At 32.1% G+C, this 1,083,037-nt stretch overlaps 19 protein-coding genes, 4 long non-coding RNA genes and 4 other non-coding genes across 58 annotated transcripts; 12 read left to right on the forward strand and 15 right to left on the reverse strand.

Annotated features, from left to right (window-relative positions):
* Positions 1 to 3,298: 3,298 nt before the first annotated feature.
* On the reverse strand, positions 3,299 to 13,615 carry LOC127704379 (perlucin-like protein). Its single transcript, XM_052208413.1, has 6 exons — positions 13,563 to 13,615; positions 11,884 to 12,041; positions 4,741 to 4,844; positions 4,114 to 4,195; positions 3,731 to 3,954; positions 3,299 to 3,357 (listed from the first exon to the last, which is right to left on the reverse strand). Exons 2-6 carry the CDS (start codon positions 12,038 to 12,040, stop codon positions 3,328 to 3,330), a joined length of 597 nt encoding a protein of 198 aa, XP_052064373.1. The 5' UTR covers position 12,041; positions 13,563 to 13,615; the 3' UTR covers positions 3,299 to 3,327.
* Positions 13,616 to 97,536: 83,921 nt separating this feature from the next.
* LOC127704519 (vesicular glutamate transporter 1-like) lies at positions 97,537 to 159,782 on the forward strand. Of its 2 annotated transcripts, none has more exons than XM_052208610.1 (12): positions 97,537 to 97,906; positions 142,202 to 142,514; positions 143,050 to 143,171; positions 143,800 to 143,914; positions 147,282 to 147,369; positions 147,738 to 147,824; positions 149,129 to 149,265; positions 151,275 to 151,424; positions 154,198 to 154,327; positions 155,169 to 155,279; positions 156,184 to 156,311; positions 157,880 to 159,782. In XM_052208610.1, the coding sequence occupies exons 1-12, from the start codon at positions 97,818 to 97,820 to the stop codon at positions 158,312 to 158,314; spliced, it is 1,905 nt and encodes a 634-aa protein (XP_052064570.1). In that variant the 5' UTR covers positions 97,537 to 97,817; the 3' UTR covers positions 158,315 to 159,782. The 2 variants fall into 2 exon arrangements, with proteins under 2 accessions (XP_052064570.1, XP_052064571.1); XM_052208611.1 differs by lacking the exon at positions 97,537 to 97,906 and adding an exon at positions 102,619 to 102,691.
* Positions 159,783 to 175,693: 15,911 nt separating this feature from the next.
* Positions 175,694 to 179,310, forward strand: LOC127704404 (sigma intracellular receptor 2-like). The gene is made up of 3 exons (XM_052208445.1): positions 175,694 to 175,888; positions 177,670 to 177,814; positions 179,023 to 179,310. Exons 1-3 carry the CDS (start codon positions 175,772 to 175,774, stop codon positions 179,271 to 179,273), a joined length of 513 nt encoding a protein of 170 aa, XP_052064405.1. The 5' UTR covers positions 175,694 to 175,771; the 3' UTR covers positions 179,274 to 179,310.
* Positions 179,311 to 237,915: 58,605 nt separating this feature from the next.
* On the forward strand, positions 237,916 to 263,565 carry LOC127706359 (interferon-inducible GTPase 5-like). The gene is made up of 2 exons (XM_052210930.1): positions 237,916 to 238,007; positions 262,036 to 263,565. Exon 2 carries the CDS (start codon positions 262,311 to 262,313, stop codon positions 263,301 to 263,303), a length of 993 nt encoding a protein of 330 aa, XP_052066890.1. The 5' UTR covers positions 237,916 to 238,007; positions 262,036 to 262,310; the 3' UTR covers positions 263,304 to 263,565.
* A 4,147-nt stretch (positions 263,566 to 267,712) lies between these two features.
* Positions 267,713 to 617,667, reverse strand: LOC127706347 (uncharacterized). 2 transcript variants are annotated; one of them, XR_007984433.1, is made up of 3 exons: positions 617,535 to 617,667; positions 609,441 to 613,141; positions 267,713 to 267,724 (listed from the first exon to the last, which is right to left on the reverse strand). XR_007984433.1 is itself a non-coding variant. In XM_052210911.1 (2 exons), exon 2 carries the CDS (start codon positions 613,123 to 613,125, stop codon positions 611,314 to 611,316), a length of 1,812 nt encoding a protein of 603 aa, XP_052066871.1. In that variant the 5' UTR covers positions 613,126 to 613,141; positions 617,535 to 617,667; the 3' UTR covers positions 605,258 to 611,313. The 2 variants fall into 2 exon arrangements, 1 of the variants encoding a protein (XP_052066871.1); XM_052210911.1 differs by lacking the exon at positions 267,713 to 267,724 and having other exon boundaries at positions 605,258 to 613,141.
* On the reverse strand, positions 302,609 to 304,885 carry LOC127706354 (uncharacterized). Its single transcript, XM_052210924.1, has one exon. The coding sequence runs from the start codon at positions 304,745 to 304,747 to the stop codon at positions 303,284 to 303,286; it is 1,464 nt and encodes a 487-aa protein (XP_052066884.1). The 5' UTR covers positions 304,748 to 304,885; the 3' UTR covers positions 302,609 to 303,283.
* LOC127706349 (four-jointed box protein 1-like) lies at positions 320,408 to 355,099 on the reverse strand. Of its 3 annotated transcripts, none has more exons than XM_052210915.1 (8): positions 354,883 to 355,099; positions 340,245 to 340,315; positions 336,536 to 336,600; positions 332,655 to 334,048; positions 325,363 to 325,539; positions 324,061 to 324,241; positions 322,596 to 322,760; positions 320,408 to 321,562 (listed from the first exon to the last, which is right to left on the reverse strand). In XM_052210915.1, the coding sequence occupies exons 4-8, from the start codon at positions 333,361 to 333,363 to the stop codon at positions 321,145 to 321,147; spliced, it is 1,650 nt and encodes a 549-aa protein (XP_052066875.1). In that variant the 5' UTR covers positions 333,364 to 334,048; positions 336,536 to 336,600; positions 340,245 to 340,315; positions 354,883 to 355,099; the 3' UTR covers positions 320,408 to 321,144. The 3 variants fall into 3 exon arrangements, with proteins under 3 accessions (XP_052066875.1, XP_052066874.1, XP_052066876.1); XM_052210914.1 differs by lacking the exon at positions 354,883 to 355,099 and adding an exon at positions 340,481 to 340,536; XM_052210916.1 differs by lacking the exon at positions 354,883 to 355,099 and having other exon boundaries at positions 336,543 to 336,600; positions 340,245 to 340,457.
* Positions 366,263 to 447,197, forward strand: LOC127706366 (uncharacterized). 2 transcript variants are annotated; one of them, XR_007984435.1, is made up of 8 exons: positions 366,263 to 366,430; positions 380,408 to 380,568; positions 410,220 to 410,319; positions 411,563 to 411,658; positions 423,204 to 423,261; positions 429,984 to 430,035; positions 444,119 to 444,204; positions 447,058 to 447,197. It is a non-coding gene; the product is annotated as an uncharacterized LOC127706366 (long non-coding RNA). The 2 variants fall into 2 exon arrangements; XR_007984436.1 differs by having other exon boundaries at positions 410,223 to 410,319.
* Positions 469,339 to 592,876, forward strand: LOC127706360 (tumor protein p53-inducible protein 11-like). Of its 10 annotated transcripts, none has more exons than XM_052210932.1 (7): positions 494,062 to 494,364; positions 565,734 to 565,827; positions 570,026 to 570,133; positions 571,243 to 571,345; positions 577,378 to 577,479; positions 579,907 to 580,064; positions 590,171 to 590,315. In XM_052210932.1, exons 1-7 carry the CDS (start codon positions 494,225 to 494,227, stop codon positions 590,174 to 590,176), a joined length of 711 nt encoding a protein of 236 aa, XP_052066892.1. In that variant the 5' UTR covers positions 494,062 to 494,224; the 3' UTR covers positions 590,177 to 590,315. The 10 variants fall into 10 exon arrangements, with proteins under 10 accessions (XP_052066895.1, XP_052066892.1, XP_052066891.1 ...); XM_052210941.1 differs by lacking the exon at positions 494,062 to 494,364 and adding an exon at positions 558,231 to 558,582 and having other exon boundaries at positions 590,171 to 592,876; XM_052210935.1 differs by lacking the exons at positions 494,062 to 494,364; positions 579,907 to 580,064 and adding an exon at positions 469,339 to 469,413 and having other exon boundaries at positions 590,171 to 592,876.
* A 203-nt stretch (positions 617,668 to 617,870) lies between the features above and the next one.
* LOC127706358 (uncharacterized) lies at positions 617,871 to 640,569 on the forward strand. The gene is made up of 6 exons (XM_052210929.1): positions 617,871 to 618,290; positions 624,938 to 625,098; positions 630,389 to 630,573; positions 633,566 to 633,701; positions 636,831 to 636,960; positions 640,071 to 640,569. Exons 1-6 carry the CDS (start codon positions 617,906 to 617,908, stop codon positions 640,157 to 640,159), a joined length of 1,086 nt encoding a protein of 361 aa, XP_052066889.1. The 5' UTR covers positions 617,871 to 617,905; the 3' UTR covers positions 640,160 to 640,569.
* A 3,996-nt stretch (positions 640,570 to 644,565) lies between these two features.
* On the forward strand, positions 644,566 to 647,317 carry LOC127706350 (uncharacterized). The gene is made up of 2 exons (XM_052210917.1): positions 644,566 to 644,743; positions 645,168 to 647,317. Exon 2 carries the CDS (start codon positions 645,191 to 645,193, stop codon positions 646,814 to 646,816), a length of 1,626 nt encoding a protein of 541 aa, XP_052066877.1. The 5' UTR covers positions 644,566 to 644,743; positions 645,168 to 645,190; the 3' UTR covers positions 646,817 to 647,317.
* Positions 647,318 to 659,502: 12,185 nt separating this feature from the next.
* Positions 659,503 to 679,369, reverse strand: LOC127706363 (40S ribosomal protein S11-like). Its single transcript, XM_052210943.1, has 4 exons — positions 679,325 to 679,369; positions 676,898 to 677,017; positions 665,218 to 665,423; positions 659,503 to 659,645 (listed from the first exon to the last, which is right to left on the reverse strand). Exons 1-4 carry the CDS (start codon positions 679,334 to 679,336, stop codon positions 659,522 to 659,524), a joined length of 462 nt encoding a protein of 153 aa, XP_052066903.1. The 5' UTR covers positions 679,337 to 679,369; the 3' UTR covers positions 659,503 to 659,521.
* On the reverse strand, positions 666,284 to 666,363 carry LOC127707037 (small nucleolar RNA SNORD35). Its single transcript, XR_007984718.1, has one exon. It is a non-coding gene; the product is annotated as a small nucleolar RNA SNORD35 (small nucleolar RNA).
* LOC127706368 (uncharacterized) lies at positions 666,669 to 668,515 on the forward strand. Its single transcript, XR_007984438.1, has 2 exons — positions 666,669 to 666,799; positions 668,452 to 668,515. It is a non-coding gene; the product is annotated as an uncharacterized LOC127706368 (long non-coding RNA).
* LOC127706365 (uncharacterized) lies at positions 667,123 to 669,810 on the reverse strand. Its single transcript, XR_007984434.1, has 3 exons — positions 669,269 to 669,810; positions 668,058 to 668,745; positions 667,123 to 667,137 (listed from the first exon to the last, which is right to left on the reverse strand). It is a non-coding gene; the product is annotated as an uncharacterized LOC127706365 (long non-coding RNA).
* Positions 674,352 to 674,428, reverse strand: LOC127707040 (small nucleolar RNA SNORD35). The gene has a single exon (XR_007984721.1). It is a non-coding gene; the product is annotated as a small nucleolar RNA SNORD35 (small nucleolar RNA).
* LOC127707038 (small nucleolar RNA SNORD35) lies at positions 675,204 to 675,280 on the reverse strand. The gene has a single exon (XR_007984719.1). It is a non-coding gene; the product is annotated as a small nucleolar RNA SNORD35 (small nucleolar RNA).
* LOC127707039 (small nucleolar RNA SNORD35) lies at positions 675,894 to 675,970 on the reverse strand. The gene has a single exon (XR_007984720.1). It is a non-coding gene; the product is annotated as a small nucleolar RNA SNORD35 (small nucleolar RNA).
* A 2,515-nt stretch (positions 679,370 to 681,884) lies between the features above and the next one.
* On the forward strand, positions 681,885 to 685,528 carry LOC127706364 (NADH dehydrogenase [ubiquinone] flavoprotein 3, mitochondrial-like). The gene is made up of 3 exons (XM_052210944.1): positions 681,885 to 682,004; positions 684,593 to 684,707; positions 685,257 to 685,528. Exons 1-3 carry the CDS (start codon positions 681,957 to 681,959, stop codon positions 685,382 to 685,384), a joined length of 291 nt encoding a protein of 96 aa, XP_052066904.1. The 5' UTR covers positions 681,885 to 681,956; the 3' UTR covers positions 685,385 to 685,528.
* Positions 685,529 to 686,692: 1,164 nt separating this feature from the next.
* Positions 686,693 to 712,578, reverse strand: LOC127706351 (CWF19-like protein 1). 2 transcript variants are annotated; one of them, XM_052210918.1, is made up of 15 exons: positions 712,499 to 712,578; positions 709,433 to 709,517; positions 707,823 to 707,898; positions 706,844 to 706,945; positions 704,491 to 704,705; positions 701,280 to 701,398; positions 699,783 to 699,867; positions 697,702 to 697,821; positions 696,630 to 696,738; positions 696,240 to 696,319; positions 695,256 to 695,371; positions 693,788 to 693,881; positions 693,077 to 693,190; positions 687,897 to 687,994; positions 686,693 to 686,918 (listed from the first exon to the last, which is right to left on the reverse strand). In XM_052210918.1, exons 1-15 carry the CDS (start codon positions 712,516 to 712,518, stop codon positions 686,777 to 686,779), a joined length of 1,575 nt encoding a protein of 524 aa, XP_052066878.1. In that variant the 5' UTR covers positions 712,519 to 712,578; the 3' UTR covers positions 686,693 to 686,776. The 2 variants fall into 2 exon arrangements, with proteins under 2 accessions (XP_052066878.1, XP_052066879.1); XM_052210919.1 differs by lacking the exon at positions 712,499 to 712,578 and adding an exon at positions 709,938 to 709,998.
* Positions 712,579 to 712,702: 124 nt separating this feature from the next.
* LOC127706355 (dynein axonemal assembly factor 3-like) lies at positions 712,703 to 762,182 on the forward strand. Its single transcript, XM_052210926.1, has 16 exons — positions 712,703 to 712,877; positions 716,203 to 716,253; positions 717,626 to 717,720; positions 718,312 to 718,405; positions 719,802 to 719,895; positions 720,609 to 720,672; positions 720,867 to 720,949; positions 721,653 to 721,746; positions 723,722 to 723,844; positions 724,549 to 724,671; positions 725,619 to 725,739; positions 729,998 to 730,093; positions 735,125 to 735,239; positions 743,499 to 743,573; positions 746,885 to 746,966; positions 759,468 to 762,182. The coding sequence occupies exons 1-16, from the start codon at positions 712,811 to 712,813 to the stop codon at positions 759,537 to 759,539; spliced, it is 1,449 nt and encodes a 482-aa protein (XP_052066886.1). The 5' UTR covers positions 712,703 to 712,810; the 3' UTR covers positions 759,540 to 762,182.
* Positions 762,183 to 808,644: 46,462 nt separating this feature from the next.
* On the forward strand, positions 808,645 to 827,006 carry LOC127706352 (cytochrome P450 10-like). 4 transcript variants are annotated; one of them, XM_052210923.1, is made up of 10 exons: positions 808,645 to 808,751; positions 817,872 to 818,072; positions 818,557 to 818,785; positions 820,117 to 820,307; positions 821,268 to 821,466; positions 822,931 to 823,108; positions 823,498 to 823,658; positions 823,931 to 824,009; positions 824,606 to 824,812; positions 825,221 to 827,006. In XM_052210923.1, exons 2-10 carry the CDS (start codon positions 817,883 to 817,885, stop codon positions 825,338 to 825,340), a joined length of 1,554 nt encoding a protein of 517 aa, XP_052066883.1. In that variant the 5' UTR covers positions 808,645 to 808,751; positions 817,872 to 817,882; the 3' UTR covers positions 825,341 to 827,006. The 4 variants fall into 4 exon arrangements, with proteins under 4 accessions (XP_052066883.1, XP_052066881.1, XP_052066882.1 ...); XM_052210921.1 differs by lacking the exon at positions 808,645 to 808,751 and adding an exon at positions 811,766 to 811,881; XM_052210922.1 differs by lacking the exon at positions 808,645 to 808,751 and adding an exon at positions 816,018 to 816,311.
* LOC127706367 (uncharacterized) lies at positions 814,463 to 817,861 on the reverse strand. Its single transcript, XR_007984437.1, has 2 exons — positions 817,331 to 817,861; positions 814,463 to 815,130 (listed from the first exon to the last, which is right to left on the reverse strand). It is a non-coding gene; the product is annotated as an uncharacterized LOC127706367 (long non-coding RNA).
* A 118,079-nt stretch (positions 827,007 to 945,085) lies between the features above and the next one.
* LOC127706342 (trichohyalin-like) lies at positions 945,086 to 1,026,071 on the forward strand. 14 transcript variants are annotated; one of them, XM_052210895.1, is made up of 22 exons: positions 945,086 to 945,215; positions 958,395 to 958,455; positions 980,602 to 980,709; positions 987,732 to 987,827; positions 992,252 to 992,329; positions 993,059 to 993,155; positions 995,571 to 995,615; positions 996,840 to 997,070; positions 997,631 to 998,026; positions 998,294 to 998,383; positions 998,674 to 998,754; positions 999,134 to 999,208; positions 1,000,063 to 1,000,533; positions 1,001,058 to 1,001,120; positions 1,002,043 to 1,002,102; positions 1,012,674 to 1,012,766; positions 1,013,312 to 1,013,456; positions 1,019,211 to 1,019,311; positions 1,019,961 to 1,020,004; positions 1,021,182 to 1,021,223; positions 1,022,255 to 1,022,357; positions 1,023,655 to 1,023,691. In XM_052210895.1, exons 3-22 carry the CDS (start codon positions 980,651 to 980,653, stop codon positions 1,023,661 to 1,023,663), a joined length of 2,379 nt encoding a protein of 792 aa, XP_052066855.1. In that variant the 5' UTR covers positions 945,086 to 945,215; positions 958,395 to 958,455; positions 980,602 to 980,650; the 3' UTR covers positions 1,023,664 to 1,023,691. The 14 variants fall into 14 exon arrangements, with proteins under 14 accessions (XP_052066855.1, XP_052066856.1, XP_052066854.1 ...); XM_052210896.1 differs by lacking the exon at positions 945,086 to 945,215 and adding an exon at positions 948,366 to 948,382; XM_052210894.1 differs by lacking the exon at positions 945,086 to 945,215 and adding an exon at positions 950,551 to 950,671.
* LOC127706356 (uncharacterized) lies at positions 1,025,284 to 1,033,818 on the reverse strand. The gene is made up of 6 exons (XM_052210927.1): positions 1,033,453 to 1,033,818; positions 1,032,670 to 1,032,909; positions 1,032,061 to 1,032,290; positions 1,031,302 to 1,031,450; positions 1,030,718 to 1,030,834; positions 1,025,284 to 1,030,297 (listed from the first exon to the last, which is right to left on the reverse strand). The coding sequence occupies exons 1-6, from the start codon at positions 1,033,754 to 1,033,756 to the stop codon at positions 1,030,033 to 1,030,035; spliced, it is 1,305 nt and encodes a 434-aa protein (XP_052066887.1). The 5' UTR covers positions 1,033,757 to 1,033,818; the 3' UTR covers positions 1,025,284 to 1,030,032.
* Positions 1,033,819 to 1,049,673: 15,855 nt separating this feature from the next.
* Positions 1,049,674 to 1,053,211, reverse strand: LOC127706348 (uncharacterized). Its single transcript, XM_052210913.1, has 2 exons — positions 1,053,103 to 1,053,211; positions 1,049,674 to 1,051,464 (listed from the first exon to the last, which is right to left on the reverse strand). Exon 2 carries the CDS (start codon positions 1,051,452 to 1,051,454, stop codon positions 1,049,763 to 1,049,765), a length of 1,692 nt encoding a protein of 563 aa, XP_052066873.1. The 5' UTR covers positions 1,051,455 to 1,051,464; positions 1,053,103 to 1,053,211; the 3' UTR covers positions 1,049,674 to 1,049,762.
* An 18,409-nt stretch (positions 1,053,212 to 1,071,620) lies between these two features.
* Positions 1,071,621 to 1,073,246, reverse strand: LOC127706357 (cholecystokinin receptor-like). Its single transcript, XM_052210928.1, has one exon. It carries the CDS (start codon positions 1,073,037 to 1,073,039, stop codon positions 1,071,873 to 1,071,875), a length of 1,167 nt encoding a protein of 388 aa, XP_052066888.1. The 5' UTR covers positions 1,073,040 to 1,073,246; the 3' UTR covers positions 1,071,621 to 1,071,872.
* Positions 1,073,247 to 1,083,037: the final 9,791 nt, after the last annotated feature.

Genomic DNA, 1,083,037 nt, shown 5'->3' on the forward strand with positions numbered 1-1,083,037 from the left:
AACTAATGAAATTTTGTTGCGTATCAATATATTGAACAAAAGGAGGACATGCTGGCACTCTAAATTTATGCGGACAAAAATTTGTAGTTGTTGTGATCCAATATTGCTGTCATTTGTTTTATACATTAAATCCTGACATGTAAATAGTTGCTGTTTTACTATGCAGCTATATAGATTTACAAAATAAAGTGCAAATATGGTCAGGTTTGGTTGTTACGGTCAATTAATTTGGTATAGGAGTCAGCCTGAGGTATCAAAACTACTGAAATTTTGTTGCAAGACAATATTTTGATTAAAAAGAGGACTTGCTGGCACTCTAGATTTATATGGACAAAATTTTGTATTCACATTATGATCCAATATTGCTGTCATTTGTATTATACAATACATCCTGACATAAAATATTACTGAATTATTATGCGACTATATAGATTTACATATTAAAGTGCAAATTTGGTAAGTTTTGGTTGATACGGTCAAATAATTTTGCTATACGAGTCAGCCTGGGGTATCAAAAATACTGAAATTTTGTTATGTATCAATATATTGAACAAAAGGAGGACATGCTGGCACTCTTAATTTATGCGGGTAAAATTTTGTAGTGATTGTGTTCCAATATTGCTGTCATTTGTATTATATATTCTATCCCGAAATAAAAATATTTCCGATTTACTTTACGGCTATATAGATGTACATTATAAAGTGCAAATATGGTTAATACGATTTAAAGAATTTAAAATGTATTGGAATATATATTCAGCTCGTTAACATTGTAACCATTATCGTTTTTTTAATATATAGAAAGGCAGATCACGGATATATTTGTATATAAACAAGCAAAGTTTTATGCGTACTTTATATACAAATAGATCACTTCAACACGGAGCTATATGTATTTAATCATGTTTATATCACGGAAGTATTAAATTGACATTATTTTTGATGTTTATACCAAGAAACAAAGACATTAAAAGATATTAAAAAAATCGATGTAGAGCGGTCCTGGTTACAAGTTAACTTAGTGTTGAGCAGACCAGGCCAAAAGTTAACTTGAGATCAGGTCTGGTTCGATCGGAGTTGTCAAAATCAAAGTTAACTTGTGTTAACTTATGACAGAACTGGTTTCGAAGTTAACTTATATCAATAGCGGACCTGTTTCCTAGTTAACTTTTTCGGCAGACATAAAAACAGTCCTAGGACCAAGTCCGCTTTTCAGGTTAACTAGATTGTGGTCCTAGGACTGGTCAGAGCAGTCCTAAATCCTGTCACAGGTTAACTTTGACCAGTCCAAATGACTGGTTATCAAGTTAACTTGCCGTACAGGTTAGGTCTGCACCCATCTGTAACAAATTATTTTCATTGTCAAGTTTCATAACTTAAGCTTTGATATTTGTCCTAGGCTGTACATTAAATTGTGCCGAACAATTGCTAAAACTGCCAACACTGATAAGAAATAACATCTTAATGTTAATATGGTGGAGATATATTTCTTCCAGAAATCCATATCAATGGACTAGTACATACAGGTACCAAAACAGTTGAAATAAAAAATAGGAAAGGACAAAAACAAGTCCAAAAACTAGGAGACAGAATTTTCGACGAAAGTTTAATTTACAGTAGTACAATGAATATAAATAAGAAGATGTGGTATGAGTGCCAATGAGACAACTCTCCATCCAAGTCATAATGTATAAAAAGTAAAAAATTATAGGTCAAAGTACGGCCTTCAACACAGAGCCTTGGCTCACACCGAACAGCAAGCTATAAAGGGCCCCAATATAAAGTGTAAAACAATTCAAAGAGTAAAACCAACGGTCGAATCTATATAAAAACGAGAAACAAGAAACACATATATACACATATTACAATATTTATTATCCCAGATTCCGACCTGAGCAACATACTACATGCTGCAATTGCAACAGGAATTGCTAATTCTACCAGAGCACGTTAGTAGAGTAAGTATTGGTTAGAATTTAATTGCTGGAATTTTTCTTTCGATCATGGTGTCATTTGTAAAAGCGAGCTGCATGAAGATGATAGCCGTTTTTTTGGCTGTTTGGCTTATAACCTTTTCAACAATTCTACACCTACAATTGACAACGACTACGACAGGTAAGATGTATGTGGTCGTCTCAGAGGAAGTTATGATTGTATATAATGGTTACATGTAGTTTACTGAATCGAACGAATAAATGTTGCTTATATGTCTTTACCACAACGATAGTTTTGATTTATAGTCACTTTTATTTTTGAATTGAGTATGAATAACAGGGAGGTCTTTGATATTCTATTTAAAGTTTTTAGAAGTTAAGATTCTAGCTTCTTATGTAAAACTGGCCAAATGAAAAACAAATTAAGTAGTAAATATTTAATCAAACAACTTGTTAAAATTTATTGATAAGGGCGGCACATGTTTATACAAATATAAAAAAGAAGATGTGGTATGATTGCCAATGAGACAACTCTCCACAAGAAACCAAATGACACAGAAATTAACAACTATAGGTCACCTTTAACTTTGGCCTCGGATGCCAACATGAGACCATAGGACACATATTAAAACTAGATAAGAGTAGAAAACCGATGCATAAATCAACATAATGGAAAATCAAGAAAAAAAAACAGATCCGGTGACAACATAAAAGGACACTTTCTCATAGAAAACAAAAGCTGTATAATAAAACACGGATCCTGTAAGTACAAAAAAGACCCAAAAAGTGAAAAAGTATATTTTAACAAAACGTATTTGACTAGCAGGTAGAACAACGGATGTTCTTAAACCCTGCTGACTGCCATTGGCGATTGCCAAATAAACGGATCACTAGTTGTAACAAAATGGATCTTAAATTTTAATTTCATACCAAACAGAAAACAATAAATTTGCGGAAAATATGGTATATCGCAAACAAAAGATGCAAAAATTAGTACACCATATCTGGATTTCGACAATTAATGTCTCTTCCGTGATGTTAGGAATCGAAACGGTATTTGGAAGGCCATATAATTTACCTCAATTTAGGATAGACTCTTGAATTTTGAAGAGTCGAAATAGGATGAACGGATCATATAAACCCGAAGGCAAATATAATACAAGCCAAAACGAAAAATATAAACAAGTCTAAATTGAAAACAACGTTCAAACCTATGATTGCGTTGGATAAAAACCGCAATTTTTATATTTGTGCATGCAAAACAAATTGTGAGGGGTCTAAATACAGCACAAACAACATTTTCCAAAATATATATACATCCTTCTGATATATAGTTGTTATGTAAAAAAAACAAAAAAAGCTCATAGTTTAACATATTTTATTCCGTTCACTATTAGTTCTTTTTCGGAGGGCAGCCATTTCTCTAAATGTGAAAGAAACAAATAAATATTAAAATGATATTTGAATAGATATACATGATATAGTTCCTTAATCTTCTATGAACTGTAATATCCGTAGAGGAAACATTGATAATTATGGTAATTTTATGTATTCTAGCTAGAGACGAGTTTTTTTTTTTTTTAAATGTGTTACATATTTCTTTTCTTTGTGTGTCCTCTCCTTGTATGAAATAAATTGTTCCGGGATGTTCTGAAGGTTTTCTTTATTTGTGTTGTGGCAATATGAACTGTATGACGTTATTTCGAATTTATTGAAATCAAAACCAGGAATTTTTTTTGTAATGTTAAAAACAAGTTATCTTTATATCAAACTTAATATGTTTGTTTTTCACTTACAACATGTCTCTTGCATACAAAGGCATATGTTGTTGAGCAAGCATGATCGTTCCATGCCCCGTCAGCAGTTGGGTATAGCTCTACACACTGTATACTTTTTCCAGAACCATTTGGTTCACGAGGATGCCATTTAAAATATTTAACAGGTTCAAAGTTAGACCCCCATATCCACTTTCCTGAATCACAGTTAATTGCTCCTATCCAAAAAGGTCCTGCGTTTGCTTCTGTAAACACAAATTGTAATCGAAATTATACCGCATTATGTAATATTATAAAAGTATTTCTTGTTTGTTTGGTTTAAGATGGTGATCAATAAAACACTCAAACCATAAGAGAGAGAAAAAGAGAGAGATATTGTCTCAATTATATACAATTCGACTTACCTTTAGATTTCGTCATTACAAAGTTGTTTTCATTTTCATCAACAATGTTCACAAGAGATGAACCTTCTGCTTGACAATACCTCTAAAAAAGAAAGAGAAACTCAAAAACATTGACCATATTTTCAAAATCTTAATCAAGAATCATATAACAGTACACAAATACAATTTGCTTTATCAAAAATCATTTAACTTGTAAGCTATTTGATATATATAATTTTTTCATTTATTCTTTTTTTTTCACAAAGCCCAAGGACGAGGGCCCTTAGAACTACAGGTTACCGTACGACAATGACAAACACGCCTATCGTTAAGTAAACCTTTATATAGGCCGGGAATATATTGTTTCAGAACAAATTAAAATAGAGCACCAAAGTCTTGTTTTACGCTATATACATTCACCGTTCTACAATTGTGCAAAACAGCAACAAACGAAACAATCGTATGACTTAAAAGCAGTTGTATGAAAGAACAACAACAGAACAAACTGTAAAATTATGGGAAAGGGCTTGACTCGTAAGAACGTTATTGAGCACAAAACACAACTGGTAACAAAATGACAAAGGACATAGCATCCTCAAAGACTAGACAGTAAATCAATGAAACATTCATCTTTTTTATATTTCTTACCTCAGCTTCAAACCAACTTTTTTTGTCTTTGTTAAAATAGTAACAATGATCTCTAAAACGGTCCCAGTCTTTTTTACAACCACCATTTCCCAAAATATGTTTTCCTGAAATATCCAACAGAGAATTAAATTCATACAAGATCTACGTAAATTATTTTAAAACTAAGATCAGGACTACGTTCAATATCGTAAAAGCTAGTATAGCCGCTATGTCTTGGATATCTTTCTATATTGAACGATATGCTACGTAGCTAGCCTATCAACACAGCGTCATGAGAAATAACCTTTCCGACGACATTTTGGAATCTCTAGATAGCATACATTTTTTTGGCTATCTAGATCTATTTAGCGGCTAGCCTAGCTACACTTTCAGTAGTCAAAATCCAAGTAGCCCTACATAGCAGCTAAGACATTGAACGCAACCCTGATAACGATGGAAACTAAGATCTGATTACGATGCAATTTAAGAACTGATTACGATGCTAACTAAGATATGATTACGATGGAAGAGCAAAAGAGACAAACACAGTCGTCTGTAATCATCAACGTTCTCATTACTTTTTTCAATATTGTATTTCTCTAGTTCTGCAATCGACATAAGATATCAAAATATACTGTTACATTTCTTTTACCACGAATTGAATAAATTAGCTATAGTATCTTGTAAGTTCCCACTTTTTATTTGGAACATTTTACTAATAATGATAAGAGAAACCGATTCTACTACATAAACCCGGTTAGTAAAATATTTATAAACTATCGCTGGTTAATTCTAAAAAATCGTAAAAATGCTTGGTAGACCTCGCATTTTAAAGTTATAATTATCACGATTGCATAAATATCGTAAGCAACAGGATGGCGGGGTATGGTCTATATATATTTTACAGGGTGTTATTTGTCTATTGAGCATCTATACAATATCCTTTTTTCCTTGTTGATGAACATTCTGTCGTTTTATGCAGGGTTTTACCATGAAGTTTACCCTGTAAGATGTTTAGCTAGCTATAAAACCAGGTTTAATCCACCATTTTCTACATAAGGCAATGCCTGTACCAAATCAGAAATATGTCAGTTGTTTTCTATTTATTTGATGTGTTTGAGCTTTTGATTTTGCCATTTGATAAGTGACTTTCGTTTTGAATTTTCCTTGGAGTTCGGTATTTTTGATATTTCCTCTATAATAAGTTTTTATGTAAGTTTAGTCGTTTGGTTCAGGTGAACGTTCGTCTGTTACGCCCACTTATTACGTTTTACTAACAATGGACAATGTAAATCATGGGGTAAATCGAATGCATGATTAACTTTTATCCATGGTGCAATTGGAAATTTGAAAATTACTTCTAATCTGAACAAGAAAAAAAAGAAGACGACACATAAAAGTTACAGCTTTAGGTTAAAGTTTTATCGCTGCTTATAACGGAAATTTGCCAAGGAAACAACAGCTCAATATTAAATCAATTGGAAATAAATATACACAGCTTTGCTATTTTAATTTATACATATGTACGATTCTAAAGTTGAATTAAGGCACTTCTCCGCGAAAATGAAGTATGTATAGCGATTAAAACTGGTAGCAATGATGTGGTCTTCAAAAATGAAAACTTCACATTCTATAAAATACTGATTGAAGCCCATCCATGATTGTCACAACAGAAATTGATCGATTGATAATTGTTAAAATATATATATATTTTTCTTATTCAAAATTATTGACACTGAAGAAGGCTATTTGTACCGCCGAAATATTTCTCAACACGATTTAATAACATCGTCTTCGTATACTACCATCTTATATTAGTACCGTTGCGAAAAGCTTTTTAATGTTTTCTTTATTCTAGACGATCCGGTACATATTAAATTTGCTGGTTGTTCCTTTTTATAGGCTTCTGTATATATATATATATATATATATAATTCGTCTGAATAACAGCCCAGCAATGTTAGATCTGTAAATTTGCGGAAGCAAATTTTTGTTTTTCCCTGGACTGGATTCAAACTCATGCTACTGATATATCGTGGCCAAACCGCCTTGCACTATGCTAGGCGCTAGACCACTCGACCACCTAGGCTCGACAAAAATCAAGCTTTCGGTGGCCGGTGTTACCTTTCCTCGTCAGTTTTTATCTAGCGTCATAACACAGTACATGATATATAAGGCTAAAAACACAATCTGTAGATATAATTCGTCTGCTTCCGCAAATTTACAGATCTAACATTGTTGGGCTGTTATTCAGACGAATTATATATACAGAATGTGTTTTCAGCCTTGTATCATCATCACTGGTGATCCGATGGATGAAATCTGTCGTAGAGTTGTCACTGGTTCAGACGTACTTATATATATATAATCAATTAGACCCCTCTAACAAGAAACTTGTTTTTGCATGCACACGTATAAAAATTGCGGTTTTTATCCAACGCAATCATAAGTTTGAACGTTGTTTTCAATTTAGACTTGTTTACATTTTTTCGTTTGGGTTGTATTATATTTGCCTTCGGGTTTATATATCCGTTCATCCTAATTTGACTCCTCAAAATTCCAAAGTCTATCCTAAATTGAGGTAAATTACATGGCTTTCCAAATACTGTTTCGATTCTTACATCACTGAAGAGACATTAATTGTCGAAATCCGGATATGGTGTACAAAAATCTTTGCACCTTTGTTTGCGGTATACCATCTTTGCCGCAAGTTTATTGTTTTCTGTTTGGTATTAAATTTTTAATTAAGATCCATTTATTACACCTTTTGATCCGTTTATTTGGCAATCGCCAATGGCAGTCAGCAGGGTTTAAGAACATTTGTTGTTAGTCAAATGCGTTTTGTTAAAATATAGACTTTTTCACTTTTTTGGTCTTTTGGAAAATGTTGTTTGTGCTGTATTAAGACCCCTCTAACAAGAAATTTGTTTTTGCATGCACACGTATAAAAATTGCGGTTTTTATCCAACGCAATCATAGGTTTGAACGTTGTTTTCAGTTTAGACTTGTTTATATATATATATATATATATATATATATAAGTGCCTATAAATAGCAGCACATGACATACAAATCTATGGGAGTGTGGATTAATCAGTACAGAGATTAATTCAATTACACAAATAAAATTATAGATTGCCTAACAATGTAATTTTAACACACTATTTAGTATGTAAATATAAGAATGTTTAAAATATTTACAAAATGATGAAAATAAACGCAATATTTCGCTAGACTAACTAGCTTTATCAAGCGTGCATCTATCCAGGTGAAATCGGATGTAGATGATCAATATACATGATATATATATATATATATATATATATATATATATATATATATATATATATATATATATATATTAACGCCTGAAAAGTGTTCAAAACACCACCAATATTAAAAAATAGGAAACATTAAATGTAATTATCTATAAATATTTCGTATAACAGATATCCTTCATCAGTATGATTATAATGTAAAATGAATCATATAAATCTATTCTGATTCAACTTTAACAATCTTGAAATTTATACAATTAACACCGAACACAACAACGTTTGTACAATTCTAAAATTTCAAAAATGAAGTAGATTAGTTATTTACAACAGAGACTGCATAGATATGCAACTAATAAAAAATAGTAATGTGCGATATGAACTGGTACATTTCTAAAATTTCACAGGTGACGAAAGTTAAGATATTAAAACAAAGACTGCGTAGAAATACATTCCCAATGAACAGTACTGACCGATTTGAGGTGGTATAATACTCAAATTTAAAATTTGACGACGGTAAAGTGATAACAACAGAGGCTGCGTATTTACACATCCCAAATAAATAGCAGTTTGATAATGATTAAAAAAAAATAAGTAATTGAACGTGGCTGCGTACTTATACATCTCGAATGAACAGCACCCTGCGATTTAAACTGGTATAATTATAGAATTTTAGAGTTGACAAAGGTAAAAGAATAGCAACAGAGACTGCGTAGTAATATGAAATATAACCCAAATGAAAATAAACTTTTACAATATAAAGACAAAAATGTCAACAAAAGAGTGCCGTTTGTGCTGACTTACCATCCCAAATTTATCACACCTTATCCGCGAAAATTGGAAAGAAATCGAAAAACATCCTAAACTATCCAAGATCTTTCCCGAGCCACCTGTTATAGCTACCGTTGGCCCAAAAGCCTTAAAGACTTGCTGGTGAGAGCTGATTTATCCTCTAAATCAGGCTCTTAGTCTGTTGGCTCTTGAAACAAACGATGTCTGACTTGCAAGCAAATACTGAATACCTAGGATTTTAACAGTCACTCCACTGGTACGGAATACACCATATTTTACAATGTTAATTGAAAGACTACAAATTATCTGTATCTCCTACAGTTTAAATGTAGTAAACAGTATGTTGGCGAGTCAGAACAGCCATTTCACAAACGTATGAACGGCCATCGTAGCGACTATGAATGCAAGCCAGACCTTCTTCTCAGTCGACATTCGAGATCCCCTGGCCACACTACGGCAGATCTAAATCGACTGACCATTACAATCATAGACCACAACACTGCTTGGTCTAGGGAGGATAAACTCGGTCTGGAACGATTTTGGATAAGAGAATTAAACACTTTGGCACTAAATGGGATCAATGAAAAGGTGTAGTTCTAATTCGCGCAGTGCTTTTCATTTGGGTAATATTTCATATTACTACGCAGTCTCTGTTGCTATTATTTTACCTTTGTCAACTCTGAAATTCTAGAATTATACCAGTTTAAATCGCAGGGTGCTGTTCATTCGAGATGTATAAGTACGCAACCACGTTCAATTACTTAACCTTTTTCAAAATAATTTTTTTTTAAATCATTATCAAACTGCTATTTATTTGGGATGTGTAAATACGCAGCCTCTGTTGTTATCACTTTACCGTCGTCAAATTTTAAATTTGAGTATTATACCAGCTCAAATCGGTCAGTGCTGTTTATTGGGAATGTATTTCTACGCAGTCTTTGTTTTAATATCTTAACTTTCGTCACCTGTGATATTTTAGAAATGTACCAGTTCATATCGCACATTACTATTTTTGTTAGTAGCATATCTATGCAGTCTCTGTTGTAAATACCTAATCTACGTCATTTTTGAAATTTTAGATTTGTACTAGCGTTGTTGTGTTCGGTGTTAATTGTATAAATTTCAAGATTGTTATAGTTAAATCAGAATAGATTTATATGATTCATTTTACATTATAATCATACTGATGAAGGATATCTGTTATCCGAAATATTTATAGATAATTACATTAAATATTTCCTATTTTTAATATTGATGTTGTTTTGTACACTTTTTAGGCTTTTACATAATTTATTTATTGCGTATATGTATCGTTACTCGTAAGATCCTGCGCCCTCGTAAGAAAGTTCGTTGACTAACTATATATATATATATATAAACAAGTCTAAATTGAAAACAACGTTCAAACCTATAATTGCGTTGAATAAAAACCGCAATTTTTATACGTGTGCATGCAAAACAAATTGCTTGTAGAGGGGTCTAAATACAGCACAAACAACATTTTCCAAAAGACCAAAAAAGTGAAAAAGTATATTTTAACAAAACGCATTTGACTACGGGTCGAACAACGGATGTTCTCAAACCCTGCTGACTGCCATTGGCGATTGCCAAATAAACGGATCACTAGATGTAACAAAATGGATCTGAACTATTAATTTCATACCAAACAAATAACAATAAACTTGCGGAAAATATGGTATACCGCAAACAAAAGGTGCAAAAATTAGTACACCATATCCGGATTTCGACAATTAATGTCTCTTCAGTGATGTTAGGAATCGAAACGGTATTTGGAAGGCCATATAATTTACCTCAATTTATGATAGACTCTTGAATATGAGGAATCGAAACAGGATGAACGGATCATATAAACCTGAAGGCAGATATGATACAAGCCCAAACGAAAATTAATAAACAAGTCTTAATTGAAAACAACGTTTAAACCTATGATTGCGTTGATAGAAAACCGCAATTTTATATATGTGCATGCAAAACAAATTTCTTGGAAGAGGGGTCTAAATACAGCACAAACAACATTTTCCAAAAGACCAAAAGAGTGAAAAAGTATATTTTAACAAAACGCATTTGACTAGCAGGTCGAACAACGGATGTTCTTAAAGCCTGCTGACTGCCATTGGCGATTGCCAAATAAACGGATCACTAGATGTAACAAAATGGATCTTAACTATTAATTTCATACCAAACAAATAACAATAAACTTGCGGAAAATATGGTATACCGCAAACAAAAGGTGCAAAAATTAGTACACCATATCCGGATTTCGACAATTAATGTCTCTTCAGCGATGTTAGGAATCGAAACGGTATTTGGAAGGCCATATAGTTTACCTCAATTTAGGATAGACTCTTGAATTTTGAAGAGTCGAAATAGGATGAACGGATCATATAAACCCGAAGGCAAATATAATACAAGCCCAAACGAAAAAATATAAACAAGTCTAAATTGAAAACAGCGTTCAAACCTATATACTTTTTCTATTTTTTGGTCTTTTGGAAAATGTTGTTTGTGCTGTTTTTAGACCCCTCTACCAAGAAATTTGTTTAGCATGCACACGTATAAAAATTGCGGTTTTTATCCAACGCAATAATAGGTTTGAACGTTGTTTTCAATTTAGACTTGTTTATATATTTATATGTGTGTGTGTAATTACTCTAAATATCAGCACAACGATGTTAAATCTACAAAATTTGCGGAAGCAAATTTTTGTTCTTTCCTCGCTGGGAAGATATGTATATATATATATATATATATATATATATATATATATATATTTCGACAAAACAAAAACCCATTTAACCAGGTCGAGCACACTAGCTTTTATGAAAACTCGGACATTAGCAATCAGATCATTAACATCGTTTACCAGTTGCCACTTCAATCAAGATTTAAGATTGTTTATGTGTTTTATAAAAACTAATTAAATTTCAAAAAATGATATACCTTACGTATATTCTGTTTTTCTTCATTTTTATTGTCATTCTTTTAATTGAGAAAGAATTTATGTTAACTAGTCTATAATAAAACTATGATGTCGATCGAAAATTACAAGTGATCAATAAAAAAGACTAATACTGACCTTTGAGTCCCTTTTCCAAGTCACCGATTGTCTTTTCGAAAACTTTCAACTGGTTTCTTAAGTTACTTAAATGACTTTTTTCTGTTTTAGCCAGACATACATCTTGTACACCAGCCTCAACATACATAGCCCACAAAACAAGTACCACAGCAATCATTCTTAAACGTATTCATTGAATAAAAAGTAAATACAAATGCAGTGAAAAAAACTCAATTTTTTAACAACTAATATATGCAAAGACATGTCAAATGAAAATGAAAAGTTAACAGTTGATACGAATGTGTAATATTTCTGTTTTTGTATTTGCTTTTTATTTAATTTGTTGTTGTTTTCGCTAAAAAATATCTCATCATATATACTAGGATTAAATTTGTGCACATAAGACGCACTTTCCGTCTACAAAAGACTCATCAGTGACTTTCGAATTGAATAAGTTAAAATAATGATAAAGTACGAAGTTGAAGAGCAACGAGTACCCAAAATTCCGAAAGTGTTTGACAAATATAGCTGAGGTAATCTTTTCCTAGGGTTTTGATATACTGAGAAAATATAATTTAAATTCACATTCACATTCACATCTTGTACTTGAAAAATATAACGTTCAAGTTTGATTATATTAGGTATGTACGTACTGATTCAATAGAATACAAATAGCATGAATTTCATGCGTGTAAAGTGGACATTTTTCGGAATACACAGTAGTTAGATTGGGACAAAAGAGTAGGATGTAATTAAACAACTATACTTGTTATCTCTTATATTGGTGACTGTACACGATTGTAAAATTAAAATGGTGGTTGATATTAAGCAATGCATAAACGAAATATTAATGAAATTATTATTAACTGATTAAGTGATAGCTTATCCTTCAATTATCGGCTAAACCACATGTCTTCGACTGATTTTTTTTTTTTAATTAATTGTTCATAGGTACCTTATACTTTAGGATAATCTATGATGTTTTCTACGTTATTAAAGGGTTTTTATGTATACGACTTATATTTTGTAGGCGTGAATTAAACCAACTAGAATTTTACAAAGGAAATACTCAGTTTAAGATATTTTATGCATATCACTTAGGTAAAAATGCGGAGTTTCCCTAATTGAAGGTTTTACTACGGACAATCTTAACTTACGTAGCTTTATGCATACGGGCTGTGATTCTCAGGCCGTGTAATACATAGTTTCAAGTACAGATAAAAATTAAAGGGATCAAATAACGTAACAAGAAAAAAATGTTTATTTATTATGAAATGACTGAAAATCAGTATCTTGTATTTGTAGTGCCTTGGATTCAAGTGTTGCCTTTCAATTTGACCTAAATATATTTAACCTTCTAGTTTTAATGATTTTTTTAATTTTCAGAATCCGGTTGTCATTTCAGTTATTTGTGAAATAAGGTAAATATATTGAAAATAAATACTGTTTGAAAGGTAGGCTGTCTCAAAGAAATTCTTTTTTCGGTGTTCATAACCGAAAGATAGTTGATAAAATTCGCTGCCTTATAAAAGAGTCTATATCACAGTGTCAGGTGTTAACTTAATTTAATTGCATTTCTATTTTATATTCAAATGGACTTTTTTTATCAAAATTAAGACGACATAAGAATACCGATGTTTAGGATTGCAGGTTGTAACAATGAAATGAAAAGTAAACATATACTATTGATTATTTCTTACCTTTCTACGTGTTCTATGTAATTAGTCAGAACTTATGATATATTGAGTTTAGCGAATACAAAGTATTTGTAGAGATAAATATTGTACCATCTGATACATCTCATTTTACTGAAATATGATAATCCTACTTTTGCAGTCCGTATAGCATAGCAGGAAGTAGTATATCCTTGAAAACAAATCATAACTTTTCTGATAATTATTGTTATAATTGTTATATCCTTTTTCTGAAACCAAAAACATTTTACCCACAAGCAATGAAAAACCATGCATAAAAAATAAGTGGAATTTGAGATTCAAAACTGCATTTGTAGAATAAAAGAAAATATCACTTAATACTTTTTTTTTTTTTTTTATCTTTAAAAAATATCAATTTAGAATTGAGAATGGAAATGGGGAAACAACAACCCGACCAAACAACAGAAAACAGCCCAAGGCCACCAATTGGTCTATAACGCAGCGTGAAAATACCGCACCCGGAGGCGTGCTTCAGCTGGCCCCTTAACAATAATTATTTATCTTTATTTCTTTTGTTTAATTTCATTACTTTTGGAATCACACTTCTGTTGAAATTATAGCCAACAAAATTAGAACAGATATAACATGGATCATTGAGAAATGTAACAGGGATCCAAATGTATTCTAGATGCAAAGATATTATTTCAAAACATGATACCAATTGCTAGAAGGCAGAGGAAGATTATGGAATTAAACGTAATGTGTTCTTTTCGAAACACGTTTGGACTGTTTCTTTGTTATTTGATAATCCCATTCGTTAGTCGTGTAACTGATTATGATTTGCGAAACAGTAATTATAATTATGAGGTACTAGTACTCGTTATAGATTACACATTAATTTACCGAGAAATATGTGTTCTTCTTTATTCAAAGATTTGCGTTTGAGTTAATATCAAACATAATTGCGTCAGCAGCTGTTGCCATCCCGTTTAAGATTGTATTGGCTAAGTTTCGAGAGCCTGCAATGAAACGATATGTATATTGCTCTTTTAAGAATTAGAAAGATATTTTATATCAGTTGCGTTTCTATTGGCTGTTGACGGAGACATACATTTGAGAAACATTTAACAATTTTCTATAAAATGGATATGTATTTATCAGGCGACCACACATATCAAGAAAAGAGGGACGAAAGATACCAGATGGACAGTCAAACTCATAGATCGAAAACAAACTGACAACGCTATGGCCAAAAATAAAAAGACAAATAGACAAATAATAGTACAGATGACACAACATAGAAAACAAAAGACTAAGCAACACGAACCCCACCAAAAACTGGGGGTGATCTCAGGTGTTACGGAAGGGTAAGCAGATCCTGCTCCACATGTGGCACCCGTCGTGTTGCTTAAGAAGTTATGACTGACAGTTGGAAAAAATAAAGTTCTACGACACTGACATCGGCAATATTAAATTTTAAATGTGCTGAACTTTTTACTATGTATATTTAAATTTTGTATAATGTCTCAACAATTTAAATCATAACTAAAGTAAAATTTGTACACCTGTCATATTCATATGTTGGTATTTAAAAAGTCACGTTTTTCCTAGACTACTAATGACGTCAATGCATAAACTTCGTTAGATATGTTTTGATTGGCATTTTTTAAATATATATATTTCCAAGGTAGGCAGAAGGGCCGAGTGCTCACAAACATTCCAATCTTTATGTTGAACTGTCTCTAGTGCGTGTAAAACGATACATGTAATTTTTAGTTAATACATTTTGTTAGAGATAAAATTATCCCACTATTAAAGGATTACTCTTTAGTTGACTTTGAAATTATTTCATTAAGCTTATGTTAGGCTTATATTTTGCTTAAATATGTAACAATTGCATTTAAAAAGTTTTCTCGTCAAATATTTAATTTTAATTCGAAACGCGTTTAGAAAAGTGGACAGACATTTTGTGTGAGGTACAGATGGGTGAAATCCTAACCTGTACAAAAGTAAATTTGGAGCAGACTTGTTGACCGATTTCGAAGTTAAGAAAATTTAAGCAGACAAACAAGTTAACGTCGGTGGTACAGACCTAGGTCTGCTTTTAATCACGGCTGCAGACCTATTGACAAGTCTGCTCCAGACCAGACCAGACATGTGCACCGGTCTGTATTTGACCAGCCTTGAGTACAGTATGCTCCAGATATTGAATGACGAGGTCAAATAATTTTGTCATACAAACCCTCCTGAAATATGAAAACTACTGATTTTAGTGACGGCTCAGTATTTTGAATAAAAAGAGGAAATGCTGGCATTCTCAATTGATGCGGACAAAATTTTACTGTAACAACATTTATGAAATTATTTGAAATCAAGGAATATATCTCCCTCGTGTAAAGCTCTTGATTCCTTGCACGGTTTTGGCTATACTTTTTTCTCCTGTTTTGTTAATAAGCTCTTTGTTTTTTTTAATAAATTTTGGATATTCAAACAATTTGGGCTCTAGCATCAATTCAGAGACATTTATTGTCATAATACGCATCCGGTGCAGACAGATTGGTACCGTTAATGTTTTACTAATTACATATGTGCAAAATAAAACATTTTTTCGATTAAGAACAACCATTTATCAGGGAAACAAAAACACCCAGAACATATGATTACCGTCAACTACCAAAAGGTCGATACCTCTGCTAGTGGACTGTTAGCCCCCAGAGGGTAACACCAGCCCAGTAGCCAGTACTTCGGTACTGGCATGAAAATACGGATAATGTGTTATTAAAGTTTGCTGTTACAAAATTTTTGAAATTATTTGAAATTAAGAAATATTTCCCACATACAAAGCTCTGATTCCTTGCCCGACTTTGGCTATACTTTTTTGTCAATTTTGGTTTATAAGCTCTTCAGCTTTTTAAATAAGTATTGCATTTAAAATATCTAAGTCTCCAGCATCACTAAAGAGATGTTTAATGTCGAAATACGCATGTGGTGCAGAAAAATTGGTACCGTTAATATTAATGTTATTAAATATGTGCAAAATAAATCATTTTTTTATTAAGTACACCCATTTATCAGGCAAACAAAAACACCAAGAACATAATGATTGACATATCTTTTCTAACACAATCCCGTTTTTACTTATTTCATATAAGGATATAGTTTTGTCTTTGGACATTCCTATCATGTTTCGACATTATAAAATATTATGAGTTAAAATTTGTAACTTTCGTCAAATCTAATTTGCTATTGTTGCAAATAAGATGTATTTGAAATTATTTAGATTGGGTGTACTGCATATGTTATGGAAATCAGGAATGGAGAGTTATTTGGGATTTCACTAACTCATAATACACATTAAATATTGAAAACGAACTTTCAGAGTAAAAAATATCACTGTGCCTTAACTACCCCGGCAAAAAATGTTTGGACTCAATAGTATCTAATATCCGGTACGGTGACGGACCATCAACAGACAGACAAAATGTAGGATTTTTGTTTATTTATTTGTTATTTTTATGATATTGAAGAATACACATAGATTGATTGATTGTTGGTTGCTTAACGTCCAGTGTAATACACATGTATAGAACTATTTTCGATTGTGAGATGTAATATTTTCTACAACCGTTCTAGATTAATGGAGAAATGAGTAAAAAGGCATATCAAAACGGTGAATTGAGTAATCCTTGCCTCGAATTTGTTTAATTTCTCTTTAAATTGAGCACATTGTACGGAAAGAAAGGTACGGAAAGAACGATATTAACACGGAGATTGCAAGACTAGTCAATTTGAGCACCTCAATATTTGTATTTCTATGCATGGAATGAAAGAAATTGGTCATGTCAAAATGGAAGGACCCTTTTGTCAATGTGTACGACCCGGTTTCGTCCTAAAATTTCACAAAATAGGACCCGGTTTCGTAATAAAATTTCGCAAAGTAGGACCCGGTTTTGTCATAGAAAATTCTGCATAATCGCAAGACGTAAATTAAAATCCGGCGTTCAACAAGAGTTTAATGGCTCTTTGGAAAAACGATTTCTTCCAGAGGATAACTTAGATATAGGAAGATGTGGTATTATTTGAATCCGTAAACACTTGAACTCCTGCTTTAATGGAACAAATTAATTTTAATTTTGCTTTGAATAAAAACGATTACTTAAACGGCGAAATACACAGAAATGAAGGTTTTATAACACAATTTAAGTTTTTTTTTTTTATATAAATGATGTAAATTTAAGTGTTCAAACTTGGATAGAGTTCGGCCTTGAAAATTGTCGGACGCATATTTGATATGTGATTTTCTTGGACAACAGGATGGTTATCGTAATAAATTTTCCACTCTACCTGGATTTTTTTTTTTGGGGGGGGGGCAGTATGATAGTTTGAAAATAAATATTCTGAACACTAAATGTTCATTATAAAGCAATTGAATGTAACAAATGTATATGTATGCAGAATCGCCCTAGAAAATGAACTTCCATGCTGCGCAATGGATCACAATAATAATGCGTTAAAAATCTTTTTACCCTTCCTTGTATTCATTATACTAAATATGAATTAGTTTAATAGTCTCAGGCCATCCAGAAAATGCAATAGTAATTATTGAATTAATAATTTTATAACTAAACGGTTCTTTTATCTCTCCGTTTTGTAATGACTATCGTACATTGACGTTGGTCAAGTTTATAATTTTCAATTGCAAAAAGGGGCGTAATTCCATAAAACAGATTATATACCGCTGAGCATAGCGAGGGGAAATATTTTTTTGACGATTTTATGCTAACAAAAATCATAGATAAATCGTGAAAAAAAACATGATATAATAATTATTTGTTGCTATCAAAGGGGAGGGGGCGTACTCCCTCTACACCCCTGGATCCGCCTCTGATATAATATAATTATATCGTATAAATCATAAAATTTAATAATAAAAAAAAGAAAAAAACAACTTTGAGTGCCAATCGTGCATTTACTATACAGACCGTGCCTATGTAATCGAATGTGTTAATCCTATTGCATTTTTTCATTTCATTTCGGGTCCTTTTTCATTGTTACTCATTGTTGGATGCTATACTGTGACCTATATTTGCTAACTTTATGTCATTTGGTCTCTGATGGAAAGTTGGTTCATTGCGATTTTTCACGGGGTAAATGGCCATTTAGGTTGTTCTATAAGGCGCAAATGTAGTGACGTAATATGTTGCAAACCGACTTTTATTCACATTGAAAATACATACATGTAATTGAAACATACATTTATTTCAATATTTCAAGTGTTAACAAGAAGTCCCCCATAGCTATGTTAAGTGCGTGCTCAAGTGTCACATTAGTACGAGTAACACAGTATATATAGTACCAGAAAATTTAGCGGGGTTGCATGCATGATTAATTCGTGCAGAATAGTGTAAACTAAAGTCCATTCTGACTGAATGTGAATGAATGAATGAATGAATGAATGAATAAATGAATGAATGAATGATAGTAAATTTATTTTAAACATAGCGTATATAGTATAGTAAAGCATATACTAGCTTTACTTTTTTGATAAATTGATATGGTAACACAATCATACCACATCTTATTTTTTCATCATTACATACATGTACTAGTGAAGAATTAATGTAAGTGCACGCTATAAAGTATTTGTATTCCATTTAAACTTAATTGAAGATAAGTGCAACAATGTATACTTATAGCATTCGAAAAATGTGTACTCCCTATTTCGAAAGTTCGCGTTTAAGATTTTAACACGACAGGTTTGTTTTACAATAACATCTATATGGCTCATATATTTAACTTCTGTCGACGGACAATGTTCAGATCCGTGTTAATGTGGCTTTTCATAAATTTGTGGTTTCAAAACAAAACCAAACCGGCTCCTATACAAAGACAAAACCGGGTCCTTAAGTAATAAACAACATTGACAAAACCGGGTCTTTCCATTTTGACATGACCCATTTCTTTCGTTCCATGCACAGACATACCAATATTGAAGTGCTCAAAGTGGCTAGTTTTGCAATCTCCGTGTTAATATCTTTCTTTCCGTACCTTTCTCTTCGTACAATGTGCTCAATTTAAAGAGAAATTAAACAAATTCGTGGCAAGGTTCTCTCAATTCATCATTTTGGTGTGCCTTTTTAATTTCTCCATTAATCTAGAACGGTTGTAGAAAATATTACATCTCACAATCGACAATAGTTCTGTGTATGTATATTCTTCAATATAAAAAAATAACAAATGAATAAAATGAAATCTTACATGTTCTCTGTCTGTTGATGGTCCATCACCGTACCGGATATTAGATACTATTGAGTCCAAACATTTTTTGCCGCGGTAGTCTAGACACAGTAAATATTAAAAGTTTTATTTTATTTTGTATTTGTACGACTTTGCCCCCAGCAGATCTATAGAAAAACAGTACAATAACGGGTGTTACACGGACACTTTTTATGAAGTTACACGGACACTTTTTAAGAATAGAGTCACTCGTGCATTCAGTGAGTTCATAGGCACTTTATCGTACACTTTGTGACCTAATTACCTTGTTTTATAAATATAGTTCATATGAAGAGTGCTCATAAAATTTATAATTATAAAAAAGCTAACTTTGTCCCAAAATGCTGAATTAAATAAAGTGTCTACGAAGTTACTGACTGCAGGAGTAACTGCAAACATAAAATGTTTCTATGTACAAACTTCTCGTGTGTTTGCTTAGCAGTTAAGAGGAAATTTTTTAAATCGTCTAAATCGAATTGTACGAAGGATTTCAGCTTTTCTCTTCATGTTCAAGGAATTTGCTTAAGTCGAATTGTGATAGCACAAAATCATTCTCAACGTCAATTAACGTCCACCCATTTTGAATATAGGGATGGAAAATGAAAAAAAAAATTGTGTCACGTGATTAATACTTGAGTCTACTCGAATATCACATTACTGTAATGAGCATAAAATTAAACCAAAATAAAATTGATTTTAATATAAGTGGATCAAAAAATTTAAAACGAGACAAAATAAATTATTTCTCATTGAATGTTATTTCTCATAAAACAGAGAAAAAGTGATTTTTTTTATATCTATATATTTTGTTCTTTATTTTTTTGATTTTGACAATAATTATACATGTTGTATTTACGTTTGTCTGATTACTCTTTCTTATTTCATTTGCATACGTCGTTTAAATTTTTAGATGTCTTAAATCTGTTATTCATGTTTGTGTTGTTTATTTTGTTTTTTGTTTTTTGTTGTTGTTTTTTTGGGAAGGGGGGGGGGGGGGTATAAGCTGGGAAAGGGGGCAATTTCACCCCTTTCACACTTTCATAATGGGGGATGGATGAGGCAAAACATATTTCGTTGTATGGCTTTGTATTTTTGTACGTATGTATGATTTTTTTTCTTGGTGTGGAGGGGTATATATAAATGTAGGGGCGTAGGAGCCGGGAAAGGGGACCATAACCGCTTTACACACTTGCAAAGGTAAGGGGGAAAACTGTAACACCCCCCCCCCCCCCCTTTTTGGCAATTTATTTTGTTATTAGAAAGAGGACATTAACTTATTTCTAGACTATTAGAGTATCATGATAGAAAATGCAGAATAAAGGTCTTTTAATTTTTTGCTTGTCACTAACAGAAGTCCTCCCCCCCCCCCCCCCCCCCCCCAAGCGATATCCAATTCTCAATCGTTATGAAACCTATAATTATCACCATGCACCATGTCAGTTTATTGACCTATTTATTATAACCACAGTACTGATTGATTAGTGATTGCTTCACGCCGCATTAGCACAAAAAGGCTATATCGCGGGGAAACCACAGTGCTATTGTAGAAACTATCAAGTAATGATAGTGCTGGTAAAATCTTAATATAACGTTTTAACTATCACGAAGGTGATTTCTAAAATGGTTAAAAGAGAAATAGATTTGTAAGTGAGATATATTTTTTTTCTAATTTTTATTATTGAATAATGTTGATGTGTTCAATATTACAAAAGAATTCAACTGAGTATACACAGTTCATATTTTGTAGATGCACAAAAGGAATGACACCCAATGAATAATATACGTTTTTTATTCGCGGGGATACTACCTGTGATAGAAATTTAGCTAAGAAATGCAGCGGAAAACAAAGTGCGGATATTGCTGTTGAATTTTAAAGATTATGATAGTATATATATTTTTTTTTAGGATGGAATTCTGATTCTGAAATAAACTTTGTTTGTTCTTGTAAGTTTCCATCTTCATTCAATATTGCGTTACGTCCTTTATAATTATTTTCATTGATGAATACTTATTAAGATGTTGCACATGGAAATATCCAAAGGACGAAACGTCCGCATGAATGAAAATGAACAACAGAAAATAACTCACAATTCCTGAAAAAAATATAATTAAGCGTTTGAACAGAAGATTTACGTCACATGTGTATTTTAATCACATTTTTTGTAAAATTCCGAAAATTTCTTCTATACACTACCGTCTTTAAACTACGAATCATTATAAGAAGCAAGTGCCATCATAATTTCATCAATTGCTAAAACTTCTAAACATTGACTAGTTATAATAAATAATTCATGTTTCAATATGATCGTCATTATTACGCAAGAAAAAAAAAGAACTACAGTTACTTTCAATAAGTTTGAATATGGTAGAGGTATATTTCTTCCAGAAATGCATATCAATGAATTAGTATATTTTTGCATCAGGTTTAAAGTCATAATGAACAAGATAGTTGTCAAAGGTACCAAGCTTATCATTTAATACGCCAGTTATACAATTGTGTGGAAATAACCAAACTGAAAAAAATGTTCCAAATTTTTAAGTATAATATCACAGGTGTATGTGAGTTTTAGTCTAACAAGGGGGTTGTTTAACGACCTTGTGTACCTATGTATGTGTTGTAGTCCGAAACTTTAACTTGAAGACAATTACATGAATACATGAATGTGTAATGTATATAACATCATCTTCAATTTGCTTCGTTTTGTCAAAGTAGTAATGAACAGGTTTTGTCTATTGTTATGCTATGTAATAGGGCACTCATTTCACGTGAAATTAATATAGAACCGTCCATTGTCCAGTAAAACTCCTCTTAGCTTTTTAAAACTGGTTGAAACATTTTAAAGGAATAGGTTACATGGTACTTTATGCTCTTGAAATTTTCGTATCACAGCAATTATATAATTTATGTTTTGAGACGGACCCTGTACGCGTTGTTTATGTAGTATTTAAAACAACATGCTATTGTACATTAATTTGTGACAATAAACATGGGAATAATATACTGACATTAAATGATGTCCCAGAATAAACTGATTATTTCTGAACGTTTAACATGTCATATTTGTAATTCCGTCATAGCATGAGCAAATGTTGTAAGCAAGAAGAAAATGAACAAAACGATATTACTGTAAGAAATATGTATCTTCGGTCGGAAAACAGAAAGATAATTAAACAAAACGATGTTCTGTCTAAAATAGTTATTTTCATTAATAGATACCAACAGACCAAAGGAATATTCATTGAAATTATTAAATTTTAAACTGAAACTAAATTTATCAATCATAGAAAATAATTGATAATGTTATATTATCAACCCGCGGGTTTTAACAGTGAATTCATTTATGAAAATCATATGCAACATATGAGTACCAAATATCAGGAATAAACACAAATAAATTAGTATCTAATGTTTGAACTGTAGGGAATGAAAAAAAATAGTTGCATGGTTATTATTCACAAGAATTTTGAATCCTTGCATTTCACAAAAAAAGTAATTAATATTTTACAATAGTCATAATTACTACGTATACGTTACTAATTTTATACCGTTTACACAGGAAAACCAACGGTTTAATCTATATAAAAAAACGAGAAACGAGAAACACCTATGAACCACACCAACAAACGACAACCACTAAACAACAGTCTCCTGACTTAGGACTGGTGCATTAAAATGCAGCAGGTTAAAACGTTTTAACAGGCGCCAATCTTCACCCTAACCTGAGACAGTAGTGTAACATTACAACATAAAACGGCACACTATAAAATATCAATTGAAATGGCTTAACTGGATCAAAAAGACATTTAAACAAAAACAAGTAAACATACACAGAACGAATAAGTTTGATCTATGACACAATATAAATACAATATTAAAACGTAGGTGCCTATATAACATAGATGTTACAGGTATTAATAAAAAAAAGATGTAGGAATAGTGTCAAAAAGACAACTCTAACCTGTGACAAAAAGGCGTTAAATAAAACAACGTATACAGGTTAATTTAAATATAATTATTTGGTTGTTAGGAGTACGGAAGTAAACATTTTAACAAAATAAATAAATTTGTTGTTCAGAGTACGAGTACAGAAAAGAAAATTTATCGTCATACTAAATACTTATCAAAGGTGGTAAAATAGTGAGACGAGATATAACACAAAATAAGTAAACATTGAATTACAGAAATGCATTACAAATTGTGTCAACAGGTCAAATTTAACATAAAATACGATTTGAGAGTACTTGCAGTTACTGAAAGCTAGTTAAAAGACAAAAACAATTAAAATAAAAAATCATGCATCAGAGACTAAAATCAATCAAAACACATTCTAGGGATTTAGACTTTTAACGCCATGGACAGTCAAGGAAGACATGACTTGTGGGATGCCAAAATAAAAGTATCGACAGGCAGAAGGATCGTTAGAATTTATCCTTATAATAAATATGTATCATGTTATATATAGATAAAGCAATCTCTAAATAGAAAATACACGTGGATGTGTATTTATACATCCCAAAAACCATTAAAAAATAATACAAATTTAGTTATGTTTTAAATTGTTGATGACAAAATCGATGTTGGTGCCAATGTAAACAATATTTAAAGATCTTATAACAACATTAATGAGATAACATTTACTGATAAGTTTGTTTAAAGGTTCGATGAGTTTACACGGATCACATAGTGATTAACGCGCTTTTAGTACAATATTAAAATAGTAAAATTTAGGATGTGAAATACCGTTTTTAATAAGTTTTCTACAGGTACAGCAAATTTTACTAGTCAAAACTTTGTATCTATGAAAGAATTTAGTAAATCTTTTAAGTTCTTTATGGTAACGAAATCCCTGACTTAATAATTTACAAGTGATGCATTGATTATGTTCGTTAAAATCTATGACATCACTACACACACGGGCATAACGAACGAATTGGGATATATAAACACCGTATGATGGAGCCAAAGGAACATCGCCGTCTAAAAAAGGAAAATTAACAATAGGGAATGAAAAATCGTCTCTCTTGTCGTAAATTTATGGAGTTTCCCTTTAGAAATTGAAATGTCTAAATCTAGAAAAGGACAAATACTGCTGTGTATGTTAGATGTATTTAAAGTATGTTCCTTTGGGTAAATTTCGGTAGTATATTTAGAGAATGTATGTTAATTAAATTTAATTCTTTTTTTGTTTTTAATACTTTAACCTTATACCATTTTAATCTTTCCAATGATTGTGCAATTTTGAAAATGGTATGCATTGTGTTGAGCAGCTACCCTACAAACGTCTTGCCGTTTATTTACATATTACTATCATTATTACACCCTGTTCACACGACACAACAAAATCGGATTTAAAATCTGGTTTGACAACAATATCGATTTGCGTTGACACAAATTCCGGATTGAATGACAATGAATCCGGAGTCAAACCACTTGAGGTACGCAGTTTGAAATCCGAATTAAACTAACAGTTGATTTGAACCTAGAATAAGTATACGTGATGTCGCAAATGCATATTCTTATCCAGAATATCAGTGCGTATGCTTGCCATTTACTATTTCTTGCGCAAGAAAACTACGTGAATGCGTAAACATTGATTTCACTCGTGGTCGGTGATTTTTTGCATTTCTTATCTATATCTAGGACACGGCAGTAAGAGCTTGACGTGATTTTGAAGAATGCTCATCATTGAGATACTCAGACATCTAGTTGTTTTTCTAATCTTTTTCTTCCTTTTTGAGTGACTGTCCTAATATAAACTTTATGATATTTTCGAAATACTTAGGATAACCCGAGGAAAAGATTACCTTAGCTGTATTTGGCAAAACCTTTCTGAATTTTAGGTGCTCAATGCTGCAAAACTTTGCATTTTTTACATTTGGCCTTTTTTTTACTTTTTTGATGAGAGCGTTACTGATGAGTCTTTTGTAGTCGAAACGCACGTCTGGCGTACAAAATATTAATCCTGACCACGTGTTCATGATGAGTTTATTGATTTTTACCAAATATAAACTTTTTATATAAATTGGTTCTTTTGAGCGCATGTTCGGGTATTCACAAGACTAATGAAAACAATATATTTTTCAAAACTAATGTTTTCCTGTTAAATTTTTGAATTGATTTGAGTTACTTCAGGAAATCCTTAAAATTTGAAATGTTTTATGTCACCAAAACAATTGTCAGTATATAAGAGGCACTAATGAAGCTGGTGTATTACTCTCAATAACAAACTACGAAATCTTCTTATAATTTGTGTCACAGAGTTACACTTCACATGGAAATTGGACTTTCAATTTCTCTTTACCACCTCTTCTCTTCCATGAGTACAGACAGCCCCAATGAGTATAAGAATAATCTAAAGCATCCAGGAAACAAAATATGAAGATATGACAGATAAAATAAAATCATCCAGATTATAAAGCAAACTGAGTGCTGAACTTTATACCTTGATTGGTCTGTGCAATTTGCTTTAGACATCCGGTTTGCAGAAATTGAGAATTGCAATAGGATTAGGTCTTTATACATAAAACACGGAGAAAAAATGATGTACACTCCCAAGTAATAAATAAAATAGCCAAGACTTAAAAGGTAATTTCAAATGGTAGCTGTATACAATTTTCTATTTACAACTAAAATCCAACAATAATTTTAATTGACTTGTGCAAGAATCTACACACAATAACATATTTTCAATAAAGGTGTTTTAATATCTTCATTACCTAATTCTATTAACAGTCATTTTTTTCAAATCAAAAGCAAAAAGAAATTCAGCAAAAAATATTTGGTGACCATTCAGCGGTGTCGGGTTCACGTGTTGCTTTTCTTTTCTTAAAGAAAGCAACTTGTTTTCTTTTTTGTGATATCAATCATAAACCATATCTTCCCCTTCTAGTGGAAAATAACTTTACGACAACCTTTGTAATAATTTTTATCGCTTGTTTAAATGGAGGAGCACCGATATAGGTCCCTTAATTCAGATACGACCCATCCAATCTTATTGATCATTTGAAGGTTATCAATTTCTTAGTGAAATAAGATATTTCAATATTAGCTGGAATAATTATTGATCATATATATCTTGCTATAGAGTTATTAACACGGTCTTACATCGATATTTATATTTTGGTATTGCACAAATTCATGTTTTTTCTCAGACTGTTATGACATATGTACACCAAAATCATCGGATTTGTGCTCATAAATTTTAGTTTGGAAACCTGATTTATTTATTAATTGTAATTTGCTTTGACATCTTTCAGCAATTGCTAGTACTGTTAGATCGGTACTTTGTGTCCTTGTTTTTTTTATATATCTTTTTGTGCTTCGTATCGATCTGATGAGTTAAACCTTTTTTCAACTGAAATTTATAGTTTGTAATAATGTTGCGCTGTTGCACCACTGTCTTTAATTAAAGGGAGGGTTCAGCACTTACAAAATGATTAATCCCGCACTACTTTGCATGCGCCTATCTTACGTCAGTAGCATTTAATACGATGATTGTCCTTGGTTGATGTCTATCATATGTTCTTTTTCGTTAATTGTTTTGAACATACATCAGGTCACTAGTTTTCTCGTTGGAATTGTATACAGATTGGCTCTTCGGGGCCTTTTATGATTGCTACACAGTATAGGTATTGCTCATTATTGAGTGTCGAATGGTGACCTGTAGCTGCTAAAATCTACGTCAATTGGTGGCATCGGCAATCATATCAAATCTTCTTATTTTTATAACGTTTGAACAAACAATAAAAACAAATATTTTCTTAATGTATACTATCTGTTCTATACGGGCTAAACTACTTCAACTTTACTTTTGTCCATGATTAACTAATACATAAAGTGTATAATAGAATAGGAATATTAATCATACTGTATGCAATAACAGAAATCGTATGTAGATCACTGGTTTTGTAACCAAACAATTCTATTGACTATAAAATTCAGCCTCGCTGCAAATAGGATTCATAATGCCAACTGTATAGCCCCTAGACACATCTTTATAATCCCTATAAACTCCATCCAATGCAGCTATGTGATAATGAAATTATTGTAACAGATAACATTAAACAAGGACAAAATCGTTCAATTTGATACAAATTATTCCAGCTATAAGAATGACAGTGGAAGACAAGAATCTATAAGTAAGGAAACACTCATTTTGAGAATTTTGTGATGATGTCAGATCGTTGAGAATGTTTGTCATTGCGTGCATTTTTACATTATATGGACTTCATTAAAAGGGATGTACTCCTAAAGCAAAGGCCAATAAGGAAGAACACCTAATCAGCACATCACAAGTTTTAATGTAACCATCACGAATTGCCTGACCGTTACGAAACATATATGTATCTCAAATTACGAAATACATGTATACTTTTAAGTAGTGTTATGTCTTAAAATACCGTAAAAGTCCTCCGATCTGTCACTTGCAAATTATTCATCGTATCAAATTCTGTATAGTGACATTTTGACTGAATCTTAATTCGCATGCTTGGTGCTGTATTCATACCTGAAATTGCTGACCCAAGCGATTCCATCAAGGTTTTTTTCCTTGGTGTGTATTCCAAAATCGATTAACGAGTTTTGAATACTGGTTAACTATCGTTGTCTCTGATTTAAACTATTTCCGACTTTTTGACTCGAAGCGATTTATAGCTTGGCATATTGTCCAAATAAATGATTGTGGTTGAAGACTGTATGTTGACCTCTAGCTTTCGGTTGTGTTTTTGTTTCTTTTCGGTTGACACAAACCACAAATTTTGTTTTATTCATATAGAAAATGCAGTACAACTATGAAATGTTCAAACAATCATTGTTAATCTATGATGAGTTTATTTTTAGAGAAAAATAGCAAGGGAAACACTTATTCAAAGAATTATAAATGTTGCATAATTTTAACAAACAAACAAATAAATAGTAAGACATAATTTTTGGTTGCGGTGAATTAAATCCTTCTTTTCAGGTAGTGATGTTATAACATTTTTTTACGCTAATGTATCTGCAGAATTCATTTTTCTCAAGGAAGACATATATTTATATGATGTAACACTGCGGCGTTAAAAAAAAAGTAAAATAAACCTCATCTAAGCATGTCACATCTCAGCCAAACAATATGTATCAATAGTAAATGAATTTAAGTCTTAAACAGTCATTTTGATATTAACATCATTTGAAATTCTGCACAATACATTTATTAAGTCATGTCCAGTCGTTTATTAAATTTTCAAACTTATTCACTGCGGTAAAGCTTTTTAACAATTCAGTATGATGTAGATATGTAAAGGTGAATAACAACTACTAAAAAGTAAAATAACAAAAATACCGAACTCCAAGGAAAATTCAAATTGGAAAGTCACTTACCAAATGGCAAAATCAAAAGCTCAAACGCATTAAACGAATGAAAAACAACTGTAATATTCCTGACTTGGTACAGGCATTTCCTTATTTAGAAAATGGTGGATTAAACCTGATTTTATAGCTAGCTAAACCTCTCATTTGTATGATAGTCGCATAAAATTCCATTTTATTGACAACAATGTGTGAACAAAACAAACAGACACAATAGGTAAAAATGTCAAAACTAGGGGTACAGCAGTCAACATTGTGTTATTATCTTAATCAGTATAAAAAAAAACAAATATGTCAACAACAAAAAAAACAAAATGACATATAGATAAAGCACATAAGCAAAAATGAAAGACAAGAATAGAAAAAATTATTTGCTTATTATTAGCACAAAAATAAATCTTGTTCCTCAAATGTTTGTAGCACCGCCTGGGATATTATTGACCCAATCCATGTTGTTATCCTAAGATGTATATTTTGAAAAATATAGGAACTGTATCCCTCTTGTCTATATTATTGTTATGCTAACCCAATTTTTCAAGATTGGTGTTCAAATTTATTTGGAGATAAAATTGATATGCTTGCATGCAAAAAAATAATTGATCATTTGGTGAGCCCTTGATTTACCTTCATTAGGAACGCTAAAACCCAAAACGTTTAAAGGACAAGTATCAATTTGGGAAAATTTAAGAACGGTATGCCATGGTCATTTTTTGTATTCTTGTTTTTCTTTTTTGCTTATGTACTTTGATAATAGAGTGTCTATATGCCATTTTGTTTTTCTTTGTTGACATAGATGTTTGTTTTTATAGTGATTAACATAATGACACAATGTTGACTGCTGTACCCCAGTTTATGATATTTTGTACCTATTGTGTATGTTTGTTTAGCTCACACATTATTGTTAATATAATGGAATTTTATGCGACTGTTATACTTATGAGTTTGAATGTCACTTTGGTATCTTTCGCCTCTCTTTTATACAAGTGAGAGATTTAGCTAGCGTTAAAATCAGGTTTAACTTACCAGTTTCTACATGAGGAAATGCCTTTACCATGTCAGGAATATGACATTTGTTGTCCATTCGTTTGATGTGTTTGAACTTTTGATTTTGCCATTTGATAAGGGACTTTCCGATTTGAATTTTCCTTGATGTTCGGTATTTTTGTTATTTTACTTTTTATAAATTATGTCGGCATATAAGCATATTGAGCTGTTGGTGCCTATGGGGAATAGCTGTCCATCAGCGGCGGTATCGATAAAATGCTAGAAAATGAAAATAAAACTTGATACTTAAGTGCGTCCCCAGGCTGATCTAGATTATCATTCACCAGAAACGATCGAACCGGAAAAAAAAATGAAAGCAAAGGATGTTCAATTCGAAAAAAGGAAGTTTAGCGTGTATAAGTACTTAAATAAGATGGAAACTGTATGACCAAGAGTGAGCAAAAAGTAATTGTCAACATCACTATAATTGTGTTATGCTATGTCTTTTATTCGAATATGTCAACCTTTTGATGCAAACCACTGTAAGGATAAATCATTCCTAGCTAAATCAAGCAGGACGAAAAACCATAACAGTTCTGTTATTCAGCTTTTTGTACATTCTCTGATGATGAATTAAGAAATTATTAAGAAACTAAACTCCCTCAGGCAACGTTGACCTTTAATTAAAGGACGTTTCTATTTTTTAGTTCCTTTCGGTCGTATAACTCTTCACATGCTTATATTTCATACATCCTTGGCTTTTAAATGTTGTGGTTTGAGCGTTCCTGGTGAATGTAAATATAGAAAAGCTCTTCGGATGCACGAAATTAACAATGTTTTTTTTTCATTTGCCATACATTACGTAATTAGCAATCATCACTTCTTCGCTAATGTGTATCTTAACAATAGGTGCCTCACTTGTACATAACAGTAACTAAATAGAAATTCTCAGCATGAACTTGGTTCATAGCGAATAAAACTAGAAAAACAAATTTATTGAGCGCAAACTATTTCTCACGTGTTAAGAATTGTCATTATTTTTTTTTCTTGCTAATTCACATCCTTTTATCTGACAGAATTAACTTATGAATAATATAATTAATACAACATAAACTAGTTGCGTGTTGGATGTTATATTTTGAAATGCATTCAAATGCCTATGGATGCCTGGAACGTCCTTTATGCAGTATCGGAAATATTAGAAATACGAAATTAGACATTTCTCTTCATTTTGTAAACACGCTATTTTGTTCATTTCCAACATTGATTCCTATAAATATAATGATATCGTGTCATTTAATAATTTAGAGAACACACTCGCACGAGAAATAAATCGAAATGAAGTTCAATGTTGAAAAAGAGTTGAATCTAGAAAAGTTTGATATCGGTTATTGCCCTTTAAATATTCTGTAATAAAGAACGAAACTAAATAAAATGCACATTATAATTTATTTCTGTAAGAAAATGTATGATTTGTATGCAGGTTGCAAAAAGAAGCTTTATAATCATTTTGTGTTATGCCTCACAAGATATCCAGATTTAAGCAATGTTTAGGAAATTTTACCTTTTGCACAACTGGAATCATTTAAAAACATTAAAAGATGCTAAAAGGTAGGTTAAAAAAAAATATCGCTTTCCTTCTCTGCCAAAATATTGAGGGTTGAACTTGAGTGTTCCGGAAGGGTTACCAGAGCTTGTTCTTCTGTAGGAATCCGTCGCTTTACTCTACTCAACACTTGGGATACGTAGACTTCATACAAAAGCATTTTGATGGATTATCTTCCCTTATCGTAAACCATTAGTAAATCCATAATTAATTAAAAGAAATCAAAAACCAAGACACAAAATAAATGTCGGGACAAATCAAACAACAACAAAAACAAAAAAACATAAATATGAAATGCAAAAAGTGAAACAAAGTAATGTCTCATTATGATCTTATTGTGTTTACAGTTTTTAATGTTTCTATCTCATTGCAAACCAGGTATATCGTCCTCCTTGTCGCCTTGGTGGTTGTCTTTTGTTTTTTGTTTTGTATTTTAAAGGGTTTTTTGTTGTCACGCTTTGCTGTTCTCAAAACCTTTCTGTATTTAACTTAGAATATTGATATCTAACCTTACACGTGTCGTCGGTATGTAGCAAACATAAACTTTGTATTATAGACAATTGAATAATATAATTCAGATGTTTACAATATATTAGTATTCGTTTATCATTAATTATTCATTTAAAAATTTATTGAAAGTAAAAACAGTGGAATCTTAGACAGAGTTATAAGGCTTCAAAAACATTAGCAGGAAATGATTTTCCATGCATTTAACATTGACACCCTTACTTTCGAAAACTATGAAAAATAACAAGGATTTTATAAGATTTTCAAAAAATGGCATTTCAAGCTGTATGTCATAAAATTAAGTAATGAAGGGAACATTTTTCAATGGCATTACATGGATAAAACTAGAGGATTCTGAATATCTGACAAAAAATCTTTAACAAGTTTATAGAATAATATTCACTCGACTGAATGAAAGGAAAAAAAATACTTATGATTGATAAATACATTATAACAGCAATGATGATTCATAAACTTGTAATGCGATATGTGTTTTTACTACACTACCAGGAATTTATACAGCGTCTACATGTAATTTAAATGCCACTACAAATACAGTACTGGTATAAAAAATCATCAATCTGTACATTTCTTACTCATATGTATTCGGTACAATTAATTGTATGTATGTTTTCAGTAATGTTGAGAAAAAGTTGTTTTCAGTACTGAAAATTTCAGTAATTTTTCAGTACAGTACTGATAATTTCAATCATTTTTCAGTACAGAAAATTTCAGTCGTTTATCAGTACAGAAAATTTCAGTCGTTTTTCAGTACTGTAAATTTCAGTCATTTTCAGTACTGAAAATTTCAGTCATTTTTCAGTACAGAAAATTTCAGTCGCTTTTCAATACAGAAAATTTCAGTCATTTTCAGTACTGTAAATTTCAGTCATTTTTCAGTACTGACAATTTCAGTCATTTTACAGTACTGAAAATTCCGTCATTTTTAAGTACTGAATTTTGTAGACATATTCAAGACCTAATAAAAAAAGTTCTCGGTTATGCTATCACAAAAATCATAATCCCCAATGGTGAGTGGGGAATAGAAATATGGTCACTTGGTCTTCTTCCGACCTGCAGTATAACGATTGCCAAAGTAGGGCGTCGGTTTGTCTGTGCGGGATGTAAGTTTGCAGCTACGTCCTGTGAGGTTAAATCCGATGCCTCGTGTTAAGAGAGTGCCAAGCTTTCTGCACGTTAAGAACCCTTACAACAACTCTTCGAGGGGTCTGTAGGTAGCATGTCGCAAGACAAAATTTCTGTCCCTATCCAATATACCCTCATTTTCCAGTGGCAGTCCAAATTCCCCCGACCATCACACCGGATGGCCTCTATTATTACAAGACCTACCTATTGTATTTATTGTTAACTTGTCCTCGTCCTGAGCATGCATGAAATATTTGCCACTGGACGTTAAGCAACCAACCAACAATCAATCAATCATCAACAAATATCATAAGTTGGTTTGGGATAAATACAAGTTTTTCTTATTTTAAAACTCCATCGCTGTATGTATTCTTTCATTTCAACCCATTAATGCATTGAGGATGATTCTTTTGATGTACTATATGGCCATATTCTTTATGTGCCTGTTTCAAGCCATGACTTCTCATTTTTGATTGTCGTTGTTTGCTGTATGTCATAAATGGTGTTATTCAATGTTTTAGATGTAGATCAGTGCGGGTTTTTTTTCTTACGATTAGTTTCGCTAGTTATCAAGTAGACTTTTATAGCTTTCCATGCGCTATGATTTTTTCATTGTTGATTTGTGTGAATGACGGAAAAGGAGCTGTCATAAAGACAGCCAAATTCAATCACATAAGCAACAAATACAAAACCATTAGACAGAGGTCACCAATACAGTTTTTCAATGTTTAGCAGTCCACACCATGCAAGAAGCTCTGAATGGCTCCGACAAAAAAAAATAGATGTTATCTAGCTGTACAGCACAATGTCAGAATATCGTTTATTAAACTAAATGTATAGCTACACAAAGACATATCTATGATATGACTTTGTCCGACTTGGGACAGAGGTGCATATAAATGTGTCGGGTTAAACCGATTTTGTCGACGTCTGACGTTGGACATATGGTTATATATAGTATCCTTGTTCTGTTGTTGATAGTTGGCAAGTATACCACATCTCCCTGTTTTTATAATACAAATAAATATGTAAATTATACATGCAGTCGTCCATATTAAAGCTGTTGCTCTTTAAGCAACAATGTATGGTCATAGCTATTTTTGACTAGGTACTTTCTTGGAGCACTTAAATTGCAATGAAGCCTTTAATATAGTTCACGTTTCTCCTATAGATAGAAACATTCTTCTGATACCTTGACAGTTTGTTATCAGTAATAATTTCAAAGTAATTTAAAAGAAAGTGCACACATTTCAAGATCTTTTTATAACATAAATCTTGGATCAAGTCAGGAGCCTGTAGTCTAGTGGTTGTGGTTGGTTCATTTCGGTCATAATTGTTGTTTGTAAATTGTTTTGTTATAAATTAGGCAGTTAGTTTTCTCATATGAATTGTTTCATATTCATATTTTTCATGTTTAAACCTTTAATTAATAGCGACTTTACGGTATGAGTTTTTACTCACTTTATCAAGTTGCCTATAATTGCTTATATCTACTTAATTGAACTTTGGTGGATAGTTGTCTCATTGGCAATTATAACCACATTCCCTTAATTTTGTTTGGGAGTTTGAACTTCTGCAAATATAATGTTTTAGACTACATTGTTTTACAGAAAGCTCGCTATCGGTTTAAATCAGAAACCAGCAATACCAACATTTATATTTTCTATTCAACGGCAGGAAATTAGAACCTGAACTTTGCTTCTTGTTGGTCTTTGTGTGGTTTTAAAATTGCATAACAATTTTGACAGCAGTAGATTTTGAATGAAAAGCTGGACTAAGTTTTAGGGTAGTAAGGCAGAATCCAATTAAAATACATAATCTAAATATAAAAGGAAATATTAGTTAAATCCCCATGAAACTGAAACCCTCCTACCAAAGATATTTCAGTCTGTCTAATTCGGTTTTCTTCATCTTTAACGTCACAACTAAAAGAGTGTTCAATTGCAAAAAACGTCAATTTTTGTCCTTGATCTAAAGCACTCAAATCCAAAGCGGTTGGTATAAAAGAATTATTTAAAATACAGACAAATGTTCTACCTATGAAATTAAGGTGAATCGAGCTATCACATGAGGTTTTTTTTATGTGAAATGAACACGAATCGAGCCTTCACATGAATTTAACAGTAACTGAACATATTTTAGATAACATTAATGCTTATCTAGTATACCTTCTATCTTTTATAATACATAGTATTAGAGAATAGATATGTTTTCTTTTTGATAGTGAGCATGTGTTCATACTACCATTCTATAGTTTTTCTTGTTTTTCAAATTTCTTGGTCCTCAACAATAAAAGTCAGTCTTGTAAACTCCAACCAAAAATGTCTCAAATACAATATATAAGATGCAACAAGAATGCACAAGCTGAAATGTCTCGCCTGCTTTTCTACTCATGAATTATTTTATGCTGATAGTCCTAAGGATAAAGTGTTAGTACAAGTGTCACATTAACCTAACATTATCAAAGATCCATGAAAATAAAGTCAAGGTGAGATAAACCAATTTAAGCCAGAAAGTATAATAGCTGACAATCATTACACACACCTAATATAGTTTTGCTATTGCTTATTTTATACAAGAAACAGACAAAACCATTAAAACTAAATATTGACCAATGAACCATGAAAAAATTAGGTCAAGGTGACTCATCAGATGAACCCTGCCAGACAGACATGTACACCTTAAAATCATTTCATACACTAGATATAGTTGATCTATTGCTTATAATAATAGACAAAAACAAAAATTTAACATTGACCAATGAACTGTGCATATTAGACAAATAATAGTACACAAGACACAACATAGAAAACTAATGACTAAGCAACACGAACCCCACCAAAAACTAGGTTTGATCTCAGGTGCTCCGAACGGGTAAGCAGATCATGTTCCACATGTAGCACCTATCGTGTTGTTCATGTTATTACAAACCCCATAAATAGTCTACTTCGGTAGGTCACATAATAGGTAAGTGAGAAATTCACATAACAAAAATAGAAACTTTTTTCAAGCAGTCTCTTGACCATGAAAATGACATATGACAGACCATCGTAATATAAGCCATCTGTACACAAAGTATCAAGCCTCTAGTCCATGTCAATTACTATCTAAAATATAAAGCTCTATACAAATAGTTTATGCCGTAGGATTGTTATCTGTATGTTTCGCATGTCGCAGTAAAGCAAGAAGACAAGCAAATGTGTCATAGGTGTAGAATTTCATTTACATCGATGACTCGCATCCTGGATGATAGTTATATTATTGTTGATCAATTTTGAAACAAATTACCTATTGAAAATAATCTTACTTGCAAAAGACAAAAATTCGTAAGGGTTCCGTGGAACCCAGTGTCTCGCCTACTTTTGCTGTTAATCGCAGGCTCAACAAAAATGAGGTATAAAAAAATAAAAATATTCCTCTCTATACTATCTTTTGATTGTAAGTAGCTTCTGTCCAAGTTTGGTAAAAATCCAGGATAATTTATGAATCTAATAAATGTTTTAAAAACTTAAACTGCAGACTGTATGTAATGTTGACTGGAAGAAAAACTAAGTCCATTTATAAGTAAAATACGGAAAAAATGGAACAAAATTTTATCAAAATTTCCATCTAGATACTAGCTTTTGATCATAAACAAGCTTCTGTCCAAGTGTGGTACAAATCCAGGATAGTTTAAGAAAGTTGTTAAAATTTTAAAAACTTTAACCACAGAGTGAATGTAATGTTAACTGGCAGAAAAACTAAGTCCATTTATAAGTAAACTACGGAAAAAATGGATTTTTTTTTTACAAAATTTACTTCTGGATACTATCTTATGATCATAAACAAGCTTCCTTCCAAGTTTGGTAGAAATCCAGGATAGTTTAAGAAAGTTATTAAAATTTCAACAACTTTAACCACAGAGTGAATGTAATGTTTCCTGGCAGAAAAACTAAGTCCATTTATAAGTAAAATACAGAAAAAATGGATTTTTTTTTTTTACAAAATTTGCTTTTCAATATAATCTTATGATCATAAACAAGCTTCTGTCCAAGTTTGGTAGAAATCCAGGACAGTTTAAGAAAGTTATTAAAATTTCAACAACTTTAACCACAGAGTGAATGTAATGTTTCCTGGCAGAAAAACTAAGTCCATTTATAAGTAAAATACAGAAAAAATGGATTTTTTTTTTTTACAAAATTTGCTTTTCAATATAATCTTATGATCATAAACAAGCTTCTGTCCAAGTTTGGTAGAAATCCAGGATAGTTTAAGAAAGTTATTAAAATTTTAAAAACTTTAACCACAGAGTGAATATTTGTGGACGCCGCCGCCGACGACGACGACGACGACGACGCCGACGCCGACGCCGACGCCGACGCCGACGCCGACGGAATGTAGGATCGCTCTGTCTCGCCTTTTCGACAAAAGTCGAAGGCTCGACAAAAATGAAAGATGTTAATTATTTTATGAAAATTTTGTTCTACTAATTAACTTAATATTCTAAAAAATAGTTTACTCAAATGCCTGTACCATAGTAGGAACCTTCCCATTGATTGTCTCATGTCAAAAATACATAATAAAAAAAAAATATGTTATTTGGAAAATTCTGAGTTGATTTAGTTTTTATTTATTTTATTCACAATGGAGAGCATGCTACATGTATGAAGTGTATGAACTGCATGTTTCCCTTTTGATATTTGTTTGTTTTTTATCGATGGATTGCTGTCGGATTCATAGGCGTTTATTTTTGGGGGGGGGGGAGAGACCCAGCCCCCTTTATGGAGCTACTTTAATGGTTAATGCATACACTTTCTACACGTCTCACAACATGAAATGGACTAAAATTTTGTAAAAATTCTTGTTATTTCAATGTTTTGTACTTTTATATTTCATTTAAAAATAAATTTTCTATTTTTAGACTTTACCCTTTATGTTCATACAATAATTTTAAATTGAATTGTATAATATTCTGAGAGAGCTTGTGGTTGAAAGAAATATACACTCATGACAAGTTATTCTAGGTTCTTTTGATCTCTTTAATACACCACTGTATGTCTGTTACATTGAAGTATTGTTTGAAAGTTTTCTCCTGCATATAATTGCTCTTAGTACCCATGGATTCCTTCATACATTTGTATGTTATATCCTTGTAGGATGTTGATTCAATGATAAAATCCTGTTATGCATAAACCGCATCAGACTCTTGGAATTCTTAATACTGTTCCTGCAATCTAAAAATAAAATTCAGGGTACAATTTTTGTAAAATAATCATCAAATATTACCTTACCAATCAGGGTTCTCACTAAGGAATTGTTAAAGGTGAGTCCACATTCTTAGCATGTTTTGCCTGTGCAATGGTGAGAATAAGAAATGTTATTGCTTTATAATTTATCATTGCAGTCTTAATGATAAAATAGAATAAGGAAATTATTCTAAAAGGTTTATACCAATTAAACACTTAAATTAGATCTATGAATATTTTTTGTTATTGGTATAACACTGATTTTATTATCAGTACATTAAAACCATAGTTAATAGGACTATTATACATATATATATATATATATATTTAATTCTGTATTTCAGTGATAAATATACTCACTTTTTAAGTCAACATTACACTTTTACACTAACAGCAGCAATTGCAGGTGAGACACAGTGTTTGGATAAGTTAACGGACAAAAACCTACCAATATCTCTTTTAGCCCTTTGGGCCAGGTGGGCTAAAAAAATATGACAAACATTTCTTTTAAATGGATTTTTATAAATGTAATACCTTCTTGTATGACAAAGGAGTTGTGTCGATAAGGTGGAAATTTGGTCCCAAATTAAGTGCAAATTTTAAAGTTACCATCCTTGACCTTAAATTTGACCTAACATGGTAACTTGCATACATGTACATGTAGGTTTAAAGACTGGTGTTCAGGATAAAAGTCAGTTCACATTTATTGAGTTACAATATCAACAATAACAAAGCATGAAGAAATTGGTATATTTTGTAAAATTTCTTTTATTTCCTTGTTTTGCATCAACATTGATAGGGGCCTCTGTGGCCGAGTGGTCTAAGTAGTTACTACTGTAATCACTAGCCAGTCAACACTGAGGTTGTGAGTTCGAACCCCGCTCGTGCGGGTGCACTCGACTCCAATCTTAATTGAATAGGATTGTCAGTTTTCCTATCGAAGGCCGGTGGTTTTCTCCGGGCACTCCGGCTTCCTCCACCAATAAAAACTGGCCGCCACGAAATATCCCAAAAGCGGTGCTTAAAAGTGGCGTTAAAACACCAAAAATCTAAATCAAATCAAATCAACTTTGATATGTATGTATACGTATTTTAGACATTTAATCTGGATTGAAAATTAAAAGTAAAACAACTTTAATTTTATATTTGGTGGAATTCTGTAAAAAGTATAAGTAAAGAATTAGCTTCTCTACATTTATTTGCTGTTATTTTGCTGCAATCAATGTTATAAAGAAAGTACTGAAACACGAAAGGAATTCGGCAAAAAGATAGCATTTTTTTCGTTCTTGTGAAATATGTGCATATATTATCATGTAATTATGACATCATATCATTATATATGAGCTGCATAGGATTAGAAATCGACCTAATGCAAATGCTTGTTTACATGCATGGATATTAAAAGATGTGGTATGAGTTCAAAACAGACAACTCTCCATACGAGTCACAATTTGTAAAAGTAAACCATTATGGTCAAAGTACATGTGTACATGTATTAGATTTTCGATTGATTTTGGAACCTTCAAATACGAAATAAAAGATGAATATTTAAACAGTTACAGACTTTGCAAAAAGATTTTTTCAACCCAAAATAGGTTAACAGATGTCAGTGGCGAATCCAGAAATTTTCATAAAAGGGGGAAGGGGCACTGGCAGCCCTAAGAGGTGGCCCATTCCAGTCAAGCTTCAGTGATTCCCTATATAATCAACCAAATTTTTCCCAATATTACCATCGTATTAGAAAAAGTTTTGAACGTCACACAAAAAAGCAATGTGTGCATGATTGAAGTCTATAAGTGAAGTGTAACAAAATCTCAAATAGCGATAAGGGGACGTACGACCATTGATTCTAAAAGGGACCGGATGCTGGCAGATTTTGGAAATACATATTCTGGCACCTATTTAGTTGGAAATAGATAAACTTGACTCTTCACACTTGAAAATATATACTACGTGTACATGTATTCTGACCCAAAATAATGAAAACGTACAATCTTTTTTCACTCGCTCTGCTTGCCAAATTGGTCAATATCTTTAATTGTTTTTACAAATGCGGTAATGGTAACGTTTTTTTCCTGTAGCTAAGTCCATATCGTAAACTTGGATATGTATGATAGCTCGTTTCGAAGCTGTGACATTTTCACATATGTGGTTAAATTTTCGGGGTACGAAGTGAGATTACTTTTTCCGTAAATTAGCATACCCCGAACATCCTTTCGTGATGCGGCTCCTCGTGGTAAAAAATCCCTTTTTTGACACAATAAGTTCTTTGAAAATTTAATACTTTGAACACATTTAATAGCTCCATAGTTTTTACACATTTATTCTATGTTCCTCTACTTTCCTAATCACCACAAATGGTTAAGCTCAGTCATTTGTAAAAAATAGAAACATGTCCAATATCACTACACAGAGATTTTTTGTTTACACACAACTTTTGAGTTCCTCATTTCGAGGCGCATTAGGGATATTGACCCAAATGTACAAAGCATGTTCACAATGTATACAATAAATAAATATTGTCTGTGGCAGTTGACCGTAAAAAAAGGGGCTTAAAATCAAAAGTCAGATTTTCTTTGCCTATGTTTCTTCATAGCATTTTTCTTTTACTGCTCTTAACATAACAATTTACATGTTAATTTGGGGGAGAGGCATGTAGTCTATGGTGTTAGAAAAGAATTTCCCCTTTTTATGTTATTTTATTTTCATGTATTTATAAATTCACCCATCTGAAATTGTTTTTGTATGAATGAATTACAACAATTATAAATGACATACTTGAACAATCAGGGTTTTTTTCTGTGATATATCAACATAAGCATTGTGACATAAGAATTATATGGGGAAGTGTACTAATTCCAAAGTTGTTCATATCCTGGAATGGTTGGTACACAGGGGAATCTCAACCTAAAAAGTTGGGTACAGAGTTGAGACGTCCGGTTGGAGTTTGAAAAACACCTCCCGTTCATATATTGATTAATGTGAAAGTCCCTACCCATTTACATATATTAAATAAAAAAATCATAACTCATTCATACACATGTATATTTCCACAAAACATGTTTAACCCCGCCGCATTTTTGCGCCTGTCCCAAGTCAGGAGCCTCTGGACTTTGTTAGTCTTGTATGTTTTTTTTAAATTTTAGTTCATTTATATGTTTTGTAGTTTAGAGAGACGTCCATTTTCACTGAACTAGTACACAATTTTATCTAGGGGCCAGCTGAGTACCACCTCCGGGTGCGGGATTTTCTCGCTGCGTTAAAGACCCATTGGTGGCCTTCGGCTGTTGACTGTTCTTTGGTCGGGTTGTTGTCTCTTCGACATATTCCCCATTTCCATTCTCAATTTTATTCCAAGCTACTTGTTTAAATTAGGTAATCAAATAAGTTTATTTTCATTTTTTTTTAATTAACTTTAATAAAGTCTATTTCTAATTTCTGCTGAATGACATTGATGCTACCTCTCCCCCTTTTCCGTGGGCTGGTAAGAGCTGAAAGAAATGATTTTGCCCAACATGCCCAGAGCATGAAGAAAGTTAATTCTCTGCAACTCAAAATGCAGAAACTAAAAAACTAAAAAAGTAAAAACGAAACTTTGCTGCAGTAAAAAGTAAGCATGCGTAGCAACAGATCCAAAATGAATAGATCTATTCGTCAAAAATTCCCCAACCCGAAAAAAACACCAAATAGTTGTCCCCTTAAAACTAAACAACCCTGACCATGGCAACCATAAAAGAACCCTTACAGAGTCCCTTGTAGTAAAGTTACAGAATGCATGACAATTGACCCGGAGACAAGTCGGACCGAGTCCAAGTGGAAAGTCTAAAAAGACAACTCGGACCGTCAATAAGACAACTCGGACCACCAATTAGCCAATTCGGACCATATATAAAGACAACTCAAAGATTTATTATTCAAAGAGAATTTGAACTATATAAATTATTAAATGATATATTTTAGATGGCAACATCATTTCGGCATAATAATGAATTCGCAAAACATAATAAAATAAATATTGTATTACGTGGATACAAATTTTAACTTTTTATTAATCTATTATTTATGCATAAAATAAGTATATGTTAAATTAGATTTATTTTATGCCCCTGCCATAGCGGAGGGGGTATTATGTTTTACCCTTGTCCGTTTGTACGTCCGTCCGTACGTCACGAAGTTGGTTTCCATTCTCTAACTTAAGTTTGCAAAGATTACTTTCTAATTTTCAGACGCGTTCTGAATAAAAATCAATTTTATTAAAAGAAGGCGACAACATTCTTACAGGAAACCGATTATTCGAGTATCATATTGGTATTCGATACTCGGTACTACCCAGTGATACTTGAGTACTCGAGCATTCTTTGACATCATTAGTTTTACCTATATGTAATGTCTTTAAATGTCCTCCAGTGGGGGAAAGTATTCAAAATATATCACTAGGAGGTAACCAGTATAATATATTGCTAGAAAATCGAAAAATGCACTTAATAGGAAATACGCTTTCCAATTAACACATTTATAAATGATGAGATATTTATAAAGTTTCAATATGTTCCTTAATTTTGCAATATTGATGTTATTTCGAATTTATATGATCACATATCTGCATGTTGAATTTCATCAATTTTTATAGAACTTTTGTATTCTTGTTATAAATGTTTTGTAATGATTACCAAATCTATTCTGGGACAAAATGTATGAACCATATAAAATTTATGTTAAAGGAAAGACTCAACTTTTATTTTCTATCTTAACGAAAGGCGAAAGATACCAAAGGGACAGTCAATTTATATATTGAAAATAAACTGACAACTTCATGCCAAAAAAAGAAAAAAAGACAAACAACATAATACAAAACATATCATGGAAAACTAACGACTGAGCGATACGAACCCCACCAAAAACTGGGACGTGAATCAAATGAAAAGCCTGGTAGCATTAATGAGTTTGGTCGATGATACTACTGCTGTACGTTTTGTCTCTGACGGTATCACCAGGCCTGTGTTTAGAACTTTTGTGCTGACAACTTAGGGTTTTCAGTTGTTAACGCTCTTCAACTTCATATTTGGCTTCCAATTGTTTGGAATCGAATACCATCGATGAGTATTATGAAAAATATAACGCATGTCTGGCGTACCAAATAATAAGCCTGGAATCTTTGATGAGTTTTTTAATGAATTGAAAAGCTCTATGCAAACTAAGTTTTGGCCTTGTACAAGATGTTGGTTTTGTGTACGTCTTAAGCTGAAACGATGTCCGTCTGTCCGACCATCCATCTGAATACGTCTCTCAATAAAAAAAAAACGAGGTCCGTCTGTCCGACCATCCAGCCGAATATGTCTCTCAATAAAAAAACGATGTTCGTCTGTCCGACCATCCATCCGAATACGTCTCTCAATAAAAAAAAAGTTTACTTTCACACAGATCTTCTGTAAAGTGAACCCACTGTCTTTTTGATAATCAAATTTGTCATTCCATTTGTTTTTTTATTGAATAAATTACAGAATTGTTTCATCTTTTGTCATATAAGACAAGCTTCCTTTCTTTTTGACTATTTTCAAATTTGACTATCTTGAAGTATGGGACTTGAATTGATAAAAATTCCAAAATGCTGTGTTTATGATACACAATCATAGCAAATCTTCACTCTAGGCACGATGCATTGGTGCAAGATTAACAACGACATTTAATATAAAAAACAAGAAGATGTGGTATGATTGCCACTGAGACAACTCTCAACCAGAGGTCAAATGACGTAGAAGTAAGCAGCCCTAAATGGCCCTCAACAATGAGCAAATCCCATATCACACAACAAGTTATAAAAGGCCCCGAAAACAGAAGGCCTGATTTATGTACAAAACAATAAACGAAAAACAAATTTGATATACAGCAATAAACGACAACCACTGAATTACAGGCTCCTGGCTTTGGAAATGCACATACAGAATGTGGCGGGGTTAAATTACCTGTTTACAAGCTATAATCAGCACAGCACCAGGTTATTTGAGAGCATACCATCCAGTCTGTTATGATTACAATGTGACTTCTATTTCAAATAAGGATCTGAATTCACATCTAGTAACCTCGTACGATGTATGACAATCAATTGACCTATACATAACTACTCTTTTGTACACAAAATCTACATTATTTTTTTTATTTTCTACCACAACATAGTACAACTGGAGAACTTATATGGACGTACGTCTTATAGCAAAGAATAATATATACTTTAATTGTGTAGATTGTGAAGGGATTTAACAATGACAGAACTATACGACTTGAAACATAAATTATTCTAATAAATGATTTTATAACCGAAGGACAGACAGTAAGCGTTTTTCTTTATATTCTATCGAAAATTGTCACAATATTATTTCATATGTGATACCAATATGTACATGTATCATCAATAACTTACTAGATTCAAAACGCCTCAACAATTTTCCTACGTTAGGGTCTAATGGTGCCGTCACTAGAGTTGCAAAGGTAACAGGAATATGATGAAATGAGGAAATTCAAGGCAAATGTTTTTTTTTTTTAGTTTCAAAATTATTAAAATATGTTTTTGAAATGACTAAACCAAATAAAGGGGCACTTTCATAATTAGGCGCCACAAATTTCAGGTCTTTCTAGGCCTCAAGAAATTGCTCAAATTATCACTTGCTTACAATGTAACCTAATTCATTTAAACCTTGGACAGGTGCAATCGACATTTTTTTTAATTTTAACTAATACGTTATAAAACTTACACCTGAAAACACCCACGAAATCTGATAGAATTCAACCTGTAGCTTTTTCATCTATGATTTTATTTAGCGGGGCCTTAACTAAAACCCCGACGGGACATGGTTACAATTAAAAACTGACAGCATTTGCACACTATTTTCTGTAGTAAAGATAGGACAGGATATGCATTATTGACCTCTGACGAGACTTTGAAATCTTCAAATACTAATAGTAAAATCTGCTTGATGAAAAGCAGAATACATACCAGGTGGTTACTGTAAAAGAACAACCAAAGACAAATTTCCAATTTTCAGTTGTTAGTCTAAACACACCAAACTTTACATTATAAGTAAAACCTCAAATACAAATAATGAAATAAAGACATATTTTGTCTTGCAGTAAGTTAATAGCTTATTCTTCTTCAGTAATTTCATAAACAAAAAAGGTTTGATGTTGAAGACCCATTTAATAAGTTATTGTTGAGATATGAAATATAAGAAGTTCAATTTGAATGTATGGGAATATTTTCTTAAAAGATAGCCGGAATATACCAAATGTGACATTCATAAAAAAAAAGACTCAGCAAAACGAACCCTACCAAAACCGAGGGTGATTTCAGGTGCTCTAAAATGGTAAGCAGATCTTGATGAATATTATGCACCCTTCATGTTGTTTGTGTAAGAGATAATTCGGTGATATTTTCAATTCGGTGATGTCACAAGAAAATAGGATGGATTTGTGGCTACGACAATCATACAATCGGAACATATCCGTCGTCATCTATGAAACAGACATACCATAACGGTCAATAGACTCGTGATGGCGGCCATATAATTTTCAAAGGGATGACTTCAACTTCAATACTTGGAACCCTTTGTTTAATAGCTTCCTTGTAAGCAGCAACCCTATATAAAATGCAAGCTCTGGAATATCATATCAACTGGGATACATATTCTCTATATTACTACATAGAATTGGAAAGTTCACAGTTGGAAAGCTGAAATCATCTATTCTGTTATAAACCAACCCTCATTCTCAATGTCTAGATGTAAGTCAAGATATAAGGTAGAATGCGTTCAACATAGTAATCTAACTTTTAATTATTTAGTGAGAGGACATCATCTTGATAGCGGACCATGAGGTAAAAGGATATTGTAAGGTTCTTTACATTCTTCCTTAGAAGCTTGTGTATAAAGTCTGTCTCATATGAATAAAAGAACAATCCGGAAAGAAGAGGAGCACAATATGGTCACATGGAAATGTTGGTTGTTTTTTTATATATAAAGAAGGATGTATCCTTCCCTAAAAAAAGATATGTGTATCCACACTGACCATTCTTTAGTTATGAAACAAAGTAGGGCTAATTCTTTCAATTTGTATTTACGTTTAGAATAGGGAATACTTGTGTAAAGGGAAGAAAATTCAAAAGTTTTAAACTATTGCAAAAAAAAAGCGACTTAGATTGTATATACTCTAACTGATAGGAACATAGAGTTGAAAGGAAAGAACTGTCTCATTGGAAATCATACCCCATCTTCTTCTTTCCTATATAGAACAAACCTATGATTATTCCGAATTTCCTTTTTGGGGTCTATGTTGAGTTTTCAAATGCATTGCAAATACTTAATTCCTTTATCAAGTAATTTGTGTAAATTGACTTTCACTAAATAAACGATGTTTCTTTGGATCTTATCTGCGGGGTCAACAATATATTTTTCGTGGAGGTAGGGCAGGTGTTTAACAACTTTTGGGGTTTTAGGTTGCAATTCTGTAAATATAGACAATGCAATTTCCCTTAGGAACTCCCTTTGCGGCTAAAACTGTGACACTTTTACTATGAAGTTTCGTGAAAAATAATATCCTAGAACGGAAAGTTTATATGCACTACTATTTTATTCAAAGGTCAAAATATAGGGCTGTGCGGCATATTTTCAACATTTATATGCCCTGAACTTCTAAAAGTTTAAACTTATACTAAAATTCTATACTACCCTTACCTCCATTTTTGGACCTCCTAAGAATTAAAATTTAGGCGCTACCATGTTTTTCTATACTGGTTACATTCCCAAGTGATGTCTCTATGAGATGAAACACAGAGATCATAAATGAGAACCAGTACGTTAACAAATTAACATATCTATGAATATTATATATCTCCCCAAAAGAGGCGTGGTTTCAGAAACAGCTGTATTTACAAAGTGCAACCTATACAAACATTTATTCAAATAGAAAACTCTCTAAAAACACTTTTTCTCACAACAATACTTATTTATCAGAATTATAGCCTAAAAGAAATCACTGCATATACTCTAAGTTTCCTTTTACAGTACATTTTATACCCCTACCCCTGTTTCAATTTGTGAAAGAATTTGAAAACAAGACTTTAATTATTACCAGCTTACCCTATGTGCATGTTTTCTGACATGAACTGTCTAAAACCTGTTTGAAACTATTCTGATAACAAATTGAAAGCATTTTAAAATACTATAAATGTAATGTTTAGTAGTTAATCATTCCAACATTCAAGATTATACAAAGTATTCAATCCTGCCTGTGTCTCCAGTCCATATCTTACTGTATGCCTATTTGTCAATGAAAGTTCACAATTTCTGCCTCAAATGGTCAGTTTAGAATTCATGTTACAACAGTATCATCCCTAACCATATATCTAACATAAGTTAGTTAATATATGAACTAGAAGTGTTTAAACAAAGCCATATTTGCAAAAGTTGTATTTATGAAGATATCAGTCTGGTGCATAAATGCACTAAAAGTTTGATAGAAATGACTGCTTACATCTGATTTTTGCATAACTTCCTAGCACAGTTATTGTTTTCTTTACAAAAGACCTTTGAAATAATAAAATCATAGCATTTAGAAGTTAAATTATCTGTTTTATGACCCAGGGGGAGGCATTTTTCTCTGTTTTTTGCCCCTGGGGCCTCACATTTCCTAAATGTTTTCCCTGTTTCTAGCAATGTGGAATATTTGGTACATATTTAGGATAGAACACACTATTGTAAGTTTTATAGAGGTCTTTTTGTAATTCTAGCTTGTACTTTTTATGCCGCAGTCACAAAAAAGCACATTTAGGTGTTACGGCTTACTTTTGGGTTATCGACAGGACAAAAACACCCCACCAAAAATATTTAAGAAGGATCAATGAGTTGCAATGACTGCGAAGAGTAAATATAAGCACTCCTAAACAATTTAAATTACAAATAGGCATATATTATGAATTTATTTTTAATTCAGGGCTTTAAGTAAACAAAACATACTGTAAACTGTGAATTTATGCTGAATCATCATAGTTTAGGTCTAGGATTTTCTCAATCTTCATGAAATATTTATAAAACTTCATATTTGAGTTAAATTCTTCAAAATCTCTGAGATAAACAAGATTTTGTGAAATTCTGTATGTTCTAATTTTTAACCCTATATAGGTTGCAATTCTGTAAATATAGACAATGCAATTTCCCTTAGGAACTCCCTTTGCGGCTAAAACTGTGACACTTTTACTATGAAGTTTCGTGAAAAATAATATCCTAGAACGGAAAGTTTATATGCACTACTATTTTATTCAAAGGTCAAAATATAGGGCTGTGCGGCATATTTTCAACATTTATATGCCCTGAACTTCTAAGAGTTTAAACTTATACTAAAATTCTATACTACCCTTACCTCCATTTTTGGACCTCCTAAGAATTAAAATTTAGGCGCTACCATGTTTTTCTATACTGGTTACATTCCCAAGTGATGTCTCTATGAGATGAAACACAGAGATCATAAATGAGAACCAGTACGTTAACAAATTAACATATCTATGAATATTATATATCTCCCCAAAAGAGGCGTGGTTTCAGAAACAGCTGTATTTACAAAGTGCAACCTTTAAAGACCGACGTAGCATGTGAATGCATAGACCAATTTACTGTTTTAAATTATATTTTGTTTCAACATCCTCAAAGCTTTAACTCATTAAGAAAGAGTATTTCCGTCTTCTTTCTCGCGTTTTGTCCATTGCAAGGCATAATCCTCGATTAAATCCATCAGTATTTTAAAGTAACTTTTCCAATTGATGGATTGCGGCTCACGATATTTCGGGCCTTTTGGTAATACTTTTTTCAGAGAAGTGATATTGGCAATGCTCATGTCACCAGTAATAAAGTGATCAGCCGGATTATATATAAATTGGGAACTAGCACAGGTGCAGTCAGGTGATTTGAACTTGAAGTGGTCAATATTGAGATACTGCAACACGTGAATTATTTTCATATGGCTTTATAGTTTACTCTTCTGACTACCTATAATCCATGTACAAAGGTTTAGAATGATGTTGATAAAAGATGTAAAAAATAATTGCTATTAAGTTTCATTCTTAGTACGAGGTGATTTTTCTCTTGGTATGGATAAAAAAAAGTTAACGTCAGATTAAAAAAAAATAATTTTCAGCCACTGCGCCATGAAATTATTTATCGGGATGACATTTTATTCTTCAGAAATTTCTAACTCTCCTTCTAGATGAAACTGTTGTATTAAACCTTAGAGTATTAATTGATATTTACAGTATGGCTTCAGTGACATAATTTCAATCCCAGTCACATGATCAAAAGCTTTGAAGATATAATAAAATAATTTTAAACCCATTGGAGAGTGACGTTCAGTATAAATCAGTACAAAGAAGTCTTGAAATGCTAGACAAAACAATATTCATTGACATTTTCGTACTGAATATATTCGATGCCCCGTAACTCAAAAATCCAATAAGTAGCTTCAATAATCACATTCAAGCAACAAACGCTTACTTTTTTGTATTAGTGATGTTACCCGTGCTACCCGGAAATTTGTTTTGTCTAAACAAATGATTCGATAATTTTAATTTGTCACATTTGTTTTCTAGATCTGGACCTTTGTTTCCCTTTCAATATAGATACATACTTGTACATGTAGTCTAAACATTAACAGAAACAGAATAGACCAAGATTTGATTAACAATAAATAATTGTTTATTCTTCGAACAGTAAGAAGTATTTTCATAAATCAAAAACATAATTCATTTATTTCACTTTCAAGTACGAAATCTAAAAAAAAAACGTTATAAGTGTGAGGAGATAAAAATTGAGAGTTCAAGTATTATTTAAACATAAGGTTACCAAAGGATTGCGACTGACCGCTTCCATCCTTGCTCCGAATCTAAATATGTCCATGGTTGTTGTAATGTGCTATACAATCACTGAATGACTATATTCGGCGTAACATAATCACTAGTTATGTCTTTAAGTTTATAATACCAAATTACTCGCATTAAAACCTTAATTTCTCAAAAATGTAAATATTTCATTACCTTGGACAATTTTGAACTTATCAAAATTATTTCATTTTCATTACTTGAAATTGTGTTAACTACTAACCGTCTTTTAATTATTCTACGGGAAAACTAGATACCTTTATGATTGAACTAGCAAATGTATTCTTCGAAAATTGCCTGTACCCTGTCAGGAATATAACAGTTGTTTTCTATTCGTTCATTTGGTTGATATAGTCTTATGTTTAACTTTGTCATTTTGAATGGACTTCCCCCGTTTTTTTATTTACCTTGGCGTTCGGTGTTTTTTGTTTATTGTTTTTGTTTGGTACAGGCACCCGTCTGTATGTCGATCTTTCAACCCTACGTATATATAAATATATTAATTTTATCAATTATTACATTTATCTTAGCCGTGATATAAAAATTATCTCTATTAAGATATTCATTTTTTTGCTTTAAGTACTGACATACGCACAAATGACGTATTATAACGATGTTTTAAAAACGTTGTCAAATTTATTATCAACTTCAACAACTTTTTTGTTGGCGTCTTTGTTAGATTTATTTGTATGTTTGTTTAATATTTTCTCAGTTGTGTTGTATGTCGGTGGTGTATGTTTACACAGTTTTGGCTGCAGGATCCCGATTTTTGTCACATTAACCTTTCATATCTGTTTGAGTTGCTCGCCCAATTTTGTAAATATAACGGAACTATAAACAACGATCATACAAGTATGAGGGATTCAGTAACGTGACAGTTGTTTCGTTGGTTTATAACGTTTGATTTTATAAGATTTTATGGACTTCCCCTTTCTGAATTTACATCGGAGTTACACAAAATTTTAAGATTGATTTTCAAATTCCTATGGAGAAGAAATTTCCATGTTTATATTGTATATCCTCAGGCCTGTATCATAAAACAGCATCTTTGAAAAAAATAAGTTTTGAAAATGCTTTTGGAAAAATCACACAGAAAAAAGCCTGGATTACTTTAACAAAGAAAAATAAAAACAATGCATTAAATTAAATGGAACACATCTTTTGCCATACATTAAATAAAATAGTAATCGTTCTTTTTTCATTAATGTGTATGGTACCAAAGGCAATGACACTTGGGCACAACAATGCGTATATGGACATTACCAGCTTGCTATTTGTTCAAAGCGCATATGACAAAAAGAAAAAAGCACTGAGCACAAGCCTTTTGTTACATGTTCTTATGATGGTATATTATTTACAATAATTTGCTTTGTCTTCTTTCTTTTTTTTTTCGTTTTTTTCTGTTCCTTATATTTGACTTAATTAACTCATGATAATTTAATAACTACATATAAACTAGTTGCGTTTTCGATTTTATATTTAAAAAATATTTCAACTGTCCCTTGTTGCTGGAATGTCCATTATGTTGTACCGGAAATATTTGAATGAGACCTTTCTCTTTTAATTTAGTAAAACACGCTATCTAGTTAATTTTCAAATTTGATTCCTATAAATATAATGATAACGTGTCATTTAACAATTTACAGAACACAAAAGCAGAGGAAATAAATCGAAATGAAGGATATTATGGAATAAGAGTAAAGTTGAATTTTTTAGAAAAGTTTAATATCGGTTACTGCCCTTTACATATTCTGTAAATAATGAACGAAACCAAACAAAAGAAAATATCAATTTCTTTTTTCAAAAACATGTGTGCAGGCTACAAAAAGGTGTAATACCAAGAGTTCAGTTTAATGAAACAGTTAAGCGAAAATATATCTACATGAAACGTTTCTTGTTTTCTTCACAAGATGTCCAGATTTAATCAATGTTTTAAGAAACGATTGCCGTTTGCACAAAATGAATTATATAAAGACATTTAACATTGCTAACGGGCGGGTACAAAAAGGTAGATGAAAGGCAAACTAGAGAAATTACAGAAAATACTTATAAACAAGCCGCAGAAAGTTTGGAACAGCATGAACCTTACCACCTGTCGTCACTACAATTCCGCCCTCTTTTCTCGAATTTGATATTACCGAATGCGAGTTATCACTCATGTTTACTTACTATAAGTGATAGCATGGCATATGTCACTAGAAGAGCAGGAACTCCTTTTTTTCCGGAGCACCTGAGTTCAACCATAGTTTGTCTTGGGGAAGCTCAATCTTTACACTCTGTGAAGTCTTTTGTTATTGTTGTTTGTCTTTTCTTTTGATTATGAATTTGGCTGTTTTTATTGTCCTTATGATGTTTGACAGTCGTGGGATTATAGCTCTCCTTTTTCTACCAAAATGATGAGTGTTGAACTCGAGGGCTCCTTATGGAATACTAGTTCTTGTTCTTTTGATGGAATCCGTCGCTTTACTCTAGTCAAATCTTGGGATACATAGTTATAATTAAGTTTCATACAAAAAAGGATTGTTTTTTATCTTGCCTAAAAACTATAAACCATTATCAAATCCACCAATTAGAAATAGATAAATATAAAAAAATAAATTACCAAGACAAAAATAAATGTCGGGAAAATTCAAACAAAATGGGGAAAAAAAACCATAAATTTGAACTCCCAAAAATGTATTACACCAAAAAGATTTCTCATTTTGATTTTATTTGGTTAACAATTGTTTTTGTGTCATTCACATATATATTAAGCACACACATATTTATAATTACAACATAGTCACATTTCACCAAGTTTACTTTTAACGGTCTATTTCGGTAATTTTAAAAACATTTATAAATGCAACTTTATTTCATTTACTTGTTTAAATGTTGTCTTATTTTTTAATTTTATGTTTTTAACCATTTTTTCTTATTTTTCCATTTCTTTTCTTTTTAATTTTTCATAGAAGACGAAAATAATTTTTACCTTGAAACTACCTTTTTCATAAAAAAATTAATTTTGTTCTAAAACAACACCTATTTCCGAAAACAACATCAAATAAATTTATTTTGTTGACATTCGAGGACTAGATATTTTATCTATAATGAGTTTATTTATAACATAGAAGCATTCCAGGAAGACACCGTTGTGATTAATTGCAAAAACTGCATGTAAAATGTGAGATTTGGGTCAAATATGACACGTTAAGGAGGTCAAAATGACTGTAAAATATTACGTTTATGCACTACGGTTAGCACAGAACCTTGTTTCATTAACTTATTATTAAATAGAATTGAGAAAGTAAAAGGGGAATTTATCAAAGAGAAAACAACCCGACCTAAGAGCAGAAAACAGCCCAAGGTCACTAATGGGTTTTAAACGCAGCGAGAAAATCCCACACCCGGAGCAGGGCTTCACATGGCCCTAATCAGTAATGTATACTAGTTCAGCGACATGGACGCAGCACTAAACTCTCTTTCAACTCTTTTTTAAGAACAACGCTCTTGCTGAAACACACCAAAGTAGTTTATTCGTATTTTATTTTTTAAATGCATGCCATTCTTTTACTGGTTTCCCGGCCAAAAAAAAACAAGTTTTGCACTGTAAAATCTTTGATTAAATATAAGAAGATGTGGTATGAGTGCCAATGAGACAACTCTTCAATCCAAGTCACAATTTGTAAAAGTAAACCATTATAGGTCAAAGTACGGCCTTCAACACGAAGCCTTTGCTCACACCGAACAGCAAGCTATAAAGGGCCCCAAAAATGACTAGTGTAAAACCATTAAAACAGGAAAACCAACGGTCTAATCTATATAAAAAACGAGAAACGATAAACACTTATGAACCACATCAACACACGACAACCACTTTACATCAGGTTACTGACTGGATCTTGACTGAACCACATACTGTGTCCCGTGGTGAAAGGAGCCTGGATTCATTACTTTTCAATAAATCAAATATGTTCTATGACATTTTCCTGTTAGATATTCACTCAAAACAAAATACTAGTATTTCATATTTATTATCCATGTATTTAAAATAACCATCGAAAACAAACAATAATTGTTTTAATATTCTAGTGAATCAGCAGATTCTACCTAAATACAAATACATATTAATAGGTCCTTTCGTACTTATTTGTTAGAAGCTGGTTTAATCTGTTTATTAGAAATAAACTTATATGAGGCATGTGTCATAAAATGAAATAAGCATATAATGATTGAGGCAATAGAACTTGAACAATCTAATTACCAATCCACTTAATATATGGCTACAAGTGCCAAGAGGCAAGATGCTGTAATCGTACAGACATATGCTGGTGACAATTCTAAACAAATAATAATACGTCTGATATTTTTTGGCATTCCACTGCGTATTTTCTCTAATAAACAATAACTCATTATTTGAAGCATATTTTAAAGATCAAGTACTATGAGATATTTGCAATTCTATCAAAGTATGAATACCAGTAGATTTAGGTTATACGTGGAACGAGTCATATTTTATTGCAATTATAAAACATTAAAAAAAAATAAGTTTGACATCATAGTGAAGCAGGGGCACTTTCGATTTTTTCAAAAATGTTTTGCACACTATCAGTGTTGATTCATTTTTACTAGTAGATAATATATGTTTTATTTATAGTAATCACATACATTGTCTATTGGTCTACCATCATGTTTCAATAAGTCCGTATTGTTTCACTCTCTCTTTCCAGTAACTTTAAGAATTTCTATAATATGTTTTCGAAGTGGAATTTCATTCTTCCCTAAGAGCATCACATCGAATGCGTTTAACAAGCAAGACCGTTTTGAACTCGGTAAAGATCCGTTTAAATTCCATTTAATCGATAAATTCAATAAAACACCCTTATTTGGATGATATTTTTTCATTAAATAATCAAGAATTCACTAAATATACTGCCGAAATTTACCCAAAGAAATTTACCTTGAATAAATTAAATAGAAACAGTAATAACTGTCCTTTCCTAGATTTAGACATTTCAGGGACTTTTCGATTCCTTTTGTTAATTTACCTTTTCTGGATGATGATGTTCATTTTGCACGATCTTGCGTTGCTTATATCTCCCAACTGGTTTGCTACGCCCTTGTCTGTAGTGACGTTTTGGGTATCAATGATCGTAATCTATGTACTTAAGTTACCACACATTACTTAAACCCTTTACTAAATTTTTCCACCAATACAAAGATTTGGTGAGGAAGTTTGGCTGTAACTATAGAAAAAATATTACAAATGGGATGACACATCCTGATGTTTACGTTGATGTTGTTTACGTGCGATTTTACGCCAGTAATTAAAACCTTCCATCCTTTATGGGTGGATTTTACATAGATTAATAAAATCGTATAATATACGCAAAATGAGGATGTTAAATTTGATGTATGCCTTTTTGTATGCCTTTTTGTGCTTCTTCGTTACATTTGTTTGTTTTTATAGTGATTAAGATGATAACACAATGTTGACTGCTATACCGCTATTTTTGACATTTTTACCTATTGTGTCTGTTTGATTTGTTCACGCATCGTTGTCAATATAATGGAATTTGATGCGACTGTCATACAAGTGAGAGGTTTAGCTAGCTATAAAACCAGGTTTAATCCACCATTTTCTATATTAGAAAATGCCTGTACCAAGTCAGGAATATGACAGTTGTTATCCATTCGTTTGACATGTTTGAACTTTAGATTTTGCCATTTGATTTGGGACTTTCCTTTTTGAATTTTCCTCGGAGTTCAGTATTTTTGTGATTTTACTTTTCACCCAACTGTAAATTTAGATACGATTCGAGTAAACTTAACGATCCTTTCGATAAACTTATCTAAAATGTTACCAATTCAACACTGTGATAAGATCTTTGAATATTGTTTATCAGTATAAATATAAATGTTGCTATCAGTAATTTAAAACCAATCTATATATTATTGTTAGAACAAGAAATTATTTGAATATGGAATGATTTTGAATTCTGGAAAATTGATAAGAAATGTATGATGAAAACTAACCCAACTAAACAGGGTTAGCCATGCGCGCATGTCTTAGGTTATTTTTACTTTCACAGATATTTCAGTATGAACTAGCTAACCCCCCTTAGCCATGCATGCATGGATAACCCTCCTAAATTGGGTTAGTTTTCATCATAAATTTCTTATCAATTTTCTAGAATTCAAAATTATTCCGGATTCAAATAATTCCTTGTTTTATACATATATGTACATTTACGGTCATACAATCTGCTGATACCTATATTTTGGCATTGCACAAGGTAATGTTTTTCTCTGACTGTTAATAATGTCTTTAAACTAAATCCATTGGATGTTGGTTGTGATTGATGTCTTAGTCATACATAGAATTTTTTTATTTATTAGTTGTTTTTGGCTTTGAACTAGCTTTCAGTAAGTAACTGCGAGTACTCTCAGATCTGTAGTTTGTGTCTTTTCTGTTTTTGTGAGAGTTTTTTGTGCTTTGTATCGATCTAATGGGTTACTTCTTTTTCAACTCATGTTTATAGTTTGTTTTGATGTTGTCCTATTACACCACTGTCAAGTTAAACCCCAACATTATATATGTGCCTGTCCCAAGTTAGGAGCCTGTATATCATATTTGTTTTTCGTTTACTGTTTTGAACATAAATCAGGCCGTTTGTTTTCTTGCTTTAACTGTTTTATATTGGTTATTTCGGGCCTTTTATAGCTAAATAAGCGGTATTAGTTTTGCTCATGTTGAAGGCAGTAAGGTGACCTATAGTTGTTTACTTCGAAAGCTACGTCATTTGGTTTCAAGTGGGGAGTTGTCTCATTGGCAATCAGACCACATCTTATTTTTATATGAAATTAAATAAACACTTACTGATAACTATTCTACTGTATAACATAAACTTGTGTGTCAGAATACACCGCTTTTGCAAGATGAACAAGGCATTCTTTCAGTCATCTCTGTCCGGTTAAAATTTATTAGCAAAGTTATTATGTATGACCATATTCGTTAACATACGGTATATTATTATATAGCCCAGATTATGCATTTGACAGAAACTGATCCAGATAATTATTCATCTAAAAATAACTATGTAACTAAAGCTATCTACTAGCAGTAAAGACTACAAACTTAATTAACTTCAATAATTTGATTTAAATGTGAAAGTTATATGGTGCGGGGGAGTATGGTATTTACAATTTTATATATTATTCAGAAGATTGCGTCATATTTATTGTTCTAAAATAGTCCGGCAGATCGGTGAACAAATTGTGGGTTTGATGATTAAAGCACCAAAGTATGCACGGTAGTAGTTATTGGTGTTTCAAATAATATTAGCTATGAACCCACCGTGAAATTTCAAAATGGCGGACCTTTCCAAGATGGCCGCCATAAAATATCAAAATCAACATACATCACTCATACAAAGTCAAATTTATTGTCAAATTTGGCATGGTAGTAGTGCTGGTTGTCAAAAAATATAAGTGATGAACCCAACATGAAAATTCAATGCGGCGGCTTTTTCCAAGATGGCCGCCACAAAATATCCAAATCAACAAATATCCTTTATATTTGTTCAAATTTGTCATTTTAGTAGTGCTGGGTGCTTCGAACAATATAAGCTATGGACCCAACTTGAAATTACAATATGGCGGCTTTTTCCAAGATGGCCGCCATAAAATATCAAAATCGAAAAAAATCCCTTATAGAAGGTTACAAAGTTTTTTGTTTTGACGTACCTTCAGTAAAGCTAAGTGCTCTATAATATCAAGTGTATGCCACATTTAAACTTAACAGATTTATGAGGAAAGTATAGAAAATTGTAACAACGGTACCATTCCTGCAGAACAGTAGTCTACAAAGAGTGATCACGTATAAACACTGGCGTTATTCCAATATTTAAGCTAGACTTAACTAGAATGTATACTTATCGAGTAGAACAGTTTTCTCTGTGACCAACTGGAAGAAGAGGACATAGTAATGATCTAAAAATTGCAGTAATATCAGGCTTGTCAGGCCATTAACAAGGCAGGTGCTTGCTTCTTCTAGTTAGTGATTATTTTGATTTTGCAATTAAACAAACAACCGCAACAATCTGTTTGTATGACAATGATACTTGAAAAAGCTGCACATAGTGCAAGAAGACATAATGTAGGCAAAAGTCTTTTCAACAGTCATTAAACACCTTATTTGATAATTGTTTGGCCAAATATTCAGATGCAGTCAAGTTATTCCATTGAGACAAATATGACATTATCCATTTCAAAGTTACGTCTAGTTTTATTTCTCTATTATTCTTTAACATTACATTGAACTGAATTAAAACAATCTCATAAAGTATATAGGCCTTCTACTGGGTGATATGACCAGGAAAAGAGGAAGTACTAAAAAACAAAATGTACAGTTTACGTTTGTCGTTTACAGTACTAGAAGATTCCATTTATGAATATGTGGTTCCTCCCGTAAAACCTGGTGATTTTACAACCGCACCCGTGGATATTGACAACAACAAGAGTGCAATTACGGCTAACGAATCGTTCCATAGTACGACAATTTCAATATTTCACCATTTTCTTAGTCTAACTTGCCAAATTCGTCATAACCTATTGCTTTGAAATATATGCATGCGTTTCATACTTACATCTAATAATAACCGTTTTATTGACATGCACTCTGTCAATTGTCTAACCAGAAATACATGTATGCCAACCTGGTATAATTACTCAATTGTGCAAAACTATCCTTGTATGGTGTGAACAAGTTCGCAATATGATAACACAGATGGCTTGAATCAGATGATACTGAAGCATGTACAGCCAATACAAAATTGGCCTTTATATATCAGCCCGCATTGACCGATGTTACAGGAAGAGATCAAACCTGTCACAACGATTCGACATTCCATGAATATAATCCACCAATGTGTTAATCTTTTCCGAGACATGTATCAATTACACTTGTGATCAATTGGATTTTGATGTTGCAAAATAGGAGCAGTGGAACTGGCATACATTTTTTGAGCAGAATAAAGAATAGTTTTGTTTAAGGTCTTCATATAGAAATGGTATCGTTTAGAACTTTATGTGATTGGTTAGAAAACAGTGGTTGAACAAGTGTTCGATCAAGGAAACGTAATACTTAATGAATAGCAGAGTCTTTTTAGAGTAGAGGCTCTCATGCATCATGAACAAGATATTTCCATGAGGTTACAGTAGGTGTACTTCTCATTCCTTATGCAAAGATCCTGACATAATTTTTACTGAGGAACGAGACCCTTGTGAGAGCTATGTAACATTCAAAGAAGTAATGAGAGGGAAATTTAAAGTCCCCTAAACCGCAACCGGTCTGCAACATTAAAGATTGAACTGGACATTTTGATGTGAGATCAATAAGAAAATGTTCCTTCTAGGTGTACAAAGATTCCATTATACTACTTTTTCATTGGTTCTTCGCATTTTTCCATCAAACTTATTGCTTCAAGTACCCCTGCGCTATATTATGCAATTTAACTATACAGTTTAAGTGTTGCAAACGTAATTTGAAAATGGAAAATGTAAATCAAGCCTAAGAGTAGAATTGCACACTTGTAAAAGAAGAAGGTAGGGGCAATCGGATTGACTATCAATATCGCACAACTACAGCATTTAATAGCGTTTTGTCTAGAAAAGGCCATAGTAATTAACAAGATTAAACCCACCTTTGAAATAAAATAACGTGATCAGATAATCCACATGATGTTCTACACCAGGAACGGTTTAAAAGCAAAAACACAACATTCTCAAACCATGTGAAAGCTTTAAGCGAGAGAATGTTTCGACCTTTTACCCAGAGTGCTACTTCGAGTGAATGCAGATGGCATATACCCTATTGGACATTTATCCCAGAGGTATCAGCATTTTGTAATTAGGTAATAAAATGTTGATGACAGATATAAAACAGATGTCACGGTAGATGAACATGCCGAGGACAATGATGTTATTTATGGTCCTGTTTAAGATGTGGTGGGCAGTGGGGCAACACTAAATGGGCCGTCCTTAAGAAACATTTAAAAACTGCTGTGAAAATATGTTGTTGTTTAGATGATAAAACGATGGAAAAGATACTTAGGCACTCAAAAATCATTAGTTATACAAAACCAGATAAGAACATGTGTAAAAAACGCAAAAAAATGTTAACACAAATCACTACACAAAAATCTACAATTGACTAAAACCAAGCACACTTAAATCCGCGGATGATCTTAGGTGTTAAAAGGTACGCAGTTCTTGTTCAACAAGTGACACCTACCTAGGTGCTCTTTTATAAATAGATTAATGAATCATATCCAGTAATTAGGCATATACCATATAATAGTGGATTTGTAAATGTCTCTCAAACCTTAGAATCACAGAATTTAAAACATGTAAAAACCATTGGTACATGTCAATTATCTTAAGCTTGATGGATTGTGGCCGTTTGCAATGAAGTAAGATTGTCCATGTTTAAACGATGAATAAACAAGAATTTCACTGGTTGACAACACAGACATTGAAAAATATAGAGCAAATCACTGAACATTAAAAGCATAAACAACACAAGTCCCTTTTTCGTCAAAACTCGGGATGTTACTCATTTCAAGTAGAAATTCTGTGATAAGTAGTATTTATTTATCATCTTGATGTTACCACAATCAAGGAAAAAGAAAGGATTGTGGCAAGGAGAAGTGGAACATATCCATTATCATGTGTGACTTAGATGGTACTAAACGGTCAAACATATTCTGATGGCGTCCTGAAAACGTTCGAATGTTTCCATTTATAAGATCTTTGATTGAATTGTCATGCAAGCAGCGTCAATGAATCATGGAAACGCAATCCCTAGAATATGAACTGCAAAGAGCAATTCGATAGAAGAAATAAATATAAGCAAAGCCTTGTCTTAGTATTGTTCATTTTCACTTTTTAACAGCCATTTTGAAATGTTCCGCCATTTTGAAAAAAAAAAAAAGAAAAGTCAAATATAACGTCATGACTTACTAGAAACGTTGGATTACATTTTATATGTTTTTAAAAGATTGGGTTGGAATATTATTTGCTTTAATTTATACATGGTTGTGAAATTTGGACTGATTGACAGACATCTTGAAAATGGCCGCCATATTGGATTATTTAGGGTGGGTCCATAGCTTAAATTTACTACCAAATACATATTTACAATTGTACAAAGTTTCATGCTTTTATCATCAAACTCACATATCTTCTAAAAATATGCACGAATCATCTGGACTAAAATAGGTATAAAAACATCAACGATTTTGGTTAATTTAAATTTTAAATTTGTCTATTTTCATGCTTTTCATTGTTATCTATATACGCAATTAGGCAATCAGTTTGAATAACGAATGATTTATCAAGTTAACACTGATAACAATTACAGAAAACAATCCTTCACTATTGCTGTTTAAAACATTGAAGATAAGAGGCAACAGTATTTACCGATGTTCAAAACTTTGACATCTATTTGGACTAAACGTCTATCGACCAGTAGAGATATAATATGATTGAGAGAATGTTTTAAATTTAAAACGAAACGACACCATTTGCTTCGAAAAGAAGAAATATATACTAATTAAGTGGCTGACGGTATCATTTTTATATCATTCTGCTACAATAATAATGAGATCAATATTTAATCTAAAATTAGATATAACATTGCTATCGGTCCACAGAAAACTGATTTTTTTACTTTTACATTAAACTCAAGTTACTTCGGGTTTTACCTAAAGTACTGTAGAGTATAATAGAAATTGTCAGAAAAGTCTTACAGACAGAGAAATATGCAATTATAATTTACATTCAAGGTAACTCACGATTGAAAATTTGTTAATAATACATTTTGTATTCAATAACTGTGTGCAACATTCAAAAGTATTTAAATGTAAAATAAGGGTTTGTATCAATTCAGCGCTGTGATGATTCTTGTTTAACTGTTTAACCTTTTAAATTTATTCTAATCGTTTTCTGAGTAAGTTGAATTATTTCACCACACCATTTCACATTCATCCTATTCCCAGTATACATCTAGAATTGCAAAATTATAAAACCAGAATACAAAGTTATTAAATTACAATTCCCTCATTGATCTTGTTGTTATATCTAGTATTAAATATCCACTCGACTAAGTAAAAAGAATAAATACTAGTGATGGATAAGTAGATTTGAACAACTATGATGATCTATAAACGTGTGATAGGAAATTGGTTTTATACTTAGATATAATGCCTTTAGATGTCCCCCAGTGGGGAAATGAATTCAAATATGGAACACTAGGGTGTAATCAGTACAATATACTGCTAGAAAATAGAGAAAATGCACTAAATAGGAAGTACTTTCTCAAATTAAAACATTTATAAATGATCAGATATTTATTAAGTTCTTCCTTAATTTTGCATAAGCTGAAATCAATATTGATGTGATTTTCGCTTTGTCAAAACTCACAAACCTGCATGCTTAATTTAGTTAGCTGAAATCGAACTATGTTTTATTGTTTCCATAAATGTTTTGTAATGACCATAGAATCTACTGCGCGACGAAAAGTGTTTTGAAGGAAAGCCTCAACTTTTATATTTTATCTTGGTTAATTCCAACATGTGAACAATATTTTAGTGTATTTAAAAGCTTTGTATAAATTTAATTTTGACTTTGCAAATTTACAAGATTTTTGTTTGAAGACATCTGATGCCAAAAAAGTATAACAAATAATCCGAATTCAAAGGCAAATTCAAAAAGGGGAAGTCTATAAAAACTGACAAAATCAAACGCTATCAATAAACGAAACAAGTAAAAAACAATTGCCATATACCTGACTTTGCAAGTAAACTTGGTGCCATCTAATGATTTTTTACCAAATTGAACCAAACAGACTGCTGATGGCGAAATATTACTTCAATATTCCGCATATATAAATGTTGGAAGCTAAACAAATCATAATTTAATGTTTAGTCTAAATCGTAGCTAATATGCCTTATACCTTAACGGTAACAATTATATGGCTCTCTAGATATCTTCTCTAGTATCATTGTGCGGTAAGGTTGCTCTCTCATTAGCGTACATCCAAAATGTCTTTTTATCTAAACAAAAAAGCCAAAACGAACAGGATCAAATGGTAGAATCAAACTCTTATCATACAAGGTTATCTATCTAATACTGTAAAAGAGAGGCGAAGGATACCAAAGGGAAATTCAAACTCACAAGTCGAAACTAAATTGACAACGCCATGGCCAAAAAAGAAAAAGGCAAACAGACAAACAACAGTACACAAAACATAACATAGAAAACCAGAGACTGATCTTTGAATATAGTTTTTATCACTACAAACAACATTTGATATTACTGCTTTACAGCTAAGAACATTTACGGTCCAACATTCTGTCGATACTTATATTTTGGAATTGTACAAGATCATGTTTTTTCTTTGGCTGTTTATGACGTCTTTACACTAAATCCATTGGATGAGTACTGATTGTTTTTATTGATTTACGTTGGCTTTAAACTAGATTGCAGTAGCTGCGAGTACCCTCAGATCGGTAATTTGTGTTTAACTTCTCTTTTGATAGTTCTTATTTTTGTGTGTACTTTGTGTCGATCTGATAAGTCAAGCCTTTTTCAACTGTTTGTTCTTAGTTTGTTCTTATGTTATGCTGATACCCTACAGTCCCAGATTAGAGAAGGTTTGGAGCCCAAAACATGTTAAATTCCGCCTCGTTCTGTCTATATAAAAATAAGAAGATGTGGTATGACTACTCTCAACCTCTCCTCCTAAGTCTGGAGCCTGTTAGTCAGATGTTATAGTTTTTTGCTGTTTATCATATACCTGGGATTGTTTTTTTTTTGCATTTATCATGCTATTTGTTTTCTCTTTTGAACTATTTGAAATTTGATATGTCGTAGCCTTATATAGCTTGCTATGCGATATTGGTTTTCACCATTGTTTAAGCCCGTACGGTTTCCTATAGTTACTAACTTCTACGTCATTTGGTCTCTGGTGGAAAATTTTCGTACCGACAATCATACCGTATCTTCTAATTCTTTGTATCAAATCAGGAATCTGAGTTTCGTATCAAGTGATAATCCATACAAATATTTCATATATGTTTTCTTGTATCAACAAATGTTTCATATCAGATACGCTCGATGCCTAACATATTGAGAGCCATCATAAATAAAACATTTGAAGTCACACTCTTCATTTTTGTTAAAAAAATTGACAAATAGCCCTTGTGTGAAGCAAAGTGAGGGGTGATTGACCTTACCATTTTTTAAACAGTTTTCCCACACCTTTCTTTAAAAATCTATGTAACATACGCCACTAATTGTTTGAAAAATATTGCTATCCTGAAATTTACCAACTTGTTGTCATTAAATCAAACTGAATAAAAGATTATCAATATTTTTTTTCAAACTAAGATTTGATAAATCAATCATAATAAAACATTTATATTACATGTATAATATTTATGCGAAGCATACCAAGTATGTCTCTAATTGTGTGCCATATGAATTAAATCATTTTACTTAGAACTCATAACATTAAAAAATTGTTATCTTTCTTGTATTAATCATTACACCATTTACACTTTCTTGAAGGAATGTAAAATAGCTTCTGTTTCCTTTCGATCTTTTTCTTTCAAAGTATATACTTGAATATGAATTGTGTATTTTTTTCTGACATGTTGTTTATTCCTATTTGTTAAAAAACCTTACAATGAATATTTGACACAGTTTTCTTCCTGTTCCAGTTGATATAGAAACCGTCAAGAAAACATTAATATGATGTAAAATATTTTTGTACTTACGAAAATGGTGTATTCATTACAATTTCTTAAAAATGTATTAAAATAATATCTGACTTACGAAGTTTTTATCAACCTGCTAGTCGTATCAATTTCGAATAAAATTGGAGTAAATGTATTAGCATGTGGCAATTTAGAGTTGAACATCGTCTGAAAAGTCTAAACTTCAAAATGTTAAGTCTTTTTTAAAGAATAAGTTTTTTAAGATATTTTCTAGTTTTGAATCAGTACTGGTTAGTCATTCAGCTTGCAGTAAATCTAGAACTGTTCATTAGCTCTGTAGACAATCCAGTATGTTATTATTTTGCACAGGTAAATAACAGAACTTAGTTAACTGCAAGCCAATTTCCTTAATAGTACTGATTACACTGCAGTAGATAAGTGTGAAAAATAACTGATAGACTTAACATAACTTGATAATTCATTGTTAAAAAAAGCCTTTTCAGATCAAAATGACTGTTTCAGTAAAATTTGTGCCAACAGCTTCATCTCGAACCGGTGCATTTTACGCCTACAGAACCATTCCGTACACCGAGGCAGGTAACAATTGAACAGAAGACATATAAACCATAAATATATTTGGACCTTGACGGTTATCTTATAGATATACACGACAAAATATTTAAATTGCTGAAACAAACATAAATGTTGTCAAAGAGACAATTAACAGCTTCAATCATTTCATTACACCTTAAGTAGGTATATCTATCATATTTACTATTGTCATTAAAGAAGAAAGCTTTAAATGATTTGCTGCAAATATATTGACAATCAGATTTTTCAAGCTACCATTTAATTGAATAGGAAAACTTTTGTGTGGAAATGTAGTGTAAAGAGTTGAAAAGCCAAAACTTTCAACAGAATCAAAAGGACCATTAACAGCACGTAGTTTGTCTAAAACATTTAAAGATTTTCTACATTCCCAAAAAAGTTATTTCCACTATTTTCATATGTTTCATTACAAAAGTTAATATATGTTATGTATTATCATCAAATACAACATAAATTTTAAGACTGAACACAAGTGCGGTCACTTCCATTTTAGACAAAAACATGTGCATTGTATTGTAAAAAAAACCAGCCGATATTTATGTAACAGATGTATTCTACCTTCCAATAAATAGATAAAAGTTAACATTTTAAACAAAATTTGAAAATGTTATATTTTGGGGCCGAAAATGCATTTTACCGGGCCACAGGTAGTGTACAGATAATTATCCAATCAGCAAGGGGGTTCCCCGGTCACTGTTGCATGTGCTTCTCGTGTACTAATTGTTTTGCGAGATATTGCTAATTAATTTTTGAATTAACCAATCAGCGCTTAATTAACAGGGCATGGTTTAGGCATGCACGCTTAATTATTATTAAAGGAGCGCTTGCTTGTAGCAGTCAATTTAAATTTTCGGGAAAATACTTTCTTTTAAAACAGTATCGTTTATTGATAACTATGTATGGATTAATATTTAAGTAGTGAAAATGAACACACATATATACGAACGCTTAGAAAATCGTGTCAGAAGCATTTTGAACATACCCAATTCGTATTTACTGACACAAAGTGAAATTCGTACATATTTACAACAGTCTCAGGGAAGTAGAAGATATATCTATTAGAGTCTAAAGCTGGACTGTACAGCTTCATGCAATGGCTGTTTTTTCAGTGGGTATGTTACAAAGTTATGCGTTTGCGCTACTAACCCGTTAGTGAGACGTTATTAACTTTTTTGCTATCTGGCTGTATAATTAATTAACATTCTCAACAGGTTATTTTGACGACGAAGATATTACATTCATGACTACGACCGAAAGATCGGCGTCCGATAAAGTGAGGACATGTGTCAATGTTATGAAACAGCCAACGCGATCTTGGATCTAGGTTTCAGCAGTATGGAGGCAATATCGTTAATCCAGGCTGACGGTTTGACTGACACAAACATGCCCATTGGTCAGAGGAAGTTGCTGTTAAGGGCAATACGAAAGACATTTCCGAATGACATTATTGCCGAAAAAGTGGACCAAAACGCGGTAACATTAAGGTTATGCGCACAACGTGATGGCGACTCATTTCAAGATGGCGCTTATGGACATGCTTTCGGGGTTAATAAAGATGGTGAATTTGGACATGCTTCCGGGATAGACAAAGATGGCGGTACCCAAGGAACAATCAAAGATGGCGGCTTACCCAACGATACCTACATACAGGCGGTGATAAAGCAGTTAAATAACCAGAAGAAGCAAGAACTTTCATCTAATACAGTGATTACAGTTTTGAATCCAAGTGCAAATTCTATGAACACTTTAGGTATTAACTCTAACATTTCTTGGCAGGATCCTCAAATTTATTTGAAATCATCAAATATAGACTGTAAAGTTAACTTTTATGATATTTCAGACTTTGTTTCATATGATATAGGGGGCCAGCATGCCTGAGGAACGTCTTTTTTCGGATTCATCAGGGGGGAGGGGGGCAACATGTTTTTAAATCGGGGCCTTTAAGACCGAAACTTGAATCCCTGTCTCTGTGTCAGTGGTCAAGGGCAAATTTGTCCATCATGTACAAATTGCTAAGCACAGGTGAACTGACACAGACACAGGTGCTTGATTGTTTATCGTATACAATGCGTTTTACCACTTGGTGTCGTCTTGTGAATTTGTGTCAGTGCTGTTTTTGATAGGGAATACAGGAGACTCAAAAAACAACACATTTTTAGGTGGGCACTGATATACTTCATTTGCAGTCGGTGTATCTTCGGCCAAAAGCCATGTACACAAAACCTCAGGCATCTGGTCCATCTAAGTTTGCAACTAAACAGCATGATGATTTAAAGTATACCTCTCACTCTTCCGAAGGTATTGAAATTTGCAGAACGTTTACCAGTAGGAAAGGTTGTACATTACAAAGCTGTCGCTTTGCACATATTTGTTCTATCCAGGGCTGTGGGGCCGAACACCAAGCCTTTGCCAATCCATAAAAACCGGACATAAAGGTAAAGCCTGTGCGTGACCTAAATAATGTTTGGCAAGAAGAATTGAAAAATGATTTTGATAAAGATTTGTTTTTGCATGGTATAAAAAATGGCTTGACATTGTTCAAAATAATTTGGCTTCACGGAACATATCAGCAAAAAATCACCCTTCAGCACAGCCTGCAAGTCCTTTATATGTAAAAGCTCATCAACACATTTTAACTGAAATTGAAAATGGGAATTATGAGTTTACTGAAACTGCACCCAAAATTATTAGTCCTTTAGGTGTCATTCCAAAACCTGATGGGGTTGTACGGATAATTCATGATTGCAGCTGACCCAATGGGTCAGCTGTTAATGATTTGGGGCAGGGGATATAGAAAAACAAAAATTTCAATCTGTTGATGATGCAGCAAAATTAGTGACAAAAAATTGTTATATGTCTAAAGTCGATTTGAAATCTGCTTACAGTTCTGTTGGCATCAGCCGCGGTGGTCAACAGGTAACAGGTTTACAGTGGACGTTCCCTGAAGGTCATACACATACCTTTATTAATAAAAAAATTACCCTTTGGCTCAAAATTAGCACCTGGTATATTCCATGGACTTTCACAGGCTATTTGCCGCATAATGTAAAGCAGAGGCTTTACCATTATAGCTTATTTAGATGATTTCTTTCATTTGCGAACGCACTAAACAGCGCTATGCACATGGCTTAAGAGTCTTGATATGGCTGATGCTGTTTCAAGATTGCATGATTATGTAATTTTTTTATGAAGGAATGCATACAAGCCCCGTTGTTCGTGCATCACCTTGTTTCTCACATGTCCTGTCACTCCATCCGTTTTCTTTTGTTTAGGCTTTCAGGCTCACAGAGAAGTTGCTAACTTGGACACTTATGCTGATTTCACAAAAAAGACTTATCAGACTCATTTGAATTCTTACAGAAAATTTTTTGAACTAGTTAATATTTCTGTAGTTTCTTTAAGTAAAGAAAATCTTGCCAGATACATTGCTTTTTTATCACAAAAATTGTGCTTTAATTCTATCATTAATTATGTATCAATAATTAAACTTTTACATTTGGAGGCAGGTCAACCATTTCCACTAGATTCACATTATATTCATACAGTTTTACAGGGAGCTAAACGTGTATTGGATACAATGGTTCAAAGAAAACTCCCTATCACGCATCAACTGTTGAGGAAGATTTTAACTACCCTGAATCTTCAAAAATCTAAATCATATTAGCTTCTAGCAGCCTGCTTGATTGCCTTTTTCTCCTTTTTCAGAAAGTCAAATTTATTTGTCCCCACTTTGGCTGAATTTGATGCTTGTTAGCACCTCAGCCGACAAGACATTGCTTTTCAGACTAGCGGCATATAGCTCCGCATACAAAAGTCAAAGACTATACAGTTTTCCAATAAGGTGTTGGAAATTCCACTTCCCAGAATCTTCAATTACCCTCTTTGTCCTTCACAAGCACTGCTTTTACATGTTAAAATGATACCAGGTATCAGCTGTCCATCCCCTGCCTTTTTAAACATATATAAGGCGACAACAGTTCCTTTAACCTATTCCACTTTTCTTCAAATGCTTAAGCATTCTTTGTCGCAACTTAATTAAGACACCAGTGGCTACTCTGATCATAGCTTTTGAAGGGGTGGGGCTACTTTTGCTTTGGAATGTGGAGTTTCGTCTGATCTCATCCAGGCTCAGGGGGACTGGAAAAGTGAGGCGTACAAAGGTTACTTAGACCTTTCCTTTTCTCATAAACAGCAATTCATGAATGCTTTCACATCAGCCCTGAGTCAATAGCTTGCTTCTGAGGCATGAACCTAATTTACTACTTTTACACTGGTTTGGGATTATTTTGGAGTACCTCAGTTTTTCAACTTGATTTTGCTTTCTTTGTAAATATTTTTATTGCTTTATTGATATGCAAAGAGAATATTAAACTGTGATTCTTTCTCCCAAACCTTTGTTTATTCAGTTTATACTTTTATACAAGAACCAGTTGGCATATGCATTGGTCCCTTTGCTTAACTCTGAAAAGTGTAAATCAGGTGCCTGTATCTGCACTGTAACTCTTCAGCATTTGGTTTGGGCACCAAAGGAATAGCCACCTGGTTATTGGTACCAACGGCCTATTCAACAGCATATTAAGGGAGGATCTGGGTGGGAAAAGTGTTGTGGATTAATATGTACAATTCGCCTATATGCGGACAAATTGTTGATACGACTTAGAAAAAACGTAAAATAACAAAAATACCGAACTCCAAGGGAAATTCAAAACGGAAAGTCCTTTATAAAATGGTAAAATAAAAAGCTCAAACACCTCAAACGAATGGAAAACAACTGTGATATTCATGACTTAGTATAGGCATTTTCTTATGTAGAAAATGGTGGATTAAACCTGGTTTTATAGCTAGCTAAACCTCTAACTTGTATGACAGTCATATAATTCCATTATTTTGACACCAATGTGCGAGCAAAACAAACAGCCATAATAGGTAAAATGTCAAAAATTGAAGTACAGCCGTCAACATTGTGTTAAAATCTTATATAAACAAATTTAACAATGGGGAAAGAACAATCGTCCTTTTCGTCGTACTTTTTCTGTGTAGAGTTTCTCGTGTGAAACAATTCAATTGAGAAAACTAATAGCCTAATATACATACAGAGTATATATCTTCAATTTGATACGATATTCGAGAGCTTGTATTTCATTTGATGATTTCCTTGATAGAGGGTTGCTGCTCAAAAGAAAGATATTAAACCAAGAGTTCCAAGTGGTGAAGTTGAAATCATCACTTCTTAAATTTTACGGACGCCATCACGAGTTGGTTTACGTTTATGAAATATCCGTTTCACAGATGACAACGGATATGTTCCAATTGTCGTAACTACAATCCCGTCCTTTTTTCACCGAATGTGACCTACCGAATTAGACTTGTCACCGGGTTTGTACAAACATGTGCAACACGACGGGTTTCACAGGTGGAGCAGGATCTGCTTACCCTTTCGGATCACCTGCGATCACCTCCTGTTTTTGGTAGGGTTCGTGTTGCTCAGTCTTTAGTTTTCTATGTTGTTTTATGTACTGTTGTTTGTGTGTTGGTCTTTTCCCTCTTTTTTTGTCATGGCGTTGTCAGTTGTTTTAAAGTTATTTCAAAGCCAATTACAACTAAAAAATAAATCATGTTCAACCAGACTAAAGTATCAAACATTACACATCAAAAGGATTTAGTATGAAGACGTCATTAACAGTCAAAGAAACGCATAACATTGTGCAATGTCAAAATGTAAGAAAACAGTACCTACAGGATGCAGGATCATGTGTTCTCATAACTGTACATGTATAGCGATATATATTTAGTTATGTTTTAATTTTTCCAAACCAAAATCAATATTGATACCAATAAAACAATTTTCAAAGATTTTACTACTGTGTTTAATTGATAACGTTTAAAAATAAGTTTATTTAAAAGATCAATTAGTTTACATGGATCGTATCTAAATTTACGGGCTTTATAAACAACATCGCCGTACACATTGGGATGTGTAATAAGAACTCTTACATGTAGAGCCAAACTTCCAAACCAAATCCTTGTATCTATAAAAGAATTTGCTAAAGGTTTTAATTAATATGTGGTTACGAAATCCTTGAGTTAATAATTCATTCAGTTATACATAAATTACGTTCATTGAAATCTAAAACGCGAGATCTAAAAAGTGTCTTTTTCTCTAGCAACATTTGTCTCAAAGGTGGAGTAGGCGATTTTGCTTCTGAAGCTTCCCTGTGTCGTGGCACTCTTCGGTTTCTTTGATAGTCTTTGAGAATGTGCATACCTCACATCTCATTTTGACATATCTATGGTCTGACGTTCAATGCCAAAAGTGGATCAAAATTAGATTCAAATTGAAGATTGTTTTATTCAGATACTTGGAAAAAAGATATCTTTCTGTTCTGTGAGACGAAAATAGATGTTTATGTCTTATTGTAAAACTAAAAATGTCCCACAGCTTTCAGTTAAATTGGTTTATTTAATGGGATTAAATAAATGCAAATTCTGATAGTGAAATCAAAAGATATGGGTAGATGTTCATGCTCATATCCGAAATGCAAACTAACTTGTTATTACTGTTTTGTTTGTACTATATTTTTTTTAGTGGGAGGGGGGGGGGGGGGGTATTTTTATTTTGTTTTGTTTTGTTTTTGTTTTTGTTTTTTTTTTTTTTTTACTTGTTTTCTTTTTTTTTTTTTTTTTATTATCTATTTCAGGCTTAAGTTGGTGCTTTTCTGATAAATATTCCGTCTTCTTTAATGTATACAGTATATCCTAATCAAGATTATAAATGGGAGGGGGGGATATCTAAAAAAAAAATAATTAAAAGCTGTCACATTTGTATGTGCCTGTCTCAAGTCTGGAACCACGTCAGTGGTTGTCTTTAGTCATATATTGTATTCTTTTTATGGCAAATTTGATGGTCACTGTTTGATTTATTCACTTATTAGACGCATACCTAGTGTTGAAGACTGCTTGGTGAAAATATAATTCTTATTTTTACGCGTGTCGTCGGGCTTCTGTTCCATAGACGTGTACCCTACTTCATCGTTTTATGACAGTCGGTTGTATTATTGCATACCCATTAACCAAACATAAAAGAATATTTTGACTAGGTTTCCAATTATATCTACGTTCATTAAAAATTCAACATAAACAGTTTCTCTAAAAAGAATATTTAAGGAATCACATTAATAGATACCAATAAAATCATTATCAATAGCAATAAAGTTGTCACAAATTATCGTAGATGTGTATATCCTTCTGCGCGTTACATCCTTTCAACGTATTTTACTGACTATAATGTTTTACCATATAAGGGCAGCACAACCGTCAGACAGGAAAGATTGGGAAAATTGGAGTGGTTGCATTACATATAACTCTGCCATTTCAAAAGATGTAACATTTTAAGATAAATGGAGAATCATGTTATAGGGGAGATAACAAAGAATCATTAAAAGAGTTGGTAAATCCACAATTACCTGCATCCTTCGAAATTACAAAATTTTGAAGAATTTTCTAAATAAAATACCATTCTCATTCAAAAACTAGCATGATTAGCTTAAGAAATACTAGTTGTATGTTTATTTCATCCTAAATAGCACCAACAATTCAACCAAAGATTGTCTTAGATTTTATATATAAGGTGAAGTTTCAAAATAAATCAATTTTGAATATTTGCTATTTATACGGTCATTCGAACTAGAATACACGTTATATAAGAATTCTGAGACACGGTTTTGGAGTTTGTATCCTATGCTTTATTATGAAAAATGAAAATACTTGTCATCTTGCTGCAAAACTGAAAATGTCAATACCGAAGCTAAGAATGTACCTTAATAATACAATGGGGTTTAAAATATATGTATGTTTAACCCTGCCGCATTTTACCGCCTGTCCCAAGTCATGAACCTCTGGCCTTTGTAAGTCTTGTTTGTTTTTTTAATTTTGGTTCATTTATATGTTTCGGAATTAAGTGTGACGTCCATTTTCGCTGAACTAGTATACATTATTGTTTAAGGGCAAGCTGAAGACCTCCTCCGGGAGTGGGATTTTCTCGCTGTATTGAAGACCCATTGGTGGCCGTGGGCTGTTTTCTCAATTTTGTATCTTTTGTGTTAACTTATAAAACAATGCAAATAGTATCACATCTGGGACTACTTTGGACACAATGTCTTGATTACCAGGAGATGCCGAAATCCGTATCAAGCTCTGTAAGTCGTGCACTAATTTCATTCATTGTACAAAGTGACGCACATTGTGGTTTTCAGCACAGTATAATTACAAAATTGTTTCATATTCTTATCTAGTCAGGTATTAGCTATGATGTATCAATTTGAGGCAAGCTATGGTGCATCCATTTGGGGAAAATTATAATGCGTTCTTATGGGTCAATCGTATTTCTTGAGTTAACGGTGTCTTGAACAGAGCTACATGTATCAGGTTCTATATGGGCGTTAGCAAGTATACGCCAATTGATGATATTAACGGGAACATGGGCTGGACACTACCAAGTGAAAAACAGTGGACATGCGTCTTCAGGTACTGGGCAAATGTAGTGTCATGGAAAATGACAGAAATCCAATGTAGTGTCATAGAAAATGACAGAAACGAGTATTATAGTGTTTTAATGGTCACATACAAACTGGTGTAACACAGTTGTGATAAACTTAAAAGATTGAAATTTTGAATCGTATGCTTATCTAGATAGCATGCTTATTAAGAAGTGTGTGTTACAACTTGGAGGTATTTGACTTGATACATATACTGAAAAATGCCAAGATATATTTTTTTCACATAGTAATTGTAACAAGCCTCTTATTTATAAATTGCTTAAGACACAATAAAGTAATGAGTTATACTTTAAAAACAAGATATATCTGTTAAATTGAGAAGTGCTTACGCAAACGTTAGATGTGGCGTCGCACCCAAGAGACAGTGCGATATGATATGATATAATAATTCTTGTAATAGTCTCCCACAATTCTAAATAGAATGGCACTTTTGAACATTATTCTATTTGACAGGTAAGAAGTTTTACTATTAGTTTTAATACATCTAAACATAATATTTACATTTACCAATTTACTTGTAAGAGACTTTGTTTATTCAAAACCAAATGATATTAAATACTGTTTCTCCTCAATAAAATAGTGTTGCAGTGTATGCCGACTAAAGGAGCAACACTTTCATCATTGAATAAAAACTTGTCTCGCTATCTGATAATATTGTAAAGCTTAAAAGTTCACTGAAACGTAAAATTTCAATATTGTGACAGGGCAAAAGTGGACATAACGTCTTATTAACTTATTTATTATATACTTAGTAGTAAATACAGATAAATTGTATTTGTAATACAGTCATTGGCAAGCTTGCTGTATCAGCCACCCGTGATGATATCGATATCAGCACGGTTGCAAAGGCTTTATCACACCTTTAATCTGTATGACGTCACGTCATCGATTGCAGTCACTGTTGCAAACCCATAATCTGTATGACGTCATGTCAAACCTCTAATCTGTATGACGTCATTTCAACCCCCCTTATCTGTATGACGTCATGTCACATAAAACACATCTACGTGAGGTATATGTATATAATAAAGTGTATATGATATGGCTTTTTCAATATCACACACCGTATCAACCCTCAACCAATATAATCCCTCGAGCAGAGCTCTTGGGATTATATGGGTGTCTCGGGTTGATACGGATGTGATATTGAAAAAGCCATATGATATTCTCTATTTATAAAATGTACGTTTAAAATTTTATATGAATTAAATAAATTCAATTATTTAATGAAAAAAAATGTATGAAGTATTTTCATATCCAGTGCCAATTAATAGCAGTAGTACTCATGCTACCCAAATTTCTAGATTTACCAAAATACTTAGTTGTGTCAAATGATAATCAATATTATGATTTCTTTTCACATGAAAAAATACAATCATGCACAGGATCTCATATCCTTTACTGTATAGAAAGACCGTCTCTAATATCATCTGCATCACCTGATTGTGTATCAGCCCTATTTTTTAATTCAAAAGAGAATATTCATAAATTTTGTGATTTTAGATTTTTGTTAGATGCAGTCGAACCCTCAACAAAACCAATCTCAAATAATGCTGTTTTGGTTTATAAAACAAATACTTTAGCATTCGATTGCTAAAAATTTAATAAGATTGTAAAAGGATGCAACTTTTGCCTTTTAAATATTCCTTGTATGAGTTCAATTTCAACAGATATGCTATTTTTACCCAAGAAAGTAGATTAGTGTCAAAATAATTCAGATGGTGTTACCATACTTCATCCTGTTAATTTAGCTCTCATTCAGAGTTTCTTCTCATCAGAGACCTATAATGCAATAATGGGTGATACAACGTTTACAAACCCAGCCGTTCTGAATTGTCCCAATTTGAATTTTTATAATCATTCATTTTCACAATTTATTGCCCAAGATCAACAGTTACATTTCAGTTTGAAAGAATCGCACAGGCTACTAAAAAAGAAAAAGTCATATTCAAGTCATTGTCCGAATCCATGTTAGATGGACAGATTTCAGCAATCGAATCATGGCCAGATTTCAATGGTATTATCTCCCTTGTTGCTTTGGGATTATCAATCATTGTGACAGTAGCATGTGTACTTCTTTTCAATAAAGTGAGAGCATTAACAACTACGTTAATCCTCTTACAAAATTCTCCATCAATTTCAGCATTTGTTACTCCCAATACTCCACCCACTTTCAATTTTGTTCGAAATATTCACTTGTTTGACATCTCTCACCATAATTTCATTTTGTGTTGCAATACATTATATATATACTCAGTGTCGTTCTCAACCTCACACTCAAGTCATATTAGAAGTCAGCAATGGTCTACGTTGTGTTGTTATCCCAATTCTCAATTTACTCCTTTGTCCTTCAGATTGGGAAATTTCCGCACCAAGTAATATTGGTAACTTAAGAGTTTCAGGAACGTTTATAACCAGATTTCATGTCGATTGGTCTGGATTCTATATAGTCAATATCAATACAAAACAAGAAATCCATATCCCTGACACAATTACAATCAATCCAATAAAAGCCAAAATCTTGAAAAGTGTTATGTCAACCACTTTTACCTCATATATTTTGATCGCACACCACAAATATTTTAAAATTGATTAATTTATTTATATAATATACATATATTGTCAGGTATTTACAAGGTGGACTAATGTTTTCTATCATGCAGAGCTTATTTATATCCATGTCTGTACTTATGTGTTTTGTTCTTTCATATTGCAAATGTCAGAACCTGTATCGATAAAACATTTCAATTTGGATAGTTTCATTTATTTTCAAAATCTATTCGTTGGGGACAACGAATTTCTCAGCGGGAGGGATATATGTGACAGGGCAAAAGTGGACATAACGTCTTATAAACTAATTTATAAAATGTACGTTTAAAATTTTATATGAATTAAATAAATTCAATTATTTAATGAAAAAAAATGGATAAAGGAATAAATGTAGCCATTTTATTAACATGTAACGATTTTCGTTTACAATAAAATTGAGAATAGAAATGGGGAATATGTCAACGAGACAACAACCCGACCAAAGAGCAGATTGAAAGATTATGTCTTCATTATATGAAAATCAAGTGCAATCCCTCCCATTAGGGGTTTAGTATTATACCATCATAAAATAGTTGAGAAGAACATAACCCGTATCGTGCCAACAACTGATTTTAGAATAAATGTGTTTATTTCCGATGCAAAGACCATATGAGTGAATCAATATTCATACCAAAATATGCAATTCTTAATGACTTGACAACAGTATCGTAACTATATCCTTTCCGAATAAGTCTGTTAAAAGGTTTGGTTAGCTTTTGAGGTGAATGCCGACATAATTTTTGTGCTTTGTGAAGAATATGACCATAAGATATTGGATGTGAAATACCTGAACGTATAAGATGTCTGCATGTTGATTTATATTTACAAATGATGTCCATGGACGGATGATAAAATTTAGTTAATGTTTTGACTAGTTTGTGATATCGAAAATCCTGGTATAATAATTTTTCAGTAATACAGAGATTTCTTTCGTTGAAATCAAATACGTTGTTACATACACGAGCGAATCGAACAAGTTGAGATATATAAACACCATAAGATGGCGACAAGGGAACGTCACCATCTAAAAATGGATAATTAACAATAGGAAATGAAAAATCATGTCTTTTATCGTAAATTTTATTTGGTATTAGGCTTCCCGTTTAAGATAAAGATATCAAGATCCAAGAAAGGGCAGTGTTAATTGTTAGTATTAGCTTTATTTAAAGTCAGTTCGGCAGGATAAATCTCTTTACTGTACATACTGAAGTCGTCATTATTGAGAGCCAATATATCATCTAAATATCTAAAAGTGTTTTTAAAGTTTTGAATCAGATGTTGTTTCGATGGGTCTTTGCTGATTTTAGTCAGAAATTGTAACTCATTACAATACAGAAACAGGTCCGCAATAAGTGGTGCACAGTTAGTTCCCATGGGAATTCCGATAACCTGACGATATACGGAATCTCCGTAGCGAACAAAAATGTTATCTAGTAAAAATTCAAGAGCAGTTATAGTATCAAAGCAGGTGCAATTGACATAGTTCTTTTGTTTGTTGTTACTAAAAAATGACCTAAAAGAGTTTGGACATATATATTCGCATTCCGACTTTTTAAATGCCCATTGAATCAGATGTGTGAATGTTTTCTAAATAAGATTATGAGGCAACGTGGTATATAAGGTAAAAAATCAAAACTTTGAACAGATTCGAAATCACCAATATAATCATGCAATTTATCAAGTACTTCCAACGAATTTTTGACACTCCAAAAGAAATTAATTCCACTATTTTCAAAGGCCTTATTTGAACAATTTATTACCAGGTTTTTGATTGTACCAAGTGTACTAGTAAGTAGAATAGATAGTTTAGTAGTGGAACAATGGCTTGAAGACAAAACAAATGTATATTTGTAAGGAGTTTTGTGCAGGTTCGGAAGCCAGTACATAGTTGGAACTTTCATTGTATTTGGTTCTGCTTGTAAAGAGGTAGCTGAAAGTTTATGTTTGTTACAGATGTCATTTTCCGAAAATGGAGTCAGTTGCAATGTTGGTGAATTCGTGATTTCCTTTTGTAGGTGTAGTACCGCCATTGATTTTCCCCTATTAGTCTTTGTTAAATTTGCACTTTTCAAAAAATTGTGCAGAATTTATCTTTGTTTAAAATAAAGAATTACTTGGCATGAGTAAAGTTTTATCCTGTCCAGTACTATAGAAAAAATTTCACATAACATTTCATTGCATATAAGAAAATAACCATCACTGGAAGTTAACCAATCAAATTTTCCCCTTTTATTAACCTGTGTACAAGCTTTAGTAACCATGTAACCTCAAGTTTCCAAAATATTCTATAGAAACCCCAAATAAAAAAATAATGGTGCTTTTAAATACCCAAGATATATGTTTATGACCCAGAAATGTTTTACTGCAATGAAATGTAGGATTAATTACCTACAACTGTCAAATTCAAGGGAATATTTTTTTTTCGACCTATTTTCGTATGCAACCGGATGTGACGTACTATGATTTGGTGGTATTACACCTAAAGAAGACTTTTTTTTTAATGAACTGAATGTGACTTTTTTCCTTTGTATTACTGGTTATTTCAAGCATTACTGTCAAGTTTTGTCATAATCAGTTCAATAATTTGAGAAAAATCTAGTATAATGTAAGACGACATCTACAGCGATTTGAGCAAAATTTCTTCGAAAGATCCAAACCAAGCCGCATCATGATAGAATATAGTGTGGACCAATAAATGATCAAATATTAATCTCATCTGCCTACAAACAGTTGAATATGATACAAAAGATGACTTTAGGATGATAAATACCACTAATGGACCTCTTTGTCTTCCTTATAAGGTCTGTTTTGGTCCATTTATACCTCTCATTTCCTCAAAATTTCAACTTTTTAGGCCAATGAATAAAAATTTGGGGTAACTTTCACTCATTTATGATAAAAATGTTATAATAAATGAGTAATTGAAGTATTCAAGCTGAATGAACTATCAATATAAAAGTGTACAGTCTCCAAGGAGGTTTCAATAAGTCCTTACGTAAACCTTAGATTTACGCCGAGTTCCAGAGAGGGACATAAAAAGCTTCTCTTCTAGTGAACAATTTGTTGTTACTGCTTTAAAAATAATTTCATTTACTTATAACTATATATTTATTAAAGTATTTCTTAGGAGAAATTTTTCTATTATAGCAGAATATGAGAAATAAGGAGAAAAAGCTCCCCAAAACACTAAATATGGCTTTTTCTGTCAACTAATATTCATGGTAGAGTCCTATTTCAGGGATATTTTCTCATAAAATGTGTTTTGGAGACTCAATCCAATCAGAATATTTCATCTTTTGTAATACTTCACTTAAATAGCAAAATATTTTAACACATGAGAGTACTCACAAGGTCAAAGGTGCATGTACAGCTTCCGATATTAGGTGTAATACCACCATTGATTTTCCCCTATTAGTCTTTGTTAAATTTGCACTTTTCAAAAAATTATGCAGAATTTATCTTTGTTTCAAATAAAGAAATACTTGACATGAGTAAAGTTTTATCCTGTCCAGTACTAAAGAAAAAGATTTCACATAACATTTCATTGCATATAAGAAAATAACCATCGCTGGAAGTTAACCAATCAAATTTTCCCCTTTTATTAACCTGCTTACAAGCTTTAGTAACCATGTAACCTCAAGTTTCCAAAATATTCTATAGAAACTACAAATAAAAAAATAAAGGTGCTTTAAAATTCCCAAGATATATGTTTATGACCCAGAAATGTTTTACTGCAATGAATTGTGGGATTAATAACCTACAACTGTCAAATCAAGGGAATTTTTTTTTTTCGACCTATTTTCGTATGCAACCGGATGTGACGTACTATGATTTGGTGGTATTACACCTAGAACATCAATGTAAAATTTACGTCAAACAGTAATGATATTGTTAGCAGCCTTATCAGCCGGGACAAAAATATATTCCTTGGCGAGTTCTTTTACCTTATGTTTGATACGGCAAATTTGGCTATTATGGTTGTTGTTAGGAGTAAAATGATCTTTAAAATGTTGAATACGTATATCAACTATGTTCATTACCGAATTAAAAAAAAAATCTAATGATTTCTTGTCAGCTTTTTCTCGTTTTATCCATTTAGAGCAGTAAGTACGGAGTGAGTCGTGGATGATGTTACGACACTCATTCCAATCAATAATTGACGGGGGACGATATTTAGGTCCTTTACTGAGGAGTGATTTTAATTCTCGGTCACAAAGGATATTAAGGTCTCCTGATATAACATGGGAACTGGGCCATAAATGTATTTGGATTGACTGCAATTTCATGAGGTAGGTGTATTGTCACTGATATTAACATCTTAACACACTTCGCTGTAATTAAACACATATTTCCGGGTAGATTTTTTGTAAACATAACAAATACGAGGGAGTTCAGTGTTATCAAAATAGCCAGGAATTTGTTCTTTAACAGAATGATCATTAAAAATACCGGCAATATTTACAAAATCAAAACCTTTATTGACATATTTAATTTTAATAAAATGTTTTTTTTTTGTGATCTTCAAGGCGATCAATTTTGGGAAACAATTTAGAATAACAATATGCAATTATAATTTGGACGATTTCATACTAAGGACTGCAATATGGAATTGTGTTTCATTCCTCCAAAATTTGATGTAATTTATTAACAGGCAAAGAACAGAGCTTGGTTAATAGATAGTGTCTACCGTTGTTTTTTAAATAGAAATTAGATCCGAAATATTTGTATTGCTATTACGAAATTTTCTTTGATTGCGATTATTCTACGCCCACGATAACGGTTTTTACGTACTGTTTTAGAAACTATATCCAAAATTTTAACAGAATCTGTTCTAGATATATTACCAATTCCCATGATATTGTCGTTAAGACCGAGAGGATAGACTGTCTGTAATTTTTTAATCCAATTTAATTCAATTATTTTTCGTGATCGTACAAATTTTGAATGAGATTTCCCAGGCTGCTTATTTACTATTTCTTAAGGTTGAACTGTTAAATTTTCTCAAAAGGATGATTGATCTTCTTAGGGTGTTGATAAATAATACTTTTGAATTTATGGGGTCTTTTAAAACGATAAAGGTGTTCTTGCGTGCGTTTAGATAAATATCGTCCAGTTTCACCTACGTACTGAATACCGCATCCCGGTTTGTTTCATGTGAGTAAATATATAATACTGTTAGTTTTTTAAGTGATATCAGTTTCAAAATTTAGGGAAAATGTCCGACCATTAAACGTGGACCTTACCGTGTTGTTGGTGGAAAGACGGGGACATGTAAGTCATTTTTTGGCATGACACTTATAGATAGAAGGGTTACCACGATTTTTGTTATTAAAAATGTTAGCGATTGTAGTATTTTTAGATAATCGGTTTTGAAGATTGAGACGTGTAGATACCCTTTGAACGAGTTAAGTATTAAGTATTTTTCCATTTCAAAGTTTCATGATTTGTTTTTTGTTATCCGTTTTACCAATTGAAAGAAGAAAGAATGGCGTCCAGAATATGAACCAGGACACAGGAATATAAAAAAGTAAAAATGATAAAACTGTTCGACTAAAGACGTCAAACGCTATCCGTTATTAAGTACCCGACAAAATATGTTAACAACAAAACTTGAGGACAAAAAACAAAAGACAGGGTATATCAGGGTAGCGTCTGACGTCTGACTTAATAGTAGAATGGGGCTAAATAGTGAAAACTGTGTTTTGAATAATGAACATAGAGATGTTCTCGCGCGGACACACACTCCATTAACTAGTATATTATAAGAGCATAAACCTGAAGCACGAGGAGGCACTCTACTGTCTCCACACGGCACTAAAGACAAACTCTGTAAAAAATAAAATTGAGAATGGAAATGGGGAATATGTCAAAGAGACAACAACCCAACCAAAGAGCAGACAACAGCCAAAGGCCACCAATGGGTCTTCAACGCAGCGAGAAAATCCCACACCCGGAGGTGGTCCTCAACTGGCCCCTAAATAAAATTGTGTACTAGTTAAGTGAAAATGGACGTCATACTAAACTCAAAATCATATAAAAGAACTAAAATTAAAAAACATACAAGACTAACAAAGGCCAGAGGCTCCTGACTTGGGACCGGCGTAAAATGCGGCGGGGTTAAACATGTTTTGTGAAATCTCAACTCTCCCCCTTTACCTCTAGCCAATGTAGAATAAAGAAACACATAGCAATACGCACAGTAAAACTCAGTTTAAAAGAAGTCCGAGTCTGATGTCAGAATAGGTAACGAAAGAAACTAAGCAAAATGACAATGATACATAAATGAACAAAGGACTACTAGCAGTTACTGACATGCCAGCTCCAGACCTCAAATAAACTGATTGAAAGATTATGTCTTCATCATATGAAAATCAAGTACGATCCCTCCCATTAGGGGTTTAGTATCATACCATCATAAAATATATGAGAAGAACATAACCCGTATCATGCCAACAACTGATTTTAGAATAAATGTGTTTATTTCCGATGCATAGACCCTATGAGTGAATCAATATTAATACCAAAATATGCAATCCTTAATGACTTGACAACAGTATCGTAACTATATCCTCTCCGAATAAGTCTGTTTAAAGGTTTGGTTAGCTTTTGAGGTGAATGCCGACATTTTTGTGCTTTGTAAAGAATATTACTATAAAATATTGGATGTGAAATACCTGAACGTATAAGATGTCTGCATGTTGATTTATATTTACGAATGATGTCTATGTACCGATGATAAGATTTAGTAAATGTTTTGACTAGTTTGTTATATCTAAAACCCTGGTGTAATAATTTTTCAGTAATACAGAGATTTCTTTCGTTGACATCAAATACGTTGTTACATACACGAGCGAATCGAACAAGTTTAGATATATAAACACCATTAGATGGCGACAAGGGAACGTCACCATCTAAAAATGGATAATTAACAATAGGAAATGAAAATTCATTTTTTATCATAAATTTTGGTATTAGGCTTCCCGTTAAAGATAAAGATATCAAGATCCAGGAAAGGGCAGTGTTCATTGTTAGTATTAGCTTTATGTAAAGTCGGTTCGGCAGGATAAATCTTTTTAGTGTGCATACTGAAGTCGTCATTATTGAGAGCCAATATATCATCTAAATATCTAAAAGTGTTTTTAAATTTTTGAATCAGATGTTGTTTCGATGGGTCTTTAAAGCTTTTGTGTTATAAGTTACAATTAAGTGTCCAATATATTTTCACAAAGACGGAAATTAGAATTTTGATAAATAATAGATAAAGTAACAGCTTTACTACTATAAAGATTTCTTATGTAAAGAATAATTAATCCTCTAGTTTTTTAAATTAGCGCTTATTCGGCCTAAAACCCAAGCGACAGATATTTATTATGTAATAAGGCATGAGGACCGTCAAGAGGTTTCAATCAGTTAATTCTTTATTTGATGAAGAAATAAACTTTCGTGTGCCTAACCAGGAAACAAAGTCACATGACTTTGGTATTTTTTGTGGCGTTTGTAGTCACTTGCAAAGCGACCATCAAAGAATAAAGTATTATATTTCAAATTGTCTATATTTTTCCAGGTGAGTGTAAACATTAATAGTTATCTAATATTTCAAATGTAAGAAGTTAATTTATATTATATTTAGTGAGAACTAATATTCTAAATTATGCAGAAACTGAGTTTAAAAGATTTCATATCTAAACCTAAAATAATCAAGTCATTATATAAACCTCTAAAAAGATACGTAGCGTGGCTTCGTCATAAAATATAAATAATGTTAAGAGTTAAAATAATCAAAAGATTCTACAACTAATAATTATTACACATTTCTATCTAAGTAATTCAAGTTAAGTCTTTTAAATGAATGTTTAAATAGAGCTGCAGTCGTAACGTACTTGTTATTTTCAGTCTAGTTTTACATTTAAAAGAATGATTTCAATCTACAGCTAAGGAAGTGTCTCGGTTATTAAATGAACAAATGTAATTATTGTTTTTATGTGTGTGAAAAGGACAAGTTATTTGTCTTATTTTAGCTTACTTTTTTTCTTACTTTATTCAATGTATTTTATTAATGAAAGTATCAGTGCGCTGCTGCAAGGTATAGTCAGGTTTTAATCAGTTCAAATATAGAGTTACCTCCCATTTGAAAACAGCGTTTTCAATCAAATCAGATATTCAGTCAACATGGTATTCTATATACTAAATTCTTATGTCATGTATATCACAGACTCTGAAGGTAAATGCAATTCATAATTCAGGCAAAATCAAGCAATCAATAATCTTGTCATGTCGAAAGGTTAAGATGTCTCCTAATTCCCTCCACTCCCATTGCGATGTAAGTTAAACAAAACTCAACACATATGTAATGATAATCATATTTTGGCATAAAAGAGGGACGAAAGATACCAGAGGGACAGTCAAACTCATAGATCGAAAACAAACTGACAACGCCATGGCCAAAAATAAAAAGACAAACAGACAAATAATAGTACAAATGACACAACATAGAAAACTAAAGACTAAGCAACACGAACCCCACCAAAAACTGGGATAAACATTTACAATCATACATATGTCATAAATTATTTTTCATTTAAGTCCATATTAATTATAAATATTAACTTCCAAAATATATAAATGCACCTGTCACATCCCATAAAGACATCAAATTCAGCAATCTGCATTATCTGAAAAAGACTAACATCTTCGATTTAATAAGGTATAACGCATGTAAAAAAATATTTAAGTAATACCAAAAAAAAAAATGGGCGGGAGGGTGGATAAATTAAACGTGTTGAATTGACCAGTAAACTAATTCAAATGACAAGGGAATATACAATTTGCCAGAAGTGAACAGATATACTTATCAACCAATCAAAGGAGATTAAAATACGAACGATAAATTATGCATACAAACAGGTAAAGAGTTATGTCGAAAGTATCCGAGATGGAATTCAGCATTTTTAATTAATTAAAAATTTACCAATTCCCTCCACTCCCATTTCGATGTAAGTAAAACAAAACTCAACATATAAGTAATGATAATCATAATTTGGCATAAATAAACATTTACAATCAAACATATGTCATAAATAATTTTTCATTTAAAGTCCATATTAATTATAAATATTAACTTCCAAAATATATAAATGCACCAAACCAACGGCCACTATAAAGTGTCCAGTGTTAAATAAAAAATACACTATAATATAAACATACCTGATAATACAAACAACAAATACTGGAATCCTGCAAACTAATAGAGGTTCACAGGTAAACCAGATGTAGAAGTAATGGTCTAGCCCAGCTTTCTTGACCATCATCTTCTGAAAAATAAAGTTAAAAACCACAAAGTATCTTGACCAAAAAAGTACATGTAAATACAATATCCTAATTACAAATGATTAACTACAACTATAAAAATGTTTCGTATAACAGAAACGCCAAAATAACTTAAATGTAATCTATCTTTACGAAAACATTTTCTTTTATAAATAGATCCTGGTTAACAAATTGCTTGTAAGTTTTAACAAATAAATATTTCTCTTCAACGTTAACTTCGCCAATGCTTTATTACAATCCATAACAGTTTGTTTTGTGTCATCAAATTCTATAGGTCTTGACAAAATTGTTAAAACTATTATCTTTAAAGACGGTAAAGTGTTGCAAATAAAATCAATTAAATTATTGTAATATTGAATAATCAATTTGCTGGATAAACCATTCCCAATATCGTTTGTGCCTACATGCAATAACAAATTTGGGAATCTTCTCAACAGTGCTTTATTGTCTTTCACAAGTTGATGAAGTGTGTATATATTAGCACCAGATATAGCATTGCATTCTAGCCAGTTAATGTTATTTACGTATTTGCAAGTAGAATCTGACAACAACAAAACCTTATTTTTTGACACATTGTCTAAAAAAAAAACAAAAGAACAAGCAAACAATCAATTGGGAATTTCCTCAGCCATAGCTCGTGATATAGACAATTTGTCATGTAAATCAAATTCTAAATAAACTTTATAAGCATCACTACGCCAATCCCCGTGAAATTGTATTAACTCAGAAGAAACTTTACTGTGAAAAGCCCATGTAGCCCCTCCTCTGCGAAAAGAATGAGAGAAAAATTTAGAAGAATCTAACCCACACATTTCTAAAATGTCTCTTGAGTTTTTTCTGAAAAAATGAATAACATAAAATTTTATTGCCTTTAGTTTGTGGAATTAAAAAGGCGGGGTCATCAACATCGACTGGTACTAGAGTGCACATACGATTGTAAGCATTATACGGACAAAGCGGGGAATCCTTTATCTTGACCAATGGTAACTCAAGTTTCCTATTACCATATTGATTTTTTTGGTTTTTGACCATTCCATTTAACCAACAAGTAATCACTTTAAACAATGACGTTATTTCTGCGTAATTGTTTGTGTGGATCAAAATTCTGTGCCGAAGTTGAAACTAGATTAGACTTTCTAACCATGAGAAAAAAGGCAAACAAAAAACAGCATCAGAAAGTTACATCAGACGGATTAGACATATCAAAAAATTCATACATTTTCAAAAGAATGTGTGGAGTAATAGGCAAAGCTCTGTGAGGCATATGATGATTTTGACGAGACAAACCTCTAAACAACAATTTTATGGAAAACCAATCTTCCGTTGGAAACTCAAATCCTAATAGCAAAAGTAAAGTCTTGACACCACTAATATAATTCTGAATAGAAGCTACACTCTTAAAATTCTACTTAAAAAATTTCCATATAGACAAAGAGCATTTACAGAAGTAGGTAACGGTGACATATTGAAATATGTGCAAAATAAAAATAAGAAACAAATTGCACTTTCAAATTCTTGTAAGTTCCTTCTGCAAAGGCAGATTTCTTACACAAGTCTGTGTCTTTCTGTAACTTATGTAGTTGAGTATCTACAATAAACAATATAAAAAAAAATCACCAAGGTGAAGTAAAATGAAAGAGATCATAATCCAAATCAATTTCTGTCCAAGAATTGACACGAGCCTGCTTTAAAAACTCAGTGCTAATACCGGGATCCATATCCACCTTGAAAGCATGTCAGCAACTCTGTTTGCTTCACCACTCAAATGCCGTCCTTTGACTTGAAACTCATGACTAGCTGTCAGAAAACAGATTTCTCTGAGACAAGATTGCATGAAAGTATTTCTGCAAGTACCAGAATTTAGTACAGTGACAGATGAGGAATTATCACAATAAATAACAATCTAAGAACCCTTGATTACACTCATCCATACTTTCAGACACACCATAGCACAAAGAAGTTCCAGAGCATTAATATGCAACTGTTTCCTGCGAATAAATGCCGGAAAGACAGTATGAAAATACCTCCCATTACAAATACCTCCACAACCAACCAAGGTTGAATCGCAAGAAAGCACACAATCTGGACTAGACCAGTCAATAAGAAACATCATAGAAACCCCATTGTATATATATAGAATTTACTCCGACAAACTAAATCCAACTTGATATACTTGGGTACACGTTTTGTAATGTTTTGACCACCAAAAGTCCGCAACCAAATCAACAACCTCGAAACAAAAAGTCGCCCTGGGCGAACACATGAACTCACGAAATGAAGTTTACCGAGCAAAGATTGTAAATCTCTTAAAGAACATTTATCCTTTTGCAACCAACTTTTAACCAAACCAAGTATTTCATCAAAACTATCCTTAGTAATAGATAGAGTACAACTTACCGTATCAAAGAGTATACCAAGAAAAACCATAGAAGTAGCAGTAGGAGTGGCCTTTTCTATAGCTACAGACTCCTCCAAACGACAGTTGTCCAATACTTCACCCAAAATAGCATAAGCGTCAAAAGCTTTTTCTTGTACGTCACAGCCCAGTAGATCATCAAGATAGTTAACAATTTGTAAATCATAGTGAGCGTCCAATATAAAACTAACTGCGTTAGTCACCCTTTGACAAATATAAGCAGCTGACCATAAGCCCATGGACAATACACGATCAAAAAAGATATGATTTTCCCATGAAAATCCAACCAAATGCCAATCACCAGGACAGATTGGAATCTGTCTATAAGCCCGCTTTAAATCCCGCTTAAAGCACAAAGAACCAGAACCTTTTTTCCTTATCAACTCCACCAAAGAGTCAACTGAAGGATAAGAAACCTTGATAGGATTATCCAAATACAAATCCTTACATATATGACTGTGTAATCCTTACATGTATAACTGTTTACCGAGTCCTCACCATCAACACCAAAACTCAAATCTAAAGTATCCTTCTTCGGCACAGAATTTAATGGAGAAATAACCATGTCAGTCTCAAAGGGATTACTAAAAAGGGTCCAATAATGCTACCGTAAGTGCACTCTTTTTTCAAATATTTCCTCATATCATCTGGATGGCTTCTTGCTCCAGCATGATTTTTCTCTACAGACAAACCTGAACAAGAACCTTCGCAACTCAATGGGAACCCATATTCTAAAAAATTAACTACATCTGAATCATGATACATAGATAATATAGATTTAAAAAAAATGATATTCAGTTTTGAGTATACAGGATTTTAAAACCAAATTCATTTGGCATGCCTGAACTCTAAACCTGATTATGAAAACGCACAAGATTTTCAATACCATGTTCACCAAAAATATGTTTTAAACATGTTGAACCCTCACATATATTGCAAAGTTCTAGTGCACCAACATTCTCATATGTTACTGCCATGTAGTCATAACTCATGATGAGGGTACGATGGATCTAACTCGGCATAGGGCAATTACTTGTTATATTTTAATAAACAAGACGCACAAACATGTTGCACATACCTAGTGACCCCCTAAATGACCTTATCATGAGCACCTAAAAAAGAACATTTCTTTTTCTGCAAATCAGAATAAAACCAAACTAACGGTGCTTTTAAAGTGCTAGCAGATTTGTTACTAACTCTATTCTGTCTAGATCTGACGGCACTGGCTAATAAAGGAGTCTCAATGTCCGCAGTATCATCAGACCACTTATTTTGACCAGATTCAACCAAACGTATCAAGGCAGCAAAGAATTGTAACAAAGCTTTCCAATCATGCAATTCATAGTAATACGAAATTTTCTTTAATAAAACTAATCGACCATTCTTTTCTTCGTCGTTTTTACAGGATACAATAATTTCCATCTCCCCGCTACAAATTGATGGAATTTCAAGTCCTCAAATTTAATTTTTTTGTTAGTATATTCTAATTGCAATTTTGACTGTGGACAGTCCTGTGGATAGTCCTGTGGATACTTTGTTTTTTGTCTACATGACACCACTAATCCGGACTTTCTCTTGTTCTTTCTGTACTTCTTTTTTATGCTCCCTGTAAAACTTTCCGACTCAGAGCTTGAATCTTTGCTATCGGAAAGGGAACTTTCAGAAATAATATCTGAACTCTTTAACTTATGTTTGTGTTTTTTACTGCGAGTCTCCCGTTTCTTTTTTGACAAAACAGCCCTTTCACTGTCTGAATCTTCCGAGCTGAAACTACTCGTTTGACTAGAATCATATATTAACTAATACACCTGTAATTGATCATGTACAGCCTTTAATAATTTTTTGTTGGATCTTAAGTCATCTATATCAAAGTTTTTCTTGATTAAAGATTTACCTGAATCTTTCTTTTTCTGTGACCTCTTTTCTTTCTCCTTTTTATCGCCTTTCTTCCCTTCAACCATGCCACCGACCGTCACGTCATGTTTCTTTAACTCCTCCAACTCTGCCTTCTCTCGTTCTAACTGCTCCTTCATTTTTTTACTACGCATCTTCTTTTGAATCAACTCCTTCTCTTTTAACACCAAAGCCAATTCCGCCTCAATTTTCTCTTCTTCTTTCTCGTCAAGCGAATCGAGACCAACGGACACTATTTCTGTCACTTCACTCATGTCGCCCTCTGCCGGAAAATATGCGGACTTTAACAAACCAGTCGGGCTTGAACTTGTCACTTTCACTGGAGAACCTAATGGGGAAAACAGCCCAGAACCATGAAGGTCTTCTTCCGACGAAGAATTCGGAGCACCAGATTGTGTATTATATTATATATCATTCTATCATGTCTATTGTGTATTGTATAATATATGTTGCACTTGCAAAGCGACCATCAAAGAATTAAAAACCAATTGTTCAGAGAACAATTGAAGGTCTTTCCACATCAATTTTCAAAGTTATTAAAAAGAAGTTAGTTCCTGTTTACTCAAAGTTAAAATTGGCATCCAATCATAAGTTTCTTCATACTGATACGATAAATAAGTGGTTTCTATTTACTTTTGAGTGAAATAAGGAAGATAATTAACTACGTCCGGTGAAGTTAACGTCACTTCCGGTCTCATATGATAGCTTCTTTTACACTGATTCCAAAAATATATAGTTTCTATATACTTTTGCCTGTAAACCAGGAGATACTTGGCCACTTCCGGTTAATCGAAAGTCACTTCTAGTCTTTAGTGATAAGTTAATGTATCTAAATTACAAAATATATGGATTCCAAGTACTTTTTCATGAAAAAAGTGCAAAAATGGCTACTTCCGGCTTTCTCAAGGTCACTTCCGGTTGTCATTTTTTAAGGTCATATGTCACCCAACCAAGTTGAAGTAATAATCAATTAACCTTATAATTAGACATTTCAGGGACACTAACTCCTATAAGATGCCATTAGATTGTATCAAACCAAATGTAACATATCTTCATTACAATGAAGCAATCATTTGCACTTGTTCTTTTATACATATCTTTTAAAGTGTTGGAGAAAATGCAAAAACAAGGAAAAGTCACATTTTTGCGCCTGTCCCAAGTCAGGAGCCTCTAGCCTTTGTTAGTCTTGTATTATTTTTAATTTTAGTTTCTTGTGTACAATTTGGAGTTTAGTATGGCGTTCATTATCACTGAACTAGTATATATATTTGTTTAGGGGCCAGCTGAAGGACGCCTCCGGGTGCGGGAATTTCTCGCTGCATTGAAGACCTGTTGGCGACCTTCTGCTGTTGTCTGTTCTATGGTCGGGTTGTTGTCTCTTTGACACATTCCCCATTTCCATTCTCAATTTTACAATTGAGAACTTGACCTTGACCTTTGACCTTGACCTCATTTTCTAAGTTAGGACCTAGGGGCCTCAAATAAAAACATTCCAGGGTTATACGGTTAACGGTTGATGAGTTAATAACACATACCGACAAATTTATTTCGTAAAGGTAGATAACTCCTATAAAATTTCATCGAATCGCTTCGATCCAAATTAGCCAAAAATTCCTGAGAATGTAACGAGCAATTTGTAAAAAGAATTTTGTCGATATCTTATTTTGTTACGAAGGAGATGTACACAGATGATAAACAGTGAATAAGGAGATAACTCTTGCAAAGAAAATGGTTCGGCTTAGCAGTGTGAAATTTAAAAGCGCATAAACTATACGATACAATATGAGAAATATCTAAGCGACATATTGCGAAACAAATATTTATCGCAAGAACAAAATTTGGCGGAAGAAAAAAAAAAAAATAATAATAATGATAATCAGAACAAATACAATAGGTCTTTCCACAGAAAAGTGGAAAGACCTAATAAAGTATTATATTTCAAATTGTCTGTATTTTTCCAGTTAACCAGTCAGAAGTTATTATAAGCCTGAGTCATCAACCAGTCAGTGGTGCTCAGTCATTATATCAGTCAGACAACAATTGGTCGCTCACATTACATCTGCACAGTCGCAAGTAGTTCAACACAGCAATCACACACACCAAAAAAAAACACACACCAAGTCTAAAGCTCACAATATCATGATTTGTCTTGAACCTAGTAATAATTTTAAAATAACATAAAACACAACGTCTATAAAATGAATAAGAAGATGTGGTATTAGTGCCAATAAGACAACCCTCCATCCAAGTCACAATGTATAAAAAGTTAACAATTATAGGTCAAAGTACGGTCTTCAAGACAATATATAGCAGTTCAGTTAAAACTTGTCCTTTCATGAACTTCTTTGATCATACCTTCCAGTTTCTAATTTTGAGAGGAGCTACCTCACATCAGAACCGTGCAAAAACTTTTTTTTATGTTTAGCTGACAGAATATTCAATCCTTTATGTTGACCGTCTGAAATATTAAAAAAAATCTAAAATTCATTTTATGTCGGGCCATTACGGTGTATGTACCTTGCCCATTATTAGACATATGATGGTTTCTAGCCCATGTCACCAGCTGCGGCATCGTTTGGCTTTCATTTACCAACTCCATCAAAAAACATCCGAAGGCCTGCGTTTATGCAGGAAAAGTCATGTATTGTCCTTTTTGGTGCAGTTTGTTTAATAAATTCTGAATTTAATCATTTCTAATATTCTCGTTAATTCCAAACAACCTGTTCAATAGTATTGACAAGGGATTTTGTAATTAGTAATGAAATGTTGATACCAATGGCTCGTTATAGGTTATACATAATAATGAATGTCTTAACTATAGCCATTGTTCATTCCACAGTATACGAATCAATTATGTATGAATGCAGTGGTTGATTTGTGTAACTATTTGAATGTCAACAATTTGAGATAATTTTCACGTAATTGATGTAATTGTAGAAAAATTGACTGGTGACTCGAGTTATTAATTGGTCATTGATTATAAATAAATTAAAAGTAATAAAGTTCAATAAACTATGAAATGTGATACAGTACTCTGTTATGATGGAATGTATCGAATGACGATTTGTTTAAGTAAAAAATTAACATGATTAATAATAAAGAGGTTATTGCCAGCAGATTTAAAGCAAGACAAACAATAAAACCGACTGTTTAAATACTAGGCACATAAATGAAAGAGTTTAAAAAACGAAAACATAATTTCATTACTTTTTTATTTTTCGTTTTGGCAGTAGGAGTATGTAATGTGAGTACGAGAAAAGAATCGAATCTTCTGTTATTACGATATCTTACATCATACTTTTTTATATTTATTTCGGAATTTTTTATTTTAAACTTAACAATGTGTTCTGTTATTTATCTTGATAATTAGTCACATTCAAATATAACGAGCAGACCTGATCAATCACTTTAATTAATAATTTTTCACCAGAATAATATTGTCGTGTTAGCATTTTTTTTGTTGTCTAAGACTGAATATTGTCTCGTTTAGAATTACACCACGTCTCCACATTTTTATATTGAGGACCAGTTGCTGGACATACAACATGCTTTTTTGTCTTTTTATAAACGATCTCCTAAATACGCATTTAGAAATAAATATGCAGAATGAAATTTTCATTAATTTTATCAATTGTGATTGTGTTATCAAAATTAAGTATGTTTGATTGTTTATCTTTGTTGTTTGTGTTGTATGATGTTGATGAAATCTGATGTGAGGAAAATAAAAGAAATTGCAATGTAATTGCCCTAAGAAACATTTAAAACGTTCGTTGATTATTTAAATATATCTTATTTACTCAATGGAATACCAAGTTAGACACATGGTCCTTGAGTTTCTAATAACATAAACGGTACCAATTTTACTACTACAGATGCGCATTTCGACAATCAATTTCTCTCCAGTGATGCTCGAGGTCAAAATATGTAAAAAAAAAAAAAACAAAATCTAATACAAACGTTAAAGAGCTGATCAAACCAAAATGACCTAAAGTATAGCCAAATCTGGACAAGACACCATAGCTTTACATGAGGGAGTTATATTCGCAATATAAAATAGTTTCCAACATTTTATAACAACAAATTATAATCAAACAATATCCGTATTGTCATGCTAATACTATTTACTGTGCTACTGATACCCTTGGGGACTAACAGTCGACATGCAGAGGTATCAACTCAGTGGTAGTAATAACTTCGACCGTACCAATTTTACTGCACCGGCCAGATGCGCATTTAGACAATCAGTGATGCTCGAGTCCAACAAAAACTGCATGGCGATTAGTTTGGTGGTTGTGTGGATATCTCATATCTCCTATTATTCACATTTTAAGGTATTAACATGCTTTGTTTGTATGAGCGTTTCCAATTTTCAATTAATAAGATACAAGCAGCACATAGTACTTAACAACTAAAGAAACCAATGATATATTTCCGGACATGGTTTCTTTACCAGCGTCCACGAAAAACGACATATAATTCTTGAATTTCATCATGTACGTTTTGTAAAAATGCGCCTAGAAAACACAGAAAACGACATTTTACGGTCAAATTGCATTTTAAAATCCACAGAAAACCGTGCGTCTTTTAGTGTCAATATAATACCAGTATATCAAAGCAATACGTCTTTTTCAGAATCTAAAGCACTATGGGTAATCTCATTGTACGTACACAAAAATGAAAATAGCGTTACGTCATTGGTTGAATTTCCATTGTTTAGAACGTTTTAAACCAATGACAACGTTTTGTTGTACGCTTTTGAAAATATTACCCAGAATGCATTAGATTCTGAAACAGCGAATTGTTTGAATCTGATAACAAATATGCACTGCTATCAATGTTGCATGAAAATGCAAAAAATGTAAACCATTAAAGTTGTTAAGACAAAATCGCTAGAACAAGAACATTGAGAGGTCACTGCACGGACTTTAACGAGTCAAAAAGGTATTTGTCTAAAAAGTTACTAAAACTGCTAAAAAAGTATAATCTTTTAATACAAGAATATAAATAATAGTCAATGAACACGTAAAAAGCTTTTCGCTAAAATATTTTTATTCTTCAATGAGCATTTGGTCCAAATATGATATTGGCGCTCGACACTTCCACATGGGAAAAGTGTTTAAATCCTAAAAAATATATTTAAGTGATGCGAATGTAGTATGACCAAAACAAAAAAATACTAGCCTGCTTAACTCACTGTTGGGGGAAATAGTGCTTAGCTAATTAAAAGATTGCGTTTTCTAAAATGAGATTTTTCCCCAAAGTATCACATCGAGGCTTTAATTATTAATAATAAAAACAAACAGTAGATTACCACGATTTTGCGTAGAAGTGTATATTTCTGTTGAACAGACTTTATGAATGAGCTTAACAACACGTACAAAAAGTACTGTGTAAAAAAGTTCGTATTTCAAGACATGAGAAGAAAAAAACTACAAACACGATCCAATAACACTACACATGATACAATGTATATAAAAATGGTATGAGTTCCAATGAGACAACTAACCACCAAAGTTCAAATGAAGTGGATGTAAGCAATTATAGGCAACCGTACGGCCTTCAACAATAAGAAAAACCCATACCGTATGGTCGGCTATAAAAGGCCCCGACATGAAAAATATGAAACAATTCAATAGAGAAAACTAACGGCCTAATTTATAACAAAACAATTTACGAAAAACAAATATGACAGACATGAACCAACGACAACCACTGAACTACAGGCTCCTGACAATTTCTGAAATGCATTTTGTAATGGAAAAGAGTAAATGGTGTATTAATTCAAGATACAAACTGCTGACACGCACATCCTGTTCTGTATTTCAAAGTCACAATGAGGCCTACAACAGCACGCAAACGCTTGTACCCCATACGAAGATCAAGATAATTGTTAGCTAGACGTTATAGACGCTGTTTGAATCACAGAGGTTTGCCTTGAAATCTCAATGAAACAATTCAAACAAATAAATATATTAAAGAAAAAGGAAACAGTAATCAAAAATATATTAAAGAAAACAGAAATGATAGAATAAAAAAAAAATTATACCAAAAAGCAGAAATGACATAAACAAAAAAAAATGTATTTTTAGAAACGTACGTAGAAGCGCCTTTTAGGCACTGTTTTAATGTGTGTTCAATGGGAACACGGACAATTTGATGGATAAACAAAATTCAATCAAATATTCGATTCACAAACAAATACAATAATGAACGATTATCTGGGGTTTTTTTTTGTGGGGGAGGGTTTTATATTTTATTATTCTTAACTTTTGGGGGAAATATGCACTCGTTTTATTTGAAAAATCCCAAGCGTTATCGTTCATTCATTATGAAAAGTGTTGTACTTAAAAAACGATATAAAGGATAGTTAAATGAGGTTTAATTCCAATAAATCTATCTGAGCAAATAAATTCAGCTTTTAATAAACTTAGAATAAATGTCACCGCTAAAACAAATACTTATGTTCTTAATTAAGTTCAACGAAAAAAAATCACGAAAATCAAATATATCAAATCGAGGATTGCAGAATGTCGCGTGCATTTAGCTCGTCTGCTTTCGTTGACGAGTGTCGATGTAAATTTCAGTATCTGTTGCATTTACCTTTAAAGTCAGATTAAGCCGATCAATACTGCCCTATTGTTATTACAACGCTCTCTTGTGAATATAATGATAGTGGAATATGTTGAAAAACTCATCGCAAACTAAATCAGCTTAGAAAGAACCGTTCCTCCCACTGCAGGAATTGCCTCTGTGAAATTTAATTTACTAATGGACCCACGGGAGTTATATTGTTTTCTACCAATATTCACGAACCGTTTGATTGAATTCCTCTATTTGTGTGAACTAAAATAAAATAACTATTTTACGAAAACGAATGTAGCGCATGAATATTTTAAAGCTTTTCTCGCATTTTGATTGGTTGGTCTTCATCGGACTGGAATCATCTTCTCAAATAGAACCAGTAACACCTACGGCGGCGGAACTTGAATAATTTGATTTTCACTACATCACAAGAGGACTTTATCTGTGACGACATACATTTGTTTCTCCTTTTTCACATTTTAGCATTTGCTTGCAACTTTTTCTGCTTATAATCATTTGTTGTACAGTTGTGAATATATGAAGTAATGCCGTTTGGAAACTTTCAACAACTCAAGGAAAGAATCATCTATCCAGCAAGAGATGCCGCATCCTCCGCAAAATCTTCTATTTCGAGGTATGTCTAGTTTTCTTAAATTATTTATTCATGCTAATTAGTTGTTTTTTGCAGAAGTATACTGGAACTTTATTCAAAAGTATATAGAAAAAAGAAAATATTCGTGACAATGATATTGATAATAATATAAACGAACATTATTTAATTAATAGAATTTCTGATATCCATCAAGAATGATGTGAATAGAATTTACATTCGGAATGATGATACTCATACATCAAATAAATTTAATATACGCATTTGTTTTTCTCAAATAGACATATAAATATTTAGTAAAATACGTCTTGTGAATTCTTGAATTACATAATAAGAAACAGATCGTCTTATGGTCTCATAAATTATTTTTAGAAAATAATACTGAATTTGTGATAATAAATTTATAAATTAAATTCGCGTACATATTTTTCAGTGTTAAGATGTATTTGCGAGTTTTTATAATGCACCAATTCTGTAAGATATTTCGATTTTTGTAAGTGTTGGAATCACTCCCTGACGTAATTGGTTTATCTGTTTATTGCCTATGATCAATGGTAAAGAACGAAACGTTTTTTTGTCATATCAATAGATAATGGTTTGGTGTTTTTTTTTCGTTTAATTTGAGAAATTCGCTTTTTAGATTCGGGATCATTTACAGTTTGGCATCAGTTCTTGACATATGCTATAGTCATCTATCTATTGTAGACAACTGTAAATTGACTTCTATATGTCTTTTGTTGTTTGTGCCTTTGGATTGCTGTTTAAATGGTGTATACTCCACATCTATTTGTATTCATATAAAGAGTAAAATACATGCCACCCCTTCATACACTTGATAAAACACAAAGCAAAATGGCGCTGCCCTTCATTCCATAGTCACATTCAGACATAAGAATTATGCAAACGTCTACGCCTCATTGAAAGTTCAAGATGGCCATAAGGGACGATTTGAGCGCGACTCTTTGCTTTGCTAAATGTCGACAACGTTACATGTGTGCGTCGAAGAACACACACAGGTGCGGGGTAATATGAATAAATTACAATTTATACAAGTACACCCTATTTGGTGCAAATATGATAATGTGGAACTTTAAATGAAGTTTTCACCATGTCTACCATATTATAACTCTACCTTATGACCTATAACAGAGTTAAATTATATTTGTAGACGATATGAGTCAGAAATTCACAAAAAAAATCAAAGAAATACACTCCTAATAGAAGCCGACTATCTTTCAAATGTTAGGAATTTTTACCTCCACATATACAAATAAAGGATAAGTGATCACCAAACACATACCTAGTCAACAAAACCAGAAAAAATAAACATACAAAAAGACAGCAACACATGGTGGTAGGCCCAGGTTACCAGACGAACAGGCACAACATGTTGTGGTGTTTTAAGTGCCAACAAATGTCCCCCTTTGCCTATCTAGACCATATTTATACAGCTTTGCTTCATTTCAGATATACAAAATGTATATATATAATTCATGAAGTTTTGTCCCATTTTAAACCTCCTCGATGATTTTATTTTACCTATTTTAAAGACATTTTTTTCTCATATATAACAGCCTTTTATGAGTAATTGGAGAGACATGTAATCGTCTAAATAAATCAAATTCTCCTGGAAGCAGGTGTTTTGTAAATTATACGAATTAATAGCCAATGAAAAGCAATACTAGCATTATTCTTTTTTTATATCTTTGTTGTATAAGGAATTGGCGTGTAACATAGTTATGCAAATTCAAGTTTTTGTGCTTGATTGAGGATGGCAGTAAGATTGAGTATACTGTCTGGTCATAGGGCGAAACAACTTTCAGTCATACAAAAAACTTTTTTTGAAAATGAAAATTACACTGCTATGGAATCTCTAATTTTGGAATCTTGAGAGGAGAACCAGAAGCATATCATTATTATTTAATCATCTTTTATATGTTTATCTTACACAACAAATTGTTGCATGTAATCCCTGCGATGCGTCGTATTGAAGGTTCAACTGTGCTTAACCTTATCACACTTTCGACTGTGAATAAAACCTTTCAAGATCCTAAACATTCAGTACTTTATAGTTATTTATGCTTTGTACTACCCAGTTCCTCATATTTCACGTCGATTTTCAACTAAAAAGTATTGGGAAAACCATGATTTTGATGTGAAGTTTATCTTTCAACAATATCAATGCATTATTGAAAATAAAGTAGGATTATAAAAAGATTATTGATGTTTTTAAAATCCTCTTTTCAAACACGACGTAAATGTATCTACCCGAGATTTATAAAATCGATCTATTTGTTCAAAACGTGAAGGCGTGAGAGAAGAGTATTATTTCACAATGCATCGACAAATAAGCCGCGGTGGAAAGCTTTTTATCAAGCGCGCATCAATACTTTTACATCTAATTGACTGAGAGAAAAAATATTTATTAGACACTCAAAAGCTTCTATTATGTAAAAGATATTCTACGTTTTCACTATGGAAAATAATATCCGCAGCTTTGTTCTTACAAACAGTTCAAATGTTTCCGACATTGATGAATTTTAACGAATTGATATACGGATTGTGTTCGCACGTTTCTCGTTAATGGTTCTCTATTTTAAGTTAACCGTCCAGTGAATTCTGGCATAAAATGACACATTTCAAATCGATGGAAACATGTATTTTTTATCAGGTAGATTTCATTCTACGTCTGTTGTATTGATTGTTTAAATGATAGATGAGCTAAATCAGGCAGGCTGGAACTCATTAATCGACCAGAGAAGTGAGGTACAACAAGTTAACAAGTAATAGCTTTTCTGAAAAGCTAGCCGTCTCATAGCTGATGAAAGTGGAAAATGTTTTCTCTTTGTAGTTTAATTCGTTCAGAATTGTATGTAAATTGTAGTGGATTACAAAAATTATAAAAGGCTTATCCATTTTTTTAGATTTACCAATTTCTTTTGGGGAAAGTATTGACACTGGAAATGGAGGGGTAATGTCTTTTTATCGATTTTTTTTTCAAACAGATATCGGAGTTGTTCGACTTTTTCTTAAGTTGTTTGCTTATTTATTTGGGATAGAAAAGTATGACCGCTTCCACCTGAAAGTTTTTCCTTCATAATAGGCATCGAAAAGGTAATTTGTTATATAAGACCTATCGTAAGCGCCTGAAATTCAAAACATAGTAGTTTCGGCGCCATTCTTTTTCAAATTATAATGGACGTCGTTGGTTAAAAAGAAGGTGATAAGTTCTGCAAAGCTATTATAAGTTCACTATGAGGCCATCAACATAAGAGAATCAGCAAATTTGACCAAAAACTTTGTTAAGCATACAGCTTGATACTGTATCTTTTGTTATTGTTTTACTTGTACATATCTTCATATTTATTTACTATACCATTTAATGTTGGATGAGGAATAGGGCCCTTATCATACTTACCCTTAAAAGCTTGACATACTGGATTGACATAATCTTTTGTGAGAGACCGTTCGTATGTTGACATATAAATGTCTTTTTGTTTTATGATCATAGTATATGTATGTTTATACTTGTTTTACAATTCTTGTAGAAAACATACAATTAAGAATAATCTTTTAAAATGCCAACAGTATTTTCGTCTTTTAAATTTATATTTTTTTTTTATTTCTCTTTCTCTCATATAGCATGTCTAGTATAAATAGTCAATAAACCTCAAAACAAACATAAGAAGTTTGTTCCGGACCCTGCTCATAGTTTCAAGTAATGTCTAAATTATTTTTTGCTATTAAGATTGTTTTTGTAACAAAAACATTGTTCTGGCGTAACGTTTGTTCCGCCCGAACTTATTTCATAGGAAATATGTTCCACCGGAATAAATATCACAGAAAATTTATACCCGGAATATATATTGTAAGGAAATATGTTCCAGCACTGTAAAATTTGTTCCGGAACTAATTTTTTTCTAAATGTTAAATGAGTTCCGGGTGTTATAGATTAACATGGTGCATTAACTTTATATCAAGCAACAAATTCTATAGTTTTACCTGACAAATGTAATACTCAACATTGAAGTCTTTGTGATTAGGTCAGTTCAAGGGGAACCATTTAGGGTAGGCAAATGTTAATTTGTATTCAGTTGTATAAGCATTAGCACATCTCATTACCATGGAGAATATTTGGCCCCGCCCCCTCAATCATGGTCTATCGACTTAGAAACTTTTGCTTAGTTTACATGTATTAGTTTGTGATTAGATCAGTTTAAGATGAACTGCTAATGTTAAGTCAAAGTCAACGATATTTGGTATGCAAATTTATTGGCATTTGCAAGTATCGTTTCCATGGAGATTATATAGCCTCACCTCCTCTTCATGGTTCATTGACTTTGAATATTTGCATAACTTATGAAACATGTTAAAGTATTGCTATTTTAATTTCAACATTTGCATAATCAAAATTACAAAAGGGTGAGACATATCTCTGTGAAGACAATTTGTCTACAAATTCTGATATGAAGTAACATATGTTGAATTGCAATATTAATAAATAAATGATTGATCTATACAAAACTTCTGACGTATTTTTCTTATTCTTCGCCTATCTGCTTAATTAAATTATTGTCATTTGGGTATTTTTTTTATGGATATTATAATTATAATTAAATATTTTGCTATACTCCACTGAATCCATATTGGATGTTTACACCTTTTATTTATTACATTATCAATATGATACATGTTTTTATAATGTACTTGAATTATAACTTTAAACTCACTGATAACAGTGCTCAGTATAAAAGATAACTTGTATAGCTAGTGGAACATATTTCACAGACAAGGAACTTATTTCACCAGGTAAGGAACAAATCTCACATTCCGGAACTTATATCACTAGGTACATGTAAGGAACAAATTTCACAAACCCAGAACTTATTTCACCAGGTAAATTGTGGAACTTATTTTATAGAGATTGAACAAATCATATAGAAATTATCTGTGAAAAAAGTTCTCCCAGAATATATTTCCTGTGATATTTCTTCCACTGGAACTTTTTTCACAGGAACTAATTGGCTCACATATTCACAACTATTCTATATACTATTATAGTTAGACTTGGAGGATAAAAAATTTTAAAATGTTGTTATGACATTTCTATTGAAGAAGACCGTAGATTGAACTTTAGAAGTAAATTGTCACGTTTTGTTTGTTGCTTAATTGGGTTGCTGTCTAAATTAATTATGTATACTTCACATCTCCTTTAAAATCATTCATAAAAATTAAACATTGCTTAAAATATGTTAGCATACATGTATAATTGCTTTTATCGTCTGAGAGTAGTTTTTTGTTCTTCTTATATTTCCTTTTAGATATATTTTTAGTCTTCTGTTCTTCAACGTCTGCTATCTTGCTAGGAAGAGCTAGCTATGTAGATCTAGACAACATCCAACTCAGCCCAACGATCTTGAGGTGTGTGTGAGGGCACTTATATTATGTAATGAGTGGAAGGGATGAGTCGCTGGGATAGGTCACTATTTGAAGCTTCATCATATTGCATGAGGTCGAGAAATTATGGTGAAATATACATGTAAGACAAGGTTGATGAATGAATCTGAAACTAATCAGATGTCGATATTTTTTTACAGATGCAATTAAAATCACCAGAGATTGTGTATATATGTCTCTAAAATCACTTTCGTAAATGTTTAAGATATTTGTCAAATCTATTTACTAGTATCTACCCATGAAATAGCGTAACAATGATAGCTATGTGCAGATATATATACTTATTGTAAAAAATATATGATAGCTAGGGTAACTACATGTATGTTCTTTTATCATTCAATATATATATATATATATATATATATATAAAAAGGGTGGGGTATTGGATTCAGATTCAGATTCAGATTCAGATTCAATATTTTATAAAAGTCTCACCACTTGTATCACATTAAACATTCCAATATACATATTAAACATTGCGTATAACATAAAATATTGAAAAACATATATAAAACATATAGTATATTAAAACTAACAGTAAAATATCATTAGCTTAAATACTAAAACATATACAAGCGCCATTCTATTAAGAATTATGAGAGACTATTAAATGATTAATTATATACATTATTTAACATATTGGATGTCTCAACTGATCACCCCTGCTAAAGGACATTTACTAGGTTTGAATTGTCCCAACCAATCAACGAAGTTTAAAATTATGATAGCGTCAGTAATATCTTCCAATCAGGTAGTAAGAATGCCTTCAGCCCGCAGACTGTCCATCGTTCAACTCTTAATAGCGTCTCCGAGGAGACGGTAATGACGGTTTATGGGTGTTTTGCCAGTAGCCAGTAATCATCCATGCGCTCTTCAACATGCCCCAGCTAATACGAACACCAGAACCAACATAAAAATGGCACATTAAAAGAGATTTGAAGCATTTTTTGTTGTGCTTAATTTCTTAATTGTTTTAACTGCATCTTCAACGTGAATGAATTTTAACACTTCATGACTCGTTCCTTAAAAGATAATATAATTGTAAAGTAATATCTTAGATATTGTAGGGTTTTATAAATTACTAGACGTCGTTTGATAGATAGAAATGTTGTATAACAAATAATGATAGATCAAGGTTTAAATTATGACGAAGTGAAGACATCAAATAGAACTTCTCAATGTTTCTAATTGTAATGACCAGATATGTTGATTACAAAACACTTATACAATGCAAAAAACAAATTAGATTTGATGGAGCCTGTAGTCTGTATTAAAAGCTGTCAATACCATTGTAAAACAATTTCTTCTGAACAACACCTTGTTTTTGTAAAGTTTTCTAATTTATTCTTATTTTCCCCATGGGCAGAGTGAAAACCTGATCTAATGATATATTTTTATATATTTATTCTGTATGCAGAAATGCTACAAAAGCACAAATAATTAGAATCAGTCGATGTCGGTACACACTGTGCGTTGTTAAACGTTACCTTTTTATGCCCTTTACTCATGTAAGACATTCAAATACCATTCGAGATTGTGTCCCTTAATAAAAAGTATATTATATTCTTGAGACGTTCCTTTCATTTTGTGTATGTTTAATTTAATTTGTTGCCTTTTCTATACTATCCTAGAGTTTTATATTTAAAATACCAACATGCATGTCATGTACAGTTAGTTACAATACTTGAAAAATGTCTATTGCTTAATCGATGGTTATGAATACAAAATTACAAGACACACGTTTAGAAAATGTATTTCTTACACTAGTGTGTTGAACCAAATATTTGGAATCAAGGTAAACAAAAATCACAGGAATAAAGAACACAATAAACCCAAATAGAACGCAAAAACCAGAATACAACCAAATAGAATACAAAACCCAAAATCACACCAAATTGTACTAAAAAACCAGAGTAACACCAAATTGTACTAAAATACCAGAGTAACACCAAATTGTACTAAAAAACCAGAGTAACACCAAATTGTACTAAAAAACCAGAGTAGCACCAAATAGGACGCAAAAACCAGAATATAACATCAAATAAGATCGATAATCAGGACAAAGAATACCTGGGCTTTTGGGGTATAGTCTTAGAATTTAGTAAATTTGACATATTTAACAAGTTGAATATGTATGTATGTAACAACACTATCAGAGATATATTCTGTCAGTGATCACTTCCTCAATTTAAAAACCATTTGTCGAGGAAAGACAGAAAAAAAATCATGACCAAAAGAAATGAATACAAAAGCGACAAACAACAGTCTGATTTTTTTGTGTCGGTTGTTCGTCTTCTTTAATCTGTTTTTCATTTTTTCTTCTTTCGTCTGTATTTTTTTATTTTTTTATTTTATTTGAGAACGTTATTTATCACACTCTATCAGCTTGATGAAGTAGCGTTACATAATGAAAGTTGTTGTCCTACGTTCGTTTGTTCATGCATTTGTTTGTACTTCTAATTTTTTTATACGAAACTGATCTGAAAGCAGACAGTTGATTTCAAAGACACTTTCATAGAATCTTCAGTAACGTATGATATTTTTCAGTTCCAATTTAATGTTTTATCTATATTAATTTATATTCGGGTTTCCAGTAGCAAAAAAAAGCATGCTTTGTCATAGCTAAAAAGGGATTGCCATCTTTTTTCTGCAACTTCAGTTCATAGACTATTTCTTACATCATGGCATAGTCTATCATAATTTGATCCTAATAATTTTAAGGGTTTTATGCAGAAAAGCATGAACGTTGTCATATCTACACTAGTTGGGTAGCAGAGGTCGACTAGTTGGGTAGCAGGGGTCGACTAGTTGGGTAGCAGGGGATCGACAAGTTGGGTAGCAGGGGTCGACCTGTTGGGTAGCAGGGTCGACAAGTTGGGTAGCAGGGGTCTACTTTGTAAGTCTCATAGTTTTAGTTTTTCATGTATCAATTATTTGATATTTTCTCCTTTTTCCCGTATTCAAGGGTCAGTGCTTTTTCCTTGTTCTTGTGTAATCTTGTTCTATTTTATACCACATTACTCAAATCACTACATTTCTTCTTATATGCATGTGTACTAAGTACTTTTATGTATTGTCATCCATTTTTAAAAACTGTCAAGACATTGGTCCTCTGGGGTCCTCAAGCGATGTCTCATTCTAGGACACCTTTAAATAAATTGTCTGTACATTAGCTCTCATTAAATAATAATTATAAAACTGACAACCAATTATGACTGCTAAAAGATCGAGACCTTTCAATTAAAATGGCAAACTTCGCAACAACACATTGTTAACTAAAGACCAAACAGCGAGATGACTGACTGAAACCGACAAAGAAATGAATGCTAAATGATTGTAATTCTCAAAGTATCCCTAAGGCACCATATCAACTATGATCTTGAAAAGCAAAATAACTTGGAGGCTTGAATAGGTCTCAGGAGGGTATCTTAATACATCTATTGGTTTCTACATTTAAAAGAAAGCCATTCTGTCACTGGAAATCAATTTCAGGGATCCCTTGTTGAAATAACTATGACATGTTTATTAAGACATAACAATGGGATATATGAAGTAATTTCAATAACATCGATGCTAGAGTTTAGAAAATTTTGCCAAGTTATTCCCACTAGATGAATGTTTTATATTGCATCCATTTGCACTTTCAAAATTCCGTTTTCGCTTACTTTTATTTCTTCGAAGATTGCTTCCTGAAAATTGATTAGTTGAGTAAGAAAGCTATAAAAGGATAAACAGATTGGCATTAAGTACCGAATAATGCAATGAATTTATTTGATGTATTTTCAGATAGAATGTAAACAAAATTAGATATAATGCATTGGACTTAATGGGTTAACAAAATTAAAAGACACCATTAAATTGTTAAATCTTGTTTCCCGTCTTACTTCACGACACAGTGCAATCCAGTATCAGATACATGTAGTTATATGAAATCGATATTTCGATCGTTTATTCAATGATCAAGTTATGTAAGAATATGTCACTGTTCCTTAAGACATATATCGGGTTTGTTGAGACACATGTCGCTGTAACCAAGACATATGTCGGGTTTGTTAAGACGCATGTCGCTATTCCCCAAGACATATGTCGTAGTTGTTAAGACATATGTCCCTGTTCCTTGAGAGTGGTATTTTATGGTTTCTGAGACATTTACCATCATTAAAGCTTAAAAAAAACTCTTTAATTTGGCGTAGGTTCTTTGTTTGTTTCATTTAATAGCTTGGTATGTCAAAATTTAAATTCATTTAATAAAGTTACGAATTCTTGAAAATTACAATGCAAACAAAATAATGAAATTTACTATGAAAAAAACCCAATCCTTCTGAGGTAAATGCAGGAAATTTTGACAAAACAATTGTTAAGCACGAGTACTGAATATTTTCTGCTTTTTTGAAATAGAATAAAATATCAGATGTGGGGGGGGGGGGGGTCGAGAAAGGCGTGCCTGTTTCATATGCTGTATTGTTAATCAACGTATTAATGACTTTTTGGAGTTGAAGTTTGAAAACCACTTCCCACTGGTGCCCTTCTTAAAAATGACAAAAAAAGACAAACTTCAGGAAGGCGAACATATTGACGTGTATTATTAAACCTGATCAAAGCTAACGAACAACAAGTAACAATTAACTTCAACATATCAAATAGAAGAACTGGTGCGAAACACATACAAATACTTGACATTACACTTTATGTAATTACAATTAACCTTTATTCTTAAATACTGATTGAGCTGTATCGCGATAAGCGATGGCACCGCATTTGAGATATTTTCTCCTAGAAGACTCCAGTTTGGCTTAGCTGCATCGATAAGCGATGGCAGAGTAGCGATATTAGCTCCCAGAAGACTCCAGTTTGGCATTTTTTATTTTAGTATGTATCATATTTTATTATTACGGACTATTCTAGAAACTAATGATAAACTATTGCTTCGAGATATATATTATCATAGCAGAAAAAAATCAATGACTTTATGAAGCAGCAATATGCATTTAAAAGCATGGAATTTAACTCTTAAACGGAACCGTTAACATTAGTTTACATTTCATTTAACATGAAATTCAACACAACATTTTCTGTTTCATAAGATGCGGACAAATATTAATTTCATGTTTAAAACAGTTCTGTTTCATGAACATTTCCAATTTGCACGATTATTTCATGTTCAAAAATGGCATTTTTTGTTGTGATCTGAATTGTAATAATTGTAATAGTGATTGCTCAACAGGGGGTGTTCAGAGCATTCAATAATATTGATAAAATCACTTTATTGCTGAATTAATTGTTCATTATCGATTTGTACGTTTATTAGGTTGTAGTAATTATATAAACCACATGCAATAAATTAGGTTTTTTGAAAGTTTTGAAAGATAAGGATCAAGAAATAGTAACTAATAGTGTTATAAAATGGAGAACAGAGAATTACTGAAAATGTAATTTGAAACCGGTACAAGACCCATTATGTCAGATTGATAAATTACAGAATTTAAATTGATCGGAAAGAACACATGAAGCGTTTACATTTACGGTATTGCGTAATTTTATCAAAACGTCATATATTTTACAAATTTGTCAAAGAAAATGAAGTACAAAATGCACGAGTTATTATATTCATTTCTCATGATTACTTCGGTGCTGATTTGAAATAGACAAAAATAACCTGTTTACTGTCAATTTCTGGAATAATTTTGATAATATAAATACCGACACTGAAACAAAAAGACTTTATCTTATTCTTTGTATTGTGCTTCCAATAATGTACAGAAAAAAGTAAAATTTCAAAAATACTATACTCCGAGGAAATTTCCAGAAATTTCAGGGTCAGAAATCAGGGTCAGAAATTTCACCGGTAATATTATTCTTGACATCTGTTGTTTAGTATGGAACGCCATGACTGTCTTATGTTGCTGATCATCGTTATATGCAGTGGTAACAACATTATATGCAGTGGTCACAGCATTATATGCAGTCGTCACAACATAATATGGAGTGGTCACAACAGTATATGGGGTGGTCACAACATTATATGCAGTGGTCACAACATTATATGCAGTGGTCACAACATTTATATGCAGTGGTCACAGCATTATATGCAGTTGTATATATGTTGTTGATCATCACCTAGCTTCATCAACAAAACACGTATAATGTTGTAACCACTGCATATAATGTTATGACAACTGCATACAATGTTATGACAACTGCATATAATGTTCCGACAACTGCATATAATGTTATGACAACTGCATATAATGTTGTGACCACTGCAAATAATGTTGTGACAATTGCATATAGTGTTGTGACCACTTCAAAAAATGTTGTGACCACTGCATATAATGTTATGACAACTGCATATAATGTTGTGACCACTGCATATAATGTTGTGACCACTTCAAATAATGTTGTGACCACTGCATATAATTTTGTTATCAGTGCATATAATTTTGTGACCACTGCATATAATTTTGTGACCGATGCATATAATGCTGTCAAGACATCAAGTCCTAGTACATTATTTCTTAGATAATTCATTATTTTTGTACCCCGATTAAGTCAGTCTCTCCCGTAATCGATCTCGCCTACCAGCGAGGATTTGTTAATATTGCCATCGTAGAGCAGTGGGATTTAGACTGCATTATTCGGAATAATATGTAAGTAGATATTTGATTTTGAAGATTAACTGAGCAAAAATATAGAGATGTCTACCTTCGAGCAGACAGTTTAAATCTATCGGACTCATAATACTGACCATGAATTGTCCAGTCTATTTTATTCCTTAATGAATTCAAAGAGGAAAGTTTCCCATATACTTTTTTAAAAAAACAAATTAAAGTCATAAAAATGCTTTTTTTGAAGTTTTAACGATGGTTTAAACATGTCTCATTGAAAAGTTTTATGCACAATAAATTGTTTAAACGGGACCCTAGTTCTCTTCAACTGGTTTATGACGTCATGAACAAGTTGTGTAATTTCAGAACTTAACCGGATTGAAATAAATAGCTATATTGTCTATAAGCTGGTTCTGGGCTCACTACCACACTTATGTAAGCGTTGAATACAAGCGGATTCCAGTTAATAATGTCGACTTACAATATTTTAACTCCCACGTGAACTGCTTATGCATGCAAGTACTAAGTCGACTATAAGGTGTAACTGTCTCCCATTGTAATTTTTTTAATCATTATCACCTAATATCTTCTGTCGTCATTCAAGCATGATCTTTTGTGTTATTTTCTTATTATTTGTTTTCGTTAATATACTGAATTACTTTAGTGTCATTTTTCTGAACAAAATGCTTTTTTACCTTTAAATACAAAGATGTGCACTATAAATATATGGTACTAATTTTAGTATTAGCTTTATCAGAACTTTAAGTTCCGACATTATGATGCCATATAATTCCATTTTTGATTTTACTAAAAACTGCAATTTTTATAGATTTTTACCAAATTATGATTATCAAACGCGAATACGAAGAAGAGAGTCGAAAGATACCAAAGGGACATTCAAACTCATAAGTCGAAAATAAACTGACAACGCAATGGCTAAAAAAGAAAAAGACCAACAGTCAAACAATAGTACACAAAACACAACAAAGAAAACTAAAGACTGAGTAACACGAACCCAACCAAAAACTGGGGGTGATCTCAGGTGCTCCTGAAGGGTAAGCAGATCCTCCTCCACATGTGGCCCCGTCGTGTTGCTCATGTTAATACAAACCCGGTATTCAGTCTAATTCGGTAGGTCACATTCGGGAAAAGGGGACGGGACTAACACTATCAACAAAATCCAAACATCTTTCAAAGGTGTGTATTCAGATATAAATTTTTTTTTTGTTCCGAATACTAGTATCAATTAAAGCAAGGTTTTAGAAAGCACTCATTATGTCGAAATATTAATTTTCAGTTGAAATCATTCACAATAGCAGTGTGTTGGAGTGGGCAAGATTTTTTGTGTGTAAAATATTGGCAAACCTTTAAGGGCATTGTTTTTAAGACTGTAACTGAATATTCAGATGCTTCTGGATTTTGAATATTGATTTTGAAAATGAGGTAATGAAACAAATACATCGGAACATGTCCCACATCTTTAACTGTATCTTAAATATTTTCGATACTTAACTAACTTACACCTTTCATGTTACTGATATAACTTTAGAATCTAACTGTAGGTGTTATTCATTATTATTTTATAAGCCCCCCTTTTATCATGAAATCGATATCATCTTTCCTTTGAAAGATGTTTTTGCAAGATCATGTCTTGCTAATAAAATCCCATCACTTCTTGCATTTTTGTTTATTAATTTTTTATGGCGACCCTCATATTAGCTTGAGAGTGTTTGATGTCCAGGACGACGACGGATATTGTAATTGAATAAGTTCTTATTTGCATAGAAATGTCCTCGTAAAAACGTCTTATCACATAAAATTACCTGATAATTTGGATAGTCCATTAATGTATAAGAAAACACGTCTTTTTCCAGGAAGTTCTGTAATAATAATGGAAAGAATGGCTTTAGTAACATCTAAAATATATAGAATTAATACCCAGGCTTTTATAGTATGTTTAATGCATCTATTTTGAGAAAAAAATGTACATTTTCTTACAATAACTAAAAACTAAATACTTTCTTGTAATCGGAAATTTTTGTGCTTTTACAATTTGCATCAATGAAAAAATGTTTTTCAATTATGACCATGTGGATGGTGTCAGCGATTTTGAGAGATTCTTTTATGGGGGGACTTTGTGTTAGTAAGTGTTTTCTCATTGAGTTTATTTCCACTTTTCCTTTTATTCTTATTAACAGTGACTGAATTTATAAGTTTCAAATGAAAACTGAATTTTTCCGACTATTAGTGGGAGAAATAACAAAATAGAGTCTTTTCGTGAGAAAAATGATAAAAATAATTATACTTGATCACTTTTAGATAAGAGTGATCGAACATGAAAATGTTGCGGAAATTGTAATTAAATTAACACTATATGCAAGGGCAATCCCTTAAGACTGCGTCTTAATAAGATATATAGGATAATTTTAGATGGAGCAATTTATTATAGAAAGTTCCATTAAAAGGAAGAATAATTTCTTGCAACGATCAGAGTGTAAACATATATTAATTAAATAGCACTTAAATGAACATTAAAGGGATAGAATGATTTGGATAGTAAATTAATTTAGATGGTCTAACTAGACACCACTATCTTCAAGTGATAGAGAACTAACACAAAATTATGCGGTTATTTGTCATCGATTCTTACGAAATTGAAATACAAATCATGACTGATATTTATAAATGAGGTTAGTACAAGTGATGACTATTAAACACATTTGATATCAGTACTTGATGATTTTACTGAGTAGTTGTCTATATTTCTCATAAAAGTTTGGTTTTTTGCTTCAAATTATCTAAAATTACTTTTTAGCCAATTCAGTATTGCAGGATAAGCCTACATGTTTGTATATGGGCATTTCACTCTTACAAAATCAATTTAAGTAGGATAGAATATGGGATTTTTTTGTTTTTCCTATATTGCATGTGAACCCACATAAACGTTTATTGATGCATCAGAAAAACAATAAAAACGCAAAAAAAGAATAATGAAAGTTATCCTAACTGAACACTCCACAATTTATTTTTTTTTTTTGACAAAAAAACATCAATATGAATTTCTGTTTTCTAACAATTACACATGAGAAAACTTAATGTGGCGTCATTATCAATACATTTCTTTATTGTCGATGTTTTGTCATCAGTGGGAAAATTTATTAAACAAGTACAATTCACGCATAGAACTATTAGACTTCGTGCCGATTATGAAAGCTTCGATGCTTTTCAAAATTCATTTATAATTCATTAACTTTTAATGCTCAGAGATGAATTAATTTCTGTAGATGACTTATTATGTTTGTACAAAGATGACAAGAGAATAGATTGAACGACAGAAAGCAAAGAATATTGCCAATCAGCAAATGACATTCGCACATTTAAAAGCAAAACATAATTTGGTCTTTATTAAAATGGTGAATGACACAACAATCAGAATCATATCTGCGCTTTAAATGAACAGTATTTCCGGTAGAACATCTTCTTCATTCAGAGTCAAAGATAAGCTTTGTTTTGGATTTCTGGCACGTAGATTATTTCCCCGTCATTGATGAGAGTCCATATCAATTTCAACAGAATAAGTCGAATGTAATTGATTTGTTGTCAGTTTCAGCCGCTGGCCACCGGTCATATTAACATCAATTTTTTTTTCATATTGTAATCACGATGCAAGACATTGTTCTTAAATAGAAACATTTGTGGTGTACTATTCTAGAGTACAGTTTGTCAACCTTTTCATTTTTATGATAATTCCAGGAATATCCTAAGCGTTAGCTTGCTTAATAAAAAGATTCAAATGTATATTGTATGGTTGTTGAATAAATGCAACCTCGGTTGTTTTTTATCTTTAAAAATCATTTTATCTGTTCTTCCTCTATGGTCCCATTAATATGATCAAATATACAAATCGAAAAAATATATATATACCAAACCCTGCTTTGCCATGTAAAAAGATTTACTTATTTACTTATTACATGCATGATTAAGTTAGCATTATTGAAAGTTATAACTATGACATTGTCATTGACAAAAGAGTTATTCAGTTCAAATGGAAAACAATGTTAACTTGCACAGAAAAGTAAGTCAAATGGAGCCAATCTTAATGTTAAAATACAAGAATTAAAATTCTTATACCTTTTCCGTGGAACTATTTCATTATAACTTGTTAATAGGTGAATACTGATCTTTCTCTTGGAGAAGTGTATTCGCAATTACAGAAATATCCTACTTTGTAGCATGCTGATACATTTCTTCACTTATTATGACATCATATTTCTTATTATTGATAACATAAGAAAACCAACTTGATGATCGCATGGACAAACATGCTTTTTAGCTTTCTTCTTTTTAATTACTATATTGGTTTTGATACACTCGCCGTATCCTTCAACTAACATAATTTTCGATAAGGTGTTATATTCTCTCTATCTATTATGTTTGTATCAAAATAACACGTTTTGTATCATCAATTTTTTTTTATTAATGTGTTAAAGAGAAATGTGGAAAAGAAGGAAATTGGTGTATCAATTCATGACACAATGTCCCAAAATACATTAAACAAACACTAACTACATGTAACCGCGCCTGTACTACTGTATATCATCTCTAAACCACAATGAGGCCTTTATCATAGACCAAAAGGTCCCACGCCATTGGTAGTCGTCCAAGATAATCATTAGCTTTCGTTTTGTGCTGCATGTGCCTAACGCTTCATCTTTGCATTAATTCACACAGATTTCAGTTAATCAAATAAAACTAACAGCCTTTAATGAAAGAACTGTAATTTCTGGTACCAATGTTGTTTTTGTTTTTGATTTAGTACTACATGTATATAAACAGAATGTAATACTGGTGTACTCAAAAGGGAAATTGAACAATTTCAGAACAAAAACAAATCTTCAATAATTTTCCCTTCAGAATATCAATCGAACGTTACCCCTTTATTTATAAATAAGATTGTATTTGACTGCATGATACATCAATGAACTGATCAAACACTGATATCATCTAAATCATAAATCTATACAAAGCAGACAAGGGTATCTATACTTTTCATTACATTTGGCATCATATATAACGTTGAATTAATTCCCTATTCAATACATTTGATTTTCAATAATTAAGTATGGCCTTCTGGATGAACATAACAATTCTCTATCTATTGAGATACCTAGAAATTGATACACTCTAAAATGAATTGCAAATAGAAACTCATCAGAAGTTATTTTAATTTTATAAATAAATTTATTGATGGTTCAGTTCTAATGTAATTCATTGATTTGATATTTTAAACCAACCGATTCCTATCCATTAGCAAACATTATGAAATTTATCAATTAAATCAACAGAAATGAACATTAGAAACGTTCATTGAAACTACCAACGTTAATCATGTACTTCCGTTTTCTGTTTCTAAAAACTTTACCTGCTAATGGATAGATTACATTTATACATGATGGAAGAATAAAGACACAAATGTTTTAAAAACCAATCTATGAATAAAGGTAAGCAATCCACCCACCAGGAAATTGTTAAACCAACACAGGTCAGAAGAGTTCAAGGCTAGGATTGGTCCATCACATGACAGAAAAGCAAAATGGTAACAACGCGGAACTTACTCTTAGAAAAGAGACATTAGACGACTTCAGCTATTCTGTTTAAGCCCATTTGATAATTGATACTCTGAATTCTTTTATATTTTTGGCTTTTCGAACTTCTTGCTTTCTACCGTACCTACGAACGGTTATTCCCGAAACACGTGTCTTGCGCGTTGAAATCGCCATGATATGTTTATTTAGAAGAAATATCTGTTAAGTTAATATTAACATATTTATTAATTTTGACTGAGGTTGTGTTTACCAATGGTTGTCATGGCATTTTGAAATTAGAATAGAATGTTTTTGCTTTCTTCATTTTATTTCGTTTCAATACCATAGCAATATTATTTCTTCTGACATATTAGTGATCAAAATGCAAAGCACAAACTAAATATAATCTTCGTTATGTTAGAAGATAGTTGAAGTTGCCCCCACAGTATAATACTTTGATAACATCGCAATGAATTCTGCCAACCTAAGAGGATTATTGCTTTCATGTTGTGTGGATCTCTTGATATAATAATAAATCGTATATGCTGTCATTTCATCTCGCCCAGACTGTATGGAAAAACATTTTAAATCTTAGTTTTCCAGAACAACTTTAATCAGATTATGTGAACTTATATAACATATTTGATAAGGTTATTCCTTTTGATTAAATTTTATCTACCATTTTTGAAGGAAAGGAAACAGTTATTATTAGTTTACTTTCATAGTATTTTCTTATAATTTAATTTTGGATGTAACGCGTCTTCTGATTGGCTGACGTTGTTTTGTTTATCAGCTCATAGACATAATTTTGTCATGTGACCGTGACGTCATCAACGTTTTTTCATGGTTTACTCCGGTTTAAAATGGAATTTAGAATTAAATTATAAGAAATGACTGTAATATTTTTTTCTGTCTATTCGAAATAACATAAAAAATGTGGTGCACACTTTAAAATAACCCGCTACGCGGGTTATTCAGTGTGCACCACATTTTTGATGTTATTTCTTCATAGACAGAAAAAATATTACAGTCATTCCTTAAATGTATATAAAAATTAAAGGACTGGATAAAACGAGTTTTGGGTTAACTCAGTGTCTGTTGAAGACAAAATATTTTGTACTGTTAGTAAGGCTTTACAGTGAATTAAGATCTGTTAAGTCTATGTTCAGACTGTTCTATAGTTGTTATTTACCTGTACACATCAATAGCAAACTGATTTGTCCACAAAGCTACTTAAGTGGCTGCAAGATAATTGTCTTAATTTACCAGAGTGGACAAGTCTGAAAATTGATTGAAAGACTGAACATGACTGAATAATTTATTGTTCGGATTTTTCAGGTGATGATAAGATGAAAATGCCGGTTTAAGACTAAGAATTTTCTGATTGAAAAAAATACCAGAGAAAGATGGTTTCAACTGGAAAGCTTTTCTTTTTCCAATGATGAGGGTTTATTCTATTGAAATAACACTTTTCATTTGTGACTACACATTTGCAATTTGATAAAGGACTTTCCGTTTTGAATTTTCCTTGGAGTTTTGTATTTTTGTTATTTTACTTTTCACACGAGCACAAACATATGATATTGTTCAGTTTTGAAAAAGATAGTTCTTTTATTGTACGTATTATTTTTAAATTTTGGGAATAGTAATCATTTCTTATTCGAAGAAAGATGGCAATTGTGTATGTTGAACTGACCATTTGTTTAATGACTTTTGTTTGATATTAAGGTCAATTGGTAAATATATATGTATGTATGAGGGTGTGGATGGGTTTTACAGAGTAGAGAACAAAGGGCCAAAAATAAAGAGAATAAAGAAAAATGGACAAAAAAAATAAACAATAGAGAATAATGAGGTGCTAATATATAAAGAATAGAGAGAAATGGCCTAAAAAAATAAAGAATACAGAACTGTAGGACCCCCTCCTCCCATCCAGACCGTCATATATAAATGATGGTTTGAAGAATTACTAAAATACTCTGAATGTTATGACTATTCATCCCCTGGTTCTCCACAAAAGGTAACAAATCAATCGTAATTATATTAAGTGTCTACAATAATTATTGTAATATTATTTCCTCACGAGAATCAAAGGCGTCTGCTGCAATTAGAATGGTACAAATGTACATCAAATATCATCTATTCGACAGAAAATAGCACAAGGCTTGCTTATTAATTTAGCCTATGCCGTTTTAATTAAATTGTTTTACCGGATGAAACAAAATAGAGACAAGACCTGTCTTTTACTTCGACAACACGATAGATACCGTTTATGACGACTGATAGTTTTTCTTTGTTTTGCTAATACTATTCGGGATTCTGAACATCCAAACCATTAAATGTTTCATTTAAGCAGTTAATTTATAATCGCTGGTAGAACAAATTGGATTTAAAATTGATTACAACGTTAAAATTTTAATATAACAAAACACCATTTCTTTCCAATTAAAATTATTAATGAGATGCTTCTCAGCTTTTACTAAGGCTATCTCACATCCTCTAAGTCTACAAGTAAATATCAGTTAACAAATCATAAGTCTGGTCAGTACACACACTGACGGTACAATATGTCAAATAGTCAAGAACGTGAACCTTAGATTAATAGTGTAATCTTCAAGTAAACAAATATTTGTCGGACACAGTTATTAAACAAACATAGTAATATCTGGACTTATATTTGTTAGCTGTTTTTGATGCTTTGTATCGACATGCCTATCTATTTTAAATTCTTATTCATCCTTTGAAGATCTTCCATCACGTTATTTTAAGATGAAGTGAAAACATATAAACCGATTTAAATAAACGATTAGATAAACAAAGCAGCTTTCCAGAACTTGTCCGATACAGAAGCATTAAATTTACTTTTATTTTCTTAAAACGTCTACAACTTTTATACACTTTACCGGGTTTTGACGTTTTGTATGGCTTTATAGCATTTTTATACACATTTTTATCACTTTTTCGTAAAATTTAGTACAAGTTTGAGGGTTTTTAATAGGCATTTTTATTGTTATTCATATTTTCAAGTTTTTGTGACTAGAAAAAATGCTTTCTTTTCCCAGAATTTGAAGATCTGATATTGTATTTGACAGAGATTTTTTAAAAGTTTTTCAATGTTATTTTCATGAAAGTATAATATGATATTGATACATTAATGGAAAACGTTGTGACTATTCACGGAAAATAAAAATGTACATGAAAAAAGAAAGTATTAAATGGCAAGAAAAAAACTAAAATTTATTCAAATTATTAGTTTTTATTATTATACAACAATAGTTTTACTGACAAAATGTCTGAGTACTCGTGTAGACAAATATGTCCGAAATAATAGTCTTTTGAAAATATTTAAGAAGAAATGAAGTTACCATGCTATAATCGTTGTAAGAAGATTCCAAGATGGCAATAGAAAACCATAAATAAAAAAGAACAGACAACACTAAGGACTTCGAGTGTCTGTGTGCTTTTAAAGCCCCTCCTTTTCAACGGCTATTCATAGAATGGGATGAGTAGGTGGTACTTGAAGATTGCTGCAAAATTGAAAATCATTATTGAATGATGGTCGTCATCTCTTAGTTTTCTACAGACTCATAATATATACGAGGGAGGGTAAAATGATGTATGGTTGCATCTATGGTATTGTAAATGTCCTCTTTGTATTCTTTCCATTGCTGATATCCAGAACTGAAATCTAATGTGCTAAAGTTTTTACCTTTTGTCATTCAACGACATAACTTAAAAGCAAATGTTATTAAATAATTACCATCATTTCAAAACATATGTGATATCATCGATCCAAACAAAATAAAACCTACATTTCCGATGAAATTAACTAGAATAAAATATTTGCAATACATTTTGTGAAATCTTAGACAATTTTCTCTACATTTTCAACAAATACAACCTGACGTACTTCCGGAATGCTATACGTTGTTATTTTTAAATAATTTAAAACATTTAGTTTACAATTATCTATATCAAATATCTTATATAATAATGCTTAGATAATAAATAGTTCATCAGATAATTTATCAAACTCTATGCAACGCATGTTTACAAAGTTCGGGTTCAATACACTTTAAATGAAAGCTTGTTTGTCAATACGTGTTGTTCAATCTGTAGTTTTCTCTTCTTCAAATAATTGTTTTTGGTTGTCCTCTTTGTAAAATAACTCATCAAACATACCAGGCTTATACATTTGTACACCAGACTAGACAAAAGACGTACCAGTGACGCTCAAACAAAAAGGCTAAATAATGTAAAAAAAAATGTAATCCCGTCCCCCTTTCTCTTTTGTTTTCCTGTACCGAGTACTGAATCTTAATAGATATATGCATAGAGAATGTACCCTCCTGACATCAGCTACTTTTTGTTGGCATATATGTCTATATCCCTCATTAAAGAAAATCATAGAACAAAGCTTGCGGCCAATTTTCATCTCTGTTTTAATGTTGAGTATGGGTTGGTATCTTATCTTCTTTATACATTTAATTCAGGTACTTGTAACTATATCTGTATGCTATATTCTGCAGAAATGATTTCGTAGATTTAAACTTTTTTTGTCCATGGTTTCATTTTAGAAATAATTAAAAGAGACAGAATTTACACAGCGTCATTACATATCTTTGTATATACCGTGGGCATTGTTATCGGAATATACATTTACTTGCGCATGTTATAAGACAATAAAGCCTACAGATGATTTAGATTAAAACTGACGATGTTCTAGATTAAGGGAAATATCACTAGATAGAAAGTCCCTGTAGGTTCGGGTAGATTGATTAAGTTTTCCTATGCTATGCAGAGAAGACTGATTTCCTTTAAATAAGGTCTCTTGGGTTCCACAGAGCTTAGTAATGACATAAAGAATTACAGTTTAAGAACAACTATGTGCGAAACTAAAAGCAATAAATACCTTGTATTAATGCTTTCACACAAAATATATGGAGTATGCAAGTTTGTCTTGTAGGCAATAGCAACAGACTGCTTACGTCATTATCAATATATATTGTCCTTCTATTCAAATTAACATTAGTTTGATAATAATATGCAATGTAATTGCCGACGCGTTCATAAGTTTTTATGTGAATGGTATTTAAACGATAAGGTACTTAGCTTTCAGTCAGTATACCTTTCTGTTCTGTACAAATCAGCTGACATCTACTGAACAGTTTTTATCGGGTATTGCAATTTCTCCATCTATTTATCGTTTAATAACCTTTTAAAGGACAAACCACCCATCGCTAAACCAAAGCTAAAAGGTAAAATAACAAAAATACCGAACTCCAAGGAAAATTCAAAACGGAAATTTCGAAAAGTTGATAGAGAGTTTGTCTCATTCATTTGTAGTCTTTTGTAGAAAAAAAATCTCGTCTGGCGTACAAAATTGTAAGGCTGGTATCTTTGATGAGTTTGTTTTTTCTATAATTCTTGCTATGCAATATTATTAATGATACAATTTGTAGTCTTGATGCATATTTTCTATTCTCTAGTGAATATCGCTTCACGTCAGAATTGAGGGATGAAGTATTGTTATGGTTATAAAGCATCCTTTTGTAAAATAGTTTGTTACTATAAGTCAGTAAAAACCCAATGAGATGTATAACAAAACATTAACCATTTCATAAACGGGTCATTGTAAGGCTTTTAAACTCCATCAATAATAATCATTACTATCTAAGAGCATGATAGGATCAGAACAATACCGATTTGAAGCTTGGAATGTGATGAGTACCAGATATATTGGTAAAAATATTTTGTAGTCGATATACAGACGAACACTTAATTGCTCTGTATGGTGTTGACAAGAAAAACATTATTTTATTTAGTTCGACATTATACGCATGTACCTTTCTTATTAATGACTTAATAGGACGTAGAACACGCCGTATATAGAAACATTTTAAGATGCATTAGGAACTAATCAAAATGTATTTGATGTCTGATAGAAAAATATTTTCATAGATGTTTACATTGATCTCAGAAGCAAATATAATGCTTAATGCTTTTTTTTCATTTTTGTGCAAACAAAGAAATAGAAAATTTTGTGATGGTAGTTTTAAATTTGCAATTTTTCAATGATTATTGCACATATAAAAATCCATTAATTTGCATATAAGTTCCCTCAAGTAATTCAGAACCATTCATGTGGTCTAGAGGTTACGTGCTAAGCTCGAGTATGTGGGAGGACATTCTTCCTTCATCACCTAGTACACGGTATTTTGGAATAACGGAAAAGTCTGGTTGGCTCGATATCAGAATAATGTTTCCATGTAAGGTGACATGATTTCCTGAACAAGCATTTAAAATCAAACTTAATAGTTCACCTTTTGATATATCGTCCTGAACATGCATGTGTATTTTCCAAAGCCGACGTACTTAAAGTATCCATCAATTTTCCATAGCGTACAATGTACTTGCATTTCTTATCCAGTTTTATTCTCTTCATTACAAAATAAAAGAAACCTTCAAATTATGTTAAAAGATCCTAAATGTAGTTAAAGGCAGATATGAAGTATGGTCGAAAAAGCTTATGAAATAAACATTAGAAATTATCCGACTAAGAATGTTATCCTACTCTCCACGATTATACCCAATGTCATATGAGGTACTCGACCCGTTCCGAATAATGAATTAGCCAAATGAAAATAAAATGATTTATATATAGTTTACGTCAGTGGAAAAGTAAGTCAACAATAAAAAAGGACAATTATATATCAAGAGATCAACATAGTCTTCAAAAATAGACAAATGTCTAAACATATGACAAGTTTTTAATCTGTTTGAGTTTAAGTGAGTAGTAAATAAATTTAACAGAGACTATAAAAGACCAACCGTGTTTACCAAATTCCCTGGAGGACTTTACATTAGGATACAAAAAGAAAAGCTCTGACTAGATTTCTGATTTTTTAGTATGTCGTACGGTAACACTAGTATTTAGAGCACTCAACCAACCCATTGTATTCTCGACCAATGGAATGGCAAAAGTAATATTCATATAATATAAAAGTACGTTCAATTAAAAATCTATTAGGGAAACCCCTCAACTTTTTAATTTCCTTTTTCACAAAAAGTTATTATTCCTTCCCTTCTAATTGATAGTTTCGCGACAAAATATTCATATCTTCTCACGTTTTTAGATGCTATTAAAATCGGGAATTGCATTTCAAAACATGCACCAAAGTAACGTGTTATAGGAGTATTTAATATATATTCATCGTTGATTATAAGTTATGTACATGTACAAAGCATTCTTTTTAAAATTATTTACCAATATGTTCCGGTTTTAATTGGGTTTTTAAAAATTTGCACTGCCACCCCTTACAAATTTGAAGTAAAACACTTTTGTTTACCTTAAACAGTTATTTGACATTAACGTATCAAGCTTAATAGGTTTTAGGAACATGATGGAAAGATGAATCGGAAATATTAGTAACACAGTTCCATTTTGAATGTTTACAATGCAGTTGTATTTCGACGTTGAAATCTTTTCAATGCAAACTATGTAATGGTTATATTCGTGTCAATCTGTGGTACTCTGTAGGTGCTAGATCATTAAAGGATTTTTCTTTCCCGTTGTTTAAAGCAAAATGAACTAATGATTTGTGTTTATACGCGTCTTGCTGAGCAGACATCTTTAACGAGACAGAGCACAACTTGATTGACACTGGTATATTAAGGAAAATAGCGTGACAGTTACAATATAGAATTTATATTTGCACTTTTGCCACCGAAGTACAATAACCGCCATTATTTAAATAAGTTACAAACCATGGTAGGATACCGGTCATCTAAGATCAAAATCCACGTATAATAGTGAAGTTCCGGTATTCGTGACATCTTCAACGCGGAGGTTAAAAAATCATAGCACGTGTTATTTTTCTATGGATCTGCCTATTCTTTTTAACAGGCAAATTTATTAACGGAAAAATTTAAATAGTTAAATAAGTTAATACTTCATTCACACGACGTGTTGTTGGTCCCAATAACGTTCTAATGTACGCATGTGACTTTTGTGTGAAAAATGAGATCGGACCGGGAAAAGACTAACTCGGAATTTTCGTATTTTATTAGGTATCTTTATTGTCCTTTTTATAAATTTACTATTTACAAAAAATATGATTAATCAAAACACTGAGAATTTTCCATCCCAGGCATACATACTCTTAGTCATATATGGCACAACTTTTCGGAATATTTAGTTCTGAACACTCTTCAACTTTATAGTATTGGCCTTCCAAAATTTGAAACAATGAACATTTGTATTTTAATACATGATGAAACAACAGTAATAGTATAAAAACATTAACTTACATACAGTGTTGTTCTTTAGAAAAAACTCTATTTCCTGGCCAAATTTTAATGATTAAAATTTCAACTAAACATACTGAAACTTTTTTTCTTCTTTTTTTTGAAATAAGATAGGAAAATGACAATAACAAGGTAGGTAGTGCACATTCGATTTTTTTTTATTTTTAAAAAGATATATTTTATCAAACAATTGCCATGGACACAAATGCATGTTTTATTCATTTTATTACCTCACAAATAAGTAACCATAGTGGATTAATTGTCTGGAAATTCAACCAGGATATTGCCTTTGATCGATGATTGATCAAATATTGTTGCACTTTCTAATTATGGTTTTCATCAATTTACTCATTCTACTTTTGTTTGATCAACTTAAATTATTCTCTTATGTAATATTGAATGTTGACTCCATATTTCAAATATATGCATTAAGAGCAGACAAAGAAGCTTTTAGCGCTAAAGTGCGAATAAAAATTTATGATAGCACTATATTTTTTTGTAAATTTTACAGGTCATTGATTGATTTAATACTCTTACACTAGTTTATAGGTTAATAGAAAACAATGCCATGGATACAGTCAGGCATTACATACATGGATAGTATTTAATCGTTTCTTGAACAGAATGTATTTGATATATGAAGAAGCATTATAAAGAAGCTTGCGTAGTACATAGCATAATTTTGATATAAAGTTATGTTATGGAGAAGTGGCAGGATTTCCAATAAGACAACTATCCAGTATTGATCAAAGGAACAAAGATTATTTAGGGTTATATCAGGCACGAGATTCTCACTTTGTCGACGCATCAAGTCTCGCTCCTCTTTGAGTTTATGCAATTGTCTCAGTTTTTATGTTTTAAACCTTGGTTTGTATCTTCTAAATAATTACATTACATGTATGTTTCATTATAATACGTTATTTTGATTGGCTAACAGCAATCCCGCGTCATTCTGAAATTAACCTTCATTTCAAAATGAAATGTAACATTCATGATGACACGAGCTTCAACAATAAAGTGCACAGGTAAATAAAAGAAAAAAACTGTATAAAAATCGTGTTTTCATGATCCGAGCAAAAAAATGTAATAATAAGTAGAATCATGTGCAAAACAGTGTAGCCGAGACCATTGATTGGCGCGCTAAAATATCCCATTGACTGGGTCAGATTAGGTGAACGTTCGTCTGTAACGCCCACAACTCACGACGTATTTATTATAAACATTTAAACTGTGGGGTTGCCAAAGGGTCTCAGTATATATACGTACTACAGTGCACAGTATATTATATACATATTTTATTTGCGATCACAAAATGTACGAAGTCGTCCATTACTATGTAAATTGGGTCGATTAAAAAAAAGCTGAATATGTTTCTGTTGCCAAGGGTTTTTCACAAGTATAGTAGTTAGCAGAAAAGATCATCAAACTATACATTGTAAACTGAACTGCGGCCAAGCTTAGCGAAAGGTCGTGCAACATAATCAGTCAAACAAACTTTATTAGATTAGAATGAACTTCGGTCAACGCTTTTACAACCCCATAAATTTACAAAAAGAAACATTCAATTCTTAAATGAATATATACAGTGGGAAATCTAGTGACAAAATATTACATTCCCTGTAAACACTGAAAACTTGATCTTTTAAATGTGTGTCCCACTTTAAGAAGGACGCTATCAATTATGAATTCACGGGAAAACGTTCTGGTAAAAAACGAAAATAGAAATAAGTTGAAATAAAAACAAAACTTCCATTTAATGTTATCATTTCCCTCTTTAAATAGAAAACGACGAGTACAGCAGACTAAAGGATGGGTTATTTATTTTTGTGTACCAAAAGGACAGATTATTTATTTTCTGCACTGTTGAAGCATGATTTTTCATTTTCATTAAAACAAGGGACTGATTATCTATTTTCACAATTATATTTATAATATCAGAAAACATACAATTTTTAAATTCTTAAATCAATAACATAGTCAATTAAGTCAATCAGAATTAATCCTCCTCCTCTGTAAGTTAATCTTCTGAATTGCAAACTGCATTTATTGCATATACGTACAAGGTATTAAAGCTGGGCTGTAACTAGCCTCTTATAAAATTTGTAAAACATTTTCGCCGAGCGGAGCGAGGCGAAAAAAAAATCAGCGAAGAGTCTGGGGTTCGCTGAAGGTCCCAAGAAGCTATAGAAAAAATAGCGCAAAACCATGCATTATGCGCGTTTCCCAGACCCTTTCTTAATCTGAAACGCAAGTTCTGTTTTAATTTTTTGACAATATTCTGGTCTCAAAGCAAAATATATATAGATTCAGTGTAAGACTTTTAGTTTTTAGGGACAACATCAAAAGACCAATATGTAGGACAAAGCAAAAAATGTTTCAGTTTGCAGAAAAACCTTTTATACCTGTCAATTATGTTTTTTTTCAAATTAAGTTAAGAGGGGGCTGAATATCATTGATATAACTATGTCAAATCAGTTTTTATAACTCATTTCAATTACAACTTGATGTAGTTTCTAACTGGGATAAAGAAGGGAAATCAATGAACAAAAGACAAACCCGGGAACAGATAAAACACAAAACGACAAACATTATAGACAATCAACACTGAAAAATAAAAATAAATGAGAAACATGGATCTCAAAAACAGGGGCTACGTCAGAGGGTGAACAGAACTTGCTTCTTGCAAGACACTTGCCGTGAAAACAATTTGATATGAAGACAAGCTTTTGTTTTGAAATTTCCAACATGAGGCATTTGCCTCAATGTAGTTACGGCCCTGTAATAAAAGTGAGGTAAATGTTCACGAGACAATATACCTCAAGTGAAATGAAACCCATTTTCAAACATTTCAAATACATTAATATTTATATTATTAAAAGATTTGGGAAGTTTTTCCCGAAAAAAAATATGAAAAAAGACGAATTTTGGAAGAATCTGGTGCGATCTCATACTTCAGAATAGCATTTATAAAATGGCTTAAAAGACCTGCCAAGTTATTTTCAATACATTGTAAGTCAGGTCATTTATTTTCAAACTACCACAGAACAAACCATTCATTTTTGTTATTATCAAGGCTGAGTTATTTATTTTCAAAATCCTTCTGCCCCCCCCCCCCATTAGCAAATTCAAACGGACCTTATCCCAATGTAAACATTGAATGTGAACAGATCGAGAAGACCGCAAGTACTTGTACAAAAATCGAGACGACCTTTTCTTAAAATTGTATAAAAAATAGTAAAAGACGCCTACTTTATAAGAATATTTATCTTTATTTTTTTTAACCTGCACAGACAGACTTGTTTATTGTTGTATTCGTGAAAAGAAAATATTTCTATATGGAATTTTCACGTGACATGAGGAGACCGGTGTACTCGAAAACTTATAATGTGAAGAATAAGTATATTTTGGTTAATTGTAACATGTTAATGACTTTGTGGAACACTCCAAAAATTGGTAACCCGAAAGATCTTTAGATTTTGTATGTACATGATTTTTTCCAATTTTTGTTTACATTATGCAGCAAAGATTGGCATTTTTTAACTTTCAGTTTCACAAGCTTCTAATGCAATAATCTCGATAAATACTGTACATAAAACATCGTGTATTTGCAGGTATATTTCTAATTACACAGTTTAAAAAATAATTTCTTTAAAATGTACAATTATTATTTAGAAATAACTTTTGATCAGTATCGTCACCGGCATTGTTTTGTTATTGGCTTTCTCGACTCTATCATAAGAAGAGTGAATTTTCTTTTGTTTTCGTTCACTGGATATCTCACTGTATAGGATTTAAACCTCGGTAAACTACTGTTCCCTCGAGTATGTCACTTGAAATATTAGTTTTAATGGATTTTAATTGGACAGAATCGACACTAGTATTTTTGTTTGATTTCTAAATTATGAGCGTTTCCGTCTTCCTACGTTACAAATGTATAATGTTTGGTTGGTTTTTTGATACTCAGTCAAAGTTTTCTGTGTAGTGTTTTGAGGCCTGTTGTTTTTTTTTTTGGCAGTGGCTATTCGTCCGGCTAGCCGGACAAATAGTCAAAAATGTCTATTCATCCGGCAAGCCGGACAAATAGCATTTTTACGGTTTTTCGCTATTTGTCTGGCCAAAAATATAATGACGAATATATAACATCGCGTTTTGAAGGAGATAACTAAAGCATGAGTAGTTTTGAAATTATTATATATATATATATATTGTCTAACATCGTTTTATGAAAAAGAACTCATTCTAATAAAAAAATAAACTATAAATTTGATTCAGATTGTTTTTATTCTAAAGGAATTTGGGGAGGGGGGGGTGGGGGTGATTCTCTCTTTTGTTGTCTGCCTATGAATTTCCTGTAAGGTAAATAGTCGGGCCAATGATTATTGGCATAATTAGACATCTCTGATTCCAAAAGATCATGAATTTATTGTTTCCGTGTGAAGTTTGGTTAAAGTAAGGTCCTCAAATGATTATGCATTTAAATTGTTCGGCGATTTTTAATTCATATGAAATTGGAGAAAAGGGTAGACACGTGTAACCTGTCCCACGAAGTAGGATTGTGTTTTCGATAGAATTTTTTTTAGAAAAAAATGTATTTTAGATACAACAGAAAAAAAGGGGGATACCCCAACCCTGGTGTCATATTCCCATTCCAGGCATATCAGTGCATGTTCATAGATCCCCGTTGTAGTATAACTTAAAAATAATGCATCCAAGCGAGTTTGATATAGTATTTTTTCCGAATGAGTTTTGCCTCCATAAGGTAAACGGGGGTAAATCATTAATTTCACTTTGATTTCAGGCGTATTCCTCACAGTAAACATGTATACGCTATTATTCTAGAATCACTCCTATAGAAATTTGTTTAAAGCAAACACATTCTCTCTTGTTTTCTTTATGACATCTTTAAATATAAATCACGATCTCCGATTCTCAAAACGTCCATTGCATACGCGCGTTTGTTATCCGATACCTCATCCGGGACACTTTCCGCGTCACATGACACTTTTATTGATATTGAAGATTTGCGCATCCGCAGACGGATGGCCGGACGAATAGAGATTTTAAACTATTCGTCCGGCTAGCCGGACGAATAGACATTCCGTTTTTTTTTCATCGTTTCCTTTTGGTCATTGTATTGTCTGTTTTTGTTCAACTTGTTGATTTTGAATGTCCACTTGATTTGTTGGTTTAAATAGGTTTTTATTTAAGATTTCTTTCATGAAAATGAAAATTGCAGGACTCAAGCGCTAGAATAAATACTATTGAAGGCCGTACCTTGACCTATAATGGTTTACTTTTATAAATTGTTAATTGGATGGAGAGTTGTCTCATTGGCACTCATACCACATCTTCCTATATTTATTTTGTTTTATTTCACTATTATACAAAATGAATCATTTTTCACATAACATAAAAGCATACTACATTTATGTTTTCAATGGATTTAATGTTATGTAATATGAATGTCAACAAAGATTTTCTGGAACTTAAGAAATGGCATCCTGTAGAGTTATGTCGGTCTTTAAAAGTTATTGATTTTCTACATTCCTTGACATATTAATGTAATAAAGCTATATATTTTGACAATACGATGACAGGGGGAATTTTTGTCTCAATCAATTTGCAATTGACTGTCAGCCGACGTGTCATTACGGCAAAACCTTCGATAAAATGATTGTCATAATGGTTATTGTTTTCTCTCAATAGATGATTAAGCGCTTTGTATTAATCTTCAAGTTGACGTAGAAAATTTGCCAGCTGGTACATTCTCTTAAAAACAACCAATTGATAGCAACAGTTGCTTTCATAATATTCTTGTATATCATGCAACAGTATATTACTATAATAATTGATACTTTGTTTTCATTATTATTTCACTTGTTGGTTTCAGTAGTTGTGCTTAATAATTTTTAACATGTTTAACGGGTAAATTTGATTACCGATATTCATCTATATCGGGATGCACATAAACAGTGTAGATTTACACCAAAAAAGGCAAATTTTGATAGAGAAATGCAACTTATATGCGAGACTTTTTATTTAAATGAATATTTATTATCTTTTCTGACGGTTATACTTTCTAACACACAAAATGTTTACTATTTGTAGTTAATCCAAACGAAGTAGGAGAATTTCGCATAATTTGTAGCTTGAGAACATGTGCAAAATATATTTTAATAAATAAGCGTGGCATTAACAACAATTTTGCAATGAACAAAAATATATATCATCTTTAACTAATATTTTATCATAATAAACCCTTCTATTCCTAATCTGAAATTCACTAAACAAACGTTGGTGACATTGCAATCGAATATACGTCATTTAGACACGCACTATCGACGGTTTCAAACTAGGTTTGTTTCAAGTTATAATTGATGAAAGTATACCTCTCGACAAGAGAGAGGGTTAGCTTTTCTTCTGCGAATAGAGGAAGTATGATGAAATAATACATTAACGCATATTAGCAGAAATTACTGTATATTAGACAGTAAAACAGACCATACATACCACCAATAACCGATTTCTCCGAAAAAAAGAGACGTACACAAACAGACAAAAAAAAAACGTCGAACTACACATGACTAAGAAGCCTTGTTAACTCTTGAAATCGAACGACTCTTCAAAGGAAGTCACTAGTTTTTTCCTGTGTTTGCATGCGCGGTGTTGAAATGCCTAAAGCAGATATTGAAGACTAAACTCAAATACAGTATTGTTTTACATCTAATAGATTATCTTAAATAATTACTCATAGATGGATTTATATTATTTGGGTTTTTTCAATTTGCAGGATCATATTATCTTTTGCGATATAGTTCATAGTCAAATCGTGAAAAGTTAACTCTGTACCAAGATTGGCGAGTAGTGAGTGTAGGTCCTCACATCAAATAAAACTTTGTCGCTATCACGAGTTGGTTTCGGAAAATCTGGGTCAAGGACATATTAGGTATATTTGTGTTTGAAGTATTTATATATATAGTCTATTTGTATATTTTATACTTCAACCAAGCGGAAGTCCTATGTAAATTATAAACTGTTCATATCTCCAAAGACCACGAGTTCACTTCCTGTATTAGAGAGGCGGATGATACCAAAGAGATATTCAAACTCGATGCAAAGAAAAAGAAAAGAAAAAAGAAAAAAGGCCAAAAGATGAACAACAGTATACAAATCACAACATAGAAAATAAAGACTGCCACTGCTGCACAACCATCTTCATAAAGCGATTCAGATCCTTGTCGCTTATTATTCCTCAGAGTTTCGTATGTCACTTCAGATAATTTTTTCCAAGATTAAAGGCAGCATCATGATGATTAATCACCTACAAAGAGATAGATAACCATAATGTAAAATGAGACGAAATTATATTTCGACTGTATATTAGATATTGTAGACGTCATTATTCAGTGCTTGACTCTATTTTTCTTCTATTTTTCTATCGTTCTTTATTTGGCCTTTTTAACTTTTTCTTTATTTTATGGTCACTGGTGAGACTATTGTCTGAAAACAACTATTTTACTTACAGTATGTGGTCCTTCAGTTCCATATACTAGTACCTCATATTTTAGCACGAGTAAATAAATGTTTCCATTTTCATTCGCACGTTTGTTTTATTTGTAGTCATGATTGTATTCACGTTTGACAAAATTTCATTGCGTGTATTCTCCCATTAATGCCTTTAATTTCAAAAAACAAATTAACTTTGCTGTGTTTTCAATTTTAGATTACTTCTTATGTGTGTTCTTGCTAATTGTAGTATGAAATATAACACCCTTCAGGCTACTTGATTAATGAGCCTTGGAAAAGAAGATTTGTATTGCTTTTTTTGTAAATAAATGGCACTTTCGTAATCTACAAGTAGAACAACAGTTTGAGCATACACCTCTTGTATATCAAAATGAAAAATGTTTGCGATAAAATACAATTGTTTTTCTAATGATTATAAAACGTAACAAATATGACACTTATTCCAATGTTATATGTTAAGTCTTATTTCATTGGTAAAGTCATGGCAACAAGAAAGTTTAAATATGAATAAACCCGTGCCATGACGTCATCCGTTATAATTCCTACACAAGCGAAATACTTCTGTAAGTGCAAGTGTTCCTATAATGTTAATCTGGGAATAATTTTCATTGCATTTTATTGAAATTTGATTGGAATAAATATTATTTTACATTGTTTTTGATGTACGGTGTATCAACTCTGCTTTTAACTCGCAAACTTAACAAAAAGTTTTTGGACTTTTGTTAGTGGGTCGGTTGAGTCTACACATCCTTCAAGTAATCTTAGAAGTCTCTGTTGGATAGTTGTTTCATTGACAATCATGTCACAACTCCTTATTTTATATTTATTACAATAATTATTATCAGAGAAAAAGAAGAAGAAAAAAAACAAATTGAAAGACTATAAGAACTAAAATTGCAATTGTTTTCCTCCACACAACGAATTTGTTCAAATCATATTTTTAAATTTCATTTTCTAACGGATTAAATAAACGAATAAAACAGATGTTGTATTTACGATCCTAGATTGAGAATGTTCCATTCGTTTAAGACTACAATGTATATTCAAAGTACGATTCAGCGCTTCGCCATCAACAATGAGGAAAGGCCCATACTGAGAAGAACCTATATAATGTTGCGGAAAATAAAGTATGAAATAATTTAAGACACTGATATCTGTCGATCCATTATAAAGCAATACCATAAAAGAAAAAATATTAACAAAATATTGACTCATGTTTCGTCGGCCAAATCGTGACTTGATTTAGCTGCATTTTAGTAATGTACAAGGTTGGCGTTGACTTTAAAACAAAATTAACTCTTTATAAATGTCGGGCGTCCGAGCCCTTTCTGGATTTATCTTCACCGCGAACTCTCAGACTCAAAACTTTTCAATGTCAAGGATGCATGAATATATGTGGAACTATATATGACCAAAAGGGGACATAAAAAGTACAGCCGTATTCATTCAAGGTCAACTTTGTCAGAAAGACCTTAGTTTCTTAATAGTTTCTTAATTTCTTAATTTAAATGTATAAAAGCAATAACTTCATGTTTTTTAAACATTTCATTATATATAGTTTTACCTTTATCCACTCTACAGATATTCTTTTGTTAATGTCAAATGTTAATGATCAAATTTTTGTTTTGTCTGAAACAGTGATTAGAAGTAAATTGAAATGCAATGAGTCACATTTGAAATTTTCACTCTCTGCCAGTTACAGCGTAGTTTGAATAGATATTAAACACTACTTAAACTGAATTCCTGCTTTAAAACGAAATTGATGTATTAGTCAATTATATTTCATAAATATTCTATTATTTTAGTTTGTAATTAAAAATCAATGATATAAAGCAGTTTGATGCTTTGTTTGCAGCTGAACAAGTTTCATTTCATGGTTGAAGTTCGCAATATTGAAGGCAACTTGTTATGGCTACGAATCGTTACGTTACTGTTTATGGACAAGTTAAGTACAACTGATCGTTCTCGTAAATAGGAATAAAGATCTTTGATAAATTAGAACTGAATCCATAGGGTGTCTTTCAGGACAAATCATGTTGTCTTAACAAACAACTACTTTTACCTGGAAAAGGTGCTAAATAGCACTGTGATCTGAATTTCAATTTCAAAGGAATTAGATGTATCTTTCGATTGTACATTTAAATCGTATATGATGGGATCGAATCGAAACTGTCATCTTCTCATATTCATTGAAAATCAGAAATTAACACGCAAAGCAAATCGTTTGTCGATTTATACCTCCGTTCTGGACATTGCAGTGTATAGTAAAACTGACATTAACGTTTTCCATATGAAATAAAAACAAACCGATATAACTGTGTGTGCAAATAAAATGCAATGCAAGTAAAGGAATTTTCTTAAGACTTGAAAGTTAAGGAAATTTAAAGTTGTGTGGACACATTGAATTTTATAATACAGACAGAAATCAATTCATCATACAAAGCCAAAAGATGTATTAAGAAACCTTGTAACTTTTCATTGAGTAGGCTTTGAAAATGTCAAGCTTTATTGATAGCAAAGTCATTTACCGGTAACAAATTAGATTGGCGAAGTCCAATGTTCAATGACAGTACATTCAATAAAAGACACAAGCTAACATCAATCGTTTACCTGAATAAAGACTGGTATGGGAAGTCTACTTAGAGAAGTTCTACGGTTGACGGATTTCAAGTAAGTTCTGAAAGAATCATATTCTTTGAAGTTCCATTTACAATGATGTTCTTCTGTTGTCAATTTCCGGACGCCATGTCATGTTCTTCCCGTCTTTTATTTGATTTTTATTATATATTTTTCATTGATGGCCACAATGAAAGAAAACATGCAGGATTAACAAAGAAAAATTAAGTTGCAAATTATTCAAATTTTATCAAGCATTGTTATTTAAAAAAATGAAATGAAAACACGTTTACTTAGATAAATTAAAATAACTAGTCGTAAAGAAACGGTTTGCTCCGTCTTGAAAAACTTTTACTGTTTTCATTTTAAGATTAGAGAATTTTTATTACAGCTGGTTTTTAATTTTTAAAATTCAGCACCATTTTAATGTTAGACAAGAGTTATTTACACAGATGATGAAGTATGATGCCTCGAAATCACAGGAAATGCCATCCTTTGATATAATCCCTTTTATTTCCTGATGTTTGTGTTGTACAAATTTTAAGTTAGATTTCTGTTAAATAGTTTGTAGACTATTTTGTTTTTTTTTAATTTTTTCTCGTGGCATTGTTTTTTCATTGCATGTTAAGAACCACACCAATGACATTCTGAAAGTATATATTGTATCAACCTCTTCCGTTTGTGACATGGAAGCAACACTTTAATATTTCGGTGTTAACTAAAAAGACTATGTTTGGTGTAAAGAAGGAATGTAAAAGACTGTTATTTGATGAAAATACCAGCAGTGTTTCTTTTTTTTCAAAAATTTGATTATGTATAATACGCCAATTAAGCATCAACTTTAATATTAAGTACTTGGAAATTAAGTTCAGAAAATCAAATATCAGCATAATTATTATTATTGTATGCATAGCTTTTTTCAGTTATTCACAGGTTCTCGAATACACTTTTTAGCCATGGCGTTGTCAATTTATTTTTGACTTGTGAGTTTGAATGTTCCTTTGGTATCTTTCGTCTCTCTTTTAAACGGGTACAACTGGGAAAACCTGTTATGAAAACATTGGTCTATAGTTGAAGACCATATTAATATGTTGACCTTTTGGTGTCTTTTCTTTTGAAGTTTTGCTGTTGAGATATTTGTTCATGTTGCCCCGTTGAGTGATACCCTACGTCTCCTTTGTCAAAAGCATTCATAAAGTACATATCGTGAATATAATCGGGGCCTCGGTTGCCGAGTGGTCTAAGTAGTCGAACACCTGTATCACTAGCTATATATATATAGCCTGTCAACACTGAGGTTGTGAGATAGAATCCCATATGTTGCATGTGAGCTCGACTCCAAACTTAATTTACTAGGATTGACAGTTTTCTTACCGAAGGTCGGTTGTTCAATAAAAACTTACCCCGTGCTGAAAGTGGCGTTAAGCATCAATCATTCGATCAATCGTATATAAAATTCAAAATAAGCAACTTTTCATATTACTGGTGTCTACATTATCAAGTGTTCATTTCAATGCAATCTGTTTAGTGGGTTATTGCGTTGGTCTCATTAACAATAACATTAACCGTACAAGCTCAATACCCATTACTCTTACTTTATTTTCAGTTTTTATTCCCCATATTTTCTAATTAAAAATCGTTTGGTCACCACAGACAAGTATTTATGAGTACTCTTTCCGTGTTAATTGTCTGAATTTATACTTTTGCAATCTGAAAGACTATACATAATTTATAATAGATGTAGAAATTGCATGATTATAAAGTATTAAGTGAATATCAATTGATTTGGAGCGTCAGTGTGACGGTTGATAAGAAGATTTCTGTTCAAGCCACATTATTGACAGGATGTTGTTGTCTCTCTGTGTTCTTTAACATGCATAATTTTTACTTCATAATATAAAATATGCTGTCAAAACGCGTTGAACTACAAGGTACATTTTAATAAGTAATAATTGAATAAAAACCTTGAGGCTTATTCCATTTTTAAATGTATTTTTTGTGCAAAACTTGTGTCTCATGAAAATATGTATCTTGATATCTATATCATTAACGGAAAGCTTAATACTAAAATATATGATAAAAGAGATGATTTTTCATTTCCTATTGTAAATTATCCATTTTTAGATGGTGACGTTCCCTTGTCATAGATAGACTCTTATAGTATTGTATATTCTGAATTATTGCATGCTCACATTAATATTGTATTGTAATTTATTGTTATTCGGAGCGGACTTCATAAGTATGGTTTACTTGTGTCCAATCCATTTTACTTTGAGTAAATAAAATATGTTTAAACTAAACCATCTTAAGGTGTTTATATATCTCAACTTGTTCGATTCGCTCGTGTATGTAACAATGTTTTAGATTTTAACGAGAGAAATTTATGTATTACTGACAAATTATTAAACCAGGGTTTTCGATATCACAAACTAGTCAAAACATTTACTAAATTTTATCATCGGTATAAGGACATCATTCGTAAATATAGCTCAACATGCAGACTTCTTATACGTTCAGGTATTTCACATCCAATTTTTTATGGAAATATTCTTTATAAAGCACAAAAATGTCAGTATTCACCTCTGAAGCTAACAAAACCTTTAAAATAGACTTATTAAGAAGGGATATAGTTACGATACTGTTGTCAGGTCATTAAAGATTGCATATTTTGGCGTTAATATTGATTCACTTATAGGGTCTTTGCATCGGAACTAAACACATTTATTTAAAAACCAGTTGTTGGCATGACACGGGTTATGTTCTCCTCATATATGTTATGATGATACGATACTAAACCCCTAACGGGAAGGATTGTGCCTGATATTCATATGATGAAGACATAATCTTTCAATCAGTTTAATTGAAGTCTGGAGCTGGCATGTCAGTTAACTGCTAGTAGTCTGTTGTTATTTATGTATCATTGTCATTTTGTTAATTTTCTTTGGTTACATCTTCTGACATCAGACTCGGACTTCTCTTGAACTGAATTTTAATGTGCGTATTGTTATGCGTTTACTTTTCTACATTGGCTAGAGGTATAGGGGGAGGGTTGAGATCTCATAAACATGTTTAACCCCGCAGCATTTTTGCGCCTGTCCCAAGTCAGGAGCCTCTAGCCTTTGTTAGTTTTGTATTATTTTTAATTTTAGTTTCTTGTGTACAATTTGGAGTTTAGTATGGCGTTCATTATCACTGAACTAGTATATATATTTGTTTAGGGGCTAGCTGAAGGACGCCTCCGGGTGCGGGAATTTCTCGCTGCATTGAAGACCTGTTGGTGACCTTCTGCTGTTGTCTGTTCTATGGTCGGGTTGTTGTCTCTTTGACACATTCCCTATTTCCATTCTCAATTTTATTTATTCCGAATCCACAATTTCACACCATAGTTACAAAAATTGTTTGTGCAACTATTTAACTGATTCAGTAGAATCGACTATTGCGTATAAAATTTCAATCATCTTAAATTATAACTTGATTTTTGACAACTTTACCACTCATTTACTGTATGATATTTTCTTTAACTTTTATATCTGTTTCCCTGAAAACACAAAAGATCGACGGTTTGAAAAAAAAAATTACATAACACTGAAAAATAATTTCTTAAGATAAAGCTCTTCTGAACGGGTTTTACATGCGAATTAGAACCGACACAATGTCACTGTCGAAATAAAGAAGACATTTGCAATAAATATGGCATTGTAAAACCTTGCAATCAGCTTGTCATATGTTGATTACAGCTATGAAACGCAATCTTATTCAACTCTTTAAGAATTATTACTCTACGTAAAACTATTTAAATGTTGTCTAGAAACGCTTCGCTGGAACCGCATTGAGAAAAGCGACAATTTAACAACATTAAATTAGCAAAGACTTTGTAGGGTTGTTCTTAAGCGCTTAACGGAAATTGACAATTTAAGACCAGAAATAGATTTATGGATAAGGTTTGTTTCTGTCACAACGAATTTTGATACGTTTGTAACTTGGGAAATTTATAGTGACAAGTTCTGAAGAAAACCAGGCATTTGAGGTGACATTTTACTAAGTTTAATAATTAATGCTTTTGTTATTTCACAAGTTTTCTGTCTCAGTTTAGTCGAATATTAAAAAGTAAAGCATATAGATTTATAAGGTGTTTGACGCTGACGTGTACAAGACTTTAAAATAATTTTCAAATGAATAATAGTTTTTAAAGGTAAAAAAAAGTTATCTATCAGTAAGCACTAATTTCAAATAAAATCTATCTTAAAAAAGCAAAAAACATTCGTGCATAACATTTTTATATAAATTTTTGTTCTATTGTACTGTTACACTTGTCTCAGATTAATGCCGGGTAGTGCGTGCACAAACATGATGTGATTGTTTTAAGCCGCCTCATTTTTTATATCTGCCTATCCCAAGTCAGGAGCCCGTAATAAAGTGTTAGTCGTTGGTTGCTGTCTGTCATAATTGATTTCCGTTTAATGTAAGTTTTATTCATTAGGCGTTTGGTTTTCTTGTTTGTCTTGTTTCACATTCTGTTATCCCGGTGTCTTTTATAGCTTATTATACGGTATGGTAATATCTCATTGTTCAAGCCTGTATGGTGACCTGTAGTTGTTTAATCCTTGTCATTTGATCTTTGGTGAATTTGCTATCTAAAAGGTTCAAAACCAAACACGTCAATGTCAAAGATGTTTCAATGGACGGTAGGCTATAAATAGAATAGCCAAAACCGTCTATATTTTGTCATTGTGCATTATAGATATTCGACTTTTGTAAACGGTACATATATATATAGTTTATCAACTGTGAATTTTTTTACCAGTGATGAAACGCTGACAACAAGATGAATGAAACTATTTAGATGTAAGAAAACTAGTACACACTCATGAACTTAATTGTCTATTATGACGTCTTAGTTATCATATCGGCAATAACTATTGGGCAAATGATACTGTTGAATTAAATTGATAAGACGGAAAAATGCATCGTTATTATTATTTGAATCGAATTATTAAATTATACGACTATATAACTAGTTTTAAGATACAGTGTCAAACTCTCGTTTCTAAAAAAAATGCTACGTTTTTCAAAATAACTTTTGAAACGTAACAGTAATTCAATATAGCAAGCATAATCAGATGTTGGTCTATTTCAGACACATACTTTGAGATATTCCAATATATCAAAATGACAAGTATTACTCAACAGGAAATATATAATAAATAATTATATGTGTCTTCGAATTTTGTCGGTTTAAAGTGTAAAAATCGGCATCCTGACCCCACCCATGTGTACCCCACCAATTTTAACCCATTACAACTTTTAAAATTAACTTTTACTGTATGTAAACTGTCACTTACAAATTCATGGTAGCTGTAAGTTAAACAATAAATAGTCTGTTGACTCTCTTAATTTATATGCCATATGTTATTTCTTATTTGTGTAACATAGACATCCCCTTCAGCAGAATTTTAACATATTTTTTGTATGATAACTTCCTTATTAATAATGTTTTGTCGATATTTTTTTTATTAAACTTTGATATATAAAAAACGTCCTACTGCTAAATTCTGTCGACAAGATTTATTGTTTCGATATATGGGTGAAGCACAATGGTCCAAGTGAACTCACATTAAATCATTTTTCCATTTTCATCTTATAAAAGCTTATTGTAAAAAAAAAATCTATGTTATTTTTGATAACTTCTGTAGTGTGAAAAAACAACAGTATTGTATTTGTATCAGATGGACGGTATGTAAAAGGAGAATGGCAGATGCTCGCGGCTGATGACGACACAGAAAAAGAACACGCATGCCTATACATAATAAAAATTCTGAAGAAGAATTTAGAATTTCCCACCATAGCTTCTCTTGCAATAAGATATTTCTTCTCACCCGACCTTTTAAGCCATAAAATTTTCAAATATTTCTCTTTCATGAGAGGACAAATGTCGTATATCATTGGATGGAGATATTTTTTTTCAATTGTGCTGTCTTACTTTTAGTTCCTTAGATTATCGTATCCCGTCCGACTTATCGTTAGTAACATATTCTAATTGTCTTTTCTATTTATTTGTTATGGGTTTTCTTTGTTATTATTACTTGACTTAAGGTCCCAATATAGCTTGATCCCGTCACAATCTCTGTCTTTATATTAAGAGAAAGTGACAAGATATATCTGTCAGTGAAATCAATAAGATTTATAAAGACAATCAAAACAGATCATTACAAGTAGGATTGTCATGATTGTTGAGGGATGCGATGGGAAAAATTTGTTATTGAAATAATATTAAGTTTCATTTAAAAAAAATATGGGGCAGTATTCTTCTACATAATGTTACTTTTTCAAGCTCAATAATTGCTGCAAAATTTAAAGATTTTAACCTTTCCTTTTTATCATCTGTAGAAATATTTAAGCTGAAATTCGTGATGTCACGTATAAAACTGGATTTTGTACATGGCTAATGATAAACGTTGATTATACCTAATTAGAACAGATTTTCGAGTAATAAGAAGGGATATGGAGTAAAATTTAGAATAACATAATCCTTCCATGTCTAAGATATAATTAAAAGCAAAGGAACCATTTTTTTCTTCTTTATATCAAATTCACTGAAACGAGGTCTCAATATGGGACAAAATTGCACACTACACTGCAGGTTGAAGATGGCCTCCAGCACCGGAGTTCTTTCTACTGTCGATCACGCAGCAAAGTATTATATGCTGTCCTCAAAGTGCAGATAAACACAACAATTGAGTTATGCTGCTAAGGAGAACAACAGCACATATTTTCAATCAGTAAGAAATCGAATGCGCCTTTTTACTTGTGTATGTGTGTGTTTGTGGTTTCTGCTTCTACATTCTTCAAAGTAACGGATTTTCGTTGTGCAAATTTTTCCTCCTTGTGCCTTTAGATATTAAACAGTTGCGAACCCAATGTTTAATTAACAGTGAGAAGATTATATTTGCTCATGATAGCAAAGATCCGTGCAATTGTTTGTCGTCTGCAATAATTCCCGCCAAAGTGGATTTTCAATCTGGTTGTCACTTATGTCAATATAGATGGCAATAAAATCTCATTTGGATTTAATCAAACGAACATATAACGGAGATTGTTGATAAATGGATACATTATAAGGATACAAAAAAACTAATGAAAGCAAACAAAACAGGTTCCTGTATTTCAATCAAAACAATCATCATTTAAGTTTTTGCTGAGGGCGATTCGAATTGCTTTATGCAATACGATATTTTATCATTTTGCATGCACTAATAACTTCGCTTGGTTTTTTTATGATTAAAATTGTAAAAGTACAGTTTGTAGCTGATTAGATTTCAGGGAAAACAAGATGTGACATGATTTAAACAGAAAATAATCAAGAAAACAATAAAACGTTAATGTTGTAGCTTGCAGAAATTTGCGCGTATCTAAATTGTCCTTTAAAAAGAACAACTCTTTTCGAAATAAACGCTGGTCATAATTTTCTTTGACAAATATGGCATTCGTAATATTATTTGTTTTAAACGTGAACATAATCAAAACCTGACAATGTTCTACAAGATATTTGCCAACATGCGAATTTGTGGTATGAACTCATTTAATTGTTTCGTATATAGATGCATGTTGCTGTTAGTTTTCAAAAAATAGATTATGCTTTACAGATACATCTATCAAATTTTACTGTTACAGTGAAAAAGTAATTGATGACTATTAACAAAACCAATACCTGCTGTTCTTTAAGAACCTTTTGATATGTATATATTATTTATTTATTAAGTCATAGAATTAAAGATATTATTGTAAGATCTTTCAAATGAAATGAAGATTCACCGTTATTGAAGATCGAAATATTGCATTATTTTCTTTAAAACAGGCCAAAAACTAATTAGTTTTAACATATATTTGTGAGAAGGAAATATCGAAAGCATTCAAGAACCAAATGATTATTCACAAAAGAAATGTTGTTCGTATGGACAAATTAAGCGGTAGAATGCGAATCAGAAAACCAAATCTCCTCTTAACTTTACTAAAACGCTTAAAGGTAACTCTTAATATTAATTTCTCGCGAATCGCGTATCCTATAAGCTATACCTATATTTAGTTTTATATGATTTGAACTTAATAATCATTGCATGTTTATTATCATCATTTGTCTTACTCTTTTAATAAAGTGCACTTTTTCAGTGTGCACAATACCAGCAATACAATACAATTACCAGCATTTCTATTTTTATTTACAGGGTCATGCGGAAAGATGCTGATGAAAAATCCTTTGTTAAATATGACGAACTCGATGAGGCGTACATGGACGAAGAGGAAGTCCGAAAATCAAAACCATTCCATTTTAAATGTGACTGCTGTCGTTGTGTTTCCCAACGCTACCTTATAGCATGTCTTAGCAGTATAGGATTTATCATATCATTCGGAATACGATGTAATATGGGAGTGGCTATTGTAACAATGACTAAAGAATTGGAATCTAGTAGTGATAGTGATAGTAACTTATCTATATCTTCTAACAGCTCTGAAACTAATAAAACCCATCCCTTTTTAGTAAGTTTCAATGCAATTAGTTATATTAGATAGTTTATACTTATATTAATGTAGATGTAGAATGAAATGACATTTTTATATTTTGTACAATAGATTAACTACAGTACTAAGCACTATATATTTCTAACGTAGTTCTGATTGGAATAACCATAGACTTATTGAACACATGACACAGATGTATATGTTTAAAAAAAAATTTAAGTAAGAAATACGCAGGGATTCCTTATGAAGAAAACATAAATTGTACAGAACTCGGAATACATTTTAGAGAGAATTGACGATCAATAAGATCACAAACACAGAGAGACATGCACATTTTAGTCTTAATGTCTATGGATAGTTGTCTCATTTGGCAATCATACCACATCTCCTTATTTTTTTAATAAAAACGGATTTCACAAAATGTTACTATCAAACTGCTTTAGTTCACCATATTTATTCGATTGAATAGTGCTTTCTCTCAATAAACTATAATCTTGGTATAACCAAAAGTACATAAAAGTCACGACAAAGAAATTATATGCTTTAATTTTAGCGTTTACCAGAATTTTCATGGACACCTGAAACAATAGGTGCAGTGGACAGCTCTTTCTTCTGGGGTTATATTGTAACGCAGATACCAGGAGGGTATCTAGCATCCAGACTTCCTGCTAATAGGTAGTTATGCTTTTCTCAACTTTTACTTACTAGTAATATAAGTTTAATATTTTATAGAATGGGGGAAACCAGTTTTTTCAGAAACCAATCCTTTTTGTAAACTGGAAATTATACTCAAAACGTGTTAACTGAAGGGAAATACTAGTAAACAACACACTAAAAATACAGTTTTTATTTGTTTGATCTTCTTCTTTGCTCCAATAAGCTCTTTAACGTCAGACCTTTCTAAAATGTTCTCACTCGATGAGCTTGTGTACTTCCTACACTCGATGACAAAACTATTTGATAAAAAATAAATGATGAAATTTGAACTTACCATTTGTGTTTACCACATGGCTGATCAGGCCGAGAGAGTCATCATTTTGTAATTTTTTTTAAATTTGGGAAACAGATTTTTTAATAAGAATCAAGCATTTGAAAATTACATATATTACAGTTAAATCTATCTCTTTAAGATTAACTAGACGACATATCAGTGCGATATGAATTTCTTCCACTCACAACAATTTATTCTTATTCTAATGACAGCATTTCATTAAAATATGTTTAAAGAAATGTATACTTTTATCGCATTGTTTATAAAAGTAACAAACTTCTGTTGATTTTAAGATAATGAAATTTCTTTCAGGATATTTGGTCTTGCAATAGGAACATCTGCCTTCTTAAATTTATTACTACCGGGTGCTGCACAGGTGCATTTTGGTCTTGTAATGGCTGTTCGAATTTTACAAGGAATAGTAGAGGTACGTATGATATGTCTGGTTATGTTTTAGACCAAAACGACAAAGGAGATTTACATTTTTGGTGTATTTGTCCCTGTAAATAAGCAAAACCGATCAAACCTCAAGTTTTTCCAGATTTTAAAATGATAGAGATTTATGCAGACTCAATTAAAATATGTATGTCAATTGATGGTGATAATAGTACACCTATCACACATCCTTTTGTGTCTAAACCTCATTATAATCAGGATTCGTTAGATAAAAAATATTTAGCAAATTAGACAGCTCTTTATCGGCTTTTAACAATTGGGCTATTTAAGATATAATTATTAATTATGGACGCCGTGGTTTATTGGTCCATTGGAGATTTTACCAAGGGTATGCCGTGTTTTTGTCATCCAAAAAAAAAACGTAAAAGTTGCATTATCAGATCTTCTCCAAACACTGCTAAAATAGCCTTAATTTGAGATCCTACTGATTTTCAGTTCTGAGTCTGATTTACAAACAAAAAGATATTTTGCTATCAGATTTATTTTAGAAAGACTTTAATCTAAAATTGAATATATTTTCGGTAGGACCTTGGCTCAAATCTAATCTTGCAAAAACCTATTGTGTGAAATATGTCCATGTTTTTCTAGCACTGGGTAGATACCACTGCTAGTGGACTATTTGTATTTGTATTTCGTTTATTGTTTTTTTTTTACATAAATCAGGCCGTTAGTTTTCTCGTTTGAATTGTTTTACATTTGTCATTTCGGGGCCTTTTATAGCTGACTATGCGGTATGGGTTTTTCTCATTGTTGAAGGCCGTACAGTAACCTATAGTTATTAACTTCTATGTCATTTGGTCTCTGGTGGAGAGTTGTCTCATTGGCAATTATACCACATCTTCTTATTTTTATATCATTCCGTGAGGGTATCATCCGCTCAGTTGTCAGTGATTCCGTACTGACAAGATTAATAACATACCCTTCTAAAATTCTCCGTTGATAGAAATTAATTGTGAAACTTGTGTTCCATACTTCCTCAGGCAAATTTGAACTCGGACAAATTTAGCTATTATTTTAAGGTCCCTTTTGGTCATAGATCTGTAGCTCTTCACATGTTTCGGTTCTTATACAATTATTCGATAATAACATAATGCTGACATTATTAAAGATTGTTACTATTTTGCCTTTTTCAGGAGCAAGATAAAAGCTCTTATCTCACCTTATCCTTTATAATTTTTTAGTACAAATTGTGTATAGATCTTGATAGCACTTTGTGATGCATATGCAGTTAACAAAGAACAAATAATTGCCATATACTGTAACAAGTGCTACTTGCTAAACAGAAACATTTACTTGTCTGATGGGAAATGGAAATAATTATTGTTTAGGGATATTTAAATGCTGCATTTTATTTCATACTTTAAAAAATTCTCGAAACTACTTTAGTTTAACAAAAAGACGTGCTTAATTTTATCTAAATAAAAAGATGTGGGGTTTTTGTCAAGTAACCCAACAACACAAACAACCGAAACACATCAGCAATATATATATATTATGTAACATGAACAGATACTCGCATACTGCATACAAATCTATATAAGATTATTCTTTGCCATTTTTATCCCATTCAAATTCTTATTGATACCATTCCGGATCTAACCAATCAATTTAAAATAGAATGAAAATCTTTTAATAAATATGAAAAAAAGAGGTGTGAGATATACTGAGATCGCTTTTGTTGGGTTCGTGTTGCTCAGTCTTTAGTTGTCTATGTTGTGTTTTGTAGTAGTTGTTTGTTTTTTTTCTATTTTTGTGTTTTGTTGTTAGTTTCATTGTCTTCGATTTATGTATTGAATTATTTCTTTGGTATCATCCGCCTCTCTTTCACAGCAACCTATTACAATTTTAAAAATTTTAAAAAAGACATCTAGAGTTCAACTTATGGTCTCAACAACTGACAAACTTATTACAATTTAAAATGAATACACAAAAGAACATATAAAAAAACATATTCATGTATGCTAATTCATCAAGGGAATGAACAATTAGCAATATTTCAATCAATAAGATCTTGTTGTCCCTTTACCTCATTCGTGCTGCGCTATAATAGATTTGTTGTTCCATGATTAAAAGACCAACAACGTGTATAAAGAAGAAATGCTGTCGGTTTCTTTCCATTTCTGAGATATTGTTATTCAGTCTAGTATAAAGGCTTCAAAGGGATATTAGAATTACATTTTTCACCTCAGTTATGTATTCCATTTGAATGCTTGATGCTTTCCCATTAGAAAAGCGTGTTCAGTTTATTGTATGAATAAGAGCAAGATTAATTTGCAGCCATCAATCTTTCCTTTGAAAGACAACTCATTTCGGATTAGGATTACAAAGATTATATTAAAATCCGGGAACGCTATATACGTTTGAGTATTATTATAATCAATTATTAGTTTGCTTTTTCCGTCGGCAGCTTTGTAACAGTTTGGTAAAATTAATTTCTATGTAAAATGAGCGGGATACTACATTTATTGTTCTTGTGTCACGTGCTTTCCATTACTTCTATTGAAAATGTTGCTTCTACTGCTTTTATCGTTTCAAATTATTTAAACTGTGTGTCAGTTTGACGTTATTTGAAAACAGTGTTCCAGCTTGATTGCATTTTAATTCAATTTTAATTAACTACAGACGTGTCGGTTGTAATTTACTCTTCATTAAAGCAACGCGTTAAATTAACACTGCGAATAAAATGATGCATCTTTTATCGCTATTGGATATCATGACCTGAATTATAAAAGGGCCAAATCGTATTAGAGACAATTCAATTTTCATTATGTAATATCTAAATTTATTTTTCCATTATGATTTAGCTCAAATTCATTTATTTGTTACCACTTTCAACAAAAAAGATCGACTTGCACAATAGATTAATCTTGGAATTTTAAGTTTAAAAGGAAAGAAATCTAAAGGGATTCATGTGATTTGAGAAACAAATTATCCTTTTTCATTATACTTTTCCTGAAAAGTTTCTCTTTTATAATGAAAGGTGCAAATATAGCGTTTGTTACAACGCAAATGTCTTTTGTAAAGGATTGACCCTGCGATTAACGTTCATTTCCAAATGCGAGACAAAAATTAAATTTTATTTGCCAAATACTTTGGGCAAATTGACATATTCGTTGATTCATATTCAAATATTATGTAAATCGTATTAAAAAAAAGTTTTTTTCAACTATTATTATTATTATTATTATTATTATTAATTTATATTATTATTATTATTATTGTTGTTGTTGTTGTTGTTGTTGTCATAACAGGTATTCATTACCCTTACATTTCCTAATGAAAATCACAATAGTTGAGAAATTTTATAAAATCAGTTCAGTTCATTTGTATTTCAATAGGGAGTCACATATCCTGCATGTCATGGTATTTGGCGGCATTGGGCTCCTCCACTAGAACGTTCCAAACTGGCAACCATATCATTCTGTGGTAAGTAAAAAGTGTTATGGGTATAAATTATCAATACTATGAGTCACACTTCAGTAAATATGAACTCGGAGTCCGTTCTGAATTGAATTACATACATAATCGAATGCGAGAAACAATCAGTAGAATATGAAGCGAGTCTACCTGTATAACTATGCTTAAATTCAGATTGCTCTATAATGAACAAAAATATATACATATTCGCTTTACTAGCTTTTCAAGAAATTTCAAAAGAACGATGTAATTTCTATTTCCTACAATTATACAAAGAATAAGGTAATCGATATCTAAAAATCCTACAATCATTTCACAATTAATAAAATTGTATCGAAATCTATTTGATAAAGACATATAAATATTTTTACCTACAGGTTCTTACGCTGGTGCAGTTTTGGGAATGCCCCTGTCTGGAATTTTAACAAAGAATTTTGGTTGGCAGTCAGGATTCTATGTGTTTGGTAACTATTTGTTTGTTAAAAATTGTTCTTATTATTATTCTGTTGGTTTTGGTTAAACTTTTGGAATCCAAATATGCCATTGAAAAACTTGAGACAATTATTTTCTAAAATACGTTTAAGATCGAAAGTACATTATATATATATATATATATATATATATATATATATATATATATATATATAGAAAAAATTCAAATAGAATCCGTATGCTGGTAACATATAAGAAAATTAATATATAAGATAATGACGGTTTCAATTCATCACTTTTACTAGCGCTTTCACTGCTTTCACAGATCTTCAGGTAATGTGACTTGTATACATAAATGTTATAAAACAATTGATTGACGTTAACAATAGTATGACGTTAACAAATACAAGGGAGACTACTAATGTCATTTTAAAATTGGAGTAAAGTCTTTAAAATGTTTCGTAAAAATTAAAATATATATATATATATGTTTTGAAAACCTTTCAGGAGCATCAAAACAAAAAAAAAAATCCAAACCGTCTAATGGGATAACAAATGTTCTAAACTTCCAGGTTTCTATAAAATACAATTGATATGCATATAATATCGCTTCTTTTGGGGTGTTTTTCTTCAAAGAGAGCCACATAGAAGTAGTTGGCAACTAACTGCCAACTCTGCCTAGTGATTTTCAAGCAACTTAAAATTTAAGATGAAAACAAAGTTTTCTTTTAGAAGGTTATATTGGAATCATATGGACTATTAGATAGATAGTTTTCTTTTAGAAGGTTATATTGGAATCATATGGACTATAAGATAGATAGTTTTCTTTTAGAAGGTTATATTGGAATCATATGGACTATAAGATAGATAGTTTTCTTATTTTCACATCTACTTTATATGGATTTTTTATCTTTCAAATGCGTTATTTGTATCGTTTGGTCTTTAAAATGGATTTCTTTCTATGTTTCAGTTGCAGTTGAAATCATATGGCCAATTAAATGAGTTTCTTTCTGTTTTGCATGTGTTTTGGACTTTAATGTATATTTTCTGTTCGTTATGTACAATTGGAATCATATGGACTTTACAATATATCTTTTTTTCACAAGTGTCTCGGGTATTATATAGACTATACTATGGATCAAATGGGCTATATGATAGACCTTTTTTTTTCTTTTTAATAGGTACCTTGTATACTATATGCTCAACTATTGTATTGATTTTTTTACAGGTGCTAAGAGTATTATAAAAGCTATATAATTCGGTCCTTTTTTTCTTGGTACAGGTGCAAATGTTATCATAATGGCTTTGATATGAACCTTTTTTTTTCTTTTTACAGGTGCTATGGGTATCATATGGGCTATAATTTTTTGGTTCTTTTCATTTGAAAGGCCAGCGTGTAATCCTTATATATCTCAAGAGGAACTTATTTATATTGAAACATCCATTGGTGAAAGTTCATCTTTAACAAACAAAGTGAGTCTTATTCTTAAATCTAATTTTTGCTTATTCTTTACGAGCTTTGACAAGATTTGTCTATCGTTTAATCTATAGGGAACTCTAATATAATCTGAATAACAAGACATTTATCTTTCCTGTTCTTTAAAACAGAGCTGACACGACAACAACCTACTGTAAAAATTGAACATTACATATTCCAGTTCTCAGATGTTTTGTTATAGAATTTCTATCTTTCGAATCGATTGATAATTAAATAATCCCGTTCTTTTCCGATTTTATCACTCGGTGTCTGGCAAATATCTAGGAATACAATGAGTTAGTATAATGTCTATTCATGACATTAAAGGGTTTTATGTTGCCATCAATAGTATTTTGATTTGATTAGGTTCCACCATTAGGAAAGTCGTCCAATACATTTTGCTTTAAACACAATCGAGAACACTACACAACAAAGAGGGACACATATGGAATTGTTCGTCAAGTTGATTTAATTAATTAAGTCTTATCTTAAGTAAAGTATATGAATACTATTCAATGGGAGACTTTAAAGATTTTTTATTTAAACTTGGATAGTCTGTTTTCTTTTCATATGAGTAAACAATGCATGTATTAGTATGAAATTCGGAATATAACTGCATGTTTTTAGAAAAAAATAGAATTACTTGGAAAAAAGAAACTTCAAATAACTGAAAAAGATTGGACAAAATCTTATAAATTTCTTCTGGTATCTATCTATGATTTAACAATATGCAAAAATGAAAATTTATCTAATCATTATCTTAATATACAAGATTCAAGCTATGGTTTCCAAATACAAGTTTTTTTTTAAAGGAGGAATATACAAATGTGTAAAAGATAAAGAGAACAAGACGTTTTGATTTTTATGTTTCACACAAATTAATGAAAAAAAACCAGTAATTACATGCTTTAAGTATCTTTTTGTTCATTTCAATTGTCACCACTGTTATGATAATTAGAATGAATGCTACGGTATACATATTTGTAAAAAGAAACGCTGTTAATGTTCTAACCATCCAATTCTATAAAAACTAATCAACGATACCAGGCTAACAATTTGTTTCGCCAGATGCGCGTTTCGTTTATATAAGACTCATCAGTGACGCTGCGAGTTGAATCAAAACAGTTGGTAGGCCAAATTAAGTAAGAAGTTGAAGAGCATTAAAACCGAAAATTCAGAAAAGTTGTTCCAAATTAGGTACAGCAATAAACCCACTTTTTTGCTAGTATTGGCATGATGTCAGTAGGATAATTTCAATATGCATATTTACAAAAATAGTTTTACCAATTGCATTCATTTGGTAACCTCAAATTGTCTGTAATTCCGGATCTAAGAAAAATGATTATGGATCTCAATAAAGAGGCTTTTAGTAGCATTATTGAAAATCTAAGCATTTTAGCATGCATTAGTATGGCTTTTTGAAAATGTTCTGGCTTTGTATTAAGGCTTTCGAAATGACAATAATTCTAACGACATTATACCAGATAATTGCTTTTGACAAATTTGAAGTCTGAAAAGTGCAAAACTCAATTACATTATAAATGAATTTTGCAATTATACTACTGCTTAGCAATTATTTCAAATGATAGCGCAAGGTTTCATTCGTAATCAAATTAAATTTGATAATAATATCACGCGTGACGATGGATATAGATTTGAGAAATGAATAATCTATAATAAACCTAGTTTTGAAAATACACAAAGGGACCATTCATTTAATTTGAATGACACCAAAAGGTATGCGTGAAACTAAAACAATAGTATCAGAACACTTTTTGAAAATTTACTTGAGTAGTTTGTTTTTGAATGTCCCTTTGGTATCTTTCGCTTCTCTTGCAGATGATGATGTTTTAACTTAAAGTAAAATAAAATATACTTATTTATGAAATGAATAGCAACAGTAAAGTTATATTAACGTACAGTTTAGAAACACTAACAATTAAGTTATATAAAGCAAATTTGTGTGGTTCAAAACTTTTTATTATATTTCTCTTTTTTTTTCTAGAATATGAGAACGCCATGGTTAAGCTTTTTTACATCCATGCCGGTATATGCCATAAACGTAGCTAATTTCTGTAGAAGCTGGACATTTTATCTGCTTATTATTAGTCAGCCTATGTATTTCAAAGAAGTTTTTCATGACGATGTTGCCAAGGTAATTGTAATAAAATAGAACAGGTAACGCTATAAAATTGTTAAAGCTACGTAAAGAGAAACTTATTACAATCCGATAGATATCACTTCAACATTTACATGTTTTGAAGATGATGAAAGGCATAAACACAAAAAGAAAATTAAGGCAAGGCCAAAGTGAAGAGACAACAAGAGAGAAACGAATGGTTTTAACAAAAAGATGAGACTAGGAACTAAAATCAAATAAATGAGCAAGAAAAATAAATAAAGTACTAGTGGAAAAAATAACAAAAATACCGAACTCCAAGGAAAATTCAAAACGGAAAGTCCCTTATCCAGTGGCAAAATCGAAAGCTCAAACACATCAAACAAATGGAAAACAACTGTCATATTCCTGACTTGGTACAGGCATTTCCTTAAACCTGGTTTTATAGCTAGCTAAACTTCTCACTTGTATGACAGTCATATAGCATTCCATTATATTGACAACAAAAACGATATTAGTTGTACATACAATAATAATTATTATATTGGGTATATGTATATATCTTGAGGTCACGTCGATTGTGTTGTTATTAAACTACATGCCAGTAAAAATATATAGGTTGCCTTTCTGCAAATGTCATATGTGATACTGAATGACTTTGATACATACTGAATTACTCCAGTAAATGTTCTTTTGAAGGATGAGCATGTCAATTTTGAGAATTTCTTTATTGGCACCTCATTTATCATGCTATCTATTGTTCTAAGATCAATCTTAATATTTTATAACTTTTGTTACCAGTTTTAAGAGCAAAGTTACCGGAACCTAATCAGTCTACCATTTATTTGATTAAAATTCCATTTCGCCAGGACTTAATCAGTTTATAACCTTGTCTGTTTTCATTTGCTTGTCATATAAAATTAAACTCACCTATTAATCACTATATCAAGAATGTAATTCGTGCAATAGCATAACGAAAATTAATGCCATCATTACATTTTTTCTCCTAATCCGATTCCGGATCTTATTGTTTTACCCCTAATCCGATTCTGGAGCTTATTGTTAAGCTTTCTCGCACTACTGTACTTACGAAAGTAGATGAATTCAAGTCCTTCATCCTTTTGACTAATTAATAAGTAATTAGCTAAAAGTACCTGTTGACTCTGTTCATGATTGAACACTAGACTCAATGCATAACCAATTCATCGGTTGAAAAAAAAAGTGTATTGTAGGGATCGTGTCCTGACCTTGACATATCTTATCAAAAGATCAGCAGAATATAAAATAACTGTCTGAAATAAGCAGAACTTATTTGAACTAACAATGATTTATGACACAAAACGAACATGCATATACTGTTTAGAATGGCATGCTTGTTTGAAGGTATACAAAATGTATTTGTATTAACGTGTTCGTCGGGAAACCGGCTGAAATATGTATTTACTCGGTAAATATTTTTATAAAAATGTGATCGTGAAGTGTACATGTCTCTGCATTCTAAAAATAGCATTGCTGCATCTATAATAATGTTTTCAATTCTAAAAATATAACATATTTTGATTCTTCGGGTTTTGTAATTAAATATCTTATTTATATTTTATATTGAACGTACCATACTTAGCAATACAAATGACACTGCTGTTTACCTTACCTTGGAGATCAACATCTTTATAGGTTGTAACTTGAAAAATAAACGATAACAAAACTCATCACAGATACCAGGCTTTTTATTTTTGTACGCAAGTTGTGCGTTTCATCTTCAAACGACTCATCAGTGACGCTCGAATCCAAAATAGTTAAAAGGCCAAATGAAGCACATTTACGCATTTTCAAGTACAAATTGACAGTTTTACTATTACTATAAAAATTACATTATTTAATGCTGGGTAAAAGCGTAATTTCTTCCGAAAGAGTCATTAATGATAAATAGTTCTGCAAATTATCTTTACAATTCAATGCATATATGAGACGGTATCATCATCTGGCAAAAGATTTCGGTCAAAGCGGTCTTGAAGTTGCTGTGAGTTGTGAGATCTTGCTGCGTGTTAAAGACTTTACTATGCCGAAATATGATCTTCTACCCTGTTGCTTTTGTTTTAGTATTTTCAGTCATAATACTATCTATTCGTGAAACGGATAAAAAATTACAATAACTAACTGAGGCTGTACTTCAAAATCACATTCATGAGTATTGTACTGAAGCACGTTACAATTTTGGATTATTTAATTTTAAAATACATTTCTAATAACTAACATCAGTAAAAACTCTGTTCCTGGACAGTAAAAACTCTGTTCCTGGACTTTTAGATTCGTCAGACGTATGCTTTAAAAACCTAGTATTGTAAGAACTCACACTTTTAAAACACCGTTGAACCTATACTTAAGGATGTTCGCTCCTCTTGTTTTTTGATGTTTTTGCCAGATATTCGGAATCCTCTGATTTTATCCATGAAGGGCCATTAAAAAATTTTCCCGCTAACCCCTACTTCTCTTTTCAGAATTTTATTACATGTAGTTTAAACATCCTTATTTGAAAATCTTATAAAATCCTTGTTATTCTTTCATTGTTTTTGAAAGAAAAAAGGTGACAATGTTAAATGTATGAAAAATCTAGAGAGAATCATTTCCCACCAAATGTTCAATGGCTTATATCTCGAAAACAAGCACACGGACCGTTCATTTTTTTCTGCTTTTTTAGTTCCTTCATTTATATACTATCAATTTATAACGGTATTTTAAAAAGCTTGTTATTTTGAAATAGAGTAGCAAACATCCTTAAATGTATCTTATTTTCTTCAACATCTTTTAGAGTGGTATTCTGTCGGCACTACCTCATTTAGTTATGGCTATTATCGTGCCTATTGGTGGGCAAATAGCAGATAATTTACGACAAAGGCATCTTACCACTACTACTGTCAGAAAAATATTCAATTGTGGAGGTAAGACTATTTAATCAAAAGGAATTATATCTATCTAACAATAGAGATGAGATAGATGCTATATGTAAAGGAAACTACAATTGTGTCGCCATTGTATGTGATGGAAACATTTTCAGTAGTAGCGATAAACTAAAGACCAAAGACTGCATGTAGCCAGTTTGTGTTTTTAAATAGAGCTGAAAAAAGAAGAGTATACATGTTGGTTTTTACCAAATGCTGTGCAATCTGGTGTGTCCTTTTCCATTTTCCATATTTGATGATGAAGTAAAATTAAATAAGTATATGCAAATATATAAATAAGGCTTTCTTTTTCAAAACAAAAATTGGGCTGACACAGAAAATGATGGTATGTTGCACAAGGTCAAACAAAAGACCATGAGAGCATGTGACTTTCAGTACACGTGGCAAAAGATTTAACGTCACCATTCCGACTGAAGGACACTGAACGTTGTTAAGTATTTATGCGTTTGGCACAGCTAAATGGATGACCCTCGAGGGGGGAATGTGCTTCATATTGCCAGTTGATATAGCACACCAGGGAATGAGGCTGATATGGAATAGTGATTAGAATTGAGAATGGAAACGGGGAATGCGTCAAAGAGACAACAACCCGACCAAAGAGGAGAAAACAGCACATTTATTGTCTTTTTAGCAAATTTTGCATATAAAAATGAAATGCATTATAAAAATCAATAAATGCAAGGCAACTTATTTAATCGCCTTTCTCGTTTATATATTAAAGTCGATACCTTTGTGTATGAACCTTTATGTAAAGATTTCGAAACCTTATAAGTTGCATTCAGAACACTGATATTAAATTGATTATAATCTAATTTTTTAGGCTTCGGACTAGAAGCTTGTTTTCTCTTGGGTGTTGCTTTTGCGCGTGATAAAACCGGAGCAATGGTATGTTTGACATTAGCTGTTGGATCGAGTGGTTTTGCTATTTCAGGTACGTGTCACATAATGAGAATGACTAAGAATCAATATTTGCAACGGACTTTAGTCTTATTCAAAAGCCTTTTCAACAAGTGTTATGATTTCAATAAATAGTTACTTCATAGAATTGTCTCATCGAATGTCACAGAATCGAGCATTTAATGTCTTTTTAATTGGAAACAAACCAATAAAAGTTCATATCATTGTGAAATATGATGGCTATAAAAGTAAATTATATAGTTTAAAAAAACAGTAGGGAATTGAATTACTGGGTGAGTTCGAGGAGATTTTTATCAGATGATAATGATGACACAGCATGTTAATTACAAACAAAACCTGTTACATGTATAATATTTGAAATGGATAGTGGTTATAATTATGTCTTTTTCGTAAGTTTGACAATTTCAATACTAAGAGTTCAAATAATTACAAAATACATTATACCGACGAATTATGGTTATATTCAATACATCAAACGATACATGTAAAAATATGTAAAAAAAATTAATAAATTGATTACATATTATCAATTGTTTACTCATTGTATGAATTAAGGCGACAGCAGTTTATCGATGTTCAATTCTTGTACATCAAAAACAAATATTAATGGAATATCATGAACTCCAAAAGAATCGTAAATACATTCAAATTTTAACCATTTGTTTTCCTGGGGGCAGAAGGACTTTAGAGATGATTATTTTTGACTGATAAGAACTGAAAATACATAGCATTGTCAAAGACATAATGAAAATAAATATTCTGCCCCACAAATGCATGTAATAGTTGTGTTCTAAAGCGAAATATATATGGCGGCCTAGAACAGGTAAACATGAATATTCCGTCTGCCAATACAGATCTGCTGCCCCCACCCCCCGGAAATCAAATTATCGTTCTCTTACATGTACTGTATTTTTCAGGTTTCAACGTAAACCACCTTGACTTAGCACCACGTTATGCTTCCATTTTGATGGGTCTATCAAATGGGATTGGTACACTTGCTGGAATGTTGTGTCCAGTTGTTACCGAGCTGTTAACTAAAAAGGGGGTAAGATTTATTATTTTATCTATATTGGTTATGTGCTGACTGATGTTGTCACCAAGACAAAACACTTTTGTTATTTCGTTCTCAGATTATTGACTGTTAGTTACTGAAAATAAGGTTCCAAATTCATAAGTTGACATTAGTTTATGCTGTTTTGATAATTTTGTATGTTTATACTCTACAAATACATCTATGCATATTTGATATTTGGATAATCATGGAAATGCTTTATGGTCAATATAATAGTTCTCGTATTCATTTGGGAGGCCTTGCTTTTGCACATTACCGTTCCGGATGAAGTTAACTCAAATGAACGCTATGAACGCATAATATAATTTGTGTCTCTGATAGCAGTCGGTTAAAAGACTGCAAAATCTGCTAATGCTCGAAATATACTGTAATCAAACAAAATAACTGCTTTAATCCCGAGGATATATTCTTTTTAACTCAATAAAAGTTTGCTTTACCATAAGTCACATTTGTCCCGGAATTCTTTGAAAAACCGGACATTAACATATGACAACTACGGATGCTTTTGAATGGACATTATTGAATATAATGACCGCGACTATAAATTTTTATGAATATAAATGGACCTTGATGAAGTCAATTAGGTAAGTTCACCAAAACAATTAGTCCAGACTGATGTTGATCATTTTATAATAAAGAACTTATTATTCATTCATTTACCCATCAGAGATTTGAGGACAAGTCAAAATGCGTCAATAAGCGTTGTGTCACGTCTCTTTCTTGTCAATAATTCAATTAAGTGTTGGTCAGATAAAGCCTAAAGTTCAATGATTCCTTGACTGTGTTCTTTTATAGTGTAATTCAGTATATAAAATGTTTTTGTTTTCCTGTCCACATATTTCAATACATGAAGAAATCTGATCCAGACTAACTTGAACAGTAGGTTTTTATTAGTTTTGTGATCAAGTTTATTACTTTAGGGGCATTTACCTTAAATAAACAATGATAAGTAGATATAAAAATAATAACGCAGGTAATAAAACTTGCTGTTACCTTGATTATCGTTTTTACTTGAAATAATCATGCATTCTCCAAATATACTGCGGACATTTACCCGAATAAATTTAATATAAACAGCAATAACTGCCATTTCCTAGATTCGAATATTTCGGTTTCACACTGAAAACTCTATATAAAAGTTTACGACCGAAAGGAAACTTTTTCGTTCCTTATTGTTAATTTTTTATCTTACTTTTTTTTTCTTTTTTTTTTTTGGACCGAACAGTAACCTATAAAGGGCCCCAAATATTACTAGTGTAAAACCATTCAAACGGGAAAACCAACGGTCTAATCTATATAAAAAAAAAGAAACACTTATGAACCATATCAACAAACGACAACTACTGAACATCAGAGTCCTGACTTAGGACAGGTGCAAACAATTGCAGCGGGTTTAAACGTTTTAATGGTACCAAACCTTCACCCTTATCTGAAACAATAGTGTAACATCACAACATAGAAAAACACACTATAAATACATAAACTGTTCACACATTTGTTATATATTATTATGTTTACAATTGTAATATATATTTTTACAGACTGCAGATGAGTGGCAAAATGTCTTCATTATAGCCAGCGTAGTTCATTTTCTTGGAATAACATTCTATGGAATATTTGCATCCGGAGAACAACAACACTGGGCAGAACCGCATGGAGAAGATACATGGAGACCGGAAGATACACTAAAACCGGACACAACCGGAAAGTTCTTGTCGTACGGTGCTTTTCAGGAACAAACATCTGATTACAAAGGACCAAACAACGGAGTTATAGCAATGAACGGAAATGTTGGAAATGGACACACAGGCTTCAATTCATCAAATTATTCAAAAGAACAAAATGGCCGCAATGACGATCCATCACAATCTTCATTTGGACAATATTCATTTGATGGACCAATGTATGAAACAAGAGAAGAATTAGTACAAGTTCAATCTAGGGACAGATATTTAAGTGAGGACCGTGATTTATGAGAAAAAACTTCTCCTAGGAATATTACGCAATTTAAACAAATACATTTCACGTTTTCTCGGACAGTTTATTATTATTATCATTTTTATTAACAACGATGCTTGCTATGTAATTTTTTATGTTCAATTTGAATGTGTTACTGTTATGAACACTAAGTTATAATTTTTTTCCGGGTATATTACAATATCACTCTAGAATACAGAAAAGATCGACCTGTAGCTAGATATATGTTAAGTACGTAGAACTTGTTAAGACCTCCAGATAATGATAGCAAATACAATTAGGCTGTTTTGTTCATATTCTGAGTATTCAAGAACGATCAAGAAAAGAAATACTACTTAACCATAAATACTAATAAAACACCTAAATTGTAGTTAGTAAGAGCATGTAAATTATTTTGGAAAAATAGAAATAACATACAAAATCTACATACTGAGTTTGATTAGAAATCTTTCAAATTCTTAGAAACTTGACCATATGCACAATTTTTCTCTTCTCGGTCATAATTTCGAGAGGTCGTCGCGTGGATTTTGTCATTTCTGGTAATAACTTACTATTTACTTTTCTTTTTAATGTTAAGATCATATCAAAAACAGTTTAGTGACATTGAATTATGTCAGATCTGCTTAATTTTGTTGGTCTCGATGTTAGTAGATCTAGTTTGTTTAACAATTGTTCGGTTGATAGATTGTCCAAGATGAGCCTATCTGTTGGTTGAATGTTCATGATAGATGATAACCGGTGTCTGTAGTCCTGTTTTTAAACAGTATTAAGTGAAGGTTGAGAATGGTGATGACGAAAAGGGTGTTCCAATGTAGAACTCTTTGAGTGTTCTATTTAAGGACTTTTGGAGGCGAGATATTTATACCATTTTTCTATAAATGTATCTTCGATAGTGATTAGCAATGTGCATTGTTATGTTTACAATTGTTTTAGTATTATTAAGTATTGTTCTTCGCGAAATTTAATAACATGCTATAGCCATGCTCGAATTATACAATTGTTATACTTTTTTTAAGTCATGGAAATGCTTTTTCTGTAAATTTTCTTCTTATTCGGGTGACGTTTGAAATGATATTCTAGTCATGTTTATTTATAATGGTTTTAGGGACTTTGTAGATTTTTATCATTGTTACTGTTTTGTTAAATGTAAATAAATATACATAATGAAATATATCATATACATTTTATCTACACAAGTCGGATAGTTAACGTTTCATTGGAATGAAGTACAACAATTATTCATACTAATATACAACTGGATTTTTTTTTTTATAGAAATAATCATTAAAAAAAATCGTCTTTCTTATATTTGGTAATTTTGCGTTGTATACATACTCAATAAATATTAGAAAGTTTTGGTCAGTACGTGCATTACTTTAAATACAACAATTACAAATTTTAAGTTAATATGTTTACCAGTAACATAAAGAGAAATGTAGAATTATGCAAATAAATCTTTTACAAATCTGAAGTCTTAAATTTTTTAAAAAGCGATAATTTGTCTTTCGTGGGTCAGTACAAATATCTAATACATTAGTAAAGTAACAAAGATTTAAACTAAATGCTGCAATTGGAAACAATGGTTATAGATTGTTTTCCCATGACTTAATTGGGTTGGATTTATTTCCCTTGGCTGACATGTTGGAAGGATAGACAACGACTAGGCTGAAAAATGAAGAAAACGTTATTTCTTAGAATGAGAAACAAAGAAAACAACAAGTATACTATTATACTCAAATGTGAAATGTACTAGACATTTTAGTAAAACATTAATTTAATAAAATTAAGACGTCAAAAGTATTGCGGAAACGTTCTGTAAATTATTGTACCTTTGGGTGTCAGACCGCCAATTCAAAATCCCTATCTATCCAACCATTTTATTCCATTTTCACAGCTTCCTAAATATTTTACCTTAAGTTTAACTTCATAGGTATATCCTGAATTGTACATGTATCAATTTTCTACATGCCAATTTTCAACCAATGTTTAAAGTCTTGTAGCGAAAAGCGAACGTTCTGAAGGCAACTGCTACTAAAAATAATTTCTGATTTTCTGGAAATCTTAAAAAAGTATACTATGGAGCGCATTAGTCCTCAATTTTTAATGCAAACTCATGGAAAAGTTAATTTTAGCTCAAATGGTCTAAATATAGTTTTGTTTCACCAAAAGTTTCAATTCTGCAAATTTGTTGGTTAATTTAAGTAAACAATGCCATCAAAAGCCTTATTTTATTTGTCAGGGAAGGGCTACTTTTACATACGTTATAGATTGGAATGGGAGAATTGGTGGTCTGACACCTTTTGCGGACGCTCTGCGAATACGGCGTAAACATTGCGGAATAAACCCGTAAACCATCCGTAAACCTTCCGCAACTAAAACTTTTACGGAACCTTCGTGAATAAGTTCCCTTGTTGGTTTTCTTTTCTGTTTTAAAAGTCTGATTAAAAAAGGTTTCTGGCATGGCAGAATGTAAAACAGTTAAAACAAGATATATATTATTACCTACATTGTAAGAAGCAATATAATTAAAAGACTTGCAACAGATATTGTAAAAGTATTTTTAGAGACAAGAAAACTTTACCATTTTCTCGACAATACTTCTGTAGTTATCTAAGAGGTCTGCTACAATAAAATAAAAGAAGAGGCGTTTAGGTGTAATACCACCAAATCATAGTACGTCACATCCGGTTGCATACGAAAATAGGTCGAAAAAAAATATTCCCTTGAATTTGACAGTTGTAGGAAATTGATCCTACATTTCATTGCAGTAAAACATTTCTGGGTCATAAACATATATCTTGGGTATTTCAAAGCACCATTATTTTTTTATTTGGGGTTTCTATAGAATATTTTGGAAACTTGAGGTTACATGGTTACCAAAGCTTGTACACAGGTTAAAAAGGGGGGAAAATTTGATTGGTTAACTTCCAGTGATGGTTATTTTCTTATATGCAATGAAATGTTATGTGAAATTTTTTCTATAGTACTGGACAGGATAAAACTTTACTCATGCCAAGTATTTCTTTATTTGAAACAAAGATAAATTCTGCACAATTTTTTGAAAAGTGCAAATTTAACAAAGACTAATAGGGGAAAATCAATGGTGGTATTACACCTAATATGGGAAGCTGTACATGCACCTTTGACCTTGTGAGTACTCTCATGTGTTAAACTTTCTTGCTATTTAAGTAAAATATTACAAATAATGAAATATTCTGAGTAGATTGAGTCTCCAAAACACATTTTATGAGAAATTTTCCTTGAAATAGGACTTTACCATGAATATTAGTTGACAGAACAAGCCATACTTAGAGTTTTGGGGAGCCTTTTCTCCTTATTTCTTATATTCTGCTATACTAGAAAATTTTTCCTAAGAAATACTTTAATTAATATATAGTTTTAAGTAAATGAAATTATTTTTAAAGCAGTTACAACAAATTATTCACCAAAAGAGAAGCTTTGTATGTCCCTCTCTGGAATGCGGCGTAAATTTAAGTGTTACGTAAGGACTTATTGAAACCTCCTTCGAGACAGTAAACTTTTATACGGATAGTTCATTCAGCTTGAATCCTTCAATTAATCATTTATTATAACATTTCTATCATAAATGAGTGAAAGTTACCCCAAAATATTTATTTATTGGCCTAAAAAGTAGAAATTTTGAGGAAATGAGAGGTATAAATGGACCAAAAGAGACCTTATAAGGAAGACAAAGAGGTCCATTAGTAGTATTTATCATTCTAAAGTCATCTTGTATCATATTCAACTGTTTGTAGGCAGATGAGATAAATATTTGATCATTTATTGGTCCACACTATATTCTATCATGATTCGGCTTGGTTTGGATTTTTCGACGAAATTTTGCTCGAATCGCTGTAGATGTCGTCTTACATTATACTAGATTTTTCTCAAACTATTGAACTGATTATGACAAAACTTGACAGGAATGCTTGAAATAACCAGTATTACAAAGGAAAAAAGTCACATTCAGTTAATTTAACAAAAAAGTCTTCTTTAGGTGTAATACCACCAAATCATAGTACGTCACATCCGGTTGCATACGAAAATAGGTCGTAAAAAATATTCCCTTGAATTTGACAGTTGTAGGTAATTGATCCTACATTTCATTGCAGTAAAACATTTCTGGGTCATAAACATATATCTTGGGTATTTCAAAGCACCATTATTTTTTTATTTGGGGTTTCTATAGAATATTTTGGAAACTTGAGGTTACATGGTTACTAAAGCTTGTACACAGGTTGAAAAAGGGGGAAAATTTGATTGGTTAACTTCCAGTGATGGTTATTTTCTTATATGCAATGAAATGTTATGTGAAATTTTTTCTATAGTACTGGACAGGATAAAACTTCACTTATGCCAAGTATTTCTTTATTTGAAACAAAGATAAATTCTGCACAATTTTTTGAAAAGTGCAAATTTAACAAAGACTAATAGGGGAAAATCAATGGTGGTATTACACCTTTAAGAAAAAAATCAGAAAACTAAGTCCTGTAGCAAAATTCAAACACTTCATTGCACACCTACATATTGTAAGAAATGATACTATATTATTTTCTTTTCCTTCACCCAAATGTAAGAGAGAGAGAGAGAGAGAGAGAGAGAGAGAGAGAGAGAGAGAGAGATTGGCAAAGAAAACCCGATAGAAGAGTTATGGGGATAAAATCCATACTTCTGACAAAAAGCATGCTATATAGTAAAGGACCTGCAATAAAAATGGAAAGAGGTTAGATGGAAAGGTTTATAATTTTTACCTTTTATGTATGTTTGTTTTGCTCACACATTGTTGTCAATATAATGTAATTCTTTTCGACTGTCAAAGAAGTGAGAGGTTTAGCTAGCTATAAAACCAGGTTTAATCCACCATTTTCTACACAAGGAAATGCTTGTACCAAGTCAGGAATATGACAATTGTTTTCCATTCGAATGAGGTGTTTGAGCTTTTGATTTTGACATTTGATAAGGGACTTTCCGTTTTGAATTTTCCTTGGAGTTATATATTTTTGTTATTTTACTTTTTATCAAATAGACGAACAAATAGATGGGCAGAGGGGAGAATGAAAAAATATCAATTGAAATTTCTTCTGAAGTGCAATGAATTGTCGACTAAGCGCTATACTGAACTAAAATACACCCGAAACAATCATGAAACAGTGAAAAATTTAAGAAGAGGAAAAAGCGAAAGGAAACCTTTTATATTACTGTCTAAGGTTAAAGATTTTAACTACAACAAAAACCCAATAATCTCTAATCATTTTGATATAAGAACACTGCTTATATTTACTGTGTTCTTTTCCAAAAACAAAATGAAATTTAAAGTAATACATATTGTTCAATTTACAAATGGTTTCAACTATATTTCAGAACAAAATGATCAAACCTATTTTCAGTACAAAAAAAAATATTTATTACTGCTGTTTTGCAATTAATTGCAAACTCCCAGTGAAACAACGATGGAATCTAGTGGCAAGACGACACTATTTGTATACAAATATATGATAAAAGACATGTAAGTATCCGTCTAATAAGGCCCACTGGGAGCTCATTAAATTCACATCAAAATGAGAGCTGTGATATTTAGAATTCACAAGAGCATTGCAAAGATCATTGTTCGGTCACATCTAAAAGGAATTGTAAATTGTGTTATACATTTCACAGTAATCTGTATTTTATTATATGAATATGATTTTGAAACTAGTGGGAAATTGACTTGCAAGCTGAAACTTCTAAAAAAAGTAGGTTAATGGTAAAGAAACTTATACTAATTGAACAAGTTTTTCAAAAATTGTCTAATACTAGTAAACAGAATAATCTTCAATAAATGGATTTGTGGTAAAACAAATAAACCTGAAATAGACATTACAATGACGATCAACAACTTAAAGCATCAGAATGAATTAAACGGAATCAACCAAATTCTAAATAACAAAAGACTGAAACGAAAGAGAATACTTTACCACATTCGATACTAGTATATTTACATCTAACTACCTTTGTACACGTATATAAAACCATACGGCTATAACAATTTTGTAATGGTAAAGGAATATTATTTTGATTTTTTAGACAGGTGAATTTTTCGCTGACGGAATAATCATTTTCACCAGTTACTAAGCCGGCTTATTCATTTGGGTATTTGACGCGCAAATATTTAGTTTTTATTTTTTACTTCATTATTTCTTGCATTTTATGGGGCAGAATTTTTATATCCATCCTGTCTTAGGCATGATTATCCCTTTTCAGTTTTTTCCAGGCCAGCATATTCATTCAAAAAACCTCTCCCCTAGAACCCCAAAGGGTCGACCCATAACTTGATTAATTAGGGCTTGTCCTTTAATATTGAAATGTTAGTACGCTTCAGAACAAAAAAACCCAACTTCTACGGTAGGAAAATAGCCACACAAAAACATTGCAAAACAAGTTTCCAAACCTTTAAACAGACTTATTCGGAAAGGATATAGTTACGATACTGTTGTCAAGTCATTAAGGATTGCATATTTTGGTATTAATATTGATTGGCCTTTGTTAGTCTTGTATGTTTTTTTTATTTTAGTTCATTTAGTGTGACGTCCATTTTCACTGAACTAGTACACAATTTTATTTAGGGGCCAGCTGAGGACCACCTCCGGGTGAGGGATTTTCTCGCTGTGTTGAAGACCCATTGGTGGCCTTCGGCTGTTGTCTGCTCTTTGGTCGGGTTGTTGTCTCTTTGACATATTCACCATTTCCATTCTCAATTTTATGTAAGGATTATAAGTATTATTTTTTTCATTTTCATATCTTTCTTCCTTTCGTCTGATTTTGGATTCAAAATCATATGTAATTGTCCTACCACCAGATATCGCGTGAATTTATGTCATAGAATTTATATTCTATGATTAGAATATTAGCAATCAGAAAATAAAATCAGGTAAGTCTGACCCATTACTTATAACGGTGACATTAAAACATAAATATGTGATCTAACTTTGTTTTGCGTGCCCTGAATCTAAAAAGAAGGATTTAAATTACTGTGTTACTTTCATGTTATACGTTACTTTATTTTCAATTTCCGATTTTGTCTGAAACAGAACAATCAAACCATTCCGGTTTTGATAATACTTTCGCACGAACTTTGTTTTTAATACATGAAAATTAACTTTGATATTATCAAATTGTTATAAATAGCGTCCCTTAAAAGACAAATGGTATTGATGATAGTAAAAAAATATACTTAATTGTTCTTTTGAATTCAGATGAGGTCGTTTAATCAATAAATGTATTTTATGTTAACAAAAACAAATTAAAACAATAATGATGAGATGTTTATCTATTGAATTCCGTCTATTGAAACTAATACAAAGTTGATTTGAAAAGCTCACTAGAGCTTGTGTTTATGTAGTTTTTGGAATATCGACTCTAAATAAAACTTTGAAAAAAAAAAAGAAAAAAAATACAGACTTTTTTTCTTTCATCCTGATATATACTTGTTCTTCCATTCAAGTATGGACTCCGTCCGTCTTCCCAACCATCAATATAAAAGTAAGGAGATGTCGTAACATTTCCATCAAAGTTCAAATAAAGTGGATGTAAGTAATTATAGGCAAACATACGATCTTCGACAATGAGAAAACCAATACCGTATAGTTCACAACCAACAAATTATGACTTAAAACCGGTAACTGTCAGACCATTGTAATTTGTTTCAGTACTTTTACTGTTCTCTTTTTACCTGCTTCGCCGAAAAAATATCAGGTCTAGTAACCTCTCGACTCCGTCCATCCGTACGCTTTCCGTTGATTTGACAGAAATCTTACGTCAAAGTTTGTTTAGCTTCTATGAAACGGAATGATTTAGTATTTGGTCTACAGCTTTATCAATGCTTTATAAATTTGAGATATATCCACTTCTTGTTTGCCGATAGTTTGAAATTGTCTTCATTGTACAAGGAAATTTTCGTGAAAATTGTCTAGGCGTCAGTGATAGGGAATGCTCAGTTATGCTCCAGTATACATGTATCCTCAATCAATTGCATACAGTGACGCAGGTCCAGACCCGTTATTGGTCTTGGTTATGTACGAAGCCACTTTCAGTACAGTTTTTAATGTTGATTTTACTAATTTTGTTTGCCACTGCAAGGAAAGTTTAGCTCAGGAGCGTACACAACTACACCAATTATGACTGTCTTTGTATGGGTAGAATTGGTATTTTTTCTTAAATCTCTCGGTGCAAAGGGCATACTTGAGATATTGGCCTGATCACTAGTAGTATTGCGGAACATGTAAGGAACGGATATGAACTCTGCGCCGGAGAGTGATATTTTACATGTTTTGATTTATACTACAGACAGCCTTGTTGTCTGTAAATGTTTAAAGGGTTTTATTAGCAACAACATGGCTTTTGATGGGGGTCCTTTTGAATCTGTGGTGAGAGATTCGCGTTTTCATTTATTTAAAGACTTTTAGTGATTATTTCGATTTCAATTAAGAGTGTTGAATTTGCTGTTTTAAGATTGATATTTCTTATCTTTTTGTGTCGTAAACTATTATGTCGTACAAAAGCCGCTTTCAAAGTTTATGAGCCCAAATATACCTACCTTATGAAAGTATGTGAGCTATTAAAGGCCCTGAAATGACAGATGTAAAGCAATTCAAACGAGAAAACTAAGGTTCTGATATATGTACAACAAACTGAAGAAAACAAATACGATTTACAGCAACAAACTACAGCCACTTAATTGCAGGCTCCTGACGGGACTGGCGCATACAGAATGTGACGGGTTAAATATGTTTGCTGTCCCAAACCCTTCCCTATCCTGGGACAGTGGTGTAACAATACAACATAAGAACTATAAAAATCAGTTAAATAGTGTTTAACACATTAGATCGATACATAGCACATAAAAACTATAACAAAAACACAAAAGACACTAAGTACAGATCTGAGAGTACTCGCAGTTACTGAATGCTAGTTCAAAGCCAATAACAACTAATAAAAATCATGTGTCTAAGACTAAAATATCAATCAGTACACATCAAACATCCAATGGATTTAGTGTAAAGACGAAGCATTAACAGTCAATGCCAAAACATAGATATCGACAGATTGTAGAACAGTGAATGTGCATATGTGTATTAAAACAATATTTAGTTTTGTTTTAATTTACTAAAAACAAAATCAATACTTATTCCGATAAAACAATATTCAAAGATCTAATTACAGTGTTGAATTGGTAACCTTTTAGAATAAATTTATTTAAAGAATCGATAAGTTTATCCGGGTCGTATCTAAATTTACGGGCTCGGTAAACAACATTCTCGTAAAAATTCCGTTTTTGATAAATTTTCTACAGGTACAGCCCAACTTCCAAACCAAATCTTTGTATCTATAGAAGAATTTAGTAAAGTTTTTATGCTTAAATTATTTGACAGTTAACCTTCACTCATTTTCTAAGAAATGTGTTTTAAATCAATGTATGCAACGAAAATCTTCCTTTTTTTTTGTTTAACAAAAGCACGCATAACTCGATTAGAATATCTAGTAATTTTCTCGTAGTGGATCTGTACTGGAAAGAAACAGACGCCTGATCTTTTAACACGTCCTTTGGTTGTTATTAGTTTCTCTGAAAGAAGACAATGTATCTGTACATTATTAATGAATTTCTCCCTATTTTAGCTTTATCTTAATGATCTAAAGGTGTTATGTTATGCTCTGATCATACTATATCTTTAAGAATGTATTGATCGCCTGTATTTTTGTTTCAGCTAAACACGCAATGTTGTAAGACCTTTCAAGGCTAAAATTATCCAAAAAAAAAATAGATGAATTAGACAGGTAAAGTATCATATATTGGCTGCTAACTTAATATTTTTAAGAAACTACATTTAGATATTGATATAAAGCTCATCTTCGACATTGGTAAACATCTTAACAACGATAATATACCGACTGATGAAGACATTTTATGTTTACAAAGACCTCCAATTCAAGAAGCCTAAGGGTAGACTGGGTATAAAAGTATGGAGAGGGACTTATCCCATTCGGCAGTTAACTCCTTGCTTAAGTGGGCCGTCTGTTTGGCTGTGCGAAATGTATAAACACACAGATATACGTCCTGTCAGAATGGGTACAATAAATCCGATTAATTTCGTGTACAGAGAGTGCAACAATTCGTTGAGGTTTCGTTAGTGGCCTGTGGAAAGGGAAATTTTCTAACCCTCATTTTCTAGGGGTTGTCTAATTCTAACTCATCATTACGATCAACTCACTTTGTAGAACCTACCTATTGCCTTATATTTTAATATGTTCTCGTCTTGAATATGCACGAATCATATGCCAATAAATATTAAGCAAACATCAATCTGATACTTTTCAGTTTAACGATGAACCTATGCAAATGCCAGATGGCTGGAACCAGTTTACTATCTAGATTATTTCTTGCAAGAGCGAAGCATTCTCTACACATCAAAATAAGCGAGCCAATATTCTGCACATCTCCCTGATTTTGTAATAATTAATATAGAGAAATTCTTTCAAATTTATAAAACTAATAGCATCCTATAGTACGATAAATTTAGTGCAGAAATTTAATTTCTGGTGCAGTACTTATTGATACATTGTATCAAAATGACCAACGATTATACAATTTTTTTTTTTTAGGTATCAATTTTTCTTATTTTTGTTCTATCATTTTTACTACCGTATAATGGTATATTACTACATGGACTTCTTCAGTCAAGAGGAAACGTTCAGGCAAATAGTCCACAAATCACTACACAGAAAACTAAAGATTGATCCCAACCAACATCAATCGGAGGTGAAGGGTTAGCAGTTCATGTTCGTCTATATTATTGTTATGATTCTAAAATTTATAAAGAGTTACGAGGTCAGAAACAGAAACCAAATAACTTTTCGGCTTTGGAAATTTTCTGCTTGAATGTGTATTCTCAATTTAACAATTAATATATAATAACATAATTTATTTTAGACATGTGACAAATGTGATTTTTCATAGTTTGATCACAGAGCTAATTAAACTGATAGTAATCAAAATCCATGATATGTAAATATGAAAGTAACACTTTATAGATGTCGTGTGCCCAACGAGCTTTTTTAGACTTACTTTTACCAGAAAGGCTCTCAAACCTGAATATTTGAAAGTCCATATACGTTAAAACATTATTTGCTTTATTACCAAAAGGGACATAAAATGATAGCCATGTGCATTGTAGTTCAACTTTGTCTGAGGGAGTTGGTTCAACGTCATATATTGGTTTTATCAACAAAACGAAAAAATAAAGTCAACTTTTTCGATTTTAGGATACATGTGTGTACATTTGCATAACATTTTGGTGAAACAAACATCAGTTGCGATAATTTTAATTAAGTCAGCAGTTGAATTAAGAAGATTGGTAATTAGCAATTATTCTTTAAATTTCAAGCATTAATTTACTGTATGTTTAAGGTAAGAAACCAAATGGATAAGCTTGGAATCCCAACATTCCTTCGTGTAGCTTGGTAAGTGAAAAAGAAAACCAGCATTCTTATTTCAACTTTAGTTTTGACATCTAAAACAAAAAAATGATACAAAACTTGACCATCATGAGGTAATTTTATTGAGACGAAGGATTTGGGCTCTGGTCAATAGTTGTCACATCTTCTTATTTTTATATTTACAGGTTTAAAATGCTAAATATTATAATAACATATTGTTAGCCCTACAACTTTGATGCTCAACAATGCTTGAATCGTGAATGTGAAGAAGATATAAGGTATTCGCCAATCAGACAGTAACCCAACCACACAAATGTAACCAAAATACATCTTGAAGTCATGTGATGGTAATGAACACAAAAGGCTTAGCGGTGATTGTCATTTCGCTGGTGACATCATCAAAAGATGTGTCATCTTACTTTGGAGTTCATTTCAATAAATAAAATTGGAATTAATAACTAACATATCACGAAAAATACATTGATATAGACAATCCTTCTCTGAAGGTCTTACTTTTTTCTCTGGAAGTCTTTCCTTTATCAAATTAATATAAATGTGAGTTGTAATAAAGAGAACATAACAGAACTATATTTAACACAGCATGTACTTGATAGAGCAATTAACGTTTGTACCGAATCGAGTTATGACTTTAAAAAACCAGAAAGTAGGCGTCGTCCTTGTTATACTCATCATTTAAGGTAGCACTACAGTCTAACAATGATTTTTTGAAGATATTTTTTTTATCACATAATTTTGAAGTAAGTATTATTCTGTACAGTTTGTAAACATCCCAAAGTCATTATCATATCACAACAGGGAGTAAATTGATAATGAACGTATGTAAATAAAAGCACATGTAATTAATCTAAATATATAGGCATTTGGGAGAGGCTAATATGTCAATCATCTGTTGATACCAGTGTCCAGCTGTTAATCCCTGACCACAAGATAAATATCTCATTGCATTGCAACAAAACTAATTTATAAAACATGGAAGTTTAGAACAGAGAAAAGGAAAAAGATATGAATAGGAAAAAATTTAAAGGGAAAAAATCTACCAAAATGAAAAAAAACTATGGAAAAGAGTGTGAAAGTATCGTTGAAAGCCTCTGACTGCCTGTATAAATTTCTCGTCTGGTCTTCTACATTTAAAAATAATTTTAGGCATTTTAACTAATTTTAAGTTTATGTGAAATTTTTTAATTCCATGAAACTCATAAATCATGTTGGACAGTCTATATTCAAGAAGGGGATGGTCTTGATCTTTTTATGGACATGTATTTTAATTTTAATATTTTAGCTTATTTCAGTCATCATGGTCATATTATATTTCTTTTTAAAATTCAAATGAAAATTATTCTTTATAGTGAGAATAATGGTGTTAAATATTAATTATGATGCAGCTGGCCAATCCTGTTATTCTCTTATCTTAGACTGTCTGGACAGAGGCGGAGCTTTGTCTTTATTTAATTACTACATCACAGATGTTGGTCAAATCTGTGACGTCAAACTCCCGCCAAATGCCAAGTTAGTGTTATACAGCGCACACAAAATGCAAATTTTACAGCATTAGAGCATCAAAGACACAATGTGTGTGGTTCTATTGATAAAGTAATGGTGTCAGAACACTCCTGGGGTGTTCCCAGTGGAATTTTTGTATTTATGTGGCATTTATAGGGGTTCTTAAGAGGAAATTCAGTTTTAAGGTCATTTCTCAGAACAATTTTTCATGAGAATTGTAAGGAAAAAATGGAAATAGAAACTTTAAGGGTACCCCCTTTGGCTTGACTTTGATATATGTGATTGAAGGGAGTATTTTCTACAATACCGTGTCCCAGGTTTTGGATAATTTGTTTCTAAATGAGTTTATAGGTCTCCAAAGATGAAAGGTGAAATGAGGTTTGGCATCCAGCAGTAAAAATAATATATCTTATTACTGGAGGCATATATCAAAAATCTGAGACACGGTTTTGTGGATTGTGAATGGTTGATTAAAGGGATGAAAACAAATTTTTACTACCATTTGACCTGAATGTGCCATTTTCATCCAAGTTGGAAGACCACTTTTTTGGCAATTAATGAGCTATATTTTGAGATTAATCATACCAAAAATGAATGTATCTATAGATTAAGAAAGAGTTATATTTCAGCTTTAAAATGAGTTAAAGATTTTTAAAATCCATTGAGTAGTTTTGGAGAAATTAATCTTTAAAGACTGTTGGTTGGAGTCAGAAAATTCTGACTGTAGTGCTACCTTAATGTTGTTTTCTCTCAGTGTTTTCTCATTTTGTATCATAAACATCTGCCTAATACCCCATATGTACAGCTTATTGTGTAATAAGATATATGTTTACATATTTTCACTATATATATCTGTATCGTTAAATGGAGTTTAATAACATTAACGGTACAAATTCTACTGCACCAGATGAACATTTCGACAATTAATGTCTCTTTAGTGATGCCCGAGACCAAAATATTTGAAAATCAAAAACCTGATACAATCGTTGATGAGCTTTTAAACCAGAAGAACCAAAAGTAAAGCCGAATCAGGACAAGGAATTAGAGCTATGCATGAGGGATATACATTCTTTAATCTAAATATAATTCGAAATTTTATAACAACAAATTTAAAAAAAAACACATATTAGTATTTTCATGCCTGTACCAAAGTAAAGGCAATTTGGCTGGTGTTACCCTCGAATTTAATTCGTGTCAAAAGGTACAACAATTTTTCATTGAAAATGGTAAGTGAACGTACATTTTCATCATTTAATTGTCAAATGGAAAATTAAAATCTCGGATAAATACTTAAAAACGTTATACGTAAAGTGAGGCGGCTTATTTCAAAGTTAAGCTTTAACAGATTTTCATGAGCCTACGAAAGAATGTGCCACTAAAAGAATCTTAAATTGACGTGTGAATGAATTATCTACAAAGGAGAATTCATGCTGGATTCATGAACTTGGAACTTCAACACCTTATTGTTGTAATGGCAAAATTGATGGCATGATTTTCTATCCAGTTCCTCCTACTGCTTAGTGATTGTGATTGTCTTTATTCTGCCATTTATGATCCATAAGCTGTTAGCTTTACATAACATTTGCTAAACGAAAGGTTTTACCCAAAGGGGCCAAATACCATGAATCTAAATTCTAAATCCATAAATTGGAAACACAACTATAAAACTCTATTGCTCTGTCGAGATTATATAGATTTTCGGTGAAACTTAGATATAATGTTAAGGGTTAAATCTGTGGAGTAGTTGAAAGAAAATTCGTAAAACCTTAACTGTATGTATAAACACTTGTACTATATATAAGAAGATGTGGTATGAGTGCCAATGAGACATTATCCATCCAAGTCACAATGTGTAAAAAGTAAACAATTAAGGTCAAAGTACGGCCTTCAACACACGGAGCCTTGGCTCACACCGAACAGCAAGCTATAAAGGGCCCAAAAAGGATTGTGTAAAACAATTCAAACAGGAAAACCAACGGTCTAATCTATATAAAAAAACGAGAAACGAGAAACATATCTATTTGCACAGACTTAATTGCAAATGTTGCTATACACCTGTCTTACCTCTCTGACAAACACATGTATGTCGTTTTCCAAAAATACTATTTAGACTGGTCGGAAATCACCAAAGAAAAAAGATAAGCATCCTTGGCAAATTGATTGTGGTTTCCTTCCTTGATTTGGTTCTTTCCACAATTAAATGGTGATTTAAACAAACTTTAATCATACGAACAGGTTTTTAATAAATTCACTAATCTTCTATGTAAATGCCATTAGTACTGCAATCATATAATCCTAAATGGTATACTTTGTAAATTACACAAATTACGATGTGAAAACTATCAATGGCAAAGCAGGACTTATTTCTCGTTTTGGCTGTTCTTTTTAGTCCTTATTATTTTATAGCTCCCTATATACATATCTCTCTCCGGCTTCCGAGAATATTTGTCTTTTTAAGTTCCTGTTTACGGTAAATCCAGAAATTTGCATCAAAGACAGGAAAATTGTTACGTTTTATTTTGGTTTATGTAGAACGTAGATGTAGATTAACCCCTATATGTAGCAACAAAAATGCATACATTATATATAACAAATGTAGCAGAGGTTAATTTAAATTAATAAGGTAATGGACTTCTTATATCAGTTATCAAGGATACAAATAATAGACACCACTACAGCCTAAATGTACAAGTTGTTTGTTGGCATTATGGAGTTCTCTATACAGTACGTTTCTTTCACATATTTTTCTTTGTCTGTGAATGATATCTCCAAGAGTGATTTGTGGTTGAGCCAGAATTATCTCCCAAAACATTGCTTATCAGATCTCCATCAAGGACCATAAGACTCGAGTAAAACAAAATCAGATGCATCATTAAAAAAAGCACAAAATATTTGGCAATACAAACTGCTAAATGAGATATTGTTAATAAACATTTGGTATAATAGTATTCCCTGTTGCGCTTGCCAGGGTACGTATTCAGTACTTGTAATGACCCTTATTAGAGAGATATCGTCAACACTGATCATTTTTTAAACTATGTAATTATATAAAGAAAAGTTGCTGACGAAGAGAGACAATTCAAGAGTAAATAAGATGTAGATTTATGAAACTATAGCAGCTCACCATTTGTATAATTTTTTTGCAGAGGCACGTTATTATCATGATTTGAAAATCTTCTAAAACCGTTTGGCGAATAATTGATTATCTTTATTGTCATATTCACATATTAAGTTTGTGAAAAAACAAAACATAATATAGCAGATAAATAACAATTTACAATTCTAACATAAATGAACACATGGAAAACAAATTATAAGACTCCTGCCCTCAGTTCTTATGACTGTTTTATAAAGGAGCCAATATATCTTTAACATATTCCATAGGGGGTTTAGCATTTCTTTTTCTTTTTGTTCTTGGATAAGAGACATAAAATTATTAGTTAGTAGGTAAACAATTTTCAAATGGAAAAATTAAATTTTCAAATAGATTAGACCTTAGATTTTTGTTAATTTTATATTCAAGGAGGAAGTGTTTTTTATCCTCTAGCAAGTGGCACAGTTGACATATTATATCCTTTCCAGGAATTTTATAATAGCGACCTTTTTCTATTCCTAAATTATGGTCCCTAATTCTTAATTAGGGAAGCATTTTCTTATAAAGAAGCATTTTCTTATAGAAAAGTCATTGGAAGCTAAATATAATTCTCTAACCAAGCTAAGTTTTATTTTTTTTTATAAAGTAATAGGTTACAGTAACTGTTCCCATCATAGCTATTTATTCTATTTTCAAAAATAATTTTATATTTTTCTTTAAATTCATTTTTAGTCAAGGGCTTTAAAGAGTTTACTTCATTCAAGTCCCTGCAATTATTAAGTTTATCTAAAAGGTCATCATGTTAATATCAAACAACCAATAAAATAAAAATAATATGTCCTAAAAATAGATGACAGAAAATGAAAGTTTTTCTACACATATTTTTTGTTTATCAAACCTTGATTAAAACCTTTTGTCAGTGTGATTTTCATTCAGTGTGTATATATTTGTGTGGATTTTTGCACTAGGATTTTTTTCTTTATTTGATTGTTTGTTGTTTTGCTTTTGTTGTTGTTTTAATTACTCCCCCTATGACGTACTGTATACCCCGTATTTGATTTTTCTTTTATACATTTATTATATACCGCGTAAATTAATATTCATCTGTTTATAATTAAATCGAAATTAATTATATACCTTAAATATACAAGAGCAGAACATTCATCTAAAATAGATCAATAGAATAAAGAATCAATAAATTTAAATTTCAATAAAAAACCGTAACATTCTATTTGTATTTTCCGGATTTTTTTTTACTTACAAAAACCGTCTATGATTTCTTATTTATCTTTACTTTCACTTTGTTGTTTGTATTTGGTATATTTCTGTATACATTATATGTTACATAATTATGAAGTTTACATCTATTTTGGACTTTATTTTCCTGATATATTTTGTTGTACACATTCCAGTAGCAATATTTATCGATTCACAAGCCATTTTTCCAAAATGGATTTACCCTGGAGTGGTAAGTACAGTTTTAAAACAAAGACATATAAACGGATTTTTACAGGTTGTTCTAAATGTTGTGCTGTTGTCACTAGACTATCACATGGATGAGAGTTGAGCGTTCACAAACCTGTGTAGAACTATTTTATATGCTTAATGCTCCTGTCCCCCAATTCAAGTAGGAAGCCTGTAGTCCAGTGATTGTTCGTTGTCATATGCCATAGTTGTTTATCGTTCAATGGTATTGCTCTATATGTTCATCAGAAGGAATTGAAAAATATGGCCGTGTTTACACCACAAAATTGACTCTAAATGCAGACAAACCTGTGCACCTGGAAAAGATTTACGGCATGGCTGGAACTAGGTAAATAAAATTTGAATGCATTTTATGATTCAGAAAATTAAACACTTACCTGGAATTTGAGATACCTGGAATTTGAGATTCCTTGTTTAAGCCTGTAGAAGGTGATAAAATAAACATGATAAACAAACACCTGAGTTTCATTTGATATGGTTCACTCATTTACACAGTTTAAATCACCTATTGTTGTGCAGATATCTATTGTCCATCTAGTATCCACTGTTAATCAATACAATTCACTACAACTATTTACGTAGGGGATCTTAAACATTTTTCCAAACTTAGTTAATTTTGGCAACTTTTGTGTGAACGAAAATATAGAATCTTAAAATCCAGAAAAGTTTATAATTTTCTGAAACATAAAATGCGTTTAAAATTTAATTATCTAGTTCCTGTCATGCCGTAAAACTTTTCCTGGTGCATAGGTTTGTCTGTACTCCGAGTAAAATTTGTGATGTAAATACGGCTATATTAACTAAAAGGTTATGATGAACCTTAATTGATCAGTTTTCTACGTTATATTGTATAGCTTTTTTATATATGCCGCATTGATTTTGCTCATTGTTGAAGGCAGTACGATGACGGAAGCTGTTTAATACTATTCCTTTTTTATTTTGGTAGATACATTTAGCTGTCTCATTGACAATCCATCGACACCTTATTTTTATAGATAGGAATAAAAGCATATTTAAGGTATACGTCAATGAAACAGCAAACAAACGACAAAAGTAACCAAAAGACATCTGTATGGCAACATTAGTTATTACAATATGATCTCAGACAACATTTCTTGATTTTTAGTAATAGACTATTGCTATCACAATAATTATGGTATAAATATTTCCTCTTCTTTTTATTTCGCGACTTGAATATTTCGGAATATCAGGTGATAACGGAAAGGAGTGCACAAGGATATGCACAGAAACAGGGGATACTCTAGTTTTTCAATTAAGAACTTGTACTTAGTATGACTATGTGTAACATTCAGAGGAAAAATCAATCCATATACATAACGAGACACGTGAGATTTTGCAATTTAACGTTTGTCAGTTAAGGGCGGAAATTGTTGATGTCACTGGAAAAAGGGGGTGAATTGTTTGTGGCAAAATGTGTTTTTCTTGCGATTGACCCGGTCAACTAGTAACAATCAAATAGTTGTTCCAAGGTTTCTTATGTGCAGGGAAATCGAAGGTGGTTCTCTGTACACATAAAGTATACTTTTTTCCTTAACCCGAACTGTACTGTATGTAGCTGACAGTAGCAGTGGCGTATTTATGCATCATAAACAACCAAACGTATACGTACCTCATGCATCACGGTTTAAACCAACTTTCTGATGAGAGAAGTCCAGGTGACAACATATGTGTTACCCAGTCACGAAGGGAAGCTTGGACTCCTTTACTTATCTGCATTGTATATACAGTTTTTTTTTATTGTAGGTTGTAGACCTGATGGATTGGTATTGCCGAGAGTTTAAAGATCCGATGATGGTAGAATCACCAGCCTGGTTCAAGTCCTTTATTTGTTGTGAAGTTTTGTTTCAACTGCCGTTCTTTTTTGTGGCAGTATACGCATTTTCAAAAGGTATTTCTGTCATTTTCTTTTTCTTAGTTAATTAATTTACAGGACACCTTTTATTACTAACCGTTTTAACTCTTTTTTTATTTTGTAATTTATCAATCTTATTCGTAGGGGGTTGGCAATACATAGAAATGTGAAGGTAAATAAGTTAGTCAATACTGATACCATGAAGCGATATGAAGGACATATGCAACAGTAGAGCATGGATTTCCATAAAAATAAATACCACTGTACAGTCTGGATCGAACAATAGGCACACAGTAAGCCAACGCTTTACTCATTGAACTAAAGAAGATAGCATGTTGGCCTTTAGATATTTATCTTATTGGTTTTTGTGCCGTTGTGTCTATCACAAATGTACCCACTTATCCTTTTATTCGTTTCTACAAGCGCAACTATTGAATGGCGGTTTTAAATTTACTTGGTCAAGGACAGCATCGTTACATGTTCACCTATGTCAACAGAGAAAACGGACAAAACCATAGACGAAACACACAGACAAAGCCAATAAGGCAACATAACAAACAATTAGAAATCTAAAACCTAGGAAATACTCAGATAACTTGGGGATGGTGGTAGAGATGCTCCAGTAATAAATTTAATCAATTCGGCGAGGGTGGTAGTAGTTCTTTAGTAATTACTTAAATAAACTCGGCGATGGTTTTAATGGTGCTTGAGTTTAAACACAGGGGTTAAATACGAACCAAAAGAAACATCCCAGTAGTAAAGTATATGATGTAAATAACTATATTATGCATGAAACTTCTCTACAACAGTATGATTGACAATAAGACAACTATCCATCCAATACCAAAGACAAGGATATAATTAACTCCATGTTATCGTTTGGCCTTCAACATTGAGTAATATTAGAAAGTAAGCAAGGAAAGGCCTATATGCATCAGTGTTATATAATCAATTAAAATTCAAGAGTCGCATATGAGTTCAATATATATGCAAAATAGAAGCATATACATGTAGTTCACTATTAATTTTCCAGAGGCTGTGACATTGACCTACTGGTCTACTCATCCTATGACCACCAGTCCACTCTTACAATGATTTGATGATAATTTTTCTTCATCCTGCATTTTTCTGATATTTGCCAAAGGGTTATTAACACCGATAAAACAATCATTAGAATAAATCGAGTGCAATTTAATCTCTGCAGTTTGTTTATTGCCAACTTTATAACTACCATATCATTTTAGGTGTAAACCGATGTCCCTGGATACAAAGACCTATGTTGATCTATGCCGCCCACACAGCGACAACGACAATATGCATTGCCTTCCATTTATTTTTAAATGACTTCAGCACATCAAAATACCCAGGACCAACTACAGTAAACGAGAGGCTAAAATTGTTTGCTATATACAGCCCGTTTTTATTGATTCCTTTGTTGTTGCTTGTAAACTTTGCCTTTCGAAAATTTCCTAAAGAAAAACTGAAAAAACGGTAATATCTTATTGTAACCAATAAAACGTATACTTTCATAATGTTTATTCATATGGAATGCTTCTCATTGAAAGTCAAAAATTATCTTATATATAAAAATTTGAAGATATGGTATGATTGCCAATGTAACAACTCTCCACCATAAAGAAATAGAACATTAATATAATAGAAGATGTAGACAGCTCTCTCACAAGCAAAAAACCCTATCTGTAAAATATAAGGGCACACACCACAGGCACGGGTACACATGCTACTGCATTCATACAGTGTGAGCAACAAACTTTAAAGTAAATATAAAAATAAGAAGATGTGGTATGATTGTCCATGTAACAACTCGAATACATTATTTTCCAATTATTCCACGAACATTTAAATTTTTTTTTTGCTACTCTGCTTTTCTCTAAAAATTTAGATACCAGGTTTAAAACTGCTTACGCCAGACGCGCGTTTCGTCTACAAAAGACTCATCAGTGACGCTCGAATAAAAAAAACTAAAAAGGCCAAATAAAATACGAAGTTAATCATAGTTATTGAACAAGCAAATCGGTATTTGCCATTTAATCTGCACAGCTCGGGTGACCATACTTGACCCGAACAACGTATGAGTTCGGTTTAAAGGGTCATCCTGACCGCGTTGATTAAATGATATATACCGATTTGATTGTCCAATAACTGTTTTAACACATGACGCCATCAATTTACATGAACGTTTTGGAAATAAGCAAGAAGATTTTTTCAATCCAAGGCTTCTCGGAAAGTTCTCTTGTAGGGAAAATAAATGGAAAAATAGTAAATGAACTCATCATAGATACCAGGATTGAAATTGTGTACACCAGACGCGGATTTTGTCTACAAAAGACTCATCAATGACGCTCGAATCAAAAAAGTTAAAAAGGCCAAAAAAGGTACAAAGTTGAAGAGCATTGAGGATACAAAGTTCCTAAAAGTTTTGCCAAATACAGCTAAGGTAATATATTACTAGTAAAAGGTTGGTAACTTTTAAATTATGAAATTGTGTGATATTCAGGTTTTCTCCTAAATTTTTATATTATTTGGAGAATTACGTTTTAATGGCAGATCTTTGATTGTTTCTGTTAAATTCATTCACAATTTGTATATGAATTCGTGACTGTGCAGAACTTGATATATTGTGTAGACACCTATTTACTCTTGAAAACTATGTGTTGCCCTCTTGATGTCCCTTTTTTGTTTTTGTCGTTTGATTGCTGTCTTATTGGTGTATAACCCACATCTCCTACAGTTTTAGACTTTTAAACCGGTTTATGACATAGCATTATAACTGAAAGGGTTATTGAATATAGTTTAATTGGTTTCCCCTCCCTCAAGAATATGGTGAGAAGAAGTTCATGAGGTGTATGCTCATTTAAGGTCAAGGAACAGTAAATAGGCTATATCACAGATTTTTCTTAAATTTTTGCATACAACTTTGACTCATTAAACTATAACTGAAAATCGAAAAAATAATGCATTTATCAAAGTGGTGTTCTATGTGAAAAAATGCTACAAAACGTCGAAATAATCGAAACGTCATCGCGTTGCAGGCCGTAAAACGTTAATTTTTGACGTTTTTCACTACCAACTAGGTAACAGATTGATTATTAGACCAAAAACGAAGTCGGTGACCATAACATTATTTTTGATCATTAAAACGGAAATTTATGTATCAACCACATATAGTTTTTTTTAAGAAAAATCTTTGTATTAAAAATTAGAGACTTTATGATTAAAAGACAAAAAGAAGGTTTTTCGCCTATTTTATGTGCTTTCTATACAAATGTTTCCCTATTTTGATAGAATTCAATCGGTAATATTTCGGATGATAAAAGAGATAAATGCATTATTTTTTCGATTTTCAGTTATAGCTCAACGAGTTAAAGTTGTATGCAAAATTTAAGCAAAATCTGTGACAAAGCCCATTTACTGTAACTTGACCTTAAAGGGGCATTAGCTGTCGAATTCATGTTCACCGGTTTGACTCAAATATTCATATTTGATTTATAACATACTAAAACTTATATCCAAATTTCAATAAGTCTGAAATAAACAATTAACAATACATGGACTCGATAATATATATGAGCATTTTGTGTGTATTTTAGTCTAGACGCCATCTAGTTAACCATCGAGATGACCTCCGAAGACTACCAACGGTCACATAACCCGATATAAACATACACATACATATAAATAGATTGCGACCACGTGCAATTTGATTTTTCTAGATCTGTTTGATTTCATGTTATAGGTTAAAAACATAAGTTAATCATCGTTTTTACCTGTTTAAGAATAATATTTTGTGGATCGAATCAGTCAACAAAATGGTTCACCTTTGTTTCACTTTCAATGTTGACATTCTTTTCTTTTTAATGAGGTCGAATTATTCACTTGCAAGTGAATAATTTATCAGCGATGTTTCTTAGCTTATTTTGACAAAAATTGAACTAAACTGGCTCCTAAAAGCGATTATTTCACAATTTTACTTTCATTAATGATTGAACAAAAAAAATCATATTTTTTTTTATATATCTCGTAGCTAATGCCCCTTTAAGTTATGGTGTATTTATTCTTGGGCAATAAAAGCGCTGTTCCTTTGCTTTTTATGTGTTTTTTGCTGTGCATGTACTGATATTGTGTCATGAATGGATACCCCATATCTTTTGTTTTTCTATAATCGAAGAGATACGTACCTAAATTTATAGTGCAAAGTAAGCAGAACAAAAACGTTTCAATTGTCAACCTTTTATTTTCTCCCCATCCCCCCACAATTTTTCAACTGTATTAATTTTGAAGATATGCCTCATCTAAACAAAGTCTGATTGATCTACAACTTATATATCTTTTCCTGTTTTTGCACATACTTAAAATTTAATTTTATTAACCTTATTAAATTCGATCCTAAAAAAATCACTAATAAACAAATATTTAAAAAGTCAGGCGTTATAATTCATTGAACACAAAACTAATCCAAATTAGATTTCAATTATTTGGACATTCTAAAATACATTTATTTTTTGGCAGAAATTACAAAAAGAAATAATATCTTTTTTGACTTTCCAACACTGATTTAAGATTTACATTGTACACAAAATATCATAAAATGTTCCCAGTTTAAGGAATGAGAAACACTTTCCATTTCCTATATATTTTGAAACGACGTTGTTATTTGATCAACTATGTCGTAATTGCAAGACTAGTGGCGGATTCAGGGGAGCGAAGCTTGGTTACGCCCTCCTTTTTATTTGGAAATTATATCAATTTTTAGCATAAAATCGTCGAACTGGTCGGTATAACGTACCTTTTGAAAAGTCCTAGAATCTCCCCTATAGGTAAGAACACTTTTGAACAGTGCAGTAAATCTGAGATAGTTAGTGCACACCTTTGCTGTGCATTATCCAAATTATAGCACAGTAAGCCCAAAGAGATTTCGCCTATGTGTTAAAGAACATTAAGAACCCAAATTCCGAAATGTTTGGCCAAATCCAGCTACGGTAATCTATTCTTAGGGTAGAAAATTCTTTGTATTTCGATGGTACATGATGGACGAAAATCTAGAGTTGTGCCCTGATCGGTAGTAATGATTATACTCATCACATACATTGGTGCGATAACACTGCAAATGAACTTACACATTTTTTATGATATCATATAGACAGCAACTCAAAAACACAAACAAAAATCATCTAGATTTCAACATATTGACTTATTTCTATACAATTTTTCAAGCTCTAAATCATCACCAAACAGTATAGGATCGCAGTGAATATATTTAACAGGGACTAGCAAAGACTTGCTTTAAACACAAAATCCCCCAAAATGACAAAAACACATTACGATATAACAATTATTTTAAAACTCAAGCTCCCTTCCATTTATCTCGACCAGTGGAATATCAACAGGTACATACAAGAAAGTACAATAAAAAAAGGTAAGAAACAGCAATTGGCTCTAAGACAACAGTAGAAGAGATAACAAATATACAAATACAAAAAGAACCCACTATACCCTATCAAAGAATGCTCACTGTTACTGAATGCAAACATATAGTACCCAGCTTGCTAATATGCAATGACACCGTCCTACACTGTAATTTTGATGGCTGTACTTCCCATAGGGTATTACAAAAGCAAGGTCATAAACAGAAAAAGAAGACGTGGTCATGTGCAATTCCCAGAACAGACCTGTACAGAATGTAAATGTAAAAAAATAAAGGGACATTGTCGTCTTTTTTATTTTTTACGTTCCAGAAATATAATTGATAACGCTATATATATGTATATATACATATATACAAGTCTAAATTGAAAACAACGTTCAAACCTATGATTGCGTTGGATAAAAACCGCAATTTTTATACGTGTGCATGCAAAACAAATTTCTTGGTAGAGTGGTCTAAATACAGCACAAACAACATTTTCCAAAAGACCAAAAAAGTGAAAAAGTATATTTTAACAAAACGCATTTGACTAGCAGGTCGAACAACGGATGTTCTTAAACCCTGCTGACTGCCATGGCGATTGCCAAATAAACGGATCACCAGATGTAAAAATGGATTTTAATTTATTAATTAAATACCAAACAGAAAACAATAAACTTGCGGAAAAGATGGTATACCGCAAACATGAGGTGCAAAAATTTGTACACATATATATATATATTTAATTCTAACATGACGACCTATTATCGTCAACCAGTATAATCACAATATATCTACCTTTAGCGCAAACGTAGTAATACACATAAACGGCTGTTCCGCGTTACGACCAACTTATTTATGCTGCCAGATATTTTCAATTTTCGACATCAAAATCCCCAGTTTACGAAGGCCAAGCTTCAGATACAATATATTTATCTCTATTCTTCAGCAAAATAAACAAATCAGTCCATTTCAATTTATTTTTCATGGTAAAATTTCATAAAACGAAAATTCCGCGAAATGATGTTATTGTCTTGACATGGCAACTAAACAAGGTGACGTCACAAATATGTTTCCGTAAACAAAAAATCAAATGTAAATACCTGGCGTTTTGAAGCTTCTTGTACGTCTCAGAACGAATACAATTACATTGGAAGAAAATATATAAGTGAAAAATGAGATTAAAAAAGAATCATTGAATTATATAATATTACTAATATTATCAAAATTGGGTAAAACGGAACAGCAAAAACAGTATCGTATGTATAGGGCTTTCACGGTTTACAAAATTACGAAATTTGTCCTATTACAATCGAAATAATTCATGGCAGCCGTAGATTTGTTTTCATTTAACCATTGGTTGGGCATTTATATTCGATAATTTCTTAAATAATCCTCCTTACAATATTGTTAACGAATTTTTAAACAATTAGAAGAGCACCTATCAGAAGAATAAACTATTTGTCGTTGAATATTTATTGGCAATACATTTTGCCTTTTCAAGTATATCAGCTCTTAAACGTCATCGCGCATCAGTGAATAGACATTAAATGATTGATTTTCGAAATGCACATCAGTCATTTAAACGTGTTCATCTACGAGGTGTATCTTCAGTTGAAGATATTGTATTGAATACAACGCCGTGAGAATAGAACTGATTTTCAGATTTTAGTAAAAAAAAAATGGTCAGATACCATAGTTTATAAAGATCGCATATATGAGTCCAATACCATGACTTCTTGTAGATTTAAATGCAGTTTTCTTTACTCCTTTGTAAGCAGTAAGAAATACGATATGCAACTACGTTAATCTCATTATCAACATTTTAAAAACAAGAAATGATTGTAAAGGATGCTGTTACGAAGTCTCCCAAACGAATCTCCCATAATTCGTAATTCCCAGGGTCGCCTGATATTGGGCAAAGTCCAGTGAAAATTGGTTTGGTCCAGTAAAGTTATATGCATTAGTGATGCCTGGGGACTAACCCTGTATATCATTCAAATCATCTTGGCATGACAAACCAGAATATATATGGTTTAGGGGTGGGGATCTCGACCATTTACAAGATACTAGAACATTGGGGGTGGGGGGAACCCCTGGGGACTGACCCTATTCGTCATTCAAATGTTTGAGACATGACGAATAGGAATATATATGGTTTAGGGGTGGGGATCTCGACCATTTACAAGATATTAGAACATTGGGGGTGGGGGGGGGAACCCCTGGGGACTGACCGTATACGTCATTCAAATGTTCGAGACATGACGAACAGGAATATATGTGGTTTAGGGGTGGGGATCTCGACCATTTACAAGATATTAGAACTTTCATAAATGGCATGGGTAGGGGGTAACCCCTGGGGACTAACCCTGTATTTCATTTGATTTGCTTTATCATGACAAACCAGAATAGATATGGTTTAGGGATGGGGATCTCGACCATTTACAAGATATTAGAACTTTCTCAAATGGCAGGGGGTAGGGATTACCCCGTATATCATTCAAACCATCTTAGCATGACAAACCAGAATATATATGGTTTAGGGGTGGGGATCTTGACCACTCACAAGGTATTAGAAATTTCTTAAATGGTAGGGGATGGGGGTGACCCCTGGGGACTAACCCTGTATTTCATTTAATGGGCTTTATCATTTAAAACATTTTCAATTAAAAAGATTGTGTCTATCACAAACGGTTTTCAATTTATAATCATTTGAAAATTTAAAAAAATAAAATTCCATAGGGTTCTATAGTAAAACCCTCTTTTCTTTTTGCCCTTCAAAGTACCCCTTTATAAACCCCATTGCACAAACAAGACCCTGATTACACCACTAGACATGTTAGTCTAACATATTGTGAAACCCTAAGTTAATATGACAAGCGTTTTTGGAGAATGGGTGCGGACAAGTTCAAATTTAAAAGCGGCGGAAGAGGAAGAGGAAGAAGAAGAAGAAGAAGAATAATAATAATAAGAACTGAGCAAAAACAATAAGTCTTCCCAAACTTCGTTTGGGAGACTTAATAAAGTGATGCATACAAATGTAAGTATTGCGAGATATTTCATAACTTTTTGTAATGATATTTGAGTATTTACTGATCAGTCTTAATGTCTCTCCAGCACAAAATCAAGAAATGCAAATGATTATCCGACGTAGACAACGTTACCTTTTTGTATAAACATTTATACCGTAGAAGGTAGGAAAGCTGAATTATCCATGCATTTCTAATAATCCGAAGTTTCCGTCGGCAAATTTCTTGTACTCATTTTCATCTTCCCATGACCGCATAATAAAACTAGATAGATTCACGACCTTGACTAGATCTTGGCATCATTTAATGGTCATCTTAGCTTAACCTCATATTTATTATTCATCGGTCAACGTCAAGTTTTCTTGGTTACGTCAGCTTCGTAGACACTATAAGTAATAAGTCAACTATATTTTGTATATTGCTAGTAATGAGTGCAATGTGTAAACGTCGTCTTACAAGGTTATCTGACATTGACATCATCAAGGAGGAAGTCCATAATAACAACAGTTTTATATCAAACGATGAGATCCTTTATCGTGGATTAGCTTAGCCCTCCTATCATTTTATCACCCATTGCTTGAAATAACGTTATTCTTCAACTTGAGGTAAGCTTTTCGGGGTTGAGAAGGGAAAGCTAAGTTTAAGGTTGCAACTAATCAGAAAAAAATCTTTTCAACATTTACAGTTAAGGTTAATCTTTTCAATCACTTTTGGTTAAGAGGCTTACGCAGGTTTTATGTATTTGACTTACCATGCTTTTAGTCAAAAGTGTGACTGTTGAAGCTTTTATTCATATCGCGCATGTCATGTACACTGAAATCGATGCCACACGTTGATACATTATCATCCTCTTGTGTGCCTTTACTAATCGAGTCCGGCTTTGTTGTCTGTAGTCTGTATTATGTTTTCTACTGTACCGATAAGTTACACTTTGTTTTGTTTTCTTACAAGTTGGTTATTGATTACTTATACATTTGTACTGTTAAACATTTATTGTTGTATGTATGTGTACAATGCATTTATTATATTATTATTGATATGTTTAAAAGCCTGACCCAAGTCAGAAACCTTTGGCCATTGTTAGTCTTGTATATTTTTTTTAATTTCGGTTTATTTATATGTTTCGGAGTTTAGTGTGACGTCCAACTTCCGGACGCGGGATTTTCTCGCTGTGTTGAAGACCCATTGGTGGCCTTGGGCTGTTTTCTGCTCTTTGGTCGGGTTGTTGTCTCTTTGAAACATTCCTGGTTTCCATTCACAGTTTTATTTAAAAAAATTGAAAACAACACTATATAAATTTAATGCGTCCGAAGCGCTTTTCTGGATTTATGTTCATCAAGAAATCTCAAAACCGAATACTAGTATTTTAAAGCCAAGTATGTATAATGACCTAAACAGTTGAAGCGTTATATGACCAAAAAGGGCCTTAAAATAATAGCCAAATCCATCTAAGATCAACTTTGCCTAAGGGTGATAAACGTTTAAACGAGATTTCTGTTTATAGTATGAAAATAATTCCTTGTTAATAATACCAAGAACTGAACATTTAAAAGTATTCCAAATTTTCTGTCTCAGGAAATCTAATCAAGGTTAGTTAATATGTTCAGAATATATTGGTATTATGTATCACTGCAAATCATGTAAACGTGAAATTATGACATTGTAAAGGTGCATCTTAGTGAATGAACTTACACAACTCTAAAAGTCATAGTTTGAGAGTCAATATCATAAGTCCATTGAACCTTTATATATTAGGATCCTTGTTGATTGCTAACCTATAATACTCATTATCTTTATAATTTGGTATCGTACCTAGGTAACACAATGTGTGCAGATGCTTGAAATTCGTGAAATTTGAAAGTTTATTCTTCAATTTAAAGCATTTTAAAGGGCAATTCCATTCCGTAGTAATTGTTCAATGTACATGGTGCAGGACTGTCTCTGCAAATGGTCCAATTGTAATTTTCTGTTTAACCAGATTGGAAACTTTTGGGTATTCGTGTCATTTAAAAAGATATTTAGACAAATGATCTCTTCGTCAAAAGATAGATAACAAAGAACTATTTCCAAAAAAAAAAATTGACAAACTACCGTTACCTGCCGGTTTCTAAATGACCATACATTTTGTTATATTAATTGTAGGTATTTGAAAAAAAAGGAAACAAAATTACACCATTCATGTGTGTTTGCCCGAGATGAAATAATACTACTTAACAAATGTCTCAGATCTTTGTACTAGTAATAAGGTCCAGTTTACGAAAAAATCGGTTTTGAATATTTGCGATTCATAAGGTAAAAGAAAGGGGAAAAAATCGAGCCGTTGTTCTATAATAGTACATGGTGTTAGAAATCTGAGACATGGTTTTGGAGCTTCATTTCTGTAAAAATTAAAGTTTTAATTCTAAAAATAGAAAAATTACGAAAAATATTCAATTAACTCGCCAAATATTGCACTTCTTTTATACTTTCATATTAGTAATATGAATAAAAGTATGTTGAAGCTGTAGCTCCTGACTCTTTTTTCGTGTAGTATCCCATCTATCTTCATATCAGCAATGACACAGGTAAAGCATTTCAAGTACAAATAGTTGCATTTTTAATTATATACTGTTGTGCTCTCTTAAATGTGGACCATCACCGTTTAGAATTAATGTCAAAAGAAATAAATTAATGAATATGAAGTCGCTACCAAACATTGACGGATTAAATAAAACAAAAATTCCTACATCCAATAGTATTTGCAAAGGACAAATTAAATTAGGACCCAATTTGTCATAATATCTTTGTCCAAAAAAGGAAAATAACAAAAATACCGAACTCCAAGGAAAATATAAAACGGAAAGTCCCTTATCAAATGGCAAAATCAAAAGCTCACATACATCACACGAATGAAAACAACTGTCATATTAAAAATATACCACAAGACTAACAATCCTCACCTTGCAACGCCTCTCCGTAGACAAAAAGAGGACTACTGGATTCGACAATTGGGAACTGCGACACCATATGGTTGCAATGACAAAATTGATGGTATAGGTATTCTATCTAGTCCTTCCTGTAGCTTGGTGAATGTGATGAATATTTTCAACTCTACTCCTCGACGTAGACGCAGTCATGGTCATTGGAAATCGCATTGGAAAAGATGAAAAAGAGAAAAGATCTTTTCTTAATCTTTCCTTTGCCAACAAAGGTCTCGATGGCGTCAACTTAGCCAATATCCTTCATCATAAATTAGTTCAGTCGAAAATACATCCTTATTTTAAAGATCAGTCTGTACCAATAATTTCTTATACCTATACCAAACCAATTGCAACTAAAATTTTCAATTACAAACACGTTTTGCAGGATCTCAACATTGACGACTTCAAGTCTAAACCTCCTGTTTGCACCTGTGCTAGTTCCCAATTCACATTTAATCCGGCTGGCCACGTTATTACCGGAGACCTCAACATTGTCGAAAACACTTCCCTGCGAAATTTGTTATCCAAAGGTCCGAAATATCGTGAGCCTAAATCCATCAATTGGCAATACAACTTCAAAATACTGATGGATTCAGTCGAGGATTATGCCAGGCAATGAGCTAAACGCGAGAAAGAAGACGTAGATACTCTTTCCGAATGGATTAAGGCTGTGAGGTCGTTGATACAAATCCGAATTAAGAAACTAAATGGGCATATCAATACCCACGCTACATCAATTTTTAAAGACCCAAATGTTGCAAAACACTTGTCCTACCTCCATGACAAATATGTTGTTGTCCCCGCAGAAAAAGCCCCAAACAACATCGTTTTTGTGTGTAAATATCATTACATAAACTGCTTGATAAATGAATTAGGTATTGACAATTCACTTGGAAACTCAACATATACTCTCACGACACTTACCAAAGAGGAAATCCTAGATAATCATAGGTCTGTTCTATGTTCCTTTGGAATTTCAACCAAAGACGAAGAACTGGATCTTCCATCACTGTATTGGATACCTAAACTACATAAGTGTCCTTACAAACAACGGTATATTGCTGGGTCTTCCAAGTGCTCCACGAAATCTCTTTCTAAATTATTAACATCTATTTTATCAGCAATCAAAGCCGGGCTCCAAAGTTATTGTGAAACTGCCTATTCTAGAGGTGGCGTGAATCAGATGTGGATACTAAAAAATTCCAAAGATCTTTTAGAGTACATACAATCTAAGACTCTCTCATCTTGCAATAGTATTAAAACATTTGACTTTTCTACACTTTACACAAGTATTCCCCATTCCAAACTAAAAGACAAATTGAAAGAGTTGGTATTACTTTGTTTCATTAAAAAGAATGGCGAACGTAGATACAAGTATCTTGTCTTGGGGAGGGATAAATCCTACTTTGTAAAGAATCACTCTGATTCAAACAAAAAATTCTCTGAAACTGACATTATCAAGATGCTTGATTTCTTGATTGACAACATATTTGTTACGTTTGGAGGACGTGTTTTTCAACAGACTGTCGGAATTCCAATGGGAACCAATTGTGCCCCTCTTCTTGCCGACTTGTTTCTTTATTATTATGAGGCTGACTTCATACAGGAGCTTCTTAGGAAGAGAGATAAGAAGTTAGCAATATCCTTTAACTCTACGTTCCGCTATATAGATGATGTTCTCTCACTAAATAATACAAAATTTGGTGACTATGTTGAACGAATCTATCCCATCGAACTAGAGATAAAGGATACTATAGTTACAGTTAAGTCTGCCTCATATCTTGACTTACATCTAGAAATTGACAATGAGGGTCGGTTGAAAACAAAACTTTACGACAAAAGAGATGATTTCAGCTTCCCAATTGTGAACTTTCCATTTCTATGTAGCAACATTCCGGCAGCGCCTGCATACGGAGTATATATCTCCCAATTGATACAATATTCCCGGGCTTGTGTTTCCTATCATGATTTCCTTGATAGAGGATTGCTGCTCAGAAGGAAGCTATTAAACCAAGAGTTCCAAATGGTGAAGTTGAAGTCATCCCTTCGTAAATGTTACGGACGCCATCACGAGTTGGTTGACCGTTATGGAATAACCGTTTCACAGATGATATCGGATATGTTCATTATGTCGTAACTACAATACCCTTCCCTTTTCACGTATGTGACTTACCGAATTAGACTATTTACCGGATTTGTAATAACATAAGCAACTCGACGGGTGCCACATGTGGAGCAGGATCTGCTTACCCTTCCGGAGCACCTGAGATAACCCCCAGTTTTTGGTGGGGTTAGTGTTGCTTAGTCTTTAGCTTTCTATGTTGTGTCATCTGTACTATTATTTGTCTGTTTGTCTTTTTATTTTTGGCCATGACGTTGTCAGTTTGTTTTCGATCTATGAGTTTGACTGTCCCTCTGGTATCTTTCGTCCCTCTTTCCTGACTTGGTACAGGCATTTCCTTATGTAGAAAATGACGGATTAAACCTGGTTTTATAGCTAGCCAAACCTCTCACTTGTATGACAGTCACATAAAATTCCATTATATTGACAACAATGTGTGAATAATACAAACAGACGTAATAGGTAAAAATGTCAAAAAGCTAAACGGACAGAAAGTCACAGGACAAAATGTCACTAATAATTTGTTGACAATTGTTTGAATATACAAGAGAAAGATCTTGAAATATATTCTTTTTATTTCATATATTCATTTTACAGTTTAGGAATTTGTTCATTAGCCTTGATAAATGAAAAAAATATTGAGTTTTAACGATCTTTAACCATGCAAGGGATATATTTCTTGGCACAATGAAGCCATTTAAGTACCAAGCCACTTTGACATTTTTTTTTTTTCTTAACAATTATTTGATCATTATTGAAATTTATTAGATAAATTCTAAATTGCAAAGTAGTTTTATATATAATAGTTCATGAAAAATACAAAAATGTTTTTTTTTTAAAATAAGTGTTTCCTTATTCAAAGAAAAATAATCTCAAAACTGAATTGGGACTTTTTCTCCTCTGACTTTTTGTCCTGTGACGTTTTGTCTGTGACTTTTTGTCCTATGACTTTTTGTCCTATGATTTTTTGTCCTGTGACTTTCTGTCCTACAATCGTCAATAATAGAGGTAAGCAGTCAGCATTGTGTTATAATCTTAACCACTATAAAAACAAACAAATATGTCAACAAAATGGCATATAGACAAAGCACATACGCAAAAATGAAAGACAAAAATACTACCATTTTGTTTACATACATGTTTATAAGAAATACATCATATAATTATGATTATTGACCCTAAAGGCAACCTTAACCTCTAATGATCCAGCTCTCTTTGACTTTAACTTATAAAACTTTCTTAGTATTCTTAGCACACACAACTGATCCCTTAATGTCCATTTTTATCAGAAAAGTAAGAAAATATGTGTATAGTTGCATATGGGCCTACAGGCAAACACAACCCTTTGTTAGAAGAACCTGATTGTAACGCTTTCTTTGGCTGATTGGACGTAAATGCTTTAAAAGCGGCACTATAGCCTCCAAATTCATGTCCGCCAAATTGATGTCAACTCTCAATATGACAATTACTCTTGTTCAATTTAATTAATCGCGGTACAATAAGAAACCAGAAAATGACGACCCGTCATCTACTAAAAGACCCGCCGGTTGAGTTACAAATACAGTCTGCACCCAAACAGACTCTCCCTGATTAAGGTGAATAACTGTCATGTTACTTTCATCACGATGGAGATAGTTCACATTTGGGGATTTAGTATATGTCACGACAAGCGTTGAACCGTCCTTAACAATTTCTGCCGACAAAGTTGCATGGTCCATCGCCCTTAAATCAAAGAAAAATACATATACACCTGCTACGCATGTGGTGAAAATGTCATTATATGGATTTTACTAATTGCCTATGTTTGTCACAACACGATCAATTATTATAGTCTGATTAATTCCTAAGTGTCCAATGTCATTATTGTTCGTAGCTGTAAATGTGATTTTTCCGTCTTCTGTAAAAAAAAATTAAGATATACAACATCGAGTAGTAACTTACTATATGATTACATAAAAATGTAAACATTAACTAACGTATAATATCAAAGTGGACTGTTTTTATAATGGCTGATTAGTTTTGTTATCTTCCTACTATGAAAATGTCAAAGGAGAAATCAAAGTGAACAAAATACTCAATTAAGTTTTTTACTCAAACTTTATTGTGTTTGTTTGCCTGATACCCTTCTACGATCCGAAAAAAAAACTTCTTACATATAATTGAATTGGTTTTTCCATATATGCTTCCTTAGAAGGAAATGACATCTCAGTATATTTGTATTTGCTCTTAACGGCAATAAATGCATATTATTCTTTTCAACCCTGTCCCATCAGCCATGATATGTATTGATTTTGAAATTTTTGCTTAGTTTACATATTAAAACAAGTTAAAATTTGCGATTAAGTCAGTTTAAGGGGGACCACTAATGGTAAGTCAGTGACATTTGGTATGCAGTTGTATTGACATTTGTAAGTCCAATTTCCATGGAGATTATTTGACCCTACCGACTTAGTCATGGTTTATTGACTTTGAAACTTTGTATAGTTTACATGGTTTTTTTTGTGTTTAAGGCCTAGGGAACCTATGATAAGTTAATGATATTTTGGTTGGTAGTTATATTTGCATTGGCATGTCTGATTTTCATGAATATTATTTGGCTCTGCACTTTCAGTTATAGTTTATGGACTTTGAATGTTTTGCATAGTTAACATCACTGTTGCCATTTTGCTTTATTTTCCAGTAGTGGACGACGAAATGTAAAGTATTAGGTCGCAGAAATTAAGTTCGCTTATTTATTTATAAAATGAAAATGTTATAACATACCCAATCCTTGAAACAATTCTGCTTCTCCGCCTTTGTGCAGATGTTTTATTTGTTGGACTGTAACAAGGTCTTAAAATATCTATCATATAAAATATACACGAGTTACTTATAAATCAAAGGTACAAAATTTAATACTGAATCAAATATGCATAAGTCTTCTTCAATTGATTTTTATAGTTCTTATGTTGTGCTGTTACACCACTGTCCCAGGTTCGGGGAGGGTTGAGCGCTCACAAATATGTTTAACCCCGCCAAATTCTTTATGTGCCTGTACCAAGTCAGGATCCTGTAGTTCAGTGGTTTCGTTGGTTTATGTCATATTCGTTTTTCGTAAACTGTTTTGTTATAAATTAGGCCGTTAGTTTTCTCAATTGAATTGTTTCATTTTTTTCATGTAGGGTCCTTTAATAGCCCACTATACGGTATGGGTTTTTCTCATTGTCGAGGGCCGTTAAGTTGCCTATAATTGCTTACATCCACTTCATTTGAACTTCGGTGGATAGTTGTCTCATTGGCGTTTATACCTCGTCTCCTTATTTTCATATAGTTTACTTAAAAGTAAATCTTTAAATAAATCAATTGTATCTAACAAATAAAAAATAAGAACAATTTGAAGCGCAAAGACAAATCTGGGAATCATTAGAATAAACAGAAAACCAAATGAATAATAGTTTATTACACCAATCTTTGATCTGTAGTTTGCAAAGAGTTGAAGAGTGTCTTAAGAGTTGTATATTCACTCTCACATGTCGTCATTCTTTCTGTAAGACGCTCGATCTCATTTTCTAAATCAGCTACCTTGTTTTCAAGAAGAGAAAGTCTGTGAACTTTGTTTTCATCGATATACATTTCTCTATTCCCATATACATATAAAATATGTATCAGAAATAGAAAAATCGGTTTGTTTCCCAACATTTCCAAACCTCGAAATCGGTTTTGATTAGTTTTATGTTATGTCATACAACCAAGATAACCTTTTATAAGGGCATGAATATAAGCTGATGTAGGCTATTAATACAATGTGCGTTAGCGTCAATTATATACAACAACACAGGTAAACCTAGATAAACGGTGAGCGAATCTCACAAAAATGATAAAGAAGATGAACAATGGTATTAAAATTAAGATTCAATGTGAAAAAGATATAATTGTTTCATACCAACTAATTTTGACATCTGAAGGAAAGTGTACAGATAATTGTGGTTATTGTAGAAGGCAATACAAAACATGGATAAAACGAGATATATCAACGATGTAGCGGTATCAGCTAGAATTCGTGTGCATATGGTGCACGATTATCAACAACAAATCCCAATATTTTTAAATAGCCTCATGTTGTTTTGTTCCTGTGCGTCGTTTGCTTGAACACAGATATAAAAAAAAACTCATCATAATGCCAGAATTAAAATTCTATACGCCAGACGCACGTTTCGTCTACAAAAGACTCACAAGTGACACTCGAATAAAAAACGTTAAAAAGGTCAAATAAAGTACGAAGTTGAAGAGCATTGAGGACCCAAAACTCCGAAAGGTTTTGCCAACTGCAGCTAACGTAATCTACTCCCGGGGCAGAAAATCCTTAGTATTTCGAAAAATTTACAGTTTTGTAAACAGTAAATTTATAACTATGGACATATAATGATAATTCATGATATAAAAGATAGAAATCCTGGTAAGATTATATTTATAACTCAAAACCAGAGTATCTAATATGTACTGAACAGTATTTTAAAAAATCAGTTTAACAACAGAAACAGTTTGTGACAATCCTGATCAGACAAAAGAAATTCATATTTGATTAATAATTGCAAATTTGAATTTCCTTTCTGACTTAATTGTGATATTTTGTAATCTGCATCTTCATAAAGTTAGCAACATTTTAAGATATCTACTTTGTATTTGGCTATCTAAACTATACAAAAATATCCGTCAGCTATTGTTTGAACTCGACTTGCACAACAAATATTTCTGTTTTTAACTAGTTCCCTGGCTACTTATACTTATGAAGAACCTTTTATTAAATTTTGAAATAAAGCATATGCTTGATTATCTTTTGATGTTTTAGATGAGAAAAGTTCTTTTAATGGTTATTTCATCTGGTTGAAAACGGTTAACTTTTCGACTCTCTACATTACATTTCTATACAATCTTATTAGACAGAAGTTTTTTTTCAAACAGTACATACCAGGTTTAAATCCACCATTTTCTACACAAGGAAATGCTGTACCAAGTCAGGAATATTACAGCTGATTTCCATTCGTTTGATGTGTTTGAGATTTTGATTTTGCCATTTAATAAGGGACTTTCCGATTTGAATTTTCCTTGGAGTTCGATATTTTTTATTATTTTACTTTTGATTCATGCAATTTATATAAAGCCTTTTTTCTGGAATGAAAAAAAAAATACTGTGCATGAATCATTTAATATTCGTGAGATACCAATTTTAACCGATTCCAATGGTATGAATGCACTAGGTGTTTACTGATTATTCTTATCGATTGCTCTATGTCGTCAGCTTTCAAACAGTACACAAGTTCAATTGATGTACTTGTATATTTTCTATAGATGTAAAGTGGGTTTGCAGATTTCGCCAAAATTGTTCAATAACTTCAGTAAAAGTAGCAGGGCATTTTTTTTTTTTTTTTTTTTTATTGAAACAATTTATGGTGCAATGCAGTATCTTTGTGGTCTAATGAGGTATCAAAACAGATGAGGTAATAATAATACGGAACACAAAATAATACAGGTCATCGGAATCAACTATCTTTAAATCGAACACTTTTTTCCCTAGCCTAATTCCACCTTAAAACTTTTTTTATCAGGCTTTTGTCATAAGAATACAGGCAGCAAATTTAGCAAGAATATACAATAAGAAAAAGAAATAAGATATGAAGAAAAAGGGCAGATCAAACTCCAAGTTAAATTCAAAAAAGGGTAAGTCCAAACAAATAAATAAACTTAAAAAGGAAGATCCCATCCGATCAAAATCTAAATGCTAAATTTAAAATGTATTGATTTTTCCATGTTGATAATCTAGATAAAATAATCAGTTAAGAATTAATATCAATAACTTGACATGATGAACGTTATTGGGTTGTTATATTTTGCTGGGTAATGAAGGAAATACATATTCAGGTTAGTCCTTCAAGTAGTTATTTTCTGTTGCACATTTCTTCTTTACAAGCTTACATGAACTGGGATTGATTTTTCCTATGTATAATTATTAGAGTAAAATTCTCAGTGACCTGTTTCAGGCGAAAAAATACTAGCAACACGTTCTGGCTTCTCCTCACTCAGGGGTTGGACAGGGTTTATAGAACTTGTTAATGGCGGATGGAAAGCGGGAGTCAATTTAGATGTAAACAAGAGTCAGGATCTGGAAACGGGTAAAGTGGGGAAGGAACAGAGATAAAATAGGGAGTATAACAAGAAGGGATATGCTAAAAAAGATTCTTTGAATGATTTTTTGTCTGGGAGTGAGGGGAGAGAATGAGGAGTTGGGGAGAAAGGCGGGAATCAAGGACCTCTTTTGAGACCTATTCTCTCTTAAAGAAAGACTGAGGTATACGCTATATGTCCAAGACTCTTAACATGTACTACTTAAACTCATTTCAACTTAATACAGTTGGATGAAATAGAATTCCTGGTAGAACGCTTTTAATTAAACTATAACATACGTTTTTTTTTATTTATGACGCAGTTATTTATGGTAAATGGTCTGAATACATGTATTGGTTAGACTTTATCCTGATCGGGACAATCAATCTTGCTGCGTAAATTGATTTTATTCATTCACCTAATATGATATGGTTTTGACTTGCCATGAGAAATTCGACGGTTGCCACTAATGGTGACGGATCTGCTAACTCTTCATTAACACAGGGTTTTGTGCTGGGTTTGTTATGCTAAGTCAAACGTTGTCTGTGCAGTGTTATGTAGACTTATCTTATTTTTTCTTTTAATGTTTTTATTTTTGGAGGAGGCGGTCGACTAACGAATTTTCTTGTCCCTTTTGGATTTTCTGGGGTTTTGTTAATTTTACAAAAGACGGATACCAAATGAAGGTAAAACTTCATAAGAAGCACGTCATATTAGAATAAAGATTAACAAACTAAGCTAATGATACCCTCGGGAGGAGACCTCCACCAGAAGTGACATAGCTCCAGTGGTTCAAAGAAACTCATTAAAGATACAAGGCTTATAATTTTGTACGCCAGACGCGCGTTTGTTCTACAAATATTTCATCATTGGCGCGCGAATTAAAAAAGTTAAAAGACCAAATAATGGAAAGAAGCCAAGGTAGTCACTTTTATAAATGAAATACTTCAATATAGTACAAACAAGTTTCATATTCCTGAGATTTTGAACAATTTGCACGGGTGCAAACTATATGGGATCAGAGGAACCAAATATTATAATATGTATATGCACTACGTATATAAATAATTGTTTTATGAATATTATTATTATCACTTTGTTTAAACTCAATATCTTTGTTTTCTCCATGCTTACAACACACCCATGTTGTTTACCTCTGTCAACACGCTGCGGTCGGTCCTTTCTCGGGGAAAAGGGGGGGGGGGGATCTTCAATATTTAATTGATAGGGGTGTCGCTTGGGTTTTGTTCAACAGTATAAGTAACGGGAACTTTATTGACATTGTTCTATATTTCTGATACTTTTCCCCACCTATTCACATATTTTCAAGCTGAAAAATGTTATCTATTCCATCGGTCCTATCACCTTGTATATCCCCGAGGATCCTTTAAACATCTCACTTTAACTTCCTGCTGATGATATCTGAGCAATATGGTGAACACAGTTAGATATGATTCAAAATGTTTATCAGTAAGACTTTTTTTATTGCTACTAAATTTTTCATATCTACTATACATTTTAACGCAAAACTTTAAAACATTTCACTCGTTTGTATAATGTTTTGGATTAAACAAAAGCTAAAAATTTGGAATCGAGGATCACTGATTGTCAAAAAGACAAAACTGTTGTGCAGAAAAAGTAAAATTGGTACCTTTATCATTTAAGAAATACAACTTATAGTTATTGTTATTTTTAAAGATAACACGAAGTTGAGTATAAACGTAATCATTTTTTTTTTAAATTTCACAGGAATAAGATACTAAAATCAGTAAAGTTAAGAAATAAATACAATGGGACAGAAAAATTCACGTGAAAATGAGTTAACGCAAGAAGAGACAGAAGATGCACATCAACTAAAGCACAGAGTAGATAAAGAAGGACCTGTGGCTATTGTTCAACATGTAAGGGAAAATCTCGACCGCTGGAAGAAAGAGGATTTAAAAATAGGTATTACTGGTCGAGTTAAAACAGGCAAATCAACATTCATTAATGCTGTACTTGGTTTGGGACCTAATCAGTCAGGTGCTGCGAAAACAGGCTCTGGCAATACAACGCAGCACGTTTCTCCATATACACATCCGAGGAATAAACAAATAACTTTATTCGACTTTCCTGGTGTTGGTACTGATGAACATCCTAAAACAAAATACATGACACAAGTAAACGCTTTCAACTGTGATTATTTTTTTATTTTTTTCGATTCGGTTATCAGCGAAGATGATATTTGGCTGGCTGAACGGTTGAAAGAAATCAACACGCCCTATTGTTTTGTACGATCGATGATCGACCAGGACATTCAAAATGCAAACTTTGATGGAAAGAATGCAGACACTGTACTAGAGGAAGTCAGACGCAAAGTACAGACATCTGTCTCTGCAAATCGTATCACCAACGGAACAAACATTTTCTTTATATCAGGTCGATATACAGATTTAGGCGAATTTCCTCAGCTGCTGAATCATATGGCGGAAAATCTCCCATCTTTTAAATTTGATTCAATCTTGTTTTCAATATCTGCAATATCAAAGGAAGTAATTGAAAGAAAATACCAGAAACTGAAGACAAGAGTAAAAATTGTTTCAGTCGGAGCAGCCGTAATATCAGCAGAACCTATCCCCTTTATAGATCTAGCAATAAACTTACACTTAATGATAAACGAGCTACATCACTACATTGATACTTTTGGTATTAGTATGGACAAAATAGAAAGTTTGTCAGCTGATGTCAAAAAAAGATTAAGTGCGTGGAGTATTCTAAAGATATCCGGTACAGCTCTTGTTGTCTTTATTACACAACAGATCGGGAAAGCAGCTGCAGTTGTCGTTATTGAAAGTGTTGCAGATCTTTTCATTCCTGTTATTGGATCGTTGATATCTGCCCCAACAACATTTTTTGCAGTGAACGATTTTCTGAGCAAATATCTTGATCAATTGAAAGAAGATGCTATTATTATATATGATAATGTCCTGCATGCTCAGCAACGTCTTCATACTGACGCACAGGTTATTCGAAGCTACATTAAATAAAGCAAAATGTTGTGGATCCCATGGTTACTCCTGGATCCTTATCTGAAAGAATATCGAAAGAAAAAAAGTACAGTAATTCTTTGCATATGCACGTTAAAGCAAAAGTTTAATTTAAATTAAATACTTATATTTAAATGTAAATTTGTAGCATATCAATAATGAAGCCAGTTATATTTTTTAGCTATTCAATACTATATTAACTATACTATATATAAAAATATTGTTTGCGGTGAACCATTTGTGTCGGAAAATACCTCTTCATTTTTCAATAGTAAAGAGAGAAATAAAACTAATGTGAACACACGGAACCCCAATCCAATCTATCTTTTGCTCAAAAAGTTCATTTTTTTTTTTTAAACATATTATACTTTATTTCATTAAAGCTGTGCATAAATCTTTTAAGGATACAGCTTTCTCCTTAAAAGCCCTAAATACTATAAATAATAGGTTTAGGGTTACCTATTGATACTAGAACATAAGTATAAATTACAATTTTCAATTTTCCTGAAATATAACAGTGTTTTTCCGTATATTTTAATTTTCTAATAAATCGTCGTATATAATACAATACTACTATAACAAAAACATGCAGTTGGGATTTAATTTTACAATTTGAGAGTATATCACTATTGGTTTTGGCTTTTGCTGTTTAGTGTCCCTGGAACATGTGGTATTAAACAGTTATACAAGTTTTAGCTAAGAAGTAAAATAATTTTTTTTAAAATACTTTCAATTTGCTTCTTGTTTTATTGCTTTGTAGTGGTTTACTCTTGACAGAAATTCATACTTAAATATAGCGAAAACATTTACTTCTTTTTCTTTTCTATTTGATAAGTAGTATCCTTTATTTATACTAAATATTACTTTTGTTATAAAAAAAATTATTTCATAATACTTATCATCAGTTATTTTATATCCAAATATTAGGTTTTCTAAACTTATAATGCGATATCCAATTTTGAGTTTGTTAAGAATTAATCTAATACTTTCCCAAAAAGTTTTAAAATATTTGCAGGTAATAAAGAAATGTTCATAATTCTCTTTAACATTGCATATATTACATAAAGGAGTATCTACTATTTTCCAAGTTTCTAGTATTTGTTTACAGGGCAGTATCCAATGTAACAATTTCCACCTCAATATTTTCAATTTATTATCTTTTAAATATCTAAAAATAAAAAGTATAATGTGTTTTATTTTCAAATTTATATCTTCAACTTGCAAAATAGTTTTCCACTTTACAAAACTTATTGGTGTTTCTATGTTAGATTGTAGTAGTATATTATATATATCTTTTGTTGTTATTTTTTGTAACTCATACTTATGATTTTTACATACTATTTCCAATTTTTTATAAAAGTTAACTTTTGTTCGCTTTGATTTTTCTTCTTTAAGTAAATTTAACCATTCGTTTGGTAATGCCTTTTTTAATTTTGTATATTCTGCGAACCAATTACAATGAGATGATAGTTTGTTTAATATCAAATTTTGAGAAATATCTCCATTATCATCCAGGAGATCACTAATATATAGTATATTATTTTTAATCCATTGATTATAGATTAGACATTTACCCTTTAATTTTATGTATTTGTTTCCCCATATTATTTGTTTTCTTATTTCAATAAAATTATTTGGGATTTGTTCTGTTCTACTGTTTTTCAATTTCACCCAAGTTTTAATTATTTCGAAGTAAAAGGGTGTTACATTGTTTTTTAAATTCTCTATATCTTTTGTTTTATCTATGTTCATATAGAAAATTAAATAATTTTTTCCTAGTTTATCAAAGTAGAACTGAGGAATAACTTTCCAGTTTGGTAACATATCATCATTGTTAACTAATCTTTTAATCCAATTTATTTTTAATGATTTAATATATTTATCTACATCAATCATGTTTAATCCTCCGCTAGCATACTTTGTACAAACAACATATCTTTTAACCTTTTCTCTTTTATTATCCCAGATAAAGTTAAATATTATTTTTCTAAAGTTTGATATGTAGTCTTTATTAATATTGATTATTGATGCTAAAAAGGTTAAGTTTGGAACTATTAAAGACTTTACAACAGTTATTCTGCCTAAGATAGTAAGTTTTCTTTTAGACCAATCTTTGATAATTTTCTCTGATTTAGTTAGCTGTTTTTCTAAGTTTAGTTTTTCACATTCAATCATGTTATGTCTAAAGTATACTCCCAAGCATTTTATTGGCTTTGTTGACCAGTTTATATTTTCATATTTATCTCTACTGCTTTTCAGATTTCCTAGCCAAATACCTTCTGTTTTATCTCTCTTCAGTTTAAGACCAGATAAAGAACCAAATATTTCAATTATATTAAGGGCTACTTTAATTTCTTGCTTAGATTTAACAAAAATTGTTGTGTCATCTGCTAGCTGACTTAATTTTAAACTATGTTTTATTATCTAGTTTGATTTGTATGCCTTTTATATTGTTGTCTTGTCTCAATCTACATGCTAAGATTTCTACTGCCATCACGAAAATCATCGCGCTGACCAGGCAGCCTTGTCTAATCCATCTATGAATGTCAAAGGGCTCAGAGATCCAACCATTATTTGTTACACATCCTTTAATGTTTGTATATAAAGTCTGTATCCAATTTATAATAGAATTTTGTAGACCAAACTTTCTTAATGCACAGTACATAAACTCCCATTCAAAGGAATCGAACGCTTTTGAAAAATCTAGAAATAAGATTGCTCCATCTACATTGAATTTATCAGAATAGTCAATTATATCTTCATTTTCTCTGTTATAATTTCCAATTCAGTATGCGAGAACCTGCATCAAAAACTGATACGTTTAAAATTATAATTCCGCTGATTGGTTGAACTACACTGTGACGATCTGAAAGATTAAGACGCCTCACAAAAGAAATTTCCTCCTCTCAAAAATTCCAAAGTGTAGTTACTGCTAAGGTAATATGGTAATCTTTACAATGATATATATAAAACGTATACCATGCTTATGTATGTTTATATCTATTTACGCTGAAATATAGTTTAATGAAATGCAATCACAATTTTGTTATTAAAGCGATAGTGAGTAAGGATTGCTCGCGTCAAAAAAAATCATGATTGGTGCATTTCAATGATTTTTTTAGACTTCTGTTGAGAATATAAAGTTTTGGTTTTTCAGTAATTTAGGAAAGCATTATCTATTATTGATATGTATTGTATTTGGGTTCCTTCGACCTTCTTGACAGTAAGTAACAATCCAATTTTATAGTAATGTGAAGGTGTCAGACCACCAATTAAAAGTCCCTATCTGTTCAACCAAAGTTTGCAATTTTCACAGCTTTCTAAATATTTTACCTTAAGTTTAACTTCATAGAAACCAGGTATATCCTGAATTGTACATGTATCAGCTTTCTATATGCCAATTTTCAACATACCTTTAAAATCATATAAGAAAGAAGAGGCCTCCCGAATAGAGATACCACTAAAAATAACCCCTGGTTTTCTTGAAATCTTAAATTAGTATACTATGGAGTGCATTAGTCCTCAATGTTGAATGCAAACTCATAGACAAATAAATTTTGGCTCAAAATGGTCTAAATATATTTCTCTTTCACCAAAAGTTTCATTTCTGCCAATTTGTTGGTTAGTTTAAGTAAACAATGACATCAAATGCACTATTTTTTGTCCGAGTAGGCCTACTTTCACATACGTTCTAAATTGGAGGGAGTAATTGGTGGTCTGACACCTAAAGAGCCAAAAAAGTTGATCAGAAATCTTTTGTTTTAGCTTTATTCTTAATCCTTAGTCAAATTGTAGTTAAAAACATCCTATCTGAGCATAATGTGACTTATATAACAAATTTCACAGCTCAATTTAAACTGACTGTAATGTATGATTTTTTTAGAAAATACTTGAAAATTTCATTTTGGACTACAGGAACATAAACTTTCAATATCAAGATCAGTTTTTGTTGATTTTTCCTTGTTTGTTCTACTGCTTTAAAGACTTTCCACAATATTTGCAATGAGTTTAGTAAAAATCCAAGGTATTGAAGAGTCAAGGAATATTGACCCCCCTTTTTTCACCTGGTGTCAGTAATGGGACTATTAATTGATGAAAAGTGCAGTCATGGTCATTTAATTGTTTTATTTACTATCAGTCAATAAAATTTAAGATATCAAAATTTTATTTGAGATAATAAATGGGATTTTTGTGAGTTTATGCAGTGTTTACATCAGGCTATGCTATCTGCCAAATACATGCTATGACACAATGATATAAGGGGTAAAAATCAAATAATTTCATTAAATCTTCATGACAACAATTTTTGTTGGGTAGTAAACAACCTATGTTTTCATGTTTGACACCACAGAAACAACTTACTGTGCATTTATAACAATTTTGGACATTTTTTTATATGAAAGCATATTGTCAGGTTGGGAAAAGCTAAAAATAGCACAAATTCAGGTTTAAGGCTCTTAATTTGCAATTTGTGACTTTTTGACCCAAAAAATATTGAAATGTGGCTATTATCATTTCAAATGATCAGTTAAGACAAAAAAATCAATTGTTTTCTGATTTTGGGGTTTCACCGCATTTCGCTTTAAAGGTGTCAGGCCACCTATTAAAAGTCCCTAAAATTAAAAATATCTGTTCAACCAAAATTTGCAATTTTCACAGCTTTCTAAATATTTTATCTTAAGTTTAACTTCATAGAAACCAGGTATATCGTGAATTGTACATGTATCAGCTTTCTACACGCCAATTTTCAACATACCTTTAAAATCATATAAGAAAGAAGAGGCCTCCCGAATAGAGGTACCACTAAAAATAACCCCTGGTTTTTCTGGAAATCTTAAATTAGTATACTATGGAGTGTATTAATCCTCAATGTTAAATGCAAACTCATAGACAAGTAAATTTTGGCTCAAAATGGTCTTAATATATTTCTCTTTCACCAAAAGTTTCATTTCTGCCAATTTGTTGGTTAGTTTAAGTAAACAATGACATCAAATGCACTATTTTTTGTCCGAGTAGGCCTACTTTCACATACGTTCTAAATTGGAGGGAGTAATTGGTGGTCTGACACCTAAAGAGCCATTCTGATTTATCTGATCAACATAATTTCTGAATTTACTGTATATGCAATATCTTTGTATTTAATGTGTTACCATGCACATACCTTTTGCACGTCATGGGTTTGGTTCATGCAAGATAAATTGCTTTTGCATGTATAAGGAATTATGTCAGGACATAAAGATAGCGGACAATGTTCTAGAATAATATAGAATCTGACGTCATTGAATAATCACGTGACGTTTTTATTTGTAAACAAACAGGCATCCAACAAAACACGTGTCGGAACTGTCCATACCATGTGCAATCCATCTTATTATACGCTATTTTATGTAAAAAAAAATGTAATGTTACAGTTTATTCAGTATTGTATACACGTATGTAGCATACAGGAAGTTGAATATTCAACATGCTGTAAATAAGTTATTGCATGACTGGTGAACTTTTAATTTTACGTTCATGTACATAAACTATATACCGACTTTCACTTAGTGTGATCTGTATGTGAGGGTTAAGGGTTAAATTATTACCATTTGAAAGCTAAGCTCCTGCTGGAGGAAGAGATGAACTGTAGGTAGCAGTTAACATTTGGCTTCTCAGTTGAATTTTCAAACAAACTTTGGTTTCCAACTGATCAGCATGTTGCAAGTGTAATAAAACATAATTACATAACTTTGTACTTTTATTTTTAAGTCTAGACAGTTTTACTGTAAATGATTGTGATTCAAAACAATAATTCACATTCACAAACAACAGTGAACCAACGCCTGGTAAATCTTCAATACGATGGAATCCCTGAACTCGTACATCTGGTATGCAGGGTTGTTACGATAACAAAACACGAAATGTGAAAGCAGTTATAACAACAACACTTTAGGGATTGTTGCAGTAATTTGATGGTATTAGCATGTTTCGGTGCCTAGGGCACCGTCATCAGGATAAAAACAACACAGAAAATTGCTCTGAAGTACAAAATCGGGATGGTATAAATTATGTCACAATGTTTCCACGGTGAGTATGAATAGAAAGTGAAAGTAGGTATGGAAGTGAACTTGAACGAGAATGTGAAATAAAAAATGAATGTCATTAAATTTAAAATTTGTGTCGGTATTATTCAGCCAAAGTCCGTTACTTACTAATAAAATAAAGAATGAATATGGGTTTGTCATCTTGCATAATAGAACTAGAAAAATTAATAAGTTATTGTCAAGCTGTGTACACTTTGTGTTTTGCCTAAATTTGAACGACACTTGGATTGCAATTCTGTACCATTTCAACTGTCTTCACTCAATTATTCCCATTGTAATAATATAACAAAATTGTAAACTGAAACGCCAATTTTGTCCATAAAACATCAATTATCTCATCCATAAATAGAAATAAGTCTGCATGGAGCAACATCTTGAAAAATATGATCTTGAAACAAACCTGTTAAATACATAAAGTGAAGATATTTTTGCTAAAATACAAAATACAAACTTTGGTTGGATATAATTGTGGTAATGCCGTTTCCCTTCATTTCATGTATGAACTTTTTCTAAAGTGCACATTGAGTGCTCCCAAGTAAGGAGTAATATACATAAAAGTAATACCACCATTGTTTTTCTTTCTCCTATTAGTCTTTGTTAAATTGTCATTTTTCAAAAAAATGTACAGAATTTATCTTTCTTTCAAAGAAAGAAATATTTGGCATGAGTAAACTTTTATTCTGTCCAGTACTGCAGTTGAAATTTCACATAACATTTCATTGCATATAAGATAAAAACCATCACCGGGAGTTAACCAATCACAATTTAACCCTTTTGTCCTGTTTACAAGCTTAAGTATTTTGATTACAGATTCTCAATTTACTAGCAATCTAAATGTTTAATAACAGATGCTCGGTTCATTAGCTATTTAGGTAAAAAAAATCTTCTTTTACCAGAAGCTTCGATGATCTGAGTTGTATATCAATAAATCTCGTCTACGGATTAGAGTGTAACCTTTGCGGATTGGTATATGTCGGTGGAACGAAAGAAAGGCTTAATAAACGTATGTGCGGCCAAAGATCAGACATAAACAACAATGACAGCGACATTGTTTACAGCATTTTAACCAGCTTGATCATTCAATCCTTTCATGCAAGTTCGCATCATCGAAAAAATATACCACATGGCTAACAATCCTCATCTTGCAACACCTCTCCGTAGACAAAAAGAACAGTAATGGATTCGACAATTGGAAACAGCGACACCAAATGGTTGCAATGACAAAATTGATGGTAAAGGTATTCTATCTAGTCCTTCCTGTAGCTCGGTGAATGTGATGAACATTTCAACTCAACACCTCGACGTAGATGCAGTCAGTGTCATCGTCATTAAATATCACGTACCCTCCATGATCTCTCTATTAATGACCTGCTGCCATTTATACAAAAGCCGTTAGGTATTCATCTCATTCGCAAGAAGCCTTATGTACTACCGCTTTCAAAACTTCATTCTCTGTACAAGTTATGTATTGAAACCACTGTTGCAAACCTCCATTCAAACCAATACAAACTTACAGCCATCATCTCGGATATTGCAAGTCACATATGAAAAGGAGAAAAGATCCTTTCTAAAACTTTCCTTTGCCAATGCAACAAAGGTCTCGATGCCATCAACTTGGGCAATATCCTTCACCATAAACCAGTTCACCCTATTTAAAAGATCAGTCTGTACCTATCATTTCTTATACCGAGTCGATGATTATGCCAAGCAATGGGTTAAACGTAAGAAAGAAGACATAGATACTCTTTGCGAATGGATAAAGGCTTTGAGATCGTGGATACAAATCAGAATTAAAATACTGAATGGGTCTATGAATACCCCTGCGAAATCAATCTTTAAAGACCCAAATGTTGCAAAACACCTGTCCTACCTTCGTGACAAATATGCTGTTGTCCCCGCAGATAAAGCACCAAACAACATCGTTTTTGAGTGTATATCACATTACATAAATAAATTAGGTATTGACAATTCACTTGGAAATTCAACATATTCCCCCACGACACTTACCAAGAAGAAAATCCTGGATAATCATAAGTATTTTTCTCTGTTCCTTTGGGATTTCAACCAAAGATGAAGAACTGGATCTTCCTTCACTGTATTGGATACCTAAACTACATAAGTGTCATAACAAACAGAGTTAAATTGCTAGGTCTTCAAAGTACTCCATATAACCTCTTTCTAAATTATTAACATCAATTTTATCAGCAATCAAAGCTGGGTTTCAAAGTTATTATTATAAAATTCGATCCCTAAAAAAATCACTTATAAGAAACAAATATTCAAAAAGTCAGGAGTAATAATCTAATGAACACAAAACTAATCCAAATCAGATTTCAATTATTTGGATATTCTAAAATACATTTATTTTTTGGCAGAAATTACAAAAAAGAAATAATTATATTTTTGACTTTCCAACACTGACTTAAGATTTACATTGTACACAAAATATCATAAAATGTTCCCAGTTTAAGGAATGAGAAACACTTTCTATTCCTATTTTTAAACGACGTTGTTATTTGATCAATTATGTCGTAATTGCAAGACCAGGGGAGCGAAGAGGGCCTACGCCCTCCTTTTTATTTGGAAATTATATCAATTTTTAGCATAACATCGTCGAACTGGTCGGTATTCTTCCATTTCTTGGAATTACGCACCTTTTGAAAAGTCCTAGAATCTCCTATATAGGTAAGAAAACATTAAAAACCCAAATTCCGAAATGTTTGGCCAAATACAGCTACGGTAATCTATTCATTGGGTAGAAAAATCTTTTGTATTCCGATGGTACATGATGGACGAAAAACTAAAGTTGTGCTCTGATCGGTGGTAATGATTATACTCATCATATACATTGCTGCGATAACACTGCAAATGAACTTACACATTTTTTATGATATCATATAGACAGCAACTCAAAAACACGAACAAAAATCATCTAGATTTCAACAAATTGACTTATTTCTATACAATTTTCAAGCTCTAAATCATCACAAACAAGTATAGGAACGTAGTGAATATATTTAACAGGGACTATCAAAGACTTTCTTTGAACACAAAATCCCCCAAAATGACAAAAATACATTACGATATGACAATTATTTTAAGACTCAAGCTCCCTTCCATTTATCTCGACCAGTGGAATATCAACAGGTACATACGAGAACGTACAATAAAAAAAGGTAAGAAACAGCACTTGGCTCTAAGACAACAGTAGATAAATAAAGGAAACAGTAGTATACCGCTGTTCGAAATTCATAAATTGATTAAAAAAAACAAATCCGGGTTACAAACTAAAACTGAGGGAAACACATCAAATATAAGAGAACTACGACACACCAGAAACACAACATTAAAATGTAACACACACAGAAACGAATTATAATATAACAATGGCCATTTTCCTGACTTGGTACAGGTCATTTTAAGAAAATAATGATGTAGAAAAGATAACAAATATACAAACACAAAAAAAACTCACTATACCTTATCAAAGAATGCTCACTGTTACTGAATGCAAACATATACCCGGTAGTACCCAGCTTGCTAATATGCAATGACACCGTCCTACACTGTAATTTTGATGGCTGTACTTCCCATAGGTTATTTTTTTAAAAAGCAAGGTCATAAACAGAAAAGGAAGACATGGTCATGTGCAATTCCCATACAGACCTGTACAGAATGTAAATGTAAAAAAAAAAGGAACATTTTTGTCTTTTTTATTTTTTACGTTCCAGAAATATAATTGATAACGCTATTAAAATAATCCTCCTAACAATATTGTTAGCGAATTTTTAAACAATTGGAAGAGCACCTATCAAAAGAATAAAATATTTGTCGTTGAATATTTACTGGCAATACATTTTGCCTTTTCAAGTATATCAGCTCTTAAACGTTTCTAATAATTGTTTATCAATTATTTTTGCATTGCGCATCACTGAAGAGACATTAAGTGATTGATTTTCGAAATGTCTATCAATCATTTAAACGTGTTCATCTACGAGGTGTTTCTTCAGTTGAAAATATTGTATTGAATACAACGCCGTGTGAATACAACTGATTGCCTATATAAATATTCAAATTTTAGTCAAAATATGATCAGATACAATAGTCTAAAGATCGCATATATGAGTCCAATACCATGACTACTTGTAGCTTTAAAGGCAGTTTTTTTTAATCCTTTGTAAACAGTAAGAAATACGATATGCAACTACGTTAATGCCATTATCAACATTTTAAAAATAAAGTGATGCATACAAATGTAAGAATTTGCGTGATATTTCATAACTTTTTGTAATGATATTTGAGTATTTACTGATCAGTCTTAATGTTTCTCCAGAAAAAATCAAGAAATACAGATGGTTATCCGATGTAGACAACGTTAACTTTTTGTATAAACATTTATATCGTAGAAGGTAGGAAAGTTGTATTATCCATGCATTTTTTATAATCTGAAGTTTCCGTCGACAAATTTCTTGTACTCATTTTCATCTTCCCATGGCCGCATAATAAAACAAGATAGATTCACGACCTTGACCAGACCTTGGCATCATTTAATGGACATCTGAGCTTGACTTCATATTTATTATTCATGGGTCAACGTCAAGTTTTCTTGGTTACGTCAGCTTCATAAATACTATAAGTAATAAGTCAACTATATTTGGTATATTACTAGTAATGAGTGCAATGTGAAAACGTCGTCCTACAAGGTTTTCTGACATTGACATCATCAAGGAGGAAGTCCATAATAACAACAGTGTTATATCAAACGATGAGATCCTTTATCTGGGATAAGCTTAGCCCTCCTATCATTTTATCACCCATTGCTTGAAATAAAGTTTTTCCACAACTTGAGTGTAAGCTTTTTGGGGTTGAGAAGAGAAAGCTAAGTTTAAGGTTGCAACTCTTCAGAAAAAATTAATTTCAACATTGACAGTTAAGGTTGTTCTTTTCAGTCACTTTTGGTTTAGAAGCTTACACAGGTTTTATGTATTTGACTTACCATGCTTTTAGGCAAAAGTGTGCCTGTTGAAGCTTTTATCCATATCGTGCATGCCATGTACACTGAAATCGATGCTATATTATTATTGAAATGTTTAAAAGCAAGTCAGAAACCTTTGGCCATTGTAAGTCTTGTATATTTTTTTTAAATTTCGGTTTATTTATATGTTTCGGAGTTTAGTGTGACGTCCAACCTCTGGGTGCGGGATTTTCTCGCTGTGTTGAAGACCCATTGGTGGCCTTGGGCTGTTTTCTGCTCTTTTGTCGGGTTGTTGTCTCTTTGACACATTCTCGGTTTACATTCTAAATTTTATTAAAAAAAAATGAAAACAACACTATATAGAGTTGCGTCCGAAGCGCTTTTCTGGAGTAATGTTCATCAAGAACGCTCAAAGCCGAATACTAGTATTTTAAAGCCAAGTATGTAAAATGACCTAAACAGTTGGAGCGTTATATGACCAAAAAGGGCCTTAGAATAATAGCCAAATCCATCTAAAGTCAACTTTGTCTAAGGGTAATAAACGTTTAAACGAAAACTCTGTTTATAGTATGAAAATAATTCCTTGTTAATAATACCAAGAACTGAACATTTAAAAGTATTCCAAATTTTCTGTCTCTGGAAATCTAATCAAGGTTAATTGATATGTTCAGAATAGATTGATATGATGTATCACTACAAATCATATAAACGTGAAATTATGACATTTTAAATGTGCATCTAAGTGAATGAACTTAGACAACTCTTAAAGTTATAGTTTGAGAGTCAGTGTCATAAGTCCATTGAACCTTTTATATATTAGGATCCTTGTTAATTTCTAACCTTTAATACTCATTATCTTTATACTGTGATATCGTACCTAGGTAACACAATGTGTGCAGATGCTTGAAATTCGTGAAATTTGAAAGTTTATTCTTCAATTTCAAGCATTTTAAAGGGCAATGCCATTCCGTAGTAATTGTTCAATGTAGATGGTGCAGAACTGTCTCTGCAAATGGTCCAATTGCAATTTTCTGTTTAACCAGATTGACCCTAATAATATCCAAACCTTATTGGAAACTTTTGGTTATTCGTGTCATTTAAAAAGATATTTAGACAAATTATCTCTTCGTCAAAAGATAGATAACAAAGAACTATTTCAAAAAAAAAATTAACAAACTACCGTTACCTGCCGGTTTCTAAATGACCATACATTTTGTTGTATTAATTATTAGGTATTTGACAAAAAATTGAAACAAAATTACACCATTCATTTGTGTTTTCCCGTCTCTTTATAAAGAGATGAAATAATACTACAAAACAAAGTCTCAGATCTTTATGATAATGTCCAGTTTAAGAAAAAAATCAGTTTTGAATATTTGCGATTCATAAGGTAAAAGAAAGGAAAAAATATCTAGCTGTTGTTCGATAATAGTACATGCTGTTAGAAATCTGAGACACGGTTTTGGAGCTTCATTTCTGTAAAATAAAATTAGAAAAATAACGAAAAATATTCAATTAACTCGCCAAATATTGCACTTCTTTTATACTTCCATATTAGTAATATGAGTAAAAGTGTGTAGAAGCTGTAGCTCCTGACTCTTTTTTCGTTTAGTATCCCATCTATCTTTATATCAGCAATGACAAAGGTAAAGCATTTCAAATACAAATAGTTGCATTTTCAATAATATACTGTTGTGCTCTCTTAAATGTGGGCCATCACCGTTTAGAATTAATATCAAAAGAAATAAATTAATGAATATGAGGTCGCTACCAAACATTGACGGATTAAATAGAACAAAATTCCTACATCCAATAGTATTTGCAATGGACAAATTTGTCATAATATCTTTGTCCTAAAAAGTAAAATAACAAAAATACCGAACTCCAAGGAAAATACAAACGGAAAGTCCCTTATCAAATGGCAAAATCAAAAGCTCAAACACATCACACGAATGAAAACAACTGTCATATTCCCGACTTGGTACAGGAATTTCCTTATGTAGAAAATGCTGGATTAAACCTGGTTTTATAGCTAGCTAAAGGTTTTTTTCACAACACGATCAAATATAATAGTCTGATGATTTCCTAAGTGTCCAATGTCATTACTGTTCGTAGCTGTAAATGCAATTTTTCCGTCTTCTGTAAAAAAAGTAAGATATACAACATCGAGTAGTAACTTACTATATGATTACATAAAAATGTAAACATTAACTAACGTGTAGCATAATATCAAAGTGCACTGTTTTTATAATGGCTCATTAGTTTTGTTGTCTTCCAACTATGAAAATGTCAAAGGAGAAATCAAAGTGAACAAAATATTCAATTAAGTTTTTCACCCAAACTGTTTGTGTTTGTTTGCCTGATACCCTTCTGCGATTCGGAAAAAAAAACTTCTTACATATAATTGAATTGGTTCGTCCATTTATGCTTCCTTAGTAGAAAATGACATCTCAGTATATTTGTATTTGCTCTAAACGGCAATAAATGTATATTATTCTTTTCAACCCTGTCCCATCAGCCATGATATGTATTTATTTTGAAACTTTTGCTTAGTTTACATATCAAAACAAGTTAAAGTTTGCGATTAAGTCAATTTAAGGGGGACCACTAATGGTAAGTCAGTGACATTTGGTATGCAGTTGTATTGACATTTGTAAGTCCAATTTCCATGGAGATTATCTGACATTACCGACATAGACAGGGTTTATTCACTTTGAAACTTTATATAGTTTACATGGTTTTTTTGTGTTAAAGGCCTAGGGAACCTATGATAAGTTAATGGTATTTTGGTTGGTAGTTATATATGCATTGGCATGTCTGATTTCCATGAATGTTATTTGGCTATGCACTTTCAGTTATAGTTTATGGACTTTGAATGTTTTGCATAGTGAACATTGCTATTGCCATTTTGCTTTATTTTCCGGTAATGGACGACTAAATGTAAAGTATTAGGTCGCAGAAATTAAGTGATGTTTTCGTACGAGTAGACTTACGTTTACTTATTTATTTCTAAAATAAAAATGCTATTATCGCTATTTTGTGTATTTTTCCTTTGATCTTTTTTTGTGATTATTTTTCATATTATGCTTCTCGCTTGAGATAGAAAATTATCGTCAGAAACTAAGAGCGCACGTGTCGTTGTCAATGTAAAAATCAACGACGTCATAGGCAAAATATCGATAAACAGATTATCAATGGTCTTTCAAACTCAAAGATATTTCTCGACCACATCTCATCTCAGGGCTGTCGCCCTTCGATGAGATTGTAGCTGAGAAACACCCTCTCGTTTGAAAAACCATCGATAATCTATAATTACATACCCAATCCTCTTGAAACAATCCTGCTTCCCCGCCTTTGTGCAGATGTTTTATTTGTTGGACTGTTACTAAGTCTTAGAATATCTACAATATTAAATATACACGAGTTACTAATAAATCAAAAGTACAAAATTAAATATGGAATCAAATATACATAAGCCTTCTTCAACTGATTTTTATACTTTGTTCTTATGTTATGCTGTAACACCACTGTCCCAGGTTAGGGGGAGGGTTGAGCGCTCACAAATATATGTAACCCCGCCAAATTCTTTATGTGCCTGTCCCAAGTCGGGAGCCTGTAGTTCAGTGGTTTCGTTGGTTCATGTCATATTTGTTTTTCGTAAACTGTTTTTGTTATAAATTAGGCCGTTAGTTTTCTCAATTGAATTGTTTCATAATTTTCATGTCGGGGCCTTCTAAGGCCGACTATACGGTATGGGTTTTCCTCATTGTTGAGGGCCGTTAGGTTGCCTATAATTGCTTACATCCACTTCATTTGAACTTTGGTGAATAGTTGTCTCATTTAAATAAAACAAATCTAACAAATGAAAAATAAAAACAAATCGAAGTGCATAGATAAATCTGGGAATCTTTAAAATAAATAGAAAACCAAATAAAAAGAACAAACACTATTTCAATAAATCAAAACCCAACTAAATATTATTGTTATACACATATGTGCATTCACGGTCCTTCAATCTGTCGATACCTATATTTTGGCATCGAACAAGTTCACGTTTTTTCTCTTATTTTTAATGAGGTCTTTACACTAAAAAATGAAAACAACACGTTATAAATTTAATGCGTCCAACGCGCTTTTCTGGATTTACCTTCATCAGGAACGCTCAAAGCCGAAAAATTTAAAGCTAAGGGTGTATAAGAACCGTTATAGAGCTATATGACCCAAAATTACCTAAAAATAGCCAAATCCAACTAAGGTGAACTTTGCCTGAGGGAGTTGATTACTTCGTTTGTTTATAATTTCAAAATCTATAAACGGACAATTTTAGAAATGTTTGTTATATATCATACTGATGATACCCTCGGGGACTAATAGTCCACCAGCATAGGTATCGACACCAACTGAAAGTTGGATGTGTACTGATTGATATTTAAGTCTTAGATATATGATTTTGGTGACCTAAAAGAGCGGCGAAAGATACCAAAGGGACATTCAAACTCATGAGTGAAAATAAACTGACAACGCCATGGCAAAAAAAGAAAAAGACCGAAAGACAATCAACAGTATACAAAACACAACATAGAAAACTAAAGACTGAGCAATACGAACCCCTACCGGGGGTGATCGTAGGTGGTCCGGAAGGTAAAGCACCCGTCGTGTTGCTTATGTTAGTACAAACCCGATGATGAGTTTAATACGATAAGTAACATTTTGAAAAAAGGAGGACGGGATTGTGGTTCCGACCATTTTAACATATCCATCGTCATCTGTAAAACAGATATTCCTTAACGGTCAACCTAAACGTGATGGCGTCCGTAAAATTTTCGAATGGATGATTTCAACTTCAATACTTGCAACTCTTCGCTGGAATGTTGCTACAAAGAATGGATAGTTCACATTTGGGAAGCTGAAACCATCTCTTTTGTTGCACAGTTTTGTTCTCTACCGACCCTTATTGTCAATTTCTAGATGTAAGTCAGTCAAGATATGAGGCAAACTTAACTGTATCTGTTGTATCCTTTATTTCAAATCCGATGGGGTAGATGCGTTCAACATACTGTGGTTTCATTTATTTTCGTGGGTACCAATTTTGGTGGATTTAGGAAACATAATATTTTCGTGGGTATTTGATTTTAAACTAAATTTTGCATACAAGCCTCTTAGAAAATTTGTACTTCGTTGAACATTTAAATTTGTGGTTCACCTATTACCACGAAATTCACGAAAATTTGTATCCCACGAATAATAATGAATCCACAGTTGTCACCAAACTTTGAATTATTTAGTGAGAGAACATCAGCAATTTAGCGAAAAGCGAAGTTACAGGATAATGCTAGCTTCTTTTCATTCTTCCTAAGAAGCTCCTGTTTGATTTCAGCTGCATATGAATAAAGAACAAGTCTAAAAGAAGATGAGCACAATTGGTTCCCATGAAAATACCAATTGTTTGTTGAAAAAGCACGTCCTCCAAACGTAACAAATATGTTGTCAATCAAGAAATCAAACATCTTGATAATGTCATTTTCAGAGAACTTTTGTTTGAATAAGAGAGATTTTTTACAAAGTGCGATTTATTCCTCCCTTATACAAGATACTTGTATCTACGTTGACCAATCTTTTTCTGAAACAAAGCAGGAACAACTCTTTCAATTTGTCTTTTAGTTTGGAATTGGAAATACTTGTGTAAAGTGTATAAAAGTCAAATGTTTCAATACTATTGCAAGATGAAAGATGTTTGTTAGCTTTCAAAGAAAAACGCAACTCCAGTTTTCTTGCGAGGAGTTGATGGAGTTGGAAAGTATTTATATTGATTGATTGATTTTTGTTGATAAAAAATAAATCTAAAAATCATAGTGAAGAATTACTGGGAGTTTTTTGTTGTTGTTCACCGTAATACAATGTTATTAAAGCTTTAGACGAAGTAGAGGGTCAGAGGATTTTTCGCGGTTTAAATATTTATTTTCAATTGTTGATAGGATGACTTATGCATTTCGCGCAACCGGCATATTAATTTCCAAAATACTCTTCCTAACCAGGAAAATCAAATGGTCATCAAGATGTATAAGAAACAGAAAAATCTGCTTGTTTTCCAGCATTTTCGAACTTGGTCCGGTTTTGATTAGTTAATCTTTGATTGTCTGACAGACAATCGAGATAACCTTTTGTAAGGCATACTGATAAGTCATCAAGTGGGTTATTAGTTTTAATCTGTGTCCAAAAAACACAACAACACAAGTAAGATCTTAAAATCATCGTACGGTTTTAATAGACGGAAATTCTACCATCAATACCAAAATCGGGCAAATACATTATATACATTTAAAACGCTTGATGGTTCAACTTGTGGGACAACTAGATATTTTAGTACCATATATATATATATCATTTAGACAACTTGAAGCAAATTTTCATATATTGATATTATCTATGGAAGTCAATATCAGATAACATATATATATATATATATATAGATTCTACCACTGCATCGAATTTGAAACGAATTTTTCTCCATTCGAGGCTGTTCACTTTTCAAATTTAAAACTTGAGGCCCGCCGAGCATTTTAAATATTTTAAATTTAACTGTCGAGAGGGAATAAATATCGTAGTGCACGAGATTTGGTGGTAGAATCTGTTTCTTTGATGATTTTTAGTCGATATGCAGACAAACTTAATCCTTTTTTTCAAAGATCTGGAAAAAGATGTGTTCCTTCGTGTTACGCAATCAGACATGGTAGCCTTTTTTCATGACGTGATCATAGGATATTCAGCTAAAAGCAAGGACATTTGACGTCTTAATTGAATTTTGACTAATGAAGAAATGAGATCAAACAGAAGACACGATGATTAAATAAACATAATCAACGGGCCAGGAAAAGGATAAATCGCACAAGAATTAGAGAAAACGAAATGAAATAGATGTCGCAGCAATATCAGTCAGAATTCGTGTTCATAGAATAGACGAGTTTCAATAGCAAATGCAAACATTTTTAAATATAGATATCGTTATTTTGAACGACTCTTATCATATTTTCATGACAATTTCGTTATTGTTGCTGTAAAGAGCCGTTAAGTAAAAAGTGTTAATATTTTTAAAGCAAACTGTCAACCTTATCTTTTAAAGATACAAGAAGAGAACTGTTTGTAGTTAAAATGCTATAACTTTACTGTAGTCATACTTTTTTCATGTCAGTGGTATTGGTCTATCTGTACTATTTCTGTGATCTTGTACACATGTAGTGTAATAGCATTTTGTTTTGTTTATCTTTGTATATGTATAAATATATCATGTAGATGTAGAAGGCCATGGGGTGGATTAACTGTTTTGTTATCTGTGTTACCTTCTGAAAATGAAGAATTTATTATACTTTCCATTTAAGAAAAAGACCAAAGCGAAGAACTCTTGTCAATAGAATATTATGTCAACTTATTCTTACATGATTATCTTGTACCGATAAAAGACATATACATGAATTATGTACGACACGATGAAATTTCATCGTATTGGCAAATATTTGGGCACAACAAATGGCTTTCGTAATTGTCAATCTTTTAAAAAAAAACAGTATTTATTAATCATACACTTAACATCTCTATTTTGTTAATAATTTTTTTAAAAAAAGAACTCACATTTTTCAACTAAACTGTTCTAATCTCATTACATTTTGATGCGTAAAGGAAGCCTGAAATACCCAGTGTTTGCATTTGACACTGGAAGCATGCATATGACGTCAACTTGTTTAGTTGCCAAAGACGATAACATCATTTCACAGAATTTTCGTTTTATGACATTTTACATCGAAATAATAACTGATTTGATTATTTTTGCATTGAAATAGAGATACTGTGGATTCATTTATTTTCGTGGGTACCAATTTTCGTGGATTAGGGAAAATTTGCATGTTCGTGGATATTTAATTTCGTGGTTTTACCGAAAGTCTGTGTACACGCCTATACAAAATATGTCATTTGTTGAACATTTAATTTCGTGGTTCACTTGTACCCACGAAACCCATGAAAATTGGTATCCAACGAATAATAATGAATCCACATATGAGTAACTGTATTGTAATTGAAGTTTAATCTACGTAAAACGTGGGTTTTACTGTCAAAAATTGAGTTTACCTGGTAATAGAAACGGGCGTAACGCGGAACAGCGAATTTTGAATATTAATGCATCTGCTCTAAAAGTAGATATACTGTGATTATATTGGTTGACGATGTATAGGCCGTCATATTAGAATTATGCTTTTGGAAGTTCAATTACATTTGGACATTTTGGGACGTAAAAGTCTTCAGTATTTCGAGGACTTTCAGGATTACAGATTAAAAGTCAAAATGAGCCATTTAAGACACTGGAAATTCACATATTGTATTATAACTAAACACCATTTATCTGATTAATTCAATATATTTACACTGAAAGAAATTCCAACTGATACTCTTAAAACTCATACAACAAGCACCAGACGATTTATTTAGTACTCGAACAATGCGAAGAACATCTCAAAAGCGTTATATCTGATATTTGTAGGTGTAAACCGATGTCGATGGATACAAAGACCTATGTTGATCTATGCTGCCCACACAGCGACAACGACAGGATGCATTACCTTTCAACTATTTTTACATGACTTCAGCACATCAAATACCCTTGACCAACCTCAGTGAATGACCGACTTAAATTGTTTGCTATTTACAGTCCGTTTTTATTGATTCCTTTGATTTTGCTTGTAATTTTGCTTTCCTAAAAATTGCAGAAAGAAAAACTGAAGTAACGATAATGTCTTGTTGAGTCACTGCATTATCTTTATTTTGGTATCATTTTGATGTTTAATGATACTGCATGCTTCTCATTGAAAGTAAAAAAATCTATCTTAGCATGCGTACTTTTTTTTAAGAAACACACGATGTCACATATATCAATATTTTGTATTTGGCATTCCTTCATTCCTTCAATATAATTTAGAACAGCAATTGCTCTTTTTGATATAAACCAAGTACAACAATACTTTTGTATTATAATATTTTAGTTTTTGTAAAGTAGGTTTCCCACTTTGTTGACGAAGTATCACGGGAGGGGTTATTTTTTTAGTTTATCATAGAGAACACATTTTTGTTGTTTTCCCTATAAATTGGCTTACAGTGTAAACGATGGACGAAAAACAAGTTGTGCTTTGATCAGTAGTAATGATTATACGCATCAAAGTGCAATAACACTGCACATGAATTAACACATTCTTCATGATATCGTCTATCATGAAGACAGTTTGAATAAACATGAGCTAATGAGACAGCCACTCAAAAACACAAACAAAAATTATCTATATAGATGTCTTTACATTATTTCTATATGTCAAGCTCTGTATCGCCCACGAGTATTTAAAAGTAGTTAATACATTTGATAGATACTATGAAAGACCTGTCATAAAAATCTAATTTCTCAAATGCCATTCACACATTACGATATGAAAAGAAAACCGCTAGCGAGGTTTCAATTTTGGTGCTTTCATATCAACTTGTGACGGGTTTAAGTTTGTTAAAGACTCAAACCCACTTCCTTTAATATCGATTGGTGGTATAACAAAAAGTAATAAAAGAATATACAGTAAAATATAAGTTGAGGAAAAGCCCTTGACTCTAAGATAACGGTAGAAAAGATAACAATTACACAAAAAGTATTATATACAATACCCTATCAAAGACTGCTCAATGTTACAGAAAGCAAGCTCCTAGTACTCTACTTGTTAATATGAAATCACAACGTCGTACACTGTAATTTTGATGACTGTACTTCATATGGTGTTTAAAAAAGCAAGGTCATAAAAAGCAAAGGAAGACATGATCATGTTGAGTTTCCATAACAGACCTGTACAGAATGTAAATACAGAAAAAAAACAAAGGAACATTTTCGTCTTGCTTCAAACTGATAGTACTCAACCTGCTAATATGAAATGACACTGTTATATTGATGGCTGTAATTCACAGAAGGTTTAGAAAAGTAAGGTATTAATCAGAAAAGGAAGACATGATCATGTGTAATCCCAAGAACAGAAATATACTTAAAGTAAATGAAAAAAAAAAAAAAACCAAAGGAACATTTTTGTCTTGGTCCAAAGTTTTTTAACGATCTAGAAATATAGATAATACCGCTATTAAAATAAGCATCCTTACAATATTGTTAAAGAATGTCTAAACGATTGGAAGAGCACCAATCAGATAAACAAAATATTTGTCGTTGAATATTTACTGGCAATTCTTTTTTGTCTTTTTCAAATCATATCAGCTCTTCAGTAGGTTTGTTTATCAAGTAACTTTGCCTCGAGCATCACTAAAGAGACACCAATTGTCGAAATCTGCGTCGGTTGCGTTAAAATTTATGCCGTTTAAAGAGATTACTGGATGCAAATATAAAATGAAATTTATGATATTTGTTTTGAAATGTTTGAACCCAATACATGGGGGGAACCTTGTGGTGTTTAATTGCAGTCGTTTGAACATGTTCATCTACAACCTTTTTCTTCAGTTTTTAGATTATTTAATCTCAGTGTGTAATTTTCAATTCTAAGTGTGTGTTTTTCATCTTTTTATTCTCAGTATGTCATTTTGAATTCTCAGTGTGTAATTTTTTTAATTCTCAGTTTGTAATTTTTTTAATTCTCAGTATGTGTTTTTAAGTTTTTTAATCTCAGCGTGGTTTTTTTATTTAAATCTCAGTGTGTACAATTTTCGAAAAAATAGCTTATACATAGTTTTGACGAGAAAGGCTTGCCATTGAATAGCAATGCTGGCCCTACTTCAAATTATATTTCTTATACTCGGCAATGCTTTTGGTTTCGAAGGTAGAAAATTAATCATGTTTAAATACTTCCATTTGACAGCGATAAGCAACTTTATTTAATTTTTTGTAAAAATAGCTAAAACAAGATGTCCAATTATTCATCTTTTGACATGTTTTTGTTATTGTTGTAGGCTTTTCATTAATGACTACTCTTGTAAATGATTTAATTCACATTAATCGCGATACAGTAGGAAACCAGAAAAGAAAGACCCATTATCTACTAAAAGACCATTTGGTGATGAACTTCTACATTATGTACCCAAACAGAGTTTCCTTGATTAAGATGAGTAACTGTCATATTACTATCAGCACGATAGTACGGTGATTTAGCATACGTCACGACAAGGGCTGTACCGTTCCTAACGAGTGCTGCATATAACTCTGCGTGATCCATCGTCCTTAAATCAAAGAAAAACACATATACACCTACGACGGTTGTGGTGAAAGTTCCACTGTGTGGATTATACTGAATGCCTATGTTTGTCACAACACGATCAAACAAAATAGTCTGATGATGTCCAATGTCATTACTGTTCGTAGCTGTTGATGCGACTTTTACGTCTCCTGTAAAAAAAGATAGTAAGATTTACAACTTCAAGGTTAATATTCTTTTTCTGTACGATTGAATAAAGTATATCATAACATAAACAAGATTAAGAGCCTCTGTCGCCCAACAGCATCTTCAACAATGGCAACATTGTAATAAAAATCATCTTTATAAGGGAATAACTCTATTAAGAGCTAATCGACAACTTCAGTCATGTTGACGTATTGATAGATCTTATCCTGCTGATCATTTTTCCTTTAAAAATTTTAATTTATCTATTATAATTTTCAAGATAATAGGCAAAATAAATGGTAAAAATTGTAATTGAAGGGCAATAACTCCAATAATGAGTCGACTGAAGATTTCAGCAATGATGGCTTGTTAAAGGTTGTATCTTGCTGATCATTTTTGCTTTTTGAAGTTTCTATTTATCTATTAAAGTTTTCAAGATAATCGGCAAAATAATGGTAAAAATTACAATTTAGGGCAGTAACTCCAATAATGAGTCGATTTCAGCTATGATGGCTTGTTAATCAATTTTACTTCAATAAAGAATCGACTAACGACTTCGGTCATTGCAGACTTATCTGTAGATTTTGTCTTGCTTATCATTTTTGCCTTTTAAAGTTTTTGTCTGTCTATTATAGTTTTCAAGATAATAGGCAAAAATGCAAAAAAATGGAAAAAATCGTCATTAAAGGGCAATAACTTTAATAAGTAGTCGCTTGGCGATTTCCATCGTATTGATTTATTTGTAGATCTTGTTATGCTGATCATTTTTGCTATTCAAAGTTTTTGTCTACCTATTATAGTTATCTAGATAATTGGCAAACATGAAACATATGATAAAATTCGTCGATTAAGGGCAATAACTCCTACAAGAATTGGTCTGACAGTTTTGATGTCATAGTCATTAGTCATATCTCATCATATTGAACATTTGTGCTCTGTCAAATTTTCTCTATGTGTAGCCGGTTTCAAGATAATAGAAAAAAATGCATTCTACCCCTATGTTCTATTTTATCTGTGTCGGCCATGATTGTCGGCAGGCGGGGTCACCGGACACATGTTTTAAACTACATACCTCATTGACGATTATGGCCAAGTTTGGTTAAATTTGACCCAGTAGTTTCAGAGGAGACGTTCTTTGTAAAAATTAACCGACGACGGACGATTACAGAAGACGGACGCCAATTGATTGGAAAGTGCACTGTATTTATAATGACTGAATAGTTTTTATCATTTTTAACTATGAAAATTACCAGGAGGACTCATAGAGGACATAATATTCAGTTGAGGTTTGATAAGGCATGGAATCGGCACCTCCTTGCACTTATTCATAAAGCATTAAGTAAGAAATAAAAGTGTGCGCCCAAGCTTTAAGGCATTTGTTTGACTCATACCCTTCTTCGATACGAGAAATGACTTCTTACATACAACTATTAGCAATTATTTTAAATTTAAGGATTCCGAATATATTTCCTTCATTCAAAACTCGGAATGCTTGCCCGGCTTTGGCTATACTTTTTTGTCCTTTCATAATTTATTTAGATTATATCTCTTCGTCTTTTTAATAAGCTTTGGATTTTCAAATATTCGCTGAGGAGACATTTAATTGTCGGAATGCGCATCTGGTGCAGAAATATTGGTACCGTTAATGTTATTACTACCACTGGGTTGATGCCTCCACTGGTGGACTGTTAGTCCCCTAGGGTATCAACAGCTCAGTAGCCAGTACTTCGGAATTGGCATGAAAATACGGATTTTTTATTCAGATCTGCTGTTACAAAATTTTTAAATTATTTTAGGTTAAGGAATATATCTCCCTCATGCAAAGCTCTGATTCCTTGCCCGGCTTTGGTTATACTTTTTTGTCATTTTTGGATTATAGCTCTTCATCTTTTTAATAAGCTTTGGATTATCAAATATTTTGACCTTGAGCATCACTGAAGAGATATTTATTGTCGAAATGCGCATCTGATACAGAACAATTGGTACCGTTAATGTTATTAAAACAAGCTAAAGTTTGTGATTAGGCCAGTTGAAGGGGAACTCCTAATGGTAATTCAATGATATTTGGTATGCAGTTGTATTAGCATTTGCAAGTCTCATTTCTATAGAGATTATTTGATCCTCCACCCTCAGTCATGGTCATTGACTTTGAAACTTTTGTATAGTTTACACATTAAAGTTTGTGTTTAAAGGAAACCACTTATAATAAGTCAATTGTATTTGGTATGCAGTTGTAGTGGCATTGACATATGTCATTTCCGTGAGCATTATTAGGCCCTGCAACTTCAGTCATGGTTCCTGCACTTTGACTATTTGCATAGTTTACATTAGTATTGCCATTTTGTTTTCGATTTTTGCCGACAAAATTTAAAATATGATGTCGCGAGAATTCGGCGCTGTTTTCGTAAGAGTGGAATTTAGTTCGCTTATTTCTTTTAAAAAAATATAATACTACATACCCAATTCTCTGGAAACAATTCTTCTTTCCAGTCTTTTTGTTGAGGTTTTGTTTATTGGACTGTTACCAGGTATTATGAATAATATATAATAAATTAAATATACACGAGTAACTAATAAATCGAAGGTAAAAGAATTTATTATAGAATTATATACACATTAGGTTACTAAAAAGTAGTTAAAAATAAATTAAATTAATCCAACAAAGGGAAAAAAACGAATCGAAGTGAACAAACAAATCTAGGAATCTTAAAAATAAAAGAGAAAATCAGATAGAGGATTGAAAGCTTGGAATTGGTACCATTCAAATCTTCAATGTTTAGTTCGGGTCATGGAGATTTTTCAACAATCCAGGACCATGAAAGTTGGTTACCTTGTATTTACCAGGATAATGTTTTATGCAGGGGGACTCTTCTGTGCAGGTTTAGAAAAGAGGACACTAAATGTTTTCATAATCCTTTAATATGGCAATCCGTTTTACTATTTATTCTTACTTCAAGATATCTAATAAACTTTAAAAGTTATCTCATATAACTTATAAGATATTTTATATAGGTAACAAGCTAACTTATATAGTTTATAAGGTATCTTATATAGTTTATAAGATATATTATATAGTTTATAAGATATCTGATATAATTAATAAGATATCTCATAAAATTTTCTTTATGTGATATCTCATAAATTATATCAGATATCATATAGACTACTTGAGATATCTTATACACTACTTGAGATATCTTATAAAATGTATGAGATATCTTATACACTACTTGAGATATCTTATAAAATGAATGAGATATCTTATAAAGAATATACACTACAAACCAGTAAAAGTCTGAAATGGCCTATATCTGTACTCGACTGTACTGATTTTTACTCGACCAGTCTGAATTGGTCTGAAATTTACTTGATAATACTCGAATGTAGTCTGAACCATACTAAACAGTCTGAACTTGTACTCGACCCTTACTCGACCAGTACTTAACCATTTTATAGGCGTCTAAACCATGCTCGATCTAGTCTGAACCATACTCAACCTAGTCTGAACCATACTCGACCTAGTCTGAACCATACTCGACCAAGTCTTAACCAACCTAGACCAATTTTTTGTATCTATCTATTGTATTTCATCAATTTAGAAACTGCTTTTAACAACAGCTATTTCCCCTGGCCAGAAATTTGAACAACAATTTGAAATTAAAAATGTATTCAATATAGCATTGAAACCAAAATTTCACAATAAACATAATATAACTTCATCACCATATTCATCAACACTTATATACATACATATATATATCACCTTTAAAATAAAAATAAAACAAGCTGATCAAATAATCTCAAAACTGAATTGTGACTAATATTTTCAATGTTATTCAAAATTTTTTGAATGTTTCAGATATATTTTATGGTTACTGGACAATTTTCACCATTAACTTAAACCTCGTATAGATTTATGGTGTCAGTCGAGTTAAAATAATAATGCAGTGAACATTTTTTTTTTTTAAATATATATAAAATAGCATATAAAGCAACTTAATAAATTTAAAAAATGACACCTTTGTTTTATTAAACCAAGAATTTAATATTATCATGATAATAGAACTTCCATAGTAATCCTGTGATAAACTTTTAAAAAAGGAAATGTGTTCCAAAGTTACAGTAAAAATTTATTTCAATTAAATTTAAATAATTTTTGTCAAAATTAAAGACATGGCATACAAGAAGCACTTTAATAAAGTTTAATTACCTTAGTACATGTGTGTTTTACAGGTAAAAAGAAAGCCTTATTTTTCGTGTATTACTTATCTAGTGAATTCAAAAGGTCTTGCGACAGGATGTTGCAATTTTAAATGAATGTTATTTAGAATTTAATACTCTCTGACCAGGTGTGATCTTTTTCATGAGTTTGCCCCAAGCAGGAGGTATTACTTTATACTTCACCACTAATCAGAAGAACAATTTTATTAATTTCTTTAATTTTTATCCCTTTTTGATATATATTGTATATAATATATCCCAAATTATAATAATAGATATATTTCTAAAATAAGGTTAAACACTTTCAGTGATTTTGTTGGCTGTTGTTACATCATTAAAAAAGTAATTATATAACTATTGTACATTTTTTGTATGTAACCATGAAACCTATGTAGTTTTTATTTAGGAATTTAGGAAAATTAATTTAAAAAAAAAAAACACATGCCAAACAAGAAGCACCTTAATAAGGTTTAATTACCCTCAGTATAGGTGTGGTTTTTAGGTAAAAGAAAATCTTTTTTTAACTCTAAAACTTTAAAATTGATATAATTAAATTATTATATAAGATAATTTGATTTAACTATATAATATAATTTGATTTAACTATCTCTATTCGATAAATCGAGAATCATTTAAGAATGTAAAAATCTGTTTTTATAATATATCTTTATTTTATTGTGGCTAATGTCATGTCAGTAAAAAAGAAATTTATTCTAACAGTTAAAGTTTAGAAAAAGTAGAGGTTATTTGGTCAAGTATGGTTCAGACTGGTCGAGTATTGTTCAGACCTTTGGTCGAGTATGGTTAAGACTGAAAAAAGTAGGTCGAGTACAGGTCGTGAATGGGTTAAGACTGTTTCAGACTGGTCGAGTAATAGTTCAGACTATTTTCAAATATCTATTGGCAAAGATAAGGGTCAAGTACAAATCAGTACAGTCGAGTATGGTTAAGACTGGGGTCGAGTAATGTCGAGTAAAATTCAGACCAATTCAGACTGGTCGAGTAAAAATCAGTACAGTCGAGTACAGATATAGGCCATTTCAGACTTTTACTGGTTTGTAGTGATAATATATTTTATATAAAATATATTTATTAGATATCTTATCAACTTTATAAGATATCTTAAATACTTTTTAAGATATCTTGCAAAGTTTTTAAGATTTGGTATCGTATAAAGTTTATAAGATATGATGTCTTATTAAGTTTATAAGATATTTTCTAAAGCTTATGATATATCTTATAAAGTATATAAGATTTCATATTAAGTATATTAGATATCTTATAAATTTTGTAAGATATCTTACAGATTTTATAAGATATCTTATAAATATTTTTCGTATAAGATATCTTATAAATATTTTTTATATAAGATGTCTTATATACTTTATACGATATCGCATATATTTTATAAGATATCTTACATAGTTATAAAGTTTATAAAATATCCTATAAAAACTACATTAGTTAAGATATCTTATATATTATATGAATGAGATATCTAATATATGAGATATCTTATATTTTATACATGTGAGATATCTTATATATTATATTAGATATCTTATATCTTATATAAAATATTTCATATAGTTTATAAGATATCTTATATAGTTTATTTAATAAAATATCTTACATAGTTTATAAGATATCTTATATAGTTTAGTTGATAAAATATCTTATTTCGTTTATAAGATATCTCATATAATTTTCTTTAAAATATATCTTATAAATTGTATGACATATCTTATTAACTATATGAGATATCTTATAAACTATATAAGATATCTTACAAAAGATATGAGATATAAAAGAATATTTATAAGATATCTTCTAAATTTTATAAGATATCTTATAAAGTTTATAAGATATCTCATATAATTTATAAGATACCTTATATAATTTCTTTATAAGATATGTAATAAAATATATGAGGTATAAAAAAATATGTATAAGATATCTTATAAACTTTATAAGATATCTTATATACTTTAAAACATATCTTATAAACTATTTAAGATATCTTATAAAGTATATAAGATATCTGATAAAGTTTATAAGATATCTTAAAGAAGTAGCTTATATAAGATATCTTATGAATTATATGAGATATCTTATATATTATATGAGATATCTTGAAGTTAGGGCAGATAGTAAAACGGCTTGCCATACTCTAAGTTTGTAATATCTACATGTAAGTTGCATGGTCGAATGTATTTTTAAAGAAAATCGTGAGAATTTTGTCCCATTGTTTAATGATGTAATTTTGTCTTGTGATATATTTTTTATAATTAAGATGCTATGGCATGAGACGTATTTTTGTTGCTCTCAAGCAATGATTACCGTGATAGAGACGAAGAAGTAGTTGTATTTTTTTAACAGACGTGTAACTTATGAAATGTTTCATTGAAGTAATATTTGCTATTGTTATTAATGATAGGTCTTTAATGATTATCTATCAATATATTCTATACAGTTTCCTTTTTTGAAATTTTATTTGTATTTTCCATTTGGGAGAGAAACCAAAAGTATCAAAGGCAAGTGAATAATGAACATGTAGTTAAATGAACGTAATGTGTGCATAAGGTTCTAAAAGAGATGTTATGATTTTTACATCGCGATGACCTTGAGGTCATTCCGATGTATTGCTATCGCCCAGATTTCCATTATGTAAATTAGTTTTGGGTTTGTAACCGATCTATAAACATGATAAATATGCGCAAATAAACGAGTGCAAAATATCATTCCTTATCGTTTGATATAAATACATCTCTTAAATGAATACTGATAAAAATATTTTTGTTTACAACATAAATTAATAATATGAAAATGTTTTGTAGTTGGATATATATATATAAGTAAAAAATCATTGATAATATCAATGCACACGTACCGAAAAATTGTGTTAAAGCATGCGGAAGAATATCTCAAAGAACGTTTTGCGACAATACGGCAAGGACCGGTAACTCTGTAATTGTTTTTGCGGGAAAATATGAATGCCTACTCGTATCCAATCTTAGAAAAATCGAATTTTTACAGAAAAGTGTCCACCATGCACTTGCATTGCACTATTATTAGAATAGTAGAACAGATGATATACAAATGGATGCAAATTATATATATATTTAACTGTTATTTTAATATAATATATAACAACAAATTAGTGTATACTGATTTGTATCACTACAATATAATAGTTATTACGGTGAAGTTGAATTTCCTGTCATTTATTCATCATCCACGCACGAACTTGTCTCAGAAAAAAATATATCTCTGTACATTAACCTCAGTTTCAGGTAAAGAGATATGTTGTTTTTTTCTGAGACAAGTGCTTTTGACCATCCTCAAGAACTTGTGGTCATCCAATGTTCAGTACTTCAGAACTTTGATTTATATTTTGTATTGTATTGTATATGCATGGTTAATACATGTGTAAAAACCTTAACGATAACAATTTCATTGCACCAGATAGACATTTGAACAATTAAAGTCTCTTCATTGATGCTCGATGCCAAAATATTTGAAAGTAAAAAAACTTATTACAAACGTTGAAGAGCTAATAAAACCAAAAAGGACCAAAGGTAAAGCCAATGAATGCTAGTTTTGATAACTGGTATAGGTTTCCAATGTTTCAGTCTTTACTTTGAAAATTTGTTGAAAACAAACACATTTTAGTGAAAATCTGCAGCGATTTAAGTAGATTGAATATCAGTTGCTGTTGTAAATTAAATGTACTGAATTTATTGTTATTATTTCTAGAAATTGTATAGACAAAAAATATACATTATTCAATAAAAATCTGAGAAATTAATGTTGGGGGCGGTATGTTGTATACTTCTACGTTGTGTAATGTATGTGGTATTGCATTAAAGTCGGGAGAGTTGTGTTTTTTTGTTCAATGATTTAATTTTGCCATATGCTATACCATGTGATTCGGTTTCAGATTCATTTCTCATTAACTTCCTGTTTACCGAATGTTTATATATTATTGTAATAAAACACACTGGCCATATATGAAATCTTCGTCGCATTTGTCTTGAAAACTTCAAATAAAAGCTCCCTTATATTTGCTATCAAGTGATGTGAACATGCTTTACCGTGTAATGCGTTTTTAAATAATTTTTTTTTTCATATTCCTGTTTACCAAATATCTAACGCCGGGGTATCACTACTGAGCAATAGCTCACAGTTCTACTTGTAAAGTCTACTATTTCTAATTTAACAACAGGGAATTTGAGAACCAAATATAGTATATTTCATATCAGTACCGAAACACTGACTTCTGACCTGATGATACACTGTAGAACCTATATTTCCCACCACCAGTGGAATCAACCAAGAGCTAGTAAATAAGAACAACACTTTATTGATTTCGTATGTCCAAAGCGCTTTTCTGGATTTATCTTCACCAAAAACGCTCAAACAAAAAAAAATAAAGCCAGGAAATATAAGAACGTAGAAAAACTAAGATATATATTATGAAAAGAGACCCAAAAATAGTTAAATTTGTCTAACTTCAACTTTACCTTAGGGAGTTGGAGCCTAGAGAATCTACAAAAATAATACTTGACATCTCATCTTTATAATTGGAACCAGTAGTAGTAGCAACAATGGTTACGGATAAAAGATTCTAAAACATAGTCTAGTAACACATAATTTATTCATTAGTTGTAATTGGCTTTGAAAAAGCTTTCAGTAGTTCTTATTTAGGTGCTTTGTGTCTTATTTTTTTTTATAATTTCTTTTTTAATTTAAACCAATTTTTTTAGTTAAGCCAATTGCAACAGTTTGTTCTCATGTTGTGCTGTTACACTTCTGTTCCTGTATAGGGGAGGGTTGAGTACTCATAAACATATTAACCCGACATATTCTTTATGTGTCTGTCCCAAGTCAGGATCCTGTAGTTCAGTGGTTGTCGTTGGTTCATGTCTGTCATATTTGGTTTTCGTTAATTGTTTTGTTATAAATTAGCCCGTCAGTTTTCTTGTTGAATTGTTTTACATTTTTCATTCCACATTCCTTATCTTATATAGTATTCTACATAGGATTACCATATGATTTTCTGTGGGAAGGGGGCAAAGGATTTTTCGCGGATTGAATATACATTTTCACCTGTTGCTAGACAGACTTTTTTATTTTGTGCGGCCAGCATATTAATTTCAAAATACTCTTCCAGCCCTCAAACTTGAAGATAATCAAAAACTATTTTATAGCCTTAAATGTTTTTTTTATATTGACCTTTTGCCTTCGTTTGGGTGTCTTTTGTAGTTAGGATGTTGTTTTCTGTATATCTACTAATGTAAAAAGACACAAAAAGTATGTTTAGTATATTATATGAACAGTTTAGGATATAAAAATAAAGATTATAACTAGAAAAGTACTGATACGTTTAACGACTAAAATGTATTAGTGCAAACATCGTATCTTTTAATAAAAATGACATAGGGTATACTTCAACAAACAGCAACCCAACGACACAAAACGATCACAATTTACCAAACTTTTGAAAAGCAAAAAGGTGTAAAATTTACATTATCATAATATTCGACTTTTCAAACCTCGGACGTATATCTTTTTCAAGTTTATGATTGAAAACGTCGAGGTTGTGATCTGACAGCCTAGAAAGATATAACTTATTTGTGATGTTGTTCTTATATCTAACGAGGCTTTTGTGGAAAGACTGCTTTGACTCGCCAACATATAGGAGGCCACAGACGGAACTCTTTATAACATCTAGATCAGTGAACAGAACATTTACTGACATGATGCCCAGTGGGAGGATCTGGAAATAATCTCGATAAAGGTACTTAATGTTTTCATCCAAATGGCATTACAGAAATAAATAATATTTTGTTTAAAAGATGTTTTCATTGATTGATTATGATTTTTGCATGTTTTACTACATTTTGACATTTTGGAATGTAAAAGTACACACTTGCGCCTTCAATATTTCGAGTACTTTCAGGATTGCGGATTAAAATTTCAAAAGAGCCATTTAACACAATTAACACACATGTTGTCTTATTACTAAACATCATTTATCTGATTTAATTCAATGTATTAACAGTGAAAGAAATCCCAACTGATTTCACTTTAAACTCATGCAACAAGCACCAGACGATTTATCTAATACTCTAATTCGCATTAACAACAATGCAAAGAACATCTCAAAAGCTTAATTTCTGATATTTGAAGGTGTATTTTGATCTATGCCGACCACACAGCCACAACGACAATATGCATTACCTTCCATTTATTTTTATTACTTTGAAATACCGAGGATCAACTTCAGTGAATGAGCGGCTTAAGTTATCTGCCATATACAGTCCGTTTCTATTAATTCCTTGGTTTTGACTGTAAAATTTACCTTTCGAAAATTGAAAAAAAATCGAAAACTGAAACAAAGGTAATATTTTGATGTATCACTGCATAAGGTTTGTTTTTTGTATTACTTTGATATTGTTAAATCATACTGAATGCTTCACATTGAAAGTCCAAAATCTATCATAGCATAATAGAAAAACAAAGGATATGGGGTATCCATCCATGCCACAAAACCAGTATATGCACATTAAAGAACACACAAAAAGCAAAGGAACAGCGCTTGAATTGCTGTTCTTCATCTTAAAGTCACAGTGAGATATAGTTGGGTTTTTTTTCAGGAAAAAAAGAATGTTATATATACAAGTATAAATTGAAAACAACGTTCAAACCTATGATTGCGTTGGATAAAACCGCAATTTTTATACGTGTGCATGCAAAACAAATTTCTTGGTAGAGGGGTCTAAATACAACACAAAAAACATTTTCCAAAAGACCAAAAAAGTGAAAAAGTATATGTTAACAAAACGCATATGACTAACAGGTCAAACAACGGATGTCCTTAAACACTGCTGACTGCCATGGCGATTGCCAAATAAACGGATCACCAGATGTAACAAAATGGATCTTAATTATTTATTTAATACCAAACAGAAAACAATAAACTTGCGGAAAAGATGGGATACCGCAAACATGAGGTGCAAAAATTTGTACACCATATTATCCGGATTTCGACAATTAATGTCTCTTCAGTGATGATAGGAATCGAAACGGTATTATATATATATAAACAAGTCTAAATTGAAAACAACATTCAAACCTATGAATGCGTTGGATAAAAACCTCAATTTTTATACGTGTGCATGCAAAACAAATTTCTTGGTAGAGGGGTCTAAATACAGCACAAACAACATTTTCCAAAAGACCAAAAAAGTGAAAAAGTATATTTTAACAAAACGCATTTGACTAACAGGTCGAACAACTGATGTTCTTAAACCCTGCTGACTGCCATTGGCGATTGCCAAATAAACGTATCACAAGATGTAACAAAATGGATCTTAAAAATTATATATATATAATTATGATTATTTAGTATTTGACATTCCTGCAATATAATTTAGAACAAGCATTATTTATCTTTTTGATATAAAATTGAGAATGGAAATGGGGAATGTGTCAAAGAGACAACAACCCGACCATAGAACAGACAACAGCAGAAGGTCACCAACAGGTCTTCAATGCAGCGAGAAACTCACGCACCTGGAGGCGTCCTTCAGCTGGCCCCTAAACAAATATATATACTAGTTCAGTGATAATGAACGCCATACTAAACTCCAAATTGTACACAAGAAACTAAAATTAAAAATAATACAAGACTAACAAAGGCTAGAGGCTCCTGACTTGGGACAGGCGCAAAAATGCGGCGGGGTTAAACATGTTTATGAGATCTCAACCCTCCCCCTATACCTCTAGCCAATACACCAGTTGCAACAATACTGTTGTGCAATATTCCAGTTTTTGTAAACTATTTTTGCGGTCGATAGAACTATTAAGGGAGGTTAATGTTTTGGATTTATCATAGCAAACACAATTTTTTTTCCATTTCTACATGTATATATTGTTTTTGTAACATTGCTTTCCCCATACATTGAGTTGTGCTTCAATCTGTAGTTATAATTATACTCATCATAAATATTAGTGCAATCACAACGCACATGAACTAACACATTCTTCATGATATTGTCTATCATATAAACAGGATGAACGCAGATGAACCAATGAGATAGCAACTCAAAAACACAAACAAAAATCATCAATATTTTCCAAATAAAGACAGATGTACATATGATATATCGAGCTTTAAATCGCCCACAAGTAAGGAAAAGTAGTTTATATATGTCACAGAGATTCTCAAGGACCTGCTATAAACTTCAAATTCCCATAATTACCAAAACCACATTACGATATGAAATAAGACAACCACGCACGTGGCTTGTTTGTCTTGTTTATTTTATTTTAAAGAGACAAAACCCCTTCCGTTAATATCGATAGGCAGAATAACAAAAGGTACATAAAGAACATACAATAAAAATATGTTTAGGAAAAGCACTTTACTCTAACATAGCGGTAGAAAAGATAACAAATACAAAAACATATAATATACAATATTCTATCAAAGAATGCTCGGTGTTACTGAATGCAAATTTATAAGTATGAGTTTTAATCATTATTGAAGGTCGTACGGTGACCTATAGTTGTTAATTTCTGCGTCATTTTGTCTCTTGTGGAGAGTTGTCTCATTATCAATCATACCACACCTTTTTTATTTTTATATTTGTAGTACTCAAACTGCTAATATGAAATGACACTGTCCTTCACTGTAATATTGATATAGCAGTACTACACAGGTGGTTTAAAAAAGTTTGGTCTTAAACAGAAAAAGAATTCCAACAAACATATACCTAATGTAAATGCCAAAAAAACAAAGGAATATGTTGTCTTGCTCTAAAGTTTTTTGTAGCGATCCAGGAATACACATGTATAGATAGTACCGCTATTGAAACTAGCCTCCATACAATATTGTTAACTATAAAAAATAAGAAAATGTGGTATGATTGCAAATGAGACAACTCTCCACAAAAGACCAAATGACACAGAAATTAACAGCTATAGGTCGCCATACGGCCTTCAACAATGAGCAAAGCCCACACCGCATAGTCTGCTATAAAAGGCCCCGAAATGACAAATGTAAAAGAATTCAGACGTGAAAACTAACGGCCTAATTTATGTACAAAATAATGAACAAAAAACAAATATGTTACATAGCAACAAACGACAACCACTGCATTACAGGCTCCTGACTTGGGACAGGCACATACAGAATGTGGCGGGGTTGAACTCACTTGAAGGCGCCAAACCTCCCCCTAACCTGGGACAGTGGTGTAACAGTACAACATAAGAATAAACTATAAAAATCAGTTGAAAAAGGCTGAACTCATTAGATGGATACAAATAGAAATACATCTAACAAAAACTGAGTGGACGTGGACGGGTATTTATACATCCCCACAACAAAATGACACTACAAAAAGAAATGATACACTAGAGCTTGAACAAAATGTATAAATTTGAAATCAATAACCAATAAACTGATCGAACAATTTTCAACTATATCAACTTTTTAATTTGTAATTTATGTATTTATGCATGGCAAATTATCTGATGACATTTATCGGATCGACTTTACCCTGATCGTGTTAACAAATATGGCAATGCAGATGAAAAAAAATTCTTCGATGCACTCTAAAGATGTGAATCAGGTCTTATGATTAAATTAATATTTACAATACAAATGTTTTGAAATTTGAAATGTTTGTGAGGGACTATGTATCAGAGATATAGAGTTGCAATTTGATATAGTTTATATTCGTCCTTTAAGATAATATTCCTGGAAGGCAACCAAATATTTGGTTTTGTAGAGTAACAAGTGTAGGCTACACCGACATTATTTTAAACACAATATTATGAAATTTTGAACACATGTCAAATTGGAATTTAACTGTTTTTATTTAATTTATTCGATTGGCTTTTGAATCAAGTCATCTGTACGTCAAATTCATCTTGGTCCATTTACACATTACCTTTTGATTAACTTCTTTTTCCCTATTTTATATAAATCAATACACAATGACTCAATGTCAATTTCCTATTTCTTTATTCTTTTATAGGACCTTTGGTCATTTTTTGAAACTCATCCAATATGACCTGTGTTCATTTGAATTTATATATAATGAATATTTAAGTTTGTGCTTTATTCAAATTATTCATTTTCATCCCCTCCCATTTACACTGATTCAAATAATATAGATCATGTTATGTTTATATTCTACTTCGAGGGTAGTAATTATCATAATCGTCATTTTTTCCAAACGCTGCAATCCATTCTATGGCTGACGATCCATTGCCTTAACTCATTAGATGGATACAAATAGAAATACATCTAACAAAACACAGAGTGGACGTGGACGGGTACTTATACATCCCCACAACAAAATGACACTACAAAAGAAATGATACACTAGAGATTGAACAAAATGTATAAATTTGAAATCAATAATCAATAAACTGATCGAACAATTTTCAACTATATCAACTTTGTAATTTGTGACTTATGTATTTATGCATGGCAAATTATCTGATGACATTTATTGGATCGACTTTACCCTGATCGTGTTAACAAATATGGCAATGCAGATGAAAAAAAATTCTTCGATGCACTCGTATATCAAATAAGAAAAATAATTAAAATATGAAGAATCTATATTGTAAACAAAACTTCATAATAAAACAAATTAAAATGAAAGACCTCATCTCATAAAAGTCTAAATGCTATATTTAGAATTTATTGGTTTTTCCACTTTGGTAAACTAGATAAAGTATTCAGAAATGAATATAACTATTAATAACAAGAAATTTTGAAAAGTTATTCAGTTGTTTTGTTTCGCTGGGATATAAGAGAAATACCTATTTCAGGTTAGTCCTTCATCACATTTATTTTATTTTCTACAATTTTGAAGCTTATATGAGCTGGGATATATTTTTATTGCTACTTATTGGCATGACATTTTCTGTGACTTGTTAAAGGCGAAAAAAAATGTTACCAAAACGTTCTAGCTTTCCATATGTAAGGGGTTTGGATCGAATAAGGGGACCAGTGAAGCAGATACAATAGGAAAATTTAAAACAACTAAAAAACTTAAATCCTAATAGTAGTAAATACATGCCGAACAATATGAGTTTGGAAGTCGCAAACTCAACATTGTTCTTACCCAACTTCGATGTTCTCCTTTCTTCTTAAATTATGATCTGTCTAGAGTTAATATTATTTGTGATCCATCTTGCCACTGCAGTGTGTATTGCGAAGATTCGCATCATTTCTTTCTTGGATGTATATTATATTCAGAAAAACAAAGTAAGCTTTTAGAAAATCTTAGCTGACTCTTAAATAAGACTGTCCATTAAATATAGAACTATTAACCTCGGGTAGTATTCTACTTACTCAGGAGCAAAATGAAAATATATTTAAACATGTGTTTGAGTTTACATTTGTATTAGAGGGTCGAATAGATTAGATTGTTTAGATAGTAAAACATGACCTCACACATCATCATCTAAGTTCAGTTGTTTTTTTTATTTGTTTTTTTTTTTTTGGGGGGGGGGGGGGGGGGGGAGTATTTTTTTTTTTCATCTAAAGATGTGAATCATGTCTTATGATTAAATTAATATTTACAATACAAATGTTTTGAAATTTGAAATGTTTGTGAGGGACTATGTATCAGAGATATAGAGTTGCAATTTGATATAGTTTATATTCGTCCTTTAAGAGAATATTCCTGGAAGGCAACCAAATATTTGGTTTTGTAGAGTAACAAGTGTAGGCTATACCGACATTATTTTAAACACAATATTATGAAATTTTGAACACATGTCAAATTGGAATTTAAGTGTTTTTCTTTAATTTATTAGAATGGCTTTTGAATCAAGTCATCTGTAGGTCAAAGTCATCTTGGTCCATTTACACATTATCTTTTGATTAACTTCTTTTTTCCCTATTTTATATAAATCAATACACAATGACTCAATGTCAATTTCCTTTTTCTTTATTCTTTTATAGGACCTTTGGTCATTTTTTGAAACTCATCCAATATGACCTATGTTCATTTGAATTTGTACAAGAAATCAACATAATATAATGAATATTTAAGTTAGTGCTCTATTCAAATTATTCATTTTCATCCCCCTCCCATTTACACTGATTCAAATAATATAGATCATGTTATGTTAATATTCTACTTCGAGGGTAGTAATTATCATAATCGTCATTTTTTCCAAACGCTGCAAACCATTCTATGGCTGACGATCCATTGAATTTTGGCGGTTATAAAGCGAAAGTTGTATTGTGAAAATGACTTAACGGTCAAGGATTCTTGAGAAAGGACTTTCTTTGCTTAGTGTACTCTTGATTGGGTTATTTTCTTAAGTTAAGAGCAGCCAGTTCATCCAAATACCCAATCATCTATGTTTTTTTGTAATTGTTCGATTGCCTGCAGCTTATTCTTTCTTACAAACCTGCTCGTGCATTTTATATTGTTGTTCAACGCAAAATAATTATTTAAGAGACCTGGGACGATCTCATTTCACAAAGGATTTCTATTGTCTACAGTGACTTATTGTACCTCGAACTTATTTACCCGGTGTAGGTCTTTAAGTTGAGGTTCAATTTACTAAAAGTTAATCGGGCATGACTAATTAGATACATGTACGCCCTCTAAAATCAGGGGGTCCGAAATAGGATCGGGAAAACACCCAGCAAAATACCATAATTTACAATTTTAGAATTTTTTTGATTCAACGTGCTTTTGGTTGCTTTAATATCTCCGGTCAATAATCAAACGGTATTTTAGTGGAAATACTAACCTGTCTTGAACCGGGAGATGTTGGCTGCAATATAAGGAATATATTTACAAAAAAAATTCATACATGTACAGTCCGTGTAACGTAAAAGTTAACAATACGAACGATGCCCGAATCATGTACGGACGATGCCCGAACGATGTACGTACGCTTCCCGAACGGTGTACGAATGCAAACGAAACGCTGACCGAACGTTGTACGGACGCTGAACGAATGATGTACGAACGAAACCATGTACCATAAACCATACCATAAACGATAAAATAAGCACCCTTTTATCGTACATCGTATGTTTTTGCGTACATCGTATGTTTTTGCGTACATCGTTTCATTAAGCGTATACCGTTTCGTTTAGCGTGCATCGTTTCGTTAAGCGTATATCGTATCGTATAGCGTACATCGTTTCTTGGCGTGCATAGTTTCGTTTAGCGTATATGTTTGGTTTTTTTTTAAATATAAATATGAATGGAGTTCTGTTAAAACTTTTTATATAGGTGATAATAGGCGTAAAATTTAGATTGGATGCATGTTTCAGTTTTTAATTAATATAATTTAATAAATTATAATTTGATCAGACTCGATGTTGATCCAAACCTATTTACATAAAAAGTTTTAAAAATAAACACTGAATTAAATTTAAACGAATTAAAAGATACGATTATGAATTTTGTTAGCCGTAGAAATACGTACTTGGTGAATGTGTGAGTAAACTGCAGTCTGCAGGGTATTCAGTCAACATTTTTTGAAAATAGCCTAAGGTATTAACATTTTTATTAACCTAAATGAACATTTTTTTTTAGATGGAATTCGGAATTAATCTAATGTTCTTACAAAAGCATATTCGGGGTCTTAAGGTTGACCTTTTGTCCAAAGGTTTGTTAAATATTTTTATGTATTCTCTTTTATCGCATGTATTTTAAAATCGACTGAAATAGCAGGGTCGAGTTCAATATCGTAGCGGCTACATAGCTGCTATCAATATCTATGTAGCAGCTAGGCTAAAACGCCTCTAAATACACGTTCAATAGTCATAAATCTACGTAGCACTACGTAGCCGCTACGATATTGAACGCTACCCAGTTTTATCTATATATCGTAATTAAACCATTTTTTTTTAGATTATAGATTTTTTTATTCATTTATCAAATCAGTCGAAAAAAAACAAATATTCGAGAAATTTCAAATAAGAACAATTACTCGCTATGTGCCTCATCAACCCTAAACAAAAAATCCCTACCAATGTACATACGATTATGTATTATTTTGACTATAAATGCACTTGACTTTAAACAATCATCAACAATTGTCCGGCAAAAAAACTAGACCCTCTATTCTTTAATTTTCTTATACCATTTTCCTCTCTCCTTTATTTTTCCCGTTATACTCTAATTTTTTTTTTTTCTTTATTCTCCTACAACTATCTATTATACCTACTTTATTCGGAGCAACCCCACCCTAAATATACATATGATACATGTACACACGGTCTATAGTTCGTCGCTTGTGCCGTGATACACATGTTTGTATAACAGAGGATGTCCTTGTTCATATTTATAACATTTTAAATGTCCTTCTAATAATACATCTAACAGTTGCCACTGGACATTAAACAGATAACTATAAATTCATCCGTCATATTCTCAGTTTTGTTATAATGTGTAAATCAAACAACATGATAAAACAATAATTATTGCAGATTTTCACTGCAGAAATAATGGGGAAAATTGTAAACAAAACCAGCCAATCACATCTCTACGCCACAAAGTCTAGCCTTTTCACAATAAATTATTTTCATAAATCTATTTCAAAATAATTTTAAACAATATTAAATCAAACGGTCATTTTTCTTATTTGCCAAAAAAAAAAAAAAAAATAACACAAAACAGTTATTTTCATTTCTCATTTTAAACAGATCGATTGTTTTCAATGGTCGGTGCCTGACAACATCTATAAAATCTATCACCATGTTGGCCAGTAAGAAAGCTACATAGAACAGGAAAACAACAATGTCCTAGAAATATTTCCAGGCCATATTTTCCAATTTCTGTTGTAATGTGGTTTAATGCAAAAAGGTTAACTCCTGAATACTGATTTGTATCCATCAAGCATTTGGGGTTAATAACAAATCTATGGTAGTCACTTTTTCTTTACTCGCAAAGTATTCGACTAAATCATGTTTTATTTATGAAAATTAATCATTGCTGACGAATGTTAAATATTGATCCCCAGATTTTCAATTGTTTAGTTGTTAGGTTACTGTCTGATCTCGCAAACCTGACATTTTATGGTCATTATTTTTTGCATCCAATTGCACCAATTTATTAAAAGGATATTAACGCGACACCGTACGTGAGTCGTGACTTTACATAAACTACTAGTATTTTTTTTCTATAACGAAATACGAAACCACTTTTCGCAATTCGCTTTGGGGTAATTGTGCTTCTCTTTTGACAAAATATGGCCTTGTCTCAAAAACAAAAAGTATGATATAATATAGAGTAATATATAAAACTGGACCTGAGTGAAGAGTTGGGAATTAGGAATTCCGAATTTTAATTGAATGTTCTAAATCGTTGTGTATTTCTGATATATGATTGTACAGACTCAAAAATTTCTTTGTTTTGATGAAATGAAAGGTCACCGTCACCGGCCAATAGAAGCAAAATGGATATAGTGGATCTTTCTAATTTTGAAAACAATATTTCCCTTGCTTTGTTGATAAAAGGGCTCTTAACAAATAGTGAATACTATCCTCAATAGGATGGCCACAGCTGCATGCGGAATTGGGTTTAATATTAATAAGGTTTAAATCTGCTTTTGAAGAACTGCACAATATTCCTCAACTGTGTATCGCCAATAGAAGCAAAATGGATATAGTGGATCTTTCTAATTTTGACAACAATATTTCTCTTGCTTTGTTGATAAAAGGGCTCTTAACAAATAGTGAATACTATCCTCAATAGGATGGCCACAGCTGCATGCGGAATTGGGTTTAATATTAATAAGGTTTAAATCTGCTTTTGAAGAACTGCACAATATTCCTCAACTGTGTATCAATGATATTAAGATTTCTATCACCACAACTAAATTAGGAAGTGCGTACTGCGAATAAATTATTATACTCAGTTTACTATTGTCTACAGCAATTTATCACATATAATACCACGTTAACAATTAGGGTGACGGTGTTTGACAGTCTGAAGGAGACAACATCAAGGATTTAATAAGGCAAAGCTTTTGTTGTACTCAATCTTACTAAAGTTTTCTGTATTATATTTAATAGATGTATATCAGAGATACGATAATGTGGTTTTCTTTTTTATATCACACCTGATCATCTATGATGGGATAATGTCTAATGATATCATTTAACCAGAGACTGAATAACGTAGAAATGACAAATTAAAGGTCACTGTACGGCCTTCAACAGTGAGCAAAATCCATACAGCATACTAAGATATTAAAGGCTCCGAAATGACAAATTTAAAATAAACTCAACACTGTTCAAACATCACCGCACGTCAAATTTTGAACAACAGAAAAACCTGATTGGACATTCGTGACAATTTGTCACGCCTTCATGAATTGGCGTACGTCCTATCAAATACCTTCAGAAAGCTTTCATTGAAATTATTTTACACACAAGTAACTGTGACAGTGTATTTTATTTCTCTTAATAAATAAAAAAAAATGTATTTTGCGTTTAATGTGCAATGAAGCCACGGATTCGTAATCTTCAAAAATATTTCAGAAACGGTTGAAATAAAACAATTATGGCCAGTGCACGTTTATAAAACGGGCTATATTTGGAAATTTTGAGATACTATTAGTACTTGTGTTCTGTGTATAAAAATTTTAGAGGTCAATACGACTTTTAATCAGTTGGATTTTCAATTTTGATAAAAGATGTGTTTTCTTCTTTTCTTTAAATTTATATCATGATTCTTTCCATTATCTTCTGAATATTTTTTTAAGATGAATAATCTAAAATTTGTATACCAAACATTTAAAATATTACTTTGCGTTTATAAATAGCATTGAAAGTACAACATCTTATAAACGATAAACATTGACAGAGGTAAATGAGCCACTCTTTCTCATGTTGAGATGGAATATGTTCGTTATTTGATTTAATGAGTTTAACAATCGAAACCCCTGAATTATCGTCTCATGACAAGCACGAAAAATGGCGAAACTGGACTTCCAACAGCGGACAATGATTTCTAATTATACAATATTCTTTCAATGGATTTTTTAAATGCAATGTAGAACATATCAATTAAGACATTTCCTATCCCTTTTGAAATTACTTAATCGAATATAAAGTCACATGCACGAAGAAGTTTGAAATTTGAAAAAAAGGCATGACAGGAGTTTAGAGGGGAAAAAAGGGCAGAATGGGCATCTTGCCAAAAAAGAAAAAGGCATGATGACTTATGTAAAACAAGTCAGGATAAATTAATAACTAAGAAAGGAAGGAAAGAATAGAACGAATAGAGTGTAAAATAAAAAAGCAGGACTACATTTACATTGAGTTTACATTTAAAGAAAAATGCAGGACATCATGTTTCCATCCTATTACGCGTCATTGATGATCTGATCACTACAACAGTTTTACAAAATATTCGTTCCCATGAAAACTAAAATTTGTTTAACTTTCAAATCATTCATCGAGGTCTCTTCTCAGGATATAACGGCCATCTGTATGTTGGCTTTAAAGTCGACAAGATAACAGGTCAGTCTATTCAAGTGAATTTAAGATTTTTTGCAATTCTAAAGTGCAATTGATAAATCAATCTCATCTTTGATGTGCCACATGGGCATCCCTATAAATAAGACAGTCCACTCGTGACTATGGCATTAGATATTTTATGCATTTCATTGGATATTTTCTATCACAAATCAGGTCAGCTAATAACCTATATTATTTACGTTTCTGAAGACGAATTTGTATAAAACGTTGTGTTTGATTTCAATTTCTGAAAATTAAACTAAACTTTTTCGAACGTCGGGTTGCGGCTTTATTATTTGTGTGAATTCGGGATTTACACGTATTAAACTAACTCTGGAATATATGACCAAACTTTTAGCCAGATTCGGGGGGGGGGGGAGGGGGAATGCTTCAGCAAACACTGTTGAGAAAAAAAAAATAAAAAAAAATCATTCTGTATCATAATTTTAATTTGTTAAATATTTGCAACTCTTAAAAAATTTCAAAACCAACTGTTTTTTTTTTTTTTTGTATTTCTTCATGTTGCATAACTTTAAACTGAAATGGGGATGTACACGACTCCCCAAATTTAATCTAAAGTTCAACTAAGTTTCTCAGCACTTTTAATATTCAATTTGAAACAATACGAAATATCACTATTTTTTTTTAATCAAATTCGCCGGAATACTGGGAGCTATCTGAAGTCAGTTCATAGGACCTCAGTTTTAAAAAGGCGTGGCAATCCATCACTTTTATCCAATCAACTGTCCTAAATATTAAAGATTGGCGTGCAATTGTGTCTGTATCAAGTTAGATAAATATAAATCATATTTCTGGACGTACATATGTCGGGGTTTAGGCTACTTCATTCGATAGTAGTAGTTGAAAAAAAAGGATTTTCTGGTTATATCTATTTATAACTGAAATAAAAGTGGCATTAAATCGTAGAGGCAGTCCCTTTTTATGTGAAGAATAGAACATATTGAGCTTTCTGCATTTTCTTCTGTCCACTAGCAAATGTCGGCCTGTACCACTGAAAATATATAACTTCCGGACTAGCAAACACGGGCAACCCAGTTACTAATCTTCCTGCTTCCAACTAAACGTCATGTTCTAGATTGTCGGAATCTTGTTGAGTACAACCATCCCATAACTCACGTGCATATTCCATAATTGGTCTTATAAGTGTTAAGTTTATACGAATCAGATAATTTCGAGTCAATACACATTTCAATTCTTTTTTAGAAATTTAATATTGTGCTTGCACAATTTGAAATGTGTTCTATATGTGTATAGAATTTACCATTGGAATCAAAAGTAATCCCTAAGTCCTTATGACAGGAGACAATTCTACTACTTGATTTTTAAGTTCTATTTTAATATCATCTGGGGAAGAATTATAGGAGAATAGCGTGTATATATGTCTCTGCATTGTCAGATCAAAATATCTTAAAAACCCCAGTTCAGAGATACCGTATATATTCGACTGAATATACCAAATCGATAATTTTACTTTCGTACTTATTACGTAATAAGATCTGTGTCCAGGTAAAACGAACCAACAGATGGTGTCACATTCTAATGTGTTTATCACCTTCCATTATACATCTGACGATGACATTTAGCTTTAGGGCCATTTTATTTTCGCATCGAAAAACAAAAAGTTTAAAATTTTGGTTCATTCCTCCTATTCCCACTTTTAATAAATCTGGTAAGAAAAGTTAAAATTTCATGTGGGAATAGGAGGAAAACTTGTGCAAACAAAGGATTATACTGTATAAACATTGTTTAATTATAACTTTAAATTGACCAGTGTTATTTTGGCTTGATAATAGGTTATATGTGTGTGTGTATGAATTCTCTGTTTTTAATTTAGATAAATATGAAAAAAATAGAAACAAATATAGTAAATTATTTTATTTCTTTTATAGATAGATAAACAGATAAAAATTTTAATGATAGTTTATTGGCGTGTCACCATTTATATACTGTAACACATTTACAATATTTACATATATTATCATAAAAACATAATCTTAAAAGAATTATGAGAAGAAAAGAATTGAAAACTTTACAGTCTAAAAATTATCGAAATAAAAAATGTCTCCTTCTGTATATATCGTAAATATGTTGAATATCTCATCTTCACTGATCATGTGTTCATAAAGTTCGTTCCTTAAATCACAATAAAGCGGATATTCAAGTAGTACATGTCCCTCAGTTTCCATCTTACTATCACATATAAAGCAAGTCCGTTCATGCATTGGCAAATGTATATTGAGCAGGAGATAACAGTGTTTTTAAATAGTTCACTATTAATTTCGGATTTGAATGCTCTATATATGTCCTTAATTTGTTACCACCACTACGTCTTGCAGAAACTGGATGGAGATCATCCGACCATTTATTTTTAAAATTGAGTAAAGAGTTAATATTCATTTTTAGCTAACACTGTAGTTTTAAGAATGTTCGTGTCATTATACCAGTCACCAATATTACACGATTCAAACTAATATTTGAATTTGTACAATCATGCTTTATAACGTCTAAAACTATTATCCGCTCAATGTTCATATACCTTTAACAATTCCAATGATTTATAATGTGTAAGATTCTTTTGAGCACTGATAATTAGGTTGTTGTCGTCTGTTAGCAAAAACGTGCAACCTTTGGTAGCACGTGCCCAAATACCCACATTGTTGATTTCATCAACGTTTTTATCTAACTGGTACTAGGTTCGTTTTGCGTTTGTTGTACATGGAAATCTTGCAAGATGGAAAAGTTTGTTTTAAAATTATCTATCACCTATTTATTTGTTTGGATGACATTTTTTTAGGTTTACAAATTCAATGTTTTTCAATCTTATATTACTTCTGGTTATCTGACTTATCCTTTGATGAAGAAAATGCATCTTACAAATGATTGTTCTTTTCAATAATATACTGAAAGTGTAAGAAATATGTTTTCTTTCAAAAATACAGGTAAATCTTAGGTGAATTTTATCCTTTGATGAAGAAAAAACATCTAACAAATGATTTTTATGCCCCATTTATGGGCATTATGTTTTCTGGTCTGTGCGTCCGTTCGTCCGTCCGTCCGTTCGTCTGTCCCGCTTCAGGTTAAAGTTTTTTGTCCAGGTTAAATTTTTGGTCGAGGTAGTTTTTGATGAAGTTGAAGTCCAATCAACTTGAAACTTAGTACACATGTTCCCTATGATATGATTTTTCTAATTTTAATGCCAAATTAGAGATTAGTGTAAGAAATATGTTTTTTTTTCAAAAATACAGGTAAATCTTAGGTGCATTTTTTATTAACCTTGATTGTTATAAAAACAAATTAGTTATCAGAACATCTATTGTTCTTTGCATGTGGGAATAGGAGGAATAGTGATTTTTAAAAAGTGGGAATAAGAGGAAGACACCAAAATTTTATATACTAAGATAACATTCTGTTGAAAAATCATTTTAAATGTAAACTGATAAGCATAACGTCCTCGCAATTTCTTGTTCAGATTCAGGGACACAGATGTCAGAATGAATATGAAAACACTTAATTCTTAAACAATGTATTGTAAAATGGACATCAAGAACATTTTGATAGACTAATGTACTAAAAGATTTACTTGTGTATTTTCTATGTTCTGGAAACTTCAACATATCCCATCAAAAATACTTGAATTTTAGTCCTAAGTTTTATAAATTAAATGTTTTTTTTTAAATATTATTTGCAAGGCTGCATGAACATTGCACCTATCGTTTTCGTATATTTCTTAAGTTAAATGTTTACTGTGACTTCTATATAATACTTATACAATAATGCAATCATATTATCAATCTAAAAATATTAATCATGGAACAAAAAAGATGAAATTATATATCAAATGACTGAAGCAATTTAAAATTCTAAAGGACATTGTTACAATATTGCCGAAAACTGAGACTAATATAACTGTTATAGTAGTCTCAGCCGAAAACGATACGAAATTGATAAGCAAGTATGACAAACCAATTAAAAAAATGTTATTTGGGATTATTCATGGTTGACTAGTTCTATGTTAACCATTTGCACGTGTCATAATTATTAAGAAAAGGGACAGAAAAGTATTAAACAGAAACAGCCGTTTGTTTAAACCATATTTTCAAATTCACTAGTACTGCATGATTTAAACAGCTTAAAAGTGTTTCATTTATTTTATCTTTGTACGTATACGAAAATTTGATAGCAAGTTAAAATTCAATGTTCATGACTAACGAGTATTAGATTTTTTGTGAAATTGATCGATGCGCGGCTTTTTACAAATACCGAAAAAAAGAATATGGCGTAAACGTCAATTAATGGAAAGGCAACCCAACGAGAAAAATAAAATTTAAGAGGCAGCTATAAATAGTTTTGAGTTGGAGAAATCATTCATATACCATATGATTCTATTTAGGTTTGTGCGTTTTTCGATTTACGAATATGTCAATTAGAAAAAATTAAGTAATTGTACCTAGGTGCATTTAATAAAGCACCTTTTGAACTTATTATTATCATTTTTTTTTAATTGTAATTTTATGTTTATGTATATTTAATGTTACCCGATATGGAGTTCTTTTAAAAGATAAAATTCACTTGAATGGGTATTTCTGGTGTATACAATGTATACATGTATCACACGTACTATCTACATGTACAATATACGGAAATGACACGGCCGTGTATTGTAAAGTTACTGAAGGAAGATTTATGTCAAATGCATATCCCCGGGCGAAGAATTTACTGGTTTGTCAGAACGGTTAAGTGTAATTTGTACCAACTACCATCATATTGAAAAGTTTTGAATCTCGCCCATCTCTTCTTTTCTTATAATATGAATTGCGCCAATTAATGGAACTTAATTGTGCCATATTTACCTCTAAATGATTAATCTATTTACAAGTTACATTAGAATACCCAATTCAAAGAATGTCTGATTTTTTTTTTAAAAGATGTGGTCTGATAGAGAGCCCGAAACCTGTCGTGGTTGTGAAGATTATAAATTCCGCCAGGCTTTTATAGAAAAAGAAGAAATTAGATGGAAACATAATGCGCGCTGTTAAATCATACTTTGCAAGGCTGTTTACAGATGACTCGTGCACAGTCATTTTAAATTATGAATAAGATCACATACATGCATCAGAGACATATAATACTAGCCCGTAAATACACGTAGGAGGAGGGAATCCATCAAAACGGTGTGCAGAAATACCGCAAAGGACTTCTTAGTGCACTCAGACCAACGTGTATGGACAAAGGACACTAAAACGGTGTTTTAAGAACACAAAGAATATGGATATAAAGTTTGGTGTCAATAGATTTTATTATTTTGAAGTTAAATGACTTTGTAATCAGCACGTGCCACTGGTACAAATCAGGCCAGGATAGTTTAAGAAAAGTTTTTAAAAAATTTAAAACTTTTAACCACAGAGTGAAACTAATGTTAGCTGTCAGATAAACTAAGTCCATTTATAAATAAAATACGATTTATTCTACAAAATTTACTTCTGGATACTATCTTGTGATCATAAACAAGCTTTTATCCAAGTTTGGTAGAAATTTGGGATATTTTAAGAAAGTTATGTAAATTTCAAAAACTTTAACCACAGAATGAATGCAATGTTAACTGAGAGAAAAGCTAGGTCCATTATACATGTAAGTAAAACACAGATAATCAGGATTTTTTTCTTCCAAAATTTACTTCTGGATACTATCTTATGATCATAAACATTCTTCTGTTGGTAGAAATCATGGATAGTTTAAGAAAGTAATTAAAATTTCAAAAACTTTAACCACAGAATGAATATGTGGATTTTGCTAGCCGACGCCGATCGCTATGTTCCGCTTTTGCGACAAAAGTCGCAGACTCGACAAAAATGTAATAAACTGTTATACTTTGAACATGTGTATCTAATGTGCTGGTAAACAAGTTTATACATTCTAAAATATTTTTTTAATAAAGAAATACTAGAGAACTATAAAAAAAAGTGAAGTTTACAAATAAGCGAGAGAAATTAAAAGGAAAAAAAATTAAAAAAAATAGTAGAACATACATTATTACATTGAACTAAAAAAAAATATAACAGACAGAAAAACAAAAGAAATACGACAGTAACAAACAGACGAAAAAAATCAGAGAAAATTGTAATATCATAAACATGTTAAATACAAGCGGATTCTAAACGGGTCAAGGTTGAACGAACATGAATTTCTATCGATTACACAGGTGACAATCAACGGAGGGTGGTGGCGCGTGTCGATAAAACATAAAATTACTTTTTTAATTACTAAAGATATGATTATAAAATTTGAAATTATGTACTTTTAGAAAGTCTCCTTCTATATGCCCTGTTTTTTGTGTCAATTCTATCATTCCATCAGGTCCTGAGTGCAATATTTTGTTCTTATTGCACTAAGGAGGCCCTTTGCGGTATTTCTACTTGTCCGTATAAATACCGCAAAGGACCTCCTCAGTGCACTAAGAACAACAATTTGCAAATAAGTCTATAACATTTGCGCAATTAAATGCTTGTTTTATTGGCGCGAATGAATGATGCATTTTTTTTTATATAAAGTGATGCAAAAAAAAAAAAAAGAATTGGCGTAATTAAGTTGCGGCGGAAATTAATTCTTTTTCAGCGAAATTGGATATCGGCCTTCAAAACACCGTGTGTACACTAACAAATCAGTATTCATCTTTTACGCTGTCTAGCCTGAGAATAAAAGTGTTGGCAATTTGTGTAGGATTTTAATTTTAGAATGTAATGAACAAGTAAGAAGATCGTTAAAAACCTTAAGCGAATCGGAAAATGAGCTATCATGCACGATTAAAGGAAATAGTTTGGTGCGTCGATATGAAATTTCATAGAGGCATGTGATATTTGTAAAATTTTAAGTCCTTCAATAACAACCATTTGTAGAACTGATTATTTCGATCCTTCAAATATGCGTAAAAAAAAGTCATATTATTTAGTCTCTTTCATATATACAATTGCAGTATGTTTATAAATACTGTAGATTTGTATTTGATCATCGATTGCATGCATAACGTCCAGTGACAACTATTTCATGTATTCGCACAAAGAACAAATCAACAACTTTTAGAATACAATTGCTTGGTTATTTAAGGTAAATGATTTGCGTTAAAATTGGTGAAACTTGGCCAGAAGCTTACTTCTAAAACAAAGAAATATAAAAAACGGTAGATTTATTTTTTTTAATTCTGTATTTTACGCATACATGGACTTAAGCACTTTTTACAGTCAAAATAACAATTTTAACACCGACAGCAGGAATCACAAGCGACGCTGGTACCATAGAAGTCTTCAACGAATTTATATATATCCCGGGCAATTTTCGGTTTATATCAGACTCTGACATTGAGGGGAACAAATACCATGGATGTCTCGTCTTTTTTTTAAATACATTTAGATATAAAACGTGTACTAGTTTCTCATATAAAGCCTCATTTATAGAACATTATATATATAATTTACTGTTTCAAGGAAATATTTGGTGGAGGAGAGAGAGAGGAAGAGAGAGACTTATTTCGCGGTATTTGGTCTCATGTTACAGTGTATTCATGTCAAAATGTGATGGAAGGAAATATTTCCCCCTTCGTTTTATATAGCAGGGTATTCCATAATGATTTAAGTTGCAGATTTTTTTTTCTATCGGTAAGAAATGGTATACAGTTTGAAATCTACATTAAGTTATAGTACATTTAAAGTAAGTTTATTGCATTGCTAAACGTATGAAACAATTAGTATGCAACAAAATATATAATAAAATATATATATAATTAACAAGTGAAATGTTTCCAATCCAATCTTTCAAATCTAATATAGTCCAAAGGATATAAATAAAAGGTGTTCTTACGGCTGGCGGTAAAAAAAACTTGCCAAAGTGGGGGCATCCGTTTGGTTGTTTGGTATATATATACAGTACGCAACCAACTTTCAATAAATCCAAACTAATAAATGTTTTTTTTTAATCCCGCATCTTTTTTATATTAAATTATTTTAACTCAAAATAATAATTGAAATATCTTTCTGAAATGAAACCCTAACATATATCAGACGCTTAACAAAACGATATACCATACGATAGATGAAACGCTTAACGATATCATATACCATACGATAAACGAAACGCTAAACGCTAAACCATACCATGTACCATACGACAAATAAAACGCTTAACGATACCATAAACCATACGATATACAAAACCCTAAACGATGACATTTACCATACGATGAACGAACGATGAACGAACGCTGAACGAACGTTGTACGGACGCTATACGAATGATGTACGAACGATGACCGAACTCTATACGAACGATTCCCGAACGTTGTACGTACGATTCCCGAATGAAAAAAGTGTTAACTTTTACGTTACAGGGACTGTATATCTCATTTACCTATAGTGGCCGTTATTGATTGTAAATTCATGACGTTTTGATTTTGACAGTCGTCTACCGTGGGAGAAAAAAAGGGAAGGAGGGCTAATAGCTTAACTTACGACTTCAACCATGGTTCAGCTGCATTCTATTACGACATACGTTTTACCTCAATCGAACGCTCTGCCTTATTGTAAAAAGTGCCACTCTAAAATTGTAATCATTTGCTTCAGGTTGATCCACTCGTCGTGAATATGCATGACATATTTGCCACTGGACAATAATGGAACAATTAATTTATCAGCTTCATTTAGTGATGTATAATCATTTGTCTTCAGTTGATAATTGTCTCTGACAGTTTTCCTAATTTTATATATTTCAATTTCATTTACATTTGCATTTTTAAGGGTAAATCTTAGCATTTCTTCCATCATTTTTCTCTTACATTTAATCTTTTTTTTTTTAACATTAAAAAACGTTGTCGTAGTACACAACAGGGGTAACAGTGTTTCCTTTCCAGCAAAACTAATAGGAGAGGGGATTAGAACAGAAAAACAACCTTCATTGAGTGGCAATAACTCTTATATTGAAGCGTACAAATGACGACTGTCTCGTCTGGGTGACAACATTTGCTGTTTAAAGTTTATTCATATCTCAGACTGGTATAATAGTTGACATAAAAGCAAAAATGGATAAAAAAAAATGTGACATTAATTTATATAAGGATTCAACTTATTGTGAGCGTTTCATTTTTTTTTTTAGATATTGTCTAAGACTTGCTAATCGGTTTTGTTAAAAAAATTTCATCTACAATTGTCCTTGCAAAAGTGGCAACAAAATGTGTTTAAATCAGCCATGCGACTTATTTGAAAAGATTTAGCCGATCTTTCTTGTTGTTTACACATTTCAATCATTCAACTCGTGCGTAGATCGTATATCCCTCTAATGTTTTTAACGTATAGATAGCGTGAAATTCCCACTACACCAGTCATCGGAAATACATTCCTATTTCGATCAGACAAAGCTGCGCATTTATATATCCGATAAGCCAAACGAACGCACCCAAGGCAAGGGTATACTGTGGGACGGGAGAGGTCCAGACATGTCAATATCTCTATACCCAAGTAAATCATTTTGTTTTGAATAAAAGGATATAAAGGTATACATTAATGCGACAGCAACCCAAAGACACAGACAAATCAAAACATTAAGATTCAACATTCAGTTTTTATAGAAAGATGCGTACACAGAATAAAAAGCTCAAAACCGCCCCATGACTAAATAATAGTTATACGGAGTTAATTCAATAATATTTACCGTCAAATATTATATATCCCAAAAGGCACATTTGATTTAATATTATTTACCGTCAAAGGTATCCCAACAATCACAAGAAGTGTTTGGTTGAAAAATTTCACCTGCCCAATTTTAATTTTGATCGGTGAAAATTTAAGAAGTTGTACTATAAACCAGTAGAAGAAAAACACTTCACTGTATAATATAACGGTAAATTAATGATGATTATGGATGACGACCAGCAGCAAATAAAATGAATATTCAGGACGATAACATGTAAATATGATATGAGTATTAACCCCGCTTTTTACTAGACTGACACGCTGAGTCGTTTTTTTTAACGTGTAATTTTACAAGATATTAGTTCGCAGTAAGAAAAGTCACCCGACCCGGACACATTTCCGACTCTGAGCCGACCAGTCTGTGCTCGTACACACTATACTTATATAAGGCAAACATATCTCAAACACAATTTTACAATTGCCGATCGCCCACAAGACTAGAAGGACACCGGATTTTATTATAATCTATCATTAATACACATACTAATTTTATGCAAATAATATCTATATACATATAAACATTATTCAAGCTTTCAATACGAATTGAAAAAAAAAAATTACTCTGTCATAAACGAACCCGCCGGCCAGGAAAAACCAACAACCAAGTTACCTTAGTCGATATGGAAACCTGTGTCCAAACCCTAATGCTCGGAAGATCGTCTCGAGAGGTGTACATTGGACAGTACTGAAAATTGGCTTATGTTTACATAAACAAAATACAACAATATGTATACTGTTAAGCAATATACCTATATATAGTACAAAATAAGAAAGAATCAAACAATAATGAACCAACATTATATCTGAACTTGACCAGTTCGAAGTTGGCGAGAGAATGGTCTAATTGGGAAATTAACCCGCGAAAAATGACCACTCACGTGATACTACAATTAATATCACGTGTCCATACATATATATGAAAGAACCGTTAGTACAATAATTTTCTTCTATACTTCGAAACGCAGAAAATTATAATTACTCTATGATGCCAGGTGTTTAGCGTTGAAATAGCAAATACCAATTTTAACGTCTTTGTCCCGGTCGGGATTCGAACAAACGACCTCCGGCTCTCGAGGCGAACACCCTCACACGAGACCAACCAGGAAAATGGTAGTACAGAATATCATACAAAAAAAAAATCAAGTACAATAAACAAAACAGTTTCACAGAATTCTCACAGTTACTAAAGCGAGCTTAAAGTATCTAACCTAAATTGGATGCGTGAAATGATATTTCAAACTACACGTAAACATCGATGATCGACTTCAGAGAAGATTTCATGGATCAACGCTCTCGGTAAATTAAAAACTCTTGCAACAATTGTTTGAGTGGTCCGAATGTGGCCAGCTGTTGCAAGTCTATTTTTTTGTCCTTATTCAATATACCCTCATTTTCCAGTGGCATTTTAAAGTTTCACGTCCAACCTCACTGTTGACCTCCTATTGCACGACCTACCCATTGTATTTAAATCTATTTGTTATAGTGATGAACATGCATGAAATATTTGCCACTGGACGTAAAGCAAACAAAAATCAATCAACTTCATAAATTGTTCCATGTACCTAGCACACAAAGACAAGATGTTGTAAAATGCTATAATGTACAATTTCCATTTAAATTTTTATGTTTTTGGGGGTTTTTTTTCTTCAATTTATTACATTACTGACTGCTTATAAAAAAGTTTCAAATACTTTTTTACTATGCTTCTTATCTAATGTTTTAATACGATTTATAACATATGATTTTTTGTCAGGCAAGGATAAAACTAAGAAAGGTAAAAGTTTTTTCAGGAATTTTTGCTTCATTTAGACAAGAAAAGGAAATAACGGACGACTAGAATAAAAGAGTTTGTTTTCATATTATACATTGAACTTGCAAAAATATCTCAACTCAAACTTGTTTTTTAAAAAAACAAAAACAAAAAAAGCAAGATCTATTAATTAATTGGACTGAACAGAAAACATTAATTATATTGCATTGGCATGTAACGTAGTGTTGGAAAATTACAGAATCAAAAACAAAATGAACATTTACCGGGTGAATATTGTGAAGGGCCTTATACATGTACATCTAGGTCTGTTCGATAAGAAGTTCTGAAACAAGCAGTTTAAAAAGTTAATTGTCGGAAGAATTTACTTACTTTTTTCTAAGATCTGGTCTTTACGAATCTATTTCATGATTACTGACAGATTAAAAACATCAAATATATATAACAAGACGTTGTTGTGCAGAATATTCATTGGTCAGTTATAAATGAGGTCTGTATAGGGTTATGATTGCCTCATTTATTAAATAAGAAATCGTTATTTCGAAAAGTTGGATTCAAAAATATGAATTTACCCCCTAAGTTTGTAAAACTATCATTTGGTGTTATTTTAATGCTAACAAATTTATAATAAATAAATAATTAAATGATGTACTGCCATTTAATCGGTCCGTTTCCATTGCAATTTGGTAACTGTTAATTGTACATATCAGTCTGAGTACTGTTTAACTGAACATCTTTAGACTCGTCCAATTCAGGGGAATTAGGTTTCTGCAAGTGCTTTTTGTGTACTTTTCTTATGTTTTTGACGGTTTGTAAGTCAGTAAAAGTTCAATGATTACGTTAATATTGACATTAAAACACATCCTCACAAAAAGGGATCTTCAAATCACCTCGCCCTTCGGGCTCGGGAATCTGAACATCCCTTTTTGTTCGGAGGTCTTTTAATATCAATATTAACTTATCATTGAACTTTTACTATTACAAACAGTTCATAACTTGTTATTGTTATACTGTCTATATGTGTAAAGTGGGTTTATAATTAAAACGTTTAAACCCCCTGCATTTGTATGCACCTGTCCTAAGTCAGGAACCTGTTGTTCAGTGGTTGTCGTTTGTTGATGTGGTTCAAAAGTATTTCTCTTTTTTTTATATAGATTAGACCGTTGGTTTTCCTGTTTGAATTGTTTTACACTAGTCTTTTGGGTGCCCTTTATAGCTTGCTGTTCGGTGTGAGCCAAGGCTCCGTGTTGAAGGCCGTACTTTGACCTATAATTGTTTACTTTTTATACATTGTGACTTGGATGGCGAGTTGTCTCATTGGCACTCATACCACATCTTCTTATTTATATTAGAAGTTTTAGGGGGGAGGTTGAGATCTCACAATAAATGTTAAACCCCGTCGTATTGTTGTGCCTGTCCAAAGTTAGGAACCTCTAGCCTTTATTAGTCTTGTGTTTTTTTATTTATTTTGGAGTTTATTGTGGCGTCCATTTAGCAGAACTAGTATACATTATTGTTAAGGGGACAGTTGAAGCCCACCTACGGGTGCGGGATTTTCTCACTGCATTTAAGACCCATTGGTGGACTTGGGCTGTTTTCTACTCTTTGGTCCGGTTGTTGTCTCTTTGACAGATTCCTTGTTTATATTCACGATTTTATGCAAAGTATTCAAAGTCAATGAACCATGACTGAGGGGACAAGGCCAAATAACCTCCATGGAAATGAGAACTGTCAATGCTTGTAAAACTGCATACCAAATAACATTAACTTATCATAAGTGGTTACCTTTAAACTATTCTAAACACAAACTTTAACTTGTAAACCATGCAAAAGTTTCACAGTCAATAAAACATGATGACAAGGCGGGGGCATATATCTCCATGGAAATGAGATTTGCAAATAGTTATACTACTGCATACAAAATATTATTGACCTAACTTTAATGGTTCATATTAAATTGATCTTAATATAAAAACATTAACATTTAAACTATGCAAAACATTTTAAGTCAATAGACCATGCATGCCTCAGGGGACGGGGTCAAATAATCCTCATGGAAATGAAATGTGCCAATGCTAATACAACTGCATACTAAATATTATTGACTTGCCACTACTGGGTCCTCCAAAAAAGGACCTACTCGCAAACTAATACATGTAAACTAAGCAAAAGTTTCAAAGTCAATAGACAATTACTAAGGAGGGCGAGGCCATATAATATCCATGGAAATGAGATGTGCCAATACTGATAAACTGCATACCGACATATCACTGGTTGTTGCCCGTGAAAACTGACTTAATCACAAACTAGTTTATGTAAACATAGCAAAAGTTTTCAAAGTGAATAAACGATGACTGAGGGGCGGGTCTAAATAATATGCATGGAAATGAGATGCGCCAATACTAATACAGCTGCATACCAAATATCATTGACCTATCGCTAGTGGTTCTCTATAAAATGACCTTATCACAGACTAATACTTTATCGACGCCGCCACCGCCGATGCCGTCAGAAACAGTACGCCTAAGTCTCGCTTTTTCGACTTCGAAGAAGAGAGATAAAAGCCGAACGCAGGACGATTTTCCTCTGATATCAACAATTGCGTTATTTCTTAGCCAATTCATATGTTGGGACAAGGCATAGACACAATGTTTTGTAAAAATAACTTGTTTATAGTGAACAAACAACATATGTAGGTATACATACAATATATGTACATTGTCGGAAAATATCCAATTTATTTGCACGAGCTTTAACAGGAAGAAAAGCGAGGCTCGCCGAGCTTTTCTCCAGTTTAGTAGCGAGGACAAATAAAATTTCATATTTCCGACAATGTCCATATATTGTTTTTGTCCTGCAATGTATACCTGGCACTTTAATGTTTCGTTGTTTAAATCAAATAGTTGTCTCTTATTTTTTAATGAAATCAACATAGTAATGACAAAGCGGACCCATAAATAAGCTGTCGACAAAAAGAAATATCCACATTGCCGTTTGCCCCATATAGAAGCGGGCTAACAGGAGTCTAGTACAAAGTGTAGCTGTTATTTGTACAATAGTTGGCTGATTGTAAGATAAAACATCATATTTGGTATTTGAGATGGCTCAGATAAAGACAAAACCAGTGAATAAAACCTTTGAGGTTACTAATTTCTATAATACAGTGTCAAAATTTATAAATCACTGTTATTGTAATATCGTTTGGAAATGAGCAAGACCACATAAAATAAGTTAAAATATCACAAAATATTCCACATTCAGAGAACTTAAGTAATTTTTTTTTCAATGAATTGGATTTTGAATAAGACAGCATATTCATTTGCGGAAAAAGTGTATTCACCCCGCAAAACGCCGCGTGTATTTACGTTCATAATGGTGGTAAAATCGTTTGATGTAGAAATGGTTTTGGTAAATAATTGTCATTACATACATTTTCTCTCTAGGAATACGGAACAAAACAATTAACAATTACTGTATTTTGTTTCGGTAAATATTTGGTTTCATTATCTTTTGAAAAACTGATATTCTCTTCGGCCGTAGCCTCAGTAAATATCAGTCAATACAACCAGATATTTACCTCATCAAAAGACAGTAATGGCATATTATTTACTATAAAATTAAATCACAAAAAAAAAATGATTAGAAAAGGGAGGTCCATTCCCCAAGCGCCTATGATAACTTAAGAGAAATTAATTGCTATCATAAACAGGTTTTATTTTGAAACATAGTAGATAAGTAGGACTCTTGAGAAGTTTTAATTAGTTTTCGGAAGTATCATTTCTTCATATAACATTATAAGTGCATATTACAATAACTGCTTAAAATGTAAAGCATTTATAATTTCTATCACGTAACAAGTCCATATAGTGTTTATATGCCATTTTGTTTTTCTTTGTTGACATAGTTCTTTGTTTTTATAGTGATTAAGATTATAACACAATGTTGACCGTTGTACCCTAATTTTTGACATTTTTACCTATTATGTCTGTTTGTTTTCCTTACGCATTGTTGTCAATATGATGTTTTACAAATTCCCTGGAATTATTTTAGCGATTATTATCGGTAAAAATAGATCAAATACAGACAACTAAATCGTTTGCATAAACTTTATGGTTTAATCGGACGGGCAAAAACTTATGTCTTTCCTTTATCTCTTGAAGTCATTTCAGAAAAGAAAAGACCCAACATACGTATTCATTAGCTGAAAAGGAATTGTCATGGCAAAGCAAATAAGAATATATATATAGTAAATGGGTGAGAACTTTAACGGTTTTCTATATATATATCACAATTTAGGATGTCAGATCAGGGCATGTCTCTCCTATCCCATCAAGGTCAACGGATAATATAATATAATATGTACACGAAAACGTTCGAAAAAATTAGGCATTCTGTCCTTGGGAAAAAAGGTCAAGGTCCTAGACTAGAAATATATTGCGCATGGATGATGATATAATAGCTCTTGTTAAAACTTGAATTGTGTTGTATATAAATAGAAAACGATAAGGGGGATAGTTTAACCGTACCGGTGAAATTTATTACCACGTGGTAGTTATACCGAATTTTGTTTTCAAATATCAGTGCAAACTGCACGTGTTTCTGAAATATATTTGTCAAGGACGATCATGACACAAAGTAACAAATAAACAAAACGTTTTCTGAGTATCAAAAGCAAAAAGGCTTGAACGTTTAAACCCAATTAGCTGCGACAACAAAAACTGCTGTAAAATCTGCAGTAAAATTATATATAGAAATCATGCAAATACCGTATACAAGGCAAATGGAACTTGTGTAGACTGACAGCCCGGCTTCGAAACAGTTCATACACTGAATTATGTTGTAGTACATAAAAGAGAATAACAGATATCACTCAAATTCAGAAAGTGCATCAAATCATACCATCCACCAAAATCCGACTCCCACCACATACATTATGTACCTGTCCCAAGTCATGAGTCTGTAGTTCAGTGGTTGTCGTTGGTTCATTATAAAAACATGGATATATGGTATGATTGCCAATGAGACAACTATCCACCAAAGTTCAAATGAAGTGGATGTAAGCTATTCTAGGCAACCGTACGTCATGCCTGTCAAATTTGTTTTCGTAATTTTTTTGGTTATAATTTAGGTCGTTGGTTTGCTCGTTTGAATTGTTTCACATTTTGCAAGACGTTGCTTTTTATAGCCGACCATTCGATATGGGTTTTTCTCATTGTCGAAGGCCGTACGTACGGTTGCCTATAATTGCTAACATCCGCCTCATTTGAACTCTGGTGGACAGTTGTCTTATTAATAATCATACCACATTTTTTATTTCTATATAGAGGTACAAAGACGTGCAAACACGAATAACGTATGGTTCAGGTAATGTTGTTTTGCACAAACATAAGTTGTTGTGGATTAATATTGTTGTTTTGTACATGCTTACAATACACACGTATTCTTTCCCTATGTCAAGCGCCGAATGTAGCCCTTTTAATATGTCAATTTAACTCCATGTGGATGATATCTGAGAGATATGATGAGCACGTTCAGGTATGCTTCAAAATACTCTTAAACAATTTTTTTTGTATTGCTACATGTGCCAAACATTGTCTGTCTCCTATCAAATTTGAAGCAAAATTTCAAATCAGTTGCTTCGTTTGTTTAAGGTTTTCGATTTTGAGATTCTAGTATTTTTGCCTCGATGATCCCTAAAGAACCATTAGTTGTCAAAGTATGCATCTGGTACCGTTATTATTTAAGAAATGCAATTTCTATTTATTTCAACTTTTTGAAAATTAACATGAAGCATAAGTATAAAACTGCATAAAATTCTTAAACATTTTACAGGAATTAGATACCAAAACTCAGTAGCAGTCAAGAAATAGTTACAATGGGACAAATAAGTTCATGTGAAACTAAGTTGACTCAAGAGGAGACTAAAGAAGCACAAGATCTAAAGGACAGAGTAGAAAATGAAGGACCAGAGGCTATTGCTAACCATGTAAGGGAAAATCTTGACAGATGGAAGAAAGAGGAATTAAAAATAGGCATTTCTGGTCGAATTAAAACCGGGAAATCAACATTTATAAATGCTGTACTTGGTTTGAGACCTAATCAACCAGATGCTGCAAAATCAGGCTCTGGAAATACAACGCAGAACGTTACTCCATGCATATGCACATCCGAGAAATGAACAAATAGTTTTGTTCGACTTTCCTGGTGTTGGGACTGAGGATCATTCTAAATCGAAATACATGACAAAAGTAAACGCTTCAGAATGTGATTACTTTTTAATTTTTTTCGATTCGGTCATCAGCGATGATGTTATCTGGCTGGCCGAACGCTTGAAAGAAATCAACAAACCCTATTGTTTTGTACGATCAATGATCGACCAGGACATTCAAAATGCAGAATTTGATGGAAAGAATTTAGATACTGTCCTAGAGGAAGTCAGAGAAAACGTACAGACATCTGTCGCTGCAAATAATATCACCCGCGATTCAAGCATTTTCTTTATATCAGGTCGATATACAGATATAGGCGAATTTCCGCAGCTACTGACTCACATGGAGAAAAATATCTCATCTTTAAAATTTGAATCAATCTTGTTTTCAATATCTGCAATATCAAAGGAGGTAATTGAAAAGAAATACCAGAAACTGAAGTCAAGAATAAGAATTCTTTCAGTCGGAGCAGCCGCAATATCAGCAGAACCTATCCCTTTCATAGATCTATTTATAAACATAAACTTATTGATATACGAGCTACATCACTACATAGATACTTTTGGTATTACTATGGACAAAATAGAAAGTTTGCCAGCTGAAGTCAAAGAAAGATTAAATGTTTGGAATATTCTAAAGAAATCAGGTAAAGCTCTTGTTGTCTTAATTACACAACAGATCGGGAAAGCAGCTGCAGTTGCCGTTGTTGAAAGTGTTGCAGATTTTCTCATTCCTATGATTGGATCGTTAATATCTGCCCCAACAACCTATTTCATAGTGAAAGATTTTCTGAGAAAATATCTTGATCAAATGAAAGAAGATGCTATTATTGTATACGATAATGTCCTGCATGCTCAGAAACATCTTCATACTGACGTACAGGTCTGCTAAACTTTTAAATATGAGCCTTATTGAATAAAGTAATGTGTGTCTGGATCACATGGTAACCCCGGGATCCTCATCTAAAAGAAAGTTCAAAGAAGAAAAATAATTCATTAATTCCTCTCATATGCATACACAGGCAAAAGTTCAATTTGAAACAAATTGTACATATATATTTAATTTTTAATGTGTAACATATTAATAATAAAGCTAGTTTAACTTTTTAGATTTTCAATACAATATTATTGTAATAAAAAATACTAAATCATCAATAAAAAGGAAATGAATACGAATATATTGTTTTGATAATCTGATGTATTGTACGTATTATTAATTTGATACATAACATTATCATGGAACGTTCCAATGTAAGCTTCAGCATGTTCAGAAAGGCAGAATCACAAACTCTGACAGATTAATTGACCTAGCCGACAATTGAAAAAAGTAAAACAACAAAAATACCGAACTCCAAGGAAAATTCATAACGGAAAGTCCCTTATCAAATGGCAAAAATCAAAGCTCAAACACATCAAACGAATGAAAAACAACTGTCATATTCCTGACTTGGTGCAGACATTTCCTTATGTAGAAAATGGTGGATTAAACTTGGTTTTATAGCTAGCTAAACCTCTCACTAGTATGACAGTCGCATAAAATTCCATTATTTTGACAAAAAATGTATGAACAAAACAAACAGACATAATAGGTAAAAATGTCAAAAATAGGGGTACAGCAGTCAACATTGTGCTAAACAAAATGGCGTATAGACAAACAAAATAAGCAAGAATACAAAACAAATGACTATAGCACAATAACACAATGGCGGAATGTATAAGTACCTGGCCACGCCAAAGGATATTACTAAAAATAGACTAAACAGTAAAGGTTAATAGTTTACAAAGACATATAAAATAACACTATAACACGTAATTAACGTCAGTACCTAGAATCTATACTTCAAGACCATCATGTATTATTTGTGAAGTTGACACGGAATATTTATCAACAAGGTCTTGATATCTCCCGATTAACTTTTTTAGAAAAAGGACGAGATGTTCTTTGACATAACCCTGGTTCATCAACTTCCTGCTCAGACACTGGTGACGTTTTATAAAGTCTGAGTAGCAACTGCATGCTCTTGAATACTGAATGAGTTGGATAATGTATATCCCATATGCAGATGAAGTTGGCATATTGCTACTAAGGTGGAGGAAACTGATTATTTCAAAATTAAAATCGTCTCGTTTGTCATAGATACTGAGATGACCGCTTATGTCAAATTCGAGACATAAGTCTAAAAATGAAGCGGAGGAAGCCGTGTCTGTTGTTTCTTTAATTTCTAGTTCTGGAGGATATATTAATGGAACCCAATCAGAAAATTTTGGATTGTTAATGGAAAGAATATCATCAATATATCGGAATGTGAAGTTAAATGATCTGTCTACTTTGATCTTTTTGTTTTTGACAAATGTCTGCAGGAACTCCGACTCATATGAAATTTTCCATTTCTATCTAGCAACATTCCAGCAGCACCTGTATATAGAGTATAAATCTCCAAGTTGATACGATATTCCAGAGCTTGCATTTCCTATCATGATTTTCATGATAGAGGGTTGCTGCTTACAAGGAGGATATAGAACCAATAGTTCCAAGTGGAGAAGTCCCAAAACAGTCCCTTCGAAAATCACGAGTTGGTTGACCGTTATCGAATATCTGTTTCTCAAATTGCGACGGATCTGTTCAAAAAGAGATGCGAACGATACCAAAGGGGCATTCAAACTCATAAGTCGAAAAAAACTGACAACACCATGGCTAAATAGAAAAAGACCAACAGACAAACAATAATACACAAATGACAACATACTAAAGACTGAGTAACACGAACCCCACCAAAACCTGGGGGTGATATAAAGGGTTAGCACAATTCTGCTCCTTATGTGGCACCCGTTCAATCTGTTGTAATCACAATCCCGTGCTCTTTCCTCGATTGTGATCTACCGAATTGGATTGATCACCGGATTTGTACCCTTCCAGAGCACTTGATATCACCCACAGTTTTGGTGGGGTTCGTGTTATTCAGTCTTTAGTTTTCTTTAGAAAGATTAGAGAGTTGGGGACAGCCATTCCCTATGGATGCAATGACAAATTGATGGTGTTGGTATTTTGTATAGTAACAGGGGTAGTACTTTCAATAAATTACAATTATTTAACGTTTCTGCTCGACGAAATAGAAGTCATGGTCACAGAAATTACACACCACCTGCTGTTCACACCGTGACAATTGATAGTCTGTTATCAAAAACCTTTAGAATTCACCATATCAGAACTAAATTATACATCATTCCATTATCTACACTTTATTTACTATTTCAAGAGGCCCAAAATACTTCCGTTATTGATTTTAATTCTGTTTTGTATAGATTAGTTATCATATATTGTTAACCATAGACTATTCTAACCCGTATCTACTACTTCCAAAGATGATAAAAAAAAACGTATTTTTTTAAAATTAGTTTTCGCCAATAAAGGTTTAGATGCTATCAGTATAAGCAATATTTTCCACCAGAAATCTGTACAAAAAAACTATACCTGGCTACTTAAAAATAAAGCTACACCTGTAATTTCATATGCTTACACCGAGCCTATTGCATCCAAGATGCCTTTAATCTCAATATATAAAAATAGGAGCGTTTTCGTAACTTATCTATATGAATTGGTATTACTGATACCATTATTTAATGTGGTTGTGTCATTAGTCAATGTGATTTTAACATTACTTGATGTGAATGTGACTTAACGTTATGTAGTTGTTTCATTACATGATGTGGTTTTGTTATTTCGTAATGATGATTTGCCTATTCCTTAAATGGTTTTAACATTACGTAATGATGTTTCAAAATTTGACGATTGTACACTACATGATGTGTTTGTTTCATTATTTGATGTGGTTTTGTCATTCTTTGATGTGGTTATCCCATTACTTGATGAGGTAAAATCACGTGACAAATTCGGAAAAAAATATGTTCTATTTTTAAACAGATTCCAATATATCATTCGTTTAATGTGCTTTGGATGGGTATCGCTATCCATTGAGTTAAAGTTCAAATTAAAGTTCGAGTGGTTGTTCAGAGTTATTTGGTATGAAAAATGGGAACGGCAGACAATAATAAGAAAAAAAGTATTAAAAAGTTTACAGTATTTCGGACATACGTGGGATATCCCCAAAACACTTGGTCTTGTTGTTTTTATCCTAAGTTCTCAAACGGAAGCAGTATTTTGTAATAAATTTGTAAAATATTCCACGGAACCCTGTGTCTCGCCTTATATTGCTGCTGTAAGTGTAAAAGCGTCATGTCGATCGGCTGTACATTTATCTATACATTTATCGGTAAAAACAAAATTAAAAAAAAATGTTTTTCTGTAGATGCTTTTTCTTGAAATTGAGGAATAACTCCTATACAAGTTTTAAAACACTTCATGGAGGTTTACAAATATATCATGTCAAAACAGTTTAATTCGGTTTTATTCAACTAAAACAAAACTGTATGGTTTTCAACAATAAGCAAAATCTATACCCTATAGTAAGCTATAAAAGGTCCCGAAATGAAAAATTTTAAAAAATAGAAACCTAACGATCTATAGATAGATAGATAGATACTTTATTCTCTAAAAACTAATTACAAGTTTACAGAGAAACATACAATATAAATACAGATACAATAGTTGAGGTAAAGAAATACAGTATGATATTCTAAAAGTACAAAATTATGGTGGTGAAGGTTTGGTACCATTAAAACGTTTAAACCCGCTGCATTTGTTTGCACCTGTCATAAGTCAGGAATCTGATGTTCAGTAGTTGTCGTTTGTTGATGTGGTTCATAAGTGTTTCTCGTTTCTCGTTTTTTATATAGATTAGACCGTTGGTTTACCCGTTTGAATGGTTTTACACTAGTACTTTTTTGGGGCCCTTTATATCTTACTGTTCGGTGTGAGCCAAGGACCGTGTTGAAGACCGTACTGTGACCTATAATGGTTTACTTTTATAAATTTTGACTTGGATGGAGAGTTGTCTCATTGGCACTCATACCACATCTTCTTATATCTATATGTTTAGTAACATGTATAATGAAATGTTAAACTCAATAGAAATTTTAAAAAATGGAGATGGAGACGCCGACGCCATTATCGACGACGACATATAGGTTTGTTGTGTCTCACTGCCGCTACATTGATGTCGCAGGCTCGACACAAATCAAAAGACTTGAACTTTATTGTTTACAAATGAAACACTTCAAATCAACTCACACTAAATTTTCAGGGAAACGGGGGGAGGGGGCTCGGACTTAGCGACAAAGCATAAATACTATAAAATAAGAATTCTCCGATTTTTTTTAGCGTAAATGATCATTTGAACTTATATGAATATCAATCTTTTATTTGTAATCAATTGAATTCCCTGATCTACCTCGCACTAATTGAAAAATAAACTTTTTGGAATATCTGTTTCACATGTGATGACGGACATGGTCCAGTGGTCGTAACCATAATACCGTCATCTTTTCCTTGAATGTGAACTACCAAATAAAACCAAATCACTGGGTTTGTACTTTTTTCTCGAATAACACGACGGGTGCCTTTCTGGAGCATCCGAGATCACCCCGACGGATTTATATTACCCAGTCATACCGATCTATTGAGTCAGCCAAATGAAACTGTTTTGTATGCCACCGCAACTAAAAGTTGAGGGGCATATTGTTTTACCCTTGTCCGTCCGTCCGTATGTCCGTCCCATAATGGATATATAGTTATTCCGCATAACTCCTCCTACAGTTTTAATCCTAGGAAGTTTTCTCTTTACTGTCTGTTTGTACATATATTGAAGGTATGCATGTGGTAAGGGTTTAATGTTTATTAATATTTGCTCTTTTGGGAGATAGTTGAACTTTTTTTTGTAATTTTTGGGGAAATTTACTTGCATAAGAAGAGCGTTTACAGATAACTCCTCTATAGTTTGAATTTAGAATGCTAGGAAGTATTCACTCTGCTGGCTGACAAGCCATTATTATCTTTTGCTATTTTGGGAGATAACTGAACTTTTTTTTTGTCTTTTTGGGGGTATAAGCGGTTAAATGAGTTGAGTGCGGGGGCATCACTTTGTCTAGTTTACATTTTTTCTCGTTTTGTGATGTTACACAACTGTAACAGTCCGATGTAAGGTTAGGATTTAGCGCTCACATACATGTTAAACTCCGCCACGTGCACCTTTTTTTATGTACCTGCCCCAAGTCAGGAGCATGAAGTTGTTGTATAAATGTGTGTCATTTTTTTTGTAGATAATTTAAATATAAATAAGACCGTTTGTTTTGTCGTTTGAATTTTTTCACATGGTGCATGGTGACCTTTTGTATCTGACTATACGGTGTGTTGAAGGCTGTACGGTTGCCTATATATGATTTCTAACATTTACTGCATTTAAACTCTGGTGGATAGTTGTCTCATTGTCAATCACACCACATCTAACTTTATTTCAACTTTTATGTTGCGTTTTGTATACTGTAACAATGTTTATCTTTTGTACGCATACCCCGGAGCCCTCTTTTTGGAAGCCCGAGCAAAAGTCCTTGTTCCGCGATAGAAAATTTAATTACGAACTCATATAAGATAGCTCGAATTTTAACTCAAAATCTAAATTAATCTGAATGAGACTTAAATTCGAATCTTACTCAAACTCAAAAAGTGACTCAAATTTAATGTTGTAACTAGAACTCTACCTTTAAATGTGACTCAAACTCAAAGTCCAACTCGAAACTAAAATTGAATGCTAACTAAAACTTTAATTCTAATAATGACTTGAATTCGAAATCGAAGACTAACTCAAAGTATAACTCAAACAGTAACCCGAACTTTAATTTGAACTCTAATTCGATGGATGGCCACACTCATCCAAGGCACATACAACATGGAAATCTATCTAAAAAAAGAACAGGTTTTTCCGAATTGGTCACGTGATTTTACCTCATCAAGTAATGGGATAACCACATCAAAGAATGACAGGACCACATCAAATAATGAAACAAACACATCATGTAGTGTAAAATCGTCAAATTTTGAAACATCATTACGTAATGTTAAAACCATATAAGGAATAGGCAAATCATCATTACGAAATAACAAAACCACATCATGTAATGAAACAACTACATAACGTTAAGTCACATTCACATCAAGTAATGTTAAAACCACATTGACTAATGACACAACCACATTAAATAATGGTGAAACCACATCGAGGAATGACAAAACCATATTGAGTAATGACAAAACTATATCAAATCAATACGAAACCATATCGTGAAATATCGAAATATCATTAAGTAATGACTATTCCATATTGATTTATATCAAAACATCATTACGTAATGTCAAAACCATATTAAGTAAAGACAAAATATTATCAAGTAATAATAAAACAACATAAAGGAATATCAGAGTCCCACATAAGACAGCTGTGGCGTTCCATATTATGAGGTACAAAATAATTGAGCATTCTAGTTCTATATGGCAAATACATGTTTATTTCAATCGTAAACGGGATAACTCTTGGTTATTTTGTGTTGATCTCAGACGACTTAACTATTTGACTTTTCCTATGCGATATTCTCTTGGAAATCTGCACGATGTCTTTGATTCTATGGGAGAAATGAAATCACACATTTTCATATCCATTGCTTAAAGATCATCATTTTTGCACCCCTACACCCTAATTTCAAACACAAACCAACATTTATCACACATTCTTGAATTTAATATAATAACTTGTCCTTAGAGTAGTCTTGTGTATTTTTTGAAATCTGATAGACTCATCTGTCTATGAAATAAAATAATCTTACGAAACTAGCTAACCGAAGAAGATGTACAAGACCAAAAGTATTTTTATATTTCATTGATGTCATAGATAAGCAGGTGATATAATGCAGTTTTAAATCAATTGTAAGATTCATATTGGCTGAGACACTGATATAATTTACTATTCTCATTTCGCATAAATATATAGCCAGATTTGACAGTAACAATTCATAATATGCTCACAAAGCCAGGAAAATCTCAGTTCACTATGACTGATATGTAGCATTCTCCTAAAATTCGAACTAGAGTTAGATTAGGCTGAAATACTGACCCGTCAAATATGAAATTATATATTTAAGAATAAATGCCGAATTTCAACAAGAACAAGTCTGCCTAATATCTTGACTGACGTCTAGTAATTGACAATGAAGGTCGGCTGAGAACAAAACTTTACGACAAAAGAGATGATTTCAGCTTTCAAAATATTTTTTTTATTTCTATGTAGCATTATTCCAGTAGCGACTACAAATTTAGTATATATTTCCCAGTTGATACGATTTTCCAGAGCCTGCATTTCATATCATGATTTCCTTAATAGACTGCTGCTGCTTACAATGGAGCCATGCATTGAATTAAAAGTTCCAAGAGGGATTTTTGAAATCATCTCTTTGAAAATTGTACGGACGACAATGTGAGTTTGGTTGCCCGTTATGGAGTATATGTATCATAGATAAGGACGGATATGTTCCAATTGTTGTAACCACAATTCCGTCCCCTTTCCGCAAATGTGACCTTACATGATCAAAACGACGGGTTCCACAAGTGGAACAAGTTTTGCTTACCCTCCCGTTATTTCTATGGATTCGTGTAGCTCAGTCTTTTTGTATTCTTATTTGTGTATTGTTGCTTGTTTTTTCGTCTATTTTCGTTTTTTGCCATGACATTGTCAGTTTGTTTTCGACTTATGAATTTGAATATCCCTTTGGTATATTTCGCCTCTCCTATACATACTAATTACACTTCACACGACAAAAAGATTTCCTAATATTTTATTCCAGAAATTATATTACTATTAAAATTAGCATCATTTGAATATTGCACGGGCAACCATATTCTCTCAGCTTAATTCGTTTTCAAAAAAGTAATAGAATAAAAAAAAGTATAACAAAGATACTGAAATCCAAGGCAAATTTAGAAAAGGGGAAGTCTTAAATTCTGACAAAATCAACCGCTATCAATCAAAGTAAGAACACGTGAAGAACAACCGCCATATTCAGGACTTAGAACAGACATTTTTTGAAGAAAATGGTGGGTTAAACCTGGTTTTTGCTACGTATTAAAAAAAAGGACATCATGCAAGTATTAATTGTCTTCTTTTTATAGGCTGTAAATTTCCCATAGAAACTCCTTTTACGACTAAAACTGTGCCACTTTTAATGTATGAAGTTACCAGTTTGATATATAAATTCATTAAAAGTTTTATCGAACTGACCACTAAAATATGTTTAATTCAAAACGTCCAAGACAAACGTCTATACAAAAGACCTTTATGATAATACAATCATAGCCTTTGCAGGTAAATTATATGTTTTATGACCCAGGGGTTAGGGATTTTTCTCTGTTTTTTAGCTACTGGGGCCTCAAATTTGCTTAATTATTCTGCTCTTTCTGTGAATATGCTGCTAATGCAATTATCTCGATAAATATTCAACATAAACCATCGTGTATTTGCATGTTTATTTCTAACAATACAGTTTAACAAATGAGTTCTTTAATATTTACAATTGTTGTTTATAAATAGCTTTTGGTGACTTCTGCTGTTGTCTGTTCTATGGTCGGGTTGTTGTCTTTTTGACACATTCCCCATTTCCATTCTCAATTTTATTTGATCACTATCGTCACCGGCATTGTTTTACTATTTATTTTCTCGACTTTTTCATCATAAGAAGAGTGAATTTTCTATTGTTCTAAGTCACTATATTTCCCACTGAATGTCGTTTTGCGGTCAACTCGACTTACCGAATCATATTTTTACTAGTGTTGACAGTGCGATCATAGATACACATAAGCTTCATGTTATCGTCTTTCTTCTTTATTCATACATACCTAACAATATTGGGCTAAATTTGAGACGAATTATATGTATATTATGGTGTTGGTCCTGTTTAACCACGTGTTATCCGATGGAGAATGTCTGTCATAAAGTTGTCACATGTTTAGACGTATATATATATTTATACATAATTACTCTAAATATTAGCATAACAATGTAAAATCTGCAAATTTGCGGAAACAAATTTTTGTTCTTTCCTCGCCAGGATTCAAACTCATGCTATTGGGATATCGTGACAACACCGCCTTCACTGTGTCCAGCGCTCTAGACCAATCGGCCACCCAGACTGAACTCAGACTGAACTAAAAATTCAGCTTTCCGTGGCTTAGTGTTACCTTTCCTCGTCAGTAGAATCTAGAGTTGCAACACAGTACATGATATATAAGGCATGAAGATGGAATTGATTGCAGATTAGCTAAATTATCCGTCGTAAAGAATCGTAAGATGCTGTCACAAAAATAATTATTTGATAGGTACGTCTAAACAAGTGACAACTCTACGACAGATCCATATAAGTCTAAAGATTTGCACAACGGTACTAATATAGGATGGTAATATACGAAGATTATGTTATAAAATCGTGTTGACAAATAAACAACGTATGTGACTCCAAGTTTTTATATTGAAATTTGAAAGTACATTGACCATGTTGACCCAGAAGTCTTTTTCAGAAATATAAGAAAAAATAACGTCGAACATTTAGACACTACTTCCTTAAAGAGTTTGTGTTTTGAAACAATTAATTTTGCCCCATATCAGCATTGACTGTCTTTAATCATATATTAACACTTTATCATCTAAGAAATTAAGTATTTATGGCAGATCATCATTACATGTAGTTTCTGTTCTATATACATATGTACAGTAGTAAATTAATTTTAGTCTTAAACGGTCATATTGATCTTACCAACATACGACAAGTCTAAGCAATAAATTATCCAGACAGGTTCAGTCTTTCAGTCAATTTTAGACTAATCCAATGCAGTAAATTCAGTACTGTTCATATAATTCGCTTGTAGTCAATTTAGTACTGTTAAGTAGCTTTCCAGACAATTCAGTATGATGTTGACTCTCTCATCTTGCAATAGTATTAAAACATTTGACTTTTCTATACTTTACACAGGTATTCCCCATTCCAAACTAAAAGACAAATTGAAAGAGCTGGTATAACTTTGTTTCATTAAAAAGAATGGCGAACGTAGATACAAGTATCTTGTCTTGGGGAAGGATAAATCCTACTTTTTAAAGAATCACTCTGATTCAAACAAAAAATTCTCTGAAACTGACATTATCAAGATGCTTGATTTCTTGATTGACAATATATGTGTTACGTTTGAAGGACGTGTTTTTCAACAGACTGTCGGAATTCCAATGGGAACCAATTGTGCCCCTCTTCTTCCGACTTGTTTTTTTTTATTATTATGAGGCTGACTTCATACAGGAACTACTTAGGAAAAAAAATAAGAAGTTAGCAATATCCTTTAACTTTACGTTCCGCTATATAGATGATGTTTTCTCACTAAATAATACAAAATTTGGTGACTATGTTGAACGAATCTATCCCATCGAACTAGAGATAAAGGATACTACAAATACAGTTAAGTCTGCCTCATATCTTGACTTTCATCTAGAAATTGACAATGTGGGTCGGTTGAAAACTTTACGACAAAAGAAATGATTCAGCTTCCAAATTGTGAACTTTCCATTTCTATGTAGCAACATTCCAGCAGCGCCTGCATACGGAGTATATATCTCCCAATTGATACGATATTCCAGGGCTTGTATTTCCTATCATGATTTCCTTGATAGAGGATTGCTGCTCACAAGGAAGCTATTAAACCAAGAGTTCCAAATGGTGAAGTTGAAATCATCCCTCTGGTATCTTTCGTCCCTCTTTCTTGTAAACAGGTAAATAACAATAACTAACGAATATGAACATAGACTGAATAGATCTTAACTGACTGCAAGCGATTTATCGGAATTTTTGGTTGGTTTAGTCTTTTAAGAGCTGTTCAGATCAAAATGACCTTTACAGATCAAAATTGCTATACTAGTGTGTATTAACTATTTGTATTTGTCTAAGCGATCCAATAATTTAGAATAAAACAGTAAGACACCTGTCAATCGTTTAACACTACATGTTGACCTATTAAAAAAGTGTGTGCAGGTTGGTTGCAGTTTAATTGACATATTATTTAAATCTCAATTGGTTGGCAAGTTGTGATCAAATCAAACAAAGTCAATCCAAACTTACATCTTTCAAAATCTTCAAAAACATTTTTCCCTCTCAACTGACATTGTATTTATTATAATAATGATGATAAAAAAAAGTATATATATTTACCACTCCCACTCATCCTAAAAGTCTTCTATTTTTCTCTTGAGAGGTAATATTTTCTGATGAAAGTTTTTCATTAACCTCACGATCTATAACATCTCTTGCAAAAAGCTTGTCAACAGTTTTGTCGGTGTTAATTTCATGAACTATAGTTTTATACCATCTGATTAATTTAACAGCATCTGGAATACCTGAAATAAATAAGACTACAATATCAGCGTAATTAAAGTAAATGTTTACGAAAGCACATTATGTGCTTGCTTTTTACAATATAACACAGATGTCAATATGTCGATTACGACAATAATTTAGCATATTTATCTTGCAAAATATAAAAAAAAATATGGTCGCCATTCCGTCATATAAGAGTGTTGATTTAAAACAAAATGATATTCTCTATACTATTAATTTCGGGGGTTTTGGTAACTACACTGAACATTGAGCTTAAAGTGATTATAAATTGTTGTTTCATAAAAATAAAAATCTTTTCCCGTCTTTACAATTCGTGAAACATAAGTTGCAGCTTTAATCCCGTAATTAAACATCAGTTAAAGGTTCAAATTTGACCAAAGAAAGTGTTTTTTCAAACGATCTAAACAAATACACGACAATAGGTCAAACATATGCACGCATATTGGATATCAGGAAAAATACATTCAATCTTACAAACATACTGTTTTGACCTGAATGAGAAGAAATACCTTTATATGTAAAGGTGAAAATCTTTCATGGTTTATTACAACACTTGTTCAATATAATAAGAATCCTTCAATGTATTTACGTCCGCCTCTCATGAGCCTCTTCATGGGGTTTTTTGATTATGTGATTACTTTGCCATTTTTATAGTGATTATTTGATTACCAGACCAAAAATTTAATGATTATTTGATTATTTGATAATCTAGGAATGTATTTTTGATTATTTGATTATCTTGTTTAAAAAACAATTAATGATTATGTGATTATATTGGCAAAATATTTGTGATTATGTGATTTTTTGGACATCCCCATGAGGGGCCTCATCATTGGCGCTCAAATCAAAACAGCTGTTATGGAAATAATAATAAATTTATAGAACATTAAACAACAACATGTAAAAAAGTTGATACAAATCTGCTGAAGGCCGTGTATGATTTGGTTATTAGAAACAAAGCTTAAGACACGTATAAACGTTGGAGTGGTCGTATTTTGCACAATCAAAAGCTTCTATTAGCTCAGTAACACCACAATGAGTACCATCCATACAATCTAGTAAGCTATGAAAGTCTTCGACATGACAAAAAAAAGCTTTTTTTAATTCATTTTAAAACAAATAATTACCTGTTGTTTCATTTGTGAGTTGTACATTCTGTAAAGTCAAGTTTTTGTCTGAGACTTTGGCCTCCATCCTTTCAACAATTTAAGAGGGAATATTTGGAAAAAATTTATATGACTTTTATTCGGCCAATTTTGGAGTATTCATCAGAAGTATGGGGTAACTGTGGACAAGTAAATTCTGATCGGTTGGAAAATAAGGCTGCTCGAATAGTTACGGGATTAACAAGTTACGCTAGCCGGACCAGTATCTATTTAGAGACAGGATGGGAAAAATTAAGCGTCAGACGGGAGGTTAAAAAAATATCTATGTTTTATAAGATTATTACTAATCAAGCGCCAGATTATTTACACGATTTGGTTCCGAATTTTGTATCAGATATTAGTAATTATAATTTGCGTAACAGTCAAAATATTGGTAAAGCGTTTATCAGCTTATCAACAGTCTTATTTTCCGTCATCTATTGTGGAATACTTTAGACTTAAGTATAAGACATATTCCTACATTTTCCTTTTTTAAATTAAATTTGCATAAACTATATTATAGGAATAATAAATCTCTGAGATATGGTTCTTTAGGAGATCGTTTATATTCAGTTTTACACACAAGGCTGCGTAACAGATGTAGCGCACTGCATGCTGTCTTGTTACTAGCAAATTTGATACAAAATGCCAATTGTTCATGTGGTTTTATCAATGAAAATGTTGAACACTATCTACTATATTGTATTAATTTTTCAACTCAGAGAAATCTGATGCTAAACGAAATTAATGTCTTTAATGTCAATATTACTATCGATTTATTATTATTTGGTGATGATGCTTTAAGTACTGAAGAAAATGATAATATTTGTTTATCTGTTCAAAAGTAAATAAAAAATACCAAGCGTTTTTCTCAGCTTTGACAACCTTAATTCTGTTTACAACACATGTGATTAAAGATATTTTTATATACATGTAATGGCAATAATCGAATGATCTTGATGAATAACTACTGTTATGTTATGTTATCAATAACGATTCAATGGATTTTAACGAAAGAATATAAGATTAAGTTTCAAATCTATACTTACCATTGTGTAGTTGATATCCTTTCCTTAAATTTGCATAATATATTAAGATCCCGCGCATTATTATGAGAAACACACAGACACTTATTAAAGTTATGTCTACACAAAAAAGGATTTGCGCATAGGTAATTCCACACAAACAATTCGGTGTGTTCGTGTTTTATTTATACTGTAAAAAGATGCACTCGATTAAAATCCATTGATTCGCTTCAAAAAGTTTCCTTTTGTTTTCATGTCTTTATTCTTAAATTATTTGTTAGTATGAAATATTTGATGTGTTCATTAATTAATGTGTATATTTTTTGTTGTTTTGGAGAAGACGTTACTAAATTGTAAAACTTGTGTCTGATCCATTTGTCATTTTGAACAATAAAATATGTTTAAACTAACAAGAGAAGTGTGACACTTTTGATCAGAATTTTTCATCGCTTCAACAAATACAGTTAAGGTGTTGTATGATCGATGCATCAGTATTTCTAACAGTTTCTGGTTACGATTTGATTGGTCTGAAAGGCTATCAATCTCCTCTCTGTCGTCAAGAGTTAGAACGCATTTAGAAATCAAGTTGTCTAAAACATCCGTATCAAGTATTGTTGACTGTATAAGGTCAACTTTGAATTCTTGGTAAGCGCCTTGAATAAATATGATGATACATGATATGTGCTATATAAGAGAATTAATCGAAATTCGGCGATTGTCACATTTTTTTTACATAAATTATCGTACCTTATATGCATACAGGTAATGCATTTGTAAGGACGATGAAATATGATTCAAATCGGATTTTGCCCTTTTTCTCGGCAAAGTATTCTGATAAGACCTGTACCTAAGTCAAGAATATTTTATGTCTACATTCTGTTGAAACTGAGAGGCGAATGATACCAAAGGGACATTCAAACTCATTAGTCGAAAATAAACTGACAACGCCAGAGCTAAAAACGAAACAGACAAACAGACAAACAATAGTACACAAAACACAGAGGCTCTCAAGAGCCTGAATCGCTCACCTGTATTTCAGAGAAGATTTTTAAATGTTAGAAAACTTGATGAACAAATTTTGTGAAATTGTCTTTAAAGGGCAATGACTCCTTAAGGGGTCAATTGACAATTTTGGTCATATAAACTTTTTTGTAGATCTTACTTTGCTGAACATTATTGCTGCTTACAGTTTATATATAGCTATAATAATATTCAAAATAATAACAAAAAACTGCAAAATTTTGTTAAAACTACCAATTCGGTGGCAGCAACCCAACAATGGGTTGTTCGATTCGTCTGAAAATTTCAGAGCTGATAGATCTTGACCAATTAAACAATTTTACCCTTTTGTAGATTTGCTCTAAAAGCTTTAGTTTTTGAGATAAAAGCCAAAAACTGCATTTGACCCCTATGTTCTCTTTTTAGCCATGGCGGCCATGTTTGTCGATGGATCAAAACTTCGGATACAATTTATAAACTATATACCATAAGGAACATTTGATTAAAGTTTGAAGGTATTTGGCCCAGTAGTTTCAGAGGAGAAGATTTTTGAAATAGTTTACGACGACAGACGACGGACGACGACGGACGCAAAGTGATGGCATAAGCTCACATGGGGCCCTTCGGGCCCCGGTGTGCTAAAAACTAAAGACTCAGGAGCACGAACCCCACCAAAAACTTGGGATGATCTCAGGTGCTCCGGAAGGATAAGCAGATCCTGCTCCACATGTGGCACCCGTCGTGTTGCTCATGTTAGTAAAAACCCGGTAATACGCCTTATTCGGTAGGTCATATTCGGGAAAAGGGTACGGGATTGTTGTTACGACCTGAGGAACATATCCGCTATCATCTGTGAAACGGATAATCCATAACGGTCAACCATCTCGTGATGGCGTTCGTAACATTTACGAAGGGATGTTTTCAACTTCACCACTTGGAACTCTTGGTTTAATAGCTTCCTTATGAGCAGAAACCCTCTATCAAGAAAATCATGGTAGGAAATACAAGCCCTGGAATATCGTATCAACTGGGAGATATGTACTCCGTATGCAGGCGCTGCTGGAATGTTGCTACATAGAAATGGAAAGTTCACAATTGGGAAGCTGAACTCCTCTCTTTTGTCGTAAAGCTTTGTTTTCAACCGACCCTTATTGTCAATTTCTAGATGTAAGTCAAGATGTGAGGCACCCTGAACTGTATCTGTTGTATCCTTTATCTCAAGTTCGATGGGATAGATTCGTTCAACATAGTCACCAAATTTTGAATTATTTAGTGATAGAAATCATCTATATAGCGGAAGGTAAAGTTTAAGGATACTGCTAATTTCTTTTCTTTCTTCCTTCCTAATAAGTTCCTGTATGAAATCAGTCTCATATGAATAAAGAAACAAGTCGGCAAGGAGAGGGGCACAGTTAGTTCCCATGGGAATGCCGATTGTTTGTTGAAAAACACGTCCCCCAAACGTAACAAATATGTTGTCAACTAAGAAATCAAGCATCTTGATAATGTCAGTTTCAGAGAATTTTTTGTTTGAATTAGAGTGATGTTTTACAAAGTAGGATTTATCCTTCCCCAAGACAAGATACTTGTATCTACGTTGGCCATTCTTTTTTATGAAACAAAGCAGATCTCATATGTTTCTTTAGATAGCAGTTATGGTAAAAATCATTAATCCTTTGAAAATTATTCCAATCATGAGTGCATAGCATAATATAGATGTGTCATTTCAGGGTAGAACAATTATTGTGTGATGTCACTGTTACACAACCATGTCAAAAAAGTCCAAAATGTGTCCTTTTTAACGGTCGCTGTAATTGATTCAATTCAATTAATGATAAATTTCAGTACAAGTTCAAAATAAGCAGGATAAACTATGTGATTACTATTCGGTCATCAATAATATCACGTGATGAAAACATATGCAATGTGTTTATTTTTTTTAATAGTTATTAACATCATTAACTACTTTAACTTTTTGCATTTTGCAATTTCCAATTAATCTTTTTGAATCGATCGTTACGTACTGATGAGTCTTTTGTAGACGAAATATGTGCACTTACTTCTATCGTTAGCCTCCATGATCTTTGCTACTACAGTCGTTCTACAACAAATTATTGAAGTGATACGTGTAAAGCGTACTTTAAAATATCAATGGTTTTCAATATATTTCAACATTGCATTTTTTAACAGTAGTTCAAATCTAGTGATATGTTTCAAATTGATACATTTATTAATATGATAGTTCTTGTGACAATAAAATGTCCTTTCAATGTAAGAATGATCCATCCTATGTAGTGACTATCTACTTAATAATGGCTTTTTGAGTCCGTTTTAACAAAAATGATACTTGCTATTTGTTCCTGCTTATTTGTAAGAATTATCATGAAAATAATATATACTGTGTAACAGTTGTGCTCCTCTGGATTAACCTTTATCAGAAACGCTTCAATCCAAATATTCTATTGGCAAGGATGTGTGACTTTTTCAATATGTGAGCAGTTTATCACTAAATTGGACCTAAAAGTAAAAGCCAAATCCAACTTTGTCAAACTTTGCAAAAGTTTACAAATATTAACACTTTGATCTTTTGTTAGATCGTCGAGTGAAACTATAATAATTCATGGTTATATCGCATTGGTATGCTAATAAAACACTGGGTTTTTTCTTATCTATAGCTGTCAAAAAAAGAGTTCGAATATGTAGCGCCAATTAAAAACATAATGTACGACGTCTTATACTGTGGCTCACTTTCAGTTAACTTAAAGTATGGTTTCATTAACTTATAATTAGAAATTAAAACCAATGATGTATTGCTTATAGAAGATTCAAATAATTCCAGTCGAAAGTTACTTTCCAGTACAAAGATTAGTGACCCTGCATCAGGAAATACCGTCTCAAAGTTACCTTTTGTTCATTAAAGTCTTAATCATTTGTCCTGTAATATTCTATATAACATGTATATATTCCTTCTGATTTAAAAAAAAATTAAATGGACATCAAATATGGTCATGCAAAAGTAAAAGTTTTATCTGTCTGCAACTAAAGGATACATTAAATTTTTATTTTTGATATCTATTTAATTTGTTTGTTTATTTATTCAATAATAACAATGCACAATAGTCACATTTCAACCTGAAAATCTTCTTTGTTCTTAATATTCTGATTGTTCGCAAAGCCTTTTCCGTCTGGTGTATCCTATAGCTATACTCTGTTTTGGGGCTAAACGCAAAATAAAGTTTTACAAATGTTATATTTAATTTATTAGATAACACCAAAATAAAGAATTCTATGGATTTTGTTTATTATTATGAAACACCTTTTTGATTATGTATTATTTATGGGGAGTCCGTTCGTTTTGTCTTCCGTCCTACTTTTGTGTTTGTTACTGATCTCACACATCGTCACAGAATTCCTTTAAACTTAATATAAAATCGTTCTAAGATGAAGTTAATTTTCCAATTTTAGTTAATTTCTTTTATTCACATCGTTGATTTTGGCATTGTATTTTTGGGTCTTCCAATTTCGTATTTGCGTCTAATATTGAAATTGAAGGAGAGTTTTTTTCTGAATCCAACCCATGTAATACCATTGAGCATTTATATTTTTTGTCTCGCATCATTGACATTGTCATTTCTTTGACTGGAAACGGGGAATGAATCAAATAGACAACAAACCGACCAAAGAGTACAAAACAGCCCAATGAATGATATTCTCGTAACATATTTTTGTTGTTGAATAAGATAGATATAATTCCATTATACTCTCAGCTTAATTTGTATTGGCATAAATCAGACCGTTCATTGTTTTACTTTACATTTTTCATAGTATATCATTATATATCATTGTGCGGAATATGATAAAAATAACTAAATACCCCAATATATAACAGTCGATAGTAAATGTTAGTTCCAAAAAAAAATAGAAAAAACAAAACATTGTAACGAGAAAGATGAAATTGATAAACCGAGTTGTTTTTTTCGTTCTGGGTAAAACATACGTATTGACATCCGTCATTGTTATATTTAGTTTTATGTTCATCACTTCTCTAAGTGTTGTTGTTTCATATGTTGTATATATTATCAAATAATCAGAAAAATGTTCAAATATGACTTGTTTACCACAGTTAAAATACTATCAAGAGTCCACTTATTTCTACACTTAACAACCCACAAACCCCAGGATCTACTTCTTTTAATAGTAATTTTTATCATTCTCGCCAAGATCTTAGAAAGATCAGAATGTATCATGAAATAAAACTAAGGTAGTTCGGGTGTCGTTTTCTGAGCATCCCTTCTGGACATATTACAAAAACCAAATTGGTTTAAAACTATTTTACCAAGTATCTTTCAATATGCAACAGAAACATCTAAAACTTGAAATTTCAAGATTAAACTAACAAAAAAATCAGTGTCATTAAGTATATTTAAAATTTTCAGAAAAATCCTTTTAAAATCAAGGGCAGATAATAATATTTAATTCTATAGGACAATTTATGTTTTTTTTTTGGTGTGACTTTTTCAAGACAATAAGACCGTGACCCCCATTATGTAATTTGATATTTCGGAAATATCCATGAAAAGCAATTATTTCGTTGAATTTTAACCAATTCTGTCGTTTAATGTTTGCTAAATATGAAAACAAATAAGTATCCCCTTATATAAACCATATAAAATAACTGTAATTTTGTTATTAATTTCGATGTGTTTTAACGGGAAAAAAGGTCCGTGACATCAGTGTTTATATTAAAATTTGAAAGTACACTGACCAAGAAGTCTTTTACAAAAGTTTAAGAAAAATCTATCGTCGAACATGAAGCCACTCTAGCTACCTTAACGGAACCAATTGTTTTTCACCAGATGCACATGTTGATAATCAATGTCTCTTCAGTGATGATCGGAGAAAACATATTTGAAAATTCGAAACCTGTCACAAACGGGGAAGACCTGATACAACTAAAAAGATAAAAGGTAAAGCCAAACCCGGACAAGTAATCAGAGCTATGCATCCGGAAGATTCATTTCTTAATTTTAAATTGTTTATAACAACTATAAATGGAAGTACAGACTTTTTTTACACATATAAATGCTTTATTTTTTTGGCATAATGCATAGTAAATGCTATTTATCATAAAAAAAGGTATGACAGAATTCATACTCTATCAACATTTAGAAAAGAATATAACTACTAATTTTCGTGATTTTGCAAAGGGCGTAGGTATCAATTTGTCTAGTAGCTTAGCTCTCAGTACCTCTATTTTTTAAAATGTCATTGTTTTATGTTTTTGCATTGCGATGGTATCATTTGGTGGGCTTTACTCGCAAAATATCTACTTATGCACAGGATGGGAATAATCTATTATATTGTAAGCTGAGTCTACAAAAATATAATCGACAGATATCAGACTGTTAGATTTTTAATTTTGTATTTTACATATTACAAATTTAATCTAATATTTTATATAACTGTACGAAAAACGGACCAATTATATAACAGTCGATGGATATATTAGTTTTGACAAAATGTAGAAAGCAATACTGTGTACGACGAAGGTTAAACTAATGTATTGAGTTGGGTTTTTCAGTTCTGGAAATTTCCTAAGTATTTGCATCCTTCCTTGTTATATTGTTATTTAATGCTCATTACTTTTAAAAATACGTACTAGCTGTATTTACTCTGTTTATATAATCAGATGAATTAGGAATCTCCCTTTTAAAAATTCAAAAGACTTGTATTTTACATTGATGTTCGAATACCACTACTTAACCACATTATTAATCCTATACATAGTCCTCATATATGTACATTTAAAACCAACAGAATCCGAAGAACAGATACATGAAACACTTCTGAATATTTGTAGAGGTTATTAATATTTCAAAAGAATCTTTTATATTTTATATACTAATTGTGTATAACAAACATTTTATACTGATACTTCTTATAATAAAGAGTCATTGACTTTATTTACTTTGATGTTTCTCTTGTTTTTGTTTAAGGCATGCTCAACATGTTCTGCTAGCCTTGGATCATTACTAACTGCTCGACATTAGAGACAAGTTGAATGTATAGGCCTAGTGTAAGGAGAAACATTTGATATTATAAATTGGGGAAATAGATTCGGCAAATCACGTCAATTACAATGAGACCTCCAGATATCATCAACAAACAATAAGACACTCTATGCCTTTAATATGTGTCACCCATTCAATCGATTAAATGAAAAGAATCAGGTATGCTAAACTTGTGCACAGATATTCACATGAAATATTACGGCGGGTTTCCTTATTATATTTTTTTACTAATATGCAACGAACGAATGTATCATTTTGTTTGATATTTTTAATCTCTTTTGTTAACCCTAATATGAAAAGAGATAATGCTTACCCCATACTGAACCTAAACACATGTCATGATCGTCATACTTTTATTATAGTGGAAGCTCAAAATGTTTTGATATATATTTTGTCTTTGAGTGTCTTTATGAAGGTAGATATAAATGTAGGATACTGAAAGTCAACGGAAACGATTTCAAAGCGCAATTTCAACAGTGTTTAATTACATATTAGACAATTGCATGCTTATATAAACACGCTACAATTAGCATGAATAGAAATGTTTTAATGTTCATTATCTGAAACAAATATTAGTATAAATAAATTGTACTCTTTGGTATTCGTTTTTCCTTTTCTTTGTTGTGGATGTTTAACAGGTTTTCGCGTAAATTCAGACAAGATATAATAAATATTTGCATAAATGATTTACAAATAATGGAATATCACTTAATTAGTTGTGCATTTTATATATTCACTTGCATGAAGCATTTTATAACTGATTTCTTTTTATATTGCATGGAGTTTTTAGGAAAAAAGCTGATGAAACTTTAATCATCAACATTTCAATGATATAATCATACACTTCCCTCTTTGGAATTTTCTTGATTTTGAAATGGGCGTATGTATCATTTTGTCTGATACTTTGCAGCTTAACTCTCCGTACCTCTATTTTAAGTTGCTGTTGCATTATTTTGGGCGTAGGTAGCATTTGTGGGCTTTACTTATCTAATTTTGCATAGATTGGAAATAAATCAATTATATTGCAAGCTGAGTCTACTAAAATTTGATATACAGAAATCAGATTGTTTACTGTTTCATTTTACATTTTCCTCTATACAAATTTAAGCTAGTATTTGATTTTCCTGTACGAATATAATTCAAAATCTGCCCAAACTTATAACAGTCGATTGATATGATTATTTTGATAGATATAAGTATTGAATACTTTGTACGTGGAGGAAGAAACTGATGTACTGAGTAGTTTCCATTGTGGATAAAGCATAAGTAATTGTATCCGTCCTTGTTGAAAATTTATACTTTAATACTGGGCGTATATTATTGTTTTGTTTATATTATCAAATGAATAATGAATCTATTTTAAAGAGTCGAAAGACTAGTAAGCTTTATTGATGTTCGAATATCACGATTTTACCACTGACTGTTAAAAACCCATACTTAATCTTCGTATTTGTACACTTCACAACCAACTCAACCCAGAGAACTTGAATGTTAGTTCAATTGTATAAAAACTGATATACATAGGCAGACATACACATATTTAAATTTACAGTGATTGTATGCTTCTAAAATAGAATAGCATCCCGTAATTATACTAAAGAGATGAGTAGATGATCATTTCTGTCCACTTAAAAATACTTCGTGTATTGTGTTAGATGTCCCTGTTTAATTCCTACGAGAAGGTAACACCTCCCGAAACGAAAGATGGTTTTTTATCAGCTATAGTTAAGAGGAGGGGATAAGGCGTCTGCGCAGTGCTAGGCGGTGTTGTCGTAGAAGTACGAAGTGAATAGTACAGGTTCCAGCCCCGGTCGGGGAGGAAGTAAAGAATCATATCTACTCTACCATTGTTAGATTGATTTTCTAGGCATTTATTATTAATATTATTATCCTTTACGATAGATATTTAGCTAATCTGCAATCAATTCCATCTTCATGCCTAATATATCATGTACTGTGTTACAACTCTAGATTCTACTGACGAGGAAAGTTAACACTAGGCCACCGAAAGCTGATTTGTTAGTTCAGTCTAGGTGGCCGATTGGTCTAGAGCGATGGACACAGTGCAGGCGGTGTTGTCTCGATATCCCAATAGCATGAGTTCGAATCCCGGCGAGTGAAGAACAAACATTTGCTTCCGCAAATTTGCAGATTTAACATTGTTGTGCTGATATTTAGAGTAATTATGAATATAATATGTGTTTTCAGTCGTGTATCACCTTCACTGGTGATCCAATGGATGGATCTGTCTTAAAGTTGTCACTTGCTTAGACGTACTTATATATATAAATATATATATACATATATATATATATAAGAAAATTAATATAAGATAATGACGGTTTCAATTCATCACTTTTACTAGCGCTTTCACTGCTTTCACAGATCTTCAGGTAATGTGACTTGTATACATAAATTTTATAAAACAATTGATTGACGTTAACAATAGTATGACGTTAACAAATACAAGGGAGACTACTAATGTCATTTTAAAATTGGAATAAAGTCTTTAAAATGTTTCGTAAAAATTAAAATATTATTTATCATTTAATCCCGGGTTGAGAATGTTTATGAATAATTCTTCTTTCTTCTTCCGGAGAAAATCATTTTGACGATTGACCATATACAACGGAAATATTTTAAATCGTCCATTAGAACAACGATGGAAATGGTCGTTAGCCCTGATGATTGTTAAATCTTCATGGTTGGTTTGCTGTCTATGTACAGTCATTCTAGTCCGCAGTTCTGTTTTTGTCTCTCCAATATAAAATTCCTCACAATTTGAACATATGAGAGAATAAATGACGTTTGAACTTTTACAAGACATATTTTGTTTGACTGTGAAATGCTTTCCATTTTTGAAATAAATTGAACTTTCTTCTATTAAATCTGGACATGTCATACATCGTTTATCGGTACATTTTCTAACAATAGGCAAAGTTTCATTAAAGTCGAATTTTGAAGATGTTAAATATCGTTTTAGACTTTTTGACTGTCTTTTACTGTTGATAATCTTCTTTTTTTGTAATACTTTGTCCTTTTTTTCACTTTTGTGTAAATTATTTTCAATTTGTCGCATGAAACTAAATATATCATAATCTCGTGGGTTATATGTTGTGACAAACGGGATAATTTTGTCTAAACTGTTTGATGATTCTTCGGTTGTTTCGGATCGCCGTGATTCTGTAATGATTGGTCCTTTTATCAGTGCCTTTTGAATTCCGTAATCTATCACGTGTTCCGGATATTGCTGCTTTTTTAAATATTCTTTTAATTCTTCCAATCTTTTATTGCGTAATAGTTCTGTACTTGTAATGGTAATTATTCTTGACGCTAGATTAAAAGGTATATTTAATTTTACATGTTTTGGATGATTTGAGTAAAAATTTAAATACATATGTGTATCGGTGTCTTTAGAAAAGATATCTGTGACAATTTCATTGTCTTCCGTTATAAGTACTAAAATATCCAAAAACGGCATTTTGTTGACATTTCTGTTAATTGTGAAACGAATATGTGGGTTTAAAGAATTTAAATCAGAATGAAAATCTGAGACAGATATATCCGAATTCCAAATTATAAAACAATCGTCAAGAAATCGTTTCCAGTTTTGACGTAGGTAAATGGCAAAGTCATTTCCGTATTTATGGTCCATTTTTTCGTATAATAATTGTTCCAAGTATCCAAGTACTAAAGTGGCGTATGAAGGCGCCATTTTAGTACTCATAGCTGTTCCTTTTTTCTGATGATAGTATGTGCCGTCAAAGTAAAAAATATTTCTTTCTAATATAAGTTTCAAAGATGCAAGGATAAATTCTTTTGTTAATCTGTTTTCAATGACGTTTTCCGTATTTTCTAACCAATATTTCACGGCTGTAATTCCTAAGTCATGTGGGATATTTGTGTAAAGACTGACAATATCAAAAGTAATGAGTTCTGAATTAGGATTTACAGTTGTTGGTAGATGATTTAAAAATTCCAAATCGTCTCGTATAAAACTCGGAACTTCACGACATAAAGGTTTAATCACAATGTCTATAAAATGGCTTAAATTCTGTGTGACGCTGTTGGGTCCGCCCACAATAGGTCGAAATTTTAAATCATTTGGTCTTAAAAGTTCGATGTATTCACTGTTTTGTTCTGATACCGCATTTGAAATTTCCTCACTTTTGTGAATATATATATATGACTGAATAATAGCCAACGATAAATCTTACGGGGCGATGGATCATATAAATATGATACAGTACACTACAAAATATAATATATAAACAGTCTAAAAGGGTACAACATCACCAAAAAATGACAATACTAAGTATATTAAACAACCAAATGTATTTATAAATATTTCGGATAACAGATATCCTTCATCAGTATGAGCACGATGTAAAATGAATAGCCCTACCTCCCCGTAAGTCGTCATTTGAGATCACCTGGGCACGCCCAATCTGATCTCAAAAACCTTACAATCACAATCATAGACCACAACGAGGGTTGGTTAAGGGCCGAAAGACTTGCTCGGGAAAGGTTTTGGATAAGAAAGCTAAGGACAGTTTCCCCAGAGGGCATAAATGAAAAAAACATAGAATGAGTGACTCATTTTCCCTACCATCACTCATTTTCCTGACATCATTTGTTTCCAGTTACTCCGGCTTCCTTACATGACTCTTACAGTTTTAAGGATTCTTTTGGAATTTTTTGAATTTTACTACTAGTAGTTTAAATACCAGGGTTCTTTTCGTTGTGTAGGGATGTACAAATACGCATCCACGTCCAATTATTTAACCTTAGCCCAAATTTACTATTATTTTTTTTTTCATTATAAAACTGCTATTTATTTGGGATGATAAATACGCAGCCTCTGTTTGACATATTTTACCAGCTTATATCGATCAGTGCTGGTTTTTTGGGAATGTATTTACACGCAGTTGTTGTAACATCTTAACTGACGTCATTTTGGAATTTTAGAGTTGTGCCAGTTCATATCTCTAATTACTATTTTCATTTTAGGCATGTCTTTGAGTCGTTTTTTGGAAATTTTAAAAATTTATTAGCGTCTCTTCATATGATGTTCGGGTGAAACTGTTTCACTTTTTTTATTGTATAGAATTCAAGATTGCTATAGTTTAATGATCAGAATAGATTGATCTGATTCATTTTACATCGTGCTCATACTGATGGAGGATATCTGTTATCCGAAATATTTATAGTTACATTTGTTTGTTTATTGTCATTTTTTTTTGTGATGTTGTAGCCTTTTCGACTGTTTTTATATATATATATCTATACAACAAGTACTTATATATATATATGTGTGTGTGTGTGCAAAATTCTTTTATTGTGATAAAGACGTAATTAAATTTGTGTAATGGGAAAGACAATTCTAACTTGTAAATTTGTGTCCGATCCTATTTGCCAACAAAATATGTTTCAACTATATACATTTATACTGTTTTCAGATAAATCTTAAGAACATAAATTGCAACTCGATTACAAACACAAAAAGATTTTTATTTAGTGGGAAATTTAGTGACAAAATATTACCTCCCCTATAAACACTGAAAACTAGATCTTCTCAATGTTTGTCCCATTTTAGCAAGGACGCTGTCAATTATGGATATCATCTTAACAACGTGTTATATTGTTCTTTCATTTGTCTTTGTTCTATTATTAATATTACTTTTACTGTTTGGTTTGTTTTCTGTGATATCCATTTGACGTGGCTAGGTACTTATACATCCTGTCAATGTGTTTGTATTATCTTTCATTTTTGCTGGTGTGTTTTGTATATGCGACTTTTTGTGTTTCTTTGGTTCTTATAACGTGACTCTGTACTTTAAAAGATTCCGTCATAATGTTATTGTTCTATTATATGTCATTATGTTATTGTTCTATTATAAATTTGAAAATACTTTGAACGATAAACGACAAATTTATTTTACTCGCGTAGTGGTATTAACCATATGTGAATTCTGAAAAAATTCTAAAGAACTTCTGGACAATTTTAAATCTCGGTCTATTTCTGAAATTAATTCTAACATAACTTTTGATGTTTTAACCCTGTATACCAACATTCCCCATGTGAAATTATAAAATTGTTTTGAATAAACATTGAACGAAACATTTCTTCTTATGTGACGTTGACATTTTCTGACGTCAGACACGCGAAACAATGAATGTGATTTAATTTGATAGATGCTTTTATGCTTTTTTGTAAATGATTGTTTGTTTTGATATTTTAACACAGTGATGACTGCTGTACCCATATTTTGACTATTTTATTTATTATGTCTGTTTTGTTCACGCATCGTTGTAAATATAACGGAATTTGATGAGACTGTCGTACAAGTGAGAGGTTTAGCGCTATAAAACCAGGTTCAATCCACCATTTTCTACATTTGAAAATGCCCGTTCCAAGTCAGGTATATGACAGTTGTTGTCCATTCGTTTGATGTGTTTTGTCATTTGATTTTGCCATGTGATTAGGGACTTTCCGATTGAATTTTCCTCGGAGTTCAGTATTTTTGTGATTCTACTTTTTCCGTATATATATACAGCTAGATCAGAGAAAGTCATTGAAAAATTCCAATGGAATCAATACACCTAATCGCTATTTATTCCATTCCGGATAAGTTCTAAAATTACAAAACTTTTTCATCCAGTTGAAGCTATCTGGGACCCTGTTTAAACAATGCACCATACATGATACTTTTTAATGAGACCTGTTCAAAACATCGTAAATACTTCAAACACAATATTTTTTTACTATAATTTGAGTTTGGAAAAAGTGGATCATAATCTATCAAAGTTTCCTATTGATCGCTGTCTAAATTTTTCCCTCCCTCAGCTCGTTACTGATGACCTTTGTTTGCGGCCTGTTGACCCAAACAGGAAGTTGTCTAAATGACTGTTTTTTCCGGATTGGACTAAATAGCGATAAGTTGTATTGATATGCAGCAAAGATTGGCATTTTTTAAATTAAGTTATTAAGCAAATTCAAAGGGACCTCATCTCGATGTAAACATTGAATGTTAATAGATTGAGAAGACCGCAAATACATGTACAAAAATTGAGACGACCTTTTCTTAAATTGTATAAAAATTAGTCGAAAGATACCTACTTTATAAGAATAGTTATCTTTAATTTCTTAACATGCACAGACAAACTTTTAAATTTTCATATTCACGAAAAGACAATATTTCTCTATTGATTGTATATGTGACAAGAGCAGACCGGTGTTCGATTAATTAGGTGTGAAAAAATAAGTATACTTTGGGAAATTGTAACATGTTAAGGACTTTGTGGAACACTACGAAAACTGGTGACCCGACAGATCTTTAGATTTTTTATGTACATGAGTTTTTCCAATTTTTTTTATCAATATGCAGCAAAGATTGACATTTTTTAAATTTCAGTTTCACAAGCTTTTAATGCAATTATCTCAATAAATACTGAACATAAAACATCGTGTATTTGCATGTATATTTCTTATAGCACAGTTTAACAAATAATTTCTTTAAAATGTACAATTATTATTTAGAAATAACTTTTGATCAGTATCGTCACCGGCATTGTTTTATTATTGACTTTCTCCACTCTATCATAAGAAGAGTGAATTTTCTTTTGTTTTCTTCACTAGATTTCCAACTATATTGACACAGATTTTTTTATAATAATTAGTTTTTGACTTTGTAAAACTGGACAGGATTGAAGCAATCAATCTGAATATAACATGTTAAGTGGGGTTTAAAAGAGAAAAAGCTATTTTGATTTCTTTCCTCTTTGCAATCCAAAACATTTAGAAAACAATCACTTAAAGATTCAAATATTTATCTAAATTTCCTTTAACATTTACCCACTTTTATTTATAGCATACACGTGCTGAATTTGAATCCATCCATAACAGTATGCAATGATTTAATAATTATTGATTGCGCCTTAACTGAAACATTCTTCGAGGTACTGTCATCCCTGTATGTAGGCAGTTTAAATAAATAGCAATTGTGACATGAACTCCTCATAACAAATAAAAATCATATAGATTTTAAAATACAGGCAGGTGTTTATGCAATTCGCCTAGCTCTAAATCGCCTCAGGGTAAGAAAAGTATTGAATATATTATACCAGTTTGGTATATGTCCATTATTCTATAACTCATTTTTATTATTTTGGCTGGACGTCGCGGGGCTAGCTATAGCGATCCTAGAATCCATCGTGAGCATTTAGGTTCAGTGTGAGATTAAGATATTTTAGACATCAAAAACTTTGTCAAACCTTCAAAGATTTTTATGCTATTTTAAAGGAATAAAGAGGCATAAAGACTCAATATTTTGACATTTTGAAATACCATGTCACAAATAGCTAAGTAAACAGATTAAGTCTTGACGTCTAGAAACTATAACAAGACATTTATTCATTTTTCCTTAGACACAACATTTATTTCATAAAAGCAAAGATGTATATCAATGCTTGCCCTGCTTTAAATTATGTTCCTTAGTATACTCTGCAATACTATTGGGTTTCTTCGAAGGTAAAATTAATATTTTTTACTTCCATTGCATAAAATCAGAAATTATATTTCATTTTATTTGTATATATAATTGGCTTGTAAAAGGTTCCAAATATTCATATTGGCATGATTTTTATTGTAAGCTATTCATTTATAACTACTCTTGGTAATGATTACAATTACATTAATCTCGATACAGTAGGAATCCAGAAAATGATGACCTATTATTTACTAAAAAAAAACCTGTGTGATGATGAACTTCTACAGTCTGTACCCAAACAGAGTCTCCTTGATTTAGATGAACCACTGTCATATTACTATCGGCACGATGGTGAAGATATACATTCGGTGATTTAGCATATGTCACGACTAACTTTAACTATCTTGTTTATAGCTACGCCGAAGTGCGATAGCGGTAACACTGAAGTGCGATGAATTACATAAATTATATTTTCAATGTTTTTCACTTGTTGATGTTGAAGTCAATTTGTTTGTTGGAAGTAACTTTTAAAAAATTTAATTTAATTTACAACAGTCATGATAACTAGTCATTGAATTTTCTTTCAACATTCACCCACTTTCATTTATGGCATCTGAATTTGAATTCATCAACAACAGTATATATATGCAAACACGTTTTTATAGTGATTTAACGATTATTGATCACGCCTTTACTAAAACATTTTTCGTGGTACCGTCATTCCTGTATGTAGGCAGTTTAAATAAGAATGAGCCAATGTGACATGAACTCCTCATCACAAATAAAAATCATATAGATTTTAACATATTGACAGGCGTATATGCAATTCGTCAAGCTTTAAATCGCCTCAAGGTAAGAAAAGTAGTGGATATAGTTAACAGTAACTATTATAGACCTGCCATAAACATCAGATTCCCCCAAAAGGACAAATACCCATGACGATATGACAAAAGACAACAACTGACGAGAATATACGACGTTGGACATTTATCAAAACCAGGTTTAATCCGCAATTATCCTCGGAAAATACATGTACCAATTCAGGAATGTGGCAGTTGTTTTCCATTCATTCCGTTAGCTGATAAGGTTTGATTCTATCAGTTTTACAGACTTTGAATTTGCCTTAGAGTTCGGTATTGTTGTTATTTCTTTTTTACTAGATGCAGATAAAAAATGAAAAGCATAAGGTTTCTTCTGTAATTTATAAACCAAATGCATGGTTTTATTTCAGTCGTTAAAATTTTCGTCGGTAGAATTTGTAAATGCTGTATTGAATTGAAAGTCGTGTGAATGGTTATGATTGCCAGTATATATATATATTTAGACCACTCTACCAAGAAATTTGTGTTGCATGCACACGTATAAAAATTGCGGTTTTTATCCAACGCAATCATAGGTTTGAACGTTGTTTTCAATTTAGACTTGTTTATATTTTTTCGTTTGGGCTTGTATTATATTTGCCTTCGGGTTTATATGATCCGTTCATCCTATTTCGACTCTTCAAAATTCAAGAGTCTATCCTAAATTGAGGTAAATTATATGGCCTCCCAAATACCGTTTCGATTCCTAACATTTCTGAAGAGACATAAATTGTCGAAATCCGGATATGGTGTACTACTTTTTGCACCTTTTGTTTGCGGTAGACTATCTTTTCCGCAAGTTTATTGTTTTCTGTTTGGTATTAAATTATTTATTAAGATCCATTTCGTTACATCTGGTGATCCGTTTATTTGGCAATCGCCAATGGCAGTCTGCAGGGTTTTGGACATCTGTTGTTCGACCTGCTAGTCAAATGGGTTTTGTTGAAATATACTTTTTCACTTTTTTGTCTTTATATATAATATATATATACAAACATGTACATGTAGATGCTAGGCAAAACATGATCAGATACAATAGTCTGATTATTGCCTTAGAGCCCAATGCTACTGCGTGAAGGATTTACATACGGGTTTACAATCTTTTGTAAGCAGTGAGAAACATTTGATAAGGACACATTATTTATAGAGACTAAACTTGTTTTATTTTCTTGCCTGCAGAATGGTAGACATAAAGATCCTTATCCGACATTGATAACATAATTCATATTTAATATACAGATGCCTTCTTGTCTGAAGTTCCGTCTGGTATATGTCAAATATTCTCACTGAATATTCTATACCTCATTTCCATGAACTTGACTTGAAATCGCGGGGCGAGATATAGCGATCATAGAATCCATCGTCGTCTTGAGTATTAAGGTTCAGTATGCGATTAAGAATTTTTAGACATCAATATCCTTCTCAAATATTCATTGATTGTTATGCTGTTTTAAAAGAATAATATTCTCATTTGAGGCCTACAAACTAAATATTTCGCGTTTTGAAATATCATGTTACAAATAAGTAATCAGAATAAGTCTTGACGTCTTAAAAGTCATAACTAGACACTTATAATTTTTCCGTTGACATAAAATTTATTTCATAAAAGCAAAGATGAATATCAATGCTTGCTCTACTTTAAATTGTGTTCTCTAGTATACTCGGCAATAATGTTCGGTTTCTTCGATGGTAGCAAATTGATCATTTTTACTTCCATTGCACAGAGATAAGAAAGTATTTTTCATTTTTTTTATAATTGGCTTAAAAAGAATCCAAGTATTCAGATTTGCATTTTTTTTTTATTGTAAGCTATCCATTTATAACTACCCTTGTTAATTATTGCATTAATCTCGATACAGTAGGAAACCAGAAAATGATGACCCGTCATCAACTTAAGAACCTGTTTGTTGATAAACTTCTTCAGTTTCTACCCAAACAGAGTCTCCTTGATTAAGATGAATAACTGCCATATTACTATCAGCACGATGGTGACGACTCACATTTGGTGAGAATTCATATGTCACGACTAACGCTGTACCGTCCTTTACGAGTGCTGCATATAACTGTGCGCTTTGCATTCCCCGTAAATCAAAGAAAAACATATAAACACCAGACACGACTGTTGTAAAAATTCCGCTGTTTGGATGATACTGATTGCCTATGTTTGTCACAACATGATCAAATACAATAGGTTGGTGATTTCCAAAGTGTCTTATGTTATTACTGTTCGTAGCTGTAAATAAAATTTTTCCGTCCTCTGTAAAAAAAAATAGTAAGCTATACAACAACGAGTTGTTACAATCTTTCACTTTACGATTATATACAAATGTAAGTATTTACTAATATAAAAATAAGGAGATGTGGTATACTTACCAATGAGACAACTATCCATCAAAGTTCAAATAAAGTGGATGTAAGCAATTATAGGCAACCGTACGGCCTTCAACAATGAGAAAATCCCATACCGTATGGTCGGCTATAAAAGGTCCTTACATGAAAAATATGAAACAATTCAATTGAGAAAACTAACGGCCTCATTTATAACAAAACAATTTACGAAAAACAAATATGACAGACATGAACCAATGACAACCACTGAACTACAGGCTTCTGACTTGGGGACAGGCACATTAAGAATGTGGCGGGGTTAAATAAAGGCAACAGTAGTATACCGCTATTCGAAATTCATATATCGATTGAGAAAAAAACAAATCCGGGTTACAAACTAAAACTGAGGGAACACACATCAAATATAAGAGGAGAACAACGACACAACAGAAACTCAACACTAAAATGCAACACACACAGAAACGAACTATAATATAACAATGGCCATTTTCCTGATTTGGTACAGGACATTTTAAGAAAAATGGTGAGTTGAACCTGGTTTTGAGGCTAGCCAAACCTCTCACTTTTATGGCAATGGTAAACATGTTTGTGAGCGCTCAACCCTCCCCTAACCTCAGACAGTGGTGTAACAGTAAAACATAAGAACAAACTATAAAAATCAGTTGAAAAAGGTTTACAACATGGATCTTGTCTATATACCAGCTTTGATTATTTGGAATTACTACAAATTTTCACTTCTTCGTACTATGAACATCAAAATTATTTCATTTCTCCTTAAATAATGTTCTTGCACCTGTACAGGAAGTTTTATCTAGCACTAATTGTATAGTTTTATTATTGATATTCACCCCATATGTACCAAGTGTTAGATTAGTTTTATTGATATGAAAGAAATTTCTTGGTATTCCTAAACAGAAGATTTTATACACACAGAAGAAGAAGATTACTTAACAACAAAATTATTTTCATTTACCTGTGTATAATATGACGCAGGTTTTTCAAAAGTGATAATTTTCTAAATATTGTTTAACATTTCACAGTGGTATTATACTTTAACATTGTTTCAACCTGTTATATACTTTTGACCTTAGTTATTTATCCCTTATAATTTTTATAAACTATGTATTTGCATTCAGGTATCACAGATCAAAGTTATTCGTTCATTGAGTGTTAATTTACGTTTTTTGATTAAGTTAAGCCTTCCAATTGATATTTTATAGTGTGTCTTTCTATGTTGTGATGTTATACTATTGTTTCAGAAAAAGGGAGAAGGTTTGGTACCATTAAAACGTTTAATCCCGCTGCAAATGTTTGCACCTGTCCTAAGTCAGGAATCTGATGTACAGTAGTTGTCGTCTGTTTATGTAGTTCATACGTGTTTCTCGTTTCTCATTTTTATATAGATTAGACCGTTGGTTTTCCCGTTTGAATGGTTTTACACTAGTAATTTTTGGGGCCCTTTCTAGCTTGCTGTTCGGTGTGAGCCAATGCTCCGTGTTGAAGGCCGTACCTTGACCTATAATGGTTTACTTTTATAAATTGTTACTTGGATGGAGAGTTGTCTCATTGGCACTCATACCACATCTTCCTATATCTATTAACTCATCAGATGAATACAAATAGAAATACATCTAACAAAAACACAGAGTGAACGGGTACTTATACATCTAAAAAACCAAAACACTAAATATGGAATACTTTTAATTAAAAAAGAACATCGTACATTAGACCGTTTTGTTTTATAACCTACTATGATGACATTCAAAGTAGGAAGTTTATTATAATAAAAATATATCGCGTATTCTCTGCAAATATTTACACCATTGCTCTTTGCTTGAGTAAATGAAAATGTATTGTTGCATACATTAGCAAGATTCAAACTACACTCTGTACTTAAATCTTAATTTAATTACATATTACACCTTACTGCACATAATAGTATGTTTCTTTAAGACTTGAATATTCATTTTAATTTTAAATATGCAGGAAGATTATAATCTTTTTATACCATTATTATTGCAAATCATTAAAAAAAAATAGCATTGAGGTAGTTTTGGTGAACCAAAACATGTGTCACTCGCAGAAATGTTGTTATAGTTAAGTAATGAAATATATATTTGCATCACATGGGCTGAAAAAATGAATGTAAATTCAAGGCTAGTGTAATACATTAGTAAGTAGTTGCATACACAGGTTGTTGATTTCCTTCAAATATGGGACAAATCAGAAGTCACAATTTGGGTCTCCTCTCTTGATTTTATCTAATCAAAGTGGGGGAAAAACTCAGTTTTATGTAAACAAAAAAATCTTGAGATTTTAACGGAAGGGATATGTTCGGACAAGGCTCTAATTCATTTATCTCTTGAAAGTGCCTACAATTCCTGCCTGACTTTAGCAGGATTCTGCAGGTGAGGATTAGATTCTGTATCAGAGTATTACATTTTTTGCCTTATTTTCAATGCATTTATAAATTTTAAAGTCTCCATGCTAGACAGACACCAAAATTACAGGTTTTCTATATACTCACAAAAGCACGTAACTATCTTAGTTACCCGAAACCATAAATTTTATATGCACATAATGAATGATTTTTCAGGAAATTTAAATCAGAAATCAATGAAATTCCACCGATTTATTGTAAAATAACTGGTTTCTGCCACTTTAGACATTAGTAAACGACAGGGAAACTGGACAAGATTGAAGCAATCTGAATTGGACATATTAAGTTGTGATTAAAGAGAATAAGATATTTTGTTTTATTTCCTTTTAGCAATCCCAAAAGCGTTAAAAAACAAATCGCTTAATAATTTTGATTTTTATGGTCAATTTCCTTGCAGCTTACCGTTCACTGCTATATTGCAATTGTACATGTAAGCTACAAGCAAAACTGCAAATACACTCAACAGTTTCGCGATGACTGCAAATGACTCACATGCATAGCATCCACATCCTGAATTTTAATCCATTATGCAAACATCATTGTATGACCAATCTTGAGTTGTTTTTATGAACGAGTTACAACGGTTGACCCGAGGTCAATCGGCCTAAACATGTAACGTCATCGAACAAGGCGTCCATTATTGATAGGACAATAACCGTATTATGTCATGAAGATTAAACTGTTTGCTGAGTGCAACACTGTATTTTAGGACCTGATTATTTCCTAGTCATAGTTCCTTGCTTACTTATTATACAGAATACTATTTACAAAACTAAATACTCAGAAATACTCAAAGTAATTGAATGTTGTTGATTTTTATAAGCTTTTTTATAAAAAAAAAAATAGATGATAAATGTATATTATACCTAATGCTTTGGAAACAATTCTGCTTTCTCGTCTTTTCGCCAATTTCCTATATCTTACGTTGTGACTAGGTATTTGTTTGAAATCTTGCAAATTAAATATAGAATATATACTACTTACAAATCAAATGTACAAAACATACTATGGAATCAAATATACATAGGCCAATGGTACTAAAAGGTAAATATATTAAATCCAATCTATCAAAACAAATCAGTTTTAAATGAATAAACAAAACCTATGATTCTTTTCAGAAAATAAAGAAATTTCAATATGGGCTTGTAAGCTCGGATTCAAATCATCAATTTTGGTGTTCTAGATATTTTCCCCAGTCGCAGGATTGTTAAATTCAGCACTTGACCATCCCAAATCTTTTTAAATCATTAGTAGTGATACTTATGATGTACAACTAAATACTGATTCAACATGTTACCAAATTCTACAAAAAAATAGAGAAAAACTGGCTGCAATCGATTTACATGTACTGATTTTTTTCTTTTGCATTCTGTGGGGTGTGCTTTATAGTTAGTTTCTTTTTGTCTGTATCGCTGTTTTGTGTAAAAGACACAAAAACAGGCCGCACTTTGACCTATAATTGTTTACTTTTTACACATTGTGACTTGGTTGGGGAGTTGTCTCATCGGCACTCATACCACATCTTCTTATTTCTATTAAACATGACTGCTACTAAAAATATAAAAAATAATTGTTGCTTTAAACAGTTTGTCTAAAAGTAAAAGGAGCCATAATGAAAGCCCAAATTAAACAACAAATAAGCTACACATATGATAAAAAAGAAAGAATTGAAACACTACGATCTTTAATCACCAAACGCATATTAGGTGTAAAATTCTCAGCCGAAATATATGATTCTTCAAACATCAGATCAATAATTTCTTCAAGATTGATTATGGTAGCGATTAGAAATGGTGCATAATCCATTGTACTAACCTTTGATCTGTAGTTTGTAAAAAGCTGAATAGGGCCTTAGGCTTTATATATTCATTCTCACATGTCATTTTTTCTGCAAGGCGAGCGTTCTCATTTTCTAAATCGGCTACCTTGTTTTCAAGAAAATGTTTTTGTTCCAACATTTTTATACCTCGGAATCGATATTAATGTCCTGACATACGACCAAGATAAACTTATGTAAGGCATACCGATAAGCCTTCTAGTAGGTTATTAATTATAATGTGTGTCAATGTCAATAAAACACAATAAGTAAAACAAAAGTAGTTACTAGTATCTAAAGATCATATTAATCTGATATTTAAAGACAGAAGATCAACAATCAACAACAGTTTCCAATCTTGACAAATATATAAATATTCAAGAAAAAAATATAATAACTCCTATGATGATCCTATGGAGCAGGATCTGCTTACCTTTCCGGAGCACTTGAGATCATCCCCAGTTTTTGGTGGGGTTCGTATTGTTCAGTCTTTAGTTTTCTATGTTGTGTTTTGTGTACTGTTGTTTGTCTGTTGGTCTTTTTCTTCTTTTTTTAGCCATGACGTTGTCAGTTTATTTTCGACTTATGAGTTTGAATGTCCCATTGGTATCTTTCGTCTCTCGTTTAATGTTTGATTATCTATCCAGTAGAGCCCAGATTATCAATGTTTGCTTGCTTAACGTCCAGTGGCATTATTAAACAAAATAGCTTAGCATACATATACAGCTTGGGTTCTTACATTAAGTAAAAGAGTTTGTGACTTTTGATATTGTTTTAGCTGATTTGTGCGTAGTTACGATCCTACGAGTCAAGCCCTTTCAATTGAATTTGATAATGTGTTCTAATTTTGAATTGATGCACTATAATCCCATGCAAACGGGTGGTTGATTTCTCAAAGACATGATAAAATCTGTAACATTCTTTATGAAGTTGTCCTAAGCAATGAGTCTGTATTTCAGTGGTTGTCGTTGGTTGTCGTCTTCCATTATTATTTTTTTACTGGTACCTTAATTCCTATGTAACCGTAGTAACTGATGTTCAAATCTCTTAAATCCATCAAGAAGATACAAATCCAGGTAAAACACAAACACTCAGGGAATCGCATGAATTTCAAAATGAGGGACTTTGGATGCGTTGAAAGGGTATGCAATTATCCCCCGCCATTCGAATCCACACTCAGTAAAAAAAGTTATATAGTTTAACCGTCTGAAGGTATATAGTGTAAAAATGGGGTGTTCAGATAGATATGTGGCGTCAACAATCAAATCTTTAGTGACAACCATAAAGAAACGAGCATGCCTTCTCTCGACCTATGACGTAAATCAATCTGTAAGTAATCGCGTCATTTTCGTCACATAGGAAACCAGATGATTTAGGTATCTAATTTAACCTGAGTATAAATCGATATATGTAATGATGTTAACAGAAAATATTTTCGCTTATTCAAAGGTTGAGCAGAAGAGAAGAAAACGGAAAGGCACAGACTGATATTTTTTTTTTGCCAAAATATATCCTTTCATATGATCTAGTCAGATCTTTCCAACCCGATTTATACCTGACCAAACTACTTATCCGAGTAAAGGAAAGTTATAGCACTTTATAAATTTGTTGCGTCGGAAGCGCTTTACTGGATCTACATTTATTAGAAATATATTACATCCTGGTGAATGAAGCAGCAGTTCTTATAAGCTGTAAGAATAAACTTGTGATGCCTTCATTATGGTTGAGACGTTACCTTACGTTTCAACAACTATCCTTGAAGTTTGATGTGCATCAAGCTATCCATACAATTTGGCTAATTTTTCATCGGGTTTTAAATCGATTAGTTTATGGCCCTGTGTCCCAGTGCTGAAGAATACTGAAATATAAAAGAATATTTGAAGGAATGTGAAGAAACAGTTATGTCTACTGATTGCCCCTTCAAACGAAAAATCCAGAATACCAAGCTTTATTTTATACTGGACACCATCACACATACGTTACATTCATACCCAGGTTATGATAGATACCTAAATATAAAATAAGATATCTGAAATATGGCTTCCTAAGTCACAACAATGGCGCGATGACTTACACAGATTGATGAAGGCCATATGTCCAGAGGAGACATTATCATTTCCTCGTGATTGTCATTTGCTTGTTGACACCATATATTTATCTGAACATCCCATATACTTCAAGAAGGTTACGCTTGCATGATGCGATAATCACAATCAATGTAAACTTGTCAACGAAAAGACTTCAAAAAGAAAAGTTAATGTAGGAATCTCATTAGACGATTTATAAAATCATAAGTGATGTTGCAGGAATTGTATAACTATGTGCTGCACTGTTTCTTCGATGAAATATTTTTTATGATTAATGTGCATCACGAAGAAGAATATACCGACATGTTATATTGCATATTACTTCATTACTGTATTCAGTAAAAGTTGAAATAACAATTTTCACTATTTAAATAGATGCATGTGAATTGATGTTAACATTTACAACTCACTCAACTATCCTTTGTTTCGATCTCGGTCTCGGTTTCGATTTCGGTTTCGAATTATGGTGAAGGGGTTTACTTAGCTTTGTAAAACGTTCAATTTCATTTTAACTGGAATATTTCAGAAAGAAGACACTTGTAGCTTTTTAAATTTTAAGATCTGATAGAAATATGTTAGCAAAACCTATTTCTAAAAAACATGAAATAAGTTTTTACATTCATATATTTGTAAAAGTTCCTGCTGCTTTTGTGACACCCATTGTGAAGCTCATTTCAATCAAACATCCAGTTACTAGTAGCACGAATCTGCCCTAGTGGTCAACAATGTTTATGATTGAGTAATTAGATCCATAAAATTGACAAGAACGTAATATGATTTATTTCGTGTAATAGAAACTGCCACTATTACATCTTATCATTAAGAATCGATCTATAAGCTCAGAAAATGATAAAAAAATGTATGACTTTTAGATCTTGTCTAAAGTTGCAGTAAAAAACTCATCAAAAATACCAGGCTTATAATTTTGTACGCTAGGTGCGCGTTTCGTCTACAAAAGATTCATCAGTGACGCTCGATTAGTATTAGTGGGTGGATGTAAAAGTAGTAATAATTGCAAGGGTAGTAAAAGCAACAGTAGTAGTAATAGTGGTGAGTAGTAGTAGAGAAGGTAGTAGTAGAGTATTAGTAGTAGTAGTAGTAGTAGTAGTAGTAGTAATAGCAGTAATAGCGGTAATGTATAGTAGTAGCGGAGGTGATAATATAATGAAATTGTCACCTTCCAGGTACATTTTATGAACCAATTTAAAGGGAAGCAACCTCAAGGGGGTACTTGGGAATTTTCTAGATTTAAAAAGGGACACAATTGCTTAATTCTATCGTACAAAAGTTGGTCAATATCTGCATTTGTGCCTATCAAGTCAACTTCTCTGAGGTCTGGACACAGTTCAAATAATGTCAAAATAGTCACATTCGATAAAAGTCTGCATGCTTTCAGGCTTAAATATTTAAGATGTGAATGAACAATAGACCTGTCATCTTGGTCATGGTAATGATGCCTAATAAAAACACGTTCTGTCTGTGGATCAGTGTATGGTATTGCTACATCATCTTGAACACAACCATCCGCACGATTATAAAACTCTTCAGGCTTATCTTGATTACTTTTGGTCTCATCAGTTGTTTCTCTAGGTTCATTTGATTTTCTTGTATTTGTTGTAACAGTTGAGTAATCGTCGTCCATAATACCTTCACAAAAAGAGCAATCGAGTTTCTCAAGCCATATACAAGACGAAATAAAAGATTTTACTCCTTTAAATGTTATGCCGTAACAACCAGAAAAACTTACTTCGCGTAGAAAAAGGCAGTAAGTAGCAATGCTTGATAGTGACAAATCGCCAATATCTACATTATTGTCAAAAGAAATCTTCACAAGAAATCTACAGGAATTAGCAATTGCGATTACACCGCTGTCCATTGTATTGCGATTTTTCGATCGAAAACGCCAATATAATCTTTTTAAGTTTCTACATGCATTAGCAATAGCCAGCAAGCTTTCGTTTGTAATCTGGACTCCTACGTGTGGATGATAAATTGAAAGACACTGAAGACGTGGACAGTTCTCAGCAATAGATGCAATGCTTTTGTCTGTAATTTTGTTGCATTCTAGTATTTCTAGAACTAAGAGATTTTTCGCATTTTTTGTTACACATTCTATTCCGTTGTCATCGAACAAATAAGAGTTGGAAATAGTTAATTCTGTTAATCCAAGGTTAATACCACATGACGTGAACCCTTTACTTGACACAGAGCAGTTTCGAAGGGCCAGAGTTTTCAAGTTTCTAGATTGATTTAGAATTTGTCTTATTGTATGATCCTCCAATTGAAGATGCACACCACAATGTAATACGTTACCGTATTTTACTTTTACATTCAAATCTAACTTCTCAAGATTTGGATTGGCTTCAGTTAAGAATATTAGATCATTATTTATTGTTTCTGACGTTGGAAGTAGAAAAGAAATTTTTATTTCTTTCAAATTAAGCCCGCAAAATAAATCAAAAGAACAGATCATTGGATTATACATATGTATATCTATAGCTTGTAACTTTGGACATCTTTTAAGGACGTCCTTAAACGATAGACCATATATTTCTTCTAGAATATGTAAATGCTTTAAGTCAGGAAACACAATTGTTTGGATATCGCTTATTCCCATTCTAGTAATACTTAATTCCTGTACATATGTTTGTATATTTCTGATATGTGCCACACGATTTTCCATTGTAGAATATCGCTGAACCAACGACTGAGGAAGTTGACATAAATCATCATAGCTAAATGTCCTCCAGAAATCTGGTAAAATGGACAATTTCTCCCAGTGTCGACAAACCTGACTTATTGTATGGTACAGTTCATTCTGTGGGATAAAATTGAGAATGGAAATGGGGAATGTGTCAAAGAGACAACAACCCGACCACAGAACAGACAACAGCAGAAGGCCACCAACAGGTCTTCAATGCAGCGAGAAATTCCCGCACCCGGAGGCGTCCTTCAGCTGGCCCCTAAACAAATATATATACTAGTTCAGTGATAATGAACGCCATACTAAACTCCAAATTGTACACAAGAAACTAAAATTAAAAATAATACAAGACTAACAAAGGCTAGAGGCTCCTGACTTGGGACAGGCGCAAAAATGCGGCGGGGTTAAACATGTTTATGAGATCTCAACCCTCCCCCTATACCTCTAGCCAATGTAGAAAAGTAAACGCATAACAATACGCACATTAAAATTCAGTTCAAGAGAAGTCCGAGTCCGATGTCAGAAGATGTAACCAAAGAAAATAAACAAAATGACAATAATACATAAATAACAACAGACTACTAGCAGTTAACTGACATGCCAGCTCCAGACTTCAATTAAACTGATTGAAAGATTATGTCTTCATCATATGAATATCAGGCACAATCCTTCCCGTTAGGGGTTTAGTATCATACCATCATAACATATATGAGAAGAACATAACCCGTGTCATGCCAACAACTGGTTTTTAAATAAATGTGTTTAGTGCAGATGCAAAGACCCTATAAGTGAATCAATATCAACGCCAAAATATGCAATCTTTAATGACCTGACAACAGTATCGTAACTATATCCCTTCTTAATAAGTCTATTTAAAGGTTTTGTTAGTTTCAGAGGTGAATACTGACATTTTTGTGCTTTATAAAGAATATTTCCATAAAAAATTGGATGTGAAATACCTGAACGTATAAGAAGTCTGCATGTTGAGCTATATTTACGAATGATGTCCTTATACCGATGATAAAATTTAGTAAATGTTTTGACTAGTTTGTGATATCGAAAACCCTGGTGTAATAATTTTTCAGTAATACATACATTTCTCTCGTTAAAATCTAAAACATTGTTACATACACGAGCGAATCGTACAAGTTGAGATATATAAACACCGTAAGATGGTGACAAGGGAACGTCACCATCTAAAAATGGATAATTAACGATAGGAAATGAAAAATCATCTCTTTTATCATATATTTTAGTATTAAGCTTTCCGTTAATGATATAGATATCAAGATCGAGGAAAGGGCAGTGGTCATTGTTAGTATTAGCTTTATTTAAAGTAAGTTCAACAGGATAAATTTCTTTAGTATACATACTGAAGTCGTCATTATTGAGAGCCAAAATATCATCCAAATATCTAAAAGTATTATTAAATTTGTGTATCAGATGTTGTTTCGATGGGTCTTTACTGATTTTTGTCATAAATTGTAACTCATAGCAATACAAAAAAAGGTCCGCAATAAGTGGTGCACAGTTAGTCCCCATTGGAATTCCGATAACCTGACGATATACGGAATCTCCAAAGCGAACAAAAATGTTATCTAGTAAAAATTCAAGGGCATATATAGTATCAAAGCATGTCCAATTGACATAGTTTTTTTGTTTATTGCTACTAAAAAATGACCTAAAAGAGTTTGAACATATATATTCACATTCTGACTTTTTAAATGCCCATTTAATTAGGTGTGTGAATTTTTTCTTAATGAGAATGTGAGGCAATGTGGTATATAGGGTAGAAAAATCAAAACTTTGAACAGATTCAAAATCACCAATATATGCATGCAATTTATCAAGTACTTCCAACGAGTTCTTGACACTCCAAAAGTAATTAATTCCACTATTTTCGAAGGCCTTATTTGAACAATTTATTATCAGGTTTTTGATTGTACCAAGTGTACTGGTAAGAAGAATAGACAATTTAGTAGTGGAACAATGGCTTGAAGACGAAATGAATCTATATTTGTAAGGTGTTTTGTGTAGCTTCGGAAGCCAATACATAGTTGGGACTTTCATTGTATTTGGTTCTGCTTGTAAAGCGGTAGCTAAAAGTTTATGTTTGTTACAGATGTCGTTTTCTGAAAATGGAGTCAGTTGGAATGTTGGTGAATTGGTGATTTCTTTTTTCAGAACCTCAATGTAAAATTTACGTCAAACAATAATAATATTATTAGCAGCTTTATCGGCCGGGACAAAAACAAATTCCTTGGCTAGTTCTTTTAGTTTATGTTTGATACGAGAAATAGGTTTATTGTGGTTATTGTTAAGAGTAAAATGTTCTTTAAAATGTTGAATACGTATATCAACTATGTTCATTACTGATTTAAAAAAAGAGTCCAAAGATTTTTTGTCAGCTTTTTCCCGTTTTATCCATTTCAAACAGTAAGTATGGAGTGATGTATGACAAAATCTTTAGGAGCAGCTCCAGTGGGATATTGTTGATATCCATCTTTGAATAGATCGCCTGTAAGACAAATAATCAGAACTCTTGTCAGTGGTGTTATATGTGTCTATAATCCGGAACAAATATCCCAAACTCAAATTAATTCAAATTTGATATGTTTACTAACAAATGCACATTATAACCCCCAGGATCTCAGTGGCCTATCGCAAACAAAAAAACACAAATACACATCATCATTTAATAAGCATAGTCAAACAATCAGAATTATTCAATACCATAAATGTTTATACTAATCTGGCTACTTAATGTAGAAAACGTTGATATAGTAATATCTGCTTGTGATTTGATTGATGAAGGCAAAATATAGATCTAGCTTATCTGCATCAGGCACGAGGATGGCATGGTGGTTACCTAGACTCACCTTTAATAATAATAATGTACCTTATTTATTTTATCATTGACAATCAGAATTATTCATATATACATTATATATAAGTATTTTTCTATTTCGTACTAGGAAAACTTGGGCATGTCATTTAGCATCGTCCCTTGGTGCCTCTTGCAGTCGGGTCATCTTACAATATGTATCAACCCCTTCTGCATCAGGCACGAGGATGACATACCAGGTTTGTGCATCTGCTCATAATATCATAACCAAATTATCTATTTTACATTCATTTATACCATGTGAGTCTATCTCTCACCTTGCTATGCAGCACCGTCCCTTAGTGGCTTTTGCAGTTAAGTTAAATATCCAATACATTTATTATTATTTTAGGAACTTTTTCATATTGGGGTGTACCTGAGAAGGAGGGAAACACTGTTGAACGTATATTTATATATGTGTGTAGTTCATGATGTTCAAACTGCCTTTTCTTTTCTTTGTATGTATACTAGACTATTGTTGTTTCATTTTGTTATTGTCTTATTAATGTCTTATATTGTACTATGCTCCCTGTGAGCCCATTTAATTGAAATAAAACATCTTCTTCTATACATCGTTCTAAAGCAGGTATGAAGTCCACCCTATCAGTGCTCAAAGGATTTTTACTTAATGGGACAGCAAGCTGTATAATTTGTGCAGTAAAATTTTATTCATATGACAAAATTAACTGCTATTTTAAGATGATTCTGTGATTGATAGGCGATTGTTACTGGCCAGCATCTAGAGTATTTATATCTTTTTTCAAACTGGTAAATTTTAAACTTACACATGTTTAGAAAGTATGTAGTTTTTAAAGCAGTCGCTGAACCATGAAAATGAGGTCAAGGACAATGGCCATATGACAGACGGAAAGTTCGTAACATAAGGCATCAGTATTCAATAAACTCATCGTAGAAACCAGGATAAGATTTTGTACGTCAGACGCGCGTTTTGTCTACTAAAGATTCATCAGTGACGCTCGAATAGTTATAAAGGCAAAATAAAGTACAAGTTGAAGAGCATTGATGACCCAAAATTCCGAAAGGTTTTGTCAAATACAGCTTAGTTATTTATTTCTGGGGTAGAAAATCCTTAGAATTTCGAAAAATTGAAAGTTTGGTAAACAGTTAATCTATAATTAGGACGTAGTGGCATCGACCCAGTGGTTGTAAATAAACTCATCATATATATCAGGATAAAATTTTGTACGCCAGACGCGCAAGGTATAAAGCAGCCAGGGCTCTCTACTTTCTGGAATATGTTTCTGTTTAATGTATTCACAATATTTAGAGAATTGGTGAGATATATAGAGCTTGGCATTTTGTATAGACCCTATCTATTATGAGTTGACTCTCTATATGATTTTAATTAGTGTCTTTGTTGGGTAGCTGTCTCATTTGTGTATACCGAAATGAAGAAAGTACGCTTAAAATTGTATACAAGGAAGTTCAATACAGAACTGTCATATAATGACTATGCTATAATTCATATTTTTCACTAATGCCAATATAATACAGCAAGTGGTATTAACGTTCTTAAGATTGGTAAAAAATAGTAAAACTGCTTTACAACATATAATTCAGATATCAAGGTTTACTTACTCGAAAAAGTTAAAAATGCCTTTAAAAACAGGTAACTGTAAACATCGCCATTTTTAACCTAATAATAAGTATGACGGTTGATCAATTATTGGTTAAAAAAAACCAAGTATATGATTTTCTAAAAAGCATGTCTGACCTAAGCAAACAAGCAAAAAAAATAAGTATGTCTTTTGTGTAAATTCTTTATATATATTGTTAATATGTATTTATTTGAATGCATGCATTGTTAAAAATAATTACATTAGCTTGAAAGTGGTTTTCAAATACAGGAAGAAAGTATAGTTGTTACCTTCGCCATTTTGTCTCTGGTGGAGAGTTGTCTCATTGTCAATCATACCACATCTTATTATTTTTATAATAATGCCTCCTTTTTGGCCCCTTGAATTCGAAAAATATCCTCAATCTAATTAAGGAATGACTGTAATATTTTTTCTGTCTATGAAGCAAAAACATAAAAAATGTGGTGCACACTGAATAACCTGCGTAGCGGGTTATTTTAAAGTGTGCACCACATTTTTTATGTTATTTCGAATAGACAGAAAAAATATTACAGTCATTTCTTATAATTTAATTCTAAATTTATTTTAAACCGGAGTAAACCATGAAACAACGTTGATGACGTCATGGTCACATGACAAAATTATGTCTATGAGCTGATAAACAAAACAACGTCAGCCAATCAGAAGACGCGTTACATCCAAAATTAAATTATTACATAATATCCTTCATATGTTAAAAAGAAACAAGTCTGTCATTCTGTATTTTTTAGGGTGGTGGAATAATATATCAACAGACAATCGGTATTCCAATTGCTACTAATTATGCACCCCTGCTGGTCGAATTGATTTTGAACGCATAGGAAGCAGAATTCGCACAGAACCTTGGGCTTCTTAAAGACAAAAAGAAAAAAGCATTTTGGAAAGTTTTTTGTTCCACTTTCAAATATATATTGAGGGTGTCCGGTCAGTCGATAACCCACATTTAAAAAAAAATGCTTGCGTCTCATATATCCCAGTAACCATGAGATTAAGGATACTATCGAAATTATAAGGTCTGCTTTATATCTTGATATTTTCCTTGATATTCACAAAGACGGGATTGATTTATTAATTGATTGTTGTTAATGTGAAGTGACAATTATTTCAGGCATGTTCGTAACGAGATACTTTTAACAATAAATACAACAGATAGGTTCTGAAAGGTGAATCAAGAGGGATCTAGGGCAGGAATTGGGGTTGAAACTGGAAAACATTCATTTGGTATGTTGGATATGGACAGAATGTGTTCCTTGCAACAGGCCACCTACGGACCCTTACAGAGTTGTTGCAAGGATTATTTAACATGCAAAGACCTCGGCACTCTCTACACGGTTCATCGAATTCAACGTCACCATTATGCCTTGTCTGAGAATTTATACATCCATAACAGCAAAACGGACGCCCCAGTTTGGCAAGGGCTGTACTGCCGGTCGTAAGAAGACCATATTTCTACACCCTAGCCACCCTTGGGTCACAATTTTTTTTTTAGACTTTTGAATTAATGACAGACGTGATGATTTCAAATTGGCATCTTCCCATTTCTCACCAATAACATAGCCTCTTCCTCACCTTTGACGTTCATATGATCTCAATTAATACTTTACGCTCGTGCCTTTTCACACTATACGAACGCCATTGACGCGAATGTGCTCCTGATACAAAACCTGTACCAAGAGAGTTATGAGAAAGAACAGATGAAATCCACACTAGTAACATTTTACGCTTATCGCCACGAATTGTCTTAACGATACGATGTTGCTGTTTCTCAACTCACTAGATACATGTTTTCACGGTCTATATCTAATTAAGATACCATAATAGTCGTCTGACCCGTAAAGTAACAGATTTTGTCCTTGAAACTTCATAGAATGGTTGTTCATATATTGCAGCTGTGCATCAGTTATTGTGAATTTTCCCCAATTTTTTTTAAGGCTAGGGAACTTAGTAAATTTTCAAATACCTTGTATAGTAACAGTTTGTAATTTTCATCCAGATCTTTGGAATTGTCGCTTCTATTATGGACTTGTTTATAATTTGTCCACATTTTTACTTTTTATATTTCTCTGTATTTAAGTGTATTGTTTAAGAAATAGTCTGCACATCCCGGCCATTTGAGTCTTTGGTCCATTTTTTAAAAAGTTTTATTTTATAGGGCGATTATAGTCATTACTATAACTGAACATTTTCATTTATCTTGTTTCTTTTTATGAATAAAACTATTAATTGACTTATCGATGAATCAGAATCAGAATTATCAGATGATTCAGAAACTACTCGTGTGTCATGTTTTATCTCTAGAGCTACCAGTTTTGTTTGTTTTGTTTTTTTTTTACTTTAAGTCTTTGCCGATTTAACTTTTGGAACATGTAAACCTTCATCCGAGTTCGACTGAAAACAAGCTGAAGAAAAATCAGAATAATATCAGAACTATCTTGCAAACTTTCACTTACTTCAACTACATTGAATAACATAACTTTTTTTGTCAATCTATCAAATTACTCTTTTTTTCAATCTATCAAATTACTCTTTTTGTCAATCTATCAAATTACTCTTTTTGTCAATCTATCAAATTACTCTTTTTGCGGAAGATACCAAAGGGGAAATCAAACTTCACAAGTCGAAGACAAAACCATAGCCATAAAGGTCGAAAGGGCAAACAACAGTCTACAAAACACTTTATATAAAACTAACGACTAAGCAATACGAACACCACCAAAAACCGGGGACGATATCATATGCTTCGGAAGGGTAAATGTAAGACAATTGTTTTCGTCTAGTTCGGACAAAACTTTCTTTTTTTCTTAATTTTTCTAAATCAATTTCAGCCTTTTTTTTTAACATTTCTGTGTCCCAGTGCCCCCTTTTTTGTCTTCAGGCAGGCAATTTCAATGAACTTAACAGGCGTGCTTGATCTCATGGATCCAATCTATTTTTGCCTGAGCGGCAACTAAAGTCGTCCAGTTTTCTCGGCTTATCGGGTTTACTCGAGTGATGCAAGTCATTTGTTTCAGCCCTTTTTTTGTTGACAACATATTTGTTTCGTTTGTACGACGTGTTCTGCAACAGATAATCGGTATTCCTACTGGAGCCAACCCTGCCCCTCGGCTTGTTCCTGTATTTTTATGCGGCAGACTTAAATAAGACGCTCCTCAAGAAAATTAAAGAGAGTCAAAAGATACCAAAGGAACATTCGAACTATTAAGTCTAAAATAAACTGACAACGCCATGGCTAGAAAAGAAAAAAGACAAACAGACAAACAAGAGTACACAAAACACAACATAGAAAACTAAACACTGAAAAGAAGTTGAATTATCCTTTCTAACTTCCCTTTCCGTAACATATAAGATATCTATTCACTGATTAATACAAAGTTCGACGGTGACTGTGACGTATGTTGACTGATACTGATGGACTTGACATAAAGAATACCACAAATACAGTTACGTTTGTCTCATATTTTGACTTGCATTTGTGCATTGGCAATGAGGGTCGGTAAAACCAAACTTTACGACAAAAGAAATCATTTCAATGCTCCCATCTAATTGTGAATTTTCCATGTTTGTGTAGCAACATTCCAGCAGCGCTTAAGGGCTTATTTTGAAGTACATCTCCCAGTTTTGATAAGTCAATATTCCAGGTCTTGTGTTTCCTATCATTACTTCCTTGATAGTAAATCCATATATAAAAGGAAGCTATTGCATCAAAGGTTCCAAATGGTAAAGTTAAAGTCATTCCCTCGTAAGTTTTACGGACGCCATCATGATTTGGTTGACTGGTATGGAATATCTGTGTCCAAGATAAGCAAGGGTGTGTTCCGTGTGTCGTAACCAGATTCCCATATGCGTTTGTTCAAATACGGTATTACTGAATAGGACACAGGATTTTTACTTGCATGAGCAACACGACGGATACCACAGGGTGAGCTTAACTATCCGGAGCATCATAGGTCACCCCCTTTTTAGGGTGTACATGTTGCTCAGTCTTTAGTTTTCTGTGCAATGTTTTGTAAGGGAACAACCATTTGATTATCGGACAGTTGACTTAATAAATGATTCAAACTTACATTAAGTAGTAGACATACCAACAAGAAAAGATCGTTTACTCGACCTAATTTTAGCAAGCAACCCTACTTACATTAACAAAATAAGCACTCTTCTCCTGGTATTATTGACCATGATATTGTCTTTGCTGAGGCAGATCTCTGGCTAAACAGGGTAAGAAAAACACCACGTAAAGTTTTGAAATATAACAAGGCAAACTTGAACAACATAAAATCAGAGTTAGATAAAATCCATTCAGACGTAATTAACATCTATAATCAATCAGACGTAAATACTTTATGGGAGCTTTTCAAAACAAGACTTATAAACACAATCCAAGCAAATTTTCCATCAAAAAACGCTAACATACAAGCATAGACTACACTGGATAACTAATTCACTTAGAAAACTCATAAACAAGAAAAACAGACTGCATAAGAAACGCAAAGATAGCAACTTCTCTGACAAATATATAAAACTTAAAAGGAAAGTACAAAAAGAACAAAGAGAAGCCTACTGGAATTACATTGAAACAATAATGTGTTACCTACCTATAAACGAACCAGACCAACCTTCAAACAATCAGGCAAGGCCAAAAAAACTTTTCCAGTATATAAAATCCATAAGAACACACAAATCATGTATCTCGGCTCTAAAAAAAGATGGTAACCTCATAACTGACACCACTGAAAAAGCCAACATCTTGAACGATCAATTTCAGTCGGTTTTCACATCAGAACCCAATGACACCATACCAAATAAAGGACCTAGCGAACATCCAAATATTTCACATCAAACCATATCTACATCTGGTATTACAAAACTCCTAAAGAACATAAACCCTCACAAAGCCACCGGCCCAGACACATTAATGGTCGAGTTCTTAAAGAAATACATGAACAAATAGCACCAATATTACAGCTTATATTCAAATAGTCATTTGACACTGGGCAAACTCCAATAGACTGGAAACATGCTAACGTCGCTCCAGGTTTTAAAAAGGGAGGCAAACATAAAGCAGTAAATAACAGACCTATTTCATTAACTTGCATCTGTTGCAAGTTAATGGAACATTGTATAGTTACAACGCATTTAATGATCCACCTTGAAAATAACAACATCCTCTATGATCTCCAACATGGCTTCCGAAATTCACGCTCGTGTGAAACTCAGCTACTTTCCTTCATACAAGAATTATCAGAAACAGACAATAAAAACATTCAAACAGATTAATTATTATGGATTTTGCTAAGGCATTTGATAAATTTTTGCATCGAAGACTTCTCTATAAATTAAAATATTATGGCATCTCTGGACAAATACTGAACTGGATACAGGCATTTCTTTCGAACCGTACACAAACTGTTGTCATAGATGGAAAGTCATCATCCACTATACCTGTCGCATCTGGTGTCCCTCAAGGTACTGTATTGGGCCCAGTCTTGTTTCTTGTATACATTAATGACCTTCCAGACTACTTGACCCACAGTAAGCTCAGGCTGTTTGCAGATGATAGCATAATATACAGACCGATCAGATCCCAGAGTGACTAATAAACCCCAAGTAGATCTAGATGCGGCAGCTAGTTGGGAGAGGGATTGGCTGATGGCTTTCCATCCAGATAAATGTACTGTGCTATCTGTCACCAAAAAGAAACAACCTATACAGCACAGTTACATTTTAAATGGTCATACACTTGAATCAGTAACATCAGCTAAGTACCTTGGTATCACAATACAGTCAAACCTCAAATGAGACAAACATATAAATGACATTACATCCAAAGGTAACAAATCACTGGATTTTCTAAAACAAAATCTAAAAACAACAAACCCACACATAAAAACCCAGGCATATCAAGCACTCGTCCGACCCAATTTTGAATATTCTTGTTCTGTTTGGGACCCTCACACAACCGAATCGGTATTCAAAAAATTTGAGATGGTCCAACGACGAGCTGCTCGGTATATCTGAGCCTCCTCGTGGAGGTTTTGATTATGTGATTACTTGGCCGTTTTTATAGTGATTATTTGATTACCAGACCAAATATTTCATGATTATTTGATTATTTGATAATCTAGGACTGTATTTTTGATTATTTGATTACCTTGTTTAAAAAAATAATTAATGATTATATGATATTTGCAAAAAAAAAATGTGATTGTGTGTATACTTGGACACCCCCATGAGGGGCCTCATATCTGCAGAAAATACAACAATACGAGCAGTGTTACAAACATGCTTACCACATCAAAATTACCATCACTAGCAGAACGTAGGCTATGCACAAGATTGGTAATGATGTATAAGATATAATACTATCTTGTTGCTATTCCATCTGACATACTCATTAAAGCAGACGCAAGAACTAAGAAAACCCATACACTCACATACAGGCATAAACATACATATAAGGACTCTTGCAGACATTCATACTTTCCTTATACAATACCACAGTGGAATCAGCTCCCTGTGGTACTTGTACAGGCACCATCCATTGATAGCTTCAGGGAACAGCTCACTTCAGCTGTTCTCTTTACTATTATTTAATAGACTGTATACTAGTTTTAATCACAAATTTGTTATTTTCATCGCACTTAATAATTACATTTTGTTTAAATTGGGGTAAAATTTTTTAAATAATCCACGTATGTGGACAATAGTAGTATGGGTTCACAAGGAGCATAATACAATATAAGACATTTTATAAAATAAGACAATAACAAAAAGAAACAACAATAGTCTAGTATACATACAAAAAAAAAGAAAAAGACAATATGTAATCATCGGATGTCGATGGAATATTGTATACCAAAAGAAGAAGAAGTTAACGGAAACTGTTAAGGGTAGGCTTTTTACAATATAATTAAAATATAGAACTCGGATTTCGTTATACTACATACGTTATGTAGTATAACGAAATCCGAGTTCTATATTTTAATTAGATTGGGCTTTTTATTCTCTAATTTTGCATAATCTATAGTTAATGTCATTAAGGTTAATGCATGTGGTTGAGTATTTAAAGTTGAGTGAAATATAAGTAGATTGCTTAAATTGCTCTTTACTTTGGTTTTGGAATAAAGTATAAAGTTGAACTTTCTATATATCTGACCGTAAATATGTTGAAGTATTAGTAACTGTTGTTATAGGCTCTGCATGAAGAATTTTCATATGATTTTTTTTCTTGATTAGATTTATTTTAGTTTTTGTTGAAATAGAGGTCATAAGTAAAGTAATGCAGTGTACGGCGATTTGTGACGAGTGCTAAAATATGCGTGTTAATGGTTTAGAATTAACAGTACTAAGTACAAGATGATGTGTATTTTGTGTAACTGAATTTGACAGTGACTCTTATACGTTAGTGACATGTAAGGTGCTCTTTGATTTTAGTTGGAAATGTAAAGGTGAATGCTTTTAGATATTACTGACATGTAAGCGCTTTAAGATTTAGTGACATATAAAGGCGCATGCATTTAGATTTAGTGACATGTAAGGCGCTTTTAGATCTTAACGAATATCAAAGTGCATAGACTTTAACAGCAATGTCCATAGACTCGTGCTCAGTGGCGGATCCAGAACTTTTTGTAAGGGGGGAGGGGGGCGCCCCAGTCACGCTCCAATGATTCCTTACATAATCAACCAAATTTTTTCCTACGAAAGGTGGGGCCCGCCCCCCCCCCCCCCCCCCCCCCCCCCCCTGGATCCGCCCATGGTGCTTGACTAACGCTATAACGTTTTTCTTTAAATGAACCGTCTCTGTTTATATAACATGGTGATGATGAATATATATAGTTTTAACTGCTTATGCTTCGTGTTGTGAAGTAAGCACTATGCTGAGATAGAATCCTAAGCTTTTACCTTTCAGAATTTTTGTCCTCAATGCTCTTCAACTTCGTACTTGATTTGGCTAGTTATTATTTATTCGATCGTCACTGATGAGTCTTTTGTAGACAAAACGCGCGTCTGGCATACTAAATTATAAGCCTGGTATCTTTGTTAGTTTTTTTTATAACCACTGGGTCGATGCCACTGCTGGTTGGGGTTTCTTCTCCGATAGGGTATCACCAGCCCATTCGTAAACATCTTAGACTGTGTCAGTGACATGACGTATCATTGATATTGTCATATTTATAAATTAATTGTTTACAAAACTTTGAATTTTTCGAAATACTAAGGATTTTCTACCCAAGGAACACATTACCTTAGCTGTATTTGGAAAAAACTTTTGGAATTTTGGGTGCTCAATGCTCTACAACTTCGTACTTGACTTTGGCCTTTTACCTTTTTTGATTCGAACGTCACTGACGAGTCTTTTGTAGACGAAACGCGCGTCTGGCGTACACAATTATAAGCCTGATATCTTTTACAAAAAACTTATCAATTTCAGTGCTATAAGTTTTTTTATAATTGGGTTTGACAATCTCCCATCTCGATATCAGTAATTTGATGGTGGGAACACCAGGCAGTGTTGATATTACACCAGTTTCTGAAACAATTGATTCATAGGCATTATTATAGAGGGTAGTAATGCCCTTTACCGTCAGGCGTCAAACTGTCATTTTCGGCTACCGTTAGCGTCAAATTGGTTAAAATTTTATCGTGATTCGTCAAAATGTCCTTATCGTGATTCGTCAGTGGTCTCAAATAATTATCGTTAACGTTATTTTTGCAAAAAATTTAACGTGATTTGTCAAAACCAGTCGATTTTTTTATCGTCTAAAAGAAAGTGTACATTTTATCGTCATTCACCAACAATTACCGTTAACGTCATTTGGCAAGAATTTTTACCGTTATTCGTCTTGAAGGTACCCCCATTACGACCCTCATTATACTGGTTTTGAGCGACTATATTCTGACTATCATTTCAGCCTGCACATACACTACGAAAGAAGTGGTACTCCAGATAGTGGAGGGAAGAATATAAAGAAGAAGGACAAAGAAGGTTGCATTGGGACCATGGATGTTCTGCTGCTTGAATGATTCATTTTCATCTGTTGCTACGCATGCTTATTTTTTTCTGCGAACACTTTTTTTTTCCACATTTGTACATAATTATATCCTGCATTTTGATTTGCAGATGCCATGGTGTTTTCTTTTTTTTTTATTGGACTTATGGTTTTTCGACTGCTCCCTGGGTGTCTTTTCTCTTTTTTACCCGTCAAGACAAATTGAATGGCTTCTCTTGCGTATCCCTCCCTTTCCTGCATGCTCCCCTGGCACACGTGTTCATAAGGAAAGTATGTATGTCATGTATGCGTTGGAGACTACTTACGGCTTCTTTTAACACATTTCGAGGAACAGCTGAAAAACATATAATCTGGGCAGATTAGGGACGATAACAATTTTAATTCTTAATCATAATGTCATGTCAACAGCCGCATGCATGTACCTGGTTATTCCTTCATTGATCTTCATTTGATAATATTTTATATAATTGTGGAAATGCATGAGTTATCATGTACATACTATAGATCTCAAATAAACGATAAAAGCAAAATATCAGAAGAATTGTTTATATATGACTGGTCAGGAATGCATGGTCTAGAGTATTGACTGTAAGCTGTAAAAAAAAATTAAATTCCGTGCATATGTCAAAATTTGGGGTACTTAGCTAATTTGCATAGAGGCCATAATGCCTTATCATGCAGCCATTGCAATAGGATTATACATGCCCTTTAATGAAAATGCAAATATGCCAATTCCTTGGTTGAATCAACAATTTGTTCGCATATAGGTGATTTATACATGTTTTTTTTACTTCTGTTCATGTTCAAATGAACATTGTCTACTTGGAAAACTTTCGGCCTTTTCAGTTTGAAAATCAGAAGCGTGGCAGTAGCGTAATTTCTATATTAAACAATGAAAAATCGTAAAAAAAGCAAAATTCATCATAGAAATAAAAATACAAGAGGAAGTTGTTCGTGATTTGTTCGCACTAGGGAAACACCTTGCAGTTGGAACTTTCAGGTTAAACATCTTTTATCTTGCCTGCTTTCTTAAGTTTTGGGGTAAATTCTTTTAAAAACATGATGATTTCATCCTGCCCATTTCGTAAATAGTCAAATTTTCAGCATTTTCCATTAAAATTACACAAAATATTTGTAAATAATATCAGTCAAAGGAAGTTTTCAAAGACACGTTAGTTTTAGATTCGAGAGGGGAGAAGACTGGATTATCCGTAAATTTGATAAAATTTATATTTTCAATTTACAACTAAGGGAAGTAATTTAATCAAAAGGGCCCAGGTCACGTGGTGCAAATCATATGCATAAAGTACCTAGGATTTTTGCCATAAGGCGTATCTCTAAGCTGAGACTACGATAACATGTAGTAGTCTCAGCTCTAAGACTTCCAAGTTCCAGCTCAGTTCAGGAGAAGACATTACTAAGTTGTAAAACTTGTGTCTCATCCGTTTGTTTAGTTTCTGAACAATAAAATATGTTTAAACTAACAGTACTGGTAAACTTGAAAAAAATCTGTATTACAGCACAGACAAAACCCAACTTTTAAGTAAAAGAATAGAAGCTTTTAATTTGAAGAAAGGTTTCGATTTATACAATTTGAGCAAGAGTATGAAAGGCTGTTCAAGTCAAAAGCCTGAGAAAGTAATGTGTTAATATTTTTAACGCGTTTTTTGATTATTTAATGTGTTAAGCTCTAGACTACAAGAAATGACTTTAAAACTGTATTTATTGCATTAAATGTGATACTTTATCAGAATTTTGACATAAACAGCCTTTCATACAAGAGTAACTTCCTTTTTGTTAGTGACACTCAAATAAAAAAAAGTTAGAAGGCCAAATCAAGTGCAAAGTTGAAGAGCATTGAGGACCCAAAATTCTGAAAGGTTTTGCCAAATACAGCTAGTAAGGAGAACTATTCCTGGGGTAGAAAATCCTTAGTATTTAGAACAATATAAAGTTTTGTAAACAGTTTTTTGTAAGTATGATACTTCACAAATATTCTGTCAGCTGATATTTACAGGAACAGATTATACAGTTACCAAATATTCTTTCAGTAACTCCAGAACTATATATCGATAGCTATTATATGTATTAGGAATTGAATAAGATTAACTTTTTTATTCATATTTTAATGCTTTAATCAATAAATTGTTTAATTTTTTAAAACAAACAATAGTAACAAAATTCCAACAAATTGATGCTTTCAAACACATTCTGTCTTACTCTTTTTTTCTTCCATGCACAGCTCATGATTTAAAAAAGACTGAATTCTTTGTGTTAATATTTACTGTTTCATTGCATATATTCTATAGTTATGAGGATGTTGATTACAGATGTACACTAAAGTTTTTAGAGTTGTTTCCCTTTCATATTATGCTTTCTGTATGTATGATTTTACTTATTTATTGTTTGAGAAGAAATATGTTGTTAATTCTTTTTGAACGTTATTAAGAAAAATACAAAGTATTATTGGAGGGTCAATATCTGTCCTGATGAAAAAATGATCAACTTTAAATTACTTTTCTTCAACAATGAGAAAAAAAATATTTAGGAGACAGGAAAAGTTTCATTTGGTGTTTTTTTAAGATATTAGTCTTGTTACCCCAGAAAAGTCAACTGCCCCACTTTTAATCTGAAACAGGGCATAATGTGCTTATGAATTGAAAAAGAAAACTAAAAAGTCCCTTTGTAAAATTAAACTTACATGACTATAAATCTCTCACACTATTTGGAATTTATTTTTCTCACTAACATATTTTCAATAACACATATTTCCTTTATACACAGCACACATTCAAATAAACACACATAAATACACACTCATGTAATACACATACAGTTAAGCAAGTGTTACCGGTTCTTTAATTTACAATGCTGAATCCAATTGTACACTTCACTTATACGGTCCTTAAATTTTTCTTTGAATATTAAATAAACATAATCTTTTGAAAAATAATCAAGGAAAGGTTCATGTCGGGCTGCAAAGCCCTCTAACACTAAATGAGGATTTTCAGATAAATGCAGTCGACTTATTGAATCGACCATGGATTTTTCAAAGACACACATTGTTTGTAGCATAAGTTTATGGTATTTTATAAAGCTATTTCCAGCTGTATTATATATTAAATCATATGCATCAAATAGTCCACTCTCGTTATCTATGAACCACAGTTTATTAGTTTTTGTGGATTTCAGTAAATTGCGAACTTTTTCTGAGAGTACACTTTGTCTATGTTCTTGTTCAGCACCATCTTGCATACTTGCAAATCTGTAAAGTAGAAAAAAGATTACTTGTCAAGTTTTAATTATTTCATGAATATCAAAAATGAAATAAAAATTGATTGATTGATGTTTGTTTGCTTAACATCTAGTGACAAACATTTCATGCATATAAAATAGTTGGTGTGCAGTTCTGCCAACTTTTAATAATGCAAATGCGTGAGATTTGGCCAAAATCGTAAAGATCAAAGAGAAAAAGCAATAGATCAAAGGAAAATGCCGCCAAATAAGCATGAAAATGCGTGAGTCTCACGCTAAATGCGTGAGACTTGGCAGCCCTGGGTGTGTACTGTGTTGTATGGTGACATTGTAACTGAGATAGTCCTACACAAGAACTGCTTCTTTTTAAACTGCTGTATCAGATATGTGGTAGTTTAGTTATGGTAAAAATATGACAGCTACATTGTAGGATTATAATGGCAATAATTAAAAACTTGCCATCAATACCATTTTCAAATCATGTTATCAAATTGGGTTAGCATTAAACTGTAATGTTGTGTCTTTGCATATATATACAATACATTTGTAATCACATTCATTTATCTCACAATATTGGCAATTGTCAAAGATTGACAACAATAAGTACAAGCATTGTTCAAATCTTTGTTCATTGGTCTTTATGGATAATTGTCTCACTGGCAGTCATACCAAATCTCCTTATTTTTATAATAAACTTTAAGTCAATTTACATGTATCCTAAGACAGTGAACACATTGCAGGGGTGGGAAGGGGGGTTGATGAATGACACATAAGCTTGAATTACCCCTTCCCTTTCCTTTTGAACTGCCTGCATTACTTATGATTGTAATCCATTTGTTCCATTTAATGGCAAGCTTAGTACCGTTAGTGTTTTCAGAGTTATGCCAGTTGATTTAGGCTTTGTATATTTTGTTACCTTGAAATGTTTTGTACAATTGTTATTTCATAAAATTTGCATAAAATATATTATTATATTACTTTTTTGTAGAGATCAGCCTGTTTTGCTAAATCACTGGATTAGAAAACGAGTGGCACCTACTAACCTGTCATAATGACCTGTGATATAGTCAAACAAAATCATTGAACTCCATTGCACCAGTTCAGCTATCTCGTTAAATGTTAGGGTAATATTACGTAAATAGTTTTTGTTTATCACAGAACTGCTTTCATATGTTTTCAGTAGAATCTTTGGTATTGATACAAGGGATCTGAAATCAAAAGTGATTGCATTATAAACTGGTAGAGGGTTTAATATTGAAATTATTGCACTGTATAATGAATGAAAGATTGAATTACAGCCTTTGTTTACCGTAATTGCAATGTGTCTTGTGTAATTATCTTTGTAAAGTATATAAGAATTTGTTCACTTTTTAAAGGCTACTCATTTATGCCAATTTGATTGAATGTCATACCAGATTATAAGGTTACAAAGACATCATCTCTGATGAAATACATGCATGACATGTATACTTAAACTTGTTGTTTTTGAATTTGTCAGTTATTTTTGCATTTTTATGTCCCTGCCGCAGCGGAGGGGGCATTAAGTGTTACCCTTGTCCGTCTGTACGTTGCGAAATTGGTTCCGTTCTCTAACTTTAGTTTGTCTCAACCTGTTTTGAAACTCATACACAATGCTTATTACCACAAAACACAAATCAAGTATGAATTTGGGTGGCATCACTTTTACCGTTCTAGAGTTATGCCCCTTTACAAATGAAATATAAAAATTGCTGAATTTTTCATTTCTGTTCTCTAACTTTAGTTTGCCTCAACCAAATTGTATGAAACTTATACACAATGCGTATTACCACAAAACTCAGATCAAGTTCCAATTTGGGTGGCATCACTATAATTGTTCTTGAGATATGTCCCTGTATAAAGTTATACTCAAGCGGGGCATCATCATGTGACACATTCTCCATTTATTATCATCATATGTTTTCGATAATTACTAAATCCTAAATTTTATGAAATGGTAAAGGCAATTTTAACCAGACATCATAGGAAATTGGGGTAGATGTTTTGATTTTCGCTAAGCAGATGCAAGGTGTATTAACATTTTTTTTTTTGAAGGGTCAGAAATCATTTTCCCTTTTTACTTGCATGTGTTAGGGCCCAGCACTAGTAAAGTTGTATTAGGCTGGTAAAACAGGACAAATTTATTGGACCTTAAAACATGAAAATTATGTATGCATTATGTATCAGCTGTTGAAATAATCTATCTATAGAGTAAAGTAATGAGCTAAATGTGATTTTATAATAGGCAAAAACTTCATAAACTTTGGATTTTCATTAGGAACATATGTGCTAATTTGTTTTGCATTGCTAAAGTAGGCAATTTATCTTATAGGTTATGTAAAACTACTCCAATCTAAAAATCTTTCATCTGCACCATGTGTTTGTATTTTGTATAGTGACAAAATTTAAATATATCTGTTGCATAAAACATGAAGTAGAATTAATAAGTTCAATTTGTAATGCTTCTTTATATTTGATCATATTTCATACTTCACAGTTTCCATATATGGAGTCCACTGGATTAGAGCCACAACTTTGCCATTTTGCCACTGAACAGATGATATATTAACATTTTTCCAATGACGAGAGGTCTGATTAGTTATAGCCAGTACCACAGCTGGAATGCTATCCATACCAAGAAGACGAGATAGGTAAAAAGACATTACCTCACCTGAAAATTAGAAAACACATTTAGTTTAAAAACTGTAAAAAAACTACCCAAAACTGTTTGTCACAGCAATATAAAACTTAATTTTATACTCATGAAATATAAATAAAATGAATTGTGTGGTATATTTTTAACCAATGACACAATTAGAAGGATATCTGAAATCTTGTAGTTTATAGAAGATTTGTTTTTTCATGGTTATGGGGTTTAATGGGTCATTTTATTAAAACTTTACCTAAAAAAGTCTTATGGTAAAGGAGAAGGTGGCATTTAGGCCCATTTGTGGCCAAAGAACCATAAAGTTTGTGAGAACTATTTCATATTTGCATTTAATGTTTGAAGATGCATAAGATAAAAAAATATAAATGAATTATACAAGATTTTTGACATATGACATCAAAATAACTTCATGATATGTGTTTTTTTATGAATTTATACAGTTTTCCATACATATTTCCTTTGAGGAAACATCGTGCGCAGCCAAGAAAACAAGAAAACAATTTTAGAGAAGCTTTATTATTATAACAATTGACATAATGTCACCAATATAAGGTTGTCTCTAATAGGTGTGCACATACTTTTCTAATCCAAAATATAATAAAAAGTTGATAGAAAATAAGAAAAATCATGAAAATTTACAAAATATACTAATTTGGTCATGGCTTGTTGCTACAGTAACTCGTTAAATGTGAAATTTTTATTTTCTAAACATCTTATTCCTTTATATACATGATATAGTTAGGAATAATTTAAGAACATGAATGGTAACTTTTTAATTTGCACCAATATTTAGGCCTTACTACTCCTTTATTGAAATAAGGGCTGTCCAAGATAATGGAAATGAAAAAAAATATTTGACACCTTAAATTATTACAGCTTTATTGCACATAATTACATATTATCAAATTAAAAGATCTTGAGGAGGATCATACAACCTTAAATACAATGGTTCAAGTTGTGATATTTTCATATTAAGGTTGTTACTGTCTGATTAAAATAGAACACAGCTTGTTTGGCTCTTAATAAGAACTGTGATTTTTTTCTAACTCTCTTGCAACTTAGAAATGCATGGCTATTAAATAATTTGAGTTATCTCTCCTTGTTCTGTGGCAATCATGTCTTACCTAGTACAAGCTTGTTATGTGGATCTCTGTATCTTGCACAGAAAGATGATCCATTATCTAGTACAACATAAGCATTCTTTGGTCTTCCACACTTGTTCCAAGATGGTGGATGGATTGATTTCACACTGGCATGCTGGGATTTGTGTACGAATTGGAATGCTTCATCTTGATCCATACCTGAAAATATGTAAAAAAAAAAATGAAAAATTTTAAGAAAACCATTTTAAAGAATGACTTAATTTGTACTTATTGGTTTCTTCAAAAGAATAATAAATAAATTTTATGAAATTATAAATGAAAATTAACTAGTCAGCATCTCATGCAAGTATAAAAGGAATTTTAACCTTACTCATAGATGTCTGACAGTAAAATTAGTTCTGGACCTTGCTGCAGAATCTGTCAATTTGTCCTGTTTTTGTGTACATCTACATGAAAATTATCTACCGGTACAATTGAATTATTTCAGCAAGTTGCTTGACTAGATCAATTGCTGCATCAAAATCAACAATTAATAAACAGACACATGGCAAATTATTTGCTGGAGTTGTACATGTATTAACATGATTAAGCCCAATACAAATGTAATTTCAAATCATTCAACAAAATTTATAAAATGTATTTCAATGGTATAATTTTGACGAAGCCCCTGGAGCATTGAACCATTGTAATCATAAATTATTACTTGTATTTAATAAAAATTGTTTGCATGTGGTCATGGTGGTTTTGTTATGGAGTTTATACAGATAATTTTTACTTTATTTAACTCATTTTAAACACAAACATTTTTTTCCCCCAAAAGTATAATAAAACTTATTGATGTAATAATCAAAATTTAGAATTGATTCGAACTTTTCCTCATTTCACTTGATGAAAATTATTTTTAGAAAATATTTCACATTACTCAAGTCAGAATAATTAAGTGAAAACCATCAAAAGATGCAAAATTTATTAAAACCACTGAATTATTTCTGTATGATTACTTGGCAAAGTCCAAGGCTTTATGAAATTTTGGTTAATTTCCTCAACTTGTTTGGAGATAATTGGTTGAATTATAGTGAATTACTCCAATTTGTTTGAACAGCTAACAGGTTTTCCTTATCATGAATGAAGGTGTGATAATGATGTAGTTAAAATATAAATTGAAAGTAAACACTTGGATGATGAAGTAATTCACCATTATTGAAAATCTTGTAACATTACAACCATTTAATTATCTTTACCATGTTTACAACTTAGCAGTTTGAGGTATTGTAAGGGACATCCTAACCATTTAGAAGGGGGTTGTAAATGCAAAATGCCAAGTAGTAATGGAATACTTGTGACCCTTTCAGTGGCAGGGGTGGGGGTGTGGAGAGCGAAGAGCTCGTCCCTTTGATTGGAAAAAAATATCATTATTGGGCATGAAATTGGCAAAAATATTTTTGCCTTGCTCCCTTCCACAGTCTACATGATATATATTCAATTTTATGGAATTAGCCTCCCCCCTTTCAAAATTCTTTGATCAACCCCTGTCTTTTAAGATATTTCTTATGTACACCTCACAAGAATGATTTGATAAAAATGGAGGGGAGTGGGGCTAAATAACTCATAAAATAAAACTTAGCGAAAAGAGAGTATTTGCTGGCATAAACAAATGCTGTGTCTACATAAGTACGAAATGTTTCTATTGAATTTTGGAAAAAATTCATTGTTTAGTACTTGAGATATATGATTAAATTATTGACATACTTATTTGAGATTTTGCCCACACCCAGTATACAAATTATTTGTGTAACTATTGAAAAATAGGAAGATTGTATCACAGTTTGATAGATTCAGGTGTTTAACAGGTAAATTTAGGTTACATAGATAAATAATTTGGACACCTGCACATCAAAGATTGATTATCATAGCTTGTATTGTTAAGATAAATTTGATAGAATGGCCACCTTGGCTATTTATAAATACAAACCCTGTATTGACTGATAAGAACTCACTACTGAATTTTTCTATATATTTCAGTCTAAAATTTAATTATCCCGAGAGATTTCTTGTTCCAACTGTCTTAAAAGAAACACTTTTTCAATTATTTATACACTTCAAAACACCTCTTATTGAACATAATATTACTATAAGTAAATCAAGTTAGCTGTTTTTTTTAACACAAGATTTCAATTTATATCATGTATATTAAAAAGATAGTGTTTTATAATTATATTTTCTGGGTATGATAGATTTCAATTTATATTAAACAGATAGTATAAGTTATCTACGTTCATATCCGTAGATATGGATATTTTAACACCCTGAAGTATCCAAGTACACCCTGAGGCGCAGCCAAAGGGTGTACAGGGTACTGAAGGGTGTTAAAATATCCATATCTATGGATATGAACTTAGATAACGAATTTATCCCCGGTCTTAGTCTAAATCTGGCGATTTTTAGAGAAATTCGACTACAAAGTTTAACGTGAAAGCAACGTTTTTTCATTTTTTAAATACCGTATCTTTTATTGAAATCTTGGAATTTGACATATTTTTAACGGGGTGTAGGGTACTTACTACCTTTGGTAGAACCCTACAGGTAGACAAATATAAGACGTTTTTAAACTAGAGACAGAGAAACTGAAATGGGTCGAATTTGGCGCGCAATGTTGTGAGAGTTACATCATAAACGGTGTGACGTCAACATGGGTCATTTGCATAGCTAGGTCAGTATAGTACCATTCATTGACAATGTGGCTGCATAGTGATGCATTTACTAAAATGAGTGCAAATAATCGATATAATAAGATAAAATCGTTAGTGGATTACATATTTAATTATACAGACATCATGGAAAATCTACAGAATTCGATATTTCATAAGGAACAACCATGGAACTAAGGAAAACGCGCGTGAAATTCCCCGATGTAATGGGTAGCAACGTCATGGGATATGGGTTAGCAACACCCAGGGGCTATGGGTTTTGTAACGATGTGCGTTAACCAATCAAACTCCTAGAAATATACTAACCCGGGGATAATGTTTTATATTTTTCATTATTTTGAGAGCTTCAGGGAAGATGAGTTGTAAATAAAATGTTATTGTTATTGATATAAAGAATACAAAATAAAAAATATTTATTTATAAGGGCCCAGGCAAATCAGCAAATCAAATGTTCATGGCACAGCCTATTTAACATAATTTGACTTAGGTTCAGTTATATACATATAATTATCATAAAGATACACTTGTATTTGCTTAGAAGCATGCTTGTACATAACTGTATCAATATCCATTATCTTTATACTCCATTCAAGAGTCCTGATTGATCTGTTTAATGGTAATCTCTAAGAGTACTGTGTACATCAGATTTATTTTATACCCTCCCTTCTAGATCACACACCGATTGTGAACTTAAGCTAATTATATGCTTGATGGGTTAAAACCCAGAGATGTGAAATCCAATCAGAAGTATAATCATAATATGTTTCTACCTTTAAAAATCTCCCATCAGATCTTAAACTTGTAACTGTGCACCTTGATTAACCAATTCAATCAAATTCAAGCTTTATAGTTCTTTATGAGCCATATTAAATTAAATGGGTACAAAGATATTTATCTCTGCAGAAGTTGTCAAAAGGTAGTTTTAAAAAAAAAGATCGCGTTCATTTTTTGCCAAAACTGATCCTGATTTTTATCTTAAATGTTGATAGTTGATATGTAAACTACCGTTTTATTGCAACTTTTTAATGTTTTATAGTTTTGACAGACTTGAATTGAGGGTTTTGTTGTGAAGAAGGCTATAAGATTTCTGTTTAATGTATTGTACAGTGAATGCAGGGTTAATGTGCATTTAAATATTTTATGGAGCATTAACCGTTGCTCAGGTTTTTTCACATGCTAATGGCATTTTATGAAAAACATCAAGATATATGTTTACTTCAGTATGAAAAAGATTTAGTAGAAAACTCCATGAAACACGTAATAGTCAAAGTTGTGACTGAGTGCAGAAATATGAAGAAAGATAGACAGATCGAAATTTTATAAAGGATGACTTTCTTGAATTAAAACATTTCTATTTTCAGCAAATCATTCTCATAAAATTTATTCAATGTGAAGATTGCATTTTTATATTGATCATGTATATACTTTGAGAATATTAATTTTTGCAATTTTAACATTATGTTAGAAGGATTGGAAAATAACATAATGATAATACTGTTTCAAGTGAATATTTGCTGTTATTATTATGATTATTATTATTTTAGGTTTTTTTTTTTTAATTCTGACAGCAACTTTTATGCAATGTAAAATTTTATTAATTAATAACTTCAAAACAATATAGTCAAATTTTGGTTTTGGTTAACACATTGTTATATTTTTTATAAAAAAAAATTTTTTGGGATATATTTTAATGAACATTTATAATTTGGTCATAAGTCACTGTAATTTGTATTTAAAAATAAGCCAATAATTTGTTTGAATCTCTAGGTACTCATAAATAAAAGCCGTGATACTGTAAATATAGTAAAACTTGACAGACTAAAAGTCACTTTTGAAAAAGACCCTGTACGAAACTCTAAAATAGCTTTCAAAAACAAAAAGACATTAGTATATTTGAACTCTACTTTAATTACATGTGATGACATTTCTTTAAATATAGGAAAAACGAGAACTTGCTAAAAGCATCAGGGATCAATTTGTCATATAAGCTTTAAACATATTTGATTTTACTACCTTGGTAATAATTTAGTTGAAGCCACAGTTAATCTATAGATCACCATGATGATAAAGATAGTAAAATATATTGGCAGATTTCTAGAATTTGTTTTATAGCTGTATGTTAGGGCTTATCGATTCTTACATTCAATTAAGGCAAAGTGCAGGATAAAAATGTTATTGATGAGCGATGCTGTTTAGATTATTAAGCTTATTGGATTATTGAATACAGTGAAGAAAAATTAAAGGTTAGATATTGCACCCTTAAAGGTTGCATACTATAAATATTCCATCAATTCTCAAGTTATTTAGGTATAATAGTTTATGATGGTTTCTCCAATAGGTTGACACTTTATGATTAATGCATTAGTAAAGGTTTCTTGCCTGCAGGCTTGAGGTCTTCACTTTTCCTTGTACTGTACAGAAAGGGGAACTTTCTATTTACATTCACTTGAATTATGCATTCATGAAAAATAGTGGATATTTCTGACCATGATGATAATTGTTTTTAGCTTTAAACATGTTAAAATAGACATACAACACTAAATCTTCAGTTCCTTCGAGAACCATTTTGATTGCATTGTTTTTTCGTATTCTCTGTTGTCTCTATCTGTTTGTCTAAATGGAATAAACATTGTTACATGCAACCATTCTCTTTTTTGTGCCAGACAACTTACTACATGTAATGGATATACAGATAAATTGTCAGAGAAACTTTAAACTTGGAATAAGCAACCAACCTAAAGACTAATTTGATTATAAACCTCTAGAAACGCTCATGGTAATAGTGTTTTTATACAAACATAGGAACTCCCAAATACTCCAAAGGAGTAGGCTCAGTAAGACACCTTTTTTGCCCCAAAATATAGCATTTTTACAAAGATATAAAATTATAAACTCTTAGTTATTCATTGGAAAGTAGAATACTTTTGTTACATAAGTATGGTCTGTTTTTGATGATACAATGGACATGCATCAGGTACTAGCAACATTATTTCATGCAAAAATACATATATCTTCACAATTTAAACATTTGTGCTAATTTCAAGACGGTTTATGTCTAAAATGTAAGTGGCCGCACTTGTGTTCAGTCTTAATATTTAAATATAGGTTGTATTTAATGATAATACATAACATATATAAATGTTGAGAGTGAACAGGAATGCGGCCAATTCCATTTTAAACAAAAACCATCTGAAAAGTGATGTTAAATCGCATATTTGATTGATTTTTCATATTTAAGCTTGAATTTAGGCGTTTTTAATTACCAAGTCAGTCCAAATCTTTTTCAATAACCATTGGAATCGAATGAAGTAGACACTTGAGTGTTTAAAAAATGTCTGAATTCTTTCATCAGATGTACTTCAAATTTTAGGCCGAAATTAGTCCTTACCGGACCTTCTCCTTTCCAATTAACTGGGTAGTACACAGTGGACTAATTATTAATCGGTGGGATTCCAATTTTCTTGGATTTTATAGGTTAAGGTTAACCACAAGTTAAGGTAGATGGGGGGTCTTAATTAAAATCCATAGAACTTTTTAATAATTTGTCAAAATGTAGTTTTTATCGTGCTTTTTTCCAAAATATAATAAAAAGAATAGGTCACCAGACTTTTTTTCACACTACAGGTTGTGCAAAATTGTCAGATTTTGTATAGATTATGCATGGAAAATTCAATTTTGTGTGATAAAAAGAAAACTACATCATAGAATTTTAAGATAAAACGTGAGAAGATAGCTCTTATAACATGCTTTCAGATAAGAAAAAGAAAAAATGGGGTCACCGGACTTGTTTTCTTGCTACATATTAAAATAGGTAAATTCATAACACTTTCTATTATAAAAATTACTTTATCTGAGTTATCTCCCCTTATGTGGCAAAGTTGAAAAAAAATTAATCAAACAAAAATAATATGTTTTTTTAGAATTCAGCCATATATATGATAAAACACATAATTTTCTATATTAACATGAAAAGTCTTACACATGAATTACATACTTCTCTCAAAATTTGCACATGTCATTAAAGATCTAGACCAATTGTTATCTGCTACTTCAAAATCCAAGATGGAGGAAGACACCCCAGCCACCTTAAAATGTTCAACAAAGTACAAATTTTCTCTAGTGTATGCAGACTTTTTTTGGAGTCCCATGATCGATGATAATCTTCAATCCAGGAATATCAGTGCATACGAAAATAAATGAATCCACAGTATGACATAAGACTATTTGATGCCCATAGGCCAAAAATGATTTTTGAACTATTTGATGTTGACAGTACCTTAGCTCACCTAAAAAGCAGCCTACCCGAAAAATTTTATGACACAAATCGTTTCAATTTTTTTTTTTCAATTTTTTTCGACTCTAAAGTCGTTTTCTTGTATAAAACATGTTACTTATGTTGTCTGCAAAAAAAATAAATTCCTACCTATCTACTCTACCCTATAAGACATGGGTAGGCAACTTCAAACAAAGAATTTATTAAGGGTGGCCTTATATATAATAGTCCATAGTTTTAAAAGCTTTAATTCCTGAATTTTTCATAATTTTTTTTTGATTTATCATTCCAGAGTTATGGTACCTGATTTACAAATGCAAGTTAGTACTTACCTTTTGGAACAATTTTTTTCGCCAGATCAGACCAGTATATCCCATCGGTAACAATATGTTCACCAGATAATGTTTGATAATTTTGTTTGATCAGATCTTCATTAATATCCACATTCTCTGATCCTTCATTATTTTGAACATCTTGATATTTTAGTAAAGGTCTTGCAAATATTATTTTTGAAACATTCACAAAATCGCCAGGTTCAAATATTTTATTTTTTGGAGATTGTTCTTCTGAATTTTCCTCATAGTCATCATCATCATCATCTTCATCATAATCATTTTCATCTTCATAGTTCTCAGCTTTAATGTCTACAGATTTTTCTTCATTTCTCCCTTCTAAGGTTTGAAGAATGATGTTGTTTTTGTCATTTATAGCACTTTTATAATCCTGGAATGAATTCATAGTTTTTTCCTGAGTTAAAGAATTTGAATCTTTTATCACAGAATTTTGAAGGAATTCCTTTAAATATTCATTTTCATTTGCAGCCTTTGGTTTTCTTTGGCCTCTTGCCATGTAATTTAGATATGCTTCCTCTTTATTTACTTCGTGTGTAATTTCACTTTTTGGTCCCGTACCCTGTGATTCTATTAAATTAATTCTGAGCACCATAACGTTTAAGAGAAATGTAACAACAAAAACACTTAGAGCTCCATAAAGAAAAGACCAAGTCTTTCCTCTCATGATTCTGGCCAAGTACATCTTCATGGAGGATGTGTGTTATTCAAGTCACATCTTTTGTTTTAATTATTGACATAATTATACAACAGACTTAAACAACATCAGATTCGTTAAGAATAACCAATAATTCCAAATTGAATATTTTCGTTGTATTTCCTCAAATGCATTTAGCTCTCAAGTTGTACAAAAATGCTACGGAAACATGGTGTCTGCGGGCTTTTCATCTTAATAGCAATCAATACTAAAGAGACATTGTCGTAACGAAGAAGTGGTGAATGTATTATTTCCTATCACTAAAATCAAATTAGGAAAATCATTGATGAGCAAATTTCTATGCAAACATTTGTCCACTTAAGAGCAGGCTTTTAAAATTTTGTGCAAGTCTTCTCTCGGTATAAGGTACCTTGAATTTACATATTGTTAAATTGTTCTCTTATGTCAATTTTCAATAAGATTTCTGACTACTGTTTGTTGACTGAAGTTTCCATCTTGATATTTCTTTACACCGTGAATTTACTTAAGAAATTTCTGCTGTTTGTTCTTTGTGTTTAAACTGAGGGCTCTTCTCTTTGTCACTAAACTTCTCTGTTATAAAGGTTTGGCTTGTTAAACACTGAATGGAGAAAGCTCTGTGTCGCCGTCATTCTATAAAGTGGGCAGTACCAATCTTGTATGCTTTTGACGGGAGTAGAATGTGAATTGCACAAAACACCTGAAGATATAAAAACGTCATTATTTGATATACTAGCTGAAAAATAGAATTAAAATGTGTCGTAATTAAAGATTTTAAGAATAGAGATTAAATTTAAATAATCTACAACATGCCTGGGAGAAACAGATTGAAAATAAAACCTCTATTGAAAAAGGATGATGAAAAAACTCCCGGCTGAAATAGAGATCATTTAATTTCTAGTTAATTCAATGACTTATTATGGTACATTAAATAGCAAAGGTTATAAGTCAAGAGATATAAGAGTTCTCCAGGCAACACCTGCATGTAGACACAATTAATATACAACCATATCAAAAACACCAGCTGTATAAAAAAATGATTTGTTAAAAAGATATTCAGCTGTTTCAAAATGTGATTAAACTGCAAAGCAGCATGTGTTCTCTGTATAATTAATAGAAAATAAACTTTTTTGCTACAGTGAATTCAAAAGGAATAATAGTAAAAACAAATATGAAATTGTATAATAATGTCCACATTACAAACTTGCAAAATTGTTAGATTTTAAACCATGTTTCCTTTGATCTTCGTTTATGAAATGAGTTGAAAGTAATGGCAGCAATAATGAGCATACAATAAAATGGGATTAATTCTTGTCTGTAATATCTAGGAACTAAATCATTATATCATAGGAATTTTGTGTAACATCACCGTTTTAGCAACCTAAACCTGAGATCTGTGGATTCATTTATTGTCGAGCCTGCGACTTTTGTCGCAAAAGCAAAACGTAGCGATGCTACATTCCATCGGCGGCGTCGGCGGCGTCCACAAATATTCACTCTGTGGTTAAAGTTTTTGAATTTTTAATAACTTTTCTAAACTATCCTGTCTTTCAACCAAACTTGGACAGAAGCTTGTTTATGATCATAAGATTGTATCCAGAAGTAAATTTTGTAAAAAAAAAATACCTGTTTATCCGTATTTTACTCATATATGGACTTAGTTTTTAGGTCAATTAACATAACATTCACTCTGTGGTTAAAGTTTTTCAGATTTTAATAACTTTCTTAAACTATCCTAGATTTGTACCAAACTTGGACAGAAGCTTGTTTATAATCATAAGATAGTATCCAGAAAAAAATTTTGTAAAAAAAAAATCCTGTTTATCCGTATTTTACTCATATATGGACTTAGTTTTTCTGTCAGTTAACATAACATTCACTCTGTGGTTAAAGTTTTTCAAATTTTAATAACTTTCTTAATCATATCCTGGATTTGTACCAAACTTGGACAGAAGCATGTTTATGATCAAAAGCTAGTATCTAGAAGGATATTTGTAAAAATTTATTTCCTGTTTTTCCGTATATTACTTATAAATGGACTTAGTTTTATTCCAGTTAACATTACGTACAGTCTGCAGTTAAAGTTTTTAAAAAATTTATTAAATTCATAAACCTTCTTGGATTTTTACCAAACTTGAACAGAACTTCTTACAATCAAAAGATAGTATCTAGAGGAAAATTTTTAATAATTTTTTCCCCATTTTTGTTGAGCCTGCAACTAACAGCAAAAGTGAGACACTGGGTTCCGCGGAACCCTTACAAATTTTTTTCATTGGCACTTAATTTTGTTACTAGTAATTGAGGAAAAGATGCTTTTTCCAGGAATAATGGATTTCCTGATTCTAACAAATTCTGCATATAAGCCTATAGAAAATTTGTCTTTGTCGGAAACTTATATTTAGGGTTAATCTTCACCCACAAAATCCACGAAAAATTGATATCCCACAAATAATTATCAATCCACCGTGTCTATTTCTGTTGGAACACAGTGTCATGTCACACAATAATTGATTAATTGATCGATTGATTGATTGGTGTTTAACGCCACTTTCAACACTATTGTGGTATTTCGTGGCGGTCAGATTTTTTTGGTGGAGGAAGCCGGAGTGCCCAAAGAGAAACACCGACCTTCAGTAGGAAAACTGACAATCCTATTCAATTAAGATAAGAGTCGAGCGCACCTGGCACGTGTGGGATTCAAACTCAGTGTTGACTGGCTAGTGATACAGTAGTTCGACTACTTAGACCACTCCACCAATGAGGCCCCCACAATAATTGAAACATAGTATCATGTTCCATGTTACTTATAGGAAAGATAATTAATTAAACTTTTTTAAGATCTTATTCTCATTATTTTGATCAGTTTCTTGATTAAAATAATGTTAGTTTAAATAAAGTGATATATACATCAATGAGACAGCAACCCAATGACAAAAATAACCAAAAGACATTAAGAGGGCAACATACAATCAGGTGAACATCAGGAATACCATGTCATCAAAATTCAGGCATGATGTTTGGTCAAAAGAGATGAAATATCAAGCTTAATAAAGACTCTATGTCTAAATCTGCTTATAAATCTATTGGTTAGTCTTAATTCCTATGCTCTGAGACTTTTATTATATTCAGCTTTTCAATAATTTCCCTTCGGTCTAATGATATAAAATAAGACATTGTTGTTTATTACCTCTTACTTTTAAAATTGTGTTGTCTTTTCTTCTTTCTCAAGATATTTCTGTCTATTTCTATTGTCTGAAAAATAAGATACAAAAGATAACTGATGATGACAGATAACAGATTATGCTTTCAAAAGCTTAGGTCTGTGGAATCTGTCTGCATCACTTTAGTGACTGACCACTATTGATGGATCACCAACTATAATAGGCTTCTGCTATAACATTGCTGTCTGTGATTAAAATTACAAGAAACTTTTACAGCAGGCTGGTGAAGATAAAATTGACACATTTAGAATTCTTCCGAGACCATTGTGATTCATCAGCTTTCCAAGTTGTTCATTATTGATAGAAGGCATTGTGACAGACAATTGCATTTTTTTCAGATAGGAAGAAAATGTTGAGGATTTTATTGGAAAATTCTTCAGATTTGAAAGGCTGAAAATCGCTTTTTATTAAAATTTACATAATCAATACGATTTGAATTTTATGGCAGTGGTTGGTTAATTGAGTTATTGTTTAACTGTGGCTTTTATTTGGCGCTTTTGAATAAATTACATGGTTATTCAAAACAATGAATTTGTTGCAATAACTGATAGTATTTTATTATTTAGATGATTTAATTGAAATATTTTAAATGATAGATAAAAAAGGATTAACAGGAATACCAAACTTCAAGGTAAATTAAAAAAAAACTGACAAAATCAAACTTTAGACTATATCAACCAACGAAACAAATGAAAAACAACTGTCATAAAATGTGACTTAATTTGTGCAAAGCGCTCCTCTGAATTTGACTTTATCAGGAATTCTCAAACCTAATCATTTGAAAACCAGGAATATTTAAATACATTGAAACTTTAGGAGCTAATATGGCCAAAAGGGACCTAAAATGAAAAGCCAAATTATAAGGTCAAATTTACCTTTTGCATTTAGTATAAGTGTTGTACTAATGATCTTATTGTTCCTAGAATACTTTGGTGCATCTGTGACTGTGTTTTATGTCTTTTCGGTTAAAAATATTTAAGATGAAAGAGTCATTTAATATTAATGCATTGGCATCCTAGTGAAATAATTTTTCAGCTTTTGTTCGCCAATATGATTAATGTGAAATAAAAGTCAAAGCAAAGCTTAAAACCAGCGGGTCTCTTACATTTTATGGTTTCTACACTATACATCCTTGTTTTGGTTTATCCATATTTTATGTCTGGTAGATTTTTATGCTTTTTACACAAAAGGAGTCGCACCATAAGATGTGTATTGGAGGTCGTATTCTCTATGTTTCCCACTCGTAAATCATGGAATAGAAAATTAATTTTCTTACCTAGGGAAGGTATGAATAAATATAAAGTACTCCAGCTTGTGTATTTCATTAAATTTTGAATGGGTGTCAAGATTTTTTAGTAGGGTATTTTATCATCAATAACAAGGGAAAATCTCTTGACTTCAGGTGATAGAATAGAGATATTATTTATATATTATTATAAACAAAGTTTTGTTCAGAGTGGCTTTTATTTGAATGTGCAAAAAAGATCCAAATTAAGTTTTTTGTTTGCTGTTCACATTATTTCTATAATAAGCCTTCTTGTTCATGTATTAAACAAATTGGAATATAAGTTGAGCCAAATTCTAAATGTAGTTGCCATTCCATGTTTATTTAGCTTTTTAAGAATCAAACTAGAAATGATTATTATACACCTTAATAAAGGTAAACCTATGTAAATAAATGTTGATACACATATCTTTTAGCTTAACAACAAATAGACCAATTTCAAATTCTTTTTTATGAATGAGTTACTCCGGTTGGCCTGAGGTCAATCAGCATTAATGATGTCATGGAACCATCGGCTCTTACTGTGACATAATAATATAAGTATTGTGACATAAAAAATGTACAGGAAAATGAGGAAAATGCAAGGATGTAAAAGTGGTCTATACAAGCTGTCAAATAGCATTATGAGAATTTTTCATATAGTCAAGGTGTTAAATTTTTCTCATCATTGTCAGTATTTTGACAAAATAAGAGCTATGTCAGTCATTGAAGTTGTCCTGACTAAGTTTAAATGAATGATGGTTAATAAAAATGGAGGATAAATGTCAACCAAACAGCAAATAAACAACAAAAATAAACCAAAAATAAACTTCAGCATATTTTTTTATTTGTATGAATCTTACCTTGTGTTTAGCTTTTAGTTGTTTTCCTAAAATCATTTTAATTTTAAAACTTTGCTTTTAAGTAGTACTTAGTAAACCTAAGAAAGAATTTAACTACAAATATTTGTCTAAATTCACACATTAATCTTCACATTTTACTCGAGTCTTGGATATTGTATTCTAAACAAATATCTAGATTAGGCCTCACCGTGACACAGATAGGGACTAAAGGACCCAAACAATGAACATAAAATCTGCATGTTTGATGTAAATTAAGGTGTCATGAGCTGAATATCATTTCTGTTGTGTAGGAGAGATTAAGGAGGATTTCAACCTGTGGTCACTTTGTTACAAACTAAATGGGGCTTTTCCATTAAAGAAAGGTTTTTTGAAAACATAAGTCTTGTCCAAACATTGATTTAAAATGAACATAAATAATAATTTTCAAACTTGAGCTTTTGGTCACAGAAGTTTTTAGATATTTCAAAGGATAGCTTAGAAAATGTCAGTTGAAAATTTTAAGATTTTGAATTTGAATTAATTAATTATTTTTTATAATGAAGAAAATGTTATATGTTTGTTAATATTAGTACATTTTTTCTGTATTTATTTAGTGGTGTTATATTTCACTTAAACCACAAATACTTTTTGTTCCTATCCTTTTGACCAACCCTAAGTAAATACATTGGTAAATTTTGACCCTATTTGACTTGACATCTTCCAAATCTAAGATTTTGTCAGTGTTTTTCTTCAAAAACCATCCTTTAATCTGAAACAATAACAGAATTGAATGAATTCTCCCTAAATCTTATAACCCTAAATCAATTCATTATGTTTGAAAAATGTCATGACTGAATACATTAAAGAGCCACCTAACCTTTTTTTGGCCAGTATTTTGTGACTTTAATTACACATCCCTGTGTCTTTATACTTCATTAAATTTTGTGCTCCATTAAACTGTTTGACATGTAGCTATTTACTTAGCAGGGTGACTTATAACATGAACAAAAACTTTTTCAATAATGGGTGGGAATGCAAGTTAGTTTCTCAGGGCATTTGATAAAAAAAGTTTAAATGGGGTTTGTTTCTTGAGATATAATTTGGTTTCGCTGTCTTGAACATTCTTCAAAGTTCAATGAAAAAAAAGTTAATTCAAAGTTGTAAAATGTTTTATAAACATTTGGGTATTTTTTTTATGATGGATGGAACAAACTTTCAGAAAATTTGTCATTTGAAAATAAAGAAATGGTCAAAGGTACAATTACTTAGTAGATGAAGTACAGTAAACACATAATCTTAAAAACACAAAACAATTGATGCTACAAGACAACCCAATATTTTGTTCTAGATAAATGGTCTTTGGAAATGTATGTTGGAAAAAGAACAAAAATGTCCACATCCTATATGGACAGAAATAATATGAGATAGTAAGGAAATTGTTGACACTACTGTATTTGGTTAGTGATTAAATAGTTGTATAATCAATATGTCTATGACAATGCCAATGGGGATTATGAACATAGTTTTTGCTGACAATAAGAAGCTAAGAAACAATTTATAAAATCTTACCTTATTTTGACTTTATTAACATCATCAAATAATCCAATAATATTGATCTCATAAATTCTTATTCCATTTGCCTATAAAAAAGAAAATTAAAATGTTATTCCAAAGAGAAATATGCACCGATAAAAGTTAATGAAATGTAAGAATGTAGCACAAAGAATTCCGATATTAAATTGCTGTTGTCTGTAATTTGTATAGAAAGGGATCTTTGTGAAAGAAGAAATAGATGATCTACTAACATGCAATATCATTCAATACCAAGATATACTATCAGAGGGACGATTTTGGTTGTTCGTTCTTCCGTAACTTGGACTGTAATGATATACTATGCGGTGGAGTTCACATAGTTTTAAAGTTACAAACAGCATGGTAAAATTGAAAGAGTTTCACAACAAAAGAATCACTCAGTATGAAACCAGATCTTGTATTAATACGGATGACTTCAAATTGTGTCTTCTTTTTTTCAAATTTTTTCACAGTAAATTAATATTTTTGATTCACAAATATTTGTAAAGAAGAAAGAGTAAAATGAGCTGCATCTTTTAATTTATTATACATAAAATTTAGCCATAAATTTGTTTGAAATGATTGTAAATTAATAACCAGGTTTTTTTATGTTTAAGGTAATGTTTTGGAATTTTATGTCATAATTTCAAAAGTTATATTTGAGGTAAATATTTTTAGACCTTATATTGTTCAAAGGAATTTTGGTTTCTTTTAAATACAGGTAATTTGAAAGAAGCATTTAATATATGAAAATGAATAAAGATATCAGTATTGTAAGACTCATCAGAATAGAATGTAAGCTATTGTTAGCCCTACTGATAGCTGAGGTGTTGTTTCTTCTTTTATCCATTTTCAACTTCTTTTGACTGACAAAACTCCACATTTTGTGTGCAGTCATAGATTTTGCTTTGCTTATAATAAATTTCATACTTTACATTTTATTTTCAGAATACTGAACACCATCAAATGAAACCCAGTTTCAAGAAAGTTGACTTACTGACTTAAAGATTAATACAAAGGTAAACTGAAATAAAGTTTTAATACAAAGGTAAATTGAAATAAAGATTAATACAAAGGTAAATTGAAATATCAGTAACATTGTTTTTCTTGTAAAAGAACAACAATATTTACTATGGGTGGCTATTTTTTATTTCTTCCTGTTTCCTAATATAAAGAAAACTTTAATAAAGGCAACGTTATTTTTATCTTTCTGTGTAATTTTCCCTGATCAGTTCCATTCCAAAAAAAATAAATTTACTCATTCTATTATTATTAACAATCTGACTTTTGTTTGTAAAGAAAAAGAAATAAAGAAGACGATTTATAATTTCAATATCCATGTACCCTATACAAAAAGGAAAAGAAATAGATATAAGATAAGATATTTTATTTTCCAATTTATAACATTTGCTCTTGACTTTGATTGTTTTGGACATTATTGACCAATGACAGAGTTTTGGTGATAGCTTGGTGGAAATATTGCACATAATGGTATTGATTCTGATGTGGTGTCTTATCTAGGTTAAGGAATTCCATGTGAACAGTAAAACTGTGCATCCCATCTGTTTCCTGAAGTTTCTCTTCCCATGTCACTTTGCCTAACACGATGCCCCTGGCTTTTTTCATTCTATCTCCTCTCTACCCTCCTCCTTCCACATTTATCTATACACATTGCCAACACAACAGGTGCAGACCATGCTACTATAACTACCAAAGATCATAGCTTTACAGAACAAAGAAATACCTGGCATTCTGTTCCTAAATCATTCACACAGATCATGCAAAGATTTGAAGAGAAATTGTAGAATTGTATGCTGGCAATGTTGATTTATAGGCGTTTATAATAAAAAGCATGTGACTATTAAAACGTGGACACAGTTTGATGTGAAGTTAAAACACATATATTACAGGAATTTCCATATAGTATGTGAAATTCTGGATTCTTAATGGTTCACTTACGGATTTTTTGAGGAAATTTGCATGGGAAAATATTCAACTTGTCTGTTATGTGATTAATAAAAAGAATTCAGTCTCACAATTGTCTATTTTTTTGTTCTTTTAAGTTCTCTGTCTTTTTTTTTAATGCTGTTTTGAATATTTGTAATATTTTTTTATAAATATCTAAGACAAAAGGTATTGATGGCATATTTTTTATAGCCTCTGTTCCACTTATTCACAATATTTTTAGACTCAGGTTAAATAGAGCTTTCAGCTAATATTTGACACTTGACTTTTGATGAAAAATATATACAGACATGTAGATGTCTTTTGGTTTCATAGTCCTTCTCAAAGTTCTTATCTTCTCATATAGACAGGTTTTTCCGATTATCTGCCTTAGTTTGTGACGCGACTCCTAGGCGTCGTCGTAGTATGATCGCCATTACAACCGTGAAAAATACCTAAACAAGATATAGATCTATATGCCTTGACCGCAGATAATTAAATGTTAACACAAAAATGTAAAGTCGTACTTGACCTCGGAAAAATTATATGTGCTATAAATAATAAAGTAATTAGATAAAGATTCTATGTGTATTGCAGGCCAGGTGTCGTGTCCTTAAAATATAACTGTATTTGATATGTTACACGCGGGACATAATACATTTTATACGAATACTAATCCCAGGTCACATGTCGATTATAATCATTTTGGTAATCATAGTATTAATAATTTTAACGCATACATAAATAAAAAAATAAATAGTCTTGACCGGTCGAATGTGATATATCAGAAATCCAGGGTGCAATTTTATCAAATCATGAAATTTCTGTGGTCAGACCTATATATGAGACAGTCCTAAATTTTTAAAATCCACTATTCAGACTGTCCTACAGAGACGAGAGTTTTGTGCTTTTTGCTTGACTCACGTATAATGCTCAAAATCGAGTGACATTTTCGTATTACTTTTAATTGGTGTCCGCAGGACTTGCGCTATATGCTATCCATGCATCGGGCCATATGTAGATATAACTTTGCGATTAGAATATGGTCTTAAGATGTTTTGAACTTTCACGGCCCATGTATTCCTATAGCTATTATGTGTTCGATTCCAATTTCTTTTGCAGAAAATTACTCGACATTAAAACTACTATAGTATGTATAGTATATAACATCATGATCCAGCCCGTGCTTAATATAAATGAATGCAATTAAAATACCAACATATAAATTCAAAGCGATGATTAGTTATGTTTTAGAAGCGTCATTTAGTGTTTTGCCAACTCCCCTCCCAACCACTCCAAAACACAGGTCTCGTAGATTTTCATCCTTAAAACGTATTAGACTCTTATATAAGTCCCCGATGTATATAATGCAGTGAAATACAGTATTACAATATAACAATAGGGGTGTATATCGGACCGTCGTACTACTGAACTGTTGCAATTTCGGGTTGTCGGATTATAGCTACGCTTTCGTTACATAGGTTCTAGTAAACTATTTGATTACCAGGAGTTAGACCTTTGAAAAATCCTTTCTAATGTATAAAATTTTAGAATTCATTGCACAGAAAAATCTACTGAGGAAAGTTCAAATCAACAGCTAGAAGTAACTGTATACGTCTTATAAAGAAAATAAAAAAAAAGTGAATATATACTATAAGCACACAGACCTACATATATATATTTAAAACCTTTAAGGTGAATGGTAAGTTTTTCAGCAAGGACTGCACCCAGGAATAAAATATTTTACAAGCCTTACTTTTCGTAATATTAAAGCGCCGTCCCAAAATAACCAAATATCAAACTAGTGTTAACCTCATCAGTACGATCGAGCAACAACTGATCTGTAATATCGTAGTTGAAAATTAAATTGTGTAGTAATTCCACTAAAGTAAAGAAAAGTAAACATAAGTATACAATAAGGCGTCACTGTCATTCATGATATTTCTTAAACGGCTGACGAGGTCCCCCCCCCCTTTTATTTAATTTGAACTCCTTACTCCTCTGTTAACAATATTTTTGTCTGAGTTAATATTGTCGGAATGTCTGTCCATTTTGCAGCATAAAGATACTATAGAAGTTGTCATGAATGAAAAAAGTTCGTCTCTTCACACTAGGTTGATTTGCTTGCAATTATAACTCATGACATGTAGCCTCGGGGTAGGACTCATCGTTATTAGCTTCATTTATGGTTAATCCAGACATTTTACCGCTTTCACCACAAAAGTTTGGGGGCACGCGTCCTCCCCCTTTTTCAAAATCCTGGATCCGCATCTGATGTTGCGGTGGATTTTCTATACAAAAAGGGGCAGATGCACTGTAGTCAGCGGATTAAATTTTATAGATTAGTCTAAGTTTTTAACAATCGTTTTACAACATGTAAACATTCGTCGGCCAGTGTTATTTTACTTTCATAACAAGTTTTATTTAAAAAAAAACAGATTGTGTGCAGTGGCGCATCATCCAAAAAAAAGAATGTCCGGACCATACAAAAAACTGTTTATGCAAAGTTTTTTTTATGTTTAAACGGCTTTGATCCACTCAGGTTTGTTGGCTCGTCTGAAGGCATCACATAAGACGTATATGGAATCAAACGAGGGCAGTCATTGTGCAACTCGTTGTGTAATTCGCATATAGATTTATTTCCACACCTGAAGTTTTTTACGATTATTTGAACTATTAACTGCACAAGAAATGCTTCCATGTTTTTTATAACTTTCGGCAGCATCCATTGTAAAATAAATCAGAAAATGAAAGAAATACAAATGTAAACAGAAAATCGATAATGTTTTGATCAATACACGTGCGTTATTTTTCACGGTTGTAATGGCGGATCGGTCACGTGAGAGGTTAATGGATGCGCCCATGTTTTCTAGGTCAATTACAGATAAACCCGTCTATAGCTCTCCAAGTGTTTAGGTCGTTTACATCCCTGGCTTTCAAATGTTTAGGTTTGAGCTTTCCTGATGAAGGTCAATCTAGAAAAATTCTTTGGAACAAAGAAATTAATTATTAATAGTGTTATTTCATTTATCTTCAGACTACTAGGGGGGTCTCATTGGGGGGTTCTGATCCCGGATCCCGCTTACTGTTTTGTCAGATTCCCGTATCCCGCTTACACTATGTAAGTAAGCAATTCTCATTTTTTTTGTAATTTCCTGTGTCCTGCTAGACTTCATTTCCTGTTTTCATGGCACAATAATTTGACTTTCACATGTCACGCTGACAAAAAATCGGCAATCCTGGGTCACGCTTAGACCCCAATGAGACCCACTACTAGATTGGTGTAAATGTTAAACCTTGTACTACATCAGAATTTTGAAACTGTTCCATCCCCATCTTCTGGTACACTGAGATATGATAATGGAGAGGGAAGGAATTGATAAAAGACAGTAGGTTTTATATATTGCAAGGATTCAAATTGATGTTGGTTCGAGGCCTTCCACCTGTCTTTTCTGGGAGGGGATTTTCATTTTTTAATTTAAAAAGTGAAGGACTTCCAATCCTTTAATACACTGATGCTTTATACAGGACCTTTGACTTTCTTAAAGATGACCTTTCTATTAAAATTTCCAGTGATCCAGGACCTTTCTTTATCGAAAGCAAATTTGAACACCAATTTATTGGTCTATAGTTTTGATGTATCAAAGGTATGGAAACAGCTATTGGCTGATCTTTTATAAGAACCTTCTTGTACCTATTAACACAGCAAATTAAAGTAGAATATTGCTTATTATTGCCACAAATCTGTACCTACATAAACAAAGCATGTATTGGCACTGGTATTTTAGTTAGAACCTATCTTTCACCTGTATAAGCACAGCAAAATGAAGCAGGAGATTGCTTATTATTTCCTTAAATCTGTACCTACATGAATGAAAACATCTATTGGCACTGATATTTTAATTTGAACCTATCTTGCACCTGTATAAGCACACTAGAATGCAGGCCATTATTGCTTATTATTGCTACAAATCTGCACAGATTACAGTATTGCCAACAAACAATTATTTCTTCATTTGTAAGTTATGTATAATAGAAAACATTGATAATTAACTTAGGAGAAGAAGTAATAAAGTGTCATTAGTGACAGAGTTATGGTTCCTAGATAATGATAGAAGTAATTAATATGGAAATTAAGGTTAACTTGTTGGTTTACATGTCCCCTTTCATCTCCTATAATATTACTGAAGGGAGAACAAAGTTGAGTATTATAGTTCAAATACATGTATGCCATATGTTGACTTTTTCTTCTGATTTATATCATGTTACTGTGTATATACCTTGTGAAAACATTCATATCAGTACTTTAACAAAATTTTAGAATTTTACCATTAAATTGTAAATAGTTTAGTGTGTTTATTTGTTTTATCTTTCTTCTTCTCAAAAAAATTGCTCATCAGTTAGTAACTTGTATGCGTGCAACATATTTGAATATTCTATTAAAATTTTATTTTGAAGTGAGCATTGTAAGAAAAAAGAGAGGGAATTTTCTACTGCAATTATGGATTCACTCATCAAGAAATTCTTCCTGCGAAACACCACCTCCAAAAAAGACCTGTTTTAGAAAGTACAAATGTATGTTTATATCAGGCTGTGCCCCCTTTTCTCCTACAGTAAATGACTTTGTATAATCATATTTAATTGGACTTGTTTCAGTTAAAAAAAATAATTGGTCTGCTGTTCGGTTGAAAAGGCTTGTTTAGTCATGAATTTTAGTAGTACATGCACCCTAAGAACAAAGTTATTTGAGTGTTAAAAAAGAATTCCCATCAAATTATTCCTTTATTTTCCTGGAAAAAGAAGACTTATTGTGAGATTGTAGTCTAGAGTATCTACTAGAAAGTTTGAAGATATGAAATATTTACTTTTGAAGTATTTTGAATTGAAAATTTAGGAATAAGCTTTGATATTTTACAGCTGCATGTTGCAAAAAAAGTAAAATGATGGCAGTGTCAGGACACACACAAAATTAGATACTTTAATCTACAGTAATTAATTAGTACATGTTCATGTGTGATAAGAGTTTACCTAAGAATATAGTTAACATATGGTTCAACTTACTTTTACTTAGAAAACATTTATTCTAAGAATAAAGACTTTTTGGCCTAGAAAGTGACGAAGAAGTTATTTTGTTCTTAATTTTTTTTTAATTATTATCTTTATTTATTTTGCAGTATTTAAAAAAAATTTGTGTTAAGTAAACTTTAGATATCAAAAGAGTAAAAAAAAATCGCAAAGAAATTTAAAATTTGATAGGAAAAATTATATCTTAGCTCAGATGGTTCTTACCTTCAGAAAACAAAGCTGTACTCCATAGAACTACATGTATGTTATATCTCTGAGCGGTTTAGTTAAGAACAGAGATGTTTATCTATCAGTAAAACTGTTATCATAGGCACGTTTTTCTGACATCTAACAGATAGATTAGGCAAGAGAATTTCTTTTTTTTCCAGATCTCTGATGTATTTTCTGGGTCAGTGTACCTCCGGAGAGCCAAATCGTGACAGGGCGAGACAGCAGTAAAACACAGACACAAAGAGGCTGTCAGATGATGTATTCCTTCACACCTTTATATCTATTATGCTTTATCAAAGCTTCTTACATCTATACATTGAGCTACTGATAAGGGACTTTATTTGTGTGTATAAGATAGCAGGGTGTCGCTGAGGTAGCTAAGCTACGAATCATACCGTTAGTTCTCTCACCTGTTGTACGAACATTTTACCTAGGTATATAAAGTATTGAATTGTCATTTTAATCGGTCCTGTCTCCAATTTAATGATAAATGCGTCCTAAGGTATCTAATATGCTTGTGTCATCTGCCCGCTTGAATGTCTTTTATTACTTGGATTATTGGACCTAGAAATGTATGGTGGTATCCAACTGAGGAATTTACTAATATTGTGTTGCAGATCAGATTTTCCTTTGTTACATTAAAATATTTGAAGCTTAAAAAGTATTTCATTATATTGAAAAAAATTATTTAATGACATTTTGAAGATTTCGATTTATATTAGAATTTTTGTAATCTGATTTTATCAAAAATTTTGATAAAGATTTATAGAAATGTAATCACAGGGAAAACACTGTAGAGATATCCAATAAGCTCTGTAAAATAGACAATGATAGATAAAAAAAATAGGAAAATGATACATCGTCAAGCCTAACAACTGCTTAAAATATTTGAAAATTTGAAAACTAAAACAAAATCCATCTTTCACAAGAGGGGGTGATGTGTGGGTAGCTTTTTTTTTCAAATTCCCAATTTTTTTCATTCTTTTTCCCAGGTTCCACTTTTTTAGCTCACCTGGCCCAAATCTGACAACCTGTTGTTGGGTTGCTGCCCCTGAATTGGTAATTTTAAGGAAATTTTGCAGTTTTTGGTTATTATCTTGAATATTATTATAGATAGAGATAAACTGTAAACAGCAATAATGTTCAGCAAAGTAAGATCTACAAATAAGTTGTCATGACCAAAATTGTCAGTCGACCCCTTTAGGAGTTATTGCCCTTAATAGTCAATTTTTAACAATTTTTTGTAAATTTTTGTAATCTTTTACAAAAATCTTCTTATCTGAAACTACTGAGACAAATTTAGCCATACTTGGCCATAATCATTATTAGGGTATCTAGTTTAAAAAATTTGTCTGATGACCCTGCTTCCAACCATCATGGCTGACTTGGTTAAAAATAGAACATAGGGATAAAATGCAGTTTTTGGTTTATATCTCTAAAACTAAAGCATTTAGAGCAAATCTGACAGGTGGCAAAATTGTTCATCAGATTTAGATTTATCTGCCCTGAAATTTTCAGACGAATCCGACAACCCGTTGTTGGGTTGCTGCCCCTGAGTTAGTAATTTTACAAAAATTTTGCAGTTTTTTGTTATTATATTAGATATCATTATAATATCTAATATCTAATACTATTAATTATGATTTTAACCTTATTTTACATGATTTCCAAAGCATCAGTAAATACAGGTGAGCGACAGAGCCTCTAGTTCAACTTTATCCCACATCCACATTTTTTACCCCTATATCCCACATCCACATTTTTTACCCCTATATCCCACATCCACATTTTTTACCCCTATATCCCACATCCACATTTTTTACCCCCTACATTTCAAAAGAATGTCATCCCCATCTCACAACAGTTGAACTAAATAAGCAATTAATATGAGGGAAAGAAGATTTTTTTCTCTCTAAAAAAGATATACATTGAATGGTAATCTGATAAACAAAAATCCTACCTGTCTTGAAATATATCCCTATGTGAATAAAATATATGCAGGAGAGGCAAACATTGGCTCATAAATTACAGGTTTATCTTAAGTAGCTAAGCCCTAGTATTACTTTGGATAGGTGTAATTTGAAGAGTTTTGTCTAGCCGTTCTATACTTGAGGTGTAAATTTTACAACATTGAATGACCCTTGCTTGTAAATATTGTCTAATTTTAACAGATAAGAATGTTTTTAGTCAAAAATTTATAGCCTTGTTGGCTACAAATGTGTTTGTTTTATCATATTTATTTTAGAGGTAAAAAGTTGACAAAATTTCATACAGATTTTTTTCAAATGTTGTATATTTTCAATGGGGCAGAGGTAATAATAGGATAGAAATACATAGAAATCTTAATATACAGTAATGTACCCCAAAAAATAGGAGTTGTTTTTAAAAATTTCTGTTACAGAGTTAGTACTTCCATGGTCACACAAATGAAGAAATACCGGTAAACTGTGTGTTGGTAAATTGTATGTCAGCAAAACAGGGAAATATCTTAGCCATCTTCAGCAAATATAAACCATATATGAATACCATCATCCAATAAAAAAAATAACCATGTTGAAATCAAAGTTGCTGAAGAGAAATTGAAGTAATCAAAATTTAAATCTATGTTAAAGGAAACTCATAGTATCATGCAATTTTGCTACATCAAATTTTATTTCAAAACCTAATTTTCTATGATTTGAATTAAATGGACCAGTGTGATTTCAGTTATATAATGGGGCATTCAGGAAATTGAAATCCTGTCGTTTATGACACTGAGTGAGAGAGAGATCAGATAACAATGGATAAGCAAGATTAGTTAGCAGTTTTGTTACCATATTTATGTCATAAAAAAATGTCTCACAAAACCTTATTTATGGTTCAAATTAATACAACTCTTGGTAGGAGGACTAGCAGTTACAGTATACATTTTGTAATAAACATGTACGAATTCATGCTTTCACAATTTATAAATTAAACTGACCTTCATCCAAATAGTAAGCTTTTAGAGACAAAAAAAAATGTTATCTAAGTACAAAATGTTTTTTTGGGGGATTTTGTTTATAGTTAAGTTACTTTCCTCATTGATGTACATGTATACCCCACATTTCCTTTTAATCATAGCTATTTGGAAGTGTTGAAATATTTTAAGTGTAAATTGTGAAGGAATACATTTCAGTAAAATTGTTTTTATTCCATTTCAATGAATTTTTAGGTGCATCTTTTATCTTTCAAATATATGGTATAGTTTACATCTTACATCACAAATTAGTTACTCTTGCCTCCAGTACAATTTATGCTCATAGAAATACTGAGTGATTTCAGATCTGGAATTCGACATTAAAAGGTAGATTGGCATCCAAATTATATAATTTCAAAACAAATTCATATTAACTCAGTCTAAGTTATGTAATATGCATCATTAGAGAATCATTTGAATGTGATCAAAATCAGGATTGATGGAATAAAATGGTTACTGGAAAATTATATGAACTTAAGGACAGTTTCATGTGAACTGATGAGATGCATTTCTTCTTGTGAGGCCAAAAAATAGTTCGTGACTTCCTATGCCTGCCCTAATAGAAAAACAAAGGATATGGGATATCCATCCATTACACAAATCAGTACATGCACAGCAAAATACACACAAAAAGAAAAGGAACAGTGCTTTTATTGCTGTTCTTCATCTTAAAGTCACAGTGAGGCCTTCAACATGGAGCAAAAAAAAAACCTAACACATCTTATAGACATTTTTGATGAAGTGCCATTAAAATCCAGACAATTTTGGTTAAGCACCATAAAAATTCAAGAATATTTACCTATATAGTCTATTAATCATGTTTATTATTATTTTCAAAAACAAAATTATTTTTTTTATCTACCTACTCTTCCCTATTATTTTCTGTCAGGAGACAGGAAACAAGTATATATTTTTGTTTGCCTAAGTAAAAACATCAAATCATTTTAGCCAAGTATACATTTACTTTGAACTGTGCACAAACAGTCAACACCAAAACATTCTGTCAACCCCCCTCCCCTGCTAAAAAAATTCTAAGCTTTTGTTTTTCTTATTTTGTAGTAGTTTGAACCAGTTTCATTTTAGGCCGATGTACAGCAAGAGTTCAGCAGCAAAGATTGACACAGTATTTTGCAAATGAATAGAAAATAATGCTGAAGGTTGAATTTGAATACATTCATCAGTTGTTCTTTGGTAAGTAATAAAAGATAATTATTATTTTCTTTAATATCTTTTATCTTATTGAAATATCAAAAAATCTCTTTTACAGAAAAAAAATTGCATTGTGGAAACAGTTTATTCGGTTTTTAACAAAGAACTTGTATAGTCAGTTTACACATTAATAACTAATTATAATTAATAAACTTGTGTTAAACGCTTTAATAGCAATTTTTTTTATGACGTAAAAAAAAAGAAATTGTTGAGGATGTCTTTGATGAAAAGCCATGCAAGTGCTAGTGCAGTAAGGAGAAAAATCTGGAAAAAAATATCCTATGCGTATAAGAAATGTCATTATAGATTTTTTTCTTCAGATGAAACATCACAAAATGTTTAAACAATAAACTGGATGTGAAAATGATTCAGCTGAAGAAATGAGGCAGAAATATGCTTTGACATGCTTGGTACACACATGTGATGACTTAATGGCCATTAGAAGTTGAAATTTTATTCTTCTAACACATGTCCAACTGCTATAAAGAAGACCATGCATCATTAATGTGTGTGTTAATTGGTCATTAATAGTGTCTTTGATTGATGGTAGCTACTTTGCATATTAATTAGTGCATTATTATTTTGCCAGTCACCCTAATATTTAATTTATAATTAATGATTGTTGTCAGTTTGATTAATTCTAATATTTGATATTTGGGTGAGTCATGTTTAGATCCAGAGATGATAATTTATGTTTTTCTATAGAATTTATTGATGTCTTTATGATTTCTTAAATCTTTGCTTAGGATTGGGTGGTTATTACTTGAAACTTAAACATTTATTATGAATTTCGTAAAGAAAATCAATGAATTTCATTTTCTCGGTATAACATGAAAATCAAAATTGGCCTTACATTAAATACATTTTAATATATAATTATTTAGATAAAATTATGTTTCATCTTTTTCTTGCTAATTACACGATAAACAGTTTTTACATCATCGCTTTTATCACATAAAAAGATATTATATTATACAAAATGTTTCAAAAATTGAAGATGTATAAAATTGAGAATGGAAATGGGGAATATGTCAAAGAGACAACAACTTGTCTAAAGAGCAGACAACAGTATGTATGTACTGGTAAGAAAGGGAAGAGGATACCAAAAAGTCAATAAAAACAAAGACATTCAGGCAACATCATCGCTAAATAAAGAAGAGGAAAACACAAAACAACTATTCAGAAAAAATGTAAAAACTCTCAATGATGCATTTTACATAAAAGTTTTACATTTCCTTCATTTGTATGTTGTTTCTCACCAGGGTCATACATGCATGACTCCTAATAAATTAAGAGTATTTAGAAAAATGATTCTGATGAAATAAATCGCTCAAAAATGACAGTCCCGCCAGGTATAATATCCTGTAATGTATCATTCATAAAGTGTAAATTACATAAAATTAATTTTGTTTATAACACCTCTAAGCTGGATTTTAAACAAATTATACCAGATTTTAACCCTTCAGCAACACATGTTTTTAATCGCTGAAATGTTGAAAATTCTACATTATCTGTTATTTATCTTAGCTTCTACTTTCCTTATCTCAATTAAGCTAGTCATATATTTTATCCAGAAGATAAAATTTTAGAGCTTTGCTGGCATAAAGTGATTATTTGGTAATTGGAACTTAGGAATGAGTCTGAATGCATGATATATTGAGAATGTTGCACTTTTTAATGTGACTTTTGTGGTTTTGCACTGCAGATTGTGGTAATGTTTGTCTGTTTTCAATAAAAGTTGGTAATTTTAGCAACTAAGATCAAACAAACATGGATTTGTTTTGTCAGAAATAGTAATGTAACAGTAAAGTTTATATTTCTTGCAAATCAAGAATACAATCATTGTTGTAGGTATTTTTACTCTCAAAGTCAGAGTGTCTTGACCCAAAATAACCCCGCTCAAGAGATATCCTGTCTCTTTCTGGTTCCTAAACTAATTGAAAGCACTAAAAATGCAGATAAATCCATTTGATCTAAAATTGAGCTTAAAAGTAGCCACAAACGCCGATTTTAGAAACAACAAAAAAGTTTGTCAAATGATTAAAAAGTATCAAACATTATGTATATGTAATTGCTGTGTCGTTAAATTTACGGTTAGTAAAATTTCATCGCAGAAAGGTCATGTACATTTAATCACACATGCAGCTATTTAGGATTTGACTCAACCGAGATTCATTTTATTAAAATGTGCCATGTTTAAACTAAATTCAGATGGTTTCATATGTTAGCTATGCTGTTAGTCCTTATTTGTTTACAAATTCCAAGTATAATGGCCCTAATAAGATCAAAGATCAATAATAAAATATGGTCGCAGTGACATTTTATGTACACTATGACACAAAGAGTAGTACTTCTAAACATAAGGGGGACATTTATCTTCATGTTTATAAATAACTGTCATACAAGTGTTGATTTATAGCAAAAATAGCCTCTTTTGATTTGATCAAATTTTTCTTCAGGAAAATGTTTAGAATTCATAAACATGATAAACTATTGAAACAAATTTTCGTAGAGATAAATAAAACATTATAAATGTAAATATAAATGTTTGTTTGTTGTAAAAGTATTTTTCTCTTATGATATTTTTTAATTGAATCTCAAGAAAAGTACTAACAGTGTCTTTGTAGTACCCATGAGTTGTACATATAATTAGGGATTTTTTTATTTAGAAAAAAGGGGAAAGTAAAACATTTGAATATGTAAGATGTTTGTTGGTAAGCAACGTAATATTGAATTGTATTAGAACTGTAGAAACAATTAAAAACACAATTCTCATATTCATATCTACGAGAAAAAGTTTTCACAAACAAGATATATATATATATATATATATATATATATATATATACTGTAAATTCTTATTTATTGCATGCATTTATTATTGCGATTTTTGAAAAATGGACAAAAATGCAAGTTTAATCATTGAGATTTCAAGAAAATCTGCATACAAATAAATGTATCAGATATCAGAATGCAAGTTCTTATTATTGGATACTCACCCATACACATTATACCTATTGATAAAAACCTGGCAATAATTTCTGAACTTCCAGTATATAAATTATTTCAGAAGATGTACATTATGGGAAGTAAAAATCTTTGATAAAAAAAAAAGACAGAATATGGCTAAAAAGATATATATTGACAAGTGAAGAGAAAAAATGAGATTTAAAATACAATTTCACTCACCTTTCTTTAGAGGGTATGCCAAAATGTATAATATCCAATGATCTAACAAACAAGTGCTTGTAATTTGCCTGGATCTCTCTACAAAGTGTGAAATTAACACAGAAATGAACACAGCAAGTGTGAGAGGTGTCTGAATAAATAATGGTTATAAATTACAGCCAGCTGTGCTCACTCAACCACGGTAATATGACCCTTGATGTGTCTGTGTGGCCAGGCAGAAATTCCTCTTTTTGATTGAATACCTTGAAGGAGGATAGCTATAGGGTACCTTTAAAAGTTACTGATTTTAGCAATTTTTATGCAAATTGTTATGTAATAAATTTAGAAAATACATTGAAACATTATTTCATGTTTGTTCATAGAAAATTGATATCCTGATATTCATTTCAGGCAATAGGAAACCCATTGAAATTGACAATGTTATAATTTATTAGCCTCATGTAATTGGATCAGGGTTAGAATTTTGATTATCTTCTCTTTGTTGTATATTTTCTTTCATGAGTAAGATACTTTAGGGAATTGAGGTGTGAAAATGCATTAAAGTGGAAAAATTATCTGAATATTATTAATAGATCTTCAATAGTATCAGAGGTTTAAGTTTCATTGGATTTCCTTTGTGCCATATTGAAATATTTACATGTTATAAAGAAATGTTAGGTTTTTGTGAGTAACTTATTCATAGATGGGTTTTATTTATTTCCAATAAAAGTTTATTAGATAGAACTGTCATATGTTTAATGTTGTCTGTTTGACTCCAGATATATTTATATTAACCCAAACAATGGCCCTATTGATGTGGTCAAAAGTAAAATTTCAAAATAGATTCAGGTTTTCAATTATTATTTTCATTAGAATACACCGTAACTAGTAAAAGGGCATGTTTTTTTTTTTCTTTCTTTTTCTGGATTTTCCTTTGGAAAAATAAGATACAACAAAAGATCAAAAGATGCAAAAGTCTAAAAACATCATAGAAATTGACAGGAGTTGCATTTCTACATTGAAAAAATTAAGGTAGATCTTTTTCAAAGAAAAAACAGTTTAAGGCCCATCTTGATCTTGTGGTAAAGTATAAGGTAATAGCAACTTCAATATGAAGAACAAACAAAAATATTTTTTCTTGACTATTGAACTTTCATTTTTTCAATGTCTCTTATATTTTCCCTTACAAAAACCTACATCAGAAAAAAATTGACCACTTGTCAGCTATCTGTTTTTCTATTTGTTTGACTAAATTGCTTTTTCATAGGAAAATTTTTCTCATCTTGAATTTCAATATTGATCCTTGAGTTGATTCCAAACTTCTATTTACACTGTATTTACAGTACTAATCAGATTGGCTCAAAAAGGTGAGAGAAAAAAAACCTTATACCATTATAGATAACATATTGCAATTAAGTGGACTACTGGATGTACTCAATACCTTTTCTTTGTCTCTCATCAATAAATAAACAGTATTTTGATTAGTATTTAGATATAAGTCTTAATGGACTAATCTGGCAGTTCATAAATAAATATTGTTCTGATTAGATCAGCAATAAATCTGAATGGATCAATCAATCTTGTCGATATACAAATACCTTCAGGGTTAAAGGTCAAATGGTGGAATAAGATTTTTCCAATTTTTCATAATTTTCAAAACAGACCTTGTATAGAAGTACCAGAAAGAGGTGGAAGGTCCATAGATATAAACCAAAAAATCATTACTTTTTTTTACTCTTTTGGTTTGAATATACATATATTTATATATGCTGAAAGTGGTGTTAAACACCAAAAATTAATCAATATATATGATGATGATAATTAATGATTTTGTTCTGAATTTGATGATTTTGTTGAATTCAGATTTTGGATTTCATATCAATAAAACTTTACTGGTCATTAGATATCTAATATCAAGAAGTCATTTGTATTTTTATGCAGATATTTATCCCCATGAAAGAGAATATGGAGTTAAAAAGACTTGAAAGTCATTACCCCCCCCCCAAAAAAAAAAAATAAAATCAAAGTTTAAGCTGACATTTCTAGTTATTCAAAAGTTTAAATAGTTTACAATTTTTCATTTCTATCACTCCATTAATAAATATAACGCTGATCAAAAAGGAGATAACTTATAATGGACTAACACCTTTCACTTCACTTCTCCACAATAAGAGATAATTGTTTAATAGACACCGCCAACCATTATCTATTTACCTGAGGGTAATAAATCTGTTAATATCCCTTTATTACTCTGAGTGTTTTTAGATAAGTGTTTAGATTATGTCAACAAAGTGTATAAAATAAGCAACAAACCATCTAGCTTCCAGGCTTTTTGACTCCAAATGTAACATTTTTACACAATTTATTGGTTTTCAATTGAAGTGAAGTTCCTTCATTTACATGGTTGTTATGGAATGTTTACTCTTGTAGTGTTTTATTGTTATGTCAAATTTTCTTTTAAGATGGCTGATTGTTTTTAGTATAGGTGTTTTGTTTCACACTTGGTCATAATCCTGTAATGAAAAGAATTTTAACATGGGTATGACATTTGTAATATCTTTCAAATTAATATAGGAAAAAAAAAAACTGCAAACTGCACTTACTATCATTATTTCTTATTCAAGCATTTACTGATTTCCAATAGAAAAAAGACAATTATGATTTTCTAATGTGTAAATCATATCCTTCCGTCACTATTTATGAACATTATATAGTCGTTTTTCCATGCAAAAGTATGATGCATTTCATAATATAGATTGATGTTTTATTTCTCTTATTTACTAATAATGATTTCTTATTGGAATCTAAAATATCTTTGGTCTGTTGGTCGATTTAGAGGTATCCCCTTTAGACACCAAGTCTTGTCTATTGTTAAATCTTTTGCTTTTATTATATTGTGAGGTTGCTGCCTCATTGAAATATATTTTCCATATCCCCTTTCATTCAAATTTGGTATTGCTGCTTGATCTTTGGTAGTCTGTAAAATTTATTCACAAAATTGCTGCACATAGAGTGAGTTTTAGTTTGCCCATAGATGTATCGAGCCAATATACATCTATTGGTTTGAAATATGGTGCAGACGCTTGTCTAATGTTTAAAACAGTTTGTTGATGTCTTTTCTTGTTTTATTTTGTTGTGAGGTTGCTGTCAATGACTTATATCCCACATCATAAACCTAAAGTAATATTTGTAAGTTTGTTTTCCAGGTTAATTTTTATATGTAGTACAAGTCACTTTCATCACCATACTTGCCATAATTAATAGTTTTACAAGCAGAAATAATAAGTTTACAAGATTTATGATCATAGCTGAGAAATGCATCAAACAGTAGCGAAAGGCAAAGGTGTTTTCAAAATCAACAGCTGCAGAACATCCAAACAGGACACATCAATGAAATCTTCCATTTATCTTTTTCATACTCTAATGAAATCTTTCATTTATCTTTCTCTGGTTCACATGAACTAATGCATCATTTCTTTGTAGATGTGTGAAATTGTAGACTAGCTCGTCAAAATTATCAGTATTTTGAAAAACATATTCTGCCATTTAGACTGTTGAGAGATATTCATTTTCTGCATTCTGGATGCATTCATTAAACAATTATAGAAATTGTTGCCAGAAAGGCTGCACCAATACTGTTTTCTGTTTCTGAAGAAATATAATTAGGTGAACCATGTACAATGAGTGTCAGTGACGAAAAAACATTACATATTAAAGCTGCCAGTTAAGTCTGTTCTGTCATTTTTTCTCTATTTTGTAATGGTGCGATTGAGGTACATTATACTTTCTATCTCTCTAATACATTTTGTTAGAATCTGCCCTGATCAGTTAAAGACACCAAAACAAATATGAACTTTATAGCTTACAAACTATTGCATCGCTTAGCATCCTTTTTGCATCATTAAGACACTTGGTCAATTTGAACCATTCTCTCAATAAAAAATTCTCTTTGGGAATGTATTGCCTGCTAACCATCATGGTTGCTTATATAAAAGAGGTACTATATGTTTCTGTCTCAACAGGAGTTTAACTTGGACAAAAAATTTTTGTTAAATGCATCACATCTGGAGGATATTTTTATCAGATCTACCCCTCCTCCACAATTAAATATTTTTTGCACTAACATGCCCCCCACCCCCAACCCCTAAATAAAAGAAAATAAAAAATAAAAAAAAACACAAACTAACAAAACAAATCAAACAACAAACACTAGATTATCACTACTTCTCAGTATAAACAACATCAGGAGTGTTACATGGAACACTAGATTATCATTACTTCTCAGTATAAACAACATCAGGAGTGTTACATGGAACACTAGATTATCACTACTTCTCAGTATAAACAACATCAGGAGTGTTACATGGAACACTAGATTATCACTACTTCTCAGTATAAACAACATCAGGAGTGTTACATGGAAAACTAGATTATCATTACTCCTCAGTATAAACAACATCAGGAGTGTTACATGGAACACTAGATTATCACTACTTCTCAGTATAAACAACATCAGGAGTGTTACATGGAACACTAGATTATCACTACTTCTCAGTATAAACAACATCAGGAGTGTTACATGGAACACTAGATTATCACTACTTCTCAGTATAAACAACATCAGGAGTGTTACATGGAACACTAGATTATCATTACTCCTCAGTATAAACAACATCAGGAGTGTTACATGGAACACTAGATTATCATTACTCCTCAGTATAAGCAACATCAGGAGTGTTACATGGAACACTAGATTATCACTACTTCCCAGTATAAACAACATCACTTCTCAGTATCAACAACATCAGGAGTGTTACCCTCTTTGCTAGCTCAGGGTTACGATCCAGTCCCCATCTCTCCACCCTTGGCGGATTAAGACAGAATTTTGGATCCACGAGGTAATGATTTCCATTGGTCGCAGTTGTAACTGGCTGCATCCAATCAAAAAACACTTTTAAGATGATCACGGGTAAATGTAGAAAATGTAAATAAACAATTGCCACGTGCTGATAGCGCAACAAGTTTTTACCCCGAAAACATAGGACAATATTTAGTGACAATTCTAAAGTTCTTAATCAACTTATTGAAGTTCCTGAGTGTGTTTCTCGTGGAAATGTTGGAATGTCAATGTATATTTTCGGTTCCTGTTTCACAAATTTTTTAAACACTAGACACAACAATATTTACACCTCCAAACTGAAGAGAGTTAAAGTGCTGTCATTGATCAAAAATAATGTAGTCGGAATGGGCGTGACTTTTATCTACCGTTAGATGTCGCAGTATTGTATTTTCAAATGTTGGCTTAATCTGCCAAGGGTGGAGAGGAGGGGACTGGATCGTAACCCTTGGCTAGCGAAGATGGAGTGTTACATGGAACACTAGATTATCACTACTCAGTATAAACAACATCAGGAGTGTTACATGGAACACTTGATTATCATTACTTCTCAGTATAAGCCACATCAGGAGAGTTACATGGCCAGTAGCAACTAAGTTATTTTCTAATAAGATTCTATGAGAAATATAATGGAAGTTTTCCTTAAAAACTGCTATAAATACAAAACAAATTAAAACTGAGCATTAAGGTTTCTACAGATTAATACTTGTTAGATTTACAATAGTTAAAGATAGAATATTTTAGTCTTTCATTAGACATCTTAAATAATGTGATAGTGTGTTTTTTTGCAAATATTGAGATTTGTCACTACATAACAGTGAGTCTGTCATAACAATCCACTTTCAGGTGTGCCTGTAGTTTAGATGTAAACAGGCCTAAGCTTGTTATGGCCTATTGAAAAAAGATTATAGTTTTGATCACTCAATCATAGAGTGGATTCTGTCAGTCTTACATCTGTTCTATACATTAGCTTAGGTGTTGTATTGCATAAAAACTTGCACTCATAAATCATCTTCTGTCAAAGATGCAGAACACTCTACAGGGGGCCTCTACTTTATCATAACTGAAATGTTATTTAAAACTTGGGAAAACAATTGTTTAAAACTCTTTAATTTTTTGCAGTTTTTAGTAAAGTACTAATGGAGTAGGTGGAAAAGAGAGCAATAATGTGAAATAGTGATTGACCTGAAAGAAAACATTGAACAGATATTAATTAAACTTCTGAATTAGGTGGAGGTAAAATGTTTAAAATGACAATCATATTCACTTAACTTGAACCTAATCATATGGTAAGTATTGTTATGCCCCGCTTACGACAGTTAGACTATAAAAATCATTTATCAAAGAAGGAAAAATAGATGATAAGACAAACAATACCACAACAACGGAAACGGAAAAGTAAAAATAGAATATCACGAACTCCACAAATCAAGAGTTGGTTATTAATTAAACATTACATGATGAATGAAAGAGGGAGGTATGATAAGAGCCATTATTTGGGCCCTGAGATTGTAAAAATAGTTATTTTCTATCCTTTCTAAATTATGTTTTAATAATTAATTAATAGGGTGATATAATCCAAACAATTCAGTTCAGAAAAGTCAGTTGTGATGTCACCATGATGTGAAAAACATGTTGAAATTGATGTTATAATAGTTTTTATATGACCGCAAAAAATTTGTTGTATAATGCTATGATGTCGTCGGTGTCATCGTCCGAAGACACATTTGGTTCTGGAAATAACTTAAGTTTAAGTGAATGCATCTCTTAGAAATTTTATCAGAAGGTTCAATACCACAAAAAGAAGGTTGGGATTGATTTTGGGGGTTATGGTACCAACAGTATAGGAATTAGGGGCCAAAAAAGGGCCAAAAACAAACATTTTTGTAGTTTCGGGACAATAACTGGTGTGTAAGTGTATGGATCTCTCTGAAATTGTACCACAAGGTGCCATATCACAAAGGGAAGGCTCGATTGAGTTTGGAGGCAATTGCCCCAAGCGTACAGGAATAAGGGGGAAAAAAGGGGCCAAAAACAACCATTTTTCTAGTTTCCAGACAATAACTTGTGTTTAAGTGTATGGATCTCTCTAAAATTGTACTACAAGGTTCCATACCATAAAAGGAAGGCTGGAATTGAGATAGGGGGTAATTATTCCAAGAGAGGGTTCAAAAAGTTTGGGGGGATTTTTTTTTTCCAATTTTTTTGGGGGGTTCATATTTTTTCCTAAATTTTTGAAATTTCAAATAATTGCACAGTATTGCGCAATAGTAGAAATCTTCAATTGCACAGTATTTTACAATAGCAAGAAATCTTCAATTGCACAGTATTGCGCAATAGCAAGAAATCTTCAATTGCACAGTATTGGGCAATAGCAAGAAATCTTCAATTGCACAGTATAGCGCAATAGCAAAAAGTTTTCAATTGCACAATATTGAGCAATAGCACAGTATTGCGTAACAACACAGTATTGCACAATCCAAATTCAGACAGTATCAAGCTTGAGTATTGTGTCCAAACTTGCCCCAACTGTTCAGGGTTCGACCTCTGCGGTCGTATCAGGCTGCGCTCAGCGAAGCATTTTATTGAATTTTGTCTCCCCTTGACAAAATCACAAAAGCGAGACATAGGCATGCAGCCTCCGGCAGTGTTGGCCATGGTGTCAACATTAACAATTTGTTATAGTTGTGATTAGGTTAGTTAAAGGGAAACCACTTATGGTAAGTCAATAATATTATAGTTGGTATGCAGTTCTATAAGCATTGACACATCTCATTTCAATGGAGACTATTTTGCCCCACCCACTCAGTCATGGTCTATTAACTTTTGTTTAAAATATCTGATTTGGTCAGTTAAAGGGGAACCATTTAAGTGTAGGTCTATGATATTTAATGTGTAGCTGTATCAGCATTATCACATCTCATATCAATGAAAATTATTTGGCCTGCCCTCTCAATATCTGCCAACTTTTCAAAATCCATGGGGGATTTTAGGCACAAGATGACCTAATTCATACCTTTACATGACATAAGTTTACTTTATCAGAACAGCTAGGGTTTTGAATGAGTATACATGGGTTTAAATGCATGTTTTACTCCTCCGAATGCCTTTTTTAGCTCACCTGGCCCGAAGGGCCAAGTGAGCTTTTCTCATCACTTGGCGTCCGTCGTCCGTCGTCCGGCGTCGTCCGTCGTCGTCCGTCGTCGGCGTTAACTTTTTACATTTTGAACTTCTTCTAGAGAACCACTGAATGGAATGAAACCAAACATGGCATGCATGTTACTTATGAGGTGCTGACCAAGTGTTGTTACTTTGTAGCCGATCCATCATCCAAGATGGCCGCCAGCGGGGGACTTAGTTTAACATAGGACCCTATGGGAAATACATAAAAATGACTTCTTTTAGAGAACGAATAAATGGAATGGAACCAAACATTGCATGAATGTTCCTTATGAGATGTTGACCAAGTGTTGTTACTTTGCAGTCGGTCCATCATCCAAGATGGCCGCCAGCGGGGGACTTAGTTTAACATAGGACCCTATAGGAAATACATACAAATGTCTTCTTTTAGAGAACCACTGAATGGAATGAAACAAAACATGGCATGAATGTTCCTTATAAGGTGCTGACCAAGGGTTGTAACTTTGCAGTCGGTCCATCATCCAAAATGGCCGACAGCGGGGGACTTAGTTTAACATTGGACCCTATGGGAAATACATACAAATGTCTTCTCTTAGAGAACCAGTGAATGGAATGAAACCAAACATGGCATGAATGTTCCTTATAAGGTGCTGACCAAGTGTTGTTACTTTGCAGTCGGTCCATAATCCAAGATGGCCGCCAGCGGGGGACTTAGTTTAACATAGGACCCTACGGGAAATACATACAAAATGTCTTCTTTTAGAGAACCTCTGAATGGAATGGAACCAAACATGGCATGAATGTTCCTTATGAGGTGTTGACCAAGTGTTGTTTCTTTGCAGCCGATCCATCATCCAAGATGGCCGCTAGCAGGGGACTTAGTTTAACATAGGACCCTATGGGAAATACATACAATTGTCTTCTTTTAGAGAACCAGTGAATGGAATGGAACCAAACATGGCATGAATGTTCCTTATGAGGTGCTGACCAAGTGTTGTTACTTTGCAGTCGATCCATCATCCAAGATGGCCGCTAGGGGGGGGGGGGGGTTTAGTTTAACATAGGACCCTATGGGAAATACATACAAATGTCTTCTTTTAGAGTACCACTGAATGGAATGAAACCAAACATGGCATGAATGTTCCTTATGAAGTGCTGACCAAGTGTGGCTACTTTGTTGCCGATTTACTGTTCAAGATGGCCACCAGGATATTTTATTAAATAACGGGACCAATATTAATCCAAATTTGGCCTCAATCATTATTTGGGTACCTGTTATGATTTTTATCTATCTTTACATGATTTCTAAAACCAAAGTAGAGTCAGGTGAGCGACACAGGCTCTTGAGAGCCTCTAGTTTTAAGTCTTTAGTCTAAATAATTGAGTTTTATAAGGGTCAGGTCAACAACTCTCATGGGGTTATCCCCCATAATAAGTTGCAGGTCTGCCCTGAGATATGGTCTATTACATGTTAAAGTTTGTGATTAGGTCAGTTTAAAGGAAACCACTATTGTAAGTCAATGATATTTTGTATGTAGTTGTGTATTAGCATTAGCACTTCTCTTTTCCATGGAGATTATATGGCCCAACCATGGTTTAATGACTTTGGAAAGTTTGCCTAGTTTACATGTTAAAGTATTGTCATTTTGACATCCACATACATTTGCATTTAACTATCAAAATTATATACAGGAGAGACATCTCTCATTGTCAACAGTTTATTTAATTCAAGGGACCCCCCCCCCCCCCCCCCCCCAAAAAAAAAGCATTGTAATTCCTTGGCTTAGTAAACAGATTTCATTTTTTTCCAAGCAGCGATGATATCTTCTCATCATGTTTGTTTCCTATGAACAAGGTCTTGGTATTCTGATGGTTTTTTTTTCTTTTTAATTTAGATTTTTAGAATTTTATCTTTTGTACCTGCATGATGCAATTTCTTTAAAAAGTGGCACCAGAAATGAGAACAGATAATACTGTAATGTAATTGTACCAATAAAAAGATCATATGTTACCATCAAACAATGTTTTAATTTCTTTTCTGTAATCAGGAGATGTATTATGTTAATAATAAACTACTTTGTACTAATGTTAAGGAGCATCTGTTATCATTATACTTAACAAAATATGCTTAAAAATAATTTCAGTAATAGCTGTTCTTAATGTGCAGTGAAGACCTTCTTCACAACAAATTTACTTTGTATTACATAGACAAAATTAGCTTCCACTTCCAAGAAACCAGAAATGTAATTAATATATTTGTTTTCTTTAAAAATCAACTGTAGACTGCTATAGTACAAGAAAGCCAGAGTTACTTCCCTTTGAACTTGAATTTGTATTGTGTTGAATGATAAAGAAAAAAAAATAGAATGGGGTAACAAGTAAAAAAAAAAGAAAGAAAGAAAAAACCAATAAAATTAATGCAAGGTAGTTACAGAGAAAACAAGAAAAATATGACATCATCTTTATTTTTTATTCTGGCCTTAATCTAGTTTTAAAGAACATTTTTGCAACCTTATAAAATCTGAATTAATCAAATATTAGGAAACGTGAATTGGTTCACATTGCATTGTAGATGACCCAATTTTCATAGAACTATGTCAGTATGTCAAAGGTCAAGGTCACAGATCCCTGAATAGATTGAATTTTTTGGGAAAAGTTTCTGTTTCCATTTATCAGATCCTTATCAATCTGTGATATATTAGTTGATTTTTGAAATGAACTAAAAAAATATCAAAATTTATTTAAATTGCAATAAGCAGAATTTAGATCTCAAATGTTTATCTAGAAAATTTGACAGTGACTCCTAGAAATAGAGGTTTTCCTTGAAATATTTCCAGAAAATAAAAAGAAAGGGTGTGATTGATTTTATAGACAATAGCTTTTGAAAATTGGTTGCAAATATTACTTGTTCTGTCATTATATTTCTAAACAAAAGCAGAAAAAGTTTTAAGTTACCAATAATGATGCAAAAATATTCTGTCTTAAATTCTTTGTTCATGCTGTTGGCAAAGCATTCAAGTAAAATACAAATTAAAATAGTTCATTACAGTCATGTGTGTAGATTATTCTGGAAGTAAATCCCTCATTAACTCTTTTGATCCAGTTGTACTGCATCTTTTGTCTCTTTTTATGTTGATTCAGTGAATCTCTTAGGTTTCCTGGTACACCTTTGATTTTAATAACACAGTAATATTATCTACTGAACTGTCTGACATTCTTGGAAGCTGTATGGAGATTTAAGTTCTGCTAAAATATATTCAATAGAACTTGTTGTTTTAGGTTATTTTTGTAACTTGATTTGATGTCAGAAATCAAAGAACTTTTGTCTTCTCTTTAAATGCTTTGCTATTTTAAAGTAAAACTTGAAAAGGATAAATACTAACTATTAGTAATCATTTTACAGGAAAGTATTTCCAGCTAGATTGCAGTGAAGTCTATTTGTCAGTTTATTTTCTGAAAATGTTGATGCCATATTAGTGAATGACCCTAGCAAAGATAAAGTCTGTCAACTTTTTAGAAGAATAAAAACAGGTAAGGAACATTTTATAACTTATCAAATTTGTAAGCTTTCTGGTTCCTGCCTGCAAAAAACTGGTACATATATCTTATCTGGTCTGGTTTATGCCTCCTTGCTCTCTTGTATTATAACCAAAGAAGACAGATATGGGGAATTTTATTATCTTATCAACAATTAAATGTCTATTAATTTGTTTAATTGGTAATAAACAGTTGGTGGTCTGCTATGGTGGCTGCCATCATTATTTGTGACTTCTTTGATGTTATTTTAGATGTACATTTCTCAACAGAATAATTACATATGTAACTTTGATATTGTGCATTTATTCCCATTTGATTATGCAGAATGTAGAACAAAGAAACCCATTATTTATTTGATCAAGATGATCAGAGCATGGAAGTATGATATTGTCTATGTTACTTCCATGATCAGAGGCTATGAAGATTAAAAAATGCAAAGAAAGAAATTAATATTGATACTAATGATATATTCCAGGGAACATTTTATCCATTCATTATATCAGTTTATGACAAAGCAATACTTTAACACCAAAAAGGGGTATTATATCCCCACTCAAGGAGTTTGGCTACTGTAGATTCATTAATATTCGTTGGATACCAATTTTCGTGGATTTCGTGGGAACAGTAGAACCACGAATTTAAATGTTCAACGAATTACATATTTTCTAAAGGAATGTATGCAGACTTTGCCAAAACCACGAAATTAAATATCCACAAATATGCAAGTTTTCCTCGAAACCACGAAAAATGAATCCACAGTATTTTGCATTCGCCTTGTCCATCAATCAGTCTGTTCTACCAGTAAAAATTTTCATCACACTTTTCAAAGAGACCATTTAACAAAATCATTTCATATTTGGTCAGGAGTTTGACAGGGTTGAGTTGTAACATATCAGATCTGTCAGACATATAACCGTTTTTTTGATGATTCTTCGATTTTTCTCAAAAGGTTGAATGCACTTAATATTTCCATCAAAAAGTTCTCCATAACAACTGAACAGAATGACTTCATAAATAGTGGAAAGCTTGACAGTAATGAGATGTAACTTGTGAGCACTTTTTAAATCTGAATCTTACTTCCTGATTTCCGAAACCTTGGATTATTTGGGTATGCTAAGCACAACAATGTGTGCAACTTCATTGAATTTGGGTACTTATTATTTCTTGCTGAAATTAATTTTGTTTATTTTGTTTATTTTGTTACCTTTCATTATAGTCTTATTGTAGAGTTTTATAAGTGTTTTTCATATACTGATTTTTATCGTATGTTCTTATATGTACCTTTTGTTAGTTTATTGATTGAGATTAAAAGATGGAGGATTAAGATCTACAAGTTTATACTGGCTACAGATTCATGTGCCCGTCCCAAGTCATGTTCAAGATTAAAAGATGGAGGATTAAGATCTACAAGTTTATACTGGCTACAGTTTCATGTGCCTGTCCCAAGTCATGATCAAGATTAAAAGATGGAGGATTAAGATCTACAAGTTTATACTGGCTGCAGATTCATCGTGCTCGTCCCAAGTCATGATCAAGATTAAAAGATCGAGGATTAAGGTCTACAAGTTTATACTGGCTGCAGATTCATATGCCCGTCCCATGTCATGATCAAGATTAAAAGATGGAGGATTAAGATCTACAAGTTTATACTGGCTGCAGATTCATCGTGCTCGTCCTAAGTCATGATCAAGATTAAAAGATCGTGGATTAAGGTCTACAAGTTTATACTGGCTTCAGATTCATATGCCCGTCCCATGTCATGATCAAGATAAAAAGATGAAGGATTAAGATCTACAAGTTTACACTGGCTGCAGATTCATGTGTCCGTCACAAGTCATTATCGAGATTAAAAGATGGAGGATTAAGATCTACAAGTTTATACTGGCTGCAGATTCATCCGATGTGCCTGTCCCAAGTCGTGATCAAGATTAAAAGATAGAGGATTAAGATCTACAAGTTCATACTGGCTGCAGATTCATCCGATGTGCCTGTCCCATGTCGTGATCAAGATTAAAAGATGGAGGATTAAGATCTACAAGTTTACACTGGCTGCAGATTCATGTGCCCGTCCCAAGTCATTATCGAGATTAAAAGATGGAGGATTAAGATCTACAAGTTTACACTGGCTGCAGAATCATGTGTCTGTCCCAAGTCGTGATCAAGATTAAAAGATGGAGGATTAAGATCTACAAGTTTATACTGGCTGCAGATTCATCCGATGTGCCTGTCCCAAGTTCAGAACCTTTTCAATGGTTGTCTTATGACATAATGTTTCAATTGATTTTTTATGTCCCCGCCTTAGGTAACGGGGACATTAAGTGTTACCCTTGACCGTCCTTCTGTAGTCCCATTTTCATTTCTGCACTCAAACTTAAATTTGGCTAATCCAAATTTTATGAAACTCATACACAATGCTAAGAATTAAAACTAGCAGACAGAGTTTGAATTTGGGCAGTGAGTCACTTACTGTTCTAGAGTTATGCCCCTTTATAACTTGGAAAATTGCAAATTTTTTCATTTCCACACACTAACACATATACAATGCTAAGAACCAAAACACACAGACAGAGATCGAATTTGGATTGTAAGTCATTAACCATTCTAGAGTTATGCCCCTTTTTAAATTGGAAAATTGCAAAGCTTGAGCAGGGGCATTCGCATCCTCAGACACATTCTTCTTTTATTTCTTTGGAGAATTTGATTTTGATGGCAGATCTTGGGTTGTTGCTGTTAATCTTCCTGAGTCTACAAACTAGTCTTATAGTATACAGATTCTTGTTTCTGTTAATCTTTGAGTCTACAATCTAGTCATATTATGTATACAGATTCTTGTTTCTGTTAATCTTCCTGAGCCTACAGTCTAGTCATATCGTATACAGATTCTTGTTTTGCAATACAAATACAAATTCAAATAAGTAACCAATATTATATTCAATATAGTATACTGAAAAGCAGTAGAAAATGGAAGTATAACTCATATATATATTCAAGCTGTATCCTGCCCAATTCTCTCCTACTTCCAATGGAGCAATCAGAGATCAGCAGATTATAACGAATGACATTATTAGTGGCAATATAATTATAACTTTTATAATTAATCTAAGATTAATGCTCTTCAAAAAAGATAGCATAATCATACTGTTACTGATGTTGATTAGTAGAACATATATTTCAAGTGAACTATAAGTTTGTTATTGATAAAGTATATAAATAGGAATTTGTTTTCTTTTCCTGGTGCCATTTTCTTCCTAATCAGCAATCTGATGTCATTAGGTGAAAAATGTTATAATTGTCTGTTCAAAATGTTATTCACTGTGAACAAGCCAGCATCTCAATAGAGTGCATAATTTATTGTGCAACTGTTGCTGCTAATTGCACATCTATTGTGAAGCCTTACATTATTGGAATAGGAGTGGTCTGAACTGAAAAATGGGGGCAAACTTTTGAAAGAGATAAGCAAAAAAAAAAAAATCTTTTCTATAATCTAATAGTCTAATTCCCCCCCCCCCCCTTTTCCCCCAGCTCCTATGCCTATGTACATGTAATGACAACCAAAGGAGTAGGAGCATTAGAGTCTCAATGAAATGTAGTGTATAGGAAATGCTTCAAATTTGTACATAATATAGGGAAATTCATAGATTAAAAAAAAAAAGGTAAGGATAAAGTCTTTTTTTATAAAATTGTTTTTTATAAAAATAAGGAGATGTGGTATGATTGCAAATAAGGCAACTATCCACCAAAGTTCAAATGAAGTGTATGTAGGCAATTATAAGCAACCGTATGACCTTCAACAATGAGAAAAACCAATACCGTATAGTTGGCCATAGACAGGACCAGGCAGGGTATTTACAACAAAAAAAGCCACAAAGTACAGACCTGAATTCTTGCAGTTTACTGACAGCTAGTTCAAAGCCAATAAAAACTAATAGCCAATAAAACAAATCATGTATCTAAGACTAAAATATCAATCAGTGCATGCACATCCAACATCCAATAGATTTAGTGTCCAAATAGTGTCCCATCCAATGTTTATGCCTAGTTTTTTTTTTATATACGACTGTCTTAGAACTACATAAACAAGATATATGTGTTGTTGAAAGTTTTCTAACATCCCTTTCACCTACATGCCCTAATTTTATTGATCATGCTGTTTGATTTTTCATCTTACTCTGCATTAACAGATCTTTGATTTAATCACTTTGACAGGATACATGTACAAAATGTATCACCAAAAAGATAATAGATGAACATAAGAAAGCATATTTAATAATACATAGCTCCTTGATGGTTTATTTTATATCTTGCTATTCACTCTTTTTTAGCATTGATGTTGTTTTCCTTACGAAAGAAAGAAAAAAGGTTAAGTCATTGTTATTTTGATTGCAGATTCCGGTACATTGTTGCTATGGCAACCGAATTAAAATTCTACAGTTATTTAGTTATTAAAGCTATAACTACATTTTGATTAATTAAGAAGACTTGAACCCCATCTCCTCCAACCCCCCCACCCCCCCTTTTCCATAAAGAAAAAAATTATGATAGATGAACATACATGTGAAAATTTTGACCCTGGTACCTCCATTTGCCTGAAAATCTCATGGCTGGTCACATCTGTGTATAACAATAATATTTAGGATGGTTTTAATTTACTGATAACAAAATGAATATTTATACCAATTAAAACAATATACAAAGATCTAATTACAGTGTTGAATTGGTAGCCTTTGAGAATAAGTTAAAATTAGGATTGATAAGTTTACCTGGATCGTATTTAAATTTCTGGGCTCGGTAAACAACATCACTGTAAAAATTATGATGTGCTTTTCCGTTTGAAATAAGATTTCTACAAGTGCAGCCAAACTTGCAAACCAAATCTTTGTATCTATGGAAGAATTAAATAAAGGTTTTACGGATTTTGCCCATCGTTACTGATTTGAATTTCAAATGACTAGTAATACACTAGAAAAATGATAATAATTCATATTAAAACACTTTGAATACAAGTATACAATAAAAAATACTATGATTTACCACCACTTGAATGTCAGAAGAAACCCTGATTCATTCATAATTTATAATCAAGGTTGAAGCTTCTGTTTATATTACAAATTTCCAATCACAGGTACCAAATCTTTTTGGTTTAAACTGTTGCATTCCAAAAATCATAATAACCCATAAACATTTTTATAAAAACACATACAATATTTCATGTTGTTGAAATGCTACAAAACTGTTGATAAGTCATATGCCTTGAATTATGATATGAATTTGACAGTTGAAAAAAATAATGAATCTAACAAAATGTCCGATGTACTGACATCATACTTATGTCATGATATGAACATTTTCATAAAAATGAAGAAAATTACTAATTTATGCATTTTTCCATCTATATTTCATTGTGGAAACATAGTGCACACCAACATAACAACCAAACAATGCACGCATGGCTAACTGTATTTATTTGGGTTAGTTTTCATCATAAATTGCTTATAAATTTTTCAGAATTTAAAATTATTCCAGATTCAAATAATTCCTTGTTCTTACAAAATTGTTTTTTGGGTGTTCACATAATTTTCCAATTGAAAATATACTCAAAATTTGATATAAAACAAGGAAATCAAGAAAATTTTACACAATACACCAATATAGACATGGTTTGTTGCTTTGGTAGCTTTTCCAACGTGCAATTTGAGAAAACTTTGAAGTTTTTTGGAAAGAGTTCCATTTTGAGAATTGAAATTTTTTTTTAAATAAGAATTAAAAATTACAGGAAAAGATTGTGGAATACATATACTAGTCAGAGTTATCTCCCATCTACTGTAATATGGTGTTTATGGTTACAAGAGAGCAATTTACCGGCAAGTTTTTGACCCCAAGATGGTACTCAGAATAGAATCTTAAACAGCTTCTGATTGGATGACACATGATTGGAATTAATTTGAATCGAAAGCTTATCCAATTAGATTTTAAAAATCCAGAAAATCAAATTCATATTATACAAAGTATAAAAAATATATTAAATTTCTGCATGTAGGAGCCATTAAAAATTTGCCTTTTTCATTAAGAGAAAAAAATAGACGTTGTTTTTCAACTGCATTTTAGGTAAATTTTTGCCACATGACCATATATATATTTTTTGGCTGTTGTGGAATGCTGACATTTCTAGTAACAGGAACTGCTACTAATTTTTTCTAGTTTGTGTAGTCTTTGAGAAAAAAAATATGGAACACAGCTGGTACTCTATGGAAAATGCATTACAAATAATTGTGCTCTTGTAACCTTAATGATTAACAATAGAGATGTGTCTTTTAATACCAATCTATACTACACAGCATATACAGATAAAAGATGATCATAATTTAAAAAGGTCAAGAATTTCATCAATGATTGTTGCTATATATAAATAAAAAGAAATGTGTCTACATTAATGATGCAAAAAACCAAGACATTGAAAGGTCTGCATACTCTATTCAACTAGACAGATGTCTATACAATATCTTAAGCTGTAAATCACCCTGAATTTTTGAAGGTCTTGAATAATTTTAACAAGACTATCAAATCCAATATACAAATATTTAGGGGATGTGGTATGATTGCTTATTAGACAAATATCTATTATAAAATACCAAATGACAAAGCTGTGAACATTTGCAGGTCACAGTTCAGCCTTTTTAGCTCACCGGGGCCCGAAGTGCCTCATGTGAGCTTATGCCATCACTTGGCGTCCGTCGTCATCCGACGTCTGTCGTCGCCGTCTGTCGTCGTAAACTATTTCAAAAATCTCCTCTGAATCTACTAGGCCAAATACCTTCAAACTTTAACTAAATGTTCCTTAGGGTATCTAGTTTATAAATTGTATCCAAAGTTTTGATCCATCGACAAACATGGCCACCATGGCTAAAAATAGAACATAGGGGTCAAATACAGTTTTTGGCTTATATCTTAAAAACTAAAGCTTTTAGAGCAAATCTGACATGGGGTGAAATTGTTTAATTGGTCAAGATCTATCAGCCCTGAAATTTTCAGACGAATCTAACAACCCATTGTTGGGTTGCTGCCACTAAATTGGTAGTTTTAAGGAAATTTTGCAGTTTTTTGTTATCTTGAATATTATTATAGATAGATATAAACTGTAAACAGCAATAATGTTCAGCAAAGTAAGATCTACAAAAAAGTTAATAAGACCATAATTGTCAATTGACCCCTTAAGGAGTTATTGCCCTTTAAAGACAATTTTACACAATTTGTTCATCAAGTTTGCTAACATTTAAAAATCTTCTCCTCTGAAACTGCTGGGCCAATTACCTTCAAACTTTAACTAAATGTTCCTTAGGGTATCTTGTTTATAATATGTGTCTGAAGTTTTGATCCATTTACAAACATGGCCGCCATGGCTAAAAATAGAACATAGGGGTCAAATGCAGTTTTTGGCTTATATCTCAAAAACTAAAGCTTTTAGAGCAAATCTGACATGGGGTAAAATTGTTCAATTGGTCAAGAACTATGGGCCTGAAATTATCAGACGAATCGAACAACCTATTGTTGGGTTTCTGCCACCAAATTGGTAGTTTTAACAAAATTTTGCAGTTTTTTGTTATTATCTTGAATATTATTATAGATAGATATAAACTGTAAGCTGCAATAATGTTCAGCAAAGTAAGATCTACAAAAAAGTTAATATGACCAAAATTGTCAATTGACCCCTTAAGGAGTTATTGCCCTTTAAAGACAATTTTACACAATTTGTTCATCAAGTTTGCTAACATTTAAAAATCTTCTCCTCTGAAATACAGGTGAGCGATTCAGGCTCTCGAGACCCTCTTGTTTCATATATTTCTTAAATTCTTTAAAAAAAAATATTGGAAAAGCAATAAAATATTTTAGGGCTGGGCTCAAACAGGGTTGGTTGGGTTGAAGTAATCAAGAAATTTATTTGTTATTGCCCTGCCACAAAGTTGTCGGGTCATGTAGTGTTACCCTTATCATTCATTTCCTCATTCCGTCATTCTGTCATTCCGTTATTGCACAATGAACAGTTATATCGATTTTTTTTTTCCAAACGCCTTCACATATTGATCTGATTTTTAGTATGTGAGTCTACTGTGATTAGTAACAGAACGAGTTCAGGTTTGGTTCTGCTCTGCTGATTTTTGCCAAAATTACGGACTTTGGACTTTGAAAATTTCATGAAAATAACAGTTATGAGGAATTTAAGTCTACTATGATGAGTTACAGATCAAGTTTAGGTTTGGTTCTGCTCCGCTAATTTTTGTCGAAATACTAGGCTTTTGGACTTTGAAAATTTTATGAAAATAACAGTTATACAAGGGTCTTTTTGCCTTTTATCGTCAAGTGTTAAACTCCTGTTTTTTCGCTACTGTTAGCTTCAAATGAGCCTTATTTTTTTATCGTCATTTGTCAAATCTCATTTTGTAGATACCGTTAGTATCAAATGGAGTAAAATGTTTATCGATAACATTATTTTAACAAATATTTTACAGTCATTTGTCATGGAGGTACTCCATTCCTACACTCTTATACAGACTTATTTTCCAAATGCCTTCACATATTGAGCTGATTTTTAGTATGTGAGTCTACTATGATGAGTTACAGATCTAGCTAACATTTGGTTCCGCTTTGCTGAAATTACGGGCTTTGGACTTCAATCATGAAAATAACAGTTATTATACAGACTTTCATTCTCAAATTTCCACTACTAAAATTGGCTTCTAGCTTTTTTTGTGAGCAGGGCCATTCATGTTGTTCCGACACATCTAGTTTTACCTAACTTTATAGTACTGGCACAGCTTTCTGTTCAGTCATTGTTAAAATGTGTACTCTTCAGAAGGTATTTGTTATTTCAATCTTGAGTAACTCAGCATCGTACTTATATCAAATATAAATAGTATTGCTGGATGTTTTGTCAGCTGGGACAAACAGAAAAAAGCTTTCAGGGAGTAGCAATGTATTAATCTGTTTTTCTGTCTATAAGATATTGTAATTTAAAATAGAACAATTTTATATATATAAAGATATTCAACCAGATTTTTTTACAAAGAATAAATTATTTTTAAACAGCTTTCTATCCTCTACATAATCATTTGCAGTAAGATGGAACAGCTTTCTATCCTCTTCATAATCATTTGCAGTAAGATGGAACGGCTTTCTATCCTCTACATAATCATTTGCAGTAAGATGGAACGGAGCTGTTGATGATTTTAAATCATTGTCTTTGCTGTTTATATATGTTTTCACATACTTCCTTGTCTCTGATGCCTTTTACTTGTCTAGACTTGTGGTGATTAACACCCTGTGATACAATGTTGGCACCTTTCTGTTGTTGAAGGTCGTGTGGTAACATCTAGATTTCGTTTTTGTTGATTTTCAAGTTGTTGGGTTGCAGTCTCATTGACGTTTACCCTATGTCTCCTTGTATTCATATCTGATATGAAGGGTTGTTTGGGGTCGAACATTTGATATTCTAAGAGAGGAGAGGGATTTTGTCTTGCAGGAACATTTATTTTCAATAATTGCAGGGAGCAATGATTTATGGTTTGAGACATTGCTACATAAATATTTATTTTTGAGGGTCAGATTAATTATTGTTAAGCTACCCTTGAAATAATATTTATTTTTGCTATATTCAATTTCAGGTCATTGATTTTCAAAGTCATCCTGTCCCCATATAGTTTTTCAAAATATTTCTGGAAAAAAGTGCCTTAAAATAACAATGTATTCTGAATAGCATGTTCCTTATAATACTTGTCAAAATTTAGCAATTTTCTGATTCATAAAAAACTTCAGTGAATGATTTGAATATTTCCCTTTGTAATATAATGGAATATCTGCATACTTTTGCAGACATTTTTACATTTTCTTAAGTCTGCAACAAAGTCACAGAATATGAGAGTGAGACATGCTAATCCAGTGGCCTAGGATCTGCAGCAGTGTAATCTATTTGTATATAGAGCTTTATATTTCAGAGGGTAAAAAAACTTGGACTGTCCATTACCTTATATACAGGTGCCTTTTGGTTTGAGGATTCCATCTGGCATATGTCGATTGTCCTTGACCTCATTTTCATGGATAAAATGACAATGACTGCATAAACAACTGTATAGATGAAGATGTGGTATAACTCTCCACAAGAGACCATATGACACAGAAGGTTTATTTATGACTCCATTTTATTAATTTTATTGATTTTATTATGAGTGATAGGACAACTATATTTGGTATTTAGAGAATCATTGGAAGATATACATGTCCTTCAGATGTTTCCTTCATGTTACAGTTCAGCCATCAATGTAAAGTTTATCTGTTGGTTTCTCTCTAGGCATTAAGGTTTCAGTCTTGTAATTGACAGCTCTTTGGCTAACATGCTAAAAGCTGATCTTTCAAATATTTTTTTTAAGAAAATGTTATAAAGAAAAATTTGTATGCACATATCATGTACACTTGTAGTACAGTTATACTGTGATTTAATGACAACAAATGTGGAGGAAGCAGGAGTTACCTGCCTGGAAAGAATCACCAACTACTGCAGGAAAACTGACAATCCTAGTCAATTAAAATCAGAGTGGAACACACCTGCCACGTGAAGGTTTCAAACTCACAACCTCAAGTGTTGATGTCTAGTAATCATTGTAGAAGAACTATTTAGACTATGTATCAACTGAGGACCCTAGATGTATGATAAATTTTGTTCATATAATGATATATTTTGAAATCAACAAATTAAATATTTCTCTTTCTAAAATTTGCTGAAGGAAGCTTAAGTACATATACAAAAAAGTAAATAGTTTACTTCCATAAATCTGCTTGTTTTTGAAATTTTTATGCCCCCGCCTGGCAAAGGGGGCATTAAGTGTTACCCTAGACCGTCTGTCCTTCCTTTCGTCCTAAAAGTATTTTCACTAAGCATGCTTGAGAGGGGGCATTTGTATCCTTTAGACACATTCTTCTTTTTTGTAGTATGTGATGTACAATAAGTTATTTCCCTGCTTATTCTTTTTTAGCTCACCTGGCCCGAAGGGCCAAGTGAGCTTTTCTCATCACTTGGCGTCCGTCGTCCGTCGTCGTCCGGCGTCGTCCAGCGTCGTCCGTCGTCGGCGTAAACTTTTTACATTTTGAACTTCTTCTAGAGAACCACTGAATGGAATGAAACCAAACATGGCATGAATGTTCCTTATGAGGTGCTGACCAAGTGTTGTTACTTTGTAGCCGATCCATCATCCAAGATGGCCGCCAGCGGGGGACTTAGTTTAACAAAGGACCCTATGGGAAATGCATACAAATGACTTCTTTTAGAGAACCACTGAATGGAATGAAACCAAACATGGCATGAATGTTTCTTATGAGGTGCTGACCGAGTGTTGTTACTTTGAAGCCGATCCATAATCCAAGATGGCAGCCAGCGGGGGACTTAGTTTAACATAGGACCCTATGGGAAATGCATACAAATGTCTTCTTTTAGAGAACCACTGAATGGAATGAAACAAAACATAGCATGAATGTTCATTAGGAGGTGCTGACCAAGTGTTGTTACTTTGTAGTTGATCCATCATCCAAGATGGCCGCCAGCGGGGGACTTAGTTTAACATAGGACCCTATGGGAAATGCATACAAATGACTTCTTTTAGAGAACCACTGAATGGAATGAAACAAAACATAGCATGAATGTTCCTTACAAGGTGCTGACCAAGTGTTGTTACTTTGTAGCCATTCCATCATCCAAAATGGCCGCCAGCGAGGGACATAGTTTAACATAGGACCCTATGGGAAAGGCATACAAATGACTTCTTTTAGAGAACCACTGAATGGAATGAAACAAAACATAGCATGAATGTTCATTAGGAGGTGCTGACCAAGTGTTGTTACTTTGTAGCCGATCCATCATCCAAGATGGCCGCCAGCGGGGGACTTAGTTTAACATAGGACCCTATGGGAAATGCATACAAATGACTTCTTTTAGAGAACCACTGAATGGAATGAAACAAAACATAGCATGAATGTTCCTTACAAGGTGCTGACCAAGTGTTGTTACTTTGTAGCCGTTCCATCATCCAAAATGGCCGCCAGTGAGGGACTTAGTTTAACATAGGACCCTATGAGAAATACATACAAATGTCTTCTTTTAGAGAACCACTGAATGGAATGAAACCTAACATGGCAAGAATGTTCCTTATGAGGTGCTGACCAAGTGTTGTTACTTTGAAGCCGATCCATCATCCAAGATGGCAACCAACGGGGGACTTAGTTTAACATAGGATCCTATGGGAAATACATACAAATGTTTTCTTTTAGAGAACCACTGAATGCAATGAAACCAAACATGGCATGAATGTTCCTTATGAGGTGCTGACCGAGTGTTGTTACTTTGAAGCCGATCCATAATCCAAGATGGCCGCCAGCGGGGGACTTAGTTTAACATGGGACCCTATGGGAAATACATACAAACGTCTTCTTTTAGAGAACCACTGAATGGAATGAAACCAAACATGGCAAGAATGTTCCTTATGAGGTGCTGACCAAGTGTTGTTACTTTGAAGCCGATCCATCAACCAAGATGGCAGCCAGCGGGGGACTTAGTTTAACATAGGATCCTATGGGAAATACATACAAATGTTTTCTTTTAGAGAACCACTGAATGGAATGAAACCAAACATGGCATGAATGTTTCTTATGAGGTGCTGACCAAGTGTTGTTACTATGAAGCCGATCCATAATCTAAGATGGCCGCCAGCGGAGGACTTAGTTTAACATAGGACCCTATGAGAAATACGTACAAATGTTTTCTTTTAGAGAACCATTGAATGGAATGAAACCAAACATGGCATGCATGTTCCTTTCGAGGTGCTGACCAAGTGTTGTTACTTTGAAGCTGATCCTTCATCTATGATGGCTGCCAGATGGGGACAATGTTTAACAAAGGACCCTATGGACAATACATACAAATGTCTTCTTTTAGAGAACCACATACTGAATGGATTGAACCAAACATGGCATGAATGTTCCTTATGAGGTGCTGACTAATTTTTGTTACTTTGAAGCTGATCCTTCATCCATGATGGCCGCCAATGGGGGGACTTCCTTTAACATAAGACCCTATGGGAAATACATACAAATGCTTCTTCTAGAGGTGCACTGAATGGAATGAAACCAAAACATGGCATAAATGTTTCTTATGAGGTGCTGATTAAGTGTTGCTACTTTGTTGCTGATTTACTGTTCAAGATGGCCACCAGGATTTTTTATTAAATTACAGGACCAATATTAAACCAAATTTGGCCTCACTCATTATTAGGGTATCTGTTATGATTTTAATCTATTTTTACATGATTTCCAAAACAAAAGTAGAATCAGGTGAGCGACACAGGCTCTTGAGAGCCTCTAGTTAATAAATTCATTTGAAAAGTATCCAAATATGCAGATTTATCAAACCAAAAAAATTACTCTTGTCTTTCAGCACAACCATAATTGAATGGTCAATTTGATCTTATTTCCACAAATCGACCCATAACCAATTTTTAAGATAAACTTCAAAATCATATAAAAAATATCTCCTTTTCAAGGATTCATAATTGTGCAAGTGCTTCAAGTCCTCAACTTTGTTATTGTTTAATAAGAGTCCTTTTAAATTTCTAATATTCATGTTTTATTGCTTCAAAATGGATGAATTTCCAGGAATGATGTCATTTAATCACTTCAATTAAAGTGAAATTACTGTCCTTTCAATTAGCTGATCTTCAGATTTGTGCAGTTGAAATAAATACAGCAATTTACAATGATTAAGTAAATTAAATAAGAACTTTGGAGATGTAATTCAATTCCAAGATGGAAATCAACGTGCAAATCCTTGAACTTATTTGCATAATGTCCTATTTCTTCAAATTTCCATTTTGTAATTTGTAAATTTTTACTTATTATATTGTCAATTGTTCAGGAAAATGTTTTTTTTTTTTCTAGATTTTCAACTTGAACATGAACAAAAAGCTGCAATAAAGTAATCAAAATTTCCTGTCACGGAATCCAGAGACGAGGAAAAAAGAAATTGTCTGTACTTATAGAAAAATTGTTGTATTTAGTTGGAGTGAAACTGACGAGGGACATTGATTTTTTGTCAATTTGTAAGTATCTCCTTAAATCCCTATCATTTATTTACTGGACACTTTCCGTATGATATAGAATATCTGTTCTCAGTGGCATTTGACATCCATAGAATCATTTGATACATCTTATTATTAAAAGATTCATTTGTATTAAGCTGTCAGACTGGTATTGGAAGTTGTATGTGCTGTATGGAATAGTTTTATTAAAGGTAGGCTAGTTAAATTATTAAAACATAATTTTATTGTTTTTATAATGGAACAATTGTAAAAGTTGTTTAAAGTATTGAATAAGTACAGCATTAAAGTTTTGATATGAATATAATTTTCTTTAATTGTTGCTTTGATTTGAAAGATACATAATACAAATGTTTTAATTGGATGCATATTTTATAGATATTATAAGATATTCCATAAAATAATGTTTATTTATTATTTTGTTCATTTTTACAAAAAGTGAGGGGGTGTTATGGTTTTTTTTTTTTTTTAAATATTCTGATTCCCAACTTCGAAGATAAATTATTTTGATCAGGGAGAAGGAAAGTTAAATTTTCTGAATGAGATGCTGCTACAACAATAAGATATAATTCTAAAAAGCTATTGAAAGGTTGTTTGTCAATGATAGTAAATCCAAAGGCCAGGTGGAATAAAAGAATTTACCCTGAAAAAAGCCCCAAAAATCCTATTGTTGATGCAGCGTTTGTAAATAATTCCATATCGTAGCTATTGGTAAATTCATTTTCATAAAACATAGTAATGCCGTTCCATTTTGACAAAAAACATAACCAAAAGTCTAAATTGGTTCTACATTCTGTACTTAAATGCACGAAATCAGATAAATCATTAACTGTAGTTGACAAATTAATCAAATAAGAAACAAAAGACCTTCCAGATAAAATAACCCTGGAAGCAAAATTCAAATGTCCCAATAACTGTGTAAGTTCTCTTTTTGTACAAGATGATTTATGTAATATTTTGTGAATAAAATTGCATATTCTTTGTACCTTATAATCAGGTAATCTGGTTTCCATTTTATTACACCCCCGCTTTAAAAAAGTGGGGGTATACTGTTTTACCTCTGTCTGTCCATCCATCCGTCCGTCCGTCCCATGAATGTTTTTTCGTCGCATCCTTCTCAGGAACTACATTATAAGGATTTCTGAAATTTGGTTTCAGGGTTTATATAAGTCAGCTATACTGTGTGATGTGTTTTCAGATTCATCACTTGACAACTTCCTGTCTACCGAACACTTGCATCATTTTACACATGATAGCCAAGTTGAAAATTTTTGTCACATTTTTCTCAGGAACTACAAAACAAGGATTTCTGAAATTTGGTTTCAGGGTTTATATAAGTCACCTATACCGTGTGATGCATTTTCAGATTCATTACTCAACAACTTCCTGTTTATCGAACACTTGTATCATTTTACACATGATAGCCAAGTTGAAAATTTCAACTTCCTGTTTACCGTCAAGTATTTGGGCGGGGGTATCATCAGTGAGCAGTAGCTTGCAGTTTGACTTGTTTGAATCTAGTATGATACCCAAACATTCTAAACAAGTAGTAGGGCCAACTGTTTTATGACTAGCAATGGGAATACCCAAACATTCTAAACAAGTAGTAGGGCCAACTGTTTTATGACTAGCAATGGGAATACCCAAACATTCTAAACAAGTAGTAGGGCCAACTGTTTTATGACTAGCAATGGGAATACCCAAACATTCTAAACAAGTAGTAGGGCCAACTGTTTTATGACTAGCAATGGGAATACCCAAACATTCTAAACAAGTAGTAGGCCCAACTGTTTTATGACTAGCAATGGGAATGTTAAGACATTTAAATATTGTCATCTAGGTTACAACAGGTAAGTTAGACCAAACATGTCAAACAAGCTTGATAAGCAAGGTCGTAATAGAGTATTTTACGATGGTAAAGAAGTGTGTAACAATTTTAATAATGTAAGGGGTTGCTACAGAACAACAATGTAATCTTCTCCATGCATGTTCAAATTGTAGATCCACAGGTCACCCTGGACCTACATGTACAGGTAATAGACAAAACCATCACAATGTACACATACCTCAAAAAGCTTCACAAATCTTCAAAAATAACACTAGTAGCAAAGATGTCACTCAGACTAAACCTGATTACAAATCATGACTACATTTGGAAGATTATTCCATGGAAGCATCAATCATCTCTCCACCGTCAGTTCAACCCCTTTTAGTAGCACTCTGCTACGACCCTTTTGGAACCCTCTGTGTTCCAGTTGATTGGCGGAGTGTCCATGTCCACAGTGCTTGGCTACCCACTATACCAAGTGTTGTCAACAGGGCTAGTTTTTGCCTGGAGCAAAATTTTCCCAGCTGAGATTCTGACTCCCAAAGAGCAAATTTATATTATATATAATGAAAGTTAAATTTTATCCAGCATTTGTCAAATTGTTGAAGTTATTAAATTTGATCTCTTTTCTAGTCAATTTGTCTGGTTCTGGTTTTTATAGGGTCAATAATTGTGGTTTTTCATCTACATTGAGAGACTTGTAGTGTTTGGATGTTCAATAAGCTTGAATAAGCCCATGTTTGTATATACATGTTTATGTTGAGCTATCATTTGGCACCAGTCGTTCCATGGTTTAAGAGATAACACTTTGATAGACACTTTTACACAAAAGGATCTCCAAAATTCAATAAGAGGTCTTAATGTCATCACAAAGCACAGTCGTACCCAGGAACATATGGAATGTGTTAGGGGCGTCACTTGGCATTTGTCTTCACCAATGTGCTTACATGTCTATGTAGGCCTCAAGTCATCACTTTGCATCTGTTGCTCAATGTTTCTTAAGCTGTCATGTTTCCCCCAGGACGAAAGTATAAAGTACATTTTTTAGTAGTATTTTATATAGATATTAATTAATTAAGGTGTTATTGGTACATGCATAGGTAAATATTTTCTTATCTTTTGTACATGACATTTTATCCATTTGATCATTCCAATTTAGGTTATTGTTGATATATAAACCAAGAAGTTTTTCACAATCTACAGTCTCTAATTGTTCATCTGAAATATTGATATCTAAACTGTTCCCTGTTGAATAAAGCCTATGTTTTGAACCAATAATCATTGATTTACATTTTTTTTGGCATTTAAGTTTGATACAATTTTCCAGACACCAGTTTTCAATTATATAAATATCATTTTGAAGGTTAGCATTTAACTCATGTACATTATTACCTTTACTGTGTAAAGTAGAATCATCTGGATATAAATCTACTAATGAATTGTCTATGTTAGTGGTAAATCATTGATGTATAAAATAGATAACAGAGGGCCAAGGATAGAACCTTGTGGTACACCAGTTTTTATGTATTTAGTATCAGACATGACGTTATTGACCTTAACTTGTTGAATTCGTTCAAACAAGGATGACTTAAACAAGTCTACTGTGTACAGTTTGAAACATTATAGGTTTCACTCCTGTAAATATAGACAATGCAATTTCCCATAGGAACTCCCTTTGTGGCTAAAGCTGTGCCACTTTTACTATGAAGTTTTAGAAAAAATTATATCCTAGAACAGAAAGTTGATATGCACTACTTTTTTATTCAAAGGTCAAAACATGGGGCTGTGCGGCATATTTTCAACATTTATATGCCCCGAACTTCTAAGAGTTTAAACTTATATTAAAATTCTGCACTATCCCTACCTCCACTTTGGGTGTCCCTAAGAACTTAATTATTGCCACTTCCATCTGTTTTTATACTGGTAACATTCCCAAGTTATTTCTCTGTGAGATGAAACATAGAGATCATATCTGGGAACCAGTACGTAATCAAAATTAGATATCTATGAATATTATATATCTCCCCAAAATAGGCGTGGCTTGTGAAACAGCTGTATTTACAAAGTGCAACCTATAATATTCAAGTTTTTTCAATAAAATTATATGATTAACCAGATCAAAAGCTTTCTTTAAATCTAGAAATATAACTTCGTCTATTTCTCCATCATCTATATTTGTTAACCATTCATCTACTAATTTAGTAAGTGCAGTAGTGCACAAATGTTTAGGTCTGAAGCCTGACTGTGTAGTATTAAGAAGGTCATTACTATTTATATATATATATACAAACTATCAGCAATATGTCGTTCTATGATTTTGGAGAGACAAGGCAAAACTGCTATTGGTCTATAATTATCAGGATTACAAGCATCGCCACTTTTAAAAATTGGACAAACTCTTGCAGTTTTAAAAATACTTGGAAATTGACCACATTTGATGCTTAGATTAAATAAATATGTTAAAGCTGGTGCAATGACATCACTGCACATACTCAAAATGTTTGTTCCAACTTCATCTAAACCAGTTGCTTTAGACTTGTCAAGTTTTTTTAAATACATCTTTACATCTAAAATACTCATTTCTGGTATAATGAATTTTTCACTACCCTTTTGTAACTTTGATTTCACAAATCTGTTGAGTACATCGAAATTTGGACCTTCATCATCATTACATATTTTGTTACCAACTACACCTTCAGCAATATTTGTGAAATGCATATTAAATGTATTTGCTATATCAACATCATTTTCAATTACACTATTTTTATATTCTAAATGCGTGATATTATTATGTAATTTTTTGGGATTTAAACTTTTTACATACTTCCAAATAGTTTTACTATCTTTACAATTTGAAATAGCATTTTGAAAATAATTTTTTATGTTCAGTTCCTAAAACTTATTTTTGACCTTTACAAAAACACAAAACAAAACAAAACAACAATTTGATACTTGCATAGTACACAAAATTTTCAGATTAAAAAAAAATCGTTACCCCCTCTTTAAGGATGTTGGATGCTCCTCTTGTTTTTGATTTTTTTGCTAGATATTTGGAATTCTCTGGTTTTATCCATGTAGTGCCATTAAAAATTTTGCCCGCTAACCCTTTTTTAGCTCACCTGGCCCGAAGGGCCAAGTGAGCTTTTCTCATCACTTGGCGTCAGTCGTCGTCGCCATCGTCCATCGTCGTCGTTAACTTTTTACATTTTGAACTTCTTCTAGAGAACCACTGAATGGAATGAAACCAAACATGGCATGAATGTTCCTTATGAGGTGTTGACCAAGTGTTGTTACTATAAAGCCGATCCATAATCCAAGATGGCCGCCAGCGGGGGACTTAGTTTAACATTGGACCCTATGGGAAATACATACAAATGTCTTCTTTTAAAGAACCACTAAATGGAATGAAACCAAACATGGCATGAATGTTTCTTATGAGGTGCTGACCGAGTGTTGTTACTTTGAAGCCGATCCATAATCCAAGATGGCCGCCAGCAGGGGACTTAATTTAACATGGGACCCTATAAGAAATACATACAAATGTCTTCTTTTTGAGAACTACTGAATGGAATGAAACCAAACATGGCATGAATGTTCCTTATGAGATGCTGACCGAGTGTTGTTACTTTGAAGTCGATTCATAATCCAAGATGGCCGCCAGTGGGGGACTTAGTTTAACATGGGACCCTATGGGAAATACATACAAACCTCTTCTTTTAGAGAACCACAGAATGGAATGAAACCAAACATGGCATGAATGTTCCTTATGAGGTGCTGACCAAGTGTTGTTACTATGAAGCTCATCCATAATCCAAGATGGCCGCCAATGGGGGACTTAGTTTAACATAGGACCCTATGGGAAATACATACAAATGTCTTCTTTTAGAGAACCACTGAATGCAATGAAACCAAACATGGCATGAATGTTCTTTATGAGGTGCTGACCAAGTGTTGTTACTATGAAGTCGATCCATAATCTAAGATGGCTGCCAGCGGAGGACTTAGTTTAACATAGGACTCTATGAGAAATACATACAAATGTTTTCGTTTAGAGAACCATTAAATGGAATGAAACCAAACATGGCATGCATGTTCCTTTTGAGGTGCTGACCAAGTGTTGTTAATTTGAAGCTGATCCTTCATCCATGATGGCCGCCAGATGGGGACAATGTTTAACAAAGGACCCTATGGACAATACATACAAATGTCTTCTTTTAGAGAACCACATACTGAATGGATTGAAACCAAACATGGCATGAATGTTCCTTATGAGGCGCTGACTAAGTTTTGTCACTTTGAAGCTGATCCTTCATCCATGATGGCCGTAAATGGGGGGACTTCCTTTAACATAAGACCCTATGGGAAATACATACAAATGCTTCTTCTAGAGGTGCACTGAATGGAATGAAACCAAAACATGGCATAAATGTTTCTTATGAGGTGCTGATGAAGTGTTGCTACTTTGTTGCCGATTTACTGTTCAAGATGGCCACCAGGATTTTTTATTAAATTACAGGACCAATATTAAACCAAATTTGGCCTCACTCATTATTAGGGTATCTGTTATGATTTTAATCTATTTTTACATGATTTCCAAAACCAAAGTAGAATCAGGTGAGCGACACAGGCTCTTGAGAGCCTCTAGTTTTCTTTTCATAATTTTATTATACCCCACGCAACGAGTTGCGGAGGGTATAATGTTTTTGACCCGTCAGTCCGTCAGTCCGTCAGTCCTATTTCTTGTCATCGCAACTCCTCTCAAACCACACAACAGAATTTCACAAAACCTTTTTAGATAATAAGGACATACTATGTAGTTGTGCATATCGACAGGAAATTACGATTCAATTTTTTTTCTAGGAGTTACGACCCTTTGAACTTATTTACTTTAATGTACTACTGCAACAGTTTGTCATCGCAACTCCTCTCAAACCACACAACAGAATTTCATGAAACCTTTTCAGATGATAAGGACATACTACGTAGATGTGCATATCGACAGGAAATTACGATTCAATTTTTTTTCCAGGAGTTACGCCCCTTTGAACTTATTTGCCCAATATACTACTGCAACCTTTTGTCATCGCAACTCCTCTCAAACCACACAACAGAATTTCATGAAACCTTTTCAGATAATAAGGACATACTACGTAGATGTGCGTATCAACAGGAAATTGCGATTCAATTTTTTTTCCAGGAGTTACGCCCCTTTGAACTTATTTGCCCAATATACTACTGCAACCTTTTGTCATCGCAACTCCTCTCAAACCACACAACAGAATTTCATGAAACCTTTTCAGATAATAAGGACATACTACGTAGATGTGCATATCGACAGGAAATTAAGATTCAATTTTTTTTCCAGGAGTTACGCCCCTTTGAACTTATTTGCCCAATATACTACTGCAACCTTTTGTAATCGCAACTCCTCTCAAACCACACAACAGAATTTCATGAAACTGTGTAGATAATAAGGACATACTATGTAGATGTGCATATTGACAGGAAATTAGGATTCAATTTTTTTTCTGATACAATTTTTTTTTCTTACACTTATTTTATTTCTCCAATGACAATGTGGGGACTTCTCCAATGACAATGTGGGGACGTGGGGTATGTGAGCGCGCTCACTAAGGTTCTTTCATTACAAATAGTTTAAAAAGCCATATTTGAAAATCTTATAAAATCCTTGTTATTTTTTCATTGTTTTTTTCATGAAAAAAGGTGCCAATGTTAAAATATGAAAAATCTAGAAAGGATCAATTTTCCCGCCCAATTTTCAATGACTTATATCCCGAAAACAAGCACACGGACCCTTCATTTTTTTCTGCTTTTTAAGTTCCTTCGTTTATATACTATCAATTTATAACAGTCTTTTAAAAAGCTTGTTATTTTGAAACAGAGTAGCAAACATCCTTAAAGTTAACTGGTTGTTCCCTTACATCCTATAACTTGGATGCCAGCCAGTACTTTATATCAAGTAAAGTCACCATAAGTAAGTGATATTCATATTTTGGTATAAGTAAGAGGAGATCTGGGTAATACATCACTGAGACAGCTAACCAATGATACAATTATAACCAACAGTCATATAAAGGACAACTAATGGTCACTAATGGACAAATGTCTATACAATATGTCAAGTTCTTTAAATTTAACAAAAGTTGTAAAATAATTTAAAAGAAACAATCTCTATCAGCATAAACATTTCCCAAGTAGCAAACAAACATGAATATATGACATTATATAGACAACCAATGACCAGGTTCCTGACTATGAGTATGGATATATCTTAGGGTAAAACTATAGTTTTTGAGATCTCATTTTTTTTGGTGCTCATTGTTGGTTGAGGAGGTTTTGAGACCATTACCATCTATATGTATGCACACTAAGGTTTCAACTCCCTCAGGCAAAGTTGACCTTAGATGGATTTGGCTATTTTTTTAGGTCCTTTTTGGTCATATAGCTCTTTAACTGTTTTGGTTCTCATACATCATTGGCTTTCAAATATTAGGCTTTGAGCTTTCCTGATGAAGATAAATCCATAAATGAGCTTCGGACACATGGAATTTGTAATTGTTGTTTTCAGTTTTTCATTTTTAATTAGTAACCAACTGATTTAAAAATCTTATTGGTATGCAGGTACGCACATGGCAAATATTTGAACATAACATTATATAAATAACACATAGCTGAGAGGGTGATAGAGCAGATTGTTACCCCAAAAACATTGTCAACTGAGGCGAAGCCAAGGTTGACAATGTCTTTTCGAGGAGTAACAATCTGCTCTATCACCCTCTCAGATATGTGTTATTTAATTTATTATACTGAATGTTCTGTTATTACTGTCTATTAAATTTCAAATTCAAAGTAATAAACTATGTCGTCTTGTACATAACAATCATCCGTATAATAAAGGGCACACTTAAGCAAGCGTCTCTGTGAAGGGTAATAGAGTATTTGCCATGGGATAGAGTGAATTGTCTCCCTCATATTAACCAATCAAAATCTGGCATTTTGACATGAAGTATAATAAAATCAAATTGCTATGTTTAAGTTCATGTTAAAGTTGTAAGTGGATTTTCATTTCTTTGATTCTATCTTTAACCATGCAGCTTGATGTTAAATAACATCCATTGAATTTTGCTGGTTTTCCACCAACACATTATCAAAAGTCTCTTTGCCTTAGTTATGTTCTGAATCCTATTTTTCAATATTAATTGACCTTTAGCCATATAACATGGTATGGTGAAGCATTGAGGAGGATTGGACAAAAAAGTAGGGCATTCAGACCTACAATTAAAATGTACCTGTGACGTAAATCTATTGTTCAAACTCTCCCTTATCTTTCATGAATGGAGACATATTTTCTAATGTTCATCTTTATTCATCTGGCTGTTTTGCTCTTTGGATATTTTCAAGGGCACTTTTTTTAAAAAAGTGCATCTAGGGAAATAATTCTAAAGGTCATAAAGTGATATTGAATGAAGATGAAAATGCTGATTGTTTTGTTTTGGTGGGATTATGTAATACGATAAACACCAAATATCTCATTATTAACAAACAGCTTTTATTTGAGAGTTGTAATTCCATTTTATAAAATGTAGTATCGTATTACTAAAATTCAGCAACAATATCAGCAGTTTGTTTTCCGATACAATCTTGTCTGAATTTCTGACACAGATATTATCCATTTCATACCATTCCTCTTCTGTGCTTCAGGGGCCTCGGTGGCTGAGTGGTCTAAGTATTTGAACTACTGTATCACTAGCCCGTTCACACTGAGGTTGAGAGTTCGAATCCCACACATGGCAGGTGCATACAACTCAAATCTTAATTGACTAGGTTTGTCAGTTTTCCTAACGTTACATTTCAAATGTTGTATTTTTATTTTGTACAGCAAAAATTGTTTGTTGCATTTTAAGATATAAATTGAAAATAGAAGAGTTACTTGGATAGTTTCTACAATAATATTATGGATTAATGAAATAAATAGTTCAAGAAACTGAAATGGTCAAAATGACACATTTGGTATATAATCTGTATATTGTTTAAATGTTCATTGTTATAATCTGAATATAGTACTAATTAATAGAATTTGAGGGGGTATGTATTAAACGTGAATACGGCTTCTGTTAAATATTGGGCGTGCTTTATATTCAATTTTCAACAGAAACGCGCAACATAATCAAATTCATTCACTGTTTTTGTAATATGTAGAGTGGCAAATATTACAGTTATATCGGCATTGGCAAAAATTACAAATATACCAGCAGTGCAGATAATGGAGTTAATCTTGAAATGTTAAAATAGAATTATAACAAATATTTTTAATCGTGCATACTTTTTAAAAAATCTTTTTTTTTACATATCTAATAACAGGGAAGAATGAAAAATACTTTCAGTCTGCTTGGATTGCTATTTAAGACTCATCTAAAAATTGCAACAAATTTTTGTTCGTTGTAATGAGCAAAGCGAAAGAAAAATGTTTGTTTTATGCATGAAACACTGTTTTCTTGTGTAATTTTAATTTCATCTAAAGAATGGTTTGAAATATAGAAACACATTCTGTTTCCGAAATTGCTAATAAGCGAGCACAACCTTAATAGTTTAATAATCTATACTAAAGTGTCACATACAGGGAAATTTATTTCTAGTTATACCATTTCATTTTTCTTTGACGATTCTACATCCAATATTTATTAAAAGAAAAGCACACATAATCCATTAACATATATGCATAAATATTAGGTTTTTTTTTCTCTCCTGAAACAGACACAAATGAATATCCTTTCAATTCCACTACAAGAAAAAACGTTGTTTCAAATGACTTAAAACATAAATCTGGATGAACTTAATTCAAGATCTTTATATAATGATTATTGTACTGTACATAAAAACTTCGTTAAGTTAGTAGATGGTTAGCTTGATGTTAGAATTTTGCTTGTGGATTAATGGGTACAACATGGGGAAAATGAAAGGTTTTGCTTGTGGATTATTGGGTACATCATGGAGGGAAAATGAAAGGTTTTGCTTGTGGATTATTGGGTACATCATGGAGGGAAAATGAAAGGTTTTGCTTGTGGATTATTGGGTACAACATAGGGGGAAAATGAAAGGTTTTGCTTGTGGATTATTGGGTACAACATGGGGGGAAAAGAAAGGTTTTGCTTGTGGATTATTGGGTACAACATGGGGAAATGAAAGGTTTTGCTTGTGGATTTTTGGGTACAACATGGGGAAAATGAAAGGTAAACCATTAAAAAAGGAAACAAAATTCTTTAGAATGTTATACTCAGAAGATTCATTTTAAATATTTTAAAAAAGTGTATTTTTAAGTTAGCGAAAGTCCAGATAACTGTCCATTCCTGGGAAATAATGGACATTGGCCCTAAGGGCCTCTGCTCCATTCTTTCCAGGAATAGACAGTTATGTGGACTTTCTCTATAACTGGGACATGCTTCATTGACATATTGATTCAGTTTAATTCTTTGATTCTGTGTGACAGTAAAGGTAAATATGGTAATGCATACTGCCAAAAGTTGGTCAATTTGACCTACATTCAATACTTCTTCTAGTATTCATGTCTATGTTCCAGTTCAGCCCTGCATACTTCATGTTTCTTGGCATTGGAATGTATTTAGATAATTATCATGGCTTTGTAGAGAGACATCAGGAAGGAAGTATATAATGTTTGCAAGCTTTCTAAGATTTTTAGGCCTTTTTCTTACGTTTCTCTTTTGTACTGTTTCATATTTTGTCATCCTGTGGTCTTTAATAGCTTACTATATACAGTATACAGTGTGTCTTTCCTATTGTTGAAGGCTGTACATTGACATGTAGTCTTGACATCATTGTCCATTGATTTTTGGGGGAATTGCTTGTAATTGGCAGTCATAGTGTCTTTTTTGTTTTTAGGGATGAGGGATGGATATATACCCTGCCATGTCCTGTCTGTGTTTTTGTTTGATGGTTTTCTTTGTATCAATCTGATGAGTTAAGCCTTTTTCAACTGATTTTTATAGTTTGTTCTTATGTTGTTCTGTTACACCACTGTCCCAGGTTAGGGGGAGGGTTGAGGGCTCACAAACATGTTTAACCCCGCCACATTCTTTATGTGCCTGTCCCAAGTCAGGAGCCTGTAATTCAGTGGTTGCTGTTTGTTGCTGTATAATCATTCTATCTTTAACCATGCAGCTTGATGTTAAATAACATCCATTGAATTTTGCTTGTTTTCCACCAACACATTGTCAAACGTCTCTTTGCCTTAGTTATGTTCTGAATCCTATTATTCAATCTTAACTGACCTTTAGCCATATAACATGGTATGGTGAAGCATTGAGGAGGGTTGGACAAAAAAGTAGGGCATTCGATCAGACCTACAATTAAAATGCACCTGTGACGTAAATCTATTGTTCAAACTCTCCCTTATCTTTCATGAATGGAGACATATTTTCTAATGTTCATCTTTATTCATCTGGATGTTTTGCTCTTTGGATATTTTCAAGGGCACTTTTTTTATAAAGTGTTCACCTAGGGAAATAATTCTAAAGGACGTAAAGTGATATTAAATGAAGATGAAAATGCTGATTGTTTTGTTTTGGTGGGATTATGTAATACGATTAACACCAAATATCTCATTATTAACAAACAGCTTTTATTTGAGAGTTGTAATTCCATTTTATAAAATGTAGTATCCTATTACTAAAGTTCAGCAACAATATCAGCAGTTTGTTTTCCGATACAATCTTGTCTGAATTTCTGACACAGATATTATCCATTTCATACCATTCCTCTTCTGTGCTTCAGGGGCCTCGGTGGCTGAGTGGTCTAAGTAGTTGAACTACTGTATCACTAGCCTGTTCACACTGAGGTTGAGAGTTCGAATCCCACACATGGCAGGTGCATACAACTCCAATCTTAATTGACTAGGTTTGTCAGTTTTCCTACGGTAGGTCGTGGTTTTCTCTGGACACTCCATCTTCCTCCACCAATAAAAACTGGCTGCCACTAATTAGCACATTAGTGCCAAAAGTGGTGGTAAACACCAATTAATCAATCAATCAAACAATCTTCTGTGCATCTTTAAAATATTAACTGTGTTAATTCAGTTGAATTCTTTTGTAATATTGAACACATTAACATTATTCAATAATAAAAATAAGAGAAAAAATATATTTCACATAAAGATTTGCTTTTAATTCTAAAATTGTTTCTTGCATTTTAAGATATAAATTGAAAATAGAAGAGTTACTTGGAATATTGTGGATTAATAAACCAAATAGTTCAAGAAACTGAAATGGTCAGTTTTCTCAATTGAAATGTTTCATATTTTTCATGTCTTGGCCTTTTATAGCCAACTATACGGTATGGGTTTTTCTAAGTTGTTGAAGGCCATACGGTTGCCCATAATTGTGTTCATCCACTTCATTTGAACTTTGGAGGGTAGTTGTCTCATTGGCAATCATACCACATCTCCTTATTTTCATATACCACATCTTCTTGTTTTTAAATTCTTTAGGCTTCAGTTTATGTTACAATTCAATCCAATGTAAGTATTTATGTTCTTCAATGGTTTATTCACCTACCATGAAGAAGTGGTATGTATGGCTTATATCTTAATAGGTTTTAATATCAAAAGAGAATTCATGTTTTTTTACAACTATAAAATGCTATTATTGAACTCAATAAAAACCAGTATATGACCGATTTTCCATAATTAAATGACAATTTAAGGTGATATGAACACTTGCAATCAAATTCAGTTTTAGAATAATTATTATACCCCCGCTTTAAAAAAGTGGGGGTATACTGTTTTACCTCTGTCTGTCCTTCCGTCAGTCCACCCATCAGTCCGTCAGTCCATCCATCCGTCCCATGAATATTTTTTCGTCGCATTTTTCTCAGGAACTACTTGACAAGGATTTCTGAAATTTGGTTTCAGGGTTTATATAAATCAGCTTTACCGTGTGATGTGTTTTCAGATTCATCACTCAACAACTTCCTGTTTACCGAAATATTTCAGCGGGGGTATCATCAGTGAGCAGTAGCTCACAGTTTTACTTGTTATCAGTAAAAATATTAAGCAACTACAATTGTTCTAGGAACAGATTTTTCATGATGTCACAGTCAATCTAACACCTTTAATAATTTACATAAGTGTGAAAGTCCTTATTTATGAAATTTAATAACAGCAAGAACTATTCTTGGAAAATATGTTGCATGATGTCACTAGTAACATAACAATGTCAATGTTTTACAACAACCTTTAGAATTGAATGCAGAAAAGGTTAGAATGGATATTTACATGCATTATGTATGCTAACATTAATTACATTAGAATACAATCAACTGTAAGTTTTAATGTTTTTTTACATTGTGATCTCATTTTGAATGTTATTAACCATGGATGAAGGTTTTGCTTTTTTGAAATGATAATGAACATATTTTGTAGAGGTTTAAATACTCAATCTTTTAAACAAATTTTAGATATGGTCCTTCCAACTTTCTTTACTTTATGATTGAATCAAACAAGTTAAGACATGTCGATTTATTCCCAAAACACATTTGATCTTATATTAAAGATTAAGCATAATACAACTTATAACTGACTGATAAATTAAAAAATCTGAATATTCCTAGAAATTAATGTGCCTCAGGCAAGCTTTGACTATAATTAGTATCAAGCCATCATGCAGCATCAAATATTAAAATCCAGCCTTCAGATTCTATATTTATCTGTTTACTGTCCTTTATTTGAACTGAGTGTCTCCTTAAATTTTATTTGAAATTCAAAACAATAGCATTCAAAATTTATATACTACAATAAAATAAATAAACTTGAAAGAAAGCTGTCAGTTATTGATAATTCAATCATTTTATTTGAATTTATTTTTTATCAAATAAGCAAAATTTTTATAAGAGAGGAAAATAATATTTTTGAAATAGTCTTCATTTAATTTTTTAGCATGAAACAGTTCAAATTTGAGTTTTGATAAAATTTTGCTTTGGAATTACCAGATTTTCAGATTGTTTTGATAGATAATAACTTTTGCCATTCAATGAATTCATCCTTTTGAGATCTGATGGTATTAGTAGTTCTGTCTTTATTGAATTTGTTATGGTGCCTACTACTGACACACTCAGGATGTCACTGCTATGAGATATAGTCTTTAGTGATTGATAGGTGATAAGCTCAGCATGATCCTTCTATAATTCTGTGTTCTATAATATATTTATATAGTGTCTTCATGGGAGAGTGTTAAGCGTTTGCAAATAATTTTATTTAAGTGTGTCAGAATTATAAATTCATAACCATATTTAAAATGTATGAGATCATATACCAAGGTGGGATGGACCTAAAAAAAAATCAAAATTTGAAGGACAATATATTGGTTCTGTCCTTGTATGGCTTGATATCTCAAATTGAGATATTTATTATGTAATATGTCCTGTTGCAATGTCTCTGATAAAATCTTATCTCCTACTGAGTAGTCCTTCTGTAAATGTGTCTTCTTGGTGTCCTCTATGAAAAGTTATCTCCTACTGAGTTGTCCTTCTTGACATGTATCTTCTTGGTGTCTTCTATGAAATGTTATCTCCTAATGAGTCATCCTTCTAGGAACATGTCTTCTTGGTGTCCTCTATGAAATGTTATCTCCTAATGAGTTATCCTTCTAGGAACATGTCTTCTAGGTATCCTCAATGAAATGTTATTTCCTTCAGAGTTATATTTCTTGAAATGTGTCTTCTTGGTGACCTCTATGAAAACTTTAAAGTTATCTCCTACTGAGTTGTCCTTCCTGAAATATGTCTTCTTGGTGTCCTCTATGAAATGTTATTTCCTATTGAGTTATCCTTCTTGAGATGTAATTTCTTGGTGTCCTCTAAGAAATTTTATCTCCTAATGAGTTATCCATCTAGGAACATGTCTTCTTTGTGTCCTCTATGAAATGTTATCTCCTAATGAGTTATCCTTCTAAGAACATGTCTTTTTGTTGTCCCCTATGAAAAGTTATTTCCTATTGAGTTATCCTTCTTGACATGGATCTTCTTGCTGTCCTCCTAGAAATGTTATCTCCTAATGAGTTATCTTTCTAGGAAAATGATCTTCTTGGTGTCCTATATGAAATGTTATCTCCTAATGAGTTATCTTTTTAGGAACATGTCAATGTAATCTCCTAATGAGTTATCCTTCTAGGAACATGTCTTCTTGGTGTCCTATATGAAATGTTATCTCCTAATGAGTTATCCTTCTAGGAACATGTCTTCTTGGTGTCCCCTATGAAAAGTTATTTCCTATTGAGTTATCCTTCTTGACATGGATCTTCTTGCTGTCCTCCTAGAAATGTTATCTCCTAATGAGTTATCTTTCTAGGAAAATGATCTTCTTGGTGTCCTATATGAAATGTTATCTCCTAATGAGTTATCTTTTTAGAAACATGTCAATGTAATCTCCTAATGAGTTATCCTTCTAGGAACATGTCTTCTTGGTGTCCTCTATGAAAAGTTATTTCCTATTGAGTTATCCTTCTTGACATGTATCTTCTTAATGTCCTCTATGAAATGATATCTCCTAATGAGTCATCCCTCTAGGAACATGTCTTCTTGGTGTCCTCTATGAAATGTTATTTCCTTTAGAGTTATATTTCTTGAAATATGTCTTCTTCTTGTCCTCGATGAAATGTTATCTCCTTCTGAGTATTCCTTCTTGAGATGTCTTCTTGGTGTCCTGAATGAAAAGTCATCTCCTACTGAGTTATCTTTTTTGACATGTATCTTCTTGATGTCCTCCATGAAATGTCATTTCCTACTGAGTTATATTTCTTGGAATGTGTCTTCTTGGTGTCGACAATGAAATGTTATCTCCTGCTGGGGTGTCTTTCTTGGAATATGTCTTCTTGCTGTCCTTTATGAAATGTTATCTCCTAATGAGTTATCCATCTTGGAATGTATCTTCTTGGTATCCTCTATGAAATGTTCTCCCCTGCTGAGTTATCTCTCTTGGAATATGTCTTCTTGGTGGCCTCTATGAAATGTTATCTCCTAATGAGTTATCCATCTTGGAATGTATCTTCTTGGTGTCCTCTATGAATTGTTGTTTCCTACTGAGTTATCCTTCTTGAAATTTGTCTGCTTGGTATCCTCTATAAAGTGTTCTCCCCTTCTGAGTTATCCCTCTTTAAATGTGTCTTTTTGGTGTCCTCTGTGAAATGTTAAATCCATTTTGGAATGTGTCTTCTTGGTGTCTGAAATATTAAATCTTCTGAGTTATCCATCTGTGAATGTCTTTTTGGTGTCCTGTATGAAATATTAAATCCAACTGAGTTATCCATCTTGGAATGTGTCTTTTTGGTGTCCTGTATGAAATATTAAATTCTACTAAGTTATCCATCTTGGAATGTGTCTTCTTGGTGTCCTGTATGAAATAATAAATCCTACTGAGTTATCCATCTTGGAATGTGTCTTTTTGGTGTCCTCAATGAAATATTATCTCATGTTACTGCATACTCTAACAATGACTTCATGATTCCAATGATATGTTGTGTGGTGACTGAATGTGAAAATATCTTTGAGGAGTTCTTAGAAGATAAGTATAGTAATTAACCAAAAACTATTGTGGAAATCTTTAGCTTTTTGTTGAATAATCAATTATAGGCACACATTCTTTTTAATGTAGTATTTTAAGTAAGAATGATTGAATTCCAATATTGTTTTTGTACGCAAGTTGTAAATGCAATATGTTGAATCATTTTTAAGCTCACCTGGCCCATTTTGGCCATTTATTGAGTTATGTGGCAAAATCATTTGTTTTATGTTGTCTTTGTTTGTTGTCATGGACTCAGCTAATTTGTTTTCATTCAGGGACATTGTGGTTCTTGTTGTTTGAATACGTTGTTGGTGTTTAATCACATCTTTTATGATCATGTGATTACAGGGAATCTAAATTGATAGTGGTAGGAATATTTGCAATTTTTTTTTCTTTTGCAAAGTATTACCAAGATTATTCAAAATAGAGTATAAGTAACTACACTGTGCATACTAGTTTTAATGGACACAAAGATTGATTGAATATTGTTTGCTTAATGTCCAATGGCAAATATTTCATGCATGTTCAGGAGCAGAATAATTATCAATAAATACAAGAGGTATGTCCTGCAATAGGGGATGGACCTGGATGATGGACAGGAAATTTGGATTGTCAAATAAGGCTATATTGAATAGTGACAGAAATTTAGCCTTGTAACAGGCCTACCTCTGACCCTTAACTTACTGAGAGTGTGGCACTATCTTCTTCATGAGGCATGACACAACATGACTGTGAACTATACATCCCACACAGCCAAACAGACACCCCAATTTGGCAAGTGTTTTACTGCAAGTCAGAAGAAGACCAATGGATGACCATATTTCAATACCCAAGTCAACACTTGGGTTTCTGGACACAAAGTCAAATTGATTAATTTCATTTGGAAGTTGGAGAATTGAAACACAAAACTGGTCTCCTTATTAAGTATTAAATACCTAAAAGATAATCATTACATCTACAGAATTAAACACACTACAAAAACAGCAGCATTGCATAACAAAGTACACTTGCTGCTTACAAGGAAGCTATTAAACCAAGAGTTCCAAGTGGTGAAGTTGAAATCATCCCTTTGTAAATTTTACAGACGCCATCATAGTTGGTTGACCATTATGGAATATCTGTTTCACAGATGATGATGGATATGTTCCAGTTGTCATAACCACAATCCCGTCCTCTTTTCCCCAGATGTGACCTACCAAATTAGACTTTTACCGGGTTTGTACTTAGATGAGCAACAAGACAGGTGCCACATGTGGAGCAGGATCTGCTTACCCTTCCGGAGCACCTGAGATCACCCCTGGTTTCTAGTGGGGTTCGTGTAGCTCAGTCTTTAGTTTTCTATGTTGTGTTTTGTGTACAGTTGTTTGTCTTTTGGTCTTTTTCTTTTTTTGCCTTGGTGTTGTCAGTTTATTTTCGACTTATGAGTTTTAATGTCCCTTTGGTATCTTTTACCTCCCTTTTGCATCAACAGAAAAATAGTCTGGTAGTATACCACATCAGCAGCAAAATATGGTACACTGCAACAACTGTATTACATTACTAGAATAACATCAAACACAGAACACAACAGCAGAATACAGTATTTTGTAACAACAGCAGAATATTGTACACTACATCAACAGCAAAATGCAGTACACTACATAAACAGTAAGAACTCATTCAACAATCTAGTATGCTACAAAAACAGAGAGTGATAGGTTAACTACAACATCAGTTGAATACAATAAAAAATCATAACAAGAAAACCATTTCATGGTAAACACTCTTTCATTATATTTTATATGGAAATTTTTATGCCTCACCTAGGGGCATTATGTTTTTCGGTCTGTCAGTCCGTCCATCCAACTGTCCCGCTTCAGGTTAAAGTTTTTGGTCAAGGTAGTTTTTGATGAAGTTGAAGTCCAATCAACTTGATACTTAGTACACATGTTCCCTATGATATGATCTTTCTAATTGTAATACCAATTTAGAGTTTTTACCCCAATGTCATGGTCCACTGAACATAGAAAATGATAGTGCGCGTGGGGCATTCGTGTACTATTGACACATTCTTGTTGTAATAATCTTCAATTTGATATATTATGTTCCATATGGTACAGTTCAATAGAAAATCTAGTTTGGTTAGTAAAAATGTTTTTTTAGAAACTCTCAATAAGATAATTCCTTTTGTTCTGTAGTTATTTCAGACCTGAGTATTAATGCAACATTTTTGTGAAAAATTTTATGAATAAGGCTTAGCATGGTTTTAAATGCCACTATAGCAATGGCAGTCTGATGTTCTGCCTGAATATTATCTTGACCTAATGTCCTCCTGCTACAGTCAACAGGATGATAGAATTTGATTTAATTTCCTGACCTGACTGCTCCCAACAGAACCAATGACAAACTTAATACCATGGTTGACAAGCACAATCAGAACGTTATTGGTCAATTGTCTTTGTTAATAACAAGAACAAGAATTATTTTGTTTCAAATCAAGAAGAAATTATAGAATTACTTATTTCATAACTAGCTGAATAGTATCTACTGGGATGTGAATTAAAAGGTTCAGTGTTATAATGGAAAGATGAAGAGAGAATACCATCATATTTTTAGTGCTATCACCTTTCACTTAATTTACAAAAATTAGTCAGAACTTCGTTTTAAAAAGGTCCTCCTTTTGGATCTGGATCAAATTGGTCACATTCTTCCTTTGGGTGTGTACATGTCTTTCACTGTTGATAAAGGTTAAAATGTTGCATATTTTTACCAGCTGATTGATTCCAGCTCTTTAGAGCATCCAGTTATCATTCAAATAATTCTGAAAATGGTAATTAACCAAGAATTTATCTATTCCATATTTTCTCACTGAGTGTCAAAGAGTTCATAAAATTTACTGTCCCTATATATCTCATTCCTTTGATGTCGTACATCAATATCTGAGTATGCAAGACTTGTTCAGTTCTTCTGTTCAATTTCATTTTTAGGCAATCAGATGGAAAACTCAGTGAATGAATAACAAAATTTATAGCAATAGATAATTTGAAATGTTTTTCAAATCACCGGAGTTTTACGTTCTGTATTTTAAGGCTGATTTGATCAAAAGTTCCATTCCCACCATTAAAAACAAAGTAAGTAGCGTCACAATATAAAAGGAAGTTGTGTCATTGGCAATTATACCACATCCTCCTATTTTTATATAGGTTCCAAAAAGTCATTTTAATATAGTCTTTAATGTCATAACTGGCATTCTGAAGAACAATTTTGAAATACACAAATTCTACAAACCTAATAATTATAACATATATAATATTTAAGGTGTGACTGTACCCTTAAGGGGGAAGTTCTACTCCCTAAATTATAATTCTCAGATTTTGGAAATTGTACATTCATTGTTTAAAGTAGTAGGTGTGTTTATGAAGTAGTATTGGTATTATGGACAGTTGATATTTGGTCTACTTATGCATAAGCAGAGTTTGCGAAATAATTTTTTCCCTGGTGGTCCTTGAAGAAAATCTGCTGGTACTCACTATTATTATATTGCAAAATACCAAAATTGTGTTGGTCCTTTGCAGAATTTTGGTGGTCAGACCCTTGGACCATCACTTTTTGCTAACTCTGCATAACATTCTTGCATCTTAATTACAATCAGTAACTAAGGCCCTGTCCCTCCTTCACACTTCAGTGACTAATTTTAGACCTTAACATTCCTTAAGAGTTTTCCAAATTTGGTTTGCTTAGAGTATCTATTTAAAAATTGTGTCCTATGAACCTGACAGCCAACCAATATTAGGCCACCATGGCTAAAAATAGAACATAAGGATAGAATGCAAATAATCGTCTAGTATCTGAAAATCTGTTACAGATATAGAAAGTCTGACATGGCAAATATGTTTAAAATACTGTGGATTCATTATTATTCATTGGATACCAATTTTCGTGGATTTCGTGGGTACAGGTGAACCACAAAATTAAATGTTCAACGAATAACAAATTTTCCATAGGCTTGTATGTAGACTTCGTCAAAACCACGAAATTAAATATCAACGAACATGTAAGTTTTCCTTAATCCACGAAAATTGGTACCCACGAAAATAAATGAATCCACAGTACTAAGATCTACCTACTGCCCACATGACCAAAACTGTCAAACAGTTCCTTACAGGAATTATTGCCCTTAAATGATAATTTTTTGCATTTTTGGTAGTACAAACAATCAGCAAGAAAAGGTCTGCCAATAAGTCAAACATTATCAAATGATTGTTTGGCTCCATTAAGGAGTAAGTCCCCTTAAGTAATGATTTTTTATACGACTGCAAAAATTTTTTGATGTCGTCGTCTGCGTCGTCGTCCAAAGACACATTTGGTTTCCGGACAATAACTTAAGTTTAATGGATCTCTATGAATTTTTACCAGAAGGTTCAATATCACTAAAGGAAGTTTGGGATTGATTTTGGGGGTGATGGTACCAACAGTTTAGGAATTAGTGGCCAAAAAGGGGCCAAAAACAAGCATTTTTGTACGGTAGTTTCCAGACAATAATTTGTGTGTAAATGTATGGATCTCTCTGAAATTGTACCACAAGGTTCCATATCACCAAGGGAAGGCTGGGATTGAGTTTAGGATTTATTACCCCAAGCTTTCAGGAATTAGGGGCAAAAAAAGGGCCAAAAACAAGCATTTTTCTAATTTCGAGACAATAACTTGTGTTTAAGTGTATGGATCTCTCTAAAATTGTACTACAATGTTCCATACCATAAAGAGAAGGCTGGGATTGAGTTTGGGGGTTATAACTCCAAAAGGGTGGGGGGGGGGGGGGGGGGGGTTCAAAAAGTTGGGGGGATTTTTTTTTCCAATTTTTTCGGGGGGGTTCATTTTTTTTCTTCAAAATTTTTGAAATTTCAAATTTTTGAAATTTCAAATTTTTGAAATCTTCAATTGCACAGTATTGTGCAATAGCACAGTATTGTACAATAGCACAGTATAGGGCAAAAGCATGAAATCTTCAATTGCACAGTATTGCGCAATGGCACAGTATTGCACAATAGCACTGTATTGCGCAATAGCAAGAAATCTTCAATTGCACAGTTTTGTGCAATAGCACAGTATTGTGCAATATCACAGTATTGCGCAATAGCAAGAAATCTTCAATTGCACAGTATTGCGCAATAACAAGAAATCTTCAACTGCACAGTAAAATTTGGGCAATAGCAAGAAATCTTCAAATGCACAGTATTGCGCAATAGTAAAAAATCTTTAATTGCACAGTATTGCGCAATAGCAAGAAATCTTCAATTGCACAGTATTGGGCTATAGCACAGTATTGCACAATAGCAAGAAATCTTCAATTGCGCAGTATTGCACAATAGCAAGAAATCTTCAATTGAAAACAAATACAAATGTTTTAACCAATTTTGCTGGGATTAATTAAGTCTTTAATATTTTTGGGGGTTCTAACCTTGTATAATTTTTTTGGATATTGGGCCCCATTTTTAAATTGGTCTACATTGAGGTCAAAAGGGTCCAAAATTAAACTTTGTTTGATTTCATCAAAAACTGAATTATTGCGGCTGTATGATTTTCTGAATCTTATTGTGCATTTAGATTTTTTATTTGGGCCCTGTTTTCAAATTAGTTCATATTAAGGTTTGAAGGGTCCAAAATTAAACTTTGTTTGATTTCAACTAATTAAAATATTGGTGATTTTTATATGCTGAATCTAACCATGTTGTTAGATTTTGTATATCAGACCATTCTAGGTAAATTAAATGTCCCATTTCAAATTTTTAAGATCTTTGACCACATGTATTTTGTGTCAGAAACATATATTATGTCAAAAATTTGATCACAATCCAAATTCAGACAGTATCAAGCTTGAATATTCGGTCCAAACTTGCCTCAACTCACAACAGTTCAGGGTTCGACATCTGCGGTCATATCAGGCTTTGCTCAGCTAAGCATTTTATTGATAATTATTTGCATTTTTGGCTATTATCTTCAAATCTATATAATGGCATGGTAAGCAAACTTTAAATTGCCAGAGTAATGGCCCTAGAATTATGATTTTTTATCCTTTTTATCCTTTTTTTTTTTGGTGAAAACTGTAGAAGAGAGTAAGAGAAACCCAAATGGCAAAAATGATCAGCTCATTAAAATCTAAAAATAGCCCAAGTAGTCAGTGAATTCCTTATAGAATTTATTGCTGTTTGACAAATTTTTGGCAGAAACTATAGAAAATAGGGCAAAACTAAACAGCAAAAATGATCAGCAAAATAATATCTATTAATAAATGAGTCAACATGGCAGAAAACGTCAGACAATTCCAGCAAGGTGTAATTCCCCTTAAATGATTTTTTTTTGTTTTTGTGTTTTTACCAGTTATTTTGAAAAGGAGTTAATGCCATTATATAACATTTTTTGTTGGGTGTTTATGGCTTTTACCTTGAAAATTAAAGAAGCTAAATTAATCAGCAAACCATTAGATCTACAAAGAAGCGAAATTACAGAAATTGTCAATCAACTCATTACAGGAGCCCTTATTGTTGCCCTTGAATAACAATTTTACCTCTTGTATGCAGTGTTGTTTATTTTCATTGAAAAGATTAAAAGAGTGAAACTGTACTCGAAACAACAAAAATGATCAGCAAGAAAGAGATCTACAAATAAGTAAACTAAAAGAGTTATTGCTTGATCTGAAATGACAATTTCAACCCATTATTGCGATTTTGGTAATTATCTTGAAAACAATTATAGATAGAGAGAAACTGTAAACAACAAAAAGGATCATCAATATGATCCTCATGTAAGTCAACATGACTGAAATTGTTGATTAATTGACTTCTTATAGGAGTTATTTTTGTTGTTTTTAGACTTCCAACCAAGCACTCTTTGACTTTGATAAATATTTCAGACAAATTAAGATGAATTAAACTGCCAGAAAGACCCACACATCTTTAAATGTAAAGGACATCTACTCAAATGACCTCGTCCCTTGATACCAATGTACTGTTAACCTGTTGTGCTGCTGGGTAGTACCTTAATCACTAACAATAAATTAAACAATCTGAAATAGTTCTACAACATCATGGGAATTTCCTTATTTTTCATCAGTAATCATTGACTTGATATAGGTGCTGAGACTGCAGCTCATTTGATTTATTGAAATGATTAGACATATTGTGAATTGACAAATGAGTTGCATGGCATAAAACTTCATCCTTTATGAAAAAAATAAAAATAAATGCATCTTAAATAATGAAATAAATACAACCAATTTCTGAAAAACTAACTTGCTCCATATGCATGCCAAATTATTTTTATTGATGACTGGTTTAAACATTTGTATTTGGTTTTGTGATATTAATCAGTTTGTCAGTACTATAATGAGCAATTGTCTTACAGAAACATAGTTAATCATGATATACTGTTTGACGTGACTCTAAATTAGGATTCTTTTCCCAATTTTTCATCTCCTGACGTGATGGATGACCAGTTATAGTCCTAGTAATTAACTCTTTGCACTTATCATTGATGTACTTCACAATTTAAATTACTTTTTATGTTCTTTAGAAGGTTTTATCCGGAAATTGTGAGTTTCTAGTAGCATGAAGTATTTTTTTGGATAATCATAAAGAAGCATATCTGTCTTTCAATGAGTATATATGCATTTACCGATTTTTATCAAACTTAAGCATGAGGAACAACTAGAGATGTGTAGCAATTATATCAAAACTTAAAATCAATCACATCTACTTATTTTTATAATACTCAGTACATAAACCTATCATAGTTGAACAAGATAATCTAGCCTTCCCACTCTTTTGAAACATTGCGAAGATGTAAGATATGTAATAACAACAAATCAATAAAAGCACTTCTGTGCACTTTTTTTCTGACTGAAGAGAATTATTTCAACTTCCGCATAAGGCTCAATAGTGCATTTTATAGCCAATTTAGTTTAAAATAGACTCATTTAATGAACTTAAGCTAGTTTGACTTTATCTAAATTAAGAATGTTACCTGATCGTGTTGGCCATCTTGTTTTCATAATTTTGAATTTCTTTTGCTTTTTTGATTTTGATAGCAATAGAACATTTTACCCTATTGTTCTGTTCATAATTGCATTAAATACATTGTAGTGGTGCTTTCATTGACCTAAGTAGATATATAACCACCCTTCATTAGCTGTGCTAGTGGAGTACTTCTTATTGTTCAGTTGAAGGAGCAGTGGCTTACTGTGCCAGGGGTCCAGATTTGACCCCTGGCTGGTACAGTTATAGTTTTGGGAGACTAATCATGTTCTTCCAGTTACATTTGGTACACAAACTGAAAACCAAATAAATTGCTTCGACGAACGCAACTGGATACGACCGCAGAGGTCCAACCCTGAACAGTTGGGGCAAAAATGGACGCAATATTCGCGCTTGATACAGGTCTGAATTTGGATTGTAATTGAATATTTGACACATAAAAGGTTTCTGACACAGAATAACTGTAGTCAAAGAACTTAGAATTGGTTATATGATTTGAATTTATATTCAATTTTTTGCTTTTGTGCAATACACTTTGCTGTTGCGAATTGACCCCCCCCCCCCCAAAAAAAAAAAATTAAAAAATTTACCCCCCCTTTTTTTTTTTGCTTTTGTGCAATACACTATGCTATTGCGTATTAAAACATCCCCCCCCCCCCCCCCCCCACACACACACACACACACACACACTTTTTTTTGGCAAAAACAAAATATTTGAAGAATTTTTCTTTTTAATTTCTGAAATCTGAAATGAGAAATCTCAATTCAAATTTCCAATGGAGTTTGCAACCATAATTACCCATTTAAATTTACCATAGTGCTAACTTAATCTATTTTATAATAGAATTGAAAATATGGTGTCAAATCTTTCATATGGATTTTTTTCTTAAAAAAAAAAAGATGCAACATTTGCAGATATTTTTACTGGTCTTCCTTTATAAATATGCATTTCTTTAAACATAATTTAAAAGCAGTGTAAGGGAGGTAATCAAAACGTTGTATTTGGATTACCTCCCTTACACTGCTTTTTAATTGTCTTAATTGTTCATTAACCATTACTTTATACATAATTTAAAAGCAGTGAAAGGGAGATAATTCAAATGATGTATTTGAATTACCTCCCTTACACTGTTTTTAATTATGTTTTGCACTAAAGTATTTGTCCATTAACCAGGACGCCCTTGTTTTCCCCCTTTTTTGCCCCTAATTCCTAAACGGTTTGAGCCATAACCCCCCAAAGCAAATCCTAACTATCCCTTTGTGGTATGGAAACTTGTGGTATAATTTCAGAGAGATCCATGCACCGTTCCACAAGTTATTATCTGGAAACTAGAAAAATGCTTATTTTTGGCCCCTAATTCCTTAACTGTTGGTACCATAACCCCCAAAATCAATCCCAACCTTCCTTTTGTGGTATTGAACCTTATGGTAAAATTTCATTGAGATCCATTCACTTAAACTAAAGTTATTGTGCGAAAAACCAATGTGTCTTCGGACGACGAAATCAACGCCAACATCATACCAATATACGACCGCAAAAAATTTTTGCGGTCGTATAAAAATCCACAGTGCATTATACAGATAAAAATAGTTTACCATTAGTTTGAAGTAAAAAATAATGACTATCGAGGTTGGGGAAGTGTAGCGATGCTTTCATTGACAAGTAGATATATAACCACTCTCGATTAGCTGCACTAGTGGAGTAATCCATTAGCTCAGTTGGTAGAGTGGTGGCTGATTGTCTTAGAGGTTCTCAATTGGAACCCTAGCTCATACAGTGTAATTATTAGAAAAAAATCATGCTTTAAACCCGCTGCATTTGTTTGCACCTGTCCTAAGTCAGGAAACTGTTGTTCAGTGGTTGTCGTTTGTTGGTGTGGTTCTTAAGGAAGTACACCACTAATTCATGGCCCCATTGCTTTCTATGTTAAATTCCTCAATTTCAAGCAGACACAGCTCTTTTGTTTCAAGTTCAAATAAAGTGACAATCATTGCATGTCAAAGCAACACTTTATTGTGTCTTGTACTGGAAAAATCAACATACCTTTAATGGCATATAAGAAAGAACTGGTTCCCGGAACTTCGGATGTACCAAAACAGGTACTTCAGATCTGACATACAGGCAAAAAGTACCCTCTTTATAAAATTTGGTGCAGTTTTTTTAATATTAAAAATTATAAGTCAAAAAGTGTTCTACAATGATCACCAGTCATTCAGCTTTCATTTGATACCAACAATACCTAAATATTCTACATATTTTGAAAGTTACACTCATGCGTAGGAACTATTTTGTGTTAAATATGTACTACTTTCTGGTATGTGCTTTCTGTCCGGGCCGAATTAGTGGTGTTACACCTATAACAGAACCAAACTTGCTATACTGACTTCAGCATCACTTTATTTCATTCTATGATCTATTTCAAGCAATAAAAAACACATAAAGCTTAAGTCCAAATACTATTTTACTAATTTTAAGCTCAAATTGGACTGGTAGTAACATATAGGTTATTCAAAGAAAACTGCATATGGATATTATAAATGGCCAATATACTTATTTTATTCTCAATATCATTGTTGTATTTAATAATTTCTGTTAGGAAAACAATGTGCTTACCAATAGTCATTTTTTACCAGAGTTTGTTCATTTAATAAAAATATATTAGACCAAACCTAAGACAAAATTGAGAAAATTGTCCCCCCTTTTTTCTTCAAATTGGAAAAGGGACATTTTTGGTATAAACCATACTTTTGTGGTACAACATAGATTATAAAGAGCAATTTATATATTTTTCAGCTGGATAACTTGCTAAACTGGTTCAAAATTGCATGTACAGTGAGATTTTGGAATTCTTATATGAGTATATACCAATTGCCTAGATTGTAAAAGGCTATCATAAGAAAACCAATAAAACTTGAAAAATCATAGGATTATTTGACCAAGAGCTATTTCTTTACCATAAACAAGTCATTATATACATGTTTTATTGATTGCAATCCCAAATAATGCAAAAATAAGAATTTGGAGTCAAGTCTTAACTGCATGCATGTTGTGTGACCATAAAAGGCTAAAATACCTGATTATGTCAATTTAAGAGCTGAAATTTCCCATAAACAGAATTGTTCATCCAAAAAAGATGATTAAACATGTTTACTTACATCAAATATGACTTATTTTCATTGGAATAGGTACAACTTCTAAAAATTGAATTTCTGATGATTCTCTGTAATAGGAAGTACACCACTAATTCATGGCCCCATTGCTTTCTATGTTAAATTCCTCAATTTCAAGCAGACACAGCTCTTTTGTTTCAAGTTCAAATAAAGTGACAATCATTGCATGTCAAAGCAACACTTTATTGTGTCTTGTACTGGAAAAATCAACATACCTTTAATGGCATATAAGAAAGAACTGGTTCCCGGAACTTCGGATGTACCAAAACAGGTACTTCAGATCTGACATACAGGCAAAAAGTACCCTCTTTATAAAATTTGGTGCAGTTTTTTTAATATTAAAAATTATAAGTCAAAAAGTGTTCTACAATGATCACCAGTCATTCAGCTTTCATTTGATACCAACAATACCTAAATATTCTACATATTTTGAAAGTTACACTCATGCGTAGGAACTATTTTGTGTTAAATATGTACTACTTTCTGGTATGTGCTTTCTGTCCGGGCCGAATTAGTGGTGTTACACCTTAAGAGTTTCTCGTTCTTTATATAGATAAGACTGTTGGTTTTCCTGTTTGAATTGATTTACACTAGTCATTTTGGGGCCCTTTATAGCTTGCTGTTCGGTGTGAGTCAAGGCTCTGTGTTGAAGGCCGTACTTTGAATAATTGTTTACTTTTTACACATTGTGACTTGGATGGAGAGTTGTCTTCATTGGCACTCATACCACATCTTCTTATTTCTATCTATGGTTATATAATATCTTTAAATACAAAATCCTTGTAAATTCTGGTCTTGTTCTTTCTAAAAAGATTTTGACAGTGAAAATATCTCTATACAAACTATATGAAAAATCTGGATGATTCCTTTTCCTCTTCAAATTTTCAGAAGCTTATATCTCAAAAGCAAGTATGCATACATGTATTTTTTTGTTTTGGGCTGAATATTCCTTCTTTTGCATACACAAGTATTATGTATAACAAATTCTTTGGAACCTGGTTATTTTCATAGTCACCAAAAACCTTCCTTAACATTTAAAAAAATATTATTGTTATAGCAGATTCCAGTGGTTCCTCAAGAAAAGCAAGCAGATTATCTGGAAACTCAATGAATCTGAAAAAGATACCAACTTAGGAAACAAGGGGCAACCAATAAACGTAAGTTGACAAAAGACAGACAAGATCATACATGGAATAAAAAGACAATAAACTGTTCACAAAACACTACACAGGACACCAAATTAGACTAAAAAAATGAAAGCTACTAGCCTAATATATGAATAAAAAGAAATATGGAGTGTATCAATGAGACAGCAATCCAACATCTGAAAAAAGAACAAAACATTTAGAGGTCGAAAAACTATCTCAAACAATCAAAATGTCTCAATTCCTTAAGTCAATCTCTAAATTGCCCTGGTTCTTAACAAGTTGTGATTAAAATACTTCTGTTTATTTCAGAAATCACGATCTCTCTCTCTGAAAACCTGTATCTGGACAGTGACTGAGATAAAATCTGCCACTTAAGGAAAAAACCAAATCCTAATTTCCCCCTCTCTCATTTTTTGTCAGGCCTGCGACACATGTTGCAAAACATAAGACATTTGGATGCTACACTGGAAGTGGCGAAGGCATAAACTATTTGTATAAAGCTTTATATTTCAGAAGGTAACATATCTTGTATACAAATACCTTATAATCTGAAACTTCTGTCTGACATATGTCCATTGTCTTAGACCTAAATTCATGGTTCAGCAACTAGTGGTTTTTCCTGATTGGAGCTGTTTCTTAGAATTTATCAGCTATAGGTCAACTATGTTTGGTGTGATTGTAAGGTGTACAAGTCTGTTAGACAGGTTTAATCTGACTTTAATTAAATTTGCATGGTCAACATTATGTTTTCGTGGTTAGGTTGGTTTCTAAGATACTACAAACAACAAAAATAGCTAAGACATATGTAAAGCAACATTCAATGAGAGAGGTCTCTCAAAGAAATCTCAAAATTTTACTTTTTTGATTTTGTTTATACACTATATGAGAAAGAAGATTTCAAACATCTTTGGAAAAACAGGGATTTTAGAGGGGTTCGGATTCTAAATATTTTTTTTTTCAAGTATGAATTGACATCTGTGATTGATAGTAGAGTTTATTCTGAAGAAACTTCTGATATATGAGCAAATATGTCTTAGTGGCAGCTACTGAAAAAAAGGAAAATAAAAGTTTTGATATTACTAAATTCCAAAAAGGAAAACGTATAATTGCTTGTGTTGTAATTTGATCACCATCAGTTCAGACAAAGCAATCTGTTTGATTTGTCCTGAGATCTTCATTTATTTTTAAAAGAATGATCCATTTTCTTCATGTACAAATTTAGTAATTGACAGTGTGTGGTATTTCATTATAGTGATCATTAAAGCTTAACGGTACTTGATACATATTGACGTCAGGTTTTGTAGTGGTACTATCGGATAACAGTTCGGAACAACAACAGACCAAACTGGTAAGGATCTTTTATTGTGAAATAAAATTAATAAATAACCAGTAAGGGTACTTATGGCAATACAATGTTAAACGGCAATTGTAAAATATACAATTGACAGAATTAGCTATTTTTTTTTAAATGTCAGCAAATTGTGAAATATGTTTATTTAGAATTTTTCATTTTTTTTAAATTTGATTCCAGCGACATAATAAAAAGAATTAATGATTTAAAATGATTTTGAATTTTTAATAAAAAAGATTAAAAGAAACATAAAAAACTAAGTATTTAAATCATTGGTCTCGGTACACATTGATCAAGAATCAAATTGGTGACCACTGCCAAATACAGTCAAACCTGCTATAAAGGTCACCTTCTTTTTAGCAAGACCTGTCTTGTCAGTTCATCCTCATCTTGTCCTGTTTAAGTAATAAATATGTATTTTGAACATTATTTTTTGGTCACTTTCTTGTAAGGTCAAGTTTTTTTCTGGTCCCAATTGTGACCTTTATAAACAGGTTCCACTGTATATTAGATTTTGATTGACATTTCATACTTTTTATTTTGAATTACGAAGATGGTCCAGATAAATGTGTCAACTATCATTGTGTGTTCCAGCGAGACAGTTCTCAAAGTTCTGAAAAGCTCCATCCCTTTGTTGTGATGCCCTGTGCCCTCTTTCTATATGTAGTTCCTCTTGCTTTCTTATGAGCATATGTCTATGGTTTCAAAAGGGCATCATTGGAAGAAGATATTATTATGAAAAGCTTTCTTAATTTTCAATAACAACAGAGTACTATACATTAAATTATTCAAAAGGACTCTCTGTTGTTCAACAGGGATTTTTAATATAAGCAGACCCACTTTACCAGTAATCTCTGAAAATTGCTTAGGGTTTCTAAGTTTTTGATGTTGACCTTTATTACATCAAATAAAACTTTTTCTATGAAGAAACTTGTAACAAGGGATAATTGATTTTGTAGTGAGATGTTGACCTATGATGAAAACATTCTTTGGTCAAATAGAGTATCTTGAATGAGACTTTTTAACATTGATGATCCCTATCGTGAAATGTCCTCTCAGCTACCAAAGTTTACCTCACAGTATTGATATACTTACAGATTCAATGCAATACTGTTACTAGTTAGGAAATCAATCGATCAGTAATTTTTGATGATGCTTAATGCGGATAATAAAAAATCTATGGCTTAATAAGTATTGTTTCTTTTGTAAATGAATGAAAGGAGAATTTTTTATATATCAATGAGACAGCAACCCAACAACATTGATTTTCCCATGGTTGACTTACTGATTCTACATGAACCTGTCAAATAAACACCTTTTCAGTAGTTGCCTTTTGTCATATCATAATGTTTTTATCAGTGATGTGTGCTAATATGGCAGATCTTTGAGGTACTCCGTTAGATTTATTCACAATCTTTCTAGACTTGGGACGATATAGAGCTGAACAAGTTTTGTAGACGTCAATATATTGACCTTTAGATATCTTTTTGTTATTTGTGTCAGTGGGGTTGCTGTCTCAATGATGTATACCCCACATTTCTTTTATTCCTGTTTCCTAATTTATATCCATCATTTAAATTTGCTATGGAGTTACATCAATCTGTCTTCCTGCTAGTGATAATAACACCTGATCTCTATAGAGGAGATATTTGATATAATGAGCTTTCTTCTGTCAGCTTTACTTGACTAGATTGATTATACATAAAACATAATGGTCATTTAATTAAATTTTCTTCTATGGTCAACAGAGAAGGAGTCGATTTTTAGCATATTAATTTGTTTGGTTCTGATTATATTAGTGTTTAGAAATTACAACCACTAAAATGATGTTATTTTAAATGAAGAGATATACTTTACTACAGTAGGACACTTAAGGATGTTTGCTACTCTTGTTTTTGACTTTTTGTCAGATATTCGGAATCCTCTAGATGCCAATGAAAAAATTTTGCTCGCTAACCCCTACTTTTCTTTCCTTAATTTTATTACATATAGTTTAAAAAGCCATTTATGAAAATCTTATTTTTTTATTGTTTTTGAAAGGAAAAGGTGCTAATGTTAAATGTATAAAAAGTCTAGAGAGAATTATTTCCCACCAAATTTTCAATTGATTATATCTCAAAAACAAGGACACAGACCTTTCATTTTTTTCTGCATTACAGTCTTTTAAAAAGCTTGCTATTTTTAAAACAGAGGAGCGAACATCCTTAAAATTTATTTGATTAAATAATAGCCTCAACAAAATGGAGGTGAACTTATTTAATCCTTAGGGCCTCAGTGGCCAAGTGGTCCCAGTTAAATTCAACTACTATACCACTAGCCTGTTAACACTGAGGTTATGAAAACACCCACGTGGCAGGTGCATTCTACTCCAATCTTAATTGACTACGTAGGATTGCCAGTTTTCCAACCCAAGGTGGGTGGTTCTCTCCAGTCACTGGCTTCCTCCAACAATAAATACTGGCTGCCAAAAAATAGCAAATAGTGCTGAAAGTGGCATAAAACACAAAAAAAAAAAAAAAAATAATAAAGATATTAAACCCTTTCTTTCTCCTCTGTCCTTGTTTTTGTCACACTTGACATTAAACATTTTATTGGAGATTGCAAGGTAAACTTCTGATTTATTATTATTCGTTGTATACAACAAGTGACCAAACAACACATTTATTCATGAATGGGCATAGCTCATGAGTTAATTATCAGTGTTGTTTGGTCACAAATTGAATATTTTTCTTTATTTGAATTCATTGATTAGTTATTTTTAGCTCACCTGGCCCAAAGGGCCAAGTGAGCTTTTCTCATCACTTGGCATCCGTCGTCCGTCGTCCTGCGTCCGTCGTCCGTAAACTTTTACAAAAATCTTCTCCTCTGAAACTACTGGGCCAAATTTAACCAAACTTGGCCAATATCATCATTAGGGTATCTAGTTTAAAAAATGTGTCCGGTGACCCGGCCAACTAACCAAGATGGCCGCCATGGCTAAAAATAGAACATAGGGATAAAATGTAGATTTTGGCTTATATCTCTGAAACCAAAGCATTGAGAGCAAATCTGACAATAAGTAAAAATGTTTATTAGCTCAAGATCTATCTGCCCTGAAATTTTCAGATGAATCGGACAACCCGTTGTTAGGTTGCTGCCCCTGAATTAGTAATTTTAAGGAAATTTTGCCTTATTTGGTTATTATCTTGAATATTATTATAGATAGAGATAAACTGTAAACAGCAATAATGTTCAGCAAAGTAAGTTCTACAAATAAGTCAACATGACCAAAATGGTCAGTTGACCCCTTAAGGAGTTATTGCTCTTTTATAGTCAATTTTTAACAATTTTTCGTAAATTTTTGTTATCTTTTACAAAAATCTTCTCCTCTGAAACTACTAAGATGAATTTAACTAAAGTTGTAAACAATCATCATTAGGGTATGTAGTTTAAAAATTGTGTTTGATGACCCCGCCCTCAAACCAAGATGGCCGACATGGCTAATAATAGTACATAGGGTAAAATGCAGTTTTTGGCTCATATATCTAAACCCAAAGCATTTCTAGCAAATCTTTCAAAAACAAAATTGTTCATTAGGTCAAGATCTATCTGCCCTTAAATTTTCAGACCATTCAGGCAACCCGTTGTTGGGTTGCTGCCCTTGAATTGGTAATTTTTAGAAATTTTTTCAGCTTTTGGTTATTATCTTGAATATTATTATAGATAGAGATAAACTGTAAAGAGCAATAATGTACAGCAAAGTAAGACCTACAAATAAGTCACATGACCAAAATGGTCAATTGACCCCTTAAGGAGTTATTGCCCTTTATAATAAATTTTTAACAATTTTCATAAATTTTGTAAATTTTTACAAAATAATTTCCACTGAAACTACAGGGCCAAGTTCATTATAGATAGAGATAATTGTAAGCATCAAGAATGTTCAGTAAAGTAAGATCTACAAACACATCACCATCACCAAAACACAATTTTGTCATGAATCCACCTGTGTCCTTTGTTTAATATGCACATAGACCAAGGTGAGCGACACAGGCTCTTTAGAGCCTAAAGTTTTTTATTACATTGACCATGGGCTTTTTAATGGAAATAAAGTATAAAATACAAGGATCTTTATCTTTTTCTATGCATTCCCAATTAGTTTTGATGCTACATCATCGACAATGTCTTGACAACACCCATTGTTGTACGAAGTCAGAGGAATGAAATTATCTGATTTATTTCACATGTAAAATTATCAGGTTTTATTTTCCGTGGGAAATTACAGTATTCCATTGCAACCAATGTAATAAATACTTTTACAAGCTCAACTTGTTTGTAAATAAATCTGTTTTTAAACCTTTCCTTTTAAAATTATACCAGAATGTTTCAAAAAGATTTTACAGAAGCTATGCATCAGAATGATAAAAGAAATTTACAATTAGCACTATATTGATGTGTTAATATCTTTCATTAACCTGATTCTTCAACAGCAATATCCACACTGAATTTTCTTGACAGATTTCACAGCAACTAGTCTTGGATTGGGTAATCTTGATCACAAAGTTTGGCCAAGTTATGAGGTATACTGCATTTTTATGCCCTTTGTTAACATGATTTTTGGATTGTTAAATCTGCTCTAAATGTTTTCACCATATTTCATAAAGAAAATTACTAACATTTGTCTTCAACTGACTTCAAAATAGAAATTGAAACAGGCTTATTATGCAGATATCATATTCATAATATAAATCAAGATATAGAGAAATAATAAAAAAAAAAAAAACTGACCAAGATAAAAAGAGAAAGTTGAGTACTAAAAACAATTTTCTATCCTAACCACTGAGTAACAGACTTGTCCTTATCAAAAACATCATCAGGTGTTGTCTTGTTTATAACTAAAGTTGATTGTCTTAAAATCATTGGGTGCACATGGCATATCTTTGATAATCTACTCTTTGACAACTTGTCCAGACTTAGAATAGGTAAGAGCTTGACACAGAGTATAAAGTAGTCTGTCCAGACTTAGAATAGGTAAGAGCTTGACACAGAGTATAAAGTAGTCTGTCCAGACTTAGAATAGGTAAGAGCTTGACACAGAGTATAAAGTAATCTCTTGTCTATTATACCCTGTGTCATATTGACTTTAAGTGTATTTTCTGGTTTATTTTTTTTTATAGGATTCCTCTCTAATTCACCTATACTCCACATCTCTTTATAGTCAAAACAATAATTGAATTATAACTAAACTGTTGTTTTCTTCATACATATTCACTTCATGGTTAAGTTACTGCTTGTTGTTTCACATTGCAACAGTTACAAAAAAATAATTGGCAAAATAACTTTCATTCCTCTTTCAACTTGCCAAAATAATCTTCTAAAATTTCAATTTTGCCAAAATTACTTGGTCTGAACTTACCTCTTTTATCTCACATTAACTGTTTTATGTGAGTAATTGTGCTTTACCACCATCTTGTAAGAAACATCAAACACAGTCTGTATGATCAGTTTTGCCCTATTTAAGTTGCAGTTCAAGCTGGGTCTAAAATTTAAATGAACCTACAAAAGATTGATTGATTGATCTTTGTTTACTTAATGTTCAGTGGCAAATATTTCATGCATAATCGTGATGAAACCAGACAAGAGATAATGTCATAGTTTCAGTAGTTAATTGAAATGACTACTGGAAACAACTTAATGAAGCCTTGAAGGACTCAAGACAATTGATATTTTAATACTTTCTGGTATGAATTGATAAGAAATTTAATTTGTCTAGGTTTAAATTAAACTCAAATTTAACAGGATATTTTGTTTTTATATTGATAAACGGATGTCCTGAAATTCAATTTTGTATCATTGTTTGTAGTAAATTGAAGGACAAGTCTAATCAACATTGAGGCTTTACATATTACTATCAACATGCAAAGTGTGGAAAAGGTTCATTATCCTGTCTATCATTAATGTTCTAACGACCACAGTGATAGTTCTGTATTATGTGGGACACAATGTATGGGAAGATAAATTTAACAGAAGAAAAGCATTGGGAATTGACTGGTTCTATTAAATTTTCAAACCCATTTATCATGGTACTTCAGTAATAATTTTAAGCATGAAATTAATTTTTTCCAATATAAGAAGAAATTCAGGAGATGTGGTATGATTACTAATGAGACAACTATCCACCAGAGTCCAAACGATGTGAAGGTAAACAACTACAGGTCAGCGTACGGCCCTCAACAATGAGCAAAACTGATACTGTATAGTCAGATATAAAAGTCCCTGGCCGACATGACAAAATATAAAACAATTCAAACCAGAAAACCAACAGCCCGACTATAACAAAACAAATCATGAAAAAAAGAAATTTGACAGACATGAACCACAGATAACCACTTAACTGTTATTGGAATGGTGTGGAAGTGCATTAAAGCATCTTCTAAGCTAACTTGTATTTGAAATTCAAGTAAAAAAGAAATTGAGTAGAGTTACAGTTAATGTTGTTTTTGTTCTTATTATTATTCCATTGGTTTTTATTCAAAAACCATAATCCAGGAAGACATTTGTCTTATCATGAACAAATTACTTTTCTATTTGCTCACCTGGGCCAAAGGGCCAAGTGAGCTTTTCTCATCATTTGGCGTATGTTGTCTGTTGTCTTTAACCTTTACAAAAATCTTCTCTGAAACTACTGGGTCAAATTTAACCAATATTGGCCATAATCATTATTTGGGTATTTAGTTTAAAATATTTGTCTGATGACCCCGCCTGCTAACCATCATGGCCAACATTCTAAAAATAGAACATAGATGTAAAGTGCATGTTTTGTCTATTATCTTGAAAATCGCTATAGATAAAGAAATACAGACAGGAGCAAAGATGTTCAGAATGATGAGATCTACCGGTACCTATTGTCCATTTTCATCAAAACTGTCAGATGACTTGTTATAGGAGTTATTGCCCTTAAATGATGAATTTTCCCTATTTTTTTCATTTTTGTCAGCATAGCTGAAATTTTCAGTTGACTCCTTTATGGAGTTCTTGCTCATTAATGATGAATTTTACCAAAATATTACCTTAATGCCTATTATCTTGAAAACTATAACAGATGGATAGACACTTTAAATATCAAATAATTATCAGCAAGACAAGATCTACAAATGAGTCAAATTTTGCCAAAATCGTTTTTAGACTCATTTTAGGAGTGATTGCCCTTAAATGACAATTTTTTACCCTTTTTTGTCTTTTGGGCAAAAATTAAAGATGACCGAGAGAAACTGTAAAAAAAAAAAAATTATCAGCAATACAAGATCATTAAAAAAGAGATTTTTGTAAAGAATTCTATTCTAGTCTTCAATGTTGGACAGTGTCTATTGTTGAATATGTACATACATATTTAGAGCCTCGAGTTCTTTTTAGCTTTGCCATCCAATTGCCATGGTTTTAGATTTTGAAATGTATAGTATTGAGAGACATAATGAGGTTTTCTTTAATTTCAGTTGACCAACTTTTATGGAGTTGTAACCACATATTACTTGCCATTTATTTTTTTGGCTCACATGGCCAAAAGGGCCAGTGTGAGCTTTTGCGTTCTCTTCTCATCTGTTGTCTGTCGTCTTCCCTCATCTTCCTTTGTTCATTAACTTTTACAAAAATCTTCTGCTCTGAAAGTACTATTTTCTGAATTAATGGTAGATCACCAATATTTGGTATTTGGATTGGTTGCGAAAACAATATATCACATAGTTGTCTGACATGTGTCATATAGCCTTGACCTAATTTACAGCGTTAATTTGTATTTAGTGTGCAGCACAGTATACATGCTAGGTTAAGAATATGTTTTCATGCAAAAATTACTTGTATATGGACATATCAAGCTAACTGATTTCATTTGACCTGTGAGTGGACCACAAATTAAGAGTTCTTGCCTTAAAAAATAATTCCAATATTGCAGTAGGCTATAAGTGGAAAAGCATAAGGTTTGACAAAAACAATTGTAATTTTATGCCATGCTACAATCCAAGATGACTGTCCTGAATTCTGATTGATCAAAAACTATTTCAGCTTTCAAAAGTTGAAAGTTGAAGTAAGTAAAAGCCAAGTATGGCAGAAATATGCTTGAGAAGATTATTCTTTTCCATGCATAGCCTTAAAAAAAATATTGCCTTGGTATCTGATTGCTCAAGGTGATTGGTTGATACTGAAAATATTAATAAAGTAAATAGTAATTTAAAGAGATTCAATTTCACAAGTAAGGTAATCATCCTCATCTCAAAAATATTTACATAGGCAATTTTGTTAGAAGCAGTGGGAGCAATACAGGCTAATGTGAACCTCTAATTTTTTTTTGGCTCACCTGGCCATAAGACCAAGAGAACTTTTTTTATCACTTGCCGTTCGTTGTTGTTGTTGTCTTTTACAAAAATCTTCTGGGCAAAACTTAACCAAACAAGGCCACAATTATTATTGGAGTATCTAGTCTAAATGATATGTCTGACGACCCCACCTGTCAACCAGGATGGCCATCATGGCTAACAATAGAACATAGGGGTAAAATGCAAATTTTGTCTATTATCTTGAAAACTTCTATGAATAGAGAAAATTTGATTGGGGCAGAAATGTTCAGAATGTTGAGATCTACTGGCTGTCTGTTTACGTCAAAACTGTCAGATGACTTCCTGCAGGAGTATAGCCCTTAAATGTCAAATTTTATCATTTTTTTGTCGAACCTGCGACTTTTGTCGCAGAAAGCTCGACATAGGGATAGTGATGAGGCGGAGGGGGCGTTAGCTAACTTCTTAAAAGCTTTATATTTTAGAAGATGGAAGATCTGGATGCTTCATACTTTGTATATGGATGCCTCATGTTACGAAGTTTCCGTCAGTCACATGTCCAATGTCCTTGACCTCATTTTCATGGTTCAGTGACTACTTGAAAAAAAAGTTAAGATTTTTTGTATTGTTAAATTCTCTCTTATTATAAGTAATAGGATAACTATATTTGGTATGTGCGTACCTTGCAAGGTCCTCATGCCCGTCAGACAGTTTTCACTTGACCTCGACCTCATTTCATGGATCAGTGAACAAGGTTAAGTTTTGGTGGTCAAGTCCATATCTGAGATACTATAAGCAATAGGTCTAGTATATTCAGTGTATGGAAGGACTGTAAGGTGTACTTGTCCAACTGGCAGGTGTCATCTGACCTTGACCTCATTTTCATGGTTCAATGGTTATAGTTAAGTTTTTGTGTTTTGGTCTGTTTTTCTTATACTGTATGCAATAGGTCTACTATATTTGGTGTATGGAAATATTCTATGATCTATATGTCAGTCACGCAGGTTTTATTTGACCTTGACCTCACTTTCAAGGTTCATTGCTCAGTGTTAAGTTTTTGTGTTTTGGTCTGTTTTTCTTAAACTATAAGCAATAGGTCAACTATATTTGTTGTATGGAAGAATTGTTAGCTGTACATGCCTGCCTAGCATGGTTCATCTGACCTTGACCTCATTTTCATGGTTCATTGGTCAATGTTTAGTTTACTTGGTTAATGTTAAGTTTATGTGACAGTTGTAATAAAGCTTTATATTTAGGACTATCAACATAATATCAATGATTAGTAAAGAAGGTGAGACATTTCAGCGTGTGCACTCTTGTTTTCATAATTGTCTATTTATTTGAAAACTATAATAGATATATAGAATTTTTTTTACAAAAAGTGATTTGCAAGACAAGATCTAGAAATAAGTCAACATGACTGAAATCATCCGACGACTCCTTATTTGAGTTATTACTCTTTATTGAGGATTTTTACCATTTTTTTTTAGCTTTTGCCTTATATCTTAAAAGCTATAAAAAAAAAGTAAAACAACAAAAAAACCTAACTCCAAGGAAAATTCAAAACGGAAAGTCCCTTAACAATTGGCAAAATCAAAAGCTCAAACATATCAAACGAATGGAAAATAACTGTCATATTCCTGACTTGGTACAGGCATTTTCTTATGTAGAAAATATTGGATTAAACCTGGTTTTATAGCTAGCTAAACCTATAATAGATAGAAAGAAACTTTAAAACGCCAAAATGATCAACAAGTCAAAATCTACAAATAAGTCAACGTAATTGAAATCTTCAGTTGACTCCTTGTTGAAGTTATTGCCCTTTTTCCCATTTTTGCATTTTTGCCTTTTATTTTAAATAATTAAAATTGATAGATAGAAACTTTATGCAACAAAAATGATCAGCAAGACAAGATCTACAAATATGTCAACATGACTGAAAATGTCAGTTGACTCTTTATAGAGTTATTGCCCTTTCATGATGATTTTTCACAAAAATTGTTATTGTTGAAGATGCAGGTGAGCGACAAGCTCTTTAGAGCCTCTAGTTTCTCTTTAAGTAGAGCCAACATTTATAGTACTCTCACAAGTATGTATATGTAACAGCAGTTAATCTGATTAGTATTTGTATTATTGCAACTATGTATATTTTAATGACCGTTCTTGAACACAGGAGAACAATTATCATATGCGTTTTACTGCTTCCAATTAAAGAGCTGTAATAATACTTTAAAATTGACAAGCTGAAATCTAATTATATGCACTTTTATGATCTACTATTTTAACATATTTATAGAAGATGGTATTTATGGGAAGCTATTAAGAATAAACCACCAGTCTTTTTGTGTGAACTTTGAATAAGCAAATTAGTCTTGCAGAAACAACTGATGTGAAACCAGCAAATCTAGCAAATTTATATTTGTTTTTATGCCCCTGCCGTAGGCAATGGGTGCATTAAGTGATACCCTTGACCGTCCGTCTGTCTTTCTTCCATCCATCCTTCCGTTCATCTTTCTGTCCGTCTAATTTTTGTTTCCACACTCTAACTTAAGTTTGCTAAATGCAAATTTGATTAAACTCATACATCATGCTAAAAACCAAAACTTGCAGACAGAGTTCGAATTTGGGCAGTGATTCACTTACCGTTCTAGAGTTATGGTCCTTTATAACTTGGAAAATTGCAATTTTTTTTGTTTCTGCACTCTAAATTGAGTTTTTCTCATCCAAATTTTCTGAAACTCATACACAATGATAAGAACCAAAACTTGCAGATAGATTTCGAATTTTGGTAGTGAGTCACTAATGTTTCTAGAGTTATGCCCCTTTGTAGCTTGCAAAATTACAATTTTTTTTCGTTTCCACACTCTTACTTAAGTTTGTCTCATGCAAATTTTATGAAACTCATGCACATTGCCAAGAACATAACATGCAGACAGAGTTCAAATTTGGGTTGTGAGTCATTAACCGTTCTAGAGTAATGCACCTTTTTAACTTGGTAAATTGCAAAGCTTGAGCAGGGGAATTCATGTCCTCAGACACATTCTTCTTTTATTTGTTTTACTTTTGCTGTTGGGTTTCTGTCTTAATTGAAGGCCCTGTTTCACAGTGATACAAGATTTGTATATCTTGCATACTATCCCTGTACATCAAATATGAAGTTAGCTCCCAGTTCCCTCCAAATGTTATGTAAAGTGAATACAGTATACATGTTATTATTTAGTTGCTTTCTTTTCCAGACTGTCAGACAAAGAAACCAAACCATGATGGAACCTTAGATTGCTGAAATACAGTAAAGTATGATCTATAGTTCCCACTAATATTCTCAATAACATTGGTTTCCCCAGAAATGTGATATACTCAGATACAAAAGTGATGTATCTAATGAAATAGACATTTTCCTATTGATAAATGTAGTTAATGGACTATACGTATACAAGACATTATACATCCTTTGAGAAAAACTTGAGAAACTGAATTTAATCTTAATTTTGTATTTTAGAAAATTAAATCCCATTCTACAAATAGGTCCAAACAATTTACAATATTACTTATTTCCGACAGAAGACATTTATCTGTCTACTGTAAACAAAGAACAATGATCAGATTAATAATCTCTCTTCATTCATGCACAAGCTAGTTTTACTTAAAGCAGTTTTAGATATCAGAATTATTTTATTTGTAAAATATAATTGGCAACACTTTTAACAAACATAAGATATAGAGTATGATTTTTTACTGTGTGGGGAATGGTCAAGTAAAAAAGTAAAACGATCTTTTTTGAAGCACTCAGTCTAAAAAAAGGAATCGATCGGTTCAATTTCTATTAAAATTGACTGACTGCATGTATCTTTTTAAAGGGGCATTTAGCTACGAGATATAAAAATAATTTAAGATATGATTTTTGTATACACCCGTTTACAGGACGTATTATGGTATACCATTGTCTGTCCCACAGTCCGTCCGTTGTCAACATGTCCGACAATAACTCAAAAACGCTTTAACCAATTTGCATGAAACTTTGGTGAATTGTTCATATCTATTGACGTGAGCTCCATTTTGATTTTTAAAAATTTTAGATTTTACGTTTCTGAGGTATGGGGTTTTTATTCATTAAAAAAGGGGGATTTTCCAGTTTTCAGACAAAAACTCAAAAATGCTTTGAGCAGTTTTTATGAAACTTTGGTGAATGGTTAATATCTATTAAAATAACCTCCGTTTAGTTTTTTTTTAATTTTTGAAAGGATGTTGAGGAGTTATGGAACTTGATTCATTGAAAAAGTGACGTGTGTATCATGCGCTAATGGCACAGCTCTTTATTTGTTCAATCATTAATGAAAGTGAAATAGTGAAATAATATTTCACTTTTAGCAGCCAATTTGGTTCAATTTTGTCAAAATAAGCTAAGAAACATTGCTGATGAATTATTCACTTGCAGGTGAATAATTCAAATTCATTAAATCCGTATTTATGTGACCTTCCATTTTACCCCTTAGCTGGAGATGGGTTACACATGTATTCAGCTATTAAAAGGAAAAGAATGTCAACATTGAAAGTGAAACAAGGATGAACCATTTGTTTGACTGATTCGATCCACAAAATGTAATTCTTATACAGGTAAAAATGATGATAAACATACTTTTTAACCTAGAATATGAAATCAGACAGACCTAGAAAAATCCAATTGCATGTGGTTTCTATCTATTTTTATCTATATTTATGTTTATATCGGATTTTGTGACTGTCGTCAGTCTTCGGAGGTCATCTCGATGGTTAATTAGATAACATCTAGACAAAAATACACATGAAATGTTGATACATATAATCGAGTCCATGCATTGTTAATTGTTTACTTTAGACTTTTTGTAATTTGGATATACGTTTTAGTATGTAATAATTTAATTTGAGAATTTAAGTCAAATCGGTGAACATGAATTTGACAGCTCGAATGCCCCTTTAAGAGAATTAAAGTTGCAAGTATTTTAAAATTCATAGAACAATACCAGACTAAGACAACTCAAAACCACAAAATAGTTTTTGTTTTGGTTATATAGTATTGTTGGGTTGCTGTCTTATCGACATTTACCTCACATCCTTTTATATTCACAAAAACAATACAAATAAATAATATAATTAACAATTTAACGTCTAATAAGTTTCTGTAGATATCAGTACTATTAAAAGAGAAAATTAGTACTTACTGGCCTGTGACGAATATCTCTTTTTTTGTCTGGAAAAGAGAAGCAACCATACATGAACTCCATTATAATCTCAACGGACAGTTAACACTCTTATTGTCCTGCTAGTGTGATGACCTGATACAGTCTGCAACAATAGACAAGCGTCTATGAAATATTGCTCCAGTCTTGAAAAGTGAATGAATTTAATAGTTACTATCAAAGATCTGACATCAATACAAATTGTCAACAATCTAAAATGACAGTCACATGAACATCAAGAATGTTTTTACAATGAACACAACAAGATTCTTTGAACTTGTGGATGGTCAGCTACAATTGGATCAAAAAGATACACTTTTTTTATGGCACTTGTCATTTTAGTTTTAATTAAGTCTCCCAAACGAAGTTTGGGAAGACTTATTGTTTTTGCTCAGTTCTTATTATTATTATTATTCTTCTTCTTCTTCTTCCTCTTCTTCTTCTTCTTCTTCTTCTTCCGCCGCTTTTAAATTTGAACTTGTCCGCACCCGTTCTCCAAAACCGCTTGTCGGATTAACTTAGGGTTTCACAATATGTTAGACTAACATGTCTAGTGGTGCAATCAGGGTTTTGTTTTTGCAATGGGGTTTTTAAAGGGATACTTTGAGGGGCAAAAAGAAAAGAGGGTTTTACTATAGAACCCTATGGGATTTTATTTTTTAAAATTTTCAAATGATTATAAATTGAAAACCGTTCGTGATAGACACAAACTTTTTAATTGAAAATGTTCTAAATGATAAAGCCCATTAAATGAAATACAGGGTTAGTCCCCAGGGGTCACCCCCACCCCCTGCCATTTAAGAAAGTTCTAATACCTTGTAAGTGGTCAAGATCCCCACCCCTAAACCATATATATTCTGGTTTGTCATGCTAAGATGGTTTGAATGATATACAGGGTTAGTCCCCAGGGGTCATCCCACCCCCTATCATTTGAGAAAGTTCTAATATCTTGTAAATGGTCGAGATCCCCACCCCTAAACCATATATATTCTGGTTTGTCATGATAAAGCACATCAAATGTAATACAGGGTTAGTCCCCAGGGGTCACCCCCACCCCTGCCATTTAAGAAAGTTCTAATATCTTCTAAGTTGTCAAGATCCCCACCCCTAAACCATATATATTCTGGTTTGTCATGCTAAGATGGTTTGAATGATATACAGGGTAAGTCCCCAGGGGTCATCCCGATCCCCTGCCATTTGAGAAAGTTCTAATATCTTGTAAATGGTCGAGATCCCCACCCCTAAACCATATATATTCTGGTTTGTCATGATAAAGCACATCAAATGAAGTACAGGGTTAGTCCCCAGGGGTTACCCCACCCCCTGCCATTTAAGAAAGTTCTAATATCTTGAAAGTGGTCAAGATCCCCACCCCTAAACCATATATATTCTGGTTTGTTATGCTAAGATGGTTTGAATGATTTACAGGGTTAGTCCCCAGGGGTCATCCCGACCCCCTGCCATTTAAGAAAGTTATAATATCTTGTAAATGGTCGAGATCCCCACCCCTAAACTATATATATTCTGGTTTGTCATGATAAAGCACATCAAATGTTATGCAGGGTAAGTCCCCAGGGGTCACCCCCACCCCCTGCCATTTAAGAAAGTTCTAATATCTTCTAAGTGGTCAAGATCCCCACCCCTAAACCATATATATTCTGGTTTGTCATGCTGAGATGCTTTGAATGATATACAGGGTAAGTCCCCAGGGGTCATCCCGACCCCCTGCCATTTGAGAAAGTTCTAATATCTTGTAAATGGTCGAGATCCCCACCCCTAAACCATATATATTCTGGTTTGTCATGATAAAGCACATCAAATGTTATACAGGGTTAGTCCCCAGCAGTCACCCCCACCCCTTGCCATTTGAGAAAGTTCTAATATCTTGTAAATGGTCGAGATCCCCACCCCTAAACCATATATATTCTGGTTTGTCATGATAAAGCACATCAAATGAAATACAGGGTAAGTCTCCATTGGTCACCCCCACCCCCTGCCATTTAAGAAAGTTCTAATATCTTGTAAATGGTCGAGATCCCCACCCCTAAACCATATATATTCTGGTTTGTCATGATAAAGCACATCAAATGTTATACAGGGTAAATCCCCAGGGGTCACCCCCATCCCCTGCCATTTAAGAAAGTTCTAATATCTTCTAAGTGGTCAAGATACCCACCCCTAAACCATATATATTCTGGTTTGTCATGCTGAGATGGTTCGAATGATATACAGGGTAAGTCCCCAGGGGTCATCCCGACCCCCTGCCATTTGAGAAAGTTCTAATATCTTGTAAATGGTCGAGATCCCCACCCCTAAACCATATATATTCTGGTTTGTCATGATAAAGCACATCAAATGTTATACAGGGTTAGTCCCCAGCGGTCACCCCCACCCCTTGCTATTTGAGAAAGTTCTAATATCTTGTAAATGGTCGAGATCCCCACCCCTAAACCATATATATTCTGGTTTGTCATGATAAAGCACATCAAATGAAATACAGGGTTAGTCTCCAGGGGTCACCCCCACCCCCTGCCATTTAAGAAAGTTCTAATATCTTCTAAGTGGTCAAGATCCCCACCCCTAAACCATATATATTCTGGTTTGTCATGCTGAGTTGGTTTGAATGATATACAGGGTAAGTCCCCAGGGGTCATCCCGACCCCCTGCCATTTGAGAAAGTTCTAATATCTTGTAAATGGTCGAGATCCCCACCCCTAAACCATATATATTCTGGTTTGTCATGATAAAGCACATCAAATGTTATACAGGGTTAGTCCCCAGCGGTCATCCCCACCCCTTGCCATTTGAGAAAGTTCTAATATCTTGTAAATGGTCGAGATCCCCACCCCTAAACCATATATATTCCGGTTTGTCATGATAAAGCACATCAAATGAAATACAGGGTTAGTCTCCAGGGGTCACCCCAACCCCCTGCCATTTAAGAAAGTTCTAATATCTTCTAAGTGGTCAAGATCCCCACCCCTAAACCATATATATTCTGCTTTGTCATGCGAAGATGGTTTGAATGATAGACAGGGTTAGTCCCCAGGGGTCATCCCGACCCCCTGCCATTTGAGAAAGTTCTAATATCTTGTAAATGGTTGAGATCCCCACCCCTAAACCATATATATTCCTATTTGTCATGTCTAGAACATTTGAATGACGTATACGGTCAGTCCCCAGGGGTTCCCCCCACCCCCAATGTTCTAATATCTTGTAAATGGTTGAGATCGCCACCCCTAAACCATATATATTCCTGTTCGTCATGTAATGAACATTTGAATGATGTATAGGGCCAGTCCCCAGGGGTTCCTCCCCACCCCCAATATTCTAGTATCTTGTAAATGGTTGAGATCTCCACCCCTAAACCATATATATTCTGGTTTGTCATGCCAAGATGATTTGAATGATATACAAGGTTAGTCCCCAGGCATCACTAATGCATATAACTTTACTGGACCAAACCAATTTTCACTGGACGTTGCCCAATGTCAGGCGACCCTGGGAATTTCGAATTATGGGAGCTTCGTTTGGGAGACTTCGTAACAGCATCCTGTTACAATCATTTCTTGTTACATTTGTTTTTTTTCATTTGGTTATAATTTTGAGAACAATCACAAATATATTCAAGGAGTTTCCATGCAATTCTTACATTTTCCTTTCTTTTTTTAAGAACCTTAAAAATTGCAATAAATTTAAGATGTCATGTTAACTCTCATTCTTCTAACAAATTTTATAAGATTTTTAATCTGAAGCCTTTTCAAAAGTCATTTGTTTTATCGACATAATTTTTACATTGTTTGAATAAATTGAGAATTTCAATGATTAAAGAACAAAGTATCCAACTTTTGTCTTGCACTCAAAGCTTTCAATTTTCTTTTGGTTCCTTTATGCAAGATGGGTTTAGAGGATTCAAATGTCATTTCCATTGGTTCTGAAAATCATATTTTAAAGGTCAAAAAGCCCTTATCCACTTGCCCTCCATTATCAAAAGATTTTATTTTTGCTTGTTGACGTATTTTTAGCAAAGTCCAGCATTATATTCTACTTGCAATGGTCTCAATGATTATTAATCATGAAACGAATTTTACTTGTGACATGAAAGCTATATTAAAACGCAATTAATATCAATAATTGTAAAAATCTTTGAACAGAAAAATATGGACATTTAATATTTGTTTTATTGTATTGATATTTTGATATTCTATTTGAATTGTACCTGTGAGACGAATAATAAAGGTAAACAAAATTAAATCAATATAGGTACCAGAGCATCTTTGATGTTGAATGTTGAGGCTAACTTAAGCTTTTTTGTAAGGATCAAGTGTTCATGCTTTGATATGCCTTGATAATTCAAAGCTCATTTACCTTTTTAGTCTGTTATAATAATTTGCTTGTTAATCTTCACTGAGGAAAGAAAACTTTGTTTAAACTATTATATCTGATCTGATAAAAAGAAATGTAATTTTACATCATAAATAAGTTGATCCTTAATCAAATACTTTATCCAGTTTATTTGAATAAAAAACTACATTTTGATATTATATTCAACCTTCATGTTTCGGTTATCAAATACACTGTTGTCAAATAAAGTCTGAATCGATAAACATGCAATTTAATTGGTCAATTACTAAAATGACTGTGCATGGAAATTGGCATTTGTTTTGTCGAAATAAATCACACCAAGGAAGGGGAGGTAATTAGCTTTGTTAAGATGAGAGCAGAGTTTGAACAAACAACATTGATAAGACATTTGTAGATGAAATGCTTGATTAAATTTGAACTTTTTTTGGTTTTTAGGCTGGATTTAACAGGGATATATACAGAAAAGACTTTAAATAGTTAATGTAAGGTAAGAAAGTGTCTTTTATCTATAACTGATTAGATATAAATATATACTTGTATAAAGTTTTAAAAAAAAAGAGAAACTTTAGCATACATGTAGGAATCTTTTTGTAGAAATAATGTAAGGTAGATATATTGCTTTATTATCAAAATGAACACTGAAAACATCCATAAAAATATTGAATAAAAAATCTCAAGATTTAAGGCCGAAAGTACAGCTGAAAATTTTCAAATCTGCTGTTGTGACTTGACAAACATGTCACATGTCTGCCACCACATCCCCAAACTTCTTTGCAAAAGAAAAAAAATATATATATTAGGCCAGACTTTTTTTTTATCTGTTTAACAAGAAAATTTGTAAAAAATTAGGGTTGAGGGGACGAAATGAAAAAAAAAATAAAAGTGCAAAGTTGGTCCAGTCGACACTAAAAATAAAAATAAAACCATTATAAGTGACCTTTTTTTTAATTTTTTCTTTTTTTTTTTTTAAGAATTTATCAAAATACAAGAACAATGAAATGAAAACAGACCAGTATATTAACCCTTCTATTAATATGAACATAAAAAATGTCTTTTGATTCTGTTCTGTATGTCCTCTAATTTAGATCCATGCATATGCACCAGGCAAATATATCAACCTCCCTGCATATACACTATATATATGTATATTACCAGTCAGGAACCTCTTAGTGTATGTTACATGTTTATACTGTATATACAATTCAATTAAAAAAACTACTCTGTTATCATGTTCATGAAATTAATTATTTTTCATTAAAAAGATATATTCATTTAACCGTTAAGCTTGGAAATAATATAATTATTTTATATTAGTGTAATAGACATGGTTGAGCAACATTAACTTATAAATTGAAACAGTGCATTAAAAAGGAAATATAAACATTAATCAAAAATATCTAACCAAAAGTACGTTAATGCGTGTGGAATGCGTAATTTTTCCTTTTGGGATCAATTTTTGTCTGTCAGCAGTGCCATTCATGCGTCCGTAGTCATTATCGCAAGAATCCGGATTTCGGTCATAGCGGGTCCGCTTGTGATGAAATCCCGACTCCAATCCGTAGTTCTTCAAAAATATACCCAATAATTTAAATGTCGGAGAAAACTTTACAAATATAAATGATGTTTGATACGCTTTTTGGAAAGGAATATGACGTTTTTAATGCAATACATGGATTACAAATTTACTTCAGGCTAATTTCATCAAGTTCAAATGAAGTAATAACTTATTTAGTCGAAAGTTAGAATGATTTGATGTACTCTCTCGTGTAACAAGTACCGGCGAAAGTGGTTTTAAACAAATTGTTTTTATGAAAAAACATGCCACCAGCTTGAAAAATCAATGCTTTAACCTCTTTTTTGAAGTCATAAATCATTTATGCCTTTAATTTCTTTACTTTGAAATTGCTGTTTCATCGACTTGGTAAAAATTAAATATTACCGATGACGAAAGCGGGTATCGTAAACCACAGATTTTATTTTTGTTCTGAGGATTTCGTAACAGTCGGAGGGAAAAATTAAAATAAAAGTAAAAAGCACTTCTTTTATTTTTATTCTGAAATCGGGAAATTGGAGTCGGCGGATCTCGTTAAACAGATAATAAAAAAAGTCTGGCCTTAAGGATGTACACAAAAATTTCTAGAATTAAACTTTTTTTCTTAACCTGAGTTTTGGGTTTATATGACTGTAAGAAAGTAATTGGTGCAGAAAAAAATCATACGGCGGTGCATTTATTTTTTTGCTACGGTCATTTGAAAGTACCCAATTTTAATTGTTTCCCCATTTTTCATCAATTTTACCCATTTTTGGGCTATCATGAAAAAAATCACAGTTTCACAATTAAACTTTTTTTCACACTTTCACTAAAGATGAAGTAGACCAATCTGAATAAATTCAACTTAAAAAAACTATAGGGTGGTGTTAATATTAGAAAGTTTTATAAAATTTTGTTGCTTTTTCATGTCAAATTAATTGACCATGCTGTCAATTTTGTAAATTTGGGATTTTTCTCTTTTTTTTTTAGAACAAAAAGCATATTATTTCAACTTCTTTGTTATAAATGATTGAAAAAATACATATCTAAGAATTTTGAAAAGAAAACTACTTATTGTGAGTACACAATTTTTTCTCAGCGTTTAGTTTGATTATATTTTTTAAATTCATTGATATTTTCCACTTGTATCACATGTTTTGGAAATAATTCCCGAACAAGATTTCAACGAGACTGAAACATCAGAAGAATACATCCTTAATATAATACATAAAGTTTGCAGTAGTAACACTTTTCTGTATAAACTTATATCTGATTAGCAAATTTCTGAGGAACCTTTGTTTGAGCTGTGATACATGTAACCTTTAAAAATCCATATTTCATGTTACTGAGGTGTGGAAAATCTATTTGCAAGTTGTGGAATAAGGGGAAAAAATTACATTTGCATTTTGCATTTGTTATTCATCATTTGAAGAAGATGTTAGTACTGTTAATGAAAAAAATGAGAAGTTTTGTTTTTGACGATAATTTAAGGGCTTTTAGTAACTGGAAGTAAGGAAACGATTAACTTGATGTAGATTTCGAATCTGCTGCCCCATTTAACTTTCAAGTCTTAAATGTTGCTCTTGTGGAAAATTTAAATTTCTGTTGCCATAAAAAGGAAAGCTATTAGCTACAAAAATCTGGCCTTCCATGAAAGCTTTCAATCAGTGTTCAATTAGCACTTATTGATCATTATCCCAGGAGAAAAACTTCATTCATTTATGACAAGAAGGATTTCCTTGATATATATTTAATGTTCCACATAGTGACCTTTAGATAGTCACTGTGTACATTGGATTTAGACGTGATCTTTTAGTCTTTTATACGACTGTCAACCATGGACATAGTATCTTAACTCTAACTCTGTCCAGCTGTCCATCCAAGCATGTATTGCAATATCTCCTGATTTTATAAACAGGTCTTTGTAAAAATATTACACAGTGTTTGGTTTTATGAAGACATGCTCTCGTTAGATTTTGACATATTTTGAGTTAGGGGACTTGAAAAGTTAAAAATTCTTTAATTTGGAGCAGGTCTCAAGAATGGCTCACAGGATCTTTCAGAATGTTTTTTATAGAATTTTGCATTCCATCAAGACAAGCTCCCATTTAATTTTGACAAGATTTGTTATTCTAGAGTTATGGGACTTTAATTTTCCAATGTGTAACATGTCTCACTATAACTCAAGTTTACTTTATTGGATTTTTTTTATTTGTACGATGTCCGTTACACTAAATACAAGCTTCCTCTGCATTTTGACCATTTTTATGCCCCACTTAGGGGCATTATGTTTTTCAGTCTGTGCGTCTGTCCATTCGTCCGTTCGTCCGTCTGTCCCTCTGTCCCGCTTCAGGTTAAAGTTTTTGGTCAACTTGAAACTTAGTACACATGTTCCCTATTATATGATCTTTCTAATTTTAATGCCAAATTAGAGTTTTGCCCCAATTTCACGGTCCACCGAACATAGAAAATGATAGTGCAAGTGGGCATCCATGTACTATGGACACATTCTTGTTATTTGCTGTTACAGAGTAATTGGACTTATTTATTGAAAAGTCTACAGTTTGGACCATGTCTTATGATAACTCAAAGTTGCTTGATTGAATGTTTGGTTCCATTTAAAAAGTCCCAATTACAATTAATGATTTTAAGATGTCGTTCCAGAGTTATGGGACTTGATTTGTCAGACATATATAAACTTTTGTGAGTCCTGCACAAATTCAAGTTTACCTGCACCTTAACCCCCAAGAAATATTAAAAACACACATTTGACCATTTTTTTTTTATACAACTAGTAAAAGCTTTTGAAATACTCACGATTTGTTGTTCCTGAATTATGACACTTTAATAATTTATATAAAGGATAAGCACAGCAGTTTATTTCATATTTAATTCTTTCAGATCAGAATTTTGCATGATAAGAGCTCATTTCTTTTCCAACCTTATTTTAGTCAGTGATGGCTGTCTTTAAATAAACTTAAATATGACATAAAACCAAATTCATCTTCTTTATTGTCTTGCTGCACAAGATGGAAATGAAACAGATTCATACAGATGGGGAAAAGAGGATTGGCAATCAAATCAAATATCAGAAATGGTTTGAATAACACACCCCAATATTAAGCCAAACAGTTTATTTGCCATCTTGTGTTTTGTGTACTGTTATTTGCCATTCATCATTTTTCGTTTGCCATGGCGTTGTCAGTTTGTTTTCATCTTATGAGTTTGAATGTCCCATTGGTATCTTTCGCCTCTATTTTACATGCAATCTGACAGTCCATGGAGATTTAAATGTTAAAATGGAGAATAAGAACGGGCCTAAATTTTTGTGACTTATCAAGGTTCTAGATGATTTTCATCATATCTGAACCTTGTTAAATCTCTAACATACACAAACATTAGAAAAAAATGTACAAGAAATAATGCCAACTTTGGAATTATTTATAAAGTGTAATGATACTGATAAATATTGATTAAGTCCACATGAAAGGTGCAGTGTTTAAGATACAGGAATTAGTTTGGCTGAGTGACGTGTACTGTATGGTATTCTTTACAGAATCTAATTGAAGAAAATCACAAAGCATGTATATTTTGACTGACATGTTGAATAGACAATTTTCCAGACCTCTAGGTGTGAGTAATTTGGCTGCATTACTGACAGATCTGAAAATGAAGCAATTTGTCTACCAGCAAAATATTGGTTAATATCTTAGACTTCCAAAACCTGTAGAAAAGATGTTGCTGAAAAGTTGGTATAAAGTTACCAATTCTGATAGAATGTGATTCCATCAGCACTTTTATAGTTAAATTGATGATGTTTTTCCCTTCTTGTACATAAATTCTATAGGTTTGACCATCATACTGTCCATTCATTTAATTTTTTGTATTTGTGTGTACCAATTTTCACAAATTGAAGAAAAAATTGTAATTTTATGGATTTTTGGCAAATTAAGAAGACAAGCTTTTAAAAGTGCTGTATTTTGTTTAAATTCTTAAATTTATGGTTCACCTATATCCATGAAATCCACAAAAATTAGTACCCAGGAATGATAATGAATCCACTAATTTTTTTTATCAAACTAGAGCTTCCTCTGCTGGACGACCTTTTCTTATTTTCATGAGTTGGAATTCCTTCAGACACTTGTAAAAAAACAACAAGATCCAAGAAGCTAGATTTCACATACAGGTATATTGATGTTGTTCTTTCCATTAACAATCCAAACTTTTCTGATTGGGTCCCATTAATATATCCTCCTTAAGTAGAGATTAAAGAAAACTACAGATACATCTTCCTCAGTCTCATTTCTAGATACCTCGAATTTGACAACAGCAGTCATATCAGAGCCAGAATCGATGACAAACAAGACAATTTCAATTTTCTCAACTCATATTATATTCAAGAGCTTTCATCTGCTACTCAGACTTTGTAAAACGTCATCGGTGACTTGAGCTTAAAATTAATGAGCCAGGGTTTTATCAAAGAATGTCTCATCCTTTTTCTCAAAAATTTCATTGGAAAGTACCAAGACTTATAGATAAAATTTTCAGTGTCTACTTCACAAATAATACAAGATGGTCTTGAGTTATAGATTCTAGGTGATGAAGTTGTGAATCTTTTTATTTTGTTTACAGTTTTCCCTTTATTTGTCTTCGTGTTATTATTCTTTTGGTGGTATACGTTTAACGTGACTCGATATTTATGCATCCTACCGTGTTTTTGACTGTGGGCGTTCCTGGTGCAGGTGGGTCCTGAGTTGCCATTGGGATGCAAGAGATTTTTTTAGTGTTGTTTCCATTTTGTTTACCCTTGTATTTATATTTACTTAATTTGTACTTTATGAAGAAAGTGTTTACTATATACTGTATGTACTATTGACAACAAAAACTTTTTTTATCAGTGCCTTTGTCAATTTACTATCAACTACAAAATTTTATGTTGGTGTCTTGGTCAAATTTACTATCAACTACAACAACTTTTTATTGGCATCTTTGTTAGATTTATTTGTAAGTTTGTTGACTTATTAAGTCAGTTGTGTTGTACGTCTCACTCTGTGATGTATGTTTACACAGTTTTGAGTGCTGGATCCCGATTATTGTCACTTTAACCTGTTATGTCTGTTTTGGTTGCTCACCTAATTTTGTCAAAATAACAGATTTATAAACAACTGTCATACAAAGTGGGAGGATTTGCTAGCTATTAAATCAGGTTTAACCCATCATTTTCTTTGGAAAATGTCTGAACCAAATCAGGAATATGACAGTTGTTTTCCTCTTGTTCCGTTAGTTGATAAAGTTTGATTTTGCCAGTTTCTATGGACTTGCCCTTTTTGAATTTACCTTGTAATTCTGTATTTTTGTTATACTTTTTTGGTACTTTATATGTATCATGGATCCTGAAATTTGGTATCAATTCTTGTGAGCATGTTTTACAATGTGATGCATTTTCAGATTCATCACTCACCCATTTCCTGTTTACCCAGTACTTATATATTCTTACACATATTAGCCATCTATGGAATTTTTGTATCATTTTTCTGAAGAACTATGAATCTGAACTTTATAGGTATATTATCAAGTTTCATTTGAGCATGATATATCGATGGATAAGTTTTCACAACCATTGCTCACGATACTTATAGTAGGGGTATCATTTGTGAGCTATAGCTAACAGTTCAACTTTTTTTTTTAATTTAAAACCCAATATGATGCATTTTTTTTAACTCCTTAAAAATCCCTTCATTTTTCCCTCAGATTTAATTATGAAAGTTTGTACAGACCTTCTAAAGATTAATGATTCACTATTTTTGAAAGTGAATTTGAAAGTTGCAACTGATAAATATCTAATTTGCCAAATCGATAATAGTCTGCATGTTCCCACTGCTGTACTTTTATCAGTGCTGTTGACTTTTTTGAATTGTTTGTATGACAACTTATATGAAAGTGTTATAGTAATCAACTGAAGCTTTACTTGATTAATTTTAACACCAACATGGAATTAACTTTAAAAATTGCGGAATTTAATGAAGTAGCAAGCTTATAAATTATGTACAGTTTATTTGGTGATTACTCTATGTTTAACTATTGAAAGTTAATATTTGATGGTAAGTTTGTTGTTTCAATTACCATAAAGCTATATATTGTTTTAGCAAGAATTACTTATGAGCATGTTATCTAACAAAATATTCAACCCGACCCGAATAGCCAGTGTGATCTACTGCCATACCTTGGGATTGAACATGTGTCATGTGTCATTTTTCATTAATTTCTTTTAAATCTTCGCTGAAATTACTGGTTGAAATAAAATCAAATATAGTTGGAAATTATAAGTTATAAAATTATATGTTTTAGATTCACCCATAGTATGTTAATAGAAAAACAAAGGATATGCGGTATCCATCCATGACACAAAATCAGTACACACACAAAGCAAAGGAACAGCACTTTTATTGCTGTTCTTCATCTCAAAGTCACAGTGAAGCCTTCAACACAGAGCAAAAAAGTCTTGATTAGGTTTATCTAATTTACACCTTTTGACTGTGACTATTTTTCAAAAAACCTCTCATATTTGAAGGATTGTTTGCCATCGTGTGTAGTTGATCATGCTTAACCCTCATTTTGATCAAACCATTTTTACAGGAGTTTTGGGACTTTGACTATTTCTTGGTGTATTGTAATTGCGTCACTTTGTGAATTCATTTTCTCTGAGACCATTTGACAAGCTCTCATACTTGATAGGATTGTATGCCATCATGTGTAGTTGACCATATTATATCATCACTTTGATTTGATCATTTTATGGGAGTTATAGGACTTTTACCATAATTTGACGATCTCTTCACAATTATACATTGTGACACTCAATATAATTCCTCATTTATACAGTGCTGGGGACATTTGGCTACAGCAAAGAGTGGGGCACCCAGAATCGTATCATAAACCATCAATTTTCACCTACTGCCAATCTGCATTCAAACTTTGGCAAATTATTATGGAATTTTCCACAAGTTAACTATAAAACAAAGTTTGATGAAGGTAGACTTTCAAGACATTTGTTTTTAGGTCTACAGATAATCTCGAAGTGGAGAAGAAATCGAGTATTCCACACACCATGGGGGGACACATTTTTCGATATAATCTATGACTCGAAAATATTAATTAACCCTGTAATATCAATCTGCATTTTATCGGCAGCTGTCCATTTTATATACCTTTGAAAACTTACCACACCGATGATTAAATACATAAAATGTGTATGAATCTTTGATATGGCCACAGGCAAACAAATAGCGCACACCTTCCGTCTTGACATGTATCACTAGAAAATTGCAAAACAGCAAAAAATGTGTCCACGCAAATATGGGCTACCCACTCTAGCAATCTTGTTAATATAAATACAACTCTCCCTTTGCAGTTATGCAATCTAAGAGAGCTAAATGTCAGAAATTAGTTCTTGGAAGGTTCCTTCTCAGATACATAATATTAGAAATTTTTTCGAGGATCGATTTTACTGTGTAACCTATATGACTGCTGTACTATGAATAGACATTTCAATGATGTATTGACAAAATTCTGATTTAATACTTGATTTTTCCTATTTTGATTAGCTTTAGCAGAAATGTAATCCATAAATTTCAAATTAGAATCGAAATCAATTTCATTCAGTTGAGTTTCAAATTGTCTTCTATAAAGCCAAACAAATATTAACATAACATTGAAGTACAATTTTAGAAATGATTTTTTGGTTGAGCTTAAAGTACTTTCATTAGAATTAAAATTGATGAACTATTTGTCTGCAAATTCCCTATGTGCACTAAAACCATAATTAAGTAATGCTGTTTTAATATATATGTATTGAATAGATCAAAACTCTCTGATTAAAGTTTTGCAAAGTAGTGTGCCAATAAAGCTGGATAATGTTCAGGATTTCATGAAATCATCTCTTTATGATTGGTATGATCAATATCCTTTTAGAATACATTGGCTGGACTCTTTGATGAAAACATATTTGTGAATAAAAATATAATAAGGTAAGACATTTACCATCACAAAAATCATTTTAGATAGAGCATGCAGCAAATATTTCCAAATTTAAAGCTACTCAGAAATAACCATTAATTGAAAAAATTTACATCTTCGACCAAAAAAAAAAACTCATCGAATAAGTCACAAGAGTGAAAAGTGAAAGGACACAAAAGACAAGTATTTATCTTTGTCAGAATTGTTGGCTTTTAGTGCCTTTGGAATATGGAGGTAGACATTTTTGAAATTTTTCATATGTTGGAAAGTGATTTTACTGCAAAATATGAGAGAATTTTTTAGGAAAACCATTTTCAGGATTTTTGTAGTCATCTCTTAAATAAGCAGAACATATCCTTTTTGTGTATTTATTTCAAAATGCAAATGAATTAATACTGCTGACTTATTTTTAAAATGCACATTTTGAGAGCTCTCAAATATATCCTATTTGACAATTTTATTGCTAGGAATAAAAGTTTTTAAAAATCTTGAAGATGTTAGAACATTTCATCCAGATTCCAAATTTTGATTCTGCTTTACTGCAAATCAACCACAGTTACCTAGGTTTGATTTCAAAGATCTCATCTCAATCTACAGCACATCCATAATAAAAAAAAGTTACAATACAATGAAAACCTGTATCAATCCACAAAAAGAATGTTGTAATTTTTTTTCAGATTAGCTGTGTTTAAATGAAGTCTTTTTTTGGTTTGTTTTATGTAGAATTGCAGCATCATGTTTTACGTCAGTCACTAAGTATGAAGATTACAGGATGATTTTAATGTAACACACAATCAGTTTTTCTTGGTACATTTACTTGTAACGTAGTGTCTAAAAGTTCAAAGGGAGATAACTCTAATTTGTATTTTGGAAAGTCAGATTACAGTATATTGAACATTCTGTATCAGTTAATCAGGTCTTGCAAGCAACCATTTCATTTCTTGAGTTTATTGAACATGGAAGTCTCAGTGAGATTTGTTTATAAAAAAGTAAAACTTTACTAATGGGTTAATACAAAAATCATGAGTCAAAGGACAGATAACAAACACCATGGTTAAAGAAAAGAGACGACACAACAGTGCACAAAACACTATACAGAAAACTAAAGATTGTACAACACAAGCCTGACCAAAAACATAACTCTTAGAAGTAGTAAGCAGTTTGGCTATTAGGGTACCAATCATGTCTTTTTTATGATTAATAATTATCTTATGTTAGACAATTTACGAAAAGATGAAGCATCAATTCTAGGATATCATGTGATCTTCTGCTTAGACTCATTAAATAAGCTGGGTTTTTGCTCTTGAATTTTGGAAGCCAGTTAAAATTGAAGATGATTGACAAAATATAATTGATTTGTTGGTTTTTTTTGTTGGTGTTGAATGACACATTCAGTTAATTTCAGAAGGTTGAAAAGCTGGATAATCCATACCTTGTTTTCAGCTGCCTTTATTAGGTCTTTCCAAAGACCTTTAGGATTTGATCTGATTTTTTCTTTTTCTTCCGCCTTATTTTTTTCATGCACTGTATTGTTATTCTCGAAAGATGTTGCTTAGATACTTTGTATATATTATATCGAACATTTTATACGCTTTTGAAACGGACACTGCCTAACTGAACACTTTCCCTTGTAAGAGTTATCTCCCTGAACACTGTTATTCTTGTGTGTACTAATCCTTCGCAATCGTAAAAGACTACGACAAAATTATTTCACCAAATTGCTCTTTATATCCTCAGGTTGTCGAGAATAATTTTGATCGAAGAGATATGAAGATTGGATATGAGAGTTATTTCTCTTTATGTATAGGACATAAGTGAAATGTAATAGTTACTCATAAACCATAAGTGATAGAGATCTATAGTCTTTTGATTTGAGGTCCTGGGTCTACCAAAAAGAAAATGAGGTCAAGGTCATGTTTTAATTTTTTGGTTTTGCTTGTGCGTGCTACTCCTAAGAAACTATATATATGTATATCGAGAAAAAAAAATAAACTAAATTGTTAGTTTCGATCTATGCTAACAGGAATTTTTTCTTTGAAGCAGTGCGATAACATTTACTAGGAGTTTTCTCCCCTGGAATGTTAAATATTAGATGTATGGTACATGTATAATGTAACTTACTTACAATACATGTTGTAGAAACCTTGGTCTGTGGAATCATTTTAATGTGTACATGTCCATCTGATATGATTCACTTGACTTTGACCTCATTTTCATGTGTATGGTTTTTTTTTATATTTTTCACTAGATTATTGGTAACTTTTCAACTATTTTTGTTGTATATAATGATTTTAAGATGTACATGTCTGTCTAGCGTGGTTCTTCCAACTTCGACCTTCTTTTGGTGGTTTATGATCAATACCTGTATTAATTTTGTGATATCTGTAGGAATTTAAGTTAGAGGAAGCAGATGTTTACTGATGTCTCATAAATCCAAGATACAAATCAATGAACCATACAAACACTGAGGGAATCACATGAACCTCAAAAGGAGCAAGACTGGGTGCATAAGAAATTAATCTCAAAGATTTTACATATTTAGTCGTAATCAGTAAAGAAGGTGAGACCATTCAGTGTATGCACTGTGGTTTGTATTAGGACTGTTTCTCAGTAACTTTGTGTAAGTCAACAATAATTGTTATGTACAGTCATTATAAGGAGTACATTTGACAATTGTTATGTACAGTCATTATAAGGAGTACATTTGACAATTGTTATGTACAGTCATTATAAGGAGTACATTTGACAATTGTTATGTACATGCCTTATAAGGAGTATATTTGACAATTGTTATGTACATTCATTATAAGGAGTACATTTGACAATTGTTATGTACATGCCTGATAAGGAATACATTTGACAATTGTTATGTACAGTCATTATAAGGAGTACATCTGACAATTGTTATGTACATGCATTATAAGGAGTACATTTGACAATTGTTATGTACCTGCCTTATAAGGAGTACATTTGACAATTGTTATGTACATGCCTTATAAGGAGTACATTTGACAATTGTTATGTACAGTCATTATAAGGAGTACATTTGACAATTGTTATGTACAGTCATTATAAGGAGTACATTTGGCAATTGTTATGTACAGTCATTATAAGGAGTACATTTGACAATTGTTATGTACAGTCATTATAAGGAGTACATTTGACAATTGTTATGTACATGCCTTATAAGGAGTACATTTGACAATTGTTATGTACATGCCTTATAAGGAGTACATTTGACAATTGTTATGTACAGTCATTATAAGGAGTACATTTGACAATTGTTATGTACAGTCATTATAAGGAGTACATTTGACAATTGTTATGTTCAGTCATTATAAGGAGTACATTTGACAATTGTTGTGTACATGCCTTATAAGGAGTACATTTGACAATTGTTATGTACAGTCATTATAAGGAGTACATTTGACAATTGTTATGTACAGTCATTATAAGGAGTACATTTGACAATTGTTATGTACAGTCATTATAAGGAGTACATTTGACAATTGTTATGTACAGTCATTATAAGGAGTACATTTGACAATTGTGATGTTGTTTGACTTTAACTTCTGTTTCATAGATCCATTGTCATCTTGAATTGAAATGAGATATTTAGCAACCAAATCAGTCAATCATATCACAAGCTGCAAAGTATTAATTCAGAATAACTAAGTTGATATTCAAATATTGCTGTTAGCATGCAGGACTTATACACTAGTTTTGAATTTGACCATCATTCAAGGAAACAAAATGTTTTACTGTCATTTTTGTCTGGCCTTGACGGAGTCAAAAAGCGAGACATAGGTATGCTGTTTTCGGCGTCAGCGGCGATGGCGGCGGCTTCAACAATGTATTAGTTTGTGATTAGGTCTAGTTCATGGTGAACCACTAGTGGTAGGTCAATGATATTTGGTATACAGTTGTATTAGCATTGGCACATCTCATTACTATGGAGATTATTTGGCCCTGCCACCTCAGTCAAGGTCTATTGACTTTGAAACTTTGCTTAGTTTACATGTATTAGTTTGGGATTAGGTCAGTTTAAGATGAACCACTAATGTTAAGTCAATGATATTCGGTATGCAAATGTATTGGATTTTGCAAGTTTCATTTCCATGGAGATTATATAACCCCACCCCCTAATTATGGTTCATTGACTTTGAAACTTTTATATAGTAGGTCAATGATATTTGGTATGCAGTTGTATAAGCATTGGCATATCTCATTTCCCTGGAGACTATTTGGTCCTGCCCCCTCATTCATGGTCTATTGACTTTGAAACTTTTGCTTAGTTTTCATGTATTAGTTTGGGATTAGGTCAGTTTAAGGGGAACCGTTAGTGGTAGGTCAATGATAATTGGAATTCAGTTGTATAAGCATTAGCACATCTCATTTCCATGGAGAATATTTGGTCCTTACCCCTCAGTCATGGTCTATTGACTTTGAAACTTTTGCTTAGTTTATATGTATTAGTTTGTGATTAGGTCAGTTTAAGATGAACCACTAATGTTAAGTCAATGATATTCGGTATGCAAATGTATTGGATTTTGCAAGTTTCATTTCCATGGAGATTATATAACCCCACCCCCTAATTATGGTTCATTGACTTTGAAACTTTTACATAGTTTACAAGTTAATGTTTGTGTTTAGGTTTGTTTAAAGGGAATGACTTATGAAAAGTCAATGGTATTTGGTTTGCAGTTGTATTAGCATTGGCACATCTCATTTCCATTGAGATTGTTTAGCCCTGTACCTTCAGTCATGGTTCATTGACTTTGAATATTTGCATAACTTACATGTTAAAGTATTGCTATTTTAATTTCAACATTTGCATTATCAAAATAACAAGCAGCCGAGACATATCTCTGTGTTAACAGTATATTAACTTTATACAATATTATGTTACAGATGTGAGATTTGCTTTGCAGAGGTTAAAACAATGGATGCAGAATTGAGGTCAATAATAAAGTTCAAGAAATGAAGTTGGTGTATTAGTATGAAACATATTTTTAATTTTCAGTGCTGACAACAGTTATGCAGATGACTACAATCCAAAACAATCAGTAAACAGCAAAGAAGATAGTCTGTTTAATCAGAGAACACTGGGTAAAGTTACATGTGAACTTGTGAGATAAATATAGATTTGATTACTGCATCTAGTAGGGAAACTTTCAGTTTAGATATGTTGCAATGATATAATTGGATTGTTTTACAATTAATTGAATAACATATTGTCAGATGGTGTTATAGTTTTCTGAAGATCTGTGAAATATGTATGTATAAGGAAATGCAGAGTATATGTCAATTATGCAGCAACCCAACGACAAAAAAATAAATGACATCTAGATGGGCAACATACAATCTAATTGAACAGTAGACAGGTCACACTTACAATTTGTCAAGCTCTAAATTCTTCTCAGTCTATTTTAAACAGATCTGCCATCTCCATCAAATTCTCCAAATAACAAAAAAAGTTAAGATAAAATTATGACATAAAACAACCACTGACGAGCTTTTTGTGCGACATTATTAGAAATTGCTGCCATTTTTTATGCCCTTGGAACGATGAATTCATAGAACAGCAAATATATTGATGTCATCATTGAAGATCTTAGTAAAAACACCATATCTTTTATAAATGGTAAAAAAAAAAAATATGTCTAGACTTGAAGAGAGATAATTTACCACTTCAAAACAAATAGTGAAATGTAGCAGAAAGTAATGGTTGTTTTTATGTTTTATAAATGATTATCATACAGGAGCATATATATATATATATATCATTAATAAAAGGTTGATATTGAAGGAGTCTACTGAAGTGCAAGCACGGCGGAGAAGCTCATAAACTGAATGCAGTTCAAAGGACTTTCTTTATATGTTAAGTTTGTTAGTGAAAGGCCAAGTTAACACATCAATAGGCATAGCTAATTTACCCTTTAATACTTATAATTCTTATAAATTTCATCCACACTTACAGATCTAGATTACCAATAAACTATTTTCATATTACTGAATTTTGACTACATAGTTTTTTGACAGGTTACCTAGTATGTGGTAGAACATTCTGGTACTCTGTCAAGCAAGAGCAACTGAAAGAAGTAAAATCAAGCTTAAGATCAGTACAAAATTTTGGAAAAAATCAACTATTTTCTGAATATTTTGTTGTGTGTAGAAAACATGAACAGTTAATTTTTCCACAAATTGCATCAATTGTAAGCTTGATTTTACTTCTTTTATTTGCTCTCGCTTGACTGAGTACCAGAATGTTATACCACAGAGTGGTTTAAACCTGATGAAAAATTATATATTTACTGAAGACAAAAGTTGGTAATATGAAAAAAGTCTATTCAAATTTGTGACATTTTGAAACGTGTAAATACATGTACAAACTTTTATGTTGCTATTATGCCCACCAATGAAATAAGACTTAAAACTTTTAACACTGAAGTTATAGTAGACTGAACCAAAATAGAAGTACCTAAAAAGGTTAAATGTGAAATCCAATGTATCAATGTTGCTAATTATAGTAATGATTTTTGTCCCATTTTAAATACTAATAGCTTTTTAGCTTTTTTCCAAACTTTCCAAATGATATCAGGATACCCTTTATCTTCCAATATACAATACAGGTGTCAGTGAACATGCTTAAGGTATGTGCTACACGACAGGCACTATGGGTAAAACCATCAATAAAACTGACCCCAGTATTAAGGTTATGGTATAAGTAGTATAAAATACATATAAACTGTGACCAATCAGTTAGCATATTATATGATTTACATTTCATGTCCACATTTTAGCATAGGGTTGGCAAGTTGTTTTTGCATTAATTCACTTCTGTCAATTTGTATTGTAATATTTCTTTGAGACTACATATGCTCTTTATTTAAGTCTCAGAGAAATTCAAATAACAGTTTTCCTCTTTATATAGAAGTTCTTGATTTTTATCTGTAAAGAAAATTCTGAAATACATTCATTCTTTGTGTAAAATATAGGAGCAATTGTTTCTAAATAAATATATCATACATTTAAAGATTCAGTATTATCTTTTTTTTATTTTTAAGATTTATCTCCCTTTTCATGAGATTTGCTGGTTCAGTGCCTTTTTTCGTCTTCCTATAAAGACATTTGCAATGTGGGGGAAGTAATGCATAAATAGGATAACAGAAGTTACAAAAAATATTGGAAAGTTTATCAGACCACACCAACAACAGGCTTTTCCTAAAAAATAGATTGACAAGTGGAGACAAACAACAATGGACAACACATGGTCCAGATAGCCTGACTTAATACAGACACAAAATGTGATGGGATTAAACCAGTTTTACATGCACATAAACCTGGACTCAGTTGACTAGCTAGACCATATGTTGTGAAAGTAAAACACTATTAACCTTTGAAAAATACAGCAGTATCCTGTAAAAAATAATGAGACAGATATCCACCAAAAACCACAGGACAATGATTTAAACATTTACAGATCACTATACAATCTTCTACAATGAGAAAACCCATACCAAATAGTAAACTAGGAAAATCACAGGAAAACAATTTAAAAGATAAAATTAACTGCCTGGTTTGAATTAATAGCATTAAAAAAAACTATTATGACAGATAGCAACCAACAAAACCCACTTTACTACAGACTTCTGGTTACGGACAGGTACATAAAGAATGTTTCAGAGTTAAAATATTTGTTAGTGCTCAGTCCTGTCTTAGTCTTTGACATTGGAATAACTATATAAATCAATTTAAAAGGGCTTGACTCATCAGATTGGTCCTAATCACTAACAAAAAAACAAAAAGATGCAAATTACAGATTTAAGATTACTCTCAGTTATTGAAAGTTGTTTCTAAACCCACTTTCAATTTAATTAAAGACCATGTTTTCAAAGGTATTTTAGGTCTTCTTTCATGAATTTTAAGTTTAAAATTTAATTATCTTCTCTTATTTTTCAGATTATGAAAACTTCAATGAAAATTTCTTTCTTAAGACAAGAATATCAGCTACATACTGAAAGTGATTATTGACTCGTAAATTGTAACCACTGATAAAGGACCTTGGTTTGCCGATTTTCAAAATAGGAAGTGATAATGGAATCAGAACTGTTAGACCCATCTGTTCCTGCCAGCAACTACAGGTAAGACTTTCCATCATTTTACAGACACTATATAAATAGAGTGCTACTATCAATCCATTGTGTACGTCTGAAGAAGGTCCATGAAGGGCTGAAACAGGTCAGGCTATGAGTCTTCACCAAGCACTGTTGATTATGTGTTTTCAGCAGTACCTACACTTTTTATTTGTCAAGTCTTTCTATCATGCTTTGAAAAAAATCTGGCTATTCTTTGTCTGAGAGCAATCCTATATCGGTTGGTATTATGCTGCCTGTCATTTGTATGTGGCAAATATATTGTCAGTCTACATACTCATTTGATTGAAATTATTATGCCGCTTGAAATAAATGAAGTTTTGTGCATGTTAAGAGACAGTCTAATTTTTCTAAAAAAAAAAAGGTCTTAGACCAGCTTACTGTTAATTACTCAAAATGAAATAAATTGAAATTATGTAACATATGCTCCAAATAGGACATTAACAGGATAAATTGTTATATAAAGACTTTGCATCACGCTACAAAAGTAGCATAGTACTTGAAACAATATCAATATAAAGGACTTTGCATCATGCTACAAAAATACAATGTCAAGAAGAAATCTCTGAAAAAACATTTTTTGAAAGAGGTTCCTATACTTGAGACCTTCCTTGTTTTTGAAGATTTTTTTTTTTTTTTTTTTTTATGAAATATGTATCTAAATAAGAATTTTTATTTTTCTTGGACATGTATTTGAAAGTTAAGCTTATAGAAAGTAGAGGTGATGGACTATGTAACACTGACACACAACAAGCGAATAACCACAGTTCTGATTATTAGACATTTTTGCACAGTGAATTGGTTTGTGCATTCTAACAACTTGGTTTTTATTGATATTGTTTCAATTACATGTATCAGATAATTTTTTTGACCACATTCTTTTTCTGAGGAACCAAGTATTCCTTTAAAGAGCAGAATAATGCTTTAAACAGATAATGTTATAGTTTTGAGTTGTCTCCCTTAAGATACTTCAAAAGCAATCTATATAACCTTACAATATTTTATAAAGATAATTTGCTCAATGAATCAGGTGAAAGCAAAATATGATATTGTCCTTAGAAATAATGTGATAGGATCATAGCATCATAGAAACTTCACTCAGAGGGTGGCAGATTTTAGAGTTTTATTTGAAGTCAGTGACACTTTCTGGATTTACTCCAATGGATTCATTAGACACTCATCAAGTTAAGCTACCTATCCTGTACTATTGAAGCTCCATTTTATCTATTTTTTTGTCTTGTAATATATTCTTGGTGCCTTGCACAATTTCAATGTATTACAGATAAGTTTAGGTATATATTTTTTTAAACTGATGTCATTAAAAAGTAATATTTTAAAGTACCATAGATTTTAACGTTAAGTATGTTATTTATATTCTTCTGATCAAAAGAAACATTAAACATGCTGTAACTTGGATGTTGAGTAATTTCACCAAAAGCTATATTTTATATTACAATAGTTGATCTGTTTTCAGTTTTATTTATTGTTACTAATTTTTCAAACAGAAAATGCAATAAATTTCAGATATAAATTTGTTGCCTGGAGAAATTGACAGAAGCATATTTCATTACACTTAATTTATTTCCGAATGAAACAAATCATTCTTTGTTTAATTTGTTTGTATTGAAATGAAAAGTTTTATGGGCGAATTCCTCCAGCGGCATTAGTATTCAAGGTTTCGGTACTCAAGAAATGAATTATAGTCAGGGCAATGTTTGATTAAAGCCATATTTAGAAATATTCATGTTTCAGATGGCTAGATTATGTTTTATTAGTTGTGCTCAAATGGTTAGTGCTATGCTGCCCCAAAGTTGGTCATCAGGTGCAAAAAAGTGACAATTTTTTGTCCAATTTCTTGACCTGGAAGGCCGATAGATACTGATAGATGTGTCTCTCTGTAGTTGATCTACATGTAATGTGGACCCCAGTGAACACATTGACCCCAAAAGTGCTGATTTTGGGATGAACCTGATATAAGTATGGTAGTCTAAAGAATGTCATTTCCATCCAAAATCAAGAATTTGCGGATTACTAGTTTATTGTACCAACAAAAAAGCTTTTATTACAATGGAAAATAACTAACAATAATATGTGTAATTTTTGTAACCTAGAGGAAGACTATGCTCATTATTTTTTTAATTGTTCTTATTTGTCAAGATTTTGGCAACAAATATACTATCTCTTAAAAAAGAAGTAATATAGATTTTGTAATAAAACTACAACACCTAATATTTGGATACAAAATTACAGACAACAAGTATTACTCAATAAATTTTTAAATTACAATACTTAGTTTTTGTTGAGCCTGCGACTTTTGTCACAGAAAGCTCGACATAGGGATAGTGATCCGGCGGCGGCGGCGTTAGCTAACTTCTTAAGAGCTTTATATTTTAGAAGCTAGAAGACCTGGATGCGTCATACTTTGTATATAGATGCCTTATGTTACGAAGTTTCCGTCTGTCATATGTCCAATGTCCTTGACCTCATTTTCATGGTTCAGTGATTACTTGAAAAAAAAGTCAACATTTTTTGTAATGTTAATTTCTTTCTTATTATGAGTAATAGGATAACTATATTTAGTATGTGCGTACCTTGCAAGGTCCTCATGCCCGTCAGACAATTTTCATTTGACCTCGACCTCATTTCATGGATCAGTGAACAAGGTTAAGTTTTCTTGGTCAAGTCCATATATCAGATACTATAAGCAGTAGGTCTACTGTATTTGGTATATGGAATGATTGTAAGGTGTACATGTCCAGCTGGTAGGTGTCATCTGACCTTGACCTCATTTTCATGGTTCAGTGGTCAAAAAAAAGTTAAGTTTTTGAGTTTTGGTCTTTTTTTCTAATACTTTATGCAATAGGTCAACTATAAATGGTGTATGGAAATATTTTATGATGTACATGTCAGTCTCACAGGTTTTATTTGACCTTGACCTCATTTTCACAGTTCATTTCTCAGTGTTAAGTTTTTTATGTTTTGGTCTGTTTTTCTTCTTCAACTATAAGCAATAGATCAACTATATTTGATGTATGGAATGATTGTAAGGTGTATATGTCTGTCTGGCAGGTATCATCTGACCTTGACTTCATTTTCATGGTTCATTGGTCAATGTTAAGTTTTCATGGTTAAGTTTGTTTCTTAGATACTATAAGCAATAGGTCAACTATATTTAATGCATAGATTGATTGTAAGGTGTACATGTCTGTCTGGCATGGTTCATCTGACCTTGACCTCATTTTCATGGTTCATTGGTCAATGTTAAGTTTTCTTGTTTAAGACTGTTTCTTAGAAACAATAAGCAATAGGTCAACTATGTTTGGTTTATTGAATGATTGTAAGGTGTACATGTATTACTCGTTTGGTCTATCTGACCTTGGCCTCATTTTCTTGGATCATGTTAAGTTTATGTGTTACTCGTAGTAAAGCTTTGTATTTAGGACTATCAACATAAAACCAATGGTTAGTAAAGAAGGCGAGACATTTCAGCGTGTGCACTCTTGTTCAATATATAAGTCATACTATGTATCTGAGCAGAAAACAAAAAACATAGACGTCTGCAGAATTTTTGTCAATGAATACACTAAGAGAGTAGACACCAATATTAATGGACATAAGATAATAAATCTAATGTACTAACAGTTAAAAGAAACATAATCAATGAATAATTTTGTAGTATTGTTATTCTAGTGTTAAATGTATCTAAACAAAATGTATATGTCAATAAATCAGCTGATTATTCCCTGGGTAGTCAGTGGAGTGTAACAGGATATGTCAAGAGAAGCTTGGAATCTTGATGGTTTTTGTAACAAGCAATGTTTGATGAATAAAATTATAATGTTGTGAAAAAAAAAAAAGAAGAAGAATTTGCCGATTTTTCGCGATTATTGGCTTCACCTGGACTTGCAACCGGTAAGCCTATTTCAAAAATAAACATGGAGTAGTTATATGCCCATGGGTTGACACTATTTTTTGAAGTTTTATGTCTAGGTAATGTGTGACCCAGACACCGAAGGGAAGCCTACCACTTCAGAAAAAAAAACACTTTTATCTGCTTTTAATTTACAAGGTTTGTATTTGGGCTCAAACTGCGCCTTAAACCTGATAAACATGACAATGAATAGCCTAAGGTTGAGGGAACATGCATCAACTTTGAAATACATACCATATAGTTGACCTCTAAAGTATGGAGAGCCATTGGAGCCAAAATACAGTATTCTGGGTCGATGCCATAATATCAGGGCCCCTGTATGGTAAGGGTTACCTGGAAAATGTTCTGCAATTTGTGATGTTTAACTTCCTGATGGACAAAATATGTAATTAGTTAGCTCTCCCTTCCTTAAGATTTGACCTCCCTCCTCAAATACTCCCTATTTATGTAATATTAGCATTTGATCACATTCAAGATATCTTCCATCAACAGTATTTTAACATTTAGGAGTTTGAACTGAAAGATTTGTGCACACTTAGTTTCTTGATTCATAAAGTACTGTGAAAGTACTTTTATTCGTGGGGTACCAATTTTCGTGGTTTTTGTGGATGGCTTTATCCACGAATATAAGTGTCCAACTAAATATAAAAGCTGTTGTCCAAATCAGGACATGGAAAGATCCCCAATGATGTAGGTTTGACTACATCGAATATCAGCAAACGCACTATGAACTAAAGATGCAACTTCAGACAGAATTCTGTCCATCAAATCTTTAAAAAACCTAAACTGTACGACTGTTAACCTTTTAATTCTCAAGAAAATTCTAATTCCATTTGTTGCTTTTTTAAAGTTACCGTTTTCCTTAAGGGACAAGTTATGGTCCAATTCACACCTTTGGTGACCGTTAATCTGTTGATCAAACAATCTTGGGTTAATTAGTGTCATCACTTCTGATTACACGTGTTCAACAATTAAAATGTTTACTCTGCAATTTCGTTCAATCGAGAACATTTGTAAGAATAGATGAATCGGCTTATTTCAGAGAGCAATTAACTTATTAAACGTTTGATGAATGTTGTCAGTAATGAAAGATGAAGAAGTAGGTGAAAATGAACACCTTATTTTGAAATGTCCCAGAAATTATTATAAAACAACATATGATTATTTTCACGAGTTTTTGTCTCAGATGGCTTCACATTCTTCACCCATTTTTTTTTTCTTCAAAAAACTTAAATCCACGAATTTAAGAACCCACGAACATGCAACTTTTGCTCAAACCACGAAAATTGATACCCATGAATAAAAGTACTTTCACAGTATTATAAATATCCAAAACAACGTCTTAGATGAACACAAGGTCTGTCCAGTATCATTAATAATAGATCTAATATATATGTTGTAAAAAAAAACCACCAAAATCTGACAAAATTGCCTCTTTTTGAGATCTTCCCATAAATATTTTAAAATGAGCCTTATCCAAAAAGATATTTTGTCATTGCTTGATTAATTACCTGTATTACTTTCATTCTTACGGAAAGTTATATTCCTATGGAATCTAACCTACTGTAATTTCCTATAGTGACAATTTCTATGGAATATAACCTTACCTACTGTGATTCCCTATAGTGACAATGTCTCACTAACTATGTTATGATTTACTATAACCTTGTGATCGGCCATTAATCTCACTATTATGATACCACTTTTCAGGGACATCGTATAATGGCCATCTATAACCAATACCTTTGTCAACATAGTTATATCAAAGCTCTTGTTGTGTAATTAGGTTATTTTTCTCTGTCCCCGAGAAGTTCCTTCATTTTCTGAGATGATTTGATTTTACTTGGTTCATAATCAAAATTAGATATAGTATTGATTAAAAGATTAGATCATCTATACAGAATGTCCTATACATATTGTATTCCATTAGTGCTTTTCCTGTTCCATTTACCTCATATGACTAGATATCTTATTTCCTTCTTATTTCTTAATTTTTACTCATCTGGCCCTGAGGGCATGATGATGCCTTGTAAAGTATATGTCACAGCTACCAGATAAGGAGACATTTTTATAAATATCACTCATATTTAAATTTACAGTTGTAGGTTTTTTGTTCATGATAGATTTATTCAACAATTTTTTGAATCCACGATATTTACTGCAGAAATGATCCATTAATGGTTTAAATGCCTTTTGTACAATATTCAAAAATTTCTTTGTTAATTGGCTAAAATTCAGAAGCTTTCATGTAGCGTAAGGTATCCGAGAAATGTTTTTGGTTTCATTAAATGTCATCATCATTGGATCAGATGAAGTAAAATCTTTAGGTTAATGGTAGTAAAGTCCTTTCTTGAAACTAATCTTTACTAAATTTCTTGAGGATGCCATCCTCGCTAGGTTGTCATTTCATATCTATTGAAGGTTATGTGGGGATGATGTGTTGATTATTAAATTTTGTTTTGCATTAGTTATAGCCATGAAATTGTTTTACATCTTTTCCAAGGTTGAATTGATTTTTTAAATGTAAGCATTGCTAAGCAGCAAGTAAAATCTAGCTACAACTTTCAAACTTGACCTTCAATTTAAACATATTCTTATATACTCTAATATTTGAACTGGATAAAAGGCATTACCCAAAAATATTGGGTCTCTAACTGTATTTGTCTGTTTGTTCTAGTTGTGTCCATCTCAGCATTGGCTCAAAGAAAATTGTTCACAATCTAAGATGGGTCACAAATAGGGTTTGAGTGTTTCTGTGCAAGATCAAGGTCAGAAGTTACAATGTCCTTAATCTATAATATAAACCTCAAACTTTAAGAATATTAATGATGTTGTTTTTATTAATAAAAAGGGTGCAACAAATATGGTTGGATTGTCTGTCTGCAAAGTGAAAGTCACTGACTCTTTTATGTTTCTTTTAATTGTTGTATGTGATGATGAAAGCAGAAATCACAGGATTTCAGTTTGTGAACTTATCTTGGTGTCTTGAATTTTGAAAATTACCTTGATGATCTTTTTAAAACTGTTATGTGCCTGTCTCAAATGAGGAACGTCATCCATAATCCGGTTTGATCCTTGCCTCTGTTCCAATCCAAGACTTTGTATTTGCTGATTCTCTGCCTAGAATGTGGCATTAGAAATAAGACTGTTAGGTGTCAGAATAATGTTTCTTTATAGGGCAACATATGTCCTTCTGTGTGCTGTTGCCATGTGCACTAGCATGTTAGCCATCTATATCAGCATCAATATACTACTTGTAAAACAGCAAGCTTCATGTTCATATAACAAACATGTAATTGTCCTTAATATACATGTGATATTTTCCACTGGACATAAAAATCCATCAATCAATCAATTTAGATAAGAACTGTTCTTTACTATGAATATTGACATTTCCGTGCAATTAAAAAACAAATTGGTTAATTTAACAAGGATATTTGGGACAATGCAGATCCACTCTTGAAATGACAAAAACAGTAACAACAAATCATATAAATGTTTTCATTACAAAGTTGCTATTGATCTATACTATCTATAGTGTGTAGCAAGTAATTACAGGTTACTAATCAAAGGGATTAATTTGTTTTTATACGATCGCAAACATTTTTTGCGGATCGTATATTGGTATCACGTCGTCAGCGTAAGTGTCGTCCAAGACATTTGGTTTCCGGACAATAACTTTAGTTTAAGTGTAGGATCTCTATGAAATTTAACCAAAAGGTTCAAAACCACAAAAGGAAGGTTGGGATTGTTTTTGGGGGTGATGGTCCCAACCGTTTAGGAATTAGGGGCCAAAACGAGCATTTTTCTAGTTTCAGGACAATAACTTGTGTATAAGTATTTTGATTGCTCTGAAATTGTACCAAAAGGTTCAATACCACAAGTAGAAGGTTAGGATTCATTTTTGGGGTAATTGCCCAAACCGTTCAGGAATTAGGGGCCAAAAAGGGTCTAAAACAAGCATTTTTCTAGTTTTCAGACAATAACTTTTGTTTAAGTGTATGGATGTCTCTTAATTTGTTACACATTTAACAAAAAGAAAATTTTTTTTTGGGGGGGGGCAATTTTTTTTCCTCAAAAGAAAATTCTCTTCAAATAATATTTTTTTTTTTTTGGAAAGGGGAGGTAAACAAATTTTTTTTGGGGGGGGGGGGGGGGTCAATTTTTTTTCCCTCAAGATTTAAGAAATTGTCAATTTTCCAAAGAAAAAAATTGGGGTCACAATTTATTTTGCTAATTCTTTGTATATAGTCTGAAAACAGATTTGCTAAGTATCGCCCAACAGCACAGTGTATTGCACAACAGCAAGAATTCTTCAATTGAATATAAATTCAAATCATACAAACCAATTTCAAGTTCCTTGACTACATTTATTCTGTGTCAGAAACCTATAATGTGTCAATATTTAATTACAATCCAAATTCAGACCTGTATCAAGCGTGAATATTGTGTGCATTTTTGCCCCAAGTGTTCAGGGTTGGACCTCTGCGGTCGTATCCAGCTGCGCGCGGTGAAGCAGTTTATTATAGTGTGTAGCAGGTAATTACAAGTTACTAATCAATGTAACTTATAAAATATGAAATAAACATGAACAAATAATAATATTTTATTTTGCATATAACAGGTACAATTGAAGCTTCATCAAACATAGAATATAATATTAAGTCATAAAATAGCACATATCAAGCACTACTCAATTCTACATAAATATGTTCTAAACATTTACCATAAAGCACACATAATAAACAGCTTAATTCATTAAAGCACACATATGACATGAAGAGCAGATACTATAAGGCACACACAATGCAGAAGGTACAACAATAAAGCACACATAACACATACATACAACAATAAAGCACACATAACACATACATACAACAATAAAGCACACATATAACACATACATAGAACAATAAAGCACACATAACACATACATACAACAATAAAGCACACATAACACATACATACAACAATAAAGCACACATAATACATAACATAAACATCACAACACATCATATAATTGCAACACATTTAGTCCCCAAGTGTAACTAATAAGAGGCAATGTTAACATACTGAAACACACTAACTTCACAATTCTGAAGACGACCTTTGAGTTCTTGTAGGCGTTGATTGAGTTGTGTCTATTTTCTTCTCATTGTTGGTCATACTCCCTCGGATTGGTACTAGATGATGGTGTTGCCTGCTCTTCTTTTAAGTGTTTTACTAGTGTGTATATGTTTGGATGTGGAACTTACTAAGGATCATCTTCTATTTCTGCATGTGGTACCAGATAAAGAACTGCTGCCCTGCGTATAAGTTGGTGAATGTCTGTTTCTCCTTTATAGTTGGTGAAGAGTCCTGATTACTACACTTTATGCCAAATACACTGGATAAAGTGGGAAAAACAACCTTTAATAGTTATTCCTGGAAAGGATGATCTGGCAGAATTCTGGACAGCAGCTTCGTAATCAATGTAGCAAGTTGTTGGGTTTAGGTGATTCTGACTTTGGGTGAAAGCTGTTTTCAGCAGTGTCAAGAATCTTGTGTACTTGTCATCTGACTTCCCTGGTAAAAGTGCAGACTAGTGGAAACATCTTTCCATCAACAAGTGCGAGTATAGTGTACAGTGTAAATGAGTTTATACTTTTTATACGACCGCAAAAAAAATTTTTGGGTTCGTATAATGCTATGATGTCATCTGCGTCATCGTCGTTGTCCAAAGACACATTTGGTTTCCAGACAATAACTTTAGTTTAAGTGAATGGATCTCTATGAAATTTTACAAGAAGGTTCAATACCACAAAAGGAAGGTTGGGATTAATTTTGGGGGTTATGTTACCAACAGTTTAGGAATTAGGGGCCAAAAACAAGCATTTTTGTAGTTTCTTGACAATAACTTGTGTGTAAGTGTATGGATCTCACTGAAATTGTACCACAAGGTTCCATATCACAAAGGGAAAACTGGGATTGAGTTTGGGGGTGATTACTTCAAACATGCAGGAATTAGGGGCAAAAAAGGGGCAAAAAACAAGCTTTTTTCTAGTTTCCAGACAATAACTTGTGTTTAAGTGTATGGATGGATCTCTCTAAAATTTTACTACAAGGTTCCAAACCTCAAAGGAAAGGCTGGGATTGAGTTTGGGGGTAATTACTCCAAGGGGTGTCAAAAAGATTTGGGGGGGGGGGGGGGGGTCCCAATTTTTTTTCGTCAAATTTTTTGGAATTTCAAATTTTTTGAAAAGTTTCAAGAAGAAATCTTCAATTGAAAGTATTGCGCAATAGATTTTTCAGATCTTTGACCACATTTATTTAGTGTCACAAACCTATATGATGTCAAAAATTTGATCACAATCCAAATTCAGACAGTGTCAAGCTTGATTATTGTGTTGAAACTTGCCACAACTGTTCAGGGATCGACCTCTGCAGTCGTATCAGGCTGCGCTCATCGAAGCATTTTATTTTAAATTGCATGCATTACTTCTTAATAAAACTTTAGAAAAAAATGTATTTAATTACGGTATTGCTATTTGTTTCATAAATAAACGTAACATTATAGATATATATTTCATAACTCAGAAATGTTATATTATTAATCACAAGTGCATTAATCTGATGATTTAAGAAAATCATATTTTATACAGATATAAAATTGATATTAAATAATAGTTTGAACATACAATACTTAATTCTTGTTTATTTAGCAAAACAAACAACAGTTACCTTGTTTATTTAAGAACATTTTACTTCATAAAATAATGTGGGACAATCAGAACTTTTCATGTTGTACAATCAGAACTCTAAAAAAGGTGGGACAATCGGGAATAAACCTTTAACACTGAGGTTGTGTGTTTGAAACAGCTTGTGGCAATGTGGGTTGAACTTCGATCTTAATTCATCAGGATTGCCAGTTTTCCTGCCAAAGGTCGTGGTCTCTGGGTACTCTGGCATCCTCCACCAATGAAAAACTGGCAGCCAATATATAGCCAGTTGTGCTGAAAGTGGCTTTAAACATCACCAACCAATTAATCAATCTATTTACTGCAGCTGTGCTATTTGAGCAGTAAAATTGCATTGATTGTATAATCATTTGTGATATACAGTCACTGACCGTATATCACCTTGTTTATGACGTTGACAATGCGTTTTTCGTAGAGTTTTATTTATGACCTCATAAAAAAGTACACGTTCATTTTATTTGAACATGGCTTAGAAACAGGTAGAAAGCGAGGTTTTGTCTCGAAATATAAATTTTATTTGTACTTGGCTTAAAACAGGATAGAAATGCTTGGCAAAGCCTCGATTTCTCCCTGTTTCTAAGCCTTACTGAATGGTGTTTATATACTTTAGTAATCGATTATTTTGTACCTGGCCTCGACATTATGACATTGGTATTTACAGAAAGCATAGATATTACAGTGGAGGTTGTTTACTGGATTAAGTGGAAACCAGAACAAATTGCTTTTATGCAGATAGATTGGTTGATTCATCCTTCAATCATTTTAACATTAATTTTTCATCAGATTATGTCTTGCTGACATATCAGTTTTCTAATAAATGAAAGAACTTGAATAAAGATAATTCAATTTACAAAGGCTATGCTATGACGGCTTTTCATATGTCAACAAATACGCCTACAAGAAAACTGGAGAGAGGTCAATATCTGTACTCAAATATGTGTGCCTTGCCTGCAAAACTATCTTCAGTTCTCCATCATTAGCCTTTATTGTAAAATTCATTGACATTAAATGAAAGCTTTTAAAATTGGTACTTTTATTGACTGCAAATGCAGGTGCAGATAGTTTAAAGGGTATATTGGTTCAGTTTTTATAAAAAAAGATTCTCTTATGAAAAACTCTATATTTTTATAGGAGACTTATACATATGTTTGGAAATAGATTTTCCTGAACTTTTGATTTTTTGAAATTACTTGTAGGTATTTTAATACCATCTATGTGTTGTATGAATTGATGAGTGGATGGATTTTTTTTTCAATACAGATTCATTACCTTTTGTATGTTTTGAAATTAACCTTTCTGAATTTTAGTAACATTACTGAATTTTAGTAACATTACTGAATTTCAAACTGCTATTTATAAAAAGTGAGAGAAGATGCCAGGGTATGATAAAATATTAAGTGGAAGAAAAGCAGACAATATTATAGCCAAATGGAAAAACATTGAAATGACAAACAATATAAAAATAAGGAGATGAGGTATGATTGCACATGAGACAACTATCCACCAAAGTTCAAATAAAGTGGATGTAAGCAATTATAGGCAACATACAACCTTCAACAATGAGAAAAACCCATACAGTATAGTCACTATAAAATGCCATGACATGAAAAATATGAAACAATTCAATTGAGAAAACTAACGGCCTAATTTATAGCCAACATTATAGCCTATATAAGGCTACAAAGTAAACTGAAGATTGAGCAAACATAAACCCTAATGGAAACAGTGGATGATCTCAGATGCTCTAGTAGATCTTGCTCCTACTATCCTGGTGTTCATGTCTTGTAAAAGTATTTAATAACTAAATGTTCAAAGTTGCAATTGTATATCATTACATCTAGCAAATTGAGCTTTATCAACAACTGAGTAAACAAATTTGTTCAATTGCACTAAGCATTATTAGTCCTTGACTAGGCATTGGCTTAGAATTTCTGGCAATTAAATTACTGTAGTTTTAAAATCTAACTTATTTGCTTAGAATTACTTGTAAATAATTAGTTTTATAATCTGTCTTAAGTCTACAGCTTGAAAAAAAGCTGTAATTGACATTAGACAAACAATCCTATTAGAAACATGTCATTAATGTCTTTTTGCAAGGCAGTTCATTTTCGATTGGGATTTCATTTCTATATATTCACAATATTTTGATACAAACATGAAATCATTGATTCCGAGGTTCAGAGGTTCAGAGGTTCAGAGGTTCAGAGGTTCAGAGGTTTTGGATGCCTATCAACATATGTCATTCACTATTGACTTTAAGTGATGTGAGAAAGGTTCGGAAGTTAAGAATCGTAAAATGAAATGTCAGATGTTATCAGCATATTGAAATTGATCTCTATATGGCTGATGAGTTCTGTCAAATCTTCCTGAATTTTTATGTCAGGCAATTGTTTCATATCTTTTAGAGTGTAAGTATTTTGATGAAATTTACTGAATAACAGCCAAGATTATGACTCTGCCAGAGATACTGACGGACAAAGGTGACATAATAAATAGAGATGTGTACTCTGTTTGCTGCATTCAGATTAAATGGGAATGGCACATTGGAATCCTTCAGTTTAGAGAGTATCAAGTTCTCTACTCTTTAATGAACCTTTTAGTTTAGAGAGTACCCTGCTCTCTACTTTTTAAGGAACCCTTCAGTTAAGAGAGTACCATAAGGAACGCTTCAGTTTGGAGAATACACGCTCTCTTCTCTTTAAGGCACCCTTCAGTTTAGAGAGTATACTACTCTCTACTCTTTAAGGGACCCTTTAGATTATAGAGTATGTTGCTCTCTACTCTTTAAGGGACCCTTCAGAGTTTAGAGAGTACCATGCTTTGTACTCTTTAAGGAACCCTTTAGTTTAGAGAGTGCCATGCTCTCTACTTTTTAAGGAACCCTTCAGTTAAGAGTGTACCATAAGGAACCCTTCAGTTTGGAGAACACATGCTCTCTTCTCTTGAAGGAACCCTTCAGATTAGAGAGTATGCTACTCTCTACTCTTTAAGGAACCCTTTAGATTAGAGAGTATGTTGCTTTCTACTCTTTAAGGAACCCTACAGAGTTTAGAGAGTACCATGCTTTCTACTCTAAAAGGAACCCTTCAGTTTAGAGAGTACCATGCTCTCTACTCTTAAGGAACCCTTCAGTTTAGAGAGTACCATGCTCTGTACTCTTAAAGGAACCCTTCAGTTTAGAGAGTACCATGCTTTGTACTCTTTAAGGAACCCTTCAGATTAGAGAGTACTATGCTCTCTACTCTTTAAGGAACCCTTCAGTTTAGAGAGTACCATGCTCTGTACTCTTTAAGGAACCCTTCAGTTGAGAGAGTACCATGCTCTCTACTCTATAAGAAACCCTTCAGATTAGAGAGTACCATGCTCTGTACTCTATAAAGAACCCTTTAGTTTAGAGAGTACCATGCTCTGTACTCTATAAAGAACCCTTCAGTTAAGAGAGTACCATGCTCTCTACTCTATAAGGAACCCTTCAGATTAGAGAGTACCATGCTCTGTACTCTATAAAGAACCTTTCAGTTAAGAGAGTACCATGCTCTCTACTCTATAAAGTACCCTTAAGTTTAGAGAGTACCATGTTCTGTATTCTATAAAGAACCCTCCAGTTAAGAGAGTACCACGCTCTCTTCTCTATAAGGAACCCTTCAGATTAGAGAGTACCATGCTCTGTACTCTATAAAGAACCCTTAAGTTTAGAGAGTACCATGCTCTGTTCTCTTTTAAGAAACCTTCAGTTAAGAGAGTACCATGCTCCCTACTCTTTAAGGAACCCTTCAGTTTAGAGAGTACCATGCTCTCTACTCTTTAAGGAACCCTTCAGTTTAGAGAGTACCATGCTCTGTACTATTTAAGGAACCCTTCATTTTAGAGAGTACCATGCTCTATACTCTTTATGTAACCCTTCAGGGAACCCTTCAGTTTAGAGAGTACCATGCTCTGTACTCTTTAAGGAACCCTTCAGTTGAGAGAGTACCATGCTCTCTACTCTGTAAGGAACCCTTATAATAATCCTGACCCATTTTTCAAGAATAAGTGCAAATTTCTTGTCTTTCATCTAAGTTGACCATCTGTCAAATTGATTTATTAAGTCTCCCAAACGAAGTTTGGGAAGACTTATTGTTTTTGCTCAGTTATTATTATTATTATTATTATTCTTCTTCTTCTTCTTCTTCTTCCTCTTCCGCCGCTTTTAAATTTGAACTTGTCCGCACCCGTTCTCCAAAACCGCTTGTCAGATTAACTTAGGGTTTCACAATATGTTAGACTAACATGTCTAGTGGTGCAATCAGGGTTTTGTTTGTGCAATGGGGTTTATAAAGGGGTACTTTGAGGGGCAAAAAGAAAAGAGGGTTTTACTATAGAACCCTACGGGATTTTATTTTTTAAAATTTTCAAATGATTATAAATTGAAAACCGTTTGTGATAGACACAATCTTTTTAATTGAAAATGTTCTAAATGATAAAGCCCATTAAATGAAATACAGGGTTAGTCCCCAGGGGTCACCCCCACCCCCTGCCATTTAAGAAAGTTCTAATACCTTGTAAGTGGTCAAGATCCCCACCCCTAAACCATATATATTTTGGTTTGTCATGCTAAGATGGTTTGAATGATATATAGGGTTAGTCCCCAGGGGTCACCCCCACCCCATGCCATTTAAGAAAGTTCTAATATCTTGTAAATGGTCGAGATCCCCACCCCTAAACCATACATATTCTGGTTTGTGATGATAAAGCACATCAAATGTAATACAGGGTTAGTCCCCAGGGGTCACCCCCACCCCATGCCATTTAAGAAAGTTCTAATATCTTGTAAATGGTCGAGATCCCCACCCCTAAACCATACATATTCTGGTTTGTGATGATAAAGCACATCAAATGTAATACAGGGTTAGTCCCCAGGGGTCACCCCCACCCCATGCCATTTAAGAAAGTTCTAATATCTTCTAAGTGGTCGAGATCCCCACCCCTAAACCATATATATTCTGGTTTGTCATGCTAAGATGGTTTGAATGATATATAGGGTTAGTCCCCAGGGGTCATCCCAACCCCCTGCCATTTGAGAAAGTTCTAATATCTTGTAAATGGTCGAGATCCCCACCCCTAAGCCATATATATTCTGGTTTGTCATGATAAAGCACATCAAATGAAATACAGGGTTAGTCCTCAGGGGTCACCCCCACCCCCTGCCATTTAAGAAAGTTCTAATATCTTGTAAGTGGTCGAGATCCCCACCCCTAAACCATATATATTCTGGTTTGTCATTCGAAGATGGTTTGAATGATATACAGGGTTAGTCCCCAGGGGTCATCCCGACCCCCTGTCATTTGAGAAAGTTCTAATATTTTGTAAATGGTCGAGATCCCCACCCCTAAACCATATATATTCTGGTTTGTCATGCCAAGATGATTTGAATGATATACAAGGTTAGTCCCCAGGCATCACTAATGCATAAAACTTTACTGGACCAAACCAATTTTCACTGGACGTTGCCCAATGTCAGGCGACCCTGGGAATTACAAATTACGGGAGCTTCGTTTGGGAGACTTCGTAACAGCATCCTGTTACAATCATTTCTTGTTGTATTTGTTTCCATCTGAATATTCTGATGAATGAATGCCATTTGATATGAGGAATACAACAATCAGTTTGTCTATTTTCTATACATTATTTCAGTGCTGGAAGATCTTCATCAATAGACGAAAGTACTCACAGCTTGTAGCAACTATAGACAAACCCTAACAGTACTGTTCACTATACAATAAAGTTTCAAGGTGAATCAAAAGAAAAAAATACTGTTAATGGAATATCTTTAATTCGGTCAATTAACAAATGTCTTTTTTAGAATAGAGAACTGGTGACTGTCAATATGTTATGTAATACTTGGTTGATTAAGACATGACATTTAGAACTGATTACAGTTGTCTCTTAAAGATAGTGCCATGTTATTGATAGTGTTCAATTACAAAAAACTGAAATGTGACGTAAGTGTTTTCTATTTAATTGACATTGTCATGTGTAAAGCTATAGTAACAATCAGGAAGGGGAAGTATAGATGGTTTTAAGGCAACTGTTAAGGCATTCTAGAAAAGACATTTATTGATAAAGTGGAATTATATTTATAAGTATTTGTATGCCTGCTTATAATACACAAGTAGAAGAGGGACTTCTCATCAGAGATATTGCCCTTAAATGACAATTTTTACCAATTTTTCTTCTTTTATCTTGGAAGCTATAATAGATAGAAACTTTCAGTAGCAAATATGATCAGCAAGACAAGATCTGCAAATAGGTCAGCATAGATGAAATTGTCAGTTGTCTTCTTATAGGAGTTATTGCCCTTAAATGACACTGTTTACCCTTTTTTAATAATTTGGTTAAAACACTATTGAAGATAGAGAGAAACTGTAAACAGAAAAAAATACTGACCATGTAATACCCTCATGGGTAGTCAAAGTTGTTAAACATCCTCATAGAAATAAGCAAAAAAAAATTATCAGAGATACAAAAAGAGATTTAAGTCATGAATTATATTCTAGTCTACAAAATATTTGGGAGTATCCATTGTTGAAGATGCACATAGACCTATGTGAGCAACACATGCTCTTGTTTGCTTTGTGTGTATGTCTGTTTTTCTTGGTATCTTCTTGTTTGTGTAATTGTCCTCTTAGACTTTGACTTCCGGATTTCCCCTTTAATATAATTGGTTTGTTATATTCTACCTGTCATTTATACATAAAGTTTAAAATTGTGAATTTTAATGTATCAAGATGACTTTTTCGAATTTTATATTGCAATTTGAACTTTCTATTTAATTCTTTAAAATGACCTTTCTATTTAATCCTTCAAAATGGCCTTTCTAATTTACAACTGTAATCTAGTTTCAAATGAATTTGCTGCATCAGATGTTTTAGCTAATAACCCTTAATTTATTTTCATTAGCTAATGACATTACCATGTATTTTTCATTTTGGACATGAAAAGGGAAATTCTTTAGAGAATTTTATTTGATGTTTGGAAATGCCACAACAACCTGTTGTTCAAAATTTAAGGTAATAATTTAAATTTATGTTTTAAAGAATTGTTAGCTTGCTTCTTTTTGTTAAGAACTTGTAGTTTTCAGGGTTATATGAAAAAGGTCAATTTGATGAAATGTACATGTATATTGAATCAAATTGAAGAAAGATTTCTGAAAACAAGGCTGCTTTATTATCATAACTAAAGTTTTTGATATGTCATAACGAAAGTTTTAGTTTTGGGAAATACGTGCAATAACAACTACTTATGTATTTGCAAATTTTTGGTCAAATCAATATTAACTTTATCAAGGGCTGTGTGAAAAAATGTCTAAATGACCCAAATTACTCTGATAGAACTTTCAGGTAAAAATACCTGAAGTATCTCGCTTCGAAATTCACCTTATCAATATTAATGTCTAGAATAACTCTAGAAAGAATTCAAATTTAACTGACCAGTTGCAAGAAAATTAGTCATCAAAGTACTGTTTTGATTGTAGTTTGAATTAAAATAACCAAGCCTTGATTTTCAAAACTAGGGCTATTTTTTTTTCAAGGGAAATAATTTGCTTCAAAATACCATGTTAAAGTTACAGATGATATCGTATAAACCAAACAATATGCTCCATCGACATTAAACAAGAGAATAGTTTAATCTATATATAAGTATGGGTGTGTCACTTATCATCTACATCTAGGGGCCTTGGTGGCCGAGTTGTCTAGGTAGATTATCCAATTTTTCACTAGCCTGTCAACTTTGAGATTGTGAGTTTGAACACTGCACATGGCCAGTTCTTTCTACTCTAATCTTAATTGACTAAGATGCCTCAGTTTCCTGACCAAGGTTTGTGGCTCTCTCCAGGTGCTTTGGATTCCTCCACCAATATAAACTGGCGGCCACAAAATAGTCAAATAGTGCTGAAAGTGGCATTAAACACCTAAAATCAATCAGTCATCTGCATGTACTAGAAAAAGGCCTAACTTATCAGATTGACTCAAAGCAAAAAACCCAACAAAAATACAACTAGTAATAAGACTAAAGACACCAGTTGTAAGGGTACACCCAGTTACTGACAGCTAGTTCATACCAGGTGTTTCAATTTCAATTTATTCTGTTGTTCCTCTTGAAGTTGATACAAGATCCAGTCTGCTTCCAATAATGTATTATTAGAACCAAATATACACAGCAAAGTTTGATAGATAATAATTTATTATCTACATTATTTTTACTGAAAATCAGTAAAATGTTAGTTATCACAGTGCGGTATGATCAGTTGGTGGAGGGAATTGTATGAATCCAAAAAAAAAAAAAATAGACAATATGTGGTATAAATGTTTACATGACTTTTTATTTTAAAAAATGTACTTTACCAAACAAGATTAACAAAAAGTTTAGGACAGTGACAGATATTTTGAATTTATCCAGAGTTGTTTCCATTTATAGCAAAATTGTCAACATGAAATAGAGCAGGAGTCTTACTTTGAACATTGACATCCAAAATACTATTTAAATAACTCAATGAATTTCCATTACTAAAAGATACTTCTTTCTGTCATTTATCAATGATATTAATTGTCACAAATTCTTATGTTTCAGCACGCCGCCACAATTACTGTATATAAACTCTTTTGTTTTCAAATAAAAATTAATTCTCATACCATCACACCATCTTTTAAAATTTATTTATCTCTGGTGAAATGAAAGCCACCTTGAAAGTCATTTATTAAATCACGAATTTGGACATTTTAAACTGATTTGTTGGATATCAGTGAATGGTCTACTGAGTTTTAAATTGATAAAGCCTGACTTGTGACAAGATCCTGACATTGAAGTGTAATCGCACACCATCGTTTCTCAGTAGGCTTCAAACAATCTCCATTCAAACATTTATCAGCATTGTTTTATCTGACAAATAAAATATGTTATCCTTAAGAAACTATATTGCACTATGGCTTTAAACAATATTTTACGAAATTGATTCCTGGAGTAGTAAAAATTTATTGTTTTGTCATCAAAATGCTATAATGGTTGTTATGCTTTTATATTTAACTGGATGATGATTACAATGGTAAATCACAAAAATGCTTCATTTAATGTAAGGGCAATGATCTTAATGTATTTATTAAACCAATTTAAAAAAGGTATTATTTGTGTTGACAGCTTACGGTTTTCTTATTGTTCTGTAGTTGTGGATTTTTTTGCCTTTGTTTTAATTTGTTTAAAATTTGGCTTGTCCATTTTTTGACAGACAGATGTCCTTTTTTTTGACACACAGATATACTTTTACATAGTTCAGTCTTCAGAAAAAACTTTAGCAGCCAATGGCCTGACGCACATTTTTTTGAAAATTTTGTAAATATTGTATTGGCCCATAGTAGAAATTTTTACATGCCCAATAGGAATTAGCTGGTGAGCCTGTAAGCAAGTGTGAAGACTCTAACACTTGCAGGTTTTAAGGGTAAATTACAGAAGAAATGCCTTTACTTTTATTCTCTTCATAAAATACATTTGTGTTTGATATTAAAAGAGAAGGAGTAACAAAACAGGTTGGAAAAGTACATATAAGGCAAAACTATGTTAATTGCTTGTGCTTAAAACTTTTTCGATGAAAATTAGTGACAGTGAATGAAACTTTTTGGAAAATGATTTTATCTATTTTACAGAAGATATTTAATGGTAAAAGCAAGAGACAGGTTTTTTTTTTTAAACTCATTATCAGTGCAATGTACCTGCACAGTACAACTGACCCTTATCATTTTATTTGAAACCCAACAGATATGTTTGTACACCACTGTTGTCATATAGCATAAGGAAGGAAATTTTAAAATTTTTGTTTTATTTCTTCACTTCTTAAATGAAAGAGGCTAGAATAATAAATATTATCAAAACAACTCATAATATTTAATGATTAAGTACATTTCCCCATGTTTTAATCTGTTTAATCTGGTTTTGAAAAAAATATTTCAATTTATTTACCTTTACAATCCTCAATATGTGTACAATTCTTGCCAGATTTTAATGAAACTTAAGTCATAGGTCTATATGAGCGATGTCTCGGACAAGTTCGAAAATCAGTGCGATTAATTATTTTAAAAAGAGTTATGCCCCTTGGAAACATTAATTATATGGAAAATTGCATCGTTAGTGCTCTCGTGTGTACGTTTCTAGCCCAATTTTTTTAAAAGTTATATTGTAGGTTTATGTTTGGACAAGTTGGAAAATCTTTGCTGATTAATTATTTTATAAAGAGTTATGCCCCTTGGAGATATTATTTTATGGAAAATTGCATAGCTAGTGCTTTCATTTGAACAATTCTTGCCAGAATTTTATGAAATTTATTTCATAGGTTTATATCGGCTATGTCTTTGACACTTTCGAAAATAAATGTTGATCAAAAATTTTAAATGAGTTATGCCCTTGGAAATATTAATTTTATTGGAAATCACATTGAATTTGCTTTGAATTTGTTTTAAAGAACAAAAAAAAAAATATTTTTTAGTTATTGCCCTTGATATGTGCAATGTGGGGGGGGGCATTGGTTCTTTTATACAATTAGAATTATTCTAATGCAAATAAAATCTTACTTCAAATTTAGAAGGTTAATTGCATGCAAATTTCGGTGCATTTCAGTGTGAAATTTGGAAAAAAAAGATTTATAATGGTCATACTTAACTTTGAAATTTGAAATCTTTTAATATTAGAATTACATCACATTAGATAGAAAGTCCTGTTATTTTATAGGGAGAGTGGGAAGTAAAACCACCAGTAGAAATGTCTTTTAAAAGGATTTCTTGCAGTTTCTAAATTTCATGGATGTTTAATTGTGTATAGTTACGTAACTGACGCAGAGTTTCACTGAGCAGTGTATAAAATAGTTCTTTGCATCTTAATTTTATTATGATAACTCTGTTAGGGAACAGTTATTAGATAACCAGTGCAAAATGGATTTTTTTTCTTTATGAAATGAATATCTGCAATAATTAAATATGAAATCAGAACTAATTAAGTTTTCTTGCTCTTCAAGCATAGTGAAATTGATAGACATGAAAGAGACGGAATTGTGATCTGAATCAAAACATTGTCAAATAAACTGATTTTAATTACTCTTTTAATATGATGGAAAATAAACTAACTTTTAATAACCATTTTTAATGGAAAATCTGTTTATGAGTCAAGTATTCAATTTAAAGATAAACTTTAAAATAACAGTCACAAACACTAAATTAGAGATGTATCTAAATTATGTTATTTATAGTGAAAAATGACATTAAAATTCTTTTTTTTTTATCACCTAAATACATTGTGTTACAGATGCTGCCAAAATATTACGCATATATATATATATATATAATCTGTAGTTGTGTTATTAATTTTGTATCAGTGATAGAAATGTTTGTTGTCTAACTATATGAACTTTAGTTTTGGTGAAAAACACAATGGAATCTGATAGTGAAGATATTATTATACCACAACCAAGGTATGTATATGTTTCAATTTGTCTCCTGCATATTTTTATACTTTTTTTTTTGGTATAAATTATTTTAATATATAGACTTCTTTAAAAATATTGCTTTAAGCCGATCAAGAGTTTTGAGAAAAAATTGCAGAATGTTTCACTGTTTTTCAACTTTCTGTTTGACCTTTCATCTGGTTTAGTCGAGCCTCACTGATGAGTCTTACATGGACCAAACCTGTGATAACTTGTGTATAAGTGTATGGATGATCTATCAAATTGTACCACAAGGTTCCACACCTCAAAAAGAAAGTAGGGATTGATTTTGAGGATAATGGCCCAAATCGTTTAGGAATTAGAGGCAAAACAAACAAGGATTTTCTGGTTTCCGGACAATAACTTGAGTATAAGTCTATGGATCTCTATGAAATTGTACCATACCAAAAAAGGAAGGTTGGGAATTATTTCGGGGGTTATGACCCAAACAGTTTAGGAAAATGGGGACAAAAACAATACTTTTCTAATAGTTTGTATAAATTGCTTATTTCTTGACCATAATTTCGATGGTGTTTAATTCAAAGTCTTGAAATCTTGGGGTTATCAAATATGCTGAATCAAATGTGTATTTTGATTTTGGAATTTGGGCCCTGTTTTAACTGGTCCACATTGAGGTACAAAGGGTCCAAAACTAAACTTTGTTTGATTTCATCAATGGGTTTCTTTGATATGCCAAATCTAACCTTGTATTTCAATTTAATTTGGGCCCCGCTTTTAAATTGGTCCACATTATGGTCACTCCAAAGGCTCCAAAAGGCTTTGTAATGGATGTACTTAACTTTGAAATTTAAATTCTTTTAATATTAGCATTGTATTATAAGATAAAAAATTATTATACCCCAGGCAACGAGTCGCAGAGGGTATAATGTTTTTGACCCGTCCGTCTGTCTGTCAGTCCGTCAGTACGTCAGTCCTGTTTCTTGTCATCACAACTCCTCTCAAACCACACAACAGAATTTCATGAAACCTTTTCAGATAATAAGGACATACTACGTAGATGTGCATATCGACATATCGACAGGAAGTTATGATTCAATTTTTTTCTAGGAGTTACGCCCCTTTGAACTTATTTGCTACAATATACCTCTGCAACAGTTTGTCATCGCAACTCCCCTCAAACCACACAACAGAATTTCATGAAACTTTGTAGATAATAAGGACATACTATGTAGATGTGCATATCGACAGGAAATTATGATTCAATTTTTATACGACTGCAAAAAAATTTTTGTGGTCGTATATTGGTATGACGTTGGCGTCGTCGTCGTCGTCGTCGTCGTCGTCGTCGTCGTCCGGCGTCGTCGTCCGAATACACATTAGTTTTCGCACTCTAACTTTAGTTTAAGTGAATGGATCTCATTGAAATTTTACCATAAGGTTCAATACCACAAAAGGAAGGTGGGGATTGATTTTGGGGGTTATGGTACTAACAGTTAAGGAATTAGGGGCCAAAAGGGGCCAAAAATAAGCATTTTTGTAACTTCCAGACATAACTTGTGTGTAAGTGTATGGATCTCTCTGACATTGTACCACAAGGTTCCATATCACAAAGGGAATGCTGGGATTGATTTTGGGGGTAATTGTCTCCAAATTTTAGGAATTAGGGGCCAAAAAGGGGCAAAAAACAAGCATTTTTCTAGTTTCATGACAATAACTTGTTTGTAAGTGTATGGATCTTTATGAAATTGTACTACAAGGTTCCATATCACAAAGGGAATACTGGGATTGATTTTTGGGGTAATTTCCTCCAAATATTAGGAATTAGGGGCCAAAAAGGGGCAAAAAACAAGCATTTTTCTAGTTTCATGACAATAACTTGTTTGTAAGTGTATGGATCTTTATGAAATTGTACTACAAGGTTCCATATCACAAAGGGAAGGCTGGGATTGATTTTGGGGGTTTTCCCTCAAAATTTTAGTAATTAGGGGCCATAAAAGGGCAAAAAAAACATGCATTTTTCTAGTTTCAGGACAATAACTTGTGTGTAAGTGTATGGATCTTTATGAAATTGTACTGCAAGGTTCCATATCACAAAGGGAAAGCTGGAATTGAGTTTGGGGGTAATTGCCCTAAACGTTTAAGAATTTGGGGCCAAAAAGGGGCCAAAAAACAAGCATTTTTCTAGTTTCCAGACAATAACTTGTGTTCAAGTGTATGAATCTCTCTGAAATTGTACTGCAAGGTACCATACCACAAAGGGAAAGCTGGGATTGAGTTTGGGGGCGATGAATCATAAGGGGGTTCAAAAAATTGGGGGGGGGGATTTTTTTTTTCCTTTTTTTTCTTTAACATTTTCCATTTTAAATTGGTTATTTCTGATTTATATATAAAAGCAAATAATAATGATATGGTTTGAATAGGCATACATGTGAACCTCCCGATGGGAGTACAATAATCCCGTTTTCAGGGGTCTCCTCCCGACCTCCCGTTGAAAAAATCCTGTGTATGAAATTTTTCATGAATGAAAAATTTCTGCCCAACATAACATCTCAGGCATCTGGTGTAACTGACATTACCTGAAGTTATATTTTACCTGTAAATCAATTAACATGCATAATTATATGGCTTCACTTGTCAGCTTGGGTGTCAAACATACTGGTAAGCAACGATTTTTACCTCAGGCTAACTGCCGTTGTGTAACAAAAACTGTGTATTTATTGGGTTACTTCCCTTGATTTATCCTGTTTTAAGTTACTTTCCTTTTAATAATGAAAATTTTTAAAAGAATATAAATAAAATATAAATTGAACAAATAATCATAAAAGGATGGTTATTAAATGATTTTAAATGTCTTAGGACAAATAAAAAAATAATAATTTGAAAATTATTTGAGGATTCTATACTTCCTTTTAAGGCTTAAATTGAAATTTATATAATAACTATGACCCTAACTTTACAGATAGAATGAATTTCTGAGTTTGCAAATAAAAACTATTTGCAAGAGAAAAAAATAAAAAATAAAAACTATTTGCAGACAGCTAAACAAATGTTCTGGTTGCAATGATTGTTTTATAGAATATGAAGTAAAAAATTTAAAGAACATACTGGAAAAAAACAATGTTAAATTGAACATGTAGAATATAAAGATGGAGAAACTTTATAAGTACAAGGGTACTATAAACATAATAAATTGGTTGGAAAGTTGAAGAAAACACACTTTAAAAGACCATTTTTACAGCACACGGTTACATTTACAACAAAATTAATGTCGATTAAAAACCTCCTGATCTGAGTCCTAATCTCCTGACCAAAATTTCCCAATCTCCTGATCTGAGTTTCACAGTCCATCACATGTATGAATAGGTAAATTGAAAATTTTTAAGTTCTTGGACCACTTTCATTCTGTGTCAGAAACCTATGCTGTGTCAAATATTTAATTACAATCCAAATTCAGTGCTGTATCAAGCTTGAATGTTGTGTCCATACTTGCCCCAACTGTTCAGGGTTGAACTCTGCGGTCGTATCAAGCTGCGCCCCAGCGGAGCATTTTATTTTTTCTTACAGTTATTTTATTTCTCCAGTGACAATGTGGGCACGTGGGGTATGTGAGTGCGCTCACTAAGGTTCTTTAATTTTATTTTGTAGAGAGAGGGGGGGGGGGGGGATTAAAACTTGGGCCCAGTTTTCAAGTTGGTCCAAATCGAGGTTTTGTTTGATTTCAACAAAAATTGAATATATGGGGTTCTTTGATATGCTGAATGTAACCATGTATTTAGATTTTGGATGTTTGGCCTCGTTATCAAATTTGTCCACATTGAGATCCAAAGGGTTTTGAATCAAATTTTGTTTGATTTCATCAAATATTGAATTTTTGAAATTTTTTGATATGCTGAATCTTACCATGTATTTAGATTTTGGATATTTGACCATAATAGGTAAATGTCCAATTTCACTTTCAAATTTTTAAGTTCTTAGACCACATTCATTCTATGTCAAAAATCTATGCTGTGTCAAGATTAATCACAATCCAAATTCAGAGCTGTATCAAGCTTGAATGTTGTGTCCATACTTGCCCAAACTGTTCAGGGTCCCACCTCTGCGGTCATATCAAGCTGCGCCCTGCTAAGCATTTTATTCAAACTGGAAGAGAATTGATATATTTTCATTTCCCATTATGTATGAGTAGAGTGGAAGTTTTAAAAAGTCAATTCAAAAATAGTGTTTCTTTTTAAAGATTGGCCAACTGACAGAAGAGAGTCATATGTCTTGTATTACTAGAATAAAGTGTTTATCCCAGCTGAGATGCAAGACATAAAGATGCTCTTTGTTATGGTTCAGGAGGTAGAAAGGCTGGATAATCGATGTCTGGTATACAGATACCTTATGGCCTGAAGTTCTGTCTGGCATATGTCTTGTCTTTGACCTCAATTTGATAGTTTAATGACTGCTTGAAAGGCTGTTAGGTTTAATCATCACATGATTTTTTTAGTTATTATGATTGATTGATTGGTGTACATGTCTGTCTGTCAGGATTTATCTGACCTTGACCTCATTGTCATCGATCTTTAAATATTTTAAGTTTATGTGATATTTGAAGTTAAACTTTTATTTTTAAGACTTTCAACATAAAAAAAAATCAGTAAAGCAGGCAAGACATGTAAGCGTGTGCACTCTTGTTCATTGTAAGGTGTACATGTCTGCTTGATAGGGTTTATTAGCCTTTGTCCATATTTTCATGGACCATTACTAATAATAAGTTTTAGAAGAAACCTGTAGTAAGACCTTTATCTTAAAGACTTTAAGCTTAAAATTCAAACATAAGCAGTAGAGATTTTTCAGCGTATGCAAGGATTTGCTTGATCTTGCTTGCTTTGTGAAGGTCATGTACTAATCAGAGGAAAATATAGTAACCTGACCTGACAATGGTATTGTTATGGTCATGAACTATAATGTAAATATGTTAGCTTGACAATTTGTGAATTGCAATTGTTGTGAACTATGATAAGGGGGGTAGCATTCTGACTTGAACAGGCTGTGTTTGTCATCAACCAATAACCTTTTGACTGATCATTTTAATTGACCTTTCTGCAATTGTTAAATGAGTTTAAGAAACTGTGTTTTAATTTTATATTTCTAGAATTATAATGGTCATGTAATAAAGGAAAGGTGTTATTTTAACTTGACTATACTGTAGGTACTATTTGAATTGACTTTTTCTGTAATTTTCAAAAAAGAGCATGCTTTATAATTGGAAAATACTAATTTGATTAGATCTTGTTTTAACTATAATAATGAATTAATGGGAAGCAGACACTATTTGGACTTGACCTGGCAGAAATTGTAATGGTTAATGCACTTAAATGAGAAGGAAGAGTTTAGTTTACCGGAAAAGGTATTCTAAGGAATTAAGAGGAACTTGTTTTTATGACTTAAGACTTGAATAGAAATGCAATGGTTATGCACTAATGAGAAGGAAGAAGTTTGTTTACCTGACAGGAATGGTAAGGAATTAACAGGAACTTGTTTTTATGACTTAAGACTTGAATAGAAATGCAATGATTATGCAGTGACAGGAAAGTACTGTTATGGCTTGACCTTGCTGGAATTTTATTAAAATCAGCACTAATGAAAAAATACTACATAATCATAGGTCTGCATAAAGTGCAAACCACAAATTAAACATGGTTCTAATTTTACACTGTATGATCTTTAATCTATATAACAAAGGTAGACATCAATTATTATCTAAACTCCGTCAAGTACCAATTAGTAAATTACATAATATTTATAACGAGTGTGATACAATATCATTTTTAACCCCTAGATATCAGTGGACACTTATCATAGCAGCTTTTTGTCACCATTGACTGTTCCAAAGTATTGACAAACGTGAAGATCTTAAAAAGCATTTTCTAAAAACAAAATATATTTGTACATTTAACAGAGGTATTTAAATTTTATCAATTTGTGTAGTATTTTTATTTGTATGAAAATAAGGAGATGTTGTATGATTTCCAATGAGACAACTATCCACCAAAGTTCAAATGAAGTAGAAATAAGCAATTATAGGCAACCATACGGCCTTCAACAGTGAGCAAAATGACTCTACCATTTATAAAGATTGAGAAAATTGCTTGAAAATTGTACTTGTCCAGACATTTTTAATTGTGCTAGTGGTGATATTTCTCTAGTGTTTTGTATTAAAGTTTCTCTCAGGTTCACCAACTTGTTATTTGATGGAATGATAGGACCTTTTGTTTTCTGCAATTTCAGACAAGTGCACCTTAGTTTTGTGTTGTATTTAGCCTCATTGTGACTTGCAGATGAAGAACAGCAATCTAAGAGTTGTTCTTTTCTTTTGGGATTTGTCAGGTTTGTGTAGGTATTTTGTGTCACAAAGTTAGTAATCGATACATTTCCCTTCTTTTTCATTGATACATGTAAGGTTAACTGTAGAAAATACTTTAAAAAATTGCAATTTAAGCATGACCAAACTGTAAAAATAACAATACCAGGTACTATCCGTCAGTATTTTAAGATCTGATAGTCTTTAACACTTTTATACCAAGGAATCAACTCACAGCACAATGTCGATATTGTTATTGCCATTACATAACTAACTGTCTGCATATTTTCTTAATAGTTTTATTGTTTAAACCAAAAATATGCCAATATTTATAAGAATGTTGATGGATGATGACTAGACTATAGTTAAAGACTTCACTAATATAAAATATCAAGAACCCCCTTCTGTCTGAGGCATTATAAAGAAATCACAGTATATATAATATAAATTATCTTAGATGAAAAAGTAAAAACTTGTAATAATGTGTGGAATTTCTTAACAATTAGGCTAGGACTAATTTGTCATTATTGTAACAGTCCCAGATTTTGGCCAAGTAAAAATATCCTGACCCTCATCTTCATTAGTATTGGGGAAAATATGACAATTATTTATAAAAAGTGAATAATAAGTCTGCTGGAATTTTTATAGCGTCACCGTCAATGATATTAAGTAACCAAAAATCATTATTTTTTTCAATTTTGTTTAAGAATTAAATGTTTCCTTATTGTAATTTCATTGGGAAGTAAAATCATTTACCATAGAACATTTTGCATTAAAAACAGAGTTAGTGTTCATACTTTATAAATGTTATGAAATACCAGCAAAAACACATTCAATTCTAATGGTTCAACATAGCTGGAAAATTATTTAAAAAAATGAATAGCAGAACATCAAGGACACTGTCAAGGAAGCATGTGGTTACATGGATATTCAGCTTCATCTTGTTTTGTAGAAAAAAATGCTTTTACACTATTTAGAGTACAAATCTTCAATGAAACATTGACATTTTGTTTTAACAATAATAATCTGTTAAATTGTCACTTTCAGTAAGAATTTTATACTGCAGTTAAATCTAATAGAGCTTCAGTTGATGCAGAAGAATGAAAAACAAACCTTAAAGCAAATGCTGTGAAACTTTTAATAATGTTAGGTAGCATCATAATAGGGTTACCTATATGATCAGCTTTAGATTTATATGCTTAAAGACATTTATGATATGGTAACTTATTTTACACAGGCATATTAGCAAATATCTTATATCTGGAATTTATGTGTGATGTTACTCAAAATACTCTTATGCAAACATTTCTTTGCCCTTAATGCATTGTAAAAGTCCATGAAATGTGAACGAACAATGAGTACTGTGAAAATTTCAACTTCTCCTTCTTACACCCAAACTGTGAATGAAACTCAATGTGACAATTTATAAGCCTATATATAAGGACTATGACAGTGAAAACTGCTGCTTTACTAGTTAAGGACAAACATACAAATATGCATGGCTTTACTTGTATACTTGCTCATTTGTAAGTATTGTATTTAAATCTGAGTTCATGGATTCTATATCCCGCTTGTACTGAGTGGTTAATTTTTAAGTAAAATCATATTCTTCTTGTACAGCAGATAAGCATTAAATAATTTATTAGATGTAAGAAGATGTGGTATGAGTGCCAATGAGACAGCTCTTGGCTCACACTGCACAGCAAGCTATAAAGGGCCCCAAAAATTACTAGTTATTGTTTGTTTTCATCAAAACTAAAAAATGTGTGCATCACCTCAGAAATATGACAGTGGTTCTTCATTTGTTTTATTTAAATAGCCGAACTATTTAATTTTGCCAGGTGCTGGTGATTTTAATACAACCTTGGTACTAGCTTATAATGATACATGTAGTACATATTTCCTGTTGTTTGATTGTAAAAGTTCTAAGGAATTAGTTAAACAGCAATATACTGTAAACCAAGAAATTATCATGAATACTTCATTTCGCGTTTAGCCTTTTTTGGATGACTTCTCTGCAATTGATATTCACAATTTTCTTATTGTCATGACATATTTATATGAGGGAAGATCAAAGTTTTACATATTCACAACGATTTACATTCACTTTATTTTTCTATTGGCAAAAATGTATTGGTTTACAATATATATGTAACACTCCCAAACGTGTCCTTCCCCCCAAACGTGTCCGATTCCCCCAAACGTGTCTATTCTCCCCAAACGTGTCCGTAATATTCAATATTCCCCAAACGTGTCCGATTTCATAACCCCAAAACGTGTCCAATAATTGTTATTCGCCGAAACGTGTCCACTATTTAACGCCAGAACGTCTCACGTCTTTTAGCGCTAATACATGTATGTCCTGAATGAATTCAATAACGCGTTTACGGCAATTCTATGATTGGGGGAAACAGTTGATGAGGTAGTAATTTATTAGCATTAGTTTGTTCAATGTCGGTTGTTAAAGATTATCATAATTGCAAATTTAATATGTAACATATGAATTAACTTTTGACTGAATTTGCTTATTGTCCAGTTGCAAGTATTTCATGCTCATTTAGAGCGAACATACAAATAAATCTAGTGCAGTTGAATTTTAAAATTGTTTACTATGTAAATTATGTGTTACTAATAAACTCCGACGATGCCTTTTATATTGATCATACGGCGGGCTTTTAGCAGAATTGACTTCCTCTTTTTTCAACAGTTCTGATATTTTAAAAGCTCTTCAAATCATAAACTGGTTTTCAGGTTTTTTAATAAATTTTAGGTTTCGAGCATCACTAAAGACACACGAACAAGAGAAATAACGTCCAGTGCCAAATATTTCATGCATTATTTTAACGACATCATGTTAACAATAAATACTGTATATAGGTTATATTATCATACCGGGAATTTAGGAATGGGCCTAAATTTTGACGGTTATTCGGGATTAACACTAATTGGGATTTTAATCTAAAAAAGGTTATGCCGGTTTAAAAAAGACCTTAAGTAATTTATTTCTAGTTTTTAATAAAATAGTAAAATGAGTACACTTTAATGAAAAAACAATAACCAAATAACCTACGTATTTATAATATGGACACGAATGATAGTTCCAGTAAAAGAAAAAAAAATTAATCTTGATATGGACACGGTTGGGGGAATGGACACGTTTGGACGTTTAGACAAATGACACGCTTTGCCACCCTTTTACATTTAGACATGTTTTGCAGTTCAGTGACGTCATGTGGACACGTTTGGGGGAATCGGACACGTTTGGGGGGAAGGACACGTTTCTGAGTGTTACATATATATATATAAAGTTTTTTTTCGTGATATTTTCCCCCAATTATCTATATCATGTGTCTAGCTTGCTGAAATATGGTGTCTTACCAAAGACAGTGATGGACACTGCTAGTCTATAGCATTGTTGATGTTATAAAAGGTTTATATTTTACTCATATATATCTTAAAACCAGATATATAAGGACTGTCTTCTTGACAATAAAGTAGGTTTAAACCTCATTATGCATGTATATACATTAGTGCAAGGTAGTTTATTTTTTATTTACTATGAATTGTCTAGATGTTCTTTACTTGACTGAGAAAACAAATTAGTGTCTTACATATATGTTTGCCACTGAATTTTTATCACAAAAGCTCTTCAATCAGATATTTTTTGCAACCCTTCAGTTCAATTTAGAATTTAACCAACAGCTTAAATTTAAAATGTGCAGCTTTTTAATGCAAATGAAATTGATGTTCAGGTTAACAGCTGTTGATGTACATGATGATGATGATGATGGATGGCTGTTTAACGTCCAGTGGCAAATTAATATGCATATTCAGAACAAGAACATGTTAATGTAATACGAATATTTACCCAGCTTTGTACTAGACTGACACACTGAGCCGGATTTTTAACGTGCTAGTTCACAAGGTAACAGTCCGCAGGAAGACTTGTCAACTTACCCGGACACATTATTCTGACTCTGAGGCGACCAGTCTTTGCTCTTACTCCATAATGCATGATGCTTAGCAGAGAAGCAGCAAATACCAATTTTAAAGTCTTTGGTTTGCCCAGGCAAGGGTTCACACCCATCACCTCCAGCACGCAAGGTGAATAAGAGGCCACCGAGGCGGTAATATTTTGATGTACATGATAACTCACCAAAATTATTATTATCATTATATATGAAAAACTGTCTTTTTAAACCCATTTTAGGGTTTTGCCTAGTGAAATATCACTTTTGTAGAACTGTCCATCTTTTTGTTAAACCTCTGAGAAATTCTTGAAAAATTGCCATTGGATTTCAATAAAATTTTGAAAACATCTTCTATTGAGTTGCTTTGTTCATATCCTATTTAACTTTTTTTATTTGAAGGTTTTTTTTTATGATTCCCACACAATAGCAAAACATTGAATAGGGACAATATCAACACAAGACCTGTAGACATCTTGTATCTGCAACTCCTCTAAATCTAAATCTAGTTTCTGGAGTTTAGTGAATCTTTGGCGGTCTCAATACAATAGTATGGAATTATTTTTTTATGCAAAGGATGTTTGTAATTTCCCCACAGCAAAACCTTGACTTATGACCTGTCACCATATGATATATGCAAATATGGATAAATAAAAAGAAGAAAAATTCAAACCTTTGACTGTGAGTTGGACAGTCTGTGACTAAGAGTTTTAAACTCCTTGATATACCATACTGCTTAATTTCAATAGTAAGATACAGTTATAATAGGACTGAAACATTCTTTCTCAACAAAGGTCAGGTCAAGTCAGCAGTGTAACTTAGCAACACACACTTTTCTTCTAAACACTTTTAGAATACTATTTCCAACAACTTGAATTACTATGATCGTTGGTTGGTTTATATGATTGCACTAGCTTAAACTTAGATTTATCAAATGTGACACATAAGTGTTCTTAATGAATATCTTTTTGTAAGTAAATGATAATACCGATTGTGAACTTTCATATTTAATTCATGGAGCTTTCTCATTAAAGCTCTGTGTTTAGATTAAAGTCAGACATGATATATTGTCAGGGAAATTTAATTTGATTCTGTATAGAGCATGCAAAGCAGTTGATGATTATTAATGCTGATCTGATACTGCAGGTTGCTCAGAAAATTGCAAAGATCATTAAGACTTGCTGTTCATGCTTTTTTTTTCTTTTTTCTTTTCTTTTTTTGGCTTTTGATGTGAGATTAGAAGGGCCAGCAAGTACATTGATTTGCATAAAGAAGTTGTGTTTTAGATTAATGATTGTTTACTGCAGTAAAACTTCATTTTCAAAATTTGAAAGGTAATTGTTAAGGTGTCTGGAAAAGAAAGTATACTTAAAAAAAGCTGTTTTTAATAAGAACTTTTGGATATGTAGAATGTTCGAAGGTTCACTGTGATATTTAAAAAAAAAGTAAAACATGGTATATGTATTGCATGCATGAATTCAAAGTTATAATTAATGTGAAACTTATTGCATACCAGCAAAATAAAAAATTAAAAAAACCTCATTAAAATTTTTGAATTTAGGGTAATTTGAAAGACTAATTGAACAAGTCTGTTGAAATAAAAATCCATTGGCTAATTTAAAATAACTCCTCAAAAATTGTCAATTTGAAAGTAGAGTATGATTATTGTCCACCAAGCAAAGCATTGCGGGGGACATAGAAATACTGGGCGTCCCTCTATCCGTCCCTCTGCTGTTCTTCTTAGCGCTCTCACTTTTACAATTCTTGCCAGATTTTTATTAAACTTATATCATAGGTTTATATCAGCAATGTCTTGGACAAGGTCGAAAATCAGTGCCAATCAATTATTTTTAAAAGAGTTTATGCCCCTTGGAAATATTAATTATATGGAAAATTGCATTGTTAGTGCTCTCATGTGTACAGTTCTTGCCAGAACTTTATAAAACTTATATCATAGGTTTATATCAGCAATGTCTTTGATGAGTTCAAAAATCAATGCTGATCAATCATTTTTAAATTTAGTTATGCCCCTTGGAAATATTAATTATATAGAAAATTGCCATGTGAGCGCTCTAATGTGTACAATTTTTGCCAGATATTTATGAAATTTACATCATAGGTTTATATCAGCAATGTCTTTGACAAGTTTGAAAATCAGTGCCAATGAAATATTTTTAAAAGAGTTCTGCCCTTGGAAACATTAATATAATTATACACGAACCCCAGTTTTTAGTGGGGTTTGTGTTGCTTAGTCTTTAGTTTTCTATGTTGTGTCATCTGTACTATTATTTGTCTGTTTGTCTTTTTATTTTTGGCCATGGCGTTGTCAGTTTGTTTCCGATCTATGAGTTTGACTGTCCCTCTGGTATCTTTCGTCCCTCTTTTATATGGAAAGTTGCATTGTTAGTACTCTCATGTGTACAATTCTTGCCAGATTTTTATGAAATTTACATATAGGTTTATATCGTCAATATTGACAAGTTTGAAAATCAGTGCCGATCAGTTATTTTTAAAAGTGTTACTTCCCTTGGAAATATTGATTATATGGAAAATTGCATTGTTTCATATATACAATTCTTGCCAGATTTTTATGAAATTTACGTTATAGGTTTATATCATCAATATCTTCCACAAGTTTGAAAATCAGTGCAATCAATTATTTTTAAAAGAGTTACTTCCCTTGGAAATATTGATTTTATGGAAAATTGCATTGTTAGTGCTCTTATGTGTTGCCAGAATTTTATGAAACTTAATTCAGAGGTTTATACCAGCAATGTCTTTGACACTTTCGAAAATACGTGCTGATCAAATATTTTTAACGAGTTATGCCCCTTGGAAATATTAATTATAATGGAAATCGCATTGCATTTGCTCTGAATCCTTCATTTCTCTAAGATATTTATAAAAAATTTTAAAGAACAATAAAAAAATGTTCATTTTAGTTATTGCCCTTGTACCTTGGATAGATAAAATATGTGCAACACAGGGGACATTGGAACTCTGTTCTTTTATTGAAATAGATTTCAGTCTTTTCAATTGAAGACAATAGAAATGAAATCTGATAAGACAAGTCAGATAAAGAAACAGATATTCTATTGAATTGCACTTTTTAACAAATGTCTTGTACTCTATTATAGCAAAGTGGAAATTTCCAATAAATAACGGTTTGATGCAGGGAAATATTTCTTGACTTTTGATAAAAATTTGTTTTGTATTATCATTTATGTAAATGTGTCTCATTCAATCATAAAAAAAAGCTTTAGTTTGACATTTAATGTAGTTAATCCTCTTGGTGGTTAAGTCTTTGATTTTAAGTTTGATCCCTTGGAAGACATAAGTCACGTATCATCACAATTGTCATGCAACTTTCATCATTCTTTTTTTTCAAGAATCGATGAAATGAATCCAGATATTGATAGAAGAGTTTTAATAGCACTTCTAGAAGTGTTGAATTGTCTGATAACATTTTCATAACAATGGGATCATGCAGTATTTTATGTCAAATCAAAATGAGTTTTGAAATGTATCTCTTTTTATTCATATTTTGAAAAAATACTCTGCAAACATATATAAGATTTTTTCTTATCATCTTTAAACTAAGGAAACTTTGGATTGGTATTTGGGGTTATGGCCTAAACCGTTTAGGAATTAGGGGCCAAAAAAGTAGGGTTTTCTTGTTTCCGGACAATAACTTCAGTATAAGTCTCTGAATCTCTATGAAATTGTGCCACCAGGTTCCATACCAAAAAATGAAGTTTGGGATTGATTTTGGGGGTTATTGTCCTAACCGTTTAGGAAAAGGGTCCAAAAACAATACTTTTCTAATACTTAGTATAAATTGCTTATTTTTTTTACCAATTTCAATGTGGTTTAATTCAAAGTCTTGAATTATTGGGGTTCTTTAATATGCCGAATCTTACTGTGAATAAAAAGGGTCCAAAATTAGACTTTCTTTGATTTCATCAAAAATTGAATTATTCGTGTTCTTTGATATGCTGAATCTAACCGTGTAATTAGATTTTTGATTTTGGGCCCAGTTTTCAAGTCGTTCCAAATCGGGGTCCAAAATTAAACTTCGTGTGATTTCAACAAAAATTGATATGCTGAATCTAAGTGAATGTTTAGATTTTGAATTTTGGGCCACATTGAGGTCCAAAGGGTCCAAAATTAAATTTTTTGTTTGATTTCATCAAAAAATGAATTCTTGGTGCTCTTTGATATGCTGATTCTGTTACCATGTATTTAGATATGGATATTGGACCATAATAGGTAAATGTCCATTTTCAAATTTTTATGTTCTTAGATCACATTCATTCTGTGTCAGAAACTATGCTATGTCAAATTTATAATCATAATCCAAATACAGAGCTGTATTGCACAATTAATAGAAATTGTAAGTAGAGTCATAGATAAAAATAGATATAAGCATCAAGTATAATTTTAGAGAAGAAATTATGTATGAATATAGTTTGAACTTTACTGTTCATTATTAGATATTTTGAAAAAAAATCATTGGTAAGTTTTATAGATTTTTTAGAGACTTTGTATTAATGAGGAATGATATTTTGGAAATTGTTTTTTTCATTTCTTTTGTAAATTTTTTGAAGAACTTCGTGGTAGGTTTGTTTGTATTTTGTATAGATTAATTTTCAGATTACTGTATATATATATTTATTTTGGCGATGAAGCGAACCCTCTAAAAACTTAGCTAATATTGTCCATTAATAAATAAATAAATTAAATTCTTGGTGTACTTGGATATGCTGAATATAACCATGTATTTAGATTTTGGATATTGGACCATAATAGGTAAAAGTCCATTTTCATATTTTTCAGTTCTTTGACCAATCATTCTGTGTCCGAAATCAATGCTGTGTCAAATATTTAAACACAATCCAAATTCAAAGCTGTATCAAGCTTGAATGTAGTGTCCATACTTGCACCAACTGTTCAGGGTTGGACCTCTGCGGTCGTATGAAGCTGCGCCCCACAGAGCATTTTTATAATATTTGGTCTTTGAATGATCAGTTATGCTCCTGTACACCTGTTGCCTCAATTAAGTGCATGCAGCGAAGTGGGTCCAGACAGGGTATTGGTTTTGTTTCCTACTGGACTCAATCTGTTTAAGATCTTTAACTTTGCTCTCTTAAGTTTGTTTGTCACATGTAAGATCTGAAAAATCCTGTAAGGCGTCATCTTTAAATGACCTTTTATGCAAATTATTGATCAAACAATCATTTCAAGTGACACTCTTGCACTTTGATTGTAATTTTTATCAGCAAAAATAGATTGACACAACTGAATCAAAAATTTTATCATCATATTGATTAAATGTTTTATAGGCTTCTGATTTAGAATATATGAAAATGAATAAAACAATGATTACAATAAGGTTGATACATTAATTGTAATGATGTTAGAAAATTAAATGAGTAGAGCATAGAATTTCAAGATTATTAGAATTTCAAGATTATGTTTGGAAATTTTTCGCAATGTTTATGATATTCCATAGTAAAAAATTCCAATTTTTTTTAATGTAAAGATTTGATTAGATTCTCAAAGGTCACTGAATATGATTGCTTATGAAATGTTTTCAGATCTTACACATAGTGCAACAAACAAATCTAATGGAGCAATTTGTTTAAATAAAGTGAAAGATCTGATTTTAATCAGGTTTTAGGCTGCAGAAACAAGTGTACAGTGGAGTCCCCGGTGTCCGTGCGGCCTGTGATATCGTGCATTACCTGATTTCGTCATATCGGCAATATAACACAAACAGAATCGTTCTTGTAATTGTATTAGTATTCCAAAGGGACAGAAAAGATTAAAATTGATAAGTTCAATATTAACTTTATATCTACAATCCGATGATTAACTTTATTTAGACAATCTCCATTAAAAATATTACATCATCAGATAAAATTTGTTTCTTTAAGTTAAATTTAAATCAGATTGCAATAAATTTTGCTCTGCATCCTTGGCAGTCTGTTTAGTTCAGATTCAACTATATTTTGTACCATAAAATCTCTCCTTTTTTCAAAATAATCTATTTTTAAAAGGCATGCGCGATATCACCGGACATTTGAAGAACTCTCAAACAGGGGTTTTCCAATTTTGGTCACACATTACACAAAATCTTAAGGGTGAAACCATACAAACAGAAGATTTTATGAAATAAAAGTATGAAATGGATTGTTTCACACAATATTATCCGATTATTGGTTTTATCATTTTTATTAAGGGAATTCATAAGTCTTATGTGCACAGATACACCGGACTGCACCGTAACTTATTAATAATAGAGAAATAAACCGAAGATTGATGTTTTGTCCTTCTCTATAAAGGAAAATCATCAAATATAGCTTATTTGGTCAATTAATTTTGGAAATATGATTTCTTTTCTGAAGTGCATATCAACTTTCATACTAAAGAAAACTTCCAATATCTTCTTACAGTATATGTTATTTTTAAAGATAAGAGAAGCCTTACCAATACAATTACAGGAAGAAACATTTTCTATTCTCGTCAATCAATCTAATAAGATGTTTGTGACAAAGTGGTCATTAAACTACCAGAGGACAATTAGGGCTTTACTTGACAGTATAGAATTGGTCCATTTATCTCAACAAATATTATTATTATCATAAGTTGTCATCTTAACAATATTTGTTTTCAGGCTCAGCCGCTGCAATTTCTTAATATATTAAGTGTTATATGACCATTTAGAAATTGTTTTATGGTCGTTTTGGGTCAATATAAAAAATTAATTTAGACAGTTTCATATATCTGTTGTTCATTCGTTACTAGTCAAAGAATAAAAAGACAAAACATCTTCCAGATAGATACTGTACAACATGGCCATGCACCTTTTAGATGAAGGGCACCATCCACTTCAAACACAACTTTCTCATAAATCATAATGGAATGTAAATATTCATATTGTTTGTTTTTTGAAAATTATCTGATGATAAAATGAATAATGGGTTTGTTGGGATTTGTGTATCGATTTCTTCAAATATATATATATATATATATATCTATACTACTAAATTTGGAGACGAAAATTTTTTAGCCGGTTTGAAGTCTGAAGTATTATATAATAATAAATAGTTAGTGTATGTAATGTACTGTATAACTTCATATAGTAATCGCTTTAATTAGCGTAGCTTAATTAATTAAACCCAAAAAAAAGTTCTGTAGCTGGTTCCCTACCGTCTACGTTTTGTAAGCAGGTGGAAATGGTTTTGTATTTAATTTGTCTTGAATTTATGACAACTTGGCCCATGGCCAACTCGCCCAACTCAAACACTCTAACTAATTATTACAACTTGCATCATTTTATCAAACTCGCACCACTCAAAAAAAGAAAAAAGAAATATAACAAACTCGAAGAATCTATATATTATTAAATTTGGAGACTAAAATTTTTTAACCGGTTTGTCTCCGAGCCGAAGATGATCTGAAGTATTATATAATTATAAATAGTTAGTGTATGTAATGTACTTTATTACTTTATATAGTAATTGCTTTAATTAACGTAGCTTAATTAATTAAACCCCAAATAAAGTTCTGTAGTTGGTTCCCTACTGTCTACGTTTTGTAAGCAGGCGGAAATGGTTTTGTATTCAATTTGTCTTGAATTTATGACAACTTGGCCCATGGCCAACTCGCCCAACTCAAACACTCTCATTAATTATTTACAACTTGCATCACTTTATCAAACTCGCACCATTCAAAAAAAAAAAATATAACAAACTTGAAGAAATGTGTTTAATCATTAGATTGTTTTCTTCTCCTCTTAGTATATTCCTCCTTTCTCGAGCACCCGTGTCACACAGAGACAGAACTCGCACCACTCGAAAAAAATTAATTTCTACAAACTCGCACCACTGAAGAAATGTTTTAAATCATCAGAGAGTTCTAAATTGTCTTCTATTAGTTATTACCTCCTTTCTTGGAGAACCCGTATCACAGAGACAGAACTTGACTCCCACCTTTCGAAAAAAAAAAAGATATAATACAAACTAGCACCACTAAGAAATATTTTAATCATCTGTTTTCTAGGTTGTCTTCTTCTTCTCTGAGTTATTTCCTCAGTTCTAGGAGCACCTGTGTAACGCCGAGACAGAAGCTACTAATTGGATATTCAAACTCCTATGGAAGAACTGACAAACTAATCAAAACTATCAACATAATGCACCAGTGCATAAAAATAGTTTGAGAAACACGAACCCAAGCTGTGTATCACCATGAACATTTCAAGTAGTCTTCAGCCCACGCTCGTGCGGGTTTTTTCTAGTATAGCCTTCCAAATACCGTTTCGATTCCTAACATCACTGAAGAGACATTAATTGTCGAAATCTGGATATGGTGTACCAATTTTTGCACCTCATGTTTGCGGTTTACCATCTTTTCTACAAGTTTATTGTTTTCTGTTTGGTATCAAATTAATAATTAAGATCCATTTTGTAACATCTGGTGATCCGTTTATTTGGCAATCTCCATGACAGTCAGCAGGGTTTAAGAACATCCATTGTTCGACCTGCTTGTCAAATGCGTTTTGTTAAAATATATTTTTTCTTTATTTTTGTCTTTTGGAAAATGTTGTTTGTGCTGTATTTAGACCCCTCTACCAGGAAATTTGCTTTGCATGCACACGTATAAAAATTGCGGTTTTTATCCAACGCAATCATAGGTTTGAATGTTGTTTTCAATTTAGACTTGTTTATATTTTTTCGTTTGGTCTTGTATTATATTTGCCTTTGGGTTTATATAATCGGTTCATCCTATTTCGACTCTTCAAAGTTCAAGAGTCAATCCCAAATTGAGGTACCGGTAAATTATTTGGCCTTCCAAATACCGTTTCGATTCCTAACATCACTGAAGAGACATTAATTGTCGAAATCTGGATATGATTTACCAATTTTTGCACCTCATGTTTGCGGTTTACCATCTTTTCTGCAAGTTTATTGTTTTCTGTTTGGTCTAAATTAATAATTAAGATCCATTTTGTTACATCTGGTGACCGGTTTATTTGGCAATCGCCATGATCTGTTGTTCGACCTGCTTGTCAAATGGGTTTTTGTTAAGATATACTTTTTCACTTTTTTGGTGTTTTGGAAAATGTTGTTTGTGCTGTATTTAGACCCCTCTACCAAGAAATTTGTTTTGCATGCTCATGTATAAAAAGCGTTTTTTATCCAACGCAATCATAGGTTTGAACATTGTTTTCAATTTAGACTTGTTTATATATATAAGTACGTCTGAACCAGTGACAACTCTATGACAGATTTTATCCATCAGATCACCAGTGATGGTGATACATGTACAAGACTGAAAACACATTCTTTATATATAATTCGTCTAAATAACAGCCCAACAATGTTAGATCTGTCAATTTGCGGAAGCACACTTTTGTTCTTCCCTTATGGGGATTCGAACTCATGCTACTGAGATATCGTGGCACCAAATCACTTGCACTATATGTCGAGTGGTCTACCACACTGGATATAGTGCAAGGTGATTTGGTGCCACGATATCTCAGTAGCATAAGTTCTAATCCCGGCCAGGGAAGAACAAAAACTTGCTTCTGCAAATTTACAGATCTAACATTGTTGGGCTGTTATTTAGACGAATTATATACATATATATATATATATATATATATGTCTGAAATAACCTGTCTAGAAAATGGACATTGTATTAACATTACCAATGATGTCCATTTCATCAAATTGTATGACAATTCCATTGTATTTGATGTTTAATGAAATCCCATCTTGAGATGAGTTCATAAAATCATGGATTAGTTTTTTTTATTTTATATTTCTTTTGATATTGAACTTTTATACGAATATAAGAATGCATTACCCTTTTATTTTAAGATGACATTAATTTGTTATATAATCAGATGCCTTATACTTAGAAAATTTCCTATAAAACATTTGCATTATAGGAAGATTTGCCTAAACCATTTATAACATGTATGTGTGCTCAATATTGATATTTTCTTATAATGAAAGGGATTACTTATAAGAGGGTGTGGATGGGGGTTTACAGAACAGAGAATAATGGACAAAAAATATAGAGAATAGAGAAAAATGGACCAAAAAAATAAAGAATAGAGAATAATGGGCAAAAAGACTATAAAGAATAAGGAAAAATGACCTAAAAAATTAAAGAACACAGAAATGAAGAACCCCCATCCAGACCCTCTTATAAGATGATGGTTAAAACCTTAAGTCACTTCCTGAAAACACTCATTTTCAAATATGACCATTGTCTTTTACAATCAAAAGTAAAAGTACATGATAATGTTATTCCAACCTGGAATTGCCTGATACAAACTGACTTATTCTGTTTATTACATATAAGTGGTGTCAGACGCAATTTTATTTGGAAAGTAAATGACAAACGTGAATGATATAAGTGGTTAAATGCTACAACATTATGTAATTTAAACATTGCATTTATCTGCACAAATTATAGGAAAAAGAACATGTACTTTAACTTATGATAGAAAAATAAGGGCTCAATGAGCTTTTTATTTGTAATGTAGAAGAAGAATCCAGTTATAATGATTTGACTGATCATTGCAAAAGATTGATAAAGGGAAACGACAATAATGTGATTCATTTATATTTTTTGTTACAGTAAAACAAAATCTTTCATATTGAAATGCTTTTCAGTACAATTTTTCTTGCTTTTGATACTTTTCCTTTTAATGAAAGAATTTCCAAGTTTGTACCGGTATGTTTTTGATTTCACCCAAGGAAGTTATCATGAACTATCAAGGTAAATTCTTGGTCTCTTGGCTATGCATTTTTGTTATAACATTTAAAATATACTGATCAACAATGTATAAGATCAACTTGACGTTTCAAATATTTCACAATGACCTACTTTTTCATGCTTCATGCCTGTGATTGAAGTTTAGAGAACATATCTTAAATTAACATAGAATTTAGGATATTTCTTGAAGGGATTCAGTAAATAAATCAGTATACAAGCTATAGAAGGTGGTTAAATTAAGCCTAATTTTCATTCTTCACTGACTTAACTACTAAGTTATTATAGTTAGAGGGAAACTGTTAATTCCAAAAATTATCAGCAGGATATGATCTACAAATAAGTTAACATGGCTAAAATCATCAGTAATGACTCCTTACAAGAGTTATTGCCCTCGAAAAACCTTTTTTGCTACCCATTTTTGTGATTTTCGCAGAAACTATTGTAGATATTTGAAACTGTGAACAGCAAAAATTACTTACAGGAAACGATCAACTATAAGGCAATGTGACTGAAATTGTCAGTCAACTTTGCCAAAATCATCTGTTGACCCCTTATAGGAACTATTGGCCTTGAAAAATACTTTTGACCCATTTTTTTTTTTTTTTTTGCAGAAACTTTAGTAGATTGAAAGAAACTGTGTATAGCATAGTTTACCAGCAGGTCAATATCTACTTTTAAATCTCCATGGTTGAAATAGTCAGTTGACTTCTTAAAGGAGTTATTGCCCTTGAATAATGATTTTTAACCATTGTAATTTTTGGGGTTAAATGAAAGGATATGGAGAGGAACTATAAAAAGCTAAATTATCAGCTAAACATGAACTACAAATCAGTCAACCTGCCAGAAATTGTCAGTCTACTCCTTACAGAAGTCATTGCCCTTGAAGGATGATATTCTGAGAGTTATAAATTTTTCGTTTCATTCTCTTAACTTAAGTTTGCCTCAACCAAATGTTATGAAACATATACACAATGCTTATTACCATAAAACACAGATCAAGGTTGAATTTTGGTGGCGTCTCTTTTACCGTTCTAGAGTTATGCCCCTTTAAAAATGGAAAAATTGCTAAATTTTTCGTTTCCCTTCTTTTAATTTAGTTTGATTCAACTAAATGTTATCAAACTTATACACAATGCTTATTACCACAAAACACAGATCAAGTTTGAATTTTGGTGGCGTCACTTTTACCGTTCTAGAGTTATGCCCCTTTACAAATGGAAAAATTGCTTGATTTTTCGTTTCTGTTTTCTAACGTAAGTTTGCCTCAACAAAATGTTATGAAACGTATACAAAATGCTTATTACCACAAAACTCAGATCAAGTAAAAATTTGGGTAGTGTCACTTTTACAGTTCTTGAGTTATGTCCCTTTATAACATTATATGCAAGCGGGGGCATCATCTTTGTCCCATGGACACATTCCCCATTTATTTTTTAATGTTTTTTTCTGGAAACTATTTGAAATATTCTCAATGCAATATATTAATTTTATGCAAAATTAACAAGTGAGCAATACATGCTACTTAGAGCCTCTAGTTTTACAGAAAGAATTAAAAAAAAACAGGATTGATTATAATCAGTTATGGTATTTTTATATTCTGAAGTTATATTTTGCTACAGCCATCTCAGTTTAGGAATTGGAAAATCAGCTGAGACCTTTCATTAAAATTTGAAAAGACATTTAATTTGAAAATCACATACCTATGACTGAACTTTATAAATGAGATTGTATCAGGTGCGAGGCTATTGACTTGCTATTACATTGTTCCTCTCTGTTGACTCTCTGTCTGAACAGCTGATCCTTGATTCCAATTAGCGTAATTAACAAACTATGTTATAACAAGGATTGCACTTTTAGCTATTTGTATTCTGTGTGATTTCTTTGTAGATTATTTTCCTATGATCAAAGTAATGCATTAAGATATTCATCACTTAATTGGTAAAGAAAATGATGGAGCAGGTTATAAGTGCTTAACCTATTCAAAGAACCTTGGAAGAAACATGGAATTACTGTGTCTAATAAACATTCCAGAGTCTGCTATGGTGTACATAATTAATCAATTAAAAAAGTATCATAAGTTAATATTTAAATTTTGTTCTCTATAAAGTACAGGAGACTTTAAAATGCTTGAGAAATGAAATGAAAAACTTAATTCAGTCAATAGAATTATCTTAACCAGAATTTGTACATTGTGAATAAACAAATAAGAAATAATCCAAAAGAGAGTTGGTCATATGGTCTCTAAAAGCTTTTTTATTATAAAAATGGGATACTATATATTTTTCCTTTATGTATCTTTAATCTGATGTTGCCATAAAACATCCCTTGTCAAGTTTTTTGTTTTGAATCAACTGATTTCATATAGTGGTTTCCATTATTTGTAGTTTTTCTGTAACATTAGTTTGTAAACATAATATAACGGCTGGGTTCATGTATTATTTCATGAAAATTGAATACAAAAATCATTTTTGATGTAAAACTGACATATACACTGCCAATAAAGATATATCTAGTTCAAAACATCAATGAATTCCATTAAGCAGTCGACACTATGAGCAACCTTATAATGGTCACACAGGAAAATAAAATAATCACATTTTCACATCCAATTGTTATTTTCAAAAACAATCTTTTGCCATAAATAGGAAGTATTTACCCAAAAGTATCTTTGCTTTGTAGTCATATATGTGTTAAATCGCCAACGGAGAAAATGTGTAAAAATTTCAGTTGATGTCTATTTCATCCAATAGGATTTCAAAATGTCCAATTATGATGATTGATCAAAATGTAAAAATATGACGGCTTTTAATCCCGTAAGATTTAACATTCTGTTGGCTTCCTTTTGTATTACAGAACATCTAATAATTAATCAAATAAAGATTTTGAAACTTGGTTGCTGGTGCGAACCGATTCTACATCTAGATCAATCTGTTGAAAGGGATGTTAATTGCAATAGCAAGTTTCTCAGGTAGATAGCCAATTGATATGTCCTTAAAGCATAGGATGAATCGGATTAGTTCTGACGGGATGTCAGCCTAGCCACATAGTTCATTTGCATATGTTTATATATATATTATATTTATAAGATAGAAGGTTTGCATATATTTCTATGATACAGATCTGTGTTTTGTCAGATTTCTTTACGGACCTTGTGTATAGATTTCAGTCATTGATACATAATAGCAGCAATTGAGTGTTTATTTTTCAGTGATTTTCCCATGATTTTTTTCTCATAGACAACAATTGCAGTTTTTTTATGATGATACTTGATTTTTATCTAGTGGTATGATATTTTTACTTCAACACATTGCATAGCCTAAACAGTATATATAACATAACCTATTACTATGAACCTTTGTATATAAGCTATTGATGGATTAAAAAACGCTTGAAGACTTTTCTGTTAGTAAGCTACAGTTTATTGTTGGATAATTATTTGAAGGATTAAGATCATCAATATTGGAATTGAACGCGTTAAAGTTATCACTTGTAAATTTTATAGATCTATATTAGTGGTATCCTGTGTTTACTGTTGCATCCTTGGGAAATTCTGTAAACATTGTCAATACATGCTTTGTAGGGTTTTACAAGCAGTAAATAACTGTGACAAAAGATTCCTTGGAGCAACAGTTATTGTAGATTGTAGAATTTTTGTGATTACATTGATTTTAACAAATTAGAGCACTTTAGTTTCAACTGGAATATTGCTTGATTGAAATAAGAATTCTTGATTATGGAGAATAATATTGAAAGGAAACCCTCAGTGGAGGGAAATTCCCTCAGAGCAGAGGGAAATACTGCAGAAAGCATTCCTGCTAATATTATTTCGGCCCCAGCTACCAAGAGAATGCCACACCTACATAAACTTGAAAAGTAAGTCATTTATTTTCTTTTTATAAATTTGTCTAAAGGTCCCTATATTTTATTGTCTATCCTATCATTTCTGCACACTTTTAAATACCAATTGTGCCTTCTGCCTATTTTTGATGTATGACTTAGAAAGTTTTTGTGTGAAAAAATTGTTATTTAAACATTAATTATTTAATATCAAATGGTAATCTTTGGGAGGAAGTCTAGAAGGTCTGTCTCTCCTGTGCTTGCATTTTTATACGTGAACATATGGACCTACTGTATTGTCTTTTTCTAACCTAAATAGAACCTTAAAACAAAAAAGTTACAGGTCACTAGTTCTTCCGATTGTTTTGACTTCAAACTATAGTCTTTATCATTAAAGAAGTGTGCTTCAACTTATTAATGCAGGCTTTTAACATTCAAATATCACAAAACCTGTTATATCAAGATACATATTTTTGAGTATATATAGGTTTTTATATAATTATTCATTTTTGTCGAGCCTGCGACTTTTGTCGCAGAAAGCTCGACATAGGGATAGCGATCCGGCGGCGGCGGCGGCGGCGGCTACGGCGGCGGCGGCGGCGTTAGCTAACTTCTTAAAAGCTTTATATTTTAGAAGATGGAAGACCTGGATGCTTCATACTTTGTATATGGATGCCTCATGTTACGAAGTTTCCGTCAGTCACATGTCCAATGTCCTTGACCTCATTTTCATGGTTCAGTGACTACTTGAAAAAAAAGTTCAGATTTTTTGTAATGTTAAATTCTCTCTTATTATAAGTAATAGGATAACTATATTTGGTATGTGCGTACCTTGCAAGGTCCTCATGCCCGTCAGACAGTTTTCACTTGACCTCGACCTCATTTTATGGATCAGTGAACAAGGTTAAGTTTTCGTGGTCAAGTCCATATCTCAGATACTATAAGCAATAGGTCTAGTATATTCGGTGTATGGAAGGACTGTAAGGTGTACATGTCCAACTGGCAGGTGTCATCTGACCTTGACCTCATTTTCATGGTTCAGTGGTTATAGTTAAGTTTTTGTGTTTTGGTCTGTTTTTCTTATACTGTATGCAATAGGTCTACTATATTTGGTGTATGGAATGATTGTAAGGTGTACATGTCTAGCTGGCAGGTGTCATCTGACCTTGACCTCATTTTCATGGTTCAGTGGTCAAAGTTAAGTTTTTGAGTTTTGGTCTTTCTTTCTAATACTGCATGCAATAGGTCAGCTATATTTGGTGTATGGAATGATTGTAAGGTGTACATGTCTAGCTGGCAGGTGTCATCTTACCTTGACCTCATTTTCATGGTTCAGTGGTCAAAGTTAAGTTTTTGAGTTTTGGTCTTTTTTTCTAATACTATATGCAATAGTTCAACTATATTTGGTGTATGGAAATATTTTATGATCTATATGTCAGTTACGCAGGTTTTATTTGACCTTGACCTCATTTTCAAGGTTCATTGCTCAGTGTTAATTTTTTGTGTTTTCGTCTGTTTTTCTTAAACTATAAGCAATAGGTCTACTATATTTGTTGTATGGAAGAATTGTTAGCTGTACATGCCTGCCTAGCATGGTTCATCTGACCTTGACCTCATTTTCATGGTTCATTGGTCAATGTTTAGTTTACTTGGTTAATGTTAAGTTTATGTGACAGTTGTAATAAAGCTTTATATTTAGGACTATCAACATAATATCAATGATTAGTAAAGAAGGCGAGACATTTCAGCGTGTGCACTCTTGTTGCAATTTAGGCTTTTGGCAAATTAGAGTCATATACATATTTCTTAGAGAAAAAGTCCTAAAAAGTATAAGTTAATTGAATGAAACAGTCCAATATTATTTTGGTTATACAGCCTTATTCAAAGGTAATGTTCTTGCTATTTCTACGACTACTGTTTTGATGATTTTTAAAGGATGCTCTTGATTTAAATATGACATGCAAAGATTAAAAGGAGAAGGTTAAACTTTTTCATTTGACTGTCTCAATTCTCAGACAAGATGAACATTTAGAGTTTCAGGATGTGATAATCCTTTACTTGTAGACTTTATCATTTACTTAGTAGTGATAAATATATGTAACGGCTAAACACACAAAAGAATCGGACACAATTTAAGGTGTTTTCTACTCAATAAAGAGACATTATAATACAGCCATGCATCAGCAATAGATATTTAAAGAAATATATGATCAATGTACATTCAAATAAGATTAACTGTATGATAGATAAATTAAAGGAAATGAACAATTATTTTGAAAGATGGGGTTGTGACTGAAGTATTAATGTTTCAGAAAAAGAAAAAAAAAAGGAAGAAAAAATGACAATCAGAGAGATCAACAATATGGAAGGCCGGTGGTAGATAAAAAAATTAAACAAAATTAAAGGAAATGAAATGTATTGATTAAATATAATGATAGTTATGTATTCATTATTGTTATGAATCAATTTAGATCAGGAGTAATTCTTCTATAAAATAGCATCCCTGAAAAATGCAAATACAGAACATTAACATATATGTACAGTATTAAAACAAAAAGAAGTGAATGTCAATCTTTTAAATGAAAATAACACTTAATGATTTGGTGCATCCATAGCGCGTTTTTAGATAAGGTCGCCTTATAAGTTTCTACAAGTTGAGAATAAATTTGACAGACTAATTCTAAGATCTGTCTTTACACCAAAATTTTTGAATGACAAAAAAAAATACAGAAATTTAACTATAGACTTTCCTGAAGTGGCACAGAAATGACAACATGTGGCAGGGTTAACCGAGGTTTTGGAGTGCTTAACACCAGTTGAACCTTTCACCTTTTTACCTGAATTAAGCACACTCCATTAACAGTATTCAGTAAAAAAGCAGTTCAGGATTTTTTCATAAACAGAAAAACAACACATTAATGCAGAAAATGCTTTGAAATACAATGCTTGCCTAAATTTTGGAATAACATCCTGATCATGGGTACCATTTGTGTAAATATTGTATATAGCCAGTAAGCCTTAATAGACTTGTTGCATCCTTTGCTGTAAAGAATAATTGCTATAGGGCTAGCAATTATAAGGAAGGTTTGAAGCTGGTGTAGATGCCTCCAGTGGGTTTATGAGTAATTCGTATATATAACCTTTTGTAACCCAGATACAAATACCTACTAGGAAGTAATTCATTGAATTGTATATATTGCAATTGCATTAAAAATGTGAACAGCAAAAGTATAAAAAAAAAACAACAAGGGAGACTTTTCTAAATATTCTCAATGTGGAACACTGACTTTAAACATTTATTAAATTCCCCCATGAAGAATTACCACATGCTTCATATTATCTTTTTAAAAATTTATGGGGATTCATTTATTTTTGTGGGTTGCTGAAAATGTTTGTTTTCGTTGTTATTTGATTTCATGGTTATGCAAAGTTTATTTACAAGCCTACTTCATTGAGGATATAAATTCATAGTTTCTCTATACCTACAAAATCAACAAAATTGGTACCTCACAAATAGTAATGAATCCACAGTATTATGATGTTGAAGTCAGATAAACAGAAAGAAGAGCTTTTAAAGCATTAAGTGCAAGTCTTTGTAAGAATCAGGCAATTTAGAAAAATTTCAAAACATGGCCGAAAAAAAACCACCGACCAATCTATCCTATTTTGAAGTTACCCTCATCCTGAGTTAGAAATGGTAGGTCTTTTGTTTCTGCTGTTCTGGTAATTCGAGAAATCTCTAGATAACTTTTGGTTAGAATGATAGCAAATTACAGAGTTATCTCCCTTTAATTGTTAATTTCTAGTGCATTTCAACCAAATTATATCTTGAATTACCAGAACAGGACAAGGAAACGAATGTTATATTCATGCACCATGATACAATTTGAACATAAATTAATGTCAACTTGAGTGGGTCTTTTTTTGTCATGTTTTCACCACTGCCTGATTCTTAGGCAGATTGTCACTTTAAAAATACTTCTTTAGTACACCTTAAGGGTTTCATAATCAAGCAAACATCAAATTAGTCAAATTCCATTTACCGTAAAAAGCAAACTAGAAGAGAGTTCCCACGAGAATTTTTTGTGAGAAAAATTTTCTTGGATCAATTTAGCCATGAAATATACAATGTCATCTTATTATGAGCAATTATTATCAAATATTTTTTTATCAATTCCCAAATGAATTATCTGTAAATTACTTAGTGGTTCTAATGAGCAGACATGATTGATATCAACTCTTGATTTGGGGAATTTGTTCTTTTTGTAAGGCATAATTAACTTAAGGGAATTCAAATATATGTATATATACAAACAGAAAAAATTAATTTAAGAAATATTTTGGTATGCTTGTCTATACATTTTCCTTCATTTGAATAACAAAGTTTATGTCTATAAGCTATATATATAGAATTATAATTGAAAATAGCTGAAAGTGTGCAAAATTTGAAAATAAAAAGTTACTATTAACTTCTGCTGTCTTACAAATATTTGTGTTAAGTGGTTTATTTTATGCAAAATGGAAGTAGCAATATAGGTTTATTTATTTTTTTAAAAAGAGGCTATTGTAAGGAATGAGTCTGTAAATTAGGAAATTACGCAAAGATCGTTTGTGTGACTCCATTCCTTACTTTAATGTTAATGGATGTTGTTTGTTGTGAATGATCAGAACCTCAATTTTTTTTTATTCTAAACGACAGGGCAAATGTTTGAAATGAACTATGATATAGGGGAATAGGTCTAATTACCACATCTTCTTATTTATACTATAGACACCCTCATAATACAATTTATCCCTCAGTCTGACATTTTGAAACATTGGGGACTGTTTCAGTAGAAGTAAATTCCTTTAATGAGTGATGCCACCATAGTTAAATATTAATAGAAATAATTTAATGTATTTGAATTACTATTGCTCATATTTCTGTCTGCAGATAGACTTAGACTAAAGCAGACTATTACTTGTATCAGTTGATTTTGTCTTCATGGCTATAATATTTAATATGTCTGAGGAAGATATTTTCACAATCTTCAATCTACCGGTAGTCATAAAAAGGAGTAGTAGAAAAACTTTACATGGTCTGAAGTTAGTACATCTTTGAATATATGGTGGTCATTGTTAATTATTTTCTTTCTGTTTTATTTCCAGGCAAATAACCCTCCCGAGATCTTACTCATTTTAAAGTATGGCCATTAAGTTTCTGTCTGAGTGAAGAAAGGCTTTGTTTTCTTCACTAAATGGTATGTGTGGGCAGTGGTAGAGATTTTTAATATTACTCCCAGTACAATAGGATTAATTGCTTTCAGTCAAACATTGTATTTAGTTACATTTTACTGTCAGCGCTGCCTATTTCAGCACTAATTGTTGTCCCTGTTATAACGCTATAATATTGTATCACAGGAAGTGTTTCTCAATATATGTATTCACTGTTATCAGAAAATGGGTCGGTTTTCTTTGTGATTGCATGGATTTGATGTTAGTATTGGACATGAATAAGTAATATCAAATATTGGCTCCATTTTGTTTAAAGTTATAGATTTAAGAGACTTATGTGTATGTATTTCCATATTTAGCTATATATAAAAAAGAAGATGTGGTATGATTGCCAATAGACAACTATATTAGCTTATATTCCTGCCTAAATGTACTGATTTACTTGTCAAAATAAACATAAGAACTGTTTTAATATTATAGTGTTCCTGCATGAATAATGGTGAATAATTGTCCTGAGTAGATTTTTATATTACACATTGAGCGTGCAATAAATATACCAAGAGGGATAATAATTAACCAATAAACATGCAATAACCCTTTTATTGAAAAACAAAGCTTGAAAAAAATGTTTAAAAACTGATTTTATCAATTTTAGATGTCATGTTCACAATTGTTTATGACATTTTCTTTATCAATTATGAACATTATTAATGTTTATAACCTAAGGTCAGCCAGAAAAAAAACTAAAATATCAGCAACTGGTAGGCTTTTCAATAGAATTTAATTCAAAAATATGATTTAAATCTGTAAGGTGTGGTGACTAAGTGTAATTTATTGGACATTATCTCAGTACTAATGCCAGAATAGAGTCAAATTCTTATGAGACCTGTAATTTCTAAATGATTATTACTTGTATAATTATACACTAAATGTTAATACTGACAAGTTCTGTAAAGAAAGCTAATAACTAACCATCATTTTTATGATATTTCTTAAGTGGTTAAATGGCTGTAACTAGGCAAAAAAAAGGTGGGTTTATAATTATCAATGTTTAAGACCATGTCTTTTGGTAATTGCTGTCTCATTAATGAATACCCAACAAGATAGAACTTAGAGGCAATATTTTTCTATGATCCATTTTTAAACAGAATTTGGTAGAGTATGGTAGGCCAGAGACATATATTTATAGATTATCGACGGTTTTTCAAACAAGAAGGTGTTTCTCAGCTACAATCTCATCGAAGGGCGATAGCCATGAGATGAGAGGTAGCCTAGAAACATCCTCGAGTTTGAAAGACCATTGATAATCTGTTTATCGCTATTTTGCCTATGACGTCGTTAATTTTTACACTGACAACGGCACATGTGCTCTTAGTTTCTGACGATAATTTTCTATCTCAAGTGAGTAGCATGATATGAAAAATTATCACAAAAAAAGATCAAAGGAAAAATACACAAAAAAGCAATAAATTGTGTGTATATATATATGTCTCTGGGTAGGCTAGTCCAATATTACATCCAAAATGGTTAAACAAAAAATAGTCATTTAATCTTTGCGATTATTATAATATAGATCAGAAAAGAAAAAAGTTCAATTTTTTAAAAGCAGGATGCAATTCAAGCTGACTGTATGAAGCTATATCCTGGGACATGCTGAGTATCTGATGATTTTCAAAGTCAATTTTAGAAAGAATTGGGAATCATTAAGGATTAAGGCAAAAGATATTGATTAAAAAAGCTGAAAAAACATCATTAAAAAAAAGCTTTGACGTTACTTTGGTATAATTACTACAAAATCAAAATGTTAAATTCTGATGGTAAATCAAGTTTCAGACAGATTATCCCTTCAGGGGCTTTTCTACAAAAGACTTAATACAACTTAAATTGATTGGAAATTAAATTGAATTGTTCATCACTTACACAAGTGATTTTTCTCTTAAGATTTTTTATGAAAATGTCAACAAACTATTTAATTCTGATTTAATTGGTTGTAGACATATTATTGAAAAAAAGATATGGGGATCCAACTTTTTCAGCAATTTAGTCATGTTATATAGGTTAAATATCATTATTGGTATCTATACTACTAAAATAACAAGGTCCAATTTGATAACCGGCATGACGTGAAATCGACAAATCAAAGAATTCAATTTTATATATATTTAATATAAGACAATATATTTAATATAAGACAATGGTGTTGTTTAAAAATTACGCCTTTCCAGGCACTTTTCTTTTCCACATAGCGATAATTCAGGCAAATAAGGCATAGATACTTACAGTCAGAGTATTTTGTCTTAAAGTTACATTTTCATATATTTCTCATGTAAATCAGGTTGTTATACAATTGGAATCAAGTTTAAACAGTTACCTCAGAACTAGGTAGCCCATCAACAACCATATAACAAGTTTTTTAATAAGTTGATGGTTATGATTTCAGTTGAACATCTTCTCTTTTCATTGAAGTATCAAACTTATAAAAATAAGTAGCTGTGGTGTGATTGCCAATGAGACAACTATCCATCAGTGCATGTTCTACAAGAGTTGACTGTTTTGTTATATGAAGTTGCTGACTCTGCCATATTTGTTTTTCATTTGTTGATTTTAGCTCAATCATGCAAATGGTTTGTCACTGGAATTGTTTTACATTTTGTCATGTTGGAGCCTTTTATAGCTACTATGTCATTTGAATATTGCTCATTGTTGAAGGCTGTACAGTACCCTATAGTTGTTTACATCCTCTTCCTTTGGTCTCTGGTGGATTATGTTGTCTGATAGGCAATCATCTAACCCCATCTCTTTATTTTTATTTTAAAAGTTAAAATGAATTGATATCTTAGTATTAATCTGGGAGCAGTCAGCTAAAAATCTTTTTGATTTTAACTGTATATATTTTATGATACAGTGTTTAAATTAAGCTGAATGGAAGATTTACATGAAGCTTAACTGATTCTAGAATGCTTTCAAGTTACAGATGTTATCCTTTCTTCAAAGTATTGATTCCAATCAAAAAGAGCAGGTACATGTACTTAGTATACATAATTAAATAACATGGTAAATAAACCATCATATCAGTAAACATACTGCAATGACACCCAAGATATGAAATCTATATATATTATATTCATTCAGTGTTTATTAGACATTCAACACATAGGTCATTTGCAATATCTTGCCACCAAATTTACTTACTTTTTACATAGGAATATGTTTTACATAGTACTGTTCAATAAATAAAATATAAATGATTTCCATTTTCTTTAAAAATTACAGATTATTCCTATAATTCTTCTTCTTCCAGTTTCTCGAACCTGAATTTGATCGAGACAGTTCTATAAAAGCAAAAGTTTGTAAAGACAAAAAATTCTAATTTTTGAGAAAATATAAAACCCAATCGGGTCTGTAATAAAGATAGTTGTTTCATTTGCCATCATACCAGATCTTCTATTTTGATATACTAAACAGAACAGCTCAATTTTCGAAGATCCGAAATTGTGATGAAATGACATCACCAGGATTCAAGTACCAATCTGTTAGACCCAGAAATCAAATGTTCCCTGTTGGTCTTTACAAATGCATGCTATATACAAATACCTTTTATTTATATTTTTTTCTCTTCATTTTTTGAAATGAAATTTAATTTTGAGTGTATCTCCTAATAGACCACATGATACAGACCTATAATGTTTGCTGATTTATTCCTCTGATGTTATCTAATTACCATGTGATAGAATCAATCACCATTTTCAATCAATTATTATATCAGATTCAGGATGCATAATGAATTGAACACTGAAAGTTCAGATTAGTAAATAGATGATAATTTCTATTAATTTACTCATCAGTAATAGATCCTTCAGAAGGTGGGTGATCGAAGAAGATTTTATTGCAATTATAATGCTTGCTATAGTTTTTATTTTACAAGTTTTTTTGTGGTAAAAGTCTTTCCTTCAAATGAGGTAGATATGTTCAGGCATAAAATAACTTAACATTCATAGTGAAACCATGTTCATGTTCTGTATATATATATATAGTACCCAAGATACAACCATAACAAACTATATAACATTCCCAGGTCAGTGGGGGATTTTTAATTGCTTTCAGTTAATTAATTTAGCTATAGTTTTAACATTAATCAGAAGTCATGTTAACATATATTATGGCTTTCTGCCTAAAATCTGGTGGGTACTTGGATAATTATATTATGTAATGGAACTGATTATAATTGGCAGTTATTTATTTAATGCTTGACTTTCAGATGCTTTTGAGAGAGATCTTTGCACTAAACAACTCTCTTCAATTGTAAACTGCTCAAAAGTTATAGTTCCTTCAAACTGGCAAGTTGTTTCTTCATATCATAAGTCATTCTACTGAAAACAGTAGATCTTACTATGGAAAAGGCAGATGAGTTTAATTGTCAAAATTAGAGGAGTAAACAAAATGCAAAAAGTTAAGAAACTGAACTTTGATATTTTAGCTCACCTGGACCAAAGGACCCTGCAGTGTGATCTGTTGGCATCACCTGACATCCATTGACTGTGTAGTATGTTAACATTTTTCACTATCTCCTCTGAAACTACTAGGCCAGATGAAACCAACCTAGTGGGTGGAATATTTCTGGAAGGTCTGTTTTATAAAATGGCATTTCTTTTTAATTGGAACAAAGACATGGCTACCAGAGGTAGATCTTAATTCTGATTTACCAGTAGTCCTTTTTTTACTTTAATACAAACTGAAATATTGTCAACATTTCCAGAAACAATGGCATTTGATAGGCACGGTACACAAATACCTAATTTAGTGGTATTGTTTGAAGGATTATGCTTCTACATGGCTTCTGCTGGAACCCTGTGAAAAATCGTATTTGACAGGTGATAGATACTGTCTCCATAGAGCTTTTTATTTGGAAAACTTATTCTTGTTAGGTGTCTGTCATTCACAGTTTACCCAGGCTCATATTCTTTCATTTGAGCCAAAAGGTAATACTTTATGCATATCAACAAGATTCAAGTGTAAATTGATATATTCTATTGGAAGTAATATATTATGTCCATATCCCCGGTTGACAGTCCAATCTTAGTATTATTTCTTGAGCAAATAAAGCTTGTGTATTAAATCACTCAAATAGAACATCCTGCTAATTCTCAAACATTGATCTTTTTATTAGCACTTTTTTTTCCTGTCTTTTTGAATTTTCCTTTGAATGATGCAGGTTTCTAATCTGGATTGTAATTGAAGTTGTATACTGTATTTGAAATGGTCTTTAGATGTGTAAGAGATTGATCATGATATTCTCAGGACATCATTGTCTGTTCAGATTATTCATCACTCTGTCAATTACCTAGAGATTAATATCTTTGTTGGTCACATGAAATCCAAAATAAACATTTCATGGCAAAATAAATTATACAATTTTTTCATAAATCCCTGGAGATGGGTACATAATATGTTGTGAAACTAGGTATTGTAAACATGAAAATTGTTGCTGGGTTGTTATTTCTGCTTATTTCTCGATCAAGTAAAATACGACAATTTGTCACCAGTGCCAAAAGTTTATGCATTGAAATAGCGAAAAAAAACATCCACATTGACGGTATTCTTAAAATTTTAGGTACATTAGAGTCACTCTCAGTTGTTTATATAGGAGTTTACAACAATGGTTGCAGAACACTATCTCCTAGCTATGAAGCAGATCTTAATCGTGCTTAATAAAGGCAACTGTAGTATACTGCTGTTCAATAGTCATAAATAGATTAAGTGAAAACAAATCCGGGTCACAAACCAAAACCGAGGGAAATACATCAACTATAAGAGGAAAACAACGGAACAATAGAAACACTGAACTGCTGCAAAAACAAACGCCAAAATACATTAGATTGACAATGTCCCTTTGAGACAATTTTTTTTTTTCATTTTGATGCAAGAAAGTCAAAGGTCAACATTTCAGCTCCTATTAATTGAGTGAAGATAATATCTTTTGAATCATGATTCTATTCCTAACAATTAAAATTTCAGTAAATGCTTATTTTTGAAAAAGGAAGGCTTTTATATTTCAAGTTCACCTAAGGTAAGAGGTCAAGGTAACAAAAGCACTTAATAATCTAAAATGTCTGGTTCATTGATGCTGCTTTTTATGCCCCAGCCGTAGCGGAGGGGGCATAAATTTTTACCCTTGTCCGTCCTGTCCGTCCGTCCCTTCTGTCCGTCGCATACGTCCCCAAAATTGGTTTCTGTTCTCTAACTTTAGTTTACCTCAACCAAGTGTTATAAAACTTAGACACAATGCTTATTACCACAAAACACAGATCAAGGTTGAAATTGGGTGGTGTCACTTTTACCGTTCATGAGTTATGCTCCTTTATAAACATAAAAATTGCTGAATTTTTGTTTCCGTTTTCTAACTTTAGTTTGCCTCAACCAAATGATATGAAACTTATATACAATACTTATTACCACAAAACATAGATCAAGATTGAAATTGGGTGGTGTCACTTTTACCATTCATGAGTTATGCCCATTTATAAATGGAAAAAGTGCTAAATCTGTCGTTTCAATTCTCTAACTTTAGTTTGCCTCATCCAAATGTTATTGAACAATGAGAGCACTCAAACCTGCAGCAAATTTTAATGACAACATGTAGAAATATATGTCATTAACTTAAGATTCATGCTTGAATAAATACCAAAGAGATATAAATGAATTATTATTTTAATTGGCAAAATAAAGGCCACAGCTCACAAATTTATCAAACATTATCATCAATAAAGATGAAACATTAGCATGATCATGAATCACAAATGATCAAAATTAACACATTAGCGTGGATCACTGTTGATCAGTTATAATATTAGAATGGATCACGATTGATCAATTAAAACATTAGCATGGATCACCATTGATCAATTAAAACCTTAGCATGGATCACGATTGATCAATTATAACATTAGCATGGATCAAGAATGATCAATTAGAACCATCTGTACAAAAAGAGCACTTTATCATTACTGTCCATTTATGAATACTGACATTGACTTTAAAAATACTGGCCCTGGGAACAGAAGCTCATTAACGGATATTATAGTCCATTATGTGAACATGGTGCAAGATTGTTGGCGTTGTGTCGCTTTCCCGCCAATCTTCTTCAGATAGTCCTTCAAAAAAATTAGTTGAATTTTAAGAGAATGAAAATGTTCATTGATCCAACGCTTCTGTGTCAAAATATTTCAACATTGTCCATTAGTTAAGGTGTAGAAAGTTCAATTATAGAATAACGATCAAAATTTGAACGGAATATAGCTAATTAAATCTCTTCTTGAGTCATCTTGGAATTTCTACACTTGGTGAGCCATGAAGAATCATCATACACCATTGGGTACAAGGAAATAATATATGTCCATAAAAACCTGAAAAATAAATCAAAACAGCAGCAGTATATCGCCAAAATACACATTTTAAAATCAAGAGGTGGGCGGGTGGGTTTTTCTTATATTACATAGAAATATATTAATACAAAACCCAGAATTTACTCTGACGAAAAATGTCTGCCTGTTCTTCTTTAAATCTCTGAACGCCAATGCAGACCATACACTGACGTCACAAACGATATTGGTCCGCTAGGCCACATGACCCTTTTTCGAGAAGCGTAGTTTGATTTTCAGAAAATCGCAAACCTACATTATAAAGAAACTGTATAAAGAAAGATAACTCGAATAACTGAAACGGCAACTTCACAAAGTTTACGCAATCTATCCCCTATTAGGATAGATTGAATTAACTTTAAAAGAAAAGAAAATGTCAATAATTAGTACATTGACTCATACATATTTACAAGCAGGGGCATCTGTGGCCCATAGACACATTCTCCATTTATTTAATCAAATAATCAACCAATCATAACAAATCAAGCATTAATATTGTGTAGTTATTTCTGCTCTCACTGTTTTGAAAACACTCAGGGAGAGTTAATCTATAAATAGTACAGATACAATGATAATACAGAACCATGGTATTTATTTCCATGATACCAATATTTGTCTCTAATGTCTAAAAAATGAAAGAATTGTCTATTTTTTTAATTTGCAAATCTTTTTGGGAAAGATATTTCTAATGTATGATTAGTATTTGTCCCTTTAACTAAGTTGACAGTTTTAAACAAAGTGAATATCTAAATAACTTTTACTGAAACTTGATTATTAAAAGATTTATCACAGCATATTTTTCAAGACTTTTTTGGTATTTTTCTTGAATATGAGTGACTCATATTTATAAACTAGGATGGGAAAACTGTGTTGGTCAATAGGAATCTGATTGCTAACATACTTAGTCAATTTTTACATACAGGTCAAAGTTGAAGTAATCCCTTTCGAAAAATTTATGGAAATCATCACAAGTTGGTTGACCATTATGGAATATCTGTGCTACAAATGACCAGGAATAATTTTGTCGTCTTGTCCTCAATTGTGAAAATTTTCATCAAATTTTTACTTACATTAGCAACATGATGGGTGCCTCCAGTTTGAAAGTACTTACCTCATCAGATCAGCACAATGTACAACAAGAATGTGTCCATAGTACGCCGATGCCTCACTCGCACTATCATTTTCTATGTTCATTGGACCGTGAAATTGGGGTCAAAACTCTAATTAGGCATTACAATTAGAAAGATCATATCATAGGGAATATGTGTACTAAGTTTCAAGTTGATTGGACTTCAACTTCATCAAAAACTACCTTGACCAAAAACTTTAACCTGAAACTGGACAGACGGACGAATGAACAGATGGACGGACGAACGGATGTACAGACCGAAAAACCTAATGCCCTTGGTGGGGCATAAAAAAAAACAACTTACAAATAGACAAAAAGACAAAGACACAAAATTAAATTACTGATCTAAAAGTAATCAGTATTATTGTATCTATGTTTAACCGTTTTTCAATACAAAGCTTTGTTTCTTACTTGACAAACCCCAAAAAGCATTTATGATTATTTTGATGAATTTGTCTATATTGGACTGCTTTCACTCTAGTATTGTTTCTTTGATTTGAAAAATTAATAATAGATGATAAAATCTTTATAATAAGGCTAAATACTAACTGAAAGATCAAAACTTTAAGTTTTTTGGTTTTTTTTATGTTTTTTATTGTTAGAAACTGTTCCTATGTACACATAGTTCAACAACCCACGTTTACTTTTCAATAGCCTTAACTGAGATCGATTGAATTCAAATATAAAAGTGGTATTGGTTTCTTTGACAACAAAATCTGTCCTTGATGAGGTTTGATAATTCTGACGTCAACACATAGAACAGTGTTGAAAGGGACACAGATTTGAGAAAAGAATGGACATAGATTTGTGACGTCTCTGAAGCAATACAGAATAGGACACAGATCTGAGGAAATGACACAGATTTGAGACTGGACATATATTTGAGGCTCACATGTATACCTGAGTAATAGGTTTTATGACTGCTGTATCATATTGTACTTGTTTTGATGCTTACCTTTTTACATACAATCATCAATGCTTATTGTGGATGTTAAAATATAAAACAGTTGAGTCAAGATGTGTACAAGTCCATCCATAATTGCTATGATATTCTGCAACATTTACTATTGCCTTTTTTTCCCTTCGTGTTTAGTAATATTGACATAAACCGCTACATAGCTCTATCTATGCTGTAAGATTGAGATTACAATTTAGATTAAGATATGATTATTTCAAATAATGGTTATTGTGTTTGTGTTGGGAATGGAATTGGTTTCTTGATTGAATAAATGGTAAAAACATGTATTGTCAATAAGTTGGTTTGATTAAAGCATGTCTCGTCTGTTTCCTGAATAGATTAGAATAGCATTTACAAAGTAAATCTTGAAATATTGTTTTATTTTGAACTCTTTACTCAATTGCAGTTATGAACTGGAAATAGTTCTTTTGCATTTGAGTCATATGGAATAAAAGTTAAGTATCTAAGGCATGCTTAAATTACCATATCAGAGACAGACCTAACATTAGCACCACTGGTGTCAAGAACAACAAACAGGGATTGAATCATTTAAATCTTAAAAACTATTAAATCATTTTTGTTATAATCTGATCTAACATTTCCAATGCAGTGTCATAGTAACAGCATATTAAAACAATATTTGGGGAATCTTTTTAAAAAGTTTTAACAGTTGGAATGGTAATTTACAATCTGTTAATAAGACATTTATTGTGTTGCTGAGGTTACAAGCAACTCCAACACTAGAGAGATTTCACATTTATCCATTGCCTTAAAAAAAAATAAGGAGATATGGATAATTGGCCGTTTCAGAATCTAAAGAATTATGTTGGTAATGTCATTGTTTGTACCCCAAAATAAAAATTAGTCACGTCATTGATTGAATTCCCATTGTTTAGGACATTGTAAGCCAATTACAACGTTTTGGTGTACACTGGTGAAAATATTACCCAGAATTCATTAGATTTGATTCTGAAACAGCGAATTGACTGTGAGACATTATCCACTACAGACTATAGAAAAAGGACGTAAATCTCCACAGGTCACTGATGATATTGCCTTCAGCAATGACAAGACATAAAATGAGAAAAAAATCAAGATAGACAACTCTCATATAGGACATGAAGACTATAACTAACACTTACGAGTAGAGGCTTCTTGTGGACACTAAGGTCTTCATTTCTATGCCCCCGCCGTCACCAGAGGAGGCATTAAGTGTTACCCTTGTCAGTCCGTACGTACGTACATCCCAAAATTGGTTTCTGTTCTCTAACTTTTGTTTGCCTCAACCAAATGTTATGAAACTTATACACAATGCTTATTACCACATTGGGTGGCATCACATTTACCGTACTCGAGTTTTGCCCCTTTATAAAGTTATATGCAAGTGAGGGCATTATCTGTTTCCCATGTACATATTCTCCATTTATTTTACCATTACCTCTATAATTTTACAACTGTTGGTTATTGGAATAATCAGAGTTCTAAAACTTTTCCATCTTTTAAATTAGTTTTGCAAAATGATTGTCACTCAGTCAAGACTGAATTAGAGTAGATAGAACTGTTTTTGTTTGTTTTCCTCCCACTTCAAAGCTGTTTTTAATATATTCATCACATAATATTCATCGCTGTTTACTAAATCTCTTTAATACCTAGATTTTCTTGAGTCAGAAAACACTTATAACTTGTAAGATTTCATCCAATATTGATTGGAGAAACAGATCTTGGTTGAAGTGGGAATTAAACATTAGAAGTAGATTTGAAAGTGGAGTTATTCACCCTTCTTAAAGAGGTAATTGGACACAGAGCTTTGGTTATATTACTAATTAAGTTATCAAAACTTGCGTTTGACAGCTACTTAACTAACTTGTTAGAGAGAAGCATATATTTTTTTTTGTAAATCTTGTGTTTTGAAGGACTTTTTTTATGTTTTTCACAGTGGATAAACATTGGGATTAGTCTAGTCAGATTTGTCTTACTGTTAAAATTGTTCATTGTTCTGTAGAAATGCTTTATTTTGTATTTCCATGCAGTGTTAAGTCTGTGTAAAAAAAGTCAAGAAGTTCAACTATGTTTTGTTGTATAATTTTATAGCAAGGTTATATTTGGTAGTGTATATGTTTCTTGTACTTATTATTTAATACTGTAAATTCAGAAATTATTGCGATGTTTTTATTATTGCGAAAAATGCGACAGGGTTATAATCGCAATAATTTAAACTCGCATTTTGAAATTTTTTATATGAATTAAACAGGATTTTTCTCCATATCGCAAAAAATAAAATCGCATTTTAGTTAAAAATGACAAAATCGCAATAATAAATGCACGCAATAATTTCTGAATTTACAGTACTTAGAACAATTAATATTCTATAGAATATTCTTTTGAAATTCAAAATGTAAAATAATATTACTGAAATGTTTTGGTAATGATTTGAAACACATAAACTCTACACTGTACATTTGATATCCACGTGGATCAGGACTCAGATGTGCTTAAAAAAAGTTTAGCTTTTGACTTCTGATTCACGTAGTTCATTTACAGGACTTGATCCATAGAATTCTTTTTTGTCAGATTAGAACTTACTTCCATTGACATACTGTGTAAAGATTTAGGATATTACAGTATAGTATTTGGAGAATGTCTTCCATTGACATACTGTGTAAAGATTTAGGGTATTACAGTATAGTATTTGGAGAATGTCTTCCATTGACATACTGTGTAAAGATTTAGGATATTACAGTATAGTATTTGGAGAATGTCTTCCATTGACATACTGTGTAAAGATTTAGGATATTACAGTATAGTATTTGGAGAATGGTGAGCATCAATTTACGATTTGATTATATTCTGGTAAACATTTTATAAGTTTTGATTTTGATGCATTTTCATGATTTTTCTCTAAGTGCAAAAATAGCGATTTATAGAGTGCAACAATAGTGATATATGATAAACGTTTCATTTTGTAATAATTATTATAAAATTACCAAGATCAGTTTCCCTCAACCTTTTATGATATCCTTACTGTTTGATCTATTGGATTGATTTAATTAGTAAAATCATATTAAAATGCATTTTATAAAGTGTGACAATACTAAGTAGTGTCTTGGGAATATCTGGTTATTACATTGTAAGTGTCAGTGTTATAGAATTGATATATTTTCTAGGGCATTGTAACTAACTAATTGATCATTTTGACATTGACGATTTTGAACTTAATTTCTAACCAAAAATAGCTATAAGAGAACTAATAAAATCACATTGGGATATTTGATATAAGATCTTATATTTTAATGAAAGTAAAGTTTGCCCAGACTTCCGCCAGTATATAACACACTTCCATCTATTTCCTGTATCATCTGACAACTCCTCAGATCACACTGTTTATACAAATATATAAGGATGAAAGCTTTTGTCATAGGAGAAACATCTCAGCAGATTTGCTGTCTCAGTAAATCTATACAAACATTAGAAGCATGGCAGATAACTTTATAAGTAATAGGGGAAACATCTCAGAAGATTTTGTCTCAGTTAAAATAATGACAGTAGTAATATAGCACATTTCTTCACATTATGTTGATTGGAAAATCAAGTGCATTAGTAAACAACTTTGATTTATAAATGGCAAAAAATATAAACCTACATGTATTAGTGCATGAATACCAGTATATAAATCCTGGTATTTAAAATAAAATAATTTTGATGTTACATTTTCTCTTTACAATAAATCATCTCTTTACAATAAATCTGTACTAAATTGTCCCAGAGGAATTATTTCTGTGAAGGATTTTAAGAATTCCTTGTAGTAAACCCTAGTTTTATTAGTTTACAAGGCCAAGAAGCTACATTAGCTTTTGTCATGTATTTGTGACATAAAATGTATGAAGACAGACCTAGAGTTCAATGTCAGTAACCAAACCAATTAATGCTCCATCCTTTTTTATCTGAGGGAAACCCTAACTTTCAAAAGATTGATGCAGTGAAAAAAATGTAGTCTTTGATTCAGAATGTTTTTTTTTGTGTGTTGGAATATTGATAATTTTGCTTTCAGACATTGACTTTTCCATTAATATGTTTGTGAAAGGGACTCCAGTTACTATTTACCATAATGTGAAGTCAACTTCCAGTATTAGAAAAATGTGCTTAAATTTGAGAACGAAAGTTTGAATGTTTTGACAGCGTGATTTTGCATTAATAAAGAGACTTAAGACAGATATTCAGTAAGCTGATGTTGCACACTTTGTATGGTGCACTGTCAATGTAACAGTTTACGCCAGAACAACAAATTTGTATCAAAAGTCTGATGTTAAATATTGTTCTATGTCAATCAATGCTATAACACCCAAATGATTACCATGATTGCCTTTTATTACTAATTTTAAAGGAATTAAAATCTGGATAGAAAAAAATAGGTCTGGCTGGCTCAAATATTTTTTGGAGGCCCTGATCCAGTCTTGTTAGGTGTTTTCAAATGCAGCTTTTTTACCATTACATGAAACTTTAACAAATGTCAGAAAATTAGAGTTGTACAAATCTTGAGAACTGTTGATTAAAGTTGACTATTAACTAAAACTATCAGATTCATGAGAGTCTTCCATTAGTTATATTATTTCAACAATCAGATATATTAAAAGAGAAAAGAAATCTTCATAAATCTGATTTTGACCCTGTTATATAGCATCTCCTTATGCTATATAAAGGCAATTCTCTAGATATCCAATAAAAATGTTCTGACTGTGAAAAATAAGTCTAAAAACTTTTCTTTTGTGTTGTACATTTTATTGTATTAGCAAATCATTTCATCCCACTATGATTTATTTATTGATGGCAATCTTACAGATTCTTTAAGTGCATTGGGCATTATGTTCTAAAACTCTGGACAATGAGGGGTTCTGAACATCTTTAGGTGTGGGATGTTTTGGATTGGAAAAGAAAGAATATATGGTGAATCTACTTTAGACAGAATTCCCATGAAATATAATACAAAAAAAAAAAAAAAATCTTTTGTAAAGTGATATTTTATGATTGTCATCCATGACTTTACAGAAGTCTTAAAAGCAATATTATATATGGGAGTAATTAATAAATTGCAACAACTTTGTGTAAAATCAAGTATTTAGAAGTACTGGTACAATCATTTAAATTATTCTCAACTTGTCTTCAATCCAGTCAAATTGTAGCTTGCAATTCTGGTTTATTAACTTATGGAAACTGATCAGTTTTTGGCCATATTGATACTTCAAGATGTGTATGTTGGTTTTTTTAGGTGTTGAATATGGGTTGCTGTCTCATTGACATTACATCCCACATCTGTCTGTAGTCTTTTTTGTTCTCAGTTGTGTTCGCCATGTGGGACAAAGTTATTTTCTTTGTCTATCTGATACACAATAATGCTCTGTGACCATTGGACAGAAAGCTTTAATACTTTGTAGGATTTTTTGTTATCAGAATTGTCTCTTGGCCATTCTAATACACTCAATTTGATTTGACCATTTTTGTGGGAGTTTTGGGACTCTGTTCATTTTTTTTTATATTGTAACACTATGAGAAATTGTGAACCCAACTCCTCTATGAGTTTTTGCCAGAAAGCTTTCATACTTGGTAGGATTGTTTATCATCATGTGTATTTGACTATGATGTACCATCATTTTGATTTGATGATTTGTGCAGGAGTATTCGAACTGTCACTGTTTTTTTACTATCCTAACATAATGACACCTTTTAAACACAACTAACTCCTCTAAGACAATATAATAGAAAGTTATCATACTTGATAGGATTGTTTGTCATCATGTCAAGTTGACCATACTCTAACATAAGTTTGATTTGACACTTTTATGGGAATTATGGGACTTTGACCAATTTTGTTTAAAATTTTAACACATTTACAACTCGTCAATGCTACTCAGCGAAAACCTTTTATTCTCGGTAGGATTGTTTATCATTATGTGTAGTTGACTGTTTCTATACTGTCATTTTATACTGCTGGAGTTATTGGACTTTCACTTTCCTGGGCAATTGCATCATACTACACACTTTGTGACCATGCACAGACATTTTGCTATGGCTTAATATTTTTATTTGTCACAAGAAAACACAACTAGTATTTATGAATGGAAGAGATATTTTTTTTTAAATTTTACTACTGGGTCAATACTATTCCTGGTGGACTGTAAATCTTTTAAGGTCTACTACTTGGTCAATACCATTCCTGGTTGACTGTAAATCTTTGAGGGTCTACTACTGGTTCAATACCATTCCACGTTGACTGTAAATCTTTGAGGGTCTACTACTGGTTCAATACCATTCCTGGTGGACTGTAAATCTTTTAGGGTCTACTATTTGGTCAATACCATTCCTGGTGGACTGTAAGTTGTATAAGGGTCTACTACTGGTTCAATACTATTCCTGGTGGACTATAAATCTTTGAGGGTCTACTACTGGTTCAAAACCATTCCTGGTGGACTGTAAATCATTGAGGGTTTACTACTGGTTCAATACCATTCCTGGTGGACTGTATACATTATAATAATAATAATAAATTCTTTATTTAAAGAGGGTAAACTCATTTAGTTACAATAAACTAATCTTCTCTGAGGCCCTCACATACAAATTACAATACAATCAAAAACAGATATTTACACATAGTTAATTTACAGTCAATTAGTTCAATGTAATATTACTAACATGATAAGATATAAGGCTGTTCAAGATGTACATGTAGTCAAAAAATCAAATACAAATAAAAATAAAAGAATATACAAATACATTGTAGAAAACATAATCTTATCAGGACTGTGTTAAGTACTTCTTGATTCTTTGTTTAAAAGTATAAGTGTTTTGAGCTTTACGCATTTTGTGTGGTAGTCCATTCCATAACACTGATCCAGAATAAACAAAAAATTTCTTAAATAGCTCAGCTTTTGGCTTAGGAACTATCAGATTACCTTGAGTGACGCCTCTCAGGGAGTAAGGATTATTATCTGATTTCAGTTTAAACTTTTGAACTAGGTACATTGGTGCTTCCATACGCATACATTTATATAGAAGTAAATATTTGTGGTATTTTATTCTATTGTCAACTGTCGTCCACCCAAGTTTTTTAAATATTGAGGGTCTACTACTGGTTCAGTACCATTCCTGGTGGACTGTAAATCTTTGAGGGTCTACTACTGGTTCAATACCATTCCTGGTGGACTGTAAGTCTTATAAGGGTCTACTACTGGTTCAATACCTGGATTCCTGGTGGACTGTAAATCTTCAAGGGTCTACTACTAGGTCAATACCATTCCTAATGTACTGCAAGTCTTTGAAGATATCATTAGTCCTGTAGCCAGGGCTTTAATTTTGGAAGGATTGAGCTTTGATATTTATACCATAGAAACTTGAAGATGACCAAATGATGAAAATTTTTGCTAAATTCTAAGATTATGCTCCTGAGCAGTTCCTTAAATGGGTTTGGCAACATTTTATGTGTTGAATTTTCAGTTAATTGCATTTCAGGGAGCAATTTTTGGAAAAAGTGTTTTGGCAAATTTGTGTTCTAAAAGGTCAAAGCATTACTGAAAGGTGAAATAATAACTGTATGATACATGTTAAGGTAAAGGAAACCTTTTTTGCAATGATAGAAAGAAAACAATACTTAGTAAGTGGAAAAACTTACTCAGGTACTAGCTATGGTCCATTTAATACTGTGTCTCTAAATATTTACTTCTGACCTTTTATTGCATAAAGCCAGACATTATCAATTTTTTGTTTAGAGTCAACTTTTAGGTAGATGGGAGGTCTTAAAATTAAAATACATAGAATTTTTTAATAATTTGTCAAAATGTAGTTTATATCATGTTTTTTTCAAAAATATAATAAAAGTATGCCCGGTCACCAGACTTTTTTCACGCTACAGGTTGTGCAAAATTGTCAGATTTTGTATAGATTATGCAAGGAAAACCCAATTTTGAGAGAAGATAGCTCTAATGATATGCTTTCAGATAAGAAAAAGAAAAAATGGGGTCACCGGACTTGTTTTCTTGCTACATAATGAAATAGGTAAATTCACAACACATTCTATTATAAAAGTTACTTTATCTGAGTTATCTCCCCTTATGAGACAAAGTTGAAAAAAAAATGAATCTAAAACTAAAATTTTCTGTTTTTGAAAAAAAAACCAGCCGTAAATATGATAAAACATAATTTTCTATATTAATATGAAAATTCTTACACATGAATTACATACTACTCTCTAAATTTGCACATTTCATTAAAGATCTAGACCGATTGTCATCTGCTATTTCAAAATCCAAGATGGAGGAAGACACCCCATCTACCTTAAATGCTTTTCAGTATTCCAAAACATTTACTGGAAGTCATTGCTCATTAATGTTCCCTTCAGCTACTTAGAACTTGTGTATGTTTTTTGTTTATCTAAATAATTCAAATGTAAACCTTAATTCAGATTTCACAGGAAAAATCATTTTATTTCAGGTTTATTACCTTTTTCTCCATTTCTAAAACAATTAATACCTGACTAAAGAAATAAAATTGTCAAATCAGCAAATTCCAACATTGACATCAAAAGCAGTACAGTAATTGAATATTTTATAGGGAAATTACACTGTCATCAAAGGTTTTTATAGCTTCAATTATAACACCTTCATTAATATTGTGATTAGAAATGTTGGTTTATGATATTTATCAGGTGTCTCAATCAATAAAACCGTGTCTTTTTTTATTGTATTGTGTTGATTGTTAGCTGCATTATTGATGTATACCCCATATTCGGCATTTATACTTCTGGTACTTACATAGACTCTTCTTATTGGTAGGTGCCTTAGTAAGGCAGCAGAACTGATTGAAGTAGCACAAGAGCACCATTCACCCCTACCAAGCTGTGGATTAAAACTGCTAATAATGTTACCTTATTTCTAAAGATTCTCAAGTATTTTCTCCTGTTTTTAACTTTGTAAACAAACACATGTTTTACATTGAACTTTAAACTTGTACTCATAAATTTTAGAATTCCACATATAACAAAGTTTTACCTCCATGAATAAAAAAACTTTAAGATGCTCTCAAATTATATAACAGCCCTAAGTTGTTACCTACATGCAACTAAAATCTTTTCGTTGTTTTAGAAAAAAAACTGAAGAAGAGACGCGAAAGATACCAAAGGGACATTCAAACTCATAAGTTGAAAATAAACTGACAACGCCATGGCTAAAAGAAAAAGACCAACAGACAAACAACAGTACACAAAACACAACACAGAAAACTGAGATTGCTCATTACTATAAATCCTTTTCAGCTGTTAGATAAAGCCACTATTAATTCTGTCATGAACATATTGGATAATAATGTTTTCTACTGTCCAGTCCAACTAGCCAATCAAATGGGCATCATTTCCTGTTTTCCGGGAAATGTTAGAATCGTTAATCTTGTTTCACTGCTGACGCATAAAAAAAAGTGATTTACTCTTATAGCTTTAACGTTTTCTCTATTTGTCTTTATTATAACCTTTTAGCCTAAGGAGGGAAGATAATATTGAATGGTATCAAACTCCTAGTCTATGTGAATGAAATAATTTGGTATAAAAGTGGACAAATTACATTGAAACTGATACAAAATTCATTGCCTTTCTAAAGACTTTGTCTGGGAGATTTATCATATCATCCTTCTCTATACCATGAAGTGATTTAGAATAGATTTTGATTGGTTGTTTTGAATTGCTAGAATTTAAATGTTTGTCGCTTCATTTATCTTTACTGAATTTGTAGTGAGAGCTGTTTACCTCAATTAGTTTTGAGATTCAATCCAAGGAATTTTATATTGAGACTGATTGTAAAGAAGGTTAATTTAACAAAAATGATTGCAGTGTAATTACACAGATTTTCTTTAATGATTTGGTGTAAAAGACTTTTTTCAAAGAGGAAAATGGTCTGATAAAACACTATTCAACATCAGAGGATCCCGTAATTGTAAGGTTAAAATTACCTTCCATAATGGATTTTTTAAGCCTTCACTGAAGTTGAACAAACAAATGTAAAACCTATATTTTTTTGTTTTATAAAAAAAAAATTTTATTCTTATTGTTTAGACTTTTTAATACTGGAGTGTCTTATCAAGAAGTTCATTCAATTCAAATTTTCAGTTTTCCATTTGGGAAAAACAATTTCTTAAATTAAAAATGTTATTAACTTTTGTAGACTTGAGGGGATTTAGATATTGTAGTATTGTGTATAGACATTTGTTAATTGGTGAAGACCATAGGTTGGTTGACCTTAAAGTCTTTCTGAATTTTGTATCAATGGGAACGCTGTTTCATTAATAAATACCTAACATCTTTATTTAGATGTTCTGATTCAATGTTTTTGTGCTTTTTATGGTGTTCATAGAAAGTTTGTTTGATTAATTAATGTGAAGCGTCTCTTACAATTTGGTATAAGAAATGATCAATTAAAAACTGTTAGCAATGACTAATTTTACTACCATACAAATCAATCTATATATGTCCTACAAAATATTGTCTTTCCAGCTACTAAAACACTTTTATAATCTTGAATTGAACAATGCCAGATGGCATTGGAATAAAATCAGAGTTATCTTCCTTTGAATGTGTTGCTGACAGCTTGAATTCAAGAAAATGGCTTATCTGTCAGAAAATATAATTTTTAATGTAACTAAATTTAAAAGTTATAAATTTAACTAATTAGCAGTTATCTAGAGAAAAATTCAAGCTCCCAAGCAAAACTTTGAAAATTACTGCTTACAGTACACAATTTGGTTATCATTTTTATACGCCCGTTTACGGGACGTATTATGGTATACTTCTGTCCGTCCGTCCGTCTGTCCGTCCGTCTGTCCGTCGTCAACATGTGGGACATTAACTCAAAAATGCTTTCACCAATTTGCATAAAACTTTGGTGAATTGTTTATATCTATTGACGTGAGCTCCCTTCCGTTTTTTATAAAATTTAGATTTTAAGTTTCCGAGTTATGGGGTTTTATTCATTAAAAAAAGGGGGATTTTCCAGTTTTCGGACAATAAGTCAAGAATGCTTTCACCAACTTGCAAGAAATTGTGGTGAATTGTTTATATCTATTGACATGAGCTCCCTTTCGATTTTTATAAATTTTAGATTTTACGTTTCCGAGTTACAGGGTTTTATTCATAAAAAAAGGGGGGATTTGCCAGTTTTCGGACAAAAAATCAAAAATGCTTTCAGCAATTCTTATGAAACTTTGGTGAATTGTTTGTATGTATTGATGTAAGCTCCCTTTAGATTTTTATAAATTTTACATTTTACATTTCTGAGTTATGGGGTTTTATTCATTAAAAAAAGGGGTGATTTTCCAGTTTTCTGATAATAACTCAAAAATGCTGTCACCAATTCTCATGAAACTTTGGTGAATTGTTTATATCTATTGATGTAAGCTCCCTTTTTATTTTCATAAATTTCTGATATGACATTGAGAATTAATTGAACTTTATTTGTTTATAGTCTGACAACAAATATACTAAGTATTGCACAACAGCAAGAAATATTTAATTGAATATAAATTCAATTCATATAACCAATTTCAAGTTCTTTGACTACATTTATTCAGAAACTTATAATATGTCAAATATTTAATTACAATCCAAATTCATACCTGAATCAAGCTTGAATATTGTGTCCATTTTTGCCCCAACTGTTCAGGGTTGGACCTCTGCGGGCGTATCTAGCTGCGCTCAGCGAAACAGTTTATTGAAATCTGCACCTACTTAAAAAAAATTGTGCTCTGAAGGCTGATAAAACTGTTCTGTAATGACATCGTCTATATTTATTACTATACAGCTTATAAAAATCTTCATGTTCCTGAATGCTATAGGGAACGTATATATTTACCACAGTGTGACTTTTATCACTTGACCTTGACATCTATCAGCTGAATGTACCTTTCCAATATTTTATCTTCAAGTCAACTTTAATTGGTTACTAATTCATATCCATCATTTTGCAATTAAGAATTGAATGCTTCTTTTTGTAAATTCATTGGGGTGTAAAAACGTTGACCGAAGTACATTTTGTATGAAGCGCAGAAGCGCTTCATTCTAAAAATGTACGCACGGTCAACGTTTTTACAACCCTATGAAATTTCCAAAAGAAGCATTCAATACTTATAATTACATTTTTTGGCTATGATCATGAATTAACACGATTACTATCAAGTTTTTCTTTTATTTACCTGTGCATTTTATTGTGGAAACGTGTGTCATCATTATATTTTTCAATTCATGCAATTCATTTTGAAATGAAGAATGATGTGAGATTGCTGTTAGCCAATCAAAATAACGTATAATAATGAAACATACATCTAATGTACTGTAAATTCAGAAATTATTGCGTGCATTTATTATTGCGATTTTGTCATTTTAGACTTAAATGATTTACGATTTTAATTTTTGCGATTTTGAGAAAAGTTCTGTTTAGTTCATATAAAATATTTCAAAATGCGAGTTTAAATTATTGCGTTTACAACTCTGTCGCTTTTGTCGCAATAATAAAAACCTCGCAATAATTTCTGGATTTACAGTAATTATTATGCTATGAAAACATTGTTATAGAACTAAAATTAGCAGTACCGGTACCAATTTTAGTGCAGCAGATGCACATTTCAAAAAATGTGCCAGGCCAAAGTATTTGAAAATCCAAAACTTATTAAAAAATATAAAAAGCTTAATGAACCAAAAAGTACATGAAGTATAGCCAAAGCCGGGCAAGGAATCAGAGCTTTGCCTGAGGGAGATGTATTTCTTAATTAAAAACTAATTTCCAAAATTTTGTAACAGTAAATTTGAATAAAAACGCAATATCCATATTTTCATGCCAGTATCAAAGTATGGCTACTGGGCTGGTGATACCTGACCCAGTGGTAGTAATATCATTAACAATACCAAATCATTTATCTCATTGAGCAAATAAAAATGCTACATATTCCAATTTTGAAATAGAGACCCATGTTCATCAGAACATTTTTAGTGCTTATTCCTATTGATAACTTGTATGGTGATTTCATTGTGATCTATCAGATTTTTCTTGAACAGTAGTTTTTAATTTCAGGAAGATTTTGTTTCAAAATGTTTTTGAGTTATTTCCCTTTTCACACTTGTGTATAACAAATCAGAAGAAACTCTATCACATTTTTTATTAACATGTAAAAATCTAGAACATATAAGAAAACTGATTTTGGAAGACTTAATTATTAATTATAGTAAATAGTTGGTTATCTTAATTAATATGAAAGATGAACAATTTGACATTTTACAACTGATTATAGATCCATTTGCTTATTTAGCAATATTTAAAGATGAAAAAGCTTGTACAGTGTTACAGAAATTTATAGAATCAAAATGCAGACGATTGTGTTATAGCCTTCATTGTGAACAATATAGAATGTTGCAATTAGATGATGTAAAGAAAAAGGAAGAAAAAACATCCCAAGATATTGACTGTATATATATCTTTAAGTGATTTGTGTTTGACTACCCAGAAACAGTGATATCTTTAGCTAGATATTTTTAGATTTTATAGAAAAGTGTATGTACCGCTTAGACTGATTTTAACAAGAAGATTACTATGTAAATATTGTATAGTGATATTGGCGGAGGAGACATTCTTATTCAATTTATTATTGTGAACCGAAACTACTCTGAAGAGATGTGCCTACATTAGCAGAAGATATAATAGAGATTACAGATTACTTCCAATAGTTTTAGACTGGCTAAGGTGGCAGAAACCAGTATCTTTCAATAAATCTTCAGCATTTCATTGATTTCTGATTTAATTTTCCTGAAAAATCATTCAAGCTAATATGCAAATAAAATTTATGGTTTCAGGTAACATGTGCTTATGTGAATATATAGAAGACCTGTAAATTTGGGTATCTGTCCAGAATGGAGATTTTAAAATTCATCTAAGTGCATTGCAAATAAGGCAAAACATGTGATGCCCTGATAAAAATCTGATCCTCACCTGCAGGATCCTGCTAATGTCAGGGAAGAATTTCATGCAAATTTCATTCAATGAATTAGAGCCTTGTCTGTACCTATGCCTTCAATCAAAATCTCAAGATATTTTTCTTTACATTAAACTAAATTTCCCTCCCCCCCCCCACTTTGATTTGATTGGATGAAATCAAGAGAGAAGACCCCAATTTTGACTTTATATTGGTCCAATATGTGAAGAAATCTCCAACCTCACTCACAGTGTATGCAACTACATGTACTTGCTAATGTAGTACAATAGCCCAAAATTTACATTCATTTGGTTTTTTTTCAGTCCACAGGATGCAATTATATATTTCTTTACTCTACTATAGCAAAATTTCTGTGTGGGACACATGTTCTGATACACCAAAACTGGTACCTGCCACCCAACTATAGAAAAAAGATTACTGAATTTCACCAAAAATAAAGGGATTTACGGAAAAATCACTGGTTTTGCTTTAATATAAAGAAAGGTTACACAATAGCTTTAAAGATAATGTTAACAAAACCAAAGATACTATAGAGTCTCTTTAAAATATCTATACATTGATATAAGAAGATGTGGTATGAGTGCCAATGAGACAACTCTCCATCCAAGTCAAAATTTATAAAAGTAAACCATTATAGGTCACAGTACGGTCTTCAACACGGAGCCTTGGCTCACACCGAACAGTAAGCTATAAAGGGCCCCAAAAAATTACTAGTGTAAAACCATTCAAACGGGAAAACCAACGGTCTAATCTATATAAAAAACGGTCTAATCTATATTGCATGATTAAAAAGGTAAAATACTCAGGGCTGACACTACCAGGCGACTGTGAGGAAGAAGTCGCTCTCCCTTCTGTCACTTCGCTTTTCCTGACCGTCAAATGATACTTTCTTTTCCTTTTTGATATAAAAATATGTTACTTAAATAGTGTAAGATATTTAGTTGGTAGTTTCTGACAAGAGGAAAACATATAATTGTTTAACTGCACATGACACTTTAAGACGTAAACTTTAACAACTGTTACTTTGTATTCTCAGGTATGATAACAATATATAAAAAAAGAATCAATAAATTACAAACGAAAGTGAACCAACGCCTGGTGAATCTGTAGTACGGTAGAGTCTCTGAAGTTTATACCTCGGGTTTGCAGGGTTGTTATGATAAAGCGCATAAAATGTAGAAAGTCTTATAACAACAACACTTTAGGGAATGCTGCAGAAAATTTATTGATCTACATGTTTCGGTGCCTAGACCAATTGAATACAAAACCATTTCCGCCTGCTTACAAAATGTAGATGGTAAGGAACCAGCTACGGAACTTTATTTAGGGTTTAATAAGGGCCCCGCCAAATGGCAGACGCCCTATAGTAATCAGTCTGTTAGTCTGTCTGTCCGTCCGTCCGTAACAAATTGTGTCAGCTCTATATCTAGAGTACCGTTATGATTTCAAAGTTTATACGTGACATGTATATTAACCAACACCAGAGGGTGTGTCATAATGTATGTACAACTTCCTAGGTCAAAGGTCAAGGTCAAAAACTTTGGTTTTAGTTGACAACCCCATGTCCTATGGTAAAGATAGTGTCCGCTCTATATCTTGAGAACCGTTATGATTTCAAAGTTTATACTTGACATGTATATAAATCAACACCAGAGGGTGTGTCATAATGTATGTACAATTTCCTAGGTCAAAGTTCAAGGTCATAAACTTCAGTTTAAGTTGACAACCCCATGTCCAATGATAAAGATACAAATTTTTTACCACACATTATTCACAGTGGGGCCCACAGAGATGGCTCCCATCTCAATGATATCTAGTTAATTAAGCTACACTAGTTAAAGCAATTACTACCGGTATATGAAGTTATAAAGTACATTACATACACTAACTATTTATTATTATATAATACTACAGACAATTGTCGACTCAGAGACAAACTGGCTAAAAAATTTTGGTCTCCAAATTTAATAGTATAGATGACAAAGGCTTATGATATTTGGCATGATGGTAAAGCACCTCAAGACAATGTGTCGAGTATCATTGGACATGAATGTTGTCATTTGACACAAAGTTCAATTTTTGAAGTGACTTGATTGTGTATTGTTTGTTTTAAGCTAACCTGACCGAAAGTCCAAGTCATTTTTTCTCATCACTTGGCATCTGACGTATGTTAACTTTTATAAAAATCTTCTCCTCTGAAGCTATTTGGCCAAATTCAACCAAACTTGGCCACAATCATTATTGGGGTATCTAGTTTTAAAAATGTATCTGATTACTGTGCCTGCTAACCAAGAATGCCAACATGGCTAGAAATAGAATATAGGGAATAAATGCAAGTTTTGTTTATTATTTTTTAATGATTTACCTCAAAACTGTTTGACAACTTCTTATCAGAGTTATTGTTCTTAAATGGCCAATTTTACCATTTTTTTCTCCATTTTTGCCTATTCTCTTGAAAAGTATAATAGAAAGAGAGAAACTTCAAGTAGTAAAAGTGATCTGCAAGACAAGATCTACAAATACTTCAACATGGCTGAAATCAATCGTCAGACATTTCCTTATTGGAGTTATTGCCCTTTAATAATGATTTTTACCAATTTGTAGTGTATTTGCCTTTTATCTTGAAAACTATTATAGACAGACACTTTAAATAGCAAAAATGATTTGCAAGACAGGATATACTCTAAGTAAAATTTTGTGGTAATAGTTAGTAGACTCTTTATAGGAGTGATTGCCCTCAAATGACAATTTTTTTAACCCTCTTTTGTGTTTTGGGCAAAAACTTAAGAGGTGAGAGAAAATGTAAATAGAAAAAATGATCAGCAATACAAGATCAACAAAAAAGAGATGAATTCTATTCTAGTCGACAATGTTGGAGAGAGTGTCCTTTGTTGAAGATCCACATAGACCAAGGTGAACAACACAGGCTCTTTAGAACCTCTAGTTTAGTCTTGCCCTTTCATCTTAGGGTCATTTTAAGATATGTTAATGACATGAAAATGATGTGCTTCATTCAGTAAATTGGAAGTCCTCAAATTCTCAATGATTAACAGAACACAGCCCTTCAGCAATGAAGAGTTGAATTGTTTTATAGTCAAAAGTTTTTAAAAATACTGTGGATTCATTATCATTCGTTGGATACCAATTTTCGTGGATTTCGTGGGTACAGGCCAACCACGAAATTAAATGTTCAACGAATGGCAAATTTTCTATAGGCTTGTATGCAGACTTCAGCAAAACCATGAAATTAAATATCCACGAACATGTAAGTTTTCCTTAATCCAAGAAAATTGGTACCCACGAAAATAAATGAATCCACAGTAGTTCAACTTAGCATGAATCTCTTTTTAATTAACTCACTTTGTCCAATGGTCCTTATAACCTATTGCAATTACAAGGATCCATAATTGACATCCATCATTGTAAAAAATTTCAAAAATCTTCTCTGAAACCATTCATAAATTGAAATCAATCTTGGCCAGAATAGTTTTGAATTGCAATAAGTGTAAAACTTATGTTTTGCATTCCCACCAATATGTCTGTCAAGACTAGTCCATAAAGGCTTGATGTAAGTAATCATCCTATATGGTGGAAACCATGATAGATATAGACAAAATATAACAGGAGTAAAAATTCTTAGAATTAAAGATTCATTTGTTCTTTTAAGTCAAAATTATCAAATGACTTCTTATTGGGGTTATTGCCCCTGAATGACAATTTTTCACAACTTTTAGCATTTTTGTGTATTTGTTTTTAAATAAAAGATCAGCAGAAATTGTTACATTGCCAATCTTACTGAAACCTTCAATTATATTGGAATTATTGCTATTTAAGGTAGCTAAGGTGTCTAAATGTTTGACTTTAAAATGTTTTTAAACTTCTGTAAAAGACTTCTGGGTCTATGTACTCTAAAATTTCAATATGAAAACTGGAGGTCACAGACCTTGTTTTTCCTTTGAATACATTGAAATTAACGAAATCAGTTATTTTATATGGGTTATATAGGGGAAACTTAATTTTTCCTTATTGAGGTCACATTGCTGTTAGAATTGGTAAAAATTCAATTAGAGAATTGCTTTTCATAAATACTTCCGAAATGTCATATATGCCATATAAATATGTCACAGGCCTTATTTTTTTTGAAAAATCAAAAAAACACAAATTGTCTTATCAAATTCAGTATAATTATCTGCCCTTGTTTTAAAAAAGATTTTTTTCTTAAAATTTTAAATACACTTCATGACACTTAATTTTTGATAGTTTGATCTAAAATTTAAAGTTTTAGATGTTTTTGTTGTATTTTGAATGATACTTGGTCACATATTTTTAAACCAACAAAGTATTTTTGCAACATACCCAGAAGTGATACTGACAGAAAAAGACACTTGATTTACTTTATGAAAGATTTTTATTTCCAGGGTTGTAAAAGATACAGAGAAAATGTAACACTGGAAATATGGTCAACATTGTAGGATCTACAAAACTGCATATTTGACTCAAACTATCAATTCACTGGTTATGAGAGTTATTGGCCTGAGATGTGTTTTTGCTAAAGCTATCAGTTATTCAAAATATACAAAGATTCCAATATAAAAACTGAAATCATCAGTTGACCTCAGATGGAAATAATTAAGGAATTAAATGAAGATTTAGTCATTTTATTATTATTTTTATTTTATGAATTGAAGTAGCTACAGGGAAACTGAATCAAGAAATATATCACCACTATAAAATCTACAAAAATGCATGTTTGGCTCAGACAGTTTTTGAGAATTTGATAATTTTGTGCATTTTTCTGCCCTAAAAGCTTTTGGAAAACCTTGGCCACAACATTCTAGGATCCAAAATTCTCTGTAACAGAATGGTGCCATGGTTTGATATATATTGAATCCCTAGAAACAAACACTTTTTAGATCAGTGATGGCGGCTAAAGCTAGTTATGCTAAAAACTGTTATAAAATATGGGAAAAATTAAGGATCAAGACTGACTTTTCAAGGCAAATAATGTCTACAGATAATTAAAGGGTCATAACTTTGTTATTTATAATGTGAGGTGCCAAAAAGAACTGATCTTATATCAATAGAAATATCACAACTATATCTATGTGAAATTTGTAGTATTTTGGTCTAATTAAAAAAAAACATTAAAATCTAAGGGCTTAAATTTAGCCCTTTGTGAACCTACTCCTTGTATAGGGTTACATAAATAGCAGCTTTCAAATATAACTTAGAGTATATATAATGTCCATTTGTTGTAAGGATTTGCAGCCTTAACAATGTAGTGATTTCTCTTCTTTACTGTCCAAGAAAGTTATAACTGACCATGCCAATGAGGAAATGAATATTGTAGGGCTACTTTGTTACAGACATCTTGTCTACTAAACAACATGATGGACATCTTATTAACTTTTATTTCTATCAGAAGTTTGGCAATATTTCTATGTAACAATTACTTATTCTAAAAAAATTGAGGATAATCTTACAGATGACATTTAGGACCAAGGCACATACACATAGATTGAATGTGTGAAAGTCAATCTTTTGAGAAAAATCATTCAATTAACACTCCTTATTGACGTTACAGCTGAGAAGGACATAATCATTAGAATAACCGATAAATGATATAAAACAATTATTTCTTTTTTACACTAATCTGATTTATTGTATTAAGTTGTTGGTTTCCTTATCGAGAAGAAGAAATTTAATACGGCCCAAGACTCAGACCAGGAAATAATTAAATCGTCAATTTCCTATGTGTCATGTGACTACTGTTTCATTTCATCCCTCAAACATGGATGAATTATCTAAATCCTCAGGTCGAGAGTAAGTATTATCATTTCATTCATTAGATTTAATTTAAAACTTAACAACCATTAAAAGTGGATGTCTAAATTAAATTTTAAGGAAAAGGAAGCTGGATGAAATTTACGAGTATAATTACATTTCTTCAAAGACATTGGAATTGATAGAAACTATTTTAGAAAGTAATTCATCAGAATTCAATTTACCTGGAATGTCTTCTAATGTAATAAACACAAGGCATAATATTTGGAACTTGGAGAGTACCTTTGATTCAGAATTTTATGGGTAATAATATGCTCTTCTTGTTCATATTATTGAAAAATATTAGTTTAAAAAATATACTTTTATGTTTCTATTATTGTGATGTTTAAACTGTTGCATTAATGTTCACATTAATGAAAATTTCACAATAATTTCCTGATTATATAGTTTAATTTTTTCATTAAAACACAACATGTTTGCTTTGAGAATTAATAATGTACAAGAAATGTGAAGTTGACTATTTCATTGTAAAAAAAAGTGACATGTAAGTAATCTGTTTGTCTGCCTGTCCATCCACCTGTTGACCAGCACTTTTCATGTCACAAAATTAATCAAATATGCTTCTACAGATTTTCAAAACTTTATAAAACAAAGTTGGAAGTATGTTAAGTTTTAAGGATTTGTTGTTCCAGAGTCATGGAACTCTGATCATCAAAAAGTCATGTGTATGTCATGCATGCAATAATTCAAGTTTGTATGTCTGGTTTCCCCGATCACTGAGGAACACAAATATGATACAGTATTAGCAAAAAATTGCCCCATCATATGAGTTACAATATACCATTTTAGTCATTTTCAAACAAATCAGAATATTTATACAAAGGCAAATATTTATATTCAGTCAAAGTTGTTGCCTCATTTGTACTGCATTCATATTTTTTGGGGAAGAGGATATTTAACTGAGCTCAAAATATTAAATGGCAATAGCAGGGGTTCAAATTTGCTTTACATAATGGAAGGTATAGGACTAATTGAATTTCCAACAAAAAGGTCCTCCTTTAAAATCAAAAGTTCTGTATAAAGCATCAGTGTAAATAATGGGAGGTCCTTGGCTTTTGTAATTCAAAAATGAAAAGCTCCCTTCCAAATAAGACAGGTTCAGGACCTTGGACTAACGCTAATTTGATCCCCTGGCAATAGGTGATGAACCACGTATATTAATTAGTTGAATGCAGGACACTTCGGCCTGGACCAATAAGTAAACTGGGACTGTCTTAGGATAAAGTAAACTAGGACCACCTATAAAGTCAACTCGGACCGTCTGTAATGACAACTCAGACAAAGTATTGCAAGAGGATTTGTGCTAAACAAATGATTATAAATTATTAAATGTTATATTTTTTAAAGCATGATTGAGTTTAAGTAGCTCTTTCCACATTTTTGTCCACAAGGAAATACTTGAAATGAACGTGAGATAAAGGTATCAATGATAATTTTAGCATTTTTGAAGAATTTGGATGCATAATTTAATCTCTCACCTGAACACATGCACACACGTTTTCCGGTTCAAACAATGTGGTTCTGACGATTTTTCGTTTTAAACCTTTATTACTACCTTTTTAAATTTTTCATCCAATCATATTTATATACATTTTTCTGATAATCTTAATCTTTTTGACAAAATTAATGAGATGCAAATCACTGAAATTTATGAAAATAACTTTAAATAGACTGATCTGAATGTCCGGTACAAAATAGCTTACCTGTCGCCTGAACAGGTAACTTTTAGCTGTCAGAAATTACTAACTTACCTTGATTGTAAGGTATTTAAGTAGGTAACAACAACATATCTAAAAAAGGACTATACAATGTGAAACTATATAGATTCCCCATGAAAACTAATTGTTAATGGGACTTTAGAACTTTTGATTCCTACATTTTAACAACAGCCACCAGTCAGGTTGAATAAATTGTCAGCAAAGTTGTATAAAAATTTGGCTGTTACATTATACACAACTGTGAAAGTAATCCTCACATGTTACATTGATGAGGAAGTCCTCCTTTAACGGTATTTTAAAGCGGCTTTGATATTATCAGGTTTGTTTAAAGTAGACTTTCGGTGAAAAATGGAACACAATACTCAACATTATATTAAATTTTTTGTTTTAAACAAAACTTCAGCATGAAAGATTGTGTAGAGTGTCTTTTGTTTAAGACTGTATGTTGCTATGATGATGTCTTTTTGGTTAATAGGGTTGTTGGTTTGCCGTTTCGTAGACATGTACCCCACATCTCCAACCCTTTAATGACCAAATTTTTTGCCTTTTTGAAAATATTGGATCTGCCACTTGAAACCCTGCAAAGATTACAGTTGCTGAATTTGTACATATTAGTTTGCCATTGTGTATTCTATAGGAAATAACGTTTTTCATCTATTTCTGTAAAAATGCTTGGCTAGAATAATGTATGGAAGATCAATATTAAGTTTCCTCATTTCTGTTGGATGAAAGATATGGTCACCAAAACCCATTTGAATTTCCATTGGTCAATTTTCACATTTAAAATCTGAAAAATTGTGTCACTTGAGGTTTATTACTTAACTGAATAAAAGGGGGCTGCATATAGGCTTTATATGGTAGAAGCTAGCAGGAAGCCATTTTTGATATAACTGTTCCTTTGCTTATGTTTTTTTTGTCCAGCCTATGACTTCTGTCGCAGAAAGCTCGACATAGGGATAGTGATCCGGTTGGGGCAGCAGCGGCGGCGTTAACAAACTTCTTAAAGTTTAATATTTCAGAAGGTAGAAGACCTGGATGCTTCATACTTTGAATATAGATGCCTTATGTTATGACATTTCAGTCTGTCCTTTGTCCTTTGTCCTTGACCTCATTTTCATGGTTCAGTGACTACTTGGGGAAAAAAGTGGGTTTTTTTTGTATAGGATAACTATATTTGGTATGTGCGTACCTTGCACGGTCCTCATGCCTGTCAGACAGTTTTCACAATACCTCAACCTCATTTCATGGATCAGTGAAAAAGGTTAAGTTTTCGTGGTCAATATAAAAAAGAAGATGTGGTATGATTGCCAATGAGACAATTCTCCACAAGAGACCAAATGACTCAGAAATTAACAACTATAGGTCAGCGTTCAGCCTTCAACAATGAACAAAGCTCATACCGCACAGTCCGCTATAAAAAGCCCTGAAAAGACAATGTAAAACAATTCAAACGAGAAAACTTTAACGGCCTAATTTATGTTAAAAAAATTCGTAAGAGTTCCGCGGAACCCAGTGTCTCGCCTACTTTTTCTGTTAATCGCAGGCTCAACAAAAATGAGGAAGTAAATCAATAAAAATATTCCTCTTGATACTATCTTTTGATTGTAAGAAGCTTCTGTCCAAGTTTGGTAAAAATCCAGGATTGTTTATGAATCTAATAAATGTTTAAAAACTTTAACTGCAGACTGAATGTAATGTTAACTGGAAGAAAACAAAATTTTCCTTCTAGATACTAGCATTTGATCATGAACTAGCTTCTGTCCAAGTTTGGTACAAATCCAAAATAGTATAAGAAAGTTATTAAAATTTTAAAAACTTTAACCACAGAGTGAATGTGTTGTTTCCTGGCAGAAAATCTAAGTCCATTTAAAAGTAAAATAAGGAAAAAATGGATTTATTTTTTTACAAAATTTCCTTCTAGATACTAGCTTTTGATCATAAACAAGCTTCTGTCCAAGTTTGGTACAAATCCAAAATAGTATAAGAAAGTTATTAAAATTTTAAAAACTTTAACCACAGAGTGAATGTGTTGTTTCCTGGCAGAAAATCTAAGTCCATTTAAAAGTAAAAAATAAGGAAAAAATGGAATTATTTTTTTCCAAATTTACTTCTGGATACTATCTTATGATCATAAACAAGCTTCTGTCCAAGTTTGGTACATACCCAGGATAGTTTAAGAAAGTTATTAAAATTTTAAAAACTTTAACCACAGAGTGAATGTTATATTTCCCGGCAGAAAAACTAAGTCCATTTATAAGTAAAATACGGAAAAAATGGAATTTTATTTTTACAAAATTTACTTCTGGATACTATCTTATGATCATAAACAAGCTTCTGTTCAAGTTTGGTAGAAATCCAGGATAGTTTAAGAAAGTTATTAAAATTTCAAAAACTTTAACCACAGAGTGAATATTTGTGGACGCTGCCGACGACGACGACTCCGACGGAATATAGGATCGCTATGTCTCACTTTTTCGACTAAAGTCGAAGGCTCAACAAAAATGAACTAAAAACAAATATGTAACACATAAACAAAGTCCATATCTCAGATACTATAAGCAATAGATCTACTATATTTATTGTATGGAATGCTTGTAAGGTGTACATGTCCAACTGGCAGGTGTCATCTCACCTTGACCTCATTTTTATGGTTCAGTCAGGTTAAAGTTAATTTTTTGTGTTTTGGTCTGTTTTTCTAATACTATGTGCAAAAGGTCAGATATATTTGGTGTATGGAAATATTTTACGATGTACATGTCAGTCTGGCAGGTTTTATTTGACCTTGACCTCATTGTCACGGTTCATTGCTCATTGTTAAGTTTTTGTGTTTTGGTCTGTTTTTCTTAAACTATAAGCAATAGGTCAACTATATTTAGTGTATGGAATGATTGTAAAGTTTATGTCTGTCTGGCAGGTATCATCTGCCCTGAACCTCATTTTCATGGTTCCTTGGTCAAAGTTAAGTTTATTGGTTACGTTTGTTTCTTAAATACTATATTTAATATGTCAATTATATTTGATCCATGGAATGATTGTAAAGTGTAGATGTCTGTCTGGCAGGATTCATCTGACCTTGACCTCATATTCATGGTTCATTGGTCAATATAAAGTTTTCATGATTTGGTCTGTTTCTTGTATGCTGTAAGCAATAGGTCAACTATATTCAATATATGGAATGATTGTAAGGTGTACATGTTTTTCTGGCTTGGTTTGTCTGACCTTGACCTTTTTTTCTTGAATCATGTTAAGTTAATGTAATACTTGTAGTAAAACTTTATATTTAGGGCTATCAAAATAAAATCAATAGTAGTAAAGCAGGCGAGACATTTCAGCATGTGCACTCTTGTTAATGTGTATGTAGTAAATTTTGTCATTAATTTATATTCCATATCTTTTCTTTTCCATCATTTATATAAGCACCAAGTGAGCAAATTGATATTATTAAAGGCGAAATATTTCCAAATGGTTTCAAGAATAAAATATAACATTAATAAAGGTATGGCCAAAGGAAAAATTATTTTTACTGCCGATTATAAACAGTAAAGCAACAGAACTAAAAACTCATAACAATAAATCCTCTAACATTGACTCTCTCTTATGGTGGTCAGAATAGGTGATCAAATCTTTGTCCTGTGCCATAAGCTATGGTCTTTATGAATAATTGTCATTAGGTGTCTGTAATATTGTAACTTCATTCATAAATAATTATAGAGTTCATAGTTCATGCACGTGTTGTGTTGATAGACATAGCAGATAAGGTTGCGTTGTATTGCAACATGTATTTGTGTTGATTACTTAGCTCAAGCATATATTAAAGTATGTTAATCAGTACACATGGTTTGTCTCTCAGTTATTATATACATGTATAGGCTACCAACGTTTCAGTGTCAGACCACCAATGCAAAATCCCTATCTATTCAACCAAATTTTGCAATTTTCACAGCTTTCTAAATATTTTACCTTAAGTTTAACTTCATAGTAACCAGGTATATCCTGAATTGTATATGTATCACCTTTCAACCTATGTTTAAAGTCTTGTAGCAAAATACTAACATTCGGGAGACAAGTACTGCTTAAAATAACCCCTGGTTTTATTGAATTCTATGGAGCATATTAATCCTCTGTTTTTAATGCAAACTCATGGACAAGTAAATTTTGGCTCAAAATGGTCTACATATATTTCTCTTTCAACAAAAGTTGCATTTCTGCAAATTTGTTGGTTACTTTAAGTAAACAATGACATCAAAAGCCATCCACTTTTCTCTTTTTGAAGATAAGACTAATAATAACACCAGATGCAGGCATGATATACCATTCCTATCAATGGTACTATTCTCGTGATTCTCATCATTATTTAGAATCACAAACCAATTAAAGCCTAAACACAGAAATAGAAATAAACAAGAATGTGTCCATAGTACACGGATGCCCCACTCGCACTATTATTTTCCAGGTTCAGTGCACAAGTTTTTGTTCATCATAGGTTTTTCATGACTAAATGATCAAACTACTTCATGTACACTTGGTTTTTCAAGGTATTTCATGATCATGTGACATGAAATAGCATGATCAAGAATTAGGACATGAAAAATTTTGTTAAAACCATGCTTTTTCATGAAATTTCATGAATTGTTCATTGATCATGAAATACAAGAAAGCAGAGTAATTGTGTTAGTTTTGATTATTCGTTATTTTTTAAATATGTTTGAAAGGTAATAGTTGCATGTTAAATTCTCAGAATGTTTTTTTTTAAATTATCATTCCGTTACTGAGCACACAGAAATGGAAGATTATAGAATCGTAATGATTTTAGGTGTATTTTTGTCATAGCGACATAGAACATTGATCTACAAAAAAGTCATTACCAGTTCTGTTAGCCCAGCAGTTCAGAATCACTTCGACTATCTCGAATCATTATGTATTCAAACATTTTAGATTTGCATAATTGGATCGATCAACCAAAAAAACAACTCAGATTTTCTGTTAAAGTCAAGAAAATATGAATTTAGTTGCATGCTAGGACAAAGAATCGAAGAACAAAGTCATTCATGTATTCAAACTTTGCATTTATTGAATCTGTAGAGTGAAGAGTGATTGTGAATTTTCCTTTGAAGTTGAACAGAAAACTTGCCAGATTAAAATTGATTTTTACTTTGGTTCATTATACTTGCATATGTATTGGGAGGATTGAGTTCTAAAAAACAACTATTTTAACCCCATCATATGTTAATGTGTTTGTCCCAAGTCAGGTCAACCTCATCATGGGTTATATGTTAGTGTTTTTTAAGAATTTAGCATATCTTTTGTAGAGTCTATCTAATTTTCAAACTTACCTTTACATAAGGCAATTTAGATAAAATTCTCAATTTTCTTCTTTTTCTGGCATTATATAACATTCCTGATGGAAGAGGAACAACTATGGTAATCATTGACCAGTCCAGAGTCTGTGGATTAAAGGGTGTGATTGGGAATTTGTCTGTAATAGTAAAGATAGTACAGAGGGATATATAAAGATGAATTATGAAGAAAAAAATTGATTTATTTAATGGAAGGGTTATTATTATTTTATAGCAATTGGTACATGCATTGTGAAAGGACAACGCCTCTAATTAAGCACAGTATTAAGCTTGTTTGTGAGGGGAACATTAAAATTGCAAACCCCAGAAAAATATTAATATTTTCATATTCGGCACAAATCTAGTGAAGGCCTCAGTAAACCTCACCATTTTGAAATTTCTAAACCTCACACAAAATTTTAGTTTCTTACGTTGACCTAATATTGAATATTCATTAGATTTATATTCCATTAATGATTTGATCAGTATAAGACTACATTTGCTAGAACCATTATATTTTTCATGTTTTAATTTTCCCTCTGTGTGTGGTAGGTCAAAATCTGCAAATTGTTCCCTATCTACCCTTGTATTTGATTATGTTTGTTAGAAATAGTTCTTTTTCAGTAATAACTTGTTACATTTTAATGTAAAAACAATATTTGTTTATACAACAAAAGACTTTCTAGGCATTTAGATATCTTGTTTTGACATCAATATTTACATTTATAAATGTCATTGCCGTTATCAAGGTTGCTTTTACATTACATATACACAATGTAGATGAACTTCTGAAACAAATTTTTTAAATTCATGGTAACTGACACTTTTCGTTTCAATTCTAATTTTGCATAAGGAACATGAATGGTTTCATTGATTTTGTAATGATGTCCAGTGGCAATTATTTCAGGTAATATTTATATCTGGCATGACAGTACTGCAAATAAGTGAGATTTCCCACTTTATGAGTTCAGTGAGTGGAAAGATTTGAGGATAATAACGGGAGATTAATCGATGCACTTTAAGTGCATGTTTTAGTAGAATATTACAAAAAATAAAACTGCAAATTCTAATTAATTTGATGTTCATTTAGTTGAATTAATATAAACATCACATGCTATTGATTTTCATATTTGTTTAATGATAATGCTCAATATGCAGTTATGTCAGTTTAGTAAACAAATCTTTATTCATACATGTATTATATAATTTAAGTACTGTTTTTATAAGAGAATTTGGTTTCGAACACAGACTGCTTAATTTGTGAACAAATTGTATACACTGAGGGTTCCAGTTAGGTCTTGAAAAACTATATTGACACCTATTTATTGTTGACTGTCTGTTGCCCTTTAATATCTTTCGGCTATTTGTATCATCGGTTTGCAGCAGTGTCTCGTTGAAGTATACCCCAGATCTCCTTTTTATGCCCCCGCCGTAGTGGAGGGGACATTAAGTGTTACCCTTGTCTGTCCCGTTCATCCCCTAAATTGGTTTCTGTTCTCTAACTTTAGTTTGCCTCAACCAAATGTTCTAAAACTATACACTATACACAATGCTTATTACCACAAAAAACAGATCAATTTTGAAATTGGGTGGCATCACTTTTACCGTTCATGAGTTATGCCCCTTTATAAACATAAAAATTGCTGATTTTTTCATTTCCCCTCTCTAACTTTAGTTTGCCTCAACCAAATGTTATAAAACTTATACACAATGTTTATTACCACAAAACACAGATCGAGTTTGAAATTGGGTGGCGTCACTTTTACCATTCATGAGTTATGCCCCTTTATAAATGGAAAATTGCTAAATCTGTCGTTTCCATTCTCTAACTTTAGTTTCCCTCAACCAATTGTTATGAAAATTATACACAATGCTTATAATCACAAAACCATCTTAACTACATGAATCCTGCATTTGTATGTGGAAGTTGCATGCATATTTACAAGCTGGGGCATCTGTGACACATTCTCCATTTATTTCATATTATCTTCTTTATTGAATAATCTTGGTGTTGATAACTCATTTTTGGATACTCTGTGTAAATGACTCCTAATTGAATAGTCTGTGTGTAGATGACTTTTGATTCAACAATATTGGTGTACATAACCCCTTATTGAATTGTCTGTGTCTAGATGACTCTTTATTTAACATTCTTGGTGTACATAACCCCTCATTGAATAGTCTGTATAGATGACTCTTTATTGAAAAATCTTGGTAAACTTGAGTGCATGTTTTTAAAAAATATTGTTTGAATAGATTGATGACAGATTTATTGATATTTTATCTAATATATTTCAATGCATAGAGAACCATTAATCTTTGAGCTTCCTTTCTCCATGTTCCTTCGATTGATTCTTCTTTCCTTCACTTCATCTTAGGAAAGTATTGAATTTTCTTTGATAAGTGCTATAAACATGTTGATCAAGTCTTTTATGTGCTGACAGTAATGAAATTAAATGCTTCACTTGCTGAGAAAACAATCACTTTCTGTCAATACCATCAAAATAACAATGTTATGAAATATTTCCTCAAAGCTGTCGGACACTAACGCACTAACAACAATCTCAGAACACTAATTATCATTGCTTTTATTCTGTTGCACTGTGACATCGTTATTTTCTTAATTATATATGTGATTTTACCGTTTTGAAGGATAATAGGATTTTTCTAACCTTTATTTATAAGACATAAACGTGGATATTGTGAGGAAATGAGTTGGAAGCTTGATTGAATTATATTGTGATTGTCACGAAAATAAAACTTTCATAAAAGCAGAAATACGACTGTGGAAATGTCATTGACAGCTTGGTTCCTTTATATGCTGAATATGTTGCCTTTAGATAATAACTTATGATGATGATGAATCAAAGACAAATTGTTCAATTGTAAAAGAATTGATGATATATTTGAGAAAGGAATGGCTTCTTTTGGGACTATACCTGGGGTAGAGGTCACAAGGTGTCCTACTAGTAATGTGGATACACTCAAATGTCCGTAAGTAGTTATATTCTTCACAATTTGTTAAAAGCACAAAATATTACTATATAATCTTCTGTTTAGATTTTTGCAGAGAATAAAGTCTTGTTCATTTTTTTATCAATTTTTATGTCCCAGCGGCTAGTCGAAGTGGGCATTAAGGTTTACCATAGTTTGTCTGTATGTCCGGCCATACGTCCTGGAATTGGTTTTTGTCAAGTCTGTGACTTTGTTGCAGAAAGCTCGACATAGGGATAGTGATCTGGCGGCAGAGGCAGCGTTAACTAACTTCTTAAAAGCTTTATATTTCAGAAGGTAGAAGACCTGGATGCTTCATACTTTGTATATAGATGCCTTATGATATGAAGTTTCCGTCTGTCATATGTCCATTGTCCTTGACCTCATTTTCATGGTTCAGTGACTACTTGAAAAAAAAATTAATAATGTTGATTTCTCTCTTATGAGTAATAGGATAAATATATTTGGTATGTGTGTACCTTGCAAGGTCATCATGCCTGTCAGATAGTTTTTACTTGACCTCACCCTGTCATTTCATGGATCAGTGAACAAGGTTACGTTTTCTTGGTCCATATCTCAGATACTATAAGCAATCGGTCTACTATATTTGGTGTATGGAAATATTTTAGGATGTACATGTCAGTCTGGTAGGTTGTTTTTTTTACCTTGACCTCGTTTTCACGGTTTATTGCTCAATGTTAAGTTTTTGTGTTTTGGTCTGTTTTTCTAATACTGTATGCAAAAGGTCAACTATATTTGGTGTATGGAAATATTTTACCATGTACATGTCATCAGTCTGGCAGGTTTTATTTGACCTAGACCTCATTTTCATGGTTCATTGCTTATGTTAAGTTTTTGTGTTTTAGTCTGTTTTTCTTGAACTTTAAGCAATAGGTCAACTATATTTGGTGTATGGATGATTGTAAGGTATATATGTCTGTCTGGCATGTATCATCTGACCTTGACCTCGTTTTCATGGTTCATTGGTCAATGTTCAGTTTTCCTGGTTAACTTTGTTTCTTAGATACTATAAGCATTTTCATGGTTCATTGCTTATGTTAAGTTTTTGTGTTTTCGTCTGTTTTTCTTGAACTTTAAGCAATAGGTCAACTAGATTTGATGCATGAAATGATTTTAAGGTGTACATGTCTGTCTGGCAGGGTTCATCTGACCTTGACTTCATTTTCATGGTTCATTGGTCAATATAGAATTTCCATGGTTTGGTCTTTTTTTTTTATACTATAAGCAGTAGGTCATCTATATTCTGTGTATGGAATGATTGTATTAAAGATGTACATGTATTTCCGGCTTGGTTTACCTGACCTTGACCTCATTTTCTTGAATCATAGATGTTAATGTGACACTTGTAGTGAAACTTTGTATATAGTAAAATTGAGAATGGAAATGGGGAATGTGTCAAAGAGACAACAACCCGACTATAGAGCAGACAACAGCCATAGGACTATCAACATAAAATCAATGGTCAGTATAGTAGGTGAGACATTTCAGCTTGTGCACTCTTGTTATTCTCTAACTTTAGTTTGCCTCAACCAGAAAATATACACAAAGCTTATTAGCACAAAACACAGATGAAGTATGAACTTGGGTGGTGTCACTTTCACCGTTTTTTAGTGATGCCTCTTTGTCAATGAAAAAATTGACTAATTTGCCGTTTCTGCACTCTAACTTTACTTTACCACATCAAAATGTTCTGAAACTTAAACACAATGCAAATTACCACCAATCACATATGAAGTAAAAATTTGAAGGCATCACTTCCACCATTCATGAGTTATGTCCCTTCATAAATGGGGAAAAAATTGACAATTTGCCATTTCTGTACTGTCACTGAAAACAAAACATCAATATGTTTGACGTAGTTCATTGACTCTTGCATATTTACAAGCAGGGGCATGTGTGTCCTATGGACACATTCGATCTTCTTTTATTTATTTGGAAGAATCATTTTTAGGTTACTTCCTTTTTTCATATGAATTATGAAAGGTTAAAGTTAAAAGTATTTGTGGTAAAAATAAAGAGGATTGATACAGTTTTCATTATAAATCTTGATTTAGATATATAAAGGTGGCTGATACTAGATTAAGGTTTGACTAATAAGTATTGGTCCTTATTATCTATGAATGTGCAATAATCAAGAATTTTGCTAACTCTTATCTCCAAAGTTCTTGTTTCCTTTTCATACGACCGCAAAAATTTTTGCAGTCGTTAAATACCACAAGTTGAAGGTTTGGATTCCTTTTGGGGGTAATTGCCCAAACTGTTCAGAAATTAGGGTCCAAAAAGGGTCTTAACAAGTATTTTTCTAGTTTTCAGACAATATCTTGTGTTTAAGTGTATGGATGTCTCTTAAATTGTACCACATTTTACAAAAAGAAAATTTCTTCATATATTTTTTTTGGAAAGGGGGGGGGAAGGGTAAAAAAAAATAATTTTTTTTTTTAAGGGGGAGCAATTTTTTTTCTCTCAAGATTTAAGAAATTGTCAATGTTCCAATTTTCCAAAGAAAAATTGGGAGTCAATTTTTGCTAATTCTTTGTATATAGTCTGAAAACAGATTTACTAAGTATTGCCCAACAGCACAGTGTATTGCACAACAGCAAGAAATCTTCAATTGAATATAAATAACCAATTTCAAGTTCTTTGACTACATTTATTCTGTGTCAGAAACCCATAATGTGTCAAATATTTAATTACAATCCAAATTCAGACCTGTATCAAGCTTGAATATTGTGTCCCTTTTTGCCCCAACTGTTCAGGTTTGGACCTCTGTGGTCGTATCAAGCTGCTCTCGGCGAAGTAGTTTATTGCTGCTGGTATTTCATTTCATACTAGAAGACCCAAGTGAAATCATGAACATATAAATTGGGTAGCTGTGCTTATTTTCAAAATTGATAAAGAACTTGAAGAAATACTAATGTTGAACTAATTTCATCAAGTTCAAATGCTTTATGCTATTTTCATTGACTCAATTTTGTTATTTGTAATCTAATTTTCATTTAAGAACATTGTGTTACATTCTTGTGTGAAAATTTTGTTTTAATTTATGGCCAATCTTGTTTTATTAAGGTACATTGTTGTTTATATATGTTGATGTTTTTAGTTGCATCTTTGCTGACTTCTTCTTTGAAAACCTAAGTATTGACAATTTGATACTATTACCTCTTATTTCTAATTTACACAGTAACTAAGATTTTTTTAAGATCATTAGCATGTACAGTATTTTAAACCGTCAGTCATATAATTGATGGCCTGAAATTTACAGTGCTATCAAGTCAAGATAAACTTTCAAACAGTGTTGTATTAGAAATGGCTTTACACATTACAATTTTAAGCATGCAACAAAAGAAAAAAACTTAATTTGAAGAACAAAGTTTACACCAAAAATGTTCACAAAAGTGGGTTGTCTATTGATTTTTGTCGAGCCTGCGACTTTTGTCGCAGAAAGCTCGACATAGGGATAGCGATCCGGCGGCGGCGGCGGCGTTAGCTAACTTCTTAAAAGCTTTATATTTTAGAAGATGGAAGACCTGGATGCTTCATATTTTGTATATGGATGCCTCATGTTACGAAGTTTCCGTCAGTCACATGTCCAATGTCCTTGACCTCATTTTCATGGTTCAGTGACTACTTGAAAAAAAAGTTCAGATTTTTTGTAATGTTAAATTCTCTCTTATTATAAGTAATAGGATAACTATATTTGGTATGTGCGTACCTTGCAAGGTCCTCATGCCCGTCAGACAGTTTTCACTTGAACTCGACCTCATTTCATGGATCAGTGAACAAGGTTAAGTTTTCGTGGTCAAGTCCATATCTCAGATACTATAAGCAATAGGTCTAGTATATTCGGTGTATGGAAGGACTGTAAGGTGTACATGTCCAACTGGCAGGTGTCATCTGACCTTGACCTCATTTTCATGGTTCAGTGGTTATAGTTAAGTTTTTGTGTTTTGGTCTGTTTTTCTTATACTGTATGCAATAGGTCTACTATATTTGGTGTATGGAATGATTGTAAGGTGTACATGTCTAGCTGGCAGGTGTCATCTGTTAGTTCAACTATATTTGGTGTATGGAAATATTTTATGATCTATATGTCAGTTACGCAGGTTTTATTTGACCTTGACCTCATTTTCAAGGTTCATTGCTCAGTGTTAAGTTTTTGTGTTTTCGTCTGTTTTTCTTAAACTATAAGCAATAGGTCAACTATATTTGTTGTATGGAAGAATTGTTAGCTGTACATGCCTGCCTAGCATGGTTCATCTGACCTTGACCTCATTTTCATGGTTCATTGGTCAATGTTTAGTTTACTTGGTTAATGTTAAGTTTATGTGACAGTTGTAATTAAGCTTTATATTTAGGACTATCAACATAAAATCAATGATTAGTAAAGAAGGCGAGACATTTCAGCGTGTGCACTCATGTCTAATTAAGTAAGAAATGAAATCTTTTGGACTTTAATCAATTCTTAGAATTACCTTCCTTGGCAGCTGACACTAGAGTAATTGCAGTGAATTGTCTATAGTTAAATTCAAAGATATGCATAGGATATTGTTAGAACTGCCAAATGTATTCCTTGAAATGTCAGTTGTCTTGCAATTTTCATGAATGATTGATACTGTGTTAAAGCAGTACATCTTTAATGCGGCAGTTACAATTACTGTGTCTTTTTATTGTTTATAAGCTGGTGTTATTGAGGACAGTATCAATATACAGAAAGTGCAAAGCAGGAAATGGTTGATTAGTGAAGTTAAACTGATAAAATAGGTTATTTATGCTCATAACATTAAACAACAATCAACTATTCTATCAGTTTGCATATATACACAAATCAACCATTTTAAATTTGCACATTCTATACACTACTTACATTGCATAAGTCCTTATAGGACTAAGCATCCCTTAAGTAAGGGCATACTTAAGATAGACCTAAATAATTAGCCAAGTTTTGATACTTTATATATTTTATTTTGGTATGTTATAAATGCTTACTTCTGTAGAACCAAATTAAAAAACTTGATAATTCAACACGGAGGATCATCATAATACTTTAACCACAAAATCTCAGGGTTTTTGCTTTGACCCTTTGTATGGTTTGCACATAAAAAGACCAGATTATTTATAGTTTGGTGAATGGATAAGGTTTTGGGGAAGTTAATGTATTGATTATTGTATTATCAACTGATCTTTTACTTTTGATATAGACCCAATTCCAATAACTTTTAGATCCTACAGACTTCATAGGTATTTTTATACATATTGATGCTGTGAACTAAAATTTCAGGAAATTTTAACTATATTATCCAGACTTTGACATTAAATCATTTTGTAGAAACAATTTTTGACAAATTGTCCCGTTCTGTGCAAACAATGCCTTCAAAGCTTTGTAACCAAATAGATTACAACTTCTCTATAGGGATTCTCATTTTGTGCACTGATGACATCATATTTGAATGAAGTTTGATTATTACAGAGATTACCACTCATATTTGTAATGAAGTGGAATTTAAAGAGATTAAAACCTAAACAGCCTGATCATACTCACACAATTCTGAACTGCAAATTTCCCAAAAGTAACAGTTATTCATGGTATATTGTAATAAATGCAGAAAAGCTCTTGATCAGTAACTGCTTGATTTAAGGTGTAATACCACCAAATCATAGTAAGTCACATCCGGTTGCATACGAAAATAGGTCGGAAAAAAATATTCCCTTGAATTTGACAGTTGTTGGTAATTGATCCTACATTTCATTGCAGTAAAACATTTCTGGGTCATAAACATATATCTTGGGTATTTCAAAGCACCATTATTACTTTATTTGGGGTTTCTATAGAATATTTTGGAAACTTGAGGTTACATGGTTACTAAAACTTGTACACAGGTTAAAAAAGGGGGAAAATTTGATTGGTTAACTTCCAGTGATGGTTATTTTCTTATATGCAATGAAATGTTATGTGAAATTTTTTCTATAGTACTGGACAGGATAAAACTTTACTCATGCCAAGTATTTCTTTATTTGAAACAAAGATAAATTCTGCACAATTTTTTGAAAAGTGCAAATTTAACAAAGACTAATAGGGGAAAATCAATGGTGGTATTACACCTTAAGACTACAAAATATTGCATTAATGCACAATTTAACTGCTTACAGGTGCATATGACACACAATCAGATAGTATATAAGTTCTTTGAAACCTTTTTTGAATGAGTTGCCATTTTACAGGACTTTCTCCTACCGATTTGAAGGCAAGATAAAGGCATGGAGTATTATAGACCATGAATACCTGAACAAATTACAGAAAAATCTAATCTCTTCCTGAATTTGCATGAAATTTATGCCACAAACAATTAACCAATCAGAAAACTTATTTTAGAAGATACAGAGGCACTCTACAATCCACACTGCTATTTACTTTGAAAATTTCAGAAGCATATCAGTAGATTGTCCTTGACCTCATTTTAATGGTTCAGTGACTTTCACGAAATTTACTTAAGCTCTCATAATTAAACACAAAAGAGGTAATTCTTACTGATTAATATTGAAGCATCTAATAGGACTGCTTTAGCTTTTGTGTTTATACAATGATAAGTAAAATACTTTGTAACTACCGGTATACAAAATGGCCTATGATATCACATGACTGAATTTTAAACTTTGATACAAATTAAATCTGTCAATACTGTTTAAATGAAAATTACAATAGACAGGTCAATTGAAATGTGAAAGATCTATTAGATTATAATTTAATAATTGATGATTTTTCTCATCAAATTCACATTAAGTCCACCAATGTTCTTTCATCAAAACTTAATTTGATATGAAAATTGACTTAATGAATGGGATGTTTGTGAATTACACTAATGTCCAGGAAATTGGAATATGGCAAGATATATGTTCTGTCAAAACAAGGAAATGACACATCTTTAATATTACATCTATACAAACAGTTTTCAGAGCAGCTGAATTTGTTATTCAATGGCAAGGTTACAGATTTTCGTAGTTGAATTGTTCCTTGATTCATTGTGCTTACCATATACTAAAACCACAACAACTTCTCTTTGGCAAACTGGCTGAAATGGTTTTCCTATTTATCAGTTTAAAGAATTAAATTCCAACTGTAACTTGAAAAAGTGTTTTGGCCTATTTGTATTGCAATATTTGCAATAGGTCAAATATATTAGGATTAAAGAATGCATTTTTAGGTGCATGTATACCAGTATATCTAAATGCCAGGAGTCACCTGCCTTTGACATTCTGTATGATCAATATGAAGTTTTTATTCTTAGAGCTCGACATAGGGATAGTGATCCTGGGGCAGCGGCGGTGTTAGCTAACTTCTTAAAAGCTTTATATTTTAGAAGCTAGAAGACCTGGATGCTTCATACTATGTATATAGATGCCTTATGTTACAAAGTTTCCGTCTGTCATATTTCAATTGTCCTTGACCTCATTTTCATGGTTCAATGACTACTTGAAAAAAAAGTCAACATTTTTTGTAATGTTAATTTATTTCTTATTATGAGTAATGGGATAACTATATTTAGTATGTGCATACCTTGCAAGGTCCTCATGCCATTCAGACAATTTTCATCAGACCTCGACCTCATTTCATGGATCAGTGAACAAGGTTAAGTTTTCGCGGTCAAGTCCATATATCAGATACTATAAGCAGTAGGTCTACTATATTTGGTATATGGAATGATTGTAAGGTGTACATGTCCAACTGGTAGGTGTCATCTGACCTTGACCACATTTTCATGGTTCACAGTGGTAAAAAAAAAGTAAAATCACAAAAATACTGAACTCCGAGGAAAATTCAAAAAGGAAAGTCCCCAATCAAATGGCAAAATCAAAAGTTCAAACACATCAAACGAATGAATAACAACTGTCTTTTTTTCTATGTAAAGTTCCCTTTCATTTTCTCTATGTAAAGTTCCCTTTGATTTTCTCTATGTAAAGTTCCCTTTGATTTTCTCTATGTAAAGTTCCCTTTGATTTTCTCTATGTAAAGTTCCCTTTGGTTTTCTCTATGTAAGTTCCCTTTGATTTTCTCTATGTAAAGTTCCCTTGGATATTTTCTATGTAAAGTTCCCTTTGATTTTCTCTATGTAAAGTTCCCTTTGATTTTCTCTATGTAAAGTTCCCTTTGATTTTCTCTATGTGAAGTTCCCTTTGATTTTCTCTATGTAAAGTTCCCTTTGATTTTCTCTATGTAAAGTTCCCTTGGATATTTTCTATGTAAAGTTCCCTTTGATTTTCTCTATGTAAAGTTCCCTTTGATTTTCTCTATGTAAAGTTCCCTTTAATTTTCTCTATGTAAAGTTCCCTTTGATTTTCTCTATGTAAAGTTCCCTTTAATTTTCTCTATGTAAAGTTCCCTTTGATTTTCTCTATGTAAAGTTCCCTTTAATTTTCTCTCACTTGGATTTTGCTTTCAATGACTTCGATTAGGAGCTGAATTTTTCATTAGAAAACAACTGAGTCATTAATCAAAGTATAATAATACTGCAGTGCACAGTTCTTCTTTCTCGATTTGTATTTGCTGCATGCACAAGCTGTTTTATTTCATTCATTAAAACAAGAAAGTCTTAATCTTGGTATCAGCGTTTACAGTTATTGATATTGATAAAGTAACCACAATATATCAATCTTGTGGTTTTTTGCTTAAGAAATTATTGCATTTTGACATATTCAATACTTCAGTTTGAAAGTAACATGTTCTGAGGGGATTTGATACTTTGTAAGCCTTCCTTAAGATTATTGATAAATTGTTTGCAGTTATTACTTAATTGAATTCTTTATTTTTAATGCCAATGGGAAATGAGGAGAAACAATGATTTACAATATTTTCTGTAAAAGAAATGCATCTGAAAATTCTGAACTTAAATAGAAAATCCATTTTGAAATGATAAATTTGAAGGATCTTTGTCTCCCTGTACTGATGTCTAAAAGTTCATGAAACAACATTTTGGCTAAAATTATATTTCACTGAATATTTTAGATTTTAATGTAAAGATGGCTTTGTAACATGCAAAGAAACATGACAATTTAGAAGATATAATTCTTTTAAATAACAATACATAACAATAAATATAAGAGTAGAAATTTGACGCTAGTCATGTTCTTAGTAACCACAAACAAGAGTTTTAAGTCTTAAAAAGGATTGTTAGAATGCTTTTTTTTATCACTCAGAACTTTGATGACTTGACTGAATCTTCTATACAGCATTTTGGTTATGTTATTGTGACAAGTTGAACAGTTTGATTTCATGAAACAAATGGCAATTGTGTCAGAATTTTGAATGAACTGCAATAGGTGGAGAGAAACACTTATCATCAAGTCACAGTTAGAAGACTGATTTTAATTAGACTTTTTCTAAGCAAGATACAGCATCAAGATGCAGACAGATCTATGGTAAAAGTTATATATATGTTTTAAAGGTTGGATTATTGACAATAAACTTTTATTTCCTACTTTAATCTTACTAAAATAGCAAGTATCTATCCAAGCAAGGAATGGTTATAAAACACATATTGATCCTGTAATTATGCCTTTGATTTTAATGAGTTTTTTTTTGTCGTGCAGATTGGAATTAAATTGTTTTATCTTCCTTCAGGGCAAAATCGATCATTTCTTGTACAGCAGTTTCCTCATAAAACAACACTATAAAGTTTTAAGTCTTTTTAACATGTGCGTTATTAACAACTTTAAATGGACTATGTGTAGTTATGAGTGTCCATCTATTAGAACAAAACACTTCCAGCTTTCCAATTGTGAGCTTTCCATTTTCTATGTAGCAAAATTCCAGCAGCACCTGCATATTGAGTATAAGTATCTCTTATTTGATAAAATATTCCAGGCCTTGCATTTCCTATCATGATTTTCTAATAGAGGGCTGCTTCTTACAAGGTACAAGGAAGATATTGAACCAAGTTGAAATTCCTTTCAAACATTTTCTGTACATCGTCATGAGTTTAATGTAAGCCATCATTTTGGAACATGTTTTTTTAAAGATGTTCGCCAAGGATATGTTACAGTTGCCATTGGCATAATCCTGTCTTCTTTTCTTGATTGTGACATCATCAAATGAGACTTATCACTGAATTAGTACTTACCATGAGCTAGTAACTTGACAAGTTTCACATTTGGATTAGGATGATTGCTTACCCTTCCAGAGCAACTGAGATCACACCTTCTTTTTGATTGGGTTTGTGTTTGCTCAGTCTTTTGTATGTAGTGTTTTGTAGATGTTTTGGGTTGGTTTTTTTCCATTGTTCTGTTGGTCTCTCCTTGACTTATGAGGTTTGATTTTGCCTTTTCTCCTTTTTATTTCAGGTGAGTGGATGTGGTTGGTTGCTGTCTGCCATATTTTTATTTTGTTTATTATACCCCCGCTTTAAAAAAGTGGGGGTATACTGTTTTACCTCTGTCTGTCCGTCCATCCGTCAGTCTGTCCGTCCCATGAATATTTTTCGTCACATCTTTCTCAGGAACTACATTACAAGGATTTCTGAAATTTGGTTTCAGGGTTTATATGAGTCAGCTATACCTTGTGATGCGTTTTCAGATCCATCACTCAACAACTTCTTGTTTACCTCATACTTTTAGCGGGGCGGGGGTATCATAAGTGAGCAGTAGCTCACAGATTCACTTCTTGCAATTGGGCCTTTTATAGCTTACTTAATACAGTGTATGGTATTGGTCATTTGTTATTTCTATATTGTCTATGGACTTACTTATTTTATTTATTTTGGGTAAAAATGGAACCTCGTTGGTAATGAAAAAAAGTGTTTTCTATAGCACGTGTTTTCCTGTTGCCGATATGTATATCTGTGAAAGAGAACAAAGTCTATATTGTTTTCGTGAAACTATTTGGTAAAAAAGATAGAAAATTCTCCTGAAATTGTATGCTCCTTTGTGGTCTAAAAAATGGGTAAGACTTGGTAAATGTTTGAGTTGGCATAAAAGATACAAGATGACATGTTTTCAACTGCATCCATTATAGAGGTGTGTAGGTTATAGGTCATGTGTAAAATAGATCTGCATGGGATATTTCTAAATACTGCATTCATCACAATTCACACAAAAAAATATAGAATATCTACCATATCTTTAAGAAATAGTGGCTTCATTGCTCTATTATAAGTGTCACTTGTTTTTTTCCACCAATAAGCAGCATGTACTGTTAAACAAGAGCTGTTTTTGCAGCATTGTTGTTCTGAAATAACTGGCACCTGTTTACGCCACCTCACTTTTCAATACCAGTGTGGAGCCTTCTGACTGACATGAACAGATGAAGAAAATATTCATGGTTTTAAATAGCATGAGATGTTTTATGTAAATGAAACTGACATATGAGTTGTCTATTTATTAGAAGTTTGAAAAGATTAAGTACTTTATGTATGTTTGAAGCAAAAGGATTTACACTTAAAAAGTTATATTAACTGCTATACCTTGGTTGTGTTGAGTAATTGAACTGAAAATCTAAAACCACAAAAAGGAAGGAAAAAAGATGTAGATTCAAACTTTTATGTTGCTTGCAATTTTTATAAGGCATTTAAAAAAGATGTCACAATGAATGTGTATTTATAAAGAACTACCAGCATCATTATTTGTATACCTCCCCTTACCAATTAAACAATTAGCTAGTTTTAATCTTAGGTATCATTACTCAATGTTAGCACATCTGTCTTTGTACATTAACTTTTACAAAAATCTTCTCCTCTGAAAGTTCCAGGTCAATGGTAACCAAATAGGTTCATAATCAACCTAAATAGATATTACAAGGTTTTTCAATTTCAGAAAAGATCAACTTAAGACAAGATCTAGAAATAAGTAAAACGGGGCTGATTTTCAGTCAACTTCCTCTAGGAGTTATTGCCCTTAAAAGATGATTTATACCAATTTAGGCTCTATTTTTTGTTGTTATCTTGAAAATTTCAATAGATAGAAAGACTCTTTCAACTGCAAAAAAGATCAGCAAAAGGTCAGATCTACTAATAAGTTACCGTGGTAAAACTCATTTTTCTTTTAATTCCTTATAGGAGTTATTGCCCTTAAATGATAAGTTTAAAACAATTTCAGTGTTATTACCTAATAGCTTGAAACCATAATAAAACCTAAAATTTTAAACATCAAAAATGGTCAGCTACACAATTACAACAAAAAATTAAAGTGATCGAAACCATCAATCAACTCCTGTTGCTATTAGGCACAGATTTAGTTGTATTGAGAAATCCTGAAATATTTTAGGACCTCCATACTTCTAATTTACAATATCCATAAATCATTGATAACCTCCTGAAATATTTTATGACCTCCATAATTAGATTTCAGGGTATTCTGAAATATTTCAGGAATTTCATAATTTGATTTCAGGATATCCTCAAATATTTCAGGACTGCCGCATATTTTGATTTCAGGATATCCTGAAATATTTCAGGACCTCCATAATTCTATTTTAGGATATCATGAAATTGAATTATGGAGGTCATAAAATATTTCAGGAGGTCATCAATGATTTCCACTGTATGGCAGAATTTGGTACATTCTTTGATTTTATCAGCAAAATGGAATGAATACAAAGGGAGATAGTAAACCCAAATGTTTCCTTTTTTTACCCTATAATTTTGCTCCACTTCTCCCCTATGTATGAGTTGATCATTATATGTATGGATTTTATATCATTATGCTGTGTAATAATGCTTAATAGTCTGGATTATTTTAAGGTAGTTAATGACCATCATACATAATTTTTACAATGCTAATTGTTTCAGTAGCAGCACGAAAATGGTGATAAAACATACATGTTATCGTCATTTAATCACAACATAATGAAAAAACTTTTGAAGTACAGACTTGGTATATAATGGTTACCTTCAGTTTTAAATAAACATTTATTTTTGGAAATAATTATGTTGCTATGTGTTAAATATAAAGAAAAGGGAATATTTCCAGTCAAAATATTGACTTTAAGATATAAATAATGTTTGTTGAGGAAGCAAATTGATACAAGAATCATTATTTTTTCATCATGAAGTGTTTTTATCATCTTAAGATTTTGATTGAACTAATAGGAAGGAAGTCTTCCTTAATCTCTCTTGTACTTGACTACACCTGCATGGGACTTGTGTCCATGGAGTGAGAGAAAACGTCAATATTTCATTTGATTTAGGAAGATATTTACCAAAATCATTTTTATTAGATGGAAGGTATTTGAGCAATGGAACAGCCACATCACGTGAGGCCTTCTACTCTTGCGTAAGTTGAATTTATCAAATATGTTGGAGGTTTATTTTGGTGGTTGAATAATTATAAATTCTTGTCTTCTTTGATAATTTTTGTTTAAAAATATTAACAAAGTTATTGAAGATAAATTCTTCAATTCTTTATAAATTTTGTCAAATTCTTCATATTAAGACTTGATTGAAAACTATTAATAATGGAAAACAACATTAGGACCATTGATAATTGTAAAATAACCAGTTAGAACAGAAATTGTTATTATACTTATTGGAACACTTGCTATAAAATAAAAAAAATTATTTAACTGGAACATCAAAAGTTGCAAGAGCAATGTTCAACTAAGGATAGTACTCAAGCCCTCCCACTGCCGTTCATGTCTAGAGTTCACAAAAGATTCCAACGTCTGTCCAATTTGATTATAAATCTGAACAGGGGCATAATAGCTTGATATATACTAACACCAAATGGCAATTTCGAGTCACTGAATTTTTTTACAAATATATTCTGAAAATTATATATATTGATACATGTATTTATATTATTGCTGCTTTTAAACTACTGGTACTTCTATTTGTATACCCCTGAGAGATTCCAGCTTATATATTTTAAACTGTATTTTGTTTCAAATGTTTGAGAATGGAACATAATGGAACACATACTGACTGACCAGATATATTTAGCAAACCAAATTCCAGCTCTGTACCCTCTTGCCACAGTTTGCCAAGGGTCATTCATCTGTAAACACTATCCAGTGATTGGTTACTCTCATACCAAGATATAGCATGCCTCCTAGAATGCCTGATTATGTCTTCTATTACATTCTGAAGTGGCCTCAGAATACAACATTTTACATCTAGTCAGAAAATTGGGAGAAGGAGATATCCTTCATCTATTCCTGTCTTCTGTAAGGTTGGCGAGCACTGAATATGTGAACCCAGCTACATCCCTGCCTAAGTATGAATGAAATATTTTCCCTGTTAGTCTTGCACTCAAAAAACTTTTGACTTTGAAGGACATTTTTCATTATTACAAAATATAAAGTCATAATTAATATTTCATAATAGGGGACTGTAATCATGTTGTTCTGTCATTTTCGACAGAACATAAATTACACATGTCACATATGTTGATATGATAGAGAACATCCTTGCAATAAGTGTAACTAGATAGAGACAAAAAGATGGATACAGACAAAAGGTATGCTATTTCTGATTGTTTTTTTTTATTGGAAAAAAAAAGAGTTCATTTACCTGTATGAACAAAATAAAATAATGGAAATTGGAAACAAAACAGCAACAACACTTAATTCATCTAAAATAACAATGGTAAATTATTTTTTAAAGTTTGAAATGTCATCAAGACAAGAGCCTTAATTACAACACTAGTTAATCCAAAAATTCAATCTAAAAACCCAATTAATAATTTATGCATTCCTTCAATAGTTTTTAAAAAAGATTCTATGTGGTTCAAGGTGATATTGTGAAAACTAGCATTTCTTCGTAGCTCCCCTATTTTTCTGTTATGAAAAAATTGGTTTGGTTTCTCATTATGTGACACCTCATTATTAAAGATCTACACATTTGGATTCACATAAAAAACCTTTTACATTTTTTTTTTATATTTTAAGTTTCAAAAAGCAAGTTTACATGAATATTTCCTGACATTTTCGAAAAAAAACATAACACTATGGCGAATTTATGATAAACAGACAGGTGGTCAACATTCTTTGTTTTCATTTTAATCATAAAAACCCTAGGGAAATTTAGTATTATAGTTTTATTTTATTATTAAAGAGTTTTTCCTATTTTTTTTTTTGTAAATATAATTCAGGAAATTAAAGGAAAAGCAATTTTCCGTTTTCAGAAAATGGTCAACGACCACACACAAATCATCTTTCAAGGGAGATTATTTAACTATTGATTGATTTCTCTATCAAAACAAAAACTCGCATCATTTCCTGGTATGCTGTTATTTTCACAGAACAAAAAATTTGTAAAATAGTTAACCTGAAAATAACATGAAAAACAATTTACACTTTTTCCAGCTTTTTAGCTTCTGATAGGCATTGGATTAGAACAAAACACATTTGTCATAATTGAAAACAAGAAGTATTTTTTACATATCAATATTTTTGCCAATCAGGTTCTATTTTAAGGTATTTCTAAGACAGAAAAGTCTATCTTTATCCAAGTTCTTTGCCAAAATTAATTTGACTGTAGTATATATATAACATGTTTTGAAGGGTACTATCATTCAGAACATCTGCTGAGCTTGTAAATTAACAAAAACTTAATTAGCAACCCAGATCATTGTACTTGTAATAAAATAAATCTTAGTGAAATACATTGATTTTGTGAGCCAAGCCACATTATTGATGTTGTAGAGCTAGTGTAAGGGGCAAGTCATTACTAATGCTGTACTCATTTTGACAGACCAGGAAAACAGTAATAATATAATTGATAGGTTTTCGTGAATCATTAATGAACAGTCAATAAAGATTTTGTCAAATCTATTCTTCAGTTCCATGGAGCAAGTAAATAAGTGTAAACAACCATTGACAGAAGAGTTGTATAGCTCACTGGAAAGCAATGAGGACCAAATTATATGTGCCTCTACAGTACTTAATATGACCGCAAAATATTAATTCTCAAAAGGAAGGTTGGGATTGATTTTGGGGGTTATGGCCCAAACTGTTTAGGAATTAGGAAATTTCAAAAAACTAGGATTTTCTGGTTTCTGGACAATAACTTGAGTATCAGTCTATTGATCTCTATGAAATTGTTTCATACCAAAAAAGGAAGGTTGAAATTGATTTTTAATATGGTATACCGTTGTCTGTCCTTCCGTCGTCAACATGTCAGACAATAACTCAAAAACACTTTAACCAGAAATTTTGGTGAATTGTTTATATTTTTTGACGTGAGCTCCCTTTCGTTTTTTATAAATTTTAGATTTTAAGTTTCCGAGTTATGGGGTTTTATTCATTAAAAAAGGGGGATTTCCAGTTTTTCGGACAATAACTCAAAATACTTTCACCAATTTGCAAGAAACTTTGGTGAATTGTTTATATCTATTGACATGAGCTCCCTTTCGATTTTTATAAATTTTAGATTTTATGTTTCCGAGTTATGGGGTTTTATTCATTAAAAAAATGGGGATATTCCAGTTTTCGGACAAGAACTCAAAAATGCCTTCAGCAGTTTTCATGAAAGTTTGGTGAATTGTTTATATCTATTTAGATAACCTCCCTTTAGTTTTTCATAAATTTCTGAAATGACATTGAGAAATTATTGAACTTTATTCTTTAAAAAATCGACAGGCGTATCATGGGCTCATGGTGCAGCTGTTGATTGGGTTACATAAGGTGCCTTTCGATTTTTGTAAATTTTAGATTTTACGTTTCCGAGTGATTTTATTCATAAAAAGGGGGTGATTTTCCAGTTTTCGGACAATATCTTTAAAGTGCTTAGAGCAGTTTTCATGAAACTTTGGTGACTGGTTTATATCTATTAAGATAACCTCCCTTTAGTTTTTCATAAATTTCTGAAATGACATTGAGAAGTTATTGAACTTTATTCTTTAAAAAAGCAACAGGTGTATCATGGGCTCATGGTGCAGCTGTTGATTGGGTTATGGCCTAACCTTTTAGGTAATAGAGGCCAAAAACAATACTTTTCTAATACTTTGACCATTTTCAATATGGTTTAATTCAATGTCTTGCATATTTGGGGTTGTTTAATATGCTGAATCTATGTATGTAGATTTTGGATTTTGGGCCTCGTTTTTAAATTGGTCCACATTGAGGTCCATAGGCTCAAAAAATTTAAAATTTGTTTGATTTCATCAAAAATTAAACTATTAGGGTTCTTTGGTATGCCAAATCTAACCTTGTATTTCGATTTTTAATTTTGGGCCCTGTTTTCAAATTGGTCCACATCAATGTCAAAAAGGTCCAAAATTAAACTTATTTTTATTATAACAAAAATTCTTTGGGTTCTTTGATATGCTGAATCTTAAAACATATATTTAGATTTTTGATTTTGGGTCAAGTTTTCAAGTTGGTTCAAGTCTGGGTCAAAAATAAAACTTTATTTGATTTCAACAAAAATTTAACATATGGGTTCTTTGATACAATGAATCTAACCGTGTATTTAGATTTTGGGCCCTGTTATCAAATTGGTTCACATTGAGGTCCAAAGGGTCCAAAATTAAACTTTGTTTGATTTCATCAAAAATTGAATTCTTGGGGTTCTTTGATAATCTGAATCTAACCATGTATTTTGGTTTTGGATATTGGACCATGATAGATAATGCCCAATTTAAAATTTTTGAGTTTTTGGACCACTTTCATTCTGTGCCAGAAACCTATGCTGGGTCAAATATTTAATCACAATCCAAATTCAGAGCAGTTTCAAGCTTGAATGTTTTGTCATACTAATGGCCCAACTGTTCAGGGTTCGACCTCTGCAGTCGTATTCAAGCTGCGCAATGCGGAGCATTTTATAAGTATATATATACATATATACTAATTTTCTTCTGTCTGTGCATCTGATTGCACTGTCTATCTATCCAGAACACATTTGTGTCACATTTTTCTTTGTCTACAGATACATTTAAAGCTGTATAGATTTATGAGCCTGAAACTAGAAGGGAATTTGTTACAGGAAATATTGAGTTTATTTGTCATCGCATATTTCATATATTTACATAATACAAATAGTGTGTTAAAATCAGATTGTTATGCAACGAATAAACATGTGTTACTATACTTGATTTGTGTGTATACTTACATAATGTTAATGTATTATAAGTAGATATTTGAAATTTTGATTATATATATCAGTATAAGATAAAGCACTTTGGAGCCTATTATATTTCTGCAATTAGTAATTTTTAAAAGATCAGTCCCTTGTCAATCACAAAATAGAGAAAATAAGACATTTTATTTTGGTGTTCATCATGTTGGAATTTAACATAACAAGGCCACAAAACTCATCAGTAAAGCTTTTGTTTTTTGAACACATATTTATAGATATTTTATCCTCAAATCTTAATAGTATTTGGAAATAATAGACTTCCAAGTCATCTCTGGTGTATTGCATGATAAAGCAGGAAGTTTTTTTGTTTCTATAACTTTTCATCAAATTTTGTTGGCATGATGTGTGAAGAGTTTATATTTCTAACTGAAGTCAGAATGACAAGATATACTGTTACTATATATTTCAAGTAGCAAAAAGTTCTAGGGCTTTTTTCACTGAAAATCATACAACGAAAATTGATTGTAAGGTAAACTGAAATGTTGATGAATTACAAGTATTTTGTCTGGTAAGATTTTTTGTGAAATGAGTCGCTGGCTGGCTGGCTGGCTGGCTGGCTATCTTTTTTGTTGTTTGAAGTTATTTATTTAAAATCTATTTGCAGCCAAGAAAGGATAAGGTTTAAATAAAAGGCCTAAAACTATACATGAAAGTATGAATACAATTTCTGAACAAACGTCAGTAAAAAATGTTTGATAATTACGAAACTATTTAGCTTATCTATTGCCTCTAAAAATATTTCCTTCTCTAAGATTATAGTGAAAGGGAGGTAAGATAAAACTGATGTAAAGAATTCAAAGATTTTAGTCATTTGTCCATTAAAAATGAAATTATTTTTGTAAAACAACATGATAAAAGATTGGGTTTTTTTTATTTAAAAAGAAATTAAACAATTCAATAGTGATTTAATTATTTCCTTTATTTACTTTTTAGAGTGTTGCACTTTTACATTTCAAGAAATAATGGGTTCTTAAAAAATAATCTTGTCTTTTTTTCATTGTTTTTCTTCATTGGTGGGCTTGCTGTTGTAAAATATTCTTTTTATGTCATAAAAACACACTTTAATAATGACATATACAAAATAAAAGTTGTTCAAGTTATTCTAATTCTAATATATGACATATATATCATAAAAGGGAACATTTCTCTTTACCTGAGGTCAATGTCACCAAAACACGACAACTATTAGGTAAACCAAGGAAATACATACTTTATATACTTTAACATGTTTAAGTGGGAAGAGGTTAATCCTAAAGGAATTTTAACATTATGATGCTCTAACAGTATTATTTAAATCTCTAAACTTGATATAGTGTGAGCAATACAATGATGATGATTTTATTGTCATTGATGTTTTGATTTCTGAAAAGATTTACCTGGAGGTATAGATTACACACCTAAAGGTTGTAAAAGTTTGTAAACATTGTGTAAAACAAAAACATCCACTGGATAGTATAATAGATAAACAAGAATTAAGTTACTTTACGGTGTGGTTCAAAGTTGATATTGCCTTGGTCTATAGTGGAACAATTCAGGAAAAACAGCATGGATGAGTAAGTTTTTAACTTTTTCATTTCACCAAGTTCATTTTGGGTAACCTTTCTCTGAAGAATCAAACAAACAGTAATTAGAGGTTAACTTTTTTTAAATTTTGAAAGAAAAAAAATGTCCATGAATTGTATTTAAAGTGGGAGAAACTAGGAAGTAGTTGAACATTTGTTTGTGTGCATATGGAAATTTAATTGGTCTCTCTCTATCATAGGTATATGTGGTTATAGTTCGTAATTTTGCACCATTCCTATTAATTGATGAAAGCTGTCTCAAAAAATAAGATCTGTCGTTATTCAATATGGCTTTATAAAACAAAATAAGGAAGTAATTATATATTTGTTTTTCGATTAAAAATAAAATCTATAATCCAGTTTTATTTATACTTCAAGTCCTTATTAGGTTGTATTATTTCCCTGTCTAGATAAAACTCTTTAACATCAAGTTATGACGTAAATGCATTTTTTGGAATCTTGAAGTCAGATGCCAAGGTCATTTGTTATAAATATAGTACTTTTTGTTTGCATTGAAGAAACAATATTAGAATTTGATTTGATATTTCATTGTTTTGGCTAAATTGATTGAGACATTGCTGATTACTGGGAAACAAAGCTAATTTCATGTAGCACTCGAAGTACTACACTTTTAATTAAAAATATGTCTTCTCCCGTAACTTTTAAGGATTTACATTATTTCTGGAACATTTTCAATTTTTTTAGTTACAAAAATGTGAGAAAACTAATTTCATCTTAAATATGTGGGAAGATCATTTTCTAGAAATTCATATTTCATAGTAGTGTTTTCCTGTATTCATTTTTTTTTTTTAAACTGATTACCGGTTTAACTATTTGACTAATTTCAAAGACAAAATTCAATCATTTCCTTCTGTGCAGCTTAAAATCTTTATTAGTTATTTTGGTTGTTTTATAGAAGGATTTGCTTGATGATATTCATATAAAATATTAATAAAAAGAGATGTGACCACTAAAGGTCAATAAAACAGCAATACCATGAAGATGCCAATAATAAAAAAAAACATCTAAAGTAAAGGACAATTCTTTAACAAAACTGGTCTCAGGAGTCTATACAATATCTCAGACTTTAAATCATTCTGAGTTTAGTTAAGTAAATGTAACTTAACTTAAAATTAGTGATCATTATATAAACATCAAATTATATAATAAAATTGATTTTCCATTTGGAGCCTACATTGCATCAGTGATCTTTTGATTTTCGTTGTACCGTGGATTTAGAATCTGAATAGTTCTGTTGCTGAAAGTTCTACTGTAACTTTATAAACGTTCCTGAATATTATGATTTTTCTGTGTCCTGGCATTTCCAAATTAACATTGTAATTCTACAGATGAAAAAGAATTAGAGACAGAGAATCATTCTTTGACATAATTTTGGATTGCTCACCTGGTGTCAGGTTCATATACCTTTTTAGCTCACCTGGCCCGAAGGGCCAAGTGAGCTTTTCTCATCACTTGGTTCCGTCGTCCATCGTCCGTCGTCGTCGTCGTTAGCTTTTTACAAAAATCTTCTCCTCTGAAACCACTGGGCCAAATTTAACCAAACTTGGCCACAACCATCATTAGGGTATCTAGTTTAAAAAAATGTGTCCGATGACCCCGCCAACCAACCAAGATGGCCGCCATGGCTAAAAATAGAACATAGGGGTAAAATGTAGATTTTGGCTTATATCTCTGAAACCAAAGCATTTAGAGTAAATCTGACATGGGTGAAACTGATTATCAGGTCAAGATCTATCTGCCCTGAAATTTTCAGACAAATCTGACAACCTGTTGTTGGGTTGCTGCCCCTGAATTGGTAATTTTAAGGAAATTTTGCAGTTTTTGGTTATTATCTTGAATATTATTATAGATAGAGATAAACTGTAAACAGCAATAATGTTCAGCAAAGTAAGATCTACAAATAAGTTGTCATGACCAAAATTGTCAGTCGACCCCTTTAGGAGTTATTGCCCTTAATAGTCAATTTTTAACAATTTTTCGTAAATTTTTGTAATCTTTTACAAAAATTTTCTTCTCTGAAACTATACTGAGACTAATTTTACCATACTTGGCCATAATCATTATTAGGGTATCTTGTTTAAAAAATTTGTCCCATGACCCCGCCTTCTAACCATCATGGCCGACTTGGTTAAAAATAGAACATAGGGGTAAAATGCAGTTTTTGGTTTATATCTCTGAAACTAAAGCATTTAGAGCAAATCTGACAGGTGGCAAAAATGTTTATTATATTTAGATTTATCTGCCCTGAAATTTTCAGACGAATCCGACAACCCGTTGTTGGGTTGCTGCCCCTGAGTTAGTAATTTTACAAAAATTTTGCAGTTTTTTGTTATTATCTTAGATATCATTATAATATCTAATATCTAATACAATTAATTATGATTTTAACCTTATTTTACATGATTTCCAAAGCATCAGTAAATACAGGTGAGCGACACATGCTCTTGAGATCCTCTAGTTTTACAACCCTGCTATGACAATAGTCATTATAGTTTTCGGTCTGCACATTTTTGTCCATCTTCCCCTCTGTTCCCACTTCAGGTCAAAGTTTTGATTGAAGTTAGTTACCATAAAGTTGCAGTCACATTAACTTAAAACTAAGTAACAAATGTTCACAATATGATATGAACTTAAAAAATATATACCAAATCATGATTTTGACCCAGGTTTTGTGGATCACTGAACAATGAAATGTGATAGTGTCAGCAGGGCATGGTGTCATATGGAAACAATATATTCTTGTTTTTATTTTATTTAGATAGTTGCATAAACAATTTGAAAATTTATAGATTACTCAATTCAGTTTAACTTTACTTTAAGTTGTATCCAACCATTTATTGCCAAATGCAATGCATGAGATTCAGAATTTATTTTTAAGAGCAGTCTTGATATACTTTGAATTGAATTGACTTCTTGCACAAAAATTAATCAATGCAAATAAGTTAAGAGTCTCTATGTTGAAGACTGTATGTTGCCCTCTAGATGTCCATAGGTTATTTTTCGTTTTCGTTTGAAGTATGATCTACATTATATATTCTTTTATTATTATTACATAAAAAAAGGATAAGAATGATTTACATTGCTGTAAAGTAAAATTCATTGACGTCTGAATGCTTGGATTAACCTAATGATGTTGGTCTTTACATGAGATATATAAATATATATATTCAACTATGGTCATCTCATTTAGATCACATGACATACTTTGAAATGTTGCTATTAATCATCATTTACCCCCAATACACCTGATCAAACAAAACTGATGGACTTTATTTTGTCCAATTAATTAGTAAAACCAATAAATGTATTTCCCAATTGACAGTGTATTAATCAAGACAGTGATAACTTATATAATGAGACTTTCTAGATCCTAGCTATGTTAATTTCTGTTTCACTGACCAAAGCTATAATCTATTTGATGGTCCTTGAAAAATGGCTTTATAAATCACGTACTGAGCAAGATAAGCTAAAATAAATTTCTCTATTTATTGCTAGACTATTGCACAGAGAATTTACCAGAAAGAAATTACATTACGCTTATTTTTAGCTTCTTGCAGTTGTCATTGTTAGATTAAGAAGGAAAGTGTTTTATAATGTTTGTGTTTTATACAATTATTCATCAAATATTTCTTGAAGATGCACCAGTTAGGTTGGAATCCGATTTTCATGTCATTTTAAATTTAAGTATATTGTAGCTTTGAAAGAGTATTGGTCCTAATGTTGGATAATAGTTTTTACAAGAGAGCACTTTGGTTTTATATCACAAACTGCAATTTGATAAAGTTTTTATTTGACTTTAAAGGCAGGATTATCAACGAATACAGTCAAGTCACAGTAATAAATCATGAGATCTTCTTTATTTATAGAAAATGTTCCTTGACGACTTCTTTTTGGTTGATGTTTCAAATGATACAAGCTGCTTTGTCAATCTAAAAGAGGTATATTCAATTCACCAAGTTTTGGCAAGGTGTAAAATCTTGACTGGCTGGACTGTTGGACTGATCTGAAAAGGATTGTTGCTCATATCTGGAAAGTGTTTAATTATTTGTTTTTCTTTCAATTTACATCTTTGTTTTTATGAAGAGTATTAAGGGTGAATACATGTGAAGTTTTAATCCCATGCACAATGGGCAACATTGATAAAGGTGTAGGGGCATTCAGGCCCTGGGTTTTGGCCCATGAAAATAAAATGTTTGACAACTATTTGACATTGTCACATAATGTTTTGAAATGCATGGGGTTAAGAAATATAAATGAAATACATAAACAATTTTATTTGAAAACGTCACAATTACATCATTATATGTACCGTGTTCATAAAAACGATGAAAAATACAGAATGTAGGTGGTTTGGCAACGTTACTTCTGTTGTAGAAACATTGAGCGCAGCCAAGAAACAACAAAATAATTTCAGAGAAGCTTTATTATAACTATTGACGTAATCTCCCCAAATATAAAGTTGTTTCTTGGGTGTGCACATACTTTACCAATCTAAAATATACTTTTAAAAAATTTGATGAAAAACAAGGAAAATAAAGAAATTTTACAAAAAATGCAAATTTCGTTCTGGCGTGTTGCCATGGTAACTCGTTCAATGTGATTTTTTTGTTAATTTTCTGAATACCTTGTACCTTTGTCTAGTTTGGACAAATTTAAGAATGCATATGATAACTTTTAAATTTGGGCCAAATAAGGGCCTTTAATGCCCATACTCCTTTCATGGAAAAACAAATATTAAAGCATTTCCCAGTAAAGTCAAAAGTCCATCCAGTCCATGGGTCAAGTCCAAGAGTCCAGTCTAGTCAAGATTTTACACTTTGCCCTCAGTATCCTGTACAGATGAAGTGGTAAATTTCAAAAAGAAAAATAAGTTAATGTTGACAGTATATTGTCATGGAAAGTTTGTATAACTGATTGGGGAAGTTTTACAAAATGGGAAACTCTTGCAATATGACATAAGAGGCAAAACCAGATATATTGGTAAACATTAATCTGGAGATCAGATTATGACAAGTAATACTTAATTTCTATCAAAATAAGATAATTTATTGTATAATAGGATCATGCTATTGATACAAAGTTGGTTGTCTTTAATCATTGCTATTGTGGAAGTGAATCATATCTCAGAAACTAACTTCAGATCATTAAATCGTGTAATACAATTGTCAGGAATTTGTAATGACTTTTCTGTTGCTTTGACGGGCTAAGTTAGCATATTTGGTCAAACATAAAGCTATGGTGATTAATTGTATTGATTTAGTATATTTCATGGGCATAAAGGGGGTACAATATTAGTTTTATATCTTCTGATTTCTTTGACTGTCAAATAACTTTTTGTGTTTTCATTTGTGAAATTAATTGGGGAGTGGAATAAGACTGTGTTTTGTTCTCAAAGGAGGATTTAAACAAATAATGGATCAAGTCTGGAAATTGCTCTTCAGGTATTTTTTTCAGACATTCTTAATTTTTTTCTAATTTTCAATTTATTTAGTTTTGCATTTACACTGTACAAAAGGTGCAAATTTTTCAAACTGATTGTGTTGCATAACTAATGAAGAGCTTCACTGTTGTACATGTACATAAGTTTGGATAGTAAGAATGGCTTAAACTTTTTGCCCTGACCTCTATTTTCATTTTTGCATCAAAGATATGTGTTGATTTACTTGCATCATTTAGAACATGTTCAAATGTTATAATTCATGCCATGCCTAATTTTGCAACTTTTCTTTCTCAGACAACATTTGTAAAATCTAATGACATAATTTTTTGGTATTTAAAACTACAAAACTTCTTTTTTTCTGTAATAAATTACATAACAGAAACTTTTCTCAGTTGGATCATAATTGTTGCATGTGAAATTCTAAAAGTAGAAATGATCATAATGGATATTTCAAATTGTTGCATAACATTATTATAATTATGCAATCATTGAAAGACATAAAAACATATATCTTTCTGATTGTATCAACCAAACAAATTTATCAACACTTATTGATTTGAACTTAACATCAAATTAGTGCACAAAACATAATATAAGAATAACAAGTCTTGGCCTTTTATTGTTGGCTTATTTGCTTTTAAAGGAAGCAGCATTCAGTGTTGGCTTTGCTCTCAAAGGACAATTTGTATCATTAGTGTATTAAGGAATTATCAGGAATATAAGATCATTATAATGTCCACAAATCAGGTTTGGACTTTGTTATTTGGGTAGGTTAAACATTCTATTGACTACATATACTTTTAAATTATTGTATGCTGTATTTGTGCTATTTTAAATCTAAAAATTTAATTATCTTATAATACTCTAATAGTTATTTTTTTTAATTCAAGGACGAAAGGAACATTTCTTTAATTCAAGACATTAACCTGGTTATTATTAAATGCAAGATATATATATATATATTACAGCTTATGTACATATATTCTGTGCATGATAAAAACAAAAGTTAGAAAATTATAAAAAAAAATATATGCTTTTAATGTTTTAATATATAGAACCTTACAGCTTGAATAGTTTATATATACCAGGCCAAATACTATGGAAAAACAACATAGCCAATGCAGTTTATTCTGTGGGGCTGTCAAAGACCCGCCAACTTTCTTTTTATGGGGGATTTCCCTCATGAGAGGTGTTGGCGAGTGTGTGCCAGCTGACCTGACTCTTTAAATCATCTTTAAATAAACTGAATACTACAGAACTGGCATTCAAAGGATACATACGATCTCATCCAAATCCATACATACAATCTCATCCAAATCTATACTTAATCAGATTTAAATGACTTATGGCATGAATGCAAGATACATGTCAGCTTGTGCTACTGGGTCAGAGTGAGAAGGAGGCAGTTATACTTTTCTTTTAATCCTGTGCAATGAAAGTCATTACACTATCTTCATAAATAAACAAAAACGTTGAGTAAAAATGTTTAAGACAGTAACCCAATGACGTAAGAAATCATGTATTCTTTATCAGTATCGTCAGATCATATGTTTTCGTACGTCATATGAATTCGTACTATGCATGCTTTTTCAATGGGAATTGTGACATCACAATGCATTTTAAATAGCACGAAAACCAATGATACGTGGATAATATTGTACCATGTTGTTTTATTTTTTAGAAAACATAGCAGTGGTGATCTCCATAGTCGTCTAAAGACCAGGAAGTTACTGGGAGTCGGGGAAACAGATGATGGGGATGTCCATAGGTCAAAGGTAAGAGCACAATATCTAGAATAGTTATGAATGAAAGGTGATATTGGAGTAACCAGGGTGTATACCTCCTTGAAATCAAATCAACAGCACACAACAGCACTCAGTTTGTTCATAAATAGATAAATATTTTTATTATTGGTTGAGTCTGTACCTACTGGAATGACTTTTTTGGCCTATTGTTAGCTCTGCAATGTTACCCACATGATCCTCCTGTCTTGTGTACAGGAGTTGTGCTGTCCAATATTACTGACAATGTTGAGTATCCTTTTGATATCTATACTATTAAATTTGGAGACCAAAATTTTTTAGCCGGTTTGTCTCCGAGCTGACGATCGTCTGAAGTATTATATAATAATAAATAGTTAGTGTATGTAATGTACTTTATAACTTCATATAATAATTGCTTTAATTAGCGTAGCTTAATTAATTAAACCCCAAATAAAGTTCTGTAGCTGGTTCCTTACCGTCTACGTTTTGTAAGCAGGCGGAAATGGTTTTGTATTCAATTTGTCTTGACAACTTGGCCCATGGCCTACTCCCCCAACCCAAACACTCTCACTAATTATTACAACTTGCATCACTTTATTAAACTCGCACCACTCAAAAAAAGAAAAAAGAAATTTAACAAACTCGAAGAATCTATCTATATACTATTAAATTTGGAGACCAAAATTTTTTAGCCAGTTTGTCTCCCAGCTGACAATCGTCTGAAGTATTATAAAATGATAAATAGTTAGTGTATGTAATGTACTTTATAACTTTATATAATAATTGCTTTAATTAGCTTAGCTTAATTAATTAAACCCCAAATAAAGTTCCGTAGCTGGTTCCTTACCGTCTATGTTTTGTAAGCAGGCGGAAATGGTTTTGAATTCAATTTGTCATGAACTTATGACAACTCAGCCCACAGCCAACTCGCCCAACTCAAACACTCTCACTAATTATTACAACTTGCATCACTTTATCAAACTAATGCACCATTCAAAAAAAAAAAAAAAGAAATATAACAAGCTCAAAGAAATGTGTTTAAATCACTAGATTGTTTTCTTCATCTCTTCGTAAATTCCCCCTTTCTCGGAGCCCCCGTGTCACACAGAAACAGAACTAGCACTCAAAAAAAAAAAATACTACAAACTCACACCACTGAAGAAATGTTTTAAATCATCAGAGAGTTCTTAATTGTCTTCTATTAGTTATTTCCTCCATTCTTGGAGCACCCTTATCACATAGAGACTTGATTTGACCTTTCGAAAAAAAAAAAATACCACAAACTAGCACCACTGAGAAATGTTTTAATCATCAGTGTTCTCAGTTGTCTTCTTCTCTGAGATATTTCCTCCGTTCTAGGAACACCTGTGTAACACCAAGACAGAAGCTATTAATTGGACATTCAAACTCCTATGGAAGAAGAACTGACAAACTAATCAAATATCAACATAATGCACCAGTGCATAAAAACAGTTTGAGAAACACAAACCCAAGCTGTGTATCACCATAAACATTTCAAGTAGTCTTCAACACGCGCTTGCACGTGTTTTTTCTAGTATTATATATATTATAGAAAGAATTTATATATGAAATCGTCTTATTCTTCTGAGGAAAAGCATCTTATTTATTGGAGACAGATCTCTTTATCAAATATGTTTAAATATGATTGATACAAATCTGTCATAACAATAGAGGCTTAATGAAATGGATAATGTCCAGAACTAATCCATGGTATAAAAACAACTAAACTTTTTGTAGAATTAATGACAAAAATAATAAAATAAACAATTTAAAATGAAATAGGGAACAGTCGAGTTGTATCAACACTTAAAGGGAAAAACATTATTAGCTCATCTGGTTCAAATGTGCATTTGAGCTTGGCTCATCCCTTATCATCCATCCTCATCCACTTACTTTTACAAAAATCTTCTCTTCTGAAACTATACCTTGCTTGACCATAACTATCATTTGGGTATTTAGTTTTTAAAATGTGTTCAATAGATCTCCTTGCCAACCAACATGGCCACTAAGGCTAAGAACAGAACATGCGGGTAAAAGACATTTATAATCCATTTTCATTACACATGCAGGTATAGACAGAGAAAATCAGACAGGGTAGAAATGTTCAGAATGGCACAATCTAGCTACCGTCCATTTAGACAAAAACTGTCACACAACTCCTTTTAGGAGTTATTGCTTTTAAATGACAAATTTATTTCTTCAATTTTTTGGCAAACTTTGCAATTATCTTTTAAACTATAATATGCAAAGTATAACCCTTAGGGTAAAACTGATCAGTAGGATAAGATCTACAAATAAGTCAAAACAATCATAATAAATTATTATTAATTATTAATTGCTTTTACGACAGTGTTCCATTTGTTTTCTCTTGTCTGTTTGGTCTTGAAATACAACATTTTTAGCCAGGAAATTGAAGTCTTACAATGCACTTTTTAGGTTAATGGATTGTGTGTTGTTACTGGTAAATCAGAGTTCAAATGAAGTGGATCAATTATTGGTCACGGTACAATCTTCAACAATGAGAAAAACCCATACCGTATAGTCAGCTATAAAAGGAACTGACATGAAAAATGTTATGAAATGAAAGGTTATTAATCTTGATAAGATATTTTTATTGGAAGTCCTTGTGCTGATTTATATGTGTTGATGAATGGTACTATTACTAGATATCTCATCATAAATTCATTTTAATGAATAATATATATCTTTAAAGGCTTTGAACTATCAACAGTATCATAACAAATTGCAGCATTCAGTTGTCCAATTAAGAATTGATAGTCACAGAGTTGAAGCCATCAGTAATATTTAATGGAATCTGATTAAATGTTAAATCATCCTTGGTATCTCTTGTAGATAAAATGACACATAGATGCTTAATGTTAAATGGAAGTAGAACAGAACACTTTGGTACATTGAAACTGATGTACAAACAAAAGCATGTGTTTAACTCTAAACAAGTGTCTTAATTGAACCCTGTATTTAAACAAAAATCTGTCTAGTAAACTGTACAGTGGCGGATCCAGGGGGGGGGGGGGGGGGGGGGGGGGGGGGTTCCGGGTTTGAACCCCCCTTTTTTTGACGATCAATGCATTTGAATGGGGACATATAGTTGGAACCCCCCTTAATCCTGGGTTGGGAACCCCCCTTTTTAAAATGGCTGGAACCGCCCCTGCTGTAAGTAAGTCACCAAATCCCTATCTTAATCAAGATATATTTTCCAGTCCAAACATGGTTTGATTTACACAGGTAATTAATTACACTAATATTGTGCATACACATACAAATACAGCATTGGAAAATATCTGTAGTATCTTAAATCTTCAGTCTTATGTTCAATTTTATGCTCTAAGTCACAATTAAATTTTCCAGGGAAGATTTTGTCTTGTATAATTATATATGTAAAATAAGATCAATGACTTTCAGTTGTATCTGGAATTCTCCTTTTTTTTTGTGTTTGTCATTTGATGGCCAATTTGGATTTTCCATCAAATTATGATGTAATTTTGCCTAATAAGTTTGTCTGGGACCTATTGATTTATAGTCCAATAATGATTATAGCATTAAAAATAAACTTGATTAGGATTTGGACAAATAAACAATGGAAACTTTTCTGTATTATTTTAGTGTATTTACATTATGAATATATCTTTTAATTTGTTGCCTCACATTTGTTTATTACGGTGACACTTGTAAATGATTGATTGACTGATTGCTGTTTAACACCACTTTTAGCACTGTTGGCTATTTCATGGTGGCCAGTTTTTGTTGGTGGAGGAATGTGGAGTGCCTGGAGAGAACTACTGTCCTAACAATCCTAGTCAATTAAGATTGGAGTCAAATGCACCTGCCATCTGCACGACTCGAGCTCATAATCTTAGTGTTGACAGGCTAGTCATACAGTAGTTGAACTACTTAGACCACTTGGTCCTGGAGACCCCCCTTGTAACAATGATAAACTGTAAATACTGGACCTAGTAATTTATAGCGTATATTAGTTAGGGGTAACAATCTACTCTATCATTCTATCACTCTCTCAGTAATATCACGTTGATAACTTTGTGTAAAGTATCCTGTGAGTCTCTTATTATGTGTCGAAAATAAGTTTTCTGTTCCAGTATATAATGACACTTATCTTCAAATGTATTATTATTATATTACTAAAATGATGAATATATCTTTCTATTTTCAGTTGAGTCAAATATTAGGTCACAGTGACCAGTTGTATGTAAGATTACCTCCAGGATTGAAGATTTGGCAGCTCATCCTTGCCTTAATATTTACTGTTATTGCCTTGTGGGTAAGTTGACTGATAAAGAATTTTGCATTTTTATGCCCCTGCTGTTAGGTGGTTGGACGTTTAATATTACTGTTTACTCTAAATTTGTCCATATATCCTTCTAAAATTAAAAAAAACTTGTCAGGGATTTTTTCATCTTGCCTACAGATATTGACTTGATAAACATTCTGGGGTATTATTATTAATCAACACATCTAGGTATTCCTGTTTTCATATCAATTTATAACTTATAAATTACTTCAAATTCTTTAATAGGACATGTTTTCTCTGATTTATTGTGGTATTCTCTGAATTCTATATTCTGCATTGACTTCATGCTTGTGATTAAGTTCTTAATGAAGTTTATCAAAGTCTTGTCTTGCCAATTATTATCACTTTTTGCCCTGTTTGTACATTACATACATTGTCTTCTCTTCAACAGAGTGAATTATACAATCATGAAAAAGTTGCCAATTAAAAAAAATGTTACATAAAAATTGCTTTTGACTCTATCTGATCTTAATTGACTAGGATTGCCAGTTTTCTTGCCGAGGTCTGTTGTTCACTCCAGGCACTCTAGATTGAGTATTAAAATAAAAACTGCTAAAAGGATTTCATTTCCTTAGCTTGCCAGTGAAAAGGACTAGGCAGATCCCTAAGAAAATTACACTTTGATAATGCCACTTTTTCACCCTCCATGTTAAAACTGCCATTTAATACCTAAGAAATCCTTATGTGGTTCTCAGATATGATGTGAAAGACACTTGAGATCTTTAAGTTTTTTTGGTAATTATAAGCTTTAGGGAAATTCAGTAGTGTATTAGCAATTGTTTTATTAAGTTACTCAGTAGTGTATCAACAATTGTTTGATAAAGTTGAATATCCACCATGTATTGAATATCCACCATGTATTGAATATCCACCATGTATTGTAAACATGTGACAGGTTCAAAAGTTCATATTGATGAATCAATGTCAATTGCAGTATCAACACAAACCAACATCTGTGATGGTGCCTAAGGGAATTTCAGTAATAAATGTGTTTATTTTAACTATATGTTCTATATACTTGATTATGAATTATATATTATAGAATTTTATCTGATTATGACTTTTCTTATATATTTCAGGCTTTTATATTCCCTTCACATTTATATGAGACAACATTTGGAGACACTAGTGATGACAAACATCTTGTTCTGCCAATACGTCTGTATGGTATCACACTTATATGTAAGTTCTCAGGCAACAAACACCTTGTTCTGCCCATACATCTGTATGGTATCACACTTATATGTAAGTTCTCAGGCTACAAACAACTCGTTCTGCCCATACGTCTGTATGGTATCACACTTATATGTAAGTTCTCAGGCTACAAACACCTGGTTCTGCCCATATGTCTGTATGGTATCACACTTATATGTTAGTTCTCAGGCTACAAACACCTCATTCTGCCAATACGTCTGTATGGTATCACACTTATATGTGAGTTCTCAGGCAACAAACACCTTGTTCTGCCTGTACGTCTGTATGGTATCACACTTATATATAAGCTCTCAGACAACAAACACCTTGTTCTGCCCATACTTCTGTATGGTATCACACTTATATGTAAGTTCTCAGGCTACAAACACCTCGTTTTGCCCATACATCTGTATGGTATCACACTTATATGTAAGTTCTCAGGTTACAAACACCTCGTTCTGCCCATACCTCTGTATGGTATCACACTTATAAGTAAGTTCTCAGGTGACAAACACCTCATTCTGCCCATACATCTGTATGGTATCACACTTATATGTAAGTTCTCAGGCAACAAACATCTCATTCTGCCCATATTTCTGTATGTATCATACTTATATGTAAGTTCTCAGGCAACAAACACCATGTTCTGCCCATATGTCTGTATGGTATCACACTTATATGTAAGTTCTCAGGCTACAAACACCTTGTTTTGCCCATACATCTGTATGGTATCACACTAATATGTAAGTTCTCAGGTTACAAACACCTCGTTCTGCCCATACCTCTGTATGGTATCACACTTATATGTAAGTTCTCAGGTGACAAACACCTCGTTCTGCCCATACATCTGTATGGTATCACACTTATATGTAAATTCTCAGGCTACAAACACCTCGTTCTGCCCATACATCTGTATGGTATCACACTTATATGTAAGTTCTCAGGCTACAAACACCTCGTTTTGCCCATACATCTGTATGGTATCACACTTATATATAAGCTCTCAGGCAACATTCACCTTGTTCTGCCCATACATCTGTATGGTATCACACTTATATATAAGCTCTCAGGCAACAAACACCTTGTTCTGCCCATAGGTCTGTATGGTATCACACTTATATGTAAGCTCTCAGGCAACAAACACCTTGTTCTGCCCATAGGTCTGTATGGTATCACACTTATATATTAGCTCTCAGGCAACAAACACCTTGTTCTGCCCATAGGTCTGTATGGTATCACACTTATATGTAAGTTTTCAGGCAACAAACACCTTATTCTGCCCACATGTCTGTATTGTATCACACTTATATGTAAGTTCTCAGGCAACAAACACCTTATTCTGCCCGTACGTCTGTATGGTATCACACTTATATGTAAGTTCTCGGGCAACAAACACCTTGTTCTGCCCATATGTCTGTATGGTATCACACTTATAAATAAGTTCTCAGGTGACAAACACCTCGTTCTGCCCATACGTCTGTATGGTATCACACTTATATGTAAGTTCTCAGGCAACAAACATCTTGTTCTGCCCTGCATCTGTATGGTATCACACTTATATGTAAGTTCTCAGGCAACAAACATCTTGTTCTGCCCATACGTCTGTATGGTATCACACTTATATGTAAGTTGTCAGGCTACATACACCTTGTTCTGCCCATATGTCTTTATGGTATCACACTTACATGTAAGTTCTCAGGCAACAAACAACTCGTTCTGCCCATATGTTTGAATGGTATCACACTTATATGTAAGTTCTCAGGCAACAAACACCTTATTCTGCCCATACGTCTGTATGGTATCAAACTTATATGTAAGTTCTCAGGCAACAAACATCTTGTTCTGCCCATACTTCTGTATAGTATCACACTTATACGTAAGTTCTCAGGCAACAAACACCTCATTCTGCCCATACTTCTGTATGGTATCACACTTATATGTAAGTTCTCAGGTGACAAACACCTCGTTCTGCCCATACATCTGTATGGTATCACACTTATATGTAAGTTCTCAGGCAACAAACATCTCATTCTGCCCATATTTCTGTATGGTATCACACTTATATGTAAGTTCTCAGGCAACAAACACCATGTTCTGCCCATATGTCTGTATGGTATCACACTTATATGTAAGTTCTCAGGCTACAAACACCTTGTTTTGCCCATACATCTGTATGGTATCACACTAATATGTAAGTTCTCAGGTTACAAACACCTCATTCTGCCCATACCTCTGTATGGTATCACACTTATATGTAAGTTTTTCGGGCAACAAACACCATGTTTTGCCCATACGTCTGTATGGTATCACACTTATATGTAAGTTCTCAGGCTACAATCACCTTATTCTGCCCACATGTCTGTATGGTATCACACTTATATGTAAGTTCTCAGGCAACAAACACCTTGTTCTGCCCATACGTCTGTATGGTATCAAACTTATATGTAAGTTCTCAGGCAACAAACACCTTGTTCTGCCCATACTTCTGTATAGTATCACACTTATACGTAAGTTCTCAGGCAACAAACACCTCATTCTGCCCATACTTCTGTATGGTATCACACTTATATGTAAGTTCTCCGGCAACAAACACCTCGTTCTACCCATACGTCTGTATGGTATCACAGTTATATATAAGTTCTCAGGTGACAAACAGCTTGTTCTGCCTGTTTGTATATTAGTAAGTTCTCTCATTTTCATATTGATTTTGATGTTTAAACCTTGTTTACAGTAAACAGAGTGAAAAAAAGGTGTGTTTTCCTTAAAATTTGGTTCACATGATAATCAGTTCATTGCTTAATGTTAAGTTTTTGTGTTTTGGTCTGTTTTTTTCTTAAACTATAAGCAACAGGTCATCTATCTTTGGTGTATGGAATGATTGTAATGTTTATATGTCTGTCTGGCAGGTATCATCTGATCTTGACCTCATTTTCATGGTTCATCGGTCAATGATAAGTTTTCGTGGTTAAGTTTAGTTTCTTAGATCTATATTTGATATGTCAACTATATTTGTTTCATGGAATGATTGTAAAGTGAATATGTCTGTCTGAGAGTTGTCTCATTGGCACTCATACCACATCTTCTTATATCTATGTCTGTCTGGCAGGGTTCATCTGACCTTGACCTCATATTCATGGTTCATTGGTCAATATAAAGTTTTCATGTTTTGGTCTGTTTCTTGTATACTATAAGCAATAGGTCAACTATATTCAATGTATGGAATGATTGTACGGTGTACATGTATTTCTGGCTTGGTTTGTCTGACCTTGACCTCATTTTCTTGGATCATGATAAGTTAATGTAATACTTGTAGTAAAACTTTATATTTAGGGCTATCAACATAAAATCAATGGTAGTAAAGCAGGCAAGACATTTCAGCGTGTGCACTCTTGTTTTTGTGTTGTTTGGTTGCAGTCTCATGTACACCAAACATCTCCCTTTTGGGCTTTTCTAACTGAGATTTGGCCTCCAAGAGTACTAGAAGAGAGTTCTTCTTAGAAGAAGCATGTCGCCTGCAGGGAAGTCAGTATTAAACTTTTTTCTTCCTTTGTCATTATATACACCATATGATCAGAGATGTTGATTCAGCTGGTATAAAATGATAAATGGTTAGCAATCAATATTTCGAAGGACAATTTTCTCCATAATGCCCTATAAGTATTGTGTGATTGGCATGGAAACATCAAATTATGTTGTCATCAGATCTTCTTCTAGTTTTTACAAAAAGGAAATTAACTTGTGAAATGAGTTTATGCCTTTCTTAGGGTTGTGAAAAAAATAATGGGAACCACTATAAGTTGATTTGTAAAAGTGGCATGCATACAAATGAAAATAATTATTGTTTTCAGATTTTATTTTCTCGTGTTCTGGATAACTTCTTTATAAGCAATAAACATTTATACTGTATTTTTGTAGATTTCGATCAATTTCAATTTCAAGCTAGGGGTGAACAACTGTTTTATATAGTTAAAATGTTATTTTGTGAAGAGAACTTTTACGTTGTCTTATATCTTAAAAGTAAAGATTAAAGTATGACACGTGCAATGTTTTTGTTTATTTCATGTTATGAAAAGCAAAAGTAACTGTGTTTCTGTTCATATGGGGAAGCCATGTTATATGCTTAATTTGAGATTTTCCTATTACTACACTAAAAAAGGATACTTTAGAGGTCACGTTATTTATTAGTTGTTGTTATGCTGCAGGAGTCAATGCTGAGTGTTTACTGGAAAATCCATTTTGGACCCTTTTCAAATTGCATTTTTATGAATGTGTTCAATAAAGATTTCAGTCTGAATTCAAATTTCTCACATTTTATGAGATTCTTTCATGTTCATTCTCAGTGTGCTTACAAAGATAATAATGACGGGGTAATTTCTTTCTCTTTAGGATGCATAAACAGAATTAATTTGTCCAATAAAATCTTTATAGTGCTACATAAAATTTTGAAAGACCTTGTTGAGTTTGTAAAGCTTCCTTTATGGTTGAATAAGAACCTGAATTTCCCTATACTTTACCCACATAAAGAAGTGCTGATACTATGCATTCTATGATATCATTTTTAAATTCAAAAATGGCCTTGCTGATCCCTTACTCCTTATATATACCTGTATCCAGATTTTGAGTCTACATGTTTTCGCTCCTCTCTTGTACCTCAGATTTGATTATAGATTTGAAATTGACGTTTTGTTATCGGTTAATTAATTTATAAGATTTGCTGTAATTCCGGGCTATGTCTCATTAAGTCAGGTATTGTCCTAGAAGTAATAAGATAATTGATAGTTGTGGTGTAAATTTTCTCAAGAATTGGTATATTGAAATCAATTATGGTATAAAATATTCAGAATTGAAAATGTGCCGTGAATTCCTCATTTATTTCAATTAGATGGATAAATCAGAGGTTTTCAGGTCTTGGTTAATTGAATACCACAAATCATTGATCTCCTTAGAAAACTTTACTTTTAAAGTCATACTTATTCACTGTTCTTCAAGTCTTTGGTTGCAATAGGACAATGGTCTTTGATCAGAGTTTTTTTAATGACATATATGCTCATACATATTGATTTAAAATAACTATAGAAGACAAATACACCAGTTTACTCATCTTTGAAAAGATTAATATATATAGAACTTGTTCAGTGATATAAGCATACATTCTAATTTTAAAAGTAATAACTTTGAAAATGCCATAAAGATTATCAAAAGATCAACTGTTCAAGATTCAGCCAAGACAAAATACTAAAAACACTGGATGCTTGGCAGTATGAACTTCTTCAGAATGAGTGATAACATGTTATAGGGAACAGTGACGGGTAGATTCTTATTGTTTTGGGGTTATTTTTTGTTATCCTTATTTCAACATCATCCTTTCATTTTATGGAAAAGTTACTGTACTAAGCAGGCATTGTTTTCTGTGAAACCAATATCCACAGTACCCACTTTGTTTGGGTGCTTAAAACTTAATCCATTTTAGGTGTAATTTCGTTCGCAAAAGTACTTGTACTTGGAAAACACTATATTCATATGATATTTGGTGAGACTGGCACTAATAGACAAACTCTTCAACAGACAAAAAGATAGAAAATACAGTTGTATTATGATATGATCTTTTATTATACATGTCAAAATGCCAGATTTTGATTGGTTAATGCGAGGGAGACAATTTACTCTATCCCATGGCAAATACTCTATTACCCTTCACGGAGACGCTTGCTCAAGTGTACACTTTGATAAATACGGATGATTGTTCAAGACGACATAGTTTATTACTTTGAATTTGAAATTTAATAGACAGTAATAACAGAACATTCAGTATAATAAATTAGATAAAACATATCTGAGAGGGTGATAGAGCAGATTGTTACCCCTCGAAAAGACATTGTCAACCTTGGCTTCGCCTCAGTTGACAATGTTTTCTCGGGATAACAATCTGCTCTATCACCCTCTCAGCTATGTGTTATTTATATATTATTTTATTTTATTTTTTTCTTATTTTGATTTTAAAATTTGTTAATATTTTTCAGGTTTGTCGCTGGTATTCTGGTTCACAGTAAAAGCTGTTGATAAAGAACTAATTCGTCTGTTGTTGTTGTGTAGTATTATATACTTCACCCTTCATACAATTGGTAAGGTCAAAGGTCAAAATTAAACCAATGTAAAAAAGATGAATATTTGTGTCAGTGCTTACAATTAAAGACTGTGCATTGACACATAAATGATATTTTAATCAGAACTATGTCCACTAAAAACTAGTCCTTATGCAAGTGTTTTAAAAATAGAAAGGTATATTTAATAATTACCACAACACTCAGATCAAGTTCAAATTTGGATGGCATCACTTTTACCATTCTTGAGTTATGTCACTTTATAACATTATATGCAAGCGAGGGCATCATCTGTGTCCCATGGACACATTCCCCATTTATTATAAAACGTATATCATAGGTTTACATCAGCAATGTCTTAGAGAAATTCTAAAATCAGTGCTGATCAACTATTTTTTAAAGAGTTATATTTCCAAGAGCTGCTCTTGGAAATATTAATTATATAGAAAATTTCATTGTTAGCGCTCTCATGTCTACAATTCTTGACCATCAATTATTTTCAAAAGAGTTACACCCCTTGGAAACACTAATTATATGGAAAAATACATTGTTAGATCTCTCATGTGTACAATTCTTGCCAGATTTTTATAAAATTTATATCAGCAATGTCCCGGACAAGTTCGAAAATCAGTGCCCATCAAATATTTTTAAAAGAGTTATGCCCCTTGAAAATATTAATTATATTAGAAATTGCATTGTATTTGCTTTCAAGCATTCATTTAAAAGTTTTTTTAGTCATTGTCCTTGGATAGATAAAATATGTGCAACGTGGGGGACATTAAAACTAGGTTCTTTTATTTGATTTAGTTCATTTAGCTAGAAACAATTTAGATAAATAATTTTCTTTTTGTGACATATCTGTGTGTGAAATATTGTCATCCAAATTTTTAAATTTACCAGTAGTTAGTGGATGTTTTCCTTTGTTCAATGTGACCCAGTGAAAAGTTTTGCAACCATTTTTCTGGTGTATTAATTTGATATCTTTCTGAAAAAAAATTGCAATATCCTTAAAAAAAATTGGCATCTTATATGTAAATTATCATGTTATTTAAATTAATTTAATCAGAAAAAAATGACTGATTCTGTATGAACCAGTTAATTATACTCAAATATGTATTTTTTAACATCAGATTAGAATCTTCATAATGAATCATTTGAGTAATATCGAAGTACCTTGTTGAGTTTTGTGGATGTCAAATGATATTCATCTATCAATAAATCAACATATCCATTCCTATGCAAATAAAAAGGGTGTACGAGTTGAGAAGATGTTGCTTCATTCCAAATCATTAACCACTGGCCAAAGAATCACCTTTTTTTTACCAAAAAATAATCATCTCATCAGCCATTTTACTTTTAAACTACCAGAAATAGGATTTTTTTTTTGGAGGGTTGGAGGGCTTTATCAACTTCCAAAAATAAGATAAAAAATTAGCTCTTTGATCACATAGACAATGCCTTGTCAGAAAATATAACATTTATTTTTATGAGCTTTAGAAAAGAGAAGAAAAGAAAGGTTTGTCTAGCTTTTTTTCTGTTTTACAGCAAAGATGGTTCACTAAAATTTTATATTTTCTAATAATGTAAGTGCATTATATATAATTTGTATCCTGCAATTTAACACGTGACACCTCAATTTACAGTTTTTAAAATTCTAATTGTTGTGTTTGATTTTTAATGAAATCAACATTGCATAGACAGGGACCACAAAGAGGCTCAAAAATTAACTTTGACATAAACAGTAATTCGAATATAACTTTTCACTCAAAATAAGTCCAGGAGATGATATATTATTTGTATAAGAAAGTCACATAAGTATTTTTAAAATAAAATTACTAATTGCAGGATAAAATTAAATATTCTGGCTGTTTCTTGTTCAGCTTCAGTGATGGTGCCATTTTATATTATGTGCTGTTTTTGTTCTTTATTGTATGTTTCACCAATATTTGTATCACTTGATTTGAAAAGGTGTAAATAGTTTATAGGTCAAAGGTGTTATACACATAGAGTACTTTACAGAATTTATTCTTCAACTTGAGTAAGCAAAATACATTATGAAAATGATTAAAAACATGAACTTTGGACATTGTCCAGTAAAAGAACATCTACAAATACATTGATATATAACCAACTGCATATGTGTTATTTGATGGCTTGCTTCCAAACTAAAATGATTTGTGAAATAATATTTATTGGAGCCTTAAAATAAAACTTACTTAGAATAACTGCTTGTTCTTGCCTTTAAATGAAAAAAGTCTAAATTTTAATTCCAAAATGAAGAAAATGTTTTTTTTTAAAAATACTTCCAAAGTCAGTAAAGGATATTTGGAAAAGGAGAAATCTGGTGCATGCTTGTTCCTGCATTGATTCTTTATTAAATTAATCAGCTTATATATAACACCTCTTACCTATAAAAGATGCTATACCTTAGCTCTGTGGTATTTATAGTTTCAGCCATATGTGTGCCGTTGTCAACGAGTTTTTGTGCTATTCCACTACTACTTTTGTGTACTAGACTAGTCGCAATATGTATAAGTAGTTACTTCTACTGGATAATGACAAGAGATTGGCGACCCAAAGATCAATGGAAATTATATCGGACACAGGTATCCATCTGTCGCATCCTTATTAGTCGCTTAGTCTGTCTTTATTTATCATATTCGAATGGACAAATATCTTTTTGTTTTTATCTGCACATGCATTTATCTCCCTTAATTCACAAAATTGATTACTGTAATGAGTTAGAATTGTTTCCACAACATATTTATTCCTTTTTTTCAGGTTTTGACATTGTTGATTGTTTATATTGCTTGCTACATTAATATAAATAGAGTGGAAACTCCTAAACTGATACATATTTTTTATACCCCAACACGAAGAATTGGTATTTCTTTGGTTTCTGGATGATTATTAAAGTACCACTTGACCAAATCTTAGGTACTTTGAAAATAATGTCATGGATCATAAAATACATGTCAAAGTTGATAAATGTATTAATGATTTTGATATTTACCATGCAAGAGTTATTCCCCATAGTTACATTATTTCAAGAGTTTTCCCCAGAGTTATCTTAAATTATATTATTTGGGTTTCCAGGTGATAATGAAAGTACCATTTAACAAAATCTTTTAATCTTTTAAGATGTTATGAAACATAAAATACAGGTTACATTCAATTAAATTTTGGTTTTGTGTATAATCGTTATAAAAAAATATATAGGACCTAGGGAATATTACAATACTGTACAAATTTTGAAACCATTTTTTTATGAAAAACAACTTTTCAAGATTGTGGGACACACAAAATGTTGTAGTAAGAATTTGATCTCAATGACTCTCAACATATTATTCAGTCATGAAAAGTTCAGCAGACAAAAAATGTCAGATTGATCATTATTGTTAAGGTGCAATGCCAATTTTGATTGTGATACATCTTACCTGTCTCTAGAAAATATGTACAAGGTTGGAGCATTTCCACTCTTTTAGATGCATGAATTATGCATGACAGTAAATTAGATTTCAAGCTGAAGTCAGAAGTGTTTTTCTTAATTGTAATGTTTTTTTTTCTAAATTTGCTGTAATGTGTTAATTTTCTGCTTGTATTGAAAAAAAAATCATAAATGAGTACTAGTTTTGGTTTTGTGGTAAAATATTAAGGAAAGCAAATATTGGAAACAATTTGACTCATTATGGACACATTTAGAATTCATGCACATTTTACTATGAAGTGATTTACTTAAATGTCTCTTTGCTTGCTACTTTATTCGTTATAAAAATGAGATTCTGGATTTATACTTTTCCAGGTTTGTTTTTTTATTATGCCCCCACCTTAGTGTAGAGGGCATTAAGTTTTACCCTTGTCCATCTGTACGTCCGTATGTCTCGAAATTGGTTTCCATTCTCCAACTTAGGTTTTCTTCGACCAAATGTTATGAAACTTATGCACATTGCTTATAACCACAAAACACAGATCAGGTTCGAATTTGGGTGGCATCACTTTTACCTTTCTAGAGTAATGCCCTTTACAAATGGAAAAATAACTTCATTTTGCCTTAACCAAATGTTATGAATTTTATAGACAATGCTTATTAACACAAAACACAGATCAAATTTAACTTTGGGTGGCGTCACTATTATCGTTCTAACTTCTAGAGTTATGCCCATTTACAAATGGAAAAATTGCTGAATTGTTCGTTTCCGTCCTCTCACTAAGTTTGCCTTAACCAAATGTTATGAATCTTAAACACAATGCTTATTACCACAAAACACAGATCAAGTTTAAATTTTGGTAGCGTCACTATTGATGATCTAGAGTAATGCACCTTTTAAATGGAAAAATTGCTGAATTTTTCGTTTCAGTTCTCTTACTTCAGTTTGCCTCAACCAAATGTTATGAAACATAAATACACAATGCTTATTACCACAAAACTTGGATCAAGTATGAATTTTGGTAGTGTCACTTTAACCATTTTTATGCCCCCGCCATATAGGAGGGGGCATTAAGTTTTACCCTTGTCCGTCCGTACGTCCCAAAGTTGGTTTCGGTTCTCTAACTTTTTTTAATTTTGGTGGCATCACTTTAACCGTTCTAGAGTTATTCCCCTTTACAAATGGAAAAAATTGCTGAATTTTTCATTTCTTTTCTGTAACTTTAGTTTGCCTCAACCAAATGTTATGAAACGTATACACAATGCTTATTACCACAAAATACAGATCAAGTTTGAATTTTGTTGGTGTCACTTTAACAGTTCTGGAGAAATGCCCGTTTACAAATGAAAAAATTGCTGAATTTTTCGTTTCTGTTCTCTAACTTAAGGTAGCCTCAACCAAATGTTATGAAACTTATATGCAATGCTTATTACCACAAAACACAGATCAAGTTTGAATTTTGGTGGTGTAACTTTTACTGTTCTAGAGTTATGCCCCTTTACAAATGGAAAAATTGCTGAATTTTTTGTTTCGGTTCTCTAACTTAAGTTTGCCTCAACCAAATGTTATGAAACTTATACACAATACTTATTACCACAAAACTCAGATCAAGTACAAATTTGGGTAGTGTTCACTTTTACCGTTCTTCAGTTATGTCCCTTTATAACTTAATGTGATATGCAAGCGAGGGCATCATCTGTGTCCCATGGATACATTCATGGGACACATTCCCCATTTTATTTATTTATTTTTTAAATATAAAGAACATATGGTTTGCCTCTCCTCTTTAGTTAAAATATACCTATGATATCATGTTCCTTTTACTTACTAGCAAGCTCTGATAATTTTTCGTGCAATGACATGGAAAAATAAGTTGATACCTAGTGCCGGCCATTAAATAGCAATTCACTTCAAAAGAACAAATAAAACTAAAAAGGCCTGTTGTCACTACCAAAGTTTTCTTGTACAAGTTTTTGGCAAAATTTTGATGGATTTTTTATAGTGACAACAGTCAAAGAAAACTTTGATCAACAACTTTGACGGACTTGGAAGGAATAGAATCTCATTCTATTTTTCATGAAACTTGGATGAACTTGGATGTGAATTATCCAATCACAGTGTAGTTTTTTCTTTGACTAAGTTTTTGATAGTGACAACGGACTGACCAAAGAAAACTTTGACCAAGTTAACTTTGATAATTTTTATACTTTTAGGATTTGTATAAATGTAGACCACTTAAATCTCTGTAGCATTATAAGCACATCTACTGATTCAAAATAATTGAAGCATTATAAACACATCTACTGATTCAGAATAGATTGTAGCATTATAAACACATCTACTGATTCAAAATAATTGTAGCATTATGAACACATCTACTGATTCAAAATAGATTGTAGCATTATAAACACATCTACTGATTCAGAATAGATTGTAGCATTATAAACACATCTACTGATTCAAAATAATTGTAGCATTATAAACACATCTACTGATTCAGAATAGATTGTAGCATTATAAACACATCTACTGATTCAGAATAGATTGTAGCATTATAAACACAATTACTGATTCAAAATAGATTGTAGCTTTATAAACACATCTACTGATTCAGAATAGATTGTAGCATTACAAACACATCTACTGATTCAGAATAGATTGTAGCATTACAAACATATCTACTGATTCAAAATAGATTGTAGCATTATAAACACATCTACTGATTCAGAATAGATTGTAGCATTATAAACACGTCTACTGATTCAAAATAAATTGTAGCATTATAAACACATCTACTGATTCAGAATAGATTGTAGCATTATAAACACATCTACTGATTCAAAATTGATTGTAGCATTATTTAAACAGATCTACTGATTCAGAATAGATTAGCATTATAAACACATCTACTGATTCAGAATAGATTGTAGCATTATAAACATCTACTGATTCAAAATAGATTTACTCTCTCATCAATGGTCTATATTTTTAGAAGTGTTCAAATAGTTGATCTTTAAAGGAAGGAAAAAGAATTTCTGCATTATATTCACACAATGTCCATTTAGATACCAGCCTTATACATCATTAGAGCAAAACTTTTTGCAAATCGTAATAAAGTAGTATTCTCTTTGGCACATTATTTATAAATAAAGCAACAATAGGTACCTTTTTATACCACATGAAAATTTTAAGAATCACAAACAGTTACCTGTAAAATAGGCAAAATGGTATTGATTAATTGATTTGAATTAAATAAAGGCAAGCAAATGGACAAGATTTACGTATAGTAGTTATAATATATAGTAGATAGTATAACGAAAAACATTTCACTCTAATTTGTCCATGTTTGATATCTAAAATAATTCCTTATGAGAAATTTTGTAGTTTTGTATTAGCGGCTAGACCAATAGCCTTGATTATCCAGTAGAAAATTGTGATATGTTAGAATAGAAATTTGTTGATATGATAGAATAGATAAGCTTTTTTCTAGCTATCAGCGCGAGCATGCATTTATATAAACCGCTTGATTCAGTCTATGTAGATGTCCTTGTCGACATATGTTACATTTAGGGAGGGATTAAATATGTACTTGTTTTCATTGATTTTTTTTTATCTCTTTCGTTTTTTATGTACAATTATATGATCTTGATTTAGCCCATCATTTTATTTATTTTAAACCTCATTCCAATACACTGGTTTGAACATTTCAAACCTAAAAAATGGAAGATTTCACTTAAAGGGGAGGGAAAGTTTCTAGAAAGAGGTGTGCCATGGCACCTATTTCTTTTATTTTTTCATATCATTCTGGTGGTGACTGGAAGAAATTGTGACTTTTTTCTCCAAATTTTGAAATTTGACATCTTTATTAGGAGGCACTGCCCTTCTGATGGAGATTTAAACATTTTTGGAAAACAATTGGAAATTTGCAATAAATATTTTGACAATAATCTCTTATGCAAAGAATAGCAGAAAGATTGCTTATTTTTTTCATTTTAGGCAATTTTTTACTCATTTTTTCAGAACTTATCATTATTTTTCTTACATGTACACCATCCGGTAAAATCATATGTACTACCATTTTGTTAACTTTTATTGGACAAGTATTGAATGTTAAGAAAAGTTCATGCCAAGGAGAAGGCCTATATCACTACATGTAACTCCTATATTAACTATCATATTTCTAGATTTCAATAGATAGCTGTAGTAATAAGATTGGATGGCCTTTGTTCTATAGTAATAAGATTGGATGGCCACTGTTCTGTAGTAATAAGATAGGATGGCCACTGTTCTATAGTAATAAGATTGGATGGTCATTGTTCTGTAGTAATAAGATTGTATGGTCATTGTTCTGTAGTAATAAGATTGTATGGCCACTGTTCTATAATAATAAGATTGGATGGCCACTGTTCTGTAGTAATAAGATTGTATGGCCATTGTTCTGTAGTAATAAGATTGGATGGCCATTGTTCTGTGGTAATAAGATTGGATGGCCATTGTTCTATAGTAATAAGATTGGACGGCCATTGTTCTGTAGTCATAAGATTGGATGGCCATTGTTCTATAGTAATAAGATTGGATGGCCACTGATCTGCAGTAATAAAATTGGATGGCCACTGTTCTGTAGTAATAAGATTCGATGGTCATTGTTCTGTAGTAATAAGATTAGATGGTCATTGTTCTATAGTAATAAGATTCGATGGTCATTGTTCTGTAGTAATAAGATTGGATGGCCAGTGTTCTATAGTAATAAGATTCGATGGCCATTGTTCTGTAGTAATAAGATTGGATGGCCACTGTTCTGTAGTAATAAAATTGGATGGCCAGTGTTCTATAGTAATAAGATTGGATGGCCACTGTTCTGTAGTAATAAGATTGGATGGCCAGTGTTCTATAGTAATAAGATTCGATGGCCATTGTTCTGTAGTAATAAGATTCGATGGCCAGTGTTCTATAGTAATAAGATTCGATGGCTATTGTTCTGTAGTAATAAGATTGGATGGCCACTGTTCCGTAGTAATAAGATTGGATGGCCAGTGTTCTATAGTAATAAGATTGGATGGCCATTGTTCTGTAGTAATAAGATTCGATGGCCAGTGTTCTATAGTAATAAGATTCGATGGCTATTGTTCTGTAGTAATAAGATTGGATGGCCACTGTTCCGTAGTAATAAGATTCGATGGCCATTGTTCTGTAGAAATAAGATTGGATGGCCACTGTTCTGTAGTAATAAGATTGGATGGCCACTGTTCTGTAGTAATAAATTGGATGGTCATTGTTCTGTAGTAATAAGATTGGATGGCCACTGTTCTGTAGTAATAAGATTGGATGGCCACTGTTCTGTAGTAATAAGATTGGATGGCCATTGTTCTGTAGTAATAAGATTGGATGGCCACTGTTCTGTAGTAATAAGATTGGATGGCCATTGTTCTGTAGTAATAAGATTGGATGGCCATTGTTCTATAGTAATAAGATTCGATGCACTGTTCTGTAGTAATAAGATTGGATGGCCATTGTTCTGTAGTAATAAGATTGGATGGCCATTGTTCTGTAGTAATAAGATTGGATGGCCACTGTTCTGTAGTAATAAGATTGGATGGCCACTGTTCTATAGAAATAAGATTGGATGGCCATTGTTCTGTAGTAATAAGATTGTATGGCCACTGTTCTATAGTAATAAGATTGGATGGCCACTGTTCTGTAGTAATAAGATTGAATGGCCACTGTTCTGTAGTAATTAGATTGGATGGCCATTGTTCTGTAGTAATAAGATTGTATGGCCACTATTCTATAGTAATAAGATTGGATGGCCATTGTTCTGTAGTAATAAGATTGGATGGCCATTGTTCTGTAGTAATAAGATTGGATGGCCACTGTTCTGTAGTAAATAGATTGGATGACCACTGTTCTGTAGTAAATAGATTGGATGGCCATTGTGCTGTAGTAAATAGAGTGGAGGGCCATTGTTCTTCAGTAATAAGATTGGATGGTCATTTTCCTGTAGTAATAAACTTGGATGTCTATTGTTCTGTAGTAATAAGATTTGACGGCCATAGTTCTTTAGTAATAAGATTGGATTGTAGTAAAAAGATTGATGGCCATTGTTGGCCATTAATAAAGTTGGATGGCTATTGTTCTGCAGTAATAAGATTTAGTTGGTTTTAGTTCACCTGGCCCTTCCAAGTGAGCTTTTCTCATCACTTGGCGTCCGTCGTAAGTCGTCGTCGTCGTCGTTAACTTTTTACATTTTGAACTTCTTCTAGAGAACCACTGAATGGAATGAAACCAAACATGCCATGAATGTTCCTTATGAGGTGTTGACCAAGTGTTGTTACTTTGTAGCCGATCCATCAACCAAGATGGCCGCCAGCGGGGGACTTAGTTTAACATAGGACCCTATGGGAAATACATACAAATGTCTTCTTTTAGAGAACCACTGTATGGAATGAAACCAAACATGGCATGAATGTTCCTTATGAGGTGCTGACCAAGTGTTGTTACTTTGTAGCCGATCCTCATCCAAGATGGCTGCCAGCGGGGGACTTAGTTTAACATAGGACCCTAAGGGAAATACATACAAATGTCTTCTTTGAGAGAACCACTAAATGGAATGAAACCAAACATGGCATGAATGTTCCTTATGAGGTGCTGACCAAGTGTTGTTACTTTGAAGCCGATCCATAATCCAAGATGGCCGCCAGTGGAGGACTTAGTTTAACATAGGACCCTATGGGAAATACATACAAATGTCTTCTTTTAGAGAACCACTGAATGGCATGAAACCAAACATGGTATGAATGTTCCTTATGAGGTGCTGACCAAGTGTTGTTATTTTGTAGCGGATCCATTATCCGAGATGGCCGCCAGCGGGGGACTTAGTTTAAACATAGGACCCTGTGGGAAATACATACAAATGTCTTCTTTTAGAGAACAACTGAATGGAATGAAACCAAACATGGCATGAATGTTCCTTATGAGGTGCTGACCAAGTGTTGTTACTTTGAAGCCAATCCATAATCCTAGATGGCCACCAATGGAGGACTTAGTTTAACATAGAACCCTATGGGAAATACATACAAATGTCTTCTTTTAGAGAACAACTGAATGGAATGAAACCAAACATGGCATGAATGTTCCTTATGAGGTGCTGACCAAGTGTTGTTACTTTGAAGCCAATCCATAATCCTAGATGGCCACCAATGGAGGACTTAGTTTAACATAGAACCCTATGGGAAATACATACAAATGTCTTCTTTTAGAGAACAACTGAATGGAATAAAACCAAACATGGCATGCATGTTCCTTTTGAGGTACTGACCAAGTGTTGTTACTTTGAAGCCGATCCATAATCCAAGATGGCCACCAGCGGGGGACTTAGTTTAACATAGGACCCTAAGGGAAATACATACAAATGTCTTCTTTTAGAGAACCACTAAATGGAATGAAACTTAACATGGCATGAATGTTCCTTATGAAGTGCTGACCAAGTTTTGTTATTTTGAAGCCGATCCATCAGCCAAGATGGCCGCCAGCTGGGGACAATGTTTAACAAAGGACCCTATGGACAATACATACAAATGTCTTCTTTTAGTGAACCACGTACTGAATATATTGAAACCAAACATGGCATGAATGTTCCTTATGAGGTGCTGACTAAGTGTTGTTACTTCGCAGCTGAACCTTCATCCACGATGGCTGCCAGCGGGGGGACTTCCTTTAACATAAGACCCTATGGGAAATAAATACAAATGCTTCTTTTAGAGGTGCACTGAATGGAATGAAACCAAACATGTCATAAATGTTTCTTATGAGGTGCTGATGAAGTGTTGCTACTTTGTTGCCGATTTACTGTTCAAGATGGCCACCAGGATTTTTTTATTAAATAACAGGACACATATTAAACCAAATTTGGCCTCACTTATTATTAGGGTATCTGTTATGATTTTAATCTATTTTTACAAGATTTCCAAAACCAAAGTAGAATCAGGTGAGCGACACAGGCTCTTGAGAACCCCTAGTTTCCTGTAGTGATAAGAGTAGATGTCCATTGTTCTGTAGAAATAATATTGGATGGTCACATTGTTCTGTAGAAATAAGATTGGCTGGTCACTGTTCTGTAGTAAATAGATTGGATGGCCATTGTGCTGTAGTTAATAGATTGGAGGGCCATTGTTCTTCAGTAATAAGATTGGATGGTCATTTTTCTGCAGTAATAAGATTGGATGTTTATTATTCATAAGATTGGATGGCCATTGTTCTCCAATAAGTAGATTTGATGGCCATAGTTCTTTACTAATAAGATTGGATTGTATTGTTCTCTAGTAATAATATAGCATGGCTATTGTTCTGCAGGAAAAAGATCAAATAGTCATTATTCTGCAGTAAAAAGATTGGATGGTCTTTGTTTTGTAGTAATAAGATTGATTTGCCTTTGTGCTCTAGTAATAAGATTGGATGGTCATTGTTCTGTAGTAATAAGATTGGATTGCTATTGTTCTGTAGTAATAAGATTGGATTGCTATTGTTCTGTAGTAATAAGATTGGATTGCTATTGTTCTGTAGTAATAAAATTGTATGGTCATTTTTCTGTAGTAATAAGATTGGATTGCTATTGTTCTGTAGAAATAAAATTGTATGGTCATTTTTCTGTAGTAATAAGATTGGATGGTCATTGTTTACTAGTTATAAGATTGGATAGTCATTGTTCTGTAGTAAATATATTGGATGGTCATTGTTCTGTAGTAAATATATGGAATGGCCATTGTTCTGTAGTAAATAGATGTGATGGCCATTGTTCTGTAGTAATAAGATAGGATGGCCATTGTTCTCTATTAAATAGATTTGATGATCATTGTTTTGTATTAAATAGATTGGATGGTCATTGGTCTGTAGTAAAAAGATTGGATAGTCATTGTTCTTTGGTAAATAGATTGGGTGGTCATTAGTCTGTAGTAAATAGATTGTAGTTCATTGTTCTGTATTATCAAAACAGTTCAAAAAGCCAAATAAAGTACGAATTTTCCAAAAGATTTTGCCAAAAACAGCTTAGATTGGATAGCCATTGTGCTGTAGTGAATAGATTGGATGATTATTGTTCTATAATAAAAAGATTTAAGGGATCTGCATAAGATCAGAGGGCCTTTGATCTAAAGTAAAAATATAAGCTGACTAGCCTTGGATTGTAGTCATAAGACGAAATGGCCATTGGCTTGTAGTTATAAGATTTATAAAAGACTTCACTTTATTTCTTATATTAATATAATAATGTACTTGTTTTAATTTTTCAGCAATAGCAATAAATCTGATTTATGAGTCTGCGTTAACCAGGGGTCGGCTGGTGTCGTTACTGATTAGCAGCCTGCTAACTGCTGTGTCCTACTTTTTCTACTGGGCAGTTACATTCAAGACCTCTTCTTTGAAAAGGAACACCTCTAGTAAAGACTTGAAAGAAAAGGGCCAATAAATAGATGGAATTCAGGAAATGTTACACAGAACTGGAATCAGTAGAATTACATGGTGCTTTTCAATTGGTATTCCACATTACATTGACAAAAGTATTTTGTTTGTGAGTTCTGAAATTTTAGGGTATCAAATTGTTAAACAAAGTGTTTAAAGATATATTTTTCAAATCAATATGTATTTCTTTTTAAATACTTTAAATATTCCTTTCACTAGTAATTATAGAAAATGTTGAAGATATACATGAAATTTAAAAAAATAATTATATTTTTTTCTAATTAAGGATTATACATTTGATAAAAGATATTAAAAAATTGTAAAAGCATAGATATAATTTGCCAGTTACTAGTATCTCTGAAAAGCTTTGACAAAACCATGTAAAGAATTTAATTTTCTCAGTATTTATGTTGATGCATATGCATAAAAAACTTCTCATGATAGCCAAGTAGCATAAAAATAAGTTATCTTTTACCTGTCTTAAGTGTCATTCACTTTTTTGTCCAAGTAGCATAAAAATAAGTTATCTTTTACCTTTGTTAAGTGTCATTCACTTTTTTGTATATTAATAACCAGTTTATACATTGGGATTATGCCCAAAAGTCCTTCATCAGATTTAAAATTTCTGATTATCTCATAATAATTGATCTTGACAAATTAGCATATTTTGTTTTTCCAATCTGACATTTCTTAGTAACTATAGCCGTCAGATGGATTCTTACAAAGACATTCATTACCAGTATGTGAATGTATAAGACACAACAAATGTCATTTATTTATTTGAAAAAGTTTAATATGAGACAATTATGTTGGAAATTATAAAGGAAGGATTGGAAAACCATTTTTATTTATAATGATTTCCAATATTAAGTATGTAGATCAAGTTATGTCAATGTCATGTATGAAAACCACACATTATTATCATCATTGTCATTTGTATATTGTACACCTTCATACATTGTGTATGCTTTTTATGGCTTTACATATTTGAAAGTTTTGTAGATCTCAATGTCATGTACACATTTTAGTTATAGCAGTTTTGACTCAGACTTATCATATTCATTTGAATGTGTAGTAAGTCTTTAATAATAATATGATATATTCCTTAAATATGTTTTTAAAATGTGTGTTCACATAGAGAGTCTTTAAAAAAGAGGCATATGTTTTGACCATATTATGGAAATTTTTTTGTATTCATCAAATTGTATTTAAAGGGACCAAAGACTTCTGTCTTGCTTATATTTCAATCCTTTTGTTAATTGCCAAACAAATTTTAGCATAGCAATATTATTAGACCAAAAATTGAGGAATTAGATGCTCGCCTTGTTCATATAAAAATATATGTTATATTTGATTTGAGCTATTGGAATGGAAACATATAAACAGCTTATTTCAGCTTAAGTAAAAAATTCAGTCAATGTAATGTAACATTTCGTACTTTTAACACAAAATTCATAAAACGTTTTCAACAGAAAAGTGGTTATCTCCCTTTCCACTGAAAATTAGTCATAGCTTTATCTCTCTGCAGTTAAAGTATGATACCCAAGAGAGAGCTATTCAGAAGAAAAAAAATCATCAAAGATACCAGGCTTATAATTTTGTACGCAAGACGCTTGTTTCGTCTACAAAAGACTCATCAGTGATGCTTGAATTAAAAAAGGTAAAAAGTGGAGAGCATTGTGGACCGAAAAATTCTGAAAGGTTTTTCCAAATACAGCTTAAGTAATCTATTCCTTGGGAAAGTTTTTTGAATAATTGAAATTATTGCATGGTTACCCAAATAACCATTTCAGAATCTGATGCATTCTGGGTATTACAGAGCTTACATCAATAAATTGTGCAACATTTGTTTTCTCTTTGGTATAGAAACAAAATATTTCCCCACTATTCATTAGATTTTGTAATGCAGATTTGCAACTATAGTTATTTATTAACACTGAGGCTATGGATTATCAGTTTGTCTCTCCAGACATCCAGGCAATATAAAAAATCTTATATTTGAATAATTTCAGTATCAATTTGAATATGATAGGTAATATAAAAATTACTTGAAAGTCGTTAATCCATGTTGACCTTTCGACATAAGAAAATTTGGGTAAAATATATATTTCCATTGTTCAGAATTATCTGAGGTGTACAGCTATGCTTTAAAGTATCAGATGAATCCAGGGTAAATATATTGGCAGTCAAATGTTTGTAACATCAACCAATACAAAACCTAAGAATTAATATATAAGAATGTATAATGAATTAATATATAAAAATGTGTAATAAGTATTCTAGTACATGTTTTTATTAGTTTAAAGTATAACTTCTTTTATAAATGCAATCAATGTCTTATTTTTATAGTACATAATATTCTATAAAAGGAACTTGCTAACACAAGTTGCAATAGGACAGGTTTATGTAAGAAATGTTTTGTGAATATATTGTAAACCTTAACAGAAATCCCTCCTATGTGATAATGTAATGTTTGTAAAATTGTGTGCCATGCACAATTCATTAATTGTTTACAAAAATAAAGAACACTTCATGATAAAAGATATTCTGGTTATAATGTCTTAAGTACTATGCTGATGGATATTACTGTAAGTTGGTTTATATCTGGGATCTTGTGTTCCCAAATATGAAGATGTGCTTTAATTATTCAAGTTTTGATAATTATGACTAACAGTTATGGTGCAACATAAGTTTAAAAAAAAAAAGAAATGACGAAAGGAGTTTGTCTTTATTGAAAAAAAAGTTTGGCAAACACCTCTAAAGGCAAACTTTAGATATGCTAGAAATTTTAATTATTTAAGTCCAAAAACTTTGGGATGACAGATCTGAAGATTAAAGAATTGAACACAAGATATTCTTAATGGAGTAGAACAGTTTGTTAAAATTTCACAAAGATGAAATATGCTAGGGTAAACAGACAAACACGAAATTTCTTTTGTAAGTTCAAAATCAATGAAAAAGGTAATCAGCTAATGGAAGAAAAATTAAAAATATCCAAACATGGTAGAGGAACTCCCATTGGAAAGTAGTGTGTTAAAGCAGGGATATGTTGTATTAAAGTGCATTATCTTCCTCTTGTACGACAGTCTACTAGGGTTCCAGCAGTTTAAACCCTAAAACAAAGAAAACACAGAGCACACCAAAAATATTAAGTGAACATTAATCAGATGTGACATTTCAAAACAAATTTAGCTAGGTCACCAAAGTTAGACAGAAATAAATCCTAGTTGAATTGAAGTTAACCCTAAATATGACGCTGTATGGTGTAATGGTTATGTGAGGCATCTACATGTATATGAAGCTACTTTAAGAAGATTGTTTTTAAAATAATATTGTGAACCTCATGAATGTTAATAATAGGGACAGCAATTACAAAGACTTCAATATATCGTAAATGAGGGACCTCCATCCTAATAACGCCCTTCTCTTCCCATATAAACTTGGAGACTAGAAATCAGCAGGAAACGTAGAAGTGTAAAATGGATGACATTGAAAACTGAAATGAAAATATGAACATAAAAAACAGTTTTGATATGTGCTAATAAGATTTTTTTTAACAAAAATACCGAACTCCAAGGTAAATTCAAAAAGGGGGACGTCCATAAAACCCTGCCAAAATCAAATTTTAGACTATATCAACCAACGGTACGAAAGGAAACATCTGTCATATTCAAGGAAACGTCAGATCCAAAATATCCACAGAAACTAGGACTGAGATGAGTTATACGCACATCAATACACACCACAGCACAAACCTGAATGTAAGGGAGGCAGAACAATTTCTCCTGTATTTGTTTCACTCACAGGGTAAAAATTTTACATCCTACCAATAGCTGGTAAGACCTTGCTTGATCTTTTGACCAGCATTTAATATGGTATTAATCACAATGAGCACTATCACACCGAGTTTGGTAAAAGATGGACATGATCAAGGGATAAGAATTTCTACTGTGACCTTACCCTTTGACATATTGATCCTAATATACATAGGATTTTTTCTTGTCAAATGGGGCATTATGAAGACAAGTTCAATTGGATTCTTCTAAACACATGAGACGTTACCAATCTAAGTTTTGTAAAGATATTATTAATGTCTCGAATGATTTCTCCCAGTAACCGAGATGTTGACGTCTGGACGCACGTACTTCCGTAGGACATTCATCCTATTATAAGCATAATTTTTTGCAGCATGGCTAAAATTGCCTCTGCTTAAATATGACCTACAAGATGAGCTGTTATACTAGTACTAGGCATTTGTTTCCGCTAGTAAGTACATGGAACGAACGAAAAAGCTTTATATTATGTGTAGTATTTGAAAAATGGCAATATATATGCAAGAAAAATATATATACAAGAAAAATCGGGAAGGAAGAAATAGAAAAATGTTCTTGTAAAGGTAACCGTGTTGATTGTAGCAAGTCAAATATTGCAAGTTTTCTGTGTTCTGTGTGCTTCGCTAGATATGCCGTCGCCAGAAAAGATGTATAAGTAGACGAGGATATAAAAAAACGAGATGATATTTGAGAAAAGGACATAATATAGAGATGAGCAGTAACAGCTAATGTTAATTATTGGTATGATCTCTTATCCGCTTAGCATTTAAGAGTAAGAACAAAGACTGGTCGACGTGATATTGCGTCCGGTGAAGGTGACGTTGAAACAACATCAAGGTTTTGTCATTTTTAGAGAGAGAGAAAATACTGAAGAAATATAAAAAAAAGTTAATCTTCAGAAAGCGAATTTGTGTAAGATTTATGAACTAATCTGTATACTCTAATGTTTTCTGCTCATAACAAATGTTCATAAAACAGAAGTGTCATTTTGGAGGATCACGAAAAAAGTTTTTGTGACGACATACACAGTTTCTACAATTAAAGAGGGCCTCGGTGGCCGAATGATCTTAGTAGTCGAACTACTGTATCACTAGCCTGTCAACATTGAGTTTGTCAGATCGAATACCGCACGTGGCAGGTGCGCTCGACTCCAATCTTAATTTAGGATAGTCAGTTTTCCTACCAAAGGTCGGTGGTTCTTTCCGGGCATTCCGGCTTCCTCCACCAATAAAAACTGACCGCCACAAAATAGCACAATAGTACTGAAAGTAACGTTAAACACCGATAAATCAATCAATCTACAATTAAGAAAACAAACAATAGCATAACGGTTATTGGAATATCTGGTACTGGAAAATTAGCCGCTACACCATTGTTCCTTGAAGTAAACCGTCTGAAATGTAAACATAGGAAAAAGCAAAATAACAAAAATACCGAACTCCGATGAAAATTCAAAACGGAAAGTCCGTAATCAAATGACAAAATCAAAAGCTCAAACACATCAAACGAATGGATAACAACTGTCATATTCCTGACTTGGTACAGGCATTTTCTTTTGTAGAAAATGGTGGATTAAACCTGGTTTTATTGCTAGCTAAACCTCTCACTTGTATGACAGTCGCATTAACTTCCATTATATTGACATAAAAGGTAAAAATGTCAAAAATTTGGGTACAACAGTCAACATTGTGTTATAGTCTAAATCACTATAAAAACAAACAGATATGTAACAAAGAAACACAAAAAGGCATATAGACAAAGCGCATTAGCAAAATGAAAGACAAGAATACAAAAATTTACCATAGCAAAGCACATTAGCAAAAATGAAAGACAAGAATACAAAAATATTACCATAGCACAATAACACAATGACGGGATGTATAAGTACAGAGCCACGTCAAATGAATATAACCAAAACACAGACTAAACAGTAAGAATAATATTCATAAAGACAAATAAAAGAATACTATAACATGTTATTAAGATGATAAACAACGTCAGTACCCAGAATCGATACTTACCCAAAGAAGTTGGCCGGCTTTACACTGTAAGAGGACGATATCAGTGGGAAGTACACCTTAGTTCAGTCAAACGTAGATAAATGGGAAAGTAAAAAAAAGCTAATTTTGCGTCTTTGCAAAAATGGGGTGGGATTAAAATTCTTGCATCTTGCCTTCAAATTTTCAGTGTTATCAAATTCAAACATTTGGAAATATTCAAGCAATGTGCGATTTCGATTTCCGAAAAGGCAAGGACTGACAATTGTTCGAAAATGTGTGTCAAAGAACTGTGTTGCTTTGATTGAGAGATAGCTTATTGACCAAAATTTACCGATACTATATAGTTGATGTCAGTCAAAACACTTAAAAGCTATATAGCTTTTTAGCAACTGTTTTGAGTATTATTATTCGCTTGAATTATATCCTATGCTGTTTGAAAAGGATATTATGAAAACTGTGGATTGTTGCTACCAATCCTCAAGAACGGACATCTTCACGAGTCGTGAGGAAAATAAAGATATAAAAAAGACGTAATGAAGAACTTGATGAATGCACCCTTGAGAGAAGTACACCTCGCAAAAATGTGTTTGTGTCAGAATTACTAGCACTCAGGAGTTCATAGCTTACAGAAGTTAAAAAGGACTACTGCGTTATTCGAGACAAGCTATTTGACTTTCTTTGTTGATATTTTGGTGAACAAAATGCAGATTATATTTATAAAACACTGTTACTGAGACCTACTTTGAGGAAGGATCCAGTTGAAATCATCGGATCTCGTTCTAGATGGTTTTACTGTTTATATAGTGAAAGAAAACAGAGGAATTATACCTAGACAGAGTAATAGAAGAATTATTTCATGGGAAAATTATTAACATGTTCTATTTAAGACAGACAGCTAGATACCATAAACATACCATGTATACACAGGCCAGAGTCGGAGCTTGATTTGCTATATGATATAAAAACTAAACTGACGAAAAAAGGTCATTTATTCAAAATCATAAAAAGCAAAAAATACATTTTGCAAATAAAACATTTGACATAAAAGTTCATATTTAATATGAAATAATAATACATAATTAATACGAAATTACATCAACTAATATCATATCAATTGAATAAATGACAAAGAATAGCAAAGGTGGGGAGAAAAATCTGCCACAAATCCGATCTTAAGCTGAAAGAGTGGACCCCCCCCCCCCCCCCCCCAGACTAGAGACATCATAAATTTACAGTATAAATAGCTCACTCTTTATTTAAGTCTTAGTAATAAACAATTAAAACAGAATTATCTTCTCTGTTGTCTTAAATTATTTTATTCAGCTTAATTTTCAATTAGCAAATAAAATTGGTTATAATAGTCATATGGATTCTATTGAGTACAGGACATAGCTGATAAATTACATAGAACACAACTGTGTCATCATATAATTAAGAAATAAGTTCCACGTTTCCTTTTTTTATTTTGCTCATAGTGAAGGTTAATTTGAGTTCTTAGAACTAAAGCTTAAACATCTAAGTGATGTGGAACTAAATTTTTTACGAATAATGTATGCTAGCTGATAGTAAACATGGCAAGCATTCTATTATTCTCAACCGAGGATTTGGCGTGAATATAAATGATGGTAATTTAACTGTTACTTGCCAGCAAATATGGAAATTTTTCTGCAGTAAAATTGCTTCTTGGAAATGAAAACTACATGAATCATACAGGCAAATGAAAAATAGCACCATTTTTATTTGTAAGTAGAGAAAGGTTTGACAATGTTGCCCAGTTACTTTTTCAGAAAGGAGGCGATTTCAAAATCTCCAGTGATTGTGGGACGAGTCCTCTTGTTGTATTATGTAAAAAAGACAAACCTGGGCTAGTGAAACATATGATAGATTAACTCAACGTAGATACCTGACTTAAAATTTTGTACGCCAGACGCGCGTTTCGTCTACAAAAGATTCATTGTAAGTGACGTTCTAATAAAAAAAGTTAACAAGGTCTAATAAAGTACGAAGTTGAACAGAATTCAGGACCCAAAATTCTGAAAGGTTTTGCCAAATACAGCTAAGGTTATTTATTCCTGGGGTAGAACATCCTTAGTATTTAAAATATTCAAAGTTTTGTAAACAGTTAATTTATAATGATGATTTATGATGTGATGTTAACGTATACTGAAAAGCGATGAAGAACGTTTAATTGCCGATGAAAAATAAACGGACATGATTGAAGTTTGCGTGCGAAAAAAAGTCAACTGGGAGTTGTGCTGGATAAAAGACGTGACCCTAATCAGTTCGATGAAAATGATTGGACGTGCCTTTCATATGCATGTTATGGCGGAAAGATGTTGCAGAAAAAACTTATCTACATTGATGATAGTACAGAGAAAATGAACATTGGGCTCAAAATTACATGTTCATGTGCCTTTGGTTTATATACAATAGTAAAATCACTCATCAGCAAAGGTAGTAACAATAAGACTGTTACATTTGGACTGACATCACTCATGTTGGCTAGTGCGGTAGGGCAAGATATCATTGTGAAAATACTTATTAATGAAAGTAGCGACATAAATTTGGCAATTAACAGTAAACAAACAGCACTAATGTTTGCCTTTTCGATTAATAATAGTAGCATTGTTACTGGTAGAAAATGTCTGTGATGTTAATTTAATAAACTCTAATCTACGAACGCCACTATTTTGGGCAAGTTGTTATTCAACATTAAGAAAACATCAGCTTTATGCTGAAAGTTTGGAAGATATTTTGTCCAAAGAAGACCATTTCAAAAGAGAAGATAGTATTGATAGTCGAGAGAGAATGGGTGAGCTGTTTTGGAATGAATAGCTTATTCCTGCATGCGAAGGATCTGTCAAAGAATTGCTATCCAAAATTATGTCGTTGAAAAAATGTAAATAGATCTGACGTCGTTTCCTGGCTATATAGATTCAAAGTTTTAACTCATAAAGCGAATAGTTCAAATTACATTCAACCATATACACTTATCTGACACCATGTAGTCTTCTGCTTGAAAGTGATATTGTGCCATTTCTAATTGGGAAAGGGGTTGACGACACAGAAAACAGAAAGCTTAGTTATGATAGGTCTTTAAAAGAGTAGCACAAACACTGATTTCTCATGGGACAAATGTTGAAAAAGCTGATAAATATACAAAAACCCCTTTGATGTGGGCATCTACCAAATGACGTGAGGATATCGTTCAATTGATTATAATCAATGATGGAGATGTTCACATGAATGACATGAATGGTCAAGCAGCTGAACATTTTAAGGAGTACTTAAACCTGAAAATATACAATGCAAGTTATACTTTGAATCATATTAAGATCTGACATGTGAAATCTTTCCCGTATACCGATTGAATATGAAATGTTATACGGTTCTAAAGTATTTGTCAAATTGGAGGGTACGAAATCACTACAAGAAGAACAATGTTGGATAGTATTAAACTGAATATGATAGTTCATATTTTACCAAATTAAAAGTAAAATTTTCTACCTGCTTCATTATTGTGACAATGTACTTATAATCTGTTAAAGACACTTAACATCCCACTTTACAACCCTATTTTGTAAAATAAAACTGTGTGTTAATTTGTATGATAATTGTTTCCTTTATGAAATTAAAACCTAATAAAATGAACAAGGAAACACAACAATGTATTCAATATGAATGGAGTAACAATACTTATATTTCATGGTTTAAAACAAAGATAAAAAAAATAGCTGGGTCTTCAACTTGAGCTAGACCAGGTGTATTGGCAGATTTAACAGACTCTGCTAATCATGAATCGCCCGTTATACGAATCCAATGTCACATTCACAGTTGATGTTGAAGCCAGCAACATAGTAAAACCCGTTCTATATTTCCGGAAGAAATCGACAAAAGTATCATACCTTATAAAAAAAAACTCTATTTCTAACTAAAAGGTTCTTCGAAACTTGCTTCCAAAAGAGGCAGATTTTGATATTGACTATCCATCTGCCTACGCTTAATAGACATGTTTTCGGCATTCGCATGGCGGGTGATGTATGCATAGCAGGAGACGGACTTACCATGCGACGCAACCGGTCTCGCTCCTTTTGGAGTGAATGTGATTCCCTAAGTATTTATGTGTTACCTTGGTGCCATTTTATCGAGTAATAAGATGTGAACATTGGTAAACTACTGTTCAGAACCAACAGTGTTCATCCTCTCGCTAACTGGTTAATTATTACGTATTGGGCCGACTTCATTTGAGGCTTTTAAAGAAAAATGGATTATGGGAATCTAGCATTATCCTGAACTTCACGTTCCGTTAAAGGTGTAATACGTGACCAAAACATAATATGTCATATCCGGTTTAAAATAGGACAAGAAAAATTAAACCCTTGATTTTTAGAGTTGTAGGAAATTAAACATGCATTTCATTGCAGATGATTTTTTTCTGAGTCATAAACATATATATTGGGTGTTTTAAGGAACCCTTCTTTTTTATTTGGTGTTGTTTATTTGCATTGACCTAGTACCTAATGCCTGTAAACATGAAAGGAAGTTTATTTTCTTATATGCAATGAAACCTTGAGTGAAATTTTCACTGTAGTACTCAAAAGGATAAAACTTGATGTATGCCAAGTATTTTTTATTTGAAAGTAAGCAAAATTCTGCACAAATTTTGAAAATCATAATTTAACAAAGACTTACTATTACGCGGAGGGAAACAATAGACGTATTTACACTTGTATGCAAATTTGTCCGCCATTACGTAAAATCACACAGGTTCCCGTAAACTTTGACATCATAATTCAAAACATTTGACGTCATAATTAAAAAGTGATTGTTGACTGACGTCAAAAGGTGATGCGGAGTAGATCTAAGGTCATTCGGAGGCAAAATATAGCTAAATACCAAAAGTGTAAATACGTTTATAGTGGTATAACCCCTAAAGAAGATGTCTTTTCATTGAATAATCAAATGTTTCATTACTAGCTTGATCGTATAATTGAACTTTAAATAAAAGATACATTAAAGTCTATAGTGACTTTTTGGATATATTTGGAAGAAAAATAAATATTCATTTTACTGAGGACCATTCGAGCCGTTTTAAAGAGTACAATCTATGGCATATTCAGACAAGGTTCAAATCAACTATTCCAAAAAATATTTCAATCTTCCATTACCGTAACAACTCACTATTAAAACTAACAGTCTATAGGTTACAATACTACCTGGTTGAAGAGGTCAGAAAGAACAATACTTACTCACCCCAGTTTTTGGTAGGGTTCGTGTTGCTTAGTCTTTAGTTTTCTATGTAGTGTGTCTTTGGTGGAGAGTTGTCTCATTGGCAATTATACCACATCTTCTTCTTTTTATATTTTGTTGACTTGTTTGTCATTTCGTTTGTCTTTCGTTTTTGCCACGCCGTTGTCAGTTTAATTCGACTTATTAGGTTCAATTGTCCCCTTGGTATCTTTCGCCTCCCTTTTTTTACAGAATTATTTTAACGGTTGCCAACGAATGACTTTTTAGATCTTTTTGTTTTCGTTATGAACAAAAGAACATGTTCCTTACGCTTTCCTTTGCCAACATAAGTGTTAATGCCATCTTTTTTTTAAAAGCGCACTAAGGGAGCTACCATTTGATTTTTATGGGGCTAGGACGAAAAATTTTGTCCTGCATTTTTTTTTTAGTTGTAATCTCTGTCCTGCCTTTTTATTTTTCACTCTATTTGGTCCTGCCTTATTTTTTTATTAGTTTATCCTGACTTTTTTTTACATAAATTGTCATCCTGATTTTTCTTTTTTTTTGGCAAAATGTCTCATCCTGCCTTTTTTTTTTACTCAAAACTCCTGTCCTGCCTTTTTTTCAAATTTCATCCCCCCCAACACACACACACATACGAGGAGAATATTTGTGTAAAAGTTAACAGACGACGACGGACGCCAAGTGATGAAAAAAGCTCAATTGGCCTTTGGTGCTAGCTAGGTGAGCTAAAAAGGCATGATTTTTTTTAACTATATGGTCATAGATACAATACTTGCATCTGGAAACTATACAACCTTACAAAGGATGGATGTAGTAAACAGATTAGTATGGGTTCATCTATAGATTTCGGTTTGATTTTAATATTCAGTTTGTTATGTAATTGTGATAAAACTAAGGTTGCAACTTCCTCAGACAAAGTTAAAATGGTGACGTTTATTCCAGAAACGCGTGTTGTGCAGACGTTAAGCAATTCAAAAGTTTCTTTTTTTTTCATCAAAGATATAAAGTTTGACGTAAATTTTAACATAAAACCCATCAACAAATGGATTTTTATGAAAAAAATCTCATTTCAAATATTACGAAAACACAAAATTCCGTTCAGAGGAAAATGTCGGTCATTTAATCGAGTTTAGGCACAATTGAGGTCACTCAAGCAAGAAATAAAGGTAATGTTTATCTCTTTCTGATGTTAAAGATAATTTTGTTGCAAGACATATGCATGAAAATAAACCAAGACAATTTTATTTCTTAAGGTACAATTCTTTGAACGTAAAATTAGCTGGCAGACGCATGTTCTGAGGTGGATGACAATAATTCAAAAATAATTTTTGAGTTGTACAAAAAGTATATGAATTTTAATGTATAACCATACATCTGCTGAAAATGTTCTAATATTCAATATGTTTAAACATAGTACAAATGTACAAAACGGACAACTAAAACCATGTATAAGAAAAACGGACAATGCCACGGCTAAAGGGAAATACGACGAAACAGTAGAAAATTTGATGGCAAAAAAATTCTTCCCCTGCAAACACTTGTTGCCACTTTTTCCTCGAGAGCCCTTCTGGCTATAAGTTCACACGAATTCCAGTAAATAGCAATTATGAAAAAATAACTATATAAACAGGCCATGTATTGTGTTATGAAAAATTGGTATGAAATGTTGCTATGGAAATAAATTCCTGAATTATTTTATTATTTATTAAGACTCACATACCAATACACCATAAATATATGCAGCTTAAGTCCAGGGAGCTTCTGGAAAAAAACTTCAGTAGAAAAATAGATTGATGAGAAGTAGATTAAAATTTCGAATTTAAGTCACTATGCAAATTCAAACGGACATTATTATAGAACTTTAAAAGTTTCTCTTTACCTTCTATTTTTTTTTTGACAAAATGCAAAAAAAAATGTTCTGGTATTTTTTTTATATAAAAAGTTTTTCTCTTTAATAATTTTAAAGATAAATTAAAATTGTGAAATTTGCGAATAATTTACATCTCGGAGCCAATAATGGGTTGTCGGAATTCCATAGATAATACCCCTGACCTACTGATCATATAACCTTGTCAGTTTTTGTTCTAACTGCTTTAAAACTACAATTTACCTCTATGTTCCATTTTAAGCAACAGCAGCAATGATTGTTGAGGGTTCAAATCCCGGAATACAATTTTAAAAATAGATTCTGAAGGAGCATTTAGTTAAAGTCCGGTAACATTTAATCCAAAGGTTTCAGAAGTGAAGATTTTATAATGTTTATAATGACCGAAGGGCATCGATGTACACCAAGTAATGGCAATAGCTCACATGGTCTTGTAGTCAAGGTGAGCTAAAAGAATGAAAATTTTCAAAAAAAGTATAAAACCAGTTTGTTTTGTCAATGGTTGTTCCTGTCTTTTTTCCATAGAGACATTTGATTGATGTCATATCTTGTTTGTCTTTGGGGCTGGTGAAGTCAATCATGTCTTATCAAAATTCTGGATGATCTAGAGCTTGTATTATGGTTGAAACATTTGTTCATTGATAAATATAACTGCAGTACAGTATCAAGCTAGACTTTGAGTGCGAGAGGTCGTGCGTTCAATCAAAAGCTGGGTCAAAACTGATACCTGAAAATTGGGTATTTCCTGCATCTCTGATAAGCAAGCGTTATTTAGGAGTAAGAGCGAAGACTGCTCAGTTCATAGTCAGAATAATGTGTCTAAGTAAGGTGACATGTCTTCCTATGGACTGTTGTGAACTAACCATTAAATATTGTGGTCTTCGGCTGTTTTTTGCTCTTTGGTCGGGTTGTTGTCTCTTTGACACATTCCCCATTTCCATTCTCAATTTTAGTACATTAGGGTTTATATTCACATAACATTATCATGTTTTCATCCTGAATATGAATTTAATTTTCCACTGGATGTTAAACAATCATCCATCTATAATTGTTAATATGATATGATCACCACTGATTGATCGATTGATTTTTGTTTGCTTAATGGCAACAGAAAATGACCACTAGAAGTATATTTTTAGGAATACTTTAGTTGATGGGTTGCTGTTTGATTGGCATTTACTCTATATACCCTATACTACTTGCTCACTCATGTGTTAGTTTGGTCTAATGGATCTGTTATCTTCTGAATTATACAAATAATTAACTGAACATTAGGTTACAGCTTCTCTCAAGCTTTTGCATCAAGCAGAACCATCTTCGTTTTTATTAAATTACAAACTTGTGTACCTAATATATATATATTTCTTTATCATACTGTGTATTCCATGACACATTTTCCTGTGATACGGTGTTCCTTAACAATATTCAGTGCACAATTTGTACCAAAGCTGCCTCCAGAGAATGATAGATATAGGAAGATGTGGTATGAGTGCCAATGAGACAACTCTCCATCCAAGTCACAATTTGTAAAAGTAAACCATTATAGGTCACAGTACGGCCTTCAACACGGAGACTTGGCTCACACCGAACAGCAAGCTATAAAGTGCCCCAAAAATGACTAGTGTAAAACCATTGAAACAGGAAAACCAACGGTCTAATCTATATAAAAAACGAGAAACACTTATTTACCACATCAACAAACGACAACCACTGAACATCAGGTTCCTGACATTCTGTGTATGTTGACCTCTAGATGTCTTTTCGTTTTTGTAGAAGGGATTGCAGTCTCACTGGATTCTTGTATTCATATCTCAGGCTACCCCAGCTCAGTTTTTTTTAAAGTTGTGCTTATTTGGTAAAATGACTTGCTGATTGCTATTTTGGGTATTTCCTTCATATCAAAAATATTTCTATACTGATTCTATTACCTTAATGAAGAAACAGATGCATGTAGCTGAACATTTTATTATTTTTTTTCATTTTATTGAAGATTTTTGTTGAAAAAATTCTTCATAAAAGCATGCTAAGAGAATAAAAACAACCTATTTTAAGTAAAATTGCACTAAAACAAAAATTATGTTGTCATTCGATAATTTCTAACAATATTTTCTTTTACATATGTATATATACAAATACACTTACAATATTTCCAGGTTTTACAATATTGTGAAAAACAATGACATAATATATAATAATGCTTCAATGCAATAAGTACTGTAATGATAATGTAAAGAGAGTTTTATCAAAAGGAGGAGTGTAAGGAACTATTAGGAATTATACATTGATAATATTTCAAACAATTCATTACAATTAACTGACCCAAATCTAGTGGTGAATCCAGAATTTTGAAAAGGGGAGCCAACTCTTTATGATTTATATATTTGTTGTTCTTAAAATTTCTATGCATTAACCATATTTGATTCTCTATAAGGGCAACTCAGCTCCTCTATATCTATTACTCAATATTATCTGCAGTTAAGAATGAGGAGTTAATCAAAATGAAGTAAGCTACTGCTTACTAATTTATATCCAGGCTCTTAAAGAATTTCTGGATAATTTGTAAAAGTGAAAATTCAATTGTTTTCCAATCCTAATACAACTGTCATATTTGTACATGTAATGGTTATGTTACTATTTTCACAATTAAACATTGTTAACATTATGAATTGTTTTATGTGCATCAATGTGGAGAACATACATATTCTTATTTTTATAATGTATGCAGCAAACAGGAATTATATAATTGGTGGACCTGAAATTTTGTCACACAGTAAAGCTTACCAATATAAAGCTTGGTACCAAATATCAAGAAGGTCTGATCAGTTGGTGAGAAAATGTGACTAGAAAATATTATGGACAGACAGACAAAGGTAAATAATTCATCCACCCCACCACCCTTGGAGCCAGGTTTAAAATTGTTACTGATATAAAAAGGGATAGTTGAAAACCACTAGAAAGAACAAAAACATTACTTGCAGTTAACCTTATCATCTTTATGAACCAACTTAAATATATTCAATCAATCCAAATAATCCTAAATTCTGATAGGATGTGGGTTTTGTCGTTTATTAATACAACACATGAAAATTGCTTTCTGATCTGAACCATACAGTATTGTTCATCATTTTTTATACTAACCATATGACATGAAATGACACCCAAGCTTTGTGAAAATATTAACATGAAGCCCTCAGAAAAGGATGCCAAATACCAAATCATACATTTTTTCTAATACTGAAAGGGAGATAATCAAAATATAGATTAACGATGATGAATCTGCCCTGTCTACAAATTTTTTTTCTTGAAGCTAATGGAATTTTCATTGCAAGGGGAGTAAACCCATAAAATTATTCAGATAAATTTAGGCAGTAGTTTACCTTTTTCAAATTTCATAAATCAATTAATAAGACAAATCAAGTTAACTTACGAAAATTGAAGGAATCGCAAGAACTCTAAAAGAAGTTCTTCATTTCCCTTTTGTTCTAGAACAATGAAATAGTTTGCATTCAGACATGATCAATTTACAAGTCTAAATGCATTATTTTTAGTGCTAACTTTGTATCTTGAATAGCAAGTTAGTATTTTTTGGAAAGTGAAATTACAGTCACATTTGCAAATTTATATATAAACATGATAAACATGATAAAATTGTCATTTCATACAGGTAAATAATCAACATAATAGTGCACATGTTAAGGGAAATGTATATGAACAAATGTATAAAATAATAAAATGCAACAAGATCATATAAAAGCACCATGATATAATGAAATTCTAACAAAAAAATATAAATAAGAACATATTCCAAGACATTTAACAATACAAGATCAGAAGGAAATAATACAATCTTTGCCAATAGTCTAATTGCCAATTCCCGTAATTGATCCTGTAATTCGGAAACCAATTTTATGTTGTCTCCCTTACAAGGGAAATTAATTTTCATTGACAATGAAGAGCTAGTGGAAAACGCATCTGTACATAATGTATGTAACCTTCAAGTTTTTCAAATCTTTCAATTACATTTAATTTTTTGTGAAACTAAAGACTTGATATCAGTAGTTATTTTTCACTAACAATTGGTTTAAAGTTCGATATACCACTTTAACTTATCATACTTTGTGTTGGCAGAGGCCAATTTTGTTCGGTTTAGAACCAGTCTACGATTGACAAAGGGAAGTAATTTGTGTTAAAATTGTGTAATAACAGATTCAAATCTGTTAATATGGTTTGTTTGTACTATCATGCCTCATGTGAGACCGTTAGTTAAATAAAAAGGCAATTGGCAAATGGACTATTATTACCTATATCAAAAATTCTCTTTTGCATTTTATTTGTAGACATGATACATGTTAATGAGATTCTTAGTAAACCACATACATACTATTTTCTTGCACTTAAAAATTTGATCCATAAGCTTTTTATAAAAAAAAGTTTTTTAAGAGAAAGGATTATTTTTGAGAATTCAGTCATCAAAGAGATATTCCAATAGGAGTGCATTACACAAACTTCTATGAAAAATACATGTATTGTTACAAGCAGACTGCCAACAATATGTATACCTCATATTGTAAAATGCACACTTCTTCTTTATTTCAATGTACACAGATACGAATTAAATTATGGAGACTGAAGCAACATTAACCTCAGAGTTGAAGACTTTTATTGCATGAAGATACAATAATTTGTCTAGTTGTATACGCTTTATGAATAAAAGTTATAATGCCCTAAATTTTATTTGTGTGATCATGTTGTCAAACTAATATGACATTTCATAATGAAAAAAAATGTACAGCATCTAAATTTACATAATTCTTCTAATAGAATCAGGAACTATGGATTTGGGGAATTTTTATTGTCATTTTCTAATCATGATAGAGGATTGTTTTTGTTTTTAACTTTTTGATCTTGGTTTACAAAAATGAAAAAAAAATACCTCTTAAGATCTTGAACTTAAAAAATCACCTTTGTACACCTAAAATGGCCAGAAAATTCATTATTCCATATTCAAATATATCTATAACATATGTTTTTCATTAGAATCAGGCCACACAGTTTCATAATATTTGCAAGGTACACAATCCACATAAACCACCACCTGTATCAGTAACTGATATATCAAGAATTTGTTGATAGAAATATCAAACAGCCAGTAATAACGTGTGAATTATGTGTGGAAAGTTATTTGAATCAAGTAAGACTTCCTGGTACATTTTTACATGGATTAATTATAAGCAAAATCAACTGTTTGTGTGGTAAATGTGGATAGCTTAGCATTCAAATAGTATTAAATTCCATGTGATTTGTTCTAACTTAATTTATAGCACTTATATAATTGTATTTATTATGCATGATTTACTAAAAAAAAATTGTGACATATATTAAATGTAACAATTAACAGTTTAATAAATAAATAAATTAACATTGTGCTTGTCAAAACTTGTGAAATTCTTAAAATTAAACATCATTATAATGAACTATTAAACAAATTTTATCACAACCTTTGTTGGTGTTCTAAACAGTAGCATTTAAGATCAGTACATTTATGTTGACCGAAAAAATTTCATTTTTAATTTACAGGATTTACATCATATCTATTTATGATACACAAAGAATGACATTTGTATGCATTTAACACAGAATGAGATCAATAACTTTCAAAGAAACACAATTTTTTTCTAAAAAAAGGTAATTTCAACATGAATGAAAATGGAAAAAAGATACCATCATAAATTGATTTTTTTTTTTACATTTGGTGTAGGTAAGTTTTTTTTTTTTTTTATCTAAATCCATTTTCATTTTTTAGCTCTGAGTGATCATTGTGATATACAAGAAACTAAAAAGTACCATATAAGTGTAGATTTTTTTTAACAATTATGCAAGTATTACATATATCTGTAAAAAAAAGAATAAAGTCCTCAGAATAAATGTACACAAAACAGTAAGCTTTTTGAGTTGTCAAAATTATGTATTATTCTTGCTTTTTCGTTAAAAATTGTAATATTAACTACCAGACTGAGGAGTCTAACTAGACCTGTTTTTTCTATAAAATATGGAAACAGGAAAAATCATTTTATACTGTACCATTCATCCAGAATATGAATATTGCTTAATGGGTTAGATGAATATCAACAGATATATATCTGTATATTCTTGTCATAATACAACTGTTTTAACAAAAAATTACTTAGGCCAAAAATAAAATTTAAATTGTTTGATTTTGCCTACCTACCCACCTATAAAGCCGCTTAACCGAAAATTTTATGACACATTGTTTAAAATTTAAAAAAAAGATTTTTCCTTCTCTAACGTTGTTTTCTTGTCTCAACCATGCAACTTATGGTGTTGGCCAAAACAAAATAAAATCCCTACCTACCTTCCCAACCCTACAAGGCATTGGTAGGCAACATCAAACAGAAATTTTTAAGGGTGGCCTTACAGCAGAACCGTTGAGTAAATGATTTTGTTACTTTTCTCATATAGATAGGTTTCAATATACCAGTAACACAATTGGAGTATGAGTTATTTCCCTTGGCTGCTACTTTGGCAGGGTAAATGGTTGATTTTCCTATTTGACTATCGTAATTGAAACATGAGGTACAAACAAGTCTGATAAAAGAACCTTACTAGATTGTAGTGATTAATCAAGCAAGGCTTAAAGGAATTAACATTGTTCAGAAAAATACTTTTTCTAAAGTCTAGCAGTCAGCAAAACAAAGTTTAATTTGGCTGATTTATGAAGAAATTTGTGCAAGGACAAAAGGGAAGTAACTCTTGCTCAAATTGTGTCAATTGAAACTATCTACCGGTATTTAGGACATGCCAACCCTACATGGTTGAAAAAAAATATATGCATATGAAGTACTGCAAATTCAGAAATTTTTTACCTGGACAAAAATGTAAGTCAAAATTATCACGATTTCAGGATATGATGCACGCAAGTAATGCTTTAAAAATTTTGAGTGTAAGTTTTATTCTGCAAAACCTACCAATTTTTGCAAAAATAAAAACATTGCCAAAATATTCTGAATTTACTGTGTCCTTCCATTTGTTTAAGAGTGGCATGTATGTGTTCCCTGCCTCATAACCTTTACTGAAGTGTCTGGGATGTTAAGAAATTATGTTTATTAATAAAGCTCAACTATCAACAAGGGTACCACACTTAAGACAGCACTATATATTGAACATTTAAATTTAAATTCAGCTCATTCAATAAATGTCTATATATACAAAATAAATATACATGTATTACATTTAAAAATGTTGATTTCTGTACAATATCTACTGTTAGATAATCCATACATGTATAACATGTACAAAATAATGTATGGAAATATAAAAAATCTTTTGTTTCATGTAAAAAATATTATTAAACATGCATGCACAAACATCTGAAAAAAAGACACAAGCCCAATAACAATGGGAACTTCAAATATAGTTCTGTAACTACACAACCATAGATCATGATGATCAATTTTGGTGATACATGTATCAGAGAAGATTTTTTTAAGAATTTCACTGACAAAAAGTGGTCTTATGGGCCAGCAGAACTAAAAATAAAATTTGAAATATATATAATCATGGTTATATGGTGGTAGTGCATGTAGTCAGGGTTTTACTTTTGTATGAAAATTTTGTATTGTTGAAAATATTGACACAGATATATATCCTGAAAAATCAAAACATCAAAACATGGGTTAAAGGAGAAAATAATTGAACTGGACATATATCATCCTCATTAAGTTATTTATATAAAAAAAAATTGTTTTCATATGGGAGTTGTAATTCTCTGTTCTATAGAAACATAATAGATTTCATACAGGTTATAATTCATTGTTGTTATGATCTTGATTTTTGTTCTTGCTAATACAAATTTAATTAAATTACATTTTTGTGTTTCTTACTCATTTCTATGTTCAGTTTCAAAAAGTTTTTAAAATCAACAATATAAGATAAATATTTGGCGAAAAAAATGTGAATGGACTTTCTTTTCAGAAGACCTTGTTTTAATTACACTGAATTTCATTAAGTGTTTCTAACTCATTTCTTGGTTCAGTTTCAATAAACTTCAATAAATCAATAATATTACATGAATATTTGGCTAAAGAAAAATCTAATGCACTTTCCTCCAAGGTGACCTTGTTCCCAGGAATATCTAGCTGAAGAAGACCTTCATCTCCCAAATCCTGTTTTATTGTAACTAATCCTGTAACAGTTATCTTTCTTGGTGAACAAAGTTTAGTTTTATAGTTACAGTTGACATCAGGTTCAATTGATATTCCTTTTTTAACATCATCATATTTATTTTGTTCATTTGGAGACTGAGGATCTTCTATTTCTATTTCAATACTATTACAACCATCAGATCGAATATATGCATTCATTTGCATGTCGTCTATACATATCACATCACATTCAAATCCTGAAGAAGTAGAACTCATTTTGCTCCTATCATCACTCATAGCAGAATTTGGTCGATGAATTGGATGAAAGAAATGTTTTTCCCAAGGCAACGGTCGGTAGAATGGGTTACATCTGAAATTGTGGATACCTTGAGGCCTCTCCTGCACCCGGAGTGTACCCAAAGCTAAACTCGGAAATGCAGGAGGGCCACAGACGTTTTTTGGACACGAACTTGATTGTTCATACTGTGGAGGTTGGTAGCGGTTTATATTGCTAAATGTATTAAATGGATGGTGATGAGACATACCATGAATAGGCATTTGCATATCTGTTGGCTGCAGTCCATAGCTGTTATATGCAGCTTGATATTGTGAGGGTTCGGAATACCCATCACCATATCTCCCTGTAGGGGGAGGGGGCGGATGCATAGGGTACCTCTGAGGTAGTGATGGAAAATGTCTCAGCATGTTAGAATTTGGTGGTAAATATGGTGGAATAGTTGGTGGTCTTACATAATGTCCATTATAAGGGCCTCTGTCAACATGGCCTGTGGTCCCATGATAAGGTGATGGTAATCCTGGATGATGCATACATGGTGATGGAAGGTTTGTTCGTGGATCATTTGCTGGTGTTGTGCGACTAAAGCGATTGAAATAAGTGTCGTATCTTAATGGATCATTTTGAACATGTTGATGATTAAAAGGACTAGAGAATGATGAACTTTCTTGTGACGCTCGTGGCAGCATTTTGTCATTTACACAAGGTGGCATTGTCATTGAACTGTGGCCGCTATGAATTTGTGGCATAGTCTGTGGATTATATGGAGGTATTTGCGGCGGTAATACATTTTCTGGAGAACTTATACCCATCTGTGATTGAGACGGATGAGAGAATTGTGGAACTGGTGGTTTAAATAATGAATCACTAGATGAAAAGTTGGGTCCACCTGAAGAACTGACAGGTGTAAATGGATTAAATGTTCCAGCAGATGTCTGTGATATTTGGGCATTATGCCCGGAAACAATTGGTCCGTCCTGCAGACTGCTTGCTGGTGGTGTTCTATTATTTTTAACAACAGACTGACTTGGTGGGGGCGAAGTAACATTATTTAAGTCTTGCCCACCTTGAGGACTTGGATACGGTTTTGGCTTTGATCGCAAATAAACACATTTTCTGTATATACAAGTCTGTTTTAGAACATCCCTTCTTAGACAGAAATTACATTTATTACAGTTTTCTTTAACCTGACATGGTCCACACTGCCCACATCTGCGCCTCCTTTTTGATCTTCCACGATCCCCATCATAATCATGATGAAACTGATTTGGACTTGTTGGATCTTCTTCTTTATTGATAATAAATTCTTCCCCATCAGTGCACACTGTGAGCGGAAACTGTAATTTGTTATCAGACATCCTTTATACTGTTACTCTAAAATTATAAATGAGAAAAAATCAATATTCTATGTAAAAACGATATCATTAACTGAATGACACTTGCCATCTGATCGATTCTGGATACAAATGATGGAAACACCATAGCAGCTAATTAATCCTGTCATATAAAAACACTAATTAATACACCATATCTTATTGGAATTTTAATCTTTTATACACACATCAAAAGATTCTGTTTAAAGAAAATATGTGCCAAGTGATAACTAATTACGTTTAAAATACAAAATGACCATGTCACATGATGTGTTTATGAATAAAAGCAACCTAACAAAAAGAACAAAAAGACATCTAGCACATGCTAGAGGTCAACATGCACTCTCCTTAAAGTCATATGAAATGAGTTTCTTGAAATTATAATGTTAAGGAAATTATTGAACCAATGCATGTATATATATAATAAACTAAGTCCCCTTTGCACGATTTTTTACATTTATTTTACATATAATCGACAAAAAATATTTCATTCAGCGAAAACTTTCCCTGCTCATTAACTTTCCTGTTCTTTTGCTGAAGTTAACCTAACGTAACCTGAATAAACAATTAACACAGAATCATGGAACACTCAAAATAAGTGAGAAGATAGACATACATGTACAATAGAGCGATGTTTTCCATGAGTTTCTATTAGTAAATTAAACTTTGTCATTGTTAATTATGCTGTATTAAAATTTTTGCTTTCAGAATCAATTAAAACATCTGACTTCCTTCTTTGTTTACCTTTTTGTTCAACACGTTTTTTCCCTAACGCTTGCTCTATGAGGTTGCCGAAGACTGATGCGAGGTCTTGTGGTTAAGGTCACTGCATATGGAAAAGCTATCGGTGAATTAGAGTACGGGAAGACCATAATTCAATATTTCTGAGGATTGTGATAAGATAACAGATTTTCTTTTAAAAGAAAGTCCATGAACACGTATTTTATAAAACTTAGCCATTCAAGTATATTAAATATGTAAGACTCAGATCAATGTCCAGTCTCTAATCAATGTCTGTCCTTAAAATCAACTTCCAAATCTGACGTTATAATAAAATAAGAATCCAAATCGTAGGCCAATTCTATGCCCCTCTAATCAACGCCTTTATTATTGTTCTCAAATCGACGTCCTTTTTACAGACTTGCCACAATGAGATCACAACTTTATTAAATGGCGGGTTAAAACTTTTACTCAAAAAGTTGTTGAAAAATATAAGATTTTAAATCTATCAGAGTCCAAGTAATAATACTTTTCAACAACTGACTACTTTTTTATTAAGTCTATTATTTGAGACTGTATATTGCCCTCTAGATGTCTTTAGGTTATCTTTGTTGTTGTGTTGTTGTCTCGTTGTCGTTTATCCATATGTCACTTATTGAACATATGAATAAGAAAGGAGTACGACAATGTTTATCGAGAGGATGAACTTTTTCCACCAAGATATTAATATGCATGTACATATAAGTTGATGTTGGTGGTTATCTTATTGTTATTTTCTGATGTATGTTCTTTTATTTTGATAAAGATATAAGAAAACAATTAGTTTCTTTAAGCAGCTTTAAACAAAGACAAAACCATACAGATAATATAAACAAAGATCAACTAAAAATAAATCTTCAAAAGATAATGGGACATCGATGAGAGGAGACCCGATTGATCAGTCGTCCTTTTAATAAAACATGACATCACAATGGATGTAAAAATATTTAACACTAATTTTAAAATGTGACATCTGATTTGAGGAACAGACGTTGATTAGAGACTGGACGTCTAACAAATATATTCCACTTTTTTTTTAATTTTAAATTTAACATTAAAACTATGCCCAAGTTTTAAAGTCAATAGACCATGACTAAGGGGGGCGGAACAAATAATCCATATGGAAATGAGATGTGCCATGCTTAAATGTATAGATGAACGGGTTTTCTACCCATTGATATCATAAAATATCAGCCACGACGCACAATGAGAACCTTTTTGGCCCTCCTTTAGACAGCTTTACGCTTGACAAAAGTAAGCTTGATAACATCTCCTTACACATGTGACGTCCCTGATAACTTCTCCTCAAACATTGTGACGTTGCTGATAATGTCTGCTCACATCTCAAAGACGTGATACAAGAATTATGGAGTGACTGAGCATGGTGGTATAGGCAAAGGGAAGGACGATATTGCTGAATACCAATTATCATAGACTTTATTGGCCTTATACCAGTAGTTGTTCCCCATAAACTGACCTAATCACAAACTTTAACATTCAAACTACAATGTATGAAATTGTTTTAAAGCCAATACACCAAGACTGAGGGGTGGGGCCAAATAATCTCAATGGAAATGCGACAATGCTTATACAACTGCATACCAAATATAATTGATTTATCATAAGTGGTTTCCCTTAAACTGACCTAACAATTTTTTTTACACCACCTGAAAACGGGATGCCCAAATCTCGCTTTTTGACACTATCAAGGCCAGACAAAGAAGAGTTGTAAATTTTTCTTTTCATTATAAATATCTTTTTGAGCTACATTGTAATAATGAAATATGTATGTTTAAAAGGCATTTTTATTGAAAGTCTATTGTAGGGTGGTCAAATTTACTTGTTAATTTTACGGACGTCATCACAAGTTGGTTGACTGTTATCATGGTTATGGAATATCTGTTTCACGGATGACGTAGGGTATGTTCCAATTGTCTTTACCACAATCCTGTACTCTTTTCCTTGAATGTGATCTACCAAATTAGATTTATCACCAGGTTTGTACTTACATGAGCAACACGACAGGTGCCACATGTGGAGCAGAATCTGCTTACCCTTCCAAAGCACCTGAGATCACCCCCCCCCCCCCCCCCCCAGGTTTTAGGTGCCCCTTCCTCCAGCTTCTAGCAATATTTCTTTTGCCACTATTGTCCCAATGTAAAAATATTCATGCTTAACTGTAATGGTAATACAATTCATATCAGAGACCATTGATCCAGGTGAGCTATTGTGTTGTCACCTGCAAGCAATTGCAAATAACCTGTTCTATATCTATGGCTTCAATTTCCTTTGATTATCAAAAATTATAAATGTCACTGATAAACTCTTTATATTGTGTAAACAAATTATCAGCTGACTGACCAAAACAAGCACCTGTTGATCATCTGGTCATTATCACCTTTTTGAACAATTTCGAAATAATTGCCACAAACTCAAAAGAGGTAAAATAAGTCTTATTGATGTTTTATTTACTACTTTTTAAAACAAATGAAATTCTTACTGTTTCAATTTAAACACATTTCTATGTTCTGCTTTGCTTGTTATTAAAGTTATAAAGGGTTTTATTGGAAGGGTAAATGATGAAGATAGAAACCTTTAATCGAAAGTTTTTAATCTAAAATGCATATGATGAATCAATTTCATATGACACATGTATGTATGAAGGCATAACAAAATGCAATACATGTCCAAAAAAAAGAGAAATAAAAAGGATAATTTTTCTGGCGACAACTTTTTGAAGGTCTGCGCAGCATTTCCTGCTCTGTCTGATGAAAAAACAGATGCATATAAACATTTAGACAAGCAGCAACGAACAACATATTTTCATAATAGCTGACTTTGAACAGGCACAATACCAGCCGAACGTGAGCACAAATCTCGACTTTTGCCTTTGTAGACCATATGTTGTACAAGTAAAACACACAATAAAAACCCTGCACAGTGCGGCTACCCACATTCATGGATATACAAATTCTAATTTGCTACCATGTACAATGCTGTAAGTGTACCTAAGTGCCAGTGATTTAAATGAACTGATTATAAAATTGAATTTTATGTCAACAGGGAAATGAATTATTATATTAAAATGTTAGTATACATGTACTATGTATCAATGTGATCATGTGTTTTACCTCAAATTATACCAGCTCTATTCACACACATTACTTAACGTGTATATCTCACTGTTACATTTACTCAACAGCTAAATAAAATTTTGTAACATGAGATTTTCACACACTTAATAACTGCAGTCTACACACAACGCCTTGGGGATAAACATCTGGATATTTATAATTGTATTCATCTGTCAATCAACGTGAACTCTTGCCGCGGCTCCGCTGTTCGCTACGGCATCTAAAAATAGCTCTCAATTACCTTCGTTTATTTGACCTAATTACATTAACGTACTAGACCCTTTTCTAGTGAATATTGAACATTTAACCAATCGAGCAGGTTTTTTTTTTAATCTTATACTGTAAATACAGTCTTAATTTAGAACGTAAGGATTGAATGCAATCTGCATCAAAATATTTTATTTACGCGAACGTCGTCGTAAACACAGGCACTTTATAGTTGTAAAAATTAGGTAAAATGACAATGGCTTAAACCATTCTATTTATTCAAGCTATATTTACCTTGCTAATTTCAAAACTCTTTCTTGAACTTGCTCAGAAGTTTCAGTCTCCGGTAAACTGGGGAACTTTTTCTGCAACCGGAGGCTGTCAATATTCGCCATGCTTGTTTATCAAAATCATAAAAGATCAATAAAAATGATGTTGTTATCATTCATTATATTTGTACTGTAGATGATTCTTTTCTTTAATATTTTTTTTAGTTGGTTTAATGAATAGAAATTTGATATTTTACTTGCAAATCATTCGTTGAACGATACCAAGAAATGCAAAATGAAAACTATAAGTTATCATTTGTTTTTGTTGATTTCGAAAGCTTTCAGGAGTTTTTACTGATTCACGGAAGAATCCCGAGGACATTATTTACTGACAACATGGACACGGAAGCAGTCGAATTTATGCTCTTTTTGAAAAGGAATGTCTCTGAATTGAAACGACTTGGTTCAGAATGGGGCATGACAACAGATGAGATCAACGCATGTATTGACAAAGCACTAGAAAATGAGGCTGACATCCCAAGGGACAACGAGAACAGGATTACATCAATGGAAATATGGCTAAGATTTAGCCAGGGTGTGAAATTAATGTTCAAAGTGATTTTAATCATATTTACTGTCTTGTTTTGCGTTTTTATGTTAGCCTCCTACCATGAACCAACTGGAAATTACGTAATGAAGGTTCTACAGCCATATGGATACGAAGTGTTTCGTGCGATTCGTCTTGCCACACTTCCTCTTCATAAGATGATGAATATAACATGTAAGAGGAATAATGAATCAAAAACTGTATTTGCTATTGTTGATTCCATTATTTATAGTGTATAATAGAATCCATATATAGTTGGGCCTGTACACAAGGAATCTCGGTCTGTCGCCTAATTTCCTTTGGCGTTTGCACCCGTAGTTGTTTCGCCCTCCCTATTTTCCAATATGTCCTGATTTATTTAGTGTTAAATGGACTATTCTATCTCTTTCTCTTAACACCCTTGGTTGTCTCTTGGTTGCATTCAAAGTTAACTAAAGAGTGTGGGAGGCCATGGGTTCGATCCCTGGCCGGGGCAAACTAAAGACTTTAAATAGGTACATTTGTATTTGAAGCTTTTTTCCTAAGCACCCAGCATTCAGGAGTAAGAGATTGGTCAGCTCAGAGTCATAATGATGTGTCTGGGTAAGATGGCATGTCAGCCTTTGGGTCTAATACAAAGCAGTGTTCATATATATATCACATTAGCATATTTTCCTCCTGAATATTCATTTATATTTGCCACTGAATGTTAATCAGCCATCCATATACATGTATGATATATCCTTCCTCATTGTCTAGAGAATTCAGTTCTTAGGATATTGCCATATAAGAATTCTAAGTTGTTTTAAGTTAATTCAATAATCAAAGATCAACTCATACCAAACTCAGCAATGTAAGAACAAAAACATTTATCAATAGGTATTTAAAGTAATCAATTTTATGAAATTAATTATCTCCCTCCTTAACTCTTGCATCAAAGGCATTGAATTAGTGATTAGCACAAGCTGTCAAATTGTTAATCACTGTTTAATATCATTGTTAACACCTGTGATCAATCCCAATTAAAGGTTATTGAATCAAAATTGCTTACCTATAATATACATGTATATTACATTAAGGATGCATTATACATGAAATTTATGACATTAATTGGAACATTTAATTTTTAATTTATAGTTCTTTATGTGCAAACAGAGACATATTATACTTGTGTATGATATGTCTCTGCAAGGGTTTGTATAGTGAGTCTCACTATATACAAATCCTTGGTCTCTGCTGCAAACTATGACCTTAAATGAAGTTGAGGAAGACTCAACTATTAAACTATTAGAAATAAAACAAAATTTAGCTGTTTTAGCTCTAAAAAATTTAATTCGATTAATTATACATTATATAATATAGGATAGATATGATTTATATATATATATATTACATGCCAGGGCCAAAATGCAGAGGGAACAGGTGATTTGGCTGAAATATTGAAACTTGGGAGGGGAGAAAAAATCAAAGATTACTGATCACTTAATGTTTAACAGAAATAGTTCCTGTAAAATCAGGACAAGCAATTTATAGACAGGACTAAATTGTTTCAGAAAAATTAAATAAAATGGAAAACATATATACAGTGTATTCCTTTTATGATGAAAAACCCAGAAATGAGATTTATTAGTGTGTGTATTAATAGTGTAAAGATGTTTGATAAGCCCAAATTAAAGAAAGTGTAGATGGAAAATAATTAAAGAGCACAACGTAATGATTTTATATATGTATATAATTTCCATAATCAATAATGTAAACATGAAATTGAGAGAAAGAAACATGAAACTTTAAAAAACAGATGTTGCTTTACAACATCTGTTTTACTGTTATTTGGAAGAGACCATGGCATGTTCATACATTTTTTTGTAAATACAAAAATGTACTGTGTTAACGAAAAGAATTTTTAGAAATACAGTTAACTCTCTTTTTCTCAAACTCAGTTGATTCGAAAATTCAGATGTGTTGAAATTTTCAAGTGATCCGAACTTTGTTCCATTGTAAATATATGTATTTTGACTCTTGATGAGTTGAAATTTCGGTTGAATCGAACCAAATTTCCAGTCCCAATGTCATCAAAAGCATTTGAATTGTGTTAGTTATCTTGAACAAATGCACACATGTCAAACTATGACCTCTGGGATTTAAAAGGATTGTGAAATTTTTAATCTGTACAATACACTTGTAATTAATTTTCTGGTCATTGACTGTATTGATTTTTAACTTTCATCTTGGTAGTGTTATTGCGAACCCAATGAAAGTTTTCCACAGTGCCATCTCTATCTGGTCAAGGTATTTAAACTTTTGTAAGTTCACCTGTCCTATTGAATCAATACAATAGCTATTGTTCTCTGTGTAGTTTATTCTCTGGGACCTATAAATTTCTTTTAAGAGAAATCTATCACTCATTGATTAATTTACCTGAGTAAAAAAAAATCTTCTACATGTTTTATACCCAAAACTGCATGTGATGTTGTATTTATTCAATATTAATAAGTTATTTTCAATTTGTTGAATGTAAACAGTGATTCAAACGTTAATAAATGTTGATTTCTGACAAAACTTTAGAATTTGTTTTTTTGTGTGTTTGACAAATAAAAACTTGAAAATTACGATGTTCAAATTAAGACCTACTTATTAATGTATTCTATAACTAAAAAAAAACAAAAAAATGCAAATTTCAATGGGAACATTACTTAAACTTTTGTTAGAAAACAAATTTTTATGATTAAATCAGCGTTTATATTGAAAAGATTGATAATATATTATCAATTTTAAATAAATACATCATCACAGGCAGTGAATGAGTATAAAAAAAGTATTTTTGTCTATAATTATATAAGAAAAAAATTTTCATGACTCAAGTAAATTAATAAATGAGTGATAGATTTCTCTTAGAATAAATTTAAAGGTCCCAGTCTAGGTTAGTCTATGGAAAGGTATATACTATGAAATTTAGAGCGAGGGGCTTGCCCCGAGCTCTTAATTTCATAGTATATACCTTTTCATAGACTATCCAATTTAGCACATATTTACAACTCGAGTAATCTTTTAATTGGTCTATTGATAGTTTATTTTGACTGACTACTTGTATCACAGGTGTTTGTAAAACAGAGCTCATTAACGAAGTTTTGTAAATCTACTCACTAGTATCATTGTAAAATATGTTATTTCAAAAGGCCCTTGACTCCAGAATGAAAAGATGGTAGCTGCTGGTGTAAGTATGTATATTGATATAAAGCGGTGTTTTACTAAACATGTTCTTTTTACATGGTAAGATGACCAAATAAATTGACCAAAAGCAGGCAATAATTAAATTGCAGTGGAAGCTATACATGTTTTGAAAACATTTTTTAATTTCACAGTAAAACTGAAGCTATAATAAATTTGAAACATATAGATAGTTTGTCCCCATAGATATAGTCTAGCAGATAGGCATTAAAAAGCAACTACCAATAGATCAGAGATTTTAGGTTTTGTGTTTTTTTTCTTTTTTTTCTTATTTCAAAATAAAAACTAAAAGATTTATCAGAATACGTTTATATATATATATAGGTGGCACATTATCTTCAGACATAATCACAGTTTTTCAATTCATGACATCGTCCTGAACATGCATGAAATATTTGCCACTGGAAATTAAGCAACCAATAATCAATAAATCAATCAATTCATGACGAAATAGATCACCTTCCTTAAGAAAGTTTAAAAAATTATCATCAAGTTGCTTTAATTTCCCTTCACAAGGTTTCATAGTACACACTTTTTTGTGTACAAAGTAATTGCATGGATGATACATTATCATAATTTTAAGATATCGTTGTACTCTAATCAAGGTATAAAGAACCATATGTATTACCCTTTATTTAAATGAAAGAAATTTGCAATTGTCAAAAACATTTTTTAGATCCAAAGATTTTAATTGCAGGATATTTAAAAATCAACGTGAAAACTAATTACAAACTATTTAATTTAATTTGGAACACAGCATTTTATTTCAAAATAGCCAGTGGCAATTTTTGTTTTAAATATCTTGATTATGATCTTACCCTTGTGGTCATTCATGCGTAGTTACTTAGTACACGGGAAAAGTATGTACTATGAAAATTAGAAGGCAAATATAAGCAATTTGATTGGACGAGAAGTTGTAAGTATGTGCTAAGTAAATAAACTACACAGAGAACAATAGCTATTGTATTTATTCAATAGGACAGGTGAACTTACAAAAGTTTAAATACCTTGACCAGATAGAGATGGCACTGTGGAAAACTTTCATTGGGTTCGCAATAACCTGAGATTATCTTTGATCACCATAATAGATAATTAGCAATACAACTTCAGCTGGTCCCTAAACAATAATGTATACTTAAGTTGAGCGAAATGGATGCCACACCAAACTCAGAAACAAACAAATGAACCAAAATTGAAGAAAACACACAAGACTGACAAAAGCTAGAGGTGCAAAAATGCAGCCAGTTTAAACATGTTTATTCAGATCTCAACCCTCCCCTATATCAATGTGGAATAAACAAACACACAGTAAAACTCAGTTTAAAATCAGTCCAAGTCCGATGTTAGAATAGATATCAGAAGAAACTAAGCAAAATGACAATGATAAACATGTATTAAGTTGGAACTGTTGGAAGTATTAATTCTGCTTTATTCTGATAAGTAAACAATAGTTTAGATCTTTTTGCTTTAATTTTCTCTTTGTAAATTGTATTTCATCAGGTTCATTAAATTGTATTGATGTAGATTATTGCTGAAGTTCAACTCAGTCATAATGGTCTCCTGAAAAAAATATCGTTTGACTTGTTGACAGATTTAATAAATATGTTATATCAAATAAAACAAAAGTTTTATAGGTAACCAGTGTTTATTACTGGGAACTTGCAGGGTTTTAGCTAGGGAAATGAAGGGTAAAGTCACTTTTGCACAACAGCTTAGAACTTATATATGCACTTATTGCATGGCTGTATGTGCACTATAACTATGTTTGACAGCTTTTGATTTCTCTTATTATCTACCAATTTATAAAAGATACAGTGAAGTCCTTATAAAGATTAACTGAACATTTGAAAGAAATGATTGTAAAAATATTTGACTATAGGTTGCAATTCTGTAAATATAGACAATGCAATTTCCCATAGGAACTCCCTTTGCGGCTAAAACTGTGCCACTTTTACTGAGAAGTTTCTTGAAAAATTATATTCCAGAACGGAAATTTGATATGCACTATACTATTTTATTCAAAGGTCAAAATATAGGTCTGTGCAGCATATTTTCAACATTTATATGCCCTGAACTTCTAAGATTTTAAACTTATACTCAAATTCTATACTACCCATACCTCCATTTTTGGACCTCCTAAGAATTAAATTTTAGGCACTACCATGTTTTTCTATACTGGTAACATTCCCAAGTTATGTCTCTATGAGGTGAAACACAGAGATCATATCTGGGAACCAGTACTTTAACAAATTAACATATCTATGAATATTATATATCTACCAAAGAGGCGTGGCTTGTGAAACAGCTGTATTTACAAAGTGCAACCTATACAAACATTTATTCAAATAGAAAACTCTTGAAAAACACTTTTTCTCACAACAATACTTATTTATCAGAATTATAGCCTTAAAGAAATCACTGCATATACTCTAACTTTTCTTTTACAGTACATTTTATACCCCCACCCCTGTTTCAATTTTTTCAAAGAATTTGAAAACAAGACTTTAATTATTGTCAACTTACCCTATGTGCATGTTTTCTGTGAATATGGAATATTAAGTACATTTTTAGGATAGAACACACTTTTGTTAGTTTTATTGAGGTATTTTTGTATTTCTAGCTTGTATTTTTTTATGCCGAGGTCACAAAAAAGCACATTCATGTGTTACGGCTTACTTTTGGGTTATCGACAGAACAAAAACACCCCAAAAACAATATTCCGGAAGGATCTATCAGTTTCAATGACTGCGAAGAGTAAATATAAACACTTCTTTACAATTCAAATTACAAATATGCATACATTAAGAATTTATTTTTGAAATCAGGCCTTTAAGTAAATTATGCATACTGTAAACTGTGAATTTATGCTGAGTCATCATAGTTAAAGCCCAGGATTTTCTCAATCTTCATGAAATATTCATAAAACTTTGTATTTGAATTAATCTCATTTAAATCTCTGAGATAAATCAGATTTGGTGAAATTCTATATGTTCTCTTTTTTCACCCTATATAGGTTGCAATTCTGTAAATATAGACAATGCAATTTCCCATAGGCACTCCCTTTGCAGCTAAAACTTAGTGCCACTTTTACTGTGAAGTTTCGTGAAAAATTATATCCCAGAATGGAAAGTTGATATGCACTACTATTTTATTCAAAGGTCAAAATATAGGTCTGTGCGGCATATTTTCAACATTTATATGCCCTGAACTTCTAAGATTTTAAACTTATACTAAAATTCTATACTACCCCTACCTCCATTTTTGGACCTCCTAAGAATTAAATTTTTAGGTGCAACCGTGTTTTTCTATACTGGTAACATTCTCAAGTGATGTCTCTATGAGATGAAACACAGAGATCATATCGGGGAACCAGTATGTTAACAAATTAACATGCCTATGAATATTATATATCTCCCCAAAGAGGCGTGGCTTGTGAATCAGCTGTATTTACAAAGTGCAACCTATATAAACATTTTCGTGGAAAAATTAATATTGCCAAGAAGAGCATAAGTTACGCTGGTTCACATTGATTGAAAAGTTCTTGTAATGTTTTGAATGGCAATTAAGATTTTATAGCCATTCTCAATTTAATAAAATGTAACTGTTGTTTTCAGCTTACTATGATGCAGAATGTTTATTGGACAATCCGTTCTACAGGGAGCCGACCCAGGAATGTGACCTGTGTATGGATACCAATGAAGTCAAGCTTATGACTGTGTCCCAACATTGGGTTGTCAAGAGACATTGCCAGCAACAACAACCTTTTGTGTTTAAGGTAAACAAAAACATACTGTTAGTTGTGGTTGTTTGTTCAGATCCACAACTTCACTTAAACCAGTGACAGTATTTCAATGCAACTTGCAGAGATTCTTAAAAACCAATATTGCATTATGCATTTCCTTTTTTAGCTCACCTGGCCCAAAGGGCCAAGTAAGCTTTTCTTATCACTTAGCATCCGTCGTCTGTTTTCCCTCGTCCGCCGTCGTCGTCCGTTTACTTTTACAAAATTCTTCTCTGAAACTACTGGACCAAATTTTACAAAACTTGTACACAATCATCATTGGAGTATATAGTTCAAAAAAGTTAGATGACCCTGCCTGCCAATCAAGATGGCCAACATGGCTAAAAATAAAACATAGGGGTAAAATGCAAGTTTTGTCTAATATTTTGAAAACTGTAATAAATAGAGAAAATCTGATAAGGGCAGAAATGTGCAGTATGTTGAGCTCTACCAACTGTCTAATTATGTCAAAACTGTTGGGAGACTTCTGATAGGAGTTATTGCCTTCAAATGACAGATTTTACCTTTTTTTTTTCTTCATTTTTGCCTATTATCTTGAAAACTATAATAGATACAGAGAAACTTTATATTGCAAAAATGATCAGCAAGACAAGATCTACAAGGTTCATAATGATGGAAATTGTCAGTCGACTCCTTATTAGAGTTATTGCCCATGATGACGTTTTATACCATTTTTTTGCGTTTTTGCCTTGTATCTAAAAAAATATAATAGATAGTTAGAAACTTAAATAAGCAAAAAAGATCAGCAAGACAATATCTGCAAAAATATTTCATTTTTTTTCTGAATTATGTAAAAATGCTAAATGTCCGTTTCAGGTTCGGCACACCAAGTCATAAAGAAAATTTATTGGACAAATCCGGACAATACAACAGTTTTGTTCGCCCTGGTTTTGCCTTATATGATAAAAATTAGATAAATAGAAACTTTAATAACCAAAATGATCAGCAAGGCAAGATCTACAAAGAAGTCAAATTTTGTCGATATAGTTAGTAGACTGCTACTCTTTATTGGAGTGATTGCCCTTAAATGAGGATTTTTTTTTAAGCCTCTTTTGTGTTTTGAGCAAAAACTAAAGAAGATGGAGAGAAACTAAACAGACGAAATGATCAGTAATATAAGATCAACATAAAAGAGATTTTTGTCATAAATTCATTGGGGTATCTAGTTTAAAAAATGTGTCAGATGACCCCGCCTGCCAACCAAGATGACCGACATGGCTACAAATAGAACATAGGGGTAAAATGCAAGTTTTGTGTATTATTTTGAAAATTGCTATGAAAGATTAAATCTAACAAGGGCAAAATGTTCAGAATGTTAAGCTCTACCTATTGTTCATTTCATCAAGGCTGTCGGACAACTTCTTGTAGAAGTTATTGCCCTTAGATGATGAATTTTACCATTTTTGTCGAGCTTTCGACTTTTGGCGAAAAAGCGAGACATAGCAATCCTACATTCCGTCGGCGTCGGCGGCGTCCACAAATATTCACTCTGTGGTTAAAGTTTTTGAAATTTAAATAACTTTCTTAAACTATCCTGGATTTCTACCAAACTTGAACAGAAGCTTGTTTATGATCATAAGATAGTATCCAGAAGTAAATTTACTACTTGAAAAAAAAGTTAAGATTTTTTGTAATGTTAATTTCTCTCTTATTATGAGTAATAGGATAACTATATTTAATATGTGCGTACCTTGTAAGGTCCTCATGCCCGTCAAGACAGTTTTCATCTGACCTCGACCTCATTTCATGGATCAGTGAACAAGGTTAAGTTTTCGTGGTCAAGTCCATATATCAGATACTTTAAGCAGTAGGTCTTCTATATTTGGTGTATGGAATGTCCAACTGGCAGGTGTCATGTGACCTTGACCTCATTTTCATGGTTCAGTCGTTAAAGTTAAGTTTTTGTGTTTTGGTCTTTTTTTCTAATACTGTATGCAATAGGTCAACTATATTTGGTGTATGAAAATATTTTACAATGTACATGTCAGTCTGGCAGGTTTTATTTGACCTTGACCTCATTTTCACAGTTCATTGCTCAGTGTATATTTTTTGTGATTTGGTCTGTTTTTCTTAAACTATAACCAATAGGTCAACTATATTTGTTGTATGGAATGATTGTAATGTGTATATGTCTGTCTGGCAGGTATCATCTGACCTTGACCTCATTTTCATGTTTCATTGGTCAATGTTAAGATTTCCTGGTTAAGTTTGTTTATTAGATACTATAAGCAATAGGTCAACTATATTTAATGCATAGATTGATTGAAAGGTGTACATGTTTGTCTGGCATGGTTCATCTGACCTTGACCTTAATTTCATGGTTCATTGATCAATGTTGAGTTTTCCTGTTTAAGTCTGTTTCTTAGAAACTATAAGCAATAGGTCAACTATATTTGGTATATTGAATGATTGTAAGGTGTACATGTATTTCCGGTTTGGTTTATCTGACCTTGACCTCATTTTCTTGGATCATGTTAAGTTTATGTGATACTTTTAGTAAAGCTTTATATTTAGGACTATCAACATAAAATCAATGGACAGTAAAGAAGGCGAGACATTTCCACGTGTGCACTCTTGTTCCCATTTTTGCCTATTATCTTGAAAACCGAAATAGATAGAAAGAAACTTTAATTAACACAAATGATCAGAAAGACAAGATCCACAAATAAGCCATAATGGCCGAAATCTTCAGTCGACTCATTATTGGAGTTAACGTTATTGCCCTGAAATGATGATTTTAAGTTTTTTTACTATTATCTTGAAAACTATAATTATAGATAAATAGAAACTTTAAACAGGAAAAATTATCAGCAGGATAAGATCTACAAATCTGCCAACACGACTGAAATTGTCAGTTAACTTTTAATAGAGTTATTTCCCTTTAATGATGATTTTTACTGAAAAGTGGCCATTGTTGAAGATGCAGGTGAGCGACACAGGCTCTTAAGAACCTCTAGTTTTTGTCTCGCCTGGGATGAAAGTCGCTGAAAGCGAGACATAGAGATTGATTTTCAGGCGATGACGGCTCCGGCTTCAACAATTGTTAAGTTAGTTTGATAGGAACTACTTGTGATAGATCAATGATATTTGATATGAAGTTTCATTACTATCATGATCAGTACATATCAGTTTAATGACTTTTTTGAGGCCCTGCCCCATAGGACATGGTCCAGTGAATTTGAATTAATTAGCAATTTTCAATGTTAAGTTTTCTGCTTAAGTTAGTTTCATAGGATCTACTTGTGATAGATCAATGATATTTTATATGAAGTCGCATTATTATCAGTATGTATCAGTTTGATGACTATTTCGAGGCCCTGCCCCCTTTATCATGGTCCAGTGACTTTGAATTGGCAATTTTCAATGTGAAGTTTTTCTGCTTAAGTTATATTGATAGGAACTACTTACAATAAACAACGATATTTTCTATAAAGTTACATTACTATCCGTACATTTCAGTTTGTCGACCATTTTCAGGCCCTGCCCACTAGATCATGGTCCAGTGACTGAATTAATAAGCAATGTTGCTGTCAATCAGATTGTCTTTTTTTTAGCTCACCTGGCCCAAAGGGCCAAGTGAGCTTTTCTCATCACTTGGTGTCCGTCGTCCGTCGTCCTAAAACTTTTACAAAAATCTTCTCCTCTGAAACTACTGGGCCAAATTTGACCAAACTTGGCCATAATCATCATTGGGGTATCTAGTTTAAAAAATGTGTCCGGTGACCCGGCCAACCAACCAAGATGGCTGCCATGGCTAAAAATAGAACATAGGGGTAAAATGTAGATTTTGGCTTATATCTCTGAAACCAAAGCATTTAGAGCAAATCTGACATGGGGTAAAATTGTTTATCAGGTCAAGATCTATCTGCCCTGAAATTTTCAGATGAATCTGACAACCTGTTGTTGGGTTGCTGCCCCTGAATTGGTAATTTTAAGGAAATTTTGTCGTTTTTTGTTATTATCTTGAATATTATTATAGATAAAGATAAACTGTAAACAGCAATAATGTTCAGCAAAGTAAGATCTACAAATAAGTCGACTTGACCAAAATGGTCAGTTGACCCCTTAAGGAGTAATTGCCCTTTATAGTCAATTTTTAACCATTTTTCGTAGATTTTTGTAATCTTTTACAAAAATCTTCTCCTCTGAAACTACTAAGACAAATTTAACCAAACTTGTCCACAATCATCATTAGGGTATCTTGTTTAAAAAATGTGTCCTATGACCCCGCCCGCGAACCAAGATGGCCGACATGGCTAAAAAATAGTACATAGGGTAAAATGCAGTTTTTGGCTCATATCACTGAAACCAAAGCATTTAGAGAAAATCTGACAGGATAAAAATGTTCATTAGGTCAAGATCTATCTGCCCTGAAATTTTCAGACCAATCAGGCTACACGTTGTTGGGTTGCTGCCCCTGAATTGGTAATTTTAAGAAAATTTTGCAGCTTTTGGTTATTATCTTGAATATTATTATAGATAGAGATAAACTGTAAACAGCAATAATGTACAGCAAAGTAAGACCTACAAATAAGTCAACACGACTAAAATTGTCAATTGACCCCTTAAGGAGTTATTGTCCTTTATAGTCAATGTTTTACAATTTTCATAAATTTTGTAAATTTTTGTAAATTTTTACAAAATATTTTCCACTGTAACTACTGGGCCAAGTTCATTATAGATAGAGATAATTGTAAGCAGCAAGAATGTTCAGTAAAGTAAGATCTACAAACACATCACCATCACCAAAACACAATTTTGTCATGAATCCATCTGTGTCCTTTGTTTAATATGCACAAAGACCAAGGTGAGCGACACAGGCTCTTTAGAGCCTCTAGTTTTAATTATATGCCGATAGGCGAGACATTTTATTACCCTAATAATTATTTCACGGGGGTATTAATTTGTAAGCTCTGCAAACAATACATATTTTTTCTTAATGTAGTATTTCAAAGTTATTATTTTCACACTTTTGTAAGTTCTACTGTACATCCATTATTACATTATTATAAGCATACTTTGTAAGAAGTGGAAGGCAGAGAACTTTATAAATCTATGATATCAAGAGAATGTGCTAAGTCAGTAAGTTGAATAAATGCATGAAAGTTTAAATTTATATTAGAGAAAAACAGCATCAAATTGAAAATTCACTCATCATTTTAATATCAGCATCTGCTGTTTAGGTATGTAGTTGATTTTGCCTTTCGATCAGAGGTATTTGTGACTTTAAGTATTTATATATTTATTTCTTTGCATTACTTAGCCAAAAGTAGTTCCAACTATTACCTTTGAGGACCTGGTAGATCTGTACAACAAAAACAAAGATGTCCTGGATAAATCAGTAGCCAGATTTTATTCCACAGACCAAGAAGTACCTGACATTGCTAGTTTGTTTGGGTTGCAAGACAATGATAACTTAAAGAAGAAAATGGGGATTAGTGTGCAATGGTAATATTTGTGTTTTTAAACAAGTTAGCACAGCATAGAAATCTTAGAGCAAAAGAATAAAATACCCTTTTATAAGATTGCTGCTGTTACTGAAAATAGAAAATTTGAAAAAAAATACTCATTAATTCTCATAAATTCTGTGAAGTGTTACTTGCAGCCAAACTTAAAAAGTTAAGATTTATTTGTATAATCCCCTCTAAGAATTATAGTGGATTACCCCAACTGGAATAACAAATGTGACCTCCACCATAAATACAGAAAAATAAAAAAAAAAATTGAAATCCTTTAGGTATTAATGGTGAATCACCACTTAACCTATATAAAAATAAGAAGATGTGGTATGATTTACAATAAGACAAGACCCCACCAGAGACCAAATGAAATAGAAGTTATCAACTAAAGGTCACCGTACGGTCTTCAACAATGAGCAAAACACATACCTCATAGTCAGCTATTAAGGCCCCGAAATGACAAATGTAAAACAATTCAGACAAGAAAACTAACGGCCTGATCTATGTACAAAACAATATACGAAAAACAAATATATTTATGTTTATATGGGTTATGATATACAGCAACAAACGACAACCACTGGCAGGGTTAAACTTGTTTGCTTCTGCCAAACCCTCCCGCTTACCATGGACAGTAGTGTTACAGTACAACATAAGAACAAATTGTAAACATTTTATTATTTTATTACACTACATACATGATCCCCTATAAAAATGGTAGTCTTAAAATTCCATCTTATAAATGGCCTTTGGCCACTGACCACTTCAGTAGAAAAGTTGATCAAAGAAAATATAAGAGATTATGTAAAGAAAAGTTGAATTTTGTTTGTTATTACATGATGTGTTTTTAATGAATCAGGAAATCGATGAAAAATAACTCTTTTTTTTTTTAATTTCACAGTATGACACATTTATCTTGTGACTTTTGGACAGGATATATTAAATCAGTTTAAATAGGGATAAAAGTAGGGACGAAGTAAGACAGAAACAATAATGATTATTTTATTTATGTGTCACATATTAATCGATGCAGTTTAAACATAGATCAATACCTAGCCTATATGAACTAATTATACACTATATTTAAAATTAATTTACATTGAAAGAATTTTAAATTATATACATACACCACTTTAATAACAGCCTGAACTATTCAATATCTGACTAACGTAAAAATCATTATTTTAAAAATGTTAAATTGTGATAAATATAGTAACAGGAAAAGCCTTCATTAAAATTATCTTTAATAGGCATATACAACTATACTTTCTGGAATTTAAAGTTTTGCAAATGAAATAATATAAAAAATTGACAGTTTGCAAGTTATAATTTTTAATAAACCTTTTTCTCCTGAGAATGTTTCAGCTAAAATACTTGTATCTGTAATACAGTTTATTAGTGCAATAAATATATTCTCTTTGTTCATTCTATCAAAGTCATAGTCATCTTTAAGTAGTAAACAAATGAATAAAACAAAAAGACATTTAGAGTACAACTAGACATTCTCTCCTTGTGACAATTCTGGACATGAATGTTAAAAAAATTTGGTTTCCTTTACAGCTGATTTATCTGAGTGTGTTAGTCCTGCGTAAAATTTTAGTTTGCTTGGCAGCCCTCAAAGTAGCTTCTGAAATGAAGTTGCCAATTGGCCACCAGACATGAAAATTTAGTGGCCAACTCAAAATTTCAGTTGCCAGGTAATAGTTTCACGTTGCCTACATTTTTTTTCTAGTTAAACAACCCTTGTGAAATAAAAGTATTAAGTTTTTGTTCTGTGTTTTTATGCTGTCGAGTTTAGAAAATAGTTTGTATAAAATCAACTTTAAAATAACCACATGATTTATTTAGTTTTATATTCATTGTACATGTTTTATAACAGTCTGCAATGTTAAGTGGTAGCCCAAAGCCCCAGTCTAGTAAAAATCTCATCGGACTTGTGCTTAGAAGCACAGGTGGTTGCCCAATCTGTCAAGTGAACATCTGAAATTGTTTTTGAAATTGTAGCCGGTATTTTATTGAATCTAAGAGAACAAGTTACAAAATCGACGACCTTATTTCCATCCGTTTACTGACGAAATCGAGAACGAGGCTCGACCATGTGCTTTCAATAAACACAATCTATAAATGCAAATGGTTTTCTTTCTAACGGCACGTAATAGTCAAAGCTGTGACTGATTGCGGAAATACGAAGTAACTGTGTCATTTTCAATCAACGACAACAAATTGCTTACAAATAATCTACAATTACCTGATGCAATAAAGCGCTGACAAGATCAAGCTTAAATCTAAAAGGCGCTTGAAATACAGTATAAATTTGTGTTACTGTCAAGCGCTCAGACGTTTTTTAAAACTCTGATCAGGGCAAAATTTACGAAAATTTATGGTCGCCAGATTTTCAATTTTTTAATAGACTAAATGGTGACCAGTTATAAATTTTTGGTCGCCAATCAGCTTTTAAAGTCGCCCAGGCGACCATTTCAGTAGACTAAATTGAGGGCTGCTTGGTTTTTAGCTGAACCATGATATCTTGATCAACTATTGTTAATATAGTAACAAACTGGTCAAACAGGTTTTCCAATAAGCCTTGAGTTGAGTTTAATGAATGCATTACACCAGTTCAGCGAGTTGACCCATGTAAAAGACGACATAGAACAATCTGTTCTTACTATGACATAATAAATAAGCATTGTGACATAGGAAATGTATGGGAAAATACACAAACTTGAAAGTCGTCTTTTACGTGTGTCCTATGATTTGAATGGTTTCAAAATAACTGTAGGAATTTTTTCAAAAGGTATTAAACAAAACATATAGTGACTTCATGGTTCACTTAGCAAACAAACAAACTTACTTTCATTGTTCTTTATACACACCCAAGTATATCAGCTGTAAATAACTTGCATTACTTAGTTTGCCTCAATCAAAACTTTTAGATTATGAAAATTGTGTAATTTCATTGCCACATATTTTTTCTTCTTTAGGGTATCAAAGAACATGGCTAGCAGTCAGATATTAAGGAAGATGTTTCCAAGACCAGAATTTGTTCCCCCTGAATCAGAAGTGGCTTTAGAGAAGATTCTGTACATAGATGGTCCTAAGTCACAACACTTTGAAATTGTAGGTCAAAAGAACATCACAATGCAATTTATTTGTATTGATTTATATGTCATTATTGGTATTTGATTTTGTTGTTTTTTGAGGTTTTTTTGTGGAGAGGGGGAGGTGTATGACATAGCCACCTGAATCTTATTCATCTCTACTCATGACAGGAAAGTTGTTTCTCATTTTGATGATAAAGATACCCTTTATTTACATGATTCTAAGAAAATGTTTAGGAAAAGAATATACATATATTATACATAGATAGCAATAGGGGGAAAGTATCGTATATTGATTTTATTTTGTAAAAAATAATCAAAGAGCACCAAACTTGTTGGTAAAGCGTTTATTCCTTCCAGCGTTTTACTAGGAAATAAAACTCATAGAAATGCATGAGAAAAAAGGTAAAGAAGCAGGGACATTTAGTAAGGTCATTATTTTGTCCACAATATGTGTGCATTTATACAAAAAAGTAGCACACAAGATCACAAACCTATTGCATTTATGTTTTTACAGTATCTTGGGTGATAAATGACATTTGTTTCTCAACATAATTGACCAGGTGTTGCTTCAATCCGATTTACATTAGGTAGCAATACACAGTTAGGAAAAAATCTTAAAATTGACACTCATAATTTTAACCACCCTCTTTTCCTTCCTATCTAATAAATAAGACTTACTATTTGTGTTATGCATGTGTATATTTCTGGAAAGAGCATCTTCAATTAGATTTCATTTTCAATAGTTAAAAAGGTGAAATATAATCTCTTTTTGGTGTAACCATGGCAACAATCGGCATTTATTTGATACAAAATATTGCATAAAGGGGGGTGAAAATGTCACAAAAGTCTCAAAAATTTGGTCCAAAGGAAAATTTCAATCAATTAGAGAGATACCTTTCCTGAAACCATAGACATTTATCGATCAAGAGGTCCAAAAAAATTCATATTCCTTTCTGCTCGTTTTTCCATAAAATTGAATTGAAAAGATCGAGCGTCAAATCTTTGTTGATAAACACTTCAATAACTTCTGGACCTATGGGTGGTACGGATAGGAAAATACGGACTGTCAAACAGAAAAATGGCCTATAAAACATGCTAAAATCAATCTAAATGTTCATATAAACCCACTTCGAAGGCTATATAATTCTTCAACTATCTAAAAATCAATTTTATTATACAAAAACTTTCATATTTAAAAAATTCACCATGGCCATAATGCGAAACTAAACTTCTAACTGTGTATTGCTACCTTAAGGATAAATATTTTTTTTTCAAATTCCACTTTAAATGGATTTCTGTTTTCTGCTAGCTAAGCCGAGCAAATTAGCCTGCTAGTTTTGAAAATTGATTCAGAAATTAATATTTTATGAAGGTTAGCAGTTGCCACTGATATGTAACAAAAAAGAGATTTGAAGAAACATGCCATGTCAAAGTGTAAATTCTCCTTTTTTAGTCAAATTTCTAAAACTATACCTTCTATGCTTGTCTTTTCTTGTTTAAAAACTTAAATTAACCTTAACAGTAGACACATTTTACAAATTAAAGCTATTTTAAAGTTCTAGAATGTAAATTTTGTTGTGTATAAGCACACTAAAGCCTTGGTTAAAATTTAGCAAATACTGAATTAATCTATAACAGCAGGAACAAATTTAGACTTAATTCATGCTTAATTGTAACTTTATACTTGCTAAAATAATAAATTTGATTTATTTGCATGAAAAAATATAAAGTGTTCCCTATTGAGGTTTCTACATAACGCGCATTCTTTCTTTTCCTAGGGGTAGCCAATAAAGTATCAATTTATGACCGAACCAAGTCTTTGTGTCAAAATGTCGACATTGGTTGCTAAGGACAATAAACAACAAAACTAACATTTATTTTCATACTAAAAGATGTTTCTCCCTCAGAATTGTATCTATAATCTAAATATCAATAGATTTGTGGTATGATTTGTCTAAAAATAAGCAATTCTGTATTTTGTCAAATGCCATGAGGTAGCAATACACAGTTAGGAAAAAATCTTAAAATTGACACTCATAATTTTTAACCACCCTCTTTTCCTTCCTATCTAATAAATAAGGCTTACTATTTGTGTTATGCATGTGTATATTTCTGGAAAGAGCATCTTCCATAGATTTCATTTTCAATAGTTAAAAAGGTGAAATATAATCTCTTTTTGGTGTAACCATGGCAACAATCTGCATTTATTTGATACAAAATATTGCAAAAAGGGGGGTGAAAATGTCACAAAAGTCTCAAAAATTTGGTCCAAAGGAAAATTTCAATCAGTTAGAGAGATACCTTTCCTGAAACCATAGACATTTATCTATCAAGAGGTTCAAAAAAATTCATATGCCTTTCTGCTCGTTTTTCCATAAAATTGAATTGAAAAGATCGAGCGTCAAATCTTTGTTGATAAACACTTCAATAACTTCTGGACCTATGGGTGGTACGGATAGGAAAATACGGACTGTCAAACAGAAAAATGGCCTATAAAACATGCTAAAATCAATCTAAATGTTCATATAAACCCACTTCGAAGGCTATATAATTCTTCAACTATCTAAAAATCAATTTTATTATACAAAAACTTTCATATTTAAAAAATTCACCATGGCCATAATGCAAAACTAAACTTCTAACTGTGTATTGCTACCTTATGTTTTTCTGACTAAATTTCATATTTTCATAGACTTCTGTTTGCCACATTCATCCTTGATTTAACAAGTTTTTTAACTATAAACTATAAAAATGAAGTGGTGTTATTTTTATATGGCAGTTACTGGAGTTCAGAACATTCTTGAAAAGAAGATGAAATTTTAGATGTCATAGAATTAACATCCATAATAATTTTAAGCAACAATCAAAACTATGGTATAAAATATTTTTTTTTTGCATAGTATAGTCTCAAAAACGCTTATTAGATGATCTACAGATTTGAGAATATCAATGGCCTATATTACTGATTTGAGAATATCAATGGCCTATATTACTGATTTGAGAATATCAATGGCCTATATTACTGATTTGAGAATATCAATGGCCTATATTACTGATTTGAGAATATCAATGGCCTATATTACAGATTTGAGAATATGTACAGCTTATACGACTGATTTGAGAATATTTATGGCCTATATTACAGGTTGGTGGGTTCTACCAAGCGGTATTTGTCAAGATAGTAAAGGGTAACAGAAAGGCTGTATTTTCTTCAGTACAAGAATGCAGTAATGTTTGTTCCCCTCTCCATGTTGACCTGAATGAAGGAGATGTAGGTAAGTGTATAGTATTACCTTGATTGCAATTAAATACCTTGATTTCCCAGTGAAATAAAAACCGATAATTTCACATGTGAAATAAATCCGATATTTTCTATATTCCAATTCTTGGATTAGTTATTCTATAAGTATTTTTTTGTAATAGGAATTATTATACTTAGGCATGGATGGAATCTTTCACATGACTTGTATTAACTACCTCAGTGTTCCTTTTGGTATGGTTATACTTGTCCAAAAAATCCTGATTGATTCACTTTTAAAGGATGATAAGAGGTATTATTTTACCCCTGAAATTAGAGAAATAACAATCTTATTCAAGTCTTCTGGAAACTTTAGTGCAGAAAGGTCACTTTTGATGTCACTTTTGATGCCACTATGATATTAAAAACATATAAAAATTTCATATATGACCTAGAATGGCCATTTCACACATAGTTTTTGGTCAAACTATGTATGAGCATCAGCTTTACCCAAAAAGATATTTTACACACATTAACATCTTTGTAAAATACATTGTGTAGCAAAATATATTTTTGGGTAAAGCTATTGCTCATATCTAAATGCTAATAACAAGTTCTTTCCTTTAATTTCCTACAGTCAACAAAGAAGGATTTTTGCCAAATGTTTCATTGTTACAAGACAAAATCTTATGCTAATTACTTTTTTCCCAAGAATTATGGCCTGTTGTAACTTCAAATATTATCTCAAATAATAAATAATTTGTTTACACCAATTCTTCCAAAGTTAAAGGGGCATTAGCTGCGAGATATAAAAAAATTAAAATTTGATTGTTTTTTGTTCAATCATTAATGAAAGTGAAATAGTGAAATAAAAATTCGCTTTTAGCAGCCATTTTGGTTCAATTTTGTCAAAGTAAGCTAAGAAACTGCTGATAAATTATTCAACCTCATTGAAACCGTATTCATGTGACCTTCAATTCAACCCATTAGCTAGAGATGGGTTACACATAATCTAGGCGAGTTCAGCTATTAAAAGGAAAAGAATGTCAACATTGAAAGTGAAACAAGGGTAAACCATTTGGTTGACTGATTCGATCCACAAAAACTCATTCTTATACAGGTAAAAACGATGTATAACATATTTTTTTAAAACTATAATATGAAATCAAAAGGACCTAGAAGAATCCAATTGCACGTGTTCACTATCTATTTATATTTATATTTATGTTTATATTGGGTTATATGACCGTCTGCAGTCCTCAGAGGCCACCTCGATGGTTAATTAGATGGCGTCTAGACTAAAATACACACGAAATGCTGATACATATAATCGAGTGCTTGCATCGTAAATTGTTTATTTTAGACTTTTTGTAATTTGTATATACGTTATAGTACTTTATAAATCAAATATGAGAATTTGAGTCAAATCAGTGAACATGAATTTGACAGCTAATGCCCCTTTATCTTCCATTTTAAACAAATGTAGAGCTAATTGTATCCTGCTAAGTTAGTTTTGGATACATTTTTTTACTTGTTGAATTCTATGTTAACTGAATAAGAGTGTTTAAAACAACCTTTAATTCAACAGAACTATTTTGTTTATACAATATTTTATTCAATGAATTAAATTAAACGATATAAGATAAAAAAAAAAGTGTAACAGTTAGGACCCAGGAACGAGCTACGTTGCTTATTATACGACCGCAAAAAATTTTGCGGTCGTATATTGGTATGACGTTGTCGTCGTCGTCTGTAGACATTTGGTTTCCGGACAATAACTTTAGTATTAGTAAATAGAAATCTATGAAATTTAAACATAAGGTTTATAACCACAAAAGGAAGGTTGGGATTGATTTTGGGGGTTATGGTCCTAACAGTTTAGGAATTAGGGGCCAAAAAGGAGCCCAAATAAGCACTTTTCTAGTTTCATGACAATAACTTGTGGAACAGTGTATGGATCTCTCTGAAATTATACCACAAGTTTCCATACCACAGCTTTGGGGGGGGGGGGGGGGGGGGTATGGCTCAAACTGTTTAGGAAGTAGGGGCAAAAAAGTGAGAAACAACAAGGTTGTCCTGGTTATTGGACAATTACTTAAGTACAAATTACAGTGTAAAGGAGGTAATTCAAACACAACTATGAATTACCTCCCTTACATTGCTTTTTAATCATGTGTATACAGAATTTTTGTATTGTCTTGAGGTGATTAGCTGTCAATTCATTTTTAGGAGTTACTATTTTAATAATTTTTAATTTTAAAAATGCTGATTAAGGTATTGGAAATTTGAATTGAAATTACGACCATGACTGAGGGAAAGAATTTTTTTTGGAAAAAAGGGGGGGGGGGGGGGGGGGGGTTAAAAAAAAATTGGGGCTCGAGGGGGGGGTAAAATAAAATTGGTGGAGGGGGGTGGGGGACAATTTTTTCTCCTCAAGATTACAGAAATCAAAAAGAAAATCCTTCAAATTTTTATTTTTTTTTTAAAAGGGGGGGGGGGGGGGGGGGCAAGGTCAATTCGCAACAGCATAGTGTATTGCACAAAAGCAAGAAATTGAATATAAATTCAAATCATATAACCAATTCTAAGTTCTTTGACTACATTTATTCTGTGTCAGAAACCTATTATGTGTCAAATATTGAATTACAATCCAAATTCAGACCTGTATCAAGCGGGAATATTGTGTCCATTTTTGCCCCAACTGTTCAGGGTTGGACCTCTGCGATTGTATCCAGCTGCGCTCGGCGAAGCAATTTATTTTATTATGTCTCCAAACAATTATGAATACTTGGAGCATGCTTCAATTGAAATATAGTAAGAATAATAAGTACAAAATAAGTTTAATTACATTATAGTTAGAGAGAAAAAAAAAAGGAAATGAAAGAAATGAGATGAAATGAAATGCAAGGAAAGCATATATGATAGAAGCTTTTATATTATGGTGTGAACCTTTTACTTTTCAATATATATTTCTGTGCTAATATGAAAAGAGGACTATTCCTCTTGTAAGTTAAAAGATCTGACCCCAAAAGCAATATATAAACTTCAATATGCTTAGGAAAACTAGTTATGTAGGCTTTGATCATTCCGTGTAGAAATTTACCCATAGAAGTAAAGACTAATAAATTTATTATGAATTTTTTTCAGTGGTATTTGGTCCAGGAATGTGGAGACTCAATATCATGCCTAATATGGAAGATACCAGTATCATTTATGTTGGTTCCTTTACAGTGTAATGAATGCCTGACAAAGAAAGAATGAACACTAAACAGATATACTTCTTAAAATACTCTTCTGTTGTTAAAGATAATTTAAAAATCAAATCACAATCAAATCTTCTGTTTCTCAAATCTTCACATGTTGAAATAAGTAGGGAATTACAGTTTCATTTGTTAATTTTTTAAATTTTATTTGTTTTGCAGGGAGTTTGACAAAGGTAACAATTGGTTTTAAAATACTGAATATATTTTGCATTGCTGATGTAATTTATTATTTTTTTATGGAATTAAAGACTTTCAATTCAGTATTTTATAGCATATTTTCTATTTTTTTGGGGAGTCTCGTAACACTTTAGATACTCTTGAATTAAACACTTCCAGTCATTTCCTAGAGCCAGTGGCTTTGAATCAATAAAAGCTAAAACAGATGACTTATTTATTTTTATTTGTAAATCATGAAAATATTTGTTAAGAAATTTTGATATGTGTATAAAAAGTTATTCACTAGTACAAACTGGATATGGAGTATATATCTCTCAGTGATTTGATATTCCTTTCTTGCGTTTCCTATCATGATTTCCTTGATAGAGGATTGTTACTTATTAGGAAGCTATTGAACAAAGGATTTCAAATGTTTATGTTGAAATCATCCATTTGAAAGTTTTACTGATACCATAATAATTTGGTTGATCGTTATGGGATATCTGAAGAGCAAGGATATGTTCTATTTGTCTTAACCACAGCCTCTTTCTCTTTTCCATGATCATAACATCACAGAACAGGATCAATCAACAATGTTTTCACTTGTAATGAGTATCATCAATGGTGCCACTAGTGGAAAGAGATATGATGACCCTTATGGAGCAGATGAGTTCACCCCTTGTTTTTGATCGGCTTGTTTTGCTCAATCTGTAGTTGATTGAAGTGTTCTGCAGACTAGTGCCCATCTTTTGTCCCTTTTTTGTTTGGCCATGGCATTGTGTATTTATATTTGACTGACAGGTTTTATTGCCCTCCTGGCAAATTCTCCCTTCTTGTAGCCTTGTGTCCTGGCCCAAAATCTGCTTCACGCCGATTAAGCAAGATCCAAAGCTATCATAAATTGGATTCATTTTGATTACACTACACCTGCTCTATACCAACTATGAACTTTTGTATCGGTCTAAAATTGATAGCCAGTTATCAGTTTGAAAATTTAGATTTTTAACTACAAACTGAAAGGTACACTGTAAATTTAGAATTTATTGCGATGTTTTTATTATTGAGATAAATGCGACAGGGTTATAATCGCAATAATTTAAAGTCGCATTTTGAAATTTTTTATATGAATTAAACAGGATTTTTCTTAATATCGCAAAAATTAAAATCGTATTTTAGTCTAAAATGACAAAATCGCAATAATAAATGCACGCAATAATTTCTGAATTTACAGTATTATCAGCTACAGGCTTCAAGGAGTCTGTATGCATTATATTGACTTTAATATGCTTTAATATGTTATGTCATTTGCAATCACTGAAGCCCAAAATTGACATAAAATCTGTTTGGACCACCCTGGAAAAAAATACATGCAACCTATTCACATTTAGTCTCAAACCGGTCTGTCAAATATATTACCGAAAAAACTTACAACTTTTAATATGGTATTTGCAACCATTTGATCCCCATGACTGCAGAAACTCCTTTTTTAAGTCTCTTAAAAATAAGCAGTGGATCTTTACACTAGTAATTTTTTTTGGGGCCCTTTATAGCTTACTGTTCGGTGTGAGCCAAGGCTCCGTGTTGAAGACCGTACTGTGACCTATAATGGTTTACTTTTATAAATTTTGACTTGGATGGAGAGTTGTCTCATTGACACTCATACCACATCTTCTTATATCTATATATTAACTACACTTACAAAGAAGCTGAAACTTCTCCTTACAAATTATAGATACAAAAAAAAACAGTCTCATATCTATTTAAAAAGATGTACAAGAAGCAGGAAAAAGTTGTTTTATTCTCTATTGTTTAAGTCTAATGGTTAGAATTTATTAAAAAAAAAAATCAAAATATTTCTTATAAACTAGACATACTGTGAGCAGAGCTTGCAAATTAATTACCCCCTCCCTAAACCCTAGAAAATATTCTGATTAAAAAGTAGAAAATGGAAATGCACTTTGGCAATGTTTCACTAGAGACATATAATACATAAATATATTATATGTTTCTGGTTTGATTGAAATTTATTCACTGGTTTAAGAGGAGTTTTAATATATAATATGAAATTGAAAAGTCCAAAATCTTTGTTTAGGAAATATCAGAAATCATAAGAGGTGCACATTGACATTGTTTCACGAAGAATCGTTGAAAGTTTTAATCAAATATATTCACTGGTTTAGGAGGAGTTGATTATAGGGGATGCTCACCCCTATGATATGAAATCGAAAAAAGTCCATGGATGGGAAATCCCAGAAATCTTCATGATCAATAAAATAGATGTACAAGTACTTAAGGTAATAAAGATTATGGGGAAGTTCTGTTGAAATTCACTCTTTAGTTTAGAAGAAATAGGTCTGGTGATTTGAAAGTTTTTTCTAAAAAAAGAAGGCATCAATAGGTTGCGAAAACATTAACATTTGTATTTGTCACTAAATAATCATCAAACCTTCAGCTTATCTTCAGTGTACTCAATTTTGCTGATTTGTATTTAAAAAAAAAATGATCGTATTAGGCTTATAATTTAATAACTCTTTGATCCTTTTTGGGTTTGATATACCCAAATCATTAATAAATTTGTAACTAATTTTGACTTGAAGTCTTCATGAAAACAAAACGCCACTCAAAGTTTGTATGGGAAGTAAGGCAACCTCCTTCTACACTTCCCTAACTATGCGAAAAAAACAGTCCTAAATAAAATGTTCAAATATTTCTAAAAAGTACTGAAAAAGTCTCAACTCATTCCTGGTACCCATGTGCATGCTTAATGATAAAAGATTGCAGTACTTTAAAGTTAGACATGAATATTAAATATCTTATATTTTACAGACTATTTCCATTGTGGGAGTTTTCTAACAAATTAAAACATAAGTCTTAGATGTAAATTAAATTACTTCTATCATTATTATCATATTATACACAACCAAAAAAGAAAGGCCACACCAACAACAACAAGATAAAACTTAAACCGACTAAACAAGAAAAATCAAAAAATGTAAAAAGCTCAGTATTCTCATGAACCTTAAAACGATATTTGGACGCCTATGGTTAAAGTACTAGATTGCCTCCTCTTATTCAATATTGCTACATATGGTAGCAATGTGTCCCAGTGGGAAAAAAAATCATGAAAGATACAAGGCTTATAATTTGATACCCCAGATGGTGTTTCGTCTACATAAAACTATTCAGTAGCACTCGAATCAAAACAGTTTGAAGCCCAAAATCAAATACGATGTTGAAGAGCATTCAAAACCGAAAATTCCGAAAAATTTGCCAAATATGGTTATTAAGCATTGGGCAAGAAAAACTTGAGTTTTATAAACAGTCAATTGACAGAACTGATGAACGTATCAATGATATAGTCTATGCCAACACAACAGAGCTGATTACTGGGCTGGACATTTCAGTTGGACATGCATATTAAATATCATATATTTTAAAGACTTTTTCCATTTTGAGAGTTTTCTAACAAATCTATACCTTTTAAACTGTTCGATGTAACCCAAACTACTTTTATCTTTTTTATCATATTATACACAACAAAACAAGAAAGGCCACATTAACAACAACGTGGAACAAAACTGACAAAACAAGAAAAAACTTTACTAGGCTTAGTATTCCCATGAACCACGAAAAGATATTTCTTCATTTGTGGTTATAAGACTAGATGGCCTGTGCCTAATTCAATATTGCTACCTATAGTATTCCCTGTGGAAATAAGATGGGGTTTTAGTTCATGCTCACTATAGGAGAGCCGACATATTCTATTTAGTTATTACGATTCCAAAAATCAGTTTAAAAACTTTAGGAACTTGTTGTTTGGTGTATATGCAGAAATTGTATTCCTTTTGTTACATGTATGTAATGTGTCACAGTGATCAAATAAAGTACTATAACAACCGGCAAAAAAATAACTGACAAAACAAGAAAGGTCAAGAAAGAACTTTTAAAAAGATATTTCGTCATTTGTGGTTATAAGACTAGATTGCCTGTGCCTAATTCAATATTGCTACCCATCCCTGTGGAAATTAGATGGTTCTTTAGTTCATGGAAATTCCATATCGCATGTGCTCAGTAGGAGAGCCGACATATTCCCTTTAGTTACTTAGATTCCAAAAAATCAGTTAAGTGTCTACAATTGATTAAAAAAATATCTTTGCTATAATCATTGCAATGGTTACCAGTCAACAAAACGTATTTATTTATATCATTTAAAATCATTCGTGTGTAACACAGGTGAATATGGAATATATATTTGAATCCATGTATAGAGGTTATATTTAGAGTTGAAATTTCATGTTTATTCTGTTTTGGTTATATTACACGACTATCTAGATAGTTTCATGATTGATTTGAGAATGTGCTGTAATCAGACCGGTTCCAACTAAAGATATTAATCACCAGGTAAGATGATTCGCGTATTGATTTTCAGCTTTATATTTATCCAATGTTTTGTGTGGCTAAATCATAATCGAAAATAACTCTTTATGTATACGTCGAGCTTATAATGCGATTTATAAGGCAGTGGATTCGGGGCAAGAAAGGTCACGGTTTCGTAAGATAAGTTCCTTACAAGGCAACTTACCCTTTTACGTGTCAATTGAAGAGTTGTTTTAAATTCATTGTTTGAATAATACAAAAAGTTGACGAGGACAACGTTCGACTCTGGTACCTACAATGAGCCACCACCTATATCTCACAATACAGGGCTGAGTAGCTTTATATCCATTAACTATATATGCTATACAAGCGCATGCACTATTTAGCTTATGCTTAAAACGTCAAAGTGTTAAAACAAGTAATATAATTTTGTTGAAATTCTTTTCAGAAAACAAAAGCAGTCTGTGTAAAATGGCAACAAGCATTGCTGCATGCGAGGAAGTTCTCGCATCAAACGTCTCAGCATGTGAGGAAGTTCCAAACAGTCATTTAAAAACAATTTCTATCGACCAACAAGAAATACATTCAAAAAATTCGTACATAAAAGAATATTGTGAATGTTCCAATAATATGGACAAGTATACATCATTCTGTATAAATCACGACTGTCCACTTTGCAACCAATGTATTAAGAAACATACCGGGTGCTGTGATGTCACCCCTTTAGAAGATGTAATTTCAAACGTGAAAGGATCCGAGGGATTCCAAGACATACTTCAATCACTGCAAGAGTTGGAAGAAAATTTACAGGTGATAAAGAGTGAAAAGGAAAAGAACATTATAGAAATTGCAGATCAGAGAAGAAAATTTGAAGATGAAATTCACGAGATACGAAGAAAGGTAAATGATCATCTTGATGTTTTAGAAAAACAAATGCTAGACGAGCTGAATGAAGCTGAAAATAAAGAAAGTAAAATTATCCGAGAATCAATACAGAAAATTGGTCAAAATGTTGTAAACGTACGTGAAATGTATACTGCTCTTTTTACCATGAAACAGAATGCATCAGATCTACAAACTTTCCTTGAAATGAAAAATGTCCAAAGTCAACTTTCTCAACATGAAGATTTCCTTCAGACTATCAACTTGAAGGAAACGTTTATTGAATGTTTTATTCAGCCTGAGATAAGTGATCATTTTCGAAATATTCCTAGTCTAGGCTCGGTAACAGTGCTTTCGAGGTCAAGCAATGTGAAAATCTGTAGAAAACAACACGGACAAGCACAAGTAATGATGTCACCGTATTTATTATCAATTAGAAATATAAAACCAAAGTTTGTAACCGCTTTATATATACAGGACATGCTTCCAAGTATTTCTGGTGTTTGTGTAACCGAGCGAGATGAATACATCTTCACTTGCCAGGAGACAAATGAGATTATGTTACTTCAAAGTAATGGGTCGAAGAAATTTCTAATTTCACTAAAATCGTCTGGTGCTTTTGATATAGTACTTCTCAGTGATACAATTGCTGCTGTTACTTCAGGTGATAAAAAGAAACATGGCATAACTCTTGTAGATATAAGTTTAGGAAAATCTACAAAATTTATTAAACTTCCTGGCCAATCATACGGCATAACATCTAACGAAGAATACTTATTTGTTGCCATCAAAGGAAAAGGTATTCAAATGTTGAATAAAGAAAACCTTAAACCTTTAGATATCATCCGTTGCGAAATTACTGACGGGTCCTATATAGATGAATACAATGGTATCATTTACATCACAAACTCCTCGGAAAATAAAGTATTGTGTTGCGATATGAATGGTGTTGAAAAATGGGTATTCAACAGGGATGATATTTTGAAAGAACCATACGGGATCGGAGTTGATGGAAGAGGAAATGTGTATGTTGTAGGTGGTGGTACCCTAAACGTTGTTGTCTTATCACCAGATGGTTCACAACATAGACAATTAATTTCAGACAAAAGACTTCGTTTGACATTACCTAGAGCACTTTCTTTTGATAGAAGAAGAAAACGAATTAACTTTGCTAACGAAAAAAAATTTGTATTTGTTTATAACATAGAATATTAAAATGTTGATGCATATCCCATTGATAGGTCGGTGTCATCAGTCTTTATGCTTTTGCTTGACAAAAGTATTCTTTTAAATCCGTCCTTTCATGTGTGAATCTTATTAAACAGTGGTATATAATTCACTACATTCTTCCAAGTGCCAATCAAGATGTTTTTTTCTTCAAAGTCATATACTATTTAATAGAAGACAACACATTAATTCAAACCCAATCACACCTTATAGATAATGGCTTTACTATAGGTAGTATGTAAATTATGTGTGTCTTTGAAGACAAAAGATCAGCTCTTGGAACATGTCACGTCAGTTATGCGGTTTACTGGGAAAATACGCCGGCAACATATAAAATGTATAATACATTATGTGACAAACCCGACAAATTCATCATGTATATATTGTGGGATATAAATATGTTATACATCATCATAATCATACTGATGAAGGATATCTGTGAACCGAAATATTTATAGAAACTTACATTAAATTTTATTGTTAACTATTTTTAATATTGGTGTTGTTTATTTACCTTTTCAGGCGTTTTATATATATATATTTCTCTAATTCTTCGTCAATTTATTCCTTTCTGCACCCATTGTATAAAAAAAATTTAATCAACGTGTGGTTCGTTTGATCTCAGTTCTTCATTGGTTAAAATCCAATTATGACGTCGAATTTTCTTGCTTTCCTCTGAATTTCCTATTGTGACGGCATGAAAAAGGCGTCCATGCCTGATGACGTCACATAGAAAGAACACATATTTTTGCAGATCATTCGAAAAGAAGGAATAAATTTGACTGCGTATTGTTTGAAAATCATTAGAGAAACAGATTCCACCACCAAATCTCGTGTAATACGATATTTATCCACTCTCGGCAGTTAAATTTTAAATATTTAAAATGCTCGGCGAGCCTCGCGTTTTAAATTTGAAAATTTAACTGTCTCGAGTGGATAAATATCGTATCACACTTGATCCAGTGGTAGAATCTATATATATATGATGTGACGGCATGGTAGGTAAAATTATCATTTTTTACGAAAGACAAAATAATAGCTGATCTGCAAGGTATGCCATCAACTTGCCACTATACATCATGTACCGTGTTACAACCCTGGATAATGCCGAAGAGGAAAGGAATTACTCGACTAACGAAAGCTATATCTTTATATAGCCTAATGGGTGGTGTGGTCTAGGGCGCTGGACACAGTGCAGGCGGTGTTGCCACGATGTCTCATATGCAGGGGTTCGAATCCCGCTGAGGGAAGTACAAAAATTTGCTAACGCAAATTTGCATATCTAACGTTTTTTGGGCTAAATTTGAGACGAAGTATGTGTAAATTATGGTGTTAGACTGCATAACCACAGGGTATCCGAAAATTGCCACATATTTACACGTATATATTTAGACGATATCGGTTATCCGAAATATTTATAGATACTTGCATTTATTGTTTCCTTTTTTTAATATTGGTGCTGTTTTGTACACTTTTTCATGCGTATATATGATTTATTTATTGTGTACTGAATCGATTCTCATAACGAACCAGCGCCCTCGTAAGAAAGAGCGTTGATTAATATCTAGACGTTAAATAGCTTATCTGAAAGGTACACCATCTACTTGCCACCATACACCATGTACTGTGTTACAACCCTAGATAAAGCCGACGAGGAAAGGTATAACTCGACCAGCAAAAGCTATATTTTTATATAGCCTAGGTGGTCGAGTGGTCTATAGGGCGCTGGACACGGTGCAGGCGGTGTTGCAACGATGTAACAGAAGCGAAAAGTATACTATGGGTAACCATTCGCGGATCGGGAGGGGGGCATCATCGGGAGGGGGGACATGTTCCGGGGGTTGGACCCCCTTTTAAAAATAGCTGGATCAGCGCCTGGTAACACTATAAATGCACTAGTCATTTTGGAGCAGGAATTCACTTTCAAGAATGCCGTGGTTTTCCGTCGTAGAGGTTTCAAAATAGAATTTTAGGTGCACAAATAGTAAAAGCATGTGCAATGTTGGGACTCCTTGGTCTTGTGGCTTCATGCATATGTTTTGTATAGATCTAGTTCCTTGGACCTGGTTACTCATAAGGCCAGTCTTCAGCTAAGTGCATACAACCATTGTAACCGAGATTCCCGTGCATAGAACCATTGTCACCCTAGTTCCCTGTGCATATGCAACTGAAATGCTCTAGCGAATAGTAAAATTGCCAACCATTGGTCTCATGCCAATATTAAAAAACTCCTCAACACGATCATCATCCCGTTATGAGACATAGTGATTATAAATAGAGTTGACGTTGCAAAGGCAATTATTAAAGGCAGAATTGTAACAGGAACCTTCTCACTCCAGTCGAATCGCCTCAAATTTCACCATCTAACTCTAAGTGTTCTAAACCTTGTTACTTGGGAGGTCTCAAAAATTTTTATACCGAAAAGGATTTCCCGTCAAAATTGCCTCAATTATTTCGAACGAACAAAATAATCTTCACAGACAGTTTATGTTGCAAGGCTCTTTATTTGAAAGCTGGTGCCATGAAAGAACCAGCTGGATATTAGTTGTTTTTACATTGTATTAAAACTGCGCCCAAGGGCAACATCTGCAAAAATAACTTCCCTGAAACGAAACCCAAATCGATCTGTATTTTCTTATATGACTTTTATAACAAATATCTAGTCATTAGAAGAGAGGCGAAAGATACTAAGGTGATTATCAAACTCGCAAGTCGAAAATGAACTGACAATGTCATGGCAAAAAAAAACGACCAAGACAAACAGTTTACAAAGCACAAACTAGAAATTAGACAGAACAACACGAATCCTTTCAAACACCGGAGGGGTGGATCTCAGATGGTCCCAAAGAGTAAAGAGATCTGCTCCACTTTTTGCACCGTCGTTTTGCTCATATGAGTTTGGTAGGTCAACTTCGTGAAAAAGAGGACAGGATTGTGGCTACGACAATTCGCGATAACGTCCGTAAATTTTTCGAAGGTATGATTTCAACTTCACCTTTTGTAAATATAAGCAGCATTCCTCTATCAAGGAAATCATGATGGGAAATGCAAGCTCTGGATTATCGTATCAACTGGGTATTATATACTCCATATGCCTTATGCTGCTGCATCTTCGCTTGCCAAGGAATACGATCCAGTCCTCTCCTCTCCACCCTTGGCAGATTAAGCCAACATTTGTGATTACAATGCTGCGTTATCTACCGGTAGACAATAGTCACGCCCATTCCGACTACATCATTCTTGACCAATTGTAGCACTTGAACACTCTTCAGTAGGGAGTTGTAAAAACGGTTGTGTCTAGTGTTTACAAATTTCGTAAAGCAGGAACCGAAAATAAACATTGGCATTCCAACATTTGGCCATAAACATACCCAGAAACTTCAAATAGTTGATAAAGAACATTAAGATCGTCACTGAATTGTGGCACAATCTGCGTGTTGCAAATGTTTATTTACATTTTCTGTATTTACATGTGATCATCTTAAAGGCTCTTTTTGATTGGATGCAGCCAATTACAACTGCGACCAATGGAAATCATTACATCGTGGGTCCGAAATTCTATCTTAATCCGCCAATGGGTGGAGAGGAGGGTACATGATCGTAATCCTTGGCTAGCGAAGATGGCGCTGCTGGAATGTTGCTACATAGAGTTAGAAAGTTCACAATTCGGAAAACGAAATGATCTGTTCTGTCGTAAAGTTTAATCTCATAGTCATTATCTAGATGCAAGTCAAGATATGAGGCAGACTGAACTGTATCTGATGTATCCTTTATTTCAAGTTAGATGGGATAGATGCGTTTAACAATGACGTGAGAGGACATCGTCTATATAGCATACCAATGCTAGCTTTTTGTCATTCTTTCCAAGAAGCTCCTGTAGGAAGTCTGTCTCATATGAATAAAGGAGCAAGTCGGCAAGAACAATTTGTTTCAATGGGAATGCCGTTAGTTTTAAGAATCAAAGTGATCTGAAGTCACTGACGGAAAGATTGGAAGAATTGTGTGTATAATTTCAATCATATATTGCTCTCCCATAGCAGTGGTGGTGGACAAAATCAAAGCACTGTAAGCGCTGTAGGCAGTTAACCAAAAACCAAGGCAAACATACTTATGAAAACTGTGGCTATGTTGCTTCATTTTTTTTAAGATTTAAAAGAACAAACATTCAACATTCATATATTGTGCATTTATGTTCATTTAATGAATTTATTATTAAGGCAAATAATTCATATTTTATCAAGGTTTTCAAAAGCAACGCATATATCAAGTATATTTTTAATGGTCATGTGTCTGCAGTGGTACAAGTTCGAAATGATTGCAGTTGTTCTAGTTGATAGTTAACGTTGGTATTAGTTGACTGTTAGTAGTTCAAGTTGACTTAGTACGAGCTTGTAATAGTATGCATGGACTTGCTTCCCTAGAAAGAAAACTGAGTTTATGTTCTACAGTGCAAAAGTTATGAGACACAAATCAGACAAATGTTTACTACTACGGGGATCAAAGGTGAGGTCTGACTGACCTGCCCATAGTAAATGTAAATGACCCCCGCCTTCACCCCAAGTCCATGATGTCTAAGTTTGGAATAAAATGACAGGTGATTATAATAAAGTTGGTCTTGGGCTTGAAAGATATGTTTTCTTTAAAATGAGCCATATTAAAATGAAATTTTTTATAGAACCAGAAATTATTCAAAATATAATTAAGGTAAATTCTTTAAACCTACTCATTTTTTGCATCAATAAAATTTTATAATAAACAAGAAATAATTGTAACAGAATGCTGTTACGAAGTCTCCCAAACAAAGCTGCCATAATTATTCATTCCCATGGTCGCCTGACATTGGGCAAAGTCTAGTACACATTGATTAGGTCTAGTAAAGTGATATGCATATGTGATGCATATGAGATTGACCTTGTATGTCATTCAAATCTGTTTGAAATGACGAACAGGAATGAATATGGTTTAGGAGTTGGTATCTCAAACTTTTACAAGTTCTTAAAACACACACAAGAGGGTATGGGGTGACCTTAGGGACTAACCCTATATTTCGTTTGATTTTTTATGTTGTCCCATACATGAATATATATATGGTTTAGGGGTGGGGATCTCGACCGTTATCAAGTTTTCAAACAGGATGGGGTGGGGTGACCCCAGTGACTTCCCCTATATTTCATTTGATTTGTTATATTGCCAAATACATGAGTATATATGGTTTAGGGGTGGGGATCTCATCTGTTTCCAAGTTATCAAACAGGAGGGGGTAGGGTGAACCTTAGGACTCTCCCTATATTTCATTTGATAAGTTCTGCTGTCCCATACATGAATATATATGGTTTAATTAAGAGGTCGGGATCTCGACTGTTTCCAAGTTCTCAAACAGGAGGGGTGGGGTGACTGCAGGGACTCCCCTATATTTCATTTGATTTGTTATATAGTCCCATACGTGAGTATATATGGTTTCGGGGTGAGGATCTCGACCGTTTCCAAGTTCTCAAACAGGATGGTTTACAGTGACCATAGGAGCTGCCCCTATATTTCATTTGATTTGTTATATTGTCCCATACATGAATATATATGGTTTAGGGTGGGGATCTCGACCGTTTTCAAATTCTCAAACAGGAAGGGGTAGAGTGGCCCCAAGCACTCAACCTATATTTCATATGATTTGTTATATTGTCCCATACATGAATATAAATGGTTAAGGGGTGGATCTCGACCGTTTCCAAGTTCTCAAACAGGAGGGGTGGGGTGACCCCCAAGGACTCCCCCTATATTTCATTTCATTTGTTATATTGTCACATACATGAATATGTATGGTTTATGGGATCATTATTTTTTTGTATGCTCCAATGAACAAATTATGTCTTTAAGAGAAAGATATATACTTACATATTACACACAAAATCCTTCCCAATTGAAACTTACTGGTCTATTATCACACTGTAACGTGCCACTGCTAACAAAAGTGTGCATGTTTCTAAGACATATTGAAAAAATATTTTCATAATACAAAGCATGTTACAATAACTTCATATCCACGTTGCAATTAAGAATTTTGCAAACAAATCAACCAACTATGGTTTATTTCAATTTTATTGTATGATATCACTTATTTATTTATTGTGTGTCTTGCTTGTAAATGTATAAGTATATATGTAATTGTTAATGTATAATTGTTATCCTCTTGTAGCACCATACGTGTGCTTAAGTTTAAATAAATTGTCTTGTCTTATCTTGGGATCTTGACCGTTTCCAAATTCTCAAACAGGAGGGGTGGGGTGACCGCAGGGACTCCCTCTATATTTCATTTGATTTATTATATTGTCCCATACATGAATATATTTGGTTTAGGGGTGGGGATCTCGACCATTTCAAAGTTCCCAAACAGGAGGGTTGGGGTGACCCCAGGGACTCCCCTGTATTTCATTTGATTATTTATATTGTCCCATACATGAATATATATGGTTTAGGGGTGGGGATCTCGACTGTTTCCAAGTTCTCAAACAGGAGGGGTGGGGTAACCCTAGGGACTTGCCCCTATATTTCATTTGATTAGTTATATAGTCCCATACATGAATATATATGGTTTAGGGGTGGGGATCTCATCCGTTTCAAAGTTATCAAACAGGAGGGGGTAGAGTGACCCAAAGGATTCCACCTATATATCATATGATTTGCTTACATTCAGGTATCATATAATCTAGTTGCACTATTTGCGAAAACAAAGTAAGAAACTTCCAGCTATGTTAACTGACCCTTCAAAATTGAGAAAAAAATTGCAGTAATATGTTTACACTTTAAAAGCATCTTACATGCATTATCAACATTTATCACTGATAAAGAAGATTTATACTGTCACCAGGAACATATATATTGTTAGATATACTGTTCCCAGCTGTCACATTGTATTGGATTTTGACATTAAAATTTGTCAAAAAGTAATTTTGAGTTTCTGTATCAAATATTTTTTGCTTTTTCTTTCTATTACATATATCTTTTGGTTTCCATTTCTAGTGTTTATATTTATTTACCATGCATAGATGTATTTTGTCACCTGCCTGAAATTTTTTTTTGTAGTTGATCTCCAAAACCCGGAATTACCCTTATCCGCTTCCGGAATCGGACCCGATATTGTAATTGTCTACACGGCATCCATTGTTTTTCAATGTTGTTTTTGTCAGTCAGATACGATTTTACTCGAATTTACACATTACTTGTAGGCGATTATCTGTATAAAGCTAGCGGTTGAACAAAATGAACATCGCTGTCATGAATAATAAAGTTGAAAATACGTTTTGAGATCGTTTATTTAGAGACTTTGGTAAAAAGGTTTGCAAAGTTATTTTTAATTTTCTTTCAAGTGAAAGGTCCGTCGGGCGTAGCTAGTAACCAAGTCGAGAGTCCGATTGCAAAAGTGGAAGGTCGCGGACCTAGGACCACCGCTAATTTGAACCCCTGCCTCCAAATTGAAAAGATACGAAAATTTCGTCTTCTAATTTGAAATTGCCGCCAACAGCATGAACAGTGGAACTTATTAATAGACTACTGACGTAGTTGTAACACGTATTGACGACAAACAATATTCCTACGACTTTTGCCATTTGGGAAATCTAAACTACTTGTCTTTAAAGATTTTCGGCGATTAAATATTTCATACAATTGTTCTTTGACATCTTAGCCAAAAGCACAGGGGATAATAAACTACATAAGGATTCCTAATGTGCTCTACTTCCTATGTGCAACTTCAAAACTTTTGGGTGGTTCGACGATCATTTAAGGTTTTTTCTGGTCATATTTTTGAAATCCAGAATTAAAAGTATGAAAAAACTATTCAATTAGTTATAATTAACATTATATCCAGCTAGATAATAACAATGGCACGTATTTCAGCATTTATTGGGTAGAACACAAATCTAGGGTGCTCGCATAAGGCAGCTTAACTGCCTAAAAACCTATTATAGCACTATTGCATATTTGTTAGTTACATTGCTGCAGATTTTTTAGAAAGATAATCATTTTTTCTGTGCATAAAATAGCTTAATAGAGGTCAATGTCGGTTGGTCACTAATTTGCATAACTTCTTTTAAATTGCTACTTATATTTTTATTGTTTATAACAGAAGAAATTACCTATTTAAAAAAATATTGTAGTTTCTCATTTAACCTGGGACCAATGGATAAAGAGACTTGAAACTAAGTCCTTTTTTTATCTCCCAAAATTTACAGTTATCTTATTTATTGTTTACTGCAATGTAAATCAAAAGTTATATATAGTTAAATGATTTTAAGTCAAGGATTTTGTTACCACAAATAACAAATAAATGGAGAATGTGTCCCCATGAACACAGATGATGCCCCGCTTGCATACATTATAAAGGGACATAACTCAAGAACAATAAAAGTGATGCTACCCAAATTTGTACTTGATCTTAGTTTTGTGGTAATAAGTATTGTGTATAGGTTTCATGTTTGGTTGGGGCAAACTTAAGTTACAAAACGGAAACTAAATTTTTTGCATTTTTAGGTTTATAAAGGGGCATAACTCAATAATGGTTAAAGTGATACTACCCAAATTCAACTTGATCTGTGTTTTATCAGTGGAAGGAAAAATTAAACATTGCATTGTATAAAGCATTGATTGTAGTTGATTCAACTATAATCATGAACAAAGGAATAAAAAACTCCAATTTTAATAAAATGCTTCGCTGGGCGCAGCTTGATACGACCGCAGAGGTCGAACCCTGAACAGTTGGGGCAAGTATGGACACAACATTCAAGCTTGATACAGCTCTGAATTTGGATTGATATTAAATATTTGACACAGCATAGGTTTCTGACACAGAAAGAATGTGGTCTAAGAACTTGATTTTTTTTAATTTACCTATTATGGTCCAATATCCAAAATCAAAATACATGGTTAGATTCAGCATATCAAAGAACCCCATGTATTCAATTTTTGTTGAAATCAAACAAAGTTTAATTTTGGATCCCAACTCGGACAAACTTGAAAACTGGGCCCATAATCAAATATCTAAACACATGTTTAGATTCAGCATATCAAAGAACCCCAAGAATTCAATTTTTGTTAAAATCAAACTAAGTTTAATTTTGAACCCTTTGGACCTTAATGTGGACCAATTTAAAAAACGGGACCCAAAATTAAAAATCTAAATACACGGTTAGATTTGGAATATCAAAGAACCCCAATAATTCAATTTTTGATGAAATCAAACAAAGTTTAATTTTGGACCCTTTTGACCTCAATATGAACCAATTTGATAGCGGGGTCCACAAATAAAAAATCTAAATACATGGTTAGATTCAGCATATCAAAGAACCACATGTATTCAATTTTTGTTGAAATCAAACAAAGTTTAATTTTGGACCCTAATTTGGACCAACTTGAAAACTGGGCCAAAAATTAAAAATCTAAATACATGTTTAGATTCAATATTGGAAATTTGAAAAAAAAATAATATTTGAAGAATAATTCTTTTTAATTTCTGAAATCTGAAATGAGAAAAAATTGACCCCCCACAATTTCTTTTTACCCCCCCCCCCCCTTTTTCCCCCAAAAAAATCTTTCCCTCAAGATGTGGTCATAATCTCAATTCAAATTTCCAATGGAGTTTGCAACCATAATTACCCATTTAAATTTACCATAGTGCTAACTTCATCTATTATATAATAGAATTTAAAATATAGTGTCAAATCTTTCATATGGATTTTTTGTTAAAAAAAAAAGATGCAACATTTGCAGATATTTTTACTGGTCTTCCTTTATAAATATGCATTTCTTTAAAAATAATTTAAAAGCAGTGTCAGGGTAGTAACCAAAACGTTGTATTTGGATTACCTCCCTTACACTGTTTTAAATTATCTTAATTGTTCATTAACCATTACTTTATACATAATTTAAAAGCAGTGTAAGGGAGATAATTTCAATGATGTATTTGATTATCTCCCTTACACTGCTTTAAATTATGTTTTGTACTGAAGTATTTGTCCATTAACCAGGACAACCTTGTTTTCCCCCTAATTCCTAAACGGTTTGAGCCATAACCCCCCAAAGCAAATCCTAACCATCCCTTTGTGGTATGGAAACTTGTAGTATAATTTCAGAGAGATCCATACACCGTTCCACAGTTATTGTCTGGAAACTAGAAAATGCTTATTTTTGGCCCCTTATTCCTTAACTGTTGGTACCATAACCCCCAAAATCAATCCCCACCTTCCTTTTGTGGTATTGAACCTTGTGGTAAAATTTCAAAGAGATCCATTCACTTAAACTAAAGTTAGAGTGCGAAAACCAATGTGTCTTCGGAAGACGACAACAACATCATACCAATATAGGACCGCAAAAATTTATTCCGTCGTATAAAAATTACTTGAACAATGACATCATTGATATTTTTAGAAAAAAAAAGAAAAATTTAGTAATTTTTCCATTTGTAAAGGGGCACAACTCTAGGATAGTAAAAGTGACGCCATCAAAATTCAATCTTGATCTGTGTATTGTGGTAATAAGCATTGTGTATAAGTTTCATAACATTTGGTTGAGGCAAATTTAAGTTAGAGAATGGAAATGACAAATTTTGCAATTTTTCCATTTAGAAATGGGCACAACTCTAGGACGGTTAAAGTGACGCCACCAAAATTCAAACTAGATCTGTGTTTTGTGGTAATAAGCATTGTGTATAAGTTTCATAACATTTGGTTGAGGCAAACTTAAGTTGGAAACGGAAACCAATTTTGGGACGTACGGACAGACGGACAAGGGTAAAACTTAATGCCCCCTCCGCTTCGGCGGGGGCATAAATATTTACATAATTCTTTCATAGATATAAAGATTTGGTTAAGAAATTCGGCAGTAACTGTAGAAAACTTATTACACACAGCATAGCACATCCAAATTTTCACAGTGATATTGTTTACAGACCTCGTAAATTTAGAAACAATTTGGGTAAACCTATCATATCCTTTGAATAATATTCTAAAAGGTTACCAACTGAACACTGTAATTAGAATTTTGAATTCTGTTTCTACCTGTATAAATATTGATTTTGTTATCAACTAAGACCCAACTAAATATTATTTCTATACACATATGTACTTTCACTGTCCTACATTCTGTCGATACCAAGTTTTGGCATTGCATAAGGTCATGTTATTCTCTGACTGTTAACGACGTCTTTACACTAAATCCATTGGATGTTGGATGTGCACCAATTGATATTTTAGTCTTAGATACATGTATTTTATTATTAGTTATTATTGGCTTTGAACTAGTTTTCAGTAATTGAGAGAACTCCCAGATCTGTTCTTTGCATCTTTTGTGTTTTTGTTAAGTTTTTTTTTGCTTGGTATTGATCTAATGAGTTGAGCCATTTTCAACTGATTGTTATAGTTTGTTCTTGTGTTGTGCTGTTACGCCACTGTCCCAGGTTAGGGAAGGGTTGAAAGCCAGCAAACATGTTTAACCCAAACCACATTCTGTATGTTCCTTTGTTTTTCGTTCATTGTTTTACATTTGTTAAATCGGGGCCTTTCATAACTTGCCATACGGAATGGTTTTGCTAATTGTTGAAGGCCGTACTGACACCCTTAGGTGCTTACTTCTTTGCATTTGGTCTCTGGTCTCAAGGGCAATCATACCATATCTTATTTTTATTTTTGTTGAAATGCACATTTGGTGTAACAAAATTGATACCGTAAATGTTATCCCATGCTAATTAATCCACCCAATCTGGGTCAAAACCCTTGTTTGGCACACATCTTTAAAAATCACACCATAATAAATATGTGTACTAAGTTTTAAGTTGATGTGATCACTACTTCATGGTTAACTACCTTAAACCAAATCTTTAACCTGATAGGGGCAAACTAAAAACCACTGGATAGACATACAGATCATAAACATAATATCCTTAGTGGGGCATCTTTTTCAAAAGTGTGGAAATCTTATTGTTTGGAGATAATGAAGCTTCCTCAGTGGTGGGACTCGTAAATTTTTCCACCACTTTTTAACTTTTAAATTTTGTGAGACTGAATTTTAATACAAATGGAATAAATAGCAGCCAAGCATATGTTGGCAGAATCATGAAGGTACCGATTATCAGGTTGTCTGTATATTGATATTGTTAAATATCAGCTGCGAGAGTCACAATATGAAGCCTTTTGTCGCGAGCGCAGTGAATTTTTTTCAAAAAGGCTTCATGTTGTGTCTAGCAGCTGATATTTTACAATATAAATATGATGAAAATCTGATAGTTGATTTATCTGATTGTATTTGTGTAGTTTGCATGATAGAAACAACTGTTTTTCTTTGTTTCATCAGCAAACAAGAAGATGACCTGATAAGTATGGCTCTAACTTATAAATATCTGTTCATTCTTTATGACGTTGTTGATATTTTCTGGTCTCAGTTTTTTAGGCCTGGTTAACAAATTTAACGGCACAAAGCCGTGATATGGTCTTGGGCTGTTTTCTGCTCTTTGGTCAGGTTGTTGTCTCTTTGACACATTCCCAATTTCTATTCTCCATTTTAATTTTATGAAGAGCCTAGCAAAGTGATACAGACAGAGGGAACACTGATAATTATGTGAAACATTCCTCTGTGCAACTATGTTCTGAAATTTTGTTTCTCAGGATGCCAATTTAAGACAATAATCAAAATACATGTCCATTTTTTTATTTAGAATTTTCTAAATCCTTTTTTGGAGGAACCTGTCTTCTTGATACCAATAACATTGAATCGTACTGTTTTACTCAGAGGTCGACACTCTCCTACTGTGACAACATCTCCAACAACCAGATCTCTGTAAAATAAAGAAATATATTCCTTTGACCAGTCATATTTAATCCTAATTCCAAATTCAAAATCCCTCCATTTCTGAACTTATTATTTACCAAAGTTTATATTAATATGTATTTTAAGAAAAAGACCTGCTCCTGTATGTATATACATCATGCACATGTAGAATTAAATGTGCTTCAGACTGACATGTTTTTTATTTAGATCAAAGTGGTTCCTCATTGGTATATTGATTTAAATCCATTACAGATAAATTGACAATTTTTTCAACCAAATTTTAAACAACTTTAAACATGAACCGAATTGCTGACATGCTTGTCAATATTCTCTCAATTGTCTTGCCCAATTATAAATCTAGACATAAGAATGCTACCAAACACAAGTCAACTTGACACAAAAGGTTGAATATCAAATAGTAATTTTGTTTGAAACATGTATACATGATAATGCACAACCACCTTTGTCATGTTAAAACAGAGGGACAGTTATTTTTCATTTTTCTTTTTATTTCTTCACTTCTTGAAAGAAACAGGCTGTTAATTGTTTCATTTTACTAAATATTATTGAAATGAAGTAAATATAATTAATAACAAAGAATATTTTGCCAACGTTTTATACTGTGTATCCCTGGTTTTGAACAGAACATCTATTCTCCCTCCTTTCACAATTCTCAAATGACAAAACAATTGATAATACTTTATGAAAAATAATCCTTAAATAGTATATAAGCAATTTCCAAGACTATAATTTACCCAGTTATGTTTGGGGAATGAAATTTTAGTAGGTACCCCTGGAGTATATAGACACATCATAGACAGATTTTAAGAACTGTGCATTTTATGATAATATTCCAAGCATCTACGGATTGAAAAATATAAAACTTTGTGATAAAAATAGGAAGATGTTAACTCATAACAGTTTATGAAAAAGAAACACTTTGATATCCATTCTTGTTTTTTAATAAGCTTGCCTGCAAATTAACATGAAAGACATTTGCAATTCATTATATCTGGGTTGTAAAACTAAAGGTGAACAAAATTGAATGTTATAACCAGTTTTCGGTGATGTTCACAGTGAGAAAAATTATAGAATAAGTATCATAAAACAATTATGTTTTAATGTCCGCTTATAAAACTAAAATATGCCTCAGACTGACGTGCGTTTTCTTCACAGTTCAGATAAGTATTTTCCTCATTGGCACACAAGTTATAGTTAACTCTTAAAATGTAAATGGACATTATCTAATGTTTGAATTAGGAAAGAAAGCTTATATATGCATCTTTCTTTAAAATACGGCACTTTTATAGTGCCTTTCTAAAATATCTGAACTGTTAATGACTGCCCACTGCCCAGACTTGTAAAATGTCCATTGGGCCAGTATGAATTTCTACTACCGTCTAACATGGTCTAATAGAAATTAAGACAAAATTTCCAAAAATGAGGATCAGACCTAAGGCTGCTAAGTTTATCATCAAGACTGTAATGGTGCTTACAATTGAATATTGGTCGATAAAATGTGTTGTATAGGCATGAACATTTAAAATAGGTAGGTAGGAAAGAAAAAAATAAATGAAGAACTTGCATATAACGTTATAAAGAGGCATAACTCGAGAACAGTAAAAGTGACGCCACCCAAATTCGAACTTAATCTATGTTTTGTGGTAATTAGCATTGTGTATAAGTTTCATAACATTTGGTTGAGGCAAATTAAAATTAGAGAATGGAAACTAATTTTGGGATGTACATACAGACAGCCAAGGGTAACACTAAATGCTCCCTCTGGTGACAGCGGGGGCATAAAAACTACGTCTTTAGCCTTTTACATTCCTTAAAGTAAGATCTTTCCACAAAATTGATGAGACAAAGAAAACCCACAATAAACAAGAAATGATTGTAACAGGATGCTGTTACGAAGTCTCCCAAACGAAGCTCCCATAATTCGTAATTCCCAGGGTCGCCTGACATTGGGCAACGTCCAGTGAAAATTGGTTTGGTCCAGTAAAGTTATATGCATTAGTGATGCCTGGGGACTAACCTTGTATATCATTCAAATCATCTTGGCATGACAAACCAGAATATATATGGTTTAGGGGTGGGGATCTCGACCATTTACAAGATATTAGAACTTTCTCAAATGGCAAGGGGTGGGGGTGACCGCTGGGGACTAACCCTGTATAACATTTGATGTGCTTTATCATGACAAACCAGAATATATATGGTTTAGGGGTGGGGATCTCGACCATTTACAAGATATTAGAACTTTCTCAAATGGCAGGGGGTCGGGATGACCCCTGGGGACTTACCCTGTATATCATTCAAACCATCTCAGCATGACAAACCAGAATATATATGGTTTAGGGGTGGGGATCTTGACCACTTAGAAGATATTAGAACTTTCTTAAATGGCAGGGGGAGGGGGTGACCCCTGGGGACTTACCCTATATAACATTTGATGTGCTTTATCATGACAAACCAGAATATATATGGTTTAGGGGTGGGGATCTCGACCATTTACAAGATATTAGAACTTTCTAAAATGGCAGGGGGTCGGGATGACCCCTGGGGACTAACCCTGTATATCATTCAAACCATCTTAGCATGACAAACCAGAATATATATGGTTTAGGGGTGGGGATCTTGACAACTTAGAAGATATTAGAACTTTCTTAAATGGCAGGGGGTGGGGGTGACCCCTGGGGACTAACCCTGTATTACATATGATGTACTTTATCATGACAAATAGGAATATATATGGTTTAGGGGTAGGGATCTCAACCATTTACAAGATATTAGAACTTTCTCAAATGGCAGGGGGTCGGGATGACCCCTGGGGACTAACCCTGTCTATCATTCAAACCATCTTCGCATGACAAACCAGAATATATATGGTTTAGGGGTGGGGATCTTGACCACTTAGAAGATATTAGAACTTTCTTAAATGGCAGGGGGTGGGGGTGACCCCTGGAGACTAACCCTGTATTTCATTTGATGTGCTTTATCATGACAAACCAGAATATATATGGTTTAGGGGTGGGGATCTCGACCATTTACAAGATATTAGAACTTTCTCAAATGGCAAGGGGTGGGGGTGACCGCTGGGGACTAACCCTGTATAACATTTGATGTGCTTTATCATGACAAACCAGAATATATATGGTTTAGGGGTGGGGATCTCGACCATTTACAAGATATTAGAACTTTCTCAAATGGCAGGGGGTCGGGATGACCCCTGGGGACTTACCCTGTATATCATTCAAACCATCTCAGCATGACAAACCAGAATATATATGGTTTAGGGGTGGGGATCTTGACAACTTAGAAGATATTAGAACTTTCTTAAATGGCAGGGGGTGGGGGTGACCCCTGGGGACTAACCCTGTATTACATTTGATGTACTTTATCATGACAAACCAGAATATATATGGTTTAGGGGTGGGGATCTCGACCATTTACAAGATATATGAACTTTCTCAAATGACAGGGGGTGGGGATGACCCCTGGGGACTAACCCTGTATATCATTCAAACCATCTTAGCATGACAAACCAGAATATATATGGTTTAGGGGTGGGGATCTTGACCACTTACAAGGTATTAGAACTTTCTTAAATGGCAGGGGGTGGGGGTGACCCCTGGGGAATAACCCTGTATTTCATTTAATGGGCTTCATCATTTAGAACATTTTCAATTAAAAAGTTTGTGTCTATCACGAACGGTTTTCAATTTATAATCATTTGAAAATTTTAAAAAATAAAATCCCATAGGGTTCTATAGTAAAACCCTCTTTTCTTTTTGCCCCTCAAAGTACCCCTTTATAAACCCCATTGCAAAAACAAAACCCTGATTGCACCACTAGACATGTTAGTCTAACATATTGCGAAACCCTAAGTTAATCCGACAAGCGGTTTTGGAGAACGGGTGCGGACAAGTTCAAATTTAAAAGCGGCGGAAGAAGAAGAAGAAGAAGAAGAAGAAGAAGAATAATAATAATAATAAGAACTGAGCAAAAACAATAAGTCTTCCCAAACTTCGTTTGGGAGACTTAATTATTGTTTTTACTACTTGCAAATGCATATTAATTTAATTTGTCTCTTTACTCTATAGTGGACTTGAACAAACTAAAACAGCATGAAAATATTCATCCAATTATTTTCAAATCTAACTTAAGTCAACCCCCCTTACTGTGACATCTTAGCAAATAATGACCGTCTATGGATTGCAAAATATAAAACTTTGCCATGAAAATGGTAGTAAATGCTGATTCAAAGTATTTCATGAAAATGCAGCACTTCAATATCCCATGCGGATTATACTCCTTTGTGCCAAGCCTGTGACACCTTAGTAAATAATGACCGACTATGGATTGCAAAATATAAAACTTTGCTATGAAAAAGTCATAAATGCTTATTTAAAATATTTCATGAAAATGCAGCACTTTAATATTCCATGTGGTTTTTTACTTTCAAGCCAAGCCTGAAAATTAACATCAAAGATATTTGCAATTTATTCTATCTGGCTTGAAAAATGAATGTCATAACCAGTTTTTGGTGATGTTCACAGTGAGAAAAAACTGTAGAACTGGTATCATATTACAATTGTATTTCAATGTCTACTTTTACAACTTAACTATGCCTCAGACTGACGTGCGTTTTCTTCACAGTTCTGAAAAGAATTTTCCTCATTGGCACACGTTACAGTTAACTCTTAAAACATAAACGTTCAAAATTTACTGATTGAATGAGGAAGGAATGGTTATATATGGATCTTCATTTTAAATTCTGTACTTTTACAGTGCCTAACCAAAATGTCTGGACTGTTAATGATGGTCTTCAGGCTTGGCGATAGGCCCAACAGCCAAGGTTTGATAAATTTCTATTTGGCAAGTTTGAATTTCTACTACATGCCAATAGAATCTAGACAAATTTTCCAAAAAAGAGGGTCAGGCTTCTATCTGAAAAAGTTTATCATCTGCTTAACAATATTGGTCGATAAAATGTGTTGAATAGGCATGAACATTTAAGATAGGTAGGGAGGAAAGAAAAAGAACTATGTCTTTAAGTTTAGCCTTATACACTTTAAAGTATTATCTTTTCAAAAAAATATCCTATGTGGTTTTTTACATTCTAGCCAAGCATGCAAATTAACATCAAAGACATTTGTAAATTATTCTATCTGGCTTGAAAATTGAATGTTATAACCAGTTTTTGGTGATGTTCACAGTGAGAAAAAATTATAGAACTGGTATCATTATACAATTGTATTTCAATGTCTACTTTTACAACTAAACTATGCCTCAGACTGACGTGCGTTTTCTTCACAGTTCTGAAAAGAATTTTCCTCATTGGCATACATGTAATAGTCATCTCATTAATCAAGAGGGCACAAAATCTACTGTTTGAATTAGGAAATAATGGTAATATTTGTCATACTGTTAAAGAGGATGTATTTATATCAATGTGTTGTCTGTGCGAATAATGTTTACTGGGGTGAACTGTCTGCTCTCTCAGGGATAAAGTATACATACATGTAACAAACAAATTATGATTTTTTTCATCCTGAAAGAAAAGCTATATGTACCTGAAAGCTGGACTGCAATGGACAGACATGTTTTTGTGCCTCTTTTCAAATCTGTTGTACTTCTTGACATAATGAAGATAATCTCTTCTGATAACAATGGTCCTCATCATCTTCATTTTAAGGACCACACCTGACAGGATTCTTCCTCTAATGTGAACATTACCAGTGAATGGACACTTCTTGTCAACGTAGCTTCCATTAATAGCCTGAAATAAAGGTTTATACATAATAAAACTATATGAAAATAGCAATCCTTAAATTTGGGTAATCTTCTTTATCAATCAATGATATATACAGTCGACTCTTGTTATCTCGAAGTCAGCCAGACCAGAGAAATATTTTGAGATACCAGTTGACAAAATTGTTCATTCTCAAAAACAAGAATTTTTAGAAAATTAAGATTTGTTTTCATTTTCTTTTATTTCAATCTTTTTCTGCAAGAGAAAATATGAAAAGATCAAAGAAGCCAATTGAGTAGTTTTGAGTTGATCACCAAGTCTTAATCCCTACTTTATGCACAACCAAGCTCATTAATGAATGATTACGGTTAATTGTTTTTAAAACATTTAAAATAATTTTTCATAAACTATAACAATGTATATATATATCACTAATTATTTTTTATGGTGATCACAGATAATCTTAGGTAAACACTCGTAGAAAATGAATGTCATATATCAATAAAGTGGTCAGCGACCGGGAATTTAATTACACATGTATTGTCAGATGAACTCAACAATCCATTTAAATCCCCACATTCTTGTTTTGACATATGTGTATTAAATCAAGATAAAAATGTTATTTGAATACTTTTGTTACCCTTGAAACCGTAAATTTAGTTTCGGGTCAACTGAAATTTCGACTCATCAGGAGTCGAAATACCTATATTATATGGAACAAAGTTCGGGACCACAGGAAAACTTTGACTCATCCGAAATTTCGAGTCGACTGATTTCGGAACGAGAGTTAACTGTATATATATGCATGTTCAAATAAAGTTATTCAGGTATTTTTACATGTTGTAAGTTTCAAATGAAAAATTGACAGACCAAAAGTCAAGTAGTAATTGTCTGCATCAGACAGAAGCCAATAGGCATTTCTTCACTGGTTTTATCAGTAGACCATCGTGATAAGACATCATTTGCAGACTTAGCAATGTGGAAATATTAGCCAAGGAAAATAATTAACATAATTTCATTCAATGTTTTTTCTAAGTCAACCGAGTCATATTATCTTTAAATTATAACTAGAACAAAAATAATCTGCCTATAGATAAATTACAACACCACAAAATGCTTGGAGATATTTCCATCCAGGAATAACAAGCAAACAGAATTCATGACATTCATCAAAATACAGTCCGACATTTGGTCAGACAAAATGTAATCATTCATCTAACAAACAAAACATTTACAATGAAATCCGTTATCTGTAAAATCTGCAGATAAAATGCTTCGCTGGGGCGCAGCTTGATACGACCGCAGAGGTCGAACCCTGAACAGTTGGGGCAAGTATGGACACAACATTCAAGCTTGATACAGCTCTGAATTTGGATTGTTATTAAATATTTGACACAGCATAGGTTTCTGACACAGAAAGAATGTGGTCTAAGAACTTGAATTTTTTTAATTTACCTATTATGGTCCAATGTCCAAAATCAAAATACATGGTTAGATTCAGCATATCAAAGAACCCCATATATTCAATTTTTGTTAAAATCAAACAAAGTTTAATTTTGGACCCCAACTTGGACAAACTTGAAAACTGGGCCCATAATCAAAAATCTAAACACATGTTTAGATTCAGCATATCAAAGAACCCCAAGAATTCAATTTTTGCTAAAATCAAACTAAGTTTAATTTTGGACCCTTTGGACCTTAATGTAGACCAATTTAAAAAACGGGACTTAAAATTAAAAATCTAAATACACGGTTAAATTTGGAATATCAAAGAACCCCAATAATTCAATTTTTGATGAAATCAAACAAAGTTTAATTTTGGACCCTTTTGACCTCAATATGAACCAATTTGATAGCGGGGCCCACAAATAAAAAATCTAAATTCATGGTTAGATTCAGCATATCAAAGAACCCCATATATTCAATTTTTGTTGAAATCAAAAAAAGTTTAATTTTGGACCCCAACTTGGACCAACTTGAAAACTGGGCCCATAATCAAAAATCTAAACACATGTTTAGATTCAGCATATCAAAGAACCCCAAGAATTCAATTTTTGTTAAAATCAAACTAAGTTTAATTTTGGACCCTTTGGAACTCAATGAAGACCAATTTAAAAAACGGGACCCAAATTAAAAATCTAAAAACACGGTTAGATTTGGCATATCAAAGAACCCCAATAATTCAATTTTCGATGAAATCAAACAATTTTATTTTGGACCCTTTTGACCTCAATATGAACCAATTTGATAGCGGGGCCTACAAATAAAAAATCTAAATACATGGTTAGATTCAGCATATCAAAGAACCTCATTTATTCAATTTTTGTTGAAATCAAACAAAGTTTAATTTTGGACCCCAATTTGGACCAACTTGAAAACTGGGCCCATAATCAAAAATCTAAATACATGTTTAGATTCAGCATATCAAAGAACCCCATATATTCAATTTTTGTTGAAATCAAACAAAGTTTAAATACTGGACCCTATCTTGGACCAACTTGAAAACTGGGCCCATAATCAAAAATCTAAACACATGTTTAGATTCAGCAAATCAAAGAACCCCAAGAATTCAATTTTTGTCAAAATCAAACTAAGTTTAATTTTGGACCCTTTGGACCTCAATGTAGACCAATTTAAAAAACAGGACCCAAAATTAAAAACCTAAATACGCGGTTAGATTTGGAATATCAAAGAACCCCAATAATTCAATTTTAGATGAAATCAAACAAAGTTTAATTTTGGACCCTTTTGACCTCAATATGAACCAATTAGATAACGGGGTCCACAAATAAAAAATCTAAATACATGGTTAGATTCAGCATATCAAAGAACCCCATATATTCAATTTTTGTTGAAATCAAACAAAGTTTAATTTTGGACCCCAATTTGGACCAACTTGAAAACTGGGCCAAAAATCAATAAAATGCTTCGCTGGGCGCAGCTTGATACGACCGCAGAGGTCGAACCCTGAACAGTTGGGGCAAGTATGGACACAACATTCAAGCTTGATACAGCTCTGAATTTGGATTGTGATTAAATATTTGACACAGCATAGGTTTCTGACACAGAAAGAATGTGGTCTAAGAACTTCAATTTTTTTAATTTACCTATAATGGTCCAATGTCCAAAATCAAAATACATGGTTAGATTCAGCATATCAAAGAACCCCATATATTCAATTTTTGTTGAAATCAAACAAAGTTTAATTTTGGACCCCAACTTGGACAAACTTGAAAACTGGTCCCATAATCAAAAATTTAAACACATGTTTAGATTCAGCATATCAAAGTACCCCAAGAATTCAATTTTTGTTAAAATCAAACTAAGTTTAATTTTGGACCCTTTGGACCTTAATGTAGACCAATTTAAAAAACGGGACCCAAAATTGAAAATCTAAAAACACAGTTAGATTTGGCATATCAAAGAACCCCAATAATTCAATTTTTGATGAAATCAAACAAAGTTTAATTTTGGACCCTTTTGACCTCAATATGAACCAATTTGATAGCGGGCCCACAAATAAAAAATCTAAATACAGGGTAAGATTCAGCATATCAAAGAACCCCATATATTCAATTTTTGTTGAAATCAAACAAAGTTTAATTTTGGACCCCAATTTGGACCAACTTGAAAACTGGGCCAAAAATCTAAAATCTAAATACATGTTTAGATTCAGCATATCAAAGAACCCCATATATTTAATTTTTGTTGAAATCAAACAAAGTTTTATTTTGGACCCCAACTTGGACCAACTTGTAAACTGGGCCCATAATCAAAAATCTAAACACATGTTTAGATTCAGCATATCAAAGAACCCCAAGAATTCAATTTTTGTTAAAATTAAACTAAGGTTAATTTTGGACCCTTTGGACCTTAATGTAGACCAATTTAAAAAACGGGACCCAAAATTAAAAATCTAAAAACACAGTTAGATTTGGCATATCAAAGAACCCCATTAATTCAATTTTTGATGAAATCAAACAAAGTTTAATTTTGGACCCTTTTGACCTCAATATGAACCAATTTGATAGCGGGCCCACAAATAAAAAATCTAAATACATGGTAAGATTCAGCATATCAAAGAACCCCATATATTCAATTTTTGTTGAAATCAAACAATGTTTAATTTTGGACCCCAATTTGGACAAACTTTAAAACTGGGCCAAAAATCTAAAATCTAAATACATGTTTAGATTCAGAATATCAAAGAACCCCATATATTCAATTTTTGTTGAAATCAAACAAAGTTTAATTTTGGACCCCAACTTGGACCAACTTGAAAACTGAGCCCATAATCAAAAATCTGAACACATGTTTAGATTCAGCATATCAAAGAACCCCAAAAATTCAATTTTTGTTAAAATCAAACTAAGTCTAATTTTGGACCCTTTGGACCTTAATGTAGACCAATTTAAAAAACGGGACCCAAAATTAATAAATGTGGATAGTGTCCACATGTGGACACAGATGATGCCCCCGCTTGCATATCATATAGTTATAAAGAGACTTAACTGTAGAACGGTAAAAGTAACGCTACCCAAATTTGAACTTGATCTGAGTTTTGTGGTAATAAGCATTGTGTGTAAGTCTCATAACATTTGGTTGAGGCTAACTTAAGTAGAGAACAGAAACTAAAAATTCAGCAATTTTTCTATTTGTAAACACCCATAACTCTAGAACAGTTGTGTATAAGTTTTACAACATTTGGTTGAGACAAACTAAAAAATTCAGCAATTTTTATGTTTATAAAGGGACATAACTCTAGAATGGTAAAAGTGTTGCCACCTAATTTCGTACTTAATCTGTATTATGTAGTGATAAGCATTGTGTAAAAGTTTCATCACATTTGGTTGAGGCAAACTTAAGTTAGAGAACTGAAACAAAAAAATTGTACTTGATCCTTACTGAGTTTTGTGGTAATGAATATTGTGTATAGGTTTCATAATGTTTGGCTGGGGAAACCTTCAGTTACAGAATGGAAACTAAAAAAATTTGCAATCTTTCTATTTATAAAGGGGCATAACTCAATAATGGTTAAAGTGACACTACCCAAATTCAACTTGATCTGTGTTTTATCAGTGGAAGTCAATATTAAACATTGCATTGTATAAAGCATTGATTGTAGTTGATCCAACTATAATCATGGTCAAAGGAAGATAACTCCAATTTTAAAAATATATTATATAAACTTGATATTTAGAAGAAAATAAAAATTTTGCAATTTTTCCTTTTATAAAGGGGCATAACTCTAGATCGGTTAAAGTGACACCACCAAAATTCAAACTTGATCTGTGTTTTGTGGTAATGAGCATTGTGTATAAGTTTCATCACATTTGGTTGAGGCAAACTTAAGTTAGAGAACGGAAACTAAAAATTTTGCAATATTTCCTTTTATAAAGGGGCATAACTCTAGATCGGTTAAAGTGACGCCACCAAAATTCAAACTTGATCTGTGTTTTGTGGTAATGAGCATTGTGTATAAGTTTCATCACATTTGGTTGAGGCAAACTTAAGTTAGAGAACGGAAACTAAAAATTTTGCAATATTTCCTTTTATAAAGGGCCATAACTCTAGATCGGTTAAAGTGACGCCACCAAAATTCAAACTTGATCTGTGTTTTGTGGTAATAAGCATTGTGTATAAGTTTCATAACATTTGGTTGAGGCAAACTGAAGTTAGAGAACGGAAACCAATTTCGGGACGTACGTACGTACGTACGTACGTACAGACGGACAAGGGTAAAACTTAATGCCCCCTCCGCTACGGCGGGGGCATAAAAATCTAAATACACGGTTAGATTTGGCATATCAAAGAACCCCAATAATTCAATTTTTGATGAAATCAAACAAAGTTTAATTTTGGACCCTTTTGACCTCAATATGAACCAATTTGATAGCGGGGCCCACAAATAAAAAATTCTAAATACATGGTTAGATTCAGCATATCAAAGAACCCCATATATTCAATTTTTGTTGAAATCAAACAAATTTTAATTTTGGACCCCAATTTGGACAAACTTGAAAACTGGGCCAAAAATAAAAAATCTAAATACATGTTTAGATTCAGCATATCAAAGAACCCCATATATTCAATTTTTGTTAAAATCAAACAAAGTTTAATTTTGGACCCTTTGGACCTTAATGTAGACCAATTTGAAAACTGGACCCATAATTAAAAATCTAAATACACGGTTAGATTCGGCATAACAAATAAATAAATGTGGTCAAAGATTTTACAAATCTAATGCGCCATACTGTGCAATTAAAGATTACTTCTTGAAATTTTTCAATATTTGAAATTTGAAAAAAAAATAATATTTGAAGAATAATTCTTTTTAATTTCTGAAATCTGAAATGAGAAAAAATTGACCCCCCACAATTTCTTTTTACCCCCCCCCCCCCCTTTCCCCCAAAAAATTCTTTCCCTCAAGATATGGTCATAATCTCAATTCAAATTTCCAATGGAATTTGCAACCATAATTACCCATTTAAATTTACCATAGTGCTAACTTAATCTATTTTATAATAGAATTTAAAATATAGTGTCAAATCTTTCATATGGATTTTTTTGTAAAAAAAAAAGATGCAACATTTGCAGATATTTTTACTGGTCTTCCTTTATAAATATGCATTTCTTTAAACATAATTTAAAAGCAGTGTAAGGGAAGTAACAAAAACGTTGTATTTGGATTACCTCCCTTACACTGTTTTAAATTATCTTAATTGTTCATTAACCATTACTTTATACATAATTTAAAAGCAGTGTAAGGGAGGTAATTTCAATGATGTATTTGATTTATCTCCCTTACACTGCTTTAAATTATGTTTTGTACTAAAGTATTTGTCCATTAACCAGGACAACCTTGTTTTTCCCCCTTTTTTGCCCCTAATTCTTAAACGGTTTGAGCCATAACCCCCCAAAGCAAATCCTAACCATCCCTTTGTGGTATGGAAACTTGTAGTATAATTTCAGAGAGATCCATACACTGTTCCACAGTTATTGTCTGGAAACTAGAAAATGCTTATTTTTGGCCCCTTTTTCCTTAACTGTTGGTACCATAACCCCCAAAATCAATCCCCACCTTCCTTTTGTGGTATTGAACCTTATGGTAAAATTTCACAGAGATCCATTCTCTTAAACTAAAGTTAGAGTGCGAAAACTAATGCGTATTCGGACGACGACGCCGGACGACGACGACGACGCCAACGTCATACCAATATACGACCACAAAAATTTTTTTGCGGTCGTATAAAAATCTAAATACATGTTTAGATTCAGCATATCAAAGAACCTCATATATTCAATTTTTGCTAAAATCAAACAAAGTTTAATTTTGGACCCTTTGGACATTAATGTAGACCAATTTGAAAACTGGACCCAAAATTAAAAATCTAAATACACTGTTAGATTCGGCATAACAAATAAATAAATGTGATCAAAGATTTTACAAATCTAATGCGCCATACTGTGCAATTAAAGATTACTTCTTGAAATTTTTCAATATTTGAAATTTGAAAAAAAAATAATATTTGAAGAATAATTCTTTTTAATTTCTGAAATCTGAAATGAGAAAAAATTGGCCCCCCACAATTTCTTTTTATCCCCCCCCCCTTTTTCCCCCAAAAAAATTCTTTCCCTCAAGATATGGTCATAATCTCAATTCAAATTTCCAATGGAGTTGGCAACCATAATTACCCATTTAAATTTACCATAGTGCTAACTTAATCTATTTTATAATAGAATTAATAAAAATATAGTGTCAAATCTTTCATATGGATTTTTTTGTAAAAAAAAAAAGATGAAAACATTTGCAGATATTTTTACTGGTCTTCCTTTATAAATATGCATTTCTTTAAACATAATTTAAAAGCAGTGTAAGGGAAGTAACCAAAACGTTGTATTTGGATTACCTCCCTTACACTGTTTTAGATTATCTTTATTGTTCATTAACCATTACTTTATACATAATTTAAAAGCAGTGTAAGGGAGATAATTTCAATGATGTATTTGATTTATCTCCCTTACACTGCTTTAAATTATGTTTTGTACTAAAGTATTTGTCCATTAACCAGGACAACCTTGTTTTTCCCCCTTTTTTGCCCCTAATTCCTAAACGGTATGAGCCATAACCCCCCAAAGCAAATCCTAACCATCCCTTTGTGGTATGGAAACTTGTAGTATAATTTCAGAGAGATCCATACACCGTTCCACAGTTATTGTCTGGAAACTAGAAAATGCTCATTTTTGGCCCCTAATTCCTTAACTGTTGGTACCATAACCCCCAAAATCAATCCCAACCTTCCTTTTGTGGTATTTAACCTTATGGTCAAATTTCAAAAAGATCCATTCACTTAAACTAAAGTTAGAGTGCGAAAACCAATATGTATTCGGACGACGATGCCGGACGACGACGCCAACGACATACCAATATACGACCACAAAATTTTTTTGCGGTCGTATAAAAAATAGGTGCTTCCCCAAAACCATTATTAATTTACCCTCTGTGTCAAGTATTTAGTGCATGTTCTATAGTCGTAAGCAAAAAAACATGTTTTATAAGAATTAAGCATTTTTTTTTACATATTAAATTGTGTGAATTTAAGAAAAAAAAGTTATTGAAACAATATTGAAGGTTTAATCAAAATGATTGTGAAGACGGCAAAATATGGGATCACACGTGCACTAGCGAGTTTCATATATTTGTCTGCCCAACACAATAATTATCAGACTGGTCTTAGTCAGGCACATCTGAAGACATCCCATGCATGAGGGGTCATGTTCAGATGACCTGGCTGTTATGCAAAGTTTTAACCAACCAATCATTTCATTACACACTGGTATTTTCACCAGCAAACAGAAAAACACAATTAATTCATGATGTTAGTGTTATATAAATATTGATTAAATGTTTTATCAACTTAGTATTTATAATATGACTGACAAGTGATTGATTGTATTGCTGCATCAGATAAAAGCCATAAGGCATCTCATCAATGATATCAGTAGACCATCGTGATAAAACATCATTTACAGCTACATTGTATACAAAATGCACTGGAGACAAATGAAAAGGCAGTCATTTTTTTATTTCTTTTATTCAGACTTTTTGGACTGGTGAGAAACGAGAAATTGGACGCAGTCATTTTTTTATTTCTTTTATTCAGACTTTTTGGACTGGTGAGAAACGAGAAATTGGACAACTAAAAATTAATGAAAGGGTAAAATATAAACGTATTTACACTTTTGGTATTTAATAGCTGAATTTTGTCTCCGAATGACCTTAGATCTGCTCCGAATAACCTTCCGACGTCAATCAACAATCACTTTTTAATTGTGACGTCAAATATTTTTAATTGTGATGTTAAGTTTTACAGGAACTTGTGTGTGATTTTACGTAATGGCGGACAAATTTGCATATAAGTGTAAATACGTCTACTGAGAAGTATGTTCTTTTGGGCCAGGTGAGCTTAAAATGAATACATAAAACAATGAAAGTACTATATACTGTTTTGCTTTTTTGAATGTTTGCAATCAGGTTAGTGTATGAAGTAAGACAAATGTCAAGAAATATGGAAAGAACATAAAATTTCCAGACTATAATCAGACAAGTTTCCAAGTTAACATGTCATTTTTTTCTTAGTCGAAGGTAAAAAATATCAAATTTTTATAAGGAAAGATTTAATTGGATACTGAAAGATCATCTGAACACAAGCCCTTATTCATGTTATTGAAAGTTCTCAGATTTTACAGGCTGCAACAAATAAATTTAACAGTGCACAGTGAAAGTTCTTATAATCTGATAATTTTATTGCTGCATCAGATAAAAGCCATGAGGCATCTCATCAATGATATCAGTAGACCATCGTGATAAAACATCATTTACAGCTACATTTGTACATTGTATACAAAATGCACGTAGACAAATGAAAAGGCAGTCATTTTTTTATTTCTTTTATTCAGACTTTTTGGACTGGTGAGATATGAGAAATTGGAAATCTAAAAATTAATGAAAGGGTAAAATATTGAGAGGTATGTTCTTTTGGGCCAGGTGAGCTTAAAATGAATACATAAAACAATGAAAGTACTATATACTGTTTTGCTTTTTTGATTGATTGATTGATCGTTGGTGTTTTAACGCCACTTTTAAGCGCCACTTTTGGCCTATTTCGTGGCGGCCAGTTTTTATTGGTGGAGGATGCTTTTTTGAATGTTTGCAATCAGGTCAGTGTATAAAATAAGATAAATGACAAGAAATATGGTTAGAACATAAAATTTCTAAGACTATAATCAGACAAGTTTCCAAGTTAACATGTCAGTTATTTTGTTAGTCGAAGGCAATAATATCAAATTTTTATAAGGAAAGATTTAATTGGATACTGATGAAAGATCATCTGAACACAAGCCCTTATTCATGTTATTGAAGGTTCTCAGATTTTACAGGCTGCAACAAATAAGTTTAACAGTGCACAGTGAAAGTTTTTATAATCTGATAATTTTATTGCTGCATCAGATAAAAGCCATGAGGCATCTCATCAATGATATCAGTAGACCATCGTGATAAAACATCATTTACAGCTACATTGTATACAAAATGCACTGGAGACATATGAAAAGATGTCATTTTTTAATTTCTTTTATTCAGCCTTCTTGGATTGGTGACAAGAAAAAGGAAATTCAAAAATTAATGAAGGGGTAAAATATCGAGAGGTATGTATTTATATATATGTGCATGCCATTTTAAGATATTCTTGGGGGAATAAGATTAGAAGAATATCAAACCCAAAGGAAATAAAGATACCATACAGTATAGCATAACCAGATGAAGCTTGTTGCCAAATGATATCAAGAATCTAGGACTTCACAAGTTGGCTGGTCAATATTAATTCTTTAATGTTATGCATGCCCATGACTGTAAAACAATGTCTTCACTCTCCCATTAAAACTTTAAAAATATAATAAATTTGAATCCAGTTAGTTACAAGTACAATGTGTTACGGTACCTCCACCCCTTGTTTGGAGCAGGGCCAGGGGTATAAAATAAATATGCATGGACCTCTAGCAATCTTTTGAATGAAGCTGTATCAGACAGAAGCCTTTAGGCATTTCATCAATGATATCAGTAGACCATCGTGATTAAACATCATTTACAGCTTTATTCAAAATGCACCTTAGCCTTAGGCATATGAAAAGAAGTCTTTTTTTTAAATTCTCTTATTTAGACATTACCGGTATAGACCTTATCCATGTGTAAAGCACAAGCAAAATCTATTTTCTAAATGAGTCTAAGTACTGCCAATTGTCTTAAAATTGGTCAGAATTGGTCAAGTTGTAAACTTGAGCACAAGAGTTTACTTACTTTTTACAAGACATTTTCACTGGCCCCACATGCTTTTTCCTGGCCTTTTTCGAAGGACTAGGCTTGTGGGTAATTGTCAAGACTGGATGGTTAAGCTCATTGGCAAAATGTTTTATTTTTTGCTGCTACAAATGTACTTTCTTACCTCTCTTGGAGTTTTGAATCCCAAACCAACACTGAAATAGTGTCTAAGAGCCTTCTTTTTTCCAATGTTTTGCTTCTTGTTCAGAAACACTGTAGGCTGCTTTTGAAACGACCTTTCTGTCTGTTAAATAGAAATTTGAATTACATTAAAAAAATATTCCTCTGTAATTTGTGTATGAATTGTTGTTAAATATAAGGTACATGTTAGAAAGCTCATTTTTAGGCAACAGGTTACACAAGTTACAATTGTTCATTCTTATATTTTGCTTTTGGTTAAGTCTATAAAAATTAAGTGTGTTTAGGGTTGGTAGATCTGAATATTTTTCTTTATATAGTTGTTACATTGGGTTTTGATTAATTCTGTCACGCATCTTGAAAAAAAAAGTTAATTACAACTAAAAAGTTGGTGAAAATATTTGAAGGTCTCAATTCTCATAAAAACATTAGGTATGCTTTCAAAATTTGGGTCAGCCAAGAACCCCTTAAAGCAAACCTTTATTTGGGGCCTTAGTTACTGCAGTTTTTAACATTTTTAAAAAACTTTTATTACATATTACAAACAACTGTAATCTGAGTTTAACTAGAACCATTAATTTCCTTCTGTGATTCTGAGTTTGGAGCAGTTTTCAGATTTCTTGTCCTTTCTAAATAAATGGACTGCATTGCCATCGAAATTACTTTGAATGTTTCTAAGGTTATGATAGCAGGACAGATGGCTTGAGAACACACTTATTTATTAATGCAAATTAAAATATATCACACCTGCGCTTTCTCGATAATATTTTTTCAGTGTGGTGTACTAGATGTACTTTTGGGAAAATTATATCAAAGTTAGAGAAAACTTCATCAACTCCAACTCAAAATATGGATAATTTAATGTCAGTTGAATTCTGTTTGACAGCTGCAGATCTAGACATACCAAAGTTTTACGTTTCTCAAATGGACCACTACTAAATTTGTGGGTGACCAAAATTATTTTAGTGAAACTGCATTTTACAACTTGCTATTTGAGGCATAAAACAGGAAGAAATAAATTGGGAAGGAGTATGGAAAAGGTTTGCAAGTAATGCACTGTCCAAACTAAGGACTACAAGGTATATTGAGGGGTGGACAGTCCTAGATTCCCACTTCCCTCCTACTCCCTGAGGAAAATTGTTCAAAAAACTTTTCCAACAGATATCTATTTATACTCCCCCTCCTATATTCCCAAACCCCTGTCCACCCCGTCTAAATTTGTAAACAAAGAAAATCAAACAACGATAAATGTGTTCCCAGGCCAGATGACAAACATTACAGGTGAATTGGAAACCAGTGTCTCGACTTGACCAACTACTCAATAAACATTTTCAAATAACAAGTACAAAACAGGTGGACAATCATGCTATCATAAAAGGTTAAAAATGCACACCAGCAAACTTTGCTAGACAGGACCAATGATTTTTGCAAAATCTGAGTAGGAGATTTTGTCTATGGCAAAATAAGAAAAACCCTCAAGAATCAGAAAAGGGATTAGTAATAAAATATAACTGACCAGTTGCAATAGACAGTAGCTTTCATGTTAACCTAAGGTTGATCTAGCTATTCTTTTCTTATCATAATTTAGCTCATATATTTAAGTCATTTCACAGTCTTGGCTTTGAATTTTTTCGGTTTGAGCTTTCCTGATGCAGGTTAATCCAGAATAGCACTTGGTACCGCCGGTCATAAATTATTAATTTTATTGGTTGCCCATTGTCATTGAATCCATAATTTATCATGCTTGTTCAACTCTATTACAAAAAAATTTTAACTATGTAAACATTGCATTTTACACATTTATTATTCTCAACACTAGCTTTATAAGTGTAGCGCTTATGGTCCTTATATTTTTACACAATTTGCAGACCAGACCATGGAGCCGGATACATATATTTTCGCCTTATAAAAAGCAAATAACTACATATTGCATAAAATAGATTATCATAGCAACCTTTGCATTATTAATAAGCTAATATTGTATAAATCTCGAGTACAGTTCATTTTAAAATACAATCCCAAAAAGGTTAACCGTTATAATATACATGTATGAGTAAGACTTTTTGATAAAATTTGTTTTCATCCCAATTTTAAGTTTTTAAATAAGATATATTATGATGGTTTCAGGTAATTTCGTTCTTATCATAAGTTTGTTCATTTATATAAAGAAATGTCAATAAAATGCAGATTTATTGGACAAACTTTTAAACGGACTTGATTGTGCCACAACAGCCCCCCCTTTTTTTTTTAGTTTCCGTAATTATTTCAAGTGTTTCTGCTCTTAGAAAGTTTTCAAATTCATGTTTTATTAACACATATTTATTTTTATTGTAATTAAACTTTCATAAAACACAAATAGTATATAGATAATATGCAAATAAACAGATTTGTTCGACGGCCATGTGGACTGTACCTGTTCTGCCATCTTGGCCTCGTGAAAAAGACCGGAAGATGGCGCTTTTTTGTATAAGTCTGTTTCGTATTACCTCCTATTTAGGAGCACCACCAAAAGATACGATGTAAAGGGGAACATCTATAACACTGTATCGGAACAACTGGGTACAGTTGTTATATCATATTGTGGAAGGGACCTCGGTGGCCGATTGATCAAAGTAGTTCATCTACTGTAACACTAGCCTGTTGTGAGTTCGAACCCGGCACATGGCAGGTGCGTTCGACTCCAAACTTAATTGACTATAATTGTCAGTTTTCTGCCTTAGGATGGTGGTTCGATCTTTCCGGACATTCCGGCTTCATCCACCAATAAAAACTTACCTCCACTATCTAGCTAAAAGGAATGAAATTGGCGTTAAACGCTAACAGTCTATCAATCAAATCAAAATTCGATTAATTCGTTATTTACATTATCTAATTTTCCTAGATGGATTGTATACAACGACACGGGTTCATTTTGACAATTTTGCCTTTATGTTTTATTTTTATTAGATTGGCTGTTGTCACCACAGGGATCCAGATGTTAGCAGATTAACAAAATTTTAATCAATGTTTTTTAAAAATTTTTTTTGTATTTCCTGTCTATTTGTATTACTTTAATTATTATTTAACGATGGCATCAATGTTTCTTTGTTTTCTAGCATTGTACAGTTTACTATCCATGTCTGTATACTGAAAATGCTTATCATGACTTACACATTTCAAATATATGAGCTGTCCCTAATTCATTTACATGTATATTTTTTTAATGTCACTACAAATTTACGTTCTCTCTTTTTCGTCAAATGTACACCAAACTGTGTAGAGTATCTTGTCGTAAAATAATAATACAACAAGTTTGAGCTTTCTAAAAAGCTGTGGACTGCTTCGCTCTATTCTTATTTAAGGTAATATGTGTGCATGTGGTTCTTGATTTAGTATTGGAAATTAGGTATTTTTAGATATTGATTGATATAAAACGGATGTCTTAGACTTGGAATATCAATTTTTGTATATATATTAAGATGAACTTTTCTGAAATTTTAAACTGGCTGTTCAGTGTTTAGTTGTCAATGTGTTTTTGTGGAGTGTGGTTTTCTAGTTCTTTCAGCTGGTCATTGACTTGCGATTTTGATTGCTAGTTCTGTATATAATTTATTTAGATATATAAATGTTTAGGTTTGTTGATTAAGAGTTACATGAAAGCTTGCAATGCGAATCAATAACATATAATTGTAAACAGCAATAGATATTAAGTTTCAGTGAAAATGATGTTGTTCTACTTTAAGAGTGTGCGTTATACACCATGCTTTTAAAATTTTGTTCACTTTACTTGTTGAAAATTTAAACATTTACAAAAAAAAAGCAAATTTTTCTTCAGTTTACCGAGTTTCGGGAAGTATTCTATCAGAGCTGTCTTCTCATATCTTATTCATATTTCAGTCCTTACTTTGAAATCAAGCTCGGTGAACTTAACCTTTTATAATTTTTTTTAAATAGCACGATATACTCTACATTTTGACGAAGTATGACAACTATGTCTTTTTTGTTTGTTTATTTGACCGAAAATTAAAAGAAAAAGAATTTCAAAGCCTGCAAAGAGTCGAAAATGAATATTACTTTCGTTAAATGCCGTTCATTCTGACAGCAAAGACCAAGGAAGATTACAAAACCGACAGCCCTCCGGATCCTTTGAACTCTTTCAATGCTGTCTATATATGTTGTAAGTAAGGGTTCCAAACTGAGCAAGCATACTCTAGTGATGGTCTTCTAGGGACTTGTATGCCACTCTTTATTAATGGATGTTGAGATAATTGTAGGTGCCTCCTTAGAAAGCCATGAGTGCTATTAGCTTTCTTGTATATATATTGTTAACGTGTACATCCTATTTAAGGTTAGAACTGATGGTTATACCCAGATATTTTAATATTGTAACATTTTCTAAAGAGTGGTTGTGCAATGTGAAGTTAAATGTGATTTTTTTTTTATCTCTGGTGACTGATTGATATTACAATACACTTATATGGGTTGAATGCCATTTTCCTTGCCCGGTAGTTTCCCCGTGTTGCTAATTTGTCTAGATCTTTTTGTAATATGGATGCATCAGAATTTTATTTCATTGCAAAATCACTATGGTGTCCTCTGCAAATAAAATACAAGACAATAACTCGGTCCGGCGAACTGACCCCTGTGGAATCACATGAACCTAGTGGCGATCGACTGACTCTTGTATATTTACCATGAGACCTAATATAATTAGTCCTATCCATAAGACCGCAAGTTCATGTTTTCTATTCCACGTTTATAGTCTGACTTAAAATAGCTTTTTATTTCGAAAAAAAAGAAAAAATATCAGCCTAAAAGCCTGATACATAATATATTGACTATTCCCAGTAAAAACGTAGAAAAAACGAAAAGAAAATCCGAAGTCTCTGCTATAGGACTACTAATATGAAAGATCCCGATTAACAGACAGATCAATACAATATTACATTGATATGCGTATATTGCTCGTATCTTCACCTATGTTACGTCTAAATTTAGTCAATCCCTTTTGTAACTCTTTGGAATTTGCCTCAGTGCACAGCTACCTACCCGAAATATCGAAAGGCATGGCCTCCTTAACCAGAAATTTGACAAGCTATTCTTGCGTTTTACGAGTATGTGTAATATATATTGATACATTATATCATTCTATTTTATCACGAGATTAACTAAAACTGCACTTTCTCTTTTCCATGTTTGTTGAACAGGTAGAAACACCATCATTTGACTTTTACCATGGCATGCATTTGGATATAAAAAGTCAACCTTGGAATTATGTTTTTGTACAGTACCTCGTTTTGTATTTATCATTGAATTATCTAAAGTCATATGACATAGCTCGCAAATGTATTAATACAATGGAAAACTTTTTTTTACTTGGTGTTCCTGATTGGAAGCATTTACATAGAACTGAGGCTAATACATAATTTTTTGAAGGGACATGAAACTTCTAATAGTATTCAACAATAACTGAATTTTTCAGTTACTCATTTACTTATAACTTTTGATCTACAGTAGATAGAATTATTCTGTAAATTATTTCTCAAAGAAGAATTATTATGGACTAATATGATGCATTTTAAAAGAAAAAATGAAAAATAGAATATGTTTAAAAAAAAGAATGCAAGTGGTGCATATTTTACTTGTAAAATCTGTGCTATATTTATCTGTAATTAATCAATAATTGGGTCACAATTATCAGTGATTCCCTTGAGACAATAAGCAAAATTGCATAACTTTAACTTGTTAATTACCTGGTTTAAACTCATCAAAATTCAATACAATTTATATATATGTTTATTCCACATTTTATTGTCTTTTTAACCATGTTTACATAACATTTTATTTGTATATTCAAGGATTTGTATAATACTATACAAATCCTTGATATATTTAGATACAGGAAATGTATGATTTTAAAAAAGAATAAACCCCATTTAATTAAAAAAGTTGGTGACTAATATTCTTTGGAAAAAATGCATGGTAAGTGCATTTTACTGTAAGGGTATAAAACAAAAAGTCAATAAAAAAATAAATTGCTGCACCCTATGAAAAGTCTCCTTTTCAACCATATAAAATTATTGATGATAAAATAATAGGAATTAAAGAAAATGTAAAAACCAAGCACCTTCTAAAATTAAAGTATTTGAAAATTTGCTTTGATAATGAAAATTTCTCCAACTTTGGACACCAGAATAAAAACTTAATGAAATTATGGAAATGAAAATTAGCTCTCTACACCCTACAATCATTAATCTTCAACATGTTCAATGTCATATTTTTTTTTATCAATATCATATTTTTTTTATCAATATCAATTGTAAACTAATGTTGAACAGAGAAATGCCTCCAAAAACAACCATTTACAGGTAAAAATAATTTAGTTCCATGTCCCTTTATCTTATTAGTCCCAGAGTAGAAGAAGAATTGACAGTCATTTAAATAAATTCAGGGTTTGGGTAGGGCAACATACATACATGATGCAGTACTTATTGTCGTTCTTTTCAGAGAGAAAATTGTTGCCTTTCATACAATGTTCTTTAAAATATGTGTCAAGTACCAGTTACTGGTCAGAGATTCATAGTTCACAACAAAATGCAAGTCACTAGTGTGTTGTGATTTTTTAGAGTTATATTTTATTGGTGCAAGGGACAGTTAATTGTCAATCTGTTTACACATAAATAATCGAAATGTCCACTTGATTCATACACTTATGTCATACTTTTCTATTGTGTAGCAATTGAAGAAAAGGTCTGTCAAATGAAACAAAACATGATCATTCTGCCTGTAAACTTCTACACTTTATAAACCTGAACACATGATCATTCTGCCTGTAAACTTCTACACTCTTTAAAGCTGAACACATCAATAATTTATGTCTCTTTAAATCAACAGACAAAAATGCCGTATACACATTTATAATAAAGTACTGTATTGAAGAGAAGCAAAACATTTGATTTTGTAACTGGCCCTACAACACTAAAGCAATGTAGGGCCTTGCTAATACATGTGCCATCCAACTGTTCTATACGGAAAACTTATTAAAAAAATTCATTGATCAATCTAGATTTTCAACTTAAAATGTACCTATTTTAAATATCAATATACAAAATTAATGTACATGACTTTTGTATTTAATTTTCTTTTGGAACTAAAATATATACACTTCTCATGGTTACAGTCTGTCCGTGAGTTATTCCCATTTTGGCTTTTTTGATGATTGACTTAAATGAAAGAAATTTAAAGAATAGCTTATTTAACATATAGGAGTAACAGCAAAGACTCCTATACTCAGAAATAAAATAATGTTTTTGGGTAAGGTTATCAGTCGTCTCCACAGGCCCTTAAGGTATTGTGGTGCTACATTTTTCTACCACAGTGATAACACTACAGTCTATAAATTTTTTTTTAAAGAAAACGACATAGTTTAAACACCGACCGCAAAGAGGACCCCAAAATGAACTGTCACACAAAAAGACATATTCACATTACTGTTTGCTAAATATGGAAGCAGAGTAACAGGAGACTTTTATTTGTACAAGTACTAATATAGCAAAAATTCATTTGTGTACCTGTTATTTGTACAATAGTTGGCTGATTGCAGGATAAAAGTAAATATTTCGAAAATATCAATAAAACAGCAAGCCAACATAAGTTTTTTTTAAATATATATTTATGTAATTGCATGCAATTTACATTACAGGGATATTTGCCAAGGCTATACAGTACTGGTACAAAAGGTGGAGATCAAGATCCTTCCAAAGAAAAGAAACCTGCCAAGAAAGAAACTGTTGCAAAAGCTAAAGAACCTAAGACTGGTATGATTAAGATTTACCATATTAGTAATATAGGTCATATGCATTTTCTAAGTTTTCATTGGTTTAATAGACCAGCGTAGAATCAAGCTTTTAACACTTAACTTATAAAACCCTCTGACCCTTTTACGTTGTAAATAGAGGTTAAACTGTTTAAACAGACACAACAGAGTACAAACAAACATAATGGCTCACAAAAACTAAGCCCACTTATTACTTAAAACAGATAAATAAAAAAAATATCAAACTTTTTCTTCAAATGATATTTCCTGATAATAAAGAAGCTTCAGTCCAACTTTCATAACCTTCTTTATATATCTACATTTGAATTGTTGAAATTCAATGGGTCCAAGACTCATCATGCAAGTACTGGTAGCAAAACACAGTAGTTGGAGATCTTCACATTCTGAACAATTCTGCCACATCTAGATTTTCTCTATCCAAAACAGTTTTAGGTATAAAGGACAAACTCTTATAGCATTTTACACAAATGTATATTTTTTAGGGATTTTGAAATATATATTATAATATTTGATATCATATTTTTTTCAGAGCCTTTTGACAACTCCGAGTATAAATCAATAGAGTATTACCAGTATAATGACTTGTCCTATTATGATATAGACAATGACATGTCAGAGTTTAGGCTACCACAACAGTCTAAATTTGTTCCAGCTTAGTAACAAGTGTGTGTTGTGTCTGTTATAGAAGTGCTTACAGTTAATGAGACCTTATGCTGTCTACAAAACAACATATATGTAACATGAACTGAAAGAGCTGATTTATTCGTTATGTTAACATTTATATATTAAAGTATGAAATTTTTTTTTTTTCTACTATTAATACTGTTTTGTCGTTGTCAGATGACTGAATACATTAAGAAGATGTGGTATGCTTGCCAATGAGACAACTATCCAACTGAGACCAAAATGAAGCAGATGTAAACAATATATCACTGTATGGCCTTCAACTATCAGCATAACCCATATATAGTATTATTGAATCAGTTTCTTTTATTAGAGTAAAGGAATTGTCATTACTAAGCATCCTCTGATTTCTGTAAACTATAGCTCATTTCATTATAATTGTCATATTCATCGAAAATTTGATAAAGGATGATTTTCATGATTAACCTTTGAAACTCAATTAAATTACCGGTAGTGAAGCATTAACTTAAGGTCAATGATCTACTTTTGTTGGAAAACTGACAGACTCTCAAACATGTGTTTCCATAATATACTTGACTGTAACACTGTATCAAAAAGACTAAACCCTGTTGTAAAACTTGAATCTGGTTAGTGAAACATAAAAAAATTGTTGTGTAGTGAGCTAGCAGATTATCCTTCATACATTTCTTTTCTAACTTAACTGAATCTTGATATAAGTCAATAAATGAAGTATATAGAATAGGAAAACCTACTTTCAGACTCTAAAAAAGCATTTCTACACGAAGTAATATAACTGGATTACACAGCACCTAAGGATTGGTCTAGGAAAATTATATTTCTTATATGACAAAAGGTGTGAAAAGATGGATCAATGAATGGCTGCTTAATGTCCAATTGCAAATATTACATGCATATACCGAGTAAAAGAAGATGCCTTATTTTGAGTTATAAATAGACAATGTTGTGTCCTAGGCCAATTTTTTCTAGCTGACTTGGTAACCATCTCACGGAAAACATGACACATTATTCCAACCAGTTTTTGCTCATATCAGTAAATGTTGTGCTTGGTGTAGAAGCTTCAAATCTAAATTTTAAAGTCTTTGATGAGTATGTGTATTGATGTTTTTTAACAAGAGTAGAATGATTCAGAGAGAAAATCATTATTGTTCTTTAGGACTCAAACATTTAATCAAATAACATTAAAATCACAGCCAAAAAATTGACGAGTTATTCAGATCCTGATACACTGATATACCACACATAAATTCTTAAAATAATACCAAGGATGAAATTACTAAAGCTATAATGGAAATAATTTCGTAATGTGTAGAAATAGCTTTATTTGTTTTGACAAATGGTAAATGAATATGGATATGAAATGAATTTAGCATAAAAGTATGATCGTCAGTCCAAATTGAAATCAAATTGTTTGAAGTCCTCTTTAAACTGTGCAGCGAGCCGTGCTTCTTTATCTTTTGATATTTTACAATTCCTCCAATCAACTCTCTCTGGCATGTTTAGTACCTGTACACTAGAAAGAACATCTCTGAAATAGAAAAGTATTAAGTTTATAAATATCACAAATAATATGAAAATGGAATAGATATATATGAGACAATGTTCCAAATATATAGAGTAAATATATGTACACTAAGTTGATCTCATCAAAAACAGTTTCCATTACTGCCATCCCATCAAGGTTAAATGAGGATTGTTTGTAAAGGGTAGACCAATCATCAATCCTGTAAAGCAAATCATATCACCTTGTTGTTTCATGGAGGCAGGTTTTTGAAAATTGGCCAATCAGAATTAGAGATTGCCTCTGGCGGCCATGTTTTTTGATTGACCAGAACCAAATTGGGATAGATTATAGAGAATCTTCTATACATCATTCCTCATATTTTGTTAAACTTAGCCAAATTGTTTCAGAAAAGAGGTTGAAAATGTAAAAGTTTACTGACAATACATTGTACAAATCTACACTAAATACATATATATTTTTTCAGGAAAATTGTTAGGAAAATATTTGTTAGACGAATGAACGGACAATGTGATTTCAATATAGCCCCCACTCCTAGAGAAAGGGTTTTATAATAAATTCTAATCTTTGTCAACAGATACTATTTTCACATGTTGGACTTGCCTGGTAAAGTTTAGTGCACAGAAATCAAACAATATATTTGTTCAATATAAAATAAGATGCGGTATGATTGCAAATGAGACAACTATCCAGTCCAAAATGACACGGATGGATGCATGTAGGTTACTGTACAGCCTTCAACAATGAGCAAAGTTTGAACTGTATTAGTCAGCTAGAAAAGTCTGAATATGACAAAATGTGAAACAATTCAAAGAGAAATTTAAGTTTATTAACAACCTTTAAAATTGCCCATTTGCATGTCACTGTAAATGATGTTCATACAAAAGATGAATTACAACCCTTGAAAGTATGTAAATTTCTTAAATATTAAAACTATACAATAATTCTTAAACTTATCCTCAGAGAAGTTTGTCTTTGCTTTACCTTCCAAACTGAATAGGAAACTGTTTCTTGATTCTGTGTAGTAACTTTTCTCCAGACGGAATTTCAGCATAAAAATATGGTGTACCTGATGGAACAATCTGGAAATACAATTAGGAATATGTCCTTGATTCAAATGAAGTATAGTTAATATTTTAAGTCAGTTTTTCACTTATTAACCTGATATATACTCTTTAAAAAATTTTTCATTATAAATTTTTAAAAAAGAAACATGAACAAGAAATGATTGTAACAGGATGCTGTTACGAAGTCTCCCAAACAAAGCTCCCAAAATTCATAATTCCCAGGGTTGCCTGACATTGGGCAAAGTCCAGTGAAAATTGGTTTGGTCCAGTAAAGTTATATGCATTAGTGATGCCTGGGGACTAACCCTGTATATCATTTCAAATCATCTTGGCATGACAAACCAGAATATATATGGTTTAGGGGTGGGGATCTCGACCATTTACAAGATATTAGAACTTTCTCAAATGGCAGGGGGTCGGGATGACCCCTGGGGACTAACCCTGTATATCATTCAAACCATCTTAGCATGACAAACCAGAATATATATGGTTTAGGGGTGGGGATCTTGACCACTTACAAGATATTAGAACTTTCTTAAATGGCATGGGGTGGGGGTGACCCCTGGGGACTAACCCTGTATTTCATTTGATGTGCTTTATCATGACAAACCAGAATATGTATGGTTTAGGGGTGGGGATCTCGACCATTTACAAGATATTAGAACTTTCTCAAATGGCAGGGGGTCGGGATGACCCTTGGGGACTAACCCTGTATATCATTCAAACCATCTAAGCATGACAAACCAGAATATATATGGTTTAGGGGTGGGGATCTTGACCACTTACAAGATATTAGAACTTTTTTAAATGGCATGGGGTGGGGGTGACCCCTGGGGACTAACCCTGTATTTCATTTGATGTGCTTTATCATGACAAACCAAAATATATATGGTTTAGGGGTGGGGATCTCGACCATTCACAAGATATTAGAACTTTCTCAAATGGCAGGAAGGTCGGGATGACCCCTGGGGACTAACCCTGTATATCATTCAAACCATCTTAGCATGACAAACCAGAATATATATGGTTTAGGGGTGGGGATCTTGACCATTTACAATATATTAGAACTTTCTTAAATGGCATGGGGTGGGGGTGACCCCTGGGGACTAACTCTGTATTTCATTTGATGTGCTTTATCATGACAAACCAGAATATGTATGGTTTAGGGGTGGGGATCTCGACCATTTACAAGATATTAGAACTTTCTCAAATGGCAGGGGGTCGGAATGACCCCTGGGGACTAACCCTGTATATCATTCAAACCATCTTAGCATGACAAACCAAAATATATATGGTTTAGGGGTGGGGATCTTGACCACTTACAAGGTATTACAACTTTCTTAAATAGCAGGGGGTGGGATGACCCCTGGGGACTAACCCTGTATTTCATTTAATGGGCTTTATCATTTAGAACATTTTCAATTAAAAAGATTGTGTCTATCACAAACGGTTTTCAATTTATAATCATTTGAAAATTTTTAAAAATAAAATCCCATAGGGTTCTATAGTAAAACCCTCTTTTTTTTTGCCCCTCAAAGTACCCCTTTACAAACCACATTGCACAAACAAAACCCTGATTGCACCACTAGACATGTTAGCGGTTTTGGAGAACGGGTGCGGACAAGTTCAAATTTAAAAGCGGCGGAAGAGGAAGAAGAAGAAGAATAATAATAATAACTAGATTTGCCATTGCAAGCAATAGCGGATGTCACCATTCCCCCATTGACACTAAGCGGCAGCCATTTCCAAAATTTTAAACAGTGAATGCACATATATGCATGGTAATACATATTTCTGTATTTTTTTCAGAATATTTGAAGCATTTTGAAATTTTCATATTTTTGCTGTTTCCATGGCAACGGTGGCCATTTTGGAAATTCCAAAGTCAAAAGTCTCATCCAGACTTGCCAGTTAACATTATTATCAAGTTTCATTTAGTTTGGAGCATTTAGAAATTTTAGACATTTTTGCAGTTTCATGGCAACGGTAGCCATTTTTGAAATTCCAAAGTCAAAAATCTCATCCAGACTTGCCAGTTAACAATCATATGAAGTTTCATAAACATACTATAGATTCTTTATCTACGTATTCTTTAAGAACTTAAATAGTTCTCGTTTAACTTTTTTTTTTTTTTTTTTATCTCATTGTTTGTATTGTATTATGAAAAATTATTGATGTTGTAATGTTTATGCCCTTTGGGGCCCATAATTGGAAATAAAATATCTTATCTTATCTAAAGTTTGGAGCATTTTGAAATTTTTGAAAGTTTTGACATTTTTGCTGGTTCCTATGGTAACAGAGACCATTCCCAAAATTTAATGACAGATGCCATATTGGTACATGGGAGGGAACATACCATCATAGTTTCAATGGATTTGACCTACCGTTTTAAGAAAGTAAATGCTACTTTAAGGTTTTTGAAGCATTTTGACCATTTTTGCATTGTTTCCATGGTAATGGCAGTCATTTTGGAAATTTAAACTCCAAATGCCACATCTACAAATGTTGCTCATCGTTACTGTGAAGTTCCATTTAATTTGGAGCATTTTGATATTTTTGAAATTTTTGGTGTCGTTTCCATGGCAACATAGTAGTTCCAATGATTGCCAAAATCAGTCAAAACCTGTATATAGTGGACAACTACATTGTATTAAAATCTAATGATTTTAAGTTTAAGCATTCTCAAATTATTCACCAAACTCCAAAATTTTATTTTTTCACCTTTTTTCGGTTTCCATGGTAACGGCAGCCATTTTTTAGTGCCAAAGTTCCACTGCAACGCAAAAGTTGGTGTTCCTTGTTATAGTGAACAATCATTTAGAATGGTTCCATCGGCTCTGAGAAAACTCCCAGACAAAATTAGGTGGAAGTATAATAATAATAATAATAATACAGAAAAAGGAAGAGGAAAAGCAATATGTCACCCGACATTGTCGATCGGGTGACATAATAAGAACTGAGCAAAATCAATAAGTCTTCCCAAACTTCATTTGGGAGACTTAAATATTAAATAACAGATGATCTTTTTTTAGAACATGCAAAGTAGAATATTTTACTAGGATATTATTGAAAGCAGTCTTTAATTTATAATTACACTTTTGAATCAAAACATCAAAACAGTGGTAAAGAGTGCCTTTTTCAGGGGAAATGAAAAAATAGAAAAAAATAGATGGCTTAAACCTCAATTTTTTTTCTGAACCACAGTGTCTTCCCTAGAAAAATTTTCATGCATGGTGGGTCCATGGTGAATTTGCAACGTGGCACGCAACGCTTCTTTTTCCAGAATTAGTTACACTACATAATTTATATGTTTAAAGCCATATACCAATCTAATGTTATTATAGGTACAGCAATTCATATAAGTCATGGAACTTTAAAGTATTTATTACAGATGAGAGGAATTAATGAAAGACTTTATAAACAATAATAAAAATATTCCAGTCTGCAATAGTTATTTACAAATTAATGCCATGTACACATTATTTTGTTGATATCTTCCTCTGTTTCAACTTTCCAAAGGTCACCACACATTTTTCAAAATCAAAATCTTCCTCCTTTGGTCCTTCAATTGATATATGCATTAAGCAATTCAGCACTTTTTGGCATAGTCTTTTTCTCAAAGGTGTTTTAACTCTGTTTAAGCATGAAAAACACCTTTCACAATCAGCTGTTGAAACTGGCAAAAGAAGACCATTTGCTGCATACTTAGACAGACAAGGATACAAAGTTCCAAGACTGGCAACTTTGTTCATTGTCTGCCTGCCTAAATGTCATGTCTTTACATTCTTTCCACAGGCACTTGTCTCAGAAAAATAATTTCCTATATACATTAAGGTATATAGGAAAATTTTTTCTGAGACAAGTGCCTGTGATTCTTTCACTAACAGTGTCCTCAGTTTGCTGATAGAATGGTTTCAGCATCAACAGCAAGTTGTTAAATAAAACTTTGAATGTCATCATTGCTTCACAGAGATTTTACAGGAAACAATAAAACAAAGTTTATTTGCGTTAATTACAGAAGTCGTCAATGAAGAATACTTGACATACGGACATACGGATGACATTGTTTGGAAGCTAAGCTGACATTTTATTTCATGACAATTTGTAACTATTTTTTTTAAATACATCCCTGTCCGATTTATTTACAACGCTTCATAATTGTAAAAATCCTATCATGCCTAAGTGAAAGAAATTTAGCCCCACTTGTGTAAAAAAAGGCAAATGAATCCGCTACACTTAGGCTTCATGTGACCCATTGAAATAAAAATAGAACAACACAAGTTTATTAAAAACAATATTTCCTTAAATAACTAAGTATGTTTTGAAAGTTTTTCTATCAAATCTTTTAAATATTTCATAAGACACAGTGATGTGTATTCTTTGATATAATCAATCAACCGCGACTAATCTAAAAATAACTGATTGTTGTGACCAATCAAAAAATAATTCATCGATGTAAATATAGCTGATGAAAAACCTGCGAAACTTTATTAAAACAAAAGTTTTGTCCATTCTCGGTGAAATTACGTTAGTTTTATTTTATAATACCAGATACTATACCAAATTTTAAATTTCTACTTTTTAATGATCACAGTAAAATAACGATGTCAAACACCCGTTTTAAAGGTGAAATTTATACTGGAAAAGGTTAAACTTTTTATGAAGCACAAAAAGATAACTAGTTATTTATCAGCTACCTGGCAACTTCTATCATGTAACCGAAGTCTTGATATATAACCAACTAATCAAGAAGGTTGTAAAATCCAGGCACGCGCAACGTGATGCATCCAATTATCAGTCGGATGAGTTTAAAACACATGTGGAGTGTTGTCACTTGTCACTTCACTTTCAAAATATCGATAATAAATATTTTCACACATAGTGGGATGCATTGCGGCAAAGATGAAAGCATGACGGTCGAAATTTATGCGTAGCGGTACCGCCATGCTAGAATAGCCTAGGGAAAACACTGAACCATTTGGAAATTTAGCCCTGCCCAGTTCACTGATATTCTAGATAGTCAAATTAAAAAAAAAATAATTCAGTCAGGTCTGGACAATATGACTGTGGTAGAACCCCTAATAGAATTTGTTATACCTGTTTTAAGTCAGAATGTTTTGGTATTTCATTTAGTTCAACATTTTCTTCTTCTGAACACTGCATAAATGCATCCTTTAACTCCTGAACACAATCTATAGGCACAGGAACTACCTGTTAAATGTACAATAGTTATATTTACCAAACATGACAATTTATAGTTATAGTCTATGAAAATTGAATTGGAATGTAATTTTTTTTTATTTGAAATTAAGACTGGTTGCTATATTTTAGGTTCTACCATCTTCATTATGGTTACATTTTCAAATAATATGAAGTCTTGTGAAAATGGTTTTAAGTCATCATTAACTACTCTCAAATTTTTATGCCCATCCTATAATTGTAGAAGGGCTTTATGATTTCCCATCTGTGCTTCCGTCGTATCTGTCAGTTCTGTATCAGCTTAATATGTTTGGTTGAAGGCAGTTTGTGATCCCCTCAAAGTGAAATTTAAAACACATATTCATTATGAAAGTTAAAGTTTAAGGTAGGGTAAAATATTGGTTTTTAAGGCAGTTTGAAAATGGTGTGACCACTTTTTGATTGCAGTCGTTGTTAATCTTGCAATTTGCACAGTAATGTCAAATAACAAGTATGACACTGGACAATGCAATTTCAACACAAATAAACAATGGAATTCTAGGTGATATTCTGTTACTGCAACTTTACCTATACATTTCAAAAGTAATTTATACAAACAAATTAACATACCTGAATTTGTAAGTGCTGAGTTTTATAATTCCTTTCAAAAAATACTACTGATTTCCCTATCTGTTTAAAGAATTTCTTCAAGGCGGTTTTATACCTGTTGAGTATAAACAATAATTAGGGAAACATGTTTTCACATTAAACAGTTGAATATTGTAACATTGATTTCAAGTTCCTACTCATCCAACATCTTTATGTTTTACTATGTGAAAGCGTTTTTCAGGTAGAATATCATGTCTGCTTTGCATTTAAACACAATTCAACTTGGTATGTTTTATGTTAAAACTTTTTCCCTTATCCAACCCACATGAATTGCTCATATACTGCAGATTTCTTAATTTTCATGGGTACCAATTTTTGAGGAATGAGAACAAATAAAATTGAAAATGGAAATGGGGGAATATGTCAAAGAGACAACCCGACCAAAGAGCAGACAACAGCCGAAGGCCAACAATGGGTCTTCAATGCTGCGAGAAAATCCTGCACCCAGAGGTGGTCCTCAGCTGGCCCCTAAATAAAATTGTGTGCTAGTTCAGTGAAAATGGACGTCACACTAAACTCCAAAACATATAAATGAACTAAAATTAAAAAAACATACAAGACTAACAAAGGCCAGAGGCTCCTGACTTGGGACAGGTGCAAAAATGCAGCAGGGTTAAACATGTTTTGTGAGATCTCAACCCTCCTCCTATACCGCTAGTCAATGTAGAAAAAAGAAACACATAGCAATATGCACAGTAAAACTCAGTTTAAAAGAAGTCCGAGTCCGATGTCCGAATAGGTAACAAAAGAAACTAAGCAAAATGACAATGATACATAAATGAACAAAGGACTACTAGCAGTTATACAGACATGCCAGCTCCAAACCTCAATTAAACTGATTGAAAGATTATGCCTTCATCATATGAAAATCAAGTACAATCCCTCCCATTAGGGGTTTAGTATCATACCATCATAAAATATATGTATATTTGTGGGTACTTTAAAATTGTTTGTGGATACTTAATTGTGTGGCATTTGACAAATTCTGCATAGTAGACTATAGGAACTTTGTGTTTTGCTGAACATTTAAGTTCATGGTTCATTTATACTAACAAAATCCAGGTAAATAAGTACTGAATGAATAATAATGAATCCAAAATAAGTACTGTGGATTCATTAATATTCGTTGGATACCAATTTTCGTGTATTTCGTGGGTACAGGGAACCACGAATTGAAATGTTCAACGAATTACATATAGAGAAAATATGCAGACTTTGCTGAAACCACGAAATTAAATATTCATGAAAATGCAAGTTTTCTTCAATCCACGAAAATTGGTACCCACGAAAATAAATGAATCCACAGTAATCAAGAAAGTAAGGTAAAAATAATTAATACAAAAGTTTACAAAGATTAGTCAATATAAAAGATGAAAATACTTGTGTGTACTGAAAAATTTACTTAAAACATGTGCAGTCTAATACACACCTGTTTATTTCATCAATAACTTCTGATGGCGCTGATGTTGTTGACTGATGATGGCCTATAGGTAATATCAGTATATGATCCACTACAAGACCTCCTTTTGCTAATGCTAAGTATGTCTAAAAATAAGATTTTTGAATATAAGGTAACCATACATTGTTAATTTGTATTTCAAATTTCATGAATTTGAATTTTTCTTTTTTATTACTGTGACTAAAATAAAGTATGGTTGAATCAGTTTATTTTACAGTTTTGGTTTTTTCCTTTAACTAAATAAAGGAATGTTTGAATCAGCTTGTTTGTAATCCAAGAACAGTATGAAACATTTATTGCATTGATTTATTGTAAAAAGATGATATTTTAGCAAGGTTATGTTCAAATTTGTATTTCTTTTGTTAAATTTTATTATAACATGACTTATTAACAAAACATTATGAATGTGTGCTTCACAAACAGTCCAAGACATTATTCTCATAGTAATTTGTAACAGAAAAACCCATGACAAATCCTCTTATGGAAAATTTGTTCCTTCTGTTTTTAACAGATTTTCAGCATCAGTTCTTCAATCTCTTTCAGTGTTATTTATTTTGAGTGCTTTTGTTGCCAGTTTGATTTTCATCATTATGACTTTGATTATCAGATTTTTTTATTGTTTATATTATGTAGTCATATTAGTGCTCTTCTAGTGTTTACTTGTAACTTTACATGACTGACTATAAAATGGGAAATTATTTTCAAAAGATACTCACAAAAATATTCCCTTAAGCAATTTTAATGATTAAGCAAAATCAGAATCATGGACATAAAAAAACGTGAAAATAAATCAACACCAACAGGAAACAGAAACAGTGAAATTTAAATTCTGAAAATAGTAAACCACTTAACAGTATGTCTTTCATTTTTAAATTACCGTCTTATTAATATTCTTTATGTGTAATGCCAGGCTTGCCTATATTTTTTAAACTTTTAAAGAAAATTTAAACTTACATGTGTCCCTACACTGACAACAAGATGTTTTTCAACTTCTGGACTACCTAAACAAAACCAACATGGACCTGTGGGTTCTTCTGAAAATTGTAAAGTTGTAATACATTAATCACTAGGATATAATGTTTAAGATAATTTCTACATTAAATGTTTTCTAGAATAATTTTAAATAAAATTAATTTTATCGGATACCACAAAAAAGTTTGCTTAATAGAATTGAAGATTACCAAAGTTATGATACTACTTAGGTACTAGCACCCTCGTCTCTTTAGTATTCAAGTTGTCTACTACAGTACTGATGCTACAGTCATTGAATGTACTCAGCAGTAAAATTACTTCATCTAATATAGTATAGCATTAACTGTTTTTAATTTTCTAAAGCAAACTTACTGTGTTTAATTTGCTTTCTATCAGGTCCTCCATCTTTATCCCTTTGTCTCTTTTTACCCTTTTCTTCCCTAGGAGTCATGTCATAGAAAAACTGTGCATCAGACTCTTTCTGAAAATTTTAAGTTTGTTTTATTTTTTATTACTAAACCATAAATGAATTATACTTATTACAGAAATCATATGAACAATTAGTGGATCATTTCACAATTAAATTTGAATAGTCCTGTTTTTTTTTATAAGAAAATCGAAAATGCCCTGAGAGTAAAGAAAAAAACAACATGTTAACTATTGGAAAACATCAGTCAAAACCAGTAATTGAACAAATAATTACCCTTCTTATACTTTATTGTCCAACAATTACCAAGATAACAAACAATTATCATAAAATTGTTTCATGCTTTAGATGCACATGTATAATGCGTGCATATGTTCAAGTACAGTAAAGTGATTTTTTTGGAATAATATTGTACATATTAAATAAAAATAAAAATTCAAAATAGGATATTCTGTAAGAAATAAAAAAACACCATGAATATATTAGATCTGTCCAAAAGCTATATGAGAATGCCAACATTTGGACCTAAATGCAAGATTTCAGTAAAGCCACCCAAGCATAAAATGTAGGTTTTGATGATCAAACCATGTTATTTGAAATGTGATAAAAATTCAGTGGTAAAATATCATATCAAGAGCTACTGTATTAGTTTAGATAATTGTAGAGCTTAAACTTAACACATCATCAAAGATTTCTGAAAAACTACAATTCCAGACTAAATCTAATGCACTAAAGTATGAACCTCAGATTCTTTTGACCTATTTTTTTCCATGAGTGAGCTGTGTCAGGGAATGCAATATTGAAATCTGATTGAAAACCATCACAATTTTCTGAGAAACTAAAACTCCAACTACAAAAAAGTTATTGTCATTCAAGCATGAAATGTGGGTGAAGGTCATATGAAGACCTCTGTTTTTATGTTGTTATGTTGCTGTGTACCTGATGTTTACCCACATCTTCTTTTATTCCTATTCATATTCAATTCATACTGATACATGTATCTTTATTTCCACTTACCTCTTGTCTTGGTTTCAACTCTTCAGTATTAAAAGGACATTCTGTTACATCTTGTGTTTGTTTGGTTAATTCTGATTGGTCAATTGATGAGAGAGGTGTGATACTAAAGGCATACAAATACTGTTCAAAATAAAGACCAAATTATTGCAATTTATCAAAATTTTAATACCATAATTTTAGGTAAGTTCCAAATGAGTGTAGCAGATTGTTTTTTAGGACTATTTTGTATAATGTTAATATCATCTATTTTAATTCTATAATACGTGAATGCCAATTTAAAAGTTCAGGCCAAATGTTGAGTAAAGAGTAATAATATTGTTGTTTAAACAAATCAATAGGCAATAGTTTAAATTCTTATACACAAGACCTTGGAATAGATCGTTAAATAGGAGATAGAAAGGAGGTTACTGAGTCTGAATTGTTCTGGATCTGTCCTGAAAGAAAGAAATCCTTGTTTTGGTGCCATTTACTTTCGATTCCAAGAACCTCTGCTAGCTAAAAAATTTGTAAGGGTTCCGCAGAACCCAGTGTCTCGCCTACTTTTGCTGTTAATCACAGGCTCAACAAAAATGAGGAAAAAAAAAATAAAAATATTCCTTTCTATACTATCTTTTGATTGTAAGTAGCTTCTGTCCAAGTTTGGTAAAAATCCAGGATAATTTATGAATCTAATAAATGTTTTAAAAACTTAAACTGCAGACTGTATGTAATGTTGACTGGAAGAAAGTCCATTTATAAGTAGAATACGTAAATGGAACAAAATTTTATCAAAATTTCCTTCTAGATACTAGCTTTTGATCATAAACAAGCTTCTGTCCAAGTGTGGTACAAATCCAGGATAGTTTAAGAAAGTTGTTAAAATTTTAAAAACTTTAACCACAGAGTGAATGTAATGTTAACTGGCAGAAAAACTAAGTCCATTTATAAGTAAAATACGGAAAAATGGAATTTTTTTTTTTACAAAATTTACTTCTGGATACTATCTTATGATCATAAACAAGCTTCTTTCCAAGTTTGGTAGAAATCCAGGATAGTTTAAGAAAGTTATTAAAATTTCAAAAACTTTAACCACAGAGTGAATGTAATGTTTCCTGGCAGAAAAACTAAGTCCATTTATAAGTAAAATACGGAAAAATGGAATTTTTTTTTTTACAAAATTTGCTTTTGAATATAATCTTATGATCATAAACAAGCTTCTGTCCAAGTTTGGTAGAAATACAGGATAGTTTAGAAAAGTTATTAAAATTTCAAAAACTTTAACCACAGAGTGAATGTAATGTTTCCTGGCAGAAAAACTAAGTCCATTTATCAGTAAAATACGGAAAAAATGGGATTTTTTTTTTACAAAATTTACTTTTGAATATAATCTTATGATCATAAACAAGCTTCTGTCCAAGTTTCGTAGAAATCCAGGATAGTTTAAGAAAGTTATTAAAATTTCAAAAACTTTAACCACAGAGTGAATATTTGTGGACGCCGCCGCCGCCAGCGCACACGGATTGTAGGATCGCTATGTCTCGCTTTTTCGACAAAAGTCGAAGGCTCGACAATAAACCAGTAAATGATGTCACAAAGGTGCAGATGACTGAATAACTTGTCCACATAAGGACGTAACAAAGAGCACCAAATATCATTCAACCCATTAAAAGAATATAAAACTGGAGATTTCTTCTGTTTTTGTAAAACTTTCAACTATCGTAAATCTACTTTTATTAAAGTTTCACTATAGCATCCCCCCCCCCCCCCCCCCCCCCCCCCATGCATTTGATTCTTATAGTAGCTCTTAAAATATATGCATTTTGACTTATTTCAAAAAATTAAAATTAACTTTACCCTTTACTTGATAAAATTTTTAATTACATAATGTTTTCAAAAGTAGGTTCATATTTTATCAAATTTCTGTTCCCATAAACAAATAAACAAAACTAAAAACAGTTTAAACAAATGTACTTTTTTTTTATAATTCAATGTTTGTTTATAATGTAAATATTCTACCTTTTTCTTGCATATCAATAAAAGGACCACAAAAAATGGTACACACAAAAATAATTTACAACATATGTAGTATGTTTCAGTTTCACCTTTTTCTTTTGAGTATTACTGAGTTTAGCTAATCCAATAAATCTGGTAACATGCCTCTCTTTCTCTGCCAAAACCTTGTGGTTTCTGTGGAAAAATAAATTAGGATATATCACAAAAAGAGTTTATTTTCTATTATTTGAATTGAAATAGTATTATGTGTATAAAGGACAATAATCTTAAAATATAACTCAATCATAGGGCTGAAACGATATGCCTACCAAACAATATATTTCAAATCTTTATACAAGATCAACTGTTCGTTTTCATTATACCCAATATTTCTTGAATATGATAAAAGCAAAATATACCACCAAGTTTGCATAATCAAAAGAAACATATGATACATTAACATTAAAACATGCATCTTGTTATACTGAGAGAACATTAGTTTTCCTTACTGTCATAATTGGGGTAGAAAACATTTTAAACTTGAGGAATAACAAACTACATTTTGTACTGACATTTTGTACTGACATTTTGTCAAACTAACTACTTTATGGATAGTTTTATCCACTCAAATTTTGATAGGTTGACTAACAGGAGTAATGTCAGAGACATTTGATAGGTTGACTAACAGGAGTAATGTCAGAGACATTTGATAGGTTGACTAACAGGAGTAATGTCAGAGACATTTGATAGGTTGACTAACAGGAGTAATGTCAGAGACATTTGATAGGTTGACTAACAGGAGTAATGTCAGAGACATTTGATAGGTTGACTAACAGGAGTAATGTCAGAGACATTTGATAGGTTGACTAACAGGAGTAATGTCAGAGACATTTGATAGGTTGACTGACAGGAGTAATGTCAGAGACATTTGATAGGTTGACTAACAGGAGTAATGTCAGAGACATTTGATAGGTTGACTAACAGGAGTAATGTCATGGACATTTGATAGGTTGACTAACAGGAGTAATTTCAGAGACATCTGATAGGTTGACTAACAGGAGTAATGTCAGAGACATTTGATAGGTTGACTGACAGGAGTAATGTCAGAGACATTTGATAGGTTGACTAACAGGAGTAATGTCAGAGACATTTGATAGGTTGACTAACAGGAGTAATGTCATGGACATTTGATAGGTTGACTAACAGGAGTAATTTCAGAGACAACTGATAGGTTGACTAACAGGAGTAATGTCAGAGACATTTGATAGGTTGACTGACAGGTGTAATGTCCGAGACATTTGATAGGTTGACTGACAGGAGTAATGTCAGAGACATTAATGTGAGAGACATTTGAAAGGTTGACTAACAGGAGTAATGTCAGAGACATTTGATAGGTTGACTAACAGGAGTAATGTCAGAGACATTTGATAGGTTGACTAACAGGAGTAATGTCAGAGACATAAGTTCTCCTTATGATGTATTTACCACTACAACAACTTTCATTGCAAGCATAATTTAGACGAATCAATTTTATATATTGAAGATATTCTGATTCTTCATACATGTACATAGTACTGATAAAATAAACCTGAAAAATATTTATTTACCTATAAGGTTGTCTCTCATAAAACACATTTTCCATTCCACTAAAATGATACCGAGGCCTCAGATTGATAGCCAACTGTGAAACAAGACTTGATCCTACATTTGATGTATCAACCTCTCCCTGAAATGCGATAAATACTTTTAACAGAAATTGCATATCAAATTTCCTATAAAACATTGAATAATGTCAAACAAATTTAATCCTCAGTCGTAATAGGACAATTCATTGAATTTATAGACTCCACCTTTCCTTCCTGTGCATTATGCTCTTTTGCCAATTGATTTAGTTACAGTAAAACTAGAACTGTGAGTGAACTCACCAACATATACCACTGCCTTACGAGAACATATAATACCACATATTGCAATACTTAAGTAAATTGATGATCTCACCTTTATCAAGTAGTAAAAATGTTTATTCCTATAAGAACATTCTCAGGTAGTGCTCTTCAATTGAGTAATGTTTTCATCAATATCCATCTAGTTTTTGAGAAGTAGTTGCACATACAAGGCACATGGACAGACAGACTGAGGGACAAACAGACATACATGGTGATTGGTGATTCCTATATACCCCTTAAAACTTTGTTAGCTGGAGTTATAATTATTTGAAAATAAAAGGCTTGTTCAGCATTTCCAAGGTTTGAAAATAGACAGAGTTAACACAAAGCACTTCTAATTAAGACAATTAAAATCTTATTCCCTTTTTTTTGTATTTCGGCAAAGTTCTGTTTCAATATTTCAACATCTGATCCACATGTCACTATAGGTAATAATAGGTTAAAATAAAATGCTCCGCTGGGCGCAGCTTGATACGACCACAGAGGTCGAACCCTGAACAGTTGGGGCAAGTATGGACACAACATTCAAGCTTGATACAGCACTGAATTTGGATTGTTATTAAATATTTGACACAGCATAGGTTTCTGACACAGAATGAAAGTGGTCTAAGAACTTAAAAAATTTTAATTTACCTAATCAAACCATATCATTATTATTTGCTTTTATATATAAATCAGAAATAACCAATTTAATATGGAAAATTTTAAAGAAAAAAAAAGGAAAAAAAATCCCCCCCCCAATTTTTTGAACCCCCTTATGATTCATAACCCCCAAACTCAATCCCAGCCTTCCCTTTGTGGTATGGTACCTTGAAGTACAATTTCAGAGAGATCCATACACTTGAACACAAGTTATTGTCTGGAAACTAGAAAAAATGCTTGTTTTTTGGCCCCTTTTTGGCCCCAAATTCCTAATCGTTTAGGGCAATTACACCAAACTCAAACCCAGCTTTCCTTTTGTGATATGGGACCTTGCAGTACAATTTCATAAAGATCCATACACTTACACACAAGTTATTGTCCTGAAACTAGAAAAATGGTTGTTTTTTTGCCCTTTTATGGCCCCTAATTCCTAAAATTTTGAGGGAATTACCCCCAAAATCAATCCCAGCCTTCCCTTTGTGGTATGGTACCTTGCAGTACAATTTCAGAGAGATCCATACACTTGAACACAAGTTATTGTCTGGAAACTAGAAAAATGCTTATTTTTGGCCCCTTTTTGGCCCCTTATTCCTAAACATTTTGGGCAATTACCCCCAAACTAAAACCCAGCTTTCCCTTTGTGATATGGAACCTTGTAGTACAATTTCATAAAGATCCATACACTTACACACAAGTTATTGTCATGAAACTAGAAAAATGCTTGTTTTTTGTCCCTTTTTGGCCTTACTTCCTAAAATGTGGAGGCAATTACCCCCAAAATCAATCCCAGCATTCCCTTTGTGATATGGAACCTTGTGATACAATGTCAGAGAGATCCATACACTTACACACAAGTTATTGTCATGAAACTAGAAAAAATTCTTGTTTTTTGCCCCTTTTTGGCCCCTAATTCCTAAAATTTGGAGGCAATTACCCCCAAAATCAATCCCAGCATTCCCTTTGTGATATGGAACCTTGTGGTACAATGTCAGAGAGATCCATACACTTACACACAAGTTATGTCTGGAAGTTACAAAAATGCTTATTTTTGGCGCCTTTTTGGCCCCTAATTCCTTAACTGTTGGTACCATTACCCCCAAAATCAATTCCCACCTTCCTTTTGTGGTATTGAACCTTATGGTAAAATTTCATAGAGATCCATTCACTGAAACTATAGTTAGAGTGCGAAAACTTATGTGTCTTCGGACGACGACGACGCCATACCTATATACGACGACAAAAATTTGTTTGCGGTCGTATAAAAATGCTTATTTTTGGCCCCTTATTCCTTCACGTTTTGGGCTATTACCCCCAAACTCAATTCCAGCTTTCCCTTTGTGATATGGAACCTTGTAGTACAATTTCAGAAAGATCCATACACTTACACACAAGTTATTGTCATGAAACTGGAGAAATGCTTGTTTTTTGCCCCTTTTTTTGGCCCCTAATTCCTAAAATTTTGAGGCAATTCCCCCCAAAATCAATCCCAGCATTCCCTTTGTGATATGGAACCTTGTGGTACAATGTCAGAGAGATCCATACACTAACACACAAGTTATGTCTGGAAGTTACAAAAATGCTTATTTTTGGCCCCTTTTGGGCCCCTAATTCCTTAACTGTTGGTACCATAACCCCCAAAATCAATCCAAACCTTCCTTTTGTGGTATTGAACCTTATGGTAAAATTTCATAGAGATCCATTCACTTAAACTAAATTAGAGTGCGAAAACCAATGTGTCTTCGGACATCGACGACGATGACGACAACGCCAACGTCATACCAATATACGACCATTTTTTGTGGTTGTATAAAAATGAAGTTGATAATATTCAAATTATCTTCATTTTGAAATGTTATTGTAATTCATATTAACTATTGTTAATACAAGATTTGAATTAAGTTATTGATGAAGATCGTATACTGAGTTTTTGATGTCTTTCTGTCGGTTTTTAACCATTGGGTTGTTGTCTCATTGACATAATAACCCAAAATGCCTTGTCTATATTGTAAGTTTTCATAATAATATGTGACCTCATTTGCTTTAAAAATATTTCAAGTTGGCAAATTATGTGTATCAATATGATGATGGACATTATAGAATAGAAAATGGAAATAGGAAATGTGTCAAAGAGACAACAACCCGACTGAAGAGCAGAAAACAGCACAAGGCCACCAATGGGCCTTTAACACAGCGAAAAAATCCTGCAACAAGAGGATCATAGTATACAAACCACTGGAATTCCATATCTATCTACTCCTTTAGGCCACTGTGATGTTATAAGGATATCGACTCCCTTGAACTTGGTATCTGTAGCAACAGGTAATATCAGTGATGACACATCCTGTTGTGAGAAGTTTATTTCTCCAGATTTACCGTCGCTGCTTTCTGTTCCACTTAAGTAAGCAATGGTTAAACCAGAACTGCCATTGTATGTTCCTTTTTTCCCTGTAAATCAGAAAAATATCATGACGATGAACTGCAATGACTACAAAAGAATTAAATCATCATTTGTTTAAAAGAAGGGTAAGCATCCTATAACCTCTGTGACATCTTTAAAATTTGGTGTCTTTTTTACATTATACTGGCAAATTTAATCTTGCTTTTTTAGTTTACAGGTATAAATTATTATCATGCATTTTGAGGATTTGAATTCAATTCATCGTTCAGTTAAATGCAGATAACAGTATAACATAGAACTCTGTTAATAGATAAGAAAGCTTTGAAGATCAACCTTCTTTATTATGGGCTGTATACCATAAGCAATTTATGGTTCACACTCTCTTTTTGCAACAAAATATTCCAGAGTTTTTCAGGGATTTCTGAAGAATATTCATATATTTTCAAGGTTTATATCAAATGACTTAGATGAAGAAACCCTAGGTTACTTTTGCTTTAAGACATATGGACAAGTCACTCTGTATAGAATTATTATAGAGTATAGAATAGCATACAGATTAACGCTGGAAATTTCAGGGAATTTTAATTTGCAATAAAGTAATAACTTTAATTTTAAAGAATATTACAGAACATTAGAAATACAAGAGATTTTGCAATAGCTTTGCTATTTTCATGAATGTCAAGGGGTTTTTCAAGTCCTTGAATGTATGATTTTAAATCCCATCTAAGGCTTTTTTCAATTTTCAAGGTAGAGTAGAAAGTAAGACAATTGCTAACTGAAGGGTTATAGAAAGGTAGATGTTATTTCTAATACAAACGACATGTTAGTAAGCAGTGTATAAGATTTTTTGTGTCATTTTTACATGGGATGTGACCTTGCGAGGTCATACCGGTGTTATGTTGCCGCAGATATTTCCTTGTTGTTTGACTGATAACCGAACGTGTTTCGTATAATTACACGGATATTATCGAGTGCAAAATAACATTCCTTATCGCTTGTTATATATAAATTTCATCAATAAATATTCATGAAAATAATTTTTAAGAACATAGATAAATGTATGAAAATGTTTTGTCGTGAGCAATATATATATCAATAATAACAAATCATGGATACTGAAAATTTTGTTAACGCATACTGAAGAATATCTCGAGAACGTTTTGCAACAAAAGCGGGAAAATATGAATGCCTACTCAAATCCAATCTATTAGAAAAACGAATTATTACAGACCAAGAGTGTCCACCATGCACTTGCACTGCACTATCATTAGAAAAGTAGAATAGAATGATATATAAATGGATGAAAATTTGCCTGTAGAGTTAATAAGATGATTTGCTATATATATAACTGGTATACAAATATTAATATAATACATAACAACAAACCAGAGTATACTGATAACAAATGATTATATCACTACAATATAATAATTACGGATGAGGTTGAATTCCCTGTCATTTATTCATCATCCACACAGGAACTTGTCTCAGAAAAAATATATCTATGTACCTTAACCTAACTTTCAGGTATATAGAGATGTGATTTTTTTTCTGAGACAAGTGCTTGTGACCATCCACCAGAACTTGAGGACATCTGATGTTCAGTACTTCAGTACTTTGATTAATAAGAATATACCGGTAAGTCAGGAAAAGCTTTTTCTTGAACATCAGAACCATCCACTAAAGTTATATTGTTCTACACTATGGTTTATATGTTTTCCCTCATTTTTCTTAACATTCTATTCAACCTCTCAAACTGTCAGGCCCAATGCATTATTTTCCTGTTTTATGCTATGAATAGATTTTTTTTCTTCACTTTTCTATATTATCTGAACCATTTAAACATTATAGTTCTACTATACTACACTGCATTATACATTTTATTTACTTTGCACATAACATCTGAACCTTTTAGCCACCATAGTTATACTGTACTGATTTCTTAGATGGTTGAATAGAGAATGGAAACAGGGAATGTGTCAAAGAAACAACAACCTGACCAAAGAGCAGAAAACAGCACAAGGCCACCACCCAATGGGTCATCAACACAGCGAATTTCAGATGCAAAAACATCTTAATGCACTATGATTTTTAGAAACATGTACTCTTGAAATGATCATCTATACTTTTATTTATACAGATTTCATCTGTAACTGTTTTTGTACCTACATGTATTTATATATACCTAAGTATGTGACATTGTCACAAAGGTCTCCTCCGTCATTATTCTTGTAGTAATCTGTATGTTCAAATTTGTTTGGTCCAAGAATTAATGTAGCTATTGGCACTAAAATAAAATTAAAATCCATTTACTGGTATTATCATTCCGAAGGTTGTATATATTTTTTGGAAAATATTGATTTACCTACTGACATGACTGATGTATTAACAAAAAAACTTAAATCTTTTTTTTCCTTTTTTGCACATTATCCTGCAGCTAAAACTAGGGTCTCCTTGGAGCCTGTTTTTCTCAGATTCATTCACCTATTGTAATAATAGCAACTGTTGATAATGCAAAATAAAAAGAGGCAATTCATGTAGAAGAGTATGAAATCTGTGCTCTCCTAAGAAGAAATCTTGTAATTTTGGTAAAAATGTAAGGTAGGTAGATCTTGAACATTCCCCCTTCATGTAATGGCAGATATATTGGATACAGGTCTTTTTGAAATTTAACAGCCAAAGGACTTCTCAACAGATTTTAACTTGCCAAAGGAGGAAAATGACAGGTCCCACCTATGGAGCAGGACTTGCTTACCCATCCTGAGCAATTGTATTTGTCAAACGGGTGAGTACCAAAACCATGTTCATATTTAACTGCCTGACAAAGATCTAGTCTTCTAAGAGGTTGTTGTCAGCTACAGTACAAAGTCTATAAATATTTTTGAATTTACTACAGAAGGCAGTGATGTGTAATTTCACGAACAAACCTGTATTTTAAAATATTGTCTGTTAATAAAATGTCTTCAAAATGGAAATTTATAGCTTTTTACTTTGTACATATATGTAACATATTATCAAACTTGCCTGATATAATGACAATATAATTGCACATCACGTATAAGGATGCCGGTAGAATTTTCAGGAATCGTTATTAATATTTTTGTCTATTGTTAATGTGTATAATACATTTTGTATTTAAATATATATAAATATCCTCAATATACCTTTCTTCTCTCCTTTGACGTAATTTTCCCATGCCATAAAATTTGTACCAAAGAAGTCACCTATGCATAAAAGAAGCTGAAATACAAAATTTCTTGTCAAGTAAAAAAACATCCTTTACATTCTAAAATTGAAAAACATAAATAAAACATGCATTTTGTTTTGGTTACTGTTTTAATGACATTTTGAATATCAAAACTTCAGAAAACAGAAAAACAGTTCAACACTTAATCTGGTAAGCTATTTAATAAATAAATGAAGAATGTGTCCATTGGACACAGATGATGCCCCCTCTTGGATATAACGTTATAAAGAGACATAACTAGAGAACTGTAAAAGTGGCGCTACCCAAATTTCTACTTGATCTGGGTTTTTTGGGTAATAAGCATAGTGTATAAGTTTCATAACATTTGGTTGAGGCAAACTAAAGTTAGAGAACGGAAACGATAAATTCAGCAATTTTTCCATCTATAAAGGGGCATAACTCAAGAACGGTAAAAGCGACGCCACCCAAATTCGAACTTGATCTGTGTTTTTGTGGTAATAAGCTTTGTGTATAAGTTTCATGTCATTTGGTCAATGGAAACTTAAGTTAGAGAACGGAAACCAATTACAGGACGTATGGATGGACGGACAAGCGTAAACCTTAAAGCCCCCCTCCCCTATGGCGGTGGCATAAAAATGCTAGGTTAAAAGGCTTATAAACATAAATAAAACATGCTGGTAATCTATTACCACAAAGTTCATATAATTCTGAATTAGCTGGCTGTAATTAAAAAACCTATCGAGTTTCCTGTAGGAAGAGTGCCACATTATCTACATGTTAAAGAACCCTTACAATAACTGTCATAGGGGTCTGTAGATGGCCTGTAGCAAGGCAGATCCCTAACCAAAATAACCTCATTATCCAATGGAAGTCCAAATTTCTTCATTATGGTTGACCTACCTCACAGATCCTACCTATTTGTTTATTTGTTCTTGTTCTGAATATAAATTAAATATTTGCCACTGGACGTTAAGCAAGCAACAATCAATTTTCCTCCCAATCTATTGGATGTAGATCAGTTAGTATCTGATTCTTGAACACTAAACTTAGTGTAAGTCAATAAGTTTTAGTCATTCAGTTTAATTCATGTAGTGCAAAATATACATATCATAAAAATAAGAAGATGTGGTATGATTGCCAATGAGACAACTCTCCACAAGAGACCAAATGACACAGAAATTAACAACTATAGGTTACCGTATGGCTTTCAACAATGAGCAAAGCCCATACCGCTATAAATGGCTCAAAAATGACAAATGTTAAACAATTCAAACAAGAAAACTAACAGCATAATTTATGTACAAAATAATGAACGAAAAACAAATATGTTACACAGCAACATATTTATACATATCATGTATATTTCTAACCTTCAAATTTTAGTCTTGCAGCTACATTTGTACTTAATGATTTCAGGTATTTTTTTATATTTTGTTTGCATGTGCAATATAGTTTTAAATGTTTGTTATATTTGACAAAAGCTTAAAGCTTGTGTTTTGTTGTTGTTTTACTGATATAAATAAAAACATGATCTTTCAATTTTAGACACATGTTACATATATTAACATCAAAGTTTCCACTCTTCTTCTGTATATTTTTTATCCTGGAGAATAGCTGATCAAAATTTCCTTCAACATCACCAGCTACAAATCTAAAGTAAATAAAATATCGAAATTAAGCAGACAAAATTCTAGCTGGCTTCAATTTCTTGCCACTATACATTATAATTTTATGTCATTTTCATGATTTTAGGCATGTGACTTTTAAATTTAGGTCTATTTATCTTTTGATTATGAAAAATCTGAACTTTAAAATACAAAATTAAAGTAGTTTCAAATTATGCACCCATCTGATTGTAAGCATTCCTAAACGTAGCACAACAGTAATGTTTTATTTATGTTATAAATTTTAAAATCGTAAAATAAGTCCATGAAACAATATCAATCATTAACATAAAGCCAATCTTAATTGCATTAACATATGTTGTGGTGGTGGTGGTGGTGGTGGGGGAATTGGAATCACAGTGCCAGCATGTAATTTGAAACCATTGGCCGATTAAAAATTTACATACATCCTAATATTACCCCTTCTTGACTGTTATCAGAATTTACAGACACAACAAACAGATCTATAAGGGAGAAAAATGAAAAATCTGATTTTGATCACATTGTAAGTATTGCTGTTTTGAGGAAGGTTAACCAAACTGTTGTAAGACCAATCTTGTCAAAGTAGGCAAATGGTCACATTTATCTGTATCAATGCTGTGTGTTAAATGTGTCCTTTAAAAAAAATATCTGATGGTGGTTGTCCTAGATAAGAGGGATATACAATACATAAATATAAGTAGTTGCAAATGAATACATCAATCTTGAATTGTTTTTGATGAAGGAGTTACACCAATTGACCCTGAGTCGATCGGCATAAACAACGTCAACGAAAAATTCGGATGTTATTCAGATGTATTAACATAAGCATTGTCATGATTGTGACAGACATAGGAAATTTATATGAAAGTGCACAATTCGAAAGTTGTCTTTAACAGGTTTATGTGAAACTGTCTAAAATATGGACAAGACTTCCTTTTAAACGGTACCAGGTCTGTTTGTCCTAATTACATGTTCGCCCTGGGTCAGTTCACCCTCGGTTAGTTCGCCCATAGAGTCTGTTTGCTCTGGGTTCGTTTGCCCTAATATCAATATTAATGGTATTTAGGTTTTTAAATACCTATGCCAATATTTTTATTTTATCTTAAAATTAGGGAAGAAAACAAGGAAATGTCATCAAGTTAATTGCTTGTTTTTTAGCAATGATTGGCTTAATTGTTACATTGTACATTTGTTTTTATTTAGAATTAATTTCAATGACTGTTGATTGTAATGATAATGAGGTATAATTATGATGTCTATGATCTCACTGATTGTTGAATTGTCTTTGATGGTGTAAACTAGTTAGCTTGGAATGAGTAAAAATAAAGCATGTACATATTGTAAGGGAATTTATTTTAGCAGCTTGGCTGCTTTGATCTCAAGTGTGTTTTCAGGGACAAATTTAAATATATGGAAGAGGATTGTGGAATCAATTATTTCTACACAACTATATACATACAGATAACTTGGTAAAACATGTAAAAAGAAGGAAAGAATAAAGCATGTACATATTGTAAGGGAATTTATTTTAGCAGCTTGGCTGCTTTGATATCAAGTGTGTTTTCAGGGACAAATTTGATATATATGAAAGAGGATTGTGGAATCAATTATTTCTACACAACTATATACATACAGATAACTTGGTAAAACATGTAAAAAGAAGGAAAGAAGACGAAAAAACCCCAGATATCTTGGTCTTCTGTTGTTTTGAATACCTTTGAATACCTTGCATTCCTGTTCAGTTCAGTGCAAATCAAAGGAAAATAATTATCTGGTAGCAGCAATACAACATAAATATTTTACGAAATTTTCAACTCACACTTTGTTCCATACTCTATTTCAATACTATAATATAGCATGATATGGGGATGAAGTCCCCAATAATAGTAAGAAAATCTATTAAACGAAAAATCAATATACTAATGAACCCAAAATCTTTAACTTTTTTTAAACTTTTTTCAAACATTTGAGCTTGCGCATTACCCTGTTCCTCTTCTGTTGACGGACTCTGTCATGTTGTAAGTGACATACGATTTCACGCAAATGTGTATAACTTATTACCAAAAAGAATAATGAAGACAAACATTTTGAATTTGTTCTGTTTGAGTACGTAATAAAATGAGTCTATAGAGCTTATTCGACATACAATTTTACAGGAAACAAAATGGAGTCTCTAGGGAAATTCCCATCAGATCATTCAGGCAGATTTTTGTGTGTACAAAGATCAGTAATAAGATGACTTTGCATATTCGTTGTTTTAAGGTATACATTATTATGTTTTTAATTATTAAAACTATACTTTAATTTTTTTTTAAATGAGAAGGAAAAACGCTACCTTAAGATAGAGTTTCTTTATTTACATTGAAAATGACATCATATATAAAATTCCTTACAATAGGACCAATTTTGGATAAATCTTTGTTTCCCTTACTTCGTTACTTTTTCATCAGAAATTATGCTGGGACGTTTTTTACAATAAATGTATATATATATATATAAATCTACTGATAATAGTAAAGTATTTCAAAGGTTTGCTGACTCTTTCCCCTTCCACAGGTAACACGTACAGCTCATATTACAAGATAATAAAATGAAATAAGAATCAGGGTGAACAGATACTAGGGCGAACTTGAATCATGGCGAACAGGTACTAGGGCGAACCATAGGGACTTGACTACAGGTCAGATATATGTATATAGCCTGTTAATCGTCTACCTGCATTTAAAAAAAAAGGGAGCCCCTACTATCCAACATCTGTAGGGCATACGTTTTTGCACGTAGAGATTAACGGGCTATATTGTAGTCAAGTCACTACGGCTATGCCTATGCCTATGGGTCGAACGCGAAACAGGGCGAACGGACCCGGATTCCTTTAAAACCCCTCCACGAAAATCTATGCTTATTCCGTCAAAAGAGAGGAAAAGGGTGGGTTAAAATAAAATCTTTCCAAACAGCATTTTAAACCAACACCCACAGAAATATTTACATTTTCAGTTGTGTTGACATTCTACTCGAACTTTCACTGGGCGCAGACACATTGAAGGACCGCACCTAGAGGCTAGAAATTATTTAACAATATCATTATGAACAATTTGAATTTCGTTTAAAGGAGAATAAATTTTCAACAAGGTAAGAAACTAGAAAAAAATGCATAAAATATTGGGATATTTATCAAAATAATATTTGTTTATTTACTGCGAAACTAGTTTGTTTACAAATGGAGGACACGAGGCGGCAAGATTTAACATGTCATAGAAAAAGATAATGATTTCATGCCTTTCCATAGAATTATAAGACAATGACGGATCAGTTCGGGACAATCACCTGGTGGGGATTCACCCCGGCTCTAGATTTGCAAGATACAGGTGGATAACATTTGATATTTTCAGCAATTTGATTAAAAATAGGAATGCACGTCGTTTCGTAACCTGGTCGTTTCGTACCTGGTCGATTCGTAACTACCTTGTTTTGTAACTGAGACGTTTCGTAACTTTTGTAATTATATATGGTTATAAAGTGTTAGTTTAAATTAATTAGTTTAAATGAAAAAGTTAAAGTTATTATTAAAAAATAATCAAATTGTTCATCTAATAATAACAATATCGTAATATTTTTAATTTAAAATTTTCTGAAATCTTTTTAATTATTGGCTAATTGGCTAATTGGTAATTACACTCGGTGACAGCTTTAATGGTTTTATGACAACTAATGACAGGTAATAAAAAGTAATTACAGTAGGTGTAAAGTGATTAAGTAGATTAATGGCACACGACCTATGGCACACGACCTGAAAAAAATAATTATTTTCTCCTTTTTTTTCACTTTTACATGCAATTGCATAACCCTCCTCCTTTTTCACCCGGGCTGGGGACCGGCGTTGGCGGAGTTACAGTTTTTTTTTTTTTTTTTAAACACTTTATCTTACTCTAAGAGAAATTAATTGTTGTTTTAACATTCAAGCTATGTGATCATAACTTTTACTGCTTGCAATTACCACTTGCACAACGTAAGCCATTTAATTAATCTAAAGTTTAAGAATTTAATTAATAAAAATTAATTTACAGTTATAATGGCAATCAATCTTTCTGATATATGTTTAATAACTACACAAAAAGCAATCAGTAGTGAAATATTTTGAATAAATTTAATTTGAATTAAATTGATAAATTACTAGGTGTGGTTAAATTAAATAAATGTAAGTGACAAGTGTTCACTTAATGGTATAATAGCAGTTTTTTTACTCCTTTTTCATTCATCTATAAACGCCAAATATGTCACTAACAGCAAATAAGCCCAAAGTACTTGTGATAGGTCACAGTTTCATCCGAAGACTGGAAAATTGGATGTTAAGAACGCAATCCGACTTATCAAGTTCTGTCAAAACAAAGCTTCACAGGGTAGGCGGGAGAAAAGTACAGTCATTGAGACATTTTGATCTCCACATAGTGAAGAAATTTAAACCCGACTTTGTTTTCATACAGATTGGAGAGAATGACATCTGTGATAAATTATCTGCATCACACACAGCATCAGAGATTGTACAACTCGCAAAAGATGTCAAGCGCTTAGATGTTCCTTCTGTAGTTATAGGCTCCAACATCATCAGACTAAAAACAAGAAACATGAAAGAAACAACTTATGATAGAAAAAAAAGAAGATAAATAAAGAACTAAGCAACATAAAGATGGGTGGTGTCAAGTATTGGAGACATCAAAACACGTGGCAGAAGACTAAATACTTTGATAAAGACGGGGTACATCTAAATGATGATGGACAATTCAAATTCTTCTGTTCTATTCGCATGTGTGCAAAACTGTACTTGTAAAGTGTAAATTTATGTGCAATAAAGTATTTAATAAATAAATATAGATATATATATATACACATACATCACTAAGTCTTTTTATTACTTTTTGCGTAGCCTACTACTCTTATTGTTATTATATATTGATATAAGGTTACAAAACGTCTCAGGTACGAAACGACCTAGTTAAGTTACGAATCGACTAGTTACGAAACGACCAGGTTACGAAACGACCTGCACCCAAAAATAGTGTGTGATCTAAATAGAATGTTCGTAAATGCCCTGAAAATTACTACTGCAGGAAAAGGAACCTTACCTCAATCATTTTCTTCTTTTTTCAAGTTCTAGGAATCCTTCATCAAATCTATATATCTTTGTATATCCATTCATCAATCACAAAAAAATGTGGTATTGGGTCCGTTCGTGCCTAATACACTTTCGCACCCCACACGTTCGCCCCTTGTCAATCACACAACTCTCCACCAGAAACCAAATGACACAGAAGTAAGAAACTATAAATCACCATACAGTCTTCATCAATGAGCTAACCCAAACTGCATAGCAAGCTATATAAGCATCTATAGATCACAATACAGCCTTCATCAATGAGCAAACCCATACTGCATAGCAAACTATAAAAGGCCCTGAAATGACAAAAGTAACACAGTAAAATAATTCAATGATAAACAGCAATAAACGACAACCACTCCATTACAGGCTCCTGACATGGGAGGCACATACAAGAGTTTGGAGGGGTCAAACATGTTTTGTGGGCACCCAACCATGACCTTACCTTGAACACTGGTGTAACAGCACAACTTAAGAACAAACTATAAAAATCAGTTGAAAAGGGCTTAACTCTTCAGATTGATTCAAATCACTAAAATAACTAACAAAATCCCTAAGTACAAATCTCTGAGTACTAAAAGTTACTGAAAGCTAGTTCAAAGCAAACAACAACTAATTAAAAAATCGTGTATTTAAGACTTAAACATCAATCAGTACACATCCAACATCCAATGGATTTAGTGTAAAGGCATAACTGTCGGAAAAAAACATGACCTTGTGCAATGTCTAAATATAGGTACATGTATCTTCAGATTGTAGAACCATGAATGTACATTGTGCATATGTGTATAACAGTTTATTTTACCCTTCATTGAGACTCTTGATTATTTGTGCTCTTTAGTATTAAATCCATCTGTTTTGCTAAAGGGAAAGAAAAATGAAATTAATGATTAAGTTAAGCATCCCTTATTGCTGATAGGTGTAATTAAACAGTTATGTCATATTCAGAAGTGTTATTTGCGAAAAATACCAGTTGAGAGAAGGTAAAATTTCCTGAGCTACTTGTCCACTGTAGTCTTATTTTGGTTTCTTTGGGACCCAAGACGAAAGTGCCAAAATTAAACACACAAAAGATAAACATACATCAATTTAATGTTAAATTTCCACTAACCATAATTGAAACATTCTGAGCAATAATTAAAAAAAATTGCCCATATATAATTAAATATTATTAAAGGAGAAAAATTAGTCTTATGAAATTTATTTTTTCTACTTATTATCGTAATGTTTTTTGTCTTTGCTGCTTTGGCAATGTTTGGTATTTTGTCCTATAATTCAGTTGAATAAGCAATATGTAAAATACATATTTTTTGGTCCCCTTTAAGTGACTAACAATGAAATCCATTATGCCAACATAAAAATAAGATAAAGCACAGGAAAGAGCCAAAATTTTACACACTACTGTTTTGGCAAAACTGCCAAAATATCCTTAAACCAAAATTTCCCGATTTATAGTTTACTATTGAAATTACAAACATTCTTAAAATATTCAGTCATGTCAGTGTCAACAGTAAATTAATTCTTTATATAATTTACAGATACTATCTCAGCACTGAACAATTTGAAACTTGATACAGATGAAACAAAAGGTAAAACATATTTGTAATTTTGATGGAATAGCAATTATTAGTGCTTATATTATTTGCGCAATTATGCACATATAAACTTTAAACAGTCTACTCATGATCCCCAGATTAGTTAAAATGCATTTCTCTTTTCTTCACTAGTCTTTTTTTGTCAAAGAATCTTAAAACCACCAATTTTGCTAAATAACTCCATTTTTGTCGAGCCTTCGACTTTAGTCGAAAAAGCGAGACATAGCGATCCTACGTCGGCGGCGTCCACAAATATTCACTCTGTGGTTAAAGTTTTTGAAATTTTAATAACTTTCTTAAACTATCCTGGATTTCTACCAAACTTGGATAGAAGCTTGTTTATGATCATAAAAAAAGTATCCAGAAGTAAATTTTGTAAAAATAAAATTCCATTTTTTCCGTATTTTACTTATAAATGGACTTAGTTTTTCTGCCGGGAAATAATACATTCACTCTGTGGTTAAAGTTTTTAAAATTTTAATAACTTTCTTAAACTATCCTGGGTTTGTACCAAACTTGGACAGAAGCTTGTTTATGATCATAAGATAGTATCCAGAAGTAAATTTTGTAAAAAAATAAATCCATTTTTTCCTTATTTTACTTTTAAATGGACTTAGATTTTCTGTCAGGAAAAAACACATTCACTCTGTGGTTAAAGTTTTTAAAATTTTAATAACTTTCTTAAACTATCCTGGATTTGTACCAAACTTGGACAGAAGCTTGTTTATGATCAAAAGCTAGTATCTAGAAGGACATTTTGTAAAAAAATAAATCCATTTTTTCCGTATTTTACTTTTAAATGGACTTAGATTTTCTGCCAGGAAACAACACATTCACTCTGTGGTTAAAGTTTTTAAAATTTTAATAACTTTCTTATACTATTTTGGATTTGTACCAAACTTGGACAGAAGCTTGTTTATGATCAAATGGTAGTATCCAGAAGGAAATTTTGTTTTCTTCCAGTTAACATTACATTCAGTCTGCAGTTAAAGTTTTTAAACATTTATTAGATTCATAAACTATCCTGGATTTTTACCAAACTTGGACAGAAGCTTCTTACAATCAAAAGACAGTATCAAGAGGAATATTTTTATTGATTTACTTCCTCATTTTTGTTGAGCCTGCGATTAACAGAAAAAGTAGGCGAGACACTGGGTTCCGCGGAACCCTTACGAATTTTATCTAAAAGTAATGATTTGGTCAATTTTTTATTAACACTGTCGATACAATATTGTTTATTGATATGAATGTTTTATGTTTTATATGCATTGCAATAAAATATGGGAATCTTTAATTTTTACATTTACAAGATTCATTTTCATTTTCATGCAATTATTATTGTAGTTATAATTTTATATTTTTATAGACACGTTAAATATACTTTTGGTTGGAGCAGGTGATATCAGACATATTCTACAAACCATCGCCAGATCATATAGACACAAGAAACGAAAATTACATGTAAGGTTCTGTCAGTTATTGTTAATTAAAGGCAGTTAGACAAAATAAAGTTACTTTTTCTTTCAGGAGGTTGACCGTCTATAGGGACTTAACTCTTGAAACTTACTGAAACATTAGTGTTAACTATTTTCACAAATATATCTTCTAGACTTTAAAGAAACACTGATCATTTTAATTCTGTTTCACATGAATGTTAAAAACCATTGATAAAACTGACTAAAACAAACACATAATTTAGTTGAAGAGTTATTTCCACTAACCCAGGTCTCCATATTGCTATAATGACACTTGGATATAAAAATTTTAAAATTTATTTAATTAGAATTTTTGTCAGTAATGTAGTGATTATATTATAGAAAAGTGTGAATATAAGATATAAAATCAGGATCATGGAAACCTTTTACTCTATAGCTGACAGAGGAAAGGGTAAAAATTCCAGATTGTTTTTTGCACATCATTCAATTCACATACCAATATCTTGAAAAGACTTCTGACCAATAATAAACATTGTCTAGTTAGATGTGACTTGTAGTTTCTTGTCCTCTACATTTAATTAAAATATACAGAATAGTTTTTTTATCTATATTTTAGTTCTACATCATTGAAACACAATGTGAACTTTACTGTAGAGACTTATTGTTCATGTCACTATTTCTGGAATTACCAAACAGAATGGGTTTACAAGGTAAGATATTGACATGGCATGCCAAAAATATGAAAATATGTGCCATGCTTATTTGCTTTGAGAATCATTCATTTTTTGTGCATTCTGATAATATGAGATGTTGCTATATTCCCCACTTGCCTGTTTGGCTTATTAAGAACACCATAGCTTGACACATATTCATAACAATTACAGTATTGCTTAATTTCATGATATCTATTGCTAAATGACTTATCTCATAGATATTTGATGTAAAAAAAAAGTATCACTTCCTTTTGGCACTTGGCTCTTCAGATGAAACTACCAGTGTGGTAACTAGGGGTCAAGAAAATGAACCTCTTCCAACCACTGGTTTTCCCAAAATTATTTTATAAAGCAATTGTACAACTTTCTAACTAGTGGAGACCTTTCATGACATTGGCATTGGTTAATGATTGATGGAAAAGACCTTATTATTCAAAAACAACTCTAAATTAAAAGCTTGAATCATAACAGTTTATAAGAATGTACAATATTGTGTGTGATCTGGTGTAAGGCGTAAAAGGTAGCAGTGGGATGAAAATGAGTGTGTAAACAGTTGAAAAAGGATTTATTATATGGTAAAAGTTTGTGAATTGTCATCTCTGCTGATGTTTTTGATTTGGTACAAATATAAGGAGATACATGTAACATCAGTAAAACAACAGTAGGGCTATACAAACTAAGAGATTATCTAGAGGTCTTTATGAAATTTTTAGTTATAGACGACAAGCAGCCATATAGTAAAGGGCATATTTGAATTGTTCATGTCTTTACATTTGAACACAAATTTCACAAATGAACTTGAAAAAAACAAATGTGGATTCATTTATTTTCGTGGGTACTAATTATTTTGGAATAAGGAAAAAAAAAGATTTTCGTGGATATTTGATTTTGTACTTTGAAATTTTGTACCTTGTTGATCACTTTTATTCTTGGTTCACCCAGAAAATCCACGACATTTGGTATCCCACAAATAATATGAATCCACAGTAGTAAATGACAAGCACCGTCATGGGTTCCTTGCATCAGATTTGGTGGTGCTAAACAAGTTTTGTGACTTCTCAACCCACCCTGTTATCTTGATCAGTGGAATAGAGAAAAGGCACATTTGAAATAAGTTTAGAATAAGTGCTTTATAATATTGATAAAGAGGGCAACAAAAGTTGCACAGCTTTATTAAAATCAATACTTTAATATCTGTTAAAGAATGCTCATAGTTGCTAAAAGCAAGTTCAGAATACTTTATTTGCTGACCAAGAAATCATGCATTCTTACAGTCATACCTGCTGCTGTTCTATATTAATTTTACATTGCAATATTTTGAACAGTGCATAATTTTAAACAAATTGACCATAGTAAAGTTACATTTATAAATGAGATAAATTTTCCATTGTAGAGAAAGCAGAACTATTTTTAGAACTATATGGAAATTTACTTGTTAGACAGCAATCCATGGAATACGTACAGAAGATGTCAAATGAATTAATAAAGTATGTAGATGATTTCCCAATTGTTCTTGTGAGAAAAAAAAATCTACTTTGAGAAATACATGTATCCAGTATTTCAGGTCATAAAAGAGGAATCATTACATATCTATAATTCTGATATGATTTGCATATCTACACATACTTGAATGTGATTGATCTGTTAGAATTTCCTTCTTTGGTTGACACTTAGAAAGACCATGTTTAAGAAACTAGTTTTGTATTCTATGTAAACATTGTGTTAATTTCACTGTCATATATTCATGTAAAGAATTAACAAGCAAAAAAGTCCAAAAATGCAGTAAAAACCAGACAAACATACTAACAAAAAAGAAGAAAATACTATAAAACACACTTGTATTAAATAACAGTAGATAGTTTATAACCAGAAAAAGACTTGAACGTGAAAAGAATATGAACCTTTCCTTGTACTAGACTCATGACAAGATTATAGCGTGCAGACAGATTTTTCATCCAACTTCGACACCACAATGATACACGAAACTGACCAATCTCTGTTTTCACTTGTAAAAAAAGTGTACCTATTTAAACAGAGAAGCTGCAAATATCAAGTTCAATGTTTGGTTTGAACTGATAAGGATATTAAAATTATGACCTTCGATTCTCATAAAAGTAACATTGTCTAATGTGTTCATATAGCAATTTTTGTAAACAAGGGAGGTAATTTTGGTCATAGATCTTTGCTTTTATTTTGACAGGATGGTTACAGATTTTGATTATTTAGAGAAAACATTACCATGTATAGATTTATCACAACTTAAGGTAATGTGAATACAGTTCATTTAAGAGTTAGAACATTCTTTACTTTTGCTCTTAATTACAAAATAAAAAGTATGCCAACCACAGGGGTTGACTTGGATTTGGTTTATATCATTAATTTCTTTTATATCTAAACATTTTTTTTATTTTTGTAAACATCAATTATTTATAACATGACATAGTTTGCTTATTTTCAGTTTAAAGAAAGAGATTTCATGGAAGGAATATTTAAATTTTGGAGAAATCCTGATCCAAAGTTTTTTGATGTAGAAAAAATGTGGTAAGTTAAACTCAAATCAACTTTGTATATTTATATATTGTATTGTTAACTTTTGACAAGGGATATTGATCAGACTACAGAAGCAAACAAAGCATTTACAATGTGTTCTATAATTCTATTTCTAGATCTTTAATATGAAAAAGTTTAAAATAGTAGATACACAACTAATGAATATGTTTAAAACAGTAGATGTATTTTTGTAAATATTACTTTTACTCTTTGAAAAGGATACTGGAGTTTCAGCCTCTCTTCTTATTTTTCAATGGTCTTTCTAGAGATCATATGCTTACTCTGAAATATTAGGGAACTGTTTCCTGGTCTGCAGGAAAACAATTACTAGCAAGTATATTTGTATGGTGCATTTTGCATGTTATTGTGGATTAAGCCAGAATTTCTTATACAAAATGCTTATATTATTAAAGAGAATGACCTATAGATTTTTATGCCCCAGCTGCTAGGCGAAGGGGGCATTAAGTCTTACCTTTGACCATCCGTTCGTCTGTCTGTCCGTGCTTCCATCCCAATAGTATTTTCACATATCATAAGCAAGCTTGAGCGGGGGCATTCGTGTCCTCAAACACATTTTTTTTTTTTATTCTTATTGTGTTAATTTCTTGTCCTCTGTAAAATAGGTAGCATTATTTCAGTACAAATCAGAGGGATATAAGTTAAGTGTTAAATTGTAAATAATGATATTTTACAGGGACTTACGATTACAAAGAGATCTAGGAGTACGATATGACACCAGAGATAATGTATTTGACTGGGACTATCACATGAGATTAGTAGAAAGAGAGGTAAATAATGACATTTTTCAGGGACTTACGATTACAAAGAGATCTAGGAGTAGGATATGACACCAGAGATAATGTATTTGACTGGGACTATCACATGAGATTAGTAGAAAGTGAGGTAAATAATGACATTTTTCAAGGACTTACGATTACAAAGAAATCTAGGAGTACGATATGACACCAGAGATAATGTATTTCGCTAGGACTATCACATGAGGTTAGGAGAAAGAGAGTTTAATATTATGTATTATTATACTTCACGTTAAAATGCCATATTTTGATTAGCTAATACGAGGGTGTTAATTTCCTCTATCACATGGCTGAGCGGGTGACAATTTTTTTGAATGTCACCTCGTCCAGACCAATCAAAAATCGATAATTTAAAGGACAATGAATTGAATTTACATCAAGTAATTAAATACAATGCTTAAGTTCTACGTTTTGGCTCAGATTCTATTATTTGACGGTCAAAATAAAAAAATAAAACATCTTGCTTCACTTCTGTTGATTTTTCTTATACCTATAACTTTGTTATGTACGTGACGTCATAGAAAATACTTTTAAATAAAATTCATCTGAAAAAGACAATAATGATAGGACATTCAGTATAATGAATTAAATAACACATAGCTGAGAGGGTGATAGAGCAGATTGATAGCCCTCGAAAAAGCATTGTCAACCTTGGCTCCGCCGCGGTTGACAATGTTTTCTCGGGGTAACAATCTGCTCTATCACCCTCTCAGCTATGTGTTATTTATATATTGATCTTGGGAATTTGCAATAACAGAATCTTTGGAATAAAGAACTAAAAATGTTGTTTCAGTTAAAAGAGGGAGAAGATATAAAGGGGCAATCACAAAGCATAGGTCAAATAAAAACAGACAACACCACAAAAAAAATTATGAAATCACAGACAACAATAACAAAACATACACACAAAACTAAAGATTGAGCAACAAAAACTCCTTCGGGGTGGACTTAGGTGCCCAGTAGAAAAGATGTTTTGGGGAAGATGACTGCCTGCTCCTTAACTGCTACATGACCCTAATTACCATGAGTTATTCAAAATTGTACTGAATAATCACTTTGGACCTATTTATCTATTATACATCAGTGGGTTCATATAAAGTATATTCACTTGGAAAAATCGTAAAATAATGTGTAGTTACAGAGAAAAAAGCATTTAAAGTTTGTTTTTTTCAGAACCTGATCCTGATATTTTTTTAGAATGCTATTTGGGTTGAACACTTAATATGAAATGACAGAAGATTCATGACACTTAAGGCTAAATTATTTGTTTTGTTGTCATTTATGATGAATACCGTACATTCACAGCTTGTGAGAAACTTATTATCATGGAATTGGTTGAAAATAACAAATGAGTTTCATATTTTACTATATTGATTCAGACCTGCTCCCTCAGTCATAGTCTATTGACTTTGAGACTTTTGCTTAGTTTACATGTATTAGTTTGTGATTAGGTCAGTTTAAGGGGAACCACTTATGATAAGTCAATGATATTTTTTATGCAGTGATATAAGCATTGGCACATCTCAGTTCCATGGAGATTATTTGGCCCTGCCCTCTCAGTCATGGTCTATTGACTTTAAAACTGCCATAGTTTACATATTATAGTTTGTGATAAGGGCTATCCAGAAAAGAAAAAAACAAAACGAGGGAGTTGGGGGGTTGGAAGGCACCCATACAATTGCATTGCACTTTGCATACATAACCACACAATTTGAACTTCATGACCTGCCCCACCCATACAAAAATAATTGAAGTGCCTTCCAAAATTATGTAAAGGCAAACTTTGAATGTTTTGCAATGTTTACTTGTTAAAGTTTTGCCATTTCAGTTTCAACATTTGCATTATACTATCAAAGTTACGTAAAGGCGAGACATATCTCTGTGTCAACAGTTTATTATTTTATGTATTAGTCACACATGTTAACATTCAAGTATTAATGAATTGTAGGGTGACATCATACACGCACGAGAATACAAGAATTGGAGGAAATATGGTATAGCTTATGAACCAAGAGAAGGAAATTATGATGTACCGAACAGAACCCTGGCATCTGGTGTTCTAGTTAAACATGTATGTACCAAATACAATATATACACCAGAGTCTTTACACTAACTTGTTTCACTATTGAGATCAGAGAGGAGTTGATGGTCTTATATCTGATTGGATGAATTGATCTTCAAACTATTGGCAGTGAGCCAGAATGTTGCAATACTGGGAGGTTTTATGACTCGTAAGACTTGTAATCATGAAATTCAATACCAAGCTAAAGAAAATTTTATTAATTTGTTAAATGCAAATTTTGAAACATCAAATAGATTAATAAACTTATAGTGCTTCATATATTACAATTTAATAGTGACATCTATTTTGAATACAACAAACAGAGACTTTTTGAATTTTACAGATTATAAAAAAGTAGATATATCCAATTATAGGTCATCAGATATAAGAACCATTTTTTAAACAGTTTATTAATTTCTTGTAAAGTAAATTTGATGAAATATTATGTGAGGGTTGCCACTAAAATATGAGGAATAGTATCTGTCATATATGGTAGGAATTTATTTTCATTTTTGTCTCAACTGCAATGAAATTTTGATGATACTATTATGTTTGTGTTTGTGTTTACATATATACTGTTGAGGTGCTTGGTTGTATTTCTTGTCTTACAAGCACAACAGATAGTTGCAAGAGGCAAACTGGTATAGAGTACAATTATATTATCTCTAGATATATTGATATGTTACTACTAAGATTATGATATATTTTACAGGAAGGAGAGAGGCTGGCCAAACGAGGATACTGGGGTGATATGTTAGTTAGCCCATATATTCCATTTGGTATACAGTCAGAGGATAAAACATTGTTTAAAAAGAATAATAATATGTATGCAAAAGTGAGTCTATCAATTAGAATTATCTCCCATGTGATATAAAAATCATAAGATGTGGTATCATTGCCAATGAGACAACTCTCCACCAGAGACCAAATGATGAGAAGTTAGCAATTATAGGTCACCAAACAGTCTTCATCAATAGTTATTTTTGCATACAATTGTATTTTTATGATACTCTATTCACTGGGATGATTGCAGTAAAGGGGTTATTTTGTATGAAGAAAAAAATTGTTTACATAATTTGTTCCTAAAAAAGTTATGCTAATCCTGTTGGGTTTTCTCAACTACTTTTCTCAATTTATTCCTCACTAAAGTGGATTCATTAGTATTTGTGGGATACCAATTATCGTTGATTTGGAGGATACAGGTTAATCACAAATTTAAATGTTTAACCAAGTACAAATTTAAATGTTTAACCAAGTACAAATTTAAATGTTTAACCAAGTACAAATTTTCTATAGGCTTGTATGCAGACTTGAGCAAAACCATGAAATCAGTTATCCACGAAAATACAATTTTTCTTTAATCCACAAAAATTGGTACCCACAAATTAAATGAATCCACAGTATATATATTTCTCATTTAATGCATTAAACAGCTGTAGTAATGATTTAAAAAAACAAAAACTGCTCCGATTTTTTTCTATCATTGGCAAGACGATGTATGGTACTTGAATTGAAAAAAAAGAGTATTGGAAAGATATGAGGCAAAAAAGAATGTAAAAGAATTAAGTATCATGATGATAGTTTTATAATGATGAAATGTCTTTCAGCAAAATGGAAGAAACACAAAAATATAAAAAAAAATGGACAAAAATGCTGGCCAAAATCTTAAGCTGGCATATGACAAAACAACAGTTTTGACACAAGTTAAAATAATTTACTCATTCACTCATTCAGTCTTATATTTCCATTCAGATCTGATAACATTATAATTACTTTTTACAGATGTCCTGGCATGTGTCAGAGTTCAATATTCTATCATTATTACATGAGATAATGAACAAAGAGAAATATGTACCACCTCAAACTGAAGAAACAAAAGAAAATAAAACAGCAACTATAACGGGTTTGTACTTATAATGAACAATAACAGGTATACACTAATACTGAGTTATATCAGGGGCCTCTGTGGCTGAGTGGTCTAAGTAGTTCAACTACTGTATCACTAGCCTGTCAACACTGATGGTGTGATTCTGAAACTTGAAGATGGAAGGTGCGTTTGACCCCAATCTTAATTGACTAGGATTGCCAGTTTTCTTGCCAAAAGTAGGTGGTTCTTTCGGGGTACTCCAGCTTCCTCTACCAATAAAAACTGACTGCCAAAATATAACCAATAGTGCTGAAAGTGGTGTTAAACACCAACAATCAATCAATCTGTGTGTTATATCAGGCATTCACTATTCTGAAATGTAACAGGAAATTATATAAGATTTACGTTAAAAGTGAACTATATCAGGTAGACATTTATACTAAACTGTAGCAGGTTTCACTTAAAATGAATGTCAACAGTTAAACACTAGCACTTAACTATAAGAGGCATACACTTAGACTGAAATTGAACAGGTAGACATTTATACTGAACTATATCAGGCAGACATTTATACTGAACTATGTTAAGTTTGACTTAAAATGAAATATAAAAGGTATACACTTACACTTAAAACTCAACTAAAACAGCCATACACTTATACTGAACTTTAACATATCTACACATGCACAAGGGTATGGCACATACTTTCCTACTATAATCTTATTTTTTTGTTTCTTTGTTAAAAACTGCTAAATTTTTAAGGGCTTAAGTATCAATAACATGGATTTTTTTTCACATAGTACTAAAATTATTTCATATGAGGTATTTATTAGATAAATGTTTAAATTTTGTGGTTAACATATCAGTCCCCACAAAATTAAAACAGTTTATGGATGTTGAAGACAATTGTATTAATGTCAGAACAAGGAAACGTGGTATGATTGCCAATGAGACAACTAATCACCAAAGTTCAAATGAAGTAAATGTAAGCAATTATAGGCAAGCCTACGGCCTTCAATAATGATGAAAACCCATACCGTATAGTTGGCTATAAAAGGCCCTAATATGAAAAATATGAAACAATTCAATTGAGAAAACTAACGACCTAATTTATAACAAAACAAATTACGAAAAGCAAATATGACAGACGTGAACCAACGACAACCACTGAACTACAGGCAGGCCATAATCTTGCTGGCGAAATGATGATTTAAGTCGCCAAGGAGTTTTGAAAATCGCTAAAACTCGCCGGCTGACTGACTTCATGGCGAAGTCAAATCGCTATCAAAATCGATTAAAGGGAGACAACTTGAATTTTACAAGATTCACAGGTAACAAAAATGGCGGCGACAAGGAAAATCGAAATTTTCGAAGTGACCCAGGACTAATACTTTCGAGGTTTAAATGAAATAAATACAACAGCGACTTTGAGCATCCATAGATTTAACATTCAAACCTATTGGAATGAGAAACAGACCGTCTGTTTGAGTTATCATTTTACGATGATTTTCATCCGAGGATGTTGCGTAATCACTCAGCTGATTTGTTTTCTTTTTATTTATTACGAGACGATCAATTTTACTATTCGGTTGGTTCGAGGGTGGGAATGAACGGAAGATTTTTTACATTCTTTGATCAAAAATTGAAATATAAAAGGTAGAAAGACAGCCAATGGATAAGATGACTGCAAACGTACAACAAATGGCCAGCTTGTGACCAATTTGTTAATTAGGGCTCATAAATTGGGGAGATATCTTTTATAACAAAATGATAAAAATTAGCTCTTTATCGACTTATTAAAATGTGATTGCTAAATATTTTCATTTATATATAGGCTTGCAATCTTTCACGAGATTCTCAACTTACAGCTGACATGATATCCTGAACAGTCAATATTTTTTAAAAATTATGACATGTGATGATAAACATTAAATTGCCCAGTCATTAAAAAGTCATCACATAAACTGGGAGCCATATTTTCTGGACTTATCGAAGCAGATGCACATGGGATTAATGCATGATAATATTACTAGGCAAGCAACAAACTTAATTTCAAGTTGACAGCATAAAAGGTCGAATGAATAAATAACAACTACATTGTCTAAACCTTTTTATTAAGAATTTTCAATTCATACATTTTATACAATATCATATAAAACACTGCAAGTATATTTATTATTGCATAAATAAAACAATTTTCCCTTAATGATGTACACGAAAACACTATGCAAACGAAACGGTAATGGAATTTCACTTCTCCATGAAATTGATCACTTCTCCCAACTCTCTCATGGAAGGAGAAGTCACTTCTCCCTCTCAAAAATCCTAGATTAGGCCCTGACTACAGGCTCCTGACTTTGGGACAGGCACATATAGAATTTGGCTTGGTAAACATGAATGAAGGTGCCAATCCTCCCCTAACCTGGGACAGTGGTGTAACAGTACAACATAAGAACAAACTATAAAAATCAGTTGAAAAGGGCTTTACTCATCAGATCGATACAAAGCAGAAAAACACAGACCAGACGTGGCAGGGTATTTATACATCCCTAAAAAACAAACAGACACAAAGACACAAAGTACAGATCTGGGAGTATTCACAATTAATGACAGCTAGTTCAAAGCCAATGACAACTAATAAAAAAATAATGTATCTAAGACTTAAATATCAATCAGTACACATCCAACATCCAATGGATTTAGTGTAAAGACTTCATAAACAGAGAAAAAAATGACCTTGTGCAGTTCCAAAATATAGTTATCGACATATTGTAGTACCTTGAATGTGCCTATGTGTATAACAATAATATTTAGTATGGTTTTAATATACTGATAACAAAATCAATATTTATACCAATAAAAACAATAATCAAAGATCTAATTACAGTATTTAATTGGTAACCTTTTAGAATAAGTTTATTTAAAGGATTGATAAGTTAACCCTGATGGTATCTAAATTTCTGGGCTTGGTAAAGCACATCACCGTAAAAATTAGGATGTGCTATTCCGTTTGAAATAAGTCAAACTTAATTTCTTGAACTTTTGATGAATCACAAAACTTTTAACTAACATCAACATAAAAAAATGTATAAAACTTATCATTTCCTCAATAAAATGAATTTTGGATTTTATGAATATATGAAGAACATAGATTTTTATGCCCCATCTACGATAGTAAAGGGGCGTTATGTTTTTTGTCTGTGCGTCAGTTCGTCCGTCCGTTTGTCCGTCTGTCCGTCTGTCCCGCTTCAGGTTAAAGTTTTTGGTCGAGGTAGTTTTTGATGAAGTTGAAGTCCAATCAACTTGAAACTTAGTACACATGTTCCCTATGATATGATCTATCTAATTTTTAAGCCAAATTAGAGTTTTGACCCCAATTTCACAGTCTACTGAACATAGAGAATGATAGTGCGAGTGGGGCATCCGTGTACTATGGACACATTCTTGTTCTAACTAAATTGTGCTAAAAGAGTAGGCAATATAGAAAGTTTATGTTAATTGATGTCAATCAGTCAGTCATAGTTGTACAATTTAGGGGTTTCTTTTTTATGAAAAAAAGCATAAAAAGTTTTTATGGCCCCTCCACAAAGTGGTCTTTCTGTCATTCCTTCATTCTGCAACAAACAGTTATACAGACTTTTTTTCTAAACGCCTTCACATTTTGAGCTGATTTTTAGTATGCGAGTCTACTATGATGAGTTACAGATCAAGTTTACGTTTGGTTCTGCTCCGCTTATTTTTGATGAAATTACGGGCTTTGGACTTACGTGAAAATAACTGTTCTACAGACTTTTTATTCTAAACGCCTTCACATATTGAGCTGTTATTTAGTATGTGAGTCTTCTATGATGAGTTACAGATCGAGTTACAGACTTTCATTCTCAAATTTCTACTCCTAAAAATAGCTTCAAGCTTTTTTGCAAGAGGGGCCATTCGTGTCATTCCAACACATCTAGTTTTATGATATTTGTTCAAAATGTTTAATTGCAAACACACACAAAGAGGACAATTTGTATGTTGTTTTTATGCCCCACCTTAGATAATAGAAGGGGCATTGTGTTTTCTGGTCTGTCCGTCTGTCCCGCTTCAGGTTACAGTTTTTGGTCAAGGTAGTTTTTGATGAAGTTGAAGTCCAATCAACTTGAAACTTAGTATACATGTTCCCTATGATATGATCTTTTTAATTTTAATGCCAAATTTGAGTTTTGACCCAAATTTCTTGGTCCACTGAACATAGAAAATGATAGTACGAATGGGGCATCCGTGTACTATGGACACATTCTTGTTTTCATAGAAATTACTGAAGAAGAGGAAAATGAGGGAGACAATACAGAAAAAACTGACAGCACAGAGACTGCATCACAATCTAATCCTGCTAAGGATGAATATGGTAAGTAATTGTTTATTTCATTTTTTTACCTGATTTTTTTATGTCCCTTTACAAGACAAATACAGTGTTGCATTTGGGTGTGTATCCATCTTAACATTTGTGTACACCTTGTTTGATAGATAATTGAAATGACGGATTGATTAGCTGGTATTTTAACTTTCAGCAGCAAATATTAAATGCTTCTTAAGGATTATATCATGTTAATGTCAATTGAATATATACCCTTCTTTGTAGTTTTAATTTGTAGGCATGCTCAGTTTGATTATTAATGTATGCATGTGGTCATAGGTCAGCAGAATTACATGTCACATTACTTATACACTTTATTCTAACTCAGAACCAACCAGTCTTATGTCTTATTCCTCATTGATGCATGCTCTGTGGAGAAGCAACAAATATGATTTTATTAAGTCTTTGTTTTTTTTGGATGTGTATCAAACCCACAACAGCCAACTTAAGAAGATACCTGAAGACCTAAAATTTTTTTTAGAACTTTTGGATTTTGCCTCATCACAGATTTGCTTCGACTTTCATTAAAAAAATAACACTGTTCAATTTAATGAAAACCGTGTGTTTAGTTTTGTTGTCCAAGAAATGTGGGGCTATCTGTAGTCTGTACTATGTGTTTGTTCATGTTGCTTGTCTTTCTTTATATGTCTGGCCTTTGTTTTCAATAAGAATTGGGTGTTTGTGGTTGGTGTGGTCTTTTTTAAGGTCCAATATTTTTGAAAAATTCCTGTTATCCTTTTTATATATCGTATAGTCATATAAAAAAAGCTCAATACATGTATTTTCAATTGTTGAAGGGTAGATATGTTATGATAGCTTTTGTAAAGTTTTTGTATTGAAAAATAAATCTGATTTAACCTGATTAAATCATTGAAAAGGGTTTTCAATGGCCAATTATGGACTCATATAAATAGCCAATGGAGAAATGCACCCCTTCCCACCAATGCACAACACCTCTGAAACAAAATATTTGGGTTTTATGAACTTCACTGGTAGTTTAGTGCATAAATGGCAATGTGCTCTTTATATAATATTCATTGATCAAATGTCTTAAAAGGTTCAAATAGCTGTTGCCACTTTAATGCCATAATAAGTGTAAAATAATTCTAACCTATGTCAGGACCTGCATTACCATTGTTATGTATGAATGGTTACTGTTTCCATTTAAAGGCTTTGGAACACTAGGTCATCCAGTGGATTATGTGAACATATGGGATTGAAAAAATCCTCTTAGAAAGTTACCTTATTTGCACTGATAATAACACTTATAACCCATTGTGAGTGCAATTTCAAACATGTGAGAGGAGAGTACAAATTGGAAAAAAAAACAGTAAACAGTTTATATGGCAAAATCATTGTTTGACTTTTGATGTGTCAGCTAAACATCAAAGCCTTTGAAGGAGAAAGTGCTTTGGAAAAACACAATTAATATTGTATATAGGGTTATTTTGCATCTGTATTTGTTCATGGTTTTGGCCAAAGATGGGGCAGTTAAATCTTTGCTGTGTTAGTTATTCACATTTCATGGCCTCGAACAATGCAATTAAATGACAGGTGAAATGTTCGTGTAGGGTGAATTTCATGATAAAATGTCGGAGGCGAAAAAAGCTAAAAATAAGACCCAATATACAGTAGTTGGTTTTGACCAGTTTGTGGTGCTGAACTGTGCTAGTAATCATGGCAATAATAACTGCAGTTAAGAATAGCCATATAAAAACTTACCAAAACAAAGGCTTCTTCTGGCGTAGGCTAAAATCATTGTACAGAAGGAGTAAAATGAACAGTTGCTTACGTCCACCTTCTTTGGTCTCAGGTGGATAGTTTGTCTCATTTCCTTACTTTAATACTGTTTCGATAGCATCATATTACTAAAATTAGATCAGTCAGTAAGCTCATCTGAGAATATTTATGTTCTTATTGGTAATAAAGTATAGTTTTAAGTGATAGGGATCCCAAATTGGCCAGATTGCCCCTCATTTGATTGATTGGTGTTTAAAGTCTCTTTAAGCACTATTGTGCTATTTCAGGGTGGTCAGTTTTTATTGGTGGAGGAAGCCGTAGTGCCAGGAGAGAACCACCAACCTTCGTAAATTGACAATCCTAGTCAATTAGGATTGGTGTCGAGCGCACCTGCCACGTCATGATTCAAACTCACAACCTCATTGTTGACAGGCTAGTGATACAATAGATTTCTTAGACCACCGAGGCCACCCAGGCCACCAAGGCCACTCCTTTCTTTTGAAGGTCATAGGATATTTAGAACACACATTCTCAAGAAGTTATTCTTATTGTCTCGCCTGTGACGAAAGTCTCAGAAAGAGAGACATAGGGATTGCTTTTCTGGCTCCGGCGACTGCGTCAACAATTGTTAAGTTTTCTGCTTAAGTTAGTTTGATAGGAACTACTTGTGATAGATCATTGATATTTAATATCAAGCTGCATTACTATCAGTACATATCAGTTTGATGACTATTTTGAGAGCCTGCCCCCTTGGACATTGACCAGTCACTTTGAATTAATTAGCAATTTTCAATGTTAAGTTTTCTGCTTAAGTTAGTTTGATAGGGTCTACTTGTGATAGATCAATGATATTTTTTATGAAATGCATTACTATCAGTACATATCAGTTTGACAGCTATTTTGAGGCCATGCCCCCTGGGACATGGTCCAGTGACTTTGAATTAATTAGCAATTTTCAATGTGAAGTTTTCTGCTTCAGTTAGTTTGATAGGATCTACTTGTGATAGATCACTGATATTTTGTATGAAGTTGCATTACTATCAGTTCATATCAGTTTGATGACTATTTTGAGGCCCTGCCCCCTAGGTCACATGGTACAGTGACTTTGAATTACTTATCAATTTTCATTGTGAAGTTTTCTGCTTCAGTTAGTTTGATAGGATCTACTTGTGATAGATCACTGATATTTTGTATGAAGTTGCATTACTATCAGTTCATATCAGTTTGATGACTATTTTGAGGCCCTGCCCCCTAGGTCATGGTCCAGTGACTCTGAATTAATTAGCAATTTTCAATGTTAAGTTTTTCTGCTTAAGTCAGTTTGATAAGAATACCTTGTGATAGATTAATAATATTTTGTATAAAGTTGCATTACTATCAGTACATACCAGTTTGATGAGTATTTTTGAGGCCCTGCACCTTAGGACATGGTCCAATGACGTTGAATTAATTAGCAATTTTCAATGTTAAGTTTTTCTGCTTAAGTTATATTGATAGGAACTACTTACAATAAGCAACGATATTTTGTATAAAGTTATATTACTGTCTGTACATCTCAGTTTGTCAATCATTTTCAGGCCCTGCCCACTAGATCATGGTCCAGTGACTGAATTGATAAGCAATGTTGCTGTCCATCAGATTGTCTTTTTACGAATTTTATGCTGATAGGCAAGACATATCTCTGTGTCAACAGTTTATTTTTGGATAAGATATTAATTATTATTCAATGAACTTAATATTTCTGATTTTTTTTGATAATCAATCCAATATTTGTTGAAGCAATGATGTTTTTGGCTGTAACTTGATGTTTCGATTTTACCAAGGATGTCTTTTTACCAGTAGTAATTCATACTTTAATAATGAATGTAATATTTTCATGACATTGAAACTATTAACCTCAAGCATTTAGAATGTAAATATGGTTAAAAAATGTAATCCTTTTTTTTCCACAGTAAGCACTTACAAAATTAAAGATACAGTGGTGAACACTAAACCTTTTTTTTATGACAATGTGATTTACAAAATAAATAAGTTTCAATCTTTAACTTGGAACAATGAGCTACGGACTTAGTTTATAATTACATCTGATAAGTTTTTGGATTGATTTTAATACAACTCTACTATGATGTTTATATTTATTAAGGTATAGAACCACTATTTTGGGCCCTTTCAAAAAGAACATACAAGAAAGTAGTACATGTACATATTTTAAACAAAATAGTTCCTATGCTTAGCTGTAACTTTGTCAAAAAATAAACTATTTGGGTAATTTTGGTATCAATAAAAACTTGAGGAATTGGGATCACTGTAGAACCTTTGTTGAAAGTTTCTTATGAATAACAAAAAAAATATGAGAAATTATTAAAGGAGGGCTCATTTGCCCTGTTGTTCAGATCAGAAGTACCTGTTTTTGTACTACCAAACTTCTGGGAACCAGTTTGCTCAAATATGCAATTAAAGGTATGTTGAATTTTTAGCACAAGTCAGGATAAGGTATAGTTTTGACTTGAAATGATTGCCACTTTATTTGAACTTAAGACCAAAGTAGCCATTAATGCTTGAAATTGCAGAATTTAACATAGAAAGCAATGGGCTACTATAAATTAATGGTTTTATTCCTAAAATAAGGAGATGTGGTATGATTGTCAATGAGACAGTTATCCATTTAAGGCCAGAGGAAAAATTTGTACACTAACAAGTGACGGTATTGCCATCAACAAAGTCTGAACCCATACCATATATTGTAATGATCTTATGAGTCAAGCCCATTCCAACTGATAATTACAGTTTGCTCTTATGTTGTGTTGTTACACTACAGTCCAAGGTATTGGGGATGGTTGAGCTTTCACAAAACATTTAAACAAATGTTTAACCCCACCACATTCTTTATGTGCCTGTCCAAAGCCTGTAATTCAGTTATTGTCATTTACCGTCGGCCATAAATGTTTTTCATTTAACAATGTAATAGCTGAAATTTCTCTGTTGAATTGTTCACATCTTGTCATTCTTGGGCCTGTGATAACTTACTATAAAAGTATGTTTTTTGCCAATTGTTGAAGGCTGTTTTCAGTGACCTGTAGTTGTTTTTCATTCTTCTCCTTTTGTCTTTGGGGGATGGTTGCCTCATTGGTAAACATACAACAAATCTTTTATTTTTCACATTATAAGTACTAAATGATTTGGTTTGTGATTGGTCAGTTCAGTTTGAATTTTATCTTGAGTTACTTAAATGTGTCATTCGGATTTAAAGGGAATTTTTAGAGCATATTTTCACTTTTCCAGAATCTTTGCCATTGGATGATGTGAAGATAACATTTTTACCTGTCATGTCAGTAGCAGATCTCCCAAGAAAAAGTAAATACAAGAAGTTGTTTGACATCATTTATTTCTCCAACAGGTAAGACATTTTTTTTATTTACTTCAATTAAAAAAGGAAGCAAACAAATCATATAGTAATATTGAATTTTCAGTCATACTTAGTACTGTTAACCAACTTATTTTAAAAAAAAATATTGCTTTGAGCCGTTTCTTAATGAGGGTAAGCCATATGACTGGTATAAACTCAAGTGAACCTTTTGGACAAGTTTTGAAAGTTGTATGTATCACGATATCGATTGGGGATTCCCTCAAACTTGGATGAAAAATATTAAAAAAATAATATGTTCTACTTTTCCCGGAAAAATGCAAACTAAACTTATCTTCATAGGTCAACATGCTGTTGGGGTTTAATCTATTTTATTCTGTTGAATCTATCATATCTTTTGACTCTGGCAGTTAACCAATAGGTTTGAGCATTTATTTTAGTTCATTTGTTTGAAAAACATTAAATATGCAGTTGATATATTTTAATAACATGCCTGAAACTAGACTGATCAATTAATCAAAGCCATACCGTCCTATTGGCATATATTTATATGAAACTTACATGACAGGGGTCGTGCTTGATGGAAATGAATACTATACTGTCATTCTGGCATATAATTATATGCAATGGACCTGCTCCAGAGACAGGTGAACGCCATACTGTCCCATTGACCTATATTTATATGGAACTGCTACAAGGGACGTGCTTGATAGGCAAATGGAAGCCAGGCTGTCCTACTGATATATATTTATATTAGTAAAGAACATACGTAATAGTCAAATTAATTTGATACTGAAGATTTGAACTTTCAAGTGATACCATTGGGCAGTTCCAATTTTTTGGACTTTGACTAATCTTTATGGGAAATATTCTGTGAAGTCTTCTCTGTGATATTAAATCTCTCTCATAAGTATATTTATTTAACTCTTAGAACATTGAATATCCTTTTATCCCTTAGGACATTGAACCAGAATTACCATTTTACTCATTATACTAAGGACATTGAACTGTATTATATAATAAAAATCTATGTATGACCTATATAAAATCTGTTCAACTGATTTTGTCTGCATATCATATAAAGACCCTCTACATAATTATTCATTAGCAGCATTATATTTTTTTTTAGCTCACCTGGTTCAAAGGGATAGGTAAAATGCATTTATTGTGTTATTTCTTGTAAACTATAATAGATATAGTAAATCTGCCATGGCAAAAAAATGCTCAGAATGTCTATATCTACCTATTTCCTGTATTTCACCAAAACTATCAGATTACTCATAGGAGTTATTGTCCTTAATGATGTTTTTTGACTTATTTCAAGTTTTTGCATATTATTTTGAAAACGTTAAAATGATCAGCAATACAAGATCTCAAAAAATGCCAATATGTCCAGACCTATTTGATGATTCCTTATAGGAGTTATTGCCCTTCAATGATGATTTTGACTAATTTACAAGTTTTTGCCTACTATTTCAAAAACTATAATAGATAAGTAGTCACTGTGAACAGCAAAAATTATCACCTAGTCTGATGATAAATATCAGATGACTCCTTACAAGAGTTATTGCCCTTAATTTGTTACTATCTAACTTTTGAGTATTTGCCTCTGATCTTGAAAAATATATTATAGATAGGTAGAAACTGTTAAAAATTATGGATATAAAAAATCTGTAAGAATGCAAACATGACAGAAACCATGGGCTGACCCCTTACAGTAGTAATTGCATAGAAAGACAATTTTTACTAACTTTTGAGGTTTTGCTTATTATTTCAATTTTTGACAGGTTAGTAATTCATGCTCTTAGGAGCCTCTTGTTTGAATACTTATGGGGAAAACAAATTGTTTTTCAATGGAAGGATATGTATATTTGGGATTTCTTTGTGAATTTTTTAAATTTTAACAAAACCTTTTGACTTCACTGTATATTTGCCCTTATTTCCATCATAACAAACCTCTGGTCCTTAATAGTATACTTTTTAGGATAAATTTGTGCTTCTATGAAACCTTATTCATAAAGAAACCAGGAGAAATATTTGATGCAAATCACTGTTAGTCAGCTGTTTTAACCTAATTGTCATTTTCCCTTTGCAAGATGGCTGCGCTCATGAAACACTGTTTTGTACATTGTCATTGTTTCTTACAGTTTCAAAATGGCACTTTGTAAAAATTTGTTTTTAGTAGAACCTTTACTAATTTTTTTTTTATTTTTTCTCTTTTTGAAGTTTTACAAAACTTGTATCCATAGTACCTGGATGTGGAAGTGAAACTATCGCTTATCTATCAAAAGCTAATTGCTAAGCATAGAAAACTATGTGGGATGTGTAGTGCCTATTAGTGCTGATTTCATAACAATATTGTATTAAGGTAAAGTTATAGACAAGTACATATGTCCTTCCTCCTTATGTAAATAAAGGGTTTATTGGTTTGTTAATAAATATTTTATATCCATAAATTACAGGTGTTGCATTAATCTAAATGTAGGATATTAAAAACCAATTCAAGTACAGGCTCATAAATCAAATTGGCATATTAACCTGTTAACCAATATCATTATAATGGTGATCAGTCACCTGTGAATTCATATTATATAAACTAAAAATTACGCAGTGAAAAATTATACATCAGTGTTAATAACGATTTTATATACTGAACAAAAGAAGTCGGCTATACGGTATGGGTGTGTCTGTTATTCAGAAATTTTGTTATGCTCCTTGAATAAAATGAATTCTTTGTCAATCTATGAGTCTGAAACAAATACTTTCAAGATGGTACTTTGAGTTTATTTTTCTTAATCCGATACAAATACAGATATAAGGGAGGAAAAAAATCGTTTTGACTTTGGGCATAGAAGGTCAAGATTTAAGGATTTTGTTTTGTTTTCCAAATGATAGTTGGAGTATTATGAAAATAAGAAGATGTGGTATTATCGCCAATGAAGGAGGCAATTCTCCACTATTGACCAAATGACATTGTAGTTAGCAAATATAGGTCACCATACAGCCTTCAACAATAAGCAAAACCCAAAATTCATAGCAAGCTATAAATGGCCCCCAAATAACAAAATAAACATTTTAAACAAGAAAAGTAACAATCATTTTGTTATTTGAAATGCAACTAATATGTAGCTAAAAGATATATGGCAGAGGAAAAGCCAAATTAATTTTCAGGCCAAAAGGTCAAAGTTCAAGGTCACAGCTGCTATAAATAGATTGGAAAAATTAGTTGTGTTTTTTTTTAAAGATTTCTTGAGGTAAAGTAATTAAATTTTCATAAAAAGGGCCAGGGAAACCCCCGCCAAATTTTCTTTGGGTAGATGAAGTGTCTAAATATAACTTTTAAAAAAATCATCTTTTTTTTTGGCATCACCTTCTTTGGTTAGCTAGGATAGGGGAACCCTTTTCATTTTTTTTAACTCACCTGTCCCAAAGGGCCAAGTGAGCTTTTCTCACTTGGAGTCTGTGGTCATCCATCATCCTCGTCGTCGTTAACATTTACAAAAATCTTCTCCTCTGAAACTACTAAGCCAAATTTAACCAAAGTTGGCCACAATCATCATTAGGGTATCTAGTTTTAAAAATGTGTTGACATGGCTAAAAATAGAAAATAGAGGTAAAATGCAAGTTTTGTCTATTATCTTGAAAAATGCTTTCAAAAGAAAATCTGAAAGGGGTTTAAACATTCAGAATGATGAGATCTACCTATTATTGATTTACATTAGACCATTTTTTATAGGAGTTATTGCCCTTTAAAGACAAATTTTATCTTTTTTAGATCACCTGGCCCTTTGGCAAATCTGACATAGGGTAAAATTGTTCTTCAGGTCAAAATCTATCTGCCCTGAAATTTTCAGACAAATCAGACAACCCGTTGTTGGGTTGCTGTCCCTTAATTGGTAATTTTAAGAAAATTTTGCAGTTTTTGGTTATTATCTTCAATATTATTATAGATAGAGATAAACTATAAACAGCAATAAAATAAAGCAAAGTTAGATCTACAAATAAGTTAGCATGACCAAAATGGTCAATTGACCCCTTAAGGAGTTATTGCCCTTTATAGTCAATTTTTAACAGTTTTTTGTAAATTTTTGTTATCTTTTACAAAAATCTTCTCCTCTGAAACTACTGGGCCACATTTAACCAAACTTGGCCACAATCATCGTCAGGGTATATTGTTAAAAAAATGTGTTCGATGACCCGGCCCACCAACCAAGATAGTCGCCATGGCCAAAAATAGAACATAGGGGTAAATTGTAGATTTTGTCTTATATCTCAAAAACCAAAGCATTTAGAGCAAATCTGACATAGTAAAATTGTTCATCAGGTCAAGATTTATCTGCCCTGAAATTTTCAGACAAATCAGACAACCCGTTGTTGGGTTGCTGCCCCTGAATTGGTAATTTTAAGAAAATTTTGAAGTTTTTGGTTATTATATTGAATATTATTATAGATTAACTGTAAACAGCAATAATGTTCAGCAAAGTAAGATCTACAAATAAATCTGATAAATCAACATGACCAAAATTGTCAATTGACCTGGAAAAATCTTCTGCTTTGAATTTAACTACTGGGCAAAATTAAACTAAACTTGGCCTCAATCATTATTAGGGTATCTAATAGTATTTATTATGATTTTAACCTTATTTTACATGATTTCCAAAACCACAGTAGATACAGGTGAGCGACACAGGCTCTTGAGAGCCTCTTAGTGAGTTTTCATTTTTGCCTATTATCTTGAAAACTATAATAAACAGAGAGAAATTTTATTCAGCAAAATTAATCAGCAAGACAAGATCTACAAATATGTTAAATGGTAGAAATCGTCAGACGACTCCTTATGAAGTTATTGCCCTTTATTGACGATTTTATCAATTTTTTGCGTTTTTGCTTAATATATGAAATACTATTATATATCGACAGATAGAAACTCATATAAACAAAATGATGAGCAGGACAAGATCTACTAATAAGTTTCATTGTTGAAATCGTCTGACGACGTCTTATTGGAGTTATTGTCCTTTAATGATGATTTTTACCAATTTTTTGCATTTTTGCCTAATATCTGAAAAACTATAATAGATAGATAGAATCTTAGATAAACAAAAATGTTCAGTAAGACAAGATCTACAAATTAGTCAACGTGACCAAAATTGTAAGTCTACTTCTTTTTAAAGTTATTGCCCTTTAATGACGATTTTTCACATTATTTTTTTGCATTTATGCCTGTTATCTTGAAAACCATGCTAAATAGATAGAAACTTTGAATATTCCCGTTTAATGTGATATTTTTTAAAAGTGGCCATTGTTGAAGATGCAGGTGAGCGACACAGGGTGTTTAGAGCCTCTAGATTAAGGGGTTAGCCCCATGGCCAGGAATACCTCATTTCTGTATATTGGGACTCTAATTTACATTTTGATTTCTAAATAAAGACTTTACTCCCAGAAAAATATGCTAGTTCTGGGATAGTCAAGTTGTTTTAGGATGGTCACAGCTTGATAGCACATGTAAATGAAATTAGAAAATTTGATATTTGGATTTTAGCTGTGACCTTAATAATTCTAGTATGCAATTATGAATTGTAACATATTTGCTATTTAAGTGAAAAATTACAGATAAAAAGTATATGTTGTCTTTGTTCCATCAATGAATGCCATTTTGCACCCTTTAATTACAAAATAGACCATACACAGCACTCAGTTTCAGTGTTGATTGACCTTTGAAATAGTTAACATAAAGAATTGAAGCATTGAGACACTTTCTTAACAACTCTTTTATGTATATACTGTAAATTCAGAAACTATTGTGAGGGATTTTTATTAATGCGAATAATGCAACTGGGTGAGTATCACAATAATAAAAACTCGCATTCTGATATCTGGTACATATATCTGTATGCAGCTTTTCCCGAAATTGCAAAAATTAATCTTGCATTATTGTCCATTCTCCCAAAATCACAATAATAAATGCATGCAATAATTTCTGAATTTACAGTAATTGTTTATAGACTAGTGACTTTTGTTGCAGTCGACTCACTTTTTTATAGACGTATTTACACTTTTGAGTATTTGGCTGAACTTTGTCTCTGAATGACTCTAGATTTGTCTCCGAATAACCTTCTGATGTCATGCAACAATCACTTTTCAATTATGACGTCAAATTTTTTAAAATATGTAATATTTTGTGGGAACTTTTGATGATTTGAAAGGGGCATCAACTACAAGATATATAAAAATAGAATATTATTTTTTATGGTCAATCAATAATGAAAGTGAAATAGTGAAATAATAATTCAGGTTTAGCAGCCAGTTTGGCTTTATTTTTGTCAAATTAAGCTAAGAAACATTGCTGATGAATTATTCACTTGCAAGTGAATAATTTGGCCTAATTGAATATGTATTCATGTGACCTTCCATTTAACCCCTTAGCTGAGATGGGTAACACATGTATTTAGCTATTAAAAGAAAAAAGAATGCCAACATTGAAAGTGAAACAAGGATGTACCATTTGGTTGAATGATTCGATCCACAAAAGTATCATTCTTATACCGGTAAAAACGAAGATAAACATACTTTTAAACCTACAATATGAAATCAAACAGACCTAGAAAATCCAATTGCATGTGGTCGCTATTTATTTATACTTACATTTATGTTTATATTGGTTTATAAGACTGTTGGCAGTCTTTAGAGGTCATCTCGGTGGTTGATTAAATGACGTCTAGACAAATATACACACGAAATGCTGATACATATTATCGAGTCCATGGATTGTTAATTGTTTATTTTAGTCTTTTTATAATTTGGATATACGTTTTTATGTTTTAAATCAAATATGAGAATTTTAGTCAAATCGGTGAAAATGAATTTGACAGCTAATGCCCCTTTAATATATAATGGCTGACAAATTTTCATACAAATGTAAATACATTAACCATGGCCTTTTGAATTTGGACACCTAAAATTTCTTGAAAATTGGCACTTATCATCTAAAATAATGTTTTTTTTTTGGTTGCCCTCGTTACAGATATTGAATTGGTATTTGATATGTAATCATAGAATATCTTTATCACAGTAATTGTTAATACGAAACCTTATCATTATTATTTATATAAGACTTATTGTCTCCAAGCATATGTCAATGAAATGAGAGACATTTGATATATTTGTTTATTGAACAGGCATGATTTTCATCATATATCAGTATTTAATTAACTTTATGTAAGCTTCTCAGCTTTGAACTTGGCATTGATCTTACATTATTACCTGTGTTTTATGGCTGACCTGGTTGAACGGGTCATTTACATCTTATATAAAAATTCAAGATTTTAATGACTGTGGATTCATTTATTTTTGTGGGTACCAATTTTCGTGGTTTTGGCCAAGTCTGCATACATTCCTTTAGAAAATTTGTACTTCGTTGAACATTTAAATTCGTGGTTCCCCTGTACCCACGAAATCCACGAAAATTGGTATCCAAAGAATATTAATGAATCCACAGTATCAGATAGTTGATAGCTTTATTATTAAGTGCATCTGTTTTTGCTAAAATGATAGAAAAATGAAATTTATTTGAATGTTTAAACTAACCATTCCTATTGCCGATTAAACAGTTATGTCATATTCAAAAGGGTTATTTGCCAAAATTACCAGTTGAGAGAAGGTAAACTTACCTGAGCCATGATATATCTGTTCATAGTCATGACTTCCTGTTGATTTTAATTTGGTCCTTCTGTTTGTCATCAATTAACTCGAATGATTCTGCACCATCTATCGGTCAGTGTCCTCTGTTGCAATTGATAGTAATCAAGTCAGGTTAGTCATCAATCTGTGTTATAATTATAATATTCTGCTGTGAAACTTTGCTGTCAAATGAAATCAATTTTGGCAGGAATTATGTATGAAAGGTTGTTTATAAGCATTTTTTTTTATTTCAATCTGATGGGGGATTGAGAGGGGGGATTATGTCCAGAGGCAATTTGCATCAGAGACTCATCATATCTTCCTGAGGTTTGGTATGTCTTACCATAAACGTACATTTCTTAGATTCATGAATAATAAATTATTACTTTTATTTTATACAAATTTTCAGTAAATTTTTTGTTGAAACTGCTTGTTTAAAGCAAACCAAACGTTTTCTAGTGATGATTTGGTAGTAAATTTATTTCAAATAAACTGTCTCTTCCATAGAATCTTTGATTTTTTAGTGTCCCCATATTATTTATAGGACCATAAAATATATTACCCATACCCTTCCTTAAAAAAAGTGACTAGTACTTTCTTTTTAATTTTCAGTTTGGTTCATCTGCTCACCAGTGACTTGACACCAATATATGCTGATACTGCTACGATAATTGCTGAATCAGCACGGTAAGTGACTTGACACCAATATATAATGATTCTCCTGCAATAATTACTGAATCAGCACGAAAAGTAACTTGACACCAATATATGCTGAAAGTGCTACAATAACTGCTAAATCAGCACGGTAAGTGACTTGACACCAATATATGCTGAAGCTGCTACAATAATTGCTGAATCAGCACGGTAAGTGACTTGAAACCAATATATGCTGAAGCTGCTACAATAATTGCTGAATCAGCATGGTAAGTGACTTGCCACCAATATAAGCTGATGCTGCTACAATAATTGCTGAATCAGCACGGTAAGTAACTTGACACCAATATATGCTGATACTGCAACGATAATTGCTGAATCAGCACGGTAAGTGACTTGACACCAATATATAATGATGCTGCTGCAATAATTGCTGAATCAGCACGAAAAGTAACTTGACACCAATATATGCTGAAAGTGCTACAATAATTGCTAAATCAGCACGGTAAGTGACTTGACATCAATATATGCTGAAGCTGCTACAATAATTGCTGAATCAGCACGGTAAGTGACTTGAAACCAATATATGCTGAAGCTGCTACAATAATTGCTGAATCAGCATGGTAAGTGACTTGCCACCAATATAAGCTGATGCTGCTACAATAATTGCTGAATCAGCACGGTAAGTGACTTGACACCAATATATGCTGAAAGTGCTACAATAATTGCTGAATCAGCACGGTAAGTGACTTGACACCAATATATAATGATGCTGCTGCAATAATTGCTGAATCAGCACGAAAAGTAACTTGACACCAATATATGCTGAAAGTGCTACAATAATTGCTAAATCAGCACGGTAAGTGACTTGACATCAATATATGCTGAAGCTGCTACAATAATTGCTGAATCAGCACGGTAAGTGACTTGAAACCAATATATGCTGAAGCTGCTACAATAATTGCTGAATCAGCATGGTAAGTGACTTGCCACCAATATAAGCTGATGCTGCTACAATAATTGCTGAATCAGCACGGTAAGTGACTTGACACCAATATATGCTGATGCTGCTACAATAATTGCTGAATCAGCACGGTAAGTAACTTGACACCAAGGCTTCCAAAACGATCATATATTCCAGACATTTGTATAATGTCCGGTAAAAGTCCGGCTAGGCAAAGCATGAAACAGACATCTACTTTTTAGTTTTCAAGGCTTAAGAGACGGTCATTTTAACATAATTCGCAATCTTTTTGACCCAACCTTTTGCCTTAAACAGCCACACATTTCCGGTCATAAAAGTGGCATGATCATTAAGTACTATCAAAACAACCCCTACTGTAATACCTTCTCATTTTAATCAAGGCTAATTAGTTGTCGAACAGCTGAAATTTACCTGTTCAGGTGACAGGTAAACTATTTTGAACCGGACATTGATCAGTCTATTCAAAGTTATTTTCTTACATTTCAGTGGTTTGCATCTAATAAATTTAGTTAAAAAGATTTAAATTATCAGAAATACGTTTACAAATATGATTTGATGAAAAAATTAAAAAGGTGAAAATGAAAAATCGTCATAACCACGTTGTTTGAACCAGAGACATGTCTCTGTTTGAACTAGTACACGTGTGCGCATGTGCGCAGGTGTGAAATTTAATTATGCATCCTAATTTCTTCAAAAAATGCTTAAATTGTCATTGATACCTTTATCTCACGTTTATTTCGAATATTTTCTTGAAGAAATAACGTAGAAAAAGCTACTTACACTCTAAACTGGACCCCTGTTGTGTTCACATATCGCTACACTGACAACAGGTATGGCCTAAATCCCGTGGTCAGAATTCTGACCACGGGATTTAATAATTTGACGAGACTAGTGCATCATGTGCTATGTTTATTATGTATTATACTGATAGGAAATCAAACGAAAAATTAGCACATTTATAACCCTACTGAGTTCTTAAGGGAATGAAAGATAACGGCTCATTTTGTCAAAAACATGATAACACGCTCGTTTGTCATTTATCTGCGCTACCACCATGGGGTTAATTAACAGATACTTGTTTATTTTGCGGCATCGCAGTATTAACAATTGAGGTCAATTTCCTATCACTATAATTGGTCTATTTTATGAGCGAATCGTTGAATTTGTAAGACTCATCCAATTAATGCCAATGTGACAATGGCTCCAACCCATTCCTTCGGTGCGAAGCTATAGATGGAACGGTGGACCAGTTTACTTACACTCATTCATGCTTTGCAAACATACACGGAATTTTCGTATCCGTCTCTGGTCCATGTTTTACCATTGTCAAGATAACATCCGGTTTAGATTTAAAAACGAAAGTAAAGTTTTTGACAACGTTATTTTGTACAAATAAAGAGTCTAAGCAGATATAAGTAGACTGATGTTGCACACTTCGAATGATGCACTGCCAATTTAACAGTTTACATCAGAGCTTCGAATTTGAATCAAAGAAAGTTTAATATCCTTTTTTTTTTAATGTCAATCATTGGGATGGCCAACTCGGCAACTGATTACCATAATTGCCTTTTATTTATTTAGTCTTAAGGGATTAAAATCGGGATAATATATAAAATGACCGGCTGGCTAAAAATAATTTTGGAAGCCCTGCTTGACACCAATATATGCTGAAGCTGCTACAATAATTGCTGAATCAGCACGGTAAGTAACTTGACACCAATATATTTTGAAGCTGCTACAATAGTAAGTCAAATGCTATGTAAAGTTGTAAGTGAAACAGTAAATCATTTTGTGGTATCATTTAGTATACTATTTCATTATGGTTAAAATACACTAGTTTAAAAATTCCAAGACATATTGTTAGTGGGATTTCATTTCCCAGGGAATAAACACACTAGTGTGAAAAAGAGATACATATGAACCTGGCAGGTCTACATGCCAGAATGAAGCCCTCTTCATGAGGGAGATGACACACTTTTAGGATGTGGGACATATGGGGTAAAAAAAAGTGGGATCTGGGGGAAAAAAATTGGGAAGTTGGAAAAAATTACAAAATTAAACATGATTTTGGAAATGAGCATCCCCTAGTCACCCTCCTCTCTACATTTATCTGCATATAGCTTTCCATTTGAATAAAATTTAACAAGTGTTGTCAATCTTAAACAGTACTTACTATAATTTTCTCCAATTCCGATTTTCAGTTTTGTATGTCACAGCATGTGTGTAGGTTTTTTTTTGTGACTAATTATATAAATATATTACATGTACTTTACCTTGGAAAAATATACAATATTGAATTTTTTTTCAATTGTCTTAAAAAAATGTTGATTGTATAGTAAGCTTTCTATTATTTTAACAGATACATGCTTCAGTTAAAAGATGACAAAGTAGGGGAATTTTTCTGGAAAGTCAAAGGCATCGCAGAAAAGGCTGGTTGTCAGGTAATCAAAATGTCAAGGAACAGTATATGGGCTATGTCACAGTTTTTGCTAAAATTTTGCATACAACCTTGTCTCGTTGAACTGTAACTGAAAATCGAAAACATAATGCATTGATCACTTTTATTATCTGAAATATTACTGATTGAATTCTTTCAAAATAAGTTAGCATTTGTATAGAAAGCACATAAAATCTGAGAAAAACCTTCTTAAAGTTGTCTTTAAATCATCAAATCTCTAATTTCTAATACCGGTACATAGATTTTTCTTAAAAAGTACATGCTGTTGATACATCAATTTCCGTTTTAATGATATAAAATAATCATCTGGTCACCGACTATGTTTTTTGTCTAATAATTAGGGATGTCAACGAGTCCTCGAGTACTCGAGTATCGCTCGGTGGTACCGAGTATTGATTACCAAAATGATACTCGATTAATCGGTTTCCTGTTTGTATGTTGTTGCTTTCTTAAGCTAAAACAAAAACTATTTTTATTGAGAGCGCCTCCCGGGAAATTAAACTTTAATCACAATAAATAAAAATTAAAATACGATTCTAATGTTTAGTTTAACTGTCATTTAAAATCTCTCCAAACATAGGTAGGTTATGAACAAGAGCATCTTTCCAAGGCTTACACTTTAGGCTAATCGTGTCTTAGTTATCCAACCACCTCTGTACCATCAGAGCATATATTTTGATCAGCAGGACTGTTAGTTACCTAACAAAGTTGAGAAATCGCCTCGTCCAAGAAAATGTTGACATAAATAATATTTTTAAATAAGAACAAATTCGTTGCAGCCTGTGTCGACCCTCAGAAAATGATTAAAGGCATCAGTAAGTTCTAATCATCACCCCTTTGTTGATCAGTAATTGTGTTTTTTTAAGGTTCCCAAATACTGTTGTTTGAGTAATAATTTTTCTATAGATATTGATTAATTACTTGATTAGATTATTGCCTGTTTACATAATTAGTACATGAAGTAAATCTAATGAGCTATTAATTGTGGTATAAAATTCCTTGGACTATTATCTAGGTAATATTGTCGAGGGTTTTACGTTCATAAAACAACGACCCACAATACATATATATATTAAAATGGGTATAATTTTGTGTTTCCATTTTGTAAATGTTTTACCGAGCGAGTACTCGAGTATCGCTAGGTAAATCCAACGAGTACTCAATTAGTAAATCTTTACCGAGTTGACATCCCTACTAATAATCAATCTGTTACCTAGTTGGTAGTGAAAAATGTAAAAAATTAACATTTTACAACCTGCAATGCGTTATGATTATTTCAACGTTTTTTTGGTATTTTTTCCACATAGAACACCACTTTCAATGATGTATACTGTAAAAACGAAGTCGTTGACCCTATCATTATTTCACATCATTTAAAAGGAAATTGATGTATCAACAACATATAGCTTTTTAAGATAAATCTATGTATTAGAAATTATAGATTTGATGATTTTAAGACATATATAAAAAAAAAATTTGCCAATTTTATATGCTTTCTATACAAATGTTCACCTTTTTTGAAAGAATTCAGTCTGACAGTAGTATTTCAGATGATAAAAGAGATAAATGCATTATTATACCCCCGCTTTCAAGCGGGGGTGTACTGTTTTACCTCTATCCGTCCGTCTGTCCATCCATCCGTCAGTCCATCCGTCCCATGAATATTTTTTGTTGCATCTTTCTCAGGAACTACATTTCAAGGATTTCTGAAATTTGGTTTCAAGGTTTATATAAGTCAGTTATACTGTGTGATGCGTTTTCACATTCAACACTCAACAACTTCCTGTTAACCCAACACTTACATTATTTTTCACATGACATCTAAGTTGAAAATTTTTGTCACATTTTTCTCAGGAACAACATTACATGGATTTTTGAAATTTGGTTTCAGAGTTTATATAAGTCAGCTATACCGTGTGATGTGTTTTCAGATTCATCATTAAACAACTTCCTGTTTAACGTCAAGTATTTGGGCGGGGGGGTATCATCAGTGAGCAGTAGCTCACAGTTTCACTTGTTTTTTCCATTTTCAATTAAAGTTCAACAAGCCAGAGTTGTATGCAAAATTTTAGTAAAACAAAAATCTGTGGCATAGCCCACTTACTGTAACTTGACTTTTAAGTTGTCATTCTATGACCCGAAAAATCAAATTTATGTACTTATTAGTGGAATATGTTCAATCATTTACAAGATACAGTAACCATATATATGTAACTAACTTGTTTTTGCAGATTTTTTTTTCACATTTGGACTTTTCTAGGATTTAGTTTAGCAATTTCCATACTAAGTTGAATATTGATGTTTTTATATGAAAGTAGTTTGACATGATTGTGTGTGTTTTTCTACTCATGTAAAGTGCATTAATAATAGTAAATTTCTGACAAATATATTGGTTTACAGTATTAGTAAGGAGATCAAGGTTTTCTAAATGTCTCACATATGCTGTAATGAAGTGTCAGCTTGTCATGTATAGCACATTGAAATAAAAGGTAAAAAAGTTCTAATCTGAAACTTAGTATTTTACCTTGTCAGCATGGCATTTATATAAAGTACATTGTAATAAAAGATAAAAAAAAATATATTTTACTTTACTATCAAACAAATTTTGTTACTTAGATAAGGATGTCCATTTCATTAATTTACAATGAATTTTTTAACTTATGCTTAAAAGTGCACTGATCTACTTTTGATTTCTCTTGTAATATAGTTCCATATTTAGCTGATGTACTTTTAAGACACCATATTTTAGCTGATGTACTTTTAAGACAAAAAACAATTTCAATTTAAAAAGAACCTGTTCAGTGTTTGTTTTCATTTTGTTTGAAATATTGTTTTTGTTCTCTTGTATTTTTAAAAGTTATATAGAAATCTCCATTTGCCTTACATATAATGATAGCAGATTGCATGAAAGAATCCCAATAGATCAAAACTGATCAAAACAAAATGATCAAATGAACATTTAAAAGTGTTATTGAAATATAAATTTTTTAATTTAAATTGTAATGAATAAACACTCAATAATAACAAAAATTTACTTTTTCAAAAGATACTGTAAAATTGCAATATAGGTCATGAAACCATTATTTTTTACTTCTGCCGGGGAACATGTTATTCATCTACAATAAGTTTATCGGCTACTTCCTGTCTAGTTGAAGGATAAAGACTGAAGTCAGAGATTTTTTCTCGCTTTTGAATAATTTTCTACTTAACAATAGTTTTTTTTTCTGGACCATGGTTAAAAGAAAAAGTTTGAACGAAAAACTGTGCCTTATTAAAACATGTGCATCGCTAAAACAATTACAAATTACCCACTTCAAAACAATTATGTCTATGAAAGTTGTGGATAAAATTTAAAGTCAGAGATTTTTCTTACTTTTGAACATTTTTCATCATAACAACAGTTTTCTATTCCAAACCATAGTTAAAAGAAAATGAGGAGACGTAAAACTATGCTTTAAACACGTGTGTCGCTAAAACAATTGTGAAGTACCAACTTCAAAATAATTATTTCAATTAAAGTTGTAGAAAAATTCTTTAAGTGACATGTGACGCTATCTAACCACACCATTTCCTTAAACAATGCAATCAACACATTTTGTATTTATAATCCATTGTTGCCTATAGCTATAAAATGCAATCAGCTGATTATTGATTTTCATCAAAATTGTAACAAGTTCAAGGTGAATTCCCAGTATTGCCTGATCAGGGAAAAAGTCAGAGAAACCCCAAAAAGGTAAACAAGATGGACGAAGTGAGACCATTATATTTCCACAGCCAAATTCTTTCGCCAATAACGAATTTTAATAGCCACAATTTTTATTTTTTTTCGCAAAACGCCAGCGAAAACCCTGCTATCCGTACATATCAGTTTGATGATAATTTTGAGGTCCTGTCTTCTAGGCCATAGTCCAGTGACTTTGAATTAATTAGCAATTTTAAATGTTAAGTTTTCTGCTGAAGTTAGATTGATAAGGAACTACTTGTGATACATCAATGATATTTTGTATGAAGTTGCATTATTATCAGTACATATCAGTTTGACGACTATTTTGAGGCCCTGCCCCCTAGGCCATGGTCCAGTGACTTTGATCAATGATATTTTGTATGAAATTGCATTACTATCAGTACATATCAGTTTGACGACAATTTTGAGGCCCTGCCCCCTAGGACATGGTCCAGTGACTTTGAATTAATAAGCAATTTCAAATGTTACAGCCGATTTCATTGAGTGTGTAGGCAAAGGTAATATCATTTGTTAGCTTGCTTGCTAGCTGAACCGTGAAGTCATTATTAGGTTAGGTAAACTACCCTCCTTTAAGAGTAGACTAGTCTGACAGATAACCAATCTATCTGTCTGTTGGACTGGTCTACTTCTAAAGGAGAGTAGTATACCTGACCTAATAATGACTTCACGGTTCAGCTAACAAGCAAGCTAACCAAAGATATTACCTTTGCCTACACACTCAATGAAATCAGCTGTAAGTTTTCTGCTTAAGTTAGATTGATAGTAACTACTGGTGATAGAACAATGATATTTTATGTGAAGTTGTATTGCTATCATGTACAATTTGACGACTTTTTTGAGGCCCTGTTCCTAGGCCATGGTTCAATGACTTTGAATTAATTAGCAATTTTCAATGATAAGTTTTCTGAGTATAAAGTTGCATTACTATCAGTACATATCAGTTTGATGACTATTTTAAGGCCCTGCCCCCTAGGTCATTATCCTATGTCTTTCAATCAATTAACAATTCTCAATATTAAGTTTTCTGATTAAGTTAGTTTTACATGAACTACTTACAATAGACAATATTTTCTATAAAGCTACATTGCTGTCTGTACATCTCAGTTTGTCAACCATTTCTAAGCCCTACCCACAAGTTGGTCCATTGACTTTGAATTAATCAGCAATGTTGCTGTCCATCAGATTGTCTTTTTCTGAATTTTATGCCGACAGGCGAGACATATCTTTGTGTCAACAGTTTATTTAAAACTACTTTTCCAATTTAATCTTTAACAAATGTTGATATTTTTGGTTTATTTTATTTACAACTTTTTTAGACTGGAAGCAATTTGGAGTTCACATATTGTATAGACTGTATATGTTAGAAGACTTTATGTTGCCCTCTAGATGTCATTTGATTATTTTTGTTGTTGGTTTGTTGTCTCAATGATGAATACCCTACATCTCCTTTCATTCATGAATAAAAATACACAAGATATGTTTTTATACGCCCGTTTACAGGACGTATTATGGTATACCGTTGTCCGTCCGTCTGTCCGTCCGTCTGTCCGTCCGTCCGTCGTCAACATGTCGGACATTAACTCAAAAACGCTTTAACCAATATGCATGAAACTTTATTGAATTGTTTATATCTATTGACGTGAGCTCCCTTTCATTTTTTATAAATTTCAGATTTACCGTTTCCGAGTTTTGGGGTTTTATTCATTTAAAAAGGGGGGATTTTCCAGTTTTCAGACAATAACTCAAGAATGCTTTCACCAACTTGCAAGAAATTTTGGTGAATTGTTTATATCTATTGACATGAGCTCCCTTTCGATTTTTATGAATTTTAGATTTTACGTTTCCGAGTTACAGGGTTTTATTCATAAAAAAAGGGGGATTTTCCAGTTTTCTGACAATAACTAAGAAATGCTTTCAGCAGTTCTCATGAAACTTTGGTGAATTGTTTATATCTGTTGATGTAAGCTCCCTTTAAAATTTTATAAATTTTAGATTTTACATTTCTGAGTTATTGGGTTTTATTCATTAAAAAAGGGGGGATTTTCCTGTTTTTCTACAATAACTCAAAAATGCTTTCATCAGTTCTCATGAAACTTTGGTGAATTATTTATAGCTATTGATGTAATCTCCTTATTGATTTTCATAAATTTCAAGTATGACATTGAGAAGAAATTGAACTTTATTTGTTTATTTACTTAGTATTGCTCAACAGCACAGTGTATTGCACAACAGCAAGAAATCTTTAATTGAATATAAATTCAATTCATATAACCAATTTCAAGTTCTTTGACTACATTTATTCAGAAACCTTTAATATGTCAAATATTTAATTACAATCCAAATTCAGATCTGTATCAAGCTTGAATATTGTGTCCATTTTTGCCCCAACTGTTCAGGGTTGGACCTCTGCGGGCGTATCCAGCTGCGCTTAGCGAAGCAGTTTATTTGGTGGATTGTTGTCTCATTGGCAGTTACCACATCTCCTTACTTTTATATAAATAACTTTGCCTCATACAGTTCAACACTTACTTATCAGGATACTTAATCCAATAAGGTCATTATAAAAATGGACAAAATGAACATTGTTAATAAAGCTGTCAAAATGTTTTTGACAGGAAGGAAATTTACCAAGCTTTAGTACAGAATTTTTCCCCTTAATTGCAATGGTTTGTACATTTTCTTGAAATTTTTTAGTCTCTGGAAAAAGAGGGTTTCACTAACAAATTATAGATCAATTTTATCACTTGGCAACAATGAATTTTGCTCCAATTGATATAAAAGAGGGACGAATATAATAGTTTCATTAAACAATGAATGTATAATTACTACATTGAAAGATTTTCCTTTTTGAGACCAGAGTTTACGCAAACTTTTCTTATTTCCTGTAATTGTATTTATTGCAAAGGTGTCTTTGATAAAACATTTGTTGCATAAGTCCTCAGACTGCACGAAACAAACTGTATTATGCATTTTTTATGCAATTTTACAGACGATTATAATAACTTTAAGCACAAGCAAGTTATGTACAGTAATAAAGAACATTTTTCCTTAGTATACAGTTTGAATTTATGATCAAATAATTGTAGTGCACTCTATGTCTAATTCTCCATCCATTCTTAATGCATGTTATAAGCATGCAACCACCTGTTGACAATTATTAAATAGAGTAAACCATTGAATCATTATGCCTGTATTGAAAGGTGTTTCTAATGGTATAAAAAAAATGTGTCATTTTGTTCGATAAATTGTATATGTCTAAACTAAGCTAAAGTTAAATGGGTTCAGAATGAATTGTATATGTCAAAACTAAGCTAAAGTTAAATGGATTCAGAATGAATTGTATATATTCAACCAATGAATTGTCTGAGGTAACCATAGTTTCCACTTGAGATAGTAATATCTTGAACATTAGGCATGTCATGCACATTAAATCTTTTTGAATGTAACTGTATAATGTTGAAATATTATTTCTCTATTTTTCATGCTATTTTCACATTTCTTGATTGGTGTGAGAAAAATATTTCTCATTTCTAGAGAAAACTTTGTTCTCGGCAAATGATTAGTCAAAATTCAATTATGACGTCAAATTTTCTGAATTTCTTATTGTGACGTCCTGAAAAAAGGCGACCATGCCTGAAGACATCACATATTAAGAACTCAACTTTCTGCAAATCTTTAAAAGGGAGGATAAAGTTTGTTAAGATGTTGTCTAAAATCATTAGAGAAACAGATTCCACCATTATATCTCGTGTATTACGATATTTCTCCACTTTCGGCAAGCCTTGCGCTTTAAATTTTAAAATTTAACCATCTCGAGTGGAGAAATATAGTAACACACTTGATGCAGTGGTGGAATCTATATATTGCATGAAATGGAGTTGTAGAATCTGTTTCTCTAATTACTAGAAGACATAGAGACATACTTGATTTTCTTTTTCATTGCAAAAAATTGTGTATTTTCTATGAAATGTCATCAAGCATGGACTCCTTTTTAGCTGGCCTGGCCAAAAGGGTGTCTGTAGCTATTGTAATCCATCGTCCCTTTACTTTTTAAAAAATCTTCTCTCAAACTACTTGGCCACAATCATCCTTGGGATTTATAATTTAAAAATGTGTCCGATTTTTTTTGGTATTGTATATTATCTTAAAAACCTTAATAGATAGATATGCAAGACTGTCACTTCCTATTTGATAATACTTCATGCATGTAATTTTTAGTTCCTGTGTGATGAATGCGTCAGAATGCAAGACATAGTGAAGGTAATCCTCTCAGACAGCAGCAGCAGCCATGATATAAACTATTTTTTTTAAGCTTCATCTTTCAGAAGGTATAAGACCTTGATACTTCATATCTTGTTTACAGATGACTTATGTTCTGAACTTTTCTGTCTGCCTTGTATTCTTTGTCCTTGACCTCACTTTCATGCTTAAAAAATAGTTTGACTTTTTTTATCATGTGAGTTTTCGCTTCTTATGAGTAATAGGATAACTATAATTGATTTATGGGATCCTTGCAAGGTCTACGACTGTCAGACAGGGTTCACCTGACCTCAAACTCAACCTCAGTACGGTCAGCTATATTTGGTGTATGGAATCTATTGCAGGTTTCATCTGACCTTGACCTCATTTTCCTGGTTCACAGTTCAGTGATATGTTTTCATGGTTAAGTCCTTTTCTGGGAAACTATAAGCAAAAAGTTAAGTATATGTGGTGTATTGAATGATTGAAGGTGGACATTTCTGTTTAACCAGAGTTCATCTGACCATGACCCCATTTTCATGGTTCATTGGTCAAAGTTTAGTTTTCTTGGTTAGATCTGTTTCTCAGCAACAATAACCAATAAGGTTAACTATATTTAGTGTATGGAATGATTGTAAGGTGTACATGTCCATCTTGCACAGATCATTGAAATGGATCATTGATAATGTTAATTTGATGTAATACTTGATTTATAACCCTTTTCTCTAAGACTTTCAACATACACTCAATCATGATCAGTTAAGCAGGCCTGACATTCCAGTGTGTGCACTCTTGTTATATTTATACTGGTATTATAGCATTATATAGTGCTTGAATATGTGCTTTACAGATTTTTGTCTTGCCTGCAATGAAAGTCACAGAATGCAAGACATAGGGATTACAATATGACGACGATGGGTGGTGGTGGTGACATTGGAAACTATTTCATTAAAGCTTTATATTTCAGAAGGTAGAAGACCTGATGCCTCTTACCTTGTATACAGATACCTTATGTTAAGAATATTCTGTCTGTCACATGCTCATTGTTCTTGACCTCATTTTCATGGTTCAGTGACTGTTTGAAAAAATAAGATTTTTTTTTATGTGTGAATTTCTCACTTATTATGAGGATATAATAGTATAACTATAGTTGGTATATGGGTTCCTTGCATGTCTTCATGTCCTTCCGACAGGGTTCACCTGACCTCGACCTCATGTCGCAGAAAGCTCAACCTAGGGATAGGGATCTGGTGGCAGCTGGGTTAACTAACTTCTTAAAAGCTTAATATTATAGAAGGTAGAAGACCTGGATGCTTCATACTTTGTATATAGATGCCTTATGATATGAAGTTTCCGTCTGTCATATTTCTATTGTCCTTGACCTCATTTTCACGGTTCAGTGACTACTTTAAAAAAAAGTTAAGATTTTTTGTAATGTTAATTTCTCTCTTATAATGAGTAATAGGATAACTATATATTGCTATGTGCGTACCTTGCAAGGTCCTCATGTCTGTCAGACAGTTTTCACTTGACCTCGACCTCATTTCATGGATCAGTGAACAAGGTTGAGTATTTGTGGTCAAGTCCATATCTCAGATACTATAAGCAATATGTCTACTATATTTGGTGTATATAATGATCTTAAGGTGTACATGTCCAACTGGCAGGTTTGATCTGACCTTGATCTCATTTTCATGGTTCAGTGGTTAAAGTTAAGTTTTTTGTGTTTTGGTCTGTTTTTCTAATACTGTATGCAATAGGTCAACTATATTTGGTGTATGGAAATATTTTACGATGTACATGTCATTGTGGCAGGTTTTATTTGACCTTGTCCTCATATTCATGGTTCTTTGCTCAATGTTAAGTTTTTGTGTTTTGGTCTGTTTTTCTTAAAGTTTAAGCAATAGGTCAACTATATTTGGTGTATGGAATGATTGTAAGGTGCATATGTCTGTCTGGCAGGTATCATCTGACCTTGACCTCATTTTCATGGTTCATTGGTCAATGTTCAGTTTTCCTGGTTAACTTTGTTTCTTAGATACTATAAGCAATAGGTCAACTATATTAGATGCATGGAATGATTTTAAGGTGTACATGTCTGTCTGGCAGGTTTTATCTGACCTTGACCTCATTTTCATGATTCATTGGTCAATATAAAATTTCTCTATGGTTTGGTCTGTTTCTTTTATATTATAAGCAATACATCATCTATATTTGGTGTATGGAATGATTGTATTAAAGGTGTACATGTATTTCTGACTTGGTTTATCTGACTTTGACCTCATTTTCTTGGATCATAAATGTTAATGTGATATTTGTAGTAAAACATTGGTCAGTATAGTAGGCGGGACTTTTCAGCGTGTGCACTCTTTTAGTAGTTTGGTCTATTTCTCAGATACTATAAGCAATAGGACCTCTATAATTGGTGTATGGAATGATTGTAAGGTTGACATGTCTATCTGGCAGGTTTCATATGACCTTGACCCTTATATCATGGTTTTGTCATTTAATTAGATACTATAAGCAGAGGGTCAACCATATTTGGTGTTTCGAATGATTAAAAGGTGTACATATCTGTCTGGCAATGTTCATCTGACCTTGACCTCATTTTCATGGATCATTGGTCAATGTTAAGTTTTCATGGTTTTGTCATTTAATTATATACTATAAGCAGTTGATCAACCATATTTGGTGTTTGGAATGATTACAAGGTGTATATTCCTGTCTGTTAGTATTCATCTGACCTTGACCTTATTTTCATGGTTCATTGGTCAATTTTAATTTTGCATGGTTTTGTCATTTATCAGATACATTAGGCAAAAGGTCAACTATATTTGGTGTATGGCTTGATTGTATGGTGAGCATGTCTGTCTGGCAGGTTTCATTTGTCCTTGATCTCATTATTATTATTATTCAATATTGATTAAAAAATAAGTAGGCAAGACATTTCAGCATGTGCACTCTTGTTAGAATTTATTTTCTATAATGTACCTTTTACTATTCCACTGAGCATGATTAAAAAAAAGAGAGGGTTGAAATCTCAAAAAACTAGTTTAACCCTGCCACATCTGTATGTGCCTGTCCTAAGTAAGGGTTCTTATCAGTGATTGTTCATCTCTTTTGTCGTTAAAGAAATTTAATGTTGATAGTAGACCTTTGATTGTTTCTGTTTAATTTATTTACAATTTTTCTAGGAGCGATTTAAAATCCCAATTAATTGTTTCGACATTAGAGTATTATTAGAATATGGTTTGTTGTGTTGTTGGGTTGAGGCTCTCATTGATGTGTACTCAGTATATCTTTTTATTCATATCTTGTTCTATTTTCATACCCAAGTTATTTTTTATGCTCCCGCCGTAGCGGAGGGGGCATTAAGTTTTACCCTTGTCAGTCTGTATGTACGTAAGTACCGCCGTAGCGGAGGGGGCATTAAGTTTTACCCTTGTACGTACCGCTGTAGCAGAAGGGGCATTAAGTTTTACCCTTGTCTGTCGATACGTACGTACATCCCAAAATTGGTTTCCGTTCTCTAACTTGAGTTTGCTTAACTTATGAAACTTATACACAATGCGTATTACCACAAAATACAGATCAAGCTTGAATGTTGGTGGCGTCACTTTAACAGTTCTAGAGTTATGCCCCTTTATTAATGGAAAAATTCCAAATTTTTTAGTTTCCGTTCTCTAACTAATGTTTGCCTCAACCAAATGTTATGAAACTTATACACAATGCTTATTATCACATAATACAGATCAAGTTTGAATTTTGTTAGCGTCACTCTAACCGTTCTAGAGTTATGCCCCTTTATAAATGAAAAAATTACAAAATTTTTAGTTTCCGTTCTCTCACTTAAGTTTGCCTCAACCAAATGTTATGAAACTTATACACAATGCTTATTATGACAAAACACAGATCAAGTTTGAATTTTTTGTTTCATAGAACAAAAATGGTTGTATAACAATGTGGTTTCCCCATCGAATTACTTGTATATAGTAAAATAGGGTAATTTTACACATAATTATCTTAAGCCAAAAATCAAGGCTGGATGATTACCATGTATGATAATTTAAATTAAGTCACACAAGACGTAACAACGTTGGTTTGATGTTTACCTAATAACTTATATCATCAGGTTAGATGTTCACAGTTACATACAAAAATCAGCTGTTGTTTGAAATTTACTGAAACATAAAAAAATCCACCAGTCATTTAGCTGTTTTAATATCCAGTGCAGATACATTAGCGACTGGATATTTATCTGACCTTGAATCTTGAATATTATAACATCACAAAAACTTTGCTATATCTATACAAAAAGGGTGGAGTAGGGTATGAATAATTTCAAGTGACAAGTCAAAATTCAAGAAAAAATCAAAAGTTACGTATGCAATTTTATGAAGTTTGTTTTGAGAAATCTAACTTAATTTTTTCCAGTGAAAAGTAATATGATTTAAATATTGTCTGTTATTAAAATGAGAAGTTGTATATTTCTTTTTGCAGGTCTATGAAGTGGATGAACCAGCTAAGCAGAACTATCTTAAATTCACGTATAGGAGACAACAAGCAAGCTAATAATAATATACTGTCTGTATATTGGTACAATTCAGAGACATCAACCTTATGTACTTTTTGTATCTTGCACATTCCATAGTCAAAATAAACATTCCATTGACTGAATTAAAATGTGACATCTTATATATAAGGACAAGTTTCTACAGGTTATGAAGACAATGACATTAAGTAATGCTGTTTAATCTACAAGAAATGGATCAGTGCAAGAAGTTGAATGAATTGTGTCTATTTTTAATATCAAAGTGTTATTATTGTTATGTTTTGTAAACAATATTTAAGTGACCTTGCAAGAGGTCAAGGTGTATATAGGACCCACATACTTAAGAATACTTAAAAAAATTTGATCAGTCTCTAATAACAACATCTTACTAGTGGATAGGTTATCTGCCAAAAATACTTTTCAGTGGTATTAATAGAACTTAAACATTGACAAATTAAGTATTCAAATTGAGATTACAAATTGGTGCTGACCTAACACTTGAAATCCTTTAGTACCCTGAAAAGGGCAAAGGAGTCAAAAATAAATATAAAATAAATGAACTCAATTAAAACCATAGAATATTAGATTATAATTACTTATGACATGTATAAGAGATGCATAAGGTCCTGTTATACCGAAATCCCCCCTGGAGGTCTTTATTGTACAAAATAAAGTCTGCAGATGTTATTTTTCTTCAGCAGGAGTATGCAGCTAGATGGCTAGCATAATTAGGGCCTTGCCGAATGGCGGACGCCCCTATAGTGATCAGTCTGTCCGTCCGTAACAAATTGTGTCCACTCTATATCTAGAGAACCGTTATGATTTCAAAGTTTATACTTGACATGTATATTAACCAACACCAGAGGGTGTGTCATAATGTATGTACAACTTCCTAGGTTAAAGGTCAAGGTCAAAAACTTTGGTTTTAGTTGACAACCCAATGTCCTATGGTAAAGATCGTGTCTGCTCTATATCTTGAGAACTGTTATGACTTCAAAGTTTATACTTGACATGTATATAAACCAACACCAGAGGGTGTGTCATAATGTATGTACAACTTCCTAGGTCAAAGATCAAGGTCAAAAACTTTGGTTTTAGTTGACAACCCCATGTCCTATGGTAAAGGTCATGTCCACTCTATATCTTGAGAACTGTTATGATTTCAAAGTTTATACTTGACATGTTTATAAGCCAACACCAGAGGGTGTGTCATAATTTATGTACAACTTTCTAGGTCAAAGGTCAAGGTCATACACTTCAGTTTCAGTTGACAACCCCATGTCCAATGATAAAGATACAAATTTTTTACCACACATTATTCACAGGGGGGCCCACAGAGATGGCTCCCATCTCAATGATATCTAGTAATATTACTTGTAATATTGAGCTTATTTGTTGATCTTAATTCATCTTTCTATAGGCTGGTTCTTTTTTTCTTCTTTTGTCTCTAAACATTTCAAATAGTAATTGGCCTCTTATAAAATGCGGATTTCAATGAACTGTTCAGATAAAATGCACGGAGTTTGCTCTCTGAGGATTTTCTTGAGCAATCGTATTCAGTCAGATGAACATTCTTATCTACCGGTATGTATGATTATCTGAACTTAAATGCGTTTTATAGTTTATTGATCAGTAAGAAGTTTTGTGATAAAAAGAGAAAGAAGATACTAAGGAGAAACTAAAAAATCATAAGTTGAAGTAAAACATATTACACCATGGTAAAAAAGCAAACAACAAAAAGACAAGTTGATGAAACCTAAGATTTAGCAACATGCCCAAGCCCCACCAGAATTGGGACTGAACTAAGGTGTTCCACAAGTGTTCTTGCTCCACTGTACCTTGGTGTTGCACATGATGACAAGTCTCATTCAGTGATGTCACATTTGAGGAAGACAGGACAGGACTTTGGCCAAGACAACTGGAACATATCCATGATCCAGGACTATATACGACATATATTCCATAATCAGCAATATCATGGAATCCATCAAACTTAAAAGGCATGACTTAAAATTTACCATTTGTAACCCTTCATTCAATAACTTCCTGGACACTAGACATTAAACAAACAACAAACCAATCAATCAATGGCTTCCTTTTAAGCTGAAACTCTCTATCAAGGAAATCATGATAGGAAATGCAAGGGATGAAATATTGTATCAATTGAGAGATAAATACTCCAAATTCAGGAATGTTGCTAATGAGAAATGGAAAGTCCACAATGAGAAAATCGAAATCATCTCTCTTGTAAAGTTAAGTCTCAAGATGACCTCCTTTGTCAATTTCTAGATATAAGTCTAGATATAAAGCCCACTTAACTGTATTTGTGGTATCTTTATTTTGAGCTTATTGGGATAGATGTTATTGTTTTCTCAGCCAAAGTAAGAATCTTTAGTGTTATGATCGAAAAGAAGAGACATAGTTTGATAGTTTAGGACACAAATCACATCCAACATGATCTTAACAAAACAGCAAGTTCATGATGGCTCCAAGCACCAGTTTCAGTTGGATTTTATCTGTTTGACGGGATAAATGACATTGAGTTCAATGTCACAATTCATTTATCAACGTTAAGTTTTTTATAACTAAATTGTCTTTAATTTACCCTGAGTAATAGGTGAATTATGATTGGTCTAAACATTAAAAGGTGCACCTGACTTTGACATCATTTTTGTTGTTCTTTCATCAACATTTGTGATCTGGTCAGTTTTTTAGTATCTTTGATTTATTGGTCAACTATATTTGGTTTATATTTTACTTGTAAAATCAGTGTCATAATCATCTGAGATCACTCAATAAGTTAGGTTCATTTAAGTCACAACTATCAGTAACTTGCTTAATAAATTGCATAACTCTTACCTGAGCATTTTCTGCACTAAAATTTATTTGTTTATTTCCCATTATATTACTATTTAACATTAAAAGGTATTTGTATACAGAAAATGTATTTTTTCTCAATAAAAAATGAAAACCAATTTAGAACAAAATTAGTAACCCAGTATTCAATATTTTGTTGTTGTTGAAAAGAGCATTTTCAATGCATCCGTCTGGAAATTATTAATTCAATTTGAAATGTCCAAAAAAATATATAGTACACCATCCTTTGAAGATTTCATTTTCCATTTATGTCAAAACTATTATATTGAAAAATGTTGACAAAAAGATGATGTAAAAAATCATTGCACCTTCTGAAATTGAAATATCAAACGAATTTGCATCAATATTGAGAAATTCTCCATCTTTGGCCCATAGAAAAAAAATTGATTAGGAATCTTATAGAAATGAAAATTAAACTATAAACCATTCATCTTCAGTTCATTAAAATTTTATCAAAAATCAATAAGTGACCCTAAGATGAGTTAGAAAAATACTGTATGTATGTTAAACATATAAATACTCCAAAAAGCAACCTTTTACAAGTAAATATAGAGAGACAGGCTTAATTGTTTTATCAACTGAAAAAAGTGATTATCTTTTTGAACTAAATGCAATAGTGAAGGTTTTTTGTTCACCACAATACCTGAGAATATGATTTAAAATTATGCATACAACTCTTCTAAGCCTTTCTATCAGTGATTTCAATAATTTAAATGTCAGAAGTACCACAGATCAAGAATTTTTTCCCTCCCAGAATGTCATGATTTTTTGTCTCAAATTGACGGAGTCAAAAAGCGAGACATAGGTATGCTGTTTCTGGCGGCGGCAGCAGTGGCGGCGTCAATAATGTATTAGTTTGTGATTAGGTCTAGTTTATGGTGAACCACTAGTGGTAGGTCAATGATATTTGGTATGCAGTTGTATAAGCATTGGCATATCTCATTTCCATGGAGATTATTTGGCCCTGCCCCTTCAGTCATGGTCTATTGACTTTGAAACTTTTGCTTAGTTTTCATGTATTAGTTTGTGATTAGGTCAGTTTACGGGGAATCGCTAGTGGTAGGTCAATGATATTTGGTATGCAGTTGTATAAACATTGGCATATCTCATTTCCATGGAGATTATTTGGCCCCACCCTTTCAGTCATGGTCTATTGACTTTGAAACTATTGCTTAGTTTACAAGTTAATGTGTGTGTTTATGTTTCTTTAAAGGGAACAACTTATGAAAAGTCAATGGTATTTGGTATGCAGTTGTATTAGCATCGGCACATCTCATTTCATGGAAATTGTTTAACCCTGTACCTTAAGTCATGGTTCATTGACTTTGAATATTTGCATAACTTACATGTTAAAGTATTGTTATTTTAATTTCAACATTTGCATTATCAAAATAACAAATAGGTGAGACATATCTCTGTGTTAACAGTTTATTTAGTGAAATAATAATGAAGACATTTCAGTCCTTGTGTTGTCTGTTCATTAGACTTATAATTTTCTATTTGCCTTTGGTGTCTTCTCCACTCTCTTTTCTGATTAAAATTTTGTCTTAACACAAATGTCCATTTTTGACCAAAATCACTTTGCCCAAGTTTTGAAGGTTATCTTAGAAAATCACGTCTGACAAGCTAATAAAATGGCTGGATCACAGCACTGACAATGCTATGATTGATTCAGTTACCGGTACTTCATTAATAAGTAAAACATATTTGAATATTAGGTATTAGGATCATTATAAACATACATGTTACATTATGTTTTAATATATAAAAAAAAAATCAGTGCAAGGACTGATAAAAACAAAATTCAAAGATCTTACTATGATTATGAAATGATATCCTTTAAGAATAAGTTTATCTAAAGGATCAATGAGTTTACATGGATCCTATCTAAATTTCAGGGATTTATAAACAACATCACGGTAAGGCTTAGTATGTGACATCCCGCTTTTAATAAGAATTCCACAGGGATTTTATAACTTCAACACCAAATCTTTGTATCTATGAATAAGAATGAAACAAATCTGTTACATTTCACAAAGACTATAATATCCAAATTATTTTGCAAAGAATTCCGCTCAAATCATTGCTAGGGGCCGTCTGAAGTTTCAGTTAGGTGAGTTTTTTTGCTACGTGTTGAAGGCCTTACTGTGACTTTGCTTTGTGTGTATTTTGCTGTGCATGTATTGATTTTATATCATGAATGGATATCCCACTTCCTTTGTTTTTCTATTGTAAAAGTAATTTAGTGTAATGAAGTCCGTGACTGAATAATTTACCACTTAAACATAGATAACGTTCATTGAAATCTAAAATGTCGCTACCTACACGAGCATTTCGAACAAGTTAAGAAATATACACACCTTGAGGGACAAAAGGAACATCAACGTCTAAAGAGGGAAAATGGACAAATGGGAATGAAAAATAGTCTCTTGTTGTTCGTCTGATTTGTACATAAGTCAGTTTCTCAAACAATATAATATACTACCTATATATATATGGTTTATAGAATCCTGTCAATAGTTTAGGGTTCACCCAACTTGACCCCATTTTCATGGTTCATTGTTCAACATTAAGTTTTCTTAAGTTACTCTTACGTTTGGAGTTATATATAGAGCTTTATTTAACTGTTTAGAGATAGTAACATGTAGTTGTTTGGCCTTCGTGTCATAGATATTCAACATATTATTCGGTCATTATAAATAACAAAGCTGATAAACAATGCGCCCACTCTTGTTTCATACAGGACCATACAAATCTTTGTCTATTTTTACATATAACCCTCAGTTTGTACTTAAATTCCGGAAAAAAGAGAGTATATGTTTATAAATATATCAAAACCTATTGAATTAATCATTCACCTTACTTCATATGAAAACCGAAATCCCAAAACATCTTATAAATGATGAGTTTGATGTGTCATACAATGTTTCATTTAGTAATTTTAACAGTGGTTACATTAACAGAGATTCGTGTTGAGCATTGACCTGTTTAAGACGGGGAAGTCATATTTTTGTTATGTAAATATATGTAACGGGGCTTCTAAGCAAGTATAACTTAAGTCCATCTAGGGTTCTTATTCTTTAAGTTTATTACAGCAATTACTTTAACATTGATAACAGTAAGTTTATACAATAAATGACAGTGTGCGACAATCCCAAAATAATCATATTGAAGCTTTACATCTACTAGTATTTAAATACAAGTGCACTTAACCAATACAAGTACATCTTAACTAAAACTATTTTTATAGATATACTATAAACTATACTAAACAAAGCCACCCTGTCTCATATAATACGATCTAAATCTGTGTGTAACATACGCATAATAGCAGGTGAGATGTTTATTTTCTGTGTGGTATTTTTAGTAAATTTACTAAATAAAAATAAAAAAGTATCAAGGGAACAATAAGTACCCTACACTAAGACCAATTAAATAAAGAATACTTTTGGTCAACTAGTCCTGATCTGTAAAAACCAACTATAAAAGTTTGATTGAAAGGAAAACTCACACAAATAATAAAAAGACATAAATAAACTCATTTGTTCACAACAAGGGTTATATATATATAACAGTTTACTTAGCTAATCTGCAATCAATTCCATCTTCATGCCTAATATATCATGTACTGTGTTACAACTCTAGATTCTACTGACGAGAAAAGGTAACACTAGGCCACCGAAAGCTGAATTTTTTAGTTCAGTCTAGGTGGCCGAGTGGTCAGACCGCTGGACATAGTGCAGGCGGTGTTGTCTCGATATCCCAATAGCATGAGTTCGAATCCCGGCGAGGGAAGAACAAAAATTTGCTTCCGCAACTTTGCAGATTTAACATTGTTGTGCTAGTATTCTATTTGTATCAAATGTACATAGACCATGACACAAAAATATTATGAACGTGACAGTATAAATAACAAAAAATTACGATACAACCTTTCAAGGTAAAGGCAAGGTCATTTACAAACAGATTCTCAAGTGAGTCTGCAATTATAAGAAGGGGTGAGACATTATAAATTTTAAACAAAAAGTGAAAGTATTTGTTCGTCATAAATAATTTATGAATAATTATGTTATCCTATTCATAAAGTGTTTTTGTCAATATAGACCGTGGTATAATAACTGTTATAAGATTTTAACCCATTCACTTTTGATAGTGGTCTGGTTTAAATTATGCTCCATTTAACCTGCTACAATTTTCATTCATTTTATGTAAATATAATCTCAATAGTATTACGTAAAAGTTTGAGTCGTATTATTCCAACAATACACAAACCAAGGCAATAGTATGATGTCATTCATTTACTTTTTCGTATCACATGTCTAGATGTATTTTATATAAGAATGAAAATGCCTCATCATGCTGAATGAACACTTCTGAGGCTCTAAAAGGAAAACAACATTGGACATGTCTTAAATTCACTTGTTTTCCTTGTGAAAATGGTGACAATTATAACAGGACACATCTTGCAAATCTATTTAACCCAAAATGAGCATTATAAGGAGTTTGCGAATCCTAGAAATCTTCATATGTATTTGTAAAAAACGCCAACTTAAAAAAAATTATGTCGTAAAAGAAAACATCCAATTTGTGTGTATCTGTTACATCACATCAACAAACGCACCAGCAAAAGAAAAAAAAAACGCAAAATTATATTGGTTTTAAATTTAAGACTGCAGATTTAGAGGAAAACTATCAATTGTTTAAAATTCAATGTTTTGTTTCTTTTATAATCATTAATATCCGTAGCAATAGGAACTGTATGAATAATATGAAAATAAATATCAACCGAACAACGACAAAGATAACCGCATTTTATCAAATGGTCAATACCACTGCTGTTGGACTGTTATTCGTCAATGGTAGTATCTGCGTAGGACCTGCAATGATTTTACCGTATACGTTATGATAAACGAATATAAAATGTGATGTTTTGATTATTGTTTTAATGTCCCTTTTTATAGTTCCGTAGGATTTTACACATCTTTGACTTTCAAAACTTTGGCTCTCAGTGTTCCGAATAAAGAATTTCAGAAAAATCAAATTTTGAGGTTTGAGCGTTGCCTGATGAAGGTAAATCCAGAAAAGCGCTTCGTGTTGCCACAGACATTTCTACCCACGTGACTTTCGTTTTTGACTGATAACCGAACGCAAAATAACATTCCGTATCGCTTGTTATAAATCAATTTCATCAATAAATATTCATGAAAGTTAAGAACATAGATAAATGATATCAAATGTTTTGTCGTGAGAAATATGTATATCAATAACAAATCAAGAATACCGAAAATTTGTGTTAACACATGCGGAAGAATATCCCAAGAACGTTTTGCAGGAAAATATGAATGCCTACTCAAATCCAATCTGTTAGAAAAATCGAATTATTACAGGAGAGTGTCCACCATGCACTTTAACTGCACTATTATTAGAATAGTAGAATAGAATGATATACAAATGGATGAAAATTATATATACATGTAACAAACATTAATATAATATATAACAACAAACCAGAGTATACTGATTTGTATCACTACAATATAATAGTTATTACGGCGAGGTTAAATTCCCTGTCATTTATTCATCATCCACGCACGAACTTGTCTCAGAAAAAAATATATCTATGTACCTTAACCTCACTTTCAGGTATAGAGATGTGATTTTTTTTCTGAGACAAGTGCTTGTGACCATCCACAAGAACTTGCGGTCATCCGATGTTCAGTACTTCAGTACTTTTATTTTGTCTAGCTTCGGGTCGACATCGCTGCTCGTCCCCGATGGTATCATAAGATCAGTAATAATTCAGTGCTAGTGATGTTCTGTCAAAAGTCCGAGTAATTTTTGTCTTAAATATTTGCATCAGGCATTCAAACTTTGCCTAAATATTAATCTTCTCCCTATTACTTGCATATAAGTCTTATAAATACAAGCAACGTTCTCGGACTCAAAAGTGGGACCTTATATGAAATATGTTATATTAGGTCACAGTTCAAAATCGCAAGATTTCTCTTACAAAATATTGCTATGTGTCTAATGAAAAAAAGCTCTTCCAAATATTCGATTTTACTCAGAACTTAATGTAAAATGGGCATTTTTGCTGAAATACGCTTTTTGTCGAGCCTTCGACTTTTGTCGAAAAAGCGAGACATAGCGATCCTACATTCCGTCGGCGTCGTCGTCGTCGTCGGCGGCGTCCACAAATATTCACTCTGTGGTTAAAGTTTTTGAAATTTTAATAACTTTCTTAAACTATCCTGGATTTCTACCAAACTTGGACAGAAGCTTGTTTATGATCATAAGATTATATTCAAAAGTAAATACTGTAAAAAAAAATCCATTTTTTCCGTATTTTACTGATAAATGGACTTAGTTTTTCTGCCAGGAAACATTACATTCACTCTGTGGTTAAAGTTTTTGAAATTTTAATAACTTTCTTAAACTATCCTGGATTTCTATCAAACTTAAAGAGAAGCTTGTTTATGATTATAAGATAGTATCCAGAAGTAAATTTTGTAAAAAAAAAATTCCATTTTTTCCGTATTTTACTTATAAATGGACTTAGTTTTTCTGCCAGTTAACATTACATTCACTCTGTGGTTAAAGTTTTTAAAATTTTAACAACTTTCTTAAACTATCCTGGATTTGTACCACACTTGGACAGAAGCTTGTTTATGATCAAAAGCTAGTATCTAGAAGGAAATTTGATAAAATTTTGTTCCATTTTTTCCGTATTTTACTTATAAATGGACTTAGTTTTTCTTCCAGTCAACATTACATACAGTCTGTAGTTTAAGTTTTTAAAACATTTATTAGATTCATAAATTATCCTGGATTTTTACCAAACTTGGACAGAAGCTACTTACAATCAAAAGATAGTATAGAGAGGAATATTTTTATATTGTTTTCCTCATTTTTGTTGAGCCTGCGATTAACAGCAAAAGTAGGCGAGACACTGGGTTCCGCGGAACCCTTACGAATTTTTTGGCATGTTTACGACGTCTTTGTCCAATGACTCCACGAATGACATTTCTGTCCTAAAGTGAGTGATCAGAGTTTATTACATTGGTTGCAATGAATTACATTGATTTCCCAGTGAAATAAAAACCGATAATTTCACATGTGAAATAAACGTGGTTATTTCACTCCTCTGACGTCATACAACAAAAGGCGTTGTCAAGACGTCGATAACGTCGGATCAAAACAAATTGTGAATGCGTAGAAAAAGATATAGTTCCTTACATTTTCTACTTTAATTTCAGAAAAAAGTCATTTGCCAATGTAATAAAAAGAATAACTAACCAAAGAATTCAAATATCGAAAAATATTCAACTCGTGACCGAACAACACTGATAATTAACTCATGCGCTACGCGCATTCGTGAATTAATGTGTTGTTCGGTCACTCGTTGAATATTTTTCTCTATTTGAATTCTTCGATTAGTTATTCTATAAATACTTTTCGCCATTCATTTAAGAATTGAATGCTTCTTTTTGTAACTTTGGGGTTTTTATCCAACGCAATCATAGGTTTGAACGTTGTTTTCAATTTAGACTTGTATATATTATTATTATTATTATTATTATTATTATTATTATTATTATTATTATTAGTATTCCAAAATATATTCGAAATTAAAAGTACGATATACATGACCTATTTAAGATTTTCAAACCTTGGATTCAGAGCTTTAAATTCATTTTTAAGGTAATTTTCATAAACAAAAATCATTTATATTTATTCTTTAAATCAGTTCATTTCCGCGTACTGACTTAAGTTGGATGACACATCTAAAGGACTAACACCGATTATAGCATTTATCTTATGTACTTTCAATGACGACGATGGGGGTATTTAACGACCTTGAACACGGTCTTGCAAGGATGGTTTATCCACAGTAACAATTAGAGCGATTAACAAATTTTAAGAAAATATGACAGGTTTTTCAAGATTTCTACGTCGAAACACGGCAGTGTCGCCTCACTTAATATTTTCTGTCATTTGATTTTGGTAAAGTACATTTAATCCTGAATTTGTAATTACACTAAATAACGTATTATCATAAATCGACAAGTTCTTTAAAAGTTTTACAAATACAAAAGTCGAATGTGGTTATTCCACAATTTAAGTTATTAATAATAAGAACTTTTCATCTCAAGACATATTAAAATGAAATTTGATTTAAAACAAGATATTTTACAATGTAAAAATGTAACTGGAAAATACTTCAACTTATTCAAATACACAAATATACAATTATTGAAAAATGATTCAAATATATATACTTAACTGAATCATAATGGTTCATAATTTTCTAGATTTAGGATATTTACTCAAAGATATGCACGACAGTATCTAGCTATAGTCATTGTTTGTACACCTGTATCTTGTTTTCTGCTCCTTCTTTAGAAGAAAAGCGGAAAATACAAAAAGGATATTCAAAGTCGGAGACAAACTGACAATGACATGGCAAAAAAAAACGCGACCAAAAGACAAACAACAGTATACAAAACACAATATAGAAAACTAAAGAGTAAGCAACAAGAACCGAACGAAAAAACCGGGTCGATCTCAAAGTACCCCGGAAGGGTTAACAGATCCTGCTACACATGTGACACCCGTCGTGTTAATCCTAAAAGATATGTTGACAGTTTATAACGTATCAAGTGATTAGGCATCACGCAATAGCGGATTGGTAATTATATCTCCATATGACACACCCACCTTTGGTTTTTATAATTACATATAATACCACCCAGTCAAGTTTCAAAGGTTGCCAAAATCAGTTCACAACGTTTTATTCTTTATTTCATCTCTTTTTATCTGATCACAAAATCGTCATTCTTACCGAACATTGGCTTTCCACTATACTGTAAGGGTTTTGCTCATTACTGAAGGCCGTACATTGCCCTACAGTTGTTTACACCCTCGTGTTTTGTTCGTTTGTGGGTATTTGTCTCATTGGCAATCATTCCACATCTTCTTATTTTCAAATAAGTTGTCTGAACATGAATTTCAGCAACTTGTAAATGTTTCAGTACATGTATAACTGTTCTACAAGTAGTGATATCACCGTTATGGAAAACAAGTTTTTAAAACAAAGTTTTTTATAACAATATAAACTGTTTTAGCAGATATAAACATTGCATAAGCTGCCCTGCCGTTAGGGCAAATTTGTTATCATTGACAAATTTACATTCTCTCATCTAGAGACGAAATCACCATACAATCTAATTAACTTGAAACATGTTACATTTAATAAAAAGTCTTTTCGATAAATCTTAACGCCAATATAATTGTTACAGTTGTTATAGTTTCCTCTGCAATAGTACAATTTACCAAAAAATATATTATTCAACAAGCAAGGAAATTATTAAATATTGTTCCCGCTTTATAATATTTGTAAATAAATTTAGAGTCAAATTGAAGGTATTCACATTGGAACAAAACGCTCCTCTTTTATATTTGATTTGTTTTCACGCTGCTATCACTACTTAGAAGAAATGAGTAGGAAAACAAAGGGACAATCAACAGCAAAGTCGGAGAAAGACGAACTAACGACACAATTAGTAAAAAAAACCCAGACAAACAGTCTACAAAACACTACACAGAAAACATAAGATTAAGTAACACAAACAACACGAATAAAAACAAACCAAACAAACGGGAAAGCATTTGCTGCTCCACTAGTGGCACCCGTCGTGTTACTCATTTAAAATAAACATCTAGTGATTAGTCGCCTTCGATTATGTCTTACGTAGAACTTTATCCATGATATTTCATGTTTTGAAGGTAAAATTGTGGATAAAATGAAAATAGACAAAATAAAAACAAAGCAAAATCAAGACACTACTTTTTAGTTGACTGATTAATTTTTTCATTGTTACATTGTATAGACATTGTGCAATGTAAAATTTTAAATAAAAGCAAACTTGAAGTATATGCAACTTTCTGAAGAAATTTTCAGATTGACGCGGTTCAACGTGCTATTTGAAAACCTGTTCAATTATCAACTTTTTCCAATAAAATATATGATTCGTTATATGAATATCAAATAAGAATAATATCTATTTATTCACACAAGTCTTTAATTTGACCGCGGTCATCTGCAATGAAGCATAAACAGTTTAAGCATTATTGAAACACAGCTGAGTCCATAGTTATAGGTCATAGTTATAACCCTCTATCTCAGCCTAAATTGTTTGCTCTTGTAATGTTCCATTAAAGTTGACAATGACTTGTCAATATATTGGTAAACGTGTACTGTGACGAAGAAAACATAAGCACTATATCTCTGTTAGTAAAAAAATACAAAAACAAAACTAAATCCAAAAGGTTAACGTCATAATTGTATTCCATATTATAATCTGAATTCCAGGCCGTTGGGTGACTGACACGACTAGACTAACGTCGTGGAGTAGGTTCTGTTAGAATCGTGATCAACGGAGGAGTTTTGGTGGTCGACAGTCTTCCTTGTTACTCATACTGTGCTTCGCTGAATTCGAAAAGACGGCGCTCAGGATGCGTGTTTCCTACTATAGGAATATCGGATCAAAGGTAGGTCTTTGGAGTTGCAGGAGTATGCTATTTTCACTCTCTAGGCAAATTTCGTGAATAGGTAGAAAACTGTCCTTGAAGTCTGAAGTGGCCTAAAACCAACTTGATAACGGTTTTTAGGTTGTAAGAAGTTGTTTATTTATACACAAAAGTCTTTAATTTGACCGCGGTCATCTGCAATGAAGCATAAACAGTTTAAGAAAGAAGTTTTTGGGGTTTCCATTAATGTTTCCCAATTAGGTTTTGGAACTTGTTTTGTGTCGAAGGTTGATGTTGCAGGCAGGTATATTCAAACACCAAAAGTTATCCTGTATAGTCTTGGTTGTTTTGATGCCCTTGAAATATAACATATTTTCTGAAAAGTAACTCTTTTCGAACTATCAACTTTTACTGCATATTGATCAAATTGGTGGATTTCAATGATAACACTAGTTTATTCTCATTTGAGTGAGCAATGACCGCGGTATCAGTATTCATGCGTTTAACGGTCGTAACTCCAACCGCACATCGCACTGCAATTGCTTTGAGGGAACGACACTGAAGATAAGTGATGGTGTACACCCCAGTCTTGATGGAATTGTCTCATAGCAGTGGAAGTAAATTCCTGGCCGCTGTCAGATGCTAGTTCATCAGGAATCCAAAAAGTGACAAATATGCGTCGATGGTAGGTTATGAGCCCGGGTACTCTGTTTGAGGATCTTTCAACAATTGGCCAGTTTAAGTATCGGTCGACTATGAAGAAGTAACAAATCCCCTTGTATTAAAAGAAGTCAGAAAAGACGCATTGAAAATGGAAGTCCGGTGAAATAAGAGGTGTGGGTGGAACACTTGGGTTAGAAGATGCCATACAATTACAATGACTCTTTGTGCTGAGGTAGCAGGAGTTATACCTGGTCAAAAGACAGATGACTCTGTTATAGAAATCATGGCGCTAACCGCTAGGTGGGTTGCGTGTAAAACAGACAAATCCTCCTCTCTGAGGCTGAGATGAATTTAATATGCTGTTGTATAGTAAAACACTATCAATAATGTTAGAATCATGTGCAAAACAGTGTAGCCTAGACAATTGATTGGCGCGCTAAAATATCCCATTGACTTGGTCAGATTAGGGCTTTGTTTGGATATACGCCAGAGGTGGCCTATGGTTATCCATAGGTACCTTTGGTTTGATATTCTATTTATCAAAATATCAAACCATGGGTACCCAAAGATACCTATGGGTAACCATAGGCTGCCTTAGGCGTATATCCAAACACAGCCTAGGTGAACGTTCGTCTGTAACGCCCACAACTCACGACGTATTTATTTACATTTAAACTGTGGGGTCACCAAAGGGTCTCAACGCCTAAATAAAATAATTCGAAAAACTAATCAGGAATAACCTTTGTGTTTTGATTTATGTTGAATACTTAAACGTTCTTTACTAGTGTTTTTGTTATGTTTTGATAATGAATTTTTATGATATCGGACGTTCTTTCAGCAAAAAAGGATTTAACTGGCTTTAAAAGTTACAATGGATGTGTTGATTATTATCTTTTTTTCGGACGTCAAAGCGATTTAACAATTGCGGTTGTCCAATTATGTCATCTTTTAACTTTTATCTGGTCAAAATTTTATTTTAGAACGAATGCATGATCAACTTTAAAAAGTGTGCAAACACAAAATATACTTCTTTCCTGTCTTTTTCGTACTTGCAAGTTATTAGACAGTAAAAAGGCTATTTGGATCAAGCCTTGTGAAATTTGCATTTACGTTTTTGAATAGGTAAAATGTATAGTTTGGTGATCTTTTCTGCTAACTACTATACTTGTGAAAAACCCTTGACAACAGAAACATATTCAGCTTTTTTTTTAATCGACCTAATTTACATAGTAATGGACGACTTCGAACATTTTATGATCGCAAATAAAATATGTATATAATATACTGTGCACTGTAGTTCGTATATACACTGAGACCCTTTGGCAACCCTACAGTTTAAATGTTTATAATAAATAAATAAATACGTCGTGAGTTGTGGGCGTTACAGACGAACGTTCACCTAATCTGACCCAGTCAATGGAATATTTTAGCGCGCCAATCAATGGTCTCGGCTACACTGTTTTGCACATGATTCTAAGGTGATCACGTAATAGAAAGTTTTCCCGCAGTTGTAGGGAAAAGTCATGGCGTGTGATTCTGAATCTGAATAAGGTTTGCCTCATAATAATGATGTAGCAGGTAGAAACGGGATTGAATTGTACTTGATGGCTTTTATGTCGTCTGAGTTTTTCAGGGTACAGTTACATGACGTGAAACACCGTCAGCGGCATGATGTTCGACGCTAGATACATGCATAGTTCGGAAACGATAACTGAGTGTTTTCTCTTTCAAGTTTCGTAGGCGTGAATTCTTGACTTGTAAGGATCTGTCACTGAATATTTTCGGAGAGATTTATGGTCAACAGCAATCATGAGATCATCGCATCACAGTACGCATTACCTCGCATTATCAAGTTCGTCGACAACGTCTAGAGCTTCGCCTTCTACTGGCTTATAACGGGATTCAGCTGGATGTATAAATTTACTTCCAACAAGCGTTATGTGGGTTAACTTTTGTCAAAGATGAGAACGTCCTCTTCAATTTCGCTTATAAAAGCGACTTTTGATTTCTCGAACAGTCTGTTGATGTGTTCATCCCTGAAAAATTGTGTTCCAGGATTCCATTTTTGCCTGAACGATAGTATCTTTCAGCCATTCTAAAGGGATCGGATGCTTGGTTATGGAGACTAAACCATGTTGGTACATTCAAGATATATCTAGGAGTTGGAGTTAGTTCATGCAAGGCCGGACAGTGTTGGACGTGATTTCAAGTCCAGCGAGTTCTACCACATCACGACCGAATATGAACTTCTCAGGATTAAGTATGATGTACTGTTGTTTACAGATAAAAAGCCATTGTGCAGCTTGAAAAAAGGTTTCCATAATTTAATCAGCCAATTGGAGGGCTGGTGTTGTTTGGTATATCGGCAACAATTATATATCGTATCGTGCAAGAGTCGCCGAAATATCCCTAATGAGCCGATTTCTTCCACTAAGATTAATAAAAGTAGTCAGTTGACGATCCTCCCTGGAAAAGGCACACCATAAAAGCCGTTCCAGGCGTCAAAAACGTTTTCTTCTTTCCATAAAGTACTGATCTATCCTGGTGAAAAGGTGAAGGCTTATGGTGTGTTTCTCGGGTTGCATGCACTCTAAGTGGTTGAAAATCAACACTGCAGCACCATGTGGAAGGTTTCCCAACTGGAACAGGTTCCAATACGCAAAGTCGAACGTGCAGGTCAAGACCAGCTTTGACTTACTTTTTCAAGAGGATTGGAACTGGTATTGGTGTGTATTTAGCAACATGCTCAGCATCGGGAGCCACCATCAACTGATTTGGTGGTCCAGCCATCATTGGCAACTGTTGGTGATCACATGTATTGAAGCTACTATATTTGTAATAGTCCATGAGAAATTCCATCATTTTTGTAAGATTGGCTTCAGATGCTGGATATGGCAACTTCGTAGGCAGTGGAGGTGATAGCTTCCGTTTAGGACAGTTAGTAGATAATCCATTAACACTTCCAATATTCTTTGGGATGTTTTGAAGAATCTCTGTACCGAGAGTTTGTTGCGTCTCGTCGATTTCACCAATGATAAGAAAATTGCAATATAATAAATAGCAAACGAAAAGAAATGTTAGAAACATAAGTCATTTGTCTCGTTTCGACATGTCGACCTTGATCATCTTTGGCGAAGATGCAAAGTATGGTTGTACCAGAGATTGGGATACCTTTTTTGTTGGCAGCATGCATTTTCATATTGATAGTTTTAGTTCGTTTTGATTCATTCCGAGTTGATTGATGACATTAGTACCGGCAAGGCAGCCCTGGCATCCTGTATTAGCCATACCAGAGATTGCAACAGTTTTTGTTCTTTTTGTCATTTGAAACCAAATGTTTCATAATTTTTCGGTGATATTCTTATAGCAAGGTCGGCAAATGGTTGTGGTTCGATAGCTTTCTGATCCAGGCATCTGACAGATTATCGTAAAGATGATGGTCTATGGTTAATTTTCTTTGTTGTGAACCGATGGATATGCTACACAGTGCATCAAACACGACACCTTCAGAATCGTCTTTATCATGAGTAATCATAGCAGTTTTTGATTTCTATTTACTCCTAAAGACCTTTTCAAAGTGGTGTTCACGGTTGCCGTAATCACACTTATGGCCGTATGCAGGACAATCTGACTTACGAAGACGAGCTGGTGCACTTTTGCCATTTTTTTTTGTTACAACATGAACACATTTCATTCTTGTCCCTCACATCTGTCCGCCTTGCCTTTTTGTAAGAGCTGCTAGCTGCATGTACCATTTAACAATCTAGCAGTCAAGGTGCAGATCGTTTCCCAGAATCGTTTGCTTCGACGAACAGACTGACTTCTTCAAGATTCATGTCTTAGTTTTTGTCCCCGAGGAGATGAAGTTGAGGTTCAGGCTCAGAAATGACCCGTGCAAGAACGTCTCGAAAAATTGTGTCTGTATAGTTAACATCTGTGTAACAAGTATGGTACTTTATCAAGAATTTGCAGATAACACCTTGTCAACGCAAAAGTGCACAAAAACTACCTACTGGTTCATCACAATCTTGACGTATGTTATGAAGTGTGACTCTGGCCACCATCGTATTTTCCTTACGAACAGCAAGTTTCTTGATTGCGGTTTACACTTCTTTGTCAGGTTTGTTAGTTAGGCTACCCCATGCTGACTCTGTGCAGCAACGATAGTTTAATCAAGATCATCAGTCACATAATCAAATTCAGGTATAGGACAATGTACTGCAGGCATTGTCGTTTGGGTGTAACTCTCCAGACGTCTTCAATAATCTTTGGCCATGGTTATAAATAATAACAATGTTTATTCATTCAAACCAGTCCTTATTGATGAACAATGATAAACATTTAAAAGGATGCCGAATGAGTCAAACTAGTATATAAACATTACACCATCCTTTCAAATTTATAAATTATCAACTAATTTTTATATAAATTTAACGAATGACTTTTAATGGAAAACAAATAATAGTTGATAATACAACTGTGTACGATATTTTCCTCATCCATTCAAATTATACGTTTAATTGAATAGTGAAAATACACCAAGCCGAATTAGATTTGACAAGTAAAATAGGTTGATATTGTACATTTTTTATTCAGTGTTTTTCCTTTTTCTGTACATCTTTGCACTTGGTGCTCACTACATTTTTTTCATTTTCTATTCATAAGTAGATACTTGAATGAAAAGGAAAGTAAGTAAAAAATAAGATTAATTCATTTGGTGATTCGCTGCAACGGAACAAGCCTTTCAGTTGTTGACATAAAGGACGTAAAAGGAAAATAATCAAGCAAAGCTTTCCATGTATTCTACAGAAAATTTGACTATTACAACACAAGAAACAAGAACAGATTTCCAAAAGTGTATAGTTTTTAACAGACTTCTAATACAATTAAAAACTGTGGAGTATTGCCAACCTACCTAATCTGCAATTTTTCTACATTGAAGCTAACAAGTACAATTGTAAAATGAAATTGTTGAATATTTTATATGATAAATTGTGTAAGTGTTGTTGCCATATGTCATAAAAATAACACTTTTTAAGTTTTGAAAAATGATAGTGTTAGGAAATAGAAAATCCGATCAATATATTGTTCAATATTTCCTATGCACACTCGACACATGCATGTATATTGACTGCCAATGTCAGATTCAGTATAAAACAAGATTCGTATTAAAATGTCCTCGTTCTGATATGCTTGTTATATTTGCCATTGGACGTTAAACGTAAATCCGTTGTCACCAACATATATTATGTTCCAATATTATCAACTTTACGTATAACCATCAACCATTCATCGATTAAAACGACAAGAAAGACGGAGGAAAATGGTTTGAAACAAATGTGTTACGTTGTTCTTTTAAAGTGCGTTCAGGCTGCTTTCTGTAAATCGATATTTTAATAAATTGTTGACATATGCAAAACTTTATTCATACGGATAATGTTTTAGTGAGGTTTGATTGAATGATTTGTGATATGCTATTTAGTGGCGGTTAGTTTTAATTGGTGGAGGAAGCCGGAGTACTTGGAGAGAACCACCTACCTTAGGTAGGAAAAATGACAATCCTAGTCAATTAAGATTGATATCGAGCGCAACTGCCAGGTGCTGGATTCAAACTCACAACCTCAGTGTTGGCAGGCTATTGATAAAGTAGTTAGACTACTGAGACAACCCGGCCACCGAGGCCCAATTCTAGTGAGGAAAACTGTTCCAAAGAAAAAAAAAAAATGAAGAGAAATATTTTCGTCGTTTCTCTAAAATAGATAAATTGTTTTTCAAGGATTGTTTGTATGTCTTTTTTTCCTTAGATTGGATTTAGATACCGACAATTTATCTTTTTTTTTGGGGGGGGGCATGCGAGCCAAACAATCTTTTACAACTTGAGTCAAAAACAAAGCGGAACAAATCTTTTTTTTTAAATAATTTTCCCTCATTTTTAAAGGACACTATTTTTTCTACTTTTGAAGAAACATTTTTTTCTTAAAAAGTTTAGAATCATCTCATCTAAAAAAAAAAAGCCATGCCCCACAAAAAGATGAATGGTCGGTGCCTACTTGTTTGACAATACATTGGAATGATAATACCAACATTTGCTTTGTATGTGGCTAAAAGGGTTTCAGGTCAGTCAATTGATATAAAGTACTAGGGTGAAAAAGTTTTTTGATATGAAGGTTTGTAGGTATAAAGACTTTATTATACACATTGCAAATCCACAAAGACAGAAACACCAAACCCATCTGTTGGTATGATGATCTGTACCTTTAATACTTGTTGCAATTCTATTTGATTTAATTTTTATTATCATTTATGTAATCCTATGTTAAATGTCCATTCTTTTTCATCTTTTTCTTGCTCTGCTTGGGTTTGAAACTTTAAAAAGTGTACACATTAAATATATAATTTATGTAGGTCACGTTTATTTATGAGGCATTATGTCTAAATGGACTATGGTTTTATAACTGTTATGAATTTTTACCCCTACTTAAAATGTTTTACTAGTCATTATGCTCTGTTGAATTGTCTCAATTCTCTCGCTGTTTTTCTTGTTCGCTTTATGTAAATAGAACGATTAAATTATTTGAACCATTAATGATAGAAAAGTGAGACCTAGGCTATAGTACGGTTTTCATTCATCGTTACATCTCACGCTAACACGTAATTTTATAAGATTATTGATTTATATCAGGGCATTATTTACGCGTAATGACTTTGTATTGGATAAGTATACCATAGGTTCTTTTTGTTAATTTACTTTTAAATTCAGAATACAGATTATAAAAAAAACCGAATCACATGTACATTTATAAATATATATAAATATAAATATATTACTATTTACAGGGGATATCATATATAACATATATAAAAGGTAAACATCAGTGCATAAACTCTATTTAAAGTTATGGGAGATTATTTTTAAGTACTCATATAATATTTATGTACAAATATAAAACATATAACACTGTTATTGTTTTATTCATGTATCATGTGGTAGATAGTTGCAGTATAAAACTACATATTATCATTATCGAATACCATGTAAAATTTAAACCGTTTATACATGTATGTTCGTAATGATAACATAAGTTTCCTAAACCAATTCCGCGTAAAAATTCTCAATAAGTAAATTTTCAATATTTTGTATACCACTCTTACTTTGGATATTATTATTTTCATAGAACTTATTCACACCAGGACTTTTAGACTTAATTGGCGTTCACTCTAAATTGAAAGATACCTACAAAGAGATATAAGTTAACTAACATTGAACATTCTAGTAAGCGCAATCAACGTAGTTTGATTCTTATAGAGTTAAACGTTAAATCTTATCGCAGTCTGGAGCTTTTCCACTTTTAGAAAACTGCTGTCACAGAGTTTTAAGGAAGAACAAATAAAATAGACACTACATAAGTGTATTGTCATCATCACGAATTGGTAGACCGAAACGCTGTGTCGATGTCTTAACTCACTGGCGACATGTTTTTTGGTTTAAGATCTCGTTTTTGGTGTAAGATCTCTAGATACCAGTATAGTCGTATGCTCTGTAATTTTACCGATTGTGTCATATTCCCGATTTTAACTGAGTGTGCATTCGCCTGGCGGGTGATACATGAATAGCAGGAGACATCTAACCTATCGACGCATCCGGTCTCGCTCCTTCTGAAATTCAATTTTGTCTCGCCTGTGACGAAAGTCGTGGAATGCGAGACATAGGTATTGCTCTTTCGGTGACGTCGTCGGCGTCAAAAATTGTTAAGTTTTCTGCTTAAGTTAGTTTGATAGAAACTACTTGTAATAGATCAATGATACTTTGCATGAAGTTGCATTGCTATCAGTACATATCAGTTTGACGACTATTTTAAGGTTCTGCCCCCGTAAGTCATGGTCCAGTGGCTTTCAATTAATTACCAATTTTCAATGTTAAGTTTTCTACTTAAGTTAGTTTGATGAAACTACCTACAGTAGACAACGATATTTTCTATAAAGTTAAATTGCTGTCTGTACACTTAAGTTTGTAAACCATCTCGAGAACCGGATCACTAGTTCATTGTTTTAGAATTTGAATTAATTAGCAATGCTGCTGTCCATCAGATTGTCTTTTTCTGAATTTTATGCCGACAGGCGAGATATATCTGCGTCAACAGTTTATTGTTTGTTACCTTGGTGTGTCTCTTCTGTATCGATTTATGAGATTTGAACATCGGTCAACTACTGTCGGCTTGATTTATAAGACAGTATAATGTTAACAAAATTCATCAACTGAAAAAGTCAAGCACCATCATATACTAGTATATAGTTTGACTACATAAATCATACTCATAACTTTTACAATTTATTTTAAACATATAAAAAAATCACAATTCCATTTTCTTAGATTTAATTTATTACAATAAATTGACCCATCACTTAATTTCAACTCCATATATTTCTCTCTGCTTTAAGAGACTTATTCATTCATCATTGATGTTCAAACATTGCCTGTCATATTTAAAAAAAAATGAAAAAGTGCACAATGTTTCTTTTTTTTCGGCAATGAAATTCTGTACAAAAAGTTTGTCTTTTACACAATATGTTTCTGTATCAAACTTATTAGTCTCTAATATGAGTATGCAGACGGTTATGATTCAATGTAGTATGTTTAGAACTTTGAGATTGCTCTCAGTTACTCCAAGCACTCGTTAATACGATATTTTAAAGAGTTGTTTTACTTGTACCTGTAGTTTCGTTGACCATCATTTCGGTTTTACAAAGTTAAAGCTTTTCTTGTTTGATTTTTATTGTGAATTGTCTGTGTCACTTTTGTAACTCTATTGGTCAAATGTAAGATGAGTGCAGTGCTCGAATAACTAAACAACATCGCCTCAGGCATAGGAACTTATATAAAGTTGTCTACAGTTACTCCTTTCAAATTGGTATTCCTTAGCTTGACAACGCTAGCAACTTCTTGATAATTATATATACGCATAAAAAAAGGTGGTATTTTCATTTGACTTGTTTATCATTCATCATGAAATAACTAGCAAAGTATACATGGGATTACAGGTGCATGTGTACTGACCCGTTTTTCAACCGTCGTTTTAAACTAAAACAGTTCATGATACGACTGAATACATGACAGCATGTCATCTCATACTTAATACATTTACGTACACTTGTACTATGAACATAGTACTCTAAATTTTTATATTAAAAATATTGCAAAGATAATCTGTCAATGTTTGTAATCATCAATGATTTTGTTTTAAATGGTGCTCCCATGTTTAGTTTTGGTATGGCTTATAATAGATTTATGCAGCATATTTCTATGTTCCGTACAATAATGTGGTTTTCAATGTCAGATGTGTTTCATACGATAAGGGATTTTATCATTGTTTGCATACGACACGTTTTTTTAATTGTCCTGTGTCCGACAAGCAGTTTTGTTTTTTGAATTATGCACGACATATGCTTTTGCTCATTGGTTTCTTCCGACTCTTACAAAGACAAAAAAAGAAATTACATCTTTCCTGTATGAATTTGATTTTTTTTGTAAGGGATTCTTTTTGTTGTTCTTATTACTGTATAGACTCGTTTTTAAATCGAAATTAGCTACGAATTAGAAACAATTAAAAACAATAAGAAAAGTGGAATATAGAAATTTGTTTTGCTATTAACCGTCAGTTTAGTTGAATTCATCAAAATAAGATTAAACACATCGATGCTGTATAATGGCTTGCAGGTTAATAATGCAACCTCACTTGAATCATTTCCATGTTTCTTTGACCCTTGGTGCGCAAGTATTCAGTATGTGGTAATCATGGTCATTCATTAAAAAAAGATTGTCAACATTAAAAATTGAAACAGGGAGACAGAAAAAATTAACTTTTCGTTGAATGATCCGGCCAACATAAACTAAATTGTACATGGTAAAAATATTATTTCGTATATATATTATAGATACAATGAATAAACGTTGATTCTTAAAAAAGAAACCATGAGCCCGGAGGGCGAATATTTTGTTTTTCATGAATCAACGCTTATCATTGTATCTATGACTTAAACTATTGTGTTGATGTCTTTTCAAAATTAAAACCTTTTCTTAATTATAACGTATTGTAAGTGAGTATAAATAACCCTGTTATCATGTTACGATGCATTAAAGTTCACAATTAATTGGTTAGAGAAATACAAATATAACATAACACGTCTGTCTTTAAACTATTATGCATCTGAATATGATTAGTAATTTACAAAATAAGACATATTTGAACCTTTTTTAAAATATATATAACAAGTATAATATAATGTGTGTCTGTTGTACTGATGTGTATCATATTTTCATTTATATATATATAAACTGTGTTGATTTCAGTCACATATAACAGATTTCAAGGAGGGGTTCGATTCCCAGTAAAGGCATATAAAAATTACGAAAGCTAAAGGTAAGTTTTTTAATTAATTCCATGAGTGAACAGAAATCAGTTAATTACCTCATTCAAATTAAATTAAATTAAGCACACAAAGGAAACGATTGAATATGATCTGATGAGTCCATTTCAGCGACAGATTTCGGAAGCGTTGATTCTAGAAAAAGAATCCACGGCAAATGAATAGGCTAACGTCACGGCAATGGTTTAAATTGTTTATATCTATGAAATGATACCAATTATAGATATTAGAATAAAGCAAAGTGCTCTCGACCAATGAAATTGTAGGATTTGGTGTTTCTTAATTGTGAAGAATGAATGAAATCATGTTCTTAGTAAGGGATTATCCTATTGTTTAGGCCTACTTACAGTTCAAAACAAAGAGTTTCTATAAAGTTACAAATGCCCCGAAGCACATTTATCAGCTTGAAAGAATTTGTGATTAATACTGACTAAAATTTGAATTTTGAAACAAACAAAAAAAAAAGAAAATAAGATGAGGTTTACTGGTGCAGTAATATTGGTAACGTTAACGTTATTATGAGAATATTGATAACTTCAAATTACTAAAAAAAAACCAATATCAAAGCAATGCAATGCAAAATAATAATAATAGAAAAAAAAGTTTTAAAATTGAATAAAACCTAAATCTTTAGCGTCTACTCTTTAAAAAACTCAGATTACTGGATCCGCGGTTGGTGAGAATAGTAATTATCAATACTCTGATAAAATTCTAAAAAAGGAATTTAGTTTAACTTTTGAATATATTTTAAACTATTTTAAAGCCATTATATTTGGACATTTCCCTGACATAATTAAGTAGTATTTGATGTAAAGGACTGGACTAAAATATTGGCTTAAAATAAAAATTATTTGTAATTCATATTTTGAATTTAGTGATTTGAACAGGAAATAAACAAAAAGATAATTCCTCGCTGAAATATTACATGATTTACATTCATACTCACAATCAGGAAACATTTCTTACCGTTTCATTGTACTGTTGTGTCATCTAATGTCTACAACACAATTTATTATATTTTCCAAATTATAAGAAAGTCCTTACATTACTAAAACTAATCCATATATCCATAAATCCATAAGTCTCCATTCTCTTGTTATAGGATACAAAATTCATGACAATGCATACTATGCACTAAATCATCTGCTTAGCTTAATGTTCTTTTCAGTTTATAAAGCAAATTATGTTTCTAATAAAAAACTAAAACGGTAGACACATTAAGAATGTTTAAATATGAAGTAGAAAATATAGTAGAATTATATAGTATGGCAAATATAGAGATCAGCTGTTTATTAACAAAGGGGTTGAATATTTTGAATGAAAAAAATGATGTCATTTGATAGGTTTACTTAATTAAGCTACATGTAGTAAAAAAAAACAGATGCTGTCAATGTGTTATTGCATGTGATCTTTTATTATGAATGTAAAATTAAGCATATATCTATATGTGTTATGGTAGGAGTGTGTGTGTGTGTAAGTTTTCGGAAGAAATTTGTTTGTAAAAATTATGCTTTAATAAATTCACCTATGATGTGAAGAAATGAGTACAAAAAGAAAACACTATGCAAAGTATGTATCATATAGTTTATTAACAAAAATGCTCTATACTACATGTATGAGCAGAAACTGATGTAATTTTATAAAATTGAGCTGGTACTTTTGGTAAAGCTACAAACAGGTCACAGTGGTTCCCTTTTTACCTTACACGTAGCTGAAAGAATGTGTCATGTGATGCTGTATGTGCAGAAGTATGCATGTGCTGTATGTGCAAAAGTATGCATGCACATTGTAACTATGAATGTTTCTGTGTGTACTTCAAATGTAATGTATAAGTAGATGTAGGCGCGTGTGTGGCTTATTTAATATATAGGTACTGTAACACTTGTACGTTATATATTGTTTACAAACATTTGATAGGTAAAGGTCACGACACGATATTTATCTGGGTCAAACCAATAACAAATTTATTTAAGATTTAAGGTGTAACAGAGAAAAATATATTAGTACTACAACTTACATTTTCGCATCATTAGTCCAAACTTTCAAAACCTCATCGAATTATTAATCCAAATTTTCAAAACAAAAAACTAATCCGTAAATGAAATTATGCCTAAAAAGGAAGTCATGCATTAATTACAAACATTGCACTGATAATGAAACTAATTCTTTAATACAACCAATCAAGAGATCATTTAAGCCTTGAGCACTTTACAATATTCTAAGTTTGTAAGAGAATGATAATCCCTTTCTTCATGATAAGTACTCGCTAACGCTCGTACTTAATCATGAAGGAAGGGATTATCATTCTCTTACATATACTAAGAAGATGGGGTATGAGTGCCAATGAGTCAACTGTATCCAAGTCACAATTTGTAAAAGTAAACCATTATAGGTCAAACTACGGCCTTCAACACGGAGCCTTGGCTCACACCGAACAGCAAGCTATAGAGGGTCCCCCAAAAAAAATCTACGAAAATCGTCTTATACGAATGCATGTGCTTGTGTGTCTATTTCAATTGATGTTTATATCGGGTTGTATGAATAAAGGCAACAGTAGTATACCGCTGTTCGAAACACATATATCGATGGAGATAAAAACAAATCCGGGTTACAAACTAAAACTGAGGGAAACACATCAAATATAAGAGGAGAACAACGACACAACAAAAACACAACATTAAAATGTAACACACACAGAAACGAACTATAATATAACAATGGCCATTTTCCTGACTTGGTACAGGACATTTTAAGAAAAAAATGGTGGGTTGAACCTGGTTTTGTGGCATGCCAAACCTCCCGCTTTAATAGCAACGTCAAACACAACACGAAAACGACAACATCACATGACAGGACCACAATACAAATAAATGGGAGGACATTTAGGACAAAGAAACACACGAATAATAGCTAACAAAAGGTACTAGGCTTAAAATTCAATACGCCAGACGCGCGCCTCGTCCACACAAGACCAACCAGTGACGCTAAGATGAAAAAGCTTGAAAGCCAAAACAAGTACAAAGCCGAAGAGCACCGAGGACCGTAACTTCCAAAAAGTTGCACCCAACACGGCCAGGGTTTTCTGCCTGGGACAAGAACATCCTTATTATTAAGAATAATTTATAATTTTGCAAACAGTAAATTTTATAAAATGACTATATAATAGATATACATGATAAAACCGAAGTGGGGACTAACTACAGAATAAAAACGGATACATTACGTATAACAACTTAATCCAACACGTAAAAATACACAGCCGAGTTAGCCAAAGCCTCAACGCACAAAGTGACGTCACATTTGAAACGTATGAACATCGGCAGTATTCATGGGTCATCTCGATAGATAAATAGATGGCGTCTTGAACAAAAAAAAACAAACACGAAGTGCTGAAATATCATACAGAAGACCATGCATTGTTTATTATTTCTTTTTGACTTTATGTAATTTTGATATACATGTTAGCTTGTTATCAATCAAATAAGAGAATCTGGGTCAAAATGATGAATATGAATTTGACAGCTAATCCCTTTAAGTTTTGTAAAGCTTATATAAATAGAGAAATTCATCATTTCCAAAGTATTAAAATTCGTTCGACGTCTTGGACGTCGTGATGGTAAATCAAGAAAAGCGCTTCGAACACATACAATTAAAAAAGTGTAATTTCCTTTTTTATAGCACAGGATGGATACCGCTGTTAGTGGGCTATAAGTCCCTGGGGGTATCACCAGCTCAGTCGTCGGTGCGGTGCTTTGGTATTTACTTTTTGTTTTAATTGGATGTTCATAAATGTATGAATTATTAAAAGAAACAAAGGTTCAAACTCTCTCAGAAAAAGCTGATCGACTATTGTTTAAAGTCACTTGGTCTTCACGTGTTTTGCTCCTTATACAATCTTGGCAGCGTTCAAATATATGGCTTTGTGCGTCCAAGATGAAGGCAAATCAGACAGGAATTTGCAATTTAGTGAAATAGTATTTCGATAAATCTTAGTGTTACTATTTCTGTTTTAATAGTTACAATTCCTCTTAGTCTTATTATATCATTAAATGCTCCAAATTGACATAAAAAGAAATGACTAAGGCCAATACATTAATTACAAATCAAAATAATTAGTTCTTGTTTGATAATGTTTATATAAAAATAAGGAGATGTGGTATGATTGCCAATGAGACGACTATCAAATGAAGTAGGTGTAAGCAAATATAGACAACCGTATGGCCTTCAACAATGAGAAAAACCTTAAAGTCGGCTTCAAAGGGCCCCGACATGAAAAATATGAAATAATTCAATTGAGAAAACAGACTCTTTGCTTGAATGTTGTTGTTAAAAAATGTCTGGTATTTTTGTACTATAATATCAATGTCCTTCTTGAGTTCTAAACAAGACTTAATGTTTCTTTTATTTTTGCAAAGACATTCTTTACAAATGAAGTTTTTTCTATTGCACAAGATTCCGTCACGTTTTTGTTTTGCTGTTTGATATCTAGTTCTTAGTAAATTTGTTAAGAGAATGTAGGTCGACCTGATTTCATAGAGATACGGTCAGAAGTTGGCTTTTGCTTTCAATAAATGCAAGCTCTCTTTCATTTTTTTACTTGTACGTGTACATGTTGTTTTGTTGTCTATTATATTGGTAATATATAGTAACCATTGTCCTTTGGTCTACTGTGGATAGTTGTCTCATAGGCATTGCTACCACATCTCCTTTTTTTTTCATGATCAAAAGCTTTTTATGAACCGCAGTTTTGTTTCTATGTTCCTTGTGCTACTATAGTGATGTAGTTCCAAATTGGGAGGGATCATTGCCCATATAATCAAATAACGTCGCTGATTGTTTTTGATATACTTGCATAAATTTTTCCATTACTACTACTCTTTTTCGTTTATTCTTTATTCTCTATTTATTCTATACATGGAAAAAATAGGTACATGTGCACCGCCTTATTTTTAACCTGTGGTTATTAGTTGAAACAGATGATAAATAGTTATTTCTGATATTGATGAGTACATACTGACATGTTATCTTATCTACTTTCTTTGTCACATATTAATATTAAGTACGTATGTGTTCTAAATATAATAATATAAATGTCTATTCAAAATGGTATATTTTAGATTTATTTAGTTCTCTATTGAGAGTGGTATAATTTTTGTGTACTTAACTAATATAAATCAGGCCGTGGGTTTTCCTTTTAAATTGTTCCACATTTAGTAATCTTGGGCCTTTTAAAATGTACTATACGATATAAGTTTTGATCATTGTTGAAGGCCGCACGAAAGTCTGAAATTGTTAACATCTTTGTCTTGTTGTCTAAATTGATATTTGTTAATCAAAACACGTCACCTAATTCTTATGATGTTTACTGTTATAAGAAATTTTTGCGCAAAAAATAGTCAAAGATACCAGGCCTATAATTCAGTTGGCGTTTCGTCTTTTAAGGAATCATCAATGGGACCTGAATAAGAACATTTGGAAAACCAAAATGAAAGTTGAAGAGCATTGAAAACCAAATATTACCAAAAATTACGAAAAATTGTGCTAAATCTTGCTAAAGCATCTATGCCTAAAAAGCGTAATAAACATTTGTCTTTAGATTAACTGATATGCATCAAAGATACCATGTTTCAAAAAAAAAAAAAATTAAAAAAAATCGGACATCCAAAGCCTTGAAACGAACGAACATACTGCAGGAGACAACGCTTTTGATTAATCTCGTCGTTGGGTTAAATTTTCATTGATGTATACCCCAGATCCCTTGTATTTATATTTTGCCTCTTCGGACAAGCTTATATTGAAAATTTCCATTTGTGTGCTCTATGATGCAAATCTATGTTACAAGACGATTGATAACATCTGTATAAGGTAGGAGATCGTTCATTCACGGAACTCATTGTTCCTATGATATATAAGAGTAGATTTGAAATCCGAAATTAAAGTTGACATTTTGTTAGCATGGAAAAAGAAATCAATATAAGCTTTTGCGATCGGCAAAAAAAAAACACTGTTTCTTAGAATAGTCTTTTGTAATTTATATTGTCGTATATAATATTTATATTATATAACTAACTGTAGACGACAAACAGTACCGCACCGAGGTCAAATTCAGAACTGTTTTATTATCGGATTTTCATTCCTTCATAGTTAAACTATCCATGTGTTGATGGTTAGAAATATTTTTATCTCCAAGGGACTAATTTTCCGTTCCAAAATATAAGAAATTAATAACCAAATGATACTATTGGCCTTGACTTAAAAAAATCAAAATGTATTTTTTCCTATACATATTAAGTTTTCTTCATTACTATGTTTACATTACTAAAGTGTATGCAAATTCATTACAACATACTCATGTGGACCACTATACAAGTCATTTGAAATTAAAGTCGTGTGCAGTAAGGTGGAAGTCATTGTTTCTGAATGCATAATTTCTAGTTTTAAAACAATTATAAAAATATCAGATAATATTCTCAATGAGCTACTTCCCTAAACTAGATCTTCTAAGGTACATAAATGGCAAACAGTTTTAAATATTCAAAAGAATTGCTGTTGACTTCTTCAATAGATACGACATAAATCGGCAAAAAAACAAAAAAGTGAAGTTTTTGGAGAATTAATATTTCTAGAGCTTACACGTTGAGGTATTGTTGTCCAAATATTTTTCCTTACCAAAACATGCTTTAATTACTTTCAAGGTTGATGTTCAAACATTACGCCAGATATTATGTTATAACTTTTTTAGTTTAAAACAGAGCACAAAGTGTCTTTAATTTTTTCTCCAAAAAAAAATCTGCACCAATGAAGTTTGTCTTTTACACAAGATATTCCTGTCTTCCTGCACCTTCTTGCACTCATTATTTCTTTGCTGTATGGAATATAGTACTAAATATAAAAAAGAAGATGTGGTATGATTGCCAATGAGACAACTATCCACAAGAGACCAAATGAGACGGAAATTAACAGCAATAGGTCACCGTACGGCCTTCAACAAAGAGCAAAGCCCATACCGCAGAGTACAGTCTTTGATACGAGAATTCAGGTTGACATGATATCATATCAGAAGTTTTAGAACTTTGATATTGCTTTCACTAACTCCAAGCACTCGTTAATACGGTATGATTAAGAGTAGTTTAACTTGTTCATGTCGGTTTGTTGTCTATAATGTTTGTATTACAAAGTTAAGAGCTTTTCTGGTCAGATTTTTTATTGTAAATTTTCTATGTAACATTTGTAACTCTATTGGTCAAATGTAAAATGGATGCAGTGATCGAATAACTAAATAACATAGCCACAAGTATAGAAACCTATACAAAATTTGTCTCGGTTACACCTTAATGTGGTTTTTTTTCATTGGCATTCCTTATCATGACAACGGTTGCCACTTATTGATAATTATTCGGACGCATAAAACTTATAAATTGTTATTTTCATTTGACTCTATCATTCATCATGAAATAACTAGCAAAGTATACATGGGAATTCAGGTGCATATACACTGACCTATTTTTCAACCTTCGCTTTAAACTAAAGCAGTTCATGATATACATAAATACATGACGGCATGTCATCTCATACTTTATACCTTTCAGTACACTTGTACTATGAACATAGTACTCTAAATTTTTATATTAAAACTATTGCAAAGATAATCTCTCAATGTTTGCATTTATCAATGATTTTGTTTGAAATGGTGCGCCCATGTTTAGTTTTGGCATGGCATATAATAGATTTATACAGCAAATTTGTAATTATGTTGCTAACGATAACGTGATTTTCAATGATGTGTTTCATACGATAAGGGATTTTCATCAATGTTTGCACACGACACTTTTTTAGAACTGTCAAGTGTCCGATAAGTATTTTTTTCTAATTTATATTATGCACGACATATACTTTTGTTCATTGGTTTCTTCCCACTCTTACAAAGAAAAAAAAACCGGATTATCAACAGTAGCGATATTAAAAAAACATAAAGGAAGTTGACAAAAAATTCATGTGTTACCGGCACAACTTTTATTTCGCTATTTCTGACCCATTAAAAAATCTTACTTGTATGAATAAGATTTATTTTGTAAGGGATTCAAAAAGTTACCTTATTTTCTTTTGTTATTGCAACTGTTCAGACTCATTTTTAAATCGAAATTAGCTACTAATTCGACGAAAAAATAAGAATGATTTTTTTGGTTTCTATTCAATTAGAAAAGTGAAATATAGAAAATATAACAGTCAGTTTATTTTAGTTTCTCAAAATAAGCTTTAAAACAACGATGCTGTATTATTGACTTGAAAATCGATAATTCAACTTCACTTCAATTTGTATTCGTTCTACCTTTAGTTTGACCCTTGGCTAGAGATTGGGTGCCCAAGTGTTCAGCATGTGGTCAGTATGGTCATTCATTAAAAATTGAAACAAGGGAGACAGTAAAATTACCTTTTCGTTGACTGATCCGGCCAACAAAAACCCAATTTTACACGGTAAAAATATTAGTTACATATATTTTGTCTATCTTTGAAATGAAACCAAATAAAACTAGGAAAATCGTCATTATACGAATGCATGTGCTTGTGTGTCTATTTATATCGGGTTATTTGACACTCGGCAGTATTCAGGGGTCATCTCCATGGATAATAAGATGGCGTTTAGAATCAAATACGTACGAAATGCTGAAACATTATTGCAACCATGCATTATTTATTGTTTTTTTTTTACTTGATGCAATTTTGATATACATGTTAGCTTGTCATCAATCAAATATGAGAATTTGGGTCAAATTGATGAATAGAAATTTGACTGCTTATCCCCCTTTAAGTATAGTAAAGCTTATATAAACAGAGAAATTAACCCTTTCTAGAGTGTTAAAATTATTTGGTCGTCTTGGACGTCGTGAAGGTTAATCCGCAAATGCGCTTCAGACTCAAACACTTAATAAAATGTCATTTTCCTTTCTCTATAGCACATGATAGATACCGCTGCTAGTGAGCTAAAAGTCCCTGGGGGTGTCTCCAGCTCATTCGTCGGTGTTATGGTGCTGGCATGATTTATAACATACATTTGTAATTGTCTGTTCATAAATGTATGAATTCAAACTCCCTCAGGCAAAGCAGATCGACGATTGAATTGTTTAAGGTCACTTGCAACTGGTCAGAAAGCTCTTCACGTGTTTCTTATACATCCTTGGCGTTCAAAGAGTTAGTTTTGAGCGTCCTTAATGAAGGTATATCCAGAAAAGCGCATAAAGTTTATAAAGTGTTATTTTCATTTCTTTTTTAGAAAAGATTCTTCGTTGATAGTTATGATTTATCTACTCCACAGAGTATACTTTCATACATTCTTATCAGACAGGATTTTCCAATGTAATGAAATAGTATTTAAATAAATCTTGGTGTTACTATTTCTGTTTTAGTCGTTGCAATTCCTCTGAATGTTATTATTTCATAAAATGCACGAAATTGACATAAAAAGAAATCACTAAGGCAAATACACTAATTACACATCGAAATAATTGGTTTTTGTTTGATAATATTTATGTTTGTTTCTAAAGTAAAGTATACCGTCAATTGCTTTTGTATTCTAATGAGGATAACTTTGCAGATTTTGTTATGAATCGCATATTCTCTGCAAACAATAACATTTTCTAAAATTTTCTTTATATACAATTAAAATCCTTCAAAAATACTTATACTCACTATACGTTCAACCTTAAGAGTGATCGTTGGCTATTTTTAGACCTTGACATTAGGAATTCTCATAATTCTTCACACCAAAATTGATGACAAATGAGACGACCTTTTCTAATCTTTTGTTAACTTTCTTTTTCTTTCTCTTGGTGGTGATTATCTGTTGACTTCTTCCAATTTAGCGTTAATTTCCCAGTTGGTATTTACGTGTTGACGTCTTAGATTTCAATGAATGTAATATTATTACAAAACTTTTACAACAAAACAAAAAAAGACAAATTAATGTTTTAAATCTTTTTCACTCAGTTTGAGCATTTTTTTGAAGGAATTGTCATAAAAAGCTTTACTTTTCCTTAAAAGATTTATTGATTGAACGTTATTGTTAAAAAATGTCTTGGTGTGTTTTTTTAGTATGATATGAATGTCCTTCATGAGTTTGAAATAAAGGCAACAGTAGTATACCGCTGTTCGAAATTCATAAATCGATTGAGAAAAAAACAAATCCGGGTTACAAACTAAAACTGAGGGAAACACATCAAATATAAGAGGAGAACTACGACACAACAGAAACACAACATTAAAATGTAACACACACAGAAACGAACTATAATATAACAATGGTCATTTTCCTGACTTGGTACAGGACATTTTAAGAAAAAATGGTGGGTTGAACTTGGTTTTGTGGCTAGCCAAACCTCCCGCTTTTATGGCAATGTTAAATATAACATTAAAATGACATCATTACATGACAGGACTACAATACAAATAAAAGGGAGAACATATAGACAGAGAAACATACGAATAATAGCTAACAAAAGGTATCAGGTTTAAAATTTAATACGCAAGACGCGCGTTTCGTCCACACAAGACTAACCAGTGACGCTCAGATAAAAAAAGTACGAAAGCCAAAACAAGTACAAAATTGAAGAGCATTGAGGACCAAAAGTTCCAAAAAGTTGTGCCAAATACGGCGAAGGTTATATGAATGGGATAAGAAAATCCTTAGTATTTAGAATAATTCATACTTTTGCAAACAGTAAATTTATAAAAATTACTATATAAAATAGATATACATGATAACACCGAAGTGGTGACTACAGAATAAAAACGGATACATAAAACAACATAAACCAGCACATAAAAATTCACAGCCGAGTCATCCAAAGAGATCAACGCAAAAAAAGTGACGTCACATTTGAATTTCTGAAATTTCCCCAAAATAGGATAGAATTAGGATAGAATTCAAGATTTGGTTTATAATACTCATATAACATTTATTAATAACAATGAAAATTACAATACTAATTAATATAAAATGTGGTAGTAATTAGATAATTAATAGTATTATCTAGCTATGTCGGTGTTTCTTCTAAATCAAACTGTAAACCAAATATAACGTATAAATTTAGTTGACCCAAACTAAAATCTAATTAATGAACTGAGTGATTAATTATCTTTAACATAACACACGAATACAACAGAAAAAAAATAAGATTTACAACTACAAACGATAAGACATTTGACAAAATCCGATGAGAATAACAAATATAACATCAAAACTAAATACATGAATTTTGGATAGAAAAGTACCGTGACACGTCTTATAGCAATGCGAATTTACACTCAGCAAAACAGTCACAATTGGGAATAAGTCACGTTCGGTTGAAACAAGACCAAAAGTTTCTTTTACTTTTGCCAAAGAAATTCTGTACGAATGAAATTTTTCTATTGCACTAGATCGTGTCTTCCGTCACGTTTTATTTTTTTGCTGTTCGATATCTAGTCCTAAGTAACATATGAGAATGGAGGTTGTCATCATTTCATATAGCTAGGGTTTGAAGTCCGCTTTTGCTTTCAATAAATGCAAGCACTCTTTCAATTTTACTTGTACGTGTACGCTGAACTAGTATACATTATTGTTTAGGGGCAGCTGAAGCCCGCCTCCGGGTGCGGGATTTTTTTCTCGCTGCGTTGAAAACCTATTGGTGGACTTGGGCTGTTTTCTGCTCTTTGGTCCGGTTTTTGTCTGTTTGACACATTCCCCGTTGTTTTGTTGCCTATTATATTGGTAATACATTGTAATCACATCATTGTCCATTGGTCTCTGGTGGATAGTTGTCTCATAAGCACTGCTACCACATCTCCTTATTTGTTTATATTGAAAGCTTTTTATGAACCGCGGTTTCTTGTTAGTTTTTCTATAAACCTTGTGATATCATATTGATCAAGTTACAAATAGGGAGGGATAATTGTCCACATAATTAATCGCTGATGATAATTGATATTCTTGCTTAAATTCACCCATTACTACCACCTATCTGTTTCGTTAATTCTTATTCACTTTTCATTCTATACATGGAAAAATAGGTACATTTGTACTGCCTTATTTTTCACCTGTGGCTGTTAGCTGAAACAGATTATATATAGTTCTTTATGATTTAATGAGTACATGCTGGCATGTTAATTGTTATCTTATTTACTATATTTGTCATTTAATACCATTAAGTACATATGTGCTCTAAATATAATACTATGAATAATTATTCCAAATATTACGTTATGTTACCTTCATGTCTGTATTATCAAATACTCTGTTTAACTTTTAATCGTGCGCCAATGCTTAGATGCTTGTATGGTATGATGTAGATTTATACAGTCCTTTATTGAGGATGGTATGAATTTTGTGTACTTAATTGTATAAATCAGGCCTTTGGTTTTCCCTTTTGAATTTTTTTACATTTTGTAATCTGTGGCCTTTTATAGTTAACTTTACGATATGAGTTTTGATTATTGTTGAAAGCCGTACGATAGTCTTTAATTGTTAACATATTTGTCTTGTTGTCTGAATGGGTAGTTTACTGTTAATAGGAATTCATGCGCAAACATCTTCAAAGATACCAGGTCTCTAATTAAGAACGCCAGATGTGCGTTTCTTCCTTCTTAAAATTTATCAATGGCACTCGAGTTAAAACATTTGGAAAAACAAATCAAAGTTGAAGAGCATTATAAACCAGAAAATATCAAAAATTACGAAAAATTGTGCGAAATCTTGCTAAAGCCATCAATGCCTAAAAAGCGCAATAAACGTTTTGATTCTGGAATGTTTTTTCTTCTTGTGGTATATTATGTAGTTAAACAATTATTCATCGGACGTCAAAAGCATTGAAACGAACGAACATACTATAGGAAACATTTGTGTTATTTTCGTCGTTGTGCTTAACTTTCATTGATGTGTAGCCCAGATCCCGTTGTGTTCATATTTTGCCACGAAACTTATTGTTCGTGTGATATATAAATGTAGATTTGAATTTTTAAATTGAGGTTGACATTTTGTTAGCATGGAATAGAATAACCGTCAAAATAAGCTTGTGCAATTGGCAATAAACACTGTTTCTTTTATCGGTCATTTAAATTGTCGTGTTTTTACTGTTTATAGACGTTAAACAGTTAAACCGCACCGTGGTCAAATTTAGAACTGATTTTCTTATCCCAGGAACAGATTACCTTAGCCGTATTTGGCACAACTTTTTGGAATTTTGGGTCCTCAATGCTCTTCAATTTTGTACTTTTTTGGCTTTATAACTATTTTGATCTGAGCGTCACTGATGAGTCTTATGTAGACGAAACGCGCGTCTGGCGTATTAAATTATAATCCTGGTACCTTTGATAACTGTTATTATCCGATTTCCATTCTTGCATAATTTACCTATCCATGTGTAGATGTTTAGAAATATTCTAATCTTCAAGGGACCAATATTTCATTCCTAGCGTAAAAAAACTAATTACTTAATCATACTGTTTGTCTTGTTTCAAAAAGTGGTAAGAACTATCTTTTCCTGAATTTATTTAGTAAACTTAAGAATGGAAATGGGGAATATGTCAAAGAGACAACAACCCGGCCAAAGAGCAAATAACAGCCGAATGCCACCAATGGGTCTTCCACGCAGCGAGAAAATCCCACACCCGGAGGTGGTCCACAGCTGGCCCCTAAATAAAAGTGTGTACTAGTACAATGAAAATGGACGTCATACTAAACTCCAAAACAAATAAATGAACTAAAATAAAAAAAAACATACAAGACTAACAAAGGCCGAAGGCTCCTGACTTGGGACAGGCGCAAAAATGCGGCGGGGTTAAACATGTTTTGTGAGATCTCCCCCCTATACCTCTAGCCAATTTAGAATATAGAAACACACAGCGATACGCACAATAAATCTCAGTTTAAAAGTAGTCTTGCTTATTATATTTAAAGCATTGTATTGTTTGGAAATTCTTTAAAGCATACGCATGTGGCACCTTTTCAAGTCATTTCGAAAGTAAAGTCTTGTGCAGTGCATTGGAAACCATTGTTTGTGATTGCAGCATTTCTAGTTGTAAAGCAATTTCAAAAATACCAAATGATATAGTCAACGAGCTACTTCCCTAAACTAGATCCTATCGGGTACATAAATGGCAAACAGTTTTGAAACGCAATGAAATTTGAGATAGACACTGTTGAACTCTTGAGCATATAACTAACAATCTATGGGACCACTGATTGAATTATTGGTTTGTTCTATAAGTGGATATCATATATTTTAAAAGAAAGAAAACATTAGGATACAACCAGGGATTTATTGTTGTTTTCTTGGAAATGATCGTGTTTAAAAAAACAATTTTGTATTTATTCTTTAGAATATACTAGTATCTAAAAATATACAACAGCTATTGAATATTCATGAATCAAGGAGCAGTGGTTTTGCTACCTATGGAATCGGCTTTAACCCACCATTTTCTTCGGGACTGCATTTTATTGGAAACTGACCGAATTTTACGCATTATGTGAAATAGCAACAACAACAAAAAAACAAAAACAAAAACAAAAACAAAAACAAAAACAAAAACAAAAAACAAAAACAAAACAAGATGTCCCGGGTTTCTGCAAATTTCCTGAAAGTGAATATACCTAAATGACCCCCTCTCCTTCAAAAAAAAAAGAAAAAAAAAGAAATTATTGTAAAATGTATATAAAATTAAATTTAGTGCTTCTCGAAAATAGGTACCATGGCCTAAATTGTTTTATACATAAATCACTTTTAAAAATGATAAAAAAAAAATCTATCGCTTATTATTTTTAGTGTTCATCAACGTAAAGAATAACTTGTGAAGTTAGGGTGTTGTCTGTCTAACGTGAATCACGATCTTTATTCATTCCTTTTTGTTGCAAAAGAAGCACCGTAAAGAAAAACAATTAGCAGAAAGCTAAGAGTACTTTCGACGAGCGATATAAACTTTAAATTGTGGTACATTTTAATCTAAGATTTCAGCCTCTTTTACTTTAAGAGTCCAAACCCATACAAAGCTATACTAAATTACCCTTACCCTAAACACTACCCTAACCAGTACCTAATCCTAACACTTGCACTAGCTGTAACTTTTAGAACCTAACCTTAACCTAGAACAACCCCTTACCTAACCGTAACCATAATGAACACTACACCTAAAGTATAAGGACCCCTTAAATAAAAGAAGACCTCGATAGCTGGTATTGAGATATAAGAATGAGCCTTGTTATCTTTAATGATTAAATCTGTTTCTTAGTCTTGAACCGTGAAAGGAGGACGATATTGTTAACGAAAGTAGAATATAACAGTTGTCATGGTTGACACTGATAAACAGTCATCCATGTCATGAGGGTTTTCGAAGTGATTATTTTCAAGTTTACCAATAAGAACTCATTTAGCAATGGGTCCAGATGTGAAATACAATCTGTGGAATATTTAAACAACAAGCAGAAATTACAAATCAGATGCAGCTACAATAATTGTTCAAAAGTAATGGAAGGGTGTGATCAACACTCTGGCGGAGATACATGAAAGTGAAGGTACAGAATTACACTTATCATCGGGTTTGTACTTACAAAACGACGGGTGCCATGTGTGGAGCAGGATATATATACCTTTCCGGAGCACATAAGATCACCCCCTATTTTGTCGGGGTTCGTGTTGCTCAGTCTTAAGTTTTCAAGTTGTGGTCTTTTTCTTTTTTTGCCATGGCGTCGTCAGTTTAGTTTCTACTTATAAGTTTGATTATTCCTTTGGTATCTTTCGCCTCTCTTATAATAATAATAATAATAATAATAATAATAATAATAATAATAATAATAATAATAATAATAATAACAATAATAGTATTTAGTGAGAGTAACTCATTTGGATTAAACCAATTTTCAATAAGGCTCTCTACATACAATATTAACTACATGAATAAAACATAATCAATCTACTATTACGCACATATAAACAATAGATGTATATATATATACAAAAATATAACAAAAGTAATACACCTATAGTATACATTGTGGTTTAACTTATAAATTTCACAGTGTTAAAAATATAATGACCTGTAAGAGTATTTGAATGCAGATTTTTTTTAATTTCACCGGATAGTGAATTCCACACTTTTGGACCACTAAAAGAAAAACTTGATTTGTATAATTCTGTATTTTATTTGATGACGAAAGTCGAATATTATACGATTGTTTACTATTTGTAGGCACGATAAGATTTGATAAATATTTTGGTGCCAGTTTAAGTTTTGATTTATACATTATTAATGACTTGTGGGAAAGTATTCTCTTCGTAACGGGAATAAAACCAGAATCCTTGAAAAGTTGGTTTACGAATATCGTGTACGTTTAAAGTAATTCTAGCTGCCCTTTTTTTGCAATTTTAGAAAACTGTCAATTAAAAACTTGTTACAGTTTCCCCATACTGAACAACAGTAATCTAAATGTGGAAGAATATAAGCATTGTAAAATAGAACTCGTGCGTTATGATTCAAGTATTTCTTGATTCTTTTTAATAACGCTAATAAAGAATTAACTTTTTTGATAATATGATTAATATGATCATACCAAGAATGAGTTGCGTCAACAAAAGTACGAAGGACTTTCCCACAGTGACTTTCATTAATATGTTGTCCATTAATGGATATATTTAATGTGTCATTGCACATGACAGACAGTTTTTGTTTTGAACCTATACACATTGCCTTTGTTTTTGACACATTTACTTACATTTTGTTTTCATCACACCAATGACAAATATTTTCTAATACAACATTGAGTGCCTGACTTATATGCCTTTTGTCTTTTCCAATCACAGAAATAGTGCTATCATCAGCAAATAGATCAGTGTTATGATAAGGATTACATAAAGGCAAATCATTAATAAATATTAAGAATAATATAGGACCTAAAACTGACCCTTGAGGTACACCTGCTTTTAATGTAGATACATTTGAAAACGTATTTGAAATGGATACGACTTGATGTCTAACGGCCAAATACGAAGTAAATCAATGAAATGAATTATAAGAACATTTATATTTCTGTAATTTTTGAAGGAGCAGTTTATGATCCAAAAATTTTGCCTCTGCTAAATTTCCTTCATCAATGACTTTTAACCATTTATCTGACAAAGACGTCAAAGCAGTTTGACAGGAATGGTTTGTACGAAAGCCTGTTTGCATGACATACAACAGATTGTATTTGTTTAGAAAATTAATCCAATGAGTTTTTACATGTCGCTCAAGGATTTTAAATAGTAATGGTAAAATTGCAATAGGTCTGTAGTTAAATACATAATTTTTCGAACCTTTATTTTTAAAAACTGGTATAACTTTAGCCAGTTTGAATAACGATGGGTATACTGATTTTCTGATGCTTAAATTAAAAATGTGACATAATGGAACTGAAATAGGGTGTGATAACATTTTTAAAAACTTTGCACTGATATTATCAAGACCTGTTGCTTTTGACTCATCAAGTGTGATTAACTGATGGAGTACAAATTCATTGGTTATTTGTGGTATGGTAAAAAAGACATTTTTCTGGTAAACGACATGAAATATCAGTTTACGAGAACGTTGTTAAAATCTGCGTATAATCTTATAACATTTTCTATAACAGAGTTGAACAAATACCATAGAAATAGAAATTATTCTATCTCCTCTATTCAAAAGGACTGTTTAGAAGTTTAGAATTATGAATACATCATTTAGTTAGAGAAGTTAAATGTTTCAATGATGTATGATGTTGAATGAGGTAAAGGATCGTAATTATAAAAAAGGCAATATAATACAAATTGGACAATCAAATAACATCAATAGAAGTAGGCAGACAATGCTTGAGAAAAAGAAAAAAGAACCCGAAAAGATGAAAAAACAAAAAACAGTCCACAAAAAACAACACAAAAACAACTTTGAGTAGCACGGACCGAAACGAAACATGAAGGTATGTTCAGATACAAAATGTACTATTATAAATATTTGGAGGAACTCACATTTGCTCCATTCTTACAACAACTGAATTTTACACTTTAAAGGATACAAGTGATAGAAACTACATAAAATACTGGACAGTAAAACATAACACACCAATTCGTCCAAAAAATAAATATACAACATTGAACAACCCATGGTCCAGATAGCTTGACTTGTTGAAGGCACATAATGTGGGGGTTTTACAATTTTGCTTGTGCACACATCATCCCCATGATTATCAAAACTTGTTGCGCTAAAGTAAACCATAGAATTAAAAGAACTGCATAGTACAGCTCCCACAGAATGATCGCTTACTTGAACAAGAAACATGGACAGCACATAATTTGGAAAGCGGTGTCAAAATGTGCTCTTTACTAAGAATAAGAAGATATCCATGAGTTCCGATTTGATTCCTGATAGAATAATCACACTGCCTTATAAACAGATTACGTTGAACAATATGTAGACCAAGCAAAACAATGTTGTCTATAAGGACATTATGTAAATGAGTTATTAAACTGAGTGAAAGACGATCAAGATTATCTTTGTTGCAATCTTAAATAATTTTCAAACATTATCACTTTTAAACAGACCAAACGTGGTAAGGATTTGTGTTGTAGTTTCGGGAGTTTGTATTTGTACGTAATGCATGTTTAATAGTCAATTCCCTAATATATTTATCAAGCATTTGCATACAAAAACAAATGGTTATGGGCCTTGTCAGTTTGTTTTCGACATAAGAGGATTGATTTTGTGTCATAGATCAAACTTACGTCTTTTTATTTGTAATGTTACACTACTGTGTCAGGTTGGAGTGAAGGTTGGCGCCTGTTAAAACGTTTAAGTCCTCTGCATTTGTTTTGCACCTGTCCTATCAGGAGTCTGTTGTTCAGTGGTTGTCGTTTATTGGTGTGGTTCATAAGTGTTTCTCGTTTCTCGTTTTTTATATAGACTAGACCGTTGGTTTTCCTGTTTGAATTGTTTCACACTAGTCATTTTGGGCCCTTTATAGCTTGCTGTTCGGTGTGTGCAAAGGCTCCGTGTTGACGACCGTACTTTGACCTATAATTGTTAACTTTTATACATTGTGACTTGGATGGAGAGATGTCTCATTGGCACTCATACCACATCTTCTTATTTATATTGAATTTCCCTTTGGTATCTTTCGCCTCTCATTTATGGGCAACAACATGTCTGACACATACTATCCTTATTGTTTTACACGAAGATTCTTTTTTAATGTATGGGGACAATGAAATTGTGTAAATATTTACACTGTCTTTAATTCACTCAAATTGTTATATCAGAAAGTAGTAAAAACCTAATTGAATTCGAATGTTAAAAAGTCTACATAATACACAAAAAGTTCAACAGTTTTAGATAATTCCTTAAAATCAAAATACAATTTCGCACTATATAGTTCTGTTGAAGTCAATACTGCAATTTGTACATATGAATTACAGGACGTTTTTATCCATGCAAAAGGAATTAATTTATTTCTGAAATACAAGATACATAATTACTTATAGTAGAATTTGAATTTTAGTTAAGAATGTCCTTCATAAATTTTTTTTGGATAATTAATAACTGAAATATTGCCAAAATCTTTCAACATTGAAGTTTTAAGCCACCTTTAGACACTAATAATTTGCGTTCTCGGTTGTCCAAAAAACACTTCATGTAGAGAAACTTTACTCAATTATCTTAATTGGCTTTCCGAAAACTTTGTTTTAGACACAATACAACTAATTTGAGGAAACTTGGAACTTTCGAATGAACAATATATCTGAATTTTCAAACATGTTCAAAATTTCATCAAAAGGTCAAACAGATTTCTTGTACCTTCATAAAACGTTATTGATACTGAAACGGAACATCATCATCATCGACATCATAATCACAGTCTTTCATGACTTTTTAATCTTTCTTTTCCCCCCTATATCTTCTTTTTTACCTATAGCTTGTATTCTTCAAACTGTTTGCTTTACATGCATGCTCATTATACTATTACTGTATATACTTATATTGTATAATAGAGAAGACTTTATAAGTATGGTTTACTTGTGTCTAATCCATTTTGATTTAATTTAACAAATACAATAAGTTTTAACTATAATTTGCCCACATGTTCAGAATATGCCATAAAGCTACTAAACCCTTACGTACACATGTACCTATAATACTGGGAATTTGCAGTTACGGTTAAACAACTTTATCAAAACAATTCTGGTTGGAAATAATTTATCTGGAAATTGGTCCTATATTTTTTTAACCTTTGAACTTTTATTTACCTTTAACTCAGATCCTTATTGTATGCTTTATGGATATCATATTCAGATGGATGACTTCAAACGATCATCTACTTCAAATACAATTTATCATCAAATAAACATAAATATTAGTTGTTGATGTTGACATATAACTTTTGAAACAATTTTTGAGATAATAATTTCAATTTATAGGTTCTAGTTTGGCATATGATGGTTCTCAACAATCGTGGTACATAAATTATGTATGGCAAAAAAATGAAAACAACACGTTATTAATTTCATGCCTCCAACGCGCTTGTCTTGATTTACCTTCATCAGGAACGTTCAAAACCGAATATTTGAAAGCCAAGGATGTATAAAAACCGAAACAGAAACAATCGAAGAGCAATATAACCAAGAGGACATAAAAAATAGTCAAATCCATCTGAGGTCAACTTTGCCTGGGGGAGTTGAAACCTTATTTTATTTATAATTTATAAATTTGTAAACGAGCAATTTTAGAAAGGTTTGTTATAAATCATGTCAGGACCGAGTACTGATTACAGAACTGATTGGCTGATATGACACAATTCGTTAATAAATTTAACGACTGGTTATTTCAACAGTAATCCAAAATCCGACAGGGACTATAAATTCTGAAACTGAACATTAAATTTCCAGAACCCGATATCTACACATTAAGACATGATATCAACAGCAAATATCCAAAATGCCCAATAATAATATCAAAAGAAAAACATAACAAAAAGGGAAAAGAGACGGTTGTAAAAGATAACAAGGATCCAGGCGTTTGGTAGACATTCATATTACCTAAAACATACTGGAAGTAACAATTGTGCATCACATGCGGTAGTAGAAGAGCACATGACAAATAGTGGAAATCAATCAAGAAAAAAAGACCCTCTCTACTCAGTCTAACAAACGTACCAGGGTCCTATCCGACAAGAAAGACTCATAATAACAAAGACCGTTTCAATAAATTTTCGCAGTAATAGAAGACACGATCTTCTGATACATTCTTCTATGAGTCATAAAAATATATGCTGAAGAATCAATAAAAAACGATAAAAAATGTAATACAACACCTCATCCGGAAAATTGTGCGAATTGACATTAAAATGCGTAACTTACTTTTTGTGTAATATGTTGTGATTTGATTATTTTGCGTCGAATATTAAATAAAAATTAAAAAAAGCATATCAAGTGGAGGTTTGATCAATGAAATTTAAAAAAATAAGGAAATTTAATAAAAAAAACAAAAACAAAAAAAACCAAACAATCATGTTAGCTTTATTGATAAAGGAATATGATGAACTAATCTTCATACATCATTTAACATATTTTGGTTGAGATGCCCCTTTGACGTAATAAGCATGTTGAATTTAAAATTACCATGTTTACGCAGTTTTTGGCAAAGTCAAATAAGACCAAAAGCCTTACTCAAACACATATTTACTCACATTGACTTTTTTGTACCAGAAATATTACAGCAAAATATCTTTTTGGCTGTGCTCATATCTAAATATTGATAATAAACTCTTAAACATGTCAAAATATGGATTTTTTTTGCAGTTTTGCATTAAAAGCAAGAATTTAAAGCCCTTAAGCTAACATCTTAGCCCAAATTCAAAAATATAAATACTGACATCTGACAGACTCATGTCTTGTGAACATGTGAATGATGTTATTTGATAAAATTTTTATACCTTTAAATTTTCGAATTCAAGGGCCAAACAAGTGACCTTACCATACCTTCTCTTTAGTTGTCTTTATGATAACACTATCGATAGTTTTGAATTTTGCATTTCATATTTGCTTTAGGCCTTCGATTTTTTAAGGGAAAAATGCAGAAACTGACATAACAATCTCTTTTGGAGGCCTTGTCACTTAAATTTATCAAGTCAGGAATATGACAGTTGTTATCCATTCGTTTTATGTGTTAGAGCTTTTGATTTTGCCATTTGCTTAGGGACTTTCCGTTTAGAATTTTCCTCGGTGTGCGGTACTTTTGTTATTTTACTTTTTAGATATAAAGAACATTTAGCCTTATTCATAAAAAAACATTTTTTCCAGAACTTGCATCATACGCATATGTTTATCTGCATAAACTATATTTTAAAGTGTAAGGTTGTTTGTAAAATTCCATTTTAAAGTTCAAATATGTTAGTTTAGACTTGTTAACGATGTTTCAGTGACATCGCCTAACATTTCTGAACTAATGTGACCATTTAACAATAAATGTTTGGAAGATTGAAATATTTCACTGCTTCTACATTTTAGGAGTCAAATAATGGAACGTTATGAAGGCAAAAAGAATGAGCATAGAACATTATGTAGACTGATAATTTGATACGAAACCAACTTTTCATATTCTATGAAATTTCCTATTATTTCTATCACTTTTGTCTGCTGCTGCTTTATACTTAAAACAATAAACGAAAAACAAATAGTGTTTGGTATTACTATAAATTTTTACTTCTTCGTACTATGAACATCAAAATTATTTATTTTGTAAAAATATTTCCCTTCTCTATTTGAACTGTAGACGTATACCTAACAACAAAATTATTTTCATTTACCTGTGTTTAAAGTAATTGTAAATGGCTGATATTTTGTTCAAGCATATTGTTTTTCTTAAATTTTTTAACATTTCACAGCATGTTACTTTTATTATTCTTCCCTAAGATTATTTATTTTGTATTTACATTGTATCATAGATCAAATTTATTTGTTCAGTGTATGTTCACTGGTGTTAATATGTCTTTTGATTGAGTTAAGCCATTTCAATTGATATTTTATAGTGTGTCTTTCTATGTTGTGATGTTACACTATTGTTTCAGATAAGGGTGAATGTTTGGTACCATTAAAACGTTTAAACCCGCTGCAATTGTTTGCACCTGTCCTAAGTCAGGAATCTGATGTTCAGTAGTTGTCGTTTGTTGATGTGGTTCATACGTGTTTCTCGTTTCTCGTTTTTTATACAGAATAGACCGTTGGTTGTCCCGTTTGAATGGTTTTACACTAGTAATTTTTGGGGCCCTTTATAGCTTGCTGTTCGGTGTGAGCCAAGGCTCCGTGTTGAAGACTGTACTTTGACCTATAATGGTTTACTTTTATAAAATTTGACTTGGGTGGAGAGTTGTCTCATTGGCACTCATACCACATCTTCTTATATCTATGGCAGAAAGCAACCGAAAACAACCCCTGAATTACCCATGATTTTGGACAAGACATATAGAATGTGGCGGGGTTAAACATGTTTGTGACTACTCAACCGTCTCCTAGCATGGAACACATGAACAAACAACAGTAACAGTCGGTTGGAAATATCCACAAATCGACACAGAGCACACAGAAATATTTACAAAGAGACAAAAAATACAAGGTTCCGAAGCAGAGTACTCGCAGTTGCTGAAAGCTAGTTTTTAAGTCAATTTCAACTAATGAATAAACCATGTCTTTCCAGGCTAATATTTCATCAATACAAATTTAGCGGCTTTAGTGTAAGGACGTGAGTGGTAACGATTCCTGACTTACTAATTTAACAGTTATACTTAGATTTTACGTTCATTGAAATGAAAATGTCGATACCGACATGGACATAATAAACCAGTTTGGAAATATACAAACCGTAAGAAGGGGCCAAATGAATAAATTCGAGTTATCTCTCGTTTGATTGCTAATGTTTTTATTTAAAGAATTAATAGCAAACCATGATATTTCGTATAATAGGTAGACTATAGTGACATAACAATTTATTAACCGAAACTCCCAATACCTTACTAAACCGTTAGTAAAGATATGTGAGGTAATTTTATTATCAACATTATGAAGGTACCGAAATTAGAATATATAGCACAGGAAACCAATTTCTGAATCTTTGTAAAAATACAAGTGACTGTTTGATATTTGCCACAGTTTTCATTATTATAAAGTATACTCCTATATTTTCTATGTTCTGTACTTATGTTTGTACCTAAAGGATAATTTGATTTAGTGACATAAGATCATTTTCCTTGAATGATCTCTCATATTCATAACCTTGAAAGTACTTTATAAACTAAAGCTATGGCTTAGGTTATGAACATCTGTAAACTGTTGTTGCCGCCTCTTATTAATACACGTTCGATACAACCGTACATTGTTCTATCGAAAATGAATTGGAACATGAGCACTATATGTGGGTTGAACTTTCTTGGAAAACATGTTAATAAATTCAAAGTAGGCGGTACCTTTTTTGCTGTGCAACATAGCATATGATTATGATGATTTAAGAAAATAATAGTCAGTAATGAAATGAAAATCTATGATTGGAGGATTATTATGATAATTATGTATATATCCATATATAAATTGGATAATACACCTAATGAAATACAGGCAGTATACCATTCTACAGTCTACTTTTAGTTTTATCGAGTATATCAAAATTGTAAAATTGATCAAACTATTTCATTCATACGGATTATTTTCTGTATAAACGTAAGTCAGGTATATTTATTATTCTAGATTAATATAGTAGTGAACACATTTTTCGTGTTTACAAAGAATATTAAGTACAAGTTTTATACATGATAAAGTAGTAGTAGCGAATTGTATCTACATTAAATGAAGTATTAATATGATGATATTTTTGCTTTCAGTAAATGAATATAATGCATAACTATTTTATTTGAATAGATGTACTACTTACAACAAGAAATTGTCTTTTCTTTTCAATATTGATATTTAACTAACAATTTGATAAACAAACAAATAGAAAAATAACAATACGCGACGATTTCTCTCCAGATTGTCAATGTCCCTTTTCTAGAAAACCACGTACCTTTGGTACCATCTTACAGGGTGACACCTTCACTATGTCCCAGTATGCCCAATGTTTTGGAAATTTACTGTAATTATTTCCTTTTCATAAATTACTGAAACATTTACAAAATTTATATTAATTGTAAGTAACTTTTAACTTTTGTCTTTGTTTAGTTAAAGGATTGCTCATGAATACATCAGTTTTCTGCAAATGTTTTGTAAAATTAAAGCTCAAATCAACTGCATTGGACAATTTTGTGCCGACAGTTCTGTAAAATACCATTTCCTGTTGCCTTTTATTTTTGTGGTATAAAGTGTCTTCGGCATTTTTTTTAACTTTTAACACTGAACGAATTTGAAGATGAGAAGAAAATACGCCAACGGGTCCGTAGTTAGTCCCAGTGAAAATATTCTGACAAGAACCCTGCGCGTTTGTTATCGACATTATGTTATTAGAATTAAATGTTTTATTGTAATTGTTGTTAAATTGTTAAATATTTTAGTTCCATCAGACAATTGAAATGGCGCTTAGATAACCGTGTCTACTTTTTTTCGAGGCGATTAGATAACCGTGTTTTTTTAATCGTGGCGCTTAAATAACCGTGTCGACTTTTTATTCGCGGCGCTTAGATAACAATACTTTTTTTTATTCGTGGCGTTTAAATAATAGTTCTTATATTTTATTCGTGGCGTTTGGATGACCGTGTCTACTTTCATTCGTTGCGATTAAATAACCGCGTGTAATTTTCATTCGTGGTGCTTAAATAATTGTTATTAATTCTTATTCATGGCGCTTGGATGAACGTGTCTACTCTTATTTGTTTCCTGTTTCGTTTTGCTGTTAAAGATCATTTTTATTCCGGTAAATGGCAGAATTTTTGCACAATAACCTTAGGTTATTGTAAAATTCGTCTGTAATGTCTAAGACATAAATGTATTCATTAGTTCCTGTTGTCTTAAACTAGAAACTTGTTGACAGAATAACGAAAATCGACGTAATAAGACAATATCTCAAAGCGGATAATTACAGAACGTTTCTTCAGTATTGGTAAACTACTTAACATTTTACATACTCGAGACACAGTGAAATATAATGCATGTCGTTCTTTAATTGATGTGAAGGATAATGATAATGAAGGTGTAGTAGCAGACCAGTTATGGTAGCAAAAAGTATCTTTTTTATTCTTTAAATTAAAGCGGGACACAATTTTGACAATGTGAAGAACACCTACAATTTGATTTGATTAAAGACAGAATCGGATTTTTTCTGAAAGAAATTTTGGATTATAAAATTTTAAGGTGCATTTATTATCAGATAGAATCAATATTATATTACGAATACATGTAATTGAGGGTACATAGACATGTGTTTTATTATTTGAAAAATCAATATTATGTACGGACGATTTAATGCAAGATGAACTTTCTTACAATAATTACTAAGTAAGCGATATATATTTACTAAATGTGACAAATTAATACCAGAGTTATATAATATTATATATATATATAATTATACGTCTCGTTAATCATACCAAGGACAAAGGCACTACCAGAGTAAATCTAATTTATAGTCATATTCATGTTCAACATACAGAAAAATTTGTATTTTATATAACGTTGAATGTAATTATAAAAAATTTAAAGACAAAAAGGCAAACGTAATAATAACATTTATAATGAAAATTAGAATACGAATAAATACATAAGAATAGATAAAGAATAAGAATAGAATAAGAACAAATTAAAATAAGAAAAGAATAAAAACAACATAAAATAAAATTAGGGAATTGACGCAATTAAAATGGCTAAAACAAATCGTTTTGTTTTTAGAACACAACAATTTTGACACATTTGTAACACAGGCAATTACTAGTAAAACACAACAATTAACTGAAATTTACATTTTTGATGTCAGTTCAATGTGTTTAATATCTGAAAAATTTATAAGATTCTGCTATTCATGATTTATGATTCGGAATAATGTAACTGTTTATCATCGGTTTTTATAAATGTACCAGTAATTATGTAATATAAATGTATTGACATTTTTTTTGGTTGTTGACCGCGACACCAGAAACAACATTAAAAGGAGGTAAATCAACATGGCAGGGAAATAGGACAAACAGTAATCGATATATAACCTCAGCTCTCCGACAAGTCGGAAGTGAACACAGTTTCACAGTATTCAGGGATCAATATTTTCTGCTCCGCGTGTAGATTACATCAGACAACTTGTAGGGGAATCTTTCACGTTTTGATTTCTTTTTCTTTTATTACATAAATGTCTGATAGTGATTGTCTTGCATGACACACTAAATCTTTTTTTTTATTCGTATAACAATGAAAAGATTTTAAGCAAAGATGAGTTTACTATTTAGAAAGCTATAAACTTGAATTTTAACTTCAAATGTATCTATTAATTGTCTTTGTATACAACAATTTAAGCACATCTGACTTTGGGTGATTTTGAATGTCATGTAAAGTAAAAACATGTATACTATTACTTCGATACCGATAACAGTGACTTATACTGTATGGAATACATGTAGGCGGTAAGGTACATTTTATTATACAAAATTTTAAGATATATTGTTTGATCGCGAGTACATGATCATTATTAAATTCGTTAGTACATGAGTACTTATAGACATGGTCGGTGTGCAAAAGAGTATTTAAAGATATGTCATATTAAAAGTTTTGCATTTAAGATAATTACGAAACAATTCACGCATTTAAAGTGGCAACAGACAAAATAATATTGAATTATTTCTTTTTGGATAAAAAAAACCTCGCTTGTTTAAATGTGAGTATTATATATGCAAAACCATACATGTAATAAATTATGATGTGGAATTTATTCACTGAGAATACTTAGTACAGGTAACAATATTAAGTTCAAAATGTAATAAAAAAAAAAAAAAAAAAAAAAATGTTAAAAATGTAACATCTACAGCACCTGAACTAAATATGATAAACTGTTTTACTGAAGAACTATGTCTGTGAAAAGTGGGACGGGGAAACATAGATAGTATTTTCAACTTGCAAGTGCGTTTATATCTTAATCACTTTAAAACTTTCATAAAGCAGCTTTCATAAAGCAGCTTCTCGTGTAGAATCAAGTTATTATGAGTATTGATCAAAGGAGACTCGGAGTAAAAGGCAACGTGACCGCAACCCAACGATAAAAACCATCATCAGACAACTAAAGGGTAACATACAGTCTTCAACAATAGACAAAATCTAACACGAGTCTATACAAATTGTGAATAGATAAAACAGAAACAATCAAAGTCACATCAATACAACATTCTCCAAATAAAAAGGAACATTAAGATATTTCAAATGACAATCACTGACAAATTTCCTGTCTTTGAAAATGCGCACACGATAATGTGGCTGGTTAGACTAATATTGTTAGATCTCAAACCTCTTTTTATATCGCAATAATTGATCAAAGGAAGCATGGTCTTGGTCTTATTTATATGCTTTAATGAATTTGTTCAAGTCCTTCTTTTGGTTCCCACACGTTGACAACGTACCACTGTACAAATTTCGACTTTATTCATTTCAAACATGGTTAAAATAGTGATTTGAAGGCAACAACCACTGACGATTTCAATCATTCGACTCATGTGTAGATCTTGCGTTGCTAATCATGTCTGTTGTTCATTGTTTCAGTCTTATCTATTCAAGCTTTAAAGATATTGGGGAAAACACTAAAATTGGTAAATCTTGAAATTCGAAATATTTTTTGCCGCATGATATTTTTTTTCTGTCTATAACGGTTTTTAAGATATTATATAATAGCTGCACTTCCCCTCTATGTTATATTTTACCAATGATTGGCCGGCGTGTTCATTTAACACGATTTTAAAACTAGATACCGAAATGATGATTGTGGCCAAGTTTGGTTGCAATTGCTTCGGTGAGTTTCAATCTGTTTAAGGTCCCAATTGATATTGTAAGTACTGTATCAATTGACTATAAAATAAGTTCGAATTCATTTTTTTGCAGTTTTTCATTTACAGTTATGGTGGAACGAGTTATATATATATGCTTCTATTTAGGTGTAATACCACTAAATCATAGTACGTCACATCCGGTTGCATCATCCGGTTGCATACGAAAATAGGTCGAAAAAAAATATTCCCTTGAATTTGACAGTTGTAGGTAATTGATCCTACATTTCATTGCAGTAAAACATTTCTGGGTCATAAACATATATCTTGGGTATTTCAAATCACCATTATTTTTTTATTTGGGGTTTCTATAGAATATTTTGGAAACTTGAGGTTACATGGTTACTAAAGCTTGTACACAGGTTAAAAAGGGGGGAAAATTTGATTGATTAACTTCCAGTGATGGTTATTTTCTTATATGCAATGAAATGTTATGTGAAATTTTTCTAAAGTACTGGACAGGATAAAACTTTACTCATGCCAAGTATTTCTTTATTTGAAACAAAGATAAATTCTGCACAATTTTTTGAAAAGTGCAAATTTAACAAAGACTAATAGGGGAAAATCAATGGTGATATTACACCTAATATGGGAAGCTGTACATGCACATTTGACCTTGTGAGTACTCTCATGTGTTAAAATTTCTTGCTATTTAAGTGAAATATTACAAATAATGAAATATTCTGAGTGGATTGAGTCTCCAAAACACATTTTATGAGAAAATTTCCTTGAAATAGGACTTTACCATGAATATTAGTTGACAGAACAAGCCATACTTAGAGCTTTGGGGAGCTCTTTCCCCTTATTTCTTATATTCTGCTATACTAGAAAAATTTTCCTAAGAAATACTTTAATAAATATATAGTTTTAAGTAAATGAAATTATTTTTAAAGCAGTAACAACAAATTATTCACCAAAAGAGAAGCTTTTTATGTCCCTCTCTGGAACGCGGCGTAAATTTAAGTTTTACGTAAGGACTTATCGAAACCTCCTTGGAGACAGTAAACTTTTATACGGATAGTTCATTCAGCTTGAATACTTCAATTAATCATTTATTATAACATTTCTATCATAAATGAGTGACAGTTACCCTAAAATTTTTATTTATTGGCCTAAAAAGTTGAAATTTTGAGGAAATTAGAGGTATAAATGGACCAAAAGAGACCTTATAAGGAAGACAAAGAGGTCCATTAGTAGTATTTATCATCCTAAAGTCATCTTTTGTATCATATTCAACTGTTTGTAGGCAGACGAGATAAATATTTGATCATTTATTGGTCCACACTATATTCTATCATGATGCGGCTTGGTTTGGATTTTTCGAAGAAATTTTGCTCGAATCGCTGTAGATCTCATTTTACATTTTACTAGATTTTTCTCAAACTATTGAACTGATTATGACAGGAATGCTTGAAATAACCAGTATTACAAAGGAAAAAAGTCACATTCAGTTTATTTAACAAAAAGGTCTTCTTTAATCACATTATTGTTTTCATATAATTTTCTAGATTTCCCTTAGACAAAACAGAGAGAAAAATAAAGTACTGCTTATCAAAGTGATTATAAAGTTCTACATAATTTTAATGAGCAAAGTGTATATTCTAACTTCAATTTGGTAGATTTACTTTAACCATCCAAAAGTTATGTCTTTTTTTCAATCGAGAGGATAAACAATTATGAGTTTTATGTTTCGCGGTAAAAATAAAGTACCGCATGGACAATTGTTTTGATTAAACAAATACTGTTTCCTATACTTTTTTGATGCTCCGGTGTCTAAAATGTGTTTCTTCAAACAATATGGATTGTCACTAAAAATTTCGAACATAGATATAAACATGCATTTAATTTCTCAATATTTTCATTTAAATGAATAAATCTATAGTTCTGACAAAGTATTAGCACATAGTCGGTACCATATTCGACTAATAACCCTTTTATGATGTAGTATCAAATATGTCACCAACATTGAAGATACTTCGTCAATTCCTGCAGTTCTGAAGTTTTTAGTAACGACACAATATCCATTTCTGCCATCTTGTTTATCTCTTGTCTGTCTGTAGGCGAATATTGTTTTCTCGGAACCTCTCTTGTGCCTACGAAATTTGAAGTGAGTATGGAATGAAATATCGGTCAAGATGCAATATTTTTAACTCACCCAAAAATGCTCTATATATACGTTTTAGATATACTTAAAAAGGAGACCTAGTAAAAATATCAGCATAAATTGTATTTTTATCAAAAAAGAAATATATACTTGAAATATTTGGTACGATATTAATAACTGTACTATTTTATTATTGATATAGCTCGATAAAAATACATTCTGGCAAAGATTGAAATAATCAAGTTAGACCATAAACCACCATAAATACAATTTTATAGCAATTTTGATTTACATTAAGTTAATAATAATGTATTAAAATGGCTTAATATTAAAATGTTTAATTTAAAATGCAAGATATTTATTCGTCCTGAAAATGCACAAAATATTTGCCACAACACGTTGAGCAAGCAACCATCAATCTTAGATATACTTTAAAACTTCTGTTAATTATTCCTATTATGGAAACAATTTCAAACTACTGTCGATTTACATAAATAACAAAAATTCTAAGTGTTATTGTACTTTAAATGTCTACTTATCTCGTTCAAGTTCAATGTCTACAATGTTTGCATAAGGTAGGTATTACAAGGTCTTCATAAGTTAAAATATGTATCCTGGGACAAATCCAGTGCAGGTGGACATATTCTAGTTTTCATTCATGACCGTACAGGTGAATTACTGGGTTACTTAATTTAGATCATCAACGTTCAGTAACCTGCTGTGATATGTCTGTATCAATGATTTAAACTTTTAAAAGTAAACATTGATTTTCAAATCTTTTTTGTTTTGTTTAATTCAATACCAAGATGGTATAGTTTGTTGATTTATCGATTATTTGTCGCCACGTCTTTTTGATTTCATTTTAAACGCAACACGTTCATAACTTTGTTTTTTTTTTAATTTATTAGTAACTTATTTTTATTTTTTCTTCCACCTTTTATTCTGACAACGTACTGTACCACCACGATAAACATGATGTATAACAGTTTTGAGTTTATAGTTAACTTTCTTCGCTTGACTTGGTAAGACAAGCTCGTGTGCAGCGAACTTTGGTGTTACATATATCACCAGTATCTTCATATAAATAAATGTAGACTTATAATTATGGGTCCCAACAATTATCAAAATCATTTGGAGTTTTTCACACTGAGGAAGTAAGTCGATAAAAAAGTAATTGAAATGTTTTTAATGTTAAATTCATGATTAATTATTTATATAAAGAAGTTAATTCAAAGAATTCTAAATAATAAAAAAAAATGTTAGTTTAGATAAAAGAAAACATTTACCTTAATTGTATACTTACTACTTGGAAAGAAGTTGATAACAAAGTTTTTCCAAAGATTTTTTGAAAAATATGTTTTTTTTATTCAGTGCCAGTTTAAAAATTGCTTCTATTCTTTGGTATACATATACTATATCATATTAACATCTTATTGAATTAGATGAGTACATTAATTAAACTAGTAGTAAATTATTTTGTACAAGTAAATATTTAGTTCTTCGGAATTTTCAACAACAGGGTGTATAACTATAAATTTAAAAATATGTTGTGTATACTTCAATTAGACTGCAACCCTTTATAAATTTAAAAGCCACATAGTTGTCTTATTGGCAATCATACAACATCTTCTTATTTTTATACGTAAAACAGCTAGAGGGCACGCATATAACAACTGTTTGGCTCTCAACCACTCTAGACAACATCTGAATAAAAAGTAGCACAGACTACCAAAAGATCTGCCAGGGACAAAAATGTTAAAAAAACAAAATCATCAAGAAAAAAAAACGGACATTGTGACTTGGGACGAACACATAACATATGTCGGGCATAACTAGATCAGTCAGCCTATCTTTTCAACCTCACTCAGGAGAACAGTTAAAAAGATGGAGAAGAACGTTCAATAAAAATGAACAAAGCACCTGCTCTATATAAGTGCTAAAACAGAGTCACAAATAGAATAAAACTCAATAATACAGAATCAAAGAATCCCGAAGGTAACCGAGGAGCCTTGTCGGCTGTTAAATATTTTTTTTCTTTTAACTCTTTTTATTTATCGTTGATTGCATGTTTAGTCAATCGAAGTAGCCTACGACAAATTAGGATCTAATTCTGAAATTTACTCCCACATAATACATCAAGGTATAAAACAATACTTTCATGCGTTGTCTGATTAAAGGAAAATACTTACATGCTTTGTCTGATCGAGAGAATACTTGCTGTGAATTCCTTTTATACTCGCAAATATCTTTGTATCAGCCCACCCACTCTCATTTCTGGTACTTTTATAGCAATCCTGTTAACCAATCATCTGCCAGGAAATAATCAAAGAAGGATCTATAAACGGATTCACTTTGCATTCAAACAACCCTTATTTTCTTCCACCGAAAATGCCATTTACAGTAAAGATGATTCGCAGTGGGCAGTAAAAAATCTTGTAGGATCATTGATAATATTGATAATGAATAAATAGAATATTATGATAGTATAAATCGAGAGGTCAACATTCCGTGTTCAGAATTAGACAATAACTCATGCAATGTGCAAAGCACAAAATTACCAGAATTTAGAAAAGTTCAACGTTAAGAGATCGAGACTATAAAAGATCTGTTATAATATCAAATAACTATAGGAAAAGAAAAATGAGAAATAAGACAAATTTATTACAAACGAGGTTCCTCACATGGAATAATTAACATTGTGTATAACTAATTTACATATTTGAATTACAGAAATATCAACAATGACAACAACTTGCTGTCAAAGATATGTTGGTTCCCAGATACGTAAATACGTTAGTTGTCGATTTAAAGCCACGATGGCAGCCATCTTGGCACCTGAATATGAAACTGAGCATGCAAAGTCATTTGAAGATATCCCAGGTCCGCCATCACTGCCGTTTGTCGGAGCACTAGTTAACCATTTTCCTTGTGGTAATAATAATTATATTAAGAACCACCATATTAAAAGATTTCTCTAGTCAGTTCTATACCGAGTCATTTAAAAACAAATATGATACTTAGTCAATTTAGTATGATTTGATTCAAAATCGCCAAAACCTCTCAATAGATTATACCTTGAATATTGAAAAAGACTTTATGAATCTAATTATTAAAGAATTATTAAAGACAAAACTTGTTAAATCTTTTTTTCATCTATGAAATAATCAAAACATTATGTCATAAACATAGAGATCTAAGAAACACCGAAGTGACAATATTAAAAATGATATTACTGTTGAAAATCTTACCAAAAATCAAAGTGAAGAAGCCTTTTCAAAAACACAAAAATACAAATCAAGGTAACTATCAACGAACACCAAAGCTTAATCATTACGAGCACCTCTTAAATCTGCATATGAACATACAATAATAAACATTTAAAAATATAGAAGTTCAAAATTATTTTGTTTTGCAGGTGCATTTCACGGAAAAACTCCCCCACAAATTTATGAAATGTGCCGGCAAAAATATGGAGACATATATAAAGAAAGAATTTTTCACTTCTCGTTCGTTCATGTTTTTGATCCTGATGATTTTGAAACTGTTTTTCGAGCTGACGGGAAGTATCCAATTAGAGAAGCGTTCATGACCTTGACCCATTACAATAGAAAGTATAACGGGAATGTTCAAGGCATCATAACCAGGTAATTTTACTTGTTATAAGGAAAATCCCTATCAAAATCAGAAAGGAAATATCTTTCCTCTACTGTAAATACCATTGTTAGATTTTTTCACGTATCTTTAAGGTTGTTACTTTTATAGTTTCATCTTGATCGTTTAAGACAACAGAATGGCGAACGTAGATACAAGTATCTTGTCTTGGGGAGGGATAAATCCTTCTTTGTAAATAATCACTTTGATTCAAACAAAAAATTCTCTGAAACTGACATTACCCAGATGCTTGATTTCTTGATTGACAACATATTTGTTACGTTTGGAGGAATTTTTTTTCAACAGACTCGGAATTCCAATGGGAACCAACTGTGCCCCTCTTCCTACCGACTTGTTTCTTTATTATAATGAGGCTGACTTTATACAGGAACTTCTTAGGAAGAAAGATAAGAAGTGGGCAATATCCTTTAACTTTACGTTCCGCTATATAGATGATGTTCTCTCACTAAATAATACAAAATTTGGTGATTATGTTGAACGAATCTATCCCATCGAACTAGAGATAAAGGATACTACAGATACAGTTAAGTCTGCCTCATATCTTGACTTACATCTAGAAATTGACAATGAGGGTCGGTTGAAAACAAAACGTTACGACAAAAGAGATGATTTCAGCTTCCCAATTGTGAACTTCCCATTTCTATGTAGCAACATTCCAGCAGCGCCTGCATACGGAGTATATATCTCCCAATTGATACGATATTTCCGGGCTTGTATTTCCTATCATGATTTCCTTAATAGAGGATTGCTGATCACAAGGAAGCTATTAAAGCAAGAGTTCCAAATGGTGAAGTTGAAATCATCCTTTCGTAAATTTTACGGACGCCATCACGAGTTGGTTGACCGTTATGGAATAACCGTTTCACAGATGATATCGGATATATTCCTTATGTTGTAACTACAATACCCTTCCCTTTTCACGAATGTGACCTACCGAATTAGACTATATACCGGATTTGTAATAACATAAGCAACACGACGGGTACCACATGTCGAGCAGGATCTGCTTACCCTTCCGGAGCACCTGAGATCATCCCCAGTTTTTGGTGGGTTTCGTGTTTCTTAGTCTTTAGTTTTCTATGTTGTGTCATCTGTACTATTATTTGTCTGTTTGTCTTTTTATTTTTGGCCATGGCGTTGTCAGTTTGTTTTCGATCTATGAGTTTGATTGTCCCTCTGGTATCTTTCGTCCCTCTTTTGTGCTAATATCAATGATATACATTTTGGATAGATGGCAACTTGCTAAGATTTTTAGATGTCAGCCGCTTTTATATTAATGCTTGCTACTTTTTCTTTTTTATAGTCAAAATGAAACATGGCAAAAGCTTCGAAGTACGTTTCAACAAAAAATGCTACGACCAAAGGCAGTGGCTGCTTATTTTGATGAACAGTCAAAGGTTGCAGACGAACTTGTAGAAAAATTCTCGCGTACCAAATGTGTAAATGGCATTGTAGAAGATATTCGCAGTGATCTCACAAAATTTGCAACGGAAGGTAAGTTCATGTTTAGTAAATGTTAATTATCACTCCAATAAGAAGTACTGGAAAGACTAGTTTAATTTAAAAATAAGAAGAAGTGGTATGATTGTCAATGACAAAACTCTCCGTAGATGTAAGCAATAAACGCACTTCATGGTTATGTGTGTGCAGTTAGTCAGGAGCCTTGAAGTTACTATTGAGTTGTCTTACGTTTGTATACTACGAATTGTTTCACAGCATATTTTAAGGACCATTGCGAGCTTCATATATAATGATCTGAATGTGGGTGAATCGCTAAAACTCTACTTAAGACCTTTAGAAATTAATTAAATCAGGAACTATGCTGTTGTTTAGTTCCTTCTTCAAAGAATTTCAATAAGTATTTTTATGAGTTTTGATATGACTTGTCATTTGAAATTTTTGCATCTTAAAAAACATTTGATCTTTCATATTTTCTTTCGGTTTCTTTTGCTGTCATGAATATGGCATTTTAAAACTAACCGTCCTCTGGTGCTTTATTCCCTGCTATATATAGCTTTTGACAGGTATGGAATATATCAGACTCTTTGTGTACGCCAAATCCCCTCACACGTCTACAGTGTAGAACAGGACTATATAAGATGATAAAAAAAAATTTCAAAAAAAATTTGGATAACAAATATTCATCATCAGTAAGCATTTTTCATTTGACAACTGATATTGTGAAGGTTATTTGGTGTAATTCCCCATCAAATGATAAATGTCATTCTTTTGTCCCGATTTGTAACCTAAAAAAATATTGTTATTTTGTTTAATATTTAAAATTCTTTTTTTCTCTGATTTTTGGTGATCTATACAGATCTATTCATTTTTCATGATATTAAAGGATATTGTTAAATTGCCGCAGTTTGGTCAGGAGCATTACGGATATTTACTGTATAAAACATTCAAAATTTGTTCATAATAATCATGATAATATTTTACTCTTTCTTACAGGTATTGGTTTAGTGTGCTTCAATAAAAGATTTGATCTGTTATTGAGTAAGGAGGAGAATGCTGAAGCAAGACAGTTCCTATATTATGTTCGTGTAATTATGGACACAACACATAACGAATTTAGGAGACTTCCATTTTACAAACTATTTGAGACGCCCTCATACAAAGAGTTTGTGAAGGCAAAGATTTTTGTAAAAGAGTATGTATAACTTCAAATACATGTTTTATATAGAGGAGCGTTATTTTCCCCGAGAGTAGAGTGCATCGTTTAAAGATATTTTGAAACGGAAAAGTAGTTAATTGATGAGGATATTGATTTTGTAATTTAGAAACTATATTACTTCAATTTTTTTCGTTTTCTTTGTTCCCTTGAAAAGAAAGATATAAAGGTGGATATACATGAGACAGCAATATCATCAATTATTTAAAAAAAACCTATTAACTAAGGATCAAGTACTTTCATTTTCATTTCTGATCATTATCTTTACAGTTACTGAAACGGGTAAATGAGTTAAAGTGTCAACACCGTATTGTTAGATCAATGCGACCATTATGAGCTGCAAATTTCCTGATAAACATTTATCAATATGACAAAAGTAAACAATTCATGGAATTGTTATAAAGTATCAACATTCGTGCGTAGTTTAGGACTAGACGCCATCCGATAAATTTTCGAGATGATCTGCAATATAAAAAAAATTCGAATGAAAGAACATACAATACTATAATGAGGACTTTCGTAAGTCTGTTTGATTTCATTTCATGGATTACAAAAGAGGGGCGAAAGATACCAGAGGGACATTCAAACTCATAAATCGAGAATAAACTGACCACGCTATGACTAAAAAAGAAAAAGACCAACAGACAAACAATAGTACACAAAACACAACATAGAAAACTAAAGACTAAGCAACACGAACCCCACGAAAAACTGGGGGTGATCTCAGGTACTCCGAGAGGGTAAGCAGATCCTGCTCCACATGTGGCACCCGTCGTGTTGCTCATGTTAGTACAAACCCGGTAAAAAGTTTAATTCGGTAGGTCACATTCGTGAAAAGGGAACTGGATTGTAGTTACGACATTAGGAACATATCCGCTATCATCTGTGAAACGGATATTCCATAACGGTCAACCAACTCGTGATGGCGTCCGTAAAATTTACGAAAGGATGACTTCAATTTCACCATTTGGAACTCACTATATGTTAAGCATCATTCATTATTTGTAGGACGAATCAATCAACGAAATCGCTCTTCATTCCTAGTTCTATATTTTCATCTATGACATTCTTTCTTTCCAATAACTGTACATGCTTAGCACATGCACATTCAATCTCCAACTGATGTCATATCAAAGGTCTCATGCATATATACCAAACAATAGGTAAAATATTTGTAAGACAATACGGATCAACAATATTTTTGAGCTTATTTTGACAAAATTGAAACAAGCTGACGGTTAATAGCAAATTTTTTCGATATTCCGCTTTTGTAAATGTTTTATACACATTGATATACATAACAACTTTTATTTTTTTTCAAATTATACTGTCAAAATCGTAGGTTTTACCATTAAGAAGAACAGATTGTCAAATCGTTAATTGCTTTGCAAATAATAGGTGTTGCTTTTTATGTAGTTTTACTCTGAGAATAATTATTTACAGAATGGCAAATAAATACTCAAAACAAGCTTTAAAAGAAATGGAAGAACGATCAAAAGACGGTACAGAAGTAGATGGGGAGAATGGCGATCTCATTCCTTATCTAATGAGCAAGTCTTCTCTAACAGAGGAAGAAGTTTTCAAAGTCATTAGTGAATTCATATTAGTAGGAGTCGACACAGTAAGTTTAATATACTATCTAAAATCTAAAAAACTTATATTTAAAATTTATTCATTGTAACGTAGTGATGTTGAAAGGTGACCAGTCACTAAAACTTTCCATTTCTTTACAAAGAAACTTCACTATTTGAAAGTTTCAAAATATTGAAATAAATTATACGTAATTTATTGCGTAATTGCAGTTAATAATGATAAAAAAAATTGAAAGGAATCCCATGTGACTGACCAAACGATGTATTATATGAAAATTAATTACAATAATATATGAGTAACAGCTAAAAATATATCCTTAATGAACAAGAAACAAGATGAATACAAAAGTTACCAAACATTTAATACACGATCATGTTAATCGACTGTTTTCAACAACACATAAGTTATATTTTGTAGACAAGTCATCACATAGCCTATATGTTATATTTATTGGGAACACATCCTGATGTCCAAGAAAAGCTCCACGAAGAAATTTCAAGACACATTGACAAGACATTGTCTATCGACAACCTACAACAAATGACTTACTTAAAAGCAGTGGACAAAGAAGTTCATAGGTAATTAATCAATCAATTAACTAATCGGTAAACAAATCTGTATAGAAAAAACTACTTCTGCAATGTATCAATGGCTGAAAATATTACTAAAGAATTAGTTCAAATCAAATGTTTATATTCGATAATCGTAAAATCCGTTGCATGTTATATGGAATAGTTTCAACATAACCTATATCAAAAATAAAACATTCAATTAACGTTCGGCAATTGTTTAAACAAAACCAGTATTAAGAATGACACAAATTAGACACTATATTTTAACTGATTTTTAGATTGCTGCCAGTAGCTGGTGGAACTATTAGAAGACTGACACAGGATATTAATCTACGGGGCTATCATATACCTGCTGGGGTAGGTATGCTTATAAAAACATTGTAAATATGCATGTTTCTAATGCGGTTGACGGTGTAACGAATCTGTTTAGGTTCCTTATGGTTTGCATGCTACGATTTGTTTGTATACCCAACATTACTGGTTGATTCTTGGTGTCAAAGGGTCCTTCTTATCAAGGGAGAAGGTATGATATTGGCCCCTTGAACCTGAAAATCAAAAAGTATTATTATTAAAATTATTCAATAAGTAGGTCAATGAACGTAATCCTAACTTTTTCATTAGCACGAACATAATTAGAAGGGATAATTTGATGACTCCAAAATACATTCGCTGATCGATAAAGATAGTTTTGGATGACATGGCAGGTTCCGTCTTTGTTACGATGTTTGTTTGTTTTTCCTTATACACCAAAATGAATATCAAACATTTTACTAACTTGCAATGTTTTGGTTTAGAGCATGGCAAATGTCATTTTTTATTTGTCGTACAGTACAAACGAATTATCAAGTTATCCAAGTTCATGATTTGTTTGTAAAACACATGTATTCGTTAATATTGCATTAAGATTATTAATAAAGTATGATTGAAAATACTAAAATTTACAATTACTACAGACAACTGTTGCAGTTCACTGGGAACAATCGATGCTGGATGAAGTCAACTTTAAAGATGCTCATTCCTTTAAGCCAGAACGATGGTTGAGAGATAACGTAAATAGAAAGGAAATTCATCCATTTGCCGCAATACCATTTGGCGTAGGACAAAGATCCTGCATAGGACGACGGTTTGCTGAACAAGAGACATTTCTTGCAGTTGTTAAGGTAATTTTGATATAAAAATTTTGCCGTATTAAGTATTTGCGCCATAATTAACAAAAAACACAAAAAAAATACAGCATAAGAAGTATTCACAAACTATTCCAATGTTTCATCATAATGCGGTTATAATTGTTTGAAGTTTGAGGATCTAAGCAAAGCTTTTGGTATCAAAATAGATAAGCTGTATATGAAAAACTATGATAAATTTTAAAGCTATGTATTTGAAGTTTTAGAAAACATGAAACTATTGAGTATTTTGTTTTAGAATTAAAGCTATAACCACACGCATTAAAGTTATTTTAAGCCTGAATTTTCCCTTTCGCCTCGCACACATAAACGTGTGTCATTTCCCGTACCATATGATTTTCAGTGAAAAAATGAAACAACTGTGAATTTTGATTTTATTTTTAGATACTTCAAAGTTATCAAATACAATATGTCGGAGAAGATCTAAAATTAGACTATGGTGTTAATGTTGCTCCTGCTACCAAAATGAGATTCCAGTTTACACCAAGAAATCCAACACACTGAATTGGATATGGAATGACAACTGGTAATATATCCTGACGTTTACACGACTGTCCATTCCAAAAAAAAAACGCAACGGGTGATATAATTCCCATGGAAAGATGACAACGTGATAATATTACTATGTACAATATTTGAAATGTGGCCATCCCTCTCTTGTGACATTTCCGGTCAGATTTATGAATGAACTTGTAACTTGATAAGTGCATTTATTATTTATCGTAAAGCATTGTATAAGGATGTTTGTACTTGTGAGAATACAGTTTCAGTATAGAAAAACAAACATATACCCATAATAGGTAACTATAGATTATACTATCAAATAAAGGGAATTTATACCGGATTCACCCATAGTATAAACTATGTGACTTCTGCTTCAAATACTGATTTGAAAATGCGATCTATTTGCCGTATAGAATGAAAACGTAAAACTTATTATGGAATCTATGTAATTTTGCATGAATTTTACAAAAATACCGAACTCCAAGGTAAATTCGAAAGGGGTTAGTCCTTAAAAACTGACAAAACCAAACGCATCATTATTTCAACTAATATAACAGATAGATTGCAATGAACAGCCTATCACATTATCAGGGTCTATAATATTATTTTGGTCACTTGCAAAAGTTAAAATAACACCAAAAGTCCATGGTAATTTTAGTATTTTTTCCTTGCCACTTTGAGAATATTATGCATTCAGGGAAACCTTTTTTTAAAAATGGACATTAAACTTAGTGAAAAGAGAGCAACATCCTAAACGATTGACCTTGTACTAAATGCATAACGTTATTTTCATTTTGGTGTATTCAAAAATAAATTAACATTTACTTACAATCTGTTGGATTAGGAATAGGCAAAATGCTTCATTTTTAAATAAAATAGATTTTATGTAGATATTTTGACGTGATATAGCACAATATGACATTATATTTAATTATAGTTATATAAGGGACTTGCTCAACATTTCGAAGGTTAAAACTACGTATTTTGACGCGATATTGCACGCATATATTAATATATTTCATTAGAGTAATATTTGAGAATTGCCCAAAATAGCCAAGTAAAACTGTATATATTTTGACGCGATATTAAACACATATGACATAATATATAATTAGGGTAGTATTACAGATTTACTCAACACAGCAAAAGTAAAACTGTATATCTGTTAATCTGTATATAACAGAATAACAAGACGGGTTGTTCAAACCTTCATGTCAAATTAACGGCAGTTTTCTGTTAAACAATTAGGAAATGTTTTGTTGTCAGAACTGTACATTTATTTAAATATGTATATATATGTTCATCTGTACATAGATCACTTAAAATACAATTCACTGAAATAACGATTCTACAGAATTAAACCTCACTATTAAAATGTTGTTAAATGTTAAAAGAAGTAAAGTTTTTTTTTCATTTTAAGCTAACATATTTTTATCTATGTTTTTCAATGCTTACGAATAATGTAAATATCATTATAAGAGGTTTAATCTTAGAGGAAAACCATTAAACAAAAGCTCATAAAAAAGCCTACTAGCAATTGGTGCCATCATATACATTGCAACACATTCTTATAGAGTGCAATATATCAATAAGTTATTTGTGTATTTTGTTTAATTATTTATTTAATGTTGTATGTAAAAGTTTATTAAAAGATTTATCAAAGATACCAGGTTACTAATCAGTACGCCAGGCCAGACAAAAAATGTATCTACCAAAACCTGAACTCCAAGTTAAATTTAAAAAGGGATATGCATTAAACCTTTAACACCTTACCTCTCGATTATGTCAACCAACGGACAAATGGAAAACAAATGTCATATTCCGGACTTGGTACAGACAATTTCCAAAGAAAACGGTGGGTAAAACCTGGTTTTATAGCTATCTAATCCTCCCACTTGTATGAAAGTTGTTTATAGTTCCATTATATTGACAATATTGTGTGTGCAAAACACACACAGACATATTGATTAACGTGACTCAAGCGTGTTTTGTCTACATGAAACACAACATTGACGCTCAAAATAAATAAGTTAAAAATGAATAAATATGGGTAAAGTCAATAAAAACGCCGCCACGGTAGCTGTAATCATATTCCCATGTGCCGTTCTCAACAACATTTCTTAACAAAACTTTTCAACAGGAAATCCTACTGGTTATATTAATTTGGTATATTGACAAAAAGAAAATGAAAACCACTGACTAGGCTCCTCACCCGCACCAAATATATCACCTGCTGTTGGTTGAACTACTGGTGTTCAAGAATCTAGAAATTTTGTTGTTTCTCAATAAGGTCTCTCTTAACAGCAAACTGTAGCTGAAACATCACTTATACTTGAATTTCTGTTTAGCCGATAATAAATGTACACATTGTTCACCATAAAACTTTTATTGCTATCTTAACAAGCAATACATTTTCTCAGTAGGCTTTATTTTAATTTGGAGGAAAACATTGATGTCAGTACAAGCGTATATGACGTATATGACGTCATCATACAGGTAGTATTGGCTAGTTATAACTTTCGGAGTTTACAGTCAACCAAGAAGAGATATAGACACAGTGGTAATCAAAGCATTATAAAGTATTAGTCTAATGCACAAGACGTACACTTCGATATTGATTCATCATGGACGAATGAGGAACCCCCCTAAAAAAAACCCCCAAAACTCTTAAGTTCATTTGAATATAATCATTAGTGTTTAAGTTATTGTTTATATTTTTCACTGGACCATTCAGCAATAGAATCAAACAATCTCTGATCTAGAATTTTTCGTTCTGGTAACTATACAACTGACAATACATTACACAGGCGAAACATAAGCAGATACGTCTCCTGAAAACTGTTATTGTTTGTGTAAACCTAAGTAATGTTCTGCTATCCATACTAATTTTGCCATTTGATTTGTCCTCATAGAAATACCATCGTTCCAGTACACATACAAACTTTGAAGGTCGACAAATGTGTGAGGTATATGTCAGTATATGTGACTCGGTGAATTAAGTTATCTATTGATCAGAAACCTAGTTTAAAAAGTAAATATAACAGTTTAAATATAATTGCCCTTATAAGTATATTTAAGTATAATCTATATATATCTATATATATATACCCACTGTATTGAACTTATTGAACTTATTGTTCTACTTCGAAATTAAAGATATTTTTGACGTCACACTTTTACAATAATAATATCGTACAATAATTATAAAACACCGACTTAAAAGTTAAATATACACATGTGTCTTTAAAAACCAAACATACGACAGAATTATAGATTGATGGCAGGTAGAAAAAAAGTAATCTTTTTTCATAACATTTGGTGTACAATTCTTTTTTATTTGATAAGATGCACTCAGAAATAGATAATGCACATAGAAAATATATTTTCAGAATTTCATGGAGATGTCTTTAAGCAGTAAGTAATCTTATAGGCATTTTTTTGTGCGCAAATTATTGCAGATATACACACAAGAACTTATACACAAGAAAAAAGAAAATATCTATCTTATGTGTAATATACGAGTTTCTGATACGAATATGGTGCTTTACAAATATTAAATATAATTAACTATTATCAACTGAGCTAGAATTAGTTATACCAATTACAAAAACGAACTACATAATTCAAGAGTATACACACATTAACTTATATAAAAATATTGTTCGACAAATATGAGGATTCAAATTTCTGATTGTCAATTTCCTATTTTTGAAAAGTAGCATGCCTACATCTCGTGTGTGAAGCATTAACATATTACAGTAAGTGAGATGAATACAACGACTTCATTGACTGAGCGAAAACGTCAACTTAGCAACTATCTAAAATGATTTCATTTCAAGCATTCATGCTATGTTGGAATCATTACATATGTTTAATGGTCTAGATCACAAATAGGCTACCTGCTACACAATGAGACTCTCTATGATGGCTACAGAAATATTTCCAATTGTCCATTTTTTTTAAAAGGTAAATATAATGTCACATCTCACAGCATTTTTTATAAGTAATGACAACGTTCCATTTTATTATTATTATCACCCCCCCCCCCCCCTCTACCCACACACACCCCACACCCAAAAAAATTAGCAAAATGTATCAAGAAATATGAAAGAAGTAATTACTATTATTGTTGCTAACCCGTTTACGTCACAAAAAAGAATTGTGGGTATACAGTATAATAAAATATGTATTTGACGACTTCAGTGATCATTTCTTCAGTGCTACAGTATTTATTTCACAGATATTAATTTAAAGAAAAACACTATATATATTTCGTGCATCAGAAGCTCTTTTCTGAATGTACCTTCATCAGGAATAGTCAAACACAAAAAGGATATATTTAAATACATAGAAAAAGTAGGAGCTATGTGGGCAAAGGGACATAAAAAGAATAGTTTAACGAAGGTGCGTAGTGCAAGAGTTAATTGTCAGTGTTGTTTTGTCACGAGTTGAATTTATTTCGATATTTGATTTTTTTTATTAGCTAGTTTTGTTATTACATTGACCATGGGCTTTTTAATAGATACAAAGAATAAGATACAGGAACTATATTTTGTTACGCATTCTCAATTTGTTTTTATTCAACCTCATCTACAACACACATTGTTGTGTGGCGTCAGAGGAGTTAAAAAATATCAGGTTTATTTTACATGTGAAAAATCGGTTTTTAATCAACTGGGAAATCATGATATTTCATTGCAACAGATGCAATAAATAAGTTTATCAGCAGGAAACTTTATAAATAATGTCAGTGCTCATTATAGCAGTACACATTTTCCTTATCAATCCATTAAGAAGATACAAAGATACAAAGAAGGAATCGCATAAACTCCAACAGGAGGGAGACCAGACCCATCGACAGGGTAAGCGTCTTGGCTGCTTTGCATTTTTCACCCGCCATACGAATCATCTTTCAATCAAAATGTCGGAAAAGGAAACAATCGGTGAATTTTTAGAACCGACGACAAAGACCTCGAAAACATGTGATTATTGGGTTGAGAGCCAGACACTTCGTATACGTTAACCCATTCCTGATTGTGCCCGTTAAACTTATATAGTGTCGATTTCAGTTGTTCTTCGTCATAAATCTGTTTGAGCTGTTTTTGTGTTAGAAGCACATCCCTGGTAATGAAGTGTGAACATACACGAGCGTTACAAATTAATTGTGACATTATACGCTTTACAATGGGACAGAGGGCTTGATATTGCTGAAAATGTGAAGTAAACAATTGTGGAGTTGAAAGCACTACGGTTGTCATATATTTAGTCATATATTTAGTCTGTCTATTGTCAGTTTCAAAACGAAAGGACCATGACAAGAAACACACCTTGTTTCGTTAATATCAGTAATATCGTTAATATAGATTTACTGGCATATATATATATATATATATATATATATATATGTATACGAATCATTCATTAAAATCTAGATTATCAATTGACAGGGCATGAACAATATATCTGAAATTACACTAAACCAAATGAACTAAAGAGCTTTGCAGATGCTTTTTCTCTCTGTGAAATTTGCTTCATATGAGTACAAAACAAATCGGCCAGTAGGGGTGCACAATACGTACCAATTCGACTGCTTGTTGAAATATCAATTCACCAAACGCAACATATATGTTGTCATCATTAAGTCAAGCAATTTGACTATTTGAATTTGAATTTGTTTTAGGAATCTGTGTGGTTCTTCAAAAAGTAAGATAATATAAGCCTTAAACAAGGAAATTATATCTACGATTACCTTTTTTGCAGTAAAAGCAAGTCCTATGAGAAGATTTGGTTCTTCATCAAGTAAGATATTATAACATTAAACAAGTGATTTGTATCCACGACTCCAATTTTACAAAAAAAAAAAACAATGTCCTATGAGAAGATTTAGTAGATTTTTCAATTAAACATTGGTTAAAGACGTGTACAGCGTAAAAAAACTAAAAATTCTGATTTTAGATGATCTTCAGAGTTTTTAAGAATACACATCTGATTGACCAGATGCAAGAATGTTTAAAAAGAGACCAAGAGTCTTTTTTTGAATAACCGTTTATATTGTATCACATATTTATAAAGTAAAATATTTTAGCAGGAAACAAAAGTTTTGAACCAAAGTGCTCATCATGATTGAGCATTTGCGAAAAAAGAGAAAAACCGGAATCTAAACTTTAAGTGGACATCTTTTTGTCAAATTAAGAGGGGTAAACATTTGCCGCAGTATATTACTTACCCTATAACACATTGATTGACAAAATATAAACGTATTTTACGCAGCCTGCCATTTTAATTCATTTGACCCCCCCCCCCCCCCCCATGTTAGTCCACTCTTTCTAGAAAAGAAAATGGTTGAAATTGTAACATCTTTTGTGGTCTATCATGCTTTCTAGCGATTATATTGAGAACAATTGAATTTATAAAAATTCAACAGTCTTTCAAACTGTTATTGACTGGATTTCCTTCTTCATATAGCAATAAACAAAGATGATATTAATAAAATCTACTATGACAAGGCAACAATTCTATAACAGATTTGCATAGTAAAATAATTTGGAATGAAACAATAGTATAGAACCAAAGTGCTCATCAGGCTTTGAAATCCGCAAAAAAAAAAAGAAAAAGAAAAACCAGATTCAAACATTTAGTGGACATTTGTTTAGTCAAATTCTGAGAGGAAAACATTTGTCGCATTATGTTACTTACCGTATAATACATTGATTGAAACAAAATAAATGTGTTTACGCGACCTGCTGATAACCATTTTGGTTCAATTATCCTCCTCCATGTCAGTCCACCCCTTAGAACAGAAAATGGTTGAGATCATAACTTTTTTTTTATCTTTAATGCTTCCCACGGATAGTATCACATATGATGGTTCTTACTTCCACTTCAAATAAGACACAGAAACAGAATATGGAGTGGACTAGTAATATAAATGAAGTTTCTTTCCAGTTAATATTCATTTCACTCAATCTAAAAATGTATGATTTGGAAAAGCTATGATATTGTCAATGCTTTGATTGTGAAATATTTTGTTGACAGTATTAAGTTAAAAATGTTCTATCAAAAACATCATGTTAACTTTCGGAAATGTTATGTCCTTAATTAATGCTTTTCAACATCGTATTTTTTTTTGTTTCGAGCGTCACTGATAAGTCTTTTGTAGACAAAACGGTCATCTGGCGTACAAAATTATAAGTATGGTAAATTATATGAGGTTTGTTATACCCAGGATACATATACGATTCATTTGTTGCAGATGAATCAACAAAATTGGAAGGCCAAATAAATTATCGACTAGAGGAGCAATCAAAACCATATTATCCAAACGTTTTGGCAATTCTGGATAAAGCTGGTTTATCATTACTAACCGAGATGCACTTTTAGTCTAAATATATTTGAAACATCAGTGGAGGTCGAATCAAAACAGTTTAAATGCCACATCATACACGTTAAAAGAGCATAATACAATAGTTTTGAATCACACATATACACTTGCTGCCACCCATGCTAAAAAAACAACTGAACAAAGGTTACCTTCACACACATTTCGTTGTTTAAAATTAAGCGAATTCAAAAGAAGTAAAAATAAGTTTTTTTAGATAGGGAAGGTTAAATTAGACGTGGTATTGAAATCTGTAACAAATGTGTGCAGACAAGACATTATAATTTCCGATCTTTTATCAAAGTTGCATGTAATTTAAGTACGCTGGGTATCTGTTACAATATAGCAGGCTTTAACTTGACTTATGTTCAGGTCAAAACGGAACATAGTTGAATTCTTTCGAACTAACCTACAATTGCATAAAGTTTACACCAGTTTATATCGGAAAAAAAGAATCAGCTATCACAACAAATTTTCTATGAATTTCGTATTCTTTAAATTCTAACGTAATTGTTATATCTGTAAAAATTAGTCTTATTGACTGAAACTGGCAGTGCCAAATAGGCTGCATCTTGGGAATTACACAATGCACTCAAACTTTTTATCTTAGTTTTAAATAATGCAATAAACGCTTCACTTTATTAATGAAAGTTCTTGAGAAATAAGCCTTTCTGCAATACAATACAATTTTTTAACATGATTTGCTATCACATATTCAGTGTCTTTTATTTTGTAGTATAGTTTTAGTTCAATTTGATTTTTCTGAGTGTGAACAGTGGTCTGTTAAAATTATAAAGGTAAGGATATTGCGTTTTATATGTGTGTATGGACATTTGTCACACAGTTAAAAATAAAATAAGTCAAGGTTTTGTTTGCATGTAGTCGTCTCTTCGATATTTTAAGTACTAACCCATTTATGTATTAAATTATCACCTTTACTAGGCCCTAGTTTTCATACGATATGTTTTCAGTTAAGAATGTTCAATTTGCCCCCTGGTAGATGTGAATATATAGTTGTATTCAATTGAAATTAAACAAAATGTTAAACTTTAATAAAAATCAGATAAAAACTGTAAACACAATAAAATGCTGGTGTTGCGGAATATACAAAAAAAATTTAAAATCTATCCAGTATTTCTTCAAGTAGACACTTCCCTTTCCATGGACACATATCGCACAATGAATTATAAAACATTTACACGTTTAAACTGTGAAAACTATATAATATAATGAGTAATACAAACTCCTATTGTACAAATGTCTTCTACAGTTCCATCAATTCAAGGCTATTTGTTAAATGATAGTGGTATAGCTGCGTGATTGTAACTGCTAGTAGGGTCTATACCATTGCTGGTACATGTAGATATTAAGTCATGGTAGGTAAGATCAACCCAGTTGTCAGGACTCGGTATTGCATCACACGATGGATGGGTTGTCAATATTGTATTCGACTTTATCTAAGTCCTTTTGAACAAAACATCCAATCTGATTGAAGTATAGATCATTTGTCCACTCTTCGTTAACAAGGATTTGAAATTGCTCTGTTTTTTTTCTGTTTTAAAGATCTTTGGAGATCCTCTGGTTTTTTCGAAGTGATACAAACCTTCAAACATTTGAAGGATGAATATCATTGGTTTGTGTAATAAAAACCAGAACAGTAAGTAAAACAAAGTGTTGTTAATTACTGGTAATAATTATATCATAAATACTGAACTCCAGGGTAAATTTAAAAAAGTCCATAAAAACTAACAAAATCAAAAACTTAGACTTGTTCAACCAACGGAACGAATAAAGGAAAACAACTGTCATATTCCTGACTTGGTACAGGCATTTTTCGTAGAAAATGGTGGTTAAATCTGGTTTTATAGCTTTTATAAACTTCCCACTTGTATGGTAGTTGTTTATAGTTAGGGAAGCGTGTACACATGATCTGTATTTCGGTCAACATCAAATTGAAAGAAATGTAGAAATCTGTTTAAGAAGACGCATCATATTTGCATAATATACAGTTGATTACACTGTTAATTAAACAACAAGATATTTTGTAAAACTAAGTTAAGCAAATGTGTTTATACATGACACACAAGTTTTCTGGGCAACTTGCATCAACTTAAAAAAAATGGTTTCAATATCTTTGCTATAAATATTTAGATTAAACAATGATTTGAAATAAAACACTCTTATCGGTAATGACTCTAAACGATGTATTGCAATATATGTCGTTGACGTTTCTTTACCTGGTTGTTAATGACAGCATCTTGTAAATTGAATCTTATCAATCAATGCTGACATTCATTAAAATACTTATATGTGTGTCTGACTGTATTTTACAAAAGGATTCAAATTGTAATTTGTCTATATTACCCTATGATATTGACGTCACAAAGGTGGTTAATCTGTGCGACATATGAACATACAATATTTTGTGTAGGCAATGTTTAGACTCTGAATGATTGGTGAGAATAAAAATCGGTATATGCTTATACAAAATAGAAATCAATGATAATAATAACTGGGAAACAAACTTTAAAAGACGCATAAACACTTTCAAAACTACTAAAAAGAAATGTATAAAAAATTAGGTGTCAAATATACAAGTACCTGTGAAATATTGTCCCATGGAGAACCATTACGTTGAACTTTGAACAAAAGTTAAAAATATATTCAATTATGTCGAAAAGAACATATCCTTTGTTTTTCTATAACACATACGCTTCTTCCAACTATTACAATGTAAACTGTAGTTAAAACATGTTGTGAATGCTATATAATAAAATTTAATTAACTGTTTCCTAAACCAATTAACTAATCTACCATTACCCATTTAATAATTTAGTTGAATGTGCCGATATAAAAGTCTTGTCATCCTTTCTCTCGTCCCGATATCATAAAAATTTAAAGAGGCAATTATACCTGCTAATGGCTTGGCCAATTTACATAATATCGTACAAGACTTCAGGTAATTTCAAACGAAGGTCAGACTTGTGCTGAGAAAAGTTGAGGGAAACAAATGATTTACTGTATTTTGATTTTAGATTGCACACGTTTCCAATCTGTGAATTACGCTGATATTAACAGTTGAACACTGACTTACAATGAAGTTGTACCCGACATACGCACAAACATAGAATCATACAAAAACAGTTATGGAAAGAAGACAAAAAGGTTTGTAATCAAAACAGCTAAAATATCAAAGGATTTTACAGTCACTAGTCAAATTTCAAATCAATCCAACAACTTACATTAATTACGTCGTCAACATAAATTAATATAAACACATTCTCGTATACGTTGTATAGCTACTAAAATGTGTCTGATACAAAAAGCCATAATAAGTCCAAAAGCTCTGCATGGGACGTAAATAGAAAAGTCATACATGTAATAAACGTCACTAAGTATATTTATTTAAGAAGTACATATGCTAATAAAAGTTCGACATTGCAACCGGTGTGCACAAATCGAGTTTACCATAGTTTCATTTTTACGAGCACAATTTATTCAGGTAACCCAACTGCTAAACAATAAAATAGACCAAACGATTATTCAAAAAAAGAAAACAAGAAAGAAAAGGAAACAAACTTGGACTTTTTCTGGTCAATGTTACATGTTTGTGTTGTTTATTAACAATGCTTTTGTTTGGATTTCATACTTATAAATATCTTAGCTTTTCTCACGGATGTTATTAACCATGTCGTTTCAATACTCAATGCACTATAAAAAAAAACTTACTATAGGCTTGAATACTCTTTATCAATAAACTAATATTTTAGCGACAATATTTCGAAAAGATTAAAGAAATGAATAAAATTTTTCTTCTGATTAGGGGCAAACTATAAAGTAATACATCCTGCTTTGGGCACACTGATTAAAAATATCACACCTGGTCAGAGAGTAATAAATGTTTAATTACATCCATTGAAAATTACAACATCCTGTAAAACTTTAATCACAAGGCCTTTTGAATTCACTAGATAAGTAATACACGAGTTTAAGAAATATAGGTTTTCTTTTTACCTGAAGAACACAATTGTACTAAGGTTATTAAACCTTATTAAAGTGCTTCTTTTATGCCAAGTCTTAAATTTTGACAAAACATATTTTAATTTAATTAAAATAAATTTCTACTGCAACTTTGGAATACATTTCCTTTTTTTAAAAATGCTATGAAAGTTTTATTATTATTACTATTATATTAAACTCTTGGATTTACAAAACAAAGGTGTTAATGTGAACATTTACTAAGTTGCTTTATATACTTTTTTATATATATTTTGATAAAAAAAAAAATTTGAAGAACATTTAAGATATTTGAATAATGGTTGAAAGTTCCGGTATTTTTGATGTACATAAAGCAATGTGAACATAATATCATGTATATAAAAATTCACTTGATGAAAACTTAATTTATTACATGATATTTTTTAATCCAACCAGAAACTACTTTCTTTGGTTATCTTGTTTAATTTTTTTTTAAATATATATATATATATGTATGTATAACAGTTCCTAAATTGATGAAATACAATAGACAGATACAAAAACAGGTCTAGGTTGGTTAAGACCTGGTCGAGTATGGTTCAGACTAGGTCGAGTATGGTTCAGACTAGATCGAGCATGGTTCAGACTTGGTCGAGAATGCTTAAGACTATGTCGAGTATGGTTTCGACTCATATAAAATGGTTTAATACTGGTCGAGTAAACGTTGAGTTCAAGTTCAGACTGTTAAGTATGCTTCAGACTACAATCGAGTAATATCAAGTAAATTTCAGACCAACTCAGAAAGGTCGAGTGAAAATCAGTACAGTCGAGTACAGATATAGACCATTTCAGACTTTTACTGGTTTGTAGTGATATCCGCTTCTGTTTTGGAATCTTAATTTAAGTCGAAAAAATATACCACAGGACTAACAATCGTCATTTGCAACACCTCTCCGTAGACAAAAGGATGACTACTGGATTCGTGAATTGGGAACTGGGACACTTTAAGGTTGCAATGACAAAATTGATTGTATAGGTATTCTGTCTAGTCCTTCTGTAGCTCGGTGAATGTGATAAATATTTTCAACTCTGCTCCTTGACGTAGACTCAGTCATGGTCGTCGTCATTATAATTAGCATCTACTCTCTATGATGTCTGTAATAATGACCATCTGCAATTAAAACAAAAGCCGTCGGGCATTCATCACATTCGCACAAAGCTTTATTCACTACTCCATTCAAAACTTCATTCTCTATACAACTTATGTTTGGAACCGCTATTACAAACCCCCATTTAAACCAGTACAACCTTACAGCTATCATCTCGGATATCGCCAGTCACATACTTTGTAGACAGGCTTGCACTGGAAAAGATGAAAAGGAGAAAAGATCCTTTTTGAAACTTTCCTTTGCCAACAAAGGTCGTAATGCCATTAACTTGCGCAATATCCTTCATCATATATCAGTTAAAGATCAGTCTGTACCTATCATCTCTTATACATATGCCAAACCAATTGCAACTAAATTTTTTAACTACAAACATGTATTGCAGGAACCTCAAGTAAAAATCTCCTGATGCCACTTGTGCTATCTCCCCATACATATCTTTACCGGCTGTTCACGTTATTACTGGCGACCTGAACATTTTCAATAACACTTCTCTGCTAATTTATGAATGTGGTAAACGCAAAAAAGAAGACACAAAGCTTTATTCACTTCTCTATTCAAAACTTCGTTCTCTATACAACTTATGTTTGGAACCGCTATTACAAACCCCCATTTAAACCAGTACAACCTTACAGCTATCATCGCGGATATCTCCAGTCACAGACTTTGTAGACAGGCTTGCACTGGAAAAGATGAAAATGAGTAAAAATCCTTTTTGAAACTTTCCTTTGCCAACAAAGGTCTTAATGCCATTAACTTGCGCAATATCCTTCATCATATATCAGTTAAAGATCAGTATGTACCTATCATCTCTTATACATATGCCAAACCAATTGCAACTAAAGTTTTTAACTACAAACATGTATTGCAGGAACCTCAAGTAAAAACCTCCTGATGCCACTTGTGCTAGCTCCCCATACATATCTTAACCGGCTGTTCACGTTATTACTGGCGACCTAAACATTGTCAATAACACTTCTCTGCTAATATATGAATATGGTAAACGCCAAAAAGAAGACAAAGATACTCTTTCCGAATGGGTTCAGGCTTTGGGGTCGTTGATACAAATTAGTATTTAAAAACTAGATGGGTCTATAAATACCCCAATCTTTACAGACCCAAATGCTGCTAAGCGTCTTTCCTAGCTCCATGACAAATATGTTGTTGTCTCCGAAGGTAAAGCTCCAAACAACATCGTGTTTGTGTGTAAATCACATTACATAAACTGCTTGTTAAAGGAATTAGATATTGACAATGAAAAACATTGGTCAATAATTCCTCTTTAATGACAACACAGATGGAAGTGCAATACACCAGGTCCAACATTCACATCATCTCTTATCTATAACCTATTTAGAATTACAATGTGTTGATATTTGTAAGATGTTTTATTGACTAAAATGCAATTTACCTGTTGTTGTGTACCTGGATGATCTAATAGAAGTAGACATATGTTTCCAAAGGATGGGGAGTTATAAAAAAATGGACAATTGCAATAAAAAGAAATTCAAAGGAGGAAAAACAACAAAAGAATAGACACTTATCGAAAGCAGTGTAGTTTGCTATGATATGTTTTTGCTGAGTGATTATACATCAATTACAATTTTTGGTTAATGAAAATTAAAATGAAATATCAAATAATCATATTTAAAAAATATTTAAAGACAATAATTGAACAAACAATCTTAGATTTTATGATATTTTCCAAAAACTACCTGTTTGAAATATTTTTCATAAAAAGAAGTTAAAACGTCTTTCATTTCAGCAAGGAATTCTAATTTCTTTGAATTGTTATTAATTTGTGATCTTAAAATGTGTACACAAAGAAGGTACATGTTTGTTTTCCAGTGCAAAACATATGTCATTGTACTTGAAAGTAAAAATCATGTTTTTTGGCCTAACACTAACTCCCCATTTTAGCTCAGACAAGTAAGGAACATATTTATGTGTGATTAGTTCATTTGGGTATATATGGGCACTTGACTTCTAATACTGTATTGTTTTCTGTTAATCCACACGGAGAAGCAGCAAGAAAAGGAAGTGACTTTAACACAACTATTCCACATTTAAAGGGTTCCTTCTTTGTGTCTGATTCGAACTTCTCTGTTGCTACTGGTTCATATTGTCTCCCATGCTTGATAGCTGCTGTGTAGAAAACTGAGCCTATTTTAGCCCTTTTCACCACTGTTTGGTTTTTGGTTGACCTACTGTTGATTCCTGTATTACAGTTATGTCTTCATCGGAAATTTGATGCTTTCTATGTTTACCATGAGCTGTTGGGCCAATATCTGCAACACAGTCACACTCTATGACAACGAGATCTTTATTTATATTGTATTTATATATTGATTTCTCTTTTCATTTCGGTATAACACTTTGATTTGATTTGATGAATAATGAGTCATTTTTGGTTCACAGTCGCAGGTATTTCAGGTATTGTTTGTTGTACAATTGTTTTTATGTTGTAGTTGTTTTGGTGTGAAATGTGCAAAGTCATTTCCAAAAGACTGATTTCTGTTATATGATTCTAATGTAAGAATAATAATTTTAAAAAAGTATCAAATTTTGCATTTAAAGGTTTTGTTTTTAATTTTTTATATACGTATAAAGTTATACATAATTAATATATTTATGAAATTTATTGCAAGAAAAACACAAATAAAAATGCATGATATATTTGAATATTTTTGTAAATAAATTTAATTATATATTTTTTAGTTCAGGCAATGCTTAACTTCCAAAATTTGACATATTTGTATTATTAAAGTAAAAAATAGTGAATAAGAAACATATGAAACAAAAATAATTTATTAGTTAAGACTCAGTTATCAGCATATACCTGTTTGTGTGTCATGTATCAACGAATGCATGCTGGCTTCATTATCATACAAACATATGTTGTTGGACCTCTTTCTTAATCATTAACATCAATTTAATCAGCAATCAAAGCCGGGCTTCAAAATTATAGAGAAACTACCTACTCTAATGGCGGCATATCAGATGTGGATACTTAAAAACTCCAAAGATATGTTAGAGTACATACAAACTTAGCCTTTTTCCTCTTTCAATAGTAAAGTAAAACATTTGACTTTTCTATCCTTTACGCAAGTATTCCCCATTCCAAACTAATAGACAAATAAAAAACACAAAGGTTCTGCTTTGTTTCATAAAACAAAATGGCCAACGCAGATACAAATGTTTTGTCTTAGGGAGAGATCACTCTGATTCAAACATGAAATTCTATGAAACTGAAATATTCAAGTTGCTTGATTTCGTGATCTACAACATATTTGTTACGTTTAGAGGACGTATATTTTCAACAACAATCGGCTTTCCCATGAAAATAAACCGTCCTTTTCTTACTGACTTAGTTCATATGAGCCTGACTTAATACATGAGCTTCTTATGAAGAATGAAAAGAAGCTAGCATTATCCTTTCACTTCATATTCTGCTATATAGATGATGTCTTCTCATTAAATAATTCAAAACTTAGTGAATATGTTGAACGCATTTATTCCATCGAATTTGAAATAAAGGATACAACAGATACAGTTATGTCTGCCTCATATTTGAACTTACATCTAGACATTAACAATCAGGCTGGTTGAGAACAAAACTTTACGACAAAAGAGATGATTTCAACTCTCCAATTTTGAACTTTCCATTTCTATGTAGAAAAATTCCAGCAGCGCCTGCATATGCAGTATATATCTCCCAGTTGACACGATCATGATTTCCTTGAAAGAGGTTTGCTGCTTACAAGGAAGCTATGAACCAAGAATGCCAAGTGGTGAAGTTGAAATCACTCCTTCGAAAAGTTTACGGACGCCATCACGAGATGCTGAACCGTTATGGAATATCGGTTTCACAGATGACGATGAATTTGTTCCAATTGTCGTAATCACAATTCCGTCCTCTTATCTTCAAATGTGACCTATCGAATTAGACTTATTACCGGGTTTGTACTAGCATGTGGAGTTAAACCTGCTTACCCTTCCGGAGTACCTGAGATCACTCCGTTTGAATAGTCAGTAAACACTGATTGTAGTTGCTTCTTTTATATTTCCAAGTTAAGATTTTAAAGGTTAAAAATACCCAAATATATCATTAAATCTAAAGGCATTGAGCCCCTGTGTGGATTTTCTACTATCAACACATGAATCTTCATTTGATTTCAAATATAGGTATGTATCTAGCATAATAGTGTCACGACCAGGACTTTGACAAAAACAGATGGACAAAACTGACATGTAGAATGTATGACAGAGCAAATATGTCAGTAATCAGGTGAGACACATATACAGAATATTTTTTAAATAAAACACATGTCTATATTAATCGTAAGTTTCGAAAGCGAAAAAAAAGTTCATACATTAGGAGCTTTATATAGACAAGACAATATTTTATTTAAGTCTAATCTCTTATCAAAAGATAATATATAAAACAAGAGTTTATTTAAAAAGAGTTATTATAGACTAGATAAACATGCATATATAAAACATACAATATCATACATGTATACTGTCAAAAGACAGAGATGTCTCTAATTTCTACTAAGCCGTATAGAGTTAAAGAACAAAAATTAAATTATAAAAAGTTATCAGATACATATATATTACTATCCTATGAAATAAAAAGATATTTTAACTTTCCATAGTTATCAAATATAGTACTAGGCGACGACATGCAGTGCACACGATTTATTGCAATGCAGAACTTATGACATACTTTTTCAATCTACCTTCAAAGCAAGGATTGATTTGAACTTAATTTTTCTTTATGGTAATAATACATTTCTTCCATAAATTGATTTCTTGGTCAGCTACTTAAACATGCTATGCTTGTGCAAATTCATATTGGAATGTTTGTATACTTTGGAAGATATAATGCTTCATTGGTTCAGTCTACATTTTTTGGATGGTCTACGTACTAACGGTGGTTGAGCAAAGAGTGTATCAAAATTACGAGATGTGGTATAATTGACAATGAGAAAACTATCCACCAGAGACCAAAGGATGACGACGTAAACAGCTATAGGGCACAGAACGGCCTTAAATAATAAGCAAACACTGTACCGTTAAATAAGCTTAAAAAATGGTCCAGACATGAAAAAAATGTGAAAACAACTCATTTGCAGCAGCCTTGACTCATTAGATTGGCACGAACGAAGACCAAACAAAAAGTAAAAAAAAATACAAGGTACCGATCTAAGATTACCCCCATTCACTTAGAACAAGTTCAAAGCCAATTCCACCAAATAAATAAACCATGATTCCCGGATTTAAATTTCAATCAGTGCACATCTAATGGATAAAGTGTAAAGATGTCATTAACATTCTGAGAAAAGCAGGCCTGGTACAATGAAAAAATATAAGTAACAACGATACGTAGGACCAAAAGTTTTAACAACGGGATTATCATAATATTAAGTTGTATTTTAATTTGTTTAAACCAAAATCAATGCTAAATCAATGCTACTACCTACAATGACAGTGGTAAAAGATCTTATTTACAGTGTTAAATCAATAACCTATCAGAGTAAGTTTATTGAAAGGATCAATAAGTTTACTTAAATTGGTTTTAATTCTACAGCCTCTAAAACAATATCTCTATTTGAATGTGATATTCTATTTTTAGAAGATTTACTGTCAAACTTCCAAGCCAAATCTTTGTACTATATACTTGTGATAGTAATAAGTAAATGGTTGTAAGTAGTTTAGGTCCCTTAAGTCCCTCTAAAGGTAAGAAGATGTGGTATGGCATGGCAAATGTTTTTCTAATAAGAACAGCACCTTAAAAATGTCTCTAAATTCAAGAAAATGATTAACAAAGGAAATTGGATAGATAACAGCCATTATTTGGCCGTTAAAATTATAATGAAACTATGCAAGCCTTTCAAAATCATGTAAATGATAACATGTACTGATAAAGGAACAGCTTGGCATAATTTGGTCAACTAAGTGCATAAAGGTCACTTGCGATGTAACTATGAATACACTCATCATAGATACCAGATTTAAAATTTTGTACTCCAGACGCGCGTATCGTCTTCAAAAGACTCACCAGTGACGATCGAATAAAAAAGTGAAAAAAGGCTAAATAAAATAAAACCATAAACAGGTCTAAACTGATATATTTGATCTTTTTGGATTAAACCTTGACTCATATATTAATATCAATGACAAGATTTCAAGATAAGAAGATAAGAAGATGTTGTATGATTGCCAATAAGACAACTCTCCAAATGAGACCAAACGACGTAATAGTTAACAACTATTGGTCTCCAAATGGCCGTCAACAATTAGCAAAACCCATACCGCATAGTAAGCTTTAAATGTCACCGAAATGACAATTAAAACACAATTCAAACGAGAAAATTACCGCCTGATGTATGAGCAAAGCAATAAACGAAAAACAAACTGATATACAGCAACAAACAACAACTACTAAATTAAAAGTTCCTGATTTGGGACAGTCACATACAGAATGAGCCTATTTGGGCATTTTTGGCAGTGTTGCGCTAATGTAAAAAACTAAAACCCAATTGAAAGACACAATAAAAATACTGGTGCTGACAGACTGATGTCTTATAAATATCTGAAGGATGTTGTTAGGAAGATTTAAAATACTTTTCAACTTTCGTTTTTAAGTGGACAAAATTGGTCTTTTTTACCTCCGTCTTTTGAAAAAAGATGCGTAACACATTAGTGTTTCAACAAAACAACCAAATTGAATCTATGTACACAGTTAATGTATTCTGAGATGTGCATTTTAAATAGCGTGTTTTTAAAGCAATTTATAATCCGTTTCACAGATGACATCGAATATGTTCCAATTGTCGTAACTTTTATCCCGTCCCCTTTTCCCTGAATGTGACCTACCGCATTAGACTTATTACCGGGTTTGTACTAACATGAGCAACACGACGGGTGCCACATGTAGAGCAGGATCTACTTACTATTCCGGAACACCTGAGATCACCCTCAGTTTTTTTTGGATGGAGTTCGTGTTGGTCAGTCTTTAGTTTTCTATGTTGTGTTTTGTGTACTGTTGTTTGTCTGTTGATCTTTTTCCCATTTTTTTAGCCATGACGTTGTCAGTTTATTTTCTACTTATGAGTTTTAATGTCCCTTTGGTATCTATCGCCTCTCTTTTAAAGTAACTACGTATCAAATTTGTTTTTTTTAACTTGTAACAGTTATCAGTAATAATCTGATAATTAGTTAAGCTTGATTGACTGATAAAATCATATGCCAATTCTACTGTTGATGATTATTTGAACAATTTATTACAGTTGATGTAGCAAAGCTGATGAAGCCCTTAGCATAATACCCTGATATTAAACAGTTCTTTCGGTAATCTCGGCTCGTACAACTTTTGACACAAGTTAAGACAAGGTAAATCATGTTTCTGGATAGTAAATCTGGCTTGAATACAATGTTAGAACGAGCTTAAATTCTGGGATAAGTGTAACCTCGGAACACCATACGGTCATCCTCGTAACAAAGGTATGCTGAATTGAATTGCGCATGCTTAGGACAAAAAGGAACACACTTAAAATCTATGTATGGAAAATAGTTTCGATTTTGTACATATCTTATTTTTTTCCGAATTCGTTTTTATCAACATGCTATATTCATATTTTAAGTGTATCAAGCGTATCATACTTTCACCCGATAATAAATGAGAAACAAACAAAATACATTTCTACACATCTAAAAAAGGAAGAAAAATTAACAAATGACTTTGAAACTAATTTTTCCATAACGCATTCCACCGATAATTAATAAAAGGCAAACAAAATACATTTCTACATTTTTAAATAAGAATGAAAATTAACACATATTTCTCTAATTCAGTTCAACATAACTTTTGTTGACCTACCGATTTAGACTATTTACCGGATTTGTAATAACATAAGCAACACGACGGGTGCCAAATGTGGAGCAGGATCTGCTTACCCTTCCGGAGCACCTGAGATCACCCCCAGTTTTTGGTGGGGTTCGTGTTGCTTAGTCTTTAGTATTCTATGTTGTGTCATCTGTACTATTATTTGTCTGTTTGTCTTTTTATTTTTGGCCATGGCGTTGTCAGTTTGTTTTCGATCTGTGAGTTTGACTGTCCCTCTGGTATCTTTCGTCCCTCTTTTTGGGCGGAATAATACCCAAGTAAACAAACAGTCCATATTTTTTTACCTTGAAAGCTAGATTTGCTATTTTTGATATTAAGATCTTCTAGTTTTTTTTTCGAGTCACCAGTTTTTTAACGTAAATATTCGTTACATAAATGTTTTCATTATACAAAAAGAAATTGATTTATTTTGAAATATATATGGTTATCTCAATTACCATATGTAATGGAGTAAGTAATAATATATTTTATCTGAAACCTCAATCATGTCAATGTCAATTACAAGAAACGATGCCCAGTGCGTGCTAGTACGTATACAATCACACATTTTAAATACTGGTTGTTACCAAGCAATAACAGGTAAATAATATTGTAATATATAAGGATGTTAGGTACGCACAAACTAATCGATGACAAACTTCAGTGCTATTGTCCGTATTCGTAAATGCGTGTGTCCGAAGAATATAAAAAGGTAACAAGTGCATGTTTATTACTTATTTGTAAACGTTTAATATGTTTTAACTTCAAATTATATTCGGAAAATTAGGGGAAAAAAATAATTCATTTATGTAAAATACAAATACTTTTAAATCAATATCCATATATTAGTTTCTATGCTATGCTTACGTTCCCTGTGAGGAAAGAATATTCATTTCCTGTAAGATTTACATAACGCAGTGCCCATATAGTGAATGATTGATTAATAGCGGGTGAACGTCGAATCAGCATGCACGAACTATGTAAGCATAATTCAACATGAACATCTCCGGAAAGGGATATTTCATGGACCAAAATGAAAATGGATTCCGTTGAGGATTTCGTCAGAGCATGGGCAAAACGATAAACGATTGAATTAGACACTCTGAGAAAAAGAGTAAATGCAATTAGGTCTTTGAAAGAAATCGAATCCATAAGTTGAAAAAGTGTGTGAATGTTTGACTAAAGTCCGTATTCAGAGACAAAGAAGCTGTGAAATGTCTGTCCTCTCTTTATGATAAATATGGTGTTGCTTCTGCGAACAAAGTTTCAAACAATATTGTTTTTGTCTGTAAATCCTATTGCTACAGGTGTATTATCAAAGAAGTAGTAATAAATAAACACTCGGGTAATCCCACGTACAAAAACGTTACTTTTGATAATGATGAGATCTTGAACAACCATAAGTCATTCATGGCCTCAGTAAATAGGTCAATTAGCAACAAATATAAGTACTTACACTGTTTGTATTGGATACTTAAGCTTTACAAAACTCCGTACAGACAACGATATATTGCCGGCTCCTCTGCATGTTCTACCAAGGAATTAGCCAAATTAACCAGAGTTTTTGTCCGAAGTGGATAACAGAAATACTGTGATACATTTTACTCGCGTATTTTGACATTAACCATATAAAATTGAGAATGGAAATGGGGAATGTGTCAAAGAGACAACAACCCGACCATAGAACAGACAACAGCAGAAGGTCACCAACAGGTCTTCAATGCAGCGAGAAATTCCCGCACCCGGAGGCGTCCTTCAGCTGGCCCCTAAACAAATATATATACTAGTTCAGTGATAATGAACGCCATACTAAACTCCAAATTGTACACAAGAAACTAAAATTAAAAATAATACAAGACTAACAAAGGCTAGAGGCTCCTGACTTGGGACAGGCGCAAAAATGCGGCGGGGTTAAACATGTTTATGAGATCTCAACCCTCCCCCTATACCTCTAGCCAATGTAGAAAAGTAAACGCATAACAATACGCACATTAAAATTCAGTTCAAGAGAAGTCCGAGTCTGATGTCAGAAGATGTAACCAAAGAAAATAAACAAAATGACAATAATACATAAATAACAACAGACTACTAGCAGTTAACTGACATGCCAGTTCCAGACTTCAATTAAACTGATTGAAAGATTATGTCTTCATCATATGAACATCAGGCACAATCCTTCCCGTTAGGGGTTTAGTATCATACCATCATAACATATATGAGAAGAACATAACCCGTGTCATGCCAACAACTGGTTTTTAAATAAATGTGTTTAGTGCCGATGCAAAGACCCTATAAGTGAATCAATATTAACGCCAAAATGTGCAATCTTTAATGACCTGACAACAGTATCGTAACTATATCCCTTCTTAATAAGTCTATTTAAAGGTTTTGTTAGCTTCAGAGGTGAATACTGACATTTTTGTGCTTTATAAAGAATATTTCCATAAAAAATTGGATGTGAAATACCTGAACGTATAAGAAGTCTGCATGTTGAGCTATATTTACGAATGATGTCCTTATACCGATGATAAAATTTAGTAAATGTTTTGCCTAGTTTGTGATATCGAAAACCCTGGTGTAATAATTTTTCAGTTATACATAAATTTCTCACGTTAAAATCTAAAACATTGTTACATACACGAGCGAATCGTACAAGTTGAGATATATAACCACCGTAAGATGGTAACAAGGGAACGTCACCATCTAAAAATGGATAATTAACGATAGGAAATGAAAAATCATCTCTTTTATCATATAGTTTAGTATTAAGCTTTCCGTTAATGATATAGATATCAAGATCGAGGAAAGGGCAGTGGTCATTGTTAGAATTAGCTTTATTTAAAGTAAGTTCAACAGGATAAATTTCTTTAGTATACATACTGAAGTCGTCATTATTGAGAGCCAAAATATCATCCAAATATCTAAAAGTATTATTAAATTTGTGTATCAGATGTTGTTTCGATGGGTCTTTGCTGATTTTTGTCATAAATTGTAACTCATAACAATACAAAAAAAGGTCCGCAATAAGTGGTGCACAGTTAGTCCCCTTTGGAATTCCGATAACCTGACGATATACGGAATCTCCAAAGCGAACAAAAATGTTATCTAGTAAAAATTCAAGGGCATATATAGTATCAAAGCATGTCCAATTGACATAGTTTTTTTTGTTTATTGCTACTAAAAAATGACCTAAAAAAATTGAACATATATATTCACATTCTGACTTTTTAAATGCCCATTTAATTAAGTGTGTGAATTTTTTCTTAATGAGAATGTGAGGCAATGTGGTATATAGGGTAGAAAAATCAAAACTTTGAACAGATTCAAAATCACCAATATATCCACGCAATTTATCAAGTACTTCCAACGAGTTCTTGACACTCCAAAAGTAATTAATTCCACTATTTTCGAAGGCCTTATTTGAACAATTTATTATCCGGTTTTTGATTGTACCAAGTGTACTGGTAAGAAGAATAGACAATTTAGTAGTGGAACAATGGCTTGAAGACGAAATGAATCTATTTGTAAGGTGTTTTGTGTAGCTTCGGAAGCCAATACATAGTTGGGACTTTCATTGTATTTGGTTCTGCTTGTAAAGCGGTAGCTAAAAGTTTATGTTTGTTACAGATGTCGTTTTCTGAAAACGGAGTCAGTTGGAATGTTGGTGAATTGGTGATTTCTTTTTTCAGAACCTCAATGTAAAATTTACGTCAAACAATAATAATATTATTAGCAGCTTTATCGGCCGGGACAAAAACAAATTCCTTGGCTAGTTCTTTTAGTTTATGTTTGATACGAGAAATAGGTTTATTGTGGTTATTGTTAAGAGTAAAATGTTCTTTAAAATGTTGAATACGTATATCAACTATGTTCATTACTGATTTAAAAAAAGAGTCCAAAGATTTTTTGTCAGCTTTTTCCCATATGTCGATTCTCAAAAACTCAAAATAACGTCTAGAAAATTTTAAATCTCGGTCATTCTCTGAAATAAATTATATCAAAACCTTTGCTTTTTCCGACCTTTACACCACTATAACACATTAAAAAAATTGAAAACTAGTCGAAAAGAAATAATCTACCATTAAATGTAACCATACGCTACAAATTTCTTTTTTGTGCGATATAATTTGGCTCATAGTGTCAAACATGAGCGCGAAAATAAAATAAACTACATTGAAGAACAAGTGATCAGTATTCTGGAGTTTCTCATTGCCAACATATTTGTTGAAGTTTGAGGTAGAATTTTCCAGCAGGTTTTTTGGAATTCCTATGGTAAAGAAATGTGTACCTCTCTTGGACGACCTTTTCACATTTTCATACGAGTCGGAGTTCCTTCAGACACTTGTTCAAAAGAGATTATTTAATTTCACATACAGATATATTGATGATATAGAAATAAGAAGATCTGGTTTGATTGCCAATGAGACAACTTTCCACCAGAGACCAAATGACATAGAAGTTAACAACCATAGGTCATCGTAGGGTCTTCAACAAAAAAATAAAAGACCCCGAAATGACAAATGTAAAACAATTCAAAAGAGAAAACTAACGGCCGGATTTATGTACAAACAATGAACGAAATACAAATAAGATATATAGCAACAAACGACAACCCCTGAATTACAGGCTCCTGACTTGGGACAGGTACATACAGAATGTGGCGAGGTTAAACATATTTACGGGCGCCCCTACCTTAAGACAGTGGTGTATCAACACAACATATGAACAAACCATAACAATCAGTTGAAAAGGGCTTAACTCTACAGATCGATACAAAGCAGAAAAAACAAATAACAGAAACACAGACCGGACGTGGCAGGCTATTTATACATCACCACACCAAAAAAGACCCTGAGTATAGATCTAAGAGTACTCGCAATTACTAACAGCTAGTTAAAGGCCAATAACAACTAATAAAAAAATCAGGTATCTTAGACTAAAATATTAATCAAACACATCCAAAATCCAATGGATTTAGTTTAAAGACGTCATTAACAGTCAGAGATAAACATGACCGTGTGCAATGCCAAAATACAGGTATAGACAGATTGTAGAACCGTGAATGTACATATGTATATAAATATAACGATAATATTAGTTTGGTTGTAATTTACTGATCAATCTTTATACCATTAAAACAATATTAAAGATCTAATTACAGTGTTGAATTGGTAATAAAACCAACAATCAATGATCACCTGTTCTTCTGTGCAGCTTCTTTTATTTGATTGTCTTTTAATTAACAATTCAATCTTTTGGTCCCATTAATATATCCTCCTGAACTAGAGATCAAGGAAACCGCAGATACAGCTTCCACCACTGTTTGGCTTTGGGCGTTTCTGATGCAGGTGCGATTCGGACGCAAGTGGTGTTCTCAGTGTTGATTTCATTTTGTTTACCCTTGCCTTTATATTTTACTTAATTTGTACTTAATCGGAGAGTGTATACAAGTACAGCATTATGTTTCATGTACTATCAGCTACAAAAGGTTTTGTTGATTGTGTCTTTGTTAGGTTTACTATCAACTACAATTATTTTTGGTTGAAAAATTTGTGAGATTTATTTGTACGTTTGTTCAGATGTGCTGTACGTCTGTGATGTATGTGTACACAGTTTTGGCTGCTGAATCCCAATTATTGTCACCTTAACCAATATGTATGTTTTGGCTGATCACCCAATTTTGTCAATAAAGGCGAGCTATGAATAACTGCCATACAAGTAAGAGGTTTAACTAGCTATGAAACTAAGTTTAAACCACCATTTTCTTCGAAAAATGCATGTACCAAGTCAGAAATATGATAGTTGTTTTCCATTCGTTCCTTTGGTTGATATAGTGTAAACTTTGATTTTGTTTGTTATTATGGCCGTTTTTAGTTTACCTTGGAGTTCGGTATATTTGTTAATACTTTGTTGTCGCGCTGTGAACACATTTTGTTTTTTAGAGTTACATTATAGGTAGCAATTGCAATCAAAATAAACCTAGTTGAAATGTTAAGGATAAAACCTTATTTCTATGAGGTTGTGTTTGTTAGTTAGTGTTTATGTGATATTAAAATTCGAAAGAAAAGAGATAATTTAAATATATTAAAGGACAGAATTTATTATTTTAACAATTTTTGATTAAATATATTTCTTTCTTTTAAGTTATTTTTTGGCATACCCCCATTGAGAAACATTTTGTTTTTGTTTTCCTGAATCCTGGATAGCACATGCATAGGTTTACGAAGAAAAGAATGGAAAATGCATGCTGACCCGCAAGTACATTTTGAAAACGATACTTAACTTAATCGAAGAAATTAAACTTAGATATAAAAGTCACACGAAATTCTTAAAATATACTCAGAATTTCATCATTTGATATTTGGCATAACCTTTAAGCGGTAAAATACCAAAATAAACAAACTGTCGACCCTTTTTTGTAACCTTAAAAGCAATAAAGTTACTTTTCTAATTGTTTCGAGTCACCACCGAATTTCGTACCATAAATACTCGTCATGTCAATGTTTTAACATTACAAAAAGAAATGTATAGTTGTCTCAATTACAATACCTAATGGAGTAAGTATTTATATATTTAGTGAAACCTCGATCATGCCAATGTCAGTTACATGAAACGATGACAATTTCGAGTGCGTATGCAATTACACATTTTTAATAATGGCTATTACCACGCAAAACATGTATGGACTATAAGGTTGCACTATATATAAGGATGTTAGGTACACACAAACTAATCGATGACAAATTACAGTGCTATTGTCCTAATTCTTAAATGCATGTGTCCGAAGAATATACATGTTACAAGTGTTTTTTTTTCCTGAAAGTCTAAATCATATGTTTTAACTTCGACATCTATTCGGAATATTAGAAAATAAATAATAAATTATTTATGTAAAATACAAATACTTTTGAATCAACATCAATTTATTAAAAGCTATGCCTATGTTTCATGTGGAGAAAGAATATCAATTTTCTGTGAGATTAACATAACTCATTGCCCATATAGCTGAGTAAGTGATTGATTGATAACTGGTTAACGTCGAATCAGCAGGCATGTTGCAGTGATAACATATTTTGTTTCTTTGGTGGTAATATTTTAGGTGATAATTGCAAACAAAATAAACCTATTTACTATTGTAAGGATACGAATTTATTTCTATGAGGTAATATTTGTTAGTAAATGTGTGTGTAATTGTAAGATTCGAAAAGGAAAATAACGATTGAGAGACAATTAAAACCAATTCAAAGCCAAAACGTATAAATGTAACAATTATCAATTAAATGCATTTCTTTCTATAAGGTAATTGAGATGTCCGACCTCATTGAGAAACATTGTTTTGTTTCCTTTTTGGCTATAAATCTTAACAAAAATATGTTAAAGTGCATATCTGTGGTGCTCCCGAAGGGTTACCATATTTTGTATTACTTTTGGCACCCGTCATACTGCTCATAGTAAGTACAATTCGATTATTGGTCTTAAAATACCATTCACAAAATATTAGCAAAATCCTACTAGTTTTTATAAATAAACTTTTTTAAAATAAAGTTTATGCGTTTGAGCCAACTTTTTGTAATACCATATCGATATCAATACATTTTATGATCATATATTTTGAATTCATACAATCTGTAACAATAACAAATTAATTAAAAACTAAATAAGAAATGAATTAAAATAATTATAAAACAAATCCGCAATAATTTTAGTTTTTATAGATTTTGTAATGATATTTTTGACATTGATATTATTTCCTCTTTTTAGTATATAGCACACATATCTAGACTTCCATATTTGTTTTCCTGTTTTGTTTAGCATTTCCAACAAGCGATGAGATTTGCTATAGATATTTGTTAAACATTTGATTTTTTTCACAATCTATACCTATTCGAAAGTGTTAGATCTTTTGTTGGTCTAAATAAAAATTATCCTTATCAAAATTACCCCTTTAAATTTTGGGTATCGATATTTTTGTGCCATTTTTTGTAAATAAAATACAACAGTTTGCATTAACTGAACTTACGTATACAAATCCTTCAACTGATACAGTGTATAATATGATCAAAGAACCAAGCTGCTTATAATTTGTGACGCCAGGGCTTGTTCTGTATACATATGAGTCGTCAGCCCTCGAATAAAAACAATGTAAAGCCAAATCAAACATGAAATTAAAGAGCATTGCAAGCCAAAAACTCAGAATTACTGTGTTAAAATAGACAATCATTGCGTTTTTGAGAATAAGTTGTTTTTGAACACAACTAGCCGATCTACAATTGAGTAATGAGTATGAATGTTCCGAAATATTTAACTTTATCAACTTTTTTTTTTAATATTTTGATGTTTCTCCCGCTTCGATGTCGTCATTTAACATTTTAGATACAAACATATTTAGCATACTATGAGATTTCAATGCTAGTTGTCTCCGTATTTAATTTTGCGTTCAATTTTCTTTTATTCGAGCGCCTCTCCTGAATCTTTTGTAGTCGATATGCTCGTCTGGATGGACTTATTATATAATCCTGGTATTTTTATGGCTTCTTATATCCACCAATACCTTCTCGAAATGAAATCGTATAATAGAGAATTTACAAACCAGACGAAAGTCATAATGAAACTTTTGTAGATCAGGTTCTGGATTATAATAAAATTTATAGCAAATATGTTGATGGGTTTTCGCCTTCGGATTGTAACATTGTGATAACATACTTAGTAAAATGCAGACTATACATGCCCATTGTTTTGCTGAACAAAGAAAAACGCTGACTGTCCATACTGACTGTGTCTAGCAACAGACGTACAACGCAGCAGTGTACTGCGTTCTCACAAAACAGTATCATACGAAAATTATTACGGATAAACAAACAACAAAAATGCAGATGGTTTTAACTGTCGCTGATAAACCTTATCCAACCAATAACTGACAGATATCACTTTCACAAAATAAAATGATACAAATACATTCGAATTCTTGTTTTCTTTGGTGTGTTAAACCCAAATAAACGTTCAATAACATGTACTTTCAAAAGTTTCATAAAGAGAACGAAGAGAACAGAAAATCAAAAGACAAATTCCTAATATATAAAATTCATTAATTTATCTACTGGTTGCATACAAACATTTACTTTTATCTCAACTCAACAGTTACACCATTGTTAAGACTCGCTGAATGAATGATTTCACTATGTATCACATTGAAATTAATTTATTTTGAAAAAAAAAACATTTGGCTTTGTATTGACTCAAATTCCATATCCTATAGAGCTTGTATGTATATATCAAGTGAAATCTCCATCAAGCAAATGTCATTTACAAGAAGCCATGCGAAGTACGTGTGCGCAAACAATTAATCAGTTTTAATAATGATTGCGACCAAGCAGTGGCATGTATAAACAATAGGGATTAGCTATATAAGGATGCATATATAATCATCTCGGCGTCAGGTTGACAACAAAAAAGACAAACAAGAGTGCTGTTGTCCTTATTCTTGAATATCTTATATACACTCGTATATATAATCCTAAATTATACGCTTGACTTAAACATAAACTTAAATAACGAATACTGAAAAAAGATACAAAAACAAGCACAATTAAATATGGCTTACTCATATGTGACCAGCCATTAGATTTTCAGGCTTAAGGAGATACCAGGGTCAAAATGAAATTTTTGCATTTTTATGAAGTATACATAGATTTAATACACCCTGACAAGTTATCTTATTAAATTCTTCAAAATAACAGAAATATGGTAATTTTTGGTAGCTTCGATTGTCTAAATAAATTTTCATTTTTTGTCTTAATTTTTCACATAGATATAAGGAGATGTGGTATGAGTGCCAATGAGACAACTATCCATCCAAGTCAAAATTTAAAAAAGTAAACCATTATAGGTCAAAGTACGGTCTTCAACACGGAGCCTTGCTCACACCGAACAGTAAACTATAAAGGGCCCCAAAACTTACTAGTGTAAAACCATTCAAACGGGAAAACCAACGGTCTAATATATATAAAAAACGAGAAACGAAAAACACTTATGAACCACATCAACAAACGACAACTACTGAACATCAGATTCCTGACTTAGGACAGATGCAAACAAATGCAGCGGGTTTAAACGTTTTAATGGTACATGTATGTTCATCTACTACAGTTGCTATGTCATATTGGTTTTTTTATAGGGGGGGGGGGGGTAGGTAAGGAGGAGAGGTTCAAGTCTTTGTCATTTTTCAAAATGTAATTGTAGCTTTGATAACTAAATGACTGAAGAATTTCATAGCAACAATGTACCGAAATCTGCAATCAAAATAATAATGACCTAACATTTTTGTCTTTCGTAAGGAAAACTACATCAATGCTAAGAAAGTGAATACCAAGATGTATAATAAACCATCAAGGAGCTGTTGTCTGCTCTATGGTCGGGTTGTTGTCTCTTTGACACATTCCCCATTTCCATTCTCAATTTTATTTCTAATGTTCATCTATTATCTTATTGTGAATACATTTTGAATTCTGCCAAAGTGATTTAATCAAAGATCTGTTAATACATAGTAAGATGAAAAGTCAAACAGCATGATCAATAATATTAGGGCATATGTAGGTGAAAGGGATGTAAGAAAACTTGCGACAATACATACAACTTGTTTATGTAGTTATAAGACAGTCATAGATAAAAAAAAAAAAAAAAAAAAGGAATAAACACGGAATGAGACACTATTGGGGTCCTTAATGGGCAGGTATATCTTGCTTGATTTACATGTATCGGTATATGTCCATACATATGTTCATATTTTCTTTTACTGTGTGAAACAATGAGATTTACTCCAAAAACTTGGTGTTCATGCTGCAATCTGATTCGAGAAAGTTATAATTTTCGGCACTTTATTTTCTAAATAATGTCTCGCAATGGTGATATAATTTTAATCATTTTGTATAATCGTTAACATATTAATAATTCAGGTGAAATTGATATACGCTATGAAATCTAAAAGATAAAATCTGTGAATTAAGTACGCGATTCTAAAGGGGAGTATAACCTAAATTATCAATGTTATGTAAAAGATCTTCTTGTTTTGTATTTCTTAATATAAAATCCAAATTTCCTCAGGTTATGAAAAAAATCATCGCATGATATAATTGGACATTCAATAACAGGTGCCCCGAATACGTTACATCGACGTTTTCTCATTATGACGTTTACCGCCATAAGCATGGAAATGTCGTAACGCCAGCCAAGAATCTTTCAGGCTAATGGAGGTACCAGGATCAAAATGATTTTTTTGCATTTTTATGAAGAATACATAGATTCAATACACGCAAGCAGGTTATTTGCTAGATCTTCAAATTAACAGAATTATGGTCATTTTTGTTCAATTAGAATTTATTAAGAATTTTCATTTTTTTACATGTATGTTCATCTATTATAGTTTGTATGTTTGTTTGTTTGTTTTTCTTTTTGTTTGTTTGTTCGTTTGTTTTGTTTTTTTTATTTGGGGAGGTGGGGGAGGTTTGGGGGGCTGGGGGTTGAAGTCTTTCGTAATTAATCAAAATGGAATTGTAGCTTTGGTATCTAAATAACTGAAGAATTTTAATTCGGTTGCCATATCAACAATGTGCCGGAATCTGCAATCAAAATGATAATGACTTAAACTTTTTTCTTTCTTTTGTGAGGAAAACAACACATTACAATGTGAAACAATGAGATTTACTCCAAAACGTTGGTGTTCATGCTGTAATCTGATTAGGGAAAGTTATAATGTTTCGGTGCTTTATTTTTCTAAATAATATCGAGCAATGGTGATATAATTTAAAACATTTTGTATAACCGAAAACACATTAATGATTCAGGTGAAAATGATTAACGGAATGAAATCTTAAAGATTAATCGTGCGAATTTAGACCACGATTCTCAATGGGATTTTAACCTAAAGTATTAATTTGACCTTTAAAAATTTTACTTGTTTTATATATCTTAAAAATGAAACTTTATTTTACCGCATGATATTATTGAACATTCAATAACAGGTATCCCGATTACATGACGCAACTTACATCGACAACATCGACGTTTTCTCATTATGACGTTTAACGCCATAAGCACGGAAATGTCATGACGGATCACATATATACAATACTGCTTTACCCCAATTTTTTAACATTTTTACCTATTATGTCTGTTTGTGTTGCTCACACATTGTTGTCAATATAATGGAATTCTATATGACTGTCATACAAGTGAGAGGTTTAACTAGCTATTCAACCAGGTTTAATCCACCATTTTCTTCATTAGGAAATGCCTGTACCAAAGCAGGAATATGACAGATGTTTTCCATATTCGTTTGATGTATTTGAGCGTTTGATTTTGCCATTTGATAAAGGGCTTTCCGTTTTGAATTTTCCTTGGAAGTCGGTATTTTTTTTATTTTACTTTTTATGCTGTAGTAAAACAAACTTTTGAAATATAGGACATGTAATAAAAGTTTCATAAGATGTAGACTGATTGTCATTCTTTCGGTATTTGGTAAAATATAACTCTTTCTGTACACTAAGAATGTATTTTCCAAATATCTTATTAAATAAACCTATTCTACCAAAGAGCAAAATTTGGTAGGTAACCGTCTACTGATTTCATAGATACAAAGTTTAAATGATACATGAATTTTCCGTTCAAAAGCTAGAGATGATTTCAAATGTTAAATACAGCTATTATATAGAATTTAAAAATACAATGATGTGGAATGATTGCCAGAATTAAGTTAGCCTATTACACCTTAATAGGTACAAAGTTAAATAACAAAAATACCGAACTCCAAGGGAAATTCAAAACGGAAAAGCCTTTAGCTTTGATAAGACTCTTAAATAATATCATACTTTCGAATTTGGGTACCTATACCACGTTTGACTTTCACCGATGAAATTGAAATTTTCTTAGGGATTTGGCTTCAAATATGAATATACATTTTACATTTTGAAGCCAAACAAAACATGCCATGACAAATTTTGTGTTCTTGAAAAGACGCATTGAATAATAGAATTGTATTTAATGACACAAAAATCAAAACGTAAAATGTCATCCATCACTTTAATCAATATAAAATCCAGTAACAATGTACGACAAGAGTGAACTGAAGCCTACTTCCATCGCTCATTTCATTATACAGGAAAAAAAGATATTATATAAGTTATTGTTAAGAAAAAGGGAACGCACAGAGATAATTAATTGCATAATATATGTATCATTGACTGGTGTTAATTTTTTTTTTTAATTAATTTTGATTTTAGAAACATTTTGACTTTTGACTAGTGATTCTTATAATTTTATATTCGTGATGATGTCATATCTTTCTTTTCCCTTTTTTTCTATTATTCAGTAATTTCCTGGACTTCCTGGTCAGATTTTCATAGAAAATGTAAATATAAATGACTTTACTACAGATGTCATTATCTTAAATCAATCATTTCATTGTTTATTTAATGTACATTTTTCATAAGTTGAATATTATACATTTATTTCCCGTGCCGGAGGGAGATATGAAGATTTGTTCACCCAAGAATATTCATATTTTACGAGGGCTCTGCCCGAGGGAAATATGATTTTTCGAGGGTGAACAAATCTTCATATCTCCCGAGGCAAAGGGAAATGAATGTTTTATTCCACTGCCTATATTGTTTACTATCAATACATTAAATATTATTTTGCATACATTTTTTTCTTATCCGCTTGTTTTTGTAAGTCAAACTAAACACGACATACCCATTGATAAACCGCAGTAAGGATCAAAATTTAATTATAAGTTTTTTTGTTTTATCGTCTGAAATAAATTTGAACATGTTAATGAGTTTTTCTATCGCTATTTTAAGAAGAATAAGAAGTCAAAACGTTATGAACACTAACCGCGCGTAACGTCGCACGAAGTAATCCCGACATTTCAGAGGGGAATATGATCCTCAGAATGGAATATGAAGATTTGTTCAATGACACGTGGGATAGTCTCAACCAATCAAATATTGATTAAACTATCAATATGTTTAAACAGTGGAATAATATGTGTAGTCACTAAGTCTCGATATATGTGGTGCTTTGTGACAAATGCTAAAAGACTGACTGAATACGAACTTGAGCAAATAATATATAAAGTCCTGAATTAAAAAAAAGCCTACTAAATAATAATTTGCATTTTGAGCAATTTTCTGGATTTAACTCTATCAGTAACTCCTAAACTTAAAGTCGATATGCCAAATTTCTTTTATGTTCGATTATAAATGACTTACATGTATTTCACATTTTGGATAATGGGAGATACTGATTACAAACATAGGCACATGTATGAAAAAACAGTAAGTTTAATTTGTTATAAAGCCAGGTCAACATTTTGTTTAAAAATAACGAGGTTTTGTACTTTTGATTTGTGCCATAATATATAGTATATTTCGAACTCCATTCTTTAAAATATTTCTAAAGTGTTTTTTCATTCAATGAACGTCTGAAGGTTTGTTTATGACGTTAACCTGATGGTTTCTTTGTCACTTTTTTTTTATAACTTTACACATAAATCTATGTTTACAACGTCACCAGAATTATTTTCACACAGATGGAAATGGGTAGTTTAAAATAAATAATTATTCATCAGTTAGATACAAATTACCTTTGTTGTTTGTATAAATCGACAAAAAACGAACCTGTGAGTTTTACCTGCTTCTAAGCATGGCACCTGAATTGGGAAGGATGCATACTGCTTTCATTTTACAGATTACCTTTGATTCCTTTGAAAAAAGCTCTTCAACTTCGTTCATTATTTGGCCTACTTTTTTTTTTTATTTTTTATTTTTCCAACTTTTTTGATTCGAGCGTCACTGATGAGTCTTTTGCAGACGAAACGTGCGTCTGACATACACAATTCTGATCCTGGTATCTATGATGAGTTTATTTCCACAAAACATTTCCGGTATATAGATAAATAAAACACGCCTATACCGAACTCCATTGAAGACAATTGATTTTGTTTAGATTAGACATCGATTATGGTAGTAATCCACAATAAGGCGTCAGGTTTCGTATTTTAACCATGGAAAAATTTTCAAATATTTAAGTTATTGTCCAATTCATTTGTATTCACTAACTGTGAAATAATTTAACCTTCCATACGGGTTTATATTAACATCAAGATTGTTTTATGCATGTTTTACGGGATAGTTTATGTATGAAGGTTCGTATTTTCATATGCATTTAGTCAAACTAAGCTCAAAAACATTGAGGATATATAATTGGTGCGCAAGTCAAATATTCAATTCATTAGAATGCGTATTTATGTGAACTTCAATTTAACCCTTAACTGGGATGGGATACGCATGGGCTAAGCATGTTTAATTGTTAAAAAGAAAAGAATGTCAACATTGAAAGTGAAACAAGGCAGCGTTGGAAAGCCGTAATCGGCATATAATTGCCAACATCTACGTCAGTGTCATTGGCAACCATACCAAATACTTATTTTGATATTGAAACCTAACAAGTAAGGAAATATCAAAGTATTCCAGATTACACTGGGTTAAGTTTGGTGCTTTTTAAAGGTTTCCAGTCTATGCTTTGTTCGGTTTGGCGTTTTCAAATGTTTCCGGTATACACTGTTTTCGGGTTGTGCTTTTGAAAGGTTTACGGTTTACGCTTACGCATAAGTTATAACTGTTCAAATCACTACTCACAAACACTCGAATACTGACATGTCTATATGCTTAAGGGTCTTTATGTATGCAGTCGTTCACCAATATCCGATAATACTTTATCTAGACGACACAAGACTACCGCAGTGACCATATGATATTAGGTACTTATGTATCAAAAACGTACGGGAAGAAAACAAAATCATATCTCGTTATTTTCCAAGAAGAAAATTACAAAAAAGAAGATGTATTATGCAACACGATAGACATTGTAAATAAGCATGTAACAATTTATTACTCCATAAGGTTTAATAAAATGTAGAATAACTTTCCGGTACATACGAACTAAAACGTACTGACGTAACGAGGGAATCAAATCATTGATAGATAATTCTACATGAGAACGAGGTAAACAGAGTACTAGTGTTCTTATTTTCAAATATTTACATGAATTTATAATACTGACATTTTAATATATTGAAAGTATGACGAAGTGTACATCAGTAAATGCATAGAACAGGGCGAAAGATACCAAAAGGACATTCAAACTCATAAGTCAAAATTAAACTGACAACGCCATGGCTAAAAAAGAAAAAGACCAACAGACAAACAATAGTACACAAAACACAACATAGAAAATTAAAGACTGAGCAACACGAACACCACCAAAAACTGGGGGTGATCTCAGGTGCTCCGGAAGGGTAAGCATATCCTGCTCCACATGTGGCACCGTTGTGTTGCTCATGTTAGTACAAACCCGGTAATAAGTCTAATTCGGTAGATCACATTCGGGAAAAGGGGACGGGATTGTAGTTACGACATTAGGAACATATCCGCTATCATCTGTGAATCTGATATTCCGTAACGGTCAACCAACTCGTGATGGCGTCCGTAAAATTAAGGAAGTAATGATTTCAACTTCACCACTTGGAACTTTTGGTTAAATAGCTTCCTTGTGAGCAGCAACCCTCTATCAAGAAAATCATGATAAGAAATAGAAGCCCTGGAGTATCGTATCAACTGGGAGCAGCAACCCTCTATCAAGAAAATCATGATAAGAAATAGAAGCCCTGGAGTATCGTATCAACTGGGAGATACATACTCCGTATGCAGGCGCTGCTGGAATGTTGCTACATAAAAATGGACAGTTCACAATTGGGAAGCTGAAATCATCTCTTTTGTCATAAAGTTCTGTTTTGAACCGACCCTCATTGTCAATTTCTATTGTTTCTATTGTTTGTTGAAAAACACGTCCTCCATTCGTAACAAACTTTCCATTTGATTACATTTGACATACTTAGCCCTGTTTTGTGATCAGGTATAAATGTCAGTAAGGTGCAGGCATGATTGGAATGAAAGCCACTTTTCAAGGTTACATTATTTCTTGATTAAGTGTTACAAATTTCGTCTGTACCCTAAACAAAAGTTTCATTATTTTTAACGTTGAATTTTTACTGAAGATTTACCATTCCTAGAAAAATTGGTATGAAAACTATCCTTAATTGTCATTATAAGTTATTTATCATAAGTTTAATTAACATAAAACAACAAATGAAGCTGGTACACGATTAATTAAAAGTTAAGGTTTTTCATTCTTTGTTTGTTCACAGTTTCATGGTATGCAAATGTGCAAACCCTGAAGACAAAACGCTTTCTGTGATATAGGTAGTTTGACCTGTGGTTAACTAGCTTTCCTCTTTCTAACAACGTGTAGAAAATGGGGAATCGTGCAGAGCTGTGAGGAAGGGTTATTATTGATATCAGCAAGGTGTAATTTATAAATAAAAATAACTTGAATACAAAACAAATCATAAAACACTACACAGAAAAAACAAAAGATTGAAAAACACTAGCCCCATCCAGAAATCGTGGTGAATTCAGGTGATCCGAAAGGATATTCAGTTCGTGTTCTATTTTTTGCATCTGTATTGTGCCCTTGACCATGCAGTAAACACCCAGTAATAAGTGCCATTTTCTACATAAGGAAATGCCTGTAGCAAGTAAGGAATATGACAGTTGTTTTCCATTCGTTTGATGTGTTTGAGCTTTTGATTTTGCCAGTTATAAGGAACCTTCCAATTTGAATTTTCCTTGGAGTTCGGTATTTTTGTTATTTTACTTTTGAATTCGGAAACGTCAAAAGCGAAGGAAGTAGGATTGATTTTTTTTTCAATATTTAGGATAGTTTTTACAAGATTTATTTCAAACCATGGGCATTTTAAAAATAAAAGTGCATGATTCATCAAATTTCACAGTACCCCATCTTTATGTGTATACTTTCAGGTTCTAACAATATTGTGGTTTTTTCTGTCCATGCTACCAATCATTAAGGACTAAAAACTTCAATTTTGAAAGATTTTGTTGAAATTTGAGTTATTATCTTACATATAATGAAAAAGACATTTGCAAACAAAACCAAAATTTTTGCAAAAGTAACGCAACGTTTCGTCTTTTAAGATACGAATCAATTCATGTCGTCGGAGGATGTCGTCCATAGAATTACTTTGAAGTTTAATATTTACTCCCTATAAAATGTCTTTAAATCTATATTTTTATTTTGTTTTCAAAGGTTCATGTGGTATTATATTTTGCTTCTTGTGTTTCTACAAACTTACCAAAAATGGAAGGCGATGTATTGCTTATGCTTTGTTTTTCTAAGATTAATACTCAAATACTTAAAATCACTTATTAGAATACCGACTATTTCTTTAAATAATAATCCACTAAACCCAACAAATAAGTTATCGACAAATAAGTACAGCATTCTGGTTTTTTTTATCGTCTATGTATTTGTTTACGGTATTATTGTGGTTCTTCACAATGTACAATTTTTCGTGACCTAAAACAAGGAATTTACGATTCCATTTTTGTAAACAAAGCACTGTCCTGTGAGTAAATTAACTCATCATAGATATCAGGATTAAAACTTTGTACGCCAGACGCGCTTTTCGTTTACAAAAGACTCATCAGTGAACAGATGTAGTAGATCTCTCTGAGAGTAGTAAAATAGAAAGTCTTGATGTCAATACGAAATTGTAATGATTTTTATTGAAGATTTTGGAGTAGATCTTTTGAATTTACAAGAAACCACATATCATTGACACCACTTGTTTAGTATAAGTCATCACAATATCTTTGAAGCTCATCTTTTACTTAAGAAAGAATTGTAAATCGAACTTTGGAGAGATGTTAAGTCGAGTATCAAGACGACTCAATTTAAAGGATTTTTGAAAAGATACCAAAACAAAAGTATGTATTTTATGTTTCCTTATTATCTTAAGAATAACATATAAAGTATCAATTTTATGAAAGAATTCAACAAAACGAACTTCTCTGAAATGGCAAGAATGATATAAAGTTCGCGAAAAAGTCATCTTGGTAACACCAGGTATATAAAAATAATCAATTCGTCATTGCGACTATAAAATAAAGATAACACACAATGTCTTAGGCAGTGCTCACACCAAACGCTGCGTACTGTAAACCTATTTACAATTAGTATAATGTAATGAACACTGGTTTCACATTAAATACATCTGTACATCGGTTTTAATTACCTGTACATGAAAATCTTTCACACCAGTAAACAACATGTACAAATCATTTACATGTACGTTACATAAAATTGAATTAAAAATTGTAAACTATTGTATCAATTAGGCGAAGACCAATTCATGTTTTATTTCCTTTTAGCGAGGGGAGGGGGAGGTTAGGAGATAATTTCAAATTTTATATCAGAAAAAAAATATATTTGTTCCATGAGCGAATTTAGAAAAAATGGTTGATTCCTTGAAAATGAAAGACAGGCGGATTCAACACGGGGTTTCAAAGTGTTCCGATATATTATTGAAATGATTTTTTTTTATTTAAGTGATAAAAAAAATGGTTTGTCACACGAAGATGAATGGTCGGTACCGTAAAAAAATCGTTCTTTTGATTTTGAGTACTTTGAGAGTTCTAACGATGTCACAATAACGTTTGCAAGAACAACGTAACAATAGACGAAAAAAGGACTGTTAAAATGATCGATTGATAGATTGATGATTGCTTAATGTCCAGTGGCAAATATTTCATACATGTTCAGGACGAAAACAAATTCACAATAAATACAATAGGCTGGTTCTGTAATAGAGGCTGTCCGAAATGAAGATGGACGTGGCTGAGTACTTGTACATCCCGCACAGACAAACGGAGGCCCCACTTTGGCAACCCTTGGGTTTATAACGGCCGATCGGAAGAAGATTTAAGTGACCATATTTCTTTTCCTCAGTCACACATGGGGTGATTTTCGAAATGAATAGTCTGGACTGGTACTAACTGTAAAAATAACGTTGTCCAAGACATGAAGAAAATGAATATTTTGTCCTAAAAAATGTAGGACATTGCGAGAAATGGTAACTGTTGTGTACAAAAAGTGCAAAAAAATCGCGCTAAATAAATAAGCCGTACTATCAACCGGTGTAAAATTATTTTTCTATCAGCAAAATATCCCATCCCACTGAAAATCAAATGGTACGCTATGGCCATTACATTTAATCATGTTTTTAAAGGAGCAATTTTTGAGTTTTTGTCATATAATTCACACTATCATTTTAATCATTTTTATTCAATATATGTAACTTCCTTAAATATTCACAATAAAATCCACGTTCTTAATATCTTGTTTTATGAACACTTAACTCACATAAGGCCTACATTGACTATCAATTGCATGTAGTCAAAACCTGTTTTAAACTACATGTAAACATTGATTTTTATCAATAGAGTTTATTTAAGGTGTAGAGTTCACTTACACCACACCGAGTTAACCGAGTTTAGCCGAGTGTGAACACGGCCTATGATGCACCTAAAGTGATTTCTAGATTAACCTTTAACATGAAAGTTCAAATAAGATATTTGAAAGCCAAAGATGTATAAAGACCTCAATACTTCGGGGAGCAATATGATCAAAAAGGATCTTAAAAGAATAGCCAATTTGACCTAAGATATAAACATTCTGTATTACCAAGTTTGAGTTCAAATGTCACTCAGTAGATAAAACTCGACGAATTTTTAATTTAACTGTGTCTTGTATAGACTTATTCGTTCGGAGACGTCAGTACATAAATACTCTTAAATGGAAATTAAAATCACCAAGCTTGTCAAACAGTTTTGTATTCAGGAATCCTCTAGTACTAATTGGCACTATATATTCATGTACCAAACGGTAATTTTGTATCAGGTTTATGAGTTCTTATTTTACAAAATAGATCAGATGTAGGTTATGTCTACTATGATCATTATTTAATTATTCGTTGTAGCTAAAAGAATGATTTAAGTCACAAATATTAGGGCTATATCAGTATTCGGGGGGGAAAACTCACCAAAGATACTAGACTTATGATTTTATAAACCAGAAAGCCTACAGAAGACTCATCAGTGACGAACGAATAAAAAAAATGTTAAGGCCAAATAAAGTATAAAGTTGAAAATCATCGAAGACCAAATAGAAAAGAACGTTGTAAAATGCAAAAAACCTGTGCAGAATTTGATCATATAAATATGATATTGAATTTAAATAACCCAAAACATCTATTAGTTCTATAATCAAAGGTAAGAAACATACAAAGGAACTAAACGAAACAACGACAAAAACCATAGACGTACGCCCCACATATCTTTTTATCTTTATGGTCACATATGTATAACACGGATCTTTACTGTTTAGTCTTATTTCAAGGTAGAGCAGTTATATATAAAAGAAAATATTTGCAATATAAATTCAAAGAGCAGGTAATCCACCAAAATGTCTTCCAAAGTTCAAGGGAAAAGGATGTAAACAATCACAGGTCATAGTCCGTATTGAATTCAACAACGAGGAAAACCCATCACGTAAAGTAAGCTATAAAAAGACACAGGAATAAGAAAACATGAAACAACTCAAAAGAGAAAATCATCAACTTTTAACATGAAATAAAATAATTATGACAAAATGCAGCCAACGTAACAGAATGTAGCGGTGTTCAACATGTTTGTGCACGCTCAACCATTCCCTTGCCTCGAACAGTGGTGTAAAAGTACAACAATAGAACAAACTGAAAAGGGCAGTTCAAAATGGTTTGACTTACCAAATTGGTACTAAGTAAACAAAATCGACTAACAGAAAGACAAAAGACATAATGTACCGATCTATGAGTCCTCACATTTACTGCACAGTGATTCAAAGCCAAATCACAAGTGATAAATGCGCCATGTTATCCTCCTACACTAATATATCAATTAGCACATCTCCAACGTATTTAGGAGGAAGATGTCATAAACAGTATTGGGGAAAACTTCACATCACTACCACTAATGAGTTTTTACATTTATTTCGAATCCATGAAGTTTAATCGGCGAACAATATTTAATTCGGGGATTTGTTTTTACCGAAAACAATGCCTGTTAATTAACATTTAGGTTTTGGTGTCGATGTTTTTCATGATCGTGATCTTGATAAACAATCAACACAGAATCGTGGATCATGTTTATAATTAATGAGATGATAGGGCGGTTTTAATTTTTTTTTTTGTATATATTTCCCATGCTTTCCCAATTTGTTAATTAGACTTTGTCACAACAGTTATTAAAAGATTGAGTGTATTGCAGTTTCTGTCAGAATCAGTTAATACTACATTATGTATCTTCCTTCCACGTGTGTTTCCTATCCTTTTTCTTCCATCATGGTTTTCCCTCCAACTTGCGCTGTGCGATTGTCGAATTTCTAACGATAGAGATCTTGGTAAGGTCACTGCATACGAAAAAGTTGTCGTTGAACTAGATTACGGGAAGACAATGATTCAACAACAGTTCATTTCTGGTGATTTTGATAAAATAACCGATTATCATTTAAAAAGAATGATTTAAGTACTCTTGTTTCATAGTAAAACTTAGCCATTCAAGTAAATAAAACATATTCATTGTTTTGTTGAATTTGAAAGAACTTATGACTTTAATTAAGTATTATTTCAAAGAAGCACAGGGCTTTAAAGTTTTATATATCATCACATTTGTTTTTTAAATTTTACATCTAGATCCTTCACAAGTTTATCAGCATCTCTTATGATCATTGACCAGCCGTTTTATCTGGTATTGACCTTTATTAAATATGTTTGCATAAACTGTAAATACAGAGATATGTCTCGCAAAGTGTAAGCCAAGCACAACTATAACAACTGTTGACATTTTCGAATTTGTCTAATAGTCCATAGATTGTTGTAATCATATTGATAATGCGCATAACTGAGGAAAAGCGACCCTTACTTATGTATCAAAAACAACAACAACAATAGTTTATTTTAAGAGGGTTGCACAGTTAGCTATATAACTAATCTTTCCTGAGGCCCTCATCAGAGAAAAGCATAAACAAAACAAAAACAGTCGCGTTCAAAAACAAAACAAAAACAACAACAAAAGTACATATACTTGGAATGCATTATTATGATAGTCAAGTATAATGATAATGTTCAATACACCTGCATACAATGGTATGAAAAAAATAAACATGATGAAATAATTAATATCTAACACTACTTGAATTGGTTGATTTCAATAAATTATCTGTTATTTTGTATTTAGAAGAATTAACATTTGTAATATTTCGTAACAATATAGACAAATTGTTCAAAAAGGATTCCACAAGAATTCATAGAAGATTTCTTGAACAATTCAATTTATGGTTTAGGAAGTATAAGGTTTCCTTGAACAGAATTTCTCAAAGGGTATGGATTTCTGTCTCAAATTGTAAGATATGAAGGGGCATAATTTTTTTTTGCACTAAAATGCCATCACAAACCTCATATTAAGACCAGAGGAATTATCTTTTCAGTTACACTAACATGAACATAAAGTAAAATTCAAAGTATCGCTCACAAATTCAAACACTGCTCATCACTTTGTATAGATATGGCAAAAATCATGGTTAACTGTGTCATTCATAAAATAAATTATTCAAGCCGAAAAATAGAAGATGCATGCGCTTTTTATGAGAATTATATGGAACTAAGGTCAATGCTTTAGGACGGGAGTGGATACAAGATATTTACCCCTTTCGAAGATATGGCAAAGTCCTTGGTTTACTAAGGGAAACCAGAAAAGTTTTATATATAACAGCATAATAAATACATTGCTAGGTGCGCAATAACATAAGATACTAATGATCTTGTGAAAAGTATCTTTAATGTATCTCTCTATTCCTCTCCCTCTCTCTCTCTCTAGTTATATTTATATGTGTGTGTAGATAAATTATTCTTACTTCTACTATTGACATTGATAATGAACTTGCTAAAATCATTACTTGCATTTAATGATTCGCTATTGGATGTTAGATTATTAGAAGCAGATGAATCACGAAATTAATCAGCACTCTTTATTATATGATAATAATTGGTCAACTGCGTAGGCTTATTTATTTATCACGTATCTGTTTACATTGTTATGTTGTGCTGTGTTAAATCTCTGAGTGTTAAATATTCAAGTTCATTATCAGTAGCACTTTTAAAATGTAATTAGTTCTTTTTTGTGTTGTCACCTACTTTTATAACACGTTCAAATCATTGACAAATGATTGGATAATGAATATCTTATATATAATAAAAATATTTGAAAGAAAAAACAACCTTCAACCAGAAATATGTGAATTTGATTTTTTAACACTAAATTAATTTGGGATGGGATATGAAATTCCTTAAATCTTTTGATTTTGAAAACGCCAGATGATATGAATATATTTGAACCGTGCCATATGCAATGTATTAAGGTTGTCTTAATATTTTGTGATTTCCTTAATAATACGAAGTTTATCTACTTGAATATTCCTTTGACTTCAAGTACTTATAAAACGAGAACTTTCGCTTAGATATCTATGCCAGTTGTATAATTGTTAGCAATGATGTGTGCAATCTTGTAGATGAATAAAATAAATGTATATTATTCTTATTTCATAGGTCTGATCTATATTTTTTTTTTATAATTAATTATTTTTCTTCATGAATTTACAGGTATCAACATATATTTATCTTGTGGTACAATAATCAAGCAAGTGCAATAAATAAGCATGATAAGCATTCTATGGACTAACACTATGAAATCTATGGATGAAGTATAGTAATAACATTTTCATTAATATAGTAATAATAGTAATAGTAGAGCAAGAAATATATGAGCATGCATATGGTATAACTACTAGTATACAAGTTCTTTCAAATACTCATATATATACACATATATTTATACATTAACCTAATTTAAATTTAATTAATGATCTTAGCTCAGAGGTTCCAGTACAAGTTGTGTTCTTCCATACTTAAGCATTTGGAAGACATATGTTTCTCTAAAATCAAGTTTTCTTTTCTGTAATTTTGAAGACCTTTAATATATTCCTTTGGAATTTCAATCAAAGATGAAAAACTGGATCTTCCTTCAAGTTATTGCATAACATAATTTAGATAACATAAGTGTCCTTACTAGCAACGTTGTATTGCTAGGTCTTCGAAGTGCTCTACGAAACCCCTTTCTAAGCTTTAACATCAATTCTATCAGCAATCAAATAGTGACTTCAGAGTTATTGTGAAAACTACCTACTCTAGGGTGGTATTAATCAGAAACGGATACTTAAAAATTCCAAAGAGCTGTAAGAGTACATCCCATCTATGTCTCTTTCCTCTTGAAATAGTATAAAACATTATATAAACAGATATTCCCCTCTGAAACTGACAATATCATGATGCTTAATTTCTTGTTTATAACATATTTGTTACATTTGGGGGACGTGTTTTTCAACAAAATTCGGTATTCCAATAGGAACCAACTGTGCTCCTCTTCTTGCCGACTTGTTCCTCTATACATATGAAGCAGACTTCATATAGGATTTTCTTAGGAAGAATGAAAAGAATTTAACTTCAATTCCGCTATATACATGATGTCCTTTCTCTAATAATTCAAAGTTTGGTAACTGTTTGAACGCATCTATCCAATCGAGCTTGACATCAAGGATACAACAGACAAGGATATGAAGAACGACATGTCAACAACGAGCAAAAATCATATCGTATAGTAAGCTATTAAAGGCCCCGGAATGACAAAGTGAAACACATACCAAAAGAAAAAAAAGAAAGAAAACCGACGGCTTGACAAATACTAAGATATAATATACAATAAACGGCATACGATAACAAACAACTAATGAATCACAAGCTCTCAACCCGGAAAAGGCACACAAGGAAAATTGATAAGGTTCAATTAACGCAACAGTAGTTAACCGATGTTCAGATCTCATCAATAGACTTAGAGAACAAATCAACATACCAAACAAAAATTGAGGGAATCACATGAACTCCAAAAAAGGAGCGAGACCGGATGCGTCGACATGACAAACGTCTCCTGCTATGTATGCATCATTCGACATTCAAATCCAAACTCAGTCTAAATGTCACAATAATGAATAGGACACAATCGACAACAGATTAGACGACTATTCTTGTATCTAAAGATCTAAGACTGCGAAAACATGTCGCTAGTGAGTTGAGACGGAAACGCATCGTATCGGTCAACCAATTACGAGATCCTGACCGTAAATTTATGTAGTGTCGATTTCAATCGTTTTTTCGCATCGTTAATTTTCAACATCCGAAAAAGGAGGTTAGAGTAATAAAATTATATATCAGAATAATTGATTTTATAGTAAGCAGTAATAAGTGTTATCAGGAAACATATTCCCATGGAACTTTGAATAGACTAGAGTGTTATTTTGAATGGAATAATGGAATAAAAGACAGAAAAAAAAACACAAAAGGATATGGTTTTTATTATATTGTAGTCCTGTTTGAAAAGCACAAAAAAGCAACAACAAAAACATAACCAAAATAACAACAAAAAACAATATAAACCACACATAAAAATAAATAAATAAATAAATGAATAGATAATAAAAATAAATAAATTAATTAATTCGTTGATAAATAAATAAATAAATAAATAAATAAATAAATAAATAAATAAATAAATAAATAAATAAATAATTATTATTAATTTATTTAGAATAATAATTTTCAATAAAATGATGTCAACATATATTTTGTTTTTATCAAAAATCTAAGTAAATTTTTTAAGCAATTGTCAAGATATATATTAGTAGTTAACTAAATTTTGAGGTATTTCATTTCAATTTTTTATATATTTCGGTTGAATATAACATTGTTTGGTCCCATAATTAAATTTTACCGAGCGAAGTGTCCCATTCATCCTTATGATATTAAACAATTGATAGTTGTGTGCGTCTCGAGTTATATTTTAAGTAAAAAGATTATTGCAATTGAGTTATGTTGCTTTGAACAAACATTACACACACTTTATAATGATTTTTGAATTTTTGAATTTATTCTTTAAATATGTCGTTTAGTGGTAAAATTGCAAATCATATTGCATACTGAAAGGGACCTTATTCGAATGTCCTCTAATAGATCTTTGGATCTTTTTTTAATTCACGTGTTTTTCAAACCACCTTTTTGTTTGGAGGATACAGGTTACCATGAAAGCAGAATATGATGGATGATACATAAGAAATTAATAATTGCAAAAGATTTCGTAGGGTAACTCTATTGACTAAGCAATATGACGTTGGCAATTAGGACAATTGACTTGAGTAGTAAAGTAGCGTGAATAAAGATTTGCATCACAATATATGGTACAAATTCCAAAAGAGTATACAACGGCAGAATTTCCCCTTCTATTCATAGTTTTTTAAAGGTTTACTATAAAATTTGCTTTAGCCGTCTGCGCTGATTTTGTAATATTCTATTTTATAATGCCTGTGCAGTTTCTAAATGAAATTATCTTGTCCTGCAAAATATCTGGGTTTTTTTCAAACTATTCGGACATTAATAAGGATAAGATAATATTACGTTTCTACATGTATTGCTTATAAATTTGGTAATGTCTAATAGTTAGACGCCAGAAATTTGAAATCTTCTACTGTATGATGCCTTATTTTCATTAACAAGTTTTAACAGGAGTAACATAACAGGAGCAACTTATTTAACATGAAGTATTTATCTTACTGGTGTACACGTGTGTTCAACCTTAATTTTTGAGGGTTCGTATTCCTCAACCTTTGTTCACTGTGTTATGTTTTGCGGACGGGTTTTTTCTGGTAATGGAGTGGTCTGTCTTGCTTCGAATTCTGGTATTTAACCTCTCCGCCAACCCTTTGTATCCATCTTCTTTTTATTTTGTAAATGTCATTTGGGGAAGTTTTTGGGTTACAAAATTAAATGTCACATGATGTAATTTTGCTACACAACTATATTAATATGGACCTTGTCTGTAGGAAAAACAACATACTGTCACGAAAATGAATCAGTACTGTTGTTTTCTGTATTTGAGGATTGAGAATACGTGCTCTTTGACCTCTAATATTTTTTTTCTTATTGTTATTTGTACCAAATAATTGATTTTATCAGTAGAGTAATTGATATTGCTCATGAGAAAATATAGGTTTGAAATGTTTAATTTAATTGAAATCCCATTCTGTGTTAAAAGGGAAAGAGAAAGGCTGAGTGATGTCTTCAAGCAAAAGTCTTTTACAGCGGTTTCGACAATCGTTTTGTGTAATAGAAATAATATTATAGAATACATAAATAAAATACACTTCCGGTTCCTACGTATTGTTTGAATAATTGTGACATAAGTTGTCTGCAATATAGAAAACTTTATATCATTTATCGATTTCAATACGGTTTGCATGCATATTTAACTGAAGGATTTAATAGGAAAGTCGTAAAGATTTGTCTACAGACTTTTTTTTCAGTAATTAGGTCTAAAAAATTTCTTTGTGACGTCTTTGTCATACAAAGTCGATATTAATTAATTACAGACATTAAATCCTTCGTAAAGCATATAGGAAAGTTGTAAATTTATATTCCTATATTTATGTTAATTTGGAATTCAACCAAAGATGAAGAACTGGATCTTCCATCACTGTATTGGATACCTAAACTACATAAGTGTCCTTACAAACAACGGTATATTGCTGGATCTTCCAAGTGCTCCACGAAACCTCTTTCTAAATTATAAACATCAATTTAATCAGCAATAAAAGCCGGGCTTCAAAGTTATTGTGAAACTACATATTCTAGAGGTGGCGTGAATCAGATGTGGATACTAAAAAATTCCAAAGATCTTTTAGAGTACATACCATCTAAGACTCTTTCATCTTGCAATAGTATTAAAACATTTGACTTTTCTACACTTTACACAAGTATTCCTCATTCCAAACTAAAAGACAATTTGAAAGAGTTGGTCCTGCTTTGTTTCATAAAAAAGAATGGCCAACGTAGATACAAGTATCTGGTCTTAGAGAGGATATAAATCCTACTTTGTAAAAAATCACTCTGATTCTAACAAAAAGTTCTCTGAAACTGACATTAGTCTCTGATGCATGATTTTTTATTATTAATTGTTTTGGCTTTTAACTAGCTGTTAGTAACTGCGAGTACTCTCAAATCGTACTTTCTTGTTTATTTGACCTGTTGATACTAATTGTATTGCTTTTTTGTTATTTAATGTTATTTGGGGTTATATACCAGCTTTGATAAGTGTTTGGTATTTTGTAAAAATATTTCCTTTCTCTATTGGAACTGTACACGTATACCTAACAACAAAATTATTTTCATTTATCTATGTTTAAAGTAATGGCAAATGGCTGATATTTTTGTTCAAGCATATTGTTTTTCTTAAATTGTTTAACATTTCATACCGATATAACATGTTACTTTTATTATTCTTCCCTTAGTTTATTTATTTTGTATTTACATTGTATCATAGGTCAAATTTATTTTTTCAGTGTATGTTCAATGGTGTTAATATGTCCTTTGATTGAATTAAGCTATTTCAGTTGATATTATATAATGTGTCTTTCTATGTTGTGATGTTACACTATTGTTCGGAAAAAGGGGGAAGGTTTGGTACCATTAAAACATTTAAACCCGCTGCATTTGTTTGCACCTGTCCTAAGTCAGGAATCTGATGTTCAGTAGTTGTCGTTTGTTGATGTGGTTCATAAGTGTTTCTCGTTTCTCGTTTTTTATATAGATTAGACCAAGGTTTTCCCGTTTGAATGGTTTTACACTCGTAATTTTTGGGGCCCTTTATAGCTTACTGTTCGGTGTGAGCCAAGGCTCCGTGTTGAAGACCGTACTGTGACCTATAATGGTTTACTTTTATAAATTTTGACTTGGATGGAGAGTTGTCTCATTGGCACTCATACTACATCTTCTTATAGATATAACACAGTTCGGTCTTCAACACGGAGCCTTGGCTCACACCGAACAGTAAGCTATAAAGGGCCCCAAAAAATTACTAGTGTAAAACCATTCAAACGGGAAAACCAACGGTCTAATCTATATAAAAAACGAGAAACGAGAAATACTTATGAACCACATCAACAAACGACAACTACTGAACATCAGATTCCTGACTTAGGACAGGTGCAAACAAATGCAGCGGGTTTAAACGTTTTAATGGTACCAAACCTTCACCCTTTTTCTGAAACAATAGTGTAACATCACAACATAGAAAGACACACTATAAAATATCAACTGAAATAGCTTAACTCAATCAAAGGACATATTAACACCATTGAACATTCACTGAACAAATAAATTTGACCTATGACACAATGTAAATACAAAATAAATAAACTAAGGGAAGATTAATAAAAGTAACATGTTATATCGGTAAGAAATGTAAAACAATTAAAGAAAAACAATATGCTCGAACAAAAATACCATCCATTTGCAATAACTTTAAACACAGGTAAATGAAAATAATTTTGTTGTTAGGTATACGTGTACAGTACCAATAGAGAAAGGAAATATTTTTACAAAATAAATAAACTAAGGGAAGAATAATAAAAGTAACATGTTATATAGGTAAGAAATGTTAAACAATTAAAGAAAAAACAATATGTTCGAACAAAAATATCTATTATCAAGATGCTTGATTTCTTGATTGACAACATATTTGTTACGTTTGGAGGATGTGTTTTTCAACAAACATTCGGCATTTCCATTGGAACCAACTGTGCCCCTCTTCTTGCCGACTTTTTCCTTTAGTCATATGAGGCTGACTTCATACAGGAACTTCTTAGGAAGATGGAAAAGAAGTTAGCAGCATCCTTTAACTTTACTTTTCGCTACATAGATGATGTTCTGTCACTAAATAATTCAAAATTCGGTGACTATGTTGAACGCATCTATCCAATCGAACTTGAGATAAAGGATACAACAGATACATTTAAGTCTGCCTCATATCTTGACTTACATATAGAAATTGACAATGAGGGTCGGTTGAAAACAAAACTTTATGACAAAAGAGATGATTTCAGCTTCCCGATTGTGAACTTTCCATTTCTATGTAGCAACATTCCAGCAGCGCCTGCATACGAAGTATAGATCTCCCTGTTGATACGATACTCCAGGGCTTGTATTTTCTATCATGATTTCCTTGATAGAGGGTTTGCTGCTCACAATGAAGCTATTAAACCAAGAGTTCCAAGTGGTGAAGTTGAAATCATCCTTTCGTAAATTTTACGGACGCCATCACGAGTTGGTCGACCGTTACGGAATATCCGTTTCACAGATGATAGCGGATATGTTCCTTATGTCGTAACTACAATCCCGTCCCCTTTTCCCGAATGTGACCTACCGAATAAGACTTATTACCGGGTTTGTACTAACATGAGCAACACGGCGGGTACCACATGTGGAGCAGGATCCGCTTTCTCTTCCGGAGCACATGAGATCATCCACAGTTTTTGGTGCTCTTCGTGTTGCTCAGTCTTTAGTTTTCTATGTTGTGTCTTGTGTACTATTGTTTGTCTGTTTGTCTTTTTCTTTTTTAACCATGGCGTTGTCAGTTTTTTTTTCGACTTATGAGTTTGGATGTCCCTTTGGTATCTTTCGCCCCTCTTTTATAGATCAATCTGAAGAAAAATTACTGATTGTTGATCATATTATATAGTAGTATATATATTTAGATCTTAATGTCGTTCAGCAACATGTGGATGGAAAGAAGAAATGAAAGTTGCATTATACAAATACCCATAAAAATGCAAATATTCGCCTTTCAAAGGGCCTGAATATTAAATCAGAAAATGTGATATGATTGCAAGTGAGACAATAATACAACAGAGACAAAATGACGTAGAAAATAGCAATGGTACGCCCCGTACGGCCTTTAACAATGAGCAACTCCATACCATAAACCATTCTATAAAAGGCACCAACATAAGAAAATATAGAACAATTGTTCGGAGGAGTTTATTTGATACGGAGATCATGACTTTGAAATCGCTATCGATCAAATAGAAAACTTGCGTATAACTATTATATGTTTCGTTCATACCCCTTTGGAGATAAAGTCTGCAGTTTCCAAATCTGGAAATCGTCTCTGTCTTGTCTTTCAAAATCTATTGTCTAAGGTTTTCGTCTATACAAGTGATGTTTGTTGAGTGATATCAAAACTTAACTCTACTTTTTACCGCCATTGTTTTAAATATATATATAATCTTTGACTATTGCTTTTTATTTCGTTACATCACGGATATTTTAATTTTCTTTTCTATTTTTTTCCAGTTTCCTGCTATTATAAAAAAAGCAACAAAAATTAAGGCGACAGTAGCTTGTTCAATCTTCTAAATCGATTATGAAGAGACAAATCAAGGTAACGAATGAAAACTGAGGAAATCGGAAGAACTCCAAAAGGAGCGAGACCGAATGCGCCAATAAGGTGCGCGTCTCCTGCTGTACATACATCACCCGCCATGCAAATCCACACTTAATCAAAATGTTACATTCGGGAATATGACACAATCGGTATAACAGATAAGACGACAAAACTGGTATATAAAGATCGAAGACCGAGAAAACATTTCACTACCGAATAAGAACATGCCGCTAGTGATAAAAAACCTTTAAAAAGCAAACACTTAAAAAACAAAAAACAAAACCATATAACAAATGACTTATACACAGAGCGATACATTCTGTCTTTTGTTTTGTGTTTCCTTATAAATAAGGATATCATGTATTCATCCATTGTTATCAGCCATTTTTCATCATTAATGTTTTATTCTCATTCTTTGAAATAAATATCAAAAATTAATTACAAAAAAAATATAAATGAGGAGATGTGGTATGATTGCCAATTAGACAAATATGAAGTGGTAGTAAACAATTATTGGCCACCGTACGGCATTCAGCAATGAGAAAAATGTCTGGTAGTAGACATGGTATTTTCCAAATATAATGTACTAGATATGTACGATCACCTGTTATATTTCCTATTTAGAAAGCTCGAAATATAAAAGTTTTGCAGTTAAAAATGAAAGATATCTAAAATAACTTTGTCTTAACGACAACCTGTTATTGTTCAAATCGTTGTACTTTGGTATTTAACGAATAGTTGTCTTATTGGCATTCAAACTACATCTCCTTACTTTAATATTTATATACTAGTCAACAAAAGTAACGATACACAAGTTTGATTTGATTTGATTTGATTTTTGGTGTTTTAACGCCACTTTTAAGCACCGCTTTTGGGATATTTCATGGCGGTCAGTTTTTATTGGTGTAGGAAGCCGGAGTGCCCGGAGAACACCACCGACCTTCGATAGGAAAACTGACAATCCTAGTCAATTAAGATTGGAGTCGAGTGCACCCGCACGAGCGGGGTTCGAACTCACAACCTCAGTGTTGACTGGCTAGTGATTACAGTAGTAACTACTTAGACCACTTGGCCACCGAGGCCCCTCACAAGTTTGAACTCAAATCTATCATAAAATATAATAAATAGGAAAAACTGTTAAATTATCCAATGAAAAACATTCATTTGCAAAGCAAATGCATATGATTAAAAGAATCTCACCAAATTGGAAAGTAAGAAAATACCGTGTTATTGAACACAGGGGTCAAATTTATTTTGCGGAAAATGATGACAAAAGTCGGCACTTAATTTCAAAGATGAGAATTAAGTATTCAAATATCTGCAAAGGCATTCAAAATTTTAAGCAGACCATGTTTAAGTTTAAAGTTTTAAGTTCTAATATCGATTTTTGAATTTTTGGGTGAAAATACGAATTTTGAAATAACAAAAATTGCACCAAAACAAATTCGTGTATTTGCCTTAAATCAATGGTTTTGATAAGAAAATAAAACTCTGTAAATATTAGACCAATTGGGCAATTATTCACCTTGGTACAGTGTATCTAATTTCATTATATATGGAAAATACATTGCCTTGTATCGTTTCTTTTGTTGACTTGTATATATTATTAAAAAAGTATGAATCGGGAAATAAAAAGCTGTTTCATTTCCTATTTTATTGTATATTAATTGAAAATTTCAAGATTTCAAATTATATCTATAAAACAACTCTTATCTATGTAGTATAAGAGGTTTATATTGAACAATAATAATACCATCAATCATTAATTCTATCGTTTGATTTTTGCCAACGTGACTATTGATCTACCGCATTAAGCCGCTTACATATAGATCTTGACATTGAACAAGTATAGAAATGTATTACAATGGCTTATGTTCTAAATGCAGAATGTTTTAAGAACCTAATAACGTTGAACTATAGAAATTGTTTCTATACGGGTTCTATGGAGTTAAAACAAGCTTTAAAAAACAATACCATTATGTTATTACCATTTTATTGAAAAAAATCATCAAAGACACCAGACATATTGTATAGCAGGCGTATTGTATAGCAGACGTATTGTATAGCAGGCGTATTGTATAGCAGAAGATGCTTCGTCTCGGCGCGTCCGGTCTCGCCTCGTCTTGAGTTCATGCGATTCCTTCAGTTTATGTGTGTTACCTTGATTTGTTTTCTTAATCCATTTATGAGATTTAAACATCAGAAAACTATTGATGCCTTAATTTATTACACATCGTTTAATGTATATGTTAAATGAATTAATAGTTTTTGAAAAACAGAATTTTTAAATTAATACCATACCACTTTTAGATTTTCTCAAGAGGCATTGTATCTTCATGTCGAAAACATATTTGAAAAAACAATGTGCCTGCCATGTCAAATTAATCCCTCGTTTGTCGCATTTCCCGCGTATTGTGAAAGGTCGACCAGAAAAAAGTACTTTTTTTTTAAAAACCCGCGTCCACTACGGAGCCGCGCGCGTCCGTCTCTAAATTTATGAAACATAAATTTTGATCAGTTGTGCGTTTGAAAGTAACGCCATACAGACATACAAATTGACATTAAAAACGATCGAGATCTAACATTCACAACGTTGTTGTAACAATTTCATCTGCCAAATTTAGTATGATAATCATTCTGAACGTAAGACATGAGTGGAATATTTGAACCCAATACAGATTTATCCTCTTCTGCAAAGGCATACACGGTCAAGCCAACTTACCATCTGTATATGATGATCTGATCAACTCAACCGAGAAAAAAAAAACATCTAAGACAACAAAAAAACATGCATTTATATGGCCAACATTTCCTGAGACTGCAAACAAAACCAGACACATTAAAATTCTGCTTCATACCAATACAATTAAGGATTGGATACTACTACAACTGGATATTTTCACCAAGATTCAAACAGCAGAAGAACCAGCTAAAACTTTCAGTGATATTGTAAGTGGTGTCCAACTAAGTGAATTACTTGACTCACAAGCAGTGTACTAATATCCTTGAATGAATTACTGTATATCTATCAAGATCAAACGACAAAGCAACGACGTCTCCGAATTGAAAGATTTAAATTGTGACAATATAACATGCATAAGAATAAAAGAGAATCCAAAAGCTGATGGTACATGAATTGAAATGACACCTCAATTGAAACTATTATATTGATCATCTTTTTTTTTTAGAATAAAAGTTTTAACTTGAAAATTTTGAAATTTGTTTATATTTGCTAGTATCATTACAAAGTTATATTAAATTTAAAATGGAAAGGGGAATGTATCAAAGAGTCAACAACCTGAACAAAGAGCAGATAACAGCCCAAGGCCACCAATAGGTCTTCAACACAGCGGGAAAATCCAGCACCCAGAGGCTGGCTTAAGCTGACCCATAAACAATAAATTATACTAGTTAAAAGCATGGAATTTGATAAGAATGTTTATGTGGTAATTGAATTTAACACATTAATCTGTCTTTACAGTTTACAAAATCTTCTAAACATAACAATTTGTATGATTGTCAATGAGACAACCTTCAACTGGAGACCAAATTTGTTGAGGTTTTCAACTAGTTCACGGCATGACCTTCAACACAGGGCAATGTCCACATGCATATATTCATGTATATATACCCGGTATATAAATTTGATTATCATTAAATTCTACAGGACAGCAATGACTCAAGTGGAATGTATTGAAATGTTCCTTTTGTTTAGTTAGTATATAGTATCTGATCGGTTCATTTGAATGGTATAAATTGGTGTGGTTTTGAAGGACAGTCCTTTATTAATTTTAAGCTTGTTATATACAGAAATATTTTTGGTTTTATATAAAAGCTTTATACATCTATAATTTGCTGTGCTTGATACCAGTATTTATGCTATGCATGATGTGCTTACTGTTTTATGTGTTTTGTGCTTATCATATATATGTATGTCGGATAAAAACCCGTTAAACAAATCTTTTATGCTTATGCTTTATTCATACATTTATGCTTTGCATACATTATTTAAAGCAACATGCAATGCATCAATTAAAATTTACATTAAACATGGATGCATGCCTGTTCAAATTTGTTGCACTTTTTCATGTTCAGCAGGATCATATTTATTTGATCAGAGTTGTAGGTTTTGCTACAAGTTAACCATTTTGTATTTGAAATGTTTTGAAAAGATTGAATGGATGTAAGAGAACAAATAGAGAAGCAAAGAAGGTTGATATAAGAACTAGGATATGAGATATATAAAATATCAAGCACCGAAACTATGTAAATTTCTAATCGCTCGCTTGCTGAAAATTCTTTTCGTATATTTTTTTTAAACAAATTTCAAAAATAATATCGCTCGCTAGTAAAAAATTCCTTCACCTGCAAAAAACCAAAAATCAAATTTCAGAAGAAAAAAAACAAAAAAATTTCGCTCTCTCGCTACCCTTTTTCAAAGAACTAGAAATTAATTTGGTGTGGCCTGAGTACCTTTTATGGATAAAGACGAGCTGATGACACACCTATTCTATATACTACCGCTTTTATTGGCTACAATGCGATAAGTACAACAAGCTAACTAGCGTGCATTATTTGCTTAATAATTGAAGCTACGTGACTCTAATATTGATCGTTTATATGTAAATCTATAGGGCGACAGGTGTTGAACTTGACATTAAAATGCATATGTAGAATGACCAAACGAAGACAACTATGAGGCAATGTACAGTATAATGCCCATAAAAAAATATTGTGTATTTTATACCTAACGTGTGCTATTAAGAGATTATTGTCAATATTAAAAGAATAACATGTTACAATGCGTTCCTTAGTATTGATTTAGTCTGCAACGATAAAGAACGATAAAGAATATAAGACACATTATGGTAATACTTCTTTACAAGAGTCACAAATGGCAAAACTAGTTTAATACATCCTTTAAAAGTCAAACATTTTCTTCAAGTAATTCAAATATATTTTTATAAATATTCAAATAAAAAACTTTAGGTTTATAGTTATGTTCATTTTGTTTTTTAATGTATTATATTTATTTTGTTGTTTTTTTTGTTGATATATTGAATTTATTGAATTCATTTTGTTTCTTAATATATTAAGTTCAGTTAGTTTTTTTTAATACTTGTATATATAATTCAAAGTCGTAAACATTAACTTATTTCTAGAAAATTCAAAGATAAAGCCACAGGAATATGAAAATAAAGGTACAAACAAAAATTAGTAAAAACAAAAAAAAAAAAAGAGAAAAGAGCACTAAGAATATATTTACCAAATATAATAAAAAGAGTAACCTCTCATCTACTGGTTACGAAATCTAATGAAGGTTTTCTTAAGAAGGACAAAATATTTCCATCTGTTGTACAAGTATTCTTTTTTTATATTCTAATGTTTCAGTATATGTTTGTTTGATTTGCAAAATTGATTGAAAAAAATCGGCCCTTAATTTGATAGGAAATGTCTCCAAAATGCACATTTGTGTTATCTGTTGTGTTCAAGTTAATCCGGCACTGCATTCATTAGCTACATGTGGAAAAAATATATCTACGCAGCTATTTGGTTAGATCGTAGCCACAAGAAAGTAAAATTACTTTTGAAAATACTGTAAATTTAAAATCAAAGTTAGAAATTGATCAAGTAAAAGTTAAGAAAAAAAATGATACCAGAATAACGAACCCTAATGTTTTCAAGATACCATCGGGCTATTTGACAAAAGATAATGTTTTACAGGATTATTATAATAGAAATCTCAAAGATTTATAGCATATATGTTCTAACTAACATTAATTTTGCTATCACGTGGCGTGTTGCTTTCCATTTCCGACATAAATATTGTTCTTATTTGAAAAAAAAATTAGTTGTCGTGAAAAGATGGCTTGACTTTGCATGATACCATTGGAATTATCGTCCTCTTAATTAGACGATTAGAACCATCAAATTCCTGTTGTAATTAATACTTCTTATTTTTAAAGAAAAACGACTGGACAACATAGCATCTAAAAGAATACAAAAGAATTCAAAGCTTATAACAAAAGAAATATAGAGCAAGAAAGCTGTTAAAATGAAAGTGTTTTAGGATAATCATAAAAAGTTTATTGACTCGTTTTTTTAAACATCGATATATCTGCAATTTTATACTCTATAGAAAGAAATTACGTAGGAAATGGTGTTTTGCCTCGTCCCTCAGTCCACAAGTTGACCAGTCCGTCAACATTTTGGTCTGATCATCTTCTTCTAATTTGGATGAATGGTTCCCCTCAATAAAAACATGCATGAGTTCGATAATAATAAGAATAATCTTAAAAAGGGAGGGAAAAATTTCTGTATCCGTCTACTAAAGTAAATTTAATCCGGCTGTGTGATCAACTACAAGACGCTTATTAAGATAGTGTAAAATAATTTCATGTATTTATAAACATTAAAACCCCCAAAATATTACATGTATACTGCTTAAAAATTACGAATAATATCGAAACAATTAACAACAAAATGAAAAGAAAAGAAAAGATTAAAGTGTTTGTGAGTGGGTATTGTTAATTTGTTTCTACAATGAAATTATTCCAAACATCTAATGCAGCTTATTATTGTATATATGATTTGAAAATTTCATAATATAACATATAACTGAAAATTACACTTTATAAATTTCGAGCCTCCGAGGCGTACCTATAGTTTCCTTTCTAGATGAACATTAATTTTTTTTTGTTTGAAAAACGTAAAAGGGATAACCTTCTGATACAAAAATCTTTTGTTTTCGGGTATGAGAAGAAAGATTTCTCTTAACTCGATTCAATAAGGTCATTTGGGTTAAAACAACATATCATACGCAAAACAAAAAAATAGTTAGTTGCTTTTCACGTGGATTTTCATGTGCTGTTTATAAAAAAAAACCAGATCGTTATTACATTTTTATGTGGTTAAATTTTCTTCATTATAAAGATATATCTTTCATAACTAGTTAAATTGTAAAATAATATCCGTTATCTTGACAGATGCTTCACATTTGTGGAATATTATCTTCATCAGCTTCCTTTTTATAGTAGGTGACTATTTTAAACAAAGAAAACAAAATGCAATGTCAAGTTCAACAGCAACCTACAGAACTTGAATAATGGAGACAAAATGATACAAGAAAGCAAAATACATAACTCCAAGGAAACATAATTGAAAAAGAAAATACAAAAGTACAGAACTTCAATTATGTCAATGTCGTGGTTAACAAAATCTTTTAATATATCTTACTCTTCATATGTCCTATTCCCGATTGTGTTACTTTGTTTAAGTGTGGCTTCGCATGACGTGTGACGCATGCTTTGCGAGCTTACCCTGTCGACACATCCGGACTCGCTCCTTTTGGAGTTCATGTGTTTCCTGAATTTTTTAATTTGTTTCCTTTGTTTGTATCTTCAATTCATTTCTGAGATTTGAACATCGGTAAATTACTGTTGTCTTAATTTCCATAAGATGATCTAACGGTGTAAATAAAAGGCGAAATGTTTTTTAGAATAGAAAAAAAAAAGAAATATATTGAATTGGTTTTACTATGCTCCATATAGGGTTTGATAGATATGTGTAAAGTACAGGCTATACATTCATTTACTATTCAAAGACTTTTAATTAAAGATGTGCTTTCTTACTTGGTTGTTGGTGATCAAATCTTATCTACACCGTTGTTTTCTCATTCACATATGTGTTTTGTTTATTTTCTATGGATAACAATGTTTTATTTAGGAACTTTCCCGCTCTGAAGGGTAAATCTAGAAAAGGGGTTTGCACGTTGTCGAATTCTTCTACCAACCATATAACACAATACAGTTAATCATAATTTATAGCTTTTAGATTCAGCTGGTATTGACTGAGAATATAATGACAGTCCGATTAAAATTCTTATTCTAGGGTATGTGTACTAATTGCTTTATCAGTACGGTTAGCTTACAATGATGTCAAATATTGGATTTTTTTTTATATAAATACTATTGATCATACATTGTGTTCGTCCGCGTGACTGAAGATAGCTGTTGAACTCGAACTTGACATTGAAGTTTCAAATAGAATAGAAACATGATATTTGCCTAAAACTATTCATCTATTATTTCCAGATAGGAAATAAAGAATAAGTAATAATGTATGAGAAATTTGTCGTTAAAACAGGCTTCAAATTGGGCTTAATAATTGGTGTTATCTTTCTCTTGATTTGTCAGAATAATAGATTGGCTGAAATTAGTAATATTGTTATTGGTCATAATACTTTTAGAAAATACGACTGGACAGCATAATATTTGACCGAATAAAAAAATGAAAGAAAATTTTAAAAAATCATTAAAGCAAGAAAACTGAATGAGCCAGTACTCTAATTTAATGCCTTTCCAGGTTTCTCATTCCCCATTTAGTTCTATAAAAATTGTTTCATAAATTATTATTAACTTTGCTATCTAGTACTTCATTTATTTGTTCGTCTATTGTTTGGACACCTCATTTGATTCTCACAATATTCTATCCGGTCTAATTTCGTTTTGTAGACCCAATGTTTTCATATTTTTGTAGTTTGTATAAGTCATGAATGTTCCTTGAACGTTATGATTTTTAACCTGTATTTTGTTATAACTTACCAAAACTCTATTGTTATACTGTATCATAATAATTTGGTACAGAGAAATTAACACATATATTTATTCGTATGTCATATATAAAGTTGAATTAATAAAAGGGATAGCTGTAATGTATCAAAATTAATTTTTGAGTGCCGACAAAATAGCGAGTATTTTCATTTTCAAATTATTCTTGTGGATGATTTCATTTTCATTGAGGGGGCCTCGGTGGCCGAGTGGTCTAAGTAGTTACTACTGTAATCACTAGCCAGTCAACACTGAGGTTGTAAGTTCGAACCCCGCTCGTGTGGGTGCACTCGACTCCAATCTTCATTGACTAGGATTGTCAGTTTTCCTATCGAAGGTCGGTGGTTTTCTCCGGGCACTCCGGCTTCTTCCACCAATACAAACTGACCGCCACGAAATAGCCCAAAAGCGGTGCTTAAAAGTGGCGTTAAAACACCAACAAATCAAAAAAAAGAATCATTTTCATTGATTGTTCTCAGTACGTGTGTTTGTTTTACTTATCAATTGAACATATATTTGTAAATATGATCAATTCATACAGCTTTTGTTATGAAAATACTCTAAATATATTTTGTGCGTCAGAAGTGCTTTTCTGTATACTTAACTGTTTATTATATATTCCTTGAATACCAAATTCAGTTTTAATTTTAATTGTATTAAAAAAACTATCTATAACTGATTTCTTCATAAGCACGAAAAAGTGGTATGCATCAATAAAAACAACTTGTGATTTTTTTAGCATGAGAAGACGTATATATATTTTTTTTCATATACTACTATTACTTTTTTATGGCATTCATCACTTTAAAAAAAGTAAGATCCGTTCAAAGTTTCAAGTTGAAATATTTATTCGTTAAACGTAGTAAGTTCAAGTCATGTTTAACAAAATTCTTGTTCGATGGCTATGTATCATAAAAATTTATTCATTCCTGTTAAACCTGAAAAATATTTGTAACGATGAAAACTTTAATTATTATTTTCTCAAACACTGAAAGTAGTTGTTTAATAAGAATAAATTTTATTGTCTCGTATGATATATGTGTTTGTTTCAGTAAAAATATTTTAGACCTTATATTTAATACACTATAACGACATAATATATATATATATATATATATTTATTACTTTTATATAACATCATTAATTTTCGCAGGTTCCATTTGTGACAATTTAAGAAATGATAATTGATTTATGAAGCTTTGTGTAAATATTTTCGTTTTCATCAATATTTCAAATTACTTTTTCTCGTACTACTGTTTTGATTCTTGATCCACATCCAAGCACAAACATTTTTATTTTAGAAATAAACTTTGCGCTGAAAAAATGCCAGGATAACGTAAACATGTTTTCAGTACAGAAAATAATTCAATGACCACCTCCGAGTGCGGGATTTTCTCGCTGCATTGAAGACCCATTGGTGGCCTTCGGCTGTTGTCTGCTCTTTTGTCGGGTTGTTGTTTCTTTGACATATTCCCCATTTACATTCTCAATTATATACACACAAACACATAGAGAGAGTACGTTGAGGTATTCTTTGAACGATAATTTTTAATAATATTGTGCTTTTATATAAAACGAAAAAAACAAAAACAAAAACAAAAAACACTTTACAGAATTTTTGGAATAGTTTTTATCAAGAAAAAATCATAATCTAATTGTTGCAACAATATTTATTACTCATTAGAAGTTAACAATTGACCTTATATTCTATTTTTTTTATTGAAGAAGAAAATAAAAAAAAATTCAAATATACAATTCTCTGCATGTGTATGTATCTAAACTTAAAATAATTGGTATTACTATTTTGTTTTCACGTTGTTTTTCATGTGCCGTTTGTATAAAATCTGGTTATTTTTATATTTGTGTATTTTCCTAAATAAATATCCATCTTACATCATTTGATTGAGGATGAAATTATTAGAATGATAACTTTATTTCTGTAATATCGATCTATGCTTCACAATTGTGTAATTTCATCTCATTAAGCTTCCGTAAATATACTTGAACTCCAATGATTGTATAAAAATCAATGTAAAGTTCAAGTTCAAGTTCAAGTTCAAGATCAAGCCACAGTCACGCGGACGTACACTATCTCGATGGAGATTTGGTAATGACACGTACTAATAATGTTAACTGTGAAGCTTTTGTCATAATATATTACGCAAATAGAGTGCAAAAGATTTAAAAGATAAAGCACAAAAATTCTATAAATTAGTTAAGTGATTATCGATAATCATTAGTATATCTCACATTTATAAGATAATCTAAAGATGTAAATGGCTATTTTGCAATCACGTAAAATGAACGAACTTGCGACAAATGACCCCCGTGCAAAAATTTTGTGTTTTTTTAGACACTGTCACATTCTTTATTTGCCAGTCCCGAGAAAGGAGCCTGTAATCCAGTGGTTGTCATTGATTACTGGCTGCCATTATTTATCCATAAAATTTCCTATACTTCGTATGATTCACAAAAGCTTTATCTTAATATAGCTTGATAACCCGAGTGGCGTAGGATCAATTTCACAGAAGCAAGTTTGGTTGAATTTCAGACGAAGCATATGTATTTTGTTGTGATATAACCTTTTTATAAAATGTTGAATTACTCTTTTTAACTCAGGTTGTTCAACCCCTAGGAGCAGATAACCTTGGTCAAAAATTGACACAACTTTTTGGAAGTTTTAATTCTTAATGATCTTCAACTATTTTAATTGGCCTTCCAACTGTTTTGATTCAAGCGTCACTGACAAGTCTCATGTAGACGGAACACGCGTCTGGCGTACCAAATTAAAAGCCTGGTATATTTGATTTGTTTTTATCCAATGGAGAATTTTAGTCGAAGAATTGTCATCAATTTAGACGCACAAAATATCAAAATATTTTTGATTTTCAATGCTATTTTACTATTTATTAATTAGGGTTTGTTACTGATTAGTCTTACGAAGATGAAACGCGAGTCTGTTGTACCAAATCAAAATCCCAACAGATTTAATCAACAATCAAAACTGGGCTTCATCGTTACTTTGAAACTACCTAATATAGAAGTGGTAAATATCAGATGTGGATGCTAAATCATTCAAATGAATGTTTGATGACACCACACCAAAAAAAAAAAAAGAATTACAACCGTAGATATTAATATCTTGTTAGAAAAACGGACGATTCGTACTTAGTAAAAACTCATTCAAGAGTCACTGTTTGTGAGTAGGTATTGTTAATTTGTTTCAACAATGAAAATATTCAAAACATATAATGCAGCTTTTGATTGTATATAATTGATTCTAATATGACGTGCTTCTTTCGCTTTGTAAACAACACCGTGATAAAATTCTCGATATATCTATACTAAGCGCAGACTCAGAGAGATACACAATAATTGATGTTACAATATACCTCCCACGTAAATCCACATGTATTAGAACCTATTTGCAAACGTATTGTCGATATTTTATTTTAAAAACTGAAATTGAAATTAGACTACAGAACTTTTATTCTTATTCGAATGCATAACAAAAAGAATTAATGCACAAGAGATCAGAGAAATCTACAAATCAAAATAAAATAAAATTCCGCGAAAAGTTCATGAATGCTTTTGGCGCATTTAAGTTATTTCAAAACATGACGTCATACAAATGAAAACGCTAAAGCTGAAGGTTTTTTCCGTTATGTAAACCATTGTAATTTGTATACTATTACATTAAAATGATTCTTTGAGGTAGGTGTTGTTTTATTTTCTATTCTAATGCATTATTCGCAGCCAAGTCAACATGGCGGCTCCTTCGTAACGAAATGTCAACTTTGGATTTGACCGTAGCTTACGAGAAAAACATGTATGGCAAATGCTCGGTTTGAGAATTAAAAGAATAAAGTTCATTTTTTATTAGCGGTTATTTACGAAATAATTCATGCAAGCTACAGATTTATTAGAAAGTTTAAGCTTTATCTAACAGGGAGTAAAAAAGAACAGCAGCACACACGGCATTCCCAACCTCGCTTCAATTTTTAAATTACCGTGTTTGTCCTATTAGAATCGAAATAATTCATGGAAGCCATAGATTTGTTGTAAATTTACACATGGCCTGGGCCGTGATATTCGTTAATTCTATCCCTCGCAAACGCTCAGGATAAAATTCGAATATCACGGCCCAGGCCATGTGTAAATTTCCAACAAATCTATGGCTTCCATGAACTATTCTTAATTTGAAAATTACATAATATAACATATAACTGAAAATAACACTTTATAAATTTCGTGCGTTCGAGGCGTACCTTTAGTTTCCTTTCTAGATGAACATTATTTTTTTTTGGTTTGAAAAAAGTGAAAGGGATAACCTTCTGTACCATAAATCTTTTGTTTTCGGGTATGAGAAGCAATATTTCACTTAACTCGATCCAATCAGGTCATTTGGATTTAAACAACATATCAGACGCTAAACAAAAAAATAGTTAGTTGCTTTTCACGTGGATTTTCATGTGCTGTTTATTAAAAAAGTGATGCTTCACATTTGTGGAATATTATCTTCATCAGCTTCCTTTTTATAGTAGGTGATTACTTTAAACAAAGAAAACAAAATGCAATGTCAAGTTCAACAGCAACCTACAGTACTTGGATAATGGAGACAAAATGATACAAGAAAGCAAAAAACCGAACCCCAAGGAAAATTCAAAACGGAAAGTCCTTTATCAAATGGCAATATCAAACACATCAAACGAATGGAAAACAACTGTCATATTTCTGACTTTGTGCATGCATTTCCTTATGTAGAAAATGGTGGATTAAACCTGGTTTTATAGCTAGCTAAACCTCTCACTTGTATGACAGTCGAATAGAATTCCATTATATTAACAGCAATGTGTGAGCAAAATAAAAAGACATCATAGGTAAAAATGTCAAAAACTGGGGTATAGCAAGCACCATCGTGTTATAATCTTAATTACTATAAATAAAAATAACCATTTCAACAAAACATACTTATTGTGTTACCTAATTTTTATAAAATATGACCTCAAACAGTGCAACATAATTGAAAAACAAAATACAAAAGTACAGAACTTCTATCATGTCAATATCGTGGTTAACAAAATCTTTTAATATATCTTAAATAAAATTGAGAATGGAAATGGGGAATGTGTCAAAGAGACAACAACCCGACCATAGAACAGACAACCGCAGAAGGTCACCAACAGGTCTTCAATGCAGCGAGAAATTCCCGCACCCGGAGGCGTCCTTCAGCTGGCCCCTAAACAAATATATATACTAGTTCAGTGATAATGAACGCCATACTAAACTCCAAATTGTACACAAGAAACTAAAATTAAAAATAATACAAGACTAACAAAGGCTAGAGGCTCCTGACTTGGGACAAGCGCAAAAATGCGGCGGGGTTAAACATGTTTATGAGATCTCAACCCTCCCCCTATACCTCTAGCTAATATAGAAAGGTTAACGCATAACATTACGCACATTAAAATTCAGTTCAAGAGAAGTCCGAGTCTGATGTCAGAAGATGTAACCAAAGAAAATAAACAAAATGACAATAATACATAAATAACAACAGACTACTAGCAGTTAAGTGACATGCCAGCTCCAGACTTCAATTAAACTGATTGAAAGATTATGTCTTCATCATATGAATATCAGGCACAATCCTTCCCGTTAGGGGTTTAGTATCATACCATCATAACATATATGAGAAGAACATAACCCGTGTCATGCCAACAACTGGTTTTTAAATAATGTGTTTAGTGCCGATGCAAAGACTCTATAAGTGAATCAATATTAACGTCAAAATATGCAATCTTTAATGACCTGACAACAGTATCGTAACTATATCCCTTCTTAATAAGTCTATTTAAAGGTTTTGTTAGCTTCAGAGGTGAATACTGACATTTTTGTGCTTTATAAAGAATATTTCCATAAAAAATTGGATGTGAAATACCTGAACGTATAAGAAGTCTGCATGTTGAGCTATATTTACGAATGATGTCCTTATACCGATGATAAAATTTAGTAAATGTTTTGACTAGTTTGTGATATCGAAAACCCTGGTGTAATAATTTTTCAGTAATACATAAATTTCTCTCGTTAAAATCTAAAACATTGTTACATACACGAGCAAATCGTACAAGTTGAGATATATAAACACCGTAAGATGGTGACAAGGGAACGTCACCATCTAAAAATGGATAATTAACGATAGGAAATGAAAAATCATCTCTTTTATCATATATTTTAGTATTAAGCTTTCCATTAATGATATAGATATCAAGATCGAGGAAAGGGCAGTGGTCATTGTTAGTATTAGCTTTATATAAAGTAAGTTCAACAGGATAAATTTCTTTAGTATACATATTGAAGTCGTCATTATTGAGAGCCAAAATATCATCCAAATATCTAAAAGTATTATTAAATTTGTGTATCAGATGTTGTTTCGATGGGTCTTTGCTGATTTTTGTCTTAAATTGTAACTCATAGCAATACAAAAAAAGGTCCGCAATAAGTGGTGCACAGTTAGTCCCCATTGGAATTCCGATGACCTGACGATATACGGAATCTCCAAAACGAACAAAAATGTTATCTAGTAAAAATTCAAGGGCATATATAGTATCAAAGCATGTCCAATTGACATAGTTTTTTTGTTTATTGCTACTAAAAAATCACCTAAAAGAGTTTGAACATATATATTCACATTCTGACTTTTTAAATGCCTAACTCTTCATATGTCCTATTCCCGATTGTGTTACTTTGTTTAAGTGTGGATTCGCATGACGTGTGACGCATGCTTTGCGAGCTTACCCTGTCGAGCTCCTTTTGGAGTTCATGTGATTCCTTAAGTTTTTATTTTTTTTCCTTGGTTTGTATCTTAAATCGTTTTCTGAGATTTGAACATCGGTAAATTACTGTTGTCTTAATTTCAATAAGACGATCTAATTGTGTAACTAAAAAGGCGAAATGTTTTTTAGAATAGAAAAAAAAGAAATATATTGAATTGGTTTTACTATGCTCCATATAGGGTTTGATAGATATGTGTAAAGTACAGGCTATACATTCATTTACTATTCAAATACTTTTGATTAAAGATGTGCTTTCTTACTTGGTTGTTGGAGATCAAATCTTATCTACACCGTTTGTTTTCTCATTCACATATGTGTTTTGTTTATTTTCTATGGTTAACAATGTTTTACTTAAGAACTTTCCCGCTCTGAAGGGTAAATCTAGAAAGGGGATTTGCACGTTGTTGAATTCTTCTACCAACCATATGACAGGAGAGAGAGAACAACTGTAACACAATACAGTTAATCATAATTTATAGTTTTTAGATTCAGCTGGTATGGACTGAGAATATAATGACAGTCCGATTAAAACTCTTATTCTAGGGTATGTGTACTAATTGCTTTATCAATACGGCTAGCTTACAATAATGTCAAATATTGGATTTTTTTTTATATAACTACTATTGATAATACATTGTGTCCGTCCGCGTGACTGAAGATAGCTGTTGAACTCGAACTTGACATTGAAGTTTTAAATAGAATAGAAACATGATATTTGCCTAAAACTATTCATCTATTATTTCCAGATAGGAAATAACCAATAAGTAATAATGTATGATAAATTTGTCGTTAAAACAGGCTTCAAATTAGGCTTAATAATTGGTGGTATCTATCTCTTGATTTGTCAGAACAATAGATTGGCTGAAATTAGTAATATTGTTATTGGTCATAATACTTTTAGAAAATACGACTGGACAGCATAAAATTTGACCGAATAAAAAAATGAAAGAAAATTTAAAAAAATCATTAAAGCAAGAAAACTAAATGAGCCAGTACTCTAATTAAATGCCTTTCCAGGTTTCTTATTCCCCATTTAGTACTATAAAAATTGTTTCATAAATTATTATTAACTTTGCTATCTAGTACTTCATTTATAGGTTCATCTATTGTTTGGACACCTTATTTGATTTTCACAATATTCTATCCGGTCTAATTTCGTTTTGTAAATGTACGAACTTGCGACAAATGACCCCCGTGCAAACATTTTGTGTTTTTTTAGACACTGTCACATTCTTTATTTGTCTGTCCCGAGAAAGGAGCCTGTAATCCAGTGGTTGTCATTGGTTACTGGCTGCCATTATTTATCCATAAAATTTCATATACTTCGTATGAATAACAAAAGCTTTATCTTAATATAGCTTGATAACCCGAGTGATGTAGGATCAATTTCACAGAAGCAAGTTTGGTTGAATTTCAGACGAAGCATATGTATTTTGTTGTGTTATAACCTTTTTATAAAATGTTGAATTACTCTTTTTAACTCAGGTTGTTCAACCCCTAGGAGCAGATTGCCTTGGTCGTAATTGACACAACTTTTCGGAAGTTTTAATTCTTAATGATCTTCAACTTTGTTTTTTGTTTGACCTTCCAACTGTTTTGATTCGAGCGCCACTGACAAGTCTCATGTAGACGGAACACGCGTCTGGCGTACCAAATTAAAAGCCTGGTATATTTGATTTGTTTTTATCCAATGGAGAATTTTAGTCGAAGAATTGTCATCAATTTAGACGCACAAAATATCAAAATATTTTTAATTTTCAATGCTATTTTACTACTTAATTAATATGGGTTTGTTACTGTTTTGCCTGGAACGTTTACTGATTAGTCTTACGAAGATGAAACGAATGAATGAGTCTGTTGTTCCAAATCAAAATCCCAACATATTTGATCAACAATCAAAATTGGGCTTCAGCGTTACTTTGAAACTACCTAATATAGAAGTGGTAAATATCAGACGTAGATGCTAATTCATTCCAATGAATGTTAGATTACACCAAAAAAAAAAAAAAAAAAAAAATTACAACCGTAGATATTAATATCTTGTTAGAAAAACGGACGAATCGTACTTTGTAAAAACCCATTCAAGTGTCACTGTTTGTGAGTGGGTATTGTTAATTTGTTTCTACAATGAAAATATTCAAAACATATAATGCAGCTTTTAATTGTATATATGATTTGAAAATAACATAATATAACATATAACTGAAAATAACACTTTATAAATTTCGTGCGTTCGAGGCGTACCTTTAGTTTCCTTTCTAGATGAACATTATTTTTTTGGTTTGAAAAAAGTGAAAGGGATAACCTTCTGTGCAATAAATCTTTTGTTTTCGGGTATAAGAAGCAAGATTTCTCTTAACTCGATCTAATAAGGTCATTTGGATTTAAACAACATATCAGACGCTAAACAAAAAAAAAGTTAGTTGCTTTTCACGTGGATTTTCATGTGCTGTTCATTAAAAAAATGATGCTTCACATTTGTGGAATATTATATTCATCAGCTCCCTTTTTATAGTAGGCGATTACTTTAAACAAAAAAAAAACAAAATGCAATACCACGTTCAACAGCAACCTACAGTACTTGGATAACGGAGATAAAATGATACAAGAAAGCAAAAAAACGAACTCCAAGGAAAATTCAAAACGGAAAGTCCTTTATCAAATGGCATTATCAAACACATCAAACGAATGGAAAACAATAATATATTTCTGACTTTGTGCATGCATTTCCTTATGTAGAAAATTGTGGATTAAACCTGGTTTTATAGCTAGCTAAACCTCTCACTTGTATGACAGTCGAATAGAATTCCATTATATTAACAGCAATGTGTGAGCAAAATAAAAAGACATCATTGTTAAAAATGTCAAACTTAGGTATAGCAAGCACCATCGTGTTATAATCTTAATTACTATAAAAACAAATAACTATTTCAACAAAACATACTTATTGTGTTACCTATGTTCTTTTTTTTTTTATAAAATATGACCTCAAACAGTGCAACATAATTGAAAAAGAAAATACAAAAGTACAGAACTTCTATCATGTCAATGTCGTGGTTAACAAAATCTTTTAATGTATTTTACTCTTCATATGTCCTATTCCCGATTGTGTTACTTTGTTTTAGTGTGGATTCGCATGACGTGTGACGCATGCTTTGCGAGCTTACCCTGTCGACACATCCGGTCTCGCTCCTTTTGGAGTTCATGTGTTTCCTTAAGTTTTTATTTTGTTTCCTTGGTTTGTATCTTCAATCGATTTCTGAGATTTGAACATCGGTAAATTACTGTTGTCTTAATTTCCATAAGATGATCTAATGGTGTAACTAAAAAGGCGAAATGTTTTTTAGAATAGAAAAAAAAAGAAATATATTGAATTGGTTTTACTATGCTCCATATAGGGTTTGATAGATATGTGTAAAGTACAGGCTATACATTCATTTACTATTCAAAGACTTTTAATTAAAGATGTGCTTTCTTACTTGGTTGTTAGTGATCAAATCTTATCTACACCGTTGTTTTTTTTTCATTCACATATGTGTTTTGTTAATTTTCTATGGTTAACAATGTTTTATTTAGGAGATTTCCCGCTCGGAAGTGTAAATCTAGAAAAGGGATTTGCACATTGTTGCATTCTTCTCAATATAGTTAATTCTAAGTTATAGTTTTAGATTCAGCTGGTATTGACTGCGAATATAATGACAGTCCGATTGAAATTCTTATTCTAGCGTATGTGTATTAATTGCTTTATCAATTAGGCTAGCTTACAATGGATTTTTTTTTATATAAAACTACTATTGATCATACATTGTGTTCGTCCGCGTGACTGAAGATAGCTGTTGAACTCGAACTTGACATTGAAGTTTTAAGTAGAATAGAAACATGATATTTGCCTAGAACTATTTATCTATTATTTGCAGATAGGAATTAATGAATAAGTAATAATGTATGATTAATTTGTCGTTAAGAGAAGCTTCAAATTGGGTTTAATAACTGGTGTTATCTTCCTCTTGATTTGTCAGAATATTTATTTGGCTCAAATTAGTAATATTTTTATTGGTCATAATACTTTTAGGAAATACGACTAGACAGCATAACATTTGACCGAATAAAAAAATGAAAGAAAATTAAAAATATCATTAAAGCAAGAAAACTATTATAGGTTTATTTATTGTTTGGACACCTTATTTGATTTTCACAATATTCTATCTGGTCTAATTACGTTTTGTAGACCCAATGTCTTCATATTTTTGTAGTCTGTCTAAGTCATGAATGTTCCCTAAACGTTATTAACCTGTATTTTGTTATTACTTACCAAAACTCTATTGGTATGCAGTTTATCATCATTAGTTGGTACAGAGAAATTAACATATATATTTATTCATATGTCTTATATAAAGTTGAATTAATTAAAGGGATAGCTGTGGTGTATCAAAATTAAATTTTTGAGTGCAGACAAAATAGCAATTATTTTCATTTTCAAATTATTCTTGAAGGTGATTTCATTTTCATTGATTTTTCTCAGTATGTGTGTCTGTTTACCTATCAATGGAACATTTATTTGTAAATTTGATCAATTTATACTGCTTTTATTATGAAAATACTAAATATATTTTGTGAGCCAGAAGCGCTTTTCTGTATACATAACTGTTTACAAGTTATTCCGTGAGTACCAAATTCAGCTTTAGTTTTTAATTGTATTAACAGAAAAAAAAACTGTCAATAACTAATTTCATCATAAGCACGAAAAAGTGGTATGCATTAATATAAGCAACTTGTGATTTTTATTTGAAAAAGATTTTTTTAGCATGAGAAGACATATATAATTTTTTTTTATAAACTACTATTAATTTTTTATGGCGTTCATCACTTTAAAAAAGTAAGCAACCGTTCAAAGTTTCAAGTTGAAATATTTATTCGTTAAACGTAGTAAGTCCAAGTCATGTTTAAAAAAATTCTTGGTTAAATGGCTATGTATCATAAAATTTATTCATTCCTGTTAAACCTGAAAAATATTGGTAACTATGAAAACTTTATTTACTCTGTTCTCAAACACTGAAAGTATTTGTTAAATAAGAATAAATTTTATTGTCTCGTATTATATATTTGTTTTTTTTGTTTGAGTGCAAACATTTTAGACCATATTTTAATACACTATAACGACATGATATATATATATATATATATATATATATTTATATTTATTACTTTCATGTAACATCATTAATTTTCGTAGGTGCCCTTTGTGATAATTTAAGAAATGATAATTGATTTATGAAGCTTTGTATAAAGATCTTCGTTTTCATCAATATTTTATATTTCTTTTTCGCGTATTACTGTCTTGATCTTGATTCTTGATCCATATCCAAGCACAAATATGTTTATTTTAGAAATAAACTAAACGCTAAAAAAAATGCCAGGATAACGTAAAAAGGTTTTCAGTACAGAAAATAATTAAATGATACAGACACACAAACACATAGAGAGAGTACGTTGAGATATTCTTTGAACGATAAATTTCAATAATATTGGAATTTTATATAAAAAGAAAAAAAAAAAAAAAAAAAAACATTTTACAGAGTTTTTGGATAGTTTTTATCAAGAAAAATCATAATTTTGAATTTTTGCAACAATATTTATTACCCATTAGAAGTTAACAATTGACCTCATATTCTATTTTTATTTAAGTAGAAAATAAAAATAAAAAAATATACAATTATCTGCATGTGTATTTTGTAACTAAACTTAAAATAATTGGTATTAATATTTTCTTTTCCCGTTGTTTTTCATGTGCCGTTTGTATAAAATCTGGTTATTTTTATATTTGTTTATTTTTCTAAATAAATATCCTTTCACATCATTTAATTGAGGATGAAATTATTAGAATGATAACATTATTTCTGTAATATCGACGTATGCTTCACAATTGTGGAATTTCATCTCATCAAGACGTCCGTAAACATACTTGAGCTCAAATGATTTTATAAAAATCAATGTCAAGTTCAAGTTCAAGTTCAAGATCAAGCCACAGTCACGCGGACGAACACAATATCAATGGAGATGTGGTAATGACACGAAACATACTAATAATATTTACTGTGATGCTTTTGTCATAATATATGACGCAAAAAGTGTGCAAAAGATTTTAAAGGAAAAGCACAAAAGTTCTTTAAATTAGTAAAGTGATTATCGGTTATCTTATATATCTCTCACATTTATAAGATAATCTAAAGATGTAAATAGAAAAGAGAGTACATTTTGTTTAAAATGTAAAACAAAATGATTGAAAACCCGCGAGAAAATACGTGAGTTTGCTCAATCTGTGGCTAGGAATATAATACGGGACGCGGATTTTCTTAACTTATTTAAACTGTAAATAAAAAATTAGTTTCTATGTTTAGACCTTTTTATACCATTTTATAGAAGGGGTATTAAAACTATTTGAGATTAAATGTAGCATGTATTGGGGGCTGGGGTAGCTATTTTGTAATCACGTAAAATGTACAAAATTATCCCCGTGCAAAACATTTGGGCATTAGAAATCACAATCAGCAAGAATATCCATGTTTACACTATCTATTAGATTTTTACAGTTTGTCCTTATGTTATGATGACACATCACTGTCGCAGATTTTGGGGGTTGGGTTTCAAAAACATGTTTATTTAATATTATAAGCCTTAATACATTTTTTTTAAACACTGTCACATTCTTTATTTGCCAGTCCCGAGCTAGGAGCCTGTAAACCAGTGGTTGTCATTGATTACTGGCTGCCATTTTTTACCCATAAATTTCCTATACTTCGTATGAATAACGAAAGCTTTATCTTAATATAGCATGGTAAGCCGAGTGGTGTAGGTCGATGAATACAATGTAGGATCAATGTCACAGAAACTAGTTGGTTTGAATTTCAGACAAAGCATATTTATTTCGTTGTGTTAAAACCTTTTTATAACATGTTGAATTAATCTTTTCAACTCAGGTTGTTCAACCCCTAGGAGCAGATTGCCTTGGTCGTAATTGATACAACTTTTCGGAAGTTTTAATTCTTAATGATCTTCAACTTCGTATTTCATTTGGCCTTCCAACTGTTTTGATTCGAGCGCCACTGACAAGTCTTATGTAGACGGAACACGCGTCTGGCGTACCAAATTAAAAGCCTGGTATCTTCGATTTGTTTTTATCCAATGGAGAATTTTAGTCGAAGAGTTGCCATCAATCAAAACTGGGCTTCAGCGTTACTTTAAAACAACTTATATAGAGATGGTAAATATCAGATGTGGATGCTAAATTATTCCAATGAATGTTAGATTACAAAAAAAAAAAGAATTACAACCGTAGATATTAATATCTTGTTAGAAAAACGAACGAATCGTACTTAGTAAAAACCCATTCAAGAGTCAAACGAAAATTTCTCTGGAGCTGACATCATCAAGATGATTGAATGTATTTTATCAGCAACATATTTGTTACGTTTTGAAGGACGTGTTATACCTATAGGAACCAACTGTTCGTATCTTCTTGTTCACTTATTACTTTATGCGTAACAGATATACTTCAAAGAGGTGCTTCTCGAGAAGAATGAAAAGAAGTATCATTATAGGAAACGTTAGGCCTGGAATATCGAATCAACCTAAAGTTATATAATCCGTATGTAGGTGCTGCTGGAATGTTGCTGTATATGTATATTTATGGAAAGTTTATACATGTTTCGTTTATTAAAAGTTCAATTGGATATAGTTAGATAACATTAGTTTACCGATGTTCAAATCTCATAGATGAATTAAGAATATACATCTAGGTAATAGTAATAAACAAGAACTGAAGGAATAGCATGAACTCCAAAAGGAGCGAGACCTGGTGACAACAGGGTAAGTGTCTCTTGCTATGCATGCATCACCGCCATTCGAATCCACACTCAGTCAAAATGTCACAATCGGGAATAGATGAGATAACAATGAATTGTTCAGTAAGATGACATCTTCTAATTAGCGAAAAATGAAGCTACATAATCCTTTTACTTAACGATTCTCCATATAGATAATGTACTCGTACTGAATAAAAGTAAAATAACAAAAATACCGAACTCTAAGGAAAATTCAAATCGGAAAGTCCCTTATCAAATTTTGTCTTTGGTGCTCGCATCTATCCCATTGAACTTGAAATAAACGAAACTACGTATACAGTTGTCTGCTTCATATCTTCATTTACATCTAAAAATTGACGTTGAAGGTATGTTGTGAACTGTACTTTCAATCTAATAATTGTAAAGTTTCCATTCATTTGTAGCAACATTCCAACAGCACTTGCTTATGTAGTATATTTCTTTCAGTTGATTCAATATTCCAGGGCTAACGTTTCCTATAATGGTTTTCTTGATAGAGGGTTGCTACTACCAAGAACCTAAGCTTCTGCTACATCGTGGTAAATGTGTCCATGCAATACCAGAGACCAATCGACCAACTTAGATATACAAAATATAGCTTTCGTAATTTGAGCGATGTCTATGCTAGTCGGCTTCATCTGGTGTTGTAAAGCAGTAAATCTTGTTAAAAGTATTACTCTAATGAACCATTATTGTCTTATTAGTTTATTGTTTAGTTTGTTTATTATGTTATGAATAATTATAGTGTAATTAATCTACCCTTCAAAAGGCACCTTGATTGGTTAAAAATATTATTTGTATCTGTATCTGTACCTGTACAGTATGATGTAGATTGAATGTTTTGCAGATCAATTGATTTAGGTTTTTTTCTGTCAATCGTAAAGAACAATAACACTTACTTAAAGATAGTTATATGAATATTTGCGTATGCTATACGTTTTACTGTATGACCACTACGAGTCGGGCATTCTCCATCGGATAACACACGGTTATGCATGTGTACAACTACAAATAACGTATATAACAATTGGAATTTAGCTCAAAAATGATAGATTTTTGTAAGAAAATGGTTGACTTTCTTAAAAAAGAGAGGCGAAAGATCCCAAAGACACATTAAAACTCATAAGTAGAAACTAAACTGACAACGTCTTGGCTGAAAAAAGGAAAAGACAAACAGATAAACAACAGTACACAAAACACAACAAAAGACTCAGCAACACGAACCCCACCAAAAACAGGGGGTGATCTCAGGTGCTCCGAAGGGAAAGCAGATCCTCCACGTGTGGCACCTTTCGTGTTGCTCATGTTAGTACAAACCCGGTAAAAAGTCTAATTCGGTAGGTCACATTCGGAGAAAAGGGGGCGAGATTGTAGTAACGACAATTGGAAAAAATCTGCTATCATCTGTGTAACGGATATTCCATAAAGGTCAATAAACTTGTGATGGCGTCCGTAAATTTTACGAAGGGTGATTTCAACTTCACCACTTGGAACTCTTGGTTTAATAGCTTCCTTGTGAGCAGCAACCATCTATCAAGGACATCATGATAGGAAATACAAGCCCTGGAAAATCGTTTCAACTGGGAGATATATACTCCGCATGCAGGCGCTGCTGAAATTTTGCTACATAAAAATGGAAAGTTCACAATTGAGAAGCTGAAATCATCTCTTTTGTCGTAAAGTTTTGTTTTCAACGGACCCTCATTGGTAATTTCTAGATGTAAGTCAAGATATGAGGCAGACTTAACTGTATCTGCTGTATCCTTTATCTCAAGTTCGATGGGATAGATGCGTTCAACATAGTCACCAAATTTTGAATTATTTAGTGAAAGAACATCGTCTATATAGCGGAAATTAAAATTAAAGGATATTGCTAACTTCTTTTCTTTCTTCCTAAGAATTTCCTGTATTAAGTCAGCCTCATATTAATATGAAATCGGCAAGAAGAGTAGCACAGTTGGTTCCCATGGGATTACCGATTGTTTGTTGAAAAACACTTCCTCCAAGCCTAACAAATATGTTGTCAATCAAGAAATCAATCATCTTGATAATGTCAGTTTCAGAGAATATTTTGTTTGAATCAGAGTGATGTTTTACAAAGTACGATTTATCCCTCCCTAAGACCAGATACTTGTATCTACGTTGGCCATTCTTTTTTATGAAACAAAGCAGGACAAACTCTTTCAATTTGAATTTCCAATTGATGGATTTAGGCTCACGATATTTCGGTCCTTTGGATAACACATTTCGCGGAGAAGTGTTATTTACAATGTTTGGGTCACCGTAATAACGTGGTCAGCCGGATTATATATGAATGGGGAACTAACACAGGTGCAATCAGGACGTTTAGACTTGAAATCGTCAATATTGAGATCCTACAACACGTGTTTGTAATTGAACATTTTAGTTGCAATTGGTTTGGTGTTGATGGCATCGAGACCTTTGTTGGCAAAGGAAAGTTTTAGAAAGGATCTTTTCTCCTTTTCATCTTTTCCAATGCGAACTGGTTTGAAAAGTCTGTGACTTGCAATATCCGAGATGATAGCTGTAAGTTTGTATTGGTTTGAATGGCGGTTGGTAACAGTGGTTTCCAAACATAACTTAAACAGAGAATGAAGTTTTGAAAGGGGAAATGAATAAAACTTTGTGCGAATATGATGAATACCTATCGGCTTTTGTATAAATGGCAGCAGGTTATTAATAGAGACATCATGGAGAGTAGGTGATGTATGATGACGATGACTATGACTGCGTCTACGTTGAGGAGTAGAGTTGAAAATGTTCATCACATTGAAGTGCGATTTGACATATTGGCTACTGACCAGCACCCTCGAACATTCAGGCCGCCTATGCTATAGGTGTAACACCACTAACTCAGGCCCGGTCAGAAAGCACATACAGAAAGTAGTGCACATTTAACACAAAATAAATCCTACGCATAGGTGTAACTTTCATAGAATATTTTGGTAATTTTGGTATCAAATGAAAGCTGAATGACTTGTGTTCATTGAAGAACACTTTTTGACTTATAACTTTGAATAATAAAAAAAATAGCATGATATTTAAAAAGGAGGGTATATTTGGCCTGTTTGTCAGATCTGAAGTACCTGTTTTGGTACATCTGAGGTTCCGGGAGCCAGTTCTGTCTTATATGCAATTAAAAGTATGTTGATTTTTTCAGTACAAGAAACGCTTACTTTGTCGACGCACATATCGTCAGATCATACGTTTTCGTACGTCATATGAATTCGTACTATATTAAAAATGAGGAGATGTGGTATGATTGCCAATGAGACAACTATCCACCAAAGTTCAAATGAAGTAAAATCAATACCGTATGGTCGGCTATAAAAGGCCCCGATTCAATTGAGAAATCTAACTGCCTAATTTATAACAAAACAATTAACAAAAAACATATATGACAGACATGAACCAACGACAACCACTGAACTACAGGATCCTGACTTGGGACAGGCACATAAAGAATGTGGCAGGGTTAAAGATGTTTCTGAGCGCTTAACCCTCCCCCTAACCTGGGACAGTAGTGTAAATATGGGGCGCCGAATGGGACTTGAACTTTTTGTAATCAAAATCAATTTTGTGTACACAAATTCAATTCTGTCATAACAAAATCATTTTTGTCTTACAAAACTATGTGATACAGACTTGTTTTATGAGAAATTCAATTTAGTAATGACAAGTCAAATAGGTATGCAAATATAAACTTATTTGCATACAAAATTGACATGTGTTACCTGATATGAAAATTATCAGGTTTAATTTTTTTTAAATTTAACAAAAGTCAATTTTGTGACACCAAATTGACTTTTGTGGCACAAAATGACTTTTGTGACACAAAATTGACTTTTGTTAAATTTTCACTTCTGTTTAACAAAACTCAATTTTGTCTAAACAAAAAAAACACAAAATTGAATTTCGAGTACAAAACCACAAGAGTCCCGTTCGGCGCCCCGTAGTAACAGTACAACATAAGAACAAACTATAAAAATCAGTTGAAAAAGGCTGAACTCATCAGATGCTTTTTCTAGTTTTGTTGTTTATTTTGCTTTGGTTCTTTATTTATTGATTATTTTCTCTTCTCTATTTTCTTTCTCTCTGAAATAAAATTCTCTCTTTATTAAATAATATGGAAATAATTGATACATAATAATATAGTGTATATATTTTATAATTTAGAATACTAACAATTATTAAATAGTTTATATCTAAATATACAACCTAATGTTTTACGAGGCCGGGATAAGATACCGGCACTTTATGTATCAAACTAACAAATGTGAAAGTTTTTTCAATAAAGTATGTACAATTTAAAAAATAATTAAAAAAAGAAAAAATATTGTGACGTCACAATGCATTCTAAATAGCTCGAAAACCCATAATCCGAGGATAGTTTCGCTCCGTTTGGAGTTTATGCCATTCCCTCATTTTTTCCAAGATTTTTATATTCGGAATGTATTCATTTGAACATCCGTAAACTACTGTTTACTCTAATTTATTACAGGCACATAATGTGGTTGGGTAATACCAGTTGTACATGCACAGTGACCCTCCCTTTTACATATCTAGACCATTTGTAGTTAACGCACAATTAAAACTTGCTCAGTTTAGCTACAAAAAAGATGACCACCAACTTGAACAACAAAAGAAAAAACTACATATCATTTGGAAAGAAGGGTCAAAATGTGCTCTCTACTACAGGAAGCTAGCCAAGATATCCACAGATATTGATTGAATATATATCAGACGACTGCAGTATATTTATAAATTCCACGTGTCTTCTAAATTTTCGGTTCTAACGCTCTTCAATTTCGTATTAGATTTGGCCTTCCATCTGTTTCGGTTCGAGCGCCACCAAATGTATACTAATGCTTCTTATATATAAATCCGAAATGCGCGTCTGGCGTACAACGTTATAAGTCTGCATATTGTTCATTTATATTGTAGAGATACCCAGTGTTTGTAAGTTTGTAAATTGCATTACAAAATCGGTGTTAATCGTACCAGTGGAAAATATGTTGAAGTCCTGATAGTCTTCCAGTGGATTTACCAAAGTTAGAACTCCATTCCAAATAACAGAACTCACCCAAGATATCAGTATTGCTCCCAAAAAATTAATTATTAAATCTTTTTCATCAAAAACCTTTTAATCCGGAGCCACCAAGACAAATTTTATAAATTTTTACTCAACTAATTGCGTAGTTCAATTCTTAAAATGCCTGGCTTTTTTTAGTTAATTATCTCATTTTCCTAATAAAAACATTTCGTCAATATCTGCAATCTAAGTATTTATCCATGATCTTTCCATTTGTGACCGTTATGCAAACTGTGTTTGATATCGGGTCATTTATTGCTCCGGTTATCCTGTAAACAAGAAAGAGCGACGGACAGCTTGACAATCAATTGAAACCCTTTTGTATATACCCCCACAGTGGGTTTTTTTCATAGTACGTGTTAACTTGAACATGAATACAATAAATCTGTCGACATTCTTGTTTCATTTTTTTTATATGTAAAGAAAACACACACTCATTCAACTTAACACTAAACCATCATATTAAACATCAATTTTTATATTTTTTCAAAGAAAAATAAATGATAATTTAGTTAATAATAGATCAATTTTTTTACTTTTTACATCTAAATCACAATCTTTTGAATAAATCCACGTGGTATCCGTACATTTTCTATCATATAACATCTATACAATCAGATATTTTTACGTTGTATTTATGTAAGACTTCTTATTCTACAGATGTTTCCTTCATATATCATTCTGTTCGTAAAATCCTCATTATATATGCTTTGTCGTGATGAATTCTTAATGATGTATGACCGGAACTGTAGTTTATGGTCGACATTGTCTTCTAGTTATTGTTGCTCTTCTTATATTCAATGTGGGTAAAAAAATAATAGAACAGTGGAGGTAATATATTGTTACCAACATATTAGCTGTCTAGACAAAATCGGGATAGAAAGTTATAAATAAAACCCCTTGAAGAGTTCTGAATTAGAAGCCAAAGTAACGAATATGTCTTAGAACTATTGGGATGATCTGATGATATTCTTCGTAAATTCTGTTAAAGAGATCGTTAACTGCAACAGGTAACACATATGTGTCATAAAGTAACATACCAAAAATCAAGTAGTTGTCCGTTAAATGATGCAGACATTTCATAAAAGCCAATGTACTAAAAAAGCTACTCAGTGGCGGATCCGGTGGGCGTCGAGGGTGTAAGCCCAACCCATAAAAATCATCAAAAAACAAATACATGATGTTTTTTACGATTTATATGATTTTTAGCATAAAATCGTTCAAATTTTGTTTAACCTCGCTTCGCTCGGCGGTATATAATCCGTTTTATAGAACTACACCCTACCTTTCAAAAATCCTGGATCCGCCCCTGCTACTTATATTTGAACTTGCAAATTCATTGTCGTGTATGCAGTCTGTAATCTATACACTTCAACTTGGTAACACATATAAAATTTGCAACTACTAGTATGAATGTGAGTTGTGGAAAAAATATAAAATACCAAGGGATCAATCAACATTCCTAAGTTAGACAGACAATATGAGGCCTAAAGGAAAAATATTTGGTAATGCTCTATATGAAAAGTACAGATTCATGAAGATTCAACGTATATGAGACTTAAGAATTTTCTTTTGTGAAGAAATGAATAAAAGGATATATAGGATATAAGCAAATGAGTAATTTGAATTGCATGAAGACTCTAACCAATAACAAGGTAGGTGGTATCGTCCGGTTTGGGATTGTGGTTTTTAGTAAATAGATCGAGTGTGGTCACGTTTTGTCGCGTGAATATCATGATGTAAAATGTAAACCAACAGACTCATTTTCTACTAAGACATGCAACCGACACTTGAAATTGATATATAAAGCACGCTGGTATATGTTATTGAAAGTTACTTTTAACCTATCAGTATTTCTGAGTTATAAAAGTTGAATATACTCTAAAAATGATTTAATTCCATTTTAATACACTCACGAATGCAAAAGAAAAGCATTCATAGAATCCATATTATCGGATGAAAAGTAATTTTGAAAATATATTAATTTTTATATGTCAGAGTTTTTTGAGTAGCGTCTAAGTTTCATCGAGTGAATTAACAATATTCCAATGGTTAAAATGAGATCTGTGACTGAATTTACGTTTGGGGGAAAATGAGAAAGTTCAAATAAAGTACTTTTCAAAACACAAAGAAAAAGCACGTACACATCAATTGCATTAAGCGAATTTGATAATTCTGTTATTAAGCATTTCATAAAAAAAAGTGTCGTTTTTGTACAGGTTGCTATATTCCACTTTTGTTAAGCGTGTATGTGAACTTTTTCTTCTTCTTCAGAATACGGGAGTAGACTCCTAAGTAGGAGTGAAAACTTCCCGGAACTTGTGTGCTATGTACATATGGACTTAATTAAAATTACTATAAATATAACAAAAATAGTGGATTCTTCAAATGTTAAAGTGGATATGTCACTTTTGAAGTATTCCAGGGTTTCAGACATACCCATTGTTTCAGGAAGTGAATTCCAGTCAAAGAGGGTGTTCGGATAAAAAGAGTATTTATAGAAATCTTTATTAGTTGACATTTACCGAAATTTATGTTGCCACGTAGTACGTCTATCAGATTTGGTTAAATTATCCTTTGGAACTTCTGCTAACCCCAAATTAATCTATTATAGAATTGTTAATCGAGCTTTTTTTCTATTTTGTAAATTGTACCATGGTAAATAATTTATCATGTTGGAAACTGCACCCGGTGTTCTGTCTTTATAATCATTATAGACGTATCTGGTTACCGTACGCTGAATCTGCTCAGCCTGAGTGATGTGTAGCTTTTCGTAAGGATTCCAAACAGGGGAAGAGTATTCTGAGTATTCCTTTACCATGATCAAAATTATATTGTAAGTAAAGCTATTTATTGCCTTTCAGATACAAGTTAATTAATTTCGGTTATCGGTGTTACTGTTTTACCCCTGTCTGTCCGTATGTCTGTCAACCCGTCTCATGAAATTTCCGTTGCCTTTTTTCTAAGAAAGTGCAAATCAGAGCTTCCGAAATTTTTTTATATGGCTTTCTGTGAGCATGCTTTACTGTGTGACGTGGTTTCATATCCATCCCTCATCCTCATCAACTTCCTGTTAATCTGATACTTATATATAATAAACATAATGGCTATGTATGAAATAGTGGATATAGGGAACTATAAATCAGAGCTTCCTGAAATTTGTCAAAAACATAACAGAATCAAAAACAAACCAAGCATGAAATGATATGGAACAAATGTATGAGTCCCCTGTCCTTATTATTTTGACCGTTAATGTACCATAACACTGCTAGGTTATGGTGAAATTATTTAGAACAGAAAGTTAACATTAAATTGGAAAGGGTTAAACGTGATTGTCATTGTTTAATGTAATTTTTTTTGTTTTTTTTTTTGTTTGTTTGTTTTGTTTTGTTTTGTTTTTTCCCTTTTTAATGACTATTTGTGTTTATGCTTTACTTAGGCCTAATTGAAGTAATAAAATAAAAATAGATCAGTTTTTAATGGTCCCGAATGCCTTCCTTCTTGTTCAAATTTTCTTACAAAAGCCGGACAAGATTTGAAAAAAACCAAATGTTTGAACTACGGTACAAAAAAAGCCTGGTTTTAAGTGTAATAGAAGAAAATTGTGCTAAAAATCATTGAAAGAAAGTATGAAAATCATGAATAAATCTGATATATTGCAAAATAAGAGAAAATCGATTTGATCGAATGTAATTTTACCCGCGAAACCCGTTCTACTTTTGAAAAACAGACCGATTTACTCGAGAGAAAAAAAAACACAATCCCAACCGGACGCATACCACTCCAATTTCATAACGTAGTTTAGACCAACAGTCCAATAACTACACAAATAATTTGTATTGTATCTGTATTTTACAATGCAAATGTCAGACAGATCTTGACAGCATCTGTTAAATTTGTTTGTCCATAATTGTCTGTAACCTGTTAAAGTCTTTTTGTAAACTGTGTTTCCAATAAATACAAAAGTAAATAGACAAAAAGTGGTGTGCAATTAGCACCCATTGCAATCACACTGTCTTCTTAAAGATCTGATAACCACATTCTAAAAATACATAATGACTTAGAAAGTTTAACATATGGATAGAAATAAGAAGATGTGATATGAGTGCCAATGAGACAACTCTCCATCCAAGTCACAATGTGTAAGAAGTAAACAATCATAGGTCAAAGTACGGTCTTCAACACGGAGCCTTGGCTCACACCGAACAACAAGCTATAAAGGGCCCCAAAATGACTAGTGTAAAACAATTCAAATAGGAAAACCAACGGTAATTGTAAGAGTAGGAATTAGATTTTTTGACGGAACAAGACATCACGTTTTACTACCTGAACGAGGATGCATACCAGTTTTCCGTTATCATTGTTGTTGTTAGAAGCAGTAGTATAGTGAACTGTCAGGTAACGTTTAACTTGTAGTGTGAGATTTGAGTGAGAAAAAACTTTAAAAAGTCGAATACTACAGAAAATTAAGAGAGGCGAAAGACATCAAAGGGACATTCAAACTTACAAGTCGAAAATAAACTGACAACGCCATGGCAAAAAAATAAAAAGACCAGCAGACAAACAACAGTACACAAAACACAACATAGCAAGACTGAGCAACACGAACCCCACTAAAAACTGGGGGTGATATCAGGTACTCTGAAAGGATAAGCATATTCTGCTCCACATGTGGCATCCGTCGTGTTGCTCATGTTAGTACAAACCCAGTAATAAGTTTAATTCGGAAGGTCACATTCGGGGAAAAGGGGACGGGATTGTAGTTACGACAATTGGAATATATCCGCTATCATCTAGAAAACGGATATTCCATAACGGTCAACCAACTCGTGATGGCGTCCGTAAAATTTACGAAGGGATCATTTCAACTTCACCACTTGGAACTCTTGGTTTTATAGCTTCCTTGTGAGCAGCAACTATCTATCAAGGAAAAATTGGTAGGAAATACAAGCCCTGGAATATCTGGGAGATATATACTCCGCATGTAGGCGCTGCTGGAATGTTGCTAAATAGAAATGGAAAGTTAACAATTGGGAAGCTGAAATCATCTCTTTTGTCGTAAAGTTTTGTTTTCAACCGACCCTCATTGTCAATTTCTAAATGTAAGTCAAGATTTGAGGCAGACTGGCTGTGTTTCATATTTGTTTTTCGTTCATTATTTTGTACATAAATTAGGCCGTTAGTTTTCTCGTTTCACGGAAGTGTTTTATATTTGTCATTTCGGGGCATTTTATAGCTGACTATGCGGTATGGGCTTTGTTCATTGTTGAAGGCCGTACGGTGACCTATAGTTGTTTTTGGTCTATCTTCTTTTTATATTAACTGTATCTGTTGTATCCTTTATCTCGAGTTCGATGGGATAGATGCGTTCAACGTAGTAACCAAATTTTGAATTATTTAGTGAGAGAACATCATCTGTATAGCGGAAAGTGAATTTAAAGGATACTGCTAACTTCTTTTCTCTCTTCCTAAGAAGTACCTGTATGAAGTCAGCCTCATGTGAATAAAGGAACAAGTCGGCAAGAGGAGGAGCACAGTTTGTTACTATGGGAATGGCGATTGTTTGTTGCAAAACACGTCCTCTAAACGTAACAAATTTGTTGTCAATCAAGATCAGTTTCAGAGAATTTTTTGTTTGAATCAGAGTGATTTTTTACAAAGTACAATGTATCCCTCCATAAGACGAGGTACTTGTATCTCCGTTGGTCATTCTTTTTTATGAAACAAAGAAGAACCAACTCTTTCAATTTGTCTTTTAGTTTGGAATGGGGAATACTTGTATAAACTGTAGAAAAGTCAAATGTTTTAATACTATTGCAAGATGAAATAGTCTTAGATTGTGTGTACTCTAAAAGATCTTTTGGAATGTTTAGTATCCACAAGTTTTGCAAATAAGTATAATAGTAAGCCAGAAGATTTAAAGAGCTTGAAAATAATTTCTAAGTAAAATTGCCATTTTGCTTTCATTCAACGAATAATGTATAAGAACCAGTAAGTATATTGTATCGTTTCAGTGATCAATATATAAGTTTAATTACTTTCAATGGTATCACAAAAAGGAGCAGCTTAGTATATATACATATATTTTACTTAGATGCAGACTTTTTCAGACAGTTTTATCAACGTGCACACTTTATAAACAAGTTGTTATTAATAAGTGGCAAAAAAAATTAAAGTACTGAAGTACTGAACATCGGATGACCGCAAGTTCTAGTGTATGGTCACAAGCATAAAAACGTTCTTGAGATATTCTTCCGCATGCGTTAACACAAATTTTCGGTATTCTTGATTTGTTATTGATATATATATATTTCTCAAGACAAAACATTTTCATATCATTTATCTATGTTCTTAAAAATTATTTTCATGAATATTTATAGATGAAATTAATATATAACAAGCGATAAGGAAAGTTATTTTGCACTCGATAATATCAGCGTAATTATACGAAATACGTTCGGTTGTCAGTCAAAAACGTAAGTCACGAGGGTAGAAATGTCTGTAGCAACATATTACACCGGAATGCCTTCACGGTCATCCGCTGTAAAAATTGATATTTTGTCTTAATTTCGGTTCGCATTAATGGCAAGTCAGAGTGTTCTCATTCAAAAGAAATATTTCGTTATTGTTAATTGTTTTAAAAGTGAGATACTGTGATGTGAAACGAAACTGAATTTTATTTGTAGTGATATAGTAATATTTGCCAACGAAATGTTCAAGTACGTTTTCGTTTTAATGCTATGAAAATATTAGGGGGTCGCCGGATTCTTTTTTTCAGTAGAAATTAAGAAATCTCGATATGTAGCGTTAAAAATGAGTCAAAATTATAAAATGATCGTAACCTTGTGACGGGTTCATGCTTCCAGAAGTATATGTTTTTTTTTAAATTTTGTTTTCATACATGGCTAATACTTAAGTGATTTAGATACCAGCATCGATCCGGTGACCCCTTATAATTGTATATCGTTAAACGGCAATATTTACAGAAATAAAATATCCTTTTAAAACAAAATATTGTGGACGAAGGCTCGAAAAATCGGTATTCAAAGGGAAAATGCGTATATTGGGTAACTTTTTACATACATTCTATACAAAGTCATGTTAAAACAAGCATGGTTGCGAAAAATCCTAAATGTTTTTTTCATACACCTCTCAAATTTATTTCTTTATATTGAATGCATAAAACAGTAAGTAGGGGGATGAAATTACATGTAAAAAAAATTTGGGACATGAATCTTTAGGTAAAGTAGTGATTTGGTACAGTTTGAAAAGGTCAAAAATTAGTATGTCTGAAGCTGTCAAACTGAATTAATGACCCCCTTAACATAAAATTGTCCATATTTTGAGTTAGAACCGATAGACTTTTCTATAATTTTGATATAATTTGTCCCAAAAGTAGTAGTTTTAGTTTTAAAACATTAAAACCTTTTCCGAGTACATGTATTTTGTTATTCATTTAATCTTTTCATCCCTGGTAAAATTAACAAATCCCTGAATTTTATATCATACTGTCCTCTAAGTGACACTCTCCTTGTTTAAATCGTCTCGGCGCGGTACGTTTGCGCTTTTTCATAGGATATTTGCGCTTTTTTTATGGACATTTGCGCTTCAATTTATAGGATATTTGCACTTTTAAAAAAAGAACATTTGCGCTTTTACAATATTTGCTTCTCATGACTTTTCTCCTATTTTATCCGGGCTAAGGACCGGTAGGTTTGACCTGTCAGAGTTAAAGTCATAACTTTCATTATGGTTAAAAGTTTAATAGTCATTTCATAGCACATTCGTGTTTAAAAGTCATTTCATAGCACATTGATATATTTATATATAGCTAAAAATAAAAATTCTAAAGACATAAAGACACTTATAGTCATCACAGGTCAGTTTTCGCTTGATATCTGAAGCTTATGGAATGAGCAAATATAGCTCTTGTAATCTGTCCTGACTAATATTACGCCCACAATTCAAATAAATATTCTAGTTTCTCTTTCTCAAATCTTGACTGTGGTCCCTGTTCATCAATATAACGAATTTTAATGTTACATGTATTAACCGACTATTGTTCCATGATAAAAATCCATCGTGACATATACATTTTTTTCCTTTGCTAGTCTATAACTTTAAACTCTATGTCTAATAAAATTGAGAATGGAAATGGGGAATGTGCCAAAGAGACAACAACCCTACCAAAGAGCAGAAAACAGCCGAAGGTCACCAATGGGTCTCCAACACAGCGAGAAAATCCCGCACCCGGAGGCGTGCTTCAGCTGGCCCCTTAACAAAAATGTGTACTAGTTCAATGAACTAGACGACACTGTGTTTATGTAACACGAACAAACAAAAAACATTTTTTACATCACAAAATGTATTCTTATTTTTAAAAAGGCGTGAATGAACCTAGATTTATGAAAGTTATATACATATAGTACTTCGAGATCCTAAGACTGTCAATGTGAACAAACTGACCACAAATATAAGTTGAATTTATTTATGTAATGATTACAACTCCTTAAAATTACAGGTAGACGACAAAAGGTAAAAAGCGCAAATGTCCGGTCAATTTGATACAGGTGTATTAAAATTTAAAGCGCAAATGTCCATAGTGTTTGGAGCGCAAATGTCCCATCGTGTTACAGGTAAAAAAGCACAAACGTCCTAATCGTCTATTGTTGTTTGTAAATTCTTTCGAACTTAGAATGAATGAATGAAGCTGATAACCGACTAAGATGAAGGGAAATGACATTTAAGGCAAATCGGTTTACTGAATTCAGTCAAGGTTGATATAGTCATGACATATAGTAAACTATGTACCAATATCTGGAACAGTACCTATCCCTGAAAGTAATATGTATGTGAAGTTAGCGGCCGGTTCGTTATTCGTTATACCTGAAAGTAATTTGATAAGTTCATGGTACTGTTACTACATATAATTACAGGTAAACAAAATAATCGAAGTACCCCTTCATTATCATTTCTCGTTAAATAGTTTTCTACGTGTGTTTGTTGGTTTTGAGGAATTGTGCATCATCTAAATATGATGTTTCAACTTACTGTGTTTATAGAATTTTGTCATAGACATATCATTGTGTATTAAATTCTAAAATGCTATCGTTGACACAAGGATATGTGGGATATACCTGAATGAGACAGGAAACCAACGACACAAATTACAATAATGAAGGCAACGTACATACAGTCCTTCAACGTCTATGTGTTTAATTTCGGTAAAAATGATTACGTATGAATTCAATGTCCAGATGAATTTGTATTGAAAACTCACCACACTTTTCTTTCCAACCGTGTCTCTCTCGTGTTCAGATTGTTTTACTCTCTATCTTATATTCGTATATCTAAAAAAAATGCTTCCTTAGAAAGATGTATTGATTAGATGATATCAATAGATTTATATATTATATATTGCTATTAAATTTGTGTATATTATGCTGTAAATTGGAAGTTATAAATAATGAAAATAAAAAAAAAAAAAAATTATAACGTATTGAATTAGAAACCAATGAAATATTCGTAATCAACAATAGACATTTATCAATGTTGTCTTTCTAATAGTGTCGTCGGTCACTTGGTTAATAAACTGAATGGCGCCAGGGATTCCGCTATTGACCTACGAATCCTGTATTATTTCAGAGTTATTTGTAGTGTCAAAAAGGCATTGTTGCGAACACAGTACCACTCTAAACATTGCTATAATGATATGTCTCTATTTAACCTTATCATAGAAAAGATTGGAAGTCAGTAGGTCGTTTCCCCGTCTTTCCAATGAATAAAATATAACCACAATATCAACTAAATATAGAAACCAGCAAACTGATAAACAAGATTTCATCAGGAGTGAAACTATCATTCATTACATTTTGCGTTTAATTGACTGATTGTTAAAAAGTTCTTGCAATTGAATGCCATGTTAAAAAAAATATAAGACTATTACAGAACGAATCAGAAGTGTAGTTTGTTTTTATGTTGTGCTGTCACACCACTGTCCCAGGAAAAAGTAGAGGGTTGAGCGTTCACAAACATGTTTAACCCGCCATATTCTATATGTGCTTGTCCCTTGTCAAGAGCCTGTAATTGAGTGGTTGTCGTTGTTCATGTCTGACATATTTGCTTTTCGTAACTATACGGTAGCGGTTTATCTCATTGTTGAAGGAGCTTGTAAGCTTACAATCAATATATCGAAGTAGCTGAAACAGTAATGAGCTGGAAAGTATACTAGCGTATTATGTATTGTTTTTGTAAATCTAATTAATTTCCAATGGAAGTATACAAAAATGGCATTAATGGTCACAATTACATGACACCAAGTTCCGTCGACTTAGATAAGTTCGTACATATATTTGCGTAGGTTTTCAATAACAACAGTAAGTGCAAAAAGGACACCTGCTTTTATACATTTGTGGTTATGAAAGCCTTGGACATACGGCGATTCGGTCCATTTGATATAATTGGTAAATTTTCAAATACAGAACGCAGCAGTTTTTTATGGATAAGTTTGTCTGTTCGTCTGTCCGTCTGTCAATTCGCCCAACAAATATTTTCTTCACACTTTTCTCAGATACTACTGATCAGAATGACTTTATCTTTGGCACTTTTCTGATTTGTCGGACACCTACTTCCTGTTTGTCGATACTTTGAATTGTGATACTAGTTGAATGATTTAAAAAAAATTCCGTAACATTCAGTCTTCAGTATTGCATAACAGAATGACATCATATTTACTCAGTAGCATGGAAGTGGTGAGTTGTAATGTGTGAGCGCATTTTCAGGTCTTTCAGACAGTTATTTTCTTTTTCTTATATTTTTAATTACGAAGTCGGATATGCTTAGGGGACATCGCCTGTGTGCATTCTTGTTTACCCTAGACTCAAGTGTCTCCCAAATAGATATATAAAATTGTCGTTTTGTATATATAAATGAGTTAGTACTTCGAGATCCTTTCGTATAAACTGCATAAGAAATAGACATTTTCGAAAACTATATAAAACTTTTATATTTACATTGATGATGACATTTACATATTATTATATAGGGACCATCTCAAAGTGGACAATGTTGATGAATTGAAAAGCTAATACCGCATTCATAAGATTTATTTCATATGAAATCAACTAAACAAGTCTCGACGCCTGCATACAAAAGCAGCACAACTCTATAATTCTTCAATTTTTTTCTCAACAGTAACTCTGTATTCTTTGATGAAATTATTAGTTTTTCGACACCTCTCTTTAAATTGTCCGGTTTTCACAGTATTAGTTGTTGCAGAGACATATAATACAAGAGATTCGCAACTCTAGTAGAGTCTATATAACAGCCAATCAAATGACGTGGCCACCGGAAAGCCGATTATTCCGATGGATTTATGGGTAAAAACGCGCTATTATATACCTCATTGTTGTGAAAAAGGTTCTGCGCTTCACGATTTGTCTAATGGATAATGCCGATACCTTTCACAGCTAAAGCATGCAAGTATATTTAAAAGTTACAAAAAACTAATTCTAATAATTTGTTATTGATAAAATGTGTTCTTATGATGAGATTAATCAAATACAAACAAAGTTAAAACTCGGCCCATTTTACTTCACCTCCTATTGCCGTAGAAACCATTTGATCTCCCATTTGTTTTCTTAAAACTTGGAAATATGCTTATAAATATATAATTTTATGGGGCAATAATACTCCCAAATGTTGTTTCGTGAAAATAAGACTATTTTCGTAAAATTTGATCCAATAGTGGGTTTTTTTCAAAAGTATCAACAAATGTGACGATGTTTTCTTATTGATACCCGAAGCCAACTGTGCTGGTACTATCATTTTATCTCGTAAAACTTGGAAATGTGCGAATAAATATTCAATTGCATGGGGCTATATTACTCTCAGAGGTTATGTCGTGAAAATAAGACCAGTTTCGTAAAATTTGACCCAACAGTTATTTCTAAAAATATCAACAAAGGTGACTATTATTTTGTTATTTATACACAAAGCCAGCCATGCTAATTTTATCAATCTGTTTCGTCAAAACTAGCAATTTACAAATAAATATGTCATATTATGGGGATATATATTACTCCTAATTTTTTTTTCTTTTCTTTTCTTTTTTTTTTTTTTATTAAACTGGCTATATATTGAAATTGTTCATGGACAAATTTCCTTAAATCAGTCCTTCATTTTTGTGCACTATATATGAAATTTATAGCCTGCATTTTGTTAGGCAATATATTCATTTTTCATTCTGTTTATGGCAAAGTTGCTTATTTTTTCCTATTCTGAAGTCATTGTTTGTTCTTCTTTTTAGGGTGCCAAAGATGAACGAATGCAGTAAATTTACAAAAGGAGTAAAATTTTCCTAGTAAAGGAAACCTTCAGCTGGTCGTAATATTATGAATGAGCTTCATGCATCTGTTGTCTACGCTTCTCATTCAAAACATGAACCTAATTCATTTTTAAATTAAAATCGTATTGAGGAAATTTCAATGGTGACTGCAAAAGATATATATATATATATATATTTGATAATAAAAGATTTTATTTACACCAAGGATTTGTATATGTATACACATAAACAATCTTACTTTTAAACTGCCATCTCTTTATCCCAGAATAAAAAGACAAAAACCACTACAAATGATTAAAAGACAAAAACCACTACAAATGATTGTCTCGTGGAAATAAGGTTATAAAATACTTTTAAAATAGTGTCTTCCAACTGAGACTACTATAACACGTGTTATAGTAGTCTCAGCTTCCATGTTGCTTTGATGTATGACCTCGGCTCCCACTTCAATGTTGTGTTTTTTTAAAGATTTTTTGTTGCTTCGAGGACACACATATCCATCTTTGTATGCAGTTTTGTCAATTGTTTTTGTTGGTGGGTCTCTCGCTTATGTCTTCGTCACTTTCACTATCAACAAAAAGTTCGTTATCAGTTTATTCATCTAGGAATATATCTAAGTCGTATACTATTAAGATTGTCATCCCACGAAATAAAATCGGAATTTTCCATATTGCGTGCACATGAATGAAGCTTTATTCAAATGAGAAATTAATTGTAATTTTCTTAAATATTAATTCTCAATACACCCTTCGAACATGAAGAAACCATAAATTTACCGATAATCATTTAAAAAAACAACGCAATGCAAGCCTATGATGAAACTGTCAAACAACACTTAGAAATCAAACATTTACCGACAATCCTACAGAAAAAACTCAATGCAAGCCCAATTAATGATGAATATAAAAACAAATAAAATTTTGATAATTTATAAATATCATGAATGAAAAACAAAGCCTATCATGATTAACAATTAACAAATAAATTAAGTTTTTTTTCCCACATTAATTAATTTTACATTTTGTGAATTGTATTTTTGGAAAGAGTGTGGACACCTATGGTGTAACAACTTCTTGTTTACAAGGTGTCAATTAAAACTCATTATTTATAACATGTTCGTGATTTACCTGGTCATCGAATAATTCAAACCTAATATACATGTCACACTGTGAAATTATATCTCCGAGACAGGTGTATATTCAATAGAAACCCATTATGAAACTATCAAATAAAATGAACTCTGATACAATTTATGTTTAAGTGTTAATTATTTAATATCAGTTTTTTTAATACAATATCAAATTATGTCTCTTTTTCAATAATACAAATCTAAAATCAAAATTACATTAAAATAAATAATTATATATGAACTCAAATTATTTAATTAATTATGATAAATTTAACACTGAAACAGTTTTTGTTATGCTTAAACATTCGTCCTTACTTCGAGTACTTTTAATACTTTTATTAATGACTTTATTACCTAAGGAGATCTCGCGAGGTTTAACTAGTGGCCGCGTGTTTTTACGGGATTTAGGCGAGTTGCGAATCTCTTGTATTATATAGCTTGGATGGATTTTGCTTTGTCCACCGGCCCACCATGGGAGTGGGCACCGGGTGGGCAAAATTTGTTCCTTTTCCACTCTGCCCACCCGTAGGAGTGGGCATTCAATTTCTTTTGTTTCATCTAAAGACTTGCAAGTACAATCACTTGAAAAAAGCAGATAAGCATTTGTAATCAATATTTTTACAAAAAAGAGATTATAGCTAGAGTGGGCACGGGTGGACTGCCAACGGTGGGCCGATGGAAAAAGCAAAATCCACACGGGCTGTTGTTTGTATTATATGTCTCTGGTTGTTGTTTATAGCTAGGGTGCCGCAAAAGGATATATACTAGTATTAGGAAATATTTTATTATAAACAATCCTTTTAAGAGAGTCAAGCTCGGTATTTCTACCTGTTGACCATAGCATTGCAATGTCCCGAAAATTAAAGCTTCTTGGGACAAACTAGTAACCTGCAAATTTCCGTTGAATTTTAGTCAATAGCATCCACTGCCATTAGCAGTTTTTTTCACTTGTGCTCTTAATTCATTAAGAGATGGTCACTGTACGCGCATTCGTAAATTAATAAGTTGCTTTGTCACTAGTTGATTTTTTTTTCAATTTTTGAATTTTTCATTTAGTTATTCTATAATTAAATACGGCTAAGAAGTAGCTGATTTCATTCAGAACAAAAATCTGTTATCTTATTATATTCGCTTGTTAAGCATGACATAGTGTATTTTGAGATGACCCACAGGTAAGTGTACCAACATCGTTAACTTAAAAGTTATTGTGAACTATAGTTTACGAAAATGTCTTATAGTAATAAAAATGATTATAACTTTTTTATCAAATGCGTGTAAATTAATCAAATCGTAGCATCCGAATTCATCTGGTCGAAAACTGTTTTATTTGTCTGCTATTACCACTTTTATTCAATCGGCTATTAAACGAAGTATTCAAAATATTTGGAAATTTCTATCGGCGACTTAATTGCTATATAAACAAATTCAGTTGTGCTTTCCGTGTTGCCCAGTGGAGATCCCAAGGCGGCTGACAGGGCATTGAACACAACATTTTATCATTCCAGCGAGTAATCGTATTTCAATGTCAACCCAAACACTTAAACATCATCAAAAAGGCATTCCCTGATTGGGGTTTCCTGTATTCATCCCACCAACAAGGAAGCACTACTCCCACGCACCGTCGCCCCTAGATAGCCTAGAGTTTTCAGTTGCAAGAAAATAAGTTTTACGGCATATGGTATAGATGGACAAAGGTGGGTGGTTAGCGTGCACGTACAACTGCTTTAACCACACCACATTTTGTTTCCTGTACCAAGTCTGGCTATCTGGACCATGCTATCTGGACCATGCGTTGTTCTTTGTTCTTTGTTTGTATTGGCACGTCTGGATTTGTTTTCCCAGATGAGTCGGGTGTTGGTGGTTTATGTTGTCTGTTCCCCAGATGAGTCGGGTGTTGGTGGTTTATGTTGTCTGTTCCCCAGATGAGTCGGGTGTTGGTGGTTTATGTTGTCTGTTTCCACAGATGAGTCGGGTGTTGGGGGTTTATGTTGTCTGTTTCCCAGATGAGTCGGGTGTTGGTGGTTTATGTTGTCTGTTTCCCAGATGGGTCGGGTGTTGGTGGTTTATGTTGTCTGTTTCCCAGATGAGTCGGGTGTTGGTGGTTTATGTTGTCTGTTTCCCAGTTATGTCGGGTGTTGGTGGTTTATGTTGTCTGTTTCCCAGATGAGTCGGGTGTTGGTGGTTTATGTTGTCTGTTTCCCAGTTGAGTCTGGTGTTGGTGGTTTATGTTGTCTGTTTCCCAGATGAGTCGGGTGTTGGTGGTTTATGTTGTCTGTTTCCCAGAGTCGGGTGTTGGTGGTTTATGTTGTCTGTTTCCCCGATCAGTCGGGTGTTGGTGGTTTATGTTGTCTGTCTCCCAGATGAGTCGGGTGTTGGTTGTTTATGTTGTCTGTTTCCCAGATGAGTCGGGTGTTGGTGGTTTATGTTGTCTGTTTCCCAGATGAGTCTGGTGTTGGTGGTTTATGTTGTCTGTTTCCCAGATGAGTCTGGTGTTGGTGGTTTATGTTGTCTGTTTCCCCAGATGAGTCTGGTGTTGGTGGTGTATGTTGTCTGTTTCCCAGATGAGTCTGGTGTTGGTGGTGTATGTTGTCTGTTTCCCAGAGTCTCGTGTTGGTGGTGTATGTTGTCTGTTTCCCAGAGTCTGGTGTTGGTGGTGTATGTTGTCTGTTTCCCAGATGAGTCGGGTGTTGGTGTTTATGTTGTCTGTTTCCCAGATGAGTCGGGTGTTGGTGGTGTATGTTGTCTGTTTCCCAGATGAGTCTGGTGTTGGTGGTTTATGTTGTATGTTTCCCAGATGAGTCGGGTGTTGGTGGTTTATGTTGCCTGTTTCCCAGTTGAGTCGGGTGTTGGTGGTTTATGTTGCCTGTTTCCCAGATGAGTCGGGTGTTGGTGGTTTATGTTGTCTGTTTCCCCAGATGAGTCGGGTGTTGGTGGTTTATGTTGCCTGTTTCCCAGATGAGTCGGGTGTTGGTGGTTTATGTTGTCTGTTTCCCCAGATGAGTCGGGTGTTGGTGGTTTATGTTGTCTGTTTCCCAGATGAGTCGGGTGTTGGTGGTTTATGTTGTCTGTTTTCCCAGATGAGTCGGGTGTTGGTGGTTTATGTTGTCTGTTCCCCAGATGAGTCGGGTGTTGGTGGTTTATGTTGTCTGTTCCCCAGATGAGTCGGGTGTTGGTGGTTTATGTTGTCTGTTTCCCCAGATGAGTCGGGTGTTGGTGGTTTATGTTGTCTGTTCCCCAGATGAGTCGGGTGTTGGTGGTTAATGTTGTCTGTTTCCCCAGATGAGTCGGGTGTTGGTGGTTTATGTTGTCTGTTTCCCAGATGAGTCGGGTGTTGGTGGTTTATGTTGTCTGTTTCCCAGTTGAGTCGGGTGTTGGTGGTTTATGTTGTCTGTTTCCCAGATGAGTCGGGTGTTGGTGGTTTATGTTGTCTGTTTCCCCAGATGAGTCGGGTGTTGGTGGTTTATGTTGTCTGTTTCCCAGATGAGTCGGGTGTTGGTGGTTTATGTTGTCTGTTTCCCCAGATGAGTCGGGTGTTGGTGGTTTATGTTGTCTGTTTCCCAGATGAGTCGGGTGTTGGTGGTTTATGTTGTCTGTTTCCCCAGATGAGTCGGGTGTTGGTGGTTTATGTTGTCTGTTTCCCAGATGAGTCGGGTGTTGGTGGTTTATGTTGTCTGTTTCCCAGATGAGTCGGGTGTTGGTGGTTTATGTTGTCTGTTTCCCAGATGAGTCGGGTGTTGGTGGTTTATGTTGTCTGTTTCCCAGATGAGTCGGGTGTTGGTGGTTTATGTTGTCTGTTTCCCCAGATGAGTCGGGTGTTGGTGGTTTATGTTGTCTGTTTCCCAGATGAGTCGGGTGTTGGTGGTTTATGTTGTCTGTTTCCCAGATGAGTCGGGTGTTGGTGGTTTATGTTGTCTGTTTCCCAGATGAGTCGGGTGTTGGTGGTTTATGTTGTCTGTTCCCCAGATGAGTCTGGTGTTGGTGGTTTATGTTGTCTGTTCCCCAGTTGAGTCGGGTGTTGGTGGTTTATGTTGCCAATATTTGTTGGTAATTCCTTTTATCCTTTGTATGTGTTAATTGTTTATACTATATTTTGGGTTGAATATAGATATAAGAAGATGAAGTTTATATTACCGAAATAATGTCTTACAAATAAGTTATCTGGTTTAACTATTTCACTTTCGAAGGTTTGTAATTAACTCAAATGTTTATCATTTCCATGATAGTGAAAGAGACTAGCAATTTAGTTTGGGTGGCGATATTGTGTAAGAAACGTAATACCTTATTTTAAGTAAATAAGTAGGGTGTATAATAAGAGGCAGTTTGACCAAAACTACAAAAGAGTTAAAAAAAATCAAAAATGGGGATTTTACATATGATTTTAAGGTAAAACAAAGATATCTAAAACTGTATGCAATACTAATGTCAGATATATTTTCGATACAGTTGTTTTTGTCATATCTAATAACAATGACATTATGAGCATATTAGCAAGCAATAAAGCTCATATGATACATGTATGTGCATAACACAAATATTCACAGCACAATAGCATCAGTGTCTAGATAGTAGTTAATGTGCAAACAATTATTATATGAAATCACAACGGCAGAGAATATACAATACAATCAACAATTACAGATATTTTCAGCAGGATATAAATATTTTCTTAAATTATTCAGTTCTTTTACATTATGGACAGACAATAGTTGTACAAGTTTGAAACTGGATGGTCATTTCCAATAATAAGTTTTAATTATTGATACATCTTTGTTATAGTGGCATATTTTTCACATTCTAGAATAAAATGATAATCGTCTTTAATTAAATGGTTATCACACATTTTACAAAACTGCATATTTCTATCGATGTTATAATAACGACTGGTTTCTACAGCTAAGATATACGAGAAGAAAACGGTATTTGCAAATGTACTTATAATTCACACACACTATGATCTAAGTAAAATTGCAACTCATATGGATCATAAATAAATCTATAATTCTAAACTAATATCTCGATGATTTTTTTAATAAAGGCATTCATTTCGGTCACAAACTTATTTTTCACTCTTTCTGTGATTCATGTAGAAATTATTTAGGTTTTATACCATACATCATAATATCCATATTGGTATACTTCTAATAGTACTTGTCATTATGTTTAACAACAGACCTTTCTTACATTTCTTCATCACAACACTGGGGAGATTTGATATGATTGCCTCCTATCTAAAATTAATGGGAAGTTTTCAAAATAACACAATTTTGGAAGTTATTACAGTTTTTTCCTTGTAAATTCGTGAAATTTGAAGGCCAAACGCAAACACATGTATGTCTCGTAAAATTCAAAAACATTATATATTGACTAATAAATTAATAATATATTTTTAACATTGGATACATTTATATATTTGATATTTGTATCACTTCATTGTGTGTTGGTGTCTTGTTATCTTTTGAATTGTCGTTAAAAATTCGTACCATAGTCCGAATCATCTAGTCAATGGGGGATAACTCTAAAACTACGTAAACACTGATAATAAAATCTGAGATGCTTTATACATTTATTCAGTTGATAAGATTTGCGGATTGGATAGGTCAAATGCTGTATGATAATCAACTAATATAAAGTGAATATAGTTAATCAAGTCCACCATCATTTCAGCAACTAACTTCCATCTACTTTAGTTCTACTATGATGTTAAAGTATATAGGTATGCCATAAATCAGGCCTTTAGGTTAGAATTATTTTTTTCGTTTGAATAGCTTCACATTTTGTCATATCGAGGTCTTTTATAGCTGACTTTACGGTATGGGTTTTGTTCGATGCTGGATGCTATACGGTAAAATATAGCTAAAACCCCCGTCTTTTGAACTCTGGTGAATAGTTGAATCATTGGTCATGTCGATTATGATACGAAATATCCTATAATTTTATATTGGTGTCTTTTGAAAGTTTTGTGTCGTCAGATTGCTGTCTTTTTGATACACAACCCTTAAGGAAAATCACAATACCAAAATATTTACGATTTGTAACATATCACGAAGAACATGGCCATATATTGATCATATAGTATTTCTGGGGCTAATACTAGTAGTCCCAGAGTATTTATAACATTTTGAAATAATATGTTAAAACCAGAGACATATATACACATATATGTTCATATGTCTCTGATACTACAGATGATCTGTTACCACACAAATAGTTTCAGTTAATACAGTAAAGCAGAGACATGTATTACATGTCTCTGAGTAATGTAATTCCAAATTAAGAGCATGATATCAAAATCTACTCTGAATCCTTATTTTCTTTCTGTAATTTACTCTCTGGTAAAATTATAATAAGCATATATGCCTATGTATGTAATTTTATTTGACTGTTATTTTTCTATATAGTCTTTCAAATTTGGTTTTCTATTTGGTAAATTATGAATTGAACAGGCTTAATTGTCGCTCGGCGAATAATCGCCAATGCCGACTGAATGACCGCTAGAAAATGAAAGTAGGTGACTGTGGTAGGAGACTTCCTTATAGAAAGATGTAGATATTCAGTAGTATAAGAAGTCAATACTCATCTCTATAGCAGGGACAGTCTATACTGTATATAGTATAGACTGTCCCCGTCTATAGTGAGGGAGATCACAATGGCATCGAAGAAGAGTAATATGGCCATATATATCATGATATTGTCTAACTCGATTCTGATATTTTTTACCCCATGATTTAGATAGCATTGTCATATCAACTGAACTGTGTTATTAAAAGATTAAAATAAAGTAATATATTTTCAGTGATGACAGAATGTTAATCTGCAGTTAAACTGTCTAGGACATCTTTGTACTTTGTTGAAAATTTGTCCTACACTGTAAGTGTGTGTTGAAAATTTACAATTCTACTTTTATGTTTAAAAAATGTTTCCCGAAAGAGTTTCTTTTGGAAATGATTTGAGAAGCTGCGAATTTCTGACCAGTACCTGAGATCATTGTATTATATGTCCCTGCTGAGACTACAATAACCTATATATAGTCTGAGCAAGTACCAGGGGCGGATCCAGGATTTTGGAAAGGGGGGGGGCGAAGTATGTAAAGATCGGCGAGCGGAGCGAGGCGAAAAATATTTTGGACATTTTTTTTGGCTAAAAAACATAAAATAAGTGTAAAATGCACTTTTTTAACGGTTCCTGACGTAAGGCATGTATATTTTTTAGATAAAGTGTAAGGGGTGGACATTTTTGATGCCGTATTCTCCCCATTAATTGTCTATTATAAAATGATTAGATGGATCCAAAGCTATGTACTAATATATTTGATGTGGGACTTGTCAGTAAAATATTGACATGGAAAATTCTCGGTTGTTGTATGTTTAGCATAACGTCACGTATTTCTTGTTGTAAACAAGATATACGCCGGGCTATTCAATGAAATTTACAATACGACCGACACGCGTTAAGAAAGACAAACAAGCAATTTTTTTCCAAATGTTTCACCCAACAAGGGAAGTGAGGGGTTTCAAATCAACCAAAGGCTACGAATGAGTCTGAAATGACAACGAATATATGAATGACAGTCGACAAATGGAAACATAAAGGCCACACCCAGCAGTCAAGTTGCAGTCGGGCCTTGAAAAAGTATTCATTTTATCAGTTCGACGAAACAGACATTTCGGTCAGATATTGGATTTACATGCAAACCCCCGGCCCCAAAAAAATTATGCCCGTTTTTTTATTCATCATGTTCATTTAATGCATAATAATTCTGTTGGAAATTTTTGTTTCTAAAAGCAAACAAAGTGGACAAGATTATTGTTTTCAATCCAGATACGGCCAGAATTTTTGTTTAAGGCAAAAATCAGGGTCAGAATTTTTTCTCTCAAACATCTCAGACTGCCCCCTCAAATCAAATAGTCCGTACCTTAGACTTTAAATCTATCTAGAGCTTATTGACTGGGGATCATTATTCAGCTATGTTATTAATAGGCTGGGGCGTGTTGGGTTAAACATGTTTTCGTAGGTAAATAATATTGCTGTGGAACTTTTTTTTCATGAAAGTGTAATAGAGTATTACTTTCTGTTCGGTGGAATTGTGAAATAGAAGTCAATAAATACTTTCCTGCTCAATCCTTTGTCGCTTTGAAGGTGTCATGCTTGTCATCCTCAGCCTAAGCAATGTGTTACTGTAAATTGAATTTCAAAATGACTGAGTGACGTTTTTTCGACGCACTGGTCAACTCCACCGTAGCGAATCACATGATTTTGACATAATCAATAATATATTACAGTAAATACGAGCGAAACATATCTTTATGACTGAGTAAAGAATTGCCGCATAAAAATTAAATACGCGGAAAATGGCAAAGTTCACGAAGTCTAGTCTGATTAATCATTTTACAAAAAAAAAGTGCAAGCAAAGGGGGGGCGTACGCCCTCTACGCCCCCCTCTGGATCCGCCACTGCAGTACCAACGAGTTAAAAATATATAATAGGGCCCCAGTCTGAATAAAAAAATCCAGTTGTGATCTCATGGGGTATTTTACTATGGTAGGAATACTTCGGCATTTGTTGATTCTTATAAAAGAACTTTTCTAATATTGCTGTAAAAAATCGTTGTTTTCACAAAATTTTCTTTTTGCAATATTTGTCTAGTTTCTTTTCCCTTACCACAGTCTACCTTACATGACTCGTTGCACTGCGAGTTGCACTGATAATTGATGAATGGTCCTCATTTTCATACGGTTTCCTTAATTATTTTTCAGTGTTATTTCCCTTATTTTTAACTTGTTTATATAGCTGAAACAAATTAAGAGAGTTGAAAGGGTCATCCTTTTGGTGTTTACTTTTTTAAGAATTTCCAATGGCACCCAAGAACCGAAATAGCCACCTTTGCTTAAAATTGTTCAATAAAAAATTGTAAAATGCAAATAAATAGCTCTAATCTTGGAAACGTTAACATATTCCAATGGAGAAAATCTCCCATGATAGAAATGCTCAAAATGTCAAGATATATTCACATTCCATATTTTCTTGGGAGTTATTGCCCCTACAATGTGATTAATGATTTTTTACAAATTTTAGCATTTTTTGCAATCAAATTGAAAACTGTTATAGATGTCCTAGATGAGAAAAACTAGCTGTTAACAGCAAAACAAGATCTTCAACCAAAATTGTAATAGTTATTACACTTAAATAATAATTTGTACCCATATTTTTGCTTTTGGCAATTTATATTTTTAAAAATTATATTAGCAACATTGTAGTTAGAAACTGTTTTCATTAACTTTTTTAAAGGTAATGTCTTTCTTTTTTATTTTGTAGTTTGCAATGTTTGTTTTTCTTAGAAAGGACTTGCATCAGATATACATCAGGGCTAGAGCTGTACAGGTTTCAGCCTGGCCTGGCCAAGGCTGGGCTTTGTGGTACTTCTACCACTATTACCAACTGGGAACCAGCTGCCATTGACTTGCCTTTGTTTTAGAAGGTATGTAATACCTGTTTTAAAAAACGTACTGAAAAGTGAAATTTGAGCAGTCCTATATCAAAATCTACGAAACAGTATAGAGTTTTTACCTCATGATGACATTAAATGTAATTGGATATATCCTACTTTTATCATGCTTTACCATGAAATAAGGTTAAATTGCTGAAAGGTCCCTCTTCTTAATTATTGAAAGCTATCATTTTGCATTGGGCTTAAAATCCTTATGTATTTTGATGCACCCAATCAGGCTAACTCCTTCATGGGTGTATCTTGGTGGACGGCCAGTTAACTTTGAGGGAAGGGGTAAGGTTATGTTTTGTACATTGCAAGCACTAATGATTTGTTTGTTGTAGCATGAGGCACATTTTTTTTTAAGAACTTAACATAAAATTATTTGCAAAAACTCTCATTCAGAAAATTCATTTTTTCCTTATACATGTTATACTTGATAAAATATTTATTTCTTCAAAGTTGGGAATCAGAATATTTTTTTATTAAAAACCATAACATCCCCCCCCCCCCCCCCCCCCCAAGAGTTAAATGGGTGTTCCCTTACACTTCTTATCAAGTGTTGTGTAACCTCAGCTTTGATGTACCTACATTCTTTTGATGCCATCTGGTAGATTTGGCATAAAAAGAAAACCTCCTGCAGAGCCCACTCAATTAACAATGTTTTCCATTGCTTCCTACTTAGCAGTATCCAATGGAGCAATTATTTTTTTTTTAAGGATCAAGATGAGTGTTTGGAATTTCTTAATTTATAAAGTTATTAATTTATAAAGAGATTTAAAAAAACAGATTTTTTTTTTTTATAATTTTGTATTTAATTTTAATTGTTAAAATGTCAATATTTTTTTAAGTAAAATGTTTTAAGAAAATAAAGTCTTTATATGATTTCAAAATCTTTTCATCTGTAAATTGAACAGAAGTAAAAATTAACCAAAAAGATTATTTCAGTGTGAATAATATATCATGCAATTATAAGAAACTTTGCTAGCTATATATATAGTTTGAAATTATCATTCCATTTCATTGTAATATGACCTTGTGCTATAAATACATATGTCCAGTTAGTATTCTGAATACAGTTAAAAATGCAATCATTTGAAACTGGGAACATTGAAATAAGTGTGAATCTTCTTTTTGATATTTTAAAAGGATTTAGGTCCTTCGCACTGTTTTGAAATAATTTAAAAAAAATATAACAAGAATTTATAAAAGATCAAATAAATTCAAAAGGGAATGTTAGATTTTCAGCAATTTTCTAAAGAGTTTTTACTGTAATATTTTTTTTAGCTCCTACAGACAATTAACTTTTTTGAAATATAAAGTTATACAAAAAAAATTATTAATTTTTCATTGAAGTAACATTTTCTTTAAAATAACATGAGGGTAGTTTTATTAAAAAAAAGTGTCAGAATTTCTGTGGAGGTTGTCAGTTTAACCATGGAAGTATTATATTGACAAAGTCAATATAATACTTCCATGGTTTAACCTACAATTCAGTATGCTGCCTTGGTGTAAGAGGCTGATTTCTAGATTATTGAAAGTATATAGTGAGTAAATTTTATTGAATGAAAGTGATTTCAATATACAGTGAGTTTATAGTTATTTAATTAAGTCATGTTAAATAAATTTTGAAAAAAATGAAATTTGAGCTTTTTTGCCATTTCTATGGATTGAAAACTATTGGATCCCTTGTTTCAGTCCTTCTTGTAAATTTTGTGAAACCCCTTATATTTTGGGATAAACTCTTACTCTCCTATCTTCAAAAATGTAAAAATGTTCAGAATGGATGCCTTTTTGACAAATATGAATAGAAATAAATTGCCAGTTGTGCACCTGGCTGTAATTGGCAATGTCATATTTAAACTAATATCAAAACCTTGAGGCAAATATGGAGATATGATTGTAAATTTCCAGGTGCCAGAGGGTGGAGACAAATACATTATATATATCCATAGACTTGTATACATGGTTTATCATCAGATTATTTTGAATAGGAAAACTGATGATGCTTAGCATCACTATGCCACAAATTGTAATTCATTGCTGTTGAATATCTGTATTCACAATCTATAGGTTTCAACAACAGACGATGACCATTTTTTTCTACCGTTTTCCAAATCTCCTCCCTCGCTGATTGAAGTTGGAAATGTAAAAAAATCATTTGAGTTCTTTATTTCTATCAATCTTGAAAAAAAAAAAAACAATAAATCAGAATAACAGAAAAAAGAAAAGGAGAGAAAAGAAATTTTAGAACTGATGTACAACAAATTAGACTCTTTTTGTAAAATATGGGTGGTCCTGAAAAGGACCGTATAGTATTTGGTTTATCCACAGTATAATTATAAGTTAGTCTGGTGTCTTTATTTGTAGATGATCTTGGTAGATTGGTTATGCTGTAACTGTCATGAAACTGTAAGGCTGTGGACTTTAAATCTAATTGTCATTTGGTATACTTTTGCTCAGCATCATTCTGTTTCCAATAAAACCACAGTTTCTGTATTTCCATGTAGAATACAAGCAAGTTCCCACTTTTTCCTGTTCATAACACTCAACCTGCATGATAGGACAGGATGTTAAGTCAGCATTGTGTTCATGTGAGTAGTGTTGAATATGTTGAGTAGCAAAACTAGCAAGTCATCCACCCATATCATTCCAGGAAGCAATTTTCTAGTTTTTTTCTTTTTTCTGGTCAGCAGATTATTTTGGTCGAAGGCTACTGCAATTGGTCATTTCTCCATAATTGGGAGTTTGCAATGATTGCTGTGTGTAGGAAGTACTTGCCACAGATGTATCAGTGGTCTCTACCAAATTCTGGCTTCTACTCCTTCCAGTTGTACTATCCTGGAACCATCCAGGATTTCTTTTTGAGTTGCGTTTCTTAGACAGAGTCTTGCCTTTGTTCCCTGGGATATGACCTTTTGAAAACATGTTGAAACAGTAATATCTTAACTTGGAATGATGGCATAAACTGTGGACATCTCCTTATTTATAACATGGAAGTATTATATTGACAGGAACTACTACAGCCTGACTTCAAACGTTTCATCTGCGATGCCGCGCGCAATTTAATGACATGTTAATTAACTTGAAACATGGCACGTTACTTACACACCAGCGTGTGGTGCCCTACAATATCGTCATTCTGGATTGCTTTCGCGATTACGGAAATAAACGAAGAAATCTAAAGTTGTGATAAATTCTTAGGAAACAGCAATCGGCAAACCTCGGCAGATTCCATTACCCTACATCTGCATATGTGTGCCGATTGATAGATTGGTGGATTTGTGCGAAACATCATTAATTCTATAGAAAAACACATTGACGATGGAAATTTGTACCATATTAATTAAATAAATGCCCCATGTTTATTGATTTATTTTTCGGAAGATATTGCACTATATGATATATATATCGCAAGTTGTGATTATATAATTACTGTTTACTCCAGTGGCACACATTTCATGCATATTTAAGACGATTGTAAAATGATTCTTCTGATAAAAATTAAAGATCAAAGAGATTTGAAATAAATGTAGGAATTATCAAGCTTCGCTCTAAATCCAGATCATTGGTTGGTATACGAATGTTTCAGCTGAGCCCGATGTGTTGAAATTTTGTAAGTACTGCAACTGTTCAATAATATTTACTGTATCATTTGGACAGATAGTGGTAAAATATTTTTTTTTGGGACAGAGATGCTTTAGCTATTCCATAACATTTTATAAGTCTCGTTTTTTTTCTCAAATTGATAAATACGGGTCAAATCATAAGTCAAGATTGGCAAATACTGACACCGGATGCATATTATAGGATAAAATTTGTTCAAATACGAATATTTTAGCAGTTTTGAATTTCACAAATGTCAAAAAATTTAAACCCACTTATATATATATAATTTTTTTTTATAAATAACGAGGTGCGTCTTTTTTTTAACTATATTTGTTATGTATAATTTCTGTGATATTAAGTCCTTGATCGATTAATTTTCGCATTTAAAACTGAAAATTTCTACTTTCCAGGGTTATCCAGGTCCGTTGCTATATACATTAATCGGGTCGTCACAGTGTATGTATTTATTAAGAAAATTTTCGTGACCTGGCAGTAACCGGAACACTCCCTTTTGACAGTTTTAACTTAACCCCTGAAGAAATAAAATAATATCACTCTCTGTTTTGAATCGTTCTAGAATAATTAATTCCGGGCCGATTTTCATTTTTTATGCATCAGTCGATTTGTTTAAGTAAGATGTTCATGAATAAATGTCAACCTACACGATTGAAATAAGTAAATGTGTTTTCTGACAGGTATTGATGTTAATCTGTCTGGATAAAAACCACGTGATTGATAAGAAACATCTCTGGTCAATTTATGACCGCGGCATCGCAGATAGTCACAAAAGAAATTAACGACAGCGTACTAATAAGACAGTTTCCATATCTTTTCTACAGTGCTACCCGGGTTATAAATAAGTGCTAATTAATCGTTGTAGTTCCTGTCAATATAAATACATGTACTTCCATGTTTATAATCAAGCAATGTATAACCTCATCTAAATTCTTTGATATACCTAAATTCTTTTGATGCCATCTGTTGGATTTAGTATAAAAGGGAAATCGCCTGCTGAGCCCACTCAAGTAACAGTGTTTTCCAGAGCTTACGGCTAATTAGCAGTATAATGTAGAACAAATACTTCATAATTAAGGATCTAGATGAGAGTTTGAAACATCATCATTCATAAAGTGATTAATTTATAAAGAGATTTAAATCAGAAAACAAAATGATATTTTTGTATTAAATTTTAATTGTTAAAATGTCAATATTTTTTTCAATGAAATGTTTTATAAATAAAAAGCCTTTATATGATTTCAAAGTCTTATCATCAGTAAATTGAACAGAAGTTAAATTCCACAAAAAAGTTTATTTCAGTGTACCTTATATTTAATGGAATTAAGAAACTTCATTAAAAATTTTCATTTCATGTAACATGTGTTATACATACATATGGGAAACTGTGAAGTTTATCCAGTTAAAATATATATATATACTTGTTGAATATAGATTAAAATGCAATAATTTGAAATTAAAATGTGTATCTTCTTTTTGATACTTAGAAGGTTTTATTCCTTTGCTGTGTTTTAAAACATGTAAAATAAGATAAGAAAAAAAAAACCAATAATTTAAAAAATCAAATAAATTCAAATGGGAAAGTTAAGATTTTAATAAATTCTATTAGAATTTTTTAAATTCATTGCAATCATTTAGCTCTTACAGACATTGTTCTTACTATTTGGAAATATTAAGTTAAAATAAATAACAAATTTCTGAAAGTTGAATTTTCCTTGTAGCTACATGGTTTTAAAATTTCCTTTCAGGAAAAAGTTTGTATTTTCAATATAATGATGTCTTTATTTTAACCAGTCGGAATTGCTATGCAGGTTGTTTATGTAGTTTGAACTGAAGCTTTGTATCCTTGGTCTTAGAGGTTTAATCCTTAATTGATGTAAGTGAATGAACTTAATTGAATGAAAGTGATTTTTCTATGTGAATTATATTGGTTTATTATTTTTTTATTTAGTTGTGTTAAAAATCTGGGAAAATATTGAAATTTAAGCACTTTTTTACAGTTCCATGAATTGAAAACAATTCGATCTTTTTTGTCAATTTGGAGAAATCATTTATATTTTGGAATACTCCCTGTATGTCCCTTACCTTCAAAGTGAATGCCTTTTTGTTAAAAATATATATAGATAGAAATTTAAAATTGCCAATTGTGCACCTGGCTATAAAAGGCAATGTCAGATTTTGACATTTTGTCTAGATTATCAATATCATCAGAGATATAGATTGTAAATTTCTAGACATGAGGAGGGAGACAAATACATTGTATATTTATGTCTGACAGACTTGCATACATGGTTTATCAACATATTTTGATTTGGACCTTTGTATTTAGCTGTGCCACAGTTCAATATACATTGCTGTTGAACATCTGTCCATGGAATCTATAGGGCTCAACAACAGCCTACAGCCATTTGTTTCTACCAATTCTAGTTTGAGTGTCCCAGTGAGTGAGTGAGATCCCCTCAGTCCTTGCAGAGTAGAGTTATAAATAAAAAAACATAATTTTCCAGGGCACTCTTATTTCTATCAATCTTGGAAAAAAACCAAATCAGAATGAAATTACAAAGAAATTAGAGAAAAGAAAAGAAATTTTAGAACTAATGTACAACAAATTAGACTCTTCTTGTAAAATTTGGGTGGTCCTGAAAAGGACCGTATATTATTTGACTAATCCACATGTTTTTCTGGTGTTGTTATTTGTATCTTATCTTCATAGTTAAGTTTGCTGTAATTGTCCTGAAACTGTGAGATTATCCACTTTGAATCTAACTGCCAGTAGGTATTTTATTGTTCAGCTTCATTCGGTTTCCAATAAAACCACAGGTTATGCATTTCAGTTTAACATGCCAACAAGATCCCAACTTTTCCGGGTCATAATATTCAACCTTAAATTTAGGACAGGACGGTGAGTGAGTTTTGTGTCCGCTCCAAGTAGTGTTCATCATGTTCAGAAACAAGTCATTGTCGACCCATATCATTCTAGGAAGCACTTTTCTAGTTTCTTTTTTTTTCTGGTCAGCAGATTCTTTTGGTCGAAGGCTACAAACACGATCAGTCATTTCACCATAATTAGGAGTTTGCAATGATTGCCTTGTGTAGGAAATTCTTGCCACAGATGTATCAGGGATCTCTTCAGACTTCAGGCTTTTACATCTACCACTTGTACCAACTTGGAACCAGCCAGGATTTCTTGGAGAGTTGTGTTTCTTAGACCTTCTCTTGCCTTTGCTCCATGGGATATGACCTTTTGTAAACATGTTGAAGCAGTAATATCTCAACTTGTACTGATAGCATAGACCTTGGACATACCCTTATTTATAATCCAGTGTTGTGTAATCTCTACTTTCATGTAATTGTTATCTTTTGATGCCATCTGATGGATTTGGCATCAAATGGAGACCTCCATCCAGATGACCCTAATTAAGAGTGGTTTTCTTAGCAGTATCCAATGGAGCAATTATTTCATAATTAATGATCCAGATGAGAAGTTTGTTTTGGATATCCTTGAAATTGTGTGACTTCCTAATTTTTAGGAAAAAAAGCTATTTTTTTTTTATTTAACCCTCATTATGAAAATGTGAATTTGTTTTTTGAAGAATATATTTTATTTAAAAAAAAAATATTATTTAATTCAAAATCTTTTCATTTGTAAATTGATGATTCAGAAATCTTCACCAAATAGTTTATTTCTGTGTAATATTTCATGTAAATCAGAAATTGCACAAATTTGTAATATGACCTGTGTTGTTACTCACAAATGTGGAAACATCAGGTTAAAAACAGTTCAAGTACCTATAAAATTTGTCTGATTAAGTATAAAATTTATGCTGTATATCATTGATAACAGAATAAAAACATATTAAGTGACATTTTTTTCAGGTTAAATTTTTCAAAGTGAATCTTTTATTTGAATATAACTGAAATTGTTTTATTCTTTATAAGTGTTAACTTTTTTAAAGAAAAAATTACAAGATTTAAAAAAAAAAGCTACTTTCAAAAGGAAAAAATAGGTATTTATTGTATCTTTGAGTTTTTTAAAATCTTACTCAATTAGCTCGATCCTGCAGGCATTTCACATTTTGAAGAAAACGTGTAAAACCAAAAAGTTATGAAATTAAATATTTCCTAGCATAGTTACATGTTTTGAAAATTACAATCTAGGAATAATTTTGTTTGCTTTTTCAACAAGAGGGTAAATGCTATAAAATCTAGTGTATAAAATGATATGAAAATTAAGAGAGGTCCATAAGTTTGTTTTTAAGAAAACTAAATTTTTTGCATTCAAATGATGGTCTTTTTATTTCTCGTCTGAAATGTATGCACAGAAGTAATGATTGTTTGACTGTTTGAAAAAATTTAAAAAAAATGAAATCAACATTTTATAAATTTCATGCGTCAGGAGCACTTTTTTGGATTTACCTTTTTGGAATGCTCAAAGCCGAATATTTGAAGGCCAAGGATGTATAAGAACTGAAACAGTTAAAAAGCTGTATTACCAAAAAATACCTAAATATAACAGCCAAACCCATCTGGTGTCTTCCTGACTGTCCCACTTTTTGAAATTACAGGCAAAAAGGTAATGAAATTTTGTGGGACAATTGGGAAGTTAAATTGTGGGACAATCAGGAATTGTTTTGATAGTGATTAATTTGTTTTTATAGTGTGCAACAGGTAATTACAGGTAACTAATCATTGTAACTTATAAAATAGGAAACAAACATGAACACATAATTTTATTTTGATGAAGTACAATTGAAATGTCATCAAACATAGAATATAATATTAAGTCATAAAATATCAGATATCAAGCACTACACAATTCTACATAAATGTATAATAAAGAGTTACAATTAAGCATTTAAGAACGACAAAAATTGATAATATAAAGCACACATAATACATAAGTACAACAATAAAGCACACATAATACAGAAGTACAACAATAACGCACATATAATACAGAAGTACAACAATAAAGCACACATAATACAGAAGTACAACAATAAAGCACACATAATACAGAAGTACAACAATAACGCACACATAATACATAAGTACAACAATAAAGCACACATAATACAGAAGTACAACAATAACGCACACATAATACATAAGTACAACAATAAAGCACACATAATACAGAAGTACAACAATAACGCACACATAATACAGAAGTATGACAATAATGCACACATAATACAGAAGAACAACAATAACGCACACATAATACAGAAGTACAACAATAAAGCACACATAATACAGAAGTACGACAATAACGCACACATAATACAGAAGTACAACAATAACGCACACATAATACAGAAGTACAACAATAAAGCACACATAATACAGAAGTACAACAATAACGCACACATAATACATAACATAAACACCACAACACATCATATAGTTGCAACAAAATTAGTCCAAGTGTAACACATAAGAGGTAATGTTAGCATACTGAATCACAGTAACTTCACCATTCTGAAGACGATCTTTAAGTTCCTGTAGGCAATGATTGAGTTGGGTTTATTTCCTTCTCTTTGGTGGTTGTACTCCACCAGCATGGTACTGGATAATACCGGTAGTCGCTTCGTATGCTGCTTGCTCTTCTTTAAGGTAGGTCAGTAGCGTATAGATGTTTGGGTGTGACACTTGAATCATCTTCTTCAAGCAGCTGTGCCGTCCTTCTAGGTGATTTGTCGTCCTTGGTCCTTTGGTTTGGTAATGGTTCTATACCTGTCTGTTGCCTTCAACCCAGTATGTTGTGACGTAGTCTGTTAATGAGGTGGTATTTGTGGTTGAGTCCGAATTTTTCAGCTCTTCCAGTGCATGGAACCAAACGTCTTCTACTTCTGCATGTGGTACCAGAGGAAGAACTGCTGCCCTGTGTATAAGTTGATGAATGTCTGGTTCTCCTCTATAGTTGGTGATGAGTCCTGTTGACTGCACTCTACACCAAATACACTGTGTATAGTGGAAAAAACAACCTTTGATAGTAATTCCTGCAAAAGATAATCTGGCAGAATTCTGGACAGCAGCTTTGTAAATCAATGAAGTACGTTGTTGGGTTCAGGTGAATCTGACGTTGGGTGTTCTCAGAGCATCCTCTTAGATAATTAGATCAAATAAAATGTATTTATACTCTTTTTTTTTTTTTAAATTGCATGCATTATTTTAAAAAAAATTGAAACTTTAAAAATAATGTAATCACAAATAATGGTACATGTATTCATATTTGTTTTATAAATAAAAGTAACATTATAGATATATTTTATAAATAAGAAATGTTGTATTATTTAATAAAAAATACATAAATCTGATGATTTTATAACTAAGAAATGTTATATTTTTATCAATGAAAAGTGCATTAATTTAATGATTTAAAAAAAATCATATTTTATACACAAATAGAATTGATATCAAATAAAAGTTTGAACATGCAATAATTAATTCTTGTTTTTTTAACAAAACAAACAACAATTATCTTGTTTTTTCAAGAACATTTTACATCATAAAATAAGGTGGGACAATCAGAACTCTAAAATTTTTAAAAGTGGGACAATGGGAATAAACCATCCATCTATGTCAACTTTGCCTGAGGGAGTTGAAACATTTTATAGTTTCTTGATAATTTAAAATTTATAAATGGACAATTTCAGAAAGGTTTCTAATATTAATTCATGCTAGTACCGAAGTACTGACTTAACTGAGCTGAAGATATATAATTTTTTTTTTTTTTAAAGTATTGTTTTTTCTATTAATAAAAATGTCGTGGTGCTAGGCTAAATCTTTTGAAATATTAAAAATGGGTTTCAATTGAGGTTTTCTTTAAACAGTTTAAAGGCAAAAAAAACAGGGTATTATGAAAAACTATGAAAAATCCTAAAAATAGTCATGATGCAAGAACACTGCAGGGACTGATTATCCCTAAAGCATGAAATCCAGGACTCCCAGGGTACAGTTCAGACTGCTTTCATTTAATTATGGAAGTAATATTAAACCAACACATCCCATTAGGATTTGTTGTCTAGTGGTGTTAATTGACCAATTATATTAGCAGCATTGGAAGTCATGGTTGCCCAGCTTGTTTGTAATTATTGCAATATGCATTCCTCTTTAATATTCAGATATTGATTTCTGTTCTGTTTTACATCAACATTTAAAGAAATAAAGGGGAGAAGCTACATAGGGGGCAATACCCCCCTCCCCCTCCCTACAAATTGAAGAAAGAAAACCATGGCCAGAAGAAAGAAAAAAAAGGAAACACACACATTGGTCTGAAAATGCTACATAGAAAACTAAAGATTGAGCAACCAAAACCCCAAAATAATGGAGGATTGTTTCACAGTCATAAACACTTTACAAAAAACTTTCAAAATAACAATTACCGGTAGCTGTTCAAAATAAACCTACCATCAAATAATCTGGACAAAATGACTCGAAATGAGTTTCACATAATAGACACCAGGCTGACACCATCCAAAAAAACCCATTAAATATAACTGAAAGAAGTGGATAAACAACTTTTCAAATAAGTTGACAGAGAATTTAAGTAAAATCTATCTTCTTACCTATGTACTGACATATTTATGTTACATCTATATCACAGCCTTTTTATTGCTGTTCTTCATCTCAAAATCACAAAAAAGTCCTTAACACTGAAAAAAAAACACTACTCACAGCAAGTTCAAGACATCCCCTTGTACTGGTTTTACTGAAATCATTGCAAGAAGTCAATTATGATTCATCTGATGCCACTACATTTAAGGCTTGTGAAATATTTAAATCTGCCTCTCACTAGATTGTAAATGTTGGAGTTTTTTCAAAATTCTACAAGCACCAAAACAAAACGACTGATTTGTGAATATTTTACCAACATAATTAATGATTATATATGCTTTAAAGCAGTTTCCTTTGAGAATTTCTTTTTTGAATCTTAGTTTAATTAAAAACAAAAGGTCTGACTAGGTTTACTTCTACCTGCCTCTGAATATTAATGTGTTATACAGAGCTTTTGCAAATATAGAGCTCAGTTTATGTTGGAATTGCATCATTTTACCAACCAAACATATGATTCATTAAGGGAAAGAGAGCATATTAGATTTACATTTAGCTAGTGGACTGAGTTAATACATAATATTATTGGTTAAGTTGGCAAAATAACCCAAACTTGTTTTAGAAAAAAAAGAATTAACATTAGATTATCTCCCTTATCACAATCATTCAGTATAAACCTTCACAGCGTCTGAGATGATCATATGATCAAGAAATGTCATTCGAGTCTTACTTATGTGATTTTAAGAATAGATGGTAGACTATTTCATTAAGCCTGCAAGTATGTAAGTCTCAAATGTACTCAGATATAGAAGAGCATTGATTTTTTTTGGTCCAAAAAAATTTAAGCTGACTTGTCACAGATGGCTAGTGTGATTTGAAAAAAATTAGGAAGTTGGCAGTCAATTAGACAGCAGCCTAGCAATACAATAGAAATAAGATATTTAGAGTTTATATAACAATTAGGACACTTTGCCTGCAACAAAGCTGATATATTTCATAAATTCTTCTTGAAGGAACTTTTTGTTGTTGTTGAAAAAAAAACCCAACTATTTTTGAGATTAGTAAGTAAGTCTCAAATGTTCTCAGATATAGAAGAGCATTGATTTTTTTGGTCCAAAAAAAATTGTTATATGAACTCTAAATATCTTATTTGCATTCTTAGATGACTGAAAATATTTAAAATATGAGAAAATTGTTTTGCAGGAAATGTGGAATTTAAAAGGTGAGATATTTGAGTAGTAAAACAGATCCCAGAAATGATTAAGGAGGTAAACTAGATAATTAATTTAAACAGTTTTTTGGGTTATGTTGCTTTGATATTTATAATAAAGTTTCAAAGTTTGAAAAGAGAAGACAAATGTTTTTTCTTTTGTTATAAATTTTAAGAATTGAGTCTTACTTATGTGATTTTAAGCAAATATGGTAGACTATTTCATTAAGCCTGCAAGTATGCAAGTCTCAAATGTACTCAGATATAGAAGAGCATTGATTTTTTTGGTTCAAATAAAATTTAAGCTGATTTGTCACAGATGGGTACTGTGAGCTTTTATCCTCGCTTAGCCGTTGCTCTCATGTGTCCGTTGTCATTTAAGTTTTAACACATCTTCTCTGAAACCAGCTAGGTCAATTGAACCCCAACACTCTAAGGATGTAAAGTTTACTCTACAGAATTATATCTGTTGTCCAACATGACCTGAGAAAGGGGTTTCTGAAAAAAAGCTATAAATATGCAATATGGATACATGGAGTCTAGATTAGAGATGTACAGCACTTAAAAAAATAACTAACAAACCCCCCCTCTCCTAAAATAAAAAAAAAAACCAACAACAAATCACCAGGAGAAACCCTTATAGAATGGTCATTTTTAAAATGTAAGTTTACCAAACTGAGCAAAAAAGATTTTTAGGGCGATAGCACATCCAGTAATGGTAGAAACTAAAGAATAGGATTTGATAACATGAACAAATAAACTAAAGCATTGTCAAGTGGCAGATTTAATATCATAGTTTCAATTATATCCTTATTTTAATGGTTTTTAGTTTAAAAACACAAATTAAAAGGTTATCAGTTCAATTAAATATTCAAAGGTGCATGAAACTTAATGAGCAGGTTAATTTTATGACAAAAGACAAGCACCTTCAAGCCTAAGTCAGATATTTTCCTAAATTGCTGAAATTTTCAAAATACCTGCTTAGGGTGTTCAAGTAATTTAATTATGTTTTTGGAAGTGTAAAATGAACAGCAGGGGTAATATTAAAGGATCCAGTAGTGTAATGGAAGAAAGATGGGTATTTAATAAGACATATGGGTCCTTCACAAATTGTATTATAGTGTGAAATTGATAATACTACCCTTATATGAAAGGAGATAGATAAGAAAGTTTACTTATACATTACAAACTACCCAAGTGTAATGTTAGAGGTAAACAAAGCTATCCAGATATTATCTTAAAACTTGGATTTTATTGAAAAATGACTTGACCTGAATGACACTGTATCTCATAGTATTCCAATTGACCCGATCAGAACAGTTCAGAACTTTACGATCTTTCATTAATTTTCTTTAACAAAATTTTATTTAAATTGACCAATTTGCAATGGATGCATATATTTGATTAATTGAGGTAAGACTATACCTTTAAACTTCTGTTTTCAGCACCCAGTGTTTTCAGTAGCAGGATATGAAGTCAGCCTCAGATAATTAGTTGGGATATTTTTGAAACTTGTGAAGATTTAAAGATGGTAGTAAAATAATTGAATTATAGGTACTGTTATTGATAACATGCATAATCTGGTGACATCATTTGAGTAAATAGTTAAGTGTAAGTACATTTTTCAAATTATTTTGGATTGTTAAATTGAAATGTATACAGATGTTACCCCATTTAACCAGGAATCCCTCTGCAATGTTATAATGGTCGGAATAGAAATCTGTCATGCCAAACTGTTATAATACCAATGTTCTTTTTTGTGTATGTTAGAACATAGATTTAGTTTAAAAAGCATTACCTTTTGAAAGTCATCAAAGTTGACCTTTAGGCTATGTGTAAATTGGAAAAACACCTGTTACTGATCCTACCTTGGCTACAGCCAGGTGCTGATGGGCTCATAGGTTTATAGCTTTGAACATACTAAATAATACATGTTCACATTGATACATAATGACATCCCTATATTATCTAACTCTTGTCTAAGTAAATAATTCCAACATTTTACTCCCTTAATGTTTATGAGCTTACTCATTGACTCTTGTACTTATCTCTTTAAAATAGTCATGCCACCAATTCAAAAAAATTTGGTATTTTTACTCATACCGTTTTAGAACAACAATAAGAAATTGAGACCTACTTTTTGTTGGAACTAGATTTTATCTTACCTTTTGAGGATTTATAGAATAAGCATATGATACTGATTGGTCACAACAAATACTTTGTATAGCATTATTAACATCTAGCAATAACAGGTGCTAGGGTCTGTCATAAAGTTGCATTGAGGTGTGAGTTTTTGCTCTATGTTGAAGGCCATGCTGTGACATTAAAATGAAGAACATCAATAATAGATTTTTTTTTATTTGGGTTCTAGTCAAGAGTCTGCAAGGATTTTGAGTCATCAGTTGAATATACCATATCCCTTTGTTTTCTTAATATACTGCGGCTGTGCTATTTGTGCAGTCAAATTACATTGACCATATAACAGTCACTTACCGTATATCGTCTTGTTTATGACATTGACAATGCGTTTCTGAAGAGTTTTATTTATGATGTCATTAAAAGGTACAGGTTCACGGAATTTTTACGTTGTTAGCTCCAAATTAAAAACTGATGGTTTTTACCCTAAATATTTCATCTGGAACAGTTGTAGGAGTTGCAGTATATAAAGAATAACCATACATTGTCTCAAAATATAAATTTTATTTGTACTCGGCTTAAAACAGGATAGAAATGCTTGGCAAAGCCTCGCTTTCTACCAGTTTCTAAGCCTTGTACAAATAGAATTTATATTTGGAGACAATGTATGTTTATTCTATGATTAAATGTAGAATTTCTCCTTTATTCTTCGTGGTCATGTTTTACTCTTAAATTGATAAACTATTTAAAACTTACATTTTGTAAGTTTATGAGGATGTAAGATCTCTAATATGATTTCAGATCAAGGGAAGGTTTATATCAAATAGTTGAAATGTTATGCATCTTGATGAAGAGGCAAATTAACTGGAAGATTATTGCAGGCTGATGTATTCTCACTTAAAACTAAGTTTATTTATAATTTACTTTACTTAACATAAACTGTCAGAGATTTGGGAGTTCATTATACCAAGTAATCTTTTGTTGAGTAAACTTTAATTTCAATACTTTTAATTTTGACAGGAAAACTTGACCTTGATTGACCCAGATGAAATGTACAGATACTTCTAATCATCAGATTATCAAGATACATCACAGATTTTACGGCTCTTCGCATCAACGAATTTCACCTGTAAACCAATTACAGAAAAAAGGTAGGTTGTGTAAATTACAGTTTTGGTATAATTTTCAATTTTCCAGTTTAAAGAGGTGAATTGAGGCAAGAAAAAAGCAATTTACCAATTTTTTGGTAATTGAATGAATTAAACGATAGATGATGTGGATGATACTTGTATAACGATAGGTACGTACGTTGTGTTACAGGATGTGGATGATACTTGTATAACGATAGGTACGTACGTTGTGGATGATACTTGTATAACGATAGGTACGTACGTTGTGTTACAGTATATGTATTGCTAGAGGAAGGGGAAATACAAATCTCAGTTTTGTAAGTTTACCTAGTCTAAAGTTATCACTGGTATTTATTCTACAATTTGTATTATTAAACTGTCTTCCAGTGGTTATTATGTCTACAGTACAAGATTGTTGTTTGATGAACTTCCAGTCGCAAATATTTCATGCACATTCTGGATTTTTTACAGATACTTGTGTACTGAATATTAACCTAAAAATGCATGAAGTATTTCGAATAGGAATTTCAGCACATTTTTGGCAAATATGCCAAGCACATGTTGTTTTTGAAATTGTTTTGTAAATTTGATGGAATGTTGTAGCATAAAAAATCTTTTCTCCTGAGTATATAACAGTCTTTAGATTTCTTTGGACTTTCAGATTAGTTACTAAAAAATGACAGGAAAGCTTAAAAGAATTTCAAAATTTTGTTAAAATTTCAGATTAGGATCATAGGTGTAAGGTGTCAGATTTTAAGGGTGATATATTTCCATTATAATTTGTTCAGTGTCACTTGACAAAATAGAATTATTCAGGCAATGGCAAAATGTATTGTATTTAAAGAAAGTGATATACTATCAGTTATGATCATACGATTTTGTAGTAAATTTCAAAGTGTTGTATCCACCAATGAATCTGTTAATGTTGTTGTTATCATTTTGTATCCACCAATGAATCTGTTAATGTTGTTGTTATCATTTTGTAAATATAACCAGCTGCTGTGCCTGGTTAAACATGTAAAACTGATTTCTTATATGTAAGTTTCAGTTAAAGACATGATAACATGACAAAAAATCTGTATCAGCTTGCAATAAAACCAATGTTTTCAACTTTCATCAGACATTGCAAAATAGTAGAAAGATATTTCCTTAACATAGTTTATAACTTAAATTGGAGTCTCTTTGGTGCCTATGAATTGTGTGTGCATCTGCTTGTTTGTTATCTATATCAACCACACTTGCAATAAAATGCATTAGTATTAAAAAAAACAACATACTATAGATTCTTTATCTACGTATTCTTTAAGAACTTAAATAGTTCTCGTTTAACTTTTTTTTTTTTTTTATCTCATTGTTTGTATTGTATTATGAAAAAATTATTGATGTTGTAATGTTTATGCCCTTTGGGGCCCATAATTGGAAATAAAATATCTTATCTACAGCCAGTTTTCAGAAACTGAATGATGTACAGTCATTCTGAATTCAATTATATGCAGATGCATCTTTCAGAGACTGACCATTTGCTATAAATCAAATCAAATCAAATCAAATATTTATTATTCCAATCATGGTCCCACAGGGGGTATTTAAAATTAACAATTATGATAGTATAAGCAACAAACATGAGACATTGTACAGTATATAACGTGACAGATATTATAATAGACAATGAAAATAGCATTAATAACAAACATACATTAAAAGTACTCTTGAGTATTTTTTTCTTTTTTCCCTTCCTTCCTTATGTCCAGCAGTGTAAAAATAAAAAAAAAAGGTATTAATAATAAAGTTTGAACAAACTTAAACTATAAGATGAAGGTCGTATGCATCATGATTCCAAAGCTTCATTACTTAAATCAAGTTTAATGTCCGAGTTCAGATTTTAAATACTTAGTGACTTGCTACAATCATGAAACATTGTGTAAGGATTTACCCGCTAGGGGTGCTGCAAGTGCATGATATAACATTCCACAAAAAATAAGTCACTTTTGACCTACATTTTATACTTTTCTGACATATTAAGTTAATGTCTGACCTCTAATCACCAAGTTTAATGTTAGGATACATCTAGGAGAGTATATCAACAATGAATAAACATGTTATGGATCTCTGATTTATGTTAAATTTAATTTAAGAATACAAGTTTTTATTTATTTTTTGCCAAATCCTTGCCAATTTTTGCAGTAATAAAAACATCATATTGTTTTTTCTTCTAATTTACAGTAATGATCTTTCAATGGTATTTGTAAACCCAGTGTACCAAAATAATTGATTAAATGTTCCTATAATTGAACACATGTGAAAGACTTCCAATACATATAAATATTAGCTGTGGCATGATGATGTCATTTGTTTGTGACTTCATTAGAGTAGAAATATCTGTATTTCAGTTTTAGAAATATTTTGGTTTGATTGACAAAGAGATTGAGTCAACAAGGATTCAAAACAGTTGTTTGACAGCAGGTAGATAATTTAGATGATGATAACTTCTCAGTATGTGGATGTAAAGGTCAAGATGTATTTTGAATTCCCATGTTGTTGTGGTTAGTGCCATAATACATGTCTGATGTGAATGTTAGAAAAGATTTACTGCAAAAAGAATTATCTTTGACCTGAACTAATAAATCATTGTATTAGTTCCAGCTTTAATTTAAGTAAAATTTTCAAGATTTAATTTTTTACAAATTGCAGAAAGTTTGAAATATATTAAATTTAAGGGGCTTTTTTGTCATAACTTTAACTTCGTTCTTAAATAGGTTGAGAGCTTCAAGCTCAAATATATGTCTATAGTTTTTTATCTTTTCTCTTCATTTTCTTACATCTTTGCTAATTGAAATACTTTTATCCTTTCATCTTTCAAAAAGTTGAATTAAGCCCTAATCTTTTAATGAAGTACACCGAAAAAAACAGGATGTTTAATGATTTTTATATTCTTAATGTATTTATGACATAACCTATTAGATTTATTTACATAAGTTTGTTTCCAAACTTAACAGTAATGTTAGAACCAGTACATGTACCAATTACATAACATATTTTACCTTTACGTTGGCCTAACGTTAAATACCTGTACACTGAAGTGTTACAGGTGTAATTGTCTTTGAGTAAAAATCACTTTTTAACCTAATTGTAGTACCTGTCATTTATACACACCTTCGGAACTTTATATTGTGTGATATATATCAAAGGTATGTGCAAAATATTTTGCTTACAATTTTTAAAAATTAGTTTCACAGAAAAAAAGATTACATCCTGTTGTACCATATGCGTAAATTTTAAGTAATTTCACTCTGGTAAAGTTTTTTTATTTAAAAAAATCTAAACATATTTTTGCATTAAATCTTCTCTAATGTTTACACTGCCATGTTACAGCACTAAGTACAACAACATGGGAAATTTTTTACACCTTGACCCTGTACATGCACATGTTGTATAATTGCTTACATCCAGGTCATTTGGTCTCTAATGGATAGTTCTCTCATTGGCAATCATACCACATCTTATTTTGATATGTATATATATTGACTGTTAGTTTATTTCATTTCATTGAAAGAATTTGGAGAACATATTTACTCCTAAGTTTGTTGTTCAATTTGTAAATAGTTATTAGATTGGTTAACCATGAAGACAAATCATAGGTATAAGAAGGGGGTAGGAGAGAGCATAGATGGTTTATACATCTTTGGAGAGAGTGTCATCTTGAATTTGATAAATAAATGCTGAATCCTGAATTCCCCTAAAATAAAACATTCTTTAACAGATCCAGAAAAATTAATCATTAATTCCCAAATTCCCACAAAAGTAAAGACCCAATTCTGACTTCTCAAAAGAGGTCCTTTCGCCCCGGGTCCCTTGTATAAGGTTGAGGTTGATTTAGATTTGTAACCTGTTCAGTCTCCAAGATGCTTAGAAAAGAGGACCAGGCTTTCAGACTAGTTGAGATTGATTGATTGAGTTTTGGTGTTTAGTGCCACTTTGAGCACACTTTGTTATAAAGGGATAACTGATACTTATTATAAATAAGGAGATGTGATATGTTTTCCAATGAGACAACTATCAATATCAAATAATGATAATGTGTAGTTCTACATACACAGCATTGAATAAGCAAGTGGCAGGTGGGCTCGACTCCAATCTTAATTGACTACTAGGACTGACAGTTCTGGGCATTAAACACCAATCAATCAATCTATTAATCATCAGGCCCTACTAATTATTTAACATTCATAGAATCTTCTCAATATAATAGGTTAAGAGGTTAAGCAATTGGTGTGAGTCCAATCCTATACAATATATTCTATATAAACATGCAGAATTTGGTGATATCATACTTGCTAGTAAAATGAAGTATTCTAAGAAAGAAAGTGTTAGCTTATTGAAACAATAAATACTTATGGCTACTTAATGACAGTATGTTAAAGAAGGCCTCAACAGTTATTCATACTATTTTTGAAACACACCTTGAAGACAATTTGTATAAATGAATATTGTAGTCCTGCTTAATATGATGTAAGTGTATGACAGAAAACCACAAGTACATATTATGTGGTGTATGGTTAATATATCTCAGTGTATAAGGCATGCTGCCTTGTGTACTGCAGATTTATTGCATTTTGTGGTTTCCAAATTTTGTAAATTTAGAAAAAAATTGTTCTTTGTTTGATACTATGTTTTGTGGTTTTGAAACCAAAATCCATGAAATTAAGTTCCCAAGGAATAATAATAAATCTACAGTACATCTATCCCATATACTTTCCCCTAATTTCTACAATAACATTAATCATGGAACTTTTGCACCAGTTCAACCTGAGTTGCTTCTGAACGTTGAACTTAGAATTTCGATTCCTTGAGACTTGATTGAAAACAAATTATTGATGTTACCTGCCAGTTTTGTAAGAATGTAGTTACAATCATTGCCAGTGTGTTAATCTGAATAATTCATCAGTGATAGTTATATGTTACTATAATTTACTTCTGTTTACCAAAATAACTTTACCAAAAATCTCTGGTATTTAGTGATTTCTAGTCAGAAAAGTAATAAAAAAGATGCAGTAAGGAATTGTGAAGGTTACATCTTTTAAATGTGTGTTTTTTTCAATATATATTTAAGAAGTCTGTGTTTTAATTTTGTATTTTTAAAAACGGCAATAACAATAATGGTGACCTTTTTTTTTGTTAGTTTCTATGTCATTTGGTCTAGTTGAGAGTTGGCAACCATACTACATCTTCTTATTTTTTTATTTACTAAATAAATATATTCAAAATGTGTATACTATAACAAACTCGAAAAAAATATGGCCCATGACTTGATATAGACTCTTTTCATAATGCAGAAAATTTTCTTCTTGTATTACAGACATGTGTAAATACTTCCTTTAGATTTCTGAAACCTTGGGCTAATAGCTGAACACAAAATTCAATTCAAAGTAACAACTTCCAATCCACTCAGAGCTGCAGATAACCAAAAGAATATAAAGGTTAGAAAACGTGTCCATTTTATAGGAAGTTTTAGAATATTGATCCATGCAGCAAAATGGTTGTAAGATAATTGAAATTTTTATATTTCATGAAGATAGCTCTTTAATACCCTTTAAGTATTGTGTCAGAGCCAAAACACCCAAATCCATAAAAAGACCAACTAAAACACTTCACTGACTCTACTTAGCTCGATATTGTGTTACACACAAAAAAAAATTCACTTCCAAAAACATGTTGGTGTATAGTTGACTTAATGTTTATGTCTTGGCTGGAAGCATTAAAATTTGAATTTCAGCAGTAACTTTTTTCATATTGTTGAAAGGCACATTTTGCAAATTTTTTTGCAAATTATTCAAAGCAGGAGGGATATACAACTTGAACTCTGTTTACTAAAAACATAATGTTTTTTGTGGCCTAATGTAGCACAGTTTTTGTATCAGTTCTATAAAGTATTGACAAGTCAGACAGAATTGATAGTTAGGTGTTATAAAAGCCTAGTAATTGTCATGTTTTGATGGACTGGTCTGAATAACTAATTAATTTGCATACTATTTTCCCATTACAAGTAATAACATCCTGTCAATGTTTCAGAAAAAAAAACAGTAACTTTTTGCATAACATTCACATATATTTTAACATGCCATTTTGTCCTTTGGATTAATAAATTACGTTTTTAAAATCACATATTTTTGTGCTCCTGCAGCTAGGCAAAGGGTGCATTAAGTGTTAACCTTGTCTGTCTGTACGTCTGTTCGACTGTCTGTATCTACGTAAGTCCTTCCCAAAATTGGATTCTGTTCTCTTTTACTTTAGTTTGCCTCAACCAAATATTATGAAACTAATACACAATGCTTATTACCATAAAACACAGTTCAAGTTCGAATTTGGGTGGCACCACTTTTACAGTTCTCTAGTTGTGTCCCTTTATAACATTATATGCAAGCGGGGGAATCATCTGTGTCTCATGGACACATTCTCGATTTATTTTTACATGAGACAGCAACCTATTTCAGTTCTTACTTTTAACTTGATTTAACCTACTAATGTGTCTCACAATCCCTGAATTTTATGGGTCGTATCATCAACCAAAGTCAGGTCATTCTAGCTGACCTTGACTTTGACCTTTTACCCCTAAGATAGTAAAATCTTGTCTGAATTGTTTCTGACTCATACTTTTTGTACTGTAAAACTTAAGTTGCATTATAGGAAGGTGATTTGTCATTAGATTAGATCATTGCGGCTTTGAACTTTGACCCCCCCAAAAAAAAAAGTTGATTGATCTTTAATATTGATACAGGGCTCACAATACTTCAGATTCATAGTGAGAAGTGGTGAGATTTGAAAGAGAAGTGCTTGTTCCCTCTTGGCACTAAAATGTTTGGTTTTTGTCGAGCCTGCGACTTTTGTCGCAGAAAGCTCGACATAGGGATAGTGATCCGGCGGCGGCGTTAGCTCACTTCTTAAAAGCTTTATATTTTAGAAGCTAGAAGACCTGGATGCTTCATACTTTGTATATAGATGCCTTATGTTACGAAGTTTCCGTCTGTCATATGTCCATTGTCCTTGACCTCATTTTCATGGTTCAGTGACTACTTGAAAAAAAAGTCAACATTTTTTGTAATGTTAATTTCTTTCTTATTATGAGTAATAGGATAACTATATTTAGTATGTGCGTACCTTGCAAGGTCCTCATGCCCGTCAGACAATTTTCATTTGACCTCGACCTCATTTCATGGATCAGTGAACAAGGTTAAGTTTTCGTGGTCAAGTCCATATATCAGATACTATAAGCAGTAGGTCTACTATATTTGGTATATGGAAGGATTGTAAGGTGTACATGTCCAACTGGTAGGTGTCATCTGACCTTGACCTCATTTTCATGGTTCAGTGGTCAAAGTTAAGTTTTTGAGTTTTGGTCTTTTTTTCTAATTCTATATGCAATAGGTCAACTATATTTGGTATACGGAAATATTTTATGATGTACATGTCAGTCTCGCAGGTTTTATTTGACCTTGACCTCATTTTCACGGTTCATTTCTCAGTGTTAAGTTTTTGTGTTTTGGTCTGTTTTTCTTCAACTATAAGCAATAGATCTACTATATTTGGTAAAGGAAGGATTGTAAGGTGTACATGTCCAACTGGTAGGTGTCATCTGACCTTGACCTCATTTTCATGGTTCAGTGGTCAAAGTTAAGTTTTTGAGTTTGGTCTTTTTTTCTAATTCTATATGCAATAGGTCAACTATATTTGGTATATGGAAATATTTTATGATGTACATGTCAGTCTCGCAGGTTTTATTTGACCTTGACCTCATTTTCACGGTTCATTTCTCAGTGTTAAGTTTTTGTGTTTTGGTCTGTTTTTCTTCAACTATAAGCAATAGATCAACTATATTTGTTGTATGGAAGGATTGTAAGGTGTATATGTCTGTCTGGCAGGTATCATCTGACCTTGACCTCATTTTCATGGTTCAATGGTCAATGTTAAGTTTTCATGGTTAAGTTCGTTTCTTGGATACTATAAGCAATAGGTCAACTATATTTAATGCATAAATTGATTGTAAGGTGTACATGTCTATCTGGCATGGTTCATCTGACCTTGACCTCATTTTCATGGTTCATTGGTCAATGTTAAGTTTTCTTGGTTAAGACTGTTTCTTAGAAACTATAAGCAATAGGTCAACTATGTTTGGTTTATTGAATGATTGTAAGGTGTACACGTATTTCTAGTTTGGTTTATCTGACCTTGACCTTAATTTCTTGGATCATGTTAAGTTTATGTTTTACTTGTAGTAAAGCTTTATATTTAGGACTATCAACATAAAATCAATGATTAGTAAAGAAGGCGAGACATTTCAGTGTGTGCACTCTTGTTACTATAGTACAAAGGGCAATATGACAATAATGTATCTTATTTCATGGGTGGATTCAGCCTTTTTTAAAAGGGGGGTTCCAACCATATGTCACTATTCAAAAGAATTGATCGTCAAAAAATCCGATCCGTAGTTCGTACTAATATTTTAATGGCGGACTAAGAAAATTTACAAAAATAAACGATGTTTGACAAGCTATTTGGAAAGGAATATGACTTTTTTAATGCAATAAGTGGATTAAACATTAACTAAAGGCAATTTTCATCACGTTCTAAAGAAGTAACAAACTTATTTTGCCGACAATTAGAATGAATTGATGTATGCTCTCGAGTAACAAGTACCGGAAGTGATACAAAAATTGTCTTTATGAAATAAAATACAACCAATTGTAAAGTCAATGCTTCCATCTGTTTTCTAAAGAAATAAATTGTTTGTCTTTGAAGTTCTTTACTTATAAATGAAAAATTGCTGTATCATTGACTTGGTCAAAATTGAAAATTGCCGATGACGAAAGCGACTGAAAGCGAGTACTGTGGACAACAGGGCGACTAGATAATCTTTTGACGGTCGGGCAAAGCGAAGTGACGGACGGGAAAGCGACTTTGTTTCCCCAGTCGCCTGCTAGCGTGAGCCCTGTTGATATGACTAAAAGCCAAAAAACTCAAAATGTCAAGGTCACAATACTGAATTTTAGAGCAGCAACTAAAATGCATGTACTGGGGGTTATTAGTCCAGCTATGCAGACAGCTCTAGTTTATTCAATGTATTAACCTAAATGAATCTGCACACTTTATATTTAACTTCTTATATTTTATGGCACGATATAGCAAAGTGTGCTGAAAGTAGCTTTAAAAACCTATGCAATCAATCTGACTGGTTAAATGTCTTTCAAGGTCCTGCATTAAAGTAGAATTGAAAAAAACTAAAAGCCTTTACTTATATACTGGACATTACAGATGTTCCCTTCAAATTTAAAAGTCACAATGGAAATATCAGAAATGTCACAGTGCTTAAGTGACTTGTCAAATCAATAAAGTTCAAGTTTTTCAAAATTTCAGGTTAAGTATCACAGAATAAATGTTTGAAAATTTTGCCTGTTTTTGGTATAAAAACATGGCTACCAGATAATGAGAGAAATATTTTAGAATTAAATCTGTTGCATTTGTATTTAACATTCATGAATAATTCATTAATACAGTAGATTTAATGATATTAATATGTTCTATGATTATTTACAACCTAGTGTAGTGATGTAACACGGTGATAAGGTATTATCTGATGTTTTACTGTCATGTATTACGATGCTTCAGGGGAGGATAAAGAATTACACTCAGCATAAATATAGCATTACATCGTTATTACAAACAATAGGTGTAATTATATCACCACTGTTGACTTAGTCTCAGTCCTTAATTGAAAGAATGATTAATGAGTGATTTATATTCTCATTTATCCCCCCTGAAGTTTGAGGGTGCAATTGTAATACATTTCTTCTCTTAAACCAAATTACATGTATCTTTTTGGACCAATTTTAACAAGATAAAGAGGTTTTGTGCACTATGAAAAGAGTTTGTTCCAACTTCATGGGCCATTAATTCAACAGTTATTAGTAGAAATGTTTGTTAGCTAATAACAAAATTACATTGTCAATGGTATACTATTCTTCTATATACATGTATATACTACATGTACTATTATGTACCAGTTGCATAAAAATTTATATAAAGAAAAATTCAAACAAATCACGTCATAAAAAGTTGATACCCCCTGGAAAAAATGGGTTTTTTTTGCCAATTTTGTTACCTTCTTTTGACCCTCAGGCAGATGAGTTGCTGGAAGGGGTGGTTTTTTGTGTCCTGCATAGCGAGTGGTCCTTGGGGAGCAACTTTTCATCCACAAAGATACTATTGGAAGATAATTTCCTTACTAGTAGAATTATCTACAAAAGATCAGTTTGGTCAAAGACAAATTTTACCAATTTTTTTCCATTTTGCGTAGATACAGAGAAACTTTAAATAACAAAAATTATCAGCAAGACAAGGTCTACAAATTAAATAACATTGCCAAAACTGTCAAGACGACTCCTTATTGGAGTTATTGCCCTTTAAAGACTATTTTTACCATGTGTTTGCATCTTTGCCTAATATCTTAAAAACAATAATAAATAGATAAAAACTTTAAATAGCCAAAATGGTCAGCAAGACAATATCTACATATAAATCTGATGCCAATATCTTCAGTCCACTCTATATTGGAGTTATTGCTATTTTTACCAATTTTTAGTGTTTTTGCCTATTATCTTCAAAACTATGAAAGATAGACACTTTCAATAACAAAATTGATCAGCGAGACAAGATCTACAAATAAATCAATTTTTGCCGAAACTGTTAATAGACTCTATAGAAGTGATTGCCCTTATAAATGAGGATTTTTTTTGTACCCCTATCTTTGGGGGGGGGGGGGGAACTGAAGAAGATAGAGAGAAACTGTTAACAGAAAAAAATGATCAGCAAAACAAGATCAACAAAAAAGAAATTTTTGTCAGGAATTCAATTCTAGTCTAGGTGAGTGACACTGGCTGAGGCTTTACGGCAAATAGTTTTGGCAACCCAACATTTCTAGGTCTGATTTTTCACTCCTTTGGTCGTTAAATTTCACTTGAATGCTTTCACTTGTTGCAGAAGATTGGGCACCCCTCCCCTTTTTTAACTGGATTTCCAGAAATATCCGTTATTAGTCCCCTACCGACGAAGTCGAGGGGACTTTAGGTTTGCACTCCGTCCATCTGTCTGTCTGTCCGTCCGTCAGTCTGGCAAATCAGTTTTCAACATTTTTTTTCGTCATGCTTAAAGATATTGATTTGATAATTGGTATATAGTTTTATCATGACATGTTACAGATCAAGTTCGAATTTTGATTTGGTCTGATGATTTTGTGCAGAGTTATGGTCCTTGGACTTAGAAAATTCACTCAAATAATCAGTTTTCCACACTTTTTTTTCGTCATGCTTGAAGATATTGATTTGATAATTATACCCCCGCTTTAAAATAGTGGGGTATACTGTTTTACCTCTGTTTGTCCATCCATCCGTCAGTCCGTCAGTCCGTCCTTTCGTCCCATGAAAATTTTTCGTCGCATTTTTCTCAGGAACTACAATACAAGGATTTCTGAAATTTGGTTTCAGGGTTTATATAAGTCGGCTATACAGTGTGATGCTTTTTCAGATTGATCACTCAACACCTTCCTGTTTACCAAACACTTACATCATTTTACACAACACATCCAAGTTGAAAATTTTTGTCACATTTTTCTCAGGAACTACATTACAAGGATTTCTGAAATTTGGTTTCAGTGTTTATATAAGTCAGCTATACCATGTGATGCGTTTTCAGATTAATCACTCAACAACTTCCTGTTTACCGTCAAATATTTGGGCTGGGGGTATCATCAGTGAGCAGTAGCTCGCAGTTTCACTTGTTGGTATATAGTTTTATCATGACAAGTTACTGATCAAGTTTGAATTTTGTTCTGGTCTGATTATTTTGTGCAGAGCTATGGTCCGTGGACTTAAAAAATTCACTCAAATAATCAGTTTTCCACAATTTTTTTCGTCATGCTTGAAGATATTGATTTGATAATTGGTATATAGTTTTATCATGACAAGTTACAGATCAAGATCGAATTTTGTACCGGTCTAATTATTTTGTGCAAAGTTATGGTCCATGCTTGAAGATATTGACTTGATATTTGTTATATAGTTTACACCATGACAAGTTATAGATCAAGTTAGCATTTTGTTCCAGTACAATGAATTTTTAACTGGTAGGGGACTATGTATTGCCATGCAATACTCTCAGAATGCTTGTTAATTTGGTGATGTACGGCAGGGGGCGGTTGGGTGGCCCGGTGGGCAGCTGCCAAACAGTGTCCATGCAATTACTTGAAAACGCTTTCATGAAATCTGTTCAAATTTAGATATGCTGTTTTCTGTAACTAAATGAAGGTAGAGTTTGATTTTCAAATTTTAGCTTTTATCGTTGTTGAGTTGAAGACCTTTAGTAGCGAAAAGTGATACCTAGATTGATTTTTTGCCTTTCCATTTCTGAACCCCACAAAAATTCATTTATTTTTTACTTGATCTTGTTTGGGGGTCCAGAATTGCAAATATCATTTTCATGCAGGAAAATTTGGTTTGCTGTCAATCTGACAGCCTTTTGTTTGACTATGGAACATTCTGGTAGGCCAAAAACCGAAAATATGTTAAATTAGGCACCCACATGGTAAGGGTTAAGAAGACATGATTGAACTTTATAAGTTAGGTATGGCTCTTTAAATATGTTCAATCAAATTATGAAAACAAAATAAAAATCCTTGAGCAAAACCAAGGAATGATAAAAAGTATTTATTTTGGGAAATATTCTCTGTAACAATTTATTATAAAGATCATCAAACAATGCAGGAAGAAAACTGTCATGCAGATAAGACATACATTTAATAAATATCTATGGTTTTTGTAAACGTTTTAAAGTTTGGACCAAATCCAGGCCACTGTAAGGACAAATATGTGAGAAATCCTGAATTTCATCTAAATGCAGTGTCTGAGTTCATTAGTAAACTTTGATAGACACTAATTAGTATGTAATAGTAACACCTCCACATTCAGGCTTTTATGAGGTAATTACATTTTATAGAAACTATCATATTAACAGAATTTGTTACATCAATTTTGTTTAGTTGATGTAATTTCATTCCAAAAATATGTTACGTCACAATTTTGTCTGATTGTGTTGAATCTGAACCTCATTTTTGCTGAAATGTGTAATTTTTTAAGACATTTTTTATAATTGCAGACACCTGAGAACAAGGGCCACACATTTTGAAAGGTGTTGGTAGCTGGTTCAACTTAAAGAGGTATGAACATGATCTTTGTAATGTAAAATATAATATTAAATATGGTGAGCTTTTGCCATCACTTGACGTACTTTCCGTTGTCCATCCATCCATTCTTGGTCATAATTTTTTTTTAAATCTTCTCCTCTGAAACAATGACTGGGCCAACTATTCCCAAACTTTACCTGTTGATTGAATGTTTCTTAAGGAGTCTAGATTAATACTTGTATCCAGGGATTTGATCAATCATCAAACAAGGCTGATGTTGCTAAAAATTGAACCTTAAAGAGTAAAATGCAGTTTTTGGGAAGTTTGCTATAGCAATACTTTCCTAAGGTGTCGGCCTCTAACTTCCGGTGACAGACTATCGCAAATGTTCTGCTCCAAGATAATGTAGTACTAGTGTTTGAATACTGATTCTAGGAAGATGCTTTTGAAATTTTGAGTCCTTTTGAAAAGATTACAGCTTGAATAAAAAAGGAATGAATGTTCACCGACAATTCAGGTGAATTTAACTTCATTTTGAAAATGATTATTACAAACACTACTTCACGGATTTTCCATGCGCTGAAGAGAAAATCAAAAGAAATCTAAGCAAGACATCGTTTCATTCATGAATATTTCATGAATGAAAATTTTCGCGCGCAATTTTTACTATGTACAATATTTACAAATGTTTAGTATTAAATATAAAGTAAAAGCCTGAGTGTATCGAAAGAATCCTGATGACTGACATTACTGAATGCAACGTACTTTTTAACATGTTTATATTTTGACCAAGCCGTCGGATAATTAACAAGTGATAAAAGTTTGATTGAACAATTATACACAGGTGACAGAAATACTCGATTATCATATGGCTTATGTCACACGCCAAGGATGAGTAAAAGTAAATACCAGCTATGATAGAAAAGTGCATGTTTTTGTCAAAACATCGATCAGAAGGTTTTGATGCCAAAAACATTTGAAAACTTTTGAATTCTGCTATTTAAATACTAGCTATTTCACATTCCAATGTGAATTTAAGGACCTTCACTCGTCCAGCATGCACAGTCACGTGGATCATACTGACAGCTGAAAACATTGACTCAACGACAGTTCGTACATATCACAGCCCATGTCCTCAGTGTTACGATTAACAATAACATTTGGACACAAATCGTTACAAGTCAGTTTCTACTTAGAATAACTCAGTGTATCAAGACAAGTGCTGTAGCAACATGATTAAATAAAATCTGTCCATGTAATAGCAAAATGACTTTCTTACTCTTAGTGCTAGTCCAAATAATTATGATGAACCAAAAATCTCAAATGATATTGCCTCAATGCTAAATTTCACAGCATCAACTTTAAAATGTGTTACAGGGTTATAAGCACCTCTATGAATCTAGTGTTTATAAACTTTTTATTCCTTTCGTCATACTACTATTGTTATGTCCCCACCGTATTAAGTTTTACCCTTTTTCTTCTGTTAGTATGTACATCCCTTACTTGTACATACATCCGTACATCCAAAAATTAGTTTCTGTTCTCTAACTTTAGTTTTCCTAAACCAAATTGTATGAGACTTATACGCAATACTTATTTCCACAAAACACAGATCAAGTTGAATTTTGGTGGCATCGATTTTACAATTCTAGAGTTATGCTCCTTAACAAATGGAAAAGTTGCTTGAATTTTTAGTTTACGATCTCTAACTTTAGTTTGTCTCAACCAAATGTAATGAAACTTATACACAAAGCTCATCACAAAACACTGTTTAGATTTGAGTTTTGGTGGCGTCAGTTTTACTGTTCTAGAGTTATGCCCCTTTCCAAATTTAAAAATTGTGATTGTTGTTGAGCCTTCGACTTTTTTCGAAAAAACGAGACAGCGATCCTACATATTGTCGGCGGCGTCCACAAATATTCACTCTGTAGTTAAAGTTATTGAAATTTTAATAACTTTCTTAAACTATCCTGGATTTCTACCAAACTTAGACATAAGCTTGTTTATGATCATACGATAGTATCCAGAAGTAAATTTTGTAAAAAAAAAAATCCATTTTTTCAGTATTTTACTTATAAATGGACTTAATTTTTCTGCCAGGAAACATTACATTCACTCTGTAGCTAAAGTTTTTAAAATGTAATAACTTTCTTAAACTATCCAGGATTTGTACCAAACTTGGACAGAAGCTTGTTTATGATCAAAAGCTAGTATCTAGAAGGAAATTTAGTTAAAATTTTGTTCTTGTTTTTCCGTATTTTACTTATAAATGGACTTAGCTTTTCTTCTAGTTAACATTGCATACAGTCTGCAGTTAAATTTTTTTAAAACATTTATTAGATTCATAAACTATCCTGGATTTTTACCAAACTTGGACAGAAGCTTCTAACAATCAAAAGATAGTATAGAGAGGAATATTTTTATCAACTTTATTCCTTATTTTTGTTGAGCCTGCGATTAACAGCAAAAGTAGGCGAGACACAGAGTTCCGCGGAACACTAACAAATATTTTTCAATTCCGTGCTCTAACTTTAGTGTGTCTCAACCAAATGTTACGAAACTTATACACAATACTTTTAACCACAAAACCAAGATCAAGTTTGAATTTTGTGCCGTCATTTTACTGTTATGGTTAGGGTTATGCCCAGTTACAAATGGAAAAAAAATACTATAAAATCATAGGCCCTAGATATGGCATGGGCACATAAAGAAATTTAACAGAGCTTATTGTATATTTGATTATTTTAGAACAACAGTTTAATGTTTCAATAGAAAATATCAAAATTTAAATGACAAACAATGAAAAAAAATAATTTTTGATAATTGCTGAAAAGAAAATGGTTTAGTTAAAAACACCAAAGCTGTGATTAAATACATATTTGAAATAATACACATCTATAACCTATTTGAAATAATACACATCTACAGTTGCAAACTTCCCAGAGGTGCTATCCAGCACTTTGATTGGGCTTACATCTCTAAAACAAAAGTAGATGAATTAAGCGCTTTTCAAAAGATTTTTATAGATGGTTCTTATGTTGCACCAGTGTTTAAGGTTAAGGGAGGTTTGGGTGCTGCAAACATGTTCAACCCTACTGCATTCAGTATGTTCGTGTCTCACAGTCAGGAGTCTGTGATTCAGTGGTTGTCGTTTGTTGCTGTATATCTTATTTATTTTTTGTACATCATTAATCGGCCGTTAGTTTTCTTGTATGAATTGTTTTACATTTGTCATTTGGGCTTAAAGCTTGCTGTGCGGTTTGAGTTTTGCTCATGGTTGAAGGCTGTATGGTGACCTAATTTAGGGAGCTACCATTTGATTTTTATGGGGGGGGCTAGGATGAAAAATTTTGTCCTGCCTTTTTATTTTTCCCTCTATTCGTTCCTGCTTTTTTATTTTTCACTCTATTCAGTCCTGCCTTTTTTTTTTTAGTTTATCCTAACTTTTTTTTACATAAATTGTCATCCTGCCTTTTTTTTTTGCAAATAATCTCATCCTGCCTTTTTCTTACTCAAAACTCCTGTCCTGCCTATTTTTTTCAAATTTCATCCTAGCCCCCCTCCCCCCCCCCCCCCAATAAAAATCAAATGGTAGCTCCCTTAGTTACTAATTTGTATGTCAATGGTCTCTGGTGGAGAGTTGTCTCATTGGCAATCATACCACATCTTCTTATTTTTAATAATGAAGGCTTGTAAAATGGTTCTTATTTTCTATTTCATTTTTTATCATTATTAACTTTGTTAGAAAAGGGGAAATAGTTTATATACAATTTTCAGTCTCTTTATGCAAACCTAAAAAGCCTGTTAATAGTGAACACAGTATAAAACAGAAATAAATGTTAAAATTTGGGTCTGCATAGAATGTTATAAACTCTGACTATAGTAGTTGTCATACAGTATATGATATGAAAATAAGGATATGTGGTATGATTGCCAATGAGACAAATATCCACCCAAGTTCAAATGAAGTGGATGTATGCAATTATAGGCAACTGTATTGCCTTCAATAATGAATTAAACCCATACCGTATAGTAGGCTTTAAAAGGCCCAGATATGAAAAATATGAAACAATTCAATTGAGAAAACTAACAGCCTTATTTATAACAAAACAATTTATGAAAAATAAAATATGACAGACATGAACCAATGACAACTACTGAACTACAGGCTCCTGACTTGGGACAGGCACATATAGAATGTGACGGGGTTAAACATATGCCTGCATATACTACTCAGAATTCATTAAGTTATATCCCTTACATAATCATGAAACGTGACAAAAATCATCTCTGATACTAAAAGATATGTCTATAGCATAGTAGTTATCTAAGAATAATAATTATATAACATTCTATAGAGAAGCATCAAGTACATGGCGTATTTGACTGCATTCTGTGTTAAGTATAATCAGATGTTGGCTGCAGATTCTGTCACAAGTTTTTGGAAATAACCACATTATTTTCAGATCATATACATGATACTGTGTAAACGATAGTATGACTAAATCGCTTTTATAATAGTACATTGCTGTGTTTATGTCCTGGGATTACTGTCAGTTTGAGGCGTGTATTTCATTCATGCTATAATTCTGATGTGTATTGTAAGAATTTATGAAAATCATTCGGTCATTGGTCTGACTAGATAGTCATCAGTCCTTGTGGTCATAACAAAATGGAGCACGATTATCGTACTTGACTCAGAATTCAACCAATCAAAATACTGGATTTGGTGTTTCAAGCACAAATTTTGTACTCCGGTTACTGAGTATGGTTTTATGACTGAGGGCCAGGTACTGCATACCCCCAAATATTAATTTCTGAATGGAGTACTTTATCGAAGGCTTTAAGGTTAAATATCTTAAATAGTATTTTTAAGTTATGTATCATGTTAAAATGTCATATTACAGACAAATTTGAAGTTCTAGAATATTTTATATTTTTCTTTACTACTATTTCGTACCTCTCTTTTTTCAACATAGCAGATGTTAGTCCATATCAAAACTAAGGTTCATGTGTTAGTTTTTGAGAGATATGGGGGTTGGTTTGTAAAAGTTTGAATGCATTGCCCAAGAAAAAAGCAAAGGGGTTACACAAAAAATACAGGAAAGATGAAAACAAACTTTGTTAAGCTTTTGAAATAATGGAGACATACCATGATCCTGACTTGTTTACCATTGTTTATCAGTGGGGGATTAAGGGGGTGGGGTGTAAAGGGCATACACCCCTTTAATTGGAAAGCAATAATTTTTAAGCATAAAATAGTCCAAATTTTTTTTCTCGCTTCACTCTGCTTGGCAGTATTTATTACCCTTTCTGCAATTTTGACTTACTTTAAAATATCTTAGATATTTAAGGGGCATTAGCTACGAGATCTAAAAAAAATTAGATATGATTTTTTTTTTGTTCAATCATTAATGAAAGTGATATAGTGAAATAATAATTCGCTTTTAGCAGCCAATTTAATTCAATTTTGACAAAATAATCTAAGAAACATCGCTGATGAATTATTCACTTGCAAGTGAATAATTCAATCTCATTGAATCATGTGACCTTCAATTTAACCCCTTAGCTGGAGATTGGTTATGCATATATTCAGTTATTAAAAGGAAAAGAATGTCAACATTGAAAGTGAAACAAGGATAACCATTTGGTTAACGAATAACCAAAGAAAATGTTGTAATATCGTCTCATGATGCTGGATAAGCCAATCAAAGTTTTCATATCACTTTTTCATATCACTCTGTGTAGTGTGATACTAGATATATCTATTCATGCAAGAAATAGATAAAAAGCCACAATCATAAGAGAATTATATTAATGTTTATATCGGGTTATATGACCGTCGGCAGTCTTGGAGGTCATCTCGATGGTTAATTAGATGACATCTAGACAAAAATACACACGAAATGTTGATACATATTATCGAGTCCATGCATTGTTAATTGTTCATTTTAGACTTTTTGTAATTATGCCCCCGCCTTAGCGGAGGGGGCATTAAGTTTTACCCTTGTTCATCTGTACGTACGTCCGTCTATCCGTACGTCCCAAAATTGGTCTCTGTTCTCTAACTTTAGTTTGCCTCAACCAAATGTTATGAAACTTAGAGACAATGCTTATTACCAGAAAACACATATCAAGTTTGAATTTTGGTTGCTGTCACTTTAACGTTCTAGAGTTATGCCTCTTTACAAATGGAAAAATTGCTGAATTTTTTCGTTTATGTTCTCTAACTTTAGTTTGTCTCAACCAAATGTTGTGAACTTATACACAATGCTTATTACCACAAAACACAAATAAAGTTTGAATTTTGGTGGCGTCACTTTTACCGTTCTAGAGTTATGCCCCTTTTTAAATGGAAGAATTGCTGAAATATTCGTTTCTGTTCTAGCTCTAACTTTAGTTTGCCTCAACTAAATGTTATGAAACTTATAAACAATGCTTATTACCACAAAACTCAGATCAAGGACAAACTTGGGTAGCATCACTTTTGCAGTTCTTGAGTTATGTCCCTTTATAACGTAATATGCAAGCGGACATGGAAACATTCCCCATTTATTTGGATATACGTTTTAGTATGTTATAAATCAAATATGAGAATTTGAGTCAAATCAATGAACATGAATTTGACAGCTAATGCCTCTTTAAACATCTTAAATATAAAAGCCATGAGTTGGATCCATTATAGAATCAGATATACCCCTGAGGGCATCATTCTGATGTGGTATATCGAAAGTACACCATGATATTATTATGGTTAATGCAAAATGATAGCATTAAGTGATAACTTATGAAAGTGTTAATTACAGGAATTTAACCATATTTTAGAATAGAACATGATACATGCATGATATCCAATTACATTAAATGACATCATAGTGTAGATAAGGTTCCATTTAAAAAAAAAAGAACAAACTTTTTTTTAAAGAACATAGGAAAGCTGGATGAAAGGTGGGTACCTGTGACCTACATTTCAGTATTTCAATAACATTTATTTAAGAAAATTGAGGTCTATAACTCAGCTTTTCTTTATGATTTGAAATCTACATATATGTCAGTTTTGGTGTTTGCAAAATGACTACAGTATTCCTAACCTTGAAGTTAAGGCGATAAAACATCTATAATTGTTTACCTTTGACAGGTAAAATGTCTTTGATGTTACAGGTGTTCTACAGGAACACCCTGAAGGCTAATTAACGGATGTTTCCTACAAATGATGTATGTTGAATTTGACTCATAAAGTATGTTAAAATGAAAGGTTTGCTTCTTTTTCTGTTTCTTAAGTAGAAAGTTTTGTCTTTACTAAAGATCAATTTTATTAAGGCATATATTTTATATATATTTTGCTTTTGGCTAAAGAAACTAAGGTCCAGGGTTGTGGAAATATTTGTTTTAAGGACTTGTCCCTGGGCAAGTAAAACTGTAAATTTTACTTGCCCTGAAAGTCCCAATAAATATTGAGGTATTTTACTGTTAGCTTGTATGATTCTTAGCACTGATTTGCATCACAATATCAATGAAAGTCATTTTGTTAGTGTACAAATAAAAGGAGGTAATGGGTTGACATCAATTGGACATAAACCCAACAGCAAACCAACCAAATGAAATGACATCTAGAGGACAATTTTGAAGCAGTATTCATTTAAAGATTCTAGCCAGTAGGTACATATACTCAATTTTGAGGACACAGTGAGACTTAGAGTGAATAAATGAAAACTAAATAATAGATTAACCATTGAAAACTATTTGTTTCTCTCAACTGACATGCTTGGTGTTTTGCTGATAGTTGATGGGCAATTAAGGTGTCCCTTCTATCTACCACTTTGCCCTCAAATAAGGTTCACTTTTGATTGGCATGGGTTGGATGTTGTCTACAAATTATACAAACATTCAATTTATTTTCCTTATTTTCTTCCATAGAGAGCAAGGGGAATCATGGATAAAACCTAATCGACGATCCCAAGTCAATGGACAAAGACAACGCAATGATTAACTGACCCGGGTTCGCATACTTATTTTTTTTTAATTTGGTAATCAATCTGTTTCCTGTTTTATTTAATATTTTTATCGTCATGAACTTTCATGTTTTGACTTAAATATGTGTTTTACTCGCTGATCATTAGGTTATTTTACATTAAATTAAACATCGTTATAAGTTTTGAAAATAATTCTATTTTTTTGTTTGAATTGAACTTTGTCAAGTAATGATAGAATAATTTTTTTTACTTGTCCACGGGCAACCCAGACAAAAAAAGTTACTCGTCCGGGTGTTCAAATGTACGAGTCGGGCATAGCATTTCCACACCCCTGAGGTCACGTGACACATGTTTTCATACAAATAAATGAACAAAAATGATATGTCATTGATGTGATTTGAAGGGAAATTGATAATATTTGGGGTTGGTATAATTTTTTTGGAGGGGACAGGCACTTTCCCTGTCCCTCTCAATCCTCACACATAAATTTTAAAGATTAAAATAGTAGGTTTCATTTTTTTTGCAATGTATTCAGGTATTATGGAAGGTTTATAGGTGATAATTGTCATATTTCATACAGACATAACTTCATCAAGAATAATATTGCTTGTCAATTGTTTGTTTATCTGCAGTTCATCTTCATTTAATTAGCTTCTCTTGTTTATGAAGTGCCAAAATGGAGTCCTACTCAAGAATAACAGGTTATTTCAGAATCTTTTTATAAACAGCCTATTTTTAAACATGAGATCCAGTGGTCAATAACATATCAATAAAGTTATTGTTTGCTGTTTCATGGATACAATGACCATTTGAAATTGGGCTTTAAATAGTTTTTGCCATTAACAGTATTGTGATGATGTGAAATGACAGATATTAAAATATTTCTATGGCATGGTTCATGTCTTGCTGTTTCAGCTGCTTTTATTTAGATCTCATCGTAGTCAGAATGTTGGCTTGCTACATTGAAAAAACAAATGTTAGGTACATATATCAATAAGATAGCAACCTTACAACGCAAAAAAAAAATGATGGTGGCATGTTTGAAGAGTTGTTACCATCAGACACAAATTGATGGTGGCATGTTTGAAGAGCTGCCGCCATCAGACACAAATTGATGGTGGCATGTTTGAAAAGCTGCCACCATCAGACACAAATTGATGGTGACATGTTTGAAGAGCTGTCACCATCAGACACAAATTGATGGTGGCATTGTTGAAGAGTTGCCACCATCAGACACAAATTGATGGTAGCATGTATAAAGAGTTATCACTGTCAGACACAAATTGAACTCTTCAAACATAGTTATTCCTGATTCTCATGCAAAACTATTAAAATGTTCAAAATAAACATTTAAAAAAATCCCATAAAAGTTATCTATGATTGTGCAATGTTGTTGCCTATGACTCAAACCATCAACCATGACATTGACAGCAGACGCCTTCCAATCAAAAGAAGCATTTTATATTATATTGCATTAGAATTAATATTGACAGGATTGTAAGAGATGTTAATCTGAATCTAGAGTGTTTGTCAGTGAGGTTCTGGGCTTTCACTTTTGTTTTTCTATAGTCTGCATTGTAATTTATTTCAAATAGTTTATTTGCCAGTTCCGTATTTAACTCTGTAATCAAAGATCCATTTGTACATGTTATTTCCCTTCAGAACAACATAAATTTTCATTGCCAATAAAAGAGCAAGCAGAGAGAGCAAATATATTGATGTGTTATGTGTGTAATCTTTAAGTTTTTAAAACTTTTAATTACAAATAATCTTTTTTTCAGCTAAAAACTTTTGATATCAATACTGTGGATTCATTTATTTCTTTGGTACCAATTTTTGTTCATTATTGAAGAATTGTAATGACTTTATTTGATTTTGTGGCTTTGTATAGTCAAAGTTTGCATACAATCCTATAGAAAATATGTACTTTGCTGTATAGTCAAAGTTTGCATACAATTCTATACAAAATTTGTACTTTGCTGAATATTTAAATTTATGGTTCACCTTTATCCATAAAATCTATGAAAATCTATTTTACAAATAATAATGAATACAGTAGTTATTTTCAATTAAGATATGTACAAAATGCATATAAAATACTTCCAACAATGGTGGGGGGTTTATGGTTTTTTTCTAAAAAATATTCTGATCCCCAATTTGATGAAAAAAAATATTGTGTTCAAGCAGATGACAAAAAAAATATATTCTGAATCCAGATTTTCCCCATACCTTACAGTGTTAAATTTTGAAAAAAATAATTTGATTGATAAGTGTTGAAAAACTAAAAAAAAAAATGTTTGCGTTATGTGCGAAAAAAAATATTTCTGACTCAGACAAAAACCATAACCCCCTTGAAGTTAAATGGTTGCTCCCTAAGATATGTAGTCCTTTGACTTCAGGTGGATGATTTGCTATGCCACATATCCCTGATGCTCTGTATTTCGATCTTCATCTAATTTAGCGGCAGATTTTCTCTGTATTGAATTTATAACAGAAGTTCATCTCTTTATTTAAAATGTTTATCATTTTTCAAAAAGGTTATTCGTACTGTTATGGTATTTTAGACAAAATATCCATTAAACATTTAAGAAAAGTAGTATGAAATAAGACATAATGGATTCACAGTATATATCTAATGTGATAGAAAATAAGGATAAGCTTTTAATAGTTTATGGTGACAATAGAGGTTTAAATGAAAGGGTTAGTGAACCAGGGCTGTTTATGGTTGGTTTCATGTTCAAGCAATGTAGATACAATCAGTGTATCAGTTTTCAAACACTGCAGAAATTTATGTAAGATATTTATGCATATTTGTGGTAACTTAATTACAATGCTTGTAACAAAACCAGTTCGTCTTTTATCATCAGGCGCCTGATTTAACTGAATTGCAAAAAATTAGATTTTACAAATTAGTTATTTATTACATATAGTTTATGGGGCATTGAGGTAGAGGGATTAGGGTTTATTGTATTCATGTTAAAAGATCAATTATCAAAACATCTGCCTGTTTGTGCATAATACCTCTAATCTGCATTTCCTCAAAAACCTTGCATCAATGTTATCTTGGCAAAACAGATGCTTGCAACAATATGTTATGTTTTTTTTTTAGGTTTCCAAATTATTTGAAACTTTTTTATCTAGCAATAACATTTGTCACATCTTAACCTTCAAGCATGCTTTTCACAAAAATCTAAAATTTATTATAAGAATACTGAACTGTTTGTGACTAGCAAGTAATTTTTGTCTCAAGATTTTTTTTTAAAGAAGGCCTGTTATTTAGTGATGATCCTAGAATTGGCTTAGATTGCTAGAGATTTGGGAAGGATGAATCTGCATATGTGTTAATTGGTAAATGATGTTGTTGGGAGATTCTCTTTCGGTTTTGTATATTATTTATTTTTGTTTACAAGTAACAAATCAGTTCAACTGGTTGTTGATTTATAAAGTTTTGCCCTGAATATGCATGATATATTTGCCACTGGACATGAAGCAAGCATTCAATCAATCAGTCTTGAAAAACAATTTATTTGAAAGAACTTATTACATATCATACTGCTTAGACCAGACAGAACCAAGAACTTGAATGTATGAATGATACAAGCTGTTTTGTATAATATACATTTTGTATAACATTGAAGGCATTTAGGTGTTCCATGACAAATTAAGACCAATTATATCTAAGTTTAAATGCTTTTCAATGTTTAAAGTTTCCTGTACCAGATAGACAACAGAATTTTTTTTAAACTTAGACTATATTTAATGAGTTTTATGATGGCAACATCAAATTTTGTTGCATTCAACTAGAAAGATATTGAATAAATGAGTCAATTATCTAGCAGCTGTAAATAATTCATTATACTGCAAATTTATCTTTTGATTAATTCTGAAGTAAAAGTTTTTTGATATCTTAAAACACTTTTTACGATATTATGTTAGACTTTAGTTTAAAAGTTATGTAATCTTAATTTTACTTTGTCAACCCTAATTAATGATAAAGATGATGGAATTGGAAGCTATATGTATGGGGCTGCATTATTTTGTTCTGAATTGGGTTGTTTGACCGAATTATAAGCTGTTTGTCTGTCTTAAATTCTATGTCTAAGATAATTTTTAATTCTTGTTGCAAATGAGAAAAGTATGTTGTTGTGCAGTATTTACAGAGTAATATCCCAGGAATTGAGGCTGAGTATGAGGACTCCGATTTTGTTTTTCTTCTTATACAAAATGTAGTACTTACAAAAAGGTTTTAATGAACTTTAATGGCCTTTACATTGTAAAAGCAATTTCAAGTGCCCTTTTTGTACTACATGTACTAAGATATTTTAAAATCTTGAAAAAAAGTGTTTCGTATAGATGTATGATGTATGAAATGTTAAAGATTAAAACCTTTTCTTAAGTCTTGGAAGCTCCCTTGTTGTGTCATCCAGAGTAATAGGACTTTAACCATCAGATTTAAGGTAATTTTTCACTAGTGTGGAGATTGATAACTGGAAGCTCGTTCGATTTTGAAAATCTTCTGGTTTGTCATTACAGAGATATGGGACTTTAACTGTTAGATTTCAGTAAATTGTTCACATGTTGTACCATAACTGGAGTATGATTTGATTGATTTACTAAAACTTTACATAATTACTGGATACCCTTTGAATTTGAACATTTTTCAATTTTATCGTGTTATTCAGATGAAGGCACATTTTTATATGTCACACACTAGTTCTAGTCTATGCTTGATTCAAATTACTACAAACGTAACACTATTGTTGGGATTAATATATGTAGAGCCTTTTCAGTAAGAATATTTGCTGGTTTGTCCATATTAAACCTGATAGCTATACAACTAATTAATTAAGGATAACCTCATGAAATGTTTTATGTACAGCCAATATACTATCTTCTGATTTAGATGCCTTCTTAATATTCCATTTTATTTTGAAACAATTTCAATATTTACCAGACAAGCATTATCGATTCATGGGCTCTTAATTGGTCCAGCTGTTTTAAATTATCTTTCTAGAAATTTTTGGACTTTACATCAAGAATAACAGGCTACTTGGATATAAGATACATGTAAACAAAAATGAAATATTTATATGTTGTAATGTAGCTCAAAATTGTTTTTATGAATTATCATAATTTGTATGCCCATTTTTCATACTCCCACTCTAGGTGTGGGGGCTGTTTATTTGCCTGTTCATCCAACACATATTTTTGTCACACTTTTCTAATGAATGACATAGTTTTTGATCAGCAGCTTGACTGTGATAAGTTATAAAGTTTGAGCCCTTTTTGGAATTGAGTAGGATTATACTTAACACACCATGCCTCCATTTTTTTTGAAATTGGGAAAATGAAACTCACATTTGATTTTGAAGATTTTCAGGTATTAGGCAAGACTTTTTAGAATTTTAATTGTAAAAAATTTTGACATTTGTACAATTGCATCAAAAACACAGCTGTTTCAGGGATAATGAGAAAGAAGAACTGGGGAGTCATCATTACTCATGGGATTCTTATTTTTATACGACCGCAAACAAATTTTGCAGTCGTATATTGGTATGACGTTGGCGTCGTCGTCGTCATCATCATCTGAAGACACATTGGTTTTCGCACTCAAACTTTAGTTTAAGTGAATGGATCTCTATGAAATTTTACCATAAGGTTCAATACCACAAAAGGAAGGTTGGGATTGATTTTGGGGGTTATGGTACTAACAGTTAAGGAATTAGGGGCCAAAAATAAGCATTTTTGTAACTTCCAGACATAACTTGTGTGTTAGTGTATGGATCTCTCTGACATTGTACCACAAGATTCCATATCACAAAGGGAATGCCGGGGTTGATTTTGGGGGTAATTGCCTCAAAATTTTAGGAATTAGGGGCAAAAAACAAGCATTTTTCTAGTTTCATGACAATAACTTGTGTGTAAGTGTATGGATCTTTTTGAAATTGTACTACAAGGTTCCATATCACAAAGGGAAAGCTGGAATTGAGTTTTGGGGTAATTGCCCAAAATTTAGGAAGAAGGGGCCAAAAATAAGCATTTTTCTAGTTTCCAGACAATAACTTGTGTTCAAGTGTATGGATCTCTCTAAAATTGTACTGCAAGGTACCATACCACAAAGGGTAGGCTGGGATTGATTTTGGGGGTAATTTCCTCAAAATTTTAGGAATTAGGGACAAAAAAGGGGCAAAAAACAAGCATTTTTCTAGTTTCAGGACAATAGCTTGTGTGTAAGTGTATGGATCTTTATAAAATTGTACTACAAGGTTCCATATCAGAAAGGGAAAGCTGGGTTTGAGTTTGGGGGTAATTGCCCAAAACGTTTAGGAATTTGGGGCCAAAAAGGGGCCTAAAAACTAGCATTTTTCTAGTTTCCAGACAATAACTTGTGTTCAAGTGTATGGATCTCTCTGAAATTGTACTGCAAGGTACCATACCACAAAGGGAAGGCTGGGATTGAGTTTGGGGTGATGAATCATAAGGGGGTTCAAAAAATTTGGGGGAGGGATTTTTTTTTCCTTTTTTTCCTTTTTTTTTTCTTTAAAATTTCCATTTTAAATTGGTTATTTCTGATTTATATATAAAAGCAAATAATAATGATATGGTTTGAATAGGTAAATTAAAAAATTTTAAGTTCTTAGACCACATTCATTCTGTGTCAGAAACCTATGCTGTGTCAAATATTTAATCACAATCCAAATTCAGTGCTGTATCAAGCTTGAATGTTGTGTCCATACTTGCCCCAACTGTTCAGGGTTCGACCTCTGTGGTCGTATCAAGCTGCGCCCAGTGGAGCATTTTATTCAAAGATTTTGTGAGTATAGGAAAACCATGAATTTAAATGTTCAACAAAGTACACATTGCAATAGGCTTGTATTCAGACCTTGGCAAAACCACAAAATTAAATATCCAAGAAAATGCAAAATTTCCTCAATCCTGTAAAATTGGTATCCATGAAAATAAATTAATCCGCAGTATTTATGCTTTATGTTTTTGTCTATTCTTTTTATTCATTTTATCCATTTTAACAAGACAAGGACGGTTTTTAGATAGCTAATTAGCCAATCAATTTTCATCTTAACTTTCCTTCGGTGCATTACATTTGCGCGCAAAAATCATTACAATTGCGTGCAGCTTATTACATTTGCGGGCATTCTTTTACAGGTAAATACAGGTAGATTATACTTATTTATTTATTTAACTATTATTTTCGAGCGAGATTAGTCCGTTTTATTATGCACAAGCACTTAGTCCTGGAAATATATCCTGATATAAATATATTAACGAAGCAAATCTAAAGATTAAAAGCATTGATTTTACATGTCGTAACGTTCTGAATATATGAAGCCCATTGCTTTAAGAAAACACAAAAATACTATTAGTACATTGATGTGCTGAATAAAATTGCTCATTGTAGTGAGCATGAAATGATTCCGGGCTGTTTGTAGTAGGCCTGGATTCTGCTGATGGTAATGATCCCCAAAGACTTGGATAAAATAGGGAATCTGCTGAAATACCGTTGCAATTATTAACGGTGCATCATCATGAAATACCCTCAGACTTTAGTGTTCTGTTGATACAGAAAGTATATCCATCGTACACTAATGAAATTTTCCTCCAACTTTTTTCAGACAGACGAAACTCTTGTGTTTACAGGATTTCTCATGACAACTTTATAAAATTTTTTTTAATTCAATATGAAAAGCATATTATTTAAATTTACAAGTAGGTTCAAAATTCATAATAATATTATGAATTATCTTTATTTGTACCTGTGAAAATGAATGCACGCAAATGTAATGCGCCCCTTTACTTCCATATTTCTATGAATTTTCCCTGTAATATATATTTGGCAGTTTGATCAAATATGACCAAATGGAGATGTTTTGTAATTGACAATAAGACGGTAACCAAACATTTCTAGTTATATCATATTTCTGTACTTATTTGAAAGTCTTTTTCCTAGCTTCTCTGGAATTGGACGATAAGAATATTTTTTTATTATGCTGCACTTGCTTTGGTCATACTAACAACCACTTGCAATGGGCTTTAAAAAAATTACCGGTTGATTTGTTTGAAGATGTGAATTCAAACATTTTAGCCAAATATTATTGTGAAAGGACAAAGCCTTTCAAATAAACACAGCCAAAAAAGGAGTTTAAATGACAATTTGCATATATATATGCAGGATTAGTTTCTAATCTACCAGTTAGACTAAACGTAAAAAGCTAGAACATTTGAAAAGTTCTAGAGTATGTATTCCATGTAATTAAAGCACAGACTTAAACAACATCTTTAACAAATCACAATAAATCTTGAATATATTTGTCCTAAGAATTGAAATTACTTAAAATAGTTTCCTTTCTAACCATTATACATTATTTATTTTAAACATTACATATATTTATTATCTATTTTCCCATAATTTCTATTATTTATAAAACTTTACATTTATTTAATGGCCCTTAAGAAGAACATAATGATTTTAACGAGATAGGTTTTATGTAATATTGATACTGAGTATTGATATGAATAAGTATTTTTTACTGATAGGTTTTTGATTTGGATCCAATTATGGACATTGTGGGGGAGTTTACATAATATTACTACAAGATAAGGATCACTTAGACTATATCCAGTTTCATTATCAAGAAGGGGTCTCTTGTAAAGGGGGTCAGAAATATATAAAATTCAAAAGTAGACATGAAATTAAATCCTTATATTTTTAATTATTTCAAGAATTTGAAGAAAACTAAAAAGAATTCAAATATAAAAAAAAAATATATTTAATTAACTTCATTGTGTTTCATGTCAGAAAAATTCACATAAAATCATCAGTCATGTTTAAAATGCCATAAATTGCATCCCATGGTGACCCCCACATATGGAATCTATTGGTTAATCAAACAGTAAAGCATTAAATACAATCTTTTCTCTATCACTAGTGTGGAGTGCATTTACACATCTGGAACAGACTGTAGCCTCTCTTTGAAGGTCAACGTTTCTCCTCTTGAAATTTTTGTAAAAAAAGTTTAGGATATATAGTCAATCCTGCATTGCAGGTAAGTGGAATAGTTCTTAGAACTATTGAATTTTAGTAAAATGATTTATGAAATTAACAAATAAATTTCTACTAATTAAAAAAAATATATAGTTAACACTCTCTGTGTATGTGATTTTAAGATGCCGGCCGGCAAAATTTACATTCCGACATATTTGATGCACTACTCATCTCAGCGGAAGTTATGTATAGTATTTTTTGTTTATTGTCTGATTAACAAATGTCTTTAGAGAGGTTTTTTTCTTGGCATAAGATAAAACAACATTTAATTGTAAGTTACATAATGTTTTGAAATGCATCATTTGGTATTTTGCTGTTGTTGTCATCACTTGAAGAAATGAAGGTAATCCTTGTTTTTTTTTTATTTTGGGAAGATTACCTTTTAATTTTTTCATGAATATAATTTTTCTGTCAAGGGAGACTTTTTCATCTGTCATGCTATGAAATTTTACTTTGATTGTTTACATGTATACAATTTAATATGCTGAAAGCCATATTCATGTTATGACTGATAAAAAGGGATTGCTCTTCAAAATTTCATTAAAGGGTGTTTCATTTGTACCCATTCTGGCCACATTAATCATGACAAACTAGGGGATGAGGAATTATTGATATGAATGAAACCTTTAATATTTGAGATTTAAATAGAACACAGAAGATATGGATTTTAGGAGTTGATTCTGGAAATAATTAAATCATTTAAAGCAATCTGTGTGTGTATTCATTATCATTTTTTTGAAAACATGGATGTAGTTGAGTCATAAAACTTATTTACAAATACTTACCCAATATATTTTATATGTAACCATAGTTCTTGCCTTGACATTTTGGTAAATTAACCAAAAGGATACTAAGTTAAAATTGTATGCTAAGTAAAATGTTACAGCAAATGTGCAATAGAGAAATTGTTAGGTTAAACAAAAATATTTATGATAATGCTTTAGACATGTTAGAATGATGAGAAGTTCATTCTTAGCTTTATATTCTTGAGAATTGTGTTTTTGTATAGTCTTTATTCCATTTTTTTGTCAGAACTGTGCACAATGATATGTGATACACCGTGGGTCAAATTGATCATAGTAAAATACTTTTTTGTATAAAATTAGAAGTAAAGATATACACAAAAAACATATTCAACAAATCTTGAGTTATCTCCCTTTTGATAAGGAAAGTTATAGAAAAAACAAAACTTATGGGAATGAAAGTGTGAATAGATTTTTCTAGGCATTATCATGCCCAGACATGTATGTTTATGTGTCTCATTGGAAAATAAAAAAACAGGGTAACCTCATCTACATGTTTATTTACATAAATGATTTGTATTGATAATCAGTAGATAATCAGGACCAGCAGGGCACCAGTAATATCACACAAGGATCAGTGGTTTATTAGATATTATTACCATCTGTATCTAATTAACAGACATTTGTAACTAATGAAGTTCTGAGTAATAATTGTGACACATCATTAGTTTCTGTTCTTTATTTATTTTGTGTGGTTAGATAATGTGTATCTTGTTATTGAATACAACTCTTTCCCTTTTTTTCTTGCCTTGGAAAGTCTGTCTGGGTTTTTTTCTTCACTGGTAATGTGACTCTTTTGTAAGCTGTATCAAGCTGAATTAAAACAAAAGGAAAAAAAAATTAAAATAGAAAATCAGCAAATTACTTCTTCATATTTTTCATATTAAGAGTGAAAAGTCCTTGCATTTAATTTGTAAAACTTAAGAATTTTGCATGGCATTTGAAATTTTTTTGAAATGCTAGTGTTTACTAAATTTGTTAAAATTCCCAGGCTCTTTTTTAGAAAAAAAAACATTTTAATTTCAATTGTCATCATATCCCAAATTGATTCTTGTGGATTTCATATAGAACTTAAAAAGCAGAAAAAAATGAAAGGTCAGATGTGTCCTTGTTTTTGAGATAAAATCAACTGAAAATTTGGCTGGAAAGGTTTCTCTCTAGATTTTTCATACTTTTAACATTAGCACCTTTTTTTCTTTCAAAAGATATGAAAATTTAAAAAGGATTTTATAAGATTTTTAAAAATGGCATTTTAAACTATATGTAATAAAATTATGAAATTTTTTATTGTCTTTACATGGATAAAATTAGAAGATTCCGAATATCTGACAAAAAGTCAAAAAACAAGAGTAGGAAGCATAATTAAATCTTTGAAAATGACATTTATTTAAAATGAATGGTTTTGAAGAAGATATTTATTTTTCGGCTCACAAGGAGCAGAGTACAAAAGCAACTGATGAAATTCCAAAGGGGAAACACTGAGAGATTCCCCACCCTCAGATTATGATAAAAGTATTATCTCAATAGATTCCTTTGATGAGTGATAAAGAATATACAACTTATAATCAGTCAAGCATTTAGATAGTATAATGTTATAGAGTGTGCTTCTTCAATTATCTTCCTTGTTTATTAGAGATCAGTACTCCTCAGGAATAATTAAGTACTCTATAGTAACGATGTAAATAACTACCAATATTCTCTTTTAGAACTGACAAGACATAAAACCTGCACTTCTTTGATAAATACTTTGACTGATATCTCATCTGTTAAGTCTTATCATTTTTATTTGCCTTAACAATGTACATAACAACTAAATGTCAGTCAACAATCATTCTTACAAATTCATTTGATTACTATGACAACAATTCAGTATACCAAAAAGTATTTAATATAAACAAAAGGTAGTGGAAAATATGAATGCTGTAGAAGAAAAATCAACATTATATTTTAATCAATGGAATATATGCCAAAGAACAGGGAGCGAAATAGACCTAACCTCAAAGTATATTAAAAAAACCATCCTTATACTCTGCCACCCATAAACCATCCTTATACTCTGCCACCCATTTGTTAAAAGAATTTGTTTGACTTAAGATTACCAGCATTTTTTTTGGCAGTTTGCACAATGTTGTACAATGTTATGTATTTCTAGCCTTTGAAAAATATGTTTTGGTTGCAAGTTGTTGTGGTTTTTGTCGAGCTTGCGACTTTTGTCGCAGAAAGCTCGACATAGGGATAGTGATCCGGCAGTGGGGGCGGCGGCTACGGCGGCGGCGGCGTTAGCTAACTTCTTAAAAGCTTTATATTTTAGAAGGTGGAAGACCTGGATGCTTCATACTTTGTATATGGATGCCTCATGTTACGAAGTTTCCGTCAGTCACATGTCCAATGTCCTTGACCTCATTTTCATGGTTCAGTGACTACTTGAAAAAAAAGTTAACATTTTTTATAATGTTAAATTCTCTCTTATTATAAGTAGTAGGATAACTATATTTGGTATGTTCGTACCTTGCAAGGTCCTCATGCCCGTCAGACAGTTTTCACTTGACCTTGACCTCAATTCATGGATCAGTGAACAAGGTTAAGTTTTGGTGGTCAAGTCCATATCTCAGATACTATAAGCAATAGGTCTAGTATATTCGGTGTATGGAAGGACTGTAAGGTGTACATGTCCAACTGGCAGGTGTCATCTGACCTTGACCTCATTTTCATGGTTCAGTGGTTATAGTTAAGTTTTTGTGTTTTGGTCTGTTTTTCTTATACTGTATGCAATAGGTCTACTATATTTGGTGTATGGAATGATTGTAAGGTGTACATGTCTAGCTGGGAGGTGTCATCTGACCTTGACCTGGTTTTCATGGTTCAGTGATCAAAGTTAAGTTTTTGAGTTTTGGTCTTTTTTTCTAATACTATATGCAATAGGTCAACTATATTTGGTGTATGGAATTATTTTATGATCTATATGTCAGTCGCGCAGGTTTTATATGACCTTGACCTCATTTTCACGGTTCATTGCTCAGTGTTAAGTTTTTGTGTTTTGGTCTGTTTTTCTTAAACTATAAGCAATAGGTCAACTATATTTGTTTATTGGCAGAATTGTTAACTGTACATGTCTGCCTGGCACGGTTCATCTGACCTTGACCTCATTTTCATGGTTCATTGGTCAATGTTTAGTTTTCTTGGTTAATGTTAAGGTTATGTGACACTTGTAATAAAGCTTTATATGTAGGACTATCAACATAATATCAATGATTAGTAAAGAAGGCGAGACATTTCAGCATGTGCACCCTTTTTTTTATTTGGAGGGGGGGGGTTCACGCTCTAAAGAGTTTACATCAATTCTTCTTTCAATTTGTTCATAACATATTTTTGTCATGTTTTTTTTTTTTTAATCTCAACAACAAACAACAATATAAAAAACAGAGCTGTTTATGCTAAGACATGTTTAACATTTTTGATGCAATACTATGTGACACTTTTGGACAGGTCACATATCTACATCTTCTGTTATCCATAAATAGATATATTTAATTTGATTATGTAAAATGCATGACATACATGACATAAACATTAGTGTTCATGTCTCATTGAGGTAATTAGGAATAAAATATACCTCAATGAGAAAGCAAGCTCTAAATCTTTCCAAGTCTATTAAAGGTATTAACAGACACAATAAAAGATCTTCCATTCAAACCCTGGTGAATTCTCCAAATAACAAACAAAGTTCAGATATAACATTAAACAACTGCAAACTTACTTACCGGTAATCAAAGCCTTCAGGTCTTAAAAAAAAGAAAGAAGTCAACAAGGCTGTTTTTATCATGTATGCAGTTGCAGTTTCTTGAGGTGTAAACTTGCATAAAAATTGATAAAATGGCCATATTAGACATTCAGATTTAAGCTAGTGCTCAATTTAAAAAACTTAGCAGGAACTACCATTGTTTTGTTTATATTTTTTGTTGTGTGCATGCCTATCAAGGGATTTTTATAAAGTTACGGAGTACAAACTACAGTGGATTCATTTGATTTCATGGGTACCAATTTTCGTAGATAACGGAAAAATGCATTTCGTGAATATTTGATTTTAAAAAAGTTTGCATACAAGCCTTTAGAAAATTTGTACTTGGTTGAACTTGAGAATTCTTGGTTCACCTGTCCACAGGAAATTCAGGAAAATTGGTATCCCATGAATAATAGTGAATCCACAGTAAATTCTTCAACTACTTCATTTACCTTTGGTGGACAGTTGTCTCATTGGCAATCATACCACATCTCCTTATTTTTATACCTTTTGCTTGTTGTTCCAATGTTTGTGATTTATTCTGTCATTTTTTTCTTGCAGGAAATTTTTCGTTTTTAGTGGATTATAGTTTTATCGCATACATATCATCATGAGCTCTTTAGAAGAAAGACGTGAGGCCCGTCGTCGTAGACGTCAACAAGAAGAAGAGTAAGTCACATGATTTTGTTGTTGTATGCTGTAGTTCCCCCTCCTCCTATACCTGTAGTTGGTTTAAATATAATTTTATGACCCACTAATAGTTGTTGTAATAGGTTTCTTGAACTTACATAGAAATGGACTTTTCTGTGATAAATGTAATTTTAAAAACATTTAAAAACATATCACATGCAGCATGTAAAAAGTTACCGGTAAGTCTTTTAAAATTTTCCTCAATGAAAATAATAAGAAAAAATATTTGAATCAAAAGTTTTATCTGAATGTGGTAACTTCCATTGTCAACAGAAGGAATGTGCTAACTTCCATTGTCAACAGAAGGAATGTGCTAACTTCCATTGTTAACAGAAGCCTGTTTTGTATGGTATATTTTGATACAAGGTCCTCACAATTAGATAATTGATATTATTATAAAAAACATTAAAAAAAAGGGTCAACTCTCGTTCAACTTCACAAACAAGGAAATATTTTAAAAACATTTGTATAATTCTTTCAACACACATGATTAGAGGAGAAAAATAACCAACAGTCATGATATTTCCTATTGACTGCTACTTGAACATGACAGTCATTATATTTACTGACTGTTACTTTGACATGACTGTCATGATGTTTCTTATGGACATGACAGTCATTATATATTTCCTATTGACTTACTTGCACATAACAGTCATGATTGTTCCTATTAACCATGTTAACTATTGTATTGAGGCTACAGTCATTATATCTCATACTGACTGTAACTTGGACATGCCAGTCATGATATTTCATATTGACTGTTTCATGGACATAACAGTCATGAGATCTTCTTTTGACTGTTACTAGGACGTGACAGGCTTGATATCTCATGTTGACTCTTCCTACTTTCTAGAACAAGGTAGTCCTGATATTTCCAATTTACTGTTACTAGGACATGAATGTCATGATATTTCTTATTGACTGTTGATCTTGATATTTAAGTGGCTTGCAGACTTATTTTGGGGGCTGAAAATTATTTATATATAAATGAATAATTTGCTAATGGTTACAATGTCTGAGCTCTAATGGTTTGGATATGTGGACTTTCAGCCCTTTAATTTTAAAGTTAGAAATTCTTCCATATATAAACTAATGTAGGAGTTTTGTTGAAATATTTAATCAGATGTATGCCTCCATGTTAAACTAATTCAGTAATTTAACGAGAATTGTCAATTTGTTATACCTGTCCAGGTGAAACATTGTCATTTGTCAGAATTATGGTAATTTCCATGTTTTTACCTGACTTTAACACCTTACTACAATTTGATTGTTAGTTTGCTTACCTCAAGTCGAGTGAGTCCTACGGTTTGGAAATAAAAAAACTTCTTGGTAAGTTGAAAAACCATTAGCAATATCATTTTTTAAATGCTTGATGGTATATTAGTATGAAGCCAAATTTTGAATGATTTCTAAAATGAGAAATGTTAATGAATGAAAAAGAGAAAAATTTGAAGTGAAAAAACAAAAAAGAAAATTTTCAGAAGAGCAAAACATATGATATGATTATCATAAATATTTTTAATTCCATTCACACAAAATTTTGCATTTTACTTCCAGTTGCATAACCTTTCAAGGTGAACCAGATTTTATTGCTCACATTTAAAATAGCATTGCATATTTAATCAGTTACATCAAATGATGAATATGCATTTATTCTCCAAATTGCAAAATAACCATGCTTTTTTAATTTGATATAATTGTAAATGTGAAATAATCCAATGAACCTTCTTACCTCTAGGAACATTTAAACCACTGAGCTATAAATCTTAATCATTCCAAATTTTTTTCCCTGTGTTAATGGTTATCCACAATAAACACATAATCATATAATAAAAATGTAGTGTGAACAGGTTATTAATCAAGTCTTAATCAGTTTAAAATTGTTACCTGTTCTATTTCAAAACCATAAATTTGTAACAATCGTTGTAGGGGATTTATTTTTTTTAATATAAAGAGGCAAACTAGTCTGATGGAATTAGAAAGCATTAACATCACAGTACCCAAATTGCACCCATTTAGCAAAAATAGCAGCTGAAATCTTTCAAGTTTTCTTAGAGACTAACAATTTGTATTTTTATGATTTGACATTATGCACGTCTTTCAACATAGCCAAATTTATTTATTTATACACAAAAAGTTCACAGTATATATCAACAGATAAGTATTCACTGGAAAAAGTAAAAATCTACAGAAAGTTGTCGTCGCCATGCGACATCCACAAAAAGTCAACTTTTGAAAATGAGCAATTCATAAATTTTCTTAAAAAATGAATAGTAAGCATTGACTATTGTCAAATTGTTCTAAATATTTGGAGAAATAAAACTTAACATCGGATATTCCATTATTACGGATGTGAATTTAAGCATGGATGCAGTTTGAGTACTCCTTATTACAGAATCATGGATCATTTGGAGGTCGGTTCAAACCCATTTTTTTATGATTCAATATGGAATCAAAATTAAATTGGTGGAACTATATAGTAAATAAGGATACATCTACAAAATAAACACAGAATGGAAACTTTTGTCTGGATATTAAATAAATGGAGGTGAAAAAAACGTCAAAATAGGTGCAATTTGGGTAAACTCACCTTACATACATACTTAACCCTTTAACCCCCAATCCCGCCTGTAGGCGTGATGGCGACAACCATTCTTTGATGGCCCGTATGACCCTCCATACCTTTTTTGAACTGCCCCAGCTGAACTGTCATGATAGCAGGGACTTCAACCAAGCAGTTCATGGTCCATAAACTCTTCTCAGATGTCTGTTCATGTAAATATGGCACTTTGAAAGCCGTTTAAGAGTTCGAAAAAGGAAAAACGTGAAAAGTAGCCAAAATCAGGTGGGGGTGGGCATCTTTTGATGGCCACTACGTAACTGGTAGTGACTGTAGGTATAAACTATTATCATAAATGCATGCATAGGTGGTAAAGGAACACAACGAGGTATAATATGGCCATTAGGAATCTAGTCTGTAAAATCTAGGTCACCGTTTTGTCAAAAATCCGTAAAAACAGACATTTAGGTAGACCTGACTTGACAATAATAATTCCCCAGCAAGACACTTAAGTCCAATATACTCCCAGTTAGCATGAATGGACTGCTGTAACTATAGGGTAATACTTGAATGACAAAGAAAAACAGTCTGGTCAATGTTCGCCTCTCAAGGTTGTTTTAAAATTGGAAAATAGACAGAAAATTAACATTTTTCAGTGGGGGTTGGTTCAAACCCACGAGAAAATATTCCACCTCCCACCCCACCCCCCACCCATGCCATCTGCCCCCAAATCTCAATACATAGTTTAATAGATGAGCATCAAGAGTCTGCTAATTTGCATATGATTGCAAATTTTCGAAAATGCCTGATTTTCCAGAAATCTCTTGGGGGCGAATGAGTTAAAACAGGGATCAGACAGGGAAAAGTTTTGTTTTTCTCTTCCAATTCCTTCTTTCACCTTTCTTATTTCTACCACCTCCTTTCTCTTTCCTACCTTCCCTTTTCCTCAGTGTCCCATTGCTCTATGTTCATCCTCCAAAAAGATGATTGGAAGATGAAAATGTACAAAAGTCACATTATTTTATTGATCAGATATGTTTTGTCCTCTTGCCAATAACATGAATATGTGTTTTATTGCAATTAATATGAAATAATCTTTTTGTTCAGGTTTAAATGATGGTAGGATTAAGTATGATACAGTATACATGTATACATAAATGACTGGCACTTGTAGAGTTGGCCTCAAAGTTAAAATAGAAATACATTTGAACTTGTGTCAAACACAAAAATTAATGCAGTGTGTAGAGAAGTTTGTTGTCAGACAAAACAATATAATGCTAAATGCAAATGCTTTGGCACCTTTTTTATGTAAAAAATATACAAGAAATGTTTTGAGTTAGCTGTAACCTTGTCATTTCACTAAACAGCCAATCAGATGGCCTCAAACAGTGCTGCCTTGACAGATGTTGTATCCTTGTCAACAGTAGGATTAGCCAATCAAAACTCGAGACACAATACCTTTTGACAAGTTAGATACCTGTAATAGGAAATGCACAATTTACATTTTGTATCTCAGGGGTTCAAAAAGGAAAATTTCACCAGAAATATTAATGATAAGCAAGACAAAAATAGAATTTAAATTAGTTTTCAATTTACTAGGATAAAAAACATATAAGAATCTAGGTCTTTGATGAATTTGAATTATACTTCAAGTTACACAACTTTGTTTATAAGTTCTTCTCCTTGTCTCTCCTCATTTCTGAGATTTATTAGTTGTGTTTGTTGTCATAATTAATTAGTTAAAAGGGGGAATAAATGAACAATAAGTAAGATATCGTTGTTTCTCAGTTTCGCATCCGATCTGGATTAAGGTAGGCTTTTTGCATTATAATTACCGGTACTTAATGATAATTTAGCAAGATATAAAATTTATTAAATATGCTTTATGAGCAAGTTTTGCATCAAAGATATTGGCTCAGTCCAAAGTTTGTTTGGATTTCAGGTACATTCAAACTACATAAAAATCAATTGTTTTAGAGACTCAACCATTTTAGGCCGGACTTAATTACCATTGAAATATAGTTTTATTATAAATGAAAGCAAATTGAATACTTGGTTTTTGCAGACGTATAAGTCTTAAAAGAAAGCTTGTTGTGCAACAAAAATTTTGAATAATTAAGTTTCTATTTTTGATTCCCATTCAAATGCTAAGAACTCTTATATCAGCATTTTATTAATCTGGTAAATTTCAAATTTAGAATTTGTTTCTATTTTCAAATAACCTTGACTTTTGCATTGCATAACATTCTTGCTGTATTAGTGTATTCTGTTGATTGATAGAGCAATACACATTTATAAGGCATCTTCCTACTGTCAGAGATTTGTATATTTCGGCTTGATATACAATATTTATAACTTTCTGGTGTATACTCATCTCAGCATCTTAGTTTCATGTTAATATATGGTCCACACTGGCACAGTCAAAAAGTAACGTCATTAAAATATTTTCCTTTAGATAATATAAGTTGAAAAAAAAACCTAAATTTTATGTTGCAGTTAGAAAATTAATACTAAGTCATGCATATGCAATAGCAAAGAAAATTCTAATATTCAAAAATCTTGTGATTCAAGTATTAAAAATGCTTTTTTTAACTCATTGATTAGAAATTATCATCTTTAATGTATGTCTAAGCAATGCTCTGTGTTTTTTTTTTGCTATTGACAAAATTGTTTTTTTCCACTTTTAAGAAAGCATAGTGGATAGGACAACATTCTCAAACAAATACAGAAAAATAGTTAGACAAAGAACTGTACTTTTTCCTGTTGTTAATGAAACTTTTCTGACGTTTGATTCATTTTAACATCACAATAAACATAAGTTGGGTGTTGTATTAGCACCTCATGTGAAAAAGGCTGCTGTCTGTTCTATATATTTCTTAACTTCATAATGTTTAGTATAAAACACTAAAACTCTAAACCGTCTATCAATATTAAGGACCCAGTGTAATTGTATGTTTTAGAACCCTAGGATAAAGAAATAATGATCCAAGAAACCAAAAGAAGTAAAATCAAACATATAACCGATGCAATTTTGGGGAAAGTTTACTGTTTTTCCGATAAGTTTTTGCAATTTTTGGGGAAGTTTACTGTTTTCCGATGAGTTTGTGCAATTTTGGGGAAAGTTTACTGTTTTTCCGATGATTTTGTGCAATTTTGGGGGTAGTTTACTGTTTGTCATGAATAAAAAACATGAAACAGTTAATTTCTCCCCCAAATTGTACCTATTGTAAGCTTGATTTTACTTCATTAAGTAGCTCTTTCATGACCGAGTACCAGGATGTCCTACCACAGAGTAGGTAACCTGTTGAAAAAGTATAAACCTCGGAGTCAAAAGTCGGTAACATGAAAATAGACTATTGCATAAAACATCAAGTATATTTGTATAAATCCAGTGATCCTCATTGTAAGGTCATATATCTGTTATCTTTTGCTTTATTTTAAGAAGTAGTTGTTTAAAGACTAGTGAATATTAATGATCTGAATCAGGTGCAGGTTTTATGCACCATTGTGGTGCATGTCTTTTCAATGATATTGAAGGTCTATGTATTGGGAATCTGAAATGTAAAATAATTGAATTTTAAGATCTGAAACCACAGAGAAAAAAATATGAGAAACAGACATTATAACCATGAAAACTTAACATTGACCAATGAACCATTAAATTATTGAACCCTGCCAGAGAGCCATGTACACCTCACAATCAAATTTTGTTTTAAGAAATGTCATACATGTCAAAAGATTACAGAGAATATGAACATGTAAACATGTCCAACTTGTGATTATATACAAGGATCAACTTGTAGAAGAGTAAAGAGTTGCATAGTGTGAATTATTCAAGTAAAAGAAGTTTTGTTGACAATACATGTATATGTCCTACATCTATGTCAGTATAGAACCAAAGAGCCATCAGTGAGAAAAAAATAATTCTAAAGTGAATTACAGAGGTATACAGGACTGTATATAGGTTTAATGAACAAAATGTATTGGGCTCCACATGTCACCTCACCAAATACAATGTTTTTTTTCATAGGCCGCATATATGTTCATACATCCCTGTAAGTCACTTCATAAATATTGAAATTATTTTTTTTTTCTTTTGAAAATTGACAACAGGCTTCAGTTGACATAATCAGAAACAAACACAATACTGGATGTGTTTATAAACACGAAATACTGGATATATTTATAAACACGAGATACTGAATATGTCATGTATGTTTATAGAACAAAGAGAAATATGATAAAAACTTTTAAGATTTTTGAAGATAAATTTTACTGTTAAATATTACCTACATAAAACCAACCCCAATGTACATTGAAGTGAATGAGTATATTAATATGTTATAGATATAATAACCTGGTATAGTTTTATTATTTTGCATGATTTCCTTTGTTTTACCTGTTGTTTTTTGCATGGTTATGTTTTTTGCATGTGCAGGCTAGATGTAAAAGGTTCAGTTACCTCCCCTGGTTTAGATGATTCTTTGAACATAGAGAAGAAACAGAAGGAGCGAGAGGACCGCCTTCAAAGAATGTAGGTCATGATAATTTACAGCTTTATTATATTATAAACATTTAAAAAATTGTAATAAAGAGTTAATTTAAGTCTGAAAGAAAAGATTGATTTTTGTTAAGATGTCAAAAAGTTTTTCTACAGTAATAGAATATTTAGATAATTGTTCACTAATATTCTTAGTTAAATCACAGGACAGAAAGAAATGACATCCATCATCAATTTCATTTTTACAAATAATGCATAATCATATTTCTCATGGACATTTTCTATATCTGCCAATTTAAATTGGTAGTGTATGATCACCGATTCTAAATTTTATAAGCAATCACTAAAAATTTGGATGATTAAGATGCAACCTGTAAACCTTACTAATCAATCTCAATTTAATCAAGATTTGTATATTCCATAACAAAGTACAAATTTTATTATTTCAATATTGAACTGAATATTTTCCTTATTATTGGTTTAAGGAATTCAGAAAATTATTTTTAAGCAAGATAACTTTTCAAGGGCTTCACATGTAGCACAATAATAAGGGATTTTCCCACTTGTAATGATTTAACACAAGTACACTAATCAGGCAAAAGGGTGTTCCCAGTACTCTCTTTTGAATCTTAAAACATATGCAGTTGGTTGATTATATTCATCATGTTCATACTGCATGTATGTTATCAGATAGTCTGTAGTTCTATGGTAAAGTTTACACCTGTGATAATTTAATAATTTGGCCTTGGTGCACTCTACATGAAGGAGATGCATACACAGAAACTTGATCATGACAGTTGTTTATAAATTAATTTACCTAGATGTACAGGAAGTTGATCTCATCCAGTCCACTTCAAACGTGGAAATCTCTCCTTCTCTGGCTTCTGTGTTACGTAATTTGAAGTGCAAAGAAATAAATCTTATTGATTAACTGAAATTAGGTTTACAACAAACTTCTTTACTTGTCTTTTATGTTTTCTTTCAATCATAAGCTGCCACTAGAATCACTCTTAATGCACTTCCATTAATCATTTTACGGGTTTTCATTATGGCATGTGATAAACAAATTAGACAGCATTGCCGATGATTTGAAAAAGAACGATGATTTGAAAAAGAACGTTAGAAATGTCTTTTTCCTTTAAAAAAAGAGAAATTCTTAAAGATTATCCCAAGGGTACCTCTTTCTTGTAAGACTTTAAGCATTTCTCAGTATGATAAAAGTGATTTTGCTGTCTGAATGTACTGAAGATATGAAAAATGTTGTACAGCTGTTTAAAGAAGCAGCCTTAATATCTTTAAACCAGCTCACACCATGCTAAATACTGTTTTTGGACAATCATAACAATAGAATAGATCAGAGGTGGATTATTGGGTTGGGGGCATGGGCCTCCCTTTATGGAGCTACATATATGGTTATTGCATAGACTTTTTACCTGACTAACTCTCTTAAGGTTGTCTAGCTTGGGGCTCCCCCTTTTTCAAAATTTTGGATCCACATCTGTAGACCATGGTAATTAACTTGAACTTGGACTTACCTATCACATGTGTCTATGTTCACTCTTGTTCAAGTTCCATATTTTATATTAGAATAGAAAAAGCTGAAGAACATTGTGGATTACATCTAAGTTTGAGGTACATTATTTGAGGTACATTATTTGAGGTGCACTATTTCTGCTGGTATCTATATAGAGCCTTAGCTACAGTAGTCCACTATGAATGACTAAAATGATACTCAGTAGATGACTGACATTAGCTCTACATTCTTTTTTTTATTAGGAATTTTCTTTCTTTTAGTAATCAAATATTTGAACTCCGGCCATAGTCCCATTTATTCAGAAAAAGTCCCATCGGAAAAGAGGAAATTAAAACAAACTTTGTAACTAAAAGTCAATTAATATATTCCCCTAGTCACTGTGGATACCTGAAGGTTTCATTTAGTAAATATATATACTTTCTGCTGCATCTTAAATCATTTTACATAATTACTGGTAAATACTTACAATGCTTCAAAATTTTTAAATTTCAATTTGGTTCATGTCTCAGAGATTTATTTTGCCAATTCGATACATGTACAAGGACATATTTACATCATTCATGCCAACAAGACTAATCATTTTTATAAAAAAATTTTAAAAATAACTTCTCAATGAATACAGGCTTTATAAATACTACTTGTCCAAATATCTTTAGTTGTGTCATAAAAATTGCACAGTCTTACATATTTTGATGTTCATTTCTAATATAAAGAATATTTTTTTCACTTTAAATGGTTTAAAACATTTTAAAAGGATAAAAAGTTGATAGAAATGCTATATTTGATAGACATACTCGTCATATATATAAATCCTGATAACCCATCCTTTCCACTTTTATTTAATCTGAATTTAATATTTGACAGTACATTATGTCAGCACATCAGAGTCTAATATTTCTATTCTTTGCTGTGAAAATGAATGAGAATGCATTGGACCCTGTGTAGACAGTATATTATGTTCTTATTCAGTCAAGCTGTTGACCAAGGGTATACCTTTCAAATTTAAATACAACAGAAACATTCCTTTGGTCAGGTCTAGTTTCATTTTTAACTTTGGTCTGATTTAGAAAAGTTATAGAATCGCATTAGCATGAGAATGCTTCAATGGTGCTTTGTTTTGTCTTCTTTATTGTTGTTTCTTTGGGTGACTTAAGACTAGCCCTAGTTTTACAACATATTTGTCAAGGGTCTTGTTCATATTAAATGTTTTATGTTTTTTTTAAATATTCTTTTTATTTTATAATATTTTTGCAAGTACTGGTAGGTTTTTATTTATGTATCATTTTCTTATATTTTTATTTGGTGATTTGTTTACTTTTCTCATGTAGTATATGATATTTTAAATCTGCATGTATGTTTTAATATTTAAATTGATTACAAGCTCAGTAGGAAGGGGAAATTTTCATTAAAATAAATTTAAAGGAAACAGTAGACATTTGAAATTGATTTTATGCAAATATTCCAAGTAAGAAGGTTGATAGAAAGAGTTTTTCAGGCAATTTACAAAGATTTATGTCATTTTTTTTGCAGTAGCAGTGATTCTTCAAACATAATAAACTTGTTATATACTATGCTATCATTAGTAGAATTATTGCTTTCTAGATAAGAAAATATAAAATGTAAATCATATGATTAAAAACTTGTGGATATTTATTGTGCTGCAGGATTTATAAGAAATCTCATGTACATTGGCATGTTATGACAACATTAATTCATCATAACCGTGTTGTTTACTTGGGAGATATTATGTGTATACCATTGATTTGTGACAAAAAAGGATATAACCTGTGTCTATTTATAAGTGTGGAATTTTTGTTACCATGGAAACCAGAAACATATGCAGTGATAGCTAATTTCCCCAGAAATATGATCTGATATATTGTTATTAGTACTGAGGACCTCAGTATAGTGTTATTGGGATGTAATATAGCAGTGATGCAAATAGAATCAATATGGAGGAATCGTGAGCAGACAAACAGGCTTGGACTGATGCCAATATTCCAGACAAGATAATTCTGCTGATCTTGCATTCTGTTTGATAAAATACCATCAGTTAATGTGTGTGTTGTGATTGTGGCAAAAACAAGAGAATAACAAAACTAATGATAGCATAGTATAAAGTATATCACAAGTTTTGAATTAAGATAGCAAATATTTACATATAATGTTGTAAAAATCGTGAGCGTCCTCCTACACACTTCATTTTTGTTTTAAGAATTGGTTTTTGTGTTTTGTAGAATATTCTGCCCTATAATTAAAACAGGTGGTTCATGTTTCTAACGTGCCAACATAAGTACTTGTTTGTATTTATTTACCATTACAACACTTAACCCCCTTTTTCCAAAAAAAAAAACCCAACAAAAACAATAACAACAACAACTGAAAATAATAATCATTGCCATTTACATATTTTACATGTGACTGTAATTCATTATATTATTTTATATCTTTCATGTTTATGTGTGAAATATAAGTGTTATTTGAGCTCATACAAAATTGATTGAAATGACATTTGATAGAATATGATAAGTTTTAAATTATAACCTTTTTCTTTTTGCATGGACATTTTTAGAGTGGATTAATTACAAAATTTCTGTTTTTCAGTATTTCAGTTGTGAAAAATTACAAGTCATGTAGGATTACAATGATCAAGAACTGATGCAAATTAATAATTATACATTTTTGAAATTGCATCAAATATTGAAATTCTCATGACTTGAATTCACACCTGAAATTTTTATTATATATGGAAGCTCCAAGTTGCCTTGAATTCATGTAAATAATTCAGAGTTATCTCCCTTCTTACATTAAGTTTTGTAACAAACTTGAAGCTTCCATGGTTTGATTCCTTTAGAATGTTTTGTTTGAATACCTTTGTTTGAGTTTTAATTTAACAGAGTGTCTTTTTTCACCACTAATTCAGAGCTGCCGGTTTTAGTACAATAAATGGAGAAGATGAATTAGAACGTCGTCGCAAGGAACGTCGGGAACAAAGATTAAGGCAAGACTTGATGTTGTAGTGTATAAATGCATTGTAATTATATGTTTTAAAAGACAATGTGTAATCAGGGTAAGATATTTTACAGAAAACAAAAGTTGAACTCTGTCACACAATTTTTGAAACTCCAGCTATTTTGCAAATATAAAACATGTGGCAATTACTGTGTTAGAGAAAGGCGAAAGGATCTTGATACAAAAGAAAACGTTTACACAATGTGTGTATAGTTCATCACTGCATGTTGTTTGACATCCTAGTTTTTCATACTTCAGACATTCAACCATCAATCCTAATACAGTTTTATTTTCCCCTCGTTAAGCATCTTCTTTGTCAGTTATGTATGTTTTAGTCAAATCCATCAGCATAATGTTTGCCAGCTGGTGAAAATATTACAAAATTGACACTTTATGCAAATAGTATTTGGTGACTGGAAATCTATTTTATAATTTTGTTTGTATCAATCGAGACATATACATCTTATTATTTTGAAATGAAATAATTACCAAAATTGACTGCTAAATTCGAAGCTGACTAAGGCATACAAAGTTGATTTTAGTGAGATTTTTTCTAAATTGCAGTGATTTTTTTTATTATCATTTGCATGTTTATAAAAAAAAAATGCCAAATAAAAGATTATTTGCTGTGAATTATATTAAACCCGCAAATAATTGCACTGATTGATTGAAATGAAATTATTTATAAAGTTTTAATTTTATAGCTTATTTTTTTTAGATCTGGTGAGACAGAAACCCCCTCAGAAGACACTTCCTCACGCCGAAGCAGAAGAAGGCGTGGCACAGAGGACGAAATAGACACATCAGCCACAGAAGTAAGATATCATTGCAAACTTACAGACCATTTAACAGTCCCTTAAACTTTGGGAAATAAAAGGAGTTTAACGAGAATTCAAACCCCCTTCAAAAAAACCTACAAAATGAAAAACAATAATAGATAGTGATCACAGTTACTTGTACTAAGCTATAAGTTAGTTTACCAGGTGAAAATCAAATCATGACCTTACAATATATATCTTTATAGTGTTTATATACACTTTATTTAATCTTTTTCCAAATTTTCTACTCAGAAGTCACAATGTATGACATTTTGTGTTATACACTACCTTCATAAAGACTTTTTTTCAAAACATAAGTTAAAAACATTAGGTCACGGCACTCGCTTTAGATAAAAAAAAATTACCTTTATCACTTGCAAAGTATTTATAAATTTTTTTATCTATAAATGCAAGAATTTAGACAATAAAAACCGGAGTTTTACACAGCATAGATATGAATTCATTTGTGAAATCATAATTAGAATATTAGGAGTAGAAAAAAAATTATTATATCATATCATTCTCATTATAGACTATTTCATCATCTTATTTTACATGCTGTGCAAGTTCCCATATTTTTCAGAATAAAACATCAACAAAAACTGTTACATGACTACTAGGAAATCTATTTGACTGAACCTTAAAATAAAATTTGAGCAAGTACCTCTTATATAAAGTTTTCAGAAAATGAAGTGAATTTAACATGTTTTCTTGCTACTACACATTCTGAAATCATCTAAGTTATCTCCCCTTCTAAAGCATTTTAGGAAAAAAGAAGAAGATTAAATCTGAAATTTTTTTGTATTTGTACAAAAAGATACTAAGATCAGACAAAATGATATAGATTGAGTTATTCAAATAAAAAATATGGCATATAAATTTCATTTCTTCAAAAATTGCTATTTATTATAAAAAATTTCAACCAATCATCTGTGGTAATTTTCGATCTAAGATGGCAAAAGACCGTCTACCTTTTTATTCACCGACCATGCGAGGGCTTTATAGCCTGTCAAGGTCTTTATACACTCCCATAGTAGTACTTATCATGAAATTATGTTTCATAAAATTTATATAACTATGTTGAAAGCATGTTAAATATAGGTAAGGTAAAAAATCTAAATAGGAAAAAGGTATACTGTTATAAATAAGTGAAATTTTCTAGAATAGGGACTGTTACATAAAAACAAAGGAACAACCCAGGAAACCTGTTTTTATTTGTAGTGTGTTATGTTATCTCTTTTGTTGGGTGAATATTTGTCTACATCATAAAAGTTTTCCCTTGAATACCTCCCTATTAGAAAATAACCTTTACGTTTCAAAAGTGGTAGGGCAAAGGAGGTTTTAAGTTTTATAAGTTGGCCTTAGATGGATTTGGCTATTTTTATGCCCTCCTTGTAGCGGAGGGGGCATTAAGTGTTACCCTTGTCTGTCCTGTCTGTCCGTCCGTATGTCCCCAAAATTGGTTTCCCTTCTCTAACTTTTGTTTGCCTCTACCAAATGTTATACACAATGCTTATTACCACAAAACACAGATCAAGTTCAAAATTGGTTGGCGTAACTTTCACTGTTCAAGAGTAATGCCCTTTATAAACATAAAATAATTGCTGAATTTTTCGTTTCCGTTCTCTAACTTTAGTTTGCCTCAACCAAATGTTATGAAACTTATACACAATCCTTATTACCACAAAACATAGATCAAGTTTGAAATTTGGTGGCATCACTTTTACCGTACTGAGTTATGCCCTTTATAAATGGAAAAATTGCTAATTCTGTCGTTTCCTTCTCTAGCTTTAGTTTGCCTCAACCAAATGTTATGAAACTTATACACAATGCTTATAATCACAAAACAGTCTTAACTATGTGAATCCTGCCTCTGTATGTGGAAGTTGATTCATGCATATTTACAAGCGGGGGCATCTTTGGCCCATAGATACATTCTCCATTTATTATGTATTTTTTGGTTATTAGCTCTTCAAATGTTTTGGTTCTTATACATTCATTGGCTTTCAAATACTAGGCTTTGAGCATTCCTAATGAAGGTAAATCCAGAAAAGCGCTTTGGACGCATGAAATTAATTACATGTTGTTTTCATTTTTTATAGCCCCTCCTGAAATAAACATTTATGAAAATCAGAGTATTTTCTGTTTTTTTTACTTGAAGATGACAAATTTGATCTGTATGAAAAATATGATGATTTTCCATCAATATATACTAAAAAAACAAAACATGTTTGTCTCTCTAGGCTCTTTGCCATATGGATCACCCTTAAATAACAATGTTGAATCCACCACTGTGTTACAGTCCTTACAATTTATAAATATAATAGATATGATAAAATGTAAAAACTGGTTCATGTTTTGTTGTTTTCAAATTCATGTTCATTGTGTGTCTTCATGTGTGTTCATTAACAGGAAGTAACAAGTACACGCTCACGTAGACGACGGGGTGAAGAGGAGGTAAACATTTAGATAGAACCTGTTGCCATGGATAAATGTCATAACATATGTATTACTAACCTAGACCTTACAGCCAGATGATCAGCAGCAATGATCAATTCTTTAATGAGTTTTATTTAATAATGACCTCCCATTCCTTCCAAATTAAATTTTCAAACAGCCAAATTGAAACTGTCCTAGACTTTTCATCTTCCAGTTCCAAATCACTTTCTGTCAAGTCATTCCTTTCTATCTTTAGTGTACAATTGTGTTCATTTTTTCATTCACTGTTTTGACCCAAACAAAATTTCAGTCTTGATTCATGAGGTGGAATTTAGATTTTACCGAAATTTTTCTAATGAATGCATATTTTCTTAAACTGCATGAGATGCATTTACTGAATTGAAAATATGTTCAGTGAGTGTCAAGGTAGAAAATAGTGATATATATGAAATGGGAAGCAAATTTCCAGTTCTTAATAGTATATTTTAGATGTCAATGTTTCTTAGTTCTTAGGCCTTATAATTTAAACTTATTCATTCACAGATGTGATGATTTTATACAGCAAATGATTTAGCATAATTATTATTATCATTTAGAAATATTGCATGAAAATGTAGGTACAGCATTCTGCATAGTTAATTTATAATGCACTTTTATTTTATAAATATGCCATGTTTAATAGGGAAATGCTTCAGTGTGCTTCTCCAAATGCTTCAATGTAAAATTATTTGTTTTAGAAAAAGGGTATTATATGTCTGCTAAAACTATGTTCACTAGTATATCAGAAATATCAATTTGATTAAGGTAATATTGCTATCCACACAAAAAACATCACAATTTGATTGAAATAGTATGTTGAAGTCATTGTCAAAACTATAAAGAGTATAGGTTAAGATTCGCCACTATTTTGATACGGATGCATATATCTAGAAATTTTATCAAGCAACATAGATATACTTTATAAAACAAGCACACACAACTGGGTATATTTCAGAGAGACTATTTTTATTTTCTATAGTAAAGTTATATTATGAAAGAGTTCATATATAATAAAGTAAGCATGAATATTGCACTACACTTGCAGTAAAAAATGAGTTTCTGTCCTATGTGGCTAGTCTCACCTGGCATTTATCTCTCAAAAAGTCTATAAACTTATCATTTAGACTCATTAGAGCTATAAAACCATTCATTTAAGTAAAAGTGGCATTATAATTATATTAATTGTTATCAATTTTTAAACAGGAAACTGACAGTGCACCAGTCTCAGTTCCAGAACCAGAACCAGAATCACAACCCCAGGTAAACAACAACGCCGAAGAGGAAGAAAGTCGTCGACGGGAAGAAGAGGAAGAAGCTGAGAGACAGAGACAGGCAGCAGAAGAGGCAAGACGTAGGCAACAAGAGGAGGAAGATAGAAGGCGACGAGAGGACGAAGAAAGGAGACAGAGAGAAGAAGAGGATAGAAGGAAAAGGGTAGGTTAATGGGTTCGGGATATGTAAAAAGTTATTGAAGGCCATAAAGTGCCTTATAGACGTTAACATCCTCGTCCTTTGGTCTCTGGTGGAGAGTTGTCTCATTCGCAATCATACCACATCTCCTTAATACATATGGAGTAGATGAGCCTTGGGTTATTTTGGAAAGTAAATGTAGTAATGAAGGCAATGAGGGTAAAAGATGATAACAGCTTCTATAAAGAGATTAGAAAGGTACAAAGTGCTAGTCAAGGGAGGTAACAATAGAAATCTAGAATGAAAGATGATGTGCTGGATAAGGTAGGTAGCATTTACAGTAATCTTTTATCAATAGCATGTGTTGTATTTTGTTATGAATGCATTATTTGAACAATATTGTACATTTGTATAACCTTGTATGAAGAAAAAATATCCTTCAGAATGGAAAAAAACCCCAGAAAATATCCCTCTTTGGAATTAATTGCATGAAAAATTTTTTTAAATTAAAGTATAAACAATACATAGCCGTTTTGTGTGTTGATTTTGCATGGTTTGTTGATTTTTGCATGTGTTGAAAATAGGAAGAAGAAAGCAGTGAAGAGACAGATTCTGAATCAGATATGGATGATGAGAGAGCTCGTGCTCAACAAAAAGAACAAGATGATCATGAACGAAAGATTGACGAACAACTAATGAGACTAAAAAACTTAGACAAAGAAAATGATTTGTTACTGGAGGAAGAAGGCTGGAATGGGACTACTAATGGTGTTACTCATGTTCATAGGAAGTCTGATGAACGAGGAAAAATTTTATCACCCAAGGAACCAGTTAGGCGTTCACTTACTGAATATTCATTACGAACGGGGGAAGATGGAAAATGTGGAAAATTAAAGACATTTTTTGAAGAAAAAGTTGAAGGTCTTGTGAATGGGGATCATAATGAATTGTCTAGGAGTCTGAATTTTAGTAAAAAATCAGTAAGTTATTTATATAAAAGAGGTTATAAAATTGATATCAATAATTAAACTTGATTTTTGTCAAAGTCAGCAGTTTCTTCATAGATGCTTAAAAGTTGATGTGGAAAAGTAAAATATTTTGGCCTTAAAGACAGCAAAATTTTTAAAAAAAATGAAATACTTATTTTAAAAAAAATAGTCCTTGCTTATTTTACACTGAATTTTTAAAGAGAGAGATCAGTTAAAAAAAGATGCATTATAAATGGAAGTTACTTTAATTTAATGTAGACAGGACATGCAACTTTGGAAGACAAATCCCCAGTGCATGAAAAATGGAAGAAATTTGAAATTAATCAGCAAACAAAAGACTTACAGCAGGTATTTAAATAACAAAAGAAAATTGGAAGGAATTATCAGTATATTTTTAAGTCATAAGTTTTCAGTAAGAAATTTAGACATTTATAAAAGATAGTTTGATAATTTGTTTTAAAATTAAATTTTTTACAGTTTTGTAAAGTTTTAGCCTAATATCGAATTTGATTACATAATTTCGTATTTTTGAAATGGTTAATTTGACAATTTTAAAATATGATGCATACACTTCATCTGTCACTTTATTCTAGCACTACACTTTTTATGTCATTAAACATACAATGGTAATATTCTAGGAAACTAAAAAAGATTTGGCTGCTTACCAAGCCAAAGTTATCTCCCCTGGTGCTTCTAGACTCAAAGATATCCAAAAGAAAGTAAGCAACATCACTATCATTTACATTATTTTTGGGAGTGAACAGGGTGATGGCAAAGTTATTAAACTTTTCAAGAAGAGTGATTTTTACAAGAATTAAGTAAAAATAAACACACATAGTCAGTAACCAAACATTCAATGAAAAAAAGAAAGAAAAAGTTAAACCAAGGAATATCAAACACTTTAAGTATTACATTTTTTTGTTAATAGATATTTTTCAATGACTATATTGTTTTAAAATATAATACATTGACTTGGAAAAAATAATATATAAAGAACAGTTACAAGTGTTTATATTTCTAGGCAAGATTTTTATATAATATATATTTTTGTTGGGTCTGACCAAAAATTCAATTTCTGTATCGCTGTTGTGTTTTCAGTTTGAAGATAAAACTAACACAGAAAATTCAAGTAGTCGCTTAGGAAGATTCAGTGCTAGTGAGAGTTATTTAAATGTAAGACATGAAACTTTAATTAATTATGAATATTAATTTTGATGACAGTCCTCTGTGAGATGAAAATAAAGCTAAACAAAAAATATGTAAATAAATCAAAGAAAAAATATTGTTTAATTACTAATTGTGGATAAAAAAAAATAGAAATGCACGGTCTGCATTCTAAATCAAAGAAAAGTGTACCAGCTTTGTTCATTTTTGAATTATCCTTCATTAGGAATGCTCAGAGCTAAACACTTGAATAGTTAAAGACAGCTAAACTCATTGGTCATTGTATAACTGAAAGAGGTGTAAAATTTGAATCTACAAAATCATAACAGGTCAAATTTGCCTGAGGGATTTGCACCAGTTTATTTGATTACTTGATTTGATAGTTTATGAGTTATGAATTTATAACGTGTACATTATCTTGGTTGATGTTGAAACATTGGCTGATAGGAAAATGATACTCTTGGTGACTTACAGTAATAGCAACCAATAAAAGATGACTAAATTCATTAGGAGCTGTGTCATCAAAAGAGGAGAAAAATGAATCTAAAAAATTATAAAAGGTCAATAGCCTAAAGTGGTGGTAGTAATAAGTTTAGAGTGTACTGATTTTGCTCCTTTAAATGCATCTTCATTTAAACTTATAAATTATTGAGATTAAAAAGTGTAAAAGCTAGAAGCATATAAATGTATCATTAACTTCCGATTCCTAGATAAAAATTAACACGTTGAAAAAAATATCTTAGATTTAACTAGATTTCAAACAATAACACATTGAAAAAAATATCTTAGATTTAACTAGATTTCAAACATTTAAAAAATAAAGATTGTGAGTTTTGATTTTTGGTTATTTATACACTGTTTAGGAAAAGCCTATCTCGGAGAAAGACAACAAGAAACATATCTTAGATCGCTGGCAGTCAGCAGTAGAAACTAAGAAAACTCCATCAAAAACTCAGTCATGGTTATCTAAGTCTATGAGTATCAGTGTTGAGTACGATTTAAATAAAAAGGGAGATAAGATAGAACGATTGACATCAAAGTTTGACCATAATAGAAATGAAAAACCGGATAAGATTGTTAAAAGTGCTACATTACCCATCCAAACAAATAAAGATATGTCCTCGCTAAAACGTCAGTGGTCACAGAATACTGAAGAATCAGTCAATACAAGTGATATTCCAGAACAAAGAACTACAAATAGACATTCAGTTCCTAGAGTTACCGAACGTTGGCTTCATAAATCACATTCTTCCGTGGAAACAGTATCTGCACTTCCTGCAGTGTCAGAATCTAGAACAAGACCATTGTCTACTTCCTCAGTTGAAAGTAATAAAGTAAGAATTATTCTTATTAAGGACAATATAGATTTAAAATTTGATCAAGATATTTGATATAAAAAGTCTTCAATATAAAAAACTAATTTGTTTTAAGTGCTGAATTCAATTAAATGCTGATCTGGCAAATTTGAATTGAATTAGAAAAATGTGTTCCTTTCAAATAAAACACAATTAATTTGGACAATTTCATTTCATTGTAGGACGAAAGAATTAACTGTTAATATAGAAATCATACTCCATACAAAATAAGCAGTCATGTTATTCATTTCAGGTGCATTTGTATGGGTAATAAGATGGCATGTATATTATTTTCTGTTAAAACTATTAAGTTTGAATCCTGACTTTTGTAATAGCATGTAAATCCTATTTACACCCAGTGTGAATTTCTCATTTAAATCACGAAGATAGATAATCGTCACTGTTGTAATAACATTCTAATGCTGAAAAAAACAATTTGTTTCTGTAATTTGAATGAGTGTTTTCATTATATAATAAAAGCATGTGCATGTAATTGTTCTTAGGAAAATCAGTCTGATCAGCAACCTCGGCCAGACAGTTGGCGACGGAGAAGTTCTGCAAAATCGGTAAGGTTAAATGACAATCTGAAGAAGTGAAAAGATGAGTTCATTTTATATTTGTTTAGAGATTATATATTACTTATTTAGAGATTATATTCTCTTGCAAGGTAAGTTAATACTGCATTATGAAGTCGTTCTTTCTAAACTTGAATATCTGTAGCTGAGTTGTTTAGTAGGTAGTTGACCATGTAATATTAGCCAATCACAATTAAAGTAGGTTTGTCATTTTGGGGCCTTTTATAGCTGACTATGCGGTATGGGTTTTGCTCATTGTTGAAGACCGTACAGTGACCTATAGACAGACATGGGGTAATTGAAATATGTAATTGTAATTGACCGTAATTAATTACAATTTCTCAAGTAATTGAATTGAATTGGCTATAGTTATTAATTTCTATGTCATTTGGTCTCTGGTGGAGAGTTGTCTGATTGGCAATTATACCACATCTTCTTATTTTTATATTTGACTATCACTCTTGTTTGTCTAAATAAGTGCTCTAATCAATGTTTGATGAAGGTTTCTTAGGTTTGTCAGGTACTCGTTGAAGGTTAGGGATATTCCAATAATTCTGATAACTGCTTTGAAACTGTAGGAAATTAGAGTATTTAAAGAAAGGGGCCTTAAACTCAATCAGTAAAATCTATTCGTAATTAATTTTCTAAACCACCATCATACAAAAACAAAATTTTGCAAAACTATGCATGTACTAAAAAAGGGATGAGAAATATATAAAAAGGAAATTCCATAAATGAAAGAAAGACGGACAACACCATTTAAAAAAAAAAAAAAAAGATTAAGAGACAAACAAAAACAAAAACATTAAAGATTGAGCAAAACTAAGTTGAAACCCAAGCAAAAATTTCCTACATAATTCTTTTTTATTGTCAAAAGAGTGGGAGGCATAAATTTTTAATTGATATTTTTCAGGAAGAGGAGGAGAGATTAGAGAGGGAAAGACAAGAGGCAGAGGAAAGAGAACGTGAGGAGGTATGTCAGAAAACTTATGATCTGTCTACATTTAGCAACATGTCACACAAAAAGTGTAGATATAGATGCTCAGTAAAATAGACTTTAAAACAGATTTTAAACATATTTTGGATGGTGGATAGGAAAATTCCTGTCATTCCTGTCATCTTTTAAACTTTGAAATAAACAGAGAATACCAGTATTGTATTTCTGCATTGGTAATTCTCTGTATTAGCATTTGAAAATCCTCCAATACCCAAAAGACAGCAACAAGACTGCAACAACAAAAAAAACCAAAGTGGCAATGTTTATTCTGATTCTGTTTGATGTGTAGAATAGAGTTGTGAAATAGAATCCGAATGAACAGTGTTTTCTGATCTCAAATCTGTTACCCCAATGTCCAGCATTTCATGTAGGAAACCAGTTTAAACAAGGAATTATTTGGATCTGGAATAATTTTGAATTCTGGAAAATTGATGAGTAATTTATGATGAAAACTAACCCAACTAAATAGGGTTAGCCATGCGCGCATGGCTAAGGGGGGTTAGTTAGTTCATACTGAAATGATAGTGAAATTAAAATTAACCTTAGCCATGCGCGCATGGCTAACCCTATTTAGTTGGGATAGTTTTCATCATACATTTGTAATAAATTTTCCAGAATTCATAATTATTCCAGATTCAAATAATTCCTTGTTTTTAGATAATTGTGTAGTAGACAGCTTATCACCTTTCATTCATGTTGTATATCCATGTGACCAAATGTGTGTGTACTGTGTCTGGATATTTGTCTGTTGTAAAATATCATGATTGTATTCTACTGGTTAAAGTATTTTGAGTTGTGAAAAAGCTCAGTGAATTTTTTTTTGCCAGTATCTTTTACACTTGAGTTTTACTATTATAAGTCACTCAAAAGACAATTTAATGATGATTACCTATTATAAACCCACAAAAAGATACTTACAGAATGACCTACAAGACCTTGTTTAAAGCTGAAGAAAATAAAATCTTTTGTTAAAATTAATTGATATTAATTGATATATTTTTATGCCTCCGATGTAGCAGAGGGGGAATTAAGTTTTACCCTTGTCCGTCTGTACGTACTTCCGTCTGTACGTCCCAAAATTGGTTTCCGTTCTCTAACTTGAGTTTGCCTCAACCAAATATTATGAAACTTATACACAATGCTTATTACCACAAAACACAGATCAAGTTTGAATTTTGGTGGCGTCACTTTAACCGTTCTAGAGTTGTGCCCTTTATAAATGGAAAAATTGCAAAATTTTTAGTTTCCGTTCTCTAACTTGAGTTTGCCTCAACCAAATGTTTCCGTTCTCTAACTTAGGTTTGCCTCAACCAAAAGTTATGAAACTTATACACAATGCTTATAACCACAAAACACAGATCAAGTTGGAATTTTGGTGGCATCACTTTAACCTTTCTAGAGTTATGCCCTTTATAAATGGAAAAATTGCAAAATTTTTATTTTCTTCTAAATATCAAGTAATTTTTAAAATTGGAGTTATCTTCCCTTGTCCTTGATTATAGTTGAATCATCTACAATCAATGCTTTATACAATGCAATGTTTAATTTTGACTTCCACTGATAAAACACAGATCAAGTTGAATTTGGGTAGTGTCACTTTAACCATTATTGAGTAATACCCCTTTAAAAATCGAAAGATTGCAAAATTTTTAGTTTCCATTCTGTAAATTAAGTTTGCCCCAACCAAACATTATGAAACCTATACACAATATTCATTACATGTACCACAAAACTAAGATCAAGTACAAATTTTTTGTTTCCGTTTTCTAACTTTAGTTTGCCTCAACCAAATGTTATGAAACTTATACACAATGCTTATTACCACAAAACACAGATCAAGTTTGAATTTTGGTGGCGTCACTTTAACCGTTCTAGAGTAATGCCCTTTATAAATGGAAAAATTGCAAAATTTTTAGTTTCCGTTCTCTAACTTGTGTTTGCCTCAACCAAATGTTATGAAACTTATACACAATGCTTATTACCACAAAACACAGATCAAGTTTGAATTTTGGTGGTGTCACTTAAACCGTTCTAGAGTTATGTCCCTTTATAAATGGAAAAATTGCCAAATTTTTAGTTGCCATTCTCTAACTTAAGTTTGCCTCAACCAAAAGTTATGAAACTTATACAAAATGCTTATTACCACAAAACACAGATCAAGTTTGAATTTTGGTGGCGTCACTTTAACCGTTCTAGAGTAATGCCCCTTTATAAATGGAAAAATTGCAAAATTTTTAGTTTCCGTTCTCTAACTTAAGTTTGCCTCAACCAAAAGTTATGAAACTTATACACAATGCTTATTACCACAAAACACAGATCAAGTTTGAATTTTGGTGGCTTCACTTTAACCTTTCTAGAGTTATGCCCTTTATAAATGGAAAAATTGCAAAATTTTTATTTTCTTCTAAATATCAAGTAATTTTTAAAATTGGAGTTATCTTCCTTTGTCCATGATTATAGTTGAATCATCTACAATCAATGCTTTATACAATGCAATGTTTTATTTTGACTTCCACTGATAAAACACAGATCAAGTTGAATTTGGGTAGTGTCACTTTAACCATTATTGAGTAATACCCCTTTAAAAATCGAAAGATTGCAAAATTTTTAGTTTCCATTCTGTAAATTAAGTTTGCCCCAACCAAACATTATGAAACCTATACACAATATTCATTACATGTACCACAAAACTAAGATCAAGTACAAATTTTTTGTTTCCGTTTTCTAACTTTAGTTTGCCTCAACCAAATGTTATGAAACTTATACACAATGCTTATTACTACATAATACAGATTAAGTACGAAATTTGGTGGCGTCACTTTTTCCATTCTTGAGTTATGTCCCTTTATAAACATAAAAATTGCTGAATTTTTCGTTTCTGTTCTCTAACTTTAGTTTGTCTCAACCAAATGTTATAAAACTTATACACAACCGTTCTAGAGTTATGCTTGTTTACAAATAGAAAAAATGCTGAATTTTTATACGACCGCAAAAAAATTTTTGTGGTCGTATATTGGTATGACGTTGGCGTCGTCGTCAGCGTCGTCCGGCATCGTCCGAAGACACATTGGTTTTCGCACTCTAACTTTAGTTTAAGTGAATGGATCTCTATGAAATTTTACCACAAGGTTCAATACCACAAAAGGAAGGTTGGGATTGATTTTGGGGGTTATGGTACCAACAGTAAAGGATTTAGGGGCCAAAAAGGGGCCAAAAATAAGCATTTTTGTAACTTCCAGACATTACTTGTGTGTTAGTGTATGGATCTCTCTGACATTGTATCACAAGGTTCCATATCACAAAAGGAATGCTGGGATTGATTTTGGGGGTAATTGCCTCAAAATTTTAGGAATTAGGGGCCAAAAAAGGGGCAAAAAACAAGCATTTTTCTAGTTTCATGACAATAACTTGTGTTAGTGTATGGATCTTTCTGAAATTGTACTACAAGGGTCCATATTACAAAGGGAAAGCTGGAATTGTGTTTGGGGGTAATTGCCGAAACGTTTAGGAATTGGGGGCCAAAAAGGGGCCAAAAAACACATTTTTCTAGTTTCCAGACAATAACTTGTGTTCAAGTGTATGGATCTCTCTGAAATTGTGCTGCAAGGTACCATACCACAAAGGGAAGGCTGGGATTGATGATGGGGGTAATTGCCTCAATATTTTATGAATTAGGGGCCAAAAAGGGGCAAAAAACAAGCATTTTTCTAGTTTCAGGACAATAACTTGTGTGTAAGTGTATGGATCTTTCTGAAATTGTACTACAAGGTTCCATATCACAAAGGGAAAGCTGGGTTTGAGTTTGGGGGTAATTGCCCTAAAGGTTTAGGAATTTGGGGCCAAAAAGGGGCCAAAAAACACATTTTTCTAGTTTCCAGACATAACTTGTGTTCAAGTGTATGGATCTTTCTGAAATTGTACTGCAAGGTACCATACCACAAAAGGAAGGCTGGGATTGAGTTTGGGGGTGATGAATCATAAGGGGGTTCAAAAAATTGGGGGGGAGGGGATTTTTTTTTTTTGCTTTTTTTTTTCTTTTAAAATTTTCCATTTTAAGTTGGTTATTTCTGATTTATATTTAAAAGCAAATAATAATGATATGGTAGGAGATACACACCAAACAGGATGTGTAAATTATTATATAATAAGTATTGTGCAATAGTAAGAAATTTTCAATTGCACAGTATTGCACAATAGCAAGAAATCTTCAATTGCACAGTATTGCGCAATAGCAAGAAATCTTCAATTGCACAGTATTGCGCAATAGCAAGAAATATCCAATAGCACAATATTGCGCAATAGCAAGAAATTGTCAATTGTACAGTATTGCGCAATAGCAAGAAATATTTAATTGCACAGTATTGTGCAAAAGAAGATACTTCGTATAAATTGCTTATTTCTTGACCAATTTCAATGGGGTTTTATTCTTGAATTCTTGGGGTTCTTTAATATGCTGAATCTAACCGTGTATTTAGTTTTTGGATTTTGGGCCCCGTTTTTAAATTGGTCCACATTGAGGTCCAAAGGGTCCAAAATTAAACTTTGTTTGATTTTATCAAAAATTGAATTATTGGGGTTCTTTGATATGCCGAATCTAACCGTGTATTTAGATTCTTAGTTTTTGGTTCCGTTTTCAAATTGGTCTACATTAAGGTCCAAAGGGTCCAAAATTAAACTTAGTTTGATTTTAACAAAAATTGAATTCTTAGGGTTCTTTGATATGCTGAATCTAAACATGTATTTAGATTTTTGATTATGGGCCCAGTTTTCAAGTTGATCCAAATCGGGGTCCAAAATTAAACTTCGTTTGATTTCAACAAAAATTGAATATATGGGGTTCTTTGATATGCTGAATCTAACCATGTATTTTGATTTTTGGGCCCCGTTATCAACTTTGTCCACATTGAGGTCAAAAGGGTCCAAAATTAAACTTTGTTTGATTTCATCAAAAATTGAATTCTTGGGGTTCTTTGATATGCTGAATCTAACCATGTATTTAGATTTTGGATATTGGACCATAATAGGTGAATGTCCAATTTAAAATTTTTAAGTTCTTAGACCACCTTCATTCTGTGTCAGAAACCTATGCTGTGTCAAATATTTAATCACAATCCAAATGCAAAGCTGTATCAAGCTTGAATGTTGTGTCCATACTTGCCCCAACTGTTCAGGGTTTGACCTCTGCGGTCGTATCAAGCTGCGCCCTGCGGAGCATTTTATTAGTTTCTGTTCTCTACTTAAGTTAGCCTCAACCAAATGTTATGAGACTTACACACAATGCTTATTACCACAAAACTCAGATCAAGTTTAAATTTGGGTAGCATCACTTTTACCGTTCTTCAGTTATGTCCCTTTATAACTATATGATATGCAAGCGGGGGCATCATCTGTGTCCACATGTGGACACTATCCACATTTATTTCCTTATGCACATTAATTATCATGGTAACAAAGAATTATTTTTGTAAAAAAATACCATGGATAAACTTTATACATATACCGATAATAATGTGATAATCGCTTATGGCAGACAACACCACACAACTATTTCTTCAAAGTAACTATAAATTTTTCCAAGAAATCTTACTGAATGTGTGTTTTCAATAGTACATAGTAGAAAAGGTACATATTGACTATACGTAAATTTGTGCTTGTTTTCGATCCTGTGTGTTTAGTATAGATCTTAGGTATTCTGTATAGAAATATAAACATTGCCTCTTAATATGAAATAACATGCAGATATTTTTTTAAACAATGGCTAATCATATTTATAAGTTTGATAATGTGATAGTAAATGAATAGCCATTGTTTTGTCTTCATCTCAGATATAAGGTTATAGTCAAAATTCTCTGTTTAATTGAAAATAGTTTTCGATCTGATGAACATTTAAAATGTTATTTCAGTTAAATTTGATATTTCAAAGGTAGACAAAGGTATAGCTTTCTTTATTACATAAGTACACATATATTATTTGATTCATTGAAGACTTTTCTGAGATGACAGTCTTTTGTCAAGTTTGATTCAAGTATTGTTTAAAAATCTGGTTTGTCAGTCAGAAAAAAGATTTGATTCCTATAAGTAAGTCAGAAACATAAGACTCTAGATAACTCACTTTAATAATGTTTCCTCTTGATATTTTTATACCACCGCAAAAAATTTGCGTTCATATATTGCTATCACGTCATCGTCGTCCAAAGACATTTGGTTTCCGTACAATAACTTTAGTTTAGGTGTATGGATCTCTATGAAATTTAACCAAAAGGTTCAATACCACAAAAGGAAGGTTGGGATTGTTTTTGGGGGTGATGGTCCCAACCGTTCAGGAATTAGGGGCCAAAACAAGCATTTTTCTAGTTGTCGAGCCCTGACTTTAGTCGAAAAAGTGAGACATAGCGATCCTACATTCCGTCGGCGGCGTCGTCGTTGTCGTCGGCGGCGTCCACAAATATTCACTCTGTGGTTAAAGTTTTTGAAATTTTAATAACTTTCTTAAACTATCCTTGATTTTCTACCAAACTTGGACAGAAGCTTGTTTATGATCATAAGATAGTATCCAGAAGTAAATTTTGTAAAAATAAAATTCCATTTTTTCCGTATTTTACTTATAAATGGACTTAGTTTTTCTGCCGGGAAATATTACATTCACTCTGTGGTTAAAGTTTTTAAAATTTTAATAACTTTCTTAAACTATCCTGGGTTTGTACCAAACTTGGACAGAATCTTGTTTATGATCATAAGATAGTATCCAGAAGTAAATTTTGTAAAAAAATAAATCCATTTTTTCCTTATTTTACTTTTATATGGACTAAGATTTTCTGCCAGGAAACAACACATTCACTCTGTGGTTAAAGTTTTTAAAATTTTAATAACTTTCTTATACTATTTTGGATTTGTACCAAACTTGGACAGAAGCTTGTTTATGATCAAAAGCTAATATCTAGAAGGAAATTTTGTAAAAAAAATAAATCCGTTTTTTCCATTTTCATACGACCACAAAAAAAATTTTGTGGTCGTATATTGGTATGACGTTGGCGTCGTCGTCGTCGTCCGGCGTCGTCCAGCGTCGTCCGAAGACACATTGGTTTTCGCACTCTAACTTTAGTTTAAGTTAATGGATCTTTATGAAATTTTACCACAAGGTTCAATACCACAAAAGGAAGGTTGGCATTGATTTTGGGGGTTATGGTAATAACAGTAAAGGAATTAGGGGCCAAAAAGGGGCCAAAAATAAGCATTTTTGTAACTTCCAGACATAACTTGTGTGTTAGTGTATGGATCTCTCTGACATTGTACCACAAGGTTCCATATCACTAAAGGAATGCTGGGATTGATTTTGGGGGTAATTGCCTCCAAATTTTAGGAATTAGGGGCCAAAAAAGGGGCAAAAAACAAGCATTTTTCTAGTTTCATGACAATAACTTGTGTGTAAGTGTATGGATCTTTCTGAAATTGTACTACAAGGTTCCATATCACAAAGGGAAAGCTGGGTTTGAGTTTGGGGGTAATTGCCCTAAACGTTTAGGAATTTGGGGCCAAAAAGGGGCCAAAAAACACATTTTTTTCTAGTTTCCAGACAATAACTTGTGTTCAAGTGTATGGATCTCTCTGAAATTGTACTGCAAGGTACCATACCACAAAGGGAAGGCTGGGATTGAGTTTGGGGGTGATGAATCATAATGGGGGTTCAAAAAATTTTGGGGGGGGATTTATTTTTTTTTCCTTTTTTTTCTTTTTTTCCTTTTTTGTTTCTTTTAAAATATTCCATTTTAAGTTGGTTATTTCTGATTTATATTAAAATCAAATAAAAATGATATGGTAGGAGATACACACCAAACAGGATGTGTAAATTATTATATAATAAGTATTGTGCAATAGCAAGAAATTTTCAATTGCACAGTATTGCACAATAGCAAGAAATCTTCAATTGCACAGTATTGCGCAATAGCAAGAAATCTTCAATTGCACAGTATTGCGCAATAGCAAGAAATATCCAATAGCACAATATTGTGCAATAGCAAGAAATTGTCAATTGTACAGTATTGCGCAATAGCAAGAAATATTTAATAGCACAGGATTGTGCAAAAGAAGATACTTCCTATAAATTGCTTATTTCTTGACCAATTTCAATGGGGTTTTATTCTTGATTTCATGGGGTTCTTTAATATGCTGAATCTAACCGTGTATTTAGTTTTTGGATTTTGGGCCCCGTTTTTAAATTGGTCCACATTGAGGTCCAAAGGGTCCAAAATTAAACTTTGTTTGATTTCATCAAAAATTGAATTATTGGGGTTCTTTGATATGCCGAATCTGTGTATTTAGATTCTTAAATTTTGGTTCCGTTTTCAAATTGGTCTACATTAAGGTCCAAAGGGTCCATAATTAAACTTAGTTTGATTTTAACAAAAATTGAATTCTTAGGGTTCTTTGATATGCTGAATCTAAACATGTATTTAGATTTTTGATTATGGGCCCATTTTTCAAGTTGGTCCAAATCGGGGTCCAAAATTAAACTTTGTTTGATTTCAACAAAAATTGAATATATGGGGTTCTTTGATATGCTGAATCTAACCATGTATTTAGATTTTTGATTTTTGGGCCCCGTTATCAACTTTGTCCACATTGAGGTCAAAAGGGTCCAAAATTAAACTTTGTTTGATTTCATCAAAAATTGAATTATTGGGGTTCTTTGATATGCCGAATCTAACCGTGTATTTAGATTCTTAATTTTTGGTTCCGTTTTCAAATTGGTCTACATTAAGGTCCAAAGGGTCCAAAATTAAACTTAGTTTGATTTTAACAAAAATTGAATTCTTAGGGTTCTTTGATATGCTGAATCTAAACATGTATTTAGATTTTTGATTATGGGCCCAGTTTTCAAGTTGGTCCAAATCGGGGTCCAAAATTAAACTTTGTTTGATTTCAACAAAAATTGAATATATGGGGTTCTTTGATATGCTGAATCTAACCATGTATTTAGATTTTTGATTTTTGGGCCCCGTTATCAACTTTGTCCACATTGAGGTCAAAAGGGTCCAAAATTAAACTTTGTTTGATTTCATCAAAAATTGAATTCTTGGGGTTCTTTGATATGCTGAATCTAACCATGTATTTAGATTTTGGATATTGGACCATAATAGGTGAATGTCCAATTTAAAATTTTTAAGTTCTTAGACCACATTCAATCTGTGTTAGAAACCTATGCTGTGTCAAATATTTAATCACAATCCAAATCCAAAGCTGTATCAAGCTTGAATGTTGTGTCCATACTTCCCCCAACTGTTCAGGGTTCGACCTCTGCGGTCGTATCAAGCTGCGCCCTGCGGAGCATTTTATTTACTTTTAAATGGACTTAGATTTTCTGCCAGGAAACAACACATTCGCTCTGTGGTTAAAGTTTTTAAAATTTTAATAACTTTCTTATACTATTTTGGATTTGTACCAAACTTGGACAGAAGCTTGTTAATGATCAAATGCTAGTATCTAGAAGGAAATTTTGTTTTCTTCCAGTTAACATTACATTCAGTCTGCAGTTAAAGTTTTTAAACAATTATTAGATTCATAAACTATCCTGGATTTTTACCAAACTTGGACAGAAGCTTCTTACAATCAAAAGATAGTATCAAGAGGAATATTTTTATTGATTTACTTCCTCATTTTTGTTGAGCCTGCGATTAACAAAAAAAGTTCGAGACACTGGGTTCCGCGGAACCCTTACAAATTTTTTTCAGACAATAATTTGTGTTTAAGTGTATGGATGTCTCTTAAACTTGTACCACATTTTACAAAAAGAAAATTCCTTCAAATATTATTTTTTTTGGAAGGGGGGGGGGAGCTAAAAAAAAAAAAATTTTTTGGAGGGGGGGGGGGGGGGGTCAATTTTTTTTCCTCAAGATTTAAGAAATTATCAATTTTCCACAAAAATAATTGGGGGTCACAATTTATTTTGCTAATTTTTTGTATATAGTCTGAAAACAGATTTACTAAGTATTCACAACAGCACAGTGTATTGCACAACAGCAAGAAATCTTCAATTGAATATAAATTCAAATCATATAACCAATTTCAAGTTCTTTGACTACATTTATTCTGTGTCAGAAACCTATAATGTGTCAAATATTTAATTACAATCCAAATTCAGACCTGTATCAAGCTTGAATATTGTGTCTATTTTTGCCCCAACTGTTCAGGGTTGGACCTCTGCGGTCGTATCCAGCTGCGCTCGGCGAAGCACATTCTTGTATAATTATAATCGGTATTTAAGGCCCCTTTCTTATAAAAAAAATCCCAGGGGCTTATAAATGGTTCAAAATATAGTATTTGTTTCAATTTCAATTTTAGAGTCATCCTGAATAGGTATGAAATAATTGCCACTGGACATTAATTAAGCAACAATAAATCAATCAATATTTGAGTATTTAGATCAGTGGAAATTAAAATCAGAAAAAATCAGAAAAAATATAAGAATAAAAGAATCAAACTTGATATAAAATATCTGCATATCATTGAAATAATTTTTATGTGAAGAATTATGCCCCTTTTGTTGGCAGGCAGCCAGACAAATGGAGGAACAACAAAAGAAGAAGAAGGGAAAGAGGAAGGGACTGGGTGGTCTCTCTCCAGAGAAGAAAAAGATGTTAAAAGTAGGTTCATTTACAGGCTCTTATGTGCTGATTTATAAATACAATGTATACAGATATAAAGAAAAGTAATGTGCAGCTCATTTATGTTATAATAGTGTTTATACATACCGCTAATGTTCTCAAAATATGCTAAATCATAAATGATGTTTTCTTACATGAATTTTTTTTTGAATATTTCTTACAATAAAACTTGTTTTAATGCATCATATTAATCCATAAAGATTTTGAAAAGGCTGTAATGACCTTAAATTATCAGAAATACTCTTGTTTAATTAATTTGGTAGTATCAATTGTATTTGAACATGCCACAAACATTTATTGCATGATGACATGTATGTTATGATTCATATATTTAAACCACAAATATGAGTATAACATGTTTGAATTCCATAAGTTTAACCACATACAATTTAGGCTATTCTTATCGTTTTGCATGTTTGTAACTCTTTAGGAAGATATTGAACATTCATAACAACAATTATTTTGTATTTGCATGTTGTCCCTGAGAATGCATAATCATTTGCATAATTTTGCATGTTATTTAGGACAATGAATATTCATCAAGTGATGATGACGATGATCCATACTATACTTTTATTGAAGAAGGATCAAAGCATTGGAATGCTGAAAAGACCAGAATTTTAGAACAAAGAATAACCCATTTGCATGACCTTGCCAGCATGGATAAAGGTAGCCATATTGTATTTGTACACTCAGAGGGCATCAAGTTATTATCTTTCTGTCTAAAAAATTTCCAAAATGGCAAAGAACGTGTTAATTTGAATGATTTTTTAAAGGTTAGTGAATGCTAATTTTAAAAAAGTTGCATAAACTTTCATATTTTAAAGGGGAAATAACCTGATTATAATGACTTATTCAAAATAAAAATATTTTAAACTTGATTTAACACCTGAATAACTTATAATTTTGAATCAATTCAGTGATGGATGAAGACAGATAAGGATAATGATAAGATGCCATTGTTCTTAACATAAATTTATTTCTGAAAATTGTCAGAAAAAGCCTTGCTGAATGAGATATGAAGACCCTATTCATGATATCAGTTCAACTCTGGTCTTCATGATTTGAAAGTTTAGGGGAACCAAGTAACTTCTAGAAATAAGTGTTCATGTCACATGAGTTCAATTTAGATTTGCTATTATTAGGCTTAAGATCTATCAAGTCAGTCAGTTGCATGAAATGGTAGGAAAACTGCATGAAAATAAAAATAAAGACAAATACGTTCTGATGAAATAGTATGAGGTATCAGATTCTAAGTTTGATTATGGGGTTTGAAGGCTCTTTTTTTTTACATTGACCACCCATATAAACTAATTAACAGAAGATAACTCCTATTGATTTCAGGTGAGGGGTCAAAATAAAAGCTAAAATTAAGGGTTTATAAAAAAAATTTATGATCAAAGCACAGGGCTTTAAGTCAATACCTAATCATTGCCAAATTGTTGAGGCTTAAATGCTTGAAAAATCTTTATCACTCATCATAAGCTTATTCCAGTGTGGGAAGGATGATATTCAAGTTCAAAGATTCAGGTTAAGTGTTAAATTACTTGGCCATTTTTCTTCATGAATGATATACATATATGTCATAAAGAAGTCTGTTGCATATCTAGTGAAAGATTGAAGGGAAAAAATAGTAATGTTGAATGCATTTGAATTCAGTTTTTTTTAAGGGAATAGTTTGCTTTGTGGTGCCATTGTTGATTTGAGTGCCTTCCAAACCAAATTTTTTTTTTTTTTAATAGCCCTTTTTTACTTCTGCATTCCTTTAACAAGCATTGCATGTTTGCCTTGAAATAGAACATGTTTTAATTTTCAATATCAGTTTGACATAGATTATTCATATTAATTTTCCTTGTTCAATTCCTTTGTTGTTTGTTTTTTAAAAGATGTATGTCTTTTGTGTGACTTAGCAGTCTTGTGTTGATGGTGCATGAAGTTTTTGAAATGAGTGAAAATTACTGTTTCAACCACAACAGATTTGCATGAATGAAAGAAGCCGTTGAAATCATTTTTAGAAAATATGCCATTTATTTTTAGAAACTTATTATGCAAAAAGCTGCAGAAGATCTTCGTAACGAGGCTAAAGCTAAAGCAGAAGAGAAAGAAAAATATATTAATGAGCGTGTTGGTCACTTAAGTATTGAAGGAAAAGCTGAAGGTACACTGTTGTGCTGCATGACCAAGTTTTCCCTTTAATTCTACTTGCTGTTTATAGCATTTTATTTCTACTTTCACTTTGTTAACAGTCACTGTTTCCATTCTAGTACTTTTTATATTTTCTATGATATTATGGTCATACATTGAAATACCAAAACCCAATCCCTTTTAATTTGTCAGTCATATCCAACAAGAATCCTCAGTACTTTTTGAAAAAGCAGTCATAATCAGTAATGGAACCAAACCATCCAGTCTAAACCAATCTGATTAAAATACATATTTTGTGACCATGCCTTGCTTACAAGGATCAGACAACCCTCCTTTTTACTTTCTGTTCTGGAACTTATTACATCAAGGCCAATAAAATTTCAGCCTTTAATTTTTTGAAAGTGTGTATCATTACCACAAAAAACATTGTCACAAAAAGCTCGACATAGGGATAGTGATCCGGTGGTAGCGGCATTAACAAACTTCATAAAATCTTAATATTTTGAAAGGTAGAAGAACTGGATCCTTTATACTTTGTATATAGATGCCTTATGTTATGACGTATGTCATATGTCCATTGTCCTTGACCTCATTTTCATGGTTCAGTGACTACTTGAAAAAAAGGTTAAGATTTTTAGTATTCTGAATTTCTCTCTTATTATGAGTAATAAGATAACTATATTTGATATGTGCGTACCTTGCAAGGTCCTCATGCACGTCAGACAGATTTCACTTGACCTCAACCTCATTTCATGGATCAGCGATCAAGGTTAAGTTTTCGTGGTCAAGTCCATATCTCAGATATTATAAGCAATAGGTCTACTATATTTGGTGTATGGAATGATTGTAAGGTGTACATGCCCAGCTTGCAGGTGTCATGTGACCTTGACCTCATTTTCATGGTTCAGTGGTTTAAGTTAAGTTTTGTGTTTTGGTCTGTTTTTCTAATACTGTATGCAATAGGTCAACTATATTTGGTGTATGAAAATATTTTACGATGAACATGTCAGTCTGGCATGTTTTATTTGACCTTGACCTCATTTTTACGGTTCATTGCTCAATGTTAAGTTTTTGTTTTTTGGTCTGTTTTTCTAATACTATAAGCAATAGGTATACTATATTTGGTATATGGAATGATTGTAATGTGTATATATCTGTCTGGCAGTTATCATCTGACCATGACCTCATTTTCATGGTTCATTGGTCAGTCTTAAGTTTCCTGGTTAAGTTTGTTTCTCAGATACTATATGCAATAGGTCAACTATATTTAAAGCATTTAATGATTGTAAGGTGTACATGTCTGTCTGGCAGGGCTCATCTGACTTGACCTCAATTTCATGGTTCATTGATCAATGTTAAATTTTCCTGGTTAAATTTTGTTTCTTAGATACTATGAGCAATAGGTCAACTATATTTAAAGCATATTTGGTGTATGGAATGATTGTAAGGTGTACATGTATTTCCAGTTTGGTTTATCTGCCTTGACCTCATTTTCTTGGATCATGTTCAGTTTATGTGAAAGTTGTAGTAAAGCTTTATATTTAGGAATATTAACATAAGATCAATGGTCAGTAAAGAAGGCGAGATATTTCAGCATGTGCACTTTTGTTTATATTAAATATTTCCCAACCTTATGTTTTCCCTGCTCTGCATTGATTGAAGTTCAGTTATGTTATCAAAAGTCTTTGCTGGTTTTGTGCCACTTTAAGTAATCAAACTTTCCTGTTTTCAAAATATTTGACATGTGGTCATGTGGTATGTTATAAAATTTATAAATTATTTCCTAAGCTGTCAAAATATCATTTTCAAATCAGAGATGTGCTATTTTGCTTTATGTTAAATGAAGTTACTCACATTTTACCTCTGAATTAAGAAACCCATTTCTTGATATTAAAATTCAAAGCAAACGCTTTGGTTACAGTTTTTTATTTGTCTTCATATTGTGAGGACTTTTTATTTCTGTAACTTTATAATGTTTTTCTTCAAAAATACATCTTATGATCTAAAAGGGTGGTTGAAAGCACAGGATCTGCTTACCCGTCTGGAACAGCTGAGATTACCTCCAGTTTTTGGTGGGGTTCATGTTGCTCAGTTTTTAGTTTTCTATGTTGTTTGTTGTGGACTGTTGTTGTCTTTTGGTCCTTTTTTAGCTGTGGCATTGTCAGTTTGTTTTTGACTTATGATTTTGAATATTCCTTTGGTGTTTTTTTCGCCTCTCAATTTGGTAAGAGAGCCTGATGCATCTCTTATACATGTCATTAGTGTTTTTCTATTCTATAGTTTTGGATGAGTGTGTTGTGTTTAAATGGCATTTGAACTTCTTTGAATGCCTGTTTGATGTAATCAGTTTATACAATAGAGAATTTCAAGATTTAGGTCAACACCTTTTATGGCGGAAACCCCTCTTTAATCCGAAAAGTTGGCAGGTCTGCAAGAATGTGTTTTCTTGTGTACTTGAAATATTTCTTTTGTTTACTTTTTCCTGTTCTTACTATCCAGAAGCATTTTCTTATTTTCTTTCATTTTTTATCAGTCCATCATAGATTACATCATAATGTTTTATCTGCTTGGCATTATTTCTTCTCATCAATTGACACTATGCTATTCACAATTAGGTTTTCATCAAACATTAAGTATTTATAATTTGTTTTAATTTCTGTTTTTTTCTAACATTTTTTCTTTTCTTTTCTCTCTGTGTGCTGTTGTTTTCTAAATTGTTTTGTTAATATTCTACTGGTGATATTTTTTATTTCATTTGATACTTAAAAGATTTTTATTTGTAAAAACTTTTTTTTATTTATGATGGTAATGTCTTTATTAAAGTACATGTACTTAAAACATCATACAAATTATTAAGATTCAAAATGGGCTGTAGGGGCAGAATAAGATCAAATTCTTTTTAACAATTACCAAAAATATTTGACAGTGCCTGTCTTAGGAATAGAACCATTACTATAGCCACTCAGTGTTCTTTAACATAAAGAAAATAAATCAATCCTTTAAAGATCCATGAAGTGAAATTGAACAACAAGGGGTAGTTAGCATTGTTTATAAGACCATTGTGTTGTACTAGTATTTCCTTTCATTAGAACTGAAAAAGTTTTGTTATAGTGTCATTATTAGCCATGGCTTTCCCAAAGGTTAAAAGTCTTCTGGCAAATGTATGGGACATTGATATGACAAAATATACAGAGGTCAATTTCTCAAAATCTCATCAGGCATTTGTTAACTTTTTACACATTGTGACTTGGATGGAGAGTTGTCTCATTGGCACTTATACCACATCTTATTTATATTTAGAATAGTTTAGTTATTTTATTATTTGAAAGTTAAATCTTTTAGATCAGCAAAAATTAAATAAAAGAATACTGTTCTGTTATTTGACTCAAATTTAATTTTTTTTTACAGAATTCATAGCAAAGAAGCCATACACCATTTTTTTTTTTTTATTTAAGGAATGACTGTAATATTTTTTCTGTCTATTCTAAATAACATCAAAAATGTGGTGCACTTAAAAGTGACCACATTTTTTTGGTTATTTCGAATAGACAGAAAAAATATTACAGTCATTCCTTATAATTTAATTCTTAATTCCATTTTTAAGGAGTAAATTTTGAAAAAAAACGTTGGTAACGTCATGGTCACATGACAAAATTATGTCTATGAGCTGATAGACAAAACACTTTCAGCCAATCCAAAGACGTGTTACATCCAAAATTAAATTATTTAACAATATTTGTGTCCTCCTGTATTTAAAAGCCTTTTGAAAATTGGACCACATGACATAAATCTGAATCAAATGTTGGCATATACTTATGCAGTTTACTGTAAATTCAGAAATTATTGGGTGCACTTATTATTACAATTTTTGAAGAAAAGACAAAAATGGAAGTTTAATTACTGTGATTTCATTGTTGGATACCAATTTTCGTGAGTACAGGTGAACCACAAATTCAAATGTTCAACAAATTACAAATTTTCTATGGGCTTTGTATGCAGAGATTTGCAAAACCACGAAATCAAATATCCATGAAAATGCAAGTTTTCCTCAATCCACGAAAATAAACGAATCTACAGTATTACAATTTCAGCAAACACATATCAGATATCAAAATGCAAGTTCATGTTATTGCAATACTCACCCAGTCGCATTATTCTCATGAATAAAAACCTCGCAATAATTTCTGAATTTACAGTATTTAAATCATGAAATAAATTATAATTGCTGTGTTTTGATTAAAGATTTATGAATTAACATACATATTTTTTCCATTGAAGGTGATCTGGTAAAACTATGTAAACAATTACATCAACAATTATCTAAACTAGAAGAGGAAGTGTATGACTGGGAGGTGAAAATCAGAAAACAAGATCAAGAGGTAAGTTACAATTAAAAATCTTTGTATAGTTTGGAGACTGCTTATTTTTATGGAATGAACCTATTTAGAAATTCAATTGACTGGTTGTTAAATGAAATGGACTAATTTGAAAATTCATTTGAATTGTGCAGTTTTAGAGTATTTGTAAATGAAGTCAGGACCAATCAGGAGATCTAAACAGTGTCATTTGCATAATGCCACACTTTTTGTGACTTATTAATGATTATTTTAATTCATCTTACGGTTACATTAATGATGTAGCATTAGACAAATCAGATTATTTGATGATAATAGTAAATGGAGAAGGTTAAATATCAATTTGGAAAGCAAACTAGCAACAGTATAAAAAACAATTTTCACAAAGGATCAGAGAAAAATTGGGATAATATACTAATGGTATACATTTCTCTCAGCAAGGTAAACTGTAGTTTTTGTCAATGATTAAAATAAAATTGGAGTAAACCTCAATTAGACAGTAAACCAAGTACACAAAATAAAAAAAAAAAAAGATATCTTATTTGATTCTGAATTACGTCCAAGAAGAGCCAGTCAAATATTTTACTGCTATAAGGTTTCCTGTCTTCTTTTATCCTTTAACAACCTAATGTTTATATTTCAACATGCTTTTATTAGTTTCGTTTTATTGCAGATTATCACATTAACATTAAAAGTAAACGATTCTAAGGGAAAATTGTAAGTATCTTATAAGTTATGATTAAAAACTATCCTGCACACTGCCATTTTACAATACAAATACAGTTGTACAAATAAACTTGAGCTTTATTTGTATAGTATACAAATATTGTGTCCTGGTATCCTATTTCTGTTGGAGTAAATGGTAATATTCAAATTACTTTCACATCACAGTTTGTTTTGGTGTCTTCTTTGTGGTCAGCATCTAAGCTATCAAATTTTTGTCAAAAGAAAATGGAATGGTTGTAATAGAGACAACAATCACATAAAAACTTGTTAATAAACATGTGTATATATGTCATCCTTTGGACCAGCAAAAACTGACCTTATAAGAAAGGCAACACACTAAATAGACCTTACCTTTATAGCAGGTTTCACTGTATATCAGATACACAGCTTTTCTATTGGTGTTGATCATCTTAATAGTTGTCAATAATGATTTAAAGAACTTGCAATGATCAGAATTCAGTACTCTATGATTACTTGTGAGCCTTGCTTGCAGAGTGGTCTCAGACCTGCCAACTATCCCGATTTATGGGGGATATCCCCCATGAGAGGTGTTGACCTGAATTTTGAAATTCTTTATTATATAAACAGAACACCTCAAAACAGGTATTCAAATGAGTTATAAGGGTATTTAAGCACATATATACTCATTCAAACAATATAGTAGTAGATTAAGACAATACAAGAGAAACATAAAGTCCTCTTGCGCTTAAAATCCCCCATAGAGATTTTGAAAAGTTGGCAGGTATGTGGTCTATGTAGTTCACTACTGTATCACATGCTTGTCGGCACTGAGCTCCCTCCAAAAAATAAAAACTCGCTGCCACAAAATATCCAATAGTTCTGAAAGTGACTTAAACACCAAAAATCAATCAATCAATCTTTAATAACTGTCTAACATTTTTTAGGTCATTTTTATATTTATATATATTTTTTATAAATAACTAGTGAGCTTGTACATTCCCATTTATTGTCTGACAACACAAAATTGTTTAACTTTAACAAACATTAAAACAACCAAAAGGCCAGTTTATTTAAAAAGACACTACATTAAATTATATTAAGGCCTTGGTATAACTTTGGCTGAATACTGACTAATGATATATTTTTGAATTTAAGAGTATGTTTCCTACTACATAAATGTAACAGAAAAATTATTTTTTCTTTCCAGCGCTAAACCAGTCTTAAAGAAAGTCAACAAAACAGAAAGCAAGTAAGTAAAAGTATATTTGTTATGTTATAATCCTTCAAAATCTTTGTGATTATGCTAAATAAAAAGTAGGTAATGCCTAAACACATAACTAACAATGCCTGGTGGTGATATTATTATGCTTTTATGATGACTAGCCAAATGATATTTCAAAAGATTGAAAAAGTAATTAGCTTCAACCAGTTCACAGTGTTTGCATATAATATCAAAAGCATGAATACCAGTCCATATTTATAAAAGTGATGAACTGTATTCCTTTAATGGACAAAAATAAGAGATGACAAAAATTTCATTTACAATGATTGTCTTTAAATATCAAAGCAAGAATTATTTTTTATGAAATACAAGATAAGTAAATATTAACATGTATTGTCTAACTTGTACCAGCTCAACACAGCTAGTTGTATGTTTATTGTAGTCCACAGGAGGATAGGTTACCCAATATTTTAACATTTTCCCCTCAGTCACTTAGTCTTTAGTAAGGCTCTATGTAGACCTCATTGTTTTGTCTTAAATCAGGCCATTAGTTTTCTCATTTAAATTGTTTCCCATTTTGTCATGCCTGTGCCTTTTATAGCTGTCTTTATGGTATTGGTTTTGCTCATTGTCAAAGGCCATACTGTGCCCTATAGTTACTTACATTCACATCATTTGGACTCTGGTAAAAAGCTGTCTCATTGACAATCATACCACATGGTAAATAGTTATCTCATTGACAATCATACCACATGGTAAATAGTTATCTCATTGACAATCATACCACATGGTAAATAGTTATCTCATTGACAATCATACCTCATGGTAAATAGTTATCTCATTGACAATCATACCACATGGTAAATAGTTATCTCATTGACAATCATACCACATGGTAAATAGTTATCTCATTGACAATCATACCACATGGTAAATAGTTATCTCATTGACAATCATACCACATGGTAAATAGTTATCTCATTGACAATCATACCACATTTTCTTATTTTTATATTCATCACATAAGTTACATTATAATTGTACTTTTACAATTCCAGATTTAAAAAACTAACTAGTAAAACAGCCAAAGATAAAGCAGATTTCAGAGATAACCTGAAATCTTCAGGACAAAGTAAATTTGCAATAGATGAAGAAGAGAAGGTAAGAATTGTGTACCGTTAGATATTTTACGGGAAAATGCTACTTTATTTTAATACACAGAGTCATTCCATTATTATAATCTCCAATTGAAAAAAGTATCCCTTCTTAGGCAAAGAATAAATAGAATAAATTGTCTACAGAGTAAGTTTTCAATTAAAAGTCTATGAAATTTACATTAACAGGTTTATAGTGACAAAATATTAAAGGAGTGGGTTCCCCAATATGGCAGCTATTTCTTGCTAAAATTTAATTTCACATTATGATTTAAGTGCCATGATTTCAATGATATTATTTAAAAAATGACAAGATATATGTTAGATCTTTTTTATCAGTGTTTTTATGATGTCAGATTAGGTTTCGCACATGCTTATGCATCAACTTGAAACACTTTTTATCTTGATATGATAGAGTTAATATTTGGGCAAAATAGGGCCCTTATAAGACCTACTCCTTTAATACTAATCTTCAAAACCTCATTCTTCTGAATAATATTTAAAACTATTTAGTTGTTAATTATATATGATATGACTCTGTTTTCTTTGCATTGGAAGTGGAATATATTATTGGCAATTCAATTTCATTACATAGTATTGGTTGCACTGTTGTTTATGGGTAGAATTAAATGAATTAACATGTAGAGTAGAAATTTGTTTTTCTAAAAACTTCAGGATGTTTTAATCTTGTAATAAATTTGTTGACAAATAAATATATGTCAATAATCATGATAGGAATAATTTGATTAATCAAAAAGTTTGTGAAATAAGAAATTGAAGGCCCTTTTTGATTTTTTAAAGGAAAATGTATAAACTGAATGATATAAGAGGGCGGATAACTATGTTAATTGATACATCTCTTATACATCCGTTTTCATCTTTTGTTTTCTTTTTTTTTTGTAAATATTTCTTGAATATATCTTTATTTTATTTAATTAAATGAAGACATGCAATAGGTAATGAAGATTAAGAAAAAAATTTACAAGTAAAAAGAGCGAGAAAAAGTTCTCAATTTGAGGAACTTTTTAAAAGATAACTTGATTTTTTCCATAATGTTGAACTCGCCAAAAACTAGGAATGCTTTACTGATTAAAGTTAATAAGTTTCAATTCTGTTTTATTTAGACCTGAAATAAACACAAAGAACAAAATAATTAATAAACAACTTTTTTAATAAGTCAGAATTTTAAAATCTATATTGGAATATGTCTTTTCATGTTGGCAATGAGCAGAAAAAAAAACATTAAATCTAAATTTAAAATTATTTACTTTTATTTTATGAGTGAAAATGATATGATTTTTCAGGCTGAATAACTTTGACCTGTCATCATTTTCACCAAAGGTATGTCGCATCATTTCATAAACAGATCATAGCATATACCTAGCACATGCACTATAGCGCTATCCTTATTAGCACATAGCAAGATCATTTAGCATTCTAGCACCTTACCAGAATTTACAGCTCTTCACTATCCTAGAACACAGTCTTTATTACCACAGATCATAGCAGTGCTTTAATTTATAACTTCCTTCCTACAGGATAACTAAGCTTCTTATTGTTTCTCAGCACATATGCTGGATTTTAATTTTAATTTGTTTCAGCTATTTCAGTTTACCAACTCATTTTTACTTACTCCTAAAGCATATCTAGCAAAGAAATATAATCCAAAAATATATTGTATATTTATGCAATATATTTGCCAGCTGTGTCATTTGTTTTGTAAATCTTATACTGTAAATTCAGGATTTTTTTTTATGCGTTTATTATTGCAAACATTTGTGCCTGGATGGAATTTGCAAAAATAAAAAATGCTCATTTTAAAATTTGATAGCATTATTTAGTTTCATTCAATTCCCTGAACTTGCAATAATAAATGCACACAAAAATATCTGCATTTACAGAACCCATTTTGTTTATAAAACCTTTATCAGCTTTATCAAAGCTTTCTTTCTACCATAAACTCTATCAGTTTAAAGTCACAATATTTTATGTAATTGCATGAAAACATTTTTTCTCCTTACTTTATACCCTCAGTAGTGAATAAATAATTGAAGTGTTTTATTATATTGCATCTGAATAGCATCAGGGTAGTTTATATTCAATTAGCTGTTTCAGAATCAAATGTTAGGTGCAATTTCAGCATATATGTATGTAGATACAATAAAATGATAATAAATTTCATATTTGGATGAGTAATTTTTGTTTAGTACTTTGATAACAATCACAATGATTTTATGTACACTTTTGAGAATATAACCCAGAATATATTTGATTCTAAAAATGGAAATTGGTAGATATGAAATTTAGATTTCAGGTTAAGATATGAAATGTCAGCCATCTTTTACATCCACTTCTTTAAATTTAAGATTCCTTCCATTTGTAATTTCTTACTTCCGTTATTCTATTTATCATAAATATTGTCAGGGTTGATCAGGTTGTTAACTATCATAAAATTTGAATCCAGTTCTTTGTAGGAATCAATGATAGGGTCTTCAAGGATGCATTTGATTGAGATTAGTGATAAACCAAACCTCATTTCACATTCCTTACTTTTAATTGTTCTTATATCTTATTTAATTTCAATCAAATCTTACACAGTAATAACTAATAACATTGTACTTTCTATTGTAGAAATAATCACCCTTTTATAAAGAAGATATACAGACAGCAGATGATACAGCAGCAAATGGAATTTGAACTTTGACCTCAATCCCATCATCCTTACAGGAAAGGCACATCTGATTTCAAATGATCCAAGGTTATGTTGTAATGACCTTGAAAATTCCATCAACCATCAGAGAACCATTTGCCATACAGAACTACCATTGAATAAAAGTGTGCATTTTTTTGTATCGTAAAAGATGAGAATTTTACTTTTAACTTTCGAGTCTGTATCTTCTTTTACTTATATTTGTGCAGGTTAAATGCTGATGAAGCTGTAACTATATCTCCATGTTTTTATTTTTTACTGAATGTGAATATTTTTTGACAGAATGTAATGTTGTGAACAATATAGTGATATTATTTATTGTAGTTTGACGATAGCCTTTACATTATAAATCTACTGGCAGTTAAAAAGATAATTATATTGTGTTCATGTCAGTGTACCGTTTCAGAAAGACGATGAAGTATGTATCTATATTATTATAAGGTGCTTGACAGTATATTGAGATTTTATCTAAATTATATTATAGCCATGTAATATTGTGATATTCAAAACTTTATTTTTACAAATTAGGATTATAGTATTTAGAGTTTATAAAAATTGTATTTGTATTTAGTCAGTGAAACACAAATCTCATTCAGGCTATACTAGATCTGAAATCTTAGACTTTTTAAATAATCTGAATCAATCATTAAGAAATTTTATTCCACTTTTAAAATTAAATTTTTCTGATTGTTGAGTTTTGTTTTTGTCTTGTTTTTGTAAATTTTCTTATTTTGATTTTCTGTTATATTTTCCTCATGTTTCCAACAAATCATTTAGACTAGGAATAAAATTCTAATTACCTCCCTTTTCTTCACCTTTTGTCTCTGTTGACAGTTGGGAGAACCTTTCAGCATTAATAATAACAATTAACAATCAGATGAATCCATTGAGGTCAGTCAGTACATAGTTGTTTGTATTTAGATATAGAATGTTGTTGTGTCAGAGATATTTATTTAGTTGTAAGCCTGATTAAATCTGTTATCATTTGCAATAAATCTCATTCCTTGCCAACTAGAGTTTCAATTCATGCCTTAATAATTTAATACCATAGCGGTCAAAATTCAGTTTATTACTTCCTTTTAGCGTAGCGGAGGGGGCATTAAGTTTTACCCTTGTCCGTCCGTACGTCCCAAAATTGGTTTCAGTTCTCTAACTTAAGTTTGCCTCAACCAAATGTTATAAAACTTATACACAATGCTTATTACCACAAAACACAGATCAAGTTTGAATTTTGGTGTCGTCACTTTAACTGTTCTCGAGTTATGCCCCTTTATAAATTGGAAAAATGCAAAATTTTTAGTTTCTGTTCTCTAATTTAAGTTTGCCTCAACCAAATGTTATTAAACTTATACACAATGCTTATTACCACAAAACACAGATCAAGTTTGAATTTTGGTAGCGTCACTCTAACTGTTCTAGAGTTATGCCCCTTTATAAAGGGAAAAATTGCAAATTTTTAGTTTCTGTTCTCTAACTTAAGTTTGCCTCAACCAAATGATATGAAACTAATACATAATGCTTATTACCACCAAATACAGATCAAGATTGAATTTTGGTAGTGTCACTTTAATTGTTCTAGAGTTATGCCCCTTCATAAATGGAAAAATTGCAAAATTTTTTGTTTCCGTTCTCTAACTTTAGTTTGCCTCTACCAAATTTTATGAAACATATACACAATGCTTATTACCACAAAATAAAGGTCAAGTGTGAATATTTGTGGGGTCACTTTAACCATTCTCGAGTTATACCCCTTTATAAATGCAAAAAAATGCAAAATTTTTAGTTTTCGTTCTCTTACTTAAGTTGCCTCAACCAAATGTTATGAAACTTATACACAATACTTTTTACCACAAAACACAGATCAAGTTGAATTTGGGTAGCGTCACTTTTATCATTCTTGAGTTATGTCCCTTTATAATGTTGTATGCAAGCGGGGGCATTATCTGTGTCCATGGGGACACATTCTCCATTTATTTTTTTCAAAATATATGTCCCCCTCCTAGTATTACCTATTTATTAGTTGCAAAGAGAACTATTTCAAGTTTTGTGTATGCCTTCTAAACAAGAGGAAAATAAGAATATGTGGTATAATTGCCAATAAGCTGCCAAACAGTGTCCATTCGATAACTTGAAAACACTTTGACAAAATCTTTTCAAATTTATATATGTTGTTTCCTGCGACTAAATGAAGGTCAAATTCAATTTTCATCATTGTTGAGTTGTAGACCTTAAGTAGAAAAGTGATTGATTTTGGCCTTTCCACTTCAGTCTTCTGAACACTACAAAAATTCATTTATTTTTTTTACTTAATCCTGTTTGGGGGGTCCAGATTTACAAATATCATTTTACATAAAAGTGAGAGGTTTAGCTAGCTATAAAACCAGGGTAAATCCACCATTTTCTACATAAGGAAATGCCTGTACTAAGTCAGGAATATGACAGATGTTTTCCATTCATTTGATGTGTTTGAACTTTTGATTTTGCCATTTGATAAGGGACTTTCCATTTTGAATTTTCCTTGGAGTTCGGTATTTTTGTCATTTTACTTTTTGCTATAAAGGTAAAGTCTATTTAGTGTGTTGCCTTTCTTATAAGGTCTTATAACCTTGGAGTTCGGTATTTTTGTTGTTTTACTTTTTTCATGCAGGAAAATCTGGTTTGCTGTCAATCTGACAATAATAATTATTTTAATTTCTCTGATAAAGAAGAAACAAACAAACAAGTGTAAGTAATTAAATCACAAAATTCATTAGGGTATATAGGAATTCATTCATTTGTCTGGATCAATTTCTTCGTTCATAGTCTAATATGTATTGCACTTTACAATGCAATTGACCATGAAACTCCTAATGATTTTTTGTTTTTCCCAGGTTATTCAGAATTGTGTCCTGTTTTTACCATGTTGATTTACACATTGTTTTCACAACTCTTTTTGCATGGTTAAATGTTTCTACATAAAACTTGGTACATTGAAAGCGCATAGTACGGAAATTTGTATATGCTTTGATGTTCTGATGTACTCAATTTTGCTATAGTCTTCTCTCTTTGAACTTATAAACCAGAGGGCCTCCTATGTGGTCCCTTAAAACTGGGGAAAATCTCAATATATTTAGATTGGTTGATAGACTAATTGGTATTTAACATCCAAAGGCATATATTTCATTCAGTTTAGGACGAGAACATGCTGATGTGATATGCTTGTGAACCTTGCTTTTTACTAGACCGACACACTGAGCTGGATTGTAATGTGCTAGTTCACAAGTAATATTAAGATATTAAACAAAGCAAAAGGAGTTATGATAACAATGTGGGAAATAAGCATGGAAAAAACTTCAAAGGGGCATAAAAAGTCTGAATAAAAAGAGCAGTAGTTAGGTCATGGTCAATGCATATTATGATCATATATAACGAGTGGAAGATCCCTATTCATTTTGAAGTCACTGGTCAAGGTCAAAGTCATGGTTATTAAAGATAAACAGTACAGAAAAGGAGTTTCCAGAAAAAATATCAACTAAACATGCATATAATAAGAGGGAACTCTCTTTTGATTTTGATATTATTGCTGCCAATTTTAAGGTCAAAGTAACTAAACATACTGAAAGTGCAAAAATTGAGTTCCCAGATATTAACACCAGCAACCATGCATGATCACATACAAAGAGGGGCAGTTCTATTGATTCTGAGGTCATACTTTCTACACATTATTAAAGGACAGTGAGTGTAGAATGGGGGTTTCCCGATCATATATACGTAGTCACGATCAATAAATTGAAGTTATTCTGCCACTTTTGGATGCACATGTTAATATTTAAAAAAGAAGTTTATGCTTAACATTCTATAAACAGTGAAGTTACAAACAACCTAGATAGTGGTTTTAAATTAGTTCGTCTCATGTAGGAGGGTCTTAATACATTCATGACTGATGGGGGCATGTGGTAGGGTGTTATAGTCTCTAATGGTTCTTAGGTAGAACGATTCTTTCCTCACTTTTGTTCTACACGATGATACTTAGAATCTTTTTACGCTGGTTTGTGTTTTGAGATATTCTGTCTAGCAGAGTGAGAATGTTTTCGGTGTAAACATAGACCGTCCCGTTGGCAAGCATGTACGTCATCGTTAGTCTTTATATTCTACGATCTTCAAGGGTTTTTTTATTCAAGTAAGTTAAGCATGGAATGTGTTGTGATATATGTTAGTGGCGTATATTGTTCATAAATCAATGTTGTTTCATTTTTATTTTGAAAATTGGTGTTGATGGTGAATATTAAAGTTTGATAGGTTCTGTTTAATTTATTTACTACAACTGTTTAAGACTCGTGACTATTTAAAGATCGGCATGTAAGTGTACAGACACTTGTCTATTTTTTGAAGACTGTACGATGATCTATAGTTGTCTTATTTGTTATTATATCCCATGCAACGAAGTTGCGGAGGGTATAATGTTTTGTCCGTTCGTCCATCTGTTATCACTTAGTTGTCGCGAGGATAGCTGCTTCATTTTTTGTCGAATCGTCTTCTAAATTGAATTAAAGGGTTCCACTGATCAATACCTCAGATCGAGTTCAATATTCAGAAAAATGTGACTATGGGAGCAAACTTGTAAACATATCCCATATTGATTCTTGTTGACAGGACAGCTACTTCATTGTTCATCAGATCCTCTTCAAATTTCTATGAACTTGAAACTACATCTGACACGCCGCACGAAAACTTGACTGAGATGTCATTCACTTTACATGGATTCCGGCGTCAGTTAAATTAGGTCAATTTTGTGAAATTCAGATAACCCAGCAACACATACACAAACAAAAACCAACATTACAACAGTTTAGTTATATATATTTTTGATAATGCCTCTATCATTAGGATACCGTGAAACTATTATGTTTAGCGTTAACATACAATATATTCTTCGCGTATACGAAAAATTTAACAAATTCCTTCTGCATCATAATTAATGAAAATATTTTAATTAACCAAAGGTGGTAGCTGTATCTGAGATTGAAGGTGCAAATGTATATAAAGAAATTGTTCCATCGTTATATGCAGGTACAAATATGTCAGTATAGCCGTCTGCGTTGACATCACCAAAGACAAACTGTCCAACTGTTCCCTTTCCAACGTCTACAAATTTATGTGATTGGTAGGACCAGTCGTCTGTACGTGAACTGGATGGTTCCAATATATACCCCTTGCCATCATCATCTCCGGATACCAGTATGTAAGGTTTCTTATCTCTGCAGAAAAAAAATATATATTGCAATGTAGCGTTCACACAAAGTATATTTTCTATAGCATTTTTACTTTGAAACATCTTAGAAAATTTTGCTGTTTCAATGCTTAAGTTTTTAAGCGTTTTTAAAGCCCCTAAATTTTAAGGTGAAAAGGGAATCATTTAAAATGTATGTATAGTGCGTTTTGAGTATATTGCTTTTTATCCTGTTTTTGGCTTTGTGATATGAGGCTGTTAGAGTTCGTTTGCTGAGTTCACTTGCCACAGAGCTTTTTAAATTGATCCGCAGTTGATTTTAATTGATATAGTGTAATATGTAGATACTAGTTTTTTTTTAAATTGTGTTGCCAGATAACTATGTCATGAAATCTATAATATACTTTTGTTATTTCATACACGTTTGAAGTCAGCATTTTATACGTACGTTGTGTTTTGTTTCATTGTAAAGAACCCAAAAGCTGAACCTGGAGCACCTTTTCCGGTTCCCGAAGTAGCTGGTGTAAACCCAGTAGCTAAAGTATGACGTTCGAATTTACCAACCCTTAAAAGGAAATAGAACAATTATGCATTATTATTAACACATTAAAACAATTATGATGTATTTTTATTTTTTGCCATTTTATGTTCTATATTTATTCTGATTTACAGGGAAGTCTATATTGTGTTTTCGATCTAAAAAGGATTATTTTTGTCTATTGTCCTACAATAAATATATGCCACAACTCTCAAATATATCATACTGAATTTCAAGTCATTGTGACGTCAACGCATTTCTATACCAGATGAATAAGACAAGACTGATTATTTTACTGTGAACAGAAGAGACAAACACTGATACTGTTCATATCTTTAGTTTTTAAAATGTTAGTCTTGTAAATGTGTTTTCATGCCTGAGATTTTTGTCGTACTCTCATTTAAATCATTAGAATTAAAACACAAGACCATCGTGCACAAGACACATTTGCAGAGTGGCGTGCTAACATCTATAAGACTAAAATTATGTTTTACCTAAAATCGTTTGGGATTTCATACGCCAATACAGAACCGTTGTTGCCATTGGATACTACAAGTAAATCTAGTTTACCGTCCGCATTTAGATCTCTGACTTCTATATCAAATAAGGCCCCTGCATTACTATCAACAACACGTGAATGGATCTGAAAAAGATAAAACACTTTTCGCCATTCACTTATATAATTATTAAATAGACTGAGTAGAGCATGTACAACATAGTCATTATTTCCTCAGTATTGTGTGCCTCATTTATAAAAGACTTACACGAACAGATCTTAGACTCCACTATATCCTAATTGTGTTCATCCAATGCCCGTAATCATCATTATTTCATTCGTCGCTCAATGGTATATACATATTACAAGATTTGAAGGTCTAGCTCGAATGTCACTAAAACATGTATCAATGACAATATATATTTTTGTTCTGTTTAGACAATATACAGTGAAACCTCTTTTCAGAGACCACTTAAGGGAGAGTTAAACAGTGGTCTCATAAGACAGGCTGTCTTTAAATATAGGTTCAATCTATATGAAATGCACTAAGGAGGGATCTAAAATTAATAGCCTCATAACACAGGTTATTGCCTAATACAGGTGGTCGCTTAAGCAGGTTTGATGATTGTAGATCGTTGCCTCTAACTGTGAAAAAGCCACTTCTAACGTGTTCTTTAAAACACAGTCGCACATAAAGAACTTTCTTATATAAATGATAATATTGAAAACAAGTAAGCTTTATATCACATGTTTTTACTTTTGATTTATCTGTCCATCTGTTCTGGCTGTCGGTAGTCCAGTGAATGGAGAGTTTACGTGTGAAAAACTCGGTTGTTGCAATAACATCAAATGTTCCATCTGGCGTTGCTATCTTTAAATTTCTAAAGTATACATCAGGACCATGTGTGATCACATGCTCTTGCCATACAGATGTGTATTGATGGTTGTCTGGATTTTCTAACCACAATAACTCGCTGTCCTTTGACGCTACAATATAGCAGAAAAGACGTAGGTTAAAGCTAAACCTTTCTGTAAAAACTGAGTGGACAACAATTTCCAATTCAAACTATTTGTAATTAATGCATACAAGCATTTATGAAAATACCAGAAAGACATGCAGACATATTAGTAGCATAAGTAACTTAGAAATTATACAAAAGATAAACAAAAGTAAGAAAGGATACAAATTAACAGGTTTATACATATACAAATAACTTGTAGAGACCGCCGCCAACTGTAGAAACCCTATTTTGGAAATATGACTTCAATCATGGTGATTTTATAAATGATTGCTTTAAATACGTACTGTTAAGTCTTAATGTTAAAATGTTTTCATTAATGCTGTGTTTCAATAAACAACACTTACAGAATATTGTAAAAATAGGTTCCCTGGCTCTGCAGGTGACAATATCAAGGTCACCATCCCCATCCATGTCCTTGAACAAAACTCTGTGATAAAACCAGTTTCCTTCCTTGGTCCCTGTTATTTTGTATGGACCTTGTGGGCTACCAGTAGAAATGTCTACCAAATAGATGGCACCTTTTGTATGAAATGGTACCAAAAACCCATCTGGTATTACCACCATTGATTTTCCAAACACTGAATCTGAAAGGACGTAATTGAATAGTTAGTAAGATAAGTAATTTAGAAAATATTGAAACGATTGTCTTATCCGGTTATCTAAATAGATTTAAAGCGGTTAGTCAATCAAGATCTAAAATCATAAAAATGGACAACATGAAATAACCAATACGATAACACTCAGTAAAAACCTCAAGCAATCACCAAGCTCTGATAAGTTAGATACCCGGATAAGACAACCGTTTTTCTGGCTAATGGTACAACACCTTTCATTGACAGCCAAGATGTAGAACAGCTATAAATGCATTTTACTCCCATTGAGATAGTTTCATTTCCAAACATATCTCTGGCTTGTCTTTTTTATCTCAGTCTAAATATCTATCGCATACCGTTTCTAAAACAAACTTTACTAAAAAAAGTGTGAAAATTTGTATCTATGTTTAACAGTGGCATCTGTGTCTCGTTCAAGTCAAATCAACTGAATGGAGATAAAGTGCAACATATTATATAAAAATAACTCGATCCGTTTAAATAAAAGTTACCAAATATTCCATACTGACCACTTACCGGGTACGCTAGCTACTTCATTAGGCCAAGCCAATCCACCAGCCAGCTTTACAGTACGGGTCTGTCCAAAGTTATCATAATGGTCTCCCACATTAGATATCATTTCTACAGTACCACCAGAGAATGGCGAACCAGTAAATGTCGAAATTAACAAATCATATTTGTTCGATGTGGCTGTGTTTGTTCTGAAGTTTAGAAAAGCTGCATGCTTTACACTGATTTGTCCAATTTTCCGTGGTAAATCGAAACAGTTCAAGTTTGCTATATTTAATGCAAACAATAAGATAACACATTTATTATTCATCTCGGGAAAGAGCTTTCCTTATAACTAAAAGTATACAAATGTTCAGGACTTGGAACATGACGATTACTTATAGGTAACAAGTTTCATAAAAGCACATGTCTTTCCATGCGATCTATTGAAAGATCAGGTGTTTCTTATCACTTTGAAGTATATATACAAGAAGTATATATGAACCGAGAAGTGGTGACTTTTCCCACAGTCGAATTTAAATGCCCTAATTATGACTGAGGGTAACACGAACATTTATATATATTGGTATCCCCTTATTTGTTGAATTTCAGATAATTCCTTACGATTATCGGTGAATGAAGAGTACCATTTTAGTTTATGTTAGCGCCGTATTGCAATCTGATTAAAATTCTGATCCGTATTAACTCCAGTGGCGGATCCAGTTGGACCCCTCCTTTTTTTGACGATCAATGCTTTTGAATGGGGACATATGGTTGGAACCCCCCTTTTAAAAATGACCGGATCCGCCCCTGAACTCGCGTGCTCATATGAGTATAACGAAATCAGAGAACTATATTTTAATTAGATTGCGCCGTCTTGTATATTAATTTAGCTACATTTCAAAGAATTTCCCGTTGTTGTGACATTAAAATATTACGCTAGATTGTATCAGTACATCATCCATATCCTTTTTACTCTTAATATGTTTACAACAAGTTGTGAGACAAAACGGTTGAACATTTGTTATGTCGTTGCATTTTTGTATCACAAACACGTTAACCGATTGAGTTAATGTGTACTTAACATGTCCGTCGTCAACTGTGGTCCCGATTGATTTGAAAGTATTATGAAGATGATACACGTACTTACGAGGCTAGATCATCACTCTGTATGTTAATTCACTTATCTTAGGTCGGTGCTCTCATCGGTGGCTGTCTCTTCATGTTGGTATCATATATTCCATAAACATTGTTGGATTAATTAACAATTCTCCGATTCATACCATTTTCAAGGCTGACATTCGATATATCAAGAAAAACGATCGTGAGAGAATAAGTAACGGTGGGGAAGCATTGCGATCGGAATGCAATAAATACAATTCAACTTCAAAATCCTTGAAAAGAATCGTTGTTTATCAAAAGGCAGAAGAAAACAAATGGGAGAAAGAAAAACGTCTGTCAAAACGGTTCACTTTCCTCAATAATACTGTGCACTAAGGTAAAGAAAAATGCAAAAAGACAAAAGTCAAAACATAAACTATGCGATTCATTACATGTTCTGAATCTATATAGATCACATTCCAATACATTATGAAATCTTTTGTTTGTCAGATAGTACAGTAAATCGGAATTGGTGTTTTCCTTGAAAAGGTGCAGATTATTTTTCAAAAAGATATTTGATAATTTTTATTGAAAATTGATCATGAAAGATCAGGCGTTATTTCGATCGTGAAAGCAATGCGTGACAAAATCAAACTGTACATGTTTTTCTCATTGTTGAAGGCCGTACGGTGGTCTAAAGTTGCTTTCTTCTACGTCATTTGGTATCTGGTGGATAGCTATCTCATTTGTAGGCAATCAAACCACATCATCTTATTTTTATATTAATAATTATAAAATTACTAATTCGATGATTTACTTTAATAAATTGAAGTTTGTAATGTCTTAGTAAGAACGTTAATAATTTTTTTTTGTGTGTTGTTGACCACCACCTCATTTCCTTCAAAACCTTTTTAAGATCTCAATTAACAAATAATACAGAGCCACAGTTTTGTATCGTGATCAGGCGACTGTTCAAAATGTTTAGCTGATGGCCACTATATCAGCAATTTCCCCAATAACCGGGTATGTAAATCTGGTGGTAAGGAAGGTCAAAATAAAAGTGACTGTATACAGAAAAAAATACATCTGAGACCAATCTGAAATAGATGAAAGCTTAAACTATGAAAATGAAAACATATGTTCAACTCAGGAAAATGAAGTAGATACTAATGCTACATAACAAAGAAGTCACACAGTTGAACCTCTATTAACCAGCGAATTTGAATCTATATGCTCACAGCGCATGCAGATGACATAGATGTGTCACAGTCCTGAAGGAAAATAAATCCAAATCAAAGAAACCAAACCCCAATAACCTCGTTTGTATCTGGACAATAGGAGTCCGCAAACACTTCTACAAAACAAAAGACCAGCAGAAACGTGATTTGGAAAGGTTTCTAGTTACCCCTACCAATGTTCTACATGACAACGAGGGTGATACCACAGTGAAAAGGTAAATCATTTTAACATCACAATCAGGTCATTTCATATTCAATGGTGTTTATCAAAATTTTAAATACATTCAGTTTGATGAAACTCAAAAATTAAATAAAAAATATAAGATCGATTTGATGACAGTCATATCTATCTTTAGCTCCACTATGTATTTGTCTTTTACAACACAACTCATGCGAAGTATTGTCGTACAGCAAAGCTTTATTTGGCTATGGACCCATTCGTTGCACCTTCTATGAAATACATAGTTGTCTCATCACGATTCACGAGTTGATTTTTTTGTCAATCACGATTCACAGAAAATAAATTTCCATGATCACGGATCACGAAAATATAAAAAAAAAAAATCTGTAAAAAAACGGATCACGATAGCGAAAATGCGCCGATCACGAAGAACGAAAATAACCCATCAGGCCCCTCATCTATGTTGTAAACCAAAGCATTTATTCACTAAAGAACAATAACATGTTACCTATAGTATTCATGCAATAGTAACAAAAAATATCTAGCAAAATTAAAGCAAAAAAGTGTTATGACATACAAACATTACAAAAGAGAGGCAAAAGATACGAAAGAGACATTCAAACTCATAAGTCGAAAACAAATTGACAATGCCATGGCAAAGAAAAAAAAAAAAAAAAACATCAAAAGACAAATAACAGAATACAAAACAGAAAATAGAAAACTAAAGATTGAGCAAAACGAACCCCACCAAAATTTTGATTCTTAATTGGTTTTGCAACTGTTGTGATTCGATCGTCACCGATGAGTCTTTTTATGGCGTCTTTGTTAGATTTATTTGTATGTTTGTATGCATTTTTAGTCAGTTGTGTTGTATGTCTGTGATGTATTTTTACACAGTTTTGGATGCTAGATCCCAATTATTGTCACATAAACCTCTTATATAAATAAGAAGATGTGGTATCAGTGCCAATGAATGAGACAACTATCCATCCAAGTCACAATGTGTAAAAAATAAACAATTATAGGTCAAAGTACGGCCTTCAACACGGAGCCTTGGCAAGCTATAAAGGGCCCCAAAATGACTAGTGTAAAACAATTCAAACAGGAAAATCAACGGTCTAATCTATATAAATAACGAGAAACGAGAAACACTTATGAACCGCACCAACAAACGACAACCCCTGAACAACAGGCTTCTGACTTAGGACAGGTGCATAAAAATGCAACGGGTTTAAACGTTTTAACAGGCGCCAACCTTCACCCTAACCTGAAACAGTGGTGTAACATTACAACATAAAAAGACACACAATAAAATATCCATTCAAATGGCTTATCTCGATCAAAAAGACATATTCACAAACAAGTAAATAAGTCGAATAAGTTTGATCTATGACACAATATAAATAAAACAGATGTAACAATGTCAAAAAGACAACTTTAACCTAGGACAAAATGGCGTTAAATAAAGTAACGTACACAGGTAAATTTAAATATAATAATTTTGTTGTTAGGAGTACCGAAACATTTTTTACAAAATAAATTTGTTGTTCATAGTACGAGTACAGATGTGAAAATTTATCGTCATACTAAATACTTATCTGGATAGTTGTCTCATTAGCACTCATACCACATCTTCTTATTTATATAAGAGGTTTATGTGACAATAATTGAGATCTAAAAGCCAAAAATAATTAAACAATATTAAAAAATTGTAAGACGAGATATAAGACAAAATAAGTAAACACTGAATAACAGAAATGCATTAAAAATTGTGTCAACAGGTCAAATTAACACGAAAGTACGATTTGAGAGTACTCGCAGTTACTGAAAGCTAGTTAAAAGCCAAAAACAATTATAATAAAAATTCATGCATCAGAGACTGAAATCAATTAAAACACATCCCAGGCAGGGATTTAGTGTTTTAACCCCATGGACAGTCAAAGAAGACATGACTTGTGCAATGCCAAAATAAAAGTAACGACAGGCAGTAGGATAGTTAGGATTTAACCTTATGATAAATATGTATGATGTTATATATAGATAAAACAATTTCTAAATAGAAAATAGATGTAGATGTGTATATATACATCCCAAAAACCATTCGAAAAGAATACAAATTTAGTTACGTTTTAATTTGTTGATGACAAAATCGATGTTAGTGCCAATGAAAATAATATTCAAAGATCTTATTACAATATTAATAAGATAACCTTTACTAATAAGTTTGTTTTAAAAGTGCGGTAAGTTTACACGGATCACATAGTGATTTCAGCGCTTTAAGTACAATATTACCGTAAAATTTAGGATGTGAAATACCGTTTGTAATAAGTTTTCTACAGGTACAGCCAAATTTACTAATCAAATATTTGTATCTATGAAAAAATTAAGTAATTCATGGTAACGAAATCCCTGACTTAATAATTTACCAGTGATGCATTGATTACATTCGTTAAAATCTATGACATCACTACACACACGGGCATACCGAACGAGTTTGAATATATGAACACCGTATGATGGAGCCAAAGGAACATCGCCGTCTAAAAAAGACAAAATCAACAATAGGGAATGAAAAATCGTCTCTTTTGTCGTAAATTTTTGTATGGAGTTTCCCTTTAGAAATTGAAATGTCCAAATCTAGAAAAGGACAACTACTGCTGTTTATGTTAGATTTATTTAAAGTAAGTTCCTTTGGGTAAATTTCGGTAGTATATTTAGAGAACTCTGGATTATTTAATGAAAAAATATCATCAAAATAACGGTAGGTATTGTTGAATGTTCAACCAAATGTAACAATGACGTGTCTTTACTGATATAAACTGGGATTCATAGCAATATAGGAATACATCTGCTATTAAAGGGACCGTCAATTAGTGCCCATAGGAATACCTACTACCTGTCGATACACTTTATCTCCGAAACGTACATATATGTTGTCCAGGAGAAAATTTAAAGCTTCAATCATATCTTCAGCATACTTTCCTTTTTCGTTACAGAAAAAAGGCTTTAAACGAGTTACAGCAAAAAAAATTGCCGCGTGAATGAGATTTTCCAAAAGACCATTTAATTAAATATGAAAACTTTTTCTTGATAAGATTGTGTGGAAGTGTAATGTAGAGAGCAGAAAAATCATAACTGTCAATAGAATTAAAAGGACCATCAAAAGCTCGTATTGTATCTCAAACCTCTAAAGAATTTTTAACACTCCAAATATAATTAATACCATTATTTTCATAAGCTTTATTACAAAAGTTAATAACAGGTTCTTTGATAGTAGTAAGGGAGGTAGTTAGAAGCACTGACAGATTAGTAGTAGAACACTTACTAGATGCGGAGATGAAACGAAATTTAAATGGTTGTTTGTGTAATTTAGGTATCCAGTTCATAGTCGGGACTTTCAAATGTTCGGAAGAGGCTTTAAGCTGGGTAGTGGCAGTGATATGCTTGTTTACAATTTGACTCTCTGTGGAGCGTACGGACCTGAATGTAGAAGAATTGATAATTTCGTTTTGGAGAACTTCCGTGTAGTATATGCGTCACACCACCACTACATTATTGGCTGCTTTGTCTGCCGGTAAGAACACAAACCGCTTTGAGAGTACTTGGATTTTTTTTTTTATTATTCTAGAAATGGGTATATCATGAACCCTATTATTAATTTCAGAATTGTTTTCAAAATGAGATATACGATTATCAACAGTATTCATAATTTTATTCAAATAACTGTCTAGAGATTTTTTATCAGATTTTTCACGTTGACACCAGTTTTTACAGTAGGCAGACAGAGCGTTTTTAATGACCTGACGACACTGTTTCTCTTATGACTGTTTTGGTTGTCCATGTTATTTTGTCAATATAACAGAACTATAAACAATTATCATACACGTGGGAGGTATAGCTAGCAATAAAATCAGGTTAAACCACCATTTTCTTCGGAAATGCCTGTACCAAGTCAGGAATATGACAGTTGTTTTCAATACGTTCTTTTGGTTGATAAAGTCTAACATTTAATTTTGTCAGTTTTTATGGACTTCCCCCTTTTTGAATTTACCTTTCAGCTCGGGATTTTTGTTAAACTTTTTTATATGTACGGTTCATCAATTATGTAATGAATTGGTTAAAAGGATTTCCTTTATTAGTCATTTGGGAACATTCTGTGATTGTGCTTTTTTGACGACGCCTTCACACTATCAATATTTACGTGAAACTAATATGTATAAATGTTTGTCCAAAATGATTTAAACCTTAGCAAAATTTGGAAAACTTTATTAAACCATGTCAATTGCATAACTAAACCATGTCAATTTTCGATATTACAATTTATTAAATTAATTTTTAGCAATAACAATTTCCATGTTTAAAGTTTTACGTAAATGATAGAATATAACACCTAACTTACTGTTTGTATGCTTAACATTAATTATTATATTAAATCATAAATTGTGAGTAGTTTTTTTAGAGAACATATTGTCTTGCACGAAAAAATATTACGGGTGTAGCAGCAAAACAATGTGCTACATCATTCTAACCAGTTCTTACTAGCTCTTGTTTTCTTGAATATAGAAAATTCTTATTAATTACATCATATATTAAACAGTCAGCGTATTTATTCACAACCAATAGATGCTTGCTTTTTCTATTGAAATGAATCGCACAAGGTCTTTCCAATCCATCCTCTTGCGATAAAAGTTTTCTGTTTTGTTGTCCATCAGGTGATATCACCACCACTCGATGTAACATTGAACAAGCAACTTACACGTTTCCACTGTTATTAACTGCTATGCCATGTGGATATTTCAATATATTCTCATCTTTAAATGTCCAGATTTCCTTTCCGTTCATATAACAACATGTAACAGTTCTCGTGCTACCGTTAGTATAATAAATGATGTTATCAAAAATATCAATATAGGACCACGAAGATAAATAAGATTTAACGATAAGTGTACTGCTTCCGTCTTGGAGGTTAAGTTTGAAAATACTCTCGCGGGGCGCACAAACAAATAAAGACCCATTGTGGTGTGTTATTCCATAGCATTTATATTTCGTTGGTATGTACTTTGTAACCTTTCTAAGATTTAAAGTGTTATGTTGATATCAGTATCTAACTTAGCCTTCATCTCGGATATTTCATTTCTGATCTTTTCTTCTAATTTATCTAAGTGGTCATAGATCTTGTTCCTTGTATCGCTGATCAGGGCCAATATTGTCTTTTCTTGTTGTTTTATACTCCCTTGTTGTTTATTTAGTTCGTTTTGTAGAGTTATTATGTTTCCATTGATATCTTTCGACAAGTGAAGACGTTTTCACGCTTTTTATCACCTTAGTAAGAGGATCAATTCCTTTGCAGTCATCATGATTCTCAATGCATGAAGGGCAAACAAGTTGGTCGTGAGCTTGGCAAACCATTTGGTGTTGTTCATTATGTTCCATACACATATTACTGGTTTGCGAAATAGATGAAAGCATCGACAAGCAGTCCTGAATCGATACAGTCAAGTGATGTTGGGACAATCTTGAAAATCGGTGATAATTATTACAATCGTAGCAAAATGCTTGTTCACATTCGGGACACCAGACAGTGGAAAGCTATGTTATATGTCCATGATCACATATATCGCAAAGTTGCTGAGTTGCAGCCATTTATTAAGTTCTGAAGAAAGAAAGATTCTGCATACTTTCGTGCCACCATGCAAACAATTTGTATGGAATCAATTTTCTTAGTTGGTTAACTCATAAAGTAAACAAAACAGCGAGACGTAGAAATTTCAAAGGTTGACTTTACCATCTTGAGCGAGGCCTTACTAACTCATCTATTTAATTCAGGCAGTGGCTATTTTGCCGGCTCTAGGTGAGCGAGTGCCAATCAGTTTAACAGTAAAAAACGATTTTGTTTACATATATATGTAGGACTCTAAAGTGCGATGGGGACGCTAAAACGCGATGGTCATGCTAAAGAGTGATGATCTAAGCTAAAGTGCGATGGTTCGATACACTAAAGTACGATGGTCTGTGTTATTAAATGAAACACGCTAAAGTCCGATGGCTCAATTCGCTAAAGTGCGTTTTCCCGACAACAATGGAAATCTATAAAAATGAAAAAGCGGATTACCTTAATAGTGACGATGTGTAAGAAACACTTTGAAAACCATATTTTTCAGTAGTTCGGTAAAATTAATTGATAAAGTAATATAAACTTATTGTTGCTTGTCGAACGTACAGTGGCAAATATCACATGCATATATAGGACGATCATACACATGATCATTTGATCATTTATTCTGAAATAATTTTAGTATTTCTACTATTCATGTTAAGGTTACAAAATATAATTTAACATAAGAGGAAAAGGAGATTCTGGAGATGGCTCACTTGGATGTCGAGGAATTAAATTCGTCCAATTTAAATTTAGCAGCTTCTTCTATGTTTGTAATCAGATGTTATGAACTTGCGTGAAATAAAGTCTTCTTTTTACTTTCTAATGGAATCATTCTATAAAACATATTTTTACAATATGGTTCGTTATTTCCGTTAAAGATATGAATATACGTCAACTAGACAGTAACCTAACCAAATGTCATTAATGTAAGCAACTATAAGTTACCGCATGGCCTTTAACGCGGGGCATTGGCTATCAACGCATAGTATTCTAACTTGAACGTATATATTAGCAACTGCAATGTACCCATTACACTCTTTTGAAAACTATCGTACTTTGAATAAAAAAATGAGACACTAATACCCCGTTCACACTATGCATTTTTAAACCGGGTTCGACCCGAATTAATTAATCCGGATTAAATTCCAATAGTGTGAACACGTTAAACTGGGGCGAACCCGGATTAAAATTACCCCTCATCTGAGGTGGAGTTAACGTGGGGCAAACCCGGATTAGTTACCCCACATTCTAGTGTGAACGCAAAGTGGAGTTAATGTGGGGTTGTTGCCATAGCGTTACGTGACGTTTTCTGCCGTCTGTCATTGCCAATATCAGGATAGCCACGGATGCCGAACAAGATAATTCTTCAAAAAAGAGAGGTCTAACCTGGAGTGACCAGGAGACGAAGGCTTTACTTTCAACGTGGGGAGAAGGAAAAATTCAGTCAGAATTGGACAATTCAACAAGAAACACCCATGTATTTTCTTCAATTATAAGAACAATGGGTGGCTTGGGGTATCTTCGGACGGCACCAGAATGTAGACAGAGAATTAAAACTCTTAAAAGAAACTACTTTAATGCAAAGAACAGCAACAAATTGAGTGGAAATGGCAGAACAACTTGTATATATTATGATGAACTTGAGGACATTTTAGGAGGGTGCCCGGCAGTAACTCCAACAAAAGTTAGAAACTCCTCTGAAAACCATAGCTCGAGAAAAAATTCAAGATGTTGCGCATGCGTGTCTATTTTTGTTGAAGGGAAAAACCCAAAGCGGGGTAATTCTTTTTCAAGTGTGAACCGGTGTAATTCATTCGGATGAACTAACCCGGGTTCAACCCGGTTTAGATTCCATAGTGTGAACACGGTATTATATACCCAAGACCAAATGTCGTTGATATATGCAACAAATACCTACGGCCTTTAACGTGGAGCGTTAGCCTACGCCGCATAGCAATCTATATATTATATATACATAGGGCCATACAATGTCCAGTGTAAAACAAATAAGAAGAGAAAGACAACGGCTTGATTAATAAACATAATAATAAACGAAAAACTACAATAATAAGAACACAGAAACAAACGAAAACCATTGCCTGAACCCCATTCCTGTTACACCATCGCACTTTAGCGTGCTATACCATCGCACTTTAGTGTATACCATCGCACTTTAGAGTCCTACATATATATGCAGTTCAAAGAACGGATTCTTATTTCAAATGCAAATTTGATTTAAACATTTTTGATTTTGAAGCTATGTGCATGATGGATTTTGTTAGATTGTATACTAGTATTGTTTTATCAAATTTATATGCAATGAGATATTTTACTTTTATCTTTTTACTGCATACTGCTAAAAAAAATCTGAGATTTTATTATAATGCATACATGTAGCATTAGACTGTGACTGATTTTAGAAGTTATTTCAACATGAACTACATGTTTTTAATATGATTTCATTGCTACAAATGGATGCTCAATATTTTTATTTTTATTTCTTTTTACAAATTCTTATTTTCACATTGACTGATAAATGTTTTAAAAAGATTATATCTGGGACTATTGTACTAGTGTAAAAGTCCGAGATTAAAGGTATCTCAAATACTGTTACTGTTATCTTATTTAACTATATAAGTAATAATTTGATTCTTTTATGTTGACAATAAAATTGAGAATGGAATGCACATTTTCGTAGTACTTTTCAGAAGTAAATATCAAAATTAACTATTTACAAAATAACAAATTCACTATATTGCCGGCACTGGGAAAATATCCATTGCGATAGAAATATGCTATTTTGCCGGCTTTAATTAAGATATTTTAATCAAAGCCAGCAAAATAGCATATTTTCTAACCTTCAATGCTGTCAATTAATCGTCAACGCTATAGAATAATTTTCAGATTAATAAAAAAAGTCTAAGATAAATCTTCAATGCAACAGAATAATCGTCAATGCTGTAGAGTAATCTCAAATATTGTAAAACACTCGTCAAAAATGTAGAATAATCGTCAATGTCGTAGATTAATTGTCAATGCTGTAGATTTATCGTCAATGTTGTAGATATATCTCAAATGCTTCAGATTAATCGTCAAAGCAATAGATTTATCATCAATGCTATCAAATTTGGCATCAGCGCTGTAGATTCATCATCAATGCAGTAGATTAATCGTTAGTGCTGTACATTAATTTCCGATGTTTTAGATTAATAGTGAATGCTTAAAAATAATCGCTTATGTTGCAGATTATCGACAAGTTCTCTTAAATAATCGCCGATTTTGTATATATATTGTCTCTGCTCTAGCAAAACGTTTTAAAAAATCTTGGATAATTATACGCAAAAAATGTATTTTTGAACTGGTTTCAAGGAATCATAAAAAGACCTATGGAAGCTTAAAACATACCAATCGAAAAATGCAGAGGATTGCGTAATACAAATATGGACAACACACTAACAGTTTGAATAACGAGAAATCAGCTGGTTTGCTTATTAATCTGTGGCACATAGATTTGAAGTTTATGTAGTGGACAAACTTAACTCGCCGATCTTGTTTCAGAGAAGTTGTAAATAATTTGGCAGCGCGTACAACATACTTTTACATCCCTGACTGGAGATTATAAGCTGACGCTTACGTCTATTAACACCCCTAAAATTCACCGTTTTTTTTTATATAGGCCTAAATAGTTGCGCTGTTCCCTCAGCTATGATTTCTTAAACTTCTCTGAATAATTTATTTACCCGAAAAAAAAACCGAGTTGTCTACTTAAAAGTTATATCGTTGTTCTTTTATAAACTTTAATTTGATAAAATAGATTAAGTCAAAACAATTTGTAGATTATCACAGAAGGTATAGTGTCCGGCTGAGATCGTGTTTTTCAAATGACTTGATCGGGTTTTTCGAGTGTGATCACGTTTTTTTTCAAGTGAATATGATCAAAAATGTAAACAAACAGACTTCTTTTCTGGAAAGACGTGAAATAGATGCTTGAACTTAATATACAAGATCATTCAAGGTAATGTAGTGTTTGTGATGAAACATATTGTCAATCCTAGATTATTTTGTATTATAAAAGTTTAATCTAGCCTTACAATGCTTTTATTCCAAAATACAGAAAAAGCCATTTGATACACAAACCAGAATGGAAATTCATACATGGAATCTATTTATCATTAGATATTCAGAAACTTCACAAAAATTCTTGTTATTGCATTGAGAAAGGACATTTTGAGAATAATTCATTTTTTATGTCCGGGTTTTTTTCGAGAGCAGACCGGGTTTTTTCGAGTGCGATCTAGGTTTTGTCGAGTGGATATAAACAAAATTCCTATGGCTTAAAATGTTATATGTCAGAGCAATAGTTTAACAAAATGAAAAGGTTCAAATAGAGTACCTTTCCAACCATTGCATTAAACCAGTTTGATAATTAATGCTGTATTAAATGTACATTTCATAAAAAGCATCGTTCATTTGTTGTTGTTTGCCATATCTTATCGATTATATGGATAACGGCGTACGTACATTTGGATAGATAAAAAATGTCCGCGGCCAAGTAAAGACTGTTCACATCATGCACGTCCACTGAATTCAACCCACGTTGTCAACGGCGTACATTACATTTACGTGATTTGAACATTCTCATACAGGAAATATTCGGGATGTTAACATTCTTTATGTAAGCACAGACATGTTGAACTGAGACGTACGTACATATAGTTCGTCAAGCTCGTATATGTGGAATTTTTAACAGAAAATACTTCCTAAATGTTTCATTTACTTTTTATCTTGATGGTTATTTGTTTTTCTCGTTTTAGAAATGGAAATTTACAGCTATAAAGCACCATAATAGCTTTCTTTCCATCAGAGAGAAGTGCCTAAAAAATGGAAAATATTAATTGCTGTCTAGACATTACAATGTTGTTCATAATGTCGTTTGAAGCACTGGGCAATCTATCTTGGCGTGCATGAAAATCGTACAAAGTCATATGAAAACAGAAATTCTCTCCTATACTTCCACCACTACCCTTTCAAAGTCGGTCGAATATAGACAGAAGCAACATATACTAACATTGTCATTGAGAACAAGTACAGGGGCGGATTAAGGATGTGTTTTTTTTTGTTTTTTTTTATTTGTTATTGTATGTTTGGTTTTTTTAGGGAGCGGGGCTGCTGACTCAATGCCTCTTTAATCAGAAAAGTTGTGTTTATATTGCATTTTTTTTACAGTTGTCCCATAGGTTTTTTATCCCTATTTTTAAAACTCTAGGGTTCTTCAGTGTACTATATACCAATCATAAAATATTATTGCCTGTAAATACACAGGTAGCATGTAAAAGAAATAAAATTTAAAAGATTATGAGTCCCCTGTACAAGGTTGTAAAGAACATTTTGAAGAGGATCCAGTAAATTTTAATATATCTTAATTCTACAAGGTTATGATCAAATGTATTCAGAAAAGTAGCAATAAATTGAAAAGGATTAAATTTTATCATCATATATATATATAGTAATATGTTTTTGTGACCTATTTAGAAATAGAAAAGTCAGTTGTTAAGGCAAAGAATGCCTTCTATCTTTTTCACATTTTCTTTAAAAAAAAACCAACCCAGGTCATTTGTTAACAACCAGGACGTTTTGGATGTTGCTCTCGAAAAAACCCGGACAATGTAAAACACTGAATTTTAAGTGAAATACAAGGAAACTGTGGGTCGTTTGTGCTCAAAATATGCAAAGTATTCAGAATGAGATGAACAGTCATCGTTATAACCATTATACTTGCGAAATAGCACTAAATCGGTCTGTATCGCATGTAAGATCACTCGAAAAAACCTGTTCTACAATCGACAAAAATGGCCCGATTCAATCGAAAAAACACGATCTCAGCTAGACACTATACCTACCTTGATTATGTAGTGTCATTATAGTATTTACATCTTTAAGTCTGTTTTACTATGAATTCGTTGGGTACCAGATAAAGTTAGCCTCTTCTTTTCTTTATTCTGTAATATTGCTTTCATCTTATTTAGAATGGAATTTTAACAACCGTTAAGATTTCAACCTACTCAAGTGAGGGATTAAAAGGAGATGGTTGGAAATGTTAATATGTCTTGATGCATACATTATTATATTACAAATAACGAATCATCTTCGCAAGAGAATTCAACAAACCAACTGATATTAAATGTTGTAAATGGATGACCATGGGACACAAAGTACAAAGAGACAAGGAGACAGCAATTGACAAATTCAACACAACTTACCATTATCTTGATGATATTTCTTCGTTAAGTAATCAAGAATTTTCTAAATACACTGCCGAAATTTACCGTAAATAAATCAAATATAAACGGTAATAACTGTCTTTTCCTAGATTTAGATATTTCAGTTTAACACGGGAAACTCTACACTAAAATTTAAGACAAAAGGGACGATTTTTCGTTCCCTATTGTTAATTTTCCTTTCTTGGATTGGGATGTTCCTTTGGCACCATCTTACGGTGTTTATATATCACAACTCGCTCGCTACGTCCGTGTCTGTAGTGACGCTTTGTATTTGAATGAACGTAATCTATGTATAAGTGGTAAATTATTAAGTTAGGGATTTCGTTACCACAAATTACTTAAAACCTTTACTAAATTCTTCCATAGATACATAAATTTGGTTTGCAAGTTTGGCTGTACCTGTAGGAAACAGATGATGTTGGATGTGTACTGATTGATACGTTAGTCTTAGATACATGATTTATTTTATTAGTTGTTTTTGGCTTGAACTAGCTGTCAGTAACTGCGAGTACTCTCAGATCTGCCCTTTGTGTCTATTTTGTTGTTGTAGGGATGTATAAATAACCGTGCCATGTCCGGTCTGTGTTATTGTTACTTGTTTTTCTGCTTTATCGATCTGATGAGTCAAACCCTTTTCAACTGATTTTTATAGTTTGTTCATATGTTGTGCTGTTACACCACTATCCGAGGTTAGGGGAGGATTGGGCACCCGCTTACATGTTTAATCCTGCCATATTCTATATGAACATGTCCAAAGTGAGGAACCTGTAATTCAGTGGTTGTCGTTTGTTGCTGCTTATCATATATGTATTTCGTTCATTGTTTTTTACATAAATCAAGCCGTTTGTTTTCTCGTTTTAATTGTTTTTCATTTGTCATTTTGGGGTCTTTTATAGCTGACTATGCGGAATGGGTTTTGCTCATTGTTGAACCTATATGTCATTTGGTGTCTGGTGGAGAGTTGTCTCATTGGCAATTATACCACATCTTCTTATTTTTATATGAACATCAAATGAATTATGTTCTTATAAATACAAAAATAACCATGATGACAAAAACAAAGCAATATGAGCAACACTGAAAGTGTTGAAGATGTACTTAATTTTCATCTTGAATGTTTAAAATGTGAAAATAACAGGAAATTATCTACTAGTATAGTCTAGTCTAGTAGTGTAATCATATTCTAGTCTATTCTTTACCGGCTGTTCAAAGTACAGAGGTTTTTTTTCCAGAAAATTAGAAATTAAGATGATTTTGTTTGTTATATATTTTGATGTGGCAACAGTTAAAATTTTGAGGTATGCAAATGTTTTGGCACAGTAAAATGTCTCACATGATGACAGCAATGTTTAAATATCAACAATCTGTCAGATCACAATGTACACTTATAATGGTTGATGATATGTATAGCTTATAAGAAACAGTCCTAATAAAAAAAAACATGTAACTTAACATCTGGATTGTATAAGGTATAAATAAGCTAAATAAAAGTTTTCTGAAACATTGAGGCTGGTTCAGCATACTTAATTGTAGTTTAGTTTCCCCATTCAAAGATTATAAGAAACAAATCTTATCTAAATCAATGAGGAATAGAATAATGTTAATGTACTTATGGTTATTGCTGGACGAACACATACACACTCATGAAACAATTTACTTAGTAATCAATGTTACCATCTACAAAATGTTTCTGGTCACCAGAGCATGACAATTATATGTACGAATACGAAACTAAATTAAAGAACAGAGGGTAAAGGATGATTCATTACAATAGAAAGACATTGCAGATGTAGTAAAATAAACTATATTACTATATAATTTTTATTCATTTTGCAAGTTCTTGTTATTTTGGATTTATATGCTGCGTATAGAAAGTTCTAATTTATAACTTCATAGATAAAAAACATGTTGCTGCTATTTACCACCAACAGACAATTGTTTTTTCTGTCAAAATGAATCGCACACGGACTTTCCAATCCATCCTCTCGAGACAGCAGTTGTCTGTTTTGTTGTCCATCAGGTGATATCACCACAACCCGATGTAATGTTGAACAAGCAACATACACGTTTCCGGAGTTATCTACTGCTAAGCCACGTGGACATTTCAAGATATTTTCGTCTTTAAATATCCAAACTGCCTTTCCGTTCATGTGACAACATGTAACACTTTCAGTGTAATCATTAGTATAATAAATTTTGTTATAAAAAATGTCAATATATGACCATGAAGGTAAAGCAGACCTGACGATAGCTGTACTTCTTCCGTCCTGAGGGTTTATTTTGAAAATACCTTCTTTCGATGCACAAACGAACAATGACCCATCGTGGTGTTTTATTCCATAGTTCTGGTAGTTTGTTGGAATATACTTTGATATTTTCTTTTTCTCAATATCGATAATACAGACGCCTGTGAGCGAGTGCAAAGGTGACGTTGAAGCTAACGTTCTATCATCTATAAATGTTATATCAAATGATTTGGCAGGTTTAACTGTGACTTTACTAAGTTTCTCTCCGTCGGTACCAAAAATAACTACTTCCCCGGGAGTTTTGGAATAGTCACTTAAGGCGATGTTTCCGCTTGGTAAAGAAACAATTCCTTTCATGCATGAAACTCCTGTTTTTATGGTTTTGATTAGCCTTAATTTTATATCAGTGATAGATTTGATCTTAGTCCCGACTAGTTGAGCTTGTTTAGTTTTTTTTGTGACGAGGTTAATTTGACAAGGAGCTTTATGTACCTTAACCGACCCAAATGTTTGGATAATATTGGTAGTGTTGTCTATTTTTTCATCAATGTTGAAGAGTAAAGTAGTTTCATCCAAGTAGTTGTCTCCAATGATCGACTGCAAGTACGACTCAGTTGTAGCTGCTTCGGATGAGATATTCCGTAATCCAAAGTACGTTTGAAGGTCGGTCGCGAATCTGCCAAGGTCTTTTAACTGTTGTTCAGCATTGTTTATGTTATTATTTTTGCTTTCTAGTACATGTAGTGTTTGGTTCATATCATTATTTAATTTTGCTGTGATCTCAGATATTTCCTTTCTGATCTTCTTTTCCAATATATCTAAGTGGTCATTAATCTTGTTCTTTGTATCGCTGATCTTGGACAATATCGTCTCTTCTTGTTCCTTTATATTTTTTGTTTGTTTATTTAGTTCACTCTGTAGAGTTTTGATGTTTCCATTTATATCTTTCAAACTTTGTTGTGTTTCTTGGAAAAGTGAGGACTTTTTAACGTTTTCTATGACCTTACTAAGGGGTACTATACCTTTGCATCCATCATGTTTCTCAATGCATTTAGGGCAGATAGGTTCTTCGTGAACTTGGCAAAACATTTGGTATTGCTCATTATGCTCCATGCACATATGACTGATTTGCGAAATAGATGGAGACATCGACAAATGGTCCTGAATCGATACAGTAACATGATTTTGGGACAACCTCGAAAATCCATGATACTCGTTACAATCATCACAAAATGCCTGTTCACATTCAAGACACCAGACAGTGGACGGTTTTGTAACATGTCGGTGGTCACAAATGTCGCAAAAAGGCTGGGTAGCTGCCATTACATGTACTCTGCAACAACAACAAAAAGCAAGTTATGTTTTGCACCATGAAGAAAATCTTCATGTAATAAATGTTCGTGAAGTTCGTGAAGAGATTAAGGATCGTGAGAAGGAATTGTTATATATGACCGTGTTTTCAACACAAAATTACTTTGAGTACAGACATATACCTGTATCTTGGCATTGCACAAGGTCATGTTTTTCTCTGACTGTTAATGACGTCTTTACACTAAATCCATTGGATGTTGGATGTGTACTGATTGATATTTAGTCTTAGATGCATGATTTTTTTTATTAGTTATTATTGACTTTGAACTAGCTGTCAGTAACTGAAAGTACTCTCAGATCTGTAGTTAGTGTCTTTTTTGTTGTGGGGATGTATAAATACCCTGCCTCGTCCGGTCTGTATTTTTTGTTAGATGTCTTTTTGCTTTGTATCGATCAGATGAGTTGAGCCCTTTTCAACTGATTTTTATAGTTTGTTCTTATGTTGTACTGTTACACCACTGTCCCAGATTAGGGGAGGGTTGGCTGCTTCAAACTAGTTTAACCCCGCCACATTCTGTAGGTCCTGTCTCAAGTAAGGAGCCTGTAATTCAGTGGTTGTCTTTTGTTGCTGTATATCATATTTGTTTTTCGTTCATTATTTTGTAAATGAATCAGACCGTTAGTTTTCTCGTTTGTATTGTTTTACATTTGTCATTTCGGGGGCTTTTATAGCTGACTTTACGGTATGGGTTTTGCTCATTGTTGAAGGCCGTATGGTGACCTATAGTTGTTAAATTCTATGTCATTTGGTCTCTTGTGGAGAGTTGTCTCATTGGCAATCACATCTTCTTATTTTTATATGTATACCTGCTCACCTAAAAGTTCTAAAGCATGACAGGAACTAATTTAAACAGATAAATAAATTTTAAATGCATTTAATCTAGAATTTGTACAGTGACAAACCTTGATTTTGGATTCCTTTTTTTGTTCCCACAGAAGGTGCCAAAATAAACAAACACCTGAATTTCATTTGATATGGTCCAAGCATTTCCACAGTTTAAATCCCCTATTGCTGTGTCCATCTATTGTCCGTGTATATCAAAACAACTCACAAATATGAATACATAACACAGGCACTTGTCTCAGAAAAAAATTTCCTATATACCTTAATAGTAAGGTATATAGGATTATTTTTTTCTGAGACAAGTGCCTGTGTAACATAAGGGAACATCTCAAACATTTTCCGAAACTTAGTTGTTTTTTTTTAATATTCTGTTGGAACGAAAATAAAGGAATCTCAAAATCCAGAACAGTTTATAATAATTTTCCGAAACACAAAATGCATTTAAAATTTAATTACCTAGTTCCTGCCATGCCGCAAAACTTTACCAGGTGCACAGGTCTGTCTGTACTCATGGGAAATTTTATGATGAACCTTAACCTGATAAGTATACAATCCAGCCAAATGTAAAATTTTCCAGATGTCTGTACAAAGTCTGAACGAAACACCTCCTGAAACTCATATTTAATGAAAAAGTAAATACATTGGGCTTGTAAAAGAATGTTGACCAAACTGAAGGAAACCCTTCTACTGTCTGAGAGATAAAAATGTTTTAAACATGTATAATTGAATGTAACAGATAAAGAAAAAAATGTTTACCTATAGTCTGAAACAACGCCAAGGTATTCTACCAGGAAGTTAACAACAGGTAAAGAGTTACATAACCTTGGTTAACGTCATGTATTAAAACGCGGGATATTTTAAAAATTAAAAAATATATTGAAAATCGAATGTTTAAAACGAATGTTGAATGTTGAAAACGAATGTTGAATGTTGAAAACGAATGTTGAAAGTTAAAAATCGAATGTTGAAAACGAATGTTGAATGTTGAAAACGAATGTTGAATGTTGAAAACGAATGTTGAATATTGAAAATCGAATGTTGAAAACCAATGTTGAATGTTGAAAACGAATGTTGAATATTGAAAATGAATGTTGAAAGTTGAAAATCGAATGTTGAAAATGAATGTTGAATGTTGAAAACGAATGTTGAATGTTGAAAACGAATGTTGAATATTGAAAATCGAATGTTGAAAACGAATGTTGAATATTGAAAATCGAATGTTGAAAACGAATATTGAATGTTGAAAACGAATGTTGAATGTTGAAAACGAATGTTGAATGTTGAAAACGAATGTTGAAAGTTGAAAATCGAATGTTGAAAACGAATGTTGAATGTTCGAATGTTGAATGTTGAAAACGAATGTTGAATGTTGAAAATCGAAAGTTGAAAAAAAAAAAAAAAAATTAAAAAAATTTGAAAAAAAAGTTAACAAAAAAAAAAATTTGAATGTTGAATGTTGAATGTTGAATATTGAACCAACTTGACATCCGTACACTTTCTCGATAAGGTAAAAATTAAGTAAATATAAATACAAGGGTAAACAAAATAGAAACAACAGTGTAAAAACCATCTGTGTCCGAATCGCAACTCAGGACCAACCTGCATCTGAAACGTTTGACACAGTTTGAGTAGCAGTTGCAAACTCTTAAATATCGTATGAGTTGAGAAATGTATACTCCATACGCGGTTAAAGTAGGTATATTGCTGCTAAGGTGAAGAAAATTTATAATTTCAAAAATGAAATCGTCTTGTTTGTCATAGATTCTGGTTGGACAATTGGTTTTCTTCATTGAAAAATGTTCGTGTTGACGGAGAATCATAACTTATTAAGATCCAGACAGATTTAGAACATTTAATCTAGTATGGACTTTGTCTACCAATGAAAACGATACAATAAATCCTTTATTCTATGGTTCTTGCCTGATTACCAAACATCGTCGTAGTGCATAATCATGAAATACGGTAGCAATATAATCAATAACTGTGGTGCTAAACAAAATGAGCAAAAAGTCTCTAGGTTTCTATTACCCCATAATGATTGTAGATAATGGATTTGGATGATTGTTTAATTGAGTGTTGATTGATTAACGATTTGTACCCATGATATACTTGCGAGTAAAATAGTGACGGTATACGTATTCCGGCTTATCCCTAGTTATAAAAGCTTACATTGAAAAAAAAACATCGTTTGTATTATAATTTTCCCATTATATATGCATTAAAAAGATTTCGGAGGGAAAATCAAATAATTCATTTTTGTTTGTTTGATATCGAGTAAAATGTTTAATGTTGATATTCTAGACGACAGAATTTAACAATATACTCGTGTGAACGATATAAAAAGTTGATTAATCGGAATAATCGATGGAGAGTTGAAAATCAAAGCGTATTGATATTCTGTATAGTCATAATTCACGTTTAACGTTTAATTTAACAGTCAAACAACACAACAAACAAAACTAAACTCACGAAGGGGAATACAAATAGAAAGTATTTTCATTTGAAAGCTTACCCCAATCCTATTAATATTTTATACCAGCGCAAATAAACAAATAATCATGCAAACACGATAAAAAATATTAATAAATAAATAATGGTATGTCATTTTATATTTAAATGGAGCAATACCATCCTGATTTTTTAACACGTGTGTTGATAAGTTTTACCAAATCTTATTTTGATCGACGAGTGTCGATGATACTTTAATCTTTTCATGCAGTTGTTATAAGAATCACGATCGCCCACGTTACGTTCTGATAAAAAATATCTCCTACAAAGAAGCTTGTATCACAGTCAGACAGCCTTGAACAACCACCTATTCGCATCTGTCAAGCAGTGAGCCAGGATCACGGGCTAGCTTGTATTAGTTTCATGAGAATATTGCCTATATGTCTGTTGTCCAGAGTTGCTTTATCTCCATCACTGTGGAGGACTGTTAGTCACCGATCAGTTTATAAAAACGATTCGTCGTCAAGATGATTCAATCATTTTTGCCGGATTCGAAAATTTCTTAACGAGTTTTTCATCGACGAAAAAGAATTAAGAAATGTATTTGAATATGAGAGGGAAAGTGGCACAATATTTCCAAATTTATAATTATATTGTGTACGAATAAACACTCAAAGCAGCTGGTATACAGAGCATAGCCAATAGTTTTCCTCTATTATTAGAAAGTATGCAACTGCCAAGTATTGACAGTCAAGAAATTCAGGACTGGTTTGCAGCATTTTCAAAATTCTTTTTGAATTCCATCAGTGTTCCAAGTAATTTTGGTCACACAACGGGAAATAGTCATTACAAAAGTGTTCCCTAATTAAGGTACCACGTTTTCATGAGCTGGAGCTGAACATAGACAGTCACATAATAAAATTATTGCCGAGATAATCGATGAATGTGGGTCTGTTTTGGAGCTTTATTTATTTGGTAGTTTCGTATTCGATAAAGAATTTACAGTCAGAGAGAATGGGATGGAAGTTGGCGGGGGCGAACGGGATGGTTTGAAAAGAAAAGAGGCTGGAACGCAGGATAGCAAGAAAGGGGAGAAAAGTTTGTGTAAGGGGCAAGAATTGAGAGAAACTATCTTTTGTCAGCACCTCAGCACTTAGTAAAGAATTCAAAGCTATAGACCAGGGTCACCACTATTTTTTTTAAGCCAACATTTCCCAACCGAGTCTCCTTTGGACATGTTATTGGTGAACTTGAAAGCTGTTAATCCCTAAGAGCATTTTGCGGGCATCCACGTCAGACACGTAAAGTCACAGTTGAAACGTGTAGTAAATTTGCGGTGATAATTTGTTGATCGCTGAAAACAGTTAAATAATATTATAATGATTTGACAAAATCACTCAGTGTTTTTATTGTTTTGAGAATTCCCATGTACTTTTGACTGTCTTATCTTATTCGTATTAGAAGTCCTTTTCTCAAATATTTAATACACAAGCCAAACATTTAAGGGAAGTTGAATCATATGAAAACCTCATACGTAATCTGAAAAGGAATGAGAAGCTGCCTGCGGTTTAATGACCATGGACAAAAACTGACATAGAGCAATAAAAAAGCAAAAATTATTGTTATTTTTTTTTCCAAAATCTGTAATCCAAATTAAAAAATATCGTATTTTATTCTAATTTCAATATAGACAAAAGAGAGGCGAAAGATACCGAAGGGACATTAAAAAATTTGAAATACGTTTCCATAAACAATAAACAAAATAGATTTGTCCATAGGCTATACACGAAATTAATCTACCATAAGCAATAAACGAAACTGATTTTTATAAAATTCAGGAACTCTGGAAATGTGCAACGCTAGTTCTTAGGGGAAAGGCTTCGATGTCAACAAGTAATTTATTTGATATACACATTGTATCATGATTTCACATTATAGATTAAAACAGACATACCGTTATTGGAAGTGAATTACACAATTAATTTAGTGGTTCTGTGCTTCAAAATTAAGAAAATGTATGATTTAATATTAAGATCACATCTGACTGATTTTGTCATAAAAATATTCGTTTTTATTCTGGGACTATTTCAAATATAAGTCCCAGATGGAAGACAACATGGACATTTATTAAATTTATCTATCTGAAAATATCATCTAAAAATCTTCATTTCAATTAAATAAAAGAAATAACATAAATTTAAATTCCTAGTAATAAAAATCGCCCACAAACATGTACAAAATGTTTTAGATAAAATAAAGTGTTTACTCATTAGAGTATGATTCAAATCAAACATGAATAAAATAAGAAGTTGGGTGTACGCCTGTGGGACAGCAAACCAACAAAATAAATGATTTATAAAACTTCTAAATAGAAACACAAATTCTTCAACAATAAGACAATGCACGAAGCTCTAAAGTCTAATTCGCCGCCCGAGTCTATACAAGTTGTGAATATTAATGCGCTATCGTCTGTTTTGAATGGAGCAGACAACTCATCAGCCAGATCATTCATTTTTTTGTTGTTGATTATTTATTACTGTTGTTTGCGTCAAACCACATGTGTGATGTTTTAAATATAATCTAGATTAAAAAGAATGATCTGAAGATATGTGTATACCAGTACCAATGTGACAGCAACCCGCGACGATACACTAATCAATACACACCACGCGCTGTCCAAATGACACTTAAACATTTAGATATGACACAATACAACCATTAACTACGTTCCTTACTTGGAAATATACAAAATTAGGTCAATGTCAGAAAAATATCAACTTTTTTGTTTAAGGCTTAGAAACTGGGAGAAGGCGAGGTTTACCGAGTTCTTCAACTGTTTCGTGCCGAATACAAAAAAAATTATATTATTCTAACATTGACCTAAAATTGTTTTTATACTGCAGCCATAACAATTATAGTTGTAAAAAATGTTACTCATAATAAAACGCATTTTCCACTCAGTGAGTGATATATTTATGTGCGGTTCGCGTATGATTTTTGAAGTATGTAATTTATTCTATTGTGTTTTCACAATAGTTGTAAACCGGTTTTGGCGGTCAGTATATAAAGAAAGTTTGCACGAGATTTAACTATCGAGGTTTGGGCAGTGACCATTGTCGTACGTTTCTTTTGTATTGAAGTCTAATTTCGTTATGTCTGATATCGAGCCTGATAAACTACCTGATATGAAAGGTGTAGAGCTGCCGTGTCAAGCTGATTCTTATGAAATTACAAATGCTGATTTGTTGTCATTGATGAAAACCTATTTTACCAGAAAGTTGACGGGAATTGAGAGAAATTTTGCAGATACCACACATGATCTTGCACAAAAGGTACAGAAATCTGAGAGTTCCTTCAAGTTCAAGGGTAACAAAGTTCAGTTTGACTTAAATTCTGATATGTTAGATAATATTGATATTGCTGTAGACTGTATAGAGCACCGGAGATATGAGAAGGCCGTCAAAGTGCTGAAAGAATCTGGTAAATCTTTGAAGAAAAGGAATAAGCTGATTCGAATAGCAGATAAATCCGAAGGTGGTTGGAAAACTGTAGACGAGTATTTGTCTGATGACGTGGCTAGTGACTCAGAGGATGAGAAGCGCATTCGGGCGGCTGATGGCAGAGCAGTGAAGAAATTGAAAACCGTGAAGCAGGATAAGCGTCAAAACATAAAGAAAAGACCCGCGGAATCTGCTGGTGGTCCATCTAGTATTGCTCACAATGGTAATAATGGTGGTTTTTCACAGCAACAGCCCTTTCTTGTCGCGGGGGCCTCCGCCCCCATCATATCTCGTCGGAACAGAGCTAGGGACATCTGTTACAACTGTTGTCTGTATGGACATTGGGCTAAAGACTGTAAAAAAGGGGGAAATTCAGCAGCTTCCAGAGGAGCACCATACTGAGAGATCTCCAGATATTCTTAAGGTACAGAATGTAGACAATTTTGACTCTTTTTATGATTATGAATCTGGTACTTCTTGTATAAATGTTAAAAATAGACTGAAAAATTCTTTAGATTTTTGGAAAAATATTAATGCTTCAAAGTTTATTTTAGATTTAATTGAGAATGGTTATAAAATACCTTTGATTAATGAACCAGAGAGCGTTTTGCTAAGAAATAATAAATCTGCTTTAGACCATAAAGATTTTGTAGAAAAGGCAGTTCAAGAATTGATTGATGCTAGCTTGATAAAAGAGGTATCGAACAGACCGCATGTTGTTAACCCGTTAACTGTATCGATTAATTCATCAGGTAAAGGTCGTTTAATTTTAGACTTGAGACACGTAAACAAGCAAGTTGTTTATAGTAAAATTAAGTTTGAGGATTGGAAAACTGCCAGTCAGTTTTTGACAAACGATTGTTTTGGTTTTGCCTTTGATTTAAAATCAGGCTATCATCACATAAACATTTTCCTTAATCATCAGAAGTATTTGGGGTTTTCTTGGAAGTTTGGTGAAACGGTAAAATATTTTGTTTTTACAGTTTTGCCGTTTGGCCTCTGTTCAGCGGGATACGTATTCACTAAAGTTGTAAGACCTTTAATTGCTCACTGGCGCAAAGATGGTATCAAAATTACAGTGTATTTAGATGATGGCTTATGTTTAGCGGAGACTGAAAAGCTATGTTGCGAACAATCAGTGAGGGTCAAAAACGATTTGATATTGTCAGGTTTGTTCCAAACAAGGACAAGTGTATATGGACATCTGTTTAAACTTTAGTTTGGCTTGGTTTCACTTGGAATTTGAAAAGTTCTTTGATGGAGTTGCCGTTAATTAAAATAGATAATTTTATCCATTTGATTGATTTAATTCTGTCTAAAGCTTTTAATGTTAAAATTAGGTTATTAGCTAAATTATGTGGAAAAATAATTTCCTTTTCGCCAGCTATTGGAAATGTTACTCAAATTATATCTCCATATCATGTGACAAATGGAGGACGGCAGTGTTTTTCATGAGAGAAAGAAAATGTGAAAATTTTATGGTAATATGCCTCGCAGAGGTATCAAACGAACAAATAACAGTAACAGTTATAGCAACACAAGTGATAATACTGTTTTTGATGAATCAGTTGAGAAAAAACCGTCCAAAAAGAAAAGTAAACAAAGGAATAAAAACAAGTCGTCAAACGTAAACAAAGGTGAACACAAAAGTGAACACTTGAATGGTTCAGGTGACTTTCGAAATGTAAACAATCAAACTTCTTCTACAGTAGACAATGTGAATTTAATGTCTAGCTTTAATGATCAACCACGTTATGTTAACGATACAAATTTAATGTATTCACAAAACCCCAGTCCGATGTTCCAAATGCAGAACCAGAGTCAACATCTTTGCTCTACACCTAACCCCGGTATGATGTCGTTTCCAATACACCAAGTACATCACACATCACCTCTCGCCCAACAAATTCCAGATCAAAGGCCAGGTTGGGTTGACGAACTGTTCCGAAAAATGGATAACTTTGAAATTAAATTGTGCAAGCTCGATCAAATTGACTCGTTAGTTACGTCTATAAATTCTAAAGTTATTAAACTGGAACAAAATGCCAAATCGATAGACGATCGAATGGACCAGGTAGAAAGAAGCTCCCAGCTAATAAGCAACGATTTTGATACTCAGAAAGTTGTTTTTTCTAAATTTAAAACCGAACTTGATAATATTTCGAAGCATATTAAATCAGAGGGAACACACTCTGTCGATAGATTAGGAGAAACTTTAGATGACATTCGGAAAGAAAATACAAAACTGAAGTCCGAGTTAATAGACGTCCAAATGAGGTCCATGCGGAATAACCTGATATTTTACAATATCCCGGAATCGGAAGGTGAACACTGTACCCAAATTATAAACAAATTTTGTTACGAAAGTCTGAAAATTGAAAATGTGGCTACAAAGTTATCTATTGCTGAGGCCTATCGTCTAGGAAAGCATGGTGAGAAAACTCGTCCGATACTAGTAAAGTTTTCAAATTTTGAAAGCCGGGATTTGGTGAAAAAAAGCGCAAAAAATTTAAAAGAAACAGGTTTCGGTATTTCAGAACAATTACCCTTGGATATTCAGAAACGAAGAAAAGAAAAGCTGCCGATCCTAAAGAACCTACGAGAGCGGGACATCAAGGCTTACTTTGTGAAAGACCGTATATTTGTAAATGGGAAGGAATATTTGCCATAGGACAAACCCAGAGAACAATTTTGTAAATTAAAATGTTTATGTTGGAATGTTCATGGATTGACGTTGGTCTACAAAGATAATGACTTTTTGAACTTAATTAATGATTACAATATTTTATTTCTCAGTGAGACCTGGCTAAAAGAAAATAACTTGATAGTTATAGATGGTTTTGAAAGAATTTCTTGTGTATTTCGTAATAAAAATATTGGTACTAGAAATGAAGGAGGTATTGCTGTATTTTGTAAAAGTTTTTTGTGTAACGGTATAATTGTTGAAAAAGAATTAAATGATGGTATTATTCTGTTAAAACTTGATCATAATTTCTTTGCTACTGATAAAGATATTTTTATTTGTTTTTCTTATGTACCACATGAAAGATCTAATTATTACCAATTATGTGATATAGATTTTCACGACATTATTGAAAGTATTGTAAATAACTATAGTGATAAAGGTATTGTTATGGTATGTGGAGATTTAAATAGCCGCATAGGTGAATTAAGTGATTTTTTACTCAATGATGATCTAGATAAATATGTTGAAAGTGTTGAGCACGTTGTTAACCCTATCATTTATAATAGACAATCAATGGACAAAATCGTTAATGCGTTTGGCCGTAAACTGGTACAAATGTGTTTTAACACGGGTTTAGTTGTAGCCAATGGCAGACTTTGTAATGACAAAGATGGTAATTTTACGTTCTGTACGGCCAAAGGAAGAAGTGTAAATGACTATCTACTCGTGCCCCAGAGCGAATGTAGATTAATAAATGACTTTATAGTGCTACCTATGAACGAGTTTTCTGATCACATGCCTATTTACTTCGAACTAGACTTATCTGTCATTCGTCAACAAAATCTCCCCCAAATTCATAAATTCATCAAATGGGACAACAATAGATGCGATGAGTATATTCAAATTTTACAGTCTCACCGTGACAACCTATTGAGCTTGGTGAATAATGTAACTTCCGAAATTGATATTAATAACGCAGTGAAGGAGATAACCCGAACTATCTACGAAAGTGCATTTAAAGTTTTTGGACACACCATTTTAATTCGAGACGATATATATGTTAAACGACCAAATAACGAATGGTTTAACGAGAAATGTTCAAACGCTCGAATAGAATTTCACACTGCGAGAAATTTTTATATGCGTCATCCGACAGACACAAATAGACATTCCTATGTTACGACTAGAAACAAATTTAATAAGGCTAAACGTAATGCACAGTTTAACTACAAAAAAAGAAAAGGCCTTGAACTTTGTAATATTGCAAAAAGGGAACCTAGAAAGTTTTGGTCCGCTGTAAAACCGAAAAACAGATCAAAATGTTTAGCTGAAAATGATGAAATGTTGAACTATTTTGAAAAGATTTTGGGATCGGACCCTCCAGAACTTTGTGATGAAGTTTTACATTTATTAAACAATACCGACTTTGGTGACATAAGTATTGATATTCTTGATTCCGAAATTACAGAAGATGAAATTAAAAAAGCTATACAGAAACTTAAAACAGGCAAAAGTTCGGGAAGTGACGATATAATTGGTGAAATGATAGCTGCAAATCCTCTTTTCTTTGCGCCTATTTTTAAAATTCTTTTCAACTCTATGTATGACAATGGAATATATCCAGAAAATTGGACCGAATGTATAGTTATCCCTGTACCCAAAAGCGGTGACTTGTCGGACCCAAACAATTTCAGGCCAATAGTATTAGTAAGCATTCTTTCTAAGATTTTTACTAGCATATTAACGGAACGATTGCTTTCATGGTCGGAGGACGAACAGAAATTAATAGACAATCAGTTTGGATTTCGTCCTGGTCGTTCAACTGTAGATGCCATTTTCACATTGCATGGAATTATAACACATGTATTAGTACACAAACTTCAGCTGTTTTGTGCCTTCGTGGACTTTCGTAAGGCTTTTGATAAGCTACACAGAAGAATTTTAATATACAAACTGCTAAATAATGGCATAAGTAATAAATTTGTATCTATTGTTAAAACTTTATATGCATCAGTGCGTCTTCGTGTACGATCCGGAGGAGTTCTGTCAACGTATATTTGTTCCTAATAATATTTGTTCCTGAGGGAAACAATATTATAATAATATTTGTTCTGCGGAAATTCGGTTATGGAATACTTCTTCCAACTGTATTATATTTGTTCCACTGATATCAGGAACTTATATTATATGTTGATGAGTATAACAAATGTTCCTAGTATGCTGAAGTTTAAAGTTTATACCTGAGTGATTAATATCTAAATCAAAACAGGTTTTAAATGCTGATTATATGATTATTATGTAAATAGAAAAGTGTTATTGAGTTAGATAGATATATTCATTTGTACACAACCCCTGAATGTATAAACATGGAGGCTGATGAGTATAAGAAAATATTTATATTCTTAAATGATGGAACTTATGTTGATGGTAAGTAAATATTTTAACAAGTACTGCTGTGAAATATACACATGATAAATGTTAATTCTAATGAGACAAATATCATTTAAATGTAAAATTTGTTGGATAATTTGAAATGATTATTTAATGTCTACAACATTGGGAACAATTATTTCCCATATTCACGATACATGTTCTTTTACCAGTATTAATTCTACTATAGTATATCAGGAAAATAATTGTAAATACCAATTTATCATTCCGGCATTCGTAATAGATAGAACATAATAATATTTTTGGGTCGGAAAAGATATTACATAATACTTTTTCCAATCGGAATAAATATTACATAATACTTTTTCCAATCGGTATAAATATTACATAATACTTTTTTCGACTGGAATAAATATTACATAATACTTTTTCCAATTGGAATAAATATTACATAATACTTTTGCCAATCGGAATAAATATTACATAATACTTTTTACAATTGGAATAATTATTACTTATTTGTATATATGTTAATAAAGCAATTTAACCGTAATTTCTGATTACTTTCATTTTAATGAATGATATATGTCAAATTATCAAAATGATCATAGTAAAAATGTTATACCAGTCTTAAAATTTCCACCATAATATTTATTCCAAAGATAACTTACTATGTAATACAACTTCCTGTTGGAATTTATTTTATGTGATAAAAATTCTGAGGCATCGGTCCTTTTATTATGCTTATTGAATATTTTCCACCATAATATTTATTCCAAAGATAATTTATTATGTAATAAAACTTCCTATTGGAATTTATTTTATGTGATAAAAATTCCGAGGCATCGGTCCTTTTATTATGCTTATGGAATAAATATCACATAACATTTATTCCAATTGGAACTTTTGTTACATAATAAATTATCTTTGGAATAAATATTATGGTGGAACTTATATTCTGTGACAGTGCTGTCAGATGCGTTTGATAATTTTCTTGGTGTAAAACAAGGGGAACCTCTATCTCCTTTGCTGTTTTTGTTTTTTATCAACGACATTATTCAAGATATTTCCGTTGAATCAGATAATAACATTGTGTCTCTAAGTGGATTTTTAATATATTTGATCTTATTTGCTGATGATACTGTACTTTTTGGAAAATCACCGAATGTGTTGCAGCATTTACTTGATAAATTACTATTATATTGTAATAAATGGAACATAGAAGTGAACACGGAAAAGACAAAGGTTATTGTTTTTCGAAATGGATGGAGGCCTGTGGTAAATCGTTTTTATTACAATGACAGAGAATTAGAAATTGTGAACTCCTATGTATACCTCGGTGTGTTGCTCCACTATAATGGAAAATTTTTGCAAACTCAAAAGCGTTTATCTCAGCAAGGTTCAAGAGCGTTGTCTTCACTTATAAATTCTTTGAAACAATTGTATCTGACTACTGAACAACAGATTTTTCTATTCGATAGTATGGTTGGATCCGTTTTAAGTTATGGGGCTGAAATATGGGGTTTTCATCGTGCTGGTGATATAGAGCTTATACATAATAGATTTTGTAGATTTGTTTTAAAACTTGGCAAGAAAGTCCCTACAAATTTTTTATATGGTGAACTTGGGCATTTGCCATTGCATATTTTGAGAAAATTTAAAATCCTGAAATATTGGATTCATATTGTAACTAATAAACCTCATATTGTATATGAAGTTTATAAACTTTTGTACGAAGATGCAAATAATGGTAAAATTAATTGGGCGTCTAACGTCAAAAATTTGTTATGTAACCTTGGATTTAATGATGTATGGATTTCACAAGATACTAGTAAATTATCATTTGATTGTGTTAAAACACGTATTAAAGATCATTTTTTACAAAGCTGGAATACAGCTTTAGAAGAGTGTAACAAATTATGTATTTATAAACGATATAAACTAGTATTTGGTATCGAAAAATACCTAGATTTCCATTGTAATGTATCGATATTAACTAAATTGCGTAGCGGCACACTTAAATTAAATGTTGAAGTTGGTCGTTATCTAAATATTCAAAGAGAAAATAGAATTTGTATATGTTGCAATATGAATGTTTTAGAGGACGAATATCATTTTGTTTTATCATGTCCAGCATATAGATCTGTGCGACTAGAATTTTTACCTAAATTTTATTATTCTTGGCCAAATCGGTACAAGTTAGACAATTTATTACAAGCTCATTGTAAATCTCTGACAGTAAAACTATGCAATTATTTAAACGCAGCTTGGAAAATTAGATCACATATATTGTCATAATATTATTGTATACTTTGTAACTATTGTTCTCTGCTGTCTTTTGTTTGTCATATATTGTATATATTTTTTCGTTTGCCATAGCATGTATATGCTTCTTGCAAATAAAGTATTCATTCATTCATATGACAAGGTGTACTTTTTCTGTTATAAATTTAAAACAAGACTGGGATCAGTACGTTGATTTGAGACACCATTCAGATAGTATTCAAGAAATTTTGTTTTGGAAACAAAATATTCACTGTTTGAAGCCATTACCTTTATTACGGAATAATTCTGAATTTAATGTTTTCACTGATGCTTGTGATATAGGTGCAGGAGGTTATTTACAAGGTACTGATTATATTGCACACAGACAATGGTCTGTGACAGAGGCAACAAAAAGCTCCACTTGGAGAGAGGTGAAAGCCATTGAATTATCTTTAGATAGTTTTGCGAAAGTATTAGAACACAGTTCAGTTACTTTTTTTCACAGATAATCAAAATGCTGTTAGTATTATTAAGAAAGGAAGCAAATTACCACACTTGCAAGGTTTAGCTTTATCAATTTTTAATACTTGTGTGTCGCGTAATATTTCATTATATGCACAGTGGATTCCTAGAGAGGAAAACGAAAAGGCTGATGCTTTGAGTAGAATTATTGACATTGATGATTGGGGCATATCTTTTGAATTTTTCGATTTCTTGAATAGCATCTAGGGACCATTCACTGTTGACAGGTTTGCTAACATGCATAATACTAAGCTGACTAGGTTTAATTCGAAATATTGGAATCCTACAACATCAGCGATAGATGCATTCACTTGCAACTGGCATGGCGAGAACAACTGGTTAGTTCTGCCAATTAGTCTAGTTAGTAACTGTATTAACCATTTAGTCTCTTGTGGAGCAGAGGGTACACTTGTTGTTCCTAAATGGCAGTCTGCTGCATTTTGGCCTTTGATTTTTAAACAGAACTTGGAATACGCTTGTTCTGTTGTTGATGTTTTAGAATTTCATGAAGTAGAAATAATTTTTGTTGCTGGTAACAATTTAAACTCTTTGTTTGCTAATGGTAAATTTCACGGGAAAATATTAGCTGTACATTTAAATGCTTCGGTTGTGTAATATGTATATTTATTTTACAGATTTATATTACCACTGGGTATTGCGTTTTGCTACGGTGTTACTGTGTACACACATTGGACTGCCTTTTTTGGTCACTGGACCCTCATCTTATTGGTCACTGGACTATTGTTATAGATTGTATTATTGTTTGACCAAGTCACTGGACTAGTATGGATATAGTTTCAAGGTACTGTATTTTATATTTATAACTTTATTCTACCGATTGTATATATATTTTGCAGACAATATTTTCTGTTGGATTTTGGTCACAGAACGAACAGATTAAACATCCTGAACTTAGATCATTGTTTAATAGTTTATCCTCAACCATTCTTGATGCTCGTGCAAAATCTACAGTAGAAAAATATGCTGGATATTTTAAAAGATTCGTTAAATGGGCTGAAAAATACTCTGAAATTAAATGTGTTTTACCCTGTCAAGAATTATATGTAGGTCTATATTTACAAAATTTAATGCAATCAGCTAATCATTATAGCGTTATAGAATCCGCTTTTTATGGAATTAAATGGGCACATAATCTTGCTGGGGTAGCTAATCCATGTGATTCTGAAATGGTTAGATTGATCGTAGAAGCATCAAGAAGAAAATTGAACAGACCTATAGAGAAAAAGAGTCCAGTTACTTCTGATATTATGATTAAATTATTTTCAAAGTACAATTCAGTTGGTCGTTCTCTTAAAGATTTACGGTTATTAACAATGTGTGCACTATCTTATACCGAATTTTTAAGGTATCAAGAACTTTGTAGTATAAAAGCAAAGCACATTTCATTTTGTAATCAATATATAGACATTTTTATTGAGAAGAGTAAAACAGACTGTTTCAGGAAAGGCAGACATGTATTGATATCAAAGCTTGACACTCCACAATGTCCATGTACAATATTAGACTGCTATTTAAGAGCAGCAAATATTGATTTGTCTTCAGATATGTATATATTTAGACCTTTGTCATTTTTGAAGAAAACACAGAATTTTGTTCTTAGGAAGAAAAACTATAGTTTGTCGTATACCAGAGCGAGAGAATTGGTTAAATGTGCATGATCAGAGATTGGTTGTAACTCTAAAGATTTTGGTCTGCATAGTTTTAGATCGGGTGGTGCCACAGCTGCCGCTCAAAACAATATTTCAGATAGGTTATTTAAAATACACGGTCGGTGGAAATCCGATCAAGCTAAAGACGGCTATGTATTAGAAAGTTTACAGAAGCGTTTGTCAGTATCTCAAAATCTTGGTATATATATGATATGTACTTAACGTCAAGTTTGCTTTCTTTGTGCGTCGAGATGGTCATTGCGCCTAACAGTACCTAAATATGTATTTACTTTTCTATTATGCCTTTATCGTATAAAGGTACATATCTGAATGTGCTCAGATATGTATGCTATACAAAAATCTAGAGAGATTTAGCACATAAATACTTTATGTTCGTTTGAACACAGTGAATTTAGAACATAAGTATATTTATGTGCGGTTCGCGTATGATTTTTGAAGTATGTAATTTATTCTATTGTGTTTTCACAATAGTTGTAAACCGGTTTTGGCGGTCAGTATATAAAGACAGTTTGCACGAGATTTAATTATCGAGGTTTGGGCAGTGACCATTGTCGTACGTTTCTTTTGTATTGAAGTCTAATTTTCATTAAGAATTCTGTTTTTTAATGTATTGAAGTTGTACGTAAAGAATTAATATGTTTTGTATAAATTTTGTAGATGTTTGATTGCTGTCTTTTACCGGTATTGTTGATCAAATTGAGATTTTGTGATGTTTATAAAGGACTTTTTTGCGTAGATGTGCATGGTTTCCGTATTCAAAACATGAACTGTTATTTATGTTTGATAAAATATTGTGATCTCTGGATCTTATTAAAATTGAGATGGTCATTGCGCCTAACAGTAATCGAGATGGTCATTGCGCCTAACAGTACCTAAATATGTATTTACTTTTCTATTATGCCTTTATCGTATAAAGGTACATATCTGAATGTGCTCAGATATGTATGCTATACAAAAATCTAGAGAGATTTAGCACATAAATACTTTATGTTCGTTGGAACACAGTGAATTTAGAACATAATGTGGTTTCGTTATGTACAATGTACATAATTTATCTATCTTATATAATTAGATCCGAAGTCATACTCGCCATAAATTCTTATTTAAATCATTTCACTGCTACTTTCATGTTAATATTATGACATAAATTATTATATCATATTGTGTAATGTTTCAGGTTTCACGTTGTTAAAGTTACACCGGATGAAAATATAGGATGTAACAAAACACAACTTTTCCAGGGAGGAAGTAGGTGGATCGGTTTGTGGTTTCGTTAAGTAACCATATCTATGCATAATGGGTTACATTAGAAGTCTGTAATTCAGTGGTTGTTGTTTGCTGCTGTATAACACATTTGTTTTTCGTTCAATATGTACATAAATCGGGCCATTAGTTTTCTCGTTTGAATTGTTTTACATTTGTTATTTTGGGGCCTTTTATAGCTGACTATGCGGTATAGGTTCCACTCATCGTTGAAGGCCGTACGGTGACTTATTATTGTTAATCTCTGTGTCATTTGGTCTGTTTTGGAGAGTTGTCTCATTGGCAATCATACCACAACTTCTTATTTTTATACACTGGATTTATCTATAGTTAATTGATAAATTATAGTGTTAATTAGTAGCCGAAAATTAAAAGGATAAACATTACGAATTTAGAAACATCCACAAAATATATGAAAAAATTGTAAAACCCTCTACTATTAAGCAAAACCAAACACGGTATTAAGGATGTTCGCTACTCTACTTCAAAATAACAAGCTTTCTAAGAGACTGTAATAAATTGATAGTACATAAATAGATGAACTGAAAAAGCAGAAAAAAATTAAGGGTCCGTGTGTTTGTTTTCGAGATATAAGCCACTGAAAATTTGGCGGGAAATGATTCTCTCTAGATTTTTTATACTTTTAACATTGTCCGCTTTTCTCTTTTAAAAACTATGAAAAAATAACAAGGATTTTGTAATATTTTCAAATATGGCTTTTAAAACTATATGTAATAAAATTATGAAAAAAAGTAGGGGTTAGTGGACAAAATTTTTTAATGGCAAAACATGGATAAAACCAGAGGATTCCGAAAATCTGGCAAAAATTCAAAAACAAGAGAAGCGAACATCCTAAAATGACCAAATGCAATGAAATAATAACTGGTAAATCGGAAACTCTACAAACGCAAATGTTTTGCAATTGAGGAAAAAAATAGTATATTCTAATAGAAAAGGTCAGAATACTCGAGCTGGTTTTTTTTATGAGAATTTTTTACTTTGTCTCATTATGGTATGATAAAATAAATCTTTGTTAAGACAAGTTAGGTAGATTCAGATAAGAAAAGGGTCAATTGTGTATTTTATAAATAAAGGATGCACTTACAATTCAGGATTTTGGCAGGGTTCTAGTAGCGTATGTCAATTGGGTATTTTAAAAGAGGCATGAAGTTCTTGGAATTCTTGAGCTTGAGTTTGATTATGGTCGGGAGATATCTGTTGGCCAGGCCACGAACAATGCTCTGTTTCTTATCTTGGCGGCCTGTGTATGAACTACCAGGCAAGATTTATCATCTATCACTTGAAATTAACATATTTTAACATAATTGTTCCGTCTATGTGCATATGCCTTGCTGTTAACGTACAAGTCATCTAAGCTTTGAATCTTTATAAATGCTGTTATCGTGCAGGTCATCTAAACTCTGAATCTATATAAATGCTGTTAACGTACAGGTCATCTAAGCTTTGAATCTTTATAAATGCTGCTAACGTACAGGTCATCTAAACTTTGAATCTTTATAAATGCAAAATTAACGCACAGGTCATCTAAGCTTTGAATCTTTATAAATGCTGTTAACGTACAGGTCATCTAAGCTTTGAATCTTTAAAAAAGGAAATTGGGTTACATTTTTAGCTTGTCGTGGAAAATTAAGTAACACTTGAATTGCTATGATGATGTTCATTCTGTGGTTGAATGATTATGTCACGGATGTATATGATAGAAAAATAATACATTTGAGATAATATATGAAGTCATATCGGAAACTATATGAATTTTGTCTTTTCGCACAAATTGGGAAACTATAAGCGCAATATACCTCGGCAGATTAAATGTTTCTACTCAAGAATAGTAAGTTGACAATAGGATGACTTGAATCGTCGAGTTTGTCATTGAATCTGTTTTAAGGTGTCCTTGACAACTTTAATTTCGAGAAAAAGACCTCAAAATGAAGGTCTGTTTTATTTTTTATTTCAATATCATAAAATAATATTATATGTAAGTACTTTCTGATGAAAAAAAAAGGTTTTGCTTTTCTTCTTTTATTCGAAAAGGTTTGGTAATCTTTGCTTCGTATATGTGCAAAAACATGAAGACTAGCAAGGCAACACACTTGGTACTCATTGGAATGCCGATTGTCTTTTTTTTTGGTAAATTAATTCAACGAAATTCAACAAATATGTTGCCTAAAAAAACAGTTCGATAATTTACACAACGGTGTATTTGATTTTGAAATGAAGTTGGTTCTTAAAAGGTATGAATTTTCACGCAATACCTTTTTTCCAAGTTCAGCAGGCATAGTGTTGCAGGTGACATTTATCATATAGCTGAGATGTCTCAGTTAAACTCCAGTTGAAACGACTACATATGCTTGAACTAGCCAAATGGGCATAGACAGCAAGGAGCACGAATAAATGGTTGTAGACCATTGTATACAATGAAATATGAATATATTATGAAGTCATATATCGGAAATTGAAGCAAAAAAATAAAATAAAATACAAACAGTCTTTACATTTTAGATATACTTTATATGAGAGATATATATATATGCAGAATTTTACAATACTCGAATCAGTATTACTCTTCATAAACACAATTAGATGAAAGGCTTGTACAGTAAGTTATTCACTTTAGGTGGAATATAATTTGACTACAAGTTGTTGTATGCCACTCGGAAAACACTTGAAATATGACAAAAAGGGATAATTGCATAATATAGAACATCACTTTAAAATTCGTCACATATTTTACTCTTGGTCCTACTTAAAACAATTCATTTTCTTAAAGATAAATCTATAACCATCCCTAAATCTTCTGTCAATAAATGCATATATAATAGGGTTCACGACATTGTTAATGGCGAATGACCTGGTTACTATTGGCAACACAGCGGACACAATAGGACCTGGCGGAAACAGGAATTTACCTTTCAATGCCGTCAATAAAGATATTGTCAAATGCGGCAGGTAGCTCAAAATGAAGGCGAGACTGACGGCAAATGCGATTTTAGTTAGTTTCTTCGATGCCATGTCTTCTTTTTTTGATTTTTTTCTATCTTTGTTGGTTGACTTTTGTTTGCTTAATAGTTTCTTTTCACTGTTTTGCTTTTTTTCCTCGAAAACCTCATTTTGGTATTGCTGAGAAGTATTTATATTATGTTGCTCATTGGGAAGTGTTGTATCAGACGTTGACTTAGACGAAGACACATTAGAGAATTTCCTCCTAAAATGGATGTGTGCGCAAAGTTTACGTCCAATTAACGAGTATATAACAATTAAAGATACCATACAGATAATGAAAATGAGAAACAATACCCCACCATATACAGTTGGATATATTGTTTTTGCAAATTGATCCGAAAGTGAGCAATCAAATCCTGTGATATTAAATTCTCCAAGTTTTACATGTCTTATTCCACTGATAAGGAAGTTTGGCCAGGAGAACACGAGTGCCAAACAGACACTAAAAAAGATGAATATTGTAGCATGATGAGAAGTCATTTGAAGTTTTAATGGAGTAAATACACGTCGATATCGATCGCCGGAGAGTCCCATTAGAATGAAGATCGATGACAGTGCAAAAAGGTTGTTACAGGCGCGAAAAAATTTACATGCCCACATGTTGTAAAACGTATATTGAAATCTCATCTCTGTTATCTCAAACGGAAGAGTTACAGCACAGACAAATAAATCTGAAAGTGCCAGACCAATGATAAATGTACGGTGAGTACTCTTCTGAAATCTGATGGGATAAACTATTAGAACCAAAACATTGCCTGGTATTCCAATTAACATAAGAAGTGCAAGATAGATCATTGGTGCCAGTCGTCGTAAAGCCTCCTCATCATTGTAATCCTGCAGAGTTTTGTTAAAGTCGAGATATGTTCTGTTGGTTAAATTATAGTTAGCGATTGTTGAATTATCCATGATTTGTGAATTCAACGGTACTTCATGGACACATATATAGATGTCCGAACTGTCACTTAGAAGTCTCTCTTCTTTAGATTATTTCTTTCATTTAAGACTAAGTTTGAGTGTACAATAAACTTAAACATCTATGAATGGACATACCCTAGTCTAACTTAGTATGATTAAGCTATGGCGTATTGTCAAACTTATAACCGGATTACAACAATTAAAACGATCCCAAGTGGAAGGATGAGGGTTATTATTAGTAAATTTTCCAATGAGGAAGTCACTTGTTATATGTACGCATGTGGCATAGTTGAATTATATCATGTAGGAAATTATAATTGGAATTGAAATATCTCTTGTAGTAGATATAAACATTGGAATGAAAATATTATTCAACAGTAGAATGGGCCACATAAAATTTAAAGTTCTTATGAAAATATAATGAAAATCTGCGTTGTACATTTCATTTTGAGAACATAAAAAAACCTCTGACAATGTCTATTGTAGAGACAATAGGTTGACCTTTAGTTGTTGCTTTCTCATTGACATACTCATCTTTTTTAATCATTCCAATTATGAGGCCCCTCATGGGGGTGTCCAAGTAATCACATAATCACAAATTTTTCGCCAATATAATCACATAATCATTAATTATTATTTTAAACAAGATAATCAAAATACAGTCGTAGATTATCAAATAATCAGATAATCATGAAATATTTGGTCTGATAATCAAATAATCACTATAAAACGGCCAAGTAATCACATAATGTTTTAAAGATCCATGACAATAAATCCGGTCAGGCAGACATGCACAGCTTACAATTATTCCATATACCAAATATAGTTGACCAATTGCTTATTGTAATTGAAAAAACAGATCAAAACACAAAAACTTAACATTGACCAAGAAAACCATGAAAATGAGGTCAATGTCAGATGACACCTGTCAGACTGACATGTACCTCTTGCAATCATTCCATACATCAAATATAATTGGCCTACTGCTTATAGTATTAGAAAGTCAGTCAGATGATAACTGTCAGACAGACATTTACATAATTATTCCATACATAAAATATAGCTGACATATTGCTATGAGTATTTGAAAAACAGACCAAAACAAAGAAATGAGGTCAAGGTCAGATGAAACCTGCCAGATTGACATGTAAGATTGTACCCCATACACCATATATAAAGTTGACCTAATGCTTATAGTATCTGAAAGACGGACCTAATCACGTATCTTTAACCTTGATCACTGATCCATGAAATGAGGGCGAGGTCAGGTTAACCCTGTCTGACGGACATGTAGGCGTTGCAAGGAACACAATACCAAATATTATAGTTATCCTATTACTCATAATAAGTGAGAAATTCACAGGAATTTTATTTTTCAAGCAGTCGCTGAACCATGAAAATGAGGTCAAAGACAATGGACAAATGACAGACCGAAACTTCGTAACATAAGTTATCTGCATACAAGGTATGAAGCATCTATGTCTTCTTCCTTCTGGAATATTAAGCTTTATACAAATAGTTTACGCTGTCGCCCGCCGCCGCCTAGTAATCCCTACGTCTCAATTGCATACTCCGACTTTCGTCGCAGGCGAAACAAAAACTAAAATACAAATTATATTATCAAACTGTGTGGAATTTGTAAATGATCATCCGAAGCGTTTGTTTCTGGATTTACCTTCATCAGGAAGGCTGAAACCTCAACCGTTGAAAGCCATGGATGTATAAATACGTAGAAACGTTAGGAGCTGAATGGCCAAAAGGAACCTAAAAATAATAGCCAAATTTAACCACGGTCAACTTTGCCTGATGGAATTGGAATATTAGTTTCTTAATAATTTCTAAATTAATCAACAGAGAATTTTAGAAAAACAAATATCTGCATTAATAAGCCATGTATCTTTAATGAATTTTTAGACGACTGAAAACATCAAACAAAGAATTATCAAATACGAGATCTGCAATTACTTATTTCACAATAAAGTGCAATGTCAGTGATTGTATGCCAACGAAACTAACTTGAAATCTGTACGCAGAAGCTATGGAAATAATATTTACATACAGTACTTTGTTATAGATGAAATAATAATAGTCAAGGTTTTGTCATGTTAAAACTCATCAAACGTAATTGCACGTGTACTGTAAGCAATTGCTTGGATGATAGATCCGCTACAAGGGTTCGGTAAATAGGAATTTGATACAAGTAAACAGTATATGTCAAAACACATCATTTGGTATAGCATGCTCACATCAAGCTTGGTACTAAATTTCAGCAAACTCAGATTCGCTGTTCCTGTGAAAAATCCAACAACAATTGCAGAAGAATCTCTTATGTGTAAAAATATGTAAGTATTCAGTAAACAAGAAGTTGAGGAGTAATCGGTGTGAAAACGCATCACACGGTATAGCAAGTTCACACTTAATTCTAAGTTCCTGAAAAAATGCGACGAAAATTTATTGGAACTGGCAGAGGAAAGCAGTGTATACAGGTCATTATTTTATCCCTTGGAGCATATTTCATTGAAATTGGATATTGTCCGGGTTGATTCTTCAAAAGAATGACCTATAGTTCTGAAAAGATATAATAACTTCATATAAGTATATAAAAACTGACAAGGTAAGAATATCTACCGTAACAGTCTAGTCGACAAGGCAACAATCAACTGGAAGAAATGTTCCCCTGATTGCGGTACAACGTTGTACCCCCTAATTGCATATATTTTTATGAATCCGAACCGTCTTCACTTTTAATATGCCCTATGACACGCGTAAAAGTAGTAAATGCCAATTTAATAAAATCATTGGTTTGACCAGGCCGGAAATTTTTCCTACGACTTTATGGAATCTGATGTACAGTAGTTGTCGTCTGTTTATGTAGTTCATACGTGTTTCTCGTTCCTCGTTTTTATATAGATGAGACCGTTGGTTTTCCCGTTTGAATGGTTTTACACTAGTAATTTTTGGGGCTCTTTATAGCTTGCTGTTCGGTGTGAGCCAATGCTCAGTGTTGAAGGCCGTACCTTGACCTATAATGGTTTACTTTTATAAATTGTTACTTGGATGGAGAGTTGTCTCATTGGCACTGATACCACATCTTCCTATATCTAATTAAGGCGAGCACGCATGTGATTGAATCAAATTTAAAGTTTTAATTCAAGAACAGCCCATAAAATATTAACGAAGAAGAGGCATAGAATGATTAATCATTCAAAGTAAGCTGTTATCATAACACGATAACATCTCGGGGCTGTTACAGATAGTCTCATTCAAACTGCATTTTTTTTTAATAGATGTTATATATTATAGTTTTTACAGAATTGCTTATATATTAAGTGCCATACCGTTTCATTTAGCTATTTACACTAAGATTAAATAGCCTTCATTTATCATGCTTTTCCACAAAATAAGATCATATTGAAAAAAAAGCATCTTAATTATTGAAATATATCATTATGCATTAGCTATAATGCCATCATGGGTGTTTCTTATATCATGGAAGTATTATATATAACTTCCATGCTTATACCTATTGCATCGATGCCATACATATACAGTAGCATTTATACGTTTATTGTTTGGATGTTTGGAGGTCATACAGTTTCGATATTTGCCAAACATATATAGTTGCTTTAAGATGTTAATTGATTGGAAGCCATTGTTTGCAGACTACACATAGAAGTAAAGATGTTTTAGGCAGTGAAATTAGGATGTTTTAAGGCTATACAGTGACATTAAGATGTTGTTTTTAAGGCTATAGAGTAACATTAATGTTTTTGTTTTGTTTGGAAGCTACACATTGACATTTAGATGTTAATTTTTTGAAGGCCACACATCAGCACTTACATAATAATTGTCTGAAGTCCATGCATATAGAAATAAGACGATATGGTATGATTGCCATTGAGACAACTCTCCACCAGAGACCAAAATAGCTATAGGTCACTGTATGGCCTTCTACAATGAGCAAAACCCATACCGCATAGTAATTAAGCTATAAAATGCCCCGAAATGACTAATACAAAACAATTTAAACCAGTAAACTAACGGTATGATTTATGTATAAAGCAATAAACGAAAAATATATATGATATGCAGCAACAAACGACAACAACTGAATAACATGCTCCTGACTTTGGACAGGCACATAAAATGTGGTGGTGTTACACATATTTACTAGCGCCAAATCCTCCCTCTAACCTGGGTGGGTGGGGGGGGGGGGGCTTTAGTAGCTTAAAGAGGTTTTTTTCTTCAAATTGATGCAGTAGCATTTAAATCTTTATTGATTAGAGGTTATACAGTGCAATGTAGTTGTTTTTATAAAGTCTTACGATATCATTTATATAATTATTTGGAGGAAATACAGTGACATTATTAAGATGTTATATTAATTGTTTGGAAGCTATACGCAACATTAAGATGTTTATTGTTTAAAGGCTATACAGTGACATTGTGGTGTTTATTGTTTGGAGGCTATACGTGACATTAAGATGTTTATTGGTTAAAGGCTATACAGTGACATTGTGATGTTTATTGTTTGGAGGCTATACAGTGACATTAAGATGTTTATTGTTTAAAGGCTATACAGTGACATTGTGACGTTTATTGTTTGGAGGCTATACGTGACATTAAGATGTTTATTGTTTAAAGGCTATACAGTGACATTGTGATGTTTATTGTTTAGCGGCTATACGTGACATTAAGATGTTTATTGTTTAAAGGCTATACAGTGACATTGTGATGTTTATTGTTTGGAGGCTATACGTGACATTAAGATGTTTATTGGTGAAAGGCTATACAGTGACACTGAGTGTGATGTTTATTGTTTGGAGGCTAGACGTGACATTAAGATGTTTATTGTTTGGAGGCTATATAGTGACATTAAGATGTTTATTGTTTAAAGGCTATACAGTGACACTGTGATGTTTATTGTTTCGAGGCTTTACAGTGACATTCAGGTATTAAAGGTTTTGAGGCTTTACAGTAACTTCAATACATTTGTTGTTTGGAGGTTATACAGAGACACTTAGATGTTTATTGTTTGGAGACTATACAGAGACATTTAGATGTTTACTGTTTGGAGACTATATAAAGACATTAAGATACTTATTGTCTGGAGGTTACTGTTTGGAGACTATATAAAGACATTAAGATACTTATTGTCTGGAGGTTATACAGTGATATTAATATGATGTTTATTGTTTGGAGGCTATTAAATGAACTTTAGATGCTTATCTTTTGGAAGGTATAGTGAAATTCAGATGTGATTGTTAGGAGGCTATACGGTGACATTAAGATGTTTATTATTTGGAGGCCATATAAAGACATTAAGATAATTATTGTTTGGAGACTATACAGTGACATTAGTTGCTTATTGTTCGGGGCTATACAGTAGAATTATGGTGAATTTTTTTCGAGGGCTTTACAGTGACATTAGAGTGAGTTTTTTGTTTGTCTGAGGGCTATACACTGACATTAATGTATCCATTGTTTGGAGGCTATACAGTGTCATTTAAATATTTATTGTTTGGAAGCTGTATAGTGATATTTAGATGTTTATTGTTTGGAGGTTGTATAGTGATATTTAGATGTTTATTGTTTGGAGGCTATACAGTGACATTTAGATGTTTATTGTTAAGAGGCTATACAGTGATATTGTGATGGTTATTGTTAAGAGGCTATACAGTGATATTGTGATGGTTATTGTTAGGAGGCTATACAGAGACATTTAGATGTTTATTGTTTGGAGGTTTTACAGAGGCATTTAGATGTTTACTGTTTGGAGGCTCTATAAAGACATTAAGCTAATTATTTTTTGGAGGTTATACAGTGATATTATGATGTTAAATTGAGAATGGAAACGGGGAATGTGTCAAAGAGACAACCCGACCAAACAGCAGAAAACAGCCGACGGCCACCAATGGGTCTTCAACACAGCGAGAAAATCCCGCAACCGAAGGCAGGCTTCAGCTGGCCCCTAAACAAAATGTGTACTAGTTCAATGAAAATGGACGTCATACTAAACACCAAAACATATAAATGAACTAAAATTAAAAACATACAAGAATAACAAAGGCCAGAGGTTCCTGACTTGGGACAGGCGCAAAAATGCGGCGGGGTTAAACATGTTGTGAGAGATCTCAACCCTCCCCTATACCTCTAGCCAATGAAGAATAAACAAACACAGAGTAATACGCACAGTACAACTCAGTTTAAAAGAAGTCTGAGTCCGATGTCAGAATAGGTAACTTAAGAAACTAAGCAAAATAACAATGATACATACATTAACAAGGGACTACTAGCAGTTACTAACATGCTAGCTCCAGACATCGATTAAACTGATTGAAAGATTATGTTTTCATCATATGAAAATCAAGCACAATCCCTCCCGTTAGGGGTTTAGTATCATACCATCATAAAATATATGAGAAGAACATAACACGTATCATGCCAACAACTGGTTTTAGAATAAATGTGTTTATTTCCGATGCAAAGACCCTATGAGTGAATCAATATTAATACCAAAATATCCCATCTTTAATGATCTGACAACAGTATCATAACTATGTATATATCCCTTCTGAATAAGTCTGTTTAACGGTTTGGTTAGCTTTTGAGGTGAATGTCGACATTTTTGTGCTTTGTATAGAATATTACCATAAAAAATTGGATGTGAAATACCTGAACGTATAAGGTGTCTGCATGTTGATTTATATTTACGAATGATGCCCTTGTACCGATGATAAAATTTAGTAAATATTTTGACTAGTTTGTGATATCGAAAACCCTGGTGTAATAATTTTTCAGTAATACAGAGATTTCTTTCGTTAAAATCAAATACGTTGTTACATACACGAGCGAATCGAACAAGTTGAGATATATAAACACCATAAGATGGTGACAAGGGCACGTCACCATCTAAAAATGGATAATTAACAATAGGAAATGAAAAATCATCTCTTTTATCATAAATTTTGGTATTAAGCTTCCCGTTAAAGATATAGATATCAAGATCCAGGAAAGGGCAGTGTTCATTGTTAGTATTAGCTTTATTTAAAGTAAGTTCAACAGGATATATCTCTTTAGTGTACATACTGAAGTCGTCATTATTGAGAGCCAACATATCATCCAAATATCTAAAAGTGTTATTAAATTTTTGTATCAGATGTTGTTTCGATGGGTCTTTGCTAATTTTAGTCATAAATTGTAACTCATTACAATACAGAAACAGGTCTGCAGTAAGTGGTACACAGTTAGTCCCCATTAGAATTCCGATAACTTGACGATATACAGAATCTCCATAGCAAATTAAAATATTATCTATTAAAAATTCAAGGGCAGTTATAGTATCAAAGCAGGTCCAATTGACATAGTTATTTTGTTTGTTGTTACTAAAAATGACCTAAAAGAGTTTGAACATATATATTCGCATTCTGACTTTTTAAATGCCCATTTAATTAGGTGTGTGAATTTTTTCTTAATAAGATTATGAGGCAAAGTGGTGTATAGGGTAGAAAAATCAAAACTTTGAACAGATTCGAAATCACCAATATAAGCATGCAATTTATCAAGTACTTCCAACGAATTTTTGACACTTCAAAAGTAATTAATTCCACTATTTTCAAAGGCCTTATTTGAACAATTTATTACCAGGTTTTTGATTGTACCAAGTGTACCTGTGAGTAGAATAAATAGTTTAGTAGTGGAGCAATGGCTTGAAGAAGAAATATATCTATATTTGTAAGGTGTTTTGTGCAGTTTCGGAAGTCAGTACATAGTTGGAACTTTCATTGTATTTGGTTCTGCTTGTAAAGAGGTAGCTAAAAGTTTATGTTTGTTACAGATGTCATTTTCCGAAAATGGAGTCAGTTGGAATGTTGGTGAATTAGTGATTTCCTTTTGCAGAACCTCAATGTAAAATTTACATCAAACAATAATGATATTATTAGCAGACTTATCAGCGGGGACAAAAACAAATTCCTTGGCGAGTTCTTTTAGCTTATGTTTGATACGAGAAATAGGGCTTAAATATGGTTGTTGTTGGGAGTGAAATGTTCTTTAAAATGTTGAATACGAATATCAACTATGTTCATTACTGAATTAAAAAAAGAATTTAAAGATTTTTTGTCAGCTTTTTCTCGTTTAATGTATTGTTTGGAGGCTATGAAATTAACTAAAGATGTTATTGTTTGGAGGCTATACAGTGACATTAAGATGTTTATCTTTTGGAAGCTATACAATCATTAAGATGTTTATTATTTGGAGACTATACAGTGACATTTGGCTGTTTATTGTTTGGAGGCTATACAGTTACATTTAGATGTTTATTGTTGGGAGGCTATACAGTGAAATTTAGATGTTTATTGTTTAGAGGCTATACAGTGACATTAAGATGTTTATTATTTGGAGGCTATACAATCATTAATATGTTTATTATTTGGAGACTATACAGTGACATTTGGCTGTTTATTGTTTGGAGGCTATACAGTGACATTTAGATGTTTATTGTTGGGAAGCTATACAGTGACATTTAGATGTTTATTGTTTGGAGGCTATACAGTGACATTTAGATGTTTATTATTAGGAGGCTATACAGTGTAAATATAGATGTTTATTGTTTGGATACTATAGCTATACAGAGACATTTAGATGTTTATTTTTTGGAGGCTATATAAAGACATTAAGATAATTATTGTTTGGAGGTTATACAGTGACATTACGATGTTCATTGTTTGGAGGCTATACAATGAACTTTAGAGGTTATTGTTTGGAGGCTATACAGTGACATTAAGATTTTTATTGTTTGGAGGCTATACAGTGGCATTTAGATATTTATGATTTGGAGGCTGTATAGTGATATTTAGATGTTTATTTTTTGGAGGCTATATAAAGACATTAAGATAATTATTGTTTGGAGGTTATACAGTGACATTACGATGTTCATTGTTTGGAGGCTATACAATGAACTTTAGATGTTATTGTTTGGAGGCTATACAGTGACATTAAGATTTTTATTGTTTGGAGGCTTTACAGTGACATTTAGATATTAATCATTTGGAGGCTGTATAGTGATATTTAGATGTTTATTTTTTGGAAGCTACACAGTGACATATAGATGTTTATTGTTTGGAGGCTATACAGTGACATTTAGATGTTTATTGTTGGGAGGCTATGCAGTGACATTTAGATGTTTATTGTTTGGAGGCTGTATAGTGACATTTAGATGTTTATTGTTTGGAGACTATACAGTGGCATTTAGATGTTTATTGTTTGGAGGCTATACAGTGACATTTAGTTGTTTATTGTTTGGAGACTATACAGTTATATTTTGATGTTTATTGTTTGGAGGTTATACATAAACTTTTTTTTGTCATTATTGGTTTATGCTCTTCAACGTTTTCTGTCCTTATACATCCTTGGCTTTCAAATATTCGGCTTTGAGCGTTCCTGATGAAGGTAAATCCAGAAAAGCGCTTTGGACACATGAAATTTATAACGTGCTGTTTTCATTTTTTACAGCACTGAGTGGATACCTCTGCTGGTGGACTGCAAAAATGTATCAGTCCCACAGGGTATCATCAGCTCAGTAATCAGAACTTCGGTACTGACATGATTTATAACAAAGTTTCTTAAATTGCCCGTTTATGAATTTTGAAATTATAAACTAAGATTTCAACTCCCTCAGGCAAAGTTGGCCTTAGATGGATTTGGCTTTTTTTTTTTGGTCATTATTGGCTTAAGCTCTTCAATGTTTTCGGTCCTTATACATCCTTGGCTTTCAAAAATTTGGCTTTGAGCATTCCTGATGAAGGTAAATCCAGAAAAGCGCTTCGGACGCATGAAATCTATAACGTGTTGTTTTCATTTTTTAGATGTAATTGTTTGGAGGCTATACAGTGACTTTGTGATGTTTTTTTGTTTGGAGGCTATACCATGGCATTTAGATGTTTATCTTCTTACCATGTGAACTTCGGTGCGCTGTTGACTCAATGGCA

The sequence above is a fragment of the Mytilus californianus genome, unplaced genomic scaffold (genome assembly GCF_021869535.1).
Source record: "Mytilus californianus isolate M0D057914Y unplaced genomic scaffold, xbMytCali1.0.p SCAF_6, whole genome shotgun sequence".
Lineage (NCBI taxonomy): Eukaryota > Metazoa > Mollusca > Bivalvia > Mytilida > Mytilidae > Mytilus > Mytilus californianus.

Excerpts from the sequence above, each read along its gene's own strand:
- LOC127706342 (XM_052210895.1), top strand. The coding sequence starts at position 980,651 with ATGAGCTCTTTAGAAGAAAGACGTGAGGCCCGTCGTCGTAGACGTCAA. Across the intron at positions 993,156-995,570 it reads TAGACACATCAGCCACAGAA|GAAGTAACAAGTACACGCTC; the intron begins GTAAGATATCAT and ends GTTCATTAACAG. Across the intron at positions 998,027-998,293 it reads TGAATTTTAGTAAAAAATCA|ACAGGACATGCAACTTTGGA; the intron begins GTAAGTTATTTA and ends AATTTAATGTAG.
- LOC127706354 (XM_052210924.1), bottom strand. The coding sequence starts at position 304,747 with ATGGAAAATCGTGTGGCACATATCAGAAATATACAAACATATGTACAG.
- LOC127706351 (XM_052210918.1), bottom strand. The coding sequence starts at position 712,518 with ATGTCAACACAACTGAAAAT. Across the intron at positions 699,868-701,279 it reads TATGAGAGACAACCTTATAG|AAACCACAAGGTTTTGGCAG; the intron begins GTAAATAAATAT and ends ATTTTTCCACAG. Across the intron at positions 696,739-697,701 it reads AGTTGAAACCAAGACAAGAG|AAAGAGTCTGATGCACAGTT; the intron begins GTAAGTGGAAAT and ends TAAAATTTTCAG.
- LOC127704404 (XM_052208445.1), top strand. The coding sequence starts at position 175,772 with ATGAAGTTTACATCTATTTTGGACTTTATTTTCCTGATATATTTTGTT. Across the intron at positions 175,889-177,669 it reads AATGGATTTACCCTGGAGTG|GTTGTAGACCTGATGGATTG; the intron begins GTAAGTACAGTT and ends TTTTTATTGTAG. Across the intron at positions 177,815-179,022 it reads AGTATACGCATTTTCAAAAG|GTGTAAACCGATGTCCCTGG; the intron begins GTATTTCTGTCA and ends ATATCATTTTAG.
- LOC127706348 (XM_052210913.1), bottom strand. The coding sequence starts at position 1,051,454 with ATGGCAGCTACCCAGCCTTTTTGCGACATTTGTGACCACCGACATGTT.
- LOC127706357 (XM_052210928.1), bottom strand. The coding sequence starts at position 1,073,039 with ATGGATAATTCAACAATCGCTAACTATAATTTAACCAACAGAACATAT.
- LOC127706350 (XM_052210917.1), top strand. The coding sequence starts at position 645,191 with ATGGCAACAAGCATTGCTGCATGCGAGGAAGTTCTCGCATCAAACGTC.
- LOC127706363 (XM_052210943.1), bottom strand. Across the intron at positions 665,424-676,897 it reads GATTCAAAACTCCAAGAGAG|GCTATTAATGGAAGCTACGT; the intron begins GTAAGAAAGTAC and ends CCTTTATTTCAG. Across the intron at positions 659,646-665,217 it reads CATTGCAGTCCAGCTTTCAG|AGATCTGGTTGTTGGAGATG; the intron begins GTACATATAGCT and ends TTTATTTTACAG.
- LOC127704519 (XM_052208610.1), top strand. The coding sequence starts at position 97,818 with ATGCCGTTTGGAAACTTTCAACAACTCAAGGAAAGAATCATCTATCCA. Across the intron at positions 143,915-147,281 it reads TTTTACAAGGAATAGTAGAG|GGAGTCACATATCCTGCATG; the intron begins GTACGTATGATA and ends GTATTTCAATAG. Across the intron at positions 155,280-156,183 it reads GAGTGGTTTTGCTATTTCAG|GTTTCAACGTAAACCACCTT; the intron begins GTACGTGTCACA and ends TGTATTTTTCAG.
- LOC127706355 (XM_052210926.1), top strand. The coding sequence starts at position 712,811 with ATGACGGATCAGTTCGGGACAATCACCTGGTGGGGATTCACCCCGGCT. Across the intron at positions 717,721-718,311 it reads ACAAGAAACGAAAATTACAT|TTCTACATCATTGAAACACA; the intron begins GTAAGGTTCTGT and ends TCTATATTTTAG. Across the intron at positions 718,406-719,801 it reads AAACAGAATGGGTTTACAAG|AGAAAGCAGAACTATTTTTA; the intron begins GTAAGATATTGA and ends TTTCCATTGTAG.
- LOC127704379 (XM_052208413.1), bottom strand. The coding sequence starts at position 12,040 with ATGATTGCTGTGGTACTTGTTTTGTGGGCTATGTATGTTGAGGCTGGT. Across the intron at positions 4,845-11,883 it reads CTTGGAAAAGGGACTCAAAG|GAAAACATATTTTGGGAAAT; the intron begins GTCAGTATTAGT and ends TGGATATTTCAG. Across the intron at positions 3,955-4,113 it reads TGTAATGACGAAATCTAAAG|AAGCAAACGCAGGACCTTTT; the intron begins GTAAGTCGAATT and ends TTGTGTTTACAG.
- LOC127706347 (XM_052210911.1), bottom strand. The coding sequence starts at position 613,125 with ATGTCTGATAACAAATTACAGTTTCCGCTCACAGTGTGCACTGATGGG.
- LOC127706356 (XM_052210927.1), bottom strand. The coding sequence starts at position 1,033,756 with ATGAATAATAAATGTGTTATCTTATTGTTTGCATTAAATATAGCAAAC. Across the intron at positions 1,032,291-1,032,669 it reads ACCTATTTTTACAATATTCT|CGTCAAAGGACAGCGAGTTA; the intron begins GTAAGTGTTGTT and ends GCTATATTGTAG. Across the intron at positions 1,030,298-1,030,717 it reads ACAATGAAACAAAACACAAC|AGATAAGAAACCTTACATAC; the intron begins GTACGTATAAAA and ends TTTTTTCTGCAG.
- LOC127706349 (XM_052210915.1), bottom strand. The coding sequence starts at position 333,363 with ATGAAGATGTACTTGGCCAGAATCATGAGAGGAAAGACTTGGTCTTTT. Across the intron at positions 322,761-324,060 it reads CCATATATGGAAACTGTGAA|ATCCCTTGTATCAATACCAA; the intron begins GTATGAAATATG and ends TTTTGATTTCAG. Across the intron at positions 321,563-322,595 it reads ATCACAGGTCATTATGACAG|ATTTGCAAGTATGCAAGATG; the intron begins GTTAGTAGGTGC and ends TCTACTTTACAG.
- LOC127706359 (XM_052210930.1), top strand. The coding sequence starts at position 262,311 with ATGCTGCAAAATCAGGCTCTGGAAATACAACGCAGAACGTTACTCCAT.
- LOC127706364 (XM_052210944.1), top strand. The coding sequence starts at position 681,957 with ATGGCCTCCTTAACCAGAAATTTGACAAGCTATTCTTGCGTTTTACGA. Across the intron at positions 682,005-684,592 it reads GCTATTCTTGCGTTTTACGA|GGATATTTGCCAAGGCTATA; the intron begins GTATGTGTAATA and ends TTTACATTACAG. Across the intron at positions 684,708-685,256 it reads AGCTAAAGAACCTAAGACTG|AGCCTTTTGACAACTCCGAG; the intron begins GTATGATTAAGA and ends TATTTTTTTCAG.
- LOC127706358 (XM_052210929.1), top strand. The coding sequence starts at position 617,906 with ATGGACACGGAAGCAGTCGAATTTATGCTCTTTTTGAAAAGGAATGTC. Across the intron at positions 633,702-636,830 it reads AGTCACAACACTTTGAAATT|GTTGGTGGGTTCTACCAAGC; the intron begins GTAGGTCAAAAG and ends CCTATATTACAG. Across the intron at positions 636,961-640,070 it reads CCTGAATGAAGGAGATGTAG|TGGTATTTGGTCCAGGAATG; the intron begins GTAAGTGTATAG and ends AATTTTTTTCAG.
- LOC127706352 (XM_052210923.1), top strand. The coding sequence starts at position 817,883 with ATGACAACAACTTGCTGTCAAAGATATGTTGGTTCCCAGATACGTAAA. Across the intron at positions 821,467-822,930 it reads GCAAAGATTTTTGTAAAAGA|AATGGCAAATAAATACTCAA; the intron begins GTATGTATAACT and ends AATTATTTACAG. Across the intron at positions 824,010-824,605 it reads GCTATCATATACCTGCTGGG|ACAACTGTTGCAGTTCACTG; the intron begins GTAGGTATGCTT and ends CAATTACTACAG.
- LOC127706360 (XM_052210931.1), top strand. The coding sequence starts at position 494,225 with ATGGAGAATAATATTGAAAGGAAACCCTCAGTGGAGGGAAATTCCCTC. Across the intron at positions 494,365-565,733 it reads CACCTACATAAACTTGAAAA|AAAACATAGCAGTGGTGATC; the intron begins GTAAGTCATTTA and ends TTTATTTTTTAG. Across the intron at positions 570,134-571,242 it reads TTACTGTTATTGCCTTGTGG|GCTTTTATATTCCCTTCACA; the intron begins GTAAGTTGACTG and ends TATATATTTCAG.